The sequence below is a fragment of the Homo sapiens genome, chromosome 1 (assembly GCF_000001405.40).
Source record: "Homo sapiens chromosome 1, GRCh38.p14 Primary Assembly".
Taxonomy (NCBI): domain Eukaryota; kingdom Metazoa; phylum Chordata; class Mammalia; order Primates; family Hominidae; genus Homo; species Homo sapiens.
The window spans coordinates 223,883,678-224,789,987 of NC_000001.11; the positions used below are offsets into that span (position 1 = coordinate 223,883,678).

Sequence of the window (906,310 nt, forward strand, 5' to 3'; positions counted from 1 at the left end):
GTAGTGACAAGTCTAAATACATTAGTAATCACTATAAATGTCAATGGTAAACATACTAATTAAAAGACAGACTCTTAGATTGGATTTTAAAGTTCCAGTTAAATGATCTTTTTGTTTGTTTGTTTTTTGAGACGGAGTCTCGCTCTGTCACCAGGCTGGAGTGCAGTGGTGCAATCTCAGCTCTGCCTCCCGGGTTCAAGCGATTCTCCTGCCTCAGCCGGGTAGCTGGACTACAGGCGTGCACCATCACGCCCAGCTAATTTTTGTATTTTTAGTAGAGATGGGGTTTCACCATGTTGGCCAGGATGGTCTTGATCTCTTGACTTCATGATCCGCCCACCTCGGCCTCCCAAAGTGCTGGGATTACAGGCATGAGCCACTGCGCCCAGCCTAAATGATCTTTGTAAGACATACACCTTACCACTTATAAAAAGAGAATTAATACCACAATTTTAAAAATCACATAATTTAAAGAAATAGCAATAAAAGAAATAAAGAAGGATATTTCATATTTAACCCACCAAGAAGACACAACAAAAAATATCATGGAAAACATTTATAAAAATTAGATTCAAGAACTTTCTCTTCCCTAGAACTTTGCTTATTTCATTGCTCTGTACATTTCTTTGAACAGTTTGAGATTTTTGTCCTTCATATGTCTCTCTATATTTAAATATAGTATAGTACTAAAATATATTTTGGCTTAAAAATGATTCAGGAACTTTGAGGAATCAATACTAAGAAAGACAATGAAAGATAAGCAAAGCCAGGGGCCTCTTACTCCCTGTAGAGAGAGGAGGCTAGATCACAGCAACTCCCATGCATGCACAATGCGTTCATTAGCATATAGTGCTACAGGGTGCAGGGGAAGGAGCTAGCTCTCATTAGAAGGGTTCAGAAGGTTGGGCGCGGTGGCTCACGCCTGTAATCCCAGCACTTTGGGAGGCCGAGTTGGGTGGATCACGAGGTCAGGAGATCCAGACCATCCTGTCTAAACAGTGAAACCCCGTCTCTACTAAAAATAGAAAAAATTAGCTGGGCGTGGCCGGGCGCGGTGGCTCAAGCCTGTAATCCCAGCACTTTGGGAGGCCGAGGCGGGTGGATCACTAGGTCAGGAGATCGAGACCATCCTGGCTAACACGGTGAAACCCCGTCTCTACTAAAAGTACAAAAAAATTAGCCAGACGTGATGGCGGGCGCCTGTAGTCCCAGCTACTCGGGAGGCTGAGGCAGGAGAATGGCGTGAACCCAGGAGGCGGAGCTTGCAGTGAGCCGAGATGGCGCCACTGCACTCCAGCCTGGGCGACAGAGCCAGACTCCGTCTCAAAAAAAAAAAAAAAAAAAAAAAAAAAAAAAAATTAGCTGGGCGTGGTTTCGGGCGCCTGTAGTCCCAGCTACTCCGAAGGCTGAGGCAGGAGAATGGCGTGAACCCGGGAGACAGAGCTTGCACTGAGTGGAGATGGTGCCACTGCACTCTAGCCTGGGCGACAGAGCGAGACTGTCTCAAAAAGAAAAGAAGGGGTCAGAAAAGGGCTTTCTGGAAGAAGTGGTATGGTAGGCAGAATTCTAAGAATGACCTCCCCGCTCCCTCCGCCCCGCCAATGTCCCCTCACCCTCGTATAATCTCTTCCCGTTTGAGTACGGACAGACTCTGTGGATATGAAGAGATATCACTCCCAGGATAATGTCTTACATGGCAAAGTGAGGGCTTGTCCAGGTGGGCCCAATCTAATCACATGACTCATTTTAAAAGCAGAGTTTTCTTCAGCTGGTGGTAGAAGAAGTCAAGGAAATTCAGTGTGAGGGGGGATTTGACTTGAGGAAGGTCCTCTGTTGCTGAGATGGAAAAGGTCCCTGGAAAGACCTGGAGCAACTCCTGCCCAACAGCGGGCAAGGAGACAGGGACCTCATTTCTACTGAATCTGGCCAACAACCTGGAGGAGCTTGGAAGCAGATTCTTGCCCAGAGTCTCCAGGTAATAGCACAACCCAACTGACACCTTGATTTCTACCTCGTGAGACCCTGAGCAGAGAACCCAGTTGAGCCTACTATGACTTCTGACCTCTGGAACTAAAAGGTAATAAATGGCTGTTGGTTTAAGCCACTGTCCTAGTCCACTTGTGCTGCAATAAACAGAATACCTGATACTGGGCATTTTATAATGAACAGAAGCTTTTTGGCTTACAGTCCTGGAGGCTGGGGAGCCTAAGGTCAAGGCGCCAGCAGGCTTGGCATCTGGTGAGGCCATTCTCTTCTTCCAAGATGGTGTTTTTCCTGCTGTGTTCTCTGGAGGGGAGGAAGGCTGGATCACATGGCGGAAAGTGGAAAGGCCAGGAGAGCGAGCCCACTCCTGAAAACCCTTTTATTAAGACATTAAACCCACCCATATGTGTGAAACCCTCGTGGCCTAATCACCTTTTAAGGCCTTACCTCCCAATACCATTACAATGGCCGTTAAATTTCAACAGGCATTTTGGAGGGGACAAAGATTCAAACCACCGCAGCTGCTACATTTATGGTAATTTGTTACACAGCAATAGAAATGAGTACAGGTTACATTTGAACTGTCCCTTGAGGGATGGATTGCATTTCAAAGTATAGAGAAGAAGAGGAAGAAGCTCTTTAGACAGAGCTCCAATTGGGCATTTTTCAGTCTCCTAGATAATGAAGCCTTCATTTATTGAGTGCTTGCAATTTATAGAGCATATCTATGATATCATTTTACTAACTTCTCACAACTCTGTGAAATATTTATTATATCTCCACTTTACAGAGAAATAAACAACAGTCAAAAAGGTAAAGTAACCTGAGCCAAGTTAGTGGAGGAGGCTGTAATTAAAACCCAGGTCAGTTTCATTCCAAATCCCACCCTTTTTACTACATAAGCCTGACCTACCTGGGGGCTTGGTGGCTGAAGAGTGATATGCCACCGAGGAGACAGGTCAGCACTGTTTCCTTTGGGTCAACGGCCCTTAATCTCTTACCTCAGCCTCGTGATTACATGGGGTTTTCCATGTTTGTTTTCTAGAACAGAGTCAAATGGTTTGCTTAAATCATTGCAGATCAATAAACACGTTAACTCTAAAACAAGTGCACACAGTGTGACATTACCTCCCATCTCCACCTGTTTACTCTGTTTCCTGAGATGACTCATCCTAGCTGGTCCTCATCCATGTATCAGCCTGCCAGCAACCCTGAGGGCATTCATTCACCCTCAGTTGTACCTACTTCCATCCTCTGGGATTTCCACTTGAAAGACCTTCTGCCTCAGTGTCCACACATTGCAGGCTCACTCTGTGAGGGGGTTGCAGTGGGACTAAAAGGGGATCTCCACCATGTGATTGTCTTTTTTTTTTTTTGAGGCGGAGCCTCGCTCTCTCATCTGGGCTGGAGGGCAGTGGCACCATTTCGGCTCTCTGTAACCTCCCCCTGCCCTGGTTCAAGCAATTCTCCGGCCTCAGCCTTCTGAGTAGCTGGGACTACAGGTGCGCACCACCATGCCCAGGTAATTTTTGTATTTTTAGTAGAGACGGTTTCACCATGTTGCCAAGGCTGGTCTCAAACTCCTGAGCTCAAATTATCCTCCCACCTTGGCCTCCCAAAGTACTGGGATTACAAGTGTGAGCCACCGTGCCCGGCCTACCATGTGATTTTCTAAGATGTTCTTAGGGAAACATATTCACACACACACACACACACACACACACACACACTCCTGCAACGTGGTGTATATAATGCTGGAAGTAGCGTCAGAGATTAGGCATTAGTGAAGAGTCCCTGAGTGAGACCAGAGAAATGTGAGCTAAAGATTCATAATGGAAGCAATGGTCAAGGGTAATGACCTGGCCCACTCTTTGTAGCAAAGCTACCTACTACTTTTGTGAATGAAGCAACTGGAAATCAGACAACGCCGGGCATGATGGCTCACACCTGTAATCCCAGCACTTTGGGAGGCCCAGGCGGGAGAATCATTTGAGCTCAGGAATTTAAATGAGGGGAATACAAGGTGTGTTGCAGGAGTTTGTGTATTCTCTAGAATGTTTCTGTAGAATGACTTGCCCTTCTTCACTGTGGCTGCAGAAAAGACAGTAATCAGGGCTTCTAGAAAAGGGGATCATGTTGCTTTCCCAACATAAATAACAGACTAGTCAACTTGGAAAAAAATTCAGGGAAGCTGAAATCCTTCCCAAGCTCCTGATTTAATCAACAGTATTAGCTGAGACAGTAATCCACCCCTCAAATTCTGCAACATTTGACTCTGTATCATCTGCCAGGCCAACAGAAATAGCCCTTGACTGTAGCATTAATCAACGGCACTAAAGCCATCTAAAAAAAGAATGTGTCTGAGAGGAACTGAGCTAGGAAGAAAAAATAGATACAAGGAGACAAAAGTTGTCGAAAGCATCTAGCCCCGTCCGAGACTCTGCATCTGGGGTCACTGAACACACAGCCCCGTCACTGGAGAAGTATTCTCTGCTGAGAAGAGATTTTCCATCAGGCTTTACGGGAACGCAGGTGACGTATACCCTACAGCCATGGTGCTTTCCTTTCCGGTTTCATGCTTAGCAAAGAGCCCTCTGATTAATGATGCGTCACCCGAGAGCCCGTCCACTAGAAATGATGGCAATGTTCCTCCTAAGGGCACAGATTGGTGACCCAGGCAATCTGTCACTGTAAGGGGAAATCCCTGTTGCAAATCATTCTGCTGGAATTCTGATGAACATGTCTACAGTCAGCTCAGCACACAGCAGGGTGGATGAAGTTTCCTTCATGAAATCCAGGCTCAGAACCTAAAAAAATCCAAGGGTTGAGCCAAGCCCTTCAGAGGTATTTGGGGCCCTGTGTGTGACCCATTAGATTGCCATTAGTAACAAGCCCACCCCTCCAAAGAACCCCTTTCCACATCAGAATGCTTAGAAGTCACACCTGTGTCGTAATGATACCATTTGCAAAGACCTTGCTTGGAAGTAATTTTTCAGTATTTGGTTGCCCATGAAAATATCTGATTTTTTTTCCTTCCACCCACAATGAATGTAGTCCATAACACATACAAATACACACACACATTTTCACTCTTCCTCCTGCTTTACCAGTTTTACACATCTCTGCATCAGGACCCAAACTTGAGCACTCAGGATCTCAACCACAGTTGAGATCTCTTCTTCACTGTCATCCCGGCACATCAGTTACTTAAAACAACCCAATTTCAAGAACTGATAGACCTTCATTTCTGGACACACCAAAAACAAGCAAATTCCAGAGGATCAGCTTCAGGGTGGCAGAATGGAAGGAGTAAAAGCCAACCACGGGGCCAGGTGCAGTGGCTCACACCTGTAATCCCAGCACTTTGGGCGGCTGAGGTGAGCAGGTCACCTGAGGTCAGGAGTTCAAGACCAGCCTGGTCAACATGGTGAAACCCCGTCTCTATTAAAAACACAAAATATTAGCCAGGCATGGTGGCGGGCGCTGGTAGTCCCAGCTACTCGGGAGGCTGAGGCAGGAGAATCACTTGAACCCAGGAGGCGGAGATTGTGGTGAGCCAAGATTGCACCACTGCACTCCAGCCTGGGTGGCGAGTGAGACTCCGTCTGAAATAACAACAACAAAAAGCCAACCATGGGATCTGTGGCACAGCTCTCACTTCACCATTAGCTCACCCAGGACTGGCAAGGGAGTGCCGACTGGAGAATCTTATCCTCTGTTCCTTAGCTGTTTACATGTATAAAGCCTGAGGGCTTTGCACCTAATTAGGGTTTCAGAGCTTTGTTTTTCTCTCAACTAATTACATTTGCCTTGTGGGGAAGAGCCTCTGTCCAGGAGGCATTGCTCTCTGAAAATCTGTCTCAGCCCAGCAACAGGTGCAAGAAGGTGAACAGCTCCTCTCCCCACCAATGCGGTGAGATGCCGAGCCAGGCCCTGGCTTCTTCTTGCTCCTCTCCTTTCATTATCTCTAACTCCAGTGTCAGCCCTCAAGCAGTCCCCTGCTTGGTCACCCCTGGCAAGGTGGGGAATGTTCTCTTAACCTGCAGCTTTCTCCTTCGGGAACAAAGCGCAGCCTCTTAGCAGCTAGCAATCAACTCCTGTGCTCGGGGCCTTCCAGCCAGGCCTTCTGCAGTGCACCCTGGTAGGGGGTAAATTATCCTGAGCTTGGAAAATGTGACTGAAATCACCTCTGACAGAGGGAAATGGGTTTTCATAAAAGACGTTTCCTCACCTTCGGTTGCAACTCAATTCAACTGACCATTTCCCACCCTGGATCTCAAAAGAAATTTCTGCTTTGCTTCTGGGTATGAGCCTGGGTGATAATGAAAGGTACTTAGGAAGCCAGGCCTATTGAAGCAGCGTAGCCCTCAGAGGGGCATGGCTGACTTGGCTAAGAGTAGGACAGGGTGTGGGGTTGAGGAATCCATGGGGACTCAGGGCATCCTGTCGCAGACACAGGAGCTGACCCAGCCACAGGGTCACAGGACAGCCTGTGTCACCACAGTCTCTGTGCAGAGTCCAGAGTTCACAAATGAGATAAATGGACATTTGCTGACTGGGGTAACTCAGCATCTATTCACCCTATTTCTGGGAAAAGCCTCAATTTACATGTGGGAATGGACCACCCCCTTATTGTTATAGGAGTTATTAAGAAATTATTTTAGGCAGATAGAGAGGAAAAGAGGTCCTTGGGAAGTTTTTGTTTCTTTTAAAGCAGATCCAGAAACCTTTCTTGTCTAACAGGAGAGCGCCAGCTCTAAGAGCCACTGGCAAGCTTTGATATGCAAATGCAGGCCACTGGAAACTGAGTCCACCCAAACATGGAGATTCCAGGTTTCTTCCTTGCCCCAACAGGTGGCTGGCAACATGGCCACCCCCACATATCCCCACGTGTGTAGAACATCATGGCGCCCTGCATTTGCATCTTAAAAGGCTAGAGTGTGAGGGCCAGCTTTTTCGCAGGCTATGTGAATGACATGCCTGGTCAAACCAATCCTCTGAGCCCTATGCAAGCCAGCACCGCCTCCTCCAGCCTCCTCATATAACTAGCTGATTACACCACACACACACACGCCCTCCCCCCACATCCCTTCTCCCCACCGGGGTTTTCTCTCTATTCAAATCCCCTCTCCCTCTGTCTCTGTACTGGGGAGCTGTTTTCTTCTTCCTTCCTTCTTTCTTGTATATTAAACTTTTTGCTCCTTAAAACCACTCCAGGTGTGTCCGTGTCATTTTATCCAAACGTGTGCTAGACCAAGAACCCTGGTGTTCCTCCAGTCATCTGAGCCATATCATTATCTCATTCTGTTTTTGATGGCACTAACCACCAGCATACCCTGCTCCATCAGAACACTCATCCTCCTGAGCTCTGTGAATGGCTCAGGATGCACAAGTGAGAGAAAAATGTAGCCAAGTGAGGAGGCAGAGAGAAACTGCCTCCTGGTAACACAGTGTGCGCCCCTGGATCAAGCCATGCCTGAAGGCAGTTTATTCTGAACTTTTACAATAAGTGCTCTTTTTGTTTAAATCATTTTGGATTGGGTTTTTGTTCACTTGTAAGCAAAAGCACACTATGATAAAAGGGGATACAAGACAAGTATCACAAATCCAGAAATGGGAAGGGCCCAACCCCAGAGCCCAGGCTAGTCAGGGAAGTGAAGAAACAGACAGCATCTGAGATGCCTATCCCCAGTATCCAAGTGCTAGGTCCATGGTCTTTGAGCCTTAAGATGCAGGAGATCCCTGTAGGGAACTTCACAACAGTGTAGATTCCCACTCATTCCCACAGCCAATTCTCATCCTTAAGTCTGGAAGGGGAACGAGAGGTTTGGTTTCTAACCAATATCCAGGCAATTTGGAAGCAGATAACACAGATAATACTTTGAGAAACACTTCCCTACACTCTGAGCTGGGAGTTAAAGGACAGGGTTCCAGTCTCTGCGGTGAGGCAGTGGCAAGAGCTCCGTGGGCGGGAAGAATATTAGGCCAGAGCTTAGAACAGGACTGCAGAAGCAAGCATGGAATGGAAGCACATCTGGTGATCTGTGACATACAATGAGCCTGCAGATCACAGGCAATGATTTTTGGAAACTCATCACACAGTAGTTTGAAGCAGCAGGAACGATTTGATCCAAAGTGCCATGTGAACACTTCCGAGTCTACAAATGCTTTCATAGGTCAACCTAAGCTGTTCCTCCCAACCAACCTGTCTGGCAATTAGAAATTAGGAAATTAAAACTCAGAGTGTCTAAATAGCATGCACAAAGCCACACAGCTCACTGGTTCAGTAGCCTAGACCTGGGTCCCACTCTGTCTGACACCAAACCTCACACTTTTCAAATAATTCTCCCTTCCACTGGGGGAAGGGCTGGGTCTCAGGAAAGGTCTAAGGGACACACAGTGCGGGGATCAGTGAGACCCTGCTCAGCAGGCCCAGATGAGGGAAGGGGATGCTCCACCTGACTGCGCAGGAAGGCAAGGCCATTTTAACTTTGCAGCATCTTCAACTCATCTGGCTCAAGAAATCCCAGCCCAGCTTGGGGATGGAGAGTGGAGGAAGAGAGGGGCACCCCTGCAAGTGAAGACTAAGCTCTGATTTTTTTTTTTTTATCTTACCCAAATTCCCTATCTAAAGGGTCTGGGGAGTGATGCCCTACAAACCATAAATTCTCATCAGATGGATTTTATTTAACCCTATATATTGTGACTTACTTTCCAACCCGACTCTGTCATAACATTATGAGACAAGGAAGAAAATCAAAATATTTTACCCCAAAACATAGGCTTTTTTGTCCATATCTTGAAATGGCCCTGCAAAGCTGTCCTTTGTGGGGGTAAATTTGTACCTGTAAAGAATCTCTATTAACATAGCTAGATATTTTTCTTCCAGACCCTCCCAATCCTAAAGAGATTAACTGAAAGTCTAGCACTTTGTTTTTTTTGTTTGAGACGGAGTCTCACTCTGTCGCCCAGGCTGGAGTGCAGTGACATGATCTCGGCTCACTGCAACCTCTGCCTCCCGGGTTCAAGCGATTCCCCTGCTTCAGCCTCCTGAGTAGCTGGGACTACAGATGCCTGCCACCACACACAGCTAATTTTTATATTTTTAGTAGAGATGAGGTTTCACCACATTGGCCAGGATGGTCTCAAACTCCTGCCCTTGTGATCCACACCTGCCTGGGCCTCCCAAAGTGCTGGGATTACAGGCGTGAGCCACCGTGCCTGGCCAAGTCTAGCACCTTTTAAAGATCTGAATAGGAAACATTTGCCATCTATTGTCTCTGAGGACAGCCTCTATAAGACTTCAAAAGAACCTTGGTCTCCACCATCTTTTATCTTAACTTGAAAATTTCCTTTCTATGGATCCCAGGTCTTTAGACAAACTCACTGAAATCTACCTATAGCCTGGAAGCGCCCCTCTCCTCCCGCTTTGGTCCCACCTTTCTGGACCAAACCAGTGTATTTCTTAAATGTACTTGATCGATGTCTCATGCCTTTCTAAAATGCATAAAACCAAGCTGTACCCCGACCACCTTGGACACATGTTCTCAGGACCTCCTGAGGGCTATGGCAAGGGCCATGGTCACTCATATTTGGCTCAGAATACATCTCTTCAAATATTTTACTGAGTTTGACTCTTTTCGTTTACAGGAGCAATGGAAATGATTTTCTTTGATCACAGTGTCAGCTCCTGACATTGGGTTGCGCCCATCTGTGCTGTGGACTCTTCCCTCGGAATGAGAGAGGGAGATGGCTCCCAGTGTGGTTGGAAGTCACCCCGCCCCACAACAACACAGTGCAACAGGCCCCGGCTTCACGCCCATTCAGTTCAGGACAAGTTTTTTGGAGTATCTACTCTGGGCCAGGCCCGCAGGATACTAACATGAAATAGAGACAGTTCCTGCCTTTGAAGGGTGGTGATTTACTGGTGGGGAGAAAGGAAGAAGCCCATGAAAAGTCGTGTCTGTAGAAGGTAAGAAGGGGCACAACCGCCATGGCAGGGGAGTCACAAAGGAGAAGCATTCAGCCTGCCGAGAGGTCCCAGGACTTTCCTGGAGGATCAGTCCCCAAACTGACTGTGACAGGGAGCAATACCCAGATAACAGCAGAGGCCCAGAATAAGAAAGAGTCTGTGAGTGGGCAGAATTCCCTCCAGGGTCATGAGGGGAGCTGACTTCTGATTAGGGCATTTCATCCTTCTCTGAAATGCAGCTGAGAACTGGTCAAGCCTCACTCCCTTGCTGAGACCAATAGCAATCCCTGATGATCTCGCCACAGGTCCAGCAGGTGCCCCATCCACACTTTGTCCCCAGCCCCTACCTGGAAGCTCCAAACACCTACCTGAGGGGCCAACTCTGATTCCCAAGGAGGTGACACCTCCTGCCCCTTGTTGATAGAACATTGATAAGGAAATAGGACTGAGTTTTAAGCTTCTTTCCATGTCAAATATTTAAAGGCAATATAATGTTCAAGTTTAAATAATATTTCATGTGTAATTAAACAATCCCTTATTGTTAAATAGATGGGTTCCAATTTTGAACTGCTATAATCTGTGTATGTGTCCTTGATTAAATCCTTAAGAGAAATCCCTAGAAACATTATCTTAGGGTCAAATGGCTTGGATATTCTGTAAACTGCTGATAATTATGGGAAATTGCCTTCCAGGAAGGTTATAACAATTTGCCTGATCCCCAGCAGCAACAGACTTTACAAAGTACTCAGTATCTAATATTTAACTTTGATAAAGATAAGCTTCTCCCTTCTTTTTCACTTAAAATGCTGTGTCCCACCTCACTTTTCAGTGTCTCTTCACACTGACAAGACGGTTGGCTAATACTTCAGAGCTTGCAGAGCATCTTTATACACTTTTAATCCTCCTAACATCCGTGAGAGATGGAGCTTACTATTATCATCCGTGTTTGCAAATGAGGCCCTGAGAAGTTGAGTGATTTCTGTAAGGTCTCAGAGCCAATAGACACTGGTAATGAAATAAAATGCAACGCCCCTTATCTTTGGAGCCCAGTGTTCCTTCCACATAGGTGGTTCTCCACCCAGGCTGCCCAGGAGAATGTGGAATCTCCAGCAGTTCTGACTTAACTGGCCTGGTGTGGATGTCTGTGATGGGTGAACATTCCCAGACCCTTTTAAGAACCTGATAGAAGTGGTGGACCCACTTCCCAGAAAAAGGGACGCACAACAAAATAATTGTCCTGAGTGGGTCTGACAGAATCAAGTGAACCCTTTAAATCTGGATCTAGAGGTCAGAGACTGAGAATGTCAGAGATGCAAAAGAGATTCAGTGCAAGAGAAATCCTCCTACTGGTTTTGAAGATAGATGTTGGCAGCCTGTGTCAACAACCTGAGAGTGGCCTTGAGTTGCTGGGAGCACCCCAGACTGACAAACAGCAAGAAGAATATGGGGACCTCAGTCCTACAACCACAGGAACTGAATTCTACTGACAACCAGTGAGCTTGCAAAGAGGACTTGGAGCCCCAGATGAGAAGCAACCCTGGCTACCCCGATCTCAACCCTGTGAGATCCTAAACAGACAATCCAGCCATGCAACACCCAAACTTCTGACCTATAGAAACCCTGAGATAATAAATGGGCATTGCTCTAAATCACCAAGTTTGTGGTAATTTGTTACACAGTCATAGGAAGTGAATTGACCTGATGTATCTGAGCACCTGCTAGGTTATCATTAAGATTACTCTTCAAAGGTAAAAATTATTTTTCAAAATGTTTCTGCCCTACCTTCCGTGAGCATCTGGTGATGGATAGACACACACACGTCAAGGTAGACTGTGTTTAGGTGGGCATGGTGGTGCATGCCTGTGGTCCCAGCTACTCAGGAGGCTGAAAGAGGAGGATCACTAGGGCCCAGGAGTTCAAGGCTGCAGTGAAGCTGTGATTGAGCCATTGCACTCAAACCTGGGCAACAGAGCAAGACACCAGCTCTAAAAAAAAAAAAAAAAAAAAAAAACTGCTGAATGCTATAAATAAGATTGGAACTTGCTCTGCTTTTACAAGACCACTGTTAGATGACCACTGACAAGAAGACTGAGCTGGTCTCTGTAGGAAGCAGGGGCCTGGGCAGCTCTGGGGGCAGAGGAGACAGGCCTGGGGCAGAGACACCTCAGGGCATTTTCAGAAGACAGCCAAAGCAGCCATTCCAGCTTGCCCAGGTAGATGGCAAGTCAATGGGAAATGATTCCAGGAAGGTAGGGAAAGATGGAATTCTGGAGAGCATTGGACCTCAGATTGGGAGTCTGAACATCTTTCCATATGCATCAGGAAGTCATGGAAAATTCACAGACTGGAGTGACTTTGGCAAAGGTGGGATTTAGGAAGACTGATCAAGGCACGGGATAGACCCATGGATGAATAGCCTTCTGGTCAGTTTGTGCCTGTGGTTTTCTATGCTGAGGAGGTGGGAATGTCCTGGGTGAGTCAGCTGTGGATTTGTGTCCCTGCCTCACCTCACTCCCCACTGTCGTGGATTTGTCGGCTCATCTGCAGTGCGCTCCCTGAAGAAACACTCAGTTCACTCAGCTTGTTTCTAATCCAAAACACTCTGCAGGGCCCATCCTCTCGTCTTTGCCTGGGGATGCCAGACCACACACTGCGGATGCCTTCCGCCTTAGCACTAGTGGGCTAAATGATGACTGCCTTGCTGTCCCAACACCACCCATCAAAGGGAAGACATCACCACTGGGGTCAGTACAGCCCAAGTGACAAACTCTATTCCCTCCTTTCTCTCCATCCCATGGACCCTTGATTTGCTAAGTGGGAAGACACTTTCTCGTGGTTCAACATCACTTAATCGGCACAATTGCTTCTGCAGGCTAACTCAGCCAGAAACCCTGGATATCTGGGCAGAAGCGCATGGAACTTTTAGAAGGATTACTACTGCTTTTAATGTTCCCTCTGTCTTGAGTCAGACCACCACCAAGGGCAGATCAGAGTTAATATTATATATCAAAGTCCTGCCATCAGCCTGTAGGATTTATTACTAGCATCTGTCCACTTCAGAGCTATGAGAACCAATGGAATTGGATCTAAGGTTTTGAGTTGGCTCTTGTGCATGGAAATTTGATGCAAACACTCTAATTTATTGGCCCTAAAGGGCTTTGGCAAGTCATTTTGGCAAGTCACCCACTGAACACAGAGTGAAATTTGCAGAGGTTTCCCCTCTGCTCGAACAGTGGTGTTCTCAGCACGTACAGGGAAGTTCTGCCCCCTTCCAGCCAGGTGAGCTAGGGTATTTTGCCTACCCTTTCTGAACCTCAGTTTTCTCATCCATAAGATGGGAATAAAAACATGGTCCTGGATACATGTCTCATGCTAGGCACTGAGGCAGGGTACTCTCTCCCCTGAATGCCTTGCTATTGATGCATCACCAGTAAGGCATGCATTCATTGCACAGAAACTTAGGCATATGCCTACCAACATGCCCGATGTTGTGTGAGGCCTGACCCCTGTGAGGATGCACTTCCATCTGTGTGAATGGATTCATGAGACCAGCCCTCACTCTCAGGGCTGAGGGCATTGGTGCTCTAACTTGTCTGAATATGGAATCAGCTGGAGAGATTCTGTAAATTACCAGTCCCATTCCACCCCTGAGATTCTGGTTTCATCGGTCTGATTTCATTGCAGCCTGGTCATTAGGATGTTTAAAACTCTCCCTGGGAATTCCAATGTGCAGCCAAGTTTGCAACTACACGGAGCCAGGTTAGTGGTGCGGTCAGCATGGTGATAATTGGGCTCATGAACCCATGACCTCAGCTTCATCAGGAGACCCACTGCAAGTACTGGCCCAACAGGAGGGAAAGGAGCTGAGTCAGATGATACCACTGAGGGGCATGAGCAAATGAAAAAACAGGAACCCAGCCGTGAAGCTGGGCCTGAGTGTTGGAGATGCCACTATAGAGACCCTGGTCTTAGCAATCCAGACTTTTCCCCAGTAGAAGGGAAAGGCAAAGATTATCCTGGCCGGGACTGTGTAAGGACTTTGAAGGTCGGCCATCCATCTCACCCTGCTGTTTCCCTCCTTCCCTGCAGAACAGCCGTTCACCTGAATGTTCCAGGCTTTTGGTTAACAACCCCTGGTCTTCTATACCCATTCACACTCAAAATCAGGGGGAATTCCTTGAAATGGTTAAAATGCAAAAGTGAAATTTAGAAGCCCTATGAATGAAACAACAATCCAACAAAAAATTCCCAACACTTTAAGCAAATGCTTTTCAGGCAGAGCCTTCAAATTGCTACTGTCCCACTATCTTCTGGAATTGTGTGTGTGTGTGTGTGTGTGTGCGCGCGTGTGTGTGTGCACGCGTGTGTGTGTAGAGCAACAGGTGAAGCAGCAACCATAAGGTAGCCTACTTCAGGTCTGGCACCTGTTTTCACTGCTGTCATGTCCTCTTCACTGAGATCCTGACTTAAATATGTACACATGTGAATGCTGATTTCTTAGCATGAATTTTAACTCAGCTCCTGCTCGAGCATCAATGATTCCCAATTCCCATCAGAGTGAATGGCCCCTTCCTGGTCTCTGCAGTCAGTCCTCTGAAGCTGCTCAGCTGCACCCCTGGGAGCTGAGGGGCCAACTCTGACTCCCAAGAAGGTGACCTCTGTCTCCCTTCCAGGGCCAGAGATGCAACATCACACACACACTGCCTTTGGAACGTGTGATTAAGATTTTGGCTGCCAGTAGCCTGACAGCTTCCAGCAGCTTTGTCTGCCACTGTGTCCGCTTCTCTGTGCCAAAGTCACTGAAACAAAGGGACTGCAGATGTTGCTGTGAAGTCCTTCTGATTCTCCAGGACAGAGGATAGCACTACATTGGGTGGGGGGTAGAGTGGGGATGATGGACTTTGGGAAACCTGCATGATGGGCGTGAAACAATAAAAATGAAGCTGATTTTCTTCATAGCACTTGCTGCCGTAGAGATACATTTGTTTCTGTGTCCCTCTCACTGGAATGTAAACTCCCTGAAAGCAAGGACTTGGCTTATTTCTGTATCCCAAGAGCCTGACACAGTGCCTGGCACATGGTAGACACTCAATAGATGTTTGAGATAGGGAGGGAGGGAGGGAGAGAGGGAGGGAGGCAGAAAGGGAGGGAGGCAGAAAGGGAGGGAAGGAAGGAGCAAGGAAGGAAGGAAGGAAGGGAGGGAGGGAGGGAGGGAGGGACATAGACTGTGGAGTTGGATAGACTTGGCTTTAATCCTTTCTGTAGCAATTCTAGCTGTGTAAAAATACGCGAGTGAGTCATTTATTTTCTTCGAGTCTCTTTCTTCATCATAGTACCAATTAACAGGGCTGGGGTAGAGAGTGATACATGTAAGGTTGCTAGCACTATTGGCAATCAAAACATGAGAGCTACTTATTTACATTGTGAGTATTGCTACTACTGATATTATTAGTTCTGGACATTACTAATGATGTGAGCACTGGCCTTTCATCAGAGATTACTGGATAAGGAACATTTACCGTCTTGTCTCTGCACATTGTGCTAAAGTTCCTTCTTTATCCAACAACACTTTCTCCTGTTTTCCCAATTTAGTGAAAGGATTAATCTTTTCACTCTCATTCTTCCTGTTTTGTTTCCCATAATATGGGTCCCATCCTTCCTCATGAGATGGGTATCTCAGCAATTGAGCCCACCCCACCCACATATTTGACCCTGATCCAAGACCCTCATTTCTGGGAATGAACCCCAGATCAGCCATGATAGAGGATAGCCTGGTTTTATCTTTTTGCTTGTGAGCAGGATCCAACAATTCTCATAAAATTTTCCCCAGCCTGTTCAGTGGAATTGTCAAAGCATCATTTTCAAAAAGTGAAAATATGATTCTTATATAAGTCTATAGGGAGTGTGTATAAAGATCTATATACTTCACAAAAGAAAGAACCAGAAGATGGTAAAGCTGTTTGAAAAGAGAATTGGAAGGAGAAAGATTTGGATAGACCATCAGAAACAGCATGCTGACATAAGTTTGCTAATTTGGAAACCTCACTCGTTAATGTCCTGTAGAGCAATAAAATCTTTTTACAGGACAAAAATCATTTGTATCTCTACCAGACAAAAATTAACATGTAACTTGGCAGAGTCTGGGCCCTAATCAATAGTAAATAGTAAGTCAAACAAAAGTACATTCCCTTAGAGAGTTAAAAAAAGCTTTGGTGGTTTGTTAGGCAACCTTCCAGTATGGCATTAGAAAGACGTGCAGTCATCCTATTTTTACTTCCGAGTTTGGGATACTGTTTTTTTTTTGAGATGGAATTTTGCTCTTGTTGGCCAGGCTGGAATGCAGTGGCGTGATCTCACCTCACTGCAACCTCCACCTCCCCGGTCCAAGCAATTCTCCTGCCTCAGCCTTCCCAGCAGCTGGGATTACAGGTACACACCACCACGCCTGGCTAATTTTTGTATTTTTTAGTAGACACAGGATTTCACCACGTTGGCCAGGCTGGTCTCAAACTCCTGACCTCAAGTGATCTGCCCACCTTGGCCTCTCAAAGTGCTGCGATTACAGGCATGAGCCACCATGCCTGGCCAAGTTCAGGATACATGTTTAAAACAAAATTGGTCCCCCTCAGCCTGGTGGATGTCCCTGCAGAATTTTAAAATACTATTATGTTCTAGATGTCTGATGCTGTCAATTCTCAATGGCCAGAAGAGGGCATCTGCCCAGATCAGTTCAGGTGTCTATCCCTGGTCCGATCGCCTGTGCCCAGGGTAGCACATCAGGTACACAGGGCTGTTTCTTCCCTCCTATTGGTAGAATAGCTTTTCCAAGAAGGGGATAGGCTGGAATGGAAGAAAAGAGTCCAAAGAGGAAGGAACCACAACAGAAAGAGAATTGCTTTCCTTTCAGTTGTGGGAGCACCAGCTTAATGCCTCTTCCACATTTGCCCAGCAGAGGAAATGATTGGGCCGAATGACAGAAAACCTAGGATAGCCTTTTTGGTGCCTCCTGACAATCACAGAAGCGGGCTGGGATCCTACCCAGGTATGGCAGAGCAAGTGAGCCCACCTAGGTGGGAATCCTTACCCTCCTAATCCTGCAGGTTCACTTCACAATCTTGTGTAGACCTTAAACCATTGTTTAGACAGTTATATGAAATGGGGTATTTTCTGAAGAAAAGGACAGTGAATGGGGATATGGGGATTTTTTTTTTTTTTTTTTTTTTTTTGAGACAGAGTCTCACTCTGTCGCCTAGGCTGGAGTGCAGTGGCATGATCTCTGCTCACTGCAACCTCTGCCTCCTGGGTTCAAGTGATTCTCCTGCCTCAGCCTCCCGAGTAGCTGGGATTACAGGCGCCCACCACCACACCCAGCTAATTTTTGTATTTTTAGTAGAGACAGGGTTTCACCGTGTTGGCCAGGCTGGTCTCAAACTCCTGACCTCAGGGTATTCCGCCCGCCTTGGCCTCCCAAAGTGCTGGGATTACAAGCATGAGCCACCGCACTGGGCTGGGGATTTCTAAGTCCACTTGGATCTCTCCCCTCTGGGCCTCAATGGGCAGCATTTTATCTGTAGCCTTTTTATCTTATAATAGTTTAATGGATCTATTTTGAGTAAGGGATATGTACAAATTCTTTTGTGATTCCAGGAGGAGATGAGAAGTACAAAGTGCAATTATAAAATTATCATTGTCACCATTATCTCCAATCAGCACATCATTCACAGTGACAGTTCTAAGAGCTTTATATGGGAAAAGTGTAATCTATTGCAAATAGAGGGCCATCATTACTGCTCTTAGGCTCCCTTTAGGATTAGGGATGCAGGTTATCATCTAGGTCCTGTGGTCTCCTAGAGAGAGCAGGGAGCACCATCTCCATTAGTCGAAAGAAAGAAATGTAAATGTTATGAGATGAGACTAGGGCAATGACTCCCTGTTCTTGAGACAACGAGTCAATTCAGTGTCGAAGAAAAACTCAGTAAGCTTTGATGCCTTGCTCTTAACCTACAAACTTGGTAGAGCCACAGAAAGAACATGGAACAAAATGAAGAAATGGTTTAGTTCCTCTAAGGATCCTTTCATACTTAGGCATTGCTTAATCCAGTTGACTGATTTTTCAAAGAATCTTGCCATATCTGATTTGAAAGCACACAAAGTAGGTGGCTACTTCACGCCTCATCTCTTGGCTCTAGGATCATATTGGGATCAGGTTCTTTGCAGATCAGAAATGGCATAGGGGAGTGTACCGGGAATCAGACAAACCTAAGCACACATCCAGATTCTGCCATTTTTTTTTTTTTTTTTTTTTAGCTGTGTGGGAAAATCTCTTTGCTACTGACATGGTTTGGCTCTGTGTCCCCACCCAAATCTCATGTTGAATTGTAATCCCCAGTGTTGGAGGTGGAGCCTGATGGGAGGTGATTGGATCATGGGGGTGGTTTCTAATGGTTTAGCACTATCCCCCAGTGCTGTCTCATCATAGAGTGCTCATGAGATCTGGTTGTTTAAAAGTGTACAGCACTCCCGCTTTAGCTCTCTTCCTCCTTCTCCAGCCAAGTAAGACGTGCCTCCTTCCCCTTCACCTTCTGCCATGACTGTCAGTTTCCTGAGGCCTCCCAAGCCATGCTTCCTGTATGGCCTGTGGAACTGAGAGTCAATTAAACATCTTTCTTTTTTTTTTTTTTTTTTTTTTGAGATGGAGTCTCACTGTCACTCAGGCTGGAGTGCAGTGGTGTGATCTTGGCTCACTGCAACCTCCACCTCCAGGGTTCAAGCAATCCTCCTGCCTCAGCCTCCTGAGTAGCTAGGATTACAGGTGTGCACCACCACACCCAACTAATTTGTGTGTGTGTGTGTGTGTGTGTGTGTTTAGTAGACACAGGGTTTCACCATGTTGGTCAGGCTGGTCTCTAACTCCCGACCTCGTGGTCTGCCCACCTCAGCATCCCAAAGTGCTAGGATTATAGGCATGAGCCACCATGCCCGGCCCACCTCTTTTCTTTATAAGTTACCCGGTTTCAGGTAGTTCTTCATAGCAATGCAGACTAATACAACTACTTTGAGTCTCACCTTTCCTTATTTGGAAAAATATTTCCATTGAAGTGTTATGGTGAAGATTCAATACAATTAAATGATATAACATATGTAAAGGGCTTAGAAATAACCCAATGGCTAATAAGCAACCAAGGAGTGGTAGCTCTCAGTATAGTCAGCCTCTAAGAAGAGAGCAAATGTTTATTTTCAAGAAGAATTATGCAGAAAGGGCCACTTTCAGTCTACCATCCCCCCAAATTCCTTGAAGGAAGGATGATGTGAGCAGCAAGGGAAGACAGGAGAGTGGGCATGAAATACTACAGAACCTGCAAGGAATGAAGTCCCTCTGTCTGTGTGTGCCTATATCAATAATTTAAACTTACACATTCATGAGATGCACTGTGTTTATTAGGATGTACATGTGTCCCTAAGAATCTGAGAGTTCCTGAGGGACAGAGACGGTGTCTTACTCATCTGCTCTCCCCAGGTCCTGGCTTACTATCTGGCACTTATTGGGTAATAAATGTCTGTTGAATGCATGGAAAAAGAAAGGTAGGAAAGGTATGAAGGAGAAGATGGAGGTCACGACCAGTAGAAATCTCAGCTGTTCTGCCTGGGCTCCATGTCATCTCCCTGCTATTAGGCCCATCAGAATGTAAGCACAAATGCCTAGAGAATGACAAGCTTCTTTGGGACTCTGCTGACTAGACATGACATAAGACTGGACAGCTCCTGGGGAACTTCCAAGAGCTGGCTCCAGGCAGTAACTAATCCTAGGAGCTGCTGGCTTGGCTGCCTCTCTCCCTTCCTTATTTCCAAGATTGGTCACCTCCTGCTCTGAAATAGCAATTGATTTTCAGACATGAGTTGATAGAGCCATGATTTTCTAATACTGTTCCAAAGGGGCTAAAGTACCTCTGAGGAGCAGTGCAGGCTAGGATCAAACTCTCCCTACCTTCCACTCCACTCCCTACCTTGCCCCTCCACCTCTGCCCACTTTCTATTTCCTCAGGCACAGCAGCTTCTACCTTATGGATTACAAATTCTGGTCATCCATCTATGGTTGCATTAGGAAAAGAGTACTGCTACTTTCATTTTCTTTTCTAACCACTGCCCTAGAAGAATAACACCTCACATTCTCTGGTAGACTGAAGCCTGCAGCTGCAAGGATGCTCAGAAAACCAGACTTCTATTCATTGGCCACTTGCTGCACTTTCTGTCCCTCGATCCTTGCAATGTACCTTTGAGGTAGGCATAAAAATCCCCATTTATAAGTGAGAAAACCAAGGCAAAAGAGGTTCAGTTTATTTCAGGCTCAAATGTGCTTCCAATAGCTTATAGCCTCTACAGCTAGTGTTTGAACCCAGGTCTGAAACAAATAGGATTGACAAGGGGAGGGAAAAGAGGAACAGAAATTCTTTTCTATAAGACAATTGTTTATGCAGCCAGGATTTCTTAAAATCCAGTCTGTGCCTACGGACATAATCTTTGAATTTGCTTTGTTTCTCGATGAATAACTTGGAAGCTATTCAAATAACTTGGAAGCTTCCTTTAAAAGGAACATAAGGAGGTGATTTTTAACTAACCCTAGGTGTACTTTCTGAGCCAAATAGATTTTCAAATAAGAAAATGAGAGGACGTGAGCTTGAGGAAAATGATAGGCATTCCAACCTCACCTGCTTGCTGACAACCTCCACGTGATTTCAACAATGATTTCAAATATTTCACTTTTTAAGTCAGTGTGACTTAAGTATGAAATTGCCTCTCCCTAAAGCTCCCCTAAGGCCTAAACAGTTGTCATTACCATAGCTGTGACAGGGAGACTGTTGAATTTATAATCTATTGGCCATTCACAGCATAGCATATAAACCTAGCTCATGATTTCTTTGCAATAGAAGTGCACTTTTTCATCATATTCCCTTCACAACTTACTCACCAGATCAGACTTTGAGCTCTCCTCCAGGCTGGCTTAGCCTGGATCATTTGAAATGGTCATCCATCCTTTGGCCCCAATACCTAAACTAAGGTCTATGAACAATAAGATTATTTTCTTCAGTGGGACTTTTTTGTTTAATATAATATTAGATTTTTCCCCTGATACAAGGCTCAATCTTTTTCTTTTTAAAGCAATATTTCTCAAAGTACTTTTCACAGAACTTAAGTTTCATTAAGCACTTCACTAAAAGTCTGTGATCTAATAAATTTGGAAAATATTGAGAATTAGAGCCCCCTCTTAGATATGTACTGTAGCTACTCAGCTTGTTACAGATGAAGTAAACATTGTAATATTCACCCAGCTTTTGAGTGATGTCTATTAACGTCACCCAAATGAGTATTCCACAGAATGCACTTTGCAAAAACCTATTATTCAAGAAAATTCTGGAGCATGAAAGCTATTAACGATAAACCCATTCACAAAATCACACCAAATATCTAAAATCATGTTTAAAATCTCCTAGAAATGGGTTGAATTGCCCACTTCAGAGACAAAGTGATTCTTTTGTAATAACGAGTTTTGTTTAGTGAGTACTTATTATCTCATTGAATCCTGAGGACTACCTCACAAGGTAAGTATAGCTCTTTTCATTACACAAGACAAACAAGGCTCAGAGAGGTTAAGTAACTTGCTCAAGATCACAAAACTGCAGAGTGACAAAACTAGAATTTTGAATCGAAGCTCAAAGGGTCACCAAACCAAATTTGGGTCCACCCACCCAGCCTATCAAAGTCAAGCACTGATATCGGCATTGCTGAGACAGAAGTTGAGGAATTTATTGCAGGCAGCAAGCAAGGAGTATCAGGCAGCTAATCCTTAAGGCCTAATCTCCCTGATGGCTTATGTGTAAGGGTTTTTAAAGGTGGGAAGGCAGAGGTTGCAGGCAAGGTCATACAATACATGGAGGCTACATATTGGTTTGGCCAAAAAAGGCAAAATATCTCAAAGTGAGGGCCCACAGGATAGGTGACCATTAGATGAATTCAAAGATTTTCTGATTTGAGACCAGGCGCAGTGGTTCACACCTGTAATCTCAGCACTTTGGGAGGCCAAGGTGGGTGGATAACTTGAGGCCAGGAGTTTGAGACTAGCCAGACCAACATGGCAAAACACCATCTCTACTAAAAATACAAAAATTATCTGGGCGTGGTGGTGTGCACCTGTAATCCCAGCTACTCAGGAGGCTGAAGCATGAGAATCGTTTGAACCTGGGAGGCAGAGGGTTCAGTGAGCTGAGATCGTGCCACTGCACTCCAGCCTGGGCAGCAGAGTGAGACTCTGTCTCAAACAAACAAACAAAAACCCAAAGATTTTCTGATTTGTGATTGGTTAAGTTTTGGCTACAAACTTGGGGTCAGCAGAAAGGAATGTTCTGCTCTGGCCTGTGGGTGTGACTTCCTCCAGGTCCCTCAGGAAGAAATTTACAACAAAGAACAGTTGTGAGAGTTCAGTCCTCAGTTCCTCCTTATCTGAGATCTACGAGCCAACAGGTGGTATTTTCCATTTAGCGGGGTCTGGGTTTCTACAGAACAACTCAGGGACATATGTTAAGATGTTATCTCTAGTTTCTATAGGGAAACAAACATTTTGTGGCTCTAATTTTCTTTTTTTTTAATTATACTTTAAGTTTTAGGGTACATGTGCACAACGTGCAGGTCTGTTACGTATGTATACATGTACCATGTTGGTGTGCTGCACCCATTAACTCGTCATTTAAGATTAGTTTGTGGCTCTAATTTTCTTGACTATTGTTTTAAGCTATTATTACCTTCTTACTTATCAGGGTGCTCATCTACTTCTTGAGGCTAGCCAGGTGGCTGGAATTTTCCTTGGAGGGACTCAAGAGTTTCCTTTATTTTTCGTGCCTTAAATGGGTCTGTTCTCCCTCTTCAAAGCTCAAGCTCTTAAGGACTATGCTATTGTTAGATTTTTCGTATTGGAGCAGACCTTCCCTCCTACTCAAGAACACCCCTTCTTCAGACAGCCTGGCTGGGTCTTCATCCTGGGAGAGCTCATGAAACACAAACCAGATCTTGGCCCTCACGTGTGTCTAGGCAGAGCGGAGCCTGGGCAACACCAAGCGTTCCCCCGATTTTGCATGCCCCAGCCAATTCGGAGTCAAGATCCATGCTCAGCTCCTTCCCTGCAAAGTGCTAATGATGAAGGATGGGGATCAAGTCAGCAAACTCCAGAAATGGTCTTAGACTAGGAGTCAAGCCTTGAGATCCTATTACACACCAGATTCATTCCCTGATTAGAGCTGCTGAATTCTTTTACTCTCACTGCACTCATGCTAAAGTTTCTTTTCTCCAGCCTCCTAACCCCAGAGGAGGCTGAGCCATGATACCCATTGTCAAGCAATACATATTTAAGGAGCCCCTGAGATATGTCAGGCACCATCGTAGGTGCTGGGACAAGTGAATGTGACCAGGAAAGTCCCTCCCCTCTCAGAGGTTCTTTTCAAGTTGGAGGACAGCAAATACAGAAATATAGAGTCTAACATAACAACAGGGAGTAATAAACACTTTGAAGAAAAATAAAGTGGAATAAGAGGGTAGGGTTGCCATAGGGTTCTCTGGGCAGTCTTCTATGGGAAGGCCACTTGTTTGGGCAGAGAAACAAAAGATGTCTGAAAGGAGGACTACGGGCCCCCCATAAGTGCGCTCCGGTCCGCGCACAGGGCAATGGGCATGTAATGTCCTATGATTAAGACCTACAGTATGTACAATATTACTGCAACAGACACTGAGACTCACTTAGCATTGTTTCATAGCATCCGAGTTGCCCTGTTGGAGGAAAGTGCATGTGATGGGCATTCATTTGCTTCTGCCATCAGACAGATTCTCTACCTTTGTCCTTCCTACAAGATTCCCTAGGAAGGCAGGGCTCAGTGGCTCACGCCTGTAATCCCAGCAATTTGGGAGTCCGAGGCAGTCAGATCACAAGGTCAGGAGTTCAAGACTAGCTTGGCCAACATGGTGAAACCCCGTCTCTACTAAAAATACAAAAATTAGCTGGGCATGGTGGCACATGCCTGTAATCCCAGCTACTCAGGAGGCTGAGGCAGGAGAATTGCTTGAACAGGGACCTGGGAGGCAGAGGTTGCAGTGAGCCAAGATCGCACCACTGCACTCCAGCCTGGGCTACAGAGTGAGACTCTGTCTCATAAATAAATAATAAATAAATAAATGATTCTCTAGGAAGCTGACTCCCACTGAATGTGCCACTCAGGAGTCCCTGCTCTCTAGATTACAGTTGAGTTTGCTCAATGCAAGGCCCCAGCAGAAATGTTGAAAGTAAGAGCAAATAGATAGTTAACCACTCTTTAAAACAACAATGGATGTATACTTCTCTGGCCTCAGCTCCTGTGGGGAAGCTCCAGTGCCAGTCCCTGGGTGCTTCACCATTTTCAGTTAGTTCCTGAACCTTGTAAACAGACCCTTCACTAAATTCTACCTAGTTAACCCTTTGAGAATGAAACCATTTCCTGCCAGGACTCTGACAGATACAAAGAACCCACAGCCGACTGCTGGGTGCGCAGCAGACCTAGTGCATGGCTCCACACTGCCATCTTGGGGGCTGGCACAGGCTGGCACTGAGTCTGGGGAAGGGAGCTGGGGCTGGAGGTGTGGAGGGGAAGACCGTGCATAGTTGCTTCCTGATCAGCTCTTTATTTGATTGAGAGTGAGGCAGGGAAGATTAGAGGGAAGCTTACGGTGGAATTCAGGGCTGAGGCTGCTATTCTTTTGCTCCTTGTAACTTCCTACAGTGTTGTCAGCATCCACATACTTCTCTGTGGGGTTGGTCTCAGAGCCAGGTTACCTTGTCTTAGGTCCAGTGGCACCCTGACTGGCTTGGTGTCCTTGAACAAGTTACCTAACCTCTCCATACCTCAGTCCCTCAGCTGTAAAATTTAAAAAAAAAAAAAGAAGAAGAAGAGTACCTACTGTATAGCATTGATTTGAAGATTGAATGAGCTGGTATTATACAACGTTTAGAAGCAGTGCCTGACACGCAAAAGACTCTCAACAAATACTATCCTTTACTAATATCCCGTGTGTCTGTATCAGAGCTGGGGGGGTGGAGGGACAGAAAGAAGTGGGAGAAGGTAAAGAGATGGGCAAATGATCTCTAAAGTCTCTCTGGCACTAACACAATTCTTTATTATGTGTTTTGTCTGGCTCTTTATATTGATAGCTGTTCCAGAGGCAATCAATACCTATTAGTCGGTTTTATTCTTATTTTTCTGTCTGATCTTACAGGCGAGCAAACTGAGGCAAAGCATGAACTTACTTCTCAGGAAATTAACCATTATGTTGGCAATCGCTGTGATTATTTGAACGGCAGCATCTGGACAAATTTAGTCACATGAAGTACAGAAGAGAGATTTCTCATGGTTAAAATGAAGCTCTCTTTATTTGCTTCTGCTAATTAAAAAATCAGAGCTAAAGATACTTAAACACTACAGTTAAAATGCCATGGTTGTCTATTGGCTTAATGAATTCTCTTATGAAATCAACTCTAAAATGTTATCCATCATAAATTATGAAACACAATTTTTCTTATTCTTTTTAGAGCTTTACAATTCATCTTAAAGACCAGTGTTTACACTCTCTTCTGTAGGTTGTACAATAACCTTTGGCGAGAAAAAATAAAAGTCTGGCTTTCTGACTCATAGGTGTGTTCCCTTTAAGAGAAAAAGAAAATATGTCCTCTTTAAAACTGATGATCATTGGTCACCTCAATTTTATTGAAGTTCACTTCTGACCTCTTTCTCTACATAAAACTGCCCAACAGAATTCTCTGTCTGAATGCCTCCTCCACAAACAAAATTTTAAGAACTAAAATCATCATCTTTCCTTCCAAATGTGCTCTCCCTATGTCCCCAGGGCTCTCCATGTGTAGAGCTGAGACCATTTGCCACTCAGTTTCCCCTCACCCAATTAATTACAAGTCCCAACAATTTTCCTTTTTTTTTTTTTTTTTTTTAGACGGAGTCTTGCTCTGTCACCAGGCTGGTGTGCGGTGGTGCAATCTCAGCTCACTGCGACCTCCGCTGCCTGGGTTCAAGTGATTCTCCTGCCTCAGCTTCCCAAGTAGCTGGGATTATAGGTGTGTGCCACTACATCCAGATAATTTTTGTAGTTTTAGTAAAGAGGGGATTTCACCATATTGGCCCAGATGATCTCAATCTCTTGACCTCATGATCTGCCCACCTTGGCCTCCCAAAGTGCTGGGATTAAAGGCGTGAGCCACCATCCCTGGCCCAGTTTTGCCTTTTTAACATCCCTCAGCTCTTCAAATCCATTTTCTCTTCTCTAACACCTCCCCATTCCCCAGCTCGTAATGAACTCTTAAGTAGATTACTACAATCACCTCCCAAATGGTCTTCCTGGCTCCATCAGCCTTGTGACCTTCAAGTTCATTCTCCACATGGATGTCAGAGTAACTTTCTAAAATGAAAATCTGACCACATTACTCTCTTGCCTAAATCCGCCTATGGCCGCTGTTAGGATCAAGTCTAAACTCCCGACCCTGGAACATCAGGTCTTCGTGATCTGTTCACTGCTTCTCTACCTCACCTGCAACCAACACCACTCCCACATCCATATTCTGCTCACCGTGTATCAACATGAACAGGAGGTGGGTGTTTCATTCCCCAGGAAGACACTGGGCCTTTTCAATCATCTACTGCTGTGTAATAACCACCCCGCAAACTGACCACATGATTTCATTTTGCAAGGGTTCCTTCCTTGGGCTGTGTTCAGCAAAAGGGTTTACTGAGCTGGCAGGTCCAAGATGGCCTCACTCACAGGACTGGCTGTTGATGGGAGCCTTGATGCTCTTGGGCTCACCCCTTATCCTCCAGTAGGTTAGAGCTTCTTACAGTGGTTTCAGGCAGCATCTGAAGACAGTAAAAGCAGAAGCTCCAAGGCTTCTTACATTCTAGCCTGGAAAATCACATCACATTGCTTCCTTCATATTTTTTTGGCAAATCAGGTTGCAAGGCTTGCCCAGATTAGGGTAAAGAGGCTCCTTTTCTTTTTTTCTTTTTTTTTTTTTTTTTTGTTTGAGTCAGAATCTCGCTCTGTTGCCCAGGCTGGAGTGCAGTGGCGCGATCTAGGCTCACTGCAAGCTCTGCCTCCTGGGTTCACGCCATTCTCCTGCCTCAGGCTCCCAAGTAGCTGAGACTACAGGAACCTGCCACCACGCCCGGCTAATTTTTTTTTTTTTTTTTTTTTTTTTTTTGGATTTTTTAGTAGAGACTGTGTTTCACTGTGTTAGCCAGGATGGTCTCCATCTCCTGACCTCGTGATCCGCCTGCCTTGGCCTCTCAAAGTGCTGGGATTACAGGCGTGAGCCACCATGCCCGGCCAAGAGGCTCCTTTTCTTGATGAAAGGAGTAGTGAAGTCACATTGCATGTCCTTGCAAAGGGACATGCAGACCACATTAGTGAGAATATGTGTCTGTATTTTGCAATCTGTAACAATGGGCATAAACTAAATGTTTTCCAAAGGGAGTAAGGCAAAACAAAAAGGACCTTGACCACTCCTTTGGCCCTGAATAAATCTAGGAAGCCTAAGAGTATGACTATCCTGAGGTAGAAAGAGGGTCACATGCTGGATAAGAGGTACCTGGGCTCTCCACTTACAAGAAGAGAGCATGGTTACATTTATAATCACCATTCCCAACATGCTGTGAGTGCAGGCAGCTACCAGGAGGAGAACAAAGGAAATAACCAGGACACCCATCTCTAAACCTGTTAATGTAATCACACGGAACACTTCTATTTAAAATTCCTGAGGGTTAAGATGTAAGAATGCTTATCAAGGTAAATGCTGTTCACACTGCTTGGAGTGTCAGGCCTAGATCTCTATCCATCAGAAACAACAATATCAATAACAACAACAGCAACATGATGATGGGGCAATTTCTGAAAAGCACCATGTATTTTATCGATACATGTCCGTTGCAGAAAATCCAGGTAAATCCAAAGAAGTAATAAATGTCTTCCACAATCCCATAGCCCAGAGCTAACTAACCACTATAAAGAACCCAGCGTGGTTTTAACTAATGGATCAAAAGATGCTCATCAAAGGCTCTGAGCTTTCCTGAGTGCCAACAGGAAACATCCAGCATCACTGGTCTCTCCAAGGCTGCAGGTGTCTTTGCCCATAGTGCCTGTTTTGTGTCAGGGAAAGAATCAACCTGGGAGCCAAGCCCAGGAATCAGGATGACCAAGACATACTGCACAAGGAGGGAACAAAGCCATCCGAGGACACTCAAGGACAAATCAAGCAAATGAATTTAAGGGAGACGTGCTCATGGTCTGCTTTGCTGCTCAGCATGGCTGGGAGGCACAGTGGAAGATCATGCATCCTGCCCCTGGGACTCCTCTGCCAGAGCCTGAGAGCTTTCTCCTGCCCACAGGCTAGGGGTAGGACAGTTGGAATTGATCCATGCCTTCTAGCTAGACTGTGGGTCCCCTCAGTCTTGGGCATGGTGACAGCCCAGCATCAGACAGAGGTCAGTATCAAACTAGAAAATTTAATAAATGCTGTCAGATTTGTAGACCCAAGAAAATATAAACTGCCAATCACGGAGGAAAAAAATCTCTCAATGATCTTATCTTTATATGATTCCCTTGCTGCCTGGAAATTGACATTTCCTTGGGGATAATCTGGTCATAGGATTGGTGAAGGTGGAAGGGAGGCAACCTCCGAAGGTGGGGCCCTCTGCTTATCTGGGACAGGGAGGGCCTGAGGTAGGTGTCTGTGTGGGCTGGGGAGGAGGATGGGAGCAGTGCTTCTAGATGTTTCCACTTTCTCCTCATTAGATAATAATGAATGGGTGATTTCCCTAGTCACTGCAGTGTGAGGAAATCTACAAAATTAATTTCACAATACACTTTACAGGATAGGTGGAGAAACACATGAAGCACAACTGCAGTGGGTTATAAAAAACGGCCTTTCGAGTTGAGCAATAAATTCGTTCAAGCAGCCATTCTGAAGGACAAACTGGCTCTGTATTTAAGAGGGGCATTCCAGCACTTCTCTAGCCACTGGGTTGACAATGACTCACCAAAGCCTCTGGTAGCCACCACAGGACGCCCAGAGCATATGTTTTAAAGCTGAACACCAAACTGCGGACTTCGGGAGTAAGTGAACTGACTGGTTTTTATTTTGTTTTACTGCTTTTAACATTACAGTAACTGTTACAGGTTCCAGCAGGCTAACTGGGTGGAAATGAGTTTGGTTTCACTTAGTCTCTCTAAAGAGAAAGCAAGTCGGTAGACTAATACCTAATAAAAGCAAAGTTGCCAACAATTGAAATTGCCTGGGCTGCTCTGTGTGTCCCACATGCATGGGTGTGGGTGCCAGTGTGTGTGCGTGTGTGCATGCATGTGCATGTGTGTTGGGATAGAGTGGTAAGAAAATGGGAAATAATAAGAATGTTCAGTCCATAGCCCTTCATTATAAAAAGGTGAGCTGTAATAAATATTAGTGCCACATTTAGCCAAAACTTTACTCCAGCCAAAGGTGATATTTTCATGATAACATCCTGTGATTGCTTTGTTCTTCGTCTTTTATGTTCTTCCTAGATGGGCTCAGAACATACAAGAATTAAGTACACATCTTATTTTCCAGTGATAATGCTACCAGCAAATTCTGTTGTTTGTATAAACATCAGCCATGTTTATATAACTAAACTAGTGTTTTGTTTTGTCAATTCAGCAAGAAATTAGACCAAATGGTGGCTTAATGCTGCATTGATTTGGCTATCAATTTCTTTTCACTTTTCTGCAAAATATTTAATACATTATTAAATTGAATTATGCTGACGCCACAGTTGTTCTTATCTCAATTGTCTTAAAATTCATTTAATTTTTTTTCCTTTGGTTTCATTATTCAAATTTTAACTTCAGTTCTCAAGATTTTATCTGATGGAAGAGATGGAGTCCATTACTAAGGACTCCATTGTGCTCCATCATGCCAGAGTTGTAAAATAGATCTTTTAAAGGAAATTTATTATGATTTTTTTCTATTTAAGAGCTTCCTCTCCAGTTGAGCATGTAAGAAAATTACACCAGGAGAATACAGTAAACTCTATGAGGCAAGCTATAAACATGTAGCATTGTGATTAGGGCTGGTTCTCCTTCTAGAGACATGGTAGGATTGCAATTTCATACCATCCTTGAAGTTAGAGAGAGCCACGTGACTCATTTAGCCAATGAATGGTGAGCAGAATGACATGTCACTTCCAGCAGAAGCTTTAAGAATCTGAGAGACATTCATACGTTTTCCATGTGCTGTAGCCTTATACCCAAAGCCTGGGTCCCAAGTGACCATGACAGGCAGAGCTCCCAGTTGAGCCACAGAGATTTAGAGAATGGCTGTTAACACAGCATAATCCAGCCCATCCTGACTAATCTGATATTAACATGTATAATAAAGAATTCTATCAATGCTGAGGGAAGATGATTAGTTAAGGTCCTAGGTTGCAAGTCTCAAAACCTCTTCCAAGGATTGTAGACAGGAAATTAAATGACTTCTAGTCCCTAGAGTTCCCAATCTCCTACCATCCCATCCTAATATGACAGAAGTAATTCCTGAGTTGCTTCTGAAACCAGAGCTTCCCTCAGAACCCTTAGCCTGCCAGATGGCTTCTTGGAGAGCCCTCACTCACTTTTCTCCTTCTGCTATTGCTGCTCATTCATTCCAGCTTTTAAAAATTCATCTTTATCCAGGAACCTCGCTTCTAGAAAAGTCATACAGGTGCTTCCAGGAGGCTACATGGGCACCCATATTTTTCTAGCCACATTCATTAGACCAATGCAGCAGAGAAGAAAAGCCTCAATAATTATTATGACATGGCATGTTAGGATACCAAGTAAATTGCATTTGTAAAATGTGATTTTCTGTTGGTGTTCACTTCTGCTCTACTGACATTTGGTAAGTATTATTGACTGACTGACTAACTAATGTGGTCATTAGTCTTCATAAAGAAAGGCTCTCTACAAAAACGGAGGGATGCCCTTTTTCTGGCATTTAATACGTAAGAAATTGCCTCCGATGGAAACCAGAGTTGCCTGATTACTATCAGCACAGGAGAAATGTATTAATGTGCCTTTCTAGTAACAGGTTTTTAGAAAGTCAAATATAAACAAATCTGTCTGTTTGTGTGTGTGCATGTGGTGGTGGGGAGGGAAGAAAAAAGGAGGGGGAGAGAAAGAGAAATAAGAACCAAGTTTATTATACTGTATTCAGGGGGAAAACATTTTCCCAAGGTCCTAACAGAAGAGCAAAGTGCCACTGTCAATAGCCTCAGTAGTGTTAGGGTTGCTTTTATTTATTTATTTATTTACTTATTTATTTTTCCTTTTTTTTTCTTTTTTTCTTCTTTTTTTTTCTTTCCTTTTTTTTTTTTTTTTTTTTTTTTTGGACAGAGTCTCACACTGTTGCCTGGGCTGGAGTGCATTGGCGCAATCTCGACTCACTGCAACCTCTGCCTCCCAGGTTCAAGTGACTCTCCTGCCTCAGCCGCCCAAGTAGCTGGGATTACAGGTGTCTGCCACCATGCCTAGCTAATTTTTTTGTATTTTTAGTAGAGATGAGGTTTCACTATGTTGGCCAGGCTGGTCTCAAACTCCTGACCTCGTGATTCACCCACCTTGGCCTCCCAAAGTGCTGGGATTACAGGCGTGAGCCACCGCCCCTGGCCAGGATTGCTTTTATAGCCAGTCTTCGGGTGCCCACTGTAGGAACAATGTCATTTAACCCTCGGGATTATTCTGTGCCAAATCTGGATAATGACTAATATTCAACACAGATATTCTCAGCTCAGAAGAGCAATTAGCAAATTCATAAATTAAGTGCTTGCTTCCTTTTTAGTCAAATACAAACGTTTGTTAAAAGATATTATTTTGCTTTACACTTTTTCTCTCAGAAATAAACAGATGCTTGAATTCCCACAGTGCTGCTTGAGCCTCACTCCATGTCATCCTGCCAGGCACCCAGATCCAGTTCTAGAGTTTCACATGATCATGAGTGTTGGTTAATAAGTCAATGTGAACTGGGAGGGGAGATTTTTCAGGAGTGCCACAGGGCTCTCCCTTTAATCATATACACTCCCTGCTTTCATTGGAAAGTGTACAATGATGTCAGAGTGCCCCAGAATGGAGCTAGTTGGAAGACTGCCGTCATAGGGATGCCTTAGTGAATTAATAAGGTTTTAATTTCTGGCTCTCAACTTTGTAGATGTAAAAGTTGATTTATCAATATGTGAGAAAGGATGAATCTTTCTGAAGGTTATGTCATCACACTCACTAAGCACACAGAGAATAATGTCTAGAATCTGAGTGCCATGTTATCAAATTATACTGAGACTCTTGCAGTCACACAGGCTGACATGTAAGCATCGCCATGCCTAGTACAGACTCTCCCTGCAGATGAAATTATATGGGATGCTAAATTATAATCAGAACAATGTTTGGTGAGCCAAAACTACAACAAGGGAAGCTAATTGGATGAATTTATAAAAATATGCCTCAGCCAAAATAGCTTAATTCAGTCTCCCTTATCATAAGGATAATCTTGCCTAAAGGGACAGTAATATTAAAGACACTAGGAATAACCTCTGTACTTTGGACAGTAGACCTGCACAGCCCCTTAGGCCTCAATGAAGTCTTATGCAAGACCAGAAGCCAATTTGCCATTTTAAGGTGATTCTCCATGTTTCTGCTCTAACTGTGCTTCACAATACTCAAGACACTGAATCAGGATGTTTCCTGGAGTGCAGGGAGCTGTCCGTGTTACTGAGCAGTTCTCAGCAACACAAAGATCCTACTGACTCCTCATCAGACTTCTTTCTCACTGGAATTTTACACCTGGGCTGTTAACACCAGGCCAGGTCAAATTCAAAGGAGAGAAAAAAGCTCATTATGAAGGGTAAAATCCAAAACACTGTGCATAAAGATATGTGTGCACAATTTTTATACATAAAGATTTCATAAAGCCAAAGCATCAGGAAATGAAAAGAGATACAGAAAGAAAAATGATGGTAAGTGAGACATTAATTTACCCTTCTAATCTCTATCACAGCAAAAAGATAATTAAAAAATCTATATGAGGACCACAAAATACACAAAAATTATGTAGCAAAGCCTATAGCCTGAAAAAGTAAACATTGAAATTTGTATGTCCATAAAATGTTTACAAAATTCAGTACATATTACACACCCCACCCTAAAAACATCTAAGCAAAGTAGAGAATGTAGAAATGCTACAGATTATATTCTCTGATTATGACCCAACAAAACTAGAAATTACAGCATGGAAATTTAAAAGCTTTCTCTTAAATAATTCTATGTCAAAAAGAAATCCAGGCCGGGTACAGTGGCTCATGCCTGTAATTCCAGTACTTTGGGAGGCCAAGGTGGGCAGGTCACTTGAGGTCAGGAGTTCAAGACCAGCCTCGTCAACATGGCGACACCCTGTCTCTACTAAAAATACAAAAATTAGCTGGGCCTGATGGCGCATGCCTGTAATCCCAGCTACTTAGGAGGCTGAGGCAGGAGAATTCCTTGAACCCAGAAGGTGGAGGTTGCAGTGAGCTGAGATTGCACCACTGCACTCCAGCCTAGGTGACACAGCAAGACTCTGTCAAAAAAAAAAAAAAAGAAAAAAGAAATCCAAATAAAATTTCCAGAATATGTGGAAAATAGTGACAATAAAAATATTACACATGTGTAATCCCAGCATTTTGAGATGCCAAGGTGGCAGGATCACTTGAGACCAGGAGTTCGCAACCAGCCTGGACAACATAGGGAGACTCCATCTCCACACACGCCAAAAAAAAATTTTAAATAGCCAGGTATAGTGGTACTTCTTGTAATCCCATCTACTTGGGAGGCTAAGGTGGGAGAATCACCCAACCTCAGGAGTTCAGGGCTTCAGCAAGCCATGATCATATCACTGCACTCCAGCCTCAGCAACAGAGCAAGATCCTATCTCAAAAAAAAAAAAAAAAAAAAAAAATCACATGTGGGAAATAGCTATAGCACAATAAAAATAAATGTATTAAGTATGAACAACAAAAAAGCTAGTAAAGGTTGAACAACAACTATCCTTAGGAAAGTGGAAATAATGTATTAATAAATATGAAAGCAGGCTAGGCACGGTGACTCACATCTGTAATCCCAGCACTTTGGGAGGCTGAGGCAGGCAGATCACCTGAGGTCAGGAGTTCCAGACCAGCCTGGCCAACATGGTGAAATCTTGTCTCTCCTACAAATACAAAAATTAGCCAGGCTTGGTTGCGCACTCCTGTAATTCCAGCTACTTGGGAGGCTGAGGCAGGAGGATCTCTTGAACCTGAGAGGCAGAGGTTGCAGTGAGCCAAGATCATGCCACTGCACTCCAACTGGGGCAACAGAGTGACACTCCATCTCAAAATAAATAAATAAGAAAGCAGAAACTAATAAATTAGAAAACAGAAACATAGAACTAATTTATAAATCAAAGCACTATGCCTTGAAAAGAGGGAGAAAAATTGTGAATTAAGGAAGGGAAGAGATGGTTGGAGAGGAGGTGGGAGAAGGCAGAGATAACTGAAGGAGCAAAAGCATCTGGAGAAGCAAAGCCACTGAAAGATGAACAGGGCTCTGAAAGAAATGCTTGATTGCTATCTTTTCAAATGACTGCAGTTCCCAGTGACATCATTTTTCTCCTCCCTGGAAGTCTGAGGGGCAGTTCACTTATCTCCTCCCCTCCCCTACTCCTCACCCCACACTCAAAACCTGTCTATGCTCCTTTCATTCTCATATGACAGATTTCAGATGGCATTCTTATTTGCCTGATTTCTTTTTGAGATAGCTTGCATTTCCCTCCTCTATATAAAGCCACCGTTTATCAAATGCCTACATGGACCAAGCAGTCCACAAGGGCTTCACAGACAGTTTTACTAAACTCATGCCAAAACTTTCAGGTTTTATACCTACCTTATAGATAAAGAAATTGAAGCTTATAGAGTTTAAGTAATGTTCCCAAAGCCTCGTGGCTAGTAATTCAAACCTAATTTCTGCCTACTCCAAAGTCTATTTTTCCTCATGATACTATACTGCTTCTCCATGGATAAAGACAGAGATCACATATTAATAAAATTTGCACAAAGTCGGCAAATTGTTGAAAGGGAAGGCTAAGATGATTAATAAAATCAAGAGCCAGATGATCTCAACAACCTGAAATAACTGGCTGACAACCAATTTGAATAACTCCCTGCGGGTGAAGTTCAAAGTACTATTTGGGGTTTTTTTTTAAAGTTTGGCTGGGTGCAGCGGCTCACGCCTGTAATCCAAGCACTTAGGGAAGCCAAGGTGGGCGGATCATGAAGTCAGGAGTTGAAGACCAGCCCGGTCAACATGGTGAAACCCCATCTCTACTAAAAATAAAAAATTAGCCGGGCCTGCTGGTGGATGCCTGTAGTCCCAGCTACTCGGGAGGCTAAGGCAGGAGAATCGCTTGAACCCAGGAGGTGGAGGTTGCAGGGAGCCGAGATCGCACCACTGCACTCCAGCCTGGGCGACAGAGCGAGATTCCGTCTCAAAAAATAAAATAAAATAAAATAAAAAATAAAAGTTTGATATATTCAGAATCAGGGAGGTCTGTTGGGTGCAGTTCATTTGAAAAATTCCTCAGCATTTTAGTGATCTGTATGGTCCCTCTATCTGTCAGGGTCCTAGCAGGAAATTGTTGCACTCTCAAAGGATTAAGCAGAAAGAGTTTAATGAAGGGTCTCTTTCCAGGGTTAAGGGAACTGCTAGGGTTTGGATATTTGACCACTCAAAACTCATGTTGAAATGTGATCCCCATTGTTGGAGGTGGGGCCTAATGGGAGGTGTTTTGGTCCTGAGTGTGGACCTCTCACGAATGTCTTGGTGCCATCCAAGTGAGTTCTTGCTCGCTCTTTTTTTTCTTTTTGAGATGTAGTTTCACTCTTGCTGCCCAGGTTGGAATGTAGTGGTGCGATCTTGGCTCACTGCAACATCCACCTCACGGGTTCAACCCATTCTCCTGTGTCAGCCTCCAGAGTAGCTAGGATTACAGGTGCCCACCACTATGCCCAGCTAATTTTTGGTATTTTTAGTAGAGACGGGGTTTCACCATGTTGGCCAGGCTGGTCTCAAACTCCTGACCTCAGGTGATCCACCTGCCTCGGCCTCCCAAAGTGCTGGGATTACAGGCGTGAGCCACCGTGCCCACCTAGTTCTAGCTCTCTTAATTCCCACAAGAGCTGGTTGTTAACAAGAGCCTGGCACAAACCCCTCTCTCTCGCCACGTGATCTCTGCACATGCCAGCTTCCCTTCCCCTTCTGCCATGAGTGGAAACAGCCTAAAGCCCTCACCAGAAGCAAATGGTGGCACCATGCTTCTTGCACACCTTCAGAACTGTGAACCAAATAAACCTCTCTTCTTTAAAATTATTCAGCCTCTGGTATTCCTTTATAACAACACACACACACACACACACACACACACACACACACACGCAAAAGCAGACTAAAACAGGAACTAATTAGAAATGGTGATGCACCGAGGGATTGGCACCGACGCTCCCCAACAGGAACTGAGGCCATGGATAGAAGGACACATTCACGTTATTTTTTTCTAATGGTTAAGTAATTATTTGCTCTTACTCTCAAAATTTCTGCCAAGGCCTCCCATGGACCAAACTCAACTAGAATCTAGGAAGCAGAGAACCTGAGTGTTGCATTCAGCAGAAGTCAGCTTCCTAGGGAATCTTGCAGGAAGGGTGAAGGTAGAGAATCTGGTGGGGAAGCAAGCAAATGCCCATCACATGCACTTTCCTCCAACAGAGCGACTCAGATGCTATAAAACTTGCTAACGCAGTCTCAGGGTCTGATCACAGTAACATACAATCCAGGTTTTAATCATCAGAAATCACAGTCCTATTGTCTTCTGCACAGACCCAAACACACTTGGAGGTCATGTTCAATATGAATACCTCACAGAGAAGGAAATTTACACACGAGAAGTACATCTGCAGAAAGCCAGCTGGCATGTCAACCATTCAAAAACTCAGGGTGTTCGGGATAAAGAAGACTCAGGAAGACAAGTATGAAGCATAATCTGTGACATTCCATGCGGCAGACGTTAGACACATACAAGAGAGTTGTTGGAAAGCGGAATTTATCTTCATATAAACAACACTGAGCTAAATCTCAATATTTCAGATCTCTAGAACTATCCATCAGTGAAATGGATTGCAAATAGAAAGAGTAATACCATGTCACTTAAGAATACAATCATGGATGAGGCTGCCACCTGCTGTTGGGGGCCACTGCAGAAGAAATTCCAGAACACTGGACTGGAGAGCACCTCACTTTCCTTACAGCTCTAAGTTTCTGACTCAGTGACCTGATTCAGTACCATATACACAAAGACCCACTTACACAAATGACTGTTCTTCACACTAGGCCCATGGAGACAGGGATAAAATCCTGAATTTGCTCAGATACCTTCTCCGCTACTGACATCTAGGCATTACACAATTCATCCTTCATATTTAACCTTTGAAGTTTGCTACTTCTCAGAGAGACTAATGAGTAGTGAGCAAATATCCTGAAGCTGAGAATGCTTCTACCTCCTCTCAAAACAACGGAATATTCATCAAAACACAGCAGTTCTGCACTTAACTTTAGGCCTTTTCTAACACCTTGTTTCTTGGCAGTAACTGTGGCCAGAATAGCTCTTTCCACAGATAAAGGACCTTTTGAAAGGATAGGGTCTCTAGATAGAAAAGCAAATGCCTCATTCCAGAAGGTCTTCAAGAAGAAAATGTTGTGGTGATAACAAACATAACTGATTATAATCTATTCTATGAAAAAAGCTTATGAAACAGTAGATGTGTGTATCTAGTACATAAGAGCTGAATGTCAATATATATAGATATATACACACACTCAAATAAATAATAGTTATCTCTAACTAGAGAAATTCTAGTTGCCTTATATTTTCTTCTTTTTCCTTACTATATTTTCTACAATAAACATGTGTTTTTAACAAGAAAAGTCTTTTCTGGTGTGCTTTTTAATTTTCTTTGTTTAAGTGAGAGTGAGGCTACATAACTACATGGCTAGGTAGACTTTTAGAAAACTTGGCTGCTCTAGAAAATTGACATATCCTGATTTCTTCCATAGCTTGGATCTTGACCTAGAGGGAAATATAAAAATGTTGACTTGAACCTGAGGGGTGCCATTTTCACTGCTGAAGTAGTTTCATGGATCATGAATTGGAGAAATGACTTCAGCAACACGGGTGTTAAAAACAGAAAGCACAAGTGACCCACAATAGATGATGGAGAACAAAGAGCAAGCTGGGAAAAGCAGTGGCCTTTAATACAGAAAAGAAGAAGTATAGCCACAATAAATATTAGGCAGACAGCAGTTCAGCAGTTTATACTATTAAGCTGTTGTTTAGGGGAATGGTAAACCGACATGACCCTTGAGGTAGGTATATATAGGTAAATTCTATGTCCCCCTTGAAATAGGTGTATGACACAGCTTCTGGCGTCTACATGGATTTGGTCACTCTAAAGTAGCCATGAGGCTTAAGATAGTTCAGCTGTTTGGGGATAAGTTAAATCATTTGCCGTTGTCTTTCTGCAATTTGCATATCCTACAGTTATCATTGCCATTACTGAACGGCACAGAGAAAAATTCTGGTCTAAAGTGGTTCTCAAACCTGGTTGCTGGAGGGCTACCCTCAGTGATGATGATTTAATCTGTAGAAGAGTAGAACATTGATAGTTTTTATACATCTCCAGGTAATTTTAATATATAACTGGGGTGAGAATCATTGACATAATTGTAAGAGGATAATATTCAAGAAATGTGGAGATAAATAATTTTCTTCTCGACATTAAAAAAATCTAATAAAAAGTTTTATCTTTTCCCCTAACTCAGGGTCACCAGCCTTCAAGCTTCAGTCTCTGTGTGTTCACAGGTGCTGTAAACACACGCATCACTACTAATATCCCACTTCAGTGCTATTGCTGCTCCCAAAACTCCAGGTATTTTTAACCTTATAAACCTCCAGAATAATGAGACCACTGGGTTCAGTAAATTGCTTTGTTTTGAAGCAGTATTAGACAAAGTGGGAGACTAGAAGATATATCTGTCAATGACATGTCCTTTAAGACTACTTAGATTTTGTTGAATTTGTGGATCATTCCTTACTTGAGCAAATGGTAAATTAACTCTCTCTTTTCTCTCTCTCTCTAGCTGGCACACTTTTTCCAGTAGCCATTCTACTTGGTATGCTTACTTATCAGCTGTCCTCCAGGGGCCTCACATTAGATGTTTCTCTTGACTAACCAAACATGACACACAGCTGAAGTCAGAAAAACCAGATTGATAATTTCACTCAAACTATTTTCCTTCATTCTAACAATTTACTGGAGTACACAATTGTGACTATTTTTAGCCATAGGAACTCATAGAAAGACCAACTTCATTAGACCTACAAAATCGAATTGTGTAACAGTATATGCAGTATGTGTAGGAATAAAAAGCATTTCTCAAATATGCAGTACTGGATTTTGCAAAAGCACCTTACACTTAGCTATAAAGGAGTGGAAAACACAAAGATGAGTAACTGCACCTTTCAAAAGACTAGAGCTATACCAATAATACAAAGGTGTAAACAAATAATGATGAGATGACAAAGGCTGAGTGTTTTCTATTTGGAAGCTATGTTGTTGAATTAATATGTATATAATTTCATGCAATCTTCATGTTATGGGGGTGTTCTAATCCACTGTGACTCTGTCCTTAAATAAAAGGGAGATTTGGACATAGAGAGAGGCATACGGGGAGGATGCCATATGAGAATTGACACTGTGCTGTCACAAGCCAAGGAACTACTGGAAGGAGAGAAAGAGGACTGGAACAGTTCCTTCCTTAGCACCTTTTCAGGCAGCCTAGCCCTGCCAGCTTCTTGATCTGGACTTCTCACCTCTAGAATTGTGAGGCAATAAATCTCTGTTGCTTAAGTTACCCAGTTTGTGGTACTTTATTACAGGAGCCCTAGGAAAATAATTCATTATATAATCTGCTAAGGTAGATATGATCATTGTCTCCAATTTCCATATGAAGAAATTTTGCCTCAGGCATTGTGTCAGTTGTCCAAAATCATACATTCCTGACTCACTTCAATGAATTCTTCATTCAGCAAAATTTTTAAGGTACCTTAAAAAAATTATGTTAACTCTTAGGTCCTTGCTTTAAAGCTTCAATGGGCTTTTCCTTTGCAAAGAATAAAATCCTAATACTTAAGCATAGCTCTCTTTCCTGGCTATGTTTCTGACATCCTCTTGTACCATGCTCCTCCTTAATCATTCTGAGGTTACATCTTAAGTCCTTTCCCCTTGCCATTCCCACTTCTTGGAATACTTTCCCATCAACTCTTCAAAGAACTGGCTTCTTTAAGTATTTGGTCTCAGTTCAAATGTCACTTCCCTGTAAAAGCTTCCTGGCCATCAAGCCTTCTTTACACACTCTATTTTATTTTTTCATGGTTCCTATAACAACCTAATATATTCTCAATTGATTAACTGTTTTGCTGACTACTGCCTTCCATAAGAATGGAAAGAAAACGTGGCCAGGTGCAGTGGCTCACACCTGTAATCCCACCACTTCAGGAGGCTGAGGCAACATGGCAAAACCTTCTCTTCAAAAATTTTTTTAAAAGTTAGCTGGATGTTGTGGAGGCAAGAGGATCACTTGAGGATCACTTGAGTCCATGAGGTCAAGGCTGCAGTGAGTCATGTTTGCACCACTGCACTCTAGCCTAGGTGACAGAGCTAGTTCCTATCAAAAAAAAAAAAAAAAAAAAAAAAAAGAATGGAGAGAATGCTACATGAGAGAAAGGATCTTATTTATCATGTTCACCTCCCAAGAGGTGAACATATCCCCCAAAGCCTGATAGAGAGAAGATGCTCATTAATATTTAATGCATGACCATGTGCAGACTTGGGAGGAAAAATATGCATCAGCCTATCAAAATTGGATCCTTAATAAACAAGGATGCTTCTGCATCATTTCCCCACAACACCCAACAAGTGTGGCTCACTGTGGATGTTTAAGCAAATGCATTGTTTTTCCAGTTATATATCTGGTAGAGATGATGCCATTGATAGGAATGGGAAGACGATCTCCTTTTATTTTGATGACCCAGCATGGCTGAACGCTCAGTGACTACCACTGCACTTTGTTGTACTTTCAGCATTAGAGATGCCAGCCCTGTAGGATATAAAACAGGAACATCTAGTCCTCAATTATATTCAGAATTACTCAAGTCTTAGAAGCACCACTTGTCTTTTTTCAAGGGAGAGAAATGCTTAAGTGATGGGCTGAAGTGAAGGGAGGGAGTCACTCACTTAAACGGTTCCCTTAGGCTGTGTGGATGCAAACAGCATTAGACAATGACACTGACAGTGGGAAATGCACTGGAGACGATGATTGGCAAAGCCCTCCTTTTCTCCCCATCCACTATAGATACTGACAGCAAAGGGTTTGTCACAATGACAACTATACACTCCCAATATCACAGAAGAAGGAGGAATAAAAGGGTATATTATGAGTGACTGAAGTTTAGAATAAATTAATAAATATTATGTCCCTCATCCATAGAAACCACAAAGGTCTAGTAATGCTAAGGATATAACAAGAAAATAATATGAATATTTGCTTCCCCTTCCTAGTGTAATAGAGTAAGTTACAAATGGCTTCAGGAAGGGGAGAGAGGAAGAAGAGTGGATGAGATACGTAAGACTGCCTGAGGGCTAATTTTATGAAAGCTTTGGGAAGTTTTAAGAAAAAGAAAAGCTATTTTTCAAGGTACATGTGTGTATGCGTGCATGTGTGTGTGTGTGTGTGAAAGACAGAAGAAAGAGGGAGATCTAAGAAGACTATGAGACACTAAGAGAAAAATTAAGGTAAAAAAGACACACACTTAGAAAAACACACATAGGGAGGAGGGAGGAGGTTAAGACATTTTACTATGTGCTGTGAATGGAAACTACAAACCATTTTTGATATATGCAATATATATACATATATACACACATATACATATGTATTTAAAGATTTAAATTACATTTTCTCTTTTTTTAGAGATATGGTTTCACTATGTCACTCTGCCCAGGCTGCAGTACAGTGGTTGTTCACAGTCATGATCATAGCACATTATAGCCTTGAACTCCTGGGCTCAAGCAACCCTCCTGTATTAGTCTCCCCAGTAGTTGGGATTACTAGCATACGCCACCATGTCCACCTTTATGCTTTTTAAAGTGAAAAACCATACTAAGAATGAGGCAGCTCAACTTAATAATAAAAACATTTCGAATGTAAAGAAATTTACAAAAGAAAAACAATCAACCCCATTAAAATTGGGCAAAGGGAATGAACAGACACTTTTCAAAAGAATACATGCATGCAGCCAACAAACATACAAAAAAAAAGTTCAACATCACTGATCATTAGAGAAATGCAAATCAAAACCATAATGAGATACCATCTCACACCAGTCAGAATAGCTATCATTAAAAAGTCAAAAAATAACAGATACTAGTGAGGCTATGGAGAAAAGGGAATGCTTATACACTGTTGGTGGGTGTGCAAATCAGTTCAATCATTGTGCAAAGAATAGTGATTCCTCAAAGAGCTAAAAGCAGAGCTACCATTCGACCCAGTAATCCCACTACTGGGTATATACCCAGATGAATATAAACCATTCTACCATAAAGACACATGCATACAAATGTTCATTGCAGCACTGTTCACAATAGCAAAAGTATAGGATCAACCTAAATGCCCATCAATGACAGATTGGATAAAGAAAATGTGGTACATATACACCATGGAATACTATGCCGCCATTAAAAAATGATATCATGTCTTTTGCTGGAATATGGATGGACCTTCTATTATCCTTAGCAAACTAATGCAGGAACAGAAAACCAAATACAGCATACTCTCAGTTATAAGTGGTAGCTAAATGATGAGAACTAATGAACACAAAGAATAAAACAGACACTGGGGTCTACTTGAGGGTGGAGGGTGAGAAAAGGAAGAGAAGCAGAAAAGATAACTATTGGGTACTAGGTTTAATACCTGGGTGATGAAATAATCTGTACAATAACCCCCTGTGACACCAGTTTACCTATGTAACAAATGCCCCTAAACTTAAAATAAAAGTTAAAAAAAAAAAGAAAATTAAAATCTCCTTATCATCTACCTGATAATATGAAAAACACATATCTTTCATTCATTCCTTTCAACTGATGAGGAAACTGAGGCATCGGGAGTTAGTAAAAGTCCACATTGAGATATGAGACCCACCACTGGCTGGACGCAGTGGCTCACACCTGTAATCCCAGCACTTTGGGAGGCCGATGCTGGTGGATCACCTAAGGTCAGGAGTTCGGGACCAGGCTGGCCAACATGGTGAAACCCCCATCTCTACTAAAAATACAAAAATTAGCTGGGTGTGGTGGCAGGCACCTGTAATACCAGCTACTAGGGAGGCTGAGGCAGGAGAATCGCTTGAACCCAGGAGGTGGAGTTTACAGTGAGCCAAAATCACGCCATTGCACTCCAGCCTGGGCAACAAGAGCAAGACTCTGTCGGGAAAACAAAACAAAACAAAACAAAAAAACACCACCATCATTTTGCAAGTGTTACCACTATTGTGTGTTAATATTGTAGAAGTATTCCTAATTATGATTTCTTTGTATTCCTAATTGTAATAGCTTTGTATTTGAAAAATTATTGATTCATACTCTATATGTTATTATTTTGTATGCGATGACAACAGAAAATATTATCACGCTCCTTTTGTGAATCTCATTCATAATCTAAAGTACAAATTTGTGATTTTGCTTTAATTTGAAATATTAATTTCAAATATGTTATCACAATTTGAGACAAACTATTGACAGTAAATCTGTGGATTAAGTAATGTCTTAGTAGGTATTGGGAAAATTTGAAACTAGTAACATGGAGGACTATTGTCATTGTTTATTTCAAAGCCAGTTAAAATTCTGCAAAGCAGTGTAAATAAAAATAATTTCAAGAAATTTATAAAATACCGAGATTATGGTGTATAAACAACTTTAGATTCTTTGTTTAAGAAATTCTGCCAGTTTGTAATATATGCTTCATTCAAAGTAGCTAAGGGCTGTACCTGGCTAATAGTAGGCACCTAATATTTGTTGAAAAGGAATACTGAGTAGCTGGGACCTCCTGAGTAGCTGGGACCACACACATTTAACCTGTATTTATAAAATTACTGTTTAGAGAATAACATTTGATGGAATCATGCTTTTACTTTCTGCTTATGACTCAATTGTTTGTACTGACATTAACATCCCAAATCCTTAGCATGGCCTACAAGGCCCTGAGCAATGTGGCACCTGCTGAAGCCTGCTGCCTCATTTAATAACTCTTTGTCTCTTTCCCAGATCCAGCCACTCTAACATTTTTTAGTTCCTGGACCAAGACAAGCTCTTCCCAGAACCTGACCTTTGTACCTGTTCTTTATTCCTGGAGTATTTTTCCCCTGACAAATTACTTATCATCTATCATAAATCAGGTTAAATGGCACTAACTCAGGGAAGGCTTCCCTAACTGCCTCCCTTCTCCAACCAAATTAGGAACAATTATATGGCCACATAGTATCGAATCAAGTTCATAATTTTAAAACAATTGGGAGATTTTGTTGTTTAACACTTGTTTTCACTATAAGACTGTAATTACATGCAAGTAAGAACCATGCCTGTTTGTTCACTCCTGCCACAGTCAGAATAGTGCCTGGAATATGCAGTAAGGGCTGAACAAACACTAAATAAATGAACAAGTGAATAAATGGATATTGTCTCATTTTTAGAACAGAATACTAAATGGATCATGAACACTATCTGGTATGTCACGTAGGTAATTTACAAGGGCTACAATTTCAGCTCAGATTTACCTTTTCCTGGATACAGGTCTTGATAGGTCTCTTGATGTCATTTCACTTCAGATTCTTCTTTAGAAAACTTGGACAATAGCATTTGCTGTCTTGTCCAAATTGTTACTAAGAATCAAGAGAGATATCTGACATGAAATGACACTGGAAAACATTAAACACGATTGAAATAATGCTAGCCAATATGGTTATTATTAGAAACCAATTACATTTTCAACTTAAAAATAGTAATACTTATTGCAGACTCAAATGTGCTTATTCTAAAACAAGTAAATGTTTGCCTATGGTCTGAGATTCTAATCCACGGAGTTCATTCTAATCCACATTCAACACTATCATGTACCAGTGGGCCTCATAACCCACCTAGCCCTGTGATTTTTCAGGTTCACTTTTCTAAACTTGTGAATTAAATATTTATTTTCTTAGTTCAGAAGAGGAAAAAAACTCTTGTAATTGTTGCCCATTTCAGGAGAAATCTTGCATATGAAAACAAGAGATAAATATACACAACTGAGGGCTGTGGTTTAAACAAAATCTTGAGAATGTTTTTTGACCTTATACATTTGTGCTTTAGTATAACAAAATGATATAGACAAAGGTAACTTTTAATAGAACCAGTCACTAAATTAAAAAAATGACAAATTCTTCTGCTTAGCTAAGGAACAGAGAAGGTAAAATACTAATTCAATTCATCAATTTAAGCAATACTCATTAAGAGCCAAGTATGTGCTTACTGAATAAGCTGCTAAGGTTTGGTGGTTACAGAGTGTGCGGTGAAATGATGTCTACATCACAGTCCAACATTCACAGAGTTTAAAAGCCTACCAAGAATCAAGACAGACACAAATACCTAACATAGACGTTTGTATGTGATAAGAGAGCCAGAGTACAATTTAGGAGAAGAAATTGTATGGAAGGAAGGTTCATTTCCATTAGACCAGAAAAGACAGCACATTTGAAGGCCTGAATAAGAAATATTCTGGATAAGATATTGTGGCTGCTACCAGAATGGCTCTTGATGATCTCTACCTCTTGGTATTTATACCCTTATATAATCTCTTTCCTATAGTATAAGCTGGTCCCAGGTACTTGTTTCTATTGAATAGAATAGAACAAAAGTAATGAGATGCCACTTCTGAGATTAGATTATAAGATACTGTGAATTTCATCTTGTGCCCTCTCCCTCTCTCTCTTTCTCTTGCCCTCTCATTTGAATGAAGCCAACTGGCATGCTGTCAGTGGCCCAGTGTAAGTCCTGTTACAAGAAATTGATGATTACCTGTAGCCAACCCTAAGTGAAGAACTGAGGTCCTCAGTCCTACAAATGGAGAGAAACTGAATCTAGCTAAGAACCATGTGAGTGAGCTGGGAAGAAGATCCACCCTCAGTTGAAATTTAAGATGACATATTGAGCAGACATACTGAGACACACTGAAAGTAAGAGAGCAGGAGGAAACAAAACCAGGGTCATACAAAGAACACAACTGATTTTGAGATTCTCACATAAGTATTACACCTTCAGTGAGCACGTGTACTATAAATTAAAAAAATAAATAAAATAAACCTTCAAAGAGAGCTAGCAAATAAATTTCCCTATGGTCTCAGCTCTGAGTGGAGAGAGAAAATGTTCCCTGTGGAGTTTATAGCCAGAATCCAGCTCTCAAACAGGTTTCAGCCTGAACTCACACAATCTGTGTGGCTTCCAAATTTGCAAGCTGAGAATTTAATTCAAAGTGGTCTCAGGTTGATAGCAGTCCAAAATGCTAGGTAGGAAAAAAAATCCTCTCTGGACAAATAAATCATCAAAGCAAGCTCATAAGAGCAGGTTTCAAAGGTCATGAGCTTCTAACACACACACAAAAATCACACACACAAAATGCGGGTAGCAGCAACATGGGTAGCGTATTCAAACTTGAAAAGACTTTAAATATTTGTATTATTAGATGTAGATTATGAAACACATATTTTAATGTGGTTAATTTTTTTAAGGAATCAAAACTATGAGTAAAGACCAAGAAAATTGTGCTGGATGGCCACTTCCACCATGGCTCCCCTCCTATTTAAGTCTGGGTACTGTGTCACCCGAAGTCTTCAGGCACATTGTTCCAGGTTTGGGTTTGCCTATGAAAGAAACTCATGAGAGCTGGAAGTGAGGAGTGAAGAGGAGGTCTTCACATAAAGCAGGCTTAAGGATTAGACATAGCAGGTTTGACAGATGTGATGGCTTGCAGAATTCTTTATGAGCTCCCACTGTCCATCTGGATAAGATTTACAGACCTTTCAGAAATTCCTATAAGCTTGGGTTCTGTGCCCACACTCTAGACTGTCAGGCTAAGATCTCTGATATAAAACAGACCTCTTCTGATTTTGTCTAGCTGCTTTTCTAATATCTATTCACCAAGCTCTTCCAATAATAGCATAAGGCCCTAATTAATATTAAACTTTTATCATTATAATACATAGGATGTCTTCTGTTTTCCTGATCAAATTCTGACTACTATTAAAATATAAAGAATTGTCCAGAAATATATAAAAAAAGAATCACACATTGATCTTCTTTAAATGAAAATATAAAAATTGTATGGACTAGGATGATTACAGTTGTTCAGTTCTGACTGTTATTTGAAGAAAAAAGCAATAAGAAGCCTCAGCAACTTAACAGAAGGAGCTGCCATTTACTAGGAGAAAAGATTGTGGATGAGAGTGTAGCAAAGGTCAGAATTCTGTGAAGCTTGAGATGTCTATTATAATGAATTATCTTTTATACTCACTACAATTTCCTAACAATTTTGGGGTTTATATTTTTGAAAGAGATATACCTTTAATTTTCTTTCTTTGTACTATTGTTAGGTAACTTTAATGTGCAGATTATACTACAGCGAAAGTTGCCAATGACAAGGCAAAGTCACTTACATCAGACCCAAAGCAAAGTGGAGCCAGGTCATGAAAAAGGGGATCTTGTGTGTGTGTCCATGATAAGCACTATCACAAGGACTTTCTATAAACTCACAAGAAATTTCTGCCCACCCAGCACACTCTGTTTGTCCAGCTCATCCTGTAGGTGTCTCTATAATAGGACCTATCATAAAAAATTTCTCAAGACTGCAGCATTTCAGATAAGCCACCCTCACAAGAACACTTGCCTAGCAATGGCTGTTTCTGCCAGTAAGTTAACACCAGCTCCTGCATCAGGCCCTGTGACCAATGATGTTTGTTTCAAAACAGCTTGCATAGACTTCTTTTTGTCTTTAAATATTTTCCTTAACTCAACCTCTTGGGATGCACCTATGATTGATCATAGCACAAATATCTCAGATTATAATCCTTGTTTATTTCCAAATAAATTTATTTCTTTGGAGATCCACTTTTTCTGTTATTATACATTGACATTGTTATCATGAAATTGGTTGGGTGATGTGTCTTATTTTCTTGTCTCCAGAAGAATTTCTGTAACAGTGCAATTAAACGTTCTTTGCATGTTTGCTAGAACTCACCTGTAAAATTGTCTGAGCAACCAAAGCCTGGTTTTTGTGTTTAGTTTTTCTTTTGTGATTGGGGAGGGGGGTTTATCATACTGACTCAAGGCGTGAAGGTTACATCATTTTGATTTTATACATCTTCTTCAGTCCATTTAAGCATGTTACATAGCGTTGTTTGTTCTTTTCATGATATTCTTTACAGTAGTCTCCTAAATGTTCCCTCTGCTTCTGCCATGAGCCCCTACAATCTATTTCAACTCAGAAGCTATAGAGTTTGTTTAAAACATGTAACATATTATGCCACCTTTCTTACTGTAAAACATCCCATGGTTTCTTGTAGTATTTATAGTAAAAGTGAGATTTTTATGATGGCTTGAGAAACTTTTCCCATTAGATGCCCAAGTGCTGGTCTGGTCTGATCTTCTCATCTTCCCTTGGGTGATTCTGTGGCAGTCACACTAGCCTCCTTGCTGCTCCACAAAAACTCCAGCATGATCCTACTTCAGGATATTTGCCATTGTTACTGCATCTGCCTGGAACCTTTTCTCCCATATAAACATAGAGATTGCTCTTGCCTGTCCTTCAAGTCTATTCTTAAATGTCCCATTCTCTGTGAAGCTTTCCTGCCCACCCTATTTAAATTACAGACTTCACTCCCAATTCCCCATCTACTTTAAGAGTCTTCATTTATCATTCCTTGACAAACTGTAAATATACATGTTCACTTTTTTATCGTCTGTCTCCAAATACTGGAATGTTAAGTTCTGTAATGTCAGATATTTCTGTTTGGTTCACTGGTGTATTCTTAAAGCATGTTACATACTAGGTATACTCAATGAATATTTGTTGAATAAATATCACATTGGGCTTATTCCAGAAATTCAAGCTTGTTTCAATAGTTAGAGCAATCTACAAATGTAATTCATTACATTAACTAATTAAAGGAGCTAAATCACATCACCACCACAATAATGCAGAAAAACACATTTGATACAACTCAATATTCATGTCTGCCTAACAAACATCTCATGATACTAGGAAAAGAGGAAGGGATATATTATTTTCATGTATAAAACACTAACCATTGTAGCATGCCAATATACTCAAAATTCAATGAAATTCCTATCAAAATCTTAGCATTCCTCTTAGTCCTCAACAAAGCATTTCTAAAATGTGTATAGAAGACCAAAGGGCCAAAAGAGTCAACTTCTGAAGAAGTGGAAAAAGAAAGTTGAGGAAATCTTAAAACATGTTATTGAGCTTAAAGTTGCAAAAATAAACTCATGTACCATAATTCATGAGTAGAAAAATAGACTAGTGGAATAACATAAAAATAAAAACAATGCTTACATAAAATGTTGTAACTGATTTGGATGTCATTAGAAATCAGTAAGTAAATAGATGGACAATGTAATGAAAGATGCTAGGCAAATAATGTGGTAGGGAGAATAATGGCCCTCAAAGATGCCCATGCCTAACCCTGGAACCTGTGAATATGTTACACTGAATGCAATAAAGGCTTATCAGATGTGATTAAGGATGCAAACCGAGATGGAGAGATCTTCCTGGGTTATCCAGATGGGCCCAGTCTAATCACATGAGTTCTTAAAAATGGAGAACCTTTCTTAGCTGAGTCCAGAGAGAGATGTGACAATGAAAGAATGGTCAGAGAAATGTGACATTGCCAGCTTTAAAAAGAGAGAGGAGAGGCAATGAGAAAAGGAATGCTGATGTTCTCTAGAAGATAGAAAAGGCCAGGATATGGATTCTACCCTAGCCGCCATAAAGAAACATGCCTGTCGACAACTTGATTTTAGTTCACTAAAATTCATGCCTGATTTCTGACTTGTGTACACTGTAAGATGACAAGTTTGTGTTATTTTAGGTCACTTAGTTTGTAGAAATTTGTTACAGCAGTAATAGAACAAGTGGTTATCCATATGAGGCAAATTAGATTGGATACCTATCTCCAATAGAAATCAATTCAAGGTGAATTCCAGGAAAATACTTAAAACATTTAGATTAAAAATAAATGAGAATTTTTGTTACTTTTGGTAGGTCATAGAACCAAGAAAAACAAACATTAAGGAGGAAAAATGAACATATGACTACATCAAAATATAAAGCTTCTCTATTTGGATGATATCATAAGGTGACAAATCATAAACTGTAATATTTGCAACATATATATGAGTGAATAAATATACATTTAGAATATATATGAACTCCCAAAAATCAACAGGAAAAATAAGACATAGAACAAGCAAAATGCATAAACAAAAGAAGGCAAAACAAAAATAATGACTCATAATTATATGAAAAGAAGCTCATCTTCATAGATGAGCAGATAAATGCAAATTAAAACCACCCTGAGATGCTTTTTACATCCATGAGCCTGATAAAAGTTAGAGTCTAAAAGTAATAATTAACAAAGATGGGAAGTAACAGAAAATCTTGTCCATTACTGGTTAAAGTATAAACTGATACAGCTACTTTATAGAATATTACATTATAGAATAAAGTTGTGAGTATGTATATGCAGTGACTCAGCATCTTCATTGCTAGTATGTACTCAAGAGAAACTTACAGGAGTGGACTAGGAAGTAAATACAAAATGATTACAACATTGTTTGTTATATCAAAAAATAAAAAAGACACCCAATTTTCCAGCAAAAAAAATAAGTAAAAATAAATCCTGGTGTATTCTAACAATGGAATAATATATAGACATTAAAATAAATCAACTATTACTGTACATATGAATGTAAGTATCAGCAAAACATATTGTTTAGTGAAAAAGTAAGAAGCTGAAGAAGAATATATACAATATGGTTACATTTATATGAAGTCCAAAAACTTGCAAAATGAAGAAATGTATTTAGAAATAGATTCACATGTGAGAAAACTAGAAGAAAATTAATGAAAGGATAAAAGGGATAGCAGTAATTCTGAGTAGTTGAGGGGATTTCAATTGGAAAAAAATAGTATCATATTCTTTAAGTCAGGTAGTGGGTATTAGCATTTGTTTTACCATCGTTCTTTATTCTTGTAGCTACACTATATATTTTCAATGTATTTAATGTATTTTTTGCATAATTAAATATTATGCAATAAAAATGAGAAAACAAAAAAGTAGAAAATGATAAATTACAATAAAGAAATGGAGAAAAAATTATAATCTAGTTGAGTAATGGTATATTACATAGCTATTTTCTTAAGTAGATGTATGTACATGATGTATGCACGACTGTACATACATGTTCTTAATTATATATAAATATATGTACATATTTTTAATATAAAATACTAAACAAAGTACACCAAAATATTAGCTCCTACGTTAGTGAGATAATGTTTTGTTTTTTTGTATTTTAAGTTTTACATAGTAGGTGTATTTGTCTGTTTTCATACTGCTATAAAGAACTGCCCAAGACTGGGTAATTTATAAAGGAAAGAAGTTTAATTGGCTCACAGTTCAGCACAGCTTGGGAGGCCTCAGGAAATCTACAATCATGGCGGAAGACAAAGAGGAAGCAAGCCAGCTTCTTCGCAAGGCAGCATGAAGAAGTGCAGAGCAAAGGGGAAAGAATCCCTTATAAAACCATCAAATCTCGTGAGAACTCACTATCACAAGAACAGCACAGGGGAAACTGCCCCTATGATTCAATTACCTCCACCTGGTCTCTCCCTTGACCTGTGGGGATTATGGGGGCTATGGGGATTACAATTCAAGATGAGATTCAGGTGGGGATACAAAGCCTAACCATATCAGTAGGCATGTGTTGAATTTTAAACTCAGAGAAAAATACTAGTGTTTTTATAGGATTCTTACTAAAGAAAAAACAGAAAGTAATAAACCATCTACGCTAAGACATAAAATTCAGTTGTTTAGTTACAAGATAGAATGTGGCCTTGTAAGAAAGCAAATTAACTTCTAACATACAAAGCCTTAGAGAAGATTCAAGTGACTGACAGATCTTAAACAGAGCTATTATTACAACTCAAACTGCAGAAAAATATCCTCAGCAGCATAGATGTGTGTGTTTCACTAGTCAGAGCAATACAAATTTAATGAAACTCCATTGGTGGTGTTTTTAATCAGACAATTTCTGAAGATGTCCTGGCTTATTCATAGATGCAAGCCAAATCTCTAGAAGAGTACCATAATAAGAAAAAAAAGAATACAGGCAATTGAGAGCTGTTCCAAAGTTTAGGGAGTTTTTGTAAGGAATTAATAAATAAAAATGTTCTTGAAAGAGAGAAATTAATATGCAGTTCATACTGCCAGAATTGCAGGCAATTTATCAAACTCCCCTAATCCTCCAAAATCGCTATTTTTTTTTTGACACACACTTTATAGTACAGAAGAAAATGTCTCCGGCAATAAATCACAAAGTTAAAATTACCTAGTCTACAATTAACTAGACAGTGATGGTAAATCATTTTCTACCAAAAGAAAGAAATGTCTTGTCTATTCAGGTTCTGCTCTACTTAAAAGTTTTCCTTGTTGGCGAGCAAGTGGTTAGAAAATCATATTTTATACGTACATTCAGCTTAACTATCATTCAGCTCAGCAAGATGACTCAGGGCCTTATCCATACCTTCAAGTTTGCTCTTAGCAAGTAATTGTTTCAGTATCTATATCAAAAATGGCTTAAGTCTGCAACATGTTTCTGAATGATTAACAAGGTGATAGTCAGTTCTTCACTGAATCCTGGATGCTTTATTTTTCTTAATAAGAGGAATTCATATGGATCAGCTAGAAAAAAATTAAGAGGAAAATCACATGGAAAGTTATATATTATATATCTATTATAGATATAATATTATATATCTATTATATCTATTATATATCTATTATATATATAATAGATATTATATATCTATTATATATCTATTATATATATAATAGATATTATATATCTATTATATATATAATAGATATTATATATCTATTATATATATAATAGATATTATATATCTATTATATATAATATATATCTATTATATATTATATATCTATTATATATAATATATATCTATTATATATATTATATATCTATTATATATATAATAGATATTATATATCTATTATATATAATATATATCTATTATATATTATATATCTATTATATATATGTATCTATTATATATATTATGTATCTATTATATATAATATATATCTATTATATATATATTATATATAATATATATTATATATATTATATATCTATTATATATAATATATATCTATTATATATATTATATATCTATTATATATATTATATATCTATTATATATAATATATATCTATTATATATATTATATATCTATTATATATAATATATATTATATATATATTATATATTGTATATCTATTACATATATAATATATCTATTATATATATAACATTATATATTATATATCATTTCCAAATTCCCCAGCGTTCATATTTGTCAGTGCAAGTAAAGAGCCTTAGTGCTGATGAAGTTTGAGGTATGACCATTTGGCCAGAATTTATGAACTCTACATGTCACTTGATGTGTGCTTCAGGGTACACTTTTTTTTTTTTTTTTGAGACGGAGTCTTGCTCTGTCGCCCAGGCTGGAGTGCAGCGGTGCCATCTCAGCTCACCGCAAGCTCCGTCTCCCGGGTTCACGCCATTCTCCTGCCTGAGCCTCCTGAGTAGCTGGGACTACAGGCGCCCGCCACTATGCCCTGCTAATTTTTTGCATTTTTAGTACAGACGGGGTTTCACCGTGTTAGCCAGGATGGTCTCGATCTCCTGACCTCGTGATCCACCCGCCTCGGCCTCCCAAAGTGCTGGAATTACAGGTGTGAGCCACCACGCCCGACCAGGGTACACTTTTAAGCAGAGACACTACTTTGAAGGTCATAAAAAATATAATGAGATAAGGCTAATTTCCTTTAATAATAATAATAATAATAAAATCCTTTAATAAAAATATAAAGGAATATAATAATTTTCTTTAATAAAATATAATAAGAGATAAGGCTAATTTCCTTTAATAAAATATAGTAACTACATACCAACAGAATTCCAAAAAAAGAAATGGAGAGGAAGGGAGCATGGGTCATTAATCTTGTCAAAAATATAAAATTATATACGAGGAATTCCTAGAAACTGTTTTCCTTGTCTGCGGCCATTGTGCTGCTGCTACATAACTACCGCAAGCAGCCCTTCACGCCCTCCTCCCAGTACAAAGCTAATTGACTTGTGAGAAATGTTAAGCTTGGAAGAGTCAGCATCGCTGCACTTATTTTTTATTCTACTCTGACATTAGAATAATCCTTGAGTGGGGGAAAGCTTAAAAACCCCCCTGGATAAGTGTTACTAATTAATGATGATTGTTTTAAACAATGTTTGGATAATTTTTCCTTGTCCCTTAACATAAACTTGATAAATAACTGAGAAGTGAGAAGGAGATTAGTGGGTTGATTAAATTCCATTCAGGTACTTAAAGTCAGCTCCAAAAATTTAGCTATTTATAAATTGTCATGCATTGTTAATGTATAAGAGATGCAGATTTCATTTATCTTTGGTGGAGCGAGATGAAGCAGTGAATCATTGAAGACTGAAAGAAAGAAAAAGGTCTTTTCCCTTTTCTTTAAGAAGCATCATTAGTTAAAAACATGTTAGTTGATACCAGAGAACTATATTTAAAGGGACAGCAATAAGCAAATTGATTACTCTGGTGATTATTGGAGTGACATTGCCTTTTAGTTGTACTTTCACAAAAATTCACAATATTTGCCAAAGTCAAGTTATCCATTACACTATTAATTTGTCATTCTTTTGTTTATATAGTCAATATCTCTATCTCAATTGGATCTCAACTGCTTCTAAACAAGCCACCATAGTCTCTCCCATTTCAACAATCTCTTCCAAGTACCATTTCATTTCTTCTTTTCATATTTTTGAAAACTTTTGAAAAACTACCTATTTTCCTCCTCCATTTCTTGTTCATTCCATTCTAGTGGACATGGAATCTGTTCCTCCTCCAAAACGGAATTTGGTAACCCTTAAATTACTAAACCCAAAACAATATGTTGTTTTTATCTTTACCTCTCTGTGGCATTTAATGATAAGACCACTACTTTCTTCTCTTTTACCCTTCTTTCTTGAATTCAGTCAAACAACGTACTTACATTTTTCGTCTTATTCTCCATCTTAGAAACCACCTCAGCTTTCTCCATTCAGCCATAAAATTGTGCTTTTCCTCAAAGATTAATCTGCCTCTCCTCTCACTCTATACTATCTCTGTTAGCTAATTTTATTTGTGCACATTGCTTATACTGGGCATTATATACACATATGCATGTGTGTACATGTGCACACACACACTGTATGTGGACATGTATATATATGTGTGTGTGTATATATATATAGTATATATATAAATTACAATAACATAAAGGTGGCATTTTAAATTAGTGGAAATTACCCTGATTTGATCACTACACATTCTATACATGTAAAGAAATATCACTCTGTATCCCAAGAATATGTACAATTATGGTTTGCCAAATGAAAAAGTTCATACATTGAAAAATTTTAGATAAATATCAAACTTTCTCTGAAACTGTAACTGTAAAATGTAAAAAACAGTAATTGCTATATTGCTTATTTCTGAGTAGAATATGAGACATTTCCCTAATCATTATGTGTAATTACAATTACATATATATGTATGTAATATATAAACATATATATATGTAATTGTAATTACACATAATGATTAGGGAAATGTCTCATATTCTATATATATAGACAGAAAGAGAGAAAATATATGAGGGAGAGAAAGAATCTTTCCATCTCCTTTGAGTTCCACGGTGTTGAGAGTCAGGACAACTACAATTGCTTCATCATGCCTGCTTGCAATTATAGGGCTTTTGAACCATTTGTTCCCTCCTTAGATATCCTCATTTTTTTCAGATTCTTGCTTAGAAGTCACTCCTCCGTGGACCTCCTCTGACATATTAAACATTGCAGTCCATTATAAGCTGCAAGAGGACAGGGATTTTTGCCTGTTTTATTCCCTACTGTATCACCAGGGGCTACAGCAATATCTGACAAACAGTGGGCATGTAATGCATATTTGTTAAGTGAAGTAATAAATTCAATCAAATCACATCACCTGTTTAAAGCACTTCATTGGCTTCACATTGCACTTAGAATAAAGAGAAATTCTTTTTATACAATATAAGTTCCTGCAGAATGCAGACACTTTCTACTTCTCCAGCCTCTTTTCAACTCCTCTCCTACTGGCTTCTGTATTTAAGCCACATTAGACCTTTCTTCAGTTTTTTATATAGACTTTGTTGCATCACACCTCAGAGATTCTGTACATGTTCTTCCTCCTGCCTAGAAAGGATCGTCCCTCCACTTTCGCCAACTAATCCCTGCTCAACTTTTCATCTCAGCAGGAGGCCCATTCTCTTTGGCAATCCTCTGGCCTCCAGCCCATTTATTATATACTCACATGTCAACATGTACTTCGTACAGCATGTAACACAATTGCACTTTTATATTTTAACAAATTATATTTCCCACATTGAACTGTAAGTCTCCTGAAAGGAGGAATTTTGTTCTTGCTCATCATCAACTTTTTCAACATCCAGTGCACCATTTAGAACTTAGATGTAGTCAATACAGGTTTGTGGAATGAAAGAGGAAAAGAAAGAATTAATATTCCTTTAAATTAGGATGGCAAAGATCGTATATAGAAAATTGGCTAAGTTGTGGTCCATTCATGTTTGCTCCAAATTAAGGAGCACAGCTATGAAAAGGAAGGCTTCAAATTAATAACCAATAGATTTTTTAAAAAAGAAAACTGGCCAGGTACTGTGGCTTATGTCTGTAATATAGCATGTTGGGAGGCCAAGGCAGGATTACTTGAGCCCAGAAATTCCAGACCAGCCTGAGAATTTGGCAAAACTCTGTCTCTACAAAAAATACAAAAATTAGCCAAGTTTGGTGGCATGTGCCTGTAGTACCAGCTACTTGGGAGGCTGAGGTGGAAGAATAGCTTGAGTCTGGGAGGTCAAGGCTGCAATGAGCTGTGATCGCACCACTGCACTCAAGCCTGGGTGGTAGAGTAAGACCCTGTCTCAAAAAAAAAAAGAAAAAGAAAAATCACTAAGCAAAATAAGACATGTGAAGGATCATGTCAAAGGTAAGAAAAATTAGGGGAACATTAAAAGCTTTCTTCCCAAGCCACTAAATCAACTTGACTAACAAAATTACCACTTGATTTAGCATTAGAAAATTACATTACATATCAAACATAAACCCATTAATCAAATACTAAAGAAATTTCTGAGTTAAATGGTATAATGTTAGCTTATGCCAGAGCTGACCTTGAAAGATTGTTCAAATATGGCTCAGTGTGATTGAAAGTTCTGTGTGAATATGTTTTTGGAAAGATCCAACAGCAACACCTTAGTGTATGTTTTTGAAATAAAATGTATCCGAGTAGCAGCAAAGTTATTCTCAAATTTCCATTTTATAGCTGGAGATGTTATACCGTGACATATATGATAGGACCCAATATGGATTAATCCCTTTTAGAAGTCAATCAGGAAGAGGGGAGCAGTTAAAACAGTTGCTTGGTTTACAAACAGTAGAACAATTTTCCTATTCACACCATCTGATTATTGTATTTTATTTTTTCCCCAACGTTTAGACTACACAACGAGTTAAGAATGATAAAAATAAGCTCACCAATATACTATGTACATATTTACCAAAATCTGTGCATGCTTATACATATAAACACAGCTGATAATTTATTAGTTAGGCTCATTTGTAATTTTTGTCACTATAGACCAGTTTTTTATTTAAATTGAAGATTAGTATACATTTTAAATGATTAGTCAAAATAAAAAATCTAAAATGTGCTCTAAATACCTCTTAGGTCAGAAAAAAAAAAGTCAAAAGCTAGAATATAGAGAAATTAAGAAATGCCCTAAATTTCTAATCTGACAAAAATTCATACGAGATTTAAATATTTTAATGGAAAATAGAACAGAACTAATCATTGAAGAAATTATAGAAAGGAAACAAAATAAACAGATTATATGGAGGATTTTTAGAAGATAAATAAATTAATATACTAGGAAAAAACAAGGGAAATATAATTGATAAATAAATACAGGTAAGAGTTCTTTTGAAATAATGATAAAATAGAAAATCTCTGTCAAAACTAAAAGGAAAGATGCATAAATATATAAATAAATGATAAAACGATGTTGCATACATATATGACTTTTTCAGAATCAAAAAATTTAAATTTCTGTAATAAAATTTAAATGTTTATAAATTTAAAAAACTAGAAGAAAGAATGTTGACTGTTCACAATACAAATAAATGACAAATATTTGAGGTGATGGATATGCTAATTATCCTTATTTGATCATTGGACATTGTATACATGTATCAAAATATCACTCTGTATCCCATGAATATGTACAATTATTTGTCTCAAAAACAAACAAACAAAAGATAATGGGAGAATGTTGAAAGCTCAGAGAGAAGAGCAACTCTCACAGATAGGGATCCAGATAATATTAGCAGCTGATTTCTTGGCAGAAACCTTGAAGGCCAGTAGGCAGTGGATTGTATATTTAAAATAATGAAGAAACCTGTCAATTGAGAAATCTATAGCTGGAAAACTTATCCTTCAAAAATGAGGGAGAAATTAAGACATTTCCAGATTTTTTTTTAAAACTGAAAAAAAATCCATTTATCCCTGAATTTGCCATTCAAGAAGTGTTAAGTCCTTCAGGTTGAAATAAATGAACTCTAGGTAATAACTATATAAGTAAATAAGCAAGCTGTATGAATATACAAAGCTCTCTGGTAAAGGTAAATACATAAACAAACGTAAAAACAGTCCTATTGTAATTTTGGTTTCTAACTCTGCTTTTTATTTTCTACATAATTTAAAAGGCAAATGCATAAAATGTAATTGTAAATCTGTTAGCTGGTATACAATGAATAAAGATATAATTTGTTACATCAATAACATAAAAAGAGTAGAGCTATATGTATAGCAGTAGAATTTTGGTATGTGATTGAACTTAAGTTGAAATAAATTCAAATTAAAATGTTATAACTCTAGGATGTTATATGTAATTCTCATAGTAACCAAAAACGAAATATACATAGAATATAAACAAAAGGAAATGAGACTAGAAACAAAATGTGTCACTACAAAAAAATCAACTAAAGATAAAAAAGAAATAATTGAGAAAATGGCAAAAATCAGTAACTCTGACGTATTAAAACTTTCCATGCTACATAAATCTGAAAACTCTATTTCACATAAAACTGGAGCTGAAAGAGACAAATATTTACCTATAAAGTTAAAAGTTATATAGGGAACAAACACTAATTTTTTTTAGAAAAAATTATAAAAAGAGTAAAAATATGCCTTATACTACCCCAATTTCATGTTTTACAGCTCTGGGAAAATAGAAAATAAAATGTTCTGTTAGCATGAATCCCTCTGTGCCCCCAAAAAACCCTATGGATTGCATCATTATTACCTAAAAAGTCTATTGTCAAATGCAGCAGAGTGATATTTTTTACAAGGTAGATATTAATTTTAGATATGGAATAATATTGGTGATTTCAATTTTATAACACTGGGTTAAGATGAAAGAATGAGAAGATAAAGGTCCCTCAGCAATATAACTCACAAACATGTTCAGAAGCAGTAAGAACTTACATTAATTATCTTTTGAAAGTCAATAATCTACATCTTTAATGTATGCATATAGCATAGCTAATGTACTATCGCTGGGTCCATTTATTCAATGAATAATTGCCGCTATGTGTCAGACATTTTTCTAGGCCTAGGAATGGATACATAAGTGAACAAAGCAAAGATTCTGGTTCTTGTAGAGTTTCCATTAAAAGACCATTTAGTAAAACTTTTCTTCCCCCAAATTATAAAATCTGTAAGATGATTTAACAACATGTGTAAAAGTCATTGTGGGCCAGGCACGGTGGCTCATACCAGGTGTGGTGACTCATAGCACTCTGTCACCCAGGCTGGAGTGCAGTGGCACAATCTCTGCTCACTGCAACCTCTGCCTCCTGGGTACAAGCGATTCTCCTGCCTCAGCTTTCTGAGTAGCAAGGACTACAGGTGCACACCATCACGCCTGGCTAATTTTTGTACTATTAGTACAGACGGAGTTTCACCATGTTGGCCAGGCTGGTCTCGAACTCCTGACCTCAAATGATCCGTCTACCTCGGCCTCCCAAAGTGCTGGAATTACAGATGTGAGCCACAATGCCCGGCCTTATTTTCTACAACTTTGGTAACTTTAGCATATACCCCAAATCTGTAAGACATAATATTATAATTCAAATGCAACTCATGGCTTCTCATTGTACTCTTTCTCTAGCTTTTGAATTATTTATTCTAATACCAGTTTTAATTCTGACACAAAAGCATGGGAGTTCTAATCAAAATCCAACCTTTTTATCATAAAAACTATGAAGAAATTATGAGTAGAACTTAAAAAGGAAAATAGGCCTATTAATTAGATTTGTCTTTGTAGCATTTAACTCTATAATAAATAACATATTTTATGCCTATGAGTACCCCAGCAAAGCCTCCAGCTTCTATTTAGATATAAAATGTAAAAGTCACTACTGGATCCACAAGCAAGACTATGGTAAAGAAATTTCTCCACCTAACCAGCTTCTTTTACATGATGTTACATGTTTCTTTTGTTTTTTCATTTTGGCAAATATTGATTGTCATCTTCGTCATCTTCGTGTTTGTCTATGTCCTAAGTGCTGGGATACAGAATCTGAAAAGATGGACACAGGACCTGCCTTCAAGTTCACCCTTTTTTTTTTTTTTTTTTTTTGAGATGGAGTTTTGTTCTTGTCGCCCAGGCTGGAGTGTAATGGTGAGATCTCGGCTCACTGCAACCTCCACCTCCAGGGTTCAAGTGATTCTCCTGCCTCAGCCTCCCAAGTAGCTGGGATTACAGGTCCCAGCCACCACGCCTAGCTAATTTTTGTATGTTTAGTAGAGACAGCATTTCATCATGTTGGTCAGGCTGGTCTCGAACTCCTAACCTCAGGTAGTCGACCCACCTCGGCCTCCCACAGTGCTGAGATTACAGGTATGAGCCACCACGCCCTGCTAGGAGTTCACGCTTTAGTTGGGGGAAAATATACAATAAGCAAGCCAATTTTTAAAAAGAGAACTGCAATTAGAGTTAAATGCTACAAAGACAATCTCACAGGAAGATGGGATGTAGAATGATAAGGCTCTCAGAATAGTAAGAGAAACTTGCTTCTTACGATGTTTGTCTTTCTTTGTATCAGTGCTCAGCTGAGTCTGCAGTGCTTCAGAGGCAGCTTTCATTTTATAAAAATCTATGATTTCTCCTTCCAGTTGTTTTTTCTCTTCCTCGAGCTTCCTTATCTCCTCCTGTTGAATCATTTTAAGATGCTCGAATTTGTCCTGCAGCTGTGAAACCAATGTGCAGTTGTGACACCAAAGCAGTGGGGCTGAACACCCAAAAGAATATGCTTTTTTCTGATTATCAAGCAAACCCAAATCATCACAGTAGAGCACGATCTTAATAACAATCTCAAAAACTCAGGAGTAAACACTCAGATATGGAATTTGTCTTTTCTTTCTTTTTTCCTTTTATAAGATGGAGTCTCACTCTGTTGCCCAGGCTGGAGTGCACTGGTGCGATCTCAGCTCACTGCAACCTCCATCTCCCAGTTCAAGTGATTCTCCTGCCTCAGCCTCTTGAGTAGCTGGGACTACAGGCATGCACCACCACTACAGGCATGTGCCACCACACCTGGCTAATTTTTGTATTTTTAGTAGAGATGGGGTTTTGCCATGTTGGCCAGGCTGGTCTCGAACTCCTGACCTCAGGTGATCCTTCCGCTTTGGCCTCCCAAAGACTTTTTTTTTTTTAAATATAGAGACAAGTTCTCAGTATGTTGCCCAGGCTGGTCTCAAACTCCTGAGCTCAAGTGATCCTCCCACGTCAGCTTCCCAAAGTGCTGGGACTGACTGGATGCAGTGGCTCATGCTTGTAAACTCAGCACTTTGGGAGGCCAAGGTGGGAGGATCGCTTGAGCCCAGGAGTTCAAGACCAGACTGGGTGATATAACACAATAGTAAACTTCAACAGGAGAGAGAATCTGTAAACTTGAATATAGATCTTCTGAAATTATCCAGTCAGAGGACAAAGAAAAAAAGAATAAAAAAGAGGAAAGAAGGCTGGGCGTGGTGGCTCAAGCCTGTAATCCCAACACTTTGGGAGGCCGAGGCAGGCAGATTAAGAGGTCAGGAGTTCAAGACCAGCCTGGCCAACATGACAAAACCCCATCTCTACTAAAAATACAAAAATTAGCCGGGTGTGGTGGCACACACCTGTAGTCCCAGCTACTTGGGAGGCTGAGGCAGGAGAATCGCTTGAACCCAGGAGGCGGAGGTTGGAGTGCAATGTGAGCCAAGACCACACATTGCACTCCAGCCTGGGTGACAGAGCACGACTCTGTCTCAAAAAAAAAAAAAAAAGAAAAAAAAAGAGACAGAGAAAAGAAAGCCAACAAGACACCATTAGGCAAACCATTGTCAGGTTATGGGAGTTTGACAAGGAAAGTAGAGAAAGGAGAAGAAAGCTTATTTAAAGAATGGCTGAAAACTGCCTAAATCATGGGAAAGATTTAGACATCTAAATCCATGAAGCTTAAAGATTCCTAAAGAGGTTCAAACCAAATAGATACTCACCAAGTCACAATATAATCAAATAGTCAAAAGTTAAAGAAACTTTGCAGGTCAGGACAGAATCGAATAATACATTCAAAGTGCTGAAAGAAAAAAACTGCCAGCAACTAATACTATGTCTGACAAAGCTGTCCTTCAGAAAGAAAGAAGAAATAACATGTTTCCTCGACAAACAAAGCTCAGGGCATTCAGGACCAGTAGGTCTACCTTAAAAAAATGCTTAAGGGAGTTTTTCAAGTAAAAATGAATGAAGTTGGGAGCGGTGGCTCATGCCTGTAATCCCATTTTGGGAGGCCGAGGTGGGTGGATCACCTGAGGTCAGGAGGTCAAGACCAGCCTGGCCAACATGGCAAAACCCCACCTCCAGTAAAAATACAAAAAATTAGCCAGGTATGAAGGCCACTGAGATCGTGCCACTGCACTCCAGCCTGGGTGACAAGAGTCAAACTACATTTCAAAAACAAAAAACAAAACAAACAAAAAAAACAAAACTTGAGGCCTGGCCTTCTGCTCCTCTCCAACCTCCCCTTCTCTGGGCCCAAGCCACCTTGGCTGAGGAGGGGGCGAGGAGGTGTGAGCCCCTGCCAGGAACCCCCTGCCCGGACCAAGTACTCGGCCCCCAGGCCTGCGTTCAGTGAGGCCTCCCGTGGCGTCAGCATGTTCGTGTGGAGGAATGTGGAAGTTCACTCTGTGGCCATGTTCCCCTGGTACTCCATCCCCTTCCTGACCCCTCCCTGCAGCCACACGAGGCCCAGCAACCTGCCAGTCACTCAGTGGCCTCCAACCAGAGAAAACAACCTGCCAAGTTGGCAGCTGTTGCTCATGAGTGTCCACCAGGTGGGACAGGGAGCGTTGACCCTGGGCGGCCCCCTGGAGCCACCTGCCCTGAAAGCCCAGGGCCCGCAACCCCACACACTTTGGGGGTGGTGGAACCTGGTAAAAGCTCACCTCCCACCATGGAGGAGGAGCCCTGGGCCCCTCAGGGGAGTCCCTGCTGGACAGTGACACAGAGAATGACCATGATGATGCTTTCCTCTCCATCATGTCTCCTGACACCCAGTTGCCTCTACCGCTCAGATGATGTCAGGCCCAGTCCCTCATTGCCCCGCGCAAGGAACAGGACTCATCTTCTGAGAAGGATGGACGCAGCCCCAACAAATGGGACAAGGACCACATCTGGTGGCCCATGAGTGGCGGTCATGATCTTGAGCAAGCGGCACCAGGCCCTGGCAGGGCGCACCAGGGTCACCCCAACCAGGATAACCGGACCATCAGCCAGATGCTGAGCGAGCGGTGGTACATCCTGGGGCCCAATGAGACACAGAAATACCATGACCTGGCCTTCCAGGTGAAGGTGGCCCACTTGCAACAAGGACCGAAAGAAGTCCAGCTCAGAGGCCAAGCCCACAAGCCAGGGGCTAGCAGGAGTGTAACAAGGGCTCGTGGGAGCGGAGCATATCAGAGACAGGCACTGCCACTGCCCCTGGGGTGTCCTCTGAACTCCTGTCAGTTGCAGCCCAAACACTCCAGAGCTCAGATACCAAGGAGCAGCTTCTGTGGGGCAGAACGGCTGCACACAGTCAGGAAACCTGGCTCAGCCTGGCCCAAGCCTTCTCCCACAGCGGGGTACACAGCCTGGAAGGCAGGGAAATAGACCGTCAGGCACTACGGGAACTGACACAGGTAGTGTCTGGCACTGCATCATACTCTGGCCCAAAGCCTTCTACTCAGTATGGAGCTCCAGGCCACTTTGCAGCCCCTGGTGAGGGAGGTGACCAGTGGGCAGCCCTGCTGCTGCCCACCTGAGCTGCTCATTCCCAGCACATGGCCAGTGAGGACATAGCGAGTGACGAGGAGCACACGGTCATCCATGAGGAGGAGGGGGTGATGATGTCATTGCTGATGATGGCTTTAGCACCACTGACACCGATCTCAAGTTCAAGGAGTGGGTGACCGACTGAGAGTGGGGACAACTCTGGGGAGGAGCCAGAGGGCAACAAGGGCTTTGGTGGGAAGGTATTTGCACCTGTCATTCCTTCCTCCTTTACTCCTGCCGCCCCCTTGCTAGATCCTGAGCCCCCAGGGTCCCCCGATCCACCAGCAGCTTTTGGCAAAGTCTATGGTCCCACCCTGTCCTCCTCCTACACATACTCGGATGCTTCCCCCTCAACCTTGGCACCCACCTCCTTCTTACTGGGCCCAGGAGCCTTCAAAGCCCAGGAGTCTGGTCAAGACAGCAGAGCGGGCCCCCTATGACCCCTACCCCTGGGGATGGGGGCCCAGGGACGCCTTCCAAGGTGACCTGTTTCCTCCCAATGGATCCTGCCACCTTCTGGTGCAAGAGACCAGAAAGTGTGGGCGACCTGGAGCTACCAGGCTCCTCAGTCATCAGGGTCCCTCCCAACACTAAGGCTTTCCTAGGCAGGAGCTGGGCTGAGCCACCCGGGGGGCAGAGCCTGAAGAGAAACTGACTGGGCTTTCGGGGTCAGGGCAGAGGGAACCCCACGGACATGGATCCCCCACACTGGAGGACCCCACCACGCCCAAATGCAAGATGAGAAGATGCTCCAGCTGCAGTCCAAAGCCCAACACCCCCAAGTGTTCCATGTGTGATGGGGACAGCTTCCCCTTTGCCTGTACAGGTGGAGAAGCCGAGGACAGGCTCAGGGAACCGGAGACCGAGAAGGCGCTGTCCTCTTCACTGCACGTGCCCTGGACCAGTGCCGGCCCTGATCATGCAGCTCTTCCAGGCCCACTGCTTCTTCCTGTCCACTAGGCCACAGCCACCCTCCAGGCCCACTATGCACACATCTTCCCCTCCAAGGTTTGTTCTGCCCCTGCCCTGACTCCCAGCCCTGTGGGGGTCCTGACCGCACCTCACCTGGCTCAGACTCTTGACGCTGCCCTGGCTGCCCCACCACTGCCTCTGCCCGAGAGTCACGTGAGGCTGAGAGTAGGGGCAGGGGCAGCAGTGGTGCCAGTCGGGGGGCGGTCCAGTGGGAGGAGCCTCAGCCTCACGGGCTGCTCCGTGGGACTGATGACTGCATGATCTTCTGGGCACCTCACGGATCTTCAACTGCAGGTGAAACGGATGCTGGTGGTGGGTGCAGGGCCGCTGGGAGCTGCTGCGTGGTTCCCAGAGGCTGGACTGGGGCAGGTGCCAACTGAAGCTGCTGGGGCAGCATGGGCAGGATGTTCTGCACACAAACCTTGGAGAAGATGTGTGCATAGCGGGTCCACTGCTGCTGCCCCTGCCCTGACTCCCAGCCCTGCCTGACCCCACCTCAATCTGCTCAGGCTCTGGCGCAACCCTGGCTGCCCTGCCACTGCCTCTGCCCCAGAGTTGGGGCCTTGACAGCCTGGTTGGAAGGGGACACCCCAGCCCTGCCTCAACACCTGGGGGTCTCCATAACTACCACAGGCAGGTGGGCAACCCCAAAGATCCCAGGACTCACAGTACCCCTTGAGAACATGGACAGTATGTGAGGGTAGCAACGGAGGGCAGGATGGTTATCTTCTCCCAGGTAAAGCCATTTAATCCTTTCAGTTTGGGACGGAGTAAGGCCTGCCTCTTTTTTTTTTTTTTTTTTTTTTTTTGAGACCGAGTCTTGCTCTGTTGCCCAGGCTGGAGTGCAGTGGTGCAATCTTGGCTCACTGCAACCTCTTCCCGCTGGGTTCACGCCATTCTCCTGCCTCAGCCTTCCGGGTAGCTAGGATTACAGGTGCACACTACCACGTCCGGCTAATTTTTGTATTTTTAGTACAGACGGGGCTTCATCATCTTGGCCAGGCTGATTTCGATCTCCTGACATCGTGATCTGCCTGCCTCCCCCTCCCAAAGTGCTGGGATTACAGGCGTGAGCCACCACGCCTGGCCAAGGCCTGCTCCTCTTATCTATACCCCCTACCCCTGCAGCTGTGCCGGGGGAAAGCTGGGCAGTTTCCCTCCTCCGAGCCCCTGTACATACCATGAATTGTGGGACCTTCAGAGCTTTTCACTTTTCAGAAAATAGCTCCTGCTGGGGCTACAAGATGGAGTGTGAAGAGGGCCTTGGGCCACAGGGAGGCGCCTGTGGACTAGGGGGAGTTCATGCACCCCTTCTTTCCCCAGAGGGGCTGGACTCAGGTGAGTATGGGGGTGGGGGCTCCTGCACTTCGACACAGGCAGCGGGAGGGTTTTCTCCCCATTCCCTCTGCACTCCCAACTTGAGCTATACTTTTTAAGAAAGTGATTCACCCTGCCTTTGCCCCCTTCCCCAGAACAGAACACGTTGATCATGGGCGATATTTTTCATTGTGCCAAAAAGTTGCCATGACTGTCATTAAACCTGTTTAACACCAAATAATAAGGAAAATAAAATAAAAAATTCGGGCATGGTGCAGAAACTCACTCCAAATAAATTACCGACCAAAATATATAATGGTGGAAATATTCCAAAATTCCATATTTTGGGATTTATACACAAAAGATAAACAAATTAGAAGCCAAGAGGCTGCCGGAAGGGAAAAACGGGGCCTGGAAAGGCCGTTGTGAGGAATGAGCTGGGCCTAAAGAGGCCACTGGCAGGCAGTAGCTGGACCTGCCGAAGTGGCCGAAAGGCAGGAGCTTTGGACTGGGGAGGCCGCAGTGAGGCGAGAGCTAGCTGGGCGTGGAGAGTCCGCTGTGAGGCAGAGGCTGGGCCTGTGCAGGCCTTCGGGAGGCAGGAGGCTGGGCCTTGTCGAGGCCTGCAGAGGCCACCAAAAGTCAAAAGCGGGGCTTGGGAAGGCCGCCGGGAGGCATGAGCTGGGCTGGGCCGAAAGAGGCCACTGGGAGGCAGGAGGAGCTGGGCCTGGAGAGGCTGCTGAAAGGCAGGAGCTTCGCCTGAGGATGCCACAGTGAGACACCATCTGGGTCTGGAGGGTCCACTGTGAGGCAGAGGCTGGGCGTGAAGAATCTGCTGTGAGGCAGATGTTGGGATTGTAGAGGCCGACGGGAGGCACAGGCTGGGCCTGGAGGGGCCACCAAGATGCAGGAGTTGGGCCTGGAGAGGCTGCAAAGAAGCATGAGCTGGGCCTGGTGAGGTCGACTTGAGAAAGTTCAGGGCCTGGAGAGAAGGCTGGGAGGCAGGAGCTGGGTCTAAAGAGGCCATTGTAACGATGGAGCTGTGCCTGTGGAGGCTGTTGTGAGGCAGTAGGCTCATCTGCGGAGACTGCCGTGAGGTAGGGTATGGGCCTAAATAGGCCATTGTGAGTCATGAGCTTGGTCTGTAGAGGCTGACTGGAGAAAGTTCTGGGCCTGGAGAGGCTGCCGGGAGGTAGGAGCTGGGCCAAAAGATTTAAGCACATTCACATTTATTAGGCACTTCATTTCCATTATTACACTGTAATATATAATAAAATAATTATAGAATTCACCATAATGTAGAATCAGTGGGCGTGTTAAGCTTGTTTTCCTGCAACTGGATGGTCCCACCTGAGCGTGATGGGAGGAAGTGACAGATCAATAGGTATTAGACTCTCATTAAGGACAGCGCAACCTAGATCCCTCACATGCACGGTTCACAACAGGGTGCGTTCTATGAGAATCTAATGCTGCTGCTGATCTGAGAAGGTGGAGCTCAGGCGGGAATGTGAGCAAAGGGGAGTGGCTGTAAATACAGACGAAGCTTTCCTCACTCCCTCACTCGACACCACTCACCTCCTGCTGTGTGGCTCCTTGCGGCTCCATGGCTCAGGGGTTGGGGACCCCTGCTCAAGTGCATCAGAAACGACCCTTCTTCCCACACCAGTCTTCACAGTGGTCAAGTGCAGCAACCACTTAGCTCCCAAGGCATGTGCCTCAGCTGGCATTTCGTCACAATCAACAGTAAGTGGTAGCTTGAGTCACTGTGAGGTCACCTACTGGAAATCACCAGCATCCCATTTCCCACTGGCAAAGAGCTCAGCACTGCCCAAATCCCATCTGTGTGGGTTTATCTCCTGGGACCCTTCCTAACATATTAGTCAGAGTCCAATCAGGAAGCATAAACCACTCAAAAGTTTAAAGTGGTAAAATTTAATACAGAGAATTATTCATTATAACAGGTGAACAGCATAATGAGAGATTGACTAGCACAAAGTAAAGAGAACTCTAGAGAATATAGGACTAGCCCAGGCCAGGCACGGTGGCTCATGCCTGAAATTCCAGCAATTTGAGAAGCTAATGCAGGAGGATTGCTTAAGGCCAGGAGCTAGAGACCGGTCTGGACAACACAGTGAGACCCTGTCTCTATCCAAAAGAAGAAAAAAGTTAGCTGGGGGTGGTGGTGCACACTTGTAGTCCCAGCTATTCGGAATGCGGAAGTTTGAGCCTGGGAGGTCAAGGCTGCAGTGAGGCATGATTATGCCACTACAGTCCAGCCTGGTGACAGAGCAAGACCCTGTCTCAAAGAACAAAACAACAATAACCATTTACAGACAGAAAAGAAATAGAGCTAATAAGCTGAGGAAAGATGTTGAAATGTGACAAGTAAAGTAATATGAGTTCTTTTGTCTATGTAAAATAATCAAACAAAAAATGACTTACTAAATTATAATACCCTGTGCTGGCAAAGGTGCAGTGAAATGGGCACTTTTTTATACTATGAGGGGTGTTTAAATTGTGTATAAGCCTTCCAGGGTAAAGCCTGTCAATTTTTTAAAATAATAGAGACAGGGTCTCACCATACTGCCATACTGCCTCCTCCAACTCTTGGCCTCAAGCAATCCTCCTCTCTTAGCCTCCCAAAGTGCTAAGATTATAGCTAGGAGGCACCCAAAACCCTGTCAATTTACATCAAGGGTAATGAGAATGTCCATTCACCATGACTCACAGTAATCTTACTTCTGGGGAGACAATTCAATCTAAACAAAAGGTCATCTGTACACACACAGTAAAAATCTGGGAGTAACTGAAGACAGAGTTGGTAAGTGAAATAAGAAACAGTTATAAGAAATTAAACTATGGTATCAATAGGCACCTGGTAAAAGGTCAGTTGATGTTAGCTGCTACTTTTTTGTTGTTTTGAGACAGGGTCTCACTCTGTCACCCAGGCTGGAGTGCAGAGGCCTGATCATGACTCACTGCAGTCTCAGCCTCCCTGGGCTCAAGTGATCCTCCCACCTCAGCCTCCCAAGTAGCTGGGACTACAGGAACATGCCACCACACTAGGCTAATTCATGTATTTTTCTGTAGGGATGGTGACTCCCTTTGTTTCCAAGGCCTATCGCAAACTCTTGACCTCAAGCCATCCTCCTGCCTCAGCCTCCCAAAGTGTTGCGATTACCAGTGTGAGCCACCACACCTGGCCAGCTGCTACTTTTATCAATATTATTATTATTCCACTCAATTAAAAATTATTATTTTCAAGGCTATGCAACAGTATGTATCCTACAGCGTAATTGTAAAAACATATACAGTCGTTCCTCAGTATACAGAATTAGTTCCAGCCCCCCATCTCTGCATATACCAAAATCCATGCTTACTCACATTTCGCTGTCACCCCTCTGGAATCCACGTATACGAAAATTCCAAATATTAGTTGGGCATAGTGGCAAGCACCTGTAGTCTCAGCCACGTGGGAGGTTGAGATGGGAGGATCGCTTCAGCCTAGAAGGTTGAGGCTGCAGTCAGCTGTGATAGCACTACTACACTCCAGCCTTGGACAACAGAGGGAGACCCTGTCTCAGAAAAAAAAACAAAATAAAACAGGTTAGAAATTGTAATGAGGTCTGCTGGGCAAAATTCCATATAAGCAAAGTATAAATTAATAAAGCAAATCGTGATAAATTAGTACGATTGACTTTCTGGAGTTTCTGACAATAAAAGTAAGGAAAATGCAGAACACAAAGACAGAGAGTAAAAAGAGAAATTAGGAAAGCATTCTACATGTTTAATAGGAAGACACTGGCCATGTTCGTGCAGCGGCAGTATGTTGTGACATGACATACCTTGGAGAGAAGTTAACAGATGAGGAAGTTGATAAAAATCATCAGAGAAGCAAAATACTGGTAGCGACACTCAAGTAAACCATGAAATTTCCATAACTTATGTCAGCAAAGTGGGAATATTGTACAGTGTGTGTTGAAGTTCCTATACAACATTGTTTATCTGCCTTTTGTTTGTTTGTAAGGAATGTATATACTAAAAGTTCTTCTTGCTGTCAAAAGAATATGTGTGAATAAGTCATTTTAACTTATTCTTCTGTTTTTCTTTTATCTTCCTGCCATCATCCCACAGCCTTACTTTAGAAATTTTTCCTTTAGAAAATTGAACAAGTGCTCCTTGTGGTGGCACATACCTCTAGGATGGGAGGCAGGGGTGGAAGGGTCACTTGAGGCCATTCGTTTGACACCAGCCTGGCCAACAAAGTGAGACCCCATGTCTACAAAACAATTTAAAAATTAGCCAAGTATCGTCATGTATACCTACAGTCCTAGCTACTCAGGAGGCTCAGGTAGGAGGATCCTTAGCCCAGGAGTTCAAGGCTGCAGTGAGCTGTGATAGCACTACTGTACTCAAGCCTGGGTGACAGGGTGATACCCCATCTCCTAAAATAAAAAGCAAAGAAAAAAAATAGTTCAAGTAGCAAGTTGTATGTGGCTTACTCTGAATATTTCTAAACTAGAAATTCTCAATCTTTTGGGGTCTAACATCCCTTTACATTTTTTAACTTTATTGAAGATCTCTAAGACTATTTCTTTCTGCAGATAATTATATTAAAACTAGAAAATAAGACACAATTTTTAAAATATTATTCATTACATATTAAAGCCATTACATGTTGATATAATACAAGATTTTAAAAATATTTAATATTCATTACATATTAATAATAAAACCATTACACGTTGATATAACACTTTTTTTTTTCTTTGAGACAAAGTCTTGTTCTTTTGCCCAGGCTGGAGTGAAGTGGCGCAATCTCAGCTCATTGCAACCTCCACCCCGCAGGTTCAAGCGATTCTCCTACCTCAGCCTCCCAAGTAGCTGGGATTACAGGCGCCCACTACCATGTCCAGCCAATTATTGTATTTTCTTAGTAGAGAAGGAGTTTCGCCACGTTGGCAAGGCTGGTCTTGAACTCTTGACCTCAGGTGATCCACCCGCCTGGGTCTCCCTAATTGCTGGGATTACAGGTGTGAGCCACTGCACCCACCCTGATTAATATATGTTTTAAAACACTGATTAATCAGGCAACAACACCGGGCAGGGGTCTCCTCATTCCCAGGGACGCAAACCCCACTGCATGGCTGAGGGGTTGCAAGGGCTGCAGAGCCAAAAGGCTCTGACTTGAGATATTATTTTACTTGTATTTTTATTTGTATTGTGAGACAGGTCCTGCTCTGTCACCCAGACTGGAGTGCAGCTGTGCACTTACAGCTCACTGCAGCCTCGACCTCCTGGGCTCAAGCCATCTTCCTGCCTCAGCTCCCCAGTAGCTGGTAGTACAGTTGAGTGTCACCGTGCCTGGTTATTTTTTTAATTTTTTTGTAGAGTGAGGGGTCTTGCTATGTTGCCCAAGCTGGCCTCAAACTCCTGACCTCAAGAGATCTGCCCACTTCAGCCTCCTGAGTAGCTGAAACTACAAGTACACATCACCATGCCTAGCTACATTTATTTAATTTTGAAAAATATTTTTGTAAAGAGCAGATCTTGCTGTGTTGTCTAGGCTGGTCTTGAACACCTGCCCTTAAAAGATACTTGCACCTCTGCTTACCAGACAGCTGGGACTACAGGCATGAGCCACTGCAATGAGCCTGAAGAGATTTCCTTAATCTAGCATCCCATACTTGGTAGGATTGGGAAAGGCAGTAGTGTTTTTTAAAATTACTTAATAATTTCAGTAACAATCAAACTCAACCTTGACCCCTGCCTTCTCTCACACCCCATATCCAGTCTGTCAGGAAATCCTGTTGACTGTCTTCGACATGTACTAAAGATCCCCACCCAGCAACTCCCTGGCCTCCTCCCCTACTTCTCCCCTCTGACCATCTCTCAACACCACCACGACCCTGGTCAGGACCACCATCATCTCCCGCCTGGATGTTGCCAAAGCTTGGCCCCCATGCTTCTATCACATCTTCCCACAGTCTTTCTCAACTCAGCAGCCAGAGAATGCTTTTAAATCGGGAGACAGATCATGTCGCCTCTCTGCTCAGAACCCTCCCGCAGTTTCCATCTGAGTCAGAGTAAAAGCCAAAGCCCCACCAATAACCTCCCAGGGCTTATGTGATCTGTACTGATCCCCACCCAGCAACTCCCTGGCTCCCTCCCCTAATTCTCTCCCTCTCTCCATCTGCTCCATGGGCCTCCTTCCAGAGCCTCAGACACACCTCAGACACTTTATTCTATTGTTTCTGCCTACAATCCTCTTCCCTCAGCACCTTGGCCACCTCCTTCCCCTCCTTCAAGTCTTTACTCAACTTTCACTTAGGAGGCCACCCCTGACCATTCTACTTAACATTGCCATCTGTCCCCATGCCCACCATGCTCATTTCTTCTTTCTTTACTTTCTTCTTTCTTTTTTTCAAGATCTCACCGTCACCAAGGCTGGAGTGCAGTGGCGAAATCACAGCTCACTGCAACCTCAAATTTCCAGGCTCAAGCGATCCTCCCACCTCAGCCTCCCGAGTAGTTGGGACTCCAGGTTCATGCCACCATGGCTGGCTAAATTTTTTAGTATTTTATTTTATTTTATTTTGAGACAGAGTTTCACTCTTCTTGCCCAGGCTGTAGTGTAACGGTGTGATCCCGGCTCACTGCAACCTCCACCTCCCAGATTCAAGTGATTCTCCTGCCTCAGCCTTCCAAGTAGCTGGGATTACAGGTGCATGCCACCATGCCCAGCTAATTTTTGTATTTTTAGTAGAGCCGGGGTTTCACAATGTTGGCCAGGCTGGTCTCGAACTCCTGACCTCAGGTAATCTGCCCGCTTCGGCCTCCCAAAGTGCTGGAATTACAGGTGTGAGCCACCACGCCTGGCCAATTTTTTCATTTTTTGTAGAGACAAGGTCTTACTATGTTGCCCAGACTGGTCTTGAACTCCTGGCCTCAAGTGATCCTCCTGCCTAAATTCCTAAAGTGCTGGGATTACCGGCATGAGCCATGATGCCTGGCTTCATGTTCATTTCTTCTTGCTGCTGCAACATAGTTTGCAGTTTCCTACATTTAGTGGCTTAAAACACCACAAATCTACCATCTTACAGTTCTAGGGGCCAGAAACCCAAACTAGGTCTATTAAGGCTAAAGTCAAGGTGTCAGCAGGGCTGCATTCCTTCTGGAGACTCTAATATGTTCCCTTGGCTTTTCCAGCTTCTAGAAGCCACCCCCATTCCTTGGATCATAGCCCCTGACTCCATCTTCAAAGCCAGAGGTGAAGCATCTTCAAATCTCCCTCTCTTACCTCTGCTTTCATCACCACATCTCCTGCTCCAATTCTGAATCTCCTACTCTCTTTCTTTTATAAAGACCCTTGTGATTGCTGGGCATGGTGGCTCCCACCCAGAATCCCAACACTTTGGGAGGTCAAGGCAGGAGGAACACTTGAGGCCCGAAGTTTGAAACTAGCATGAAAAACACAGTGAGACCCCCACCTCTAGAAAAAAATAAAAATAAATATTAGCCCGACATGGTGGTATGCGCCTGTAGTCCCAGCTACTTGAGAGGCTGAGGTGAGACAATCGATTTAGCCCAGGAGTTTGAGATCAGCCTGGACGACATAACTAAATCTCATCTCTACAAGGACGAAGTGGGAGGATCACTTGAGCCCAGGAATTTGTGGCCAGCCTGGGCAACAAAAGAAGACCCCATCTGGCCGACATGGCCAACCTGGCCACCATGGTGAAACTCTGACTCTACAAAAATGAGCTGGGCATGGGTGACATGCATGTGTAGTCCTAGCTACTTGGGAGGTTGAGATGGGAGGATTGCTTGATCTCAGAAGGCCAAAGCTATAGTGAGCTATGATCACATCACTGCACTCCAGCCTGGATGACACAGGGAGATTCTGTCTGAAAAAAAAGAAAAGAAATATATATTTAATCTCTGTCCCTGGTTCCTGGCACAGAGCTTCTAAAGCTCTTACAAAGACCTCAGTGATAGATGTGACAGGAACATCTTTTGTTTTAATATTTGGTCTTGGTCCCAGGTTTCTAACACAAGAGCCTCTAAGAACTTTGGGATCTCCAGCATGGTAAGAATGCATTTGGGGATGTTGTTGAGATGACTGCGTGACTGCAAGCTCCTAAATTTCTTCCAGAGGAGGGCTGATTACCATGCAACCACATGGTAAGAGGCTTGGAACTTTCAGCCTCATGCACTGAACTCCAGGAGGAGGAGGGGCTGGAGACTGACTTAATCACCAACAGCCAAAGATTTTATCAATCATGCTTGCATAATAAAGCCTCCATAAACACCCTGAAAGGGGTTTGCAGAGCTTTCAGGGTTGCTGGACACAGGAGATGCTGGGAGGGCCGCATGTTCAACAGAGGGCATGGGAGCTCTGTGCCCCTCCGAACTTAACTTGCCCTGGGTATCTTTCTTTTTTTTGAGACAGGATCAGGCTCTTTTGTCCAAGCTGGAGTGCAGTGGCACAACCTCAGCTTACTGTAACCTAAGCCTCCCCAGTCCCCAGCTTAAGGTATCCTCTCATCTCAGCTTCCCTAGTAGTTGGAACTCTAGGTGCACAACACCACACCAGTTATTATTATTATTTTTTAATTTTTTATAGAGACAGGTTTTCACCATGTTGCCCAGGCTGGTCTCAAACTCCTGAGTTTAAGCGATCCTCCCAAAGTGCTGAGATTACAGGCATGAGCCACTGCATCCAGCATGCACATCTCTTTCATTGACTGTTTCTGAGATGTATCCTTCACAATGAACCAGTAATAGGAAATGAACTGGCCAGATGTGGTGGTTCACATCTGTAATCCCAGCACTTTCAGAGGCTGAGGTGGGAGGATCACTTGAGACCAGGAATTTGTGGCCACCCTGGCCAATACAACAAGACCCCATCTATACAAAAAATAAAAGAAACTAGCCAGATGTGGTGGTGCAGGCATGTAGTCTCAGCTACTAGGGAGGCTGAGGTGGGAGAACCACTGGAACCCAGACAATCAAGGCTGCAATGAGCTATGACTGCACCATTGCACACCAGCCTGGGCAACAAAATAAGACCCTCTCTCTCAGAAAAAAAAGAAAATAAACTGTTTTTCTGAGTTCCGTAAACTGTTCTAGCAAATTATTAAACCCAAGAAGACAGTTATGGGAACCCCCGATTGGTAACAGGTTGGTCAAAAGTATGGTGACAACTTAGGACTTGCCATTGGCATCTGAAGTGAGGATGGCCTCGTGGGACTGAGCCCCTAACTTGTGGGGTCTGTGCTAACTCCAGGTAGTGTCAGAATAAAGTCATGGGATACCCAGTTAATATCCAGAGCACTGAAGAATTTGGTGTAGAAACTCCATACATACATTCAGTCGGAAGTGTGTGAGTAGAGACAAACATGGGTTTTTCTGTCACCTACCTGCTTAACTGCGTAGGAGAGGCAATATGTGGTGCTCATGAACAAAGCAAACATTAAAGTCAGACCAGACCCAACATTTGACTCAGTCTTAATAGCCAGGTGAGCCTGCGCAAATCATTCATTATTCCTAAGGTTTTCATCACTCCATTCATAAAATGGGGATAACTGTGGCACCTACATGTGATTCTGTGAGAATTAACGAAATATTATGCTTGGGGTTATTGTGATCATTATACCTGTTCCAAACTATTTGACAAGGACAGTGATGGATGAAGACATCAAAAAATCAGAAACTGCAATGAGGTCTCTCAGGCAAAATTCCATACAAGCCAATTACTGTGTCTACAAAGCATTCCTGCCACACTTAATTCACCATTCCCTGAACAAAATATGCCATCTTCGTTGTTCAGTTCTGTACAGTGCTGGTTTCCCTTCCCGGGCAGTTTATGCTATCCCATCCCGACCCATTCCCCATCCCTCCACCTCCCCCTTCCCTCCCCACTCTCATACAACTCTTCCTCATCTTTCAGGACTTGGCTTCAATGTCACCTTAACTGGAAGCTTCTCTCACTCTCCAGTGGAGCTTCCCATTGCACTTGATGCATGCACTATTATTTGATCATTTTTAAGTTACAGTCCAAATCTTTTTGTACCTGAATAACATGTTGCCCAGTCAGTCTCTCTTCCTGGATTCAGAAGTCTTTCATGGTAGATCCAGCTGGAAGTGACAAAAAGACATCTTTTGACATAAAGGGATGACACAGACAGACATAAGTTCTTAAATGTCTCAAATGTTATGTGAAAATTAAACAGAATTCAAAGACTTGTGGGGAGCACTTAGGAAGTTACTGGGAATGTCATAAAGGGTTAATTTGTATTTTATTTTATTTTTTGAGACAGTCTCATTCTGTCACCTAGGCTGGAGTGCAGTGGTGCAATCAGGCTCACTGCAGCCTTGACCACCTGGGCTCAAGTAATCTCACTTAATTTTTATTTGGTTTAAGAAAGTCTTGGTTGAGGGTGGTGGCTTATGCCTGTAATCTCAGCACTTTGGGAGGCTGAGAGAGGTATATTACTTGAGGCCAGGAGTTTGAGATCAGCCTGGGCAATATATTAAGACCCTGCCTCTACCAAAAAACAGAGTGAATGTGTGGAAGACAATTTTTCCACAGACTGGGAGTGAGGGAATAATTTTAGGATGATTCAAGTGCATTACATATATTGTACACTTTATTTCTATTATTACTACATAGTAATATATAATGAAATGATTCTACAACTCACTATAACGTAGACTCAGTGGGATCTCTGAGCTTGTTTTCCTGCAACTAGACTGTCCATCTGGGGTGATGGGAGACAGTAACAGAATATCAGGCATTAGATTCTCATAAGGAGTACACAACCTAGATCCCTCGCATGCACACTTCACAACAGAGTTTGTGCTCCTATGAGAATCTAATGCTGCTGCTGATCTGACAGGACATGGAGCTCAGGTGGTCATGCAAGCCATGGGAGGGGCTAGAAATACAGATGAAGTTTCCCTTCACTCGCCTGCTGCTCACCTCCAGCTCTGTGGCCCTGTGGTTGGAGACTGCTGCTCAAGTGCATTTGAAAGGATCCATCCCACGCCATTCTTCAGAGTCATCTTTACTGCTGCAGTGGTCAACTTGTAGCACCCCCAAGCTCGCAGGACATATGCTTCAACTGGCATTTCACAATCAACACTATGTGGCAGCTTGAGTCATTGTGAGCTCACTTCCTGGAAATCACCAGCATCCCATATCCCATTAGCAAGGAGCTCAGCACTGCTCCTTGGATAACCAAACCTATTCCCAAATCCCATCTGTGTGCGTCTATCTCCTGGTACCCTTCCTAGCATCAATTCTGTATTTGTAGGAGTCCAATCAGGAGACACAAACTACTCAAAAGTTTAAACTAGAATGAGCAAGATGGCTCACACCTGTAATCCCAGCACTCTGGGAGGCCAAGGTGGGTGGACTGCTTTGAGCTCAGGAGTTTGAGAACAGTCTGGGAAACATGGCGAAACCTCGTCTCTACAAAAAACACAAAAATCAGCTGGGTGTGGTGGCACTTACCTGTAATCCCAGCTACTCGGGAGGCTGAGGCAGGAGCATTGCTTGAGCCTGGCAGGTGGAGGCTGCAGTGAGCAGAGGTTGTGCCACTGTACTCCAGCCTGGGTGACAGTGTGAGACCCGGTATCAAAAAGAAAAAACATATATATATATATATATATGTAAATTTAATATAAAAAGTATTAATTTTGGCCAGGCAAAATGGCTCATGCCTGTAATCCCAGCACTTTGGGAGGCCAAGGCAGACAGATCACCTGAGGTCAGGAGTTCGAGACCAGCCTGACCAGCATAGAGAAACCCCATCTCTACTAAATATACAAAATCAGCTGGGCATGGTGGCACATGCCTGTAATCCCAACTACTCGGGAGGCTGAGGCAGGAGAATCGCTTGAACCCGGCAGGTGGAGGTTGCGCTGAGCCGAGATAGTGCCATTGCACTCCAGCCTGGGCAACAAGAGTGAAACTCCATCTCAAAAAAAAAAAAAAAAAAAAAGGTATTAATTTTTACAGAGGATCAGCACAATGAGGGACACACTAGCACAAAGTAAAGACAACTCTAGAGAATACGGAACTAGCAGAGGCCAGGCATTGTGGCTCATGCCTGTAATCCCAGCAATTTGGGAAGCCTAGGCAGGAGGATCGCTTGAGGCCAGGAGTTGGAGACCAATCAGTGCTAAATAGTGAGACTCTGTGTCTACCAAAAAAAAGAGACATTAGCCAGGTGTGGTGGTGGTGCACACCCATAGTTCCAGCTACTTGGGAGTCTGGGGTGGGAGAAATCCCTTGAGCCTGGGAAGTCTACACTACAGTGAGCCAAGATTGTGCCACTGCACTCCAGCCTGGGCGACAGAGTGAGACCCTGTCTTAGAAAGAAAAAAGAAAAGAAAGTGTTAATCCCCCTATGGGAATCTCCTCTTCTCCTGCCCTCTCTGGAACCTCACTTGTCAGTTCTTCCTCCTGCTTTCCTGTATCTTTAACCTATCCCCCACTTTTAGCTCCTTCCCATCATCATTTAAATTACTCAAACTTCTTCTGTTTTAAAAACCTCTCCCTAAACTCAGGGAGAGGTCTCCTGCACACCCATTGAGCCATCTGCTCTCCCTGGTGCCTTCTCTACAGCAGCCTGAGCCATGTCTCTAATCCATGAATCTCATCATGTTACTCCTCCATTTACATCACTTCTCCTTGCCTCAGGGATTAAGTCCAAACTCCTTAACAGCCCCTGCTCTGCCCTGCCTTGCAAGGCAGCCTCACTGCTTGCCCCTCTCCATTTCATCTGCTATGGAGTCCAACTGAGCCTCATCTGCCTCTTGAACGCACACTCTTTCTCCTCTGGGAGTCTCTGAAGTGGGTAATATCCTCTGCTTATAATATGCTTCCCCTTAAACCTCTACTCCCTTCCTAGCTAGCTTTGACTCCTCTGTCACTTGTCCGCTTTGGCATCACCTCCTCATAGAAGACTTCTCTGACTCCCGAGATTCTCAGGAGCATGGCAGGTGAAGTGCTCCTCCCATGAATGGATGGAGATTAGGGAGTGTGTGTTATTCATGCTTAATTCACCAGTGCTTAGCTGAGTACCTGGCATAAAATAGTTACTGTGGTGGCCAAAGTAATAACCCCCACCGCCACCAATTGCTCATGTCCTATGTTACACAGCACAATTACATAGGAAGGGGGAATTAATAGTGCAGATAAAATTAATGTTGCTCATCAGCTGACCTTAAAACAAGATTATCCTGGAGTATCTAGGAGAGCCCATGTAATTACAAGCATTCTTTAAAACTGGAAGAGGGAGGCAGAAGGTTAAGAACCAGAGACGGTGGGCACAATGGCTCATGCCTGTAATACCAATACTTTGGGAGGCCAGGGTAGGAAAATCCCTTGAGTGCAGGAGTTCAAGGTCAGCCGTGGCAACATACTGAGGTCCCATCTCTACAACAAAACAAAAACAAAATTCACTGAGTGTCACGATGCTTACCTGTAGTCCCAGCTACTGGGAAGGCTGACATGGTAGGATTGCTTGAGCCTGGGAGTTTGAGGCTATAATGAGCCATGATAGGACCACTGAACTCCATCCTGAGTGACAGGGCAAGGTCCTGTTTCTGAAGAAAAAAAGGACATTGGAATCAGGGTCCTCTCCATCCTGAGGTGCCTACAAGGCATCTCTCTCTGCAAATGAGTAAACATCACCCTCCAACTCCTTACAGAGTGGAGCAACAGGAAAACTCCTTCACCTCATTTCTGTGCTGCTTGGGAAGCCTGGACAGCCCAATAACCAGCTCCTTGCTGATGAAGCAATCAGGAAATGGCTCGAGTTGAGCTAAGGAGAATTTAGATCCTTCTTTTGGTTCTCAGTAGGCAGGGTAGGGGCCAGGCATGGTGGCTCATACCTGTAATCCTTGCACTGTGGGGGGCCAAGGTGAGAGGATTGCTTGAGGCCAGGAGGTCAAGACCAGCCTGGACAACATAGCAAGACCTGGGTGGCATACACCTGTGGTCCCTACTACTTAGTAGGATGAGGTGGGAGGATTGATCACTTGATCCCAGGAGTTTCAGGCTGCAGTGAGCCATGATCATACCACTGCACTTCAGCCTGGGTGACAGAGCCAGACTATGTCACAAAAAGTTAGAAAGAAAAAAAAAAAGAGAAAGGGAGAGAGACTATACACAGGCACCACCACATTTGGCTAATTTTTAAATATTCTGTAGAGACAAGGTCTTGCTAGGTTGCCCGGGCTAGTCTAAAACTCCTGGCATCAGGCTGGGCATGGTGGCTCATGCTTGTAATCCCAGCACTTTGGGAAGCTAAGGCAGGCAAATCACCTGAAGTCTGGAGTTCGAGACCAGCCTGGCCAACATGGTGAAACTCTGACTCTATCAAAAATACAAAAATTAGCTGGGTAGTAGTGGCGTGTACCTGTAGTCTCACCTACTCGGGAGGCTGAGGCAGGAGAATCACTTGAACCTGGGAGGTGGAGGTTGCAGTGGACCCCATCACTGCACTCCACCCTGGGTGACAGAGCGAGACTCTGTCAAAAACAACAACAACAATAACAAAAACAAAAACAACAACAACAAAAAAAACTCCTGGCATCAAGACATCTTCCTGTCTTAGCCTCCCAATGCCCTGGGATTATACTGTTTCCTATAATTGAAGACACTTGTTCTTATACTGCTTTAAGGTATAAAGGAAGAAAAAAAAACAGATAATGGCAAATGTTGGTGAAGGCCGGGCATGGTGGCAGCCTGTAATTCCAGAATTTATGGAGGCTGAGGTGCGCAGATCACTTGAGGCCAGGAGTATGAGACCAGCCTGGGCAACATGGTAAAATCCCATCACTACAGAAAAATATAAAAATTACCCAGGCATGGTGGCGTACACCTGTAATTTTCAGCTACTCAGGAGGCTGAGATGAGAGAATCACTTGTGCCTGGGAGGTCAAGGCTGCAGTGAACTGTGATGGCATCATTGCACTGCGGCCTGAGAGACAGAGCAAGCCCCTATCTAGAAAAAAAAAAAATGTCAGTGAAGATGTGGAGGAATTGGAACCCACATACATTACTGGTGGGAACATAAAATTGTGTAACCATTTTGTTTGGGTATTTCTTTTCTTGTCATTTTAATTGGATTTTTAAAAAATCAAGACAGGGTTTCACTATCTTGCCCAGGCTGGTCTTGAATTCATGGGCTCAAGCCATCCTCCTAGCTGAGCCTCCTGAGTAGCTGGGATTACAGGTGTGAGCCATTGCACCCAACTGGTATAGCCACGTTAGAAAACAGTCTGGCAGTTTCTCAAAAGGCTAAATGTACAGTCATCCTATAATGCAACCATTTCATTCCTAGGCATATATCCCAGAAAAATAAAAATATATGTCCACACAAAAACTTGTACAACAATCTTCATAGCAGCATTATTCATAATGACCAATACATGGAATACATGGAAACAACCCAAATATCCACCAACTGATGAACAGATAAACAAAATGCAGTGTGTCTCCACCATGGAATACTGCCATAGAAGGAATGAAATATTGATACACACTATGACATAAAGGAACTTTGAAAACACTGTGCTAAGAGGGAAAAAAAGCCACAAAAGATCACATATTGTACAATTCTATTTGTCCAGATTAGGCAAATCTATAGTGACAAAAAAATTAATCAATGGTTGCCTAAGGCTGGGGGCGAAGGTAGGTGGGGAGAGTAGGAGGTAGTGGCTAAGGGGTATGGATTTCTCTATAGGGTAATGAAAGGTTCTAAAAGTGACTGTGGTGATCGATGCACAGCTCTGTGAATATTCTAAAACCTACTGAATTGCAGATTTCAATAAATAAAGTGAATGGTATGTGAATATTTTAATAAAGCTATTATTTAAAATAATAATAATAGGGGGCTGGGCACAGGTGGTCATGCCTGCCTGTAATCCCAGCACTTTGGGAGGCTGAGGCAGGAGGATCACTTGAGGTCAGGAGTTTTGAGCCCAGTCAGAGCAACGTGGCAAGATCCCGTTTCTATGATAAAAAATTAGCTGGACATGGTGGCACATGTCTGTAGTCCCAGCTACTTGGGAGACTGAAGTGAGAGAACCGCTTGAGCCCAGGAGTTTGAGGCTACAGTGAACCATGATCATGTCACTGTACTGTAGCCTGACCAACAGAGCAAGACGCTGTCTCTGAAAAGGAAAGAAAACAAATGCAAGTTTTTATCACTTTGTGAGTGTAGCCAAGTTGGAGGAGAAATAGACAATAATAAAAGAGCACTGAATAATGACGGTGAGTGGCTGGTTAGGCTCAGTTGCTAGCTAAATGGCTTCTAAAAAATTCAATAAAGTTACAGCTCTGGGGACAGTCATGTAGTCAAAGAATGAACGCTAAATTCATTACAATTGCCCATGGTCTTTATTTACACGCCTTCTAGTGAAAAATTCCTAAGTGCCTAAACAGCAAGTCTGCAATGATAGCAGCTGTTTATTAAAGACTACAAAAAAGAAATGGAGGCCGGGCGTGGCTGCTCACATCTGTACTCCTTGAATTTTGGGAGGCTGAGGCAGGCAGATTGCCTGAGGTCAGGAGCTCCAGAGGAGCCTGGCCAACATGGTGAAATCCCATCTCTACTAAAAATACAAAAATTAGCTGGGTATGGTGGCGGGCACCTGTAATCCCAGCTACTCGGGAGGCTGAGGCAGGAGAATTGCTTGAACCCAGAAGGTGAAGGTTGCAGTGAGCCAAAATCGCACCATTGCACTCCAGCCTGGGTGACAAGAGAAAGACTCTTATCTTAAAAAAAAAAAAAGAAAAAAAGAAATGGCATCTTCTTCAAGAATTACATCGTGTTTCATGATAAAGAAGCTCTAATTTTGCATTTGTTCAAGTATTGATGAGATTTACCCAATATGACACCCATCTTGGATAAAATGCAAACAACACAATTTCATTTTCTCATTAACAAAACCGATTAAGTAGTCTAATATAAATTCTGATCTTATTAAAAACTGATCAGATTAAAAAAATTATGGAATTATGGAGCCAATAAGATGTTACAACCTGTTCCAAGGGGAATTCCAAAATCCACACATATCTGAGACCATCAAGTATGATGAAATATATTTGATTACTATATTGAAAAATAAACTGATTACATAGCCAACAATTGGACAGGGGTTTCCTCATCCACAGCCACACAAACCCGATCATGCAGCTATATGGTTACAAGGCCTACATAGCCTAGAAGGGACTGGTCTGACTTGAGATTTCATTTGTATTTGTATTTTGAGACAGGGTCCCACTCTGTCACCCAGGATGGAGTGCAGTGGTATAATCATAGCTCACTGCAACCTTGACCAACTGGGCTCAAGAGATGCTCCTGCCTCAGCTGCCCCCATACCTGGGAATACAGGCAAGTACCACCATGTCAGGCATTTTTTTCATTTTTGTAGAGAGAGAAGACTTGCTATGTTGCCCAAGCTGGCCTCAAACTCCTAGAATCAAGAGATCTGCCCATCTCAGCCACATGAGTAACTGGGGCCATAGGTACATACCATCATGCCTGGCTATATTTATTTTATTTTATTAAATTTATTTTTTTTATTTTTGTAGAGAGGAGGTCTTGCTGTGTTGCCCAGGCTGCTCTCAAACTCATGGCCTTAAAACATACTCCCATCTCTGCCTCTCAAACTGTTGGAACTATAGGTGTGAGCCACTGTACCTGGCCTGACTTGAGATTTCTTTTATCTAGCATCCTTTACTTGGTAGGATTGGGAAAGGCAGTAGTGTTTTTTAAAATTACTTAATAATTCAATCAGAATCAAACTCAACCTTGACCACTGCCTTCTCTCACAGCTCACATCCAGTCTGTCAGGAAATCCTACTGACTGACTTCAACATGTATCCAGGCTCTAACCATCTCTCACCACCACCTTGAACCCGATCAGGATCACTATCATCTCCCACCGGGATGTTGCCACAGCTTGGCCCCCATGCTTCTACCCAAATCTTCCCATAGTCTTTCTCAACTTGGCAGCCAGGTCGTGCTTTTAAATCAGGAGACAGATCATGTCGCCTCTCTGCTCAGAAGCCCTCGGTGGTTCCCATTTTAGTCAGAGTAAAAGCCAAAGCCCCAGCAATAGCGTCCCAGGGCTTACACGATCTGTACCGATCCCAGCCCAGCAACTCCCTGGCCTCCTCGCTGACTTCGCTCCCTCTATCTCTTTGCTCCACTGGCCTCCTTCCAGAGCCTCAGACACACCAGAGAGTTTCCTCCTAATGCCTTTATCCTGTTGACTCAGCCTACAATGCTCTTCCCTCAGCACCTTGGCCAGCTCCATCACCTGCTTCAAACTTTTGCTCAATATTCACTTATGAGGCCAACCCTGACCACTCTACTTAATACTGCCATCTGTCCCCATTCCCACCATGCTCATTTCTTTCTTTCTTTTTGAAACAAGGTCTTGCTTTATTGCCCAGGCTGGAGTACACTGGTGCAATCACAGCTCACAGCAACTTCAACCTCCCAGGCTTAAACAATCCTCCCGCCTCAGCCACCCTAGGAACTGAGACTACAGCTGCATGCCACAACACATGGCTTTTTTTTTTTTTTTTTTTTGAGACGGAGTCTCGGTCGCCCAGGCTGAAGTGTAAGGGTGCAATCTTGGCTCACTGCAATGTCTGCCTTTTGGGTTCAAGTGATTCTCTGCCTCCCGAGTAGCTGGGATTACAGGCACCCACCACCACACCTGGCTAATGTTTGTATTTTTAGTAGAAATGGGGTTTCACCATCTTGGCTAGGCTGGTCTTGAACTTCTGACCTCGTGATCCACCCTCCTCGGCCTCCCAAAGTGCTGGGATTACAGGCATGAGCCACTGCGTCTGGCCTTTTAAAAAATTTTTTTTTAGACATGAGGTCTCATTATGTTGCCCAGGCTGGTCTTAAGCTCCTGGGCTTAAGCGATCCTCCCACCTCAGCCTCCTAAAGTTCTGGGATTACAGGCGTGAGCAACTGTAACATGAGGTCCCAGCTTCATGTTCATTTTTTGTTGTTGCTACAACAAAGTACCCTACATTTAGTAGCATCAAACACCACAAATCTACCATCTTACAGTTCTGGGGGCCAGAAACCCAACTAGGTCTATTAAGGCTAAAGTCAAGGTGTCAGAGGGGCTGCATTCCTTCTGGGGGAGGCTCTAGACAGAATGTGCTCCTTTGCCTTTTCCAGCTTCTAGAAGCCACCCCCATTCCTTGACTTACCTCGTGACTCCATATTCAAGGCCAGAAGTGCAGCATCTTCAAATCTCCCTCTCTGACCTCTTCTTCCATTACCACATCACTTTCTCTAATTCTGACTCTCCTACCTCTTTCTCTTATAAAGATCCTTGTGATTGGTGGGTATGGGGGCTCCCATCTGTAATCTCAACATTTTGGGAGGCCAAAGAGGAAGGATTGCTTGAGGCCAAGAGTTAGAGATCAGCCTGGGGAAAATAGGAAGACCCTGCCTTTACAAAATTAAAATTAAAATCAGCTGGACATGGTGATGCATGCCTGTAGTTCCAGCTACTGGAGAGGCTAAGGTGGGAGGATTGCTTTAGCCTAGGACGTCAAGGCTGCAGTGAGCTATGATCACATCACTGCACTCCAGCCTCAGTGGCAGAGTGAGACTCTGTCTCCAATATAAGAAAAGAAATATACATTTGGTCTCTGCCCCTGGTTCCAGGCATAGAGCTTCCAAAGCTCTTATAAAGCCCTTCGTGACAGAGGTAATAGGAGCATTTTCTGTTTTGATATTTAGTCTTAGTCCCAGGTTCCTGACACAAGGGCCTCTAAGGTCTTTCAGATCTGCAGCATGGTAAGAATGCATGTGGGATGCTGTTGAGCTAACAGGGTGGCTGCAAGCTCCTAGACTGCTTCAGGAGGAGGGCTAGCTGCCAGAGAAAGCAACCACATTTTTTTTTTAAAACGGAGTTTGGCTCTTGTAGCCCAGGCTGGAGTGCAATGGCACAATCTCAGCTCACTACAACCTCCACTTCCCGGGTTCAAGCAATTCTCCTGCCTCGGCCTCCCGAGTAGCTGGAATTATAGGGATGTGCCACAATGCCTAGCTAACTGTTGTTATTTTTAGTAGAAACGAGGTTTCACCATGTTGGTCAGGCTTGTCTCAAACTCTTGACCTCAAGTGGTCCATGTGCCTCAGCCTTCCAAACTGCTAGGATTACAGGAGTGAGCCACCGCACCTGGCCCCAACCACATTTTTTGAGGCTTGGAACTTTCAGCCTCACCTGCTGAACTCCAGGAGGCAAAAGGAACTGGAGATTGACTTAACTACCAATGGCCAATGATTTTATCAATCATGCCTCCATAAAAACCCAAACTGCAGGGTTTGGAGAGCTTCTGTGTTGCTAAACACAAGGAGGTCCTGGGAGGGTAGTGTGCCCAACAGAGGGCATGGAAGCTCTGTGCCCCTCCCCACTTACCTTGTCCTGTGCATCTCTTTCATTGGCTGTTCCTGAGATGGAGCCATTACATTGAGCCAGTAATTGAAAATAAGGTGGCCAGATGCGCTGGCTCATGCCCGTAATCCCAGCACTGTGGGAGGCAGAGGTGGGTGGAATCACTTGAGCCTAGCAATTTGAGACCAACCTGGGCAACATAAGAAGACCCCATCTATACAAAAAATAAAAGAAATGAGCCAAATGTGGTGGTGGGAACCCTGTAATTCCAGCTACTTGAGAGGCTGAAGCAGGAGAATCACTTGAGCCCTGGAGGTTGAGGCTTCAATGAGCTATGATTGCACCACTGCACACCAGCTTGGACAACAGAGCGAGGCCCTGTCTCTTAAATAGAAAAGAAAAAAAACCTGTTTTTCTAAGTTCTGTGAGTTGTTCTAGTAAATAATTAAACTCAAGAAGAGGGTCATGGGAAACCCCGATTTCTAACTGGTTGGTCAAAATACAGGTGACAACCTAGGACTTGCAACTGGCATCTGAAGTGAGGGTGGTCTTGTGGGACTGAGCCCCTAACCTGTGGGTTCTGTGCTAACTCTAGGTAGTGTCAGAATGGAATTGTGGGATACGCGGTTGGTATCCAGAGAGTTGGAGAACTGGTGTAGAAACTCTGCACACACATTTGGTCAGAAGTCTGTGAGTAGAGAGAAACGTGTTGCGGGAAGTCAGGGACCCCAAACGGAGGGACTGGCTGAAGCCATGGCAGAAGAACATAAATTGTGAAGATTTCATAGACATTTGTTAGTTCCCCAAATTAATACTTCTATAATTTCTTAGGCCTGTCTTTACTGCAATCTCTGAACATAAATTGTGAAGATTTCATGGACACTTATCACTTCCCCAATCAATACCCTTGTGATTTCCTATGCCTGTCTTTACTTTAATCTCTTAATCCGGTCACCTTCGTAAGCTGAGGATGATGTCCCCGCAGGACCCTGTGATAATTGCGTTAACTGCACAAGTTGTTTAAACAATATGAAACCTGGGCACCTTGAAAAAAGAACAGGATAACAGCAATTTCAGGGAACAAGGGAGATAACCTTAAACTCTGGCTGCCTGTGGGCCGGGTGGAACAGAGCCATATTTCTCTTCTTTCAAAAGCAAATAGGAGAAATATTGCTGAATTCTTTTTCTCAGCAAAGAACATCCCTGAGAAAGAGAATGCATCCCTAAGGGGAGGCCTCTGAAATGGCCGCTTTGGGGACAGCTGTCTTTTACAGTCGTAGATAAGGGACGAAATAAGCCCTGGGTTCGCGTGGCGCTCCCAGGCTTATCAGGACAAGGAAATTCCCGCCTAATAAATTTTGGTCAGATGGGTTGTCTGCTCTCAAACCCTTTCTCCTGATAAGATGTTATCAATGAAAATGCGTGCCCGAAACTTCATTAGCAATTTTAATTTCGCCCCGGTCCTGTGGTCTTGCCCTGCCTCCATTTGCCTTGTGATATTTTATTACCTTGTGAAGCATGTGATCTCTGTGACCCACACCCTATTCGTACACTCCCTCCCCTTTTGAAAATCACTAATAAAAACTTGTTGGTTTTGCAGCTTGGGGGGGCATCACGGAACCTGCTGACGTGTGATGTCTCCCCTGGACACCCAGCTTTAAAATTTCTCTCTTTTGTACTCTTTCCCTTTATTTCTCAGACCGGCTGACACTCAGGGAAAATAGAAAAGAACCTACATGAAATATCAGGGGTGAATTTCCCCCGATATCACACAGGCTCTTCTCTCACCTGTCTACCTGCTTAACTTAATAGGAGAGGCAATGCATGGTGCTCATGAACAAGGCAAGCATTAAAGTCAGACCAGACTAACATTTGACTCAGTCCTAATATTCAGGTGAGCTTGGGCAAATCGCTCATTAACCCCAAGTCTTCATCATTTTGTGCATATAATGGGGATAACTGTGGCACCCAACTGTTTTTGTGAGAATCAATGAAATATTATGCTTGATGTTATTGTGATCATGATACTATCTGACAAGGGTAGTGATGCATGATAACATCAAAAAATTAGAAACTGTAATGAGGTCTCTTGGGCAAAATTCCATACAAGCAAATTACTCTCTACAAAGCATTTCTGCCACACTTAATTCACCATTCCCTGAACAAAATGTGCCATCTTCATTGTTCAGGACTGTATAGTGCTGGTTTCCCTGCCTGGGCAGCTCACTCCATCCTATCCCAGCCCAATCCCCATCCCTCCACCTCCCCCTTCCCTCCCCACTCTCATACAACTCTTCCTTATCTTACAGGACTTGGCTTCAATGTCACCTTAACTGGAAGCTTCTCTCCCTCTCCAGAAGAGCTTCCGATTGCACTTGATGCATGCACTATTATTTGATCATTTTTGAGTTACAGTCCAAGTCTTTTTGTACCTGAATAACATGTTGCCCAGTCAGTTTCTCTTCCTGGATTCAGAAGTCTTTCATGGTAGGTCCAGCTAGAAGTGACAAAAAGACATTTAAAAAAAAAAAAAAAAAAAAGAGGGATGACACAGACAGACATCAGCACTTAAAAGTTTTAAACGATATGTGAAAAACAAAATTTAAGGGCTTCTAGGAGAAATGTAGGAGGGAAGGTGTTACTGGGAAATATGATAGAAGGTTAATTTTTATTTTATTTTTAGAGAAAGGGTCTTGCTCTATCGCCTAGGCTGGACTGCAGTGGTGCAATCACAGTTAACTGCAGCCTCAACCTCCAGGGCTTGAGCAATATTACCATCTAATTTTTATTTTGTTTAAGAAATGCAGTCTTGCTCTTAGCAAAGCTAAAGTGCAATGGTGTGATCATAGCTTACTGCAGCCTCAACCTTCTAGACTCAAGTGATCCTCCAGTCTTAGCCTCCCCAGTAGCTCGGACTACAGGTGTGCACTGCAACGTGTAGCTCATTTTTTTTTTTTAATTTTTAGTAGAGACAAAGTGTCACTATGTTGACCAGGTTGGTGGTGATCTCCTACACTCAGGCAGTTCTCTCACCTCAGCCTTGCAAAATGCTGGGATTACAGGTGTGAAGTGCCACACCTGGCTGAGGGGGTTAATTTTTAATTATATAAAGAGCTCAAAGCAAATATTAGAAGGAGCCTAAATGCCTCCAGCAGTTGACTGGTACTGGTAAATTGTGATACACCCATATAATAACATATTATGCAACCATGAAAAGTATTAAGATAGATCAATAGGTATTGGCACAAATGTCCACGAAATATGAAAATATGAAGTGATGTTCAATCACCATGTACGTATCTTGAAGGATATGGCCCATTTTCTCAACTGCAATTATTTCCTGAGATAAGATTATGGGTCTAAAGAGTGAAGGACATTTTTCACTTATTTAAAAGTATTTATTATTTTTATAATTTAATAAAAGATTAAACAGATCATTGAATTAGTAAAAGACAAAGTAACTCTATAAATAAATGGAAAAGACACAGATACCCCAGGCATGGTGGCTCATGCTTATAATACCAGTACTTTGGGAGGGGGTGGCGGGGGGATTGCTTGAGGCCAGGAGTTCCAGACCAGCCTAAGAAACAAAGCAAGACCTCCTCTCTAGTAAAAATAAAAAAATAAAAATAATTGGCCAGGCATAGTGGCATGTGCCTATAGTCCCAACTACTGAGGTGGAAGGATCACCTGAGCCTAGGAGGTCAAGGCTGCAGTGAGTTGAGACTGTGCCACTACACTGAAGCCTAGGAGACAGAGCGAGACTTCATCTCAAAAAAAAAAAAAAAAAAGGACAATAAAGAAATAAAGCTAATAAGCTAACATAAGGAAAGATAAAATATGTGACAAATAGGCTGGGCACATGGCTCACAGCTGTAATCAAGCACTTTGGGAGGCCAAGGCAGGTAGATCACGAGATCAGGAGTTCGAGACCAGCCTGATCAACATGGTGAAACCACGTTTCTACTAAAAATACAAAAATTAGCCAGGCATGGTGGCATGTGCCTGTAATCCCAGCTACTCAGGAGGCTGAGGCAGGAGAATCGCTTGAACCTGGGAGGCACAGGTTGCAGTGAGCCGAGATCACACCACTGCACTCCAGCCTGGTCGACAGAGTGAGACTGCGTCTCAAAAAAGAAAAAAGAATGGGTGACAAAGTAATAATATGAGGTCTTTCATTTATCACACAGAAAATAACTTGTTAAATTATAATACCTGTGTGGGCGAAGGTGCAGTGAAATGGCCATTTTCTTGTAGTATTAGTGGTGTTTAAAATGTATATAAGCCTTCCAGCATAAAGCTTGGAAATTTTTTTTAAATCATACAGACAGTGACTCATTATACTGCCTCCTCCAACTCCTGGCCTCAAGCAATCCTCCCACCTCAGCCTCCCAAAGTGCTGGAATTACAGGCTGACAGCCACCATGCCTGAAAGCTTTGTAATTTACATCAAGGGTAATAAGAATGCTCATGCTGTGTGACTCACAGTAATCTCACTTCTGGAAATTTCACCTTTCGATATAATTCAACCTAAACAAAAGGTCATATGCACAAACACAGTGAAAATCTGGGAGTAATTTTTTTCTCTTTTTTTAAAAAAATATGGAATGCTTCACAAATTTGCATGTCATTCTTTCACAGAGGCCATGCCAATCTCTCTATTGTTCCAACTTAAGTATGTGTGCTACTGAGGCAAGCATGAGTAATGTAAGATAGAGTGGTTAAGTGAAATAAGGAAGAATTATGGAGAATTTAAAAATCTATGCTATTTATAGGCACCTAGTAACAGCTCAGTAAATATTAGCTGCTACTATTATTATTTTTATGGTAATTTCACTCAATTAAAAACTGTCATTAAAAATTACCATTGTCATGGAACATAATGTCTCCTACTGTATAATTGTAAAAACAGATACAATTTGTCCCTTGGTATATGGGGGGATTAGTTCCAACTCTCCCATTTCTGTGTATACCAAAATCCACGCATACTCAAGTTTTCGAAGTCAGTCCTGTGGAATCCACATATAACACAAATGGGAAAATTAGTGAGGTGTGGTGACAAGCACCTGTAGTCCCAGCTACTTGTGAGGCTGAGGCAGGAGGATTGCTTGAGCCCAGGAGGTTGAGGCTGCAGTGAGCCATAATTGCACCACTGCACTCCAGTCTGGGCAACAGAGTGAGACAGAAGGTTGACTTTTTAATAGAATTTTTCTGTTCACTTGAAGATATGGTCAGGATTGTGGCATATGAAAATTCTTCATAAAATAACTATCTAATCCAATTAATGCTGGAATTGGGAACAGCAGAAGTGTCATCTCAGAGCTACTCACAATGAAAGGTGATGTCTGGTGCTCAGGTGTGTTGAGGTCCCCATGCCTGGACTATGGGTGCTGAGTGGGATTTACTTGTCCATCCATTTTCTATATTCCAGCACTGGGAAACTAGGGTTTATCCATCTTGATAAGATGTCATTTAAATTCCACTTCACAAGAACCACAAATGGAAGAAAGGCCATGAAACCGCAGGACAGTACTTGTTCTCAAGGGAATCTTCAGCTTAGGTGGCTCTGTAAAAGAGAAATTACATTGTTGAAAAATCGTCGCAGGTCAGGTGAGGTGGCTCATACCTATAATCCCAGCCCACTGGGAGACTAAGGCAGGAGGATTCCGTGAGGCCAGGAGTTCAAGACCAGCCTGAGCAACACAGTGAAACCTCATCTCTACAAAAAATTAGAAAATGAACTGGGTGCGGTAAAACATTCGTATAGTCCCAGCTACTCTGGAGGCTGAAATAGGAGGATCGCTTGAGCCCAGGAAGTGGAAGCTGCAGTGAGCTCTGATCTCACCACTGCACTCCAGCCTGGGTGACAGTGAGACCCTGTCTCAAGACACACACAAACACACACACACACACACACACACACACACACACACACACACCCACCCCCAATCTCAGTCTGTCCAGCCTTGACTAATCAAAAGGGCCTTCTGGTTACAGAAGAGGTATGCTCTTTTGTAGGACAGGGAGAGACCAGCAAGCTTGTTCACAGACTTTTCCTCATCCTCTGCTTAGTTTTCCAAGAACCCTCACAGTGGAAATGGAGTCTCTGGGAAAATGACCTAAATCTTTGGGTTACCAGGGGAGAAATATGCCTCCTTTGTCAATTAATAAATGGAACATCTGTCTTAAAATCCAGGGAGTTCTGCTAGAATGAATCACTCCCTAAGACCCTGACCAATGCATGGAACATGAAAAACTGAAGTTTAACTGGGCACGGTGGATCACGCCTGTAATCCCAGCACTTTGGGAGGCTGAGGCGGGCGGATCACCTGAGGTCAAAAGTTCTAGATCAGCCTGGCCAACATGGTGAAACCCCGTCTCTACTAAAAATACCAAAATTAGTTGGGCATGGTGGTGGACACCTGTAATCCCAGCTACTTGGGAGGCTGAGGCAGGAAAATCGCTTGAACCCGGAAGGCGGAGGTTGCAGTTACTTCTAGAAGAATTTCCATTAGCCCTTTGAAATCCTTCAACATTCATGAAGGCCAAAGAGTTTTCACCTAATTTAATCTGATGGGTATGTGACCAGAGTCTTTCTAGGGAATAGAGACTCCCAAACAGTTCAACTGGGAAGTGAGGAGAGAATTTATTACTCAAAATCAAAGGGAAATGAAAAGAGGCCAACATAGAATGTCATTATTCTTTCTTGGCGGGGAATGGATTCCAGAATCATTCTGTGACCTTTACATGACCTCCTTATTAGCATCTAAAAGCTTCCAGTGTAGGATGCAGCCAGCTAGGTTCTCTTCTAATGTAATAAAATTTGCTTCGGCAAATCTTATGCAGAGCCATCTCCAGGCTCCAGAAACAATAGGCTATAAATTACTGGATCTCCAATTTGATACAATGAAGTATGAGCACGGTCCTGAATGACTCCTCTACATACTACTCTGGGTGGCTTGAAGTGAATTTGATACAAGAACTGGAGCGAGCGCAAAGCAGAGCTAGATCTAGGATTAATGTGCTTGGGACCAGCTCCTCACTACTCACCTATGAGTCTAGTTCCAGAACCCAAGTAGAGGATGGGGGAACAAGGCTCCTGACTTTTTTTCCCTAATGTCTGCATCTCTTTCACATTTCTTATCTCCTTGCAAAGAAACTAAACAGGCTCAACTAACTAAATGATTAAACCCTATACAGAGAATCTCCAAAGACTGACAAAATATCATTCAAGACTGTTACACAGACAACCTTGAGGATGACTTGATGTACCAGTGATCTACAATATTTGGGATCATTCCAAATTCCCATCAAGGATCTCCCTATATCAACAAAGGAGCCAAGGACCAACCATTCAAATGGGCCCTGCTGCCAAGCCTTTTTTTTTTTTTTACAATGCCATCTCTTCATATTGTTCCATTTAACAAAACTGCAGCCCTTCATCTATCCTTAAGTCCCTTGGCCAATGGTACAGAGCCAGAGTATGCTACCCCCAGCAGGAAATCAACAGGATGACCTACTAAACACCATTCAGAAGATGCTAAGACCCATGAATTGCAACAGGAAAGAAAAGACAGAGAATTAGTCAGACAGGTACATGCTGTGCCAAAAATGCACTACAGCCCCCACCCAATTCTGCCTAATCCTAGCTGGGCTGACACCAACCTGATGAGACAGGCCTATAAGATCTCAAACTAAAACAGAAACTCCTGAACTGGGTTCTTTCGAGCCCAGGAAGCAGCAGTAAATCATTAAAGAACAGATAAGTTCTTAAGGTGAGGGAGAATTTCAGATAAATGGAATGCTGGTAGAACACAGGGCCCAAAGGAGCAAAAGTTAACCTAAGCCCAGGTAGAACCTTGTTTACTAGAGTATTAGGCATGGGTTTGGGCAACTATTCTAACCAGAGAAACTGGCTTCAGTGAGGGCAAGTTGGCAATCCAAGGTATAGCATGCATAGGGCTGGCAAAATTCAGGGTGACTGAAGCAAAAGCTTCAGAACCAGAAAGACCACATCTGGGGGTAGAGCACAGAACTCTCAAGAGATGAATCTTTTTAAGAGTGAGGCAGAACTATATAGCAGTTTTAGGAGATCTGTTGGTGCCCAGCAAAAGCTCCAAACGGGCTATATGCAGGGATGCAGGCTGTAGTCTCAGGAGAGGAGGTTCACAAAAGTCATTCAGTCCAAGACCTCAAACTGTGTTCTCTACTAAAAGGAATCAAGGTTCCCTAGAGAAATGGCTGACTCCATGTATGGTGCAGTATATTGATCCTGGAACATCTTTTTTGCCAGAAAGCAAGGAAGCCATCAAAGTCCAACAGGATCACGTCAAAAAGACATGAAAGTCAACTTGAAGAGATAATTATTAACCTAGATGAGACAATGTAAGCATCCAAAACAATAAAGACTGCAATGGCCTGAAATACATCAAATGCAAACAATAATCTATGAGTTCATAATGGTATTCAGAAGAAAAAACTACTGGTCATTAGAGGGAAGGTTACTAGGTCACTAACTTACTACTCTGAAAAGTGACTTAAGATGAGAGGTAGGGTGGAGAACTAGCTATTTATTCAGTCTTTCCTGTACAAACATAAATTTTTAGGGAGATTGAAGCAGACGAAACAAATCTGGAAAAATGGAGGTAACTGCTTAATCTGCAGGTTGGGTGCATGGAGGTTCAACATATTTCTTTTGTGTATATTTGAACCCCCTACAAAAAAAGCACAAGACAGAATGCGAGCCAAGCAGCTTAGGGTTTAGGCAAGGCTTCTGTCTACAAGAGACACTAGGATATGAGGGGTAGTTTTAGCCCTAATGGGCTGAGCCAACTGGAGGTATATAGGGAAGTGCTAAATTGCAGAGGTATCATGTTGCCCAGCACTTGATCAAATCCTAGATCCTAGGTCTGCTTGGTAGCATGCTTCCTAGGTAGTGGATCTGAGGCTACCTATAGAACTTCCTTTGCAGTCATAATTCGCTCAGAAACTACAAAAGTGCTTGCTCTTGAAAATGGAGTCTTTGTCCATTTCATGCTTCAATAAAAGAATACCACAGACTGCATAATTTATAAAAAGGAAAAAAGGAAGGAAAGAAAAAAGGAAGGAAGGAGGGAAGGAGGGAAAAAGGGAAGGAGGGAAGGAAAGGATGGGAAAGAAGGAAAGGAAGGAAGGGAAAGAGAGAAAGAGGGAAGGAGGAAGGGAGGGAAGGAGGAAGGGAGGGAAGGAGGGAGGGAGGGAAGGAGGGAGGGAGGGAAGGAGGGAGGGAGGGAGAGAGAGAGGGAGGGAGGGGAAGGGAAGAAAAGGGAGGAGAAGGGAAAGGAGGAAGAAAAGGAAAGGAAAGGAATAAATTTTATTTCTTAACAGTTCTGGATGTTAGGAAGTCCAAGGTTGAGGGGCCTGCATCTGGTAAGGGTCTTCTTGCCGCATCATCCCACTACAGAAGGCAGAAGGAAAAGAGAGTGCAAGAAGGCAAGAGGGCAAAAGGGGCTGAACTCTGTTTTATAATAAGCCCACTCTGTGATTACTAATCTATTACCACAATAACAACATTAACTCATTCATGAAGGCTATTTTATTAGGCCCCACATCCCAACTGTTGCATTGAGGATTGAGTTTCCAGCACATAAACTTTGGGGGACACATTTAAACCATAGCAGAGCACTTAGGTTAATTCAACTAAGAGGAGCTGGGAAAATCAAAGGCATGAGAAAGACAGCAAAAGCTAGCAGAGAGAAATGCATAGGTTAAGGAAAAAAGTCACAGTGAATCCTGTAGTGCAGGCTACTTTATCAAAAGCACCTAAAAAAGATCTCATTAACTCCCCCAGCTCACCTCCACCCACATCTAAAGAGCCACACACAGCACCACCAAAGGCAGCACAATGAGAACAGCATTCTCCTCAACAGACAAGCTGGGAGTATCTAGACACCTGACCTCAATAGCTCCAGAACAGCCCTAAAACATTTCCGCCCTAACCACCACTCAAGTCACCAGCTTGGAAAGTATTAAGAAAACCCAAATCCTGACACACCACTATGAAACAACTTAAAACAGCAAAGAACAACCCATTTAAACAGCAATGCCAGCTGTTGGGAAAAAAAGGAACAATGAGTAGAGGAGAAACAGACCTCTCGGGGTCCACCAAGACCCAGTCTCTCAGCTTCAGCACTTTTAAATGCAGAATCCATACCCCTCTGGGGCCTGTGGAGCTCCACAAGGCATGTCGTCCTCAAAGATAAATGAGCAGGCAAGCTGGCTAGAAAACCACTAAGGGTATTATTCTTTAAAGAATCTTTATAGGGTCAAAGAGGAATGGGTCTTAACTGGCTATGTGAACTCCCCACAGATTCTGAGGATGATGTCAGTATCCCTTTCCAGATGTGTTTAACACTTTGCAGTCACTTGTATTCCTGCCACTGAGTGCCAGTGCTTTGCTAATTTGAACTGATTCCAGCTCACGCTGACCCCAGCTCCCTGGATGTTACCATTAGCCAAGACTGTCACCCATACTGTACCCTTTCAAAGAGTCCTAAAAACAGCTCTTCACCTACTCTTCCAAGACAAGTAAAAATGTCTTCCAAAGAAATGGGGAAAAAAGATTCAGAGAGTGAAAACAATTAATATACTAACAAGAGAGCAAAAAGCAAAGGGGGAGGAGAAACTAGGAAAATCATAGATGGGCTCTCACCTATTTCCAAAGCTGGGCTAATGTCCTTTTGCTTGTGTCTGAATAAGGCACCAATTTTAAGCTGCTAATGAAAAAAAAAAAAAAAGAGAAAGAAGCAGGCCCAGGCTGGGCGCAGTGGCTCATGCCTGTAATCCCAGCACTTTGGGAGGCCGAGGCGGGTGGATCACCCAAGGTCAGGAGTTCTAGACCAGCCTGGTCAACATGGTGAAACACCATCTCTACTAAAAATACAAAAAATTAGCCAGGCATGGTGGCGCATGCCTGTAAATCTAGCTACTCAGGAGGCTGAGGCAGGAGAATTGCTTGAACCTGGAAGGCAGAGAATGTGGTGACCTGAGATCATGCCATTGCCCTCAAGCCACAGCAATGAGAACAAAATTCGGTAAAAACAAAACAAAACAAAACAAAACCACCATAAAATAACTCAGACTTAATTAAATACAACCCTAGTGGTGAATGACTAAAGATGGATTACTCATAACAGAGATAACAGTCCAATAAGAATCCAGGAATCTTACCTTTTAATAACAAAAAAATCCTTTCCTTCGAAAGTAACATCCTCTCAAGGCCAGGAATTCCATTAGTAGAAAGCCTTCCTAAAAAACAAAATTCCTGGCCAGGCATGGGTTCACGTCTGTAATCTCAGCACTCTGGGAGGCCGAGGCGGGAAGATCACTTGATGTCAGGAGTCGAGGCGGGAAGATCACTTGACATCAGGAGTTCGAGACTGGCCCGGCCAACATGGTGAAACCCCATCTCCACTAAAAATACAAAAATTAGCCTGGTGTGGTGGTGGGCACCTATAATCCCAGCGACTTGGGAGGCTAAGGCAGGAGAATTTCTTGAACCCAGGAGGCAGAGGTTGCAGTGACCAGCAAGGTTGCGCCATTGCACCCCAGCCTGGGCGATAAGAGTGAAAACTCCATCTCAAAAAAAAAAAAAAAAAAAAATTCCTTTGGGAAGGCCTTCTACATAAAAATCTTCAACATGAGACTGGAAAAAAGGGTATGGGATCATCACCAGACCTTTGGCTTTTACAGCTCGAGCTATAAGAACAAAAAGAAAAAGGGATATCATTTAAACGCAGTATATAGAAAAGAATAATTATTGAATCTGTACTGGTCTTTAACTTTTACATTTTGATCTTTAATTCTGTTATTGTGATTGAGTCCAAAGAAAAATAGTATGAGTAAAATAAAAAGAACACCAAAAATGCTAATATTCTGTTTACCAAAGTCTGTAGTGAAATATCCCATTAAATCCAAGTGCAGTGACACACCCATAATCCCAAGCACTTTGGGAGGCTGAGGCGGGTGAATCTCCTGAAGTCAGGAGTTCAAGGCCAGCCTGGCCAACATGGTGAAACCCCAACTCTACTACAAATACAAAAATTAGGCAGGCGTGGTGGCAGAGGCCTGTAATCCCAGCTACTTAGGAGGCTGAGGCAGGGAGAATTGCTTGAACCCAGGAGGTGAGCTTGCCATGAGCTGAGATCATACCACTGCACTCCAGCGTGGGTGACAGAACAAAATTTCAACCTCCAAAAAAAAAAAAAAAAAAAAAAAAACAGCTAGCAGGTGACATTTGCTATGGGGAGACTAGGGATATGATCTTGCTGCAATCCTTCCATTTTAGTAAATCTAAACAGTGTGAATCCATTCTGTTTCGTCCCAACTCCACTCCAGAGCCAAAACAAGAAAATCAATTATATTTCTAGTTCTTTAAAAACATATCTAACTAAATCATCTAATTAAAAGATAATATGCATGGTTCCATACTCTAAAAGAAAACTTATGTCCTGCATATCATGGACATTTGATGAATGCTTATTCAGTTGACTGGTGTAGACTTCAATAATAACCTGTTCAAATGCATTATGCCAGATGAATCTTGCATCTCAAAAGTAGAACAAATATTGTTCTTTCAGTTTTGTCTACCCATAAATGCAATATTTACTAATAAAAAGAAAATGAGTTTATTGTTCTAGAGAGTATGAGAATTTTGACAACATGAATTCTCCTGTCCTAGGACATAATTAATACTTAGAGGCATACTATTTCATGTGGAAGCTACCATTAAATCAATGTTAAGTGTTAATTACCTCACATAATCTTCTAATCTGACTTAAGACTGAAGACGTACCTCACAAAGTTGATTTATCAAGTTGTAAATCTTCACCTGTTGAATTCATAAGTTCATGTCTGAAAGGTGAGAATAAATACTTAATATTCACTAGGCAATATTCAGCAAAGTAATATCCACTAGTACATATTTAATATTTCATCATGAACTGTGGGTGTGAAGAGAAAAGACAGGCTGGGCACAGTGGCTCATACCTGTAATCCCAGCAGTTTGGGAGGCCGAGGCAGGCAGATCATGAGGTCAGGAGTTCAAGACCAGCCTGGCCAACATGGTAAAACCCCGTCTGTACTAAAAGTACAATAATTAGCTGGGCATGGTGGCAGGCACCTGTAATCCCAGCTACTCGGGAGGCTGAGGCAGGAGAATTGCCTGAACCCAGGAGGTGGAGGTTGCAGAAACCATTATCACGCCACTGCATTCCAGCCTGGGCAAGAGAGCAAGATTCTGTCTCAATCAATCAATCAATAAAAATATAAGGAGGAAGCATTTACTGTGTATTTATACGTCTGGTATTATGTGAAGCACTTTACTATCTTATCAAATCTTCGGGACAGATCTTCAGTTCTCATGACCACAAAAGAGGACAATAAAGCTCAGACAGGAGAAGAGACGTGGCCAGCCTGTGTCCCCAGGGCCTATGGTCTTACCACTAGGTTACAGTGTTTCCAGATATCACATGTTGTGAGATTTTTGCTTTAAAATGAACCAAAAAAAAAACAAAAGGTGAAAAAGGCATAAGCTATTAAAAAGTGGGAGAAACACTAAGAGAACCTTAAGCATGTAACTAAAAATATTATGGAAATGTTATTGAATTCATTAGCAAATTTAGTGCTAGGTTTTCATTGAGGAGTAGGTTATATTACTCATGATGAAGAAAAATGTTCATTTTAAGTATATTAACATAAATACCATCAATATTGTTTATCATGTCTAAATGTTCACTTAAAGCAATTCAGTTAAAATTCTGCATATCATACAATTTTATAGTTTGCTAGTAGGTTACAAGTAAACAGTCACCCAAATAAAAACATCATGTTTTCCACTGGTTGTTGCTCTTTTTTAGGTGAGTATTTGATGTATACCAACAGAGAGAGGATAATAACAAATCGCTAATTTCTTTCATCACTATATAAAGGTGGCTTCAGGATAGAATAGTATCAGGGCAATGATGAATTTGAAATCTAACATCAATTCAGTGATGCATCAAGATAAAAGTAGAGACAACAGGGGCACCTTGGTGTGTACTGAACATTTTACTTATTTATTTATTTTGAGATGGAGTTTTGCTCTTTTTGCCCAGGCTAGAGTGCAATGGTGCCAACCTCGCCTCACTGCAACCTCTGCCTCCTGGGTTCAAGCGATTCTCCTGCCTTGGCCTCCCGAATAGCTGCGATTACAGACATGCGCCACCACACCCGTCTAATTTTGTATTTTTAGTAGAGACAGGGTTTCTCCATGTTGGTCAGGCTGGTCTCGAACTCCCGACCTAGATATCTGCCTGCCTTGGCCTCCCAAAGTGCTGGGATTACAGGTGTGAGCCACCGCGCCCAGATGGATTCCAAATTTAACAAAGCAGACTAAGAGAAACAATTCATTTAAAAAAATAATATTTGGCCAGGCATGGCAGCTCACACCTGTAATCCCAGCACTTTGGGAGGCTGAGGTGAGTGGATCAGGAGGTCAGCAGTTCAAGACCAGCCTAGCCAAGATCATGAAACCCCGTCTCTACTAAAAATACAAGGGCTGGTGCCTGTAATCCTAGCTGCTCGGGAGGCTGAGGCAGAGAACTGCTTGAACCCGGGAGGCGGAGGTTGCAGTGAGCCGAGATCGTGCCACTGCACTCCAGCCTGGGCAACAGAGTGAGGCTCCGTCTCAAAAAAAATAAATAAATAATTCAGTGAAATTCCTAAGATCCAGGGCTTTGCAATAAATACGTAAATAAATTTCCAATCTCCATACTGAAAGTTTAGAAGAAATGCTAACTAAAGAAATACAACTTTTCCTCAGCTTTGCAGCAATCTAGAAACAAAGTGTGTAGACACTACAAAGCACCTTACAAGGAGAAACGTGTAAGGATGGCATGACTCACCGGCAGCCCTGGGCTTGTCCACGGTACCCCCATGATGAACAGTAACTCCATTGTGTAAACGCCCATGAACATAAGATTACAGGACTTTTCCAGTTTAGACATACCATATTTTCTTTCAGACAATTCTTCAGTTTGTTTACGTAGATCAGCGATACGATGATTCCATTTCTCTGAAAATCAAGCAAAAGTTGCTTCTCAATAATACGTCCCTATGTCAGAGCAGCACTAACGTATAATGACTGATTTCATATATTTTACATTCTAACAGTCCATATCATTTTACTGCTTTCAAGAAAAAATTTCCCCTTTTTGGTGGTTCTTAGAATTGGTTTAATGGGAGACTATTAGAGAAGCTGAAAAGCAGGAGGGCAGAAAAGTTCAATCAAATTAAACACAATAAAAGGGAGGTCACAATGAGGCGGTCTCCAGGGGTCTTTTAGCAAACTTCCTGAAACATGTCTCAGCTGTGTGAAATAAGACTTTACAGCAGCCGGGTGCAGTGGTGCAGGCCTGTAATCCCAGCACTTTGGCAGCAGAGGCAGGCGGATCGCTTTGAGCTCAGGGCAACATAGCCAAAACCCCCCTCCCTAGCCCCACCCCCACCCCCTCCCTACCAAAAATACAAAACAGCAGGGCATGGTGGCGGGCGCCTGTAGTCCCAGCTACTCAGGAGGCTGAGGCAGGAGAATCACCTGAACCCAGGAGGCAGACATTGCAGTGAGCCAAGATCACGCCACTGCCAGCCTGGATGACAGAGCAAGACTCCACCTCAAAAAAACAAAAACAAAAACACAAACCTCAGAGCACCCCCAGGTATTCCAACCTAATCCTGGTGCCCCGCCTCTCACCACCCTTCTTCCTGTTTAACCTCAACCCCTACACAAAGCCTGGGCCACTTAATGTGGCATCAAACAGATGCCTCAATAAATCAGTCTAATCTTGAAAAAAAAAAAAGACTTAACAGATATACAATTGCACGTTAGAATGCTAAAGACCATAAACATAGAACAACTTAAAGTACATATAAATTCAATATATATCCAATCGTTGTAACTATGACACAGTAGAATATTAAAATACTATTTTCAAAACGTATACAAGCTTAATGTTCTATGTATTCAAACTATTTATTCAAAATACAAATCATCAACATAAATTGCCACTAATATTCAGTCCCTTCACAGGACACATGATTCACTGGGAGTTAATAAATTAGCAGCCGGCAGGCAGTGACACACAGCAAAAATGAAAACCAAAAGGTGAAATAGTTCTGAAATAAAGGTTTTAAAGCTAACAGAAATCACTGAATTACTAAGTCATTAGCACTAATTTTGAGCCAACTGACTAATTAATATGAGATGATACAATGTCCTATACTTTGGTAAATACAGACTATGTTTAAACAATGTCTGTAACGTGACTTGTAAAATGCTCCTGGCTTTACAAAGATGTGATTAAGATGTAGTAACACATGCTAAACCATTTCCCCCTGCAGAGCATGTGGTAACTTTCATCAGTCACATTGAGAGTCCAGAAGATAAAGGAAAAGGTCATGGATTTCGCTGAGAACTTACCAGAGTTGAACTCCCTCATTTTCCGTTCCCCAGCATTGGCGGGTTCTGGGACTGGTGGCTGTGGTGGCTCGTTGGTCTTTGTCTCTTAGAAGGTGGGGAATAATCATCATCTTGAAAAAGAAAAAATGGTCATTACTGAAGGAACCATCTTAGGTTACAGCCACCTCTGGGTCAATTCCCAACATTCAAAAGCTGAGCAGGGCTTTAAAGCTATCTTATTAATAATTATTTCTGTATTGCGAACTTCAGCATACTTTTTTCTAGTTACATTTGAAATGTTATTCTTTTGGGATGTGCTCAAGTGAATACTGCTTTTTCCTCTGCCTTGCTTCATTACTTTTTAGTTTCCTTCATTTGAATCATCATTGTAAGTCTCCCCTTCTCCTCAAATAACTTTCAAATTGCTGCCAAGAACTATGTTCTATCTTAAGGCTTTTGAGAAAAAACTTTCAATGAAGATAGCCTCCTAAAGTTATACAAATATAGAAGAAACGGGATAAAATAAAGCTTAGATTGGAAAAAATATTTAAGATTATACAAAATTCACGCGTAAACAAGGGAAGCTGAGTAATTGTATGTTCAAATACTTTTAACAAGTGCAAAACATGTAGGCTTAAAGAAATAGAGCTGGCCAGGCATGGTGGTTCACGCCTGTAATTCCAACAGTTTGGGAGGCCGAGGCAGGCAGATAACTTGAGGTCAGGAATTCGAGACCAGCCTGGCCAACAGAGTGAAACCCTCTCTCTACTAAAAATACAAAAATTAGGCCAGGAGTGATGGCTCATGCCTGTGATCCCAGCACTTTGAGAGGCCGAGGCGGGTAGATCACCTGAGGTCAGGAGTTTGAGACCAGCCTAACCAACATAGAGAAACCCCGTCTCTACTAAAACTACAACATTAGCCGGGTGTGGTGGCACATGCCTGTAATCCCAGCTACTCGGGAGGCTGAGGCAGGAGAATCCCTTGAACCCGAAAGGCAAAGATTGTGGTGAGCCGAGATTGTGCCACTGCACTCCAGCCTGGGCAAAAACAGCGAAACTCCGTCTCAAAAAAAAAAAAAAGAAAAAATTAGCCAGGCGTGGTGGCGCATGCCTGTAATCCCAGCTACTTGGGAGGCTGAGGCAGGAGAATCGCTTGAACCCAGGAGGCTGAAGTTGCGGTGAGCTGAGACTGCACCATTGCACTCCAGCCTGGGTAGTAGAGCAAGACCCTGTCTCAAAAAAAAAAAAAAAAAAAAAAAAAAAGAGAGAGAGAGAGAAAGAAAGAGGGCTACATTATTTATGAAACAGATACTGTTAACTCAGTCACCAGAAAGCCTGTGTATAAATGAGCAGTGAGATATTCAAGCACAGCACACACACACTTATTAGGACAGCTGTCGTGAGAGTTCCATGCTCGTTTCCTTCTGGATACATCAGCAACTCACTCTGCTATGATCCTGCAAAACATCTCATGTTAGAATTAGAGACATCTGGGCCAGGCACAGTGGCTGACGCCTGTAATCCTAACACTTTGGGAAGCCGAGGCAGGCAGATCACCTAAGGTCAGGAGTTCGAGACCAGCCTGGCCAACATGGTGAAACGCTGTCTCTACCAAAAATACAAAAAATTAGCTGGGCATGGTGGCGCGCGCCTGTAATCCCAGCTACTCGGGAGCCTGAGGCAGGAGAATCACTTGAACCCGGGAGGTGGAGGTTGCAGTGAGCCGAGATCGTGCCACTGCACTCCAGCATGGGGGACGGAGCAAGGCTCTGTCAAAAAAAAAAAAAAAAAAAAAAAAAACAGAAAAAGAAAAAGAAAAAAGAATTAGAGACATCCGGATCAAATCAGCTGCCAGTCTCGCAAAGTGTCGGGTAACATCCTATTAAGATTGCTGCTTACACATCATCTATAAAATACTGAAAATATCATTTTAAGAAATCTTTTTTTTATGTTGAGACAGAGTTTTGCTCATTGCCCAGGCTGGAGTGCAATGGTGCGATCTCAGCTCACTGCAACCTCTGCCCCCTGGGTTCAAGCAATTCTCCTTCCTCAGCCTCCTGAGTAGCTGGGATTACAGGCATGCACCACCACGCCTGGCTAATTTTGTATTTTCAGTTGAGACAGGGTTTCTCCATATTGGTCAGGCTGGTCTCGAACTCCTGACCTCAGGTGATCCACTGACCTTGGCCTCCCAAAGTGCTGGGATTACAGGTATGAGCCACCATGCCTAGCCAAGAAACCCTTATTTTAAAACAAGCCAGGCGCGGTGGCTCATGCCTATAATCCCAGCACTTTGGGAAGCCAAGGCGGGTGGATCACTTGACGTCAGTAGTTTGAGACCAGCCTGGGCATCATGTTGTAACCCCATCTCTACTAAAAATATATTTAAAAAATTAGCTGGGCATGGTGGTGGGCACCTGTAATTCCAGCTTCTCAGGAGGCTGAGGCAGGAGAACCACTTGAACCTGGGAAGTGGAGGTTGCAGTGAGCGGAGATCACGCCACTGCACTCTAGCCTGGGTGACAATAGAAAGACTCCATCTCAAAAACAAAACAAAACAAAAAACCACTAAAAAAGACTCCATTTCAAAAACAAAACTAAAACCAAAAACACAACACAAATGTAGTACACAAATGAAAATAATTACTGTGTTAAACACAGTTTCATAGAAAATAAAAGACCAATCAAATACAATAAGCTGCCTTTTTAGATGGGTATGTTATTCTTCTTTCACAGCTAAAGAAACGGGCTCAGAGAATGTTATTTGATTGGACTGTGTTGCATTTCTGGACAGTGCAGCTGAGATCACACTTTGTGTGTAACTCCACTAGCCTACCAGGGTGCCTCTCATAAAGGTAAGAAATGTAAATTTGGCCTAATATACAAAGTTGCCAGGGCAGCACTGGGTCAATTCTACATACAGTACTTCTATGTTCATCAAGGGAAACCTTAAGGGAAAGTGAAAATGCTCCTAGAAGGCGACTGGACACGAGCGCCTTTGCTTGTTGCCTTTAGGCTCTTCTTCTAAGGCCAACAGTGACCTGAAATTATTGACTGGCTTTTCCAATCAAGTGGACAAAATGGTACCAAGGTCGCCAACATCAGACAAATTCACTTGAGGGCCTTATCTATGTGCTTTGAAAGACAAAACTGCTTTTGTAAAGGACACTGTATTTCAGAAAAACATAATCATATTAACAAATAATAACACTGTAAAATGCTGATGTGTTGAATGCTACTTTAGAAAAACATGCTCAAATCCAGGGAAAAAATTTGATACAAAACTACGTATCAATTATCTAGCTAGCTAGCTATCTAGAGACCTGCTTTCATTCTATTGCTCAGGATGGGAAGCAGTGGGATTATCATAGCTCACTGCAGCCTTGAGCTCCTGGCCTCAAGTGATCCTCCTGCCTCAGCCTCCTAACTAGCTAGAGCCACAGGTGGACACATTATGCCTGGGTTTTTGTTTGTTTGTTTTGTAGAGACAGGGTGTCACTACATTGCCAGGCTGGTGTCAAACTTTGGAGTCTCGCTGTGTCGCCCAGGCTGGGGTGCAGTGGTGCGATCTTGGCCCAATGCAACCTCCGCCTCCCGGGTTCAAGTAATTCTCCTTTATCAGCCTCCCAAGTAGCTGGGACTACAGGCATGCGCCACCATGGCCGGCTGATTTTTGTATTTTTTGTAGAGACTGGGTTTCACCATGGCCAGGCTGGTCTCCAACTCCTGACCTCAGGTGATACACCCGCCTTGGCCTCCCAAAGTGTTGGGATTACAGGTGTCAGCCACTGAGCCTGGCGGAGCACTTTCTTATGTTATTAAGTAGCCTAACCCAGGTGGGGCGCTGTCCCTCACGCCTGTAATCCCGACAACTCTGATGGCCAAGGTGAGAAGATCGCTTCAACTCAGGAGTTTGAAACTGGCCCGGGCAACATAGCGAGGCCCCCCCCCCGACCCCATCTCTAGAAAAAAATACAAAAATTAGGCCAGGTGCCCACCGCGCCCGGCTAATTTTTGTATCTTTTGTAGAGACGGGGTTTCGTCATGTTGCCCAGGCTGGTCTCGACTCCTGAGCCCAAGCCATCCATCCTCCCGCCTCGGCCTCCCAAAGTGCTGGGATTACAGTAGGGCCCAGCCAGCCTCATGTTTTATTTAGCAGTCCCTCCCTGTTGCACACCTGGATAGTTTTTTTAATTTTTTTAGACAGGGTTTACCTCAATCTCGCAGGCTGGAATGCTGTGGTGGGATCATAGCTCACTGGAGCCTTGAACCTTTGGGTTCAAGTAGCTGGGGGGCTGAGGTAGGACTACAGAGATGGGGTTGCGCCATGTTGCTACGCTGCTCTTGGCCTGAAGGGTCCTCCCGCCTCGGCCGCGCCAGACATAGTTTTCTATTTTTGACCAACATAAACACTGTGCTGGGTCTGAATTTTTCAGCTACCCTTCTTCAGCCGGCAACACACAGGACCTGGCGGGGAGGTCGCTCTTACCAGTCCCCACTCTGACGAGAAAACTGCCCAGCTCCAGGCACCATAGCGCCCCAGTGACGCAGCCGAACACCCGCGCCTCTGACGTCGCCAAAGGCCCACCTCTATGGTGTCGGCGAAGACCCGCCCTTGTGACGTCACGGAAGGCGCGCTCTTGTGACGTCGCAGGGAACTACCACTCACGCAGAGCCAATCGGAACTCGCGGTGGGGCTGCTGGTTCTTCCAGGAGCGCGCATGAGCGGACGCTGCCTACGGGTGGCCGGGCGGGATGTAACCGGCTGCTGAGCTGGCAGTTCTGTGTCGCTAGGCTTCTGCCCGGCCGCCGCCGCACATAAGCTGCGAGGAGGAGCTTTACGACTTCCCGGTCTTCGGGGCCGGGCGCAGCAAGGGCCAGACTCTGCGCTAGCAGGCGCTGCGCGCCAACCGGCCGGCACCTGTCGCAGAAGGTGCAACCGATCGCACTGTCGCGCAGAAGCTCCTCAATGGCCAGCGCCAGCTGCAGCCCCGGCCGCCCACTCGCCTCATCTGAGCCTGGGTACGTGCGCCCCACAACGCCTCCCCCAGCCAGGGCCCGGGGATCCCCGGGAGCGTCCCCGGCTACCTGGCGCCGCTCATCCTGGGTAGGGTCGGCCCCCTCTGAGGCTGCCTGGCATGAGGGAGCTGCACCCCTGAGCTTGACCTCTGACGGCCCTTTGTAATAGCATTAAGTCTTTGAAACTTTGTAGCGGGGTAGAAGGGGCTAGGAAATGAAGAAAACATCTTTTTAAAAATATAAGCAGTCGGCTGGGCGAGGTGGCCCACGCCTGTAATCCCAGCACTTTGGGAGGTCGAGGCAGGTGGATCACGAGGACAGGAGTTCAAAACCAGCCTGGCCAGCATGGTTTCACTGAAACCCCGTCTCTACTAAAAACACAAAAATTAGTCGGGCGTGGTGGCTGGTGCCTGTAATCCCAGCTACCCGGGAGGCTGAGGCAGAGAATTGTTTGAACCCGGGATGCGGAGGTTGCAGTGAGCGGAGATCGCGCCACTGCACTCCAGCCTGGGCAACAGACCAAGACTCCGTCTAAACAAACAAATATATGTGTGTATATATATGCGATCGAGCCCGGGAGGTTGAGATTACAGTGAGCTGAGATTATATAAGCGATCGAGCACTGGAGGTTGATGTTACAGTGAGCTGAGATTGCGCCATTGCACTCCAGCCTGTGTAACAGAGGGAGACTCTGTCTCTAAAAAATTATATGCAAGTGAGAGCTTTTCTTCCAGCGCTCATGCTCAGACTGAAGAAAGTAATTGGGCCAGGCCCGGTGGCTCACGCCCGTAATCCCAGCATTTTGGGAGGCGGAGGCGGAAGCGGGTGGATCACTTGAGCTCAGGAATTCCAGACTAGTTTGGGCAACATGGTGGAAGCCTGTCTCTACAAAAATACAAAAAATTAGCTGGGCATGGTGGCACGCACTTGTAGTCTCCGCTACTTGCCGGGCTTAGGCGGGAGAATCGCTCAGCTGCAGCCTCGACCTCCAGGGGCAATCCATTTCAGCCTCCCAAAGTGCTGAGATTACAGGAATGAGCCATCGTGCCTGGCTTTACACTATATTTTAATACTTTTTTTGAAAATGGAAACTTTTACAGGCAATTCACTTCCTTCAAACTAATGATAAGGAAGTGATGCTGTTCTGTTCTGTTTTGTTTTTTGTTTTTGTGGGTTTTTTTTCTTTTTTGAGATGGGGTCTTGCCCAGGTTGGAGTGAGTTGGTGCAAACAAGGCTCACTGCAGCCTTGACCTTCGGGCTCAAGGAATCCTTCCCTGTCAGCCTCCCCGGTAGCTAGGACTACAGGTGCATGCTACCACGCTTGGCTAATTCTTTTTTTGAAATGGAGTCTCACTCTGTCTCCCAGGCTGGAGTGCAGTGGTGCAATCTCGGCTCACTGCAGGCTGGTCTCAACCTCTGACTTCGGCTGGTCCACCCACTTCTGCATCCCAAAGTGCTGGGATTACAAGTGTGACCCACCGCGCCTGGCGATTTTGCTCATTTTAGATACTAGAACTTTTTAATTTAAATTTTTTTTTTCCTGAGATGGAGTCTTACTTTGTCTCCAGGCTGGAGTGTAGTGGCGTAATCTCGGCTCACTGCAACCTCCGCCTCCTGAGTTCAAGCGATTCTCCTGCCTCAGCCTGCCAGAGTTGCTGGGACTACAGGTGCGCACCACCACACCCAGGAGTTCAAGGCTGCAGTGAGCCATGATCGTACCACTGCACTCCAGCCTGGGCAACACAGCGAGACCCTGACTCCACAAATAAATAAATCAACATCATATGATCTGTACCAGGGTATAGGCAGGTGCTATGATCCCCACTTTTCATCCTCAACTCTAAGTTGAGTCATACATCAACCTCTAGTAAAAAGTGGCATGCTCTCAGTCAAAGGGGTAAGCCCAAACCACGCGGAGAGAATCTTATCTCTTTTGAGAGCTAATATAAAAAGAATTCCTCCTAGGCATAAAAATATTGTGACACCAGTTACTTAGGCTAAACATGCCTATTATGCTAAGTGAGTTATTAACAATAAATACTTTAACTCTGTGCCATGTTAATTATCATAATCTGATTTATAATTTGTTTTAACCTTAGGTTATATATACCTTGAAGCCATTTATATTTTGGTATACTTGTAATAATTACTATACACCGGACTATGTATATTGGACTAAACACGGAGAGTCAAAAAAGAGTATGTGGTCAGAGTAGAAATCATGCCCTAGCTTCCTTCGTGTCTACCTCCTACCTTGAGTAGAAGTGGTAGAAAAAGTAATTACCTAAGATTTTTTGGATTCTGGTTTGTGGAGAAGCACCCTTATATTTAGGCTGATGGGCGGCAAAATTAGAAAGTATTTTTTGTGATTTAGAATTTTATACGGAGATGTTCATTGTGATTAATTATTCTTTGTATTAGCAGATTTTTGCTTTTTATAGCTGCATGATTTCTTGTTTATTATTCATTCATTATTGTCTATTAATAAAGAAAAACTTTATTTCACTGAAGCAGTGATATATAATCCAACTTGGATTTTTAAATAATGACTGACTTTTTTTCTTTGGGAATACATTACTGTTAAAAATGTAATTATTAGATACATTACTTTTAATGAATATAAGTGGTATAATTAGAAGGCTGAAAAGAATCCTTGGAAATGTGAGTTTAATTTGATAGCTAAGAAACTGAGGACAAGTTACTTATTCTTTGTAGCATATTTTCTAATGTCATTTCATTGTCTCACCAAGAAATACTTGCATAAAGCAAGTTCAATTACAGCATCTGTTGAATATTTAAGGTTGAGTAAAGTGGGTGAGTTTAACAGATATTTTCCCTTATTTCTTTTAGGCGAATCTGGATTGGGAAAGTTGATATTAATCAACTCATTATTCCTCACAGATTTGTATTCTCCAGAGTATCCAGGTCCTTCTCAGAGAATTAAAAAGCCTGTACAGGTCTACATATTGGTATTTTTAATTGATGATAAGCTGGAATAATATTAATACACACAAAGCACGTGTTGTAACTTTCATTATGCTTCCCTAGAGGTAAGATGCAAATTTGCCCTTAGCCAGTGTAAGATGGTAAATATGACTTCATAAAATCAAAAAAACAGAGGAAGTACAGTTAATCGAAAGAATTATCTTGACTAGAACTTTCCAAATTTGTCCTAAGGATTCTCCTAGAGATGACACTGTGACATAGTAACCAATTCCCCTGGAGTTGTGCTATGTAGTATGATAGTCATTTGCCACATGTTTAAATCAATTAAAATTAATTAAATTAAAATGCAATTTCTCATTTGCTCCAGATACATTTCAAGTGCTCAACAGCCACATGTGGCAAGTGGCTGCCATTTTGTGCAGCACATATATGAAGATTTTCATCATTGTAGAAAATTGCATTGGACAGTGTAGAGAAAACATGATTCATAGAAAAACTATTGTTATTTAAATAGTGTTCTATATTAGTCAGTGGGATAATACCATATCATAGTTGAATGGCAATAGCAATTCTGTAAAACTCCCATGCTATATGTGATCTAATTTACTGCTTCTCAGTCTTTGCTACGCATTCCAATCCTGGGTATCCTGTTAAATTTATTTCTTCTAGTAGTTCTGAGATGGGCTGCCTTTCTACATTTCTAACAAGATCCCAGGTGATGCTGATGCCGCTGGATGGTAGATCACACTTTATAAAGCAAGGGGCTAGACTCTAGATATGCACTTTTTATTAAATAGTACAGCAGCCTGTAGCCACATGTGGCTATTAATCTTTGAAATGTGGGTAGTCTGAATTGTGATGTTCTGCAAATATAAAATATGCCACAGATTTCTAAGACTGAGCATGGAAAAGAAAATCTCCGTAATTTTTTATATTGATTGTATACTGCAGTGATAATATTTTGGATGTATCGGGTTAAATAAAATTGACTGATTTCACCTTTTTCCTATTTTAAAAGTGGCTACTAAGAAAATTTTAAATTACTTACATGACCGACATGGTATTTTTATTTGGCAGCGCTGCTCTAAGCTGTTGATGAAAAATATTGTTGGTGAGCTCTGCTTAGGTAATATGTAGGACACGAGCAGAGAGGAGGCACGTGAACAGTTCTGGCTGAAGTAGGCTTCATTGAGGCCGTGATGCTTTTAGCTGGATTTGAAGAAGTGGTAGTGAGCATCCCAGTGCACAGGATAGGAGGACAGTCTATATATTCTGAGCAGTAACTCATATATATCATACTGCAAGACCCCAAAGGAGTAATTTTTTGAAGTAAATATCTTATTTCTCCTTTTTAATGTTTCTATTTTGGGAATTTTTTTTTTTTTAGTAACCTTCATAGGGCTTGAGATTTAAAATTACCTGCAAAATTCTACTCTAAAAACTTGATCCTACATGCTTATTTATTTTGTGATAAATATTGGAAATTTTAAACCTAAGCAAGAAAATGAACTTTGAACTTTCTTAATTTGGGTATCTATTATGAATACCTTCACTTAAGTATTTATGAATTTAGATATGAAAGGTAAAACTAACCACTATCCAAATTAATATACAGTTCATTTCCAGAACCCTAGTTTCTTCCATGTGCTCACTCGCATTCAGTATTACAACCCCCAAAGATAAACACCTTACTGACTGCCTTCTCCATAAATTTGCCTGTTCTTGAACGTTATATACGTATACTTTTTTGTATCTGTTTTCTTTCAGTGAAGATTATGTCTGTATTATTTACTCATGTTGGGTGTAGTTGTTTTTTTCATCGTCGTATAATACTCCATTGTGTGAATGTATAAAGTATATCCTTTATTATTTATTGTAGATAAGCCTTTGGGTTTTCAGTTTTTTACTAACGGGAACATTCTTGTGCATGTCTTAGTAGACTTAGGCACTCATTGCTGTTGTGTGTGCATAAAGATATAAAGGTATTTGAGTTTATTTTATTTGATTTCTAGTGAGGTTGAACATGTCTTGTACTCAATAACTGTTCAGATTTCATTAAAGTCTTTTGGTAATCTTAATATTTTCTGTCATTTTCTTGCTGATTTATAGGAGTTTGAAAAATCTAATAATCCCCTACATTTTAGATATTGCAGACATTTTCTCCCCAGGTGAGCATCTGTTAAAGATGTGACATGCCCTCAATTTATTTTAGAATTCTTACATTGGCTTAGCTTCAAAATAAATTGCCTAAACCCATTTTACCTTCCTTTAAAGTAACACTTCAAAAATATCCTCTTCTGTTGTGAATATCTTCCCGGAAACTCTCTTTATCTTGAAAACAAAGGGGTAATGGAGGTACTAGAGAATATCTCTAGTAGGATTTTTAAGACAGGCCTGTGCACCACTGTTAAATATCTTTTCTGTACCAAAAAGAAGACCTGTAACATTTGAGAACCAGATTGATCCTTAGTAGAATCCTGTAGAAGTCCTCTTTCCTGATTGAACCATAGAGGTGTATTCCTTTATATACTGAAAACTAGCTGAAGATAATCTAAACTCTTGTGCCCAGTTAGGAAAGAACATGCCATATTATGGACAGGGTCAGAGTCATTCAAGAAGCCTGAATATAGTTAGAAAATGAGAATGTAATCTTTTTAATAGTTGGCTGGCTCTTTACCAAGCCCAGTAGTCTTGAAGATATAGGGGAAATAGTGTAAACGGTTGTCAAGATGAATCTAAAATGGAAATTAATCAGTTCCCTAGAATAGATTGAGAAATTAGCTTTAGGAAAAAGATAAATTTCACACACACTGTACCATGGAAGGTACAGTGCTGATTCAGACAGACTGGGAATGGTCTCATTTTTAAGTGGTGATGTGAGGTACTTCACTGAGCATTGTGACAGGCACGGGCTTGGGAAGAGCCTATTAGGAAATGGGAGAGGCATGAGACTAAGGAGCACATAAGAGTAATATTAGCAGAGAAATTCTTTTTGAGGTTGAAGGTCATGAATTTTATGGTATAGGAATAGAAAGAGGGGTTAATCCAGAATGGGATTTGAGTTGGAAAGGGAAAGAAATAAAGGTTTTGGGAAGGAGGTTGCTAATAGAAAATGAGAGGGGCAAGGGATTTGAGGTCTCAGTAAGGAGACAGGGATATGAGGAGTGGAGAGGTTCAGAATAGAAAGCCAAATTAGAGTTTTGGGATCAACTTTCTTCTCAGTAAAGTAGTCCTGGGTCTTCGTGAGAAGGAAGTATTCTTCAGGCATAACTGTTCTACTATTGGTTACTTCCTCTTTCATTGTCTTGTGGAACACGATGAAACATTTAAGATGATATTCATCTTTTGAGCCAATAAATAAGGGAAATAGATAGTTTTTGTGTTTGAGCTAAGTGGAGTATCTCAGGCCATTCCAATGTCTTCAGAGTTTTGGCTGTAATGCTACCTCTTGAGCAAGTGTAGGTAGAGGTAAGCTCTTGACAGAAAATTTTAACCCTCTCTTCAAAATGTTATATGCTTAATTAAATAACTTCTTAATTTACCTTAATAAATGGCGTATAAACATTAAGTTAGAAAAGGTTAGTGTATATGAAGCTGTATAATCAACATTGTTTGACTTTTTTTCCTCAGATTGTAAAACTGAAAACTCAGTATACTAATACTCTTGTATACTGTATACACTCAGTATTAGAAAATGAGTACCTTTGATTTCTGGAATCTCGGATGCCAAAAGAGGTCTCAATAGATGAATTATACATAGATGATTCATAGACGATAGTTTTAGTTTTATTTATTTTTCAGGGAAAAACATTTGACAATGTTCTTGATTCATTTTTTTGGTATTAAATTATGCAGCTAATCTTAGAGAACCCTGAGTGATGCCATAAAAGATGTTGATGTGGCCTGCTTAAGGAAAGTGCACGGGAAAGTGGCCATTTGGAATAGATTTGTTAAGAAAAGTTTGAAATTCTTGGACTCGAACTAATTTGTTTTCCATGGATCCCATGAGGATACTTGTAAAAGCAGATGATAGGGTCCAGTTGGATCCTGTGAATGGCACTAGTTTGCAGTTATGTTTTCTGGATCTCTTCCATATGTCGCTGACTTCTTTGTATTTGACCATGTATGGACATACAGAATTTCATAGGCCAGAGAAGAAAAGAAGCTTTATAAACATTCCTTATGTGTGTAAAATACAAATCTTCATTTGTCTTAGCAAGTCAATAAGTAATTAAGTTGTTGAACTGATTTTTTTTTTAAACAGGGAAATATCTTAAAATTTAAGCTGTTAGGTTAAAATGTGTGTTTGGTATACAGCATATTACTGAAGGTAGAATGGGCTTCATTTGGTAATAAAGGAACCAGAAATATTTTTAAGTAAAATTGGGAGATGATTCATGTAGATTAACTATATTTTTGTATCACTTTCTAGAATACAGTACTATGTTGTTTAAAAGAGTAAGTAGGTAAAGGAGTGGTATAATTACTTTGGATATTTCTGCGTCAGCCACAGTTACCATGAATAAATGATCTGTCTTTATAAAGGAGATGGAAGTGAATTCAAGATATTGAGATGTTAGATTTGACTGGGTTGTCCTTTGACTAGAAGATCACCAGATAAAGAAAATGTAAACTTCCTAAACCAGATAAGATGATATTGTTAAAAAATTTTTTTGGCCCAGCACTTTGGGAGGCTGAAATGGGAAGATTGCTTGAACCCAGGAGTTTGAAGCTGCAGTAAGCTATGATCTACCATGCACTCCAGCCTGGGCAACAGAGTGAGACCCTGACTAAAAAAAAAAATTTTTTTTCCTTTGGTTCTCATGATTTCACACTGATGAATCTGATTGTTTTCTCTGAGTCATTTTGCCTCTCTCATGTTATTAGGGTAACCTGATAATAGACATGTTATCTGAGTTATGTGGTATGTAACAGTGATCTTCTAAATGATGTGCATCCATCACTGATACTGAGGATGATCAGAAACTATTACAACTCTTATTTATTGATCTTTACTTTTAATCTACAGATAAATGATAATACATATTAATACTTAATATTCAGATTGCCAATAGTATATATTTGGTGGGTAAATATCTTTTGGATCTGCAAAATTTTCACTGATAGTTTGTATCAGGATCAAAGCAGTTTGAAGAACATTAATCTAAAAGATAAGACTTTGGCATCTCATTTCTCTAAAAGATAAGTCATGCATGTACACACTCAGGCAATTTTTTTCAGTTTTATAAGTTTTATTCTTGATAATAAAATTCTTTTAACAGAAAACTCTTGATTGCTATAGACCTCTGCTGTGTATTCAGTAGTCACTAGCCACATGTGGCTATTTAAGTTAATTCAAATTAAATAAAATTAAATATCAGTTCCTTATTTGCACTAGTCAGATTTTAAGGAGTAAGTAGCCACATGGGCAAGTGGCTACCATATTGGACAGTGTGGATACACAACAATTCCATCATCTCAGAAAGTGTTATTGGATAGTGTGGCTACAGACTTTTCTTGCTCAGCAATCTTAGTCTCCGCATGTTAGTCTCTTCATGCATTAGGTAGCATCTATAAAACATGCCAAAAGGAAATAGGCTATCTCTAAAAGTGTCCCAAACTTTTTGTCTTGTAAATTAGCTTATCAGCATACTTGGAGCCTCTTGCCTTAAAAAGGACTTGATATAAATGTGTATCAGGAGAAAGCCTATCTTATGAAGGAATTATTCCCTTTTTATTTGAATCCATGTTTGCTTTATCTTCGGCTCCTGAAAACTGATACTTTGCATTTAACAGCAGCATATGCCCAGGATGAATGATAATACATCTCCTGATACAGAGCTTGAGGTTACAGAATATCTTAAATTGTTCCAGGAACTGTTGTTATCATTTAAGTCCAATAATCAGTAAGATTTCACCCTACCAGAATACACTTTTTTTTATTAACTGTCTGGACCTTTGCTGATTACATTGTCCGGAATGTGGAGTATCGCATTTGAGAAGAGGATTGGATCCTAGCCATAACATAAATATAAGGGTAATTACATCCATGCTGAGAAAGATTTAGGAATGATAGTAAGTTCATTTGAGTGAGTGGTTTGGGCCAAACTTGATAGAGAATAGTCCAGGAAGACATTTACTATAAACAGTAGATTAAATGTTCTTGCCTGGTTAATTACATTTGAACTCTGTTAATGACTGAATCACTCAAACTGCTTAATTGTATTATTAGATGCACATTTAAGTTATGTATTACATGTCTTTAGTGGTGATCAGAATTTTATCAGTTCCTCTGTCTTTCTTTATACCAAGTATGACTCATAAACCCAGTATTAATTTGCCAAGAGATTGGCATACTATTTGTATATATGCTTTTCTTTCAAATAATCTGGATTCCCAATGCCCACAATCATTGATCCTAAAGAAAATGTGAGAGTAGGTAGATAAACTCAAACATCCCTACCATCACCCCTGGTAGGAAATCACTGGTGTAATGTATGATATTAACATCTGCACCAATTACTCTTATAGGTGGAACAATCCAAAGTTTTAATCAGAGAAGGTGGTGTTCAGTTGCTGCTTACAATAGTTGATACCCCAGTATTTGGAGATGCAGTGGATAACAGTAATTGGTAAAAAGGATTTGTCCTCACAACTTTCCAGTGTATTTGGGGTACTGGGGTGGTTAAACTTTCTCTTCTTAACATTTTAAAACTCTTCTTAGCAAAGGTCACCAAACTTCAAGTAACATGACAGGTTTGTATACCAACTTTGCCACTTATTTGACAAAGTTTAACTTCAAAGTTAAACAAAGAAGTTTAACTTCTTTGAACCCATTTACTTTTTGATAAAATGGAGATAATACCTATCATAAAATTGTTTTGAAGACATATTCCAAAATAACGTAGCTAGATAGAAGAATTCTCATTATTGGAAGAAATTTAAAATGCTTTGCTTTAATTTTATCCATTTGTATAAATTCTATCACAATCCTAATTTAAACCTGATATTTAGACCTTCAGTTTTTCCATAAGTCCTAAGTGAAGAAAACAACTATGAAATTTTAGTCTGAAGTAATTATCTTAGTATTTTATAAATAACTTTAATTTTGTTTGAATTCACATTGTTTTTGAGGTATTTTTCTGTCAACTCTTAAAACTCCTAAGTTCATCATGAAGTTTTTATATTATTTAAGTAATCTCTCATTTGAAATTTGAAACTGAATATAATCGTTTTCATATTATGAAGTGTGTTATTAATACACTTACTAGTGCCAATAGTATGCTAATAATTTAGCTGTGTTTCAACAATAAATATTTTCTTTCATTTGGAAAGTTTTGAAATAATGAATAAAGATTTATTCAACACAATTTATATTTTTGAATCTTTATATAGAATAACTTGACATATCTTCCATTGGTTAATTCATTTTGCCTATTTGAAAATATTGATTATTGTCCTTTAACAGTCATCAGTTAATTCATATGTAGAATTGCAACTTAATTGTTTTGTTTATTTGCATTCTATAGCTGGCAGCCTGCTATCAATTACATTGATAGTAAATTTGAGGACTACCTAAATGCAGAATCGCAAGTGAACAGATGTCAGATGCCTGGTAACAGGGTGCAGTGTTGTTTATACTTCATTGCTCCTTCAGGACATGGGTCAGTAACCTGATACTTCTGATTCCTTTTTGTTGTTGTTGCTTACTGTTACCTTTATGTGCATATTTGAGTAATCTTTAAGTTTGTGAAGTACATACAACTATACCCATTATTAAGTACCAAATTTCATGTAGAAATGTCTTAGTTGAAAAGCCTTTTTAAGTCCTGTGCAAGCTAACAGTGATTTTACTCCTTAGTTCTTATTCATAAGGATTTTCCCTGCTTCATGGAAATAAACAGTGTTGCCACCATGGTTTGAGGTCTCAATGTGGCAAATTTAGCTTTCATGTTGAACTACCAAATAAAGAGAAGCAGCCAAACCAGTTAGACATATTCAAAATAAATCCAGAGATGCTATTTATTATAAGTCTCATAAGAGATGGTTATCAAAAGCACTTGCATGCCAATGTTTTCTTGTGCCATTTCTTAATGCAAAAAATCTGTTTGGCTTCTGTTTCACCTTAGCTGTCATAGACATGTTTAAGTATCATGTTGTCAGTACTAACCTTTTGTTTATTAGGACATAAGACCTAAGAATCTAGACATTAATCTGATGCGATTGTTCTGTTTGTTATAGTTAGCCTGTACTCCCTTTTTTTGTTCTTTGTACTTCCCCTTTCATTTTGAGTACATATATGTGTCATTTGTAACTGCAGATTTTTCCAATTATTCTTCCTCAGTCTTTTCCTTTGGGTAAGTAACTCAGCATACATAATTCAGCCACCTGGTGACTGTAACTCCACCATCTCTCCACCAAAAGAACTGTAGTAGCATCAAGCTACATAGCATTAAGTTATCTAACACTCACATTACAGTAGAGTAAACCAATTCCTTCAGGTATATCTTTCTCTTCCATTTTTGGCTTCTCGCTCTCTTTTTTTTGTTTGTTTTTATAGATGGGTCAATGCCCATTATCACTCTAGATGGATAAGGGAGCCTTAATTATATACTTATATTTTTGCACTGTCAGATTGGAGTGGGGTAAAAATGTTTCTTCTTTTATGTGTAATACTCTTGTTTTTTTTTTGGTTTTTTTTTTTGCTGTGCCCTAGACCATTACATAACTGAAGACTCCCACCTTCAGGCAGGTTTGGGTAGTACACGTTTGTAACTACCTGGCATTGCCTTTTGTTGAAGTAATTTCAGTTTTTATTAGTAGTAGTAGTAGTATACTTTAAGTTCTACAGTATATGTTCACAATGTGCAGGTTTGTTACATATGTATACATGTGCCATGTTTGTTTGCTGCACCCATTAACTGGTCATTTACATTAGGTATTTCTCCTAATACTATCCCTCCCCCATCCTCCATGCCACGACAGGCCCTAGTGTATGATATTTCCCGCCCTGTGTCCAAGTGTTCTCATTGTTCAATTCCTACCTATGAGTGAGAAATACCTATGCGGTGTTTGGGTTTCTGTCCTTGTGATAGTTTGCTCAGAATGATGGTTAACAGCTTCATCCATGTCCCTGCAAAGGACATGAACTCATCCTTTTTTATGGCTGCATAGTATTCCACAGTGTATATGTGCCACATTTTCTTAATCCAGTCTATCATTTTATGGTGTTCTCAGTTTATATATTTAAATCACTAAACTGACTCTTTGACTTAAAAGGCTCAAAAAAAGTCATCTCAAAAATACAACACACTTTATAACCTTTTATAAGTATTTGTGTAGCTTCTTGAATTTATATTTTTAAATCATTCTCATTTAACTTGTCAGGGCCTTTTCCTGAAAGCCAGGAGAGTGAAATCTTAACCTGCAGTTAAGTCAATAAAATTTGTCAGCTTATAACCAATTTTATTATTTTAGATTTTCTGGACTCTCTCCAACTACAGTAATTCTCATGAAATCACATTCCTGCCATCCCCTTGGGGAAAATTTTATTTCTTAAAATTGCATGGGAAATGAGAGCTTTTTTAAAAGAAAAAAAGTTTTATATTCAAATGATATGTAGTGGCTTTGTGCCATTTCTTATTCATCACAAGGGGTAAGATGTTTAAAATTGCTATATCTTATATATAAAAATGTACCTTTGAATAATTTCTCAGTTTAACTATTTTTAGAAATGGAGCAAAGTTTTGCCCATTGGTACATGATATTGTGGATTAAGTGAAAGAATATGAGGCTGGGTGCGGTGGCTCACGCCTGTAATCCCAGCACTTTGAGAGGCTGAGGCAGGTGGATCACCTGAGGTCGAGAGTTCGAGACCAGCCTGACCAACATGGAGCAACCCCGTGTCTACTAAAAATACAAAATTAGCTGGCCGTGGTGGCGCATGCCTGTAATCCCAGCGACTAGGGAGGCTGAGTCAGGACAGTTGCTTGAACCTGGGAGATGGAGTTTGCGGTGAACCGAGATCACACCATTGCACTCCAGCCTGGGCAATGAGAGTGAAACTCCATCTCAAAAAAAAAAAAAAAGAATATGACACAGAATTTTATGTATAGAGTTCCAGGTACCCTGCTCACTACAGACTGAAATTCTGTGCAGTCTAATAAATGAATCAGAGCCTTTCCATCTTGTCTGGGTAGTCCCTAGGTTCCCTTTTTAGAGGGTTTTGTTTTTAGAGTGATTATAAATTCATCCAACAGTGCACTTTCAGTGCCTCCTACCTCCCTCTACCAAGTATGAACTGCATGCATGGCTGATATATGATTTTGGCTATTATCGCTTCATGTGCATTGTTCACTATTTTGTAACTGTTATTAAAGTAAAATACTGACTTGGAACATGAATTTTAAAATGGTGTTTTATCCTTCTAGTATTGATTCCCACTTTTAGAAAAATTGGTGTCATTCAGTGAGTTTTATATAGAAGGATTTTTTCCCTTAGAAATACATACATACATACATACAAAAAAAATTTGTTATTTTCCCTGTAGTTGTTTATTATGCTGTAGAATTTGAGGCTAAATAGTCTTTTCTCTCTGCTGTGGGTTTATCTTCTAGAAATGATAAAGGATTTTCTATTGCTTAAAAACAAGATTTAAAAACTAAATTTGTTGACGAAAAGACTAGCCAATATAAATCTAAATGGACAGAGGGAAAAAATTCAACCAGAATGTAATACACATGTGAACTAAATGTTTTCTGTTGCTGACGTTTTGTAGGCTTCTGAAATTTAATGAGACTTTTACAAGGTTTACCTTTTTTCCTAGAGTTTAATTTTTAAACTGACTTAAATGTTTTTTGACACTTTGGTTATATTTAAGAAGTTGACTTCTCTAATTTCCTTGTCATGTTTATTTTTAAATATCTTTCTCTTTAAAAGTTGGGATACTATAATAAATATTCAGCAAGTATTTTGTGTTTAAATATAAAATCTTGTTATTTGGATTTTAATACTTTATATATAGTATTTATATATAAATATAATATAAACAAAACTAAAGACTCTATGAAAGAATCAAATGGATTTTCTATAACTGAAAATTTCAATGACTAAAATTAAGATATTACCAGATAGGTTTAACAGCAAATTCCATAAAGTTGGTAAGAAAACAAGAATACTCAAAAAATGGAAAGAAGTAGAAAATAAAAGCACTGAGAAGCATAGAATGCAAATTTAGAAAAGAGCTTAAGAGACATATCAGACATGGTAAAAGGTTTAACACACATATAATCAAATTTTCCTAGCTCTGTTCACGGAAAGGGCCTGGGAGCTGCAACACCTCAACAGCAACGAGCACACCTGCTACCTAGAACTTGGTTTCTAAAAACCATCCTCCTCTAAAAGGAAACAGAGCTCTTTGAAGAAATGGTAATTTCAAAGCTAGAGCACAGAAAGTATAAGATGAGCCCAGAATATCTTTTTGTACAAGAAAGTAAGGCAATGCTCAAAGAATGATGGAGACATGCCCAAAAAAAGCAGAGAAGCCAACTTGAAAAGATTCCAACAGGCCAAATATGGGACAATTTGAACATCAGAATAAAATGGTGACAGTCACAGAATTATAACCCATTGAAGAAAGGAATTCATGACATCATATTAATATAAATAATAATTGAATATTGAAATTCGTTAAAGGAAATGAGATATTTATGTAGTCTTAAGGTATCTTCTCACAAATTATGTATTACTTACAAAGGGGAAAAGTGCACCTTGACATGAGAATCTTGGCAGAACCACTTTAATCAAGAGGTTTAGTTGAGCATTATCAGTAACAGAGTAAATCAAAATCATGAGCCACTTGATAGATACAATGAGAAAATAAAGCATCACTTCTGTGACACCCTATAAAAAATGAATCTAATAATGAGGAAACATTAGAAAAAAACCAAACTGAGGGATATTCTACAAATAAATGGTCCTGTAATCTTCAAAAATTTCAAGGTTATAAAAGTCAAGAAAAACAGACAATCTTTTCCAAACTCAGGGGAACTAAAGAGGCATGAAATCTAAATGCTTAATTCTGGATTTCATCTTTTTGATATAAAGAACAGTATTGAGACTATTGATAAAATTTGAGTGGGGTCTGAAGATTCATTGGTAGTAGTAAGCTCAATTTAATTTCCTCACTTTGATCATTGTACTCTGGTTTTTTAGAATGTTCTAGTCAACAGGTAATATGAATTAAACTAATCGAGGGTGACAGGGCATTATATCAGCCACTTATCAACAAACATTTCAGAGAAAAATAGTTCCTTGTATTGTTATTGCAATTTTCTTTGAGATTGCCCCCTCCAAAACAGTAAGAACTTTCAAAAACAAACAAATATATCAAGCCACAGATTCAAAGTGCTATAAACTCCATGCATGATTAGTTCTCACTCATAGGTGGGAATTGAACAATGAGAACACATGGACACAGGAAGGGGAACATCACACACCAGGGCCTGTTGTGGGGGAGGGGGAGGGGGGAGGGATAACATTAGGAGATATACCTAATGTTAAATAACGAGTTAATGGGTGCAGCACACCAACATGGCACATGTATACATATGTAACTAAACTGCACATTGTGCACATGTACCCTAAAACTTAAAGTATAATAAAAAAAAAATCATACCTAGGTATATCACAATAAAACTTGACCTCAGAGTTTCTAGCTCTCAAGGCCAATTCCTCCCATCCTGCCACTAACAGATTTCTCCAAACATCTCTGCACCTCAGAGTGCAAATACCATCAAACATTTCACTCCATTGATAGGAAGCATCCTTCACTATCTTCTACCAAGGCCTTTCTCCTTTGTTGCTTCAAAATTTTTTATGAAAGGAACATCCATTTTATTCAAAGCACCTCCAAACCTGCAGTCCTAAGTTCCAGGCAACTCAATCCCAAAAATCCACTGTAGATGCCCAAAGGGTGGGGTGTTCGGTCTTCAACATTTTTGCCTTTATGGCTCCCAGTCAAGATAGAGCTGCACCAAGTCCAATTCCATTCCTCATCACAGATGATTTTTTCTACTTTAAGATCAGAACTATACAAGCTTCTTGCTTTGTGTCAGCATGCTGTTGTACCCATGGGCAAATTCTTAGGTAAGACAAAAACACAGCCCCAAGGGCAGGTAGTAATTTTTTCAGAAAAAGGTAAGGCAATCATTTATCTCAGTCTGCCCAGGACAGTCCCAATTTACACATGTATATTCTCCCAATCTGTAGGCTGTCTTTTCATTTTGTTGATTATTTCATTTAATTTTTTATTATTTATTTATTTTATAGAGACAGATCTCATTATGTTGCCCAGGGTGATCCTTGATCTCCTGGCCTCAAGTGATCCTCCAACCTTGGTCTCCCAAAGTGCTGGGATTACAGATGTGAACTACCACACCCAGTCAACGTGCAGAAGGTTTTCAGTTTGATGTAGTCTGATGTAGTCTCATGTATTTATCCTTGTTGTTGTTGCCTGAGCTTTTGGTGTGATATCCAAAAATATCATTGCCAAGATCAATATCAAGAAACTTTCCCCCTATGTTTCTTACAGAAATTTTATGGTTTCAGATTTTTCATCTATTTTGAGTATATTTTTGTGTATGATGTAAGATAAGGGTCCAGTCTCCCCAGTGTTGGATATCCAATTTTCATAACACCATTTATTGAAGAGATTATTCTTTCTCCACTGTGTTTTCTTGATGTCCTTGTCAAAAATTAGTTGACTTTTATATGCTTGGGTTTATTTCTGGGCTCTATTCTGTTTCATTGCTTTACATCTCTGTTTTCATGCCAGTGCCACAGTGTTTTGATTACTATAGCTTTGTAATATAATTTGAAATCAGAATGTGTAATACCTATAACTTTGTTTTTTGCTCTAAAGATTTATTTATTTATTTATTTATTTTTGCCATTTCAGGTCTTTTGTGGTTTCATATGAATTTCAGAATTGTTTTTCCTATTTCTGTGAAAAATGCCATTGACATTTTGATAGGGATTGTGTTGAATCTATATATTGCTTTGGATAGTATGGATGTTTTAACACTATTAATTCTCCCAATCCATGAACATGAAATATCTTTCCATTCACTTGTGTCTTCTTCAATTTCTTTCATCAATGTTTTATAGTTTTCATTGTGCAGATCTTTCACTTACCTGGTTAAATTTATTCCTACAATTTCATTCTTTTTGATATTAGGGTAAATTGAATTATTTTCTTGATTTCTATAAATTATTTATTATCATACTCATACTTGTCAGGCCTCTGGGCCCAAGCCTGCATGTATACATCCAGATGGCCTGAAATAACTGAAGAATCACAAAAGAAGTGAAAATGGCCAGTTCCTGCCTTAACTGGTGACATTACCTTGTGAAATTCCTTCTCCTGGCTCAGAAGCTCCCCCGCTGAGCACCTTGTGACCCCCGTCCCTGCCCACCAGAGAACAACCCCCTTTGACTGTAATTGTCCACTACCCACCCAAATCCTATAAAACAGCCCCACCCCTGTCTCCCTTCACTGACTCCTTTTTCAGACTCAGCCTGCCTGCACCCAGGTGAAATAAACAGCCTTGTTGCTCACACAAAGCCTGTTGGTGGACTCTCTTCACACAGATGCGCAAGACAATACTAACACCAATATTATTTTGATTCGTCAGATGGAAAAGTAAGGCTTGAAGAGGTTAGAAATAACTTTTCCAAGGTCACAGAGCTAATTGCCACAACTATAACTCAGCTCTAGTATGTGAACAAAGATTTTTTTATACCAAACCAAAATTATTTATTTCTACTCCACTATTCTATCATGGTGCATTTTAGGTGCTAATGGGAAAAGGTGCTCTATGATGGTGTCCAATAGACAATTAAAATTCGAATCTGGAAATGAGATCTGGACTGAAGATTTTTTTTAAAATTAGCCCTCATCACATGTAGTCAGCTGTAGAAATCCTTAGCATGGCTGAAATTTTTCATATTAAGAAAAGACTAGAACTTGGCCAGGTGTGGTGGCTCACACCTGTAATCCCAGCACTTTGGGAGGCTGAGGTGGGTGAATCACCTGAGGTCTGGAGTTTGAGACCAGCTGACCAACATGGTGAAACACCATCTCTACTAAAAATACAAAAAATTAGCCAGGCGTGGTTGCACATGCCTGTAATCCTAGCTACTTGGGAAGCTGAGGTAGGAGAATTGCTTGAACCCAGGAGGTGGAGGTTGCAGCGAGCTGAGATCGTGCCATTGCACTGCAGTCTGGGCAAAAAAAGCAAAACTCCGAAGAAAGAGAGAAAGAGAGAGGGAGAGAGAAAGGAGGAGACAATGAGAGACAGAGAGAGAGAAGGAGAGAGAAAGAACAAAAGAATGAATGAACGAACAAACTAGAAATCGAGCAGGAACCTTGGAGGACCTATTGCTTAAGGTGTGGGCGAAAGAAAGTAAGTTAGGGCAAGAGACTAAGGTATGCCAGAGACCCAGGACAAAACACAGTGCAGAGTGATGTCACAGAGCCAAATGGGAGTGCAAGCTATGGCAAGCCCTCCCAAGTATGTGTGGGTTAAATGTGATTAAATTCAAAATCTCTCAACCCAAAAATTTTCTCCACAAAGGAAGTAGAGAAACAAAACAGTTCATTATTGAATAAGCATTAAACCAGAATGTGATGTGTGAATATAATGGAATGGAATGGATTCGAAAGAAATGGAATGGAATGGAATGGAGTGGAATGGAATGGACCCGAATGGAATGGAACAGAATGGAATGGAATGGAACGCACTCGAATGGAATGAAATGGAATGGAATGGAATGGAATGGAACGGACATGAATGGAATGGAATGGAATGGAATGGAATGGAATGGAATGGAATGGAATGGACACGAATGGAACAGAATGGAACGGAATAGACTCGAATGGGATGGAATGGAATTGAATGGACTCTAATGGAATGGACATGAATGGAATGGAATGGACTCAATTAGAATGCAGTTGAATTGAAAGGATCCAAAAGGAATGCAATGGAATGCATTGGAATGGAATGGAATGGAATGGAATGGAATGGAATGGAATGGAATGGACTTGAATGGGATGGACTCTAATGGAATGGAATGGAATGGAACTGAATGGAATGGAATGGACTTGAATGGAATAGAATGGAATGGAATGGAATGGACTCGAAAGAAATGGAATGGAATGGATTCAAATGGAATGGAATGGACACAAATGGAACCAAATGGAATGGAATGGACTCGAATGGAATACAATGGAATTTAATGGAATGGACTCTAATGGAATGGAATGGACTAGAATGGAATAGAACGGAATAGACTCGAAAGGTATGGAATGCAATGGAATGGACTCGAATGGAATAGAACAGAATAGACTAGAATGGTATGGAATGCAATGGAATGGACAAGAATTGAATTGAATGGACTGGAATGGAATGGAATGGAATGCAATGGAATGCACTTGAACGGATTGGAATGGAATGGAATGGAACGGAACGGAACGGAACGGAACGGACCCGGAATGGAACGGAACGGACCCGGAATGGAACGGAACGGAATGGAATGGAATGGAATGGAATGAAGTGGACTCTAATGGAATGGAATGGAATGGAATAGACTCGAATGAAATGGGATGGACTCGAATGGAATGGAACGGAATGGAATCGACTCGAGTGGAATGGAATGGAATGGAATGGAATAGAATGGAATTGACTCAATTTAAATGGAATGAAGTGGAATGAACTCGAATGGCATGCAATGGAATGGAATAGAATCGAATGGAATGGAATGGACCCAAATGGAATGGAACGGAATGGAATGGAATGGAACGGAATGGCATGGAACGGAATGGAATGGATTGGAATGAACTCCAACGGAATGGAATGGACTCGAATGCAATGGAACGGAATGGAATGGAATGGAATGGAGTGGACTGGAATGGAATAGAATGGAATGGATAGGACTGGAATGAAATGGAATGGAATGGACTCAAATGGAATGGAATGGAATGGAATGGACTCAAATGGAATGGACTCAAGTGGAATGGAATGGAATGGACACGAATTGAATGGAATGGAATGGACTGTAATGGAAAGGAATGGAATGGAACGGAATGGACTCGAATGGAATGGAAAGGACTCGAGTGGAATGGAATGGAATGGAATGGACTCGAATGGAATGGAGTGGAATGTATGCGAATGGAATGGAATGGAATTGAATGGATTCGAGTCAAACGGAATGTAATGGTATGGAATGGACTCGAATGGAATGGAATGTAATGGAATGAAATGGATGCGAATGGAATGGACTCGAATGGAATGGATGGAATGGAATGGAGTGGAATGGAATGGACTCGAATGGTATGGAATGGAATTGAATGGACTCGATAGGAATGGAATGGAATGGATTGGACTCGAAAGGAATGTAATGGAATGAAATGTGCTGGAATGGAATGGAATGGAATGGAATAAAATGTAATGGAATGGACTCGAATGGAATACAGTTGAATTGAATGGACCCGAAAGCAATGGAAGGAATGGAATGGAACGGATTGGAAGGGAATGGAATGGAATGAAATGGAAAAGACTCGAATGGAATGGAATGGAATGGAATGGAATGGAATGGAATGGAATGGAATGGAATGGAATGGAATGGAATGGACTCGAATGAAATGGAATGGACTCGAATGAAATGGAATGGACTAGAATGGAATGGAATGGAATGGAATGGAATGGAATGGAATGGAATGGAATGGAATGGAATGGAATGGAATCGACTCGAGTGGAATGGAATGGACTCGAAAGAAATGGAATGCAGTGGAATGGACTCGAATGGAATGCAATGGAATGGAATAGACTCGAACGGAATGGAATGGAATGGAATGGAATGGAATGGAACGGAATGGACGCGAATGAAATGGAATGGAACGGAATGGACTCGGATGGAACGGAACGGAATGGAACGGAATGGAATGGAATTTACTCGAATGGGATGGAATGGAATGGAATTTACTCGAATGGAATGGAATGGAATGGACTGAAATGGAATAGCATGGAATGGAATGGACTCGAATGCAATGGAATGGAATGGACTCGAGTGGAATGGAATGGACTCGAACGGAGTGGAGTCGAATGGATTCGAATGGAATGCAATGGAATGGAATGGAATGCAATGTACTCGAATGGAATGGAATGTAATAGAATGAAAATTACTCGAATGGAATGGAATGGAATGGAATGGAATCGAACGGACTTGAATAGAATGCAGTTGAATTGAATGGACCTGAAAGAATGGAATGGAATGGAATGAAATGGACTCGAATGGAATGGAATAGACTGAAATGAAATGGAATGTACCAGAATGGAATGGAATGGAATGTACTGGAATGGAATGGAATGGACTCGAATGATATGCAATTGAATGGACTCGCATGGATTGGAATGGACTCTAGTGGAATGGAATGGAATAGAATGGACTCCAATGGAATGCGGTGGGATGGATTCAAATGGAATGGAATGGAATTGAGTGGATTTGAATTGAATGGAATGTAATGGTATGGAATGGAATGGAATGAAATGGACTCGAATGGAATGGAATGTACTCGAATTGTATGGAACGGAATTGAATGGACTCGAAAGGAATGGAATGGAATGGAATGGACTCGAATGGAATGGAATGGAATGAACTCCAATGGAATGGAATGGACTCGAATAGAATGGAATGGAATGGAAAGGACTCGAGTGGAATGGAATGGAGTGGAATGGACTCGAATGGGATGGAATGGAATGGAATGGACTCGAATGGAATGGAATGGAATGGAACCGAAAGGAATGGAATGGAATGGAATGGAATGGAATCGACCCGACTGGAATGGAATGGAATGGAATGCAATGGAATCGAATGGGATGGAATGTATTGGAATGGACTCGAATGGAATGGATAGGAATGGACCCGAATGAAATGGAATGGTCTTGAGTGGAATGGGATGCGATGGGATGGGATGGGATGGGATGGGATGGGATGGGATGGGATGGGATGGGATGGGATGGGATGGAATAGAATGGAATGGAATGGAATAGACTCAAAAGGATTGGAATGGAATGGACTCGAATGGAATGGAATGGACATGAATGGAACGGAATGGAATGGAATGAACTCGAATGGAATACAATGGAATTTAATGGAATGGACTCTAATGGAATGGACTTGAATGGAATAGAATGGAAGAGACTCGAATGGAATGGAATGGAATACAATGGAATTTAATGGAATGGACTCTTAATGGAATGGACTTGAATGGAATAGAATGGAAGAGACTCGAATGGAATGGAATGCAATGGAATGGACTCGAATGGAATGGAATGGAATGGAATGGACTCAGATGGAATGGAATGGAATGGACTCGAAAGGATTGGGATGGAATACAATGGAATGGTCTCGAATGGAATGGAATGCAATGGAATGGACTCAAATGGAATGGAATGGAACTGACTCGAATGGAATTGAATGGAATGGACCCGAATGGAATGGAATGGAATGGACTGGGCTCAAATTGAATGGAATGGAAAAGAATGGAATGGAATAGAATGGACTGGAATGTAATGAGTTTGGAATGGACTTGAATGCAATGGAATGGAATGGAATGGAATGGACTCAAATGGAATAGCATGGAATGGAATGGACTCAAATGCATTGGAATGGAATGGACTTGAATGGAATGGAATGGACTCGAATGGAATGGAGTTGAATGGACTCATATGGAATGGAATGGCATTGAATGGACTCGAATGGAATAGAATTATAACAGAATGGAATGAACCTGAATGGAATGGAATGGAATGAAATGAAATGTGCTCGAATAGAATGGAATGGAATGGAATGGAATAGAATGGACTCGAATGGAATGGAATATAATGGAATGGGAATGGGAATGGAAGGGATGGGATGGGATGGGATGGAATGGAATGGAATGGAATGCAATGGAATGGACACCTATGGAATGCAGTTGAATTGAATGGACCCGAAAGCAATGGAATGGAATGGAATGGAATGGAATGTACTCGAATGGAATGGAATGGAATGGACTCGAATGGAATGGAATGAACTCGAATGGAATGGAATGGAATGGACTCGAATGGAATGGAATGGAATGCACCCAAATGGAATTAAATGTAATGGAATGGACTCGAATGAAATGGAAAGAATGGACTCGAATGGAATGGAATCGAATGGAATGACATGGAATGGATTCGAATGAAATGACATGGAATGGATTCGAATGGAATGACATGGAATGGACTCGATTGGAATGGGTTGGGATGGAATGATCTAGAATGGAATGGAATGGACTCAAATGGAATAGAATGGAATAGAATGGACTCGAATATAATGGAATGAAATTGGCTCGAATGGAATGGAATGGACTTGAATGGAATGGAATGGAATGGAATGGAATGGAATAGAATGGAATGGACTCGAATGGAATGGAATGGAATGGAATGGACTCGAATGGAATGGAAAGGAAAGGAATGGACTCAAATGGAATAGAAGTTAATATGGAATTACAAACCACAGTGATATAACACACATGCATGAAGATTTCTAACATGCCATCCTAAATTAAGTCACTGTATCAGTCAGAGTCCAAGTATAGGAAACAGTCACTACCCATGCAAACCTGAACAGACCTTCATACAAGGGAGCTGAGGCATCCACAGCCTGCAGCTCTGTCTTCTAGTCTTGCAGGCATTCATTTAGTTAGTGGAAGCATATCTCCTCCCAGAGCCCAGGCTGCAAGAGTCTGAAATGGAGCTTTTAGCTTTCCAGCCTCTGTATCAAAAGGGCACACCAGAAAGAGGCTAGAATGAATGGTTGGGCACTAACAAATATTTTCACAACCTAAGCCCATACTCGCAGTTGTTTGCTGAACAGACAATCAATAAATCAAACAGCCCTTCCATGTAGAAATTAAGAAGGAAACACAACACCAAAACTCATTATTAAATAGCATTTTGTATTTGAAAACTCATTATTAAATAGCAAATAAATTGCACTAAAATACAAAATTGTAGAATTTGTATTCTGGGAAGCCACAGTAACAAATCCCTGTGACAGAACCCACGAAGTAGAGGTCTCCTGTGGGAATGATGACCGAGGCCCTCGCTGCTGCTCCACCTGCCCCTACAGGGATGCCCTGCTTTTCCAGTTGCCCTTACTCTGATGTGCATCATGGCAGGAAAAAGTGGGCTGCTGCTTTCCTTTAATGCTTTTTGTCCCACTTTATTTTTTACTTTTGCCTAGTATATCTTTTCATTCTTTTATTTCCAACTTTTGTAAATCTCTGTTTTAGGTGGGCTTCTTATGTACAACTTGGAGTTGGGTTTCACTTTTTGATTCAATCTGAAATCTTTTACCAGCCTTCAGGTTATGTGTATAAAGTTATGTGTTTACATGTATAGATACAACGTTTGGTCTTACTTTTATGACATGTTTTTGTAGCTTTTTGAAAAAGTTTGCGTTCTCTCTGTAGTTCTTCTGAAATTTAGAAATGTTTGCACTATTTTGTACTAGGGGTTACTTTTGGAATTTTAACTCTATGTAATTCCCTCTCCTTCGGAATCCTCATACAACACATCTTAGCCTGTTAGTTTCCTGTTCCACATTGTGATAAAACTGTCATTCATCTTGCTCCTTCTTCCTTCCATCCCTCTCCTCTACAACTTGATTTTAGTGAATAACATCTTAGTGCCTCCCTGTGATTATAGGTGAGACAGTCAACAAACCTCTAACCACCGACCTTTTTTTTCTCCTCTGCCCTCCACTCACACTCTGCTCCATCACCCTCAGCCACACAGCTGACGCTGTAGAGATTCACTGACATCCAGTCTGATGGACACTGTTTCTCCAGCCGAAACTGCTCATGAGAACAGTGAGTATTCCCTGAGTTCTCACATGATCAATAGTGTTTGTTTGCAGACTGGATACAAAAGATGTTTTGACTGGACATAAAATTCATGGGCCATTCTTTCTTCCTGGAGGATCCCATAAGTAAGGATTACTCCACTATCTGAAGAATTTGGAGAAATTTGAAGCCACCCTGATCTTTTCCCTCAGTAAGAGATGACATGTTTGTTTACCCATTGGGAGGTTCTTGCTTCATCTTCAGAGTTTAATAATTCCTGTAGGATATGGCACACTCATAACCTGTTCTCAGTCAACCTTCCCCAGCATAAAATTTGCCCTCTCACAATGTACACTTCCATCTATTTTTACCTGAGCAGAATTTTCCTGAACATTATCTTTAAATATTTGTTCTGTCCTTTTGTTTTGTTTTCCTGTTTGAAGATTCCAATGATAAATATGCTGGAACCTCTCTCCCTGTTCTCTTCAGCTGTAATTTTCTTTCTAGTTCCTTTTAAACTCAGGATTACGGTTTAATTCTTATTAATTCTCTCATTCGTATTTTTCCATCACCTTTTTTGTGTTTCCCAAAACATCTGTCTTCTCCTGGGCCCTTCCAATCGCACCTTCACCTCTGTGTTGGTTCTCCTGGCTGCTGCCATCCTTTCTTCTGCCAACTTGACTTTGTCTCCTGCTGTCTCACTTGGTTGTACAGGTTGAGCATCCCTAATTCCAAAATCCAGAATCCTCCAAACTCCAGAACTTTTTGAGCATGGACATGATGCCACAAGTGGAAAATTCCATACTTGACCTCATGTGATGGGTTGAACAAAATTATTAAAAATACTGTATAAAATTACCTTCAGGTTATATGTATAAGGTGTATGTGAAACATACATGAATTTCATGTTTAAGCTTGTATCCCAAGTTATCTCATTATGTATATGTAAATATTCCAAAATCTGAAAAAATCCAAAATCTAAAACACTTCCAGTTCTAAGCATTTGGGATAAGGGATACTCAACCTCATTAAAATCTCTTTTCTGTTTTGTGGCATTCCTGCACTGGGATCTTCTGCCACAGAACTGCTTCATGAGTTTCCTGTTTTTTTCATTTATGATGAACTGTCTGGTCATGATTCCATCCTGCTTCACAGACACATTTCCCACAATTTCCTTAGAGAATATCCATGCAGTGATGGTCACCTTCTCTAACAGGCATTTCAGAGTGAGGTGGGACTTCCTAGGGCACCTGTTTTGCAGATGCCCTCAGGGTGGGGGAAGGGCAGCTTCCAGCCTTCCCAGTTCCAGCACTCTCTCCCCAAGCCGCTACCTGCATGTGAATCCCTGGGAGACCCCACAGCCCATGTCTCTGAGTAAAACTGGATCCAGGAAGCCCTTTGCTGTCAGTGGTCCTCCCTGGAACTTCTGCACTCTGCAAGCTGGAGTTGAACATCTGCGACTCAGCCTCTCAGTGCACAGGGTATGTGGGGCTCGACTTCTAGACCTGGCCCTGACGAGTGCTTTTGTTAGCCTGAGCCCTTCTGCTCAGTTCTGCCTATACTATCACTACCCAGGCTTAGCTGCTTTTGGTAAGCCTCATGCACATTTTAGAGTCTGTGAATTGCATCTGCCTTTTATTTCTCTGAAAATGGAGTTTTTCATCCCTTCCTTCCAATTCTCCTTCCAGCCTTTCTTGATTTCCAGAATGAGAAATCACTAAGTCATATACTGAGCCACAAATAACATTATAAATGTGACAATTACATGATAATCTTTGGGGGAAAAACATTCTGTGATTTCTAACATATTTACATAAAAATATCTTACACTAAAACACACCAGTTGAGGGCACTGGCCAGAGATAAGATTAGGTTAGGCCAAGCAAAGCTGAGAAGACCATTGTTAAAATTTCAATCCTGTTCCTTTATCTTTTCAAATTAACTGAATATTGTTATTAAATTTCTTGTTTTAGTGTTGAATAGCACCCCTTTTCCCTGCTTCACTTTAGAATCAATTTAGAGACAAAGGATTCAGGCCAACTGAGGTTATCAGCATTATCGCTAATAATAGCTGGACTGGCGGATGCGATTCAGATTCACACAACAATGGATTTCCTAATCTGAATCCTAGACTGAGATGAAGCCAGCCAGCCATAAGCATTGCTTAATAACCAAAGCCTCCCCAGATAGGCTTCTTGCCCTACAGCACTGAAGACATGAAAGAAACAGACCAAAATGTACAAATATCTTTTATTCCTCAAAGGAAAAAGAAGAGTTACACATGCCTGTTTCTCACCAATAAGAGGGGTCAGGGCAGAGTGAGTCTGGGAGAGAGAGTTCTACCACCACGGTTCCCAAAGCATCGTCTAGGGGCCTGTTAGGGGAGCCCGAGGTCTAAACTATTTCCACAGTTTCACTAAGATATGATTTTCCTTTTCCATCCTCACATTCGTTAGTGTGCAGTGAAGTGCTCCAGAGGCCCCAGCGTGCTACATTACAGAAGACTGAACTCAGGAGAGATGAGGAATAATCCCCTCCATCACACCAGACACCAGGAGGGTGTGCCAAGGTGTGAGACATACAGTCCTTACTCTTTTTTTGTTTTGTTTTGTTTTGTGAGACGGAGTTTCACTTTTGTCCCCCAGGCTGGAGTGCAATGGCCCGATCTCGGCTCACTGCAACCTCTGCTTCCTGGGTTCAAGCGATTCTCCAGCCTCAGCTTCCCGAGCAGCTGGCATTACAGGTGCATGCCACCATGCCCGGCTAATTTTCTGTATGCCTGGCTAAGTTCTGTATTTTTAGTAGAGACAGGTTTCACCATGTTGGCTGGGCTGGTCTCAAACTCCTGATCTCAGGTGATCCGCCCACCTCGGCCTCCCAAAGTGCTGGGATTATAGGCATGAGCCAATGCACCCAGCCCAGTCCTTACTTTTAAATAAATGGAGAAATATTTTAAAAATTGTTTTAATTTCTAATGTGGCAAACGTTAATAGATATAACTCACATGACCAAAATCTCTTTGGGGTCCTCAGTAATTTTAAAAAGTGAAAAGGACCCCTGAGACAACATTTGGGTTTGGAACTGCTGCTCCACTAGGGGAAGAAATACCAGAACAGAGAATATGTGTTCCCTGGGAGATAAGGCCTTCCCGACTACCTCCTCTCCTATCATCGAAATAAGTTTTCTACATTTCTTTAATATCATGTTTTAAAATTCCTTTTAAAAGACTGAAATCATCAGCAGAAGGCACGGGATTAGCTTAGCACAGTCAGTTTAGACTAGTTACCCACAGAGGACTACAGAATGGACATCACGAGGCATACATAAGCATAGAGGTGAGAAGGGCCGTGTTCATAGTTGACAAGATTACATTTCAGGTTAAACTGGTAACTAAGATAACAGGGAAAAAGACAATTAACAAAGAAACTGTAATCGTCCATAAGCCTAATTAGCCATAAAGCAAAGTCTGTTGGGAATTTAATGAACATTTGTTAAAAACACAAATATTATAGGAAGTTTTTTATACAGTCATGGGTCGCTTAACAAGGGGGATACAATCTGATCCGAGAAATGCATTGCTAGGTAATTTCCTCATTGTGTGAACATCACAGAGTGTATTACACAACACCTACACAGCTAGGCTACAGACCTATACAACATATTAATGCACTGAACAGCAACTGTAACATAATGGCAAGTATCTGTGTATCTAAATATATCTAAACATAGGAAAGGTACAGTAAAAAAAGGAAACAATCTTATGTGGCCACTACACTACACGCGGTCGGTCATTGACCAAAACATCGTTATGTAGTGCATGACTGCATATCTCCTCAAATCTGACGATTCTAAACAAGTAAAGATGTGGAAGAATTAGATAAACAGAAAGAAAGTACATCCTTCAAATAGAGAATCTGTATTTTTTTCACACATCAATAGAATATTTACAAAAATCAATTATAAAGAAGGCCACAAAGGAAAACTTAATCATTTCAAAGAATTAGAGATCTTAAAGGCCAAACTCTCTGGTGGTAATATAATAAAACTAGAATTCAGTAAAGTTAAATAAAATCACAGCTATTTGAAATTCGAAGTCCACTTCTGAACACCCTTGGATCTGGGAGCAAATTGGCACTGCATGTGTGCCTGGGCTCCTGAAGGGCCTCACATACATGGGGAAGGGCAGAGAAAGAGAAACAACAACATCCACTACCTCTATTTTTAAAGTCAGCCTTACTACAAAATACAGAAAGTATTCTTCACTGGGCAGACCAAATCAACTTTGCTCAATCTTCGCCTTTGGGTTCCTTTAGATTTATAATGAACTGTAAGCATTTACTGAGTGATTATTATAAAGGCACCATTTGAAGTACCTGATGCCCTTTTAATGCTGTAATGCCCCTGTGAAGTAGGTCTTACTATTATCCCTGCTCTAGAGATGAGAAAACTGAGGCAGGAAGAGTTGAAGCTGGCCCCAAGGCCACACCACTGAGGAGGGAGGGGCCAGACCTGGAGAGCAGGGGGATCCCACAATCTGTGCTTCTGCCTTCCTGCTCTGCTGCTTCCCAGCTAGTGTGTGTGCTGGACACAGCCCTCAGTGATCTCAACTTTGATTATCTAATTTTAAAAAGACTTCTCAAGTTTATTGTCTTTTACAAAAAAGGGATGTAATCTAGCAAGCCAAAGCAGAACCAAGCAGACTTTGTAGTTTTCATCAATTTTCTGGACGCTCCAGCCACTTTCCTCAGGTCCTTTAGCAATGTGTGGACTGCCCGCCCACCGCTGCCCCGAGGTAAGGAAGCACCACACTACAACCTCATGCAGGCTGGATTAAAACACGTCCTCCACTTCAGGCTTAGGAACCAGCGCCCCTCCTACAGCTCACAAGTTGCTCAAGCAGTGGTCTGTGAGAAGTGATTCTATTTTTGGGGTTGTCCCTTTTCTCTGCTTTTCTTGGGAACCATTTTGACTCTCTGTCAAATGTTCACTGACTTCTAGCACTGGCAGAAAGAACGTCTGCTTTTTTATCTGAAACTGAACTGTTACACAACTTATAATTTTATTTTGGTAAAAGCATTCTTAGTTGCTGTGTTTAGTCATACTCTACAAATTATCTTGTTGGTAGGATAAATATGGTGAGAATTAAAAATGAAGATGGTAGTGGATATTTGCAGACTATTATCAATACCGGCATTTCAAACTTCCAATATAATTTGGATATTTGCCTGGAGGACAAACTTTTTTTGGCATGCCATATAATGAGGAGCCTTATATTCCCAGTGTGCTCAAACTGCCCTGACACCACCTATCCACCGTCGTCAGCAATCTATGTTCAATGTTTCTTAAAAACATCAGTTACAAGGTCAAATTTAATTCAACTGAGGTCAGACTCTCAGGGGAGCTGAGGAGCACTTCCTTCAATGGAAATGGCCGTTTCTGAGTGGTGACAACACTGTCATTTCTTGGACCTTCTTCAACAAATCTGTTCTCAGGAGCATTAACATACTTTGCTAATACATTTTAATCTGGCATTTTTATGGGGGTAATTATAGGAAATGCCTGGAATTAAATAGCCTACAACCAATTCTTGGATCAACAATTAGGAAAACTGAAAAATATATATGTAAATATATCTTTTTCTGTATAAGAAAAGTCCTGCTAACTTAGGAAATTAGAGGATATCTTTGTGTAGAATCTTTTTATAAAGTGGAAATAGGACGGGCATGGTGGCTAACGCCTGCAATCCCAGCACTTTGGGAGGCCGAGGCAGCCAGATCACCTGAGGTCAGGAGTTCAAGACCAGCCTGACCCATATGGCAAAACCCCCTCTCTACTAAAAATACAAAAATTAGCCAGGTGTGGTGGCAGGTGCCTGAAATCCCAGCTACTCAGGAAGCTGAGGCAGGAGAATCACTTGAACCCGGGGGGCGGAGGTTGCAGTGGGCCAAGATTACACCACTGCACTCCAGCCTGGGCGACAAAGTGACTCTGTCTCAGAAAAATACAAAATAAAAAAATAAAGTGGAAATAACTTCCTCTGCTTCTAGCTATGCAGTTTGCTTGAAAAAAAAAAAAAAAGTAACCTGTAGGTGCAGTACAACTATCAGCACAAATGTAATTATCTTAGAGTATCTTAATAGTTCCTACTTCAAGTAGAACTTATGAAGAAGTTTAACTGTGGTAAAAAAAAAAAATAATTGGAGTAACTTAGAAAACATTTATGTATACAATAGTTGGTTTGTATGCTCAGTCACTCATTCATTTTAGGAATAACAAGTGCCTACTACTTGCCAGGTGCTTGGGATATAGCAGGGCCTACTGAATAAATTATTATACAACAGTAAATTAGCATTGGATTGTGTTGCTTAAAACAACACTCACCAGAGCAAACAAAAGCCTGATTAGCAATATGATCTGAAATTTTAAAAACAGCCCTTTTCAACAGTTCCATCTAATTTGCCAGGTCATTATTTTATAATGTCATATGGGATTGCTGGGTCAAATAGTATTTCTGGTTCTAGATCCTTGAGGAATCACCACACTGTCTTCCACAGTGGTTGAACTTATACTCCCACCAACAGTGTGAAAGCGTTCCTATTTCTCCATGTCCTCTCCAGCATCTGTTGTTTCCTGACTTTTTAATGATAGCCATTCTAACTGGTGTGAGATGGTATGTCATTGTGGTTTTTATTTGCATTTCTCTAATGACCAGAGATGAGCTTTTTTTCATGTTTGTTGGCTGCATAAATTTCTTCTTTTGAGAAGTGTCTGTTCATATCCTTTACCCACTTTTTGATGGGGTTGTTTTTTTCTTGTAAATTTGTTTAAGTTCTTTGTAGATTCTGGATGTTAGCCCTTTGTCAGATGGATAGATTGCAAAAATTTTCTCCCATTCTGTAGGTTGCCTCTTCGCTCTGATGATAGTTTCTTTTGCTATGCAGAAGCTCTTTAGTTTAATTAGATCCCATTTGTCAATTTTGGCTTTTGTTGCCATTGCTTTTGGTGTTTTAGACATCAAGTCTTTGCCCATGCCTATGTCCTGAATGGTATTGCCTAGCTTTTCTTGTAGGGTTTTTATGGTTTTAGGTCTTATGTTTAAGTCTTTAATCCATCTTGAGTTAATTTTTGTATAAAGGTGTAAGGAAGTGGTCCAGTTTCAGTTTTTTGCATATGGCTAGCCAGTTTTCCCAACACCATTTATTAAATAGGGAATCCTTTCCCCATTGCTTGTTTTTCTCAGGTTTGTGAAAGATCAGATGGTTGTAGATGTGTGGCGTTATTTCTGAGGCCTCTGTTCTGTTCCATTGGTCTATATATCTGTTTTGGTACCAGTATCATGCTGTTTTGGTTACTGTAGCCTTGTAATATAGTCTGAAGTCAGGTAGTATGATGAAAAGATTATAAATCATTCTACTATAAAGACACACGCACACGTATGTTTATTGCAGCACTGTTCACAATAGCAAAGACTTGGAACCAACCCAAATGCCCATCAGTGATAGACTGGATAAAGGAAATGTGGCACATATACACCATGGAATACTATGCAGTCATAAAAAAGGATGAGTTCATGTCCTTTGCAAGGACATGGATGAAACTGGAAACCATTATTCTCAGCAAACTAACACGAGAACAGAAAACCAAACACCACATGTTCTTATTCATAAGTGGGAGCTGAACAATGAGAACACATGGGCACAGGGAGGGGAACATCACACACCAGGGCCTGTTGGGGGGGTGGGGGGCTAGGGGACAGATAGCATTAGGAGAAATACCTAATGTAGATGATGGGTTGATGGGTGCAGCAAACCACCATGGCATGTGTATACCTATGTAACAAACCTGCACATTGAGCACATGTATACCAGAACTTAAAGTATAATTTAAAAAATTTAAAAAAAAGTCATATGACGCATTTAAGAAAGTCACTTAATTTACATCAGAGGAAAATCAAAGTTTATAGACTTAGGAAATAAAGTCGTAATGAAAAAGCTCTTCACGGCTGTCAGGACAGCTACATTTTTGGTCTCTGTCCTTGATTCCATTGTGACCTTCAGCCCATCTCTCTGGGCCCCATTTTCTTGTCTTTACCTCTTGGGTCATAAATGGATCTCCGTGCAGCTGTCATCCCTCTGCCTAAATCCTCCTCAAAAGAAAATCAAAATAGTGGCTAACACAGAGTACAGACTGTTCCAAGAGCTTCCTATGATGGAACTAATCTAATCTTTATAACAGTGCTCTGAGGTAGATGCTAAAATCTACCAGATACTATGGATGAGATGATGAAGTCATATGCTTAAGATCCCTGAGTAAATAAATAAGAAAGAGACAGAATTCCAACAGCGGCCGTGTGGCTGCAGAGCCTCTCTCCCTCCCTGCCTCACCCTCGAGTCCACGCCTGGGAGGGCTCAGGGTCACTCACTAAGCATCTTTCCCATGCGCTGCTGTGAGGCTGCTGCTATTAAGTTGCTACTATGGAGTAGTCATTAGTAGAAATTGCGAAAAAATTTGAAAAAAAATCTTCATATAGCCAGAGATTCTAGCCTGAGATGTCTTTCCTTATTTGCTTATTATTATTTGTAAAAACAGGGTCTCCCTATGTTGCCCAGGCTGGCCTCAAACTCCTGGGCTCAAGTTATCCTCCTGCCTCGGCCTCCCAAAATGCTGGGATTGCAGGCATGAGTCACCGCACCTGGCCACCTTTCCACATTTAAGAGATCCCTGGGATACTGCGAAGCAGGAGTCCATCTCCAGACATGAGGAGCAGATGGGCTAAAGGAAACAGGACTGGGGAGTCTTGGAGGGGCAGAGCAATGCCCAGGGACACAAACTTTTGAATAAAGACAAGAGAGACCGACTCTTCGCCTACCTCTAAAGCAAATGAAAACATAAAAATAAATGATGGCAAGAAACTAAACTAAAAATACACTACCCCTGAAAGTATGTGACACTGGATGTACTATCTAATTGGTCTGCCACAGGTAGAGAATGAAGTACTTCAGATAAGTTAATTTATCAAATAACTAAAATTAGATATATAAACTTTACGATTCTGAAAACTTTTTTCCTACAGATGTGTGTACTTTAGGAAACACAGCATATTTAACATTTTTATAAATTTCAGTTGCACACCGTGCAGCTTTCAGGAAGCTTTCACACCGTGCACTGCCCTGCATGCACCTCCCAAGCCTCGGGCTGTTCATGCCTGGCTGTCAGAAGTCACCTCCTGGCTGCCAGAGGGGCAAGGGGGCAGGCTGTTCTTCTCAGTGCTATAAGCAAGCCCAGGACTCCAAGGGAATGATAACAAATGTGTAAAAACCACAGTCACATTAACCTATAGGCTCAGGACCCAGTTCTACTTCCTCCAGACAGCTTTTGGGTACTGGTCTCCCTCTCTGTGTTTACAGCCATCCTGGGTTTGCTGGGCACCTCCGAGTTCATGGAAGTGCAGCTCCTCACTGCAGTTGGGACACACTTACTCCACTTTGACAAAGGGGGTGTTATTTTCAGCAGTAGGTGAACAGCAGTGAACAAACCAAGCCCCTGCTCCTGGGGCTCAACTGGGATGGGGACGCAGACAACTTAAACACGTGACCACTGGCGTACCTAAGGGCCAGGGAATGCTGCTGACATGATGGGGGTGGCGAGGCCAAGGTCCCAGCCAGGTAGGCTTGAGTTGGTATTGCTACAACCTTGTGATCACTGGCAAACAAGATTTCATGGTGGGAATGTGACTAGAACTGGATTTCAAAGTTTCCTGAAAGCACTAGTTAGAAAAGACAAGGTACACTGATCTGCACACAGGAGGTGCTCAGCGACGCCAGCACTGATGGGCTCCTCCTGCCTTGAGTGAAGAGCATCTGCCCCTGGACAGTGAACAAAAGGTGGGGCCATTTTATGCCTCCAACAAGACATCTGGCTCAAACTCAACTTCAAAGATTAGAGTAAAAACGAAACTTCCATTCCAAACTACTTATCTTTATTTTGGCAACTGGAACAATCTGTAATTGAACACTAAATTCTATTACTAACTTTTATCCTAAGACTGTGTAGTAATTATTGATTAGTCTCAGTTTAAAATTGCTGTTTAGATGGAAAAAATGATTTTACATAAAACATTAGTTGAAAGATACAAGCTGGGCATGGTGGCTCACACCTGTAATCCCAACATTTTGGGAGGCCGAGGCAGGTGGATCACTTGAGGTCAGGAGTTCAAGACCAGCCTGGCCAAAATGGCGAAACCCCATCTCTACTAAAAATACAAAAAAGAATTAGCCAGGCATCGTGGTGCATGCCTGCAATCCCAGCTACTCAGGAGGCTGAGGTAGGAGAATCACTGGAACCCAGGAAGCAGAGGGTGCAGTGAGCAGAGATCGTGCCACTGCACTCCACCCTGGGCAACAGAGTGAGACTCCATCTAAAAAAAAAAAAAGATACACATTAAGTTTTTCACACAAATTCTTAAGGGCAGATATTACTAAATGCCATTAGAAAAAAGGAAACCTTTTATCAAGTATTTTAAAAAAATGCTTCTACATTTCTTATTTATAGGTATTCTAATAATACTGCATGACATTACGGACAACTTAGCCTAAATTATGGAAAATCAAATTACTTAGTAGAACTGCAAGACAATCCTCTCAGTTGTTGTAGTAAGTGTTGCTATAAACATTTAAAACAGCAAAAAAATACCAAATACCTGCACAGTATGTATGATAAATGCATATGATAAAGTAAAAAAAAAAAAGCACACACTGAAAGAAAGCCAACAGAAGAGGGCACTGGGCATGGGCCAGGGAGGGCAAGAATTGGGATGGGGACATGGAGGAGCCCAATCCAAGGCAAGACACAGGTTCAGGCTTTACCACAGTCACAAAGGCTGCTTCTTGTTTTTGTTTTTAGCAGAAGGTAAGCATGAGCAAATCACTTTTTAGAGGTAACTTTGCTGGACTTGTGAAGAATGGTGTGCAAGGTCCAGAGCGACTGCAGGAGAGGGAAGGTGGGATTCCCACAGAGCAGGAGCACAGATGAGCCAAGCAAGGCCCTGCTTAGAAGGCAGCAATCAACAGAGATGCACAGACCTGTGAGGGTGCCGGGACAGCCATGCAACAATGCAGCCCTTTTGCTTCCTAAGCTCACCAGTTCCCTCGCTCCACCTCTGAGAGGTGGTTTGGAGAAACACAGCCCTTCTCAAGAGGTTTGCAAGGTAAGTTTAGTTGGTACATGAGTGCACAGCACATTTTAATTTTTATAGTTATGCATTTATTTTATATGTACTAGACAAACGACCGACAGAAAATTTACCATTTCACAGGTATTAGTGTTTAGGATGAGGCTAAAGTAGGTATTTCTGTTTAAAAAAGTAAATTTGAAGAAAAGCTACCCAGCAAATTATAGTAGTATGTGGTACACAGACAAAAAACAAATTATGCAGTCGTCCAAATGACTGAAACTGATAAAATGCTGGTCCTGGTCTATGGATTCCCCCTCTGACAAAGCACAGAGTACTCGCACCTTCTCCAGAGTCAGTGACCAAAGATGAGAGAGCAGGGCACCCAGCACAGAAACCACCAGGAGCCAATGACTTCCTCCTGTGCTCCATCCTACTCTCTCACTCACACCAGGAATTAAATCCTTTTATGTAGACAGATGGTCAAGAATTGCTACTATAAAGCAACTCAGTATGGTCTGAACTATCAGAGAGCTACATGGAGAAATAGTTACTGCTAAACAGACCTCTCTGCTGATGTTTTTCCCAGCTACTTAAGTCCTGAAAATTTCCACAAGGCTGAGTCAAATCTGCGTTTCATCATCTATAAGAAAGGTACCTATCGAGAACACCCTGCTGGCCAGTGTGTAAATATCTAAAGGAGGACTCAGAAAACACCGGGGAAGTCCAGCCTGCATGTGGTGGCTGGGCTTCAGTGAAGCATGGAGCACAACAGGAGTTGTAAGTAGTAGTTACATCAGCAGCCCTGGAAATTCTGCTCAGAACCAAACTGAACAAATAACATTATCTAAAGCTTACAATTATTTAACTCCCTAAATTTTCTGTCCTCCCAGTAGCACTTTCAAATGCCTAAAAGCAATTAAAAGAAACATTTTTCCAATGTCTCACAGAACCATTAGAAACACAAAATTAATAGCTTCATAAACTATAGCTTCTATTTTATCCATAATAGAATGAAGGTGCATAAACCACATAGTAATTAATCTTTGGACAAAAGCAAACAATTAATGGAATATATGGCTAAGATCCTTTCTTTTTTAGTGTGGCCCAAGATAAAAATTTCTTCCAAAAGGGTATCATTAATGCAATAAGGCTTTTGTGGAATTCTATTTTGTATGAAATTCCTGTTTTCTATTAGCTACTTCTTCCTCTGTGACACAAGCCTCATTCCCTGTGAAAAACACGAAGCAGAAAACATTCGTGAAATCATCAGGTAAAGATCCCACGACCGTTCTATCACTGACACAGTATGTAGGTACATGGTACAACCCCCAAGGGACCACCTTGTGGCATCCTCAGCAACCACAGAGCCACAGGGCAAATGAGTGTTTGCTCCCACTGAGGCTCTGCAACCTCTGCCACCAATACTGGAGAAATCCTCCAACCTCACTGTTTTCTCCTGAACTTGTTCCCTTCTGTTTTTCGATTAATTCACAGCAAACAGGCACACCTTCAAGCTGCCAAAAGCATCTTAAACGTTGTACACTTACAATCTTCAAAATATAGTTGTTCAAAAGAGTCATCAAAGTAGTTTTTGAAATAGAACACTTACTTTGACCACATAATTGAACCTTCGGATATCTTGAATTGCACTTGAGAAGTCTAACCGATTAAAGGCTTCTCCCAAGGTGCAATAGCCATGCCTCTGGAAGAGCAACACAGAAGTTAAAATTAGTCAATTAGCCAAAAAGAATTGGCAGTTAATGTCAATTAATTGTGCGATTAAAAAAATTTTTGGCAAAGGACAATTTGTTTTTATTTTGAAGACTGACTTTAGATTTAGATGAGAGTATAGTAAAATTGTAGCAATGCTAATAATTTAAGCTGTTTATGTATACCTGAGACACCGTTAACTGACATTTTTTACAACCTGCTGAAGTAATGACAAAGACAAATATTTATTAAATATCTTGCTGGTTTGTTTTGTTGGGGACAAACTGGGGTGTGGACGACGTTAAAGCTAAGATCATAAAAGAACTGGATTCATTCTAGGCTACGCAACTAAAAATACATAAATCATCTGCTTAACTGCATTGTAAGGATGTAGGTGTTATAAATATCTAGTTGAAACACAGGATTTCTCTGCAGGGGAGGCATGCACTGCCCGAGTTTGAAGTATAACATGGGATTTCTCTCCAGAGCAGCCATGCACTGCCCAGGCTGGAAGTATGCTCAACCACAAGGATCAGGGCTGGGAGAGGCGCTTCGGTAGCAAGAAGGTGCCTCTGAAAACCAGCATTGGGATGGAGAGGGCTGAAGGCAAGTGCTGGATGTGACCATGGGCAGCTTTCAGGCTGGGAGCACGGATGCCAAGAACCCAAAACACCAAAAAAACTGGTGCTTAGAACCACAGGTCCAAGAACTGAAGGAAGAAAATGAAACAATTTATTTTCAGTACTGTAAACACTGCTGCTATTCTCTTAGATGTTTTTCTTCCATGATATACCCTGTATTGGTTTGTATAGATTAGCACATTAGGTTTCAGAAGTCATTTTAAACTCCATCTTCATCCTCCATATTTGAAATATTTAAAATCTACAGATTTTCAGGTCAAAGTTGTAGAGATAAGTAAGCTAGAAAACAATAATAGAAAACATGAGATGATTGGTCTCAAATTCCAAACAGGTGACTTGAGATGTCCTAGAGAAAGCAGCTGGAGTCATAGCACCTTTGTCTCTAACAGCCGATACACTCAGAGGCTCATGTGCTTCTGTGCGTCACCCCCAATCGCCCTGACAGGTGCACAACTCAACAAAATATACTCATTTAAAACATCCAAATATGTTGACTGAGTGCCTGCTATGTGGAAAACATTTTCCTGGGAACTCTGGGGAAAGGAAACACTCATTTTGATATAGATTATAATCTGAAATCCATCACAGCTGATATTCCACACGATGGTGTAGCAGACACTTTCCAAGGTCACCACCCATCTCACAAAAGGAAATTAAATCTGATTCACAGAGCAGACCACAAAGAGCATGTCTGGACCTAGAACCACAGCATGTAACCTCGGAAGCAGTGAGACACCAGCCAGCATGGACAAGCAGCAGGCACTTGATCTATACCAGGTGAGGGTGTGGAGACATGACGTGGTGCAGGGACACCAGCACCCAGTCCTAGTTCTGGTCCCTCTCAGCCTTGTTAGGTCCTGGTTCCTAGGATTCCAGGGAACATCCCCACAGCCTCACAATAAGATCCTCCTTTCCTGTATATGCTAGCTTGGATGGGATCCTCTGTTCTGTAATCAGTATGGCAACAGAGCAGATGAAATATTTAATGGTCTTTCATGAGCACTAAATTTTGTTTTTTACAAACTAGGTTAGATTCTGTCAAATAATCGTCTAATGGTGTATTCGAGTGTATATTAAGGATCTGATTCATTCTATACCCACTAACCATAACCAAACAGATTAAGTTTTCTTTCTCAGAATCTAATCCTTCAGTTTCTTGGAAGCTGGACTAGTTTCAGAGCATCTACAAACATTTCTGGAATATTTAACTTACCCTGAAATAACATATGATAGACAGTAATTCCCTAAATTATTTTCCCCAATTGTTGCAAAATAAAGCAAATGCAGAGTTTCTAGGACTATAAAAGGAACTCAACTTCCCGGATCCTAGTAAAGAAACAGGAAACAGCTTGAAGCTCTCTGGTTTGTTTTATGGCTCATGAAAAAGCTTTAGCCCAACTTGGCAAAAGAAAGGCAGGGAAAGAGTTCACATGGCTCTGCACAAACCCAACCCAATTACTAATTTCATGTTAGCCACTCTTTATGTGGAATTAGAGGGCTCACAGATGCCCTGCCCTCCAAAACACGCCACAGGGAGGACACATTCCCATCAGCATCAGGGGTTCATGCTAACACAGAGAAAATGCGTATGACTGCAGGAGTCCATGCTTGGTTTAAATAGCCCTGCTGTTGACTCAGATATGTACAGGTAGGCAGGAACCACACACTGCACACATATACCACATGCCACCACACACCATACATCCCACACACCAATGTGTGCACAAATACATGCACAACCATACATACACACCATACATACAACACACATACACCATACACACAACACACACCAATGTGTGCACAAATACACAGCCACATACCACATGCACATGCAAGCACACACAATGGAGAATCACTGCCTCAAAAGCTCCTCATATGCTATTATCTGTCAGAATGTGAACCATAGATCTGATATTGCAAAAGAAATGTGTTTTATGCAACTTTATTAATACATTTATTTAATGTGACTCCATATTCAACAGAAACAATCCAAGATACTCTCTTATTTATAATAGAATACTTACTTCTTTTGTGCTTTCTTTATGGACATAGATACATTTTTCATGATAAAAACCTAGAATAAAAATTACCTTTGTTTTTAAAATCTGGCAAATCATTTCAAAATGAAGATTTTAAAGGAATTTAAATAATTGGACATGTTAACAAAATTATCTGACTTACTATATTGACAAGAAATGCTTTTACTTGGTTGAATGCAAACAGAATTGCTTTGTTTCTTAAATCAGTTTAAGATATGAACAATGATTTCAGACAGTACCAAGTCCTAGTAACTTAGAAGAAAAGTAGTATTATTAATGACTGAAGCCATGTGAAGACATAAATGATTATAAAATACAATTACATTACTACATTCCTATGTACCCTAATAAAAAGTTCTATTCTTCTGTTGCTGTGTATAGTACTCCATAGAAACAAATTTTTCAGATAAATCTTAAAAGTTTCAAGAATCACACTAACTGTATTCTCCATGTGACCCTATCTTCTTCATAAAGTAGTCCCCCCGTATTCACAGTTTCATCTTCTACAGTTTCAATTACCCACAGTCAGCTTTGGTTTGAAAACATTAAGTGGAAAATTCCAGAAATAAACCATTCATAAGTTTTAAATTGTGTGCCATTCTGGGTGGTGTCATGAAATCTCACACCGTCCTGCTCTGTCCTGCCTGGGATGCAAATCCTCCCTTTGTCAAGCGAGTCCTACACTACCCGCCCCTTGGTCACTCAGTAGCCGTCCTGGTTATTGGATCACCTGTTGAGATATCACAGTGCTTGTGTTTAAAGAACCCTTATTGTACTTCATAATAGCCCCAAAATGCAAGAGCAGTGATGGTGGCCATCTTGCTATAACTGTTTCATTTTATTATTATTCTCGTTAATCTCTTACTGCACCTAATTTATAAATTAAACTTTATTATAAGTGTGTATATACAGAAAAAAAAACATAGTATCCATAAGGTTTGGTAGTATCCACAGTTTCAGGCATCCACTGGAGGTCTATCCCGAGGTAAGGGAGCCTGCTATACATTAACATGTGTCTTGGTAACTCACAGATATGCTGCATGATAGAACTCTGTGCCCTCTCACAGATAGGTCCCACCTCCAGCCTTCCCCTGCTGCCATCTAACATCCTAAACTCCAGCTCTGAATGTCTGTCTCCTGCTCTGAATCTTCAGTGACTTCGAAACTCAAGTCAGGACACCTCTCAGTTTGGCCTCACTGCTCAAGATTGAGCTGAATTCATGACCATAATTCAAGCATTCAGATTCATGGGCTGTTTTGTGGGTTTTGCTATCTCTTATTTTGTTTTTGCACATCTTACCCACTGAAACGTTGGGCTGCAAAAATTTGATCACTATGTAGGCAATGCTGGATACTGGGCTGTTATTTACACATTTGTATCACCTTTTATTTCATAAGATAGCATTGTCAGAGTAATTTAGTATTTCAACATAATCAACAAGTAAAATTAATGAGAATGATCTTACTTTGAGTATTTGTGTCATTTCTAAAATGGTCCTTTTTCTTTTTTTGGATGCATATTCATGCTCTTCATTATTGAATATTTCTCCTTCTTCGCTATTTAAGATACTGAAATAAAGACATATTCTATTAAAATATTTTTTCAGGGAGATCTTCATTTGGCTTTTCTTTTGTAAAAGGATACAAATACTTCAAAGTGACAGACTGTGGGCTTGAAATCACAGGGGTAATGTCTAATACATTTTTGTTTCATTTTGAGAAATAAGATGTATCCTGGTTCTTTGAGAATATTGTACCAGAAAGTGCTGAACATGTTTTAGAATCTCTGAAGGGTCTTGATATGCTTATCCAAGGTAGTTTCAAACATCAAAATGGCTTATTAAAACAGAGATTTTTTAAAAAACAACTATTAAAACTCCAGAAAAAAGATGGTAAGAACATGATGATACCCAATACTGACCAATGACTTGATGTATCCCTTACCCCATGCTGAGTAACCACTCAACATTTCTGTTTACTCCCTATATGTTTAAGGGTTTAACTGAAGTTAATTATTACTGCACTGAACATGTTTTTATTAAGCACCAACCACATACACTGTTAACACATTTAACTGGAACCAGGTGAAGTGACATGTATATTTTTACTATTTAAATACATTTAATTAAAAGCTGTTCTTTGTGAAACAAGAAAATCAAATCATAAGGCAATAACTAAACAATGGGAACACCTTTTACTTTTTTAAAAAAGTCTTCCTTACAGAAAAAAAAAAAAAACCTGTAAATAGTAATCCACATCCTCAAAACTAAAGATGTGTAAAATTTTTATTTTCCACACACTGATAACAGATTTTCAGTGTAAAGTGAGGAAGGAAGCTCTGTGGAGACAAGGTGGTTGGTGGAGGCATGCAAGAGTGGTGCTCAAATCCAAGGAACTAAAATTGCTTATTTGCCGGTCATCGTTCTTTGACAAGAAAATTGTATACAAGCCCCTTTCCACTCACCAGTAGTCACTTTTAGTAAAAAACAGCTGACTTTGCCAAATGAGTCACTTTCTCACTGTCAGAACAGACTTAAACAGCAGTGCCAACAGTTGTAAATCATCAAGACAAGCAAAGCACATTTGAAAAACATACAAACAACTGAACTTTTTGTGGCAGACATTATAACAGCAATTTATGGAAATGTGTTGATGTTTGTATTTTATATTTAGTCTTACACCAGTTTGTTATCATTGATTGAGATACTGAATGTAGAAGCTTTAGAATCTAAAAGGGCTTTTCTAACGAAAATTACAAACATATCAAAGGAAAAGCACAAATACAATGTTCTCCAGAAATAGTGTCGCAGAAATAAAGACAGAATATGGAAGGAGACAGGACTGCTGACTAATCTCATACGTACAGGGAGAAGGACACTCCATGCAGCTTAGCTCCAACATGTGAGTGTGGGACAGAAAAGCAAGGTGAACCTAAAGACATCCCATGGACACACTGAGCTGGAACCAACTCTGCCCATAGGTGGTGGGGCCAGGTTCAGATGCTTGCAGTAACCGCATCCTCCTGTGAATCTGGGCCTACATGGCTGTGGCTCCCTGGGGGCTACCCACACTGTGGATTCCACAGGTGGAGGTGACCTTCTTGGGCACTGCTGGGACACTTCCTGGGTCTGCCTGGGCAGTGGTAGGGCTCAGAGAACTTCAGCGTTAGGGCCTTGGGGAGTCTATGTCAGACTTGAGGACCAAGCCTGGGCTCACAAATGACAACTAGGCTACTATTTTTACAAAGTATTTTAAATGGGGAAAAAGCCATTATTTTTTGGTTGGGGGTTTTACACTGTCAGGTAAATAAAAATGTACAAGTAGAGAAGAAAGATGAATGCTTCTGAAATTTAAATTCGACACATTAAAATGTTAATAAAGGAGTATTTAATTTATAAATCTTTCTATTCTGCATGTATCAACTACATTTCATAGCAATCAACTACATGTCATAGCAAACATGTTCTCTTTTTATAACCTTCAAGACAAACATCACCTACTCTGACTTAAAAACAAGGGTACCTGCCCAACAACTTGATTAAAAAATGTCGAACAACTTCAACAGACACTTCTCCAAAGAAGAGGCACAGCAGCCAACAAGCCCATGAAAAGATGCTCCACATCACGAATTGTTAGGTAAATGCAAATTAACACTACAATGAGATACTACCTCACGCTCATTATGAGGCTACTGGCAAATTAAAAAAAAAAAAAAGTTTAACAAGTGTTGACATGGATGTGGGGAAACTGGATCCTTCGTGCAATGTTGGTGGAAATGGAGGATGGTATAGCTACTATAGCAAACAGTATGGAGGTTCTTCAAAAAATTAAACACAGAATTACCATATGATCCAGCAATTCCACTTCTGGGTATATATTCAAAAGAACTGAAAGCAGAAAATGAAAGATACTTGTATACCCACGTTCATAGCAGTATTACTTGCAACAGATAAACATGGAAGCAACCCACATGTCCATCAGTGGATGAATAGATAAGCAAAATGTGGTGTACACTATACACAATATGGAATATTATTCAGTCTGAAAAAGGAAATGCTGACACATGCTACAATAGGGCTGAAACTTGAGGATGTTACGCTGAGATAAGACAGTCACAAAAGGACACATACTGTCTGATTTGACTTATATGAGGTACTCAGAAAAGTCAAATCATACAGACAGAAAATAGAAAGCCAGTTACCAGGTCTGGGGGTGCTGGAGAATGAAAAGTTAGCGTTTAATGGGGACATAGTTTCAGTGTGGGAAGATGTAAAAGTTCTAGAGATGTATGGTGGTAATGGTTGCACAATAATGTGAATGTACTTAACACCACTGAACTGTACATTTAAAAATGGTTAGGATGGCAATTTTATGTTATGTGTATTTTGCTGCAATTAAAGATAAACAGGGTGCAAGAGAGGAGAGGAAGTAGCAGCTTGTCTTGTTCATGCTGTCTGAGGTGCATGTCGGAGGGATGGGGTGGGGGCGGGAAGTGTTAAAAACAAAGAATAGAACATTATACAACACAAGCGGAAAATACAGGGCACAAACGCACTTGTATAAAACACAGAGTTTCCATAAACTTAAAACATGTCTGAATGATGGAGCTAACAGCCCTTAACTCCCCACACCCAGGCTGCACCACAGCATATGTCACCCCCTTGCTTGCAAATGTGCCCAAAAGGCAATGACATTCCAAGTTTCCTCTGACAAGCCCAAGGACAGGGCATGAGTTTTCCAAGTTCCTTTCCATTCAAGAAAAGGAAGAGAAGAGAATAGAGAAGAATCAACAAAACAACTCCAAATAGAAGTAAACGAGAGCCAAGAACAGAACTATTTCTCATAATTAAACCCCAATTTCTATAAATTACAATCCTCATTCTAGTGATGACCTATAATAAGATTTGCATTTTCCTCTGATGGTATTTTCCTTAAGAGATGGATAACAAGGTCTTAATCTTCATCTCCCAGACCACTCTAGGGTTCGAAGCACAGGCTTTACAGAAATGTGCTGTTATGGGCCATCATCTTCAAATCATTTCCACACAAGTCTAGGAAAATAAGACAGGCTAGGATAAGCCTCCGGTTTTTAAAATTGCTAATCAAGGGCATCAGTTCTTAACTATATTGCTGTAAGATATGTCACAAAACTTTTGTTACCAGTAAGAAAAATGACCAACATTTGTGAATGATTTAACTTTTAATAATTATTAAAGTACTACACTACACATAATAAAAAATAATACATACTCATAAACTCAACTTCCCTGAGTTGCCAGTAGGAAGCAACCCTGCCGAGCCCTTGATTTTGGATTTCTGGCCTCCAGAATTGTGAGGACATACATTTCTGTGGTTTTAAGCCACTGAGTTTGTGGTTATGGAATCCCAGAAAATGAATAAAATTATCTATCTTTTCAAGTTACTTCAGTTTGATATTGATTATGAAAGGTACATATATGCTGTCAAACAGAAGAGACTTTAGGGAGAAAAAATCTCGCATAAATGCAACAAGTTGCCATGACTCTAAGTGCCAAGGTCATATAACATGCAAACTGTGATAATTTCACCAAAACCAAAACAAAGTGGAACAAATCCTCAGACACAGTTGTTGATAATTCCCACCCTGGCCTCCTCTGACATTTCCTTTGGATCAATTTGGCTGCACCTCTTCTGTCAAGCAGGAGCTGGACGACATTTTGGTCAGCTCCTCCCCAGAAGGGAGCTACAATCTCTGCTCTAACAATCCCCAATTGTTGTCTTAAGTTAGACTGTGTTCATCAATGGCTACCTACTAAACTTAGCTTTTTATCTGTACATTTTCCAATCAGGTCGTATTATTTTCTCCTGGTAGGCAAGTGTTTACATTTATCCATTTTCCTGATATAAAGCTACTTCGTATCAGTGTGTTATTAGTCTCTAATTATAAGAAGATAATCCAGAAGAGAAAAGTCCAGTCAATTTTATATAAGTTAAAAAAAAAGATGTGAAACCTATTTTTAGAATTAACATTTCCTTCCTAAATATCTGACACGACACACTTACGGACTCTTAACACATCCTTCTTACATGAAGGGAGCAGCAGAGCAGAGGGCGACAAGAGCACCAAGGCCAGGTGGAGCCACAGCCAATGTGGGCCCATCTCACTCCGCAGGGAGAAGCAACTGCACTGTGCACAGTGTGCAATCTGGCAGAAGGGAAAGGCCGTCTTAAAGAGCTTCAGATGCAGCAACCTTGAAGAAGGGCTGTGCCAGAAAGTCCACCAGATGAGGCCGCAAACCTATCAAAGGGCATCAGACACTCTGTGCACAGGGTACACAAAACAATGCCTCCCACATTCTGTGACTTCCTGCGTGTGCCACTTGGACCACCACACTCCCTACCTGCACCATCTTACCTGGACAGACTAAATCTCAGCCACCTCATGACTAGGATATTAACATGGCTTCCAGTTCTATAAATTCCTCCCCCTTAAGAATGCATGTCTGTAAAATCAGAAATGATGAAAACTGGACTTGTGAGTGGCTTTGTAGTAGGGATTACAGGTCCAGAATAGAATAGGTTCAGTAACATATTTAAGATATTTAAGGGAAAAAATATAAGCCAAAGATTTAACATCTAAATAGTGACTATCCAGGGTAAAAGTCACACATATTTTTTATGAGTACACACAAACACAGGAAGTACGGTGACCAGGAGCTGAGGGATGACCCACTAAAGAATAAGCTCCGGAAACCAAAATGACTAGAGGCAGACGCAAAGGTGAGCTGCCGGGTGGTCTGTATTTATCTGTGGAGCTGCTGGCACATGACGGTGATAAAAGTGCAGCATGCCATGGTTACCAGCTTGGACAATGCAGACAAAGAACAACCACCAGAGAAGTGGTAGGGGCGGGCAGAAGATGTGCAGGGGCCAACTGGGACTGGGGTGTCCATCAGATACCTGCAGTATCAGGTACTATGGGGAGCCAACCAAAGAAACTAAGTGTTTGCTATAAAGGCATTAGGATAAAAGTGGAAAAAAAAAGGGAGGAAGAAAGCCCTCTTAAATACCAGAAGGGTAAAAGCAAATAAAATAGAACAAGGTGGTTCCCTGTTATCTGTGATGTAAAAAATGGACTTGGCTCACCTATTAAATGGAAAACAGTCTTGGATTGGCTCACAAAGCAAAATCAAACACCATACTACATATAAGATATACAGCTATAAAAGGCTGGGAAAATATATAGAGAATTTATAGGACTCAGAAAAAAAGTAACTGTCACAGGAAACTTTATAGCATTAAATACCTATATCAATACAAATTTAAATAATAAAAATAAATTATTTAAACATATAACTGAAAAAGCCAGAAAAAGAATAAGTGAACCAAAAGAAAGGGGTGAATTATTACAAATGAAAGCAGATATTATTAAGTAGAAAAAGAATAGAACTAAGAAGTAAATCCAAAAGCTGGCTCTCAAGAGAAAATAATCAACCAAAACAAACCACTAGGTATCTGATTAGAAAAAAAAAAATAAGAAAGTTACAAGTGCTAACAGAAGAAAATTTAAACATTGTAAAAGATAAGGAAAAGAAAGGGATAGAGAGAAAAACGTGTAGATTAAAAGAGACTTTAAAAACAGTCTCCACCACAACTCATATGTACAGGTATTAGTAAAAAGTTACAGACAAGTCCCAGACTGTCCAAGTGAGACCTCATGTAGGTCTGCCCTAGTCTCAACTCTGCAGGACACTGATGTCTACAGCAGGACCCCGTTCCATCCTCAGCTCACCCTTCGAAGTTGTTGTGCCTCTGTTAGCTCCCTGGCTGTGCTTTTGCTTCTTCTATGAGGCTGCCTGCTCCAGGAACACATCCTATTGCCTTCTGGCTCAACCAGGATGTGGCTCAAACCCTTCCTGGCTCAAGCCCCCTTCCCTGCTCCCAAGAAATCTCCCAACCCCTCCTCTTTCTCACCTTGGCCTTGGGAATGAGAACACAGAAACTACAAAACCCGGACTTGGCCTTTTCAAGAGGATGATGGTAATAAATGGTGACTACAATGAGTACTTTTAGCCTCAAGGACCTTCTAAAGCAGCCCAAAGCATGGAGATTGGGTTCATTATTACACAGCTGCCAGAATGATCTTCCTGGCACAGATCAGTTATGCCTTAAAGGAATATTATCGCCTTCAGAAAAAAAAATGTCCAGAGCACTTTGCCTGGTGATCAACATCCTGCATGGTCTCACCCAAACTATCATCCACATCATGTGCCTCCTGGTTCCCCTTCGCACCATTGCTGACCAAACTGAGCTACCCTGTTGATGTTTTCCTAAACAGATCCCAGGGAGCCCCTTCTCAGATCTTTGATCATACATTCCCTTCCCCTGGCGTAGTCAGACAGCATTTTGTATATGAAGCTCATCCCTTTAAGGCACTTACTGTGCACCAAAAGACAGCAGAGGTGAGAGCCACAAATAGCCTCCAGAATCCTGTTTCCCAGCGGTCAGTCACACCTGGGAGCACGCTCTCAGGCACCCTTTAAGAGGACACTCCCAGATATCCCCCAGCTACTACCAAGAAGTCTGTGCCTGTTTCCCCTCTTGGAAAGTTTCCATTTTTGTAGACTTTTTGGGTCTTGGCTTGGGCTCCGCCTTTGTTATTTTTCTCTTCTACTGTGCCCATCTGAGCTTCAGGATCAGGTCCTCCCAGCCCCCCAGCACTAAGAGTTATGACAAGAATTCCTTTCCCTCAATTTCACAGGTCTGCATCCTCCCCATCCTTCCAGGCCCTGCTCAAATCCCACGTCCCCTATAATTTTTTTCAAATTCTTCAGGCTACAAGAACCTCCCTCTCATCTGGACCCCTGGCACACTTGATTTATTTTTCTCTTGACACTTGAACTTTCTTTTCAAGCTTTCTATGCATTTGGCCTAACCCCTTTCTAGATATGAAAATTCAAGTTTGGTAAATCTAAGTTTTACTTTTAGTTTATCTTTGTTTCCCTCCCACACTAGAAACACAGTACATGGGCCGCCATATATATTTTTTTCACAATGTATTTTAAATATTTTGCTGAATGGGTGAATAGGTGAATGATCCTCTTGCATGGGAGCCAATGTTGCAGTCTTTACATAGATTTTCCGGTCAGAGCAGAGTATCTCAGCCTTTCAGGAAATAAGCCCATAAACAGTCATCCAGTTACTTCCACCCAATTTAATCACCAAAACCTCTAGGCTGCCTCTGTTAGGTGAGCCCACTAGAATGGTGTGTTACAAACTCATAATTACAAAAGACAGAATGACAATCTAAAACCTCTCTTTTTTGACAGATATCAGTTGTCAGTATAAGTAAACACTTAAATACCAGAGGAAATGGAATGTTCACATAAGTAAGATCTTGTCCACACTTCAGTGTAGAGCCCTATGTAATACACATGCTTGGTCTGACAAATGATGAAGTGGCCACGGGTCCTTTTCAGTGGCCAGCATCCAGATCAGCAAAAACACACTACACTGATCTCCAAAAGAAAGGTTGTTACGGAGGTTAGGGAGGACTGCCAGAGGGGAGGTGGGGTTTGGAGCTACATTTCCTTGCAAATGCCCACTTTGAGGAATTGTAGACCCAAACACCACCTTCCGTCCTGCACTGCTCCCTAATCTCCAGCACAGCTACTCCCCTCCGGCACTCCTCCCTCCCCTCCAACACTCCCCCCTCCCTTCCAGCACTCCCCCTCCCTCCAGAACACCCCCCTCCCCCGCAGCGCTCTCCCTTCCTCTCCAAAACTCCCCCCTTCCCTCCAACACTCCCCCCTCCCCTCCCTCCCCTCCAGCACACCCCCTCCCCTCCAACACTACCCCCTCCCCTCCAACACTACCTCTACCCTCCAACACTCCCCCCTTCCGTCCAACACTCCCCTCTCCCGTCCAACACTCCCCCCTCCCCTCCAACACTCCCCCCTCCCCTCCAGCACACCCTCCTTCCCTCCAGCACACCCTCCTTCCCTCCAACACTCCCCCTCCCTCCAACACTCCCCCCTCCCCTCTAGCACACCCCCTCCCCTCCAACACTACCCCTCCCCTCCAACACTCCCCCCTCCCCTCCAGCACACCCCTCTCCCCTCCAACATTCCCACCTCCCCTCCAACATCCTCCTCCCCATAAGCACTCCCTCCTCCCTTCCAGCAAACCCCCTCCTCTCTAACACTCCCCCCTCCCCTTCAGCACACCCTCCTCCCCATAAGCACTCTCACCTTTTCACCAGCACTCCCCCTCCCCTCCAGAACACCCCCCTTCCTTCCAGCACTCCCCTCTCCCCATCAGTACTCCCCCCTCCCCACCAGCACCTCCCTGTCCCCAACGGCACCCCTCTCCCCACCAGCATCCCCTCCCCCACCAGCACTTCCCCCTCCTCACCAGCATCCCCTCCCCCACCAGCACTCCCTCCCCCCCAAAGCACACCTCTCCCTCACCAGCACTTCCCCCTCCCCACCAGCACCCCCTCCCCACCAGCGGTTCCCTCCTCCCCCTCCCCCACTAGCACTCCTCCCTCCCCCATTTGATGAAGCTCCACTCCTCCATTAGAATGAAGCTACATAGGCTTCATCAAATCCATAAAATGAAAAGGCAAAAACCATGTGTTTTCCAGGGGTGGGATGAGGAAGAGGTTCAATACTAAATCCAGGCTTCATTTTCTCAATAGCTGGCCAGGAATGAGTCGAGGAGACCAATGCTATTAAATGGAGTGTCCTTTGGTGACCATAACCCAATTTCACCACACATGAAAAAGTGAGCAAGATTCCAAGGTTCTAAACCGGAGAACAATGCCAAAATGGTTTTCACTTAGAATATTTTTTAAAAAGGGTTCCAGTAAAATGTATGGTTTTGAGCAACCTAATTTTCAGAGTATCTATCATTATGAATTAGGAGAAAAATTCACATTTATGGACACAACCACTTTGGAAAACCTTTGGCAATTTCTTCCAAATCTGAACACATGCGTACCCAATAACTGAGCATTTGCACTCCTAGGCATATACCCAATAGAAATGCAAACATATATTCACAAAAGACATGCACAAGAATATTCATAGCAGCACTATTTATAATCAAACACTGGAAAGAACCCAAATTCTCAGCAACAGTAGAATGGGAGAGAAACATTGGGAAATGCAGGCATGAGCATAACCAACTACTGCCGCACGCCACAACATAATGTTGCATGAAAGCCTCAAGACACAGAATGTACACGCTGCATGATTCATTTATAATTAAGTTCAAAACAGGCAAAGCTCATCCATGGTGATATAAATTGCAAGAGGAGTCATTGTGGGGACAGAAAGGAGCAAGGAAGGAGCAAGAGGGAAGCCTCCAGGGAGTGGTAATGTGTTCTCTGATCAAGGTACCATACGGAGGTACACTTAAGATTTCTACAGTTTCTGTAGATGTGTTACACTTCAATAAAAATTTACAACACACCCATCCTGGCTAACACAGTGAAACCCCGTCTCTACTAAAAATACAAAAAATTAGCTGGGCGTGGTGGCGGGTGCCTGTAGTCCCCGCTACTCGGGAGGCTGAGGCAGGAGAATGGCGTGAACCCAGGAGGTGGAGCTTGCAGTGAACCGAGGTCCCGCCACTGCACTCTAGCCTGGGTGACAGAGTGAGACTCCGTCTCAAAAAAAAAAAAAAAAATTTACAACATACACACACACACACACACACACACACACACACACACACACCCCTAAGTAACAACCAAGCTGCTAAATGGCTGTCATAACAACTACCTTTTCAAAATATCCACAAAAATAATAATTTAAAATATGAAGTCTCCATCCTTCTTTCTGACAATAATCATATCACAAAATAAAATGTTTATGAGACCACTTCTGGCTCAAGACAATAAAACCACACCATTGGCTGGGGTCAGTGGCTCATGCCTGCAATCCCAGCACTTTGGGAGGCCGAGGTGGGAGGATCGCTTGAGGCTGGGAGTTCAAGAACAGCCTGGGCAACAGAGCGCGACCCCCGTCTCTACAAAATATTTTTAAATTAGCCACACCACTAGCATCTTTGATAAGGGGAATGGGAGTGAGTATTTGAAGCATCTGAATCCAGTTTCTGGTCATTAAATCTCTTACGTTGGTATGAAAATCACCTGCCAGAGGACCTGTTTCCCCAAGCTCTAAAACTAGTCTGTGTTCAAACATGGGAATCAGAGCACGTGGAACAGCCCGGATGAGCATCAAGTGACACAGCTGTTGAGTCCCAAGGCCTTAAGGAAGGCATGGGCCTCCGATCCATTCCTGGGACAGAGCCCATCCCTGTGCGCCTGCTCCCAGCAGTGGGAATTTGCCTGATCCTGCGTCCCCAGATCCCTGCTCTGTTAATGCCACCGCTATCCTGGTTCTCCCAAGACTAGAGCTCTGCCCTGTTTGTACATTTTCTGTAGTTTTTGGTGGTTTTTTAAAAATTCTCCTTTCCTCTATTACTCGTCTATTTAATTTTGTATTCCTTGCTTCAGCTGAATGTAAAAATAAAAATGCTAAGGTACTTAAAGAAACATGGGGAAAGTGCTACATAATCTTCGGAGGGGAAGCTGTTCTAAGTATACACAAAATCCAAATGCCATTTCTTAAAAACTGATAAAATAAATTACATTTTAAATTGATTTCATAACTACACAAAGGAAATTTATTTCAATAAATTACTAACATAATGCACCATTAGCGAGACATATTGTAAGGACAGAAAGAACTGAGGAAGAGATTCAATACTAAATCCAGGCTTAATTTTCTCAATGCTGGCCAGGAATGGGTCGAGGAGACCAATGCTATTAAATGGAGACCCCTTTGGTGGCCATAACCAGAAAGAAATATTGAGCTTTACTTAGCAGTTTTATTGTCAGTAGTGGCATTGGTGATGCAGCGCTGCAACTATTTGTTTATTTGTTATGTATTATAAGATAGAACAATGAGCAAAGTCATTGAGATCCCACAGAAAATCCCACAAGATTCTCTGCGGGAGAAGGGAGATAGGATAGTGAATAGGAGGAGTTGGGGAAGAAGCTTGTGATGTCATATTCGGATAGGAATATAAACTCATGATATGTATTTACGTGTACATATGCATTTAATACAAGTGGTCCCTGACTTAACTTTTTTATTTTATGATGTTGGAAAAGTGATAAACATTCAGTAGAAACTGTACTTTCAGCACCCATACAACCATACTGTTTTTCACTTTCTGTACAGTATTCAATAGATTACATGAGATATTCAACACTGTATTATGAACACTTTATTATAAAATGTATTAGATTATTTTGCCCAACTGTAGGCTAATATAAGTGCTCTGATCACATTCAAAGGTAGGCTAAGATAAGCTGTGATGTTTGGTAGATGAAGTGTATTAAATGCATTTCTGACTTAACAATATTTTCAATTTACCATGGATCTATCAAGATGTAATCCCATCATAAGTCAAGGAACATCTGTATGTGCTTTAACTGTACATATTTAATTTTACATATTTTTTAATTCTGTAGGAAAACATAATGAACAAAATGAGACATAGGTGGAAATTCCAGAAAACATTTGTAACACATATGACAAAAGGCTAATTTCCTTAATATATAAAGGGCCACTTATAAATCAATTTTTAAAACTCAGCAAAACACAAAGAACATGAACAGATATTTCTCAAGAGAGAAAAAATAGATGGCTTCTTGGCAGGGCGCAGTGGCTCATGCCTGTAATCCCAGCACTTTGGGAGGCTGAGGCAGATGGATCCCTTGAGGCCAGGCATTAGAGACCAGCCTGGCCAACATGGCGAAACCCCGTCTTTACTAAAAATACAAAAATTAACCGGGCCTGGTGACACACACCTGTAATCCCAGCTACTTGGAGGCTGAGGCACAAGAATTGCTTAAACCCAGGAGGCGGAGGTTGCTGTGAGCCAAGATCACCCCACTGCACTCCAGCCTAGGTAACAGAGTAAGACTCTGTCTCAAAAAAAAAAAAAAAAAAAAAAAGTTGGCTTCTTATATCAAAAAATGCTTAACCTTGAAACAACAAGATACTCTACACATCTATTTGATTGGCCAAAATGCAGAGCACTGACATCAAATGCTGGTGAGAATACGGAGCAACAGGAACTCTTGTTCATTACTGATGGAAATGCAAAATGGTACAGCTACTGTGGAAAACAATTTGGTGGTTTCTTTTGTTTGTTTTCTTTTTTTCTAAAAGGCCATTACAGCGTTAGACAGTTTGGTGATTTCTTACAAAACTAAACATGCTTTTACCACATGATCCAGCAATTACATTCCTTGGTATTTACCCAAAGGAATTGAAAACTTATGTCCACACAAAAACCTATACACCAATGTTTATAGCAGCTTTATTCATAATTGCCAAAACTTGAAGCAACCAAGATTTTACTGAGTAAAAGAAGCCAATGTGAAAAGGCCACGTACTGTATGATTCCAACTATATAACACTCTAGAAGGGCAAAACTATGAAGATAGTAAAAAGATCAGCAGTTGCCGGGAGTTAGGAGGACAGAGGGATGAATAGGTGGATCACAGAGGATTTTTTGTGTAGTGAAGCTACTACATATGATGCTATAATAGTGAATACATGTCATTATACATTTGTCCAAACCCACAGAATGTACAACATGGAGAGTAAACTCTAAGATAAACTATGGACTCTGGGTGGTAATGATGAGTGAATGTAGGTTCATCGATTGTAATAAGTGTACCCCATCTGGTGGGGAATGTTGACAATGGGGAAGGCTATGCATGTGTGGGGCAGAGGACGTACTGGAAATCTCTGTACCTCCTGCTCAATTTTGCTGTGAACTTAAAACTGCTCTAAAAAATAAAGGCAATTTTTAAAATATTGCTGACTTTAAATGTTTAAAATGCAAATGAAAAAAACTCAAAGGGGGAGAAAATGGTAATAGCTACCAAATTTCAAATTCAGATACTTTTGACGCATAATTTCTCTTCTAAACATTTATCCTAACTGGGCGCGGTGGCTCACGCCTGTAATCCCAGCACTTTGGGAGGCTGAGGTAGGCGGATCACTTGAGGTCAGGAGTTTGAGACCAGCCTGGCCAACATGGTGAAACCCCGTCTCTACTAAAAATACAAAAATTATCCGGGTGTGCTGGCATGTGCCTGTAATCCCAGCTACTTGGGAGGCTGAGGCAGGAGAATTGCTTGAACACGGGAGGCGGAGTTTGCAGTGAGCCAAGATCGCACCATTGCACTCCAGCCTGGGTGAAGAAGCAAGACTCCATCAAAAAAAAAAAAAAAATTATCCTACAGACACACATGGATGGATGCAAAAATGTGTACACCAGGATATTGATTACACTACTATTTGTAGCAACAGAAATTTACGGATACCGGCTCATGCCTGTAATCCCAGCACTTTGGGAGGCTGAGGCGGGCAGATCACGAGGTCGGGAGATCCAGACCATCCTGGCTAACACGATGAAATCCCGTCTCTACTAAAAATACAAAAAAAAATTAGCCGGGCGTGGTGGCGGGCGCCTGTAGTCCCGGCTACTCGGGAGGCTGAGGCAGGAGAATGGCGTGAACCCGGGAGGCGGAGCTTGCGGTGAGCAGAGATCGTGCCACTGCACTCCAGCATGGGCAACAGAGCGAGACTCTGTCTCAAATAAAAAAAAAAGAAAAGAAAAGAAAAAAGAAACTGTTTACTGAATTACAACATATCCATCCATACAATGAAATACTACCCAGCTGTTAAAACAATGAGATAATTCATACATCTTGACATGGAAACATGTCCAAGATACATTGTTAAATTTTTTAAAAGGCAATGCACTAACATGATGTATTTGTAGCTACTCTCGGTGTTTAAAAACAAAAGGATATATATATATATAGTTTATATCCATTAAATATATCTACAAGAACATGAAAACAAAAACCAAAACAGTGGTTGCTTCTAGGGAAGGAAGCTGGAAGACTTGGTGGGGGTGTGGTGGTTGATGTTGAAACAACTTTTCACTTATGCTCTCTTAAACTTTTTGGATTTTTATTAAGCTATTTAAACATAAGTAATTATTCAAGTAAACAGTTTCTTCACTAGAAAAATGTAACTTAAAGGTTTTAATGAAAATTAAAAATTAGAAAAATAGGCGTGAAAAACATAACTTACCAACATAGTATTAAAAAATGGATAACATTAGTGCTCAGATTTCCCCTGATGAGTGGTCAGAGTTGTTAAGTGGTTTCAGACAAGTAAATACAGACAGGTTAATTGCTGGGGAGGGCCGAGCCTTGTTACTAATGAAAGAAACACAGATTTAGGCAACATCAAGAAGCATTATACTATCAATAATGAAAACCAATAAAACTGGAGCTTTCCAAATGGTTCCACTCATTTGAATGATGTGTGCATACCTTTTCCCAAATAATGCTGATACACATCTGCTCAAATACATGAAAGTTCCCATCCTGCCAACTCTTATGGAAGGAGCAAGTTTGCATGTCAGCTGCACAGAAAAGAGGGCAAGTGGTAAGAAGAGGAGATGGGGAGGGAGGCATTTGACAACTTTTCAAGACACCGGCACCAACAACTTACTTGTTTATTGGGGGTTAGCGGCTTTAGGAAAAAATGGTAATTAAATAGAATGTTTTATTTCTGTAAGGCAACTTGGGAATACATAAGAATTATAAAATCATTCTTTGATCCTCTAGTTCTACTTTGGGTCCAAAGTTCCCACATTCATATCAATGCTACTTACGTTAATGAACAAAATTAGAAGTATAATAAAACATGATTGTACTTTTTGTTTTTTGAGACAGAGTCTTCCTCTGTCACTCAGGCTGGAGTGCAATGGCAAGGTCTCAGCTCACTGCAACCTCCACCTCCTGGGTTCAAGCGATTCTCCTGTCTCAGCCTCCTGAGTAGCTGGGATTACAGGCACACACCACTTTTTCCAGCTATTTTTTGTATTTTTAGTAGAGACGGGGTTTCACCATGTTGGCCAGGCTTGTCTTGAACTCCTGACCTCATGATGCACCCACCTTGGCCTCCAAAAGTACTGGGATTACAGGCGTGAGTCACCGCATCCAGCCATGATTTTACTTTCTAAAATGTAAGTATGTAGATAGACTAATTCTAGCATATTAGGTAATATTGAATTAAAAGCAGTATACCAAATAACGGATGAACACTTGTTACAATTATATAAGTCTATGTAGAGACATGATCAAAAGTAGAAAATTAATTTGGAGGAGTGGAAATAGTTTATAATGTATTCATTAGGTTGTGTGAATGGTTGTTTAAATTCACAGAAGAGACCCTATCCATCTGGCAGGCAGTCCAACAGAACAAGGAGGACCAGATGGGCACAGTAATACGTCAGTACTGGCAGAAGAAAGAATATCCAGGACAGGATTAATTACTAATGCCCCCACCCACCTTGGGACCCGGGACAGGCCAGTTGGCCGGCTCGACTTGTCCTGCAGGCACCCAAGGGAATTAAAGGCCACCTGGTGGCTATATCAGAAAATTACAGCTCAGTTGATTCCTGGAGGGCAGCTGCAGCAAGAAAAACTAAATAGGACCTAGACTGACCACAATGTATTGGTTAGCTTCACATACACACAGAAGTATCTTAACAGATTATAACTATTTCCTGCAAATCCTGTTACTTCCTCTTCATTTTTGCCAGGGTCCTCAGTCATGCCTTCTCTCACATTCAATCAGCATAAAACAGGTTGAACATCCCTAATCCAAAAATCCAAAATTCAAAATTCTCCTAAATCTGAAACTTTTTGAGAGCTGACCTGATACCACAAGTGGAAAATTCCACACCTGCCTTCAAGTGACAGATCACAGTCAAAACAGCCAAAACTTTGTTTCATGCACAGAATTATTTAAAATATTGCATAAAACAGACCAGGCATAGTAGCTCAAGCCTATAATTCCAGCACTTTGGGAGGCCGAGGCAAGTGGGTCACTTGAGCTCAGGAGTTCGAGATCAGCCTGGGCAACATGGCAAAACCCCATCTCTACCAAAAATACAAAAAAATTAGCCAGGCTGGCCGGGCACAGTGGCCCACGCTTGTAATCCCAGCACTTTAGGGGGCCGAGGCGGGTGGATCACTTGAGGTCAGGAGTTTGAGACCAGCCTGGCCAACATGGTGAAACCCCGTCTCTACTAAAAATACAAAAATTAGCCCGGCGTGATGGCGGGTGCCTGTAATCCCAGCTACTGGGGAGGCTAAGGCAGGAGAATCGCTTGAACCCGGGAAGAGGTTACAGTGAGCCGAGATTGCGCCATTGCACTCCAGCCTGGGCGACGAGCAAAACTCTGTCTCAAAAAATAAAAATAAAAAATAAAAAAATTAGCTGGGCGTGGTGGTGTGCGCCTGTAGCTACTCAGGAGGCTGAGGTGGGAGGATCCCTTGAGCTTGGGAGGTGGAGGTTGAAGGGAAGTGGAGGTTGCAGGGAGGTAGAGGTTGCAGGGAGGTAGAGGTTGCAAGGTGCCAAGATTGCACAACTGCACTCCAGCCTGGGCAACAGAGCAAGACCCTGTCTCAATAAGTAAATAAATAATAAAATACTGTATAAAATTACCTTCAGGCTATGTATATAAGATGTATATGAAACAAATTAATTTCATGCTTAGACTTGGGTCCCAGCTCCAAGATATCTCATTATGCAAATATTCCAAAATCTGAAAAAGTCCAAAATCTGAAACACTTCTGGTCCTAAGCATTTCTGATAAAGGATACTCAAGCTATATCTCTATCTTCTTTCCTCTGAAAATGCCACATGCAGAATTCATTACTATTGCATGTGAATGAGCAAGATTTAGCATTTAAATAGTCAAAACCATCCCTTTGCTTCAGCACATCCTCTAATTCTTCTCCAGAAACATGGCAATATACATATTTTGTTATTAAACAATAACAATGATAACTGTTTGATTCACAAAGACAAATATGTGTTTTGTTTCACTATCTTTTTTTAGTGACTCATTCATTATTGAACACTATTCCCATCATTCAGTCAACTCTTGAATATCCTTTGAGATAGTTTGAGTAATTAAAATAGCAGCATTTAATTTCAGGTCTATTTTTGATAGAATTATTATTAGTACCCTCAGCGAGGTCTCTCTGCCTGAAAGACAGCTCCCCCCTCCCTCCCACCAAGTGACAAGTCCTGATATGACATTAAAAACGCATGAATCCCAGCTGCTCGGGAGGCTGAGATGGAAGAATCACTTAAGCCCAGGAGGTCGAGGCTGCAGTCAGCTATGATCACGCCACCGCACTCCAGCCTGGGCAACAGAGGTATACCCTGTCTCTAAAATAATAATAATAATAATAATAATAATAAGTAAAAAGCATTTTAAAAGATAAGGAAAGTCTCTTTCAAAAGGAACTTCTGGACACTGACACCTGACTCCCTGGGCTTTTGTTTGATTCCCTTTTCCGCTGAGGTCTACTTCCTGATTACTCAGCTGACCATTCCTCATCTATTTGTCATGAAAGTGAGTGGATCACAGCAGAAGCTCAAAAAACATGAGTCCCTCCTCTTCCCATCCATTTGGACCAGCATGCCTGTGTAAAGGCCAGAAGTGTGAAACAGGATGGCAAGCACCAGTTGTACATTAGAATGCAGGATGTGAATGAAAGAAGGCATTAAGGGGGGGATCAGGCCCCTCCTCCCCATCTTTGGGTCCACCTGTGGCTTTGGTAAGTCCCAGGACCAGAGTATGCCCTTCATGACCCCATCCACCTTAACACCTGCTACTCAAAGATGGGGTTTCACCAGCCCTTCAGTCCATCTTCTCCAGCCTGGGCTTAGTCAGGAGATGTTTCAAAGCCTTCTTCCTTAAATTCATCTTGCCACAGTACTATCATTATTTACTTTTCCCAAACAAATTGAAAATGAGAAGGTGTGTCCAAAAGGAAACTTGGAAACAGAGACACCAAAAAAATTCAGGTAATGCATGGCACTCGCCTAAGAAGTCCTTCCACTTAACTGGATTCCAACACATTGGTTATTCTTTGTTTCCCTGGTTCTTATACTGCTTGTCAACGATCAAAACGTCAGAAAATAATTAACATCATCAACAGCAGGACAAACTGACAGTTATGAGTTTCCTGATGTACAGCCCCAGGAAGGATGAACCACCACTTCCGGCTATTGTCACCATGTTCTCATGTATAGCCTGAATCTCATCATGAGAAAACATGAAACAAACCCAAACGGAGAGACAGTCTCTAAAACTACAGGCCTACACACCTAACAGCAAGGTCATGAAAAATAAACCAAAGCTGAGGAGTTGTTCCAGATTAAAGGAGACTAAAGAGTCATCTCAAGGAGATTATTAAGACAAGTGGTAAAATTTGAACAGGGACTGTATATTAGATAACAATATTATATCTAGGTTAAATTTCCTGAATTTTCTAATTGAGCCACGGTGATAGGGTTTGGCTCTGTGTCCCCACCCAAATCTCATGTCGAATTGTAATCCCTGCATGTCGGAGGAGGGGCCTGGTGGGAGGTGATTGGATCATGGGGACAGACTTCCCCCTTGCTGTTCTCGTGATAGAGTAATCACAAGATCTGGTTGTTTGAAAGTGCATAGCACTTTCCCCTTCACTCTCTCTCTCTCCTGCCTCACCATGGTAAAACACACTTGCTTCCCCTTCACCTTCCTCCCTGATTGTAAGTTTCTGAAGCCTCCCAGTCATGTTTCCTGTACAGCCTGCAGAACTGTGAGTCAATGAAACCTCTTTTCTTCATAAATTACCCAGTCTTAGGTAATTCTTCATAGCAGCCTGAGAACAGACTAATACATGTAGTTATGCAGGAGAACGTTCTTAGGAGATTTCTGCTAAAGTATTTTGACATAGAAGGGCACCAATCATTTAGGAAAAAAGTAATGTGAATACGTAGAGAGTAATAACATAGGGAGTGATAGGCAAATGTGGCAAAATGTTAAGAATTGGGGTAAAGCAATGTGGAAATTTTTTTCATAACACTGCTGTAAGTTTGGGATTATTTCTAGAAAGAGAAAAGAGAAAACACAAAAATGGAACATTCAAAAATCAGATCCTTCACCTCTATTTTCTGATAGATTATTCATGTAAGAAAAGGTGAGAGTTTACCTGCAACTCTCCTATCAGTAGCATTTTTAAGTTGAGTAGTAATAGTGATCATTGGGAAAGGGATTCGGTTATTTGGTTACATGGACTGTATGAGTTCATTTTCACACTGCTATGAAGAAATACACGAGACTGGGTAGTTTACAAAGGAAAGAAATTTAGTTGACTCACAGATCCACATGGCTGAGGAGGCCTTGGGAAACTTACAATCATGGTGAATGGGGAAACAAACAAGTCCTTCTTCACATGGTAGCAGGAGAGAGAAGAAGTGCCAGCAGGGGGAATGCCAGACGTTTATAAAACCATCAGATCTCATGGTACTCACTCATTATCATGAGAATGGCATGGGGTGGAACCACCCCCATGATCTAATTACCTTCCAAGAGGTCACTCCCCCAACATGTGGGGATTACAATTTGGATTACAATTCAAGATGAGATTTGGGTGGGGACACAGAGCCAGACCATACCGTGGGTCTACCAGCTTTTTTCCCTCATTAGAGAGAAGGCATTGATTTGCCTCATAGGTTCTCCTAATTAATCCTGAGGTCCTGTACCCATCTGGTCCAATGGAGAGTTTGCCCTTCTATGTTCACAAATAATAGTAGTGGATGAGCCAGGCGCGGTGGCTCACGCTTGTAATCCCAGCACTTTGGGAGGCCGAGGCCAGTGGATCACCTGAGGTCAGGAGTTTGAGACCAGCCTGGACAACATGGTGAAACCCCGCCTCTACTAAAAATACAAAATTAGCCCTGTGTGGTGGCGCATGCCTGTAATCCCAGCTACTTGGGAGGCTGAGGCATGAGAATCGCTTGAACCCGGGAGGCAGAGTTTGCAGTGAGCTGAGGTCACACCATTGCACTCCAGACTGGGCAACAAGAGCATAGTATATCCACTACAAAATAGTAGTGGATAAGTATTAAATGCTTATATATGAAACACTGTACCTTCTTAATTTTTATTTTATTTTTTAAAATTTATTTTTGAGACAGTGTCTTACTCTATCGCCCAGGCTGGAGTGCAGTGGCATGAATGGCTCACTGGAGCCTCATCCTCCTGGGCTAAGCAATCCTCCCACCTCTGCCTCCTGAGTAGCTGGGACCACTCAGCTATGCACCACAGGTATGCGCCACCATGCCTGGCGCTAGTTTATTTATTTTTTGTAGAGACAGGTTTCCCCATGTTGCCCAGGCTGGTCTTGAACTCTTGTGCTCAAGTGATCCTCCCACTTTGGCCTCCCAAAGTGCTGGGATTACAGGTCTGCACTACCACACCCAGCCATGCTAACCTTTTAATAGCATTAAGGCATTTAATTCTCACAAGAATACTCTAAGCTATGTACTATTATTTACCCATTTTTACAAATGAAGAAACTGAGGCACAGAGAGGGCAATACATTTCATGACCTCACAAAATGACTTGGTGGATGAGCCAGGAATTGAAATCAGGTGAATCTGGCACCAGCGTCGATGCTCTTAACCATGCTACTACACGACATCTAGGCAGAAAGAGCCCTTGCTGGGGCAGCATTTTGTTGGGAGGAACGTTGATCTGGCATTCCTTCTCTTGGCACTAGGATTGAATACTGCCCTGAGTCTGGATATCTACCTAATCGTCACATGCCAGAGATGGCTACAAAGCCTTTAAGAATAGAAGTAGGGGTCAGGCGCGGTGGCTTATGCCTGTAATTCTAGCACTTTGGGAGGCCAAGGCGGGTGGATCACCTGAAGTCAGGAGTTCAAGCCCAGCTTGGAAAACATGGCAAAACCCCGTCTCTACTAAAAATACAAAAATTAGCCAGGCGTGTTGGTGGGTGCCTATAATCCCAGCTACACAGGAGGCTGAGGCAGGAGAATGGCTTGAACCTGGGAGGCACAGTTTGCAGTGAGCCAAGATAGCACCACTGTACTCCAGCTTGGGCAACAGAGTGAAACTCCATCTCAAAAAAAAAAAAAAAAAAAAAAAGGATAGAATAGAATAGAATAGAAGTAGGGCCTCTTTCCCTGCTCCCCTGGCCCCTTCTTCCCCCTTCCACCATCTGTATATGAGTCTCAGGGATTGTAAAGACAACCAAGATGATGATGGAACCCATACCATGGAGTGAGAAAGACACAAATTCGGCCATGATGAATTGTGATGTTAATGTGCCTCCATCCCCCGTTTCCCTCGCTACCTTGTCTGGTTCTGTGGGCCTCCTCCCTATTCCTCCTTTTTCCGTGCAGCTCCTCTGCAGGAGGTTCAATGCTCATTTCACATCAAGGCTCTCCCTTTCACTTTGCTCCACACCAACTGAAATCCAATATGGGTTCTTTATTTCCCTCACACCCACCATACAAAATGCCCACAGCCGGTTACATCTTCTGCCGCCTGTGGTCTGAGTGTTTCTTTCTAGGAGAGTTCTCTGGTAGTGACCTCTGTACTCAGCTATTCTGTCCCCTGCTCTGCCTTCATTGGGGCAACAGAGGAACTATTTTATATTCTGCTTCTTTGGGCAGCAAAAGTAAATTACACAAGGTGTGGGTGGAGGGGGGTCCAAGTTGAAAACAGATTTCTATGTCAGGCAGAAACATGGATGCCTGTGACACTCTGAGTAACGACATTCAAAACCCATTCTGGATGCAGAAACCTGTAAACAAAATGTAGGGAGTGTGTAGGGATGGGAGGGAGGAAAGAGCAGATCCTTTTAACTTTCCAGAGAGGGAAAAATTTGTAATGATCCGAAAATAATAGAACTGTTGGAAACACGTGAAATCCGCCTTATGGCAGGCTCATCATTCCTTGAAAGACAGCTCTGTTTGTTCTGCAATGATGTAGAAACCACTAATCATGTGCCACCATCAACTTGGACCCCCCTCCACCCACACCTTGTGTAATTTACTTTTGCTGCCCAAAGAAGCAGAATATAAAATAGTTCCTCTGTTGCCCCAATGCAGGCAGAGCAGGGGACAGAATAGCTGAGTACAGAGGTCACTACCAGAGAACTGTCCTGGAAAGAAACACTCAGACCAGAGGCAGCAGAAGATGTAACCGGCTGTGGGCATTGTGTATGGTGGGTGTGAGGGAAATAAAGAACCCATATTGGATTTCAGTTGAACTTTGAGTTGGTGTGGAGCAAAGTGAAAGGGAGAGCCTTGATATGAAGTGAGCATTGGCCCTCCTGCAGAGGAGCTGCACGGGAAAAGGAGGAATAGGGAGGAGGCCCACAGAACCAGACAAGGTAGTGAGGGAAACGGGGGATGGAGGCACATTAACTTACTGCCGTCCCATCTGGTAATCTTCATTTCCATTCACTGAGTCACGCTATGGCCATGCTATATCACTTTGAGTGCTAGCACAGCAGCAAGATGGGTAGATCTGAACTTCATGTGGTAGCAGGGGTGTGGCAGGTGCTTGGGTAATGACTGGTAGTAGGTAGCAGGACAGCACCTGCACTGAAGAGAACATTCTCCAGGGGTTAAAGGTGGAGTGTGTCCAGGTTCTTAACGTCCTGAGCAAAGAATTGGACAAAACGCACAAAGCAAGGAAGGAATGAAGGGATTTATTGAAAATGAATGTACACTCCACAGTGTGGGAGTGGGCCTGAGCATAGGGTTCAAAAGGCCCTGTTACAGAATTTTTGGGAGTTTAAATACTCCCTACAAAATTCCATTGGTAACTTTGGGTACACCCTATGTAAATGGAGAGGATGAAGTAAAGTTACAGTCATTTACAGCATACGCTCTATGGAGAGGATGTTTTCTGTTATAGCCGAAGTGTGAATCAGCCTTATGTTCCCTGCCTCCAGACCCTATTTTCCTGCCTCACAGGAAGGCAGAACAATGACTCAGATGATATACAAAGTCACAGTGAGTACCCAGTGACTAACATGATGTCTCGGGGTGTCCTGCGAGACAGGTGAAGCCCTACCTATAATACTCAGAAATCAGGGAGTTAGCATTGTGTAACAGTTAGCTGTATGCAGGCCACCAATCTCCAGGCCATGGCTCTTGGATAGACTGGCTTTTTGGAGTAGACGGTACTGGTGGGAAGAAAGTAAACTTTGAGATTTGAATAGAGAGGGTACTAGACAGACCTAAGCACATTAGCGATCACATCGAACCAGGCATCAGAACCAGCTCACAGGCTCCTCCAGTCTAGAAGCAAGAGTGAATTGGAGGCAGTCCTAGAATGTTGATTTACATGGTCAAATGCCTCTCTATGAGGTCAGGATTGGTCCTACAGATCAAAGCTCCAGGCCACACATGTTAAGGACCCTCAGCCCAGGGAGGTGGCTTTAATCTTGGTTCTCCAGTGTCAGGAAGAGATCCTTCAGTCATGGGGTAAGTATTTTCTGAGCACTTAGTACGTGGCAGGCGCTGGACTATAATGGAGAATAGTCCCTGCCCTCAAGGAGCTCCGAGAAACAAGACTCATTGGACCATCAGTCTGGATTCACTGAGGCAGGATTCTTTACAGCACTTCTGATGCAATTGTCACGGACTGGAGACCAGCCTCCATACAGGACCTGCAGGCATATTTTGTTACGCCCTGCACAGCGAAATACAAATCCAATAAAAGTAAATGCGCAAGTCTGAGGGGAACAGCTTGAAGATCTTATATACCACCCCACCACAGTGTTTCTAAAGGTTAGGCAATGTCACTGAAAATAGAGAAGAGGAAAGGTACATCCAGAAGGTGGAATAATAACCCTCCAAAGACATCCACATTCTAATCCCCGGGATCTGTGAAGACGTTACCTGATGGAGCGAAAGCGACTTTGCAGATGTGATTAAATTAAGGGCCTTAAAAAAAAAAAAAAAAAAAAAAGAGAGACAGAGAGATCACTTGGGTATTCGGCATATTCGATTCCCTCTAAAAGGTTCTGTATCATATTTATTCACTGAGCAAAGTCACCCTGTCAGTTTCAGAATTTGAGGTCAAAGTCATTTTGAGAAATAAAGGCAGATTGTCTTTTGGTTGTTCGATTTGTCTTGAAGGATATGGTATTTGTCAAAACAGCAGTTATTCTCAAAAAGAATTCTATTATGTACTCTTAGAGATCAGAAGCTTTTTACTAATACTTGTTTATTTTCATTAACTGGGGAAAATATGAGTATTGTTTATTTTTACTCCTTTCTATGCTGCAAGTTAATAAAAATAAATCCCTTCAAAGTTAGTGATCAATGCAATGAAACAATATATTTAAAAACATTTCAATTAAATTAACTAAATATAAAAAAAAAAAAAAATAAAAAAAAAAAATAAATAAATTAAGGGCCTTGAGGTGGGGAGATTATCCTGTATTATCTGGATGGGCCCAATCCAATCACACTGTTCTTTTCATCAGAGAACCTTTCTTGGCCGAGTTCGTAGTCAGAGGGAGATGTGACTACAGAAGAATGGTTGGACACGTGCAACACTGTGGGCTTTACAGAGGAAGGAAGGGGACATGAGCCAAGGAACTCTGGCAGCCTCTAGAAGCTAAAAAAGGCAAGGAAACAGATTCTCCCTTAAAGCTTCCAGAAAGGGACACAGCCCTGTAACACTTGGATTTTAGCCCAACTGGGTGTGTGTCCCGCTAGTGATCTCCAGAACTGTAAGATAAGTGTGTGTTGTTTTAAGCCATTAGGCTTGCTCGTGATTACTTGTTATAGCAGTGATAAGAAACTGATACACTGGCTTTTTTTTTTTCAAACAGATTCTCACTCTGTCACCCAAGCTGGGGTGCAGAGGCATGATCTCAGCTTACTGCAACCTCCAACACCCGGGTTCAAGCAATTCTCCTGCCTCAGCTTCACAAGTAGCTGGGACTACAGGCATGCACCATCACGCCTGACTAATTGTTGTATATTTAGTAGAGATGAGGTTTCACCATGTTAGCCAGGCTGGTCTTGACATCCTGACCTCAGGTGATCCACCCACCTCGGCCTCCCAAAGTGCTGGGATTACAGGCATGACCCACCACGGCCAGCTGGCATATTTTATGATGCTAAAAAGATTGGGTACTATCTATTCTCTAATACTTGCTAAATCTTCATCTATTGTAACAGGAAATAAATTGATAGTGGCCAAAAAGGATAAATTTTAAAATAACAGTTTAAGCATATTCTTTACATATAGAGGTAAATATCAAAAGAAATGCCCAAGAGAAGTGAAAGTGGTTGCCTCTGCCGAGTGAGACTAAAAGATGGGGCAGGAATCTGCTGTTTTGGTACTACTGATGCAATTTTTAAGAATCAGAATGCACTAAAACTTTGACTTAAGAAATGCTAAAACAATGTAATTAGACCAGTGTTTTCTTTCATATAAGCAGGTATTGTCTAGAGCTGTACTGTTCTACATAGTTAGCCACTAGCTCTATGTGGCTTTTACATTTCATGTTAAAATTAACTAAAATTGGCCGGGCATGGTGGCTCACACCTGTAATCCCAGCATTTTGGGAGGCCGAGGTGGGTAGATCACCTAAGGTCTGGAGCTCAAGACCAGCCTGGCCAAGATGGTGAAACCCTGTCTCTACTAAAAATACAAAAATTAGCCGGGCGTGGTGGCATATGCCTGTAGTCCCACCCAGCTACTCAGGAGGCTGAGGCAGGAGAATCTCTCGAACCTGGGAGGTGGTGGTTGCAATAAGCCGAGCCTGCACCACCGCACTCCAGCCAGGGTGACAGAGTGAGACTCTGTCTCAAAAAAAAAAAAAAAAAAAAAACTAAAATTAAATTAAATTAAAAGTTCAGTCCCTCATTCACACTAGCCACACTTTGTGTGCCAGACAGTGTATTGGATTCGTAGATTAAGAACTTTCCATGAGAACATTCTATTAGGCTATGCTGGTCAAGGTTCTTTTGTTCTCTGCCCTGCACACCCCTGAAGCCGTTTGGGTTTGTAACTATTGCCTAGCGGCAAGATAGGGCTACAGATGTGAGTGTATGGGAGCCTGCAGGCCAGTTAAAGGAGTTACATCTGCCAGTCAGGATTAATGGAAAGCAAGATTAGAAAAGGAACAGACCAGCTCACCAGTTATCTAGGACTGCATACCAAACCACCTCAAAACATATGTGTTGTACAATAACCATTGTATTTGACCCTCAGCTGGAACATCTAAGGATGGTCTCTCTGTGTGGCCTGGGCTTCTTCATCACATGGTGCCTGGGTCCAAGAAACAGGAAGTGGAAGCTGCCAGGTTCTGAAGACCTGGTCCTGGAGACTGGCACTGCTCACTTCCACTATATTTCATTAGCCAAATAAGCACAGAACCCAGATTCAAGGAGAGGTGACATAGACTCCACTTCTCAATGAGAAGAGTATCACAGAATTTGGGGGCCATGTTTTAAAACCACCAAAGCTCAGAACTCCTCTTCTTCCTTATCAATGTCTACTTTTCAAGGAAAGATTTTTTTTTTTTTTACAAAACCTTTATAAAGACAGTTTTTACAACTTGCATGCCTTTGCTATTCTATAACTATAAAGTACCCCACTACATGTCAAACGCTGTGTAGACTGTTACTCTTTCAAGCAATGACATAAAGGAAGAAATAGAGAAATGCAATATGAAGAGAGATTCTTTTTTCTTTTTCTTTTCTTTTTACATTTTTTTACATTTTTCCCTAAAAATTTCACTGAAGTGAGAAAGCTTTTTTAGATGGAAGAAAACATGAACATGTTTATAGACAGGAGAAAAAGGGTGTTGCCAATATAGAAAAAGATTCTAAGTGTTGGTAGAGAAGGAAGGAATTGGCTAAAGAGTAGCAGGGAAGGTGGAGCTGATTTCCAGATTAATTTTTTTTAAAAAGGCCAGATGCGGTGGCTCATTCCTGTAATCCCAGCACTTTGGGAGGCTGAGGTGTGTGAAATGCTTGAGCACAAGAGTTCAAGACCAGCCTGGGCAACATGGGGAAACCTGTCTCTACTAAAAATACAAAAATTAGCCAGGTATGGTAGTACGTGCCTGTAATCCCAGCTACTCAGGAGGCTGAGGCAGGAGAATCACTTGAACCCAGGAGGCGAAGGTGAGCCAAGATTGTGCTCACTCCAGCCTGGGTGACAGAGTGAGACTCCATCTCAAAAAATAAAATAAAATAATTTAAAAATTTAAAAAAGAGTACCAGGGAAGGAATTTACATCAGGCCACAGGTGGCTACTAATCCTTTGTCCCTTCCAGAAATTTTTACATTTTCCTTTTAACGAGTCTGTGTCTTTCTCCCTATGAACATTAAAAAGCACATTTGCACAGAACACTGTGCGGCCCACTTGGAATCCAATTCTAAAGGCGAAATAGCCTTCAATTCCATTATTTCTACCACTACCTCGCCCCACTTAGAAGAGGGTGTGCATGTCAGTGTTAAATGCTGCTCCTCCAACGGTTCTTCCAAGAAGCAAAGAAAACAGACTGCTGCAATGGGATCTCTGAGCAATTCTGATTTGCTGGGAATTGCAAAGGTTTTCTTTTACTCAGTGTTCTTGAGGTTTTGCTTCCATCTTCGAGAAATGATCCTTTTACCACTCCAAATTATTCACCTAGAGAGACACTTGCAAGTCCACAGAACACAAAAATGGCACTTATTAAACATTTAAATCACCTATAGGGTAATTATCAGATAAATACAGTATAAGGTTGCATTATTATCGTCTCTATGCCTGACATTTTCATAAAGCCATTTTATTCTGCAGTTTAAGAGAAATGATTACCAATAAAGCTTTTTTTTTTTTTTGAGACAAGAGTCTCACTCTGTCGCCCAGTCTGGAGTGCAGTGGCGTGATCTCAACTCACTGCAAGCTCTGCCTCCCGGGTTCACGCCATTCTCCTGCCTCAGCCTCCTGAGTAGATGGGACTACAGGCGCCCACCTCCACGCCCGGCTAATTTGTTGTTGTTGTTGTTGTATTTTTAGTAGAGACGGGGTTTCACCGTGTTAGCCAGGATGGTCTTGATCTCCTGACCTCGTGATCCGCCTGTCTCAGCCTCCAAAAGTGCTGGGATTACAGGCGTGAGCCACCACGCCCAGCCCAATAAAGCATTTTAATTGAATATTGTCAGTGATTGAGCTTTGGAAGGTTTTTAATTGGGTCATGTGATTTTCTAAAACTACTAAGTTCCTACTTTCTGATTTGAGAAATACATGTGACATTTATAAGTGTAACATCTAGTTACCAAGGGGGAACAAAATCCAAAAACCATAAGAAATCAGAGGGGCAAGGCTGTGACTCCTATCATGCATTCATGCTGCTCCTCTCAGGTGTCTCCTGCCGTCTCTCAGATTACAGCTGTCCACAGCTCACAGGTAATAAACTCAGGCTATTCCAGCTTTCTGACTTCATTTTCATTCAAATCTCAACAAATATTTACAAAGCACTTACTGTATAGTAACACTGCACATGAGGCCAGTCAAATATGAGGAAGACAGTGGTAAATGTGTAAGATGGAGCAAGAGCTGCAACTAAAGAATCAAAGAGGATATCTCTTCTAAATCCAGAGATATGAGAAAGAAAATAGAAAAACTCTTATTAGACGTAGGAGTCAGGGAGCTTACATGAGCAGAAATGCCCAACCCAAGGACAGAATAGAATAAAGAAACCAAGTTAAGACAGTAAATTCTGAGCCAAATCTTTTCTTTCTTTATCTTTCTCTCTCTCTCTTTTTTTTTTTTTTTTTTTTTTTTGTAGCTCCTGGTCTCTGGTTGAAGAGCCAAATCTTTTTGAAGAGTAGTCCTGCGGAGGACCCACTGGGCACCCGCTAGGGAAACAATGGGAGGGATGAAAACAGAGAAGGAAAAGAAAGCGGATCCAGGGTTCCCACCTCCCTGGGTGAACCCGACTATCAATGCCCACATTAGACAAAAGGAGACGAAAAGATGTTTTCCTGGGCTCCTGGTTTGTGTTATTTGAGGCCTTCCTTTTTCAAACAATCTAATCTAATGTATCAGGTATCTGATTCAAGAGGCACATTCATTGACTTTCATAGTTAATTTATGGACTTATGGCTGCTAATATTTGTTGGCTGTTACAAAACTTTATCCACAGCTCATAAAGATTTCTTAGTTGTGAGCAATAGCAATTTAAATCTTTTCTTAGGGCAGGTTTGTTTTTTAGTTTAGTTTTTGTAAGATTATTACAGTAATAGAACTTTGGCACTTTTACTAAGGGAAGGGAATCTTGAAGGATTTCATAACCAACTGTGTTTTCTAGTAAGCTCAGACACACAAAACCCTAGGAAAGAGGCTCAGAAAACATGAGATGTAAGGTGAGGTTTGGCATAGACTTTGAATGAGGAATGGCAAAGGCTGGCATCTTCATTCCAAAGTACCCACTGGCACACAGCATTTGCTAAGCAATTTACCAAGACAACAGGGGTAGCTTCCTTGGCTTTTTATTTATAAAAGCATGCTAGACACATCTTAGAACAGTGACTGGGAAGTCTGTCTGATATTATTGTTGTTACTGTTATTATTATTATTATCACTTTTTTGACAATCCTGAGATTTTTTGAACTCTGATAATGTGCCATGTAGAAGACAAACTAAGAGGCTGGGCACAGTGACTCACGCCTGTAATCCCAGAACTTTGGGAGGCTGAGGTCAGGAGTTCGAGACCAGCCTGGGCAGCATGGTGAGACTCCCATCTCTACTAAAAATACAAAAATTAGCCAGGTGCAGTGGCAGGCGTCTGTAATCCCAGCTACTCAAGAGGCTGAGGCAGGAGAATCGCTTGAAGCCAGGAGGCAGAGGCTGCAGTGAGCCAAGATTGTGCCACTGCACTGTAGCCTGGGCCACATCTCAAAAGAAAAAGAAAAAGAAAGTAGACAAACTAAGATAGAAAGGAAAGAAGAGACTTTTCAGAAAATCTATTTTTTAAGCTCTTGATTCATAAAGTACAAAATGATACTGGTCAAATAATTGCTTCAGAAGTCTAACCCTAAAGAAAATCGTATCACCTTCTGTAAGAAATCTGTAAGATTGCCAAAGTAAACAGTATGTTCTCACTGCCCAGAAAGGCCCCACCTGTCACCTTTCTGGCAGAAGAGTGAAGGGAAGTAAAAGGTGAAAGTGCACAAGGAAGTTGCAACCTCAGTGAACCACAAAACCATCCCCACAGGCAGGCAGTTGATATATGAAAATTCCATTGCTATTTGGTCATTTTTAAGAATAATTTTCTTAACTGTTTTTACTTAAATTTTTTCAAAATCAGTTATAAACTTTCCTTATGGGCCGGGCACCATGGCTTATGCCTATAATCCCAGTACTTTGGGAGGCCAAGGCAGGAGGATTGTGTCAGCTCAGGAGTTTGAGACCAGCCTGGGTAATATAGTAGGACCTCTGTCTCTTCAAAAAAAAAAAATAACATAATTAGCTAGCATCAAGGCACACGCCTACAGTCCCAGCTACTTGGGATGCCAAGGCAGGAGAATTGCTTGAACCCAGGAAGTTGAGGCTGCAGTGAGCCATGATCACGCCACTGCACTCCAGGCTGGGCAACAGAGCGAGACCCTGTCTCAAAAAAAAAAAAAAAACTTTTCTCATGAAAAATTCCCTGAAATATAAAAATGTATTCCAAGGCTGGGTGCAGTGGTTCATGCCTGTAATCCCAGCACTTCGGGAAGCCAAGGCAGGTGAATCGCTTGACGTCAGGAGTTTGAGACCAGCCTGGCCAGCATGGTGAAACCTCATCTCTACTAAAAATTAGCCAGATGTGGTGGTGGGCGCCTGTAATCCCAGCTACTCAGGAGGCTCAGGCAGAAGAATTACTTGAACCCAGGGGGTGGAGGTTGCAGTGAGTCAAGATTGTGCCACTGCACTCCAGCCTGGGCCACAGAGTGAGACTCTGTCTCAAAAAAAAAAAAAAAAAAAATTGTCCAAGCAATAGCACACACACCAAGCCTCACAAATCACCACCAGCTTTACATTTTAGATTGTGATCATACGGAGCATACACAGGCTGAGGGCTCTACTGGAACTCATTTTCCATCTGCAGAAACCACTATCTGGATAAATCTTTACCCAGAGAAGAAGCATCATCTTTGTCCCAAAAGCCAGATGGTCTAATAGTATACCGGGGCTCTCTGTACCTCAGTTTCCTCATCTGTAATTGCCTTATGCAGTTGTATACATGCCCTAGTACTGTTTCTTTTTTTAACTTTTTTTCTTGCCTCAGGAACTTTGCACCTAGTACTGGTTTTAAAAGTGTACTACCAACATTAAGATGAGATCCAAAGGAAAATTTGAGTGGAGCCTGAGCAGTACAACTTGTAGCTTCCCCCTCTAAGAATTTTTTTTTTTTTTCTTGAGATGGAGTCTCACCCTGTTGCCCAGGCTGAAGTGCAGTGGCGTGATCTCGGCTCACTGCAACCTCCACCTCCCAGGTTCAAGTGATTCTCCTGCCTCAGCCTCCCAAGCAGCTGGGATTACAGGCATGCACCACCACATCCGGCTTATTTTTGTATTTTTTTAGTAGAGACGAGGTTTTGCCATGTTGGCCAGGCTGGTCTCGAACTCCTGGCCTCAAGTGATCTGTCCGCCTCAGACTTCCAAAGTGCTGGGATTACAGGCGTGAGCCACTGCACCCGGCCTCCCTTTAAGAATTAATTTCCCTATTGAATCATTTAAAACAAAAAAGGCTCTGTAGATTATCACTGGGTTTAATCCTGTCTAGAAGCAAGAAACACCAGGGTGAATTTAGCTAAGACCCAATTCTTAAGTACTTGCCTAAATGTCTAGGATAGTTATGAGTGTTTTCCTGAGAATCTTCAAGGAAAGAAATTCAGTTTCCTGAAATAGTTCAGGCTTCAAGTAAAACTGCTACATAGGAGAGTTAAATTAAATAACCTCTAAAAGTTTTTTTCCAACCATGGCTTTCATTTTTAATTGTCTTATGCTTCCCCCTCTCTCTCATTTCAAAGGTAATCAGGAAGTCTCCTAGGATAAGGTTATTATATTCAAGTCCTGCCAAAAAATGTAAGAAAAGAAGCTCCTATTTGAGTGGACCAAAAAGAACAATTATACCTCCTAAAAATAAAATGAACCTAAGCTAAGAAAATGAAAAGGTTTCTAAAGAAGGTCAGTACTTCTTTTTTGGTCTCCTTTCATCACTGTGTGATTTACTTTAATAGTACCCTGTCAAACTAGATGACTCAGTGGCCTCATCACAGCTTACAGAGCATTTCATCTGTGGTCATTCATCCTGCCTATGAAGAAATTGACATGTAGTCACTACAGAGCAACACTGCTCACCAATGGTTGTTCACCACCATACCCTCCTGATCCTTGCCTAATCAAACAGAGAGATGCTATCCTGCTTTTACCTACACAGAAAAAGAAAGAAGATAAAACAATGTTAGGGGGTTGTGGCTCATTGATGGTCAGATATGAAAAGCTGCTTCAAATGCTGTCCCATCAGTTCCTAAAACTGCAACATGAAAATGCATCATCATGACTACCCTTTACCTATCTCCCAAGCGTGAAATTGTTTTCCCCAGTAAAAGTTTAAGGAAATGAAGTAATTGCTGTTTGGGGCAGGAATGCTATGAGTATTACCATGCAGTTTTTTCCTTAAATGTTTAATTAGAAGGAAGTATGGCATTCTTACAGCTATTTTTTAATTAAGCCAGCAGACTCTACCAAGAATCTGATCCCCTCTCTAAGCAGATAATTACAGTGACAAGTGACTTTCAAGTTTATGCCCATATATACTCCTAGACTTCTGATGTGCCCCAGAAGGACGTTACCATTCATGTTCTGAGTGCTGGCCTCTGGGCCTGACCCTGTCTGCCTGGATTTGGAACTTTGCCTTTCCTTAACTTGTGACTTGCCCCCCTAGATTCCAGCCTGTCCTTGACCTCTGGCAACAGCAAACTCGTTAACACCTGCTCCGCATGCATAAATCCTTGCCTTCTGCCCAATTCTTAATTCTGATTTTTGGACTTCTGGACCAGGCTAATCCTTACAGTCTGGGGAGAATGAAAACATTGTTAGACTGAAATAGCTAAGCCCAGAGTTTATGATTAATGAGGACAGACAGGCCAAGGAGTCAGTAACCATACAAATGTTCACAAATGATTTGCCATAAGGCCTTAGATTTTACATATTATATATATGAGGTTCATATGTTATAGCCAGTGTCAGGACACTAACAAGTGAAAGACTTTTCAAACCCAGGTCAGGGAACTCAAAGCATAGCCCTCAAAACGTACCTCAGATCATAGGGCAAATATATGCAGACATATGTAGTCACTGTTGCTGAGCTGAAAGTGTCACCCGTGCCCTGAGGACACGTTTGGTATCTATTTAAGACCTGAGCATTGAGAGGCTGTAAGAGGTGCATAAATTCTGGGAAAGTCTTCATCCTTTACAAACACAAATGCATTGTATGTAAAATTACATGCATTTCTTTGAGGAAACTCTCACTATAAATGTTCAAATATGGTAGGGGCTATAAAATAACAAATGGAGTTTGAACTATAAAAGGCTGGTGTGGAAGACCAAAAGGAATGCACAGTGGAGAATTAGAAGACTTGGTTGGAGAACTTGCTCAGGCACTGATCAGCTGGCTCTCAATTTCTTTGTTAAAAAAATGAGGAATATATTTCTAAATCACGTTTATAGCCCTTTCAGCTCTGAATGATTCTTTGACCTTGACATAGAATAACAGGACTGGAAAGGACCTTAGTTACTTAATTCAACCACTAATCCTTCAGGGACAGAGACAATAGTATCTCCCGGGCCAGCCTATGCCCTTTCCAAAGAGCTCTTATCAGAAGAAAGGTCTTTTTTATCTTGAACTGGCACCTTTCTCTCTGTATTTTCTAGCATTAGTTCAAATGCTGGCCTCCTGGAAAACAATCCAAATTTAATCCTTAACCCACATGACAGCTTTTCACACTCCCCTCTCAAATTCTGTCTCAAGCAAAGCACCGTTAGTTGCTTTAAACATTCTTCATATGCTGAGGTTTTTTTGTTTTGTTTTGTTTTGTTTTGTTTTGTTTGAGACAGAGTCTCACTCTGTTGCCTGGGCTGGAGTGCAATGGTGTGATCTCAGCTCACTGCAACCTCCGCCTCCTGGGTTCAAGTGATTCTCCTGTCTCAGCCTCCCAAGTAGCTGGAATTACAGGCATCCACCACCACACCCGGCTAATTTTTTGTATTTTTAGTAGAGACAAGGTTTCACCATCTTGGCCAGGCTGGTTTCGAACTCCTGACCTCATGATCCGCCCACCTCGGCCTCCCAAAGTGCTGGGATTACAGGCATGAGCCACCGCGCCTGGCCCATATGCTGAGGCTTTAAACCCTATCTCCAACCATTCACTTTTTTTTTTAGAGATGGAGTCTCATTATGTTGCCCAGGCTAGACTCCTAAACTCAAGGGACCCTCTTGCCTCAGCCTCCTGGAGTAGCTGGGAATACAAATGCACACCGCCATGCCACACCCCACCCATTCACTTTTGTCTGCTTCTGTTATATGCTGTCATTGTCCTTCTTAAAGTATGGGGTGGGGGACATCAGAGCATCCAGAAGCAAATACTAAGAAGGCGAGAGGGAGTATCACCTTCTCTCCCCTGTTCTGAGCATTATTCTTCATTAATGCAGCCCACTTATGAATTAGCATTTGAAGAACAGTCATATCACATCATTGAATTACTGCATGTTTATCTTACAGTTTTTTCCACGTGTGGACATTAAGCAACACCTCTTCTATTCCGGGTTGTTTAATCAGGGTTTTTATTCCAAGTATAAAACCTTACAGTTTATCCCTGTTGGATTTCATCTTGTTAATGTTGAAATATCCTATAAGAAAAGTCCGAAGCAAAAAGGAATCAGTAATGGGTCTTAAAGGAAAAAGAAATAGGAAGTAGTCCCAGAAATGCAAGGAGTTAACTAGGAAGCCTAGCTGAGGGACTACTAAATTAAGAGGGCAGATGGAACCCTGTGTTTATTTTTGCTTCCTCCTAAAACTCTAATGAATCAACATAACAAGATTCTTTCTAAGGCACAAACTCACAAAGAAGGATGGAAAAGCCGTAACAGCAATAAAATTTTGGAATTTGAAAAGGTGATGACCAAGTGGCAACTAACTAGCACATCTGAGAAAGCAGTTCTTAAGCTAGAAATGGGGAAAGCCAAAAAGCAATTTGATATTCACCCCCCAAGTCCTAAAAGGCTCAGGAATTGGTGGTATGAGGTTCTACTGAAAGTGAGGGGGAAGGAGGGCTAAAAGCAGATTGATTGGATGAAGAGTGTTTTAAGAACACGTAGGATCCCTGGAGCTTCTGCTCCACCTCATCAGTAGGAGGCATATTATCTGGACAATAAGGCACTATTGAAGGTTGGCGTACTGTTTCCAGGAGATTAAAGGGAGTATTCTCAGCTCAGTCTTTTTCTTTTTTTTTTCTTCTCTTCTCTTCTCTTCTCTTTAGACAGGTTCTCACTCCATCAACCAGGCTGGGGTACAGTGATACAATCTGAGCTCCTCTGCCTCCCCAGCTCAAGCCATTCTCCCACTTCAACCTCCTGAGTGGCTGGGACCACAAGTGCACATCAACATGCCTGGCAAATTTTTTGTATTTATTTTTATTGTTGAGATGAGGTCTCGCTATGTTGCCTAGGCTGGTCTCAAACTCCTGGGCTCAAGCAGTCCACCCACCTTTGTCTCGGAAAGTACTGTGATTGCAGGCATGAGCCACCATGCCTGGCCAGCTCAGCCTTTTTTTTTTTTTTTTTTTTTTTTTTTTTTACAAACAAAATATTAGAGCATCTTCTCTACAGAATCCGACCAGTCCAAGAGGAAATACCAAATAATTTCAACTTTAAGGGTTCCTCAATGACATTCCTCCCTTCCATGGTACCGGTCCATGGCCTGTTAGGAACTGGGCTGCACAGTAGGAGGTGAGCAGCGGGCCAGCAAATGTTATCACCTGAGATCCACCTCTTGTCAGATCAGCAGGAGCGTTAGATTACATAAAGGTGTGAACCCTGTTGTGAACTGCACATGTGAGGGATCTAGGTTGTGTGCTCCCTATGAGAATCTAATGTCTGATGATCTGAGGTGGAACCAGTTTCATCCTGAAACCATCCCCCAACCCCAGATCATCATACAATGAAGCCCACAAATAAGCCCCACCCACATGCTCAGATCTTCCAAACAGCCTGCAAGAGTGCCTCTCTTGAATATAAGTAGCTATCTAAGACTCACCAAGCATCTGAGGCAAACCTCCAGTATGATAAACAGACCACAACAAACAGAAAACAAAACACCTAACTTGGAGGAAACAGACTGCAGAGAAAATAAGACACCACAAAACTGTAATTAATAACCTTAGAAAGATAAGAAGATATTGCATTCAAGAAATAAGGATATTTAGAGATTATTAGCAGAAATGAAAATCTCAGTGAAAGATTTGAAAGATACAGTTGAAGAAATTTCCCAGAAAGTGGAGCAAAATGACAAAAAGACAGGAAATAGGAATGTAGAGATTTAAAGAAAATAAAAAGATCATTCAAGAATACCTAGCACTTGAATAACAAGAATTCTATAAGACAGCAGTCCCAAAGCTTCTTGGCACCAGGGACCGGTTTTGTGGAAGACAATTTTTCCATGGATAGGGGTTGGGGTTGGGGCATGGTTTCAGGGTGAAACTGTCCTGTCTCAGATCATCAGATATTAGATTCTCATAAGGAGCACACAACCTAGATCCCTCACATGTGCAGTTCACAATAGGGTTCACACCTCTATGAGAATCTCCTACTGATTTGACAAGAGGTGGAGCTCAGGCAATAACACTCACTTGCCCGCTGCTCACCTCCTACTGTGCAGCCCAGTTCCTAACAGGCCATGGACCGGTCCCAGGCCATGAACCAGTACCAGTCCACAGCCCAGGGGTTTGGGAATCCCTGCTCTAAGAGAAGAATTGGGAAAAAAAATCAAAGGGAGGAAATTATCAAAGACATCATTCAAGAAAATTTATCAGAACTGAAAGGCATAAGTTTTCAGATGGAAAAGGCCCATCTAATCCCAGCACAATATGTGAAAATAGAACCACAGAAAAAAACACATGTACATGACATTTAAGAACACTGGGGTTTATAAAAAATTTCAGAAAAGAAAACAGGCCATATATAGAGTAGAGAGTCAAAATGTCTAGAATCCAGAAGAAAATGGAGCAGTGCTTTCAAAATTCTGAGGAAAAATTATTTCCAGCCCAAAATTCACATATTAATTAAGCATAAGGGCAAAATGAAGACATCTTCAGACATGAACTGTCTAAAAATTACCTCCTATGTACAGTTTCTTAGGAAGCTACTGAAGGATGTATACCACCCAAACAAAGGAGATAATGAAAGGAGAGAAAGATATAAGAAACAGAAGCTCCAACTCAAGAGAAAAGCATAAAGCATCCCTAGGAGAATGGTGAAGAGATATCCTGGGAAGATAATTATGCAGCAGGCACAGAGAGCAGCCAAGTCAAATGGAGTAAGTTGGAAATCTCAGGGAAAGATTTCTCCAAAAAGATGAAAATGATAGAATATGTGACGAGCTTGAAACTGTTGAGAGATTTAGGCAGTTGGGGAGAGATTGTGGTTGAATTAGTTATAACTACAGAGAAAACCAAGGGGAGGGGGGAAATAAGACAATTATTAACCTCAGAGAAATTAAAAAGTTGTGCAAGAAAGAATAAATAATCACAATATACTACACAGTTCATCTGCAAATAGTGGTTATTATAATGAAAACTTGGAATTGTGCTCCAACCAGAATAGAGTGGGCCAATGGAAAGTGTACATAGATATGGTAGTGGTGTGGTGGCGGGGGCAGTGGTGAAAGAAAATTCAATCTTTATCTTTCATGGTAGGAAGTCAATAGATAATGTCTAACACTGAAATACCAAGAAATAACAATATAAGCATGTTATTTAGAAATAGGAAGATAAATACCAAAAAAGCAGTGTAAGTATTTGAAAATTGTTGCCTCTGAGGAAAGAAGGATGCAGGGTAAAGCAATATTTTTGTAACAAGGCTTGCAGAATTACTCATCTCTTTAAACTATGAGCACAATAACAGTGATATAGTTAGGATGTTTGTCCCCTCCAAATCTCATGTTGAAATACAATCTCCAATGTTGGGAGTGGGACCTAGTGGGAAATGTTTGGGTCATGAGGGCAGATCCCTCTTGAATGTCTTGGTGCTGTCCTTGTGATAGTGAGTGAGTTCTAGCAAGATCTGGCTGTTTAAAAGAGTGTGGCACCTCCCTGCTCCTCTCTTTCCATGTGATACTTCGGCTCTCCCTTTGCCTACTGCCGTGATTGGAAGCTTCCTAAGGCCTCATCAGGAGCCAAGCAGATGCTGGCATCATGCTTCCTGTACAGTCTGCAGAACCACAAGCCAATAGAACCTCTTTTCTTTATAAATTACCCAGTCGCGGGTACTTCTTTATGGCAACACAAATGGACTAACACAAATGGTAGTAGAAATAAAAACTAATTTGAAACCAGAATGAATAAATGAATGAAGAAAGCAAGTAGGAAAGCCATGTACCCTCCCTAAGAAAACCCTTTGATGATGAATAAAGAGAAAATAGAAAAAAAAAAAAAAAAAAAAAAAAAAAAAAGAAAATAGAACTCATCCAACACATCAAAGCCAAGTGGGAAGGGGACCAGAAGTGAAGCCAGGGAAGAAAGACCACCACTTGAACATATAATTAGATTTGTGAGGAAGAAGCATGGGTCAGTCACCAAGGACTGTCAATTTCATCTTCTGGATGTTTCTTGATTTCATTTACTTTCCTCCAACTTTATTCCTGCTATCTCAATTATGGCAACCAGCATCACCCTCCTGTGATCCCTCTGATAAAATACTGTTGTGGTTTTTCATTGCTCTTAGCATAAAACCAAGTAATTTATCAGGGAAATGATATGACTTATTTCCTTCCTTCCTTCCTTCCTCCCTTCCTTCCTTCCTTCCTTCTTTCTTTCTTTCTTTTCAGAAAAAAAAAATTCCACCCTGTCGTCCCGGGTGGAATGCAGTGGCACAATCTTGGCTCACTGCAACCTCCGCCTCCCGAGTTCAAGCAATTCTCTTGCCTCAGCCTCCCGAGTAGCTGGGATTACAGGCGCCTGCCACCACAACCAGCTAATGTTTGTATTTTTAGTAGAGACAGGATTTCACCATGTTGGTCAGGCTGGTCTCAGACTCCTGACCTCAAGTGATCCACCCGCCTCAGTCTCCCAAGATTTCTATTTTAGAAAGGGAATCTGGCTGCTGTGGAGAGTGGATTGAAAGAATAAAGCTAGAGCAGGGTGACTGTTGCAGTAACATAGGAGAGTGCCACATTCACCTCATATACTCAGCATCCAGTGAGTGGCTGACGTGGCAGATGTTCAATGACTATTTGTTGATGAGAGCCACTTATGCCCTGAGTGCATGATACTATATCTATTGCTGGGAATAATTTAGTAAAAACGTGATTGCTATAGCCAATTAGAAGAAAATAATGATAATAATTGCAAACGTTTACGTAACTTTTCATGACACTACACTAAGGACTTTATGTACATTAACTCAATCTTAAAACTCTATGAGGTAAATACTATTATTAACGTTGTTGAAATTGGGATTGTATTTAAAGCATTTCATCTGGAGAGGCTAGCAACAACAACAGATACTAACTGGTAATTTAGAAGCCGTGGAGGTGGAAGGAGCAAGTAACTGTTGACACCAAAACTAAGTCCCACCAAAGAACTGACTGTCCTCATTCTGAAGATGTTGCTGGACTCTTTAGTAGCTACACTGTCCCGGGGAGATTCTAAGAGAGTAATAACTGCTAAAACCATGGCCATATGTCATACCAGGGCCTTGCTTCGTAGAAACCATGTCCCCACCTCCTTGAGAACGATATTCTTACTGCACCCTTTATTCTTCCCCGTCTTGACAAACACTTTGCTCTGAGTTACAGAGGAGCTGCAGATAAGGGTTCCTCAAACTGAACCCCTCTCCGCTCTCCTAACCAAGGTCATAGGAAAAGTGGAGACAGACACACAAATGAAGAGAGGGAGATTAGAATAAATAGTGGACCGGACACAGTGGCTCACTCCTGTAATCCCAGCACTTTGGGAGGCCAAGGCAAGCAGATCACTTGAGGTCAGGAGTTTGAGACCAGCCTGGCCAATATGGTGAAACTACTATATGGTCTCTACTAAAAAACACAAAAATTAGCCAGTTTTGGTGGCAAGCGCCTGTAATCCCAGCTACTCAGGAGGCTGAGGCAGGAGAATCGCTTGAACCCAGGAGGCGGAAGTGGCAGTGAGCCAAGATCACGCCACTGCACTCCAGCCTTGGCGACAAGAGTGAGACTCTGTCTCAAAAAAAAAAAGTGAATTAAAATAAACCAATTAAATTCCATTTATCATTATGACCAATAGATACCATTACTTTATTCACTATGCACAGGCACTGAAACAGGCCCTAGTGAAACAGCAATGTTAAGGTAGCACTGTCCTCAATAAACCCAATCTGTTAGGAGTTTGCTGTCTTCATTTGATTTTTCTTCAGAATACAGCTCTTTTAGAAATGGGGAACAAAGAGACGGATGCCGGATGGAGTGCTAAAATGCCTAGGGTGCTCTGCTGGTTCACACTAAACTCTGCTGAACTTTGCTTTGACAGCTTATCAGGTACACTATTACATGTACTTGATAACTACAGGTACACTACCATGTGTGCCTGTAGTTTCTAGCATATCACCTTTTCTCCAAGAAGTTTAAGCCATACTCAAATGGCTAGTGATAAAATTTAGCACAGCATAACCTCAAGCTGGGACCAGGGACAGCCAAAACTCAACCTGAGAAACTCTAATTCCAAGAACATTTGGGGGAATTCCTGATCATGTTAAGGGAAAAAGAAATGGTTTCTGAAAAGAAAGAGAAAAATAAAAGCCCAAAATCAATAGTAAATGGAGAAACATAACTTCATAACTGCCTAAGCAATCTTTCATTGGCTTATAATACCGTAGCTCTAGGGTTACTCAGAAATAGAATGATGGCGTGTTTCTATGGGTTCCTTGAGGAGTTCATTCTTTCATGTAATTAGTTTGCTTACTTATTTGTTTGAGTGTGCATTTAGAACCTGTCTTAGTCTAAAAAAGATTTAAGGTAACATGCTACTATAATATCTTCGGAGAGAAATTGAACAATCTATGTGGTTTTCTTTGCCCTCATTAAAAGAGATTTCTACTGACTGGAGAAAAAGATTATCTAAGTAGGAAAGTAGTACAATACTCTGGTATGCCAAAATAACATTAAGAAATTCTCTGCATCGAAACAATGCCATTTGGCTGGGCGCAGTGGCTCATGCCTGTAATCCCAGCACTTTAAGAGGTCAAGGCAGGAGGATCACCTGAAGTCAGGAGTTCAAAACCAGCCTGGCCAACATGGTGAAACCCCATCTCTACTAAAAATACAAAAATTAGCTGGGCATGCTGGCACATGCCTATAATCCCAGCAACTTGGAAGGCTAAGGCAGGAGAATCTCTTGTACCTGGGAGGCAGAGGTTGCAGTGAGCTGAGATCGTAGCACTGCACTCTAGCCTGGGCAACAGAGCGAGACTCTGTTTCAAAAAAAAAGAGAAAAAATGACATGCAAAATATGCATTTTGAAGCCAATATTTTGCAGAGGAAAGAATATTATGCGCAATATACTTAGAGGAAGTCAGATTATTATTTTTATAAGCTACAGAGATGAAGGTGATACTGTCAAAGATGCCTTTTTGGTATAATGACATGTGAAGCTTTGTGATAGGAGCTGTTTACTGCAAGAGTTTAGAATGTGGCCATAAAATAACCCACTAATGGCAAACTATAGATATGTCAAGAAGACATTATTTTTCACTAGAAAAAAAAGGGTGAGCCCTTTCTAGCCTGTTAAGTGTATTGATGGCTTTTTGGCAGAGCTTTATTATTGTGAATCTCTCACTTGAAAAGCGTATTTCCGACATTTGTCACCTTGACTCCTTGGGGAGATTATTACACTGGTGGATTTTTAAGCTTGCTTTACAGGATATAAAAGTGTAGAGGATTAAACCATTTTTCCTTGGTCACTGCTAAGGGGACAGGCTAGGAACCATGAACTTAGATGGCGGCAGCCCTTTGCTGCCACCTCAAATTTCAAACTTCAATGACATTTCAGAAAGCCTAGGAAGCTTTTAAATGTAAATGGGAAGAGAAATCGATTTTGGCATTCCTAAGCCTATAGCAGGTCCTTCTAGATTCTAATAGAAATCTCAGTTTCAATTTTCAACATTTTGGTTTTGTTCAAAACTAATGCTGCACATATTTTCACTAACCATTAGTATAAGTAAGGTTTGGTGGAGAGTAAGCGGTCTCCACCAACTTGTACAGGTGGAAATGGACCTGAAGATCGTTCATCCAGTCCATGAATATTTACAGAGCAACAGTTGTGTAGTGCCCTCCTAAATTCCAGCATAACCAAGTGCCAGCTGTTAAGCAGCCTTCAGGCCAGAGGGGAAATAAGATAATCACATACAAAAAACGAAATAAGAACATAGGTCTGTGCATTCTTAAATGATCAATGAATGGGGCAGGCATTAAGTAGCCATCAACTGGTTCATTCTTTTCTTTTTCTTTCTTTTTTTTTTTTTTTTTTTTCTTTTTTTCTGAGATGGAGTCTGGCTCTTGTTGCCCAGGCTGGAGGGCAATGGCATGATCTTGGCTCACTGCAAACTCTGCCTCCTGAGTTCAAGCGATTCTCCTGCCTCAGCCTCCTGAGTAGTTGGAATTACAGGCACCCACCACCATGCCTGGCTAATTTTTGTATTTTTAGTAGAGACGGGGTTTCACCATGTTGGCTAGGCAGGTCTTGAACTCCTGACCTCAGGTGATCCACCCACCTCAGCCTCCCACTTTTCTTTTTTCTTTTTTCTTTTTTTTTGAGACAGGATCTCATTCTGACACCTAGGCTGAAATGCAGTGCCACTATCGTGGCTCACTGCAGCCTCAACCTCCCATGCTCAAGCAATACTTCTGCCTCAGCCTCCTGAGTAGCTGGGACTACAGGTGCACACCAACATGCTTGGCATTTTTTGTTTGTTTGTTTGTTTGTGTTTTTGTTTTGTAGAGAAGGGATCTCCCTATGTTGCCAAGGCTGAGCCACTAACTTTCTGAGAAGGGAGGTATCATTAGAGGATAGAGAGGCATCATTACTCAATGGAACCCGGCTTCCTGTATTCAAATCTTGGCTCAGCCATTTGCCAGCCCTATGACCTGAAGCAAGTTACTTTACCTACCTCTGCCTTGGTTTCTGATCTGTAAAGAGCCGAGGTAAGGGTGGGGATAATGTAGAAGCAAAAACTGACACTTTGCATTGTCTCCAATAAGATCAAACGTCTTACATTCCATAGTGAGGAAAAAAAAAAACAGAATGCTTTGAATATGAGATAAACCAAAAATAAGTCACCCTGTCTCATTCTGATCCCCAAAATAAAATCTTAAATATCTCCACAAACTCCTTAAAAAAAAAAGAATCTCTTGTTTTTGCTATGTTGGTATCTGAAGACGTGTCATGACTTTCGTGAACAGAATGATCATGTGAGAAAGTTGTTCCTTTTCCACCATAAGCAGATATGCAAACTTTGTACCTTTGTTAATTTTGTAGGTTTTATTCCTTTAAATGACTGTATTTTGTATTTGGTAAGCCCGAACTTCTGAAGTCTCACTCTGTTATATTCTTTGCAAGTAAACTTTCTTTTTCCCTTTTTCTTTCTTTTTTTCTTTTTTCTTTTTTTCTTTTTTTTGAGATGGAGTCTCGCTCTTGTCACCCAGGCTGGAGTGCAATGGCGTGATCTTCGCTCACTGCAACCTCCGCCTCCCAGGTTCAAGCGATTCTCCTGCCTCAGCCTCCCGAGTAGCTGGGATTACAGGCGCCCACACCCGACTAATTTTTGTGTTTTTAGTAGAGATGGGATTTTGCCATGTTGGCCAGGCTGGTCTTGAACTCCTAACCTCAGGTGATCTGACTACCTCGGCCTTCCAAAATGCTGGGATTACAGACATGAGCCACCGTAACCGGCCTTTTCTTTCCTTTTCTAAATGCTTCTGCCTCTGAGTCTTCCCTTAAGTTATAACAGTACCTACCTCCTAAGGCTATTGTAAGGATTGAATGAGTAAACATTTATAAAACACACAGCACAGGTGCAAGGGTTTTGTTAAATAATAAAGTGGAGGCCAGGGGCAGTGACTCACGCCTGTAATCCTAGCACTTTGGGAGGCCGAGGTGGGCGGATCACTTGAGGTCAGGAGTTCAAAACCAGCCTGGCCAACATGGTGAAACTCCGTCTCTAATAAAAATACGAAAAACCTTTTAGACAGGCATGGTGACAGGCGCTTGTAATCCCAGCTACTCAGGAGGCTGAGGCAGGAGAATTGCTTGAACCTGGGAGGCGGAGGTTGCAGCGACCCGACGTTGTCGTTGCGGCACTGCACTCCAGCCTGGGTGACAGAGTGAGACTCTGTCTCAAAATAATAATAATAATAATAAAGTGGAGAGAATTAGAAGGCTTCCCGGAGAAGAGTAGATTTTACTTGGTCCAGAAAAATGAGTAAGATTTAGATGGGATGAGGAAATGGCATGAGGACGAGGATGTGACAGCGTGACTAAGGAACACTGAGTAACCTCGTTGGAACGGAACAAAGGACTCACTTTGAGTGTGATGAGAGAGATACCATTGATGGGAGTTTCCAGTTTTGAATTACACATTGAAGGGCCTGTTCTTGTTGGTGAAGATAATAGGGAGTCAGTGACATATTTCTACTCAGTGACATGACTTGGCCACGACTCCGCTGTAAGCAGAATTTTCTTCCACAAATGCCTCTGGAAGCCAGAGCTTCCAGAAATCACAGAAATTTAACTTTATTTTGCATGCTGCCTGCTGCCTTTGCTGAAAATGAAGCACAGCACTGCTTGCTGCCTGCTCCCTCCAACCTCCATAATGTCAGTGGCTGCTGTTTCCTGCAATCTGCTTAGAGGCCACAATTGAAGTTATTTTGTAAACTAATTAGAGAAGCCACAATTAGCTTCTTGCGTATGTTCTAGCAGCATTTTTTCTGCCCATTGTATCTGAGGTCAAATCACTTCAGCTCATGATACAATTTCTGTTAGCACATTGAGTGCTGCGCAACCCTCACTGAGAACTAGTTCCAGAACTCTACTGCCACTGATCACAACACTAACCAAGAAGAGAAATTCATTTATGGGCCAGTCTAGACAGCATTGCTAATTCTCTGTAAAGTATTGGTGTGAAGCTTGCTTTTGTTTTGCTTCTTCACTTTGTTTTCTAGCATCTGAAATTCTATACTTCCTTTTTGATTTTCTAATTTTTAACAAAAATCGACCAGACGTGGTAGCTCACGCCTGTAATCTCAGCATTTTGGAATGCTGAAGTGGGAGGATCATTTGAGATCAGGACTTTGAGACCATCCTGGGCAACATAGCAAGACCTTGTGTCTACTAAAAATTAATAAAATACAAAAACAAGAAATTTAAAAATTCAATGCAACAGAAGACAAAGAGCCTTTCACAATTTTCTGCCAGTCAAAATACTTGCTGCCAAAATCTTTGACCCTACCTGAATCTTCCAATCCTTGGTGTTTTTCTGTCTCTGCAAGGGAGTCCAGAAGCTCTATGGGTGTGTTTCAGGGAATGTAACTACTCACCTGTAGCAATTCCAATTTACTTGGTAGCTAGATTAAATCATTTAGTCAGCATGGTATTGGGAAAAGAGCACTGGGTTCCTGTCCTGACCATGATACTCACACGTTACATGTTCTCAAACAATACACCTACATTCACTAAGCCTGATTTTTCTCATCTGTAAAACAAGAGGGTTGAACTAGACTAGACAACACCTAACATCCTTTCCACTATTAAAATTCTACAATCCATGATCTCATATGTATTAATTAATCAAGATTCCCTAAGTCAAGTCATCACACTCTGGGATACACTAATTATGATAGAAAACTTCTGACATAGCTCCCAATGTTCCATGACTCCTGATGTTCATTCCCTTATGTAATCCCCTGCCCTTCAGTGTGGGGTGGACCTGGCAACTTACTTCCAATCAGTAGAATACAGCAAACATAATGTGATGTCACTTTCATGATTAAGTACAATACTGCAATGCCAACTAATGCTAATCTGACGCTAACCACCTGGGGTTAGAGCAGACTCCACAGATGTAAAAGCACAGTCCCCAGACTGCCAGCATGTCAGGCACCAGCTACAAGTTTAGGGGTCCCCAGGCCACCGTCACTTTTGAACAATGAGCTACAAGTATGGGGAGATTTCACTCCCCCCACCACCAGGGTCAATAATTTACTAGAGCAACTCACAGAATTCAGGAAAGTGCTACACTTACAATTACAATTTTGTTAGAAAGGATACAAATCAGAACCAGCCAAATGAAGAGACACACAAAGCAAGGTCAGGAAGGGTCCCACACAGAGTTCCTGCGTCTGCTGTCTGTGGGATCAAGACACATCACCTTCCTGGTACATCAATGTGTTCACCAGCCAGAAAGCATACCCAAACTTCAGTGTCCAGAGTTTTTTATTGGCGTTCCATTATGTAGGCATGATTAACTGAATCACTGGTCATGTGATGTGATTAAACTCCATCTCCACACTTCTCTGCTCCCTGGGGTTTATGCTGAAAGTTTCAACCCTATAATCACATAATTGGCCGTGCTAGAATGGCCAATCCCTATGCTGAAACTATATGAGGACCCATCATGAGTTATCTCATTAGCATGAATTGAGGTGTGGTTGAGGGGCCCACCATGAGTAACAAAGACATTCCGAGAACTCAGGAAATTCCAAGGATTTAGAGGTTTTCTCCCAGGAACCAGGAGCAAAGACGAGACTAACTTTTTATTAAACAACATTAGGTCCCAAAATAATGTAACTTTTGTCTTGCTAGTAGAACAACTCTTTAACTGGCTTTGATGAAGCAAATGGCAAGGTATTGAGGGAAGCCTCAGTCAGTGATGCTGGAGAAACTGAATCTCATCAACTGTGTGAGTGAGGTCGGGAGTCTATCGTTCCCCAGCTGAGCCTTCAGATGAGGCCCTTGTAAATGAAAAATAAAATGCTAAGCGCCCCAGCTGACTGAATGGACCCCTCCTCTCAGCCAAGGGGAGTTCAAAGAAACCTTTAAAAAACTAGTTTGGGCCATGATGGGAAGTTGGGGGTCAGATACGCCTCATTATACTCTCCTCTCTTTGGAATTCAGGCACAACTGACCATCATTAATATTAAAGCAGAGATCTTAAGACTGACAAAAGAGACTCTTTGTAGCAATAAGATGCCAAATTCCAACCTGACTCTAGGATAGCATCGTGACAGCAGGCCCTGAAAGTATTTTACCCTAAAATATATTTCCCTGACTTTTTTTTTTTTTTGAGACAGAGTCTCACTCTGTCACCCAGGCTGGAGTGCAGTGGCATGGTATCTCAGCTCACTTTAACCTCTGCCTCCTGGGTTCAAGCAATTCTTCCACCTAGGCCTCCAGAGTAGTTGGGATTACAGGCATGTGTCACCATGCCCAGCTAATTTTGTATTTTTAGTAGAGACAGGGTTTCACCATGTTGGCCAGGCTGGTCTCGAACTCCTGACCTTGTAATCCACCAACCTCAGCCTCCCAAAGTGCTGGGATTACAGGCATGAGCCACTGTGCCCGGCCACCCTGATATTTTTTCAATGGCCCTGCAAAGTTAACTTGTGTAGGGGAAATCTACATTCTGTAGAGAATCCTCTTCTCTTTCCAGGTCTGTTTCTGATCCTGAAGAGATTAGCTGAGCGTTTAGCACCTTTTGAAAGTCTGAATAGAAAATATTTGGCTGGGTGCAGTGGATCATGCCTATAATCCCAGCACTTTGGAAGGCTGAGGCAGGCAGATCATTTAAGGTCAGGAGTTCAAGACCAGCCTGGCCAACATGGTGAAACCCCGTCTCTACTAAAAATATAAAGATTAGCCAGGCATGGTGACACATGCCTGTAATCTCAGCTACTTGGGAGGCCAAAGCAGGAGAATCACTTGAACCTGGGAGGCAGAGGTTGCAGTGAGCTGAGATCATGCCATTACACTCCAGCCTGGGCAACTTAGCAAGATTCTGTCTCAAAAAAAAAAAAAGAAAAAAAAAGTTTGCCATCTATTTCTTGTAAGGGTGGCCACCTATGAGACTTCTTCTATGTAATAAGAACCTTGGTCTTCACAGCCCCTTGTCTTAACCCAGACACTCCTTTCTATTAATTCCTAGTCTTTAGATATTAATTTAACTCTTTCAATTTATTGCCAATGAGAAAATCTTTGAATCCTCTTACGACCTGTAAACTCCCACTTTGAGTTGTCCCACCTTTTCAGATTAACCAATACACACCTTACATGTATTGATTTATGTCTCCTTAAAATATATAAAACCAAGCTGTAACCTAACAACCTTGGGTACATGTTCTCTGGACCTCCTGGAGCTGTGTCGCAGGTCATGGTCCTCATATTTAGCTCAGAATAAATATCTTCAAATATTTTACAGAGTTTGGCTTTTTCATCAACACCCTTGATTTCAGTCTTGTGAGAACTCCTGAAGCAGAGGACCCGGCTAAACCCTTCCCAGTTTCCTGATTCATGGTAACTGTGAAATAATAATTATGTGTTGTTTTAATCTGCCAAATTTTGAAATAATTTGTTATACGATACACATAACTACTACACTGGCTCTATTATGACTAAAAGCCAGTGATGTCCTGAACACAGAGAATGGGGAAATTAAAGAAATAGATTTTCTATGCTAATGCTAAGTGAATGATAAAATGAGATGGATTTGTTTAAGCAGAAAACTACCAGGATTCTGAACTTCTTATCTTAGAAACAAAGTTGGAAAAGCTTGGCAATAAATCCTAATGTTAACAATGTTCATCTTAAACTGTATGCCAGGCATGGTTCTAAGTACTTTATAGTAATTATCTCATTTAATTCTCAAAATAATTCTATGAGGGAGTTATATTTATCGTTCCTATTGCAGATAGGAAAACTGAGGCATGGAGAGACTGAATGACTTACCTTAGATAAAATAGGAAGTAAGCTGTAAAGTGAAGATTTGAACCTCTAGTGGCCAGAATTCAGAACTATTGCACTAAAACACTACATTACACTGCCTCCAATAAAAAAAACTGCAGGCTGGGCACTGTGGCTCACACCTGTAATCCCAGCACTTTGGGAGGCCAAAGTAGGTGGATTGCCTGAGCTCAGGAGTTCAAGATCAACTCTACAGGAGATGAAACCCCAGCTCTACAAAAAATACAAAAATTAGTCAGGTGTGGTGGCGTGCACCTGTAGTCTCAGCTACTCAGGACACTGAGGCAGGAGGATCGCTTGAGCCTGGGAGGTCAAGGCTGCAGTAAACAGAGATTGCGACACTGCACTCCAGCCTCAGAGTGATATCCCATCTCTACAAAAGAAAAACCAAAAAACAAAAAACCTCACACTGCAAAGCCTCACATTAATTTCCCAAAGTTCCACTTTCAAAGAGTTGCTTCCCCTAAGGTTTAACTACTATTCATATGTCATTGTTACAAAAGAGGATATAAAGTATCTCAATAATTCTACAGTACGTCATAATTAAAATAAAATCAATGGAGTAAATTGGAACAAGGAGAATATAAAAATTAAAAAAATAGAATGAAGCTCAGAGCAAAATGAAAGCTATGAGGGTTTATTCACCGGAGAGATAGAAATTACAAAGTTAACTCTGAATGTTCAAGATTCCAGGCAAAGAAAAAATATATATGATCAATTACATGGTCCACAGTGCTCTCAAAAGATTAAAGAAAGTAGTTGCACAGGAAAAAAAATATATTATCCCTAGTTGAAACCAGAAGAAAATTTTTCCTGTAGGCTCCCACAAAGGAGACACTGTGTAATACAGTCATCAACCACCTCAAAAATATCTATAGGATGCTGAAACAATGCTATCCAGCTTCCTGCTGATGGTCCAACACATGCACAGATTTTAGAATCATTAGAAATATTGATGAAATGCCTAACTTATCTTTTTTTCTTTTTAAATTTTATTTCTCAATTTTTTTATTCCTCCTACTCTCTGATACCTGCTCTTTTGTGGTTTGAACATTAGTGGAAAATCTGTAAAATTTGGGGCTGAAAATGAAGACCAGGTATAAAATCACCATAGCCACTAAAATGGCTACAACGAAGCAGAAAAGGAGGGGGAATAAAAGGAGGGTGTGGTTCCCTCAATAAAGAAACTGCTTCCTTCATGCTGACAAACTAACCCTCATCTCTCTATATATATATATATGTTCTGCATTCTGTTATTCCCCCAGTCAAATTTATTATTTTTTTTTAATTTTTTTTTGAGACGGAGTTTCACTCTTGTTGCCCAGGCTGGAGTGCAGTGGTGAGATCTTGGCTCACCGCAACCTCTGCCTCCCGGGTTCAAGCGATTCTCCTGCCTCAGCCTCCCGAGTGGCTGGGATTACAGGCAAGCCTCACCACACCTGGTTAAGTCGGTATTTTTAGTAGAGACAGTGTTTCTTCATGTTGATCAGGCTGGTCTCGAACTCCCGACCTCAGTGATCCACCCGCCTCGACCTTCCAAAGCTCACGCCTGTAATCCCAGCACTTTGGAAGGTCTGGGCGGATCACCTGAGGTTGGGAGTTCGAGACTAGCCTGACCAACATGGAGAAACGCTGTCTCTACTAAAAATACAAACTTAGCCAGGTGTGGTGCCGCATGCCTGTAGTCTCAGCCACTCGGGAGGCTGAGACAGAAGAATTGCTTGAACCTGGGAGGCAGAGGTTGCAGCGAGCAGAGATCATGCCACTGCACTCCAGCCTGGGCGACAGAGCGAGACTCCACCTTGTTAGATATGAGTTCTAAATTTCTTTTCAAATAATTAATATGTCAGTATGTTCAATTCTTTGCCTTCTACTTTTAAACTTAACTTCCTCGTAAAGCAACCTTTTTCGATTACCCTCCACCCTGACTCCTTCCGATTACCTACTCCACCCTGACTCATTCCAATCACCTGCTCCACCCTAACTCATTCCAATTACCTGCTACCTGCTCTGCCCTGACTCCTGCCAAAGCACTCACCCCGTCATTCTCTTTAAATTAGCCAATCGGAATTAGTTTAGCCTGTGTGGTCTAACCCTAGCCAATAGGGGAACGACACAGCAGCAGGGGCCACATGTGTCAGGGATAAGAACCCCTTCCCCTCCCTTGTCCAAGTGTGTGCTCACCATTGTTCCATCTATAAGGGTGCACCCTTCTATATAGAAGTACCTTGCCTTGCTGAGAATTAAAAAGAAAATTTTATACTCGAGTGTTATTCCTTTTGTGGCACCGAAACTTTATATATAACACACCTCAAAAAAAAAGAAAACAGACAGGGTCTCACTCTATTGCACAGACTGGAGTGCAATGGTGTCATCATAGCTCACTACAGCCTTGAACTCCCAGCCTCAAGTGATCCTCCCGCATTATCCTCTCAAGTAGATGAGACTACAGGTGTGTGCCACCACAGCTGGCTAATGTTTTTATTTTTTGTAGAGGTATGGTTCTCACTGTGTTGCCCAGTCTGCCTCAACTCCTTGGCTTCAAGTGATCCTCCCTCCCTGACCTCCCAAAGTGCTGGATTACAGGCATAATTGCATCTGGCCCTAGTCAAATTGTAAATATGCTATTCAGACACACTAGATTCAAACACTTACAGCTTCTTATTTTGAAGTTGCAATATGATACTTATTCTTTGCTGTGAAATCTAAATCCTCTGAAACCACCCTCCACAGCCCAGCAGGAAAATGTCCTGCCACACGTAGCTATTTGAAGTCTCTGGCTCGCCTATTTGAATGCTCATTATTTCCTAGATTCAAATGGCCTTATAAATGCACCTATTGTATGATTATGGAAGAACTATTAAAAATAATTCAGGAAGCCAAAGGTTATAAAACAGAGACATGAGTAATTGCTTTGGTCTGTGATCTTTAAATGGCATGCATAAAAGACCAAGCATTTAAAGTGGGGCAGGATAAGGCAAAACACAGCACAACTTCCCAGAATGTCCTTTAGCAGATCAATGCTTATGGCTGTCTAATTTCATGTGATTATTAGAATAGACAAGTGAAGGCCGGGCGCGGTGGTTCATGCCTGTAATTCCAGCACTTTGGGAGGCCGAGGAGGGCAGATTCCTTGAGCTCAGAAGACCAGCCTGGCAACATGGTGAAACCCTATCTCTACTAAAAACACAAAAAATTAGCCAGGTATAGTGGCATGTGCCTGTAGTCCCAGCTACTCAGGAGGCTGAGGTGGGAGAATCACCTGAGCCCAGGAGGTCAAGGCTACAGTGAGCTGAGATCATGCCACTGCATTCCCACCTGGGCAAATGGAGTGAGACACTGTTTCAAAAAAAAAAAAGACAAGTGAGTCTCAAAGGAAAGAACTAACCATGAAGGGGACTTCTCAGAACCTGGAGAAGTGGACTATGTAAATTGAAATCACATTATAATGTTATACTATTATTTATATTGGTTAAAGGAAAAATGCATATCTTCATTGTAAAAACTTCTTCCTCTTTTCCTTTTTTTTTTTCTTTTTTTTTTTTAGATGGAGGGAGTCTCCCTCTGTGGACCAGGCTGGAGTGCAGTGGCACGATCTTGGGTCACTGCAACCTCCACCTCCCGGGTTCAAGCAATTCTCCTCCCTCAGTCTCCCGAGTAGCTGAGATTACAGGTGTGCACCACCACACCCGGCTAATTTTTGTATTTTCAGTAGAGACAGGGTTTTGCCAGGTTGGTCAGGCTGGTCTCAAATTCCTGAGTTCAAGTAATCTGCCCATCTTGGCCTCCCAAAATGCTGGGAAAGGTGTGAGCCACCATACCTAGCCCTGTAAAAATTTCTACAAGTAACATTTGCAAAAAACAATCTTGGCTGCTGAGAATACAAAGAAACAATGATTCTCAGAGTCATAAGAAAGCAGGGGAAATGAGGGTGTGCCTCTCTGTGGATACACTCAGCACCTCAGGACAGGACCTGAGATATCTATGATTATGAAAGATAACAGGGGCCATGCACAGTGGCTCACAAACACTTTGAGAGGCCAAGGCAGGAGGATCAGTCGAGCCCAGGAGTTCAAGATCAGCTTGAGCAATATCACAAGACCTCATTTCCACAAAAACAAATTTTAAGTTAGCTGGGCTTGGTGGTGTGCACCTGTAGTCCCACCTACTCCAGAGGCTGAGGCAGGAGGTTTGCTTGAGCCCATGAGTTTGAGGCTGCAGTGAGCTATGATCACAACACTGCACTCCAGCCTCTGACACCACAGGTGACAGAGTGCAACCCTGTCTCAAAAAAAAGGATAATGAAGAAGGTATAAAAGAAGACATGGACTTAAAAGTTTAGAAAATTGGCCGGGCATGGTGGCTCACACCTGTAATCCCAGCACTTTGGGAGGCCAAGGCAGGAAGATCACGAGGTCAGGAGTTCAAGACCAGCCTGACCAACATGGTGATAGCCCGTCTCTACTAAAAATACAAAAATTAGCCAGGCATAGTGGCGGGCGCCTGTAATCCCAGCTACTCAGTAGGCTGAGGCAGGAGAATCGCTTAAACCTGGAAGGCAGAAGTTGCAGTGAGCCAAGATCATGCCACCGCACTCCAGCCTGGGTGACAGAGACTCCATCTCAAAAAAAAAAAAAAAAAAAAGTTGGGAAACATTGTACCAGCCAGTGGGCTGTGTCTAACTCATCTTCCTTTCCCCCAAGCCTATAATTCCATTTAACAAAACTCTAGCACAAATAAATCTAATCTATGGTGATGGAGTGAATATCAGTGGTTGCTTGGGGCAGGGGCTGTGGGAAATGGAAACTGATTGGAAAGGGGCAAAAGGAAACCTTTCGGGGTAATGAAAATGTCCTATATCTTGAGTATGGCGGTGGTTGTATGAGGATATATATTTATTATTCATCAAACTGTACCAATAAGTGTGTACACTTTATTATATGCAAATTGTACCATTATTAAGGTTTTTTTAAGACTATGTTGCCCAAGGTGAACTTGAACACCTGGGCTCAATCAATCCTCCAGCCTCACCCTCCTGAGTAGCTGGGACTACAGGCACACGACACCACGCCCATCTGTTAAGTTGATTTTAAAAGGAACCACAACATGTTCAAAAGAGAACCCTTGCCCTAAACCTGCTCCTCAAGTCTTCCCCATCTCAGGAAATGTCAACTCCATTCTTTCATTTATTTAGATCTTGGAGTCATCTTTGACTGCTCTGTCTATTTAATCTACATTTTCTTTATTTTCATTTACATTTGAAGGACACCCAGACTCTGATCTCTTCTTAGTACTTTTCCCTCTTCCATCCTGGTGCAAGCCACTGTCCTCTCACTGATGCAGGAAACTCTGAACTGGTCTCCCGCTTTCATAGCCTCCTGGCTTCTCCACTATTCTCCCTGCCATGACCAGAGTGGTCCATTTGTAATATTTTTGCTCACATGACTCCTGTGCTCAACACCCCCCATAGTTTCCTTTCTAATTCAGTACAAATTCCAGAGTGCTTACATGGCCTGCAAAAGAACCTACGTGATCTGTCCCCAACCCTCTCCCTCACATTCACATATTCTCTCCCACCCTCAACGCACACACCTCTACGCTTCTCATTACAATTCTCTATGCTCACTAGGCTCACTGCCCTCTATGCTGTTTTTCAAACACACCAAGCACACTTCCGCCTCAGGACCTTTGACTTGTGCCTTTGCCTTCAATAACATTGACATCCTCCCAGATATCCCGAGGCCTCATCAGAGAAGCCATCACTGACTGGCCCATATAATAGCATTCCTTCTCTCTCTCTATCCCTCAGTCCTGCTTTATCTTTCTTCATTTAACTTGTCTTACAGATTGTATGTGTTTTTTCTCTCCCCTAACTAGAATGTATTTTGTATGTTTTGTTTGCTGCTGTATCCCAAGAGCCTAGAGCAATACCTGGCATATTAAAGATGATCAACACATTTTTGCTAAATGAATTAATGAGTCCATTTTTCTTTCCTTTCAAGTCCTGACCATGAATATTTTAAAATTGGCCTGACTAAAATGTAACTCTTGGCTGGGCGTGCTGGCTCACACCTGTAATCCCAGCACTTTGGGAGATCAAGGAGGGCAGATCACCTGAGGTCAGGAGTTAGAGACCAGCCTGACCAATATGGTGAAACCCTGTCTCTACTAAAAATACAAAAATTCCCCAGGCGTGGTGGTGGACACCTGTAGTCCCAGCTACTCAGGAGGCTGAGGCAAGAGAAAGAGAATCACTTGAACCCGGGTGGCGGAGGTTGCAGTGAGCTGAGATACTGCCACTGCACCCACCCTGGGTAACAGAGTGAGACTCTGTCTCAAAAAAATAAAAAATAAAAATAAAATGTAACTTTTGATTATTCTCATTGTGCTGAAACCTGTGCCTCCTTTAGTCTCTTTTTCCCATTTAAAGGACTCATCCTTCACCTTCGTGCTCAAAAGACTGGAAATCATCCTTGATTCCTCTCCTTACCTCATCTACCACATTCAATCCATCAAAGATGCTTTTATTAATAGATCTATCTCCAAAATATATCCTAATCCAACTATTTCCTTATATCTCTACTGCCACCATCCTAGTGCAAGCCAACATTGTCTCTGCCCTGGATTATTAAAATAGATTCCTGACTATTCTACCGATATCCTCTTCCAATTCAATATCCACACAGAAGCTGGTGACATTTTCTTTTAGTGGTTGTTGTTTTTTTGTGGGTTGTTTTTTTTTTTTTTTTTTTTTTTGAGACGGAGTGTCCCTCTGTCACCCAGGCTGGAATATAGTGGCGCAATCTTGGCTCACTGCAACCCTCGCCTCCCAGGTTCAAGCAATTCTCCTGTCTCAGCTTCCCCAGTAGCTGGGATTACACATGTATGCCACCACACTCGGCTAATTTTTGTATTTTTAGTAGAGACAGGGTTTCACTATGTTGGCCAGGCTGGTCTCAAATTCCTGACCTCAGGTGATCCACCTACCTTGGCCTCCTAAAGTGCTGGAATTACAGGTGTGAGCCTCCATGCCCAGCCGCTGGTGACATTTTCAAGTCAGAATATATTATTTCCTGATGAAAAGACCACAAACTTCAGTGTCCAGAGTTTTTACTGGCATTTCATTATGTAGGCATGATTGATGTAGGTCATGTGCTGTGATTAAACTCAACCTCCAAACTCCTTGCTCCCTGAAAGTTGAGCTGAAAGTTCCAACCCTCTAATCACGTAGTCGTTCATTCCAGCATGGCCAATCCCTATACTAAAACTATACAGGGGTCCATCATGAGTCATCTCATTAGCGTAAATTCAGGTGTGGTTGAGGGGCCCACCAAGAGGAACAAAGACACTGGTATAACTCAGGAAATTCCAAGGATTTAAAGGTTATCTCTCAGGAACCAGGACCAAAGACCAGAAAAATTCTGTATTATACAACAGACCAACTGTTCTGGTCTGAATGTTCAGCTGCCTTGAGCCCTTAGAATAAAATGTAATCATCTTCCTATGACCTAGAAGACCCTATGTAATCTATCTCTTGCCTATTACCTCCCTCTCATTATCCTCCAACCCCCTGGCTTTCTTTCAGAAGCACCAAATTCATTCTGACCTGGTATTCTCTTGCTTGAATCCCGTGATGGTTAATTTGATGTGTCAACCTGACAGGGCTATGGGGTGAAATGGCCTTTTGAAGACTCAGTGACTCAAATGTCCATGGTCTGCACTCCTACAACTAAAGGAAAATGCACTTATAAATATAAAGAGATGGAGGAGATGTATTAGAGAAGGTTTGCAAGTATTCCTATTGCAAGTAAACATGAAACTACTTTACCAATTTCTACCAATGTTGAAATATCTTATGTTCCAGTATTAGCCACTCTGACCTTAAAATATTCAAACTCTTTAATTCATTAATGTCTGATATAGTTTGGACATTTGTCCCCTCCAAAATTCATGTTGAAATGTAATCCCCAATGTTGGAGGTAGGGCATGGTAGGAGGTGTTTGTGTCATGTGGGCAGATCCCTCATGAATGTCTTGGTCCTGTCCTCGTGACAGTGAGTGAGTTCTCACAAGATCTGGCTGTTTAAAAGTATGTGACACATCCTGCCCCCCTTGCTGCCTCTCACTCTTGCCATGTGACGAGGCTGCTCCCACTTCACCTTCCACTGTGATTGTAAGCTTCCTAAGGCTTCACTAGAAACAGATGCTAGAGCCATGCTTGTACAGCCTGCAGAACTGTAAGCCAGTTAAATCTCTCCTCTTTTCTTTATAAATTACCCAACCTCAGTTGTTTCTTTATAGCAATGCAAGAACAGCCTAACACAATATCACTCCTGAGAAATTATTCTAAAATAGTTTTAATTTTTAATTTTAATCTGTAATGTAAGTAAAAAATTAGAAACAACCAAAGTGTCCAATATTTGGTAAATGGATGGGTTAACTGTAGACATTTTTTTTTTTTTTGAGATGGAGTCTCACTCTGTCACCCAAGCTGGAGTGCAGTGGTGCCATCTCGGCTCACTGCAACCTCTGCCTCCCAGGTTCAAGCAATTCTCCTCCCTCAGCCTCCCGAGTAGCTGGGATTACAGGCACATGCCACCACACCCAGCTAATTTTTGTATTTTTAGTAGAGACGGGGTTTCTCCATGTTGGCCAGGCTGGTCTCATACTCCTGACTTCAAATGATCTGCCTGCCTCGGCCTCCCAAAGTGCTGAGATTACAGACATGAGCCACCCTGCCCAGCCTAGACATTTAACATTATAATTACCAATTGCTGTGGTCTGAATGTCTATGCTCCCCCAAAATTCATATGTTGAAACCTATTCCCTAATGTGATAGTATTAAGAGGTGGGGGTTTGGGGAGGTGATTAGGTTATAAGGGTGGAGCCCTTAGGAATGAGATGAGTGCCCTTATAAAAGAGGTCCAAGGAAACTTATTCATCCTTCCCATCAGGTGAGGACACAGCAAGAAGGCATCATCTATGAAATAGAATGAGCCCTCACTAGACATGAAATCTGGTGGCACTTTGATCTTGGACTTTGCAGCCTCTAGAACTGTAAGAAAGAAATTTAAATTGTTTATAAGCCACCTAGTTCATGGTATTTTTATTACAGCAGTTTGAATGAACTAAGTCACCAACCTTATACAACATCAAGGAAAAAAATATTTCTAATATGTTATATATTTTTTAAAAACCCACCAAAATGTATTTGTTTACTTTTTTTTTTTTTTTTAGACAGGGTCTTGCTGCGTCACCCAGGCTGAAGTGCACAGGCACAATCATGGCTCACTGCAGCCTCAACCTCCTGGACTCAACTGATCCTCTTGCCTCAGCCTCCTAAATAACTGGGACCACAGGTGCTCGCCACAATGCCTAGTTATTTTTTTATTTTTTTTTTTAGTAGAGACAAGGTCTTGCTATGTTGCTCAGGCTGGTCTTGAACTCCTGGGCTCAAGCAATTCTCCCACCTCAGTCTCCCGAAGTGCAAAGTTTAAATTTATAGATTTTTGGCCGGGCCCAGGGGCTCAGGTCTGTATTCCCAGCATTTTGGGAGGCCGAGGCAGGTGGATCACTTGAGGTCTGGAGTTCATGACCAGCCTGGCCAACATGGTGAAACCCTGTCTCTACAAAAAATACAAAAATGGTACCATGCACCAGTATCCCCAACTACTCAGGAGATTAAGGCCGAGAATTGCTTGAACTCAGGAAGCAGAGGTAACAGTGAGCCGAGATTGTGCCACTGCACTCCAGCCTGGGTGACAGAGTGAGACTTTGTCTTAAAAAATAAATAAATAAATAAATTTGTAAATATTTATGTTAAAAATATGTAAAATGAGAGTATAGTATACAAGGAATTGCAGAGAAGTGAAACTACTGTATTAGAACAGCAAAAATAGAGGTAGTTTATGTTTTTTAATTTTTTCTTTAATGCTGGTTCAATAAATTTTTACAAGAAAAATTTTATACAAAACACAATGATGTTTACTCTCAGATCTTGTGGGTACTATTCAGCAATGTATGCCTGAAGACTGGGTTTTCGAAACCTGCTGAACCTAAGAACTTCCTGAAGTTCTTGTTAATATAGGTTCCCTGGATGCACCCCAGATGCATTGAATCCACGTCTCCAGAGAAGGTACCCAAGAATCTTTGTTTTTAATAAGCACTGATGATTTGGCAACCACTAATTTCGGGCAGCAAATGACATCATTGTGACTTGAAAGAGCCAGTGTCTACCAATTGACTTGCACCCATAAGTATATGTTTCTCATGCCTCCTTATTCCCTCTTATTAAAGAACCTCAACCTTGTTCTTTTATGAGCTCAAAGGATAGCAATGTTCTCAAGTAATACATGCTAACAGAAAAAAAAAATTAGAGCCTGCCTTGGGTTACTCAATGAATTACAGGTAGAGAGCAGACCAAGATATTGTTTATGCAATCTGCAGGCAGAAAAAAAGAAGCTATTTTTTTAGTGGCATTAAAATGATTGCAATGATAGATTGGGAAGAGGGTAATAACAGAAGAAGGAAGTAGATAGGAACACAAAATCAAGCTTCCTATAGTCAGAGGGAAAGATGCCCCTGTTCCTTCATTTTCCTTCCCACCCTCAGCCAAAGTTAAGGGTGAGTGGCTACACAGTCAGAGTCTGTCCAGGAACCCAGCTCAAGTTTTGTTAGGCTAAATGCTGTGAAGAAGTTCCCAGGGGGAAATGGTGGCCATATATTCATTTCCAATATGTGACAAGGTGGAAGGGTGTTTCCAGAACCTGTCAAATGAACTGTGAAGATATGTACTGGGAGACTCAAGAGAAAGAACAAAGTACAAAACAGGTCAAGTGACTCAGTGGTTTGGTTCTTGACTGCATACCCCCTTTTTTAGGCAACAGCCAAACTGATGATGAGAGCAGCCAAGTTACTTAGCGCCCCTATATTAGTCTGTTCTCACACTGCTATAAAGAACTGCCTGAGACTGGGTAATTTATAAAAGAAAGAGTTTTAATTGACTCATAGTTCCACATGGCTGGGGAGGCCTCAGGAAACTTTAATCATGGCAGAAGGAGAAGCAAATAAGTTCTTCTTCACACAGCAGGAGGAGAGAGAAGAATGAGAACCAAGCAAAAAGAGAAGCCCCTTATAAAACCATCAAATCTTGTGAGAGCTTACTATCACAAGAATAGCAGGGGGGAACCACCCCCATGATTCAATTACCTCCCACCAGGTCCCTCTCACCACACATGCGGATTATGGAAACTACAACTCATGAAGAGATTTGGGTGGGGACACAGCCAAACCATATCAGCCCTCCACTGTACTGGACAAGAGCCTCCCCCTACTATGCATCTTGCTGGCCCAGCCCATAAGATTAAGAACCTGCCTGCCCTGGTTTTCCACTTAACTCTGCAAGTTCACACTTAATCCAGCCCAGAACATTACTAGCTCACCTAGGAATTCTCATTTATGCCTTTTTCTCATCAGCCTCTCCCCATTCACCTCCTGCTCTCTGAGATGATTTCTTAAACCATAGTTCTGCCAAATATTGCTCCAACCCACCAGACAAAATGTCCTTTGATAAGAATATCATGGTCCATGTACCACTGCACCCCAGCCTGGGCAACAAAATAAGAACACTGTCTCAAAAAAAAAAAGAAAGAAAAAGAAAAAAATAATGGTCCAGTTCGTGAAACCCCTGGGTTAATGGACTGCTGCCTCCTCCATCCTAAGGAGCAGTTTCTCCCACTCTGGTTCCACCTAGTGCCTTAACCCGAACCCTTGACATTATACTTAAGTCACCATAAGAGATGACTGATACACAAAGGACATCAGAATGATGCTCAATGATTGTAGCTACATGCATGCACCTGAAATTTTGTAATAGTGCTGAGGATAAAGACACCTTTACAAGGTAACAATTGTTTATTTCCTTCAGAGACAATAATGCCTCAAGAATCTCAGAACCCGAGCAGAAAGGCAGGCATGTGGCTCTTTAAAAGTTCTTCTCCCCAGTCTCCTACTTCCTGAGATGCATTCAAATCTGGTGAATGGGGTCTGAACCACAATTATTAGTTCAGAACCCATCATTTAAATTCAGAAATATTCCTGACACCCCCAAGTCTTCAGCCTTTGCCATCCAGTTTTATCCTATAATATTAGTTCTCCCATTCCATGCCTCCAAATCTATAATCCACCCTTCTCAGTTCTTGGCATCTTCTGTTCTGACATGCGACAAGTTGGCTTTGCCCCTTGACTCTGTCCTCACTTCCTAATCTGGCTCTGATGTACTTCTGCTGCACCTGCTTCCACTACTGATACCCTAAAACATGCCTCCTCCAATGGGCACAAGACAATGACCAGGGGACAGTAAAGACATCAGAAATGCTGTGTGGTGTGTTTCCATGCAAAGTTTGCAGACTTTTCTTCTTTTGAAAGCTGCAGAATCATTCTGGCTTATTGTTTATGGCTTAGGACTCCAAACCATGGTGTCATATTTAAATGAAACCTAGAAAAAAAATGAAGCAGTTATTAATGAGAGTTGTCATCTCCAGGACCATAATTGCTGTCAAAGACTCCATAGACAGGAGTCTCCAGTTAGTCTTAAATCAGAAACACTTGATCCTGAAACTGCATAGATTAGGATTTCATTTGGGGAAAAGTATCCTTCACAGTGCATACGGGCTCTGGCTCACACAGCTGACAGCTGCTCTATCCACAAATGCCCAACCCCTGAAGATGGCAGGCAGTGATGCTGAACCCTCATTGTTAAAGAGCTGAACAAACACCTCACCCCCATTCCAGACCAATGGCTAATTAACTTTGAACACTGCCCATTGTGCATCATTATAGTTTTATCTAATTCATTAGATATTTGCAAGCCTCTACTATGCCAATGTACCATGCCAGGTACTTGAGGCATACAAAGATAAATGGGACAAGTTCTCGGCTGGGCGCGGTGGCTAACACCTGTAATCCCAGCACTTTGGGAGGCCAAGGCAGGCGGATCACTTGAGGTCAGGAGTTTGAGACCAGCCTGGCCAACATAACATGGTGAAACCCCGTCTCTACTAAAAATACAAAAATTAGCCAGGTGTGGTGGGTGCCTGTAATCCCAGCTACTCAGGAGGCAGAGGCAGGAGAATCACTTGAACCTGGGAGGCAGAGGTTGCAGTGAGCCGAGATCGTGCCACTGCACTCCAGCCTGGGCAGGGGAAAAAAAAAAAAAAAGAGAGAAACAAGTTCTGTCTTGAGAAGAATTATAAATCCAAACCTAGATTTTAAAAATCAAACATTTATCCATTAGAAAAAGTCAAATGATGACCTATCTCCCTCAAAGCTTTATGAAAATCACTTAAGTAGAGGCCAGTGTCTGAAAGTAAGAGGAAAACGGCAAAAAAAAAAAAAAAAAGTAAAAAGAGTTCTGAAATATTTACTGCTCAGAAAATCTGAATTACAATGGTACTATGAATTTGATTACACAATTACGCAATTACCACAGCTTTTTTACAGATTTGGGGGTAAAACATAAATACAAACAGAGCCTACGGTATGCCTGAGAAACAGGTGTGGAGCGTATTTACCATGAGATTCTCAGAGTTTCTGATTTGGTAGATCTTGGGTATGGTGCAAAAACCTTAACTTTTTTTTTTTAAACAAGATCTTACTGTGTTGCTCAGGCTTACCTCAAACTCCTGGGCTCAAGGGATCCTCCCACCTCAACCTCCTGAGTAGCTAGGACCACAGGTGTGTGTCACTGCACCTGGTTAGAACCTTATTTATTATTATTATTATCATTTGTATTTTCTGTAGAGACGTGGTTTTGCCATGTTGGCTAGACTGGTCTTCAACTCCTTTCCTCAAGTGATTGCCCACTTCAGCCTCCCAAAGTGCTGAGATTACAGGCATGAGCCACCACACCCAGCCTAGAACCTTAATTTTTAACAAATGCCCCAGGTGTTTCTGATCCAAGTTTCTCACCAGAATTTTGAGAAATACTGACCTTTAGCAACAAGAGATGGACAGATAATGCCTAGCTGGCTCAAGACTAAATTGGTATATTGAGATTCAAATATCCAAATGCCCTGCTGTCTACCAACTCCTCAGCCCTTATTATCCTCCATTAAAATGTTCTCTGACTAAAGGCCATTACCCTAAGTGAAATAAATCAGAAACAGAAAGTCAAATACTAGATGTTCTTACTTCTAAGTAGCAGCTAAACAATGGGTACACATGGGCATACAGAGTAGAATAATGGACACTGGAGACTCCACAAGGTCGCAAGGTGGAGACGGGACAAGGGTTGAAAAATTACCTATTGTGTGCAATGTTCTCTATTTGGGTGATGGGTACACTAAACGCCAGAGTTCACCACTATACAATATATGCATAAGAAATCTGCACTTGTACCCCCTAAATCTATAAAAAAATAAAAAATAGTTAATTTTTTAAAAATAAAATAAAATGTTCTCAGAAAGTGAGAGAAGGGTCCTGTAGCAAGTGAAAGATGCCGACACTCAAGATGCATTTGCTTTATGAAGCTGGGCATGGTGGCTCACGCCTGTAATCCCAGCACTTTGGTAGGCCGAGGCAGGTGGATTGCTTGAGCTCAGGAGTTCGAGACCAGCCTGGGAAACATGGCAAAACCCAGTATCTACAAAAAAATACAAAAATTAGTCAGGCATGTGGCATGCACCTGTAGTCCCAGCTATGCAGGAGGCTGAGGTGGGAGGATGGTTTGAGCCTGAGAGGGGGAGATTGCAGTGAGCCAAGCTTGCACCACTGCTCTCCAGCCTGGGCAACAGAGCCAGACCCTATCTCAAAAAAAAGAAAAAAGAAAAAAAAAGATTCATTTGCTTTATGGAAAATCCAATTCTGCAAAAAAGTGAGCCATGGAAATATTTGGGTAAAGGACTTTCCAGGCCAAAAGAATGATGCTGAGGAGGGAGAAAGTTTGGTGTGAGAAGGAAAGAAAGACAGTGAGACTGAAGCAAAAGAGAGATGAGGCGTAAACTATGAGGTCAGAGCAAACCCAGAAGACAGACCTCGTCAAGTCTTACGTGTCTTTGTGAGGACGTTGGGCTTTTATTGGGTGGAATGGGAACCACTGAGCAAAGAGATGTGATCAGACTTATATTACAATAAGATCATTCTAGCTGCTGGATTGAGAATAGATTGAAAGGGGGTCAGGGAGGATGCAGGGACATCAGCTAAGAGGCTGTTACAATAACCCAGGCAAGAGATGATGGCAACTTGGTCAAGCAGCAGAGATGGTAACAAGTGGTAAGATTCCCAATGTGTTCCCGAAAGTTGAGCCTATGGGATTTGCTGATGGACTGGATGTGGGATGTGAAAGAGAGGAGTCAAGAATGACTTCAACTAAGGAGTATGGGGTTTCCTTGTGGGGTAATGAAAATGTTCTAAAATGGATTTTCAAACAGGAGATTTAGAAGTCAGTGCTCCCTCTCCCTCTCCCTCTCCCTCTCTTTCCACGGTCTCCCTCTCCCCACAGTCTCCCTCTCCCTCTCTTTCCACGGTCTCCCTCTGATGCCGAGCTGAAGCTGGACGGTGCTGCTGCCATCTCGGCTCACTGCAGCCTCCCTGCCTGATTCTCCTGCCTCAGCCTGCCGAGTGCCTGCGATTGCAGGCGCGCGCCGCCACGCCTGACTGGTTTTCGTGTTTTTTTGGTGGAGACGGGGTTTCGCTGTGTTGGCCGGGCTCGTCTCCAGCTCCTAACCGCGAGTGATCCGCCAGCCTCAGCCTCCCGAGGTGCCAGGATTGCAGACAGAGTCTCGTTCACTCAGTGCTCAATGGTGCCCAGGCTGGAGTGCAGTGGCATGATCTCGGCTCGCTACAACCTCCACCTCCCAGCAGCCTGCCTTGGCCTCCCAAAGTGCCGAGATTGCAGCCTCTGCCCGGCCGCCACCCCGTCTGGGAAGTGAGGAGCGTCTCCGCCTGGCCGCCCATCGTCTGGGATGTGAGGAGCCCCTCTGCCTGGCTGCCCAGTCTGGAAAGTGAGGAGCGTCTCTGCCCGGCCGCCATCCCATCTAGGAAGTGAGGAGCGCCTCTTCCCGGCCGCCATCACATCTGGGAAGTGAGGAGCGTCTCTGCCCGGCCGCCCATCGTCTAAGATGTGGGGAGCACCTCTGCCCTGCCGCCCCGTCTGGGATGTGAGGAGCGTCTCTGCCCAGCCGCCCCGTCTGAGAAGTGAGGAGACCCTCTGCCCGGCAACCGCCCCGTCTGAGAGGTGAGGAGCCCCTCCGCCCAGCAGCCACCCCGTCTGGGAAGTGAGGAGCGTCTCCGCCCGGCAGCCACCTCGTCCGGGAGGGAGCTGGGGGGTCAGCCCCCCGCCCGGCCAGCCGCCCCGTCCGGGAGGGAGGTGGGGGGGTCAGCCCCCCGCCTGGCCAGCCGCCCCGTCCGGGAGGTGAGGGGCGCCTCTGCCCGGCCGCCCCTACTGGGAAGTGAGGAGCCCCTCTGCCCGGCCACCACCCCGTCTGGTAGGTGTACCCAACAGCTCATTGAGAACGGGCCATGATGACAATGGCGGTTTTGTCGAATAGAAAGGGGGGAAAGGTGGGGAAAAGATTGAGAAATCAGATGGTTGCCGTGTCTGTGTAGAGAGAAGTAGACATGGGAGACTTTTCATTTTGTTCTGTACTAAGAAAAATTCTTCTGCCTTGGGATCCTGTTGATCTGTGACCTTACCCCCAACCCTGTGCTCTCTGAAACATGTGCTGTGTCCACTCAGGGTTAAATGGATTAAGGGCGGTGCAAGATGTGCTTTGTTAAACAGATGCTTGAAGGCAGCATGCTCCTTAAGAGTCATCACCACTCCCTAATCTCAAGTACCCAGGGACACAAACACTGCGGAAGGCCGCAGGGTCCTCTGCCTAGGAAAACCAGAGACCTTTGTTCACTTGTTTATCTGCTGACCTTCCCTCCACTATTGTCCTGTGACCCTGCCAAATCCCCCTCTGCGAGAAACACCCAAGAATGATCAATTAAAAAAAAAAAAAAGAAAGAAAAAAAAAGGAAAAAAAAAAAAGAAAAGAAAATGTTCTAAAATGGATTGTGGTAATATGGTTGCATCACTGTGAATATACTAAAAGCCAGTGAATTGAATACTTCAAGTGGGCAAACTGTTTGATACATATTATATCTCAATAAAACTTTTTTTTTTTTAAAAGAATGACTTCAAGATTTTTGGTCTGAGCAACAGGAAGAGTGAAGTCACCCCTCTACTGAAATAAGGAACATTTTGAAAAGAGCCAGTTTAATGGAGCTCAGTTGGGGATACAGCAAGTTGGGAGATGCTAAATTTGAGATGCCTATTAAATATCTAAATAGAGAAACTCCTTAGACAGTTGGATATTTGAATCTCAAATTCACAAGAATGGTCTGGGCTGGAGATATGTTTGTTTTAAAAGCCAAGCACGGTGGTTCCCACTTGTAATCCCAGCACTTTGGGAGACCAAGGTGGGAAGACTGCTTGACCTCAGGAGTTTGAGACCAGCCTGAGCAACATAGCAAGACCTCATCTCTACTTAAAAAAAAAAACAAATTTGGTGGCACATGCCACGTGCCTGTAGTCTCACAGTCTCCGCTATTTGGGAGGCTGAGGCGAGAAGATCACTTCAACCTAGGGCATAAAGGCTGCAGTGAACTATGATCAAGCCACTGCTCTCCAGCCTGGGTGACAGGGCAAGACCCTGTCTCAAAAATAAATAAATAAATATTTTTTAAAATTATAATAAAAATTAAAAGGACTAGATGAGATCACCTAGAGAGTCAATGAAGGCAATAAAGGGAAGAGGTCCATCTGGATATGGTGGTTCACGCCTGTAATCCCAGCACTTTGGGAGCCTGAGGTGGGTGGATCACAAGGTCAGGAGTTCCAGACCAGCCTGACCAACGTGGTGAAACCCTGTATCTACTAAAAATGCAAAAATAGCTGGGTGTGGTGGCGTGCGCCTGTAATCCCAGCTACTCAGGAGGCTGAGGCAGGAGAATCGCTGGAACCTGGGAGGCGGAGGTTGCAGTGAGCCCAGATCACACGACTGAACCCCAGCCTGGGTGACACAGCAAGACTCCGTCTCAAAAAAAAAAAAAAAAGAGAGAGAGAGAAAGAAAGAAGAAGACCAAGGACTGGGCCCTGGGGCACAGCAATGTTAAGAAGGAGGGAGATGTTTTGGTTGCTATAGGCTTGTAGTATGATTTGAAGTCAGATAATGTGATGCCTCCAGATTTGTTCTTTTTGCTTAGGATTGCTTTGGCTTTTCAGGCTCTTTTTTGATTCCATATGAATTTTAGGGTTGCTTTTTCTAATTCTGTGAAAAATGACATAGTACTGGTATAAAAGTAGAAACACAGACCAATGGAACAAAACAGAGAACCCAGAAATAAAGCCAAATGCCTACAACCAACAGATCTTCAACAAAGCAGACAAAAACACACACTAGAGAAAGGACACCCTATTCAATACATGGTGCTGGGATAAATGGATAGCCGCATGCCAAAGAATGAAACTGGATCCGTATCTCTCCCCACATACAAAAATTAACTCAAAATAGATTAAAGAAGTAAATGTAAGACCCGAAACCATTAAAATTCTAGAAGAAAACATAGGAAAAATTCTTCTGGACATTGGCCTAAGCAAATAATTTATGACTAAGAAAACAAAAGCAAAAGCAAGAAAACCAAAAATAAATACATGAGACTTAATTAAACTAAAAAAGTGTCTGCCCAACAAAAGAAATAATTAACAAAGTAAATAACCTACATCTGACAAAGGACTAATATCAAGAATCCACAAAGAATTCAAAAAACATCAAGAAAAAATCCCATTAAAAAGCAGGCAAACGACACGAACAGACATTTTTCAAAATAAGACACGCAAATGGCCAAGAGGTTGGGCGCAGTGGCTCACACCTGTAATCCCAGCATTTTGGGAGGCCAAGGCAGGCAGATCTCTTGAGGTTAAGAGTTCGAGACCAGCCTGGCCAACACGGTGAAACCCCATCTCTACTTAAAACACAAAAATTAGCCAGTGTGCTGATGCACGCTTGTCATCCCAGCTACTTGGGAGGCTGAGGTGGGTGGATCACTTGAACCCAGGAGGCAGAGGTTGCAGTGAGCCAAGATCGTGCCACTGCACTCTAACCTGGGCGACAGAGCAAGATTCCATCTCAAAAACAACCAAACAAACAAATGGCCAAGAAACATATGAAAAAATGTACAGCATCACTACTCATCAGGGAAATGCAAATTAAAACCACAATGAGATACTACCTGACCTCAGTCAGAATGGCCATCATTAAAAAATCCATGGCCAGGCAAGGTGGCTTATGCCTGTAATCCCAGCACTTTGGGAGGCTGAGGTGGGCATATCACTTGAGGTCAGGAGTTTGAGACCAGCCTGGTCAACATGGTGAGACCCCGTCTCTATTAAAAATACAAAAATTAGCCAGGCACGGTGGCAAGTGCCTGTGGTCCCAGCTACTCAGGAGGCTGAGGCAGGAGAATCACTTGAACCCAGGAGGCAAAGGTTGCAGTAAGCTGAGATCGTGCCACTGCACTCCAGCCTGGGTGACAGAGCAAGACCCTGTCTCAATAAATAAATAAATAAATAAATAAGTCCAAAAATGATAGATGTTGGTGTGAATGCATTGAAAAGCGAACATTTATACACTGTTGGTGGGAATGTAAATTAGTACAACCTCTGTGGAAAATAGTGTGGAGATTTCTCAAAGAACTAAAAGTAGATCTACCATTCAATCAGCAATCCCACTACTGGGTATCTACTCAAAGTACAAGAAGTCATTATATCAAAAAGACACCTAAACCCATATGTTTATTGCAGCACAATTTACAACTGCATAGATATAGAATCAAACTAAGTGTCCATCAACCAATGAGTGGATAAGTATATACTACATTTATATCCCATAGAATACTACTCAGTCATAAAAAAATGAAATAATGTATTCTGCAGCAACTTAGATGGAACTGAAGGCCATTATCCTAAGTGAAGTAACTTAGGAATGGAAAACCAAATACTGCATGTTCTCACTTATAAGTGGGAGCTAAGCTATGGGTACACAGCAGTGTAATAGACATTGGAGACTCAGAAGCAGGGAGGGAGGTGAGAGATGAAAACTTACCGGCTGGGTACAATGTACACTATTTAGGTGATGGGTACACTAAAAGCCCTGACTTCACCATTATGTAATTCATTCATGTAACCAAAAACCACTTGTACCCTAAAGCTATTGAAATTAAATAGTAATAATTTTAAAAGATGCAATTGATTGATAAAGTATAAGATTGTCTTGAAAACTTACATTTGTTACAATAATTTCAGTCTTGTGTAAAGCTGCTAGAGCTAGTCCACTGATTAAAGACTCTCTAGGAAGTGTTACCATATCAACAAATGCAATCAGATCTAAAAAGAAAAAACAAAAAGAATGAGGGAGATGAAGAGAGGTAGAGGAACGGCCAGTGGAATAGAAGGAAAATCAGGATGGCATATTGACCTAAAAGCCAAGTGCAGGAAGTGTTTTAAAGAGGGTAGAATCATCAACTGTGTCAAATGCTCCTGACAAGTCAAGTAAGATGAGTACTAAGAATTGACCCTTGGATTTAGCAATGTGGAGGTCCCCAGAGAACTTAATAAGAGCCATTTTGATGATATGGTCAGAGTAAAAGCCTGATTGAAGTGGGATCAAGAGAGAATACGAGAAGAGAAATCGGAGGCAGCAGCAAGAATGGCCAACTCTTTAAAGACGTTTGGCTGTGAAGAGAAGGAGAGAGATGGGGTAGTAGCTAGAAGAGTAGATGAAGCGAAGAGATGTTTTCCTAAGATGGGAGAACTAATGGCATGTGTATATGTGGAAGAGAAATAGAAGCAATCAGAAGAAACATCCACAGACTCTTACATTTACCCATCAGTCTGCACCTACCTGTGTGCTCTGCCTCCTCTTCTGTTACTTCAGATGAACTTTTTCAGTTCCCAGCTAACACCCGTGTTTCCACTTGCATAAAAGATCCTGTCCTCTCTCCTCTACTCAAGAAATCAGCAATTCCTTCTCTCCCACCAAAGTTTCCTTGTCTCCCACTAAAATTTCTCTCTTTACCTACTATTTTGACATTGAAATAAAAAGTCAGGTCAATAGTTGGATGGGGGATCGAAGGTTTGAGAAGAGAGGAGAAGATGTAAAATAATCATTTAGAAAAAGAGTAGAGGAAGTGAACTTGGAAAATATGCAGTGACTTCAGGGTAGCAGTAGAACCCACTGGAGGGTCACAATTACAAAGTTAAAGTGAAAACAGTCAGCAAGGTTGCATATATTTTGGTAGCCACTCTCAGCTCTCTAATGCAGGAAGGAGTAAGTAGAGAGTTGGATTTAACAATATTCTAACCTGGCCGGGCGCGATGGCTCACACCTGTAATCCCAGCACTTTGGGAGGCTGAGGCAGGCAGATCACCTGAGGTCAGGAGTTCAACATGGTGAAACCCCCTCTCCACTAAAAATACAAAAATTAGTCAGGCGTGGCGGTGGACGCCTGTAGTCCTAGCTACTCGGGAGGCTGAGGCAGGAGAATTGCTTGAACCCAGGAGGCAGAGGTTGAAGTAACTGAGATCGCCCCACTACACTCCAGCCTGGGCAACAGAGTGAGTGAGACTCTTTAAAAAAAAAAAAAAGACTTAATAACTGTAGCAGGGAATTGGAACAATGAGGGATTGGCTAGTAAGAAGTAAAGAAAACTCTAAAGAATAAAAGAATAACAAATAAAGTAGCAGCCATGTTCTTTGAGCTGGGATAGAGTATCCAGGGAAAAGGCTCCCCAGGCCCAGGACCCAGATCTTGGAGGGCACAGGTATGGCTCACTAGGCAGCAGAGAAATTCTTGTGATTCTGTGCTGGCAGAACTGGCTGGAAATCTGCCCTTTGGAATTTACCAGAAATCTGTCCTCTAGGATGTCAGGGAAAGCAGGTCATGGAGAGGTGTCGCACCAGACACTTTACTACAAAGCCATTCAAGGGAGAAGGTGATGCCAAGGGAAGCTGCTGGTCAATGGGTGCTACTGACTACCCTGCCAGGCAGGACATGGTGCTGGAGAATCTGCCCGTGTGCTGCAGGAGCTGCCAAGCAAGCACACCGTAACCAGGAAGCAAAACTCTTTGCTCTTGCAATGTCTGCCCAGAGCCCTCTACTGACATAGCTTCACACTGCGCCAGCTGATAAAGAAAAAAACATTTAATGGGCCCGTTAGTATTTTCACAAAGCAAGCAAAAAAGGGTGAATATAGAGCTCAGAGGCAATTAAATGATAATTGACACAAACATTTTTTAAATAATTAAAAGCAAAAACAATCACCACTGGTCTACAGAATTAAAGTCCAAAATCCTGTGCACACATGCACTTCTCTCATCTTTTGGATGTTTACCTAATTCATGCTATTTGCTTTTACTGTTACCTTTGTTTGAAATGTCCTCACACCCTTTTTCAACTTTTAATTAACAAAACCACTGCAAGTATCCCAACATCATCATCCTTCTAAGTCAAGCTGAAAAAGAACCTTCTCCATGAAACTTTCCCTGGTGTTCCCATAAGTTTTGTTTACACACCTTTCTAATGGCAGAACAGAGGCAGCTGAATCACATGTCCAGAATAGTCCAGGAAATTAAGCTTTTCTTCCTGAATATACAACTTTAGGAAAACTGCACATGAGAAAATAAGGAAACACCAGTCCAGTCTGCCAGGTCAATGGAATAAATTCAGGCCATCAATGTGGTGACTGGTACTGCAGCCAGATTCATATCATCCCCAGGGTGGGAAATATTGTTTATATCTTAGTATCTTCCTAGCATTACCCATGTAGCAATCAATAAACACTTGCTGAATTGAAAGTCTAGTGGACTACCTTTTTCTGGAGTCAAACTTTAAATTTTAAAAAATTTATCTAATCATAAAATTTCATATATTAGTCATGATAGAAAATGTCTTATCTAGTCAAAAGATGGATCTTTAGGCTGGGTGCAGTGGCTCACGCTTGTAATCCCAGCATTTTGGGAGGCCAAGGCAAGCAGATCACTTGAGGCCAGGAGTTCTAGACCAGCCTGGCCAACATGGTGAAACCCCGTCTCTACTAAAAATATAAAAACCAGCCGGGCATGGTGGCTTGTGCCTGTAGTCCCAGCTACTTGGGAGGCTGAGGCACAAGAATCTTTTGAATCTGAGAGGTGGACGTTCCAGTGAGCCAAGATCACACCACTGCACTCCAGCCTGGGTGACAGGGCAAGACTCTGTCTTAAATAAATAAATAAATATTTAAAAAGATGGATCTTTAAAAACACAGTTAATTGCAATCCATAGAAACTTCAAATCTCTTTTTAGTTAGGATATGAGCTCTTCCTTCATTCTTTCTAAATATATTACAAATCTGCTAGCAAATAGAAAAATAATATCTAGTTTTAGCTTCTTTTTTAATATATAAAGCCCATCTTCCTATGGAGGTACCATTGAATAGGCTAGATCACCCCTCACCATGTCCCACCACACCCAACACCCCCCATCTCCTCAACACACACCCTAACCAGGGAAGCAGAAGAATAACAGAGTCCTCATTGTAGTAAATTGATTTTAACACCTTTAATCAGAGGCATTCCAAACCCCACCCATTTGCAGTCTCAGTTCATCCTCATTTCAACTGTGTGATATAAGAGAGGTAATATTCTCCCCTTTTACAAATATGAAACTAGAAACACACAGATCTTAAGAAGCATGTGTCCATCTCATACCCGAGACCACTGTCTTGCAAAGGTCCTATTGTAGTCTGTTGGCATAAAACTATATTTAGAACCTAGAACTACTCTTGAATTCAAATATTTGTATTAGTTACAAATAATTGTTGTGATTGGAAAGCATATCCAAAACAAGCACTGATTTTAATAATTGAAACAAATCCAAAACAAACATTGATTTTAATAATTGAAACAAAGAAACCATTTGCTTTGAAATTCTCTTATTAAAAATATGTACGGGCTCACACCTGTAATCCCAGCACTTTGGGAGGCTGAGGCGGGCAGATCGCTTGAGCTCAAGAGTTCCAGACCAACCTAGGCAACATGGTGAAACCCTATCTCTACAAAAATACAAAAATTAGCCAGTTGTGGTGGTATGCACCTGTAGTCCCAGCTACTTGGGAGGCTGAGGTGGAAAGATGGCTTGAGCCCAGGAGGCGGAATTTGCAGTGAGCTGAGATCATGCCACTGCACTTTAGCCTGGGTGACAGAGTCAGACCCTGTCTCAAATAAATAAATAAATATGAACTTAAATAAATTTTAAAATGTAGGAGATATAAGGGCACAAATCCAATATACATAAACAGAACCATTTGAATGAGCTACTGGCAGGAACTGGTTTAAATTGTTCCCTACATTGTATTTACTCTATTGTTAGATCAGTATTATTCTATTCAATGTATTCTATTGTTAGGTCACCTAATCTGGATGTTAACTAGCTGTCTGCCAGTGGAGAGTTAAGGGAGTGGGAAGGCTTTTCATGTGTCCACTTCAAGCAAACAAGTAATGATTGGATTTACAAAATAAAGTTAGAGAGTGATGATTCATATTTTAAAGGATTTTCTATGGGTTTCCTTTAAATGAGTTTCCATAATGAATTTAAAGCATGATTCTATTTACAAAAATTATATTTCAACCTAACCTATCAAGAAGCCATCTAGTTTTAATTAAAAAGGTAGAAAATGAATTTAATTAAGACTAAGTTGTAATGGGTTCTATGAAGAGATAGCAATATCATAGAAGAAAAGTAAAATTACAATCTATTAGTGGAGATAAAACTAACATATTATAAATATGCAAACATGTCAGAAAGAGTCAATCATAAAGCATATGTTGAATGCTAAACAACCCAAAGTAGGAGAATCAAAGGAACAACTTCAAAACTTTTGCAACAATCATAGGTAAAATGATAATTGTTCACATGCCAAGTGAATGGGGAAAGGATGCCAATTCTAACAAGCTCAACACCACCAATTAATTTCTTTGCTTCAGTTGCCCCCACTTCCCTTAACCTTTAGTCATACTTAGTTTTTTCTGCAGTTTTCACATCTACTGTGCAAACATTAGATTCCAAAAGAAAGCTACAAAAGAAAGGACATATTGGAAGCTTTAAGAATAAGACCAAAGCACTAGGGAGAAGAAAGCTTCAAAATTTAATGATTTGGCAGGCATGGTGGCTCATGTCTGTATCCCAGCACTTTGGGAAGCTGAAGTGAGAAGATTGCTTGAGCACAGGAGTTCAAGACCAGCCTGGACAATATAGTAAGACCTCATCTCTACAAAAAATTTAAAAAGTAGCCAGGCATGGTGGCGCACACCTGTAGTCCCTACTTGGTAGGCTGAGGTAGGAACATTCCTTGAGCCCAGGAGGTCAAGGCTGCAGTAAGCCATGATCATGCCACTGCACTACAGCCTGGGCAACACAGTGAGACCCTGTCTAAAAAAAAATAGTGACTTGTATACCTTTATCTTTGTCATAGGATATTATAAGTATACAAACATACAGAAAGTTTAGGCAACCTTTAAATTTTTTTTCTGAAATAATTACAAGATAGTACAAGGAAGACTCTGGTATACCCTTCAACCAAATTCATCAATTAATAACATTTGCTGTATTTGCTATATTAACCTCATTCTCTATCTATTTACTTGAACCATTTGAAAGTAATTTGAGGCATCATTTCCCTCTACCCATAAATACAGAAATACCTCTGAGATATTGAGAGTTAGACCACACAGGCCACCATAATAAAGCAAGTAGTGCAATAAACCCAGTGACACAAGTAAGTTTTGGTTCCCAGTGCATATAAAAGTTATGTTTATATAAAACTGTAGTCTATTAAGTGTGCAATAGCATTATGTCTAAAAAATGATATACTTTAATTTTAAAATATTTTATTGCTAAAAAATGCTAATCATCTGAGCCTTTGGTGAATCATAATCTTTTTGCTGGTAGAGGGTCTTACCTCAATTTAACAGCTGCTGATCGATCAGGATGGTAGTTACTGAAGGTTAGGGTGGCTGTGGCAATTTTCTAAAATAAGATAGCAATGAAGTTTGATACACTGATTGACTCTTTCACAAAGATTTTTTCCATGGCATATGATGCTGTTTGATAACATCTTGCCACAGTAGACCTTTTTTCAAAATTGGAGTCAATCTTCTCAAACTCTGCCATTGCTTTATCAACTAAGTTTATGTAATATTCTAAATCCTTTGTTGTCTTTTAATAATGATCACAGCATCTTCACCAGGAACAGATTCCATATGAAGAAATCACTTGCTTTGCTCATTCATAAGAAGCAACTCCTCATCCATTCAATCCATTCAAGTTTGGCTTTTTTTCTTTTCTTTTTTGAGCTGGAATCTCGCTCTGTTGCCTAGGCTGGAGTGCAGTGGCACGATCTCAGCTCACTGCAACCTCTGCCTCCCAGGTTCCAGCAATTCTCCTGCCTCAGCCTCCCGAGTAGCTGGGATTATAGGCGCATGCCACCACGTCTGGCTAATTTTTGTACTTTTAGTAGAGAAGGGGTTTTGCCACATTGGCCAGGCCGGTCTCGAACTCCTGACCTCAGGTGATCCACCCACCTGGGGCTCCCAAAGTGCTGGGATTACAGGCGTGAGCCACCGCACCCGGCCTCCATTCAAGTTTTATCATGAGATTGCAGCAACAATTTAGTCACATCTTCAGGCTTCACTTCTAATTCCAGTTCTCTTGCTATTTCCACCATAGCTGCAGGAGAAGAAGAGAGATGGGGAAACAGCAGCCAGTCAGAACACCTACATGTATTGATTAAATTTGCCGTCTTATATGGGTATGATTGGTGGCACCTCAAAACAATTACAATAGTAACATAAAGATTACTGATCTGCCAGGCATGGTGGCTCACTCTCGTAATCTCAACACTTTGGGAGGCCAAAGCAGGCAGACTGCTTGAGCACAAGAGTTCAAGGCCAGCCTGGGCAACGTGGCAAAACCCTGTTTCTACAAAAAAAAATCAAAAATTATCCAGGTGTGGTGGCACACACCTGTAGTCCCAGCTACTCAGGAGGCCAAGGTTGGGGGATTGCTTGAACCCAGGCGGTGGAGGCTACAGTGAGCCATCATCCTGTCATTGCACTCCAGTCTGGGCAACAGAGCAAGATGCTGCCTCAATAAACAAAAAAAATTACTGATCACAGCTCACCATAACAGATATAACAATAATAAAAAGTTTTAAATATCAGAGGAATTATCAAAATGTGACAGAAAGAAACAAGGTGAACACATGCTGTTGGAAAAATGGCACCAAGAGACTTGCTCAAGGGTTGCCACAAACCTTCAATTCATTTTTAAAAACGCAATATCTGAGAAGCACAAGAAAGCAAAGTGTAAAATACAAAGCATGCGGCCGGGCGCCATTGCTGCCTGTAATCCCAGCACTTTGGGAGGCTGAGGTGGGTGGATCACAAGGTCAGGAGTTCGAGAGCAGCCTGGCCAAGATGGTGAAATCCCGTCTCTACTAAAAATACAAAAATTAGCCAGACGTGATGGTGGGCGCCTGTAATCCCAGCTACTCAGGAGGCTGAGGCAGGAGAATTGCTCGAACCAGCTGACATCGCACCACTGCACTCTAGCCTGGGTGACAGAGCAAGACTCCATCTCAAAAAAATAAATAAATAAATAAAGGAAAATAATAGAAGCATGCTTATCCTTCAATGTGTATTTCCTAAAGACAAAGACATTGTCTTATATGACCATAATACAATTACCCAAATCGAAAAATTTAATATGATTACAGTATAATCTAATATACTGTCCATTTTTAAATTTTGCCAGTTGTCACAATAACGTTCTTCATAGTTATTTCTTCCTTAATCCAGGATCCCATCCAGGATCACCCATAGATTTAGTTGCCCTGTCTCTTTAGTATCCTTTAATCTGCCACAAACCCTTAGTCTTTGTCTTTTGTAACGTTAACACTTTTGAATAATTTATGGGCCCGTCATCTAGCGATGTCTACCTCAAACGCAACTCGTGCTTTTTTTGCATGAATACTACATTATGCTGCGTCCTTTTCAGGGTATTATATTAATAGGCATATGATATTGGCTCCTCCTATAACTGTGGCGTTAGTCTTGATCATTTGGTTATGATGGTGTCCACCAAATTTCTCTATTGTAAACTTTTTTTTTTTTTCTCGCTCTGTTGCCCAGGCTGGAGTGCAGTGGCAGGCTGACGGTTCGCTGCAGCCTCGAACTCGTGTGGCTCAAGCAATCCTCCCATCTCAGCCTCACGAGTAGCTAGGACCATAGGACCTAGCCACCACATTTGGCTAATTTTTTGTATTTTTTGTAGAGATGGGGTTTCTCCACGTTGCCCAGGCTGGTCTCCAACTTCTGGGCTAAAGTGATTCTCCCGCTTCAGCCTTCCAAAGTGCTGGATTACAGGCGTGAGTCAACACGCCCAGCCTTGTAAACTATTTCTTTTCATCTTTGTAAATAATACATAATTTATGGGGAGTTATTTTGAGACTATGGAAATATCATGTTCCTCATCACGTTTACCTCCTAGTTTTAGTACCTTTTGATGATTCTTGCCTAAATCAGTTATTAGAATACAATTCATATATGATAAAATTCATTAAAGTATATAGTAATTCAGTGGTTTTTGTATATTCATACGGTTGTGTAACCATCACCGCTAATTCCAGAGCATTTTTATCACCCCGAAAATGAAACCCTTCACCCATTAGCACTCATTTCCCCATTTCCCCCAGCCTCTGGCGACCACTAATCTACTTTTTATCTCTATGGATTTGCCTATTTAAGACATCCTATATAAATGCAATCATACAATATGTGGTCCTTTGTGTCTAACTTATTTCACTTAATATGTTCTCACGGTTCATTCATGTTGTAGTTCTTATTGATATTTCATACCTTTTTATTTGCCTAAATCAATCATTTCTATGATTCCTAAAAAATGGTGCTAGTCTAACTACATTATTTCCATCTACACTTACTAGGCAACATCTTTATCATCCATTGTCAGGAAGCCCTTTAAGAAAACTGCACAGTGAAGTTCATTTTAATAAATAGGGTTTCCTTGCTCTCAAGTAGTTACTAATCTTAGACAAAAGGGTCTAGGATGACCACCTTTCTTGAGGTTTACATGATCTTCCCTGACTTCCACTTGAAAGGCACCCTGTGAGTCTCTCTCCGCCTGTTATCCCACAGGCTCCTCCCCACTCCTCCAGGTACCCCTTCCCCGGCGGCTGCAGGAGGAGGAAGTGACGCACCGGAAGTGTCCCTGTTCCCCTTGCTGTGGGGGTAAGGAATCAAGCCCCCAAGATGGCGGCAGCGGCGGAGGAGCGGATGGCAGAGGAAGGAGGCGGCGGCCAAGGCGACGGCGGTTCCTCTTTGGCCTCCGGCTCTACCCAGCGACAGCCTCCACCGCCCGCGCCACAGCACCCGCAGCCGGGGTCCCAGGCGCTCCCAGCCCCCGCGCTGGCTCCGGACCAGCTGCCTCAAAACAACACGCTTGTGGCGCTGCCCATCGTAGCCATCGAGAACATCCTCAGCTTTATGTCCTACGACGAAATTAGCCAGCTCCGCCTGGTGAGGCCCCCGCAGAACTCCTGCCTCCCTCTCCCCCCGGCCGAGGTCTGGGAGATGAGAAGGGAGCGCGTTCCCCGGGAAGGGAGCCCCCCGCGAGCCCCAGCCGGCTACAGATCTGGGAGGGAGCCGCTCCCGTCCCGAACTCTCCCTTGGCGTCAGTCAGCAGGAGTGGGCTGGTTCCCGATTGCGTCCTAGCTGCGGAGCTGGGGTTACTTCCTGAGGGGACTTCGCCTTGGGGGCTCCTTGCCCCCCGCCCGGAAGCGGGCCCTCTACGGGAGGGGTAGCGGAGTTGGTCTTCCCACCTTCCGCCTGGCCCGAGAGTAGACCCGGAGAGGTCATGTCGCCTGCCTTTTGTATGCCGCTTCCAGCCCCCGGCCTGGGTTTGGGGAGAAAACTCAGAAGTAGGCAGATGATCCCAGCCAGGTTTGGTTTATCTTGCAAGAATAACGAATTGTTCCCCACCCCAACCACCCAAGTTTTCTTGTTCGAGAAGATTGAGTAGACTAAGGTGGCTCAGTGACCCCAAACCCAGGTAGAGGTTCCGAAGAATTCGAACGTGTTTACTTAGCGTTAGCCCCAGCGCCCTAATTGACCACTAAAGTAGAGCCTTGGGAAATGACCATTCCTGCTTTGCCTCATCCTAACGCTTCCCACCGTAGAGAAGCAACTTACCCCTTGACGGGTTTTTTCTCTTTTGCAATTTATTTTTAACTAGTGATTTACGCCCACCCACCTGCTTTAGGAGAGGTTTCTTTATACCTTAAAATCACAATAGGTCAGTCCATGATTTTTAAAAATAATGAATTTGCCATTGGGGTTTTACTTCACTCCAGAGGTTTGAAGATGTGGTGATTGTTAGTTCAGTTAGATATTTTGCTGCCTTTCAATGAAATTATCTTTAAGTGGTAAAGAAATTGAAGGAGGTGGACATTTTGAAGTGATTGCAAACCGATTCCATGGAGAAGCTAAATCTGTGCTGGGAATTGTTTTTAAGAGGACAAAGATATTTCTGAATGTGCTGTGTATAACATCTTCTTATTACTCAATATGCTATATTGTAGGCATACACCTCCACTTTCAAGTGGATTATAATTACATTTTTAAAGGAAATCATAACATTTTTAAAAGAGAACTTATAAATATTAATTCAAACTGATGGCCAATTTTTTTTCTAGTCAACACAGCAGTTCAACCATGCCAGTCTGCAGGATGGAAAATTTCTTCAGCTGAAAATAGATATTTCACAATTGATTGCCTCTGAATTTCCAAAACGTTTTCATTCTAGAATTTCATGTAGAATCTTAAATATTCCTTCAGATTTTTACAAACAGTGGCGTTTAATCAAAATTCGCGCTGTACATATACAGTGTTTGGAAAATTGGGCATATAACATTTGATTGAATTGAACCATTCAACCAGACAATGGCTTTGTAAATCTTGGAATATTCACAGTTCTGTTTTGTAAGTGTTGAGAAAAACTGAGTTTTATTTGTTTGTTGATCATTTTACTATTTTAAAAAAATGTAGTGGGGAGGGGGGAACCAGCCTGTCCTAACTAGAGTTAAAACACATCCCACAACTTATGAATAAATGACATCTCTGTCAGGTGAGATATTCAGCTGCATTCTTAATTTTTAAGCAGTTTTCTGGCCTTTTAAGGTTATAAATTTATAATTTCAAACTCAGATTTTTCATAAGGAGTCCCTTCAGTACAACTGCCCACCCCCAGGAAAAGATTCTGCCCCGTTTTACATGTGCAAATATGATTTTTGAGTAATGGGGAACTATTTTTTTTACTTAAGGCTAATGGATAATTCTTGAATAGATTAAATGGATAATCCTTTGTGGGGAGTTGGAAGTGTCTTTGCTTGGAAGGTACAATTCAAGTAACGTTAGAAAAGAAAGATGTTCTTTTTTGCCACTAGGTGTCAGCATTAATTTAATTATGATCTTTTCTGAAATTGGCAGTCAAGAGAGTACCTAGGTGAGCTGTACATGCCTTCTTAAGTAGCCATTTATACCTAAAGAATCGTTTGCAAAAAATCAAGGGACTTTAGTGTATGCTGCTATCTGACATATAAGTTACGTAGTTCTCTTCATTGTAAGCATATTTTTGAGTGGAATTAAGGCTGGATATGCTTTGAAGGGGGTAATATTAAGAACAGAATTAGTTTTCATAAAGCTAAATGTCAGTTGTTAGGTAGGAGTTAGTTTATGTATTGTTCAGGGACTTTTTTTCTTCCTTCTCAGTTTGCTTGTCTTATTGGAACCTCAGTTACAACTTTGCTTAGCATCTAATGTAGACAATAAATAGGTACACAATCCATGTACTTACTACTCTGCATTTTCTTTAAAAGATTTGCTCTAGGTTGAAATTGCTACAATAACATTTTTCAGTTATTTGTACTGTTTAGTTGATAATAGTCTTTGCTTCCTCTTACCATGAATAACTGATTTCCAAGGGACTGTGTGAATGCCTTATTAAATTGGATTTTTGGCTGGGCGCAGTGGCTTACACCTGTAATGCCACCACTTTGGGACGCCGAGGTGGGCAGATCACCTGAGGTCAGGAGTTCAAGACCAGCTGGCCAACATGGTGAAACCCCATCTTTATAAAAATACAAAAATTAGCCAGGCATAATGGTGGGTGCCTGTAATCCCAGCTACTTGGGAGACTGAGGTGGGAGAATTGCTTGAACCTGGGAGGCAGGGGTTGCACAACGTGAGCCGAGATCGCCGTCTCAAAAATAAAAATAAAAATAAATTGGATTTTTTTTTTTTTTTTTTTGAGACGGAGTCTCGCTCTGTCACCCAGGCTGGAGTGCAGTGGTGCCATCTTGGCTCACTGCAGCCTCCACCTCCTGGGGTTCAAGCGATTCTCCTGTCTCAGCTTCCTGAGTAGCTGGAACTACAGGCGCACGCCACCATGCCCGGCTAATTTTTCGTATTTTAGTAGAGACGGGGTTTCACCATGTTGCCCAGGCTGGTCTCGAACTCCTGAGCTCAGGCAATCCACCCACCTAGGCCTGAATTTATTTATTTTATTTTATTTTATTTTATTTTTTGGCCATTGACTATTGATCAAAAGATGTATCCTGAGTCTGGTGGTTTCACAGAAATTACTCCTTAAATATTTAACTCCTCCAATGTAAAATTATTTGGCTGAACACAACCTTTGAAATGACAAAACATGTACTTTGAGTTGTTTTTCCAGTAAAACAGAGAAATTTGTGCTGATGCAGCATTAGTATGTCACCCAGGCCCCCTTGGCAGGTGGGTGAGAGACTCTGAAACAAGTGGCAAAGGTTAAGAAGTGAGATCCTGGCTCACTTACAGTGCGGTGGCTCACGCCTGTAATCCCAGCACTTTGGGAGGCCAGGGTGGGCGGATCACTTGAGGTCAGGAGTTCGATACCAGCCTGGCCAACATGGTGAAACCCCATCTCTACCAAAAATATAAAAAATTAGCCAGGCGTGGTGGCACACGCCTGTAATCCCAGCTACTTGGGAGGCTGAGGCTTTGAACCTATGTAACTTTGGCTTATGAGCATTATATTCTTACCTACTGAAAAACAAGTATAGGGAGCTTTTTAATTAATTAATTAATTTATTTATTTATTTATTTATTTATTTATTTTTAATTTTTGAGACAGGGTCTCCCTCTGTCGCCCAGGCTGGAATGCAGCGGCGTGATCACAGCTCACTGAAGCCTTGATTTCCTGTATTTTTTGTGGAGATGTGATTTCTCCATGTTGCCCAGGCTGGTCTTAAGTTTAAACTCCTAGGCTCAAGTGGTCCGCCCACCTCAGCCTTCCAAAGTGCTGGGATTACAGACGTGAGCCACTGCACAGTATAAAAAGGGTAAAAAATTTTTTTTCTATTTATTTAAAGTACAATATAAAAAGGGAAAAAAAATTATCCTGTTTCAAACACTGCATTATATAATTTTACCTGCCCTACAGGAGGCTTTTAAAAGATGTTTTAGAGAGATACTATCAATTTTTTTCCTCTGCGATTCAACTGGAGCTCTTATCATTTTAATTGGAATCATATTAGTGGTTCAGAACATGAATTTGACTAAAGGTTAAGTTGAGAATTCTTGCCTATTTTCTGGAATGAAATTTTCCAGTCAGCAACAAAATACATAAATACGTGCTTTTGTCTCAAGATATTTCTCTAGAGCACTTTAGCTAATTAAATCTATTACCTATTTATAGTTCCTTTCACATCTTTTCTTCAAATATGTTAGAAAATTTTAGTTATAGAGTGGGTTGGTTGGTAGGAAATATGAAGGAAAATGAAGAACCATTACTTCTTTTTTTGTTTTTGTTTTTAAGTAGGCAAGCTGTCTTGTATCTCTCACTCTGCACAAGAGTTCTCAGTTTTTTTGGTCTGAAGACACCTTTACACTTTTAAAAGTTATTGAAGACCCATAGAACTTACCTTGGAAAATTCTAGAAAACACAAGAATACACATAACATATTCCATTAGCTGTCAGAACAATAATGTCAGCACATGTCATATTGCTTCTGGAAAATTCCACTGGATACTCGTGAGAGAATGAGTGGAAAAGGCAAATAACTTCTTGGTACTCTGAGAATAGTTTGGCCTTGCAAACCTCCTGAAAGGGTCTCCAGGACCCTGGGGATCTCCCACTGCCCAGACCACACTTTGAGGACCACTGCTCTGTATTGCTCTATTCCAGAGAATACACTCTTGCTGATTTTTTCTTTTTTTTCTTTTTTTTTTTTTTTTTTGACGGAATCTCGCTCTGTCGCCCAGGCTGGAGTGCAGTGGCGCGATCTCGGCTCACTGCAAACTCTGCCTCCCAGGTTCATGCCATTTTCCTGCCTCAGCCTCCCAAGTAGCTGGGACTACAGGCACCTGCCACCACGCCCGGCTAATTTTTTTTTTTTATTTTTAGTAGAGACGGGGTTTCACCGTGTTAGCCAGGATGGTCTCGATCTCCCGACCTCATGATCTGCCTGCTTCGGCCTACCAAAGTGCTGGGATTACAGGCATGAGCCACCGTGCCCGGCCCCACTGATTTTTTCTTGTATTTTTCTCCCACCATCTCTTCAGGCTATTGATTTTATTAATGAGTGCATAAGTACAGGTAAGAAATTATAATCTCTTGGGGGCAGTTCGTTCTTCCAGTTCTCACAAAGTAAAGAGGTTCAGTCAGTAACTCTGTCCACTGTGTCGTCATCAAGAGAAAATATACATACCTTCCTTGAGCACACTTACACAGCATCAGGATAACAAATGCAAAGATGGTAAATATGAGTGTTGAGGTTGATTAGGACTTAATCAGGAAAGACCTCCTCAAGATAATAAGTTTTTATCCAGTTAATAAAGGTAGAAGAGCATTCCCAGCAGAAAAAAAACGATGTGTAAATTATTGAAGTGATTGGAGAAGAATGACTTAGAGGGATTCAGATAAACTTGAATTTGGATATGTGAAATTGTTAATGTTCTAGATTAGTGGTCACCTGTCCTCCTGTCTCCCCAGCTTTTTTATTTCACAGACCAGTCAGATTTAAGAAACTGTTTTTGAGAACCTCCAGGGCTGACATCTTTTGGTGGGTGGAGCAAATAAGGGCATTTTAAAAAACAAAACAACTTCCGTCTCGTATCATCATCATTTCTTAAAAGACACCAGATATATCTGCATACCTTGATAAACTGAGTAGTATGAATTCTTACAAAATTGAAGAAGATACTATGTTAAAAGGATGACCTGTGCATATAAATCCAATTTCATAATTTTTGAGACTGGGAGCAAAAGATAACCTTTAACAGAGGTTTCCCTTAAACACCTACTTCTAGCATCTTGTACTTAAGATTGATTGAAACAAACATCAAGCTCTTCAGTTTCCCAAATATCTTGGGCCTCTGCAAACACATGCTTTTTCCTGTTTCGCTCTCCTAGAAAATATTTGTACCTTTGGCATATACCTCATTCTATAATTCTTCTCTGAACTTTATGTAGGTAATATTTCTAAGTTTCCATTGCATCATTATTGCACTTACTACATTGGAATTATCTTTGGAGGAGCCTGTTTTCCAATTACCTTAGTCTGTGATGCAATATAAGTACTCAGTAATTATTGAATAAATGAAGTAGCTCTTAAAAACCATTTCACTGCTCTGAATAAACAATAGAAAATATATGTCATTGTAGGGCTGGGCGTGGTGGCTCACGCCTGTAATCCCAGCACTTTGGGAGGCTGAGGCAGGTGAATTACCTGAGGTCAGGAGTTCGAGACCAGCCTTACCAACATGGTGAAACCCCGTCTATACCGAAAATACAAAAATTAGCTGGGCATGGTGGCGGGCACTTGTAATCCCAGCTACTCAGGAGGCTGAGGCAGGAGAATCACTCGGACCCGGGAGCCAAAGGTTGCAGTGAGCCGAGATCATGCCATTGCACGCCAGCCTGGGCAACAAGAGCGAAACTCCATCTCAAAAAAAAAAAAAAAAGAAAGAAAGAAAAGAAAATGTATGTCATTGTAAGATAAATGTTTTCTGTATAAACTATAATAGTGTTACAAAATCAGTTGCTTAATATTTACTTCCAAGAGAGGAGATTAGAACTTTTTTTTTTTACATTTTTCATTCACCCTAGAATGTCTTTAACATTTTACAAGACCATTTTAAGAAAATGAGTGACTAAAGAAAACTCTTAGGAGTTATTAAAATTGATTGATACACTGATCTGAAGCCAGTATGTAATTAACAAGATAGCCATTTGCAATAGTGCATCAGGGTTCCTTTGTTTTAGTCAACATTTAATTGATTTATTAATGAGAAAAATAATGGTACAGATAATCAAAAACTGAGAACAATCCAAAAGGCTTTTTTATGTGGTGGTTAGGATGCATTATAGGAATCCTAAGAAGAAATTCTTCCTAATTGTTATACTTAGACTGAAATTAAAATGAATTTATATTTTCTTTCCAAGTGAATATCTAGGGTATATACGCAGAGAATCTAAAATTTGTTGTAATTCTACCAGCAGATAATTGAGAATTTCATATACATATATATGTGTAGTATATTCACAACACACACAATATAGTAATACAAGTGGTGTGATCTTAGGCAGTAGGTAGAAGAGAGTTGCTCTGTCACCCATGCTGGAGTGCAGTCGTGAGATCACAGCTCACTGCAGCCTCAAACTCTTGGCCTCAAGCAGTCCTCCTGCCTTGGCCTCTCTAGGTGTTGGGATTGCAGACGTGAGCCACCACACTTGGGCAAATAGAACTTTTTTTTTTTCTTTGAGACAGTCTCAAGGCTGGAGTGCAGTGGTGCGATCTTGGCTCACTGCATCCTCCACCTCCCAGGTTCAAGTGATTCTCCTGCCTCAGCTCCAAATAGAATTTTTTTTTTTTAGACTGAGTCTCGCTCGCTCTGTCGCCCAGGCTGGAGTGCAGTGGCACGATCTCGGCCCATTGCCACCTCTGCCTCCTGGGTTCAAGTGATTCTCCAGCCCCAGCCTCCCGAGTAGCTGGGATTACAGGCCTGCACCACCACGCCTGGCTAATGTTTGTATTTTTGGTAGAGACAGGGTTTCACCATCTTGGCCAGGCTGGTCTTGAACTCCTGACCTCGTGATCCACCTGCCTTGGCCTCGCAAAGTGCTGGGATTACAGGCGTGAGCCACTGCCTGGCCCCAAATAGAATTTTTTTTAAAGATTAAAGTATTCTTTTGGAAGAGGTGGGAAGTTGTATCCATATTTAGGTGAGGGAAATTAAGATGAGTTCACTGAAAACACAAACAGGACAAGAGAAGAGCCAGAATGGTTGTGATTCGTTCATTATTCATTTTTTAAATGATTTTTTCGTCCATCATTAACTTTTTGCCACATTTGCTTTATCTGTTTCACTTTTGTGCTCATTTTCTCTCTCCTGAATGTGTGTATGTGTGCATCTATCCCAGGAACATTCTTATTTTACCAAACCATTTGAAAGTAAGATGAAAATACTGATATTTTGCCCCAAGTACTTTTTATAATGTGATCACAATATCCTCATTTCCAGGGGATTTAACATTACAGTTTGTATTCAGATTTCTCAGTTGTCCCCAAAATGTTCTTTATAGCTCTTTGAGGCGGGTTTATTCAGTCTAATTAAGGATTGTTCTCTAATCTAGAACATTGTCCCCACTTTTTTCATTCTTTCATGCCATTGACTTTTTTTTTTTTACAGCCCCCCCCAAGCCCCGCCAACACACACAATGAATGCCATTGACTTTTTGAAGACTAGGCCAGATGGCTTGTAATGGTTCTGTAATTCACATTTGTCTAATTTTTTCCTTGTGATTGACTTCAGGATTTTGAACTTTGGAAGGATTATAGGAAGGTCTTGCGCTAGCTCCATCTGTCTAACCTTTAGCAGTGTGGTGAGAATGCCTGTTAATGTCCTTAAAAATCCCTTATTACCTCAAGAAGTCCTACCTTTTAGAGTAGTGCCAGCAGTTCTATAACAGCAGAGTATCAGTTGGGACTCTAATCAATTTGAAATAAATAGGATAATTATTTCAGGTTATATAGCTGTGGGTCACCAAGTTTAAAATGGCACAAATTAGAAGACCTGGATTCTTAGTTTCCCTTTTGCTGCTGAATAGCTGGATGACCTTGGACAAATCACATAATTTCTTAAGGCCTCAGCTTTCTCACTTTAAAAAAAAAGGATAGGTTCTGATGTCTTTAAGTTCCTTTCAGTTCTGGAGTCTTAACAAGCAGCCTAATCAGCTTGTGATCATTTAAGAACTGTAGAGTGCCAAACTAATACATTTTATTTATTTATTTTGGTTCTCTGTTTATCTTACACAATAATGAATACATTTTAAAACTGGGTTCCAGCTGGGCGCAGTGGTTCATGCCTGTAATCCTAACACTTTGGGAGACCGAGGTGGGTGGATCACTTGAGCCCAGGAGGCTGAGGTGGGAGGATTGCCTGAGCCCCAGGGAGGTGGAAGCCTCAGTAAGCCGTGATCGTGCCACTCCACTCCAGCCTGGGCAACAGAGGGAGACCCTGTCTCAAAAAAAAAAAAAAAAAAAAAAAATTGGGTTCCAATACAATATTTCCATGATTCTAAGATATAAGGGTCTCATATTTAACATTTTTGAAATCAGTGCATCTTGATCAATTTGTATGTATATTATCGTGGTGGTGCCTTTTTTTTCCCAGAAAAGTTTTTATTAAGTTGGTAGCATGTCTCAAAGTCTCTACAGCATCTTAAAATCGAAGGAGTTGAGCATACCATATTTCAAGGCATCTAAGAAAAAAATGCCGCCAATTATAATGCTAAGACATTATATATCGTAGGTCTATTCCACTGTCAAATGTTTAAAAATGTGCATCTTAGAATCAGTTAAGACTTAAATAAATAAAAATTTTTGTAAAACAATCAGTTAAGACTTGAGGCCAGGCATGATGGCCCATGCCTGTAATCCCAGCACTTTGGGAGACTGAGGCGAGTGGATCACCTGAGGTCAAGAGTTTGAGACCAGCCTGATCAACATGGTGAAACCCTGTCTCTACTAAAAACACAAAAAATTAGCCGGGCGTGGTGGGAGGTGCCTATAATGCCAACTACTTGGGAGATTGAGGCAGGAGAATCACTTGAACCCGGGAGGCAAAGGTTGCAGTGAGTGGAGATTGCACCACTGCATTCCAGCCTGGGCAACGAGAGCAAAACTCCATCTCAAACAAAAAAAGACTTGATATTAAAGATTAAACAGGAAAATCACATTTCACAAATGTATAGCCTATGTGTCTTGCATTATTAAGAAGGACCATGGTAGCACAACAAATCTAAAAACAAAGAAAATTTTTCATTACTGACCACAACTAAGAAAACTACATTTATTCTCTTACAGTAGAACAGTGAGTAACAGGAGCCCAAGCTATATCTTTGTTCTTCAGTGATTTATTCTATTCATTCCCTTTTGTTTTTATAGTATATACTTTTCCTAATCTTTCAGTGCCCTGATAGTTTTTGACATGGTCATCATCTTTAGGCTCCATATATTAGGCTTCAGGATTTTATTTTACTGTCTTGGGTAAATTGCCAAATTGTTAGGATTTTTGTTTGGTTGTAGTTACTAGGGAAATAAAATTTCTTCCCTTTAGCTTTGGGAAATTATTAAAATACTCCTAAATTTAGAGCTACACTTTAAATGAGAAAATTTGAGTTACAAGTTAGCATACATTATCAGCAGCTATCATTAAACTGCTTGTCCTGGGGAAATTTAGTATATTTCTTTTTTCCAGATGTGACTTCTTTCTGAATCCTAAACAAAAGTTATATGGTCTCTTTTGTTGTATTGTTTCGTTTTTGAGATGGAGTCTCGCTCTGTCACCCAGGCTGGATGGAGTGCAGTGGCGTGATCTTGGCTCACTGCAACCTTCACCTCAGGTTCAAGCGACCCTCCTGCCTCAGCCTCCCAAGTAGCTGGGATTACAGGCGCCGGCTACCATGCCTGGCAAATTTTTGTATTTTTAGTAGAGATGGGGTTTCACCCTGTTGACCAGGTGGTCTTGAACTCCTAACCTCAGCTGATGCGCCCAGCCGAAAGATGTATGATCTCTTGTGTTTTTGTGCTGTTGGTTAGTCAGTGCTTCTTGAACATTTGAACATACAGGAAAACTACCACATTAAATACTGTTCTTTCCTTACAATATTGCCTAATGTTTAAAATAATTTTTCTTTTTTTTTTTTTCTTTTGAGAGGAGGTCTTGCTATGTTGCCCAGGCTGGAGTAGTGCAGGTGTGATCATCATACACTGCAGCCTCAAACTCCTGGGCCCAAGTGATCCTCCCACCTCAGCTTCCCAAGTAGCTGGGAAGCTGGAACTACAGGCTCATGCCTCTGTACCTGGCTATGCTTAAAATCTTTTTGATGTTGGCTTGTGTAGTGTCATTCTAATTTGTCCATCTTTGTGACCTCCTATTCTCTAATCTTTTTATCAGCTTTTAATTATAAATGTCAGTTGAGGCTCCATTTATAGGCCTTTTTCTCTTATCTTTCACTTCATTTGGGGTTCATGTACATTTATTTCACTATCTCCAGTGAAATTTCCAGAACCACGTCTTTAGTCCTGGTATGATAGCGCTTGCAGAAAATGACCAGCCAGCTCTCCCAATACCAGATCTTTCAAAAGATGGGTGGTCTTTTCCTTTTCTTTTCTTCTTTTTTGTTTATTAAGTCCAACTTCTGCAGAAGGATACTCATTCTCTTTTTTTTTTTTTTTCTGACACGGAGTCTCGTTCTGTCATCCAGGCTGGAGTGCATTGGTGCCGTCTCGGACCACTGTAACCTCCACCTTCCGGGTTTAAGCGATTCTCCTGCTTTAGGTTCCCAAGTAGCTGGAATTACAGGCGCCTGCCACCACACCCAGCTAATTTTTATTTGGGGGTTCACCACGTTGGCCAGGCTGGTCTCAAACTCCTGACCTCAAGTGATCTGCCCACCTCAGCCTCCCAAAGTGCTGGGATTACAGGCGTGAGCCACTGCTCCCGGCCATTCATTCTCTTTTTAAAGTTATTTATCTGATTTCTCGACTCAAAACATGGGAAATTTTATTCCTCTCAGCTTGGCCCACACATCTCATCTGTCTTCGGAAGTAGTTTGCTTGCTAATGGTTTGTTCATTCCAGACTTTGTGCCTTTGCATACACCATTACATCTAACTTAGCAATCTTTGCCCTCTCCTCCTTCAAAGCCTAATTCAAATCTTTTGTCATGTGAGATCTTCTTAATTGGGCCTATCTGGTTATTCTTATTCTCATCACCCAGCCAGTACTTAAATACTACACTAGCCAGCACTCATATTCGAGTTTATAGATTATTGAAAGATATCTAAACCCTAGAAGTTAGCTAGATTCAGTGCAGCAAAACTAGTAAAATAATTTTGACTGAACCTTGAAAATTGTTACAGCAGTAATTGACCTTAATTTTTGTCTTTGTAAATATATTGCTGCTAAAAATTATTTCTTCTCAGAAATTATCAACAAGGTTGTAGAGTCTACAGAGACAAGAAGTGTTTTTCTACAAGGTTGTGTTAGAGGGTACCTCAGTTTATTTTTAAGTCCACTATCTACTCATCTGATAACTTAACATATCAAATAGGCTGGGTGCAGTGCTCAACGCCTGTGAACCTAGCACTTTGGGAGACCAAGGCAGGAGATCACTTGAGGTCAGGAGTTCCAGACCAGCCTAACCAACATAGTGAAGCCCCATCTCTATTACGAAAAATTAGCCAGGTGTGGTGGCAGGCGCCTGTAATCCCAGCTACTTGGGAGGCTGAGGCAGGAGAATCGCTTGAACCCAGGAGATGGAGGTGGCAGTGAGCCGAGATCACGCCACTGCACCCCAGCCTGGGCAACAGAGCAAGACTCCCTCTAAAAATAAATAAATAAGTAAAATAAAATATCAAATAGTTTTAATAACAAAACATAGTTTTTATAGTCCCCAGTTTTTATTCCCCAGAGGCACCACTTTCAAGTCTTCCGGCTGATTTTCTTCTATTTGATATTATCTGTTAACTTCCTAATAAGTTGAGAAGTTAGCCCTGTTGCCCTCATTCCTTTCTTTCCTTCAATAACATAAAAGTTTTTTTTTTCCCCACATGAAGTTCAGTACTGGTGTTTGTGGTCATGTGATTATTCAGGACTGGGGCACTGGTTCTCAAAGTGTGGTCCAGAAACCCCAGAGAGGTTTCCAGGATCCTGTCACAGGGTCCATAAGATGTAAAGTATTTGTGTGTGTGTGTGTGTGTATGTGTGTGTGTGTGTGTGTGTGTGTTTATGTTTGGCACGCTTATTTTTTCCACAAGTATACATGGAGTTTTCCAGTAGCCACATGACGTTTGATGACATGATGGCATCACACTGTTAGCTAATGAAACGTGCACTTGTGTGTTCTTGTGTTTTCCAGAATTTTCTGAGGTAAGAATACCTCAGTCGATTGAATGCAGAGACAGGTATGAAAATTGACCTGTGTTCTGTTAAACCACATATCAAAAAGCCTTGCAGAAATGTAAAATAAGGCCAATCACTAAATGTTTTGTTTTGGAAAAAAGTTACTTTTCGTTAAAAGCAGTTACATATATTGATATGTATTGTGTTTATGTCTTTGTTTTTTTCAGTAGACACTGAACAAATACTGATAACTGGTTTAGTTTAGTTAGAAATAGATTCTACCATATTTTAACATATTATTGGCCAAGCAGGGTGGCTCACCTGTAATCCCTGCACTTTGGGGGGCCAAGACAGGCAAATCACCTGAGGCCAGGAGTTCAAGACCAGCCTGGCCAACATGGTGAAACCCCATCTCTACTTAGAATGCAAAAATTAGCTGGGCGTGGTGGCACGCAACTGTAATCCCAGCTACTCGGGAGGCTGAGGCAGGAGAATGGCTTGAACCTGGTAGAGGGAGGTTGCAGTGAACCAAGATCACGCCACTGCACTTCAACCTGGGTGACAGCGAAACTCTGTCTGAAAACAAACAAACAAACATTATTTATTAGAAATTACTTCGTACTTAAAGTTTATTGTGCTTTAATTTTGAAATTGAAAAGAACAGTTTTCCTTAATACCCTTTTAGGAAGTTATCTGGTTTTTAATATTAGAATATTAAAGCCTTCTTGAGCTTCAACCCAGTTTGCCAGGATTTTTGTCAGGCCTGTGTTCTCAGGAGAAAACAAACTTACATCAAGAGTTTCATCAGCATTTCGTTTCAACAAATATTTGTTGATCGTTTGTGCTTGGGTGCTATGAGAGATGGAAAGAAGCATAAGACAGATCCTAACTGTCCATGTCTTTTTTTATTATTATTATTATTTTTTTTTATTTTATTTTTTTAACTGTCCATGTCTTGTACTGCAACGTCTACCCCATATGGTGAGAATTAACCTTCAGGTTGATGACTCAGTTGCTGCAGAATTCTTAGAGATCAAATCACAAAGGAATTCTGTATACTAGATCTAATTAAGATAAGAAAGATGCTAGGATATCTCAGAAATATAACAAATGAAACAAAGTTTTCAAATTAGTACTAAGATAAACAAAGTTTATTTAACAATTTTATATAGCACTTTAGAGTTTACCAAGTGATTTAGTGTGTGTTTCGTTTAATCCTAATGATATCCTATGGGTTAGGTATTATCCATGTCTTACAGGTAGCTGACTCAGGTTTTCAAATGTAAGATGACTTGGACAAGAATGCATATAAGTTGTACTCAAATTTAGCTGTTCTGACTTCTGATCCTGTGCTTTTACTGTATAAAAACACCATATCTGGCTGGGCATGGTGGCTCATGCCTATAACCATAGCACTTTGGCAGGCCAAAGCAGAGGATTGCTTGAGCCCAGGAATTTAAGACCAGCCTGGGCAACATAGACCCCCATCTCTACAAAATTTTTTTTAAAAATTAGCTGCGCGGGGTGGTGCATACCTGTTGTCTCAGCTACTTGGGAGGCTGAGACAGGAGGATTGCTTGTGCCCAGGGATAGGATGCTGCAGTGAGCTGTGATCGTGGCACTGCACTTCAGCCTAGACAACAGAGCAAGACCCTGTCAAAAAAAAAAAAAAAAAAAACTATATTAAGGATTCAAAGTAGTTGATGTTCTACTACACATGCTAAGATATTTTGGGCCGAGTGCAGTGGCTCACACTTGTAATCCCAACCCTTTGGGAGGCCAAGGCGGATGGATTACTTGAGGTCAGGAGTTCGAGACCAGTCTGACCAACATGGTGAAACCCTGTCTCTACTAAAAATACAAAATTAGCTGGGCGTGGTGGCACATGCCTGTAATCCTAGCTACTCAGGAGGCTGAGGCAGGAGAATCACTTGAACCTGGGAGGCACAGGTTGCAGTGAGCTGAGATCACACCATTGCACTATAGCCTGGGTGACAAGAGTGAAACTCCATCTCAAAAAGATATTTTGGAGGATATACAGTGTCTAATATAAAGGCCTTGGCCATCATAAGCTCTCCATAGTTAAGCCAGATCACTAGAAGAAATAAGTAATAATTCTCATTCTGGTTATAGATCATATAAACTTTGTAAGAGGTTAGACTCAAATGGATACATTTCTGACTAAAAAAGAATTTTTTTTGTTTCAAACTATTAAAAAACCTTTAAATGTATTGTTTTACTGATCTTCAGGACTATAGTCTGTGACCATAATAATGGGAATACATTCAGAATGTCCAACAAACACCTAAAGTAAATGATACTTTTTTGCCTGCACATAGTATTAATTTCTTAATGAGATATTTCAGAAATTACATGGTGTGAGGCTGGGCACGGTGGCTCACACCTGTAATCCCAGCACTTTGGGAGGCCGAGGCAGGCGGATCACAAGGTCAGGAGATCGAGACCATCCTGGCTAACACAGTGAAACCCCGTCTCTACTAAAAATACAAAAAAATTAGCCGGGCGTGGTGGCGGGCACCTGTAGTGCCAGCTACTCAGGAGGCTGAGGCAGGAGAATGGCGTGAACCCAGGAGGTGGAGCTTGCAGTGAGCTAAGATCGCGCCACTGCGCTCCAGCCTGTGCGACAGGGTGAGACTCCATCTCAAAAAAAAAAAAGAAATTACATGGTGTGAGAGATTCACCCACAGATACTGAATCAGAGTTACATACAGCAGGCCAGCTGTGGTGGCTCACTCCTGTAATCCCAATATTCTGGGAGGCCAAGGTGGGCAGATCACTTGAGGTCAGAAGTTTGAGACCAGCCTGGCCAGCATGGTGAAACTCTGTCTTTACTAAAAATACAAAAATTAGCCAGGCATGATGGCACACACCTGTATTTCCAGCTACTGGGGAGGCTGAGGCAGGAGAATCGCTTGAACCTGGGAGGCGGAGGTTGTGCTGAGCTGAGATTGCACCACTGCACTCCAGCCTGGGCGACAGAGTGAGACTTCGTCTCAAAAAAAAAGATATATACAGCAAACTGAGGAATAATAGTGGGATACAGAGAGCTTTAAGCCATCAGTTATGAGTCTCAGTTGTCTCTTATTAATTTGGTTATTGATTTTTGTTCTTTTTTCTCCTTGAAGGTTTGTAAAAGAATGGACTTGGTCTGCCAGAGAATGTTGAATCAGGGATTTCTGAAAGTGGAGAGGTACCATAATCTATGTCAGAAACAAGTTAAAGCACAACTCCCAAGGTATGTTGTGGGTGGCAATGACAATGATGTACAGTTGGTTTTGTTTGTTGCTTGACTTCTTTTTTTCAGTCTCATGGTTTACATATTGCTTCCCAAGTTTTTATAGCAAAGGGCACAAAGATCACAATGTGATTTCTGCAGTGGTTTGTCCATTCTCACCGTTTGTGATCAACATTTTACTGGAGGTTCTAGCCAGAGAAATTAGGCAAGAAAATGAAATACAAGGCATCCAAATGGGAAAAGAAGAAATAGAACTCTCTGTTCACAGATGATATGATCTTGTGGATAAGGAGTGCACTAATTGATTATTAAAGCTAGTAAACCAGTTCAGCAAGGATATGGGATATAAGAATAATATACAGAAACCAATTATATTTATATACACTAGCAATGAACAATCCAAAAACGAAATTCAAAACATTTTATCATAGTTTCAAAAAGAATAGAATACTTAGTAATACATATAACAAAAGCACAAGACTTGTATACTAAAAACTACAAAACACCATTGAAAGAAATTAAAGAAGACTTAAATAAGTGGAAAGGCATTCTGTGTTCATGGATTTGAAGACTTCATATTGTTAAGATGACGGTACTCCCCAGATGAATCTACACATTCAGTGTGATAGGGGTTGACAATAAGGTACAATATGTTTTGTTTGTTTCTTGACTTTTTTTTTTGTAACCCCTGTCAAAAATTCAGCTGTCTTTTTTTTTTTCCCCAAAACTTGATACACTGATCCTAAAATTCCTGTGGAAATACAAGAGTCTGACAATAACCAAAGCAATTTTGAAAAAGGAGAGCAGTATTGGAAGACTCACACTTCCCACTTTCAAAACTTAGTACAGAGCTATAGTAATCAAAACAGTATGGCACTGGCATAAGGATAGACCTGTAGATCAAAGAAGCAAAAGCAAAAGTCTGGATAATAAACCTTATATTTTTAATCAGTTGATTTTAACAAGGATGTCAAGATAATTCAATGCAGTAAGAATAGTATTTTCAACAAATGATGCTGGGACAACTAGTTATCTTGAAAATGAATGAAGTTGGACCTCTTCCTCATACTGTATATAAAAGTTAACTCAAAAGGGATCATAGACCTAAGTGTAAATGTCAGCACTATACTATATAACCCTTAGAAGAAAACATAGTAGTAAGTCTTCATGAACTTGGATTAGGCAGTGACACCAAAAGCACAAGTAGCAAAAGAAAAAATTAAGCAAATTGGACTTAAAATGTAAAACTTTTGTGGCTCAAAAGACACCGTTAAGAAAATGAAAAGACACCCCACAAAATGGGAGAAAACCTGCGTAAATCATGTATCCAGATTATATGAGGAACTCTTACAACTCAACAATAAAACCTATTTTAAAAGTGGGTAGAGGGGCCAGGTGCAGTGGCTCACACCTGTAATCCCAGCATGTTGGGGGACTGAGGTGGGTGGATCACCTGAGGTCAGGAGTTCAAGACCAGCCTGGGCAGCATAGTAAAACCCTGTCTCTACTAAAAATACAAAAACTACCTGGGCATGGTGGCGGGTGCCTGTAATCCCAACTACTCAGGAGGCTTAGGCAGGAGAATAACTTGAACCCGTTGGCGGAAGTTTCAGTGAGCCAAGATCGCGCCACAGCACTCCAATCTGGGTGACAGAGCAAGACTCTGTCTCCAAAAAAAAGGACAAAGGATTTGAATAGACACTTCTCCAAAGAAGATAAGTAATAGCCAACAAGCACATGAAAGGTGCTCAACATCATTAGTCGTCAGGGGAATGCAAATCAAAACCACTACGAGATTTATATCCACTAGCGCTTTATATCCACTAGGATGGCTACAATGGAAAAATGTTGGGGAGGATGTGGACAAATTGGAACCTTCATATATCAATGTTGGGAATGTAAAATGGTGCAGTCACTTTAGAAAACAGTTTGGCTGTTCTCAGGCCGGATGTGATGGCTCACGCCTGTAATGCCAGCAGTTTGGGAGGCCAAGGCAGGTGGATCACCTGAGGTCAGGAGTTCAAGACCAGCCTAGGCAACATGGTGAAACCCAGTCTCTACTAAAATAGGAAAATTAGCCAGGCATGATGTCGGGTGCCTATAATCCCAGCTTCTTAGGAGGCTGAGGCAGGAGAATTGCTTGAACCTGGGAGACGGAGGTTGCAGTGAGCCAAGATCGTGCCATTGTGCTGCAGCCTGGGCGACAGAGTGAGCCCGTCTCAAAAAAAAAAAAAAGAAAAAACAATTTGGCTGTTCTCAAAAAGTTAAACAGAGAGTTATTGTCTGAGCCACCAATTTCATTCCTAGATAAGTACCCAAAAGAAATGAAAACATAATGTTTGCACAAAAACTTGTACACAAACGTTTTTAGCAGCATTATTCATAATAGCCAAAAAGTGGAGACAATCCAAATGTCCATCAGCTGATGAGCAAACAAAGTATGATATATCTGCATGATGGAATATTATTGGGCAATAAAAAGGTACATGCTACAACAAGAATGAACCTGGAAAACTATGCTAAATGAAAGAAGCCAGAAACATAAGGCTACTGTATGATTCCATTTATCTGGAATGTTCAGAATAGGTGGATCCAGAGAAACAGAAAGTAGATTAGTATTGCCAGGGGCTGGGAGAATGGGAGTGGCTGATAATGGTTACAGGAGTTAATTTTGTGGTAATGAAAATATTCTGAAATTAGATAGTGGTGATAGTTGTACAATCCTGTGAGTATACTAAACACCACTAAATTTAGTCCTCTTTAAGATAATTTTATTATGTCTGAGTTATTTCTTAAATTGCTAAAAAGTTTAAAGGAGTTAAATTTTATCATCAAAAGCATATCATCTCCTGCCTATATTTCCATGTGTAATCCATTCATTTATCTAATTTCTTTGGTTCTAATAGCCACTAGATTTGATAGCCAAAAAACCTTTACTTTTATTTTTATTTTTGAGATGGAGTCTTGCTCTATCACCCAGGCTGGAGTGCAAGTGGTGCAGTCTTGGTTCACTGCAACCTCCGACGCCCGGGTTCAAGCGAGTCTCCTGCCTCAGCCTCCCTAGTAGCTGGGACTATAGGCATGCACCATCACGCCTGGCTAATTTTTTAGTAGAGACGGGGTTTCACCATGTTGCCCAGCCTGGTCTCAAACTCCTGACCTCAGGTGATCCACCCGCCTCAGCCTCCTAAAGTGCTGGGATTACAGGCGTGAGCCTCCAAGCCCGGCCCCAAAAAACCTAATTAAAATATATATATATATATATAATTTGTTTTGTTTGTTTTCAAATATTTTGTCAATGAGTACCAGTCTTTGGTAACGATTTCTAGGCATAGTGATTCATTCATCATTACAGTTAAATTATGACCCAACTGTAGATTTCTAAATTAACATGTAAAAGACTGTTTCATTAAGCCATCTTGATTGCTTAATATTTTAGTCCACAATACTGCTTTAATGGTTGCCTTGCTTTTATTATTATTATTATTATAGGAGAGAGTCAGAAAGGAGAAACCATTCATTAGCTCGTCATGCAGACATTCTTGCTGCTGTTGAAACAAGGCTGTCACTATTAAATATGACTTTCATGAAATATGTGGATTCCAATCTCTGTTGCTTCATCCCAGGAAAGGTAAAATAGAATTGCTTGCCTAGAACAGCTGGACTGCCCTACATAAACTTATTATACAGTTATGAATTTCTGATTTTAGAAATGTTAGAATTGTTTCTACTTCTCTGAGTTTCTACTAATGAATTTGTTTGCTTTCTGTACAGTTATAAATATGTATCATTTGTATGATCTTTATATTTAAAATTCTAATTATGAAATAGTCGAAACCCTAATATTCTTTAGAGAAGTTTTTTAAGAGTTCATACTCAAGAATAAAATTTGAGGTTTTACTGGTGGTTATGATGCCAGAGATACAGCAATGAACAACATACATATTGTCCCTGCCTTCAAGACTATTATAATTTTGGGGAGGTAGAAAAGGAGGGACAAGCTGGTTTTTGTTTTGTTTGAGAAATGTTTCATAACGACAACTTTATAAACTTTCTGATTTGACAAGAATAAACAATTGCTATTTACCAATATTCCCAGAACTAAATAACAGTCCTTTTTAACACAGAAATAACTATATTGTGGCATATTTACCATTACTAAGTTAATAAAAACTCCAACATTCAACATACTACTTATACCTTCAGTAGTACCCTACTCCTTGAATTAAGTGTAAATTGACATATGTCTGTATCTTTTTATATGGAAGTGGTAGAGATATAATTAAAGGTCATTTTGCTACTTGGTTGATGCTGGCAAAAGTTTCCCTTAACATGGTTGGAAATAATTAATATCTAGTAAAATCTGAATGTTCGCTTTTTGTTATTTCCAAAGATAATTTACATTGGCAATATTTAATACGTACTTTGTCCATTTTTAGTTTTCTTTGACATTTATTTTTGGGGGGAATCCCATTTCTTATGATTGTATTTGAAATATTTTGGTATATCTCACTTTCTTTGCATTATATACATTTTCTTTAAAAGATCTTGTTGCATACCAACACATTACCTGCTAATGCTTTTTGTAGGGTGCTATAAGAGGATGACCAGTTAGAAACTTCAGAGTGATTCTTATGCCAGATTTTTCTGAATCTGACTTAAAGGCCTTAACTTTTAAGTGTTCCTGAGTTCTTTGAACTTAGCTTGTTTCATATAGCATCATAGTTTTTATTGAATATCTCATTGTTAGAAACATGAATATCTAAGAAACATCTCACAGTTATCATAACTTCAAAGAGATTCAGTCAGTTGTTAAGTAACAGAGTTGAATAGTTTGTGACAGAGTTCATGTGGCCTACAAAGATTAAAATATTTATGATCCAGGCCGGCTGTAGTGGCTCGCACCTCTAATCCCAGATACTTGCAAGGCTGAGGCAGAAGAATCGCTTGAACCCGGGAGGCGGAGGTTGCACTGAGCCAAGATCACACCACTGCACTCCAGCCTGGGCAACAGAGCAAGACTCTGTCTCAAAAAAAAAAAAAAAAAAAAAAAAGAAAAAGAAAAAGAAAAATTTAGTATCTGGCCTGTACAGAAGAAGTCACCAATTTCTGTGCTAGTTGATCAGGCTCACGTGTTTGGAATGGTGATGTTGACAGTCTAAACAAATAATGTTGCCAGGTGCCGTGGCTCACACCTGTAATCCCCACACTTTGGGAGGCCGAGACGGGCAGATCACAAGGTCAGGAGATCAAGACCAGCCTGGCGAACATGGGGAAACCCTGTCTCTACTAAAAATACGAAAATTAGCTGGGCATGGTGGCATGTGCCTGTAATCCCAGCTACTCGGGAGTCTCAGGCAGGAGAGTCACTTGAACCAGGCAGTCAGAGGTTGCAGTGAGCCGAGATCATGCCACTGCACTCCAGCCTGGCGACAAAGCAAGACTCTATCTCAAAAACAAACAAATAATGTTAAATCCACTGGAGTCCTGTCATTTTTGGAAACCATTTGTTGACTTCAGTTTTTTTTTTTTTTTTTTTTGAGATGGTGTCGTGCTGTGTCACCCAGGCTGGAGTGCAGTGGGGCAATCTCAGCTAACAGCAACCTCTGCCTCCCGGTACAGGTGCATTATTTGGATTGTTTTATGAGTGTTCCCTTTTTTGTACTTCTCATGCTTAAACTTTTCACATCCTGTCTGCAAAATATAAGGATGCGGCATTTAATTTCCACATGCTGAAGTAAGAACATTATACAAAATAATTTTCAGTCTAACATATAATCTTCATTTAATATATGGTGTTTATGATAAGTTGTTCTTGTTTTCCCTGAGATCTTGCTTCTGGGATGTACTTAAAAGTTTAGGCCGGGCGCGGTAGCTCACACCTGTAATCCCAGCACTTTAGGAGGCCAAGGTGGGCGGATCACAAGGTCAGGAGGTCCAGACCATCCTTGCTAACATGGTGAAACCCCATCTCTACTAAAAATACAAAAAAAAAAACTAGCTGGGCATGGTGGCGGGCGCCTATAGTCCCAGCTACTCGGGAGGCTGAGGCAGGAGAATGGCATGAACCTGGGAGGCAGAGCTTGCAGTGAGCCAAGATCGTGCCACTGCACTCCAGCCTGGGCGACAGAGCAAGACTTTGTCTCCAGAAAAAAAAAAAGTTCAGAAGTCTTTTTGTTTTTGTTTTTGAGATGGGGTCTCGTTCTGTCGCCCAGGCTGGAGTCCATTGGTGCAATCTTGGCTCACCGCAACCTCTGCCACCCAGGTTTAGGCGATTCTCATGCCTCAGCCTCCCAAGTAGCTGAGACTACAGGTGCACACCACCACAGCCAGGTAATTTTTGTATTTTTAGTAGAGACGAGGTTTCACCATGTTGGCCAGGCTGGCCTCAAACTCCTGATCTCAAGTGATCCGCCTGCCTTGGCCTCCCAAAGTGCTGGGATTACAGGTGTGAACCACTGTGCCTAGCCACAGAAGCTTTTATACTTTGTTAAGAAAACTAACTTTTGTGGTTTTATATAGACTACATTCATTTTGTCAAACTTAAGGTCTACAGTAAGCATTTTATTCACTTAAGTGAATCTGAGTAGTAGCAACATTATAGTTCAAATTAGATAGCCAAATATGTACCAAAATTTTGGACCTTTAAAGTAATAGTTGGGACTGGGCACGGTGGCTCACGCCTGTAATCGCAGCACTTTGGGAGGCCAAGACGGGTAGATCACAAGGTCAAGAGATCGAGACCATCCTGGCCAACATGGTGAAACCCCATCTCTACTAAAAATACAAAAATTAGCTGGGCGTGGTGGTGTGCACCTGTAGTCCCAGTTACTCAGGAGACTGAGGCAGGAGAATCGCTTGAACCTGGGAGGCAGAGGTTGCAGTGAGCCAAGATCATGCCACTGCACTCCAGCCTGGCAACAGAGCGAGACTCTGTCTCAGCAAAAAAAAAGAAAAAAGAAAAAGGAAGACAGAAATCCACAAGAATGGTGAGATTAGGGGAGAAGACAGTAGCAATAAAATTTTGAAAGCTATAAAGTAGAGAAACAAATGGTAACTGATTTAGCAGAACTGAGAAAGTTAAATCCTACACTGACAGTGGGGAAAGCCAAGAGGAACTCCTTGCACAAAAGAAAGCTCTAGAGTTAAAAGCTCCAGCCAGACACCTGTGAGAGTGGGACTGATAACAGGAAGGTTGGTTGAGAATCTGTAGTTAAGAATGATTCAAACCTACAGGTTACCTCTCCAATTGCAGGCAAGCTAGATCATTGCCCTTCTACTCAGTGAAAACCAAAGGCTTATTCACTAGAGGGGTTAAAATGGAGTCCATTGACAGGGGGACTATATTGATAGGGCATTAAAAGCTGTGTAAAGAATTCAGACAACCTGTAATCCCAGCACTTTGGGAGGCTGAGGCGGGCAAATCACTTGAGATCAGGAGTTCAAGACCAGCCTGGCCAACATGGTGAAACCCTGTCTATACTAAAAATACAAAAATTAGGTGGGTGTGGTGGCAGGCACCTATAGTCCCAGCTACTCAGGAGACTGAGGCAGGAGAATCACTTGAACCTGGGAGGCAGAGGTTGCAGTGAGCCGAGATCACACTGGTGCACTCCAGCCTGGGCTACAGAGTGAGACCCTGCCACAAAAAAAAAGAATTTAGACAGGTTACAAGTTTGCTATTATCTAGGACAGGAATCAGCAAACTTTTTTTGGTAAAAGGCCAGTTTATAAATATTTTTGGCCCTGTGAACCTTGTGCTCGCTGTGACAGCTATGCAATTCTGAGAAACAGCCGTGTGCAATGTGTGGTAAATGAATGCTTGTGCCTGCGTTCCAGTAAAACTTTATTTACAAAACCAGGCATAGGCTAAATAGGGGTATAGTTGGCCAACCCTAAGTACCACATTGATATTCTCTTTATCTTCTCTCAGAACTAAGATGTTATAGAATGTTGGCTTACTCCTGTATACATTTCTCAAATCTTCTATCTAACACATGGAAGTTACACTTTTTACAGTAAGCTCATATTAGTATCAGCAGTTCACATATACTGACACACAACCGTATGTGAGCATTGAGCAACCAGCCATTCATAGAGATGATAATGAAAAAACAAAACATGTGGATAGTCTCTGCTCTTCTTTTTTATTTTTTTGTTTTTTCTTTTTTTTTATATTTTTAGAGACGGGGTCTCACCATGTTGGCCAGGCTGTCTTGAACGCCTAGACTCAAGCAATCCACCCACCTCAGCCTCCAGCTGGAGTCTCGGCTTACTGCAACCTCCGCCTCCTGGGTTCAAGCGATTCTCCTGCCTCAGCCTCCTGAGTAGCTGGGACTACAGGCACATGCCACCATGCCCAGCTAAGTTTTTTTGTATTTTTAATAGAGACGGGGTTTGACCGTGTTAGCCAGGATGGCCTCAATCTCCTGACCTTGTGATGCGCCCACCTTAGCCTCCCAAAGTGCTGGGATTACAGATGTGAGCCACTGCGCCCAGCCCAGTCTCTGCTCTTAACTGTCACTAGTAGCCCTGGTAAACCTTTTGTTCTTATTGAAACACAATGGTCCCCAAAAATTAGGGTTTTTACAGTATAATTGACTACATAAGGCCATGAAGCTATATTTCCCTGAACAGACGTAAAAATCTATATATTAGGCATTATTGGCTTGTATTTATTTTTCTGGGAAAGAAAATTGGTGGTGGTAAATTTTTTTATTCTTTTTTTTGTGTGTGTAAATTTTTATTCTCTTGTAATTTCAAGTTTACACAAAAATTACAAGACTAGTACAAGGAGCTCCCATATAGCTTATTTGCAAATCTAGCAGTTATTTACCTTTCATCCTGTTTGCTTTTATTTTCTCTTTATAAATACATTTTGGCCGAGCACAGTGGCTCACACCTGTAATCCCAGCACTTTGGGAGGCCAAGGCGGGCAGATCACAAGATCGAGAGATCGAGACCAGCCTGGCCAACATGGTGAAACCCCGTCTCTACTAAAAATACAAAAATTAGCTGGGCTGGTGGCACACGCCTGTAGTCCCAGCCACTTGGGAGGCTGAGGCAGGAGAATCACTTGAACCCAGGAGGCGGAGGCTGCAGTGAGCCGAGATTGCGCCACTGTATTCCAGCCTGGTGACAGAGTGAGACTTCGTCTGAAATAAATACATACATGCATGCATGCATACATACATACATACATACATACATACATACATACATTTTGGCCAGGCGTGGTGGCTCATGCCTGTAATCCTAATACTTTGGGAGGCTGAGACGGGCAGATGGCTTGAAGCCGCCAGGAGTTCGAGACCAACCTGGGCTGCAAAGTAAGACCCCCGTCTCTAAAAAAAAAATTAATTAGCTGGGTGTGGTGGCATGCACCTGTAGCCCCAGCTCCTTGGGCGGCTGAGGTGGGACGATTGCTTGAGCCTGGGCAGTCAAGGCTGCAATGAGCTATGATCATTCCACTGCACTCCAGCCTGGGTGACAGAGCAAGATCTTGTCTCAAGAAAATAAAATATAAATACTTTTTTTTCCTGAACCACTTGAAAATAAGTTGGAGACACTGTGCTCCTTAGTTCCTAAATATTTCATTGTATTTCCTAAAAGCTAGGATACTCTTACTTAACCACAGTACAGAGAGCAAAATCAGAAATTTGTAACACTGATGTAATACTGTTCTGTAGTTGACAGTTCATATTCAAGTTTCATCACATATTCCAATAATACTCTTCCTAGCAATTTTTTTTGTTAATACAGAATGTAATCGAGAACCATGCATGGACTGTAATCTTATATCTGGAACAGTTCCCTAGGCTCTCTTTGTGTCACTTGATCATCACATTTTTGAAGAACGTAGGTCAGTTATTTTGAGGGATATGCTTCCATTTAAGTTTAATGCTTACAGAATGTTGTTTTTGTTTCTTTTAAAGTTGATTTTAATGTGGCGATACTCTTAAAAATCAAGATTAGTTGGGAACATTTCTCCTTTTACTATGCTTGTCCCAAAATAAATATATACAGCCATGAGCCTTTAAAAAAAATAAAAGTCTGTTTTCATATTAAAGAGAATATAGCAGGCCGGGCAGGATTGCTCACACCTGTAATCCCAGCATTTTGGGAGGCTGAGGTGGGCGGATCACCTGAGGTCAAGAGTTCTAGACCAGCCTAGCCAACATGGTGAAACCCCATCTCTACTAAAAATACAAAAAATTAGCCGAGCATGGTGGCACGTGCCTGTAATTCCAGCTACTCAGAAGGCTGAGGCAGGAGAATCGCTTGAACCTGGGAGGTGGAGGTTGCAGTGAGCCGAGATCGTACCACTGCACTCCAGCCTGGGCAACAGAGTGAGATTCTGTCTCAAAAAAAAAAAATTATTCTGAGAAATAAGAAAAGATATGCCAGCCTGGCCAACATGGTGAAACCCTTTCTCTACTAAAAATGCAAAATTAGCCAAGTGTAGTGGCAAACACCTGTTGTCCCAGCTACTCATGAGGCTGAGATAGGAGAATCGCTTGAACCTGGGAGGCGGAGGCTGCAGTGAGCCGAGATCAAACCACTGCACTCCAGCCTGGGCAAGACATAGTGGGGAAAAAAAGATACAATCGGCCGGGCATGGTGGCTCACGCCTGTAATCCCAGCACTTTGGGAGGCCGAGGTGGGCGGATCACGAGGTCAGGAGATGGAGACCATCCTGGCTAACAGGTGAAACCCTGTCTCTAATTAAAATACAAAAAATTAGCCAGGCATGGTGGCGGGTGCCTGTAGTCCCAGCTACTTGGGAGGCTGAGGCAGGAGAATGGTGTGAACCCGGGAGGCGGAGCTTGCAGTGAGCCAAGATTGCACCACTGCACTCCAGCCTGGGCGACAGAGCAAGACTGTGTCTCAAAAAAAAAAAAAAAAGATGCAATCATGCGTCATTTAGCAAAGAGGATCCATCCCAAGAGATGCATTGTTAGGTCACTTTGTCATGTGAACATACATCATAGAGTGTATTTACACAAACCTAGATGGTTCTTACACACATAGGCTATATGGTATAGTCTATTGCTCCTGAACTACAAACCTGTACAGCATGTTACCGTACTGACTATTGTAGGTGATTATAACACAATCATATTTGTATATCTAAACATAGAAAAGGTACAGTAAAAGTAGGGTATAAAAAAATGGTACACCTGTATAGGGCATTTATCATGAATGAAACTCAGTTTCTCTGGGTAAGTCAGTGAGTGAGTGGTGAGTGAATGTGAAAGCCTAGGACATTACTGTACACTTTGTAAACACTGCATACTGAGGCTACATTAATTTTTTTTTTTTTTTGATACTGGGTCTTGCTGAATCACCTAGGCTAGAGTGCAGTGGCATGACCACAGTTCATTGTAGTCGTGACCTCCTAGACTCAAGACAATCCTCCCACCTCGACCTCCCAAGTACCTGGGACTCTACAGGCACATTAAATTTTTTTTTTTTTTTTAATTTTTGGGGCCAGGCATGGTGGCTCACGCCTGTAATCCCAGCACTTTGGGAGGCCGAGGCAGGCGGATCACCTGAGGTCAGGAGTTAGAGACCAGCCTAGCCAACATGGCAAAACCCAGTCTCTGCTAAAAATGCAAAAATTAGCCAGGCGTGGTGGCGTGCACCTGTAGTCCCAGCTACTCGGGAGGCTGAGGCAGGAGAATCGCTTGAACCCAGGAGGTAGAGGTTGCAGTGAGCTGAGATTATGCCATTGCATTCCAGCTTGGGCGACAGAGCAAGACTCTGCCTCAAAAAAAAAAAATGGGGGGACAGGCATGGTGGCTCATGCCTGTAATCAATCCCAACACCTAGGCCAAGGTAGGCGGATCATTTGAGCTCAGGAGTTCTTTAAGTTTTAACTTCTTGACTTTTTTGTAATAACACTTAGCTTAAATGTCGTTTCGTTATAATATTGATGAGAAAAAAAAATCAGGCTGGGCTCAGTGGCTCACGCCTGTGATCCCAGCACTTTGGGAGGCTGAGGTGGGTGGATCACCTGAGGTCAGGAGTTCAAGACCAGCCTGGCCAACATGGTGAAGCCCTGTCTCTACTAAAAATAAAAAAATTGCCAGGCACAGTGGCTCCCACCTGTAATCCTAGCACTTCGGGAGGCCAAGGCAGGTGGATTGCCTGTGCTTAAGAGTTTGAACCGGCCTGGGCAACATGGTGAAACCCTGTCTCTACTAAAAGTACAAAAAGCCAGGCATGGTGGTGCGTGCCTGTAATCCCAGCCACTCGGGAGGCTGAGGCACGAGAATCGCTTCAACCCAGGAGGCAGAGGTTGCAGTGAGCCGAGATCTTGCCACTGAACTCCAGCCTGGGGGACAGAAAGACACTCTGTCATAAATAAATAATCGTGCCACTGAACTCCAGCCTGGGGGACAGAAAGAGACTCTGAAATAAATAAATAAGTAAGTAAGTAAATAACAGAATGAGACTCTGTCTTAAATAAATAAGCAACCAAGCAAGCGTGCGGTGGTGCGGGCCTGTAGTCCCAGCTAAATAAATACATATATTAGCCGGGTGCAGTGGTGCGGAACCCAGGAGATGGAGGTTGCAGTGAGCCAACATCGTGCCACTGCACTCCAGCCTGGGTGACAGAGTGAGACTCTGTCTCAAAAAAAAAAAAAAAAAGAGAAGGAGAAAAAAAAATCAGTTCCCGGCCAGGGCCACTGTCTGTTTAGTTTGTGCATTCTCCATATATCTGCATGAGTTTTCTCTGGGCACTCTGACTTCCTCCGACATCTCAGAGCTGTGCCTGTTAGGTTCATTGACATGTCTTAGTGGTCCCAGTCTGAGTGAGTGTGGGTGTGAGGGTGCCCTGCAGTGAGATGGCATCCTGGCCAGGGTGGATAACGACCTGGTGCCCTGAGCTGCTAGGATGGGCTCCAGCCACCTGCAACCCTGAACTAGAATAAGCAGATTGAAAAATGAATGAATAGGACGGGTGTGGTGGCTCACGCCTGTAATCCCAACACTTTGGGAGGCCGAGGCGGGCAGATCACGAGGTCAGGTGATCGAGACCATCCTAGCTAACACGGTAAAACCCCATTTCTACTAAAAATACAAAAAATAAATAAATAAATTAGCCAGGCGTGATGGCGGGCACCTGTAGTCCCAGCTACTTGGGAGGCTGAGGCAGGAGAATAGCATGAACCCGGGAGGCGGAGCTTGCAGTGGGCTGAGATCACGCCACTGCACTCCAGCCTGGACGACAGAGCAAGACTCCATCTCAAAAAAAAAAAAAAGAAAAATGAATGAATAGCCAGGCATGGTGGCTCACACCGTAATCCCAGCACTTTGGGAGGCTGAGGCGGGTGGATCACTTGAGGTAAGGAGTTTGAGACCAGCCTGGCCAGTAGAGATAGTGAAACCCCATCCTCTACTAAAAATACAAAATTTAGCCAGGCATGGTGGCATGCACCTGTAATCCCAGCTACTCGGGAGGTTGAAGCACAAGAACCACTTGGACCCAGAGAGAGATGGAGGTTGCAGTGAGCTGAGGTTGCGCCACTGTACTCCAGCCTGGGAAACAGAATGAAACTATGTCTCAAAAAAAAAAAAAAGGAATGAATGAATGGGCCAGGTGTGGTGGTTCATGCTTGTAATCCCAGCACTTTGGGAGGCCAAGATAGGAGGATCACTTGAGACCAGGAATTCAAGACCAGCCTGAGCAACATAGGGAGACCTCGTCTCTACAGAAAAAAAAAATTGCCAGGCATGGTGGCACACACCTATGGTCACAGCTACACAGGAGACTGAAGTGAGAGGATCGCTTTAGCCCAGGAGGTCAGGGCTGCAGCGAGATGTGGTCATGCCACTGCACTCCAGCCTGGGCAACAGGGCGAAGACCCTGTCTCAAAAAAAAACAAAAAAGGCTAGGTGCAGTGACTCACACCTATGATTTCAGCACTTTGGGAGGCGGAGGTGTGTGGATCACGAGGTCAAGAGATCGGGACCATCCTGGCCAACATGGTGAAACCCCATCTCTACTAAAAATACCAAAATTAGCTGGGCGTGGGTGTGTGTGCCTGTAGTCCCAGCTACTTGGGAGGCTGAGGCAGGAGACTCACTTGATCTGGGAGGTGGGGGTTGCAGTGAGCCGAGATCGTGCCACCACTGCACTCCAGCCTGGTGACAGAGCAAGACTCCATCTCAAAAAACAAAAAACAAGCCCTCCTATTTGTTATTGTTTCTGAACTACATGTTGGTAGGAGGTGCTCCTTAAAATTTTTGCTTTACAAACATGTATTCCCTGAAGTAACCCACCACCATGATGACTGCCATAGCTCACTGATTGACCAAAAATTGGATACATTATCTTGTTTTTATTAATCTTTCTTAAATGTGTGTATAGTTCACATTTATTTCAGTGTTTGATATTAGAAGTGTTTTAGGGGCCGGGCGCGGTGGCTCACACCTATAATCCTAGCACTTTGGGAGGCTGAGTCGAGTGGATCGCTTGAGGTCAGGCGTTCAAGACCAGCCTGGCCAACATGGTGAAACCCCATCTCTACTAAAAAATAGATAAATAAATACTAAAATTAGCCGGGCGTGATGGCGGGCATCTGTAGTTCCAGCTACTCGGAGGCTGAGGCAGGAGAATCGCTTGAACCAGGGAGGCAGAGGTTTCAGTGAGCTGAGATCGCGCCACTGCACTCCAGCCTGGGCAACAGAGCAAGACTACATCTCAAAAAAAAAAAAAAAAAAAAAGGAAGTGTTTTAGGTCTTTATTTAGAGGTTTGGTGGTTTTCATGACCAGAACTATGCCTTAGGAACTTAACACTTGTTTATATTAATTAGCCTATGATAAAATTGGTTTCATTACATGTCATTTCACTTAAAGTCGGGATTTTCAAGAACCTATCAACATTAAAATGAGGACTTCTGTATAATATAGTAAATACTAGGCGATGGGAATTTTCCAACTCCATTATAATCTTACAGGATGACCCTCATATATGGTTTGTCATTGACCATAACATCATGATGCAGCACATAACCGTATTCAAACAAACATGCCATATAAAGAATATTGAGGCCAGGCCTGGTAGCTCATGCCTGTAATCCCAGCACTTTGGAAGGCTGATGCGGGCAGATCACCTGAGGTCATGAGTTCGAGACCAGCCTGGCCAACATGGTGAAACTCCACCTCTACTAAAAGTACAAAAATTATCCGGGCATGGGCCAGGCGCAGTGACTCACACCTGTAATCCCAGCACTTGGAAGGCCAAGGCAGGTGGATCACCAGAGGTCGGGAGTTTGAGACCAGCCTGACCAACATGGAGAAACCCATCGCTACTAAAAATACAAAATTGTCCAGGTGTGGTGGTGCAAGCGTGTAATCCCAGCTACTCAGGAGGCTGAGGCAGGAGAACTGCTTGTATCCGGGAGGTGGAGGTTGCGGTGAGCTGAGATTGTGGCATTGCCCTCCAGCCTGGGCAACAATAGCGAAACTCCTTCTCAAAAAAAAAAAAAAAAAATTATCCGGGCGTGGTGGCACACGCCTGTATTCCCAGCTACTCAGGAGGCTGAGGTAGGAGGATCACTTGAACCTGGGAAGCGGAGGTTGCAGTGAGCCGGGATCACACCATCACACTCCAGCCTGGGCGATAGAGTGAGACTGTCTTCAAAAAAAAAAAAATTAAAAATAATATTTAGAAAATTTTAGATGCACTTAGGTTTTTTAAATATGGAGGAAATTTTTTTAAAAAATAAAAGGGGTAGAAGGGAAAGTTAAGGAAATCTCAAGTACAACAAAAAGACAGATGAAAAATGAGAAAAAAATGAGCATTTATGAGGTTCAGTATTCTAGCAGGAGCTTTGTTTGCTAAACAGTAGATTAAAAAATTATTTCTCACCCACAGTCTAAAGGCCTAAATGATATTCATCGTATATAATTTGTTACTGTACCATTTTAGACATAAGCGTGGTACTTCTACTGTGTGTTAGAAATGTGATGGTGTACTTTTTAATTTTTGTAGAGACTGTTTCTAGCTATGTTGCTCTTGAACTCCTGCCTCCCTTGGCCTCTCAAAGTGCTGAGATTACAGGCATAAGCCACCAGCCACAGCCTGTACTGTACTTTTATAAAACTAAAATTTTTTTTTTTTTTTTTTTTTGGGAGACTGAGTCTTGCTGTGTCGCCCAGGCTGGAGTGCAGTGGCACGATCTGGGTTTGCTGCAACCTCTGCCTCCCAGGTTCAAGCGATTCTTCTGCCTCAGCCTCCCGAGTAGCTGGGACTATAGGCACGTGCCACCATGCATGGCTAATTTTTGTATTTTTAGTAGAGACAGGGTTTCACCATATTGGCCAGGCTGGTCTCGAACTCCTGACCTCGTAATCCGCCCTCCTTGGCCTCCCAAAGTGCTGGGATTACAGGCGTGAGCCACCGTGCCTGGCCAAAAATATTTTTTATAACCTGTAGTCAGCTCTGTATTCGTGGGTTCCACATTCATGGATTCAACCAACCGTGGATAGAAAATATTTAGTGAGACTCTGTCAAAAAATATATATGTATATTTAGAGAAGAAAAACAATTGCCGGATGCGGTGGCTCACGCCTATAATCCCAGCACTTTGGCAGGCCGAGGCAGGCGGATCACAAGGTCAAGAGTTCAAGACCAGCCTGACCAATATGGTGAACCCGCATCTCTACTAAAAATACAAAAATTAGCTGGGCGTGGTGGCAAGCGCCTGTAGTCCCAGCTACTCGGGAGGCTGAGGCAGGAGAATCACTTGAACCCCGGAGGCAGAGGTTGCAGTGAGCCGAGATCATGCCACTGCACTCCAGCCTGGGCAACAGAGCGAGACTGTGTCAAAAAAAAAAAAAAGAGAAGAAAAACAATTTTTAAAACCACAGCTGTTTTTAAAATATGAATTTTAAAATAGTACAATGTAACTACTATTTACAAAGCTTTGACATGGTATTAGGTAGTGTAGGTAATCTAGAGGTGATCTAGGTTATATGCAAATACTATGCCATTTTATATAAAGGACTTGAGCACACACACATTTTGACAATGTGGTCCTGGACCCAAACCCCTGAGGATGCGGAGGGACTGACTATTTTACTTCTTACAGCCTGGGTAAGGTTCAACATGTGGTATATCATTTGAAAGGTGTAGAAACAGCCATTAAGAGTTTAAGTGACCTTCCTAAGGCCTGTGGTCTTTCCACTAGACCTCAAAACTCATACCATTACATTCTCGTTAATGTAATTTGCAAAAAAAAAAAAAAAAAAAGATTAAATCTACTCAGAAAATGAACTGTTTTGAAAATTTGTTAAATACCTTGCTTTCTTAATATATACCTCTAAAGCCATGGCAGCCACTTAAAACTCTGAATGGTAGAAGCAGTATGGTTCTCACACACATACTTTCCTTCACCTTATCCTCTGCTTAAAGCTTTTGGACAAAGAAAAGAAACTATTTTGAATTTTATTGAAAACATAGATTATCCCATTTGACTAAAATAATCTCTATACAGTAAGATTTTTAAATGTTCTTTTTTAATGGAAGACTGGGGCAAATGGAAAGAGTGAACTTGCTTTTACACTACATTTAGAAGACTACAGTAAAGATAATATTTCACAAATTGTAGATGTATTTTCACATTACTTTTAATGGCAAAACCACAGTTACTTTGGAACCGATCTAATAATTTACTGTCAGTTAGCAATCCCTGTAGGATATTTTGATAATGAAAGTTATTCTGAAGAATAAGTATCATGGAAAAAGACTAATTGTATAATATATGTTAAGAAACGGCCAGGCACGGTGGCTCACGCCTGCAATCCCAGCTCTTTGGGAGGCCGAGGCAGGCGGATCATGAGGTCAGGAGATCAAGACCATCCTGCCTAACACGGTGAAACCCTGTCTCTACTAAAAATACAAAAAAAAGAGAAAAAAATTCGCCAGGTGTGGTGGCGGGTGCCTGTAGTCCCAGCTACTCGGGAGGCTGAGGCAGGAGAATGTCGTGAACCTGGGAGGCAGAGCTTGCAGTGAGCCAAGATCGCACCACCGCACTCCAGCCTGGGCGACAGAGCAAGACTCCGTCTCAAAAAAAGAAAAAAAAAAAGAAAAGAAACACCCTAGAATAAATGCTTGGTACATGATAGTACTGCATAACTACTGTATAAATGTTGAATTGCTATCCTATCACCTATCCATCCACATCATCCCTGTGCTCAACTCCACACTGTTTAGCCAGGTGTACCTTCCTCCTGCTCTAACTTCCCTTACCTGTTGAAATTTACTTACTAATGTCCTTCATTAGACCTACCCAGTTCTCTCAACTGGATCTTAATCTCTACTCTGTTTTCACACAGCACTTTGCTTATACATTGAACTTATTACAGTCTGAGTTTTGCTTTGCTGTTTATGGGTCTTTCATGGAGTCATGTTTCACTGGATAGGATCTGTGTCTTATGCCTATACCATTACAACAGTCCTATTCTAGCCCAAATACACTATAAATATTCTTCTGTCTACCAGTATTTATAAACATATAATATCTAGAGGTATATTAATAAGGCTGTGGGTATTTTATTAAACATATAAGTACTATTTTAAGTATTCTATATTTTTACAAGTCCGTCTCAATAGAGATCTTGTTTACAATGACCTTTGTGTTCAAAACATAATCATCTGACTTCTGAAAAACCATATAATCTTTTTTTTTTTTTTTTTGAGACAGTCTTGCCCCATCACCTGGACTGATCACAGCTCATGGGACTATAGGCATGCGCACAGCTAATTTTTTAATTTTTTGTAGAGACAGAGCTCACAGTGTTGCCCAGGCTGGTCTCAAACTCCTGTCCCTAGACAGTCTTCCCACCTCGGCCTCCCAAAGTGCTGGCACCGTAGGTATGAGCCACCACGCCCAGCCAAAAAACAAATTCTTGTGTTGAATTAACCCTTTCATTTGCCCTTAAACAGTTTTGTTTAGATGTATCAATTAATGTTAAACAATTAATATACTTAACCATCTTTACCCCTTATTTACTGAGTATCTGCCATGTGCCAGATGCTGCTAGGCTCTGGGGATCTGACAGTGAAACATGGTATGATCTCTTCTGTCATAGAGTTTACTACATTATATGGAAGATAGAAATTAACAAAAAGATGTACTTACAAATTGTAATGTGTGTTCTGAAGGGGAATAAAGGGTTGGATGAAGATGTTAACATGATTTAAATTGGAGGAGGGTTCAGAAAAGACTTCTGAGAAAGTACAGTGTTACTGTGACCTCGTGTATAACTAAGGAATTTGAAGTGAGGGAGATACACAGGGATGGCATTCCAGGAAAGGGATCAGCATGTGCAAAAGCCCTGGGGCAAAAAGGTGGGGAACTTGATTTAGTTCAAAGGGCTGATGGCCAGTTTGTATCTATAGATGCAACATATTAGCCTTTGGGGACAACATTTAAAAATTATGGAAGGCCAGGTGCAGTGGCTTATGCCTGTAATCCCAGCACTTTGGGAGGCCAAGGCAGGCAGATCACCTGAGGTCAGGAGTTTGAGACCAGCCTGGCCAACATGGTGAAACCCTGTCTCTACTAAAAATACAAAAATTAGCCAGGCTTGGTGGTGGGTGCCTGTAATCCCAGCTACTTGGGAGGCTGAGGCAGGAGAATTGCTTGAACCCAGGAGGTGGAGGTTACAGTGAACCAATACCATGTCATTTCCAGCCTGGGCAACAAGAGCGAAGCTCCGTCTGAAAAAATTATGGAGTACTGTGGTACTTTTCCTATATATAACCCATATGTAAAACGTTGATAAACACAAAACTACTATGGGTCAATTAATATCCTAGCACTATACATAAAATATCAGTCAGTATGAAGGACCCTTTAAATACTGATTTTCTACTTTGGTTTATATTTTTAATTTTATTAACTATTTCTTGATTATGTATAAATATTATATAACTTTTAAGCTTTGAGTAGCTAGCTTCCACAAATATTTACTCTTTGGAGATATACATGTATATATAAAATTTGTCTATTTCTAGTCCTTGAACTCCTTGAACAAGCCAAGCTGACACTGACCTTGGGGCCACTATCATTACTATTTCTACCTGAAAGACTTTTCTCCCCATATCTTCAATTGATCAGTTCTTCCTCATCCTTCAGTCTTACCTTACAAATGGCAAAGAATCCTTTCCCAACCACCCATCTCATGTTATTCCTGCCTTTCCTGATAGAAACTGTCACATTACCCTCTTTTTTCCATGTGGCACTCCTTTAAATTATTTTCCTGTTTAGCTTCATGAGAATGATAATCTTGTCATCCTTATTTACTGTTTTTTACTCCAGTACTTTGAAAAGTGACAAGTACATAGTAAGAACTCAATACTTGAATAATGTTTATCTTACAAGTTATGATAGGCTTACGTAATTAAATTGTAAGTCCAAGGGAAAGTACTCCATTTTTCATTTCTTTGTATATATAGTTCCTAACATAGTAGTTCAGTAAGTTTTTATTGGGGAAAGGGGTTATCTTCTTCTAAAGTGAGCTCGTAATATAGTAATATTGCCAGAAATAAATATGTTTTCTCCTTTGGCAATCAGCCATCATCCAAAATTCCTCTCCTGAACTCCCATCCTGTATCTCAAGCCACCTGCTAGCAAATATCACCTACATGTCCCATGTGATTCAAAATCACACATCTCATCTCCCATTGCATCTGCCTACGTACACCACCTCAGCCCAAGCCATTTCCTGTTCAGTTCTCCAAGCCCACAAACCTGGCCTCTCCTATGATGTCTTCTCAGGCTTATGATAAGGATACATCCTAAGGTTAGATTTTGCTGACATTTATTAAGCATACATCATGCTCCATTAACAATGATCATCATATTATGCTGAGAGTCTAGAAAATGTGAAGGGCTGTGAATTTGTCCTGATACGATTCTGCAAGATTGTTTCTCTGGCTGTGCTCAGCAGCCTAAATAAGTAAAGGAGAAGGGAAGATGGATTATAAGATTGATCCAGAGTTGGGAGCAAGCTAGATAAATGCAGTGGGAGGAATATGTGGGATGCCAGGTTGTTTGAGATTTTGGTGACAGAATGGTTTGGTTGATTAACCCTCAGTTCTTACGAGGTTAAGGGCCCATAGATGTCATCCAGATTGGGGTCTTTAGAAGTAGGAATTTTAGGTCGGGCATGGTGGCTCACACCTGTAATCCCAGCACTTTGGGAGGCCAAGGAGGGTGGATCACCTAAAGTTAGGAGTTCAAGACCAGCCTGGCCAACACGGTGAAACCCTGTCTCTACTAAAAATACAAAATTAGCCAGGTGTGGTGGCACATGTCTGTAATCCCAGCTACTTGGGAGGCTGAGGCAGGAGAATCACTTGAACCCTGCGGTTGGAGATGACAGTGAGCCAGGATTGTGCCACTGCACTCCAGCCTGGACAACACAGTGAGACTCCATCTTAAAAAAAAAAAAAGGAATTTTATCTTCAGGTCTATTCTGAAGCCACAGGGAAGAATTAAGGATAACCTCACCGAGATGAAAGCTAATATCACAAATGCCTAAGGAAGGTTCACTTACTGTTCCAGCAAGAGAGTTAGGTGTTCTCCCCATTACAATTATCATTAAAACAAAAAAGGATCTTCTGCTACCTTTTGGTGGTGACAAGGAAGTGACAAGACTTCATTCCAATCCGTAACAAGTCTCAGAGAAACAAAACTTAAAGGGATAGAGCACATGGGGGCAGTATTAAAAAGAGCAGAGAAATCAGGCTGAGTCCCTGCAGCTTAGGGGAACAGATTCAGGTTTGGAGGATTAATAAAATGGGTTTGGGCAATCTCCAACCCTACCCAGCTCCCATACAGGATTTAATTTCTTAGTTTAGTCCTCTAGTGTCTATAGCAATTTGTATACCTGTTTGTATCACTTATGTACACACATATCTCCCCAGTTACACTGTGATTTCCTTCAGGGTTAGAAGCTTTATTTTATTCATCCTGATTCCTCAGTCCCAACATAGTACCTGATACATAAAAGGTGCTTAATAAATGCAAGTATGAAGTATGTAACAGGCCGGGCACAGTGGTTCACACCTGTAATCTTTGCACTTTGGGAGGCCGAGGTGGGTGGATCCTGAGGTCAAGAGTTTGAGACCAACCTGGACAACATGATGAAACCCATCTCTACTAAAAATACAAAAAATTAGCCACGCGTGATGGCGGGCAACTGTAATCCCAGCTACTTAGGAGGCTGAGGCAGAGAATTGCTTGAACCCAAGAGGCAGAGGTTGCAATGAGCTGAGATCGCACCACTGCACCCAGCTTGGGCAACGAGTGAAACTCTGTCTCAAAAAAAAAAAAAAAAAAAAAAAAAAAAGTACTGTAACAAGTCCAAAAGCCATGTGTTGTAAATAGCAATATTCATCAGTGGCCAGTACATCACTTAAATCACCCTACAGGTCTTTACTGGAATTGCAAAACAAGCAGTTACTTCTCTGCCTGTTTAGCTATTTTCTTTATTAAAAAAGAAAAATCTAAAGTGCTAATGAGAATTCATTATTTTAGGTGATTGATGAGATTTATCGTGTGTTGAGATATGTCAATTCTACCAGAGCCCCTCAACGAGCTCATGAAGTACTTCAAGAATTAAGGGATATATCCTCTATGGCAATGGAGTACTTTGATGAAAAGATTGTTCCAATTTTAAAGAGGAAATTACCAGGATCAGATGTTTCTGGAAGACTCATGGGCTCTCCTCCAGGTATCTCTACTTTATAATCATGCTTGTACATAATTTTGTAACTTGCTTCCGGTTTTTTTCCACTTAACCAGTGTCTTGAACTTTTCTGTGTTAGTAGTTGTTTATTGGCAGCATCATTTTTAATGAGATTGGATTATCAACCATAACTTACACAACTAATCCACTAGTTAGGCTCATTTCTTGTTTCTAGCTTTTCAGTACTTATACTCTGAAGAACAATCTGAGCGGTCTTGCGACTAAATCTTTGCACATATCCATATTGACTTACAATAAACTTATTAGAAATAGAATAGCTGGGCCCGGCCAGGCGCAGTGGGTCACACCTGTAATCCCAGCACTTTGGGAGGGCAAAGTGGGTGGATCACCTGAGGTCGGTAGTTCAAGACCACCCTGGCCAACATGGTGAAACCCCGTATCTACTAAAAATACAAAAATGTGCTGGGCATGGTGGCGCACACCTGTAATCCTAGCTACTCTGGAGGCTGAGGCAGGAGAACCGCTTGAACCTGGGAGGCAGAGGTTGCAGTGAGCCAGATTCGCGCCATTGCACTCCAGCCTGAGCAACAAGAGCGAAACTCCATCTCAAAAAAAAAAAAAAGAAATAGGATTGCTGGACCAGGCGCAGTGGCCCACGCCTGTGGTCCCAGCACTTTGGGAGACTGAGGCGGGAGGATCGTTTCAGCCCAGGAGTTCAAGGTGAAAAGTTACATACAGATGCTCCTTAATTTACAATGGGGTTACATCCTGATAAACCCATCATAAGTAGAAAATATTGTAAGTCAAAAAATGCACTTAATACACGAACCTACCGAACATCATAGCTTAGCCTAACCTACCTTAAACATGCTCAGAACACTTCCTTAGCTTACAGTTGGGCAAAATTATCTAGCAAAGCCTATTTTATAATAAAGCATCCTTGTGTAATTTACTGAATTCATTTTCTATTGTACTGAAAGTGAAAAACGGAATGGTTCTGTGGATACCTGAAGTACAATTTCTACTAAATGTCTATCACTTCCATACCATTGTAAAGTCAAAAAATCATTAAGTTGGCTGGGCGCGGTGGCTCATGCCTATAATCCCAGAACTTTGGGAGGCCGAGGCGGGCCGATCACCTGAGGTCAGGAGTTCAAGACCAGCCTGGCCAACATGGTAAAACCGTGTCTCTACTAAAAAATACCAAAAAATTGGCCGGGCGCGGTGGCTCATGCCTGTAATCCCAGCACTTTGGGAGGCCAAGGCGGGCGGATCACGAGGTCAGGAGATGGAGACCATCCTGGCTAACATGGTGAAACCCCGTCTCTACTAAAAATACAAAAAATTAGCTGGGCGCGGTGGTGGGTGTCTGTAGTTCCAGCTACTCAGGAGGCTGAGGCAGGAGAATGGCATGAACCCAGGAGGCGGAGCTTGCAGTGAGCCGAGATTGATCGTGCCACTGCACTCCAGCCTGGGTGACAGTGCGAGACTCCGTCTCAAAAAAAAAAAAAAAAATTAGCCAAGCGTGGTGACGCATGTCTGTAGTCCCAGCTACTAGGGAGGCTGAGGCATGAGAGTTACTTGAACCCAAGAGGCGGAGGTTGCGGTGAGCCAAGATCACGCCACTGCACTCCAGCCTGGGCAACAGAGTGAGACTCCGTCTCAAAAAAAAAAAAAAATCATTAAGTTAAACCATTGTAATTTGAGGACCATCTGTATTTTTTTATGTTTCTGATGAATTAATATTCATTTTTTAAAAAACAAATATACCAGATAAAATGCCAAAAACTCTTCAGGGACATATTTGGTGAATTATTTCAGCCCCCAAAGTGTCTGCCTGCTACTTTATTTTTTATTTTTTATTTTTTTTGAGATGGAGTCTCACTCTGTCGCCCAGGCTGGAGTGCAATGGCGTGATCTCTGCTCACTGCAACGTCCGCCTCCCAAGTTCAAGCAATTCTCCCGCCTCAGCCTCCTGAGTAGCTGGGATTACAGGCGTGTGCCACCACGCCTGGCTAATTTTTGTATTTTTTAGTAGAAACAGGGTTTCACCATGTTGTTCAGGCTGGTCTTGAACTCCTGACCTCGTGATCCACCTGCCTCGGCCTCCCAAAGTGCTGGGATTACAGGCATGAGCCACCACACCCGGCTGCTACTTTAAAAGAAAGGGTTCATAAGGCTATTTTGAACAGTATCACTTCATCTGTGCTAAATAACTGTTTTTGCAAAAGTATATTGGCTCCTAGAGATTTGTGCCTTTATCTACTGAAAGACTAAATTATTTAATGTCCCTAACTCTGGCAAGTACTTTAAATTAGGAAAGAATTTAGTAAAACTTTTTGTTTTGTTCAGATTAGTTAGCTCCCTGTAGTACTCAGTGAGGCAACCGAGTGGCTTTCTGTAATTGAGTAATAAAGCCTACACATCTCAGCATTAATGTATCTGTTATTTATTGAGTACCTATTATGCGCACAGCACTGTACTGTGTCCTGTGGAGACTAAAAAGAAGTGTAATACGTGGTGTCTGCTCTCAAGGATCTTACTATTTCAAAAGGTAAGATATACCCAGACTTGAAGTTAAATAAATTATCATAGGCAAAACAAATAAGGCAATGTCCAATTAAATGTCAAATGAGAGCAGAGAAACAATTTTAAGGTAGATAAGATCAGTGTTGGCTGGTCTGATGGAAACATCACAGGAAGTAACGATTGATTTAAGCCTTGGTGAATAAGTAGAAGTTGGATACGGATAAGCAGAGAGGGAAAGAAGAATGCATCCATAAAGGAAATACAGTTATTTAGATGTGCAAGGAGAAGATTAACATTATGGTTTAGGATATGAATGGACCCATCTGGTTCTTTTAGAAAACCTTCAGTAGATAAGTTTAAAAGAAAGTAGGTTCTTTGTTTAAAATAGTTATTTTTATGCTTGTGTTACATTCTAATTATTCCTAAAAGAATAGGTCCAAGGCCTTCCTACACCATGTCAGGAATTCTCTGTGGTCATAATGTATGATGTAACCCACTGTTTAGTGGAGTCCCTATCATTTGGCTAAAGTTGAAGCCTTTGTATATAACTTAAGTGCAGAGTGAACTTAAGAACACGATACAGGCTGAGTATCCCTTATCCGAATTTCTTAGGACCAGAAGTGTTTCAGATTTCGGCTTTTTTTCAGATTTTGGAACATTTGCATTACACTTACTGGCTGCACAATCTCTTATCCGCATACCCACATTCCAAAATGCTCCAATGAGCATTTCCTTGAGCATCATGTTGGTGCTCAAGAAGTTGCAGATTTTGGATTTCAGATTTCTGGATTAGAAACGTGCAACCTGTAGGTGTGTACTTCTAACTTGAAAGTTTATGTTTGTTATGTGAATTAGATAGAAAATAATTATTTTCTGACCGGGCGCAGTGGCTCACGCCTGTAATCCCAGCACTTCGGGAGGCCGAGGCAGGCAGATCATGAGGTCAGGAGATCCACACCATCCTGGCTAACATGGTGAAACCCCATCTCTACTAAAAATACGAAAAGAAATTAGCCAGGCGTGGTGGCGGGTGCCTGTAGTCCCAGCTACTTGGGAGGCTGAGGCAGGAGAATGGCGTGAACCCAGGAGGCGGAGCTTGCAGTGAGCCGAGATCACGCCACTGCACTCCAGCCTGGGCAATAGAGTGAGACTCTGTCTCAAAAAAAAAAAAAAATTATTATTTTCTAATTTTACTGCTTGTATTTTGTTACTAGGTTCTAAAAATATTGTACAGTATTTTAAATTCAAGTTTATGCCATTAAATGCCCTTCTCCGTTTCCTGGCAGTCTACATACTGCCACATGAGCAGGAGAATCAGAATTTAAACTCATTTATAGTTAAAATAAGGTGTTAAATTATGATGATTAACCCAACTGACCAAATGGATTGCAAAGAAGAAGAAATTATCAGAAGTGACATAGTAAGGGTATTCCATTTTTAAATAAGTGTAAGTATTACTGGTAGAGAGACATTTTAAGTGACTGACCCTTTTGAATTATTCCTCCACAGTTCCAGGACCGTCTGCAGCCCTAACAACAATGCAGCTCTTCTCCAAGCAAAATCCTTCAAGACAAGAGGTTACCAAACTCCAGCAGCAGGTTAAAACAAATGGTGCTGGCGTGACTGTTCTCAGGCGTGAAATTTCTGAGCTTCGCACCAAAGTGCAAGAACAGCAAAAACAGCTTCAAGACCAGGACCAGAAACTGCTAGAGCAGACCCAGATCATAGGTGAACAAAATGCACGGTTGGCAGAGCTAGAACGCAAACTACGAGAAGTAATGGAAAGTGCTGTAGGAAATTCCTCAGGGTCCGGGCAGAATGAGGAGTCTCCTCGGAAACGAAAAAAGGCCACGGAAGCCATAGACTCTCTTAGGAAATCTAAACGTCTTCGGAATAGAAAGTAAATTGGAATGTGGTTCTAGTTCCAGAGGAAGACACAGCTTAGTAGCTTAAGCAGTTATGCATATCAGGATACTGTGAGCAACATGGTGTCCCTTAAGCTTCTAGGCTTTCAGAACACAACTTAAACTTGAACTCTTATGGTTGGGACATTCTTTTCCTGCTTCTCCTGATTGAACTGATGCACAGAATCTTTTTACTTTGCAATAGATTTGTACTAACCAGACCTGTTCTATCATGTTTTGAGGAGTTAACTTTTTTCTGTGCAGATAATGTTGAAAGTAAGTTAATTTGTTTCTGCATATATGCACATACATACGTAAGGATCTTAAACCCAGTCTTGACAGACTAGAAGTTAAGTTTAATACAGAAAATGTCCTGTTCACTTGAAAGAAAAGACCTACTTTTTAAATGGACACTATCTTGGTTCTTTTTTTTTTAAGTCATCTTTTTGTTATAAGTGACCTTTGTCTGGAATGTCTGAAAAGTAGTTAATGCTTTTTGGTATTGAAGTAATGGGTAACTAAAATGGACTTCCATAGTATTGACTGTAGAAGGAGCCTCTACAATATTGACTATATATTTTTATAAACTACTGGCAAGGAACTTACCCAGCTGTTATACATGTTTTCAGTTCTCTTTGGGGGCCATGTCCTACATTTGCATGGATGGATGCATGCATTGCCTAGTCAACTCACTTAAAAAGCTCTTGCACTGGTATTGATCTTGAACCTCTATACTTCTCCACTTTTTAGAGCGGCGTCTTAGTTTATTTAAACGCTTAACATCTTCCACCGCAACAGCTTGCCTCTAGAGGGGGAATTGTTCATCCATTTGTCCTCCAGTTTTATAGGAACAAGAGACTATTAAAGCCCATTGCTTTATCTGCTCTCTGTAGGGTTCAGGTACACTGGCTAAGGCAGAACCCCAAATTTCAAGGCTCTTTCTATCAATATTGGACCTCTGGGAGCTAATACTCCTCTTTGCTCACCACCATGTGATCATTGATCAGATGTGGTGAGTGAGTAGGGGACTCGACTTGCGGGATGCAGTTTTGCCATTGCAGCAAAGTTCATTGAGGAAAATTGTACCATGAAAAAGCATTTTGATTATTTCATTTCTGGAGGATGACCTTGAGGGAAGCTTTTTAATATTAGTTTCAAGCTTTCCTTACCCTACAACTTTAAACAAAAGCTTTAATTTTGTTTGCACTCCTATTTTGAGCTTGTAACTGGAAAAGCATGTCTTGCACTGTTCAACCTCCTGAGTGGTCGCTTTAACAACCTCCAAATTGTGTACAGTGGTTATTTTCCCCAGTTGTATAGTTTTGAGACATTCAATTATCACTGTCTTAGTTGTATTTTAATTTACTAAATTATGTAGCTATTTGACTGTTAAGTTCTTTTAAACAACTGTTTCCTTGGGCTTCAGTTATTTAAAGTAAATTTAGGTGTAATATAGAAAACTGTCCCTTTCCAGGTGGGAGCTTAACACCTGTATAAAACCTAAGGTTTTGGTAAGTACCTTAGTTGAATAAAAGCACAAGGTTATCACCTTTTTTATCCGTCCACCGTGACATGGTTATGCATCCTTTAGATTAACCTCACCAAATGAAGCTTTTTCTATCCATTTTTAATATTGTCCTTACATAATATTGTCCTTAGATTTTGATCAATTCTATGTCTGACTTTGAAATTCCATTTACAATGTAGTATGTTTTCAATGAAAAACCATAAAGTAACATCCAAGTGTTTCATGGTTTGTTGGGAAGGTAATTTTAAAATAAAACAATTTCCAAAAAACATTTGTCAGCCAAGGTCATCCATAAAAGTCCCCGTCTGGAACTCGTTTTCTCAGCACTTCTCATTTTTATAATCATAGTATTTAGCCATATTAGCATATCTTTAGAGGAGGCCTGGTGGAATACCCGGGGCCTCTACTAGTCTGCTTTTCCGGTCATAGGAAGACTTTTTTTTTTACGTATCAAAGCATGTGTTTACAGATTTACAGAGTGTGATCCGTATGCATCAAAGGGATACAGCCCCAGACTGTTTCTTTAATGGTCATTCATGAACTATTAAAAATTTCCTGAATTTCTTTTTAAACTACATCTAGATAGCCTAAACATCTATGTAGTCTTCCATTAGTTAACATGTGTATAGGGCTTTCATAATAAGTAGTCACACTGTTACAAGGTAAATTTTCTATTACAAAATCCAAATTTCTATTGCATACACTTATAATCATCTATTCATAAAGCTAATTCATTGTACTTGTTAATGCATGAATGTTCCATGCAGTAGGAGAATAAAGCACTACAGTTCGGTTGTTCAAATCTTAAATCTTAGGCTATTTAGCTAAAACATGTTAGGATATTGCCTTCACCACTTGTTAGGACAGTTATTTGATAGCCATTATGCTTACCTATGGATAGCATAATGGTATTTAAGGTTCAACAAACCGCAGATTATTATGATCAGCTAGAACTGACATATGTTACAAGAAAACTGTAAATTAACCTCCTGAGAGAACCATTCTGCCCTGCATTTTAAGTCAGGTATTTAAATACTGCGTGTTGTTAATATTGCGTTGTCTTAGTGCAACATTTCTTAAAGTATTCCCGTTATCTTCCTTGGCTGTTTTTCAGAGGAGACGTCTCCATGTTAATGGGTCCTTCCCACATAGAAATGTATTCTGGTACAGCGCTGCACACATGGATAGCAATGTGAAAAGGCATGCCTAAGAGACAGAAACGGCTGACCTTACCCCACCCCAGCCGGATCCTCTGCTTATCTCCCACATGCACTTGGCTTAACTGGTTTTCACAGATTCTGAGGTTATAGAACCTGTTGTTTTTCAAACTCCTGTACAGAGCCTGGAAATAATGGAGCAAACGCAAATGTATTGAGAGTCATTATACTTTAAAATAGTTTTAAAGACTATTGGGGTACCATCAGGTCAAAAGCCACTGATTTGGGAAGCAATTTTTTTGCAAAACACTTTTTTTGGAGTACTGAACTTTACAGGGGCTTGCCTTAATCTCTATTTAGTAGTTTCAAGATATATGCGCAATTATTCTACGTGTTAAAAATGTTAAAATATTCTATGTAGCCCCAAAGGTGGGTAAAACAGTATAAGTAATGCCTAAATTAATAAGCTAAAAGGTGTCACTACAGCTGGATTTTTGAGAGAAAATGGACATAAAACTAGGCTATGTGTAATAAAAATAATGGCACCTTAAGATTGCACTATTTTATGCATTATTTTATATGCCATTTCATAGCCTGCACTTTAATCTCCAAAGAAACGATGTATGATGTCCCACTTGTTCCTTATTCTTAATAAACTTTTTCCTGAGACAGGGCACTTAATTCTATTTTACTATACTGAATTAGTTTCTTGGAGGTAGATTCATTTCTTGAGTTCTCTGTTTCCTTAGCCATAATATTTTCTAGGATCCGGGAACTCCCTATATTGTCTATTTCCAACATTATATAATTTTAATTTAATGTAATGTAAATCTCATACTTGGTGATCAGCACATTCTTATATCCTGCTCTAGCAATGAGTACCCATTTGTTACACTTACCAAACTCTCTAAAAACATATACTGTGAGTAAGATTTGAAGCCAGGAATAAAAGGCAGTCTGAAAGAAAACGTCCTATACGATGCAGTTGTTTGGAAATGGCTGATTTCTGATATGAAACCCAACTTGATACACTGTTTGGTTCTTTGACTTGGGATCTATCTGAATTGCTTTCACTAGTACACAAAAGGTTAAGTTAAAACTACTTTAAACTTGTATAGCCTGCCATCTGAGGTGAATTATTTTCAAAAAATACTAAATCTATGAACTGAGACTAGCAATTAGTTGGCTGCTCCCTACCATGATTTTACTTTTAATAGCAATACAGTTATATTGGTGATAAATATGACAGGCTTAAGTACTGCTGTCCTTTTGCATCTTCCTAAGCATCTTGGTTAAATTTCTGAAGTTTAAAAATTAGATCCAGATTTCTTCTGTTGTGTCTGAAGAGAACCATGACATTTAGAAGTATATTGGTAATCTATTAGGTCCATTGGCAAAGTATATTGGTCCATATTCAAACCTATTCCAAAAGGTTAGAAGTGTTTAAGATTCCTTTATTGTGGTACCATGTCTGTTTACCTATGCTTATGAGCAACAATAAATTACTAGTTTACCTTCTGGAATTTTAATTGTTATAACCGAATCAATTATTGGAAAGTGAAAAACACCTCCCGGTCACACAACAGGGTACGTAAATAAATGTGTTGTTACCAGTGCTACTTGTTTTCTTTGTATTTCATGCACAAAAGAATATGGAGCTCTATTGCTAACATACCATATTGATAGCTACTGTCTTTTGGAGCACTGTACTATGTGTTTTACAGATGTTACAGTGGTCCTCACAGCTACCTTATAAAGTAGGTTTTACTCTACGTGGGGAAGTTGAACTCAGGCTAAGCAACATGTCCACAGTGTTATGCAAGTAAGTGGCGTAAGTGGGATTTGACCCATGAGCTCTGAAGTTTATAAACTTGCTACTACACTACACTGCATCCTAGAAACCTGAGAACAATGAGACTCTGAACTTAATATAAGCAAGACCATCCCACACATCCACTAGAAGCAGTCAATGCCCAAATCACTAATGCTAACAGTAGTATATAGAACTGAGATCAAGAAAAGGCTGGGCTAGGCCGGGCACGGTGGCTCACACCTGTAATCCTAGCACTTTGGGAGGCCGAGGCGGGGCAGATCACAAGGTCAGGAGTTCGAGACCAGCCTGACCAACATGGTGAAACCTCATCTCTACTAAAAATACAAAAATTCGCCGGGCGTGATGGCAGGTGCCTCTAATCCCAGCTACTCGGGAGGGTGAGGCAGGAGAATTGCTTGAACCTGGGAGGCAGAGGTTGCAGTGAGCCAAGATTGTGCCACTGCACTCTAGCCTGGGTGACAGAGTGAGACTCCGTCTCAAAAAAAAAAAAAAAAAAGCTGGGCTTGGAGGAGGCAACTTTTAAGGTTATTTGCACACAAGGGGTTCACCCTAGGTGTACAAGTAAAAGAGAATGTTTAAAAGGCTTCCAGAACCTGTAATCTTAAAATCAGAGAAGTCCTGGCAGTAGATGTGCGCTAAGGCTACTGACATGTCTAAAGTCACCTTCTGGCCGGGTGCGGTAGCTCACACCTGTTACTGCAGCATTTTGGGAGGCCAAGGCGGGTGGGTCATTTGAGGCCAGGAGTTTGAGACCAGCCTGGCCAATGTGGCAAAACCCCTCTCTATTAAAAATACAAAAATTAGCCAGGCATGGTGTCGCACACCTGTAGTCTCAGCTACTAGGGAGGCTGAGGCATGAGATTCGCTTGAGCTGGGGAAGTGGAGCTTACAGCGAGCCGAGGTCACGCCACTGCACTCCAGCCTGGGCAACAGAGAAAGACTGTTTCAAAAAAGTCACCTTCCTGTATAATATATGCTGCTGGTCAGTAGAAAAGTAGCAACTACCAATTCTTTCACCCTGCGAGGGTGGGGTACTAGTTCTCTTTTCAAGACTACGTCCAGTTCCAAAACTAAATGGTTAGAATTTCAACAAAATAAAATTATATAAATCAGTTTAACCTGTTCCTTAAAGGTGTAACTGATAGGGAATTGCTGAAAACAATTCTCTGAAGAAGAGAAAACTTATCTAAGTTCTTTAACCCCAGCCTGTAGACAGCTTAAGATTTTCAGAAAAGAGATCACAGATAACTTTATACTGTGGGTGAGGGTGACAGCAGTGGTGTCAATTGTCCTAGCACCATTACTGCATTCTAGTCATCCAGATAGCCTAGAAAGATAAAGGTGGCTACTGTGTATCCCAGTCTTCAGAAGGTAGATGAGGGTGGAAATTTGAATTTTCATATTCTCCAGGTGGCTCAATTGCTGTGTAATAGATTCACGTTATTAGAAACCAAGGATCTTCACCAGTATTCTTGCTTTTTTGCTTTTCTTTAAAAACTTTTTTTAAAAGATCTCACCTGTATGAACTTTCCCATGTTAATTGCTGAACCAATTCTTACAGAATTCATTAAAGATGATGTTCTTTCCAAAAAGATGTATCTCAACTCGCTGGTATACATTCCTCTGGTTTTTTTGTTTGTTTGTATGGAGTCTCTGTCGCCCAGGCTGGAGTGCAGTGGCGTGATCTTGGCTCACTGCAACCTCCGCCTCCTGGGTTCAAGTGATCCTCCTGCCTCAGCTTCCCAAGTAGCTGGGATTACAGGCGTGCGCCACCATTCCCACCTAATTTTTGTATTTTTAGTAGAGATGGGGTTTCACCATGTTGGCCAGGCTGGTCTCGAACTCCCGACCTCAGGTGATATGCCCGCCTCGGCCTCCCAAAGTGCTGGGATTACAGGCGTGAGCCACCACACCCGGCCTACATCCCTCTGGTTTCTGATTAATCATTTCCTCAAAGCAAAATTAGAGTAAATCGTACACAGAAGAAATATGAGCAGTTGGGTGTTTGAGCAAAATGTACAACTGATAACTGGAAAGGAAATACAAATCAAAGATAAACTTCCCCTAATTCAATAAATTCTGTTCAAAGAGACGCAACTAAATAGCTTTCAACTTTCTCAGCTTTTGTGTTTTTAAACTCTTTTTTTCCTCTTGTCCTTTGGATTGTACAAAAGTCAAATTCAAATTAACTGATTTGTTAGGAATCTGTGATGCAGCAATGTAAATAGCAAAACTGACTCCAGAATACAACACCTAAGATATACTTTCCTGTGATAAGACAAGGGGAACATGCTTCCCTCCGCAAGGCCAAGCCAAAGAGAATTAGCTGGGGTGGGGTAAAGAAGAGAGGGCTAAACTGCTTGTTCTTTCTTTGGAGAGTTGGAGCAAGCTTACAAGAAAGTGCTCTTTAGATAAACAGTTTCTGTAACTCTACTGTAAGAGGACACTGCCTGTTACAGTGTAGCCCATGGATCAACAGCCTCAATCACCTAGGAGCTTCTGTGAAATGTAGAATCTCAGGCCCCATTCCAGAATCAAATCTGCATTTTAACAAGATCACCTGGTGATTAGTTTGCACATTAAAATTTGAGAAATGCCACTGTAAGGCACATTTGTCATTTTGAATCTAAATGCTAAACAACCCTTAGCTCCCTATATTTAGCAATAACAAAGAAAATGGAGAGAGAGAAGAGAGGAAGGAGAGTAAAAGGGAGGAGAAAGCAGGAAGAAAATACAAAAGTTAGTATTGGTCAGGGACAGTTCTTGAAACCAGTAGAGGTCATGACCATCAGCCATCCCAAACAGAAAACAGTTTCATCGCCTTTGGTGTCTTTTTTTTTTTTTTTTTTTTTTTGAGACGGAGTCTCCCTCTGTCGCCCAGGCTGGAGTGCAGTGGCGCGATTTCAGCTCACTGCAAGCTCCGCCTCCCAGGTTCACGCCATTCTCCTGCCTCAGCCTCCCGAGTAGCTGGGACTACAGGCGCCCACCACCTCGCCTGGCTAATTTTTTGTATTTTTAGTAGAGATGGGGTTTCACCACGTTAGCCAGGATGGTCTTGATCTCCTGACCTCGTGTTCCGCCCGCCTCTGCCTCCCAAAGTGCTGGGATTACAGGCTTGAGCCACCGTGCCCGGCCAGGAAATTTATATTACAATTCCCACCAGTATCAATCCAGTCACTATCATTTGAGAATAAAGAAATTATTTTTAAAAATACACTTTGGGAGGCCAGGGTGGGAGGATCGCTTGCATCTAGGAGTTCACGACCAGCCTGGGCAACATACCAAGACTTCGTCTCTACCAAAAACAAAAATTTTAAATTTAAAAATTAAAAAAAAAAAAATTAGCCAGGCTTGGTGGCATACACCTGTAGTCCCAACTACTTGGGAGGCTGAGAAAGGAGGATCGCTTGAGCCCAGGAGGTCAAGGCTGCAGCGAGCTGCCACTGCACTCAGCCTGAGTGACAGTAAGACCCTGTCTCAAAAAATAATAATAAAATATCCATCAATAGGAGACAGGGTTCATAAATTGGGATATATCCTTACAATAGAATACTAGGCACCAGTAAAAATAAGAAAATTATCTATATGCTAAGAAATATTTCTGGCCGGGCATGGTGGCCCATGCCTGTAATCCCAGCACTTTGGGAGGCCAAGGTGGGCAGATCACTTGAGGTCAGGAGTTCAAGACCAGCCTGGCCAACATGGTGAAACCCCATCTCTACTAAAAATACTAAAAGTAGCTGGGCATGGTGGTAGGTACCTGTAATTCCAGCTACTCGGGAGGCTGAGGCAGGAGAATCGCTTGAACCCGGGAGGCAAAGGTTGCAGTGAGCTGAGATCATGCCACTGCACTCCAGCCTGGGAGACAGAGCGAGACTACGTCTCAAAATGAAAAAAAAAAAAAAAAGGCCAGCGTGGTGGCTCATGCCTGTAATCCCAGCACTCTGGGAGACCGAGGTGGGTGGGTCACCTGAGGTCAGGAGTTTGAGGCCAGCCTGGCCAGTGTGGTGAAACCCTGTCTCTACTAAAAAATCCAAAAAGTAGCCAGGCATGGTGGCGTGTGTCTGTAATCTCAGCTACTCAGGAGGCTGAGGCAGGAGAATCACTTGAACCCAGGAGGTGGAGGTTGCAGTGAGCTGAGATTGTGCCACTGCACCCCAGCCTGGGAGACAGAGTGAGACTCTGTCTCTAAAAGAAAAAAATATATATGTATTTCCAAGACTGCTAAGGGAAATAACAAAATACAGAACAATATTACAGTATACTAACTTTTGTGAAAAATAAAGAGGGAAATAATATAGAGTCATGCTGAATAACCACATTTCAGTCAACAAGCAGCAGCATATTTTATGACAGTCCCATAAGATTATACTACCATATTTTTACTGCTTCTTTTCTATGTTTATGTGTTTAGATACACAAATACCACTGTGCTACAAGTGCCTACAGTATTCAGAACAGTAACATGCCATACAGTTTTGTAGTCTAGCATCAATAGGCTGTACCATATAGCCTAGGTGTATATAGTAGGCTAAACCATCTAGGTTTGTGTAAGTAAACTCTATTATATTCATACAACAAAATCACTTGATGCATTTCTGAGAGCACATCCCCATCTTTAAGCAGTTCATGACTGTACTGCTAAGTAGTGGCATGCATATGCATAAAGAAACTCTAGGCCGGGCACGGTGGATCATGCCTGTAATCCCAGCACTTTGGGAGGCTGAGGGGGGCAGATCACTTGAGGTCAGGAGTTTGAGACCAGCCTGGCCAACATGGCGAAATCCCACCTCTACTAAAAATACAAAAATTAGGCAGGCATGGTGGTCTGTGCCTGTAGTCCCAGATACTCAGGAGGCTGAGGCAGGAGGATCACTTGAATCTGGGAGTCAGAGGTTGCAGTGAGCTGAGATTACACCACTGCACTCCAGGCTGGGAGAAAGAGTGAGATTCCATGTCAAAAAAAAAGAAAGAAAAGAAAAGAAAAAAAAATTCTAGAAAAATGCACAGGGAATCAATAACAGTGGTTATATTTTGGGGTTTGACAACATAACAACAGGAACAGGAGCTGGGAGGAGCTTATCACTAGACACCTGTATGTTTTTCTATTTTTTTTTTGAGACGGAGTCTCGCGCTGTCGCCCAGGCTGGAGTGCAGTGGCGCGATCTCGGCTCACTGCAAGCTCCGCCCCTCGGGGTTCACGCCATTCTCCTGCCTCAGCCTCCCGAGTAGCTGGGACTACAGGCGCCCGCCGCTACACCCGGCTAATTTTTTGTATTTTTAGTAGAGACACGGTTTTACCATGTTAGCCAGGATGGTCGCGATCTCCTGACCACGTGATCCGCCTGCCTCGGCCTCCCAAAGTGCTGGGATTACAGGTGTGAGCCACCGCGCCCGGCCATGTTTTTCTATTTTTAAACCATGGAAGTGTATTCAACAATTAAACCAGCTGCTATAGACTGAAAGTTTGTGTCCCCGCAAAATGTATGCCTTGAAGCCTAATCCTCAAGGGGAGGAGACTAGGAGGTTGGGCTTTGGGGAGGTGATTATGTTCATGAGGGTGAAGTCTTCATGAATGGGGTTAGTGTTCTTTTAAAAGAGACACCAGGCTGGGTGCGGTGGCTCACGCCTGTAATCCCAGCACTTTGGGAAGCCGAAGCAGGCGGGTCACCTGAGGTCAGCAGTTTGAGACCACCCTGGCCAACATGTGAAACCCCATCTCTACTAAAAATACAAAAATTAGCCAGGCATGGTGGGGTGCACCTGTAGTCCCAGTTACTTGGGAGGCTGAGGCAGGAGAATTTCTTGAACCCAGGAAGCAGAGGTTGCAGTGAGCTGAGATCATACCATTGCACTCCAGCCTGGGTGACAGAGCGAGACTCCATCTCAAAAAAATTAATTAATTAATTAATTAATTAAATAAAAGGGACCTCAGAAAACTCCTTCACCTCTTCTGCCATGTGAGGTTATAGCCAGAAGACGGCCATCCACGAACAAGGAAGCAGCCCCTCACCAGATACTGAATATGCCAGTGCCTTGATCTTGGACTTCCCAGGCTCCAGAATTTTTTTTTTTTTTTTTTGAGACGGAGTCTCTGTCACCCAGGCGGGAGTGCAATGGCACGATCTGGGCTCACTGCAACCTCTACCTCCCGAGTTCAAGCGATTCTCCCACCTCAGCCTCCCGAGTAGCTGGGATTACAGGCATGCGCCACCATACCTGGCTAATTTTGTATTTTTAGTAGAGATGAGGTTTCTCCATGTTGCTCAGGTTGGTCTCAAACTCCCGACCTCAGGTGATCCACCCACCTCAGCCTCCCAAAGTGCTGGGATTACAGGGGTGAGCCACCACGCCCAGCCTAATTTTTGTATTCTTAGTAGAGACGGGTTTTCACCATGTTGGCCAGGCTGGTTTCGAACTCTTGACCTTGTGATCCATCCGCTTTGGCCTCCCAAAGTGCTGGGATTATAGGCGTGAGCTACTGTGCCTGGCCAGACTGTTTTCTTAAAAACCAAAAGCCTGGGAAGAAAAACAAAATATCTTGCAAATGTATTCTCAATCCCAGTCAATCCCCTGCAAAACTCAGACTCTGGAAGAATGAAAGCTATGCGCTCTTTTCTCCACTCATTCATATTGTTGGCTTCACACAGATAGAAAAAGCTACTTCATCCTGCAGAACTGCTCTATCAGTTCATGGTGTTTTCCTGGATCCTGGACCCCTGCCTTCCCCACCATGAGTCACCTCTGGATCGAGTCCATCTTCTATTTGGGATTTGGAACCAGACAACCTTTGTCCCTTTTTAGCCTCTGCTGCACTCTAAGCTGTGTGATCTAAGACACGTCACTCACATTCTGGAAGTATTCGCTTCCTCATACATGAAATGGGGGAAATTTCTCTAACCATAAGCCTGCGGTTTTGATTTCAGTGCTCACTAGTTCAAGACTTTTCTTCTTGCCTATGCCCCTTCACCCTCTTCCTTTGTCAATTTCCTTTTTCATAAGCTGTGGCTGCTGGTGAGTAAAATAGTCATCTGAGTACAACTGCTTTTGCATGAGCTAGACTTGGAAGGGTGCAAATGGAAGCAGATTCATTTCTTCTCAGTAACTGCTCTTTTAGACTGTCCTGTTGCATTGTTCTGCCCTGATCCCAGAAGGAATCTCAGGCAGATCCCAGAGCCTTGTAGACTCTCCTGGTCACTAACAAATTAATCACCTTTATCCAGTTATTAAAAAATCCAGCCCGATCCGAAGAAAGACTTTATTGTCTCAATTGATTAAAGCTTCTTTCCTCTTTTTTTTCTCTTTTTTTGAGACGGAGTCTTGCTCTGTCGCACAGGCTGGAGTGCAGTGGTGCGATCTTGGCTCACTGCAGCCTCCACCTCCCGGGTTCAAGCGATTTTCCTGCCTCAGCCTCCCAAGTAGCTGGGATTACAGGTGCCTGCCACCAAGCCCAGCTAATTTTTGCATTTTTAGTAGAGACGGGGTTTCGCCATGTTGGACAGGCTGGTCTTGAACTGCTGACCTCAGGTGATCTGCCTGCCTTGGCCTCCCAAAATTCTGGGATTACAGGCATGAGCCACTGTGCCCTCCCGCTTCTTTCTTCTTTCTGTAAGTCAGGCCTGAGTTGGACTTCGGAGAAGCTTTGAGTTGGGCTTCTCCTTTTCAGTGGAGAAGGGCAGGAAGGAGGATGTCTTCCATTTATTCTCTTTGCTTTTCCTCCTCCCCCTCCTGCAAGACTCTCTGCTGTCTAACTCAGTGGGGAGGAGAGACAGAATAAAGAAAAAAAATCTGCATTACTGGTATGGTTGGAATCTGTCATGTGTGTCTCTTGGTTGAGGCAGAGATCACACTTTGGGGCTGTTTTCCCCAAGGCATTTTCCACTGTTGTTGTTGCTTTCTTTTTCTTTTTTTAAGAGATAAGGTCTTGCCCTATCACTCACTACAGTCTTGAACTCCTGAGCTCAAGTGATCCTCCTGCCTCAGCTTACTGAGTAGCTGGGACTACCATGCCTGGCTAATTATTTTTATTTTTGATAGATGCAGAGTCTTGCTACATTGCCCAGGCTGGCCTCAAACTCCTGGCCACAAGCGATCTTCCTGTCTTAGCCTCCCAAAGTGCTGGAATTACAGGCATAAGCCACTGCTGTCAGCCCTCCATTGGTTTTTAAATAATCTCCTCACGGGTTACCTTCACCATGAATTTTTCTTCCAAGTTACCATACAGCTGACTCATAGGAACCCCTCCTTAGCCCTAGGTATCTGGTGGTAAATGTTCTTTCAAAAAGAAGCATTAGGATGCATGACCTATGAGGCCATAGACAGCAACCAAATCTAGCCCTTGTCAAACGGTTACACATCTGGTCCACCTATACCTGATCAACCTGGCAGAAAAGCTACTATCAGCAGAGACCCTCTGTCCATACTCAGTGACCACGGACAGCTTCTGATTTCCCCTCACCTTTAGGCATGCTCAAGTCCAAGTCAGGTACCAGTCCCTGTGTCTCTCCAAACACAAAAGTCAAGTTGGAGGAATGGTTCTGAGAAACTCTTCACTTGGCTGTAATTAACAAAGCAACAGTTCCTTCTGCCACCAGAGGGTGTGCAGCAAGGATGGGCAGCACAACCTGCTACCAACTCTCTCTAAAGAAATTCTTTTCTCTTTTTTTTTTTTTTTTTTTGAGACGGAGTTTCACTCTTGATGCCCAGGCTGGAGTGCAATGGCGCAATCTTGGCTCACTGCAACCTCCGCCTCCCAAGTTCAAGTGAGTCTCTTGCCTCAGTCTCCTGAGTAGCCGGGACTATGGGTGCGCACCACTGCGCCTGGCAAATTTTTGTATTTTTTTTAAAGACAGGGTTTCACCATGTTGGTCAGGCTGGTCTCAAACTCCTGACCTCATGATCCGCCCTCCTCAGCCTCCCAAAGTGCTGGGATTACAGGCATGAGGCACCACACTCAGACCCCTTGCCCTCATTTTTGACAGATAGTTTTGCTAGACACAGATCCTTGGTTGATAAGTTTTTTCTTTCAGCACTTTGAATACGCCATCCCACTGCCTTCTGGCCTCCACTGTTTCTCATGAGGAGTCACCTGTTCATCATATCAGGGTCTCCTTTTCGGTGATGAGTCATTCTTCTCTTGCTGTTTCAAGATTTTCTCTTTGGCTTTCAGAATTTTATTATAATGCATGTGGGTGTGGATCTCTGTCTTGTGTTCATTCTACTGGGGTTCTTTTTTTTTTTTTTTTTTTTTTTTTGAGATGGAGTCACGCTCTGTCGCCCAGGCTGGAGTGCAGTGGCACAATCTCAGCTCACTGCAACCTCTGCCTCCCAGGTTCACGTCATTCTCCTGCCTCAGCCTCCTGAGTAGCTGGGACTACAGGCGCCCACCAACACACCTGGCTAATTTTTTATATTTTTAGTAGAGACGGGGTTTCACCGTGTTAGCCAGGATGGTCTTGATCTCCTGACCTCGTGATCCGCCCACCTCAGCCTCCCAAAGTGCTGGGATTACAGGCGTGAGCCACCGCACCCGGCCTCTACTTGGGTTCACTGCATCTCTTGGATGTGTAGATTAATGTTTCCATCAGATTTAGATCATTTTAGATATATTTTTCCTTTGTTTTTTTTTTTTTTGCCCTTTTCTCTCCTCTCCTCTGGTATTCCCATCAGCTGTATTTTGATGAGCTCAATGATGTCCCAAATTTCTCTGAGGCTCTGTTCATTTTTTATCATGGTAGATACACATAACAAAATTTACCATTTTAACCACTTTTACACGTACAATTCAGCAGCATTAAGTATATTCACAAAGTTGTTCAATCATCACCACTATCCATTCACAGAAATTTTTCATCATCCCAAACAGAAACTGTATACTCATTAAAGACTGGCTCCCCACTCCCCTTTTCCCCAACCCCTGTTAATCTCTATTATTCTTTCTGTCTCTAACTTTTATAGTTTGATCATAACAATCCCCTTTTCATCAGGTTTTCATGGAGCGTAGGAGGGGTAATTCTTTGACTTAAAAATATAATTTGAAGAAAATGACTGCTTAGGAGAGAGAGACAGAGAGAAAGAAAGTGAGAGAGAGAAAGAGAGAGAGAGAGAAAAGAGAGAGAAAGAAAAGAAAGAATAAGAAAGAAAGGAAGGAAGGAAAGAAAAAAAAGAAGGAAGGAAGGAAGAAAGGTGGGAAGGAGGACGGAAGGAAGGAAGGAGGGAAGGAAGAAGTAAGGAAGGAAGGAGGGAGGGAGGGAAGGAAGGAAGGAAAAGGAGGAATGAAGGAAGGAGGAAAGTAGAGAGGGAAGAAGGGAGGGAAAAAGAAAGCTATGAAAGCCATTGACCACAGGTCGGGATGGGAATGGGGATAATTCATCAATTTTTCTACGCTGACATAACTCCCGAGAGTTCTGACTATTCATTGGCTTTAACAGATTTGCCAAGAGGACAAATCTCAGCTTAATTAGCAAAGGATAAAATCATAAAATTAGTGGATTCCCTAATCTGGGCATGCCACATAGATGAATATGATTGCAAGGGCAGGTTTGGAAAAGGGAATGATGCCTGAATATACTGGAATTCCCAAATATTTTGGACCTCAAAGTTTGGGCTTTTAAGGAACTACCATTTAAATCTGCAGTTTGCTGTAAAGATGGTTAACAGAGTTCTGGGCCAGGCACGGTGGCTCATGCCTGTAATCCCAGCACTTTGGGAGGCTGAGGCGGGCGGATCACCCGAGGTCAGGAATTTGAGACAGCCTGGCCAACGTGGTGAAAACCCGTCTCTACTAAAAATACAAAAATTAGCCAGGCGTGGTGGCATGTGCCTGTAATCCCAGCTACTCGGGAGGCTGAGGCCAGAGAATTGCTTGAACCTGGGAGGCAGAGGTTGCAGTGAGCCACTGCTCTCCAGCCTGGCCAACAAGAGCAGAAACTCTGTATCAAAAAAAATAGTTCATTGTGCAGAATTTAACATATTTGTCAAATAATAGGCTGACCAGCCATGGAGAGAAGCTCCTATTATAGTCACAACCTATTCAAAAATATTAATGTGGGTGGGGTGCAGTGTCTCATGCCTGTAATCCTAGCACTTTGGGAGGCAGAGGTGGGTGGATCACTTGAGGCCAGGAGTTCAAGACCAGCCTGGCCAACATGGCGAAACCCCATCTCTACTAAAAATACAAAAATTAGCCGAGTGTGGTGGCACATGCCTGTAATCCCAGCTACTTGGGAGGCTGAGGCAGGAGAATCACTTGAACCAGGGAGGCAGAGGTTGCAGTGAGCCAAGATCACGCTACTGCACTCCAGCCTGGACGTAGAGTGAGATTCCGTCTCAAAAAAAAGAAAAAAATTATAGTGCATTTGAAGTGCATTCAAAAACTATGAGAACACGATTTTAGCTGTGAGCTTGTAAAAACAAAAACAAACAAAACTTATGAGAACACTTGTACCTCCCTAGCCTGAGGGGCATGATGTATAGCCTCTTTCAGGACTGTTGGTACATGTCCCTTTGAATATTCACTGTGGAGAATCTTTTTTAGCAAGCGTAGCTAAATTGTATCTGCTCCTCTAAACATTTGCCAGAAGAAGAAATAGTTTATTTTCAGGTTCAGGCTCTACACATTCTCTTTCTTTTCTTTTCTTTTTTTTTTTTGACAGAGTCTCACTCCTTCACCCAGGCTGGAGTACAGTAGCGTGATCTCGGCTCACCGCAACCTCTGTCTCCTGGGTCCAAGCAATCCTCCGGCCTCAGCCTCCCAAGTAGCTGGGATTACAGGAGCCTGCCACCATGACCAACTAATTTTTGTATTTTTTAGTAGAGACGAAGTTTCACCATGTTGGCCAGGCTGGTCTTGAACACCTGACCTCAGGTGATCCACCTGTCTCCGCCTCCCAAAGTGCTGGGATTACAGGTGTGAGCCACCGCACCGGGCCCTCTTCTCCCACCCTTTCCCTTTCTTTCTTTCTTTTTTTTTTTTTTTTTTTCTTTGACAGAGTCTCACTCTGTCGCCCAGGCTGGAGTGCAGAGGCATGAGCTTGGCTCACTGCAACCTCCACATCCTGGGTTCAAGAGATTCTTGTGCCTCAGCCTCCCAAGTAGCTGGGATTACAGATGCGTGCCACCACACCCGACTAATTTTTTGTATTTTTAGTAGAGATGGGGTTTAGCCATGTTGGCCAGGCTGGTTTTGAACCCCTGCCCTCAAGTGATCAGCTCACGTTGGCCTCCCAAAGTGTCAGGATTACAGGCATGAGCCACCACACCTGGCTTCTACACATTTTATGAGCAATAAATAATGTTGATAATCTCTCAGTTTTCTTCTTTCTTCCTGTCTCTCCCTCCCCAGTGGTCCTGCAGCAGTTCTAATCCCATTCCCATCACCAGTTGATCAGAGACCTAGTATTTTTAGGAAAGTAGCAGCCTTTATTTATTTTTTATATTTATATTTATATTTTTACTTATTTATTTATTTATTTTTGAGACAGAGTTTCACTCTTGTTGCCCAGGCTACAGTGCAATGGCACAATCTTGGCTCACTGCAACCTCCGCCTCCTGCGTTCAAGTGATTCTCCCGCCTCAGCCTCCAGAGCAGCTGGGATTACAGGCATGTGCTACCATGCCCGGCTAATTTTGTATTTTTAGTAGATCTGGGGTTTCTCCATGTTGGTCATTTTTAGTAAATCTGGGGTTTCTCCATGTTGGTCAGTTTCCATGTGGAGAGAGAATTTTGCCATGTTGCCCAGGCTGGGCTTGAACTCCTGGGCTCAAGTGATCTGTCTGCCTCAGCCTTCCAAAGTGCTGGGACTACAGGTGGGAGCCACCATGTCCAGCCTGCATACTTTTTATGTTATCAGAAATGCTATCTTTCTCTTTGGTTACATTTCTTTTTTTTTTTTTTTCGTAAATCAAAGTACTATTTTATTAAATGAGTTATTTTACACAATATGAACATCAATATAATTACAATTGTAAAAAATTTTTTTATAACAAGGATGGACTGATTTTCATATTTCCAAATCAGAGTCAACTGTACATTTACACAGAATTGTCTTTGCATGAAGCCCAAAAGGGAACAGCATAAAAAATGAGTGTTTCTGTAGCCCCTTTATTTTTGCTGATCAACAGTTTGTTAGAAAAGCAGCTGCAGGTATGTTACCTAAGGTCTGAGACAGTAGAAGAGTCAAAGGTGTCGTGAATTCACCTGTAAACAACCTTATGCCTGAACATCAGCTAATTCTGGAGGAAGTGAAGTCTTAGGATGCTTGCTCTCAAAGTGCTGCTTGAAGGTCTTAGGGTCTGGCATTCGTGTCCTACAGACAGTGCAGGTATATATTAAGGCAGCTTTGGCAGCAGCCTTTTGGTCATGTCCTTGTTTCTTCTTTTGTCCAGCTTGCTTTTTGGCATTATTCTGCTGAGACTGAATTTTCTGCTGTCCACGAGCCATATCCGGGCCAGGAGAATCTTGCGTCGGAGAGACAGTGCAGCGCGAGAGGGCCGGGAGAGGACGCCGGAGGGAAAGGAAGGGGGAGCGCGCCCAGCATCGCTTGGGCCTCCTCCACCCGCTCAGGAGGGGAAACAGGAGAGCCGGGAGCACAACAGCCTCGCGCGCCCGCCGCCGCCTCAGCCTTAGGGGAGGCCACTACGCCTCTGGTTACATTTCTTGATCATGGTATCTCCCCAGCTAGGTAAGTATCTCTTTGATTACATTTCTTTTTTTTCTTTTTTTGAGATGGAGTCTCACTCTTGCTGCTCAGGCTGCAGTGCAATGGCGCTTTCTCAGCGCACTGCAACCTTTGCCTCCCGAGTTCAAGCGATTCTCCTGCCTCAGCCTCCCAAGTAGCTGGGATTACAGGCACCCGACACTACACCCAGCTAATTTTTTGTAAAGCCACCATGCCCCCCGATTACATTTCTTTCTCTTTTGAGACGGAGTCTTGCTCTGTCGCCCGGGCTGGAGTGCAGTGGTGTGATCTGGGCTCACTGCAAGTTCCGCTTCCCGGGTTCACGCCATTCTCCTGCCTCAGCCTCCGGAGTAGCTGGGACTACAGGCGCCCGCCACCACGCCCAGCTAATTTTTTGTATTTTTAGTAGAGACGGGGTTTCACCGTGTTAGCCAGGATGGTCTCAATGTCCTGACCTCGTGATCCACCCGCCTCAGCCCCCCAAAGTGCTGGGATTACAGGCGTGAACCACCATGCCTGGCCTATTACATTTCTTAACTGGCTGTTGCTGGTGTATAAAAATACAAAACATTGGCTGGGCACGGTGGCTCATGTCTGTATTCCTAGCACTTTGGGAGGCCAAGACAGGCAGATCACTTCAGGTCAGGAGTTTAAGACCAGCCTGGCCAACAGGACAAAACCCTGTCTCTACTAAAAATACCAAAATTAGGCCGGTTGTGGTGGCTCACACCTGTAATCCCAGCACTTTGGGAGGCCGAGGCAGGAGGATCACCTGAGGTCAGGAGTTCGAGACCAGCCCGGTCAACATGGTGAAACCCTGTCTCTACAACAAACACAAAAATTAGCTGGGTGTGGTGTTAGGCGCCTGTAATCCCAGCTACTCGGGAGGCTGAGGCAGGAGAATCGCTTGAACCTGGGAGGCAGAAGTTGCAGTGAGCCAAGAATGCACCACTGTACTCCAGCCTGGGCAACAAGAGTGAAACTCTGTCTCAAAAAAAAAAAAAAAAAAAAAAAAGCCCAATAATTAGCTGGGTGTGGTGGCACATACCTGTAGGCCCAGCTACTCGGGAGGCTGAGGTGGGAGAATCCCTTGAACCTGAGAGACAGAGGTTGCAGTGAGCTGAGATTGTGCCACAGCACCCCAGCCTGGGTGATAGAGTGAGACTCCGTCTCAATAATAAAAATAAAAATAGGGGGGAGGGGGGAGGGATAGCATTAGGAGATATACCTAATGTTAAATGACGAGTTAATGGGTGCAGGACACCAACATGGCACATGTATACATATGTAACTAACCTGCACGTTGTGCACATGTACCCTAAAACTTAAAGTATAATTTAAAAAAATTAAATAAAAATATATATACATTAAAATAAAAAATATTTTTGTACATTAAGGTTTTTTGTTTATTTGTTTTTAAGATGGAGTCTCACTCTGTTGCCCAGGCTGGCGTGCATTGGCATAATCTTTGCTCATTGCAACCTCAACCTCTCGTGTTCAGGAGATTCTCTGCCTCAGCCTCCTGAGTAGCTGGGACTATAGGTGCTCGCCACCATGCCTGGCTAATTTTTGTATTTTTAGTAGGGACAGGGTTTCACCATGTTGGCCAAGCTGGTCTCGAACTCCTAGCCTCAAGTGATCCGCCTGCCTCAGCCTCCCAAAGTGCTGGGATTATAGGCATGAGCCACCGCACCCAGCCCCTGCTTTCAACATGATGTGTATGCAATAGATTAGCACTCTTTAAGGGAAGTGTCTAACCTGATGGGCCTGAGGACAAACACACAGAATCCTGTACATCCCTTCATGGACGAGGCAATCAGCTGAGAGAGATCATCCCTCCACAGGAGTGAGACCCAGAAGCCCAGAGAAGGCTATGGACTGGGAGAAACCTGCAGGGTCCGAGGGAAGACAGGTCTGGTGTATAGATCCCGAGACTGGAGGTCACTGTGGTACTAAAGATAACAGGAGTAAATGGCAGCACATCATGCCCCCAAACTGGCCAGGACTAGCTACACTGAGTGAGGCCAGCATGGCAGAAGACAAAACAGGCAAGGGATTATTTCCCCTGCCACACTAAGTCAGCTTTAGTTATGAACAAATTCGCGAATTTTTTTTTTTTTTTAGACGGAGTTTTGCTCTTGTTGCCCAGGCTGGAGTGCAATGGTGCAATCTCAGCTCACTGCAACCTCTGCCTCCCAGCTTCAAGCGATTCTCCTGCCTCAGCCTCCCAAGTAGCTGGGATTACAGGCATGTGCCACCAAGCCCAGCTAATTTTGTAGTTTTAGTAGAGACGGGGTTTCACCATGTTGGCCAGGCTGGTCTCAAACTCTTGACCTCAGGTGATCCACCTGCCTCAGCCTCCCAAAGTGCTGGGATTACAGGCATCAGCCACCGCATCCAGCCTTATGTCATCTATTTCTTGACACCAATAACAGACAACTACTCTAGTCAGTAATTAGTTGTCAATATATATTTTTCTTACTTAAAATGTATTATTTAAATATAAAATTAGCACATGTAAATTTATAGTTAAAACATTCATGAATTTGGGCCAGGCGCTGTAGCTCATGCCTGTAATCCCAGCACTTTGGGAGGCTGAGGCAGGTGGATCACCTGAGGTCAGGAGTTTCGAGACCAGCCTGACCAATATGGTGAAACTAAAGTACAAAAATTAGCCAGGCGTGGTGACATGAATCTGTAATCCCAGCTACTCGGGAGGCTGAGGCAGGAGAATCACCAGAACTCAGGAGGCGGAGATTGCAGTGAGCCAAGATTGGGCCATTGTACTCCAGCCTGGGCGACAGAGCGAAACTCCATCTCAAAAATAAAATAAAAAGAAAAGAAAAGAAATAGATAACATAAAATTCTTACGATTATTTGCTTGAAGTGAATAAAGAATGTTTTCTGTATTACTCTTCTATGAATTACAGTAGTCAATACCATTCAATCTCAACTGTTATCACTATTGAAATGGCCTCAAAAATAAACTGCCCTTTCAAAAATCAAGCAGATGGAAAAGGAAAAATCCATATTGATTTCAAAAGTACAGCTGCCCTCATCTGAAAACTACTTCATCTTAAATTTCCTAATATGATCATGGCTGGCTGCGATTCACCACAGCTTCCAACAGCCGACTGGAGAGCGTTTTTCCAGAATAACTAGTATGTTTGCTTCAAGACAAATTATTTGACAAGGTTAAGGAAAAGATGTGAAAGCTAGATAATCCATTAAGAATCTTTTTTTAAAACTTCAAGGCATTTTATTTATACTTCTTTTTTTTTTTTTTGAGACAGTCTCGCTCTGTCGCCCAGGCTAGTGTGCAGTGGTGCAATCTCAGCTCACTGCAACCTCCGCCTCCCGGGTTCAAGCTGTTTTCTGCCTCAGCTTCCCAAGTAGCTGGGATTACAAGCACCCACCGCCATGCCCAGCTAATTTTTGTATTTTTAGTAGAGACGGGGTTTCACCATCTTGGCCAGGCTGGTCGTGAACTCCTGACCTTGTGATCCACCCACCTCGGCCTCCCAAAGTGCTGGAATTACAGGCGTGAGCCACCATGCCTGGCTATACTTCTTAGCTTACTTTTTTATTACGCGTATATATTAAGAACTTTTAAAAGTCCAAATTAAAGAAGCATGCCTAGACATCATTAAAATAGCTATCAATGCCCATGACAATCCTGTAGCTCAAATAGTTTACTTTAGAATGTCAAAATTGATTTTGTAATAGTCAGGACAGGATAAACAGTCGCTATATTAAGACCATGTACGTGTCCCTAGACCTAGTTCTTTCCCTACGTCTGTTTTTATAAATGCTGGTGATAAACCAGGTCTGATTAATATATAATCATTTTGTGTGATTATGTAACGGCTATAATTCTAGGTTATCTTTGGTCAACCTTAAGAAAAATGGCAGTATATGTAATGACTTTTGCAAATGATCAGTGCTAATTTGCAGACTTTTGTTTAAAGAGGGTTTAAACAAAATAAGAAAATTTCATGATTACCAGTTGCTATTAAATGAATTGTAACTTTTTTTAAAAAAAAAGAATGTCCAAGCCAGGTGTGGTGCTCATGCCTGTAATCCCAGCACTTTGGGAAGCCAAGAAGGGCAGATCACTTAAGGTCAGGAGTTCAAGACCAGCCTGGCCAACATGGTGAAACCCCGTCTCTAGTAAAAATACAAAAAGTTGCTGGACGTGGTGGCACACACCTGTAATCCCAGCTACTCGGGAGGGTGAGGCAGGAGAATCGCTTGAACCCAGGAGGCAGAGGTTGCAGTGAGCCAAGATCTTGACACTGCACTCCAGCCTGGGCAACAGAGCGCAACTCCATCTCAGAAAAAAAAAATGGTATATCCAGATTCACATTTTTTTTCAAACTCTGCATTTTTCTTTCTTTCTTTTATTTTTTAATGTTTTTGAGACAAAGCCTCACTCTGTCACACAGGCTAGAGTGCAGTGCCACAATCTCAGCTCATTTCTCAGCTCATTGAAGCCTCGACCTCCTGGGCTCAAGCAATCTTCCCACCTCAGCCTCAGCAATAGGTGGGACCACAAACATGGGCCACCACGCCCAGTTAAATTTTTTTTTTTTTTTTTTGAGACGGAGTCTTGCTCTGTCGCCCAGTCTGGAGTGCAGTGGTGCGATCTCGGCTCACTGCAAGCTCCGCCTCCCGGTTTCATGCCATTCTCCTTCCTCAGCCCCCCAAGTAGCTGGGGCTACAGGCGCCCCCCCCACCATGCCTGGCTAATTTTTTTTGTATTTTTAGTAGAGATGGGGTTTCACCGTGTTAGCCAGGATGGTCTGGATCTCCTGACCTTGGAGACCGCCTTGGCCTCCCAAAGTGCTGGGATTACAGGCATGAGCCACCATACCCGGCATAATTTTTGTATTTTTTATAGAGGTGGGTTTTTGCCATGTTGCCCAGGCTTGTCCCGAACCCCTGCCCTCAAGCGATCCCCCTACCTCGGCCTCCCAAAGTGCTCAGACTACAGACGTAAGCCTCCGCACACCTTTTGGACTGGTGTGCCAGTTCACACATGCCTGTGATAGCAACTGCGTTCTGAACTGCAGGGATACATTTACTTGTCAGCACCTGAAAACTTCCTCCTGAGTTGAGTCCAATTATCAGCTTCATGTGCCATCTGCCAATCCAGATGAAACTTGGCAAATACAAAGCTGTCCTTTTCCAGGTGACACTCCCCACCTTCTTTTTCCTCCACCATTTCATTAACAACTAAAAAGCTCCTGCATGATCAGACCTGTGTATCTATCCATCATCAAATCCCACTCCTTTTTCGAGACTGGGACCCTCTGGAGGCTGACCCAGCCACGCATTTGCTAGCATGCCCTGCAGACATGACCCTCGCTGGGCTCTGATCAGCCTTCAGGCCTCCACTCCAGGTGTCACTGTTCTGTCTCCCCTCTGCTCTCACAGCCTTCTCTGCTAGATGTCTCAGCCGTGCTGGCCCTCTCTATTTCAGAAGTGAATGTACTGAGAGGGTCTTAGGGACTTATTAATAATGCTCCTGGGGTCGGATGTAGTAGCTCATGCCTGTGATCCCAATACTTTGAGATCACTTGAGCCCAAGCGTTTGAGACCAGCCTGGGCAACAAGGTGAGGCCCCATCTCTATCAAAAATTCAAAAAAGTAGCCAAGCATGGTGGTGCACGCCTGTGATCCCAGCTCCTCGGGAGACTGGGGTGGGAGGATGGCTTAAGCTCAGGTCAAGACTGAAGTGAGACATGAGGCCACCACTGCACTCCAGCCTGGGCAACAGAGCAGGACTCTGTCTCAAAAAAAACAAAACCCACTATAACCATAATACTATTATCACACTTAAGAAATTCATAATTCCTTAATATCATCACATATCCAATTGATATCTGAGTTCAATTATTTCATGTCAATGTTTTTAAACTATTTCAATCAGAATCTAAATGAGGTCAACACGTTGCAATTGGTTGGTATGTCTTTTAAACTCCTTTTAATCTACAGGTTTCTCTTTTTTTGCCTTGAGTTTCATTTATTAGAGAACCCAGACATTGTCCCATATAGTCTCCCAGAGTTGGATCTTGCTAGTTTCATCCCCACGGCCTAGTTTAACACATTCCTCTGTCCTTTCTATTTTCTTTTTTTTTTCTTGAGAGGGAGTCTCCGTCTGTCCCCCAGGCTGGAGTGCAGTGGCTCCGTCTCAGCTCACTGCAACCTCTGCCTCCCAGTTCGAGCGATTCCCCTGCCTCAGCCTCCTGAGTAGCTGGGATTACAGGCGCCTGCCACTACGCCCAGCTAATTTTTTTATATTTTTAGTAGAGACGGGGGTTTCACCATCCTGATCAGGCTGGTCTCGAACTCCCGACCTCAGGTGATGGACCCGCCTCTGCCTCACAGAGTGCAAGGATTACAGACGTGAGCCACCGCACCCGGCCAAATGTCCTTTCTATTTTCTATAAATTAACAGTCAGATCTAGGGGCTCGATCAGATTTGTGTGTGTGTGTGTGCCGTGTGCGCGTGCACAGCATGTTCTTTGACTAGGAGGCACACCTGCTTTGGTTATCTTCTTTTTGTAATCTTTAAGTTGCTCTTTGATGTAGACGTGGTAACTAATGTTGAAACAAAATTAGTTTCGTTTCAAAACCTTTCTTTCAGGAAGAGGTTGTGGTTGATTACTTCTGCGACAGGTAGATGCAAGGTTGAGCAATCATCTCTTAACAGAAGTGGTCACACTAGAATAATTCAAGCACAACAACAAATCCCACATCATCACCCCCTCTTAATAATGGTGTTTTCTTTTTACTTGATTAGCTTTTAATTGTCACGCACTCTGCATTTTTTCCCTGAGGTATTATTTCCAGAAGGCAGCGAAATATGACTCAATGGCTAATTTGCTTTTTAAAAATTAAACAAAACTTAGGCCAGCTGCCATTTAAGAAGGGCTCCGGGGCCTCCAGACTCGGTGTGACCGTAGCCGTGCCCGGTGCTCCCCTCGCGGAGGCGTTAGGGCGGCAGGTTTATCTCACTTGAGACCATTCCTTCCTTTTTCATCTTCTCCGGGCTCCGGCGCAGCAGGCCGCAGGGGCGGGCACTCGCAAGAACGCGGCATCCTGGATGGTGGCCGAGTCACCGAAGCTCAGAACCCCGCGTCCCAGAATCGCTGAGAGCCGGCCCCGCACGGGGGCCTGGGAGCGCCACGCGCCCTCCACCCAGAGAGGCAGGCGGGCGGGCCGGGGGGGGCGGGGCCTCGGGACTCCGCCCACGCCTCCGTCTCCTCCGCGCTCCGCCACAGCCGGCCGACACCACACCAGCCGGGGAGCCGCCGCCGCCGCCGCCACCTCTGAGCAGCCGGCTGGGAGCGAGAGCCGACAGCTAGTCTGCAAGCCACCGCTGTCGCCATGGGGAGCCGCGTCTCGCGGGAAGACTTCGAGTGGGTCTACACCGACCAGCCGCACGCCGACCGGCGCCGGGAGATCCTGGGTGAGGGCCAGCGGGCGCCCCGTTATGTGCGTGCGTGGCCTCCCGGCGCCGGGGCGCGCTCTCCCCTCGCGGGCCCTGCGCGGTCGTGGGCGCCGGAGGCCCGTTAGCAGCCTGCTCCCCGTCGCGTCCCGTCGCCGCTCGGGCCGCCAGCCCGCGGGTCAGCGCGGGAGAGGCTGGGCGAGGAGCGGGGGGAGGGACGGGTCCTCGGAGCCGCGCAGCTCCGACCCTTCCGCGAAGAGGCGCAGGCGCGTCCCCGAGCGCGGGAGTCCCCGCCAGGCCCACGCCGGCCGGTTGGGGCGAAGGGTGTCCCCGGCTGTGCCAGCCTTGAGTAGATCTTTTCGCTAGAAGATTCCTGTGCCCTCAGGTGGGCGCCCTTTCCTCTCACCACTCCCTCTCCTCCGGAGCGGGCCGAGGTGAGCGGGTGCCGGCCTTGGGGCTGCCTGAGTGCTAGGCAGGGTGTGGTCCTGGGCATCCTTGGGCCTACCAGCGAGCCCTGCTCAGGGTGTCGGGCGCCGGCGGGCAGTACTGGCGGGGGCGGCCGCAGTCCCGGCCTTGGGCCCGTTAAGGGGGCCGGCGTCCCTCCATATGCCCCCCGGGGCTTCTCGGACTTGATGGGCCCTGGTCGGTTCACGCCGCTTGTCCCATTGATCCTCACGACAAGCCTGGGACGTAAGAACGGCGGATTCGTAGGCATTTTTCATCCATCTCGGTTTTGTGGATGAAAAGACTGAAAATGGAAGACTTGCCAAATAAGGAAAATATGTGGCGTGGCCTGCTGGTCCCCTGACAGCTAATTGAGAGGCCTTAACTCTCCAGAGGATTCGGGCCTTCTGTGTTACATAGAGAATGCTCATCTCTCCCAGGCTACTCCTAATATGCTAGGGATTGTGTGGAATGCTTTACAAACATTACCCAATTTCATCCTCTTGGTAATTCTACTTGGTTGGTATTATCGCTGTTTTAAAAAATGAAATAAGAACGCGTGACTAAATGCTAGGGGGATTCTAATGCGCATTCGGTTGCCTCTTCCAGAGCACGTGTTTGTTTTTTGTTTGTTTGTTTTTTGAGACTGCACGTGTTTGTTTTTTGTTTGTTTGTTTGTTTGTTTTTTGAGACTGAGTCTCACTCTGTTGCTCATGCTGGAGTGCAGTGGCGCGATCTCCACTCGCTGCAACCTCTGCCTCCTGGGTTCAAGCGATTCTTCTGTCTCAGCCTCCCGAGTAGCTGGGATTACAGGTTCCCACCACTACGCCTGGCTAATGTTTGTATCTTTTTTAGTTAGAGACGGGGTTTCACCATGTTGGCCAGGCTTATCTCGAACTCCTGACCTCAGGTGATCCGCCCGCCTTGGCCTCCCGAAGTTTTGGGATTACAGGCGTGAACCACCGTGCCCGGCCAGAGCACGAGCTTTTTAACCTCTGTTGAGGAAACGGGGACCGGTCACGGTAGCTCAGGCCTGTAATCCTAGCACTTCGGGAGGCTGAGGCGGGAGGATCGCTTCAGCCCAGAAGTTTGAGACCATCCTGAGTAACATAGTGAGAGCCCCCCGTTTACACACACACACACACACACACACACACACACACACTTTTTTTAAATTGAGGAAACGGTGAGTTGAACATGAGCAATTATTCCTTATATATAGTATTTCCTTAGTTTTTCTTCTCAACATTCATTTGCCCAGTGAAAAGAAAAAGCAAGTAGCTGGGACCACAAGCGCACACCACCATGCCTGGTTGATTTTTCTATTTTTTGTAGAGATGGGTTTCTCCGTGTTGCCCAGGCTGGTCTTGAACTCCTGGGCTCAAGCAATCTGTCCGCTTTGGCCTCCCAAAGTGCTGGGATTTTAAAGGCGTAAGCCACTGCACCCGGTAACTTTGGGTTCTTGAATTCCCTTCCTCCTCTTCTTCCTCCTCCCCTACACTCCATTAGAGAAAGGGTCTTGCTTTGTTGCCCAAGCTGGAGTGCGGTGGTTGTTCACAGGCATGATGATCACTGCAGCCTGGGCTCCAGTGGTCCGCATACCTCAGCCTGCCAGTAGCAATTTGTTTGGCACATCACTTACACATACTTGATATGAGATAGCATGATACTTTTTTGAGACGGAGCCGCACTCTGTCACCCAGGCTGGAGTGCAGTGGCCCAGTCTCGGCTCACTGCAACCTCTCCCTCCTGGGTTCAAGCAGTTCTGCCTGCCCCAGTCTCCCGAGTACCTGGGATTACAGACGCCCGCCACCATACCTGGCTAAGTTTTTCTATTTTTATTTTTAGTAGAGACAGGGTTTTGCCACATTGGCCAGGCTGGTCTCAGATGATGCGCCTGCCATGGCCTCCCAAAGTCCTGGGATTACAGGCGTGAGCCACCCTGCCAGGCCACATATGATATATTTTATCAATGCCTTATCTACATGTTACATAGGAATAATCTAGCGTCCTACCTGTGTAAAAACCAACTCTGGAATACTGAAACTGAGCTACTTAATATTCTGAAAATCAGGACGGGTGTGGTGGCTTTTTTTTGCCTGTAATCCGAGCACTTTGAGAAGCTGAGGCAAGAAGATCGCTTGAGGCCAGTTCAGAACAGCCCCATCTGCACGAGAAATTAAAAAATTAGCTAGGCGTGCATGCCTGTCCCGCTACTCAGAAGGCTGAGGCGAGAGGAACACTTGAACTCAGGAGTTCGAGGCCAACCTGGGCAACATGGCAAAACCCCATCTCTACCAAAAAAAAAAAAATTTAATTAGCGGGACATGGTGGCATGTGCCTGTGGTCCCAGCTACACAGAAGGCTGAGGTGGGAGGATTGCTTGAGCTGGGGAGGTAGAGGCTGCAGTGAGCCGTGATTGCCCCACCGCGTTCCAGCCTGGGCAACAGAGTGAGACTGTCTCAAGAAAAAGAGATGAAGGAAGTGAGAAGGTGCTGATTGATACTTACCTCACACTGAGCCTTTTTTCCCCCCACAGACTTATCACTGAACCATTTCACTGGGAAAGTAAAAGGACCACATATTTCTTGGCCGGGCATGGTGGCTCACGCCTGTAATCCCAGCACTTTAGGAGGCTAAGGTGGGCGGATCATGAGGTCAGGAGATCGAGACCATCCTGGCTAACACGGTGAAACCCCATCTCTACTAAAAATACAAAAAATTAGCCGGGCGTGGCGGCAGCCACCTGTAGTCCCAACTACTCAGGAGGCCGAGGCAGGAGAATGGCGTGAACCCGGGAGGCAGAGCTTGCAGTGAGCTGAGATGGTGCCACTGCACTCCAGCCTGGGCGACAGAGTGAGCCTCCGTCTCAAAAAAAAAAAAAAAAAAAAAAGAAGGACTACATATTTCTCAATGAAAATACAGTGTACAATGTTTTCCATGCAGGTGTAAATACTAACTCATGTTCTGTTTCAGGGTGGGAGATGGAATAACCTGTAGAAAGAATCTTTAGATTTGTTTAAATTATACACAAATGATAAGAGATCTTTCTGAAAGTATTGACTTTTTGGCGGGGGAGGGAAGGGGCCTGATAGAACAACCAACAATTGTACACTTTAAGTTTACATTTAGAGTTCACATTAAAAGTTCATTTACAAGGCATCTGTTTGAAATTCGTGAGGATGAGCTGGGCTGGGTGGCTCATGGCTGTAATCCCAGCCCTTGGGTGGCTGAGGTGGACAGGTCACCTGAGGTCAGGAGTTCAAGACCAGTCTGGCCAACATGGTGAAACCCCGTCTCTACTAAAAATACAAAAATTAGCTGGGTGTGGTGGTGGGCGCCTGTAATCCCAGCTACTGGGAAGGCTGAGGCAGGAGAATTGCTTGAACCCAGGAGGCAGAGGGTGCAGTGAGCTGAGATCTCACCATTGCACTCCAGCCTGGGCAACAGAGCGAGACTCCGTCTCAAAAAAAAAAAAGAATAAATCACAAGAAATGGTTCCTTCACTGTTATACTTTAACATGATACAGCTTTTTAATGTTTTATTTTTTGAGAGAGAGTCTCACTGTGTTGCCCAGGCTGGAGTGCAGTGGTGTGATCATAAATTCTTGGGCTCAAGTGATGCTCCCGCTTCAGCATCCTAAGTAGCTGGGACTACAGGCTTGTGCCACCTCACCTGGCTAATTTTTTTTATTTTTGGTAGAAATAGAATCTGTTTGCCCAGGCTGGTCTTGAACACTGGGCCTCAGGCAGTCTTTGTGCCTCAGCCTCCCAAAGTGCTGGATTAATGGTGTGAGCCACAGCACCTGGCCAATAGCTTTATTGAGATTATAATTCAACTATCATGATTTATTCATTTAAAGTGTACAGTTCAGTATTTTTTAGTATATTCACAGAGTTGTGCAGCTGTCACCACCATATAACCTTAGAACATTTCATCATCACCAAAAGAAACCCTATACTCATTAGCAGTCCCTCATATCCCCTGCTTCTACCTAGGTAACCACTAATCTACTTTGTGGCCTATAGATTTGCTTATTCTGGACATTTCATATACATGAAATCATAAAATACCTGATCTTTTATGATTGGCTTTTACTTAGCATAATATAAATTTTTTTTTTTTTTTAATTTGTAGAGACAGGGTCCTGTTATGTTGCCCAGGCTGATCTTGAATTCCTGGGCTCAAGTGATCCTCCTGCCTTGGCCTCTCAGAGTGCTGGCATTATAGGTGTGAGCCACTGCACCCAGCCATTAGCATAATATTTTAGCTGGGCACAGTGGCATGCTCCTGTAGTCCCAGCTACTAGGGTGACTGAGGCAGGAGGATCACTTGAGTCCAGGAGTTTGAGGCTGTAGTGAGCTATGATGGCATCACTGTACTTCAGCCTGAGTGACAGAGGTAGACCCTGTCTCTAAATATTTTAAGGTTCATTAAAATAATATATTTTCAATAAAATAATATTTCAATAAAATAATATTTTAAGGTTCATTCATGTTATAGCATATGTCAGTGTATGATTCCTTTTTCTGGCTGAATAATATTCCTTTGTATGGATATACCAGGTGTTTAACATTTTGAGGAACTGCTGTACAGTTTTCCAAAGCAGCTGCACCATTTTATATTCCCACTAGCAAAGTATGAGGGTTCTAATTTCTCCACATCCTTGTTTTTACCTACCTTTTTTTATTATAGTCATCCTAGTGAGTGTGAGGTGGTATCTATGGTTTCAGTTTGCACTTTCCTAATGACTAACGGTGTTGAGCCTCTTTCATGTGTTTCTTGACTGTTTCCGTATCTTTTGGAGAAAAGTGGGTTCAGATCCTTTGCCCATTTTTTAATTGGATTATTAGTTGTAAGAGTTCTTCATATATTCTGGATATAGGTCCCTTATGAGATACATGATTTGCAAACATAACCCCGCTTCTGTGGATTGTCTTTTTACTTTCTTGACAGTATCATGTGCAACAGAAAGTTTTTGATGCTGTCCGATTTCTCTGTTTTCTTTTGTCACTTGTACTTGTTATAGTATCTAAGAAACCACAAAGGCCATGAAGATTTATTTCTATGTTTTCTTATCAGAGTTTTATAATTTTCTTATAAATTTGGGTCTGTGATCTGTTTTGAGTTCATTTTTGTGTATGGTGTAAGGTAGGGGTCTGAATCCATTCTTTTGCCTGTTGATAACAAGTCGGTCTAGCACCATTTGTTGAAAGGACTGTTCTTTCCCTGATTATATTGGTAGCCTGTAGTATTGGTTTTTATATACTATTACAATTTTGGGAAAATTCAGTACAGAATTACTTGGAGCATGTTGATTTGTCTGAGAAAACTGTGAATACCAGTTTCATGATTTTAGGGTAACTACAAAATGTATATTATATTCTATCCTTTGTCAGATGTGTTAATTTAATCGTTTTATATAAGGTAAGAATGCTGTACCTCTGTCTAAACACAGAAATAACATGTATTTTAATATAAAGAATGTGGAACTTCTAAACTTTGAGGCTAATTTTTCCTGCATAAATTCTCAAATTATTGTGACATGATATTTCATAACTTTACTAGTAGAATCCTTCCCTGTGTTATTAAATATCCACTAAAGTCTCTAGTAAAGGGAATATGATTTACAGAACAAATTTAATGTGTTAGTTTAATTGGTGTTAATTTAATTATAATTGGTGAACTATTACATACTTTTCTTAGTTCCTGTTTTTTTGTTTTTTCTTTACAGCAAAGTATCCAGAGATAAAGTCCTTGATGAAACCTGATCCCAATTTGATATGGATTATAATTATGATGGTTCTCACCCAGTTGGGTGCATTTTACATAGTAAAAGACTTGGACTGGAAATGGGTCATATTTGGGGCCTATGCGTTTGGCAGTTGCATTAACCACTCAATGACTCTGGCTATTCATGAGATTGCCCACAATGCTGCCTTTGGCAACTGCAAAGCAATGTGGAATCGCTGGTTTGGAATGTTTGCTAATCTTCCTATTGGGATTCCATATTCAATTTCCTTTAAGAGGTATCACATGGATCATCATCGGTACCTTGGAGCTGATGGCGTCGATGTAGATATTCCTACCGATTTTGAGGGCTGGTTCTTCTGTACCGCTTTCAGAAAGTTTATATGGGTTATTCTTCAGCCTCTCTTTTATGCCTTTCGACCTCTGTTCATCAACCCCAAACCAATTACGTATCTGGAAGTTATCAATACCGTGGCACAGGTCACTTTTGACATTTTAATTTATTACTTTTTGGGAATTAAATCCTTAGTCTACATGTTGGCAGCATCTTTACTTGGCCTGGGTTTGCACCCAATTTCTGGACATTTTATAGCTGAGCATTACATGTTCTTAAAGGGTCATGAAACTTACTCATATTATGGGCCTCTGAATTTACTTACCTTCAATGTGGGTTATCATAATGAACATCATGATTTCCCCAACATTCCTGGAAAAAGTCTTCCACTGGTAAGTAAAGGATTTGATACATATTCTAATTTTGTTTTTTCATTTGTTTGTTTTTTGAGACGGTGTCTCACTCAGTCGCCCAGGCTGGCGGGCAGTGGCACGATCTCGGCTCACTGTAACCTCCACCTCCCGGGTTCAAACGATTCTCATGCCTCAGTCTCCCAAGTAGTTGGGATTACAGGCGCATGCTACCACGCCCAGCTAATTTTTGTATTTTTAGTAGAGATGGGGTTTTGCCATGTTGGCCAGGCTAGTATTTTGTCAGTCCAAGCAGTTCATTAAAAAAAAAAAAAACAAAAAGAGCAAGAATATAAATACTGCATCTTCCAGCCTACTTTTACAAAGGGTTCACTCTTGGGTCCTTAAGCTTAGTGGTTACACTTAGGATTTATTTTTAATTTTATTTTTTAACTTTATGTTTTTTTAGAGACAGGGTCTTGCCCTGTCACCTAGTCTAGAGTGCAGTGGTACGATAGCTCACTGCAGCCTCAACTCCTGGGTCAAGCGATCCTCCCACCTCAGCCTCCTGAGTAGGCAGGATTATAGGCACGTGCCACCATGCCTGGCTAATTTTTTATTTTTTGTAGAGGCAGGGTCTTGCTGTGTTGCTCAGGCTGGTCTCAAACTCCTGGATTCAAGTGATCCTCCTGCCTCAGCCTCCCAAGTAGCTAGGACTACAGCCACATGCTATGACAGGCTGATTTTTTAAATAATTTCTTTTAATCCTCCAAATGGTTTGTTAAAATTTTTAACATTTTTAACATTTTTATAGAGCTGGAGTTTCCTGGATGGGTGCAGTGGCTCACACCTGTAATCCCAGCACTTTGGGAGGCCTAGGTGAGTGGATCATCTGAGGTCAGGAGTTCGAGACCAGCCTGGCCAACATAGTGAAAGCCTGTCTCTACTAAAAATACAAAAAACTTAGCTGGGCATGGTGGCGGGTACCTATAGTCCCAGCTACTCGGGAGGCTGAGGCGGGAGAATCGTTTGAACTCGGGCAGTGGAGGTTGCAGTGAGCCGAGATTGTGCCACTGCACTCCAGCCTGGGTGACAGAGCGAAACTCCGTCTCAAAAAAAAAAAAAGAGAGAGATGGGTTTCCCTGTGTTGCCCAGGCTGGTCTCAAATTCCTGGGCTCAAGTGATTCTCTTGCCTTCCAGAATGATGCTGGGATTATACATACGAACCACTGTGCCCATCCAGATAGTTTTTTAACTTGAGATGAAAAGACATTTTTAACTTGAGATGGCAGAATTGCACATTTGATAAGTGCTTTTTTTTTTTTTTTTTTTTTTTTGAGATGGAGTCTCTCTCTCACCCAGGCTGGAGTGCAGTGGCACAATCTCGGCTCACTGCAACCTCCGCCTCCCGAGTTCAAGCAATTCTCCTATCTCAGCCTCCTGAGTTGCTGGGACTACAGGCGCACGCCACCATGTCTGGCTAATTTTTTTGTATTTTTAGTAGAGATGGGGTTTCACCATATTGGTTAGGCTGGTCTCGAACTCCTGACCTCAGGTGATCCACCCGCCTCGGCTTCCCAAAGTCCTGGGATTACAGGTATGAGCCACCGCACCCAGCCAAGTGCTTAATTTCTATCTAATTAGCATGCCACAATTTATTAGTATTTGTAAGTTCCTGGATGGCAGGGATCAGATGTTGCCTTTATATTCTATGGCGTCATCCATGCAGTACATTCTTTAATAATATCAAGTTAATCTAATTGTATGTATTTGTTGTTAATTTTACAAATAAGCCAGATATTTAGTCCCTTGGAATGTGATGGGAGAGAGACCTAGAGGGTCGAGTGTATTCAACTGCTGCTGAAATGTAGACTGCTTTTTGTTTAGAATTCCCACAGCTGCTGCTGCTGCTGCTTTTTTTTTTTTTTAAGAGAGAGGAGGGAGGCAGGTCTCATGGTTTCCCTTCTCAGTGTTTGTGTCAACCATTCATCAGTCATCTTTGAAAGAACCTAGTAACACTCATTTTTCATCTTGCTGTATTTTTTCCCTTCTAGGTGAGGAAAATAGCAGCTGAATACTATGACAACCTCCCTCACTACAATTCCTGGATAAAAGTACTGTATGATTTTGTGATGGATGATACAATAAGTCCCTACTCAAGAATGAAGAGGCACCAAAAAGGAGAGATGGTGCTGGAGTAAATATCATTAGTGCCAAAGGGATTCTTCTCCAAAACTTTAGATGATAAAATGGAATTTTTGCATTATTAAACTTGAGACCAGTGATGCTCAGAAGCTCCCCTGGCACAATTTCAGAGTAAGAGCTCGGTGATACCAAGAAGTGAATCTGGCTTTTAAACAGTCAGCCTGACTCTGTACTGCTCAGTTTCACTCACAGGAAACTTGTGACTTGTGTATTATCGTCATTGAGGATGTTTCACTCATGTCTGTCATTTTATAAGCATATCATTTAAAAAGCTTCTAAAAAGCTATTTCGCCAGGCACGGTGGCTCATGCCTATAATCCCAGCACTTTGGGAGGCCAAGGTGGGTGGATCACCTGAGGTCAGGAGTTCGAGACCAGCCTGGCCAACACGGTGAAACCCCATCTCTACTAAAAATGCAAAAATTAGCCGGGCGTGGCGGCACATGCCTGTAATCCCAGCTACATGGGAGGCTGAGGTGGGAGAATTGCTTGAACCCAGGAGGCGGAGGCAGAGGCTGCAGTGACCCAAGATTGTGCCACTGCACTCCACCCTGGGCAACAGAGCAAGACCCCATCTCAAAAATAAATAAATATATATAAAAAATAAAAAGCTATTTCTAGTTTATTTCACTATAAAGTTTTGCTTTATTAAAAAGCTAATAAACAGCTATTAATCACAGTGTATTAGTATTTGTTACATTTTTGTATTTCACTATCTTTATACTATATAATATGGTAACTTGGGTACCGGGGGAACTTTAAAATTTCATCTCAAAAATAATTTTTAAAAAGCCTGAGGTATGATATAGCATAAAAGATTGAGATGAAAATATATTTCCCTGTAAGCTGAATTACTCATTTAAAAATTTTAACTTCTATATGGGACCCGAATTAGACACTGCTGAATCCTGTACAGCCTTACTCATAAATAAAGTACTTACTGAATTTCCACCATTCAAATTCATTTTTCAGGTGTGTTGACTCTCACATTAGAAACTGCTCAACTGATAAAGACTTTCATGTTATTTCACTGCAGTGGGAACTGGCTGTGGTCTGATGGTAGATCGTTGGTCTCAAGTAGCTGGTAGCATGGGCTGTTGTTATGTCAGCAGTCTTGCTTACCTCAAATATGTCACTTGGATACGTTTAGTGTAATATGGTGAATTATTTTAAAAATACATCAGCAGCTGGGTGTGGTGGTTCACACCTGTAATTCCATGCTTCGGAAAGCTGAGGCAGGAGGATCGCTTGAGACCAGGAGTTTGAGACCAGCCTGGGCAACATAGTGAGACCCCATCTTTTTTTATTTTTTATTTTTTGAAATGGAGTCTTGCTCTGTTGTCCAGGCTGGAGTGCAGTGGCGCAATCTTGCCTCACCACAACCTCTGCCTCCTGGGTTCAAGCGACTTTCCTGCCTCAGCTTCCTGAGTAACTGGGATCACAGGCGTGCACAGCCATGCCCAGCTAATTTTTTTTTTTTTTTTTTTTTTTTTGTATTTTTAGTAGAGACAGGTTTTCACTATGTTGGCCAGGCTGGTCTCAAACTCCTGATCTCAGGTGATCTGCCTGCCTTGGCCTCCCAAAGTTCTGGGATTACAGGCATGAGCCGCTGTGTCTGGCCCCCATCTTTTCAAAAAATAAGAGTGGTGTGGTGGTGTGCACCTGTAGTCCCAGCTACTTGGGAGGCTGAGATTGAGACTACAATGAGCCATGATCGCACTACTACGCTCCAGCTTGGGTGACAAACACCCTCTAAAAAAAAAAAAAAGTTGGCTACATTGCAGTTTCGTAAAGAATAAAACAACACCCAGAATGCTGAGGGCGGGGTGAGGAGTAGAATCCTCTGTGGGACTGCCAGGCCTGTCTCACAGACCTCATTTCATCCCCAAAATACTTTGCTTTCCCTTCCTGACCCCCTTGCCTAGGAAAATTCCTAGTATCTTCTAATCTGTTACTCAAAGAACAATCAAAGAGTGACAATAGAACCAAGTTTACAATTCAGATTTTACTCAGTCACTAAAGTATCTGCAAAACATACCCCTGGATTTGATGCTAGATCATAGAGATCATGTACTCCCATCAAGTCTATAGAACTCTGGCCAATGGCACCGGGCGTGGTGGCTGTAATACCAGTACTTTGGGAGGCTGAGGCAGGTGGATCACGAGGTTAGGAGTTCAAGACTAGCCTGACCAATATGGTGAAACCCTGTCTCTACTAAAAAAAATACAAAATTATCTGGGCATGGTGGCATGTGCCTGTAGTCCTGGCTACTCGGGAAGCTGAGGCAGGAGAATCGCTTGAACCCAGGAGGCAAAGGTTGCGTGAGCCGAGATCACGCCCTGCACTCCAGTCTGGGCGACAGAGCAAGACAACGTCTCCAAAAAAAAAAAAAAGGCCAGGCGCGGTGCCTCACGCCTGTAATCCCAGCACTTTGGGAGGCCGAGGTGGGCGGATCACGAGGTCAGGAGATCAAGACCATCCTGGCCAATACGGTGAAACCCCATCTCTAGTAAAAAATACAAAAAATTAGCCAGGCGTAGTGGCCGGCGCCTGTAGTCCCAGCTACTTGGGAGGCTGAGGCAGGAGAATGGCGGGAACCCAGGAGGCGGAGCTTGCAGTCAGCCGAGATCGAGCCACTGCACTCCAGCCGGGGCGACAAAGTGAGACTACGTCTCAAAAAAAAAAAACAACAACCAAAAGAACTTTAGCCAATGGCTGCAGCTGCCATGTAAATGCTGAAAACCTCCAAATCTATCACTTCAGACCTCTCACTACCTGCTGGATGCACAGAGTGGGTTGTCATCCCTCTCCAAAACTCCAGTCTCCACTTACATAACCACTTCTTTCCTGAATGGAAGTTTCAGTCTTCGTAGCAGGCATCCCGATTATTCTGGCTCCCATCTGCCAACTCGATCCATTCTTTAAGAGAGCTACCAATCTGGGCAGTAAGAAGGCTGGGCCCCATAACCTCTAAAGAATAACTCCAAACAAAATTATCCGGGCCTGGTGTTGTGTGCATCTGTGGTCCTAAGCTACTCAGGAGGCTGAGGTAGGAGTTTCGCTTCTTTTTTTCTTTTTTTTTTGAGATGGAGTCCTGCTCTGTCGCCCAGGCTGGAGTGCAGTGGCTCGATCTGGCTCACTGCAAGCTCCGCCTCCCGCGTTCACGCCATTCTCCTGCCTCAGCCTCCCGAGTAGCTGGGACTACAGGCGACCACCACCACGCCCGGCTAATTTGTATTTTTAGTAGAGACGGGGTTTCACCGTGTTAGCCAGGATGGTCTCAATCTCCTGACCTCGTGATCCGCCCGCCTTGGCCTCCCAAAGTGCTGGGATTACAGGCCTGAGCCACCGCCCACGGCTGGAGTTTCGCTTCTTGAACCCAGGAGGCGGAGGTTGCAGTGAACTGAAATTGCACGCCATTACACTCCAGCCTCGGTGACAGAGCGAGATCCCGTCTCAGACAGTCCTAAGAAATCACTCAGTAGCTTTGCATGAGTTCTCCCTTCTGTTGTAAACTCCTTTCTCCGTTTCTCTTCTGGTTCAAAGTTTCACACCTTCAAGGCTCACAGCAGCCTTCTGTTACCCACCCCCAGTCCCCAGCAGGTCAGGTGTCAATTTTTTTGACTTTGAGAACCAATGATTATCTCTTCATGGCCCTAATCATACCATTGTGTAAATAGGCACTGTTTCTCCATAAGTTGTAACTCCTTAAGAGCAGGACACATCTTTTATTTCTGTTTCCCAAACCTAGCAGGGTGTTTGACTTAAAGTAAGTGCTTGATAAATGGAGAGAGACCAGCAGGGAGAGTCCTTGAACTTGAGAAGCTTTTTCTAAAACAAAAACACAGCCAAAGACAGGGCACTTGTATAATCTTTAGGTAAAAGTATTTTATGCTACAAATAATGGACATTCAATGAGAATCCTTACTTTTCACTGAGTCCTGTACCAAGTGTTTTACATGAACTATTGTACTTTTTTGTTGTTGTTCCTTTTTTTTTTTTTTTTTTTTTGAGACAGAGTCTTGCTCTGTGGCCCAGGCTGGAGTGCAGTGTTGCAATCTCAGCTCACTGCAACCTCCGCCTCCCAGGGTCAAGCAATCCTCCCACATCAGCCTCCCAAGAAGCTGGGACTGACTACAGGTGTACACCACCACACCTAGCTAATTTTTGTATTTTTTGTAGAGATGGGGTTTCGCTATGTTGCCCAGGCTGGTCTCAAACTCCTGAGCTCAAGTGATCCAACCACCTCGGCCTCCCAAAGTGCTGGGATTACAGGTATGAACCACAATTTATTGTATTTAAGTCTCAACATTTATATGCTATAAGCAGTACTATTAATATCTTCATTTTGTAGATGACAGAAAAGGCTTAGAGAGATTAAGTAACTGGCCGAAGGTCACACTTAGTAAACTGCAGAAACTGAACCTGAAATGCAGACTCTGTGGACTCCAGACCCAAAAGCCTTAACCATATTCCATTTGGCTTACATTATGAGCCTCGTCCTGAAACAGTAATGAGAATGAAAAACACATGTTCCTATTACTACATACATACTCTACTGCCTCATTAACCATTTCCTGTATGCCAGCATTTTGGCTAGGTCTCTGTTTTTTTCCAACTCTTGAATCTAAAATTCAAATATGAAACATTAATGTTTAAATCCATGCAAAAAATGCATTTATGTATTCATTTATTCATTCTACAGATGCTTTTGGCAGGCTTGCACTAGGCAGTGAGGATACAAAGACAAAATGTTGCCCCAAATTAAGGAGCTAATGCTCTAGTGCTGGGAGGTACATGTTAAGAAAGAAAGGACTTAAAACAGGAGAATTAGGATGTGGCTGGGACTGAGTAGAGGGCACACATTGCTATCGCTGATCAGGGTGAGTGCTCTGCCAGGCTGTACGTGCAAATATTGTGCTAATCCACGGCAGCCTGGGAAGGTAGGTATTGTCTCCCACACTTTTCACAGGAAGAAACAGGGTTAGGCAAGTAACTAGCCTGAGGTCACACAACATGGGCCAGGGCCTGAAGCTATGTGTGTTAAAGCCAATGCTTTATGCTATTCCTCTTGGAAGCTCTTTGGACAAGTTCATGTATTTCTTGTTAGGAAAATCTTCTAGAAGCCTTAGCCATTTGGAAGGAAGCAAGAACAGTTTGATGACCTAGGGCTAGGAAGGCTCTGAAAAACTGTGCCCTTGAAATCCAAGAACATTATTATTATTATTATTATTATTTTGAAACAGGGTCTGGCTCTGTCACCCAGGCTGAAGTGCAGTGGTGGGATCATGTCTCACTGCAGCCTTAACCACCTAGGTTCAAGCAATCCTCCCATTTCAGCCTCGAGTAGCTGGGACCGCAGGCGTGCACCACCATGCCTGGCTTTTTTTTTTTTTTTGAGATGGAGTCTGCTTCTATCACCTACGCTGGAGTGCAGTGGTGTGATCTCAGCTCACTGCAACCTCCACCTCCCGGGTTCAAGCGATTCTCCTGCCTCAGCCTTCCCAGTAGCTGGGATTACAGACACCTGCCACTATGCCCGGCTAATTTTTTTTTTAAATATTTTTAGTAGAGGTAGGGTTTCACCATGTTGGTCAGGCTGGTCTCGAACTCCTGACCTTATGATCCGCCTGCCTCAGCCTCCCAAAGTGCTGGGATTACAGATGTGAGCCACTGCACCCGGCCCCTATTTTTATTTTGTATAGGGACAGAGTCTCACTGTGTTCCCCAGGCTGGTCCTAAACTCCAGTGGTCCTCCTGTCTCGGCCTCCCAAAGTGTTGGGATCACAGGCGTTAGCCACTGCCTCCAGCCCCAGGAGCATCACTAATAAATCCCTAAGACCTGCTCAGTACATTGACTTCTGAGACAGAGGGCCAGCATGGCCGAGGCGCCTGGCAGAGGAGGCTCTGAGAGCAGAGGGGAGACAGAGCAGTGACACCTGGAGTGGAGGCCTGAAGGCTGATCAGAGCCCAGCGAGGGTCATGCCTGCAGGGCGTGCTAGCAAACGCAGGGCTGGGACAGCCTCAGGAGGGTCCCAGTGTTGAAAAAGGAGTAGGATTTGATGATGGATAGATACACAGGTCTGATCATGCAGGAGCTTTTCAGTTAATGAAACGGTGGAGGAAAAATAAGGTGGGGAGCGTCACCTGGAAATGAACAGCTTTGTATTTGCCAAGTTTCATCTGGATTGGCAGATGGCACATGAAGCTGATAATTGGACTCAACTCAGGAGGAAGGTTTCAGGTGCTGACAAGTAAATGCATCCCTGCAGTTCAGAATGCAGTTGCTATCACAGGCATGTATGAACTGGTACACCAGTCCAAAAGCAGGCCAGGTGTGGAGGCTCATGTCTGTAGTCTCAGCTATTCAGGAAACTGAGGTAGGAGGATTGCTTGAGCCCAGAGGTTCGGGACAAGCCTGGGCAAACGGCAAAAACCCACCTCTATAAAAAATACAAAGGCCAGGCATGGTGGCCCACACTTTGGGAGGCCAAGGCGGGCGGATCATGAGGTCAGGAAATGGAGACCATCCTGGCTAACACGGCGAAACCCCGTCTCTACTAAAAATACAAAATATTAGCTGGGCGTGGTGGTGGGCACCTGTAGTCCCAGCTACTCGGGAGGCTGACGCAGGAGAATGGTGTGAACCCAGGAGGCGGAGCTTGCAGTGAGCCGAGATCGCGCCACTGCACTCCAGCCTGGGTGACAGAGCGAGACTCTGTTTCAAAAAAAAAAAAAAAAATACAAAAATACAAAAATTGGCCAGGCATGGTGGCTTAAGCCTGTAATCTCAGAACTTTGGGAGGCTGAGGCGGGTGGATCACCTGAGGTCAGGAGTTCGAGACCAGCCTAGCCGACATGGCGAAACCCCGTCTCTACTCAGAATACAAAAATCAGGTAGGTGTGATGGCAGGCACCTGTAATCCCAGCTACTTGGGAGGCTGAGGCAGGAGAATCACTTGAACCTGGGAGTTGGAGGTTGCAGTGAGCAAAGGTTGTGCCACTGCACCCTAGCCTGGGCAACAAGAGCGAAACTCCTTCTCAAAAAAAAAAAAAATTAGCCAGGTGTGGTGGCATGCACCTGTGATTCCAGCTACTTGGGAGGCTGAGGTGGGAGGATCCTTTGAGCCCAAGAGATAGAGGCTGCAGTGAGCCGAGATCATGCCACTGCCCTCCAGCCTGGGTGATAGAGCAAGACCCTGTCTCAAAAACAAAAAAAAAAGCAAGGGTGAGGACAGTGTCCTGGGGAGTTCTCTGTAACCCTGGCTGCATGAGAGTGTTTGAACAGACAGCACCGTCTGGGAAGAAAGGTGGAACCCAAAGAAACATAAGTCACTTTTTTATGGAGTCAAGAGTGGATCTCCCGGTTACTAGGTACACTTCCCTGTATTAGTAATCCCTGAGAAAGAAATACAATAGATGCTTTGTGGAAAAGGCCTGGAGGAATTGAGCTGCCCTCAATGTTGTGTTCTAAATCCTTGCAGGTCAGCAATTTGCTAACCCAAGGAGGGCCTGTATAATCTCCCTCCCCTATTAGTGTATTACCAAGGGCTGCTCTCACAGTCTTCACAGAGGGGCCAGTAACACCCAGAATAGCCCTTCATTTCTCTACTTGGTGGTTTAAGCCTTACATTCCCCTCCCATTAGGTAGCTGAGATGTATATATATATTTTGGCACAAGGGGTTGTCCCATTCCCTTCTTACTTTGAACTGTAGTCTCCCCTCCTTAGCCACCATAAACACAGGTTAAGAAATCTGCTTTTCGGCCGGGCGTGGTGGCTCATGCCTGTAATCCCAGCACTTTGGGAGGCCGAGACGGGCGGATCACTAGGTCAGGAGATCGAGACCATCCTGGATAACACAGTGAAACCCCGTCTCTACTAAAAATACAAAAAAATTAGCCGGGCGTAGTGGCGGGCGCCTGTAGTCCCAGCTACTCGGGAGGCTGAGGCAGAAGAATGGCGTGAACCCGGGAGGCAGAGCTTGCAGTAAGCCGAGATGATGCCACTGCACTCCAGCCTGGGCGACAGAGCGAGACTCCGTCTCAAAAAAAAAAAAAAAAAAAAAAAAGAAATCTGCTTTTCTCCTCTATGCTGGCTGTTAAATAGGCTAGAGAGTGTAGAAAGTGGGTTCTTTTAAGGCCGGGGGTGGTGGCTCATGCCTATAATCCCAGCACTTTGGGAGGCCGAGGCAGGTGGATCACTTGAGCCCAAGAGTTTGAGACCAGCCTGGTCAACACGGTGAAACCCTGTCTCTACTAAAAATACAAAAATTAGCCAGGTGTGATGGCAGGCACCTGTAATCCCAGCTACTTGGGAGGCCGAGGCAGGAGAATCACTTGAACCTGGGAGGCAGAGGTCGCAGTGAGCCAAGATCGCACCATCGCACTACAGCCTGGGTGACAAGAGCAAAAATTCTGTCTCACAAAAAAAAAAAAAAAAAAAAAAAGTTTTTTTTTTGTTTTTCTTTTTTTGAGACAGGGTCTTGGTGGCGCATACCTGTCTTGGTGGCACGCACCTGTCATCCCAGCTACTCAGGAGGCCTGAAGTGCAAGAATCGCTTGAACCCGGGAGGCAGAGGTTGCAGTGAGCAGAGACTGCGCCACAACTACATTCCAGCCTGGGAGACAGAGTGAGACTCCATCCCCCCACCGCCCCCCAAAAAAAGGATCAGAGACAAGTGTAAGCAAATATTAGGAAAATGACACTCCCTATTTTAATCAAAATATGATCTCCTTGTAACATACACAATGTAAAGTAGATAATCTTATCCTTATTTTAGGGAGGAGGAAACTGAGAATCAAGGATGTTAGGTAACTTGCATCAAGTTGGCCAGCTTGATCTCTGAGTAGTGGCAGAACCAGAACCCGATTTGAACCAGCCTCACTCTAAGCCCCAGCCCTTGCCACACCACCACCACCCATCAATTACATATCCACAAAGAACCTCCGTCTGGTCACGTATGAAATGAGGGATTGCTGCCGTCCAGTTGGGAATCCTGGAGTCTGAATGCCCCACCACAGACGGCAGTGATCAGAAAGATATTCTTCTCTGGGGAGGGCTGGGCCCCATCCACTCCCCAGTCAACTCCCCACATTCCAGGGAGATGCAGTGAGCTCTTCTCTGCAGCCAGCTCAGGCTCATGACTGCACTGCCAGGGAAGAGAGTAACATTGCTCCAGACCCATTTGTACCTGACTGCTCTAAAGGTTACCTTGGATCTGGGAAAGTTTGCTGAGTAAATTAATAACATAAGCAAGGACGTAAGAAGAACTTTAACCTACCTCACAGAATTCTATACTAAGAGGCCAAACTGTTTTTGAGAACCAAAGGACAATGCATACAACGAGTCTGGTTATTCCTAGAGAATCCTAACTGGGAGCTGACAATATTGATGGGGCTCCTGCCAAGTGCCGGGGCCTGTGCTCATCTCTTTATGGACTGTTTCATCCTTACATTGGTATTATCCTCATTTTGCAGCCAAGAAAATAAACTAATAGGAAGGAATAAGTAACTTGTCTAAAGTCATGCAGCCAAAATTCTAACCCAATGTCTACAAAGTCCATGACATTGCATTTTTCTTTTTCTTTTTTTAATTAAAAAGAGACCAGGCCGGGCGTGGTGGCTCATGCCTGTAATCCCAGGACTTTGGGAGGCCAAGGTGAGTTGATCACTTGAGGCCAGGAGTTCAAGACCAGCCTGGCCAACACAGTGAAACCCCATCTCTAGTAAAAATACAAAAAATTAACTGGGTATGATAGCGTGCACCTGTAATCCCAGCTACTTGGGAGGCTGAGGCAGGATAATTGCTTGAACCTGGTAGGAGGAGGTTGCAGGGAGCCGAGATTGCGCCCCTGCACTCCAGCCTGGGTGACACAGGGAGACTGTGTCTCAAAAAAAAAAAAAAAAAAAAAGAGACTGGGTCCGGGCTCACTATGTTGCCCAGACTGCTCGTGAACTCTTTGTTGTTGTTGTTGTTGAGACAGAGTTTCCTTTAGCTCTTGTTGCCCAGGCTGAAGTGCAATGGCACGATCTCGGCTCACTGCAACCTCTGCCTCCCAGGTTCAAGCAATTCTCCTCCCTCAGCCTCCCGAGTAGCTGGGATTACAGGCACCCGCCACCACACCTGGCTGGCTAATTTTTGTATTTTTAGTAGAGACAGGTTTCACCATGTCGACCAGGCTGGTCTCGAACTCCTGACCTCAAGTGATCTACCTGCCTCGGCCTCCCAAAGTGCTGGGATTACAGGTGTGAGCCACTGAGCCTGGCTAAGAGAAAGGCCTTGAACTCTTAAATTCCTGGCCTCAAGCAATCCTCCCATCTCAGCCTCCCAAGTGCTGGGATTACAGGAGTGAGCCACTACACCTGGCCAATATTTGTGTTTTTTTTTTTTTTTTTGAGATGGAGTCTCACTCAATAGCCCAGGCTGGAGTACAGTGGCGCGATCTCTGCTCATTGCAGCCTCCATCTCCCGGGTTCAAGCGATTCTCCCACCTTAGCCTCCCGAGTAGCTGGGACTACAGGTGCATGCCACCACGCCTGTCTAGTTTTTGTATTTTTAGTAGAGATGGGGTTTCATGACGTTGGCCTCGAACTCCTGATCTCAGGTGATCTGCCCACCTCAACCTCCCAAAGTGCTGGGATTACAGGCGTGAACCACTATGCCCGGCCCAAAGTTTGTATTTCTTAAAAAGGATTTTACAATGATAATTTTCCTCAAATTCAGAGCCCGCTTTCTACTTAGTATAACTGATGGGGTTTTCTAATGATAATATGAACCGTCCCACTCCCAGGAACACAGGCAGCAGGCCAAGCAGTGGCTCTCAGTGAGGGTGAGTGTGTGGGTTGGGGGAGGGGCAGCCCATGAACACCCCAAGCTACTTCCACACTCCAATGGTCAGGAGAATGCAGAATTGAAAGCAGGAACAGGAGTCTGTGGCCTGGAGCTCACATTTAACCAAATAGTTTTCAGAGCTGGCTCAGAAACAGTTCTCCAAACCACAGCACTCTGCAAAGCCCAGCTGAGATCATCAGATGGCCATCCCAGGACAAGCAAGCAGAACTCCTCGGCCTGGGGTCCTGTTTGCCAAAAGGAATCTGGATGTTGTGAGTGCCTCAAGTCACTGACTCCCCCTCCTCATGACCAGGGGATGATGAGCAGCTGTTTAATAAGCCACCGGTGTCAAACCCGGTGGCCGGGGGCCCAGGAAGAACCCCGACTTGGGAGTGCAGCCCCTTAGGCATCTCAGAGCCAGGGACAGGAAAGAAAGACAGGTTGTGTTGCCAGTGTGACTGAAGCAAATTACCTTCCCTGGGCTGGTTTCCTTTATCTATCTTGTCTATCTTTTCTTACCTCCCTCCCGGGACCTTGAGATGCCTTGGAAATCAGATGGGAAAAGCACTGTCACTCACTGCAGGGGTTGTGGTAATGCTGGTTACTGATGCCACTGGGAACACCAAGCTACAGGAGTCAGTCATTTGGGACAGTGCCAGCAGTCAGAGCACAGGTCACACTTGTTCCAAACCATGGCAGTCGGTGCTTGCTGCCCAAACTATTGTCTGAGTTTATTTTTTAAGAAATAAAAAAAAAAATTATCATAGAATACAAAGAACATAAAATACACCATTGTTACCATTTTTTTTTTCTCTTTTTGAGACAGAGTCTCACTCTGTTGCCCAGGCTGGAGTGCAATGGTGCAATCTCAGCTCACTGCAACCTCTGCCTCCCGGGTTCAAGCAATTCTCCTGCCTCAGCCTCCCAAGTAGATGGGATTACAGGCGCCCACCACTGCACCTGGCTAATTTTTTTTTGTATTTTTAGTAGAGATGGGGTTTCACCATATATGGTCAGGCTGGTCTCAAACTCCTGACCTCAGGTGATCCACCCGCCTCGGCCTCCCAAAGTGCTGGGATTACAGGCATTAGCCAACGCACCCAGCCCATTGTTACCATTTTCACGTGTCCAGTTCAGGAGTATTACATACATTCACATTGTTATGCAACCTATCTCCAGAACTTTTCATCTTGAAAATCTGAGATTCAAAAAATAAAAATAAAAAAATGAAAGAAAAAGAAAAAAAAAATAAAAAGAAGAAGAAGGAAAAAAGAAAAACCGAAATTCCATGCTCATTAAACAGCTCCCTATTTTCCCTCCCCCAGCCCCTGGCAACTAGCACTTTACTTTCTGTTTCTATAAATTTGACTTGAGTATTTTTTTTTTAATCAACAAAACTCTTAACTTGCACTGTCAATATATTCCAAATATTCCAATATATTCCAAAATATTCCACAGCAGGCCTGGGTCATGCTGGATTAGCAAAGACAAGGACTGGCCTAGATGGAGTCACACCCTCCCCAGCCTTGGGTTTGGGTAATTCTCAACACCCTAATTCATTCTCCCCTGGCAGCTGGAGAGACCCGTGGGACAGCCACTCACTGCAGAAGGGGCTGGTGAGAGACATGCTCGTCATCTCCGAGGGCCTGGCTCTGCGCCAGCCACACACTTATCTGCCTGCTCCATCTCCGGAGTTTCTGTCTCTGAGCTTTGGCAATGGAAGTTGTGCTTCCACTATTAGCCAACACCGAGCTGGACTCTGGTAACTGACACAGCCGTGCATCTAGTGTAGCTCGGGTTGAGATGACTTGGCTTTTTTTTTTTTTTTTTTTTTTTTGAGACGGAGTCTCGCTCCGTCACCCAGGCTGGAGTGCAGTGGCGGGATCTCGGCTCACTGCAAGCTCCGCCTCCCGGGTTCACGCCATTCTCCTGCCTCAGCCTCCCGAGTAGCTGGGACTACAGGCGCCCGCCACCACGCCCGGCTAATTTTTTGTATTTTTAGTAGAGACGGGGTTTCACCGTGTTAGCCGGGATGGTCTCGATCTCCTGACCTCGTGATCCGCCCGCCTCGGCCTCCCAAAGTGCTGGGATTACAGGCGTGAGCCACCGCGCCCGGCCGACTTGGCTTTTTAAATTGCCTTCTATGAATATATATTTGTCCTAAGACTGGACTGGCCACATGAAATCAGGTTTTCAAAACGGAACTGCCTGTGAGGATGTGTGAGTGTGGATGTCAGGTGGCAAGGGGCTGAGAAGGAAAGTGCAAGGGGGCCTCCCATCCCACATGACTCACACGTTGCTCACATACACACACCCAGCCCCCCCCCCCCAACCCCAACACACACACGCAGGGCTGTAAACCATATGATTAGGCTCCTGCCTGACTCTCCCAGGCCATCTCTCCCTGTGGTCCAGCCACCATGGGCTGCTTTCTGCTCCAAACACACTCAGGATTGCTGTGTCCCAGGGCCTGCTTGGTGTCCTCTGCGTAGACACTAGACCAGAGCTCACAGAGCCACCTCCCTCTCAATAATCAGCTCTCAGCTCAAATGCCACCTCTTTAAAGAAGACTTCCTTAGAAACGGCCTGATTTCTAGTTTCACCAAAAACTGACCCTGAGATGAGAATTTGGGTATATGGCTTATTTGGAAGGTGATCCTGAAATGAGTGAGAAAAGGAAATCCAAAAAAGCAGGCCAGTAAAGCGTGTGTCACTTAAGGAGCAGGTAACCACTGTAGGCAACTGGAGCTCATTCCCCAGGACTCCTGAGAGCTCTCGCAATGTCCCACCAATGGTTACAGAGGTGTTTGCCTTGGAGTAATTCATTAAGCTGCACGTTTGCTCTGTGTATTTTTCTGTATCTGGATTTTACAATACAAGATTTTTTGTTTTGTGTTTTGTGTTTTTTGAGACAGAGTCTCGCTCCGTCACCCAGGCTGGAGTGCAATGGTACGATCTCGGCTCACTGCAACCTCCGCCTCCCAGGTTCCAGCGATTCTCCTGCCTCAGCCTCCTGAGTAGCTGGGATTACAGGCACCTGCCACCATGCCTGGCTAATTCTGGTATTTTTTTAGTAGAGATGGGGTTTTACCATGTTGGCCAGGCTGGTCTCAAACTCCCAACCCCAGGTGATCCGCCTGTCTTGGCCTCCCAAAGGACTGGGATTACAGGTGAGAGCCACCATGCCTGGCCATTTTTTGTTTTTTGAGAGAGTCTCACTCTGTCACCCAGGCTGGTGTGCAATAGCGTAATCACTAAGTGCAGCCTTGACCTCCCAGGCTCCAATGATCCTCCTACCTCAGCTGATACTACAGGCATATGCCACTGTGAAAGAAAAATAAACCTTGGAGCCCTAAAAGCACTAAGCTAAAGGGAAAAGTCAAGATGGGAACTGCTAGGACAAACCTACCTCCCATTCTGTTGAAAGTCATTTCTCTGCTCAGCTGGGCAGGTGGCTCATGCCTGTAATCCCAGCACTTTGGGAGGCCGAGGCAGGCAGATCACGAGGTAAGGAGATTGAGACCATCCTGGCTAACATGGTGAAACCCCATCTCTACTAAAAATACAAAAAATTAGCCGGGCATGGTGGCAGGTGCCTGTAGTCCCAGCTACTCGGGAAGCTGAGACAGGAGAATGGCGTGAACCCAGGAGGTGGAGCTTGCAGTGAGCGGAGATCATGCCACTGCACTCCAGCCTGGGTGATAGAGCAAGAGTCCGTCTCAAAAAAAAAAAAAAATTAGGAAGTCATTCCTCTGCTTACTGAGATAGATGCATATCTGATTGCCTCCTTTGGAAAGGCTAATCAGAAAGTCAAAAGAATGCAACCCTTTGTCTCTCACCTACCTGTCACCTGGAAACCCTCTCCCTGCTTGAGTTGTCCCACCTTTCCGGACAGAACCAATGTACATATTACATTGATTGACTTCTCATGTCTCCCTAAAATGTATAAAACCAAGCTGTTGGCTGGCGCGGTGGCTCACGCCTGTAATCCTAGCACTTTGAGAGACCGAGGCAGATGGATCACCTGAGGTCAGGAGTTTGAGACCAGCCTGGCCAATGTGGTGAAACCCCGTCTGTACTAAAAATACAAAAATTAGCCGGGCGTGGTGGCGGGCACCTGTTATCACAGCTACTCGGGAGGCTGAGGGAGGAGAATCGCTTGAGCCTGGGGGGCAGAGGCTGCAGTGAGCTGAGATCACACCACTTCATTCCAGCCTGGGTGAAAGAGCGAAACTCCGTCTCAAAAAAAAAAAAAAAGAAAAAACCAAGCTGTGTGGCCGGGCGTGGTGGCTTACGCCTGTAATCCCAGCACTTTGGGAGGCCAAGGCAGGCAGATCACCTGAGGTCAGGAGTTCAAGACCAGCCTGACCAACATGGTGAAAACCCATCTCTACTAAAAAATACAAAAATGAGACGGGTGTGGTGTCATGTGCCTGTAATCCCAGCTACCTGGGAGGCTGAGGCAGGAGGATCGCTTGAATCCAGGAGGCGGAGGTTACAGTGAGCCATGATCATGCTACTACACTCCAGCCTGGATGACAGAGCAAGGCTCCGTCTCAAAAAAATAATAATAATTTAAAAAGTAAAAAATAAAAATAAAACCAAGCTGTGCCCCCACTACCTGGGCACATGTCATCAGGACCTCCTGAGGCTGTCATGAACTGGTCTCAAGTGATCCGCCTGCCTCGGTCTCCCAAAGTGTTGGGATTACAGGTGTGGGCTGCTGCTCCCAGCCAAAAATAAACTTTCTAAATTAACTGAGACCCTTCTTAGATTTTTACGGTTCCCACCACGAAGCCTGGCTAATTTTAAAATTTTCTGTAGAGATGGGGGTGTTGGCGGGTTGGGCCGAGGGAAGAGGGAGGTCTCACTATGTTCCTAGGCCTGGTTGTGAACTCATAGGCTCAAGCAATCCCCCCATCTCTGCCATGCAGCCAATACAAGATTTTTTTAAAGTTCCTCGGAGAGGTGAGGAGGCTGAGGTGCATGTTCACCGACTCCTGTCCCTCTTTGGTTGAAGGTTGCTCGTGGGGACACTTCGGATTGGTCTGGGGTAGAGGAGCAGAGAAAGCCCTCAGGCAGAGACCCAGGACAGCCTCTGCACAAATGGGCACTGTCTGGAGTGTACAGAGGACAGGAGAGGCCCTGAAGGGTGTCCAATGCCACCTCACCAATGTCACACCCACCTTCACCATGACTTTCTCTATCCAAATCCCAGGGGCCTAAGCTTCAGGACCCCTTACTGGCATGCCCCGTCCAGGCCCTAGGAGAGAGGTGTTGTTACTATTATCCTGTGTTTACAGATGAAGAAAATGACACACAGTGAGTGGAAGGAACTTGCCCACGGCTAGAGAGCAGCAGAAGAGGGCAAGTCTTATCCGCTGACAATCCCTTTCCTAATCTTTAAGGAAACAAAGCACAATGATGAAAAATTTAAAGGTTTAAGGTTTTAATAATGCTCCAGGTAGGCCGGGCATGGTGGCTCACACCTGTAATCTTAGCACTTTGGGAGGCTGAGGTGGGTGGATCACAATGTCAGGAGTTCAAGACTAGCCTGGCCAACATGGTGAAATCTCGTCTCTACTAAAAATACAAAATTAGCTGGGTGTGGAGGCACTTGAACCCAGGAGGCAGAATTTTTGGTGAGCCAAGATCACGCCACTGCATTCTAGCCTGGGCAACAGAGCAAGATTCCATCTAAAAATAAATAAATAAATAAATAAATAAATAAATAAATAAATAAATAAATGAATGAATAATAAAATTTTTCCAAGTATAGTCACAAGACAAAAAGGAGTGACTCATGAAAGGAGAGAGGACTTAAATACTCTTAAGTACTGGCTGTGGGTTAGCACAAGAAAGGAGTAAATGCAAGGAACTGGATAGAATGACTGATTTAGTGGCCGGGTGCAGTGGCTCGCGCCTGTAATCCCAGCACTTTGGGAGGCTGAGGCGGGCGCATCACCTGAGATTGGGAGTTTGAGACCAGCCTGACCAACATGGAGAAACCCCGTCTCTACTAAAAATACAAAATTAGCCGGGCATGGCAGGAGAATCACTTGAACCCAGGAGGCGGAAGTTGTGGTGAGCAGAGATCATGCCATTGCACTCCAGCCTGGGCAACAAGAGTGAAACTCTGTCTCAAAAAAAGGAATGACTGATTTAGGTACAGGAGAGCAGTTTGTTAATACACTTGTGCATAACTTTGCTCACCTTCTTTTTCTGTTGCTAAAGTAATTTGTAGGCCAGGTACAGTGGCTCATGCCTGTTATCCCAGCACTTTGGGAGGCCGAGGCAGGTGGATCACTTGCAGTCGGGAGTTCAAGACCAGCCTGGCCAACATAGCGAAACCCCATCTCTACTAAAAATAGAAAAATTAGCCAGGCGTGGTGGAGCACACCTGTCGTCCCAGATACTTGGGAGGCTAAGGCAGGAGGATTGCTTGAACCCAGGAGGGTTCAGTGAACTGAGATCATGCCCCTGTACTCCAGCCTGGGCGACAGAGCCAGACCCTGTCTCAAAAAGAAAAAAAAGTAATTTGTAGAAATTCACATAAAAGTAGCAAAAAGGTATATAAGTTGTCCATAATCCCAGCTCTCAAAGGCCACCATTATGAATGCTTTTGTAAGTTATGAATGAATGCTTTTGTAAGTCATTATGAGTGCTGGGGTTACAGGCTTGAGCCACCCATGCCCGGCCAAAGCAGATCTGTGTTCCCTGTTCTGTCCTTCCCAGTCTACTTACCTTCATTTATCCAATCACAGACCCCAAGACCCACAGACCCCAAGACCCACAGACCACAGTAAAAGGTCCTAAGGTAGAAAAGCCAGACCAGAAGCTGAGCGCTGGGCTTTTCCCCCACCATGTGCCACTGTCCCCTAACATTTGTACCAGCTGCTTCATCATAACCATACAGAAAATGGTACCTGGCCAGCCTCTTCCTAGGTTAGCGTGCAGCTCCCTGACATACTTGCAAGTCTCATTCCAGGTCAGGTCTGTGGTGCTATAAATCCAGCTCTGTCTATCTCTCAACTAGAGGCGTCTGGGTCAGGGGCATTGCCTCTGACTGATGGACACTGAAGTTCTGCAGCTCCCGAAGGTCACAGGAAAGAGGCGTTGAGGGGTGGAGGGTGAATGTTACCCTCTATTTGTAATCTTGGAATGCAGAGACGTAGCCTTTGCTCTTCCCTCTGCCCAGCACTATCTTCCTCCCAAAAGCTGCACCACTTACTCTCACTTCCTTCAGAGATCATCTTGCCAGAGGCCTTTCCTGGCCAATCTCTCTTTTTTTTTTTTTTTTTTTTTTTGAGAGGGAGTTTCACTCTTATTGCCCAGGCTGGAGTGCAATGGCACGATCTCAGCTCACAGCAACCTCTGCCTCCCGGGTTCAAGCCATTCTCCTGCCTCAGCCTCCCGAGTAGCTGGAATTACAGGCATGCGCCACCACGCTTGGCTAATTTTGTATTTTTAGTAGAGATGGGGTTTCTCCATGTTGGTCAGGCTGGTCTCGAACTCCAGACCTCAGGTGATCCGCCCACCTCGGCCTCCCAAAGTGCTGGGATTACAGGCGTGAGCCACTGCACCCGGCGTGGCCAATCTCTATACAGTAACCACCCCACTCACGCACACCCTTGGCCCTTTCCAGAGCCTTACCCTGCTTCTTCTTCACAGCACATTCCACTTGTTTTATATATATATCTGTGTGCATACATAAATATATATATTTGGATTTATTGACTGTACCCTGTACCCTCTTCCCACTGGAAAGAAAGGCCCATAGGGGAGGAACTTTGTTTTGGCTCTTAGCTGTATTATCATTACCCACTAGCACAGCTGCAGTCAATAAATATTTGTTGACGGGATTAATGAAATCTCTCCTCCCACTTATATTACTGTCCTTGCAGTTTCTAATTTCAACTTACAAGTGGACTATGAACTGCAAATTACTACACTGTGCACTGATGCTAATTAAAAAATCATTAGGATGGCCTGGAATGAACTTGGCTTAATTTTAATCTGCCACCTGAATGTGGTCCAGGTTCCAGGTGAAAACAAATACAGGATCCTTCAGGATTTGAGACCTGCAGTACAGTAATTCCAGCAGAGATAAGCAGGGCTCCCGGAATTTGTCCCTTATCCCCTTCACTGCTTAATCACACATTGTTCCCTGCCCAGGCCAACTGGCATTACCTCCAGACTTCAAAATGCCCTTCTGCAGCTCCTGTGCTGGTTAAAGAAAGAAAAAAACACAGTGAAGTCCACTGGAGCACATTTTAGTTTTAATGTGCCAGGTCCCAAAGAGCCAGCTGAGTCGACTTGGCTGCCGAGGAAGGAACGGTGAAAAGTATGTGGACAAAAGAGATCATTTGTTGTTTTTACCCCAAACAATTCTCAAAACATATTTCATATTGAGAATGAGACAGGCACAAATGCACATCTGGACTGTACATATTGTTGAAGGTAAATTCATTTGCTCAGTGAGTCAAGGTTGGCAGGAAGCCAAAATGTTCAGCCCTTGCTTCTGATGCTGAGGCTTCAGCCAGTCATAAAATTATCTAGATCATTTAAGACATAATTACTTCTATCTCAGCCAATTATTTCAGTAGAAAGTTTTTTTCTTTTCCAGAACAATCCTTAATTAATTAAAAGTGCTTATTTCAAAATATTTTATAGAGAATGTGTATGTACAGGCCAGGCACAGTGGCTCACGCCTGTAATCCCAGCACTTTGGGAGGCCGAGGCAGGCGGATCACTTGAGGTCAGGAGTTTGAGACCAGCCTGGCCAACATGGTGAAACCCTGTCTCTACTAAAAATACAAAAATTAGCCAGGCGTGGTGGCACACATCTGTAGTCCCAGCTACTCAGGAGGCTGAGGCAGGAGAATCGCTTGAATCTGGGAGGTGGAGGTTGCAGTGAGCGGAGATCACACCATTGCACTCCAGCCTGGGCGACAGAGTGGGACTCCATCTCAGAAAAAAAAAAAAAGTGTATGTACAGATTAAAGAATAAAGTGAACCTCACGTGACTACACTGGAGACAGGAGCACCTCCAGAGACCCTTGAGCACTCTGCCATTCCATCCCCTTTCCTCTCCAGAGGTAACCAATATCCCCACCTTTGTGTTAACCACCCCCTGGCATTTATTCCTAATTGCTTTTATCTCTCTGTGAATCTCTCAAAAACATTGTTTAGTTTGGAAAAAAACTGAGCAGTAAGCACAGACCTAGCTTTGAAAGGGGAGGGCAATGATGCTCCCACGGCTCCCTGAAGATGACCTGAGTGGAGCTTCCGGGCAGAGCCTGGCTTCCACGTCCCCTTGAGTTCTCCAGAGTCTGTCTGGGGTTGTGTCACAGGGCGTAGTGTGAGTGAGGTGCAGGCTGACCAGCAGAAACATGGTCAAAGGGCATGGGCTGCTATGAATTTTCTGCCTCTAGACTCACCACAGCTGCAGTGGGTGGAAACAGACCTGGAAGAGATCACCAGTGTCCCCGGGCGCTCTGGGAGGCAGGGCCTTTCATCTTCTTCAACCTGGGCACACCTGAGCATTTTTATCTTCATGTACAAGGACCATCGTTGCTCTGTGATCATAACCCTCCGCATGTCTATCTTCTGAGTCACGGCGGCAGTCTGGACCAGCTGCTCGCTATTGCTAGGCCGGAGCACAGCTGTCCTCCCAGGAGCTCCCTTGTCCTCCGCCGGCTTCAGGATCCCTGTATCCCGTGTCTCCTTTTTCCTGGCACTACTTCTTCATCTGGGGGAGCACATCATCTGATAGTTTCCTGAGAAAGGGCGAAAGGATGTAGATAGACAAGCCTACCTGACGCTACTCGGGGGAGGTGGGCTGTGTCCAGGTGCCCCCTATGCACCGCTCCTCTCCGAGGGCTTCCTGGGAGACAGCCCACCAGCTGGGATGTTCTAATTTGGACTCAGTAGAAACTATCAAAGTGGATGCAGTCTCAGAAAACTAGGAAGGTCAGGAATTGAGTCTGTTATTAGCTGATCTCATCTCCGACAAAAAAAAAAAAAAGAGAGAGAGAGAGAATTGAGCCTGTTGTAGTGCACAGCATTCTAGCCTGGGCAACATAGTGACACCCCTCTGTAATTAAAAAAAAAAAAAATTCAGCCTGGAGGAACTTAAATTAACATTGTCCTGGCCTTGGAATGCCTTTAGAAAAACAATAGGAAAACCCCTAGGCCCAGCGGTGCCAGTGGGAAATAAGGGGAGCCTGTCAAGCACTGGTGCACCAAGAATTCAAGGCCTGGGCCCCACAGCTCTCTGGCAGCAGCATTTCAGCCTTATAAGGCAGTGTAAGTTGTTTCTAGGTGCTGAGGAGACTGGAGATATGGGCGGCAGTGAGTCCACATCTCTCCTCCCCTACCTGGCAGTCCCCTCCCCATCCAGGCACTGATAAGATATTGCAGTCCTGACTGTGTCTCCCTGAGATTTAAGAGAGGTATCGGGAGACACACCCTATGTGTTTGGCTTCCATCCCCAGCCCTGCCCATTTGCTGCTGGGAGTAAACCAAAGCAAAAAGCACTCTGAAATGGAACCAAGTCACCATTCTCTCCTATCTGGAATCTGGGTGAGACTCTGTGGTCTTAGTCAAAGCATGCTGACCTGGGGGCAGGGGACTTGGGCCCCACCCCTGGGAGCCACTAGTGCATGCTCCTGGACAGTCATTATCTGGGCCCTGGGTTAGTTCCTCTTCTTTAAACTGGAGGTTGGGTGTCAGGGGTTCTCCTCTCATGGAACATCAGAATCACCTGGAGAGATTTAACTAGCTGCAGCCGCCCAGGCCCCACCTGGAGACTCTGATATAATTGGCCTGTAGGGAGGCCCAGGTAACATATTTTTGAAAACCCTTAGTTGATTCTTGCGTCATCCAGCTGAGAAACACTCACAGATGACTCTAGGGACTTTTGTAGCATTATGATTCAGTAATTCTGATAAGAAACTGTAGGTAATTTTTTATATTTTTTTAAAGAGTCTCGCTCTGTCACCCAGGCTGGAGTGCAGTGGTGCGATCTCAGCTCACTGCAAACTCTGCCTCCCGGGCTCAAGTGGTTCTCGTGTCTCAGCCACGGAGTAGCTGAGATTACAGGCAAGCGCCACCGTGTGTGGCTAATGTAGGTAATATTTTGCAACATAAAATCCAAGGGTAGGCGAGAAGCAGTGGCTCATGCCTGTAATCCCAGCACCTTGGGAGGCTGAGGTGGGCGAATTGTATGAGCTCAGGATTCGAGACCACCCTGGGCAACACAGTGAAACCCTGTCTCTACTAAAAATACAAAAATTAGCTGGGCATGGTGGTGCACACCTGTAGTCCCAGCTATTTGGGAGGCTGAGGTGAGAGAATCACCTGGCCTGGGCAAGTCAATGCTGCGGTGAGCTGAGATCACACCACTGCACTCCGGCCTGGGTGACAGAGTGAGACCTTGTCTCGGGAAAACAAAACAAAACAAAACAAAAAAAACGGCCGGATGCAGTGGCTCACATCTGTAATCCCAGCGCTTTGGGAGGCCGAGGCAGGCAGATCGCGAGGTCAGGAGTTCGAGACCAGCCTGGCCAACCTGGTGAAACCCTGTCTCTACTAAAAATACAAAAATTAGCCAGGCGTGGTGGCACATACTTATACTCCCAGTTACTCGGGAGGCTGAGGCAGAAGAATCGCTTGAACCCGGGAGGCAGAGGTTGCAGTGAGCCGGGATCGCGCCATTGCACTCCAGGCTGGGCAACAAAGTGGGACTCCGTCTCAAAAAAAAAAAAAAAAAAATCGAAGGGTAACCTCAGATCTCCTGACAGGTAGTCCTGTAAAAGAAATGTCCATTGTTATCTAGTATTCAACAGGACTTAACTACAATGCAAGCACTGGCTTCTAATTATGCCTAAGGAGAGACATTAGCATTCTTTAATGTCCCTAGAGTTAAACATTTGTCCACTTTCTTAAATGTTTTACTCTCTAGACTAGACAGGAGGATGGGTGTTTCCTCACTTCCATCCTATCCATTTAAAAATCACTTCTTTATTTATTTTTGAGACGGAGTCTGGTTCTGTTGCCCAGACTGGAGTGCAGTGGTGTGATCTTGGCTCACTGCAACCTCCGCCTCCCAGGTTCAAGCGATTCTCCTGTCTCAGCCTCCTGAGTAGCTGGCACTACAGGTTCCTGCCACCACGCCCGGCTAATTTTTGTATTTTTAGTAGAGACGGGGTTTCACCATGTTGGCCAGGATGGTCTCCACCTCCTGACCTGGTGATCCACCTGCCCCGGCCTTCCAAAGTGCTGGGATTACAGGTGTGAGCCACCGCGCCTGGCCACTTGTTTATTTTTTATTTATTTATTTTTAAGACAGAGTCTTACTATGTCACCCAGGCTGGAGTGCAGTGGCACGATCTTGGCTCATTGCAACCTCTGCTTCCTGGGATCAAGTGATCCTGATGCCTCAGCCTCCTGCGTAGCTGGTATTACAGGCACATGCCATCATGCCTGGCTAATTTTTTGTATTTTTTGTAGAGATAGGGTTCTGCCATGTTACCCAGGCTGGTCTTGAACAACTGGCCTCAAGTGGTCCGCCTGCCTCGGCCTCCCAAAGTGCTGGGATTACAGACGTGAGCCACAGTGCCCGGCCAAGCTAATGTTTCTAAGTCCACCTGTCTTTTTCCTCTATCCCATGCCACCAGGAACTATTAATAGCAAGGCCTGTGACATTTTGGCTGCTAAAGCACAGAATCTCCAAACCCGTGCCATGCAAGATGCCAAATTAAAGTGGATACAAATAATTTCATTCTTCACAAATGAATCTAGAGTAGACTATAAACTGAGACTGGCAATAAAGGATTTAAGAATCTTTCATTGAGATTGTTACTTCAATGTTAGTTCTTAGTGGGCTGAGAAAAATAAAGCAATTGTTTTTTGAGAAAGTGTCTTGCTCTGTGGCTGGGTGCGGTGGCTCATGCCTGTAATCTCAGTACTTTGGAAGGCCAAGGCAGGTGGATCACTTGAGGTCAGGAGTCTGAGACCAGCCTGGCCAACTGGTGAAACTCTGTCTTTACCAAAAATATAAAAAATTAGCTGGGAGTGGTGGCATGTGCCTGTAATCCCAGCTACTTGGGAAGGTGAGGCAGAAGAATTGCCTGAAACCGGGAGGCAGAGTTTGCAGTGAGCCGAGATTACACCACTGCACTCCAGCCTGGGCGATGGCGCGAGACTCTATCTCAAAAAAAAATACAAAACAAACAAAAAAGGAAAGTGTCTTGCTCTGTTGCCCAGGCCTGAGTGCAGTGACAGGATCTTGGGTTACTGCAACCTGAACCTGCCAGGCTCAAGCAATCCTTCCACCTCAGCCTCCTGAGTAGCTGGGACTATCGGCACATGCCACGATGCCTGATTAATTTTATTTTTTTGTACAGATGCGGGTCTCACTATGTTCTTCAGGCTGGTCTCAAACTCCTGGACTCAAGTGATCCTCCTGCTTTGGCTCCTAAAGTGCTGGGATTAGAGGCATGAGCTACTGCACCTGGCCAAATGAAGCAATTTTTAAAAATCAGACATGAAGGCCAGGCGCGGTGCGTCACACCTCTAATCCCAGCACTTTGGGAGGCCGAGGCAGGCGGATCACAAGGCCAGGAGATTGAGACCATCCTGGCTAACACGGTGAAACCCTGTCTCTACTAAAAATACTAAAAATTAGCTGGGCGTGGTGGCGGGCGCCTGTGGTCCCAGCTACTCAGGAGGCTGAGGCAGGAGAATGGCGTGAACTTGGAAGGCGGAGCTTGCAGTGAGGTGAGATCGCACCACTGCACTCCATCCTGGGTGACAGAGTGAGACTCTGTCTCAAAAAAATAATAAAATAAAATAAATAAAAAATCAGACATGACATAGGTCCTCAAAAAGCGTTGTTGAATTAATTTGCTTTTCATCTCCTTTTATTCATTTTTCTTTATTTTTCTCCACCTCCTGTTTTAATTTTTTTTAGAAACTGGGCCTCACTCTGTCATGTAGGTTGGAGTGCAGTGGCACAATCACAACTCACTGCAACCTTGATCTCCTGGGCTCAAGCAATCCTCTTGCCTCAGCCTCCCGAGTAGCTGGGATACCACCATACTGGCTAATTCTTTTTCTTTTTCTTTTCTTTTTAAAATTTTTTAAATTTAAATTTAAATTTTATTTTACGTATTTATTTTTTTTGAGGCAGAGTCTCGCTCTGTTGACCAGGCTGGAGTGCAGTGGCACAACCTCAGCTCACTGCAACCTCTGCCTCCTGGGTTCAAGTGATTCTCCTGCCTCAGCCTTCTGAGTAGCTGTGATTACAGGTGCATGCCACCATGCCCAGCTAATTTTTGTATTTTTAGTAGAGACAGGGTTTTACCATGTTGGTCAGGCTGGTCTCAAACTCCTGACCTCAAGTGATCCGCCCGCCTCAGCCTCCGAAAGTGCTGGGATTACAGGTGTGAGCCACTGCACCCGGCTTCTTTTTTTTTTCTTTTTCTTTTTTTAGAGATGGGGTCTTGCTATGTTGCCCAAGCTAGTCTTGAACTCCTGGCCTCAAGGGATCTTCCCCCCTTGGCCTTCCAAAGTGCTGGGATTACAGGCTGAGCCATGGCCCCTGGCCCTGATCCACTTTTCTAATATATGGCTTTTTAATTTGAAAAACTGATTTCCTTATACACTGTGAAACAGCATTTCTATAGCTCCCTGGACTATGCTAGTTCCCTCACCCAATGTCTCCACTTCTAAAGTCCTCAGTTACTGTGAAACTCATTTATCTTTCTGCAACATTAATTTTGAGAAAGTTGAAGTGAGCAAAACTTCCTGGAATCTGAAAAGAAGATCCATTGTCCCCGTACCAGGCTCACAATCAGCCAAAGGGGGAAGTAGATTTTCCTGTCTGTACAAAAGAAGGTAATTAGAATTTTGGTTGTAATAAATTATCTATAGTCTCCTCTTTGAAGCTGTTTTAGAGAATGTTCCTGTAGGCCAGGGTCTTAGAAAGTTTCTTTTGAACGCCTTGACCATATTCAGGGCTCCTGGGCCCCTCATCATGAGAGAAGTATTGCTAAAACGGCTTCTGACCAGCAGTAACTAAATACCAGAGGAAGCCCCACCTCCAAAGCCTTATGGCTTGTCTGCAGACAGCCATGAAATCTTAGTTTGGTGGAAATGACATCAGATCTCTTCACTGTTAACTGTGCTTTGTGCCATAGAATAAAGTGATTCAGTTGTTCAATTATTATAAAAAGTCACTTGCTGGCCAGGCGCGGTGCCTCACGCCTGTAATCCCAGCACTTTGGTAGGCCGAGGAGGGTAGATCACCTGAGGTCAGGAGTTCAAGACCAGCCTGGTCAACATGGTGAAACGCCATCTCTACTAAAAATACAAAAATTAGCCGGGCGTGGCAGTGCATGCCTGTAGTCCCACCTCCTCAGGAGACTGAGGCAGGAGAATTGCTGGAACCCGGGAGGCGAAGACTGCAGTGAGCCGAGATCGCGCCACTGCCCTCCAGCCTGGGCGACAGAGCGAGACTCTCAAAAAAAAAAAAAAAAGTAACTTGGTGCTTATTATGTGTCAAGTGCTATAGATGCCAAAATGAGGAGAGGACATGCTATTGTCAATTTTAGCCTAGCACTTAAATAGCAGATCTAGTATCAGTGCTGGTCAGTCCAGGTCAGCATAGAAGGCAGTCTGAGCTGAAAGCAGATGGAGGAGGGAAAGCTGCTCAGGAAATGGTATTGAAATCCCAAAGCAGTCCCTATGGGTGGTAGGGAGGAGACATTCTAGGAAGGGGGAACATCATGAGCACAAACTCAGAGGTGTGATAGAACATAGCACTGGAATGGAATGGCAATCAATCCAATCAAGGAAAGAGGAGGGGCAGGTAGCAAAGGTGGGTTGATGTCAGATTACAAAGTCCATGTGTAATTAGACTAATGAATTCATGCCCCTGAAGAATATTCCACAGAGAAGTGACATGATTTATTTTGTTTTATTTTTTTGAGACAGAGGCTGGAGTGCAATGGCGCAATCTCAGCTCACTGCAACCTCTGCCTCTCAGGTTCGAGTGATTCTTGTGCCTCAGCCTCCCAAATAGCTGGGATTCAGGCGTGCACCGACATGCCCAGCTAATTTTTTGTATTTTTAGTAGATGGGATTTCGCCATGTTGGCTAGGCTGGATTAATTTGCATTTTGGAAAGCAACTCTGGTTTCAGTGTACAAGAGATTTGAACAGGAGATTAACTAGGAAGCTAAAGTAATAGTTATGAAAGGTGATGAGAGCCTGAAATTAGGTCAGTGTCTATGAGAACAAAGGGGATGGATTTCAGAAACGTTTCTAAATCATAAATGACTGAACCAGAAGAACTGAAGCTGATGTCAGATTTCTCGCTTGGGTGATGAGGAACAAGGCAGGAAGAGCAGCAATGAGGATAGAGGTGGAAGGGCAGCTCAGGAATTTCCCTGGAGTTTTCCCATCTTGAGACTTCGGTCTTGGAAGACAGAATGGCTGTGACATAATGTGGACTTTTTACTTCCACCTCTAGGAAAGCGTTCTTTGGAACACCTTTGCTGAGTCTCTCTCTCCTCCGCTCAAGGGTAAGGCTTACTTGGTAGTGGGGCCAGATTGCACAGTGTCAACATGCTTTCTAAGGAAAATCCCAGAAGGCGGCATTCGTCCAGATAACCTTGCTGGCTGCATACATATTTGAAGCTTATGTGCACAAATGGAGTTCTTCCAGAAAGAGAGAATGGCATTTGTGGAGGGTGAATCAATTAATTCAGCTACTGCTTTTTCCAACCTCAGTTTCTCACCGTAAACAGACAGAACAGCATGAGCAAAGTATCTGGTGTTTTAGGGTAAAAAGAGGGAGGAAAGGGCGGCTAACTTATCCACCAGGCATACTAAAGTATATGTGGTTCTTTACTTTTAAGCAACCCACATATTCAACATTGATATCCCTATTGTTTTTTATTTTCATAATATGTATTTATAGCACTTCTTCAGAATCAGATGAAGAATCATGATATACAGTTTTTTTTTTTTTCCTAAGGCGGACAGAGTCTCACTCTGTCGCCCAGGCTGGAGTGAAGTGGTGCGATCTCGGCTCACTGCAACCTCCGCCTCCCGGGTTCACGCCATTCTCCTGCCTTGGCCTCCCAAGTAGTTGGGACTACAGGTGCCCGACACCACGCCTGGCTAATTTTTGTATTTTTAGTGGAGACGGGGTTTCACCATGTTAGCCAGGATGGTCTCAATCTCCTGACCTCGTGATCTGCCCGCCTCAGCCTCCCAAAGTGCTGGGATTACAGGCATGAGCCACCGTGCCTGGCTGTATATACAAATTTTTACCTTAAGTTTGTTAACTTTTTTTTTTTTTTTTTTTGAGACAGAGTTTTGCTCTGTTGCCCAGGGTGGAGTGCAGTGGCATGATCTTGGCTCATGGCAACCTCTGCCTCCCAGGTTCAAGCCATTCTCCTGCCTCAGTCTCCCTAGTAGCTGGGGTTACAGGCACATGTCACCACTCCTGGCTGATTTTTGTATTTTTAGTAGAGACAGGGTCTTGCCATGTTGCCCAGGTTGGTCTCCAACTCCTGAGCTCAAGCAATCCTCCTTCCTCAGCCTCCCAAAGTGCTGGGATTACAGGCATGTGCCACCGAGCCTGGCTAACTTTGTTAACTTTTTAACATAAGTAAACATACTTGCAGAAAAGAGCCCAGATAGGCATATAGCATGATGGATCTTCACAAAGGAAACATGACCATGTAAGCATCACCCGGATCAAGGAGGGCATGGTTGGCACACCAGGGGCAGCCCTAATGCATGCTCCCTGCCAGCCACCACCCCCCCTAAGTAGCAGCCTACTAATGGAATCAATTGGCTTTGTCTTTGAACTTTATATATATTAATCAGTAGAATCACACAAGAACTGGCTTCTTTCAATCAACATCTATGAGAGTCACCCATGTTGTCGTAGCCAGTTTGTCATTGCTGGGTCGTACTACGTTCTAGTGTGAGAAAACACCACATTTATCTGTTCTGCTGATGAACATTTGGTTTGTTTCTAGTTTTGATCTATTATGAATTATGCTGCTATTTTGGTGAACATATGTATGCATATTCATTTATATGTGTGTAGGAGTGGAACGTTGAGCTATTCACATGTCTCTCTCTTTTTTTTTTTTTTGAGACGGAGTCTCGCTGTGTTGCCCAGGCTGGAGTGCAGTGGCACCATCTCGGCTCACTGCAACTTCCACCTCCCAAGTTCAAGTGATTCTCCTGCCTCAGCCTCCCGAGTAGCTGGGATTACAGATGCGCAACACCACACCCGGCTAATTTTTGTACTTTTAGTAGAGACGAGGTTTCACCATGTTGGTCAGGCTGGTCTCAAACTCCTGACCTTGTGATCCGCCCACATCAGCCTCCCAAAGTGCTGGGATTTCAGGTGTGAGCCACTGCACCTGGCCAGCCACCGCGCCCGGCCGACATGTCTCTTTATCGTTTTTATTTTTTTGGGTCTTGCTTTGTCACCCAGGCTGGAGTGCAGTGGCACAAACATGGCTCACTGCAGCCTCAACCTTCTGTGCTCAAGTGATCCTCCCACCTCAGCCTCCCAAGTAGCTGGGACTACAGGCAGTCACAACCACACCCAGCTAATTTTTGCATTTTTTGTAGAAACGGGGTTTTTTCACCATGTTGCCCAGGCTAGTCTGGAATTCCTGAGCTCACGTGATCCACCTGCCTTGGCTCCCAAAGTGTTGGGATTACAGGCATGAGCCACTGCACCCAGGTCTTTATCATTTTTCATATGACAAAATCAAACTTCTTTTTATTTTTGAGACAGAGTTTCGCTATTGTTGCCCAGGCTAGAGTGCAATGGCATGATCTCAGCTCACAGCAACCTCTGCCTCCTGGGTTCAAGCAATCCTTCTGCCTCAGCCTCCTGAGTAGCTGGGATTACAGGCACACACCACCATGCTTGGCTAATTTTTGTATTTGTAGTAGGTATGGGGATTCATGTTGACCAGGCTAGTCTCAAACTCCTGACCTCAGGTGATTTGCCTGCCTCGGCCTCCCAAAGCATTGGGATTACAGGCATGAGCCACTGTGTCTGGTTCATATGACAAAGTCAAACTTCTATTACCTGGTGAGCAAACATTAAAAATTCTCACCTGGAGGAGCTGTGCCCCAGCAGTCTAATTTGGACAAACATGTTGTTGAAGAACAGTTCATTCACTTCACTTTATTCAATGCTTCCTGCATGCCAGAATCCGGGCTGGGTGCTACAGAGACACTGACTGACAGAATCCTTGCCCTTGGCCAGGCACAGGTGCTCACGCCTGTAATCCCAGCACTTTGAGAGGCTGAGGTGGGTGGATCACTTAAGTCCAGGAGTTCAAGATCTGCCTGGTCAACATGGTGAAACCTCGTCTCTACTAAAAATACAAAAATCAGCCGGGTGTGGTGGCACGCGGCTGCAATCCTAGCTACTCGGGAGGCTGAGGCAGGAGAATCCCTTGAACCTGGGAGGCAGAGGTTGCAGTGTGCCGAGATCATGCCACTACACTCCAGCCTGGGCAACAGAGGGAGACTCCGTCACCAAAAAAAAAGAAAGAAAAAGAAAAACAAATGCTGATAATAGTGATAAGCGTAAGTCTCATAATCCAAAGCAAAAGTGATAAGGTTAGAGTCTGAATCATGAGCAATACCATCTCACCCAAATCTATTTGGCTTCTCAGCTTTGGAAGGTGAGTAGTGCAATTTCAAATAGTGAGGGATTTGTCCAAAAAATGTATCCAAATCTGTTCAGTTCCTGAGTTCAAACAGTGAGATCTAGAATAGTGACAGATACAAAGTATAGAATACTATACTTTTACCTAAGTTATATCTACTTATACTTTTTAGGGTAATAAGGCATTTTACAACATTTTTACCTTTTGGAAATAAGATCTTCCAGTAAATACTACTTGGACATGTTTTCAGCAATAACCTACATACAAACATGAGAGACCACCTGCTTCTTCCCACTGACACCAGCCCCTCCCTTATCCAGGCCTTTGTTCTCTGCTCAGGTCATTTACCTCCTTCCTTCATCTTCTTTGCCTTCAGGATTCCGCTGACACATTGCATTCTTGGGAGAACCTTCCAATTCCAATTATGGACTAGCTGCTCCTACCCTGTGCTCTTCGCTTGGTGACTATTCTTATCCCTTTTCAGCCCTTCTCACACTGTTTTGTGACTGTCTCTTTATCTGTATTAAGTTGGATATGAATTTGGCTCCTTTCACACAGACCAAAATATAAATAGCTTAAGCAATATAAAGATCACACACACAAGTGAGGCAAATGACCATCTGAGGGTTGAGGAAACTCTGCTGCAAGGGTTGCCCACGATCCTGGTTTCTTGTGTTTTATTACTTTGTCATTCCCTAGGATGTTGTCTCCATTTACAAGGCCAAAACAGGTTCATCATCAGCTCATCACTCTCTAGTCCCGGGAAGGGCAGCATGGAGTTAAAATGACAGGTAGCACCTTCTTTTTTAAACAAGTTATGACTTTTCAAGGACATAGCCAGGGTCTTTGCTTCTGGGAGAAGGTGTGTTGAGTTCAATGTAGGCTGCCCTGAGTTAATGATGGGTTAATGCAACCCAAGTCACTTCCTTATAAGGATGTAACCAGAAGCTGTTCCCATCGCTTCTGTTTATATTATACTAGCCAGATGTTTGTTAGTCACTTTCCTGGCAGCAAGAGCCCTTCTTACTAAAAGGTAGAAGAAAAGAATGGACATTATAGGGCGATAAGCTCTCTGCCACACACACCACACTGGGCATTAAGTTCTGAGTTTGTTCACCATTATGTTAGTAATGCTCAGTACAAAGTGTTTAATGAAATGGCTAAATCTTTGACAGTGCTAGAACAGAGGACATAATTCCGGGAGTTTCTGAACAGAGGACTGGATCTTTTTCACAAGAGAAAGAAAAGTTAGACCGCTGTAGACCAGAATTCAGACTGTTCCGCGAGTCCCCTTGAACAGGCTCTGAACCTTGTTCTTTTTGATGATATGGGGATAACTCTATTTGATCCCTAGTATGAGTTGGGAGCGTTAAGATAACATTTGGCAGTGTGTAGTACACAGATCATGCTGAAAAATATGATCTTCCCTTCCATTTGCAGAAGTGCTGGCAACATCCACTGTCACACTACCTGTCGCAGTATCTGCCTGCTGTTCAACATGTACCATACCTGACTGGCAAAGCCAACGAACACGCAGCCAGTCTGCTCTCTTATGCGTTCTACATTTTATGTCGAGGTTAAGCTAAACTACCAGCAAGTTGGATACTTAGACCTAACATTTAATAGTCAAGAAGATTTTTGCTTTTTCTCATAACCCACATCTATGATATACCTGACTGTGTTTCTCAGGATTGGGTGGATGTCAAGCAGAGTTGAATCTGCTCCTCAAATTTAAGACCTTCTGGTGCATATTCCAATTTTCCCTTCATTCTTTTTTTTTTTTTTTTGAGACAGAGTCTCACTCTGTCACCAGGTTGGAGTGCAGTGGCACGATCTCGGCTCACTGCAACCTCTGCCTCCTGAGTTCAAGCAATTCTCTTGCCTCAGCCTCCCGAGTAGCTGGGACTACAGGCCATGCCACCACACCCAGCTAATTTTTGTATTTTTAGTAGAGACGGGGTTTCACCATATTGATCAGGATGGTCTTGATCTCTTGACCTCGTGATCCGCCCGCCTTGGCTTCCCAAAATGTTGGAATTACAGGCGTGAGCCACCGCACCCGGCTTCCCTTCATTCTTAATCACCTACCTTTAGTATGTGATCCTGATTTGCCTTTTTTTTTCTTTTTTGGTGTTCCCTCTTCTGGTGTCCTAAGGTACCCTCTTCTTCATGCCCTTTCACTGGGCATGGTCATACTCTGCTGAGATGTCTGAATCCTTCTGCGAACTCCTCAGAAAAACGACTGTGTTGGCTGGGCACAGTGACTCACGCCTGTAATCCCAGCACTTTGGGAGGCCAAGGTGGAAGGATAACAAGGTCAGGAGATCGAGACCATCCTGGCTAACACGGTGAAACCCCGTCTCTACTAAAAATACAAAAAATTAGCCGGGCGTGGTGGCAGGCACCTGTAGTCCCAGCTACTTGGGAGGCTGAGGCAGGAGAATGGCAGGAACCCGGGAGGTGGAGGTTGCAGTGAGCCGAGATTGCACCACTGCACTCCAGCCTGGGCAACACAGCAAGACTCCGTCTCAAAAAAAGAAAAAAAAAAAGACTGTTTTATTGACCTTTGTAACCCTGATTTGCTTTTAGTAACATTTTTTCACCACATTCTTTTTGTAAATTTTTTTTTTTTTTGAGACAGAGTCTCACTCTGTTGCCTAGGCTGGAGTGCAGTGGTGCGATCTTGGCTCACTGCAACCTCCGCCTCCGGGTTCATGCGATTCTCCTGCCTCAGCTTCCTGAGTAGCTGGGATTACAGGTGCCTGCCACCACGCCCGGCTAATTTTCATATTTTTAGTAGAGACGGGGTTTCACCATGTTGGCCAGGTTGGTCAAGAACTCCCGACCTCAGGCGATCTGCCCGCCTTGGCCTAGTGCTGGGATTACAGGCATAAGCCACCACGCCTGGCCTTGTAACATTTTTTTTTCTTTTTGTAGAGATGTGGGGGGTCTCACTATGTTGCCCAGGCTGCTCTCGAACTCCTGAACTCAAGTGATCCTCCCACTTAGGCCTCCCAAACATGCTAGGATTACAGGCATGTGCCACTGTGACTGGTCCACATTCTTAAAAGTAGCCTAAAAATTTTTGTAGAATGAGGTGAAGTAAAAATTTAAGAAGAAAGAAAAGTAGGTAACCCGACCCATCTATATATAACTTCCGGATATATTGTGAGCAACACTGTAAATTATGAGTTGAACACAACAAAAATCAAGCCCTTCACAAAGTATTGCCTAGGGACTCATCAAACATATAGAGGCCAAAGGAGAGTCAAATCTGGGACAGTTTGAATATCATAATGATAATAATGGATAATATATTAAAAATAGTAATACTTGACTTTGATGAGGAATGGACTTTATAGAGTTTCAAAGTAACTTCCCATAAAATACACATACATTACAAAGTGAAAAAAAAAGAGTAAAGAGTAACTTTGTAGTGTGAGAAACCTGGAAGAACTACCTCAAGTGATCACAGTGAACATCATGAGTAACAGGACAAACTGAAATCGCATGCCACATGACAAGCGCACAGTGTCACTTTGTAATCTGCCAAAGATGCATAACTTGAGTCTAATCACAAGGAAAACATCAGACACATCCACACTCAAGGAATTTTACAAAGTAACTGGCCTGAAACCTTCACAAGTGTCAAAAGTCAAACCTGAAGAAATGTTCCACGCTTAAAAGAGATTAAAGAATGTAGCAACTAACTGCAGTGGCCTCCTTTTAAAGCAGTGGTCCCCAACCTTTTAGGCTCAGGCACTGGTTTCGTGGAAGATAATTTTTCCACAGACAGGGTCAGGGGAGGTGGTTTCAGGAAGAAACTGTTCCACCTCAGATCATCAGGCATCAGATTCTCATAAGGAGGGTACAACCTAGGTCCCTCAAGTGCACAGTTCACAACAGGGTTCACGCTTCTATGAAAGTCTAATGCTGCCACTGATCTAACAGGAGGTGGAGCTAAGGCAGTAATGCTCGCTCGCCCACCACTAACCTCCCACTGTGCGTCCTGGTTCCTAACAGGAGACAGATAGGTACCTGTCTCCAACCTGGGGGTTAGGGACCTGTTTTAAAGGACATTATCAGGACAACTAGAGGAACGTGAATGGAGGAGGATTAGATGGCAGTGATGTATCAATGTATTAATTCCCTGACTTTGATGGTGGGTTATGTAGGAGAATATCTTCAAGTGTAGAAAATACACATGACAGTATTTGGGAGTGATAGGGCATCAGGTTGGCACTTATTCCTAGATGGTTGTGGAAGGCGGGGGAGGAGATCTCTGTAACTTTTCTGTATAGTCAAAATAGTTCAAAGTAAAAGTTTTATTTGAAAAATGTAACAGTCATTTTATTTCAGCAGTTTAAAAATTGTCCTTTTTCTTAAAGAGGAAGAAGGCATTTTCACACAAGGCTGGCCAGATGGGAAGAATCTTCAGCTTCAGCTTCAGCTTGGCCTCATTCATTTGAAAATAAAATGTTTACATGAGGCCGCGCCTGTGTCCAGCTGAAAGTGGGTCCTTCAGAGCGTGTGGGGGATTCTCTGCCGGCTTGATGGGCTAGCTCCTCTAAGCCGGCTGCTGGAGACATCACCGGCTGAGGGACTCCTGCAAACGTTCATACATGATTTGATCCTGAAAGGAGGGAGAACACAGAATACAGAGACCGTCACTGCTTGTTTTGGGCTGAATGGTGCCCCCCAAAATTCACATGCTGCAGTCCGCACCCGCAGGACCTCAGAATGTGATTGTAACTGGAGAGAGGGTCTTTATAGAGGAGACTGGATTAAAATGAGGTCATACAGGTAGACTCTTATCCAATATGACTGCTCTCCTTACAAAAAGAGGGGATTAGGGCACAGGAGGGAAGAGCATGTGCGCAGAGGGAAAAGCACATGCAGGCGCTGGGAGAAGACAGCCATCAGTGAGGACAAAGGCTCCAGAAGAACCAATCCTGCCCAACACTCTCCAGAACTGTGAGAAAATAAATTTTCCACTTTTTAAGCCACCCAGTCTGTGGTACTTTGTCATAGTAGCTCCTGCTGACTAACTTACTGTTGAAGAGAGGTGATATTTTACCTTCCTGCATCTAAATCCTAATCTAAATCCTACACATGCTCCTTTCCACAGGGGACTCCATGACATTCACAATCGTTGACTCAAGTTTTCCTAAAAAATCAGGTCAAGAGTCTTATGTCTATCTAATTAGTGAAGAAAGCACAATTCTAAACTACACTGAATCCAGATGGAAAGGAGGCAAAGGCAGAAGCTTCTTTTTTTGTTTTTTGAAACGGAGTCTCACTCTGTCGCCCAGGCTGGAATGCAGCGGTGCAATCTCGGCTCACTGCAATCTCTGCCTCCTGGGTTCAAGGGATTCCCCTGCCTCGGCCTCCTGAGTAGCTGGAACTACAGGTGCGCACCACTACGCCCGGCAAATTTTTTGCATTTTAGTAGAGATGGGGTTTCACCATGTTGGCCAGGATGGTCTCAAACTCCTGACCTCATGATCCACCCGCCTCGGCCTCTCAAAGTGCTGGGATTACAGGTGTGAGCCACTGCGCCAGGCCGGGAAAGTAGAAGCTTCTTACACTACATTAACATTCATAAGAAACTGCCAGAATGGGCCGGGCGCGGTGGCTCACACCTGTAATCCCAGCACTTTGGGAGGCTGAGATGGGTGGATCACGAGGTCAGGAGATCGAGACCATCCTGGCTAACATGGTGAAACCCTGTCTCTACAAAAATACAAAAAAATTAGCTGGGCATGGTGGCGGGCGCCTGTAGTCCCAGCTACTCGGGAGGCTGAGGCAGGAGAATGGTGTGAACCTGGGAGGCGGAGCTTGCAGTGAGCCGAGATCGCGCCATTGCGACAGAGCGAGACTCCGTCTCAAAAAAAAAAAAAAAAAAAAAAGAAATTGCCAGAATGTTTTCCAGTGTGGTTGTATCTACATTTTCAGCAACAATGTATAAGAGTTCCAGGCCAGGCGTGGTGGCTCAGGCCTGTAACCCAGCACTTTGGGAGGCTGAGGCGGGCCAATCACCTGAGGTTGGGAGTTGGAGACCAGGCTGACCAACATGGAGAAACCCTGTCTCTACTAAAAATACAAAAAATTAGCCGGGTGTGGTGGCACATGCCTGTAATCCCAGCTACTCGGGAGGCTGAAGCAGGAGAATAGCTTGAACTCAGGAGGCAGAGGTTGTGGTGAGCTGCGATTGTGCCATTGCATTCCAGCCTGGGCAACAAGAGTGAAACTCTGTCTCAAAAAAATAAATAAATAAATAAATAAATAAAAAGAGTTCCAGCTGTTTCATATCCTTGCCACCATTTAGTGTTGCCAATATTTTAAATTTTAGTCATTGTGGTAGGTGTGTAGTAGAATCTCACTGTGGTCAAATTAAAAAAAAATTTTTTTTTTTGAGACGGAGTCTCAATCTGTCGCCCAGGCTGGAGTGCAGTGGTGCAATCTTGGCTCACTGCAACCTCTGCCTCCCAGGTTCAAGCGATTCTTCTGCTTCAGCCTCCTGAGTAGCTGGGACTACAGGTGCGCAGTAGCTGGGACTACAGGTGCGCGCCCAGCTAATTTTTGTATTTTTAGTAGAGATGAGATTTCACTATATTGGCCAGGCTGGTCTTGAACTCCTGACTTCGTGATCTGCCCGCCTCAGCCTCCCAAAGTGCTGGGATTACAGAAGTGAGCCACCGCGTCTGGCAAATTAACATTTTAAATGTTGGGTGGCAATTCCACTCCTGTGTATTCATCCCAAAGAAATACTTGAAGTGTGTTTTTTCTTCTGTGTTTATTTGTTTGTTTTTGAGACAAGGTTTCGTTCTGTAACCGAGGCTGGAGTACAATGGTGTGATCATGGCTCAGTGTAGCCTCAACCTCCTGGGCTCAAGTAATCCTTCTGCCTCGGTCTCCTAAGTAGCTGGGACTACAGGTGCATGACACCATGCCTGGCTAAGTTTTAATTTTTTTGTAGAGACAGGGTCTCACCATGTTGCCCAGGCTGATCTTGAACTCCTGGGCTCAAGCCATTCTCCCACCTCTGCCTCCTGAGTAGCTGAGATAACAGGCATAAGCCCCTGTGCCCAGCTCCAGAGTGATTTTTTTTTAACCCTTCTCCCACCTATGGTGAAGATGTTTTTATTTCCCTGAAATGTATGGGTAAGTCCCTATGGCTTAGTTTGGGTACAGTCTAGCTCCAAGAAATACAAAGCCATTTATCAAAAAGCGTAGAGTAGGTCAAATAATACTTGAATCAGATGATTAAAATTCTGAGATTGTGGGCTGGGCGCAGTGGCTCACGCCTGTAATCCCAGCACTTTGGGAGGCCAAGGCGGGTGGATCACGAGGTCAAGAGTTTGAGACCAGCCTCACCAATATGGTGAAACCCTGTCTCTACTAAAAATACAAAAAATTAGCCAGGCATGGTGGTGCGCACCTATAGTCCCAGCTACTCAGGAGGCTGAGACAGAAGAATCGCTTGAACCCAGGAGGCAGAGGTTGCAGTGAGCCAAGATCATGCCACTACACTCCAGACTGGGTGACAGAGCGAGACTCTGTCTCAAAAAAATAAAAAAAAAATCTGAGATTGTGGAGGCAGAAGAGGTCATTCTCTTTCTGAATAAAGTTGTTAGAGAATCTAGTTAGGAAAACTGTGTTCTAGTCCCTAAGAAACATATAAAATTAAAATCTCTCAAGAACATTCTCACAAAGGCAATTATTTTGCTTGTTTTCAGATCAAAATGAACCATGTAATTTCTTTTTAGGAAGTAGAAGTAGTATACAAAACAATCTGTAAAAGAGTTTAATTCAGCCGGGCGCGGTGGCTCACGCCTGTAATCCCAGCACTTTGGGAGGCAGAGACGGGCGGATCACGAGGTCAGGAGATCGAGACCATCCTGGCTAACATGGTGAAACCCCGTCTCTACTAAAAATGCAAAAAATTAGCCGGGGATGGTGGCGGGCACCTGTAGTCCCAGCTACTTGGGAGGCTGAGGCAGGAGAATGGTGTGAACCCGGGAGGCAGAGCTTGCAGTGAGCAGAGATCGCACCACTGCACTCCAGCATGGACGACAGAGCAAGACTCCGTCTCAAAAAAAAAAAAAAAGAGTTTAATTCATGAGGTCATATCTACTGGTCTAAAATTCTAGTTTCCTTTCTCTATGCATTTAATGGCATTGCTTACCTTTTTTGATATAGATGATCTTACTTTCTTGAAAGCTTCTTCAAAATGCTTATGACTAACCTTGAGTTCACCTATGGAGTAAATGCACAAATATACACATCTCAGTATCGTATGGTAACTGACTTAGAACTTAACTTCCTTTGAAAGACTTCAAAACTTTCAAGGGGTCCACTAAAGAGATCAGTGATGAGATGGGCTCTGTTCTTTTTCAGAACAGTATTCTAGCCAGATATATTCTGCTCATCAGATTTTAATCCAAAACCACCCAAAGAGATCTGCCACTCATAAGTTGGTAACTTTTTGTAGGCCTCTTTGCATTGTTTAACTTAATGGTGATGCCTATGAACAAGAGCCAGAATTATTCAGATAATTCAAATAAATGTAACTGGAATAGAAAGTAGGATTCCATAGTATTAATATTTAAGAGTATGCAACACACAATGAGATCTTATGGAGCCATAATATCATAGAATATTTTATATATAATATATCTCAGCACTGGTTTAGAAGGGAGCTTTAGGTCGGGCGCGGTGGCTCAGGCTTGTAATCCCAGCACTTTGGGAGGCCGAGGTGGGCGGATCATGAGATCAGGAGTTCGAGACCAGCCTGACCAATATGGTGAAATCCCGTCTCTACTAAAAATACAAAAAAAATTAAGTGGGTGTGGTGGCACACGCCTGTAGTCCCAGCTACTCGGGAAGCTGAGGCAGGAGAATTGCTTGAACCAGGAGGTGGAGGTTGCAGTGAGCCGAGATCGCGGCACTGCACTCCAGCCTGGGCGACAGAGCAAGACTCAAGTTTAGAAAATAAATAAATAAATAAATAAAAATACAGACAGGGAGGCCGGGCGCAGTGGCTCACACCTGTAATCCCAGCACTTTGGGAGGCCGAGGCAGGCGGATCACGAAGTCAGGAGATCGAGACCATCCTGGCTAACATGGTGAAACCCCGTCTCTACTAAAAATACAAAAAAAAAAATTAGTCAGGTGTGGTGGCCGGCGCCTGTAATCCTAGCTACTTGGGAGGCTGAGGCAGGAGAATGGCATGAACCCGAGAGGCGGAGCTTGCAGTGAGCCAAGATCGCGCCACTGCACTCCAGCCTGAGTGAGAGCGAGACTCTGTCTCAAAAAAAATAAATAAATAAAAATAAAAATAACAAAATAAAAATAGAGACAGGGTTTTGCTCTGTCACTCAGGCTGGAGTGCAGTGGTGCAATCATAGCTCATTGCAGCCTCGAACTCCTGGGCCTCACCCTCCCAAGTAGTTAGGACTATAGGCATGCACCACCATGCCAGTCTAATTTTTAAATTTTTTATAGAGATGGCATCTTGGTTTGTTGCGCAGGCTGCTCTCAAACTCCTGGGCTCAAGCAATCCTCCTGCCGCAGCTTCCCAAAGTGCTGGGATTACAGATGTGAGTCACCACACCCAGCAGACAATTTTTTTCCCCCATATGCACTCAAATAATAACATTAAAGACACTGTCAAATGTGAAGGATGGTGCAAAGCTTTTGAGATGGCCCCAAAGCATCACATAACACAATACACAGATTTTATATTTTGAAAGGAAAGTCTCAACATATGGAAAGTTATTCCAAATTTCACTTCTCTTGTGTATTTTCTAAGCTCTCCAATTTAGGCTGCATTTTAACAGGCAAGTAGATATCACCTTAGCAAAAGAATACGTTTTTCCAGAATTGATAAGCAGCCCAGACTCATGATGAAGACAGCGAATGGATCCATTTGCCTATAGGGACAGTACTCTTTATTAGAGAGGTACTAAATAACTTTGCTATTATTATAATTGTCAGCAACAGAGGTTACCTAATATTTCAGAACAGCTTCTAACAGTCTTATTAGAAAAACGTTAGCTTTAATATCATAGATAATAGACACTAGAAAATGGTCATTTTCCAGGGCAACAGTGGTTTTAAGTATCATAATTAGAATTGAGAGATTCTGGAGAGAATTGTACCTTTTTCATTTCCACTCTTCTGTCTTGCCATTTCCTGTCTCAGGGCACAGATAGAAGCTTCTCGTACCAAAGCAGAGAGATCTGCGCCCCTACAATAAAATAATAGTTATCTACTTATTCTTAGATACTGCAAAATCCCAGAAAAAAACCCGGAAAACAGTTTTCATATAAGTCATATATTAAATAATCAGGAGAAAAAGTGACCAATAAAGATGAGAAATAAATTGATTATCAATCAATAGAAAAGAGCTCTTAGCTTTTATATAAGATATTTCTAGGCCAGGTGCAGTGGCTCACGCCTATAATCCCAGCACTTTGGGAGGCCGAGGTGGGTGGATCACTTGAACAGGAGTTTGAGACTAGTCTCAGCAATATGGAGAAATGCCATATCTACAAAACTACAAAAAAATTAGCTGGGCATGGTGGCATGCACCTGTAGTCCCAGGCACTGGGGAGGCTTAGGTGGGAGGATCACTTGAGCCCGGGAGGTGGCGGTTGCAATGAGCCAAGATCGCACCACTGCACTCCAGCCTGGGTAACAGAGTGAGACTCTGTCCCAATTAAAAAACAAAAACAAAAAAAAACTAAACTCAAGAAGAAAGGAAATTATGGAGGAAACAATACAATGCATAAAGGGCTAAAGTGCTGACTAGCATATTCATGTATTACATAATGTCTAAAGTAAGCTTATTAAAAAGTCATTTATGGGCTGGGCGCAGTGGGTCATGCCTGTAATTCCAGCACTTTGGGAGGCTGAGATGGCAGAATTGCTTGAGCCTGGGGGGCAAAGGCTATAGTGAGCCTGGGTGACAGAGTGAGACCCTGTCTCAAGAAAACCCCCCAAAAAGTCACTTGTGGCTCCAAGTTCAGAAGGGAAAAATACAAACCCTGGAAAGTCTTTAATGCACCTGATTCAAGTTAAAACTGAATGAACACATCATAAGTTACTTAAAATATGACAAATACAAAACAGGCCTTCACTTATTTAATTAGTTCATGTAATAATATGCTGAGTCAGCACAGTTCTGAGTTCAATGAAAGACACTCATGTTGACTGGAGTTTCACTACATTACAGCTGTAACAGGGTTCTTAGAGATTATATGAGAAAGAGTTTGAGTTTGGGGATAAAAACATCACTTCTATGATTCACAAGTCTTGGAAAGAAAAGATGAAAATGAAAAATAAATTTTTTTAAAAAACCTCATCTCTGGACATTAAACTTATTATATAATGTTGATAATCCCCATACTATATAACTTTTTTTTTTTTGAGATGGAGTCTTGCTCTGTCACCGAGGCTGGAGTGCAGTGGTGTGATCTTGGCTCACCGCAACCTCTGCGTCCTGGGTATGAGTGATTCTCCTGCCTCAGACACATACTATATAAAAGTAAAGACCCACAGAGCTTAAATTTTTAACTGAATCTGGTGTTTTGTTGGCTAAATGTTAGGGTTATAACATTATTTAATAATCACATACCTGCTGGGGTATTCATTCCTTCCCATACTATGAAATCTAACATTGGTGGAAACACCATTAACTAACACAAGCAGATAGCTATAGACTGTAGTGGTGTAGTGTCTCTCAAACTGTAATTATAGTGGCATGAAAATCCAAAATGTACACCATTCAACTTTAGCCCTAACCCCTTCACAGACTGATAGCCTACTTGGTATATCCAAAAGATTTAGCCCAGGGCAAGTTCCGCCACCAAAATCACCTGTTACTCACCGAAAATCTTTTCAGATTTGAGCACTTAAAGCTGTATTATTATTATTTTTTTTGTAGAGATGGGGTCTTACTATGTTGCCCAAGCTGGTCTTGAACTCCTGGCCTCAAACAATCTGCCTGCCTTGGCCTCCCAAAGGGCTAGGATTACAGGTGTGAGCCACTGCTCCCACCCTTAAAGCAGTAAACTACTCAAGTAGTAGTCTCCTAAGCATAAGGCCATTTCTTTATTTTTAATTTTATTTATTTTTATTTTTTGAGATGGAGTGTCGCTCTGTTGCCCAGCCTGGAGTGCAGTGACACGATCTCAGCTCACTGCAACCTCCACCCGCTGGGTTCAAGCAATTTTCCTGTCTCAGCCTCCCTAGTAGCTGCGATTACAGGTGTGCACTACCATGCCCGGCTAATTTTTGTAGTTTTAGTAGAGACAAGGTTTCACCATGTTGGCCAGGTTGGTCTCAAATTTCTGACCTCAAGTGATCTGCCCACCTCAGCCTCCAAAGTGCTGGGATTACAGGCGTGAGCCACTGTGCCTGGCCACATCATTTAAATAAAGACTCGTATGGATTTGATTCCTAATTAGGGGGTGAGGCACATCCTATTTAAGGGGAGGTAGAGGCATTTACATCTGCCCCTCACCACCCCTGCCTGAGACTCTGATCAGTTTCTCTTCACTGAGAATCACTGCTACATTGGAAGGACATAATAGAGAAAAAAAAAGGGCCGGGTGTGGTGGCTCACTGTAATCCCAGCACTTTGGGATGCTGAGGCATGAGGGACTACTTAAGCTCAGGAGTTCATGACAAGACTGGGCAATATGGCGAGACCCTAAAACTACAAAAATTTTTTAAAAAAATTAGCTGGGGATGGTAGCATGCACCTGTAGTCCCAGCTATCCAGGAGGCTGAGGTCAGAGGATTGCTTGAGCCCAGGAAGTCAAGGCTACAGTGAGCCATGATCATGCCACTGTACTCCAGCCTGGGTGAAAGAGGGAAACCCTGTATGGAAAAAAAAAAAAGAAAAAAAAGAAAACAAAAAGCCGGAGGGGGCATTGTCTCTGTTAGTTAAACTTGAGTTTCATTTCCTCCCTCTGTGTCCCCAAATTGGGAAAGTTAACAAACAAATTTACTTCAAAACATATGAAGAAAAACTAATAACTGTAACAACACAAACATAGGAAGGATGAAGGCAGAAATGTCAGATTTCCTGATGTTACTACAGGCTATGTGGAGGTGAAAATGCATCCTGAGGGCTGCAAAATGTGGCACTTGTAGATTAGTCTCTTTTAAATGCTGACGCACCAGTACAATTTGTAAAGGACAGCAGTGCTGGTTAGGGTAGGTTAAGTACCAAGAGTCAACATATGAAAGGACTCCCCTGTTCCCAGGAATTCCTTCAGGGCCTCCAAATGTGCAGTCTCTTCTCTAAGAAGGGAGATGCCAGACACTTTATGTGCTTCATGGGATACCTCATTTAATCCTCCCAACAATCTGCTGAGGTGAGCATCATCACCCCTCATTTTATAGATGAGGAAATTGAACCCCAGAGAGTGAATTGACTTAAGATTTAAACACTTACGTATAGCAATCACAGCGAAGGTCACCAGCAATTGCTTCCAAATTTACATCTGCATCCAGTGGTGGTTTGGTACCATTCTAAGTAAGAGAGAAAAATGATTTTTCATTGGAGCTTTAAAGACCATGCCGGGTGCGATGGCTCATGCTTGTAATCCCAGCACTTTGGGAGGCCAAGGTGGGCAGATCACCTGAGGTCAGGAGTTCGAGACCAACCTGTGGAACATGGTAAAACCCCATCTCTACTACAAATACAAAAATTAGCTGGGCGTTATGGTATGCACCTGTAGTCCCAGCTACTCGGGAGGCTGAGGCACGAGAATTGCTCAAGCCCTGGAGGTGGAGGTTGTAGTGAGCAGAGATCATGCCACTGCACTCCAGCCTGGGCGACAGAGTGAGACTGAGTCTCAAAGATAAAGACCATATTCATCTACATAATAGGTTCTTAATAATGGCTGTTTGACTAAATGAGTATAACTGACTTCCAGACTGGTGCTGTTAAGGTTTATACAAATTTCAATGTTGAGAAATGAGGCTAAGAAGCAGATTCCAAACTTGAGAAAGCTAAAGGCAAACAATTTATGCTCATGAAGTTTGAGGAATTTGTGTACAGCTGCAGCAAATACTAAACACCATCAACAAGAATGAAAACTAGCACCTCGATCTTTCCAAAGGTGAAGAAACACATTTCCTTTCCAGCTTAAACATGGCAAATACTTAAGCAATGCTTAGTGTTGGTGTGAGGCTGGCTAGGACGGAAGAAATAATACTGAACCTGGCCAGGAGAGAAGGAGCAGTATCTGCTCTAAAATAAAAGCACAAAGCACTCTAAGCTCAGTATATTCTTTCTTAATCATTTAGCTAACACTCAATCTTGATTTTGGTGCCAATTCCCCTTCAGCTCATTTCAAGACACATTAGCAATGACAAGTATGTAACTTAGAACTCTTAGAATTTCTCATGAGACTGGATGTAGAGGAAAAAAAACCAACCCAGAATTTTAACACTTAACCCAGTAACTTGCATGCATACATTATGTTTAATAATATTTTTAGTGACAAACTGCAGAGGCAAACAAAACAAGCTTTTTCTTCCCTCCAGGGTATTGCTCTGTCGCCCAGGCAGGAGTGAGTGGAACAACCACAACAGACTTGACCTCCTCGGCACAAGAGATCCTTCTACCTCAGCCTCCCGAGGAGCTGGAACTACATGCCACCATGCCTGGCTACTTTTTTTTTTTTTTGAGACAGTCTCGCTCTGGAGTGCAGTGGTGCGATCTTGGCTCACTGCAACCTCTGTCTCCTAGGAGCGATGGGGTGGCGTGTGCCTGTAATCCCAGCTACTCGGGACACTGAGGCAGGAGAATCACTGGAACCCGGGAGGTGGAGGCTGTAGTAAGCCATGATCGCACCATTGCACTCCAGCCTGGGTGACAGTTGGAGAGTTGGAGACTTGGTTTCAAAAAAAAAAAAAAAAAAAAAAAAGAAGAAACACACACAAAAGTGAATAAACACAAGCCATTAAGCTTTTCTCTTTTCTTTTTTTTTCTTTGAGACAGGGTCTGGCTCTGTCATCCAGGCTTAGTGCAATGGCGCAATCTCAGCTTACTGCAACCTCCACCTCCCGGGCTCAAGCCATCCTCCCACCTCAGCCTCTTGGGTAGCTGGGACTATAGGCACCCACCACACACCTGGCTAATTTTTGTATTTTTTGTAGAGATGGGGTTTCACGATGTTGCCCAGGCTGATCTCAAACTCCTCAGCTCAAGCGATCTGCCCGCCTTGGCCACCCGAAGTGCTGAGATTACAGGTGAGGGCCACAGCACCTGCCCAGTAAGCTTTTCTTAGTGTAAAACGTCAGCCTGGCAAAGTGCTCCAGGCACAGGGTTCGGCGACCTGGCTGAGAGGACTGGAGCTGCCGGCCTTGTGCACTAGTTACCTGTTGCTCTGCCCACACTCACATACCAGCGTCTCACTGCCTCCCAGCAGGGCATGTTCAAGAACTGCATAAATTATACATCTGTTAGTTGCTATCACTAAATAAAATGGACATGTTATCTACCACAGGTTCAAGAAACAGTTAATTTCCCATTCAATCCATTTTGACCTGGGACACAAACTATGATCTTAGGCAAACAATCTTGTGCTTTTTTCTCTAAGTAATAAAACTAAAGGGTCAGAATGTAGGATTGCTAAGCATCTTTTAGTGTAAACAATTTTCAACCGAGTCAGGATAGTGGTCAATCCTGGGGGCAGGTAGAAGTGGGTAGTGGCTGGAAGTAGAAGGGCAGCTTTTGTCGGTGTGGGAATGTTCTATTTTATTGTGGCAAAACATACAAAAAACTGACCATTTCAACCATTTTTCTGTGTACAGGTCAGTGGCATTAAGTCCATCCACATTGTTGTATCACCCCTATCCGGCTCCAGAACTCTTTTATCTTCCCAAAGAAAACAATGCATCCATTAAACACTAACTCCCCATTCTTCCTGCCCCCGCCTCCCAACCTCTGGCAGTCACCATTGTACTTCATAGTTCTATGAATTAGACTTGGAGTGTTCTCTTTCTTGATCTGGAGACTTTGTAACAATTCATGGAGCTGGACATTTACCACTTTTTAATTTCTTTCTTGAATCTCTAAATCTACTTTACATTTACCACTTTTCTGTAGGTGTATCATACTTCAATAAAAAGACCTAAACAGTGCAAGTAACACTGGGCGAGGAATTAGAAAACCTGAGTTCTAAAGTTCAAATTTGCAACTGAATGGCCCTTATAGAACTTTGTTAATCTTTATTATTTAATTTTTTAAAGTATCTTAATAGATAAGTATCTTATTTCCAGATGAGTATATATAATTTTGTGCTATATTTGAGAGGGGAGGGGGGCATCAGTGAACATATAATAGTGATTTCTTAAAATGAAGACTAGCGTAGACTTTCTTGCTATGGTGGTGGGGCTGCCACATTATGTAGGAGCCCTTGTTAGGTGCTTTCTATGATTTTAAGAACCTATCAACTTACCTCGACTGTCACACTGTCACATTAACTGTACGGATCTTCCCTAAGGACACTCCGCGTGCTGTTAGACAATCTAATCTCAAACTATCCAGTGCCCTGTTTTAATCAAAAGCTGAATCATAAGAAGACAATTCTTTTATACTTCTCAATATCTAAATTCTACCCTTGGGTTAAGCTGGACCTCCACAAGGTCCTGTGCATCCTCAGAGTGCATTTCTTGGACCTTCATCAAATTGTATTTAATGAACTGGCTTTGTGTAATACCCTCAGTTTATATTAAGAAAATGACAAGCCTCAGTCCCAAGAGGCTTATTGTGTTTGTGTCAGAAATACCGTTAAAGACATTGTGCATCGCATCTTAGTGTTCTCTTTGTGAGGACCCAGAGGAGGAATTTTTCTTTTTTCTGTCTCGCTGTGTCACCAGGCTGGAGTGCAGTGACGCAATCTCGGCTCACTGCAACTTACGCCTCCCAGGTTCAAGCGATTCTCCTGCCTCAGCCCCGAGTAGCTGGGATTACAGGCATGCGCTACCACGCTGGGTAATTTTTTTTTTTTTTTTTTTTTTGAGACGGAGTCTCACTGTCACAGGCCCAGGCTGGAGTGCAGTGGTGCGATCTCAGCTCACTGCAACCTCCGCCCCTCAGGTTCAAGCGATTCTCCTGCCTCAGCCCCCCAAGTAGCTGGGATTACAGTTGCCCGCCACCACGCCTGGCTAATTTTTTGTATTTTTAGTAGAGATGGGGTTTCACCATGTTGTCCAGGCTGGTCTTGAACTTCTGACCTCAGGTGATCCACCCACCTTGGCCTCCCAAAGTGCTAGGATTACAGGCGTGAGCCACCGTGCCCAGCCAACGCTGGGTAGTTTTTGTATTTTAGTAGAGACGGGGTTTCACCATGTTGGTCAGGCTGGTCTCAAACTCCTGACCTTGTGATCTGCCCGCCTCCGCCTCCCAAAGTGCTGGGATTACAGGCGTGAGCCACAGCGCCCAGCAGAGGAGGAATTTTCCTCACATTTGCATAATGGGAGCAATTGTCAGCTTCCTATTCTTAGCATATCCTTTGTTTAAGAAAAATCTTTTGTGAAAGAAAGCTCAGTATATAAAGGAACACAATAAATAAATGAGGTGGGGTATGAACTTCACAAAACGAATTCACTGTTATATGTTTAGATACTCTCAGAAGTTTCCTAATTCTTAGAAGATTAAACCTTTAGAAAAAGAAATAATTTCAAGTACCCTCACTTGAAAGAAAGTAACAAACTGTCCTTTTTTTTTTTTTTTTTTTTTTTTTGAGACAGAGTCTCGCCCTGTGGCCCAGGCTGGAGTGTGATGGCATGATCTCGGCTCACTGCAAGCTCCGCCTCCCGGGTTCAAGAGATTCTCCTGCCTCAGCTTCCCAAGTAGCTGGGATTACAGATGTACACCACCATACCCGGCTAATTTTTTGTATGTTTAGTAGAGATGGGTTTCACCATGTTGGCCAGGCTGGTCTCAAACTCCTGACCTGGTGATCCACCCACCTTGGCCTCCCAAAGTGCTGGGATTACAGGCACAAGCTACCACGCTCAGCCAAACTCTCCTTTTTTTGAGGGCATGAGGTGTGCTCTACCTAGGATACCTCCAAAAGTTTCATTAGCAACATTACTTTCTAATTAGTAGAAATAAGGGCTAAGGAATCTTTGGATCACTGAAATCTAACTATTCTTTAATTGAAATGTGGTTATGTTTCTGACTTATAGTAAGAACTAAAATGAATTCTATTTATTCTCAAGTGAGAGCAAAGAGAAAAATTTTAAATGGCATAATAAAGAGCTTATAAAACAAAATATGAGGATTTTGGAAAATCATTTATTGAAATGGTACTAGGATATTTAGAAGTATTTAGAAGCTTAAATTAATTTGGTTTTTCTTTATGACATTATCTCTATTACGATAATATTATATTATTTTTTAATAAAGGCCCTAATGGAAATCTCAAATAGGTTGGTAACTATAGAAAGCTAAGCTAAAGGAATTATTAGAAAAAGAAGGAAAATAGTCTCTTAAGGAAATTATAGGCCAGGCGTGGTGGCTCATGCCTGTAATCTCAGCACTTTGGGAGGCCGAGGCGGGTGGATCACCTGAGGTCAGGAGTTTGAGACTAGCCTGGCCAATATGGTGAAACACCATCTCTACTAAAAATACAAAACTTAGCCAGGTGTGGTGGCAGTTGCCTGTAATCCCAGCTACTTGGGACACTGAGGCAGGAGAATCGCTTGAACCCGGGAAGAGGAGGTTGCAGTGAGCTGAGATCAAACCACTGCACTCCAGCCTAGGGAACAAGAGTGAGACCTCGTCTCAAAAAAAAAAAAATAAAAAGAAAAAGAAAAACAGGTGTGGTGGCAGGCACCTGTAATCCCAGCTACTTAGGAGGCTCAGGCAGGAGAATCACTTGAACCTGGGAGGCAGAGGTTGCAGTGAGCCAAGACCACGCCATTGCACTCTAGCCTGGACATCAAGACCAAAACTCCGTCTCAAAAAAAAAAAAAGTTATATCCCACAAATATTGTATGATTCTACTTGTATGAGGTACCTAGAATAGGCAAAGCATAGAGACAGAAAGTAGAATGGTGGTTGCCAGGGGTAGGGAAGAAGGAATGGGCAGTTTGTGTTTAATGGGGACAGAGTTTCAGTTTGGGAAGATGCAAAAGTTCTGGAGATGAGTAGTGGTGATGGTTGCACAACAATGTGAATGTACTTAATGCCACAGAAATATATACTTAAAAATGGCTAAAATGGTAAATTTTATGTTATGTATCTATAGTATTTTACTAAAATCTGAAAAAAGTTATGGCTCATTTACACTGATATTTTCCTATAATTCGTATTAAACATTATATGTTATGAAATACTCAGGTTCAAAAAGTAATTCAAGATGTGCTACTACTTTTATTTTAACAAATATTTTCATTTGGTCATACAAATCTATTCTTTTTTTTTTTTTTTTTTGAGACGGAGTCTCACTCTATGCCCAGGCTGTGCAGTGGCGTGATCTCACTTCACTAGGTTCAAGCGATTCTCCTGCCTCAGCCTTCCGAGTAGCTGGGACTACAGGTGCACGCCACCATGCCTGGCCAATTTTGGTATTTTCAGCAGAGATGGGCTTTCACCATATTGGTCAAGCTGGTCTCAAACTCCTGACCTCAGGTGATTCACCTGCCTCGGCCTCCCAAAGTGCTGGGATTACAGGTGTGAGTCACCATGCCCAACCAAATTTATTCTTAAATCTATTCTTAACTACACATCAGAGTTTAGAATCATTAATGCTTGTTTTTTTTTTTTTTTTTGAGACAGAGTTTCGTCCTGTTGCCCAGGCTGGAGTGCAACGGCGCGATCTTGGCTCACTGCAACCTCTGCCTCTGGGTTCAAGCGATTCTCCTGCCTCAGCCTCCCGAGTAGCTGGAATTTACAGGTGTGTGCCACCGCACCCAGCTACTTTTGAATGAGATCACCTCATTCAGGTGATCTGTCCGCCTTGGCCTCCTAAAGTGCTGGGATTACAGGTGTGAGCCACCGTACCTGGCCAGTAATTTTATTTATTTATTTATTTTTTATTTTAAAATCCAGCTTCTGCATGAAGCAATTTTTATTCACACAGTCGACTGTGAAAAATTAATGAAAGGGCCGGGTGTAGTGGCTCAGTCTTGTAACCCTCTACCTTGGGAGGCTGAGGTGGGTACATCGCTTGAGCTCAGGAGTTCAAAACCAGCCTGGGCAACATGGTGAAACCCTGTTTCTACAAAAAAAAAAAAAAATTAGCTAGGCCTGGTGGCACGTTCCTGTAGTCCCAGCTACTCAGGGAGCAGAGGCGGGAGGATCACTTGAGCCTGGGAGGTTGAGGCTGCAGCGAGCCAAGACCGCACCACTGCCCTCCAGCCTGGGTGACAGAGCAAGACCTTGTCTCAACAACAACAACAACAAAAAAGTTTGTAAAAAGTTTGCTCATCAGTAAAAGGAAAATATTTAAATATTTTGTAAGACATACACTTCAAAGGGAGTTTCAAGGTTTAAGCATGTGTATAAATGTAAAATGAAAATACTACATGGAACAGAGTAAGGGCTTAATAAATGTTAGCTATTATTATATCAGGTATTCTTAAGTCATACTTTTTTTTTTTTTTTTGAGATGAGGTCTCGATCTGTCACTCAGGCTGGAATGCAGTGGTACAATCTCGGCTCACTGCAACCTCCACCTCCCGGGTTCAAGAGATTCTCCTGCCTTAGTCTCCCAAGTAGCTGGGATTACAGGCACCGGCCACCACACCCAGCTAATTTTTGTATTTTTAGTAGAGACGGGATTTTGCCATTTTGGCCAAGTAGGTCTCGAACTCCTGACCTTGTGATTCGCCTGTCTCAGTCTCCCAAAGTGCTGGATTACAGGCGTGAGCCACCACACCCGGCCTTGTCACTCTTTTAAAGACTGTATTTTATCTGAAAGTATTTGGCAGATATCAAATAATGTTTCTGGTTTTCTGAGATATTTTAATGACACTTAAAAGGAAGTAGAAGTTATGAAAAAAAAATCTGGGGGCCGGGCGTGGTGGCTCATGCCTATAATCCCAGCACTTTGGGAGGCCAAGGAGGGCGGATCACATGAGGTCGGGAGTTCGAGACCAGCCTGGCCAACATGGAAAAACCCTGTCTCTACTAAAAATACAAAATTAGCTGGGCATGGTGGCAGACACCTGTAATCTCAGCTATTTGGGAGGCTGAGGCAGGAGAATCACTTGAACCCAGGAGGCAGAGGTTGCAGTGAGCTGAGATCGCACCATTGTACTCCAGCCTGGGCGACAAGAGCAAAACTCCGTCTCAAAAAAAAAAATTTCTACTTCTCAGGCAGCTTTTAGTGATAGACCTCTTATCACCACATCATCACTAGAAATACCAAATAAAAAATATAAAAAAGTAGTATATGGCTCGCTCTTTTTTATTTGAGGTGGAGTCTCCCTCTGTTGCCCAGGCTGGAGTGCAGTGGCGTGATCTCGGCTCACTGCAACCTCCACCTCTCTGCTTCAAGTGATTCTTTTGCCTCAGCCTCCTGACTAGCTAGGACTACAGGCGCATGCCACCACGCCCGGCTAATTTTTGTATTTTTAGTAGAGATGGGGTTTCGCCATGTTGGTCAGGCTGGTCTCCATTTTTTTTTTTTGAGATGGAGTCTCACTCTGTTGCCCAGGCTGGAGTGCAGTGGCGTAATCTCGGCTCACTGCAATCCCTGCCTCTTGGGTTCAAGTGATTCTTTTGCCTCAGCCTCCTGAGTAGCCGGGACTACAGGCACGCACCACCACGCCCAGCTAATTTTTATATTTTTAGTAGAGATGGGGTTTCACCATATTGGCCAGGCTGGTCTCGAACTCCTGACCTCGTGATCCGCCCGCCTTGGCCTCCCAAAGTGCTGGGATTACAGGTGTGAGCCACTGTACCTGGCCCACTCGCTCTTCTTTTACAAAACTTAGATCCCAAAAGATATGAAGAAGTTGCTTTGACCTACAAAATATTTCAGACTTTTAAGAACAGGACTAAAGATCTTTATTCTAATCTCCTTATAATATTTCAGATGTTAATAGGAGAAAGAGAAAATTGTATATAAAACAATCTGAGGAATTAAAGTCAAAAGCCAGCAAACTGAAATAAAAAGGGTAAACATTAAAAATGCCAATTTTCCTCACTTTCTGTTGACTTACAAAGAACATACATGGGCAGGAAGTCTGCCTTGTGACTTCTCCCCTCTGAAATTAGATATTGTGCTTCCTCTTCCTCTCAATCTGCCCTGCTTTAGCCATCAACAAAGCTTTTTAAACAAAAACATTCATGACCTCTGAAGGATGAGGTAAGATAAGGATGTGAAATTGCACTGCTAACAGCTCTCTTGAGAGGGCACCAGGCCAACGCAGGCAGACAGGGCACAGGGAGGCTGCATGTGGGTCCTGCTCCTCCTGGGCAGCTCTGCCCAATGAGGTTCCAAGTCTTAGAATAGGACACAGTCAGAATTGGAGCAAAAATGCACTCTCAAGTCAAAGAGAATAAACTAACAAAAGCCCTTCTGCCGTTGGCACAGACAGAGGCTGAGGACTGACTATGCAGCAGTCTAAACCACAATCTACAAAAGTTGCTTTTGGCCCAGCATGGTGGCTCACACCTGTAATCCCAGCACTTTGAGAGGCCGAGGTGGGTGGATCACCAGGTCAGGAGTTCCAGACCAGCCTGGCCAACATGGTGAAACCTCATTTCTCTAAAAATACAAAAATTAGCCGGGCGTGGTAGCACGTGCCTGTAATCCCAGCTACTCGGGAGGTGGGATCCGTCCACCTTGGCCTCCCAAAGTGCTGGGATTACAGGTGTGAGCCACCATGCCCGGCCAAAGTTGACCTCTATTGAAATGTCTTTTTTGATTTTTTTCTTCTTCCATATTCACAACTTTGTGCTTGGAAGCTGCAGGGCTCCTCTCTGTTACCCACCCCATTTATGCCAGATGACTTTTTTTTTTTTGGAGACAGAGTTTTGCTCTTGTTGCCCAGGTTGGAGTGCAATAGCACGATCTCGGCTCACCACAACCTCTGCCTCCCGGGTTCAAGCTAATTCTCCTGCTTTAGCCTCCTGAGTAGCTGGGATTACAGGAGCACACCATCACACCCAGCTAATCTTTGTATTTTTGTAGAGACAGTGTTTTGCCATGTTGGCCAGGCTGGTCTTGAACTCCTGACCTCAAGTGATCCACCTGCCTCGGCCTCCCAAAGTGCTGGGATTATAGGCATGAACCACTGTGCCTGGCCGAAGTGGGGTACTTTAAATATTCACCCTTTGGTCTGAGGCCTAATGATTTTGGCAAATAGCACTGAAATTCTAGATGAATGAAGTATAAAGTTGTTCTGGTGTGAGTACCATACATTGAATGAAACACAGCAGGAAGAATGAGCCAATCATTCTCTGGTTCCAAATCTATAAAGCTCTGAATACCACATGCCTCATGTCTGGCATGTCTAGAAATAAATACCAATCCAACTTTTCTCTTTAGTTCATGAAATCCCAAGGACAAGTGTGAAAGCATTATCATTATGTCACCATGACTACAGGAAATTCATAGAAACAAAATTGGATTATATGTGTGTGCTTATTTGTATATACATACACATCCACATACATTGACCAAAGCAAACAAAATCTCAAGACCATAGTTCCTAATGACAGAGCCAAGAAGGCCGGGCATGGTGGCTCACGCCTGTAATCCCAGCACTTTGGGAGGCCGTGGTGGGCGGATCACTTGAAGTCAGGAGTTTGAGACCAGCCTGGCTAACATGGTAAAACCCCGTCTCTACTAAAAATACAAAAAAAAAATTAGCAGAGTGTGGTGGCACGCACCTGTGGCCCCAGCTGCGTGGGGAGGCTGAAGTAGGAGATATGCTTGAACCCAGGAGGTGGAGGTTGCAGTGAGCTGAGATCACGCTACTGCACTTCAGCCTGGGCAACAAACAGGGTCTCTTTTTTTGACATACTGTGTCAAAAAAAAAAAAAAAAAAACAGAGCCAACGAAAGGGAGAGAAGATGCTATGATGCAGTCATCATCAAGCTTGTTTGATGCAAAGAAATAAGTATATGCAACCAAAGCAGGGTTTCTTAACTTTGGCATTACTGACATTTTGAGTCGGATAATACTTTTTTTTCCTTTGAGACAGGGTCTCAGCTCTGTTGCTCAGGCTGGAGTGCAGTGACGTGACCATGGCACACTGCAGCCTCGACTTCTTGGGGTTAAGCCATCCTCCCACCTCAGCCTACCAAGTAGCTGGGACTACGGGTGCATGCCACTATGCCCAACTAATTAAAAAATTTTCTTGGCCAGGCGCAGTGGCTCACGTTTGTAATCCCAGCACTTTGGGAGACTTGAGGCAGGTGGATCACGAGGTCAGGAGTTCGAGACCAGCCTGGCCAACGTGGTGAAACCCCGTCTCTACTAAAAATACAAAAATTAGCTGGGCTTGGTGGTGCACGCCTGTAATCCCAGCTACTCAGGAGGTTGAGGCAGGAGAATCACCTGAATGCGGGAGGTGGAGGTTGCAGTGAACCGAGGTGGCACCACTGCACTCCAGCCTGGGCAACAGAGTGACACTCTGTCTCAAAAAAAAAAAATTTGTTTTCTTGTAGAGACAGGGTCTCACTCTGTTGCCCAGGCTGGTCTCCAACTCCTAGTCTCAAGTGATCCTCCTGTCTCAGCCTCCCAAAGTGCTGGGATTACAGGCCTGAGCCACCATGCCTGGCCTTGGATAATTCTTTGTTGTTGGCTGTCCTGTGCACTGTGGAATATTTAGCAGCATGATCACTCCTCTGCGTAGTGGTAAATGTCCCTAGACATTGCCAAATGTTCCCTGGGGACGTGAGGTGGGGTGGTGGGAAAATTGCCTTAGGTTGAGAACTACTAAACTAAAGCAACATGTTTTCATGGCTTTGACCACCAGCTATGTCCTGAAGACAGACAAAACTATAGCCCAGCCAGAGGACTCTCCTGAACTCCCAACCACAGACCCAACATCCTGCTCAACTTTTCCACTTGATAGTGCCCAGGCACCTGAAACTCAGAGAGCTCATCTCCCAGACCTCTAATCCTGGTAGATGCCACCAGCTGCACAAGCTGCAAATTCATCTACCTTTTCCTTTAACTCCCAACTCTACAGTTAATCCAATGTCCTACTAATTAAAACCTTTAAACAGTTCTCATGTCTATATCTTCTTTGTTATTCCCGTGATAATGCCTTAGTTCGTTATTTTTTCTTTTTCATTGATGTTTCTCAGTCATATTGCCTTAGTTCTAACATGCTTAATTTCATAACTTTTACTTTACTGGCTTCCAAGCTATTTTCCATACTGTGCATCAATAGAATCTTTCTACCCTACAAAGATGATCATTCTTCTGTTCTCATCTGCCCTGTTCTCCCTCCTCGGGGTGATTTTTAGGAACATTGCTAAAGGCAGTTTTAAGTAACGATGGCCCAGTGAGGCAGGATCACAGAATCTTCCTTTGTCAGCATCAAAAGAATACTAAAAAAAGTTAAACAATTTACCAGTAGCAACCAAAGAAAGGGGTAAACCTTCATGCTGCAAATGTTGAAAAGTGGGTGCGAAGAGAAAATTTGAAAGTGGCTGATAATTAGGCGTCCATTCCTGGGAAGGAGTATTGAAGAAAGAAGGTAAGTTAACAAAATCTTGTGATGTCTATTAATATTCCAAGCTGGAGACAAGCAGCCTGAGGAGAAGATAGCTCTAGAAAAAGTTAGACACACACAATCAAGGGATTTCAGCAGATTCAGGAAGAACTGCCAAGGTATGCCACTTTCCAGGGAGCTGGACAGAACTGGGTACAATCCCATGGGAGTGGGACAGCTCCCATGGGGGGAGGTATCTCCAACTGGATGGAGAGAGCGGGTCCAGGTACAAGTGATTTCATCCCCAGAAGGATTAACACCACCAGCTTAGCTCCCTCTCCCATCCCAAGGCTATAGAAATGTAGAAACAAAGCACTTCTACAGACCTCAAAATGTGATGTGTGAAGGGCAGAAAAACTAGTTCCAGGTAGTGAGAAGTGGGATGACAGAAGTCATTCAATTTTTTTTTTTGAGAGAGGGTCTTGGTCTGTTACCCAGGCTTGAGTGCAGTAGCACGATCTTGGCTGACTGCAACCTCCACTTCTTGGGCTCAAGGGATTCTCCAGCCTCAGCCAGGCATGAGCCATTGAAGTCCAGCTAATTTTTGTATTTTTTGTAGAGATGGGGTTTCCCCATGTTTCCCAGGCTGATCTTGAACTCCTGAGGTCAAAGCAATCCACCTGCCTTGGCTTCCCAAAGTGCTGGGATGACAGGTGTGAGCCAACGTGTTTGGCCCACTTATTTATTTATTTTTAAATATAGGGTCTTGCGGGGTCTGGTGCGGTGGCTCACGCCTGTAATCCCAGCACTTTGGGAGGCCGAGGCGGGTGGATCACGAGGTCAGGAGATCGAGACCATCCTGGCTAACACGGTAAAACCCCGTCTCTACTAAAAAACACAAAAAATTAGCCGGACGTGGTGGCGAGCACCTGTAGTCCCAGCTACTCGGGAGGCTGAGGCAGGAGAATGGCGTGAACCTGGGAGGCAGAGCTTGCAGTGAGCCAAGATCATGCCACTGCACTCCAGCCTGGGTGACAGAGCAAGACTCTGCCTCAAAAAAAAGGATAGGGTCTTGCTCTGTTGCCCAGGCTGGAGTACAGTGGTGTGATCACAGCTCCCTGCAGCCTTGACCTCCTGGGCTCAAGCAATCCTTCCACCTAAGCCTTCTGAGTACATGGTCCCACAGGTGGGTGCCACCATATCTGGCTAATTTTTTCTATCTTTTGTAGAGACAGAGTCTCAGTATATTGCCCAGGCTGGTACCAAACTCCTGGGTTCACCTCGCCCTCCCAAAGTGCCAGTTTCTCCAAAAGTTTCTACTCCATTTCAAATATGATCTGATGTAAATTATTTTAAAGTAATAATCGAAGATCAGTTCACCTTCCCTTTGGGAGATATAGGCTGGGCAAACACAGCTACAGAAAAGAAAGTAATCAGTCAACGAAAATTACTACCTCTTATAACTGTCTCTATTTAAAACAAGAGAAACATATACAAAAATATACCATTTCCTTTACTCACTTTTGTGATAGTTTTTAAGATGGCAAGGCGATCTGCAGGGGGCGGTAAACCCACAAACAGTGTTTTGTCCAGGCGGCCCGGGCGCAGGATTGCAGGGTCAATTATATCTAGAGAAGAAGGGAGAAAAAAAGTCTTAAATAAAACCTTTTATTTTTATTTTTTTATTTTTTTGAGAGAGGGTCTTGTTCCATCTCCCAGGCTGGAGTGCAGTGGCATGATCTCAGCTCACTGCAGCCTCGACCTCCCAGGCTCAGATGATTCTCCCACCTCAGCCTCCTGAGTAGCTAAGACTATAGATGCATGCTATCATGCCTGGCTAATTTTTTTTCTTTTACTTACTTTAATTAATTAATTAATTTTTATTTCAATAGGTTTTTGGGGAACAGGTGGTGTCTGGTTACATGAGTAAGTTATTTGGTGGTGATTTCTGAGATTTTGGTGCACCCATCACTGGAGCAGCATATACTGTACCCAGTGTGCAGTCTTTTATCCCTCAACCGCTCCCACTCTTTCCCTCGAGTCCACAAAAGTCCACTGTATCATTCTTATGCTTTGTGTCCTCATAGCTTAGCTCCCACTTATGAGTGAGCACATAAGATGTTTGGCTGGTTAATTTTTTATTTTTAGTAGAGACAGGATTTCGCTATGTTGCCCAGGCTAGTCTTGAACTCCCGAGTGCAAGCAATCCGCCCTTCTCGGCCTCCCAAAGTGCTGGGATTACAGACGTGAGCCACTGTGCTCAGACCAAATAAATAAAATCTTTTAAAAAATGCAATTAACGGCTGGGCGCGGGGGCTCACACCTGTAATCCCAGCACTTTGGGAGGCCAAGGCAGGCAGATTACCTGAGGTCAGGAGTTCGAGACCAGCCTGGCTAATATGGTGAAACCCCGTCTCTGCTAAAAATACAAAAATTAGCCAGGTGTGATGGCACACACCTGTAATCCCACCTACTCGGGAGGCTGAGGCAGGAAAATTGCTTGAGCCTGGGAGATGGAGGTTGCAGTGAGCTGAGATCGTGCCACTGCACTTCAGCCTGGCCAACAGAGTGATACTGTCTCAAAAAAAAAAAAAAAAAAAAAGCAATTAACATGAGATGAGAATAACCTCTTTATAAAAAATAAAAAATTAATAAATTGCATTTTATTTAAATGAAAAGCTTCTGCTCATCAAAATACATCTCTTCGGCTATGCATGGTGGCAGATCACCTGAGGTCAGGAGTTTGAAACCAGCCTGGCCAACATGGTGAAACCCTGTGCCTACTAAAAAAAACAAAACATTAGCTGGGTGTGGTGGTCCACACCTGTAATCCCAGCTACTTGTGAGGTTGAGGCAGAAGAATCACTTGAACCTGGGAGGCGGAGGCTGCAATGAGCGGAGATCGTGCCACTGCACTCCAGCCTGGGCGACAGAGCAAGACTCTTGTCTCAAAAACAATAACAAAAAAACAAAACATGTCCTTAAGTAAATGAAAAGTCCACCCCACCTTCCGGCCCCAAACTGCTCTTCTTCCAGGATTCCCTATCTCAGATAATGATCACCACACCACTCCACCCCACCCTACCTCCCAAATACCAGGCAGGTTTCTCCCTTCCCTCTAACCAATTTCCATCAAGCATTCCTCTGATTACGTCAACCCTCAGTAAAGGCAAAATGTGAGTCCTCCTAAATGGTCCTGCCTCTAGACTTCCTCTCTCTGGGCCTCTTTACAATGCCGCTAGTGTTATTGTCCTAAAATACACGTCCAATTCTCTCAAATTCCGCTCCCACTGCAGAATGAATCCTCCAGCTGTCACTATGGCAGGAAATCCCTTTAGGATCTGACCATCTTCCTTTCTGGTTTTATTCTTCCTACACATTCTTCCAACTCCCACGCCCTGTTTACACCAGATGTCTTGCTGTTCCCTAAACAATCCAGAAGCTTCTTGCCTTCTCTGTGCTCTCAGTGGTTCCCTTCCCTGAAGTGCCTCCCTCCTCATTTATACCTGTGGGAATTCTCAAAGGACACCTCTTTCAGGAAGTTTTCCTTGAGTCCCCCCAGATAAACTCTCTCACCTTCCTTTGTGCTTGCCAGACCCTTGGTATCAGGAGCACAGAGCAAGCCCCATACCTGAAGCTCATTTTGACCATTCCTGACTCCTCCACAAAGACCCCATTTTTAATAAAATCACATCATTTCCAACAGTCCCTTAACCATTAATATGAGGGTTCTTATAGCTCACAATGTTCAGACACAGGCTATAATTAATGAGATTCACGTTTCTAATAAACCTACTAAGACTTAACCAATGAGTTACTCCTCTACAAAGAGGTAAATTATTATTATTCCCTTTTTAGCTAAAATTCCAAACCTGTTAGATGTTGTTCTTTAACCACCTTATGGAACCCATATACTTATTATTCAATGGTTTCATCACTATTCAGCACATTGTTGGAATTCTCTCTTGGAATGCTAGGATTCCATACTTGGAAATAGGAAAGAATATTACTGCATAACACTTTCAATATCATACTAGAGCATGGTTCAACAAGCCTAAGGGTCTTCTGACTCTACAGAGCAGAGGTTGTCAAATATTCATGTCTCAGAATCCCTTTGCACTCTTAAAAATTATTGAGGACTCCTTTGTAACCTTTCTCTCCTGCCCTTACCTGCTCTCCTTTATCCTTAGGCAGCCACCTATCTGTTTTGGCACTATAGATTAGTTTGCATTTTCTAAAGTTTTATGTAAGTGGAATTATACAATATGTACTGTGCTTTCTTTCATGCAACATAATCATTTTGGGTTTCACCCAAGTTGTTTCATGTGTCAGTAATTTTCTTGTACAAGTCTTTGTATATGCTTTTTTTTTTAATGACAGAGTCTCACTCTGTCACCCAGGCTAGAGTGCAGTGGGGCGATCTCGGCTCATTGCAACCTCTGCCTCCTGGGTTCAAGCAGTTCTCTGCATCAGCCTCCCAAGTAGCTGAGATTACAAGTGTGCCCCCCTGCCCCCCACGCCCGGCTAAGTTTTCTATTTTTAGTAGAGACAGGGTTTCACCATCTTGGCCAGGCTGGTCTTGAGCTCCTGACCTCATGATCCACCCGCCTTAGCCTCCCGAAGTGCTGGGATTACAGGCCTGAGCCACGGCTCCCAGGCTGTATATGCTTTCATTTCTCTTCAGTAAATTACCTAAGTGTAAGATACCAGTAGTATGGCCATATCAAACTGTAGGTATATGCTTAACTTTTAAGAAATTGCTGGCCGGGTGGAGTGGCTCACGCCTGTAATCCCAGCACTTTGGGAGGCTGAGGCGGGAGGATCACAAGGTCAAGAGATTGAGACCATCCTGGCCAACATGGTGAAACCCCGTCTCTACTAAAAATACAAAAATTAGCTAGGCGTGGTGGCACATGCCTGTAATCTCAGCTATTCAGGAGGCTGAGGCAGGAGAATCACTTGAACTCAGGAGGCGGAGGTTGCAGTGAGCCGAGATCAGGCCACTGCACTCCAGCCTTGGGACAGAGCAAGGCTCGGTCTCAAAAAAAAAAAAAAAAAGAAAAGAAAAAAAGAAATTGCCAAACTGTTTTCCAAACTACTTGTACCATTACATTCCCATCATCAGTGCATGAAAGTTCCAGTTCCTCCATATCCTTGCCAACATTTGGCACAGCCAGTCTTTTCAATCTTTTAGTTATTCTAAGGTTTGTAGTGCTTACTGTGGCTTTAATTTGCATTTCCCTAGTGACTAATGGTGTGAAGCATTTTTCATGAGTTTGCCATTTGTACACCTCCTATGGTGAAGTAACTGTACAAATCTTTTGGCCATTTTTATGTTTAAAGTTGATTAAATAATTTTGTAAACTGACAAAGAAAAATGGTATATATTTAGGTTGTACAACATGTTTTTTTTTGTTTTGAGATGGAGTCTCACTCTGTCGCCCAGGCTGGAGTGCAGTGGCATGATCTCAGCTCACTGCAACCTCTGCCTCCCGGGTTCAAGTTCATTCTCCTGCCTCAGCCTCCTGAGCAGCTGGGATTACAGGTGACCACCACCATGCCCGGCTAACTTTTGTATTTTTAGTAGAGACGGGGTTTCACCATATTGGTCAGGCTGGTCTCGAACTCCTGACCTCGTGATCCACCTGCCTTGGCCTCCCAAAGTGCTAGGATTACAGGCATGAGCCACAGTGCCTGGCATTTTTTTTTTTTTTTTTTTGAGATGGAGTTTTGCTCTTGTTGCCCAGGCTGGAGTGCAATGGCGCAATCTCAGCTCACCGCAACCTCTACCTCCTGGATTCAAGTGATTCTCCTGCGTCAGCCTCCCAAGTAGCTGGGATTACAGGCATGCACCACCATGCCCGGCTAATTTGTTTTTTTTGTTTTTTTTTTTTTTGTATTTTTAGTAGAAACAGGGTTTCTCCATGTTGGTCAGGCTGGTCTCGAACTCCCAACCTCAGGTGATCTGCTCATCTCGGCCTCCCAAAGTGGTGGGATTACAGGCGTGAGCCACTGTGCCTGGCCAACATGTGTTTTTAAAATGTGTATACATTGTGGAATGGCCAAGTTGAGACAACTGACACAGGCATTACCTCATATTCTTATTACTTTTTTTGTGGTAGATCACTTAAAATCTACTTTCTTGGCAATTTTCAAGTACCTTTTGGCTACTTTTAAAATGGTGTAGTTTTTTTTTTTTTTTTTTGAGACGGAGTCTCTGTCGCCAGGCTGGAGTACAGTGGCATGACCTTGGCTCACTGAAACCTCAACTCCCAGGTTCAAGCGATTCTCCTGCCTCAGCCTCCCAAGTAGCTGGGATTCCAGGCATGCACCACCACACTCAGCTACTTTTTGTATTTTTGGTAGAGACGGGATTTCACCATGTTGGCTAGGATGGTCTCGATCTCCTGACCTCATGATCCGTCTGCCTCGGTTCCCAAAGTGCTGGGATTACAGGCATGAGCCAATGTGCCTGGCCCAAAATGGTGTAGGTTTTTTTTTTTTTTTTTTTTTTCCTGAGACAGGGTCTCGCTCTGCCGTCCAGGCTGGAATGCAGTGGTGCGATCTTGGCTCACGGCAAGCTCCACCTCCCTGGTTCTCGCCATTCTCCTGCCTCAGCCTCCAGAGTAGCTGGGACTTACAGGTGCCCACCACCATGCTCAGCTAATTTCTTTTGTATTTTTAGTAGAGACGGAGTTTCACCATGTTAGCCAGGTTGGTCTCGATCTCCTGACCTTGTGATCCGCCCACCTGGGCCTCCCAAAGTGCTGGGATTACAGGCGTGAGCCACCGCGCCTGGCCTAAAATGGTGTAGTTTTTAATCCTTTATCAGATATATGCTTTGCAAATATTTTCTCCTAGTCTGTGGTTTATCTTTATATTCTCTTATTTGCATTTTTGTAAGAGACTGGGTCTCACTACACTGCCCAGGCTGGCCTCGAAGTGCTGAGCTCAAAGGATCCTCCCACCTCAGTCTCCTGAGTAGCTGGGTTTACAGGCGTGTACCACTGTACCTGGCTTATTGGCACTTTTGAAGAGCAGTTCAGTTTATCTATTTGCTCTTTTATGGTTTACGCTTTTAATATCATATAGGAAATCTTTGCTTAATTCAAGGTAGAAAAAAATTTCTCCAGTGTTTTCTTCCAAGAGTTTTATAATGTTGTTTTCAATGGTCTTTGATTCATTTTGAGTTATTTTTTGTATGTGGTAAAAGGTATGAATTAAGGTTCAATTTTTCTTTTTGCATATGGATATTCAGTTGCTCCAGTACCATTGTTGAAAAGACTATACATTCTCCACTGCATTGCCTTTGTGCTTTTTAAATACATCAACTATCTAGATATGCATAGGAATATTTCTGGATTTTTTTTCTGTTCCTTTTATTTATCTGTCTCAGCTCTATGCCAATTACCATGCCGTTGAAACATCTTTTAATTTAAACATATAAATACATGCCAGGCATGGTGGCTCATGCCTGTAATCCCAGCACTTTGGGAGGCTGAGGCGGGTGGATCACTTGAGGTCAGGAGTTCGAGACCAGCTTGGCCAACATGGTGAAACTCCATAACTACTGAAAATAAAAAAATTAGCTGAGCATGGTGTTGCATGCCTGCAATCCCAGCTACTCGGGAGGCTAAGGCAGGAGAATCGCTTGAACCTGGGAAGCGGAGGTTGCAGTGAGCCAAGATCGTGCTACTGCACTCCAGCCTGGGCAACAGGGTGAGGCTCCATCTAAAAAAAAAAAAAAAAAAAAAAAACCCACAGAAAACTCCCCACAAAACACATCTTAAAGCCAGTTCTACATGCCCCAAGGTAAAGGGGAATACTGATGATAATTATAAAGCATTCTTAGTTTGGGAGTCCTATAATCACTTAACATCTCTGACAAATATCACACTTAATATTATGCAGTTTATTATTTTAATAAGTTATTTACAGTAAAAGGCATTCTGGACACTTTATATAAATTTTAGTATTAGATGACTTAAACTACACTTCACTAAAGGCTCCTGCAAGATTCTATGTATTACATCATTAGAAATGAGATGCTAATCTCTTCCTAGCTCTTCCCTAAACAGGCCCCTACCATTGTCTTTCCCGTCTTAGTTAATGTGAACTCATTCTCCCGGTTTTTCAGGCCCAGACCTTGGAGCCATGCTTGATTCCACTTTCCCACATCCTTAACTACTCCATTAGCAAATCAGGTCAACCCTATGACACAATATATTCAGATTCCTTCTACATCCACAGCTATCACCCGGCTCAAACCACCACCACCTTGCACCTGCATTATTCTTACAGCTTCCCAACTGGTTCCCTATCTAATTATGTCAGAGACAGAATTCTTTTTTTTTCCTTTTGCCCTCTCAACCCAGCTTTTCCCAACTTTGGGAAATCTGGGAAGAGAAAGCCTAAGAGACAGAATTCTTAGGTAGAAGACAAAAAATAACAATTCTGATATTTACAATAAAAATGGCACTAACAATCCCAGCACTTTAAAGAGAAAGTGCATTCACTCACAAATGAGATGGTTGCCTGAAAAAGAACCCTCCTTTCATCTGTTGATAAGCAGCACCTACTGTTCTTTATAAAGCACCTACCTCCCCTCAAAAAAGCTATTACAGCTTGCCATGGGTAAAAAACATTAATTAAAAAAGAAAAAAAAAGTTAAAATTGAGAGGTAACAGTAGCAACTTTTAACTTTAGGAAAACATTATTTTGTTATAAATGGACCCTCAATTTTTAACAAAGGTAACAAGACAATTCAATGGGGGACTAATTAATCTTTGCAACAAAGGTGCTAGGACAAGTGGTTTTTTGTTTGTCTGTTTGTTTGTTTGTTTGTTTCTTTTTTTGGAGACAGGGTCTCACTCTGTAGCGCAGGCTGGAGTGCAGTGGTGTATCATAGCTCACTGCAGCCTTGATCTCCGGGACTCAAGCAATCCTCCCGCCATAGCCTCCCAAGTAGCTAAGACTACAGGCATGCACCACCATGCCCATTTAATTTTGTTTTGTTTTTGTGTATTTTTTGTAGAGATGAGGTCTCACTATGTTGCCCAGGCTGGTCTTGAACTCCTGAGCTCAAACAATCCTCCCATGTTGGCCTCCCAAAGTGCTGGGATTACAGGCATGAGTCACTGCACTGGGCCCGACAAGGGATATTGACACTCAAAAGAATCAATTTGCACACTTTCCTCACAACACGCAACAAATTAACTCAAAATGGATCAAAGACCTAAATGTAAGAGCTAAAATTTTATGAGAAGAAAATGCAGGAGTTAATTTTAGTGACCTTCGGTTAGGCAATGATTTTTACACCATTGATAACACCATCAAAATTGCAAGCGGTAAAAGACAAACACATAAATTGGAATTTATCAAAATTAAAAACTTGTGTTTCAAATGACATCAAAAAAGTGAATAGACAACCCACAGATTGGTGAAAACATATGTAGATCACATATCTGATTTTAGATTTGTATCTAGAACAAAGAACTCTTACTACTCAATGACAAGGCAAATAACCTAATTGAAAAATGACCAGACATATCTCCAAAGAAGACATACAAATGACCAACAAGCACAATAAAAGATGCTCAACACTATCAGTTATCAGGGAAATGCAAATCAAATCAGAATGAAATACCACCTCACATCCACTAGAATAACTATAATAAAAAAAGACAATAACAGGTATTAGTAAGAATGTGAATAAATCAGAACTGTCATATATTTTAATGTCAAAATTACTAGTGGGAATATAAAAATGATGCAGCCACTTTGGAAAAGAGTTTAGCAGTTTCTCAAAATGTTAAACAGGGAGTTACCATATGATCCAGCAATTCCACTCCTAGGTATAGACCCAGGAGAAATTAAAACATATGTCCATACAAAAATGCATACATGAATGTTCATAGCAGCATTATTCATAATAGCCAAAAAACAGAAACAGCCCAGATGTCCAACTGGTGAATACACAAAATGTGGTATATCCATACAACGGGATATTATTTCATAATAAAAAGGAATGGAGTATTGATACATTCTATAATATGAATAAATCTTGAAAACATTATGCTAAAGAAGCCAGATTTAAGAGCCCTCATATTGTATAATGCTATTTACATAAAATATCCAGAATAGACAAATTTATATAGACAGAAAGTAGATGATGGCCAGTAGCGACACATGCCTAAAACCTCAGTACTTTGAGAGGCCAAGGCAGGGGGCATGCTGCAGGCCAGGAGTGCGAGACCAACCTGGTTAACATGAGACCCTGTCTCTACATTAAAAAAAAAAAAAAAAAAAAAAAAGGAAAGTAGATTAGTGGTTGCCTAAGGCTGGAGATGAGAAAAGGAAAACTGAATGCTAACAGGCATGAGATTTTTTAAGGGTGATGAACATTTTTTTTTTTTTGAGATAGGGTCTCACTCTGTTGCCCAAGCTGGAGTGTAGTGGCACAATCTCGGCTCACTGCAACCTCTGCCTTCTAGGTTCAAGCGATTCTCCTGCCTCAGCCTCCTAAGTAGCTGGGACTCTAGGTGCGCACCACCATGCCCTGCTAAATTTTGTATGTTTTTGGTAGAGACGAGGCTTCACTGTGTTGGCCAGGCTGGTCTCAAACTCCTGGCCTCAAGTGGTCCACTCGCCTCAGCCTCCCAAAGTGCTGGGATTACAGGCATGAGCCACACATGGCCCAGGTGATGCAAATATTCTAAGATTAGATTGTTGGGATGGCTGTAAAGCTATGTAAATATACTCAAAACCATTGAATGATATACTTAAAATGGGTAAATTTTACGATATGCCACTTACATCTCAGTAAAGCTTTTTAAAAAAATGAATCCTCAGACTAGCAACACTATAAATATATCCATTGAAAATAATTACAAGATCAGACAACCTTCATGAAATAGGTTTCTACTCATGATTCATTAAACAAATAATAATAATAAGAATGATGTTTTTTGTTTGTTTGTTTTGAGACAGAGTCTCCTTCTGTTGCCCAAGCTGGAGTGCAGTGGCACAATCTCCGCTCATTACAACTTTCACTTTCCAGGTTCAAGCAATTCTTGTGCCTCAGCCTCCCAAGTAGCTGGGATTACAGGTGTGTGCCACCATACCCAGCTAACTTTTTTTTTTTTTTTTTGTATTTTTAGTAGAGACGAGATTTTTGCCACGTTAACCCAGGTTGGTCTCAAACTCCTGGCCTCAAGTGATCTGCTCACCTCAGCCTCCCAAAGCGCTGGGATTACAGGCATGAGCCATCGCATCCAGCCGTAAACAAATAATTATTGAGCTCTACTACATATCATAGCATCTATAACTCAGCCAAAGTTCTGGCTGGGCATAACCTAATTTTAAAAGGGCAGTACTGTGCCAAAGGGCAAAACATACAGGGTTGACCATGGCACCAAGTCATTGTTCAATTACCTTCAAATGCATTCAACAATGACCCAAAGCATCCAGACTAGATGTGTAAGGAAACACTCTATTTAGCTTGGAACTTCAGTGGTAAATATCTTAGTACAATGAAATAAATACCTTCTCTGTGAGTCATCCACTCTTTCATCTGATAATTACTATTATTTTTTGAGACGGAGTCTTGCTCTGTCACCAGGCTGAAGTGCAGTGGCGCGATCACTACAACCTCCACCTCCCGAGTTCCAGCGATTCTCCTGCCTCAGTCTCCTGAGTAGCTGGGACTACAGGCACGCGCCACCATGGCCAGCTAATTTTTGTATTTTCAGTAGAGACGGGTTTCACCATGTTGGCCAGGATAGTCTCGATCTCCTAACCTCGTGATGTGTCTGCCTCAGCCTTCCAAAGTGCTGGGATTACAGGCATGAGCCAACACACCCAGCCTTCATCTGATAATTATTAAACGCTTAGAATGGGCAGAGCCTCTAACTAGAACCTATCTCTCAGATATAAAAGTGCAGAATGAATCCCTGCCCTGCAGAAGCTTGCACATCTAATCATAATTTGCTTATTTATTTCTTCTTTTCCTTTTTTTTTTTTTTTTTTTTGAGACAGGGTCTTGCTCTGTCATCCAGGCTGGAGTGCAGTGGTGCAATCATAGCTCACTGTGGCCTCAAACTTCTAGTTTCAAGTGATCCTCCTGCCTCAGCTTCCCAAGTAGCTGGGATTACAGGTACACACCAGTGCATCTGGCTAATTTTTATTTTTATTTTATATTTTTTGAGACAGAGTCTTGCTCTGTCACCCAGGCTGGAGTGCAGTGGCGTGATCTCGGCTCACTGCAACCTCTGCCTCCTGAGTTCAAGCGATTCTTCTGCCTCAGCCTCCCGAGTAGCTGGGACTATGGGCACGTGCTACCACGCCCAGCTGATTTTTTTATTTTTAGTAGAGACGGGGTTTCACCATGTTGGCCAGGCTGGTCTCGAACTCCTGACCTCATGATCTGCCCGCCTCGGCCTCCCGAAGTGTTGGGATTACAGGTGTGAGCCACTGCACCTGGCCTAATTTTTATTTTGTAGAGATGGGGTCTTGCTTTGTTGCCCAGGCTAATCTTGAACTCCTAGCCTTAAGAGATCCTCTTGCCTCAGCCTCCCAAAGTGCTGGGATTACAGGTGTGAGCCACCACACTTGGCCCTTATTTATTTTTTCAACTGAGCCATGCATAGAAGGCAGAAACTCTTTCTGGATTATACTACTGGTAGAAAATACGTAATTATTGAGTAGAAGAGAAAGTAATAAGATATTTGGGTTTCATAATTGTGCAGGAATATCTTTTTTAAACAGCTAGATAATAGATTAAGGGGGAACAGGTAGTTCCCTAACTGAGAACATCGTTTACTGGAGTTGGTATGTGAAAAAGAGAATGCAAAGATGTGCATAGGAGAGACTAAGGTTAGGGTACAAAGAACTGCATTTCCTCTGGTTAAGCAAAAGGAAGTTCGCTTATTTCCAGAAGAAGATGTGGACTTTGATATAGCACACATTAGAAGAGGGCTAGGGCTATGCACGGTGGTTCACACCTGTAATCCCAGCACATTGTGAGGCTGAGGTGGGAGGATCGCTTGAGCCCAGGAGTTTGAGACCAGCCTGGGCAACATAGTGAGACGTCATCTCTACAAAAAAGTTTTTTTTTTTTTTAATTAGCTGGGTGTAGTGGTGCGTGCCTGTAGTCCCAGCTACGTGAGAGGCTGAGGTGGGATGATCTCTTGAGCCTAGGAGGTTGAGGCTGCAGTGAGTGGTGATTGCACTACTGCACTCTAGCCTAGGCTATAGAGTGAGACCCTGTCTCAAAAATACAAATAAATAAATTAAATAAAAGAAGAGGGCTGTCCCAGTTCTTCAGAATAACCAAAGGTGGAATGGTGAGAGGACAGTATTTTCATTTACTTTCTAAGCATTAATACCTCAATAATTGGGAAAAAAATTAAAGGCAAGAAGATGAAAAATAAGAAAAAAGAGGACATTTAGGAGATCAGTCCAGGAGGGTTTAAGATCCAAGTGCTAAGCACACAAATTAAACAAACAAACAAAAAGTCACATAGAAGGAATGAGAATGACATGGAACCTTTAAAAGAAAAAAAGCAATGTCTATAAATTATGAAGAAAAATAATTTTAAACTCAAAATTATATCCCAGCTAGGTTACTAATCAAAATTAGGGTGGAATAAAGATATTTTTAAATATAAAAGAACTATGGGGGATGGTCTCACATTTGGAAAAACAAATCAAATATACAAGCAGTCAAAAAAATCTACTTCCTACATAATCTTTCTTAGAAAAGCCACTGAAAGATAAGTACCAGCAAAATGAGGGTGTAAGCAAGATAAAAAAAGTACACACAAAAAACCCATGAGATCAGAAAAAAAGGGCAAACAAAGGAGAACAGTCAAGGAAGTCCTGAAATAACAGCTGTTTAGACCACAGGCCTAAAGCAACCAGTCCAGATTAGAGCCAGGAAGGTGGAAAGCTCCAGAGGGAGGTCTCCAGAAACAAACAAACAAATGGAACTGGTACATCGTTTGAATAAATAACATCGACAGCTGTATAAAATATGTGATGAACAGTAACAGAAAACAAAGCAAAAGAAAAAAATGAGGGCCACTGAATCCAAGGACAAGAGTTATATGAGAAAGGAAACCTAATCAGTGTCATGCTTGGGTCAGCAGAGAGAAATAGTGACACAGCCATAGTAATGTAAACACTAGTGACTTAACCAAGAGTTCTGATCAAACTATATTACAATACTGGGAGAATGGGGAAGAGGACAGATGATGTGGCAGTGATGGTGGGAGTGGAGGGTATGGAGAAAGGGTGAACATAAGATAACTAAATCTTCATCTACCTTAAAATGAAGTTAATGGGCAGTGTTTAAAATTGATAAGAAATAGCCATAAGAGCATATTTGAAAATATGAAGGAAAAAAATAGCTCAAGTGGTTGCCTCTGGGCAGGGGATTAGAAGGGATGGGAGAGAAAACTACAGTTTTTGTTATAAGCTTTTCCTGCCATTTGATTTGAAACTGGGTCCCTCCCTCTATATGTCAAAATTACAACTGGAGATGAGATTTGGGTGGGGACACAGAGCCAAACCATATCACTCACCAAGGTTCAACTTTTGCACACATGTAGTTTTCTCGTAGGGCTGTTGTGAGGTTTACAATGGTAAAGCATCCAACAGAGGGCCTGGCACTTAGTAGGTGCTCCAAGAACCTAGTTGTTATTACTGGTGATTGTTTTAAATAATATGGACTTGTAAAGAAAATGAAATAAACTTATTTTCATCTCCTTGAACAGACATTTTAGAAAAGTTGGTCTTTTTCTAAAGTGTCCTTTTTCTCCAAGTGTCCCCTATCTCAGAAGTGGCAAAACATTTTACCCAGTATAGGTAAAACAATCTAACAATAAGAATAGCCCTTATTTATTTTCTTTCTCTTATCCCACATCTAATTCCAGAAAATCCTATTAGTTTTACTTTCAAAATGTGTCTCAAATTTTACCACTTCTTACTTCTCCCATTAAGCTCACACAAATTCTCCATGGACTGTAGATCTTCTGGCTCAGAGTATCTTTTGTGTCAAGGACTTCTTTGGAATACAGAAAGTTTATAGACTGCTTCTTAAACATTTTTCAATGTATAAAGTAAAAACATCAGAAAGATTACAAGGTGAAACCCCATCTCTACTAAAAATACAAAATTAGCCGGGTGTGGTGGCACATGCCTGTAATCCCAGCTACTCGGGAGGCTGAGGCAGGAGAATCACTTGAACCTGGGAGGCAGAAGTTGCGGTGAGCCGAGATCATGCCACTGCGCTCCAGTCTGGGCGACAGAGCAAGATTCCGTCTCAAAAACAAACAAACAAACAAACAAACTCCAAAAAGATTATAATTATTTGGCAGCCGGGTTGGGAGAGAGACCAAGGATTGTGAAGACATTGTGAGTAAAGAGGCCACTGTGGAAATGGATTCTCTGGTCCAGCCACTCCAGCTGATAGTACGTGGATCCAAGATGAACCACCCAGACAAGCCCATCCCAAATTCCTGACCTAAAAATTGTGAGCCAAATAAAAATGGTGATTTTTTTTTTTTTTTGTGAGATGGAGTCTCACTCTGTCGCCCAGGCTGGAATGCAGTGGTGCTATCTGGGCTCACTGCAACCTCCGCCTCCTGGGTTCAAGTGATTCTCCTTCCTGCCTCAGCCTCCTGAGTAGCCGGGATTGCAGGCGCCCACCACCACGCCCAATTAATTTTTGTATTATTAGTAGAGATGGAGCTTCACCATGTTGAGCAGGCTGGTCTTGAACTCTTTACCTCAAGTGATCCTTGGCTTCCCACAGTGCTGGGATTACAGGTGTGAGTCACTGCATCCAGCCACAAATGGTGATTTTAAAGCACTAAGCTTTACAGTAGTTTGTTATGCAGCAACGGCTAACCAGAACATCAAGCAAGAAGGGAATTCTTAAAGCTAAGCAGAGAAGTTATAAGCAATCAAAACAATGTCACGTGATAGTATACAATGGAGCAGAACTGCCAAATAAGCATGAAAACAAGTGAAGAAGATCTAGAACGTTTATTATTATTATTATTTTTTGAGACAGAGTCTCGCTTTGTCACTCAGGCTGGAGTGCAGTGGTGCAATCTCGGCTCACTGCAACCTCCGCTTCCCGGGTTCAAGTGATTCTCCTGCCTCAGCCTCAGCCTCGCAAGTAGCTGGGACTACAGGTGTGTGCCACCATGCCCGGCTAATCTTTTTTAATTTTTAGTAGAGACGGGGTTTCACCATGTTAGCTGATGGTCTCGATCTTCTAACCTTGTGATCCGCCGGCCTCGGCCTCCCAAAGTGTTGGGATTACAGGTGTGAGCCACCGTGCCCGGCCAGAACATTTATTTTTAAATGTAGGTCGTTAATGCAACAGATTTGTTACAGGGGAAAAAAGGATGGAAGAGTTTTAGGGGAAGACAATATACACACATAGGGAAAAAACAAAACACCGGTACCACATTATGATTCATCTGCCATTTCTGCCATTCTTAACACAGGTTTTAAAATAAACAGGCCAGGCGCAGTGGCTCATGCCTGTAATCCCAGCACTTTGGGAGGCCGAGGAAGGCAGATCCTCTGAGGTCAGGAGCCGAGACCAGGCTGGCCAGCATGGTGAAACCCTGTCTCTACTAAAAATACAAAAATTAGCTAGGCGTAGTGGCACGTGCCTGTAGTCCCAGCTACTTGGGAGGCTGAGGGAGAAGAAATCTTTGAACCCAGGAGGCAGAGGTTGCAAGGAGCTGAGATCACACCACTGCACTCCAGCCTGGGCAGTAGACCAAGACTCTGTCTCAAAATAAATAAATAAATAATAAAATAAAATAAACAAACTTAAAATATGGTGCGGGCTGTTAACGATAGAATAGGTTATTACAGGAAACGAAAGATTGATGCTGTGGTTTGAACGTATTCCCCAAATTTCACGTGTTGGAAACTTAATCCCCAATAAAACAGTGTTGAGATGTGGGACCTTTAAAAGGTGATTAGGTCATGAGGGCTCTGCCCTCATGAATGATGCTGGTTTCAAGAGAGTGGGTAAGTTATTACAGGAGTGGACTCTTGATAAAAGGATATGTTTCGCCACTCTCACTATTTTTTAAATAATAGAGACAAGGTCTCACTATGTTGCCCAGGCTGGTCTTAAACTCCCAAGCTCAAGCGATCCTCCTGTCTCAACCTCGTAAAGTGCTAGGATTACAGGCATAAGCCACCATGCCCAGCTTGGCCACTTTCTTTCTTTTTTAATGTCTACTCATTTGTTAACTATGTTTCTGTATGATGTTATTAATATACTGCACATATGACAAGTCATACATCAAAACCAGATAGTACAAACAATTAAACAGATAATAATTTTAGCATTTTCTGTCTCACCACTAACAGATATTAAGCCCATCCTTACTAATTTATGCTCCTCACTTTAAAAAGGATGATCATATACTGGAAAAAACTGGATCAATGTATTTCTTCAATGAGGCTTTTTTGAGAGAAACAGGGCCCTCATTTCCTACTCCCCAGGATCCCCCCTCTCTCTGCTTCTTTCTTCTCCAGACTTCCTCCAGTGAAACTAATCTTTTGCTATACAAAATGCTTTTTGGTAGGCTGAAGAAAACAGTTGTTTAGCTCAGGCAGTTGAGATAAATGTCCAAAGATAGGGTAAAATTAATTAAACTTTATTTGTCCACCTTTACTCATGGGACCATGGTTTCTTCCTGTCCAGGCCACTTTCCTTTTGCTCTCTCATGCATGCTCTTGTGCTCTTCTACCCTTTCGCCTTGGGGTGATGCAGCAAGAAGGCCCTTGACAGATGCAGGCCACTCAGCCTTGACCTTCCCAGCTTCCTGAACTAGAAGAACTGAATCTCTTTTCTTTTTAACACAAATTACCCAGTTTCAGGTATTCTGTTACAGCAAAACAAAACAGACTAAGACAAGCATCTTCTTGAAATATGTGAGAAAAGATCTGTATCTGCTTATGAAAGGGACGATGTGATTCTGTTCAACTCTGAGGGACTTTCTTCTAGGATGACTCTGTGATTTTATGACCTAATGACTGTTCCCACTACTATTACCAAACTGCTTATGAACATGATAACAATTACTAAATAGCTACGTGCTGTTTAACACCACTGTGGCAGATACATTACCAACATCATTTAACTTTTGTGGCAATCCTGCCAATTAAGTATTATCATCTTCATTTAAAAAGTGCCAAAATGATGGTCAGCAAGATAAAGTAATATAGTCCCAAGGTTACTATGGTATAATACAGAATATAACTGGTCTTTGCCCACCTTTCCTGGCATAGATCTTCAAAAATCCTTGCAATTTCCTGAGTGCCAGGAATATCTTTGTTGAGCTAATGTGGTGACGCATAGTGGCCCCACAGATAGCTTCGGGCAGGGGACTGATCACCAGAAAGATCAAGCATGTGATTAGAGTTGTAACTCCGAGCCATCTTCTGCACTTCTGTAGTCTTGAGCCCTTTTCTGAATCCCTCAAAGAATGCTTAACCTTGAAAACAATTTTCAGTAATTATTCAGGGCAGATATAGGGGCATGGCTCCAGCATAAAATCCTAAAAATCTATCTTTAACTTCTACTAGAGTGAAGAGTCTCGTTTTTGTTTCCTATAAGCTAGAGAGAAACCACAAAACACAAATTCTGAAAATACTTTTGTGGTCAAAAGTGTATGCTGGTCGGGTGCAGTGGCTCACGTCTGTAATCCTAGCACTTTGGGAGGCCGAGGTGGGCAGATCACCTGAGGTCAGGAGTTCAAGACCAGCCTGGCCAACATGGCGAAACCCCATCTCTACTAAAAATACAAAAAATAGCCGGGCATGGTGGCAGCACCTGTAATCCCAGCTACTCAGGAGGCTGAGGCAGGAGAATCACTTGAACTCAGGAGGCAGAGGTTGCAGTGAGCCAAGGTCATGCCACTGCATGCCAGCCTGGGTGACAGAGCGAGATTCTGTCTCAAAAAAAAAAAAAAAAAAAAGTGTATGCTGCAACTGTTCTCAGCCAAAAAGAGCTTTCTAAGCACCGACACAGAAAAGCAATCTCATGGGATCCAAGCAGTAATACTATACTTTTTACTATAGCTTATGCAAAAGCTTTCTAAGCCTTTATTTCAACTATGAAGTTTCCTTTCACAGAACCAAAAATGGATTGCCCAAATTTAATCTTCCTTTCCTAGGATGCATGTGAATTATATTGTTTATAAATGCTACTAGTTTTTACTTTTATTTTTAATTATCTGAATCTCTTCTACGGAAATGCTGTAAGTTTTTAGATTCATCTGTGTTACAATATTTTTATTTCTTACCTGGCCTGTTAGTGGCTGCCATAATAAAAACCTGCTGGCGTGCTTCCAGACCATCCATCTCTGTAAGTAGCTGATTCACCACTCGGACACTTGCCCCTGTCTAAAAAGACATAAATCTGGTTCCATCAGCTCTCAATACAAAGGAAAAATACCCATTTTCTTCCACATAAAAATAATACATTTCCCCATGCAAAGGAGATAACAATGATAATTTTCTGAGGCGTCACTATATGCAGACACTGTGCAAAATGTGTTCTCATCAGTGGACCTCCCCAGCAATCCTATTATTATCCAGTCTAAATGAGGAAAGTGAGGCTTAGAGGGATTATTTGTCCAAGTTCTCATCACTAGATAAAGGAAGAAATGAGACTCAATCTCAGGCTGAATGGATCCCAAGGTCTGATGTTTTCGAGTTACTCAAAGATCTAACCGTCACAATACACTTCCCTTGGGGCAAATCTACAGCTAGCTTTCGTTTCTTTGGTAGAGATGGGGTCTTGCTATGCTGTCCAGGCTGGTCGTGACCTCCTGGCCTCAAGCAATCCTCTTGCCTCAGCCTCCCAAAGTGCTGGGATTATAGGTGTGAGCCGCTGCACCCCACCAAGACTAAGCTTTTTTGTTTGTTTGTTTGTTTTGTTTTTTGAGATGAAGTTTCACTCTTGTTGCCCAGAATGGAGTACAATGGTGTGATCTTGGCTCACTGCAACCTCCATCTCCCAGGTTCAAGCAATTCTCCTGCCTCTGCCTCCCAAGTAGCTGGGATTACAGGCGTATGCCACGATGCCTGGCTAATTTTGTAATTTCAGTAGAGATGCGGTTTCACCACGTTGGTCAGGCTGGTCTTCAAACTCCTGACTTCAGGTGATCTGCCCACCTCGGCCTCCCAAAGTGCTGGGATTACAGGAGTGAGCCACTGCGCCCGGCCCTAGACTAAGCTTTTGAACCCCAAATTTCCCAGTATATCAGGTATTCTAGATCTCATTTTATTTTATTTTTAAAGCCAGTCAAATTTAACAGTGGGAGGTTGTATACCAACTTTGGTGAGACTAACTTTTTTTTTTTTTTTTTTTTTGAGACAGGGTTTTACTCTGTAGCCGAGGCTAGAGTGTACTGGTGTGATATCAGCTCACTGCAGCCTTCCCCTCCTGGGCTCAAGCAGTCCTCCGACCTCAGCCTCCCAAGTAGCTGGGATTACTGGTGTGTGTCACCACGCCTGGCTAATTTTCATATTTTTTCTAGAGATCCTGTTGCTATATTGCCCAGGCTAGTCTCGAACCCCTGAGCTCAACCAATCCTCCTGCCTTGGCCTCCCAAAGTGCTGGGATTACAGGCTTGTGCCACTGCACCTGGACGACACTAATGTTAATAAGTTCTGATAACCCACCACCATTAGACATTAGACCAGCCAGGTGTTCCAGATCTTTTTAGTGCAACACATACAAGAGTATCTGGGACACTGAGGTATTTTCTCTTTTCCTTGAAGCAAATAATACAAAGTACAGCTACCTCAGCAATATCTAAGTGAAAGGAAACATTCAGGGAGTTGGTATAAATTCAGGGAGGGGGATAAATCACTTAGATACAGAAACAACAAAAAAGTTTTAAATGAAGGAAATGAGAAAAGTGGTGCTGTGTTTTTGGTCATTAATTGCTTTTCTTCACCATAAATTTTATGTACAGAGGTGGTAATGGGCTTACCTCATTTCTTTCTTTCTTTTTTCTTTTTTTTTTTGAGACAGGGGTCTTGTTCTGTCACCCAGGCTGGAAGTACAGTGGTGAGATCTCAGCTTACTGCAACCTCTGCCTTCTAGGCTCAAGCAATCCTCCTACCTCAGTCTCCCAAGTGGCTGGGACTACAGGTATGCACCACCACACCTGGCTAATTTTTCTCTCTTTTTCTTTCTTTTTTTTTTTTTTGTAGAGCCGGGATTTCACCATGTTGCCCTTGCTGGTCTTGAACTCCTGGACTCAAGCAATCTGCCCACCTCGGCTGCCCAAACTGCTGGGATTACAGGTATGAACTACCGCGCCCAGCTTACCCCACTGATTTCTCTAGAAAAAAAAAAATTGGTGCTCCTTATTATCACTCCTTGGTAACATAACACTAACAGAATCATAATCCATACTCAAAAATATAAGGAAGTAATGGGTAAAAAACATTTTTTCTACATAAGCAAGACAAACTCAGAGTCAATACAAGAATGACTGATAGATTTTGCTGCATTAAAGCCATAATATTCTGGCCGGGCATTGTGGCTCACACCTGTAATCCCAGCACTTTGGGAGGCCGAGACATGTGAATCACCTGAGGTCAGGAGTGCAAGACCAGCCTGGCCAACATGGCAAAACCCCATCTCTACTAAAAATACAAAAAATTAGCTGGGCATGGTGGTGGGAACCTGTAATCCCAGCTGCACGGGAAGCTGAGGCAGAAGAATTGCTTGAACCCGGGAGGCGGAGGCTGCAGTAAGCCAAGATTGCATCATTGCATTCCAGCCTGGGCGACGGAGTGAGACTCTCAAAACAGAAAACAAACAAACAAACAAACAAAACCTATAATATTCTATATAATAAAATTAAATATAAGTCATAAGACTGGGAAAAATAGTGTCAACACATAATTAAATAAAAGACTACTTTCCATCATAGAGTACCAATTAATGTAAAAAAAGAAAAAGACAGCAATAGCAAAAGGGTTGAAAGATAAGATCAAATAATTTCAAATCACTGGAGATAGTCAACCTCATGGTAATCAGGGACATGTATACTAAAATGTAATATGATTTGCCAATAAAACTGCCAAAAAATAAAAAGACAGGTATAATCCATTGTTGATAGGAAATGGTTATTTTCACACACTGTTGGTGGGCACATGTAACTGACAGTTTTTGTGAAGGATGATACAGCATTATTTTTCAAAATCTAATATATATCAATCTTCAACCCTGATTTTCACTTCCAAAAATCTATCTCATATAGTCCCATCACAGGTGCACAAAAATACGTGAAACAAGTTCAGCAGAGTTCTATTTACAACTGGAAACAATCTAAATGTCCAAAACAGGAGAATTATTATGTAAATTCTGCTGTATCCAGACTATTATACAATATCTATTTTTAAGTTATTACGTACATGAGAAAGTCATCAAGACAGAATGACCACATTTATATAAAAAATAGAAGCCTAGGTCCAGGCATGATGTAATCCCAGCACTTTGGGAGGCTGAGGCAGGAGGATCGCTTGAGGCCAGAAGTTCAATACAAGCCTGGGCAACACAGCAAGATCCCACCTCTAAAAACAAAAACTTAGCTGGGTGTGGTGGTGCACACCCGTACTACTAGCTACTCAGGCAGCTGAGGTGGGATCATTTCTTGAGCCCAGGAGCTCAAGGCAGCAGGCAGTGAGCTACAATCACACCACTGCACTCCAGCCTGGGAGACAGGGTAAGACCCTGTCTCAAACAACAGCAACAACAACAAAACAGAAGCGTAAAATATAAATTTTTTTATGTTTCTGGAAAAAATTCTAGAATGATGCATACTAAATGACAACTATTAGCAGTCTCGTAATAACCTCCAAAAAGAGTAATACGGAGGAGAATGGAAAGAAATTTACTCTCTTTATACTTGTGTTTTATTTGAATTTTTCACAAATGTGTATTCATGTATAACTAGTGCAATTAAAAAAGAATACATTTGCCAGGCGCGGTGGCTCACGCCTGTAATCTCAACACTTTAGGAGGCCGAGGCGGGCAGATCACGAGGTCAGGAGTTCGAGACCAGTCTGGCCAACATAGTGAAACCCCATCTCTACTAAAAATACACAAAAAATTAGCCAGGCGTGGTGGTGTGCGCCTGTAATCCCAGCTACTCGGGAGGCTGAGGCAGGAGAATCGCATGAACCCAGGAGGCAGAGGTTGCAGTGAGCCGAGATTGCGCCACTGCACTCCAGCCTGGGCAACAGAACGAGACTCTGTCTCAAAAAAAACAGAATGCATTCAAATTTAAAATGTTTTTAGAGGCCAGGCATGGTGGCTCATGCCTGTAATCCTAGCACTTTGGAAGGCTGAGGCAGGTGGATCACCTGAGGTTAGAAGTTCGAGACCAGCCTGGCCAACATGGTGAAACCCTGTCTCTACTAAAAAAAAAAAAATACAAAAAATCAGCTGGGCATGGTGGCACACACCTGTAGTCCCAGCTACTCAGGAGGCTGAGGCACAAGAATCGCTTGAACCCAGGAGGCAGAAGTTGCGAAGAGCTGAGATCGCGCCACTGCACTCCAGCTTGAGTGAGAGTGAGACTCTGTTTTAAAAAAAAAAAAATCAAATAAAAAGAAACAAAAAATAAAAATAAAATGTTTTTAGAATCTGCTTTAGGTGAAAATGTTAGAAAAGCAAACTATAGCTGGGCGTAGTGGCTCACATCTGTAATGCCAGCACTTTGGGAGGCCAAGGCGAGTGGATCACCTGAGGTCAGGAGTTCAAGACCAGCCTGGCCAAAGTGGTAAAACCCCGTCTCTACTAAAAATACAAAATTAGCCAGGTGTGGTGGCACACATCTGTAGTCCCAGCTACTTGGGAGGCTGAGTCAGGAAAATCGCTTGAACCTGGGAGGCAGAGGCTGCAGTGAGCTGAGATTACACCACTGCACTCCAGCTTGGGTGACAGAGCAAGACTCTGTCTCAAAACAAACAAACAAAACAAAAAACAAAACACAACAGGCCGTGCGCGGTGGCTCATGCCTGTAATCCCAGCACTTTGGGAGGCCGAGGCGGGCGGATCGCGAGGTCAGGAGATCGAGACCATCCCGACTAAAACGGTGAAACCCCGTCTCTACTAAAAATACAAAAAATTAGCCGGGCGTAGTGGCGGGCGCCTGTAGTCCCAGCTACTTGGGAGGCTGAGGCAGGAGAATGGCGTGAACCCGGGAGGCGGAGCTTGCAGTGAGCCGAGATCCCGCCACTGCACTCCAGCCTGGGCGACAGAGCGAGACTCCGTCTCAAAAAAAAACAAAAAAAACAAACAAACAAAAAAAAACACAACAAAAACACAAGAAAAGAAAACCATATATATCAGAGTATAGAAATGTATGGCAGTAGGCTGGGCGTGGTGGCTCACGCCTCTAATCCCAGTACTTTGGGAGGCCGAGGATGGTGGATCACTTGAGACCAAGAGTTCGAGACCAGCCCGGCCATCATGGTGAAACCCCATCTCTACTGAAAATACAAATATTAGCTGGGCATGGTAGCAGGCGCCTGTAATCTCAGCTACTCGGGAGGCTGAGTCAGGAAAATCGCTTGAACCTGGGAGGCAGAGGTTGCAGTGAGCTGAGATAGTGCCATTGCACTCCAGCCTGGGTGACAGAGCAAGACTCTCTCTCAAAAGAAAAAAAAAAAAAGAAATGTACGGCAGTAGACATCCAAGAAACAGATAAGGCTGCTCTGCCTATGGAGCAGCCATTCTTTATTCCTTAAAAAAAAGAGAGAGATAAACCAGAAGTTAGACATGTACTTCATACGGCTACAGACTTCTTTGAGGGCAACAGTTGACAATGAACCTCTCCAAATTTAGATTTACCAGCTGACAGTAGAGAGCTTCAAACCAATTGAAGGGGCTATGGACAAATGAAGGGTTTATTCATGGCAAAAGAGAGAGAATAAAAAGGAAAGGAATAAAATCCAGAGCATGCTGTGCCCTAACCAGCTGGAGATAACAAAGTGCTGTGTTTTGCTCCATAGCCCACAGTAGACTTTGGAATATGACTGGGGAACCTGGGAAGGATCTCTGCCTCAGTCACTGACATCACTATCAAAGATAAGCCTGTAGTAAGAATCTTCTATGATGGTATCAATGACTAGGATGAAGAAACAAAACCGCTAAAATGTGAGTCACATTTATTTATTTATTTATTTATATTAGTCATCCTTTTTTGTGTGTGACTTTTGAATGTTTTCGGAGATTTTTAGCAAAATGAGGCATGTAATAATGTTTTATGACCTAACAACACACACACACACACACACACACCCATATTGAAAATAAATCACAAAAGATTTCCTAGGTTTCAGAAATGATGGTAAAACTCTGTCTCTACTAAAAACTACAAAAATTAGCCAGGTGCGGTGGCGGGCGCCTGTAATCCCAGCTGCTCGGGAGGCTGAGGCAGGAGAATCGCTTGAACCCGGGTGGCAGAGGTTGCAGTGAGCCGAGATCACACCACTGCACTCCAGCCTGGGAGAAAGAGTGAGACTCTGTTTCAACAACAACAACAAAAAGAAATGTAACCATTCCTTCAGTCATCTTACAAGAAATGTACTTGTGGCCAGGCATGGTGGCTCACCCATGTAATCCCAGCACTTTTTGGGAGGCTGAGGCGGATACATCACCTGAGGTCAGGAGTTCAAGACCAGCCTGACCAACATGAGGAAACCCTGTCTCTACTAAAAATACAAAAATTAGCCAGGCATGGTGGCGGGTGCCTGTAATCCCAGCTACTCAGGAGGCTGAGGGAGGAGAATCGCTTGAACCCAGGAGGCGGAAGTTGCAGTGAGCCGAGATGCACCATTGCACTCCAGCCTGGGAGACAAGAGCAAAACTCCGTCTCGAAAAAAATAAAAATAAAAATAAATAAAAATAGCAGTTGCTATCTGCTTCAAAAAGGTTATATATTTATTGTTTATGTTATGCTTCACTAAGCTTCAAATTGTTATACAATAGCACTCCTAATAACAACTGTTTCTGGTACTCCGTACTGAAATCTCTAAGGACTGTGACTCAGTGTGGCTGACACAAGTGGTATTCAGTGCAGATCAATTTTATATCTTCTCCAGATATAAAATGGGTGTTGGGTCTTTTTTTATCTTCATCATTTTAATGTCCTCACTTTAAGAGAAAAGGTTTTGGGTCTTAAAAGTTAATAACCTGACCCTATTTTGAGTGCATGATATCTTAAACTGTATGTTTTCCTGTCTCAAGAACCCATTTAGCTCAAGAATGTTGTAGGATTACAAGATTATAAGGCAAGCTATTTAAAACAATATCATTTCCATACTTACCTACTCATTTGTGTGAATTAGGATGACCTAAAGATTGTGCAACCAAAATAATGTACAGGAAAAAAACTGGATGCAGAGGCGGATACAGAATACAACTGCTATCTCTAGGATTTGATTTCAAATTACTAAGTGTCTTCATTAAGAGTCTCAATGCTCCCAAGGGATGACTTCATAAGAAATACCTGGCTTGGAACATAGAAAAGGTTTATTGTGCTAAAAGAATCTGAAAACCACTAGTCCATGATACTTACCTCTCGGTCTGATCTTCGAGGACATAAAGCATCCACTTCATCAAAGAATATCACACAGGGTGCTGAGTTCTTGGCTCGTTGAAAAACTTGTCGCACAGCACGTTCACTCTCACCAACATACTAAACATACACAGAAAGGAAATAAAATACCAACAGTTCAACTTTGTGGTTTGGGTCAAATGATACTAAACAGTTTTATGTGACATAAACTAGTTTTATGTGTCAAAGTCCAGAAAGTATCAGAATGAACCATATACAATTGCTGATATTTAACCATTTTTGACCTGTAATAGCCAACTGCATATAGTTCAACTTAATAAAATTAGCTACTATTTAAGCCTACTATAAATTTCCTTATTTATAAAATGAAGACTTAAGTGAAACGTAAGTTCTTCTCTAGCTCAAAAAAAATCACCAAAATTCAATTGCACTTTAGAACTAATCTTGTAAGCCTCGTGCATATAAAATATCCAGCAGTAATTTTCATTAATTCAACAGTATTTTACATACACACAAGTCAAATTACTGTTTTATTGTTATTTTTACACAAGTCGTCTTACTAAATAAAGGAATAACTATTTTGTCATACAGCATCAGAGGAGGCAAAGTGAGCCAACTAGGCACTTAACAGGTTTCATAATGGCTTACTCTATGTTGAAATCTAAATCAAAATATAAAACATTAAGATAAGTCAAGAAATATAGCAATTCACAAGCAACTATAACATTAGGACTAAGTAATATGAAAAGCTACATGTAAGGATTATTTCACTTTTAGCTTAGGCATAAGAAATTTTTCTTGTAAAATGTCAAACCAGATGATTAAGAAAGAGCAGTTTTTTTCTTAATGAAACTGCCAAATAAGATGGAATCCAAAAACATCTTTACAGTGCCAATTATTATTATTATTTTTGTTTTAAGACAGGGTCTCTCTGTCAACCAGACAGGAGTGCAGTGGAGCCATCTCGGCTCACTGCAACCTCCACGCCCCCAGGCTCAAGTGATTCTCCTGCCTCAGCCTCCTGAGTAGCTAGGATTGCAGGCATACCACCACTACCACCTGGCTAATTTTTGTATTTTTAGTAGAGATGGGGTTTCACCATGTTGGCCAGGCTGGTCTCGAACTCCTGAACTCAAATATCCACCTGACTCAGCCTCCCAAAATACTGGGATTACAGGCATGAGCCACTGCCCCCGGCCTACAGTGCCAACTATTTCATATCACCTATGCTATTTAATGACTATATGGCCATACTAAATAATCAAGGCAAAGAGTACCACAGACGACAGAGATTAAAGTGCTATTTTTTCATTTGACTAGAACTTTCTTTCCCTCACATCCTTTTGGTACTTTTCTTTGAACTTTTGCTCATTCTGCTTCCCTTACTTGAACTGCTTTCTAACCTACCTCCAAACATTTCTTCTTGCATTCTAAAAGATCCTCATTAATCATTCTTCCCATAATAGTTAATTTGATTAAGTTGAACTATATGCAGTTGGCTATTACAGGTCAAAAATGGTTAAATATCAGCAATTGTATATGGCTTATCCTCATCCTGATACTTTCTGGACTTTGACACATAAAACTAGTTTTATGACACATAAAACTAGTTTTATGACACATAAAACTAGTTTTATGACACATAAAACTAGTTTTATGACACATAAAACTGTTTTACTATCATTTGACCGAAACCAAACCCAAAGTATTTCTTTGCTCTTAAAGTACTTTGTATTATTATAATATTTGAGCTCTTCTACCTTCACTATATTATATTACAAAGCCCTTGGAAAGCAGGGGTCCTATTCAGATATTCAGATTTTATCATTATTGTAACATTTGAGCTCTTCTACCCTCACTATATTATATTACAAAGTCCTTGGAAAGCAGGAGTCCTATTCAGATTTTTCTGTCATAACATCCTGCACAGTGTACAAATATAGCACACAGTGTGCAAATATAATAAACAGTGTACAAATATAGTAGACTTTCCTGGAAAATCGAATTCAGCAAAAACTATACTTGCAATGCTGAAGCAAAATATTCAGTACTATTGTAAAAGAAGGCATATCAGGGGGCTGGGAGACATAAAGTTTCAGATAGGAATAGAAGAGAACAATCAATACCGTTGGCAAAGTGACTTTGGAAATGGTAAACCAAGGTAGCTAGGTAAAAGGAAATTTAATTTAGGGAAAGGTAAACCTAAAGTTTCAACGAGGACATATTAAAACCTACTTAATCTTAACAAGGCAACAGTGATTAAAAATAAGTAAATAAATGAAAAGCCCATCTTATCCTTTATTTGAAACATATGCAACATTTCAAGTAAAGATCCTACATTTATTATCTCAAAATCTTTATTGGCCATCAAATTTTCAACCATTTTATTCTGGCTTTTGCAAACATCATTATTAAACATATTTTCCCTAAAGCCACCAATGACCTTCTAATTACCAAATCCCAAGTCCCACTCTCACTATCTTTTATACTGTTTAGTCACACTGACAAGGTTGAAAAACTCATCTTCCCTTGGTTTTCAGGCTTAGAAGGTCCGGGGTGTTCTCCATCTTATGACCAAGCACTTTCGGTCTCCTTTACCAGATCTTGCTTCTTTATCCCTTAATTGTTCGAATCTTTCAGGGTTCTGTCAGAGGCCCTTAATGTAACTGTTCTTTTACTTAACAAACTTGTCCTACCAGACTGAACCCATTCCCATGGTTTTAGATGCCACTTGGATGATAGTGACTTTCAAATCTCTTCAGAGCTTCAGATTCACATTTCCTACTGCCTGCTGGACATCTCCAGATGGCTGTTTAATCTAAAATGTCCTAGAGTGAACTCATTTTCCAATCCCAAGATGCCCATCTTCCTCATTAGATCATCTAATCTTTTTTTTTTTTTTTTTTTTTTTGAGGCGGAGTCTCACTGTGTCGCCCAGGCTGGAGTGCAGTGGCGTGATCTCTGCTCACCGTTAACCTCCACCTCCTGAGTTCAAACAATTCTCCTGCCTCAGCTTCCTGAGTAGCTGGGATTACAGACACCCACCACCATGCCTGGCTAATTTTTTTGTATTTTTACAATGGGGTTTCACCACATTGGCCACACTGGTCTTAAATTCTTGACCTCAAGTGATCTGCCCACCTTGGCCTCCCAAAGTGCAGGGATTATAGGCGTGAGCCACCGCACCCAGCCCAGATCATCTAATCTTTCAGAGACATTCTGCACTCTTCCATAGACCTCTTCCCCCTACCCACCCGTTAAAAACAAATCAGACCACAATGAGGCAAAATGTCATATTTACCAGACTGGCAAAAATGAAAATATCAGACACCAACACTGCTGTTGAGAATGTGGGACAATCTGATACAATCACTTTATAAAAATAGTTAGCAATATCCAATTTTTTTTTTTTGAGACAGGATGTTGCTCTGTTGCCTAGGCTGGAGAGCAGTGGCGTGATCATAGCTCACTGCAGCCTCGACCTCTCAGGCTCACGTGATCCTCCCACCTCAGCCTCCCAAGGAGATGGGACTACAGGTGTGCATCTGGCTAATTTTATGGGGTTTTTTTGTAGAGACAGGGTCTCACTATGTTGCCCATGCTGGTCTCAAACTGGCCTCAAGCAATCCTCCTGCCTTGACCTCTCAAAGTGCTGGGATTATAGGTGTGAGCCACTGTGCCCAGCCAATACCTAATATTTTTGAAAGTGCACATACTCTAAGATTCAGCAATTCTCCTTCTGGGTATATACCCTAAGGGGAAAAAAATCTCACAAATATATGCAAAGATATACATATATAATATTCAACCTAAAAATTCATCAGAAAAAAAACTGATTTTTAAAGTATGGTTACATTCATTCAATGAAATGCCACACAAAAAGTTAATAAACTAAAAATACATCAACAGAGATAAGTATTATAAATAAATATTGAACAAAAATAACAACCAAGAATAGGTGTAGTCACTCACGCATGTAATCCTAGCATTTTGGGAGGCTGAGATAGGAGGATCACCTGAGGCCAGGAGTTTGAGACCAGCCTGGACAATACAGCAAAACCTCTACTTCCAGAGACCCTGTCTCTCTCTCAAAAAACAAAACAAAACAAAAACCAAAAAACTCAACCAAACCAAGTTGCAAAATAATACACACTATTTAAAGGGGTTTTTTGTTTGTTTTGCTTTATACCATGGAGAGTTTATAAGGAGAGTTCCAAACTTATAACTAAAGAGATATAACAGTTATAAACTTCAAATGTACCCATCACTGACCTTCAATTATTATCAACTCGATTAATGACCAGTCTTGCTTCATCTATACTCCTGGCCACTTTCCTTGTTTTATTGAAGAAAATCCTAGATGTCCTATTTTATTTATAAATATTTCAGTATCTCTAAAATATGATTTTAAAATGTCATATCACACTTAAAAATTAGTATTTCCTTAATATAAAATATTCAGTAAGCACTAACATTTCCAATTATCTCATAAACCTCATACTTGAAAAAAATTACATTAAAAATTTTTTTGGTAGAGACAGGGTCTTGGTATGCTGGTCTGTCTTAAATGCCTGGCCTCAAGTGATCCTCTTGCCTCAGCCTCCCAAAGTGCTGGGGATTACAGGTGTCGGCCACTGTGCCTGGCCTTATACTTCTGAAACATATAAAATAATACTATATATTGTTTAGGGATAAATATACACATAGTAAATATAGAAAGAAGTGCATGGAACTAATAAGCACCAAATTCAGCCTTGTGGTAAGTTCCATGGGAAAGAGAACAGGGAACATCATGAGGGAGGGTTTGCAAGAAGCTTTAAGTGTACTGCTGTTTTTTTTTGTTTTTTTTTTTTTTGCTGGGTGATAGATACATAGGGGTATATTATATTACTCTTTGGAATTCCTTATATGTGGAAATATTTTATAATAAAATTTTTATTAATTACAATCTTTAAAAATATGTTACACTCTTGACTTAAAGCCTCTATTAGCTCTCTGATATTCTGAAGTTAACATCCAAACTTTAGCTTGGTATAAAGGCCCTTCAATGTCTGGCTATAACCTTCTTTTCCAATCCCAGTTCCCACCAATGCCCTCTGCTTCAAGGTTCACATCTAATACCACCTCTGCTGGAAAATCAAAACCAAGTACAAGAAAAGTTACGAGGTATGTAAAAAGCCCATAGGAAATACTTAAGTATAACTCCCTTATTTTAGGGAGAAAGTAATACACAATAGGAAAGATTTAAAAATTGAGGTAGAGATAAATTTTAAAAACCTTTTAAAACAAATGTTACCCTCATTTCTTCTTTGTTGGAATATATCATAGAATGGCATTTTTACTTTTCACAGAGAGGGACAAAAAATAAATTCAAAGTGTCTTAAATTTGGATAATAAGTTTCTTAAATGCAGAAGGAAGATACAGCACTTGAGTGACTTCTATCTCCAGAAGTATTTTTATTTATTAATATGGAACTCATCTGAGCCACATGACAACTGGACAAAAAGTAGATCAGGAGTCAGACAACTCAGATTGAAATCTTTGCTCTACTGCTTCTAGCTGTGGGAAAATTCAGGCTCAGAGGTTAACAGACTTAATTGAGAAAGCATTTATACACCCAAAGTGGCAGAGCAGAGCAAAGCTCAGCCTCCTCACTCCTACAGCACTGATTTTAAATACCAAAATACCACAATTGCTGAAAGATCTGAGAACATTTTACCCCGTAATTTGCATGACCATTACTTTTTCTAATCTAAAATAATGGTTCTTGCTCAATAACTTACCATGTTTAGTAATTCGGGGCCCTTGACAGATATAAAATTTAGTCCGGACTCATTTGCAACAGCCTAGCAAGAGGAAACAAAAAGACACAAATAAGACCAATACACAGTAATAATAACAATAATAATGATGATGATGTGTGACAATGAAAGGACTCTGTGTGCGTGTGTGTGTGTGTGTGTGTGTGTGTGTGAGATTTAGATGGAGTCTTGCTCTGTCGCCCAGGATGAAGTGCAGTGGCGCGATCTCGGCTCACTGCAAACTCTGCCTCCCGGGTTGACGCCATTCTCCTGCCTCAGCCTCCCAAGTAGCTGGGACTACAGGCGCCCGCCACCACGCCCGGCTAATTTTTTATATTTTTAGTGGAGATGGGGTTTCACCATGTTAGCCAGGATGGTCTCAATCTCCTGACCTCGTGATCAGCCTGCCTCGGCCTGCCAAAGTGCTAGGATTACAGGCGTGAGCTACTGCGCCTAGCCCTTTTTGTGGTCTTAATTCTGTGTCTCCCTTTCTATATTAATAGTTACCTCTTTCTTATTAAAAGGAAAAAAGGGGTGGGTGCGGTGACTCGCCTGTAATCCTAGCACTTTGGGAGGCCGAGGCGGGTGGATCACCTGAGGTCAGGAGTTTGAGACCAGCCTGACCAATATGGTGAAACCCCATCTCTACTAAAAACACAAAAATTAGTCGGGCATGGTGGCATGTACCTATAGTCTCAGCTACTCGAGAGGCTGAGACAGGAGAATTGCTCGCACCCGGGAGGCAGAGGTTGCAGTGAGCCAAGATTGTGCCATAGCACTCCAGCCTGGGCGACAGAGCGAGACTCTGTCTCAAAAAAAAAAAAAAAGGAAAAAAGACAAATGGGAAAAGGGGAATGGATAAAGGGAAAATCAAAGGAAATAAACGTTAATGTGTTAACGTACAACTTTTTTTTTTAAATTTCACTTTAATTTTTTTTTTTTTTTGAGACAGAATCTTACTGTCGCCCAGGCTGCAGTGCAGTGATGAGATCACCACTCACTGCAGTCTTGACTTCCCAGGTTCAGGCAATCCTCTCACCTCAGCCTTCCGAGGAGCTGGGATTACAGGAGTATGCCACCACGCTCAGCTAATTTTTGTATTTTTTTGGTAGAGGCAGGGTTTTGCCACATTGCCCAGGCTGAAACCTACAACTTTCTAAGAATTACTAAGGCTATAAATCAAATGGAAATGACACAAAATATTTATGTGAACATTTGTTTACATAAACATGCTTATGTAAATATAAATACATTTATAGCCCTAGTTTGGAATTCCAGTGAAATGCTAGTCTCTGTACTCAAGAAATACCTCATGGGATGAAAGCATTCATTGATTTACAAATGAAAATTTAACATCAGTTATCAGTCTTTACGAAGAGTCAGTGTTGAGAAACTCATAGTTGTATGTGTAGAAGAGTCTAAGAATTACAATCTGAATGCAGAGGTGAAACCTGAATAAAATCAATCAGAACTTCAAAATGATCATGGAAGAGAGTTCTTTCCTATTCTTAGAACCTGGTATCTGAGCTCCCCATCTATGTTCCACTTACTCCTCAGCAACACCACTTGGATTGCACAAGCATTTCAAATCTACCACTTCTAAAACTGGACTCCCAATTCTTATTCTTCCAAACCTCTCCAACTCCAGTAACTGCATGCCCTGACTTTATGCTAGTTACATACTTAGTATGTGCAGGTGCCAAGAAAAATTGTATTATTTTGTTATCCTGAGTAAACAAAACAATCAAGATCAGCCAAATACCTAATTTTATATGTATCTCTAGGTTTCTAGGTTCTGACCTATAATTTGTTCCATGAGTTTATCCTAGGCCACACTTTGCCTCTGCCATTCAAGGACATTTTCTATTTCTGGATTCTTGGGCACATAGTCTTGCACCCCTTGGAGAACCTGATGAAAGGTGTTGTGAACACTCTTCCCCAGAAACAATACATATACACAATACATTGCCTGGGCTCATAGATTCAGTGAAGCTGTGAAGTCCATTCATGGAGTCCTAGGTAAGAGTCCCTGCTCCCAAAGGTCAGATGTAAGAAATCTGACTAAGGCCGGGCACGGTGGCTCATGCCTGTAATCCCAGCACTTTGGGAGGCTGACACGGGTGGATCACGAGGTCAGGAGATCGAGACCATCCTGGCTAATGCGGCAAAACCCCGTCTCTACTAAAAATACAAAAAATTAGCTGGGCATGGTGGCAGGCACCTGTAGTCCCAGCTACTCAGGAGGCTGAGGCAGGAGAATGGCGTGAACCCAGGAGGCGGAGCTTGCAGTGAGCCAAGGTTGTGCCACTGCACTCCAGCCTGGGTGACAGCAAGACTCCATCTCAAAAAAAGAAAGAAAGAAAGAAAGAAATCTGACTAAACAGAGTGGTCCTCAATTGTTGGCAGTTCAGTAGTGGGGAGAAGAAGAGGAGAAATGTAGATCTATGATGTTTTAGTACTATATATGCTTTTCAAGTTATCCAAGCTACCTCCTCTCTGCTGTGAACAGGACTACTCAAAGGCAGATGTAACTAATTAAATAATAAACACTATAGGACACACATGAAAGGGAAGTGCATTGACCTGGAGAATTCACACACCAGCATGCAGAACCTTCTTTCTGGCTATATTTTTCCAAAACTATTGTGAAAAAATTGTAGATCAATGACTGTGTTGTTCTCTTCTACCTCCATACCCAGCTCTCTGAAAGCAATGCCTTTTAAGAGTACTGAAAGCATTAAGCAAGGAAAATTAGTAGTATAAATAAAAGTAAGTTTTACACACAGCACTATGGATATTTGATATTTACTGAGGAGCTATAATTTGGTTGCTGTTGTACTTATTAAAAATGTTATTATTTCAATTTCTTACAATTCAAAATATTTTTAAAAGTTGATAAGGGTTAGTTATGGATGTAATATTATACAGACACTAAAAATGATGGATAACATACTTTACACATAGGGAAGACAGTTCTAATAAGCATAATTCCAATGGGGAAAAAAGCACAAAAAGACAGAAATTTGCCCACATAAAAATCAAACCAAAAAAGCTCAAGGTGTCAAACATGGTTACAGTCAAGATAAACTAATCAACATTTATAAATAACAAATCTTAATATATGAAGTGATATAAATAAGAAAGAAAATCACATGTATGCCATTAGAAAAATAGGAAAGGATATGAATAGACAATTCACAAAGAAATATAGCCAATAAACATACTTAAATAAAAAAAACTAGTTTTTTTTTTTGAGACAGAGTCTTACTCTGTTGCCTAAGCTGGCATGCAGTGGTGTGATCTTGGCTTACTGCAGCCTCTGCCTCTTTGGGTCAAGTGATTCTTGTGCCTCAGCCTCCCGAGTAGCTGGGATTACAGGCATGCACCACTACATCTGGCTAATTTTTGTAATTTACTTTAGTAGAGACAGGGTTTTACCATGTTGCCCAAGCTGGTCTTGAAATCATGGCCTCAAGTGATCCACCCGCCTCGGCCTCCCAAAGTGCTGGGGTTACAGGCATGAGCTACCATGCCTGGCCAAAAAAACACTAGTAATTTTTAAAATGCAAATTAAACTGTAAGACAGCATTTTTACCTATTAAATTGTCCACTATTAAGAGCAATGTTCATGGCCATCACTAGTTTAAGGTGTGGGAAAATTGATTCTCATACCCTATTGATAAAAAAGGTAAAAACTGGTGAAAACCTTTAGGAAGGCACTTTAATAATATGGCTCAAAAGCCTTAAAAACATACATTCCTTTGACTGGAAAATTATTTAGAAATGCATTCTAATATAATTATTAGTCAAGGTACAAAAATATAAGTGCAAGGCCATTTAAAGTAGTGTTGTTTCAATATGGGATCATTTCCATAAATTATAGAACATCTATCTTTATGGTAGAATATTATGCAGGCATTAAAAATATTGATGTGTATCAATATATACTGACGTGAAGATGTTCAGGAAATACAGCTAAGTGAGAAAAACATGTTTAAAAAAGCTTATATTTGTGGCTGGGGGTGGTGGCTCACGCCTGTAATCCCAGCACTTTGGGAGGCCGAGATGGGCGGATCATGAGGTCAGGAGTTCGAGACCAGCCTAACCAACATGGTGAAACCCCATCTCTACTAAAAATACAAAAATTAGCCGGGCGTGGTGGCGTATGCCTGTAACCCCAGCTACTCGGGAGGCTGAGGCAAGAGAATTGATTGAACTCGGGAGGCGGAAGTTGCAGTGAGCCAAGATCATGCCACTGTACTCCAGCCTGGGCGACAGAATGAGACTCCGTCTCAAAAATAATAAAATAAAATAAAAAAAGCTTATATTTGTAAACATGCATGTAAAAACTTAAAAGTTAGATATTACTTTGATATGTATGCATAGAAAAATATCTGAAGGATTGACAATGAAATGAAATAATAGTAGTAGGTGGCAGTGAGAGAATTACACACAATGCTTTTCCTTTTTGCTTATTTTTATTTTCTATTATGAAAAAACAATTTTAGAAAATAATTACAAGAAATATAGAGGAAAATACTTAAGTTATAAATAATAACAATACCAAAGCAGGAAACTAAGTCAAGTAAAAACTAAAACTATGGAATAATACTCACTAAAAAGCTAAAATGTAATACACAGAAAATATAATAATTGCATGTTAAAATTGATAGGATTATGGTTGATATAAACATTTTTCAATCATGTGCCTTTGTAATTTAAAAAAGTAGGAAACTTTAATGAAGAAAGTTGTCAGTTTTGCTAAAATAAACTTCTGATAAAAATTATGCATAAGACTTACCTCACTGTAATATTTAAAGTTAAGTTCATATTATCCTATCTGATACTAAGAAATAAATTACATGCAATTGAACTTATATGATACCTTCGCCAGCAGAGTCTTCCCACAGCCAGGAGGACCAGCAAGGAGGACCCCAGCTGGAGTCACCAATCCAAGAGCTTTGAACTGGTCTGGGTTGCGTACTGGTGCCTGGAAATAATGATACAAACGGCGATCCATTACATGTCCATTTTATACTGCAGGTTCAAATTATTTCCAGATACATATTTTATGGTTTTTTTTTTTTTTTGAGTCTCCCTCTGTCACCCAGCTAGAGTGCAGTGGTGCTATCTTGGCTCACTGCAACTTCTGCCTCCTGGGTTCAAGCAATCCTCCCACCTTAGCCTCGTGAGTAGCTGGGACTACAGGCACATGCCACCACGTCTGGCTAATTTTTGTATTTTTAGTAGAGTCGGGGTTTCACCATGTTGGCCAGGCTGGTCTTGAACTCCTGACCTCAGGTGATCCACCTGCCTCAGCCTCCCAAAGTGCTGGGATTACAGGCATGAGCCACTGCGCCCAGCTTCTCAGGCTTATTTTCAACATGACTGTGAGGCCTGAAGATACGAACAGTACCTGGTTTACCTGTTCATGCTCTGTGGTGATAAAGAGAAAAGTCCCTGCACTTGAGGAATTTATACTTGAACATAATGTCTAAGAACATTTTAGACATAATGATATAATATTTCAACAAATATGTTTTAGAAAACCATTTAAATTTCTAGGTTATAAAATGTTTAGACAATGGTCTCCTCTAAGAAATCAGATGCAGCAGTAACTTTTGCATAGTTAAAAGCCAGAGATATCTGTTGACTATAATCCCAGTGTATTTTCTCTTTCAGTAGTACATACCTCTAAATCGATCATATTTCCATTAATGAACCATGGAATGATGAGTAGAAAAGTAAAGTAAATAAAAATTAATCCAAAGTTTTATGTGCATTAAAATTGCCTTGATCCATAAGATCAAGTTCAGAAAGTCTTTGTCAAACAATTTGGTCTTAACTGAAACCTATAATTTTTTGTGGTTTAAACTCACTGCTACAGAAATGAAGCACAACCAAAAGGATCAGCATAAAATAGGTCTCAATGGAATATTATTCAGCCACAAAAATGAATGAAATCCTGTCATTTGCAGCAACATGGATGGAACTAGAGGTCATTATGTTAGTGAAATAAACTAGGCACAGAAAGGCAAATATTGCACATTCTCACTCATAGTGGGAGCTAATAAAGTGGATCTCATGGAGACAGAGAGCAAATTGATGGTTACCAGAGGCTGGGAAGGGAAGGTGGAGATGAGTATAATGAAGAGAAGTTGGTTAACGGGTAAAAAAAATAGTTAGATAGGAGTAATAAGTTCTGGTATTTGATAGCACGGTAGGGAAATTATATTTCAAAACAGCTAGAAGAAAAAAGTATATTTCAAAACAGCTAGAAGAAAAAAAGTATAATGTTCCCAACACAAAGAAAACATAAACATTAGAGGTGATGAATATCCCAATTACCCTGACTTCATCAATACACATTTAATATATGTATCAAAATATCACATGTATCCCAAAAATATTTACAACTATGATACATCAATTTAAAAAAATAAACAAATCGGATCTCAAACAAAAGAAAAACCATTGTTGGGGGCTTGAAAGAAGTGCTACATTCAAGTCAAGTTAGACACAGTGATTATAGTCAAGTCAGTTTAGCCACAGAACCTAGTACACATGCATGGAGCTTTATCTCTGGTCTTTAATCCATGACATGCCAATAATATTTGGCAGCTGATATACCTACCAATATTGCCATGGTGAGCTCCTCTCTAATGTCTTCCAGGGCACCAATATCTGCCCATGTCACATTAGGGACAGTGACAAAGCCTTCCCTTTTGGCAGAGGGTTGGACTGAGGATAGAGCAACAATGAAATCATTCAGTTCAATGCACAGTCCTTGCATCTGCTCCTCTGAGAGGGGATCTTGGTCTCTTAGCAACCCCAGCAGCCTTTGTAATTCATCCTTGAAGGGAACAATAGAGGGGAAAAAAATAAAGAAACACCACAACAGCTATTGAAAAGTTACATTTTCTACTTGTAAAAATTATTACTGTAATATTTCCGTAAGCTATCCTGAACGTCTATGTATTTTAATAATTTTCTCTCTGACATGAGACAAGTTCATTTTATTCTTAAGGATCATATGCTCTGGTCAAGTAAAGATATACCAATTATAATTATAATTAAACATATAAGAATGACTTCTATATACTAGGGCTAGGTATAGCAAATATAAGCGTTGGCAAATATTCATTTCAGCAACCATAATATTTCCCATGTTTCATTTATAAATATTCAAGAAACAGTTGAATCCTGATGAAATTAAAACACTTATGCTGGAGGTAGTATAATTCATTAATATGGTTCCTTGATGGTTTATCAACTAAGTAGAGGGAAGGCAATTTTCCTATTACTATCAAATCTTAAACTTAAAAGGCAGATTTCTTGCTTTGTGGAGAAGATGAAAGGATAAGTCTAAAAAACAGGTAACCAATTAATTCAATTTATAAAATATTAATTTATATGCAATATTATAAAAGGAATGAGTTTGTTATTTTTTACAGAATTAATTGCAGTTTCAAATGTCTAAGAAAAAAACAAATTATCTGAGAACAAAAGATCTGGATTGAAGCCCCTGCTCTATAAAGTAGAGGCTGTATGGGCTTGAGGAAATCACAACCACTTAAGCTTAGTGCCTTTGATTATAAAATGGGGAAAATGACATTTATATAAGGTTACAGGGATCAAATTATATAACATACAGAAGCCATCTGTGCAAGCTATAAAATGCTATATGAAATGATATATATATTGAATTTTCATGACTCATAAAACTAAAAAATTTAATACCGATCTTGGACTGATAACTGTCCCCTATTATTCACATGACTGTCCTCCAGAGCTGTTTGCAGCTACCGACATGGATATAGTTGTGTCAACAGACCACTGTAATCTACCTAACCAAAAGTTAACCAGGAGATATAATTAAATGCCAATGCTGAAATAGGGGTTGACAACCTTTTTCTGTAAAGGTTTAGACTGTAAACACCGTAGGCTTTGTGGGCCACGGTCTCTGCTGCAGACTCCTGTGTGAATTCTGCCATGAAGAACGAAAGCAGAAACAGACAACATGTATACAAATGAACATGGCTGTGTTCCAATATAACTTTAATTTACAAAAACACGTGGTGGGTGGGTAGGCCACAGTCTGCCAACCCCATTCCAGAATTTCATAATCATTATTGTAAAATGAATTTATTAAAATAAACTAAACATAAAACAACTCATATTTTTGAAATGATAAACATCGTGGGTATAAATGATAAGTATTCTATAGATTAAATGCCAATAAAACAGAAAGTAATGAACCTCAATTGTATTGACCCTTGCTTCAATGTAAGATAACACAAAGAACATTAAAAGGACAATTTAAGGTGCCTTTAGAGAAAGCACCTGTGTTTCAGAAGTGGGCTCAGTTCCCAGCCTTTCCTCCTGGACTCCTTTAGATGGCAAATCTTCCATTTCAGGATTTTTCTTCTGCTGTTCCTGTAGCTTCATTAAGACTCTATTGACTGCACACATTGCTGCCTCTCGGCACAGTGCCATGAGATCAGCACCAACAAAGCCTGGAGTTAGGTGTGCTAAGTGACAGAAATCAAAAGCTTGAGGAAGCCTCAGTTTTCTGCACAATGTTTGAAGTATTCTGTAGAAAAGACAGGGGAAAAAATTTCTGATTCCTGATCTAATAGTAAAAACAAGTCACCAACTATATTTATTTGAAGTCCTTCACGTCTGCCAAAGGTATCAAAATGGATACTATATAAGATCAAATAGTTCAGTCACTCAACAAACGCTGTCATTATTACATGTTCCATCTTATTCCAGAAAGGATTATGGTAAATATCTGCTTTGTTAGGAAACATGCTAAGTGCTGTGACGAATACATAGAATTTTTAAAAAATATTTTGCCTTTAAGAATTTACAACATTACAGGGGAAATAAGATAAATAACTTATGGGGGTACTTTTAGAGTAGATTAAATGGATATCTACCAGAAATAAAAGCCCCCACATACACACAAACCATTAATTATCTTCATCATTGAAAATTATCTTGCCATATACTTCCCATTTCATATTAGGACAGTTACAACTCCAACTTTATCTTTACCTATTGTTCATCCCCTGTACTACATGTGTGGAAAATTTTGTTCAACCTAACTGGCAACATGGTATCTATAAACATCTGGACTTCTAGATAATTGTTATTAAAGGAATATCTTGAACAATTTCTGATAAGACCTACTGAATAAAAACTTAAAAGCAGTAAAGATATTCAAGATGAGGGCAGGTGCGGTGGCTCACACCTGCAATCCCAGCACTCTGGGAGGCTGAGGCAGGCAAATCACCTGAGGTCAAGAGTTTGAGATTAGCCTGGCCAACATGGCAAAATCCCGTCTCTACTAAACATACAAAAATTAGCTGGGCATGGCCAGGCACAGTGGCTCACACCTTGTAATCCCAGCACTTTGGGAGGCCGAGGCAGGCAGATCACGAGGTCAGGAGATCAAGACCATCCTGGCTAACACGGTGAAACCCCGTCTCTACTAAAGATACAAAAAATTAGCTGGGCGTGGTGGCGGGCACCTGTAGTCCCAGCTACTCGGGAGGCTGAGGAAGGAGAATGGCATGAACCTGGGAGGCGGAGCTTGCAGTGAGCTGAGATCAGGCCATTGCACTCCAGCCTGGGCAACAGAGCGAGACTCTGTCTCAAAAAAAAAAAAAAAAAAATTAGCTGGGCATGGGGGCGGGTACCTGTAATCCTAGCTACACGGGAGCCTGAGGAAGGAGAATTGCTTGAACCGGGAGGCAGAGGTTGCAGTGAGCCAAGATTGTGTCACTGCACTCCAGCCCGGACGACAGAGCAAGACTCCATCTCGAATAATTTAAAAAAAAGATATTCAGGATGAAAGGTCTGAAGCCAAACTGCAAGAGTCTGAATCCCAGCTCTGTTAACCTTTGTTATCTGGGCCAGTTACTTAATCTTTGTGCTTCAGTTTGTTCATTTATTCAATCTATATTATAGTAGCACTTATTCAGAGGGCTGTTGCTACAAATGAATACATGCAAAGCACATAAAACAATGGCTGATCTACAGTTAGTGCCCAATGAATGTTAATTCTTTTTTTTTCTGAGACGGAGTTTTGCTCTTGTTGCCCTGGCTGGAGTGCAATGGCACGATCTCGGCTCACCGCAACCTCCGCCTCCCAGGTTCAAGCGATTCTCCTGCCTCAGCCTCCCAAGTAGCTGGGATTATAGGCATGCGCCAATGAATGTTAATTCTTATTTACATATTTTGATATTATAAACTAACTTGGACAAGGAAATATATTTTAAAATTAATAACTTTGTAAAGAAGACTAATATTTTCAAATGTCAAGCTAATAAAGAATAAATTATAGAAAAATCATTTGGGATCATATAAGTGAGCAGAATAGAAGCAGATAAACATTACTGACAAATTTTTTAAAATTTCACTGGGATACTCTGAATAATGGGAATCAAGAAAACTTTCCACTAAAGAACTATTTCCAAAAGATACAGATCCAATTTGCTACTATGCACAAGAATACAAAACACTCTTCGACTTACCATGAGTTTACATTCCTGATAAACCCATCTTAAGTCAAAAACATCATGATAAACCCTTTGTAAAGTTGAAAAACTATAAGCCAAAGCATTGTCAGTTGGGGACTATCCGTACTAAGAACATTTTGGATGTTGTGAAAATGGCTAACAGAAAATAATATCGCCCTTTTCATAGTTGTACTCTATCCCTAAAAAAAGTGGGTATTTTTGGTCATCATACTGTAGAAACTCCAAAAGAAGGGAAAGCTACCACTGTTCTAGCTCCAGCTACTGCAGCCACGTGAGACCGCAAGGCAGAACCATCTAGCTGAGGCCTTTCTAAATTCTTGATCCACAGAAACTGTGAGACACAATAAAATGAGTATTGCTGTAAGACACTAAATTTTGGTGTGGTCTGTTTTACACCAATAGAAACTGGAACAATTTATACGGGTTTCCTTTTATGTATGCTGAAACTTTTCCATAATTTGATGCTTTTGAAGTACAGGATGATATCCGGAGGATCACTTGAGGGCAGGAGTTCAAGATGAGCCTGGGCAACATAGTGAGACCCTTTCTCTATATAAAAAATAGTAATAATAAAAGAGACAGCTATCAATAGCTACCTTATTTAAAAAATTCTCTATGTCAGATATTGTGCTAGGTTATGTTAATTCAATACTCACAGGAAGCCTTTGTAGTATTATGATCACTTTACAGATAAAGTTATTACTATTATTATTACTGCATTATAGGTAAATAAACTAAAGCTTGGAAATGTTAAAAACACTGGACAAGGACCAAGGATAACAGGAGGCAGAGGTGGAATAATTTTCCTTCACTGGCTCAAAGTTTGGGCATCTATTCATTGCCTCTGCAACCCAGTCCCGCCTAGGTCTGGCCTTTCTCCTCCTTACTTACACTTACTCATACCCTGGACCTCGTCATCACCTGGATCTAGCCCCTATCTGAGATCACAATCTCACATGCGGCACTCTGCCCAGTCTCACATGTCTGAGCTTATATGTGCAATTACTCCCACACTGTTCCTGGACCTCACCAGGATCTTCAGTGTACCCCTTCCTCATTAAATACCTTTTTTTTTTTGAGACAGGGTTTTGCTGTGTCACCCAGGCTGGATGGAGTACAGTGGCATGACATCGGCTCACTACAACCTCCACTTCCCAGGTTCAAGCGATTCCCCTACCTCAGTTTCCTAAGTAGCTGGGATTACAGGCATGCACCATCACGCCCGGCTAATTTTTTTGTGTATTTTTAGTAGAGATGGGGTTTCACCATGTTGGCTAGGCTGGTCTTGAACTCCTAACCTCAAGTGATGCACCCGCCTCGGCCTCCCAAAGTGCTAGGATTACAGGTGTGAGCCACCATACCCGACCTAATATTTCAGAACAATTTTTTTTTTTTTTTTTGAGACAGAGTCTTGCTCTGTCGCCCAGGCTGGAGTGCAGTGGCGCCATCTCGGCTCACTGCAAGCTCCGCCTCCCGGGTTCACGCCATTCTCCTGCCTCAGCCTCTCAAGTAGCTGGGACTACAGGAGCCTGCCACCATGCCTGGCTAATTTTTTGTATTTTTAGTAGTAACGGGGTTTCACCATGTTAGCCAGGATGGTCTCAATCTCCTGACCTCGTGATCCGCCCGCCTCGGCCTCCCAAAGTGCAGGGATTACAGGCGTGAGCCACCGTGCCTGGCCCAGAACATTTCTTAACTAGATTTCCACTCTACCACCTCAACAGTGCTTCCTGAGATAGTCTCGCTTATGAAGTTATATTTCTGGTTATTGGTGGATATTTATTTGCTCTATGGACATTACTCATTTGCTCAATTACCAGGAAAGGCTGGTACTGCAGCAAACAGCTTTCAACTGTCTGGCTGCCATTTCATTACTGGTAACAGGACCTGTGGTCTCAGACAGGTTAGTGCAATAGGTTAAAGTATGGTACTCAGATTTAACCTATAAGTGGACCAGATGGCTGCTGTATGCCATAGCTCCAGACATTGCCACTAACCTGGTCAGCCAACTGAAGAATGCAAGCCATTGTTAATAAGACCAGACAAATGAGTATGGATACATAAGTCCATTACTACTTCTGAAAAAACAACCTGAAACAATTATCCTACTGATGAGTAAATTGTTTTCTTCCTCTTTTTTTACAGAGGTGGGGCCTCCCTCTGTCACCCAGGTTGGAGCACAGTGACACAATCATAACTTACTGCAGCCTTGAACTCCTGGGCTCAAGCAATCCTCCTGTGCTTCAGCCTCCTGAGTAACTAGGACTACAGGTGTGTGCACAGCTGATTTTATTTTTTGTAGAGACAGGGTCACACTATGTTGCCCAGGCTCAAAATCCTGGTATCAAGTGATCCTCCTGCCTCGGCCTCCCAAAGTGTTGGGATTACAGGCATGAGCCACTGCACCCAGGCATAAATGATTTTCTTAATGTGGGCTTCTCCTTTTCCAAATCAATTTAATTGGTACAAAAAGAAAGAGAGAGAAAGAAAAGGCTACTTGGTATTTCTCACCTCTTACTTTCAAACCATTCAGTTAAGATGACTTAGTGGCATACAAACTTCATTCTATAAGAATATACCTTTCCCTGGATGCTTCATCTGGGATACCTAGGCATATTTCTCGGTCGAACCTTCCCGCACGTCTCAAAGCAGGGTCTAACGAGTCTGGTCGATTAGTAGCTCCAATAACTAGGACCCGGGCTGTAGCAGCCACATTATTCAGATCTAGTAAGAGACAGAGAAAGAGTAGTGAACAAAGCACTTGACACTGACGGCAATAATGGTTACAGAATCATTTCATGGTTAAAGATAAAGTATTACAGATTTTGACAGCAACATACATATAAAACCAACATTTATTAAATGTCAAATATGTAAAAGGTGTGAGGAGGATAAATAAAATACAAACTCTGTCCTCAGCAGTTCACAATCTATTGAGAAACATTGAGTGTGTAAATAAAAAAATGGCATCAGACAAATTTTGTGAAGTATAATAACAGATATAAACAAAGCACCATGGTAATAAGAGAAAAGACATCATGAATTCCAACTGAGGAATAAGGGAGGGTTCATGGAGGTGGTAACATTTCAGAAAAGGCTTGAAGGGTAAATACAATTTTAACAAGCAGATATATAGGCTAATGGAATTCTATGTAGAAGAAAGAGTATTAGTGAAAGCACAGAGGGTCAAGCATGCATGGCACATCCAGGCAAGGTGAGCAGGACAACAGGGAGGCTGGGGAGGATGCCAAAGTCTGTGTCTCAGAATAGACTGATAAAATTAATTCGAGCAGGGGAATACAAAATAGTCTTCAGCTGTTCTGGCTTAATCTAGGAATGTATTTCTAGGAATGGACAAAACTGAGGACTTAAATCTTATCTTTCCTAAGTATTATTTCTCTCAGCTGAACCAGGATTGAACAGCAGGGAGTCTGAGGTTATTTTCCCTCACAGGTAACAAGAAGGTAGTAAGATGCTAATTAAATCATGAGGAGTTTATACAGTGTGTTCTTTTTTTTTTTTTGAGACGGAGTCTCGCTCTGTCGCCCAGGCTGAAGTGCAGTGGCACCATCTCAGCTCATGGCAAGCTCTGCCTCCCAGGTTCATGCCATTCTCCTGCCTCAGCCTCCCGAGTACCTGGGACTACAGGCGCCCGCCACCACGCCCGGCTAATTTTTTTATTTTTTTATTTTTTAGTAGAGACAGAGTTTCACCGTGTTAACCAGGATGGTCTCGATCTCCTGACCTCCTGATCCACCCACCTCGGCCTCCCAAAGTGCTAAGATTACAGGCATGAGCCACTGCGCCCAGCCACAGTGTGTTCTTTAGCTAGCAGGAAGCCATGAAAGCATTTTCTCAGAATGCAGGCCTCAAAGACATGGCAAGAAAATTTTAGATAAAAATAAAACAGAATCCCAGCACTTCGGGAGGCTGAAGCAGAAAGACTGAGCCCAGGAGTTCGAGATCAGCCTGGGCAACATAGTGAGACCGTCTTTAAAAAAAAAAAACACCCAGGCACAGTGGCTCACACCTGTAATCCCAGCACTTCAGGAGGCTGAGGCCAGTAGATCACCTGAGGTCAGGAGTTCGAGACCAGCCTGGCCAACATGGAAACACCCCGTCTCAAAAATCAGCCAGGTGTGGTGGCACGCACCTGTAATCCCAGCTACTCAGGAGGCTGAGGAGGTGAATAGGTTGAACGCAGGAGGCAGAGGTTGCAGCGAGTTGAGATCATGCCAGTGCACTCAAGCCTAGGCAACAGAGACTCTGTCTCAAAAAAAAAAAAAAAAAAAAAAAAGCCAGGCATGGTGGTGCACACCTGTGGTCACAGCTATTTGGGAGGCTTAAATGGGAGGATCACTTGAGCCCAGGAGGTCAAGGCTGCGGTGAGCTGTGATTGTGCCACTGCATTCCAGCCTGGGTGACAGAGCAACACTCTATCTCATCAATCAATCAATCAGTCCATCAATCAGAAGAAGAAGCAACCTACAATCTGGTAATGCAAGGAACATAAAATATATACTTCAAATTTTCTTGTGTACACAAAACAAGTGCTATTTCTTTTTATTTATTTTTAGAGGTAGCATCTCGCTATGTTGCCCAGGCTGGCCTCAAACTACTAGGCTCAAGCAATCCTCCTACCTTAGCCTCCCAAAGTGTTAGGATTACAGGCATGAGCCACTGTGCCCAGTATGACTTTTTTTTTACACTATTTGATATTTACTATATGAATATTATTTTTTATCTTCATGTATTAATTACACTATTTTAAAAAATTTATTCTCTTAAAATGAATTTATTATTTTAAACTAACCATCCATGCAGGTTAGGAGTTGGGCTACAATTCTTCGTTCCATATCTTTTGAAGCCACTTCTCTTTTGGGGGTAATAGCATCAATTTCATCAATGAAAATGATACATGGTGCATTTGACTAGAAATAAAAATATCACAAAAAGACAATCATAAATGCATCCCCTATACTGAAGCACAATTAAGCATATACATTTTAAAAAAAATCTTCAAGGTCAAGGATCATTTGCCAAAAGAATAACCCTAAAGAAGGCAGTTCACATGTGTTACTTCTGATTTTTACCTGACTTAAGAGAACCAAGATGATTAGAAGTACACAGTAAGAGACTGCAGATAGGGTAACACATTTATAGTCTCTTCATCAATGCATGTTTTGTGATAAATCTACTGAAATTCTTTTGTAAATTAGATACATTTGCTATGCTATGAAACAGAAACAATGATTTTGGATAAGCATATGCACAGAAAAAAAAACTTAAGACAACAAGTTTATAAACTTTAAATTAGCAAACCCAAGCTCACTAGAAACGTTATGAGGGTTTCTACTAACGTAAGAATCTCCAAGTCTTTCCCTATAATTTGCTATAAGAGGAAATTTGAGAAGCACCAGAAGCTTTTTAAAAAATCTGTGGTAAAATATACATAAAATTTACCATTCTAACCACTTTGGGTATATAGTTTAGTGGCATTAAATATTTTCAGACTGTTGTGTAAACGTCACCACTATCCATCTCCAGAACTTTCCCAGCATCCACACTGAAAAGTACCGGAAGCTTATTTTAAAGGCTACACTGAATAAGGAAGGATGGTAAAGTTCTAATACATCAGTGTAAAGATCACCTCCAGTTTTTTTGTTTTTAAGAAATAAACTAGACACGGTTCAGAAAGAATAAGTTAAGATGTAAGGATCAGCTACCGAGAGTAGTCAAATTCATTAAGACAAAAAGTAGAATGGTGGTGATGGCCAGGGACTGGTAGGAGAGAGGAATGGGGACTTACTGTCTGGGAACATGAAGACATTCTGGAAATGGATGGGGGTAATGATAACACAACAATATGAATGTACTTAATGCCACAGAATTGTACACTTAAAAATGTTTAAAATGGCCTTTTCAGTTGGAACTGCCATCTTCCAGTAATTCACCAAAATGATGAACACAAAGAGAAAGAGGAGAGGCACCTGAGAGATGTTCTCTAGGCCGTTCAGAAAACATGGAGCTGTTCCTTTGGCTATATGTATGCAAATCTATAAGAAATGTCATATTGTAGGCCAGGCGCCATGGCTCATGCCTGTAATCCCAGCACTTTGGGAGGCCAAGGCGGGTAGATCACCAGAGGTCAGAAGTTCAAGACCAGCCTGGCCAACATGGCAAAACGCCGTCTCTACTGAACATACAAAAACTAGCCAGGTGTGGTGGTGCATGTCTGTAATCCCAGCTACTCGGGAGGCTGAGGCAGGAGAATTATTTGAGCCTGGAAGGCAGAGGCTGCAGTGAGCTGAGACATTCCAGCCTGGACAACAGAGAGATACTCCATCTCAAAAAAAAAAAAAAAAAAAATTAGCTGGTGGGTAGTGCATGCCTGTAATCCCAGCTATTTGGGAGGCTGAGGCAAGAGAACTGCTTCAACCCGGGAGGCAGAGGTTGCAGTGAGCTGAGATTGTCCCACTGCACTCCAGCCTGGGCAACAGAACGAGACTCTGTCTCAAAAAAGAAAAGAAGAGAAGAGAAAAAGAAATGTGATACTGTAGACATCAAGGGAATGGGTACTGTTCAAAAAGGAATGTCCCACAAGTGTTACCACCACAAAACTGGAAGAGTCTATAACGTTATCCAGCATGCTGCTGGCATTGTTGTAAAGAAACAAGTTAAGGGCAAGATTCTTGCCAAGAGAATCAATGTGTGCGAGAATCAACGTGCATATTGAGCACATTAAGCATTCTAGGAGCCGAGGTAGCTTTCTGAAACACATGGAGGAAAATGATCAGAAAAAGGAAACCAAAGGGAAAGTGTCAGCATGCTCCACCCAGAGAAGTGCACTCTGAGAACCAATAGGAAGGAGCCTGAACTGCTGGAGCCTCTTCCCTGTGAATTCATGGCATAATAGGTGGTAATAAAAGACCTCTGGACTGTAAAAATGTTTCTCTTCATTGAGTAGAAGTGTAGTGTCCTCTTCCGCAAAGAAACATTTAAAGCAAATTTAAATTGTTGTCCTAATTCATTGTGTAATATCTTTACTATTCAAATTTAATGTATTTCTTGCTGAAAGATGTGAGGTGGCTTATTATGCAACAAATTACTCAGTTGGTTAGAAAACAGCCAGGTATTATTTATGAAATATCTGTACTGGTTTGAAGATAGTCCCTCTAAATCATCATGGAAGACATAAAATAATTTACAAAAACTTAAAAAAATGTTTAAAATGGTAAATTCTGTTATATATATTTTACCACAAAAAAGAGATAAGGATCAGTTAAAATGAAAAAAATTGAAGAAAATTATCTAGATTTACAATCTAAATCATTTTACTCAATCAGTTACTCAATGGTTAGGAGTGACAGTGATTATGCTAAGTAAGGCTGTCAGCGTCGCTTAAGGCATCTCAAAACCATGGGAACAACCACATCTTAAAGGGAAAGATATTTAGCTTATCGCTAGCTGGATCTCTTCCCTAATCATCCTTATGACAATGTTTGCAAAAGACGCCTATGACTGCTAGATATATTACCCAGTTACAAAGGAGTAAAATTACAGAGGCCAAAAGCACCAGAAAACAAGCACATCAGTACTTGTCAGTGACCTGGAAAGTTGAATGGGGGAAAAAAAAGAATAAATGATGGTCATCAGAATGTGGCCTAAAGAAAGCATAGTTTTCAACCAAGTATCACTTGATTGGATTTCACCTTTTTGTTTCCTGATCCACATGCTTTACTGGACTCATTCTCATTAGCGAAGAGGGGACCAGGAAAAGCGGGGTGCTAGGCCACATATTTACTGAGCATCTACTGTGAGGTACTGTACTGGCTCAGTACTGGTTTAGTGAGAGGTTTAAACACAGAACTAACAACCTAAAGATGCCATTTGCCTCTTATCCTTATTCATCGTGTTTACCATACGCACAAAATTTACTACTTGTCTCTGGCTATGCGTGCCAATTTAACAATGGAATCCACCGCGTTTTGGAAAACAGGTAGCACCTGAGAAAGTTCAGCTTTGCTCTGCACTCTGCCCTTTCCACCTTTTTTCTCTTTATCCTCCTAGTGTTGCCCACAGCTTTTTCAACGTCAGCCCGCACCATAACTAAGTAGATGGCCTACCCATTCTTGTTATTTAAAATGTTTTTTTTTTCTCAATTACTGCTTAAATATAATTTCTCTTCTAATTTCACACAGGCTTCTAACAGTTGTATTGGATATTCATCAGCTACTATATATTGTCATTGCTAATAATGACATAAACTTTTCACCATTTTTTAGTTTTAAACACAGTGATATTTGTTCAAGTGTGAATAATCTTACAGCTAATATTTACAGGGCTTGTGCTGTGTGCAAGGCACCATATCGAAGGTTTTATAAGAATTCTCTCATTTAATACTCTCAATAGCCACGTGAGATTTGGGTATTATTATTGCCCTAGTTTACTAGTAAGGAATGACAGAATTTATTCTGGTATTTTTATGGTTGCTTTTATAATAGCCTAAATAACAATTTTTACATTGCTTACAAGTTTTTTTTGGCCAAACTTAAGTTGAGGAAAGTAAAAGTGAGTGGAAAATATCATAAGGATAATATATTTTCAACATATGACTACAGGGTATGACGGCCCAGAATTTCTCACCAATTACATTTATGTTTGATTTCAAATGAAAAGGGTTATTTATCCAACAGCTGGTATCACTAAATCTACTTTAAATATTTAGCCATCATGCATAGCAAATTACCATGTTTATATTAATAAAAGAATGGCCAGTGAGTGGGTTAACAAATACTAGCATCAGAAAAAGCAGGATCTTTAATATAAGCTGGTAGCGTCTGACCACCTGGCATTAGTCATTAACTGACTCACCACAGCTTGCTCAAATAGTTCTCTCAGCTTCTGCTCAGACTCTCCGGATACTCCAGACACAATCTCTGGAGCAGCCACTTTCAAAATTGGCAGGTCAAGTTCCTATGCAGACACATAAAAGAATAACCAAATATTCAAATTTTAATTTCCCTACTTTTTCTTATCCAGTCCCCTCAAATTTTTTAAATAGCTAGTTTCCTGAGGAACTTCATCTTTTTATGTTGGCCCAGTGAAAAACACTATTTGAAAATCAATGGTTTTGGCCGGGCATGGTGGCTCAGGCCTATAATCCCACTACTTTGGGAGGCTGAGGTGGGCGGATCACCTGAGGTCAGGAGTTCGAGACCACCCTGACCAACATGGAGAAACCCCATTTTTACTAAAAATACAAAAATTAGCCATGCATGGTGGTGCATGCCTATAATCCCAGCTACTTGGGAAGGCTGAGGCAGAAGAATTGCTTGAACCTGGGAGGCGGAGGTTGTAGTGAGCCGAGATCGCGCCATTGCACTCCAGCCTGGGCAACAAGAGCAAAACTCCATCTCAAAAAAAAAAAAAATCAACGGTTTCATGCAAACACATTTAAGTGGATACCTTCAACTTGTTTTTATTTTATACATGTCACTATAAAATTCTATTATCTTTTCTGAATAAAGGGTCTTGACTTTCAAGAGGTATGTTATCCCCACTTAGGGCTGAGCCAAAGCAATTCTTCGTTTTTTTTGGAGAGACTGTGTCTCACTATGTTGCCCAGGCTGGTCCCAAACTCCTGGCCTCAAGCCATCCTCCCAATTCAGCCTCCCAAAGTGCTGGGGATACAGGAGTGACCATTCCTGGCCTATCAAAACAATTCTTACCCATCTGCTAAGGAGAAAATAGCAAGGGTTGTGACACAGATGTTTCCCACACATTCTGCTAGTATTTCTCCAAATCCTAACCCAGAGAGTAGCCAGTTACTAGTCAGAGGAGGGAGACTCTTTAAGAAGAGGCCAGGTGTGGACGCCCATGCCTGTAATCCCAGCACTTTGAGAGGAGTTTGAGACCAGCCTGGGCAACACAGTGAGACCCCACCTCTAAAAAAATAATAAATTAGCCAGGCATGCTGATGCATGCCTGCAGTCCCAGTTACCTGTGAGGCTGAGGCAGGAGGATCATTTGAGCCTGAGAAGTCAAAGCTGCAGTGAGCTGTGATCATGCCACTGCACTCAGCCTGGGCAACAGAGAGAAAATCTGTTTCAAAAAAAAAAAAAAAAAAAAAAAGAGAGAAGAGAGACTACTGTTCTCCCATTCTTGTGCTTATCTTGAAATTTCACTTCCTCAACCATACCTTCCTTGAACCCAACTCTAATTTGGGAATCCTAACATACCACATACCATTTTGCACTTCTTCTTGTCTTCCATTTATTATAGTCATTATTATGTACAGCATTTATTTATATGAATGACTGTTTAATGTCTCTCTCATATTAGAACTACGATTGTGGTACTTAACACTATATTCCAAAGTCTGGCATGCAGTAGTCAGTCATGTAATGGAATTATTAAACAAAAATGAAGCAAACCAATCAAGTCCCCCTTTACAAATGATTTTCTTTCATAGAACATTATTGTATTAGCGCTTGGTATAACATGCTATTTTTCTTTTTTCTTTTTTTTTTGAGATAGAGTCTGGCTCTTGTTGCCCAAGCTGGAGTGCAATGGCATGATCTTGGCTCACCGCGACCTCCGCCTCCAGGTTCAAGTGATTCTCCTGCCTTAGCCCCCAAGTAGCTGGGATTGCAGGCATGCGCCACCACACCCGGCTAATTTTGTATTTTTAGTAGAGATGGGGGTTTCTCCATGTTGGTCAGGCTGGTCTTGAACTCCCGACCTCAGGTGATCCACATGCCTCGGCCTCCCAAAGTGCTGGGATTACAGGCATGAGCCACTGCGCCCGGCGAGCATGCTATTTTTCTAATCGAAGTTACTCGGATATTTTACATTACTGTCCCCTACAGTTTCTGAAAAATCTGAGAGGGTTAAAATAAGATTGCTAACTTTTAATTTCTCAAAGTAAGTGTCTATTATTACCATTTTAGAAAGAATTATTTTAAAACTAAAAAGTATAAGAACATGACTCTAAATAAAAATTTTGAATAAATTTAGCTATATGAAAAATAATATAACCCTAGTTTTCTTATTTTACTGCTCCTTAGAACCACTGGGAGGGCAGGTGCAGTGGCCCATGCCTGTAATCCCAGCACTTTGGAAGACTGAGACAGGAGGACTGCTTGAGGCCAGGAGTTTAAGACCAGCCAGGCAACATAGTGGGCTTCGTCTCTACAAAAAAACAAAAACATAAGCTGGGCGTGGTGGTATGTGTCTGTGTTTCCAGTTACTCGGGAGGCTGAGGTGGGAGGACCACTTGAGCCTGGGAAGTTGAGGCTGTAGTGAGCCATGATTGCACCATTGCACTCCAGCCTGGGTGACAGTGAAACTCTGTCTCAAAAAAATAAGTAAACTGAAATAACTATTGGGTTAAAGGGAAAGCAAAGTAACTAAAATGTAAGCTATGTGTTAATAAAAAGGTTTGTTTAAAACCGTATTATTATGGCCGGGTGCGATGACTCACACCTGTAATCCTAGCACTTTGGGAGGCTGAGGCAAGTGGACTGCCTGACCTCAGGAGCTCAAGACCAGCCTGGGCAAGAGGGTGAAACCCCGTCTCTACTATAATACAAAAAATCAGCCGGGCGTGGTGGCGTATGCCTGTAGTCCCAGCTACTGGGGAGGCTGAGGCAGGAGAATTGCTTGAACCCGGGAGGCGGAGGTTGCAGTAAGCCAAGATCACGACACTGCATTCCAGCCTGGGTGACAGAGTGAGACTCTGTCTCCAAAAAAAAAAAAACTGTATTATTTTACTTTTTATCTAACTCTTGCCATATAAACAATTACATACATTAAAAAAAAAAATCCCTCAAGTTGCTCGTGAGAAACAATAAATAAACTAAATGAATAAATTCCACAAATAATACCAGCATGATAACAAAGGGATCAGTTCCAATGACTATGTTCTCTTCCTGAAGAATGCCATGTCTGGTTTAAGTTGACCAAAGAGAAAAAACAAAAACAAATAATAACAACAAAAACAGCAAAAGCAAACAAATGTCAGCAAGCCTCACCCCAGCAATTGCATGTGCAAGTAATGTCTTCCCACAGCCTGGTGGTCCATGAAGGAGAACTCCACGAGGGGGCACGACGCCCAGGTGGTGGTACACCTCCGGGTGACGCATGTGTATGAGCATCTTGCAGACCTCCTAGCAGAGGATAAGCACAAAGATGTCTTTCAAGACAGAACAATCAAAGTAGAATGAAATGTCCTATTTTTCGGAGCAGTGAAATGGAGTAGATAGGTAGAATATACACCTTAGACTTAGATCAGACTTTGAATCCTGGCTCTGGTACCTACTGTGTGATTTCAGCAATAACCTCTCTGAGGAGCTATTTCCTAAGCTGTAACATTATATACCTTGAGGATGTAATGCAAAGTTAACTAGCATGGCAGATGAAAAAGAGTAGGCATTAAAAATAAAGTTACCATTACGGCCAGGCATGGTGGCTCACGCCTGTAATCCCAGCACTTTGGGAGGCTGAGGTGGGCAGATCACGAAGTCAGGAGATCAAGACCATCCTGGCCAACATGGTGAAGCCCTGTCTCTACTAAAAATACAAAAATTAGCTGGGCGTGGTGGCACATGCCTGTAAACCCAACTACTCGGGTGGCTGAGGCAGAAGAATCTCTTGAACCTGGGAGGCGGAGGTTGCAGTGAGCCAAGATCGCGCCACTGCACTCCAGCCTGGTGACAGAGCTACACTCCTTCTCAAAATAAATAAATAAAATAAAATAAAAAATAAATAAAAATAAAGTTACCATTACTATTAGTATTGCTAAGACAATATTACTTATAAAGCATGGATCTTATATATACTATAATTAAAATAATAGAAAAGTTCAAAATAGTATGCATCTTTTCTCCTGCAATGCCCTAAAGGGTACAGGTCAGGTTTGCCCTTCTCAACCTTCCCAGTTTCCTTTTCTACACCCAGATCATATTAGAAACAAAGAGGTAGGCTTTTTCCTCATAACTGATTAGTAATATATCCATTTGAGGTAAAATTCAGAATTTGCACTAACTTTTAATGTCATATCATTGCCTCCCACATCTTCAAACTTCACGTTGGAGATCTGGAATTCTAACCCCCTGGCTTTAGCTGGTAAACAAAAATGAGGAGATGAAAAGATTAATGATTCAGTAGTAACTCATAATTATAATGAATAGTCTTTAAGTAAACAAAGGTCCATTAAATATAGAAATATTTCCTGGTAAACATTTCTGCACATAGAAGGTCCCTCAAGCAAAATAGCTTGGGACAGAATGATGCTTCTCTCACTGCAAACATGACCACTGCCACCAACAAGACTCACACCTTACCTTTCTTTTGCAGGACAGCTTCAATTTCTCCATCTACTTCCTGAAGATCTTCTTTCTTCCTTTTGCTTCCTTTATTCTTTAGCTTGCCTTTCCGTTTCATATCACTCTCCAAAAGAGAAGAATCTTTTGAATCCTGGAAAGAAAATAAATTTAAATATGCCATGCTTAAAATTCTATGCCAATAATTGTTTTACTTTTTAAAGAGGGGCATTGTAAAGAAAATTCATTCCTGCCCTAGCACTTTCACCTCTGTTAACTATTCCCAATCTCTTTGCTCAAAGATGCTGTCTATTGTGAAAGTCCTTCTCCTCATTCCCTTAAAGCTCAGTTTAAATCTTAACATTTGGTGCTGGCCTTGGCAGCACATATACTAAAATTGGAATGATACAAAGATTAGCATGGCCCCTGTGCAAGGATGACATGGAAATTTGTGAAGCATCCCATATGGGGAAAAAAAAAAAAAGAAAAAAGAAATCTTAACATTTGAATGCCGCTTCTTTTCCAGATTCTTTCAGTTAGAGTTTGTTTTTGTTTTTGTTTTGAGACAGAGTTTCAGTCTTGTCACCCAGGCTGGAGTGCAACAGCGCGATCTCAGCTCACTGCAACCTCCACCTCCTAGGTTCAAACAATTCTCCTGCCTCAGCCTCCCAAGTAGCCCACCACCATGCCCAGCTAATTTTTATATTATCAGTAGAGATGGGGTTTTGCCATGTTGGCCAGGCTGGTATCGAACTCCTGACCTCAGGTGATCTGCCCACCTCAGCCTCCCAAAGTGCTGGGATTACAGGCGTGAGCCGCCCTGCACGGCCCTCTTTCAGTTAGATTTAATCTTGTCCTCACATTCCCAAGACACTGCATTTGCAGCTATTATCAGTTGGAATAATCTGCCTTGTATGAGTGATTCACTTATCTCTGTCTTTCTCACTGAATTGTGAGCTCCTTGATTAAGGACACTGATATTTGCCTTTTATTTCTCACTGAGTCTTCTATATAGTTGTCTTCATCTGACAGCTGATGATTCACTAAATTAAATATAACTACAGAGCTGCTTTGACAGTCATAACAAAGTGTAATTCAGCCAAGCACACTGGGACACACCTGTAGCCCCAGCTACTTGAGAGGCAGAAGGACCACTTGAGCTCAGGGTTTCAAGGCTATAGTGTTCTGTGATCAAGCCTGTGAAAAGTGACTGCACTCTAGCCTGGGTGATGTAGCAATATTCCAACTCTTAAAAAAAAATTTTTTTTTTTTGAGACGGAGTCTCGCTCTGTCACCCAGGATGGAGTGCAGTGGCACGATCTCAGCGCACTGCAAGCTCCGCCTGCCGGGTTCACGTCATTCTCCTGCCTCAGCCTCCTAAGTAGCTGGGACTACAGGCGCCCGCCATGACGCCTGGCTAACTTTTTGTATTTTTAGTAGAGACAGGGTTTCACTGTGTTAGCCAGGATGGTCTCAATCTCCTGACCTCATGATCTGCCCGCCTTGGTCTCCCAAAGTGCTGGGAATACAGGTGTGAGCCACTGCACCCGGCCAAAAAAAATTGTTTTTAAGTATGATTCAGGCTGAGGTGGGTGGATCACTTGAGCTCAGGAGTTCAAGACCAGTCTGAGCAACATGGCCAAACGCCATCTCTACAAAAAATACAAAACTTAGCCAGGTGTGGTGGTGGGCACCTGTAGTCCCCAGCTACTTGGAAGACTGAGGTGGGGGGATGGCTTATGCCCAGGGGGTGGAGGTTATAGTGAGCCGTGATCATGCCACTCCACCATGTCAGTCTGGGTGACAAGGCAGACCCTGTCTCAAACCAAAAAAAGTATTTCAGCATTAAGACTCGAGTTCTTGCCAACCATAACAATGTTCCCTATAGATGGATGATATGGATAATTAAAGCAAAGAGATTTGGAAAGGCCTATTAATAAATAAAAAGGGGAAAGGTTCTGCCAAATCAAAGGGCTTGGTTCTTAGAAATCAGTTGAAGCATCATTGTCCATGAGGAATATGTGAGCCACATATGAAATTCATTTAATAATCTATTTTACTTAACCCAGTATATCCAAAATATTATCATTTCAACAGTCAATATAAAATATTATTAATGAGATGTTTTACATTCTATTTTTTTAGTGAGTCTTCAAAGTCTAATGTACACTTTAAGTTAATAGCACATCTCAATTTGGACCCTAAATTTTCATGGGAAACACCTGATTTGTACTTAGAGTTTGTAAAATTTACAGCTGAGGAAATAGATTCACATACCTAACAGGGTGGTAGGAGATGAAACTGAAAAGAAAGTCAGGCAGCGAAATCATAAAGGACGTTAGTGGCTGTCACAGGCCTTTGGATTTGAAACTGAATGAAGCCACTGGAGGGTTTTAAATAGAAGAATGATAATATGTGGTGGCTCACGCCTACAATCCCAGAACTTTGGGAGTCCGAGGCGGGTGGATTGCTTGACCCCAAGAGTTCAAGACCAGCTTGGGCAACCCTGCAAAACACCATCTCTAGAAAAGATATAAGTTAGCTAGGTGTGGTGGCACATGCCTGTAGTCTTAGTTACATGGGAGGCTGAGGTGGGGGATGGCTTGAGCCTGGAAGGCAGAGGTTGCAATGAGCCAAGATCACACCACTGCACTCCAGCCTCAGCGACAGAGCCAGACCCAGTCTCAAAAAAAAAAAAAAAAAAAAAAAGCTATCTCTCTGTGTAAAGAATAAACTAGGGGAACAAGAAAGGACACAGACTCCAGCTAGAAGGCTGTTTCAATAATTAAGTCAAGAATGAGAAAAGGCTTAGACTAGGATAGAAAGAATGGAAAGCAGTGCAATGTGATCAAATTCTCCATATATTTTAAAGTTCCTATGCCTTCCACAAAACACAAGTATCTGATTGATATTATATTCAACTAAAAGGTTGAAATGTACTTCGATGATATGGGGCTAAAATTTCATTACAAAAATACCTGTATCTCAGTTATTGGCTTCTTAGGATTACTTTTCTCACATGACAGGTCCAAGAAAAAACTGTCTTTCTTTACACTTGGGGTTTTGTCAATAAACCATCCTCCTTCAGAATCTTTGGCAGGGGTCTTCAAGGGAATGGAGCCTGTTTTGGAACTTATCCGTGGTGTTGAAGAGGTGGTTTCTCTTTGCTCCATCTCAGGAGTATTTGAAACAGAATCAGGATTTCCTTTCCGATATAAAGACAGCAGGGAACTGTTCATGTGATTTGCTGACTGGCAGAAAGATAAAACAAAATTGTAGCATAAATTACTCAACAGGTACTCATAAAAGTTGTATTGCCTATAGTAATAAGTTTTCTATATTTTGTTTTTTAACAACTTCTCTCAGAACATTTATAATCAGAATATATAGGTGTTAGGCTGGGCACAGTGGCTTATGCCTGTAATCCCAGCACTTTGGGAGGCCGAGGTGGGCAGATCACTTGAGGTCAGGAGTTCAAGACCAGCCTAGCCAACATGGTGTAACACCGTCTCTAGTAAAAATACAAAAATTAGCCGGGCGCAGTGGTAGGCACCTGTAATCCCAGCTACTTGGGAGGCTGAGGCAGGAGAATCACTTGAACCCAGCAGGCGGAAGTTGCAGTGAGCCGAGATCACACCACTGCACTCCAGCCTGGGTGACAGAGTGAGACTCCATCTCAAAAAAAAAAAAAAAAAGAAAAGAATATATGGGTGTTCACAATAAGATGACTCACAAACAAGCATTTACTATTCAAAAAGACTTCACTCGGCCGGGCGCAGTGGCTCACGCCTGTAATCCCAGCACTTTGGGAAGCCGAGGCGGGCGGATCACGAGGTCAGGAGATCAAAACCATCCTGGCTAACACGGTGAAACCCTGTCTCTACTAAAAATACAAAAAATTAGCCAGGCGTGATGGCGGACGCCTGTAGTCCCAGCTACTCGGGAGGCTGAGGCAGGAGAATGGCGAGAACCCGGGAGGCGGAGCTTGCAGTGAGCCGAGATCACGCCACTGCACTCCAGCCTGGGTGACAGAGCGGGACTCTGTCTCAACAAAAAAAAAAAAAAAAAAAGACTTCACTCCATTCCAATGGAAACCAATTCATAATTGGTGGTTAAATAAAATAAAGTAAGTATGGTTGCTTCGAAAAAAAATACACTAAAGAAGTATGAAAATGAGCTGGTTGCCAATGAGAGTCACTGTTATTCCATCAAAGCAAAATTGGGACTGGGCGTGGTAGCTCACGCCCTGTAATCCTAATGCTTTCGGAGGCCAAACTGGGAGAACTGCTTGAGGCCTAGAGTTCGAGACCATCCTGGGCAACACAGCGAGACCCTGTGTCTACAAAAAATTTAAAATTTACCCAGGCATGGTGGCACATGCCTGTTATCCTAGCTACTTGGGAGGCTAAGGTAGGAGGACAACTTGAGCCCAAGAGTTTGAGGTTGCAGTGAGCTAGGACCATGCCACTGTACTCCAGCCTGGGTGACAGAGCGAGACCCTGTCCCCGTGAAAACTGGATCAAATATTTTGATAATATATTCAAAACTTATATACCAAGGGAAAAAATAAAAAGCAAATTATAAATAATTTGACAAACAGTTGGCCCTCTATATCCAAGGGTTCTGCATCCAGGGATTCAATGAACCTCAATGGAAAATATTTGGGAAATAAAAAGCAATTAAAAAACACAGTACACCAATAAAAATAATACAAATTTTAAGAAATAAAGTGTATGCTGGGCATGTTGTCTCATGTCTGTTATTCCAGCACTTTGGGAGGCCAAGGTGGGTGGATCACTCAAGGCCAGGAGTTCAAGACCAGCCTGGCCAACATGGTGAAACCACATCTCTACTAAAAATGCCAAAAAGTAGCTAGGTGTGGTGGCGCACACCTTAATCTCAGCTACTCAGGAGGCTGAGGCACGAGAATCACTTGAACTTGGGAGGCAGAGGTTGCAGTGAGCCGAGATGACACCACTGAACTCCAGCCTGGGTGACAGAGCGAGACCCTGCCTGTAATTCCAGCTCCTCAGGAAGCTGAGGCAGGAGAATCACTTGAGCTGGGGAGGTGGAGGCTGCAGTGAGCCGAGATCGCACCACTGCACTCCAGCCTCGGTGATCACACCACTGCACTTCAGCCTGGGCGACAGAGTGAGACTCCCTCGCAAAAAAAAAAAAAAAAAAAGAAAGAAATATAGTGTAAAAACTATTTACATCTCATTTACATTGTATTATTACAAGTAATCCAGAGATAATTTAAAGTATACAAGAGGATGTATATAACGTTATATGCAAACATGATGCCATTTTATGTAAGGGACTTGAGCATTTGCAGGTATTCATGTGGGGCTCTGGGGCCAATCCCCCATGGATAGTGAGGGCCGACTATATTATCTCCATATTCTCCTTTAATCAAGCCTTTTCATTACTAATGCCATCTCCTTGACAAAAAGTATATCCCTTTTTCCATTTTTACTATTAATTACTCTATTCTTGTCTGCCCTTATTTCTAGCTATTCTCTTCCCTTCTTTTTCCTTGTATAACTGACTTATAAACATAAATACTGGAAGGATGGTTAATCCATCACCAACACTGAACACAGAAAGTGTTCAATTATTTATTGATGAAGACTTCCGAAGTCTCTTATTCTATTCCCTGTCCTTCCTTTCTCCCTCCCTTTAGCCCTAACCCTTTTTTTTCTTTCCCTCTTTCTTTCCTTCTCCTCTCTCTCTCTCTCTTTTGCAATAAGGTCTGTCGCCCAGGCTGAAGTGGAATGGCACAATCATAGCTCACCGCAGCCTCAAACTCCTGGGCTCAAGCGATCCTCCAGCCTCAGCCTCCTGAGTAGCTAGGACTATGGGTGTATGCCACCAGATCCAGCTAATTTTTATTTGTTTTTTGTAGAGACAGAGTCTTGCTAGGTTGCCTAGGCTGGTCTTAAACTCCTGGCTTCAAGTGATCTTCCTGCCTCAGCCTCCCAAAGTGCTGGGATTACAGACGTGAGCCATAACCCCTGGCCTTTTATTCTATTCCTTACTGATTTTTATTTATTTATTTTTTTGGAGACAGGATCTGGTTTTGTTGCTCAGGCTGGAGTGCAGTAGTGCAATCCCAGCTCACTGCAACCTCTGCAACCTGGGCTCAAGTGATCCTCCCACCTCAGCTTCCTGAGTAGCTGGGACCACAGGTGCAAGCCATTACACCTGGCTAATTTTGGGGGGTTTTTTGGTAGAGATGGGGTTGTGCCATGTTGCACAGGCTGGTCTCAAACTCCTGGGCTAAAGTGATCCACCCTCCTTGGCCTTCCAAAGTGCTGGGATTACAGGCGTGAGCCACGACAGCTAGCCTTATTTTTTTTTTTAAAAGGTAGGGTCTCACTCTGTCACCCAGGCTGGAGTGCAGTGGTGCAATCACGGCTCACTGCAGCTCACTACAGCCTTGACCTCCTGGGCTCAAGTGATTCTCCCACCTCAGCCCCCCAAGTAGCTGGGACCACAGGTGCATGCCACCATGCCCGGCTAACTTTTGTATTTTTTGTAGAGACAAGGTTTCACCATGTTGGCCAGACTTATTTTTTCATACTTTTTATAGAGACAAGGTTTTGCCATGTTGCCCAGGCTGGTCTCAAATTCCTGGGCTCAAGTGATCTGCATGCCTCAGCCTCCCAAAGTGTTGGGATTAGAGGTGTGAGTCACCATGTCCAGCTAATACTGAGTTTTTCAAGGGAGGTACCATAACAACTAAAAAAGAAAAAATCTAAGTGGACCCACTAAATGTTTGGCTTACCTGTGGATCTGGGTAGTCTTCCATACTTGAATCATCATCAGAATAGCTTTCAGTATACCTCAGTAAAAGGAGGGAAAAATGTTTTAAAGACTTTCTCTCCCATATCCTAAAAAAATGACTACCCAAAACAAGTAAATATATTCAGCCAAAAGATTATGGTGGTTAAGAGTCCAAACTCTGGAATCAGAGAAACTAGGATTCAAAATCCAACTTAACCAGTTATTACTTAACCTCTCTAAGCGTCAGCTTCCTTATCTATAAAACGGAGATTTAATAAGTAATGTCTGTCTCCCAGGGTTATTAAAGGATTAAATAAACACTTGCAAAGTCCTTATGCATTTACAAAATATAATAAATGCAAAATAAATTATAGTTATATTTATCCTAGCAATAAATAAAAGTGAGATACAAATTCCCTCAGGCCCAAGGGTCCCATTTAGGGATATCAGATTCAGGTAGAGGAAATATTTCAGCAACCTATAATTAAGTACTCTGAGTAACAAATTCACAAAGTCAACATGACCAAAGCATGTAACCAAATACAACTTCTGCAAGACTGTTCATGAGGGATGAAGGAGCAAATAAATTTCCTGTATCAAAAAAGAGGTATAAAGCCTAATAAACTACAAGCTGAGAATGTAGTCTTAATTCATTATAACTGAAAGTTGTTATCTAATAGCTTCAAGTAACTTCAGGACACTGCTAGTATTTAATACTTCTTTGGAAATTATTTAAATAGGCCCGGCATGGTGGCTCACGCCTGTAATCCCAGCACTTTGGGAGGCCGAGGTGGGTGGATTACCTGAGGTCAGGAGTTCGAGACTAGCCTGGCCAACATGGTGAAACCCCGTCTCTACTAAAAATACAAAAATTAGCCAGGTGTGGTGAAAATACGCCTGTAATCCCAGCTACTCGGGAGGCTGAGGCAGGAAAATTACTTGAGCCCGGGAGACGGAGGTTGCAGTGAGCCAAGATCGTGCCACTACACTCCAGCCTGGCCCACAGTACGAGACTCTGCCTAAAAAAAAAAAAAAAACTATTTAAATAAGAAAAAAAAAAAGCCCTTTTCTTATTTAAATAATTTTTTTTTTTTTTTAGGTAGAAAGCTTTATATGAATGCAATGAAATGCTGTTATAATTAAGATATTAAGATACAAATTCTAGCCTGGGCAACTAAGGGAGACTCTGTCTCTACAAAAAAATTAAAAAATTAGCTGGGCATGCTGGCACACACCTGTAATCCCAGCTACCTGTGAGGCTGCGGTGGGAGGATCGCTTGGGCCTGGGACGTCAAGACTGCGGTAAGCCATGATTGTGCCAGTGCACTGAAGCCTGGGTGACAGAGCGAGACGCTGTCTCAAAAAAAAAAAAAAAAAAAAAACAAGCAAATTCTGTATTCATTAAAATTAATCAGCATTACTTGGGAGCAATTCTAATCAATGTAAATAAGGTATATCATTCAACTATTTGAAAAAAAAAAAAGTTTTGCCTTACAACTCATGCCCTAAAAAAAGAAAAAAAAAATTCCAAGTGGATTAAAGAGTTAAACATAAAGAAAGAAGAAAAAAGTGTAAGTAATTATTTTACACACTCTTGTGAGAGAGGTCTTTCTAAGCATATCAGCATAAAACAAAAGGAAAAAGACTGATAGATTTGACTACATAAAAATGCAAAACTTCTCTAATCAAAAGATGGTGCAAGCGAAAATTAAAAAAGAAGTGGCAACATGGGGAAAGCAGTTGTAATGCATATAAAGAGGTATTATTTTATGCAAAACCCTCTGACAACTAATAAGGAAAATGCAAATACCTCTCAAATGAAATAGAAAAAACTCCATAAGCAAGCAATTCGCAAAACAAATATGAAATAACAAAAAAACTAACCTCAATAATTATAAAATCACAAATAAAAATATGATCAAGGCCAGAGGCGGTGGCTCAAGCCTGTAACCCCAGCACTTTGGGAGGCCAAGGTGGGCGGATCGCCTGAGGTCAGGAGTTCGAGACCAGCCTGGCCAACATGGTGAAACCCTGTCTCTACTAAACATACAAAAATTGGCCAGCAGTGGTGGTGGGTGCCTGTAATCCCAACTACTCGGGAGGCTGAGGCAGGAGAATTGCTTGAACCTGGGAGGCAGAGGATGCAGTGAGTCGAGATCGCACCACTGGACTCCAGCCTGGGTGACAGAGCGAGATTCTGTCTCAAAAAAAGAAAAAATATATATGATCAATATTTTGCCTATAAAAACAGCAAAGATTAAATTATAGTATAACAAAGATTGCAGGGATGCAGAGAAATGTGCCCTTTATACAAAGTTGTTGGGAGTATAAACTGAGGCAACCTTTTTAGGAAGGTAAGTCCAAATGCACTGGAAATCTCAAAAATATAAATCTTTGACCCCAGAAATTCCACCTCAAAAATTCAACATAAAAAAGTGATGTGTACAAAGATATATGCAGTAAAGCAGTAAAGAGTTATTTATTATGCAATAGTGTAACACAAATAAATATCCATGAATATGGAACTGGTTAAGAAAATTATGATAAATCTAAATGAAAAAGGCTGAGCTACAAACAGTAAAATGGGGCTATCACCCCAAATCCTGTAGACATTAAAAGGATAACAAGAGAATATTGCAGAAGCATTATGCCACCAAATTCCACACCTGAGAGAAAATGAACAAATGATTAAAAAATACAATTTATCACAATTGACATAAGGAGAGATGTAAGGAAGAGCTGTATATCTAGCAAAATTAAAATTTATCGAAATCCTTCAGAAAAAGAAGACTCGGGGGGAAGTTGACTCTAGGCCTAGAAAAACTGTGGTCGAACACTAACAAATATTCAAAAAAGAATTTCCATAATGTGTTTTCATAAAATAGAGAACAAAAGAACACTTTCCCACTAATATCATGAGGCCGGTGTAACCCTAACACCAAAATATGACAGACATTCCAAAAATGAACAAAAGAAAATTCAGACCAATATGACATACAGATGCAAACATCTGTAGAAAAAGATTAGTAAATCGAATCCAATTAATACCCTTTTTTTCAAAAATTAGCCGGGCATGGTGGCATGTGCCTGTAATCCCAGCTACTCAGGAGGCTGAGGCAGGAGAATGGCTTAAACCCGGGAGGCGGTGGTTGCAGCGAGCTGAGATCACGCTATTGCACTCCAGCCTGGGCGACAAGAGTGAGACTCCATCTCAAAAAAACAACGTCAAACAAATACTCTTTACAAATAACTCTGTTTCTTTTTTTTTTTTTTTAGAGACAAGGCCTCACTCTCTCACCCAGGCTGGAGTGCAGTGGCATAATTATAGCTCATTGTAACCTTCAACTCTGGGGCTCAAGCAATCCTCCTACCTCAACTTCCAAAGAAGCTGGGATAGAACCATGCACCACTATGCCTGGCTAATTTTTAAATTTTCTGTAGAGACAGAGTCTTGCTGTGTTGCCCAAGCTGCCAACAATACATTAAAAAGATAACATATCAGGACCAAGTAGAGTTTATCCCCAGGAGGCAAGATTGGCTTAATACTGGGAACCAATGTAATTCATCAAATTAATAGACTAAAGGGGAAAGGCCATAATGAGAAATTTCAACAGATGCAGAAAAGCATTTGACAAATGCAATACCTATTCATGACAAAAATTCTCAGCAATCTAGGAATATTAGGAAACTTCCTCAATCTGACAAAGGACATCTACAAAAAAACCTAAAGCTAATGTCATATTTACAGTGAAACACTACTGAAAATTAAACACTGACCATAACAAATATCAGCAATTTGTGGAAAGAGTAGAATTCTCATAAACTGCTAATGTAAAAGTAAAATGGTATAAAGACATTGGAAAATAGTTTGGCAATTTCTTAAATATGCATCTATCACACGACCCAGCTATTCTAATCTTAGATATTTAACAAGGGAAATGAAAATACTGTCCACACAAAGACCTGGCTTTAGGCAACCATTGATTTGCTTTCTGTCACTATATGTTACATTGCATTTTGTAGAATTTTATGAGCATAAATGTTCATAGCAGCTTAATTTGTAATAGCCAGAAACTGGAAACAAACCAACTGCCCAACAAGAGATAAACAGATAGGTCAGGCAAGGTGGTTCACACCTGTAATCCCAGCATTCTGGGAGTCCGAGGCAAGAGGATTGCTTGAGCCCAGGGGTACAAGACCAGCCTGACAACATAGTGAGACCCCCATTTCTACAAAAAATTAGAAAATTAACTGGGCATGGTAGCATGCACCCGTATGGGAGAATCGCCTGAGCCCAGGAGGTAGAGGCTGCAGTGAGTTATGATATGCCTCTCCACTACATTCCAGCCTGAGCAACAAAGTGAGACTCTGTCTCAAAAAAAACAAACAAAAAAACAGATAAATAGATAAAATAATTGCAGCATGTCCATACATACTTATCAATAAAAAGCAATGAACTATTGATACACACAACATTGATAAATCTCAAAATCATGCTAAGTGAAAGAATGAAAGAATCCAGACTTTAAAAGTATGATTCCAAATAAAATTCTACAAAATGCAATGTAACATACAGTGACAGAAAGCAAATCAATGGTTGCCTAAAGCTGGGTGCTGTGGCTCGCACCTATAATCCCAACACTTTGGGAGGATGAGGCGGGCAGACTGCTTGAGCCCAGGAGTTTGAGACCAACCTGGGCAACATGGCAAAACCCCATTTCTACGAAAAATTAGCTAGGTGTGGTAGCATGTGCCTGCAGCTACTTGGGAGGCTGAAGGAGAAGAATCAAGTAACCTGGGAAGTCAAGGCTGCAATGAGCTGTGATCGCACTCCAGCCTGGGTGACAGAGTAAAACCCTGTCTCAAAAAAAAAAAAAAAAGAAAAAGAAAAAAGTTTGCCTAGAAGCAGGGGTGGAGGGAGAAATGAATTGCAAAGCGGAACAAGAAGACTTTTGATATTTATGGAAAGGTTCAGTATCTTGCTTATGGTGATAGTTCAGTGAGTATATCTATATGTCAAAACTTAACAAATTGTACACTTTAAAAATGAAGAGGTTGGCCAGGCGCAATGGCTCACGCCTGTAATCCCAGCACTTTGGGAGGCCAAGATGTGCGGATCACTAGAAGTCAGGAGTTCGAGACCAGCCTGGCCAACATGGTGAAACCCCGTCTCTACCAAAAATATAAAAAATTAGCCGGGTGTGGTGGCACATGACTGTAATCCCAGCTACTTGGGAGGCTGAGGCAAGAGAATCGCTTGAACCCGGGGGGCAGAGGTTGCAGTGAGCCGAGATGGTGCCACTGCACTCCAGCCTGGGTGACAGAGTGAGACTTAATCTCAAAAGAAAAAAAAAAAAAAAAGTAGAGCTTACTGATGTCAATTATACCTCAATAAAGCTATTTTTTAAACTCTCAATACTATTTCTTAAACAAAATTAATCAGCACCTTTTTATATATCTGATATTGTATTAGGGCAGAAAAAGAAGGTAATGAGACAGTACTGTTGGTAATGCAAACAAGTAAGCAAATAATTTCAATGCCGTATGATATGATAAGGATTATAACAAATATCTGTAACTAGAAGCTAAGGAAACATTTAAAAAGGGGTCTTAGGCCTAATAAAGGCAGTAACATTTCAACTGATTCTTGAGGGCTGTGTGGGAGTTTGTGAAAGGGAAATGACACTCTAACTCAATAAAACCACCCATACAAAGGCACAGCCAAAGAGAATTTGATCTCTTTGGGGAATAAAGAACATTCAATATGGCTGAAGAGGTTAGGTAAATATCACGCAGGGCTTTGTTGGCAATGAAGAGCCACTGAAAGTTTTACAAGCAGGAATGTAACATGATAAAGTTCATGGTTTAAAAAAACCCTGCATTTGGTATACTTACTCATTATCCTCTTCACCTTGTCTTGCCCTTTTTGCCAAATGTTCATCTTCTAATTCTGTTAAATTCTTAAGTTCCTTCTCACTACTAATTATGCTAAATACTGAAACAAAAAGAAAAACGCTATGAGCTAAAACAATCGTTTGTATAACTTTATTGATAATTTAGCTCTAACAATAAGACTCACCTTTTTCTACCTGAATCCTAAAAGCATTTCTTTTTCTTCGACCATAGTCTATACTGAAAAAAGAAAACAAGAAGTTTACCATAGTAGTCTCCACCAATATTTTTCCATTAAGTTCAATCTAAATGGATCAAATAAATTTTCATGAATATTTCATTGTTACAGTATAGACACTTGCCATAACCCTATTTTCAAACTTCTAAGTTTATATATTTACTATTGTGACCTTTCTCCATTTTCCCCCTTTTTTAAACTAACCTTTTTTGCTTCAAATATTTTTATTTTAAAATTTCAAAGTTACTAAAAATATGAAAGAAATAATGTAATCAACACTCGTATATTCTTTACCTATAGTATTCTCAAACTGCCACATTTACTTTACTTCTGTCTACATATAGAGATTTCTTTTGGAGGGGTAGAGCAAAACCATTTGAAAATAAGTTCTAGGCCAGGCACAGTGGCTCATGCCTGTAATCCCAGCACTTTGGGAGGCTGAGGTGGGAGAATCACTTGAGCCTAGGAGTTTGAGACCATCCCTGCCAACATAGGGAAACCCTATCCCTACAAAATATTAAAAATTAGCCAGGTATGGTAGTACGTGGCTGTAGTCCCAGCTACTTGGGAGGCTGAGGTGGGAGAACAGCTTGAGTCTGGGAGGTGAAGGCTGCAGTGAGCCGTGATTGCGCCAATGCACTCAGCTTGGCCAACAGAGCAAGATCTCATCTCAAAAAAAATAATAAATTAAAAAACTAAGAAGAAGAAACTAAGTTACAGACCCTTCGTCTCAAAAATTCTCAGCATGTATCTCTTTAAAAAAGAATATCTGCAGCCAGGTGCGGTGGCTCACTCCTGTAATTCCAGAACTTTGGGAGGCTGAGGTGGGAGGATCATGAGGTCAGGAGATTGAGACCAGCCTGGCTAACACGGTGAAACCTCGTCTCTTCTAAAAATAAAAAAAAAAAAAATTAGCCAGGCGTGGTGGTGGGCGCCTGTAGTCCCAGCTACTGGGGAGCCTGAGGCAACAGAATGGCGTGAACCCAGGAGGCAGAGCTTGCAGTGAGCCAAGATCGTGCCACTGCACTCCAGCCTGGGCGACAAAGCGGGACTCCGTCTCAAAAAAAAAAAAAAAAATCAGCTGGGTGTGGTGGTGCACACTTGTGGTCCCAGTTACTTGGGAGGCTGAGGCAGGAGAATCCCATGAACCCAGGAGGCGGAGGTTGCAGTGAGCCGAGATCACACCACTGCACTCCAGCCTGGGGACAGAGCAAGACTCCGTCTCAAAAAAAAAAAAAAAAAAAAAAAGGATATCTGCATAGCTACAATACAATTAGCACAAATAAGAAATTTAATATTGATAAATTATCTAATATACAGTCCATATTAAAATTTCTCAAATTATTCCCAAAAAATGGTCTTTATAGTTGTTTTTCTTTCTTTCTTTTTGTTTTTTTGAAACGGAGTCTCGCTCTGTGGCCCAGGCTGGAGTGCAGTGGTGCAATCTCGGCTCACTGCAGACTCCGCTTCCGGGGTTCACGCCATTCTCCTGCCTCAGCCTCCTGAGTAGCTGGGACTACAGGCGCCTGCCACCACACCCGGCTATTTTTTTGTATTTTTAGTAGAGACAGGATATAGTTGTTTTTCTTTGACCCAGAGTCTAGTCAAGGTTCATGCATTTACTTGGTTGTTGTGTCTCTTTGGACTCTTTTAACTTGTAATAATCTCTTCACCTTTGTGCATGTAACACTGACATTTTTGAAGGATCCAGGCCAGCTAATTTATAAAATGTCCCACAATCTGAATTTATGTCTCCTCATTATTAAATTCAAGTTAAACATTTTTAGCAAGACCATCTGCTAAAAATATAGGTGAAAGTTTGATGAGTACAGGATATTTGTATAATCTGAAAATATATTCTTATAAATTATTTATTAATTTCAAATTAATTTACAGTGGATCGATCAAAACTAACATTACCGAATAACACCCCACACAGATATTCTGTGCCTTTTGAAGTCAAATTGCTTCTTTGGTTTTCCTTCCAAAAACATATAACCTGATTCCAACCATGTGAAAACAGCAGAAAAATCCAAATTGAGGGATATTCTATATAGTAACTACCTGTAATCTTCAAAAATGTAAAGATCATGAAAAACAAAAAAAGGTTGAGGAACTGTTGCAGATTAAAGGAAACTAAAAAGCAAAACAAGCATAATTTAGGGGCTGGATTTCAGTTCTGGAAAAAAAATTCCGATAAAATAATAGCTATAAAGAACATTATTGAGACAGGCAAACTCTGAATATGAATGGTGGATTCGATAATATTACTGAATCAAGATTACATTTTCTGGTTTTAATAAATAAACTGTGGTTATATAATAAAAGCCTTTGTCCTTAGGGAATAGATAGTATGCATGGATAAAGGGACATTCTAGGTAGAGTATATGGGTGTTCTTTGTACTATTTTTTCCATTTTCCTCTTTATAAAAATCTGTGCCAGCGCAGTGGCTCACACTTGTAATCCCAGTACTTTGGGAGGCCAAGATGGGCGGATCATTTGCGGTCAGGAGTTCGAAACTAGCCTGGCCAACATGGTAAAACCCCATCTCTACTAAAAATACAAAAATCAGCCAGGCATGGTGGTGGGTGCCTGTAATCCCAGCTACTTGGGAGGCTGAGGCAGGAGTATCACTTGAGCCCAGGAGGTGGAGGTTGCAGTGGGCAGACATCACACCACCACACTCCAGCCTGGGTGACTGAGTGAGACTCCATCTCAAAAAAAAAAAAAACTTTATGTTTTTGAGACAGGGTCTCACTCAGTCAGGCTGAAGTGTAGTTGTGCAATCAGAGCTTGCCACAACCTCAACCTCCTGGTCTCATGCAATCCTCCCACCCCAGCATCCGAGTAGGTACGATGACAGACACGTGCCAGCACACCTAGTTAATTTTTTGATTTTTTTTGCAGAGATGGGGGTCTCACTATGTTGTCTAAGCTCGTCTGGGTCAGTTTTTCTTAAATGTGAAATTACTTCAAAACACAAAGTTTTAGATGAGGCAAATATTGTACTAAATCATGACCATTTAAAAAGGCAACTTGGGGCCTGGCACGGTGGCTCATGCCTGGAATCCTAGCACTTTAGGAGGCTGAGGCGAGAGGATCACTTGAGCTCAGGAGTTCAAGGCCAGCTGGGCAACATGGCAAAACCCCATCTCTACAAAAAATACAAAGAATCAGCGGGGCATGGTGGCATGTGCCTTAGTTCCAGCCATCTGGGGGCTGAGGCAGAAGGATGAGCCCAGGGGGCTGAAGCTGCAGTGAGCCGAGATTGAGCCACTGCACTCCAACCTGGATGATAGAGCGAGACTGTGTCTCCAAAAAATAAATAAATAATTAATTAAAAATTAAACAAAGAGAGAAAGAAAGACGTAAAAGCGATTCTTCACTCATGAGCCATACAAAACAAGGTGGTAGGCAGGAACTGGTTTGAGGGCCATAGTTTGCCAACACCTGGATAAGAGAAGATGGCAGATGGATGTAGGCAGAATGTTTAAAAGCTGAAACAGGCCAGGTGTAGTGGCTCATGCCTATAATCCTAACACTTTGGGATGCCAAGGCAGGAGGATCACTTGAGGTCAAGAGTTCAAGACCAGACTGGCCAACATGGCGAAACCACATCTCTACTAAAAATACAAAAATTATTTTTAGTAATAATTTTTAAATAAATTTTAAATAAATTTTTAGGGTGTGGTGGTGTACACCTGTAGTCCTGGCTACTTGGGAGGCTGAGGCAGGAGAGTCACTTGAACCCAGGAGGCGGAGGTTGCAGTGAGCCGAGATTGCCCCGCTGCACTCCACCCTGAGCAACAGAGTAAGATTCCACCTCAAAAAAAAAAAAAAAAACTGAAACAGTAGTCTAGACAAGAAATAATGAGGCTCTGGATTAGGCTAGTATAGTAATGGTAGGGAAAGGAGAGAACAGGCATCATGAAATATTTAAGAGACCACAGCAAGGCTTCTTGGTGACTTATTATAGACATGGCAGGGGGATTCAAGGCTAGGTAGAAGGAAGTGGACAACATACAGATTAACCTGGGTGACTGGCTGAGTAACAGTCATACCACCAACTAAGAAAAAAGGTTACCAACAAAACACAACTCACAGATTTCAATGGAGTGAGTGGCGGGGATAGAAACAATCTTAGTTTAGTCTTTATTTTTATTTTTTAAGAGACAGGGTCTTGCTCTGTCACCCACGCTTCAGTGCAGCGGTGCAATCGTAGCTCACTGCAGCCTTGAATTCCTGGCCTCAAGTGATCCTCCTGCTTCAACTTCCTGAGTAGCTAAGACAGACTACAGGTGCATGCCACGCTAATTTTTTTTTTTTTTTTTTTTGGTAGAGACAGAATCTTGCTATGTTGCCCAGTCTGGTCTCAAACTCCTAGCCTCAAGCAATCCTCCTGTGTCAGCCTCTCTAAGTGCTGAAATTACAGGTGTGAGCCACTGTGCCCTGGCCTTAGACCACTCATTAAATAAATTCTGATCAGGGGAAGGAAAAATACTACTGAGTGGTAGCCAAAGTGAGGTATACTATTGTTTTAAAAAGCTTTCTGTCTTAGTTTCTCTTCTTTTCTTCCTTCCTAATACAGATTTTGGTATTGATAAGTATAGTGCTACTGTGACAAATACCTTAAAATGTAGAAATGGTTTCAGAACTAGGTAGTAGAGGCCAGAGAGTTTTGAGGTGCATGTTAGAAGAAACCTAGATGGCTCTGAAGTGACTGCTGTTAGAAATATGGACACCGCAGGGCGTGGTGGCTCATGCCTATAATCCTAGCATGTTGGGAGAATGAGGCGGGCAGATTGCCTGAGCTCAGGAGTTCAAGACCAGCCTGGGCAACACAGTGAAACCCTGTCGCTACTAAAATACAAAAAATTAGCCAGGCATGGTGGCGTGCACCCGTAGTCCCAGCCCCTCGGGAGGCTGAGGCAGGAGAATCGCTTGAACCAGGGAGGCAGAGGTTGCAGTGAGCTGAGATTGCGCCACTGCACTCCAGCCTGGGTGACAGAGTGAGACTCCATCTCCAAAAAAAAAAAGACACGGAAGGCAATTCTGGTAAGAGCTCAGAAAGACAAGAGAAGAGCTGTACAGGAAGGTTCTATAGTTATATACACACAGAGAGAGAATGCTATTAGAAATATGAATGTTAAAGATGCTTCTGGTGAGGTCTCAGACAGAAATGAGAAGCAGGATATTGGAAATTGGAAGAAAGGCAGTCCATGTTACGAAGTGGCAGAGGACTTGTGTTTTACTGTTTTAAAAGTAGAACTTGTAAGTGATGAATCTAGATATTTCACTCACATTTCCAAGCAAAGTGTTGAAGTGTGGCCTGATTTCTCCTTGCTGCTTATAGTAAAATTTTACAGTATAGAGAGACATAAAGAAGGAATTGTTCAACAAAAAGGAAACTAGAACCTGAAGATTGGAAAATTCTCAGTTTATCCATATTGTAAAAAATGAAAAAGCATAATCTAAAGAGAACATCAAGGGTGTGGGGGGACAACAATTTGCTAAAGCGATTACCAGCATATGACTTATGGATCCAGTCAGCCATCTTAGCAGAAGCCAGGAATAGACATGGGGTTAAAGCAACAGAAACACTGCCAGCTTGGACTGAAGGGACCGAGATGGGGACAAAATTAAGGAAGGCTGTTGGACTTCCAGGATTCTATAGGACAGGGCCAATAAAACCATCCAGTTGTGAACACAAGTTATCCTTCAAGAAAAGGGAAGAACGACCCTTCAGGAGGCTCAAAAGAAGGCAGGGCTGCCACTGCCAACACAAACCCAGAGGGCACAGGTCCGGCAGGTGGGGCTGCCTCCTCCTAGGTAACAGGGCAGGATCACCACCCTACGGAGCCCACAGGGCAGGGCATCAAGCCAAAGAGGATTATTCTAACATCTGAAAATCTAATGACATTTGCCCTGCTTGGTTTTAGATTTGCTTGGGACCCATGACCCTTTCTTTTTTCCAATTGCTCTCTTTTAGAATAGGAATGAATGTCTAACCTACACCTATGCCTGTCCTGCCATTGTACAATTGTGCATCACTAAACAATGGAGACACATTCTGAGAAGTGTATCATTAAGCATTTTCATTGTGTGAAAACAAAAATAAGTAAGAGTATACTTACACAAACCTAGATGGGCTAGCCTATTACACACCTAGACTACATGGTATAGCCTACTGTGCCTACAAACCTATACAGCACATTATTGTACTAAATACTATAGGCAACTGTAACACAATGGTATTGTGTTTTTAAACATATCTAAACACAGAAAAGGTACAGTACAAATATGATGTAATAATCTTATGGGATCACCATCATACATGAGGTCCATCATTGACTGAAACACTGTTATATAGCACATGCCTGTATTTTGGAAGCAGATAACTTGTCTGGTTTCACAGGTTAATAGATGAAGAGGAATTTTGCCCCAGGATAAATCATACCTTGAATCTCAGCCATTACCAATTAATTTAGATAACATTATTTTTATTTATTTTATTTTTAGAGACAGGGTCTTGCTCTGTTACCCAGCTGGAGTGCACTGGTGCAATCATAGCTCACTGCAACCTTGAACTCCTGGGCTCAAGCGATCCTCCCACCTCAGCCTCTTGAGTAGCAAGGACTACAGGTTCAGGCCACCATGCCCAGCTAATTATTTCTATTTTCATTTTGTAGAGATGGGGTCTCACTATGTTCCCCAAGTTGGTCTTGAACTCTATGGCCTTAAGCCAATGGCCCCTCAAAATGCTGGGATTATAGGTGTGAGTCCTTGCATCTGGCCTGATTTAGATGATATTGAGATGAGAGTTTGGACTTAAGAGTTGATGCTAAAATGAGTTAAGACTTTTGGGGCTTGTGGAATGGAATGAATGTATCTGCACATGAGAAGGCCATGAATTTTGGGAGCCACAGGACAGAGTCCAATAAGCTGAATTGTGTTTCCCTTATATTCTTATGTTGATGTCCTAACCCCCAGTACCTCTGAATATGACTGCATTTGGAGATAGAGCCTCTAGAAATAATTAAGGTATTCTTGGCCAGGTGCGGTGGCTCCCACCTATAACCCCAGCACTTTGGGAGGCTGAGGTAGGCAGATCACCTGAGGTCAGGAGTTCAAGACCAGCCTGGCCAACATGGTGAAACCCCATCTCTATTAAAAATACAAAAATTAGTTGGGTGTGGTTAGCACACGCCTGTAATCCCAGCTACTCAGGAGGCTGAGGCAGGAGAATCGCTTAAACCCAGGAGGCAGAGCTTGCAGTGAGCCGAGATCGCGCCACTGCACTCCAGCCTGGGCGACAGAGCAAGACTCCGTCTCAGAAAAAAAAAAAAAGACTCAGGAAGCTGGCTGGGCATGGTGGCTCATGCGTGTCATCCTAGCACTTAGGGAGGCGAAGGTGGAAGGATCACTTGAGGTCAGGTGTTCCAGACCAACCTGGGCAAATACAGAAGGCCCTGTCTCCACAAAAAATAAAAATAAAAACTGTATTTAAAAAAAAAAAAAAAGAGGCTGGGCGCTGTGGCTCACGTCTGTAATCCCAGCACTTTGGGAGGCCAAGGTGGGCGGATCACCTGAGGTCAGGAGTTCGAGACCAGCCTGGCCAACATGGTGAAGCCCTGTCTCTACTAAAAATACAAAATTACCCAGGTGTGGTGGCACATGCCTGTAATTCCAGCTACTTGGGAAGCTGAGGCAGGAGAATTGCTTGAACCTGGGAAGCGGAGGTTGCGGTGAGCTGAGGTCATGCCATTGCACTCCAGCCTGGGCAACAAGAGCGAAATTCTGTCTCAAAAAGAAAGGAGTCAGGAAACTCAGGGAGATCATACCTGCTGGTGATGGTTTTAATTTTCTTTCTTTTTTGGGACAGGATCTTATTCTGTCACTGAGGTTAGAGTGCAGTGGCGTGACCACAGCTCACTACAGCCTTGACCTCCTGGGCTCAAGTGATCCTCCCACCTCAGCCTCCCAAGTAGGTGGGACCACAGGTGCATGCCACCAAGCCTGGCAAATTTTTGTATATTTTTTGTACAGATGGGGTTTCACCATGTTGCCCAGGCTGGTCTCAAACTCCTGGGCTTAAGCCATCCTCCCACCTCAGCCTCCCAAAGTGTTGAGATTACAGGCATGAGCCATTATGACTGGCCCGGTTTTAATTTTCTAATGTAGCAGGAAAGGAAGTGATATAATAACATCTCTATCTCTTGACCAGACTGTCAGGTACTAAAAGATAAGCAGTGACCCATTTCCCACAGTACAAAAGACATTTTACTGCACATAATAGGTATTTGATAAATGTTTGCATAACTGAATTGAGTTCCAAGATTATGGATTGGTGAACTAATGCCAGCAGCTACTGATATCAACTGGAAATTTAGGCAGGATATAAACTTTTAAAATGGTAAAGGAGACATAAAAATCCAAGGATCCGGAAACTATATTTATTTACCTGTACACTCTTTGTAAATCAGACGCTAAGACTCCAATGTCCACATATTTGCCACATTTGTTACTGGTAAGGTACTAAAACAGAAAATATAACAAATACAAAACACCCAATATTTCAAACTCAGTGATTTTAATCAACAGATTGAGCTATCTGAACACATTATACTTTAAGATAAACTCTTCGTTAATAAAGTGTACCAGAAACATAAATAAAAGTAACCAAATAATTGTCAAATATGAAATCAGAAAATTTAATTAACATTATTAATCACTATAATACAATACTAATAATTATCAGAATAGTTATAAGGCAGTAAGTGAGGGCTTACTTACTAATATCCTAGGTTTCCAAACACCCCAGAACACTGCAGTAAACTCATAAGGGTAGGAGGGGATATTTTAAACTTCAAGGAACACAGTGATATTTGACATCTGTCAGATACTGCAGAACTACTAGCTTGAGGCAATTTAGTTTCAATATTAAATCACCTTTTGGCTGGGCATGGTGGCTCATATCTGTAATCCCAACACTTTGGGAGCCCAGGAGTTTGAGACCACCCTGGGCAACAAAGTTTGACCTCATCTCTACAAAAAAATTAAAAAGTTGGTTGGATGTGGTGGCTTGTGCTTATACTCCCAGCATTTTGGGAGGCCAAGGTGGGAGATCGCTTAAGCCCAGACTTAGAGGTTGCAGTGAGCTATGATCGAGCCACTGCACTCCAGCCTGGATAACAGAACGAGACCTTATCTCAAAAATAAATACATAAATAAGCCCGGGCGTGGTGGCTCACACCCGTAATCCCAGCACTTTGAGAGGCCAAGGCGGGAGGATTGCTTCAGTCCAGGTGTTCGAGACCAGCCTGGGCAAGGTGGTAAGATCTCATCTCTACAAAAAATTTTAAAATTAGCCAGACATGGTGGTGCATACCTGTGGTCCCAGCTACATGGGAGGCTGAGGTGGGAGAATCACTTGACCCCACGAGTTTGAGATGGCAGTGAGCAGTGTTCACACCACTGCACTCCAGCCTGGGTGACAGAGCTAGACCCAGTCTCAAAAATAAAAAATTAAAATTAAATTAAATATATAGCTAAGTGAAAATTTATTTAAAATATTGTGTAAGACTATCTTCAGGCTATGTGTGTAAGGTGTATATGAAACATAAATAAACTTCATGTTTAACTTGGGTCCCATCCCCAAATATCTCATTATGTATATGCAAACATTCCAAAACCTGAAAAAAATCAATCTGAAACATTTTTTGGTCTTAAGCATTTAGAATAAGGGATATTCATTTGTACTTTTATAATGAACCAAAGTGAAAGCTATAGAGGAAAACTGATAATGTCAAACGCTGAAAAGAGTCAAGTGTGAGGACAGAGAAGAGGCCACTAGATCCAGTAATTAGGAGTCACTGCTCAGAAACCTCAATAAAGTGAAGGAGCAAGTTGTGGGACGCGGGAACATCCAGAGGAAGAGTAATTCAGAGTGACTGAACAACGAGAACAAAGGTCCTGTGCTTGGCATGTTTGAGAAGGTCTGTGTGGCTGGGACAGGAGAGGAAAAGTAAACTAGGACAACAGAGGCCAGAATATGCAGGGCTTTTCAGACTGGGTTTTACTCTAGATGTCTGTGACTCCACTGAAAGGTTTTGAGCAGGGCTATGGCAAGCTCTGATTTCCCCCCCCTTTTTTTTAGTTATACTTTAAGTTCTGGGATACATGTGCAGAACATGCGGGTTTGTTACATAGGTATACAGGTGCCATGGTGGTTTCCTGCACCCATCAACCCGTCATCTACATTAGGTATTTTTCCTAATGCTATCCCTCCCCTAGCCCGATTTTTCCCTTTAAAAGGATGTCTTGGCCACGCCTGTAATCCCAGCACTTTGGGAGGCTGAGGCGGGCAGATCACCTGAGGTCAGGAGTTCGAGACTAGCCTGGCCAACATGGTGAAATCCCATCCCTACTAAAAATACAAAAAGTAGCCAGGCGTGATGGCATGCACTTGTAATCCCACGTACTCGGGAGGCTGAGGCAGGAGAATCACTTGAACCCAGGAGGCAGAGGTTGCAGTGAGCAGAAAAAAAAAAAAAAATTAGATGTCTCTGGCTGCTCTGTGGGGAATAGGCTTTAGGTAAAAGCAGAATCAGAGAGATCAGTTAGGAGGCTATTGTAATAGTATAAGGTAGAGATGATGGTTTGGACTAAGATGGTTACAGGGAAAGACAGTAAGAAGTACTTGGAATATATTTTGAAAGTAAAGCCAACCAGGCTGTTGACAGATGGTATACAGGAAATGAAAGACTCAGAATGATCCTTAAGGTTTTTGGCCTTAACAACAGGACGAACGGTAGTATCATTTACTGAGATACAGAACACTAAGAAAGGGCAGATTTGAAGGAAGAAAAAAATCACAAATTCCACTTGGCCATTTTAATTTGGAGATATGCTGACTAGGCAGCTGGATATATCAATCTGTACTTCAAGATAAAATCTGGACTGGAGATATAAAGTTAGCAGTCATAAATATACAGAGGCCAGTGCAGCAGCTTGCACCGGTAATCCCAGCACTTTGGGAGGCTGAGGCCCGATCGCTTGAGCCCAGGAGTTAGAGACCAGCCAGAGTAACATAGTGGAACCCCGTCTCTACAAATAATAATAATAATAATAAATTAGCCAGGTGTGGTGGTGCACACCTGTAGTCCCAGCTACTGGGGAGGCTGAGGAGGGAGGATCACTTGAGTCAGGGAGGCCGAGGGTGCAGTGAGTTATGATTGTGCCCATAAACAGCCACTGCACTCTAGCCTGGGCAACAGAGCGAGACTATGTCTCAGAAAAATAAAAATAAAATGAAATAAATACATAGATAATAGAGTATGTAGATACTACTCAAAGGTTATTACACTAAATGAGATCACATAGGAAGTATGGATAGATAAGAAAGGTGTATGAGGAAAGAGGAGGAAGGGGAGGTAAGAGAACAGTGGCACAGAGCACTTCCAACATTTACAAGTTGGTAGGAAAAGATGGGTCCGAAAAGGAGATTGTTTAGGGGCTGGTGAAGTGAAAGAAAAACAAGGAGAATGTGTAGCTCACAAATTCCTAAGTGAAGAAAATTCTCTCCCACCTTTTAACTCAGACTGCTTGCTTACATTCTGAGGTATTTGCCACACACTGCTTTTTACTGATGGTCATGAAAATGAGAAAACCGTAGGCAAAGTGCCTGTTACTGTTGCCAGACCCATGTTATCTCGTTTTAGTGTGTAAGTTCCTTGAGAACGGAAATTAACATATTATTTATGCCACCCCTTCTCAAGGACCTCTTACAATGCGAGCGTTTGAAGACCATTCCTGTGCTAACTTCACAAGCCAAAGAGGTTAAAATTCAAAGGCTACCTCCACTCTACTGAATGATCTGCGCTGAAGACGACCAGACAACTTGGGCAGCCCTACCAAGCTGCACCCTCCCACCATCCCCGGCTTCTCCCTGAGACTCCGCACCAACGTGGGTAGGGAAGGCCCCGGCAGCACCAACTAAGGAGAAACAGACGCACGCCCAGACCCAGACTGGGGAAAGAAGACTAGTTGAGTTCCACCTGGATGCCACCCGACAAAAGGGGAGTGGCACCCTGGGGCAGCGATCGGGGCCCTTGGCGAGGCCAAGCGGTGCAGAATACACACCTGGATGACTCGCTGCTTGAGTTTATTATCCACGAACCCTGCAGGTCTGGGCTTCATCGCGTCGGTCTTCCAAGCCACAGCTCGGACCGCCAGCTCCTAGTCAACCGGGGGCCTCGTAGGGGTTGCCCGCCGCGATCGCCGGGCCAGTTGCACCTGAAATGCGCCCCTCCTGGGGCCTAGCCCGCGCCGTTTCCGTCAGAATAAAAGTAATGCGAATGAAGGGGAAAAAATTCCGAGGAGAGGGAGAAGACTTGAAAACCTCAGGGAGTTTCTAGGGGCCTTATTTTGCAGGCCTGCCCAGTGGACCCTGGAAGATTAGGACCCCTTTGAACGCGCTCAACTTTATTGGTTCCCCGCCGGGCGAACCAGGTGGGAGGAAGTTCCTACCCCGGCGCGGTGTGCGGAGACGCTGTCAACGGCGTCCTCTGGAAAACTTGGTTTGCTTTCCTCAGGCGTTCCAGCCACACCTCATTCTGATACAAAGCTAGTCTTCGCAAAACCAGCCACGGTAGATACTTGGAGTGATAAAATCAGGGTAAAAACACACCACCAGCCGCTGCTTGCTTTCCCACGTAGTTATCTTACATTTTAGAGGCCCGACAAAAGGGCTAGGTGAAAAAGAAAAGGAAGGACGGATTTATCCAGATAACTAAGTCATTTGTTACTTTTAGAACTCGTTTGACTTACGCTGTTATCATCGGCAGGTAATTTGTTGAATATATCCAGTGCAGGACTCCTTGGCCCAGAATTTTATCAAACGTTTGTATTTGCCCCAAGAAGTTTATCCTGCACTTAGGGAGACACAAAGGGACAGTTACCAAGCATTAAAAAAAAAATGCTGGCTTTAGTTTCTGTCTTCTTGTTTATTTCAACCGTGTTTTGAGTATTCTTATTTCAGGTCCTCCTTGGCTTATGACAAGGTTAAGTGCAGTGTATTAAGGGGCAGAGGGGAGAGAAAATGGAATTAAGAGAAGGGCGTGAGGCCGGGCACGGTGGCTCACACCTGTAATCCCAGCACTTTGGGAGGCCGAGGCGGGCAGATCACTTGAGGTCAGGAGTTCACGACCAGCCTGGCCAACATGGTGAAACCTTGTCTCTACTAAAAATATAAAAATTAGCACTGAATTAAGTATTAGATTTCCCACTCAAAATATTGATCCGTTTGGTTGCAACTTCATTTCCTACTTCTTCACTATGTGTAGTTTTATTTTTTATTTTTTTAGTTGTAAAATATAAGAACATTCACCATCTTAAACATTTTAAAGTGTGCAGTTTAGTGATAATACATTCATAATATGCAACCATCACTGCCATCTAGTTCCAGAACTCTTTTCATCTTGTACAACTAAAACTCTATACTAATTAAAAAATAACTCCCCATTCCTCCCTCCCCCCAGCCCCTGGCAACTACCATTCTACTTACTGTCTTTATGATTTTGACTACACTAACTTCCTCATATAAGTGGAATCTTCCAGTATTTGACTTTTGTGACTGGCTTGTTTCTTAGCTTAATGCCCTCATATAGCATGTGTTAGAATTTCCTTCTTTCTTTTCTTTTTTTTTTTTTTTTTTTTTTGATACAGAGTCTTGCTCTGTTGCCCAGGCTGGAGTGCAGTGGCGCAATCTCAGCTCACTGCAACCTTCGCCTCCTGGGTTCAAGAGATTCTACCACCTCAGCCTCCCAAGTAGTTGGGACTACAGGTGTGTACCACCACACCCGGCTAATTTTTTGTATTTTTAGTAGAAATGGCGTTTTGCCATGTTGGCCAGGCTGATCTCCAACTCCTGACCTGAGGTGATCCACCTGCCTTGGCCTCCCAAAGTGCTGGGATTACAGGTATAAGCCACCGCACCTGGCCTTTCCTTCACTTTTAAGGCTGAATAAAATTTGGCTCTTTTGTTGCCATTCTGCCTTTTGCCATGGGATGACACAGCAAGAAGGCCCTCACCAAATAACAACTCCTTGATATTGGACTTTCCAGCCTTCTTGCATTCATTCAACAAGTGTTTATTGAGTGCCTACCAGTTTCAGTCTCTGCTCTGCGCTTTAGGCTTGTGGGGAAAAGTGGAAGAATTATAACTAACTTTTTATAACATTTAAAAAATTTGATTAGGTATTTATGTGCTTGATTAAATGTTAGCAAAGATTCCCTACAGCATATAGTACAAATGTAGTCAATGCTCAGTAATTTTTAAAATGAAATGTAATTCTGTGCATGCCAAATGTCCAACATAGAATGAAAACACACTGAGGCCAGGCATGGTGGCTCATGCCTATACTACCAGCACTTTGGGAGGCAGAGGCAGGTGGATCACCTGAGGTCAGGAGTTCAAGACTAGCCTGACCAATGTGGTGAAACCCTGTCTCTATTAAAAATACAAAATTATCCGGGTGTGGTGGCCCATGCCTGTAATCCTAGCTACTTGGGAGGCTGAGGCAGGAGAATCACTTGAACCTGGGAGGCAGAGGTTGCAGTGAGCTGAGATTGCGCCATTGCACTCTAGCCTGGGCAACAAGAGCAAAACTCCATCTCAAAAAAACGAACAAATAAACAACCACATTGAAAGGCCTAGTAGTATCATGACATGTACTAGGCAATATAGTTTATTAGTCTATAATTTGTCATAGAATACTATCCTACACTTAGGGTTGACTTCATGGGTATGTGACCTCTGCAGTCACACAGGGCCCTGTGCTCAGAAGGGCCCCACAGGTGGTTTAATGCTGTACTGTTGCCATCTTGAAATGCTTTCTGAATAAGCTGTCCCTTATTTTCATTTTGCACTGGGTCTTACAAATTATGTAACCAGCCATTCATATGTAAACTTGAAGTACTCTAGAATGCTGCCTTCTTCTTCTTTTTCTTCTTTTTTTTTTTAGGTGGAGTCTCACTATATTGCCAGGCTAGAGTGCAGTGGTACGATCTTGGCTCACTGTAACCTCCGCCTCCCGGGTTCAAGCGATTCTTCTGCCTCAGCCTCCCAAGTAGCTGGGACTCCAGGTGCATGCCACCATGCCCAGCTAATTTTTGTATTTTTAGTAGAGACAGGGTTTCACCATATTGGCCAGGCTCGTCTTGAACTCCTGACCTCGTGATTCGCCTGTCTCGGCCTCTCAAAGTGCTGGGATTACAGGCATGAGCCACTGCACCCAGCCACCTCCTTCTTAAAGGCAGGGAATGTGTTGTTCATCTCACTACTGCTTCAGGTGCAGAAGGCAATAATTGAAAGTGAATTAATACTAGATGATAATATGCTTGAACATTTCTCGTTGGAATTATTTCATCAATTATTGCCCTGAAGACCATTTTACATTGATTCCAATGTTTGGATTTACAATATCATGCATCAAAACCAAAAAGATTACTGAACAGTAACCTAAGTGCATATACACTTTAAGCACTTCCTTTTTTAATTGAAGCATCCTCCATTCTTTGGTGGTGTAACCCCACCTAGTGGTAGTGGCGTATTTTATCTTTTGTCTTTCACACTTTCTCCTAAACCTCATACAGTATTTCACAAGCAAACAGCTTCTGGTCTAATTGTGCTTCATAACTAGGGTGATTTATGTCCAGATTTGCTCAGGACAGTCCTGATTTTTGATTCAGCAAAATTATTGCTAGTATCCCCTTTGTGGAAATACATGAAGACCAAATACATAAGAAGAGGTGAAGACTATTTGTTCAGAGTTTGCTATAACAAGGGAGTCAGCCACCATCACTTGTGTTTTGGCAGAGCCTCAAAGACAGGCAGAGGAGTGGGAAAACTTTATGGTGGGGAATAGGGGAAGGCTTCAGGTACGCCCTAACTGAAGACTGTTGTCATAGGGAAGCTATAGGTGGGCTAAATAGAACTAGCAGAGCATCCTATGTGTTTGGTTGGGATGCACAGTTGGTTTTCTTTTTGGTCCTATGTTGACAGCAGGTCCAAAAATTAGAAAAGCTATCATTTATTAATAAAGTTTTTGCCATCTGGGGCCGTTTGTTACAGGGGTTGTTGCTGGGTTCCTGGATTGTTTGCTAGTGATAGTGATCTAACTTCCTACATGTCTGACTTGTAGATGATATATTGGTTTTCTGGTCTGGTTGCTGCAGATTGTGAGTCAGAGTTCTATTTTTGCATTTGGTCTGGCCATTTTTCATTCACATGTTCAGTGTCTTCCTTTTATCTCTCAAAAAGGTTCTAGTTTGGACAATGTATGACCACTCTATGTATAGTAGGAACATGGAGAAAAAGATGAAGTTTGCATGTCAGAGGATCCTTACTGAGATGCAAAAATGAGGCTTCCTGCTTGCTGGGAGCTGGAGACTGAGTTCTGTTCTGTTATGTTCTTTTCTTTTCTTTTTCGAGACAGGGTTATATGGTTTGGCTATGTCGCCACTCAAATCTCATCTTGAATTGTGGCTTCCATAATTCTTATGAATTGTAGGAAGGACCTAGTGGCAGATAAATGAATCATGGGGGTGGTTTCCCCCATACTGTTCTGGTGGTAGTGAATAAGTCTCATGAGATCTGATGATTTTATAAGGTGTTTCCTCTTTTGCTTGGCTCTAATTCTGTCTCATCTGCCATCATGTAAGACGTGCCTTTACTCTTCCACCATGATTGTGAGACCTCCCCAGCCACGAGGAACTATAGGTCCATTAAGTCTGTTTTTCTTTATAAATTACCCAGTCTTGGGTATGTCTTTATCAGCAGTGTGAAAATTGACTAATACAGAGCATCCCACTCTGTCGACCAGGCTAGAGTGCAGTGGCATGATTTCAGCTCACTGCAACCTCTGCTTCCCTGTTTTTTTTGTTTTTGTTTTTGTTTTTTTGAGATGTAGTCTTGCTCTGTCGCCCAGGCTGGAGTGCAGTGGCACGATCTCAGCTCACTGCATCCTCCGCCTCCCAAGTGCAAGCAATTCTCTGCTTCAGCCTCCCGAGTAGCTGGGATTGCAAGTGCCCACCATCACACCCAGCTAATTTTTTTGTATTTTTAATAGAGATGGGGTTTCATCATCTTGGCCAGGCTGGTCTTGAACTCCTGACCTCGTGATCCATCCGCCTTGGCCTCCTAAAGTGCTGGGATTACAGGCGTGAGCCACTGCTCCCGGCCACTTCCCTGGTTTAAGCAATTCTCCCACCCCAACCTCCTGAGTAGCTGGGACTACTTGTACGTGCCACCACACCCAGCTAACTTTTGTATTTTTTGGTAGAGACAGGTTTCATCACATTGGCCAGGCTGGTCTCAAACTCCTGACCTCAAGTGATCCGCTCGCTTCAGCCTCCCAAACTGCTGGGATTACAGGCATGGGCCACTGCGCCCGGCCTTGAGTTTTTTGAGATTAAAAAAAATCTTTAATTTATTTTATTTGGTAATGGCTAACGATTCCATTTTCTAATCAGGTTTACCATTCTTTGAGGTGATTGCCTCATTTATGTTCCTAATCCTGAATAGAATGAAAATAATATTTTGAGCTTGGCATTTTATACATTCATTCTACAAATATTTATTGTCTCCTGTGTACCAGTTACTATGCCGAAATCAAAAAAAACAGTGATGACCAAAACAGATATGGCCTTGGAACTTATATTCTACAGTGTCCCTTTAGAGAGGGACAGGAGATGAACTGGTAAATCAATAAATGTTTAATTAAAAAATGAGAAGTAAGGAGGATTTCATAGCCCATGGTATAGAATCTTTTTATTTATTTATTTATTTATTTATTTAGAGACAGAGTTTCGCTCTTGTTGTCCAAGCTGGAGTGCAATGGAGTGATCTTGGCTTACTGCAACCTCCACCTCCCGGGTTCAAGCAATTCTCCTGCCTCAGCCTCCCAAGTAGCTGGGATTACAGGCGTGCACCACCATGCCCAGCTAAGTTTTTGTATTTTTAGTAGAAACGGGGTTTCACCATGTTAGCCAGGCTGGTCTTGAACTCCTGACCTCAGGTGATCCGCCTGCTTCGGCCTCCCAAAGTGCCGGTATTACAGGGGTGAGCCACTGTGCCCTGCCTATTTTTTTAATTATTATTTTTTGAGATGGAGTCTCACTCTGTCACCCAGGCTGGAGTGCAGTGGCGTGAGCTTGGCTCACTGCAACCTCCACCTCCCGGGTTTCAAGCTATTCAAGCGATTCTCCTGCCTCAGCCTCCCAAGTAGCTGGAATTACAGGCACGCACCACCATGCCTGGCTAATTTTTTTGTGTTTTTAGTAGAGATGGGGTTTTGTTATGTTGGCCAGGCTGATCTCGAACTCCTGACCTCAAGTGATCCACCCACCTCCACCTCCCAAATTGCTGGGATTACAGGTGTGAGCCATTGCTCCTGGCCTGAATCTTTCATATAGAAATTTTTTAGTAAATAATTGTTAAGTAAATGAATGAAAATTGTGAAGTAAATAATCAGAGTACTGTGATAGAAAATAACAAGGCCAGGTGCAGTGGCTCACGCCTGTAATCCCAGCACTTTGGGAGGCCGAGGCGGGCAGATCACCTGAGATTGGGAGTTTGAGACCAGCCTGACCAACATGGAGAAACCCTGTCTCTACTAAAAATACAAAATTAGCCAGGGGTGGTGGCGCATGCCTGTAATCCCAGCTACTTGGGAGTTTGAGGCAGGAGAATCACTTGAACCCGGGAGGCGGAGGTTGCGGTGAGCTGAGATTGTGCCACTGCACTCCATCCTGGGCAACAAGAGCGAAACTCTGTCTCAAAAAAAGGGAAGAAAATAACAAATCCTTTTGTAGTTCCTAAGTGTGAAGAATGGGTGTTCATGCAGAAGGATAAGATGTGCTACCCTCAAACCTTGTTCCGTGCATATTACACGTCTGACATGGAAAAAAAAGAAGAAAATAAAAAAGGGAGACTACCTCAGTCCCTGGTCAAGGGAGGTCTTTCTGAGAATGTGACAGGTAAGGACTTTAAGTATAGCAGAAGCCAATTGTACAAGGAGAGTGGGAAGAGTTTGAGGTAGAGAGAGAATAATGTGTGCCAAGACTTTAAGCAGAAAAGAAGTTGACCTGTTCTAGGAACAGAAACAGAGAAAAATAAGCTTATTTGTTGTTTCAACCACCATTATTTCAGATTTCTGTCACTCAAAACCAACATTAATTTGAACAAATACAGGTATCTGGAGGAATTTTAAAAGTCGAATCTAAGATTGATGCAGAAGAGAAAATGACAGAAAAGAGCCAAAACATTCCTGAATAAGAACCTGGTATCATTAACATTTTTTAAAAAACACTATTGAGGTATAATTTACCTATAATAAAAAGGGTCCATTTAAAGTGTATAACTCAGTGATTTTATCCATTTATTTATTTATTTTTAAAAGATGGTCTCAGGCCAGGCGCGGTGGCTCATGCCTGTAATCCCAGCACTTTGGGAGGCCGAGGTGGGCAGATCACCTGAGGTCAGGAGTTCGAGACCAGCCTGACCAACATGGAGAAACCCCATCTCTACTAAAAATACAAAAATTAGCCGGGTGTGGTAGCGCATGCCTGTAATCCCAGCTACTCAGGAGGCTGAGGCAGGAGAATCGCTTGAACCCGGGATGCAGAGGTTGTGGTGAGCTGAGATTGCGCCATTGCACTCCAGCCTGGGCCACAAGAGTGAAACTCCATCTCAAAAAAAAAAAAAAAAAAAAGAAAGTCTCACTCTTGTGGCCCAGGCTGGGGTACAATGGTGATCATAGCTCACTGTAGGTTCAGCCTCCTGAACTCAAGTGACCCTCCTGCCTCAGCCTCCTGAGTAGTTAGGATTACAGGCATGTGTCACTGTGCTGGCTTTTTTTTTTTTTTTAAACTGGGTCTTGCTGTGTTACCCAGGCTGGTTTCGAACCCCTGGCTTCAACCAATCCTTCTGCCTCAGCCTCCAAGAATGCTGGGATTACAGGTGTGAGCCACCATGCTGGGGAAATTTTTTTTTAATTGAGGTAAATATACATAGCATAAAATTCACCATTTTATTCATTTTAAAGTATACAATTCAGTGGCATTTAGTATGTTTACAGGGTTATGCAGACATTACCACTATATAGTTCCAGAACATTTCATTAGCCCAGAAAGAAACCCTGTAACTATTAAGCAGTCACTTCAGTTTTCCCCTCTTCCCAGCCCCTGGAAACCACAAATCTACTTTTTGTTTCTATGGATTTGCCTATTTTGGACATTTCATATAAATGGAATTATACAATATGTGACCTTTTGTGTCTGACTTCTTTCACTTAGCATAATGTGTCCAAGGTTTCTCCATGTTATAGCATATATTAATACTTCATTCCTTTTCATTGCTGAGTAATATTCTGTGGTATAGATATATCCCATTTTAGTTATCAGTTCATCACCTGATAGACATTTGGGTTATTTCCACTTTAAGTTTCAGTTCTGTGGGGTATACAGTACACCCAGGAGTGGAATTGTTATGGAGCAAGGGCTCACTGCCTGATAGGCATAGAAGCCAATACTGAGGCAGGAGAATAGGGTGTGGAGACAGGGAGCCTTCACTTCAGCTTCTGATTAGTCGCAGGCCAAGTCTTTATTTGCATAGAGTATAACTTACTTCAGCTTCCAATTGGTCAGGGGCCAAGTCTTCATCTACATAGGGTGTAACCAATAGGAAACTTCTAAAGGGTACTTAAACCCCAGAAGATTTTGCAACCAGGAGCTCTTGAGCTGCTTGCTCAAGCCCGCTCCCCTCTGTGGCATGTACTTTCGCTTCAATAAATCGGTGCTTCATTGCTTCATTCTTTTGTTGCTTTGTTTGTGCATTTTGCTCAATTCTTTGTTCAACACACCAAGAACCTGGACAACTCGTCAAGACCTGGACAACCTAGTCAAGACCCTCCACCAGTAACAATACCATGGCAACTTGCTTTTGAGAAAATAGAAACCTTTATTGCAAAGTTGACTTGGCATGCTCAAATCTGTCTCCCTGAGCTGGAGAATGGGGACAGGTTTTATAGGCAGATAGTTACAATGAGGAAGATAGGAAAATGCAATGAGGTAGACCAGGCGTGGCGGCTCATGCCTATAATCTCAACACTTTGGGAGGCCCAGGCAGGTGGATCACTTGAGGTCAGGAGTTCGAGACCAACCTAACAAACATGGAGAAACCTCATCTCTACTAAAAATACAAAAATTAGCTGGGCATGGTGGTGCACACCTGTGGTCCCAGCTGCTTGGGGCGCTGAGGCAGGAGAATCACTTGAACTTGGGAAGTGGAGGTTGCAATGAGCTGAGATCACGCCACTGCACTCCAGCCTGGGAGACAAAGTAAGACTCCATCAAAAAAAAAAAAAATGGAAAAATGCAATGAGATATGATCTGATTGGGTCATGCTGAGGGTCCTTGGCTCTTAAGTCTGTACTGCAACAAAATAGGGTACTCCTTGTTTCTGAATTTGGTCCCTGTTCCTTGATCCAAGCACTTTGGTTCTGCTTGTGACTGACTTTTTCATTCCTCCTGGCTCCTAAGTCACCAATGGGGCACACTTGGCTCATCTGGGTATGCTTAGGTTATGTAACTTGCAACCTGGGGGTTGGCTGCACTGAGAAACCACTCAGAACTTTGTTTCACAAAGGTTGAACCAGATGGAATTGATTCCGCTGTTACAGAATTGCTGGGTCATATAATTCAGTATTTAACTTTTTGAAGAATCACTGAACTGTTCCCTCCAGCTGCTGCAACATTTTACATTTGTACCAGCAATGTATTGAAGGTTCAGATTTCTCTGTATCCCCCCCAACAGTTAATTTCTCTTTTGTTTTTTAATTACTGTGGGGAAAAGCAAGAGAGATCAGATTGTTACTGTGTCTGTGTAGAAAGAAGTAGACATAGGAGACTCCATTTTGTTATGTACTAAGAAAAATCCTTCTGCCTTGAGATTCTGTTAATCTATAACCTTACCCCCAACCCCGTGCTCTCTGAAACATGTGCTGTGTCAACTCAGAGTTGAATGGATTAACGGCGGTGCAAGATGTGCTTTGTTAAACAGATGCTTGAAGGCAGCATGCTCCTTAAGAGTCATCACCACTCCCTAATCTCAAGTACCCAGGGACACAAAAACTGCGGAAGGCCGCAGGGACCTCTGCCTAGGAAAGCCAGGTATTGTCCAAGGTTTCTCCCCATGTGATAGTCTGAAATATGGCCTCGTGGGAAGGGAAAGACCTGACCGTCCCCCAGCCCGACACCCGTAAAGGGTCTGTGCTGAGGAGGATTAGTAAAAGAGGAAGGAATGCCTCTTGCAGTTGAGACAAGAGGAAGGCATCTGTCTCCTGCCTGTCCCTGGGCAATGGAATGTCTCGGTATAAAACCCGATTGTATGCTCCATCTACTGAGATAGGGAAAAACTGCCTTAGGGCTGGAGGTGGGACCTGTGGGCAGCAATACTGCTTTGTAAAGCATTGAGATGTTTATGTGTATGCATATCTAAAAGCACAGCACTTAATCCTTTACATTGTCTATGATGCAAAGACCTTTGTTCACGTGTTTGTCTGCTGACCCTCTCCCCACAATTGTCTTGTGACCCTGACACATCCCCCTCTTCGAGAAACACCCACAGATGATCAATAAATACTAAGGGAACTCAGAGGCTGGCGGGATCCTCCATATGCTGAACGCTGGTTCCCCGGTTCCCCTTATTTCTTTCTCTATACTTTGTCTCTGTGTCTTTTTCTTTTCCAAATCTCTCGTCCCACCTTACGAGAAACACCCACAGGTGTGTAGGGGCAACCCACCCCTACAAATTACAGCCATTTTAGTGGGTGTGAAGTAATACCTTTTTCTTTTTCTTTTTCTTTTTTTTTTTTTGAGACAGCGTCTCACTGTGTCACTCAGGCTGGCATGCAGTGGCATGGGGGCTCCAGGTCCTCGCTGGGCACCTCTCTGCCCAACCCTCTGCACCCAGCCGGCTTCTCCCCCACCGACGGGGAGCCCCGCCTGGCCCCATCGCAGAGACCCCCAGAGCGGCGGGCTTTTGTTGGGGGGTTCCCGCTTGTCCCTGGCTCCTGCCGTCTCTGTGGAGCGCGGCACCGCCTTGGATCCAGCTCCACCTCCTCCCCGTGCCCTCCCCACGAGGCCTGGGAGCGGGTCCTGCCCGGCTGCGCAAGGGTGGGGGTCGCGCAGTTAGCTGCCTTTGGGATGCAGAGCACAGGGGACCCACCGCCGCCACTGCTGCTCCTGCAGCCGCTCCAGCTGCTACTGCTTGCACCTTCCTGCTGCAGCTCGCGCAGTGGCAGTGGCCGTGTCCTTTCATTTCAGCCTGACGTACTGACTCTAAACCTTTTCGTGTAGAGCAGGACTACTAGTGAAGAACTCTCAGTTTTTATTTATCTGGGAATATCTTTAATTTTCCTTTGTTTAAAAAGAAATTTTAAATTATAGTTAAAAACACATAACATAAAATTTATTATGTTAACCATTTTAAGTGTACAGTTCAGTACTGTTAATTGTATTCACATTGTTGTGTAAGTAACATATCTATACAACTTTTTTATCTTGCAAAACTGAAACTCTATACCTATAGATCAATAACTCCCTATTTCCTGCTTGCCCTGGACTCTGGCAACCACCATTGTACTTTCTGCTTCTATAAATTTGAGTACTTTACATAATTCATATGAGTGGAATCATACAACATTTGTCCTTTTGTGATTGGCTTATTTCAATTAGCATAATGTCCTCAAGGTTCATCTATGATATAGCATGACAGAGGAGTTTTTTTCTTTTTAAAGGCTGTATAATATTTCATCAGTTGTGTGTGGCACATTTTCTTTACCCATTCATCTATCTATGGACATTGTCCACAGATAGATGCTTTTCTTTTTTTTTTCCTTTCTTTCTTTTTTTTTTTTTTTTTTTTTTTTTGTTGAGACAGAGTCTTGCTTTGTCACCAGGCTGGAGTGCAATGGTGAGATCTTGGCTCACTGCAACCTCCACCTCCCAGGTTCAAGGAATTCTCCTGCCTCAGCCTCCTGAGTAGCTGGGACTACAGGTGCGCACCACCACACCCAGCTACTTTTTTTGTATTTTTAGTACAGACGGGGTTTCACCATGTTGGCCAGGATGGTCTCGATCTTTTGACCTCCTGATCCGCCTGCCTTGGCTTCCCAAAGTGCTGGGATTACAGGCGTGAGCCACCCCTGGCCTGCTTCCATTTTTTTACGCTTGTGAATAGTGGTGCAATGAACATGTGTGTTCAAATATTTCTTTGAGATTCTGCTTTCAGTTCTTTTGGACATATACTCACAGGTGAGATCCCATAGGTGCTAGATCCTATGGTAATTCTATTTTTAATTGTTTGAAGAACGACCATACTATTTTTCATAGCACCTGTACCATTTTACATTCCCACCAACAGTGCGCAAGTCTTTCCATTTCTCCACATCCTCACCAACACATGTTATTTCTTGGTTGTGTGTATCTCTCTCTCTCTGTGTGTGTGTGTGTGTGTGTGTGTGTGTGTGTGTGTGTTTTAAATTATGGCCAACCAAATGGGTGCAAGGCGATATCTCATTGTGTTTTTTCTTTGATAATTAGTGATATTGAGGATCTTTTCATATATCTGTGGGCCATTTTTATCTTCTTTGGAAAAATGTTTTCATGGCTTTGACCATTTTAAAATCAAGTTTAGAGTGTGTGCATATGTTTTGGGAGATGAGGTCTTGCTATGTTACTCAGGCTGGTCTCGAACTCCTGGCCTCAAGTTATCTTCCCGCCTCCACCTCCCAAAGTGTTACAAGTGTGAGCCACTGCACCTAGCCAGGTTATTTGTTTTATTATAGTTTTTTTTTTTCTTTTTCTTTTTTAAGAGTTAGGGTCCCGCTCTATCACCTAGACTTCAGTGCAGTGGCACCATCATAGCTCACTGCAGCCTTGAACTCCTGGGCTCAAGCAATTTTCCTGCTTCAGCCTTCTGAGAATCTGGGGCTACAGGTGTGTGCCAGTATGCCCAGCTAATTATTTTTTTTGCTGTAGATACGGGTTCTCATTTTGTTGCCCAGGCTGAGAAGTTCTCTCTATATTTTGAATATTAATCTCATCAGATATATGACTTGCAAATATTTTCTCCCATTCTATAGCTTGCCTTTTCACATTGTTGGTTATGTTGTTTGATGCATGAAAGTTTTAAGTCTGATGTAGTCCCATTTGTCTATTTTTTTCTTTTTGTTGCACATGCTTTTGGTGTTGTATGTAAGAAATTATTGCCAAATCCAATATCATAAAGATTTTCCCCTATGTTTTTCATGTAGGAGTTTTATAGTTTTAGGTCTTATGTTTTCCTTTCACTTTTTCTTTTCTTTTCTTTTCTTTTTTTTGAGACAGGGTTTCGCTCTTGTTGTGCAGACTGGAGTGCAATGGCATGATCTTGGCTCACTGCAAGCTCCGCTTCCTGGGTTCAAGCAATTCTCCTGCCTCAGCCTCCTCAGTAGCTGGGATTACAAGTGCCCACCACCACGCCCAACTAATTTTTTGCATTTTTAGTAGAGATGGGGTTTCACCATGTTGGCCAGTCTGGTCTCAAACTCCTGACCTCAAGTGATCTGCCTGCCTTGGCCTCCCAAAGTGCTGGGATTACAGGCGTGACCCACCATGACCGGCCCTCCTTTCACTTTTTAAGAATCATTTTGCTGGACATAAAATTCTTTGTTTGGAGAGTTTTTTCCCTTCTTTCTACACTTTATGTTATTCCAGTGCCACCTAGCCTCCATGGTTTCTGATGAGAAATCAGCTGTTAATCTTATTGAGCATCACTGGTATATAATTAATTGCTTCTCTCTTGTTACCTTCTGAATTCCTTCTTCGGCTTTCAATGGTTTGAATATGGCCTGCGTGATGGCTTATGCTTGTAATCCCAGCCCTTTGGGAGGCCAAGGCAGGAGGATTGCTTGAGCCTAGGATTTTGAGGTTACAATGAGCTATGTTCATGCAACCACACTCCAGGCTGGGTGACAGAATGAGACCTTGTCTCAAAAAAACGTTTGATTATGATTTGTCTCAGAAGGACTCTCTTTGAGCTTATCCTACTTGGGATTTGTTGAGGTCCTTGGTTGTGTAGAAACGTTCTTGTTTCTTTGCATACCTATTTTTCTGTTGTTGAAAACTGGACATTTTAGGGTTGTGTTTTGTTTTTGAGATGGGGTCTTTCTCTGTCACCCAGGCTGTAGTGCAGGGGTGTGATCACAGCTCACTGCAGCCTCGACCTGACAGGCTCAGCGTTCTCCCACCTCAGCCTTCCAAGTAGCTGGGACTACAGGTGCACACTACCATGCCTGGACAATTTTTCTCTTTTTTGTTTTTCTGGATTTTTTATAGAGATGGGATTTTGCCTTGCCCAGGCTGGTTTTGAACTCCTGGCTCATGTGATCTGCCCACTTCAGCCTCCCAAAGTGCTGGGATTATGGGCTTGAGCCACTGCCTTGGTCGGTTTCTTTTTTGAGGGTGGGTAGGGGGATGGAGTCTCCCTCTGTTGCCCAGGCTGGAGTGCAGTGACACAATCTCAGCTCTCTGCAACCTCCACCTCCCAGGTTCAAGAGATTCTTCTGCATTAGCCTCCCAAGTAGCTGGGATTACAGGTGCCTGCCACCATGTCTGGCTAATTTTTGTGTTTTTAGTAGAGACGGGATTTCACCACGTTGGCCAGGCTGCTCTTGAACTGCTGGCCTCAAGTGATCCTCCTGCCTTGGACTCCCAAAGTCCTGGAATTACAGGCATGATCCCAGGCCCTCAGTCTGTTTTTGACTTCTGCTGATCAATATATTACCTTTGAGATATCCATGTTTTGTGTATATCAGTAGTTCATTGTTTTCATTACTATTATTCTATTTTATGATTATGCCACAATTTGTTTATCTATTTGCCTGTTCATAATTGTCAGGTAATTTCCAGGTTTTTTTTCCTACATTTTCTTTTTTTTTAGAGATGAGGTCTCACTATGTTGCCCAGGTTAGAGTATAGTGGCTACTCACAAACACAATTATAGTGTACTACAGCCTCGAACTCCTGGGCTTACGTGATTCTCCTGTCTCAGCTTCCCAGGTAGCTGGGACTACAGGTACACACCACTGTGCACAACTCTCTAGTATTTTTAAGTGCATATTTATTCATATTACCTTATATATCTGAATCGTTTTTCTTTATGCACAATTGGTAATTTGCATTCAGTGACGTTTCTCTTTTTCAAGAATATTTTTGTTGTTGTTAATTTTATACTTTAGACAGCAATCCCATGTGTGCAGTGTAAATGTGAATTCAAGTCATATTTATAACCATGGTCCTGACCTGGACCTCTGATTTCTTTTGGGAAATTTCTTTTTTTTTTGAGATGGAGTTTCACTCTTTTTGCCCAGCCTGGAGTGCAATGGTGTAATCTTGGCTCACCACAACCTCTGCCTCCCTGGTTCAAGTGATTCTCCTGCCTTAGCCTCTTGAGTAGCTGGGATTACAGGCATGCGCCACCACCCCTGGCTAATTTTGTATTTTTAGTAGAGATGGGGGCTTCTCCATGTTGGTCAGGCTGGTCTTGAACTCCCAACCTCAGGTGATCTGCCCCCCTCGGCTTCCCAAAGTGCTGGGATTACAGATGTGAGCCACCGTGCCCAGCCTTTCTCTTCTTTTTTTTTTTTTTTTTTTTTTGAGATGGCATCTTGATCTTGTCACGCAGGCTGGAGTGCAGTGTCATTAGCTCACTGCAACCTCCCCCTCCCAGGGTCAAGCGATTCTCCTGCCTCAGCCTCTCGAGTAGATGGGATTACAGGCGCCCAACACCACACCTGTCTAATTTTTCTTTTTTAGTATTTTTAGTAGAGATGGGGTTTCAGCCTGTGGCCAGGCTGATCTCAAACTCTTGACCTCAGGTGATCTGCCCGCTTCAGCCTCCCAAAGTGCTGGGATTACAGGCGTGAGCCACTGTGCCTGGCCTCTTTTGGGGAATTTTGTTTTTTTACCCAAAGTGAAGCTTTTTTGAAATGTTCATTTGCTTTTTGTATCTCTTTATTAATCATAAACCCTGCTTATACATGGGACTGATCCATAGGATTCCTGTAATCAATGCCATATTTTCCTTGCTTATGAGGTTTCAGTTTTTGACTCTGTTCCCTACTTGGACAATAAAGTCCCAGTTGGCAATTGTTCGATCCATGAGTAGTTACAATTCCCTCAAGGGTTTTTCAGCTCTGCTTCACTGATTCCTCTAATTTGGGTTTATGAAACTAGGGTAATCCCACCTTTTAATGAATAAGTTTACTGTTTATTTTTAAAATTATTTTTATTTTTGTTTTTGAGTTGGGATCTTGCTCTTGTCACTCAGGCTGGTGTAGATTGGTGGGACCACAGCTCACTGTAACCTCAAACTCCTGGGCTCAAGTGATCCTCCTGACTCAGCCTCCCAAGTTACTGGGAATACACGCATGTACTACCACACTCAGCTGTTTTTTTAAAATTTTATTTTTGTAGAGAGAGGGTTTTACCCAGGCTAGTCTTGAACTCTTGGCTTCAAGTGAGTTCAAGATCCTGCTGCCCTGGCCTCCCAAAGTACTGGGGTAACGTGTGAGCCACCATGCCTGACCTAGTGTTTATTTTTTAATGTTGCTTTTTATGTGGCATTTGTGTTTGGCACTGGATGGAAGGAAGATAAATTCTGTGTCAATTAGGTTTATTGATGCAGATATTCAATCAATATTGACTGAATTTCTGTGTAAGAAGATTGAAGATATTGCTTTCCTGCTTTACTGCATATAGGGTTGCCAAGATTGTACCAAGATCACATTTTTTTCCTTTATACTATGATTCTATTTTTAAATTTGTGAATAAGGTGAGAGGTATGAGCCAAAGTTTTTGTTGTTGTTGTATATGGCTGTTTAGTGGTTCCAGAACAGTTTGTTCTGGAAAAGAATATAGCTTCTCCGTTAAATCGTCTTTGTATGTTTATCAAAAAAATTAATTGACCATATATTTGTGGGTCTATTTCTATATTCTTAATTTTGTTCCAAAATATCTATGCATCTATCTCTCCTTTCATGAATATCACAGTGTTTTGATTGTGGTAGCCCTTAGTACATCTTGAAATCAGGTAGTGTGAGCCCTTCAACTTTGCTCTTTTTCAAAATTGTCTTGGCTGTTGAAATTCCTTTGTCTTTCCATATAAATTTTAGAATACGGTTAAGATTTCTACAAAAATGCTAATATTGTTTTAATTGGATTGCATTGAACCTATAGATCTGTTTTGGAAGAACCGACATTTTAACAATATTGAGTCTTCTAATCCATGAACATGATTTTTTTTTTTTAGGTTTTTAGATTTTATTTAGGTTTTCTCTTTTCTCTCTTTCTTTCTTTCTTTCTGTCTGTCTGTCTTTCTTTCTTTCTTTTTCTTTCTTTTTTTTTTCTTCTGGGTCTTGCTGTCTCACCCAGGCTGGAGTGCACTGGTGTGATCATTGCTCACTGTAGCTCAACCTGCCAGGCTCAAGTCATCCACCCAACTCAGCCTCCCAAATAGCTGAGACTACAGACACACCACACGGCTGGCTAATTTTTGCATTTTTTGTAGAGATGGGGTTTCACCATATTGCCTAGGCTGGTCTCCAACCTCTGGGCTCAAGTGATCTACCCACCTTGGCTTCCCAAAGTGCTGGGATTACAGGCATGAGCCACTGCATCTGACCTATTTAGGTTTTCTTTTATTTCATCAGTGTCTTGTATTTATCACATACAGATCCCGGAGATATCTTAATAGACTTATTCCTAAGTATTTCATGATTTTTTATGATATTATAAGTAGTACTGTTTGGATTTTTTTTTTTTTTTTGAGACAGGGTCTCTGTCACCCAGGCTGGAGTGCAGTGGTGTGATCTGGTCTCACTGCAACCTCCACCTCCCGGATTCAAGCTATTCTCCTGCCTCAACCTCCCCAGTAGCTGGGATGACAGGTGCCCCCCACCATGTCTGGCTAATTTTTATATTTTTAGTAGAGATGGGTTTTCACCATGTTGGCCAGGCTGGTCTCGAACTCCTGACCTCAGGTGATCTGCCTGCCTTGGCCTCCCAAAGTGCTGAGATTACAGGCATGAACCACCATGCCTAGCCTACTGTTTTGATTTTTAACTGGCAATTGCTAGTATATGGAAATGCAATTAATTTTTGTGTGTTAACCTTGTGTCCTCTCTTTGCTAATAATACAGTCTATGTAGACAAAATTGATTACTTCATTTCCAGCCTATAAATATTTTTTTCTTGCCTTATTGTGCTGACTAGACATAACAGAAGAAAAACAAGGTGCAACAATGAAAACAGGAAGATTGAGGGTTTGCCCTATGACTTCACTTCTTTGATGGATCTAAGAAGAGTTTTTGATTTTTCAGTTTGTTTGGGTTTTTACTTGTAAGAACAGAGTTGCTACTTTTAGGTCTGTACGTGCTAAACCAGAAACCCTAACGGTTCAGTTTATACTTTTAAAATATAACACATATTTTATTTTACTTATGTATTTTATTATATTATATTTTTTTGAGGCAAGGTCTCGCTCTGTTCCCCAGGATGAAGTGCAGTGGCATGATCATGGCTAACTGCAGCCTCGACCCCCTGGTCTCAAGTGATCCTCCCATCTCAGCCTCTTGAGTCACTTGGACTATAGACATGTTACACCATGCCTCGCTAATAGAACATGTATTTTAAAACAAAAATTATATTAACACACAAACACCATTTATTGTTTTTTATCCTGATAATTTCTTTCTCCCAAATTTTGTATTCCTTGTAGTTGAGACATTGCAACCTTTTTTTTTTTTTTTTTTTTTTTTTTTACTTTCACCAGTATTGTTTAATACATGTTGCTTCATTTCTCTGTGAACATTTGGTGTTGTCAGGGTTTTTTTTTTTTTTAAAGCTATTCTCCTAAGTGTGAAGTAGTATCTAATTGCAGTTTTAAAGCATTTCTCTGCTGAGCACTGCTACATGTACTTATTGACCATTCACACATCTACTTAAAACTTTTGCCTAAGGTTGTAAAGATGTTCTAAATTTTCTTCTGGAAGAGTTACAGTTTTAACTTACACATTTAGGTTTATCGCATATTGCTAATTAATTTTTGTGTATGATGTGAGGTAGAGATTGAGGCTCATGTTTTCATAGTTTTTTTCTGGTTGTTTCAGCTCAATCTTTTTTTTTTTTTTTTTTTTTTTTTTAGTATTTATTGATCATTCTTGGGTGTTTCTCGGAGAGGGGGATTTGGCAGGGTCATAGGACAATAGTGGAGGGAAGGTCAGCAGATAAACATGTGAACAAGGGTCTCTGGTTTTCCTAGGCAGAGGACCCTGCGGCCTTCCGCAGTGTTTGTGTCCCTGGGTACTTGAGATTAGGGAGTGGTGATGACTCTTAAGGAGCATGCTGCTTTCAAGCATCTGTTTAACAAAGCACATCTTGCACCGCCCTTAATCCATTTAACCCTGAGTGGACACAGCACATGTTTCAGAGAGCACGGGGTTGGGGGTAAGGTTATAGATTAACAGCATCCCAAGGCAGAATAATTTTTCTTAGTACAGAACAAAATGGAGTCTCCTATGTCTACTTCTTTCTACACAGACACAGTAACAATCTGATCTCTCTTTCTTTTCCCATTTCCCCCTTTTCTATTCGACAAAACCGCCATCGTCATCATGGCCCGTTCTCAATGAGCTGTTGGGTACACCTCCCAGACGGGGTGGCGGCCGGGCAGAGGGGCTCCTCACCTCCCAGACGGGGTGGCCGGGCAGAGGCGCCCCCCACCTCCCGAACGGGGCGGCTGGCCGGGCGGGGGCTGCCCCCCACCTCCCTCCTGGACGGGGCGGCTGCCGGGCGGAGATGCTCCTCACTTCCCAGACGGGGCGGCTGCTGGGCGGAGGGGCTCCTCACTTCTCAGACGGGGCGGCCAGGCAGAGACGCTCCTCACCTCCCAGACGGGGTGGCAGTCGGGCAGAGACACTCCTCAGATCCCAGATGGGGTCGCGGCCAGGCAGAGGCGCTCCTCACATCCCAGACGGGGCATCGGGGCAGAGGAGCTTCCCACATCTCAGAGGATGGGCGGCGGGCAGAGACGCTCCTCACTTCCTAGATGGGATGGCAGCTGGGAAGAGGCACTCCTCACTTCCCAGACTGGGCGGCTGGGCAGAGGGGCTCCTCACATCCCAGACGATGGGCGGCCAGGCAGAGACGCTCCTCACTTCCCAGACGGGGTGGCTGCCGGGCAGAGGCTGCAATCTCGGCACTTTGGGAGGCCAAGGCAGGCGGCTGGGAGGTGGAGGTTGTAGCGAGCCAAAATCACGCCACTGCACTCCAGCCTGGGCAAGATTGAGCACTGAGTGAGCGAGACTCTGTCTGCAATCCCGGCACCGTGGGAGGCACAGGCGGGCAGATCACTCGCGGTCAGGAGCTGGAGACCAGTCCGGCCAACACTGCGAAACCCCGTCTCCACCAAAAAATACAAAAACCAGTCAGGTGTGGCGGCGCACGCCTGCAATCCCAGGCACTCGGCAGGCTGAGGCAGGAGAATCAGGCAGGGAGGTTGCAGTGAGCTGAGATGGCGGCAGTACAGTCCAGCCTCGGCTGGACATCAGAGGGAGACCGTGGAAAGTGGGAGACGGGAGAGGGAGACGGGAGAGGGATAGGGATAGGGAGAGGGAGAGGGAGAGGGAGAGGGAGAGGGAGAGGGAGAGCCCATTTTTTAAGTAGGATAAGAGACAGCGGCTATCTTAATTTTATGGTAATTCAATCATTACCACTGATTATGGTACCAGCTTTTAAAATTTTCCCAGGATAAAATAGCAGATAAAGAATGTGAAATATGGTCCAGCACAGTGGCTCACGCTTGTAATCCCAGCACTTTGGCAGGCCAAGGTGGGCAGATCACTTGAGGCCAGGAGTTTGAGACCAGCCTGGCCAACATGGCGAAACCCCGTCTCAACTGAAAACACAAAAATTAGCTTTGTCTTTTCATATAAATTTTGGAATATGGTTAAGATTTCTGCAAAAAATGCTACTATTGTTGCATGGTGGCATGTGCCTGTAGTCCCAGCCACTTGAACTGGGGAGGCGGAGGTTGCAGCGAGCTGAGATGGCATTACTGCACTCTAGCCTGGGCGACAGAGTGGGACTCTTGCCTCAAAAAAAAAAAAAAAAAAAATGCGAAATAGCTTGTATTTCCTACTCCATCTCGGGGAATACATGTGAGATGAGGTTTATGATTTTGATAAAATCTGGACTAATATAAATAAAATCTGTCATGATAGTGTGGATCATTCATTCAGGAACCATTTATTAACCACCAGCTATTTATAGAATAGAAAGTATTGGGATATAAAAATTAATAAAATCTGTTACTTTTATCATAATCTAAAGCAGGGGTGTCTAATCTTTTGGCTTCTTTGGGCCACACTGGAAGAATTGTCCTGGGCCACATATAAAACACACTAACACTAATGATAGCTGATGAGATGAAATAAAAAAAATGGCAAAAACAATTTCATAACGTTTTAATAAAGTTTATAAATTTATGGTAGATTGCATTCAATGCCGTTCTGGACCACATGTGGCGTATGGGCAATGGGCTGAACAAGCTTGATCAAACGTGTTCTGTCCAGAATTGGTGGGTTTTTGGTCTCACTGACTTTAAGAATGAAGCCACGGACCCTCGTGGTGTTACAGCTCTTAAGGTGGCACATTTGGAATTTGTTCCTTCTGATGTTCAGATGTGTTCGGAGTTTCCTCCTTCCGGTGGGTTCGTGGTCTCACTGGCTCAGGAGTGAAGCTACAGACCTTCGCGCTGTCACAGCTCATAAAGGCAGCGTGGACCCAAAGAGTGACAAACAGCAGGATTTATTGCAAAGAGCAAAAGAACAAACCTTCCACACTGTGGAAGTGGACCCGAGTGGGTTGCCACTGCTCGCTGGGGCAGCCTGCTTTTATTCTCTTATCTGGCCCCACCCACATCCTGCTGATTGGTAGAGCCCAGTGGTCTGTTTTGACAGGGTGCTGATTGGTGCCTTTACAATCCCTGAGCTAGACACAAACGTTCTCCACATCCGCACCAGAGTAGCTAGATACAGAGGGTGGACTGGTGCATTCACAAACTCTGAGCTAGACACAGGGTGCTGATTGGTGTGTTTACAAACCTTGAGCTAGATACAGAGTGCCGATTGGTGTATTTACAATCCCTGAGCTAGACATAAAGGTTCTCCAAGTCCCGACCAGAGTAGCTACATACAGATTGTCGATTGGTGCATTCACAAACCCTGAGCTAGACACAGGGTGCTGATTGGTGTGTTTACAAACCTTGAGCTAGATACAGAGTGCCAATTGGTGTATTTACAATCCCTTAGCTAGACATAAAGGTTCTCCACGTCCCCACCAGACTCAGGAGCCCAGCTGGCTTCACCCAGTGGATTCACCACGGGGGCTGCAGGTGGAGCTGCCTGCCAGTCCCGTGCCGTGCGCCGGCATTCCTCAGCCCTTGGGTGGTGGATGGGACTGGGCGCCGTGGAGCAGGGAGCGGCGCTCGTCGGGGAGGCTCGGGCCGTACAGGAGCCCACGGAGGTCGGGGAGGCTCAGGCATGGCGGGCCGCAGGTCCCGAGCCCTGCCCGGCGGGAAGGCAACTAAGGCCCGGTGAGAAATTGAGCACAGCAGCTGCTGGCCCAGGTGCTAAGCCTCTCACTGCCCAGGGCCGGCGGGGCCCGCGGGGCCGGCTGGCAGCTCCCAGTGCAGGGCCCGACGAGCCTACGCCCACCCAGAACTCGCGCTGGCCCACAAGCACAGCACGCAGCCCCGGTTCCCGCCCGCGCCTCTGCCTCCACACCTCCCCGCAAGCTGAGGGAGCCGGCTCCGGCCTTGGCCAGCCCAGAAGGGGGCTCCCACAGTGCAGCGGCGGGCTGAAGGACTCCTCAAGTGGCGCCAAAGTGGGAGCCCAGGCAGAGGAGGCGCCGAGAGCGAGCGAGAGCGAGTGAGGGCTGTGACGATTGCCAGCACGCTGTCACCCCTCAGTGTGACTGGCTAAGCACATAAGGAAGATAGTTGATGAGTATTTTTTTTCACCTTAAGATAACTGAGTATGTAATGAATATTCTGATAGAGATATGTACAAGGTACAATGGGAGTTTGGTAATAGCTGGTTTAATTAATTAGATAATCTGTTAATTGTATGTCTAGCTTTAACCTGTGAACCCTTTATGAATCTATGAACCTGTACTGCATCAGGCAAATCCAGTTGGGTTTTTGTGTTTTTTGTTGTTGTTGTTTGCTTATTTTTTTGAGACATAGTTTCATTTTGTTGCCCAGGCTGGAGTGCAATGGAGCAATCTCAGCTCACTGCAACCTCCACCTCCTGGGTTCAAGTGATTCTCCTGCCTCAGCCTCCCAAGTAGCTGGGATTACAGGCATGCACCACCACCCCTGGCTAATTTTGTATTTTTAGTAGAGACGGGGTTTCTCCGTGTTGGTCAGGCTGGTCTCGAACTCCCGACCTCAGGTGATCCGCCCGCCTCGGCCTCCCAAAGTGCTAGGATTACAGGCGTGAATCACCGCGCCCGGCTCAGTTGGTTTTGCCTTCATAGTAATTCTCCTGTTCTACTCTCCATGTGATCTCCCTGCTGACAAACTTGTTTCCCTTTCACACATTCAGTGCGCTAAATAGCCAGAATGAGATTTTAAAAATGTAAATCAGATTAAGCTACTTTTTTGCTTAGAACTCTGCAGTGGTTTCTCATCATATTAGGATAAAAATCCTTGCCAAGGGTCTACAGGGCCCATATAACCTTACCCTGCCTCCTTCTCTTCCTCTCAGCACTCTCTCACCCTTTTCCCCTGTGCTTTAGCCACAAGACCACAGTAGTCTTTTTTTCTATTCCTTTAACACATCAAGCCTCTATATACAACTGGGCCTCTGAAATTATTGTTCCTACTTTCTGAAACATTCTGCCCGCAGACCTTCACATAGCTATTGTTCAAATTTCTACTTAAGTGTCATTTCCTCAGCTTGGCTTTCTCTGATCACTCCGTCTTTCCCCATCCCCTTCCAAGTACTTATGACTGCCTGTCATTAGTATATTTATTTTGTCGTCTGTCTTTCTCACTGTAATGTAAACCACAGGCTTGTGGGGACTTTTCCCAAGGTTTGGAACAGTAGCTCATATATTCTGGCTGCTCAGAAAATATTGGTTGAATGAATAAATAACTTTGACACAACCGCTCACAGAGCTTATCACTGCTTGAAGTTATCTTTTTCCCATACTTTGTTATACTTTATTGCCTGTTCCTCCCACTCACCCTACTAGAGCAGCAACTTGTTTGCCTTGTTTATTTTTATATCTCTGGAGTCTAGAGCAGTTCTTGGCCTATAGCAGGTGTGTTGTCAGTAAATACAGCAGTCTCATCCACAGTTTTGCTTTCACTGGTTTCATTTACCTGAGGTCAATCACAGTCCTAAAATGTTAAATGGAAAATTTCAGAAATATACAATCCATGAATTTTAAATTGTGTGCCACTCTTAGGAGTGTAATGAAATCTCCTGCTGCTCACTTCATCCTGCCTGGGACATGAATTATCTATCCCCTTGTCCAGCATATCCATGCTGTCTATGCCACCTACCTGTTAGTCACGTAGTAGCCATCTTATCAGTTATCAGATTGACTGCAGCAGTATTGCAGTGCTTATGTTCAAGTACCCATTATTGTACTTAACAATGGCCCAAAGTTCAAGAGCAGTGAATACTGGCAATTCAGATATGCCAAAGAGAAGCCATGAAGTGCTCCCTTTAAGTGAAATGGTCAAAGTTCTTGACTTAAGGAAAGAAAAAAAAACCCTATGAGACTGCTAAGATCTATGGTAAGAACCAGTCTTTTATCTGTGAATTTCTGAAAAAGGAAAAAGGAATTTGTGCTAGTTTTGCTGTTGCAACTCAGACTACAAAAGTTATGGCCACAGTGCCTGATAAGTGCTTAGTTAAGATGGAAAAGGCGGCACAGCACAGTGGCTCATGCCTGTAATCCCAGCACTTTGGGAGGTCAAGGTAGGTGGATCACTTGAGGCCAGGAGTTTGAGACCAGCCTGGCCAACATGGCGAAACCCCAACTCTACTAAAAATACAAAAAATTATCTGGGTGTGGTGGCATGCACCTGTAATCTCAGCTACTCCGGAGGCTGAGGCAGGAGAATCGCTTGAACTTGGGAGGTGGAGGTTGCAGAGAGCTGAAATGGCGCCACTGCACTCCAGCCTGGGTGACAGAGTGAACTTCATCTCAGAAAAACTAAAACAACAACCACAAAAAAGATGGAAGAGGCATTACATTTGTGGGTGGAAGACATGAACAGAAAACATGTGCCAATTGATGGCAACGTGTTGAGCCAGAAAGTATTGAGCCTATACAAAGACTTCAGTGAGGGATTCCCTAAAACGAGTGATACCAAGCCACTTACTGCAAGTAATGGATAGTTACATGAATGTAAGAATAGATTTGGACTGAAAAATATAAAAATCACTGGAGAGGCTGCATCTGTCTCTTCATCTTATCACATAGGCATTTTATCATCATACATCATCTCAAAAAGAAGGGTCAGTACAATAAGATATTTTGAGACAGAAAGACCACATTTACATAACTTTTATTACAGTATAATTGTTCTATCTTATTATTACTTGTTAATCTCCTACTGTGCCTGATCTATAAATTAAGCTTTATCATAGGTATGTATATATAGGAAAAAACATAGTACACATAAGGTTTGGTACTATCCATCGTGTCAGGCATCCACTTGGGGGTCTTGGAAAGTAGCCCCTGCAAATACAACTGTATTTGTTAAATGAATGAATGGATGAGTAAGACATCGTATTCACTTCTTAAAGATCTTAAAATCTAGAGAGGAGAGAAACATTGCTGTAGGAGAGGATAAACAAAGGACTGTGAAATCTCTGGAGAAATTGAAATCAGGAAGGGAAGGGCAAATCGCAAAAGTCAAGCCAGGAGCATTAAGTTAGATTTGTGCTTTGAGATGAAAACCCCTTACAAATCCTAAGTCAGGGAATGCAATGGTTCTAGAGCCAACTCTAAAGAAAATTTCACACATGGGAAATACATCCTACTGGATATCCGGATTAAAAGCGTTCAGTAGAGACTGGTGCAGTGGCTCAGGCCTGTAATTCCAGCACTGTGGGAGACTGAGGCAGGCAGATCGCTTGAGCCGAGGAATTCGAGACCAGCCTGGGCAACATGGCAAAAACCCCATCTCTATTAAAAATACAAAAAATTAGCCAGGCGTGGTGGTACATTCCTGTAATCCCAGGTACTCAGGAGGCGGAGGTGGGAGGATCACCTGAGGCCAGGAGGTAGAGGCTGCAGTGAGCTGTGACCATGCCACTGCACTCCAGCCTGGGCGACAGAGTGAGACCCTGTCTCAAAAAATAAAATAAAATGAGAAATAATAAAATAAAATTAGCTGGGCATGTCGGGAGGCTGAGGTGGAAGGATTGCTTGAGCCCAGGAATTCGAGGTCATAGTGAGCTCTATCACGCCACTGCACTCCAGCCTGGACGACAGAGCAAGACCCCAGCTCTTTAAAAGAAAAGCGTTGAGTAAATACTTGTTGATTAATTCCATTTCTGGAAATAATCGGATTTATGAAAGAGGCCCTGCCCACCTCTTTGATATGGACTTGTACTAATGAACTACAATTCCCAGCATGCGTCAGAATTAGGGCCGTAGAGTTTTTTAAAATATGGACTACAACTCCCGGCATGCCACACCAGGATTCGAGGACCACACGCCTCAGCCAGCCCCGGCAAGGGCCTATCAGGGGTGGGTCGGGGCATCCGAGCGGGTTTGACGGAAGGAGCGGCGGCGACGGAGGAGGAGGATGGAGGCGGTGGTGTTCGTCTTCTCTCTCCTCGATTGTTGCGCGCTCATCTTCCTCTCGGTCTACTTCGTATCCTTGCCTGAGGCAGGCGAACGCCTTGCCGGGGGACACGGCTGAGGGTGGGCCAGTTGGGCACCCGGGCAGGTGTGTGGGACTAGGGAGGCGCCCGGCGGCGGGCGTGGGCTCCCTGGGAGCTGGCCTGGCCGGGGCGGTGGCGCGGGCCCCGGAGCGGGTAGGAGAGGCTGGCTGCCCTACCCGACGGGCCCTGCTGCCCTGCACGCACTTGCCCTGCCTGGGTTGCCGGCCGCCCCTCACTCGGGTCCGAGTGGGCCTCTCCGGGCGCGCCCCGTCTCGGCCTGCCCGCCTGCTCTCCGCTCGTCCCCGCGGCGCCCGGACCAGCCCTGCCTGAGCCACGGCCGCCCTCGGGAGAGAAGCGTCGCTGTTTTTCTGGGAGAGGCCCTGCGCCGTGCTCTTCGTCGGATATTGGGGGTCCCAAGGGCGGTCGCTTGCGACAGTCGGGTGCCGGGATAAGTGCGGGCCATTTGCCTCCTCCTGTTCCCCACGCAACACCCCCGGCACCCGCCCCTTTGTTCTGGCGGGTGTTAGTACTTGCAGGGACCTTTCACATCCAGGAGTTGACTCATTCGCCAAAGGAGCGAAGTTGCTTCCTTCACTGTGCCGTTTTGTAGTGAGTGTTGGAAAGGAGTTGTTTTAACAACTGTCTACAAAGTGATTATTTTGGTTGTCCCCGGTGGTTGCAGATCTGTAAATTCAATAACTACATCTGCTGTAGTTCCCAATCGTTTCTCAGCTTTTAAATTTTTCTATCGATCCATGTTAAAACTTAAGTTGCAGTATTCAAACTGTTTTCCAGAGCAATAAATGGTGGTTGAATTTAGCACTGCAGTAGCCATGTCGGCTACAACTCTTCCCATCTCTTGACAAAGCATCTAGGCTTAGTTGTTGCCCAATGTTGTATTGCACCATCCAGGTTTAAGTAATTAAATATAAGAAAAAACGTATGAGGAACTCCGCATTTCAGCTTCCTTTCTTGGAAATCACATGTACCTGTTTCTGATCGGATTAAACCATTTGTTTGCTAGAGCATGCGGGCTTTAGGATAGTCGTACAGAGTATATGTTCAGTGCAGCTTCATTTTTCATTGTGGACTGGCATCCTGTTGTAGTGGAAAGGGACAAAATTTGGAATCAGATTTCCTGGTCAGCTAGCTCTTTGCTTGCACATTATTTCCCTAAGCCTCAGTTTTCTGATCTTTAAAATAGGAAATGTTTATTTCCTAGATATGCACAATGAGAATGGTGCTGAGCACCCTAGCACAGTGCCTGCCCCATAGCTAATGTTCAGTAAATATTGCTCTGCCTTCGTGTCCCCACCCTCCCCAATTGAGCAGCAGTTTTTACTTTGATGATATCTAACGACAAGATTTCTGAGTTTTAGTAGGTTTGGGGAGCTGATTGAAAGGGCAGCATCACTTGCCTAAGTTTTGATGACCTCTATGCCCCTCTTGTGATATAAGGAACTAGAGCAAGCTTGTCCAACCCACGGCCCACGGGCTGCATGTGGTCCAGGACAGCTTTGAATGTGGCCCAACACAAATTTGTAAACTTTCTTAAAACATTATGATTCTTTTTTGGTGATTTTTTTTTAAGTTCATCAGCTATCATTAGTATTAGTGTATTTTATGTGTGGCCCAAGGCAATTCTTCTTCCAGTGTGGCCCAGGGAAGCCAAAAGATTGGACACCCCTGAACTAGAGCTTATGCTCAGAAATGTAGCTGGGTTTTTTCTTTTTGCAGTTTGGAAAACCAGGCTTGATAATTTTAAATAGCCCTGGTTTACACCAATTTATGCATTTAGAGAAATGGTAGGTGGAATGTTTGACTTAGACATTACATTAAAATACATTCGGGGGGTGTTTTGATGAAATTCAGCATATTCTGTATTTTAGAATAGTTGCACTAACTTAGGGATAGGAGGTGGAAAATGGTCACGGTAGACTTAATATAGGATATAAGAGTTTTCTTGGACTTTGAACTGTGGACAAAATCTACAGGAAGGGGAAGAGGTGAATATTCCAAATCAGACACTGGCAAGAGCGAAGGTGCAGAGACAGGTATGTTCGTGGATTTCTGGGCTATGGTTAACGAATAGACCATCTGGAGCACATGGTTGATTTTGGCGTCAGTAGAAGGCTAAGTTGGAAAGGCAGGATTACATCAGATTTTGGAGGGCTTGAATGTTAAGGGTGGGAGGGAAGTCTTTCACTTTTATCCTGCAGGCAATAGAGAGCCATTGAAAATTTTTATTTTCGGTAGTTTATTAGGAAGATGAATCTGCCGAGTGGGTTGGAAACAAGAAAGATTGGAAGATAAACCAACTGGATAGGGTCGTCTGGATTTCAAATAGAGTGCTGGTTGTGGGCAGGTGAAAGGAGGGAATATGTGAGTAGTATTTAGAAGAAATGATTGCCAGGACCTACAAATGAGTGATTATGATATATGAAACAGAAGGCAGAGATAGCTTTCCATATTTTGATCCTGGGCAAGTGATACTTGTGTCAGTAACAGAAATAAAACAAATTGGAGGAAGATCAATCTGTGGAGAAAGTGATGAGTTTGACTTTATTTTATTTTCATGTTTATTTTTGAGACAGAGTCTCACTGTCACCCAGGCTGGAGTGCAGTGGCGCAATCTTGGCTTACTGCTGCCTCCATCTCCTGGGTTCAAGCGATTCTCCTGCCTCAGCCTCTCAAGTAACTGAGACTACAAGTGCCTACCAAATCTGCTGCTCAGACTGGAGCGCACTGGTGTGATTATAGCTCAGTGTAACGTGAATCCTGGGCTCTAGGCATTTTGCTGCCTCACCTTAGCAGTACTGCTACTAATAGCTAGCATTACAGGTGCTCATGCCCGGCTAATGAAAAAAAAAGAAAAAATTTGTAGAGATGGGGGTGAGGTGAGTGAATCACTTGAAGCCAGGAGTTCGAGACCAGCCTGGCTAACATAGTGAAACCCCGTCTCTACTAAAAATACAAAAAATTAGCTGGGTGTGGTGGTGGCGCGCACCTATAGTTCCAGCTACTTGGAAGGCTGAGGCACAAGAATTGCTTGAACCCAGGAGGCAGGGGTAGCAGTGCGTTGGAATTGCGCCACTGCACTACAGCCTGGGTGAAAGAGATGGAGGCTTGCTATGTTGCCTATGCTGATCTTGAACTCCTGCTTCAGGCGATCCTCCTGCCTCAGCTTCCCAAAGTGCTGGGATATTTCCCATTTTTTTTTTTTTAATAGCCATTGTTTTACATTTGAAGAACTCAAACTAAATGTTCTGGTTGGGTCAGATTAGATTTGAGCAAAATAGGATTATTTTGTAAAATAATTTGTTGAAGGAACATGAATGGGAAAATTGAGTTGTCTAATGAGCAAACTTTAGGAAACAACTCATTTTTTTCAAGTCAAATCTAATTCTGCCTTGTAACTGGGATTGCTTTCTGAAACTTAAATACTTAGTTATTATAAAAGAAATATAATAATTCCTTATCTTGATCATCAGATAATTACATTGTCTGATTTAGAATGTGATTACATTAATGCTAGATCATGTTGCTCAAAATTAAACAAGGTAAGACATTTCTTTGCTCATTCTCTGGCATTGAAGCCAGGTCATTTTCCATACTTAAGATTATTATAGATAACAGATGTATTTTTGATTTTAGAGTACATGTTGTCTCTTATTCATTGGAAATTTGATGGAACTGCTGTGTTTTACAATATTTTAGATCATGAAATTATGCTAGAAGATCTGACTTGAAATTTTGTTTCTTTATATGTTGCTTGTCTCTTGTTTACAGCGGATAGCATCTTTACTCAGAGTAGGGAAATGTTCATCATGAGGGTAATTGTTTTTGTCTTCTGCGTTGGAACTCCCTCCTCCCACTCACGGAAAAAAGCTCAAGTCTGTCTTTGGTTGAATGAAAGAAGACCTTTCTTGTGTAGTTTACCGAGAAAATAATTTTTTTTTAATGTATGACTCTTTATTTATTTATTTATTTATTGAGAGAGAAGGTTTCTTGCAGTGGTGATCAGGCTATTCTTGAATTCCTAGGCTCAAGTGATCTGCCTCGGCCTTCTGAGTAGCTGGGACTACAGGCGCATGCCACCATGCCTGGCTAATTTTTTTTTTTTTTTTTTTGAGATGGAGTCTCACTCTGTCACCCAGGCCGGAGTGCAGTGGTGTGATCTGGACTCACTGCAGCCTCTGCCTCCCAGGTTCAAGCGTTTCTCCTGCCTCAGCCTCCCAAGTAGCTGGGATTACAGGCACTGCCACCACACCTGGCTAATTTTTTTTGTATTTTTCATAGAGATGGGGTTTCACCATGTTGGCCAGGCTGGTTTCAAACTCCTGACCTCAAGTGATTCGCCTGCCTCAGCCTCCCAAAGTGTTAGGATTATAGGTGTGAGCCACCGTGCCCAGCCACCTGGCTAATTTTTAAATTTTTTTGTAGACTGGGTCTTGCTATGTGATCTAGACTGGCTTTGAACTCCTGGCCTTAAGCAATCCTGCTGTCTTGGCAAAGTGCTGGGATTACAGGTGTCAGCCACCATGCCTGGCCTAAGCTCCATATTTTAAAAATTTTCATAAATTTTGTTTGATTGTTTGAGGCAGAGTCTCACTCTGTTGCCCAGGCTGGAGTGCAGTGATGCGATCATGGCTCACTGCAGCCTTGACCTCCTAGGCTCAAGCGATCCTTCCACCTCAGCCTCCCATGTAGGTGGGACTACAGGTGTGTGCCACCATACCTGGCTGATTTTTAAAATTTTTTTGTAGAGACAGGGTTTCACTATGTTGCCCAGGCTGGTCTGAAATTCCTAGGCTCAAGTGATCTGCCCTCTTTGGCCTCCCAAAGTGTTAGGATTACAGTTGTGAGCCACTGCGCCCAGCCTCATGTAGCTTCTTGAGATAAGGTAACTGCCAATTAAATTTTGAGGCCTTCCATGTTTGAAAATGTCTTATCTTTACACTTGATTCATAGTTGTCAGAGTACAGGGTTCTAGGCTGGAAAAGATTTTTCTTTCAGAATTTTAAAGACACCCCTTGGTGGTCTTCTGACTTCCAGTGGTTCAAGTTGGGAAGTACCATGCCATTTTTTTTTTTTTGAGACGGAGTCTCACTCTGTTGCCTAAGCTGGAGTGCAGTGGTGCGATCTTGGCTCACTGCAAGCTCTGCCTCCCGGGTTCATGCTATTCTCCTGCCTCAGCCTCCCAAGTAACTGGGACTACAGGCGCCCACCACCACGCCCGGCTAATTTTTTTGTATTTTTTAGTGGAGACGGGGTTTCACCGTGTTAGCCAGGATGGTCTCAATCTCCTGACCTCATGATCTGCCCGCCTCAGCCTCCCAAAGAATTTCTCATCTATTCTATATGATTCTCATTCTCATTCTCTCTCTCTCTCTCTCTTTCTCTCTTTTCCTGTCCTCTATGGGAAAGTTTTAGAATCTTTATCCTTGGTGTTTTGAAATTTTACAGTGCTGTATCGCTGTGTACTTTTTTTTTTTTTTTTTTTTGAGACGGAGTCTTGCTCTGTGGCCCAGACTAGATTGCAGTGGCGTGATCTCAGCTCACTGCAAGCTCTACCTCCCCGGTTCACGCCATTCTCCCGCTTCAGCCTCCCGAGTAGCTGGGACTACAGGCGCCTGCCACCATGCCTGGCTAATTTTGTTTTTGTATTTTTAATAGAGACAGGGTTTCACCATGTTAGCCAGGATGGTCTTGATCTCCTGACCTCGTAATCTGCCCAAAGTGCTGGGATTACAGGCATGAGCCACTGTGCCTGGCCCTCTGTGTACTTTTTAAAAGGCCTTTCTTGTTTGTTTTGGACATCTGATAGGCTCTTTCAATATGGGAAATTTTCTTGTATTCTTTCTTTGATGTTTCTTCCCCATCTTTTTTCCCTCCTTCTCTTCCTACAACATCCACTAACTAGACAATTGATCTGCTGGATTGATCTGCCAATTTTTCCTTTTTCTTAGTTTTATCTCTTTGATTTTTTTTCTGCTGTTTTTATTATTTCCCTTGCTTTTTCTTCTGAATTTTCTTTTTTTCTTTTTTCTTTCTTTTTGAGATGGAGTTTTGCACTTGTTGTCTAGGCTGGAGTGCAGTGGTGCTATCTTGGCTCACTGACACCTCCAACTCCTGGGTTTAAACAATTCTTGTGCCTCAGCCTCCTGAGTAGCTGGGATTACAGGGGTGTGCCACCATGCTGGCTAATTTTTGTATTTTTAATAGAGATGAAGTCTCGCCACGTTGGCCAGGCTGGTCTCCGACTCCTGACATCAGGTGATCTGCTCTCCTCGGCCTCCCAAAGTGCTGGGATTACAGGCATGAGCCACTGCACCCAGCCTTCTTTTGAATTTTCTAACAAATGTAGCATTTATGCTAAAATGATGATTTTTAAGAGGTTTTTATTCTCTTGGTTCATGTTTGACTCCTAGTTCTCTGCGAATACTGATTATAGTATTTTTCTATTTTTTATTAAAGATAGGGTCTTTTTCTCTCATCCAGGCTGAAGTACAGTGGCACAATCATATTTCATTGCAGCCTTGAATTTCTAGGCTCAAGCAATCCTCCCGCCTTAGTGTCCCAAGTAGCTGGGACTGCAGATGTGCACCACCATGCCTGGCTGATTATAGTATTTTTGAAATTTTCTTCTGCTTCCAATATTATATCTGTTTCCATCCAGTTCTTTTCCTTTCTTTTTTTCCCCCCATCTGTCTTTGATTTTGGAGGCTTTCTTCAAATTTCTGATATATGACTGCCTATTCATATTTAAGGGTAAAGCACTAAAATGCTCATTGAAAGCTCTTTGGATGGTCTAGATTTGTTGACTGGTAGACTTCCCTGTAGGGTAATTGTTATCTACCTGGACTTTTGTTGGGGTACCTGAAATGGCGGTGTTTTGGTAGGTGTTTTTTCGAGTCATTTACTTTAGAGAAAAATCCTCCAAGTTCCTTCATGGAGGATATGAGTCTAGTGCCAGTGTACTGAGAACAAATTCGGGGAAGGGCATATCGTTAAGGAGGGAAGAGACAAAAAACAGAGGACTTGGTTGAAAGTCAGTAAACCAAGCATAATAAGGTGAAGTCTTGCTTCCTGAAACATATTTCAGGCCAGTTGCAGTGGCTGACACCTGTCCCCAGTACTTTGGGAGGCCGAGGAGGGAGAATCACTTGAGCCCAGCGGTTCGAGACCAGCTCTGGTAACATAGGGAGACTTCCTCTCTACAAAAATAAAACAAGAGGAAAAAAAAAAGAAACATGTTTCAGGTCTGTGTCTGTGTAATACAAAGATGACTGCAGCCTACAGTAAGAAATCCAGAGACTGAAGGCTATAGCTTTAGGGATCTGATATGGATCGCAGAGTATTAGTATAACATCAGCTGACATTTTATTGAGTGCCTACTTTGCATGTGGCTTACATGTTATTTCATCTAATTCTCTACAACAACTTCGTGAGGTAGGTATTATGTGTATTTTACAGATGAAAACATTGTGGCTTAGAGAGGGTAACTTTTCCCAAGATTGCACAGCTAATAAATAGGACATAGCATGAGTTCCATTCCAGGTTTGTTTGACTTTGTAGCTCATACTTGTAAGAATTATGCAATCAACTAGAACTTTCCAATATGTAATAGCATTTTAAAAAGTATAGCCGGCAGGGCGCAGTGGCTCACGCCTGTAATCCCAGCACTTTGGGAGGCTGAGGTGGGTGGATCACAAGGTTGAGAGATTGAGACCATCCTGGCCAACATGGTGAAACTCCGTCTCTACTAAAAAATACAAAAATTAGCTGGCATGGTGGCGGGCGCCTGTAGTCCCAGCTACTCGGGAGGTTGAGGCAAGAGAATTGGTTGAACCCGGGAGGCGGAGGTTTCAGTGAGCCAAGATCATGCCACTGCACTCCAGCCTGGCGACAGAGCGAAAAAAAAAAAAAAGTATAACCAAGTTGATTGCAAATTAGGTTTATGGCCCAGAAAAATCTCTACTTCTTTATTTACCAAAAAATTATCCAAAATCTAAATGCAAGAGGTCTGAGGTCATTGTGCCTGGGCTTACACTATATTGCTCTGCCATTATTTAGCTGTGTAACCTTAGGCAATTTACCTAACCACTCTGAGTTTTGTTTTCCTCATTTCTGAAAGTGAGGCATGCCAGTTTCTTTCATTAAATATTAACTTCCACTAAAAGAAGTTAACTTTAATTAAAAATCTGTACTCATAGGAAAGGAAAGCTGTTGGTGAATTGAGAACCCTGCCACAAAAGCTGTTGATGCATGAGAACTAGAACATTACACAGTCAACAAATAGCATAGGGAAGGGCATGGAGCTCTGTAAAGCCGATAGGCCAGGATTCTGGCATTCTGCTTCATTATCATATTTGGTCAACTTTGAGCTATTATTGTAAGCTTTTACATTCTTATTATTTTTTGTTTTTCTCTGAATATGAAATGGTTTCCTCGGGATTCTGGAGATTGGAAAATGTTTAACGTTGCTATTCTGACTTGAAAGGCAACATGTGTGTGGATATCAGACATCCCAAATTAGAGCTAGGGGCTTTGGCATAGATACTAGAATAGGAACTAAACAATACTCTTTTTTTCTCTAGTTCTCATTCAAATCTGCTTAATGAATGAACCTAAGCCTTTGCTTAGGATAAAAAGTAATTGAAATTTAAGTGCTTTATTTTTAAGTTGTGCCCTGATATATTTGCATGGGATACAAAGTTATAGCAGTATGCAAATCTGGGACATGGGAGTCTAAAAATAATCTTGAAACAGTAGCTTGTAAATTCTCTGTACGTTCATTGATTTAGTTTCAAATAACATGTACAGTCAGGAAGGACATAGCAGTGAGATGTAATACTGTGTTCTTCCATTGCAGTGGGTAATTCCAGAATTGATTGGCCATACCATTGTCACTGTATTACTGCTCATGTCATTGCACTGGTTCATCTTCCTTCTCAACTTACCTGTTGCCACTTGGAATATATATCGGTGAGTATAGTTTGTTTACTTTGGTGTCAAGGTAGTTAAAAAAAAATTTAAAAAGTTGTGTTTTTTTCAAGACAGGATCTTACTCTGTTACCCAGGCTGGAGTGCAGTGGTGTGATCTCAGCTCACTGCAATTTCTGCCTCCTCAGTTTAAGCGATTCTCCCACTTCAGCCTCCCAAGTAGCTGGGACTACAGGCGTGCACCACCACACCTGGCTAATTTTTGTATTTTTACTAGAGACAGGGTTTCACCATGTTGGCCCGGCTGGTCTTGAACTCCTGACCTCAGGTGATCTGCTGGTCTCGGCCTCCCAAAGGGCTGGGATTATTTATAGGTGTGAGCCAAAAAAGGTGTTTAAGAGCTTTTTTTCTTTTTTTTTGGAGATGGAGTCTCACTCTGTCACCCAGGCTGGAGTACAGTGGCTTGATCTCAGCTCACTGCAACTTCCGCCTCCTGGGTTCAAGCCATTCTCCTGCCTCAGCCTCCTGAGTAGCTAGGATTCAGGTGCCTGCCACAGTGCCTGGCTAATTTTTGTATTTTTAGTAGACAGGGTTTCACCATGTTGGTCAGGCTGGTCTCAAACTCCTGACCTCAAGTGATCCGCCCACCTTAGCCTCTCAAAGTGCTGGGATTACAGGTGTGAGCCACAGCGCCGGGCTGGAAGTACGTTTAAAAGCTGCAAATTAGGGCTGGGTACAGTGGCTCACGCCTGTAATCCCAGCACTTTGGGAGGCTGAGGTGGGTGGATCACTTGAGGTCAGGAGATCGAGACCATCCTGGCTAACACGGTGAAACCCCATCTCTACTAAAAATAAAAAAAAAAATTAGCCAGGCATGGTGGCGTGCACCTGTAGTCCCAGCTACTTGGGAGGCTGAGGTGGGAGAATGGCGTGAAGCCGGGAGGCGGAGCTTGAAGTGAGCTGAGGTCACGCCACTGCAACCAGCCTGGGCGACAGAGCGAGACTCCGTCTCAAGAAAAAAAAAAAAAAAGCTGCAAATTAGGTAACTAATCAAAATTTTTTATTTAATAAATTTAGGAAGTTTGTTCAAAATGAGCTCAATGGAAACCCTGAAGTATATAATTTTATAGTTGGGTTATTAGACATAGCATACTTTCTTGTGAAGACCGCTGGGATAATCTTGACAAGCCTGTAATTGTTATATTAGTGGGTTGCTGCTCTACTACATTTTTAGGTTTTATTTCATTTTTATTTATGTCTAGTTTTTTGGGACAGGACCATTCATTGGCTGTTTTTTAAGTATGATGTTGTAAAGTGCAGTTAGAATAAAAAGAACAGAAAAAAATAAAGTAGGGTTTGGAGGAAGATGGGATGCACATGAAAAGATAATGGCAGCAGTAGAGGTGAGGGAAGGAGTGGATATGGGGGAATGATTTTATAAAGGTCATGAAACTAGAATCTGAGTGAGGGAAAAGCTTTAAAATATCTGTGTCTCTTTTCTAGAGGGTGGGTACCCTGGGGTCGAATTTTTTGTTTTCTTTTTCATTTTTTAATATACTGAACATGGGTTCTGAATTTTTTTTTTTTTTTTAAGAGATGAAGTCTTGCTGTGTTGCTCAGGCTGGAATGCAATGGCTATTCACAGGTGTGATATAGTGCACTACAGCCTTGAACTCCTGGGCTGAAGCGATCTTCCCACCTCAGCCTCCTGGGCAGTTGGGACTGCAGGTGCACACCACCGCACCTGGCCTCTTTCAAGCTTAGTAGTACTCTCCCATGATCAGTTCCATAGACCAACGCCCTAAAGTGAGCTCTGAGCTGGGAACACAGATTACTTGCACTTCTGCTGCGGGCTAGTCCCAGACAGACTTTTAGCACAGCTAAGTCTACCTGTAGTTTCACTTAAGTGAAACACAACTTTGGGAGTGAGAATGGGGACTCGAATCTTTGAGAATGAGGATCTTAATGTTATACCAGACCATACTGTCAGTCATCTCTACTAGAAATGAAAACCTGCTAGAAGAGCCAGCTTTGGCATGGCTTCTTTGTAGATAGTGGTAAAAGGTTCTATGAAGTCAAGTCCAAAGATTCTTTTTTTAGGCCGGGCGTGGTGGCCCATGCCTATAATCCCAGCACTTTAAGAGGCTGAGGTGGGTGGATTACCTGAGGTCAGGAGTTCGAGACCAGCCCTGGCTAACGTGGAGAAACTGCATCTCTACTAAAAATACAAAAATTAGCTGGGCGTGGTGGCATGCGCTTGTAGTCCCAGCTACTTGGGAGGCTGAGGCAGGAGAATCACTTGAATCTGGGAGGCGGAGGTTGCAGTGAGCCGAGATTGCACCACTGCACTCCAGCCGGGAAACAGAGCGAGACCCAGCCTCAAAAAAACAAACAGAAACACTGGAGATTCTTTTTTAAATATAATTATAAAATAAAGACAAAGATCATGTATATTTATTGCCCTGGTAACTGCAGTGACAGGTTGGCTGTCTGCTGGTCACAAGTTTACCTTCTATTTAAAAAGGTTTAAAAAATCAACAGATAGATTATTTGCTATTTTCAGACCACTATACTTTATGCTGTTGGAGATGAAGTACAGTAGTCCACAGGACAAAGAGGCAAAATACCTAGGAGTGGAATCACTGAGTCATATAGTAACTCTATATTTAACCTTTTGAGGGACTGCCTGAGTGTTTTCAGAAGCAGCTGCACTTTTTTTTTTTTCGAGATAGAGTCTCACTCTGTTGCCTAGGTTGGAGTGCAGTGGCGTGATGTTTGCTTACTACAGCCTCGACCTCCTGGGCTCAAGCGATCCTCCCACCTCAGCCACCCAACGTGTTGGGATTACAGGTGTGAGCCAGTGTGCCCAGCCACAGCTGCACTATTTGACATTCCCATCAACTGTGTATTGGGGGTTCCATTTTCTCTACATCCTTGCCAACACTTTTTACTGTGTGTGTCTTTTTTTTTTTTTTGATATCAAAAAAATACCAAAAACTGTCTTTGATATTTTTTTCCTGCCCTAGTAGTATACAGCTGTAGAGTTCCCCTGCCTGTTATAAGCATTAATATATGTGCCTCAGCGACCATCCCACTCATGGTCTTTGGGGAATCATACCACAGCTCTCAGCTACTTTTATCCAAATTGTGCTGATCTTTCTTGGCAATAAGTAATTTAGGTGTGATGCTCATTCTCCAGTATGCTGAATGGTCTATTATGGTAAAGTTGTATCAGTCTTCTAGTTATAACGCACTGGAAGTAAGAATTAATATGAAAGATTGGCTGTCAGACACTGGAAGCCTTATATAGTCCTGTTTTAAATTATTCCTGTGTGTTTTAGAGATGAGCGCAGTGGCTCACTTCTGTAATCCCAGCACTTTGGGAGGCCGAGGTGGGAGGATCACCTGAGGTCAGGAGTTCAGGACCATCTTGGCCAACACGGGGAGACCCCATCTCTACTAAAAATACAAAAATTAGCTGGGCATGGTGGTGTTGGGCACCTGTAATCCCAGCTACTCCGCAGCCTGAGGCAGGAGAATTGCTTGAATCCAGGAGGAGGAGGTTGCGCTGAGCCGAGATCTTGCCACTACACTCCAGCCTGGGCAACAGAGCGAGATTACGTCTAAAAATAATAATAATAATAAACTAAAAAAGTATAACTGGATCGTTTGTAACACAAAGGATAAATGCTTGAGGTAATGGATACCCCGTTTACCCTGATGTGATTTTTTTTTTTTTTTTTTGAGACGGAGGTTTGCTCTTGTTGCCCAGGCTGGAGTGTGATACCGCAATCTTGGCTCATTGCAACCTCCGTCTCCCGGGTCCAAGCGATTCTCCTGCCTCAGCCTCCTGAGTAGGTGGGATTACAGGCATGCGCCACCACGCCTGGCTAATTTTGTATTTTTAGTAGCAATGGGATTTCTCCATGTTGGTCAGGTTGGTCTTGAACTCAACCTCAGGCAATCCTCCCGCCTCGGCCTCCTGGAGTGCTGGGATTACAGGTGTGAGCCACTGTGCCCAGCCTTACCCTGATGGGATTAGTACACATTGCATGCCTGTATCAAAATCTCTCATATAACCCATAAATATATATACCTACTGTGTACCCACAAAAATTAAAAATAAAACAAAAATACAAAAAGGAAAAAAAAGACAGCTAAGTAAGTGGTGGTAGGAAGAAAGACTGGACAAGGGTTTGATGGACTGGCTATGAAAGATGAGGAAGAGAGAAGTCCCAGTTGGGTAAGAGGAAGTTTTTAAGGACCACCAAGAAAATGGTGACACTCTTATTAGATAACCTAGAAATTAGACAAGGATGAGATGTTATCTGGATATTCAAATGAAAATACCCTCTATTCAGCTATAGTCGGGCTACTGGGGTTTTAAGGGAGAATTTCAGATTTGTGGAACTCAGAGAGTCCTTTGCATTTCAAAGAAGTGATAATTGAGAAGCTGTGTGACAACTAAGGTTGTACTAGAAGAAGCTTAGACGTGAGAGCAGGAAGAATTCATGGACAGTGCTAGGTTAGGACATATATGTTACACAGATGACACAGTCTGGATGTTGAAGCCCAGACACTTAAATTCATTGATCCTCTCAAAGTAACCTAACTTCCTTAATTTCCCTGTTTCCATAATGAAGTTTCTAAGAACTTAATAAAATTGGTTTGGGTTTGAAGCCTTCTTTAACCTTTGTCTAATGGAAAAGGGCTGTAGATGTGACTGGTATGGTAGTTTTCTACAGATGAGTAAAAGGGTTTCAGTGCATAAAATATCCTTTTCTGGAATGTTACTGTATTTATTTTACAGGGCAGAAGATTAACAGTATTATAACTTTCAAAAGGAAACTAAGTGGCAGCCCATGACATTATCATACTACTCTGTACATATGTGGTATGAATTTAAGGCTGCTATGATTGGCTCACTTTTTTTTTTTTTTTTTTTGAGATGGAGTTCTGCTCTGTCACCCAGGCTGGGGCTCAATGGCACGATCTTGGTTCACTGCAACCTCTGCCTTCCGGGTTCAGGTGATTATCCTGCCTCAGCTTCTCGAGTAGCTGGAATTCCAGTTGCCTGCCACCATGCCCAGCTAATTTTTGTATTTTTAGTAGAGACAGGGTTTCACCATGTTGGTCAAGCTGGTCTTGAACTCCTGACCTCAGGTGATCCACCTGCCTTGGCCTGCCAAAGTGCTGGGATTACCGGCATGAGCCACAGTACTGGGCCTGATTGGTTCACTTTTAAAAGTCGATTATTATTGGCTACTTATATTTGAATACTTATGCCTATGATTTGATTATCCTTCTAATGTGTGTATCCTTTAATTTATCAGATACATTATGGTGCCGAGTGGTAACATGGGAGTGTTTGATCCAACAGAAATACACAATCGAGGGCAGCTGAAGTCACACATGAAAGAAGCCATGATCAAGCTTGGTTTCCACTTGCTCTGCTTCTTCATGTATCTTTATAGGTGAGTTTAAAGTCCTGGTATTTTCCTAGATGCCATATTTGTTTTTGAAGGGTGAGATATTACTATACTATAGGATTTTGCATTGACATTGTGGAACTTTCGGGGATTATGTAAATTCCTTGTGGCTGTGTAGATTATTTATGTATGTCATTGAATCAGCTTTCTGTCTGAACTACAGTAGATCTACCCTGTTGCATCTTAGTTATGCCTTAGCTTTGAGGCTATCCACATGCTTAAAACAGGGCACGGTGACTTACGCCTGTAATCCCAGCACTTTGGGAGGCCGAGGAGGGCAGATCACCTGAGGTCGGGAGTTCGAGACCAGCCTGACCAACATGGAGAAACACCGACTCTACTAAAAATACAAAATTAGGTGGGCGTGGTGGCACATGCCTGTAATCCCAGCTACTTGGGAGGCTGAGGCAGGAGAATCACTTGAACCTGGGAAGCAGAGGTTGTGGTGAGCCAGGATCGCGCCATTGCACTCCATCCTGGGCAACAATAGTGAAACTCTGTTTCATATTTTTTTCCTTCCCTAGTAGTATACAGCTGTGGAGTTCCACTGCCTGTTATAAGCATTAATATATGTGCCTCAGCGACCATCCCACTCATGGTCTTTGGGGGATCACACCACTAGCAGCAGCTCTCAGCAACTTTTATCCAAATTGTGCTGATCTTTCTTGGCAATAAGTAATTTAGGTGTGATGCTCATTCTCCAGCATGCTAAATGTCTATTATGGTAAAGTTGTATCAGTCTTCTAGTTATAACACACTGGAAGTAAGAATTAATATGATAGATTGGCTGTCAGACATTGGAAGCCTTATATAGTCCTGTTTTAAATTATTCCTGTGTGTTTTAGAGGTGAACATGCCACCTTTTCCTTTATCCATCATAGATGCATAGAATAGAGCAAAGGAGAAAAAAAAATTCCTGTGTATACGATTTGATTAAACCTTTGAAAAGCTAGAAGTCAGGCTTAACCTTTGTATCAAAGCTTTAATTAGATCATTTTTATTTTTTCTCCTAGGTAGAGTTTAATTTTTCACATAGGCATAAGGACTATTAGGAAAAACTTATGTTGAAGTAAACTTCCACCACTCAGAAAATTCTTGATTAGAAACTGTATAGAGATAGCAGGGGTTTTTTTTTTGTTTGTTTTGTTTTGTTTTGTTTTTCGAGACAGAGTCTCGCTCTGTCACCCAGGGTGGAGTACAGTGGCACAGTCTCGGCTCACTGCAACCTCCACCTCCCAGGTTCAAGCGATTCTCCTGCCTCAGCCTCCCAAGTAGCTGGGACTACAGGTGCGTGCCACCACGCCTGGCTAATTTTTTTTTTTTTTTTCTATTTTTAGTAGAGATGGGGTTTCAGGATGGTCTCAATCTCCTGACCTCATGATCCGCCCACCTCGGCCTCCCAAAGTGCTGGGATTACAGGCATGAGCCACCGTGCCTGGCCAAGATAGCAGTTTTTAAAAATTGCTATTTTTTTGAAATAGTTTAGAAGTCAGAACCATTTTAGCCTCTTCCTGACAAAGCAGGCTTCCTAAAATCCCTTCACTGTGCTAAATCCACCCATTAGTGGATTAGATTAAAATTGGAGTTTAGATAGTTTTCTTTTCACCATTCATCTTATTTGCTTTTCTGTGTCTTAAAAACTAGATCAGAAAAAGCACACTGGTATCAGTTTCTGATTCTCATACCCTACCTCATTACTAATATGCTTAGTTCTTAATCCAAGTATCAAAGATGATGAATAAGGAGCAAAAAAAGTTAATGATGAGAACATAATGATGCACCTATTCTTGTTTTTAATACTTTTGTATCTTTACTGTCATATATGTTCCCTTATATTTGTTTCTGAAGAGACAAAAAACAAGCTGGAATTGGCTTAGCTAAGGTTATCCTTTCTTCATCCTCCCCACCCCTGCGGTTTCATGCTGTTGGAAAGTAAACTAGAGCAGGCATCTCCTGGGGGCGGTGCTGTAGGTACAGCCCACGTAGTCATGCTTTGCAGAGTAAATTTAGGCTTGGAGGTATCTTGCTTAGTAGACTCAAAGTCTTAGGATTTAAAAATGTACATGAGTTTCTGAACTCTTAGTCGTAGAATTTAAAGTGGTGGGGAGTGGCTGGGCTCGGTGGCTCATGCCTGTAATCCCAGCACTTTGGGAGGCCGAGGTGGGTGGATCACAAGGTCAGGAGTTCAAGACCAGCCTGGCCCAAATGGTGAAACCCCATCTCTACTAAATATACAAAAATTGGCCAGGTGTGGTGGCGGGCGCCTGTAATCCCAGCTACTCGGGAGGCTGAGGCAGGAGAATCGCTTGAACCCGGGAGGTGGAGGTTGCGGTGAGCCGATATCATGCCACTGCACTGCAGCCTGGGTGACAGAGTAAGGCTCCGTCTCAAAAAAAAAGAAAAAATAAAGTGGTGGGGAGTTGGACTGGAGGAATTAAGATGTAATTTTGGGGCAGGTTTAAGATATTGTTCTTTATAACTAAATAAAAGATAGGCAACTCATGTAACTGGTTTGCCTGGGCAGCTGTGTACTTCACTGGCTGTACAGTTTTCTTTTCTCTCTTCCCTTCCTTTCCCTTCCCTATCAGCCTGTCATTTTCAGCCACATTGCTATTACGTTACCCTTTGGTGTTACATATAGTTCAGAGGGTCAGAAGATGTCCTTGTAGCACTTTTCTCTTGGTTTTTGGTTGCTGTTTTTAAACAGTGGTTTTGCTATTACTACCAAGTCATTAGCTTTTGATTGCAGAGATTTTATGCTACTTGTCTTTGTATCTAACATCTGCCACACCTTGCCTAATACCTTGGACCTAGTTGACATTTCAGGACTTGTTGAATGGAGTTAAAGTTTTGAAAAAATGCTCATCTTCTTTAGAGAATGGGGGAATCTATGCTTTTGGTTTTTTGATTGGGTGCTAGCCTAGTGGAATGTGGGCTCTACCACTTACACTGTGGCCTGGGGCAAGTTTCGTTTCTTTTTTTTTTTTCTTTTGAGATGGAGTCTCACACTCTGTCCCCCAGGCTGGAGTGCAGTGGCATGATCTCAGCTCACTGCAGCCTCCGCCTCCCAGGTTCCAGGGATTCTCTTGCTTCAGCCTCCCGTGTAGCTGGGATTATAGGCGCACGCCACCATGCCCGGCTAATTTTTGTATCTTTAGTAGAGTCAGGGTTTCACCATGTTGGTCAGGTGATCCACCCACCTCGGCCTCCCAAAGTGCTGGGATTACAGGCGTGAGCCACCACACCCGGCCTGGGGCAAGTTTCTTAACTTGTCTGAGCCTCAGTTTCTGATCTGAAAAGGGGATATTAATGATATTAATAGTACCTACCTCATCACATTTTAATGTGGGCTGAGATAATACATGTAAGACACTTGTTTATGCTGACCCATAGTAAACTCTCAAAAATCTTTAAAAAATATTAGCTGCTATCATTAATTTTTACTGTGCATTGAGTACATTTAGTATGGTTGAATTTGGACAATTATTTATACCATAAGTGATGTAAGGATATTTTTGTGTATTTTAGGCATTTCATTTCAGCAGAGCAAGGCTGATCCCAGTATTTCAAAGGAAAGGATGGTTTTGTTATTGTTAACTGTGTCAATTTTAGTGGCGTAGCATTTATTGGGTGACTGCTGTGTGTCAGACATTGTGTACAACATTGCAAGTGACACAGAGGAGCAGCACAGAACCCCTACGGTAAAAGCTTGGAACTTGGTAATTGCAGGCCCGGTTGCTAGTAGAACATGAAAGTGGTAATGCTTGGGCCCTGCTTTCATCTCAAGAGTTGCTCATAGTCCAGTGGTAGAGACAACATGTAAGCCACAGCAGCAGGAAGAAGAGCTGTGGAAGGAGGCTGTGCAACTGCCCTGGGCTGAGAGGCCAGCTTCCCCAACGAGGTGCCCTAGAGCCAATCACAAAACCTGAGTAAGAAGTTACTGCTTTGATGGAGTGGTGGGATGGGGAGAAGAGGTTCCAGGCATAGAACAGTATGTATCTGGCTAGAGAATTTAAAGGTTTTTTTTTCTGGACATAGGTGTTTTTTGTTTTGTTTTGTTTTTTTTTAACTGAGCTAGGTTGTTTTTGTTTTGTTTTGTTTTTATTTTTTTAACTATAGCCTAACATAGGTTTTAAGTTGTACTTCCCCCAACTCCCCACCCCCAGTCACTCTTTTTTAGTGAAAAAGTTTGGACATGAAAGATCCTAATATATTCTTTCCTTTGGGTATGAATGATTGTCTTTTACTCAAATGATTGTTCCTTTGTGAACCTTAGGGACGCAAGTCTGGACAAACCAGGCTCTGTAGGAACATTCCTGAGAAAACATTAGTGACATTCATTTCTTCTTTCCACAGTATGATCTTAGCTTTGATAAATGACTGAAGCTGGAGAAGCCGTGGTTGAAGTCAGCCTACACTACAGTGCACAGTTGAGGAGCCAGAGACTTCTTAAATCATCCTTAGAACCGTGACCATAGCAGTATATATTTTCCTCTTGGAACAAAAAACTATTTTTGCTGTATTTTTACCATATAAAGTATTTAAAAAACATGAATTGAGTTTCTGTAGATTTCTAGTTCTCAACTTTAGCCTGAACGCCAACACTTGAAGGTGTTTTTCATCCTCTGTATGTTGAAGGTGGTTATTTGTATGTAGGAACAGGACTGCCATCCCAGCTTTGCATGCCAAAGAAATAAAGAACACACTTTAAAGGGCAAACTGAAGAGATGAGCGAGCAAAGGTGCCCTTCAGGTCTACTGAAAAGTTAGAGTACAAAACAACACTGTTGATCTGGACAAAAGAAGAAAAATTACCCTTTTTGCTTGTGTTGTGACAACTTCATTTAATATGGTTTAAAGATTTATGAGACTGTCAGCTAAAAGTCTTTTCACAAGAATGTCAACAGAGAATGGCATCTCAAAATATATATATTTCTTTGCACAATTTGTGAAACCTTATAAGCCATTTTCCCCAGGTACAATGTAGTTCCTGCTGATAGAAAGGAAATATTTTGTCAAGAGCTTTCATTTAAAAGCTACTACCTCCACAATCACCCCCAAACCCAGAAAATCCCCACTGGCTCTTGCCAGTCTGGTTTTCGTATTGCAGTTATTCCAATTGTATTTGATCTCCCTGATAACGTATTTTCATGGGTTTGGGTAGAAGATGCTAATCAGATTAGAAGCAGGAATAGTTATTTGCTGTCTGTGAAATTGAGCCTTTTGGTGCGCCACGTGGTGCCAGATCAACACTTCTATCCCTCTGCACTGACCACGTTGTGAACTGGGAGACCAAATGCAAGCCATTTCATGGACATAGCAATATACAACCAAACTCTGTTCCTTGGAGTTATATTGTAAACTCTTGCAGGTGGGAGAGCAGTTCACCTCCTTAGCTCTGTTTGCCAGCTCTTACAGGGTAAAATAAACCTGGCAATTTATCCTCAGTCCTAGTTTGTGGTTTAATGTTGCTATCTTAAGCACTGGCATTTGGGCAAAACATGACTGTGTTCTGTGGGAGAATCCAAAGGCATTATTCACTCTAGTTGAGATAGAATTGGGTGGCTAAACAGGGTGTGTGGTACCCAAAAGATTAAATGTTACATGTCCTTTTAGTCCTTGACCAGGTCTAGCCTTGGCAGAAGCAAGGGAGCCACTAAGCCAAACTCCCTGTGCAGACAGACCATGTTTCAAGGCTGGAAGTAGTGCCCTGGCAACACACAAAAGGAACGGTGAAATGGTAGGCAAAGTGAACTTGGCTCTGCTGGCCTCTTTGGGGTCACAGAAATTGCTCCTTGTGGTAATCTTATATTTCTGTCAGGCACAGGGCCAAGAAGCTGTGTAACAGACATTACTTTGCTTGCATCTCTTTTTCATACCTTTTCCCTCTGAGGCAGCTTTTGCTTAGAAAACAGTCCCTTCACTCTGCCTTTCCTCCTAACTTCCTGTGCCTCTTCATGTTCTGCTCAAGCTTTTTAAAGCAACGAAGCTGTTGGAGAACTTAAATCCTTGCAACTGAGAGATAAGCTACTTAAAGGCGGTAGAGATCTTTTTTTTTTTTTTTTTGAGATGGGGTCTTGCTGTGTTGCCCAGGCTGGAGTGCAGTGGTGTGATCTCAGCTCACTGCAACCTCTGCTTTCTGGGTTCAAGCGATTCTCCTGCCTCAGCCTCCCAAGTAGCTGGGATTACGGCTAGCTACTCCTGGCTAATTTTTGTATTTTTAGTAGAGATGGGGTTTCACCATGTTGGCCAGGCTGGTCTCAAACTCCTGACCTCAAACGATCTGCCTGCCTTGGTCTCCCAAAGTGCTGGGATTATAGGTGTGAGCCACTGCGCCTGGCCATGTAGATGACTTTTGACCAAAATGTTTCACCTTCTCATTCAGATATTCTTAGTAACCAAAACAGTGACTCATGCAGTTGAGAGAGCCTTTGGGCTGTCAGTTTACAGTACATCAGGCTTGCTGAGGCTAAGCAAATCAGAAAGGTGCCATGTTTATAACAGAGGTCAAAGCTCCTTACTTCTGAAACATTAGCTGTGGTTAAAAACAAAAACTCTTCCTTCTTGTATTGCTTGTCTATCAAAGCCAGGAAAGTGGGGGATCACTGTAGTTAAATTTTTTTTTTTTTTAATTAGAGACAGAGTCTTGCCCTGTCGCCCAAGCTGGAGTGCACTGGCGCAATCGTGGTACACTGCAGCCTTGAACTCCTGGACTCAAGCAGTCCTCCTGCCTCAGCTTCCCAAGTAGTTGGGAGTAGGTGCACACCACCATGCCCAGCGAATTTTTTGTAGAGACAGAGGTCTTGCTATGTTGCCTAGGCTGGTATCAAAATTACTGGCCTCAAGCGATTCTCCTGCCTCGGCCTCCCAGATGTTGGGATTACTGGTGTGAGCCACCACGCCCAGCTCAAAAACAATTTTTTTAGGGGCACTTCTACAAATCATGAAAGGGGGATAAAAGCACTGACTTTAAAAAGCCATGTTTAAGATGCTATAAATGTTCTCCCCTTTTCATTGATTGGAGAGTTGTAGAGGACCTTAGAGATCATTTTGTCTAACTCCCTCATCCCAAAGATAAACTGAGGCCTAGAGATCGTTCAGGGTGTTGTAACTGGGAACATCTGAATGCTGAGGCCTAGAGATCGTTCAGGGTGTTGTAACTGGGAACATCTGAATGCTGAGGCCTAGAGATCGTTCAGGGTGTTGTAACTGGGAACATCTGAATGCTGAGGCCTAGAGATCGTTCAGGGTGTTGTAACTGGGAACATCTGAATGCTGAGGCCTAGAGATCGTTCAGGGTGTTGTAACTGGGAACATCTGAATGCTGAGGCCTAGAGATCGTTCAGGGTGTTGTAACTGGGAACATCTGAATGCTGAGGCCTAGAGATCGTTCAGGGTGTTGTAACTGGGAACATCTGAATGCTGAGGCCTAGAGATCGTTCAGGGTGTTGTAACTGGGAACATCTGAATGCTGAGGCTTAGTCCAGTGTTCTCTCTCCCTTACCACTCCTCTTCCCCTTCCCTCTATAATGGCAGTACCCAGGGCCCGGTCCATAGACTACTATCGAGTGCTCCTATGTGCATCTTAGTACGTATCATTTTCCCTTGCCTTTTTCCTTCTATCCTTTCAGTGGTAGCAACTGCCCTTGCTAATCACCGTAACCTCGGCTGAGAAAGAAGAGGAAGCGAAATCCAAGATGCAGCTCAGTTCATCAAAGCCTAGCAGGTCCCCTCAGCTGCCTTTTCATGCCTGCCACAGACTACAGTAGGACAAAACCTGACCTGGTCTTTGAAGTTAAGAGCTAAGAAAGCTTCCTATAGTAGTATCTCCCATGGCACTTACCACATTCTATCTGGTATTACAGTTATTTGTATGCAATTAATCACTCTTAGATTGTATGTTCCTGGAGGGCAGAATATGCCCATTCATATTTGTATCTTCTTCCTTCTGCTCTTGGCACCTAACACAGTGCCTTGCACACAAACAATAAATGATTGTTGAGTGAATAAGTAAACCTGATTGTGGTGTTCTATTGCTTTTTCAGCAAGAAGTCAAACTGATGGCCTTTAAGTCAGAGAAGCAGCAATGGAGCAACATAATCAAAGTTGACCATCTTTGTTTTCAAGACAGTCACATTATGAAATATTCTGACATGCTAGGCTAGGAAATGGCTATAACTGGTTCACTTGAGACTGGAGAAATCAGCTTTGCTAACAGGTAATACTTTGTCAAGTAGTGAGAAATATTATATACTAGGTATAATTAGTTGTCCCCAAAATCTAAATAAACTTGTTCTAATATATGGAAAAGGGCAGCAAGATAGAGAAGGTAAGTTTGAAATTCTACAATATCTGGATCTTTGTCACCTGAGTTTATGTACTTTAAACCAAATATACTATTTTACTATGTAGTATAGCAAAGATTGAAATATTCTTGGTAAATGAAGCCTTTTGGATCTAAGCCATATTTTTCAGGAATTTTTGAAAAGGTAACTTTTTTTTGCTTCAGTTAAATACAGTCTAATGACTGAAGGTCATTCAAAGCTTTCGGGTTATCATTCTTCACTACAGTAATCACAATAATGGTCTGGACATGCTGAAGGGACTGTTCACTGAGCTAACTTGGTTCTGAGCTCAGGTGCTCTTTAATAAGTTCTTGGGTAAAGGCTGCTTTTATTTTTAATTGCTTCCCTCTGAAGCTGGGTGGAGAAGAGTGAGTGGGTGGGTGGTCGGAATCAGCAGGCTGAGAGAGAACTCAGTGGTTTGCCTGTGGCTTCCTCTGCTGTATATTTGGTTTGCTACATCCGTTATGGAGCAATCTTGGTTTCATCTATATCAGTTCCCATTAAACGTTAGCACCTAGTTAGAATGTGAGTTAGTTGAACATACACTTTAATTCCTGTTTTCTAGATCTTATTTCACAGGTTGGATGCAAACTGGGTGAGAATTGAACCTCTCGTGTTGCTTAATTAAAAGTAACACATTTGACTGCCACTGGTATCTATCAGAAAGAGACCTGTGGAGCAGGTTGAATCCTCTGGGGTAGCTTTATATAAATTTGCCAACTTTCTGGGACAGAGTAATAGGATTTACCCGTGTTAGTTGGTAATTTTCTATTTTACCAGGTACAATAATCAACTTACGGTCATACTTGCTGATTCAAACAGCAGAGAAAAAAAATAAACTTACAGTCATTCTTCTTTTATCCATTACCTACCACCTTCTTTGCCCTCCACTGCCCTCCATTTTGAAGCAAATCCCAGACCTTGTTACATCTGTCATATTTTAGTATGTTTCTCTGTAAGATAAGGGTTCTTAAAACACATGCGACTAGAGGAGCAGTGTCACACAAACTGGCAATTCCTTAGAATTAAGTATCTAGGCCAGGCACAGTGGCTCATGCCTGTAATCCCAGCACTTTGGAAAGACAAGGTGGGAGGATCACTTGAGGCCAGGAGGTCGAGACACCCCTAGGCAAAATAGTGAGACCCCATCTCTTAAAAAAAAATTAGCCGATATAGGCACCTATATAGTCCTAGCTACTTGGGAGGCTGACGTGGAGGGATGGCTTGAGCCCAGGAGTTCAAGGTTACAGAGAGCTATGATCACATCTCTGTACTCTAGCCTGGGTAACAGAGCAAGACCCTGTCTCTTGAAAAAAGATTAAAATTTGTTGTGGAGGTTTCCCTCTACAAAACTTGAGTCTGTTTTACAATTAGAGCAATCAGGCCGGGTGCGGTGGCTCATGCCTGTAATCCCAGCACTTTAGGAGGCCAAGGCAGGCAGATCACTTGAGGGCAGGGGTTCAAGACCACCCTGGCCAACATGGTGAAACTTCATCTCTACTAAAAATACAAAAATGGGGCACGGTGGCTCACGCCTGTAATCCCAGCACTTTGGGAGGCCGAGGCGGGTGGATCACAGGGTTAGGAATTCCAGACCAGCCTGACCAACATGGTGAAACCCCGTCTCTACTAAAAATACAAAAATTAGCCAGGCGTTATGGCGGGTGCCTGTAATCCCAGCTACTTGGGAGGCTGAGGCAGGAGAATTGTTTGAACCTGGGAGGCAGAGGTTGCAGTGAGCCGAGATCGCACCACTGCACTCCAGCCTGGGCAACACAGTGAGACTCCATCTCAAAAAAATAATAAAAATAAAAAATAAACAAAAATTAGCCGGACATGGTGGTGCGTGTCTAGTCCCAGCTACTTGGAGGCTGAGACGTGATATAATCGCTTGAACCTGGGAGGCAGAGGTTGCAGTGAGCTGAGATCCACCACTGCACTCCAGCCTGGGTGACAGAGCGAGACTTAAAAAACAAAAAAACAAAAAACCCCGAAGCAATCAATATGAAGGAGTCTCCTGAATTTCAAGTGTCATTTCCTTCTGTCAGTTAAGGAGTTCACTAGAATCAAAGTGGGGCCTTAAACTTTTCATCTATCTTTGACAAGTTTTAACAGTCAATTTTTCCAAGGTAAGTGGCCATCTATAGACACCAAAGAAATATTATATGGTGTAGTGACTAAAAACATGAGCTCAGAGGCACCTAGGTTTGAGTCCCAGCTCCTTCATACATATACCTTTTAAAGCCTATTTCCCTCATTTGTAAAATGAGAATTAGCATATCTGCCCCACAAAGCTACTTTGATATTTAAATGAGAATATATATGAATGGCTCACACTCATAGTGATTGGCCTACAGTAAGCACCCAAATGAATACTTGTTGCTCAATAACCAAATAGGTGTATGTGAAATAGGTGTAAAATTAATGTGGTTAGTTCCTCCGAATGCCCTTCTTGCTCCTGCTTTTTGTTCTTTTCACTGATGTAACATAGCATTATGGTCTTGTGGTTGGTTTTCAAACACCAACAAATGAATTGGTACCAGGCTGACAGCATAAAATTACCTTGTCTTGAGCAGTGACTCACACCTATAATCCCAGCACTTTGGGAGGCCAAGGTGGGAGGACTGCATAAGGCCAGGAGTTCGAGACCAGCCTTGGCAACAAAGTGAGACGCTCCCCCTACCCGTCTCTGCATAAAAAAACTTAAAAATAAAATTACCTGGAGTGTTCACACACACACACAAATTCCAGATCTCCCTTTTGAGATCTGAAAGGTGCCTCAGAAATCTGAAACTTAGAAAAGCCCCCAACTGACTCACATGCATTTGGATTTAGAGGTTAAAATTGCAGGCTTTGGAATAACAGGTTATATCTTCAAGCTTATCACCTGGAAAATAGTGGGCAGTAATACTTGTTTACAGTAGACAGTTAAATAATGTACGTGAAATGCTTAGCTTAGTGCCTGGCATCTAACAGGCACTCCAATTGTCTACTTTTACTAAGAGGAAGAACAGAAAGAAAAAGGAAAACCAATTTAGTTGTTTAGTTTGTGTACAAGTTAACAGAAACTTACTGAAAAGGTCTTTTCATGCAAATCCATTAATGGGACAAAAAAGCCCACTTAAACATACTTACCTGTGAAAGGTTCAGGCATGTTCATCTACAGTTAATTTTCTTTTACAGAATATAGCATATAGATCCAAAATGTATTTTGTTTCCTATCAGAAGTGCATCTGCCTGTTCTTTAAAAAAGATTTTTAAAAAGTTTTGTTGATGTTAATAAAATCAGGGATCCCTTTTCTGAATGCTTAGGACACAAACTGATATTCTTCAGCTATGGGGGATGAGGGAAAATTATTCAACATTTGGAAACTACCTGGAATACAATTTCCAATCCAATGTGTAGCTCTATTTCTTATATTCAAAACAGTAGGGAAAAAAGCCACACAGGCATTTTCTTATGTTTTTAAAAATAAGCTAAAGTTGCAGTGAAATCACTTTTATTCCAGATCTGTTCTATCACCATGGCTAATTGTCTTAAATGTCTTTCCTGAGCGTATGAAAGAATTCTAAAGTCTTAATCATATAGGAAGGACGAATGTACATAAAGTTGCGCCAACTTTAATATCATGACCAAGGAAGCCACTACTCCTTACATCAGAAAGGGAAGTTAAAACTTGTCTCATCTGAGAACAAGAAACAAAACACAACAAAATAAACTTGATTGAAAATTTGCTATTTGTCCTTTTGATTCCCACATTAGCTATAATTACATGCTGATTTAATAACTTTAAGTACATGACTAGAATGTTTCATATATAGCAAGCTCATTTAAGTAGGCTAATCAAGTTTGAGGGAGAAGAGCCTACTGCCACAAAACCAACAACAAAGATTCTTGAACGATGTGATATGATGAGGGGAATACTTCTGTTTGTTGAATCTTAAGTTTTAGATTTTTTTGGAAAAGAGAAGTCATTAAATGATGTAATAAAATACCAGTTTTTCTTTTGCTTAAGTGGAAGAGAATTAGATTGTATTTTATTTATTATTATTTTTGAGATGGAGTCTTGCACTGTCGCTCAGGCTGGAGTGCAATGGCGCGAGCTTGGCTCACTGCAACCTCCGCCTTCCAGGTCCAAGCGATTCTCTTGCCTCAGCCTCTTGAGTAGCTGAGACTACAGGCGCCGGCCACCACGCCCAGCTCATTTTTGTATTTTTAATGGAGACGGGGTTTTGCCATGTTGGTCAGGCTGGTCTTGAACTCCTGACCTCAGGTGATCTGTCTGCCTCAGCCTCCCAAAGTGTTGGGATTACAGGCGTGAGCCACTGTGCCCGGCCAGATTGTATTTTAAAAAAAAATCTGTACTCTTAGATTTGTTAAGACTGAGAAAATTTCTATACCTGGTCCTGGGAATTGGCATGGAACTCTAAATGTAGATGAATAAACTGACTAAATTAGCTAAATCTGCTGTTAAGGTATAGCTGTATTTAAAGAAAACAAGTAGAAAAACTTCTTCCTTCTCTTTCCTGTTAATCAGAGGAAGCTGCAAACCATGATTTTCTAAGCCGTGAGCTATGGAAGCAATACCTCTCACAGCTACACTCACCATTAGTCGGCTGCCAAATACTTATTTTTCACATTTGAACTTTATTTTTGAACAAAATAGGGCATGCAATTCCTTTGAAATGCAAATACTCCTAAAATTTTTCTAAGTTTATCCATGAATGCACAGTGGCCCTTAAAAAGACGATCCCAGGCCAGGCGCGGTGGCTCACGTCTGTAATCCCAGCACTTTGGGAGGCCGAGGCAGGTGGATCACGAGGTCAGGAATTCGAGACTAGCCTGGCCAATATGGTGAAACCCCATCTCTACTAAAAATACAACAATTAGCTGGGCGTGGTGGCGGGCGCCTGTAGTCCCAGCTACTTGGGAAGCTGAGGCAGAAGAATCACTTGAACCCGGGAGGCAGAGGTTGCACTGAGCCGAGATCGCACGACTGCACTCCAGCCTGGGCGACAGGGCAAGACTCCGTCTCAAAAAAAAAAAAAAAAAAAAAAAAAAAGATGATCCCAACAGACTAACCACTGCTTCTTTAGCTATCACTCACAAACTCTAGGTACATATATGGAAGGCAAATTCAGCAAATCATAGCCAGGCATGATGGTTTGTGTCTGTTATTTCAGCACTTTTGAGAGGCTGAGTCAGGAGGATATTTTGAGCCCAGCAGTTCAAGTCCAGTCTGGGCAACACAGTGAGACTCTCTCTAAAATACATAAAAAATCAGCAAATGTTTTAGGCAAAAAGAGTACTACTTAAACATTCAGATTAATGGATATTAGGAGATGTAACACACCAAGAATTATTTAGGTATTCATTCTGTTTATTGGATTGAAAGAAAGGGAATACAAACGACTGGTTAAGTGCTGCGCACTGACATGGAAAAAGTGTCTTTAAAAAAAAATCCCAGTAAAGCAAATCAAAGTTAATGTAGTTTCAGTTGAACAAAAATTTAAAGACGTTTAATACATTACACATTTATAAAATAAAAGTCAACAAAGGGTGTTTTGTAAATAATTAGTAAACAAGTGAAAATAAATATCAGAGACCTGAAGTTTTTATACTTTAATGAATAAAGCAAAGAAATTTAAACTAAGTAAATATAATCTGAGAGGCAGTTAAAAAAACAAAAATCAAAACCCACCAAAATTGAAGAACACAATCTTTTGAAACATTTAATCAGTCCATAGCAAATAGTTATTACATACCAAAAGCTCTAAGTGTTAACTAGTTCCACCACAATGCCATGTAAATCTTGACAATTTAGAAATCTTGAGATCAACACTTAAGTTCTTTTCTTGATCTCTACAGCTTGGTTTGTAAGTACATACATGCTTTTGTGGATCTATTCCCCTCGCCACACACACACATTTTCAAGGAGCCAATAACATTTTTTTCCATCTGTGCCTAAAAATGTTACAATTCAGTTCTAGCACATTGACCCTGATAATGAAAATGTTTAAGTTAAAGATGGGGACACAATTTCAATCTTATAAAAATATACCAGTATTAACCAAACCTTAAACTCAGAGGGCACTTCACATGTGCACGAGACTTTCAGTAAAAATGACAAGATCCTAGAACAGCTGTTTCCAGGACTTTTTAATGAATCAAGTACTCTCTCTCTCACACACACACAGAACACACACACACATTTTTATACTATTGGTTTTGTTAAATCCAGGCTATCTGGATTAAGTAGATAGGGGATGGGTTTTTATAGTTTTTATTTTTGTAACTATAGGGCAGCTACTATAACAATAGCTTAACAACACTGAAAAATTTCAATTAAGTTCACCCTGTTTTTAGAAAGTGTCTAAGTGTAAATGCAAATTCACCTCTTCTTAAGTTAGCAGTTTATATTAAATCAGATATGGTTTCTGAAATGGAAGTAATGTGTTGGAGGGCAACCCAAAAGGACAGTTGCGAAATTATGAATGAGAAATTAAAGTAAAACCAAATCAAAATATTTATACATTTTAGAGATGGGACAAAAAGGATATTAAGAAAAATGTCTTCTTTCCTCCCCATTCAAAAGCAGCCATTCTTCTACTGTGAAAGAAACTGACATGGATATTTTCCCTTTCAAGAGATGTATGATATATTTACCCACTGTGAGGCAGAGGTGATAGGGTCAGTTCTTGTTTGCAGGAACCAACATCCTAAAAAAGAAAATGTCAAGATGGGGAGGGGTGGGAAAGAAGGGTTTTCTATTAATGTCATGGAATATGCCACTGTAGAGGCAGAACACTCCTAATAATAACATTCACCAGATTACTACTGCTGTTTTTTTCAGACTAAGAAAATACTGACAAAATTGGATTTTTTTCTCCTTTCAATTGCAGGATATTCTGATTATTTAAAGTTAGGGAATCCCTTTTTTATCCCCCCACCCAATAAAATGGGCCAATTTGTAGGGATATATGCAAATAAAATGTTCTCTGTTTAAAATACTTACCTGGTTTAATATAACACATTTATCTGGCCAATAAGAGCAACAGAAATGTAGCTGTTATGAAGACTAAAAAAATACAAAAACCAAAGCTGAAGCTTTGTCATCCCTCCCCACTAACTCCCACTCCAATTCTTTACTACCCACATACTAATCTCAGTAATCCCCAAGTCCAACATTTTACCATTAATAACCAATTATTTGGAGGAAAAAGACATTTAATTTTATATTTGCTCTAGCCCTTAATCAATGCATAACAACAAAAACATTTTTAAGCACATGGAAATGAGCCTACTAACCTGATTTTTGGAGCCCAAATTCTCCACTCTATTTTGATCTATGTGCAAAAAGTATTGGTACTTTTCAATTTATACATTTGTTAGTATCTTGTGGCTGGCTTCATAGTATAAGACTCACTCTTAAGCCTACTATAGAGCCTACAGCACTATCAGAAGTTTTCAATTAATAGCTATGGATCAGAAAATCCTGCGATCAGTTTCTCATACCATAAAATCCTAGGCTTCTTTACCATTGATTTCACCTTTCGAGCACAGTCACTGCATGGCAAATGTATGAAACAGACGTTTACAGCAAATAAGTACCAGTATGTACAGGAAGCTGCCAGTTAAGACAGACCCGGAAAACAAACTCACCTAGCTGCTATAGAAACCTTTGCATAGTTGTTACTCCGTTTTAATAGGAGTTATGTTCTTGTAAAATGTGCCTCACTTTTACTCCACTTTTTAAAAAGTGTTTTTAAACTGTACTTCAGAAGCACTCTGAAAACTCAGATCTAGGGGTGGTTAGGTGAAGTAGAGTAGAATCTGAGTGCCAAATTGCCCCTGAATGGGCACAAATCTGAGTGTTACAAATGCACCGTAGCACACTGTAACCAAATTTGTAAACAGCTGTGGAGTTTCTATGCCCACATTTAGTGATGTTACCATAGAGACTGGGGTGTATTAACGGCTTCAGGGTATACATGAATCACTTAAAATATGAATGGTTTTTAACTATACTGAGGTAAAGAGAAGTTGCCACTTAATTACATACAGTTACCAATGAAGATTTTTATTCAAGCTTAAAGTAAAAAGTAATTTTAGTTAAGAAAAATGAAGTACCAGATAAACTGTAACATATATTTTAACTTAGAAGTATCAAAACAGGAATTTTTTGATTCTCTAAGTGGTGGTCTCTGCAAAATGGAGCTTGAAGAAATCTTTTACATACCAATTTGATAAGAGTCTGCTGACCACGATCTGTCATTTTCTTTACTATGGGCTTCTGGGAGAATGCATGCTATTTTAAGGCCAAATGTGTTTTTCTTTCTTCTCCCCTTCCCTGACTTTTCCCTTTCTCCCATCCCCGACCACCTACCCCACAATGGAAGAATTTTTGACATCCAAGCCCTCTTCTCTTTGTGGATTCTGGAGTCTATTCATGATCATAATTATATTATAGACTTGGCTACACCTAAAGGGGAACTTAGTACAAGACTTTTTCTTCACCAGAATCTTATTTTGGGGGTATCCCCATTCTCATTCCAACAGCTGGAGTCACCCTATTTATCCTCTACTGAAAAAGGGAGGGAATTTCAAGGGAGACTATGTTATGTTGTATTCAGCTGTTACGGAGTTTAAAAGCACAATGTGAACATCAGGCTTTTGGCTTATTTTAAATGTGAAATTCTCAAAATTAAAAGTGCTTTTCCATGAAGGAAACCTTTCCTTAAACTAAAACAGGAGGGGAGAGGGAAAGACTATCCACAGCACCAGTTTAGAATGAGGTTCAGTATGGCAATATCTGAAAAAACTGAGAAAAAATATTCTTTAAATTTATGTATCCCTATATGTCAAAATATTAAGGGCAATTAAGAAAAATGACTATGAGGTTTTAATCCCAGTTTAAGTATGTCTGTAACCTGCTGAATTCTTCTAATAATTTCAATTATACTATAAACTTCCAAAGTGGTTGTATCGCTGATTCCTACTCTTTTGCTAGATCACACCAAAATTACTTCCTAAGTTGAGAACAACTTGGAACAAGCTTTACTGAAAACCAACTGACTACTGATGTCTCATGTTGGTGTATTTAAAATTCTTTTTGAATCTTGAATTTCTTCAAGATCGGGTACTGATGTTCCTTCAGGAATAAAACAAAAGGGGGGAAATCTTCAAAGCATTACTCTGAATTTCTTGTGTAATGTCCTTCCAAGCACTGTTTCTGACCATGTCTCATGTGGTATTCCAGAAGAGCATCAGTTATACTGTGTATCTAAGTCATTGAGGAAACTGTTTTTAAGCTGGTTTAGATTCCAAATGTATACAAATGAAGTCACTTTAATCCTATAAATACTTCTTAATTTATTTTTAAAAAATTGTGCTGTTAACCCTTTTACGGGGCAACAAGCTATGTGAAAAGTACAAAACTTTTTGTCAAATGTAATATTGAGAGTGCTTTTGACATAGTTCACTGGTTTATCATCTGGATCAGTATATACTGCGCAACGGGCAAGGCTAGAATCCATGAACCAAGCTGCAAAGATCTCAAGCTAAATAAGGCGGAAAGATTTGGAGAAACAAAAGAAGGAAATTCTTTCCTATCCAATGTATACTCTTCAGACTAATGCACTCTTTCTATCAAGCCTTCTAAACTGTTAAATAAAGTTTTCCAAACAAGCATTTAAACTTCATTACACAGAAGAGCAACAAGAATGGTATCCTGCCAGACAAAAGACAGGAAGGAAAAAAATATATATACTGAGTTCAATGGGTAAGCCTGAATGTAGCACAGTTCTTCACAACCGATGGGGGAATAATTCAACATGGTGTCCAACAACGTTCTAACGACGTGCTTCATCTCAACTGGTTACTATGAAGCAAGGTGTAAATGTTTGGCCCCAATCGGGCTTCAGAAATGGTTCTTTTTTCATGACGAGCATGTCTGTCCAGCTATCAATCATGTTTGTTTGCACCAAATCCCAAGCCATTAAAATACGACTAATTTTAAGTTAAACAGAAGTCGTCTGCTCCAAATTCACCATCAACTATCCATGCTACTGCATTCCTCTGAATGAAGACAAGATGAAATGTATGGGGGGCGGGCGGGGGAGGGAAGAGGGGAAGGAGAGAAAAAAATTACCAGTTAGAAAGTTTCAAAATTAGCATTATGACATTACAAAATTATACTAACATTAAAAAATCAAAGCAAATTCTTGAAACTTTCATCATACTCATTAAAACAATGTCTGTATCATGTCTTAGACCATATATTATGATCTAAATTCATGATTTTGAATACTGAAGAAACCCAAGTGAATAATCATGTTAGAATCTCATGCTTTTATTTTTTTGAGACAGGATCCCACTCTGCTGCTCAGGCTGGTGATGTAATTTGGGCTCACTGCAACCTCTGCCTCCTTGGCTCAAGTGATCCTTCCACCTCTGCTTCCTGAGTAGCCAGGACTACAGGCACATGCCACCATGCCTGGCTACTTTTTGTATTTTTTGTAGAGACAGGGTTTCGCCATGTTGCCCAGGCTGGTCTTGAACTCCTGAGCTCAAGCAATCTGCCTGCCTTGGCCTCCCAAAATGTTGGGATTATAAGGCACTGGCCACCGTGCCTAGCCTCAGAATCTCATACTTTTAAAATTAACCTTGAGATAGTTAGCAGAATAGATAAATTTTTATGATAGCTACAATAGTAAAGAGGAAAGAAAGATCTGGCAGTCTAAGGTAGAATAACGTGTTATAACTATGGAGTTGTTAATTTTCCTTTTGGTTGCTCTGTTTGAAATTCTACAGTATCATCCTACTCCATTTTTTTGGGGAGGTGTATAACAGCTTTGAGATATAATTCATATTCTATACAAAGCAACCATTTAAAGTGTACACTTTGAACCCGGGAGGCGGAGGTTGCAGTGAGCCGAGATTGCACCACTGCACTTCAGCCTGGGCGACAGAGTGAGACTCCATCTCAAAACAGAAACAAACACAAAAACAAAAAAAACAAAAGTGTAAAATCAATGGTTTTTAGTGTACCCACAGAATTATGCAATCATTAACAATCAATTTTAGAACATTTTCAACATTCATTAGCAGTCAAACACTTCCCCAAGCCCTAAGTAATCACTATATCTATGTTGTCTATAGATCTGTCTAGACTATTTCATATAAATGGAATCATAATATGTGGTCTTGTGTCCTGCTTCTTTCACTTAGCATATTGTTTTCAAGGTCCATTCATACTGTAGCATGCATCGGTACTTCCTTCTATTCCATTTTATGCATCCTTAAAAAAAAAAATATCATGCCTGTAATCCCAGTACTTTGGGAGGCCAAGACAGGCCGACTTCACCTGAAGTCGGGAGTTCAAGACCAGCCTGACCAACATGGAAAAACCCCATCTTTACTAAAAATACAAAATTAGCCGGGCGTGGTGATGCATGCCTGTAATCCCAGCTACTCAGGAGGCTGAGGCAGAATTGCTTGAACCCAGGAGGCGGAGGTTGTGGTGAGCCGAGATTGCGCCATTGCACTCCAGCCTGGGCAACAAGAGCAAAACTCTGTCTCAAAAAAAAAAAAAAAAAAAACAAAAAAAAAACCTTAATTCTACTGTTAAAATTTTATTTTATTTACAGTCCATAATTCTACTGTTAAAATTTTTCCCTTTTGAAATGGAGTTGAGTGTATTTTTATTTAAATGACTTATAGTATTTTACTGTGCTACATTTTTCCTTTTTTGTTTCCTTCAGAGACAGGGTCTCATTCTGTCACCTAGGCTGGAGTGCAGTGGCATGATCATAGCTCACTGAAGCCTCAAACTCCTGGACTCAAGGGATCCTCCTGCCTCAGCCTTCCAAGTAGCTAGGATTACAGGCGCAAGCCATCATGCCTGGCTGTATTTTGATTTTTTTTAATATTGATTTCTTTAGCCTCATCTATATTTTTCGTAAGTTCTATTCTAAATAGGTATTACTTTAATTAGAAAAAGTGTTTTGGGGGTGGAGGGGGAATACTCCAGAAAATAACTTGTGAAAAGGACATTATAGCCAAACATCTGGTTATACAAGTACTGTTTTTTCTATTTCAGGTGAAAATGAAAATCATTTTAGGGCTATACCCATGTTGCCAAAGCACAATGGAGAGTTGCTGAACTGGACCCAGATCCTACAAATTAGCCAAAATTTGGCTCACTCACCAAAGTGAGGATCTACATTAGTCAGATTCACCAAATAGCAGCACACTCTTATTCCATTGCTATGGAGGCATAAAATATATCCTCTTCTGGCTGGTCGCGGTGGCTCATGCCTGTAATCCCAGCACTTTGGGAGGCCGAGGCGGGTGGATCACGAGGTCAGGAGATCGAGACCATCCTGGCTAACACAGTGAAACCCCGTCTCTACTAAAAATACAAAAAATTAGCTGGGCGTGGTGGTGGGTGCCTGTAGTCCCAGCTACTCGGGAGGCTGAGGCAGGAGAATGGCGTGAACCCAGGAGGCGGAGCTTGCAGTGAGCCGAGATCGCACCACTGTACACTGGGAGAGAGCATGAGACTCCGTCTCAAAAAAAAAAAAGAAAAGAAAACATATCCTCTTCTGGAGTAAATCTGTTACTACATACCTAGTATTTTCCTACTTCTTTAAACCAAGTATGTTTATTTGAAGAAATAACTCCCAAATGACTAATAAAATGAGAAAAGCACAGATTGAATCACAGTTGCAGATCTATAAAGACTTTGGGTTTGTAGGCCTTTGGTTGAAACCCAAACAGGACAACACAAGAAGGTAAAGATTTCTGGTCTTAGTTGATTTCCTAGAGGAATGTTAGAATGTCAGGTAGTGATCTATAAATACAAAAATACCCTTCAAGGTTCTGGGCAAATGAACAGTAGTTCTCAAACTTTTTGACTCGTGTGCTCTTCATGTTTTGTATTCTCATCTCTGATTGCATATCCTTACCCGCCAGTAAGATGTGGCCAAGCCTTCTACAGTCTGTACCACAAAGATAAAAGTGTAGGGAATATACTTTTTCAAACCATACATGCTACTCCGATAACCCTCCTCCACAGAGAATCACTTAACTGAGAGCAATTAGTCATCTTTCTCACTAAAAAAAAAAAAAAAATTTAGGTGGGACATGCTTAACAAAAAATCTGTTTATATATAAACTGCTTCCTTCTAAGCAAACCAAACATTTTACGTGCTCTATTTAAGAGAGTCATTTACATGAAGTTTCTCATTATCTCTTTGCTGTAGTACTGATATATCATGTTCAATTAAGTTTTTGGCTTTAACTGTTAGCCTTATATTTTGGCCTTTCTTCATCCCCAAGTATCTCAAAGTGGTGGAAAAAACCTTTCAGACTTAGACTTGAAGACCTGATGGCACTCAACAAGTGAATTAGTTTTGCCATGCTGCAGTTTCCTTACCTCTAAAAATAAAGATAAAAATACTTCCCTTATAGGACTATGAAGACTTTATGCAAGACAGTATATGTAAAGGGATTAGCATGCTGCTTGGCACACAGGTACATGATCAATTTTAGTTCTCTCTTCTCTTTCCCTATCCATTAAACACAACTCATGTTAGTATGATGCATGGTGCAAACAGACGTTTACTTTTTTTTAAAGAGTAAAATCTATAATCAAGATATTTAATATCTAAAGTTGTTAATATTTTGTATGGTTAGTTTCATGTGTATAAAATTCTTCCTACAATATTACGTTTAGGTAGCATGACGAAGCAAGATTTTCAGTAACATTTTTAAAGTGAAACTACTAAATAGCTAACTGGATGTCAATGAGGTATCATATTCCAGCTTATTCTTTTCACTGTGCCCCCCAAAACAACCACTACATTATTGGCTCTTACACTACTTAAACTCATTCTGTGGCCTGAGATAGGGTACAATATGTAAAAGAGAGAAATCATATACCACACTTTAAATAAACTTGCTTAAAACTGCTTTAAGTTCATAATAAGCCGAGTGATGTTTCATTTGGACAAAACATAGTAACATTATACAAAGGTATTACCTTCAATATTCTGGTGGTCTATAAAAGGTGCTGGTCCCCATATTCTAACAGTGCCATCATCTGAGGCGCTGGCCATCATGGATGGAATCTGTGGGTTCCAGCTCACACAGTTTACTGTACGTGTGTGCCCTGTCAGCTCCGCAATTGGCAGTTCACTACGTTTGTGCCAGATGTAAACCTTGTGATCTGAACATATAGTAATTCAGAAAAAAGTTTTACATTAATAAAACCAACTAACTGATCTTAAATTTATCATTCACTACACACAGGACTCTTTACTAGAACTTAAAGGGAAAATAAATATACCATGAATAGTTTAACATGTTACCTTATGAAAAAATGTTTAAATCAAATATACACTTTTTTCCTGTTAAAGGTGATCAGCTCTCATCAAGTCACACACAAAAAAACTATCTGCAATATTCTGTCAATACATGAGTAATGAAGAATTATAAATCAAGGCCTTTGAACATAAACAAATCCAGGATAGAGATAGTGATAAATTCTATGGAAATGGGAAGTGACAGAAAAGCAATGTATCCAAATTGAATACTGAAGCAAAAATGAAGATGACAGCTAAACCTTTATTGGGTGCTTACAAAGTACTAGGTATCAAGTACTTAATGCATATTATTTAATCTTCATCACTACCCCATAAAATGGGTATTCTGCTTATCCTTTTTTTTTTTTTCTTTGAGACGGAGTCTCACTCTGTTGCCCAGGCTGGAGCGCAGTGGCAATATCTCGGCTGACTGCAACCTCCACCTCCCGGGTTCAAGCGATTCTCCTGCCTCAGCCTCCCGAGTAGCTGGGATTACAGGTGTGTGTGACCATGCCCGGCTAATTTTTTGTATTTTTAGTAGAGATGGGGTTTAGCCACGATGGTCTCCATCTCCTGACCTCGTGATCCGCCCATCTCAGCCTCCCAAAGTGCTGGGATTACAGGCATGAGCTACTGCGCCCCGCCTGCTTATCCTCTTAATGGTGATTGAAACATAGGTTATGGTTAAGTGGTCTGCTTATGGTTAACAGCTAGTAAATGGTAAAGTTGGGATTCAAATCCAGGCAGCCCTGCTCAAGAGCTTACTAGTGAGAGTAGACAATGGTCCCTTATCTGCATCATGATATGGCTTTGTAGACTATAATCTCATGAAGTGACCACAACAATCAAAATCCCCTACAGCTTTCTTTGTAATAAACGAATCTTCAAAAAACTAGCCACATAGTATAGAGAGTATTGGTTGAGAGTATGGGCTCTGGAATCAGACTACTCAACATTGTATCCTTCCTCCAACACTGACTAGCTGAGCAACTTTGGGCAAATTACTCTTTACAACCCTTCACCTGTAAATGGGGATACTAACCTCATATCATGTTGTTATAAGGATTAAATATATTTGTATGTGGAAAGGTGTTTGGAATAAACACCATTTACTACTGTGACGAGATTAAGTACAGGTGATGGTTCTTGAACAGAGGGCAGAATCCCAGGGCAAATTAGAAAGGTGTATAACTTAATGATATATCAGTTAAGTATGGCCAATGTGCAAACTGTCAGTGGGTGTACTGCCAGTTGAGGAAACCTTAGAGGATGTGCCTTAGCTTCAAAATTTCTGACATGAAGATAAAAAGCTGGAACTGTATCTGAACTTTTTGTGTGTGTATGTGTGAAGCAAAAGCTAAAAGGCACCAATTTAAAAACTGAATTTATCTTCTTAGAAGTATCTGCTGCTCAATAATTTTTGAAAATAATTTTTTCTTACATGAAATGAAATTAGGAAAAAAAAAAAAAAAAGTAAAGACAGGTTAGCTGTATTTCCTTCCTAAACTGAAGAGGTCCACAAGGAGAAGGATCACAGGGTTAAAGTGTGAATGCAATTGAATATTTCTCTATTTGGTGGAAAATGTTTTTGTGAATATATATTCAAGGAGCACATTTGGTGAAAGGCAGGAAAAACCGGGTTTGAAGTAATCAAGGTCAAAATGACAGGCTTTATCATCAAGCTCTGTTTGCTGTATCAATCTGAGAAATCTATTGTTTATGCAAAGGTAAAAAAGTCCAGTTTTTCTACATATTGCCAGCACAATGAAAAGGCTTGAGTAGTGGTATAACTTTTTTGGGAAACGGTTTTTAATTGCTCTATTTTATACTGGCACTTATATATTTGGGGATTTGGAGGGTCATTGAAATATATTCCTTACAAATAAATGGCAAATGGATTACTGTGGTCATCCTGGGAGATAATATACTCGCTATATCTGATTGATGTTCAAAACATTTTCAAAACCATTCTAAATCACTTGAGTCATGAGAAGACTAATCTCTGTACTTGACAGTGGTCTAATTTGTAGCCCTAAACCAGAAGATAATGTGGTTTAATTATAGTATTCATCGTTGTTTCTAAGTTAGTTTGGGCTTAAAAAAAAGTTTGGCTTTTCTAGGGATAATGGTAGCCATACATAATTTTAAGTACCTCTAGGGTACACAGAAAGAGCTGTAAGGGATTCTCAGGCATAATTAAGAGAAAGAAAACCTACCAGAAGCAGGATTGAATAGACCATGGAAGAAGACATCTTATAAACAGGAGGAATTTAAAAGCAAGAAGGCTTAACATATTTAGACCACAGGAAAATTTAATTAGAAACTAATGTCTATTATCTCCCGCGATATATTAAAAACAGACAGACAAAACAAAACAAAAAGCCAATAGAGAATCTAGAAGTAGTGGAAAAAACTAAATTTCCTGACTGGAAAAAAGTAAATTCCCAATTGCTACCTAACCACTCTTCTTTCCTCCCAATCTCATCTGACGCTGATTTTCGGTAGAAAGAAAGAATTGATGAATTCAGGCTGGGCGCGGTGGCTCATGCCTGTAATCCCAGCACTTCAGGAGGCTGAGGCAGGTAGACTGCTTGAGCTCAGGAATTCAAGACCAGCCTGGGTAACGCGGTGAAACCCCATCTCTACAAAAATTTGTTGGGGCTACTTGAGGGGCTGAGGAGGGAAGGACTGCTTGAGCCCAGGAGGTGGAGGTTGCATCAAGATCGTGCCATTGCACTCAAAAAAAGAAAAGAAAAGAAAAGAAAAGAAAAGGAATAGATGAATTTATATGCTTGATGTTAAAATCTAAATCTCTAAATGTCTCTCTTTGTCCCAATCCTTAAATATGCCTTATTCTTAAAGGTAAACCTCATGTGCACTTTATGATCCTCTTATCTACCAAGATCAGTTTTTTGTCAAGATAGGGATAGTAAACATCTTATACAATAAATGGAACATAACATAATCTAATTCCTTGGTCTATCTTATAAAACCAGATTCAGTATATATTTTTTTACTTTTTGTAGAGACAGTGTCTAGCCATGTTGCCCAGGTTGGTCTGGAACTCGTGGCCTCAAGCAGTACTCCCATCTAGGCCTCCCAGAGTGTTGAGATTACAGGTGTAAGCCATCATGCCCGGCCAAAAAAAGTGACTTAAATAATTTGCTTTTATAGTACCTAGAAATGTACAGTGGGTATTGAAGAAAAATGTGTTGAATAAAAACTTGCAATAATTTGCCACTAGTTAAGTTCCTATCGCCTTAAAAAGTACACTAATTTTTATTACTGCCTCACTTATTTGTGCTTGCATCTTCTAAACAATTCACACTTTAGAGTGACTTTAGGCATATTCCTGTCTGGAATACTGACACTTTTAGATTAGAGAACAAGTTTATTCAAAAGGGTAGTAGTAGGAAGAATAATTTCAGCTTTCCTAAAATCTTAAGAATTATCAAACTCAATTATAACTCTGGTGACCGCTGAAGAAATACTGAAGAACTAACTATAGTCAAATCTGTCCAAGTTCAGGTAGAGCATCATAATTAACCTTGATTTTTCAGATACTACCAACCCTTAAAAACCATCAGTCCCATGAAAATACAAGTCAACATATGAAAGTATAATAATTTAACTAAATCTTGATTAGACACATGCACCAAACACACTGCTACGTGGTCAGAATAAGCACTGCTAATCCGTGACAATACATGACAATATGGAGGGCTTAGGTCATTACAGAAAAGGAGAAAGTAATACATGACAGCATGTGACAATTTGTGATAATACAGGGGCTTAGGTCATTACAGAGAGAAATTAACCGTGTATTGGATAAATGAAAGAATTTTAACTTACTACCCTGAATTTTCTTGGAGACATGACTGCCTTCATAAATTGAGATTTACAGACTTTAATATCAACATATGTAAACTGATAAGGACACAATTTACCTTCACTGCCACTAGCGATGAAGTCTTCATTATGGCCTCCAAAACATGAATGAATTGTATAAAACCCTTGTGTAACACCTTGATACTTTCTTACTAAAACTCTGTCTTGCAAGTCCCATAAATGAACTCCCTGCAGGCAAAGGAGAATACAGATATTTAATCTGCCTCAACTCAAACAAATTTTAAAAAGTATCTGTAAATATCCCTTTGCCTGATGAAATATCTTCATTTTCTATTATGCAAAATACCAACATTCTGACAAATTTATGGTTGATTATACACATTTAAGGATCAATCACATGCAATCAAATTTAAGGGTAAGTAGAAAATTTTGTTAATATAAATACACTGAAAATAACAGTTAAAATAAAACTTGTACTAAGCCAAATTTTTCAGAAAATTATACTAATAAACATACCTGAGTTGCTACATTTAACAAAGCTAATCGGCCATTTTTTGAAATAGTAAAAGACATAATAGGATGATCTTCTTGTACTCTGGAACCAGAAAATAATTTGTCAAAAACAACATATTAACAGTCAAGACATTCAAATTATCAATACATAAGATGTGCTAGCTTAAGTATGACAATTTTGCCTGCAATCACTATTACATACTATACTTCAATTGAGAAGAATCTGAGTTACTGATTACTAAGTACCATGTGACCTTCAATCCAAATTACCACGCAAACCAAAACGAAAAACATAAAAACTGTGAAAAGGCAAGTTCCACTACACATTTGAATATAAATCAGGTAATTGTTGTTTAATGGAAACAAAAAATAGTTACATGTTCCTATCTGTAAGGTCCTCGAAGTTATAGCCCCGAATTCGCTGGTGTGTATCTGATGCCAGAACAGTCTTTCCATCACTCAAGCACCAAAGGCATTGCACTCTTACCCCTTCCCAGGAGTCAAGGAGATTACCATCTAAGTCCTGAGTAAGAAAAAACTACTATTAACTTCATTACTCAACAGCACTCAGAAAGCAAATAAAGAACCAAAAGACTCCCTTCACAATATCTTTTAGTAACAGGTTTTTTTTTTTTCCTGAGACTGATCTCAACCTAATTGTTCTAGAAGTGTTTTTAACCATGAAAATTTGAATATAGTTCAAATTTCATTACAACCATACTTAAGGGAAAGCAGAGAGACACTTTGTAGCTCTATCTTCCCTTCAATAACTCACCATGCATAAATAACACAAAGAAAGAAACAGTCCCTAAGTTCCAAGTAAGGTCTTACTTTTATTCAAAAACAATTTAAACGTTCCTTTAAAATTCACTATACTGGAATTTGTCCTAATATTTAGGAGTTGTGAAATGGAAAAAGATTCTAAAACATTTTACAGCTTCATACAGACTGGAGGAATCTGTTAATGACATTTTTCAAAAATTTACCAAATTTGTAATGTGCTCTACAGATCAAAGCTCTTATAGTCATTATCTCATTGAATATCCAAAGTTCTGAGAGGAACAACCCTTCCCATTTTATAAGTTAGATAATCCTGTATCTTGATGGCTTAACACAGTATAGGACAGCAAACTCAGCAGAAACATACATGATCATCTTGCACGCAGGGAATTAAGAACAATTCATAACCATATTGAGATAATATAACACCAAAATCCATGTGTTCCAAACGAGCTTAATAAAAGAAACTGATAACCTGTTTTAGCTAAATTAAATGATTTATTATCTTGTTTTAGTTTAAAAAATTGATCTGGGGTCGGGTGTGGTAGCTCATGCCTATAATCCCAGCACGTTGGGAGGCCAAGGCGGGAGGATCATTTGAGCCCAGAAGTTTGAAGCTGCAGTGAGCCATGATCACACCAATGTACTCTAGCATGGGTGGCAGAGAGCAAGACCCTGTCTCTTAAAAAACAACAAAAAAAATGTGGACGTGCATACTGGGACCATGTGAGTCTGTAATATGAGACACAGAATCTAGACTACACTGCAAGTAACAGAGAAAGTTTTATGGCAAGGTAAACAATGATTTATGATATAAATGATACTTATGATATAAAGTTTACCTTGCCATAAAACTTATTTTTATCATTCCAACAATTCAAAATAATTAGGGCAGCTACTTATTAGAAGCTGACACAAAGATTGAAAAGTACTCTGGTAGCACCTGTCACCACTTTTATTATTCAAATATTAAAGGGAGTCTACTCATAAAATTCAGTGTTTTTTTTTTTTGGTTACAAAAATCTCAAAAGAAATTTAAAAAATCTTTTCAATTCTTATAAATTAGAAACTTGCTCATAAAAACAAAAATGTTTAGCAAAACACATTTTTTTGTTCTACTAAATCCAAAGTCTATACTTTGTACAAACATTTGAAATGTTTAAAAGAAAGGAAAAAAATGACCCAGAAAATTCTATTGGACAGCGCTTGTCTACGACGACAGCAAAGTAGGTGTTCATAGAGTATATTTTGTTTTATTTATGTATTTTTTTGAGACAGAGTTTCACTCTTGTTGCCCAGGCTGGAGTGCAATGGCGCGATCTTGGCCCACTGCAATCTCCGCCTCCTGAGTTCAAGCAATTCTCCTGCCTCAGCCTCCCGAGTAGCTGGGATTACAGGCACCCACCACCATGCCCAGCTAATTTTTGTATTTTTAGTAGAGACAGGGTTTCACCATGTTGGCCAGACTGGTCTTGAACTCCTGATCTCAGGTGATCCACCTGCCTCGGCCTCCCAAAGTGCTGGGATTACAGGTGTGAGCCACCATGCCTGGCCCACAGAGTATACTTTGTAAGATACTGAGTCAAGGAAATTGTTTAAACAAAAGTACATTTGCTTTTAAACCAACAGATACTGGGAAGGGGGCACTGAATACTTACACACTGATAGAACTGCCCACGCTGACCTCCAGTCACAAAGCGCTTCCCATCTGGATTCCAAGCCACACTTGTCAAACTGTCTTCATGAGACTGGCTCATTTTTGTCCTTAGTTCTCCTGTCTATAAGGAAATAAAACTGTAAATGAGACCTTCAAGATACCCCTCTAAAGGAATTATGTGAGAAAAAAAAAATAACTGGGATGTCTGGCTGGTTTCCCAGTTCATTCTAAGTAGAGTAATGAATTAAGTGACCCTACAAAAAAGAGACAACAGCACTCAGAAGAGAAATTAAGAACTTGAAGAAAAACCCAGCAGTTGAACAATGTCTGGCACAGGTAACCCAAAGAGTAGATATGATGAGATAAACTTCAATAAATCTCTCATCGCAAATCAATTATATGCATAAACTAAAACATGTAATTTTTCCCAAGCAAGATAATGAAAAGCCCAAGACTACATACCTATTCCTTCTGAGCTTCCACTTCTCAGTCCAAAGTTTTTTATAAATTTTATTCTACAACTGCAGTTAATGCAATTAGCAATTCCTCAAGAACATGATTAATGAGTAAAAAACTGTACCCATACATGGTGGTGCATGCCTATAATCCCAGCTATTCAAGAGGCTTAGGCACGAGAATCACTTGAACCCAGGCGGTGGAGGTTGCAGTGAGCTGAGATCATGCCACTGCACTCCAACCTGGGTGACAGAGTGAGACTGTCTCAAAAAAAAAAAAAAAAAAGAAAAAAAAAAAGAAAAAAGAAAAAAAAAGAGAAAAACTATGCCCATAAAGTAGGCAAAGGGCAGTCTACATAAATTATGTTAAATTTCATATTCAAATGCTCACAATATAGTAGGGAAGGTAGAAAGAGAGAAAAAAACATTTTTCTGATACACAACCTTATTTCAATGAAAAGTACTAGAAAGAGGAACCTGTGTACTGTTTAACATAGCCATTCCGTGGCATTTCTAAGTAAGAATATTTAGTGGCTACAACCCTCAGGTATCCTCCTGTTACATTTTCTGAATTACTCAACTTAGAAGGTATACACATACCATTTAATCTAGTCTTGATTCCATTTTGTTCATGGATTAGAAACAGGATCTGAGAGATAATAGCTGCCCTTGGTGTAATAATAAAAGGTACATGGGGATAGTTTTCCTGTGAGAAATGGGTAATCAAAAGTAGAAATAAAAGAGTGAAAACAAAGGGTATGATTAGGAAATGGGGCCAAGTACTAAAAGAGGGCACAAAAACAGAAAACCAGGTTTCCCTTACACTGGAAAAAAAGTGTTCAGCAATATAAATCCTTCCCCCAAATTGTTAACTACTCTCCCCTATTTACTCTTTTGGGTTGACTGATATAAACAGTTGAAAGTTTAGAGCACAAATACACAAGCAATAGCTAAATTCTTGGCATTTTCCATTGACAAATACATTAACACACTAAATTCTGAAGGCAGAAATGGTTTGTCTTCTCTTATTATGCTCTAAATAGTGAGTACATGAGGTTATTAGATTAGAAAGGATTTTTCTAATTTAAGAAATGATTAAAGAAATCTGAAAACTGATTAGATCACCCTTTTAGAAGAAGTTTTAAGTATATAAAGTACTACACAATGAAAGTTATGTTAGAACACAGTTTAATTGGTCAAAGGAAGACTACAAAGGCACTCTACATTAAATTTCTGTTACAGGATTAAGACAACATACTTTCTCCTTTGGAAGGTGGAAAGAAAGCTTTAATGGAAAAAAGTTTTCATTGATCTTCTAGGTCAGACTCACTGCAAGCTCTGTTTTACTGAGAGAAAGCAATTTTAACATTCTACTCTATGTTTTGCCACCTCCCTGAACCCAATCACAAATACAGCATTGATTAAATGCTGATTTGACAAAAATGGCATAAAACACATTTTGGGAACAATTGTGGATTTTGATCATGAGTACTAGATATTAGAGAATTATAGTTAATGTTCTTAGATATCATAATGTTTGAATAGGTAGAACGTTATTTTTTAAAAGATACATGCTTAAGTATTTAGGGTAAGATATCTAATTTACTTTCAAATATTTTAGATATGTATATATATGTAATATATATGTAAGTACAAATGCACATTTCTTTTTTTTTTTGAGATGGGAGTCTCACTCTGTTGCCCAGGCTGGAGTGCAGTGGCACGATCCCAGCCTGCCTCCTGGGTTCAAGCGATTCTCCTGCCTCAGCCTCCCGAGTAGCTGGGATTACAGGCGCCTGCCACTGCACCTGCTAATTTTTGTAGTTTTAGTAGAGACGGGGTTTCACCATCTTGGCCAGGCTGGTCTTGAACTCCTGACCTCGTGATTTACCCACCTCGGCCTCCCCAAGTGCTGGGATTATAGGCGTGAGCCACCGCGCCCGGCCACAAATGCATGTTTCTATGCATGTATGTACAAACAAAATATCACAAAATGTTAACAATTGTTGAATTTACAGTGGTGGGCACATAGATCATCATTGTCCTATTTTGACTTTTCTTAATATTTGAAAATTTTCTTAATAAAAAGCTGGAGTTGAAACAAGGAAATGACTGACAGCAAGGCAGTCTTACTATTATAACTACAGGGTTTCTAAAACATGAACTGTAAATAACAAACTGAACCTAATGCCGACTTTTCCTAAAATGGGACCCTGCATAAAATTCAAATTTTCATATATAAACAGCAATGGACCGGGCACGGTGGCTCACGCCTGTAGTCCTAACACTTTGGGAGGCCGAGGCAGGCGGATCACTTTAGGTGAAGAGTTCGAGACTAGCCTGGCCAACATGATGAAACCTCTTCTCTGCTGAAAATACAAAAATTAGCCAGGCGTTGTGGCGGGTGCCTGTAATCCCAGCTACTCTGGAGGCTGAGGCAGGAGAATCGCTTGAACCCAGGAGGTGGAGGCTGCAGTGAGCCGAGATTGCGCCACCGCACTCCAGCCTGGGCGACAGAGCGAGACTCTGTCTCAAAAACAAACAAACAAACGAACAAACCAAGCAATAAAGCCCTTAGGAATAAGTACTGAAAACATCAGTTAGCTTCACTAAACTAGCTTAGTATATTAAATATAGGCAAGGAGATGGTGCAACTGCCATCAGAATCGAAAATTTGGTTTAATGCTGACCTTTAACATTTCAAAGGTAGGTGTAATGTACAATTGTGAAACTATGAAACCATTATAAAATTCTTTCTGAAGAACCACAGTAAATAGCATAAATTCCATAGGACAAAGCCAAACATCCTGAAAACACTTACTGATCATTCTTCCAAAAATATATTACTGAGCATAATACTTAAATTGATAAATCTGGAAACTTGGGTTCCACTTGAATAACTAAGAGATACAGTATAGTAATTTAGGTTGAATGGTTATATTATATAAATCAATAAAGTTATAATGAATATGTACATTATGACTATGCTGTACTTAAAAGCTCAACCAAAGATGGAACTCGCTCACTTGTACATTCCAAAGCCAAAGCTCAGAGCAGTCATCTGGGCCACAAGCAACAAGATAGTTGTCATCTGGACTCCATGCAATATAAGAAACGCCATAAGCATGTCCTTCTAATGTTTTAAGCAGTTTTAGCAGGTGTGTATCCTGGGAGGGAAAATAAACAATTCAGTTAACCCCTATCACTAAAGTCATTGTTTCCCAATGTAAGAACTTAAATAGCTACAAAGATGTACTTTGATAATTTAATCTGAGGAAATTTTCAGACCAATTTTCCCTTTAACAGCTTGCTTCATAAAGACTCATTCACATTGCAACATCTATTAAGCATCTACTACACTATTAGGCATCTACTATATACAAGTCATTGTGTACTTGATGAAAATATAAAGATATATTAACATTTTTAATATATGTATAAAGATATATTGAATTTGACCTTAGAAAGCTTTCAAGGCAACTGAAAACAGATGGGTATAATAAGAGCTATCTCTTACATATTTTTAAACAACTTGAGATATAACTTACCATAAAATTCATCCTTTTAAAGTATACAACTCAGTATATTTTAGTATATTCAGAGTTGTGCAACCATCACACCATCTAATTTTTAGAACATTCTCATCATTTCCCAAAGAAACCTCCTACCCATCAGCAGCTGCCATACCCCTCCCTGCAGCCCCTGGCAACCACTACTTTCTGTCTCTGTCTCTATAGATTTGCCTATTCTGGACGTTTCACATAAATAGGCTTATACATGATGTGGTCTCTTTTAATTGGCTTCTTTCAGTTAGCATGTTTTCAGGGTTCATCCGTGTTATAGAATGTATTAGTATTTAATCTCTTTTTATTGCTGAATAATATTTAACAGTATAATTATTTTGTTTATCCATTCATGAGGTGATGAACATTTGGACTGTTTCTCTACTTTTTGGCTATTATGAATAATGCTGTTATGAATATGTATGAGTTTTTGTGTAGACATATGTTTCCATTTCTCTTGGGTATATACATAGGAGTGGAATTTCTGGGTCGTATGCTAACTCTGTTTAACATTTTGAGAAACTGCCAAACTGTTTTCCAAGTGGTTGCACCATTTTACAATCCTACCAGCAAAGCTACCACTTATTAATGCTAACCACTACTAGCACTATTCATAAACAATACTTCATTTAATTCTCACAAATCTAGAATATTACCCCCTCTCATATTATAGGGAAAGAAACGAAAGTTTAGAAAGGTTAGAAACATGCCTGTTTGTAGTGCAATGGGGATTTGAATCTGGGCTGCCTCACTTAAAAGCCCATATTGTATGCTATGCAAGCTGAACTGTGAAGTGCAAATGTAGACGTGGCAAGTGACAAGGCTGCAAGAGTTGACATGTTTGTTGTAGGCTAAGGGGTTACATTTTCCCTGTGTGTGAAAAGCCACTTAAAATTTGTAAGCTAGGGAATATACAGTGTGATATTTGGCTTTAGGAAGAGAACTAGGATAACAATGTGGAAGATGAATCAGAAAGACACAGGATAAGGCAACCATAAAGGGACAATGGAACCATAATGAGCCATACATAGTTCACAGTCAGTTCCCAAAAAATGAGGCCCTAACGTAAGATGTTAAGGACTAAAAGAGGTCAGAATCAAAAGATATTTTGGGCTGGACACTATGGCTCATGCCCATACTTTGAGAGGCTGAGGCTGGAGGACTGCTTGAGTCCAGGAGTTCAAGACCGACCTGGACAACATAGGGAGATCCCTGTTATAAAAAGAAAAAAAGATATTGTGGAGATAAAAATGACATGACAGAAAATAACAAAAAATCTTCAAAGACAACCTCCAGATTTCTGGTTTAGGGGATAGGGATGGATGTTTACAAGAAATAGAGGAAGTAAGAATTTGACTAAAGGTGGGAAGAAACAGTAAGTTTTAGACTTTAGTCTTAAGATTTATTGAGTTTAGCTTTGAGCCTGGGGGGATGGGGGGGAAATTCCAATGGGATGACCCACCAGCAGTTGAAAAAAGTTGGGAACTAGTCTGATAAAATTAGGTTGGAGATTCCTCCCCTCCTAAGAAATGTCATTGCAAAATGGATTATGTTTACACTATTGTTTCTTCACTGAACCCTAAGTTTATCATTCATACAATTATCTAGTCCAAATCACCATTGTTTTGATAAAATTGAATAGTTAACAATGCGACTACTTCTGATTCTTCTTTGGGAAGTGGGTAAGAGGTATTTGTATTAGATCAGCAATATCATTAGGTCAAAATGGTTTAAATAATTTACTAAGCAAGTCAAGTCTTCCTGACTAGCTCAAGATCTTCCAGGAACAAATTTTCATTCACAGTACTGCCCCAGATCAACACAAAGATTTGCTTTTAAACTGAAGACAAACTCCTTTAGAAATATTTAACTCAGCCAGGTGTGGTGGCTCATGCCTGTAATCCCAGCACTTTGGGAGGTTGAAGCAGGCGAACAGCTTGAGGTCAGGAGTTTCAGACCAGCCTGGCCAATGTGGTGAAACCCTGTCTCTACTAAAAATACAAAAATTAGCCGGGTGTGGTGGTGGGTGCCTGTAATCCCAGCTGCTCGGGAGGCTGAGGCAGGAGAATTGCTTGAACCCGGGAGGTGAAGGTTACAGTGAGCCAAGATTGCGCCACTGCACTCCAGCCTGGGCGACACAGCGAGACTCTGTCTTTAAAAAAAAAAAAAAAAAAAAAAAAAAAAAATATATATATATATATATATAACTCAAAAACTTTTATGTACATGAATGAAAAAAATATAATCCTATAAAAGATAAAGTTGAAAACAAAAACAATACTATATCTTCATTAGCACAGTGCCTTTATACTAATTTATTCAAAGTGGAAATAACATGTTTGTGGAGCCTATATGACCTTGCTTGGATTCTGCGGGGAATGGGTAAAATTCATCTTTTTTAGGCAAAGAAAAACTGTTAAAGGAAAGTAGGCATTGGAATCACATCAACTCAAATTTTAAGGCTCTCTTAAATGTACTTTTTTCTCTCCATTAAAACACACACACACGTTCAAAAAGGGCATATATATATATATACATATATAAATTTTTTTTTTTTTTTGAGATGGAGTCTTGCTCTGTCGCCTAGGCTGGAGTGCAGTGGCGCAATCTCAATTCATTGCACCCTCCGCCTCCCAGGTTCAAGCAATTCTCCTGCCTCAGCCTCCAAAGTAGCTGGGACTACAGGCACGCACTACCATGCCAGACTAATTTTTTTTATTTTTACTAGAGATGGGGTTTCACCATGTTGGCCAGGTTGGCTTGAACTTCTGACCTCAGGTGACTCACCTGCCTCGGCCTTCCAAAGTGCTGAGATTACAGCGGTAAGCCACCGCACCCGGCCAAAAAGAACACATATTTTCTTATAATTTTTTCAGACAGTATTTGACATAACAAAAATACCATCATACCAAAAGAACCAAACAGTCCCAGAGGACTCACTATAATACAGCTATCTAAAAATTACAGTCTCTAAAAGTCTCTCTGTTTCATATTGGAATGTAAGCATTAACTCTGCATTTCCCAAGCTAATCTGGCAACAAAAGCCCTTTACATGTAACACCTATTAATTCTGCATACCCATTATTCCTGCAAAAACACTCTGGGAAACACTGGCATAAGAGTCTAAACTTCTTAGCAAAGAATACAAAAGCTCCTCCTTGATCTGGCTGCTATTTAATTAACCTCAACTCTAGTCTACCTAAAACTCTTCCCCCAAACCACCTAAATGCCATGTTACGTTTTCTTTTGCCCAAGGGCCTATCCTAACTAGTTTTGCCTAAATAGTTCTTTACCTCTTCTTCACCTAATATTTACTTTTCTTACTTTCCCTAGCTTTGCTGTTCCAGTAGGCTCTCTTTGATGAGCTCCTGTAGCACCCACTATAAATTACGGTGTATTATCATGTGCTTAGTCTGTCTACAGCAAAAGACCTGGCACACAACAGGTGTTTAATAAATACTGGCTAAATGAAGGGGATTCTTATACACTGCTACTAGGAAAAACTAATAAAGCACAGTTTTGGTATTACTACCTTCTTTTTCATATATCATGCAAATAAATGACTGGTGAATGAAAACAGAACTCAGAATAGTATGCAAAGGCTATGATTTGATCCCAAACTCTTTTTCTAGTCTAATCTCCCACTCTGCCATTACTCATCCCATTCTTTTTTTTTTTTTTTTTTTGGAGTTGGACAGGAGGGCAAGAGGTTTTTCTGTCTTCCTAGAATGCCACTTTCCTGTTGTCCACCTGTGTGATGCGCAGTAAGACTCTCAAGAGGTATTTCGACTTGTAAAGCTTCCCTGCGCTTTCATAATACTTTATGTATTATCTATTATGTATCATGCTTATTTCATTGAATTTTGTTTTCATTTAAACGGTACATTTTTTTCACAGGAATTTTAAACCTGAGATCTACAAGAATGGGTCCAGGGATAGAATCAGGGGTCTATGAATTTAAATGAGAAAAAGACACAACTCTATTATTATTAAACACAGCCTGAAATTTGGTGTTTCCTTCACTCTCAAATGCAGGCAATTAACAAGGTAGTATTAGGCAGTACTGGGTATATTAGTAATTACACAGGGTAGTATATTAGGTAGTGGTGGGTAGTATACTAGCTAGTATACTAAATTAGGTAGTATTAGGTGACTCCATTAACAAGAGAAATCTTACATCTTTTCATATCATATTATAGTTGTTGCAGATACTTTGAAATATTTATGCTCATCACTACTTCAAAATTCTGGTACTTATATCTGCTGCTAGAATTTATTATTTAATGCATTAATAAAGCATTAAATAAAAATAAAAAATGTTTTTGTACTATGTTAACTACATATCAATATAGTTGGCTTTCCTTAGTAATGAATACATAACATATATTTGGCCTTGCTATGTGCTTTGATTTATGCATTTAAACATATTCTGAGAAAGAGTCCATAGGTTTGCCAAACTGCCAAAGAGGTACGTGGTACCAAAAAAAGGTAAAGAACCACTGCTTTATGGTAAAGAATGTATCTTATTTACCTTTCATTGTTTGTAGCATACATAGGTATGCAAGAATTGGTGTATGCTCTCAAATTCACTTCTCTTCTAAAAAGAACTGTTAGGCTGGGAATGGCGACTCACGCCAGTAATCCCAGCACTTTGGGAGGTCGAGGTGGGCGATCAGCTGAGGTCAGGAATATGATACCAGCCTGGCCAACATGGTGAAACCCCGTCTCTACTTCAAAAATGAAAAAATTAGCTGGGCGTCGTGGTGCCTGCCTGTAGTCCCAGCTAGTTGGGAGGCTGAGGCATAAGAATCTCTTGAACCTGGGAGGTAGAGGTTGCAGTGAGCCAAGATTGCCCCACTGCACTACACCCTGGGGGACATAGTGAGATACTGTCTCAGAGAAAAAAAAAGAAAAGAAAAAAAAATTATTTCCATCTGTGGCTCCCTTTTTCTATTTTTCTCAACACGGGAGCCCAAAACTTTATCCTGAGCTAATAGCATATTTTAATTCTAAACTTCAAAGTAAGTTATTTGGCCGGACGTAGTGGCTCACGCCTGTAATCCCAGCACTTTGGGAGGCCGAGGAGGGCAGATCACCTGAGGTCAGGAGTTTGAGACCAGTCTGGCCAACATGGTGAAACCCCATCTCTACTAAAAATACAAAAATTAGCCAGGCGTGGTGGCAAGCGCTTGTAATCCCAGCTACTCGGGAGGCTGAGGCAGGAGAATCCCTTGAACCCAGGAGGTGGAGGTTGCAGTGAGCCAAGATCGCACCATTGCACTCCAGCCTGGGGGACAAGAGCGAGACTTTGTCTCAAAAAAAAAAAAAAAAAAAGAGGAAAAGAAAAGAAAAGAAAAGAAGTTTATTTTAGGTGAATGACTCCTAAACCAAATATAGTTCCTTAACCTATCCGGAGTCATGTGCTCCTTTGATCACTTGATAAATGTTCAATTAGTTGAAATAAATGAAAATACTTATTACCCACAACAAATCCATAGGTCATCTGGTTATAAACGAACACTTATCTGATTTTAGAGGGAACTTACAATTTTAAATCCAGAATAAAATACTTTTCATATATATCAATGGGAAAACAAAGGGGGAAAGGATTACACAACAAGGTCCACAAATTATACAAGATAATGATGGGCTTCAGAAGGCAAAAGAGTAATGAGTCTTTTCTAACTTGTGGTTGGGACAGAATGGACATTGTATTAATCTTTCTTTCTTTTTTTTTTTTTTTTTTTTGAGACAGGGTCTCACTCTGTTGCCCAGCCTTGAGTGTGCAGTATCAAGGTCACAGCTCACTGTAGCCTCCACCTCCCGGGCTCAAGTGATCCTCCCACTTCATCCTCTTGAATAGCTGGGACGACTGGTGTGTACCATCATGCCTGGCTAATTTTTTGTAGTGACAGACTCTCCTCTATGTTGTCCAGGCTGCTCTTGAACTCCTGAGCTCAAGTGATCCTCCTGCCTCGGCTTCCCAAAGTGCTGGGATTACAGGCATGAGCCACCGTGCCTGGCCTAATCTTTCAACCAAGTATTAACAAAGATATAAATTGGCAGATATGTTAATAGCAGTGGGTTTGGAGTCAAGGTATTCCGGGATTTGAGTCAAACTTTGTCACGTACTAGCTGTGAGAGTCAAAGCATTTAACTTCTACCTCAGTTTCCTCATCTGACTGCAGGAGATGTTAGCACCTCACAGAGTTTTTCAGAATATTAAATTAGATAATGCATACACAGATTTAACATTATTGTTAGCACATAAACACTCAACAATGTTGATAATATTAACTTACATATATTATCTATACAACACATGAAGATGTAAAAATGATAAAAAATGCTCTTAGAAAAGAATACTATTGATACATATATACTTAAAAATATGTAATCAATGAATTAGATTCAAAATTATCCCCTTTTGTAATATAAACACTCATATTGGGGTACATACCGGATCAACTTGCCATATGATAACTGTTGTATCTTTTGATCCTGTTGCTAGTTTAGTGCCATCATTAGAGAATTTACAGAACCACACTTCATTACAATGCTCCGTAAGTATCTGCTGCGTATAACATGGGAACTGCCTCCTAAAACAAAGAGGTCCACAAATTATTCTTTCAAAACAGATTAGAGTAATAATAATAAAAAAGGTTAAATAACTGACAAAACTTCTTTGAAGATCACATCACTAACTTTAAAAATAAGAAGTGAATGCATTTGTAAATCTTTTTTTTTTTTTTGAGACAGGGTCTCTCTGTTGCCCAGGCTCTGTACTGTTGTACAGTAGCACAATCATAGATCACTGTAGCCCTGACCGCCTGGGGTCAAGAGACTCTCCCACCTCAGCTTCCTGAGTAGCTGGGACCACAGACCTGTGACACCAGGCCCAGCTACATTTTTTTTTACTTGCTACTGGGGAGGCTGAGGGGGAAGTATTGCTTGAGCCTGGGAGTTAAGAGGCTGCAGTGAGTTATGACTGCACCACTGCACTCCAGCCTGGGTGATGGAGTGAGATCATTTCAAAAAACAAACAAACCAAAACCAAAATCAGAATAGGCTCCAGATAATGAGTTTAGGTCCTTCTCACTCACAAGCTTTAATGTCTTTGGCAAGTTATTTAACAACTCTTAGCCTGAGTTCCCACATCTACAAAAGGAGATTAGTATCTACCTAACAGGGTTCTTAGAATTCTTGTAAGAATTAGAAATACATTTAAAATTTCTGGAATGTAAGAGATACTCAAATGTGATTAATAATATTTGGGGGGATGCACAGGAGAAGTGCAATATATGGCAAGGAGTGCAGTAGTTAAGAGCAAAGCCTTAAGAATGGGAGCAGTAGTCTGACAGACTTAGATTTAAATCTTGGCTCAGTCACTTAGCTATGATTCTGAGATATTAAATTAACCTCTCTAAATCTCAATTTTTCCAACTATCAAACAAAGATTAAGGTATCTGCCTTACAGAATTCCTTACCCAAGGATGAAATAAGAGGAAGAGAAAATGACTATAAACCATTTAGACTGAATCTGACACTTAGCTAGTACCTCATAAATGGCAGCTAATATTATATATCAAGGGCAAAGCATTTTGTGATTTATGATCCGGTTTACCAACTTAAATGACTATTTTCATTAAGCACTCATTTAAAAAAAAATCATTCTTTTCCAACCTCTATATCAACTGTCCAACAGAACTTTCTGTGACAGTGGAAATGCTATATACCTGTGTTATCTAATATGGTAGCCCTCACTACAAGTGGCTATTGAACACTTGAAATGTGGCCAGTAAGCTGGAGGAACTTGATTTATTTAATTTGAATTATTTTACATTTGAATTTAAATGGACACATGTAGTTAGTGGCTACTGTTTAGACAGAACAGCTCTACCTTATAAATTCTCTGTATTATAAAAAACGTTATTTGAGTAGGCTGGGCATGGTGGCTCACACGTGTAATCCCAGCACTTTGGGAGGCCAAGGCAGACGGATCACCTGAGGTCAGGAGTTCAAGACTGGCCTGGCCAACATGGTGAAACCTCATCTCTACTAAAAATACAAAAATTAGTCGGGTGTGGTGACACATGCCTGTACTCTCAGCTACTCAAGAAGCTGAGGCAGGAGAATCGCTTGAATGTGGGAGGTGGAGGTTGCAGTGAGCCAAGATCATGCCACTCCACTCCAGCCTGGGTGACAGAGTGAGATAGTCTCAAACAACAACAACAACAAAAACCCCCCCCCCCAAAAAAAACGTTATTTAAACAATAATGGATACACCTTTAAGTGTATCTTGAAACACGGTCTTCCTTGCTTCTTTTCCCAATCAATAATTTAGAATTACATTTTGTCAATTCACCAGTCTGAAACAAAATATACATTTAAAAATAAATTAACATTCTTTATTTGGTACACATGGCAATCTACCTTAGCAGATGGGTATTTGCAGGCTGTTTTAAACTTTCAGATTTTTAAATTAAATTGCTTTAATATTACTACTATACATGTGTGATTTTAGATAAAATAATCAATACTAGCTGACATTTATTAAGCAATTACTAGGTGCCAAATGCTGCTTTAGACACTTCACATATAATATTGCTCATGGAAGTACTATTATCCCCATTTTCATGAGGCTCAAAGAGGACAAATAATTTACCAGATGTTATAAAACTGATAAGTAATTGTACTAAGATTTGGACCTATGGTTGACTCCAAGACCAGTTTTCTTTCCAAATACCATTTTAAAATCATATTTTTCAAGGCACTGCTGGACAAAATTCCAATCAAATAAGCAATTTCAGTATCAGAAATAGTTTTTTCCTCCTCTAATGTTTATCTTTATTTGTTTTTTTGAGATGGAGTCTCGCTCTGTTGTTCAGGATGGAGTGCAGTGGTGCGATCTCTGCTCACTGCAACCTCCACCTCCTGGGTTCAAGTGATTCTCCTGCCTCAGCCTCCCCAGCAGCTGGGATTACAGGTGCGCACCACTACACCTGGCTGATTTTTTTGTATTTTTAGTAGAGACAGGGTTTCATCAAGTTGGCCAGGCTGGTCTCGAACTCCTGACCTCACGTGATCCAGCCACTTTGGCCTCTCAAAGTGCTGGGATTACAGGCGTGAGCCACCACGCCCGGCCTGTTTTTTTTTTTGAGACTGAGTTTCGCTTGTTGCCCAGGCTGGAATGCAGTGGCACGATCTCGGCTCACTGCAATCTCTACCTCCCGGGTTCAAGCAATTCTCCTGCTTCAGCCTCCCCAGCAGCTGGGATTACAGGCACCCACCACCACACCCGGCTAATTTTTGTATTTTTAGTAGAGGCAGGGTCTTGCCATGTTGCCCAGGCTGGTCTCAAACTCCTGGGCTCAAGTGATCTCCCCACCTCGGCCTCCCAAAGTGCTGGGATTACAGGTGTGAGCCACCATGCCCTGCCTAGAAATTGTATACAATCTAATAAACCTTTTCAATGTACATCAGGATTTTTTATTCAGAATAATTCATTTTAATCAGAATAATTTTAATCAGAATAATTCATTTATTCATAATTCTTTATTCTCCAGAAAAAAGCGGGTATTTAATTTCAAAGCTAAGATTTAATTTCCGAAAATAGTTTTCTAGTTCCAATGCTAAAATCTAGTTTCTAAAAGAGTAAAGAAAGTAATAAAAATTAGCAACTTTTCTTTTGAAGACTTTTAGATAAATAATAGGAATTAAATTTAGGTTCAGACCCAGCATGGTTGCTCATACCTGTAACCCTAGCACTTTGGAAGGACAAGGTGGGAGGATCACCTGAGGCCAGGAGTTTGAGATTGGCCTGGGCAACACAGTGAGCAACCCCATCTCCAAAAAAAAGAAACCACAAAACAACAACGAAAACACAAAAACAAAGCAAAAAAGTTTTTTTTGAAATTAGCTGTGTGGTGGTCCACACCTGAAGCCCCAGCTGCTCAGGCTGAGACGGGAGTTCAAGGCTGCTGTGAACTATAATTGCACCACTGCACTCCAACTTGGGCTACAGGGCAAGATCATGTGTTGAATAAAAACTTTTTTTAATTAAAAAATAACTAAGTAAATTCAGGTTCTATTTTTGCAGTTTAGCAATAAAGGGCATAACTCACTCTCAAGACTGTGTATATAACGTAATGTCTGACATTATTCTCTTAGTGACTTTAAAATCTCTACAGTAAAAAGCTAAGGCTGACTCCAAGTTTTCTGGTTTGGGAAAACTGGGTAGATGGTTGCTTTTCACTGAGGTAGGGAATTTAAGAAAAAGCAGATTTTGCAAAAATAGGTGAGAGGGAAAGGAAGTTCTGTTTCGGACATGCTGTGTTTAATGTACTTGAGAACCCAAATTGTGGCATTAAGGTCTAAGGCTCAGGAGATAAATTCTGTAGCTCTGGCCTGTATCTAGTTGTCATTAGAACCATGGAAGTATAACTAAGGATGAGGGAAGAAACAATTCTGGAACACGTATTTCTTTCTTTTTTTTTTTTTTTTTTTTTTTTTGAGACGGAGTCTTGCTCTGTCGCCCAAGCTGGAGTGCAGTGGCGTGATCTCTGCTCACTGCAACCTCTGCCTCCCAGGTTCAAGTGATTCTCCTGCCTCAGCCTCCTGAGTAGCTGGGACTACAGGCGTGTGCCGCCATGCCCGGCTATTTTTTTTGTATTTTTAGTAGAGACAGGGTTACACCATTTTAGCCAGGATGGTCTTGATCTCCCGACCTCGTGATCCACTCGCCTCGGCCCCCCAAATACTGGGATTACAGGCGTGAGCCACTGCACCCGGCCTGGAACATGTATTTCTTAAAGGGACAGGTAAAGAAGAAGAGCCTAAGGAGTAGCCAGGAGTTAAACTAAGAATCTAGAATGTTTTAGAAGTCAAAGGAAAAGTTTCAAAGTAAAGTAGTACAGTGCTATAGTAAGGTGAAGATATAGGCTGGAAAATATCCACTGAATGTGAAAGAGGTATTCTCACCAACATCTACAATTCTGGTATTATGTTAGCTACACAGGTCCTAATACTAAAGAAATATGAAGAGTGAAGGAAAAGTAAGGACAAAGACATTGCGAATGTGTAGTAGGCAATGATTTCAAGAAGTCAGCTCTAAAGTGGAGGGGGAGAGAGAAAGAGAGGTAAGTAGGAGCATAGAGTGAAGGTTTTGTTTTAAGATTACAGAGAAGACCTTCTAATCAGTGGTTATTTCAGAAGAAAAAGGATGCTTTCATTCCTCTGTAAAACTCTGAACTGCTTTTTTCTTTCTTTTTTTTTTTTCTGAGATGAAGTCTCACTCTGTCGCCCAGGCTAGAGTGCAGTGGTGTGATCTCAGCTCATTGCAAGCTCCGCCTCCTGGGTTCACACCATTCTCCTGCCTCAGCCTCCCGAGTAGCTGGGACTACAGGCGCCTGCCACCACGCCCGGCTAATTTTTGTATTTTTAGAAGAGACAGGGTTTCACCATGTTAGCCAGGATGGTCTCAATCTCCTGACCTCGTGATCCACCCACCTCAGCCTCCCATAGTGCTGGGATTACAGGCGTGAGCCACCACACCCAGCCTGGACTGCTTTTCTACACAGGCTTATGAGAGCTTGGTCCCTGACCTGAGGGTTGGAAAAAGTTAGATTAAGTATTTTTCATCACTTAGTTTCATAGGTACTGATGTAGATGTTAAAACACTTTGGTCATGTTCCCATAGATTCCAGTTTCCAAACAGGAGGGCAAGCTCTTAACGTACTGATACCTCTTGAACCATTATGTCTAGTCACAACCTTTCAAAATATTTAAATTTATGAACCAAAAAAAGATTTGGGTTCACAAGCGTCTTAATTTTAACACTGTTCTCAAATCTGCGAATGGAGCTATGAACCATGAAACTATATAGTCTTTTAATCTATTATCTCTTCCTATTGCTATTCAATTTTATACAAAAAGATTTTTAAATCCTCAGAAGCAGGTCAATGAACATTATTAAAGAGTTTAAAAGGGATAGGGGAAAAAATTTCTAATCACTTCCTTGTAGAATATTTAAGATATGTACCAAGTAATAATCTAATATTTTAAGATAAAGTAAGGCCAATATCTCAAACAATTATTATTTTTGTACTTCAAGTAGGGAGAGTGAGGTTAAAAACTCAATAGGTACAAAAGTGGTTTATACACATGTAAAAAATTATTTTATATCACAGTAGAGATATGCATATATAGACAATTTTTACGGTTATTCAGAAGTTCCTCGTTATTCCAAAGTCCTCATACTTAATATGTTTTTGTCCTTATTTATGTTACTTTCATTAGTTCTTTGATATCACTGGTAAAAGCAACTGAGCACATGCATTGCAGCTATTCTCTATTCTCCTTTTTGTTTGGTTCACCAGATTCAAATTATTTCATTCTTGAAGTCTGAAATATTTCACAATTTGTTATTCGATATCTTAAAATTAAAGCTATGCTTTAGGCCCAGCATGGAGGCTCACGCCTGTAATCCCAGTGCTTTGGGAGGCCAAGGCAGAAGTATCGATTGCTTGAGACCAGAAGTTCAAGACCAGCTGGGGCAAGAGACCCCATCTCTACAAAAAAACTTAAGAATTAGCCAGGCATGGTAGTGCATGCCTATATAGTCCTAGCTACTCAGAAGGCTGAGGTGAGTGGATCACTTGAGCCTAAGGCTATATAGTAGCCTATGATCATGCCACTGCACTCTATCCTGGGCAACAGAGAGGCTGTGTCTAAAAAAGAAACCAACAAAAACATCAAGAACAAAATAAAGCTATACTTTAATTTTAGAGACCATTAAAATAGTAGGTATATTTTTACTCAAAATACTCCTAATGTCGAAAGAGAAGCCTGAATTCTTACAAGTTAAATTATGGACATGGGTACACATGGTAAAAAAAACCCAAACCATAAGTTAATAGCTGTTGTTCTAGCCATTTTTAGAGCCTGTCTTCTACTAAAAAGCAGAACTTTCATTAAGAAAAAAGTATTACCATGATCTTTATGTGCAGTAAATAATTTGGGACATAGTTAAATTGTCAGACACAGGAAACAAGTAACCAAACCTATAGATAACGAAAAACTGGCTTCCCAACTTCAGTTCTCAAGGTATGGTTACTAAGTAAACATACAGAAATTTCTCATAATTTTCAATTTTCATAGTTCCAGCTTTACTCGTGAACAAATGCTAAATCAGACATGAACTGTTATATAGCTACAGGATAAGACTCTAAAAAAGAAAACTAAAATTTTGTAAAATGTTAGGCTGTTTCAGAATATAGGAAGTTTTCCTCTTACCTACTACAAACATGGTCTATAAGCAGAGACACAGAATCTAGATTATTATCAAGTTTGGTATTGTGATATAGGCACCGATCCCTTTGTAGTTCCACCGCCTGCCGCAGGAGAGTCTGTAAACGCCGTGGGGGAAGCATCACTGATGGTGGTAAATAGGCTTTAATAGAAGATATTTTAAAAAAGAGAAATAATAATAAACTGTAAACTTTTATTTAAGACATTTGCTCATCTTCTGCTGTACTTGTTCCTACCCCAATAGTATCTATTCCTTAAATAGAGAAGTTCTGCGTTATGCGATACGTGAGCTTTACGAATATTTGTCAGCAGCAATAGCTATGCTGCTCATAAAATTGGATATATTTGGTGGGAGGGGTTTACTTTATATGTGGATTTTCTAGGGGCAGGGAGGATAAGTGAGGAATAACAACAACAAAATGAAGAAAAAGAAGACAACAATGAAAAGAATATTAGATATTATTGTGTACCAGGAGACCAGGTGTAAGTAAAATCTCCACTTAACAAATAGCAAAATTTTGGCAAATGTTGCAATAGGTTAAGTTCTAGTTCCCATCAAACTGCTCTAAAAATCGCCTCTTGGCCTTTTGGCTAAGATCAAGTACAAATTGCTCCAAATGCCAAAGATACTGTGTGAATTCAGGGAGTAACTGGTGTTTTGATATCCATACCAACCTACTGCAATCCTTGAATCCCTTATACCTCCCCAACTGCACGGCTTTGTGATTCTTAGGATCGTCACTGTCATTTCAACATCAAAATTATAGAATCATATAATTTTCAGAGAGAACATCTTTTACATAAAAATACAGCAAAAATGAAACCTGCATTACAATCTAGAATAAACATAACATGGTTGGGGAAGAATAAAACAATTTACCTAAAGAAACCTGGACCTTACTATTGAAATCAACAAAATCTTTAAAGCACTTGTGACTTAAAACTGTGGTTTACATATTTTTTTCTCTTAACACAGTACTTTTCCCCCAAACAAAATCTTAAGGGGGAACATCATCACATAATACAAATGAAAGAAGGGCTGCTCTGGAACCAGTGCCCTTTCACTGACTCCTGAGGTTAGCTTCTTAGACTCCATGACAGAGTCTGAAAAACTGGATTCTCCCTCTTCTAAGCACTCAATAAAAGTATGTCCAGATATTCCCCATCTGTCTTCCTAATTGATCACTGTATCCATTTGTAATCTAAGAGAAAACACAGCAACATAAAAAATTAAGACTCTTACTCTGAAGTTTATCCAATAGTTTAGATCGGGAAGCTGTCCCTTTGCCTTCCCATTCTGCTTTTGCACGTAGGTCTTCTGCATGGCTACACATCAGATACCTAAAAATACAACAGAGAAAGCAACCAATATTAAACCCATTTCTTTGTAATAAATGTAATTGAAAAGTACTGACCATCTGGCTATCTGCTTCTTACTAATACATGTCAAGAAATTTCTACAGTGGACTCAATTCATTAATATAATATGGCACCTGCATATAATTACTAAAATGTAAAGTAACAATACCTATATATATATTACCTATTAACAGAACAAATTCTTATGTTATTGTTATATATTATATATATGGCTCTTATTGTGCAGGTTCTAGCACTCAACACATATTACTTCCTTTAATGTTTATAACAACCCTGTAAGCACTATTATTATTCTATTTTTATAAATGAGGAAACCAAGGCACAGAAAGCTTAAGTAACTGGCCTAGGGTTAAGAGGCTAAGTAGGTATATAAACTCAGGCATTCCAGCTGTAGAACTTGCTCTTAACCACTAGGCTAACTTAACTACTTCTGAATAGTAAAATAAAACTCAAAGAACATATCTTCAAGACTTTATAATAAACATCATTCAAAAAATAGTATAACTGGATAATCATCCTTGTGTCATCTTGTGAAAGATACTGAGATCCCAGAGCACAAAACTGGGGAACTGTTTTATTGCTCACTGTATGTACAGAAGGTGGGATAAATGCTAAAGTTCACAGATTCTGGAGAATACATGAGGGGCCCCTGCTGGGAGTGTGACCCTGACCTGGTTTTGGTTCTTCTCAGAAGAATGGGCTTTGAAAGTAAAAGAAGTGAAGGTATTATTCAAACATGGAGATTAGACCTGGCAAGTAACTCTCCTGCTATTCTGTCTCATGCTCTGCCAGACAAATCTGTTTCTCTCACTTGTAAAAAGAATATTAAATAGGGTAATGAGGATTCTTGAAGATGAAGCATTTTAAGTACTTAGTCTACGACCTGCTATACCTCTCAGTTAACATGAGTATCATCACTCCCTCCCTTTCTTAACTGCATAAAGCATATTTCATTTAGAATCTAAATGATTTAATAGTCTCTTCCCAAACAGCAGAACTACTTTTCCTCTTGATTTTTAGTACATAAATAGTGCTTTAACTGATCAAAAAAACTTATTTAATAATGTAAGTAATTATACTCAAAAACGCTATAGGAAGTTAGCTATTGTGTTTTTTTGTATTTTTAGTAGAGACAGGGTTTCACCATGTTAGCCAGGATGGTCTTGATCTCCTGACCTCGTGATCCGCCCGCCTCGGCCTCCCAAAGTGCTGAGATTACAGGCGTGTGCCACCGTGCCCAGCCAGAAGTTGGCCATTGTGAATATTTTGTTTCTAAAACAACTTTTTTTGGGCAAAGTTTATTATCAATAATTATATTTTAAAATGTTCATTTTTAAAATTTTACAAAAGTGACTTAGAATTGCTTCTATGTCCTTGTGAAAATACATATTAAATCTTAAAGTTTTAAATGAATTTCTGTTTACAGAAAGTCACATGGTACAACTAAAAGGACATTGGACTGAGAAGGAGAAACCCTGGGTTCTGATCCCAGTTCCACATCTCACCACCTTTGGGCCATTTCCTTAGGTGAAAAACTCATGGTGTGCTTCAGAATAAAACCCATATGACTAATTATATGTTCTGACACAAGAGCAGGAAAAAAATCATCATGTGAATGATATTCCGATGACAAAGAAATCAGATACCGCATTAAAAAGGTAATCAGCACGCCTGTAATCCCAGCACTTTGGGAGATGAGGCAGGAGGATCACCTGAGGTCAGGAGTCCGAGACTAGCCTGGCCAACATGGCGAAACCCCGTCTCTACTAAAAATACAGAAAAAAAATTAACTGGGCGTGGTGGTGCATGCCTGTAATCCCAGCTACTTGGGAGGCTGAGGCAGGAGAATTGCTTGAACCCAGGAGGTGGAGGTTGCAGTGAGCCGAGATTGCGCCACTACACTGCAGCATGGATAATGGAGAGAGACTCTGTCTCAAAAAAAAAGGTAATCGGAACAAGAAATTTGTCAGCTACCATATCAAAACATCTAGCAGGCCAGGTGTGGTGGCTTGTGCCTGTAAACCTAGCACTTTGGGAAGCCAAGGTGGGAGGACTGCTTGAGCACAGGAGTTCAAGACCAGTCTAAGCAACATAGCCAGACTCCATCTCAAACAACAAGAAAAAAACCTGTAGAATTTATTGTTTCAAGATGTGGTAGTGGGTAAGACCAATGACTTTGGAATCAGTCAAACCAGGCTTTGAGTCCTGCTTTCTGAATTATTAGCTTTATATTGTGCTGGCTACTTAACTTCTTTGAGGCTCAGTTTCCTTATCTGCAAGGAATGGGCCCTTATCTTGGGCCCATTCTTTTGTCCATCATTTTGTATTTACAAACTCGTGTGTCACATATTTGTTCTCGATGCTGGAGCCATATCATATAGTGAAAAATGCTATAAAGAAAAAACATAAAAACAGAGTGATGTCACGAGAATACCCAGTGGGTAATCTTGGGAGATGATGATGCTTGGGCTGGGAGCTGAGCAAGGAGTACCCAGCTATGCAAAGACTGGGGGACATACATTTCAGATGGAGGGGACAAGCAGTGCAAATGCCTTAAGGGGTGGCAAGTTAAGGAACAGAAAGAGCATGAGTGTCACTAGAGTAATGAATAAAGAAAAAGATGGCAGAAAAGGATCAGGGATTTTGTGGCCTTGCACAGAGATTTTGGGTTTTAAGACTGCTGGAGAGCCAGTGGCAAGGGAGTAAAGACTTCATTTATGGTTTTGCTTACTTGTCTGGCTGCTGTGTGAAATATGCATTGTTAAGAAATTAAGAGTGAAGCCTGGTACAGTGGCTCACGCCTATAATCCCAGCACTTTGGAAGGCTGAGGCAGGTGGATCACCTGAGGTCAGAAGTTCGAGACCAGCCTGGCCAATGTGGTGAGACCCCATCTCTACTAAAAATACAAAATTAGCCGGGTGTGGTGGCGCATGCCTATAATCCCAGCTACTCAGGAGGCAAGGCTGAAGCATCACTTGAACCCAGGAGGCGAAGGCTGCAGTGAGCTGAGATTGCACCATTGCACCCCAGCCTGGGTGACAATAGTGAAACTCTGTCTCAAAAAAAAAAAAGGAAAGAAATTAAGAGTGAAGACAATGTAACTAGGTGGGAAGCTACTATAATATTCTAGGAGAGATGTCCATGGCTTAACTAGGCTAGAAACTGTGGAGATTCAGAGAAATGAAAATTTTATATTTTTTAGAATTAGGCCATACATGTCAAAGTTAAAAGACAAAGAAAAAGCAATATGAGGCTTAAGTTCTTCCCTTAAGCAACTGGGTTGAAGATCTTGCGATATACTGGAAGTGGCACAGGTCTGTAGAGGTTAAATTTATTCCTAAATTATTCTTTTTTATACTAGTGTAAATAAAACTGTTTTCTTAATTCCATTTTCTGAATTATTCATTGCTAGATTATAGAAATACCATTATTCTTGTGTATTGACCTTGTATCCTACAACCTTGCTGAACTTGCCTATTAGTTCTAAGAGTTTTTTAGTGGATTCCTTAAATTTTCTTTATATAAAATCATGACATCTTTGAACAGAGATAGTTTTTCCTTTTCAATCTTTTATTCCTTTTTCTTGCCTAATTTCCTTGGCTAGAACCTCCAATACAATGTTGAACAGACGTAGCAAGAGTAGACATCATTGTCCTATTCTTGATCACAAGAAGAGAGGTTTCAGTCTTTCACTGCCAGCCCTGTGAGTTTTCATTAATGCCCTTTATTCGGTCAAGGAAGTTCCTTTCTATTCCTAGTTTGTTGAGTGCATTTATCATGAAGGGGTGAATCCAGAATTTTGTTTTGAGGCTGGGTGCAGTGGCTCATGCCTATTAACCCAGCACCTTGGGAGGCCGAAGCAGGTGGATTGCTTAAGGTTAGGAGGAGTTCAAGGCCAGCCTGGGCAACATAGCGAGACCTGTCTCTACAAAAAATGAAAAAATTAGCCACATGTGGTGGTACATGCCTGAAATCCTACCTACTTAGGAGGGTGAGGCAGGAGGATGGCTTGAGCCCAGAAACTAGAGGTGGCAGTGATCTATGATTGTGCCACTGCACACCAGCCTCATACAACTGAGACATCTATTAAACATCCAAGTGGAGAATGTCAGGTATGCCAGTAGATATACATATTGGGAGTTCAGATGAGAAGCTAAATTTAAGAGCCACTGGTATACAGATAGTATGTGAAGGCATGGTATAGAATGAGATTACCTAAAAAGAGTATGTAGATAGAGAATAAAGAGGCCCAGGATCAAACCTTTGGGTACTCTAACATTTTAAGGATTAATGTGGCGAGGTACAGTGACTCATGCCTGTAATCCCTGCACTCTGGGAAGATCACAGGAGTTTGAGATCACACTGGACAACACTGTAAGACCCTGTCTCTACCCTTCACCCCCCAAAAAAGGACTGATGTTGATGTGAGGATTAAATGAGGCTGTTTATGTGAAAAGCTTAGCAAGGGCCTGGCACATGACAAGTATTCACTTAAAAAAGTTAGTGTGCACCAATACTGGAAATGTCATTGTTTACTGTGATCCATATCATATGATTTTTATTTTGTTTTTAACTACAAAAGCTGTCCTTGGAATGTAATAGGGTTTTCATAGAACATTCTAAAATAGCATTTCACAGGCAATACATATTTTCTTCTCCCTTTCACCCACTTAAATATATCTCTATCCTAATCTGAACAGTTTCCTAGAATGACCAAAATAGTTGATCCACACAGGAGTGAGTTTACCTAGACAAATATCTAAGAATTTAGCAATAATCAAGATTTTATATTTTGGAAAAATGTTAAAGAAATATAACTTTGGCCCTCCATTAACCTGAGTTCAAGAACTCAGTTTCCTTACCCACTAAGAACATGAATGCGCTCTGTATTGTATTTCAGCGGCGTCAATTCACAGCGTAGAACTTGAAGTGCCTCCAGGACCTTGCCATCCTCCAGGTATTCTAGGTACTTCTGCTGCAGCAGCAAAAACTTCATCCTCTGACATGACAGAAAGCAGCAGTCAGGGGAAAAAAGTTGATGGAAGTTTCAGAAAATGTTTGTGCCTAAACAGAACAGTAGAAACCATTCTACTATGCCCTTTGAAATAACTTTTTATAAAGCTTCAAGATGACTCAAAATATTTTAGTTTAGTAGAGCCACAGTAGATTAAATGTGACTTTGCTCAATTCCACATCTTACTAAAACTCTGCTTTGAACAAATAATCTCAAATCAGACTAGATCATTAGTGACTGAGGCATCAGCCTTGGAAAAAATGAATTCTCCTCTCAAAGCAATCTCCTACAATTGTAGTTCTTGTATAAAAATTTAGAACTATTCCAAGTACTTGAAATTTGCTTTTTAAGAAGTATGACTTTATAACTAGGGCACTGGGGGGTTTTATGCAACAAGTTTTGAAAAGATTAGAGAAAAAAATAGCAAATGAACTATTTAAGTCACAATGTGAAAGAGGGAATAAGTAGACCAGAAATCAGAACTAGACACACTCAGGAGAAGGAGAAAAGTATATTTTGGCTTATCAAAAGTTAAGAGCTGTCCAACAAATGTACTACAAGTTGGTGTGCAAAGTATTGAATTTCCTACAACTAACGTGGACAAGCATAAGCTTGATGCACTCACTCTCTTCTAGGCGGCTATTAAGGGATGTCTACGTTAGATGGTTGAACTTAAAGGTTTTTAAAAAGATTCAATATTTGTACTTGTGTATTTCTGACAATCTGATCACTGATGCATTTAAAAGTGAAGCACAGGAAATTATTATTCGCTCTTTTCTCCCCTAAACCAATAAACCACTTTCCAGCTGTGAGACACTTTCACATTTAGTTTTTTCCTGAACTGTGTTTTTGACTTTAATACTTTTAAATGCTACTTTATTATTTTACTTTTAACTTGAAACCACGTGGTCACAATCTTAGCAGTTTTTTACAAGAGAAAAGGGATATTTATAAACATCATTTTGAAACTTCTTTTAAACCTTAAACCTAATTAAGGACCACAGGTTGGAGGGACCTTTTCATCATAGTTGCTACTTGTGGAGCTTGAGCAAGCCAATTAATGTAAACAGAGACATCAGTAGGTAGGAAATGTTAGTCATATTTAGAGACTCCAAGGAATACAGCGGTAAAGATCTCAAGTCCACTTAAAATTAAAACTTAAAGTACAATTTTTCTTCTTCGTAAGATGCTTTTCTTCTTTTTTTTTTGAGACAGAGTCTCACTGTGGCCCAGGCTAGAGTGCAGTGGCGTGATCTTGGCTTACTACAACCTCTGCCTCCTGGGTTCACGCGATTCTCCTGCCTCAGCCTCCTAAGTAGCTGGGATTACAGGCACCCGCCACCACACCCAGCTAATTTTTGTATTTTTAGTAGAGACAGGGTTTTGCCATGTTGGCCAGGCTGGTCTTGAACTCCTGACCTCAAGTGATCTGCCCACCTTGGCCTCCCAAAGTGCTGGGATTACAGGCATGAGACACCGCACCCGGCCCAAAATGCTTACTTTAAAACCATAAAAAAATACACTGCTGTCACGAAATGCTGTGGAGAAATTACCATTTATTTGCAGAATTAACAGTATAATAAACTGCTCTACAAGATTTTCTATCAAGGAGTATTTAGAAGAGAGATATAAACTGTAAGCTTATAAAAGTGGTTTCTAGAGAAAGTAAGCAATAATAAACCCTCTCATATAAGTTAGGCATGTATTTAAATTTATAAGATACATTTCTTTTGCTTGATACAAATCTCATCTTAAATATACGGCTAAGGAACAGAAAAAAATTCAAACTGAGACACTCCTGTAACTCTGGGAAAATTACACTTATCAAATTTTACATATAAATTTAGAATGACTAATGAATGTTTCAGAAATACATTAATTACCAAGATGCTCTGAAAAGTACATTACTGTACATACAGCCTGAAGTTAACCTTTCTATGTTAAATGAAAAAACTTTGTCATTCATCAGGTCACAGAAACCAAAAACTAAACAATGCAAAAAAAAAAAAAATCTAAAAATAAAAGAATTTTATATTTGAAGTTATTCTGGATATTCGCACCATTTTAGCTTCTGAAAAAAATGCAACTATGAAATGAAGACCTCATATATTTTCATTTATCAATATAATGTTAAAAGTTTCATTCCACCGGGTGTGGTGGCTCACACCTGTAATCCCAGCACTTTGGGAGGCTGAGGCGGGTGGATCACGAGGTCAGCAGTTCGAGACCAGCCTGACAAACATGGTGAAACCCCGTCTCTACTAAAAAAAAAAATACAAAAAAATTAGCTGGGTGTGGCAGCGGGTGCCTGTAATCCCAGCTACTTCGGAGGCTGAGGCAGGAGAATCGATTGAAACTGGAAGGTGGAGGTTGCAGTGAGCCGAGATTGTGCTACTGCACTCTAGCCTGGGCAACGAGAGCAAAACTCTGTCTCCAAAAAAAAAAAAAAAAAAAAAAAGTTTCATTCCATTTTGTGGTATTTTTTAAATTCAAACTTGAAAATCTTATTCAGTTGCAGAACTTTTTCATTTAAATGTCACATGGAACTGGCCAGAGCATGAGATGTAATTTCTTCACTAAATTTTCTTAGTAATTGGGAATTGAGGGGCTTAAAAAAAAATTTCAGGGCAAGTTTTTTATTTACTTAATATTTATTTTTTTTGGTATCAATCATTAGGCTCCTATGCCCACCCCTCCCCCATTCCAATGTGTGCAGGGACAGTGCCCAAAGCGCTATTTCTCCCTTATTTTCCCACCAAGATCTTGATACAACATGTTACTCTTTTTCTATGGGGCAGAGGTGGGGCAGGAGAGCAGAGAAAGGCTGACTAAAACTCTGAGAGAAGCCAATATAAACACATATTTCTGTATATACAGGGAATGCTATAAAAGTAGCACAAGAGCATTTCTCTATGAGTCATTTTATCCAGATCAAGACCAAGAATATTCTCAAACAGATATCAAATCCTGGTATTGTGCATGGCAACTAACATGCTGCTGGCCAAGCACAGCTAGAGATCTGTTTGAAAGAAAATGTTTATTCTCCAAAAAATCAGTTGAAGTATTTGACACATACGATAAGGGTGGGGAGTAAAACTGTATTTTACCTCCCAAAATTTAAAGCACAAAAATGTAAATATAACCTCAAGAAAGCAAAGACCCTTTAATTAACAAATAATGTTAAATATTTACTGAAAACATTGTAAAAATCAGACAAAATTAAAGCTTGCTGAGATGGGGACAGGGCTCTACTAATGTTTATATTTTTTAAAAAATCTTGAAGAAATAAAGACAAAAAAAGATTAGGAAAATAAACTCTCCTTTATGTCTTTCCCCAACTCCCAACTAGATCTCTTAAGAGATTATTTCTGGTCTCTAATGATTTTTTACCATCTCTGGGCCCAGCAAGATCTCCTTCTCCATTTTAATATCTAATAAATTTGAAATTGTTAAGTGACTAGGATAGCTTGAATGATAGTTTCACGTCGTAAATTCTGCTGTTGCTCCCCTAGTCCACCCAATACTGAATTGCTTTATTCCTTCCTTTGCTCCCATATTATTAAACTGAACTCAACATGAAAGAAAAACCCAGAAATTACGATACTTAGAAAGTCTGGTTCTCAAGGGCGGCCTCCTAGCTAATTCAGTAATGGTTCTAACTCTGGAGTAAGGTCATAACCAAATCTTATCAATTAAATCATGATTTCTCAGAGAAAAGGGGAAATAAATTATATCTAAACTTGGCACTCAAAACTCCTATTTGACTTTAAAATATACTAGTTAATTATAGATGCCAATTTTTCTTAAGCATATTTCCATTATATTAAAAAATAACCAAATATTTCTAGACATAAAAAAAGTTTTCTATTATTGGTCTCGTATACCCATCCAAATTGCCCAGAAATGGCGAAGTATATTTGAACCCAAACTAAAAAATGCTGATTTGGCCCGGCACGGTGGCTCACGCCTATAATCCCAGCACTCTGCGAGGCTGAGGCGGGTGGATCACCTGAGGTCAGGAGTTCGAGACCAGCCTGACCAACATGGTGAAAACCCATCTCTACTAAAAATACAAAAAAAAAAAAAATTAGCCAGGCTTGGTGATGGACACCTGTAATTCCAACTACTTGGGAGGCTGAGGCAGGAGAATCTCTTGAACCCCGGAGGCAGAGGTCGCAGTGAGCCAAGATTGCGCCATTGCACTCCAGTCTGGGCAATAAGAGAAACTCCATCTCAAAAAAAAAAAAAAAATGCTGATTCATGAAAGCAACTTCTGCCATTCCTAGTACCATTTAATCGGAAACCATTTAAACAGCTGGTGCAGTGGTTCACACCTGTAATCCCAGCACTTTGGAAGGCTGGGGCGGGCGGATCACAAGGTCAGGAGTTCGGGACCAGCTTGGCCAATATGGTGAAACCCCATCTACACTAAAAATACAAAAATTAGCCGGGCATGGTGGCATGTGCCTGTAGTCCCAGCTACTTCGGAGGCTGAGGCAGTGGAATCGCTTGAACCTGGGAGGCGAGGTTGCAGTGAGCCGAGATCGCGCCACTGCACTCCAGCCTGGGCGACAGAGCGAGACTCCATCTCAAAAAAAAAAAAACAAAACAAACAAACAGACAAAAAAAACAAAGGGAGTAGGCTGTAGAGAGAGTGGATTGGGTCAATGAAAACATTCAGGCTTAAAAAATAAAGTACAATTTTAGTCTAGACTAAGCCATCAAATGTGTCTGGGTATACAATTAAAATAATTACGTTTAAAGAAACCCTAATAGTTGTCTTCTAAGATATTATTACAAATTTAAGCTTATATTAGATTCTCTTCTTCTGGAGATGGGATGGATGAGAAAAGTAAATTTAAACACAATTAGAGAGGTGAAGAGCAACTTCAAAAAATGCTGAAATTAATCTTTAAAAGCAATTGATTCATCAATGCTTAAAGTGAGATAAAAGTTGGAACCCTTTTCTTTTTATAAATACCTAAACAGTTTGATGGCATGAGGCTCAGCCAGAGATTTAATCTTCATCTTTTATTAGATCCTAGAATGTTCTACAGACTGAACAGGCTGTAAAAAGAAAGGATTCCTCCTTATTATCTATAACTACCTTTCTTCAGTTTACATGCTGCCTCTAATGAAGGTTTCTAATGAGATAGTCATAATCGAAATCCAATACAGAACTCTCAAATTACTATAAACAAATAAGAAAAAAATAGGAAGTAAGCCTATTAAATTTTTTACTACTAAATTACAGATATAATTTGGGCGAAGCTTAAACAACCTCCAAGAAATCACACACATTTTAAACCAGTCCACAGGCAAGTTCTTTATTGTCAACACACAAGTAGTGCTAACTTGCCCAATGGGAAAGCAACCTTAATTCTTCTTTTGGCCATCTAACTGTTTTTATTTTAGCTCATTCAGTCAGAAGCAAAAATTTATGCAGAACTGCTCAATAAAATGTACTTGGGTATTTTTTTTTTAAACCCCAAACACACCAACTGAGGAAACTTTAGTTAACGAAAAATTTCCAATCCCTTTGAATATAGATGTTTAACTATTTTAACTTCTGTTTTTATTTTTCAATTTTACTACAGAATTATTTTATAAGTTAACTTATTACCAATCATCTTAGTCAACAGTAGTTTAAAATTTTTAATATTTTAAGTATTTAATGAAAGAATAAAAATAATACACTACATCATCAATTTAAATGAATTTGCATTTATTCTTGCTTGTTTGCACCTTTAATTCACCTGAAGCCCATTTCTCTAGGATTATATTATTGTGTAGAATTATACTGAGTTTGAAAACTCTTTTGTAATAAGATTTCAAAAGAAAAAAACACAAGGCCTTATTTTTATAGAAAAAGGCAGAAAAGATTAATGTTTGACTCAATTTTAAAAAAATCAAAATGTAATAGTCATTTACTAATATTTAACAAACAGCTGGTTTCTCTACTTCACTTCCTATTTGCCTTCTTTCTCTCCCCACCCCCAGACAGGAAACTGCTTTTGACAACAAATGAATCAGCTAGAAGTTAAAAAGCCAGCAGCTAGCAGCTGATTCTTCATGGTTTCCAAACTCCAGCATTTAGAAAAAACTTATTTCCTCTCTCCCTCACCACCATCTACTGAAGAATTAAAGCCCATAAGTCTAAAAGATTCATTAAGAATTATGAAAGCGGCTAACAGGTTAAACTACTAAATTGATCTTGTCAGGGAAATAAGGCCAGTAAGCAGGGCCAAATGGTCAAATCTGCACACAAACCCTCCACCAGAGTGATACGTTATTATACAAACTTTGACACTGTCAATTCACACAACTGGAATGCAAGAATGGAAAATGGCCAGCACACAAATGGAGTTGGCTTGAATTAACTGTAATTCCCAAAGATTAAAAAAAAAGATAATGTATCAGCTTCTTAAGGCTGTATGGATATACACACACCCAAACACATTTTCTCTTTAACCAGCACATTCAGTATTTTAAGTAACATAATAAAAGTATAATTTATCTTTAACTCTATAAATATAAAACCTCTATTAGTAGCACTGAAAGCATGAAGAGCTTTCAATATATTTTTTGTAGAGCTTAATTTATAAGGTTCAAATGACACATTTACTAAGTATGATTTTAAAGAAATAAAACTCATACTTTAAAACATTATACTCATCCTAGTTTACAAATTATATGAAATTTAACTACTTTTAGGCCTTATTTTTTTATAAGAGGCAGAAGCCTAGAGTTATCAATAACCTACTAAAATAAGCATAAATGTGAAACTAAGAACAAAAGTGTATTTACCACAATTATTCCCAACAACGTTTGAGAGATTTCAAGTGCGCCTCTTACCACAATAGCATGAGGAGAATGCACTAAAGGCTTTAGTTCATTCAGGTCATTTTCTGCCTGTAAAAATTGGTATAAAAGAAAAACAGAAATGTCACAAAATGCACATCAAATCTGTAATTTTAGCAGCAGTCACACAGCTCTATATGCCCTACTTTACCTTATCCCAGTCTCCTTCCATGACATGATTTCGGAATTTGGTAGCAGAAGGATGTTCTAAACGACATCCTGACTCTTGCATGAGGAGATCAACAGTCTGGCTGCAGGAAAGATACAGTGTAAAACAGACCTGACCAATTTTAGGGTTTTAATCCTTCAAATAAACTAATGTCCATGAAAACAGATGCAAAGTTTTTAAGCTAGCCTCATGATGAAGAAAAAAATAGCTTTCATGTGCCTGGTTAAACAAACTTTATTTAAAACTGACACCTACATTTTTTCCTAGTCAAGTTAAAAACCTTTCTTGAAACCAGAATCAATGTAAGTTCTTCCTAGTTTGCCATTTAATGCCTCAATTTAATGCATAAAGTATAAAATTTCTAAAAATGTGCTGTAACCAACTAGTCAAATAAATGAAAAACCAGAATCAACATACTACGTTACATTTTGAAAGATAAAAATTATTAGCTTCACACAAGGTTAACAGAGATGACCGTATCAGTTAAGAGCTTATATATCCAGGTATTATATTGCATAGAAATTCTACTAGGTCAATCTTTAAAATTAAAACAAATCCAGCATCAAAAATCATTCCCTTTCTCTCTATACTAAAAATAGCAAATTTACTATGGTGTAGGTTCCAAACAGTCACGAGTTATTTCCTCCTGCTGCTGTCAGCTTGCTTCTTGTCTCAGTAATATGTTCTGTTAGCATTTACAAAATCTGTTTTCATACTAATCCTTTTCCCTAGGGAATAAAGTGAATTCTTCCTACCACATATTTGTCTTTGAGCACTTAAAAGATTCATCAACTGTATTTTCTTCCCTCATGTATTCTGGTATCTAAGAACCTTCATTTATCAGTCTATTTTTTGTGCTTATGTTTCAATGCTTTCTTATTCAGCTTTAAAACTTAATTTTTAGCTAAACAGTGCAATGATCTGCCTGAAAACCGAAATACTTGTGCCACTTTTAAAAAGTTCTGTTCTCCTCCCCACTCCCCAAGAAATCCATAAATGCAAAAGTACACATCGGCTAGCCTGAGAGCTTAATCTACACTCTGAATGTAGGAAACTGACTGCTGCTGCACGTCCTCCCCCCTTCATTTCATTCTGACTCCGTCTCTTGCACCTCCTTCATCAGGCACTCCCACCAATCCTACCTTCCACCCCCTTAGTTTTTCTTTGTGTGTATACAAAACGGTGGTTTTTGTCCAAGGTCGCTGTCTACCTTCACCCTATGTTAGGTATACAAGGCCACCTAAATTGTATTTGAAAACAAATGGTTCACCAGATCAGATGTCCCCTTTTCAGAGGCGATCATCTTCTTGGTATTAAACTGAGATTTCAGACTAGTTAGGGTTAGGCCTCTTGTACACACACACAAGGGCCTTTAAACGACATCAACACTGTATCTTCATTATTCGCATCAGATTTATTCAACAACCTCTTTCCAAATGATCCCAGCCCCTCCGTTCCCATAAACACTTGTAGGTGATTGTCTTTCCTGATTGGTAGTTTGCTTGGGTTGTTGTCTGCCACGGTTGGGGGTGGGGAGGTGTCCCACAAAGATGCCTCCAAGATACACTTGAAAAACAAATCCTCCAAGGTTCATTATTTCCACCAGCTCTAATCCACCCCTCCCCCAACACATACAGAAACACACTCCCGCATCTGTCTTTATTGACAGACAATTAAGCTCTGAAGGTGCGTGGGGAGAAGTCATTCTTTGGGTTTCTCCTAACCCTTCCTAACCCCTCAACGCCTGTCTCGTCTCACAATTTGTCAGACTGATTGATTTTCCCCTATTTCCTTTCAGGTCCGCTCCTCCTCCCCGGTCGCCCTGAGCCGCGTCCTCCTGTGTACTGGGTCCTGCGTGCCCAGCACTCATTCTCTTTGACCGAGCTCTTTCAAGCCCCCCTCCCCCCTCCGCCCCTTCCCCTACCCCCCTGGAGCCTCCGTCCCTCGGTCTGTCCATCACCAGCTGGCGGTAAGGGATACTTACTTGAGCCCTAAGCCATTCAAGTGCTGTCCTATTAGCCTAATGACATCCTCATCTGACTGGGAGAGCCGCTTCTTCTTCTTGAGGCTGCTGCCCAGTTCTGGGGTGGCCAAGGAAGAGGAGGCGGCGGTGGTGGCGGAGGCAGCTGCGACGGTGGCTGAGGATGCGGCGGCCGCCCCGCCGGGAACCCCGTTATTGACATTCAGGCTGTTGCTATTGTTGCTGGCGGCGGAGGGGGCGGAAGGCAGGAGCCCATTGGCGTGGGCCAGGTCCCCCGCGGACGACGACGACGAGGGGGACGACTCCCCGTTCTGGGCCGACAAGCAGGCGAGTTCCGGGGTCTGTCCCTGGCCCCCGCCGCCCCCTCCTCCTCCACCGCCGCCGCCGCCACCTCCTCCTCCTCCTCCTGCCCCATTGGCCTGCATGATGCTGCCGCTGACCAGGCTGTGGCCGCTACTTCGGTGGGGGACAGCAGCGGCGGCGGGAGGGGCAGCAGCCGGGGGAAGTCCCACCACTACCACCACGGAGGAGGAGGAGGAGGAGGAGGACGAGGACGACGAGGACGGAGGGGAGAGGCCTGCTCTGCCTGCCGAAGCCCCGGGCTCTCCTACTCCCTCCGCCGCCGAGGCTCGGGGTTTCTTCCGCGGGGGCGGGGAGGCTCCGCCGGTGTCCGAGTCGGAGGAGGAGGAAGCGGAGGCCAGAGTTTCCTCGCCGAGAGAGGCCGTGGTGGGAAGCCGGTGGGGCGAGGCGGGGGAGGGGAGGCGGGGGCCGGGGAGAGGGTCGGGGTGAGGGGGGCCGGGGAGGCGGGGAGGGGGTCAGGGTAGGAGGGTGAGGGTGAGGGTGAGAGGAGGGGGAGGAGGAGGAGGGGGAGAAGGAGGATCCGGGCCCTTTCCCCCCCCCCTCCCGGAGGCAGCTCGGGGTGCGCGGCCCGGGGGTCGCGCCGGGGGGCGCCGCGGGGCGGCTGCGGGGGCGCGGGGCCCGCCGCTGGGCTGAGCCCCGGCAGTGGCTGCGGCGGCGGCGGCGGCGGGCGGCAGCGGAGGCAGCTGCCGCCTCTGTCCTCGGATCCGCTCCGCTCTGCTCCCTGGTGTGTTGATTCTTCCCCCAGCTGCTGCCTAATGGAGTCCAGGCGCTCGCGTCACAGGAAATGCCTATACTGCCCTCCTCACTCACTTCCGGTGGCAGGTATGGAACCTATAGGGGGCCTGTCACCCAGCACGTGCATCGGGGGCTGTCCCGGGGGTCAGGGGAGGGAGGCCAGCGGGCCGGCGGGGTCCGCCCCGACCCCATCCACGACCCCGACTCCTATCCGATCCTATCCCCGGCCCCGCTCGGGCCTTTCCCCTTGCGCCCTGGCTCGGCTGGCTCGACGAGCAGTAAGTTCGTAGCCGCCCTCCGAAGCCGGGCGTGCATGGGATGGCAGAGTTGGCGTGCGTGCGTGAGTCCACCAGTGTGGCATGGGCATGTAAGGTGCGCGGAGGGACTGCACCTTCTCCATCAGGTGCAGAAGGTGAGGATGGGGCAGGGGGCTAGGAGCTTCGACAGGCAGGAACTTCCAGGCACAGGGCTGTGGTAGGCCCCTCTCAATGGTAACCAGGACCGAAATCGGGTTTCACAACCTACTTGTTTTAGGGTGGAAAAACTTGAATTTCCACAGCCAAGTGCCACACAGTTGCTGTACCCGGGGCCATCCCGGGAGCTGTGAGATAATGAGCCGGTGAGACTCTGCTCCACCCTGGGAAGGGGAGTTAGTCTAGAGGAGCATATCTTATGGGGACAAGAAGTCACAAAAAGGCTGTGTGGTGTGTAGAGAAGGGGAGGGACTCTGCTGTTGAGGCTTCACTCTTTTTTAGCACTTGCCCAGCACCTCCTTCTCTCTTCCAGCTGCCTCTTGAGTCACTGCCCAGTTTAGGGAGCAGTAACATAAACCAAACAGTTGCCTCCAAAATATGCATTCTGAGAAGGATTCAGGCACCCATTCAGATCCAGGCTTGAAATTTTTACGTGGCATGTGAGCCTTCTGTGTCATCATGACTTACCAATTTATGTGAATGTAGAAATGCAGCAACAAAGACTGGGCTGAATCTTAATCATTGGCAAATGGTGTGCATTATCCCCAAACAATTATTTTCATGTATGTGGTTGATAGCATCTATACTCAATATGTATAAAGATTTTCTCAGAAATTTAAAGTCTTTCTCTGAAGTAGTTTTCCTGTGGGGAGGGGAAAAAAAACACCTTAGTTTCTAATTAATACATCATACATCGCTGATATTTATTATAGTAATAACTGAAAGTAATTTTGAGGCCTTTGGAGACAGTTGTTTTTAAATTTGGAAATACAATAAAAAATGATGCTGATGAGAAATTAGTAAAGAATCCTGAGGTTTATGGATCCTCAGACAGGAAGAAGTAAGAGGAAGGTCAATGCAGGATCTTACAGGGATTTGGTTTTGTAGTTCTTACTGCTTAAATTTGCTTCCAGGTGGCAGCTGTAATTGCAAGGTGACTCACATACAGTGTTTATATTCACCTGAGGCCGACCTGAGTTCTAGTTGAGGTTCATAGAGCTCTGTCACTGTATCCAGCAGAGCCTGAATTACTAGATAGTTAACACCCTCAGAGAGCCCTGTTTGTATATTAACTTTAGACAACCTTATTATTAAAAGTGTTGTTTAGGCAAAATTTAATTTTTGCAAAATGGTTTATAATAATTTATTAGGCCCATAGCAACATTGAAGACTTGCTTCTGAATAAAGACTGTAGGTTTTATAAAGGAAATCAGTCACTTCATGGCAGCTACAGACAAAGCTCACACTTCATTAACAAAAGTAAAATGATGAAAAATAAATTGGATTCCATTGCTATCTAAACTCTATATTCCAGTTTTTCTAATTTTTAGGTAACCAACACTGCTCGTGTTAGAATTCTGAATTTATAAAGTCCCTTACAGAACATTTTTCTCTGTACTAAAACACAGCTTGAGAATCTGTTATCTGAACTCTGGGTCTTTAGGTCTTTCTAAAGCCAAGTTTCAGGTCTATGTGCAGATGAACAATTCTGAAATACCACTCTACACACTGAGGAACCTTCAGTAACACCACATTACCTACAGAATAAAATCCAAATTCTGTCTTGCTCACCACAGGTTGCTTTCAGTCTTTCTTTTTGGCTTCATCTCTTATTGCTCCTCTTCAGGGACCTGTCTACTGTCCGCCAAATGTACTGGCTCATTTCTCCTTGAGAGTCTTTGACTACACTCTCCCGTCTTTTCTTCACCTGTCTGATGCCAGTCAGTCTTTCAAGACTCAGCTCATTTCAAACCTCCTCAGGGGAGCCTTTCCTGACTTCCACTCTCCTAGCCGTCATTGTGGGTGTCATTTATTAGGCTCCTCAATCACGAAGGCTGCTTGTGATGTAACTTGCTAAGACCCCTTCTTCAGGTCATCAGAGAGAAGGCTTTCTAGACCTCTGTCCCCCTGATTTACCTTCCCCTTTTCACCCTCCTCCTAAAAAGGACTAAGATGGGTTTAGGAACAAAGGTCCAAGTTATCTTTTAGAAAAAAGAAATCAAGTGTGTATTTTGATACTTGATTCATTTGTATTTGCTTCTGTACTGTTTTAAATAGAGACCTGTTAAAAACGGGTCTCTATTTGACCCATCTTGTGTTAGGTTCCAAATAAGAGGTAACTTCTTGTCCTTGAAATAGCAAACAAGCCTTTTTCACATTTCTCACCTTTTTTCAGGGATGCTGTAGAATCAAATATCGAGTAGGTAGTGGAACTAATTGACCTCCAGGCCTTTCCAACTGTAAGAGGTCTGTGAACTGTATGAGACTCCCAACTAATGTATAAATTCCTTGAGGGCACGATCTGTGTATTGTTCATATAAGCCAGTATTTTTCAGCTTTTGGGTTGTGACCCATTTGTAAGTCATGGAATCCATTTAGTGGGCCATAATTTGTATTTTTAAAAATAAGGTGGCAAAGTATAAAAGCATAGAAGATATCCAAGTGAATCACTCAAAAGAGGGGTGATTATTATTTTGTGAAATTTTTGTTTCAATGACAGACACATGTCTATGCTTTACAAAGTAAAATATATTTCTTCTGTAGGCCATTGTCAAAAAAGTTTGAAAAACGTTCCTATAAGCCAGTCCAGACTAGACTAGAAGGCAACTCAAGAAATAGGTGTTGGATATATAATTAACAAATCACTAGTACTGCCCACGGCAACTATTTTTTTTTTTTTTGGAGACAGAGTTTCGCTCTGTCGCCCAGGCTGGAGTGCAGTGGCGCGATCTTGGCTCACTGCAAGCTCCGCCTCCTGGGTTCACGCCATTCTCCTGCTTCAGCCTCCCGAGTAGCTGGGACTACAGGCAACCACCACCACACCCGGCTAATTTTTTGTATTATTATTATTATTTTTAGTAGAGACGGGGTTTCACCGTGTTAGCCAAGATGGTCTCGATCTCCTGACCTCGTGATCTGCCCACCTCAGCCTCCCAAAATGCTGGGATTACAGGTGTGAGCCACCATGCTGGCCTTTTTTTTTTTTTTAAATACAGACACAGTCTCATTATGTTGCCCAGGCTGGTCTCAAACTCTTGAGCTCGAGCAATCCTCCCGTCTTGGCCTCCCAAAGTGTTAGGATTACAGGTGTGAGCTACCACTCCTGACCCCAAGACAATATCTTAACTGTAAAAATTAAACTCTACCATATTTTAAAAAGCTGAGATAGTATAAATGTTTATAATAAAACATAAAACCAACATTTCTCACAAGTCTTTGTAACTAGTAGAGACTGTAGTTGTTCTGTCCAGATATAAGTGTGGTATATCAACTTGGCACTTAGCAACATTGATATTTAATTTGTTAAATTTTTGTTAGGAAGAGGTGTTTTCAGATCTCAGGTGTCTTTGGGAAGGAATATTTTTATATTTATATCTCCAGCTTCATTCCTAGCTTTTCTTTGGAACACTAAAATTGTCCAGCTGGACTTGTTGGGCCTGGGTGGGATTGGGAGAATTCAGGAGAGCACAGTTCTTGGGCCAGAACAGTTGGTCAGCTGATTGACTCTAGGCAAGTCATTTAACTTTCGCAGCCCCTCAGGCATGTCATGTTTAAGTGGGGATAATGACATTGGCATACCTGCTTGCTAGAGTTAATGTGTGGGTCATGAGATAACGAATATAACAAATATTTGGAAAAGTACTATGTTGAAATATTTTAAAATAAAATTTAAATCCCTCTTCATTTAGAAAGGATTTGAGGCAGCTAAATGCAGAGGTGTAAGATGGTTTTTTGGTTAGGATTGTTTCTGAGCTGTGACTCTGTAGTCACTTTCTTACTCAGCCCTGCCACTCAGCTGTATTCCTCTGTAGCTCTGGGCAGACGACTCTGAACACGGCTTCATATTGGCCTTCCATGAGTGGGTGAAGGGCATAGTCATCTGGCAGTTTTACCTGCTGTTCTATGCATGTCTCTCCAGCGCTTGCTTATTTTCCCCTTCTGCAAACATTCCATTCATGCCATGGGCATTCAGTACAGTCCTGTAAGCAAGGGTAGGGGCGGCACACCAGGTGGATTTAAGCGCAAAGACAGGACGACTGCTTTGCCACAGGCGCCTTTACAGCCAGCAGTGAACAGTTAGACATATTCACCTTCCTCTAGGTGGAAAACAGTCCTCTTCTCAGTAGCCCTCTCATGTTCTTGAGACCCATTTGATATAAATAACAATGTTGCAGGAAATTTCCTGAAGGAACTGAAATGAACCATAGAAACGAGATCATTCTTTTCCTACCACACAGCTGGGATTAGACTGCTTAGTTTGTACTTGCAGCACTTTTGCAGTATGGGCCGTATTAAAAAAAAAAAACATTTAACACTCAGCTATGGGTACAAAGATAGTCACTGAAACATTATTATTTACTTTTATTTATATATTTATTTTTGAGATGGAGTCTCGCTCTGTCGCCAGGCTGGAGTGCAGTGGCGCAATCTCGGCTCACTGCAACCTCAGCCTCCCAGGTTCAAGTGATTCTCCTACCTCAGCCTCCCGAGTAGCTGGGACTACAGGCGTGCACCACCATCCCCAGGTAATTTTGGTTTTTGTTTTGTTTTGTTTTTTGAGATGGGGTCTCGCTCTGTCGCCCAGGCTGGAGTGCAGTGGCGCAATCTCGGCTCACTGCAAGCTCCGCCTCCTGGGTTCATGCCATTCTCCTGCCTCAGCCTCCAGAGTAGCTGGGACTACAGGCACCCACCACCACACCCGGCTAATTTTTTGTATTTTTAGTAGAGGCGGGGTTTCACCGTGTTAACCAGGATGGTCTCGATCTCCTGACCTCGTGATCTGCCCGCCTCGGCCTCCCAAAGTGTTGGGATTACAGGCGTGAGCCACTGCGCCCAGCCAATTTTGGTATTTTTAGTAGAGATGGGGTTTCACCATGTTGACCAGGATGGTCTCGATCTCTTGACCTCATGGTCCGCCTGCCTCGGCGTCCCAAAGTGCTGGGATTACAGGCATGGGCCACTGCACCTGGCTGCATTATTATTATTATTATTTTATTTTGAGTTAGGGTCTTGCTCTGTTGTCCAGGCTGGAGTACAGTGGTGCAGTCATAGCTCACTGCAGCCTCAACCTCCAAAGTTCAAGTGGTCTTTCTGCCCCAGCCTCTTGAGTAGCTGGAACTACAGGTGCACACCACCTGGCTAATTTTTTATTTTTTGTCTAGAGGCAGGGTCACCCTATGTTGCCAAGGCTGATCTTAACTCCTGGGCTCAAGCAATCCTCCTGCCTTTTCCTCCCAAAGTTCTGGGATTACAGACATGAGCAACTGCTTCTGGCCTGAAGCATTAAGAGCAAAAAGAAAGTGGTAATCACCATGTACTGATATGGATATAGTACCAAGATATGTTATTAAGTGAATAATGCATGTTACAAAACAGTGTGCATAATATGATGCATTTTGATAAATAAATTTATGTATATATGCACATATTGTTTTCTCTGGTAGGAAAGAAAAGCATAAACAGGGTTTCTCTTTGATGGATGGAGTGGGGTAGTGAGGGGAGAAGTTCTTATTTTTCCATTTAATACTACTCCTTGGTGTTTGAATTTTACAGCTGTATACAGTATTAAGTTTTTTTTTTTTTTTTGAGACGGAGTCTCGCTCTGTCACCCAGGCTGGAGTGCAGTGGCACGATCTCGGCTCACTGCAAGCTCTGCCTCCCGGGTTCACACCATTCTCCTGCCTCAGCCTCCCGAGTAGCTGGGACTACAGGCGTCCGCCACCATGCCCGGCTAATTTTTTGTATTTTTAGTAGAGACAGGGTTTCACCGTGTTAGCCAGGATGGTCTCAATCTCCTGACCTCATGATCCGCCCCCCTCGGCCTCCCAAAGTGTTAGGATTACAGGCGTGAGCCACCGTGCCCGGCCAGTATGAAGTATTTTTAAAAAGTGCCAAGGGGTTATTTGGGTTGTGAGATTGTATATAATTTTTCTTTCTTTTTTATTAATGTTATGCTTCTAAAGCACACGTTTTTAAAAGAACACTCAAAAAACATCAAAATGTTCATAATAAAAACATGCCAGATAAGGCAATGTTATTAAGTATATTTGACAGTAAGTATTTGTTTTTCTAAATCTCCTTCTCATTACCCATACCTCTTATATTCTCACACTGCCATCTCTGCACACACCCACCCCATCTCTCATTTGGTTAAGTTCTTCTGGGGAATAAAGGGCAAAAAGGCATTCCTATTTATTAACTTTGAAAAGTAGATAAATAATTAATAGCCCCAGGAGTCCCTGCATAGACTCTAACAACAGGCCCTTTGGGCAGTCTTCCTTCTTCTCAGTTTCGAATGTGTTGTTCATCCCTCTGACATTATGATAATCACAATAATCAATGGTAAAACACAATTATGACTGTTAACAACAAATTCTAATTATCATAAGAAAATGTTTCTGAATATGTGTATGCATCCCCTGTAGATGTAATGGACCAATAACTAGGCATTTAAAACAGAAAAATTTTAAAGACTGTAGTAGATTATTCATAAAGTTTAAAAACTTATTGAAGGGATCTCGAGGCTTCTTCAGTTAATTGTTATTTTTTAAAATTATGCTCTTTACTAAATAATACTAAATGTATAGGCAAACATGAAATATTATAATAGCCTAAATTTTAAAAAATTTATTGAATGAAAGACCATGAATGTCAGTCATTAACAACAAAAAGCAAAACAATAACTCTTAGCTTCTTGTGGCTAGTGGAGGGGTGCTTAGCCAACTCAGGACTAACAGAGTTTGGGAGATTTATTGATTCCCTTAATTTTTTTTTTTTTTTTTTTTTTTGAGACAGGGTCTTCCTTCATTGCTCAGGCAGGAGTGCAGTGGCACGATCATGGCTCACTGCACCCACCTTGAGGTGGGCTCAAGCAATCCTCCCACCTCAGCCTCCCGAGTAGCTGGGACCACAGGCATGCACTACCACACCTGGCTAACTTTTTGTAGAGACAGGGTCTCCCCATGTTGCCCAGGCTGGTCTTGAACTCCTGGGCTCAAATAATTCTCCCGCCTCAGCTTCCCAAAGTGCTGGGATTATAGGCAAGAGCCTGGCCTCTCTTACTGGGGTTTGTATCATCACACATAACAGTAGCCTTTCTCTATAAATTCCTGAAAAATAAGGATGTACATTTTCTGCTACAGCTCTGACCCCTTATTTCAGAATGTCTTTTTCTCTGTCCCCAGATTATTGACAAATACTGTGGCATAGAAGTAGATGTGTTTTTAAGATTTAGCCAGAGTGTCAACAACACTGTTCTTTTCATTTTGTTTCCTAGTGCCCAGTTGTTCCATTCTTAGCCTTTTTTTTCCCTGTGATGGCGCATGTCCACAGCAGGGCTTCTGTGATAATGAAATAATAGAGCTAACACTAGGAAGACAAGGTTGTAAGTGCTTTACATATATTGTACTCTTTTAATCTTCCCATCAACCTTATGAAGGCTGTATTTTCATTAGCCACATTTTACAGGTGAGAAACTGAAGCACAGAAAACTTGAGGTCATATAGCTGGTGCGTGGCTCCAGAGCTGTGTTCTCAACACCTTCATTACATGACTTTTTGGAGACGGCTTGTGTTAGTCCGAAAAGTAGCCACTGTTTAAATTCCTTAGGGGTTAAAAGGAAAAATGGAGCAAGTCCTATACGTTCATTTTTGAACTTTTCCCTTTTTGGGTATATGAAACTTCGGCTCCTCACCTTTGAAGCCTGTATCATTTCATTAACCTAATTAGTAGTAGGTAAGTAAGCCCATTAGGGACACTAAAAGATTTTCTTTCCTCCAGAAGCTATCACAGGGGGTACCTGAATGCTTTGTACCAAAGGTAGAGTTCATTTCTCCAAGAAATCCTTGTTGAAACAGACATTATGTCCAGTAGGGATAGCACACTAAGCTAGGCGTTAACTTGGAGATTTATCAATTTAGAACACTTCATCTTGAAATGGCAAAGGAAGGCAAGAAGGAGGAAATGAATTTTCTTTCCCTGTGAACTGAGAAGGCTTCCAAACCTGGAGGGCTTCCTGGGAGACACATTAAGTCAGAAGGCCCTAGCTAGGTTTATATTTACAACTACTTGCATCTATCTAATGAGGGTTTCTAAATTGTGTAGGCCTGTAGTAGTCTAGATCCCTGGAATAAGAGCCAGACTTGATTTATACAGGAATTCATACTTGATTACTCCATTAGCAGCTCCAGCTAGGTCAGCTGGCAAAGGAAGCCACAGATATCTAACTGAGATGAGGCTCGATAGCATAAGCTTAATATCGAGGGACAAGACAGGAAAGGTCAGCTCAGGGAGAATACAGGAGCTTCTTTTAAGAGTCTTCTGTTTTAGACAAAGCAACTGGGCTACCTAGAGACCTTACCTTGGCATACACCCCAAAGAATATAGGTAAATGATTGCTCTGCCCAATTATATATATAGATAGATAGATAGATAGATATCTATAGATATAGATATATATATATATTTTTTTAGGCTGCTTCTCTGAGAGTAGAGACACTGTCACCTGTGCTGGTCAGTGTGCAGATGTGGTTTGGGATGTCCTCTGTTTCAGAGACTGCCTGATAGTGAGGGGATAGCCAAGATGATTTCTTGAGGTCCCTATAGCCTAGGGATTCAGTGTTTATGGAAGCTGCATTGCTACTACATAATCTTATTTGATTAGCCCAGGTAGGGGCAGAAGACAAGAGTCATAAATAGGCAAACAGTATAAAACCTTGGATTTGTTCTAGATTTTTAAAAAGTTTTATTATGCAGTATTTTAAACATACATAAAGGTAAAGAAATGGTGTAGCAATTCCCATGTCCCCACCATCCAGCTATGATAGCTATCATCTATGCTTGTGTTATCTGTCCTCTCTCCTGATTATTTTGAAGTAAATCCAGGATATTATTTATTTATAATATATTTACTTATACTTCGGTATATAGCTCTAAAAGATAAAACCTCCTTTTGAAAATATTGCCTTAATACCATCATCACACCTAAAAAATTAATATTGTCATCAGATATGCAATTAATCTCAAAATTTTCCAACTGTCTCAGAATTTCTTTTAACAGTTGGCTTGTATGAAGCAGGATCTAAAAAAGGCCCACATGTGGCATTTGGTTTTTTTTATTTTTATTTTTATTTTTATTTTTGAGACAGAGTCTCGCTCTGTTGCCTAGGCTGGAGTGCAGTGGCTCACTGCAACCTCTGCCTTCTGGGTTCAAGTGATTCTCCTGCCTCAGCCTCCCAAGCAGCTGGCTTGTGCCACCATGCCCAGCTAATTTTTGCATTTTCAGTAGAGGCGGGGTTTCACCATATTGGCCAGGCTGGTCTCAAACTCCTGACCGTGTGATCCACCCTCCTTGGCCTTCCAAAGTGCCGAGATTACAGGCATGAGCCACCGCGCCCTGCTGGTTTCTTTTTTTTTTAGACGGAATCTTTCTCTGTCACCCAGGCTGGAGTGCAGTAGCGCGATCTCGGCTCACTGCAACCTTCGACTCCCGGGTTCAAGCAATTCTCCTGCCTCAGCCTTTTGAATGGATGGGATTACAGGCGTGCGCCACCACGCCCGGCTAATTTTTGTATTTTTAGTATAGATGAGGTTTCACCATGTTGGTCAGGCTGGTCTCAAACTCCTGACCTCGTGATCCGCCCACCTCGGCCTCCCAAAGTGCTGGGATTACAGGCATAAGCCACCACGCCCGGCCCTTTTTTTTTTTTTTTTAGTAAACATCTTTATTAAAGTATAATATGTAGAAAGGAGTATATACATCCTTAATTGTACAACTCAGTTTTTTCTAGTGAACGTACCCGTGAAACCATCACCCAGGTCATGAAATAGAACGTTACCAGGACCCCAGTAGTATCTTATTGTAGTTTTAATTTGCATTTCTCTGATGACTAATGGTGTGTGTATATAAATACATAAGTAAGTGTATGTATAGTCCTACATATATGTATGTCTATATACATTTTTTGCTATTTGGATGTTTTCTTTTGTGAAGTGCCTTTTCAAATCTTTTGCTTGTTCCTCCTCTTTTAAGATTGTGTTGCCTTTTGGCCGGGTGTGGTGGCTCACACCTATAATCTCAGCACTTTGGGAGGCCAAGGTGGGTGGGTCACCTGAGGTCAGGAGTTCGAAATCAGCCTGGCCAACATGGTGAAACCCTGTCTCTACTAAAAATACGAAAATTAGCCGGGCGTGGTGGCGCATGCCTGTAATCCCAGCTACTTGGGAGTCTGAGGCAGGAGAGTTGCTTGAACCTGGGAGGTGGAGGTTGCAATGAGCTGAGATCATGCCACTGCATTCCAGCTTGGGTGACAGAGTGGGACTCTGCTTAAAAAAAAAAAAAAAAAAAAAAGAAAGATTGTGTTGCCTTTCTATTATTGATGTGTGGAATTCTGTGTATATTCTGGATGTGAGTCCTTTGTTGGATGTATGTACTGCAAATTTATTTTCCCTCTGTGTGGTTTGCTTTTGCTCTCTTAATGTTGTCTTGATGAACAGAAGTTCTTAATGAAATCCAGTTCATCAGTTCTCTTTATGGTTTGTGCTTTTTGTGTTTTACTTTAGAAGTCATTTCTCGTCCTCAAGGGCATAAATATATTCTTCTGTGTTATATCCTCTGGAAGTTTCAACGTTTTGCCTTTCATGTTTATGTCTACAACCATTCTGTAGTTTAGTTTTCTGACTGGTGTGAGGTAGGGGCCACAGTTCATTGTTTTTCCATGTGAATGTCCAGTTGACCCACACCACAGGGTAAAGAAAATCCTTTCCCCCCTATCTTGCAGTGGTGTTGTTATAAATTAGAGCACTGTATATGTGTGGGTATGTTTCTAAACTCTCTGCTCAATTGCTGTATTCACATATCTTTATGTCTTAACTGGCAAAAGTTTGTGCTGATACCATACTGACTTACTTGCTGCTGTAATTTTATAGTAAGTTTGCCATTTGGTAGTATAATTATTTCAACTTTGTTTTTTTTTTTTTTTTTTGTCAGTATTGTCTTGGCTATTCTGGGCCCTTTGCATTTCATATAAAGTATAGACTCATCAATTTCCACAAAACAATTTGTCAAATTTTGATTGGAACTGCATTAAATATTTGGGTCAATTTGGGGAGAACAGACATCTTTATAACATTGAATCTTTGTGTCTAGGAATATGGCATGTTTCTCTACTTACATAGTTCTTTAAGTCTTTAATTTTTCTTAGTAATGTTTCATGGTTTTCTGTGTAGAAGTCTTGTACATCTTTTTCCTAGGTATCGGATGTTTTTTGATGCTAACGTAAATGGTATGTTTAAAATTTCATTTTTCTCTTCCTGTCCTAATGTTAAGACTATCAACAGGGACTTCATCATCAAAGATGAACGCCCACATCAGTAGTATTCTTTAGTCTTGAGTTAAGGAGCTTCATTTAAAAGTCTACTGTTAAAAGACTCAAATTAAGTCTGAATTCCACTTAGAAATAATTTAATGATACAGCTGGTGTTTCATTATTTTTAAAGAATCAGATTTAAATTCCCCCTTTGGAAGCACTGGGAAGAGGGGGATTCAAAGAAGTCTATCTAGGTGAGGAAGGAAAGAGTCTCCTGGGCAGAACTCATCCTAAGGGAGCTGGAGCCAGACTGGACCCAGCTGAGCCCGTAACAAAACCCTGAGGGAGGGAGGGTAGATGGTGTCGGTCACTCACTTGCCTTCTAGCCTGGGTGCCCATGGACTCATAGCTCATCTCAGTCCTTTGGAGGATGGTATAAGAAGGGAGGGCTGCAAGTAAAAATGTAAAGAACTTTTAGGAATTGTGTTAGGGTTCTCCCGAGAGACAGAACCAATAGGATAGATCTAGATCTATAGATATATGAGAGGGGGTTTATTAGGGAATTGGCTCACTGGATTCTGGAGGCTGAGAAGCCCCTCAATAGGGTGCATCTGCAAGCGGGAGCCCCTGGGATGCTGGTAGTGTGGCTCAGTCCAAGTCTGAAAGCCCTAGAACTAGGGAAGCTGATGGTGTACTTCTCAAACTGAAGTCAAAGGCCCAAGAACCTAGGGGGCTGCTGGTGTAAGTCCTGGAGTCCCAAGGCCAGAGAGCCGGGAGTTCTGATGACTGAGGGCAGGAGTAGGAGAGTGTCCCAGCTCCAGGAGAGAGGAAATCCTTTTCTCTCCTTTTTTTGTTCTATCTGGGCCCCCAGCCAGTTGGATGGTGCCCGCCCACATTGAGGGTGGGTCTTCCCCACTCAGTCCACTGACTCACACACCAGTCTCCTGTGGAAACCCTGGCAGACACACCCAGAAACAGTGCTTCACCAGTTCTCTATTCCTTAATCCAGTCAAGTTGGCACCTAAAATTAACCATCACAGTGGTAATTTCAGAAAACACTGGACATAAGCTGTACCTGCCTTTGATGTCATATTACAAAGAGGGCATTGTCCCTTACCTTGTAATAAACCCCCATTGCTTTGGCAACTTATGGCAGGACCACCAGAGGTGTCCCCATGGCCAGTAGGAGTGAAGGTAGTAGAAATAATAGCTGGCATTTATTCAGTGCCTGCTCTGCTTTAGGCACTATTCTAAGTACTTTATAAATATTAACCCATTTAATCATCACAAGCACCTCCACAAGGTAGGCTAGAGGTTAGTTAATGAAAATAATAACATTATTATTGTTTTTACAAGGGTAGAAACTAAGGCACAGAGGGGCTACATAATTTGCCCAGGGTCACACAGCTCGTCAAGGGCAAAGCCAGGATTCCAACCTAAGCTGGCAGTCACTAGAGCCCATGCTGTTAACATTATATAGTCTTTCAAGTGGCAGCAGCAGATGGGGGCTGGAGGAGGAGAAAATGGATAAACTCAGCCAGGCATGGTGGCGGATGCCTGCAGTCCCAGCTGCTTGGGAGGCTGAAGTGGGAGGATTGCTTGAGCCCAGGAGGTTGAGGCTGCAATGAGCTGTGATCGTGCCACTGTACTCCAGCCTGGACGACAGAGCAAGATCCTGTCTCCCAAAAAACACACAAAAAAAATCAGAAATAAACTGGAGATCCTCACAGAGCATCTTGATAGATAGCTGACTGTACTTGCTTTTGAGTACCTGTGAGATGTCCCTTGAGGACTGTCAGAATTATCTTGGAATGGAAGTGGGGCTACTTTGGAAGAGGCTGGGGTTAAATTAGCAATTAAAGTCAAGAAAAATGGAACAGGGGAGGTAATTATAATTTGATCTTTAGATCAGATTCAGACTTAAGAAACATTACATTCATTGATGTTTTCAAGTTTGTCACCTTAAAGTTTTCTTGGAGTAAGTGGGATCATGACTTCTGATCTGTTCTTTCTCTGAGGTGACAGGCACATCTATATTTAGACCAATAGTCATGCGTCCATGGTGATGGATCAGTGTGTGCCTCCCAAAATGGCCGTGCAGTGCAATCCCACGTGTATCGTTATGAACAGATAAATCACCAGCACTGCACATTTCATGTACCCACACCAGAGGGACTTCTGTACGCATTTACTTATTCAGCAGATAAACTCATATTTATGCTAGGACCATAGATAGCCACTTGGGCAAGTATCCATGAGCTCATGCAAGCAAGCCAACTCAGATTCAGTCACCTCACAGGCAGAGTGAATTTAGAGCTCCAGAGGCCTCGTGCCTGCCTGAGAGCTATTCATTTCCATGAAGAATGTCACAATTTCTCCCACTGACACGAATCAGAAGCTGGGATTCTTTTTTTTTTTTTTTTTTTTGAGATGGAGTTTCGTTCTTTTTGCCCAGGCTGGAGTGCAATGGCATGATCTTGGCTCACTGCAACCTCCGCCTCTCAGGTTCAAGTGATTCTCCTGCCTCAGCCTCCCAAGTAGCTGGGATTACAGGTGCCTGCCACCATGACCGGCTAATTTTTTGTATTTTTAGTAGAGATGGGGTTTCACCATATTGGCCAGGATGGTCTCGATCTCTTGACCTTGTGATCCGCCTGCCTCGGCCTCCCAAAGTGCTGGGATTACAGGTGTGAGCCACCGCACCCGGCCAGAAACTGGGATTCTCTTTAACCCCATCCATTCTTTCACCTCCCGCATCTCCTGTGTCACTAAACTCTATTGATCCTACCCTTTTCATAGCTTTTAATCTGTCTCCTCTCTTCCATCTCCATTGCCACTAATAGTTTGGGTTTACATCTTTTTATTCTACCTGGATTAGACAGTAGCCTCCTAAATGTTTTGTTCCTTTCTCTAATTTGTTGCCGTCACTGCTACCAAAATTACTATTATTTTTTTCCAAGAGAGGGGGTCTTGCCGTGTCACCCAGGCTGGAGTGCAGTGGGGCAATCATAGCTCACTGCTGGCTTGAATTCCCAGGCTCAAGTGATCCTCCCACCTCAGCCTCCTGAGCTGGGACTACAGGCACACACCACCACCCCCGGCTACAAAATTTTCTTTATAAAGCATGAAACCATTATGTCACTTCCCTACTTAAAACTATGTAAAATGATTTCAGTGGCCCTCATTGCTTACATGATAAAATCTAATGTCCAGGTACTGGTCTGCATGGCTTCTTAAGAACTGGCCAATACCTGTCTTTGGAGGCCCAGTCTCCCTCAAGTCCCTCACCTGTGGCTCCAGTCACACCAGACCTCTTGGGGCTTCTGGAACCTGTGGCCTGCTTTCAGTTGTGGATATTTGCTGAATGGATTCTTCCATTCATCCAAACCATCCATTCATTCTTTCAACACACACACACACGTATATATACACATACACACATTATACACGCACACACACACACACACACGCACACACATACATATATGTATATATTATTGGGAAGCCCCCTGAGCCAGAATAGGTTCAGAGACTCCCTCAACAAATATTTTTTGAGCACTTGCTATATGCAAGACACTTCAAGGTGCTAGAAATATGCAGTGAACAAGACACAAAATCTTTACTTCCATGGAGCTTATATTCTTATAAGCTTACACAAACTTATATTCTAGTCTTGTATTGTGTCTCCTAGGGAAGACCAGCAAAAAGAAATAAATAAACAGGAAATGCATCAAAAAGAAAGAAACAGGAAATGTATCAGGTGGTGTGACGGTATGATGGTATGACGTGCTAGGCAGAGAATTAAAGAAGGACCACATGACATAGTGCGTGGGAAGACCCTGTCTACTGAATGGCCAGGGAGGGCCTCTCTCAGGGGTACCCTTGAGGCTGAGATCTGAATGAACTACTCTCGTGAAGATCAGGGTAAAGAGCATTCCAGGCAGAGGGAACAGATAATACAAAGGACTTAGGGTAAGAACGAACTGACTTTTAGAATAAACACCCTGGTTAGCTAAAGCCAAGGCATTAAAAGGACACAATGAAGAAAATGCCTCTAAGGGAGATAGAACCGAAGGGAGATCATAGCTGGTTGTGGAGCCAAAGGTAAATTATTCTTTAAGATGTACTAGATACTTATTGGCAGCTGCTAATAGCAAAATAAAAAAGGTCCTGTTGTTCACAACTGAGGCACAAAAGTACTTAGGAATGTAGGGAGCAGACACCCCCTCCACATTTCACTTGGAGCCATGCGGTCTGTGTCAAGATGGCCTGTGTGAAGAGCCACCAGTTATAGTTCATGTGGGTTTCCATTATTCTTTGGGCCTTCACTTTGCCCAAGGCACACAGTTAATATAACCACAAGAATGTGAACACTTTTATTTGTTCTGAAATATGCTTTTAACCTTTACAGTGGGAAAGGCCCTTAATTTATCTATTCCTTATTATTTTCCAGCCTCATATTTTCTATTTCCTTTCTGTGCTCCCTGAAAAACAAGATGCCATGTCTAAAATCCTGTGTGCCTTTGTGCAGGGCAAAGCCATGTCCTCGTGCACAGTCATGGGGTATGGCCGAGGGTTATGTAACAAGAGCTGTTCCTAGTGCAGTTGGCTCCTGCAGGAGACCATGATGTGGCAACTACAAAGCTCATCGCAGGTAGGCTGAGCATGAACTTGTCAAGCAAGAGCCGTGGCTCGGGGCAGCCTCTTGGTCAGCTTTGTTCTGACTCAGAATTATTCCCTTGAAATGCTTGGTTTGGGTTCAAAAGACCCAAGAGTTCTGTTTCATAGAGGGGTGCTCCTGCCAGAGTCATGATGTACTAGAGATCCATACTTTTTTTCTCTCCCCAGTGGGTGGGTAGATATTGGAAACTAGATCTGTTCTGATAAAAGTGTTCCCATTCTTGTGGTTATGTTAACCGAATAGCTTGGTCACACCAAGGCTGTGTCTAGACAATGTAATAGAGCCTGCTATGGCACAATGATCTAGTTTTGTTTTTCATTTAATTATGTTCCTGGTTATTCTTGTGAGTATTGACTATCTAGAAAACTTATTCACCCATATGCCATATTTTAGGATTGAAAGGAATTTTGGACCTCTAAACTTTTCAGACAAGGCAACTGAGGCCCAGAATGATTAGATCTTTGGCCCAGGGGAAGAAAATAGGTTGGTGTCAGCTGGCTTTAACAGTCTTGGCTCCCTGACTTCCAGAACAGTTCTATCCCCAGTCAGATTGCTTCTGGTTCGTAAAGTGGGGTAGCAAAGTGGTGACCCGATGACTTCTTTTAAGCTAATAGTCCATATTTAAAAATTGACAGATTACACATAGGAATCTGGACTTCTGGTTTCTCTTCAAAGACTTGGATCCACACTTCTGAAAAACAGATGGTTGGCGTTCATAGTGGCTTCTGCTTCTATACAGGTTATGTGCTTTTCAAATTACCAGAGTCGCCACGCTTTCCTATTGCCTCCCAGATACTGAGGTTGACTGTCAGCTGCCACTTGTATTTATTTTTACTTTTGAAATTCCTCCATGTTGCACTATTATTTTTCTAATAGTAGAATTAAGACGAAAGTGAACTATTTCCTTTACCAATGTCTTTTTTTTTTTTTTTAAGATGGAGTCTCACTCTGTTGCCTAGGCTGGTGTGCGGTGGCGCGATCTCGGTTCACTGCAACCTTCGCCTCCCGGGTTCAAGTGATTCTCCTGCCTCAGCCTCCCAAGTAGCTGGGATTATAGGCGCGTACCACCATGCCCGGCTAATTTTTGTATTTTTAGTAGGGACAGGGTTTCACCATGTTGGGCAGGCTGGTCTCAAACTCCTGACCTCAAGTGATCCACCCACTTCAGCCTTACAAAGTGCTGGGATTATAGGTGTGAGCCACTGTGCCTAGCAAAGTGGGCTGTATTTCAAGAAGAAATGGATATTTTAAAAAGTAAAGTGTTGGCCGGGCACGGTGGCTCACACCTGTAATCCCAGCACTTTGGGAGGCCAAGGTGGGCGGATCACAAGGTCAGGAGATTGAGACCATCCTGGCTAACACGGTGAAACCCCGTCTCTACTAAAAATACAAAAACATTAGCCAGGTGTGGTGATGGGCACCTGTAGTCCCAGCTACTCGGGAGGCTGAGGCAGGAGAATGGCATGAACCTGGGAGGCAGAGCTTGCAGTGAGCCGAGATCGCGCCACTGCACTCCAGCCTGGGCAACAGAGCGAAACTCTGTCTCAAAAAAAAAAAAAAAAAAAAAGGGTTTCAGGGCCAAAAGAAGATAGCTTAAGATTATGGCCAGGTGCGGTGGCTCGTGCCTGTAATCCCAGCACTTTGGGAGGCTGAGGCGGGCAGATGATCTGAGGTCAGAAGTTCAAGACCAGCCTGACCAATATGGAGAAACCCCGTCTCTACTAAAAATACAAAATTAGCCGGTTTTGGTGGCGCATGCCTGTAATCCCAGCTACTCGGGAAGGCTGAGGCAGGAGAATCACTTGAACCCAGGAGGCAGAGGTTGCAGTGAGCTGAGATCACGCCATTGCACTCCAGCCTGGGCAACAGAAAGAGACTCCATCTCAAAAAAAAATTATATGTATTATATACACATATAATATATATATTGTGTGTATATATATTTTTATTTTAGAGAGACAGTCTGTCTCTGTCATCCAGGCTGGAGTGCAGTGGTGTGATCATGGCTCACTGCAGCCTCGACTTCCTGGGCTCAACCCATCTTCCAGTCCTTCCAGCTTCGCCCTCCTGAGTAGCTGGGTCCACAGACATGAGCCACCATGCCTGGCCATTTTTTCTTTTTTCTTTTTTTTTGTAGAAACGGTTTCTCACAGTGTTGCCCAGGCTGGTCTTGAACTCCTAGGCTCAAGTGATCCTCCCACTTTGGCCTCCCAAAGTGTTGGGGTTACAGACGTGAGCCACTCTACCTGGCTTCATGATACTATGAAACAAATCTATTTGGCACCTGTAGTCACTGGAAGTTGCAACTCTTATGCTAAGTTCTAACACCATAATCAGAAGAACTTTGGATATTTCACTGTGAGGTTGTTGCATGCCTTTGACAAGGTGGGATTTTTTTTTTTTTTAATTTTTAGAGATGGGTTCTTGTTATATTGCCCAGACTGGAATGCAGAGTGCAGGCTATTCATAGGCATGATCAAAGTGTACTACAGCCTCAAAATTGTGGGATCAAGCCATCCTTCTGCCTCAGCCTCCTTCATGGCTGGGACTACAGGTGCCCTGCTACCTTTGACAAGTTTTGAAAGATTTTCATAGCATTGAGGGGAGAAGAAAAGTGAAACAAAGAGAAGAAATGGGACCCTTCTTTATCCTCCCTCCCCTCAACAGAACTATTAAAACCCGAGATCAGTTTGTTTAGACACTAGTCATATTGTCCAAAAGATTGCGCATTAAGAATCTCTGTCTTAACTTTAGGCAGAATTATCTTGAACTGTTCTAGTAGGATGGTAATCATGACAGCACAGCTACTGGGGAAATTAGAACTGAGGTTTCCTCTCTTCCGTTTGCTGAAATAACAGCAAAACTGCTTGAAGAAAACGCACTATATTATTCTAAGAAGTAAATTACAAATAAGCAACACCCAAAATGTCCCTTACTCATGGTTCCTTGAGTAAAAGGTGCTATGCTTTATCTACCCAATATTGTGAGTAGTATCATTTACAGGCTCATTTCTACTAGTAAGTTTTTTTTTTTTTTTTTCAGATCTCTGCTTCTAGCTGTCCTTCCACTCTATCAACTAATATTTCTTTTGCAAAGCTAGGAGGCTTGGTAAGGTTAAAAATAATTCAACTATATTGTGTTGAACATAATTGAAATGTCATAAACCATCCAGAGAGCAGGAGAACCAGTTCTCTCTTGTTTCTATTGGTGTAGTCTGTTTACATTTCTGGTCCCGTCCCTGAAGCTTGGACTGAGAGACCTGGTGAGGAATGTTTCCTCTGTAGTTTCGACAGGCACAGCTATTTGTCACTGCCTCAGAAGCTGCGTGGCTGCAGGTGAGGAAGGCTGCCCTTATGGGAGGGATAATTATGGTCAGTGACCTGTCTGAGCTTGGCCTCACTCTGCACCCAAGCTCGTGACTGGCTCAGAAAGTCTTCTGCTTCTGTGTTCACATCAATGATTTCCTTCCTTGCTTTCTAGAAGAGAATCGGCCTCTGGTACTGGTGAAGAGACCGGAGATTTTCAGTTAGGCATTTTACCTGGCTGAGTGCAGGGCTTGGAGGTGGAGTCGCTTGTGGAAGGATTAACTAGAGGGAGGAGTCACTGTCATTAGGATACCATACACATGGCAAAACCAAATATAACCACCCACCTCCTCTGACTCACCTACTTAAAGCATGAATAACCTGGAGGGGGTGGTGGCAAGCAGGTACAGAGATGCTCCTTGACTTTCAGTAGGTTTGTATCTCAATAAACCCATTGTAAGTAGAAAATATTGTAAGTCGAAAATGCATTTAATCCACCTAACCTACAGAACTTCATAGCTTAGCCTAGCCTACCTTAAACGTGCTCAGAACACTACAGTAGCCTACAGTTGGGCAAAATCATCTAACACAAAGCCTATTATATAATAATGTCGAATATTATGTAATTGAATACTGTACAGAAAGTAAAAAAACAGAATGGTTGTATGGGTACTCAAAGTATGGTTTCTACTGAATGTGTATTGCTTTCACACCATCATAAAGTTGAAAAATTGTAAGCTGAACCATCATAGGTCAGGGACCATCTGTATTTGAATGAGTGAGGTGGGGGCCTGAATCCACCCTCCTCCTCCTCTCACCACCCCATCCTCAGGATACACATAGACCAGTGAAGTCTGTCTTGGCCTTGTGAAACCCTTACCATCTGAATGGCCTAATGAAGTAGAACTTGTGACTGATAGGAAGACTTTGGAGAGGTTTGGAATGTTCTTTGACTTACCAGGAATCTAGTAGACCCAGGATTATCCAAATGTCACCAAACAGTGAGTTCAGTGCCCAGAGGGGAGGCCCATTATTAACCCTTCCTTGAGGTAGACACACCCAGTGTAGATGAGGGTGATGCTGGGTGGTCCCTGCCCAAGGCTTAGTCTGACCCTACTCAGGAAGGGGATATAATAGGAATAGCATTATGAGAGGTTCTTTCTGTTCTGTACCCCTTATGTGTTATAAGATAATGGAGGAAAATCTCAGTTGCCAAACCTGTGTCGGCCACATTAAAGCAACAGTTACTATATCAGTCATGGTAAATGAATGGTGGTCCAGGTATAAACATTGTTTTACCCCTTGATATTTTTATATGAAGCATTTGGCTTGAACCTTATGTTTGAAACATCAAACATAGTGTATTGTCATATTGAATATGAATACTACCAGTGTTTTAATAATAACTGACATTATATTTGTGGCACCACAGGTGTATCATTTTAAATTCTCTATATATAGCATTTAAAGTGTATAGTGACTAAAGTAATTACTGTTGCTTCATGTGGTGAATATGGGATGTGCCAGTTTAGCAGATGTGGTTACTCAACTCACATAAAAAGGTCACCTTAATCTGTCAGAAATCGTGGAAGTCACATCTCAAGTAGGATTGAAACATGCATAATATGGTCCATGAAGAGGGCACTCTTTTCTTCCCTGCTCCCCTCTCCTCACACCACCTCCTGCTTCTTTTCACAAGCTCTGCATTGTTCTGCATAGCAACGTTCCATCCACAAAAAGCTCCAGTGTGTAGGGGGTCTGAATCCTGTCTGATCCCTTCCCTAGCCCCATAGCTCAGACATGAGATGTGGTCCAGGGAGCAGCCTAGACAAGTGCCAATGGGACATGTAAAGATTCCCCTTTCTTTTCTTTCTTTAAGTGTTTTTTGGAGACAGGGTCTCACTTTGTTGCCTGGGCTGGAGTGCGGTGGTGCAGTCACGGCTCACAGTAGCCTGGACCTCCCGGGCTCGAGCCATCCTCCCACCTCAGCTTCCCAAGCAGTTGGGACAATAAGTGCGTGCCACCACACCCAGCTAATTTTTGTATTTTTTGTAGAGATAGGATTGTACCGTGTTGCTCAGGCTGGTCTCAAACCCCTGGCCTCATGAGATCCTCCCACCTCGGCCTCCGAAAGTGCCGGGATTACAGGCATGAGCCACTGTGCCCGGCCAAAGATTCCCCCTGTCTTTTTGACACTCTTCAGCTGTGCCCTCCCAGGGAAGACATTAGCTCACTCTGCAGCCACTTGTGCCATTCTCGTGCCCTCCTTGCACAAGGCCTTGTCGTAACTGCTTCACTCTCCTGGTCTGCCAGTGCAGGTATCAGTGATCCAAGAAGATACAGGAAGAGGCTTGTGTGGGAGTCGCCTGGAGCCCTCCATGGTATGTTGGCTCTACAAGAGCTAGGCATGTGGTGCCAGGGCGTGGGAGCAGCAAGGCCACCCCGCTCAGGCCTCTGCCCTGGAGGAAGGGTGGTGTAACTGCCCCTGGACGACAGCCTGGATGTGGCGAGGGGAGACGGTCCACACCCTGCTCTCAAGCATGGAGGTCGAATGTTTCTAGGTCAGCAGCTCAGGACAGCAGGCAGGTCAGGCCTGGTAGAGGAAGTGCATGTGAGGAGTCAGTGGGAAGTGAGTAAGAGATGGTGGTGGTAAACTAGGAGGTGCTCCTACAAACAGAATTGGATTTTCCCTTTTAAAACAAGGATGGCCGTAGCTGAGCCCTCCTCTCTCTCTCTGTGTGTGTGTGTGTGTGTGTGTGTGTGTGTGTGTGTGTGTGTCCGTGTCCTCTTCTGTTCTCCGCCCCTACTGAAGGAAGGAGATAGCTCTGGCTTCCAAAAGTAGCCTTGCAGCTGTAGGAGGACTGACTCTGCCTAGCCTTTACATTTCCCATGTAAAATTTAACAGTGCTTTCACAGAGCTTCTCTAAAGATCAAAGGGTACCCAACTGAATGGGAATCTGTGGTCTGGGGATTTTTTTTTTTTTTTTTTTTTTGTCTGTAGCTTCCCTTCCTCCCTCCCTGCAACACTAAGTAGACGAAATATTGGGCCAAAGGGCCAAGGAATCCTGTTAAGGGAGGAATCTCGCGGTCTCATTTCCAGCCAGGCACTTTTCTGTTCTTGTAACTTTCCAGTCGTAATTTGGGGATTACTGTTGATAACTCTGACACCTGGTGGTCATTTCAAAAACTGCACTCTGGAAGAATTAAACGTTCACTTTTATCATTTTTAGTTGTTTTTCCACCTCCAATGTCAGTGTCAATAATATGCATTTTATAAATTAGTGATTATTGTTAGTTGAATGATCTATAAGTAAAATCCTTGCACATGCATTCAACAGAATACACTAGGATAGAAAATTTCTGAAAGGTATACCAGAAGCTATACATGGTGGTCCCTAGAGAGTGCAGCTAGGTGTGGGGAGGAAGCAGACTTATTTTACTTTATGCCAGTTAGTGCCCTTTGAAATGGTCTTAAACAGAAATAGTGTATTACTGTAATAATTATAGTGAAGTACTGCACTTGGGCAGGATATTCCCTTCCAGGGCTCCTACCCTCTCCTGATTTTGCATCCAGGGACGTCCTCTGTGCTTTTGAATGTATTAAGGAGTGACGTACGGCTGGATTCACTCTGATCTCATTCACTGACAGTGGTGGGAGAGCCCAGAGCTGAGTAGAAACTGGTTCTGGGGCATCGTGTGGCTAGGGTGCCAAAGCCGAGAAAGGTCCCGTAGTCCCTGTGTGGTCAGCAGGGAAGGCAGCAGTGCTCTGTCAGTATTGATTCTTCAGGGGCAGGCTGCCCACTTACCAAAGTTATGCTTAGCAGAGGGGCTCTGGCTCACTCCCCGTCCCTCATCCTACCAGGTGTGAGGCTGCCAGGAGCCGATCGCACAAGGCTTGGCAAGGCAGATGCTCCCCAGCTCCTGACATCAGAGAGAAGGGCTGGGATTGTGGCCTGCGGTTGGTGGGCAGGAGAGCCTGGTCTGATGACAGCAACCACCCTTTGACTACCTTCTCTGTGGCTGTTACTGTCTGATTCCAACCTTCCACTGTTGAACAGACCTCCTACCACTTTCCTACTACTCCCCCTAATGATAACATACTGAACTCACTTTTATGAATTTGTTGAGACCTTACCACTTTTCAAGTGTGTGTTCAGGAACAGCAAACTTTTGTCTTGCTTGGATCCACCCACATACCCAAATCACCATGGGTATCAGACACACTGGGTAGCTGAGTGCTCAGAGGAAGATGCGAGGTATTCAGGGAAAGTGTCAGTGGGGTCTCCCAGTGCCTGTTTGGTCCACAGTTAGGAGAGGCCCTGCTTGCACTTCTAATACAGTCCCGGAAAGACGGGGCCAGAACTTAGGAGGGGAGCGCTTTGCAGCAACTTTTCAAGAAAAGGGGAAAATTTAAGCACCATACTGTTATGTGGTCCTTGTACCCAGAGGCCCTGTTCAGCTCCAGTGATCAGCTCTCTTAGGGCACACCCTCCAAGGTGCCTAAATGCCATCCCAGGATTGGTTCCAGTGTCTATTATCTGTTTGACTCCAAATGGCCAAACACCTGACTTCCTCTCTGGTAGCCTGGCTTTTATCTTCTAGGACATCCAGGGCCCCTCTCTTTGCCTTCCCCTCTTTCTTCCTTCTACTGCTTAGATCAAGTCTTCAGCAGACATCATGTGACCTTGAGGATGGATGTCACATGCTGGAGGAAACAGAAGGCCGAAACCCTGATGACTTCACAGAGCTGCCAAAACAGTTCCTGACTGTTTATTCCGGGTCTTTAACAAAGTGATGAAAAGAAATCCTTGCAGTATGAAAACAACTTTTCTATTCCATGGAGCCAAACCTCATTATAACAGATAACGTGACCCTCAGCGATATCCCAAGTATTTTCCTGTTCTCATCTATACTATGGCAAAGGGGCAAATACCTCTCAGTAAAGAAAGAAATAACAACTTCTATCTTGGGCGAGGCATTTCTTCTGTTAGAACTTTGTACACGGAATAAAATAGATCTGTTTGTGCTTATCTTTCTCCTTAGAATTATTGAATTTGAAGTCTTTCCCAGGGTGGGGGTGGAGTGAAGCTGGGGTTTCATAAGCACATAGATAGTAGTGTCTCTTAGCTTCCGTTTAAATATGGGGGTAGCGATGTGGAGGGCCCAGAAGTATCAGAGAGGAGAGACAGGCTGCTCTGATTGCCTTTGTAAAATGCACATTTGAGCTTGTGCAAAGCCCTGGGCCTGAGCTCAGAAAAAGCAAGGCCAGGAATGAGGCTCTTGGTTCAGTTCCCCTGCACACCCTGGGCGGGGAGGGGTTGTTAGAGTCATGGAACCCCTATTTTTTTTTTTTTTTTGACCGGGTCTTGCTTGGTCACCCAGCCAGAGTGCAGAGGTATGTGCACAGCTCACTGCAGCCTCAACTTCCTGGGCTCAAGCGATCTTCCTGCCTCAGCCCCCAGAGTTGCTGGAGCTACAGCCCCATGCCACTACACCTGTCTAACTTTTGTACTTTTTGTAGAGACAGGGTTTTGTCATATCGCCCAGGCTGCTCTCGAACTCCTGAGCTTAAGACCAGGTTGCTCAAGTGATCCACCCACGTCGGCCTCCCAGGGTGCTAGGATTACAGGCATGATCTACCCCTCCTGGTTTATCTTTCTTAAGCTTGGAGTCATCTTTTTAAAACAGCCACAATGAGGTATAATTGATATACAATACACTGCTTATATTTAAAGTGGATAATTTGATAAGTTTTGCCATATGTTTACATCTGTGAAACTGTCACCACAATCAACAGGGGGATCATATCCATCACCCACAAAAGTTTTCTTAGGCCTCTTCCCCCTGAGAAAACCCTCTCTCTGGCAGCCACTGAACTGCTTTCTGTCCCTGCAGATTCGTTTGCATTTTCTTAAGTTTTATATAAATGGAATCATAGAGTACGTGCTCTTCTTTTGTCTGTCTTCTTTCACGCAGCATAATTATTTTTTAGATTCTTGTGTCTTGTGTGTGTCAATTCTTTTCTTTTTATTGATGAATAACATTCCATTGTATGGATATACCACATCTGTACAGTTTGTTTAATCCATTCACCTGTCGATGGACATTTGGATCACTTCCAATATTTGGCTATTAAAATAAAGCTACTCTGAACATTTGTGTATGTGCCTTTGTGTTATTCTTGGGTATATATCCAGCAGTAGAATGCTAGATCATGTGGTAGGTTTTTTGGGTTTTTTTTTTTTTAGATATGTGGTCTCATTTGGTCACCCAGGCTGGAGTGCAATTGCGTGACTATGGCTCACTATGGCCTTAAACTCCTGGGCACAAACAGTCCTCCCACCTCAGCCTCCTGAGTAGCTGTGAGTAGCCGGGATTATAGGCGAGAGCCACTGCATCCAGCCAGTTGTTTTTATTATGACTTTACCCTTAATTCATTGTATATTTTATTTAAATTTAATTTTTTCTTTTTTTTTTTTTGAGATGGAGTCTCACTCTGTCACCCAGCCTGGAGTGCAGTGGGGCGAGCTCAGCTCACTGCAACCTCCACCTCCTGGGTTCAAGAAATTCTTGTGCGTTGGCTTCCCGAGTAGCTGGGACTACAGGCGCCCACCACCACACCCAGCTAATTTTTATATTTTTAGTAGAGACGGGGTTTTTCCATGTTGGCCAAGCTGGTTTCGAACACGTGACCTCAAGTGACCCACCCACCTTTGCCTCCCAAAGTGCTTGGATTACAGGCATGAGCCACTGTGCCTGGCCTCCATTGTATATTTTAAACAAAGGATGTTTAATACAGACTTATTTTTGATGCATTATACATTTTAAACAACATGAGTTTATAGCCAGTATGGCTTTTACTCCCCTTTCTTTAAGGGGAGATAAGCATACCAGTATTCTATAGAATAGTATCAGCACACAAGGCACACTTGCTTCCCTTTGCTTACCTCTGATTTAAGATCATAACTAAAAGGAATTTATTGAACCTATGGACGTATGTATTTACTTCTGAGTATATATCTCTTCCTCACATGCATATACCTTACATAAATGATTTCTTCAGTTACCATAGTGATTTAAACAGTTTTAAAACATCTTTATTAAGATTTTAACATACTACAAAATTCACCCATTTAAAATGGACACAATTCATTGGTTTTTAGTAGATTAACAAAGTTGTGCAACAACCAGCACCACAATCTAAGTTTAGAATATTTCACCCCAAAAGAAAACCCATATCAATTAGCAGTCATTTCCCATTCTCTCCTCCATATGCCTCAGTTGTAGGCCACTAATCATGTACTTTCTTTTTCTATATATTTACTTATTCTGGACATATATAAATGGAGTCATACAGTATATAGTTTTTTGTGACTGGCTTCTTTCACTTAGCACAGTGTTTTCAATGTTCATCCACGTTGTAGCATTTATCAGTACTTCTTTCCTTTTTTTTAAAAAAAAGACTTTTACTTTTTAGAGCTGTTGTAGGTTCACAGCAAAATTGAGCTGAAAGTACAGGGTGTTCTCATATACACCCTGCCCTGCTCCATGTAAACCCTCCCCCATTATCACCATCCGCACCGTTGGTGTATTTGTTACCATCAATGAACCTACATTGACATCACTATCACTCAGTCCATAGTTTACAGTAGGGTTGGTTCACTCTTACCCTAATGTAGGGTTCATGTGGTGTCGTACATTCTATGGGTTTGGACAAACCTTTAATGATGACATGTATCCACCATCGTAGTGTTGTACAGAGTAGTTTCACTGCCCTAAAAATCCTGTTATGTTTAAATTTTTTTTGTTTTTTGAAACAGTCTTGCCCTGTCACCCAGGTTGGAGTGCAGTGGCCCCATCTTGGGTCACCGCAACTTCTGCCTCCCATGCTCAAGCGACTCTCCTGTCTCAGCCTCCTGAGTAGCTGGGATTACAGGCACCCACCACCACGCCTGGCTAATTTTTGTATTTTTAGTAGAGATGGGGTTTTGCCATGTTGGCCAGGCTGGTCTCGAAATCCTGGCCTCAAGCAATCCGCCCGCCTTGGCCTCCCAAAATGCTGGGATTACAGGTGTGAACCACTAGGTCTGGACCCAATTTTTTTTTTTTTTTTTTTTTGAGATAGGGTCTCATTCTGTCACCTGGCTGAAGGGTGGTGGTGTGATCACGGCTCACCAGAGCCTCGACCTCCCAGGCTCAGGTGATCCTCCCACCTCAGCCTCCTGAGTAGCTGGGTCTGCAGGCACGCACCACCACACCTGGCTAATTTTTTGTATTTTTATTGTAGACATGGGCTGGTCTCAAAACACCTAGGCTCAAGTGATATTCCTGCCTTGGTTTCCCAAAATATGTTTAACTTTTTTTTTTTTTTTTTTTTTTTTGAGACAGTCTTGCTCTGTCACCAGGCTGGAGTGCAGTGGCACAATCTTGGCTCACTGCAACCTGCACCTCCTGGGTTCAAGCAATTCTGCCTCAGCCTCCCGAGTAGCTGGGACTACAGGCGTGTGCCACCACACCCAGCTAATTTTTGTATTTTTAGTAGAGATGGGGTTTCATCATGTTGGCCAGGATGGTCTCGATCTCTTGACCTCGTGATCCACCCGCCTCGGCCTCCCAAAGTGTTGGGATTACAGGCGTGAGGCACTGTGCCTGGCCTGTTTAACTTTTTAAGAAGCTACCAAAATGTTTTACAAAGTGCTTGTACTGTTTTCCATTCCCAATGATGTGTGAGAGTCCGGTTTCTTCATATCCTTGCTGACTCTTGGGATGGTCAGTCTTTTGTTAAAATGTTTTGTTAAAAATCCTTTGGCCATTTAAAAAATTGTGTTGTTTTCTCGTTATTAATTTTTGGAGTTATTAGCATGAATACAAGTCTTTTTTTTTTTGAGGCGGAGCTTCACTCTTGTTGCCTAGGCTGGAGTGCAATCGCACGGTCTCTGCTCACAGCAACCTCTGCCTCCCAGGTTCAAGCGATGCTTTTGCCTCAGCCTCCCGAGTAGCTGGGGTTAGGCATGTGCCACCATGCCCGGCTAATTTTGTATTTTTTAATAGAAACGAGGTTTCTCCATGTTGGTTAGGCTGGTCTCGAACTCCCAACCTCAGATGATCCGCCTGCCTCAGCCTCCCAAAGTGCTGGGATTATTGGTGTGAGCCACCGTGCCCGGCCTGATACAAGTCTTTTATCAGATATGTGCTTTGTGATGATTTTTCTCCCAGCTTATGAATTGTCCTCATTTTTTTTTTTTTTTTTTTTTTTTTTTTTTTTTTTTAGAGGGAGTCTCGCTCTGTCGCCCAGGCTGGAGTGCAGTGGCATGATCTCAGTTTACTGCAACCTCTGCCTCCTGGGTTCAAGCCATTCTCCTGCCTCAGCCTCCCGAGTAGCTGGGACTACAGGCACATGCCACCACACCTGGCTAATTTTTGTGTTTTTAGTAGAGACGGGGTTTCACCATATTGGCCAGGCTTGTCTCGAACTCCCGATCTTGTGATCCGCCCACCTCAGCCTCCCAAAGTGCTGGGATTACAGGTGTGAGCCACCGCGCTCGACCTGGATTGTCTTCATTCTTTTCGGAGTATCTTTTGAAGAGCTTAACCTTTAAATTTTGATGGAGTTCACTTTATATTTATTTTTTATGGGTTATGCTCTTGGTGTCATGTCTAAGCAATCTTTGCCCCAAGGCCACAAAATTTTTCTCCAGTGTTTTCTTCTAGAAGTTTTATAGTTTTAGGTTATTCATTTAGGTCAATGCTCTATTTTGAATTGATTTTTTTTTTGAGATGGGGTCTCTATATGTTGCCCAGGCTGTTCTTAAATTCCTAGGCTCAAGGGATCCTCCTGCCTCAGCCTCCCAGGTAGCTGGGACTACAGGCATGTGCTACTGCACCCAGCTAGTTAGTTTAATTTTTGAATAGGTAATACTTTTCCGTGCCTGGCTTTAAGCTAATTTTTATGTATGGTGTGAGTTATGGATCAAAGTTCATTTCTTTCTTTTTTGCATGTGGATATCCAATTGTTCCAGAACTATTTCTTGAAAAAACTATCCTTTCTCCATTGGATTGCCTTGGCACCTTTGTAAAAAATTAGTTCTCCATTTATGTATGGATCTATTTCTGATTTCCATATTCTGTTCCATTTATCTATTTTCCTTATTTATACCAAACCACACTGTTTTGATTCCTGTAGCTTTTAAATAAATCTTGAAGTCAGGTAGCATAAGTCTTCCAGCTGTATTCTTCTTTTTTTTAAAGATTTTATTTCATTTTATTTTATTTAAAGACAGGGTCTTGCTCTATTGCCCAGGCTGAAGTGCAGTGGTGTGATCACAGCTCACTGCAGTCATTAATTCTTGGGCTCAAGTGATATTCTCACCTCAGCCTCCCGTGTAGCTGGGCCCACAGGTGTGTACCACTAGGCCCAGTTAATTTTTTGATTTTTTGTAGAAACAGTCTCACCATGTTGCCCAGGCTGGTCTGAAACTTCTGGACTTGAGCGACCCTCCCACTTTAGCCACCTAAAGTGCTGAGATTAGAGATGTAAGCTGAGGCACCCAGCCAAGATAGTTAGAATTATCTTTTTTTTTTTTTTTGAGACGGAGTTTCGCTCTTGTTGCCCAGGCTGGAGTGCAATGGCACAATCTTGGCTCACCGCAACCTCCACCTCCTGGATTCAAGCGATTCTCCTGCCTCAGCCTCCCAGGTAGCTGGGATTACAGGCATGCACCACCACACCTGACTGATTTTGTATTTTTAGTAGAGACGGGGTTTCTCCGTGTTGGTCAGGCTGGTCTCGAACTCCCGACCTCAGGTCATCTGCCCACCTTGGCCTCCCAAAGTGCTAGGATTACCGGTGTGACCCACCATGCCTGGCTGGTTAGAATTATCTTTAACTCATCACAGTCTACCTTCAAGTTATATTGTATCACTTCACACATAACATAAGTTTACAGGAGTCTACCTTTGTTTCCCTCCTCATAGCTTTTATGCTGTTGTTGTCATACGTTTTACTTACACATTTGTTATAAACCACAGTCTATACTATTATTTTTGCTTGAACAGCCAGTTTTCTTTTTTAGATGTTTTATTTTGAAATAATTATAAACGGGATATTGCAAATAAATGTATAGAAAGGTCCTGTGCATCCTTCACCCCTCCTCCCTCAATGTTGACATTTTGCATAACTACATACCGTATCAAAACCAGGAAATTGGGCGGGTGCTGTGGCTCACGCCTGTAACCACAGCACTTTGGGAGGCTGAGGCAGGCAGATCACCTGATGTCAGGAGTTTGAGACCAGCCTGGCCAACATAGTGAAACCCCATCTCCACTAAAAATACAAAAATGAGCCGGGCATGGTGTCGGGCACCTGTAATCTCAGCTACTCGGGAGGCTGAGGCAGGAGAATCGCTTGAGCCTGGGAGGCGGAGGTTGCAGTGAGCTGAGATCTCGCCATTGCACTCCAGCCTGGGTGATGAGAATGAAACTCCTTCTCAAAAAAACACAAAAAACGAAAAACAAAAACCCAGAAATTGGCATTAGTACAATCCACAGGGTTTAGTCAGATTTTACCAGTTACACATGCACTCATTTGTGTGTGTATGTAGTTCTATGCAGTTTTATCATACATGTAGCTTTGTGTAATTGCCACCACAATCAAGATACAGACCCATTTCATCACCATAAGCCTCCCTGATGCTTTTATAGTCACATCTACCTTCTTTCTCCCCAGTCCATAACCCCAGCAGCCATTCTTCTGTTCTCCATCTTTTAATATTGTTATTCAAATACATTACGTAAATGGAATCACTTATGTAGTGTCATACAGTCTGTAGCTTTTTAAAAAAATCAATCAGCATAATTCCCTTGAGAACCAGCCAAGGCCTAATTCTATCGTAGTTTTTTCCTTTATGTTGCAGAGTAGTATCTGTGGTATGGATGTACTACAGTTTCTTCAACCATTTATACATTGAAGGACATTTGGGTGGTATCTAGTTCTTGGCTATTATAAATAGAGTTGTTATCAACATTCATGTATAGATTGCAGAGCGCATATAGGTTTTCATTTGCCTGGGATAAATGCCCAAGGGTGCAATTGCTGGGTTGTATGGTAAGTGCACTTTTAGTTTTAAAAGAAAATGCCAAAATATTTTCCAGAGTAGCTATCCCATTCTACATTCCTGCCAGCCATGTAAGAGTGATCCAGTTTTTCCCATATCCTTGCCAGAATTTGACATTTTTTATTTTATCACTCTGTTAGGCATGTAGTGATAATGCATTGTGGTTTTAATTTAGATTGCCCTAATCACTGAGGTTGAACATCTTTTTATTAGCTTGTTACCTGTATCTACTCCTCAGTGAAATGTTTTTAGTACACTTGCTAATTATATTGTTTGCTTTTCTACTGTTGAGTTTTGGAAATTCTTTATATTCTAGATACTAAATCCTTTGTTGGATATTTGGCTTGCAAATATTTTCTCCCAGTCTGTAATTTATCTTTTCATTCTCTTGAGACAGGGTTTCACTCTGTTACCCATGCTGGAGTGCAGTGGTGTGATCATGGCTCATTGCAGCCTTGACCTCCTGGGCTCAAGTGATCATCCCACCCCAGCCTCTCACGTGGCTGGGACTACAGGTGTGTGCCACCATACCCAGCTAATTTTTTCTGTTTTTTGTAGAGACATTTCTTGAACTGCTGGAAATGTTGCTGAGGCTGATCTTGAACTGCTAGACTCAAGCCATCTGCCCACCTCTGCCTCCCAAAGTGCTGTGAATACAGGCGTGAGCCACTATGCCTGGCTCTTTTCATTCTCTTAACAGGAGCTTTCACAGAGCAAAATTTTCTAATTCTTAAGAGGTCCAATTTATCAAGTTTTCCTGGATCATAGTTTTTGTTTGTTTGTTTGTTTGTTTTTGTTTTGCTCTCATTGCCTAGGCTGGAGTGCAATAGTGCGATCTCAGCTCACTGCAACCTCTGCCTCCTGGGTTCAAGCAATTCTCCTGCCTCAGCCTCCTGAGTTGCTGGGATTACAGGCAGGTGCCACCAAGCCCGGCTAATTTTTGTATTTTTAGTAGAGACGGGGTTTCACCATATTGGCCAGGCTGGTCTCGAACTCCTGACCTCAGGTGATCCACTCACTTCGACCTCCCATATTGCTGGGATTACAGGCATGAGCCACTGCGCCTGGCTGGGATCATAGTTTTGATATCAAGTTGAAGTACTGTTCTCCCAGCCGTAGGTTTTGAAGATTTCCTCCTGTTTTTTTTTTTTCCAAAAGTTTCATAGTTTTACATGGTATGTTTAAATCAATGATTCATTTTAAGTTAATTTTTGTAAAAGGTATGAGGCTCTTCTTTTTTTTTCTTGGCCTACAGACTTTTTTTTTTTCTTCACCAATTGTTGAAAGGGCCGTCCTTCCTCTATTAAATCATGTTTGTACCTTTTTTCTTTAAAAAAATCAGTTGTACATTCTTTTGTGATTCTATTGTTTCCTCTATTATATTTCATTGATCTACATATTTATTCTTCCACCAGTACTCTACTGTCTTGATTACTGAAGTTATTTAGTAAGCCTTAACATTGGGTAGAATGATTCTTCTTACAACATTCTTCTTTTTCAAAATTGTCGTAACTATTTTAGGTCCTTTACCTTTCCATATAAATTTTAGAATAAGTTATTTATATCTATAAGAAGCCTTGCTGGAATTTGGATAGGAATTATGTAAATCAATTTGGGAAAAATTGATGTTTTTAGTGTTGAGTTTTCTAAGTCATAAACACAGTATTTCTATTTATTTAGGTCTTCTGTGATTTCTTTCATCAACATTTTGTAATTTTCAGCATACAGCTCTTATACATGTTTTGTTAGATTTATAACTAAGTATTTCATTTGCTTTGTAGCAATTGTAAATGGTATTGTGTTTTCAGCTTTGGTTTCTACATGTTTGTTGATTTTTGTGTGTTGATTCTGTGTCCAGTGACCTTCCTTATTAATTTTTAAAATTGCAGTTAAAAATAGATTTATTAGGATTTTCTGTGTAGATAATTGTCATCTACAAATAGGGACAATTTTATTTCTTTCTTTCCAATCTGTCTGCATTTATTGTTTTTCTTTCTTTATTGCATAGGCTAGAACTTTCAGTACTGTGTTGAATAAGAATGATGAGAGTACGTCTGTGGTAGGAGAAGGTGGGAGCATCACTTGAGGCCAGGAGTTAAAGGCTGCAGTGAACTATGATCATGCCACTGCCACTGCACTCCAGCCTGCGTGACAGAGTGAGACCCTGTCTCAAAAAAAAAAAAAAAAAAAGAAAGAATGGTGATGCCATGTTCCTGATATTAGGGGGAAAGCATTCAGTCTTTCAGTCTTTCACCACTAATTATGCTGTTACCTGTAGTTTTTTGGTAGATGCTCTCTATCAAGTTGAGTCAGTTCCTCTCTAATCCTAGTTTGTGAAACTTTTTTTTTTTTGTGCACGTGAATGGGAACTGGATTTTGTAAAATGCTTTTTCTATATCAATATGGTCATATGACTTTTCTTCTTTTTTATTTTATTTTATTTTTTAGACAGGGTCTTGTTCTGTCACTCAGGCTGGAGTTTAGTGGTGCAATCATGGCTCACTGCAGCCTTTACTTTCTGGCGTCAAGTGATCCTCCCACCTCAGCCTCTTGAGAAGCTGGAGCTTCAGGTGCATGCCACCATGCCCAGCTAATTTTTAATTTTTTTTGTAGAGACAGGATTTTGCTATATTTCCCAGGCTGGTCTTGAACTCCTGGACTCAAATGATCCTTCCACCTTGGCCTCCCAAACTGCTGGGATTACAGGTGTGAGCCACTCTGCCCAGCCTGATTTTTCTTCTTTAGCCTGTTGATATGATGGGTTATATTGACTGATTTTCAAATATTGAACTGGCCTTGCATACCTGTAATAAGTCCAACTTGGTTATGATGTATAATTTTAAAGAATTTTTTATTATTTATTTGTTTTATAGCGACAGAGTCTTGCTCTGTCACCCAGACTGGAGCGCAGTGGTGCAAATCATAGCTAATTGTAATCTCAAACTTCAGGCTCAAGCAATCCCTCCGCCTCAGCCTCCCAAGTAGCTGGGACCACAGGCATGTGCCATCATTCCTGGCTAATTCTTTTTTGATATTGCTGAATTTAATTTATTAATATTTTGTTGAGGACTCAATTATCTCTTAAAGAGACATAAATAATAGGAAAAACATCTTACATATTTTACCTGTGTGGTAACCATTTCTGACACTCTTCATTCCTTTGGTTAGATCAATATTTCCATGTGGTATCATTTTCCTTCTACTTTCAGGCCTTCCTTTAATATTTTTTAAAGTCTGGTAGTGATGAATTCTGCCAGATTTAAAAAAAATCTGAAAACATCTTTATTTTCATTTTTGAAATATGGTTTTTAAAAAACTGGGTGTATAATTTAAACTTGGCAGTTCTTTCTTTCAGTTATTCTTCTTCTTCTTTTTTTTTTTTGGAGACAGAGTCTCGCTTTGTTGCCCAGGCTGGAGTTCAGTGGCGCGATCTCGGCTCACTGCAAGCTCTGCTTCCCGGGTTCATGCCATTTTCCTGCCTCAGCCTCCTGAGTAGCTGGGATTACAGGCACCCGCCACCATGCCCGGCTAATTTTTTGTATTTTTAGTAGAGACGGGGTTTCACTGTGTTAGCCAGGATAGTCTCGATCTCCTGACCTTGTGAGCTACCTGCCTCGGCCTCCCGAAGTGTTGGGATTACAGGCATGAGCCACTGTGCCTGGCCTTTTTTTTTTTTTTTTTTAAGAGGTAGTGTCTCACTCTGTCACCCAGGATGGAGTGCAGTGGCACGATCGTAGCTCACTGCAGCCTTCTTGGACTCAAGTGGTTCTCCTGCCTCATCCTCTCAAGTACCTAGGGCTACAGGTGTGTGCCACCAGGCCCAGCTAATTTTGTAAAACTTTTTTTGTAGAGACAAGGGTCTCCTTGTCTGGCCCAGGCTGGTCTTCAGCTCCTGGCCTCAAGTGACCCTTCTGCCTCGGCCTTTCAAAGTGTTGGGATTACAGGTGTGAGCCACCACACCCAGCCCTCTTTCAGTTGTTATTGTTTTTTGTTTATTTGTAAAAATGGGATCTGCCTATGTTTTGAACTCTTGGGCTCAAGTGATCCTCCCACTTCGGTCTCCCAAAGCGCTGGGTTTACAGGCACAAGCCACCATGCCTGGCCATCTCTTTCAGTTCTTTAAAGATGTTGTTCCATTGTCTTCTTGCTTGCATTGTTTCTTTTTTGGGGGTACATAGTAGGTATGTATATTTATGGTGTACACGAGCTATTTTGATACAGACATACAATATGTAATAATCACATCAGGATAAATGAGATATCCATAACCTCAAGAATTTATCGTTTGTGTTACAAACAATCTAGTTGTACTCTTTTAATTATTTAAAAGTGTACAATTAAATTATTTTTTACTATAGTCACCTCGTTGTGCTAGCAAATACTAGGTTTTTTGTTTGTTTGTTTGTTTGTTTTAGATGAGGTCTTGTTCTGTTGCCCAGGCTGGAGTGCAGTGGCACAATCTCAGCTCACTGCAAGCTGGGTTCAAGTGATTCTCCTGCCTCAGCCTCCCGGGTAGCTGGGACTATAGGCATACGCCACCACATCCAGCTCATGTTTTATATTTTTAGTAGAGACAGGGTCAGGAGTTCGAGACCAGAACTCCTGACCTCATGTGATCTGCCCGCCTTGGCCTCCCAAGGTGCTGGGATTCCAGGCGTGAACCACAGTGCCTGGCAGAAATACTAGCTCTTATTCATTCATTCTATTTTTTTGTACCCATTAACCATCCCCTCTTCCTCCCCACTCCCCCACTACCCTTCCCAGCTTCTGGTAACCATCATTGTACGCTCTATCTCCATGAGTTCAGTTGTTTTAATCTTTAGCTCCTACAAATAAGTAAGAATACGCAAAGTTTGTCTTTCAGTGCCTAGCTTATTTCCTTAACATAACTACCTCCAGTTCTGTTCATGTTGTTGCAAATGACAGAATCTCATTCTCTCTTTTTTTTTTTTTTTGAGATGGAGTCTCGCTCTGTCACCCAGGCTGGAGTGCAGTGGCGTGATCTCGGCTCACCGCAACCTACGCCTCCTGGGTTCAAGCAGTTCTCTGCTGCAGCCTCCTAAGTAGCTGGGACTACGGGTACCTGCCACCATGCCTGGCTAATTTTTTTGTATTTTTAGTAGAGACGGGCTTTCACCATCTTGGCCAGGCTGGTCTTGAACTCCTGACCTCATGATCCACCGGCCTCGGCCTCCCAAAGTGCTGGGATTACAGGTGTGAGCCACCGTGCCCGGCCTCTCATTCTTTTTTTTATAGCTGAATAGTACTCCATTGTGTATATGTACCACATTTTCTTTATCCATTCATTTGTTCATAGACACTTAGGTTGCTTCCAAATCTTGGCTATTGTCAATAGTGCTGCAGTAAACATGGAAGTGCAGATATCTCTTCGATATACTGATTTCCTTTTTTTGGGAGGGTGGGTATTTCCCTAGCAATGGGATGTCTGGATCATATGATAGCTCTATTTTTGTTTTTTTGAGGAACCTCCAAATTGTTCTTCATAGTGGTTGTACTAATTTACATTCCCACCAGCAGTGTATAAGGATTCCCTTTTCTCTACATCCTCACCAGCATTTGTTATTGCCTGTCTTTTGCATAAAAACCATTTAAAATGAAGTGATATCACATTTTCTATATGATAATAGAAGTCATTATATAAAAAAGATACTTGCACATGCATGTTTATAGCAGCACAATTCACAATTTCAAAAATATGGAACCTGCCCAAATGTCCATTAATCTATAAGTGGATAAAGAAAACATGGTATATATGTATACATCATGGAATACTACTCAGCCATAAAAAGGAGAGAAATAATGACATTCGCAGCAACCTGGATGGAATTGGAAATTATTATTCTAAGTGAAGTAACTCAGGAATGGAAAACCAAACATTATATATTCTTACTAATATGTGGGAGCTAAGCTATCAGGACGCAAAGGCATAAGAATGATACATTGGACTTTGGGGACCTGGGGAAAAGGATTGAGGATGGTGAGGGATAAAAGACTACACGCTGGGCACAGTGTACACTGCTAGGGTGATGAGTGCACCACAATCTCAGAAATCACCACTAAAGAACTTATTCATGTAACCAGACACCACCTGTTCCCCAAAAATCCTATTGAAATAAAAAAATTAAAAATCAAAAACCACAAAATTCAGAATTACAGGAGCTTTCCTCTCCCACAACCACCTAAGATTCTGGACAACTATATTTATAATGGGTATCTCAGATGATTCTCATGAATAAGTCATCCTGATAGATTTTAGGGCCAATTTTTCATAAGAATTCAAGGAAACTGTCTTTGCTGGGCTATGTGAAATTACCCAGAGCTGCTTATCTCTCATTGGCAGGAGGGTTTGGCATCAGTTGCAGGTGACTTATTTCCTTTTACTGTGGATGATAGAGATAATTGAAGAAAAAGCCTTAGTTTGTATTTAAAAAAATAAATAAAATAATGGGTTTGGAAGATATTATTTGCAAGCCTCATGGTAACCTCAAATTTAAAAACGTACAATGGATACACAAAAATTAAAAAGCAAAAAATTAAAACATACCACAAGAAAATCATCACCTTCACTAAAAGGAAGACAGGAAGGAAGGAAATAAGAGAAGACCATAAAACAACCAGGAAACAACAAAATGACAGGAATAAGTCCTTACTTATCAATAAAATAAGTAATTGGTAATCGACTACACTCAACAATCAAAAGGCATAGAGTGGCTGAATGGATTAAAAACAAAACAAAACAAAACAAGACCCAGTGATCTGATGCCTAAAAGAAATACACTTCACCACTTCTATGCAAATGGGAACCTAAAAAGAGCAAGAGTAGCTATACTTATATCACACAAAATAGGTTTCAATACAAAAACTATAAAAAGCGACAAAAAGGTCATTATATAATGATAAAGAGGTCAGTTCAGCAAGAGGATATAACAATTATCAATATATATGCATCCAACATGAGAGCACACAGGTATGTAAAGGAAATATTACTAGAGCTAAAGAGAGAGAGAGAGAGACAACAATAGCTGGAAACTTCAACACCCCACTTCCAGCATTGGGCACATCTCCTAGACAGAAAATCAACAAAGAAACATTGGATTTAATCTGCACTATAGACCAAATGGACCTAATAGATATTTACAGAACGTTTCATCCAATGGCTGCAGAACACACATTCTTTTCCTTAGCACATGGATCATTCACAAGGAAAGACCCTATGTTAGGGTACAAAACAAGTCTTAAAACATTCAAAAAATGGAAATAATATCAAATATCTTCTCTGACCACAATAAAATAAAACTAAAAACCAATAACAGGAGGAATTCTGGAAATTATACAAACACAAGGAAATTACACAGTATGTTCCTGAATGACCAGTGGGTCAATGAAGAGATAAAAAAACGAAAGTTTTGGCCAGGCACAGTGGCTCATGCCTGTAATCCCAGAACTTTGGGAGGCCAAGGTGGGCAGATCATGTGAGGTCAGGAGTTCAAGACCAGCCTGACCAACGTGGAGAAACCCCGTCTCTACTAAAAATACAAAATTAGCTGGGCATGGTGGTGCATGCCTGTAGTCCCAGCTACTTGGGAGGCTGAGGCAGAAGAATCACTTGCACCCAGGAGGCAGAGGTTGCGGTGAGCCGAGATTGTGCCATTGCATTACAGCCTGGGCAGCAAGAGCAAAACTTCGCCTCAAAAAAAAAAAAAAAAAGTTTTTCAAGAAAAAGTTTTCTTGAAACAAATGATAGTGGAAACACAACATACCAAAAACTATGACATACATCAAAAAAGGGAAGTTTATGGGTATCAGTGCCTACATCAAAAAAGAAGAAAAACTTCAAATAAACGATATAATGATGTATCTTGAAGAATTAGAAAAGCAAGAGCAAACCAAACCCAAAATAAGTAGAAGAAAAGAAATAATAAAGATCAGAGCAGAAATAAGTGAGATTGAAATGAAGAAAACAATACAAAAGATCAATGAAACAAAAAGTTGGTTTTCTGAAAAGATAAAATTGACAAACCTTTATCCAGACTAAGAAAAAAAGAAAGAAGGCCCAAATAAGGGAAATCGGAGCCCGGGCCGGTGGCTCACGCCTGTAATCCCAGCACTTTGGGAGGCCAAGGCGGGCAGATCACAAGGTCAGGAGATCGAGACCATCCTGACTAACACGGTGAAACCCCGTCTCTACTAAAAAATACAAAAAAATAAAAATAAAAAAAAGCCGGTCGTGGCAGTGGGCGGGCGCCTGTAGTCCCAGCTACTTGGGAGGCTGAGGCAGGAGAATGGCGTGAACCCGGGAGGCGGGGCTTGCAGTGAGTCGAGATCGTGCCACTGCACTCCAGCCTGAGCGACAGAAGGAGACTCCATCTCAAAAAAAAAAGAAAAAAAAAAAAGAAAATCAGAGGCTGGGCGCGGTGGCTCAGCCTGTAATCCCAGCACTTTGGAAGGTAGAGGCGGGCGGATCACGGTCAGGAGATCAACACAATCCTGGCTAACATGGTGAAACCCCGTCTTTACTAAAACTACAGAAAATTAGCTGGTCGTGGCTGCATGCGCCTGTAGTCCCAGCTACTCGGGAGGCTGAGGCAGGAGAAGGGCATGAACCCAGGAGGCGGAGCTTGCAGTGAACCGAGATTGCGCCACTGCAGTCCAGCCGGGGCGACAGAGCGAGACTCCATCTCAAAAAAAAAAAGAAAAGAAAAGAAAAGAAAATCAGAGATGACAAGGGAGACATTACAACGGATACTGCCAAATTCAAAGGATGATTAGTGGCTATGAGCAATTATATGCTAATAAATTGGAAAGTCTAGAAGAAACAGATAAATTCCTAGATACATACAACCTACCAAGACTGAACCATGAAGAAATCCAAAACCTGAACAGGCAAATAACAAGTGATGAGATTGAAGCCATAATAAAAATTTCGTCAGCAAAGAAAAGCCTGGAACCTGATGGCTTCACTGCTGAATTTTACCAAATATTTTAAAACTGATAATACCAACCCTGCTCAAATGATTCCAAAAAATAGAGGAAGAGGGAATACTTGTAAACCTAATACTTGTAAACTATGCACTATGAGGCCAGTATTACCAGTAAACTAGACAAAGCCTCACCAATAAAAGAAAACTACAGGCCAATATTCCTCATGAACATTGATGCAAAAATCCTCAACAAAATAGTAGAAAACCAAATTCAACAACACATTAAAAAAAGCATTCATCATTACCAAGTGGGGTTTATCCCAGGGATGCAAGGATGTTTCAACATATGCAAATCAGTCAGTGTGATACATCATATCAACAGAATGAAGGACAAAAACTATATGATCATTTAAGTTGATGCTGAAAAAGCATTCGAAAAAATTCAACATCCCTTCATGATAAAAATCCTCCAAAAAAGTGGGTATTAAAGGAACATACCTCAATACAATAAAAGCCATCTAGGACAGACCCACAGCTAATATCATACTTAAAGTAGAAAACTGAAAGCATTTCCTCAAATATCTGGAACAAGACAAGGATGCCCACTTTCACCACTGTTATTCAAGTCCTAACTGGAGCAAACAGACAAGAGAAAGAAATAAAGGACATCAGAATTGAAGGAGGAAGTCAAATTAGCCTTGTTTGCAGATAATACATCTAATATTCAGAAAAACCTAAAGACTCCACTAAGAAAACTATCAGAACTGGTAAACAAATTTAGTAAAGTTTCAGGATACAAAATCATCATACAAAAATCAGTAGCATTTCTATATGCCAACAGTGAACAATCTGAAAAAGAAATCAAGAAAGTAATACCATTTACAATAGCTACAAATAAATTTAACCCATTACCCATTTGCCCTGAGAAATGAGCACTGGCAGCGAGCTGCACTTTTTTTGTCTGAATAGGAAATGGGTTAAATACTTAGGATTTAACCAAATAAGTGAAAGATTTCTACAATGAAAACTATAAAACACTGATGCAAGAAACTGAAGAAGACACCAAAAACTGGTAAGATAGTCCATGTTCATGGACTGGAAGAATCAATATTATTAAAATATCCATACCACCCAAAGCAATCTACAGAGTCAATGCAATCTCTATCAAAATACCAATGATATTCTTCACAGAAATAGAAAAAAAAATCCTAAAATTTATATGAAACCACAAAAGACCTGGAATAGCCAAAGCTATCCTAAGCAAAAAGAACATTCTGTGTCTTTTAGGTGGAGTGTTTAGGACATTTACATTCAATGTTAGTTTTGAGATGCGAGGTACAGGTTGCTAGGGAACTGGGGGAAAGCCGGCAGTTACAGGCCTCACCCTGCTCCCAAGCAGCCCACAGTCCTAAAGCTGATCTTACTCCCACCATGCCCCTGCAACAGCACCAAGTTTATTTCTAAGCAGCTGGTGACCAGGGCTGAGAACTTGCCCCATTGAGAAAGCAAGCAGCCTCCCCATGAGCCTCCCCATTGAGAAAGCAAGCGGACTCACAGTTTTTTGGCATCTCAGGGAGCCTGCAGGGGTGATGAAGTTCCTTCAAAGGGTGTGTGGATTCTTTCGGCTTTCTTGGTATGTTCCTATGGTAGTTCTTGGAGCAAAAGTTCACGATGTGAGTCTCCACATGCTGTTCTGTCCATCTGAGTGGGACGCGCAAGCTAGTCTTTCCTCGTATCCACCATCTTAATCTCCTAAGTCGAATTCTGAATTTCAAACAAATTCTTTAGGAGATTCTTCTGCCTGCTTATATTGGAGAACCCCAAATCCAGTCCTATAGTTTAGATGGAGTAACTGAAATGCCCACAAACCCATTATTTTAAACTGATGACAATGCTGCCTGCATAAACAAACAAGCAAAAAACAAATGAACAAAACCCCCAAAATTAATAAAAACTCTACACTTTAACTTTGTCTTCCTGCATTTTAACTTATTGTTGTTTATATTTTATTATACTGTCTATGTCATGAAAGTTGTTTTAGTTATTTTTGTTGATCAGTTCATCTTTTCGTCTTTCTACTTAAGATATGAGTAGTTTACATACCACAATTACAGTGTTAATGACATTCTGTGTTTTTCTGTGTGCTTACTGTTACCAGAGAGTTTTGTACCTTCAGATAATTTCTTATTGCTTATTAATGTCTTTTCCTTTCAGGCTGCAGAACTCCCTTTAGCATTTCTTGTAGGAAGGGTCTGGTATTGATGAAATCCCTTAGTTTTTGTTTGTCTGGGAAAGTCTTTATTTCTCCTTTATGTTTGAAGGATTTTTTTTTCCAGATATACTATTTTAGAGTAAAAGTTTTTCCCTTTAGCACTTTAAATATGTCATACCACTCTCTCCTGGCCTGTAATGTTTCCACTGAAAAGTCTGCTGCCAGACATATTGCCATTGTATGTTATTTGTTTCTATTCTCTGGCTGCTTTTAGAATCCTTTCTTTTTCCTTGACCTTTGGGAGTTTGATTATTAAATGCCTTGATGTAGTCTTCTTTGGGTTAAATATGCTTGGTTTTCTACAACCTTTTTGTACTTGAATATTGTTATCTTTCTCTAGGTTTTGGAAGTTCTCTGTTATTATCATCTTGAATAAACTTTCTACCCCCATCTCTTTTTCTACCTTCTCTTTAAGGCCAATAACTCTTAGATTTGCCCTTTTGAGGTTATTTTCTAGATCTTGTAGGCATGCTTCATTCTTTTTTATTTTGTCTCCTCCGTGTATTTTCAAATAGCTTCTTCTCAAGCTTACGGATTCTTTTTTCTGCTTGATCAGTTCTGCTATTAAGAGATTCTGATGCATTCTTCAGTAGATCATTGCATTTTTTAACTCCATAATTTCTGCTTATTTTTAATTATTTCAATTTTTGTTAAATTTATGGGATAGGATTCTGAATACATTTTCTGTATTATCTTGAATTTCTTTGAGTTTTCTCTAAACAGATATTTTGAATTCCGTCTGAAAGGTCACATATCTCTGTCTCTCTGGGATTGGTTCCTGGTACCTTATTTAGTTCGTTTGCTGAGGTCCTGGATAGTCTTGATGTTTGTGGATGTTCATCAGTGTATTACTCTGTTTTCATGCTGCTGATAAAGACATACCTAAGACTGGGCAATTTACAAAAGAAAGAGTTTTATTGGACTTAAAGTTCCACATGGCTGGGGAGGGTTCACAATCATGGCAGAAGGCAAGGAGCAGCAGCAAGTCACATCTTATGTGGATGGTGGCAGGCAAAAAAGAGCTTGTGCAGAAAAACTCCCCCTTATAATAACCATCAGATCTGGTGAGACTTACTGTCACAAGAACGGCATGGGAAAGACCTGCCCGCATGATTCAATTACCTCCCACTGGATCCCTCCTACAACATGTGGGAATTCAAGCTGAGATTTTGGTGGGGACACAGCCAAACTGTTATCATTCCCTCCCTGGCCCCTCCCAAATCTGATGTTTTCACATTCCCAAACCAATCATGCCTTCCCAGCAGTCCCCCAAAGTCTTTTTTTTTTTTTTTTTTTTTTTTTTGAGACAGAGTTTCACACTTGTTGCCCAAGCTGGAGTGCAATGGCGCAATCTCGGCTCACTGCAACCTCTGCCTCCCAGGTTAAAGTGATTCTCCTGCCTCAGCCTCCCAAGTAGCTGGGATTAGAGGCATGCGTCACCACGCCCGGCTAATTTTATATTTTTTAGTAGAGACGGAGTTTCTCCACGTTGGTCAGGCTGGTCTCAAACTCCTGACCTCAAGTGATCTGCCCGCCTTGGCCTCCCAAAGTGCTGGGATTACAGGCGTGAGCCACTGCGCCCGGCAGTCCCCCAAAGTCTTAACTCATTTCAGCATTAACTCAAAAGTCCACAGTCCCAAGTCTCTTCTAAGACAAGGCAAGTCCCTTCCACCTATGAGCCTGTTAAATCAAAAGCAAGTTAGTTCCTAATTACAATGGGGTTACAGGCATTGGATAAATATAGCCATTCCAAATAGGAGACATTGGCCAAAACAAAGGGGCTACAGGCCCCATGCAAGTCTGAAATCCAGCAGGGCAGTCAAATCTTAAATCTCCAAAATGATCTCCTTTAACTCCATGTCTCACATGCAGGTCACACTGATGCAAGAGATGGGTTCCTATGGTCTTGGGCAGCTCCATCCCTGTGGCTTTGCAGGGTTCAGCCTCCCTCCTGGCTGCTTTCATGGGCTGGCATTAAGTGTCTGTGGCTTTTCCAGGCACATGCTGCAAGCTGTCAGTGGATCTACCATTTGGGGGTCTGGAGGACAGCGGCCCTATTTTCACAACTTCACTAGGTGCTGCCCCAGTAGAGACTCTGTGTGGGGGCTTCGACCCCACATTTCCCTTCTGCACTGCCCTAACAGTGGTTCTCTATGAGGGCCCTGTCCCTGCTGCAAACTTCTGTCTGGGTATCCAGGTCTTTCCATACATCTTCTGAAATCTAGGTGGAGGTTCCCAAATCTCAGTTCTTTGACTTCTGCGCACCCGTAGGCTCAACACCATGTGGAAGCTGCCAAGGCTTAGGGCTTCCACCCTCTGAAGCAACAGCCTGAGCTGTACCTTAGCCCCTTTTAGTCACGGCTGAAGTGGCTGGGACACACAGCACCAAGTCCCTAGACCGCACACAGCACGGGACTCTGGGCCTGGCCCCTGAAACCATTTTCTCCTAGGCCTCTGGGCCTGTGATGGGAGGGGCTGCTGTGAAGACCTCTGACATGCCCTGGAGGCATTTTCCCCATTGTCTTGGGGATTAACATTAGGCTTCTCCTCACTTGTGCAAATTTCTGCAGCCAGCTTCAATCTGTCCTCAGAAAATGGGTTTTTCTTTTCTATCACATTGCCAGGCTGCAAATTTTCTGAACTTTTATGCTCTGCTTCCCTTATAAAACTGAGTGCCTTTAACAGCACCCAAGTCACCTCTTGAATGCTTTGCTGCTTAGAAATTTCTTCTGCCAGATACCCTAAATCATCTCTCTCAAATTCAAAGTTCCAAAAATCTCTAGGGCAGGGGCGAAATGCTGCCAGTCTCTGCTAAAACATAACAAGAGTCATTTTTGCCCCAGTTCCCGACAAGTTCCCCATCTCCATCTGAGACCACCTCAGCCTGGACCTTATTGTCCATATCACTATTAGGCTTTTGGTCAAAGCCATTCAACAAGTCTCTGAGGAAGTTCCAAACTTTCCCACATTTTCCTGTCTTCTGAGACCTTCAAACTGTTCCAACCTCTGCCTGTTAGGTCCAAAGTTGCTTCCATATTTTTTTTGGTATCTTTTCAGCAATGCCTCACTCTACTGGTACCAATTTACTGTATTAGTTTATTTTCATGCTGCTGATAAAGACATACATGAGACTGGGCAATTTACAAAAGAAAGAGGTTTATTGGACTTACAGTTCCACGTGCCTGGGGAGGGGTGACAATCATCGCAGAAGGCGAGGAGCAGCAAGTCACATCTTACATGGATGGCAGCAGGCAAAGAAAAGAGCTTGTGGGGGAAAACTCCTCCTTATCATAACCATCAGATCTCATGAGACTTACTCACTATCATGAGAACAGTATGGGAAAGACCTGCCCCTATGATTCAGTTACCTTCCACCAGGTCCCTCCTACAACATGTGGGAATTCAAGATGAGATTTAGGTGGGAACACAGCCAAACCATATCAATCAGTGTCTAGGCACTGAAGAGTTAGCTATTTATTGTGATCTTTGCAGTCTGGGCTTGTTTGTACCCATCCTTCTTGGAAAGGCTTTCCAGGTATTTGAAGGGACTTGAGTGTTGTGATCTAAGTTTTTGGTCAGCGCAGCCATAGCTGCATTAGGGGGTACCTCAAGCCCAGTAACACTGTGGCTCTTGCAGACTCATAGAGGTATAACCTTGTGGTCTTGGATAAAATCTAGAAGAATTCTCTAGATTACCAGGTAGAGACTCTTCTTCTCTTCCCTTAAATTCTCCCAAAGAGTTTCTCTCTCTGTGCTGAGATACCTGGAGCTGGGGAAGGGGTGACACAAGTATCCCTGTGGCCACCACCACTGGGATTGCACTGGGTCAAACTTGAAGCCAGCACACCACTGGGTCTTGCCCTAGGCCTGCTGTAACCACTACCTGGCTACTGCCTATGTTTGCTGAAGGCCCTAGGGCTCTACACTCAGCAGGTGGTGAAGCCAGTCAAACTTGTATACTCCCCTTAAGAGCGGTGAGTTCCCTTGGGCCTTGGATGGGTCCAAAGATGCTGTCCAGGGTTCAGAGCCTTAGAAATCTACCTGGTGCTCTATTCTACTGTGGCTGAGCTGGCACCAAATCCACTGGAACGAGTCTTTTCCACTCTTCCCTCTCCTTTCCCCAGCAGGCAGAGGAGTCTCTCCTCATGCACCACTACAGGCCCATGGGGAGCAGTGCTAGGATACTGCGGATGTTCATTTAAGGCCCAAGGCTGTTCAGTCAGCTTGTGTTGAATGCTCTCAAGCCTGGGACTCACCCTTCAGGGCAGTGGGTTCCCCTCTGGCCCAGGATAGGTCTAGAGATGCTGTTCAAGAACTGAAGTTTGGAATCAGGGACCCCAAGAGCCTGGTTGGTGCTCTTCCCCACTGTAGCGAAGCTGGTACCTAAGCTCCAGACAGAGTCCTCTTTATTCTTTCCTCTGCTTTTCTCAAGCAGAAGGGTTCTCTCCTCGTAGCGACCACAGCTGTGAATGTGCGGGGTCACAACTGAAGCCAGCATGTCCGAGTCTAACCCAAGGCCCTCAGTATGTACTACCTGATTACCACTGCTGATTATTCAGGGCTCAAGGGCTCTTTAGTCAGCAGATGATAAATCCTATCAGGAATAGGACCTTCCCTTCAAGGTAGCGGGCTCCCTTCTGGCCTAGGGTGTGTCTAGAAATGTTGTTTAGGAGCTAGGCCCTAGAATGGGGGCTTCATGACTCTGCCCAGTGCCCTATCTTTCTGTAGCTGTGCTCATATCCAAGTTGCAAAACAAAGTCTTCTTTACTCTTTCCTCTCCTCTCCTCAAGCAGAAGGAAGGGGTCACTTTTGGAGCTGTGAGCTGTACTACCTAGTTTTGGGGGAGAGGTGATGCAAGCACTCCCTTAGCCACCTCAGCTGGTGTCTCATTAGGTCGTGTGCTCCTCAGGTCCTTTGGCTCTGAGCCCAGCACAGCACTAGAAGTCATCTAGGAGTTGTACTCTTTATGGCCTAGACAGTCTTTCAAGTTAATTTAGGGCTCAGAGCACGTTAGCCTGCGGTGACAAGGCTTGCTGAAATTCAAGTTCTGACCAGTGGAGTGGGCGATTCCCCTCTGGCTAGGGTTGATCTAAATCATCCCTCCTTGGGCCCTGGCTGAGTTCTGCCCAGTGTTGGCAGTACTGCATTCCAGTGCAAAATCTCACAATCAATGCACTCTCCCTTCCTTAAGCACACAGATTCTCTCTCTGTGCCACACAGCTGACCACTGGCAGGGGAATGGGGAGGGATGGTGTTGGCAATTCAAAACTGTCTTTCCTACCCTCTCCAGTGCCTCTTTGAGTGATATGAAGTTAAAACCAGGTACTGTGAAATTAGTTGGGCATAATGGTGGGTGCCTGTAATCCTAGCTACTCAGGAGGCTGAGGCACAAGAATTGCTTGAACTTGGCAGGTGAAGGTTGCAGTGAGCTGAGATTGCAGCACTGCACTCCAGTCTGGGTGACAGAGTAAGACTCTGTCTCAAAACAAAAACATAAAACAGGTAGTGTGATTGCTCACCTGATTTTTTTTTTTTTTTTTAGACAGAGTCTTGCTCTGTTGTCCACGCTGGAATGCAGTGGCGTAATCTTGGCTCACCGCAACCTCCGCCTCCCCAGTTCAAGTGATTCTCATGCCTCGGCCTCCTGAGTAGCTGGGATTTATAGGCACATGCCACCACACCCGGCTAATTTTTGTATTTTTTTTTTTTAGTAGAGACGAGGTCTCACTATGTTGGCCAGGCTGGTCTCAAAACTCCTGACCTCAAGTGATCCGCCCACCTTGGCATCCCAAAGTTCTGGGATTACAGGTGTGAGCCACCACACCCGGCTGATTTTTGGTTCTTATGAAGGTGCTTTTTTGTGTAAATAGTTGTTAAATTTGGTGTTCCTGTGGGGGATGACAATCAGTAAACGCTTCTATTCTGCAACCTTGGTCTGCCTCCTCCCCTGCTTGCATTTTTTCTGATAAGAAATTTGCATGTATGTAGTTTTTTTCTAACTACTTTTAAGATTTTTCCCTTGGCTGGGTGCGTTGGCTCACGCCTGTAATCCCAGCACTTTGGGAGGCCAAGATGGGTGGATCCCCTGAAATCAGGAGTTCGAGACTAGCCTGACCAACATGGTGAAACCCCGTCTCTACTAAAAATACAAAAATTAGCCGGGTGTGGTGGCGCGTGCCTGTAATCCCAGCTACTCTGGAGGCTGAGGCAGGAGAATTGATTGAACCCAAGAAGTGGAGGTTGCAGTGAGCGGAGATCGCACCATTGCACTCTAGCCTGGGCAACAAGAGCAAAACTCTGTCTCAAAAAAAAAAAAAAATTGGGAGGCCGAGGCGGGCAGATCACGAGGTCAGGAGATCGAAACCATCCTGGCTAACACGGTGAAACCCTGTCTATACTAAAAATACAAAAAATTAGCCGGGCGCGGTAGTGGGCACCTGTAGTCCCAGCTACTGGGGCGGCTGAGGCAGGAGAATGGCACGAACCTGGGAGGCGGAGCTTGCAGTGAGCCGAGATCACGCCACTGCACTCCAGCCTGGGTGACAGAGCGAGACTCTGTTTAAAAAAAAAAAAAAGATTTTTCTCTTTATCACCAGTTTTGAGCACATTGACTATGATATGTGTTGGTGTTGTTTTCTTCATGTTGGGATTCATGAAGCTTCTTGTATCTGTGACTTTGTAGTTTTATCAAATTTATAAATTTTATAAAATTCACCCAAATTTTAGCCATTACTTCTTCAAATATTTTTATGTCCCCATCTCTCCTACCTTTTGGGAACTCCAGTTGCATGTATATTAGGCTGCTTACAACTCATGGATGCTCTTCTCTGTGTTTCATCTTGGATATTTTGTGTTGATGTCTTCAAGTTCACTCATCTTTTCTTCTGCAGTATCTACTTTGCCGTTAATCCCAGCAATGTATTTTTATCTCAGATTTTATAGTTTTAATCTCTAGAAGTTTGATAAGAGTCTTCAAAAAATATCTTTCATGTATTTACTTAACTTTTGAACATATATAATATAGTTGTAATGATTATTTTTTATGTCATTGACTGTGAATTCTAACAGATGGATCAGTTCTGGGTCAGTTTATCTTGACTGATCTTTCTCCTCACCAAGGGTCAGTTTTCCTGTTTCTTGGTATCTATCTTTGATTGTATGCCAGACATTGTCAATTTCAGCATATTGAGTGCTGGGCATTTTTACATTCCTACTAATATTTTTGAGCTTTATTTTGGGATGTAGTTGAGTTTATTGGAAACAGCCCTCTGTTACATACCTGCCCTTCGTTCATAAACTTATATAGTCACTCTCTGCTTCTCCATATTGGGCCACTGGGTGCACCTTCCAAGATGGTAGCTTTTCTTGGTTATTCAGAATCCCTTACAGGTAAGAACTCAGGTTTTAACAGGAAGATCTTTCCTTTTCTTCACTGAGCTTTCTCCTCCTAAAACACTACAACTACTGACCAATAGAAGAGAAGCTCCTTTGTAGGTCATTTATTCTTTCAGAGTTTCTCTTTTGTTTCTAGGCATCAGCCTTCTTCCATTCCAGGTAGACTGCTATGTTTCTTTCTCTTTCTTTTCCCACACCTTCTTTCCTTCCCCTCACCTCACCCCACCACCGCCCCCCTTTATTTTTTAGAGACAGGGTCTGATTCTGTCACCCAGGCTGGAGTGCAGTGGCGTGATCATTGTTCACCACAGCCTTGAACTCCTGGGCCCAAGCAATCCTGTTGCCTCAGCCTCCCAAGTAGCTGGGACCACAGATGGTGCCACAATGCCTGGCTAATTTAAAACAAATTTTGTAGAGATAGAATCTCACTATGTTGTGCAGGCTTGTCCTGTCTCCAGCTCCCAAAGTGCTAGGATTACTAGCATGAGCCAGGATGCCCAGCCCTCTTCTTTCTTTTAAAACTTTAATTATGGAAAATTTTAAGCGTGCAAAGAAAAATAGACTGATACAATGAATTCCCATGTATCCATCCACAATCATCAACTTGTAAAACTTCAGTTTTCTAATGCTTCTGATTTGGGAACACTGGGAACTTGTTTTCAAGTTACATTAGAAATCATGCAGTAGGGAATGCACAACTTTTTTTATCTTGTCAGTCATATGGAAGGGACGCTTTCCCTTTGAGGTGGTTTATTATCCAGGTGAGGATGCATACGATATGAAAACTATCAGTCTCCAGTGATTTCCAGGGGTTACCACAGGCATCTCAAATATTCTTTTACTTTGTATTTTTTGTGTTTTGAGACAGGGTCTGGCTCTGTTGCTCAGGCTGAAATGCAATGGTGTGATCACGGCTTACTGCAGCCTCCAACTCCTCTGCTCAAACGATCCTCCCACCTCAGCCTCCCCAGAAGCTGGGACTACAGGGGCATGCCACCATGCCCAGCTAATTTTTGTGGGGTTTTTTTTTTGTGGAGATAGGGCCTTGCCATGTTACCCAGGCTGTTCTCAAACTCCTGGGCTCAAGCAGTCCTCCTGCCTCTGCCTCCCAAAGTGCTGGGATTACAGGCATGAGCCACTTTGTGTTTTATGCATAGTCCTTAAGTGCAGCCTGTAGCTTTCACTGTGTTTTGTTTATACTCTCTAGATGATTTGGGCCATATTTCATCTTTCATCTAGGTTTATATTCCTTGAATGTAATCACTAAGTTTTTTTCCTGTATACACACATACACTTATATGCCTATATATACATGAATATATACGTATACATACCTAGAATGCTCTTTCTATATCAACTATGCCAAGTGAATAAAAGCAAACTAGCATCATGTAGTAAGAGGCACCTGATAGAATCCTGGCATCACACCTCACTAGTTGGTGCAGCTTTTTAAAGGTTGCTAAAACTCTATGAGATTCAGTATTGTCATCTGCAAATTGAATAACACTACCTTCAAGATGATTGTTTGGATTAGAAATAATGCAAGTAGAGTGCTTATCACAGTGCCTGATGCACAGTACTAACGCAATAAGTGATATCTATTATGATTATGACAGATGCAGCATTGCTGTGAAAAGGATAGCAAAGAGTATTATCCCCAGGTCGGCTGACTAAACAGGCTCCGGATGGACTAAAACACTGACGAAAGTCACGTAAAGAGCCAGTGACAGATCTATAACCAAACTCATAAATGTCACATCCTAGACCCAGAGTCTCCTGTAAACATACCAAAATCTAATTTCTGCTTATATCTTTATGGGAGAATTCTATTTTCTAACAGAAATAAGACATTCTCAGCAGCTCATTTCAAGGGGATTTACTAAATTTATGATTCCAGGCATATAGTTTCAGGCTTTGTGCCTGAAACCATGTCCTTACATTTACAATCATATTTGAGGTGAGCCTATCAGACCAGTACAACCAAAACACCAGCTGTGATATTTTTACTGAGTTTATTTGTAGACAGGTTGGTTCTCAGAATCGTAGACTATTAGTGGACAGTTTGTAAACAGATGGAGAGAAGTGCTTCAAGAATTCACACAGAGAAAGGAATGTTAGGAGCCCTTCCTCCTTCTGTCTTTCTGTTCCTCTCTCTCTCACACACACATATTCCTTTTGATCTTTTACCCTCTAGGTTCTGGAGAGGTATACACACTTCTGTATTTTCTCCCCAAAGTGGAGAAATGGTTTTTCTCAGCTGTTTCCCTCCATATTTTACTGACTGATAAAAATATGTCATAGTTACAGCTATCATCTGCAGCTATTTAAAGGATGTAAGTTCTGCCTAAAAGGTAAAGGCAACTTCAAGCAAAAACAGTGAAAATTGTATAGAAGAAGCTTCCCTTTCTGTTCTAAACAGTTAGGTGAGAAAAGCGCTATTTGAAGCGGTTCTGGAAGGATGTACCTGTAACTATGGCCTACTGATATGACATCCCTTCTCACTCTGGATCACAATGTTACATTCTCCTTTTAGCAGGGATCGCCATAAGCAAGTTAGATCAAATCATGATGAATTACCTAGGAAAGAGTAAAAAACAGAGGCCATTGGAAACCCTTTCCTTCTTTAAAAACCCTTTCCTTCTTTATTGTTTCTTTAAAAAGAAACAATAAATCTTCTTTCTCTTAATCTTTTTGAAAACCCTATTCTTTCATTAAGCACAGGGCATGTTTGTGTCTCTACACCATTCCTGGTGCTTTACACATAGCAGGCACTCAGTAAATAATTATTTTTGATGCTGAATATATAAGTTGATACTAGTTGAGAATCTAGTATGTGACCTAACCTTGTTAGGTATGATATGATACGAGCTACTAAAGAGGTATAAGTCAAAAATCCTGGCTTTTATTAAGCTTGCACTCTAAATGGGGCCATAGCAATTTTGAGAAGAGTTTGGCTATTATTTCCTTGAGTGTTTTGGCTACCCCATTCTATTTCACTCCTTTTGGTACTCCAATTGTACTTACGTTAAATCTTTTGATAAGGGCCCACAGGTTCCTGAAGCTCTGTCAATTTTTTTTCCCATCTTTTTTCGCTCTGATCTTTAAATTAGATAATTTATCTATCTGTTAATCAATCTTCAAGTTCACTGACGCTTTCTTCTATATCTTTATTCTGCTGTTAAGCCCATTCAGTAATTTTTTTTTGGGGGGTGGGGGGGAACAGAGTCTTGCTTTGTCATGCATGCTGGAGTGCAGTGGCACAATCATAGCTCATTATAGCCTCGAGCTCCTGGGCTCAAGCAATGCTACTGCCTCAGCCTCCTGAATAGGACTGCAAGAACTACAGACATGTGCCACCATGCCCGGCTAATTTTTCAAAATTTGTTGTAGAGACTAGGTTTCTCTATGTCACCCAGACTAGTCTCAAACACCTGGCTTCAAGCAATCCTCCTGCCCCGTCTTTCCAAAATGCTTGGATTATAGGCATGAGCCATCATGCCTGGCCCCTATCTAGTAATTTTTAAATTTTAGATGTGTTTTTCAGTTCTATAATTTCTATTTAGTTATTTTTTAGAGTTTCTATTTACCTGCTGACAATTCCTATTTTTTCATTTATTAACAAGTGTATTTCCCAAGCGCATTTTCCTTTAAGTCCTTGAGCTTAGTTGTAATAATTGTTTCATATAACCCTGTCTACTAATTCCAATGTATGAATCATTTCAGGGTTGATCTTCATTGATTTTATTCTTTTTCTTGATATGAGTAGTGTCTTCCTGTTTCTTTGAATATTGAATAATTTTGAACTGTATCCTGAACATTGTCAATACATTGCAGAGATTCTGAGTTCTGCTATGTTTCTCTGAAGAGTATTTTTCTTCTTTTTTTTAATGGTAGGCAGTTAACTTGGCTGAATTCAAATGCTAAACTTTATCTTCCCTGCTGTGAGTGGTAGCTCACATTTCTGCTCAGGTCTTTTATTCTTCAAGTCTGACTCACACACATGTGGTTCCAGCATCAGCTGGACAGTTGGTCAGAATTTATATACACAATTTGGGGCTCCCCCTTTCTGGCCCTCTCCCTTTCAGGATTTCCCCCACTTTGCTTTCCAGCATCTATATTTCCCTCACATCCCATCCTTTGGTTCACACCAGTAAGACTTTGGTTTTTTTTTCTGACTTTTAGCTGCCCTGCATAGTGCCATTTGGGGGCTTTCCCTCAGGATAAAAGCCGTAAAAATGGGATGCTCCCTTAGTGCTTTTCCCCTCTTTCAAATGTCCACTCCCCTCCAGCATCTACCTACTTTCGGTTGCTCTTTTGTGACTTTAGAAAGATGTTTTTATTTTCTGTCCAGAGCTCACTGTTGTTATCTGTGAGAACATTGGTCTGATAGGAGCTATTAATACATGGCCATGACTGGGAGCAGGTGTCTTAGTCCATTTGGGCTGCTGTAACAAAACACCATAGACTGGGCAGCTTGTAAACAACAAACATTGATTTTTCGGTGCTGGAGGCTGGGAAGTCCAAAGTCAATATGCCAGCAGCTTTGGTGTCTTGTGAGAGCCTGATTTCTTGTAGATGGTGTCTTCTTGCTGGGTCCTCACGTGTTGAAAGGGGGCAAGGCAGTTCTTGGCACTAATCCCATTGATGAGGACCCCACCCTCATGACCTAATTGCCTAATCGTCACACTAGGGATTAAGTTTTCAACATATGTATTTCAGTGGGACACAAACATTCAGATCATAGCAATAGGTATGTAGGACCAAAAAAATAGGGACAAGTAAGCAAGTTACTATCAAAGACTCAGACAAAAGCATTTAGAAGAGAAAGCAACTTTATTTGTAGTGAGTGTTGCAAGGGAATCCAGGCTTTAGAAAGACAGGCTCATCCAATAAAAAATGCAACAAGTATTTAAAGGAAAAAATTACCAAATCACTGAGTTTACTGTTTATGGTGGAAAACCGGTGTTTTTCTTGTGTGATATTAATATTTACAAAGGTTGAGACATATCTTCAGGCATTAGCATTGCAAAAGTTAGGGATAGAGATGTTTTTGTTAGGGAGTCACTACAGGAATGGTTCAGGGTTTCATATTTTGGGGACTAGAATTATAGAGAGTAATCCTGGTTTTTGTGTTTTGTTTTGTCTCTGGGTGCAAAGTGGTTTTCTCCCTCTGCTCCCCCATGGGATGTGGCCCAGGAGGGTATTAGTTTAGTCGTGTTTTCACAGTTTTTCTTTATGGTCAAGTTCTTTTCTCGCATGCAGATTTGACCTCCTAAATTGTTTTGAGATTTTTCTGATTCCCTATAACTCATTTGAAATTTTGTTTTATTTACATCATGTATAAGAGATGTTAATACACCAATACATCCTTGTTACAGACTTCAAAAACCAGAGCCTTCTGGTTTGAGACTTAACTTGTAAATCCTCCATATCTGTAATGTACTTTTATGTGTCACATTATTTTATGGCCTGTTAAAAGAGAAACTTCAGCGGAATTAAATTTAAAGGAGTTTAACTGAGCAATGAATGATTTGCGAATCGGGCAGCTCCCAGAATCACAGCAGGTTCAGAGAGACTCCAGGGATGCCTCATGGTCAGAACAAATTTAAGACAAAAAAAAGAGAAATGACATACAGAAATTGGCAGTGAAGTACAGAAACAGCTGGATTGGCTATGGGTTGGCATTTGCCTTATTTGAACACAGTTTAAACACTTAGCAGTCTATGAGTGGTTGAAGTATGGCCACTGGGATTGGCCAAGACTCAGCTATTGTTACAGGCGCATACTCCTAAGTTAGGTTCTCAATCTTGTCTGCCTATTACAAGGTTACAGTTTGTCCACAAGTACTCAAATATAGAAATACGGAGTCCTTCTCAGGCCATATTTAGTTTGCTTTAACAGGCCCTTATTAGTGTATTTACTGAGCTGAGGAACAAAAACCATCCAGTTTGCTTCTATGAGGTTTCGTTTGTCTGAGACCCCTCCAAATTAGTCATTTTCCTAACTTGCTAGGCAATTCTTTACTATCTGTAAAGCTGATATTCCATAAACCACAGAATAAGTTCCAGGGCAGTTTTCTGGGAATGGTGTGCTGGAACCGGCTCATACTGGCTTGCAAGAACTGATTGTTAAATTTGTAGGAATTTTGTAAGCTGCTTGTTAAACATGGCCATTATGAGAAACTAAACTTTATGATATACAATTAAATAAATTATGTTTAAAACAATGGCAATAAATACTCAAAACTTATCTCTTACTAATTATTGTATGGCAGTTTATTTTTATCTATGCTCTTAAGCTTATTTGCATCTATTAAATAAATTCATTTATTTACTTTATTTTTTATTTATTTATTTTTTTTGAGACAGAGTCTCACTCTGTCACCCAGGCTGGAGTGCAGTGGCACAATCTCAGCTCACTGCAACCTCTGCCTCCCGGGTTCAAGCAATTCTCCTGCCTCAGCCTCCCAAGTAGCAGGGAACTACAGGTGCCAACCATCATGCCTGGCTAATTTTTGTATTTTTTAGTAGAGATGGGGTTTCACCATGTTGCCCAGACTGGTCTCGAACTCCTGACCTCAAGTGACTCTCCCACCTCGGCCTCCCAGAGTACTGGGATTATAGGCATGAGCCACTGCACCTGGCCCATTTATTTACTTTATTTTTATTTTTGTAGAGACAAGATCTTGCTATATTGCCCAGAGACTGTTCTTGAACTCCTGGCCTCAAATGATCCTCTTATCTTGGCCTCTCAAAGTGCTGGGACTGTGGGCATGAGCTGCTGTGCCTGGCCTCTCTGCATCTATTGCATTTATTTATTTAATGATTCTTCATCATTCAACTTGAATATTGCATCTTTATGGTGGAAATACTTTATAATGGTGTGCCATTTCATGTCTTCTCAACTCCACATTCAGTGATGTCATGTTAACATTGGCCATGACAGGAATATTTATGCCACAGAAATTGGCAAATGCAACAACACAGTGTGTTTTTTTCCTTTGCAGAGCTGGTTGTTAAACACTTACCGACACATTACTGTGTGTAGGCATTCCTCCCCAACCTGTAAAGCATAGTTCTTGTTCCTTAAAAGTGGCTTGTCATATCTAATTAAATGAGATTTGGGTCTTGGTTATTGTTGCAAATTTGATTTATTCAGTTTAATCTTACAGGAAAGAGGATGGATTTTTATTGAGCCTAAGTAAATAACCTACATGACGTAAAGGTGAAGGAACTGAATAAAAGCACTTTGAATAATATTTAACCATTGTTGCCATGGTTTTGGGTAGTTTATAGATAAAATCTATTAATATATTCTACATAATCATTATTGTTTGAAGTTTTTCCTTTCAATTTTCTAGTTTAACATATATACAAAGAATTTTAATAAGAAGATTTTATTTTGCTGATCTTGGGGTAGACAGTCTGCTTTCTTGAAGTCATCTCTTTCTGTGCTAGACATCCTGGAAGGCCTGAGTCCCCAGTATAGAGTCACAGGTGTCTGTGGTAATAACATCAGCTCCTGCTCAAAAGCCTGTGCTCCGAGTCTACCTGTTACAGTTTTTATTGCATATTTTTTTGACGTTTCTTCAAAAAGTTCCCATTTTATTTCTGAGTTTGTAACAGAGGCTTTTAGGCAAGTATGAGAGAAAAGCAGGCACCATCTGTTGATAGTAAGACTGAATGACTTTGGCTATTTTACTATAATCACCAACAATATCAGAATGGAGGACAGTGATCCATGGAATCCATTTATAAGGATTGAGTCAACGATTTCCCTGGAGAGTGAGGGCATTGACCCAGGGTCTTTAATCATCCCTTGAAATCTTGTTTTATTTGTCACCAGTTGACAAAGGTACTTTAAGCCTAGAAACAAAATTTTCCTTCTTTTTATTTTTTGTTTTTTAAAGAAATCCATTTGTTGGAAGTTATTTGGCTAGTCTTTGTATATAAACTTGATATGGTGGGTAAGTAGGGTAGGTGACTGATTCGTGTAATATATATGCGGAAATTTTAAATTTGCAGAACATAAAGGAAGTTTGCAAGTCATTTTTTGGCTTTTAAAGTTGTCTTTAGCAAACCAAAAGGTCAGGGAAACCTACCTGGGGCGCTGAACGTTTGTGTGTGTGTGTTAATAGGTGTGTTTATGATGTTTTGGGAGTGGGGTAGGGAGACCTAGTGTGCTTCTTTAAATGTAGTTTCAACCTACCCCGAGGGCTCAAGGAAGGGGTGTGATTGCTGTTAGCAAAAATTATGAAAAGTAAACACCTGGGAGTGGCAGAGAGGGGAGCAGGTGGTTTCCAGTACAGAACAAAGCACAAAGTTGAGACGTCCCAATGAGTTGCAAGGTTTATCAAAGTGACTTGTTTCAGTTACAGTAAAAAGTATTGGAATTTGGGGATGATTTGCTTTTACCATATCTTGTAGATAATTCAGGTCACTCTCATTCAGTGGTACTCCCAAAAGCACATGGGAGAAACAAAGGTAGGAATCAAGCTGTTTGTGTAGGTTGGAGGTGAGAAGAATGGCAGGGGAGAGAGTGCGATTCCTTTCTCCTCTCACGCACCTGGAGGAGACTCAATAATTTCCTCTCCAGTCTGCAAAGGACAGCCCAGAGTCCCGTCATTAACACCACTTTGTGCTTATCACTGCCACAGAACCAATCGGGTATGTAAATTTGCTGCAGTACTGCAGCATTTTAACTGACAATACACTTGAAGGTATTGATCTGATGAGAAAGGACAATGGAAGATCAGATGTGGTTCTTCAAATTAACTGCAAAATCAGTAATAATGTCTTTCAGTCTTTTAGCCTTAAAAGCCACCAGGGTCGATTTTTAAATATGTCTTATCACAGATGTCAGGTCAAAAGCTGTGGTAATATAATTTCTGAATATTTTATCAGCAGTGTTGGTATTTCACATCCCTTATTGATAAAATTGACTAAAGGAACCTTGAAACATTAGATCTTGTATAATTTTCATACAGGATTTCAGAAATCACAGAGCCTCTCAACGTGCTATCTAGTCCAAGGGAGTAGAATTAACTAATTCTGCTCACATCTTTCTCAGCATGCTGGGTCCTCTTGATTTATCCCTGTGTCCTTCTAATGCTCTCAGACCAGTAGGCCCAGAGAATGTATGTCAGGCAGAAACCAGTGCTACATCTTGTGTTCCCCCTCAGCCTACATCTTGGAAGCAGGGAGGGGAGGATGATAGAGGAGACCAGAAGAAGTAACTGATTTATCAAGCCTGCTGCCTGACAGTCCTGATTTTTGAGTTCACATTCCTGCCAAATCTTTGCTTGTGGCTGAAGCCGTGTGATAACCAGCTTGATGGTACTAAATACTGGTTTCTGTAGTTTAACTTCTATGGTTCTTTCGGGGTTCCTTTTGCAGCCACTTTATCTTAAAGACCTCTTTGGGATTCTGCCCTAATCAAAACTGAATTCCAACTTCCACAGCTCCAATAACAGGTGGCCCAGGTCAGGGCCTGGTAAAGAGAGTATTTTTGAGCCCTGAGGTGCCCACCAGATTGATTCTGAACTGGACTCATGCCCAACGCCCTCTGGATCTTTGTCTCACAAAATCAGATTATTACACTAAAGTCTCTCAGATGTTTTTGGAGGGTTGTTTTGAAAGTGGCTTGCTTTCTTCTGCCCTCTCTGCCTACCTCCACTTTCCCCTATTCAGGGGCTGCGCCTGAGCCCCCCAAGCTGCTCCTTACCTGAATCTGGAGTACAGGACAAATACACACACATGTACTCATACACGCATGCACACATGCACACACACACACTCTCTACCAGTTCATGCCTTAGAGGCCTATCAGAACTGCCCCATAGTGAGAGTAGTTCCCGTGGTAGGCAGGGGAGACCTTCCTGAGACCCCTACCTGAGACTCATCAATTTTTTGGCTGTTCAATGAGCCTCCTCATGTAAGGACTTGAGACTACCTCACACAATGAGCCCAGTCCTGATCCCAGCCCCCTTCTCTCCCATGCCAAGGTATTGTCCTTCCTATGGCAGAAGGAGAGGGTCCCAGGACATGCCTTGTATATACCTTGAGTTTTGTCAATCCAATATGATTTTTTACTACAAGATCAATGGGAAGGTCTTGTATCCTTAACTACTTAAAAATTGGACTTGTTTCCTTCCTGGAAAAAAACGATGAATTCATTCGTTCATCAAATATTTATTGCCCTGCTAGGTGTCAGGCTAGGTGCTGGGGATACAAAGCTGAGCCAAAATAGTCTCTACTTTAATGGAGTGTTTGTGTAGCTGGGCATCAATATGAATGAATCACTCCATAGATGCAGTCTTACAGCAGTGGTGTCACAAAGACGCTGATGCAGCTGTGAGGGCTTAGAGGAGAGGATTTTACTGCTCCAAGGGGTCCTCCTGGAGGAAGTGATGCTGAGCTGAGATCCCAGGAGGAATGGGCATTCACCAGGGGAAGGGCATTTGCTATTGGAGAGAAGTGGCTGGAGGAGGGGGTCGGGGAGCAGCAGTCCATGTGCAAACTCTCTGGGCAAGAGGAGCGGGCTGAGTGTGGGCATCATGGCTCACTCCTATAATCCCATCACTTTGGGAGACTGAGGCAAGAGGAACCCTTGAGGCCAAGAGTTTGAGATCAGCCTGTGAACACAGTGAGACCCCATCTCTGCAAAACACAACAATGAAAAAGGCATCTGTGAGCTATCCGTGGGCAGAGAGAGCGCAACTAAGCAGTAAGATATGCTCTTTTCATGTGGAGTGAAACATAATCTGGGAAGTGAAAAATTATTCAAGATCTCATGTAGTGGCAGAGACTCAGCCCCTTGTCCTCCCAGCTGCACGAGTCTGTTGTCTCAGCCTCTCTGCCAGCCCAGCAGTTACTGAACAACTACATGTCGTTCTCAATACCCTAGAACTTCTGCTTCCTCAGGGCTGCTGCTTGCTGCCTCCTCTCTTGTGTCTCTTGGCTTATACCAACCACCATCCACTCGAGGAGGGTCTAATTGATCCATTCCTGCCTGAGGAGACTGTGGGGAGAACTTCCATGTCTGAGCACTTTCTGTGCTGCTGGCTGTCCCGTGGGCAGATGTCAACTCCAGTCCATTCAGCTCTGGCCCACCTAACTAGTGTTGCTGATGACACCCCTTCTGCTACCACCATCGCTCCTGCTGCTGCTGGGGCCTCCATGTTAGCCTGATACTAGGAGAGCAAGAAACTGAAGCCTCCTGATTTTCTCTTCCAGGTGGTATAGCAGTATGAGCACAGGCCAAGCAAGGCTGGCCTTGAGATGAGGAGGCCAGATGGTCCCTGAATCAGGGTGGTTTCAGCATGCCCAGGAAGGTGCTGCTGCTTCACAGACAGGTAGCGACTTATACTTAAGAAATTGTTTACAGTGAACAGGATGGGTCCCTTCCCTCAAAGAGCACTCCATGCAGTTGTGGAAACAGACTCAGTGTGACGGGTACAATACTACAGGTGGCATAGGATATCATGGTGGGAATACTGCAAATCCTTATTGAAAACAGGCATATTATAAATACCTTGTAATGAATGCAATACCATAGCTGATACTCATTTCTTTTAGACTTACCTATGTTTTCAGATATATAAAAACTCTAGGAATTCCCAAGGTAATTGAAAACATATGTCCACACAAAAACTTGTACAATAATGTTCATAGCAGCGTTATTCACAATAGCTGAAAGGGGGAAGCAACTCAAGTGTTCTTTGATGGATGAATGGATAAACAAAATGTGGTATATCCATACAATGGAATATTATGCAGCCATAAAAAGGAATGAAGTACTATTATATGCTACAACATGGATGACTCTTGAAAACATGCAGTGAAAGAAGCCAGTCACAAAAAAACTACATTTTATGATTCCATTAATATGAAATGTTCAAATAGGCAAATCTATAGAGACAGAAAGTAGAGGAGTGGTTGTCAGGGAGAGAGGCATAGGGAGGAATTGGGAGTGACTGCTAATAGGTACAAGATTTCTTCCTGGGGTGATGAAAATGTTCTAGAATTAGCTAGTGGTGATGTTTGCACAACATAGTGAATATACTAAAAACCACTGAACTGTATACTTTAACAAATGATAGATTTTATGTTTACTTTAAAAAATGATAGATTTTATGTTATGTGAATGATATGTTGATTTTTAAAGTCTAGGAATTAATCAATTATACTGTGATGGAATATGATATTTTAAGTCAGAAATTTACTTGTGGCATCATCTTCACTGTTCATCTGTAGAATCAGGAGAAGTGATGTTTCCTAGGTTGCTGTGAAGATTAGATAAGATAATGCATATGACAGACTTAGCTGCAAGAATATGGGTTGGGAACCCTTTGTTGTTATAGATGCATTTCTAAAGCAACTTTTTTTATGTGTTGCTGTTTGTTGGAGCCCTCCAGGAGGATCTTGGCACTGAGAGAAATCCCTAAACTAGAGTCATGGCTGAAGAGTGCTGAACACTTCCTGCACTGCTGGCTGTATGGTGGTCAGATGCTCCTGACTATGACCCTGCAGTGAAGCCCGGATCTGGGCAAAACTGAGAAGTAGTTGACACTTGCATCTCTTTCCTGACTGTCTTTTCTGGCCTGGTAGTCTTTTGGGTTATAATTCAGCATCTCTTCCATCTGCATGTCTCAAGTGATTAGTATTTTCCAAAGTGAGCTCATCACATTAATCATATTAGGGTATGAGCAGCCCTTTTAAGCTGTATTTGTATCTTACAGGAAGACCAGAAAAGCTCAGAAGGAGGAAGAATCTTCAGGCACTGTGCAAAGGGAGGGCAGGGAGAGGGGGAAGTTATTCTGCAGCAGCAGTGCCTTCCTGGGCATCCTGAAACCACCCTGATTCAGGGCCCATCTGGCCTCCTCATCTCAAGGCCAGTCTTGCTTGGCCTGTGCTCACTGCTGCCACTGCAATGCCATCTGGAAGAGAAAATCAGGACAATGGCTTCAGTTTCTTGCTCTCTTAGGATTAGGCTAACATGGAGGCCCCAGCAGCCCCAGCAAAAGCAGCAGTGATGGTGGTGGCGGTAGGGGTGTCATTAGCAACACTAATGAATCACTGCTGGGCCCGGTTCTCTTCTCTGACTCAGCTTGAAACTTCTTTCAGTTAACAGGAAGCCAGTAACCAGTAAAGTCAAAAGCTTATATGCAACTCTCTGGATTGGAAACCACTGGGGTGTTTTTTAAGCTTCTATTTCTAAAATAAGAAGGGAAACCAATGGACAGAAGCTTCCCTGTCTTCTTTGATGCAGATAAACTATGTTGGTAGAGGGTGATTGTGAGCTGGGGCCCTTGTTTCTTATGAAACTAAAAAATTCTACATGAGTTTACAAAAACAGGAAGCTGGCAGTGAAAGCTATTGGAATTATGTAAATGAAACAGTCAGTTTGGAATGCAGGTGGGAGTGTGCCTGTGGGAAAGAATGGAGAATGCATCAGAACACGGGCAGCCAGGTTACCATGCGCTGCTTCAGCACAGGGGAAGATGCGGGGGGCAAGGAACCTTCACTGCCCTGGCGTCATCAGCCCAGTGCTGCAACAGTGCAGCAGAAAGGGCAGCGGGGAAAGGCGACAGGAAGAGGAATCAAGACACTTACATTGCTCTAGGAGAGATTCGCATTTTTTTGTGGATCTGAGGATGGGAGCTCTGGGAGCTCTGGAGCCTCTTCCTGTCCGCAGGCACTGCAAAGCTTTAGCACACCAGTAGCTCCCCAGAGGGCTGGGAACCCATGCCAGGACTGGCACCCGCTCCGGGAAGGGGTGCTGGGAGTGCCATGATTTAGATCAGTGATTCACAAACTTTTGGTAGTGAAGACACTCCGTTAAAGCTTATTGTTTTGGGGTTGTATCCTACTCCCCGCCTTTTAAAAATGTTAGTTAAAAATTTAAATTAAAATGGACTTTGTTTTAAAATTAAAAATTTCCTGTTGTTTGAAGCTTCTATGACAACTGGGTAGCCTTCTGAGGTATTGTAATACAGTATTAGGATTTGGACTCTCTGCTGTATACACTAAGCTCTTAAGGGTGAAGGGCAGGCCATTGGTTCTGATAAGAAGAGAGGTTGCCATAGGTATCTCTGCTTTCTTACTCTTCCCCACTCCAGGCCATGTGGACATCTGGAGATATTTGATAAAATGTCCTTTACCAGCCGAGACTCATGACTAATCAATCGTTGTTTTTGTTGGTTTGCTTCTAATCCCTCTCCCTTCCAGTCTATCTTTCATCCTGCCATCAATTTCCTAAAACAGATTTGATGTGCCACCTCCCTCCTCAACAGTTTTCAATGGGATTTCCTACTGCCTGCATAAAGTCTAATGCCTTAGAATGGGGCAAGGAAAGCCTTTCATGATTTAACCCTCTAATACCTTTCTAGTTTCAATTTTTTATAACTCTCTATTTCGGGTCATTTTTTGAACATCAAGAAACTGAAAAGCATAGCTCAACTGCCTTATACAATACACGCCGTTATTTGCTTCTGGGACAAAAGAAGTCTAGAGTCAGCTGACTGGGCACTGTGGCTCACACCTGTAATCCCAGCACTTTGGGAGGCTGAGGCAGGAGGATCGCTTGAGGCCAGGAGTTCAAGACCAGCCTGGGCAACATAGCGACATCCTATCTCTACCAAAAAAAAAAAAAGAAAAAAGAAAAGAAAAAGAAATCTAGTGTCAGAGTGGGGCTTTGGGTAAGGCTCAACAATTCCCCAAGGATCTAATTCCTTTCTTTCTTTTTTCTTTTTTCTTTTTGAGACAGGATCTTACTGTGTCTCCTAGGCTGAAGTGTAGTGGCACAATCATGGCTCACTGTAGCCTTGACCTCCTGGGCTCAAGTGATCCTCCCACCTCAGCCTCCTTAGTAGCTGGGACTACAGGCCTGCACCATCAAGCCTGACTAATTAAAACAATTTTTTTTTTTTATAGAGATAGTGTCTCCTTATGTTGCTCAGACTGGTCTCTTGAACTCCTGGTCTCAAGTCATCCTCCCACCTCAGCCTCCCAAAGTGCTGTGATTACAAACTGAGCCACTGTGCCTGGCCACAATTTCTTCCTAATTCTCATGGTCCCAAAATGGTTGCCAGCAGCCTTCATCTCATGTCTCTAAAGAAAGAATGACTTGGCTGGTGCAACAGTTCATGCCTGTAATCCCAGCACTTTGGGAGGCCGAGGCAGGCAGATAGCTTGAACTCAGGAGTTGGAAACCAGCCTGGCCAACATGACGAAACTCTATCTCTACCAAAAATACAAAAACTTAGTCAGGCTTGGTGGCATGCATCTGTGGTCCCAGCTGCTTGGGAGGCTGAGGAGGGAGGATGGCTTGAACTCAGGGGGCGGAGGTTGCAGTGAGGCGAGATTGTGCCACTGCACTCCAACCTGCTGGGCGACAGAGTGAGACAAAAAAGCAAAGAAAAAAAAAAAAGAATGACTTTTCCCCAGCATTCATGACTGATCTTTAATCTGAGTAGACTTGTTTCTGACGTACATCTGCCCCTGCACCAACCCCAGTCGCCAGTGGGCTGGGATGTGCTGAGTGGCTACCTGCTGCACGATTTCCCTTGACCTCAAGACTCCCCACAATGCAGTGGATGCCTAAGTGGACAATGAGGCTGCTAGGATGGAAGAAGGGGGGCTGGAACCCGAGGAAGCAGCCGGCATCTGTGCATTCCACACACCCTGCACCATCACATCTCCATGCCTCCCCTTCTGCCACTTCCTGGAACCTACCATCTGCTTCCACTGATCAGAGCCCTGCTTATGCTTCAAAGCCTTGCTCGTGGGCCACCTCTGCTGCTGTGCCTCTTCTGTTCTGGAAACAGTAATCTTTTTTTTCATCTCTCTACTCTCTAAAGCATATCATGTTTCTATCTCATGTGCATTTACTAATTCTGCTTTGTTTTATGTCCACTTGTTTGTATATTTGACTCCTATATTGAACAGAAAGACACTTGAGGTAGGCGGAGTCATACTTTGTTCATTGTAGGGGTTTAAGAGTGTTGAATAAATGGTCATGGGCAATAATACTATCATTATTGAGAGCTTACTGGGTGAAAGGCACTTTGTAAAGAATTCTTCTCATAATTTTATTTAATCTCATTTAATCTTGACAACAGCACCATGAGGCAGATACTATTATTATTGTATCCAGTTTACAGATGAGGGTCCTGGAGCTTAGAGTGATATAAGCGAATTGCCCAAGGTCACATGCTCAGCAGACAGCAGCATAGGCTTGAACCTATATATATATATATATATATTTTTTTTTTTTAACCCCAGAGTTCATGTTCTTAATCATGATAATGTTTTATACAGAATTTTTTTTTTTTTTGGAGATGGAATCTCGCTCTGTCGCCCAGGCTGGAGTGCAGTGGCGCGATCTCGGCTCACTACAACCTCCGTCTCCCAGGTTCAAGCGATTTTCCTGTCTCAGCCTCTGGAGTAGCTGGGATTACAGGTGCGTGCCACCACGCCCAGCTAATTTTTTGTATTTTAGTAGAGACGGGGTTTTACTGTGTTGCCCAGGCTGGTCTCAAACTCCTGAGCTCAGGCAATCCACCTGCCTCGGCCTCCCAAAGTGCTAGGATTACAGGCGTGAGCCACTGCTTTATACAGAAATTTGTTTGTGACCAGCTACTTTCCTGGAAGAGGGGTCCCTGTTGGAGATGATTCTGTGGTGAGGAGGCTGGAGGAAGGTAGGGTGGAGGGGCAGAGGACCTGGAGGCTTCATGAGCAACTGGAGGGAGGTGCTGAAGAATGTGGGGAGGGCAGGTGAGCAGAGGATCCTCTGGGCCTTGTTCAGAATGGTTTGCCCAGAGGGGTCTTCCCTGAGGATACCACTTGTGGGCAGAACCCAGGAGTGCTGCAGATACGGCTCCCGGAGAGTGAAGCCCTGGTTTTCTTGGGGTCCTCAGAAACAGAGGGAATCAAGTCACTTTACTGGCCCAAGGGAATGGAAATTAGGGGCCGAAACAAACATCTACTGGGATAAAATAAGTGGTGTGAGTGAGATTGCAGCCAGAAATGATCTCTGTGAACGTAGCTGGTCAGCAGAAGTATCTCGTGATAGAGACTCCATGTGGACAGCATGGAGGAAAGAGGAGAAGGGCAGCCTTTGGAGCCGAAAGCCCAGCTCTCCTGAAAGGCACAGCCATGGAGCAAGAGCCGAAAGCCTTTTATTTGGAGGCTGGCCTATTTCTTTATCGCTAAACCCACTTTGCCTGTTTCCAGAGCCTCCTGGCTTGCATGAGCAGAACGAACAGCCTTCCTCCTGGTCTAGGCACTCTTGCACCAGTGTAACCTGCAGCGTGGGGAGGTGGATTGCCATTCCACCTCTAGAGTTAGGGAGGGCGGGGCCCGTGCCAGGGGAATGGAGTCCAGTAATTACTGAGCAACCCCCCTGCTTACATTCCCTGCCGAGTTCTACATAAACAATCAGCTGAAAAGACTGTCCCCTTTTCATAGTTTTCACCGCTGGGTGTTTTCAGAAGCAATTTAAACACTGGCAAACATAAAGGGAAGCTTTTATCCCTTCTCTAACCACTGAAAGGAAGCCGTGGATTTAAACACCATATGAATGGTGGGGAACAGAGCCCAGAGACATAAAAGGTGGAGGGAAGGGTGAGATGTTGAAAGCCTGTGAGTTGACAGGGGGTAGAACACAGGCTAAGGTGATGGGATCGGAGCTTTGGAGGGTGAGGGAGGAGGAGGAGGGAAGAAACAGCTGGGTGCCAACCCCAGAAGGGCAGAAGGAAGGCAAACAGCTCTCCCGGGGAGGGAGGGAGGGAGGGAGGTGGGGGCAGGGGCGGAGGAAACCTGGGAGACTTCTGCACGGATGAAGTCACCACCTTTTTGGGAGGAGGATGAGAAAGAAGATGGCCTTTAGTTTGTATTCAAATCCAATACACTATTTAGAACACAATGTACTAAATGTCATATACAATTTAATTGTGTGTAATTAAAATTCCTATCAGCTAGGGAGAGCCTGAGGCACGGGTGCTGCACTTGCTGAAAGCCAGGACCGCAGAGTGTTCCACATCTCCTTCCCTTGTCGGTCTTTTGGCCCTAATTCCTCTCTGTCTTTTCCTCCCTTGCTTCTGTCTTTGTTCCTCTTGTCTCTGTCACCCTCCCCCCTCTTATTTCCTTCTTCCTCCTGTTTTGACCCCACAGGCAGCCTGGACTCTCACTCTGAAACAGCCAGGTGGCTCCCCTGCAGGAGGAGGGCTGTCGCTGCTGTCTGCAACCCCACCGGGCCTCCCAGAGCCGAGGTGACAGCCTGGGCCTCGGGGAAGCCCGTGTCTCATGGGCGGTTGTCCAGCTGCTCAGGCCTGCACAGGGGCGGGTCCCCTCCTAATCTTATCCTCACACAACCCTGGCAACCGCACAGGGCTGCCTGGTGTTTAGCAAGGGGAGGTGGAGTGTGGTCCTCCCCCAGGAGAGGCAGCAGGCGACTTCCCTATTGAAAACACAGCTGTGGCAAGGGAGATAGACAGGAAACCCGACCCAGCCCTCTGGCAGGGATTGCCGTGGGAGTGCCAACTACTGTGGAATAACAGGCCCAGCCCTGCAGGCTCGGGCACGCTGTGCTGTAGGCCACAGCAACCACAGGCTCTGAGGCCTCTGGCCGCTCCAGGAGGGAGGGGTGCCGGGACAGAGACGCCCTCAGGCCTGGGAAGGCAAACTTGGAGGTGGGGTGGAGGGGACTTGAGGACTGGGTGATAAAACCTGGTTTAGTTATTAGTGGAGTTAAATTATTCATTTCCTTGCTCCCTTTAAGTCTCAGTTTCTTCATCTGAAAAATGGATACAGTACTTGCCCTACTTACTTAAACAGGCTGTTTTGAGGACTGTATGGATGATGCCTTCCCGAGTTAGACCTAGGTTCAAACCTGAAACCCTACTGTTGCCACATGTTAGCTGACCTTGGTCTCTGTTTTCTCACCTGGGAGGGACAAGACTACAACCTACTTCCTAGCACCCTGTTAAGGCTGGAATGAGCTAGTGTAGTGCCTGGTTTATTATAAATTTCTCAGTAAATGTTACCCATTGTCATCATCAAATGGGACAGTTTTGTGCAAGCATTTTGTAAACTATGGTGTGTTCTTTAAAAATGTAGGACATTATTCTTATGCAGACTGGCTGAAATTCTGGGCTCCAAGCGACATTTGGTAAAGGGATTCCTCTTCCAATTTCCTCTCCCCCTAAGAAAGTTCCCCTTTCCTCCTGCGGTCTTCTGGAGGCTTCAGCAGGAGACTGCTCCCATGACCCCCTCCCCTCCCCTCTCCTCCCCTCCTGTACCCACCTGCCTTCCATGTTTCCTCTAGAGCCCAGCTGAATTCCTCCAAGGAGTCATGTGTCACTAGTCCAACCCCACCTTAATCTTTTTCTGGGTTCTCCTGTGACTTAGTTGTAACTGGTCTTTGCATGCCGCTGCTTATAGATTCACACTGCTTGAGTTCAAAGCCCACATCTTAACTCTGTGACCTTGGGGTAAGTAATTTAACCTTGCTAGGCCTCAGTTTTCTTATCTGGGAAATGGGACATTGCAATAGCTATCTCATCAGGCTGTTTAGAGGATCAGATGAGACCCTGTTCCTGAGGTGGTCAGCATGATGCCTGACACATTGTAAGTGCTCAATGGAGGGCAAGTATGGCTTTTATGCCACTGAGTGTTTAATATGAACGTTTTTATTCCCTGACTTGAGTGTAAGCTCTTTATTATTTTCCCTTTCCCTCCCTCCCTCCCTCCCTCCCTCCCTCCCTCCCTCCCTTCCTTCCTTCCTTCCTTCCTTCCTTCCTTTCTTGTGAGAGACAGGTCAAGTGTAAGCTTTTAAAGAGTGGATTATGAGCCTAGGCAACATGGCCAAACTCTGTCTCTACAAAAAATACAAAAATTAGCCAGGTATGGTAGTGCGCGCCTGTAGTCCAGGAGGCTGAGGTGGGAGGATTGTTTGAGCCCGGGAAGTCAAGGCTTCAGTGAGCTGTGTTCATGCCACTGCACTGTAGCCGGGGTGACAAAGCAAGACCTTGTCTCAAAAAGGAAAAAAAAAAAAAAAAGTCTTTTTTGCCATATCATGAATTGTGGTATACACGTAGTGGGTACTCAGGTACCTTGAATACACTTTCCCCTTCATTTTGGTTAGGTTGTCTGTAAATCTGCAGAGTGACGTTACTTCACAATGATGACATATTACTTTTCTTTATTTTCACAGGGGAGAGAACTAATATTTTAGTAAACACTTATTTTTGCATCATGCTGAAAACTTTTACATATTATCTCCTTTAACTTTCACAGGAAAATCAAACCCCTAGGGTAGGTGTAATTATCCCCATTTTACCCACAAGAAAACTAGGGCTCAAAAAGATTGAGTAACTTGACTAGGATTACGTAGCTGCCAGAGCTGGAATTCAGACTCAGGTCTGTTTGACTCTAAGATCTTGTTTCATTTTATTTAGATTGTTTGTGCCTTTCAGTAACACTGTCTTTGTAGAGCAGATTCTAAACTTTAATTTTATTTACTGTTTATACCAACAGCATATGAACCATTGGCGTTCAATAAAATTGGTAAACTGCCAATTGATTACCAAAAAAATCTGGAGGTGCAAAGTCCTTTGAACAAGCCAAAGCTTTAACCGAAAATAGTACATTGATCCCTGTGACCTATTGCACTAAAAGTTTGGTTATTTCTCTTGAAATGATTGGCTTAAAGGCTTCATCTTGTTTGCCACTTTGGAAGTATACTCCCTCCCCTGCTCCCAGTTGGAAAGATTGCTCCCAAGACCCAAGCCTTTTTATTTTAAGGAATCTTGGTTTATACAATACTGAACAATTACGATCTTTCGAGAATGAATCTTTTGAAAATAGTGAATCTCTGAGGAATGAAATTCCTTTGTAACAAAGGCAGCTGAGTATTAAATAAACCAAAAAATCAGCAGTGAAGTGCTGTTGGTGTGTCACCAGGCCTGGGGCCACATTCCCATTCCTTACACTCATATGCACGCACACGCGCGCGCGCGCGCGCGCACACACACACACACACGGTCACTCCTCTTTGTCCCAGAACCGTGGGATGTAAAAGACTTCAGGCACAGTGATGAAGCTAGCACATTCCGTTTTTACTGTCTTCCCTCCTTCCTCCTTCAGCCTTGGCTTCTGCTCTGCCAGGCCCCAGGGCCCTGCTCGATGCCACCCTCCTGGCCCCAGTGCAGAGGATCTGCTGGCAGTCCCCGCTGCTCAGTGGAGTTTTAGTCTGCATGTTACTCTGTAGGGCGTGTGCAAGGAGGGGAGGATGAGTGAGAGCTGAGATTGCATCGTCCCTGTTCTAAGGGCTTCCCTGAAGTTAAACCTGATACAGCCCTTTTAGGGTAACAATGTGAGATCAGAAGGGCAGCCAACAAGCCACGTGTCTAGCAGCCACCCTTGGGAAATGGAGTTGCTTGCTTTTCCATTAGACCCTTCTCCATACTAGAACTTCACATATGTTAAGCAATTAGACCATGCCCAGAACTGGACTAGAGAGAAAGTGATCACATTTTAATTATCAACAAGCTCAGTATCTACACGTTGATGAGAAGTATTCATACTCATAAAAGAAGGAAGCACCAATTCTTTTTTTTTTTGAGACAGGGTCTCTGTCTCCCAGGCTGGAGTGTAGCAGTGTGATCACAGCTCACTGCAGCCTCAACTTCTTGGGGCTCAGGTGATCCTCCTACCTCAGCCTTCTGAGTAGCTGGGACCACAGGTGTGAGCCACCACACCTGGCTAATTTTTGTATTTTTTTGTAGAGACGGGGTTTCACCGTGTTGCCCAGGCTGGTCTCAAATTCCTGGGCTTGAGTGACCTGCTGGCCTCAGCTTCTCACAGTGCTGGGATTACAGGCATGAGCCACCATGCCCAGCCACCAGTTCTTATAAACGTATCAACATGTATGTATCCCTCCAGATCCAACAAACCAAATAGAGAATTGTAGCAACCCAGAAAAGAGCGGTGCACGAGGCCAGGTGTTGTTAAGACACAGACTTGGAGCCAGACAGATCGGGTTCAAATCTTGACTCTGTCACTTAATAGCAATGTGACCCTGGGCAAGTGTCCTCTCTGTGCCTCAGTTTTCTCATTTGTAAATGAGGATAATAATAGTGCCTATGTTCTGGGGTTTGTTCTGAGAATTACATTAAATGGGTTAATATTTTTAAGGTGATTAAAATAGTGCCTAGCACATCATAAATTCTATTTAATGTTTGCCAAATATATATGTGTATGCGATCTTTCTCTGGTGTATATGTATCCCCATGATGTTAGATGCTGCAGCCTGAGGGCCCATAGTTAAATCAAAATGCTTTTGAATATAACACAGTCTAAGCCCCAAAACTCACCTTCATCTCTGCTCTGTTATCAAGGGTGTCTGCAAGCAAGGGGTACCTGGTGTCTTGTCCTGTAGTTGGATTCTTGCTGAACTGCAGAAACCCCATAGACTTACCAGTGCGGGAGGCCAATTTATCTTTATACCTCAAGAGTTCAGGCTTCTTATTAAACTATGTATGTTCACATTTAGAGATATTTACTATGTGCAATGCACTGTGGTGATATGAAGATGAATAAGACTTAGTCCCTGCTCAGGAATGGTGTTTGTATTCCATATACAGGTTTGATACCTGAGGGCAAGGGGTTAAGCATTTCTGCATACGCTAGACAACTCCTCATTGTTTTATAGGCTTTTCTCTCTGAAAGCAAAGTCCATTTCCCTGAATATCAGGAGAGGGCCATCTGCCATGCCAGAGTAGTGAATGAGAGGTATTTCCATTTGAGACTGCTATTTTCTGGTATATGTATGTTTTGTGAGAATCTACTCCTGAAATGTATTTGGCAATAGATAAATTTATAAAATAGAAGCTAGGTGGCTTGAGATAAAACATGTCCTTCTCTTCTTTTCCCCACAAAGTTTTCCTTTCTCTCCAATCCTTCAGATATGTTTTTTTCTAGACAATGATCATTAAAGCCAGATGTGGGCCTTTTCAAACTCACAACATGGCACAGGCTCAGATCTGGGAGAGTTGTAAATTCTTCTGGCATTTGAAGGGGCAGGCTTTCCCAGTAAAGACAGAAATATTCGGACTAGCACAGTTGGATTTTATACTGTATTTGTCTGTGTCTTAATTGGAATTCCTAAGATGTGATTTTTAACTTAATGGTCAATGACTTAGGTTGCAGTCTGTAGAATGGGGCCATGGACCATTAGTTATACCCTGTGCAGGAACTCTTTATGATAAAATATTGCTGTAACTTTCTGTTAATCTTACTTCCAGTTCCTTCCTGCTTTATTCCATAAAACATCTTGCCCAGTTTAGTTTCCTAAGCATAGCTCTGATAAAATTACTCTCCTCATGAAACTTCAATGATATCCCATTACTTAGAGTATCAAATATATCTTTAATTCAACATTCTTCAAAATATAGTACAACTCTAACTTCCAGCTTCTCCCACTAATCATATATGGTTTGTCATAATCATATGGATATAAATGTATGTATATATGTATTCCTGTATTCTAGCCAATGAGACTTTGTTTATTAAACACGTGATATATGTGAGGTACAGTATTAGACCCTGGGGGGTTCAAAGATAACTACGATTTTTATTCTAAAGTAGTTTAGGGTTTAGTAGTAGAACTAGGCATTTGAGTAAAAGCTAGAGGTAAAATGTGTTATTAGATACTAAAAGAGAGAAGTTGCCTGTATCGTCTACTCCTGGGCAAACCTCATGGTAAAAAAAAAGCCCTGGCTGGGCATGGTGGCTCACGCTTGTAATCCCAACACTTTGGGAGGCCAAGGTGGGTGGATCACTCGAGGTCAGGAGTTCAAGACCAGCCTGGCCAACATGGTGAAACCCCATCTATACTAAAAATACAAAAATTAGCCTGGTGTGGTGGTACACATCTGTAATCCCAGCTACTCGGGAGGCTGAGACGCAAGAATTGCTTGAACCTGGGAGGTGGAGGTTTGCAGTGAGCTGAGATCATGCCAGTGCACTCCAGCCTGGGTGAGAGAGTGAAACCCTGAAGATAGAAAGACGAAAGGAAAGAAGAAGGGAAAGAAGAAAGGAAAGAAGAAAGGAAAGCCTGGGTGGTGGTTTGTTTACTGGCTGTGAGTCTTCCTCTCAGCTTCTCCTGTCTGTTCTGGCTCCATGCTTTCCTCCAGCTCACACATAATCTACCCTCACCAGAGACCCAGTGCCCAATCCATGCAGCCCCTTCTCCCTGGCCCACCCTCCTTGCCACAGGTCAGGCTCTTGCTGTCCTGTCCTCTGGACTCTTGTCATCTCCCAAGTACCCTGCCTGCCCCAAATAGCTGCCAGAGTGGTTTTTCTGCAAACCTCAATCTGATCATGTTACTCCCCAGGTGAGATCCTCCACAGCTCCCTCTTGGCTACAAGATTAATCCAAACAAAAAGAAGTGTGAGGTGCCAGGCTGGTGACGATGAGACCCATGCTCAGTCTCTGGCACCTCTGTGCCCCCCTCGCCTGAAGTCTGAGTGCATGCTGGGGTGGTGTCCAGGCCTGAGGAGCAATCCTGCAACCTCCTTCCCTCCTCAGAGCTGCAGGCGACAGTGTCAGTGTCTCCCAGGGGCGAGCCCCAGCTGTCCACCTAGAAAAAGGGCCCCAGAAAGTGGTGGTGTCTCCTCCTCAATGCTTTCCAGCCCTCGATGCACGAACCATAGAGGAAGCTCCTTTGGCTGCTGGTTTCTGGGCTTCAGGCCTTCCTTTTCTTAGTCTGCTTCCCGTGGGCTCCTAGCAGTGTGGACCTCGTGGCTCTACCGCTGGCCTGCACTTCTCATCCTGCCTTGTTTAAACTTGATAACTGAACTCTGGACTCCTCCCTCTTGACTCACTGAGGGAAGTCTATGGATGTTCCCCTTGGAACTGCCCCCGTGAGAGGCTCTGTTACTGGGAAGGGGGAGCAGAGGTAGAAGAAGCTGGAGGGGTCAGCGGGAGTCAGTTTGCCCCATTCCCCATGCAAAGGAGCTTAAACTTCATCCTCAGCTGATGGGCAGGCATGGAGTGTCAGTAGGGGCGCCCCGTGGTCAGCGTTGTGTTTTAAAACGATCACTATCAGCAGTCGGGAGCCAGGGAGGCCAGTTGGGAGACTCAGAATTGAGGTGGGTGACAGCAAGAACCAGAAACAAGGCTGGGCACATGGCTTATGGCTGTAATCCCAGCACTTTGGGAAGCTGAGAGCTGAGGCAGGAGGCTTATTTGAGGGCAGGAGTTTGAGGCTGTAGTGAGCCATGATCATGCCACTGCACTCCAGCCTGGGCAACAGAACAGGACCCTGTCTCAAAAAAAAAAAACAAAAAAAAAACAAAAAAAAGAAAGAACTAGAACCATATTAATGTCCTGGCCGGTCAATGCAGTCATTGACCTTGATGCTGTGGGGCTCAGGTAGGCAGGTAAGAGGAAACACAGAGGAGCCGGGTTCCAGGATGGCACAACCAGAGTTTACTGACTGATACTCCAAAGGGGGTTCTGGAGCACATACTCTCTGTCCTGGCTCAGCACACACCAGGCCTCCCTGGCACTGAGGTCTGATGGTAACAGGTTGTCCCCTTCCTCCCTGGCTTTGTCCTCTGGGAGAAGGGGCAAGGGGGAAAGGAGGAGAGTTGTTTCATTCCACCACAGGCCAGCACTGAACACAGCCTGGCTGGAGATGCAAAATGCAAGCCAGAGGATGTGGTTTGGGTTGTCCCTGAAAAAGATCTCTGTTTATGCATTGTAGGATATTTTCAGATGAGGCTTAATGTGAAGAAAGGGAGGCTGACCTCTCTGAAAGGCCTGCTTCTTAAAGGCACAGTGCATTACAGTATATCACGAGAAGAATGGGAGCGGCAGATGCTATAGGTTTCTTCTTTATCAGTGATGCCATCACAGTTGTGGTTAGGCCAGAGGGCTGCTTGTCGTTTCCAAGGCTCTATTCCCAATTCAGTCTGTAACTCATGGTGTGATGTTAGATAAGACACTTCATTTTCCCCAGACCCTATTTAATAATCTGTAAAATACTCCTCTATCTTTTAGGAGGTGACAAGAGGTGGAATTAATTTGTGTTTGTGAAGTGCTTTGAGGTCCCCAGACAAAAGCCACTATGTAAATAGCTGAGTATTCTCCACTTGGATTGAACCTGTGGGTTCATAGTCAGACCCGCATGTGATCACAAAGTGGGTAGACTGGTTTTCATGATTTCATATTCAGATCCTTGGAGGATACTTATTTCCTTTCAGTTTCTTTCCTTCTTTCTTCCTAAATAAAAATATTATTTACTAGGCCAGGTGTGGTGGCTCATGCCTGTAATCCTAGCATGTTGGGAGGCTGAGGTGGGAAGATCATTTGAGGCTGGTTTGCAACCAGACTGGGCAACATAGCGAGACTCCTTGCCTATAAAAAATTAAGAGATTACCTGGGTGTGGTGGCATACACCTGTAGTCCCAGTTATTCAGGAGGCTGAAGTAGGAGGATCCTTTGAGTTTAGGAGGGCGAGGCTGCAGTGAGCTATGATCATGCCACTGCACTCCAACCTGGGTGACAGGACAAACCCTATCTCAAACAAAACAAATTTAAGAAAATTTTTAAAAGTTTGGAGCTGGCCAGGCATGGTGGCTCATGCCTGTAATCCCAGCACTTTGGGAGGCTGAGGCGGGTGGATCACCTGAGGTCAGGAGTTCGAGACCAGCCTGACCAACATGGAGAAACCCCGTCTCTACTAAAAATACAAAATTAGCTGGGCGTGGTGGCGCATGCCTGTAATCCTAGCTACTAGGGAGGCTGAGGCAGGAGAATCGCTTGAACCCTGGAGGTGGAGGTTGCAGTGAGCCGAGATCGTGCCATTGCACTCCAGCCTGGGCAACAAGAGTGAAACACCGTCTCAAAAAAAAAAAAAAGTTTGGAGCTAAGAATGGGCATGGTGGCTCATGCCTGTGATCCTAGCACTTTGAGAGGCCAAGGCAGAGGATCGCTTGAGGTCAGGAATTTGAGACTAGCCTGGGCAAGAAAGTCAGACCCATCTCTACAGAAAATTAAAAAATTAGCGAGGCATGGTGGTGCACGCCTGTAGTTCTAGCTACTTGGGAGGCTGAGGGGGAAATCAGTTGAGCCCAGGTGTTTGAGGTTACAGTGAACTATGATGGTGCCTCTGCACTTCAGCTGAGGCAACAGAGTGAGACCTTGTTTCAAAAACAAAAAAGAAAAAATGGAGCTATACAGAAAATACAGTAATGAATAGCCAGGTACCCATCAACCAAAATGAACAAATGTTGACATTTTTTACATTTAACAATTTTTATTTGCATTTAAAAGTATTTTTATCTAACAACATACCATGAGGTATATGTGGGCTTTAAACCTTGTTTGTTTTTAAAATAAAAGAAAGAACACATTTGTATTTCCTTCATCCCACCCACCCTGCCACCCCTCCAGCCCATTTACCTTCCTCCAGCCCCTGAGGTGGCTATTGTCATGGGTACGTGCCCTCCCTGTTCATGTGTGGGCCCATGTGTGGGTGGGTGTAGTTTATCTTCCCACGTGTATAGGGGAACTAAGCTAAAAATGATGTGAGTGAACACAGAATGGAGTTCAGAGTCAAGCTGACCAGGGTTGGAGACCTGGCTCTCCCGCTTTTGGCCTCTGTCCTTTGGCCTCTTTGAACCTGTTTACCCATCTGCAACGTGGCAATTATTAGCTTACAGCATTGCTGTTAACACTGGAGATAATGGTAAAGTGGCTGGCTTAATAAATGGTAACTGACATTATTAACCATTTCTGTTTTTATCTCTTTTTCTAGATGGAAAGCCCTTTGAGAGCAGAGACCCTGCCCGCAGCCTGTGTCCCTTTGTATAATTTACAATTTGTGCTACCTAGCTTTTTTTTTAAACAGTGGATCTTGCTCTGTCACTCAGGCTGGAGTGCAGTGGTGTGATCACAGCTCACAGCAGCCTAAACCTTCCAGATTCAAGCAATCATCCCACTGAGTAGCTGGGACTATAGGCACATACCACCACACCTGGTTAATTTTTTTTTTTAATTTTTGTAGAGTTGGGGGTGGGGGTGGGGGTGGGAGGGGGGGGGTCTCTCTATGTTGCTCAGGCTGGTCTCGAACTCCTGGACTCAACTGATCCTCCTGCCTCAGCTTCCCAAAGTGCTGGGATTACAGGTGTGAGCCCCTGGGCCTGGCCAGCTTGTTTCTTGAGGAAATGATTGCAATGCCCGAGCCCCACTTCCCAGCCTCAGTTCAGATGCACGTAAGGGCTGTTGCAAAAGCTGTGTTCTCAGTGCACCTGGAGGACACGGGGAACCATTTGGCTGAGGACAGAAGCAGTGATGAGAAGAGGCCCTTCGAATTTTCCCCCGGGTTCTGCTGTTGTCTATTCAAGTTACACATTAATTCAATATAGTGGCATGAAGGAGGAGACACAGAGCTACTTCATGGGATCTGTCTTCTTAACAGTCATGCATTATGCATTGCTGTTGTTTCAGGTGCGTTTTTGCAAGACTGCGCACTCACACGACCATTGAGAGGCTCACTTTGCAGTGGCCCTCCCAGGCCCTCCGTGGTTGGGTGTCCGTCTTTGTCAGAAAAGGGCCAGCAGGGGGCACCAAACCCGCACGTTTCTGCCGGGAGAGGGCGTCTGGGTGAGCGACAGGGCCTGAGGCTCACGTTCCTTCCCTCCCTTTGCTGATATTTGGACATTTCTTTCTACAGTAGTTTTAGACTCCCACAGCGGCAAGGCAGAGAGCTTTCTTTATTAAAGCAACAAACAAACAAACAAACACCCTTCTCCTTCAAACCTCATCTCCAACAGCAGCAGAAACTGTCATCACAAAAAGCCACTTCATTCATCTTCTTTTGATTTGCATTTGTTCATCTTAAATCAGGGGCCAGAGACCAAGAGGTATAAAATGATCTACCTGAACTGAACTGGAACATACTTGTCTAAGTCCTATTGTTTGCTATAAGGGCCTTACGATATTTTAGTTTATACGCATGCAGGTTAAGAATAATCATAGAGTTTCAGACCTGGGCACTAGATAAATATCATCTAGCCAGGGTTTCTGAGTCCACAGTTACACTCCAGCCCCCAGTTTTTGACATCTAAATCTGCACACTAGCTATATTATTTGTTTAGTATTTTAATATCTACTCCTGTAAAACTTACATAAGTTGATTTTAAAAAGACCACCATCATAAATGGAAAATTGCTATTTTTCAAATACATATTAAGATAAAGAATTAACATTAAAATAAGCTGGGCATAATGGCTCACACCTGTAATCCCAGCACTTTGGGAGGCTGAGGTGGGCGGATCACTTGAAGCCAGGAGTTCAAGAACAGCCTGAGCAGTATAGCAAAATCCTGTCTCTACGAAAAATACAAAAATTAACTGGGTGTGGTGGTGCGAGCCTGTAGTCCCAGCCACTTGGGAGGGTGTGGTGGCAGGATCACCTGAGCCCAGGGAGGTTGAGGCTGCAGTGAGCCGTGGTCATGCCACCGCATTCCAGCCTTGGCGAGAGTGAGACCCTGTCTCAAAAAACAAACAACAAAAACAAAACCCCCATTAAAACAGAAGCCCCTTCTCTGCCTCCCATACTACCTTACACTCCTTTATTTTGCCTGTGTGGAGCCTAGGCCAGAGAAGTGACTTGAATTGCCCCACATCTTGGTGAGCTGCAGAGCTGAGATTTAGCTGGGTACCTGTTCCTCTCTGGCACATGGCCATGACTAGGAAGGAACAGTTTTGTTAAACCAGCAGGTCTTACTCTTTGGAATGATCTTTGACAAAGTTTTAGTAGGCAGTGCCCACTTTTAATGTTTTTAGTGTTTTTCCTACTGCTTCTGGAAGGTGAAAGCCAAGAACAGGAGGGTCTGGGCGGGGGTCTAGGCTATTTACAGTGGCATTGATTTGATTACCACTCTTTAGCAGTGAAAAGTGTTGAGTATGCACTCCCAGCAGATGTATGCTTATTTATGTGTACTTTTGTACATGCATGACTGTACCAATATATTATGCTCATTGTAAAGTATACACAAATATTAACTCAAAAAATGGTAAAGAAAAGGAAAGCAGTATTTTAAAATGTCTTGTTAACTGCAATGGTTTCATTACTGTTGTCAGCTAATATCTTGAGCACAATTACACTTAGGGTTAGATTCCTCATTAGCAGCAGCACGCACCAAGCCATGTTTCAAAGACTCTTTTGGTAATTTGAAAACTTTTTGGCTGGCCTGTGAGATCTGATTATATTGTCTTGTTTGCCCTTGAAATATGGCTAACAACTTGTCAGGTCTGCCTCTTTCTTGCTGTTCATCTTGTTTTGCATTATTACTTCAATCCACAGTTTCTTTTTTGAAAAAAGCTTAAGCCTCTTGCCCACTTTGGGGATAGTTAAACATGGGATCCTCTCTGTAGTTCCACTTACCCAGGCTTGTCTATAACAGGCCACATCATGCTGAACAAGAGCCGAGAAGTAGAATCGCCAGTGTCAAGCCGTCCACGTTGTGGGATGCCCACTGTTCCCCCAGGATCACTCAAGACCCTGTGACTTGTGGTCACTGATGAGTGGACCAAGTGAAGGTACGAAGGTCGTTGCTTAGAGTGAATATTAATAAAGCTTAGCTTATTATGTGTTTAATTGTATAAAAATAAATACATGAACATTTTAGTATTTTCTTCTTGTACCCTCTGGATTGTGTTTTATGACCCACAAATGTAGAGAAAAAAATCCATGAACTGCCCAGGCGCGGTGGCTTACCCCTGTAATCCCAGCACTTTGGGAGGCCGAGGTGGGCAGATCATGAGGTCAAGAGATAGAGACCATTCTAGCCAACATGGTGAAACCCTGTCTCTACTAAAAATACAAAAATTAGCTGGGCATGGTGGCACGTGCCTGTAGTCCCAGCTACTTGAGAGGCTGAGGCAGGAGAATCGATCGAACCAGGAGGCGGAGGTTGCAGTGAGCCGAGATTGTGCCACTGCATTCCCGCCTGGCGACAAACCGAGACTCTGTCTCAAAAAAAAAAAAAAAAAAAAAAAAAAAAATCCATGCACTTCGGCTTGGCACATAAAGCCCTTCACAGCTCAACTTACCTTGCTGACTTCCTAGTCAACTCCAGGTGCTACCACTGGGCCACATCTATGGGCTTCCCACGAGACTATGAACCTTAGAGGGCAGGTATGGCATCTTATTCATCCTTGTGTTTTCAAAGCCTAGCTCAATGCTAGAGATGAAAATTTCCTAGATCTCAAAGCAAAAGGGCTGCCATGAAGAGTCATGGGCTTTCTGCCTTTGGGGTTGGGCCTTTGCAAAGCCTCTGCATGCTCCAGGCAGTGGTGCTGGCCCTCCATGTCTCTGTAGGCCTCCCCAGACAGCCTGGCCCCTGCATGGGTCTGCACTGCAAGAGCAGATAAGCCATTCGGCGCCTGCCATGGACAGAACAGCGCTGAACAGATGGGGCAGATTGTAAACTTTGCAGCACGTTTTCTTACCCTCTGCCATCATCGCATCATCCCCGCCAGAAAATCTGTCTCTACGCAGTGCTAAGGACACACTCTTTCCTTGTGAGCCCTTCCTGGCCCCACTCTTGTTTTTTTTTGTTTTTAGGAGCTATAGGTATAAAGCCAGATGGCTTCACCCACTTCCCCAGCTCTGCTTCTGTTTCAGTGACAGGGAAATTAAGAACTGTTTTTAGGGGGTAGGGGAAGATTTCACCTGGATCCTGGAGATGGGGCATCTTGCATACTGTGATGTCCAGGTATGGCTGTTCTGGCTGTGGGATATGGTGTTTTTTGTTTGTTTGTTAGTTTTTTGGCATGTGTGTTTATCTCAGTTTCTTGCATTTTCCCCTATCTCTCTGCTCTCTTGACCTGATGGAGGTTGGCGGCGGTGGTGGGATGACCTCCATACTCCCATGGGGCAGTGCTGAGCACACCTTGGAGCAGGAGCCTGTTCTGCACACCCAATAGTGTGTGCAGAAATGCCAGCTGGGAGCCTATTTAACGGAGCCATTTCATAAATCGGGATGCTGAAACTCTGATTACACACAGCATTTTTGTAGGCTGCGGTGGGGCTGATCTCAACCCCACAGGGTTTACTCACCCGCCTGGAGTGGCGTTTGATGCCTCGCCTTCCAGGATGTTTCTCTCTGAGGGGAAAGATATTCCTTTTTTTGTAGTTTATTATTATTATTATTTCAGTAGTTTTGGGGGAGCAGGTGGTGTTTGGTTACATGGGTAAGTTCTTTAGTGGTGATTTCTGAGATTTTGATGCACCCATCACCTAAACAGTGTACACTGTACCCAGTGTGTAGTCTTTTATCCCTCACCCCCTCCCACCCTTCCCCCTAAATCCACATAGTCTATGATATCATTCTTATGCCTTTGCGTCCTTATAGCTTAACTCCCACCTGTGAGTGAGAACATACGATGTTTGGTTTTCCATTCCTGAGATACTTCACTTAGAATAACAGTCTCGATCCGGGTTGCTGCATTTGCCATTAGGGAAATATATTCTTGTCTTTTTTATTTCTGAGCAAATCTTTGCTGAGGAGAAACACTAGGATGTTATTACTGCCAACCCAGTGGAGGTGTTAATGCTGTGTGCTGGGCCTTGGGAATGATGGGGGTGCCTTGAGGAGGGTAAGGAATGCAGAATAGACCCTTTCATCATAAAGCTTGATAAACCGAGCGATCCTTTAGCAAGCGGCAGGACAGCATGCTTATGGTTCGCTACTGGAATTTGTAGACTGGATAATGGAGTGCTGTTCATTTCTAGTGCTTAGAGGTCTAAGGTTTATGTACCTTAGAGATGAATTCTCTAGATACCCTGGGGAGGCTTTAGCAGCAGAGCCGGCCCTCACCCGAGGTGGCCACAGACTGCAGCGATTCATGAACCTCGTACTTTATGATGCTCTACAGCTTTCTAAGCACTTTCAGATGCATTATTACTTCAATAAACATTAATTGAGTGCAAAATACTGGGGATGCCAGGCAGACTTGGTGCCTGCCTTCAGACCTTGTCTTATTTTTTATTTTTATTTATTTAGTTTTTTTAGAGACAAGGTCTCTGTCACCCAGTTGGAGTGCAGTGGTGCAATCATAGCTCACTGTAGCCTCGGACTCTTGGGTTCCAAGGTATCCTCCTGCTTCAGCCTTCCTGGGACTACAGGCATGCACCAACACACCTGCCTAATTTTTGAAGCCTTTTTTTTTTTTTAGAGACAGGGTCTTGCTATGCTTCCCAAGCTGGTCTTGAACTCTGGCCTCAAGCGATCTCCCACCTTGGCCTCCCAAAGCACTGGGATTACTGGTGTGAGCCATGGCATTGAGGCTTTTTTGTTTGCTTTTCAGCCCATTGAGGTCTCTTCTAGACCCCCTCTTACTCATTCAGTCACTGTGACAACCTTGTGACACATGCAGGGCGGGAGGACTAGCCTCATTTTATGCTGAGGAAGCTGAGATTCAGAGATAGGCAACAACCCGTACAGCTCCAAAGGACAAGAGGAAGAAGGAGAACTAGAAGCCAGCCTTTGGATTTCGAGTTTAGTCCTCCTTTTGCTTCATATGGAGGAATAGTGGTTACAAACAGGTTTTCTTAAGATCCAGGCTTGGTGCAATGGGTTCAATCTCTTAGTGGTACCAATTATGAGCATGTGATCTTGGGAAATTACCTTTTTAGCCTAAGTTTCATCATCCATAAAAGGAATTAATAATAATACCTACCCCACTAGGTTGTTCTGCAGATGAAATGAGGTAAAGTTTGTAAGACTGTTAGCATAGCACTTGGCATATATAAAGCACTTAATAAATGGCAGTTACTACTATGGTTATCGTATTCGTCTGTTCTAATGCTGCTAATAAACACATACCTGAAACTGGGCAATTTATAAATGAAAGAGGTTTAATTGACTCACAGCACCGCATGGCAGGGGAGGCCTCACAGTCATGGCAGAAGGGCCTGAATAGAACAGAAGGCAGAGGAAGGGAAAACTTGCCTCTTTTTCTGCCTGACTGCTTGAGCTGGGGCATCAATCTACTTCTGTCTGTGGACTGAGACTTACACTATTGGCTCCCCTGGTTCTCAGGCCTTCAGACTAGGACGGAACTACACCACCAGCCTTCCTGAGTCTCCAGCTTGCAGACGGCAGATCATGGGACCTCTTAGCCTCTATGATTGCGGGAGTTCTCAAAATTTCTCTTTCTCTGTATGCGTGTATGTGTATGCTTGTGTGTGTGAAAGATACATATCACATACTATATATTTTATGTGTGCGTGTACATATATACATGTTATATATGTAATATATTAAATAATATATATAATATACACATCACATATACATTTTGTGTGTGTACTCTTCATGCAGAAGTGGCAGGAAATATGTATATGTATACTATATATGTACACACATAAAAATATATAATATGTGACATGTATAGTTTATATTATATATATTATTTAATATGTATCTCCTGTTGGTTCTGTTTCTTGGGAGAACTTTGACTAACACGGTAGCTACTAGCCACATGTGGCTATTGAGATGGAAATGAATTAAAATTAAATATAATTAAAATTGATTTTGTCAGTCACAGTAGACCACATTTCAAGTGCTTACTAGCCAATGTGGATAGTGACTACTCTGTTGGACAGTGCAGAATAGAATATTTCCATCACTGTAGAAAGTTCTATTGACTAGTGCTAGTTTAGAGTACCCAGAGGCCAAGGCTCTGTATCCAGTTGAAAAACAGCAAACCTTTCTCCCAGGGTGACTCAACAACAGCTGCATCTTTGCCACATCTCCCCTGGCACCATTTACTATTATTATTTTGTTCTCTGTTGCTCAAGGATTCACCATGGCTTGGAAATGAAGGAAACAATTTCTCTGCTTCTACACTTTGTGAAAGTACATAAAATTTTAGGACACCCTAAATTTATTATGCAGCACAACATCTCTCAAGCCTTACACAGAAAGGCTTGAGCACAACACATTAAGCCTTATATAGAAAGATGTTGAAATTCTGTAAAGCTTTCCTAAGCTTTGTCGATATAAGCGATCCCACACCTCTACACTTAAGAACACTGACTTCCATTCTTTGGAATCTGTGCTTCCCAAGCAGGCTCATCCTCAACATTTGCTCTTGAACAAACTCTCTTTAAAACAGATTCTGACCTTTTTATTATTTTAGGTGGACAACTAGTTCACATAGAGATATGTAAGAGTTAGATTGAACCACATGGAATTGCCTTTTTTGTAGATCAGAAAAAGCATTGAATTGAATATTGTCAGTTTCATAAGGTTCAGGCTAATACAAAGTGAAGTGAGAACAGTGATAGAGGTTCTGGGACAGGAAGTGCATGCATAGCTTGTGTTCCTTTTTCAGTCCCGAATTTGTGTACTGTGAGATGGGGATAATCCAGGTGGTTTCATCTTAAGGAAGGATGGCTGACTGAACTCCTGCTTATTCCTTGCCTGCCACAGCTGCATGAAGAGAGGCTCATGTGTGTTTATGGAGAATAGTTATGGGAGAGTTAGAGTATATACAGCTGTAAGAACCAGAAAGCCTGAAAACCAATGGCTTTATACATACTGCATTCTGAACAAGCATCCTGGAGGTGGTATTTCTGGATCTGGATCAGTAATTCCATGTCGTCAGGGCACTAACTTGGCATCTCTGCTTTTCTCTCCACCTTCCCCCTACAGTCCACAAGATGGCTGCTGTGGCTCCAGGCATCACGTCCACATGCAAATCCATCCAGAGGCAGGAACTGGGAATAGGCTTGGAGGTGGCCAGGACAGCAAGTGGGCTGTCTGTATAAACCTCCCCTCCACTTGGGAAGGAAAATCACCCCCCAAGTCGATTTTCTGTCCATCTTATTGATCAGAGAGCGTTATAAATTCACCCATTAAATAATCTGGACAAGGGGAGCGTGCATGTTGTCCTTGGTTTAGACTGGTTATGATTTATGCCCTGAAATTGGACATATTGCCAAGCAAGCGAAATTGAGATTCCATCAGCCAGGAAGAAGGGGTAAGGATGATGAATATTGGGTAGGCACATGATAGGGGTTGTCACAAGTTTTAAGATGCTTTCAATTAGTAAATAACTGTCAAGATTACCTTTTGTTTTCACCTGCCCAGTCTCCATTGTGCCTCCTTCAGAAACACACACTGGGTTTTCTTTGGGTGTGAAGGGGCCTCTGTGTCCATCATTCCAGTGTGAGCACATGATCTGAGCCCGGTCAGTGAGGTTTAATTTCAGGACTTTGGTTGGAACTCTTGGGAAAGACAAGTTCTCCCTGACCTGGGGTGTTTGAAAAGATAACATGCTAGCCTGGAATTGTTGGGGGCTATTTTACCTGCCTACCTACCTGAATGAATGAATGGTTGACTGAATTAAGCTGACACAAAGGGGTGGTAGAGGGATGAGGAGAGGAGAACAGAGGGATGGTGAGAAACTTGGTCCAAATGAAATTGCTTGAGACCGGTATGCAGCTGTGACAGATGATTCAGTTACATGACATAATAAATCTTTCCCTCATCCCCCACCTTATTTTTTTCTTTTGTATGTAAGTTAGTTTGAGTTGCAAAAGATTACTGACAGGAATGGTACCTAGCAATGGAGTGTTACAAGTAATAGACCCTAAAATGTGGATTGGCAAATTGCAGGTAGAATGGAAGGCAATAAAGTTCTCCTATCCCTGGCTAAGAAGTTGGCAGTCTTTGTTATGCTCCGATAAAGCATATTAAATTGTTGCCTGTTCTCCCTTAGGACTCACAGCATGTGCCATTGGAGATTGGATCATTAAAGTACTTGATAGAACTTGTCAGGCTGTGGAGTGTGTAGGCTACTTCCTGAAGTTCTTAGTGAGTTCCTATGAGAAAAAGACAAGCTTCTATCATCTGAAAGTTAAAAAAAAAGAAAAATGTGTCTTTGATAAAAGAAGTCCTTTCTCTTTTGGTAACTGAGAGCCAGACAACACTGTACTTTGCAGGGTTGGAAAAAATGAGTTCTCTGTTACATGATGAAACTCATTCCAGCAAAGACAGAGACACTGGAAACAGAATAGAAGATACTACTAAAATTGGGAAGGAGCTGGAGTCTGATTTTGACTCCTCCAGGACAGATGACAACCATCCTCGGGGTTATCAAAAGTTGTCACTGCAGAGTGAAAGCCCAAGCCACAGGTGGGAGAAGGTATTGCAGCGTGTCTAACTGGTAAAGTGCTCCTATCTGGAATACACAAACAACTCCAGCAAATAAATCAGTAAATCACAAAAGGACAGTCAGTTCAATAGAATAGTGAGAGGAAGAGATTGACAGGGCATTTCACAACAGATGACAATGAACAGGAAAAGTGCTCAGCCTCACCTGTCATCAGGGACATGCCTGGAAACAGCAAGGAGATCCCACTACACATTCTAGGAGAACAGCTAAAACCTAAAAAAACAACTGATCATATCAGTGTTAATGAATATGTGGAACTGTTGGAACCCTCATCCTCTGCTGGTGGGAGTATAAAGAGGCCCACATACTTTGGAAAACAGTGTGGCATTATCTATTAAAGGCAAATGTATGCATATCTTACTACAAAGCAATTCCACTCCTAGGTCTATGTGTGCGTATGTGTAAGAAAAAACACAAAAAATGTGCTGGCTTGGTGCCATGGCTCAAGCCCTTAAGCCCAGTGTTTTGGGGAACCTGAGGCAGGAGTATTGTTTGAGACCAGGAATTCGAGACCAGCCTGGGCAACATAGGAAGACTCCATCTCTACAAAAAATAAAAAATAAAATTAGATGAGCATGGTACTGTGTACTTGTAGTCCTAGCTACTTGGGAGGCTGAGGCAGAAGGATCGCTTGAGTGCAGGAGTTCAAGGTTATAGTGAGCTATGATTGGGCCACTGCACTCCAGCCTGGGTGACAGAGAGGGACCCTGTCTCAAAAAAAAAAAAAGTTCTTAGCAACATTGTTTATAATAGTCCCAAATTGAGAAAACCTAAATACCCATCAACAGCAGAGTGGGTAAATACGTTGTGGTGTAGTTTTGCAATGAACACTTTGTAAATACACAGAACAAACTATTGCTATGTGCAACAACATGAAATAATCTTGCAGATATAATTTTGAGTGAAAGAAGCTTGATATGATGAAATACCATAGAGTCTCATTTATGTAAGACTCAAGACCAGGCAAAATGAATATATGGTGTTAGAACTCAAGTGAATGGAGACCTTTGAGGACAGGGGAAAGGGTTGGTGATAGGAAGGGGAAAAGAGGGGCTTCTGAGGTCCTGGTTTTGTTCTATTTCTCAACCTGGCGATGGTTACACAGAGGTGCTTACTTTGTGATGATGTGTGTGGGCTGTAAGATGTGTGATCTCTGCACTTCTCTATATGTGTGTTACATGTCAATAAAAATGTTAAAAAGTCTCCTAATCATAGACTATGGAGGAAGAGATGGCTGTGAGAGTACAAATCAGTGATTCATTAAAATAATAATTATCCCTGAGCTGCAGGGCAAGAGGCACATTAGTAGGGCCTCCCCATTCCAGGCTGTAGTTTGAATTTCACTGATGCAGAGGTTAAAGTGGAGGCCATTAAGCTGAGAAGGAGGATGGAGCCCTGAGGCTGCTGCTAAGAAACAAAACTCCCAGGCCAGAGTCTAGATGAGGACACTGTCTCTTGCTTTGCCTAATGTCCCATGAAATGACCAGATGCAAATGGACTGAAAAAGTACTAAGTTATAAACTTCTTAGGGAATTGCTTTGCCAGAAAACTCCCAGCATGATTAAAAAGGGCCTCTGGTCAGCCCAAGGTAAACCCCTGCTCCCAAATCTGCACCATCTGGAAATGGGTCACTAAAGGATCCTCCCAGGGTCCCACCTCAGATGTGGAAATGGAGGACGACTGGCAAAGGGGACCCTCTCAGAGGGCAGAACCAGGGTTGTCAGATCGGCTGGTCAAGGACCTCAGTCCCCTGCTAGTGTGAGTCCTTGCTGTTCTTGTCCAACAGACCATGATGTACATAAAGGACTGGTGATCACAGTAGGCTGTTTCCCCTTCTCATTTCCAAATGGGAAATTCTGTTATATTCTGCTATTTTCTCTTCTGTCTTATATACTGAGTGTGTTGGGTTGGTTTACATTTATCCTTTAGCCTCTAGGGTATCAAACTATGAATTGCTATATACAGATCACCTTGATAGATATCTGTATGACCTTGAGATCTTGGTCTTGGAGCTGGGTGCAAAAACAGGGGCATAATTTTGGGTTGTCTATGACTGTAGAGGGAATGACTTAGTTTTTGAAAGTATGTAGTATAGTTGCATTGTGTTAGGTAGGGATATTACTGAAATTGAACAAATGCAAAGAAGGATGTGTATAGAAAATGAGAAGCCAAGGGGTGGGTTGTTGGGTGTATTTGTTATTTTTGCCTTCAAGTATCAATTTCTTCCTCTTATGATAATAGCTCCCTGATTTTCTTTTGGAGAAACAGTGTCTTCCCAACCGAGATTGTGTGGTTTATCCCTTTCCCTTGATCACAGTGGTTGATTCAGAGATAGGCAAGTGACTCAGACCAGGAGCCCAAGCGATGAGATCAGATTCCAGAACATTTGAGAATCTCCTGGGAGAGAAGAGTTCCCTTTGCACTGATGCTGTTAGACTATAGGATATAAATCTGTAGCGGTTGGGTGCTCTCTTGCCATTACATAGGAAGTATCCGCCTAAATGTAGCCATTCAAGATGAAAACAAAGCAGGAAAAAAAGAGAGACCAAGTTTGATGTTCTAATCTAAGCTCTCATGGCAATTACCCTCCTGTATGTTTTAGTTGCACGGACCCCACAAATCTCATATTTTGCTTGAGATCACATGAGTTGGGTTTCTGAAACTTTCAACTGAGAATCTTATAATTGCGACCAGCTATGGGAAATGCACAAACACTTCCGTGTGTTTTGCATATATTTGGTGTCATGCAACTTTTAACTAAATGAAAGGAGAGTGGCTTTTACTGAAATGCCTAAGTTGCAGGCATTAACCCAGTGGGGGAAGACCTAGTTGAGTATATTCTTTCATTTCCTTGCTTTGGCATCCAAGGCTTGGGAGCAGTCCATATCAGGAATTCATTGCTCAGGTCCGCATAGCTTGTTTTTCCCTCCTCCCAAGTGAAGAGCATCAGACCTTCCACAGTCAGGGTGTGTCCTTGTGAATTTCCAGCTGAGCCAGCTCACTGATGCATGGATGCCACAATGATGGCAGTATTTTCTGCTCTACACGCACATGTAACAGCAGTGTGTTCTACCCAGGAAATGGGGGGTGGAGGCAGTAGCTTTGTGGGCCATCACCCTTGGGCCTAGGATAGCATGGAATATAGCAAGATCTGTGGTGTTCAAGGGTCAGGGATGTGTATTAGATTCAGTCTGAGTCACAAGTAGGTGAAACAGTGAGATTAGGGAAGGATGGAATCCTGGGAGTACGAATGGAAGGAGCCAAAAGCTGAGGAGATGGGGGTATCAGAATAAGATCCAGGAAATACAGAATAAGAGTTAGAAACTGGCCAGGCAGAAGAGCCAGGAGACAGAGATGCTCTAAGGAGGCACTGGACAGGCCTGCCATACACTGGAGAATGGAGTTTGTGCTGCTTGAGGGTATGTTGAAGGGTTTGCCTGAGCTATGTGCTACCACTAAGGTATCACCATGCCTGGTGAGCTCTGCGGGGTTCTCTCTCATCCTCTGCTTCAGCTGGGCACTGTGTCACATGTATGTGCTCTGGATCAGAGACCAGAATGGGAGCACAGCAGATTCACTTAACTACAGTTACATTTGCTGGTTTTTTCTATTACAAATGTATGAATTTTATCCTCCTACAAAACTTCAAGTCAAAACTCCTCCTCAGCATCTGGCTAACCAGGCAAAAGTAGGTGCTTTCTAGGGTCTGAATGTTGGTGTCCCCCCAAATTCATATTTGAAACTGAATCCCCAATGTGATCGTATTAAGAAGTTAGGTCTTTTGGGAAGTGATTAAGCCACAAGGGCAAACTAATGAACCATGAATGGGATTAGTGCCCTCGTAAAAGACTGAAGGGAGCTTTTTTCCCCCTTTGTGCCATGTGAGGACACAGCAACAAATTACCATCTGTGAAGCAGAGAGCTCCCACCAGACACCGGAGCTGCTCGTGCCTGAGCTTGGACTTCATGCCTCTGGAATGGTGAGAAATAGATTTCTTTTTTGCGGGTGGGAGAGCAGATTCACTTTATTTATTTATTTATTTTTTGCAATGCAGCATGTATTTGGAGGGCTTTAGGTCTCAGTATTACAAATTATCTCCATTGAGAAATAAATTTTTGTTGTTTATAAGCTACCTAGTCTAAGGCATTTTGTTATAGCAGCCTGTATTCGGTCATTCTTTCATTGCTACAAAGAAACACCTGAGACTGGGTAATTTATAACAGGTTTAACTGGCCCATGGTTCTGCAGGCTGTACAGGAGGCATAGCGATGGCTTCTGCTTCCGGGGAGGCCTCTAGAAGCTTCCAATTATGGTGGAAGGCAAAGCGTGAGCCTACACATAACATGGTGAAAGAAGGAGCAAGAGAGAAGCGGAGAGGGGGCCACACACTTCTAAACAACCAGGTCTCATGAGAACTCACTCACTATCACGAGGAAGCACTAAGCCATTCATGAGGGCTCCAGCCCCATGACCCAATCACCTCCCATCAGGCCCGCCTCCAACATTGGGGATTATATTTCAACCTGAGATTTGGCGGGTACAAATATCCGACAATGTCACAGCCGAAACAGACTAAGACAGGGCTGAAAAAACTTGATGAGCGTGAGTGCTCACTGTGTGTATATGCAAAGTGTGTGGGGGACAGGTGCTTGGGGGGACATGAAGATGAACCCTGCACAGATCTTGCATACCAGGGGCTTGTACTGCTGAGGGAGGCATCACAGGGGCTCTAGCCTGCTGTCAATCCTGTGCCCTACTGACATTGTAAATAACCGCATTTATCACCCATCTGTTCAAGGAATTGTGTGAGCCACTAAGGTAATTTTTTAATTCCAGAAAGAGAGAAAATACTGTTTCTTACTGCAGGAAACTTTATTTTCTTCACTTCACAAAAGCACCAGTGAAACGGCTGTTGAATAAAATTGTGAACTTTGCCTGATGGGTGTCACTAAGGCAGCAGATCCTAAAACAGGGGCTGGCGTGTGCTCATATCAGGCTGTTTGATGAACACTTTGCTACCAGTTACTCCACTCTGTATTTATAGCACAACATGATTTTACTAAAACCCTACGATGGAATCTTATGCAGAATTTTATGCAAAGTAGTTTCTAAAAAGACTTTTAAAGTCATGGAAAATTGGCTTGGATACAATGTTAGGCAATAAAAACAGGACTCATATATAGAGTTTGTAAAAAAAAATATATTTGAGATGATGGATATCCTAATTACCCTGATCTAATCACTGTACATTAGATGCATCAAAACAATAGTATGTACCCAATAAATATATAATTATGTGTCAATTACAAATATAAAAGTATCAAAATTATATATGTGTATGCATATACATATATCTATATCTATACAATAATAATACTTCTTTTAAAGTATATCTGAATAGCTGGATCCGTATCTGTATATGTACACACACATAAGAGTTCAAGGAAAATCCTGGGCTGGGTGCAGTGGCTCATGCCTGTAATTCCAGCACTTTGGGAAGCTGAGGTAAGAGGATTGCTTGAGGCCAGGAGTTCAAGACCAGAGTGGGCAACATGGCAGGACCCCCATCTCTATAAAAAATACAAAAAATTAGCCAGGTCTGGTGGCACATGCCTGTAGTTTGAGCTACTTGGGAAGCTGAGGTGTAAGGATTGATTGAGCCTGGGAGGTCAAGGCTGCAGTATGCTATGATCATGTCACTGCACTCCAGCCTGGGTGACAGTGCAAGGCTCTGTCTCTAAAACAATAAAATAAAATTAACAAAATGCCTATTTTTTGAAATTTTATTTACTTATTTATTTATGTATTTTTAAGAGACAAGATCTTATTATATTGTACAGGTTGGAGTGCAGTGGTGTGATCATGGCTCACTGTAGCCTTAACCTCCTGAGCTCAAAGGATCCTGCTCCCTTAGCCACCTGAGTAGCTGGTACCATGGTGGGCATCACCACACCTAGAAAATTAAAAAAATTTTTTTAGAGAGTTGGGGGTCTCGCTTTGTTGCCCATGCTGGTCTTGAACTCCTGGCTTCAAGTGATCCACCTCAGCCTCCTGGAGTGCTGGGATTACAGGCATGAGCCACAGCAGCTGGCCAATGCCTGGTGCTAATAGTAGTTAACATTTAGGTCATAGAGTTACAGGCAATTTGGGTTTTCTTCCTTTGTATTTTCAAATTTTCTATAATGATTATGTGTTGTTTTTCTACATGATTATATTTTATGGTCACAATATAAAGACAAATTCATTTTTAAAAAGAATTACCTGAAACCTATGAACAATAATAATGTATTTGACAATGTCCCATGTGGAGCATATCACAAATATCCTACATTTTAGAGACTACCCAACTTGCGCGTGGTCATTTAGGAAGCTAATGGTGGGATTAAGAATTGAATTTGGAGAATGTTGAGGTTCTTTGCTGTCTTCCTGACAGCCCTTGCCCATGTGCTTATGGTAGGCAGACTGCTGGCATCACTGTTTCATGGACTGTGTACCATTTGGGGGAAGAGGAGATGGACACTGTGAGGGCGAGTCGGCTGGGGCAGCCTCCCCCAGGCAGCTCTCCCTGCTCCCACCGGAAATGGGAAAGCAGGGTGAGTCATAGGTCAGGTGGCCTCCTGCATCTTGATTTCCAGCTTGTTTAAGTTTGTAAGTTCAGAGCAGCTGTTCAGCTTTGTTCTTACTTTGTTTGTGTTACACTGGTATCCAGTGATCCATTGGCACAGAGACACAGTTTCTACTTTGATACAATCTGTGTCAGCCTGGCAGTTAATTTATTTAGCAGCATCTTAAATTTTTTTGTTTTTGCATAAAATCCAGCTCCTGCAGGATATTTATCAGCATCTTTGCAAGAGAGGATGAATTCAAAATAAAGTACAAGAGAAGAAACATTCAGGTATGAGCAGTGGAGGGATGCATAATTATATTATTCCATCTTACCAGGCCGGGGGTTTTGATGTGACACAAGGATGCTATCAAAGTACTCAATATTAGCAAAAAGAGAGGGCTGTTTTGGACATGTGCTGCTCCGAATGACCAGAAGGACCTATAGCCTCCTCTAGATTCACACACAACCCTAGTGAACTTATGCTGCCCCTTCCAGGTGAAACTCAAATGCTAATGGGGGCAGTTGGTAGGATAGGACATACAAGGTGGGGAGGCAGAGAGGGAAGGTTATTTTCCAGTGCTCATGTGAGTGGGAACTGATAAGGGACTCCATGGGGAAAATGAAGAAACGCTTTGTATATTCCTCTGAACTCTAGTTAGGCCTAACCTGCTAAAAGTCAGACTTTGTTTCTGATAACGGGCTGTACCTTCATGCCCTTGTAGGTGTAATGGCCATAACGAGGGGTTAGAGACTTTGTCCTGAATTTTTAAATGCTGATGTAGGCATGGGAACCAAGACTTTTTGGCCAACATGGACCCGAAGATCCATGGAGGGGAGCCAGCTTGGTATTGCTGAGCGCTTGCTATGTACTGGCATTGCTGAGCACCTGCTGTTTGCTGCCCTTACATCATGCTGTGGAGGCATGGAAAACAGTCTGCCTTCTGGGGCAGGAGAGGGCTGCACTTCTGGGAAGTCTGGAACCTGGGCAAAGCTTCACCAAACACATGCTCTGCAGTTCCCTGGGTCCCAAGGTAAGGTCGTTTCCAGGAGGAATGCCGGAGGGGACTAGAGAATATGCTGTAAAATCTTGTTTGTGTAAATCATCATGTAGTATTATATTTTGTTTGTGCAGTTTCCATGTGCCTCCATTCAGGAATTATTTCTCAATTATTTATTATGTACAGAGTAAATTAAGTCCCATTAGTCAAGTCTCAAATTGCATTTGGCTGTTCCATTGTAATTACTCCTAGGTTATCATTATCAATATTAACTAAAATTTGTGTGTTCTAGGCTTTAGAGCTTAGGAACCACTTTCATGCACAGCATTACATTTAATACAGCAAGCCTGTGAAGTGGGGATTAGTATCCACACTTTACAGATGAAAGGAGTGAGGCTGAGACACATCCAAAACTACACAGCTCTCAAGATGCTGAGCTGGAATTTTAAACCCTACATTTCTTTTTTTTTTCTTTTTTTCTTTTTTTTTAGATGGAGTCTTGCTCTGTCGCCAGACTGGAGTGCAGTGGCATGATCTTGGCTCACTGCAACCTCTGCCTCCTGGGTTCAAGCGGTTCTCCTGCCTCAGCCTCCCAAGTAGTTGGGATTACAGGCGCCTGCCACCATGTGCGGCTAATTTTTGTATTTTTAGTAGAGATGGGGTTTCACCATGTTGGCCAGGATGGTCGCGATCTCCTGACCTTGTGATACACCTGCCTCGGCCTCCCAAAGTGCTAGGATTATAGGCGTGAGCCACTGTGTGGCCTAAACCCTACATTTCTTACTGTAAACCCAGCATTATTTCCATCACATCATTCCATGACTCTCCTTTTTTCCCCCCTAGGATAAAATAAAGCTTTTCCTGGGCTAGCTGAATAGAGCAGACTTCCTAGGCATGGAACTGGGGGTTCAGGGCGTAGGGCCTCTCTTCATCTTCCAATTTCCTCTTCCTATCATGTTGATTTGGAGACATCAAGGAGAAAGATTCAGGAATGTGAGAGTGGAGAAAGAGAATAGTGTATTCCAGCTGTAGTCACATCAGTGTCTTCATTTATTTAGTAACCATTAATAAATACCTGCTGTATGCCAAATACTGCCCTAGGCACTGGGGGTACAGTGGGGAAGATGACAGGCATGAACCCTGCCCTCATGAAGCCTGGAACTCCATGGAGCCTGGAACTCTATGGGGAAAACAGGGACTCAGTGAGTCATTAGTCATACTACTGAATGTTATGAAGAGGTGCACTGTGTACCTTTATATAATACAGGGGTCTAAGATAGGAAGACCCCACCTACGGTGTCTGGAAAGGCTTTCTAGGGAGAGCAGTGTTAAAGCTGAGTGTGGAATTAGCGAAGTGAAGCTCTAGGTCATAGGGAATGTGGTACTTTTGAAGAGTTGAAAGGCCAAGACAACTGGAATGAGTCAAGGGAGGATTGTAGATCAATGGAGATGTGTTGGAACCAGGTTATGCAGAGAATGAAAGAATTTTAGTCTTTATCCTAAGAGTAACGGGAAGCAATAGAAGGATTTTTAGCAGGGGTGTGACATGATTGGATTTGAATTTCAAAGTATGAATTTCACTGCACTGCGGAGAATATGTGTGTGAGTTCTGGACCCATCTGTGAGACATCCAAGTGACTGAGGTGGGCAGCTGGAGCTCAGGAGAGGGTCTGCAGCACAGAGGCAGATGAGAGACAATTGGCACAAATAAAACAAACGAAGTGGAGGAAGTCTATTTGGGGAGATGGTAGAGAGGCGAGAGAAGGCATTCATTCACTCTATAAACATTTATTGCTCCTGACTGCTGGTGTTCTAGGTACTTGGGTTGAAGAATAAAAAAGACAAAGATTCCTCCATTGTGGGGCCTGTATTCTAGTAAGGAAAGGTAGACGGTGGGGTGGGAGGGAAGTCAGACAATAAGTAACAGATCTATAGTAATAAAGATGTACTTATAAGGTATGGTGCAGAAAGACAAAATAGAGGAGGGTAAGGGGAGTGGGAACTCGGGGCATGGGTGGATTGCAATTTTAAATAGAGCGATCAAGGTAGGTTTTTCCACGAAGGTAAAGGAGAGAGCCACAAACGACCATTTCCCGTGCAAAGGCTCTAGAGAGTGCGAGGAACAGCACAGAGACCCAGTGTCTGGAGCCAGGAGATGAGGTCAGACAGAAAACAGGAGGTCTGGGCACAGAGGGCCTTGTGGGCTTTGGGTTTTAGTCTGAGATGGGGGAGCCTGTGGAAGGTTTGAAGAAGAAGGGTGGGATGATGTGACAAGTAAGAGGACCACTCTCATAACTGCGTTAGGAACAGACCTTGTCGAGGGCAAAGTGGAAGCAGCACCAGCAGAGGCTCTTGCAGTTATCCAGGTGAGAGGTGATGGCGGCTCCCATCTGGGTGGTGGTACTGGAAGTGGGCAGAAGTGGTTGTATTCTGGGCCTGAGATCTAGCTTGGAGCCCATAGGACAACCAACAGGTATTTATTAACATTTGCTAAATTAAGTGGAATAGAATCTACCTAACATAGTCACAAAGTCAGATAATAGAAATATTTTTGTTTTCAAGACCTTTTAAATGATCTAGGAGATAAAACTAAATGGAGTCAAGAATAACTGCAGGAATAATACCATCACCAATTTGTATCTACTAATGCTAAATGCTGTAGTAAAGACTTTATATATATCAGGTTGACTGTTTCGCAGCTTTATGTGGTTCAACTTAATATTATCTAAGTTAACCATTGCAACCACCTTGTGAGTTTAGATTATTCCTATTGTACAGATGAGGACATTGAGGCTCAGGAAGATTCAGTAGAGAAGTGGTGGCAAAGACAATAAAACAAAGGGTATAATGAAGGACTAAATAGTATCATTTATGTAATAAATATTATGTGAGTCTATTCAGGAGAAATTTATGTGGGCTGGCATCATTCAGGAACCTTCAAGGAACAGAGAAACCTGAGTCAGGCTGTGAGAAAAGGTTAGACTTTGTTGATTTGTGGAGGTGGAGAGGAGAATTCCAAATAGAGGAAAATGCTCTGGCAAAGTCATAGAGTTGGGTTACAGATTAAAGTATCAGAGACACCAGCATAGGAAACAGAGCAAGAGCATGTCTCTACAAAAAAAAAAAATAAAATAAAATTGGCTGAGAGTAGTGGCGCGCCCTTATATTCCTAGCTACTTGGGAGGCTGAGGTGGGAGGATCACTTGAGCCTAGGAGTTCAAGATTACAATGAGCTCTGAAGAGTGAGAACCCGTCTCAAAAAAAAAAAAAAAAAATCAGAGAGAGGACAGTCTGGCTGAATTTAAAAGTCTATCTGCTGTATCACTTTTCTAGTACTTTTGTAACAAATCACCACAAATTGGGTGGCTTAAAACAACAGAAATGTATTATCTCATCGTTCTGGGGGCTGGAAGTCTGTCATCGAGGTGTTAGCAGGGCCATGTTCTCTCTGAAGCCTCGAGGGGAGAATCTGTTGTGTGCCCTTCTCTTAGCTTTTGGTGCTGCTAGTAATCCGTGGCCTTTCTTGCCTCATCCAGTTTCTGCCTTGTTATCATGTGGAGCTCTCCCTGCATGTCTGTCCCTGTGTTTCCTCTCCTCTTTTTATAATGACACCTGTCATACTGCATCAAGGCTTGCCCCAATTCAGTCTAACCGCATCTCAACTTGATTACATTGGCAAGTTCCCATTTCCAAATAAGGTCACTTTCACAGGTACTGAGGGTTAAAACTTGAACATAGGCTGGGAGCACATAGGCTGGGAGCAGTGGCTTGCGCTTGTAATCCCAGCATTTTGGGAGGCTGACGCAGGTGGATCGCTTGAGCCCAGGAGTTTGAGACTAGCCTGGGCAACATGGTGAAACCCCGTCTTTACACAAACTACAAAAATTAGGTGGGCATGGTGGCACATGCCTGTGGTCCCAGCTACTCCAGAGGCTGAGGTGGGATGATTGCTTGAGCCTCGGAGGTTGAGGCTTCAGTGAGCCATGATCATGCCACTGCACTCTAGCCTGGGTGACAGAGCGAGACCATGTCTCAGATAAAACAAAACAACAAAAAACCCTTGAACATATCTTCTTGGGGAACACAATTCAACCATAACATCTGCTAAGCAAATTACTGTGTGTTGAATGAATGTATGAAATGGATGACATGTGATTGGATATGAAGAGTGTAAATGTTTGAGACTACTGAGAGTCTGAAATGTCTGGTGGAGTCTGGAAAATGCTTTACCCAGGATGGTAAAACTTGTTCATCAAAATGCTGGGAGTTGACTTTATAGGGTGAGGAAATGGAGGATTATGGTTTGTAATTTGGGATTTAAGACTTTTAGATCTTCAATCTGTCTATAGATGTCCCCAGATTTTTATCTCTCGATTCTATAAAAAATGACTGTTAAAAATACCAGTTGCCAGCTTGGAACACCCAAGCAGCAAGTCTGTGGTCTTAGAACAGAGATTATTTTTCTTGAGTTAAAGTCTTTGGAAGAAGCAGTAATGGACTCAGCAGAGAAAACATGGAAAAAATCAGTGGTGAGACTAGCATGAACATGGAGTCCTTTTCTATAACAGGAGAGTCTAAACATAGCTGCTATGATCATATATCACCACAGACAGTGTCTTCCACCTGCACCCCCTCAAGTTTTTTACAAACTTGACACATTACTTTCCTCACCTTTTCACAGCCGCATTACAGGGGCTGATCCACAATGAACAAGTCCCGGAGGTTGGTCTGTTTTTCCTAAGTACCTCTTGCCAATCCCCCAGTGGCAGGTGCAGGTGCCACCCTGGCAGGTACTCATCAGCTGTAGGCAGTGTGCCTTGCAGATTCAGCCTCTTCAGAAACACCAGGTACTCATAGACACCTACCGGCCTATATTTCCACATCTGTCTGTTCTGGGCTGAATTGTGTCTGCCCCCAAAAAAGATATGTTGAAGTCCTAACCCCCAGCAACTCAGATGGGATGTTATTTGAAAATAAGCACTTCACAGATTAAGTGAAGTTAAGGTGAGGTCATTAGGGCAGGCCCTAATCCAATAGGACTGATGTCCTCATAAGAAGAGGGGAATCTGGACGTAGACGCAGCGAGGAGAGCATCAAGAGAAGACAGAGACACGCAGGGAGAACTCCATGCCGTGACAGAGGAGGGCTGCAGCTGCAGCCAAGGGTGCCAGCAAACACCAGGAGCTAGAAGAAGTGAGGAAGGCTCCTCCCCTGCAGGTTTTAGAGAAAGCAGGACCCTGCTGACACCTTGACTTCAGACTTCAGACTGCAAGAGAATAAGCTTATGTTGTTTCAAACCATCCAACATATAGTAGTTTGTTACAGCATCACTGAGAAACAAACGGACTGTCCCTTTCATCAAGGTTAACGTGTCTGAAGTTTCATTTTCTAATGTTACTGTACTCAACTGAATTGACTTAGCAAATTAATTACTGTGAAGGGATTTACAGCGGCTGATGGCATAACAGGGGTGTGGGGAACTGCATGGTCTGTAGCAGGGACCTTGTCTGGCAGGTTACTGTCAAATGTAGTAACCGAGGAGAGTGGAATGAAGGGACACTACAAAGATGTGAACAGGGGTGAGGGAAGCACCAAGGATGCAAGGGAGGGCTGCTGCCACTGGGGCTGGTAACAGTGGGTGCCATTAAATCCACCTGTAGGCGTGAAGGAGGCAGGGCAAGGGCCTATTCCCAGAGCTGGGGACAGCGGTAGTGTGGCCGCAGGAGATGGCTGCCTAGTGGGATCTGTGGCCTCCTGTAGAGGCATGGGACCGCTGTCACCTGCAGCAAGGCAGGGAGGGAGCTAGAAGATAAACACCTGCTCTTTCTCTCGCCCTCTGGCTCTTTTGTTAACATCCCTTAACCAGAAGCTGGAGGGTAAAGGAACCTGTGGATGTAGTTGTAAAAGTCGGCCTCCCTGGGGTGCAAAGAAGAGTGGACAAAATTGGGGTCCCCAGCAGGGATGAGGATGGGAAATGTGTCCTGACAATGTCAGATGGGGCAAGGATCCATCTGTCAGCAGCCTACCCCTCCCCACCTTTGATTTGACTTTCCAAGGATATGCCTAGTAGAAAAAGTCTCCCTTTCAAGCCTATTTGCATTTTGGTGGCATCCCCTTTTTTTAATTGTGGGAAATAGCTGCCATAATTGTTGTCTTTTTTTTTTTTTTTTTTTTTTTTGAGACAGAGTTGTACTCTTGTCGCCCAGGCTGGAGTACAATGGCGTGATCTCAGCTCACCGTAACCTCTGCCTCCTGCGTTCAAGCGATTCTCCTGCCTCAGCCTCCTGAGTAGCTGGGATTACAGGCATGCGCCACCACGCCTGGCTAATTTTGTATTTTTAGTAGAGATGGGGTTTCTCCATGTTGGTCGGGCTGGTCTCGAACTCCCGACCTCAGGTGATCTGCCCACCTCGGCTTCCCAAAGTGCTGGGATTACAGGCATGAGCCACTGTGCCTGGCCCATAATTGTTTTAATTGTGGGAAATGCTAAGTCATAATGTAGAGCCCTTTAATGCTCCAAGGTGACGGGGCAGAGATGGGACAGATGAAACAAAATGGGATAGACAATAGTGGTCTTGTTAGCTCAGAGGCAATGATTGTCCAAAGAAAGACACTGTCTAGGGACAAAGTTAGAAAGAAAGAATCATATTAAAGGAAAAGAGGTGAGGGGGATTCCAGTTAGTGGAGAGAAAGTGCTGGAGAAAGACTTGGGAAGATGACTGGACTCAATCCTGAGGGAAGAGATTAGCGTAACAAATTTCTGAATGTGAGAATTAGAGAGGGAAAAACAGTGTCTTCCTTACAGGATTGTGGTGAGGAGCAAATGAATCAACGCATGAGCAAAGGATGGTCGCATCTGTGAAAGGAAATTCAATCTCGGGACCCCAAAATCCTACACCAAAGAGAAAAGTCAAGCTGGGAACTGCATCAGGCAAACCTGCCTCCCATTTAATTGCTAAATAAGATAGCTACAAAGATTTTTTAAAAAGGAAAAAAAAACTACATATCTCCATCACAATTTGCCCGCAAGGAAATTTTTATGGGCCTCAAGATCTTTACCCTGAAACGGTTCTGTTGAATTTCACTTTGGAAATGTAAGTTGATAGCTGATCTTCACAACTGCGGGACAAAGGACAGAACTCAAAGTCATCCCTCTGCTCACCTGAGACAAATGCATATCTGATTGCTTTCTCTGCCTTACTGTTTATGCAAAACTGCAGATGCACTGAGGCTAAGTGATCATTCCTCTACCCACCCCTCACATGTAAATCGTGTATTCAGTGAAAGGCTGATAAAAGACTGGAAAGACTGCAACCATTTGTCTCTTACCTACCTGTGATCTGGAAGCCCCCGCCCCCGTGCTTTGAGTTGTCCTGCCTTTCCAGACCAAACCAATGTACGTCTTACACATATTGATTGATGTCTCATGTCTCCCTAAATGCATAAAATCAAGCTGTGCCCCAACCACCAGGGCACACATTGTCAGGCCCTCCTGAGGCTGTGTCACAGGTGTGTCCTTAACCTTGGCAAAATAAACTTTCTAAATTGATCGAGACCTGTCTCAGATACTTTTGGTTCACACATATAAAGCACTGTATGCATATATAATGTATAACAGCAGCAGCAGCAATTATAAGAACAATAACAGCCATTTAGTTTGGGATACAGGGAGACGCTGGATTAATTTCAGCTTAACTGATAGTGTGTGACTATTTATTGTCAGTACCATCCATAATAAGCAAAAGGAACTTTATTTTCTCAACTAAAGGTAGAGGACCCAGGATATGAAGTGGAGTAGAGTGGAAATCAGACACATTATTATTATTATTTTTTTTTTTGAGACAGAGTCTCACTCTGTCACCCAGGCTGGAGTGTAATGGCGCGATCTTGGCTCACTGCAACCTCTACCTCCCAGGTTCCAGCAATTCTCCTGCCTCAGCCTCCCGAGTAGTTGGCATTACAGGTGCCACCGTGCCTGGCTAATTTTTTTGTATTTTTAGTAGAGATGGAGTTTCACCATATTGGCCAGGCTGGTTTTGAACTCCTGACCTCAAGTGATCCATCCGCATCAGCCTCCCAAAGTGCTAGGATTACAGGAGTGAGCCACTGCGCCTGGCCCAGACATGTTAATTAAAGTGGAAAAGTTTGTACCTTCAGCTTTACCAAGTTCTAGATTCGTTCTCTGCTTAATTCATCCCATAAGAGTCTCAGGAATGTGGTAGTTTTTGGCACCATAACTGTCTGACCAAGATGAGTCTCTTAGGAGTGTGGAGGAGAGCTTGGGGACAGAATTCTGTTCCTAAGGAGAGACCCTGTTTAAGTCCTTTGATGTGGTCGTAGCACCGAATGAGGTTGCTATATATACAGGTAGCAATCTTGAAGAGCTTTTATTTGGTGGAGTTTTCAAACCCCATGCCTCCCAGTACCCCATCCTTTAGCTACAAGGAAGAACATCGGCCTCTTTACTACATCTTGGACAATGCCTTCTCTATGATTCTCCCTGCCTCCTCCTCCTTCTCTCTCTCTCTCTCTCTTTTTTTTTTTTTAAGAGACAGGGTCTTGCGTGTTGCCCAGCCCGGAATGTAGTGGTGCAATCAGAGCTCACCATAACCTCTAACTCCTGGGTTTATGTGATCCTCCCACCTCAGCCTCCTGAGTAGCTGGGACTACAGGAATGGCCACCTAGCCCAGCTAATTACATTTTTTTTTTTTTTTTTTTTTGTAGAGATGGTGTTTCATGTTGCTCAGGCTGGTCTCGAACTCCTGGTCTCAAGTGATTCTCCTGCCTCAGTCTCCCAAAGTGCTGCGATTACAGGCATAAGCCTATTATGCCCAGCCTCTACTTACTGTTTAAATGTACCTTTCCTCAAGTTTTATCTTCCCATGTTTTCCTGCTCAGATTCTCTGTCTGAGGGGGCTCACCTATATTCACCTCTAAATTTCTTGTGGCTAACACAGATTTCCAGTGGTCTCCTGGATATTTTCCCATGCATTTCTCTTCCGTAACTAAAACTTAGCACACTTAATTTAACATGTCATCCTGCATACTGCTCCTCTTGCCGTATTTACTTATCATGGCTATTAGGACTTCTACCCTTGCTTTCATTTGGGCCAGAAGCCTCAGTCGTCTTCCATTTCTTGTTCTCCATTCTCTTTAAACTCCAGGGTCTCTTGACATCCAAATCATCAATTGCCAAGTTCTGTCCTTTCTTCCTTTGAACTTTCTTCCCAGTCCAATACCTTGATTCTGCTATAATTTAAGTACTTTTTGACTCTTATGGATTATTTCAGTAGCTTCATGACATATCAAATTTCCAACTTCGACTTTTCTTCATTGTTGCATGAGTTATCTTTCTCTCTGATCCAGTTCAGATAGTTTTACCTCCTCAGAATCATCAGTGGCTCCTTGCTCTCCAAGATACGTGGTTCAGTTCCAGGCTGGGACTTTACAACGCTCTAGGATTCAGTCCCAACCTACCCTATGCCTTCCTTATGCCCCATGCTGGTCACTGCCCCATACTGGCCATACTGCACTACTTGCCCTTCACTAAATATGCCATTCATACCTCCATGTTTTTGCTTATGCTATCCGTGAGAGGTAGACCCACCTCTCTACCTTTCCCTGTGCCACCTAGTTAGAACTAATCATTCCCTACTTTGTCTTTCTGTATTTTGAACTTTGTCTTTCTGTATTCTGTTTCTATATTTTGCTTATTTTCTATTCTAGTACTTCTTCTGAGAAGTACTATATGCTTTATATTATAGTTAATTGCCTTCCCTCCAGATTGTAAGCTCCTTGAGGGTGCACTGAATTTTATTCCTTTCTGTATTCGTGTAACATTGATCACACAGAGCTTTACTCATAGTAAGCCTCTCAATAAATATCAATGAATGAATGGGTACTATTCACAGCACACAACGTGGGTAATTGGGAGGCTGGCCTTGAAGTATGTCTCATAGCTTCAAAATTTCTGATCTTTCTTCACCGTAGCTAAAAGTTCAAAAGAAAATCATCTAGTTCCTGGGGAAGTATCCTACGGGCCAACTTACATGGAAATGCAGCTGCACTCTCGTTTCATTTTGCTCCTGTGGTTTTGTCTCATGGCCCTGACTTGAAATTTCAGTTGGAAACTTGAAATGCAACCAAAGTAGTTTCTTCTGTGTCACCCAATAATAAGGCTTTCTAAACCCTTCAATTTTACTCAAACATTTCTCTTGAAAATCAGCTCTGCTGCAAAGTGGGGCTAATTCAATAGCCACCCATGCGGATGTAGTTGTGAGGATGAGTTTAAATGGGACATTTTTAGACTCTCCAATATGTCAACAAGTTAAAAGTTTCATTCATTTAAAAAATGTAAATAAATGCAGCTGCATCTGGCTATATGGACATTAAAGTGAGATCGTGGTTCTAAACCAAGTGACAAGATGCTGCAAACTGAGGGAGATACCCAGCTTTGAAGATAATTTAAGAAGCATTAATAAATATATTTAGAAAACTCATGCAGCCAAACCCCTACCTCCAGCTCATGTTTTTTTACCCTGTAAGCTAGCAGAATTTGTAATGACAGCTTAAGAACAACAAATAAAGAACTGGCTGCTTACCAAAACCAATTAAGTGGTGAGAAAAGGAAGTCACATGCATTAAACTTGCATGTTGGAATTCTCCATTATTGGACTTAAAATAATTATACAATTTCATACTTAAAGTAATTATACAATTTTGCATTTCTCATTAGAATATTTTTATAGAATTAAACAGTGTTCAACTTTCGAAAACTAGATTTCCAGAAATCAGCCTGCAAGTCTGTTTGCTTGAAGATAGAACGCATTTTCTTATAAAAATGGTATTATAAATGCAGGTGGGTACCCAGATTAGCCCACTAAAGTCATTCATACTCATTTATATTGATGCCATATGATGTATTTACAAGAAAAAATTAAGTAAAAAATTCCATTGCTGTATTGGCATGTATGTAAGTAATTTAATCTCCCATCTCTGAAATTTATTAAGAAAGGTTTTCATTTTTACTAAATGGTGAATGAAAAGCACAGCGGAAAGCAGATTTAATTAAGGGCTGAAAATATAGATGAGTACCGTGGTGGAGATTCCGAAGGGAAATTTGGGCCCTTTCCAGGACTTTCTAATTTGATGTTACTGGCTCTTTATGACATTAAGTGTCACTTCCAAATTTATGGCTTTCCTTTTTCCTCATATGGTTGTATCACTGGCACTACTTTAGGCTTATCATACATGATTAGGGTCATTTTTCTTTGGCTTACAAATGGAAGAAAAAGGGGACAAAATGGGACATTTTCTTCTGAGATAATTGAGCAAAAGTTAGATAAGAGGAAAGAGGGAGAAAAGGCCCTTAAAAAGGATGTGCATGCATATTAAAAATAAATTTCCTATAGTGGTTACCCTGAGCTGAGTCAGCAAAAATGCATGATTTCCTAAAGAAGAAAGAAGCTATTCATTAGATTTGAGAGTTCTTTGCAGTCCCAAGCCATGCTATTGCTTCTCAAAGGGTAGAGGCTACCAGAGGAACAAGCACAGAAAGAGCTCTGTATGCAACTGGCTATTCTTTTTTAGAGAAGATTCACAAATTGGGTGTTTATAGCTTTGCAATTCATGGTACTCTGTCATTAACTAATTTTGTGAGCATAACTATGATTTATTTCTCTTTCATTTTCCATACACAGAAAACGACTGTATCTTATCTTATTTTTAAAAAATCTTAATGTCTCTCACTCTTTGTAAGCATCACCTCCAATGGACTCCAAAACTCATGGCCCCTCCAATTCAACTTGCTACTGCTGTTTAGATAATACTTTTCAGAATCTTCCCCAGCCAAGACAAGTCCAGTGGCTTCCAATTTTCTTCACACGTTGAAACTTTTCTGCCGGATGTTCAGGGCCTCCATAGAATGGCTTCACACTTCCCAGTCAAGCCCACACCTCCTCCACTTCCTATCAGATGCCTCTGCTCTGGTTTGGCCAGAATCTTTCCTATTGTTTGAAAATGCCACAACCATTCCAGCTTCTATGCATCATCAATTCATGTTTTCCTTCTTAAAATTCATTCTTTTTCCTCCTTGGCTACTTAAATTCCATCTATTTGTAGGAAGCAACATTTGGGGTGTCTATTCTACGTAACAATAATTTTGGGCAATGAAGCCCTAGCAACGATTTTGTACTACATGACCCTGCTTTCTTAGCCACACTTGATTGGACTAACAGAGTACCTATGACCTAAAATGGAATGATCAAACTCTCTTCCCTAGGAATTTGGAAATGGAACTGAAAACCAGTGTGGGTGTCTGAAGATGGAACATGTGACTTAGGAACACGAAATAGAATAGCCACATTCTATTTTCTGGAAGAGAAACTATGGCAGCCTCATGGTAGAAAGAGAAAGAGTGTATGTAATAGAGTACTTGGTAGAAAATAGCAGAAACAAATTCTAGTTAACTTAGCAGAAAATATTTACTCTAAGGATATGATGTAGCTCATAGGATCAATGAGAAGGCTAGGAACCAGGTTTGGAGAATGGACCAAGAGAGATTAGGCAGCCCAAAGACAGCCAAGGTGTCTTCCTAGGAACAGTCCAGTTAGAATGCCACTGTAAGCTCCACTCTTGCCTCTTCTCGTCAACCCCTCCGTATAGTAGCTGCAGTGATCTTTCTAAAATTTAACTCAGATTATGATATTCTCCTGCTATTGTATAATAATTTCTCTGGTCTTTGTCCTAGTTCCTGGCATGGAGACTCTAATACCATTGGAATTTTCCAAGTTGTCTTTGTTATCCATGGTGGGTCCTGATTGCTTATGCTAATGAGGTGACTCATGCTAGGCCTCTAGACAGCTTCTGCAAATGAGAAGATTCAGGATGTGGGTAGGCTGAGTCAGAAAGACCAACCATGAGATTAGAAGGTTGGAGCTTTGAGCTATGTGATATCAGCCGGATCTCTGGAGAGGGGAGGGAAGCTGGAGATTGAGTCTAATCATGTGGGCCAATAATTCATTGAAACATGCCTGGGTAACGAAATTCTAATAGAAACTCAACACAGAAGTTTAGTGGAGCTTCCTGGTTGGTGCTGGGAGGGTGACACGTCCTGATTCTATGGGGAAAGAGGGCACAGGAGCTCTATGTGTGGGATCCTTCTGGATCTTGCCCTGTGTGTCTGTTTGTTTGCCTGCTTCGGATTTGTATCCTTTATCATAAAACTGTAATTACCAGTACTCTCCTGCGTACTTTAGTTCACGGGAGTTCTGTGAGTCATTCTAACAATTAACAAACCTGAGGGGGCCATGAAAATCTTAGAATTTGTAGCTAGTTGGTCAGAAGTGTGGGTGGTCTGAAGACCCTCAAACTTGCAGCTGGTTTCTAAATAGGGACAGTGCTGTTGGAGACCATGCCTTTTGGCTTGTGGAGTCAGTGCTGACTCTGGGTGGTTAGTGTCAGAATTGTATTGCATTACACCACCTGCTTAGCACTTCCAAATGGTTTTTATTAGACCAGAATAAAACAAGTGTTCACAATGGCCTGCAGTGACCTTGCCAGACTTGCTTCCTGCCTGTCTCCCTGGCCTTACCTCCCTCTACTCTCCTCCATATGCACTGCATTCCAGGATGACATTTCTTCTGTCCCTCGCACACACCAAGCTGACTCCATTTCAGTGCTTTGCACTTGCTCTTTCCTCTGCTTGGAATACCTTTCTTCCAGATCTTTGTGTGGACTTCTTTGAGGGTAGAAGTACTGTTGGTCTGGTTCACTTTTATACCCAAGACCTACAGCAGTAACTGGATTGGTTGATTGATTATACACTCATAGGTCACATAAGAGATCTGGGTGGGTCTGTTCATTATAATTCTGCAACCTACAGGATCAGATTCTAGGTCTGTCTTTTTAGCTAAATTGGCTCTTTGGCTGTTAAGAGATAAGAGGTTCTTTCTGTGCTGTTATCAAAGCTTTTTGGCTCTTGGACCATGGCATTAGCTGAGATATTTAAGCCCCAAGTTTGTAGTTTTCTTTCTGTGAACTCACCAGTGCATTCAGAAATAGTCAGTTCATTCAGAGTCTTTATATTTATTGCTCCCTCCAAAATAGTTGCAATCACCACTTGGTCTCCACAGGGAGAAGGAAGCCTTACCTTCCATATGCACTTCATCTCAAGCAGTCAGCAGTGATAATTTAACTAACAATTTGCTACAGCATCCCATGGACTACCAGTATCTTATTTTCCACTGGCATTGAGGTCATCATCTCATGCACGCCAACTCAGATAATCAATCCCAGATCCTATCTTTGAATCAGTTTCCTGGAGCTATTTTAGGAATATTTTGTTTATTCAGGGAAGCAAAACTGCTCTATGTTTTTAAAATAGGGAGTTCAATTCAGGAAATTGGTAACAGAGGTCTTGGAATGGTGGGAGAACAAAGAGGAAGGCAAAATGACTCAAAGATTGGTAATTTTAGGACGCCACTCCACCTCTAGGGCTGAGTGCACAGAAGCGAACACCATGTCACCAGAGCCCATGACCGCTGTGCTGCTGAGGCTGCTGCTGATGGAACTTGACTGCCCAAGGAGGAACTCAAGAGCTCTCAGTTACTCTTGGCACTACTACGACCACCACCATTATTGCTTTTGTCACTGCTGTCACTATTGCTGTTGCTATTGCTGCTGTCACTGCTAGAATCAAGAAAACACATGGCTTCTCCCTGCCTCCTACTTTCCAGTATCCTGCCACTGCCTCCCATGAGCATAATCAGCTGGCAGATGAGTCTGGAAAATGTAGTCTTCAGGCTTCTGGCCTGAGGGAGGAAGTAGAGTGGGGTGAGTGTTAGCTAAGAGACCATGGATTCCATGTGGCACAAACTCAGAGGTCCTGCTCAGATAAGCCTTCCTTGCCCCTGATACCAGAGCAGATCACGCTGAGCTCACTCTCAAAGCCATTGGCACTTTCTTCTCATAGAAGTTCCTACAGTTTGTGATTGCATATTGCAATGTATATGTACAAACGTATGTGTGTATCTCCTATGTGTGCAGAAGCTCCCCAAAGGCAATGACTGTGTAGCTTTTGCTGTCCACCATACCTGTAGCTCCTACACATGGTGGGGACTCAAATGTGTGTTGAACCAATGAACGGCTTCAAACAGCTCTGCCTTTCTGCCCATCCTTCACCCTTGTCTCTTCTCTCATCTTAATTCAGTCCCTTTCTATTATAACGTTCAGAGTCTACAATGAACTGTGAGACTTGGAGTGAGAAATGAGCTTTTAGATGAGTTCTCATCATCTTTAAAAATACGTATTTCACAACAGTATCAGTTAGGCTACCCAAATTCCCAGGCATTCTAGTCCTTTCAGAATTCCTGCCCCTCAGCATGAACATGCAAGTCTGTGTGTCCCTCCTCTTTTCAGGTCACATTAAGCTTAGGTGTCGGGTTGGAAGACTAGGTGCCATAGGAAGGATATAAAGGCAGTGGCTGTAAGAACAAACATCATTAAGTTCTTGGCGGAGGAAGAAGGGGCACAGAGGAGGGGATTTATGTGAATAAAGAGTCTGGGTCAGGGACTTGTGGCCTTGAACAAAGTGTGATGAAGAGGGTAATTTCCCCTGAATCAGCTTGAACATCAGGCTTCTAGTCACTATTTGGCTTTTGCAACATTAAAAATTACTATGTGGCTTAGTGTGCTAGGGCTGCTGTAACACAATACCACGGACTGGGTGGCTTCACTATAGAAACGGATTTTCTCCTGTTCTGGAGGCTGGGAAGTCCAACATCAAGGTGTTGGCAGCTTTGGTTTCTCCCGAGGCCCCTCTCCTTGGTTTGCAGGTGGCTTCCCAGGGTTTCTCTGTGTGTTTGTGTCCTAAGCTCCTCTTCTTATAAGGACACCAGTCATACTGGGTTAGAGCCCACCCTAATGACCTCATTTTAACTTAATTACCTCTTTAAATACCTTATCTCCAAATGCAGATACATTCTGAGTTACTTGGGATTAGGACTTCCAACACATGAATTTTAAGGGAACACAATTCAGTCCCTAACACCAAAGCAGCAAGCTTTGTTTCATTCTTGTATGTTTGGATACAACTTTTATGGAAGTTTTTCTCAAACGGAAATCCCAATATATGAAGTTATATCTCCCATGCTGTTAATTTCCAGAAGGCTTACAGGGAGAACTGAAATGGTTTGCAAACAAAAATGACAATAGAACACAGTAAGATGCTGCACTTCCCGCTCTCCCAAGACACCCAGCCTCCAAACTGCACTGTGGTGCCATCAGTTAGCATGAATTAGGAGAGACACGAGGTTAGACAGCCCAGCACGTTGTAGTCAACCTGGAGGGGGTAATGAATGCTGAGCAGCGTCAGGGGAAATTAGGAGGAGAGGTCACAGAGGTGTGGTGGAGCTGGAGTCTCATGCCTTGGTGAGAAGTGGAGAACAAAGAAAAGGGAGGAGTTCCATTCTGACCCAGTGTGTGTCACTTGGTTTAGCAAATTTATAATCATGGGTCCCAGAGAAAATTTATGTAAAATACCCTTATCCAACCCACTGCTCCAGGAAGCACCTATTTTTCATGCCTTCTGTGAGTTGTCAAAATGTATCTTCCAACTTTAATGAAACTCTAAGGTCAGCAGAGCCTCAGCTTTGACAAATAAAACCATTCAAGTCTGTATCTCCCTCATTGTCCTCCAGTGATCCTCATGGAACACCTTTCCTGAAGAGATGATGATGGGGCCATTTGACATGGGACACAGCAGGTGCTGGAAGAAGCACATATTTTTAGTGACAAAGACTGTGACTATGGTAAGCCAGAAACAAGACACTCAACCACTGAATTAGGACTTTTGAAGTAGTAATTGGTAGTGGTAAGATGGGTGAGTGAGTACCTAATGGGCCCACCTGTGTGCATACACGCAAGGTTGTCTCCATGCTGGAGGCTGAATGAACAAAAGAATATTATCTCCAAAATTGCAAGATTTCCTAACAACTGGAGATGTTCCAGCTTCTCTGGCAATTTGGCAGATGACTGGGGAAGAATAAAGAGGGCCCTGTAATTCTCAATTAATCTGGAAATAATGCCAGAAATTCCTCCTAATACCACAGTGGGTGTACACCCTGTAATATCATTCATAATATCCGAAAGGAGATATTACTCCAAATATCACAGTGGGTGTACACCCTGTGACAGTATTCGTAATATCTGAAAGGAGATCTTACCCCTAATATCACAGTGGCTATATACCCTGTGATATTATTCATAATATCTGAAAAAAGATATTACCCCTAATATTACAGTGGGTGTACACACTGTGATCGTATTCATAATATCTAAGGGAACTATTATTCTTAATATCACAGTGGGTGTACACCCTGTGATAGTATTAGTAATAATTAAGGGGGGTGAAACACCCTGTGTGTACACCCCCTGTGATATTCTTCATAATATATAAGGGAGATGTTACTCCTAATATCACAGTGCGTGTACACCCCGTGATATTATTTGTAATATCTAAGCGAGGTATTACTCCTAATATTACAGTGGGTGTACACCCCATGATATTATTCATATATCTACTAAGGGAGATATCACTTTTAATATCACATGGGTGTATACCTCGTGATATTATTCGTAATACCGAATGAGATATTACTTCCAATATCACAGTGGTGTACATCCTGTGACATTATTTGTAATATCTAAAGAAGATATTATTCCTAATATCAAAGTGGGAGTATACCCTGTGTGTACACCCCATGATATTGTTTATAGTATCTAAGAGAGATATTACTCCAATATCACAGTGGGTAGACACCCTTTATGTACACCTGGTGATATTATTTGTAAGATCTAAGGGAGATATTACTCCTAATATCACAGTAAGTGTACACCACATGATATTATTCATAACATCTCAGGGAGATACTTCTCCTAATATCACAGTGGGTGTACACCCCGTGATGTTATTTATAACGTATAAGGGAGATATTATTCCTAATATCACAGTGGGTGCATACCCTCGGATATTTTTTGTAATATCTAAGGGATACATTACTCCTAATATCACAATGGGTGTACACCCTGTGATATTATAGGCAATATCTTAGGGAGATATTACTCCTAACATCACAATTAATGTACACCCTATGTGTACACCTTGTGATATTACTCGCAATATCAAAGGGAGACATTACTTTCAATATCACAGTGGGTGTACACCCTGTGATATGATTAGTAATATTTAAGGGAAATATTTCTCCTAATATCACAGTAAGCATTCACCCTGTGTGTACACCCTGTGATATTATTTGTAATATATAGGGGAGATGTCACTCCTAATATAACAGTGGGTATATACCCTCTGATATTATTCATAATATCGATAAAAGATATTACATTTAATATCACTGTCAGTGTACATCCTGTGATATTATTCATTATTTCTAAAAAGATGTTGTTCCTAATATCATAGTGGGAGTACACTCTGTGTGTACATCCTGTAATATTATTTGTAATATTTAAGGGAGATATTACTGCCACTATCATGATGGCAGTACACCCTGTGTGGACACCCTGTGATATTATTAGTAACATCTAAGGGAGATACTACTCTTAATATCACAGGGGGTGTACACCCTGTGTGTACACCCTGGCACATTGTAGCATTTCAAGGTGACACTACTCATAATATAACAGGGGGTGTACACCCTGTGTGTATACCCTGGGACGTTATTCGTAGTATCCCAGGGAGATACTACTTGTAATATCACAGTGGTTATACACCCTGCTTGTACATTCTAGGACATTGTTCGTAGTATTCAAGGGAGATACTTTTCATAGCATCACAGTGTGTGTACACCCTGTGTGTACACCCTGGGACATTATTCATAGTATCCCATGGTGATACTACTCGTAATATCACAGTGGTGTACACTTTGTGTACACATTATTACAAATAATTATTACAAATATCAGAGCGATGATATTTCATTTACATCACAGTGTGTACACACAGAGGGGATGTTATAAAAATATCAGAGCAATGATGCTTCATTAATATCATAGTGTGTACACACACACTGGATGTTATGGAAATATCAGAGCAATGATATTTCCTTAATATCACAGTGTGTACTCACACTGGATGAATAGATGTATCAGAGTGATGATGTTTCCTTAATAACACAGTGTGTACAAACACACTAGATATTATAGAAATAGCAGACGGATTCTATTTCATTAATATGATATTTCATTAATATCACAGTGTGTATACACTGGATATAATGGAAATATCAGAGTGATGATATTTCCTTAATATCACAGTGTGTACACACACACTGGTTGTTACAGACAAATGAGAGTGATGATATTTTCTTAATATCACAGACTGTATGCACACACTAAATGTTACAGACAAATCAGAGCGATGACATTTCATTAATATCAGAGGCTGTAAATACGGAATATTATAGAAATATCAGAAATATAGTATGTAATACTGAATATTATAGAAATACCAGAGCGATGATATTTCACTAATACCACAGGGTGTAAACACTGGATATTATAAAACTATGAGAGTGATGATATTTCATTAATATCATGGTGTGTAAACACTGAATACTATGGAAATATCAGAGTGATGATGTTTCATTATTATCACAGTGCTTACATTTACAATTACAAATACTGGATATTATAGAAATATCAGAGCCATGATATTTTATTAATATGACAGCATGTAAACACTGGTTATTAAAGAAATATCAGAGTGATAATGTTTCATTAATTTCACAGTGTGTAAACACTGTATGTAACCACCGGATAATATAAAAATATCAGAGCGATTATATGTCATTAATATCACAGTGTGTAAACACAGGATATCATAGAATATCAGAGGGATGATATTTCTATAATATCTACAGTTGTTAATGTCACAGTGTGACAACTGTAGATATTATAGAAATATCAGTGATGATAGTTTATTAATATCACAATGTACATGTACTGTGTGTAAACACAGGATATTTTAGAAATATCAGAGCAATGATATTACGTTAATATCACAGTGGGTAAACAGTGTGTGTAACCACTAGATTTTATAGAAAATAGGTGCGATGATATTTCATTAATATCACAGTGTGTAAACACTGAATAGTATGGAAATATCGGAGCAATGTTATTTCATTATTATCACAGTGTGTAAAAACTGTGTAAACACTGGATATTATAGAAATATCAGAGCGAAGATATTACATTAATATCAATGTATAAACACTAAATGTTAAATAAATATCATAGCAATGATATTTCATTAATATCACAGTGTGTAAACTGTGTGTAAGCACTGGATATTATAGAAATATGAGAGCGATGTTATTTCAGTAATATCACAGTGTGTAAACACAGGATGTTATAGAAATAACAGAGTGATGGTGTTTCTTTAATGTCACACAGTGGGCAAACACTGAACGTTATAGAACTATCAAAGTGATATTTCATAAATATCATCAAAGTGTGTAAACACTGGATATAATAGAAATATCAGAGCGATGATATTTCTTTTCTTTTTTTTATTATACTTTAAGTTTTAGGGTACATGTGCACAATGTGCAGGTGAGTTACATATGTATACATGTGCCATGTTGGTGTGCTGCACCCATTAACTCGTCATTTAACATTAGGTTATATCTCCTAATGCTATCCCTCCCCCTCCCCCCACCCCACAACAGGCCCCGGTGTGTGATGTTCCCCTTCCTGTGTCCATGTGTTCTCATTGTTCAATTCCCACCTATGAGTGAGAACATGTGGTGTTTGGTTTTTTGTCCTTGCGATAGTTTGCTGAGAATCAGAGAAATGCGAATCAAAACCACAATGAGATACCATCTCACACCAGTTAGAATGGCGATCATTAAAAAGTCAGGAAACAACAGGTGCTGGAGAGGATGTGGAGAAATAGGAACACTTTTACACTGTTGGTGGGACTGTAAACTAGTTCAACCATTGTGGAAGTCAGTGTGGCGATTCCTCAGGGATCTAGAACTAGAAATACCATTTGACCCAGCAATCCCATTACTGGGTATATACCCAAAGGATTATAAATCATGCTGCTATAAAGACACATGCACACATATGTTTATTGCGGCATGATTCACACAATAGCAAAGACTTGGAATCAAACCAAATGTCCAACAATGATAGACTAGATTAAGAAAATGTGGCACATATACACCATGAAATACTATGCAGCCATAAAAAATGATGAGTTCATGTCCTTTGTAGGAACATGGATGAAGCAGAGCGATGATATTTCGTTAATATCACAGTGGACAAACATTGTATGTAATCACCGAATATTATAGAAATATCAGAGGGATGATATTTCATTAATATCACAGTGTATTAACATTGGGTGTAACACCTGGATTATAGAGAAATATCAAAGTGACGTTATTTCATTAATATCACAGTGTGTAAACACTAGATATTATAGAAATATCACAGCTATGTTATTTCATTAATATCACAGTGTGTACACCCTGGATATTTTAGGAATTTGATATTAGGAGTAGTATATCGCCCTTAGATATTATGAATAATACAACAGTGGGTGTACACAGAGGGAGTACACCCACTGTGATATTAGGAGTCATACATCTCCCAAAAATATTATGAATAAAATCACAGGGATTACACAGGGGGTGTACTCCCTCTGTGTACACCCACAGTTGTATTATTTGTAATATCTAAGGGAGTTATACTACTAATATCACATGGGGTGTACTCCCTCTGTGTACACCCACTGTTGTATTATTTGTAATGTCTAAGGGAGTTATACTACTAATATCACACGGGTTGTACTCCCTCTGTGTACGCCCCGTGTGATATTAAGAGTAACATATCTCCCTTAGATATTATGAATAATATCACAGGGGGTGAACACACATGGAGAACACCCTCGGTGGTATTAGAAGTCATATATCTCCCTTAGATATTACAAATAATATCACAGGGTGTATACCCCCTGTGATATTAGGAGTAATCTGTCTCCCTGAGATATTACCAATAATATCACAGGGTTAACACCCACTCTGATATTAAGAGTAATGTATCATCTCCTTTAGATATTATGAATAATATCACAGGCCATACACCCTCTGTGATATTAGGAGAAATATATCCTCTCCCTTATATATTAATCCTAATATCACAGGGTTTACATTCCCTGTGATATTAGGAGTAATATATCATCTCCCTTAGATATTATGAATAATATCAAAGGGCGTCCATCCACTGTGGTATTAGGAGTAATATCTCCCTTAGATATTACAAATAATATCACAGGGTGTACACCCACTGTGATATTAGCAGTAATATCTCCCTTAGATATTAGGAATAATATCACAAGATGTACATTCACTGTACTCTCATGAGTTATATATATCTCTCTTAGATATAATGAATAATATCACAGGGTGTACACCAACTGTGATCTTAGGAATAATATATCTCCCTTAAATCTTATGAATAACATCACAGGGTGGACTGTGATTTTAGGAGTAATGTATCTCGCTTAGATATTATATATATATCTTAGATATTATGAATAATATCACCGGGTGTACACTCCCTGTGATATTAGGAGTAATATATCTCCGTTAGATACTACAAATAATATCACAGAGGGTAGACATTGGATGTATGCTCCCTGTGATATTAGGAGTAATATATCATCTCCCTTAGATATTATGAATAATATCACAGGATATACACTTCCTGTTATATTAGGAGTAATATATCATCTCTCTTAGATATTATGAATGATATCACAGGGTGTACACACAAGGTGTACACCTCCTGTGATATTAGGAGCAATACATCTCCCTTAGATATTATGATTAATATCATAGGGTGTATACACAGGGTGTACACCCACTGTGATATTAGGAGTAATATATCTCTTTTAGATAGTATGAATAATATCACAGGGTGTACACTCCCTGTGATATTACAAGTAATATATCATCTCCCTTAGATATCATGAATAATATCACAGGGGGTATACCCCCTGTGATATTAGGAGCAATATATCTCCCTTAGATATTAGGAGCAACATATCTCCCTTAGATATTACAAATAATATCACAGGGTGTACACCCCCTGTGATATTAAGAGTAATGTATCTCCCTTAGATATATCTATAACATCCAGGTTGTTTTCTGCCGTCCTTGCCTGGTGATGCTACTTCGCTTGAAAGATGCAGATGGGGTTTCTTCTTCCCTGGCAAGAATTCCTCAATGCTCATTCTCACAACCCAATCTCACTGGGAGACCTCTGGTGCGATGTGGCCATATTGTGAGTTCAGCTCAAGGTTCTGGGACCCGGCTGGTTCACCAAATTTCATTCCTTTTAGATTGTGGGCATCCCTTCAGGCTGTTAGTGCCCTCTGCTTCCTGTTGTGCTCCTGCTACAGCCCGCTGTGGAAAGTCTGCTCTGCTCCCCAGTGAGAATTAGCACTGCAAACAGTTTGACATGCACCCTCCAGTCTTCTGTGCATTTCCACATGTAGTATAAACAAGAGTGGAATTTGGGTTTTTCTTTCTTTCTTTTTTTTTTTTAATACAAGTGAGTTTATACTACAAATTATTTGGCTTTATGTCTCCCTGCCTCCCTCCCTCCCTCCCTCTTTCTCCCACTACCCTCAGCCAAATAGATATTTATAGACAGTTATCTTGATCCTCTATGGGTCTATAAAACAGCGAATTTGCACTCAAATACTTCGTACCTCTGTAGAACAAATCCATCTGCTGCAGATCAACCACTCAGTTTGTTGAGGATTCATTCATTACATAGCCTTGTAAAAATTCTCCTTTTTATTACCATAGACATAAATAACCCACCACAAGGGTGCTGGAAAATGATTTTTAGAACCAACATGGAGTAAGGGGCACCATTCTGAACGTAATGCCTGGGCCCTAGATTTCTATTAATAGCTCTATCTGCTCAGCTCCTGTCTGGCGCTTGACCCTGAACTCCTGCTTGGCTTCTGTCTGGCAGACAGGCCCTGACTTAGTGCAGGAGGAAACTTGTTGAAGAAGCATCTCCACCTTTGCACACACTCACCTGGGAAAGACATAAAAATGGATTACACAGTAAGGCCGTGGGGTGGGGTTCTCTTGGCAGATCCAAGTTTCTGTGAACAACTAACGTTTATTCAACATTTACTGTGTGCCAGGACTGTACAGTGCTTTACATGTACAGTCACCCCTCTGTATCATGGGTTTCACATCTACAGATTCAACCCACTGAGGATTGAAAAGATTTTTTAAAAAAATGGGTGGTTGCATCTGTACTGAACACCTGCAGACTTTTTTTCTTGTCATTATTCCCTAAACAATATAGTATTATAGTATAATAACAGCAATTTTTGTAGGTTTTTTTTTTGTTGTTGTTGTTGTTTCGAGTCAGGGTCTTGTTCTGTCACCCAGACTGGAGTGCAGTGGTGTGATCACGGCTTAGTGAAGCCTTGACTTCCCAGGGTTAAGTAATCCTCCCACCTCAGCCTCTTGAGTAGGTGGAACTACAGTTGTATGCCACCATGACCAGATAATAATCATTATTGTTTTTGTAGAGATGGGGTCTCACTATGTTGCCTAAGCTGGTCTTTAACCCCTGGGCTCAAGTGATCCTTCTGCCTCGACCTCCCAAAGTGCTGGGATTACTGGCATGAGTCACTGTGCTTGGTCCAGTATAACAACTACTTACATAGCATTGCATCAGGTATTGTAAGTAATCTAGAGATGATTTAAAGTATACAGGAGGATGTGAATAGGTTACATGCAAATATATGGCACAATTTTATATCAGGGACTTGAGCATCCGTGGGTTTTGGTATTTGTTGGGGGTAGTAGGGGAGGTGGTAGTGTCCTGGAATCAATCCCCCGTGGATACTGTGGGATGATTGTGTTAGCTCAGTTCCCCCAACCTTTTGAAGTGGGTTCATTAATCTCCATCCTTCACATATAAGGAAAATGAGGCTCAAAAAGATTGAGCCACTTGCCCCAGGACACACAGCTAAGTGTGGAGTGGGGATTTGATTTGGGGCAGTCAGACTTCAGATCCTGTGCTGTCACAGAAAGTGTCGCCTGTAAATGTAATGAAGATTTAGTGAAGAATCACCCACATCTCAGACATTGTGTGAAAAACTTGAATTCATTGATGGCTTTAATGGCCCTTCTTTCCTTGTTCAGGATGACACTGTTTAAAGATTCTAGGAACTCATCCTTTTAGAGGCCCCTAACCTGCACAATAAAAAAAATAAAATGCTATATTAAATGTAACTTTTTCTTCTATAAGTATTTTGGAAGACTTTTAACAAATAACAATTTTGCCTTTGAAATGATCAGGCTATGAACAACTTCTTTAATTTTCAATTCCTGTGATTTCTCACCCACACTTGGAATTCTTGTGAAGTAAGGAAGCCTAACCTACAGATTGTTTACAAATGTAATGAAATACTTATGAATATTAATTTAACAAACAAGGTTGGCATAACGTTACTTTTGGTAGAGATTTCATTAAAAGTTATCGATTATGAATTAGCAATGTTCCTTTTAGAGTTTTGAGCTAATCCTTTTTTTTTCCTCGGTCTCAAACCTTTCCCTTGCCCTTGACTGACTTTGTAGGTTCCGCACTGCGGCTGTGGGACCTAATGAATGAAATGGCCATGCTCCCGGTCATCCTCCATGGTTCCTTGTTTCCTACAGCTGGCAGAATATTGACTCCCACCAGTTAGATGGTTGTAAAGACCTTCCTGCCGCAGCCGGCTTTACTCACTGGCTGCTGGGGTTTTTTACAGGCGGAGCTGAGTGAAGACTGCTGAGGAAGGGTCGTACATTACAGCTGGCATGGTATATTGATGTTGTCTCAAAGTGCTCTCATTTACTTGTTTCAATTCTTTGCCTGCAGGCATAGGACATCCAGTTTGTTTCCTGGGACAACAGAGAACCTGCCATGCCTATAGCTTGGTTTTCCTATCTTTTTTTTTTTTTTTATCACTTGTTCTTGCTTGGTGATGGTGTCTGTCTATTTCACATGTGGTTTACTAGGTAATCTGGAATAGCATAGTTAAGAATCAGCTTGGATTCTCATCCTGTCTGTGGTACTTACTGTATGACCTTAGGCAAACCACTTAACCTCTCTAAGCCTCCATTTCTGGTTAGTAAAATGATAGTAATAGTACCCGCTTCATAGATTCTATTCCAAACTGGCTGGCTTTGTGTTCTTTGGAGCTGGCAGCTGTTTAAACCTTACTTTCTTCCATAGATTCCCTCAAACACTTTTGCTGGACCCTCTAGGCCAGCAATTCCCAACCTTTTTGGTACCAGGGACTGGTTTCATGGAAGATAATCTTTCCATGGATGGGGCAGGGTGTATGGTTTCAGGATGAAACTGTTCCACTTCAGATCATCAGGCGTTAGATTCTCATGAGGAATGTACAACCCAGATCCCTTGCATGCGCAGTTCACGAAAGGATTCACGCTCCTGTGAGTATCTAATGCTGCCACTGATCTGACAGGAGGCAGAGCTCAGGCAGTAGTGCTCTCTCACCCACTGCTCACCTCCTGCTGTGTGGCCTGGTTCCTAACACGCCACGGACCGGTACCAGTCAGTGGCCTGCGGGTTGGGGATCCCTGGTCTAGGCAGCAGCTCCCTGGTATAAAATTGCTCTCTAGACCTTGTGTCCCAAAGACAACCCTCCCCTTTGCTGTTTCACTTTCTCAGGCATGAATCTGAGGAGCTCCTGGACTACAAGGAGCACATTTCAGGCTCTCTGAGCAGCCTTGGTGAAGGACCCATTCTCAAACAGGCTTGAAGAGAGAGGGAAGCACTCTGCAGCCTCCCCTCTTTTGTATTTTTGAGAGAGGGTCTCACTCTGTCACCCAGTCTGGAATGTACTGGTGCGATCACAGCTCACTGCAGCCTCCAACTCTCAGGCTCAAGTGATCCTCCCACCTCAGACTCCTAGTAGCTGGGGCCACAGGCATGCATCACCATGCCTGGCTAATTATTTTTATTTTAGTTTTTTGTAGAGATAGGGTGTTGCTGTGTTGCTCAGGCTGGTCTCAAACTCCTGGGCTCAAACAATACTCCCACCTCAGCCTTCCAAAGTGCTAGGATTACAGGTGTGAGCCACTGCACCCAGCCCACTTTCCCCTCTTAGAAGGAGTCTTACAATAGTGCTTTCTTCAAAGAAAACCCCCTCACAAAATCCTCTCTCTGTCTTTACTCCCTTGAGGTGGAACTGAGGGGTTCAAGAGTCCTCAACCAGTTCTTTTTATTTTAGACAGAGTCTCGCTCTGTCGCTCAGGCTGGAGTACAGCAGCACGATCTCAGCTCACTGCAACCTCCACCTCCCCGGTTCAGGTGATTCTCCTGCCTCAGCCTCCGGGACTACAGGCACGTGCCACCATGCCCAGCTAATTTTTGTATTTTTAGTAGAGAGGGGGTTTTGCCATGTTGGCCAGGCTCATCTTGAACTCCTGACCTCAAATGATCCACTTGCCTCGGCCTCCCAAAGTGCTGGGATTACAGGTGCAAGCCACCACACCTGGCCCTCAACCAGTTCTTAACTGTCTACTTTGAGAATTCCTTCAGTGGGATATGTTCATACTCATTTTGGTATCTAGCACCTTTCACATCTTAGTGCCTCCACCCTGGCACATACACATAATCCTATTCAGTCCTTACCACAGTCATCTGTAGAAAGTTCTATATCATTATCCCCATTTTACAGATAAAGGAAAAGGCTTAGAAGAGTTAATTGACTTGTTCGTGGTCTCACCACTAAGAGGAAGAGCTAGGATGAGAACCCAATTTAGTGACTTCAAACAACCATTCGAACTGCTCAGAAATATGTGGGTAAACCATTTGGCCTGGGCTCAGCTGGGAAGTTCTTCTGCCAGTCTTGCCTGGAGTCACTCATGTGGCTGTAGCCATCTGATGGCTGGATTGGGGTCAACGATATAAGATGGCCCCACTCACCTGCCTGATGATAACTGGTGCTGGCTATCAGCTGGACCTCTCTTTTCATGTGTTCTTCTATCTTCAAGGAGGCCATGCTCAGCTTCCCCACATGGAGGTCTCAGGGTTCCAAGAGGACTAGAGCAAAATTTGCAAATGTCTTGAGGTCTTGGCTTGGAAGTCCCAAAGTGTCATTTTCACCACATACTATTGGTCAAAGCAAGTCCCAGGCTTGCTCAGATTCAAGAGGTGGGGAACGATGGAATACCAAGCAGGGAAGTGATTGGCAGTGGGAGAACAACTCCTGGGTGCAGACAGTAAGAGGGTGCATTTTCTGTAGAGAATTGAAAAGCAATAATAAAACTAATGAAAAGTTGGTTGCTTTTTATTTTATTATCACTGTGTGCTAGCAATTCTAAACAATGCAATAAAATTCTCTTCCCCACTGGAGTAAACTGCTCCCACCACTCCTCCTCCTTAGTCAGTCCCTAGTGGGGAAAAAGTCCCCACCCCTTGATGGGAGTGGTGACAAAGTCACATTGCAAAGGGGCACATGCACTGGGTTGGGAAGAATTATTACAGCCCACTTTGTAAGCAGTCACAGGGGAGAGATGTGGGGAGAGAGACTGTGAAACGAGGACACCTTTTCCTACTTCACATTTTCATTTAGACCAAATGCTGCAACTTCTGAAGGATGGCAGTATCATTTTCAGCTTTTTAAAGTCAGTTAATTATATTGCTGTGAACTAGTAAAATAATTAATAAATGTTAACATCTGCATGTCGTTTTAATTAAGAAATAAATGTATTTGAGTGAAAAAGTGCCTGCCAGCTTACCCATTAATTATCAGAGTACTTAAAAGCACGCTTTGCAAACTGGTACCTAAAGTACGTTGGTAAAATTAGTCCTCAATCATCTTTTGCCAACATGAGTCACAGTGTTTCATCTTTCCTTGCAATTCAAACTGCCAGCCAGGTGAAGGGAAGGGAATCTTTGCCTGCTAGGAAGAGGCAGAGTAATTTCTACCCTTTCTATACTGTTTGGGTTCTAGGCAGACAGTTTTGCTTCAGAGGATGTTTCTATTAATAATACCTTCTGTTTCCCACTTCTTTTGTTTTAAAAAAATGATAAACATGGTTTATCGTGTGATGAAACTAACTCATTTGTGATTAGTCTTCTATGTTTTGCTGGGTTTTTCACTTATTCTCTGTTACACTAAGCTTTTAGGTCTTGCTCCGTCACCCAGGCTGGAGTGTGGTGGCCCTATCGTAGCTCATTGTAACCCTGTACTCATGGGCTCGAGGGATCCTCCTGCCTCAGCCTTCCAAGTAGTTAGAACTACAGGCACATGCCACCATGACTGGCTAGTGTTTTTATTTTTAAAATTTTTGTAGAGATGGGGTGTCACTGTGTTGCCCAGGCTGATCTCCAACTCCTGACCTCAAGCAATACTCCCACATTGGCCTCCCAATGTGCTGGGATTATAGGCATGAGCCACTACATCTGTAATTTTTTTAAAAAAGAATTCCTTTTAAAAAACATTGAGAAATATAACACAATTAAGATAAATGCATAAAATATGTTAGTAAAGTTTTTTTGAATTATTATAAAGCAAACACTCAGGGCAAAAATAGTCTACTGCTAGCATTCCAGTAGGCCCTGCATACCCCTCCCCAGTTATACTCTTTCCCTCTCCCTAAAGGTAACCACTATCCTGGTCTTCATGGTTATGATGTCTTTGCATTTTTTTCCAATAGTTTTACCACCTAAGTATGAATCCCTAAATATGATATTTTAGTTTCAACTATTTTTGAACTTTATATATTTATAACTTTATATAATCATAGAATATGTGTCACTCAGCATTGTATTTGTGAAATTTATCTATATTGTTGGGTGTAGTTTTGATGCATTACTTTTCACTATGGTATGCCATAGAATGAATATGACCACAGTTTTACTGCTGGACATTTGCTTCATATTAATAATAGTGAGTAATGCTGCTATGAACATTCTTGGGCATGGCTTTTCATGTGTATATCCTATATTATGTAAAACCACTTCTAGGCACTTCCATACCTAGGAGTGGAATTTCTGGGTCACAGGATGAGCAATATTGAGTGGTAGATTTTGCAAACAGTTTTCCAAAGTGGTGGAATCATTTTACACACTCTTCAGTAGCACATAGGAACTTCTATTGCTCCTCATTCTTTTCAGCACTTTGTGTTATCTTTTAATCAGGACCCTCCAACCCCTGGTACCACTCTGTGGCCTGTTAGGAACCGGGCCCCACAGCAGGAGGCGAGCAGTGGGTGAGCAAGTGCAGTTTCATCTGCATTTAGAGCTGCTCCCCGTTGCTTGCATTACCACCTAAGCTCCGCCTCCTTTCAGATCAGTGGTGGCATTAGATTCTCATAGGAGCGTGAACCCTATTGTGAGCTGTGCATGCAAGAGATCTAGGTTACATGCTCCTTATGAAAATCTAATGCCTGATGATCTGTCACTGTCTCCCATCACCCCCAGATGGGACCATCTAGTTGCAGGAAAAGAAGCTCAGGGCTCCCACGGATTCTACATTATGGTGAGTTGAATAATTACTTCATCATATATTACAATGTAATAATAGAAATAAAGTGCACAATAAGAGTAATGCACTTGAATCATCCTGAAACCATTCCCCTGGGTCTGTGGGAAAATTGTCTTCCATGAAACCGTCCCTGGTGCCAAAAAGTTTGGAGACCACTGTTTTAGATTTTAACCATTCAGGTGTCTGTTGAATGTATCTCGTGATTTCAATTTGCATTTCCCTCGTGATTAATGATATTCAGCACCTATATATGTTTACTGGCCATTTGCATGGCCTCTTTTGTGGAATACCAGTTTGAGTTTCTTACCCTTTGTTCTACTGGGTTCTCTGTTATTTTGCTTTTGATTAACTTTTACCAGTTTTTAATATAGTCTGGTTATGAGCCTCTTAGTTATATGTATTAAAATGACACTTTCCCACTTTTGTTTGTCTTTTCACTCTTCTACTTATCAAAACAGAAGCTCTTAATTTTGGTAAATAAAAATTCTTAACTTTAATGTATTCTAGTGCATCTCTCTTTTCCTTTATGGTTTACAGATTTCCTTTCTCAGTCATGAATTTTCCTATATATAATTTTCTAAAAGTTTTATCATTTCAAACTTAGATCTACAATCCACCCAGAGCTGATTTTTGTGAATGGCATGAGAGGGAGTCAAGTTTCAGTTTTTGCCTTTGTCTATCCGTTTCACTTAGTACTTGAGAAGCTATCTTTTCCTCATTACTCTGATCTTTATGCTGGGGCCACACTTTCCCTGAGCTGCGTCTGTCCCTCATTGACATGTTGAAGGTACTAAAGCTGGGCCAATTCTGCTCGATGTGGCCTCTTCTAATGGGAACCTGGGCTTAGATACTACCCGTCAGCCAAACGAGACTTTCTTAGAACTGCAGTGTGGTCTGAGGATCTTCCTACCAGTCTTCTTTCCCTCTTGTCAATGGTGTCAGACAAGTGTGGTCTGAAGGCTCCCTCTGCCTATGCATGCTCTCTCCCTCTCTATCCTGCCCAAGTATCTCCCCCAACAAGTATCTTGCATGTCTGGTTCATGTTAACATCAGCTTATTGGAGGACCTGAGCTCACATAGGGTGAGTAGAACCTAGAATAAGAGAGTCATGCTTCAGTGTCAAAGGGACAAAGGGCTGGGCTAAGTTCAGGCCAAAAGAGAATGGATATGGAGAATGGATTGAAGGACTTTCTCGAAGAAGAGTGCATGGAAACTTGTGCCTAACAATGTAGAGGGCAAGGGAGGGGGTGGAGTTGAAGACACCTCCAACATTGAGACTTGATCACCATGTCACTGAAAAGGAACTCATTTGAGGGAAATATAATGACACTATTTCTATGCTAATTAAGGGATTTTTGTGGAAATAATTTAATAACAATGTTGTTACTTTTGTATTGGGCTTCAACAGTTTACTAGATGAATTTATACATCATCTCATTTACTCTTTAACCGGCTTTTGGAATACAAGAGAAAATGGAAGCACTTAGGGAGGTCCTATTTGACTCTCCTTTCCTGGGGTCTTCCCTGCTGACCCTTCTACTCCAGACTCTTCTTCACTTCTGTTTCCAAGGGATGAAATCACTAAATCACTCAGGTTAGGCCATCTCCAGTCAAGATAAAAGGTCGGGGTGGTGTTAGCATGTAGTGAGATGATGTGTGGTGGAAGAGATCTTAGGCCATGTGAAGGCTGAAAAATGTGGGTTTAAGGGAGAAGGGTCTGGGATATACATTGATTTGGCTGGGGACAGATTATTTTATAATATTTAGGGATGGTGACTGATATAGTTTGGATATTTGTCCCCCCAAATCTCATGTTGAAATTTGATCCCCAGTATTGGAAGATGGGGCGTAATGGGAGGTGTTTGGATCAGGTGGGCAGATCCCTCATGAATGGCTTGGTGCCCTTCCCATCCTAATGAGTGAGTGCTCACTCTACTAGTTCACATGAGAGTGGTTGTTTAAAAGAGCATGACACCCCTCCCCTCACTGTCTCTCTCTTGCCCCGTCCCTCACCATATGACACACTGCTCTCCTTCCTCTTCCACTGCAACTGGAAGCTTCCTGAGGTCCCCACCAGGAGCAGATGCTGGCGCAGTTCCTAACAGGCCACAGACTGATACCAGGGGTTGGAGAGTCCTGATTAAAAGATAACACAAAGTGCTGAAAAGAGTGAGGAGCAATAGAAGTTCCTATGTGCTACTGAAGAGTGTGTAAAATGATTCCAGCACTTTGGGAAACTGTTTGCAAAATCTGCTACTCAATATTGCTCATCCTGTGACCTGGAAATTCCACTCCTAGGTATGGAAGTGCCTAGAAGTGGTTTTACATAATATAGGATATACACATGAAAAGCCATGCCCAAGAATGTTCATAGCATCATTACTCACTATTATTAATACAAAGCAAATGTCCAGCAGTAAAATGTGGTCATGCTTCTTGTACAGGCTGCAGAACCATAAGCCAAATACACCTCTTCTTTTTATAAATTACCCAGTCTCAGGTATTCCTTTATAGCAACACAAAATGAACTAAGACAGTCACCTCACAAGGGTGTGAAGTGTTGATTTTTGGGGGGTTATGGATAAATCGTATCACTGTCAGAGAAGGGGAGAGAAGGACAATAGAAAGTAGAGCAATGTAGAGAAGGAATGATCGTTATGGGTGGGTTGGCAGAAGAAGGACAATACTACATTGAAATATTTTAGACGGGGTGTGTGTGTGTGTGTGTGTGTGTGTGTGTGTGTGTGTATTCTAGCCTCAGGGAGAGTGAGAAGAGGGGATTTGGTGGTTGGAAGAGAAGAGTGAAAGAGATATTGGAATTAGAAAGATTCTGAAGAACTTTAGAGTACTTAAGATTGGCATCCATTAGCCTAGGCTCTGTCAGCTAGCCAGTATTAAGTATCTCCCGTGGCTGCTGTTCAGTACGGATGGGACAGATGTTGTGTCTTAGGGAAGGGAGCTAGACTTTGAAGCTCCTTCCATTCTAGGATTGGACAAACAGGTATTTATTTAAAAGAACCAGATGGTTCAAAGGAATTTCTAATTTTATACTGTTGGGCATCAGGTTTCAAACTAAATTTGGGCTCTGTCTTCCAGCTTTCCTGTTGGCCCTGGATTGAGAATAGCCTCCTGTTTTACCAGCCATCTGGTCCCTCCAGATCTCTGCTGCTGAGTGACAACTCCAAATATCTCCCCACAGAGAGGACAGAATCTTAAACAAAATCTATAGGGTGAATATACATTTTTCTAATAGGTGAGATCCTGGAAAGGAATAGGTCCCCACTTTGAAAAGACCCATGTGATGAGAGTCACACTTATGTTTGATTTGATAAGTGGCTTCTTGAGCAGCCACATATTGAAGTGTACTCTCTACTGGATAGTCCATACCTGTGCTTCTAGATCTTTGATTTTGTAGAATTTCCTTTTCTAAATAAGCAGGCTTGTGTGCTAGTAATTCATCACATAGTATCAATAACTGTTTATAAATACCTGCTTGTGTGCTAGGCACTGGTGGCACAGAGTGGTAGAAGAAGGTGTCACTACCAGTTTGAACTATATCTCTGGTTTTCTAAAATGACGAAAATGGAGAATGATTTAGCTCTAACCATGACATGAATTTTTTGAGGAATAAAATCTATTATTTTCAGCAGGACCGTCTCTGGACAGAAGAGGCTAAGGCCATCCCAGGGCTTGATTTGTCTCCAGTGCAAGACAAATCGTACTATGAAGTCTCTTTGCTTCCTATTCTCAACCCCTCCCACTGGCAACCCAGCATTTTTATCAGGTCAAAGTGAATGACAAGGGTTAAAACTTGAAGAGGATGAGAAATCACACAATGCATCCATGTGACCAGAAGGGCTGACGATACTTGGATGGAGGTGTTACCACTTGGTTTGGTGAAGTCTGGGGTTTACATGCTTTGGAGGCATGTGTGAGCCTCAGGCCCTTCCTTCTGAGCAGCAGATGGCAGAGCCACCTCAATGCACTCTGCCAGCTGCCTGGTTCATGTGCCTGGGTGGGATTGTCCTGCTCTACCTTCCACAAGGATGGCTTTGTCTGCCAGAAAGAATAATCACAACTGAAACAAATGTGTAACGATACCTGGATAGATACAGCTCAATTGGCTCCTGACAGGCCTCTGGCTAGGAGGGCCTGAGCAGTTACAGTGGGAAGGTGGATGGTTTAGGACCAGACAGATGGTGGGCAGCTGTCATCCACTGCATCCCAGTCCCCTTCAGTCTCACATCACAAATGACCCTAAGGCTATGTGTGAGCAGATTTGAAAATAAAAAAGGTTCAGTTGATTCCATTTATCACAAGTTTTCTCAAGAACAGGCAGGCAATAAAACTGGTCCCCATTCCCCCAAATAGATTTTGCAATGCTTGAGGTCTCCTCTTAATATATAATGGAGGAGTTGCTAGGGTAGCTGATCTGAGTGTGTGTATGTCTCTGTCTAATAGGTTTTTCTTGCAAAAAGTCTTATAGTTATGGTTTAAGTTCTCATTGCCCAACTGTATACTCTGAGTCACTGTCCTGTCACAGCCATATTTCCGGCTGGCATTGTGTCTGCAACCAAGAGTGTGACTGCAAGAACACAAGGCACTGTGCAAAGATAGATGAGCTGTATGAGTCAGGAGTTCTGCTCTCCAGGTCTGAGGCTGTTCATTGCCTGGGTTTGTCCAGCGGGCCTGAAGCCATGGAGAGCATAATATTTAGAGGTGGCGAACCCGACACCACCCTGCTTGCATTCTTTGCTCCAGGCCTTCTGACCTAGTTGTCCTTTTCCTGTACCCCATGCTTGCTCCCTGAGCCCTACGCTTGCTGTTCTCCAGATTGAGGCTTTCTCCTCTTGCTTCATACTCCCCTCCCTCAGCCCACTATGCACTATGTCAGGCCAACTGGTCTTACTCTGCAGGAGAGTCTGAGATTCACTGTTGCTTCCTGTGGGGAGGCTTTTCTGAGCCCCCAGGCCTGGTGCTGTGTGCTCCCGTGGCAGCCCCTGCTTCTCCTGTACACCACATATTGCCAACTTGCTTCTGACTTTCCCCTACTGAGCTACATTCTCCATGAGGTAGGGAATTATGTGTTTATTTTTCCAGCACAGAGCTTGGTGCACACTGGGTGCTCAGTGGTTGAGCAGATGAATGGACCATCTCGGTGATTCTTTGCTTCCCTCACACTGAGAAGGTCTGGCCAGCTCGTTTCCCTTTCTCCTCTCCCTTGTTTCTTGCTGAATCTTCTGGAGCACCAGTGAAAACACAGTCCTTGCCTGGCTTTCTGTTTTTTTTTTTTTATTCTCTCCCCATTGCTTTAATTAACTTAGAAATTCAGTGGACTCTTAGACAAACAATAGAATTTGATTATCTCTATAGTATACCTGGATGCCACTTCTCTGAAGTCTGTTTGAATGAAGTGATAAAACCTTGTATGTTTTGTTTGTTTTCCAGTTGCCTCCTGGTTATAAAGCAAAGCCAAACTGGAGAGACCAGTGCCAGAGCCTTTATTACTAAAAGGTCAGCATTACTTGCAACTCTCTTTGGTTTGGGGCTCTTTTGTGTCACAGATGTTTTCTTTCCTTTATTTTTTTTTTCAGGATTAAGCATGAGTTTAATTTCTTCTTCTTTTTTTTTTAAATTATACTTTAAGTTCTGGGGTACATGTGCAGAACATGAAGTTTTGTTACATAGGTATACATGTGCCATGGTGGTTTGCTGCACCCATCAACCCGTCATCTACATTAGGTATTTCTCCTAATGCTATCCCTCCCCTATCCCCCATCCCCTGACAGACCCTGGTGTGTGATATTCCCTTCCCTGTGTCTATGCTCTTCTTCCTCAACTCCCACTTATGAGTGAGAACATGTGGTGTTTGGTTTTCTGTTCCTGTGATAGTTCGCTGAGAATGATGGTTTCCAGCTTCATCCATGTCCATGCAAAGGACATGAACTCATCATTTTTTATGGCTGCATAGTATTCCATGGTGCATATGTGCCACATTTTCTCTATCTAGTCTATTATTGATGGATATTTGGGTTGATTCCAAGTCTTTGCTATTGTGAATAGTGGCACAACAAACACACATGTGCATGTGTCTTTACAGTAGAATGATATATAATTCTTTGGGTATATACCCAGTAATGGGATTGCTGGGTCAAATGGTATTTCTAGTTCTAGATCCTTGAGGAATCGCCACACTGTCTTCTACAATGATTGAACTAATTACACTCCCACCAACAGTGTAAAAGCGTTCCTATTTCTCCACATCCTCTCCAGCATCAGTTGTTTCCTGACTTTGTAATGATCGCCATTCTAACTGGCATGAGATGGTATCTCATTGTGGTTTTGATTTGCATTTCTCTAATGACCAGTGATGATGAGCATTTTTTCATATGTTTGTTGGCTGCATAAATGTCTTCTTTTGAGAAGTGCCTGTTTATATCCTTTACCCACTTTTTGATGGGTTTGTTTGTTTTTTTCTTGTAAATTTGTTTAAGTTCTTTGTAGATTCTGGACATTAGCCCTTTGTCAGATGGATAGATTGCAAAAATTTTCTCCCATTCTGTAGGTTGCCTGTTCACTCTGATGATAATTTCTTTTACTGTGCAGAAGCGCTTTAGTTTAATTAGATCCCATTTGTCAATTTTGGCTTTTGTTGCCATTGCTTTCGGTATTTTAGACATGAAGTCTTTGCCCATGCCTGTGTCCTGAGATTTATAGCATTTGGACCAGAAGATACCCCAAGAGCAGGCAGTGAGCAGATCACTATCTTTACTCCTAGTCTGCCTTTTGTATTAGGTTGGTGCAAAAGCAATTGCATTTTTTTGCCATTAAAATTACTTTTGCACCAACCTAAATATAACTTGTGATGATGCAGAGCACCCAAACGAGAGAGTGTGTGATTGTGCAGGCATCCACTGTGCCTCTATTTTTATTTCTTCCAGCTTAGGGGTGTGGCTTCTCTCATCATAGTTTCACAAAAGGATTATTTTCTAGTCAAAAAGATAACCACCCAGGTAGAAATCAAGGTGAGGGGAAAGGACGAAACAGTTGTAGATGTTTATTTTTAGTTCAGTTGGCATAAATGACCCCACTGGGATGTTATAAGATCGAGAACCCGGAGTAGGGGAGCCTTGTTAGTCTTTGACTCTGAACAGACCTAGAGTCTGATCCTGTGGCATTCTTCCACCTAAGAGCAATTATTGGAGTTGAAAGAAAACCACTTAGTTTTACTCAAATTTGTTTTAAAATATTTATAATGAGGCCAGGCACGGTGGCTCAAGCCTGTAATCCCAGCACTTTGGGAGGACAAGGCGGGCGGATCACGAGGTCAGGAGATCAAGACCATCCTGGCCAACATGGTAAAACCCCGTCTTTACTAAAAATACAAAAATTAGCTGGGCATGGTGGCACGTGCCTGTTATCCCAGCTACTCTGGAGGCTGAGGGAGGAGAATTGCTTGAACCAGGGAGTCGGAGGTTGCAGTGAGCCGAGATCACGTCACTGCACTCCAGCCTGGTGACAGAGCAAGACTCTGTCTCAAACAAACAAGCAAACAAACAAAAAAAATTTATAATGAAACAAGACTTAGAAGAAGAATGGGCACCTAATAGATGCCAGCTACTGAGCTGTGTGTTTTACTTAGTCATCACCTCATTTAATTGTTTTGATTAGATATTGAGAATATTCATATAATATATATGTGATGTGTAAGGAATTACAATATTGGCCAGGCATGGTGGTTCATACCTGTAATCCCAGAGCTTCTGAAGGCCAAGGCAGGAGGATTGCTTGAGGCCAGGATTTCAAGACCAGCCTGAGCAACATAGTGAGACCTCATCTCTACAAAAAATAAATAAATTAGTCAGGTGTGGTGCACACCTGCAGTCCCAGCTACTCAGGAGGCTGAGGTGGGAGGATTGCTTGAGCCCAGGGGCTTGGGGCCGTAGTGAACCTTGATCACGTCATTGCATTCCAGCCTGGGTGACAGAGCAAGACCCTGTCTCTAAAATATAAAAAGAATTACAGAAGAGTGAACACCTGTGTTCAGCATTACCTTTGGATGCCCTGTAGAATCTGTCTTCTTCCCTTCTCAGATGTAGCTATTCTCCTGAAGTTTATTGTTCACTTTCTTTTTTTTTTAAGACAGAGTTTTACTCTTGTTGCCCAGGCTGAAGTACAATGGAGCGATCTCGGCTCACTGCAACCTCCGCCTCCCAGGCTCAAGCAATTCTCCTGCCTCAGCCTCCTGAGTAGCTGGGATTACAGGCATGTGCCACCACGCCTGGCTTTGTATTTTTAGTAGAGACGGGGTTTCTCCATGTTGGTCAGGCTGGTCTCGAACTCCCAACCTCAGGTGATCTGCCCGTCTCGGCCTCCCAAAGTGGTGGGATTACAGGCGTGAGCCTCTGCACCTGGCCTTGTTCACTTTTTTTCTAAAATGCTTTTTTACATTTTGCTATATTCCAAAACGACATGTTGTTTAGTTTTGAATGTTGTTGGACTTTAAACAAATGGAATCATACTGTATGAATTTTCTGCAACTTGTGTGTTTTACTCAGACATTTGATCTTGAGTTTCATCCGTGTAGTTGTGTTTCACTGTAATTAATTCCTATAATAAGAATTATATGGCGCTAGAGCATATAAATACACCACAGTGTGGTTTATTCATTCAGATGTGGATGAATGTTTGCATTGTTTCCATTTTTAAAACACGATCTAGACAAGACTTTTTCGATCATTCTTGTATGAGTCCCTTTGTGCACACGTACAGGAGCTCTAGGGTATAATCCTGCATGCGGACCTGCTGGATTACAGGACACATGCATCTTCATTCTTGCTAGATTATTTCTAATTATTTTTCAAGTGGTTGTACCAGTTGACACTCTCACCAGCAGTGTGAGTGTTCTGGTTTTTCCATCATAGCCAACACCTGATTTTGTCAGACTTTCAAACTTTTGCCAGTCTGGTAGGTATGAAATAGTATCTTATTGTGGTTTGTTCTTTTTATCTGATTATGAATGAGGTTGAGAATATTTTCTTTCTTTTTTTTTTAGACAGAGTCTGCTCTGTTGCCCAGGCTGGAGTGCAATGGCGCGATCTCAGCTCACTGCAAACTCAACCTCCCGGGTTCAAGCGATTCTCTTGCCTCAGCCTCCAGAGTAGCTGGGATTACAGGCACCTACCAACATGCTGGGCTAATTTTTGTAGTTTTAGTAGACATGGGGTTTCACCATGTTGGCCAGGCTGGTCTTGAACTCCCAACCTCAGGTGATCCACCTGCCTCAGCCTCACAAAGTGCTGGGATTACAGGCTTGAGCCACTGCACCCGGCAAAGCATATTTTCATATGGATATGGATACTTATGTTTCTTCTACTCTAAAGAGATAAAGTCTTGCCAATATTAATGATTTTTAAAATAATTTCAATTTCTATTTTAGATTCAAGGGGTACGTGTGCAAGTTTGTTCCATGGGTATATTATGCGCTGCTGCAGTTTGGAGTACAATCGATCCTGTCACCCATGTAGTGAGCATAGTACCCAATAGTTAGTTTTTCAATCCTTCCCTCCCCCTCCCACCTCTAGCAGTCTCCAGTGTCTGTTGTTGCCACCTTTGTGTCCACATGTACCCAGTGTTTAGCTCCCACTTATAAGTGAGAACATGCGATATTCGGTTTTCTGTTTCTGCATTAATTTGCTTAGGATAATGGCCTCCAGCTGCATCCATGTTGCCACAAAGGACATGATTTTGTTCTTTTTTATGGCTGCACCTATCTTTTTCTATTAAGATGTCTTTTTCTTATAGACTTATATGACTTCTTTATGTATTTTGATACTACCTCATTTGTATGTTGCAACAAATAGCTTCTCCATTTTTAATTGTTTTTTAAATTCTCTAACAGTTTCTTTTGGTGAACATATGTTCCAATTTTAGCTTAGCCAAACTTATCAAACATTTCCTTTATAGTTTATATTTTTGTATAAACTATTTATACAACAACTTTGTATGCAATCTTTCTTACTGAATGTTATAATCACATTGCCTATATTATCTTCTAAAAGTTTTATAGTTTAGCCTTTCATGTTTAGGCCTACAGTCTATGTGAAACTGATGTTTGTGTTCAATAGGATAGATCCAATAGAAATAGGATCATATTTCTTTTTTTTTTTTTCCTGTGTGAATACTCAGTACTCTCAGCACCGTGAATTTCCACACTGTGAGCAATGGCAGCTTTGTCATAAATGTACATATACATATGGGTCTGTTTCTGGAACCTATTCTATTTCATTGTTCAGTATACCTCTGTGCCTCCACTATCTTAATTCCTAGAGCTTTTTAATAATTCTTGATACTTGATAGGGCAAGGCCTCTTGTCTTATTCTCCTTTGAGTGTGTCTTGGCTATTCTTGGTCCCTTGCACTTCTCTGTAAACTTTGGGTTAACCCATCAAATTTCCCCCAAACCCCTTGTTGTGTTTTCTTCTCATTGCGTTTTGAGGTCTCTCTTTTGAGAGTGGCCCTAATGCAAGATTGTCACTCTTTAGGAGAGGCCTGCCCTGAGGAGAGCTAGGATCAGGTATGTCAGCCAGGTGAGACACGGAGGAGGTGGCACAGCAAAACATATGAAATAACAGAAGCAGTTTTTAATTACTTAAAGATCACAGAGAGAAGAGGGCATCATAAAACCAGCAGGGGCCAGGCGCGGTGGCTCATGCCTGTAATCCCAGCACTTTGGGAGGCTGAGGTGGACGGATCACTTGAGGTCAGGAGTTCAAGACCAGCCTGGCCAACATGATGAAACCCCGTCTCTACTAAAAATACAAAAATTAACCGGGCATGGTGCTGGGCGCCTGTAATCCCAGCTACTCGGGAGGCTGAGGCATGAGAATCGCTTGAACCTAGGAGGCGGAGGTTGCAGTGAGGCGAGATCGCACCACTGCATTCCAGCCTTGGCGACAGAGTGAGACTCCATCTCAAAAACAAACAAAGAAAAAAACCCCAAGCAGGTCCAACAGGAAGAGGGGCACTGACTGGGACCTGCAGGGGCAACCAGAGGGTGGAAAGCAAAAGAGAGAGGGTGAGGGAGGGACCTGAGGGCCAAAGCCTTTTTTGGTGTCCAGGGCATTGCCCAAGCAGGTTTTCCACAGGGAGTTCTAACTGGTGGGTTTAAAGCAAGCAGGCATGAGTTCCATGGGGTCATGCTGTGACTGAGAGGTGGTCACTGCAGCATATCTGCACAGACAATGTAAGACGTGGGGGTTAGTGGGGCAAGTCAAGTAGGTTACCTCTAGTTGTCTTATAGGGAGGTGGTCGCCAGGAGGTGGTTGTATAAGGAAGATATCTGGATTAACCACACTGCAGAACTAGGAGGAGGTGGAGAACTGGAAATTGTGTCAAAGGCAACTAAACTCTACTTCTGGTATGAGGAAGTCCAACTTATATTTAAAACGGATGCCAAGGCAACATAGAATTATAAGAATTCACAGCCCAGTGTGGTGGCTCATGTCTGTAATCCCAGCACTTTGGGAGGCTGAGGAGGGTGAATCACCTGAGGTCAGGAGTTTGAGACCAGCCTAGTCAACATGGTGAAACCCTGTCTCTACTAAAAATACAAAACTTATCTGGGCAAGGTGGCTCACGCCTGTAGTCCCAGCTATTTGGGAGGTTGAGGGATGAGAATCGCTTGAATCTGGGAGGTGGAGGTTTCAGTGAGCTGAGATCATGCTACTGCACTTCAGCCTGGGTGACAGAGTGAAACTCCATCTTAAAAAAAAAAAAAAAAAAAGAATTCACTACACCCCTGATCTAATTGAAACTTTACTACAGCAATCCTGTTGGAGGATTATTGGAGATTGATCCCTTGATGAATTTTAGGATAGGGTTTTTTTTTTTTTTAATATTTCTGCCCCAAAAAATGCTGTTGGGATTTTAATAGCGATTGTATTCAAGCTGTAGATTACTTTGGGTAGTCTTGTCATCTTAACAATGTTAAGTCTGCCAATCCATGAGAAAAGGATGTCTTTTCATTTATTTATATCTTCCAGCAATGTTTCATAGTTTTCAGTGTGCAAGTCTTTTGCTTCCTTGGTTAAATTTATTTCTAAGTTGGTTTCTTGTTGTTGTTGTTGAGACAGGGTCTTGCTCTGTTGCCTAGACTGGAGTGCAACACATTGAATAACCTAGATGAAATGAAAAATTCCTAGAAACACATAATCTACCAAAACTGACTAATACAGAAATGGAAAATTTTACTAGACCTATAATTATTAAGTAGATTGAATCAATAATTAAAATTGTTGACATACAATTATTCATAATACTGCCTTGTAGTCATCTTTATTTCTGTAATATCACTAGTAATGTTCCCAGCATCGTTTTGTATTTTAGTAACTTGAGTCTTTTCTCTCGAATTTTTAGTCAGTCTCATCAAAGATTTGTTAATTTTGTTGATCTTTTCAAAGAACAAACTTATGGTTTTGTTGATTTTCTTTATTGTTTTTCTATTCTCTATTTTCATTATTTTCATTCAATCTTCCTTTTCTCTTAGTTACTACTTCCTCAGGAAGAGAGTATGTAGGAAGTGGGGGCTTAAAACACAAGGTGCAAGGTACAGCCTTTTTTTGGAGATGTATGAAAATGGGTCTGACTAGGCATAGAGGAAAAGCCGAGCTCAGCCGCTGCCTTTGCTGTGGAACTCTAAGCTGGAATTTAGGCAGTGTGCTACTCGGAGATCTTCATAAGGCTGGAAGTTATTGACACTTAGCTTATCAATAGGAGGGAGTCCAAGAAAGGTCCTTTTCTAAGGCAGAATAAGGAAAACTAGAATGAGATTAAGTGGAACTAGGTAATAGTAGTTCAGCAAATTAACCCAGAGTCAGGAATTCAGCAGGGCTTTTTGTGTGAAAATATAACACCCCATATCAGAACTCAAGCATGAGAAACTAATTCTTGGGGAGCTTTTTTCCATGTTTGTCTTTTTTCCATGTTTCCTTTGTGAAGGGAGTAGTCTCCCTACCTTTTCCCAGGGTAGGAAATGTGTGATAAAAAGGTAAAGGAGAGGTAGCTACAAGTGAGTTCTTATTAACTAGGAAGGTAATTCACTTGCACGTAGATGCTTTGTAGTTCCTTCCATCTTTTTTTGTAAATGGTATTTCCCTTTTTCATATGTTCTTTTAAAAAAAAGCATTATATATTTATAGAGAAAGGGTCTCACAGTGTTGCCCAGGCTAGTCTTGAACTCCTGGGCTCAAGGATCCTCCCACCTCAGCCTCCCAAGGTGTTGGGATTACACATATGAGTCCATTTTTTATATGTTCTAATTAGAAAATATATAGTTTATTTTTGACATTTTAATAGTATATTTATACATAAAATGCATGTAGACTAGACTATATGCTACTTCAGTCTCTCTACCTATCCATAGTTGGGAAAATCAGGTGGGTCCCTATGGCCATAATAAAAGGACCCACTGCTTCACGTCAGGTACCTACTAGAAAATAAGCAACCTCCCACTTACCGGCTTTGCAAATCCAAATCTATTAAGTGGCTCCACTGTCACAGTAAGTATTTCATTGTTGATTAGACCAGGCATTCTTAAAGACATAACTATTTTAATATTATTAAGTTGCTTAAAGAGTCACTGAGGTACATGGTTCTGGGTGGGGGTCTGGAGAGTGCAGCAGCCATGGCCAGCCACATTGTGCTCAACAATGGCACCAAGATGCCCATCCTGGGGCTAGGCACCTGGAATTCCCCTCCAGGCCAGGTAACTGAGGCTGTGAAGGTGGCCATTAATGTTGGGTACTGCCACATCGACTGTGCCCACGTGTACCAGAATGAGAATGACGTGGGGGTGGCCATTCGGGAGAAGCTCAGGGAGCAGGTGGTGAAGTGTGAGGAGCTCTTCATCACCAGCAAGCTGTGGTGAGCGTACCATGAGAAGGGCCTGGTGAAAGGAGCCTGCCAGAAGATGCTCATTGACCTGAAGCTGGACTACCTGGACCTCTACCTTATTCGCTGGCCAACCAGCTTCAAGCCTGGGAAGGAATTTTTCCCATTGGATGAGCCAGGTAATGGTAATGTGGTTCCCAGTAACAGTAACATTCTGGACACATGGGCGGGCATGGAAGAGCTGGTGGATGAAGGGCTGGTGAAAGCTATTGGCATCTCCAACTTCAACCATCTCCAGGTTGAGAGGATCTTAAACAAACCTGACTTAAAGTATAAGTAGGTGGTTAATCAGATTGAGTGCCACCCGTACCTCACTCAGGAGAAGTTAATCCAGTACTGCCAGTCCAAAGGCATCATGGTGACTGCCTACAGCTCCTTCAGCTCCCCCGACAGGCCCTGGGCCAAGCCTGAGGACCCTTCCCTCCTGGAAGATCCCAGGATCAAGGCGATCACAGCCAAACACAATAAAACTACAGCCCAGGTTCTGATCTGGTTCCCCATGCAGAGGAACTTGGTGGTGATCCCCAAGTCTGTGACACCAGAATGCATTGCTGAGAACTTTAAGGTCTTCAACTTTGAACTGAACAGCCAGGATATGACCACCTTATTCAGTTACAACAGAACTGGAGGGTCTGTGCCTTGGTGAGCTGTGCCTCCCACAAGGATTACCCCTTCCATGAAGAGTTTTGAAGCTGTGGATGCCTGCTTGTCCCCAAGTGACCTATACCGTGTTTTCTGTCTCATTTTTTTTTTTCCTTGCAAAGGTAGTATGGCCTGTGTCACTCAGCAGTGGGAGAGCAACCTATAGAGTGGCCAGCGAGGGTGTGTCTAGCTTGATGTTGGATCTGAAGAGCCCTGTCAATAGAGTAGCTTTGCTTTGCCCTTCTTTTTGCCCAGCTGGGGAAAGTACAACCTGAATACCCTTTTCTGACCAAAGAGAAGCAAAATCTACCAGGTCAAAATAGTGCCACTAACAGCTGAGTTTTGACTGCTTGGAAATGTCATCCTTTCAGCAAGACTTCTCTTTACCTCAAATAAATGTGCTTTTTGTGGAAAAAAAAAAACTCACTGAAGAAAAATTACGAAGATCTATAAATATGTAGCAAAGTAGAATAGCCTTTGTACTAATTTCAAATCATGTCTCTATCACTTACCAACTGGGCAACTTTGAGTAGTGTATATATCTTCACTGCTTTTCTCAGGTCATGTTTGGGTGCAACAATTAGATACTTACTCAAGCTAGTACATATAAAAGGGAACTTTATTAAAAAGATATGGATCTTACAGCATCCAAAGAGCAGATGAACAACTGCATCCATTCTTGGTAACATTTATGGGAAACTGAGACTTAGGTAAGTTAAGTCTCTTAACTACTAAACCTTATGGGAGAGGAAATCCATAAATGTACTGAGAACTGCTTAGGAATGAATCAATTATGTGTTTTGTACTTACATGAATCTACTATTTTTCTAATGTATGTAAATGCTACTCTGAGTAGACAAGTTCAAGTATATTTTAAAGTGTGGCTTTTATCATGTTCTTTCTCAGCCAAGAGACAGTCAATATACATGGGAGTATCCATAAACTTTTTACTTTAAAAATAGTTCCTTTTAAAAAAAGTTATATATGTACATAGTTTAAAGAGTCAAATAGTAAAAGCGAAGAGCTTGATGGGAGTCCCCCTTCCATTCCCAACTTTGCCCTCTATTTCCTGCCCTTCAGAAATACTTATAATTTTTTGGAATTTACCTACATATCTCTAAATAACATGCTTGTCTTGCTCTTTCTTGACTTTTTTGGTAGTAGGAATAATCTACTTATTTCCCACTAAGGAAGAGAGGGATTTAGTTTTCTTTATACATTTCACTTTCACATGTGGTTAGTTAACATTCAGTGTTTGCATTCTTATGACCTATGTAAATGCTATTCACAACTGAGCCGTGTAGTATACTATGATTATTATTTCTTTCCTGTAAAGCCTTTTGTTTTTTTCTGAAGGTAATATTTGCCTTTTCTAGAGCCCACATAGTGAAAGCAAGAGTAAGTAAGCAAGCAAACAAACAAACCCACAAAACTCAAAAACAAATCTAGAGACATCACACATTACCTGACTTCAAACTATACTACAAAACTATTGTTACTGAAACAACATGGTACTGGCATAAAAGTGGGTGTGTAGACCTATGGAACAGAAAAGAGAACCCAGAAATAAAGCCAAATACAGCCAACTGATCTTCAGCAAAGCAAACAAAAACATAAAGTGGGACAAAGGACACCCTAACAAATGGTGCTGGGATAATTGGCAAGCCACATGTAGAAGAATGAAGCTGGCTCCTCATCTCTTACCTTATATAAAAATCAACTTAAGATGGATAAAGACTTAAATCTAATACCTGAAGTCACAAAAATTCTATATGACAATATTGGAAAAACTCTTCTAGACATTGGCTTAGGCAAGGACTTCATGAACCCAAAAGCAAATGCAATGAAAACAAAGATAAATAGATGGGACCTAATTAAACGAGAAAGCTACTGCACAGCAAAAGAAATAATCAACAGAGTAAACAGACAACTCAGAGAATGGGAGAAAATATTCACAAACTGTGCATCTGAGAAAGGACTAATATCCAGAATCTACAAGGAACTCAAACAAATCAGCAAGAAAAAAACCAAATAATCCCATCAAAAAGTGGGCAAAGAACATGAATAGACAATTCTCAACAAATATATATATACTAATGCCCAACACGAAAAAATGCTCAACAACTGTAATTATCAGGGAAATGCAAATCAAAATCACAATGTGACACCAACTTACTCCTGCATTTGAATGGCCATGATTTAAAAATAAAAAAAAAATAACAGATATTGGCATGGATGTGGTGAAAGGAGAACACTTTTATACTGCTGGTGAGAATGTAAACTAGTACAACCACTATGGAAAACAGTATAGAGATTTTTTAAAGAACTGAAAGTATTGTAGAACTATTGTTTGATCCAGCAATCCCACTACTGGGTATCTACCCAGAGGAAAATAAGTCATTATATGAAAAAGACACTTGCACATGCAGGTTTATAGCAGCATAATTCACAATTGTAAAAATATGGAACCAGCCTAAATGCCCATCAACCAACAAATGGATAAAGAAAATGTGGTGTATACATATACCATGAAATACTATTTAGCCATAAAAAGGAACAAAATAATGGCATTCAAAACAATCTGGATGGAGTTGGAGACCATTATTCTAAGTGAAGTAACTCAGGAATGGAAAACCAAACATCCTATGTTCTCACTTATGAGCAGGAGCTTGCAGGGAAGGGTGGGAGGGAGGCAAAGGATAAAAAACTGCATATTGGGTACAGTGTACACTGCTCGGATGAAGGGTGGACCAAAATCTCAGAAATCACTACTAAAGAACTTTTCCATGCACCCAGACACCACCTCTTCCCCCAAAACTATTGAAATAAAAATTAAAAAAATAAAAACAACAATGACGACAACAAAAAGCTATTCCAACTGGTAAAATAAAAAGTTAAACATTCGCCTTTTCTGTTTGGTAGTTAGTTTTCTTTGTACTTACTACTAATTTATTTCCCTAACTTGCTCCCAAGATATAAATCTGCCTTCAGTACTTAAACACATTAGGTATTTCCAACAATTTCATCTTCTTGATGATTCCAGAACCTTCTGACTTGCTCCAGGCTGGGCTACTTATGCTCTATGCCTACTGCACAGCTGCCATCTTAAGGGTTTCCTTCACCATTATCCTAGAAATTCCCTTTGCCTTCCTTGTTTTTGATCCCCTGTATTCCGTATCCATTGTCTTTCTCTTTCTTAGTGAGTCTCTCATTTTGGTGACTGGTACTATTATTTGGTGTAGGTACTAGTACCTAGTATCTCCCTGATAAAGGTTGCATGAGAAGTGTTTTGAGATCTTATATACCTAAAAATGTCTTTATTCTGCCTACACACTCAATTACAGTTTGACTCTACAAAATTTTGGATTAGAAAACACTTTCTCTGCCTCATTATCTTCTAATTTCCAGTGTTGCTGCTAATTCAATGTCTTTCTGATTCTTTATACTTTTGTTGAAACTCCCTTCTCCGTCTTTCTCCTCTTTCTGAAAGCTTGTAGGATTTTCTCTTTGGTTGTCTAAAGTTTCACAGAGTATTTTTGTGTTTTCATCTGTTGTGCTGAGAGTTCAGAGGGCCCTTTCAATCTGGAAACTCATGTTTTCCATCCAGGGATATCTCAATTATTTCTTTGTCGATGTCTTGTTTTTCATGTAGAGAGTAGAGAACAACTCTATTGAAATTTTTTGTTCAGATGTTGGACCTCCTGAACTGATCATGTTTCTTTTTTCTTTTTTTTTTTTTCTTTCTGTTTTCTCTCTCTGCCTTTGGCTCTATTTCTGAGTGATTTCTTCCATTTTAACATCTTGCCCTTGAGATATTCATCTTGTCATCTTTTTTAATTTCTAAGAACGCCATTTTTGAGGTTCCTTTTTGTCTTTTCATAAGCTCTGTTTCCTCCAAGTTGTTGTTTTCTGTTTATTTATTTTGGCCTCTGTCTTTCATTGTAAAGGTTTTCCTCAAATGCCGCAATGAGTCTCAGCCCATTGTATTTGAGTGGTGTCTCCATAGAGTCCATTGGAAACTCTGAGCATGTTGGGTGTGACTTGTCAAATGTGGGTTTTACTAGGCTGGTCTGGCTGAAGAACTTCTTTGACAAATCTCTTTATGTCAGTATCTCTAGGTCATTTGTATTGGGATCTGATTCTGCAAGGAAGGCTCCTCCAGTGTTCCATCTAGATGGTAAAAGTCTGGCTGACAATGTCTAGGGACTGAGTGTACTATGGTTTAGATATTTGACCCCTGCAAACCTCATGCTGAAATTTGATCACCAGTGCTGGAGGTGGAGTCTAATGGGAGATGTTTGGGTCATGAGGGTGGATTCCTCAGGAAGGGATTGGTGTCGTCCTCATGGTAATGAGTGAGTTCTTGCTCTGTTAGTTCCTGAGAGAGCTGGTTGTTAAAAAGAGCCTGGAACTTTCCCCCCCTCTCTCTTTCTTCCTCTCTGGCCACATGAGCTTTGCACAGACCAGCTCCTGTTTGCCATTTGCCATGATTGGAGACAGCCTGAGGCTCTCACCAGATGCCCAGTGTTCCAGTCAGCAGAATTGTGTGTTAAATAAGCCTTTTCTTTTCTTTATACCCAGCCTTAGGTATTCCTTTCTAGCAACACAAACGGACAAAGACAGAGTGAACATAAGCCTGGGGTGGATGTTGGTGGGGAGTGTCTCGAAATCAGTCTGTAAATCTTCAACAGATTCCTTGCTCATGTTTTTAATATGTTATCCCTACCCTCAGCTGTGCCTAGAATCCTGACATTTTACCCCAATAAGAGAGTAAACATCTAGTCTTCAGCCAAGTGCTGAGGGAATGACGGGCTGGGGAGTATCTAACTATATCTTAAATAGACTTTGAGTCAGACCCCTTATATTTGGCCCCCACTTTCATCCATACTCCCAAAGGTACCTGGGCTGGTTTAGGATTCAGCCTTCTAAGTCAGTGATCAGCCACTCATCCATCTGCTTTCCAGTTTCCGTTACCATTGTAAACCAAAAAGTATCTGACACAAGCCTCCACCAATGTAGAGGTTTATTTTGCCAAGGTTGAAGACATGCCTGGGAAAAGGAGACATAAGCCACCGTAGGATCTGTAGCCTGTGCTTTTTCTGAAGAGGATTTCAAGGGCTTCAATATTTAAAGCGGAAAAGTGGGCAAAAGGGGAAAGGGCAAAGCGAAAAAAGGAGGTCGCATTCTTCTGAATCCACATGTTACACATGAAAAGGAGGGGTAGGCCAGTAATCCCAGCACTTTTGGGAGCCCAAGGTGGGTGGATCATGAGGTCAGGAGATCGAGACCATCCTGGCTAACATGGTGAAACCTTGTCTCTACTAAAAATACAAAAATTAGCCAGGCATGGTGGTGCATGCCTATAATCCCAGCTACTTGGGAGACTGAGGCAGGAGAATCGCTTGAACCAGGGAGTCGGAGGTTGCAGTGGCCACAGCCTGATGACAGAGCGAGACTCTGTCTCAAAAAAAAAAAAGAAAAGGAGGGGTAGAGGGAACAGTTAATTATGTATTCACCTTGTGTTTAATGAATCTGCACTTTACATAAGATAAACACAGAGTAGAGAAAGCAGTCAAATATGCATTCATCTTGGGGTAGATGAGGACAATTCTAGTCTCCTCTTTTCCCATACCATGAGGATAGGCTGTTAATTTACATTGTCAGGGTGAGGGAGGCCCCCAGTGGAAACATATGGCCTCTATCTGTGGCTCTCAGTTTAGGAACAAAAGAAAATGCAATTGTTTTCTTTGTTTTTTTGTAACTTGGCTTCCAAGCTTAATTTTTCCCTGTTGGCATAGTGAATTTGGGGTCCTGAAATTTTATTTTCCTTTCATACCATGTTGCTTTTGTCTTTGTCCTTTTCACTTTGTTCTGGGGATTTAGGCTTTACCCAAGTCTTTTTCCGGTTTTGATGGTTTTTTTGGAGAGATTGGAGGCTGAGTGTGTTTAGTCTTCCATCTTTAACCAGAACCCTGACATTTCTTGAAGTAAAAAAGGCATCATTACAGGGAAAAGACCGGAAATCATTGCTTAGTGATTCCTAATCAGTTCTCTTACTTTCTTCTACCCTTTTGAAAACCTTTTCCTTTCCTGTTTCTTTTTCACAGGTTTCTACTATGTCTTGATTAATCTGATTGTGTGTATTGACTAATTGAGTGGTACAAATAATAATCAGACACATGACAAATTTCTCCTTGCTCTTGAGAATACAATAAGAAGAGCCCAAAGCGTGTTGGATACCTCCTCACTGGCTCCCTTTAAGAGAAGTAAATTGTGCTTCTTTTGAAAACAGTGCTATTGCATATAGTTGGCATCATGAGAGAAAAAAAGAATTGTCATTCTTATGAGCCCATTATTTTGTTATTGATTGGTTGGCTTTTTAAAGGTGACAGGAATCATTTTTCTTTTCTCGGAAGATGATTTAAGGTCAAATTTAGCTCATCTCCTTTGCCAAGGATCTTTGGGGATAACATTTAAGTCACTTATAAACCTAGACTTTGAGAGACAGACTCTTCATACCTAAATTACAGGGGGATAAGGAGGACTGTGGGAAGCCTGGAGAGCAGGTAGCTGCAGCTGCACATCCTGGATGCCTTTTCACATCTCTGGAATCAGACTGAGTGTGCGTGAGGTTGTAACATTAAACATTTATCTGTACAGGTGATGGGGGTGGACATGCACAAAATAGGGAAAGAATCATGATAACAAAAATTGGACAGAGGGGGTGTGGGGAGGGCTGTGGAAGCTGGTTCCTCTTCCTGACAACCTTTGCCTTTTCTTTCATAATATTTACATACAATTCAGCTGTTTGGCTTTGACATGCTGAGGGCCTGGGGTTCCCTTCATCCTTTCTTTGTGCCTCCTCCAGCTGTTCCTGGGTTTATTTATTTCTTTTAACTGCTATTTATAGTCCATAGGTAGCCACAGATGGCCAGTTCTTAAAGTGTGTTGGTGTGTGAACAGAATTTTAGAGGTAAACATTTTCTTATTATGTGCAGAGACAGATGTGGCTGGGCTTTTCTTTTGTAGGGTTTGTCCATGACAAGTATGTTACATAAAGATAGAAAAGAACAGAGCACGGTTTTTTTTTTCCTCCCTAATGTAGCTACCAGTTAATTTTTAATCTAAAATAATGGTGATGGATTTTGAAGTGCCTGGGGCGGTAGCCTGTGTGCAATACACCTGGATCAATCACCGCAGAACTTCCTTCTTACGTGTACATGTAATGAAATGGAAGACACTTTATTCACCCAAATTCTTCTTGGAGAGAAGGAGTATGAGTTTGGAAGAAATATTTTGAGAAGCCTGTTGAAATCAGCGTGGGGGACTCCAAGTGGCATATTCAGGAATCAGAAGGTGTTCCAAATGCCTTCTAAAGAGGCTGAGACCTGCCATATGGAGGACTTTGTTTTTCTCAATACTAAGATGGTCAGGTCTATAAGTTCGGAGGTTTGGAGCTGCCATGTATCTAAATTGCTCTTAATAATAGAGGGGAAAAAGAATTTGCCTTTGTTGATTCACTTATCTGTTCATTATTTCAGACATCTTTGTTGAGTCCTTTCTCTCCATGGTACTCGGCCACATTGCCTGAGTGGATGTGTTGCTGGGGCACACAGCATGTGCTGGGAGTTTACAGAAGCTTCAGAATATACATGGGCCATCTTCCTGGGGCATTAGTGGACTCCATAAGTGGATTATGGAGATGCAACATTCATCTCCATTTGTAAAAACATTACATTTTAAAGAAGTTATTCTGGGTCCACTTGAGTCTGTGCTCTTAGATATTTCCTCCTCTTTCATAGTATGTACTTACTGTCCCCAGGCACATGCAAAGTGCTGTAAGATTTCACAGGATGGAGAGAACATCTGTGGCAGTGGACAGAGTCGTGAGTGACCACAGAAGGCTTTCTGGAGGCAGGACTTGAGGTGAGTTTCAAAGGACTAGGGGTGTGTATTAGGGAGCAATTGGTGAATGTGTGTTTGGGAGAGGGCCATGCCGGGTGAGGGAATGTCATGAATCCCAGCTCAATGGTGGAAATGTCAACCAGAGTGGACCAGTTTGGCCACACTATGTGAGAGTGAGGGATAAAATCTGAGTTGCATATGGGGATCAGCAGGTAAGAGACACCCATCAACTCTCCCGTTCATTATTAGAAATTTCTGATGATTTTGGACATCATCAAATAGATAGTTTAGGGAAGATAACAAGAGGATGGTAAGCTATGGTGGAGGGTGAGTTTAGACACCAAGTTGTTTGGTTTAGTGATTCCTAATCAGAGATGCACTTCAGACTTACCTGCAGAACATTTTAAACTAACAATGCTGGGGCTCCTACCATTGGAGACTCTGATTCAGTAGGTCTGTTGTAGAGCCTATGGAGTCTGTATGTGGAAGAGTTCTTCAGCCAATTTTGTTATATTCCCTGGCTAAAAATCCATGAAATAGAAGGTGATTGTAATGGCCTACTTTTAATGTAATGGAACTTGGATTTCTGGTGGTGGCAAAGGAAATGGATAAGAAGGGTTGAATTTGAAACACTTTGTAATACAAGAATAAGCAAGACATGAATTGATATTAGACCAGTCGCTGCTCCAATGTATGTGATGTTCTGGACCATACCCCACTTCCTGTCGTATTTTCCACATTAGCATAGCTAAGTTCTGCAACTCACTCACCACTGCATTAGCCTCACTTATAGCCCTTTCTTTGGAAATAATTTCACTGACAGCATAGTTCTTTGAGAACTTAGCGGACAACTTTTAAAAAGGATATTTTTGCACATCATTATTGCTGACACTATTATTATTCATGTTTTAAAAGCTATTTTATTATAAATCTCAGCTTGAGTTTTGTTCAATTCTGCTCTTTAAAAGAAAGTTACAATACACAGAACAAAGGCATTAGAAAAAAGAAATTTTCAAGTTTCTATTGCATAGAGAAGTATACAGTCCCCATAAACATTCCAGGTCTAATTTGTCCTTGAACATCCTTAGAATAACGGTAGACTTAAAGACAATATTATGCCTGGCAGTATTTAGGACAGCAAGGCACTTCTTGATTTTGGACAAACAGGATTTAAGTTTTGTTTGGGGGCTAGAAAAATAAATAACCAGTTCTATCACAAACCCTTTATGCCGGAGTAGACAATATTTCACTAAAAGACAGAGAAAAAGTGCTGATGTAAATCCTTCCTTTTTGGGAAGCTGATTCTTTTTGTCATGGAAGAAAGACTGGTAAAAATATTCACATTTGCAGTCATCAGGATGGCAAAACTTGAATTTGATGCAGAAATGCATTTATCATTTGATATATTTTTTCTGGCTGCATGATTCAGCATTTTGATTTGCATTGACCATTTTGGAAAAATGAAGCATTTCTTGGTTGTGAAATAATTTGTAATTTGTTTCTTTGGAATATTCCAGTTTGTGGCCTAGTTGACTATGTAGTGTTTTCCCCAGACTTAGTGTAAGATAAGAAAATGAGAATCTCAGCAATGCCTAATGGGTTGGCCCAGCATTAAGTCTATGAGGATAGGACCAAGGGACATCTTTAGGAATGGGAACGACACAGCTACATCTGCTGACATCAGCTTCTAAAGAACCCCTCAAACGTGCTGACTTACTCAATAATCTGTTAGAGACCAATAAAGCATGAATTCATGTGAAAAACTCTTGAAGAGCATTCAGTTTTCAGCCTGCATCACCTCTCTCCATTTCCCTCGCATTGAGACCCCAGCTCTGTAGCACATCACTCAAGTCCTTCAGGGTTTGCTGCAACTTACTTTTCCTTACCATTCCTGAGATGTCATTCTTGTTCATGCCTCCAAGCCTTTGCACTTGCCCTTTGTTCATAATGCCTTCCTTGCCCGTTTCCCTAGATCGAATCCTACTCGCTTATTTTTCCAGGCCTGTCTTAACGTCTCAATGTCTCCTCTACCGCAAAGCCTTCCAGACCCCGCAATCACTCAACATACGTAATGAGCATCTGCCATATGCCAGGCACTGTGCTGATGTTGTGACTAAAGATGCGTAGGACATAGTCTCTTCAAGGGACCACATGTGTGCTTCCAGAGCCATATCCTACACGTGCCCAGTAATATACTGGTGATATTAAACCAAAGCACAGTTCTTTTATTCTTTTTTTTTTTTTATTTTTGAGACAGGGCCCTGCTCCATTGCCCAGGCTGGATTGCAGTGATGAAATCATGGGTCACTGCAGTCTTGAACTCTTGGGCTCAAGCGGTCCTCCTGCCTCAACCTCCCAAGTAGCCAGGACTACAGACACATCACCACACCTGGATAATTTAAAAACTTTTTTTTTTTTGTAGAGATGGGGGTCTCACTATGTTGCCCAGGCTGGTTTTGAACTCCTGGGCTCAAGTGATCCTCCCACTTTGGCCTTTCAAAGTGCTGAGATTACAAACCTAAATGAGCCACCGCACCTAGCCCATTCATTCTTAAAAGTCTCCAGTTCCTGCACATACACATGAATCAATGGCTCAAAGGAGGATGTAGATAGCACAGGGGTCGTGGTTTAGCTTTAAACTCCAAACTAGATTAGATTTTTAAAAATCCATAAGCAGCATTAGTCTTGAAAGCCATACTTCGTTGAAAGAGAAAAGGGCTTTCTAGAGACACACATTTTCCCCTACATGGCAAGAGCCATGAATGAAGAGAGAACTCAGGACATCATGGAGGAAAAAGGAAAGACTTCCTTCCCCTAGTACTGCAGAAATGAATGGGACTGAGAGGGAAGTTTTCATGTGAATGATCTGGTTCTCCCCATGGGATCTGAACCTTGAAAAGGGACCTGGTAACAACCAGATGATCTGGGGACTTTGGGAACTTTAGGGCTATGTATTAGCCCGTTTTCATGCTGCTGTTAAAGAGATACCCGAGACTGGGCAATTTACAAAAGAAAGAGTTTTAATAGACTCACAGTTCCATGTGGCTGGGGAGGCCTCACAGTCATGGTAGAAGGTGAAAGGCATGTCTCACGTGGTGGCAGACAAGAGAAGAAAGCTTGTCAAGAGAAACTCCCCTTTTTAAAACCATCAGATCACATGAGACTTATTCACTATCATGAGAACAGCATGGGAAAGACCTGCCCCCGTGATTCAATTACCTCCTACTGGGTCCCTCCCACAACATGTGGGAATTCAAGATGAGATTTGGGTGGGGACACAGCCAAACCATATCAGGCCAGTACTTTGCTTCCCTGGGAGACTTCGAGCCTTAGAGAAAGTCTGGATTTGGCAGGACCGTTGTCTCAGCATGATGTGTATAGCGGGTTGAACAGTGTCCCCCAAGTTTGTGTTCACCCAGAACCTCAGAATGTAACCTTATTTGGAAATAGGGTCTTTGCAGATGTAATTAGTTAAGAATCTTGAGATAAAATCATCCTGGATTCAGGGTAGGCCCTAAATCCAATGACTGGTGTCCTTATAAGAAGAGGAGAGGACACCCAGAGACACAGAAAAGAAGGCCATGGGAAGATGGAGGCAGAGATTGGAGTGATGCTGCCACAGGCCGAGGAAACTGGAGAGCTGCTAGACATTGGAAGAGTTGAGGAAAGATTCTCTTCTAAAGACTGGCAGGGGAGCATGGCCCTGCTGACACCTTGATTTTAGACTTCCATCCTTCAGAACAGTGGGAAGGAGAATAAAGTTCTGTTGTTTGGAGCCACCCAGTTAGTGGTAATTTGTTGCAACAGCCCTAGAAAGTGAAAATTGTGTGGAAGCAGCAGGACAGTGCTGGAGCTTTGGGTCATGTGCCTGGTTGCCTATACCCACGTGTTCTGCCTGTGGGATTCACAATTTACACAGGCCTGAGTGAGAATGCAGGTGCGCTGAAGGAGCAGGCAATAGTGAAGAGTCAAGGTTTGGGAGGGGAACCAGAGACCCCAGACTTCAGAACTGCAGCTTTTGGGGTCAACACAACATCCCAGAACATCAAGACACCAAGACATATCAGCTAGGACCCTGCAGTAGGACATCGGTGTCCAGATGAGACCAGAAGCAACCCAGTAGAAGCCAGGGGACAGTGTGTGGACCACAGAATTCATGCTTGATGCCATCAAGGTAGGAAGTTTCTGCCTGCACAGAGATACCCTCTTGGGAAGGAAGCGGGTGTCTGGCCAGAGCTCCTTTGGGAAGGGAAGGCACACCTGATAGAGAATTTGACCTTGGAAAATGAGTGCATGTTTACCTGAAAGAGGTATTTCTAACCTAGAAGAGCCTGGGCTACTTTTTATTGAAAAATTTAAGATCTGTGTGGTGTGCGTATATGTGTATGTTGTCATTAAGGATTGATCACAGGCCGGGCATAGTGGCTTACACCTGTCATCCCAGCACTTTGGGAGGCCAAGGTGGGAGGATCCCTTGAGCCCAGGAGTTTGAGACCAGCCTGGGTAACATAGGGAGACCCCATCTCTACACAAAAGTTTTAAAAAAATAGCGGGGCATGGTGGTGTGTGCCAGCAGTCCCAGCTACTCAGGAGGCCAAGGTGGGAGGATTGCTTGAGCCAGGAGGTCAAGGCCTTAGTGAGCTGTGATTGCACCATTGTACTTCAGCCTGGGTGACAGAGTGAGACCCTGTTTCCATTAAAAAAAAAAACAAAACAAAACCTAAAAACTAACAAATAATTAATTACAAGATGAGACCAGTTATGGAAATGCATTTCTAGTTTTTGCCTATTTTAGTTACAGTATCTAAATGTCAACTCCCATCTCACCCCATTCCTAGATATTTGCTGTATTCTATTGTGTTTCCCACCCACCCCCATGTTCGTTCCCTCCCTTGAGCTGTCAGCCTCTTGTGGGTAGAGATGACATCAACTATCTTTTGACATATATTTGGATATCTGTGCCTGCAAGACCTAATAGGACAATTCTAACACACGGTGTCATCTCACTGAATATTTGTTGAATGAATGAAAAAATTCAGAATGTATGAATAATTTTTAAAATTTTTCCTCAATAGCTTTCTTGTATATTTTAAAGGCTGTCTGGATTTTCTTAGGGCCTTTGCCTCAGACATGCATACGGCAGGAGTGTGAGATCTATGGAGTGGGCTCAGCTCATGGAGCAAGGAGGACGGCAGGGGCTCCAATGATGATGTCTGCGTAAGAATTCCCATTTAAGATCTTTCCAAGCACAAGAGTCATGGCCCAATGGCAGAGTGTCCTATGCCCACGAATAAATCAAGGATGAAGAAGACATTTTTGGAACCAGCATAGTTTCTGGTAGGATCTTTGCCACTACTTAAAAAAAAAAAACAAGCATTTAAACTCCCATAGTGTAAATTAATTCAGATGTAAATAACCATTCAGACAACCAGGAATCTGACAAGCAGAGGTGTCTGCCAACATGTCCTGAGTAATTAGCTGGATTTTTGCACTTTTTTCTTTTTGCTGGCAGCACTAGGCAACACTTACTTATTTCTTAGCTCCACTTGATGGAGCTGATTCTAGGAGTTAAAAAAAAGACTTTGGATAATAAGGACCAGCTTCTCAGGCTTTGGAACCTGCTGTGGGAGTAAAGGCTGGCCTTCAAAGTTTCTGTTCTTAAGTCTGGAGGTGATTAGCATTAAGCCATGGGCCAAGCTACTACCTTCTTCCTGACCCCCTGTTTTTTTTTTTTTTTGGAGCCATTTTACTGAGAAGCATGACATCTATCAACTTCCCAGATCCCTGCGAGAATGGATTGAGGAGTCTGAGCTCTGGAAATCAAAGTGGCTAAGCGAGCACCGTTATTGCTGTTAAGAAAACCTGCAATGCGCGAGTTGAAACTTTCTAAGTTTGGATCTGCTTTTGTCTGACCTCTGCCTGGATAGTAAGGCAGCTGAGTGATTCACAGGCACAGAAATGCACCACGTTGCTATTCCCAGACCCTGCCACAAAAGACTGTTGAATTCCCAATGTCTCCATGCTCACTTCCTGTCCTCACTGTGACTATGAGGCACTTTGAAGATTTAACACATTATAGAAACACACAGCATCATGTTTATAATAAGTCTACATTCTGAATCAAAATAATGGTTTAGTCTTCTCAGATGAGAGGGAATATCTGGGGCTAAATGAGGGTAAGTCACGTACTTTTCTATGTGCAGGCAAAACTGATTTTGTTCTGAGTGAGCTGCAGCCTGCAGCCTCTTTTCAAAGCTGACTCCTAGGGGGTTTGGCCAGGGCTGCTTTTTGCATGAATTGTTGACATTCAAACACCTTTATCTCTGATGCTGCTCTACAGCTTAATGTGATATTTCTGTCCAAACTCAACTTTTGATGAGAAGAAAAGATTTTTAATCCAAAATATGCACACAACTCCCCAGCCCCAGGGAAAGGACTTCTTTGTCTTAGTGAGAGCACTTCTTTGAGTGCTCTTTGGGTGGCTCTGTAGCTCACTTGCAGCATGGGATTGAGAAAGGAAAAGTGGAGCCCAGGGCAGGCAGGGGGTTTTCCAGCTCCTCTAAAGAGGTTGCTTACCAGTGGGACCTTACTGTTTTGCTTGGAAGTTTGAGAGTTACCAGTTCATCAGGATATCCACTTTTTTTTTTTGAGATGGAGTCTTGCTCTGTCACCCAGGCTGGAGTGCAGTGGCACAATCTCAGCTCACTGCAACCTCTGCCTCTGGGGTTCAAGTAATTCTCCTGCCTCAGCCTCCCCTGTAGATGGGATTACAGGCATGAGCCGCCAGGCCTGGCTAATTTTTGTAATTTTAGTAGATATGGGGTTTCACTATGTTGGCCAGGCTGGTCTCAAACTCCTGACCTCATGATCCACCCACCTCAGCCTCCCAAAGTGGTAGGATTACAGACGCGAGCCATCACACCAGCTGATATCCACTTTTAAATGCCAGTGCTGTACTTGGCATAAAGTAGACCATGAATAAATGTTTGTTGAATAAATGAATGAATGATTAAAGCCCAAATTCCACTATATGGCTGTATGAGAGATTTTTGGCTTATTGGTTCCTTTGGGTTGTTTTGCCTCTATAACTTCCTCCCTTTTTTGTGTAACTGCTGTCCAGCTTAACCTGAGCATGGATGTGTATGTATGCCAAACAGTCTCCTTTTTCCACTTTATCTTAGTTTGTTTGTGCTGCTATATCAGAATACCTGAGACTGGGTAATTTATAAAGAACAGAAGTTTATTATCTCACAGTTCTGGGGCTGGGAAGTCCCAGAGCATAGCACCAGCATCTGGTGAGGGCCTTCTTGCTGTATCATCACATGGCAGAAGGTGGAAGGTCAAGAGAAAGCAAGTGACCAAACTTGCAGTCTTAAGCCCTTTTTATAATTGGCATTAATCTATTCATGAGGGTGGAGCCCTCGTGACCTAAACACCCCCCCTTAGGTCTCATCTTCCAACACTATTGCATTTGGGATTAAGTTCCTAACATGTGCTTTTTGGGGGACACATTCAAATCATAGCTAACGCCTTTGTGCTTTTGGCCCTTCTTCCCCACCGCCCCGCCCCCGCAACCCACCCAAGAGATAGATCCTGGTTATATTTCTGGCCTCTGTGTCCAGAGCCTGGTCACACTTCTGGGGCTTCATTTGTACATTCCTTTTTCCTGTAAGACTTATAGGGTTCTTGCCTCAGAAACAGCTCCCACCCCTAAAGTTACATATATAGAAACATAATGTGGGAGGCAATTGGAAAAGGTAGATCTAAGCTTCTCTTGAACTTGTTTTTATTTAATCCAGGTTAGCATTCAAGGCTACCTGATCTTACCTTTCTAAGTATATTTCCAGTTTCACTTATTATTCACTCTAGCTAAGCAGGTCTGTTTAGTGATCAATGAAAACAACATGCACATTGACACCCTGCACTGCTTCACATATCTGAATTCTACCTGTTCTTCTAGCTGTGGTTGAATGGTTAGGTCCTCTGTAAAGTTTCTCCTCTATTCCAGCCACTGTTCTCTCAGTACTGGGAAGTCATTTATATTCTCCACTGGCTCCTTTGTGAAGTGCAAAGTTTGAGAACCAGCTCTTCAGTGGGACTCCCTGGGTTTGAATCCTAACCCCACTGTTTACTAGCTGTGTGTCCTTGGCAAAGTTACTCAACTTCTCTATGTACCTCTGGGTCTTACAATTGGCAGCTGAGAAGAGCTTGGTCTTACTGAAGAGATGAGTTTCTTGGAGGCCCATTTACATGATAAAGAGAGACCACAGACTGATCAGGCCCAGCTATCTTGGCAACTGCTCCTTCCCTGAACACCAAGACAAAAAAGTTGGAGAATGGTTCCAACTGGAGGACTTGTGGTTTTATAGGTTTCAGATACTATGCCGTAAAACAGCCCATTTTTATTCTCAGAGGCTCAAGCTGTCAGGTTCCTTTTACCTCTCTCCAGGAAGCCAGCATCCCTAGGCCTCCACCTCTGGGGTACAGGGAGGGAGGTTTAGAACTCAAGCTTTAGAGTCAGATGGATTTGGGCATGACTGCTAGCTGACTCTGCTATTTACTGTATGACCTTGGTGCCTGATCTGTCTATCATTTTCTCATTGGTAAAATAGGAATGATAATACCCACGTTGCAGAGTGTGAGAATTAAAAAAGAGTGCAAGGCAAGTGCTTGCACAAGGTCTGATACCAGGAAGCAATCAACATAGATTATTAATAGCCACTAATTATAAACCACTTTTGTGGAACATAAAGAGTGGCTGTTGTTGTGGTTGGGTCATAATGACATCTGATGCTCATTCAGATGACACAGGCAGGACTTTTTTTTTGTCCCAAGGTGAAAGCTTCTTCATTCCATGTGTCTGTATGTGTGTATGTGTGTGTGTGTATATGTGTGTGTGTACGGTATGTGTGTGTATGTGTGTGTGTGTGTGCATACATATATGTGCACAGACAGATCTTTATAACTGTTTCAGGCGTCCTTTACATGAACTGAGAAAAATGGAATAATTAAGCACCTCACAGCTTTTAAAAGCTGAGATTCTGGTCGAGCTTAGAGGAGTAAAAGACAAGAGAGCAGAACTCAGTGAGCAGAGAGGGCACTCTCAGGACATATTGAAGTCAGTGCCTAAGAGGTAGAAAAAGGAAGGGAAATCACGGCAGTAATATTCAGACTGTAATATTAGATTTGACATCAGTCTTGTGAGTTGTGGACTTGTTAGCTGTAGGGTTAAACTTAGTAGCCTCAGATTTTCAGCAGAATGCCTGAAACAGTAATGAAAAATGGCACACCCGCTCGTGGCTGATGGAAGAGCAGGAATATATTTCACATCTGACGGGAAAGCTCAGGACTTTTAACTTTCCTACTGGAATTAGCAAATCAGAAAAAAATGGCATCACAGAGTTATCATGCCCAGCCCTGTCTATTGACTACCTATGCTTTAGAAGGGCAGAGGGCAGAAATGGGGATCTAGTTTTGACAGCTGAAGTTGGGAGGATGTGGGCATTTGGCATGCACCAGGAAGCTCCCCTACTCAAGCTCCACAGGTTCTGAGTAGGACGATTCCCCTGACAGACATCTGCTTCTTAAGCAGTACTGTGAAAATAGATGATACATCTCCAGGTGTGGAAGGAGCCAGGGCCCAGAGCTAAATGGGGAGTTTCTAACAAAGGCTCATTGTGATCTGTTTACAGTGCCTGTTTAGTGGTGCTAATAATAGGAAAATCACTTAATTTTCATTGGTGGGAAGATGACATTTAGATGAGCGGGAAATGCAAGCAGAAAGCTACATCCCATTACTCTGTCTCCCTGGCCTGAGGACTCTCTGAAATGGTCACTTCTGTGGCTAGAGGTTCTCCCCACTTCCCGTCCCCAGACTGGCTATGTTACTTCCTCTTCTTTTTTTTTTTTTAACTTTTTTTTTTTTTTGAGACAGGGTCTCACTCTGTTGCCTAGGCTGGAGCGCAGTGGCATGATCTCAGCTCACTGCAACCTCCATCTCCCAGGCTCAAGCTATCCTCCAGCTCAGCCACCCAAATAGCTGGGACCACAGGCATGTGGCACCATGCCCAGCTATCCACTCTGTTACTTCTTAGGCAAAAACATGGCTTGCTGATTTGCTGCATCCGGTCCACACAGGCCAAGCTGGTCCATACCTGGTTTTCAGGTCATTACTACTACACATCTGCGGGGCAAAGAGAAATTAAGTGGCTTGCCTAAAGTCACACAGCTTGAAAGTGGGAAGCTCAAAGCTTCCCAACTAGCTTGTCATCTGATTCAGTTCAGCTAAAAATACCTCTGTTGACATTGAATGTTCTTAACACAAATAAATGATAAATATTTGAGATAATGTTTATACTAATTACCTGATCTGATCACTGTACATTATATGTATCAAAACATCATATGGACCCCACAAATAGGTAAAATTATTGTCAATTTTAAAAAATTTAAAAATAAAAATAAAACAATGTCATTACAGGACGTGAGCAAATTTAGGAAAAAAGTACTTCCATTGAACACACACTCTATCCAGAGCCTTGTGCTGGGTGCATCCATAGACATTTGCTCCCCTCTGTTGCTGTTCTTATCAAGATAATAGATGGCTTCTGTGCATCTCTGTTAGATTTCAAGCTCCTTATAGGCAGGGATTGTCTTCAGTTTATTGTGCCTGCCGAGTAAGAAGTGCTCTAAAGTAAACAAATGAAAGGTAGGCACTGCCCCTGCTAACCAGGTTACCAACAGCTGGGAGAAGGGGGAAATAGGAATTATTGTTTAATGGGTACAGAGTTTTAGTTTGAGAAGTTGAAAAAGTTCTGGAGATGGATAGTGGTGATGGTTGCACAACAGTGTAAGTGTAATTAATGCCACAGAACTGAACACTTAAAAAGGTAAATTTTATGTTATATTTATTTTGCCACAATAAAACAAAACAGAAAAGTGCTCCACAGCCTGAGGACAAGTGACCCCTAGAGCCCAAGCCTGGCCCAGGTGGCCTGGACACTGCACACTGACCCAGTCTCCAGAGCCCTTGCACCCCCGCTTGTCTGGAAGGGGCTGGAGCAGGTGTGGGAACTGGAGCAAATGGAGGTTTAGGATTTGGAGTAGATCTTATCTAAGCTATTAGAGCTTCATTATACACATCCCCTTTCCAGAAGCCACGAGTTCTGTCTATAGTGGGTACTGTTCTATGTTATTTTATGTGATGGTTGGTCCAGTGCAGCCACATGGGGCAGGCTCTGGAAAAGGAAGTTTATTACACTCACAGGTCCTGGAAGCAGGAGGTGTGGCACACAGGACCACAAGGGAAAGCACCAGTGTAGGTCAGGAGGCAGAAAGGGCCAGAGTGAGGGAAAATCTAGGCCACGGCCTTTACTGGGGTTTGCACAGGAAAGGTCAGGCGGAGCAGCATAAACAGTTTTGGATTGGGCAATTTGCATTATAAATGGCAGGCTTTGGGCTCTCTAGGGATGGTCTCTAGTTGCCTGGTACCTGGCTCTGGGAAGACTAAGGCAGAGGAATATTGCTTCTTGTAGTGTGCAGGTCCCATAGAAGAGATGTGACTAGATAGGCCAGCCCCTGCAAGGGCAGTCTCTCTCTATCCAGAAAGAGTTATAAGATAAACATCAAAATATACTGAAAATAAAAATATAAGCACACATTGTTTTACTGCACTTTGCTTTATTGTGCCTTGCAGATATTGTATTTTTTACAAATTGAAGGTTCATGAGAACCTTGTGTTGAGCAAGTCTGTCAGCACCATTTCTCCAACATCATGTGCTTGCCTCATGTCTCTGTGTCATATTTTGGTAATTCTCACAATATTTCAAATTTGCCCTGTTGTCAGGCTGGAGTGCAGGGAAGTGATCAGAGCTCACTGTAGCCTTGAACTCCTGCACTCAAATGATCCTCCTACCTCAACCTTGCAATAAGCTGGGACTACAGTTGTGCACCACCATACCTGTCTAATTTTAAAATTTTTGTAGAGTCAGAGTCTCACTATGTCACCCAGGCTGGTCTCAAACTCATGGGCTCAAGTGATCCTCCCACCTCAGCCTCCCAGGGTGCTGGGATTACAGGTATGAGCCACCATGCCCAGTCTGTGATCAGTGATCTTTGATGTCACTGTCATAATCGTTTTGGGGCACCACAAATTGTGCCTAAGATGGCAAAGTTGATCAATAAATGTTGTGTGTGTTCTCACTGCTCCATCAACTAGCCATTCCCCTATCTGTCTCCTTTTCCTTGGACCTTTCTTTTCCTTGAAACACAATAATATTCAATTTAGGCAAATTAATAACCCTACAATAGCCCCTGAGTGGTCAAGTGAAAGAAGAGTTGCATGTTCCCCATTTTAAATCAAAAGCTGGAAATGATTTAGCTTAGTGAGGAAGGCATATCGAAAGTCGAGATGGGCCAAAAGCTAGGCCTCTTGTCAGTTAGCCAAGTTGTGAATGCAAAGGTGAAGTTCTTGAAGGAAAATAAAAGCACTACTCCAGTGAACACACAAATGATAAGAAAGCAAAACAACCTTGTTGCTGATGTGGAGAATATTAGATGGAAGATCAAACCAGCCACCACATTCCCTTAAGCCAAAGCCTAACCCAGAGCAAGGCCCTAACTCTCTTCAATTCTATGAGGGCTGAGAGAGGTGAGGAAGCTGCAATAGAAAAGTTTGAAGCTAGCAGCGGCTGGTTTACAAGGTTTAAGGAAAGATGCCATCTTCATAACATACACATGCAAGGTGAAGCCACAAGTGCTGATGGAGAAGCTGCAGCAAGTTACCCAGAAGGTCTAGCTAAGATCATTGATGAAGGTGGCTACACTAAACAACAGATTTTCAATGTAGATGAAACAGCCTTCTCTTGGGAGATGCCATCTAGGCATCTTTCATAGCTAGAGAGGAAAAGTCAATGCCTGGCTTCAAAGTCAAGCTCACTCTCTCATTAGGGGCTAATGCAATTGTTGACTTTAAGTTGAAGCCAATGCTCATTTACCATTCCAAAAAATCCTAGAACCCTTTATAATTATGCTAAATATACTCTGCCTGTGCTCTCTAAGTGGAACAACAAAGCCTGTGTGACAGACATTTGTTTATAGCATGGTTTATTGAGTATGTTAAGCCCACTGTTGAGACCTATTGCTCAGGAAAAAAGATTCCTTTCAAAATATTACTGCTCATTGACAATGTACTTAGTTATCCAAGAGTTCTGATGGAGATGTACAAGGATATGAATATTGTTTTCATGCCTGCTTGCACAACTCCATTATGTAGTCCATGGATTGAGGAGTATTTTCAGCTTTCCAGTCTTATTATGAATTACATACATTTTATAAGGTAATGGCTGCCATAGATAGTGATTCCTCTGATGGATCTGGGCAATGTAAATTGAAAACTGTTTTGTATATGTTTTTGTCTATGGTTCCTGGCTCATAACTCCCAGAACCCTTGTTATTTCCCAAATGACTAAAACAAGAAGAATATATTTTATTAAAGTATTTGGGCTTTTGTCCATTCCCAAAGCAGCTTTGGAACAGCTCAGAGTGATAAAGGTGAGAGAGAGTCTTTTGTTATAATGTTGGGGCACTTTAGGCCACAAAAGCAGGCATCAAAAAACAGAATCTTGGCCGGGTGTGGTGGCTCACACCTGTAATCCCAGCACTTTGGGAGACCAAGGCGGGTGGAACACCTGAGGTCAGGAGGTCGAGATCAGCCTGGCCAACGTGGTGAAACCCCGTCTCTACTAAAAATACAAAATTAGCCAGGCGTGGTGGTGCATGCCTGTAATCCCAGCTACTTGGGATGCTGACGCAGGAGAATTTCTTGAACCCGAGAGGTGCAGGTTGCAGTGAGCCGAGACTGCACCATTGCACTCCAGCCTGGGCAAAAAGAGTGAAGCTCTGTCTCAAAAACAAACAAACAAACAAACAAAAAAAAAAACAAAAACCAAACCAAACAAAACAAAACAGAATCTCTAACTGACCTTCTTCTCTCCTTTCACCTGCTCCTTTTTTACTTCAAAGGAGGGATCTCCCCAACCTTTCTGTCTTCGAGCTGGCCATGAAGGAATTCTCTGATCTACCTTGTCTGACTGTGGATTATGAGACCTCCATTTCAGAAGGGGTCCCAAACCCTGGAGGAAGGAATGTTGCTCAGAGAGATCAAGAAGAATCTTAACAGACAGGCCTCGCTAGGTTTCCCTGCTCAGTCTATTAATATTAAATCATCCTCTTTGGTCCAATCACATTTCTACATGGTTGTCCATGTTTCAGTCATGCCTACCCAAAGAAGTATTTATAAAAGGTCCAAGAGTATGGGGTCGGAGGGTACAGAAAGCTTCCAGACAGCTCAGCTTCCAAACAGACTTGTGGAGGGTCCTAGAGGGTGATGTGTCCATGGAGGGCATGGAAGCTCTCCATCCCTTCCCCCATACCTTCCCTGTGCATCTCTTCATCTGTATCATTTGTCATATCCTTTATAATAAACTGGTAAGTATAAATAAGAGTTTCCATGAGTTCTGTGAGCTGCTCTAGCAAATTAATCTACCCCAAGGAAGGGAGTCATAGGAGCCCTGATTTTTAGCTGGTCAGTCAGAAACAGGTAAAATGACCTGGGGTTGGTAATTGGCATCAGAAGTAGGGGGCGGGGACTCAGCCCTCAACCTGTGGGATCTGATGCTATATCCAGGTACACAGTGTCAGAATTGAATTGAAGGACACCCAGCGAGAGTCCACGGCAGAACTGATTGTTTGCTTGGTGTGTGGGAAACCCCCACCCCCAACATTGTGTTGTGAGAGCAGAAGGAAAAATAGTTTTTGCCATGCAGAAACTTCCTGGAAAGGATTCACCATTCTAACATGCCATTAAGAACATGTGTAATTCATGTGAGGAGGCCGAAATATCCACATTAACAGAAATTTGGAAGAAGTTGATTGCATCCCTCATGGATGACTTTGAGGGGTTCAAGACTTCAGTGGAGGAATTGACTGCAGATGTGGTGGAAATAGCAAGACAACTAGAATCAGAAGCGGAGCCTGAAGATGGGAGACAATTGCTGCAATCTCATGATCAAATGTGAATGTTTGAGGAGTTGCTTCTTATGGATGAGCAAAGAAAGTGGTTTCTTGAGATGAAATCTACTCCTGGTGAAGATGCTATGAATATCGTTGAACTGACAACAAAAGATTTACAATATTACATAAACTTGGTTAATAAAGTAGTGGCAGGGTATGAAAGAATTGACCCCAATTTTAAAAGAAGTTCTACTATAGGCAAAATGCTATCAAACAGCATTGCATGCTACAGAGAGATCTTTCACGAAAGGAAGAGTCAACTGAGGTGGCAAACTTCATTGTTGTCTTATTTTAGGAAATTGACACAGCCACCCCAACCTTCAGCAACCACCACGTTGATCAGTCAGCAGCCATCAACATGCAGGCAAGACCCTCCACCAGCAAAAAGATTAAGACTTGCTGAAGGCTCAGATGACTGTTAGCATTTTTTAGCAATAAAGTATTTTCAAATTAAGGTTTGTACATTATTATTTTAGACTGAATACTATTGCACATTGAATGGACCACAGTATAGTATAAACATAACTTATATGCCCTGGGAAACCAAAAAATTCATGTGACTCCACTTTATTGTGGTGGTCTGCAACCAATCTCACAGTATCTCCTAGGTGTACCTGTATAAACATACAGGTATCAGATAAAAGGTCACTTGGGGAATAAAGAACTTTTGCAGTTATCTATTGCTGCATAATATTTATTATTAACAAGTGGGACCATAAATCTGGACTGCAATGTATGCTTAATATAGACATTATTATTTTATTGGCTACCATGCAGCAATAGATAACTGCAAAAATTATTTTAGTTGCTCCAATTTTAGTTGTTTAAAAAAACCGCCACCCTTTATTTGCTTATAATTCTGCAATATGAAATGGGCTCAGCTGGGCACTTGTCTCTGCTCCAGGTGGTGTTAGCTGCACTTACCTATGGGTTTGTAATCAGTTGGCAGGCTTACTGAGCCAAGATGGCCTTCCTCAAATATGTGGCATCTTGGAAGCAAGACTGGGACAGCTAGAGGCTGGATGGGCCTCTTGTTCCTTATGGAATATCATATTTAATGAATTAGCCTTTATTAATTTTTGATTACCTTCAATCCAAGGAGGTTTGCTAACAGCTTTTGGCAAAGTTGAAGCATTTAATAAATAGAAACAACTTAAAAACTCATTATGCCTTTTACATAATTTATTGGACAATTTAATAATTTGTCATTTAAATTATCATATTTATATTATATAGATTTATATAAATAAGTTCATAATTTATTTGATCACAATCATTTTGCATAATTTATTAGATATTCTAATAATTTTCTTAGAATTTATAATTGCTTTGTTTCAAGTGGCATATTACATTTCTTTGCTTCTATAGTTTTAAAATTTATCCTTATATGCTTAATAACTTTTATTGATTGTTGAATTAAATGATTGATTTAACAGAAACATTTCTTGTAAAGACAGAGAAAGTATAGATATCACTATTGGAATATTGTTTACTAAGGCTAATTCTCTAAAATATGGTTTAATTTTCCAAATGTTTACTCCCATTTCACAAGTTATGTTAAAATGAATATAAAATTTCTAAACTCTCTTTGCATTACAGCATTACAGGTTTTCTATTGGGGCTTCATAGAAAATTAATGAATGACATTTTACTGCATTGGTTTATAACTTCTCAAATAAGTTACTTTCTCATTTTAGTAATGTTTTCCAACAAGTGGGTCCATAACTCTAGAATGCAATGTATGCTTATATAGGTATTATTTCTTAATGCCTATTGAATATTTCATGTTTGAAAATGCTACTCTCTCAATTTTTAATTTCAATTCCAAGATTATCAGATATATTATTTAGTTCTCTGTTTTTCTCATCTACATTTTTTTTTTTTTTTTGAGACGTAGTTTCACTCTTGTTGCCCAGGCTGGAATGCAATGGTGTGATCTTGGCTCACCGCAACCTCCACCTCCCAGGTTTAAGTGATTCTCCTGCCTCAGCCTCCCGAGTAGCTGTGATTATAGGCATGCACCACCATGCCTGGCTAATTTTTTTGTATTTTTAGTAGAGACGGTGTTTCTCCTTGTTGGTCAGGCTGGTCTCCAACTCCCAACCTCAGGTGACCTGCCTGCCTTGGCCTCCCAAAGTGCTGGGATTACAGGTGTGAGCCATCGTGCCCGGCCATCTGTGGTATTTTTTAAAAGAGATGGGGTCTCGCTCTGTTGTCCAGGCTGGAGTGCAGTGCAGTGGCTATTCACAGGCACAATCATAGTGCACTGCAGCCTGGAACTCCTGGCCTCAAGCGATCCCCCGACCTCAGCTTCCTGAATAGCTGGGACTACAGGCACCTGCCCCTCTGTGCCCAGCCCCATTTATGGAATTTTTTATGGGCTGAACTGTGTTCTCCCAAAATTCATATGCTGAATACCCAACCACCGATGTAACTGTATTTGGAGAAAGTCCCTATAACGAGGTAATAAAGGTTAAACGGGGTCATAAGGGTGCAACCTTAATCTGATAGAACTCCTGTCCTTATAAGAAAATATACCAGAGATCTCTCTTTCTCCCCATGTGTGCACAGAAGAAAGGTTATGTGAAGGCACAGAGGGAAGGTGGCCGTCCACCTGCTAGTGTTACAGGCAGCGAATCCAAACAGGTCTGCAGCAACCTCAATTCTTGCCTCCTCAGAAGAGATAATTTGACTGAGAGGCATAAAGCAGAGTGAGAGATGGAGGCAAGTTTTAGAGCAGGAGTGAAAATTTATTAAGAAAGTTTTAGGACAGGAATGAAAGTAAAGTACACTTGGAAGAGGCCCAAGCGAACAACTTGAGAGATTCAAGTGCGCTGTTTGACCTTTGACTTGGGGTTCTATACGCTGGCATGCTTCTGGGGGGTTGCATCCCTTCTCCCCTGAGGCTTCCCTTGGGTTGGGCTGTCCGCATGCTCAGTGGCCTGCCAGCACTTGGAAGGTGCTGCATGCAGAGTGTGTTTACTGGAGTTGTACACATGCTTACTAGAGGTGTTTTTCCCTTACCACTCCAGAGTTCCCAGAGGGAGGAACACTGTATACCAGTGAATGCCGCCATTTTGCCGCTTAGTGCACATGCTTGAGCCCATTCACCCAGCTCCTGAGATCTTATCGGGAAGCTGTTGATTGCACCAGTTTCAGGTCTTTTCTATCTATTGGGAGACTGGCTTTCCCTGGCGCTGGCTGTGACCAGTTATTATTTTAGAGAGACAGTGTGACAACTGCCCGACAATCACCTGATGGTCGTCTGACATTCCTAGTGTAGGGGGGTCATGTCTGCCTGACTACCTACTGTAACACTAGGATGAGAGCCCTCATGAAAGACTTAATTTCACAGTACCTAGATAGTGGATTTCCAGCCTCTAGAACCATGAGAAAATACATTTCTGTTGTTTAAGCCACCCAGTCTGTTGAGCTTTGTAATGGCAGTGTGAGCAAAATAATATAGTAGTGAATAGAATGCTTATGAAGAAAAAATTAAAGTGATTTATTGGATTAACATCTTTCATTGTATCATCCAGTGGTGATTGAATACAGTGACTTAGTGCCAAATTAAAAATATGCAGAAATGTTTCTAAAACTTTGGCTGAAATGCCAAACTTTCTGTGTAGCATACAAGCACCAGCACTATCTGAACAATATGCTTCCATGAAATATTTCTTGCTGGTACCATTCTTTTCCAACATTGACAATATAGTTTGTATATTATTTTGGATATTATTCCTTCCACCTTCATAAGATCAACAAAGTTTTAAATGTCTCATTTAAAATACATTATTAAATGCTTTTATGTGAAACCATTTCACAGAAAATGAATGACATTTTACTGTCTTGATTTATAACATCTTAAGTAAGTTGCTTTCTCATTTCAGTAATGTTTTCCAACAAGTGGGACCATAAATCTAAAATGCAATGTATGCTTGCATGGATATTATTTTTTAATGGCTATTGAATATTTCATGTTTGTTTGAAAATGCTTATGTTTAAGTACATGCTGTATAGCAACATTTCAAAGGTTACTTCTATAATATTTTAAATTGTTTTATCAATATTTTGTCCAATTTACATTTTTTCTTTCAAATGCATTGTTTTCTGAAATTGATCTTTTGATTGTTTTTGTCATTGATATTTACAGTTTTAAAAATTAAACTGTGAGCTTTGATAGAATGTGATTGCCATTCTGAAGAATATGTAAGTTGTCTGGGAAGAATAATAATTTTTCCTTCAACCCTCATAAGTCCTTACTTGGAAGTGACCCCTGTAACAAAAGACAGATTTATAAGAGAAAACCAAATAGAAGTGTATTAACATGTATATTTCATATGTACATGGGAGACACTGAGGGAATGAATAGTTCTCAAAGAGGTGGCTTTGAATTTCAGCCTATATAGAGTCTTCAACAAAAACCAGTATATTTTTAGAGAAGTAACAAGAAAAAGGAAAAGGGCTTTGAATCTCTAGAGGTGGCAACTTCGGGAAAGGCAAATTAATGGCAGATAAAGGCTGGTTAGTAAAGCTTGTTAATGTAGCTTCCTTGGGTACCATCTTGGGCCCGTAAAGGTCTACAAACCGAAAAGTATCTGAGACAGGTCTCAATAAATTTAGAGTTTATTTAGCCAAGGTTAAGGACATGTCTGTGGGGAAAAAAAGCAACACAAAACCACAGAAACAATCTGTGAGCTATGCTTTTTTCCAAAGATGATTTTGAGGGCTTCAGTATTTAAAGGGGAAAAGCAGGCTGGAGGGGAAAGAGGGAGGGTGTAATCCCATTACTGAATCCACATGTTGCAAAAGAAAAGAAGGAGGCAGGCAGAGGAATAGTCCATTATGTATTTGTCTTTGCATTCAGTAAATCAACACTTTACATGAGATGAACATAGAGTAGCTCCTGTGGAGATACCTGGCCTTTTATCTGCAGTTTATCTGCTTAGGAACAAGGAAAGGCAGTTTCTTGCATGACTCAATCAGCTTCTGCTTAATTTTTCCCTTTGGCATAGTAAACTGGGGACCCAAGATTTTAGTTTTCTTTCACAGGATCAATGCTATCTTCAGTGATTAACCTTTGTTCTTCCTGGTAGAAGATGGGCCAGGATACCTTTTGTCTTTGTAGATCTTTGTCCTGCTTTTAGGCAAATAGAGGGAGGGCAGAGAGCTTTACCTGGATCTGCTTCTTCTTGATCACCTTCAGCTCGGCAATCCCTATTTTGGGGTGGCATATGTTGGTCTCCCACAAAGCTTTTAACAGTGAACTCTGAGTGCCATTTGCATCTAATATTTACATTAGTAGCACTGGTGAGACACATTTTTTTTATGGTTTTTGTCAGCGTGCAAGAGACACTTGTATTTTTGTTAAAATAATAAAATTATTTTGTATTGAAGAAATAAAAAGCATTGTGTTATTTTGTACTGACGCTTGCACGGTGTAAAGGATGTCTGAGGTGGTTTGGATGATACTCTAGGCTGTGGTTCCTTATTACTATCACTATTTGTACTCTGTACAATCAGAAGATTGAGGTGTATGATCTTTAATGGAACATTAATACGTGTATCCACAGTTGGTTGTCTCTTTATTCTAAGAGTTCATTTTTAATATTTTATTCGTAAATTCTTAAATGTATAAATATTGAAACGCTGCCTTTGCAACTTACACAAGAATTACAATGCACAGACAATACAAATAAAGTAACAACTATGTAGAACCAGTGGCAACCACATGATTTCAGTAGAGTGATAAAAATGTGATGTATATACACAATGCTTTGTGATTAATAAGCACATGGGAGGCCCATTTGTCAGTGGTCCTTGTGACATCCTATGACAATTAGCCTGAATTAATGAGTTTAATTTTGAATTTAATTATTAATAAATTCTACTGATTATTGCAATAGCCGTTATATGATTTGCCAATCAGAACAGAAATCTTTCAATAGTATAGGAATCGCTGCAGTTATATTAATGAATATTGGCTGAATAAATTTTAAGGTGGAAAGCAGAGCTTTAAAAACAAATATTCTTTCTAGTTTGGTGAAAGGTTTAGCTTTTTGAAGAGATTCTGTCTCTGACGGGGAGGGGTGGGAGAGAAGAGATAATGCCTTTGCCAACAGTCAGAGGGAAGTGAGAAGCAGCTTCCTGTGGACTGGACAGAGGCTGAGATGGAGCCTCTGAAGAAGGGACCCCTACGCCGCTTTGTGCCAGTGACTTGTGGAAGAGACAAGTCCTCAGAGATGTGGTTATGTGGCACCAGGGAGGCTGGAGCCAGGGATGGGGCTCCCAGACTGTTTAGCTAGAGGAGAGCAGAAGGCCAGAGGTGAAAGGAACAAGGACCAGTCCAGCTGGTGAAACTGATGTAGGAATTTTCTTCTCGGTCACTTTGCAAGCCAGGGACCCTTGCCGGTGACACCTGGCCCAGGCGTCACTTGGCCATGCTGACATGCCCCAGCTCGCCTGTGTTATAGCTTATACCCACATTTGGTGGTTCCTGAGCTCCTGTACTGTGCCCAGGAAGAATGAGGATACACTGGACATTGAACAGTGAGGAGGGCAGAGAAGAGTTTTACTGAGTGATGAAAATGGCTTTCAGAGGAGAGGGGACATGGGGTTGGTCCTGCTACCTGAAAGCAGGAAAGTTCCCTGTGTGGTTGGGTCCAGGGCCTTTTATGGATTCAGAATGGGGAATGTGTGTGACTGGCTTGTGAGTAGGCAAAAAAGGCTAAAGCAAAGACACCACTCAAAGGTGGGCATGACAGTGTAGAAAACCAATTAGGAAAGGGTAGGTATATGTAAAATAGGTGAAGGGTGGGGATCAATCAGAGCAAAGTACCGCAAACAGGAAGACAAGTTCTTAATCCTGTCTGAGAATTTAACTTGTAGCTTGGCTTTCAGGCTTTAAATTGTCTTTGGCTTGGAGGTGGGGTTTCACCAGGGACCCACCCCTATCTGCCTTGGCATTTGGCTGCCTCCTGTTGCTATCAAAACTGCCTTTGCAAAAGTATGACAGTAAGAGAAATCTGACATGTCTGACTCCATCTTGCTTCTAGCCCCACAGGCTGGCTGTCTTTGCTCATTCCTGGGGTGGGCCAAGCTAACTTTGGGAGAAATGTAGTTTATACTTTAAATAATAGCCCTTCCCCAAAACTAAACTGTCCTTGTAAAACTAATGAAAGGCCACCAAGTTAGGAGAATGAGAGAGGCCTGAATTCTACATAATTCCCAGCCATTATTCCAGAGGTCATAAGATTTGCAACTTCCCCAATTAATCTTGCAGATAACAGCACTACTACAGAAACTAAGATGGCCTTTTGAGATTTCTTTTCAGGTTTTTGCATTTCTGACAACCAGATGGCCCCACCCAGACCCGTGACTCAACCAGTCCTGCGGCCCCCACCCAGAAGGGGACTCAGTGCATGAGGACTGTTTTCCACATCCCTATGATCGCCTCCCCTACTAATCAGCATTTTCCTTACCGTAGCCCCCTGCCCACCAAACTATCTTTGAAAAACCCCTAATCTCCAAGCCTTCAGGGAGATTGATTTGAGTAATAACTCTGTCTCCTCTGTGGCTGGCCAGCCTTGTGTCAATTAAATGCTTTCTTTACTGCAATGCCAATGAGACAGGATAGTTCCCTTGACCACTCTGTGGGATTCACAAAGGGGGTGACTCGTTTACTCAGCTCACAGCTCTCAACGCCTCTCAGGAAGGGGAACATGTAGGTGAGTGGGTGCTGGGGCCGGGATGAGTGCTTCTGGGTGCCGGCAGGAGTAAACACTGTGTGGTCTCGCGGCAGTGTCTGGGGGTGGGTACTTGCGACCCCCCCAGATCCCCAGAGAGCATGTGTTACAGTGTGCTCTTTTAGTTTTGCCATCCATGAATGGCTTAAGTGTTTAACAGCTCAGTGGAGGGTCAGGGTGACAGCATTTGTACCTGCCCTCTTGGTACCTGAGTTCTTGTCTGGCATCCAGGAAGAATCAGGCTGTGTGAATGAACTGAAGGGTGGCGAATGTGGAGGATTTTACTGAGTGGTGGAAGTGGCTCTTAGTGGGATGGGGAGCTGGAAAGGGGATGGAGTGGGAAGATGGTCTTCCCTTGGAGTTTGGCTGTTCCCAGTCGAACTCCTCTCCAACCATAGTCTCCAATGTCCAGCTGCATCTTCTCCTCTTGACGTTCAGTCACTTCTCTTCTCTCCTTCTCTGCTGCACCTCTGCCAGTGGAGCCTGGAGTTTTTATAAATACAGGATGCAGGGAGGGTGGGCCAGGGTGGTTTTGGAAAAGGCAACATTCAGGCGGGAAAACAAAAGTGCATGTTCTCACTTTGGGCTACAGGTCCTGGCTTGAGGGTGTGGCCCTTGCTGGGGACCGCCATCTTCTACCCAGTATTTCCCTTCCTCCTATCCATATTGCCATGGTCTTGGTGAGTTGATTTTGTTTGTGCAGGGGGCAGGAGGAACCTGTTGGGCAGTTACACTGGGATGTCTCAGGAGGAACCAGTGTGGACCCAGGACCAATGGTGGAGGGAGGTGCTGCCAGGTGCTTTGGTGCTATGAAAGCCTCCCAGAAGCTTTTCCCAACCTTGTGGGGAGCCCCAGTGAAGGCTGATACTGAATTTCCTGCCAGTCAAGCAGGAAGGGGGCTCAAAGTTAGATTTAAGTTATTTTAAAGAAAAAGGTGATTTAGCCAGCACACACAAATCTGCAATTCATAGCTTCCCACACATGTGAATGTGTGCTAAGCAAGTTAAGTAAACAGAGTCCTAAGCCAGACAGTGCCATCTTAGGTATACAAGGGCATGCAAAGCAACAGACATTGGTTGGCAGTGAATTAAGTCCCTGTGCTTCCACACAGCTGGACTGGCCCTTGGACCTTTCCAATGGTAAGTGCTGTAAATAAAAGAAAATGGTGGGAGGCAAGTCTCAATTGTTTTTAGAAGTTGATTTTGCCAAGGTTAAGGACACACCCAGGAAAAAGGGACACATAACCACTGCAACATCTGTGGTCCTTGCCTTTCCCAGAGGGTCTGGGAGCTTCAATATTTAAAGGGAAAAGAGCAGGCAGCAGGGGAAAGAAGAAGAAGAAAAAAGGGAGGGCAGATAAAAGAGGCAAGCGGTTGCATTCCTTTGAGTCTTTTGATTAGCTTTACTGAATCTACATTTTTCATTTGAAAGGAGAGGTGGGGAAAGAGTCAATTATGCATTCCTCTGGTCCTCAGTTGGAATCTGCATTTTTACATAAGATAAAATAATCACAGAGTCTAGGAAGCAATCAGATATGCATTTGTCTCAGGTGAGTGAAGGGATGACTTTTAGGTCTCTTCATGGTCCCTTACCTGTAAAAGTAAGTGGTTAATTTGCATTGTCAGGGTGAAATTCAACAGAACTGCTTTAGGGTAAAAGTCTCGGGGCCTACAAGGAGTTTCCTCCTGAGCAAAAGGTGAGGGAGGTAAGTAGCTATCTATTCAGGAAGAAAATGGGAAGTTGGTGTGTGTGACCCAGTTCCCAGCTTGCCCTTCATCCTTTGTGTGACCCAGTTCCCACTGAGCCCTTCAGCTTAGTGAGTTTCTGGGCCTGAGATTTTATTTTCCTTTTACAGCACTCAAAATTTTTAAAAAGTTATTGTGCAATAAATTACATGCAAGAAAAGGGTTAACATGTCCTGGTGTTAGCAGTTAGGGAACGTATCCAAGTCAGGCGGCACCAAAGTATGGGTCTGCAGCAACCTCAATTCTTGCCTCTTCAGAAGAAATAATTCAACCAAGGGGCATAAGGCAGAAGGAGATACTGAGGCAGGCTTCAGAGCAGGAGAGAACGTTTATTAAAAAGCTTTAGAGCAGAAACAAAAGGAAATAAAGTACATTTGAAAGAGGGCCAAGCTAACGACTTGAGCCAGTCAAGGGCACAGTTTGACCTTTGACTTGGGATTTTATATGAGGGCATATTTCTTGGGAGTTGCATCCCTTCTCCCCTTGTAGCAGGACTAGCCACAGACAAAACCTCTCAGACACCAAGTTAAAGAAGGAAGGGCTTTATTCGGCCGGGAGTGTTGGCAAGACTCATGTCTCAAAAACCGAGCTCCCCAAGTGAGCAATTCCTGTCCCTTTTAAGGGCTTACAACTCTAAGGGGGTCCACGTGAGAGGGTCGTAATCGATTGAGCAAGCAGGGGGTGCGTGACTGGGGGATGCATGCACTGGTAATCAGAACGGAACAGAACAGGACAGGGATTTTTACAATGCTCTTCCATACAATATCTGGAATCTATAGATAACATAACTGGTTAGGTCAGGGGTCGATCTTTAACCAGGCCCAGGGCACGGCGCCGGGCTGTCTGCCTGAGAATTTCATTTCTGCCTTTTAGTTTTTACTTCTTCTTTCTTTGGAGGCAGAAATTGGGCATAAGACAATATGAGGGGTGGTCTCCTCCCTTACCCTGATGCTTCCCTTGGGGTGGGCTGTCCACATGCACAGTGGCCTGCCAGCAGTTGGGAGGGGCCACATGCACAGTGTGTTTACTGAAGTTGTACACGTGCTCACTTGAGGAATTCTTCCTTTACCCAGTGTTCATATACCCTTTAAACTCTGCCATTTTGCCTCTTAGTGCACATGTTTGAGCCCACTCGCCCAACTCCTGAAATCTTATTGGGAAGCTGCTGATTACCAGTTTCAGGTGTTTCTATCTGTTGGGAGACTGCCTCTCTCTGGCACGGGGCCACAACCAATTATTATTTTAGAGAGACAGTTAACAATCACCTGACCATGACCTGATGGTTGCCTGGCATGCCTGTTGTTGGAGGGAGGTCCTCTCCTGCCCTGCTCATCTCTGCCTGCCTAGCTACTGTAACACTGAGGGGTGAGAAAATCTTTAGATCCTGGTTTGAACAAACCAGCTGTAAAACACAATTTTGAAACAACTCAAAGCACAAAAATGCTAACAGTTGCTGAATCCAGATAGGTAGATGAATGTTCACTAAACTCTCTATTCTTCTACATCTTTTAAAATTTTATAATAAACACTCAAAGAACCCCAATTCTCAGGACATTCTAAACATCCAAACCCCACCAAGAGAGAAACAGTATTAGGGGTGGTTGCTTAGCCAGGGCAGAGTATCTTTGTGGTGGGGACTGGAGGGAGTGTTTGGATGGGGGTGTTGAGAGGTGGGAGTGAGAACTTGGTGAGCTGGATTTAAGCTGGAGGATGGGGAAAGCTTTCTGGGATTTCAACAGGGCTTGGCTGGGAAGCAAGAGAGTAACTTGATATATCATACCAGTTATTTATGGCACTGAAAAGTTTACAGAGTTCATTTATGGGGGAAAATACTGTTTAGGAGATACTCTCGAATTTTGTGTTAAATGAAACATATGGTCAGATTTTCCTGTGGGCAGAACAGGATGAGTGATGGGGCAAGAGGAGGCTCACAGCCCACTTAACTGAGCTTCCCATGAATCCAAAGGCATTCCCCTTTACGCTTTGACCATTTCTCTGATGGATGCTTGAGGGTAGGGTGGAGACAGGAATGTAAGGGGAGAGCAGATAGGAGATAAGGTTGGAAAAAGCTTCATGATAAACCAAGTCTTCAGTTGTGTGGGTACACTTTACAGACAGTCCCCGACTTATGACTGTTCATCTTAAGATTTTTCAACTTCACAATAGTGCCAAAGCGATACACATTCAATAGATATTACATTTCAAGTACCCATAAAACCATTCTGTTTTTTCACTTTTGGTACAGCATTTAATAAATGACATGAGATATTCAATACTTTATTATAAAATAGGCTTTGTGTTAGATGATTTTGCCCAACTGTAGGCTAATGTAAGTATTCTAAGCACATTTAAGGTAGGTTAGGCTAAGTTATAATGTGTGATAGGTTCGATGTATTAAATGCATTTTGATGTACACTATTTTCAATTTACAAAGGGTTTATTGGGATGTAACCCTATCATAAGGAGCATCTGTGATATGGTTTGGTTCTGTGTTCCCACCCAGATCTCATCTTGAATTGTAATTTCCATGTGTCGAGGGAGGAATCTGGTAGGAGATGACTGGATCACGGGGGTGGTTTCCCCCTGCTATTCTCCTGATAGTGAGTTCTCACAAGATCTGATGGTTTAAAAGTGTTTGGCAATTCCCTTTCACTCTCTCTCTCTTTCTCTCTCCTGCTGCCATGTAAGATGTGCCTTGCTTCCCCGTTGCCTTCTGCTGTGATTGTAAGTTTCCTGAGGCCTCCCCAGCCATGCTGAACTGTGAGTCAATGAAACCTCTTTCCTTTATAAATTACCCAGTCTCAGGTAGTATCTTTATAGCAGTGTGAAAACAGACTAATGCAAACTGTATTTGCCTTCACCTTCAATAAACAGAGGTATTGCTATATATTAGAAGAAGGCAGAAAACCAAAACTAATTTATGTATAACAACTCAGGAGGAGCAGGAATCGGTTAAGAATAGGTCAGGAAAACATGGAACATTCAGACTTACTTACAAGCAGAGAAAAAGTGTGATGTAATTTGCCTTAGGTTGCCACTTTGTCAGTGAACTTTCCCTGATCATACTAACCCCAAAGCACTGTCTCTCTTATACACCAAGTTGTCAGCACAACTTGGGGCACCTGGAAATTGTATTAGGCTGCTGGTAATAGAAAACCTGACTAGAGCAGTATAGCAAAAACGTGAACTGGCTGTTCAAAGGCTGCTCAAACCCCCCTTCCTTTGCCTTTCTATTTCATAAAGCCTGAAATGAAAAAACACTCACCTTCTCAGATTCACTTGCAACTAGGTAGTGGCGGCCAAATGTTAGAGTTCTGGCCAATGAGATGTAGCAGATCTCTGGAGAGGGCTTCTTTTACTCTTCCCCAAAAGTTATGCCTTCAGACTGGGAGAACAAAATCCACATACTGAGGCTAGCAAGTCAGGAGGGCAAAAGAGCTTGGGACATTAATCGTGTCTTGGAGCTGCTACACTAGCCATAAACTGATTATCTCAATTTCCTGTCATACCAGGATCCCTACTCCCATTAAACCATGGCATCAGTTAAGAATTGTGTTCACCCATAAGTAACAGAATGCCTTACTTCTATGGGTTAAAACAAATGAGAAGTTTTATTGTCTCTTTCAATAAGAAGTCAGGGAATAGGAAGTTAAGGCCTGGTAGAGTGGCTTGATCATGTTGTCAGTGGTCCCTGCTCTCTGTATCTTCTTAGCTTTTCCCTTCTTAATGCGTTGATTTCCTCCTTATGGTCACAAGATGGCTGCTGTACCTCCAGGCATCAGGTCTGCATTTCAGGCAAAAAGAAATATTATCTAAAGAGTTCAAACTGTGTCATATGGCCTCTCCTGGCTGCATGGTGGGTGGGGAAAAAAATCAAGTAATTGGCTTTTCAATGTCTACAGTAGAGAAAACAATGTAGGTTGGTCACTCCACTCAACATCCATTCCCAATCACCATCTCCCTTGCCTTCCTCTACTGTGTCACTAGTACTTTTTGATTTTTTTAAACACTGCCTTGTGAAGGAATTACCGCCTCACCAATTAGACTAGAAACCTTGTGGATCCCTGACAGCGCCCAGAACTATGGACACTAAAATATTTTGAAATAACGAGCAGTAACTGCCTGGGGTTCTTATTTTCTGAAGTTTTGCAGTAACCTTTGCCGAGATATTGTTCTGTAACTAATAAAACAAGGCAAAGCAGGACCAGGTAAATGGCAAGAAAAACAGTGGCTGGATGGAGACTTGAAAGTCACAGTGGTAGGATAATGGATTCCATTTTTAAATTTGAAATTTTATTTTGATGTAGAGACTCTTGGTTCTGGTGATGCTGTGCTAGTGAATTCAGACCGGTTCTCCCACTGAGCACAACTTATAAAGCTGAATGAAATACAGTAACATCTTCTTGAAAGCATCAAAGACCTAATAAGAGAGTACGGAATTACTGGGGTCAAAAGCTGAGAGTGATTCAGAATCTAGAGGGGTTGGTTTAGCTCTTGGGGCCAGTTTTTTTTTCTAGGGGCATTTCTTAATCTTGAGGAGGTGGCTGAGGTATGCTTTTAGGGGCATTTCTTAATCTTGAGGAGGAGACTGAGCTATGCCTTTAGTACTCTGTGGCGCTAGGGGCAAAAGTCAGAGTCCAAGGACCATCAAGGGTTGGGACTTGATAAGCCCTGTGTTTTGACTTGGGATCCAGAAGGACAGCTCCATGTGAGTAAGGCTGAACCAGAAATAAAGCAGCCCTCACACAGACCACAGTTATCTTGGTCATCCTGGAAAATCTCAAATGCTGAATTTGGATTAAGGTAATCCTGGAGCACTAGGTTCCCCTAGATACCTGGCAAAAGAAGTTGAAAATCCTCCCTGGAGAAAGATAACATAATTTTAGGCCTCAAATGACTGTAAGAAAACTTTTCAAAACAAGTTTGGCACAGTAAAAATCTACTAGATGGATAAGAAGCGAGGACTCCGTAAACAAGAACCAGCAGAAACAAAAGATCAGAGAGGTCCCAAAGGGACTCAGAATTTTGGTGTCACGAAATTTTATACAGTACAATTACTACAATGAAAAGAAATGATCTATATAAAATAAAAAGCAAAAAAACAGCTAGAAAGAAATACACCAGGATTGTGTTGGTGGTATCTGAGAGCAGCAAACTGTGGTGTTTATCTTTTTCATTTTTATATTTTCCAAATTATTTTATATTTTTGAGACAGGCTCTCGCTTTGTCACCCGAGGTGGGGTGCAGTGGCATGATCACAGCTCACTGTGCCTTGACCTCTTGGGCTCAAGCAATCCTCTGGCCTCAGCCTCCTGAGTAGCTGAGACTACAGGTGTGCACCACCATGCCTGGCTAATTTTATTTTCATTTTTGTAGAGACCGGGTCTTAATTATGTTGCCCAAGATGATCGCGAACTCCTGACCTCAAGTGATCCACCCGCCTCAGCCTCCCAAAGTGCTGAGATTACAGGCATGAGCCACAGTGCCTGACCTCCAAATTTTCTTTAATGACAATTTATACTGGAAGAAATACTTCTGTAAAAGAGAAAGCAACATAGGGTATAACCCAGAGCAGGGCTAGATTTGTAGGCATTCAACTTCTACAGCTGTCCAGGGTCTTGTGCTCAGAAGGGCCTCATGCTTGGCTTAATGTTCTGCTGTTGCTGTCTTGAAATTATTAATTTTTAATCAAGAAGCTTGATATAGTTTGGGTTATTTGTCCCTGCCCAAATCTCATGTTGAAATGTCATCCCCAGTGTTGGAGGTGGGGCCTGGTGGGAGGTGTCTGGGTCATGGGGGTGGATCCCTCATGGCTTGGTGCTGTCCTCGCAATAAAGAGAGTGTTCTCACAAGATCTGGTTATTTACACGTGTGTGGCACTTCTCCACAACACTCTCTTGCTCTTGCTTTTGCCATGTGACATGCCTGCTCCTGCTTCACCTTCTACCATGAATAAAAGCAACCCTGAGGCCTCCCCCGAAGCCGAGCAAATGCTGGTGCCGTGCTTGTACAGCCTGCAGAACGGTGAGCCAATTGAACCTGTTTTCTTTATAAAGTACCCAGCCTCAGGTTTTTGTTTTTTTTTTTTGAGACAGGGTCTGGCTCTATTGCCTAGGCTGGAGTGCAGTGGTATGAACACAGCTCACTGCACCCTTGACCTCCTGGGCTCAAGCAACACTCTCACCTTAGCCCTGCAAGAAGCTGGGACTACAGGTGCATGCCACCACACCCGGCTAATTTTTGTATTTTTTGTAGAGATGGGGTTTCTGCCATGTTGTCCAGGCTGGTCTCAAATACCTAAGCTCAGGTGATCTGCCCACCTCGACCTCCCCAAGTACTGGGATTACAGGCATAAACCACCATGCCTGGCCAGGTATTTCTTTATAGCAATGCAAGAACGGCCTAATACAAAGTCCCACATTTTCATTTTGCACTTGGCCCTCCAAAGTATGTAGCCGGTCCTGACCCAGAGGCAATAAAATGTAGATCGGTTCATTGCTCTGGTCATCAGCCTCTGGATTTGCTCTAATTTCTCCACTTCTCACTGAAAGGCATCTAGTTTCTAAACTGGAGGGAGATATGAGGCCAGGCACTGTGGTGCACACCTATAATCCCAGCGCTTTGGGAGGCCAAGGCTGGAAGACTGCTTGAGGCCAGGAGTTTGGGACCAGCCTGGCCATATATTGAGACCTATGTCTGCAAACAAAACAAAACAAAAATTATCTGGGTGTGGTGGTGCATGCCTGTAGTCCTAGCAAGGAGTTTGAGGCTACAGTGAGCTATGATAGCACCACTGCACTCCAGCCTGGGCAACACAGCAAGACTGTCTTCAAAAAAATAAAATAAAATAAATTGAAGGGCCTGGAGCGGTGGCTCACGCCTGTAATCCCAGCACTTTGGGAGGCCGAGGTGGGTAGATCACGAGGTCAAGAGATCGAGACCATCTTGGCCAACATGGTGAAACCCCGTCTTTACTAAAAATACAAAGATTAGCTGGGCGTGGTGGTGCGTGCCTGTAGTCCCAGCTACTCGGGAGGCTAAGGCAGGAGAATCGCTTGAACCAGGGAGGTGGAGGTTGCAGAGATCACGCCACTGCACTCCAGCCTGGCGACAAAGTGAGACTCCGTCAAATAAATAAATAAATAAATAAATAAATAAATAAATAAATAAGTAAAAGATGTGGCCAAATAGCTGCAGGAATGTTGGGGCATAGTAGAAAGAGCCCAGGATTAGGAGTCCGCAGACAGGATTCCAGTTCTGTCACTAGAAAGCTGTATCTCTATCTTGCTGGAATTCATCCCTTCCAGCTCTCAAGGCATTGGAATCACATCTGTGAACAGGAAAACTAGCACACCAGAGTCAGAATCAAGCAATAGTTATTTATCTAGTTCCCACCCTGTGCAAGGTACCAGGTGCTCTAAGATTCACTCCAATCCATGAAGTGCGTCTACTCTTTCACCGAGATTTGCCAGTCGTCTTTCAGGGTATTTTTCCTTGCTTTCTGGATTTGATGACTTGTCTGAAACTGAAGTTCTCTCTGGAATGACTGGACCTCTTTCACTGCAGCGTCAGGAATCTCTTGCAAAGCAAGCATGGTGAACTTCCAAGATGCTGGGCCACTGGGGGAAAGGGTGCAATTAATAATCCCTACCACTTATTGAACGTATACCAAGTGCTAGGTTTTTTACTTATGTTCCCTTTTAATCCTTTGAAATGGCTTGACTCTACTCTTATTTATGTTTTTCTGATAAGGAAACTAAGGATTAAAGAGGTTAGGTAACTTGCAGCTAGAAAACGGTCTACCTTCAAAAGCATCCTCTTGACAATTCCACTAGGACCAACACCAATACCACCGAGCCCTCGTTGCTGCCTCTTCAGCGCAGAATAGCCCACCAAGTCCACGTTTCCCTAGTCCCAAGGTCGGATGGCTGGGGAGGGTAGAGGATGCAACGGAAGGACGTTAATGGAGAATTTTGCAGGGTCTGGGAGCAGAGCAGTAAACGCAGCCCTAAGCACTGAGTATGCTACAGTTTGGTAAAATCCATCCAAGCAGCTTTGGGATCCAAGGCTTGCACTGTATCCCCAACCAACACTAGGCAACGCCCCAAGTCCCCACACTTCCCACTCCGATAGGCGAAACTGCAAGAACCGGGAGGGGCGGCTGCGGCGTTTAGGCGCGAGGCACACACCATACCCTTCCGCAGCTTCCCACCTCCTCCAGACGCACGTGTTTAAAGAGTCCCTGCTCCAACCGGTCCCGCCCCACCTCCGCTCGGCCTCCAGCCCTGCTTGTACTGCTGGCTTCAAGTTTCCTCCGAGAGGCGGGCGTGCACAGCTGCAGTGGCGGCGGCAGCGGCCACCAAGCGCCCGGCGGCGCTTCGCCACCCACCTTTCCTCAGCCCCCGGCGCTGCAGTCTCCGCCCGCCGGGGAGGGCGCGCTCAGCGGAACAGGAGTCGAGGGTGGGGCGCCGAGAGGAGGGAATCCCGGGTCGCACCGCTACAGTTCTCGCAGTGGCAAAGGCGGCGGCGGCGGCGGCGGCAGCGGCAGCAGCAGGTGGAGCGAGCTACAGCGTTTGGCCTGAAACCCACTGCTGCAGCCACCCGGGCTGGAGTTGGCCCGTTGGGTGGAGCCAGTGCTCGCCCCGGTCCGACCCCCGGTTTCCGGGACACTTGGGTTGCGGAGGCCGGCTGGCCGGAGTCACGGTTGGGGACGGGCGCGCCTCGGAGCGCACGGCTGCGCTGGAAGCCGCGTCTGGGGCGCAGGACCAACGGGACCTACCTCCTCCCGGCTACCTAAAGACTCCTTCTCTCGGGAAAGAGCGCTGCCCGGCTCTGGGATTTGGGAGGAGCTCGGAGGCCGCTCGGGCACCTCGCTGGACACTATCCGTTTGCGCCCCGGTGGCGCGGGAGGGTCCGGAGCGGAGCGCTCGTCTCTCCTCAGCGGTTTAGTGGAGAAAAGCAGAGAGCTCTTCCTGGGGCGAATGGGACCTCCTCCCTCGGTCCTCCGTGGAGTCGTCGCATCGCTTGTCGTGTTGGTCTCGAGGGGCTCACAGCTTGGCACTAATTTGCAGGTGTTCGCTGCTGATTTGGTTTCTTCTTCGATTTGCGGACGGTTCCCTCCAGCGACTCTCGACACACGTTTTCCTGTCTTCGCCGGAGGGCCGGGTCTGGGGTCGCCGGAGCCTGCGGGAATCCAGCGCTTATTCGCTGACCCTCGAGTCGCTTCGCTAGCTGTGCGCCCTCCTGGGCACTAGCCTGGAGAGGAGCGTGCAGACGCGGCTCCTTGGAGGGAGTGCGGTCCTCTAGGGAGGCATCGGGCTCCTAGGGGCTTCTTGGCGTGTGTGGTGGGATTGGGGTCCGCCGGCCATGGCCTTCACTTTCGCTGCGTTCTGCTACATGCTGTCTCTGGTGCTGTGCGCTGCGCTCATCTTCTTCGCCATCTGGCACGTGAGTAACACGCTTTGGTCTCTCTTCTTTCGCCCCAATTTCGCTAAATTTCCCCGATTTCACCCCACTTTTTCCACCTTGCGGGCGTGGGCGAACCGGAAGGTTGGACCTTCTGCCGCTCCACTGTCCCGGGGCAGGAGGCAGTTCGCTGCATCCCGCCGGGCGCGCCTTCGGTGCCCTGGCTGGAGGCGAGGGGCCGCTGGTGCCCAGGTAGGACACCCTCTGCAGGGCCCGACTGGGCGTCCCGGGTCCCGGGCGCCGGGGAGTGGCGGCTACAACCACAACTAACCCCTTCCTCTCCCGCCCCGTCCTCTCCTGCCGGCGGGAGGCGAAGGAGAAGCGCCGCCGTCGGTCCCGGCAATTAGTCAAGTAGCTATAATAACTAAACATTTAAAATGTCAGCATCTGTGGTGGGTTGCATTTAGATATAATTGGAGACAAAGTGGAAACACGACGGGAGCGCCTTGTAAGAGGTAGGGAGAAGCCGAGCCCACGGAGAGGAAGGAGACCAGGCGATGGGGGTCGAAGTGGAAGGCGGTGGGGGAAAGGCGAGAAGGAGAAGAGCAAGGAGGCGAGGGAGACTGGGAAGGGCAGGCATCATTAAGGCCATGGAGGAAAGTCACGAAGAGAGACCGTGGAGAGCGACGACGGTGTCCTCCATCTGCCCTCTTGGCGTCTGAAGTCCGACTCCTGAAGACCCCCTGCAGGTGGCGAACCTCCGCTAGGCCCCCAGCGTCCCCAGCCCACACAAGCTTCCTGTCACCCTTCCCGGGGCTACGCCAGGTGGAGGGCAGCCGTGGATCCCAGTTCTTTAGGTGTGGGTGGGAATAGAGGAGCGCAAGCTTCTGAATAGGGGAAGAGAAGTACTGAGAGAGCGCGCAGGAGTGCGTACGCCGGTCCTCTCAAAGACTGTGCAACATTTAGCGAGTGCATGCAACTCTCAAGGCTTCCTTCTCTGAGGTTGTTTAAGCCCCCTATCCTCACCCTCAGAGGGCTGGTGGGAAGAATGGCCAAGGCCAAATGTTTAGAAGGAGCACCCCAGTGCATAATTTCCCACCTTTAACAGCCTTGCCCTGCCCAGCGTCTAGGTGACAGAGAAGGACCCTGAGACGAATTCTTGGAGGCATGGTTCTGGTGAGCATCACAGACTCTCATACAGTGGGGATGACCCAAAATGAAGACGTGGAGAAAATTGCAGGGTGGGTGAGATGCCCTTGTTTTCTATAAGTGGTTTGCAGAGTGAGAGTTTGTCTTAAAATAGAACTAAGCAGCTAGAGCAGCTCCTGCTACAGGGCTCTGACAGAGAGGAGAGGGGAAACTCGGGGAGGAAGGTGGCTTCCGATCATGTAACCTTAGGAAAGACCCTTGCTGGCTTCCTTCCACATCTCTAAAGTGAGAAAATTGACCTGGATAGTCGCTAAGCTTTCCCCCATTTCTCAGATTGTGTAAATCCGTGCATCAGTAGACTTAGGAATCTGGGGGTGACAGGGAATCCAAACATAGATATTTGGGGGATGATTAAAACAATTCCGCTATTTAGAAGTAATGGGATTTTAAACCCTCCCTTCTCTGCTCTGCAAGGCTGGGTCTAATCTATAGTAGAAAATTGAGGCTTGAAGTTGTTGACAGTTCTTAAGGGAAAAGGAAACTTACCTGATTTAGAATAGAAAGGAATACAGATTAGATCATGCCCAAGCAGTGCAGCAAACCTCTGCTAATGTGCTTTAAAGGAACTTTCTCAGCTTCTTTGGATATGGGGAGTTACTTGGATTCTAGAAGGCCAACTACTCCCTTTTCTTCTGCAATACTTCATTTGCTGTTTTCTGTTTTTGCCTTGGCCAGAGGGTGTCAGGTACCAGAGAGCTCCCTCAAACTCGAGTCTGGCTTGGAGTTCTCTGAATTGGTCCCTGAAGCAGAGCAAGTAACCAGAAAGAATCATTTTCTCTCATTCAGGGAAAGATGATTAATAATTCAAGAACAGCTTCATTGAGTGGTTTGTGCAGCTGGTTGACATTTGAATGAAAATCAGGTGTTCCCTCATCCAGCACTGGCTCTATCCTCCAGCTTCTCAATGCTCACCCCCTTATCGAGGGGTGGCTGAAATGCAGTCAAATTCCAACTCAGGTTTTATCCAGATTCCTCGTGGAAGTGGCAAGATTCTTGTTTCTAATAATGAAAAGAATTTGTGCGTTTTGATTTCAAATTACGGTAATAATTTCATAGTCTCAGTCCCTCCTTTCCTAGTCTTTTCCTTCTCTATCCCTTTCCCTCTCTCCAAATCAAACAACCCAAACCCCATCACACTGATTTGGTTCCTGAACATTGAACTGGGAAACCAGAGACACCCTGATTTCAGGGCACGGTTTGTATGTCTGGGTGTTAGTTACATGGTAGTAATTATTTCAACCAAAATTGAGGAGACTTGGTTTTATGTTAGACTGTTTGCCTTCTTTCCAGCTTCTTATATTACTTATGTACTTCTTGATCGGACAAGGCATATTGATTGTGTGATATATATCAGTACCCCAAAAAATGAATTGGGCGCTTAACAACATATAGCGGTTAAAATGCCTGCCATGCTGCCATGCCTAGGCTGTAAGATATGAAGATGGCGTGCTTTTCTTATTGAATTGTACGTACCTACTTAGGGGTAATGATGGTAGCTACTATGTATTGGGTGTCTGCTGTAGGACAAGTTTTAAGTACTTTACAGAGGATCTCTCAGTCCAATCGTTTTCCTCCCCTTTTTTCCCACTGGATGTCTGGGAGCAAGGATGGATGTGGCCAGCCTTTCTTTCAAGTCTTGTTTTTTACTTTGAAAATTTATCTGCATTTGTTTTCAGTTGAAAATATTTCAAGTTACCCATTTATTTTATATCAGCTACTATCTCTGAGTACATTTATCACATTTGGAAGAAGCAGAAGAAAACTAGGTTTTTTCTGTGGCTTTGCATACCCTCAGGCACCTGGCCTCTTACTGCCCAGGCAGCCCTTTAGTCCTCATAACGGACATTTCGCAGATGAGGAAACTGGATCAGAGAGATTACAAGGTTGCCTAAGGTTGCACAGCTGATATGTATTGGAGCTGGTATGCATGGACTTGAGCTAGGTCTGTGAGACTCTTAAGCCTAAGCCCTTTCTCTAACTGTAGTCACTATTTTTGGATTCATAACTTAGATAATAATTTATATCCAAAGGATTACCTTTCTCTGTATAAATGAAATTTTAGAGTTGGAATTTCTGATTGGGGTTACAATAGCAACAGCAACCAGACTCAAGACATGCTATATATCCTTTTTTAAAAGAGGAAAATTCTATTTATTTAAATTAGACTTCTGCTTATAAAATGATACAGGTTCCTTGTCCAAAATTTTGAAAATACAATGATTTGTAATTAAATAAAATCATCAGTAATCTTATCCAGAAAAGATTATCTCTTGTGTATTTTAAAAAATTGCATATGGCCGGGCTCAGTGGCTCATGCTCGTAATCCCAGCACTTTGGGAGGTTGAGGCAGGAGGATCACTTGAGCCTAGGAGTTTGAGACCAGCCTAGGCAACATAGTGAGACCCCATTTCTAAGAAAAAAAAATTGCATGTGGACGTTTAGAAGGAAAAAAAAGCGTTCTAAAGGGTTTTTGATGTGAAGTGATATGTATTTCCAGCCAGTATAAAATGAATGGTGTTTACTCACAAGAGCCTTCTCTGCTCCGGCTCGGTTAAGCCTGTTTGCAGTGTGTCTCATTTATATAAACACAGATGAAGCTATTCTTTGAAAAGATCAAAGATTCAGTACTGAATTTCAGGTCTTTAGCTTTTGAAGTTTTTATATTTGGAGTCACTATGAGTTTTGACAATTTACAAATAAAATTAATTCCCAATAAAATTCCCTAGAAAGATCTGATGCACCATCTCACCTTGAAATTTCTTTGGATTCACAGCAGCATTTGCTGTTTGAGGGTTTAAATGGCCCTGGACAGGGATGACATACATATGTGCCGAGAGGCAGTTTTGTTAGAGAAGATGTCTTCATGGTGGAGTGTTTTGCCAGTTCCACCTTGTCACAGGCTCAGCCTCTGGAAGTCTAGTAAACATCTCAGTTTCTCACAGTACCCACCTGGAAACAAAAAATGGGTTTATGTGAAATGGTAGGATGCTTGGGGTTGACAATAAATAGCCTGTTTTTTTATGACCCTGCCTTGGCCTACTCAGATGAGGGTACTGCACTCACTGCCAGGTCTTACTTGGTCTCCACTTTCTGTTCTACTTGTGATGCCCCTGTCCGTTCTGGCATCTCACTTTCAGGTGGGATGTCCGCAGCTCCAGCCTGCTCCATCCCCCTTTTATCTCCTCCCTCCGTCACTGTCCATTGCCCCACAGCTGAAGTGGAAGGAAGCTCCATGAGAGCAGGGACGTTTTCTACTTTACCATTGTTTCTCCAGAGCCCAGAACAGTGCCTGACACATAGAGAGTGTTTGGTATAAATACTCATAGGACAAATTCTTGTTTCCTTCTGGCTTGACGCATTTCCAGTTGACATAGTGATATGTTTTGGCTATGTTCACACCCAAATCTCATCTTGAATTGTAGCTCTCATAATCTCCACGTGTTGTGGGAAGGATCTGGTGGGAGGTAATTGAATCGTGGGGGATGGGGTTTTTTTTGTGCTGTTCTCATGATAGTGAATAAGTCTCATGAGATCTGATGGTTTTATAAAGGGCAGTTCTCCTGCACATGCTCTCTTGCTTGCCGCCATGTAAGACATGCCTTTGCTCCTCCTTCACCTTCTGCCATGATCATGAGGCCTCCTCACAGCCATGCTGAACTGTGAGTCCATTAAACTTCTTTTCTTTGTAAATTACCCAGTCTCAGGTATGTCTTTATTAGCAGTGGGAGAACAGACTAACAGTAACTCGTTTCTGATTTGGCTTCTGGCTGCTTCTTAAGGACTACTTTCTGGGTAGTTTGGACAATGTGCATTTTCCCCCATGCCTTGGCACTTTGAAACTTTGGAAGCTAATTATTGCAAAGAAGACTGGCCATTGCCATGGGGTATAGGGCCCTTCTTGATGATAGTGGAGCTGGTTCTCTTTCAGAGGAGCAGATTGGGGAGAAGCACTGGCTATCCCTGGAGAGAACACCTTCTGGAAAATGTAATGTCTGGATTGATGCATGGCACCTTATCATTGTTTGCGTTGCTTGCCGCTTTATCCTTGTTTGCATTGCAATAACTCTCCCTGAAAAAGAAAGCTTACGTCATCATTGTATTTCCACTGCAGTCATGTTAGAGAGGAGAGGAGAGAAGTGTGCAGAATTCACAGGTCACCTAAAACAATCAGGAACCAGCCCCAATCCCAACTGTTTGGTGAGGTTTCAAGGCCTCACTGGGGTTGGATGTTAGAGACACTAAAGTAACTTGTCTTTGACTTTTGAGTTACTGAACAAACATTAAAGGCAGTGAATGTTGTGAGGCTCTTGCCAGGCAATTGGAGCTCTTGCCTATACTGGCCCTGAAGCTGTGCCCAGGCCCTTGCCTCACTCTAGCCCCTCTGGCTACCTGGTGCTTTTCCCTTCTGTATATCCACATGGCTCTGCGCTTTGCCCTCTGGACTTGTTTTCTGCTGTGGACCTCTCTCCCAGTAAGTCTGCAAACAGGTTCCTCTGGGGCCTTATTCTTCAGTAGCTGTGCTATCTGGATGGTGCCTTTGCCACCATCATCTGACTCACTCCTATGGGCCCCTCCACTGGGCACCACTGAGGACTTGGCTCCTGGTCACTGTCCTGTCCTTGCTGTCCTGCAAGGTGCTGGGTGCTGTTGGTTATCTGACCTCCCCTCTAGTGACCACTTCCATCTTTGTGGTCCCTGAGCCCCCTGACCTGCCCTGGACCTGCCTCTGCAGTGAGCTCCCTGTTCTCTACTCCCGCACTCTGCTGCCCCAGGGGCTCTTGGCCCTCCTTTGACTGTGGCTTTTCCTTCTTCTCTCAATGCATCGCTCCTCTAGGATTTACTTCCTCCTCTGTGTCATTACCCCTCATCATCCACCACTTAGCTCCTGCTGCTGCTCTCCACTGCTGCGTCCTCTGTTTCCTGTCGCTCCTGTAGTGGATGCCTCAGTCTCCCAGGAGTCTACTCTCTTCCCTCTCTTCTCTCACCCCAGGTACCCGGGAGCTGCTGGGTCCCAGGCGGATGCACGGTTTGACCTTAGCTGGCCTCAGTATTGCCTTCTAACTCATCAGCTGGATGTGAGTCAGTTCCTTCAGCTTCCACAACACTGTTGTAGATTGTTGTCATTTTCTCAGAGCCCCCTGAAGCTCCCAAAACTGTCCCCCACCCCTGACTGCCTCTGAGCAGATGACTTTAATTCCAGCTCCTGGAGAAGATAGAGATGATCAGACAGGGATGCCTCAGGATCCTGCCCCTCCCCAGAATTCTGATTAATGATTTATTTTTCCTTCTCAGACTCAGAAGCAGCAGAGTCTGTCCCTCATCTGAGGCCACTTCCTCCCCTCCTAGTTATCTGTGGACATTGCTCCATCACTTTTCCCCACCTGTCTGTGTCTTCAGCCACTGCCCTTCGCAGGTCCACCCGTCCCCACCCCCTGGCAGATTCAAAGGCTGTGGTGCCTCTGAGCTGCAGACAAGCCTTTGGTCCCCAGGCCCTCTAAATGCTGCTCAACCTCTCTTCCCTTGCAGAGTGGTTTTGTCTCACCACATCCTGCCTGCCGTCACCTCTTTGGATTCTGACATCAGACACTCAGAAACCACGGAGACTAATAAAACAAAGCCCTCTGCATCCACCACTCAGAATTGGCAAGTGTCAGCATTTTGCTATTTGTGTATCTTATCTCTTTTCCAAAGACACTTGTTTCCTTTCTGGCCACCTGACTTGTGCCCCCGCCCCTTCTCAGCTCAGCACTTGATGAGGACATCAGTGGTCTGTGGCAATCTCTGGGCACCATTTAGTGCTTATCTTGGCCTCTCCGTGGCTTTGAGACTGCTGTCCGTGTCTTCTTTGCAACTGCTTTCAAATGTTGTTTTTCTGGGGCCCTGTTTCTCCTCCATCTCCCCTGTGGGTTCTTCTTTCTGTACCTTCCTCTCCATGTTGGTAGTTTCCTGGCCTCCCAGACCTGTCCCCCGACACTGACCTGTGTGTCCATGGGGCCACCTGCCCCATGCCCCACAGTTGGATCCCAGCCGAGCTTGTCTTCATGCCCTCCTCACTCCTCACAGCCCCAGTGGGTTTAGTCTTCACCCAGAGACCCTCTCTACCCCATCTGCTCCTTCTGTAGTCACCAGCCATGTCTGTCCCCTCCCTTCCATGCTTCCCATCCCTGCCTTGGTTCAGGCCCCCATTTGCTGTTTCTCAGAGCATCGTGGTCCCTTCCAAGCTGGCCTCCTTGGTTATCATCTCCCCTGGACTAAACCACCCCACTCATGGCTACCAAGAGTGATCTAATACCTGAAAGGATCCTTCCATGTTATTCCCAGACTAAAGCTTTTTCTGGTTTCTCTCGCTTTCAAAGTTTAGAGGGCTGGGAGGACCAGGTCCCGGTTAACTGTTTAGCCACATTTTGCATTTTCTGTGTTCCAGATATCCTCACCTTCTTGCAATTCCCAAATGGGCTGTTCTGTCTCCCTGGAATGCTGTTCCCCACTTCATTCTTCACCCGACTGGCTCTGCTGCAGCCTTTGTCCTCTAGGAAGCCGCATTCTCCCTGGCGATCTGAGTCCACTTGTCCTCTGAACCTGTCCCCAGGTCTGAGTCCCACTGTTGTATTTGTCTCTGTGCTTGGACTATAAGCTTCTGGAGGGCAGAAACTGTTGCCCTCACTTGTGGCCTCAGTGTCCAGCATGGGGCAGTATGGTGGGAACTCAGTGATTGCCAATAAATAAGGATCTGGATAATTTATTACAGCCAGCTTAAGCTTGATAGACTCCTCCTCAATGAATACTTTCCCAGACTTACCTGGTTATGACAATCATCTGGATGCTTACTAAAAATGCACATTTTTGTCCGGGCGTGGTGGCTCACGCCTGTAATCCCAGCACTTTGGGAGGCCTAGGCGGGCGGATCATGAGGTCAGGAGATGGAGATCATCCTGGCTAACATGGTGAAACCCCATCTCTCCTAAAAATAAAATAAAAAAAAAATTAGCCAGGCGTGGTGGTGGGCGCCTATAGTCCCAGCTACTCGGGATGCTGAGGCAGGGGAATGGTGTGAACCCAGGAGACAGAGCTGGCAGTGAGCTGAGATGGCGCCACTGCACTCCAGCCTGGGCGACAGAGCGAGACTCCGTCTCAAAAGAAAAAAAGCACATTTTTGGGCTCTGCTGAAGGCCCATGGAATCCTAGACTTGGTAGCTCTCTCTGTGTAAGGGAGGCTAACTGAGCTTCAATCCAGAATTAAGTGGAGGGGAGATGGTGGATGGGATAGATCAGGGTGGTTGAAGGTGTGGAGGAGGGCACTGCTGGGGAGAGGTTGTGAACAACAGACACCAAAGAAGACGAGCTGTGACAGGAAAGGGCTGTCAGATGGTGACTGTAGCCCAGCAACCCATGTCTATGCCCAAAAGCAGAGGATGATGTCGAGGCTGATGCAGGGGGCTGCACGCTAGTCTCTCCAACATCACGTATGTTGATTTTGTGCTTCAAGATAGCGATCCCACTGCTATCTTGTAATACCCATTTTTTTTTTAATCATAGATTGTGAAATACACCTTTCTTCCATCCTTTGACAACTAGGTGTAGATAGTCCCCTTGTGGGTTAGATAAGGCAGATATTAAATTCCAGGCTGAAATCCTTGCCATTCACATTGCTTCTGAGTTGCTTCTTCTTCTAGGACCTGGAGGGTCTTTAGAAAAATAAGCTGAACTGTTTTAATCTAGAGAAGAAGCATTAAGTGAGCTCTGCTACAAATAGTGAGGTCATTTGCATGAGTAACCAACTCAGATCTGCAGGGTTGGAAGTGGTTGCTGTTTGGGATCATTCATAGCCAGAGTGTCTGCATCTTAACAGGGTTAGCTGAGGGTTGCCTGCATTTCTTAATGACACTTGGAATCTGCTTAACTCCCACAAACTGGTCACTGAAAACTCTAAATGCACAGCTAGATCCTGAACTGGTTTCTGAATACAAATCCAGGGCATAATGATCAGACTCGCAAATATTTTTAATTTGGCATAGAAAGAGAAGCAAACAGGGACATTCTTGCATATGCTAAAATAAAGCCCAAACAAAAAACTAAAAAATATATCTAAAGATTAGGCTGATAGACTGTAATGGGGCCACCACCATTTCTGTGTGCACAGTGTCCTGGGCATTAAAAGACTTGAGAATCTTGGTTAAGATGATCCCTGCTCTAGGGCATGGGGATTGAAGACTAATCTTGAGGTCTCATGGGATCGACATAAACTGCCTGTAGGATAACGTCCAAACCGCTCAATTTGGGGTTGGAAGCCTATTACAACATAGCATTGACCTACCTCTCCAGCCGGTCTCCCACAACTCCCCATCTCACAGCCCCAACCCCACAGGTAGACTTTATTGCACCGTAGATATGTCTATTTATTCTTTCTACAAGCAGAGCCTTCTTGCCTCTTGGATCTAAGTTTTCCATGTGCTGTCACTGACGAGCCTGGGTCTCATCATCAGCAACTCTGCTCACTCCAACCTACCACAGGCTCCTACAACCTGGCAAACTTGTGTGGGTTGTTTGTTCTTCTCCAGGTACAAACCTGTGTTCTTACACACTTCTGTGTGCCTGTGCCTGGACTTTCTAAGTGAAGCAGGGGTGGATGGAGAACAGGGCTCTTGGTGTCCAATATATGTGTTCACGGGACTTAGGAGGACATGGTGGACACGTGTTGAGCGCATGACTGATGGTGGCTCTCAGACTGACCATGAAAGCAGAAAAAAGTCACCTCTTTGGTAGCCTCATTCTGGCTTATGAACCCAGAAGCTTGTGGGTCTCATTCTTTTTTTTGTTGTTTTGAGACGAGGTCTGGCTCTGTCACCCAGGCTGGAGTGCAGTGATGTGATCTCGGCTCACTGCAACCTCTGCCCCCGGGTTCAAGCAATTCTCCTGCCTCAGCCTCCTGAATAGCTGGGATTACAGGCACGTGCCACCACACCCAGCTAATTTTTGTATTTTTAGTAGAGACGGGGTTTCACCATGTTGTTCAGGCTGGTCTCGAACTTCTGACCTTGTGATCCTCCCGCCTCGGTCTCCCAAAGTGCTGGGATTACAGGCGTGAGCCACCGCACCTGGCCTGTGGGTCTCATTCTTTTGAAGAAAAGAGGGAGCCTGTGACTTTGGGGACAGTGGTGGCTGGCTGCAGGAGCCACGTCTGGCTAGGATGGTATGTCTGGCAGTGTGCAGTGGGTCCTGTGTACACTAGCAGACCCGTGGGGACTGAGGCCCGCTCCTGCAGTCTGCTCTGTGACTCTGGAAGGGGAGTCAATGCGCTGCCATCTCGGACCCACGAGTCAGTCTGATAATGAGGCTCAGGGGCCCGGGGTGCTGTTGTCAGAGGGAATGGCTTCTCTCTCCAGGGGGCTGCCTGCTTTCTGCCACTGCCACGATGGGCCTTGGCACTCCTGCTTGGGACACGGGCTCTGAGAACAGAACCTTTCATCACCACCTGAGTCTCAGAGGCCATTGTCTTGAAAGAATGATTAGATTACTCCAGCCGAAGGATTGATACAGGCCCTGTTGCTGGTCAGCAAATGGAGGGCAGGGGCTGTCTCTTTTACCTCTGCCTCTGGAATGTGTATAGGCACTAATTGAGTTTGAATCAGACTGGGTATTTCTGTTCAGACTCTATTGTTTAATAGTCTAGCCCAGATCTAGACTTAGCCCACCCTGTCAAGTTATTCATTTTCTCTAGTTCTATCCTGCTTCTACGCTTCGCTCAACTGTCTCTGTATTCGCCGGCTACCTGAGAGCAAAAGGGATCTCACCCTACCCTGCAGTTTCTACTTGGGGCTCAGTCTGGCTCCCTTAACTTAAAAAAATTTGTTGTAAAATACGTATATGACATTTACTTTTTTTAAACCGTTTTTAAGTGTACAGCTTAATGGCACTAAGTGCATTCACATTGTTTTATAACCATCACCACCATCCATCTCCAGAACTTTTTCCCCTTCCCAAACAGAAACTCTGTGCCCATTAAACAGTAGCTCCCCATTCTCTCCTCCCCAAGCCCCTGGCCACCACCATTCTACCTTGTCCCTCTAAACTGATCTACTTCTAGACACCACATATAAGTGGAATCATACAGTATTTGTCCTGCTGTGATTGGCTTTTTTTACTCAGCATAATGTCTTCAAGGTTCATCATATTGTAGCCTGTGTCAGCATTTCTCTCCTTTTTAAGGTTGAGTAATAGTCTGTAAACCAAAAATAAAACTCAAAGGCCCCCCACGCCCAACCATCTGAATGGGCTCCCTCCCTGGCCAGGGCACTCGAAAGTTAACCTGAAAGGCTGGTTTAGGCCATGAGGGGAAGGGAGGTGGGACATGTGTCATTATGCCCTCCTCCCTTTTGGAATTCAGGAAACACCAACTAGCATTTAACATCAACACAGACCTTAAGTCTGATAAGCAATATTTACAGTCTGTTCTCTCTGAAGCCTGCTACCTGTCAATCAGAAAAAATTTAAATCTACCCAGGACCTGGAACTCCCCCCCAACCACCTGCCACCCCCACTTTGAGTTGTCCCGCCTTTCTGGACTGAAGCAATGTATATCTGTTTTTTTTCTTTTCACCCCCCGAGACAGAATCTTGCTCTGTCACCCAGGCTGGAGTGCAGTGGCGTGATCTCGGCTCACTGCAACCTCTGCCTCCCGGGTTCAAGCAATTCTCCTGCCTCAGCCTCCTGAGTAGCTGGGATTACAGGTACATGCCACCATGCCTGGCTAATTTTTTTGTATTTTTAATAGAGACAGGGTTTCACCATGTTGGCCAGGGTGGTCTTGAACTCCTGAACCCATGATCTGCCCACCTCAGCCTCCCAAAGTGCTGGGATTACAGGCGTGTGCCACCATGCCCGGCTGCAATGTATATCTTAAATGTATTTGATTGATAACCTCATGTCTCCCTAAAATATGTAAAACGAAGTTGCACCCTGACCACCTTGGGCACATGTTCTCAGGATCTCCTGAGGGCTGTGTCATGGGCCACGGCACTCATATTTGGCTCAGAATAAATCTCTTCAAATATTTTACAGAGTTTGACTCTTTCTGTCGACAGTTCCGTTGTATGGATAGACTGCATTTTGTTCACCCCTTTGTCGACGAACACTGGGTTGCTTCCACCTTTTGGCTACAGTGGATAATGCTGCTGTGAATGTGGGTGTACGAGCATCCAGGGCTTGAGTCCCTGCCTCTAGTTCTCTTGTGTATGTATTCAGAGGTGGAATTGCTGGATCAAGTGTTTAATGTTTAATTTTTTGTGGCTCCTGTGATATTACAGGCAGAAACTCTTGGTCCTCAGTCTTTGCTGCACAGACTCTGCTCTTTCTTGACCCTCTGGCCCCTGATGGTTGCTGTCTCTCTGCTGTCCTCTCTCGGCTGGAGCAACAGCAGGACCCACTTCATGCATTTGCTTAAGTATCTGGTCTGTTTTACTACATTTCTTAGAAACTTCACGTCTTATAAGTGAACAAAATAGTTATAAAATCTTTATTCAAGGTTTTGCATTAAGGTCTAGTTGTGAGAAGTTATAAATGGTCCTTAAACCGATATTTTATTGAAGACAACTCTTGGGCTTTGCCAGGGAGTTTGCCTCATGATTACAGTTGTTTCTTCCAGAGGATTTCACCAGGAAGAGAGTAGCGGTGTTTCCCATGATTTTAAGGCTGTGAATGTTTTTGGCTTTGCGAGAACTGAGGAATGCACCTGCCATTAAGCACAAAGGGCATCTTGCCAAGAATTTTGTTATTGTTCATTAAAACCTTATTTGCATTTCTGCTCTCAGATCAGTGCAAAGGGTTAGCACATCTGTGGTTGAGGAGGAGAGAGTGTGGACCAGGCGGCCTTACCTGTGCTGCAGAGGAGCTGAAGTCTTACACTTCCATATTTGCCCCTAAGCTGGGGGTTGTTGGGGGCATGGAAATGAAGTAGGTTGTTAGCTCACTGGGAGACAATTTGGGGGATGATTTATTTTTTAATGTTTTTCAGCTGCCTTGAGTCACAAACGTGATTTAAAAAACAACCAGATTTGTAAAAAGGTAGTTTCTCTCTCACACATGTACACAATTACCACCGCAACAAAAAATTCCATAGCAATGCACATCCCACACTTACCTGGCCATATATTTTGTGGAGGATAGAATTTGCTTTTCTTCTTCCTCCTGGGGTAAGGGTGGGAGGTGGAGAATGCTTATGGGCCCATTTGCAGTTAGCACTCTTTGGGCTGAATGCCTTAGTGGGAACAATTAATCACACATTTATTCAACCATCATTTGCTTCTCACCATCCAGAGGCTTCTGGCCAAGGGCTCCCAACTCTGTTTTTGTGGGTGCTTGTGAGTGTAATTAACACCTGAAACTGCCTTCAGGTGAGTGAGGTGGGTGGTTTCTGCCCTTGGGGTATGCTGTCTGGCCAGAATGGAGCTGTAATTTCTGATCCTTTGCAGTGTCTGTAAAAACCGAATCCCAGCGCTTCGGGAGGCTGGGGCAGGCGGATCATGAGGTCAAGAGATTGAGACCAGCCTGGCCAACATGGTGAAGCCCCATCTCTACTAAAAATAGAAAAATTAGCCGGGCGTGGTGGTGCGTGCCTGTCATCCCAGCTACTCGGGAGGCTGAGGCAGGAGAATCACTTGAACCCAGGAGGTGGAGGTTGGTTGCGGTGAGCTGAGATTGTGTCACTGCACTCTATCCTGGGCGACAGAGTGAGACTCCACCTCAAACAACAACAACAACAACAAAACCAAAGGTGCATGCTCAGGACATGGGGATGACAGAATGACCCACTGATTCCCTTTTCACTGGATCCCTTTCATCCTAGCAAGGGAGGAATGGCAGGCCATGCCACCGTGAATCCACCTAGCGTTCCTCTCCATTCATCAGCTTTCCCATTCATATTCTTTCAAGGTTTTGGTTTCCAATTTGAACTCAGCTCCCACCACTAATCAGTGGCTTCTCTGGGCAACCTGGCTGGTTCAGAAGTCTGTGGTTGTTGGTGAGTCCCTGGCATTAGGGATTTCCCAGCCCTTGGGTATTCATTCTTTCTTTTCTCTCATTTCTTTTTCCCTCTTGTTCATCTTCCCTTCTTTCTCCCTCTTTCTCTTTTGCCCTCCTTTTATTCCTTTTCTTGTGCATACATCTTAGATCTGTGGAGGCTACACAATATTACTTAGCTTAGCTGGTGGGCCCTAGGGCTGGGAAGTAAGCTGACACCACCTCCCACCTCCACAGCGTCTCAAACCGTGGGCTGACATTTCCAGAGCATCAGTCTTAGGTATATTTTCTGGTTTTGTGTTCGCATGGTCCATTTTGACTCCGGGATGTATCTCTCCTGCTGGGGAAAAATGCAGGGGAGGAAAGCAGAGTCTTGGCACTAACTACTTCTTTTTTTTCTTATTGGCAACTGATTCATGAACTCTAAAAAAAGAGTTGATAGCAACATAGCCAGCTAGCTGTAGCAGCCCAGATGGTCCCCTATATAATAGAGACATTTGTATCTTGGATTAAAAAAAATTTAACTGTGTTCTGTGAACGTTTTTAAGAAAAAGGAATTAGTAACTGCATTCCAGAGTTGTGGCTATGGAAATAGCCAAATGATTAAGTAGATCCCCGGCATGCAAAGAGTAGGAGATAGGACTTGGGAGGTCCAGGGCCAGGAAATAAGGGGAGACACATTGCGAGGGCACTGCCCTGCGTTGTCCATAAGTCTGAGATAACCCACTCTCGAATGGGGCGCAGGGAGAGAGGTTCTGTTTGAACACATGTGCATGTGGATGTGGATGAGGAGCTACATATCCGGGCCTCTATGTCTCCCTATGGCTACTGCAAACTGGAAGCCTTTAGAGCAGGTATAGGCAGACCAGGGTGGAAGAGAACACATTGTGTCAATAGCTTCTAAATTCTACACTGAACAGATACCTAGGTTATCCTGCTTCCTTTCTCTGTGGTCATTGGGAATTGGTACAGGCCACATTCTGCTACAGTGAATCCCATATCTAGCAGAATCTCATTGTTATTGTCTTATGTCATCAGCATGCCTTTGGGTGTAGCTTGAAAGTCCTTGTCCAATGGGGTTCTAATTGCAGTGGTCATGTCACAAGAGGATTGGGTAGGGGGCAGGTCTGGGAAGGGATTTGGAAGAGCCACTGGGACGCAATATGTGAGAGCGGGGTGGGGTGGTGAGGAGAGGTGGGCTCCCAGATCATGTGAAATCATCTGGAGCTGGGAACTGGCCCAGATGCTGTGGGATTTCAAGCCACTTGGTCATTACGAGATCATGACTTATCCTGGAATAATTTTTCTTACAGGTTCCGGAGAGTGATAAGAGAATTGAGCCGAGGCCAGCCAAGCATATGTGCTGACTGGAGGAAAATGTGTTCAGTTTTGACATCCTTTCCTCTTATTGGTTGGCAGTTTTAGTACCAAAAGTCATGCCCTAGAAAGGGGCTGGCAGCGAATGGGGCTGGTGGTGCTGCTGAGGGGCACTCCTTAGCAAACCTCCCTGCATCCCCCTGGACCTTTTGTTTCCTTGTGTGTGAAATGAAGGAGCTCAACAAAGTGACATCTAAGATCCTACCAGTCCCCAAATGCTGTGGTCCTCTATTGCTTGCTCCCTGCCCCTTATTCTTTTGTCTTTCTCCTGTCGTGGTTTGTCTCTTGATAGGCTTCCTGGGTATGAGGTGTCAGGTTTCTCAGTAAGGAATGTATCAGTTAAGATTTTTTTTTCTTTTTTTTGAGACACGTTCTTGCTCTGTCCACCAGGCTGGAATGCAGTGGCGCGATCTCTGTTCACTGCAACTTCTGCCTCCCAGGTTCAAGCGATTCTCCCGTCTCAGCCCGCCAAGTAGCTGGGACCACAGGCACCCACCACCACGCCCAGCAAAGTTTTGTATTTTTTGTAGAGATGGGGTTTTGCCACGTTGCCCAGGCTGATCTTGAATTCCTGGGCTCAAGTGATCCGCCTGTCTCGGCCTCCCAAAGTGCTGGGCTTACAGGCATGAGCCACCAGGCCTGGCAGTTAAGATTCTTAGAAATCAGTTCTGGTCATCGTAACCAAAAAAGGAATTTATGGGAAGGGAATTGGAGTACTCATAAAATGGATGGAAAGTCCAGAAAACAAGGCTTCAAACAATAGAATAGCCAGATTTCGATCTCTGTCCTTGAATCACTCTGAATGTCTAAGGCTGAGCTTGGGTGAGTGCTGCCCGTTGGCTGTACACAGTGGGAACTAGAAGTATGGCAGGGTCTCCAGGCATCCTTTTAATCTCTCCAGTGGAAGGGTGGGCCTCTAGATTATCCCCCCACCAGGACTGCACTCAGTGGGAGAATTCTCCAGAGGAAATCAGACTGGTGTGGAAGTGTGGCATAAATGTGGGTGACCAAAAAATGCCAGATAATCACTGCTTCGGCTCTTTGGTTTAATTTTTTAGCTTGTCACCTCGCCTGTATTCAGGGAAAGCAAGATTTTCTCTAAAGTCAAGATTAACTTCTTGGTGCCACAGACTCTTTGATGTGTTATCCATGTGAGCTGCAGAAAAACATCTTATTTCTCTTCCTTCTCAGCTTGATGAGGAGCAGCTGTGGTCTGGTGGGGAGGATGGATTTGCTGGACTTGTGGCCCTGAACATGCTTCCCTGCAAGGGGATGACTACCCACCGCCCCTTAGGAAAATCTCCACTTCTCATGAAAACGTCCCCTGGCCGTGGAGGCAGTGCAGCATGCTTCCGTGGCACGTGTTCGTCCTTCTGAGCCTGCAGCTTTCACAGCATCCACTTGGATGAGGGCTTTGCAGGACTTTAGCAGAGCATGTGCTCACTTGGAAGGAACAGCAGTTGTGTGAATTAAGAATAAGAAAAAAGAGGCCGGGCGTGGTGGCTCACGCACTTTGGGAGGCTGAGGTGGGTGGATCATGAGGTCAGGTGTTCGAGATGAGCCTGGCCAACATAGTGAAACCCCGTCTCTACTAAAAGTACAAAAATTAGCTGGGCATGGTGGCACGCGCCTGTAGTCCCAGCTACTCAGGAGGCTGAGGCAGGAGAATTGCTTGAAACTGGGAGGTGGATGGAGGTTGCAGTGAGCCGAGATTGTGCCACGGCACTCCAGCCTGGGCAACAGATTGAGACTCTGTCTCCAAAAAAAAAAATAAAAAAAAAAAGGTTTTTTGCTAGCTTGGTGTCTCCCAGTCAGTGCAGGCCCAAATTCTAGAGGATAAATGGTAAAGTGAAACCTAGCTCTTCCTTTCCTTTTCTTCTTACTGTCCCCCATGGAGCATAAGCCCTTGCCTCGCAACTCACTCCTCTTCCTAAGAAATGCCCCCCTGCCCAGTTACCCTGCATCTGTTCTGTGTTGAGCAGAGGTGTTCAATTTCACGTCCCCGATTCACACCAAGCCTCGGCCCTACCTGCACCACTTAATATGCCCCGCTGCATCCCCGCCAGGAGCTGCTAGCTCATAATTAGCAAAGTTGGCAGTTTTCAGCACTGTTCAGAGTATAAGTTGTTTTGCTCCATAAATGGGAGGCAGCATCCGTTGTCTCACAAGGGGTGTGTTAGTTCATTTTCACACTGCTATAAAGAACTACCTGAGACTGGGTAATTTATAAAGAACAGGTTTAATTGACTCACAGTTCTGCATGGCTGGAGAGGCCTCAGGAAACTTATAATCATGGCAGAAGGTAAGGGGAAGCAAGGGACATCTTACATGGTGGTAGGACAGAGAATGGCGGGGGTCGGGGGGAACTGCCCTAAACACTTTTAAACCATCAGATCTTGTGAGATCTCACTCACTATCATGAGAACAGCATGGGGGAATCTGCACCCATGATCCAATCACCTCCCACCAGGCCCCTCCCACGACACTTGGGGATTACTATTCGAGATGAGATTTGGGTGGGGACACACAGCCAAACCCTACCAAGGGGAGAGGTGATATTATGGCTCAAAGCTATGCTGTGTGCTGGCACCTCTGTTAAAATGAGTTTCTTAAAGAAGCCAAATAAAGTTTGGTGTGGCAAGATTATTAAAATCAACAGAGAAATGACTGTAGGAACAGCAAGCATTTTCAAGAAGTGAGTCCTGCTGAGCAACAGGGAGGAAAATAAAGTGCCGGGGGCTGTGCTAGGACAGGGATGCTGACTCAGACCTCACAGCACAGCCGAGCCGGCCTCGGCCTTGGACATGAGCAGTCAGCCCACAGCATGCAAAAGTTTGGTTGTTTCTGAGACCTACTTCTTAGCTTAGTCCATATATTTCTTCACTTTTTCCTCCCTTCCTTCGTTAGAGACAGGGTCTCACTTTGTTGCCTGGGCTAGAGAGCAGTGGTGTAATCATAGCTCACTCTCACCTTGAACTCCTGGGCTCAACTGGGCTCAAGCATTCCTCCTGCCTCAGCTTTCTGAGTAGCTGGGATTACAGGTGTGTGCCACCACACCTGGCTCATTTTTTTTTCTTTCTAGAAATGGGGGGGTCTCACTCCGTTGCCCACGTTGATCTTGAACTCCTGGCTTCAAGTGATCCTCCTGCCTTGGCCTCCCAAAGCACTGGGATTACTGCGTGAACCCTCTTTTTTATATCAAAATACCAAGTGGAATGTTTCGTTTAAGAAAACAAAAATCAACAATACAGCAAGCCAAAACCCAAGACAGTAAAACGTCTGGGGTCAAGGGCTTAACCAGGAGCAGCTGTGGCACCCCGTTGTTAGAAGTGTTGGTTGCTCTGTGTTGGTGCACCAGGTCTTAGCTGATGGCACCATCCTTCTGGTAATGGGGTTGGGTTGGGTGAGTTCGGTTTACCATTTGCATATTTGTTTTCTTTTAATTTGACTACATTGATGAAAGAGGGATACAGTCATGTAATCACATAGTCCTGGAATCCTGACACCTGAAGGGACCTAAGATCACCTGGTTCTGTCGTCTCATTTGGAAATGAGGATACTTTAACCTAGAGAGGTAAAGTGACTTGGTCGAGATCACAGCCTATTCAGGACGAAGCCCGGAGGGGAATTCTGCTTCCTAATTACCAGACCAGTGTCCAGTCCCAGGAGCTTACATCAGACAAGCTAGTGTGCTTTATAGCAACATCAATAAAGAACAAAAACTTGATCTTTTTGAGCTATGCTGTGTGCCAGCACCTCTGTTAAAATGAGTTCCTTTAAGGAGCCAAATAAAGTTTGATGTGGCAAAGTTGTTAAAGGAGTCAAGTAAAGTTTGGTGTAGTTACTTGATCTTTACAGCTGTGTGTACTTAGTATTCCTACTTCCTCCACAACTCCTAATTGGATTTTGTGGCATTGGTTGTTTTCTGGATGGGCTGAAGGAGAAAGACGTTGATTGAATTAAAAAAAGCGGTACACATATAATATTCAGCCAATCTCCATATTTAAGATATTGCTTAGCCCTGAGGAAGATGTGAATTAGAAGGTTGCTTTAAGATTTTTATTTATCTATCATCTATCTATCTACAGTATCTAATCTATTATCTGTCTATCATCTATCTGTCTTTGAGAGATGCATTCTTTTTTTTTTTTTTTTTGAGATGGAGTCTCGCATGGTCACCTGGGCTGGAGTGCAGTGGCGTGATCTTGGCTCACTGCAACCTCCGCCTCCCGGGTTCAAGCGATTCTCCTGCCTCAGCCTCCCGACTAGCTGGGATTACAGGCATGTGCTACCACGCCTGGCTAATTTTTTTTGTATTTTTAGTAGAGACGGGGTTTCACTATGTTGGCCAGGCTGGTCTCGAACTCCTGACCTCCTGATCCACCCACCTCAGCCTCCCAAAGTGCTGGGATTACAGGCGTGAACCACCACGCCCAGCGAGAGATGCTTTCTTTACTTGTGAGCAGATATTTCCATCTGCGAGGTCCCCGCACACACATGCAGCCCTAATTCAGAGTTGTGAGACAGGCAATGTGCTGCACCTGGATGCCAGTCTCCAACCCACCCTCCCCACCCCCCAAGTTAGTTCTCCTGTCTCTGGGTTGCATTCTCTTACTGCCAAACAAGGGGCAAAACAGTTGCTTCAGCCTCCTGATGTTCTGAGTTGGCGGGGTCACCCTCTCCTGCCTCAACATAGCAAGATGAAGATCGTGTATTTTCAGGAGCTGTTTAGTACTGGCCCCTTGACTTGCCTTCAGAAGATCTTTGTTAACCACCAACAAAACCACACCCTTTCTCCCTTTGTCATAGTGTTGTCTGGCTCAGTACAGTCTCACAGGAACGGATCATGAACAAGGTAATGGCTGGCTTATTACCAAGTGGCCAGTTGCGGTCTTGTTGCTCACATAGTTAGCATGTTATGAATGTCACCAGCCGCTCAGCTGGGCGGAGGCAGAGCTCTGTGGTGCTGTCTTCTTGGGTGGCCTCTTGAGGCCCTTTCTATCCTCTCAGTGATCCCTTGGCCAGTCAACATCATCTGTCTGCACCCCACACCCCCAGTCCCCCTGTCTGGCACTCCCTCTCTGCCAGTGGCACCTGCCACCCTTGCCTTGTGGAAGACAGATTTGCTGTGGCTTCAATGCTTTTAAAATTGATGAATAAGAAAAGTAAAATGAAGCAAATGGGCATTTCCTGTTTATAATGTCTCCAATATAGAAAGCCTGCTTTTGAGTGTAACTGAAATATTTCCTGCCCTAACAATAAAAGAAAGAAAAGGCTCATGCAGCGAGATGGAAGAACGCCTTGCGGCTGTGCATGTGAGCAGGTGCCAACATCCTAGAGACTGGGTAGGGCTAGCCTGCACCTTCCGCTCCAGATTCCTTAGTGGCTGACCCGGCCCTTGGATGGCTTTACAGCCTGCGCACCCAGGGGGAGGCCGGGCAGTGTCAGCAGAGGATTCAGGTGAAGAGTTGAACACCATGGGGAGATTCCCAAGGGACAAGGATGTTGACAGGGTTTTGGCCCAGCGCCTGCCTCCAGCATCAGCCTTTTTCAGGGGCCTCCGGAAGGCTCTGTGGATACCCCCGAGTCCCTCCCACCAGGATTTGCATCCTGACAGGTGGATTCTCTTGTAGTTCATTCTTCCCCATGCCATGTCAGACCTGAGCTTCTGAATTTGGGCTCTAGAACTCTCCTCTGGCTTGCCTTTCCTGACTTTACCAGCGGTGCCGTAACATTCTGGGCCCCAGTTTCCTGCTCTGTAAAAGGAGGGGTGGCAGGGTTAGTGGTTCCCATAGCTGGCACATCCCTAGATGTTATCTCTCAGGAAGGCTTACGTGGGTTCAGGACTCTGAATTTTTAGCTCCCAAGTGATTAGAACATGCAGGTAGCATTAGGAAGCTTCAGGAAGCACTGGCCACGGGATCTCTCCAACATTCCATGATACTCCGTCTTATCTTCTCATGATCCTGCTCTAGGACCTCACATTAAATGAAGTTCATCACCTTGTCAATACTTTATACTTGGTGTCACCTCTGTACCTGTAACATGCCATTATTTATTTTATTTGCAGTTCTACTTTTTACCAGTCCATATTTCCAATTTCCTTCCTCCTCCAGGAAGTTTCTCATGATTTGCTTCTTACCTGCCAGTTTCCCTTTTGACTGGAGTCTCCTGTACATCCTTAAGGTGATATGTATCTCTTGCTGTGGAAAGTGAGCCTTTCTGTTTTGCTCAGGAAATGTATTCTTATGGTTGTTTGGTCTGCAAATTCTCTTTCCCCAATAGGAAGGTAAATTCCCAAGTAGCCTTCTCCCCTCCCAGCAAGGACCCCAGGGTCATGGGAGGCTCAGTACATACTATTGACCTTTGAGCTCTCTCTTCCATAGGAAATTGGCAGACACTGCCTAGCATTCTCTTCAAGTGGATTTTCAAGTACAAGAAGCCCCATTACCTGATGATGATGTGATTCAGACCTGGATGGGGTCCTCATGTCCCCCTCGTACTTCAGGCCTTGAAGGAGATTGGCTGAAAAGGAGAAAGACCTGGTGTCTGTCTTGTGAGCCCTCTTAGGGGCCTGCGGGCCCCACCTTCTCAAGCTTGAAAATAATGGAAAGTCTTGAGTTCCTTCAAGGAAAATTCCAAGTACCTAGCTAGCCTTGAAAAGTAAAGGAACAGCGTGATAAGCAAGAAGGTGATAATAGCTTAAAACAATAGCCAAGGAAATTAGAGCCAGAACATGTTTGGTTCCCTGTAGAAACTAAAGATAACATCTTAACATATGTCCCTGAGTTGTTTTTCAGAAACCTGGACCCCTACCAGATGGAAAATGGAAAATGCCATCACTGGCAGGTAGACCTCAGATAAGGGGGAACTGAGGACTGAACTCTGTCTGTCATTCTTTGTTCTAAATTTCTTCCTGAGGGCCTGGAGGGAAATCATGCCACAGGCCAGAGCTTAACATTCCTTTCTGCTGACCGCCAATATTATACCCTTTCTGCTGACCCCAAGATTATAGAGAAAGCCTGGCTTCCTTAACCCGATTGCAGATCAGAGAATCTTTAAATCCACTGATGACCCATAAGACTCCAAGATATCCCACCTTTTGAGGCCGTAACGATGTATCACCTCCATGTATTGAGTTATGATTTTGCCTGTAACTTCTGTTTTCCTGACATGTACCCCTGCCTTTAAAAACTCTTGCCTGTAAACTGTAGATAAGGCCAGGTCTTGAGCGTGAGCTGCCCAGTTTTCCTTGCTTGGTGCCTTGCAAATAAATGCCCTTCTTTCTCCCACTGCAAAACCTCCGTGTGGATGTGAGGTTTTACTGTGCTGGGCAAGTGGATTCCAGTTCAGTAACACCTTTCCATTTCCTCTCGCTATTCATGTGTGTGTGTGTGCAAACATGACAGGACACTCTCTGCTCTGTGACAGTGAGTGTATGCTCTTTCACCAGCCTCCGCCACCTCTCTGAGCGGCACTTTTCTCATCTGGGTGGCTGGGCAGGTAACAGAACAGCCCCTTTCAGCTCTTGTGCTGTAGAGACGCTGTGACTCCCTCTTCATTCCTCACTGCTCCCAGCCCTTCAACAACAGTTGCCCTGAGAGGCAATTTGAAGCAAGATGCTTAGAAAAGCCCTTTCTTTGCAGAGGAGGTTGGTGTCAAGTTTGGAGAAGGCACATGCGATCTTAGGTGATTCAGAGCTTAGCAGACTCTCAGACCCTTTTGTGTCTCTCCTTTTCTGCGATCTGAATAATTTATTTACTCCTCAGCATCACCGCTTTCTCTTCTAGCTATTCTCTGCTCATTAGTTTCTGTGCCCAGTGTCTGTGCAGGCAGGGGCTGGAGGAGCAAGTGAAGTGAAAAGCCCTTCACCGGCTCTCTGGCTGCTGTGTTGTGAACTGGTGGGGTGTCATGGCAGAGCCAAACCCAGAGATAAGATGTTTGGGAGATAACAAGGGATCTCTGCCACCATCTGCCAAGATTCCCCTTGTGTGTGTCACCCCTGAGACATGGCTGAGTGGTCGTTAAGGGGCAGGGGCTGTTCGGGGCAGGCTGCAAGCCAGCTGCTTGTTGTGTTCTAAGCAGCAGATCTAAAGGTGAGGGAGGAAGGAGCACTTGATTGTGAGCAAGTGTGGAGGTGATGTGTTTCTGGGAAAGAGTTGACATTCAGCAAAGATTATACCGTATTCTTTTACTTTGCATGTGCTATATTTGCTTCTGTGATCAGGCAAGTGCAATTCCTCAGGGGCTCTGAGGTTCATTTTCAGTATAATTGGGATGTGAAGACGCTGTGATTGGAGTCTTCGGCATGGTAGCAGAGGGACCCAGGGGAGATGCCTGGGCTAAGCCTCCTCGGCATACATCGGCACTACCCTGCTGCTGCCCTGAGCTGCAGCACCTGCTGTACAGCAAGAGGTTTAGCCCCACCTGCCGGGGAGGGGAAGAGAAGTTTCCCTTCTGAGGGAATGCTCCTCCTTGCCCACCAGTCAATTCCCGGGGAACAGTGCCTAAGCTTGACATGTATGACTGGGCTGGGAACCCTCCCCTCCATCCTTCCCCACCTGGACTCTTTGGATTCCCCACTTTTATTCACGGATGCCCTCTTCATCCCAGGCACCCAGGTGCAACGCCCTGGGGTCATCTCCAGAGAACTCTTCTTCTGGAGAATCGGGGTCTGGTTTGTACCTTCCAGCTATTGCTTCCCATTCCAGTCACCAGCCCAGCCCAGACCCTGAAGAGAGCCAGGAACTTCCAGCCCTGGGACAAATCAACATCCTGGTGTCTGAGTGGACGACGTTGCTAAGAGCACAAATGCTGCAGGTGTGGCCTCTGCCTAGGCAGCTCTAGCTGGACTCCAGGTTCTATTTTGGGCACTGGTGCACTTCTCAAAGGAAGATCGGCCAACTCTCAGAGGATGCGGCCTCTACCCACAACACACTTCCTTTTTTCTTTGTCATGTTCTGATTCCTTAGCATCTGTGTCATAGGATCTAGGATCGGGATAATGGCTTGCAACCATGTCAAAAATTTTCCTGGTGCTCCCAGGCCCCCACCTTGGAAACTCAAGTTGTATTTGTAAAACTAGTGAAAACCATTGGTTTGTTCCTCATGCATTCAGGGTATTCCTTGAACAGAAGTTTGCACACTTCAGCATGTGCATGTGAATCACCAGAAAACATCTCCAAAATTCAGACTGTAATTCCTGCCCTTAGGATTCTGGTTTGGGAGGGCTGGTTATGCTCCGTTTGGACATAACAAGATTTGTTACATGGTATTTTACTTATTTGCTATTTTGTTCAAGGATGTGAAGGATGGGTACCACCATAGTAACAGCTGATATTGATTGAATATTTGCTGTATCAGGCACTGTTCTTACTGTAACAACTCATTTAATTTTCCCAGTGTTCTATTATGCAGATACTGTTTTTTTTCCTTGAGGGTAGGGTCTTGCTCTGTCTCCCAGGCTGGAGTACAGTGGTGCGATTATGGCTCACTGCAGCCTCAAAGCCCTGGGCTCAAGTGATTCTTCTGCCTCAGCCTCCTGAAAGCTGGGACTACAGGCATATGCCACCATATCTAGCTAATTTTTTATTTTTCGTAAAGACAGGAATCTCCCTATGTTACCCAGGCTGTTCTCGAACTCCTGGCCTCTAACAATCCACCTGCCTTGGCCTCTCAAAGTGCTGGGATTGTCGGTGTGAGCCGCTGTACCTGGCTGTAGCTATGATGGTGTCTGTTTTTCAGATTAGGAAGCGGAGGCACAGGGAGTAAATGGCTGAGCCCGGACTGATTCCAGGCAGTCTCACCCCAGAGCATGGCTCCTTACCACTGTGCTCCTCTACCTTTCTGCTGTATATTCTGGGTGACTCAAGCTCTCTGTGCTCTGTAGGTAGAGATTTTATTTTATTTTATTTAAGAGAATGCTTTGCGTTTCTGATTTCTCATTGTCTTAGAACTGCACATATATCAGAGAGGCTGTTATGAAAGAAAACCCACACATATCTGGGTCTTGCATCTCTGCATCGAAAGCATGGTCTTATGAAGTAAGATGCGAGAGAGCTAGGCAGGGGGAACAGTTGGGACACTGTGAACTGTTGGTGCTCTGAGCTGTAAACTCTCCGGAGAGAGCTCTAAAGGAGAGTGCATTGTATCTGAACATGCAGGCCAAGGTGTGGTTCTCCTCCGAGATTCCTAAAGGGTCCTCCATTTCTGCCTGTGTCAACCAGCTAAGATCTGGCAGTGTGGACACATCTGCGGCCCTTCTGTGGCCTTGTTGATGGTCGAGGCGTGTGTTTGGAGTGTATGCACTTTGGTATTCACTTTGTATTCCTGTCCTCAAATGCACCTGCTTATTTCACAACTATCAAATACCTGCCGAGGATCCTGGGCCCTGGGAATAGGGGGAGAAATAAAACGAGGCCTGCTCTGAAGGAGGTGGTAGTCGACTAGAGAAAACAAATGTAGAATGAGAAATTACACTCCAGTACGGTGGTTTCTGTGTCTACAGTGCATTTTATTTGCAGCATCTTTTGGACATCGGTTCCAGTCACATCTACATGAGGCTCATCTAGATTTAAGGAAACTAGGGAAAATGCAGCGAGGTGTTAGTGTAACCACACTGGCCTGCTTTGGCCCCGCAGCCCAGTCGGCTTGTCTGGAGAGACCCTGGTGGGACAGTGAGTGGGTCATGAAGGCAAGGCCTGACGTGGTGGGTCTGGTGTGTGAGGAGAGAGCCTGCCTTCATGGAGGCCGGGCAGCCTCCCTTCTGTTGTGGGACTTTTCCTTAGTTCAGCTAAAGATGGGATCCTCGTCACACAGCCACAGAAAATTACACTCAGAGACAGTTTGAAGGGTGAGAATAATGGGATTTATTGGGCAAAAAGGAAAAAAAGTGGGGAACAGGGACTCAGCAGAACGAGAGTCCTTCTAGTATAGGCTTCCCGCCTCATGGATGAAATCCCAGGTTCTACCCAGGAAGAGGAGGGGCCGGACTCCTTCCTGCTGCAAATGACAGGAACTTCTGAGGCTCCACCCCATGGTGCATTCCTCCCAGTTCGCAGGTTGGCTGGAGTTTCTCTGGGGACCCCTTCCTACCTGGCTGTCTCACTGCTGTGGCTCAGACCAGTTGAGGCCATCCTGGCGTTTCTGAGACTGGAAGTTGGGGGTTGGCAGCAACCCTGGTGGATCTAGTGGGGTATTAGAATTGTAGTAGAGGCCAAGTGACCTTGGGGACCTCTTAGACTGAAAGCTTCATGAAGTCAGGGACCGAGTGGGGCTTGTCCATAGCCCTTGCTCCAGCACCTCAGCAGGGCCTGCACATTCAACGCATGCTTGGTGACTGAATGTGTTGAATGCCTTGGGGAGTGCTCCCTTCGGCCTTTGTTACAAGCATGTTGTTTGTTTTTGTTTTTGTTTTGAGACAGTGTCTCACTCTGTCTTCCAGGCTGGAGTGCAGTGGCACAGTCATGGCTCACTGCAGCCTTGACCTCCTGGGCTTTAGCAATCCTCCTACCTTAACCTTCCGAGTAGCTGGGACTACAGGGGTGTGCCTCCACGCCCAGCTAATTTTTGTATTTTTTGTAGATCTCTAGTGGATGATTCCCCATCCAAGGTGGCAGCTATGGAGCTAGACTACAGGATATCGGGGAGTGTGGGGTTGGACCAGGTGATGTCTGAGGCGATGTCTGGCTCTAATATTATGCCTGGCATGCAGCAGGATGTATTTGTTGAATTAAACAAATTCTACAAATCAAGGGAGCAAAAAAGCATCCCTATGACCCTTATACCTTTAGCTTTGTTTTCATCCATTCTTAAATTTCTCCTGGCTGCCGCAAGCAGATGACTGTCCTTTATCCCACAGATACCTGACTGCTGTATGCCAAACAATTTTTTTCTTCCACCAAGCTGTAATGCTCAACCGTTGCCACTAGAGGGCTGAGGTTTTGCACACTGGTGGTGCTGAAGACGCCTCCAAGTTCAAAGGTCTTCTGAGATACCCAGAGAGGCTCAGGCAAATGCCAGTGCTGGAAACTTGCTTAAGCGTAAGCAGCCAAGTGCATGCACCTCCACTGAGCTGGGGGCACTGGAGAAGGACAGTGGCTTCTGTACTGCTAACAGACCCCATGCAGGTAGTGGCTGAGATCTCTGTGTGGCCAACTAAGGACTGTGGAAGCATTTCACACCCTGGGTGAGGATGGTTATGGAAGGCAATAGAGGCTGCCTCACCACTGGGAGTGGCGAACAGTGTGAATCTCTGCTGGCCTTCTCTTTGAGTGCTGGGCATCTTTTATTTCAGTTTTACAGATGCAGAAATACACAAGAGGGAGTCAGGTCTCTACCAAGGAAAAACTGTATGCTTACCTTATGCCTCTCCCTACCGTGTTTGATCAGTTCTCTCTCTCTCCTCCCACCACCTCCCCACTGCCCTGCTCTGCCCCCTCTCTCCTATGTTACTTTCTTGGGTCTTGCCCTGTTTGGTGTCTGGCCATTACTTGGTGCTGCAGAGGAGACTCAGCCCCCAAGAGGCGGTACACTCACCTCTTGAAGGGCAATCCCCAGAGAAGCGCGAGAGAGACCTGGCTTGGCCTCCTTTCTCCTGCGCCTCTGTTCAGCGTTGTACTGGATTGCACGCGTGTTACAGAGCGTGCTGTGGAAGATGCTGAGCCAGCGGTGCCGAGCGTTTCCAGCCCTCTGAAGGCAGGGCCACGCAGCTCCCCATCACGTGGTGACACTCCCTCTGTGCTCCTGATGTGCTTATTTCCAAAATATGGTGGGTGGTGAGGTTTAGGCCCTGTTCCAATTCAGGGTAACATGTGGAGCAGGCTCAGCCCGGAAGGCTGTGCTATGGCAGCAGGTGCAGCACTCATTGTGGCCAGCGGATATTCACATCTGTTGGAGCCTAGAAACCTAAAGAAAAGCACATCCAAGCTCCAGTCATTTCCACCACTCCCTACTGCCATTCCCCACCCCATAACATGGAGGAATTTATGTTGCAGTACATTTTCTTTCTCTGGCCATCTCGCTCCAAGGGAATTAATAAGGACCAAATGGCCAAAGGGCAGGAAGCAGTGGGGAGATGCAGTGGAGAAGCATGGCCCATGTTTAATTTATAGATCAGATCATCTCTTCCCCTTGGCAGTATGCAGGCTATTTTGGGCATTGTGCTGGGTAGCCCTTTAGGGAATCCAGTTGTATTTAATTATATTCATATTTATTGAGCACCCATTGATCAGTCACAGCAAGCACATAATTATATGTGTTATAAAGAGTTAGATAAAGGCCCAGTCCTCGATCTCACGGTCTAAGATAGTAACTCTAACGTAAGACAGCAGAGGTTTTCAGTGGAGGTTCAATTCAAGGTCACGTTTGATTGGAGACATCACAGAGAGGTGGCACTTATATGGGCCTAACAGCATTTTGACAGATGAAGAGAAAGACAGAGGGATTAGTTCTGCCAACCTAAAGAAAGAACTGAGGCAACGTTAATACAGACAGTTTATCTGAGCCAAGGTTGAGGACAGCTGCCCGGGACACAATTCCAAGTTGCCTTGGGGAGTGCTCCCTTTGGCCTTTGTTACAAGCATGTTGTTTGTTTGTTTTTGTTTTTGTTTTGAGACGGTGTCTCACTCTGTCTTCCAGGCTGGAGTGCAGTGGCACAGTCGTGGCTCACTGCAGCCTTGACCTCCTGGGCTTTAGCAATCCTCCTACCTTAACCTCCCGAGTAGCTGGGACTACAGAGGTGTGCCTCCACGCCCAGCTAATTTTTGTATTTTTTGTAGAGACAGGGTCTTGCTCTGTTACCCAAGCTGGTCTCCAATTCCTGGACTCAAGCAACCCTCCTGCTTCGGCATCCTAAATTACTGGGATTACAGGCATGAGCCACCATGTCCAGTCTATTACAAGCAGGTTTTTAAAGGCAAAAGGGGACAAGGCTGAGCCAATACAAAGTTGTTTGACAGGAGTTCTCACCGGTTGACAGAAATAATATTTGTTAGTGATTGGCCCTACACTGGTGAACTATAGAGTATGAGTGCTGGTGTCCAGTGTGTGACATTTTATGACAATCTGGTGTCAGTTAGCCTAGAGCCCATATAGCATGTGGCCTCAAGAGGAAATGATTTAGCTCAAGAGAGGAATGAGACATGACTGCTGTCACACACATGGCCCCGTCACTTTTTTATTTTTATTTTTTTGAGACAGAGTCTTGCTCTGTCATGCAAGCCAGGGCGCAGTGGTGCAGTCTCGGCTCGCTGCAACCTCCACCTCCTGGGTCCAAGCGATTCTCCTGCTTCAGCCTCCTGAGTGGGGTTACAGGCACCCGCCGCCACACCCAGCTCACGTCTGTATTTTTAGTAGAGACAGGGTTTTACCATGTTGGCCAGGCTGGTCTTGAACTCCTGGCCTCAAGTGATCCGCTTGCTTCGGCATCCCAAAGTGCCGTAATTATAGGCGTGAGGCACTGTGCCCGTCCTACAGTCACATTTCAGTGCCTCTCTGGGCTTGATAATTAAAGGGGGCTTGAATTCCTCCGATAAAAAGTTTATTCTTCAGACCAAATAGTGAGGGTGTCTTGTGGAAAACCCTGAAGTAGTCTGGCTTGCTTGTCCATGGAGGTGGAACAGGAGTGTCTGACCACCCCCCTGCCTGGGCCTGGGTGTCGGGGTGGAGACTGGGGATGGGCAGAAGCTGGGACATCACTCACTGCCAGGGACTGGGTTCTGTGTGGCCAAGGCTGTGGCGGGAAATTATTACCTGAGACCAGATGTTCATGATGAGAACCAAAGCAGTGAACTGGGTTAGGGCCCTGTGGAGAAAGTGAAGCCTGGAAACTTGGGAGAATGTGTGTTAACCCCACTTCTAGAGAGGACAGAGGCTGGGACAGAGCCAAGGATGTGTGGCTGGGTGGCACAGGGGGAAGAGAAGGTGGGCTGGGAGCCAGCAGGGCAGAGGGAAGGGAAGGACAGCAGCTGTGGTTCCCAGATCAGCATAAGGAACCTGCAGGCACAGGGGCCCTGGTGTAAGGAGCCTGCAGGCACAGGGGCTGAGTGGGCCAGGTGGCTGGACAGATAGTGGCAGGTCGGTAAGAACAGAGTTAAAACTCAGCCAGGCTTTGGAACTGTTCTATCTTAGGGTACTGGTTACGGGAACGGGCAGGAATTTTTGGAGACATATACTGATGAATTCTGTTTCGGGCATGTTGAGGTTCTGGAGGAACCTGGGATGGAAACTGGATCTGGAGCTGGGGAGAGAGTGAAGAACCAGCCATGTCCAGGAGGGAGTGAAGCAGGCTAGAAATGGTAGTGGGCGGCTGGGCGCAGTGGCTCACGCCTGTAATCCCAACACTTTGGGATTCTTACCAAGACCCCGAGGCGGGTGGATCACCTGAGGTCAGGAGTTTGAGACCAGCCTGGCCAACATGGTGAAACCCTGTCTCTATTAAAATACAAAAATTAGCTGGGTGTGGTGGCGGGTACCTGTAATCCCAGCTACTAGGGACGCTGAGGCAGGAGAATCGCTCAAACCCAGGAGGCAGAGGTTGCAGTGAGCTGAGGTCATGCCACTGCACTCCAGCCTGGGTGACAGAGCCAGACTCTGTCTCAGGAAAAAAAAAAAAAAAAGAAAAGAAAATGGTAATGAGACCTGTGGGAAGGGATGAGTTTACCAAAGAAAAGAGCACAAAGGGAGAATATTTTCTGCTCATTTACTCATACATTAAATGTCTGTTTCGTGCCAGGTACTGTAATAGGCATTCTTCATTCTTCAGAGTCATTTAGGAGCAAAGCACACTGTTTGGGCTTGGGGAGTTTGCATATTGAGGCGAGGTTAGAGAAGGATATTGGAATACCGATTTTGCCTTGGCCCAATTACTTCCCCCCATGATGTTTCTGAAGATGGTGTAGACATAAGGAACAACCTGTAAGGCCTTATGAATATCTTGGTGCACAGTGACCCTGCCCATCAGTAAGCAAGATCTAGTCTGCAGTCAGATTAGTAACTATTCCTTCCTGGTAGGACAAGAGCAAAAGGAGGTTCTCAGCCCTGCTACAAGCATGAGCTCCAACTACCACTACAAAATCCCCCTTAGCAGAGAGGGAAATGGAAGACCCAGAAGGTATGATTTATCCTGAGTTGTGAAGAATCTACCACCCTTTGTTCCCAGAATTTCTTCCTTTCTGAATCCCTGGCTTCTTCAGCCAGCCCATCAGTGGTGGCTCCTTCCTTATTTATGGGGCTCACCAGTTGCACTGGGCAGACTGAGGGACCCCCAAAGATGTTCATGTCCTAATCCTTGGAACCTGAGACTGTTACATCTGGAAAGTCCCTTCTGCCATATAAGGTGATTAAGTCAAGGGTCTCGAGATGGGGAGATTATCCTGAATTATCTGGGTATAGCCATTGTAATCACAGAGGTCTTTATAGGTGGCAGAGGGAGGCAGGAGAGACAGAGGAAGAGATGTGACATCAGAAGCAGAGGTCAGGAAATGCCGGTGGTCTCCGAGAGCTGGAAAAGGCAAGGAAATGGCTTCTGCCCTAGGGCTTCCAGAAGGAAGTAAGCCCTGCTGACACCTTGATTTTAGCCCTCCAAGACCCATTTTGGACTTCTGACCTCTAGAACTGTAGGATAATAAACTGTGTTGCTTTGAATTACTAAATTTGTGGTAATTTATTATAGCAGCAGTAGGAACTAATACTATAATGTATACCTAATTTCCAGCACAGAGCCTGTTACACAATAGGTGCTCAGTTTAATTTATTGGATGAATTATGAATTCTATATTTAACTCTAACCCCCAAGTAGGGCTCTCTACAGTGGTTTTTGAAATCTACTTGGCTTCATTTGGATAGTTAGAAACTTGGGGAAAACTTTGCCCGAGGAAAGAAATCCCAGCGGTTCCTCCTCTGTAAATTGCAAAATGATCCATTTTCCAGCCCGGTCCACCAAATGCAGGGTCTGCCTGGGAAGTATTTACACCTGTGAGGATGGCTTTATTGCTTTGCATCTAGCTTGCTCTTCACTGCTTGTATAATCTCTCTGTTGTAAATCCAAATCGAGGAGAATGTGTGCAAGCTTAAACAGCCAGGCAGAAAGACAACTGCACTAAATTGTTGTTCTTAACAGAATCTTAGAGGTCTCTGAAATGGCAGAAATCTTAGAGGTCTTTGAAATAGCAGGAACTTAGAAATAGCAAGCTGTGGTTTCTGCTTTCAGGGATGGTAGGTGTTATGCACAATTATCTACAAAAATGCTCTTCCTCAGGCACGAAGTGTTGTGTGTCAAGTGCAAGAGCTGAAGTTCTGCATTATACACAACCTAAGTGTCCTAAAAGTGACTAATTCTCTTAACTAGTGACCACACTCTTAACTAGCTTTTGAGGCTGGGGAGCATCTTCAGGGGTGGCTTGGGAGACTGGATAACCTATTCCAGGCTAAGGATGGAACCTCCACTGTGAAGACTGAGGAGTATGGGGCCAGGGCGCTCTCTGCCTAAGGAGCATTTTTCCACGGGATACAAGTTTCTCTGGACTCGATCAAGCAGGGAGGCTGAGTACATACTTCCTGGAGGTTGCACAAACTAACCAATTTGATTTTAAATATTAATACTTGGAGTAAGGCTTCTGGAGGCCAACATGCAAATTTATGTAAAAGAATGTGCAAATGAACACCAGAGCCAAGTGCCTGGCTCTGTTCCCTCACACAGGATAGCAGCCCCTGACCTGGCTGACCTTGTGTTTAGTTCTGTTCTTGGCTCTGGGACTTTGGGGCTGTTGTGTTGGCAAAACTTGGTGGGGGTGGAGGGGTGGGCAGTGGAGGGAAGGACTGCTCCAATTTAAACACCCGCAACAACAAAAGTTGTTTTAGCAAATTGGCATGCTGTTCATAAACGGCTTTCTATGTGCGCGAGGATATAGAGGCTTTATAAACTCTCTTTTTGGGAGTAAAAGTCAGGAAAGATTCATCAGAACCCAGCTCCTGAGAGGATGACAGGGGAGAAGACTCCTTGGGTCTCTGGTGGAGCCCCCTGTTGTTGCTGCTGGAATTCAGGCAAAGCTCCTCACAAGGTAAAGATCTGGATTCCTTGGGCAAGGGAAAATGAGCTGAGTACAGAGCCCAGGTGCTCAGCGTGGACACTGGCTTGATGGGGTCTTTTGGAGCAAGTCCTCAGTTTTCTGTGTGGTTGTTCACATGGGGAGGCTCAGTTTTCCAGTAGATGGTGGGCTGGAGTGAAAGTGAGAAACAGAAAGAGGGACATGGACACACACACACACACGCACAAACACACACCCAAGCCCCAGTGAACATCGAGCCCAGTGCAGTGAGCAGCAGTTTCTATGATGTAGTTAATTTAGTGGGAAGTAGTGAGTTTGTAGTGACCATAGAGTTAGAAAAGCAGGGAAATAAAAAAGAAAACAATGGTAAAATAGTATGGGGAGTATTTTCCTGATTATGGGAAAAAACATCACTTGTGCAGTGCAGGAATAAGGAAACTACGTAGTGGTCACCTCTGTTAGCGTTCTGGTGACTGTACTTTCATGTGTCTTTTTACGGGCACACACGTAATTTTACATAGTTGATAAGGGATTACATCACACATTCTGGTTTTCTTTACCATCACTTTAAAAAAGTTGCAGTTTTTGTTGCTGTCATTGCTTAACCCTTTCCTCCAGCCACTGTCCCCTCCATTCTCAGGGTTGCCGGTGTTAGCAACCTGGTGTATATCCTTCATTTGTTTCTTCGTGTTCGTGTCATCTTACATAAACACTAATGCTTTTTAGAGTGTGTCTTGATTTTGGTTTTGCATCTCTGCATCTTGCTTTTCTCACTGAATAATGGCTCATGGAGTCCCTCTGAGTTAATCGGTAAAGGTCTAACTCAGAACTGCGTAATATTCCAGATTTAGATGTGTCACTGTTTATTCAATCATGCTTTTATTGACTGGACTTTATGTGTTTCTAGTTTTTTGTGATCTCAGACAGTACCTGGGCATATATTCTTACCTAGTGGTGTCTATTTCAATGGGATAAATCCTCAGGGAATTGCTAAGTGAAGGATATGTGTATTTTCGTTAATAATAGATATTATTAGATTGCTTTCCAAAGGCTTTATCAGTTCACATTTTCACCAGCCATGGGTGGGGGCTCCTTTTTCCCTGCTTCCTCAACAGTAACTTATCACAAAATTTTTTTCAATCCATTAGGTGTAAAATGATACCTCCTTGTCACCCTTGTCACACTCCTTAGCCAACCAGTGAGGGTGAGAAACTTTCATAACATTATTGACCTGTTGGATATTCTTGCAAAGCAGGAATATTGGCCTGGGATTTCGACCTGGGATTTCTGGGTTTTGAGGGATGGCAGGTAATGGGCCTTGTGACTTCACCCAGACCCTTCTTTCCTGTGTGCTGCCTCTGGCCAGAGGCATGACCAGATGGGAGCAAGCAGATCTATATGGCGAACTGGGGTAACTTTAACATTCCTGGACTGGGACTGGACATAAGGTGGGGGAGTATAACCTGGCTACATTCCAAACAGGCTATGGAGTGGTCTGTGCACAAGAGCTAACAGGTTTGATGAGTTGAGCAGGCAGGACTCAGACCTAGCGGTAGGGAAGTGCTATTGAAAGTTTGGTTGGCAGAAGTGTCCGTTCCAAGCAGTGAATCAGCTTGCCGTCAGCTGGACTCTAGCCAGTTGATTAGTGTAGGAAGAAAGGAAGTGAGGGAAGAAGAAGGGACTTAAGGCCCCTTAGGAGAGGGGTAGGCAAGAGCTAAGTGGAGCGTCGGGCCCCTGATAGGTGTTCCAGGTATGGCGAGCCAGTCCTCTACTGTGTGGGTGGCTGGGGATGTAGCCTGGCTGCACACACCACATCAACGTAGAAGGAGCAGGAAGGACAGCAAGGGGGCTCCACAGATGCCCAGGGCTCATTTCTGGACTTCCAGAAACCAAGCCCATGGAAGCAAAACTAAATCCAGGTTGCACGAATTGGTGGGGCTGAGGCTGCTAATGGGTTTCTGTCCCTGGTGAGGGTTGGCGCAGCACACGTGGGCTTCTTCTCTCTGCCTAAGCCCACATGTGAGGGTCTCAGCAGCTCTAGCTGCACAGGTGTTCAGAGGGTGAAGGTATTGGGAACACAGCAGGAGCACAACTCACTGGAAATTCCCAGCTGGAGGAAGGCCACCGGAAGGCCAGCTGGAGGAAGGGGGCACATTTTGTGCCAGCCCTGGTGAGTCACTAGCCTAGGTTTGACAACTAAAATAAATTATTAATTATTCTACATATTCCTTGTCAACCATTTTTTGGCTCTCATTTTTCAAACTGGGAGGACCTCATCATTAAAAGACTGTAGTGGCTCATGCCTGTAATCCCAGCACTTTGGGAGGCTGAGGCAGGCGGATCACTTGAGGTCAGGAGTTTGAGACCAGCCTGACCAACATGGTGAAACCCCATCTCTACTAAAAATACAAAATTAGCCTGGCGTGGTGGCACACGCCTATAATCCCAGCTACTTGGGAGGCTGAGGTAGGAGAATCACTTGAACCCAGGAGGCAGAGGTTGCAGTGAGCCAAGATCGTGCCATTGCACTCCAGCCTGGGCAGCAAGAGTGAAACTCCACCTCAAAAAAAAAAAAAAAAGTGACTGTAGTTTATTAGACATTTCATCTAAATTTTATGTTTTTCTTCCTTGAATTTTGGAATCTGTGTTTCTCAGTCTGGTGTTTTCGATGAGGAGCAATGGAGTTTTGGGTATTTCTGTATTTTTATGGATCACTTTTTACATACTTCTCCTGTGAAGAAATCTATTAAGGAAAATACAAGACTTTGCAGTCTCTCTTTAGTATTCACTCTGTGAACTGGTGACGCTGTACAAACTCAATATAAATTCTCAGTTACTGTTGCTTTTTAATACTACCTCAAGAGTCAGTATGGCCTATATCTGTTTTGAACAAAGGAAGGCAGCTGGGCCTTAGCCTCTCTTCCTTTAAAGAGTTTGAGGCTGGGCATAGTGGTGCACACCTGTAATCCCAGCACTTCGGTAGGCCGAGGCAGGCTGACTGCTTGAGCCAGGAGTTTGAGACCAGCCTGGGCAATATGGTGAAACCCTGTCTCTATTAAAAAAATGAAAAAATTAGCTGGGACTGCAGGCATGCACTACCACACCCAGCTACTGGGGAGGCTGAGGCGAGAGGATCACATGAGCCTGAGAGGTCGAGGCTGCAGTGAGCTGTGATTGTGCCACTGTGCTCCAGCCTGGACAACAGAGTGAGACCCTGTTTAAAAAAAAAAAAAAAGATTTGGCTGGATGCAGTGGCTCATGTCTGTAATCCCAACACTTTGGGAGGCCAAGGCGGGCGGATCACCTGAGGTCAGGAGTTCGAGACCAGCCTGCCCAACATGGCGAAACCCCTGTCTCTACTAAAAATACAAAAATGAGCCAGTTGTGGTGGCGCACACCTGTAATCCCAGCTACTTGGGAGGCTGAGGCAGGAGGATCGCTTGAACCCGGGGGTGGAGGTTGCAGTGAGCCAAGGTCACACCACTGCACTCCAGCCTAGGCAACAGAGCAAGACTCCATCTCAACAACAACGAAAAAAAGATTTTAAGTTGCTTTTGAATAGCCCAGATGCATGCCTCCTTGCTGTAGAGTTGGGTTTTGTTTGTTTAATAAAGAAGATATTCTATATGCTGATATACAGCTTTTTCTTCCTTTCTTTGGTCATAAACTAGGTGTGACCTCAGTAGACACTGATTTTAGCCACTGTTGATGCCTGTTTCTAAAAACTGAATCAGCAAATGCCTTGCAGGATTTAATTGGCTATACACAATAACTCCATACAGCAGGTCACTTCCTTTAGTTACTTAGGGACACACTTTGCAAATAATTCACTCTGGAGAATTCATTAAGAAGCTGTATTGCCCAAAGCCAGATAGTCTACAGGAGCATTACCAAGATTTTTAATAAAAAATACCTCTGCTTAATAACTAGTAACAAGTAGTACCTGCTTTGAAACTTTTCTAGGCCAAACTAATTCCAATCCCTATGGTGTAGAATGTTGAAAACTTTGATCGGCCGTCCCTTTACATGCTGGAATATATCCAGAGTATTTAGGAAATGCAACTTGACCTAACCTTCAGGTCTCTCTTTGGCTCGTGTATCTTTTAGGGTCCCATTAGAAAACAGATCGCACATGCAAAGGGGGTAATTGAGGAAAGTTTAATGAAGGGACTATTTACAGAGGAGGTATAGGGTTAAAAAACCAACAGGGATGATGTGGCACCAGGATCTAGCAACCCATGAAGCTGTTACCACCCCTGGGTGTGAAGGGGTAAGGGGAGGAGGCTGTTACTAGAACTTCATGGGAGCTATAGTGGGTGGGGCTGTCTTCTGAAGGAGCTAGGGCCTCATGTGGAGAGGTAGAGACACTGTGAAGCCACAGTAGCAGGAAGGGAACTGGGCAATAAGTACCCTAATAAGATCCTTGTGTCTTCAGCTGATGCCTCCTGTTGGCCTAATATAATGGGAAGCAAGAGGGCAAGGAAGGCCAGATGGTGCATTCTTCAGAGCCTGCCAGGGCCGTGGGCAGGGTGGAGAAGGGTGAAGAGGGATCTGGAAGGGTAAATGGAGGCTTTTGAGCGCAGTTAACTTTTGGGCTGAAGGAAAATGGACATGCAAGCAGGAGGGAGAATCCTAGTTAGACTCCTCGGTTTTCACAAGTCATTGTCGATGTCACTGTCAGTGTAGTGGGCCTTCAAGCTATAGGGAGCCACTCCTAATGAGCAACATGGAACACTAGGCCTTTCCTGGAGAACCTCACTTCCACTTGTTTGTTCTCCAACTTTCCAGACACCTAGTGTTAGCAAAACACCCAGGGATCCGTTGCTCACTCTATGGAAAGCCAATTACTGGGATAACAAGTATTGCCAGGGAAGAAGCCTTTTTATTAGGGTGACATCAGTCAGAAAGATGAGAGATCAGTCCCAAACACATCTCTCTCAACGGACTAAAATTGGAGGTTTGTATAATGGGGAAGGAGTGTAACTATGCATGGGAAAGCAGGAATTAGGGAGGGGCAGTATGGAAGCAAACATGAAGGTTGTGGGACTGGGGTCTCACTGGATGTGGTGATTATGTGAGTTTCAGCTTCTTGTCCAATGGTCAGTTTCCTGAGGAAGGAACTCAGATGAGACAAATGTAAATTTCACATGTTAAGACCCGGGAGTGTCAATTTCCATGTTTATTCAAAAAACCAGAAGCATCAGTTCTGTTGAACAGTTGGGGCAGTTTCAGTCCCTCCCCTTTCTATTGATCAATTCCTCAATCATGGGGAATCTGACCATCAATCCTGGATGCTTCATGCTGAGGAAGGTCGTTGTGGGATAATGAGAAGGAATGAAAGCATTCCACTTATAATGGGAAATACTCAAAGTACCTGGTTTGCATCTGGCGCACTGGAAGACCATGATCTGTGTACTTTTATTTTGCTTTTTGAACAACATTTGAGGCCACATTGAACTAAAGTAATTAACAGCATCGATAAACCAAATTTTAAAATACCAGAATATGGAGTGAATCCACTGGGGAATCCAAGAGAACGATCCTAAGCCTACCAAAAACGTCTTCCTGATTCATACATCCCACATGCGAAAAGCTAGGGTCTAGGGGAGAACAATGACCGGAAAAGTTCATGTTCCCTTTATGATTTCTTATCTAGGATCTTTGGCTGGGTATAAGGGCGGCGGGCGGCGGGGGGGCGGTGTTCACAAGACCATGACTCTTTACTCCAGTGGGATCCCAGAGGGACTGACTGGTTTTACCCAATCTATGCAGGCTAACTTGACAGATGAGTGGGTGGTCAGCAGCATTTCAAAAGGGCTAACTTACTGTGCTTGTGGCTGGTCTTCAGCCTGTTGGGATTTCCAGGTCTTCAACCAGACTGGATCCTCCAGTTTCAAAGAGTGGAGAGGCGCATCTGTAGGGAACTGGAGCTTGTTGGAAGCAAGCTCAGAGACAGTAGTTAATATATTTCTTAATTATTTTGTATGTGATCTAGAGTTAGGAGTTGGAGAAATGGTCTTCCATACATTTCGAAGGGGCTAAGAGCCAGCCCACTTCTGGGAGCTACTTGTATCTTCAGCAGGGCAAGAGGCAAGACCTTTTCCTAGACAAGATTTGTCTCTTGGCAACTGGAGTCCCCTTGGCTACAAGTGGATCCATTCAGTTGATGGGAGGCTTAGGGCTTTGTTTTCATTTTGGTCTCTTTCGGTCTCGATATGCCAGAGGCAACATTGATGGCCAAGCTTTTATTTTGTCCCATATCATTGCCAGGGTGGTATGGCTACCTGCCCTGGGTCCATCCTGTCCTTCAGTAGGATACCTATAGCCAACTCTTATAGCCAATTAAACATTCTAGGCCAGACAGGAATGGAGGTGAGCACACAGTCCTTAACCCTTAAATCAACATAAGAGCCAAAACCCCGAAGCCAAAAAATAAGGTTAATATGCTTGTCATCATAAAGCCAGTCCGCTATGGTTTGCATACAAAGCATATATTAAGCCATAAAGTAAGAACACCACAAATAGTTTTCAAATTCTGGAGAAATAGGGTAGAGAGAGAGAGAGAGAGAGAGAGAAATATGCCTCACATTTTATTGATAAGGGTTTATTTTACTCAATTGTTAAAGGCTATCAATAGCCCAAAAGAAAAAGTGTTCTTGACTTTGAAAACAAAAACAAAAACAATCGGCAATATTTCAAATAAAAGACATAATAAAAAATTATTTCAGTCCTCTACTAGTTCAGTCCATGCAATTAGTCCTGTTCTGCTTGATATTGGGCCAGCAATCGTCATGAACACATCAGCCCTCCAACGAGAGTCCTGGACGTTTCCTCTCTAATCCAGTGGCACAATCTCCAAAGTTGTCAGAAATCTGCATTTAAGAGTCCTTTTCATGAACTCCCCTAAAGAAGCAAGTTTTTGACTGTAGCTGATTATAAACTGCTTTTTGAGAAGAATCAAAGTAAAACAATTATGGATGACAAAAGTCTTAAGACAATCAGGGTTGAAGACACAATTGACAAGGAAGATTGGTTATTTCTGTGGCATGCAACAATTTAACATAATCATAATTATTACTGATAACATATACTAAGATCAGAAATTTAGGAATTTCACATGATTTTTGAATATACATTAATAACACATTTATATCAATATAACCCAAAGAAAGTTAAACATTTACTACATGACAATGCTTTGTATATAATGTTAACATACCAGATAAGCCTAATATGTCTCTCTTGGAATTCAAGGGACCCTAATAGCTAAAAAATTAGTTTGTGGTCAAAAAGACTGAATGTATGTATTTATTTGTTTATTTTTGAGATCAGGTCTTGCCCTGTTGCCCAGGCTGGTGTGCAGTGGCACAATCATGGCTCACTGCAACCTCAACCTCCCTGGCTCAAGCAGTCCTACAACCTTAGCCTCTCAAGTAGCTGGGACTACAGGTGTGTGTCACCATGCCCAGCTAATTTTTATATTTTTTTTTTTGTAGAGGTGAGGTTTTGCCATGTTGCTCAGCTGGTCTTGAACTGGGCTCAAGCAATCAGCCTGCCTCTGCCTCCCAAAGTGCTGGAATTACAGGCGTGAGCCCCTGTGCCTGGCCAAAAAGACTGAATTTAAAACTTGAAATTTTGCTTTTGGAAAATTTGTCAAATATCAAAGGTTAATACACCTGATTTCACAAAATAGGGTCATAGTCACTATGGAATAGTTATTCATTTAGCCAGAATGATAATTCAGATATTAAAAAAAAAACACCAAATCCCGACCTTTACTTTTTGATAGGAAATCCACTTTCCCAGATAATAAGACAGCAAAGACAGCATGGGGCCAACTAAACTTGTCTCTCTCTCCCCTCTTTTTTTTTTTCCTGCAGCTAACTCAAAAGGTAAACAGAAATCTCCTATTATCTCTTATTAATATTACATATTTTGTTCAAAAGAGAAAATCGAATTTACCTCTGTATAGTGTATTATTAATGTTAAAGCTAAGTTCAGTAAAACCTTATAAACAATTTTATCTAATTTTAATCAATTTGACGTTTACATAAACCTTTCATAACCTTTTATAATTTTCTATCAGAGCAGATCAATGCTTCAAGAAAATCTTGTTATTCTGACACAGAGGCCCAGATGCTGGCCTTGCATCAGTGTGCTTTTGATATTAATGTTTAGTTTTTAGAAAGACTGAACTAATTTTACTCCTCAAAATTGGCCTTGCAATCTCACATGCCCACCTCTTCTGCTATAGTCCCTGGGCCAAGAGGGATTGAATAGTTTTAATTTCTGGCCCTGCGTCTCATGAAAGCAGTTTGTTTTGTCACCCTCTCCTGGGTCTGAAGACAAGACTTTGACTGGTGTCAGTGTTTAGGTTGTAGCAGGAGTAGGTGCCTTTTTCAGACCCAGGAGTCAGTGCCCCGTAACTTAATAGCACAAGGACTTTAAAAGCAATACAGAAAGTTACATGGATGTAAAAACCTTAATTCTTTTAAATTTTGGTTTTCCTAATTAATCAAAAACTTAATAATGATGAGATAGAAATTCTCTTAGTAAAATGTAAATCTGCTTCTTAGGCCAGTTACCAAAGGGCAAAGATGATTTGCACTGTGATTGCTTCTCCTTATGGGAAGCTCATTTAGATAACCTGAAAGCCAAACCTGATGGGAAAAGAGTACTTGAATTAATCAGATACAGGAAGAGTGTGTCCAGGGTCATGAGTGAACCTTATAAAGGAAAGAAGAAACCGGGAAACGAGTACTTTGAGCAGGGGAACAGCATGAGAAGTTTGCCAGTTACATGGAACAATTTAGACATAATCAAGAAAAGCCAAGAGTACGGAATCAAGTTATACTGGAAGAAAACATCGCTTTTCTAGACCTTACAGATAAACATTTCAGCATCAGGCCACTGCAGTAGTTAGAACTGGAGGAAAAAAAGTTAAAAGAGCTAGCAAAAAGGTTGAAGGAGAGAGTTAGCATCTCAGGCCTTTTCATGGGGAGAAAAAAGCTGAAAGCAGCAAGACACATTCTGAGACATGAATATGAGAAGTTTTCAAAAAGAAACAGTATAGTATCAAAATCAAAACCTCTTGTGATTTTATTAAGAGCAAATCGATATTTTAAGGGAAATTTTTTCTAACACAGGAGACCAATCTTTTTCACATCTCTCTCCCCTACCACTGGTTCCTTTCTACCTTGTTTCATAAATAACCTTTCCAAGTCCATAATTTAACCTTTAGGTAATGTATTAGTCCATTTTCATGCTGCTGATAAAGACATAGCTGAGACTAGGCAATTTACAAAAGAAAGAGTTTTATTTGGACTTACAGTTCCACGTGGCTGGGGAAGCCTTACAATCACGGTGGAAGACAAGGAGTCAGTCACATCTTACATAGATGACAGCAGGCAAAGAGAGATCAGATCTCGTGAGACTTACTCACTACCACGAGAACAGTGTGATGGAAATCACCCCCATAATTCAATGATCTCCCACTGGGTCCCTCCCACAACACATGGGAATTATTGGAGCATAATTCAAGATGAGATTTGGTTGGGGACACAGCCAAACCGTGTCAGATAACTTCTGAATTAAACAAAATTATTATTTTTCTCAATAAGAACACATCTTCTTTGGCACATTTTATATACAATTTTTTTTTTCAGGAAAAATGCACTGAACACATTTGCGTTTCTTTGTTTTAAAGCAAATGACAAAGACCCAGCTTACCAGCTTTACTTTTTTAAAACCCAAGCTTAACGTTGCATGTTTAAACAATTGTCAAGACCTACCAAATTGCCAGCATTTATGCACAAGTAGAAAACATCCTTAATTTATATTAAGCCAGAAGTATATTACCATTAACGCATTAATATCTTTCACTACTAAACACTGAAAAAAATGAAATTGTTTCTATAGAAGGCTTATCCTGGCAATATTAACGTCATAACAGGCTGACACTGCTTGGCTCACATTTGCAGACGTGATGGAAAAGCAGATCCATGCTGGTGTTAGTGTACAATCTTGTCCTACCACTGAAGAGTCAAGGCTCACCTTGGAGTATGTTTAATAAAAAAGCAAAGTGCATACAGATATTTACATCAATTTTTAAAACAAAAAGTCCTATTTTGTGGTCCCAACAATAAACTCAAAAGTCTATGACAAATAGGAGCTCTGAGAAGCTGTTTATAAATACTTTAGGTACAATTATACTGAAAGTCGAGTTCACTGGATATCTTCAAAAACTGTTTTTGTTAATCCTCAAATGGTGCTTGTTTAGGTTAACATTTCTGTTAAGTGTGTGCATTGAATTCCTGGTTATCCAAGCACAGCTGCTGCTCCTCACCATGTATCGTTAAGGACTTTAACTGGCCCTCTTCTTCAACTTCTGCTCTTTCTTGACCATTCTTGACAATCCTTTTTTTAGTAATTTTTTTGCCATTAACCATTTCAGTAGAAGTTGATACACATTTGAAGTTGCCCATCCCACTACCACCAAATGATGTGGAAGAGAATGAGTCCCCTGTGACCTAGTGACGAGAATGAAGTAAATCCTGTCTCAAAAGAAGAAAATCCACTTCCAAGGTATAGAAATCTACTGAATGCTGAGAAAAACAACCCATCCCTCAGCTTCTGCTCCCTTGGGGACCCCTTTGATTCCCAAAGAAGTCCTCAAATAGATTTTCAAAGTAGGTAAATGGAAATGGGTCTCTTCCACCAAAAAATTCCCTGAAGACATCATCTACGTTATGAAATGTGATGACAAACTCAAATGATTGTCAAAATGACTTCCGCCACGTCCTCTACCATTTAATCCTCCTTCTGGTTTAATATAAATTAAGCTATCTTATTTTCTAGCATCTGACAGCACCTCACGTCTCGGCTACTTGTTTGAATTTTCTCTCTGCTGCTTTATTCTCAGGATTTTTATCTTGGTGCCACTTCAGTGCCAGTTTCTGATATGTCATTTTAATATCCTCCGGTAAGGCATGTCTGCATGCCTAGAACTTCATAGTAATCCACCACATTTTATCAGATTATTGGAACAGGTCGGAGGATGTGGGCAGCTGGCGGGAAGCAGGGAAGGTGGGGTGGCAGCATGGCTGTGTTGGTGATTGTGGCCCAAAATTATATATTAGCTAGAATTCCTATTCTTAGTAACCTTAAATTTGAGTGACGATCTAGGAAGCAAGTAATTCTGAACTGTCTATCAGATGTTAGCATTTTATAGGTAAGAACATTCCATAATTTTTTTACAAAAACATGTTTTGCCTATATTATAACCCTTTCTTAATTGGAAATGACTCAGACATCTAGTGAGCAAAATAATTTCAAGATTTTAAATTACATAAAAAGTTCACTTATAGCAATTATACCATTTACCTTTCACTCATTTTTAGCAGTCTAGATTACGTATGAGAGCTGAGATATTAGACAGAGCTAGTCATTATTTCCTTGTTAATTATTTTTATAACCTGTGCATATTAAGTGCTCACTCAAGAACCTTAAATATATGGGTATTTTCACCAATAACTCAGAAGATTCAGCTCTATTAAACTAATGATACTAGTCTTACTTATAAAAAAAAATCACACAAAGATCATTTTGTTTTGGCTGGGTTTATAGTTTTATAACCTTCTGTGCCAAACTCTGACACTTTAAAATATCTAACAGAGACAAATATAAAACCCAGAAAAAATATGTTGACAACATGAAAACATTTCTGTTTTAATCTTACCAATAATTTTAAAGCCTGCTTGTTTAGGATTTACTTAAGTCACATGAACTTGAAAAAGGCTTGGACTTATATACTTAATTTATGGGTTCCTTTTTATTTATAAGCCAATTTGGTACCATGTAAAGACAACACATGATATCCAGACACATATGTACACATATAAACAAAGACCCAATAGCTTTTACCTTGGAATTCTAGCCATGAGATAGTAGTGCAAACTCACCAGTTTATGAACATGTTCATGTGGCTAAATTTTGCCCTGGTAGGTAATCCAGTGAAGCCTGTGAACCAAAATTTTGGGTTAAGCAGTTTCCAAGGCAGTTTTATTTTTAAAGGCTAAACCTCCCCAGACTCCAAAGAACACTAGGGCCAGACAGCACCACAGAAGAACATCATGTATGAGGTTGGCACAAAAATAATTGTGGTTTTTGCCATCTGAAAGCAATGGCAAAAACCGCAATTACTTTTGCACCAACTTAATACTAATCAGTCCTGACACTTTTTAGATGAGCAACATACAAGCCTGGATACAAGGAACTCTGACCCAGTTTCCCATTTAACAGTAAAATGAATCCAACTGTAAGACAGTCCTATGATTCAAAGACCTTCCAAGATGAGATGAGATCAGGCCATTCGGGGTGGTATGGGTATGGCCGTAGACTTTCCCTTGCTCTCTGGGCCCACAACTACATTCATACCAACCTAAAGAATGCATCCAAGCAGGCCGCAATGTGGGATTGAACCTCGACCTCCCACAGCTATGTCGACGTATGCACAATCACCAATACACAATCCAACTGCAGCAGTAGCCACCATGCCCCAAGAGTGTCCAAACTGAAATAGTTGGGGTGCTTTCCTCTCTTGGTTGGGCTTGTTCAACCTGCAAATGGAAATTTCTTCAGAATTCCCAAAATTGAGAGGAGCAGTTGTCACTGTTTGGACCCACAAAACATACTTGTCCAGACACAGATGTGTATACACACAAACAATCACTAACAAGCCCCAAGAGTGTCCAAACAAATAGTTGGAGGGCTTGCCTCTCTGTTGGTTACACTTGTTCAACCTGCAAATGGAAATTTCTTTGGAATTCCCAAAATTGAGCCATTCCCCTCGTCTGGTACCCATAAAAGACACTCACTTATCCAGATGCAGATGTCACATTTCAAAGGCTGTTCTTCATAGGCAATCAGAAATGCAGTAGGGCCCACAGTGACAGAGTCAAAGAGAGAGACCGAAATTTACCTTCAGCCAAAAAAGAGCCAGGCAGCTGCTTAGGAGGGCTTCTGAAACTCTCCTGGCCCATGGCTGCAGAGCCATGAACAGGGCCTTCTGGTCAAGGAACCAAAATCTGTTATTGAAATGCCAGGGGTTTGGTCTAGTCCTGTTGCTTGCTGCACAGAAAGCCAATTACCGAGACAATGAATATTGCCAGGGAAGAAAGCTTTATTTGGGTGATGTCAGCCAGAGTGATGGGAGATTGCCTTAAATCAATTCCTCTCAGCCAACTAAAATTGGGGGTTTATATAGTGGGGAAGGAATGCAACCGCATGCAGGAAAATGGGAATTAGGGAGAGGTATGGAGCAATCATGATGGATGAGGGATCTGGCATCTCACTGGATGTGGTGGTCTAGTGAGTTTCAGTTCCTTGCCTGAGGGTCGGTTTTCTGAGGAAGGAATTCAGATAAGACAAATCTAAGTTTCAAGTTTTAAGACCAGGGAGGGTCAATTTCCATGTGTATTCAAAAAACCATCAGCATAAGTTCTATGGGCAGTTGGACTGGTTTCACTAGTTGTGAAATAGATTGATGGAAGATGACTGAAGCACATTCAAAATTTGGACCACATTGCATTGTCTTGCCTCCTCCATCAAATATTTTTGCTGGGTCATATTTTGTATTCAGTACTTAGTTATTATGGAGGGGTGCTACAACAAACAGTTTAATGCCTATTGCTGTGTGTGGTATGGGGGTGCAGTATTCTCCATTGTAGTTAAAATTTGTACAGAAAATAACTTTTAAATATGAGTTTGGGGAATAGTTTGTTTCCCCTGAGAAACTGCTATCCTTTTTCTTTATGGACAAGGACAGCTAAGTAACTGATTTCTCTTTCCACTTCAGCTTCTGGGAAACTTATTTTTAATTTTTATTTTGTTTTAGGGACAAGGTCTCACTCTGTCGCCCAAGCTGGAGCACAGTGGCACAATAATAGTTCACTGCAGCCTTGAAGTCCTGGGCTCAAGTGATTCTCCTGCCTCAGCCTCTTGAGTAGCTAGGACTACAGGTGTGCACCACCTCCCCTGGCTATTCTGGGAAACTTAGATCCAAATTTTCAAGCCAATGAATTTGGCTCTTCGGGGGCCTTGTGGTCTTGGTATCTCTCTCTCTCCCACCTCTTTATTTCTTCCTGGGTCTAATTTTTATTTTCAATTATTTTTCTCTATTTTGGGTATTTCTGATAAACCATCTGAAATAATTTTTTATAAGGTAGAGTATTGCACACTCTTGAATATGTATACATTCCGTTAGTTAATTAGTAGGTCTTGGACAGCATGGTCTGGATGGAGGTTCTGAATCCTGGGACCTGCCATGTGATGGATAGACATGTGACTGGGCCTCAGAACTGCCCTCTTGTACGCTGGATACTCCCAGGCTTTATCTTTAGTGAAGAGATAATTTGCCCTTAAGCACACTAGGAAGACAGTCTGGTGTAGAGAAGGAGGTAACCTACTTCATCTAAATGAAGAACTGGGTGAGTTACTGTGATCAACTACTGAAGGGTTTATGAAAGCATTTTGAAAAGTTTAAAACGTTTTATATTTGCTCATTTAACATTCGTTGCAAGCACTGGGCCAAGGATATGAAGATGGGTAAACTCATTCATTCTTTCAATAGATACTTACTGAATAACCACTGTGTGCCTTGCCCTGATCCAGGTGCTTGGAATGCAGCAATGAGCAAAACAGTGTCTCCTTACCTGGAGCAGTACCTCCTGCAATCCTCGAGGCACTTGTAACCTAGTGGGATTCTTTGTATGTGTTCTTTGCATTCTTTGCATCTACTTATATGTGGTAGGACTCACTTATGAGATCAAAGCTGTGCTTTAGATTTAGGGTTTATGGACCTAAGTTACGACATGGAAGATGTTTGTATTTGCAAAGAGATTTACAGTTCCTCCCTCCCCCCTCCCTTTTTCCCAGCACCATGGAATGATATCTACAGGTTAGAGTCGATAGGTTTAGTGATAAGCCCAAGGATTCTGTCTGTAGGTTCCCGAGGAGCCTAGTGTGCTAGGGATGCTTCAGGTGAGGTGCAAACAATCCCCAAGTCACATTTAACCAGTCAGGTGACTCTCAACTGGCCTGGCCAAGCCACCCTCTGGTTTTGATTTAGCAGGTACAGGGCAGGGTCTGTGCCGCCTTGTATTTTGGCAGCTTTCCCAAGGAGTTCTGAAATGTTTCCCACCCCTGTTCCAAGTTCAGAAATACTGATGCAATGCAATGTGCTAATTTTGCACATGAGGACACTGAGACATAGGGGATAAAGGGATTGTTCAAAATCACACAGTCAAAAGCCAAGCCAGAACCCAAACTCAGGTTCCTGACTTCCCCATGATGCCCTTTCCATGAGCCCAGGTGATGGACCTTTCTCTGAGCATGCAGACAGCTGGTACTGTGAGGTGTTAATGGGCTGTGAAATAATCCATCCTGCTTTCTGACTGCCCTTGGCTCAGGTCTGGTAAGGGTTCCAGCAGGGTCATGTCCTGTATGCTCTGGTTGTGCTCTGAGTTGATACTGTGGTTGCTATTTTTCCATTGAAGTATTTTAATAAATTTGTAATGCCTGGCTCTTAAAATTTCCCAAAGTGGATAGTGCTATTTAGAAGAATCTTAATAAAGTACATAGGTATCCTCCTGGTTGGGGCGAGTTTTTCTGCAGGTGATCATTAGAGTGGGCACTTGTCTTAGGAGCCCATGGAGGTTTTTACAAAGGGCCATGGCTCAGCCCTCAATCGCCAGTTTGTGGGTTTCTGCAGGTTTGGAGGAAACTGCTGCCAAAGATTGTCTTTATACAGAAGGAGTCTGTCCATTGGGTACAACATGGAGGCTAAACCACTGCATTTTAGAAGTTTCTTCTTAGTAGTTGATTCCACATTTGGTTTTGAGAACTTTAGGCTTTATCATTCAAGTCCTAGTATAATTCTTCTAGACTAGGAAAGGAATTCTAGATCCCCCAACGGTAGTCTTCTCCACTCTTGGGCTACCCCAAATGTTTGCATGGTTGTCATGTCACGTGCATGCGGTTGACATATGCCTGCTGAGATTGTGGTCTCTCCCTCCTGGGCAGTTTGCAAATTGAAATTTCATTCCTTCTACTTGAGGTTGCCCTTTCCTGACCCCTGTCATCTCCTGTCACATGGAGTTCTTAGTCCACTTCTGTCATCCTGTCCAGGGACTATGCCTTGCCTTCTGTCTGCAGCTCCCAGAACAGTGCCTCATACATAGTAAGTGCTCATTAAATATTCAGTGAATGAAATAACTCTGACTCGTGAGTTGACCTGGCACAGTCCCAGATACTGGCATCTGACAGCAGGAGAGGGCTAATTAGAATCCTCGAATTTCATAAAGAAAATGTAAAATAATGTAAGAGTCTATCTTTGTGTCTTGGGGCAAGGAAGAACTTCTTAAATAAAACTTCAGAAAGTAAAAAATATGAGGCAAAAATGAGTGCAATTGATTTTCATTCAGTGAAGGACACCATAGCCACAGTTAATTAATCAACAGGTGACTGATGAGAGAAGGTGTTTAAAATGTCTAAAATTGAAAGGGGATTCACATCTACAACATACCAGCAACCAGTACAAATCAGAAAGAGAAAAAGGCAGCGATCTCTTGTTGAAAAATGGTCAGAGCATCTAAGCGACAATGAACGGAAGAGGAAACCCCAAAGGCTAACGCTTTATATTAAGAGTTGCTCCAACTCATCTCTGGAGAGGTGCAAATTAAAACAAGAGAGAGACTGCACTTTACCTATTAGACTGCAAACGCTAGAAAGCTGGATTCTGCCAAGTGTCTGAGGGGATGTGGGACAGAGAATCCGCGGCTCTGCTGGGGGAATGTAATCACTTTGAAGGGCAGTCAAGGAGGGCAGTCAGTCCAATAAAAAAAAAAAAAACCCATGACTACAATTCCACTCCTAGGTATAAATCACAAAGAAATTGGCATACCAATCCCTAAGGTGACATGCATTAGGGTTTTGTGGCATTATTTGAGGTGACATGGTCAAGTCTGTGTCTCTCACTGGTAGCGTGGATAGACAAAGTATAGTGGCCGCTCCCATGGAGCCCTGCAGCTACACTTCTGAGGGCAAAAGGTAAGAAAGAATGGGATACAAGTTAGGTAAATTTAAAATCTATGCACACATACAGAATACACATTTTGTAAGAACACAAGGAACAGAAAGATAGACATGAAACATAAACCAATAATTGCCAAGGATGGAGCAAAAGGGCTAATGGCATAAAAGGAAATGAATGAATGAATAAATGAACAGTTATATATGTAAGAGAGGGCCTTGCTTAGATCAATGATGATGTCTCAAAACAAACTACAAGCAACCGGTCACCTACAACTTTTAAGTTGTTTTAACTTTTAAGTAATGCCACAGCTGGCATTACTGCGTTCCTTTATACATATTCTGTCTTCAGTTTGATTAAAATAATCCATATTTAGGTGAGCAATTGATGCCTTGCTCAATAGGCTACCATGCCCAGAAGCTATTGTGTTTTCAGAGTCAACACAAAATGAATGGCAGCTGGTAGAGGCCAGCTACTGTCTGCCTTGCTTTTTGTTGTATCTCCAGCTGCTACCACAGTGCCTGGCAAATGGTAGATGCTTAGTAAGTATTTTTAGGAATGAGTAATGATGGATCTTCTTGGAAGATACTTTGGGGAGCCTTTCTGATGCACATCCACACTTGGGTGCATGCTCCCCCAAAGCTGGGCTAGGCTGGCCATGGACCCTTGAGGCCTAGGTGTCAGAGAAGTATCCAAGGAGTAGAGGACACTGGACCAGAAGAAGGAGGGAGGCTGAAAACAAGGATCCCAAAAGGATGTGTGGAAGGTCACCAAACATTTGAGCCAGAAATTTCTCCTGCATTCTTATGTTTGAGAACCAAGGATGCCAGAGGACGCACAAGTTTGGTGAGAGGAGGGGGAACCTGGGGCTGGGGGTGATTACCTGGGGTAGGCTCTGTGGCCCCAGTGTGCTTCATGCGCAGGGCCAGATGTAGTGCTGGTGGGCTGGCTGAGTTAGGGGGCTGGTGGAGCGGGGGGATTCTAGCCTAACTGCCCCAGGGAAGATCCCAGCACACTGCAGGCTGCCCCCACTTCTTCCCAACCCCTCCCTCACTGCTTGAGCTATTCAGAGTGGCTGCCTGGCCTATGCCTATGACAAGTTAGCAGAAAAGGGCCTTCTCATTCCCTTCTCCTCTCTGGATTTCACCCTGACCCAGATGGCTGCTGGCTGGAGTTGAGGACGGCTGTGCTGTCACCTGAAGCGAGTCAGCTGGGGCTAGGTCTGCCTGGTGTCCTGCTCATTTGGCTTTAGTCCCAGAGTTGCACAGCTCTGGGGTGTCTTTGTTTCCTGTTAACTAGATGGGAACCAGGGAAGCTATGTCAGAACCAGCTGTGTCTGCAGATTCTGGCACACGATGGCAAATAAGCCAAAGTGTCCTGTGTTTCCCAATTTGTACTCATCATTCAGGTCTAGGGACTCTTCCAGGGGCAGCTGATGCCTCCCTCCTCAGCTCACCTGCTGGTCTCCAGCTTCTGTCCTGGCAACTCTAAGTTCATGTTTCCACCTGTAACAGGATGGGCCATGCTGGCTTTATCATCCACCTGAGTCCTCAGAGGGGCTCTGCCATGGCTTTTACCTACACCCTCTACCCCAGCTTTCCCCTGCAGTGACTGGATTCTCCTGATTCAGAGGGTGTGTTGCTAATGATCATGCTCAAGGCCAGAAAGGGGAGGAGAGCCGTGAGACCAGAGGGTGGGGCCTGAACACTGCATGGTAATAATTATGGAAATAAAAGTGATAATGTTTTAACTTTACGTGCTAGGCATTGTGCCCGGTGCTTGTTGTACATTATTTCATTTAATCCTCAAAGTATCAATATGAAGTAGGAACCACTACTGTCTCCTCTTTATACTTGAGGACACCGAGGCTTGGAGGGGGTTAAGCACCTTGCCCATAGTCACACAAACAAATGAGGCAGAATTTGGATTTGAACTGAGACATGCCGACTTGCATGGTATGTGTAACAATGACACTGTTGTGCCTTTTACACAATGGCATTCCCCCCACCCCCACACCCAACAGTCTTCATTTCTCTCTATCCTGGTGCTATAGTCTGTATCACCCCATTTTGCATTCATAGCAACCAGTTGAGGTAGAGATTATTCTCATTTTATGGATAAGGAAGCCATGACCTGGAGGAGTGAAGTGACAAGCTCCAGGTCACAGAGCTGGGAACTGGCAGGGTCAGGATGCAAGTGAGACCTCCTTCAGATCCAGGACTCTTCACTCTAAAGAGGCAGCACCTGTTAGGGAGAGAGAGGCATGGAGCCGGGGTGGTCCATTTTGTGATGGTGTGAGGAAGGGATGTAGCTATGCAAGGACTTAGAAGATGGTGGCATGGGAAGATCTGGACACTCGGGGCTGCTGCTCAGGTGTGGAGGGCATGGTGGCAGAAGGGCTGGGTCTCATTTTCCTGACCAGCGGCTCTCCTCCTACAGAGTCTAAGGGGCTCTTTATCCTTAAGGCTCAGCTTTGGAATTTGCCCAGCCCCATCCTTTTGTGGAGTCTGTTATGGGTAGCCCACAGCACAGACGGTCCCCACTCATGATGAGGGTGGACACTGCTCTTGAGACAATGATAAGCTACCCTGTGCAGGCTCTGAGGGTGAGAGTGCCAGGACAGGTCCTCTTCTTCTCTGGTCCTGAGGCTCCTCATCCCTAAATGGAGGAGGCTGGGTCACACACTTTTCCCAACTTGCTGTAAGGCAGCTTCCTTCCTAAGATGAGTGTGTGCCAAGATGTGGGATGCCATGACTCATGATGGCTTCTCACACATGAAAGGGACCCACTGGTCATCACTCTGCCATTTTCCCACCAAGCCCCACTGGCCAGGGCCCAGCCTGGAGCCTGTGACAGTCCCTAGTATTGGGGGTTTGTGGTGGTTAACTTTGCATGTCAATGTGACTTGGCTATGATGTCTAGATATGTGGCCAAACGTTATTCTGGATGTTTCTGTGAGGGTGTTTTTGGATAAGATTAATATTTAAATTGGTAAAGCAGATTGCCCTCCCTAACATAGGTGGGCCTCATCCAATCAGCTGAAGGTCCAGATAGAACAAAAGACCAACTTCCTCCGAGCAAGAGGGAATTCTGTCAGCAGACGGCCTTTGGACTTGAACCATGGCACTGGCTCCTTCCTAGGTTTCCAGCCTGCTGGCTGACTCTGCAGAATTGGGACTTCTCAGCCTCCATCATTGCATAAGCCAATTCCTTAAAACAGATATTTTTCTGTGCATATATCTACACACATCCTGTTGGTTCTGTTTCTCTAGGGAACCCTGACCAATACAGAGATGAAATGGGGTGGAGTTAGGGCAAGACTCTGGGCCTCTCCAACCAGAGGCTCTGTGCTGGTTGGAAGTTCAACTTCCTCTCCTAGACTCTTGGTCATACGGGCATAAGTAGACCATTCATTTGATTGGGAGCCCTTAAAAGGCAGGACTCTGGTGCTAAGCCTGCTGTGTCCTGCCCTGCATGGCACCCCATGTGGATGGATGCATTAATAAAGGTTCCTCACTCCCCCTTACAGAAGAGGGTGAGACTGCATGGCCCAATGGAGGAAGCACAAGAAAGAGAGATGGGGAAGGTGAGGACTGGCCCCAGCACTGCCCTCTTCAACCAGGTAGCCCTGGACATTGCTAACGACCTCTCATTCTTCTTGATTCTTCATTTGCAAAGTGGGTGTCACATCATTTGGGATATTATATACAATGAACACAAAATCAAATAAAACATGTGAAAACACTTTGGAAAGCTTCAACTACTCCATGACATCTGGCATTACACTTTTTAGAAAAGGGAGTGGATTGAGAGACCCTGAGTCTTTTTCTAGACCACTTGGTGATGGGAGCTGAGCAAGGACTTGAACAGGTGGGTGGTACCCATGTAGAGTCCCCAAGAGGCTTTTGAGTTTGGAGCCAGTGCCACTTGCTTCTTGGAGGCTCAGAGATGACTAAGCAAACACTTGCATGTAGCAGTTTAGAATCAGTGTACAGAGAGACTTTAGGACTCAAGGCTGTACTAGTTTCAGGCATAAAACTAGGACTAGATATAAGATGTATGTTATAACCAATAAAATCACTCATCTCTCATTTTTTTCCTCTCCAGTGGAGCTCTTTGTGCTTTAACAGGACCTTAGAAAGGGTCCCTAAAACTTGGGCTGTGGTTTGAAGACATTGCTCTTTTGGGGACAAGACAGAGGAAGTAAAAAGCAGAATTCTCTCTAAATTAGAATTGTATTCTGAGCGTGGGTTTGGGGGACTTACAGGAAGGTTTGGGGGGAGTATAAAAGCCTGCTTCCCTGGGGAGGTGTATATTTTGGGTCAGAAATACTCGTTTGCATCTTTCATGCTAACATTTTCAGGTAGCACCAAAAGCCATTCCTTCCAGATCTTAGATGACAGCAGCAGTAGTTTCAGGTATTTTGCAAATGGAGTGTATTTGTTCCTTAGGGCAGCCTTAACAAATTACCACCAGGTGGGTGGCTTAAAACAATAGGAATTTATTCTCTCAAAGTTCTGAAGGCTAGAAGTCTGAAGACAGATGGGCCATGTTCCCTCCAAATGCTCTAAGGGAGAATCCTTCCTCACCTCTTCCCAGCTAATGGTGGCTCCTGGTAGCCCTTGATGTTCCTCGGCTGATAGCTGTGTCCCTCCAATTGCAGCCTCTGTCTTCACATGGCCTTCACTGTGTGGCTTTTTTTCTATCTCATAAAGATGACCCCATCTTTTCTAATTACACCTGCAAAGACCCTATTTCTAAATAAGGTCACATTCTGAGGTTCCAGGTAGATATGAATTTTGGAGGTCACTATTCAACACACAACATGGAGAAATCAAGAGAGAAAGGTCCGTTCAAAGTGGCCCTAATACAAATAGGAGTATGAGCACAGAACTGGGTGAGGGAGCTGTCCCTATTCAAAATTGGACCTGTAGTCAGAGTTTCTAGGAGGTTTGGGGCATGTGCCCACTCATTAGAAAACTGCGCAGCTTTTCCCAGTGCCCAAATGCTCTCTGAGAGGGGTTAACCCAAATCTGTCCTCCGAGTCCCTGGGTATGACTTGCTAGGATTCATGATCTCTTTAAATATTGCCCCTGAACATTGAGTTTTCATTTGGGTGAATTTGCTACTGCTCAGAACGGACTTGAAAACTGTCAGCCCAGCACCTGTTCCTCAGTCTGCACAACTGACACTGGTTTCACACTGATCAACCTGTATCAGCAGTGGCCCCCTCGGTCATGTCCATGCAACTCCTTTTGTTAGAGTGAGAGACCACAAGCAGCAAACACAGTCCTGCAAGTCACATAAGGGCCGCATCACCAATGGAATAGATGGGCTAAATGGCTTCATGCCACACTGTCTATTTTGGGGAGCTGCAGTTGGATGAATCCCGCACAGTTGGGATCCTGGCCAGCCCTGAGCCTTGACCTCCCCTCCCCCTGCTGTCTGTCTCACTCTCTGGCTTCCCCTGTGCAGGCCTTTCCATGCCTCACACCTGCCAAGCTTATTTCCTGCTTCTGGCATCTGCAGCATAATTTCCGTTTCTGGAAATTTCTTCCCAGACCTTTCCATGTCTGGCTCCTGGACATTCAGTCCTCTCAGCTTGAAAGATACCTCGTCAGAGAGGCTTCCCTGATCACTTCCCTCTCTACTCCCGATTCTGTTTCTTCCTATCAGCTGTTTTATTTTCTTCACACAGTCTGCCATTTTCTGATGCTTTTCTTATCTATTTGTGAATTATCTCTTCTGCCCTTACCCTTGATTATAACTTCTGTGATGACAGGGACCTTCTGTTCTTTCTCACTCCTGTCCTAGAGAACCAAAAATGGTGCCAGGTACATCGTGGGTATCTAGTCAGTATTTTTTTTTTTGGCCTCTTCAGTAACCCAACATTTTCTTTTTACCCGTTCAAGTCACAGAGGGGCAGCACAGCGTGCTGGATGGAGCACTAACCAGTCAAAGACTCAGAGACCTGGGTCCAGTGTGGGTTGTCCCTCATTCATCATGCAAGGTAAAGTACATCATTCAAACACTGTGACTGGGTCTTGGTCTCCTGAACTGTATGCTAGGGGGAGATTCCGATCCAGTTCACAAGAGTTCTTATGCAGATCAAGTTATGTCAATAAGATAGTGCAGTACACATGCAAGGTAGTGAGGTCTCAACCATTTAAGAGCCTTCAGAAATAAGAGGAGCAAATGCAGGGAAGAGAAAGTCCCAGAGAAAACCAGCCTTTCCTAATGCTAAGCTCTCTGATGGGGCAGCCCTGGGGACTCATTAGCTAATGCACATTGACATTTCAATCGTTTCTTCATCTTCCAGGAAGGTTTTTTTTTTTTTTTTTTTTTTTTTTTTTTTTTTTGCCATAGTACAGCATGGTTATTTTTAGCAAAATAATGATTTCAGACAAGTGAGATAACTTTTAATCTCCTAACTATAAATTCTGTGGACCCAAAGACAGAAGCATGAGATGCTTTATAGAGTGTTTCTATAGTTTCCCACCTCTTGAGGTGGGTCCACCCTGCTTCCCTGCTGGTGTTGAGGCTGGATGGAATCCAGGCAGTCTAGACTTAGGGCAGGCCCCAGCAGGACTGACCTTGCTGTAGTCCTTGGTGAGGCTCCGCGCAGTGAGCTTCCATGGATAGTTGCTTCATGGTCCTGTGGTTGGGGGAACAGGGAGGGGCAATAGGCTAGAGGGTTGGGGCAGCACCTTTTGGGCTGAACTTGCCTAAGCCTAGTGGTGGGTAGGGATAGGGTTCAGTGTTCATAGAAACAGCTTCACTTCTAGCGTGTTCTCTGTTTGTAGCTGCCCTCCTTTCTGGACTTCTCGGTGGCTTCCTCTGGCTCTGTCTCTCCTGAAGCCTCCATCCAGGCTAGTACTCCACTAAGTTCTGATGTTTGACCATGTATATTGCATTATCTTACTGATATAACTTGATCCTTCTCTCTCCCTCTGGTGCTGCATCTCCTGCAAGACCTCCAATTTTCTACCCCAGAGCCTCACCCTTGCCCCACTTTTTCAGGCAGGGCCGGGCCCCAGGCAGCGTAGAGGCAATCTGGCTTTCAAGGACCTCAGTTATGCCTCTTGGGGAAGAACAATAGCTCTTGCTTTGTTTCCACTGCTTTGCTGCCAACTTTTCTTACATTTTCTGTGATCACTTAAACCTCCATCTCAAAAGTCTGGTGAGAAAAAAAGCAGGGGAGATGCCTGATGAGGGAGGGTGAAATACAAAAATAGGGGTGGCTCCGAATATAAATCTGCAGATTTGACAACTTCGATGAAATGGGCCAATTCCTTGAAATCACAAACTGCCAAAGCTCATGTCATAGGAAATAGATAACTGGAATAGTCCTAAATCTATTAAATAAATTGAATTTGTAGTTTAAACCTTCCTAAAGAGAAAACTCAAGTTTTAGAAAAATATGTAAGTGAAAACCTCTGTGATCTTAGAAGTTCTTAGATTCAAAAGAGTTCATAGGTTGAATACCCAAATATGATCCATAAAAGAAAAACTGATAAATGGGATAAACTAGTTGAAATGAAAAATTTTTGCTCTGAGAAGCATACTGTCAAAAGTGAAATGACAAGCCACAGCATAGAAGACAATATTTGCAAATTACATATTTGACAAGGGACTTGTATCCAAAATTTATAAAGAACTCTCAAAGATCATCAGTAACAAAAAAACCAGCTAATTTTGTTTTAAAAGAGAAAATGATTTGGACACACATTTCATCAAAAAAGATGTACAGATGACAGCTAAGCCCATGAAAAGTGCTCAGCATCGTTAGTCACTGGAGGAATGCAAATTACAGCTGTAATGATAACTCGACACACCTACTGAAATGACTAAAAAACCAAAACTAGGCAAAAAACCCCCCAAAACTAAACTGACAGGACTTAGTTCTGGCTAGGGTGTGGAGTCATGGGAACACTCATGTTGCTTGTGGGAATGCAAAATAGTGCAGCCACTTTGGAAAACAGTTTTGTCAGTTTCTTATAAATTAAATCTACACTTACCACATGGACCAGCAATCCCCCTCCTATTTCTCCAAGGAAATTGAAAACTTATGTTTAGATAAAAGGCCTTGTGTAGATGTTTATAGCAGCTTTATTCATAATTGTCAAAATCTGGAAACAACCCAAATATCCTTTAACAGGTAGATAAATAAACCGTAGTTCGTTTGTACAATGGAATACTACTTGGCAGTAAAAGGGAACAAACCATTGATATAGGCAACAGTGTGGCTTAAACTTAAACACATCGTGTATTTACATATGCTTACAAAAGAAAGCAGGCTCAGAAGCCTACATACTGCGTGATTCCATTTATGTGACTTTCTGGAGAAGGCAAAACTAGAGGGATGGAGAACAGATTAGTGGTTGCTGGGCAGGGGACGGGGTGAGACATGGCGGGGGGGTGTTGCAGGAGGGAATTTTGGGGTGATAGAACTGTTCTGTGTCTTGATTTTGGAGGTGATCACATGACTGCATTTGTCAAAATTCACAGAACTTTTCACCAAAAAGAGTGAGTTTTACTGCATTAAATGTAAAAATGATTTTTAAAACGGGTGAGATATGAAATGATCTTATCGTTGGTTTAGCAGTTAAAGTTCACCTAAAGTTCAGCAGTTAAACCTGTACTGTCAGTTGCTGGGCTGAAGGGTGCAATGGAGCATTGTAGGACACACACGGAGGCTGGTCTGTGCATTCAGCTGAATTAAACTGTCTGGCCGTTCATCTGCCCATCCTTACATCATTGTGTTCATCACACTCGCAGTCAGTCCATTGCTGATGCTAAGGCTTAGCTCTAGATAGAAGTCTGCCACATGCAAAGGATGATACTACACAGTGGGGCCCGTGGCTTCTATCCTCAGACAGGTCAGGAGGCTGAAACTGGGAATCTATTTATGAATTAGTGCTAAGTGGGGGGTAGCCTAACCCCTACCTCCTCGGGGAAGCTTTGCTTTGTTTCCATGGGGACAGCTGTTCATTCTTCTGAATGTCTTCCGACTCCTTATTTACTTTTCTCTGTATGTACTTGGAGGCAGAATAACGTAATGGTAACACTCAGGTTTTAGTGTTAGGCAGGCCTTGGTTTGGATCCTGGCACCAAAGAGTAATCGTGGGCAAGTAACTTAACTACTTTGGGCCTCAGTTTCTTCTTCTCTGAAATGGGACCAGTAATAGTGAGGTAGGTACTATTATTGGTTCCATTTAATCCTTTGGGTGGTCAGAGGATTAAATGATAAAAAGCATGTGCAGCATATAGCCCGGCAGCTGACATGGTGAGCAGACAATACATGAGAGCTGTTATTACAATCGTCTTGATAGCCCTCATCACACTGTAGCACAGTGGCCTGTCTACATGGGGGTCTTCCCCTCTAGACTAGGAAGTTGGTGAGGACAGGCACCGATCTTGTTGATTTTTGTGTCTCCAGTGGTTAGCCCATTGCCTGTGTCTAAAGGATGCTGGCTGAATGTTAGGTGAATGGATGGATACATTAGCGAGTAGCCACTGGGTGTAGGGACGCTGAAAGCCTTTGTCCTCATGGGTGCACTGCCATCACATCATCAGAAAGCACCCATGAAGGACCTCTTATCTCATGGAGCTCAAAGGCATAAGCCACACTTCAGGCCTCTTTCCTCTGCGCCATCCTCTAGGTGAGGCGCTGAGGTGGGCCAAGGTAGGGGTCGCTGGCTCTCAGCCTGGCTGAACAGCCCCAGATCCCCTTTGGCTCCTCTCTGCTGCTTCAAGCTCCAGCTACTTTTGCTCTATTCAGTCTAGACCCACCTCCCTGCACTCAGACAGAGACACAGGCCCTAGAGCAGGACTGGGGTTGGGGATTGTCCACAATGTGGGGGCTTGGCTCCCTTTCCTCCATGGGTGCCCAGTCTCTTTGTGGGGGGCCTATATGTGGGGCACTAACAGTTGTGGAGTTCTGCAGCTGTCCAGATACTTGCTTTCAGTGACTGTATCAAAATATAGTAAACCGTCTTTATAACTGTATAGATAATAGGTGCCAGGAAAACCGATGTCAGCCTTACAGGAGCTAGGAATGGTGAGCTCAGAGCTCTGGCCTTGGTCCCGCTTGGTCTACATTTATATCAGGGTAAATGTGGATGTGGGTATTGACGATACTGTGTTTATTAGGATTTATATAATAGTTGGGAGATAGGTCATGTCTCAAAAGATTGGACCAGTAGACCATATTGAATAGGGAGGAATTAACCAGGATAAATATTAGTTCCTGCTCTTAGGCCTCCAAATCCAACAATGCTTGTGCAGAATGAGGTGGACTGAGTTTAACTGAAGCACATGAAAAGACCTAGGGCTTTTAATTAATTCGAATTCAGTATAAAGCCAGGAATGTGATATGGCCACAAAAAAGCTAATGCAATCAGATTGGATTAAAAGAAGCATAGACTATAGAACAGAGGAGGTGAGTGACATCTCTACTGTCTGTGCCAGCCACCCTCACCTTGAATCAAGTGTTTAGTACCGACAGTACTTTACACACTTTAGAATGGACATTTACAACCTGAAACATCCGTGGTGGACAATCAGGATGATGAGGCAGCTTAGCGCCAGTTTATGTAAACAATGGTTGGAGAGATTTAGCTTGAAGAGGAAAGATTTGCTGGGGTCCCTGGAGCTGACAGTACTTAAAGGGGTTCTTTGTGGAGGAGGGATTTGACCCATGCTATGTGCCTCTAATGCAGTGCTGTCTGATAGCACTTTCTGTGGTGATGGGGATGTTTTATATCTGTGCTGTGTAATAGCTACTAGATAGATAAGGTTGTTGAACAACTTAAATATATCTATGAACTGAATTTTTAATTTAATTTTAATTAATTAAAAGTTTAAGCTTTAATAGCTGCATGTGGCTAGAGGCTACTGTAGTGGAGAGGATAGCTCTAGAGGGCAAATGAAAGAATAGGCTGGGGTCAGCAGATTTTTTTCTATAAAAGGCAAAATAGTAAATATTTTGGGTTTTGTGAGCCTTACAGCCTGTAACTACTACTCAACCCTGCCGTTGTGCAAAAGCAGTATCGATAAAAGAATGAATGCTACTATATTCCAATAAACCTTTATGGATACTGAAATTTGAATTTTAATATAAGCTTCACATGCCACAAAATATTCTCCTTTTTGGTTTATTTCAAGTATTTAAAAAAATGTTAAAAACATGAAACCCCATCTCCACTAAAAATATAAAAATTTTTTTTTTGTATTTGTATTTTTTTTTGTACATGGTGGCACACGCCTGTAATCCTAGCTACTCGAGAAGCTGAGGCAGGAGAATTGCTTGAGCCTGGGAGATGGAGGTTGCAGTGAGCCAAGATCTCACCACTGCATTCCAGCCTGGCTGACAGAGTGAGACTCTGTCTCAAAACAAAAACAAAAACAAAAACTAAAAAACAAACCAAAACATTCTTAGCTCACAGGTTGAACAAAAATGGGTAGCAGGCTGGATTTGGCCTTCAGGCTGTAGTTTGCTGACCCTGGCTTAGGCTGTGGGTGGAAGCTTCAGGGAGTCATATATTATAGTTTAATAAGGAAAGCAATGATTAATTAGAGGTAGCCAGAAGTGGAATGAGCATCTTCAGTAAGTGGTGAGTTTCTTGTTACTGAAGCGTTTAAGTACAGGCTGGATAATTATCTGGCAAGGGATGATATAGAAATGTGTTGGTTTAATACAAGTTATACTGGAATTTTCTTCAAATTCTGTAGGAGGATTGAAATCAGGATGACATATGACTGCTTTAAAATTCTACTTGCTTTGTAGAGGGAAGTTGTTTTCTCTCACTTAATGCTTACTGTCAGCCCCATGTTGCTGGATTGGGGACATCTGGGGGCGGGAAGCTGGCTTCCTTGCTTCAGCAATTCTACCAAATGTTCAGGGACCCCTGGGATGTGCCTTCCTGGGGAGTTGGTTATGTCTGTTTATTTTATTTTCCTTTTTTTCTCCTGCCTCAGCCTCCTAGATAGCTGAGATTACAGGTGCATGCCACTATACCCAGCTAATTTTTGTATTTTTAGTAGAGACGGGATTTCACCATGTTGGCCAGGCTGGTCTAGAATTCCTGACTTCAGGTGATCCAACCGCCTCGGCCTCTGAAAGTGCTGGGATTACAGGCGGTCATGTCTGTTTATTTTCAAAAGGAGAGACTTTACTGGGAGCACCCAAGGCTTCCACACCCTAAGAAAGGACACTCCCCTGGCCAAATCCCACCTTGTTCTATTATTTATTCCTTCTGTAGCAGACAAGGTAGCTGTGGTGAGGATGTGGGCTTGTGAACCTTCACCTGTCAGTTAGGTCCTTCTGTGGAGGGCCGTGCCTCATTCTGTGACTGGAAAAGGTCCTCTCCAGCATTCTTTCCTCCAGGGATATCGGGAAAGTGTTGTTCTCTGGGGAGTTCTGAGTCTTCATCCAAAATGAACTGTAGGACTGAAGTCCAAAGGACTGTGCTTTGAAGTGCTGACTGCCCAGGAGCTGACCGTCCAGGCTTGTGGACATCTAGACATTTGGTTATTTCTATTACTGTCAACTCTACTGCCTTGTTTTTCTCTTTTCCTTCTCACCTGACTTCTGTCTGTTTCACTTCCAATCACCTTTTCTGCCCAAATACACACAAATAAAAAATAAATAGCTCTTCCTGGAAGGAAAGGGGCTAAAAGTAGTGGTTTGAAGTTTTAATTTTTTTGTGCTTTTATCTAAATCCAAACCTGCCCTCAGCACAGTAGACTTTCTTTACATCTTTGTAGAGCACAGATACTTAAAAAAACTTACTGGGGACAATTTTAAGCGTACACAGTAGACAGAAGAATATAATCAACCCCATGTGCTTATTGCCAGCTTCGACAGTGACCAGCTGCTGGCCAATCTCATGCCATCTACAGCCTCTTCCTTTCTGTTGTGTTATTTGGAAGCAAATCCACAGAAGCTTTGGACATGGTGTGTTGACTCGTGTGCACTAACACCTCAAATCTCTGTATTCTGTTTCAGATAATTGCCTTTGATGAGTTAAGGACAGATTTTAAGAGCCCCATAGACCAGTGCAATCCTGTTCATGCGGTAAGTGGCGGGTACTGGTGAGGGGAAGGTGCTATCACCCCAGGCTACCCAGGGCCTGGGAAGGAGGGTGAGAATGTGAATGATTTGAATGCGTAAAGAACATGCTCGCCCTCACTGTGCCTCTCTACCTGGCTCAAGGTTGTGGAGGAGCCTTCTCATTCTTGAAGTGTGCTGAGGTCTTGAGATATGTTGCAAATCAGATGTGACTGTCCCAGTAACCCAGGGGAATAGTCTACTGTGCTGTGGCCCTTGAGTCCTCAAAGCCTGGTGCTCTTGTGTTTTGGTTACTCATCCTTAAACAAGAAAAGAGGCTCCATGTTGGCCAGCATGTTTGCAGGCACGTGAGCACCATGAGTGGATGTCCGTGCTGCACTCTCCACCTGGGCACCAAGTGGAGACGTGGAGGGTGGGTTAATGCACAAAGTCCCTGGCGCCATCCATCACCCAGAAAGCATTCATCTCAGGTGGTTCTGTGGGCCTGAGATCAGCTCACCTCTGCCTGGAGGATTTGGTGCAGTCTGATTGTCCTGGTCTGGGTTCGGGAAGTGAAAGGTCACCTGCCCCAGCATGCGTGGTGCCTGGCATCTTCCTGCTTGTCTGGCTTGGCAGGCCCTACATGCTGCCCTTCCCCTGTGCCCTGGCTGTGCCTCTGACTGGGAGCTTCTGAATGGATGCTGGGTGGGGACAGGTGTTTTGGCTGTTTGTTTCCCTGGTCAGTGTAGTCCATGTCCCGGAGCCAGAGACCAACCCTGTATGTGGACAGAGCCTTTTCCAAACTTACTCCCTACCTGCACTTCTGAGTTCAAAGGGTGGTGCACACACAGTTCATTCAAGTGTGTTTCTCAATCCAAATTCACTGGTTCTGTGTTTAGTTGAAGTTCCTTCCAGGCCATGGTTTCCAGCGCTAAGGCAACTTTTTGCCTCTTTGAGTAGCTTTGTTGACCTTTTCAGCCAGAAGTCGTAGAGAGAACAACAGGCTCTGCTAGCGTGATACCGTCTTAGCTTGGAATGTTTGTGGCGTCATTCAGCAGGGACAAAGAGGTCTCTTCTCCTTAGCTGCAGGCCTTATGAAGAAGGATATGCTTTTAGGGAGGTACCAAAAGACCATATGGAAGAACCGGGATTCAGTGTCCCTTTCTATAGAGTTATTACTGGAGTTGTCATTTTTTTGAGTTTTTATTATGTGCTAGGAACTTTATATACATAATCTGTAATCCTCACAATAATGCTATGAGACAGGCATCATTAACCCAATTTATAAACCACAAAATGGACTCGTTTGTACAGGGATTTATAGCTCATGAGTGCTGCAGCTAGGACTTGAACCCAGGCTTGCCTGTCTCCAAAGTCTCTCATCCTGCCATCTACCCTGTGTTGCCTCTTTAAGAGACCTGACTTTATAATATCTGAGGCCCACTTTGGCATCATATTTTTTGATTCCATGAAATAGAGACGAACTCTTTCAAAGCAAATTTTAATGCAAGTTTAAAGAACCTGCAAGATCCACTTGAAAACTTGCTGTATTTCATGAACTTATAACTATTAAAATCCATTTTGTTTCCATCTACCAGCCTCACCATGCACCTGGGATAATTTGGATCTGTCAGTCCTGAAAGATTTCACTCTGGGTCTCATGTCTTTCTGGATGTTTTTGTGTTTGGCACCAACATTACACGCCTGGCCTGTCAATATCTACCAGGTGCAGTGAGCGGCTCTAGTCTGAGAGACACCTTCATTTAGGAATGCCAGGCAAGACAAGAACCTACTTTCCTTCCTTCTAATTGTTTGGGCTCAAATTAATAGGCAGCTCACTTAGAACACCCAGAGCTTTCTTGTCTGATTCCAGGGCAAATGCTAGGGAAGGAATTTGTCCTACTGCTCAATTCTATCATGCAAATTCCATGCTGGGTTGCAGGTGATTGGTGAAACCACGAAATATTTTTGTGGAACCCTTTCCATCTCACCATGGCAAAGAATAAGGAAATTTAGACAGAATGAAGAAAATCAGGACTAGTATATGCTCTCCGGGAGCTTCTGTGAAAGGCCAGTGCAGGAATAGAATTTGCACATAGTAGGTGCTCCATGGCTATTTGTCGATTAAACAATGGGTGAATATTGAAGTGGTGGCATAGAAGTTAAATCTCAATTCACTTTTTTTAACTCCTGTTATTAAAGGCATACTTCTAATTAGTAAACTGATTAATTAAGGAGCCTGGGCCCTATGAAGCTCATGGACAGAATAAAGACTCTAGGTGCCCCATGGGGAAAAGACTCTTGTCTCAGATTAAAAACAAAAACAAAAACAAATAAAAACCCTAAATGGAAGACTGCTAGACACATTTTCCCAGTTCTTATGCTGTTACTCCCTGGCAGGAAGTTAAATGCTTCAGATGCCTCATTTAACTCTTCTGCGAGGTCTTAGACCTCTATAGAGCCCCCAAGGCAGCATTTCAGACTCAGGTGGCTTAAAAAAGCTACTTCACTGATTGGTGACTCCAGTCCTGGAAGTACTTGTGTGTCACAAATAATTGCTGATCCATATGATGCGTCTCTCAATGAGGGCATGAGGCCCATTTGGATTTAAGATGCCCTGAAGCTCTCAATATCGTTGGACCCTCTGGGATGGAAAGGAGGAGGAATGCTCGGTTTTACTCCTCGTTTCTCATGTTTTCCCTTCCTTTTACCAGCTGGGCATTCAGTATTACTTTAAAGTAATGGTAGATGTTGTCCTTCAGGGGCTCTGGCTTGCTGGAGAAGGAGCTAGTGCGTGTCTTGTAGCATTCCCTTTCGTGCGTGTGTGCACATAAGTATGTGTGTTTGCGTGTGCACATGTGAGGAGGATGCAGTGTGTCTTTCCAGCCATGTGGACACTAATTTGTCCTGATGTGGGCTTCTTCCTCTGGGCTTACAGGATGCGCAGGAATCACTATATTTATGATTTAATTAGGCAAATGAAGTGTCCCAGCCACCTGTCCTTTCCAGAGCCATGAGGAATCTCATTACCATTCCATCTACAGCAACCAAATTGCCTCAGTAATGAAGCACCGGGAGATGCCACAGCTGTGTTCAGTGTGGCTTTGGAAATCGTTAAAGTCACTGAAGGAAAAGGGAGGCAACGGCATTTAGTGCACGATGCGGGCATCATCACCTGCCCAGCCACGGGCCATCATCTCATCTTCCCTTGGCAGTGAGCCAGGCCTTGACAGACTCGAACTTCTTAAAAAGCCTTAGCCTGGGGGCATCATTGTTGTCTAATTTAGTAGGGAGATTACTTCCTCCAAGTAGACTCACTTTAGAAAAATAAAACCAGCAGGCAGAGAACTTGTCTACCTTAGATACTAATGAGGGCACATACGCTCTTCGAGAACTAAGTGGGAAGGCCTCCTGGGAGGGCCGGCTGCAGGCTTTAGGATGCTCCATGAACACGAGGTACCATTCAGCAGTTTGACCACCTTATACGTACATGGAGGCTGAGAGAGACTTTGTAGATAAAGGAACAGAAATCCGTGCTGGACTGAGAGGGCAGTTGAGCCCATGCTGTTTGCTGGGAGAGTTCTGCTAAGAGCAAATGACCATGACAAGGTACAGGGAAGAAAGTCAGAAACTCTGTTAGAAAAAGCCACTGGGTGGGAGCATGCTGGCCATGTGCCCAGGAGGGGTCTCTGGTGGCTTCTGCCTCCACTATTGGGGCTGATTGCGGGGCCTTCTCATGCTATTTTAGCAGAACCCCTAACCTCCCCTCTCATTTCTTTCTTGTGCATCCTGATAGAGGGAACGGTTGAGGAACATCGAGCGCATCTGCTTCCTTCTGCGAAAGGTCAGTGTGGCAGCTTCATGCCGAGGATGGAGGATCGCATGGTGGTGGGTGGGCACACAGTGAAAGAGGCTAGTGAGGCTCTGCCTGCTCCAGTCCTGTCCACCAGGGAGGCAAATGGTGGCAGGGAAAGGGGGAGGTGGGAGCAAGTGATCAGTTCTTTGGAAACCTCCAGAGACAAGAGGAGCTAATTAAAGGAGGTGGCCATCAATCAAAGTGTCAGGACAGCACTGGGTATTTGCAAGTACCCTCTGGTTGGAGTTATAAGCTCTTTATCTTTGCATGATGATGGATGGCATTTCCAGCTGCTATTGCCACAGAGCCTTTGTTCTGTGTGGGGCTGGGCTCAGGAACACTCCCCGCCGACCTTGGGAAGTTTTTAACTAGATGCTGGGTTTCCTTTGAGGTTGCAGCGTGTCACGCAGCTTTGCAATTTGATTGTCAGCATCACTGTAAGTGCTGGATGGGTGGGATGAGGCAGTGTTACTAAAGGCAGAGTCACGTCATTCAGAGAGTTGCTCTGAATGGATGGGTAGTACGTTACAGCTTCCCCAGACTCATTCAGGAAGCGCATGTGGGCACACACAGTTCAAACTTGGTATTTAGCATAGCTCTGTGCCATAGCTGGGGGCCCCTGTGTCTCTTTCCCAAAAAAGTGTGTGCTTTTTGCAGCAAAATATGGAGAACGGCAACTTGCCGGTAAAATAACCAAAGGACATCCCTAACCTCTGTACAGAGTGGATGAACTACAGGCCATATGAAAGCCACCTGTCAGCCCAAAAGGATTTTTTGAGCCTTACATGAATAGGACAGAAATAAAATGTTATGCCAACATTGATAGAAGGGGAAAATACTTTGCAAGCTTTTAAAGTTTTTTCTGTATTTCAGTAATGATACCTTTCATTGAGAGAGAGCTTAATCAAGCAGCCGGTTATTTTTCTAGCTAATTACTTGTCTTTTAATGTCTTCTAAGAGAGCCAGTGTGTTAGAATCCCATATCTTGTATGACACAGCAGGGAAATATGCTTGGATAAAGCCTATATATGAAAATATTTGTGATCCAAGGAATAAAGAATGATTAGGAAAATAACATAATATGAATTCACAAATTTATAAATTATTTTTCCAGATAATGTCTTGGAGACCCATAACCTGCTCCAGCCAGTACTACTTTTTTTTTTAATACTTTAAGTTCTAGGGTACATGTACACAACGTGCAGGTTTGTTACATATGTATACATGTGCCATGTTGGTGTGCTGCACCCATTGACTCGTCATTTACATTAGGTATATCTCCTAATGCTATCCCTCCCCCCTCCCCCCACCCCACGACAGGCCCTGGTGTGTGATGTTCCCCTTCCTGTGTCTAAGTGTTCTCATTGTTCAGTTCCCACCTATAAGTGAGAACATGCAGTGTTTGGTTTTCTGTCCTTGCGATAGTTTGCTGAGAATGATGGTTTCCAGCTTCATCCATGTCCCTACAAAGGACATGAATTCATCCTTTTTTATGGCTGCATAGTATTCCATGGTGTATATGTGCCACATTTTCTTAATCCAGTCTATCATTTATGGGCATTTGGGTTGGTTCCAAGTCTTTGCTATTGTGAATAGTGCCCCAGTAAACATACGTGTGCATGTGTCTTTATAGCAGCATGATTTATAATCCTTTGGGTATATGCCCAGTAATGGGATGTCCAGCTAGTACTTCTATAGTCTCTGGGTTTGTTCTTTAAGACTTGATGCCTAAGTGACATCAAATGGATCAAGACAAAACCAAAGTTTTGCCTTTCAGACTCCAAGTTGCCCTTTTTTCTCCCATCCTGGATATACCATCCTGTATTCTCTGGCAGAACAATGTTCCATATCCATCACCTTTTATCCTTGCTTATTCTTTTATGCTGCTTGACCAGTGACTCCGGCCAGGCAGCAGGCAATGGCCAAGGTCCTGTGGCCCACAGACTTGCAGCCCAGAGCTAAGGGTATGAAAGTAAGCACACTATGCAAGAATTAGCATTACTTTTTGCAGATTTGCATATCGTTTGCATAAGTTCCTATAAACAATAAACTGAGGCATTTTACTCCAAGGAACACTGTACTCTACCTCTTCCTGCCTTTTGCCCCTTTCATTTGTACATGCTCCTTTTTCCCACGCCACTGCCTCTGCTGCAGCTTCTGGGAGGTCAAATGCAGTTGCTACTCATCGTCGTGGAAAATACCGGGGAGAAAAGGTAGGCATCAGAGGACATGAGACAGTGACTTCAAGACTTTAGGTGTTGTGGCTGCGTGATCACACCTTCTGCAGCCTGACAGTTTTCTAGCTCCCACGGGGAGTAGCACTGGAGTGGCCAGCACCTCTTCACTAACTCAAGGCAGAAATAAGCCATGTACCTACAACTTTATTTATTTATTTGAGATAGGGTCTTCTCTGCCACCTAGGCTGGAGTGCAGGGGTGCAATCATAACTCACTGCAGCCTTGAACTCCTTGGGCTCAAGTGATTTTCCCACCTTAGCCTCCTGAGTAGCTGGAGCTGCAGGCATGCACCACCATGCCTGGCCGACTTTTTTATTTTTTGTAGAGATGGGTTCTTGCTTTGTTGTCCAGGCTGGTCTGAAACTCCTGGCTTCAAGTGATGCTCCCAACTTGGCCTCTCAAAATGCTGGAATTACAAGGATGAGCCACCATGCCCAGCCCAGCTTGCTTTCTTTCTTTGTGGAATCTCCCTCCTCCTCCAGTCCTCTTGCCCTAAGCACATCTACTTTTAACAATTGGTTATTAGTTCTTTTGTGTGCCCTGGATACCTGAGATTGTTTTCAGTGATGTCATCATTGTTACAGGACCACCAGCTTCGTACCAGGACCACCAGCTTTGCACCCTTGCACAGTAACAGACCAATACACTGAGACGGTGGGAGTTGCAGCAGAGAAAGAGCTTAATAATTGTATGGCAGCCAAACAAGGCACGAGGGAATCTCAAATCCACCTCCTCGAGAAGTTTTGGGCTGGGATTTTAGAGGGAATTTTGGCTGAAGAACTGGGGGTTGCTGATTGGTTAGGACATGGGAGATGAAATCATAAGGATGTAGAAACTTCATTCTTGTACTAAGTCCGTTCCTTGGAGGGAGTCTGCAGACTGGCTGGTGTCAGGGGGCCTGATGGAATCAGGATCTAGAAAATATCTCAAATGGGAAACTTGAGGTTTTTTAATGTTAAGGATGTTACCTGTAGATGTTAGGACCTTGTGACAGAGGCGATGGGACTAAGCAGTAAGCGGCTATAAGGAGATGGGCTATAGGGCAAGCTGGTTAATGCTTAGTTATGCTTCTGTTTAAAGCTTATGCTTTTGTTAAAAGTCAAGCAATTTTGTTTTATTAAGTTTAGGAGGGTGATTTCAACATAATTTCTTTCTGAATGTAATTTCAAATTATAGGTGCTTCTGTCTGTCTGGCCCTTGAGGTCTGACTGTAGCTCACATGTTATTTAGCTTAAGTTGGTAACACTGTTCTCCCAAAGGCATTTAGGTCCTGGGCATGCAGGTCTGTCTCCTCTCACTAGAATGCCAGTTCTGGATGGTCAGCAATTTTGTTTCATTCACTGTCATGGGCTGTGACATAGAATGTAGAGGAACGCATAGCCCACTGAAGGTGCTCGGTGAGTATTTACTAAGTAAGTGAGTGAATGAGTGCCAACTTTCTGGGACTTCTGTCATCTAAATCCTTCTTCTTGGGAACACTGGCTTAGTCAATAATCTTTCCATTTCTTCATTTCAGTACTGTCCGTGACATACTACAAAATTTACATATTTTACTACATTTACTCCTTATATAGGCCAGGCGCGGTGGCTCACATCTGTAATCCCAGCACTTTGGGAGGCCGAGGTGGGCAGATCACCTGAGGTCGGTGACCAGCCTGGCCAACATGGTGAAACCCCCACAAATTAGTCGGGCGTGGTGGTGGGCGCCTGTAATCCCAGCTACTCGGGAGGCTAAGGCAGGAGAATCGCTTGAACCCAGGAGGTGGAGGTTGCAGTGAGCCGAGATCGCGCCATTGCACTCCAGCCTGGGCAACAACAGCAAAGATCTGTCTCAAAAAAAAAAAAAAAAAGATTTGTATTTAAAAATTGAATTTAACTCAATATTGTATTCATTATTGACACAGAAGATCTCTGACCTACAGTTTCTTCAGTCCGATTTTCTTCCATAATGCTTATACCCTCTGCCCCCTTGTAGTCTGTATTTCAACCATCCTAATATCTGCTCTCAGCCACTTCCGGGACTTTTATATTTGGAAGGTTTTGGTGAAGCGTGCAAACATCTACTGCTTCCAATCCTGCCTCTGCCCTTATTATCCATGTAACCCACAGTGTGTGCCTCAATGTGACTGTAAACTAGGGGTAAAAATAACAGGACCGTGCTCATAGAGGTGTGTGAGAATTAAGTGAGGTAATATGGTACATCTGGCTCATAAGTGTGCAATGCATATTAAATGTTATTATTATCATCCTGACCCTTAAGTTCTACCTAAAACCCTTTATGACATCACTAAGCACACACTTGGCCAGCCGAGATAATCCTTGGCTGGTTGCATCCCCTCTTAGCATCCCCTCCCATTTTCTTAGGTTAGTGCCGTTTAGTGTTTGAGCAGCATCACACGGTGGGCCGGCCTGGGCCTCCTCCCTCCCGTCTCTCTCGTTTTGAATGGGCTTCTGAGTTCCGATTCCCAAGCTGTGAGCACATGTTGGGGATGGCGGGGAGGGTTAATGGGTCTAGTTAGCAGCACCACCTTCTGGGAACTGCACCTTCCAAGAATTTCTTGGAACGAGCCTCCTAAACACCCTAGAATGTGATGCATCTCAGCAGCTGATTGTTGTTAAACCACCTCCTCAGCTTTCTTGGGAGAAAGGAAGGGATTTTCAAACTGGATCTGTTTTTAGCTCTATAATTATCAGAAAATGTGTTCTTTGGGTAATTGTCTGAACTGCAGGATTCTTGTGTTGACTTGTGCTCATGATTCATTTTTTTGTGGCAAGAGCCAGTTGCCTCTTGAGCAGCTCTCCCCACCAGAGCACATCATAAGCTCTGTGGGGCCCCTACAAAGTGCAGGTTTGGGAGCAGGAAGCATCCTGGAAGGCAGAGGTTGGTGTGACTGCCGCTTTTGGGCATATAAAGGGTTCTCGTGGGGAGGAGGCTGACTCCTGTTGCATCTGCAAGTTTAGCGAGTGGTTCGAGGAAATTAACTTAAATGTGAGCCCAAATGATTGGTATGAGAATAAGGAGAAATGTGCTTCATCAGTGGTAGTCATCAAACTTTGGGACTGGTTGTGAAATGTTCACATCCCTTAGACCAAGTTAGTTATTTTCATTTTTATTTTTTATTTTTTGAGACAGAGTCTCACTTTGTTGTCCAGGCTAAAGTGCAGTGGCACGATCTCGGCTCACTGCAACCTCTGCCTCCCAGGTTCAAGTGATTCTCCTGCCTCAGCCTCCTGAGTACCTGGGACTACAGGCATGCACCACCATGCCTGGCTAATTTTTGTATTTTTAGTAGAGATGAGGTTATGCCATGTTGGCCAGGCTGGTCTCGAACTCCTGACCTCAGGTGATCCAGTCTCCTCAGCCTCCCAAAGTGCTGGGATTACAAGCGTGATTACAGGCACCCGGCCCCTTAGATCACATTAGACAAGTTCATGTCTGAGATGATTTTGAGTTAGATTGAGGCTGCCCAATGTTGGGGACATTTAGTTGCATAGTTTGGGATGTCCCTTCTGGCTTGACAATTCTGTGATTCTCCAATTCATGTCCCAGTTTCCCCAAGGATTTGTCCAGTCCCACTGCAGGTTTTCCCTGACATTTGTGAATATAAAAAGCTGTAGTGGGTGGATTATTTTCATTCTTCATTGGGCATTCTCATCACCACATGGAGGAGAAGGGTGTGTGGGTAGGCTTTGAGGGTGAGTGGGCCATTGAGTTTATTGGAGAGCCTGCTGGGAAGGGGCAGGTGCTCCAGGTATAGTACCGGAAATGCAGTGGTGATATGACCACCGGTGCTCCCACTAATGGGCACCTGTGTCGGTTTCTTGTTAAAGCTTCCCAGAGCCACAGCTCTGTCTTACGGAGGAGTTATGATGTGAAGTGAGGCTGCCAGTAGCAGCCTGAACCCACTGCACAAATTCCATGATGTGGTTCTGAAAGCAGGGGTTGGAAGAGATGGGAAGTGGATATGACACTTTCCCAGTGAAAAGTCAGTCTTGTTAAATGAGGAGATTGCATTATTATTAATGCTTCCTTACCCTCCCCTCTCTCCAGGACTGTCTACATAATTGGCAGGGCCTGGTGAGAAATGGCAATGTGAGGCTCCATGTCAGAAACTGATGCCAAACATTCAACCAAAGATGGGGCCCTTCCCAGCTCAGGGCCTTGTGCAGCTGCACAGGTCACAGGCCCCTGAAGCAACTCAGCCTGGTCTCCGTGACCTTTGCACTATGACTTTGCAGTTCCTCCTCCTATAAGCAGAGTATATTTCCTCTCCCCACTGATACTTGGCTCTGCCAGGTGACAGGACTTGTCCACTGCAAAGTGGGCAGGCGTGGGAGTGTGTGTCAAGGCTGTGAGAGTCATTGGATATTCCTGTGTTCCCTTCCGAAATTCTGTCATTGACAAGACCAATGCACTGGTTCAAGGAGGATGAGAGGCATGGGGAACCTACCTGAGCCCACCTGTATCTCAAGGCCAAGCCTGCTAGAGCCAGTGACTGCCAACCATCCTTTAGATGTGGGAGCAAGTATAAATGGTTATTGTTTTAAGGCACTGTATTTTGGAATGGTTTGTTACATAACATTCTCATGGCAACATTCCTGACATGCGTAGATGTAAAAAGCTGTAGTGGATGGATTATTTTCATTCTCTCATTGGGCAGAGTATCTTAGCTCCTGGTATCTCATTGATACCATAAGCATGTGGCACTTCTAAAAGGGGAAAACTTTTTTCTTAAAGTGATCTTATTCTTTGCCAGAGTCCAGCCATTCTTTGACTCTACAAATTTACAAATAGATGGTTTCAAGCTTTGTCCAAATTTCTTTGACCTAAGTGGGGGCTACTAAGTACATTTATAAACCAGAACTTAGAGAAAGATCTATGTTGCTTTGGTGCACAGTATTTGTCATGTGCTAACAACTGGAAAGGGCAGGGCGCAGTGGCTTGTGCCTGTAATCCCAGCACTTTGGGAGGCAGGAGGATTGCTTGAGCCCAGGAGGTTGAGATCAGTGTGGGTAACATAGTGAGACCCCCATATCTACAAAAAGTTAGTAAAATAAAATTAGCCAGGCACGGTGGTGCACATCTGTAGTCCCAGCTACTCAGGAGGGAGGGTGAGGTGGGAGGATCACTTGAGTCCAGGAGATTCAGGCTGCGGTGAGCCAAGGTCATGCCACTGCACTGCATCCTGGGACAGTGTAAGACCCAGTCTCTAAAAACAACTGGGAGGAATGGAGAAGATGGTGCCTTTTTTCTCTAATTACTGGCACTCCTCGCCACAAGGGATTGACTTCATTTCAGTTCTTTTTAGCTGTTAATACGGTTCTTCCTACAGGGCTCTGGAGGGAATGGCATATTTTAATTGAGGGACATGATACGTGAAAAGGGATACGTAAACTCAAAGGCAGTTGTGTGGAGTGCCGTAGAGAGACCATCCTTGACGCAGAAGTTTTCTAGATCAGAATTCTCTGTTTCTTGGGAGGATTTCTAAAGCATGGAAATAGTGATGCTGACTACTGTATGCCTTTAAAAGTATTAACTCCTTTAATCTCACAACAACCCTATGAAGTAGTCATTATTAAAAGCCACACTTAACAGAAAAGGAAATTGAGGCTTAGAGAGGTTAAGTATATATCCGAGAGTCTCCTATTTCTTAAGTGATAGAGCTGGGATTTGAAGGCAAGCCCATGTGACCAGAGTCCACATTTCTGATCACCACATTATAAGGGAGATTGCTGCTTCTTTTCGAAACATGCTCCTTAAGGACCACCGCTACAGTAACATGGCTCAGCTGTTTTAAAGGGAAGCTACGGATACCGAAACCACATAGGGCCTCAGGGAGCCTGTAAGATGCTTGGCTCACTGTTGATGGGTCCGAGTGGATTCTTTTAAGGCTCTTTTTCTAATTTCATTTAACTTCTTGGTAGGGTAGTTCACCCCTGGAGGGAATATTTGAAGAGAGGTAAAAATATCCTGGAACAAAAGTTGTAACTAGTTCAGAAACCATGTCTCATGTATAATTTATTTTCAGACGCTTTCCGTGGCAAACTCCTTGTTAGTCAGAGGGAAAGAGGGAACATTTTCCTTGATGCGTAAACTGTGGTGCTGTCATGGGGTTGCTGAACCAGAAGTTGGAGGGGACTTGTCCTCACTTCACTCCTTCCCTAGGGCCGCAGCAGGCGAACTGAAGACTTTACAAACAAATCCCTAACACATGGGCACTGGCTTTTCACTGGGGATCTGGGTAGCTGGTTGGCCCTATCCTTGTTAGTTCTCTATTGCCCTGATAATAAGGTATCAAACCAGCTTACAGCAACCATAATTTATTTCTCACGAGTCCATGGGTCATGTGGTCAGTTCTGTTGACCTTGGCTGCGCTTGGGCAGGGGGGATGTTCTTCTGGTCTTGGCTGGAGCTCATTCTTGTATCTGGTGGGCAGCAGGCCATTAGCTCATCTCAGTCAGCCTCAGACACATCTCATCCTCCAGCGACCACCTGAGGCTTGTTCTCCTGGTGTAACAGAGAAGCAAGAGAAGAAGTGGAAATGCGCAAGCACCTTTTCAAGCTTTGGTCAGCATGGGGGGACTACAAAGTTAGGGGCAAAGGGTGTGGATATTCTTCAGTCAGACCTTGCTGCCTTGATTGTGAAAATTCCTATGCTAGGATCGTATCAGGAAGTAGCAAATGTTAGAGTCTGCTGGTCTCCAGTATTCGTCATTAGTGGAACTGGTGGTTTCTAATTTTTTTGCATATCAAGATCACCTCTGGAGATGTTTCAACATATATCTGCTTAAGAATCACTTCCAGAAGATCTGCTCCAGTAGTTCTTGCGAGGGTCTAGTCATCTGTATTTTGAAAATGCCCCATGGGGGGCCACGGTAGAGAGACACTCTGGGAAATATTTGGTGACTTGAGTGTTTGGTAGATGTTCTGGGGATTCCTAAGCAATGCCAGGATGGCTCCCCAGGGTCTGGAGAACTGGATCTGTGGAGGAGGAGAGGAGAGGGACAAGAGCTTCCACCCAGAGAAGTTGACAGCAGACAGATGTTGCCAGCTGCCAGCTCCTTTGCAGACAGCCCAGGATGAGCTGAGCCCTGGACTTGGGAGCATTTCCACAAGTTGCTATGTCCTGGCTGTGTGTGGAGAGAACACCTTCCTCACCTGAGACACAACAGAAAGTTGGTTTTGAGATGAATGTGGGGCCGTCACAACCAGTTTCAAAAAGTAAAGAAGTCCAGCAGCCCTCATGGCAGCAGGAGAAGAAACCCTAAAACTGTCAGGGACTTTAGGTTGTGTCATTGAGAGGGTCCCTAAACCTGGCTGTTCCTCACGTTGAATCTGGATTGATGATTAAACATACGACTCCGCAAGGTAGATTCCTATCCACCCAGGATAGTTAATTTTATCTGTCACCTTGGCTAGGTCACGGTGCCTAGATATGTGATCAAACATTGTTCTGGTTGTTTCTGTGAGGGTGTATTTTTTGGATGAGGTTAACATTTAAATCAGACTTTCATTATATGAAAAAGACACATGCACACACATGTTTATAGTAGTATAATTTGTAATTGCAAAATTATGGAACCAACCTAAATGCCCATCAGCCAACGAGTGGAAAGAAAATGTGGCATGTATACACCATGGAATACTACTTAGCCATGAAATGGAATGAAATAATGAAATAAAGGCCTTTGCGGCAACTTGGATGGAACTGGAGGCCATTATTCTAAGTGAAGAAACTCAGGAATGGAAATCCAAATATCATATATTCTCACTTATAAGTGGGAGCTAAGCTATGAGAATGCAAAGGCATAAAAATGATATAACGGGCTTTGGGGATTTTGGGGGAAAGGTGGGAGGGGGTGAGGGATAAAAGACTACACGTTGGGTACAGTGTACACTGCTCAGGTGATGGGTGCACCAAAATCTCAGAAATCACCACTAAAGAACTTATCCATGTAACCAAACACCACCTGCTCCCCAAAAACTATTGAAATAAAATTTAAAAAATAAATTGGACTTTGAGTAAAGCACATTATCTTTTCTTCTGTGGGTGGGCCTCACTCAATCAGTTGAAGGCCTTACTGGAGCAGAAAGACTGAGCTCTCCTGAGCAAGAGTGGATTTGGCCAGCAGTCGGCTTTCAGACTTCAACCACAACTTGACTCTTCCGTGGGTCTCTGGCCTGCCAGCCCACTCTGCAGATTTTGAACTTACCAAATCTCTACAGTTGCATGAGCCTGTTCCTTAAAATCTCTCTCTTTCTAAACACACACACACACACACACACACACACACACACACACCCCTGTTGGTTCTGTTTTACTGGAGAGCCCTAACTAATGCAGTCCCCTCAATTCTGGTAAGTTCAGGTTCAGCAGGTTTACAGAGAGGCCTGGAACTGCTGTGAACCGAACCTTCACAGCAACCCTGTGAGTTGGGTGAAATTATCTGCTCACCAGATGGTCAGTACCTTGTTCAAGGTCACCCAGCTCATAGGTCTGGTCCCAGAGTCCATGTTCACAGTCCTCAACCCTTGCTGCTTCTAATTCCTCACATTCATAGGAGTCCGTTATTTTCCATAACTTTACAGAGCTTCTTACCACTGCCCTAGGGGCCAATCTCTGCAGGGCCTGTGAAAAGAATGATGATCGCTCAGGCTCCCCTGTAGTCTGGACCAGATGAAACTAGGCTGGTCCCCTTACTGCATTCATCGGCAGAGGCAGAGCAGATTGTCACAGCCTGACCTTCTCAGCAATAAAGATTTAGGGACTCTTGGGAGTTTTGCTATGAGAAGTCACCAAATCATTGATTGTTCTGACAGAAACAATTTGGGTTTTCATAATATCCTTCTCCTCTCATTAATGTAACAAGGAACTCTGGGATCGTAGGATGTGTGAGAGGCAGGAAAGCGTATTGGGATATGGGTTTGGGTCTGTGAGTAACAGAGACCCACTATAACCGTGACTGAAACATGATGGGGCTCACTCTGCCTTGGGAGGCCTGTCCAGGCTGGAATGGGGTGGGTGGGACTCGGCCTCACAAAGCTGTCTAGAGACCCAGGCTCCTCCCATCTTTGGAGCTCTGTCATTTTCAGGGAATTTCCTTGTCCATGTGGACCATGAGGACATCACATCATGACCTCCTTTCAAGTAGCAGGATGGAGGAGGCAAGAGGAAAAGGGCCATTTCTTTGAAGGAAGTGACCCAGAAGTCACACACACCACTTCTCTTTAACTGTTTGGCCAGATCTTAGGCAAATGGCAGAATCTAGTCTTGATTCTGTGGGGCTGTGTGCTCAGCTCAACATCAGGGACTTTATTCCAGAGAAATGGGAGTGAGGACTTAGGAGGACGGCTGCAGATCTCTGTCTCATGGAGGAAGTCGGTCAGCAGCGCAGCCTGTGCAGGGCACACAGCCACTGATGTGCACTCTGGAAAACTAAGGGCAGGAATGTGAGGTGGGAGAGGAGCAAGACGAGGTGTCACAGGTTGAATGATATTAAGTGGGACCTGGAGGAGGCTGGGCATTGTATGGGTTGTGGGGAGCTGGGAAGTGCTGGCTGTTGGCTTTGATGGAACAGCCCAATAGGTACCAATCTGAATTTATTCATTCTTTCAACTGGAATTCATTTAGCACCTACCATGTACATAGTTGGTTGTTATGTGCTGAAGGGGATAAATTTGTGTGTGTGTGTGTGTGTGTGTGTATGTGGTGTGTCAGTTGTGAAGACATGCTCAGTACAGCTAAAAGAAATCTTGCTTTTTCTCTGCATTCCTGCCTGAGAGTCCCTCAAAGCGCTGATCACCTAGCACCTTATATGATAGTTGCCTGGACATGTATTTTACACAGTTGTATTCTTGAAGACAAGGATACCGTCCTTCTGGTTTCTGCAACTGCTACATTGCTTAGCATGGTGTCAGATGCATGTTAGCTAGCTGCAAAGTTTAGTCAACACGAGACTGGCAACCACAAATACCATGGGCTATGATTTTCATAATGCGTGAGCAGGAATTCCCACTGCTGAGCATGGGATAAAGGCATGTGGAGAAGACCAGAGAAAGGCCATGACAGGTGTGACGTGCTTGTCACATCAGAGCACCCTCAGTGCCCAGTGGGGGAGCATTGTAGTGGACCTAGTTAGAGCGCTAGTTTGCAACCTTGGCTGTACGCCGAAATTGCTTGCGGAGGTTAAAAAATCCTGCTGCCTTTGTCCCGCCCCCCGGAATTTCTGAAGTGCAGCTTGGCACTTGTTTTTTTAACAGCTCTCCAGATGATTCTAATGTGTAGCCAAGCTGAGGATCACTGAGTGGGAGAATAGTGCAGGTGGGGAGGCATTTTCACTCTCTCCGTTCTCCAGGGTATGATTTAGAGAGCCGTAATTTTCAAAATGGTAGCAGAGTAAAAGCAATAATTTGCCAACAGGTGCCCAAGTGGACTGAAGGAGTTACTTCCTAAATTCCAGGGAGATGGTCAGCCCAGTGGGATGACTCATTGCAAGTCATCCACGAGCCACGTGCTTTTCATGGTGGGAACTCTGCTTCCAGATGCTTCATTTTCCAGAATGTGATGAGAAGTAAAGATTCTGTTTTTCAACCCCCAGAATGCTCACCCTTCCAGGCACTCATTCTTGCCCTTTTCCAAATTGCTGAAGAAGCAAGAAACATTTCTGGGTCCTGTTTCTGGGCCACAAAATGGGCCAATCTTACAAATCCTAATAACCTCTTATTCTTGGTTGCATTATCCAGTCTCTGCCTCTCACTCTTTCCAACTCCTACTGCCCCTCTCTAAAGGTAAAACCATGCCAGCCTGTACCTAGGTGGGGACAATAAGAGAGAATTCCTCTGAGCTCCCAGCTTGTGCTGAATTAATTCGCATGCTCCAGACATATCTTCTCCCCACGGAAAAGCTGCATTGCCGAGTTATCATGCTGGCTCCATTTGTAACTTCTATGGGACTTGTTATTCCTTAAGCAATTTGGGGCATTGGTCCTCCTCCAGAACTGAGTTTCACTGGCTCTGATTTCTGAGCTGTCTGTGTGGCACAGACAATTACACAACTCATGGAGTTTTGTTTCATTAGGATAAGACCCAGCAGTAGACAAGAAAATGCACTGAATAAGTTAAATGTGCTATACAAATGCAAAGTGCCATTATTATAAAGGGACAGAAAAGCCATCCTGTTTCCTTTCTGTATCAGCCAAATGGTCAAAGCAATGATGAGATTCTGGAGGACAATGATCACCGATTATAGCACAAGGAGGTAGGCGGGGAACACGCAGCAAGAACAGCTCTGCTATTGTGGCCTTTTAGTGGTGACATCACTGCTGTTACCACTCAGCGCACCAGCATAAGGTAGCACCAGTGCCACTGGTGTCCTGGTGGGAACCAAATAAAGGAACCACTTAGGCAGGGTGTACTGATAAATGACAAACTATATGTCTTCTGAGAGAAACTGTAGAAGTCTCTGCATGAGCTAGACTTTAATACATGCCATTGGGTACTTCACATTTTTTGACAGTGGTGATACCAATTGCCAATGCTGGGTCATTCTGAGTTATTGATAATGTATTTCAAGCACACATATTCTGGGCTTTAAAAGGAAGGTAGGTATAGGTGGAATTCAGAAGGTATAATAATTTGTAAAAAGCGTGCTTTCCTTAGCAGACTAGAAGATGAGTAAGGGCACTAATTGTGAATCTGGTTCACTTGCGGAACTCTGCCTGCAGCCAGCGCAGCACATAGCCAGTAATGCTTTGCTGATGGAATGAATGAATGAATGAATGAGTGGAACAAACTCCATGGTGACTGCTACATGCTTTACATGTGCTACATGCTTTACAAGTGTTTCACTTGTTCTTACCACACTGCTGTGATGTGGAGATGGGGAGCTGAGAGGTCACTTAGTAAGTGCAGGGTCTGGATTCACACCCAAATCCCTGCCCTTTCTGATAGTCCTTATGTTCCATGCTCTAGGGATTGAAGACACGTTTCCCTACTTTTCCCAGAATACTTCCACATCTTTGAGTTTTTCAGAGCAAGCTTGGCACCATCCCTGGACATTCCCGGGCATAACCATTCCCAGGATCCACCATTAGCCTCATGCGGATGGGCCCTGTTCTCTTCTCTAGTCTGACTACCATCTCTTCTCCACTGATTCTCACCCTCCAAGTCAAAAATGGGCTAAGAAGTTTTGACCAAAGGCATTGTTTCAACCTCAAGAGACTGTTGAAACTGATGTCTTGAGAGAAAGAACCTTCAGAGGACACTGTACCCCCTTCTCCTGGCCCTTCGGCAGCTGAATGTCAGCCAGGGGTGCCATAACACAGCAGCTGGGTGGCTTTAGCCACAGGCATTCTTCTTCTCACAGGTCTGGAGGCTAGAAGTACTAGATCAACGTGTCGGCAGGGTTGGTTCCTTCTGAGGGTTCTCTGCTTGGCTTGTGTATGGCCACCTTCTCACTGTCTCCACGTGATCATTCCTCTGTGTGTCCGTGTCCTAATTTCCTCTTCTTTAAGGACACTAGTCATACCAGGTTAGGGTCTATAGGGTAAATCCATCTGACAGCAATAATTTAAGCATACCTTTAGAATGGCCCTATATGGCAGATGCATCTGAATGTGTGTTCCAAGCTGGGGAACCTGTGTGTGGCCAACCCAGAGATTCATACCTTATCTATGATAAAAATCTGAGCCCCTCACCCCCTACCTGTCCCACTTGTCAGGGACATGCACTGCACAGGGGATTGAGGCCCTGAGCTTTGGGTTGAATGAAGGTTGCCATGTGGGGGTCATTAGGGGAGAGTGTTAAATGAAAATGTCTTATAAGCTGCATGATGTTTGCAGGAGGTTGTGGTTTTCTTGCCTGCCCTGCTTCCACTGGGCCCTGCGGTTATCTTGTCTGGCCCACCGCCTACTGGACTGTAGGAAGGTGGATGTGTTGTCCAGCCCACTGCCACTGCACTGTAGGAAGGCGGATATTTTGTCCAGCCCATCACCGCTGGACCATTTCTGTATATAAGGTAGTTCTCCTGTCCAGCTTGCCACCACTGGACTCTCTCCCCTGTATGGAGGCCACTAATAAAACCCCACGTCTTGTTTGCTAGCTCTGGGTCTCTTCTTCAGACTCTTGAATCTGGTACCCTCCCTAGTGAGGTTAATAGGGTCTTGGCAATAATAGGGCCCACCCTAATGACCACATTTAACCTAATTGCTTCTTTGAAGACTCTGTCTCCAAATACTTACTGTCCCATTCTGAGGTACTGGGAGTTAGGGCTTCCACGTATAAAATTTGGGAGGACATGTTTCAGTCTGCAACAGGATCTCTGCACTAGAGAAGAGTTTTCATGGAAACAACATCCCATTGGCTAGGAGAAATGATTTACCTGCCCTTGAATTCTGTTCTTTGGTGAATGGCAAATAGAGTGAATAGTGAGTTTCTGGGTTTTAATTTTCCTAGCACTTTCTCATTATCCCAGATGTGCTTTAGAGAAAGAAAGGGCAAGACTTGGATCCTCTTTCATTGGGTTTTATTGTGTTTATCAAGATCAAAAGCAAAGTTATCCTCAGTAAAGTCTGTGAATACTTTCTCCCATCATTCTCCTGGAGAAAGGGCCCAAACAGAAGGGACTGGGTCCTGCCTCTCCATGCTACCACACCTCTTGCAGGGAGCAGAGTGCAGAGCCTGTCCCCTGGACCTAGATGGTTGGCTCAACACATGTTGGACAGGGCATGGGTCATTCGTCATTCTAATTAGCTCCAGTGCCTGTTTCCCCAGCAGGCACAGAGTCAGGACAAAATCCACATCTGCCATGTGAACTTCTGCAGAGGTGCCACTTGCTGAGTAGGGCCAAAGTCATGTAATTATTGTAATTATTTTTGTTTATGGGATGTCCCTTCCCAGGAGATCCCAGGCACTTCACTGCCCAGAAGTTGTCACTTGAGAGCAGGACAGCATTGACCCATGCTGGGGCTGAAGGAAGTGATGAAGGGCCCTGACCACCCATGGTGCTATGCTGGCTGCCCGGAAGCCATGGCATGCATAAGCTTCTGGAGAGGCCACTAGGGGGTGTCACACTGCTATGCAGAGAGTGGAAGGGGGGCTCGGGTTCTTTTTTTTTTTTTTTGCTGGAGGAGGCGAGGTTAGCTAGACATGGAAGATTGGTTCTCAGTGGCTATCTTTGTGCTGCTATAACAAAATACCCTAGACTCAGTGGCTTAACAACACAAATGTATCTCTCACAGCTCTGGAGGCTGGGAAGTCCAAGATTAAGGTGCCAGACAATTCAGCATCTGTAGAGGGCCACTTCCTGGTTCATAGACAGCTGTCTTCTTGCTGCAGCCTTACATGGTGGAGGGGCAAGCTCTCTCTGCACCCTTTATCAGGACACTAATCCCATTCACGAGGGCTCCACCCTCATGTTGTCATCTAATCCTAATCAACTCCCAGAGACCCCACTTCCTAACACCATCACATTAGGGGGTAGCGTTTCAACATGTGAATTTTATGGGGAGATGAACATTCAGCTCGCAACAGAGGCTTAAGTGTTTTTTTCTATAACAACATTTATTAAGGTATTATATGTGGTATAATATGCCAGACGTTGTACAAAGTGCTTGGTTGGATGATCTCACTCGCGACAGCCCTGGGATGTAGACATCGTTATGGTCCCCTTTACACTGAGGAGGAAATTGAGGGACAGAGAAGTTAAGTAACATAAGCTAGTACATGCAAAGCTGGGGTTTAAATCCAGGCAGTCTTTCCTTGGAGCATGCTATTTCATTTTTCGTTATTAATTGTTTCAGTTATAAAAATAATATGTTCATATTTTCACTAGTAAAATGATGCAAAGTTGATATGAAGAAAATATTAATAAGCTGCCCCACCCTTGTCCTTCCTAACTCTCTGACATAAAAGCTGGGTTTGTATCCTCCCGTCATGCTGTATCTCCACTTGCATTTAGATAGACAAATACATGTATGCACAGATATACACTCCAGCTCAGTTTTTTTTTTGTTTCTCTTTCCTAATAATGGAAAAGTTGTTTTCCTATAACTAGTTTTTTCCCCACATACCATTACATCACCGATACCCTTGTAGGTCAATAGCTATAGGTTTCTCTTAAAAATAATTACACAAGCTTTCATAATATTCCATAGTACACACAATTTATTTAGCCATTTTCATATTTATAGACCTTATGTATGTTTTCAGTTCTGTTTATTTGGCCCCAACCCTGCAGTAAATACCTTTGTGGGCTTATATCCCAGGAGTGGGATCGTCAGGCAAGAGGGTATATAAATTTATACTTTTCTTAAAATTGTCAGATTACTTTCTCAGACAGGTCAAAGCAGATGTATTCCCACCAGCAGTATAAGAGAGTGTCTGTTTCCCCACACCAGCGTCACCATGACTGGATGCTCCAGGGTGCAGGCTGGCCTGTTGCAGAGGCGGCCTTCTGTCCTCAGCCCCAGGCGCAGCCCAAGGTAGATGCAGAATTGAGCAGTCAGGAACTTCTTCTCAGAGACCAGCTTTCTCAATCTCAGCAGCACATTTCAACCCACTGGGGGACGTTTAAAACCCAAGGATCCAGATGCAGGACCCCACCCCCAGAGAGTCTCACCTGATTGGTCAAGGGGGCACAGACCGTGGTGTTTTCAAAAGCTCTCAGAGGATTCTGATGGCCTGCCAAGGTGGAGACTTCTACTAGAGACCTTGCAGACACCAAGATCCTAACTTCTCTTTCCCCTCTCTTCCCTTCCCTCTCATTTCTTCCCCACTCCTCGGGCCCTGTCCTTGCTGGTCGGGGGAGACTTCGCTGAGATAGTATCCTCTACCTTTACTGTCCTGGGCCTGCAGAAACACATTGGTTGTAAGGGCTAGCTTTTAATTTCCATGTCCGAACCTCATCATTGAATTGGAAACTCAGGAGGTGAGGTTAGGGCCTCAGCATTTTATAAATGCTGCCAAGATAGCTCCAGTATGCAGGCAGAGGCAAACCATTGCCCTGTTTTTTTCCAGAGCAGGAAACACTTCTGACCTCTCAAGGTCCATCTGTCCTGGCTGGTCAAAACCTTTTTTCTACCTGTTGGAGGGGCCAGATTTTGAGGAGCCAGTGACCTAGTGTCTGTGCATCCCACGTGGGCCTGCACTCATGAGGGCAGAGGGCTGGCCAAGGTAGACGTGACCACCGGACCAGCTGAGCCACGATGGGCAGCTTGAATGTGTTAATGAACATGAAGCCTGCTTAGCAGAGGGGCTCAAACTTTGCCGCACATTAGAATCACCTGGGGGAAATTTTAAAAATCCTGATGCCCAGAATTCATCCCAAACCAATTAAGTCATAATCTCTGGGGTGAGACTCAGCATCAGTATTTTACAAAGCTCCCCAAGTGACTCCACTGTGCAGCTAAGTTGGAAAAATCAGTGCCCTAGGGAGCATTTTGCAGTGTTAGTTATCATGGTTAGGGCGCTGAGTTTCATCAGCCTGGCTGTGCTGATGGGGAGCTACTGCTTTCCTATTAGCATTGCTGCCTTTACCTGCCTGGTTGCCTCTTTCAAGCCTCCCTACCCAGTTCTTGAGCTAAGAATAGAGTTTCCAAAGCAATTTGTTTCCTAAAAGATAGAAGTTCATCTTTTTTCATGAGGCAAAAATATTCCTAGTATTTTTATACATGTGAACATTTCCTGGTTCTGCAGGATTCTGTTGACTCTGTTAGCCCCATCACCCACTGCCAGCTCATTCAGCCCGCAGCAGGTATTTAGGCAGAACAAGATGAGCACCTGCATATTCTCCCTGCAGCACACCTGAGTCGCTGCTGCTCTGCAGGCCTCCCACCTCAGCCTACGACGTATTCCAACTCAAAGGGAGCAACGGTGCACCAATCATGCGATGAATGAGGCCAGAGTTTCATTGGATTGGATTCTGTAATACATCTCTCAGAGGTGCGCCTTTGGTGGAGTGAGAACATGAACTACTGTTCAGGAGGTAGGGGCATGGACCACACCAGTGCACACTGCAGGTAGTAAGGTGCAGGGTGGCAGGTGGAAGGACGGTGTGTGTCCTGCCTGGTGTGAGCAGGCTGCATCACCTACAGAGCAGGACCTCCATGAGTCTCAGGTCATCAAAGAGGAGTGGAGACACAGCCCCTTCTCTCCTAGAAGCAGAGGCACGGGAACAATGAGAAGGCTCTCTCCAGGGCAGTGTGGCCCTGCAGGGTCCTAACAGCTCTGAAAGCCAGCAGGGGCTCTCTGCAAAAGCTAAAGTCAGCAGCAGATGATATGATGCAGGATTATGCACATTCGAATCCCCTGGGGAGCTTTTAAAACCCAGGGATCCAGAGGCAGGGAGCCATCCCCTGAGTCTCATTTAACATTTTATTTTGAAAAATGTCAAATATAAGGGGATGTTGGAAGAGCAGCACAATGAACACCCACGTAGCCTTCACCAAGATCCGCCGCTTATTCAGTTTGCCACATTTGCCTTCTCAGCTCTTCCCCATCCCCCGTGTATGTACAGCACATACTTTTTTTTTGCTGGACCATTTAATTGTATACATCATGGATCTGCATCCCCAAATACATCCTCCGACATAACCACAATACCATTGTCACACCAAAGAACATGGCTATAATATTGTCACCTAGTCATAGTCACATTTCCCCTAGTTTCCCTATAGTATTCTTTATAGTTGTTGTTGTTGCTTTTTAAATTCAGGATCCAATCAAAAATCACACATTGCACCAGGCACAGTGGCTCATGCCTGTAATCCCAGCACTTTGGGAGACTGAGGTGGGTGGATCACCTGAGGTCAAGAGTTCAAGACCAGCCTGACCAATGTGATGAAACCCCGTCTCTAGTAAAAAATACAAAAATTAGCTGGGCATGGTGGCAGACTACAGTAGGCTGTAGTCCCAGCTACTCAGGAGGCCAAGACAGGAGAATTGCTTGAACCTGGGAGACGAAGGTTGCAGTGAGCCGAGATCACACCACTGCACTCCAGCCTGGACAAGAGCGAGACTCCCTCTCAAAAAAATAAAAATAAAAATAAATCAGACATTGCATCTAGTTGTTGTGTTTCCCATAGTTTCCTTTAATCTAGAACCATTCTCCACTTTTTTCATGACACTGACCTCTTCTGAAGAGTGCCGAATGCAGGTAGTTTTTAAAAGTTCCCCATGTATTTCTAATGAGCAGCAGGATTAGGAAGCACTGCAATCAAAGGCTGCATGCTTTGCTTTCCCCATATAAATATGTGGGCAAATGAACAGGAAGCCGGGCGCTGGCCTGGAGCCCCCTTCATTCTTGGGAAGAGCCGCATGTGCCTTCCATGCACAGCCCTGGCCCCTTTCCACAGTGGTGTTTAGTTTTAGTTATGCAGAGTCACAAGCCACTCTGATCAATACCTTTTCTGGTGGCTCAGCACCTTCACCTCTTCTTTTCCCCTCCCTCCTGGGATCCCCTGCTCCCATTCTGTGATTTTTGTGCTGGATGTTCAAGGTATTGAACCTGTGATAGGAATTGCTTGAGCAACCTCACAGAGGACCGTGAAGGGAGGGGACATGGTGGTGTCTGTTCTCTCTGTAGCAGCAGCAGTGAGGGGTTGTTGTGAATGTTCTGCAGAGAGGGATGTCTCTCCCAGGCTGCCATAGTACCCTGCTCCAGCCACACTGAATTAAGCACCATTCACTTGCCCTTCATCTTCCTTCTTCCTTCACTTTTTTTTCTCTTTCTCTTTTTCTTTTCTTTTCTCTCTTTCTTTTCTTTTTTTTCTTTTTTTTTTTTTTTGAGCTGAACCTACCCATTCTTTAAGACTCAGCTCACATCGTCACTTCGGGGAAGCCTTTTGCTTCCTTCCTCAGTTGGAGTCTGTGTGCTTCTGGGGGCTCCCCTAGCACCCCAGGCTGATGACTACTCTAGCACTTACTAGGCAGCACTGCATTTTTCTTTCCGCAGCTAGACCAGGAGCTGCCAGAGGACAGGGACTGAGTCTGTTATGAGTCCAACACCAGTGCCCGCACATTGTAGGTGTCCAGTAAATGTTTGGTGAATGAAAGCAAAAGAGGTGTGTTCAGTTCTGAGAATTCTACAGTCACAGTTCTCCAGGTTACAATAATAGAATATTAGGGCTAGGGTGGGGACAAAAGTGACTTCATCTTGGATGCTGATCTGCCGTGTTCACTTCTGATTAGCCTTAGTCCCAGGAATGGCTCTTGATTCCCACTTTACTTACTGTCTCCACAGTAAGAACATGTCAACCTTGATGTCATCAGACAAATTACAGGCAATGACGCACATAGCATCCTCGCCTGTTCCGGAGGGTCGCCTTTGATTGTCTTGCTAGAGCACATGTACCCTCTCCCTGTGGTCTATAAGCCTTGGGTCTGAGGAGTAACAGTGCGGAGATCTACCTGTCTTGTGGGTGCCCAAGACCACACTTTTGTCTGTACATTCCCTGAATCAATGACCCAGTACCAACAAACTGGATTTGTCTGCCCCCTTCTTTGGTGTCTCAGCTCCTTCAGCATTTGGGAGGTTTGCATGTATGTCTCTTTAATGGAAAAGCTAGAAAGGATCTTAGTGAATTCTGGCCTCGCTCTTTCATCGAAGGTAAACAAAAGTGCAGAGAGAGAGACCTGCCTCAATGCCACAAAGTGGTAGAGTTAGTCAGGACTAAGCCTGTCTCCTGTTTCCCTGAAACCAGGGTTTTTTCCCTATGATACCATTCACCTTTATTTCATTAGACTGTTTATTGATTTCATATGTCCCAATCCTATTGACTTTTCATTATTCACATGTGGATAATTTTTCATATTATTATGTACTTTAAAAATCCAACCTCTAATTGGCTGCCTCTCCTTTCCTTTCTTTCTTTTTTTTTTTTTTTTTTTTTTTGAGACAGAGTCTTGCTCTGTCACCCAGTCTGGAGTGCAGTGGCGTGATCTTTGCTCACTGCAACCTCTACCTCGTGAGTTCAAGCAATCCTCCCATCTCAGCCTCCTGAGTAGCTGGGACCACAGGTGTGTGCCACCACACCCGGCTAATTTTTGTATTTTTAGTAGACATGGGGTTTCACCATGTTGTCCAGGCTGATCTCGAACTCCTGACCTCAAGTGATCTGCCCACCTCAGCCTCCCAAAGTGCTGGGATTACAAATGTCAGCCACTGCTGCCTTTCCTTTCTGACCACAGGAAAGAAAAGTTCATTTTAATCAAAGTTTAAGCACAATGTAATCAGGAGAGCAAATCTATTGGATGAAAAGCAACAAGCCCAAAACACACTTCAACCACCCTCAACCTCAAATAACGAATTCTGTACTGCTTTGAAACAGCATGGAGAGACACCCCCCGCCCCACCCCGCCCCACCCTCAATTGGTGTGGATGATTGAGAGTTAACCACAAAGTTCACAGAAGCAGCTTTTCTTCTCTCTCTACTCCACTGTGGGCTTGGCCAATGAGCAATGTGGGTCCTGGGACGGTCCGAGAATATTGCTATTCAAGTGGTCCATGACTTGAATAGCATAGTGAACCAGCAGCTTTGGCATCACCTGGGAGCTTGTTATAAAGGCAGAATCTCATGCCCCACCCAGATCTGTGGGATCATAATCTGCATTTTAACAAGATCCTTGTATGCACATTATTTTGAGCAACATGGCCGAGAACCCCGGCTGTCAAGTTCAGACCTGGCAGGCTGTACCCGCTTTTCAGCACTTACTGGGCATCCACCTTGTGTGGCCTTTTTAGATGGCACCAAATAAATGAACATCCTGCCCTCATTGTTATCTTGTTGTTATTGACATACCTTTCCCACCTCATCAGTTTCATTCCTCTGGGTGTGTCCCTGGTGCTGCTGAGACCCTCTCTGTCCACTAGAATTCCCACCATCTCACTGTTGCAGGGTCCTCCTGCCATGCAACTATCCTCTGACTCACCCCATCCTGCTCCCTGTCTCTGGTCACGCTGCCTCCATGGGCAGCTCTGGTTTTCCCTACCTTCCTTAAGTTCCCCAGCAATCCTGCCATCCCTCAACCCCTTCTCTCTCAGCCATGGATGCTCTTGAGTAAGTGGAGGTTGTTGATGCTGAGTTCCCTATTTCCCCCTCCACTTCCTGTCCTCACCTCTCCAATCCTCCTCTCCCATCTCAGGGCCTCTCTCCTCTCAGGGCCCCATTTTAATGCTGCCTCATGATTCAGTCCCCCTCTGACTCACTCTGGAGCATATCCAGATCAGCTCCCTCTTTTGAGTACCTTCTCTCTCTCATTGTTATCCAGCTCCTTTTTTCCCCTGTCTTAAAACACATTTCGTCTTCCTTGTTCTAAAAAGTTGCATTGGCCTTAGTAACCCTTCATGCTACCAACCCACACATTTCTTTTTTCATATGTTGCCCAATTCTGGAAAGAGTCCCTTGCACTCCCCGCCTGCGCTTCCTGACTCCTACGCATCTCAGAATCCCTTGCAGTCCGGCAGATGTGCCTCTCCTTCTATTGAAACTGCTGATTGAAGGTCACCAATGACGTCCCAGTTGCCAAATCTAATAGACTGACTTGTTTGTCCTGTTCCCCTTTGACCTCTCTGTAGTATGACATGACTAGTCTCCTGCTCCTCTTTGGCTTCCTGGCATGAGACCATCTTAGTTTTCCTCCTGTCTTGTGCACACGCATGTCTCTCCTTTTTCTCTCCTCCTTTCTCACACCCCAAATACAGGTGTTCATGCGCCTTCTGCCCTTGTTTTCCTCTTGCTCTGTACTAAGAGTTGCTATTGGCAGCCTGTGGATCAGAGATGTCCTGCAAATTTGTTTTCATTTGACTCATTTAATATTTTAGGAACCTGAAAACCCCACACAAAAATCTGGGTTTCAAGCTGCTTTTGAAAAAAACAAAACAAAACAGAACACAGGACCTGGAAATAGTGGATTCGTATTCTTCAGGACAACAATCAGCTGGAGTGGGTAGCTGATTAACCCTTTAGATGGGGTGTCTGCCCTCAGATCACTTCCGTGACCACCACGCGCGTCTGTCTAGCACCACATGGTTTTGAGTGTGAGCCACTTGTGCTCCTGAGTAAGTGTGGGCTCTCCCCTAAGTGTGGGCCCTCCCCAGGGCTCATCTCCTCCAACGCTGAAGCATCTATCATCGTTCATCTTCTAGCGGCTCCAAATCTATGCATCTTCTCCTGCTCTCTCTCTCTCTCTTGAATTCCAGGAATGTGCTTCTAACCATCTTGGGCATCTTTACCTGGTTTTACTCATTGTACCTCAAACTCAGTCTTGGGGTTAGGAGTGCTTATGTATCACACTTACCCACCTCTCTGAGTTTTGAATCAATTGAGAACAGACATAAGAGTCTAGATGAGAGCCGAAGAACCATGTGGTATCCAGCCAGCTGCATGGAAGGGCATGGCAGGACTCCAGCACCTTCAAGTGTAGGAGAGAGAGAGTATTGAAGAGGGGTGGGCTGGCTTCAGGCTTGTGTTGCCAAGGAGGCAGTCTCTGGACCTGACCACATAAACCTACCACATGCTTGCAGGAGTAGAGAAAGAGGATGCCTGCAGTTTAAGGGCAGGCAAGTCCAGGAGCAAGAGAAGCCAGGCCACAGGCTTCCTCCCTAATACTTCCCCAAGATGTGGAAAAGTTGGTGGAAATTCCTATTTTATGGGTTGAAGCAGGAATACAGAAAGAGGAAGAGAAGGGTTCAGGGTTCTCTCTTCCTTCAACCTGCCATCTACTCATTACAGTAGTACCCCCTTATCCATGGGGCATATGTTCTGAGATCCCTGGTGGAGATTCCTGAAGTTGCAGATAGTACCAAGCTGCGGTATATCCTATGTTTTTCCTATCCATACATATCTATGATAAAGTTTTACTTATAAATTAGGCATAGTAAGAGATTAACTTTATTAATTATCTTTATTATTAATAACTAATAAAATAGAAAAATTATAACAACATACTGTGATAAAAGTTATATGAATACGGTCTCTCTCAAAGTGTCTTATTGTACTGTACTTACCTATTTTCAGATGTGGTTGATCACAGGTAATTTAAATAGTAGAAAGTGAGACTACCGATAAGGGGTATTGCTGAATTGCTTTACAGCATGTTCGTTCACCCATTTTAGTTAATTGAGACACTGTCTTCCATGTTACTTGGGATTTACACCACATCTCTTGTCTTTCTGTGGATTCTATTTCCCGAGTGCTTCGTGAATTACAGCCCTCCTCCTCCAGGCCACTGCTGAAAGAGCTCAGACTCTCATTTCTTTGCCTGGACTATTACAGAGGCTTCCTAGTTTGTTTGCTTTTTGTTTTTCTTGGTCTTCGTTCAAGTCCTTAGGCCTCCTCCTCCATTCACCCTTCACATTGTTGGAATGATCTAAGCAAACCTTGATCATATATAATTTCCATACCCAGAAATCTCTGGATCCCAGTTTTGGAGAATAAGTGACCACTAAAGGACTTGGCATGGCTCCTAAGGTACTCTGTGACTTCCCCTAACATATCTTTTAACCTTATTGCAATCTGCTTTTTTTCAAACACCCATTTTCTCAGCCAGCATTTATCAAGTATTTGCTATGTGCCAAGGAGGGTGCCAAGTGCTGGGAAGAGAGATGCATAAGTTACAGTTACTGCCCTGTGATTTGAGATCCTCATGCCATTACTGACACCACTTTATCACTTGGAATGTTCCTCTCTGTTGGCTAAAATGTTATCTTTACATTTCAGCTCAAGTGTCGTCTCTTCTATGAAGCCTTTTCTATTCCACTAAAGAAATGATCTCTGCCCTCTCTATTTTACTGGATTTTTAAAAGCATCTTCTTCCTGCATAATGATATCTTGTGTACATGTTTTATCTCGCTTACCTGGCTGTAGTCTTCCTGAGGGCCAAGGATATATCTTTTTCAACCTTGAGTTCCCCACACAGCCTGTGCAGTCCTAGTGCATTTGGGGCACTCCATAGATGAGTGTCTTTAAAATTGCATCTCCTCTGAAGCAGAAAATGAAACAAACCCAGAGAAAAATGTTTTAACGCACATATAAATTAAACGCGATCCGAGGTATTACTAAAGATACCTGTATGGAGATGAATATGTCATAATTAATTAATAACACATTTGTGAGCCATCTACTATCCTTTTTGAAACAAAATGGTATTTAACATATTTAAATAATGTTTCTTCATCTCTTCCTTTTCATTCCTACTGCAACCAACTTAAGTTTTTAATCTTTCTCTCTCTCTCTCTTTTTTTTTTTTGGAGACAGGGTTTTTGTTCTGTCGCCCAAGCTGGAGTGTAGTCATGTGATTGTAGCTTACTGCAGTCTTGAGCTACTGGGCTCAAGTGATCCTCCCACTTCAGCCTCCTGAGTAGCTAGGATTATAGGCATGAGCCACCGTGCCTAGCTCTAACCATTTTACTTTTAAGAACCAGAGGGTGGGCGCAGTGGCTCACATCTGTAATCTCAGCACTTTGGGAGGCTGAGGTGGGTGGATTGCTTGCATCTAGGAGTTTGAGACCAGCCTGGGCAACATGGCAAAACCCTGCCTCTACAAAAAATACAAAAATTAGCCAGGTATGGTGGTACCCGCCTGTAGTCCCACCTACTCAGGAGGCTGAGGTGGGAGGATTGCTTGAGCACAGGAGATCAAGGCTGCAGTGAGCCTTGATCATGCCACTGCACTCCAGCTTGGGTGACAGAGCCAGACCCTGTCTCAAAAAAAAAAAAAAAAAAAAAAAAGAACCAGGAAGTTTTGTTGGCTTCTCTAAAGCCTCTTGCCAACTTTTGCCAATCCATTTATCACAACTCCAATAATTATTTCTGCTAACACTGCTGTGCATGCCACTCTCATGCTTAGGGGCCTTTGATGGTTCCTCACTGCCTGCTGCATCAGGTCCCAACTCCTTAGCCTGACCTTCATGGCTGTCCCCAAAGGCCCTTTCCCCAGGCTATTGCCCTGGTTCTCACTAGCTTCAAGCCCGGGCCAGCCGGGAACCTCCCCTCCATTCAGGTGCCATATCTTCCCTGGATGATAAAGGCTTGTCTAAAGTCCACTCACTTTCACGACATTGTTAATGACCATTTCAGCTGGGAATAGGTTCTTCTCTCACCTTTAGCAGTTGTTCCCAAACCTGGTTGCATATGCACAGCATTTAAAATACAAATCCCTGGGCCCCACCCTCTGGAAATTCTGAAGTAGAACTTGGGAATTTGCATTTTTATTAATATCTACGAAGGGATTCTGATGTGCAATGGTTTTGGGAGCCAGTGACTCTTGGGACCCTACAAGCTGAAGGTCTTGTCCTGCTGTGTGTTGTGGGTATTTATGTATCTTTTTGATCTCTCCTTCTGGATTGTACTCTTCCTAAAAGCAGGATTGCATTTGGATCACCTGGCAGGATATCTGGCTCTCAGCAATAGGATAAATTACTCAACAAGTATTTATTCAATGAATGAATGAATGAATACATGCATGAGAGACTCCTTTGAAGAGGTGAGACTTGAAGGGTAGCAGGAACTTGTAATGTAGCCAGGAGTTGAAAGGAGGAAATTCAAGCAGAAAGAAGAGTGTCTAGTATCAATATTTTGTGCAAGATGCAGGTGATAATCAGACCCCTGGGGACTCACTTTGAAATCTCTTTGCTTCCAGGGTTTAAAATATTCCTCATCAATTATTTCCAGTTTGGGAAGACGCTCATCATTTTAAGAATTTCCAATATCTGCCTTATTATGTGGTTGTTTCATTCTGGCTCTCTGATGATCAACTGGGTGTTTTTAAAATAGAATGTTTCAGCTCTTCCAGGATCTAGTCCCTGAGGTTGCTCTGGCAACCACCTTAAAAACTCCAGAGAGCATTATCCTAAGTTGCCAAATGTCTCAGATTTTCTGGCTGCCACACCATTTTTCAGTAGTGCCCTGACAAAAAGGTTAACATTAAATAATCTCAATTAATTAGCTCAATCTCCTAAAATCCTTTCAAAAAAGCCAAGCATGCTTAACATCCTTGTTGTTGAATGTTCCTTTCTTGACTGTACTGTTATTGAGCTCTGGATCTTCAGCAGCTGGTCAACCAGGTATCAAACACACACTGCCCAGGAGACCCGTTGCAGTCCAATAGTTTATTGAAATCATAATCAATGCACCTGTAGCTTCCAGAAAGTGTCTTTGTTTTACTGAAAAGCCAACCAGAGAAAAAACATTTATCTGCTGAGATGTGTATGTGATTTTGATTATCATGGCGAAGTCTTTGCACAGTTCCAGGTATTGTTATTGACACCTCAGCTCTCACCTTGCTTTGATGATTCAGTGTGCACATGATGTGTGCAGGTTCAGGGGTTTATTTCTGTAAGTCCACATGTGCTGCTGGTACCAGAGGTCAGGGCTGCAGTCCTGTTTGAGTCACTAAAAGGCAATATGACTTCAGGAAAGTTACTCTGAGTTCTCTGAGCTTCACTTTCCTACCTGTAAAGTAGGGATTATAAAAGCACCTACTTCATAGGTTGTTGCAAGGAATACATATGATAATGTAATAAAACACCACAGTGGTTGGGGCTGAATAAACATTAGCCACTATTATTACCAAGCAGCTTATATACATATAGCCCAGTTTATTGGAAGAAAAGAGAAAAGCATAAGCTCTTTTCTACCAAGATGAAATCTGTTTATTTTAGTGTTAATACTTTAGCCTCACTGAGTTTTGCTCCTCTGGTTTCAGTGCAACTTTTTTAAAATTTAAATTTAAATTTTTATTTTTTGAGACAAGGTCTCATTCTGCCACTTAGGCTGGAATGCAGTGGCATAATCACAGCTCACTGCAGCCTCATCTTTTGGGCACAAGTGATCCTCCCACCTCAGCCTCCCGAGTAGCTGGGACTACAGGCATGCACCACCACACCCGGCTCATTTTTGTATTTTTTGTAGAGATGGGATTTCACCATGTTGTCCAGGCTGGTTTTGAACTCCTGGGCTCAAGTGATCCACCCCACTTGGCTTCCCAAAGTGCTGGGATTACAGGCGTGAGCCACTGTGCCCGGCCTCACTGCAACTTTTAATTGGTGTATAACATAGAGCATTAATATTGGCTATCTTTTAAGCAGCCTCTACAAGGCCTGCGCTCCCTGAAATTAAAGCAGCCTTTAGTTGGAAGGTCCCAGACAAGATGACACTGTTAGCTCCTATTTTTCCGAGTTTTGTTTCAGAACAGTGTCACAAAAACATATTCCTTTGTAAGACCCCACCCCCACCACTCCTTAAACTCACTGAGAATCAGCTTGTTGGGACCAACTTCTCAGGTGCCACCAAGGGAAAATATGAAAGATAATGGGGAGTCGCCAGTGGTGGGAGCAGAGACGAGATGTGTGCTGGCTGTTTCCTTTGCTCTCTTCAAGGGAGCAAATATGCACATGGAGCCTCGCTTGTCATGGAGTGTCAGGAGCAGCTTCCTTTACACTTCCCAGTGTGTACAGAGGACATGTCCCATTGTGTGCCTTGCACACATTCCCTGTGCCGTGGTTTGAGGTGATATAAATTCTGCCAGGCCCAGGGCTCTGGTACTGTTAGGCCCTGAATAATGTCTGTTGAGTGTGGATGGATGGAATGAGCTGCCCATGATTGAAATTCCAGGGAGAAGTGATTAATCAGACCTCAGGGTCACTCCGTTCATCCACCAGTTGATTAAGTCATTATTGAACACCTACGCTAGGACCCATGACAGCCACATCCCAGAGAGCTGTTGGGGCTCCAGGAGAAGCACGGACTGTCCCCAGCTTATAAATGGTTGTTTGCATTCCACAACTTTGCCTGTAGGTTGATCATTTCAAATGAAAACCTAATGTTCAGTCTTCGGACTAATCCAGATTTCACCTTACGTAGTAAGGAACAGGATCAATATTTCTGCAGCTGTCCTCTCTCCACATAAAATTGTGCTCATCTAATAATGCCTTCTTGAAAACAACCAATCAACAAAAAACCCCTTGTTCACACGCGTCTCCCTAGTTCCTGCCCTCTTCCTGCCTGCTTTCCACGGCCACACTTTTCTAAATGGTGTGTGAAGTGGCAGTGACTCAGCGTCACCAAATCCAGGGGGCATTTTTCATTCTGCGTGATATTCATCTTCCTTAGCAGTGTCTGGCAGCCATGTCTCCATCTTTAAACGTTCAGTCCTCCTGGCTTTCCTGACTCTGCACCCTCTGGTTTTCCCCTGTCCTGTGTCTTTGCTGGTCTTCAGCCTCCTTTTTCTGTGCTGCTTTCGCTACTCATTCCTTGAAGGTTGGTGACCGCAAGGACTGTGTCCCCCATCTTATCTCACTCTCCACTCTCCCACCAGCCCAGGGTTTCATTTACCATTGATGTTTTCAGAACCTTCAAATTCCTCTTCTGAGAACCAGTCCTCAACATCCAACTGCCTTGGATGTTCTACAGGGACTTTGTCTTAGTCTGTTTTGTGTTACTATCAAGGAATACCTGAAGTTGGACAATTTATAAAGAAAAAAGGTTTATTTGGCTCATGGTTCATCTGACCGAAAGGTTGGGCACCTGGTGAAAGCCTCAGGCTGCTTCCACTCGTGGCAGAAGGCAAATGGAAGCAGGTGTGTGCAGAGATCACACGGCGGGAGAGGAAATGAGAGGGTTGGGGAGGTGCCAGGCTCTTTATAATAACCAGCTCTCATGGGAACTAACAGAGTGGAGAATTCACTCATTCCTGCAAGGACAGCATCAAGCCATTCATGAGGGATCCGCTCCCATGACCCAAACGCCTCCCATTAGGCCCCACTTCCCAGTACCGCCACATTGAGGATCAAATTTCAACATGAGATTTGGAGAGGTCAAACCTAACTACAGCACACTTCACACAGTGGCCCATGCTGAGTTCTTTTCTTTCACCCCTAAAAATATTTCTCCTCCCAATGCTGCTGCTCATTCCAGTAAATCATTCACACTAATGTTCAAGATTTCTCAGAGTAATGCTCATACTCACCCTCTCATCCAATCAATTACTAAGTTCTGTAGATGGTACCTCCTAAGTATTTTTCAAATCCATCAATATGACTCCATCACATTCTGCCCCTAACTACCTGTCCTGACCATCACCATCTCTTGCCTGGAACACTACAAAGAAAGGTAGGGCCAAAGGATTACTCTTCTACTTCAGCTTTGATTATTATTCTTCAGAACAGTCTTCCTAGAATCCCAGACTCCAAACTCTCACCATATGTTTCTTCATGCATAACATCAACATTCTCCTTCATAAAAACATGTGTTTTCTACACTAGCCTATAAGCCTATAACTTCACGCAGGCAAGGATGGTGTCTTACTTCTGTATACCCCACCACCACTACCACATAGGACCCAGTATATAATAAATGCTGAATGAGTGAATAAACACATGTCCTGCATTTTGCTTGGGAATCACAGAAATTATCTGTTACTTGCTGTGTCACTTGCTCCAAGAATGGGGGTTTTGGGGGCTGAGGGAGATGCATGGAGGACAAGATTCTTGGGATTAGCAGCAGGAATGGAAATTTGGGGAAGGAATGGGGTACAGTGTGGGGACCGTGGGGGTTTGGAAAGCAGGCTGATAACTTAGGGAATTTTGAGGCACCCAGGAGGGAACTGGGAGGCACTGTGATGGAGAGGAGGGAACTGTGGGGTGAGGAGGAAAGTTCCCAAGTAGAGTCTGCCTTCCCCTCCCTCTCTTGCCCTCCTCTGCTATTGCTGTGGTCACCTAGGGAGTGGGTGTAATGAGAAATGGAAATAAGAAAGGACGGGAAGTGCTGTCTTCTGGCAGTGATGCCGTAAAGCTCCTCATCAGGCCCCTTCAGAACACCCACTTCTGCCACTGGAGAAAGGGGAGCCCTGCTAGGGTTCTGGAGTGGGGACATCAGGAGCTGCAGAGGGTTCTTTGCAATACCTAGGGACGGGTGACCTTTCCTTCCCTTCTCATAACACTGGCCAGCCTTTTCCTGCAGCTCTTCCTTCACCCCTTGCACCACGACAGTGGGGAGCAGTAGGAGGAAGCTCCAGTGAGGCATTTGGTGTGTGTGTCTGTGTGTGTGCATGCACACGTGTGCTTGGGCTGCTGCAATGAAAAGACCATAGATGGTGGCTTAACAGAAATTTATTCTCACAGTTCTGGAGGTTAAAACCTCAAGATCAGGGTGCCAGCATGACTGGGTTCTGATGAGGGCCCTCTTCCTGATCTGCAGATGGCCACCTTCTCACTGTATCCTCACATGGCAGAGAAGAGAAGCTTGCTCCTTAGTGTCTTTCCTTATGAGGGCACTAATCCCATTCATGAGGGCTCCACTCTGATGACCTAATTACCTCCCAAAGACACCACCTCCTAATGCCATCACAATGGGGATTAGGACTTCAATATATGAATTTAGGGAAGGGCACAAACATTCAGTCCATAGCAGTGTGTATCCCAGCAAGGGCTAGTGTTGGCTGATCTGCCTCCCTCCTCCTTTGACCCTATTATGCTTATCCTTCTATTTTGCTTCTCCCTATATTCAGCCTTGGATTATATAGTCACTTAGGTTTTCGGTTTATCTCTCCCGATCTATTGTAAGGTCTTTGCTGGGCCTCCTGCCATATTTAATCCAGGGCATTGGGTGCTCAAAGCCTGGAGAGTTGAGTTGAGTTTGAATTTCCATGGATTCTTCTTTGTCCACACCCTTTGTGACCAACTGTACTCACCTGTAAGGGACCAGCCAGCGCTAGAGCTTCAGTCTGTGGATGTACAACAGAGAGATACACTGAGGCCAGACCTACTGAACCTGAGGCCTGCTAAATTAGTGTCGAGTCAACACCATTTCTTAGTTACTGGGATGGCTGTTATGGTTTTTCATATTCAGAAATCAGCTCAGTGATGGTGATAGCTATGCTTGTGTGGGGAACGACCAAAGGACCAATTTGTTTTCTCACTCAACAACAACAAAATTGCACCGTGTGCCAGCCACTGTTCTAGGAATTGGGGGTAAAGTCATGAAAAAGACAAGCTGCCCTATGGAACATTCAAGTGTGGGAAATAGACAATAAGCAAGTAAACAAACGCACAATAGGTACATTTTCAGATAATGATGCTGAGAGCCATGGAAAAATTAAAGTAAATAAGGAGGGAGACGATACTAGATTGGCAGGGAGGGCTCATCTGAGGAGGTGACCTTGAGTAGGTTCTTGAGTGATGAAGGCACTGCCATGCAAATATCTGAGGAGGAGCTCCCCAGTCAGGGGCTACAGCATGCGCTAAGCCTCTGAGGTGGGAACAGACATGCTGGGTTTGAGGAACAACGAAGGATCAAGTGTGGCTGGAGTGGAGTGAGCAGGGGAGTGAGTGGCGGGTTGTAGGGCCCAGGGGCACAGAGGCCAGATCATGTGGGGCCTTAGAGACCATCGTAAGGAGTTTGGATTTCATTCTAGGAGGAGTGGGAAGACATTGGAGGGTTAAGCCAAAAAGAGACATGATCTAATTTATGTTTCAAAAAGATCACTTTGCCTACTGGTGAAAAATAGCTTAGGGTGGAGTGAAAGTGAGGGGACCAGTTAGGAGGAGACGGGTGGCTCTGGTGGGAGGAGGCAGGGACGGGGGATGAGAGGAGGAGGAAGAGGTGACACTTCAGGAGAAAGGGGCAGTTCCTTCCTCCTGTGTGAAGCCTGTTCTTTGATGTGGGAGCAGAGGGTTTTCCTGGGACTCGTGGCAGTTTGTCATAGTGATTCTCAAGACTCAGAGATGGCCCCAGGTGTTTCCACCATTCTGCAGCGGGATCCCTCTCCATGTGTGCCTGCCAGGTCGCGTGTCTGCTCTGGTTTCCCCACTACCTGTAGCTCACAGGCTGTGGCTTTTGACCCCTTTGCCTACTCACCAGTGTGTGAGTGCTGGCTGCGGCATGGTCCAGTGTTCAGCTGTCGGTCTCTCCCATCAGCCTGGGGGTGCCTGGAACATTGTCACCAGGCTCATTGAACTCATCCTGGCACCTCCAGTGCCTGCCACAGTGTTTGACACCTCATAGTAGGCTCTTGATGCGTATCTGTTAAGTGAATAAATGGAGAGTTTGCTGAGCACCTACTATGTGCCGGCCCCTGTGCTGATGGAACAATTTTATGGAGAGAGACCCACAAAGACACACACAGACAAACCAATGGCACAGACACCTACACCTGCACAGCACTGACTTGAGAGGTGAGAAAAATCCTTCTTCAGGAGCATGGGGAGCTTTTATTGCTTAGGAGTGGTAATTGCTGACACACAAAATGGTCAGACTCCCCAGAACACATGGTGTTTCTGGGGATAAAAATTATTGGAGGAAGAGGATTTTTAAAATTTGCAAGTACTAGAGAGTGAAAAGGAAGATCTATTGGTTTAATTTTCAAAGGAGTTTAATTGCTGCTTTTTAAAACTATATGGAGTATTTGAACTGAGAAGGACTGTAGAGATTGTAAGGTCAAATGTCTCCTCTTACAGGTAATAGTTATTATTTATAAAGTGTTACTCTGTGCCAGAAACTATTTTAAGAGCTTCACAGATATTAACTCATTTAATACTCATAACAGTCCTATGAATTAGATACTATTATTATTATCATTTTCATTTTGTAGATGGACAAACTGAGCCTATTGAGGTTAAATGGTTTACCGAAGTTTCTGTAGTTTCTTAATAGTCCAAGCTACAGCCCAAGTTTCTTGTTCCTTAATCTACTACTATTTTCACTAAGACACTGGCACTCAATCCCTTGCTGGAAACAAGTTACAATATTATTTTGTCTTTTCTTCAAAATATTAATTTGCTAAATCAGAGTTGTGGTAAAGCTTGGCACAGTCCAGCTAATAGGAATTGTTGCCAGACTTTGGACAAACACATATGCATGTGCTCGAATTCAGACAACCCCCTCTGCCTGGGCCACAGGGAGGGAGGGCTGTGTCCATTCGTCTTGTTCTTGCAGTTAGGGCTCTGGGTCAGGACGTTCAGCAAATTGCCCATTCCCCTGTATGTGCACTCAGTAAATATTAATTGATGATGATGATGATGACAGCTCGTGTTTCTTTTGCGAATGCCAGAACTTCCCATTCTCATTCAATTCACCCTCTTTTGTTTGTTAGGGCAAAATTTTTCCAAGCTGCTGAGTGTAACAGGTAATTAACACCACTTAATAAGTGTTAAGTAGGATAGTCATCTTTTTTTTTTTTTTTTCTTGGAAAAGGTTCTTTGGAAGTTAATGGTGCTGCTGAAGACTCAGGCTTACACCAGGTTCACTCTGTTAAGGAGCATAGCGGTGCATGAGGTCAGCTCCCTCCTCTGGAAACATCAGGTTCTTGTTACATAAGAGACCTGGCAGCAGAGCCTCACCTGGGAAACGTGGCTGTAGCAGGCAGTGGAAGTGGGGAGGTGTGGCCCTGGGGACTTAGAACCCTCTTTGTTAAGCAGAGTTGGGCTTCCTTCCCTTTGCTCTGGGCTGGGTGGGCACCGTGGGTGGGACAGGTTGGAGAGGAGGGCGGAGCTCTCAGCTGTGCTAAATTCCCATCGAGCTCTAGGCAGGTGGGGCTGATGTCGAGGCTCATTATCATCTGCCCCGTGCTGAGTAACTAGAGGCAGAAGATGACCTGTTTCTGCCCTAGTTCCCCTTCCTGTCACCATGCTCTTCCTTGTCAGGTAAAATCACTGTGACTATTCCCTGGAAGTCTCCCAGGTTTAAAAAGAGACTGGCAGAAAGGATTTCCAGTCGCCATGTCGTTCCCTGGAAGATGTATAAGAGATAGCCCACGTGATGGAACGGAGATTTTCTTCCCAGGACATAAAGGAAAAAGTGATTGTCTCAAGCCCCTGAATGAAAGGATGGCTCTGAGTGTCCCTTGGGAGCAACTTTGGCCACTACGTTCTGCCTTCCATAGTATAACTCATCCTTTAAATCTCCACTTGAGAGGCCGTCACCTCCAAGGGGCCCTCCTTCATTTCCTCACTCAGAACAATGGTTTCTTCTCTCCTTTCCTCCTGCGTCGAGTGCTCCCGTGCTGCCTCGGTTTGTCCTCTGGCTTCCGTGTTTGTTGTTCATAGAGCCTGTGCTACACCTGGTCATTTACATTGAGTCTCCCCAGCTGGATGGCTTTGCATTCACCACCTAGTAAGTGCTTCTAATAAATATTTGCTGAATGAGTGTGAAAATGGGGCTCTCCAGCACCGGAATAAGGCTTGTTGAACCCTTAACCCCACTGCCCTCCTTATTCTGAGAGGAGAGGTGAGTGCCTCTCCTCTCAAACCATCTGAGTCTTTGCCTGATCACTCCCTATAGTCTGGGCATGATTTCTACTCCCTTCATCTCTGGCTCAAAGTAAAGAAGAAAAGGAGTGGGAAGCTACAAGTGTTAAGAAGCTCTGAATTGCCAGCAAGTTGTAGGAGAATTTTGTCCCTTAAAATATGTGGTATTATTTGAGAGAGCGCTTTTATTCTCATCTCCTCCCTGAGTGAAATCTTAGGTAGTTCAGTAATTTAACAAGCGTGTGAAGAAACTGGCAGAGGCTTTTGAAATTCAAGTGTGTCTTGATGCTGTATGAAAACAATTATAAAAGGAAGGCTGGGAGGAGTGGGCAGAGCAAGGCTGGAATCCAAAGGTTTGGTCCTAAAAGGAAGCTGTCCCCTTACAGATCTATAAAGTGTCCATTGAGACACCAGAAGGGCCAGAGACAGGTGGAAGGAGCTTGTGAGGCTGAATGAAGAGGGGGCCTGTGGAAGGTGGAAAGAATCCGGCCAGAACTGGAGGGGGGATTCTGGAGGTGGAAGGATGCTGGAGAGCTCACCTCCGTCCCAGGAATATGCCAAAGCCAGCCCTCCAAGACTAGAGACCACCAGCTGCAGGGCTGCAGGACCCCAGGAAGCCTCAGGGGTGCTCTCCCACGGGGTGGTGTGTGGGAAAGCCAGGAGCCAGAGACAACTGCCTTTGACTGCAAATGCCGGTTGCCCAGACTTGAGCCCCTGAAGCAGTAGTAAGTGAGCAGGGCTGTGTGTGCTCAGGACCCTCATGATGTGGGAGAAGACCCACAGCCTCTGGGAGGGTTGGGTGGGAGGAGGCCTCACACCAGGGGTTTTAAAAAAGAAGCATCTGCCTTGTGTGCTCTTCAGATGGGATTGGGCATATTCCAGGTGTTATGGCCCGGTGACCCTTGTACGCTTTTCATACCTTGGGTCTGTGAATCTCAGCTCAAGTGTTTAACAAAATCACCTGGAATGCTCTGAAAAATGCAGATTCTTGACCCAGAGAATCTAAAGAGTCTAGAGTGGAACCTGGAAATCTGCATTTGTAACAAGTGCTCTAGGCAATTTGGATGCAGGTGGCTGGGGGACTCTATTTTGGGAATCAGTCACTTCTCAAACTTTAATGTGCATGTAAGTCACTGGGGATTTTGTTACACTGCAGGCTTTGATTCGGTAGGTCTGGGATGGGGCCAAAATTCTGCATTTCTAACAAGATCCCAGGAGAAACTGGATGCTGGAGCAGGGACCACACTTTGAGCAGGGTTCTCAGTGGCTTACGTGGGACCTTGTTAGAAAGGGGGACTCTTAGGCCCCACTCAGATCTACTGCGTCTGAAACTTGGGGGGAGTGCAGTCAGCAATCTGGGGTTTAGCAAAAGCTCCAGGGGGGATTCTAAAGTACCATGAAGTTTGAGAACCACTGCTAAAAGATGAGGAAGCTTAAAGAAATGGGTGGGAGGCAGGGTGGGAACAGCCAGGCTGTAGAGCAGGGCACTAGGCCCAGTCAGTCACCTCCTGCCTTGGTTTCCTTCTCCTCCAGAAACAAGCTGAGACCTGTGAATTCCGATGGAAGAAGCCTTCTTCCTCATGGTGTTGTGCATACGTGCTTTTCCTCTTGGATCAAAGCAGGAGAACTTCCCCAGTCGACTGGCTGGGATCTGTAATTTATGCAGGATGGTTGGGCTGCATCCCCTGCACAGGGTACAGCTGGCGGTGAGGGCCCCAAGGGAAATGACGGTGGGGCTAGAGGTGCCTGAGCTGGTCAGTGTCAGTCAGGCTGGAAGCTGGTCCCCAACGAGCAGTGAGGACAGGAAGGGTCAGGCAGCTCCCAGGGTGCTGGGCAGGGCAAGAGCAGAGCCCGGTGCAGTCCACGAAGGCAGTGTCTGGAGCATGTGTGGCTGGTTGCTGATGTGTCAGGCACAGCTAAGTCCCAACAGGGGCCTCTGGGCCATCACACCCTGGGTGATCAGGAGCAATGGGCAGCAGGGGTGCTGGTTTTGACCCCCCTTCTCTCTCTGTGCCTTTTCCTCCCTGTGCTGCCTTCTCTCAGTGCAGAGGTGGAAATGAGTCCAAGTGGGTGCCAAGAAGCAACAGGAACATCCACAGTGTGGATTAAATGTGCTCAGGGAGGGTAAGTGAAGAAAACATAGGGAGAAACCAGAGGCCCCATGGGATGGAAAAGTGGGAGGCCTGGAGAGAAAGCCCCTCTGGGGCTGGAAGCAGCCCGTCACTCCTCTGCCCTTCATGCCGTCACTGACCACTGGGCCTCCCCAGGCCAGGAGGAAAATTCTTCTGTCTTCAGGTCCTGGCTCACTCAGGCAGACAACTGTCTCTTGCTTTCTCTAACTTATTTTCCTTCGTGTTCCTGGTGCAGGCCTATGGGGAAAATAATCTGCTACTGGTTTCCCTTGAATAGTGGCCCAGGCCCCAGTGGTCAGCCATGAGGGTCCAATTCTGGCCATGGAAGGCCAAGATCAAAGCAATACTTGGTCCAGGCATTTAGGAGAGCTCCTAACAGCAAAGGGTTTTGAGTCACAGCCACAGTTCCTGGTGTACATAAAATCAGTAGGTGTCATATTAATTTTATGGTGACTTTTTAAATTATTCTAGGACCAGACATGATGGTTCACGCCGCTAATCCCCACAATTTGGGAGGCTGAGGTAGGAGGATCACTTAAGCCCAGGAGTTGAAGACTAGCCTGGGAAACATAGACCCCATCTCTTAACAAAAAATTTTAAAAAATTTTAAATAAGATTATAATTCTAGACTAGGTTATTCTGTGTTAAGTTGCTTATGTAGCAGAGCCTTTGTCTTATGGCTTAAAACTATTTAATAAACTTTGATGCAAATTCCAGGAGGTCAAAACATTTAATATGCCAGCACCAACAAATAGGGACCACTCAAGTCGACCCAACCCAAGTCCCAGCTGGCGGAGTGTTCCTACTGTATCATGCCATTTGAGGTTGGCTGCTAGTCCCTGACACAGCAAGGCCTATGGGGCTGGGCAGCCCTCCTGGATGCCCAGGCTGGTGCAGGCTTTCCAAAGACGACCTTCATCCAGAGTGATTAAAGAGCATGTGGCCTCCTGAGAGCAAAGGGGCCCAGAATGTAGTTTCCTGACATTGCTTGGAGATGCTCACGTGCATGATTATTCATTTGGGAACAAATGGAGAATGATCTCCATGCTGGGAATACTGACTTCGTCCGGGGCATCCCAGAGGGATCCTCTGTTTTAGGGCCAGTTTAGTATGGGCTGAGGAATCAAATAAAAGATATAGTATCTTTTTCTCCACACTCTTTGGCTCCTGGGGCAAATAAACCTTAGGGCAGACACACAGAACTGGATTATTGCTGTTGAAAACAGGCAAGGATTGAGGTTTTTTATGATTTGAGAGGCAGGCTGTTGAAACAGCCCTTGGTTTCTCTTCCCACTTGAGGAAGCTGGAGCTTGGTTCAATCAGAGGGAGTCAGGAGACTGAATTGAAAAATCAGGAAACCAACTCTGGTTCTGGGTCATTTCATTGACTTTCACGGTAAGAGCAACAAGTTATCTACCTGAGAATGGTCATCATCTAGTATATGATTATTAAAAATAATAATGACCGGCCAGGCATGGTGGCTCATGCCTGCAATCCCAGCACTTTGGGAGGCCAAAGCAGGTGGATCACGAGGTCAGGAGTTCAAGATCAGCCTGGTCAATATAGTGAAACCCCCATCTCTACTAAAAATACAAAAATTAGCCGGGCATGGTGGCACATGCCTGCAGTACCAGCTACTCGGGAGGCTGAGGCAGGAGAATCACTTGAACCTGGGAGGTGGAGGTTGCAGTGAGCCAAGATCGTGCTACTGCACTCCAGCTTGGGTGACAGAGCAAGACTCTATCTCAGAAAAAATAATAATGATAATAATGATCACAACACAATAACAATAGTGGTGTCTTCTTTTGCTGGAGGCTTCTTCACTTTTGAGAGCACTGTCATTCATAGTACATCCTGTGTCCCTGGCTGGTAGGTATGGCATTTTACAGATGGGTAAAATAAGACTCAGCATGGGTAGCTGCTTTTCTAAATAGCACACAGTTGAGTATTATGTAACTGTAGGAATTTATATAATGCTTTGAGACACTGGGCTAATATATTGAGACTTATGGGATTACAGCTGTAAAGCTTGTTGTCTGAGTCGACAGGGGCATTCAGAGATGGGTAGAGACTCTGAGTCTCACAGCTTCTACTGTCTTCAAGATAAACTCAGTGCCAGGAGCTTCCCTGTGGCTTCCATAGCTGTGACTTTTAAAGTGTTTGGTCCCAGGCATGCTGACACCAGCCCCTCAGAAAACCTATGCCCTTGGAATGCATGATGAGAGCCAGGAGCAGACGGATCTCCAACAACAGGGGCGCTTGCTGCCTCTTCATCTCCCTCATCTTCTCCCTTCCCCTGGTCTTAAGGAATCCCTTTTCTCCACCAGGAGCATTATTCCCTTGCTTCAACTCCAAGCATCCCCTTCCTACTTCTTTTCCTTTAGGGGTAAGAAGAATCTCTCCCACAACCCCTGATGCCCCTCTCCACCACAGTAGTAAAAATAAGACAGGACTTGGCACACGATTCTATTGTTTTCATAATCTATAAAGGGTACCAATCAGCTGCAGGTCATTGATGGGATAAAACAGCAAACAAATGGATACATGAATGAATGAGAGGATACATAACTAGAAATAAAATATTTAGAATGCAGACAAGTAAAATTCCTGGAAAAACAAGATTGTGGACAATGGCTTACAGCTGAGCTGAGCATGGCATATACTGCTCTGTTGGGTGGAGGGCACATGTGTGCAGGGATGGAAACCTGCTAGAAGGTTCTTGCACCAGCCTGGAGAGGAGGTCCAGGGGCAGGATAAATAAAAAGGAAGGAACAAATGCAAGTGGCTGTGAAGAAGCAAGATTTGGAAACAGACTTACATGGAGACTGATGAGAAGAAGGAGTCAGAGATGGTATGGTTAGTAGAAGTTGGAAATTTAGGAGATAAAGTTTGCAGGTACTGATAGGAATGTGAATTTCAGCACAAAGTGGTTGTGGGATATCCAGGTGGAAATGTTTGCCAGCAAATGAAAATTGACTATTAGCATCTGGGTAGGAAGTCAGGACAGGTGGAATACAGTTAGCGTTTACACAGTCCTTACCGGTTATCATTAATGTCCTTTAATAGGGGCCCTTTGAGGTGGCCTTGTTAAGGAGCCACCCCAGACCAGTGACTTCCATCTCTCTATGCTTTTGCTTTCACTGTTCCACTTCTAGGATGCCGACCTCTGGTTCCCATAAGTGATTAGGTTTTACTCGCCCTTTCCAACTTCCCTTTGATCACAAACCTTCCATGATCCCCCTGGTTGGAATGAATTGCAGTCTTTCAGTAATCCCACAATACTTATATTGAGATTTAGGATTTATGACTCTAGAAAGCAGGGTAATAATACATGGCAATTCAATAGGCTGTGGCTTGCATGAAATAGTTTCTCCATTTGTTGAAAGAATGAGATTGGCACCATTCAACAGCTTCTCTTATTAAAAAAAAAAAAGTGTTTTCCAAAGCTAAGGGATGACTCAGGGTCATGGGGCTGTGGTGAGCGCTTGCATCAGCATCTCTGTATTTTGCTTAGAAGCTTTAGGGGTGGTCCTTATATAACAGACACTCTCAGAGTTGGGAGGGAACGCCTGGTCTGACTGCCCACACAAATGAATGAGCATTATGCCTGCCTGGTGGTTATTCAGCCCCTGCCCGAGCATGTCCGGTGACAGGGAGCTGTGTCCTGCCGGCCTCGATGGCTTGTTAAGGAAGGGCTGAGTGGATGGTTGGGGGAGGATAAACAGTGAAGAGCACAACTTTGCTTTTCCCATTGATTACTCAGTCTGGGGCTTGCTGATGGTATCATATGAGATAGGTTAAATCATGCTATGGCAAAACAACAACAACAACAACAACACTCAACTCTTGGCAGCTTAAAACAACACAAGTTTCTTTACTGCTCACACTCTAGTCCATCATGAGTTGCCTGGGGGCCTCTTTCCTTACTTGTGGCTTCAGGATGATGGAGTACCCACCATCCTAAATGCTTTTTGCTTTGTCAGAGGAAAAGGAAAAGAGACTCTGGAGAATTTTGTATCAGCCGTTAAGTGGTCTGGCCTTCTCTCCACATCACTTCTGCCCACAGCCCATCAGCAGCCCCAACCCCTGAGAGCTGGAAAATGAGACCTTACCACCTTCCAGAAGGCTGAGTGCTGGGTGTGAGTGGAGGCAGCCATAATGGCTATGGTGCAGGCCTCATGCAAATGGCCTGGCTGATTTCCATTTGGTCTAGAAGGAAGAGGTTCCTTACCTCTTCCACATCATTGTGACAAGAAGCAGCTGGTGAAGTAGGCAAGGATCAGTGTGTGTATCAAAAGGTCACTGTCACTCCTAAAAGTCTCTGGATTAATTGGAGGAGCCTCTTCTACTTGTAAGGATCCTGTTCAGTGTTCTAGGCATAAGAGGTCATCTAGAGAAGCCACCTGAAATGGCAGAATAAATTCTTCAGCTTTTTTCCCAACCTCCAAAAGGCTGGAGACCTCCGTGACTAGCTGGCCTGCATTAAGCAGTTTTCCTCTACGTGGAGACAGTGATGAATCCTCCCTGCTTGGAAGGTTGCAGCCTCCACAATAAATCAAGCCCCAAAGAGAGAAGAAGCAGTGGTGATTAAGAGTGGGACCTGAAATCCAAACTGTAATCAGTCAGAGATTTGTCATTGGAATTGGAGATGGAGATGGAGAAATAATGGATGATTCAGGCCCACGGTGGCTGTCTCTAAACATGTTAATTGCCTCAGCTTAAGTGGCTGAAACTGATGATTAGAAAATGTAGAGATGTGCATAGCAGAACTCACAGCCACTGCCTCCCGGGGCTGGCGCACCCAGCTCTGAGAAAGTGGGCTTTCTCTTTGAATGGGAGGGGGTAGGGTGATGCCTTGGCTGGGGGTAGATAGGATTGGTTATCACAGCTCTGAGGTCCTATAAGGAGATACAATAGGGACATGGCGTGCCCCCTCCTGCCAGGTGGTTGAGATTCACAGGGGCTGGTGGTACCTGCTTCACCCACCAAGGGTCACCACCTCTGGAATGATGGCTCCTTTGCTCTGATTCCTCAGGTGATTGCCTGAGAAGTCTAAGGTGAGGGTTAATGCAATTCATCTACACTGGACTTTGAGAATAAAGAAGGTGCCCCATAGTTACAAAATGTCTTACACGTGTGCTGTGCATGTCTTTATTTTTAATGTGTGCGTATGTGTTTCTCCCTCTGTGTCTGCCATCTGGGGTAGTTAGCTCATCTAACTAAATTGAGAGACCAAAGTCATGGTCCATACCCAAATGGGATGGTTTGAGGGAGTTTGTTCTCCACCCAAAGAAATCTTAGTTTGTAACCACAGGCTGCATATCTAATGCCAGCCAGCCATGTTGTAAACATATGCACTTGGTCATTTCAATGCACTTTACCACGTATTTGTTAAGTCTCTCCTAACTGCCATGCATTGTACAAAGGCGCTTTGCAAATGGAAATGAGAAAAGAATAGACGTTGGCTAAGATGGCTTGCAGAATGCTGGACAGAGGAATCTATCTGTATTGGAAGGTGGGAAGAGGATGATGACTCCACAATGGATAGATTATGGAAAGTACCCCTGGGAGGGGGTCAGAAAACATGCTGTGGGGCCCAGAGGTACAGGGGAGGGTGGAGGAACAAGGGACGGTAGGCAGAGCTCCCAATAGAAAGTGTCATTTGAGGCTGGGGACGGTGGCTCGTACCTGTAATCGCAGCACTTTGGGAGGCCGAGGTGGGCAGATCACCTCAGGTCAGGAGTTCAAGACCAATCTAGCCAACATGGTGAAACCCCCTTTCTACTGAAAAATATGAAAATTAGCTGGGCGTGGTAGCAGGCGCCTGTAATGCCAGCTACTTGGGAGGCTGAGGCAGGAGAATTGCTTGAACCCAGGAGGCAGAGGTTAGAGTGAGCCAAGATCACGCCACTGTACTCCAGCCTGGGCAACAGAGTAAGACTATGTCTCCAAAAAAAAAAAAAAAAAAAAAAAGGTAAGTGGCATTTGAGATGGGCCTTGAAGGATGTTTCAAAAGATTTTGATGGGAAGAACAAAGTATTCATGAGAGCCTAAACAATACAAAGTATATTTATATATTATATAAATAAATATATTTAGTAATATGTATCTATATCTCCCTATATAACTGGGTAAAATGGTGCATTTATATCTGTAGCCTTCCCTACTGCTGGTCTAGGTGCCAAATTTCTTCCTTACAGTTACCCTTTAGCTTACAACTTTGATTTCTGATAAAATGAAGTTACCCTTGGGAGCAGCTTTTCAATGATTTTAAGCTCCTTTTACCCATTTATACCTGTGTGGCTGGATTGGAGGTGGGAGAGCTTAGTCTTCCTGCTGGTCACACTTCCCACCATCAGGCCTTTCTTGGTCAGGATCAGTTTCTTCCCTCTTCCCCCAGAGGCTACACTGTCCCTCTTCATCATTGCTAATTGTTGTTTTTCTCGCGTTCCTCTTGCTCCATCCACCATCAGGCAAAATGCCACTGCCTTCTGAGGCTGGCCATTTTTTCCTGACCCTCCTATATTTGTGATAAATGTACATATTCACTTTAGGTTTGTGAGTTACTATAGGAGGATACACAGGGGCCAGAAAAACAAGAGCAGGGCAGTTATGGATTCATTAGAAACCCTTGCAGTATTTCTCCTAGTGGTCCTGCCTTGGGTCAGATGACACATGGGCTGGACCAGCTCTTCCAGTCTTCCCAGTGGCCATCCATGGGTGACCCCTAGGAGCAAGCGTGGTATTCTGTTAATAGTAAGCAGTGCACTGAGGGCTTGTGTCATTTGGGTTTGGGTATAATAAAAAGAGGAGTGCCATAAAAAGAAGAACTTACCAGAAATGGATCTGTGTTGGGGCAGTGGCTCTACGTTGCTGCAGGGAGGGCCTTTGTGTCAACCGTCTGTGAGAGGCAGTGTCCAGGCAGAAGTCAGCTGCCATAGAAGCAGGAGTGGCGTTTTCCTCCTCTAACTCAGGGCCGTGTCTCTGCTCCCTCTTCAGCTGGTGCTGCCAGAATACTCCATCCATAGCCTCTTCTGCATTATGTTCCTGTGTGCGCAAGAGTGGCTCACGCTGGGGCTGAATGTCCCTCTACTTTTCTATCACTTCTGGAGGTAAGTCAGACTGGGACTGGTATATCCTTCGTCTTTTCTGCCAGGGCAGCCTGCTCTCCAGTGATGATGTCACCCAAATAGACAGCTTCTATTGCCTTCCAATCATCCCTTCCTTTCTGGGTCTCTCTCTTTAAAGCCTGTTCCCAAACTGCTCTTAGGCAACAAGTCCAATAAGGAAAGGCCCTTTTTGTTGGTTTCATTAACCACAACCCCATCCCTTGTAGGTCAGTGTTAAAAGCATCTATAGTTGCATTCACAACAGCCAAAGAGTGGAACCAACCCAAATGCCCATCAGCTGATAAATGGAGAAACAAAATATGGTATATCCATACAATGGAATACTATTTGTCAATAAAAAGAAATGAAGTACTGATACATGCTACAACATGAAGCCCTAAAGAAAGTATCAGTGAAAAAAGCCAGACACAAAAGGCCACATATTTCATGATTCTATTTATAGGAAATGTCCAGGAAAGGCAAATCTATAGACAGAAAGTAAATTCATGGCTGCCAGGGGCTGGGAGGGAATGAGAATAGGGAATGACTGCTAATGGGTCAAAGGTTTTCTTTTTAGGGTGATGAAAATGTTCTGAAATTAGATAGTCATGATGGTTGCACAACTCTATGAATATACTAAAAACCACTGAATTGTACAGTTGTACACTTTAAAAGGGTGACTTTTATGGTATGTAAATTATATCTTAATAAAAAAAAAAGCACCTACCAGATGGGCTGGATTTTCTGGGACAGTTATAATTTCATAGATTCTATTCCCTGCTAAGACCATGTGTCAGATCATGTGATTTTTGGCTTTTTGTAAAATAGAGTCACCATATGGACACAGGAGGCAGAGGTGGGGGAATATCTAAATAGTAGAGAAGGTATTTGCGCAGATAAGTTGCCTGCCCTTGACCCTTTGCTGCCAGAGCATTGGACCCCAAAGTGTTTTATCATTTTTATTGTACCATAAAATCTGGCTTGAATTTAGCCACACCTAAGACATGCACTCCTTCATTTAGAAAACATACGGGATACATAGTACACGCCAGGCATTGTGAGGGATTTCACGTTAAGTGTAAAGCAAAACCTTTACCCTTAAGGAACGTACATCCTAGTGGTGGAGGGAAATATGTTCTTAACAGACATATGAGGAATACTGGTAGGAGCATAGAGAAAGAAGCACTTAAATTAGACTCAAGAGTGACATTGGAAAAGCACATTCCAGGGCGAGGGCCCAGCATGTGCAAAGGCCCAGAGTTAAGAGAACACTTGTTGTGTTTGGGAAACAGTAGTTGCTCAGTGAGGTTGGATGTAGGGTTCTTGGAGGGAAATAAGAAGAGACAGGGTTGGCAGGCAGCTGAGAGTATGGTATGGAGGGCCTGAAATGATTTGATGGGGAAGGTGGAATTAATTTATTCTCTAGGTAATGAAAAATGATCAGAAGCTTTAGAAGAAGACAGTGGCATTACCTGATCTGATTTTTAGGAAGGTGGCCTGGGAAGCAGTGTAAAGGATGGGTTAGAGGGTGAAATATTGAGGATGAAATCCAATGAGGGGGTTATGGTGGGAACTCCAGGTGGAGAGGTGAGAGAGCCTTGACCCAGGTGGTGGGAGTCAGAATGGTGAGAGAACAAGAGAAGCTGTGGAGGTGAACTGGATAAGCCTTGGCCCATAATTGGGTGCAGGTGAGGGAGAGAAAGCCTCTAGGCTGCGTGGCCGGGAGGTCGATGGTGCCATTGACCAGGGCCAGCAGGGTAGAAGAAATCTCAGATTTAGGGAGGAAGGAAAAAGATTCGGTTACATCGAGAAGCCTCACTTTAAGTAAAGGCAATCTGCTCTCATCTGAATTAGAGAGAAGTCAAATAGAAGATCCAGGATTCACAACAACCAAGTGAGCTGGGTTTCATTTTCTGTGTTTGATACATGGGGACACAGAGACTCACAAAGGTTAAGTCAACTTAACCTGTGTTGCTCAGCTCGGACGTGGCAGGGCTGAGGTTACACCCCACCTCTGTACGAATTCCAGTCTGAGTCCCTGCCACCTGACACACTGCCCCAGGGGCTGGCTCTTCTCCTCCAGGAAAGGAGTTCGTCCCAAGGTCCTTCAAGTAGGGGGCTGTCAAGGCAGGGTATCAGAAATGTGATTAATGGACAAAACATCGATCAGGGCACTGCTTCGTGGGGCTAGCGCTTGTCCAAAAGGGAGGAAAAGGAGAGGCAGCCAGTGTCCGTAGACTAGGAAAGTTGATCTCTATGGAGGAAGGGAGGGGCTGCAATCTCCTTGCCAATAGGGACTTTGTCTTACCTTTTTTTTGAATCCCTGACAGGATCTAGTCTAGTTCCTGGCAATTAGTAAGTTCTCAGAACATGAAAGAAAAAAAAGAATGAGGAGGGGAGGAGTCCTTTAAAAACCAGAGCCCTTGTACACCCTTTATCCCCCTTTTTACTCCCCCTCCTTCCCAACAGGTCCAGACCAGTGACATTTCACATACAGAGAAAGTCCCCTCCTGCTCTGGCTCTTAGTTTGCTTAAAGGAAATAGAACTGTCTGCTGTTGACTCAGTACCTGTTCTTCCCAGGTTATTTGCATACATCGCCTCACATAATGGTCACAACAGCCCTTTGCAGTGGGCAATTCCATCCCCATTTCACCGATGAGAAAGTTGAGGCTCAGATGGGTTAATGACTGACCCAAGGAAAGTCAATGTGGTGACTGGTGACTGGCAGGGCCTTTGCTGTTTCCACGGAGCCACATGGCCACCCTGCCCTTCTGCCTCCACTTAATGAGGTCACCTGGGAATAAAACCACAGTGACAGCAAATAGCTTTTGAGATTGGCTCCCAGGAAGAGGAGAGATGAGTGGCCTGGAGGGCTGTGAGCTGGCAGTTGTCATCGAATCTGGCTTGTGATTTCTTTTCAGCACAGTGTCAGTGACAGATAACGTCAGTGCAATTCTCTGAAGGGGAAGGAGGAGGGAGCTGAGATTCCGGATCTGCGAGTTGCTACATTGCAGGATGTTCTTCAAAGCCAGTGTGATTAATCTCCCGGTCGGAGCCCTCTCCCTGGGCCCTTTACCACCATTGAGAACCACTGTCTGTCCCAGAGCCCAGGGAAGCCATTTATTTGCACTCCTGGCCTCTGGGTGGCTTTACCAGAATGACTGAAAAAGGAACTCACTGAGAGATTCCAGCTGTACTTTGTTCTTGGGCTCCGGCAGGAGGCTGTGGCCAGGTCCCTGGGGGCAGTGTCCTGGGGGCAGCGACCACTTCCCAAGGGACTCAGGAGGCTCAGACTCCTGCCCCAGGTCTCACCAAGCCTGACGGCTCCCCTCCTCAGGGGCTGTGGCCAGGTGAGCCTTGGGAACGTAGTATTTTGAAGTACACACAGTTCGCGTTAGCTGCTCCCCCTCCTCCTCTTTCCCACCTACGTTCTTTCACTCACCCAGCTGCCGTCCAGGGCACGCTGTCTCCCGACAGATGGCTGATGTTCTTTTTGAGTTCTAGGTCCCACTATCAAGAAGGAAAGCACCTGTAAACTGCTCTGCGCTCAAGTGAGAATAGGATGTCCCGAAGTATTCAGGATTTTCAATAAGGGTCTGTGTAAAGTAGTTTTAGGGTAGAATGGAGGTATGGTGGCATCCCAGCAGTGGTGGTATAGCCCTTTACCTCTGCCTGCACTTGTCCTGAGAGGCGGCTCTTCCTCAGACTCCTAGGCAACGCCAGGTGACACATTTCCCCTTCTGTTGGAGCAGCTTTGTATATGGGTGAAATTGCCATGATGCCAGTGGATTGGAGTATTTGGGGATTTACTACCTGCTGGAAGATAGTGGCTGAGCCACTCTTCAGCGGTGCTTCAACTGTGATTTGGGCAGAAGGCAGGCAATTGCTTGGCAGGGATTGCTCGACAGAAGCCCTGCATCGGAAGGGTTTGCCCAGGTTACGCCAGAAGTACCAGGACCTCAGAGACAATGATGTCCTCTCTCCCTGCAGGTATTTCCACTGTCCAGCAGATAGCTCAGAACTAGCCTACGACCCACCGGTGGTCATGAATGCCGACACTTTGAGTTACTGTCAGAAGGAGGCCTGGTGTAAGCTGGCCTTCTATCTCCTCTCCTTCTTCTACTACCTTTACTGGTGAGTATCTGCCCCTCCTGGTGGTTTTGACTCCTGCAGCAAAAGGAAGAGAATTTCAGGCTGGCCTCTGGGAGGCGTCCTTTGGGAGATGGCGTGCGAGGGTGGGAGTCATGGCCATTCAGGTGTAGTCCCAGCTGTCTGACTCTGGCTCAGGAGCAAGGGCTTCTGTATAAACAAGTAAGGGGGCAGGAGATCCTGCAGGAGGCCTTGCCTGCTGATCGGCACATCCTTAGGGCCACGCAGTGAAAACACCCTCTCAACATCCCTTTGGAGATAACTGGTGAAGTGCAGTTGGCTACTCCTTCTTCCCTATAGGGCTTCCTGCCTCTCACGACTTTGCAGCTCAGCCCAGCAGGTTGCCTGTGGCCACAGGGGCTCAGGCTCATCCTCACTGTCCCTTGCCCCAAGGATTCTTGGGAACCATAACAGAGGCCCCAAACTCCCCACCCCAGCCCCACAGTGGCTGTCACGGTTCATAAAGTGGCATTTTGTGTCGCTAAATGCTTCATTTACAGTTTTCCCAATATTACATAACACCATTCCAATTAAGAAAAACCTGCTGACTTTGCAGTCCTGTTTCAGGAGTGTCCCTTCTTTTCACCTCTCCGCTCAGAACATCCTAACTAAGCAGATAGCTATAAACAGACTGTCTTGTGGTTTGACACCACAGAGAGTGCCTTTTCCGCAAATGTCTCCTCCTCCTTCCTGCTCCTCTTTGGCTCATCTCTGGGGACTCTCACCTGTCACTTGCGATTCCATCATTACCTGTGGCAGGGCCATGGTGATCTCCAAACCTCCCGGTGATGTCTCCAAAAGGGCATGGTTGACAGCAGCCAGGTGAAGAGGAGGAGGGGTCGGGATGTTGGACTGCACGCCACCCCTAGGTTTGGATTGGGCTGTGGCAGGCCAGAATGTGGCTGCATTTGTCCAGCATTTTTTATTTTTTATTATTTTTTAATTTTTATTTAAAGATGGGGTCTCACTGTTTTGCCCAGGCTGGAGTGCAGTGGTGCCATCGCTGCTCACTGCAGCCTTGAACTTGGCTCAAGTGATTCTCCCACCTTAACCTGAGTAGCTGGGACTGCAGGTGTGTGTCACCATGCCCGGCTATATTTTTTTTTTTTAATTTTAAAATTTTTTGTAGAGATGGGGTTTCACTGTGTTGCCCAGGCAGGTCTTGAACTCTTGGGCCCAAGTGACCCTTCTGCCTCAGCCTCCCAAAGTTCTGACATTTAAAAATGAGCCAGGCTTTGTGCTCAGAGCTTTGTACGTATCGCTCAATTTATAAGATAAATACTATCCTCACTCACATATGAAAAATGAACTGAATCTGAGAAGTTAGATAATTTTCCTGAATTCCAGCTATTAGTGTCACAGCTGTAAGTAGTACATCTTGAGTCCGATTTCAAAGACTGAACTCCTTTTTCCTTTTTCTTTTTTTGAGGGTATCACTCTGTCTCCCAGGCTAGACTACAATGGCAGGATCATAGCTTGCTGCAACCTTGAACTCCAGGCTCAAGGGATCCTCCTGCCTAAGCCTCCTGAGTAGCTGGAATTATAGGCATGTACCACCATGCTCGGCTAATTTTTGTATTTTTCTGTAGAGACAGGGTTTTGCTATGTTGCCCAGGCTGGTCTTGAACTCCTGGGCTCATGTGATCTACCCGCCTCAGCCTCCCAAAGTGCTGGGATTACAGGCGTGAGCCACCGTGCCCAGTAGCTCTTAACTGCTGGCTATCTTAGAAAACCTCTAGAAAAGTCTTCATCAAAGTGTGGGGTAAGGAAGGGAGGAAGGTGTGCTTTTTAAAAATGCAGATTCCTGGGCTTATAGCTACCTATTCAAACTTTCCAGGGCTGGGCTCTGCGTTTTAAACAAGCTCTCTGGACAATCTTGGTGCACACCTTGGTGGCTCTGGAGCATTCTACTTGGTTCTGCCTTCCCTCCCCTTTACATCCCCAGTGTCCGCAGACTCTGTGGGGTGCTCTGGGATGTTTACTGCTCCAGCCTGCAGGGAGCCTGACGGTCTTTGAAGCCTCCGGAGATTTCTACGGTGCCCAGTGGGTTCACCTAAGTCTTTCTGACTCCAAGTCTGAACTATTTAACAACCAAAGGCTTGTCAGATGGGTTTCTGTCTTGGGAGACCTACAGAGTGTGGACAAAGCCGCCGTGGGCTTAGGGACTTGCCACCTTGGAGGTTAGGTTTTTTCCCTGCAGTGTGCTCAACCCTGCTTTCTTTGTGGAGCCACAGACTTCCCCTTCTGCAGAGTCATGGGCTGAGTGGCCTGTCCCCAGAGACAGCACTGTCTCTCCTCTAAGCCAACAGAATGAGACCATTGTTTTCATTAGCTCCTGCCCCTTTAGCCTGGGATCCACCTCAGTGTGGATGAAGACAGAGGCGAGACTTTCCCTCATTTCAGTTTTGTTGCAGTAACTGCTGGAGCCGAGGCGTCGCAGGGAAGAAGCCATATGAGTTCACAGGGAGGGAAGCGGCTGTGCGTGCTCCGCTGCGGGGGTGGGAGGGGGTGGGGTAGGGAGGTCTTGGCAGCTCCTCTCGGTTAGATGGGTGTGATTGTTCTGTAACCGAGTGTGTTCCAGACAGTCTGTTTGACTGTTTGTCCTCTAATTCATTACTTCAGTTTGGCCCTGCCTTCATGATACATGTGTTAATCACTCTGTTTCTAAAACAAAATTGGAAACAGTTCCTGCAGCCTCACTGGGACCCTGGGTGGCCGCCACGGGCACCCACATTCTTTGTTGAATCTGGCCCCTTGGTGCTCTTTGGGGCTGCTTAAAAGACTCTGTTTCTCCCACCTTAGGAGCTGCCAGCCCCTCAGATCCGGAGCTGGTGGAGAGCACAGCAGCGTCAGCGCAGGCCACCGTGGGAGGGAGGGAAGGGGACTCGTGTATGCAGAGCCATGTCTGAACTGAGCTCAGGGCTAGAGACCCACACAACAGCGGGGAAGACGGGGTTGATAGTTTATAGTTTGAGCTCCCTGAGGGGCTCCTGAGGACTTCGGAGAGGTTAAGAAATGTGTCTCAGGTCCCTGCTAATAATTAGCAACATCTGGCTTCAGAGCCTGTGCTCTTTCTTCTATCCTGTTTGAACCGCATGGCACCCATCACCCCACTTCTCAGGTTGCCTTGTGGACCAGGTGATATTTGAGGGTTGTGTTAGAAGGGGACTAGCTAATGCAGATACTAATACTAGCTAGTGAGCCCAGTGTGAACAGTGTCTGCTCTGTAGAAAGATTTTTTTCCGACCTGAAGTAGTAGGACCACCCTCCTGCGTGGTTATTCTGGATCATGCCTGTTCCTCCTCAGGTTTATTTCTCTCCATCTATGTTATTTATGATTTACTTGTTCCTTGACACTGGAGACCATGTTGGTTTCATTCACCTCTGCGTCTGCAGTGTCCTGGCCCGTGCCTGGCACTCACTGAATCCTCGTGGTTTGTTGTTACAGCTTAGCTGTATGCTTCCTCAAGGCAGGAATTGGGGCTGCACACTCACCATTTTCCCCAGCACTGAGAATAGTGTCTGGCATAACGAATGAAAGTGAGTAAACAAAGGTATCCACTTGAGGCTTAGTACTGTTATGCAAAAAGCACTGGCTTTGGAGTTAGAATGTGGCTTCTCGCCCTGCTGTCACTCCTCATCTGGCCCTCAGCTTCCCCAAGTAGAGTAAGTCCCTCTTGCTCCAGGTCTGACCAGTGGTTCTCTGTGTACATGAGGTGTGTGAGGTTCCTGAAGATGGAACTTGAGCTACTCAGAGGAGCTCATTGGGCATCCACAGCTGCAAAGGGTTAGAAGTCAAACCTTTTCATTTCTTTCCTTTGGTTTTACTTCTTAGATGAATCTTTTTTTCTCACTATAATGTGAAAAGATAGTTGGTTTCTTTTTCTGCGAAATAGACAAAGAGGTATATTTTGGTGCAGATCATTCCTCAGCCTTGCAAAATTACCCTGAAGCCCTTACTAAGCGCACAGGGATACATGTCCCCTTCACCCCACTCTTAGTAGTATTGGGGCAATACTTTAGGTCACACACTTTTAATGCATGTTTAATTCCTGGAGTCCATTAAAAATAAGAGGGCCAGGGAGTTACCCAATCAAGAATTCATTGAGTTCTGGTGCCCAGAGGGCTTATGTTCCCACGCTGGCCTTTGCAGTAGTGATGATGATCTTTCCCCCAGCACTACCGTATTATCCAGCATCATCTGGGAGCCCCTGGACACAGCCATCATGCAAGCACATGGCAGCTGGTGGCATAAAGAATCCACTGCACCCCCACCTCCACCCCCAGACCTGCCCTGCAATTGCACAAAAAGGAAAACAACCATAATCATCATCCTGATGAGAATGATAATAGGCACTTAGAGCTTTCACATCTTTTATCCAAGGGATACAATATGCTCTCCCAAAAAATTTTTATTCCAGTGTTGTGGGAAGTAGAAGGGGCACAGTAGTGGAGTTGGCGAGATGCTGTAGTGACAGGAATGAGGGAGAAGCCAAGGGGTCTGGCCTCTGGAAGGTCCCTCTCCTGAGGGGCAGCCTGAGTCCTCTGTGGGCTTCTACTAACACCTTCCTCTCTTTTTTTTTTTTTTTTTTTTTTTTTGCATTCAGCATGATCTACACTTTAGTGAGCTCTTAACGCAAAGACCATGCACATCATCAGAGACTGAGATGGGAGAGGCCTGAGACGGAGAGGTGCATTTCTGCTGGTGACTGGAGGAGGGACCAGAATGAGGATACGTGAGAAATAGACCCGGCAGGCAGTCAGACTGAATGGGAGCTGGAATCACGCAGCAGCTGGGAGCCGAGTTAACCCTGCGTGTCTGTGTCACCCTGTTTGTCAATCTTTGGCATTCGAATTCCACACACGGGGTCCTAGAGCCCTTCTGAGCATCAGTGGTGTGGGGGAGTAGGTGACGAAACACTAGACCTCTCCTGAGAGAGAATTGCTGCTTCCTGAATCCACTTCATTGAACAGCACCTTGCAAGTTCAAATGAGTTCCTGGGAGCGGAGGCTGGAAGGCCACAAGGTGCTTGCTAAGGAACAGAATGACCCAGAGTCAAGGCCAAGTCTGCAGGGACCTGTTGAAAGCCTCGAGAATGTCTTGGCTGCCCAAGACTCTTGTTGCCTTTCTTCCAAGCCATGGCCATGCCCTTTTTCTCAAATGGGAGGGGCTGGAGGGTGTGTGGGATTTGTCTTCAGCTGCAACCAGCCTTGAGCCTGCTGGGCTATTTTCAGCTGAGGAGGGGTGAATATAGGAAAAATGCATTTTTGAAACGTTTGCAACATGATCAAGGTGTTAGTTCTCCACCACACAAGTTGTATTCTTCTTTTGCCACCTCAAACCATCACAGAGTCTTTAAATGCAAATCAATTGGTCAATGCTAGTCAAAGCTATGTTCTTACAAAAACCCCAGACAGCTCAGAGCTCAGAAAATCCTGTGGAGTGGCTGCTCTGTACCGTGGGCATCCGGCAGCCAGGAAGTGAGACAACATAATTATAACTTTGTTTTATGATGCTGCATCATTTGTACTGTTTAGGTCGACGTGAGGACATCATCTTATTTAGAATTTTCCGTTTGGCATTCTCTTTTGGGTGGGAGTTATGCTGGGGGTTGTAAATAATGACAAGGCTGAGATTTTTATGATGTTTAAATTGGGCACAATGATTTTGACCTTATTCCCCAAACTTCTTTTCTTTTCTACTGTTTAACATACACAGGCTATTTATACACGTCCCCAGCTCCCATCTGAAACCTGTGACTCAGGTTTATGAATGGTGTTTGTGTAGCAACACATTGTGTGCTATGTTTATTAAAATGCAGCGACAACTTGAGTGTCTCACTTAACTGGCTCTCTCATTTCAACCATTACAGCTGAATTTGTCTACATATGGTTGGAAAACTGATAGGAAGAAAAGGCAAATTTTCAAAAAGGCATCATGCTGCTAAAAATTCTGTGGAAAACAAAATGCAGACTTTTACTCTGAGGTTTATGGTATAAAACTGGAGAATTTGAGGTGATGATTTTGGGAGAAGGCTTCCTCTTGGCCAATGCCCTTTTTACCGACCAGGTAACTGTTGTTAGGGATAGAGTTACCTTTCGGCTGCTTGGGCCTGGCTTTGGCTTCATTCCTGAGAAGACTAGTGACCCTCATCCAGAGAGGCAAGCCTTGGATGGCAGGCTGCAGACGCTAATCTAATCGCACAGCCGTCCTGCAAATGCAACTGGATGTAGAAGGTGAATGGTCTGTGTTACTTCTCACCATGGAGCTGTTTTGTTTCTATACTCTGTCTTCTTTCAGAAAGATTTGTAGTGGCTCATAATAGGAGACACAAGTACACAAAGACCATTAAAATGGAAGTAGAAATGTCTTTTTTTTTTTTTTTTTTTTTGAGATAGGGTCTCACTCTGTCGCCCAGGCTGGAGTGCAGTAGTGCAGTCATGGCTCTCTGCAGCTTTGACCCTCCTGGGCTCAGGTGTTGCTCCCACCTCAGTCTCCCGAGTAGACTACAGGTGCACACCACCATGTCTGGCTAATTTTTGTATTTTTTGTAGAGATGGGGTTTTGCCATGTTGCCCAGGCTGGTCTCAAACTCTTGGACTCAAGCAATCTGCTCACCTTCACCTCCCGAAGTGCTGGGATTATAGGCTAAGCCACTGCCACTGGCCTGACAGCTCTTATGTTTATGAAAGAGAAACATCCAGATATTTCCCTCCGACAAGTTGTGATTGGGAAGTAATTCTCGTGATCTGTTGGGAGTTTCAGTGAATTTTCAGTTCCTGGGAGAAGCTAATCATGATGATAAAGATAAGAGTAAAGGGCACAGTTGATGGGGCACGTGCTGTGCGCCAGGCACTGTGTTAAATGCTCACGGGGTGACCTCACCCACCCCTCACAGTGATCATGCACAGCAGGTTAGCTGTTCTCGTCCCCACGTCACCCATGAGAGAACTAGGGAGCCTCAGGGAAGGTGAGTCTTCCCTAGGTGAAGTAGCGCAGAACAAGGCCTTGATGCTACGAAGAAGTGGCCAAATAATGACAGTTATAAACCAAGGCACCTGGCAGTGATCTAGATGCTTCATATGCTTTTCCCTGATCCTCATGACAGTACCACAAGGTGGATATGATCTCTCTTTTATAGATGAGGAAACTGAGAAGAGGAGTCACTTGCAGAGAGCCACAGCTAGCAACGGGTATGTCTAGCTGTAGCTGGGATTTAAACCCAAGTCCGCCTCTTCTCACATAATTTTGTTCTTATTGCCCAGTCTCTTATTGTGTATCCCACAGAAGTGACCAAAGGGAAGAAGAGAGGAAAAGCAGGAGAAACTCCTCTGTTTTCCAAAATACAAAGTGAATATTTTCCTTGAGAGACAAAAAGCTCACCTTTCCAAGCATGCGTCAAGGAGAGAGCTTCCCAGTGGGGCAGAGTCAGCTCCTGAAGATGGTGTTGGTGAACTGGTTCCCATTCTTTAGAGAGGTAGAGCTATAGGCCTGGTGTGGCTGTGCCCAAAGGGTCAGAGGGGAACCTGGAAGAGTCACTTAAAGCTCACTTTTCGCTTTGCTAAGGTGGAAGAATAATGGCACCTACCACACTGGCTTTCTATAAAGATTAGATGAGTTCATACCTGCAAGTAACAGAACAGTACCCTGCGTGTGGTCAGCACACTCACTGTAGAGGGCGAGTCTTCCCTGCCATCTGGGCCAATCCATTGTTGTGTTGCTATAAAGGAATACCCGAGCCTGGGTAATTTATGAAGAAAAGAGATTTACTTGGCTCACAGTTCTGCAGGCTGTACGAGCATGGCTCCTCCCTCTGCTGAGGGCCCCAGGAAGCTTCTAATCATGGTGGAAGACAAAGGGATAGCAGACTTGTCACATGGTAAAGAGCAAGAGAGAGAAGGGAGAGGTTTCAGATGCTTAAACAACCAGATCTCATGTGAACTGAGCGAGAGTGCACTCATCCCCAAGGGAATGGCGTTAAGCCATTCATGAGGGATCTGCCCCCACAATCCAGTCACCTCCTACCAGGCCCCACCTCCAACATTTGCAACCACATTTCAATATGAGATTTGGAGGGGACAAACATCCAGACTGTATCACCATCCTTACTATGCCCTGTGCCCATTCCAGGGCAAGCTCCCTCCCTTTGGGAGGACCATGAAGCCAACTGGCCACGTGGAACAGGAGTGAAGATTCCTGGATGCTGCCGCCCTCCCGAGGCCCCATTCCTGTCTATAGTATCCTGAATGGAGGTCAGGCTGGGACCCGACCCCTCTTTTCAGTGTCATGTTCTCTGCTAATAATGATAACCACTGCTGTCGAGTACTTGCCATGTGCTGGATGCTCTGCAAAGCACTTGACATATGTAGTCTCATTTAATCCCCACATCAATATTATGGAATGGGAATAATTGTCTTCAATGCATAGTTGAAAATATTAAAGCTTATAGAGGTCTAGCAATTGAGCCAAGGTCACAATTGCTAATAAGTCATGGAGCCTAGACTTCCACCCAAGTCCTTTTGACTCCAAGGCTTTGACCATTTTCTCATTCCTGAAAGGGTGATAGAGTCCACGAGGACAGTGGGATGTGAGATAGAAGAGAAAAGGGGATGACGATGGGACAGCAGTGTGGCTCTGCTGAGCTCACATGTTTCACAGCAAGCAATTCTATGTGAATGACTTTATAATCGGAAGGATTTTGGCTACAGGATCTTGTGCAAACTTCTTAACCTTTAGAGACTCAACTTTCTTATCTGTAAAATGAGGCTAATAATACCTCCCTTTCAGTATTCTTGTGATAATTTAAGTAAATTATGTACAGAATGCTTGTTGAGCCTGTCTCAAAATTGGTGCTCAACAAATCTCGGTCCTCAGTGCTGCACCCGACGGCACTTCCCTTCAAAGAGGGGAAGGGAGGATTATGTAGATAAAAACGGGTAAAATGCTTCTTCTGGTAACACATGACGACAGTCAATGAATCTTAGCTCCCTCCTTTCCCCTCTCCATCTTCAGGGTGGACTGTTCCAGGCATGCAACATGGGTAGCAGAGCTCAGCCCTCTCAAGAAAATCCTCCCTTTGCATCCTATTTTTAGGTTTGGTAATTGCACCAATGTTGAATAAAGTTGTCATCGTTATGACAGTTTTGTTCTCCTACATAAGAGATGAATGCAGCCAGCAAAATGCTTTGACAACAATTAATTGCACTCACGCTGTGTCGTTACACAGATCCATTTCCATAACCCTTTCTCTTCCTGGACTTGGGCTGTTCTGTTTTCATCTGTGCTCTGGCAAATGACTGTTTGGGCAGAGCCTTCTCCAGGCCTCGGAGCTGCCGGTCCAAGCTGGACATCTTGGGGCTGCCTCTGTTCCTGAGGCTCAGGCAGAAGGCACTACTCACTGTGGGCGTTTGAGGGGGCATCCTGGGACATGCCCTGTGATTTGGCTCATCCCAGGCAAAGGAGAGGAGGAGCTGACCAAGGGAGTAAGCCTTCAGGACACAACCACACATTCTAGGGAAAGGTGGGGGCAAGTTGTAGCTTTTTTTTTTTTTTTTTTTTTTTTTAGACCGAGTCTCACTCTGTTGCCCAGGCTGGAGTGCAGGGGCACGATCTCAGCTCACTGCAACCTCCGCCTCCTGGTTTCAAGTGATTCTCCTGCCTCAGCCTCCTGAGTAGCTGGGATTACAGGTGCCCGCCCCTATGCCCAGCTAATTTTTGTATGTTTAGTAGAGATGGGGTTTCACCATGTTGGCCAGGCTGGTCTCAAACTCCTGACCTCAGGTGATCCACCCGCCTCAGCCTCCAAAAGTGCTGGGATTACAGGCATGAGCCACCATGCCCGGCCAAGTTTTAGCTCTGTCCAGTTTAGCAGGGAGCAGGAGCAGGCTTTCCTTGTGGGGAGCGGCACATGATGGAAGCATTTCACACAGCTGCATTTGCAGAGGGAGACCTCAGTGCCCACACGTCGGATTGGGTTTCAGTTGCTGCCCATGATCCAGAAATAGAAATAGAAACAGGGTCAAAACAGCCACAACAAAATAGCATTTTCCAGGCTTTGCTCCCACCCACCCACTCTGTGGTCATTTCTGCCCCTGTTAAATTCTGCCTAGATAGTATTGGATACGCCAAGGGTGCTATGAACTTGACCTCTTAGCTACCACATGATGCCCACATTTCTTCCCAGCCAGTGGGGTGCTAAAAGTGACTTGTACAGGCTTATGAGAGCCAACTGTTTAGTTTTTTAGGGATTTTACTAAATAGTTGTTAAACAGAGCCATTATTAAAACTGAAGTTATGTAAACTTACAATTAAATAAATAATTTTAAAAACAAAGGTAATACCTAGTCAAACTCACCACTTCCCAATTATTTTACTACATTTTACTTGAGGTTATGTCTATTGTATCTGTGGCAGAAATGCTATGTGACGGTATGCTGCTGTGTATCTCTTCCCAGCTTTGCATTCAGTGATGACCCATTGATTGCTTGAAATTGGCCATGGTGAGAGTATTTACTCTCTGTGGATGTCCCCCTCCCTCGCCATTCTTAGGGCAATTCCTCTACATACACGGCCTCCTCTAGGCAGGCCAGTCTCCTCACTGGACCCCAGAGTACCTCAAGGGGCAGACACATACCTTTTGGCTTAAAGAAGCAACAGTGCGAAAAGGTGGTTTTATGTCCCAGAGTTTGCCTGCCTGACAGCCAGCAGAGAGACTTAAATGCCACCACAGTGTTTCTGTTCAAACATCAAACAGGAATCTGACAGTAAACCTTGTCCTTTTCAAAAATGCTTGACACATCAGAAAAACAAGATCACCTTTCTGGCGGTTTTATATTTCTGATCTTCTAGAGCAGAGGAAGTAGGGAAAATGAGAGCCCCACTAAATACTAGTCCCCACATCAAATTATAATGAAACCCATCAATCAGGCCCCCATGCCTGGGACAGTCTGTTTTGATAGCTGCAATCAAAACAGCAGGGCAGCACTAGAGGCTTTGGGGGAAGTTTTGTAAGTGGCTTCCTAGGACAGATCTTGTGATGCTGTTCTTATTTTCCCAGAGCTAAGTTGAAAATAAGTGTGATGTCGAGGCCACTTCCCAGACTCTATAAGCCCTGTCAGTGAAATGGAGATGCGCAGCAGATGAGCCAGATCCCCAAAGGATGGTTAGGAACCCTGCACCGTAGTGGACCAGTCTTTAAAATCAGCAGTTCTATGTTCTTCAGTAATATTTTATGCTTGCATTCAAAACACCTATGCCCTGAGGTGTAGCGCATATCTAATGGTGTTACAGGTACCAGTGGAAAAATTAGTCATAAGGACCCAACGGCAGCTCTAGCATAACCACTTCTAGGTGAAAATAAGAAAATGAGGCCAGATCACATTTTTCATTTGAGACACATGCCCCCCAGGTCTGCATTACTGGGAAACCCCAACATAGGTTTCAGCTTCACAGTTTGAGGAAGCCCAGCCCATGCCAGGTGCAGACGTTCAGCCCCAGTTGGATAATGATACTTTCTAGGGAGCTAAGTAGTGGTAACCCAACAGCACTGGTTCACGGGAGGTGGAAGGCCATCCTGAATGAGTACCTTGGGGCTTTGCAGTTGACGCTGTCCTCTTCACTGCTTATTATCAGTGACTTTCAGATGAAGGCAATTGATCAATTCTGGGCTAACACAAAACTGAAAAGGATTCAATCAGGACAGGAAGAGATTTTTTTAAAAAATATCATAAGCTCAGACTCACTAGAGGAAATACAATAGGCATACGTGAAAGGTCTTAAGATTGGGCTCAAAAAAGTCAGCAGCAAAATATAGAAGGGGTGAAGGCAACCATGTGCTTTAGGAGGGACATTGAGAAATCTGAGCCTGCCCATAGCAGGGCATCCAGAGTCAATTTCACAGGACTGGGGAGAGAAGTCTAAAAGACTGTCTTCAAAGACATGAAGGCTCCAAGAGGGTAGAAACCAGGACTTGGGTGAAAACAGCACCCCCACCCCACCCCTTGCTCTTCAGATGGTGTTGGTTGAAGCAGTTGCTTCCCAATGAGGGTTCTGGAGAAGTGTTAGGCGAAAGGACCGTTCTGTGGTCAAATGTGTGTGGAACTGCTGGGCTAAACACAAGCAGTCCTTTTCAAATCTGTCTCAGTGGGACCTTTGGTCAGAAGCACCAAGAGGGGCACTGTTTGCAAAGCACTTTTCTGTGAAAGGCAGCAGTGGAGACTCAGCAGAGAGAGGCATGAGGCAGAGCTTTCTGGGGTTGATGGAAGACTGAGGGATGAGTGTGTACCATGGGATGGAATGGTTCCAAATATGGAACCAACTATCAGAAGTACTGTAAAGAAATAGGACTTGCCCCAAATTGAGCAAAACACAATGACAAACCACATAATTGAAATGCAGAAAAAATAGGGCCGAATTCAGGATACCATCAATTATAAGCCCTTTGAGGACAGGTATTTATTTAGATAGCTTCGGAGCTGGCTTTGTCCTTACTAGGCCCATAGTAAATATATGTTGAATTAAATTGAATTTTCGATGATTAGAACCAGCAGAAGGCAGAGATAACCTCATAGTAAATAGGAATCAGTATCCCAGGGAGGAATGTTAAGGCAACGTGGCAGGCCCATGCAGGCTGTGTCCTGGCAATATCCTGTCGGGTTCAGTAGCAGTAAAACAGGAAAGGGCATGCGAAGGGCATCAGCAGATTGTCCTTTACCACTGCAGAGATCACTCCAGACTAAGGTGGAGTGGTTTCTTCTTCTGAATTCTTCTCTTTCTTCTCTGAATCACTAAAACATATGACTCCTAGGCCTAAAGGAACAAAGACAACTGGCTCTCCGGAGTCGCAGAGTGATTATTGTTAAACTCCATCACCTTTTGTACATGTAACAATTTAGAAAACATTAACCAAAAACAAAAACGAAAACAAAAACCCAAACAAACAAAAAAGCCAGGCCTTTGCATATTATTTATTGGCATGAGAGAGTCTGGCTTATGGCCAGGGGAGCAGCAGTTGGGGAGTGACACACAGGAAACCCGCCCACAGTGCCCCGGGTGTCTAAGAGATGGTCTGAAGTCCTTCATTGGCTCAGCTCTTGTCCAATGTTTCTGGCAGAAACGGCTCAGAGGCTCTTGCTCTGCCCACAAACCCTTGGAAGTTCTCCAAGCTAGGCCTGTGAAAGGTGAGGGAGGGGATGAGAGCAGAGCATAAGGACAGCAAGAATGACTTTAAACTAATCACCTCTACAAGGTTTCCCTTTTTTCATATCCAACATTTCTGAGGGTTGGTCGGCCTGGTCCCAAGGGAAGCAGGGGAGAAGGCAGGATTGAGCTGGTTGGGTAATGTCATCTGGCCTGGGCTCAGTCAAGGCACTACATGCCCTCCTCCTCCTGTACCTGGAAGAGGCCAGAAGCCTGGGAATGGGAGTGGTGGTGCTGAATGATGGGTGATCCCAGGGGTATACAGTTGACTCCAGGGTCCAAGGCTATTTGGGAATGATTGGGAACTCTGGGGTTCATAATCTGCTGCCTTCCTGAGCCTGGAGTTCCAACTGGGGCTGTGATGTTAATCAGGTGATCAGTGAAATCTTACCTCATGGAATGAGCTCTGGTCTTGGAATGAGAAAGACCTAAACTGGAATTCTGACTCTACTTCTTGTCAGTTGGGTGATGTTAGTCAAATTTCTCAACCTTTCTGAGTCCCAGTTTACTCAACTACAATATGGGAGCGCTAATGCATAATTTTGTGAGGATGATGTGAATACTAAATAAGCTTATTTACATGAAATCAATTTGCAGTATAGAAAATGCAATACCGATATGAGGGGTTGTTACTTTTATAGTCACAGAAGGAGTTGACTTTTCTTCTGCTTTAAGAATATGCTTAAAATATGGCTGTATCTGAGAATATTGGATGAAAGTGCTTTAGAAATTGGCTTTGGGACAAGAGGGAAAGAAATTGCTGCCCAGCTCTTGTTTTTTTTTTTTTTTTTTTTTTTTTTCAGAAGCCGTCCTTGGCTTGTTAGAGGGTCCTAGACCTCTGTGAAGGTTGTTGTCTAGTTGGAGTACAAGGCATCTTTGACACTACAGTTTTGAACCCCCCAGGTCAATTTTTTACTCTGTGTCTAAAAATACTAATTTTAAAACGAGAACCTTAGCAATCTTGATAGCTTTTCACTGAGAAAGATATTTCTAGAGTGAACTCCGTTGGGCCAGTTTAATTCCTTGGATAATTTTTAATATAGAATTAATAAACTATTTCCAAATTTTTCCATTTTCATTTTTCTAAAATTATTTCCCTGGGATCGATTATTTTCTGTGTAAATTTTATGACAAAGATTAAATTTATTAGTTTTTGAAAGTTGTAGCTTCTGCCATTGTGAGTTTTCTATGAAACCACCAATTTACCAAATTCAAATCCCCAAAGTTAAATTTTGCAACACCACATTCTTTTATCAATGTCTAGTCATGAACACATTTTATTATGGGATGTTTTAGCCACTGGAACTCTTATTTGAACGTTTTACTAATTCCATTCTCTCTCCATATCAAATCGTGCAGTTTCCATTGTTATCAATCAGAAGCAGTTCTTCAGTACATTCATCTGTCACACATTTCATCATGGGCTACTTTAAACATTGTCACATTTATTTTATTTTGATTATTTCTACCAGAAATATCATTGGATTCAGGAATGCTATTTCATTTTTACTTCTTAACTCATGTGTGTTACTGTTATTAGCAGTTGTCTTTGGACATTTCTTGATGGCTCCTTTGGCTGGGATTGGCTGTGTCTTTGGCCAATAATCCAGTTCTGTTGTGCCCTTTCCGGTAGAGAAAGCGAAGAGGTCAGAGTCAATGTAAGGGAGGGTTGGAATGTCCAAATTTGATTGGAGCTTTAAAATAAGATGAGAAACATGGTCGGATTTGGCTTTAGAAAGTCTGTTCTAGCTTTCAAGTGGAGAATGAATTGGAGAAAACAAAAATCATTGGGAGATGGTTAGAAATTACTGCAGAAACCCAGGTGAGAGAAAAATTGCAAACATTTATGTAGCACTTACTGTGTGACAAGCATTAGTTTAAGCATTTTGTAAATTTTAACTCATTCTATCCTGATGACAAATCTGAGGAGGTAAGTATTATAACTATTTCCATTTTACAAATGAAGAAACTGAAGTACAGAAAGATTCAGTACATGTCCAAGATTACAAACTAGCAAGGAGGTAGGTGTGGATCTAGAATTCAAACCTGGGTAGAAGGACTTCAGGGACTGAGCCCTTGACCCCTCCAGTGGTTTTCTCATCCGAGAAAGAAAAGGGTGGCAAGGAGGAGGTTGTTGAGAAATGCTATGAGAAAATGGAAATTTTGAGGCTTGGTGAAAAGGGTACGTTTCTGGCTTTGTATGTGGTAGGTGGTAGGGCTATTCCTTGAGAAAGGGAAGTTGTTTAGGGGAAAGATAATGTGTTCGGTTTTGAAGCTGAATAGGAGAATTCTAGCTATAGCGTACTAAAGAGACTTACTCTGTTTTTGATGTTTGACTACTGACACCTTTCAAGCCCCATAGCTCCCCCTCTTCCTTCTGTCTCCCATGTGAGCAAACCAATAGGAAAGTTTTATGCTCCCTCCCTTGACACCAAGGAAGTTCAAAACCTGGCCTACATTGGGAACCCTCACCTTGGACCCAACCCCTAGCAACAGCAAAAGCCAGAGCCAATCACCCCTCCTTGCTCTCTCAAGCCATTTTTGGACATGCTTGGGAGCCTGCCCTGCTCTCCCTGAAAGCCTCATTATGTGAGTGATGAGTCTGTTCATCCTCTCTTGGTGCATGTGTGGCATTAGTCAGTTCTCAACGTCCAAACCAAATTTTGGGTCAGAAGTTGGTACAACCTTCATCCCACACAGCAGATTGGGAAATGTAGTCTAGGTGGGTTTTGGTGAGCATGTAGCTGTCCCCACCATGGATATGTTGAGTTTAAATGTCAATTGGTCATTGAGATAAGATGTTTAGAAGATTGTAGAATGGAAGGGTCTGAGGAAAGAGTTTTGAGCTGGAGCTGTACATTTATAAATCACCTTCTAGGTGATGAAAGGAGAAAAAGGAAAGAAAAGGAAAAAGAATAATTCTGTTCCTAATGTCCTTTTTGTTTAATTTTCATGTTCAAAGATTGCTTTCCAGAACCTCACCAGCAGTAGTTGGTGTTGGGGGGTGGGCGGTGGGGATTGAGTAGGAAGATGTTGAAACCATTTCAGAATGAGCAGCATTTATACACACACCACACACACACACACACACACACACACACACACACACACACCACACACACACACACACACACACACACACACACACCACACACACACACACACACACACACACACACACCACACACACACACACCACACACACACACACACACACACACACACACACACACCGGCACGCACTTTAAAAAATGATTTGGCCCTTCCAGTTTCCTGCTCTTTTAAGCCTCCAGTGAGAGGAAAAAGGAAGTAGCGGGCTAATTGGAGAGAACTGTGAGGGAAAGGCAGAGTTGGTAAAAGAGAGAGGAAATCAGTTTGCTATTTTAAGGGTATGAAAGTCTTCCCATAAGCCATTATGTCTTCTTGCCAGTTAATTTCATTTTGAATGAAGTTGAAAGGTAATCTGATAGGTTTTGTTATTTCTGCAAATAATTCATAAATTCAGATGAACTCAGAACTCTGGCATAGAAGGAGGATTTCAAAGTCTGACAAGGTGGTAATTACCAGGACTGCACTGGGACTGACAGCTGGTATTGGAATGATCTCCTTTTTATTGAAGTCCTCGATTAGGAAAAAAGACAGTTAAATTCAGTTAATCTGAAGCAGCCAGCAGACCTGAATTGCTTCAGTGCAGACCAGCAGAGCTGATGTGTGTGGAGATGGCAGAGTCTTTGTGGCTGATTTAGAACGTCATACATAGAAGACTCTCACATTTTACTAATGACAAGAGCAGTTCAGATATGCAGAGAAGAATGGCATGTTCACTTCCAGAATCCTGGAGCAGCCTTAGAAAGGGAATCGGAATACATTTATTGTACTAGCAAGCTCATTTGTAGTAGCTCCCACTTTGCTCAGGCTGGAGACATATTGATGCCTTAGTTGGTTACATTCATTCTGCAATCTCTCCCCTCTCCGTTGCTCCCCTAGCAGAAAGTGAAGACAACATAAATATTTGTCTGATGAACCAGAAGAAAGATGGGCTTTTGTAAGCAATGAAGTATTGCTTTATGGTAAGGATACTTAAGCAGATAGAATATCTTCTGCAACCTGAAATATGTGTAACCGTATGAAAAAAACACAGTTTATGTAAGTTTAAGTTTCAAGATGACTATACGGGTATTGGATAGAGTGCATATATTAGATAATTAGTACCTGCAAGTCTTTCATCTGTTTATTCATTCATATATTATTTATCCGCTCATTCATTCATTTATGCCATACAAGTTTATAAAACCTCTGCCATGTACAACATAAAATGCATAAAGATGAATAAGATGAGGCTTCTTCTCTCAGTCCTCCAGGAGTTCACACCTGTCCATTTCTCTGCCTCTGTCTCCATCCATCCATTCATCCATCCATATGCCCACTGGGACCTCAGGGCCCTTAGAGGTTTAACCAAACTTCAAATCCTCACTATCATAGCTCTGTGAAACTTCGAAGTCCTCCTTATGGTTTCTCTGTGTCCCTGAGGCTTACTCCTTTTCCTGCTCTCTGCCTCTGTGCTTTAGGTCTTCCTGGCGGTCTTTATTCCAGTACATCAGCATGGACACAAAGGCTTGCCCCTTCACTGGTTTCCACCTCTCCAATTGTGTCTCAACTATTTTGTGAATTTAATAATTTTACTCAAGATGATAGGGAGGGGCAAAGGGAAGAGTCGTATCATAGAGCCTTTGCTCTTCACCCCTTCTCCCTTTATCTCATTCTTGTGTTTCTTCTTCAGATGCACAAATAAATGTGACTTCCAAACTCCCTCCCTCCATATATCCTATACTCTTTTTTTTTTTTCTGAGACACAGTCTCGCTCTGTTGCCCAGGCTGGAGTGCAGTGGCACAATCTCAGCTCACTGCAACTTCTGCGTCCCAGGTTTGAGAAATTCTCCTGCCTCAGCCTCCTGAGTAGCTGGGATTACACGCATGCACCACCACACCTGGCTAACTTTTGTATTTTTAGTAGAGATGGGGTTTCGCCATGTTGGTCAGGCTGGTGTCGAACTCCTGACCTCGTGATCCGAGGCATTAGCCACCACGCCAGGTCTATATCCTACAATCTTATACCAAAGTAAATCATGCCCTGGAGGCTCAACTTTTACCCCAAGTCAGTTGGTCAAAAAACCATTTTCTGAAAAACTTTTCCCCAAAAGGATTTCTAGAAAAGAAAATTTCTTGCCCCCAGTACCGTATATTATTTATCCATGTACTTCTATCTTAAAACCCCAGTCTTAAGACATAGCATGGATAGATGAATGAATGTGAAGGAAAATAGGTGGTTGACAGGCAGGTGAATAAGCAGTAAGCTTTGAAACTAGTGTCAACTTCTGTATATCTCAGAAAAAGAAAATGAAAAACTTTTCTTTTTCTCAGAAAAAGAAAATGAAAATGAAAAACTTTAACAATTATAGTTCTGTTCGCATTTCTTATTAAACTAATGTTTTTAAAGTAAGTATCTTGGCCTGAAAACATAGACAGCAAGGTACAGAAATGCACTCAATTCTGTTTAAACAAAAGAGCATGTATCAGTTATCTACTTCTATGTAATAAATTACTACAAAACCTTGTTGCATAAAAAAACAAGCATTCATTATCTCATAGTTTCTGAGGACCAGGAAACTGGGAGATGCGTTGCTGGTGGTTCTGGCTCAGGAGTCTTCTTGAGGTTGGAGTCCAGATGTTGGCCAGGACTGCAGCCATCTGAAGCCTTGATCAGGGTGGAGGATTTGCTTCTGAAGGGCTCCCTCATAGGGCTGTTAGCAGGAGGCCTCAGTTCCTCATAATGTTGGCCCCTTTTCACAACATGGTACATGGCTTCTACCAGAGTGATTAGAGAGAGAGGGAGAAGTCAATGTGTTTTATGACCTAGCTTGGGAGGACACTGCACATGGGCATGGTAGCTAGGAGGTGAGGATCAAGGGCCGTCTTGGATGCTGGCTACCACAAGGCATTTACTTATGGGCATCAGAGTCAATTTTATGAACATCTGGGAGCCCAAAATCAGTTTTATAGGTGGACTGGGAAGACAAGAACTTGTGGTCTCTTCCATCCCTGCTTCTTTTTAGTTCCTTTTCTTCTCCTAGTGCTCATAGCTTAATATGACCACTTCAGGATCCAACTTCATATGTTTTTCAGTTCAGCATTAGCACCAACCATAAAAACAATGTGTTTTACTATAATTTTTTTTTGAGACAGGGTCTCACTCCGTCACCCAGTGCAGTGTTGCAATCTTGACTCACTGCAGCCTCAACATCCTGGGCTCAAGTAATCCTCCCACCTCAGGCATGGTGGCAAACGCCTGTAGTCCCAGCTACTCAGGAGGCATGAGCCATTGTGCCCGGCCTCACTAATGTATTTTACAATTTTTATTTTTGCAATGGCTAACATTTCTTGAGCAGTTGTTTGTCTATGCAGTATGTTAACTACATTGCTAAAGTGATTACATTTAATTCCAAAATCATATGCCTATTTTGCAAATGAGGAAACTGAGAATAAGTGATATGTGAAAGGTTACAGGGCTAAAATTCTGTACCATTCATTTCAAGTTTCTTTACATAGAATCTCACTGGCCATTGCCAATCAGGTTTCCATATGTGGCCAGAAAGATGCATGTCATAGCAGAGGCTTCCCAGTTCTGAGGCTGTGGGCACAAATACTAAGCTAGATGAAAAAATTGAGCATGGCAGGAAAGTTGATTAGCATATCTGCTACAGTAAAAAATCACTTTGTTAAGCCTAAGACCTTGCCTTAATTGCCGTCATTAGTAAATAGAAATCTGCTTGCAGAGTGTGTAGATAGCAGCTAAAAGCATTAAAAGTACTCTGAAAGATTTTCTCTCAGAATATCAGCAGTTTAAATGTATGCTACTTTTTTTTCATGTTAATTTTTTGCCATCCTGTGGCTTGCTTTACAGCTACTGAAGAAGCAGGGGGTTTTTGAAATGAGATACAAGCAAAAATTCTAGAGGATGGGTCTATGGTGGGTGTGTTTTTCAAATATACCTCTAGCTCCCCCACCAAGAGAGCAGATAAGAAGCCAGGATATCCCCATAAGAAGTAAAAAAAAACTTAAATACCAAGTACTTCATCCAACTCTATCATATTTTTGTCTCATTCCATCTTTATATATATATATATTTTTGTTTTTCCGAAAACCAGGGTGGCGAATATCAGGAATGTGGATAAGTAGGAGACAGGAGTGTTCATTCATTCATTCATTCATTCATTCAACAAACACGTGTTGAGCTTTAGTGTGCAAGGTGTCATGCTGGGGGATGGTGTGTTCAGAATTCATTCGCCATCTTTTGATAGTATTTACTGAGTACTTTTTAGCTCCCTGACACCCTGATAGGTGCTGTGAAGGTTTAGGAAAAAACAAGTGAGTAAGTTAAGTGAGACAAGCTTCTTGTTCCAAAAATATCTTGAAATACCATTGGGAAAAGAGAATCAACATGAACCAATTGAGGAATGAAACAAAGTAGTCATTAAGTGCAAATTTTTATGGTACAATCTCTGGGAGCACCAGGAATTTTTAGAGGAGGCTGATGAGAAAGCTAGGAGAGCTGGGGAGACTTCTTGGTGGAGGTGTCACTGCAGTGGGGTTCTGGTAACATGCAGACCATGCTGCTGTTCTCATAGGGGGCTGCTTCAAAGAGCCAGGAGAGAGAGATGGGGTCGTAAGTAAGAAAAGGGACACTCTGGAGAAAGTCCCACCACTCTGACTTGGTTTCACCCTGAGTCAGACATTTTCCTGTGTACATCTCCCCTTCCCATTCCCCTCCGAAAGTCCAGAGCGAAACTGGGTGCTTGTGATGAACACTCAAGTTCAGACTAGGCCAGGTTAGAACCTTGTGAGCCCTGACCCTGCAGCTCACACTCCCGACTGGACTCCAAAGATGAGAATTCCACCCAGAGTTGGGGACAATTCCCTGGAGCCTTTGGTCTTTCTCTGGTTCTAAGTGAGGGGCCAGGGGCCAGGATGGGGTGGGGTCAGAGGAGAGTAACCAGGGAATATGGCATGACAGCACAACTGGAAGGGACTGGTATTATTCAATCCGGAGAACACAGGAAGATGAAATAAAAATGATTCTTAATTACATCAAAGCTCTTATACAGTGAGAGGCTGGTGAATTGTGCTGTTTTCTCTGAAGGCATTTGAATAAATCAAAAGGGCCATTATAAAACAGTCAGAAAGTTTGGGGTTAGCACTGTTGGGCTTCCTCCCAACCTTTGACATGACCTGACACCTTGGCACAATCCACCTACGAGGGGACCTTTAGGATTTTCCTAGGGTGGCCAACCATCCCAGTTTGCCCAGGACTTTCAGTGCTAAAACTGGGATGGTCCTGGGCAAACCAGGGACCAAGAACACCTCTCGTATACTTACCTTCTCAGTTCTGCTGCTCCTCCTGGCCCTGGCTCAGGTGTGGTCCCCTCTAGCACTGCCCAAATAAGGGAATTGTGACCTCTCCAGATGGAAGAGGGTAGTCCCAAATTGAACTGAGAGGGAATTTGCCCAAGAGCACATGATCCGATGGATCAGGACAGATTCCTGGTCATAGCTGGAACCCACTGTGCCTTGCAGCCCACTATGGAGGGCACCAAGAGAATAAAACTGGAATAGTGAGCAAAGTCTGATGCCAGGGGTGTTGGGCACAAGGAAGATGACACTGCAGAAAATGAATCTGTTCTTTTTTTGTTTGTTTGTTTTGAGACAGAATCTCGCTCTGTCACTGGGCTAGAGTGCTGTGGTGTGATCTCAGCTCACTGCAGCCTCCAACTCCCTGGTTCAAGGGATTCTCCTGCCTCCGCCTCCCGAGTAGCTGGGATTACAGGCACGCACCACCACACCCTGCTAATTTTTAGTAGAGATGGGGTTTCACCATGTTGGCCAGTATGGTCTCGATCTCCTGACCTTGTGATCCGCCCATTTTGGCCTCCCAAAGTGCTGGGATTACAGGTGTGAGCCACACACCTGGCCGAAAATGAATCTATTCTTGTGCCCAATTACCCCAGGGCAGGAAAACAGCCCCTGACAAAATGAGCAGATCCGCAGACTCCATCTTTCTCATTCTCACACGAGTGAACTTAGTCACGAATCTCGTGGCTCCTGGGAGACTTGTCAGGCACAGTTTCTGACAGTTAACAAGACTGACTTTCTGCTGACAGAACTTACTTTTTAAGGGACCAAATTTCTTTGGAAAGTTTTAATTTTATCTTAAACAGACATAAGTTTTTTAATTTTTTAAATTTTATTTATTTACTTACTTATTTTTAGACAGTCTCACTCTGTCATCCGGGCTGGAGTGCAGTGGTGCGATCTCAGCTCACTGCAACCTCCGCCTCCTAGGGTTCAAACGTTTCTCCTGCCTCAGCCTCAGAGGTAGCTGGGATTATAAGCACCTGCAACCATGTCTGGCTAATTTTCATATTTTCAGTTGAGATGGGGTTTCACCATGTTGGCCAGGCTGGTCTCGAGCTCCTGACCTCAAGTGATCTATCCGCCTTGGCCTCCCAAAGTGCTGGGATTACAGGAGTGAGCCACTGCGCCCGGCCTGATTTTATTTTAATTGAGTAATTTTAATTACACTTAAGCATTTCTAAATGCTTGGCAACATGCTGAGTACTTCATTTGAATTATTTTACTAAACTCTCGCAATAATCCTATAGGTAAAGTGCCAATGTTTTCCCTGTATTTGCAGGTGAAGAAACTCAGGTCAGGGAAGAGATCACAAGGCCAGCAAGCTGGGAATCAGCCAGTGAGTCTGGCTCCAGAGCCCAAGTTTTGAACTGTGCCGTGGGCCTGAGTTAACTTGTCGGCTGAAATGAGTTTTAGAGATTCTGGATTTTACTTTGATGTCCAAGAGATACCCTCTATTTATAGTTGGCTTCAGCAATCAAGTTAATAACCAATGACAATTATATTTAGCTAATTTTATTAGAAACTATCAACAATCCTAAAAATAGTCTCTGTTGGTGATCATGTTGATTCTCATTTTTTTTTTTTTTTTTTTTTTTGCCCTGAGGCAGAGTCTCACTCTGTTGCCCAGGCTGGAGTGCAGTGGCGCAATCTCGGCTCACTGCAACCTCTGCCTCCTGGGTTCAAGCAATTCTCATGCCTCAGACTCCTGAGTAGCTAGGACTACAGGCGTGCACCGCCATGCACGGCTAAATTTTTTTTTTTTTTTTTTTTTTTTTTAGTAGAGACAAGGTTTCACCATGTTGGCCAGGCTGGTCTTGAACTCCTGACCTCAAGTGATCCTCCTGCTTTGGCCTCCCAAAGTGCTGGGATTACAGGCATGAGCCACCATGCCCGGCTGTTGATTCTCCTTTTTAAAGGCAAGGACGTGGTGACAAAGAGAGGCAAAGCTATGATTCTATTTAAAGGATCATTACTGTGATTTTGAACAATTTAAGATTACACTGGGGATGAGACTTTACTAGTTTAAATGCTATTTTTCATGCATATAATTGAAAGGAACCAAGCTTAGGCTGTCAGAGGAGATGAGAGAGTGATTTGGGACCTGAGTGCTCACTTCAGGAAACTCACAGCTACATCCTCCATGCTTCGACTTCAAGTTCCCAGACAGGATGCAGGAGAAGGAACTCGGCTGGTGCAGGCCTTTAGTTTGAAAAATTTTCAATGGTTTGAGCCAAACCAAGCACCCCAGATTACATGCCAGTGATAAAACTTAACTGGATTGTCTAAAACAGTCTAGTCTCTGGGAAAGCCTAAAGTTTTAAGACTCGGCATGACTATGTGTCAGATCCTACACAGGGGACAAGGATGTAAAGCCAAATAAGACATAGTCCCTGCTTCCAAAAACCATACAAGAACTTGTTTCCTCTGAGGGGAGCATGCACATAAACAAATGAAACAATGCAGCTGTGACTAAGATTTGTCCTGGCCCTAGGGGAGCAGATGGGAGGGCCTCCTAAACCAGCTCAGGGGTGAGAAGGCTTGGGATTAGGGAGAGTATTCTGGAGGAAGGGGGCCTGAGCTGAAATATGCACTTGGCCCATCTTGGAGCATCTGTAGCTACCCAGAGTTAAGAGTAGTGAAGAGCTTGGGCTCTGAAGTCAGCTGGAACTGAGGCTGAATCTTGGCTCTGCCAGTTATTAGCTATGTGACTTAGGTGAGCTACTTGTCCTCTCCAAGTCTCAGTTTTCTGATCTTATAGGAAGATGATAATACCAACTTTTTTGGAGGTATTGTGATGAATCAAATAATGTACGTGAAGCTCTTAGCTTCACAAGAAGTGCTCAATTGATGGCAATGTTATTGTTGTTATATGTTTGTCTAAGAGTCCCATTGTTATAGGACCAACAGGTTCATGTGCTCCCTGTGCAGTAATAGACCAATACACTGAGACAGCAATGTTTGCAGCAGAGAAAGAGTTTAATGATTGCAAGGCAGCCAAGAAAGGAGATGGGAGTAGACCATCACATTCATCTTCTGGAGGATTTTTGAGCTGAGGTTTACAAGATAATTGTGGAGGGCAAGGGGCTGGAAAACTGGGGTTGTGGATTGGTTGGGGTAAGGAGGATGAAATTATTAGGATGTGGAAACTGCATTCTTTGTGAAGTCAGTTTCTCATGGGGTCCTTCAGACCAGCTGATGTCAGTAGTGTCACATGGTGTGCAGGACCTAAAAGAATATCTCAAATAGAAAAATTAACATTTCATAATGTTCAAGTTGTTATCTATAGAGCAGTGATGGGGAACTCTAATCTAGGCTCCATGTGATTCTGAGGCAATAGGCATCAAACAGCTCTGAGGAAGTGGGCTAGAGAGCAGGCTGGCCTCATGATGAATGCTGAGTGTGCTGCAAGCTGGATTTATTTTCATTTCTCTCCCCCTCTTCTTCCATGATTAACTTTATAAAGTTTATAGGGATGGTTTCACCATGTGATGGCTGCTGGGCAGGAGCTCAGTCTCCTGTGTGGGCAGCCAGGGCTGTAATTTCAGAAGAGTCAGAGTCACCAGATCCCTCTGGAGCCCCTAAGCCCCTCCTTTATCCTCTCTTGATGTTAGAATGCTATTGACACAAGACAAAGCCTTCCATTTTGTAATCCCATGAGCATTAACCAGGAAGCCATCCAGGAGAACACAATTTCAGAGGATAAATCTGCTCCAGGCTTTTTTTTTCCTCAAAGCAGTTTCTGCAGAAACGGTGTTACTACCACGTGGGTCATGGTGGAAGGTGGAAAGACAGGAAAAGAATGAGGAGAAAGAAAGTTGGGGACACAGAATCAAAATTCCCCTGGATTTGTCCAGGTATATGCTTGGTGGTAGTGTGCTTGGGAGGAAAACAGACGTGGGAGCTGGCAGGGTCACTCCCTGGATGGCTTGGTGGACTTGTGCTCCTGGCTGCCAGTCAGGTCACATCCTAGGGTCCTGCAGCCTGAGCAAGTGGCCAGCTCAGTGGGGGCTGGGAGTCTGGGCTCCTTGGGATGCTCCCTTGCTTATCTTGCTCCCCTTGGCCAGGCCCATTTCCTCATTTTTCCAAAGCTGGAGTCCAGGGATATGGGGACAGACCGGTCAGACAGTGGCTCCTTCAGCCAAAGATTCTGTTGCCAACAGAAGCCTGAAGGATATGATACCAAAGGGCTGGGCAGGGGTGTGGGTTTTTCCTGATGGCAGCCTTGGGCATCGATTTATCTAATTTCTTTGACATTTTCTTCCAGTATTTCCCCCTCTTGGGGTAAAAGATTTCCCTGAATCACTGGTATTGCTTTCCTGCAATGGACTCTAGGGTATTGGCCAGTGACTCGCAAATTGCAACTGAACCAAGAAGACCTCATTTCTGGGGTGGCACTGTCCCAGTGAAGATCCTGGTCCTGCCCATGTCACTATCTCTGTCAATTCCCAGTCCTGACCTTCTGGTCTTTCATTCTCATACAGCCTTAAGTTGTGCCGTAACACCTCTCTCCACTTGGAGTTGATTGCTTTTCTGTCCTTTGAGGCCAAGTGGAGTTATATAAATCACCCATTGCAGGTGAGCAGGAACAATATTTTACTGGAAGGGCTGACCTGTATCCAAATAGCCATGTCTAAGATGCAAAAGTGGTGGATAAAAATAAGCCATGCTCATTAGATGGCTCCCTGCCCTATATAGCTGCTCAAAAACCTACGTCTTGTTCTGTCCAAGTGTAAATAGTCTCCCTATTTAGAAATGGCACAGTGGGAGGTAAATGAATTGGCTAGGAGCAACCAGTCATAACGCATCACGTTGAGAAGCTTAAAAACTCTTTATGTGAAAAATACTAATGCTGTGAGTTGCTAAAAGCCAGGCTGTGTGCTAGGAGCTTTACATACATTATCTTATTTAATCCTCCCACCAACTCTGCAAGGTTCTTCTTATTCTATTTTACAGATGAGGAAAGTAGGCTCAGCGAAGTTAGGTTAAGCTTGCTCAGGGTCATGCAGATAGTGATAGTGAAATTGGCAATCAAATATTGGTCACTCTTGTTGGGACAAAGCCCAGTGTTCTTCTCACTGGACCTCACTGCTAGGGATTGGCCAGGATGGTGAGGTTATCAGGTGCATTTAGAGACCTGGTCTCTTATTATTGTCAAATGACTCTTGGTCTGATCCTTGGCTGAAAGGTGTTCTGCAGTGAGGCTGCTTCTATGGAGAATAAAGCTTGAAATTAAATTCCCTCTTGCCATGGTCATGTCCATCCCTGGCTTCCCTGGATCTCAGCCCGTTGGCAGGGCTCCTGTACCCTAAATGATGGCCCAGGTGGTAATGACACTATTGTACCCTGCCTGCCTCTATGCACTGATCTTTCCTGGATTTCCTAATGAGAATGGCCATTGGGATTTTGAAGCAGTCCGATAAATAGTGCCCGTATTCCCTGTCCATATTCTGAATCAGAAATAAGGCAGAGAGTAAGGAAGCTGTAGGCCAAATCTCATCTTAGTATAAATAAGTGCTAGATTGGAGAATGTAGTTTACTGCAGGAGCAAAATGAATTTCTGTTGCAGGGGAGTAGGAAACAAAATCCAAGATGAAGGTTGGCTTGCAGAGGTTTATTAGGAGTCCTTTTGGGATCTATACCAATAGGAGGGGAAGGAATGGAAGCAGGATTGGCAGAGGGAAAAGTCAAGCAGTGCTGCAGTCTTATCAAAGATCTCAACCGATTCTGTGGAGCATGTTGGGTCTTTATACTTTTTTTGTTGTTGTTTTAATCTAGTCTTCATTTTTACTGAAGTTACCATGATGAAAAACTCTCAATTGTTATCCTAGGGTTACTACAAACAACAGATCCTGGCTATGACCACTGCACCAATTGCCAGCTACTATGAGGCAATGACTTACAATCCTTCTGGCTTTAAAAAAATTATTAACTAAAAAAAATGCTAATACTGCTATATGTGAATATTTTAGTTTGAAATAGTATCTGTTCATATTTTACTTTGGAAGATGACTCTCTGACACCCTCCTAAATTAGTTATACCGTCTTCTTTATTTGCAGCACTCACAGTTGTATTTATTACTTTTTTCATTCACAAATAAAAATTTTATACATTTCTTGTGTACAACATGATATTTTGAAATATGTATACATTGTGGAGGGGCTAAATCGAGCTATTTAACATATGCATTACCTCACGTACTTACCATTTTTTGTGGTAAGAACACTTAAAATCTACTCTCTTAGCGATTTTCAAGACTCCAATAGATTGTTATTAATGAAAGTCACCATGTTGTACAATTGTTCTCTTGAATCTTTATACTTCTATATGGGCTGGTCATTGGGTTCAGGCTGCTTCTGAAAAGGAGGTGTGACCTGGGGAGGCAGCAATCTTTGGTCAAAGGCAATTCCCAGAGAGGGCTATTCGCTGAGGGCTGTCAGCCAGCAGCACTCACCATGGAGGGAGAGAAGACCTTCAGTCCCCAAGATGGATCTTGGAGGCTCATGACAGCATTCACTGCATGGACCTATATTTCATACATTTCCGGAAGCAGCATCTCCAGCATTCCCACAGCCTTGTTCCCTGGCAGGGTAAAATAAAGATTAGTGGGACAAACTACAGCTTCCATCACAACTGATACTCATTGTCTCTCTCATCCTCAGGAAACACCTCTGCTGGTTGAGTCACACTTCTTGCCGGTTGGTGTGACCTAGACCCTCATCTCTAATGACTCCAGTCCCTGGACATTATGCCTTCCTCAGGCTCTGGTTGATGAACTTGCCCATTGATCATCAAAACTGGTCAGAGGAAGTGCCAGGAGGTGCACAGTGGATCATCTGGGTGCCAGATTTCTTTGTCCCTACTGGGCACAGCAGCTGTCTTTCCTCCTGCTGGTCAGGGCCAATTTCCTCTGCCAAGATGGTGACTCCGCTTCTTGTGAGGTTCCTTGGCACAGGCCCCAAGTGTCCTGGCAGCATGTGCTACATCCTTTGGTAGGAAGGTTCCCCCTCTGGAACCTGGACCTCTAAACCTGAAAAGCCCAGAATAGAAGGGATAGGAAGCACAAAGTCCCCAGTGGGTTACAAGCAGTGACAGTAAATGGGGCCATGCCACTATAGTTTCCTACTACTGAATCCTGGAATTAGGTTTGGTAACTCACGCAATCATAGCCCAGCTGGGCCTGGGAAGAGTGAAGCAGGGTGGATCAGAGTTACATCAGCTTCCTCCTCCTCCCTTACCCCTGACTTCGTTCTCATACAAGGATAGAGTTCGCTCCTGGAAGAACAATGGAGGATGTGTACTATTTGGGGACAGTTCCTTTTTTTTTTTTTTTTGAGACGGAATTTTGCTCTTGTTGCCCAGGCTGGAGTGCAATGGCACAATCTCAGCTCACTGCAGCCTCCACCTCCTGGGTTCAAGCGATTCTCCTGCCTCAGCCTCCTCAGTAGCTGGGATTACAGGCATGTGCCACCATGCTCAGCTAATTTTGTATTTTTAGTAGAGACGGGGTTTCTCCACGTTGGTCAAGCTGGTCTCGATCTCCCGACCTCAGGTAATCCTCCTGCCTTGGCCTCTCAAAGTGCTGGGATTACAGGCATGAGCCACTGTGCCATCTGACAGCTTTATTCTTAAGAGGAAAAGGGAGCAACTGAGCCAAGCATTTCCAATTTGCTCTTCCCAAGTTAATCGATGAGGTATCACACGACTTTCCCTGTGGCAGAGTGAGTGCAGTGGTAGAGAGATGCTGACAGTGTTGTGCTAATGGGGCTCCCTCCACTTGGAAGGAAACAGCAAGAATTGTGAAGAATTTTCTTTCTTCAAAAGCTCCAAAGTGTTGTTTATTGAGCACTTACTCTTTGCCAAGCTTCCTGCTCAGTGTTTTTCTTATCTTCACAACAGTCCTTTGAGGTGGGGGCTATTTTTGCCTCCAGTTTATTGATGATTAAGTAAAGTACAGGGAAGTAAATAAATTGGCTGAGAGTCTAACCCAGTCAAGCCCCCAGTCAGGCCCCCAGGCCTGGATCAACAATGGTTGACCCAGGCTCCGAACCACTAATTTAGTAGCTCTTTTGCCGGTTTGCTTAGGAATCATCTGGGGTAGTTTGTGATAACTCAGATCCTGGACCCACCTTCAAAGATTCTGATGGGCTTGAGGCAAGGCCCAGAAATCTGAATTTTTTAAAAAAATTCAATTTAATTTAATGTTAAGTTCTGGAATACATGTGCAGGACGTGCAGGTTTGTTACATAGGTAAACATGTGCCATGGTAGTTTGTTGCACCTATCAACCCCATCACCTAGGTATTAAGCCCTGCATGAATTAGTTATTTATCTTGATGCTCTCCCTTTCCCTGCACCCCCCATGACAGGCCCCAGTGTGTGTTGTTTCCCTCCCTGTGTCCATGTGTTCTCATTGTTCAGCTCCCACTTATAAGTGAGATCATGCAGTGTTTGGTTTTCTGTTCCTGCGTTAGTTTGCTGAGGATAATGGCTTCCAGCTTCATTCATGTCCCTGCAAAGGACATGATCTTGTTCCTTTTTATGGATGCATAGTATTCCATGGTGTATATGTACCACATTTTCATTATCCAGTCTATCATTGGTGGGCATTTGGGTTGATTCCATGTCTTTGCTATCATGAACAGTGCTGCAATGAACATATGAATGCATGCATCTTTATAATAGAATGATTTATATTCCTTTGGGTATATACCCAGTAATGGGATTGCTGGGTCAAATGGTATTTCTGGTTCTAGGTCTTTGAGGAATCACCACACTGCCTTCCACAACGGTTGGCCTAATTTACATTCCCACCAACAGTGTAAAAGCGTTCCTATTTCTCCAGGAATCTGAATTTTTAACAGGTTCCTCTTTATCCCTCTGCCAGGAGAATATGATTTAAGTGACATGACTTCCATCCTTTGAGAAATACTTCATGATACTATACTTTCTTCTCATGTGTAAGCCCAGGGCATGAAAATGAATAATTGCTACCCAATAATTGGGCATCTTTTCTGTTTCCACTGCTGGAAGGAGGGGCAGATGGGTTGGAGGAGCACAGTGTGAGGATAGGCAGGCTCAACTTGCTTATGGAGCACAGATCACCAAAGATAATGCAGCACACCGTTGGCAGAGGGCTAAACCATGTGGCTCAGACTGGAAACACACTGAGAATTTAGAAAATGGAGCCACCACTTTAGTGGGACCTGAGTGGTCAGCGAAGGAGTTAGTAGGCGAGCTGGGCTGGTGAAGGGGATACAGCAAGTGGGAGAAGGACAAGGAGGAGCTACTTGGAGAATATGTCTAAGGGAAGAAGGTTAGACGTGGGGAGCTGGAAGAACAGATGTGATATGGGAAGAAGAAGAAGCAGAGACACATGAGATCATGCTGGCAGTAAGCAGGTGCACAGTAGCACGGGGGTGTCAGCCTCCTCATTGTGGAAAGCATGAGCCTTAGCCCCAGAAGAGCAAGAAACATCCACAGACAGCCTGAGAAACCATGAAGACCAAAGAAGGGACAATGGAGCAGCAGCATCCAGTGGATGTTCAACAAGCATGTATTGCGCGTCAGGCATCGAGCCAGTACTTACGATGCAGAGAGGACTAAGACTCTGTTCCCACTCTCCATAAGACACTACCAAAGTGTAGAGTTAGGGAAGACAGCTTCAATGTGTTCATTTCTTTCATATATTTAACTAAGCTTTTTTTTAAGTTTTATTTTCTAAGCACATAAGGCAGACTTTGTTAGCTTTGAGGGGAATCTGTGCTGGGTAGGGAGGTGGTAAGAAAAGGATGAAAAGAGAAACAGTCTTTTCTCCAAGCAAGTTAATGCTTGAATAGGGGGAATAAGACATAGTAGGATGTAGACACTAAGACTGGATTCTAATCTTCTGGGATTCCAAGTTCTTCTGCATGAGCTTAATGACAATGAGATTGCTTGTGACTTCACTCCTCGCCTTGACCACACAGATGGAAGGTTTTGGCTGTGTTAGGTCAATGCATGGGGAAAGGTGTCAGCTTCCCCACCGTGCAGTCAGTGTTGTGCAAAAGCAGAGGCAGGATCTGAGGGCAAGACAAACTGGGGGCTCCTGCTTGATTGTCTCACCTGCCCCTCTTTGGCAGCGGGTTGTGTCCCTGGCCTTTTAGACCTAAGCAGAGAGGGAATTTCAAGTCAGGTGGCGCCTGTACAGTCTATGGAATAGGTAGTTAATGAGGTCTGGAGTTGATGTTGCCTTCCTCTCCTTCTCTGATCACTTTCATGTCACTCACCCATCCCAGATGCCATGGTGTTCTCAATGCCCCAGTTCTGGGGTTTCCTGCCCCACTCCACCTTTCCTTTCCTGATCCTCAAGAAAACTGACTTCTTTTCCTAAGCCCCCCGTCTCCACTTTGTGAGGGGCATTCTGAGCATGGAGGCTAATCAATATGTTCTCAGTATCCAATGGAAGCCTAACGTGCCACCTCTTCCAAGGGCAGTGCATTTTAACTCAGACCCAACGCCCCAACCAAATGAAAGATCTCTAATCTGGAATTTTCAACAATGGGGCTGGTGGGTCAGGGTGCACCAGATCTCAGGAGGTTTATCCAGAAGACTTTCAAGTGCCCCAAGAGGCTGAGTGGTCCGCCAAGTGCCTGCATGTGTGCAGTCAGGAAGCTTGAGTCTGGGTTCTGCCTGGGGCAAGTCACTACAACTCCCAGAGCCTCATTTCTGCTATTCGTAAAATGGAGAAGACACCTCCTATGATATCAAGTCACTGACTTGTTCCCAGGTAAAAATGAGATGGAAAGCTGTTTTGTGAACCAAAATGCATGCTTTTGTTACAGTGCGGGGATGCTGGCTGGCAACGGCTGTGAAGTGCAAGGCTGGGGGAGGCAAGAGGGTGCTGGTGGGAGGAGAGCTGCAGAAGCAGAGTAATCTGCAGAGCTAAAGCAGGCTGTGCAAGGAAGGGGCAGGTGGCCTTTCCAGAAATCTGTACAAGGCTGTCTAATTGCACACAGAATGGGATTTAATGCAACCTGCATGACAGTTCCCTGCCTCCAGCCCCTCCTTCCATCACCCCTGCAGCTGATGGAGAAGTTGAGTTTAGGAATTAAAAGGGTGATTTTGCAGGAGCAGAAGTTATTTCTGCTACCATGTCTCTTATCATTAAAAAAAGAATAGAGAAACTTCCAGAAACGTTATTTTGAGGAGAGGGGCTTGGTTCACCTGCTGACAATGAGGCAGTGAGAAGAAGACACTAGAGAAGGCAGCTCTACATGCACTGTAGGCCTGAAGGACCCCACAAGACTGCCCGCTTGGGCTGACCTTAGCAAAGACTGGACCAGCTTGGTAATTATTCAGAGACTATTAAGTGCATGTTGCCTGTGGATTAATTAGCTTAGAAGAATGAAGGAATTAAGTGGCATCTTAACATGATGGGAGGCTTTACGGTATTATGAACCACAATTAATCTAGCCTCTCTGGTAAATTTGTAAGCACACTTAGCAAATAATTGCATCCAATTATAATTGCAATTATGGCTGGAGGTAGCTGCAAGTGGTCTTAATACAAGCAAGTCCCAGTCTCAAGGATGTGTAATTCACATCAAATAGGGCATTTCAGACCCAGTGGGGCTGGGGGAAGGAGGAGGGGAAGAGCAGGAGGAATTGAACAAGGATGCAAGAGAGAAAAATGAAGAAACAGAGAGGGCATAACAATGTCCTTTCCTCTGCTGATTGAAATTCACTACAGAAGCAAAGAAACTGTGAAAACAGATGGAAATGCAGAGTAGACAATAAAGATTTAATCCCCAAATGAAATTAGTGAGTGGATCTTCCATCACAATGAACACAATGAACCTGTATTGACCTCTGAATTAATTTTCATCTCAGTTGAAGAAGCACTTGTTCTTTACCAGCTATCCAGAGACGACACACACAGTTGCCTTCATTTGGGTTGTGTTGATCCCAGGTTTCTGGAAAGCTTGTCCTTAGTCACTTCAAAGGATTATAGTTTCTACTTTTTGACACTCGAAGAATAATCCGTTCAGCAGGGCGAAGAGAAAACCTTGCTGACTACAATCAGACAATGTTGTTAAAAGTCCTTCCAATAAGCTGTCTCATTTAAAGCTACATGAAACCTGAAGAAAAGGGCTGATAAATTTGGAACATACGGTCTTTCCACTGTGTCCAGCATGGGTAACAATGATGCCCTAGTAATACCTTAAATTATAAAGGGATTTCTCCTTAGGAAGATGTTTAGAGCTAGTGGTTTCCACCATTAGAATCACCCAGAGAGCAAAAAAAAAAAAAAAAAAAAAAAAAGCCAAATGCCCCCACAGCTCCACTCCTCAAAGATTTTGATTTGATTGATGTAGGGTAGGTTGCGAGCATGGGTATCTGTTAATCTGCCCAGATGGTTTTTTATACAGCTGAAGTAGGGAAATGCTGACTTATAGAGTTTACATGACTGCAGTTCCTTATTGCAGAGGCTGGGCTCACCCTTAGACGTTGATATTTAGTAGGTTTAGGGCGGGCCTGAGGATCTGCATTTCTAACAAGTTCCAGGGTTGTGGTGATGCTGTTGGACCTAAGGAACTCTCTTTGAGAACCACTGTCCTATAGTATTGTATATGGACCCTGGCCCTTCAGCTTTCTGATGGTTAAACGTGGCCATGCCCAGTGGCCTGCAAAGGTGAACTATGGCTACGGTTCCAGCACCACTTTGGATCCTCCCTGAGTTGCTCCAAATTGACTTCTTTTCTCCTCTGGGTTCTACCTGGCTCCTGACCCATGGCATCCTTTCCCGCTGACCAGCAGCGTTTGGCTTTTGGCTTGGCTTCCCTGGCTTAGACTCTCTCAGCACTTCTTCAGGTGTTGGCTTGTTCATTCCCCTCTGACTCTGCTCCTGGATGGCTAAGAATGGATTCTTGGCCGGGCTCTGTGACTCATGCCTGTAATCCCAGCATTTTGGGAGGCCAAGGTGGGCAGATCACCTGAGGTCGGGAGATTGAGACCAGCCTGAACAACATGGAGAAACTCAGTCTCTGTGAAAAATACAAAATTAGCTGGGCATGGTGGTGCATGCCTATAATCCCAGCTACTTGGGAGGCTGAGACAGGAGAATTGCTTGAACCCAGGAGGCGGAGGTTGCGGTGAGCAGAGATCACACCATTGCACTCCAGCCTGGGCAACAAGAGGGAAACTCCGTCTCAAAAAAAAAAAAAAAAAGAATGGATTCTTATCCCAAGCTGCTGTCCCTGGAGCAACCCTCCAGCACTGGCTCAGTTGCCATGCCTCCTTTGCCCCTACAAGGGCTGAAAGGAAGATGGATGGTGACAATGCAAACAGTGAGGATACTGGTGTGTTTCTCAACATTGTTCTCATGTTTCTGAGAGTAATCTTATATTCCCAATAACAATCATAATAATACTGATAGCTAAAGCTCTTTGAATCCATACCATGTGCCAGGCATATGGTATGCTAAATACTTACACGGATAACTTCCCGTTCTGTTTTCTTGTTTGCCCAACTTTACTGTAAGTCACCTGAGGCCAAGGGTTATGTAATACACAGATTGCTGCTGTAATATAATGGAGTGTCTTGTGTGTCGTTTAGTCAGTCCCCTCACTTTATAGTATGTAGTACTTCTCTGATTGACTTGAGAAGTTAAAAGAGAGAGGAAAATATGAAGCTATGTAACAGGACAGTCATTTGCCACTGGAAATTGCTGTGAATGTTCATGCTACTCCCACCAGCTGGGAGCATGCTGTTGACTTCCTGTCTTCTTGTGTAGTGGATACACCGCTGAGGCTGCTGTGCTGAACACAGGGCTGGTTGCAAGGTGGAAGGGAATAATTCCCTTCACCCTCTATTAGGGATCCACTACCCTCTGCAGTAAACACTGACAGCATGCATAGAAGTGACATCTATAACTACATCTCTCTTCATCTTGGGACATCTGAAACATGAAGAAAGCCCGATATTGATAGCAATTGTGTGGTTTAGCTGATAGGCAAAGACCCTCAGATTATTTGGTAGTCAAAGTTCCGGAGTTGCTCCCATCAACTCTCCGGGCAGCAAAACCTTGTCCTAAGACACAGAGTGAATGTCCAGTCTCCACTCTAATTTTGTGTTTACATATTTGACGTGTGACTCACCCTTGTAATGGATTCGGGCTGTTTCTGAGAGTGATATCTGAAGGGCTTTCAAGTAGAGATAGTTTATAAAATTGGCTAAGGTGACATTAAGGAGAATGACTGTACATAAATTTCAAGTTAGTAGGTTTTAATTAAAATTTTAAAAATTGTGCTATGGGGCAACATTTGATTCCTCTGTTAGACTAAAGTAGAAATAACTTTTTTCTGGCTAGGGAGTACCAGTCTTAACATGTATGGAAACAATCGTAGCTGATTCTATTTTCATTTTATTCTGTCACATCAGAGACTACATGTAGGGGGATCCAGGGATGGAATTCCCCTACAATGGGTCTCCTAATTAATCCAGAGTCCTCGTAAAAGATCACAGATCTTTTCTTCAGCTCATTCATTCAGTCTAACCAGCATGACAGGCCACCTGTGCACTGGGCCAGCCCTCTGGTTAATAGGGTCAGATATCTGGACAGCAAGCTAATTTGAAACCCCAGTAGTGTGAGCACCTCAGGAGTTAGATTCTAAGGTAGGACTGGGAATGGGTTAGAAGGGAGTACCTTAGTCAAAATTTTTGTATTCAATTTGGGTTAGAGTAAGTGAATGGAATCGAACAGAAAAGATTCTGGAGAATGGATGGCAACTAATAACATGCGTTTTTAAAAATCTTGGGAGACTTCTTCACATTGTTACCTATTGTTTGTTATGCTTCGTCAATTTAAGCCTCAGTGAAGTTTTAAAAAATGTTTTAAGGCATGGAATTTTTTCAAGCTTTTAAGAAACAAAGACTTCCATGCTAATTTAATTTATAGAAGACGCAAAGCCCCCAATCTGTTCTACAAAGCAAAACAAAAGACAACACAGAAAGCAAACAACCAGCTTCACTTCTGAATATAGACAAAGACATTCTCAATAAAACATTAGCAAATATAATGCAACCTTATTTCCCGTAATGCAGTGGGGTGGATGCCAGGAATGATAGGAGTATTCAAATTCAGCAAATACATTCATAGAGCTCATAAGAAGGACCTTAGTGGTGTTGAGGGCTGTTGGGACTACAAAGTGGGAGCCCTTACAAGGTCTTGAGCACAGTAAGGTGATGTGATATGTGGTTAAGTGGACTACTTTGGCTGCTGTGTGAAGAAGTGATTTAAGGGAGGCAAGAAACTGGGAGTGAGTTAAGAGGTGTGGTGAGCAGAGTAACGGCCCACAAAGATGTCCACATCCAAATCCTCAGAACCTGTGAATATGTTATTTTACATGAGAAGGGGCAATTAAAGTTACAGATGGAACTATGGTTGCTAATCAGCTGACCGTGAGGTGGGGAGACAATCTTGGATTATCCAGGTGCATAAGGAAATCACAACGGTCCTTATAAGTGAGAGGAAGGCAGGAGAGAGGGAGGCAGAGTGATGCAGTGTGGGAAAGACTCGCCCAGCCATTGTTGGCTTTGAGATGGAAGGGACCACGAGCCATACAATGCAAGGCATCCATAGAAGCTCAGTAAGGCAAGAAGATGACTTCTGCCCGGAGTTTCCAGATGGAAAGCAGTCCTGCTGACACCTTGATTTTAGCCCAGTGAGATCCACTTCAGACTTCTGACCTCCAGAACTGTGAGAACATAAATCTGTGTTGCTTTAAGTTGCTCAGTTTGAGGAGTTTGTTGCAGTGGAAATAGGCTACTAACACAGGTTGGCTACTGCAATAACCCAAGTGGGAGTTGGCAGCGGCTTGGATGGGAGTGGTGGCAGAGAAAGTGCCAGGAAGTGGTTGGATTTTGGACATGATCTGAAGTGAAGTCAATGAGATTTACCGACAAACAAGGTATTTGATTGGGTTTGAAAGAACGGGAAGTCAATGTGAGTCTCAGTGGAGAGGAGACTTTGAGTTTCCGTAAAGAGGCAGTAGAATTTGAAAAAGTGCCCCTAAGAGACTGAGCACTTTCTTTTTCCCCCTTCCAGCCCCACCCCTCATCATACCCAAAGACCAGTGATCCGGACTAAAACCATGCCCAGTGGGTTTTGTGGGCTATTTTTCTAGACCTACCCCCAAAGGTTGGCCTTTAAGATATTGTCACTTCGATGAAAAGAATGATCAAGAAACAAATTATTGAATTATGCGATTTACAGCATCGTTCCTATCCTCCTGACTGTGAAAGAAAGAGAATCCTTGAACCTCCCTCCTCCCTTTCTTTCCAAGGGAAACTTTGAATTTGTTAGCTCAATGCCTGGGCAGGAACATCTACTGAGAGAGGCCAGAACATTTCCATCAAAGAGGAGGCAAATATCTAGTGAGAGAAAAAAGTAGTTCCAAGACTGGGGGCTGGGGCACCAAAAGAAGTTGAGAGCCACCTGCATGGTTTACTGGAGAAGTGTTGGCAGCAAGCTGGAAATGAAACGGAGAGAGACTCTTTGATCCACAAGGTCTGTGAGCAAGATTGAAAGGAAAGAAAGGAAAAGAGGGTTTTAAGCCACGTTGTCATGGATTGGAACTGTATCTTCTGTGATATTCTTTGAGAACATCGGTAAACATTGGAATTGCTTGTAAGTATATAGATGAAAAACATCTTATGCCCTATAACTCATTTGTTAATCCTCCTGTGCTACCCTTCTCTTTTCCAAATTGTAAGTCCTCAGATTGTCAGTCTGTTCTGTTTTCTTAGGTGCTAAAAAATGAAATTACATTGCTTAGCCTTGAAACTGTGCAACCTTTCAACTGCTGATGAAAACAACCTCAGCAAGATGAAAATTTCTCCATTTTCCTGAAACTATTCTGCATCATAAAATTCATTGCAGGTGGTACCTTTAAAAATAAAAGACTTGTAAAAAATGTTTTTGCAATTCTTAATGGTTGTCTTACTTAATAATTAGTTGTCCTGGTAAGGGAATAATGTTTAAGTCGATATCTCAGTTTTCTGAATGGTGTCCGTGTTGTAAGTTTTCATTGATACTTTCTTCTTCCACACGAATGGACATAAAGATAGGTAAAACCTAAGACTTTGTAGGTTTCTTATTTTGAACAAAATGTTTGGGTGTCTGGATCTCATCCTTTCTTAGCAGACACTTGTGTTTGCTGAACCATGTTTCCTAGAATATAATGCTGAGCAGAGACTGGCCTCTGTGATCAACTGATGGGCTCAGAGAAATAACAAGTTTCATAAACCTGGGAGAGAATGGGATTGAGCTGACCTCTCCCTACATCCTGGGGAGGTGAAGAAGTCATCCTGAGCAGTAGATTTCCACCACTATTCCCACCCCAAGCTGCATGGGAAAGAAGGGCTGGAGGGGTCCCGAAGCCACTTGAAGAAGGGCCATTTGTCAAGAGAGTGCCTGTCCCATCCAGCCCTGTTCACCTGCTCCCACTAGAGGCTCCTCCTCCAGCCACAGCCCCTCAGCTCTGTCCTTGAAGCTGTCTCTGGTTTTGACCCATTTCAGGGAAGAGTAAAATCAGGGGAGCAAAAGCCTCACTTCTCGTGAGGTTAGTCAACTTTTCTCCCTATATTTTTTTCTTCTATTGATTCAAGGACTTCTTAATAGCCTGGACTGTTGATGCCCCAGTTAAGAGATATCAATAGAATAGCAGGACATTTTTTTCCCAGTATTTTCATGAAACTCTTCCTCTGACCCTTCTCATGGCTTGCAGTATCACCTTTCTCACTGAAAGCTCTATGTATTAATCATGCATTTTAATCTTCTGTATTTTCTGATGTTTTGATATCAGTGGCTTTGCTGATCCCAAGGAGATGTTTACTCCCAGGGCTAACTAGTTCTTAGAGATAGAAAAGGATGGGTCTGCAAGTGTACTCCTCATCTGACCACTAACCAACCCCAAGCCCGTATTCTCCAACCACCACCTTTATCAGACGCTCACAGGGCTCTCACACTCTGGGCTGGTATTCCCCTGTCCTAACCATCCCAGGACCAGGTCCCAGGCAACTCCGGACCGCTCCTAAACCTCACAGCCTGCCAGACTTATTCACACTAACCAACCCTAAGTCCACTTATCCTGCCCTTCCTTTTCCTTCCTACAGACACCATAGTAAAGGCCCTTCCACACTTCCTCCCTCCCTCTCTCTGCCTGCTGACTGACCCTGGTGCTTCCCCATGTGGCCCTGTGTGGCATGGCATGCACCCTCCTCTGGGGAACTGTGGGTGACATACTATCTTTTCAGTGGCAGTCAACTCCTGATCCCAAATCATAATAAACTCAACATGCCCATATAATAATAAAGCTTGCATTTTGCAACACCCCAGCCCAGTACCAGACACATAAGTGGTGCTCAATACATGTTCATTGAATCAATGGCCAATGAGATGAGCAACTCAGCAAATCAAGGCTCTTGGATGTAGCTGTTAGAAGACTCTGAAGGTGATCAGGAAATTATTTCAAATAAGCTCTACTCCAAGTTGACTAAATACCAGACCCAAAACTTACGGCCAAGGTTTATTTCACATCTCAAATTTTGTTTGGCGACGTCCTTCAACCAAGCTTACCAGACCAAACTATACAAAGGTCCAGGTATGCATGGAAAGCTCTGGCACCCACAGCATCCCAGGAGCAAGACATGTCCAAAATTTTCTTACACTCAACAACACTGAAACACTCCTACCATTATCAAATCAATTCATTATTCTCTTAGAGGAATAGAGATTCCCCCCCCTTCAAATTATAGAACATTTATGCCCTGTGGGGCCTTCGATCTCTTCTTCAGGAGCCTTGGGCATCTTCTACTTGAATTCACAGGGCTGTTTCTGCACTTTCAAGGTGGGCTGAGTCTAGGCCCAAGCCTCTTCCAAGGCTCCAGGGTGCTGCCATGGTACTCAAGAATGTTGCAGCATTATTTAGAAAGAAAATCACCAAATATCTCAACCAAATGTGACTGATGCAGTAGCTGATAATCTGAAGAAATAATTATCTTACATAAGAGATCATTAAGAAAAGACATCAAAATGGATATAATAAAATTGAACATCTGTTACTAATAAAACCTCTTAAAAATTAAGAATAGATGGCTACTTTCTTCAACTAATTAAAAAGTATAACATTTTATCATCAGCCAGCATCATATGAAACAGAGAAATAATGAAGAACTAGGCACAAAGTAAGGATGTTCATAACCACCACTGTTTATTTTTTTGGGTGTTCTCGCCAATTTGATATAAATAGAATAAAAAAGAAAGAGGCCTAAATATTGTTAAGGAGGAGAAAAAGCTATTATTAATTGAAGGTAGAAATGCATCTATTGAAAATCCAAAGGAGTAAAACTGAGAAAAAAATATGAGAATTAACGAGCTCAGTAAGGTGGCTGATTGTGTAATAAATACATAAAATCAATAGCTTGCTTCTACAGTATTAAAAACAAGTTATAAAATATAATAAAAACTGGGATCCTGATTATAATAGGAGAAAAAGTACAAAATGCCTACAAGCAACCTTAATGATAAAATTGAATGATGTATTTGGAGAAAACTATAAAATTACAAAATGTTATTGAGAATTATAAAAGAAAACTTGGGTAGAATTTTGGAATATGTGAAATATGTCAATTCTTTACAATTTAATTGCTGTATTTAATATGTATTTAATTCAATAGTACAATGTGATATTTTCATAAGTTGAAAAAAATCATTCCTACTTTCACCTGACAGAATAAGCAGGCAAGAACAGCAGTGGGTTAGGAAGGGAATATTAAATTATTAGATATTAAAATTCAGAAAACTTCAGAAATTGAAAGTGTGATATTTGTGCAAGAGTAAATCAGGTACTCTTGCTATAAGCCACCATGGCATTCTTCATATATTTTCTTCAAAGCTGTTAGAAATACTATAATTAAGTAATTATTGATTTAATTATTTGTTTAATAAGTCTGCCATCATCCTCCACTGTATCGAGACACTTAGACCACTTTCTGGCATGTGTAGGCACTGAATAAATGTTTACCAACTGAGTGAGTAGATACATAGAAGAAAGCAAAGAAACATATTCTACTACATATAAGAATCTAATATTTGTCAATGGGAAAGAGAATATCTGTAATAAATGGATTTAGGTTCTATGGTTAGAAAATCAAGAGATAAATTAGTTTATTCTCATTCCACATACTAAATTCCATACCTTCACATGGTAGACTGAATTCCTCATGGAATGAAAAGTTAAATATTAACAAACTCAAACTATAGAAAAAAAGTAGTGGATATTCACCAACCCTCCAAGCTTAGAATAGAGGGAAAATACTGACATTTGACAATATAAACTTTAAAAACTTTTCTAGATCCAACAATCCTGCACACAGACATAAACAAATGCCCCAAATTAAAAATCTCCAAATGGAGGAAAAGATGGCAAAAATACTAGAACACAATGTGTGTCAAGATCCTTAAAAAATATTTACATCCTCTGATACAGTAAAGTACCTGTATCATCTGGACCAAAGGGAAGGGCTCTTGGAACAATAAAGATCTGGGTTTAATTATTGCTTAGCTTTGCATCTTAAAGCAAATTAATATCTGAGTCTCAGTTTCCTCATCTACAAGATGGGGATATAATTATTTACTTTGAAAAGTTGTGAGTAGGGGTAATGCAAGTAAAATTCCTATAGTAAATGCTCAAAAAGTGATCATTATCATTAGCTATATTACTATTTTGTATCTAAAACTCTATTTTAGAGCAAAGATAACTATGAAATTAGCTTTATGCAAAAAGAATTGACATGAATTATTTATAGTAGGAAATATCCTAAATGTTTTCCTAAGGGGAACAGCCACATAAATTAAGATTCATCTTCTCACTGGAATATCATCCAGCCATAAAAATGAATGTTTATGAGGGTTATGTAATATCACGGGAGAATGCTTATGGCCGTTTAGTGGGAAAAAGCTGAGTAAGAAACTGCATTTGTAGTATGTTTACAATGTTGTAATATATACATATGTATATATAAAAGCCTGAAGGAAACATAATAAAATGTTAACAATGACTGTGTTTGTGAAGACTATGGATGGTTTATTTCTAATAGTATTTTCTGCATTTCCAGCTTAAAGACTGAGTATGGCATATTTTTGAAATAAAAATATATACATTTAGAGAAGGAAAAACAATGACACTGAAAAAAATTGCTTTTGTAATCTGGATATTATTTAAAGAGTCAGTCTTGAGCAGTATCACTGAGGCTCAATATGACACCTCTCACCATCTGAAATGTTCTGAAAAGGGAGACAAAAACCTCTTAAGTTTTAAAACTGAAGACTTGTAAGTGACTTCATACATCATTAGAATCTGAGAATTCAGATGGGAATTTGAATTCCTGGGAAATTCGGAAGGATCAGAAGCACTGGTCAGTAGGAGCTTATTTTCTAGGAACCAAATTCAAGAAAATTGATTGGCATCTTTAAAGTGTACTTGGGGAGGGACAAGCTTCCAGGATTCATAAAGAGTAACTCAATAGTGCTGTCTGCATTGCAATTCTGTCTTTTCCCTGCTTCCTTTTTCTCACCTTCTTCCCACCCCTCTCTCTATCATCCTCCACCCCTACATAGTCTAGGGGAGAATGTAAAATAGTACAGAATTTCCAGAGGGCAGCTCAGCAATATATATTTTTACCCTTTAATTTTTAAATTTTAATTTATCTATTTATAGTTATTGTAGAGATGGGGTCTCACTATGTTGCCCACGCTGGTCTTGAACACCTGGACTCAAGAGATCTTCCTAAAGTGTTGAGATCATAGGTGTGATCCATTGTGCCCAGCCCCTACATCCTTTTTTTTTTTTTTTTTTTTGAGAGGGAGTCTCGCTCGCCCAGGCTGGAGTGCAGTGGTGCGATCTCAGCTCACTGCAAGCTCCGCCTCCCGGGTTCACGCCATTCTCCTGCCTCAGCCTCCCAAGTAGCTGGTACTACAGGTGCCCGCTACCGTGCCTGGCTAATTTTTTGTGTTTTTACTAGAGACGGGGTTTCACCGTGTTAGCCAGGATGGTCTCCATCTCCTGACCTCGTGATCCGCTTGCCTCGGCCTCGCAAAGTGCTGGGATTACAGGCGTGAGCCACCGCGCCTGGCCTACATCCTTTAATTTAATAATTTCACTGCTATCAATCAATCCCAGTGAAATAAACAGAGAGGCATAGGGGAAAAGGTATAAAAAAAGATGCTGTTAATCAAGCTGTTTATCAGAGCAGAAAGCAAAACACAAGATCAGGGCCAACATTGCTTGGGGGAAGCATTGGTTAAATAAATTAATGTTTATGTATTTGATGAACCAGTGTGTAGCCATTAAATTGGTTTTTATATTATTTTATATGTTAAATGGGAAATGCAGTAAACTAAATTCCATATACAATAGGACTCCAACTAAATAAAAGAAAAACACACAAAATCACCATAGATGTGTGCCTATGTGAATCTGAGTTGACCAGAAGGAATACCCCAGAAAGTTAACAATAGTTCTGTCTAGGTGGCATCAGGATGAGAGATTATTAATTTCTTTATATTTTTCACATGCTTTCAAAAATTCTTCTTACAGTAAGATACATTATTTTCACATGCACCAAAAAGCTATTATCTAACAAAGAAACAAAGATAGTTATTATCTTGGAAATGGAAGAATATTTGTTTCTAAGATGATTTATACTCTAAGGAGAAAACCATTGTCCATCTCCTTGTCTTTTCAGTCCTTTCTGCACCTGGATATCCTCAGCATTAACAATAACACCATCAACTCACTCATTGGACTTCATGAATGTGTGGTGGAGCCTCCTGAGGATTTAACTTTCAATACCATGACTTATTGATGAGACTTGTAATCAACAATAAAATTGGAAGGCCTCCTAACCATCTGCATTAGTCCATTCTTGAGCTACTATAAAGAACTACCTGAGACTGGGTAATTTCTAAAGAAAAGAAGTTTAATTGGCTCACGGTTCTGAGAGATAGATGTACAGGCCTCTGCTTCTGGGGTGGCCTCAAGAAACTTACAATCATAGTGGAAGATGAAGGGGAAGCAAGCATGTCTTACATGGCAGGAGCAGGAGAGAGAGGGTGGGGGAGGTGCCACAAACTTTTAAACAACCAGATTTCATGAGAACTCTATCACAAAACAGCACTAGGGGGATGGTGCTAAGCCATTAGAAACCACCCACATGATCCAATCACCTCCCACCAGGCCCCACTCCCAACACTGGGGATTACAATTCCATTTGAGATTTGGATGGGGCTCAGAGTCAAACCATATTACCATCTGAATAGACCCTTCCTCTGGGCCAAGGGCATTCCAGAATTAATCTGAAAAAGTAGTTCAGGCTGGATGAAGAGGGGATTGGACATGGCTCATCATTCCTATGAAGCATTAACATCAATACAGACCTTAAGTCTGTTAAGAAACATTTACAATCTATTGTCTCTGAAGCCTGCTACTTGCAGGCTTTATCTGCATGATAAAACCTTGGTCTCCACAACTCCAGACGTTCCTTTCTACTGATGATAACTTTCTACTGCTAATAACTGTTTCAACCAATTGCCAATCAGAAAATGTTTAAATCTACCAACGATCTGGAAGTTCCCCTCCTCGAGTTGCGTCGCCCTTCCAGATCAAACCAATGTAAATCTTTCATGTATTGGTTGACGTATTATGTCTCCCTAAAATGTATAAAAGCAATCTGTGCCCCAACCACCTTGGGTACACATCGTCAGGACCTCCTGAGGCTGTGTCATGGGTGTGTCCTTAACCTTGGCAAAATAAACTTTCTAAATTGATTGAGACCTGTCTCAGATACTTTTGGGTTCACAGCCTAAGTATAGGCTCCTTTAATAGTTAAGCGACTCCCTGAGGAGATGTTGTGAATTGTTAAATTCTCCATTCCGGCTTTTAGAGGATGCACAGAAACAACTGGATTGTCTGGAGTCAGCCCCATTGCAGGCCGCTGAGAAAGACAGCTGCAGACTATCTTGAGCTAAAATCACAATGTTAGCTCCACCAAGGTAAGGACTGCATTTGCCTAACTTACGGCTTTATGCACAGCAACCAGCACGTCTACCTACACACATAGGGGTCACTTAATCATATGTGAATTGACTTTGAGTGAATAAAAGAGTAGATATTTGTTTAACAAAGGAAGGAAAAACAGAAAAAAAGGGTGGTCTATTAATATCCTATTACTTTTTTGGAATGGGAGGCAAGTCTCTATGAATCTCTCACATTTCTTCACATCTAGGCATCAACACCCACTTTCCTCAGATTTATTTACTTTCCAGAATGGTAAAGATAGTGAGAATGTCCCCCTCCCTGGAGATGGTCTAGGATAATAAGGATAAAGACCTCTCTCCTCTTCTTGAGAAAGATTTGTTTACATTGCAGGGTAGTAAGATAACATCTCTCCCTGGAGGGGAGGATGGGCAGTTTTCCAGAAGCCCCATTGTAACGTAGGGGGGTTCCTAAGCTTAGGATTCCCCAGCTGTGAGGCGCCCCTGCACTCCGTGCATGGTATTCACCTGTGCCAACCTTTGCATCACCCTTGTGAGATCTGGGGCGTAAAGAGAACTGATACAAACAGGAAGCTTCTACCATTGCTGTGAAGTATCTAACTCCATCTACGTGGGCTCATTGTGTCCTTACTGGCAGAGACTATGGAGCTGTGATCAGGCAACCTGTCAGTTCCCACTGTTCTGCTGCTCAGTGCCTACCTGACCATGGGACATACCTACCATGTTTTTGCTTGGTATCATGATCCAAGTGAGCTATGGAATTAGCTTTTGTATGGGCCTCATATGTAGATGAACTTCTACTATGTGATGTTGGGGAAATGACTTAACATTTCTTAGCCTCAGTTTCTACATCTGTAAAATTACTTTCTTATGAGTTTGTTGTAAAGATTAACTATAAAGTGCCCAGCACAATGGCATGCACACATTAGTACAGCACCCTACAAAAGCTAATTTACCTTCTTTCCTATAAGCCCAGAAATCATAGACTACAATTTACTTAATTTGCTACTGTAGAATACTCTTTGATAACTTTTAATCCATAATTTCCATTTAAAATAAAATAATTGTATTACATTTTTTCCATCAAATTCTTATTAAAAGCAATTACAGATTTTTTTCACAGCAATATCAAAAATACTTTCATAAAGCAGTTATAAATATGTAAAAGTATACAGAAATATACAGAAATATTCCTTATTGTACAAATAGGAATCTTATTTATCTTATTTTCCCAGAGGGAAGAGAAAGGGGAATATTTGTTAAGCAGCAATTTTCCAGCCACTTTACATGCATTATGTTACTTAAAACTTTCAGGAATATTCTTTGTTATTATTTTGCAAATGAAGAAACAGAGGCTCAGACATATCAAGTAAAACTTGTATAAGATCACATAGTAGTGAAACCAAAACTTGAACCTTGAGTCTATTGACTTTAAAACATGAACTCTCTCTTTCACAAGTACCCAACTGCAGAAAGTGTTTACTCTGAGTTTCTCATCCTCTGCCCCTAATTCCCTGCCCGCTTCCATACCTCTTGCTGCAATCATTAATGAATTAGCACTGAGTTCCCTGTGTCCTCAAAATGGCAGCATTTCCTGGTATAACTAAAACTGGAACTTTGAGCCGTTTAGTATGGTGAATTCTACCTCCCTTCAAGTACTGAATTGCACAACTTCATATGCAAAAAGAAGCTTAGTATTTATTTGTTTGCTTTTTTTTGCTAAAAGAGAAGAGAGGATCCAGCGAAAGAGCTGGGGGGAGAGTGATAAGGGATGGGCCACATGGCATCCTGGTGGACATTTGCCATTGCTTTTTTTTTGACCACCCAACTCCTGAATCTTCTTTGTATATTTGGGACTTCCACTGTGTGAGCTGAGATCACTTTTGTGACCTCAAGAGAAGTCCAGACAACAGCTCTCCCAGCCCTCCTGAAGCCTGAGTGTGGCAAGTGACCAAGGCCTGGGCAATCAGGCAACCCCTGCAAGGACTCTGAATTGGGAAGTAGTGAGCAGGAGGAGGTTAGGGCCAGCAGCTGAAAGATAAGTGTTGCTGACAGACTTTGTCAGTGTCTAGGAACCATCTGCATCAATTTGAGGCTAAGAAACATAGTATCACCCATAGCTGGAGAGGGGACTGTCCCTCTACTCTGCTCCCCGAGCCCACTTGGCTATGGCCATGGTACCTCTGGTACCCTGAGGACTCTGGGTTCAGCAGGGAAAGAGACCTGAGTTTTGGAGGGAGAGTGTCTTCATATCTTCCTGGAGGCCACCAGCAGTGGAGGGGTCAGGAGGTTTGATGAAGAAACTGGAGGAGGGGACATGGGCAGACTTGTTTCTGATTACATGCGAGACACTCTCCCAGGGAGGTCCAGAGAGAACCAAGAGAGCTCTCAAAGGGCTTGTTTCTGTGTAGGTGGGTGGGCTAAGGGCCATGTGCATTAGGACAGATGAGGTCTGGGATATTCAGGTGACCTATACAATGAATAGATCTCTTCTAGCAATCCCATCAAAGAGTGTGTGCTTGAAGATGTAAACACTGATTTCACAGCCCACCTCCAACACAAATAAGGTGTGTTGGTGACACATCGCAGAGTGAAGTCACAGTGTCTGCATCTGTGAAATGTACATGATAATGAATGTTTATCCAGTTGTTATCGAATGCCCAGGGTTTAGTCTAGGTCCTGTTGCTTGCTGCATAGAAAGTTAATCACTGAGACCATGATTATTGCCAGGGAGGCTTTATTCGGGTGATGTCAACTGAAGAGATGGAGACAAGCCTCAAGTCTATCTCTTCTCCCATCTAAAATTATGGGTTGATTTAGCTGGGAAGGAAAACAGAAGGGGCAAGGAAGAGGAGTTGGTCAGCAGGCAGCAGGTGGTCAAATGAGGGTTCTGGTGTCTCATTGTAATCACATGTGGGAAAACAGGAATTAGGGAGGGGTAAGGAAGAGGAAGTGGTCAGCAGGCAGCAGGTGCGTTTCATTGTACAAAAGTAAGTTTCTCAAGCTTCAGTTCTATGGCCTTCTGGCTGGCTGGAAAATTGGGCTAGTTTCAGTTTGCAGAGCAATTATAAATAAATGAGAGTCTCTAAGTTAAAGAGCAAGACTTTGGGGGAGGAAGGGGCCAGATACCAATTATATCTATACCTTCGAAAACATTTACTGCCTTAGCCAGTACTAGGAAAGTGAGAGGCATCACATGGTAAAACTTTAATCTCCTTATATTTGCCTCTAAACATGATCTACACATGTTTACAGCATTTTAACCAGGAATCCTGTCCGTTTTCACTGAGAAGCCTTTGGTTGGAAACACAGTAGAGTGGACGTCTGTTTTTGTTTTTGTTTGTTTTTAACGTTGTTTTTTTCTTTTTGAGGAGGCACAGCATCCCTTATTTAGGGAAACTGCCTGCACAAATCCATGTAGTTCTGATGAGGCTGACAATGTCAGTATTCCAGGGTCCTGACCACAGCAATTGACATTTAGCCTAAGCAGAGAATGTCACTTTCTCTGGAATCTAATCTGGAACAGAGACACACAGGGCTAAAGCCCATTGGTGCCACATACAACGGCAATACCTCAGAGAAACAGAGACCACAAACTCCCACTGCTGTCCATGCTGTCGCCATCGTTTCTGTATTTCTGAAACCATTTGTTAGCTTTTCCTTTTTATATAATACTTTGGATAACTCCCTCTTCCTGTTTATGTTAGAGTTTACTTGTGCCGCTCAAACCCAAAAATATCTCAACAGATAGATTTTTAATTTACGTCATGGAGAAAGAAATGCTATTTAAAACTAAAACTATAAAGCAGCTTTTGAGTTTAAAGGGGAGGGTGGTTTCAAGATGATGGTAACATATTTCTAGGCTGTCCCATTCCTCTTGCAGAGGCTGGTGGGAGGGTGAGAAAAGGAAGATGGTGCATCTCAGAGCAGAGCCGTGCAAAGGGAGGTGTGGGGATGGGTTGAGATAAGGGCTCGATTGCTCTGCCTAACAGAGTGGGAAAAGTTGCTGGAAGACAGTAGGCCAAGCCATATGGCAGGAGACTAGAACTTAAGGAGAAAGTGGCCAAAGGAATTTTGAGAAGGAGGATAACATATTTAAAGTTAAGTAGTTTGAATTGTTTCAGTGTCAATCCAACATCCATTTCCTTCCGGGGAAAGTCTGTTGCACACAACTTTGTGTATGATCAACTGTGTGTGTGTGCCTGTGTCGTGTGTGTTTTGTATGCATGCATTGAGGAAGAGGGGGCTAGAATCTATGTCTGGCATGATGTGGTGTGGGGTAGGGATGGAAAATAGAGGAAGGCAAGATGATTCATAAACTAAACCACTTTAGCAGAATGGGTGACTTCATTCCCCCTGGAGAGATTGAGAAGCATGCAGCTTGCCTCTACATGTGGTTTCATTTTAATCTCAGAGGGCACAGTACTTTAGCTAATATCTGGCTCACATGATTATATATTCACAATCAATACATGTACATTTTGATGCTCTGGAGAAGAACTTGGAAAACAAGTAGGAAATAATCTTATTCCTCTAGAGAAGGGGCTGGCAAACTACTGGCATTGATGTAAATAAAGTTTTTCTGCAACATAGCCAGCTCATTCCTTTGAGTCGATTTACCACGAGAACTTATGGACCACAAAGCCTAAAATATTTACTCTCCAGCCCTTTAAGGAAAAGTTTGCCTACTTCTGCTTTAGAGGCCAAATGAGGCCTTACAGGAAGGAATAGGTTAGCCTTGTTCTACAAGTTGGACAACTCAATATGTACTGCTGGCTCAAGGTTTAAAGGTCCTTCATATTTGGCCTATAAACCTGAGGTGAGGTCTCACTGTTTATTTCAAGAGAAATCAGATAAAATCTAAACCAAGTACAGAAATGCTTTTTACAAATTTTATTTTAACTTTTGTCTATGGATTTCTTAACTCTCTTCTTCCCTTTTCTACCGTTAAAAGCAGCATGGTAGAGAGTCAAGGGCATGGGTTTGGGATTAAATAGTTACACATATGCAAGCTAGCTTCTCCATGTACTGCTTGTGTGACCTTGAGCAACGTTCCTAATTGAGAGCTATACCCCTGTTTTCTCATCTGTGAAATGGGCAGCATAATGCTCATTTCATAGGGCAGTTGTAAAGATTGTAAAGACAATGTTCATCGGGGTCTAGAATTTTGAAAATTCTCAACTTATATTACTCACACCCCTCCCCATCCTACTCCTGGTTCTTTGTTGTACTTTGCGCATGCAATGGAGGGCTTTATACTCAGCTGGTGTCCTCATGGTCATCTCTTTGCTATTAAACACTCATACTGTCAATTGTTTGGATCTGTGCCAGCAAGAAAACTGGGAGAGGCTGAGGGAATAATGTTTACCTCCATTTGGAATCTTCATGTTATTCTAAGGAGGAATGAGAAATCAGACCTGCCCAGCTCCCTGGGAGTTCTTTAACCTACTAAGCCTGGATTTCCAACTCAGGGCCTCATTGTGAACCTGGAGAGGAGGAGGTCATGGTCAAGAAGGGTTCGGGGCCAGGTCTGTAGAAGCACTAGTGTCCTGGTATCAGAAAAGCCCAGACAGAGCATTTAAGATGATTTAGGACAAACAACTTCCTTCTCAATTTGTGGACCAGGTTTAAGATCCCAGAGACCCAAAATAAATATAGGATTTCTGCCTGAGCAAGGCCGTACCCCAAGTTATCCCCCACAGAGAAATTACCAGCCTAATGCTTGAAAAGCACTTCACAGATGAAAGTGAACAAATACCTTAGATACTAATGTGGCTAAAAAGTCTGGCGTCTTGGACTTGGCTGTCGTGAAACTTCCGTGCCCTCCACCCTGACTCTGTGAGATAGGAAAGGCCTCTGCCACCTCAGGGCTCTTTTTTTGCCAAGCCAGCTCCCAACAGTGTTGAAGTTAAAGGAAATGCAATATCTTGTGTGAAATCCAAGTCTCTTCATTCCTGAATACAAATTAAGACCCCTTTGGCCTAATAAACATCATTGTCATGATTACAGTACTGATAGCTACCATTGGCTGAGCTCATGGAAGGTATGCACCAGGTATTTTACACAGCTATTATTTCCAGACTTCATCCAGCCTGAAAGTTTGGATTTGTTATCCCCATTTTAGAGAGGAAGAAATTGAGGCTCTAAGACATTAAATTCATTAAATTACTCACCTGAGTCAACAGGTAGTCAGATCTGTTTAACCCCAAAGCCACTCTCCCAAGCTTCCTTGCCTAAGCTGTTTTAGCTTTGCTCACAGAGGTCTAGCAATGCCCTAACTGCTCTGACCATTGTGGCAGGCACAGCTTCCCAGGTTCCTCTGCAGGAGAGTCTGATTCAGGGAATTTGGGGTGTAATAGGTGGTTCTTGTCATTGGGGAGCTTGAAAAACACTGGTAGTCACCACTCCCCTCCTCCTGCAGCTCCAAATGTGACTCATCCTGAGACCAAAGTGTAGACCTGTTTTTGAGACATGAAGCAAACAGGCTTCCCAAGACACCGTCTGATATGGTTTGGCTCTGGCCCCATCCAAATCTCATCTTGAATTATAATCCCCACTTGTCAAGGGAGGGACCTGGTGCGAGGTAATTGTGGTTTCCCCCATGCTGTTCTCATGATAGTGAATGAGTTCTCTCAAGATCTGATGGTTTTATAAGTTTTTGACAGTTCCTCCCTCACAGGCTCACACTTTCTCTCTCGCCTGCCACCATGTAAGATGTGTCTGCTTCCCCTTCTGCCCTGATTGTAACTTTCCTGAGGCCTCCCCAGCCATGTGGAACTGTGAGTCAATTAAACCTCTTTTCTTTATAAACTACCCAGTCTCTGGCAGCTCTTTATAGCAGTGTGAGAACAGACTAACACACCATCCCTATAAACTTTGAACATAAGGAGATAGAGAAGCATAAATGTGATAAGTTTCATTTCCTATGGGCTTGCGTGGATTTCTTGGGGATTTGAGATGTAAGACATGGACCAATAACACAGGTGAGATAACTGTGCTAACTTAGTTGTTGTGGACTGGCTTTAGCAGATGACAGCTGTGAAAACCAGCCAAAATAAACTGAGCAAAGCCTTCGAATGACTGAGACAAGCAGACTTCTCGGCTGTGTGAACATTGTGCACTCTGTGATTGGTTGTAGATTGCTGAGATGATGAAGCTGCAGAGAAGTTGACATTCTACAGGATGCTATTCCATCAGTGGAGAGCACGGAGAGAAAAGATTTAGAAATGCCTTTAAATCCAAACTTATGAGAAGTCTTCCATGTGGAGGCAATTACAAGGATTAAAACAAAATCACAATGTTTATCTCCAGGCAGATACAAGCCTTTCAAAAATAAAATAGAAAAAAAAAGGGGTGCGGAACCAAGAGAAATTTTATCTCATGTTCTGAAGTGGCAAAAACAGAGATGTTTTCCCCCCAATTATCCAGAATAAAAATGTTTGGTCCTCCAACCATCCAGATAGTCTTCTCTAGTGGTGTTTGGTGGCTGTAATAATTCTTTCTGAGTTAGAAGATGTATCTGTTAGGATTAGGTTCAAATGTGTATGATGAAAATAAACAGGTAAGCAAAACTGGCTTAAACAAGATAGTGTAGTTTTCTCTCTCGTAAAAGAAGTTTGGGGGGATAGTCCAGGGCTACTGTGACCATTCACGGCCTCAAAAACCCGGGCTCCCAGGCTCCTTCTATTCAACTATTCTTCCATTAGAGTGTGACTTCTACCCCAAGAAGGCCTAAGATCCAACCATCATGTCCACATTCTAGTCCACAATAATGAAAGAAAGAAAGTGGCAAAGGGCATATGTTAGCTATTTTTATTTTTATTTTATTTTATTGAGAAAGGGTCTTGCTCTGTCACGCAGTGATATGGTTAGGCTTTGTGTCCCCACCCAAATCTCATCTTGCATTGTAATCCCCACATGTCAAGGGAGAGACCAGGTGGAGGTAATCGAATCATGGGGGCAGTTGTTTCTTCCATGCTGTTATCACAATAGTGAGTTCTCACGAGATCTGATGGTTTTATAAGGGGCTCTTCCCCCTTCACTGAGCACTTCTCCTTCTAGCTGCCTTGTGAAGAAGGTGCCTTGTTTCCTCTTCGCCTTCCACCATGATTGTGCGTTTCCTGAGGCCTCCCTAGCCATGCCGAACTGTGAGTCAACTAAACCTCTTTTCTTTATGAATTACCCAGTCTTGGGCAGTTCTTTATAGCAGTATGAAAACAGACTAATACACTCAGGCTAGAGTGCAGTGGTGAGTGGTGTAATTATGGCTTACTGCAACCTCGACCTCTTTGGCTTGAGAAATCCTCCTACCTCAGCCTCCCAAGTAGCTGGGACTGCAGTCCTGGTTAATTAAAAAAAAAATCTTTTTTTTTTTTTTTTTTTTTTTGTAGACATGGCGAGGGAGGTGTGTGGTCTTGCTTTGTTGCCAGGCTGGTCTGGAACTTCTGGCCTCAAGTGATCCTTGCACCTCAGCCTCCCAGAGTGCTGGGATTGAACCACTGCACCTAGCTGTAAAGAATTTTCCTGGAACTTGCCACCTGGCACTTCTGATTTCATCTAATTGGCCAGCACTGAGCCACATGGCAAGGGAAAATGGGAAATTGGTTTTTGGGCATTCATTTGCATAGCTGAAAATTAGGGATGCTATCACTAAGGCACAAGGGTTAATGGATAGTAGAGTAGGCAAATTGTAGTTTTTGCAACAAAATGTAATGTTCAACCCACAAGGAAACAGGTTTGAGGTGATCATGTTACTGTGGTGTTCATGTTTGAGGTGATCATGTTATGGTGAGACTATGAGAGGTATGGACCAGGCAACTACAGGGACCTGAGGATAAGCCTATCTCTACCTGTTGGCTTCACCTGTATCATATGAGCAAATTACTGATTCAGAAAGGAAAGTCTTACCTGTGCACTGCCAGGTGCATTCAGACAACAGGTGTTACTCTGGTGCACTGACTGGCAAACCCATTGGTAATTATACCACTGGTTCTTCTCACTAGGACACTAGCTGCCAACCCAGCTGGCCTGAGATCTGGAACTCACACTGCCTCTGTGGCAGACATTGGTCCACCTGTTTTCTCTGGCCCAGAGTGCAAGGATTGGTCACTTAGCTGCCCTCAATGGGGCTAAGAAGGTAATATGATGAAGCAACTGGAGGAAGAGGGTTGCACAGCTCAAAGGTTTGCATTTTCAGGTTAATAAAAACATCCAATGAGCCTTTACTCTATGCCAAGCATCACTCAGCATTTTCTATTTAGTTCTCATAATAATACTGGGGAGAAGACGAACTCACCACACCCATTTTACAGTTGAGAAAACAAAGCCTTAATGAAGCTACTTGCTCCAAGTGAATAAGTGATATAGTCAGATTTTAAGCCTTGGGTGCCTCTGACACCAGAGAGAGCCCTTCATCCCTACATTATACCTTCCAGCATCCTAAGGGGCATCTCAAAAACTCATGAGGCAGGCAACAAACTTCCTGATGCTGTTGACAATTCAATGCA

General features: G+C 42.8%; 7 protein-coding genes, 8 long non-coding RNA genes, 4 other non-coding genes and 10 pseudogenes across 77 annotated transcripts, besides 84 other annotated features; 13 read left to right on the forward strand and 16 right to left on the reverse strand.

Annotated features, from left to right (window-relative positions):
- Positions 4,187-5,386: an enhancer, noted in NCBI's record as "P300/CBP strongly-dependent group 1 enhancer chr1:224075566-224076765 (GRCh37/hg19 assembly coordinates)". NCBI's record gives its function as "activates an origin of replication core promoter dependent on BRD2, BRD4, P300/CBP, MED14 and CDK7 cofactors, with strong dependence on P300/CBP, by STARR-seq in HCT116 cells {active_cell/tissue: HCT116}" and the evidence as "EXISTENCE:reporter gene assay evidence [ECO:0000049][PMID:35650434]".
- On the reverse strand, positions 59,437-62,031 carry SEPTIN14P15 (septin 14 pseudogene 15; annotated as a pseudogene).
- Positions 63,881-65,716, forward strand: CICP5 (capicua transcriptional repressor pseudogene 5; annotated as a pseudogene).
- Positions 64,924-65,423: an enhancer, noted in NCBI's record as "H3K4me1 hESC enhancer chr1:224136303-224136802 (GRCh37/hg19 assembly coordinates)". NCBI's record gives its function as "activates a minimal SCP1, AML or CMV promoter by ChIP-STARR-seq in naive H9 embryonic stem cells {active_cell/tissue: H9 hESC(naive)}" and the evidence as "EXISTENCE:reporter gene assay evidence [ECO:0000049][PMID:30033119]".
- Positions 67,589-108,967, reverse strand: GTF2IP20 (general transcription factor IIi pseudogene 20; annotated as a pseudogene). Its single transcript, NR_132119.1, has 11 exons — positions 108,563-108,967; positions 104,368-104,477; positions 102,898-102,963; positions 100,705-100,763; positions 99,081-99,608; positions 93,203-93,438; positions 77,491-77,555; positions 70,800-70,990; positions 68,991-69,193; positions 68,708-68,765; positions 67,589-68,614 (listed from the first exon to the last, which is right to left on the reverse strand). The product of NR_132119.1 is annotated as a general transcription factor IIi pseudogene 20 (transcript).
- RNU6-1319P (RNA, U6 small nuclear 1319, pseudogene) lies at positions 92,469-92,572 on the reverse strand (annotated as a pseudogene).
- Positions 108,728-109,351: an enhancer, noted in NCBI's record as "NANOG-H3K27ac-H3K4me1 hESC enhancer chr1:224180107-224180730 (GRCh37/hg19 assembly coordinates)". NCBI's record gives its function as "activates a minimal SCP1, AML or CMV promoter by ChIP-STARR-seq in primed H9 embryonic stem cells {active_cell/tissue: H9 hESC(primed)}" and the evidence as "EXISTENCE:reporter gene assay evidence [ECO:0000049][PMID:30033119]".
- Positions 108,815-108,864: an enhancer, noted in NCBI's record as "active region_2592". NCBI's record gives its function as "activates an Ori minimal core promoter by ATAC-STARR-seq in GM12878 lymphoblastoid cells {active_cell/tissue: GM12878}" and the evidence as "EXISTENCE:reporter gene assay evidence [ECO:0000049][PMID:35858748]".
- Positions 108,985-109,124: a silencer, noted in NCBI's record as "silent region_1845". NCBI's record gives its function as "represses an Ori minimal core promoter by ATAC-STARR-seq in GM12878 lymphoblastoid cells {active_cell/tissue: GM12878}" and the evidence as "EXISTENCE:reporter gene assay evidence [ECO:0000049][PMID:35858748]".
- Positions 109,053-150,182, forward strand: SEPTIN7P13 (septin 7 pseudogene 13; annotated as a pseudogene). 4 transcript variants are annotated; one of them, NR_136593.1, is given in 5 exon segments: positions 109,053-109,370; positions 119,843-119,977; positions 145,147-145,450; positions 146,004-146,194; positions 147,563-150,182. The product of NR_136593.1 is annotated as a septin 7 pseudogene 13, transcript variant 4 (transcript).
- Positions 109,345-109,524: a silencer, noted in NCBI's record as "silent region_1846". NCBI's record gives its function as "represses an Ori minimal core promoter by ATAC-STARR-seq in GM12878 lymphoblastoid cells {active_cell/tissue: GM12878}" and the evidence as "EXISTENCE:reporter gene assay evidence [ECO:0000049][PMID:35858748]".
- Positions 109,345-109,973: a biological region, named in NCBI's record as "NANOG-H3K27ac-H3K4me1 hESC enhancer GRCh37_chr1:224180731-224181352".
- Positions 109,352-109,973: an enhancer, noted in NCBI's record as "NANOG-H3K27ac-H3K4me1 hESC enhancer chr1:224180731-224181352 (GRCh37/hg19 assembly coordinates)". NCBI's record gives its function as "activates a minimal SCP1, AML or CMV promoter by ChIP-STARR-seq in primed H9 embryonic stem cells {active_cell/tissue: H9 hESC(primed)}" and the evidence as "EXISTENCE:reporter gene assay evidence [ECO:0000049][PMID:30033119]".
- Positions 127,883-128,577: an enhancer, noted in NCBI's record as "OCT4-NANOG hESC enhancer chr1:224199262-224199956 (GRCh37/hg19 assembly coordinates)". NCBI's record gives its function as "activates a minimal SCP1, AML or CMV promoter by ChIP-STARR-seq in naive H9 embryonic stem cells {active_cell/tissue: H9 hESC(naive)}" and the evidence as "EXISTENCE:reporter gene assay evidence [ECO:0000049][PMID:30033119]".
- Positions 128,578-129,271: an enhancer, noted in NCBI's record as "OCT4-NANOG hESC enhancer chr1:224199957-224200650 (GRCh37/hg19 assembly coordinates)". NCBI's record gives its function as "activates a minimal SCP1, AML or CMV promoter by ChIP-STARR-seq in naive H9 embryonic stem cells {active_cell/tissue: H9 hESC(naive)}" and the evidence as "EXISTENCE:reporter gene assay evidence [ECO:0000049][PMID:30033119]".
- Positions 146,025-146,094: an enhancer, noted in NCBI's record as "active region_2593". NCBI's record gives its function as "activates an Ori minimal core promoter by ATAC-STARR-seq in GM12878 lymphoblastoid cells {active_cell/tissue: GM12878}" and the evidence as "EXISTENCE:reporter gene assay evidence [ECO:0000049][PMID:35858748]".
- Positions 146,205-146,264: an enhancer, noted in NCBI's record as "active region_2594". NCBI's record gives its function as "activates an Ori minimal core promoter by ATAC-STARR-seq in GM12878 lymphoblastoid cells {active_cell/tissue: GM12878}" and the evidence as "EXISTENCE:reporter gene assay evidence [ECO:0000049][PMID:35858748]".
- A 25,006-nt stretch (positions 150,183-175,188) lies between the features above and the next one.
- On the forward strand, positions 175,189-189,571 carry LOC105373061 (uncharacterized). Its single transcript, XR_001737824.1, has 3 exons — positions 175,189-175,273; positions 183,821-183,977; positions 189,199-189,571. It is a non-coding gene; the product is annotated as an uncharacterized LOC105373061 (long non-coding RNA).
- Positions 189,572-212,942: 23,371 nt separating this feature from the next.
- Positions 212,943-230,363, reverse strand: LOC105373056 (uncharacterized). Of its 2 annotated transcripts, none has more exons than XR_007066897.1 (3): positions 230,258-230,363; positions 227,086-227,852; positions 212,943-213,544 (listed from the first exon to the last, which is right to left on the reverse strand). It is a non-coding gene; the product is annotated as an uncharacterized LOC105373056 (long non-coding RNA). The 2 variants fall into 2 exon arrangements; XR_001737825.2 differs by lacking the exon at positions 230,258-230,363 and adding an exon at positions 221,376-221,476 and having other exon boundaries at positions 227,086-227,300.
- Positions 223,089-223,158: an enhancer, noted in NCBI's record as "active region_2595". NCBI's record gives its function as "activates an Ori minimal core promoter by ATAC-STARR-seq in GM12878 lymphoblastoid cells {active_cell/tissue: GM12878}" and the evidence as "EXISTENCE:reporter gene assay evidence [ECO:0000049][PMID:35858748]".
- On the reverse strand, positions 223,605-223,864 carry RN7SKP49 (RN7SK pseudogene 49; annotated as a pseudogene).
- Positions 230,077-230,206: an enhancer, noted in NCBI's record as "active region_2596". NCBI's record gives its function as "activates an Ori minimal core promoter by ATAC-STARR-seq in GM12878 lymphoblastoid cells {active_cell/tissue: GM12878}" and the evidence as "EXISTENCE:reporter gene assay evidence [ECO:0000049][PMID:35858748]".
- Positions 230,227-230,286: an enhancer, noted in NCBI's record as "active region_2597". NCBI's record gives its function as "activates an Ori minimal core promoter by ATAC-STARR-seq in GM12878 lymphoblastoid cells {active_cell/tissue: GM12878}" and the evidence as "EXISTENCE:reporter gene assay evidence [ECO:0000049][PMID:35858748]".
- Positions 230,427-230,496: an enhancer, noted in NCBI's record as "active region_2598". NCBI's record gives its function as "activates an Ori minimal core promoter by ATAC-STARR-seq in GM12878 lymphoblastoid cells {active_cell/tissue: GM12878}" and the evidence as "EXISTENCE:reporter gene assay evidence [ECO:0000049][PMID:35858748]".
- Positions 230,434-278,370, forward strand: FBXO28 (F-box protein 28). 3 transcript variants are annotated; one of them, NM_015176.4, is made up of 5 exons: positions 230,434-230,719; positions 246,795-246,904; positions 250,397-250,535; positions 269,465-269,660; positions 273,675-278,370. In NM_015176.4, the coding sequence occupies exons 1-5, from the start codon at positions 230,453-230,455 to the stop codon at positions 274,067-274,069; spliced, it is 1,107 nt and encodes a 368-aa protein (NP_055991.1). In that variant the 5' UTR covers positions 230,434-230,452; the 3' UTR covers positions 274,070-278,370. The 3 variants fall into 3 exon arrangements, 2 of the variants coding, with proteins under 2 accessions (NP_055991.1, NP_001129587.1); NR_049764.2 differs by lacking the exon at positions 250,397-250,535; NM_001136115.3 differs by lacking the exon at positions 269,465-269,660.
- Positions 252,532-259,268, reverse strand: LOC124903813 (UPF0764 protein C16orf89-like). Its single transcript, XM_047436340.1, has 3 exons — positions 259,125-259,268; positions 258,904-259,005; positions 252,532-252,636 (listed from the first exon to the last, which is right to left on the reverse strand). Exons 1-3 carry the CDS (start codon positions 259,266-259,268, stop codon positions 252,532-252,534), a joined length of 351 nt encoding a protein of 116 aa, XP_047292296.1.
- Positions 261,714-262,215: an enhancer, noted in NCBI's record as "H3K27ac hESC enhancer chr1:224333093-224333594 (GRCh37/hg19 assembly coordinates)". NCBI's record gives its function as "activates a minimal SCP1, AML or CMV promoter by ChIP-STARR-seq in naive H9 embryonic stem cells {active_cell/tissue: H9 hESC(naive)}" and the evidence as "EXISTENCE:reporter gene assay evidence [ECO:0000049][PMID:30033119]".
- Positions 270,406-270,907: an enhancer, noted in NCBI's record as "H3K4me1 hESC enhancer chr1:224341785-224342286 (GRCh37/hg19 assembly coordinates)". NCBI's record gives its function as "activates a minimal SCP1, AML or CMV promoter by ChIP-STARR-seq in primed H9 embryonic stem cells {active_cell/tissue: H9 hESC(primed)}" and the evidence as "EXISTENCE:reporter gene assay evidence [ECO:0000049][PMID:30033119]".
- Positions 270,908-271,407: an enhancer, noted in NCBI's record as "H3K4me1 hESC enhancer chr1:224342287-224342786 (GRCh37/hg19 assembly coordinates)". NCBI's record gives its function as "activates a minimal SCP1, AML or CMV promoter by ChIP-STARR-seq in primed H9 embryonic stem cells {active_cell/tissue: H9 hESC(primed)}" and the evidence as "EXISTENCE:reporter gene assay evidence [ECO:0000049][PMID:30033119]".
- Positions 276,670-276,964: an enhancer, noted in NCBI's record as "tiled region #12248; K562 Activating DNase matched - State 5:Enh". NCBI's record gives its function as "activates a minimal TATA promoter and a strong SV40 promoter by Sharpr-MPRA in K562 cells {active_cell/tissue: K562}" and the evidence as "EXISTENCE:reporter gene assay evidence [ECO:0000049][PMID:27701403]".
- Positions 276,670-276,964: a silencer, noted in NCBI's record as "tiled region #12248; HepG2 Repressive non-DNase unmatched - State 15:Elon". NCBI's record gives its function as "weakly represses a minimal TATA promoter and a strong SV40 promoter by Sharpr-MPRA in HepG2 cells {active_cell/tissue: HepG2}" and the evidence as "EXISTENCE:reporter gene assay evidence [ECO:0000049][PMID:27701403]".
- Positions 278,735-279,235: an enhancer, noted in NCBI's record as "H3K27ac hESC enhancer chr1:224350114-224350614 (GRCh37/hg19 assembly coordinates)". NCBI's record gives its function as "activates a minimal SCP1, AML or CMV promoter by ChIP-STARR-seq in naive H9 embryonic stem cells {active_cell/tissue: H9 hESC(naive)}" and the evidence as "EXISTENCE:reporter gene assay evidence [ECO:0000049][PMID:30033119]".
- Positions 285,444-286,413: an enhancer, noted in NCBI's record as "H3K27ac-H3K4me1 hESC enhancer chr1:224356823-224357792 (GRCh37/hg19 assembly coordinates)". NCBI's record gives its function as "activates a minimal SCP1, AML or CMV promoter by ChIP-STARR-seq in primed H9 embryonic stem cells {active_cell/tissue: H9 hESC(primed)}" and the evidence as "EXISTENCE:reporter gene assay evidence [ECO:0000049][PMID:30033119]".
- Positions 286,414-287,383: an enhancer, noted in NCBI's record as "H3K27ac-H3K4me1 hESC enhancer chr1:224357793-224358762 (GRCh37/hg19 assembly coordinates)". NCBI's record gives its function as "activates a minimal SCP1, AML or CMV promoter by ChIP-STARR-seq in primed H9 embryonic stem cells {active_cell/tissue: H9 hESC(primed)}" and the evidence as "EXISTENCE:reporter gene assay evidence [ECO:0000049][PMID:30033119]".
- LOC724084 (zinc finger protein 706 pseudogene) lies at positions 291,470-292,233 on the reverse strand (annotated as a pseudogene).
- On the forward strand, positions 295,964-296,090 carry LOC124900425 (small nucleolar RNA SNORA72). Its single transcript, XR_007067369.1, has one exon. It is a non-coding gene; the product is annotated as a small nucleolar RNA SNORA72 (small nucleolar RNA).
- Positions 298,739-298,888: an enhancer, noted in NCBI's record as "active region_2599". NCBI's record gives its function as "activates an Ori minimal core promoter by ATAC-STARR-seq in GM12878 lymphoblastoid cells {active_cell/tissue: GM12878}" and the evidence as "EXISTENCE:reporter gene assay evidence [ECO:0000049][PMID:35858748]".
- Positions 298,739-299,588: a biological region, named in NCBI's record as "H3K27ac hESC enhancer GRCh37_chr1:224370121-224370951".
- Positions 298,742-299,572: an enhancer, noted in NCBI's record as "H3K27ac hESC enhancer chr1:224370121-224370951 (GRCh37/hg19 assembly coordinates)". NCBI's record gives its function as "activates a minimal SCP1, AML or CMV promoter by ChIP-STARR-seq in naive H9 embryonic stem cells {active_cell/tissue: H9 hESC(naive)}" and the evidence as "EXISTENCE:reporter gene assay evidence [ECO:0000049][PMID:30033119]".
- Positions 299,149-299,238: an enhancer, noted in NCBI's record as "active region_2600". NCBI's record gives its function as "activates an Ori minimal core promoter by ATAC-STARR-seq in GM12878 lymphoblastoid cells {active_cell/tissue: GM12878}" and the evidence as "EXISTENCE:reporter gene assay evidence [ECO:0000049][PMID:35858748]".
- Positions 299,389-299,588: a silencer, noted in NCBI's record as "silent region_1847". NCBI's record gives its function as "represses an Ori minimal core promoter by ATAC-STARR-seq in GM12878 lymphoblastoid cells {active_cell/tissue: GM12878}" and the evidence as "EXISTENCE:reporter gene assay evidence [ECO:0000049][PMID:35858748]".
- On the forward strand, positions 299,563-309,764 carry DEGS1 (delta 4-desaturase, sphingolipid 1). 4 transcript variants are annotated; one of them, NM_001321541.2, is made up of 4 exons: positions 299,563-299,741; positions 305,900-306,642; positions 307,415-307,479; positions 308,655-309,764. In NM_001321541.2, exons 1-3 carry the CDS (start codon positions 299,660-299,662, stop codon positions 307,454-307,456), a joined length of 867 nt encoding a protein of 288 aa, NP_001308470.1. In that variant the 5' UTR covers positions 299,563-299,659; the 3' UTR covers positions 307,457-307,479; positions 308,655-309,764. The 4 variants fall into 4 exon arrangements, with proteins under 4 accessions (NP_001308470.1, NP_003667.1, NP_001308471.1 ...); NM_003676.4 differs by lacking the exon at positions 307,415-307,479; NM_001321542.2 differs by lacking the exons at positions 299,563-299,741; positions 307,415-307,479 and adding an exon at positions 300,003-300,154.
- Positions 299,573-300,402: an enhancer, noted in NCBI's record as "H3K27ac hESC enhancer chr1:224370952-224371781 (GRCh37/hg19 assembly coordinates)". NCBI's record gives its function as "activates a minimal SCP1, AML or CMV promoter by ChIP-STARR-seq in naive H9 embryonic stem cells {active_cell/tissue: H9 hESC(naive)}" and the evidence as "EXISTENCE:reporter gene assay evidence [ECO:0000049][PMID:30033119]".
- Positions 299,689-300,068: a silencer, noted in NCBI's record as "silent region_1848". NCBI's record gives its function as "represses an Ori minimal core promoter by ATAC-STARR-seq in GM12878 lymphoblastoid cells {active_cell/tissue: GM12878}" and the evidence as "EXISTENCE:reporter gene assay evidence [ECO:0000049][PMID:35858748]".
- Positions 300,229-300,308: a silencer, noted in NCBI's record as "silent region_1849". NCBI's record gives its function as "represses an Ori minimal core promoter by ATAC-STARR-seq in GM12878 lymphoblastoid cells {active_cell/tissue: GM12878}" and the evidence as "EXISTENCE:reporter gene assay evidence [ECO:0000049][PMID:35858748]".
- Positions 301,610-301,904: a silencer, noted in NCBI's record as "tiled region #9300; K562 Repressive non-DNase unmatched - State 2:TssF". NCBI's record gives its function as "represses a minimal TATA promoter and a strong SV40 promoter by Sharpr-MPRA in K562 cells {active_cell/tissue: K562}" and the evidence as "EXISTENCE:reporter gene assay evidence [ECO:0000049][PMID:27701403]".
- Positions 301,610-301,935: a biological region, named in NCBI's record as "Sharpr-MPRA regulatory region 9300".
- Positions 301,876-301,935: an enhancer, noted in NCBI's record as "active region_2601". NCBI's record gives its function as "activates an Ori minimal core promoter by ATAC-STARR-seq in GM12878 lymphoblastoid cells {active_cell/tissue: GM12878}" and the evidence as "EXISTENCE:reporter gene assay evidence [ECO:0000049][PMID:35858748]".
- Positions 302,487-303,036: an enhancer, noted in NCBI's record as "active region_2602". NCBI's record gives its function as "activates an Ori minimal core promoter by ATAC-STARR-seq in GM12878 lymphoblastoid cells {active_cell/tissue: GM12878}" and the evidence as "EXISTENCE:reporter gene assay evidence [ECO:0000049][PMID:35858748]".
- Positions 308,882-308,951: a silencer, noted in NCBI's record as "silent region_1850". NCBI's record gives its function as "represses an Ori minimal core promoter by ATAC-STARR-seq in GM12878 lymphoblastoid cells {active_cell/tissue: GM12878}" and the evidence as "EXISTENCE:reporter gene assay evidence [ECO:0000049][PMID:35858748]".
- Positions 312,245-312,314: an enhancer, noted in NCBI's record as "active region_2603". NCBI's record gives its function as "activates an Ori minimal core promoter by ATAC-STARR-seq in GM12878 lymphoblastoid cells {active_cell/tissue: GM12878}" and the evidence as "EXISTENCE:reporter gene assay evidence [ECO:0000049][PMID:35858748]".
- Positions 321,284-321,333: a silencer, noted in NCBI's record as "silent region_1851". NCBI's record gives its function as "represses an Ori minimal core promoter by ATAC-STARR-seq in GM12878 lymphoblastoid cells {active_cell/tissue: GM12878}" and the evidence as "EXISTENCE:reporter gene assay evidence [ECO:0000049][PMID:35858748]".
- LOC101927143 (uncharacterized) lies at positions 325,070-329,602 on the reverse strand. The gene is made up of 2 exons (NR_110669.1): positions 329,078-329,602; positions 325,070-325,334 (listed from the first exon to the last, which is right to left on the reverse strand). It is a non-coding gene; the product is annotated as an uncharacterized LOC101927143 (long non-coding RNA).
- Positions 327,206-327,375: an enhancer, noted in NCBI's record as "experimental_5412 CRE fragment used in MPRA reporter constructs". NCBI's record gives its function as "activates a minimal promoter by MPRAs in K562 erythroleukemia cells, with activity observed for the introgressed 1:224398670 variant allele {active_cell/tissue: K562}" and the evidence as "EXISTENCE:reporter gene assay evidence [ECO:0000049][PMID:34662402]".
- Positions 330,821-331,514: an enhancer, noted in NCBI's record as "H3K27ac-H3K4me1 hESC enhancer chr1:224402200-224402893 (GRCh37/hg19 assembly coordinates)". NCBI's record gives its function as "activates a minimal SCP1, AML or CMV promoter by ChIP-STARR-seq in primed H9 embryonic stem cells {active_cell/tissue: H9 hESC(primed)}" and the evidence as "EXISTENCE:reporter gene assay evidence [ECO:0000049][PMID:30033119]".
- Positions 333,929-334,126: a silencer, noted in NCBI's record as "fragment chr1:224405308-224405505 (GRCh37/hg19 assembly coordinates)". NCBI's record gives its function as "represses an EF-1alpha promoter that drives an FKBP-Casp9 reporter gene in an ReSE screen in K562 erythroleukemia cells {active_cell/tissue: K562}" and the evidence as "EXISTENCE:reporter gene assay evidence [ECO:0000049][PMID:32094911]".
- Positions 335,936-344,366, forward strand: LOC101927164 (uncharacterized). The gene is made up of 3 exons (NR_110668.1): positions 335,936-336,225; positions 339,737-340,151; positions 343,749-344,366. It is a non-coding gene; the product is annotated as an uncharacterized LOC101927164 (long non-coding RNA).
- Positions 343,668-446,495, reverse strand: NVL (nuclear VCP like). Of its 18 annotated transcripts, XM_017001378.2 has the most exons (25): positions 446,394-446,495; positions 442,714-442,787; positions 434,201-434,253; positions 434,017-434,116; positions 429,373-429,474; positions 428,123-428,180; positions 424,314-424,586; positions 421,357-421,489; positions 421,059-421,135; positions 420,046-420,180; positions 418,014-418,094; positions 416,885-416,986; positions 412,824-412,941; positions 410,590-410,734; positions 405,807-406,056; positions 404,098-404,316; positions 402,349-402,453; positions 397,446-397,508; positions 391,662-391,781; positions 384,357-384,456; positions 366,535-366,641; positions 352,829-352,905; positions 349,524-349,612; positions 347,549-347,619; positions 343,668-343,993 (listed from the first exon to the last, which is right to left on the reverse strand). In XM_017001378.2, the coding sequence occupies exons 1-25, from the start codon at positions 446,448-446,450 to the stop codon at positions 343,949-343,951; spliced, it is 2,754 nt and encodes a 917-aa protein (XP_016856867.1). In that variant the 5' UTR covers positions 446,451-446,495; the 3' UTR covers positions 343,668-343,948. The 18 variants fall into 18 exon arrangements, with proteins under 18 accessions (XP_016856867.1, XP_011542498.1, XP_016856868.1 ...); XM_011544196.1 differs by lacking the exon at positions 429,373-429,474; XM_017001379.2 differs by lacking the exon at positions 418,014-418,094.
- Positions 361,977-362,026: an enhancer, noted in NCBI's record as "active region_2604". NCBI's record gives its function as "activates an Ori minimal core promoter by ATAC-STARR-seq in GM12878 lymphoblastoid cells {active_cell/tissue: GM12878}" and the evidence as "EXISTENCE:reporter gene assay evidence [ECO:0000049][PMID:35858748]".
- Positions 371,033-371,958: an enhancer, noted in NCBI's record as "H3K27ac-H3K4me1 hESC enhancer chr1:224442412-224443337 (GRCh37/hg19 assembly coordinates)". NCBI's record gives its function as "activates a minimal SCP1, AML or CMV promoter by ChIP-STARR-seq in naive H9 embryonic stem cells {active_cell/tissue: H9 hESC(naive)}" and the evidence as "EXISTENCE:reporter gene assay evidence [ECO:0000049][PMID:30033119]".
- Positions 373,070-373,364: a silencer, noted in NCBI's record as "tiled region #1236; HepG2 Repressive non-DNase unmatched - State 23:Low, and K562 Repressive non-DNase unmatched - State 15:Elon". NCBI's record gives its function as "represses a minimal TATA promoter and a strong SV40 promoter by Sharpr-MPRA in HepG2 and K562 cells {active_cell/tissue: HepG2 | K562}" and the evidence as "EXISTENCE:reporter gene assay evidence [ECO:0000049][PMID:27701403]".
- MIR320B2 (microRNA 320b-2) lies at positions 373,363-373,433 on the reverse strand. Its single transcript, NR_031574.2, has one exon. It is a non-coding gene; the product is annotated as a microRNA 320b-2 (primary transcript).
- Positions 391,136-391,336: a silencer, noted in NCBI's record as "peak721 fragment used in MPRA reporter construct". NCBI's record gives its function as "represses an SCP1 promoter by STARR-seq MPRAs in K562 erythroleukemia cells {active_cell/tissue: K562}" and the evidence as "EXISTENCE:reporter gene assay evidence [ECO:0000049][PMID:32103011]".
- Positions 421,703-421,806, forward strand: RNU6-1008P (RNA, U6 small nuclear 1008, pseudogene; annotated as a pseudogene).
- Positions 446,063-446,202: an enhancer, noted in NCBI's record as "active region_2605". NCBI's record gives its function as "activates an Ori minimal core promoter by ATAC-STARR-seq in GM12878 lymphoblastoid cells {active_cell/tissue: GM12878}" and the evidence as "EXISTENCE:reporter gene assay evidence [ECO:0000049][PMID:35858748]".
- Positions 446,253-446,302: an enhancer, noted in NCBI's record as "active region_2606". NCBI's record gives its function as "activates an Ori minimal core promoter by ATAC-STARR-seq in GM12878 lymphoblastoid cells {active_cell/tissue: GM12878}" and the evidence as "EXISTENCE:reporter gene assay evidence [ECO:0000049][PMID:35858748]".
- Positions 446,493-446,542: an enhancer, noted in NCBI's record as "active region_2607". NCBI's record gives its function as "activates an Ori minimal core promoter by ATAC-STARR-seq in GM12878 lymphoblastoid cells {active_cell/tissue: GM12878}" and the evidence as "EXISTENCE:reporter gene assay evidence [ECO:0000049][PMID:35858748]".
- Positions 446,563-446,712: an enhancer, noted in NCBI's record as "active region_2608". NCBI's record gives its function as "activates an Ori minimal core promoter by ATAC-STARR-seq in GM12878 lymphoblastoid cells {active_cell/tissue: GM12878}" and the evidence as "EXISTENCE:reporter gene assay evidence [ECO:0000049][PMID:35858748]".
- Positions 450,370-450,664: an enhancer, noted in NCBI's record as "tiled region #12366; K562 Activating DNase matched - State 5:Enh". NCBI's record gives its function as "activates a minimal TATA promoter and a strong SV40 promoter by Sharpr-MPRA in K562 cells {active_cell/tissue: K562}" and the evidence as "EXISTENCE:reporter gene assay evidence [ECO:0000049][PMID:27701403]".
- Positions 452,108-452,596: a silencer, noted in NCBI's record as "fragment chr1:224523487-224523975 (GRCh37/hg19 assembly coordinates)". NCBI's record gives its function as "represses an EF-1alpha promoter that drives an FKBP-Casp9 reporter gene in an ReSE screen in K562 erythroleukemia cells {active_cell/tissue: K562}" and the evidence as "EXISTENCE:reporter gene assay evidence [ECO:0000049][PMID:32094911]".
- Positions 453,114-453,212, forward strand: LOC124904838 (small nucleolar RNA U13). The gene has a single exon (XR_007067434.1). It is a non-coding gene; the product is annotated as a small nucleolar RNA U13 (small nucleolar RNA).
- Positions 455,771-456,491: an enhancer, noted in NCBI's record as "NANOG-H3K27ac hESC enhancer chr1:224527150-224527870 (GRCh37/hg19 assembly coordinates)". NCBI's record gives its function as "activates a minimal SCP1, AML or CMV promoter by ChIP-STARR-seq in primed H9 embryonic stem cells {active_cell/tissue: H9 hESC(primed)}" and the evidence as "EXISTENCE:reporter gene assay evidence [ECO:0000049][PMID:30033119]".
- Positions 457,214-457,933: an enhancer, noted in NCBI's record as "H3K27ac-H3K4me1 hESC enhancer chr1:224528593-224529312 (GRCh37/hg19 assembly coordinates)". NCBI's record gives its function as "activates a minimal SCP1, AML or CMV promoter by ChIP-STARR-seq in naive H9 embryonic stem cells {active_cell/tissue: H9 hESC(naive)}" and the evidence as "EXISTENCE:reporter gene assay evidence [ECO:0000049][PMID:30033119]".
- Positions 472,855-472,994: an enhancer, noted in NCBI's record as "active region_2609". NCBI's record gives its function as "activates an Ori minimal core promoter by ATAC-STARR-seq in GM12878 lymphoblastoid cells {active_cell/tissue: GM12878}" and the evidence as "EXISTENCE:reporter gene assay evidence [ECO:0000049][PMID:35858748]".
- Positions 473,126-495,775, forward strand: CNIH4 (cornichon family member 4). 8 transcript variants are annotated; one of them, NM_014184.4, is made up of 5 exons: positions 473,202-473,316; positions 476,818-476,886; positions 482,202-482,314; positions 487,606-487,746; positions 492,118-495,775. In NM_014184.4, exons 1-5 carry the CDS (start codon positions 473,248-473,250, stop codon positions 492,143-492,145), a joined length of 420 nt encoding a protein of 139 aa, NP_054903.1. In that variant the 5' UTR covers positions 473,202-473,247; the 3' UTR covers positions 492,146-495,775. The 8 variants fall into 8 exon arrangements, 7 of the variants coding, with proteins under 7 accessions (XP_047274576.1, NP_054903.1, NP_001264129.1 ...); NM_001277200.2 differs by having other exon boundaries at positions 495,392-495,775; NM_001277198.2 differs by having other exon boundaries at positions 487,653-487,746.
- Positions 473,275-473,644: a silencer, noted in NCBI's record as "silent region_1852". NCBI's record gives its function as "represses an Ori minimal core promoter by ATAC-STARR-seq in GM12878 lymphoblastoid cells {active_cell/tissue: GM12878}" and the evidence as "EXISTENCE:reporter gene assay evidence [ECO:0000049][PMID:35858748]".
- Positions 473,275-474,052: a biological region, named in NCBI's record as "H3K27ac hESC enhancer GRCh37_chr1:224544931-224545431".
- Positions 473,552-474,052: an enhancer, noted in NCBI's record as "H3K27ac hESC enhancer chr1:224544931-224545431 (GRCh37/hg19 assembly coordinates)". NCBI's record gives its function as "activates a minimal SCP1, AML or CMV promoter by ChIP-STARR-seq in primed H9 embryonic stem cells {active_cell/tissue: H9 hESC(primed)}" and the evidence as "EXISTENCE:reporter gene assay evidence [ECO:0000049][PMID:30033119]".
- Positions 493,870-493,919: an enhancer, noted in NCBI's record as "active region_2610". NCBI's record gives its function as "activates an Ori minimal core promoter by ATAC-STARR-seq in GM12878 lymphoblastoid cells {active_cell/tissue: GM12878}" and the evidence as "EXISTENCE:reporter gene assay evidence [ECO:0000049][PMID:35858748]".
- Positions 494,290-494,379: an enhancer, noted in NCBI's record as "active region_2611". NCBI's record gives its function as "activates an Ori minimal core promoter by ATAC-STARR-seq in GM12878 lymphoblastoid cells {active_cell/tissue: GM12878}" and the evidence as "EXISTENCE:reporter gene assay evidence [ECO:0000049][PMID:35858748]".
- On the reverse strand, positions 501,469-551,120 carry WDR26 (WD repeat domain 26). Of its 3 annotated transcripts, none has more exons than NM_025160.7 (14): positions 550,007-551,120; positions 548,005-548,104; positions 547,800-547,904; positions 540,841-540,977; positions 535,841-535,938; positions 534,583-534,739; positions 527,750-527,888; positions 520,753-520,893; positions 517,273-517,392; positions 515,212-515,357; positions 514,838-514,916; positions 514,420-514,549; positions 510,151-510,336; positions 501,469-506,183 (listed from the first exon to the last, which is right to left on the reverse strand). In NM_025160.7, exons 1-14 carry the CDS (start codon positions 550,426-550,428, stop codon positions 506,158-506,160), a joined length of 1,986 nt encoding a protein of 661 aa, NP_079436.4. In that variant the 5' UTR covers positions 550,429-551,120; the 3' UTR covers positions 501,469-506,157. The 3 variants fall into 2 exon arrangements, with proteins under 3 accessions (NP_001108585.2, NP_079436.4, NP_001366332.1); NM_001115113.3 differs by having other exon boundaries at positions 547,848-547,904.
- MIR4742 (microRNA 4742) lies at positions 514,550-514,634 on the reverse strand. Its single transcript, NR_039896.1, has one exon. It is a non-coding gene; the product is annotated as a microRNA 4742 (primary transcript).
- Positions 544,704-545,293: an enhancer, noted in NCBI's record as "H3K27ac-H3K4me1 hESC enhancer chr1:224616083-224616672 (GRCh37/hg19 assembly coordinates)". NCBI's record gives its function as "activates a minimal SCP1, AML or CMV promoter by ChIP-STARR-seq in naive H9 embryonic stem cells {active_cell/tissue: H9 hESC(naive)}" and the evidence as "EXISTENCE:reporter gene assay evidence [ECO:0000049][PMID:30033119]".
- Positions 545,294-545,883: an enhancer, noted in NCBI's record as "H3K27ac-H3K4me1 hESC enhancer chr1:224616673-224617262 (GRCh37/hg19 assembly coordinates)". NCBI's record gives its function as "activates a minimal SCP1, AML or CMV promoter by ChIP-STARR-seq in naive H9 embryonic stem cells {active_cell/tissue: H9 hESC(naive)}" and the evidence as "EXISTENCE:reporter gene assay evidence [ECO:0000049][PMID:30033119]".
- Positions 550,963-856,877, forward strand: CNIH3 (cornichon family AMPA receptor auxiliary protein 3). Of its 16 annotated transcripts, NR_136293.2 has the most exons (10): positions 551,172-551,510; positions 568,194-568,297; positions 570,601-570,666; positions 632,064-632,199; positions 682,522-682,587; positions 797,281-797,349; positions 801,119-801,166; positions 846,785-846,897; positions 850,886-851,029; positions 855,652-856,877. NR_136293.2 is itself a non-coding variant. In NM_001322302.2 (7 exons), exons 1-7 carry the CDS (start codon positions 551,412-551,414, stop codon positions 855,677-855,679), a joined length of 567 nt encoding a protein of 188 aa, NP_001309231.1. In that variant the 5' UTR covers positions 551,172-551,411; the 3' UTR covers positions 855,680-856,877. The 16 variants fall into 16 exon arrangements, 5 of the variants coding, with proteins under 5 accessions (NP_001309231.1, NP_001309233.1, NP_001309232.1 ...); NR_136294.2 differs by lacking the exons at positions 568,194-568,297; positions 570,601-570,666 and adding an exon at positions 699,487-699,590; NR_136289.1 differs by lacking the exons at positions 568,194-568,297; positions 570,601-570,666 and having other exon boundaries at positions 550,963-551,185; positions 855,652-856,872.
- Positions 551,099-551,498: a silencer, noted in NCBI's record as "silent region_1853". NCBI's record gives its function as "represses an Ori minimal core promoter by ATAC-STARR-seq in GM12878 lymphoblastoid cells {active_cell/tissue: GM12878}" and the evidence as "EXISTENCE:reporter gene assay evidence [ECO:0000049][PMID:35858748]".
- Positions 551,839-552,028: an enhancer, noted in NCBI's record as "active region_2612". NCBI's record gives its function as "activates an Ori minimal core promoter by ATAC-STARR-seq in GM12878 lymphoblastoid cells {active_cell/tissue: GM12878}" and the evidence as "EXISTENCE:reporter gene assay evidence [ECO:0000049][PMID:35858748]".
- Positions 590,313-590,482: a silencer, noted in NCBI's record as "fragment chr1:224661692-224661861 (GRCh37/hg19 assembly coordinates)". NCBI's record gives its function as "represses an EF-1alpha promoter that drives an FKBP-Casp9 reporter gene in an ReSE screen in K562 erythroleukemia cells {active_cell/tissue: K562}" and the evidence as "EXISTENCE:reporter gene assay evidence [ECO:0000049][PMID:32094911]".
- Positions 596,400-596,926: an enhancer, noted in NCBI's record as "H3K27ac-H3K4me1 hESC enhancer chr1:224667779-224668305 (GRCh37/hg19 assembly coordinates)". NCBI's record gives its function as "activates a minimal SCP1, AML or CMV promoter by ChIP-STARR-seq in naive H9 embryonic stem cells {active_cell/tissue: H9 hESC(naive)}" and the evidence as "EXISTENCE:reporter gene assay evidence [ECO:0000049][PMID:30033119]".
- Positions 614,128-614,657: an enhancer, noted in NCBI's record as "NANOG-H3K27ac hESC enhancer chr1:224685507-224686036 (GRCh37/hg19 assembly coordinates)". NCBI's record gives its function as "activates a minimal SCP1, AML or CMV promoter by ChIP-STARR-seq in naive and primed H9 embryonic stem cells {active_cell/tissue: H9 hESC(naive and primed)}" and the evidence as "EXISTENCE:reporter gene assay evidence [ECO:0000049][PMID:30033119]".
- Positions 614,383-614,582: an enhancer, noted in NCBI's record as "active region_2613". NCBI's record gives its function as "activates an Ori minimal core promoter by ATAC-STARR-seq in GM12878 lymphoblastoid cells {active_cell/tissue: GM12878}" and the evidence as "EXISTENCE:reporter gene assay evidence [ECO:0000049][PMID:35858748]".
- Positions 614,658-615,189: an enhancer, noted in NCBI's record as "OCT4-NANOG-H3K27ac-H3K4me1 hESC enhancer chr1:224686037-224686568 (GRCh37/hg19 assembly coordinates)". NCBI's record gives its function as "activates a minimal SCP1, AML or CMV promoter by ChIP-STARR-seq in primed H9 embryonic stem cells {active_cell/tissue: H9 hESC(primed)}" and the evidence as "EXISTENCE:reporter gene assay evidence [ECO:0000049][PMID:30033119]".
- Positions 616,565-617,065: an enhancer, noted in NCBI's record as "H3K4me1 hESC enhancer chr1:224687944-224688444 (GRCh37/hg19 assembly coordinates)". NCBI's record gives its function as "activates a minimal SCP1, AML or CMV promoter by ChIP-STARR-seq in naive H9 embryonic stem cells {active_cell/tissue: H9 hESC(naive)}" and the evidence as "EXISTENCE:reporter gene assay evidence [ECO:0000049][PMID:30033119]".
- Positions 617,066-617,566: an enhancer, noted in NCBI's record as "H3K4me1 hESC enhancer chr1:224688445-224688945 (GRCh37/hg19 assembly coordinates)". NCBI's record gives its function as "activates a minimal SCP1, AML or CMV promoter by ChIP-STARR-seq in primed H9 embryonic stem cells {active_cell/tissue: H9 hESC(primed)}" and the evidence as "EXISTENCE:reporter gene assay evidence [ECO:0000049][PMID:30033119]".
- Positions 625,377-626,288: an enhancer, noted in NCBI's record as "H3K27ac hESC enhancer chr1:224696756-224697667 (GRCh37/hg19 assembly coordinates)". NCBI's record gives its function as "activates a minimal SCP1, AML or CMV promoter by ChIP-STARR-seq in naive H9 embryonic stem cells {active_cell/tissue: H9 hESC(naive)}" and the evidence as "EXISTENCE:reporter gene assay evidence [ECO:0000049][PMID:30033119]".
- Positions 631,936-632,140: a silencer, noted in NCBI's record as "fragment chr1:224703315-224703519 (GRCh37/hg19 assembly coordinates)". NCBI's record gives its function as "represses an EF-1alpha promoter that drives an FKBP-Casp9 reporter gene in an ReSE screen in K562 erythroleukemia cells {active_cell/tissue: K562}" and the evidence as "EXISTENCE:reporter gene assay evidence [ECO:0000049][PMID:32094911]".
- Positions 688,086-688,585: an enhancer, noted in NCBI's record as "H3K27ac hESC enhancer chr1:224759465-224759964 (GRCh37/hg19 assembly coordinates)". NCBI's record gives its function as "activates a minimal SCP1, AML or CMV promoter by ChIP-STARR-seq in naive H9 embryonic stem cells {active_cell/tissue: H9 hESC(naive)}" and the evidence as "EXISTENCE:reporter gene assay evidence [ECO:0000049][PMID:30033119]".
- On the forward strand, positions 690,724-691,911 carry AKR1B1P1 (aldehyde reductase family 1 member B1 pseudogene 1; annotated as a pseudogene).
- Positions 723,380-724,227: an enhancer, noted in NCBI's record as "OCT4-NANOG hESC enhancer chr1:224794759-224795606 (GRCh37/hg19 assembly coordinates)". NCBI's record gives its function as "activates a minimal SCP1, AML or CMV promoter by ChIP-STARR-seq in naive H9 embryonic stem cells {active_cell/tissue: H9 hESC(naive)}" and the evidence as "EXISTENCE:reporter gene assay evidence [ECO:0000049][PMID:30033119]".
- On the reverse strand, positions 724,441-732,550 carry CNIH3-AS2 (CNIH3 antisense RNA 2). 6 transcript variants are annotated; one of them, NR_183286.1, is made up of 4 exons: positions 732,521-732,550; positions 731,935-732,059; positions 731,541-731,750; positions 724,441-727,915 (listed from the first exon to the last, which is right to left on the reverse strand). It is a non-coding gene; the product is annotated as a CNIH3 antisense RNA 2 (long non-coding RNA). The 6 variants fall into 6 exon arrangements; NR_183287.1 differs by having other exon boundaries at positions 731,527-731,750; NR_183294.1 differs by lacking the exon at positions 732,521-732,550 and adding an exon at positions 732,421-732,518.
- Positions 739,185-739,348: a silencer, noted in NCBI's record as "fragment chr1:224810564-224810727 (GRCh37/hg19 assembly coordinates)". NCBI's record gives its function as "represses an EF-1alpha promoter that drives an FKBP-Casp9 reporter gene in an ReSE screen in K562 erythroleukemia cells {active_cell/tissue: K562}" and the evidence as "EXISTENCE:reporter gene assay evidence [ECO:0000049][PMID:32094911]".
- Positions 753,706-754,348: an enhancer, noted in NCBI's record as "H3K27ac-H3K4me1 hESC enhancer chr1:224825085-224825727 (GRCh37/hg19 assembly coordinates)". NCBI's record gives its function as "activates a minimal SCP1, AML or CMV promoter by ChIP-STARR-seq in primed H9 embryonic stem cells {active_cell/tissue: H9 hESC(primed)}" and the evidence as "EXISTENCE:reporter gene assay evidence [ECO:0000049][PMID:30033119]".
- On the reverse strand, positions 777,468-778,210 carry DNAJB6P6 (DNAJB6 pseudogene 6; annotated as a pseudogene).
- Positions 814,458-814,959: an enhancer, noted in NCBI's record as "NANOG hESC enhancer chr1:224885837-224886338 (GRCh37/hg19 assembly coordinates)". NCBI's record gives its function as "activates a minimal SCP1, AML or CMV promoter by ChIP-STARR-seq in naive H9 embryonic stem cells {active_cell/tissue: H9 hESC(naive)}" and the evidence as "EXISTENCE:reporter gene assay evidence [ECO:0000049][PMID:30033119]".
- On the reverse strand, positions 833,502-846,915 carry CNIH3-AS1 (CNIH3 antisense RNA 1). Of its 2 annotated transcripts, NR_187293.1 has the most exons (3): positions 846,621-846,915; positions 835,267-835,431; positions 833,502-834,133 (listed from the first exon to the last, which is right to left on the reverse strand). It is a non-coding gene; the product is annotated as a CNIH3 antisense RNA 1 (long non-coding RNA). The 2 variants fall into 2 exon arrangements; NR_187294.1 differs by lacking the exons at positions 833,502-834,133; positions 835,267-835,431 and adding an exon at positions 842,247-844,188.
- Positions 849,349-850,548: an enhancer, noted in NCBI's record as "CDK7 strongly-dependent group 2 enhancer chr1:224920728-224921927 (GRCh37/hg19 assembly coordinates)". NCBI's record gives its function as "activates an origin of replication core promoter dependent on BRD2, BRD4, P300/CBP, MED14 and CDK7 cofactors, with strong dependence on CDK7, by STARR-seq in HCT116 cells {active_cell/tissue: HCT116}" and the evidence as "EXISTENCE:reporter gene assay evidence [ECO:0000049][PMID:35650434]".
- Positions 849,940-850,079: an enhancer, noted in NCBI's record as "active region_2614". NCBI's record gives its function as "activates an Ori minimal core promoter by ATAC-STARR-seq in GM12878 lymphoblastoid cells {active_cell/tissue: GM12878}" and the evidence as "EXISTENCE:reporter gene assay evidence [ECO:0000049][PMID:35858748]".
- Positions 851,561-851,630: an enhancer, noted in NCBI's record as "active region_2615". NCBI's record gives its function as "activates an Ori minimal core promoter by ATAC-STARR-seq in GM12878 lymphoblastoid cells {active_cell/tissue: GM12878}" and the evidence as "EXISTENCE:reporter gene assay evidence [ECO:0000049][PMID:35858748]".
- Positions 853,105-853,164: an enhancer, noted in NCBI's record as "active region_2616". NCBI's record gives its function as "activates an Ori minimal core promoter by ATAC-STARR-seq in GM12878 lymphoblastoid cells {active_cell/tissue: GM12878}" and the evidence as "EXISTENCE:reporter gene assay evidence [ECO:0000049][PMID:35858748]".
- Positions 853,515-853,564: an enhancer, noted in NCBI's record as "active region_2617". NCBI's record gives its function as "activates an Ori minimal core promoter by ATAC-STARR-seq in GM12878 lymphoblastoid cells {active_cell/tissue: GM12878}" and the evidence as "EXISTENCE:reporter gene assay evidence [ECO:0000049][PMID:35858748]".
- Positions 856,878-875,668: 18,791 nt separating the features above from the next.
- Positions 875,669-879,291, reverse strand: LOC124904523 (uncharacterized). The gene is made up of 2 exons (XR_007066898.1): positions 879,164-879,291; positions 875,669-879,083 (listed from the first exon to the last, which is right to left on the reverse strand). It is a non-coding gene; the product is annotated as an uncharacterized LOC124904523 (long non-coding RNA).
- Positions 879,292-881,512: 2,221 nt separating this feature from the next.
- LINC02813 (long intergenic non-protein coding RNA 2813) lies at positions 881,513-889,662 on the forward strand. The gene is made up of 3 exons (XR_001738495.2): positions 881,513-883,476; positions 888,963-889,376; positions 889,496-889,662. It is a non-coding gene; the product is annotated as a long intergenic non-protein coding RNA 2813 (long non-coding RNA).
- Positions 899,504-899,713: an enhancer, noted in NCBI's record as "active region_2618". NCBI's record gives its function as "activates an Ori minimal core promoter by ATAC-STARR-seq in GM12878 lymphoblastoid cells {active_cell/tissue: GM12878}" and the evidence as "EXISTENCE:reporter gene assay evidence [ECO:0000049][PMID:35858748]".

Bases quoted from the DNA above. Each gene is read 5' to 3' on its own strand.
- CNIH3 (NM_001322302.2), top strand. From the start codon at position 551,412: ATGGGATGGCAGAGTTGGCGTGCGTGCGTGAGTCCACCAGTGTGGCAT. The intron at 570,667-797,280 runs GTAAGGTTAAAA...ATTCTGTTTCAG, and splicing joins TTGCAAAGCTAGGAGGCTTG to ATAATTGCCTTTGATGAGTT. The intron at 851,030-855,651 runs GTGAGTATCTGC...TTTTGCATTCAG, and splicing joins TTCTTCTACTACCTTTACTG to CATGATCTACACTTTAGTGA.
- FBXO28 (NM_015176.4), top strand. From the start codon at position 230,453: ATGGCGGCAGCGGCGGAGGAGCGGATGGCAGAGGAAGGAGGCGGCGGC. The intron at 250,536-269,464 runs GTAAAATAGAAT...TCATTATTTTAG, and splicing joins GTTGCTTCATCCCAGGAAAG to GTGATTGATGAGATTTATCG. The intron at 269,661-273,674 runs GTATCTCTACTT...ATTCCTCCACAG, and splicing joins ACTCATGGGCTCTCCTCCAG to TTCCAGGACCGTCTGCAGCC.
- DEGS1 (NM_003676.4), top strand. From the start codon at position 299,660: ATGGGGAGCCGCGTCTCGCGGGAAGACTTCGAGTGGGTCTACACCGAC. The intron at 299,742-305,899 runs GTGAGGGCCAGC...TTTTCTTTACAG, and splicing joins CCGGCGCCGGGAGATCCTGG to CAAAGTATCCAGAGATAAAG. The intron at 306,643-308,654 runs GTAAGTAAAGGA...TTTCCCTTCTAG, and splicing joins CTGGAAAAAGTCTTCCACTG to GTGAGGAAAATAGCAGCTGA.
- WDR26 (NM_025160.7), bottom strand. From the start codon at position 550,428: ATGCAGGCCAATGGGGCAGGAGGAGGAGGAGGAGGTGGCGGCGGCGGC. The intron at 547,905-548,004 runs GTAAAGTAGGGC...CAATTTTTACAG, and splicing joins TGGAAGGAGACTGGGATAAG to GCAGAAAATGACCTGAATGA. The intron at 506,184-510,150 runs GTAATACCTTTG...GTCTTCATTCAG, and splicing joins AGACCACCAGAATATTGAAG to AGGAATGCAGTAGCATGGAT.
- CNIH4 (NM_014184.4), top strand. From the start codon at position 473,248: ATGGAGGCGGTGGTGTTCGTCTTCTCTCTCCTCGATTGTTGCGCGCTC. The intron at 482,315-487,605 runs GTGAGTATAGTT...TTAATTTATCAG, and splicing joins GCCACTTGGAATATATATCG to ATACATTATGGTGCCGAGTG. The intron at 487,747-492,117 runs GTGAGTTTAAAG...TTCTTTCCACAG, and splicing joins TTCTTCATGTATCTTTATAG to TATGATCTTAGCTTTGATAA.
- NVL (XM_017001378.2), bottom strand. From the start codon at position 446,450: ATGAAGCCCAGACCTGCAGGGTTCGTGGATAATAAACTCAAGCAGCGA. The intron at 429,475-434,016 runs GTAAGTATACCA...TTTTTGAGACAG, and splicing joins CAAGGTGAAGAGGATAATGA to CGTCTCGCTCTGTCACCCAG. The intron at 418,095-420,045 runs GTGAGGCTTGCT...TCTGTTGCCCAG, and splicing joins TTGCACATGCAATTGCTGGG to GCTGAGTGCAGTGGCATGAT.
- LOC124903813 (XM_047436340.1), bottom strand. From the start codon at position 259,268: ATGACAGAGTGTCTTTCTGTCCCCCAGGCTGGAGTTCAGTGGCAAGAT. The intron at 259,006-259,124 runs GCTTTTTGTACT...TACAGGTGGGAG, and splicing joins GGCACGCACCACCATGCCTG to CCACTGTGCCTGGCAATTTT. The intron at 252,637-258,903 runs GCCTCCCAAAGT...TTCTTACTTCAG, and splicing joins CAGGTGATCCACCCACCTCA to CATGTGGAAATTAAATGCCG.